Raw genomic sequence first — 1,153,433 nt, forward strand, 5'->3', positions numbered from 1 at the left:
ACTCAGCACAGGAAAAGGAAGATCATGTGGATTTATCCACAACTCCATGTATACAGATTCTATGCTAGTCAACTAAGCACCTTCCCTGCCCTCCCACCAGACACCCAGGACCTCACCCACCCAGTGGCCAGCCATGAACTGCTTAGCTTTAAAAATAAACCATGGGGTGGGCTCTCTTCCCCTTGCCAATTCCATTCTTCCTCCCTAGTTGATGAAATCCTTGAGACCGTCTCCCAGTTAGCTGAGTTGCTAAAAACCTCTGGAATTCCTGGCAGACATCCCCAGTGCTTTGAACCACCCAGCTGCCCAGCCTTTCATTCCCAGATGTGCTATGTGGGTTAACAGAAGTCTGTCTGATATCCTGCATATCTTCCTTCACCCAATGCACTGCAAATACCAGAGCTGTCCTTGCATGCTTGTAGCATCTGGAAATAGAACTTATGACCTTCAGCTCCCAAAATATGGGCCTCTCGCCCAGGGATCTAGGAGCTCGGCCAGGCCAGGGAACTGACACAGACATGAAGGCTGTGTCTACACTGGAACTTTCTTCCTCTGAGTTCCCACTGGTGCAGTGTCACAGGGAATAGAGCTAGTGTTTTAACCTAGCTCAGAGCAGATGGCATTGTGAGGAATGATGGTGGCTGCCGGTGCCTTGTCTCCACTAGCCCTCCATCAGTGGGCAATATGAAGGGAAAAGTCTAGTGTGCACGAACAGATTTGATATAATTCCATCCATTGGTGGGATATGGACACCACAGCACTAAAAAAAATAAGAATTCTTGTAAAAGAACAGAGCCCCGGCCCCTGCTTTTAATTAACAAACAATATTCTCAGAGCTGTTCCACTTGGAAGTGTCTCCTGAGGTCAAGGATGTTGCTGATACACAACCTTATCACAATTCAGGTTGTTTTGGTGTTTGCTGCACTAGAGACAAAGGGGCAGGGAACGAAAATCATTTTTTTTCTCCCCCCAACTGAAAAAAAGGAGGAAATTTGGTCAGCGGAAAAAGATTTGTTTTCAAGTCCCTGGGGTGGGGGCAGGGAGTGGAGGGGAGAGGGGAGAGATTTGTGGTGAGTGGGGACTGTTTGGCTGGGTGATTTTCAGTCACTCCTGGGAGTGGGTGTGGTAGAGTTTGGGGAGGGGAACTAAGAACTGTGGTGGTTTTCGGTCACTCCCCTGGCAGGGTGGGGCTGTCAGGATGTGACAGTCTGTGGGAGTGACATTTGTAATGTCTTCTTGGCGCACACACAACAAAATCCTTCCTCACACGAGGGAGACTGTTAAAAATCTGCCTTGAAGCTACTGCCATACATGGCCCTTGGGGGACATCCCGCCAGGTGAGTGTACTTCCATGATGATGGGGAGCTAGGGTAGGACCCTGGGGTGAGCCACCTACTGCGGTGGGAAAGGGGAGATGGACTCTTGGCTCTTTAAGGGAGTTGGGGATTGGGGAGCTGTGTGTGATGGGGGAGGTCAGAGGTGGGTGCCCTGAGGAAGGAGAGACTTAGATTTGCTGTGGTCTCGGGGGGGAAATTTCAAAGCCTGTCTGCAAAATGACTGGGTTCCCCCTCCCCAATCTGTGCATTAACAGAGTGGGATCCCTGGGAAGGGAGAGGGGCTGGGATTTCCAAATCCTGCCCCCCCAAAAAAGGGGGGAAGAGAGAGGCTGTGATTTCCACACACCCTCCCAAAAGAAGGGGCAGTGCCTGTGATTTCCACACCCCCCCAAGGGGACAGAGGCCCTGGGATTTCCATGCACCCCCCCAAAAGAGGGGAGAGGGTCTGTGATCCCCCCCAAAGAGGGTCTGATTTCCACCCCTCCCCCCAAAGAGGGGGAGGGGGTCCGTTACCGCCCTCCCCCCATGTACAGTGAGCGCCCCCCCCCATGGGCTCGGGCAGGGGAGGGGCCAAGGCGGCGGTTCTTTGGCCGCGCGGCTCCGCCTTTCGCTCTCCGCGCTCGCGCCCGCGCGTTCCCGCGGGGCGGGCGGCCTCGGGGACGCGCCCGGGAGTCGGGAGCCTCTACCCCCCGCCTCCCTCCCCCAGCCGCCGCCATGTTGGATGGTGCGTGTGGGTGTCAAAGCCAGCCAGAGGCGGCGGCGGCGGCCGGGCAGCCAGACCCCCGGGCCCCGCTCCCAGCCCCGCGGCGGAGGCGGCAGCAGGTCAGCCAGGCGCCCCCGCTGTCCCGGGCATGGGGGCAGCTCCCCGCCCCCCGGGGTGATGGATGGGGGCAGCTCCGGGGGGCTGGGAAGGGAGCAGGGGGCTTAGTTGCCTTGGCTGAGGGGGTTCGGGTGTCTCTGGAGGGGGGCCGAGGGGCGTGTGTCCGGGGGGCAGGGCTGTGTCTCTGAAGGGGGGGGTGCGGGGTGTTTGATGGGGGAGCTGGGGGTTAGGGGGTGTATCTGGAGGGGGAGGTTTGGGGGTTCAGCGTGTTGGGAGGGGGCATTTTGCGGGGGTCGGGATGATGGGGTAGGGGTGTGTATCTGGAAGTGGGGGAGGTTTTGGGGTATAGGGTGTTTGAGGGGGGTCTGGGGATGAGGGGGTAGGGGTGTGTATCTGGAAGTGGGGGAGGTTTTGGGGTATAGGGTGTTCGGGGCAGTTTGGGGGGTATTTGGGGATGAGGGGGTAGGGGTGTGTATCTGGAAGTGGGGGAGACTTTGGGGGTATAGGGTGTTCGGGGCAGTTTGGGGGGATTTGGGGATGAGGGGGTAGGGGTGTGTATCTGGAAGTGGGGGAGACTTTTGGGGTATAGGGTGTTTGGGGCAGTTTGGGGAGATCTGGGGATTATGGGGTGTATTTGGAGGGAGGAGGTTGTGGGGTGTGGCTGGTTGGGGGAGGTTTGGGTGGGAGGTTAGGGGTTCAGTGTGTCTGGGGGGCAGTTTGGGGGTATGGGTGTGTATTTGGAGAGGGCAGGTTGTGGGTATTCTGGGGGGAGGTTGGTGTTTTGTGTGTGTGTGTGTGTCTGGAGAGCAGTAGTGGTGCCTAAGGGTGTGACTGGGATGTACTGTATGTAGCTCTGGGCCTGGAGGGTGTGTGTGTGGGGTGGGGGAAAGAGTGTTGGTGTTGAGGGAGGTCTGCAGTTTGTGGGGGTAATTGTAGGGTTTGTTTGAATGTCATGAATGCCCTTTGGGTTCTCAGCAGCCATTGTTGTCTCAGTTAGGATGGTAACAACAACTAGTTCCCATCATGGCAGCCAAGTCTGTGATCACAGATTTCAGACTTGGAAGAGCATTTCTAGGATTAGCCAGAGTCTTTATTACTAGGGAAATTATTTTCTTACAGTTTTCCTTTAGTGGTGTAACATATATTGTGGTACTGATTAAAAACTGCCTGAAGGGATTCAACATAAACCAAAAAGTTTGGAGCCTCTGTTTCCATCTGCATATGCCACAAAGCAAACTTCATGTTTCAAATTTACCTGGCTACAGGTTTCACTTGAATTTTGTTGGGTTAACTTCACATCAGTTTACTCCATTTAAAAAAAAATTCTCAAGTTTTGGAGACAAGTTTTGAAAACTGTATTTTGTTTTCCAAAGTAGATATATGGATAATATCAAATGTGGCACCAGTATAATATTTTTCTAGATAGACTGGTATTAAAGGTGTTGAGTGTTGAGAATATATTATTGCCCTTATATAAATCCATGGTACGCCCACATCTCGAATACTGTGTACAGATGTGGTCTCCTCACCTCAAAAAAGATATTCTAGCACTAGAAAAGGTTCAGAAAAGGGCAACTAAAATGATTAGGGGTTTAGAGAGGGTCCCATACGAGGAAAGATTAAAGAGGCTAGGACTCTTCAGCTTGGAAAAGAGAAGACTAAGGGGGGATATGATAGAGGTATATAAAATCATGAGTGATGTTGAGAAAGTGGATAAGGAAAAGTTATTTACTTATTCCCATAATACAAGAACTAGGGGTCACCAAATGAAATTAATAGGCGGCAGGTTTAAAACAAATAAAAGGAAGTTCTTCTTCACGCAGCGCACAGTCAACTTGTGGAACTCCTTACCTGAGGAGGTTGTGAAGGCTAGGACTATAACAATGTTTAAAAGGGGACTGGATAAATTCATGGTGGCTAAGTCCATAAATGGCTATTAGCCAGGATGGGTAAGAATGGTGTCCCTAGCCTCTGTTCGTCAGAGGATGGAGATGGATGGCAGGAGAGAGATCACTTGATCGTTGCCTGTTAGGTTCACTCCCTCTGGGGCACCTGGCATTGGCCACTGTCGGGAGACAGATACTGGGCTAGATGGACCTTTGGTCTGACCCGGTACGGCCTTTCTTATGTTCTTATGTTATGTTCTCCCTCTCCTCCCCCAGTTTTGGTGGACTTGCTGCTGCAGATTAGTTGTAGGTAGTCAGTGTGCATAGTTAGCTGTGCTTGAACTATGTTAAATCTTATTATTGTCATTTAAATAAAGGATTATTGCATATTAGCAATGATGAAAGTCTCTTAGGTCAGAAGTGTGGGTTTTATATATATATATATAGAGAGAGAGAGAGTGTGTTGATATTATTGATAATTTGTTTCTGGTAGCACTAACAGTGTGATATGTGTTTTTCCACTTAGTCACATAAAGTATAAAATTAGTTACTATTGTGGTTTTCTTTTCAACTCTTTGAGAAACTGATATTATTCTTGTATTTTCAGCAAAGGTATACATTGTTTATTTTAGTATCACTGTTTGCTCTGACTCTTCAGATATATTGCAGACATCATGAATTGTGTAAACTGGGGCTTCTGGCTCAGGATGCTAGTCATTCTGATTCTTTTAGTTTGAGCTTTGCGTAATGATTATCTGCCCAAACATGTTTTTCTTTTATGGTAATATGGAGCTTCTTTTGGATGATTCTATACTGTGTAAAATATGGCAAAACATGGTCTTAGAAAATTGGGATGTTAGAACACAGTAAAATGTAAAACTTTGCATGCAAAGTTTTACCTTTTTTAGACTACAGCTTAGTTTGGGCAAAATAGAAAAAGGTAAATCTTTTGTAATCCTTTTTCTGTAATGGATGAATACTATCATTACACTCCTACTTCCTAAATGCTATGTTTTCAACTCATTTTGTGATAAATTATTTTCAGACAAACTCAGATGTCCTCATTTCTTTTGATCTTAAATGTTCCTTGCATTGGCTTTTCATACAGAAGAGCACTAACATATACCAGTGAATGGTCAAAAGTTTTAGCTGTTGGTAAACCAGGCCGACGAATTTTCAAGTATAGATCAATATTTTAATGTTTTCAAAGCTACCAAGGTTTAAACTATCCCTAAATATGAATGTCCCTAGGTTAGCTAGATTTCATACCAGCAGGAAAGCATTGTGATGAAGTTGGCACCTATACGTAGGAACCGTTGCCGACTGTGACTTGCCTGACTGATATATAATAAAGTAAATAGAAGCATACACTAATATGGAATATCATATCCTATACCTCTACCTCGATATAAAACGACCCGATATAACACAAATTCGGATATAATGTGGTAAAGCAGTGCTCTGGGCGGGCAGGGCTGCGCACTCCGGTGGATCAAAGCAAGTTCAATATAACACGGTTTCACCTATAAATCGGTAAGATTTTTTTACTCCCGAGGACAGCGTTATATCGAGGTAGAGGTGTATATGGTGTTACATAGCAAAGATAAGAGATTATTTTAAGCCAGTTTTAAAGATACTGACAAATGAAAACAAATGTTAAGATTTGTAATGGTCACTGCCAGGCTTTTATTAAATATAATTTAATAAAGATTTTAGGATAAGTTATAATCTACAGAAAAAACAACAACCCTTCAGCCTTCCAAAACCATAGTTACAGAATGCCACCTACTCTCTTGGCCGAGCCACTGGTAGAAAATCCAGTGTGTCTGGCTTGTATGAGTACAATAATGCTGTCTTTCTGCTTTGCCTTGTTTTGATGTGGATAGGAAAGGTATCAAAATGTACTAGTATCCTGCTGTCTTAAGTGCTTCAAAGAGCAGGATTTTAGTATATTTCAATACCTTGCCAGCTCATAAGAATGCAACAGGCACAAGTAGAGAGGAACAATGTGCATGCTATTGTAAAACAAAATGAATAGGTCTAATTTTATGCCTCCCAACCTTGATGATGTCCTTTTATTGAGCTATAGCATCAGTGAGTGCTGCATAGTATACTTAAAAACTCCCAGAATTCATGATTTTTGGGTTGCTGGTATAAGATTACTTTTCCTGTTCTGTGAAAAAAGAATATTTTCAAGCCACGCACTTGTTAGACAGTATGTGAATTCAATGATCACAGCTTTCTTGATCCTGCCCTAAAATACAGTTTTAAAAATTGAGCCCATTAGCAAAGGGGGCAGCATGGGTGAAAAATAAGCAAGCACCAACTTTTTTTGTTCTGGTATTCTATTGCAGTTGTTATGGATTCAGAGCTCTAGGTTTCAGTTGGCTTTATTAGATAATGTTTCTAAAGTGTTGATAAATGGAGAGACTGTGAGATTAACTAAACTTCTAAAGTTAGCTAAAAATTCCATTAGAAAGGTGGCTTTTACAACCCATCCATTGAGCTGCTCTCCTCAACAAGACTGATCTAAGTAAAAGGGCTCCTTTTAAACATTGTCATTTCAATAAATTGATAAACAAACTGATAAAAGAAATGTAAATATTGGTATTTTGTCCATATCTCGAAGCTTAAATGTTTATCAACGTTTGCTTTTAAAAAGCACACCAACTTAAAAAAAAATTAGGCTTCAGTCTGAAAATATTTTGCCCTACTAGTGTTGCAAGTAACTCTTTAGGGTTTGTCTACATTTGAAAGGTAATTTGGATTAAAGTAGGTTATGAATTTTTGAAGTGCATTAGCTATTCCTGAATAATTCTGTGTATAGACAAGCTTAGAGAAGCATAATTGAAAGATTAGAGGAAAGAATTCTCTATCTTTTCAATTTGTTCACTTTGTGCATTTGGCAGCACTGTGTGCATGGTCAGTTTAATTTTTGCCCCATAGCATTAGCTATTTTCCCCTTGTTAGTACTGATTTTTCACACATCGACTGACGAGAGACTATTACAAGTCATAGGCAAATGTGATTTTGTAAAATCATAAACATTGATGTGAGTACTTAGGCATATGTAATACCTAAAACTACTTTTTTAACACCACGTTTCAAGTGGTTTCCCTTTAACTGTAAGTAACTTACATGTCTGAGCTGTGATCCTGCAAACTTTCATATGTGCTCAAATTTACTCACATGTAAAGTGAAATGTATATAAGTGTTTGCATGATTGGGGCCCGGGTAAATAGAGACAATTTAATGTTATGAACTATTTTTGTGTGTTTCCAGATTGCTTTGCAGTTGTGGATCCAGTAATATTTTAATTTTGATTGTAGTCCATCTTTACAGTGTTTTTACGTAGAAAGATACTTGTCAAACATACAGGTCAATTTATTAACTATATAATACATGCCCCCAAATTGTGAGGATTTCCTTCTAAATATTATGTAATATATTAAAAGCATAAACAGTTTGAATTGGTTAAGTCTCTCAAGCAATATTTTCTGGATCCCTCCTAATAGCATCCTAGCTTCCGGGTGGTGATAGGCACATAGAGCTGAACAGTCCAAAGTCTAACACAGTTCATTTTCCTAGATATATAAAATTTTGTTTTCATCAAAATAAATCTTCTCAAGTTTTAGAAATGTCTGTTTTCCTTGAGCTTCTTAATATTTGTTGGTCTCAATTCCCGTATTAGACTTCTTCCTCTGATGTTGCACTATTCTCCCTGTAGATTGTCAGCTGCTCCTTTCTGTGCTCCCAGTGCTGCTTTTGTAGCTAGTTTTATTAGAGTTGCCTGCAGCTGCCGAGTCCCCTGTAATGTAGGTTTATTTTAATAAATACAGAATGTTGCAAAGCATAGTAAGTATAGGATGGCTTTGCTCCAGGAGCCATACTGTAGGAGGAGTTCTTGAGTTGAATCAACTCCCAGACAGACAGACAGTAGGGTACAAAAAGATTTTATTGTCTTTGTTCAAGATCTCCTATGCCTCCACAATCATACCATATCTTGTACAGTTGGATACATATATGTGTTTTTTGAATTGTATTAATGTTTGACACCTGAGCGAGTTCTGGTATGCTTTTTCCTCTTCCTGTAAACTTCATCACCCTAAGCATCTAGATCCAAAGTCTTGACAGAAATCCTCTCTCATGGTACCCTACAATAAGTCTACTTATCTGCACATTAAGAGGCTATGTTTAATTTTTCTAGCCTGTAGCACAGCATTTGGGGTTTTTTATATCAATGCATTCACTGTTAGCAACTATCGAAACTCTTTTGCTAGATTGTCTTAGATTCTATTTATCATTTTACTGCACTCAAAAGTGTGCTAGGCACCTCCCTAAGATGTTGCATCTTTTCTTCTATCAGGTTGGTAAATCTGCAAGTCAGTTTGCATTGTTAGGAGTCCAATGTGGTGATAGTTAAATGCAGGGTCATTTTTACCATGTGTGTGATTCTAGAAGTGACTGTATAAAGATAGACGTGGAGCCTGAGGATCTTGGAGAAGATGACACATCTCCATCTTTTAGATCTGAAGAAATGCCCTCCCCCAACATTTAATTCACCTAATTACTTTATGACCCCACTCCTCATTTTGACCTAATAAGCTTTTCCTCCAAATTCTCCAGATATTCTCTTACATAACTTAGTTTTAGAAACCACTACATTATCAGTCTTAAGTGTTTCGGCAGCTGAACATAAAAAGGAAAATAAGAGCGTTTATGTCCCTTGGGCCTGTTCTATTTGGCTGTTAGTTACCCACTCTGAAAGACTTCTCTATGATTTGTTGTATCTGTATTAGCCTAAAATAGCATCAAGGATGGCATATAATCATGATATTTAAATTCTTCTTGTTGTTTCTTTACTGCATTAGAAATCTTAATTTTGAGACTTATGGTCAGTTGTGTAGTTTTCTGAACATTTACAAGTGCTATAGTGTTAGAACAAACAACATTTTAAGTAGGATCTTTGCAGAGAATTGTATAATCTAAGTACAGCTGTTTCTGACTGTTTAAATCACTTCCGCACACTTAAATAAAAATGTCTCATTTACTGTTTCTTGTCTGTGTTTTTGTCAATTGCAATTCATCCCACTCTGAGTTTGTTTTGTAACTTAATAACTTTTATTCTAATTGTGCAACCCTTATTCATTCTGGTGAGCAATCACCCTCACAAATAGTTCTTTTAACTTCCGTGGTACCACTCACATGAGTAATTGCTCACCACCTTGAGTATGGATTGCACAATTCACAATTGAGACCTTTATTTGCAAGGGGTGTACTACTAAAAATTCCAAGTAATTGATTTATGCAGGTCTTCTATTCAATGAGGAAGGGCAAACTAAAGTGTTTTAAAGCTGGCTTCCTTTCAGATTTTTGTCTCCCAGATTCTAATAGTGTGATATCTGAGGTGGCTTCTTTCTTCTTGAATCAGTTCTTAATCTATTTACATTTTCTACCGTGGACTCCCCACACAAGAAGTATTCAAGAAATGTCTAAAAGCACACTACATGATGTGGCTGAACTTCGTTTTTTTCTGAATTATTGCTCTTAGGGACAGTAAATAGCCATTCTTGATCTTTAATATTTTTATCCTGATTTTATGTTTTTATGTCTACCCTCCTCCCTCAGACACATGCATAGTGACATACTCTAATTTCTTACTTTTGCGGGTAGAAAGCCTGCCCTGATTTGTGCAGTTGTGTATGTCATTAGCTGGTCAAAAGCAGCATTAGCTAGCACCTGGGTGAACAGAAGCTTTGCCTTTATCCTTATTTTCTTAAGGGTGCTATTGTTTGAAGCAGCAGTGATTCTCCAGGCAGCTTCTGTTGCCTCAGTTGTTTTCTCTCTCTTTCTCCCCCCCTGCCCCCAAAATGTTCAATGCTATCTGGGCAGGGGCAAGGCTTGCACCAACAAGAAGGCAGAAATAGGAGAGGGTAGGTTGGAGGCCTCTAACCATATAAAATTAATGTCAAAATAATTTTAAAAGATCAAGATTGGCCATTCATTAATCCTGATTTTCACTTCTAAACATGAGTATAACAGTACTTTCAATATGGCTATATTCTCTATTAAATGTCTGTGGAGAAGGTGATCTGTCATAGGAATATATGTAAAGGAAAGCAGTGAAATAATTACTTGAAATCCAGAACTTTCAAGCTTTTAATTATTCCGATAACTAACTAATCAGCAAAGCACTTCGCTAGCTTGTGATATTGCAGGAGTGTGAATAGGAATGGCTGTTTGCGAAGAGGGGGAGATGTATGAATCTTACATCTACCCATCAAGTCAGACTAATAGAATTTTTGTGAGTCTTAAAAGGACTGGTGTCCAGGTATTTCATCATTTAAAAAAATGTTCTCTGCATAATAACCAGTTGGAAGTATGCAACTGACATCTGTTCTCTTACTTACCGAAATATTTTCCTCCTAAAGCATGAACTGGCTTATTTTATGCTTGCTAACTAGTGTTGTGTTTCATGCACTGACTTTTTAAAAGGCTTTGAAGCATTTGTTATGGGGGTCGGAAATAATTAATTTTTGTTGTTTTGCAAAGTTCACATAAGTTAAACGTTCAGTTTTACTAACTTTTTAGTGCATTTCCCGGAAAGTAAAGATAATGCCTTAGTTGGTATCTTTGTAGATTAACAATGAAGTAGTTGCCAAGTACCCTTCTCATTAGGACTGTGCAAATGTAGACCAGAAATCATTAGTTAACACTTTAACCATTACTTCTGAGCATCTCTGTAGTGCACTCCCATCTGTTTTAATACACGATAGCTGCGTGCTGCTCAAAAGATCCAGAAGGTTGTTTGTTTTCATTGCTGTAAACTTTGATGGTGCAGCCCGCTTTTTTGGGGCACTTTTTGCAAAGGAAGAGGAACTGTTTTATCAACATTATAAATCATTTTATTAGGGTGGCACTTTAATATGAGTTATTTTTTGTGCTTAAGTTCTTATATAAATTCAGTATAAGTATGGAATATGCAAATATTCTTAAGTTGATTTCTGCCTTGTTTTCAGAATTACGATTGTATTGGAATTGAAGTTTTAAACCTTTCTGTGATTGTTTAAAAGTTTGGAACACACCAAAATTTATTGAATTTTTTAAATTAAGAGAAGGATTGGGCAAAATCACTTTTTAAATACTCCACTACAGAGAATGTCTAGGTATCATTAGAATGCTTAAGCATATGCTTAACTTAAAGCATATGAGTAGTCCTGTTGACTTGGGACTACTGACATGCTTAAAGGTAAGTACTTTGCTGGATTGGGGCCTGTGTCATTATCTTGGATAATGAATTAAAATGGCTAAAATAAAAGAACATATACTTGAGTATTCTGAATTCAGCAGTGGATTTTGTTCTATATACCCAAACATGCAAACTGGTCTGAATGCTACAGGATAGTTCAGCCAGTCTTCTTTTAACTTTTCCTGGTCTGTTGGCAAAGTTTGAGTCTTGTGCAGTCCTTTTTTATTCTTCTGAAATCATATCCACTAACTTTTCTATGCAGAGGTTTCTTTCTTTTTTTAAAAATGACTTGGAGGATAGGGAAGGGAAGCCTTGTGCTGTTTTCTATGACAGCGCTGCATACATGAAACCTTTGTCAGAAACATTTTTGGGGATTTTTAACATTAAAAATTCAGACTGAAAGTCTAGCAGTTGGGAGGGAAAAGGATTTTCAGTTAGGGCTTTTGTCTACGCTAGACATCTGTACTGTGTACACTATAGTTAAAGCAGTACAACCCCCCTTGTGTGAACGCAGTTATATTGGTATAAAGGAGCTTTATACTGGCATAGCTATTCCTGTAAGGGAAGGGGAATAACTTTATCAATGTGTCATCTTTATAGCAGTATAGTTGTATTCACCCTAGGACTTTTACAAGAATAACCAAAAAAATCAGTCCTAACTGACCTAGTATCAGAGGGGTAGCTGTGTTAGTCTGGTTCTGTAGAAGCAGAAAAGAATCCTGTGGCACCTTATAGACTAACAGACGTTTTGCAGCATGAGCTTTTGTGCATCCGAAGAAGTGGGTATTCACCCACGAAAGCTCATGCTGCAAAACGTCTGTTAGTCTATAAGGTGCCACAGGATTCTTTGCTGCTAACTGACATAGTTATACCAGCAAAACTTTTAGGTATACTCCAGGGCTTTTGTTTTGACTCTTCCACAAAAAAAAAAAAATTCTTAAAGCCCCTTTTTATCTTCAGTTCCTAATAAACATGAGATGATGTTAAATGCATGAGGTCCATGAAGATCAATCTCTGCTGTATTTTTGTCAAAACCCCTGTTTTAATTATTTTTATTAAAAATAATGACACTTGTATGGATTTCTCTTCATGGAATACCCAAATAGGAGGGATTTAAGCTCCACCCCCTGCTGACACAACCACTGTTTTCATGCTAAGCAGATGTAATAGCATTCCCCTCTCAATCACACCTTCTTTACTTACAGGTTGCTACATTGTTTTGATTAAAGCTGTTACATTGCTACTCCCAGCCTAGAGGGCAAGGGAGAGGAAAAAACTCATTACAGCTTGGTGTTTAACATATTTGTGGCATTTGTAATGTCACTGTTTCACAGAAAACAGTTTCAAGAGCGGCTGAGGTAATAGGGGTGTGTCAGAAAGGCAAACATCAAGGAGGAATGAAAGTCAGAAGAAAAGTATTTAAAAATATTAGAGGGATTTAAAGACATACATGCTTACATATAAGAGCTGTTAAAAATTTAAAAAGTGTTGGATGTCACCTTTAAACACGTTATTCAGTTAAGATGTGGGAGCTCAAGATGTGACCAACACAGTCTGTCTACTCCGGCAAGTTTCTGCGCAGTAAAGCAGCTTTCTGCATTGTAACTCCTGAGGTGAACACACTGTCAAGCCACTTAGTGCGCAGAAACTGCACAGTTGCAGCGCTGTTTAAAAAAAGAAAACCCCCCGACGAGAGGCGTGCAGCTTTCTGTGCTGGGAGTACAGCGCCGTGGTGCCAGTGTAGACACCGTGGTTGCACTGTGCTCCAAAGGAGAAGGTTGAATATGATACCTGGACATACACAAATCTTTAACCATCCTGAGACCCTCCCTTCCCCCAAACCTCTCTGGTAGGGTGACCAGATGTCCTGATTTTATAAGGACAGTCCTGATATTTGGGGCTTTTTCTTATTCCCTCCCACCCCTGTCCCAATTTTTTGCACTTGCTATCTGGTCACCCTGTCCTCAGTGCTTATTCCCTCCCACCCCTGTCCCAATTTTTCACCCTGTCCTCAGTGCTGATATGGGGTTTTTTGGTTTTTGTTTCTCTCTCTCCTCCGGTTGTTGTTTTTAATAAAATAATTGTTTTGGTTTGAAAGCAATCTTTATTCCATTAATTGAAAGCAAACAGAGCCCTTCAAAGCAACAGGCAATTTTATTACACCTTCATAGTGCATTGTCTGCACCAATCACAATCACCTCCTAGCATTACAAGCACTGCACTCCCAAACATAGCAACAGATATTAGTGGCTTTCAGCTTCAGATTGCTTTCTCAAGGCATCCCTGATCCTTGTGGCCCCATGCTGCGCCCCTCTAATAGCACTGGTCTCTGGCTGTTCAAATTCAGCCTCCAGGTGCTGAGCCTCAGCAGTCCATCCCTGAGTAAAGCTTTCACTCTTCCCTTCACAAATATTATGGTGCGTACAGCACGCGGCTATAAGCATAGGAATATTGTCATTGGCCAGGTCCAACCTCCCATATAGGCAGTGCCAGTGGGCCTTTAAACGGCCAAAAGCACTCTCAGCAGCCATTCTGCACTTGCTCAGCCTGTTGTTGAACCGCTCCTTGCTGCTGTCAAGGTGCCCTGTGTATGGCTTCATAAGCCACGGCATTAAGGGGTAAGCAGGGTCCCAGGATCTCAATGGTCATTTCGACTTCCCCTATGGTGATCTTCTGGTCCGAGAAGAAAGTCCCTGCTTGCAGCTTTCTGAACAGGCCAGTGTTCTGAAAGATGCGTGCGTCATGCACCTTTCCAGACCAGCCTGCATTAATGTCCATGAAACACCCACGGTGATCCACAAGGGCCTGGAAAACCATTGAGAAATATCCCTTCTGATTCCACTCAGTGACTAGGTGGCCTAGTGCCAGAATTGGAATATATATTCCATCTATCGCCTCTCTGTAGTTAGGGAAGCCCATTTGTGCAGAGCCATCCATAATGTTATGCATGTTGCCCAGAGTTACGGTCTTCTGGAGCAAGATGTGATTAATGTCCCTGCATGCTTCCGTCAACACACGTGCAATGGTCAACTTTCCCACTATGAACTGGTTAGCGACTGATGGGTAGCAGTCTGGAGTAGCCAGCTTCCACAGTGCAATCGCCACACACTTCTCCAACAACAGGGCAGCTCTCATTCTCGTGTCCTTGTGCCACAGGGCTGGGGCGAGCTCATCACAGTCCCATGAATGTGGCTTTCCTCATCCAAAAGTTCTGCAGCCACTGCTCATCATCCCAGACATGCATGACGATGTGATCCCACCACTCAGTGCTTGTTTCCTAAGCCCAAAAGCGGCGTTCCATTGTGGTCAGCACCTCCCGTGAATGCCACAAGCAATCTTGTGTTGTAGCTACTACGTGCGGTGAGATCAATGTGGCATTCCTCTTGCCTTTGTAGTTTAAGGAATAATTCCACTGCCACTCATGATGTGTTAGAGTGAGCAGCATATTGGTCAACAGTGCGGGATCCATTCCTGCAGACTAAAGAGGCAGAGTGCGCGGTACACAAACTGTTGAAAGATGGTTCCAAATGTGGATGGAAAGACAGGGTTTGCTGGGATACGAAGCAATGCATTATGGGGCATTGGGACAGGACCCAGGATGCCCCATGGCCCCCTCTGCCTTCCCACAACTCTTAGCGGCAGAAGAGGAAGAGATGCTTTGTGGGATAGCTGCCCAGAGTGCACCACTCCGAATACTGCTGCAAGTGTGAACACGCTATTGTGCAGGCAGCTGACAGTGGCGCTGTAACTCTGCCAGTGTAGAGGCATTGTCTGTGCCAGAGAAGTTCTTGAAAATTTAACCATTCATGCTAATATTGGTTCAGTTTTACCTGTTTTGACACTGGGAGTGCTAATGTAATCAGCCTCTTGGTTTCTGACACCATTTTCAGTACCATGTTGATTGGTCATCTTGTGAGCTGAGTTAGATGGCATGGTGCTGAAAATGATGCCAGCAGCCACTGGCTGACTACTTTAGTACTTCCAGTTTTCCCCCCAAGAACTTCCCTAGTGTAGACAAGGTTTTACTCTACACAAGGCTATAGATGTGTCCTAAGCTATTATTTATTGAATAAGTGGTGCTGAATCTTTTGTGCATAAGCTGAACTGGTGCTGATATCAGTAAGAGTAAACAGAAATAAGCTCGACTGAGCACTGCTTTGGAAACTATAGTTAATTCTTGAGGTTGACCTGCAAGAAGTACTCTATCAAAACCAGGGAAGATCAGACTTGACATTCCTGACATCTGTAAGGTTTTAAAAAAACAGAATAGCCTCTCTTCCGTGCTTTTGTTGGAAGACCTGTCAGGTAATCTTTATACATCCTGCAGAAACACAGAATTCCAATTACTCCTCTCTATTCCCCCCCCCACTCCCCCCCGACCCCTTTCACATCACCTTTAAGACACTGGCAGTTTCCCATCTTTGACAACCTGTCCTTCCTATTCCCATCCTAATGTTCCACTTGTATGGACAGAGCAACAGTGAATTTAAAGTACTTCTGCCTTTCTGTGATGCTAGGTTATGAAACATCAGCAAGTAAGTGTTTATTTTGTTAAGTTTAGCTGCTCTCTTGTGTTTAGAACATTATTAGCATTTAGGAAAAAACTCTCCTTGTGGTATAGCAAGGAGATTGTCAGTTCATAGCTCTGTAAAATGGATAACACGGACAGATCTAAGAAGGTTGAGTCAAAATCCAAGGCACTGTAACATTTGCAACAGCCTTGTATTAAGGAAACAATGGAGTTCTTGTTTACAAACTGAAACCTCACTTCAATATTTAACAATATCCGATTTAAACATTGACAAGCAGGGAAAGGCATGGTCCCCCATACCCTTTGCAGGTAAATGGACAATGGCAGCTTCTTAAGAGCAGGCTGATGACCCTACTAAGGTAAAAGATGTCGTCTGCTGCAGCTCTTTCAAGGATTTGATTGGCATGGAAACACTACCAAGCACTTCAAAGGGGATAACAAAATTGAGGGTGATCTTAATACACCCATTCTCCCTCCTTTAATGAAATGGTTGCTGTCAGCTTAACTCAGAGATGCTGGAATTTTACCAGCTTAAAATGCAGTCAATAACAGGTTCAGCACAATGTTTTTGTACCCACACATTTAGGGGCAGTATTGACTGATTCATAGCCCCTCTGCCAGTAGATGGCAATCAATAGGTTAGAGCAGTGCTTCTCAACCTGCAGCCCAATCAGCGCACAGCTGTGGCCCATGTGGCATCCTCAGGGTCATAGAAGTAGTATATATATGTGTGGATGTGACCCACATAACACACACAGAGCTGCATATGTGGCCTGCGGTGGTAAATAGGTTGAGAATCACTGGGTTAGTCTCCTGTGCGATTTGACTAACTGTAATGGAATGCTCGTGTGGGAGGGGTCTCTAAGCAAAAGAGTAAAATGTCCAAAAAGCACAAGAGCAAGCTTGACTGCCCCTTCCTCAGCTGAGGAAGGGGCAGAGTTCATTCAGAGAAGGAGGAATCTGACAGTCGGAGGAATCTGACAAATCTGTGATTAAGAGAATAATTAACACTCTGGGAGTATCTCCAGAACAAGAGGAAGAGAGTGAAAGAGAACTTTTTTTTTTTAAATAAAAAAGGCTTCATGCTTTTCCATTCTTACTCTTCCGCCTTATCCTGTCAGTTGTGGTCAGCAGCTCTTGTTCTTCATGCCTAAGCTTTCTTGTCAAAGGAGTCCTCTAAGTTGACACCATTGACCTACTCACGCCTACTGTGGGGGGTTAGGTCAACCTATCTATGATACATGGGGCACAACATTTTTCACAGCTCTGAGTGATGTAGCTAGGCTGATCTAATTTTTAGGTGTAGACCAGGCCTTATCTTCACTACAGAGTCAGCCTGGGCTTTTACACAGGTGCTGCTGCCAACCCAACTCCTGTCCACAAATACAGTCCTCTGACTTGAGTTTGGTAGTGCTTTATGCTCTGCATTTTAGGATGGGCCAGGTCAGAAGGAGTTACTTTGACGAATAAAAGCTGCTGCTCTTCTCCATACCTGTATGGTATGAAGCAGTTGAACTGGGTGAAGGAAATCTAAAACTCAGAGTGTATAGTTAGGCTGAATTGATTCCTGCTGGATTTTTAATTGAATTTTGTGCTTGTGAAAGATATTAGACTGTAAACCCAGGAGATTGTAGTCCCCAGTACACACAAGACAAGATATTTCAAAAGTGACTAGTGATTTTGGGGTGTCTCAAGTTTTGAGTGCCTTAAAAGGAATCTGATTCTCAGTGCTAGGTACTTTCTGAAAATGGGGCCCCTTTATAGTGTCAAGTTGGGCTCCTAAAATCTCTCTTCACCTTTGAAAACTTTGATCAGGGTGGGATGTAGCAATGCAAGCTTCCTGCATGTAGCCAAGCTAATATATTAAAACCTAGAGTTGGAGAGCAGGTTTCCATTCAGCTCTTGGCAACCACTCAGTTTAAGAAGCCCAGCAGTGTCTGCCTCTGCTGCTACTACGGGTTTCTCAAGCAATAGCAGCATGAAATTGGCATTCTTGCAATTCACATTCTGGCCTCCACAGGCTTCTGAATATCAGCAGTGATGGACTGGATTTTGTTAATTTCACTATGCACTGTCTTGACAGAACTGAGCAGTTGCATCACTGGATCTCTCTGCACATTTGGGATCGCTGAATTGGGTTAATTCCATTCAAATTCAGAAGTGTCTCTCAGCAGCTATAAAGGTTAGAAATGTAACTTAAAAAAAAAAATCTCCAGAAAATGTGTTAGCATCCCCACCACCCTTTGCCAGGGAAAGTTTCCTGCCTCATAAGTGATGAGAAAACTAACCATTTGGGGTCTCCTTCTGTCTCTTACCCGTTTAAAGGGACACTTTCAGGTAGCTGAGGCATGATGTACAGGTTTTGCAAAATATCACTGAAGTGCATGAAAAGAGATCTTTTCACTCAGTGTGGTAAAGCCTTTTTTAAACCTCTGAATATTCTATTGCAACATTTATTATTTAATTATTTGTATCACTGTAATGCCTGGGAGCCCTACTTATGGTCCAGGACCCCATTATGCTAGATAGTGTACAAACATCTGCCTTGTATTCATTTGGAATTTCAAGACAAGTGAATCGCATTAATTCTGTAACCAAAATCTGGCTTGAAACTATCAGAAGTTGTAAGTTTGACCCACAGGCTCCTTTAGTGTTCTAGCATCTTTCCTATCTAGAAAGAAAAACTGGTTTTTGTCTGGATTAAGGCCTCAGTATGCACAGATGTAGCTGCAATTCAAAATAACAGTAATAGTTTTATGGTGAAAGCCCAATGTATAGCAGAAAATATACCTAATTTCCAGTGACTAAAATGTTGAGCTAATTATATGATGCGAGCACACTGAATACTTCAGATAAATGTGTTTGCATTTTAATTCACAGTTTCTTTTGATAGGAGATTTACCATTGCTTTGCAGGCTTCTTAATGTCTGAAATGACAGGCACACTTCATTAACCAGTAATATATTCTAAAGGAAATGTCCTCTTGCAGGTATAATGCCTTAATTTTCTCTCCCTGTGTTCTTTTGAAAGTCTTCCTCCACCTTTATTTCAGTCTCAAGTAACACCCAAGTAGACATGGTAATCTGCATTTATTTCACATTGCTACACTTTTTTGTAATTTTGGAGTACACAGTATAATGTTGATTATTTTCCTTACCCTTTACTAAAGAGAAACGGAAGTGCTCTCCTTCAGGTAGGTATTTTCTATTGTACTATTACTATTGCATTAATCTGCATTTAGAATGTTTGGCTCAGTGCATAATGGCTTGACCTATATTCTTCCACAGTTCTACCTTATTCTATTATTCATTGCCTGTCTAGTAGTCTCTGTATTACTAGTGAGAAATAAAGCGAGACATGAAATGAAGCTTGTGTACTGTCAGTGACAATTGACCTAGCCATAGGCAAAGGAATGTGTTATTTTTAAAGAGACTCTGCCAAAGCTTGTAAGTCTAAAATTAGACCTCCTGTGTAGCTGCGACTTGGATCATTAGTCCTGATTTGCTCTACTCTTCCAGAGAGTGTTGCACAGTATTCATTCTGGAACACAGTTGCTTTTCTTTTCAATAATCCCAGTTGTGTTACAGGCTGCAGAATGAAACATACAAATCATTGGCAAGTTTCACTTTGGAAGTCCTGAATGGAAGTGGCCAGGTGATTCATTTATTTTCAGTCACAAAGCAAAACTTCCCATTCATTTTTTCCCTTTCAGTAAACTATACAGGTATGTAGAGATACTGTATATAGAGGACTCAGATATTATAACAGATGATAGGTCCTTTAAAATTACATGTAATAAAAAGTGGGTTTGATAAAATATCTGATTAATGTGGGCAGGGATTTAGCTACACAATGGATCTCCATAAAATTAAAGATTTAATTTATCCCTTGAAGCCTCAGGCACTGCTGAAAAATCAGTGTGGAATCTAACAATCTTGTAAAACATGAATATGCATACATTTGGAGAAGCATATCTTTGTGCATTAACTCTTTCTTTAAAGAAACTCTTTGGCCACCTGTCCTTCATGAAAGCTGGCTTTGTCCCCTTGTTTGTGAAAGGGGAGTGGAAAGCTTCCAAAATGTAACTTTTGAGTCTCTCTCCTCTCTCCTCAAAATTAAAAGTTTAAAGAAGACCCATGTTTAGATTTCAGAAAAGGGGGACTGATTTTTCTCTCTAATTGAGCCCTTGGTCAATCCCTGTCTCTAATTAGCTTTCTTAAATAATGTGCGAGAGAGATTGAAGAAGGATGTGGGGTTGGCAGTAATTTCAGTGTCTTCATTATATTGCTTTAGTCTCATGAATCAGGAAGGTTTCTTCTGCTGTACAATAGCACTGGAAAGCTAATATGTACTCCTTATTGCCTTTTATGCATTGTGCTAAGCTTCATAGCATCTTTTAATATTCTTCTCTGAGGCATTACAAAGTACAGTTGCTCCTTTTCCTGTTTGGTTGTGGAAACAAGTGTTTGTGTTAAAGTACTTTAATGTGGACTAGGAAATAACCAAATGGGTATCATTGTATCTATTCATTCTGTAAGAATTGTTTATGAATAAGGCTAATCTGTGAAACAGAACCAGTTCGAGCCTTAGGATATCTTTCAAAGTGCTGTGGGGTTAGAGAATGAAATCTAAAATATTTGAAGCCATATAGAACTTACAAGCATATATCCAGTATTAGAAAATTATTTGCATGCCGTCATTTTTCTGGACTGTCTTATTAGCAGGGTGGATTTGATTTAAATCAAATCGATTTAAATCACTTGTCAGGAAGACTTGATTTAATCATGGATTTCTACATAAAAGTGCGTTCTTGTTGGTTGTTATAACCTTAATACATATTCTTCTCAACTCAGAGATAGAGGTTGAGGTCAGTTATTTCTTACCTCTGTATATTATTTATTTATTAATTTATTTAAAAAACATTTTTGCTGTTAACAAGCATGTTATCTCTGGAGACCCAAATCCACAGTTTGAGAACTGCAAAACTAAGCATCTCTGATGGTATCTTCTAGACCAGTGGTTCTCAAACTGGGGCTACCGCTTGTGTAGGGAAAGCCTCTGGTGAGCTGGGACGGTTTGTTTACCTGCCGCGTCCGCAGGTTTGGCCGATTGCATCTCCACTGGCCGCAGTTTGCTGCTCCAGGCCAATGGGGACAGTGGGAAGCAGTGGCCAGCAAATCTCATGTCCCGCGTCGCTTCCTGCAGCCCCCATTGGCCTGGAGCGGCAAACCGTGGCCAGTGGGAGCCGCAATCGGCTGAACCTGCAGACCCGGCAGGTCCCTACACAAGCGGCAGTCCCAGTTTGAGAACCACTGTTCTAGACTAAGCACTGAGTCCCATTTGAGTAGATAGAAAGATTAATCTAAATAATCTATACAGATGCCCCTGGAACCCCATAAGATTGGGTCCCTAATCCGTGAACTATTGGAACTCATTTGCAAAAATTTTCTTAAACATTACATTAATATATTGTCATACTACAGAATTAGAATTTATAATCTCTATTCCATGATGAGATATCTTTGAGCTATAATATATCTTAATTAAAACTATTTTTAGTTTTAAATTAAAAAAATAGATTTTTTTTTTTTTTTAGTTTTTAAATAATTGATTTTTATCCACCCTGCTTATTAGTGAATTCTGGCTAAACTCCTTCACGGCACATATTAATGTATTAAGTAAAGTTAGTCTTTTTTTCTCTGTGGAAAGTGAGGACTTTTCACACAGCGTAACTACTAAATTATAAGACAACTTACTTGCATCTTCCAGGGAGCATTAAAATGTAAGCAAAACAATGTTCCAAAATTTGGCAACTGATGTTAATAGCTTTATTAAGCAATTGTGTGTAATAACATGGCTTGTCATGAAGATTTATAAAATGGATTTTAATATAGCAGTATAGGATTTGCCATAGTGGATGTTATCACTAGTCCTTCCAGTTTGGTATTACCAGGTTGCTACTTTAAGTTATAAAACACAAATGGGTGGGTGGGTGTGGAAGGTACAAGCTTTTGAGCTACACAGAGTTCTTCAGCTATGTTTAGCTCTAAAAGCATGTACTTTCCACCAACAGCGGTTGGTCCAATAAAAAGTTACCTCATCTACCTTGCCTTTCTCGTATCCTGGGACCAACACAGCTACAATAACGCTGCAAATTTACTTTGGAACTGTAATATTCCTAATTTTGTGTGTGAAACTTTAGGAATAATATAATAACAGATAAGCATTAACTTCAGTAGAGTTGCTCCTGCTTACATTAGGGTCTATATTTGACTGAGCTAGCTTGATGTTAAAATTTGTGGCATAAGGCATATCTTACGGGATGTAGCATGTGGATGAAACAATTGGACTGAGAGTTGGGAGACCTGGGTTCTGTTTTTATCTCTGCCACTTGCCTGCTGTGTGACCTTGGGCAAGTCAGTTCACTGTGCCTCTGTTTCTCCTTGCACCCTCTGTCTTATCTAGTTAGTTTGTAAACTCTTTGGGGCAGAGACTGTCACTGCGAGTACAGCGCATAGCACAACAGGGATCTTGGCTGTGGCCTCTAGGTTCTACAGTAATACAAATACAGTATTTCCACATTAAGAGTTAGTCATGTAATGAATGAATGGGGCTGGGGTTTGAGGATCTCTGATATTACTAATAAAATTTGTTTTGTCTTGTATAGTTGTGTAAACCACTACTTGAAACTGCACGCACAACACTGTACAGATCTTGCATTAATCCATTGTGTATTTCACTTTTCTAGAATATGAACACATTTTTAGCTATGTCTGGCTGAATCCCTTTTTATAAATGTAATCTGAATCTTGTGAGAAAATTTGCAGATCTCCCTTTCTTGTAGGAAAAGGGGTGGGCAAATTGGATATTTTTGTATATGGGTTAAAATATCTTGTTTGTAGGAATGTGTGCAATTTAACCTGTTTGATAACTCTCTCCTGAAGTAATGTGATAATTAGTACCAGCAGTTCAAAAAAGTAATTTTTTTCTCATATGTACTGATAGTAATGACTAATCTAGCTTGTTCGTGTATTTCTTCTTCCCAATATGTCCTCCAGCTAAAATCTAGTGTCTGTGTTCTGGCTGTTTTAGTAATATTTAAAACATTGACACTAACGTCCTCTTGATATGAAAGAGATATTCACACCTGTATTTTTTTTCAGTTTTAGTTGCATATTCAACCTGACCCTGTTCAAATTTTCTTATTGAGTTTCTTGCTTTGAATGAAGGCTATTTTTATCAGTGTAGACATACTTCAGTGTGTGGCTTTACATTTCAGATAACTCAATGGATTCTGCTGAAATCTGTACATTAGATGGATTTATATTGCTTCTCTTCTGAATTAAGTTTTATTAATGTCTGTGTGGGTTGGCCTCATTTCTGTGTTTGTTTTAGCAAACTAAAGATGATGGTTTATGTCTTGTGAATTTCATTTAGTCTCTAGGTAGAGATCTAATAGGCAGAAATAGTCAAGTGTCCTTCCATCTGCATTCGGTATCTGACTAACTGTCATGAGGAGAATTCTTCAGGGTTTTACATATCATGAAAGTGTTTGAATAAGACATAGAGGAAATTGAGAAATTAGATATTCTCATCACCCCACCCCCAAGATTACGCCTTACGTTACAGGTAAACATTAATTTTTCTCTCTGCAGAATTGCATATTCCATTCCTATTTGTACAAAAGGTGACAAAATTATTAGAAAACAGAGGAAAAAGTGGTCCAAAGTGATAGGCAGCAATATTAGGTGGATGAAATTTTGGAGGCCTCAGGTGAAAAGAAAGAAACGACCACCAACAAAAAACCTTGGCTATCCCTTTTAAGAAATCTGTTCAAGTTGGTGGTCCCTGCAGCTGCTTTTTGCAAAGAGCAGTAACTGTAATTAGTTTTACTTTGTGCTGCAGTTGCAATTGTACTGTTTACAATGGGGATGCTGATTTCTGCTGAAGTTGCAAGTATATTGTACTTTGTATTGGTTCATTGGTGAGATGCTATTTCACTAAGGCCCCTTAAAAGAATCCTACATTTTCTATTAAAAAAATTTTCTGTGAAACCAACTAATCATGCATTAAAAATGTTTTCTTACTTTATCAAATGGCGATATTTAACTTTTACCTCAAAGGCTGTTCTCATATTCTCCAAATGTTAAGGTCAAGTAAAATATTAATTTCATAGGAATGGTGAAGCAGATGAGTTGTGTATCTTTTAGTGTTTGCTTTAGGAAGTGCCCAAGAACTTGATTTATTGCTAGTGCCAAAATAGCTGTAAAAATGAAATTAAACTCTTGGCAAATTTTTATTTTAGGTAAAAATCATTAACACAAGGTGATCGTTCCCCCAAGCCCTTCTTTGCTATTTTAATAGGATAAAATGAAAGTCTCTCAAAATACTGTAGTTTGCTTTTTAATAGCAAAAAATGGAATAGCTGTACCAGGGAGACACAATGTTTCTAAACTTACCTTTGGGTCAAAAAAGGTACCATGTTAATGACTGGACTCAGCACTGTTCTGCTGACTCATATCAAACTAAGCTATTTAATTAGCAATTGAAATTATATATTCATACCTTGAAATAATTATGCAAAGTATCTGAATGCTAGAGTTTGCACTTTGTAGCAATCTTATAATTGCTATAGAAGTACAGATAATCAAATGAAGTCTTTAATTTTGTTGAAGTGCTAAGAACACCTTTGTTTCTGTTGCTCCTAATTCAGTGTGCTCACTTATTAATATAGCAAACAATTTCATATTTTTCAAAGTGTGTGTTTCTCTTTAGATCCCTTTATTCTATTATGTCTACTGCAGGTGTATCCCTTGTGCCTGTAACGTGTCACTTTCTATTGCTACTGCAGCACATCCTTCAAACTGGGAGCATTACTCTATAATCAAATAGAGTTCCCCTCACATTCCAGAGTGTATACACATAGTGCAAAGTCACTCATTTCCAGTGTTTGGCTTTATTGGTAACTCAAAAATAGTCTTTAAGGTGCCACAGGACTCTGCTGCTTTTTAAAAAATAAATGCAACAATGAGTCCTGTGGCACCTTAAAGACTAACAGATGTATTGGAGCATAAGCTTTTGCGGGTGAATACCCACTTAGGACTTGTTGCTTTTTACAGATCCAGACTAACATGGCTACCCCTCTGATACTCAAAAATAAACAAAACATAAGCCTCAGCCTCAACTTTCCCTCCAAACTTTGGATTCCCTGAAAACCACCTCTTTACTGACAGAGGCTTCAAATCCCGCTTGTATCTTGAGCTTTGTCTTCTCTACAAAAAGAAATGTTTTTTTTCCTAGTGTCCCTAGCCTCTATTTGTCAGAGGATGGAGATGGATGGCAGGAGAGAGATCACTTGATCATTGCCTGTTAGGTTCACTCCCTCTGGGGCACCTGGCATTGGCCACTGTCGGTAGACAGATACTGGGCTAGATGGACCTTGGCCGTACCAGGTCAGACCAATTCTTATGTTCTTAGTGTAGATATGGCCACGGTGGGGCTAATTCAGTCCATCTGCTAGTATGATTGACCATCATATACACTTTACTTCTATGCTGGGGTTCAAGCACTTGGTGACTCAACAGAGGAAGCTCTGCTCTTGTCCTGTTTCAGGGCATAGGATTGACTGTTTGGTTTCCTCTCGGTTAAAATAGGTACTCTAGGGCACATTCTTGAGTGCAAGATGCATGGTTTCTTATGCACATGATAAAAGTCAAGCAATAATTAAGAGTCTTTTCAAAGGCTACTTCACTTTGAAATGCTCCTTTCTAAAGCTTAGTGGAGCAATGCTAGTTTTTTATAAGAATCCTCCTCCAAGGGTCTTGAATTTAATTATGTTTGCTCTTAGTAGTTCAGCTATGGATGTTGATATTATTTTTCCAAACCATTGTGACACTACCAGTTTATATGTAGGTAGTTGAAGTTGCTGCTTGTTGCTGTTTTATTACTTACCTCTTTGATTTTTACGTAACATTGAGCACCCAATAGCCTTTTCCTGATCAGATGGCCAGTCATTTAATCCTATTAGTATACTTGTATTCCTGATTTAGGATTAGTATCCATACAGACTCTGCTGTATCCATCCTCTCCACTCAGAATTGTCTCTCATTCTATGGATTTTTTTAGTATAGTACTATTCCCTCCTCTAACCTAACCTGTACTTCCTGTGTGGTTTATATCCAGGTATTGCAGTATCTCATTAATTTTTTTATGCCTACTGTTATCATTCTGAATGTTCTTGTTATCCATGTAAATATCCAAGCCTTTTCTGAATGCTGCTAAGCTATTGGCTTCATTGATATCTTCTGGCAAACCTTCCCCCAAAAAAACTTCACCAGTTTTTTTCCTAGTTATGGAGGGAGTGGAATTCAGATGTTTAGATGGGGATTCCTCTGCCATACTCTGGGGCTGCAAAGCTGACGAGACTCCTCTAGGAGCAGTGTAAACTCTATTTCCTATCCAGAGGCTGCTACCAAGCTCTGTTCCTTCTGGTATTTGTCCGATGATAGATCAAAATTCTTTTCCTATGAGTTGGATTTAAATAAATGAAAAGGAATACACTATGCTGGTGCATTTTATTTGAAGTCTGTTTTTAACTTTTGTTAGAGAGACAAAGTGGGTGAGGTAATATCCTTATTGGACCAACTTTTGTTGGAGAAAGACAAGCTTTCAAACTTACACAGGTCTGGTCTTATGGCCAACTTTCTGAAATACTTTAACTATAATAGTTTTTATCTTAATTCTTCCAAGAATAAATATTATTACAGATTTTTTTGAATCTGTCTTAATTAATCTTGTTAGTGATCTTATTTGCTGAGAATTGTAATCTTGAAAGGACATATTCTTTTGTACTGTTCTTTCACTGTTATAAAGTTGTATGTTTATTACTGACTTAGAAAAATTGTCTTCCTAAGTCGAAACTTAATTCTGCCTTCATTCAAAATTGCATGATAGTAATTTGAAGAATGATGGTAATGTTAAGCTTGCAATCAGTGTGTTAATTCTCACCCATGCCTTTTGTTACTGATAGTGCAGTTTCTTGTACAAGTCTGGAGAAACATTGCTGGAGAACATTTTTAAAAGTACAATCCTTGTTCAGCCAGTGTGGTAACTTTTCCCTTATGGAATCAGTGTTTTTTAAGTATTTGAACTGGTTTTATTTGTAAAACATTGCAATGATTTTTTTTAAATTTGAAAATAAAAGGATATAATTAATATTAATACAATTAACATAGTAAACATATAGCGTAAATATCTGAATGTTCACTTGAGTAATGCATTCTAAAGCTTAAATGGACCTGTGCCCATTTGAAATCTAATCATCTTCAGAAAAAAGTTTAAAAGGTTTTGCATTTATAAAGCTTACACTTGAGTTCCCCTGACAATATTTTGGATTTACAGTTCCATTTTTGTATAATTTAAAACACATCCTTCCTCAGTGCTATGTGAAATATGCTCCCAAGCAGCAGAAACTGTGACTCTGGTAGACACACAGTGCTGTCAAATATACAAAATAAACAAACTGTTTTCCCTCTGATCTGCTTAGCTTTGCATGTTGCCTTGAATGCAGCCTTCTGCTGCCCCTCTTCAGTGGCTCCCAGTTGAATATAGAACCCAGTTCAAGGTGTCTGCCCTAATATTCAGAGCCCCCCATGAATTTGTGCCTGGATACCTTAGAAATAGTGTGATTAGTTTATAGGAAATACACATGCTCCATGACCACGAGTTCCCACAACAGTATGTTACACTAGAACATTGAAATTGCTAACCAACAGAGGGAGGCTCATGAGTGCAGGAAACAGAACTTTTGAAGGACCTGGACCTGACTCTGGAATTTGCTCCCATGAGATAATTACTATAGACCTCACAACAAAACTAAATTCACAACTAATTTCTTTGGCTTAGCTTTCTCTCATTGTCAATGTGCATGCTTGTGACAAAACAACCTATAAACTAATCAGAGTATAGTAATAATCATGCTCTTTTTATTGTATATTCTAATGCTTTTTTACTTAGTGTGAATTTCCAGTAATTAATCGTACCTTAGTCTTGAGATAAGGAGCAAAAGTGGGTTTCTTCACATAAAATACAGTAGGGACCTTGAAAGCACCTTCAGTTGACTTAAAAGATTTGGACAATTTTGTTGGATGTTTTTATTCACAAAAGAACAATTAAAGCTACAACTAATTTTTTTCTTTTTCTTTTTAGGTTATGGTTTCCTGTGTCTTGCACCTTTTTTTTGAAGGGAGGAAATGATCTTAGCAGAACATGTTTCAAATTGATCACTGATAGAGTCTTCACAGTCCAGAAACGTGCATTGGGAGAAAAAAATTAATCTCTTTGAAGGTTTTTTTAAGTTTGTCCTATTAATAGGGGGGGAAAATGACGACTTCGTCTATTAGACGGCAAATGAAAAACATTGTGAACAATTATTCAGAGGCCGAAATAAAAGTTCGGGAAGCAACTTCCAATGACCCCTGGGGTCCTTCTAGTTCCTTAATGACTGAAATAGCAGATCTGACTTACAATGTGGTAGCCTTTTCTGAAATTATGAGCATGATCTGGAAACGGCTGAATGACCATGGCAAAAACTGGCGGCATGTGTATAAGGCCCTTACTCTGTTAGATTACCTGATTAAAACAGGCTCTGAGAGGGTGGCACAGCAATGTAAAGAGAATATTTTTGCTATTCAAACACTGAAGGACTTCCAGTATATCGATCGAGATGGTAAAGACCAGGGCATCAATGTAAGGGAGAAGTCCAAGCAGCTGGTCTCTCTTCTGAAGGATGATGAGCGACTCAAGACAGAGAGGGCCCAAGCACTGAAGACCAAAGAGCGTATGGCTCAGGTGGCCACTGGAGTTGGTAGTAACCAGATCACATTTGGCCGAGGTTCCAGTCAGCCTAATCTATCCACTAGCTATTCAGAGCAAGAATATGGCAAATCTGGAGGCTCTCCTGCATCTTACCATGGCTGTAAGTACAAATAATCAAATGCATGTAAAAATGAGGGTGGTTTTGTTCTGTAAATCTACATCTGTTCCAGAGCTTTCAGATTCTGATTTGCAGTTGGATGAGAGAGTAAGTGGAGCTTTCTAGAATATTAGTGTACAGATCATAAGGGGTTTTTGCAGTGACTGAAACTCTATAGGTCTTCTGGGAAGTACTAATGCCTTTACAAATTACTAGGCTTAATTGCTAGTCGGGGAAAGGATGAATATGTTGATTTAAATTGATTTATAATACAATTTTTACTTACCTTGTCCCAAAGGTGGTGAAATCCAGCCATTTCCATGAATGGATTCCAATGTTTAATATGACACATCTGACTGGGGCAGAGCAGCAAAGGGGATTCTTTCAGTTAATGTTCTCCATACGTTTCCAATTTTGAGAGGGGTGTGTGATGAAAAGTGTGTTTTGTTTTACACTTCATCCTTTTAGGTTTCTTTCTAGAATTCTACTTTAATAAAATCAGCACAGGAAATTCCCTTGCATCCATCAGTTTGACCAGACTTCCTTTTATTTTGTTGCTATTTTATTTTAGTATGAGCATGACAGTTTACTTCATTGCTCAACCATTCTTTTAAACAAATACTGTTGTAACAGTTCAATACTTCAGTGCTTAATTCTCCACTCTGCACATTTATAGTATTAACGTTTGGTGTACAAATATTAGTACTAAATACTGTTTCATTCTAAAAATTAATGAGAATACAATGCCAAGGGAATGGGTTCTTTGTATGGCTGCTTGGGCCCACTTGTGTTATGAAGTCTGGTTTGGCACTTCTTAACATAAGTAATGATCTGCTGAAGGCTGCTTTGGCTGAAATCTCAGTGGTTGTGGTATAATGCTAAAGGAAAACTCTTTTTTTTTTTAAATGAACACTTACAGTATCTGAAGTGCTGTAACAGGAGTCAATGGTGAATTGAATGTGTCAATTATAACAATAATCTTACATTTGTCGGGCCCTTCATCCCTAAATTATTACCACCTCTCAAATTATAAATACAGGAATTGCCTTAACAGCCAGTGATGTGCCACCAGCTTGTTGTGTGGAAGGCAGCAGCAATTTAGCAGCACATAGCAATATTACACAACAGTTTAGGATAGACAACGAAAAATACTTTATCTATTTAAAGTTGCAGAGAAAAGCACGTTAAGTGTCATTATCCAAACTGGAATTTTATCAGGCACCAAACTAATACTTTTTTCTTGTGAAAACTACCATGGGCTCTTAAATGATCCCAAGTACTCAGAACCTCTGTTTTACCTCTTATTAAAAAACAAAACAAAACAAAACATGGAACATCCAAATACTGAGTACCTCTTTTTATCATGCTGGAGCATTGTTTCAGTACTGACTCTGAAAGAAGAGCATCTTTATTGTGTCACTAGGATATTAGGTTTTCTTTTGAGGTCTCCCTTCAGAGTACTAATCTAATTGAAACATACTTGGCTAGGAGATTAAGATGAAGTGTCATGGCTCTTAACTTTAATTGATTTATTGAATTGATCCTCGCCACGGTATGTTAATAATGGTTCTATTCTTCAACAAATGATACATTAGTTGGTATATTTAAACATTTTTATTTGCCATACTAAACCAGGTATCAGGCGTTCAAACTTTCTTTTGCTATATTCATGCCGCAGGAGAAAGTATCCTGCTGAATTCTTATTCCTTTTATGTTTTAGGAATTTTATTGTGTGCTAGATAGCAGAACCATGTTCAGGTCATTCTTTCAAAACAAAATATTTGTGTCCTGTGTATCATTATTTGTCTTGTACTTGTGCAGCTGAGTGCTCCACATCTTTATTTGCAGAACCACTTGTGCAGCAAGGATTTATTGAGCTCCTCTAGTAAGGACGTTTTAGAAGCTCCGGAGCTTCTGGCTATAGCATCCCCAACACTTTAATGCTAATCATCAAACATTTTGCTGGGTATTAAAAATATTTTTTTGAAACAATCCAAACAACAAATTTGTTGCATTTTATTGAGCAGACCTTTCAACTTAATAGACCAAAGCAACATCTACAGATGACCAGAGAACCAGAAACTATTTCAAAGCAGCAGTTCTGTTACCAGGGGAGTGGGAGATTGTATGGTGGGGCACAGAGTATTATATTGTGAGCAAAAAAACCAAACCCCCAGAAATTTAACGTCTTCCCTGTTAGTGTAGAATTAATTTAGGCTTTAAAATAAATAAATACAAGATAATGGAAAATCCTGGTTTCCATGTTTAGACCATTCAAAGGAAGATGACTCATGTCTATCGTATTATCCTTTCTTCTCATATGGTCTGAGCACGTAGCTCTAGCAAACTACATTGAAAGAGTAAACGTTTCACTTTGCAAGCCATTGAGAAATTTCTTTGAAAGGAGGTTTAGGAGGAAGTCACTGAACTATCTATTCCAATAGGAAAATAATCTTTTTTCCCCGCTGCCTAGTCTCTGCTTGAGATGAGTACAGGGGCAACCAATTTAATTGGAAGGCATTTTCTCACCCTGTAGCATGTGAAGCTTACGTCTAGAAAAATGTGTGTCATTTACAGTTTATCTACACATTCACTAAATATTACTAAATTATTAAGTCATGTTAATAACATTTTGATCAAATAGTGCTACCGGTATATTATAAAAGTTTGCACAGTGGTTGTTTTTAATTTTGTATACTGTAGTAGCACCTAGGGGACCCCAAAACTATACAACACCTTTCCTTATATCTAGCCATAGGATATTTTACTTCTCCATACTAAAAGCTTCTTTCCTCTCCCTTCCCACCCCAATGCAAATATCATGCTTTTATTTAGTATCAGAGAGGTAGCCTTGTTAGTCTGGATCTGTAAAAGCAGCAAAGAGTCCTGTGGCACCTTATAGACTAACAGACATATTGGAGCATGAGCATGAGCTTTCGTGGGTGAATCTGACTCTTTGCTGCTTATACTTTTATGTGTTACATCCCTCCAAAAATTTAATGCAAGGTCACATCAACATAGCCAATTAATCTATGGGTGGATTTTTATATGGTTCCAAACTTCTGCTTAAGGCCACCATAGCTACTTAGGTGCAGGTAGACAGCTAGCTACATCACTTCTTCATATATTTATTACTAGTATTTTCATTTTTTGCTATTCAAAATATTTTGTACTTTTGAAGTTTGTGCATTTGTTCTTCTATCTAGCCATGTTAGTGTAAACAGATATTTGGGATTCGTTCCTTGAGTAATTGGCTTGGAGAATTTGTAGATAATATTTTGCTTCATTCTTGCTAGACAACATATAGGAATTCTGGGTAATACCTCTGAATTTTTAATCAGATGCTTTTTGTGTACATTCCTTTTACTTGAGATGAAGTTTATTGTGATGGGGCTTTTACACTTATAATTCTGGTTTTGTGAGAGATGAGTTTCATGAAAGTGACCCTAAAAGGGCTCACTTGACAGTTTTATGTGGGAGTAGTCATGAAAACAGGGGCAGTGGGGTCCAGTGGACAGTGCTCCAGATCTGGTATTGGAAACCAGGGTTCTATTCTCAGTTCTGTTGTTGACTTAATATATGACTTTGGGTTGGTCACTTAACCTTCCTGCCTCAGTTTCTCCATATGTAAAACTGGGATGATGATGCTTAGCCATAGTTGTAAAGCATTAGGTGATTTACAAATGGTAAACAGCAAGAGCTTAGTACTTTGATGTGAAATGTGTGGTGTTGAATAAATAAAATTGCTTGACTGGCAGTAGACTGACGGGTGGTGGAATAGCAATAGCAGCAATGGGAATGGGATGGAAAAGGTCGAGTAAGCATGGCATCTGTGAGGTGCTGCCTCAGGGTTACAGTGGTGGGATTATGTGGCACCAAAGGAGAGATGTTCAAATATTTGTATTTGTAATTGGAAATTTATAATTGGAAGATCTTGCAAGAACATTTTGTATTGAAAATAGTCTTATTTTGCAGTCACTGTTAATGCTTCTCTACTTACCATCTGTAACATTTCCATTTCTTGGAAAATTGCTGATGTCTGTTTAAACTCTGAACTATTTAATTGTAGCTCAAATTCCGAGTTTTAAAATAACACCAGACTTGAGCTCTACTTCCCAGCCCTGTGGAGATACTGACATTTAAATGATTGTACTTCACACTAAAATAATTCTGAATCTACCATTCTCAGCTCTTTATCTGATATTGCTAATATATGTTCCTATTAACATCCAGTTAACAGCATGTGAACTTGATCGCTTCTTCCAAAAAAAGCTTTAGTCCTTCTTTGAGGATGTTTACGTTTTGTGATGTCTCTTTTGCCATTAGATGGGTGTCTGCCCAATAAAAGACAATCTCATGCACTCTTTAATCAGTGCTTAGAAATTATACCACAGTGATAGGCACCTTGGAAGTACTTATGAGCCAGATTGATGGGATTTTGAAATCATTGGCAGGATTCTCATTGATTTTGGAAGTTAAATCAGACCCCAAAATAGACAATCTAGACTTTTTTATACTCATGAAATCTCATAGCAATGCCTAGGATTCCCAGAGATTCAAATTTTTTCCTCTCTAGTTTGCTGACCCCACACTAGTGCTTGGGGGAAATATCACTAAGAAAGTGCACCGTGTTGGGAGAACATGTTAACTAACATGTTAAACCCGACTTGGTGATGTTATCTAGTGCAGACAAGAGGTGTTCCAAAATGTTAGCTGGTCAGGATTAATCTGAAGAGCCCCTCTTTCCCCCTCCCCCTCCAGTTTCCAATGTGGGTAAGATGCACTGGGGAAGGTCACTTTTTACACTTGTGGCTATAGCATGTACAAAAATCCCCAATGGATACAAACTCTGTGCCTCTCTTTTTCCCATCTTTAAATGGAGATAATACAAAGTTTTGTAAAGGGCTTGTAGATGGTCTGATGAAAAGTGCTCCAAGGTCTAGTCTAGATTAAAAAGTTAGGTCGACCCAGCTTTGTCAGTCAAGAGTGAGAAAAATCCCCACCCCTGTGTGACATAGTTCAGCTGATCTAACCCCTGGTGTAGACAGTGCTACATCAGAACAGTAGAACCTTGGCATTATGAACACCTCGGAAATAGAGGTTGTTCATAACTCTGAAATGTTCATAACTTGGAACAAAACATTTTAAGTTCTTTCAAAAGTTTACAACTGAACATTGACTTAGTACATCTTTGAAACTTTACTAAGCAGAAGAAAGAATGCTGCTTTTAACCATTTTAATTTAAATGAAACAAGCACAGAAACCATTTCCTTACTTTGTCAAGTCTTTTTCTAAACTTTTCCTTAATTTTTTTAGTAGTGTACATTTAACACAGTACTGTATTTGCTTTTTTGCTTTTTTTGTCTCTGCTTCTGCCTGATTGTGTACTTCTGGTTCCAAATGAAGTGCATGGCTGACCGGTCAGTTCATAACTCTGGTGTTCGTAACTCTCAGGTTCTACTGTAGAAGAATTTTTCCATCAACCCTAGCTACTGCCTCTCAGGGAGGTGGATTACCTGTGCCGACAGGAGAACCTCTCCCATTAGCGTGTAGGTAGCGTCTACATTGAAGCACCATGGTGGTGCAGCTGCATCTGTGCTGCTATAGTGTTTCAAGTGTAGACAAGTCCTAAGCCACAAAGTATTTTCTCTCATTGGACCAATATTATGATTTGAAAATGGGAAAATTCTGATGCTTGATGTATCATTACCTTTTTGAGACAGTCAAATTACTTTTATCATGATTCCCAATTTTTAATATGTACTTATTTCTTACACAGACTTGTAGGGTGGTATTTTAGTGAGTTGTTTGAGTGGTATGTTATATTCAATATTGAGTTGAGATTTTGTATGTTAAATACTATTTCCAAAGGAAATTAATAGCATGGTGAGAATTTGAGTTGTCTCCATAATATGAAAGATGATGACACTTCACCTTTCTGAGAATGTTTTATAAAGGTTTTATTTCCCAACTCCCTGCAAGTATATTCAGCTGATCCGTAACAATCCACTATTTCAAATAAAATCCTTTCCCCAAAGCTTTACTTTAGATATCTTCAGGGGCTGTTGTACTATTATGTTGTAAAGCTGGAGTAATCCTAGGGGATGTATTATAGTAGCAGTATCCATATGTTCGTATTTGCAACAGCAGTTAGTATGAACATTTTTGCTGCTTTATTTCCTAGTAAAGTCACCTGCAGATTAAGCCCAGCAATGTAGTTAGAGTGTGTGTGTGTGTGTGTGTGTGTGTGTGTGTGTGTGTTTAAAAAAAAAAAAAAAAAAGGCAATTATGTTGACAGATCCTGCCTTGATACCGAAGATGATTTGCTGCCTTCTAGTTTTAAATCATCTGATAATTTTCAGGTTTTGGGCAGTTGCTTAAAAAATGGTAAATATTAAAATCTTATATATATGCTGAAGTGAGTTATGTGAAATCTTGTATCAAAATTTTACTTTATTTCAAGTTAATTTAATACTTTTGCTTTAGTGTTGGATTGATAGCACTGGAAACCAAAGCTGCATCTTGACGCACAGTTACCTGTAACACCTCACCCACCAATGTGCCTCATTCCTGACCCAGTGGGCCACCTCTAGGGGTGAGAAGGAAAGTTTAGTCCGGGAAATGGAAATGATTGGAAGCTGTGTGTGAAAATCAGTTCAGTTTTTTATGGTGACTATGGATCTGGGTGCCCAATTTAGGTATGTCATTTTAAAATTTCTGTGAGAAATGTACTGATCAGTTCAGTACATAGCTTTCTTGCTGATAAATGGAACAGTGTTCCTAATACAAAACACAATTATGAGTGTCAGTGACAATGGTGTTTGACATGGAAATCTATTCTCTAAGAATTTGACAGAAACCACCAACTGTTCCAATGTAGCAATGTTTTTAATGTTCACCTTGAACAGGAGCCTAAATTAGACATCAGACTGCAGGAATCCTGCATTATTCTGGGATTGCACTGGTGTCAACCAGTCCTCAACAGAATGAGAGTGAAACAATGTTGGTATGTTTCAGTGTGGCACTCCAGCTGCTGCTGAAGGACTCAAGAAGTTGCATAGGTGTTTAGGGAGTCAGACCTTTCTTTTGTCTCAAACTAGCCCCCTTTTCCTTCCCTCCCACTCCCAGCAGCAACTGAGAATCACATTGTTTTATCATCTTCACAGCTTCCCGGGATTGTCATTGTCAATCTGCTGTGGCTACTCAGGAAGCACAGTAGGCTGCAGCAGGAGGTACGAAGGCATGATCAGGTGTGTGTGAAATGTTTTAAGAGACCTCGGAAAATTCATAGAATTGGAGGGAAGAAACAGAGTAGAGAAGTCAATTGCTTGATTTTTATGGAGAATATTATATCTATATGATATTTAGTTGGGCTGGTAGCCAAAAGGAACTCTGAAACAAAGCTTCTCTTTCTTTCCTTTCCCATCTTGCCCCATGAATGAAATAAACTTTGTCTTGCTTTTAAAGGACACAACTGTTAGGCCCAAAACAAGGTGTACTCTGCTTTATTTTGATTGTATCTGTACTAGGCAGTGTGTCACAATGGACAAAAATCCTGCTCTCCGAAGCACTTGCAGAGCAGGATTCTTACATGTTTTAACACCCTGGCACGGCCTATGTGAACAGAGCAGACTAGATGTACAACATGATGTGCACATGGTGCCCCGGTTGCAAAGAATCCTCTCGCTTTGAGGCAGTAAAGGGGTCTCCTAGATGAGAATTTAGAATTCTGTTTTACAGTCCAATTTTTAATGAAGAGTGTGTGACAGTTTGCAAAATTTGGAGCTGTCTTAAGGTTGTTTTAAGAGTTTTCCTAAGTAATCTTAGATGTGTGTTAAGTCTGAAATCTGTTTAGTTTTAACATTGCCTGTTAGTCATATGAAATGTTTTGATTTTCAGTTTTTGCTCTTCTACTTCAGCCTTTTCTCTCTGACTCAATCTAGAGAGAATGTCAATAGAATTAGTTAACTGGACTTCTCACCAAAGGAAATTCAGAATACTCCTGTTTGTAAGGTTTTTTCCTGTGTCTATGCTAAAGCATCACCAGGCCAAATTCATCCCTGGTGTTCTAGCAAAGTCAGAGCGTATACAGTAGTGAGGAAAATGGACCAGCATGCGAACAACTCTAATTAGTCCAAGGGAGTGTGAAGAGCTCATTTATTTTCTTGGGCTATGTGTCTCCATTGCCATGTCATAGAATCGCAGGACTGGAAGGGACCTCAAGAGGTCATCTAGTCCACTCCTCTGCACTCATGGCAGGGCTAAGGATTATCTAGACCAGGGGTTCTCAAACTGGGGGTTGGGACCCCACACGGGGTCACAAGGTTATTACATGAGGGGTCACGAGCTGTCAGCCTCCACCCCAAACCCTGCTTTGCCTCCAGCATTTATAATGGTGGTAAATATATAAAAAGTGTTTTTAATTTATAAGGCGGGGGGGGGGGGTGTCGCACTCAGAGGCTTGCTGTGTGAAAGGGGTCACCAGTAAAAAAGTTTGAAAGCCACCAATCTAGACCATCCCTGACAGGTGTTTGTCTAACCTGCTCTTAAAAATCTGCAATGATGGAGATCCCACAACCTCCCTGGGCAATTTATTCCAGTGCTTAACAACCCCGACAGTCAGGAATTTTTTCCTAATGTCCAGCCTAAACCACGCTTGCTGCAATTTAATCCCATTGCTTCTTGTCCTATCTCCAGAAATTAAGGAGAACAATTTTTCTCTCTCCTCCTTGTAGTGACCTTTTATGTTCTTGAAAACTATTATCATGTCCCCTCTCAGGCTTTTCTTCTCCAGCCCAACCAAACCCAGTTTTTTCAGTCTTCCCTCATAGGTCATGCTTCTAGACCTTTAATAATTTTTGTTGCTCTTCTCTGGACTTTCTCCAACTTGTCCACATCTTTCCTGAAATGTGGTGCCCAGAACTGGACACAGTTCTCCAACTGAGGCTGTATCAGCACAGAGTAGAGCGGAAGAATTACTTCTCATGTCTTGCTTACAACAGTCCTGCTAATACATCCCAGAATGATGTTTGCTTTTTTGCAACAGTGTTACATTGTTGACTCATATTTAGCTTGTGATCCACTATGACCCCCAGATCCTTTTCTGCAGTGCTCCTTCCTAGGCAGTCATTTCCCATTTTGTATGTGTGCAACTGATTTGTTCCTTCCAAAGTGGAGTACTTTGTATATGTCCTTATTGAATTTCATCTTATTTACTTCAGACCATTTCTCCAGTTTGTCCAAATCATTTTGAATTTTAATCCTATCATCCAAAGCACTTGCAACCTCTCCTACCTCAGTATCATCTGCAAACTTTATAAGTGTACTCTGTATGCCACTATCTAAATCATTGATGAAGATATTGAACAGAACCGGACCAGAACTGATCACTGTGGGACCCCACTCATTATGTAGTGTGTAGTCTTAAAAAGTGATGCCTAACAGATAACTTGATTTAATTATCCCTTATATATTACTTCGTGTACCACAAGGACTAAAACCAAAAATGAATATTGTTACTGTAATCAAACTTTTCAATAACAATAAATGCTTTAAACCCCTTTCTCAAGATATGGCTAAGGGAGGATTAAAGAACTGATATAAAAATCACTACTTAATTGAAACAAGTTGTAGGGATCTGTTCAATATTAGATGATTTTCAAAATGCACTTTGTTACCAGTTTCTCAGAATGGACCAGATAACACTGTTAATTTTTTTGTAAAGCAGAGAAGTGACGCTTTAAATCTATGTATCCATGTACTGTTTATCCATGTAGGTGTATTTTTACAAAAAAAGATAGGATGTTAGTATTTCATGAGCCACAGTAACTGAAAAAAGTCTGACGGGTGTGAACTGGTCTCAGGTTTGAGCTATTTGGTGAATGAATCTTTTTTTAGTGATCAAAAACTAAATTGAATACTGAATGAGAGAAGTTTCAAGGTTAACCCATAAAATCAGTTATTCTCCTGTCAATCACTAACTGGAATGAGACATTCCAAAGTTGATTATGAAGACACTGTGCAGTAAATCTGACTTCTTCACACATTACTTTTTTACGTGCCATAATTCCCCTCCTGGCATCGAAGTACCCTTTTATACCAATTTATATTCCATGAGTCTATTAACTCGTAGAACGTACTATTTGTATGCTACATTTCACAGTTGGAGAGATTAGATATTGGTTCTTTGGACGTATCACTTCTTCTTTATTCTGTTTACCTGATTGCTGTCTAATTAGACTAGCATACAGTATCTATGAATGGTTACTACTGGATTGGTGTCCGTTTGTAGGATGATGCACAGGTGGTATTATAAAATTTTTAGTCTTGCATTAGTTCCCTTCTCCTTTCTTTACATGATAGTTTCTATGATCTACACATCATAGCAATGCCTGTCACAGAGGATACCATTGACTTTACAATCAAGCTAGACCATAAAGTGAGTGCCTGGGGCAGTGGGGTAGAGACCAGACTCTCTTCCCCATAGCATATAAAATGGCTTGGTATAGAGATGCTTTCCAAAAAATGTAGTCTAAGTATTTGGGTGAAAATGCTAGACCTATTTTTATGCTGTGGCTGATTTTCTACTAGTGTCAGCAGTGTTATTGTTTACATCAATGTCTGTCTGTTTACTCTAATATATTAACTGAAATCTTTGGGGTTCTTCAGCTGGCTTTTAGGTATAGCCAAAATATAATAAATGATCAGTAAATACATATGAAAGACGTCATAGCTGGTAATAAAGACAGATGCTAGAACAGAATCCTGCCTCAGTGATTAACTGAAGTTGGAAATTATTTCTTTATACTGTAGATAGACTTGGTGAGAAAGCAGAACAATGGCATTTATCACTGTAACCGCAAATATCCCACACAGTTGTTTCCATGTGGCATAGAGATGCCTGAATCTGAAAATGCTCAAAGCAGTAACAAAGCAGAGCTTAACAGGTCAGAATTGATCTATTCAGTTCCATCTTACATAAACATCTGAGTTAATGGTCATGTGCTTTGGTATAAGAGATTCTTTGTGTGGCAGAGATACTGTTACTAAGGCAATAACCTTTATATTGGATCCTTGCAATGAAAACATATTATGCAGTAACCGGCCGATATACAGGGACAGTTCTGATAATGTGGGAATTTAAAAGTGGAGTTGCTGGAAAAAAAAGTCAATACTAAATAACACTGGTGCACTTTATTTTAATTCTTTCATGAAAAATGTGCTGATGGCCACATTAGTGCAAATGCAGTTTTATAAGCACCTCACATGGGTTAATTAAAGATGTTAAATTTCCATCAGTGTTTAATAGAAAGTACAGCTGAGAATTTCAATTAGATAAAATAAATTTGGGACCTCCAAAATGCAATTTTAATTTAAAAATAATAAAAGCAAATATGCTGAATTACTGAAACTTCAAGATGTTTAGGCCATTTTATATGGCTTACTCTTGTTAAGAGCTGTGTTCAGTTCCTGGCACTGCTGAATACTGGTCACCATTGGGAACAGTGAGGTATAAGGCAAGATTGTCATTCTTTAGCACATTTTTTCAGAGATGGGAGGAGGGGGAGAGTTGAGTGAATTTCTTCCACTCGTTCTTGAAGCTTTTACTGTGGAAATAGTTGGGATATTGCGACGTGTATGCCCCTACAAGCTGGAATTACTATGAACACAAGCTCTAAGAATCCCTTTCCTAGGGGAAATGGGGAGAATAATAAAGGAGTTAACGTAACGAGCCCCATCCACATAATTTTGAAGCCATGCTAGCAACAGCTTCCTCCGCATCCCCCATATTCTATAGCACAGATTAAGATCACTTGTAGAGGGGAAAAATCATTGGGCACAATATTCAGGGAAGCCCAGCTAGATTCTTGCTGACAGCAGTCATTGCTTGTATACTTTCATCTGCAATGTAGAAAGGGTTTAATAGTCTTTGTAGTATGGAGAAAAAAAATTGTATTTTCCTTGTCACTTTCCTGTACTAGTAATCTGCCTACATTCATTCCTTCGGATCCCAGAGCCATGTTGATGCCCCTGTCACTGCTGCTGTTTAACACCTATATTCCGCCTTTGGAGGCAGTTGTGAGAAGACAAGACATGAGCTATGTAGGGCTATGAAATCAGCAGCACTCAGCATTTTTTGTCCTTTACCTGCAGCCTAGACAGAACTGTCTTCTGTCTGTCATGATACATGAAGGAAATAAAAGCCTGGATGAGGAACAGCTGGTTTAAAATGATCACAGAATAGGCTGGACTGATGCTATTTGGAAGAGAAGCATTTTGAGGACTATCCATGGGCATATGATGCTGTCCAAGTTCAAGACAGCGTGCCGCCTAACCTTGCTGGGCTCTGTACTGATGTTGGTCATCAAGAGTGGCTTTCCATCTTTGGCAGCCAGAACACTCCATTTCCCCTGTGCCTGCTGCGACAGTATCCATCTACTGCAGGCTGACTATTGTAATTCGCTCTACCTGTGATTGTATTAGAAGTTTACAAGGAAGCTGCAGCTTCCTTGTATTACATTTTAAAAAAATTATCTTAAGACGACACAGTAGAGTAATTCTACTCACAGGTTTCCCTGCTTGTCACCAAAGCCACTGGTAGGATACTGGTACTGCGCAGCAAAGCCCTTAGCATGGGCCTATCCTGTTATCTCAGACTGCTTCTTTTGTCAGGATCTTCCGTGGCAGCTGCAATTGTTTGGCATGCTATATTTAACAGAGCCCAAATATATACTTGAGGGCGGCAGAGGTTGCAGTGCATGATTCGCTTCTTTACCAAAGCATCCCCAGAGAACCAAAAAAAAGCGCAGGCAGCACATCAAAAGGCAGAAGCTGAGAGCTAAAGAAAAAAGCAAGAATGACGTTGCGATTAAGAATGAAGCTGGTTATTTACTTAGTATCTTTTTTGCTTCCCCTTTGCCATTCATTCACTTGGCAACATTTTGGAGCCTTTTATATTTTCAGAGCACTTCAGATCTTTTGGCTTTTCTATCTAGAGCATTGGTTTTCAACCTGTGGCCCATGGGCCTCTGGAGATCTGCAGACTATGCCTAAGATTTCCAAAGAGATCTGCACTTCCATTTGAAACCTTTTAGGCACCCGCAAATGAAAAAGGGTTGAAAACCAGTGATCTTGAGGAATTATGTTCTTATCTCCAAAAGTAGGGATGTAAGTATACAACTCTCCTGAAATTCAGCTGAGTACATATATAACTGAGTGTTGAAATGTGTAAATGAAGAGTGGAGATCTCGATTAGTGATTGGCATGCTAAGATCTGTAGAAGACCTGGAGGTTCTTCCCATGTGTAAGATTCTTTTGGCCTTGTTTTTTGGGAGTAAAGAGTACTTTTGAAGTAGACAAAACTTGGATTATATGGAGAAGAGGTCTGAGAAAGTAGTAAGCTTGGCAGAGGTTGCAGTAGTTAAATAATGTAGATATGGTTAGAATTCAAAGTAGTGGGCCAGGCTGGCTGGTTTGGAAGTCGAAGGATCAGTACAGTGTCAGAGTACATAGTTCAGGTATTAAATTCATCCATCACTCCTTTAGATTTGGAATGCAGTGGAAATGGCATGCTGGGTCTAAGAGTAGGGAGGAAAGGGAACTGCCTCATGTTGCTCTGGAGCTAACTTTTCCTTGCAGCATAGACTTCCTTTAAGGTGACTTTCCAGCCAGAAAGAAGGGTTGGTGTAAAGTCAAAATTTATACCAATTCAGGAAATGTTATTGGCTAGAATCAGGTGGAGGGGTAATACACTTATAAAAGGTGATTAAAAACTGTGTTTAAAATGACTATTTAGCCATTTAACTTTTAAACACTAAGCTGTGCTATTTAGAAGAAACATTCATTTTTCCTACTACCTGGGTAATTTAGCTTTCAATGTAAATAAATTTTTACCTTTTTTAAATAAAATGTTAGTGGATTATGCAAGATCACAATTCATATTTCAAACGTTAAACAGCAACTGTCATGCCTTGGTAAAACAATGTTTCAGTGTACACATAATAATCCGTGACAGAGCACAAAAGCTAGTTAATAGTTGTTCAGTGAACATAGTGGAGTTCCAAAGGAGTGTCTGGTTGCTATTGTAATACAAATGTTACAGTTGTAAAAAGGCAGCTTTAACACACACAAGCATTTTTTTAGCATGTAGTCTTTCATCTTTGATTACTTTTCATTGCTATATAATGACATGACAGCATAGGTTTGCAACTAATTCTCAGCAGATAAATTCTTGACCTTTAGACGAAGACTTCTGTAGTAGTTATAATACAAATATCTATACCTGCTATCATTTTCTTTAAACAAGGCTGCTATGAAATATTGCATCCTACCTTTAAGATATTCCTTAATACCAGATTTTTAATCTTTTTTTTTAAATTACCAATCTGTTTGAATGAAATGCTTTTGCAGAGAATATTACTATTTTATAAACTGTATGTGTGAATAGATTACTTATGTGTCTAGACTGAGATTGGGCATTAGCTTATAAAAATGTGGGTGGTATCCCTTTTTACCTACATACTGGCTAGCTCTCAGCAAAGTTATTACAGTACAGTAAGAGAAACATCTCTTGAATGATTAACCACACAGTTTATGAAACCAGTAACCCCATCTCTAAAGCTCTGATTTGCTGTGGCATTTTTATATCTAGCAGCCGTTGTAGTCAGATACTCAGTATTCCTTGATATTATAATCCTTGTTAATAAATTAATCCCTTGTTTTTCAAGCACGGTTTCCCTCTAAGCTATCAAATTCTTCCAGAAGTCTCTCTTAATAACTTCTGTCATCTTGTTTGTTGACATCATGGAAGTGGGTCTGATCTTTCAGGAAGCTGAGCATGTTCTACTCTCATTTGATGTCAATGGGCGTGGTGAGTCCTTGGCACCTCTCAGGATAAGGCCCAATGTTTGTAATTCTTGGCTTGCAAGAGCAGCTGTATAGAAGTGAAACACAGTGCGAAGAGTGAATTTGATCAGGCATGTTAAGAGGTTCATAAAGCTTCATATATACTCTCTTATGTTCGATATGTTTCTGTTCCTTCAACAGCTACATCCCCTCGAGTTTCTTCAGAGCTAGAGCAAGCACGACCTCAGACAAGTGGAGAGGAAGAGCTCCAACTGCAGCTTGCATTAGCAATGAGCAGAGAAGTTGCGGAGCAGGTGAGTTTCCTGTGTATTATAATCATTCTCTGTCTGTGCTCTAACTGCAAAGGGGAATACCATCTTCCATGAACGCAATTCGGTTTCACTCCAGTTGGGGAGCTCTGTGAAGCAATAGCCATTTTGGATGAGGGCAGCTGAGGCTTCAGACCCATTGAGAATAAGACATGGCAGCCATTTTGAAATGAGCCATCTTCTGTGGAAGAACATTATTCATCAGTCCCTCCTGAACTTTCAGTTATGAAAAATTATTGCAAAAAAAATAAATCCTTTAAAAAAAAAAAAGCGTACAAAATTTCAGTGACTTGTAACCTATAAACTACTAAGATTGAACAGTGTTTTATTCTGTTACCATCATTTGGGACAAAAAAAATGAAAAAATGGTCTGACCTGGAATGCTCATTTTCCTAAATCACTCATTTTTAATTCATTTTAACTCAAGCTAGTCTACTGTATTTTTTGTAACTTCACAGAAAATTCATTCTGTATTCACAGTAAATGCTGTAATATTGGGGAGATTATATTATATTCTTAATACATAACAAAGGGGTTGCATCTCAGCTATACATTCAAAACTCACTCTTAATTATGGAATCATGCCGGGCACTTCCATAATGATCTTCAATCTTTTTACAACAAGCATCAGTTTATAACTGTACATTAAATACGAAAGTCCTTCTGTCTGCAAATGGATATCATAAGGAAGAGGATTTTTTTCTCATTTAGCAGTAAAGCTGGAAATAATTAACTTAAACTAAAAGTGGAAAAGATATAACTATTGGGGAATAAGATGAAATTCAGAAAGTGGTGATGGAATCAAAATCATTTGAAATAAAGTCAGTTTGACATAAACATATTAGAGATGGCCTAGAAATTTTAGAATCCCACAAAAAAGTGCACAGTTCACTAGAAGAACGACTTTTGGTTCCTTGTAGACCTAACAATTCTATCAAATGTTGAGAGAGACTGACAAAAGCCAGGAAATCTGAAGTTAAAGCAGATGTCTCAATCTTCAATGTTTTAAAGGGGAAATGGTTTATAATAATTTGAAGATGGAATATCTACTTTCTTTACATTCCCGCGTCTTTTAGTTCATTATTTAAGCCATCTTTGTTTTACTCATTCTGCGAAAGGTATTAAAAAAAAACAAGCTTTCAACAAAGATTTTAAGTGGACTGTGTATATAGGTTTAATGATCTCATCTTTAAGATTAGTGAACTAGGGTCAGGTTGTTTTGGCTTGTGCATAAGTGGGGAGATATACCCAAAGAACCCTCATCACATCACGGGCAAGGGACAATCTGTCCTTTGTAACCCACTGCACACCTCTTTGGTGCAAATTGCTCCAAAGGGGCTGGCAAGAGTTGAGGCTATAGCAGGCTTCTCCCTGCACTGGCCTGCCAAGTGGGCTAGGCACATGGAGGGAGCAAACTGCACCATTTTAAAGGCACAGTCTAGCCCAACAGTCAGTATCAACAGTGTTGATTTCCTTTGCAGGAGGAGCGCCTCCGACGTGGAGATGATCTGAGATTACAGATGGCTCTGGAGGAGAGTCGCAGAGACACAATTAAAATTCCCAAAAAGAAGGAGGTAGTGCCTTCAATTAAGAAATTCCTGGTTATGCTGCAAAATGATGAAATACAGTCAAATATAGCTTAATCTGGGCCTGTATATGCTTTTGGGATTTTGTTGTGGTAGATAAAATTCATCCGTGCAGGTTAAAGACCATGCAGCTGATCAAGCAGGGTGTGTAACAGAACAAAATATTGCTTTGTGACATGATGGGCATGTTACTTCAGGGTAGTGTACTCCTCTTTATTAAAGCTTAAAAAACATTTCTTCCCACAGCACACAACTTTGTTGGATCTCATGGATGCACTGCCCTCATCAGCACCAGCCCCTCCGAAAACCGAAACCTGGGGACCCACAGCTGGAGCAAAACAAACAGACCCCTGGGGAGGATCTGCAGCTACAGCTACCACCTCTGACCCATGGCAATCATTTGGTAAGAATAAACACTGCCAGAAGTAGTGCTGAAAAACACTTTCATGGTGCTGACTCTGTCCAAGGTTTTCTGTACGTGGGCGGACTGACATACTCCATAACGTAAGTATTTTGATCTAATGTGGTTAATTTTTTGGCTAGCTTATTTCATCAAGAGAAAACTGTAATGGAAATTTTAATCCATTTAGTTTGATTTTATGCCATTGTAGTGAGGCTTCGTACCCCAAAGGGAGGGAAGTGGTAACAGATTTTCCATTTTTCCCTTGGCAGCAGAAACTACTTGTCTCATGTTGGAGATACTCAGACTCTGACTTGTAGTTATGCTCAGCATCCTAGATTAAGAAACTATATTAGGCAGTGACAGACATCCAAGTCAGGTTGCTGTAATTAGCAGTGCACTAGCAGTGAATTACAATGTGTTATTACTGTTCTTAATGGAAAAGTGTGTTTATACTGACATACAGAAAGTCCACAGCTCTTACAGTGAGTCTTCAAACCTCTTCATCTTTGGGGACAGATCCAGACAACATGGGCAGAGAGAAGCTTCTCCTTTCCTTGAAGTGCCTGACAGTTTAGTTCTGCCTCCTCAGCTGTAGGCAGTTGTTTACAGGATCCCATTCTATAAACATTGGGGGGAGGGGGAATTAATTAAAACAAATGACCCTCAAAAATTACTAGTTGAAATTCTGACGCATATCATCTGGGTTGATTTGCTGAGCTATGTAGTTGGGTGGAGGATGTATTTCCTAGAAGCTTTCTGGATGGGATTTGTTCACTGAGGTTCAGAAATAGAGAGATGTGTGGGAATGGCAGAAAAGCCCTGAAAGCAGGGGAAGGCCAAGGATTGCTTCTTTTGAAATCCCTCATCACTGAATGCATTGATGGGGGGGGCCTCTGCGTTTTCTGTAATCTGCAGCCAGAGACAGCTAGGTGGTTTCAATCCAGCCAGGAATGACTCGGGCAGGAACCAAATTAGTCTAGCTCAGAGATCCAGGAGAGTCAGCTATAGGTGCTCCTGTCCCTCATCCTCTTTCCCCTGGGCATGAAGGAAGCAGACAATTTGTGAAAGGATGTAAAACTGCTGAGGGCCACATCGTAACAGCCACTGCTCCTGGCTGCAGTCCTAACCCACTGTCTATTCCACTCCCTCTGCTTCTCAGACCAACTGGTAACTAAACAGCTCAAACCCATCAAAAATCCCAAGTAGCAGTAAGGGACGTGTTAGGTATCTCCTTCTGCCATTATACTCCTACTTCTGTTCTTCCAATATCAGCCGTTAACCAGATGTTTTACTCAGCTGGCTCTTATTCAGATGGTCTACCACCTGCAGCCAGCTTCAGTAGCCATAATCTGTTGTCTTTTTTTCTCCAACCTGAAACCAAAGGTCTGAGTTCTAACTTCTGGCATCTCCATTCATGGGCTAGAGTCCCTCCTTATCCCCTTTTACAGGCCTCAGGCCCCTCTGTCTCCATTAGGACAAGACAGTAGACTCTGAAGTCTACTTGGCATGTCTAGTTGGCAGCCGGTATCAAGCGGAGTGTCCCAAGGATCGGTCCTGGGGCCGGTTTTGTTCAATATCTTCATTAATGATCTGGAGGATGGCGTAGATTGCACCCTCAGCAAGTTTGCAGATGACACTAAACTGGGAGGAGTGGTAGATATGCTGGAGGGTAGGGATAGGATACAGAGGGACCTAGACAAATTAGAGGATTGGGCCAAAATATATCTGATGAGGTTCAACAAGGACAAGTGCAGAGTTCTGCACTTAGGACGGAAGAATCCCCTGCACTGCTACAGACTAGGGACCGAATGGCTAGGAAGCAGTTCTGCAGAAAAGGACCTGGGGATTGCAGTGGACGAGAAGCTGGCTATGAGTTGCCCTTGTTGCCAAGAAGGCTAATGACATTTTGAGCTGTATAAGTAGGAGCATTGCCAGCAGATCGAGGGACGTGATGATTTCCCCTCTATTTGGCATTGGTGAGGCCTCATCTGGAGGACTGTGTCCAGTGTTGGGCCCTACACTACAAGAAGGATGTGGAAAAATTGGAGAGAGTCCAGTGGAGGGCAACAAAAATGATTAGGGGACTGGAGCACATGACTCATGAGAAGAGGCTGAGGTGACTGGGATTATTTAGTCTGCAGAAGAGAAGAATGAAGGGGGATTTGATAGCTGCTTTCAACTACCTGAAAGGGGGTTCCAAAAAGGATGGCTCTAGACTTTTCTCAGTGGTACCAGATGACCGAACAAGGAGCAATGGTCTCATGTTGCAGTGGGGGAGGTTTAGGTTGGATATTAGGAAAAACTTTTTCACTAGGAGGGTGGTGAAGCACTGGAATGGGTTACCTAGGGAGGTGGTGGAATCTCCTTTCTTAGAGGTTTTTAAGGTCAGGCTTGACAAAGCCCTGGCTGGGATGACTTAGTTGGGTTTGGTCCTGCTTTGAGCAGGGGGTTGGACTAGATAGCTCCTGAGGTCCCTTCCAACCCTGAGATTCTATGAGTCTAAGTGCCAACAAAATAAAAGCAAAAATATCAAGACTCCCTAAAAAGCCAGCAGCGTCATATCTCATTCTGAATGTGACCCAGAAGACTCAGCTACTGGGGGGGTAGGGAAAAAGGCAATGCCCAGTGCCACTGTAAATTTTAAAAAAAGAAGTGAAAAGACCATCCCTCTTATTCCCTGGCTTATGTGAGACACAGGACTCCTAAGAAACGCAATTAAAAATCGAAAGAGGCAAAGCAGGACAAGTCTGGCTCATGCTCATGGAAAAAGAGCCATCTGTCAAGGTTCTGGTAGTCCTGATAGGGGCACTCAGGCATGAGGAAGTTCATGTTTACCCCTTCATAGATATCTTGCTGATCAGGGCCCCCGCCAGGGTGGTGGTGAATTAGCCAACAGATCTTTCAAACATATGGGTACAAGTCGTGATCATCTGGAACAGGAGCCAGATACCACTAGTTCCATTTTGTGTCTGGGGGTTCAAATGGACACCATACAACAGTGCCTCAGAAGAGAGGTAAAATAAGTTGCAGGAAATGCTTCATTCAGGAGGTCCATCAGCAACTTGGGAAACCTGGGTCCAGGTCCTTGTGAACCTTATAGGGATTATGGTCCCAGGTATAGATTCTCCAGTTGGCTAGATTCCATATGAAAACCCCCCAGGATATCCCTGTTGGCCAAAGTCTCCCCTTCCCATCCTGCCACAGTGATCAAGATCCCACAGAAGGTTATATGACCTCAATGATGGTAGACAAAACCTGATTGACAGGTAGGAAAAATCACTTCCTTTTCTCCTCATTCTTCCCTTCCCTATGATCAGGAAGTTCTGATAGCAATTGTCTCCAGCTGATCTACATGTTGCAAAGTGCTTAGAATTGAAGAATTGATTTTAGCACTGTGTGCAGCTGCTTAGCCACTGGGTCATTGTTTTGTTTTAAACAGAGTTTGCATCTTCATCTATGATGAGCAGTAAAACATGAGATTAGAAAAGGTTAAAGTTCTGGGGTTTTGAAACTGTTTTTATTTTTTTATAGGGAAAATTACATCAACCTTGTATTTAAAACACAAGCAAAAACTTGTCAATGGATGGTATTAGCTGCAGCTGTTGAGTTTCCTGTCCTTGGCTCCCAACTTTATTAATGCCATGTATAACAGCTCCTTGTTCTTGCTTTCCAGCTACTTGGCTCCCAAGGATAGTCTTGAAGATGTCAGGTTTATGAATCTTGACTGCTAGTAAAACAGTGACTCATTAAAATAGAGGATTTTAATCCTGCCTAACTGTGCTTTGACATTTCAATAGAGGGAAGGAGGGTGGGGGAAGGTATCTTCCTCAATGCTCTTAGTTACAACTGTTCTAATTTGTGATCTATCTTATGAAAGAACAAAAGACATTTTTGAAAGCTTCCGTTTATCCGGAGTAGTGTCATTAGCATTTCTTGCATGGCATCATCAATCGTAACTCAACACACAATGCAGATGAAGGAAGTGTATATGCTGGAATGAGAGTAGCCATATTCAAATGGAGCCCGTCAGCATTTCCTGTTCTGTAGATGGAACAAAAAGATGCCACCTGTTGATGAAAGTGAGCTAACAACTCTGCAAATCGGAACTTGTGCTAGTATGCTTATCTCCTAGTTTCCTAGTTGGCTTTCATGGTGCTGCTCTTTAAACTGAGGATTTGGTTGTAAACTGAAACAGCAAGGTGAACCGAGGTGATACAGCTGTCTACTACAAGAGTGGCTCTGTCCTGTTCTTGTATTAAAGCATTAGTTTCTTTTTTATACTTATTTCCTGTTGCCAACTATATCTTGGTCTCTGTTGAAATCTAGTTTTCGGAAAAAGGGTGTATGTGAACACACATTCTAACTTGGAAATAGTTGATCACTTTAAAGGGTTATGTGGATATGTGCTATAAAAGCAAAATTATTGCTTTTATTATTTTGGGTTGGTAAGTAGAATTTTCTCGGTTTGGGGTTCCCGTTCGCTCACTTGCATGCTGAGTGCAGGCATGTATCTGATACACTTGCTGCCGAGTGTTGCTTCATTAAAGATGCTCCTTGGAATCTTCAGACTATAAAGATAGGTACCGAAGTGCTTCTGTTGAGTAGGTGGTTGCATCGTAAATACTGCTCTCTTTGTGATGCTTGTATACGCTTTCAGAGAACGTTGTTAAAAACTGTGTGAAACACTAGTAATGCCTCTCCAAAAGGAAACTCCAAAGGTAGGGCTGGGGATGCTCTTTCTGATTGCTACTGCTTGTTGCAGACAGGTAGGAGGTCTGCAGCAAGTACTGGATCTGGGCAAGTGAGAGGTGGAATTGAGTTGTTTTGTGGGAGGAGAGAGGTGACGTTGGTAGTGGGGAAATACTGCTCTTTCTAGGGCTGAGCAGAATCTCCCACTTCCCCACACCCCCTGTTATGGGGGAGGGGACACAGGCAAGAGCAGGCCTTTCAGACTTCTGGCAGTTTGGGTTTTTGCCTCCTAGAATGAGTCTGAGGCCAGGTTCACACTACAGACTTCTGCTGGCATAGCTATGTCAGTCAGGCATTTGACGAGATGGGGCCTCTGACCAACATAGCATAGAGCAAAAACCTCCAGTGCAGACACAATTATACAAGCAAAACTGCTTTTGCCAGTGTAGCTTATTTCTCTTTTGGGGAGAGGACTGGAATATGCTATGCTGACACAAGTGCAGTTTTGCTGGTATAAGCTATGTGTACACGAGAAGTGCTTTGCTGGTACAGTAGAGCTGTAAAGTGTAGCCCCCACCTGAGGGTGAAGCCCCAGCCTCACTGAAGTCCCAAGTTTGGCTTCTTCAGTGGGGCCTGCATTTGAGCCTGGGTGTTTTCGTATGATGGTGGGGGAGGGTGGAAGGAGGACACTTGGGCTGAGCAAAGATTGTGAAGAAGTTTGACTGGCATTTGATCACAAGGGAGGTTGGCAGGGAAAGGGGTTCATGTGAGGATGAAACTATCAAGAAATCTGACTTTGCTTTGGATGCGTTGCTATTTTGTTGTTTGTGTCTGTTTTGTCAGATCATAACCTCTTTAGGGCAGAGACTCTGCCTTCGATTCAACCCCTGGTTGGGGTCTTTAGGTTTTACTTAAATATAAATAATTTGGGGGTTTTGTTCTGTGGGAGTGAAGAATCAGGCTTGAATCATAATGTACTGAAATAGGATGGATCAAACATGCTGTATCGGTATCCTTCTTTAATAAGAAGAGCCCTGAACTTGCAGATCATATGAAGAAAACCTTAAAGAAGGGATATGTGTTGATGTGTTGGATAATTACAGCCAATAGTAGTCATTAAAATAGGGAAAAGAACAGAGAGGATGATTTGGAAACAGATGGGGGACAATTTAGAGAAGACCTATGGCAGGAATAATCACAAATCGGGAGGAAAAATTGTAGCTCAGAGAAAGTTGAAGGATTTGTTTTACAAAATTAAAATATGGTAGAAACAGGAGAGAGTTTTAAAATAGCTCATTTTAAGCCTTTAAGTAGGTTTTCCCCTGAACACTTTGAGTTTTTACATTGAGTTCTTGGTTTCTTTTAGATAATGGCTTATAGAAACCATCTTTCTCTTGAGTTTATTTTAAATGTAACCTGTGATTTAATGTCACTTTCAATCTGAACAATAATTCTGTGCCATGGTGAATGACAGTTTGCCATGAAAGCAAATTGCTGCAAGTTTAATTAAATCTTCAAGTGGGAGCTTATTTTTATTCTTCAAGAGTCTTCCACAAATTAGTTGTCTGTACATATAGCATGGCAAAATTGATGTAACACAGCATCTAATTTTTCACAATTTTCTCTTAGTGCTTACTTTGCAGGGGTAGTATTTATAACTTACTACAATTAATTTCCTAGAAAAGCTTTTCAGAGTGACTTTCTGATCTGTGGTTCAACTGTCTCTTGTTGCAGGTGCCAAGCCAGCTACTTCTGTTGATCCATGGGGAGCACCAACTGGATCCGCTACTCAGTCTCTCTCCAAAAATGTAGACCCTTGGGCTCCTTCTCAGTCATCCTCTGTAGCAACAAAAGCTACTGTAGATCCGTGGGGACCAGCAGCTGCAAACAAACCTATTTCCACTTCTGGTAAGAGACTGTTTACGTTTGACATCCTTTCCAGTAAATAGGCTGTACTGAACCTGTGGTGTAAGTGTGCATCCCTTTAAAGGTGTTTGTTTGCTTTTTTGTACTGAGGGGAGTTATTTTTTCAGCCTGTCTTCATTGACTAACTTAAGGTGAGATGTGGGCAATTGCTAAATGCAGCAGGTAAAAGAAACAGTTGCACTGAAGGACTTGTAGTACTGGATCTCAAAATAAATAAGACCTATAATTACTCCTGGGGGAATTCTTCGTCACTGTGCATGCGCAGAATTTGTCCCCCGCAGATTTCTTTGTTTCCCTGCAGAAAAATGACTTTCTGACATGGAAGCAAAGGGAAGCCACTAACGTGGTCATGCGACCCTTCCCAGCAGTATATTTTGGGTGCCCAGGGCAGAGGTAAATCATTGTGGGGTGTGGGCGGGACTGGGGAAGACACGGCTAGTGGCTCCTACCCTGTGTCAGGCTCAGCTGCTAGTCCAGGGACTTCCTCTTCCCCTGCACGGCATCTGGGGCTGGGTCAGACCCACCCCCAGATTTCTCCCCCGGCTGTAGGAAGCTCTGCAAACTCCTCCTTCCCTTCCCCCCCCCCCCCCGCGCTTCCTGCATCCATCACTTCTCAGCTGCAGGGGGAGGGGTCACTATATAGGGAGATGCTCCCCCATCCGTCCAATCCTTGTGCATCTGGATCCCCATATACCCCGACCTGTCTGCCGAGCCTCCCCCCGACCCAGAACCCTATCCTACCAAGCCCCAACCAGTTGTACTTGGATCCCAACCCCACTAAGCCCCAGTCTCCCACCATCTGGACACCCCCACTGAGCCCCAACCACCTTCACCTGGACACCCCCCCCAGAGTCCCATTACCTTTGGACCCAGAATCCACCAACAAGCCCCTGTGCATCCAGATGCACCCCCACACCCAGATCACCCACTGAGCCGCCCACACCCAGATTGCCCTACACAGAATCCTCTGAACCCGCACGTAGATTCCCCCTCCACACTTGGATCCTGCCTTGCTGAGCCTGCCTGCCCCCACCTGGGGCACCTGGCATGGAGGGGCAGGGCCCTGGGGTGTTTCTGGGTCAGGAACAGGCCTTGCGCTGTGTCAGGGTTGGGTGCAGCCTCACCACTGAGTCCATGTCCCAGGGCGAAGCTGCACAGTGATCTCCCTCCTCTGTGCAGCTGGTGCCCTGTGCTCTCCAGTGCCAGGCCGGAGCCTTCACATTTATCTGATAAAATTTGCAGAATTCTAAAATATTGTGTGCAGAATTTTTAATTTTTTGGCACAGAATGCCCTCAGGAGTATATAATAGACTTTAGAACAGACATTTCAGTGCTATTATTTTGAGTCAGAGCATTGCATTCGGGTGGCTCTTTCCTCCAGACTCCCTTCCACATCCTCTCCAGTCTTTACTTTAGGTACACCTGCCACCCAGTTCAGCCATGCACCTGTGACTGCACTGCTGCCACTGGCCCTCTCTTTAATTACCTAAGCATTTAATTTCCAAAAAACAGAGTATTAAAACAATTTGAAAGCTTCAAAACTACTGACATTGTCAATGTGGTGACTTGCTGTGCAGAAAGGTGTCTCTGTAGATGTAAACTGTTCAGAGTTTGATCAGCATCTGGTGTTCTGAGGAGGAGGTTTTCAAAGACGCAAGTTCGATGCTTACCTGCCTTTGAAAAGCTCCCTCTGTAAATTCTTATGTAACGAAGTGCAGAAGGTGCTGCTGCAACTCCTTGCCTTATGCCTTGTGACTTACTGCTCCCAATAACCATAATAACAGGGTGGTTTTGGATACGTGCCATGACTTTCTGTGCTAAATGAATTTTTTGCAATCATTCATCTCTGTACATTTTATAATAAACTAAGGATGTGTATGTGGAATGATGTCATGATATTGTCTAATCTAGCTTTATATGGGCAAAGGAAAATGGAATGTTTTAGAAATGATTCTGTAAAATTCATGAGACTAAAGATATTTTATAACTTTCTCTTTTTTGCTGGAGATAAATAACATTTGCAATACAAAATCTTTACTTGCATTCTGTCTTCATATTTTACTTCTGAGAGTTAATTGCCTCTAAGTGTCATTGTAATGATTCAAAATGTAATGAAGCTTAATGCTAACTGATTGTTTAAAAAGTGACTTTCAGATTCCAACCCTGTTAGGTTTGGGGTAATATGATTACTCTTTATTTACATAGGTTTTTTTCCCTTCCTTTTTGCTAAAGGTGTTTCCACATCTAGTGAATGTGTCTTCTTCACTGATTGCAGAGTAAAGCTAGGCTCCCCTTTGCTTAGCACTCTAGCGCCTTATCTACGCCAGGTACTGAGCACATCTTTTCTGTTGCCCTCCCAGTCCCTTTAATCTGTGAAACAAGAAGCTGAATTTGGGAATCCAGTTCTTACCCCAAGTATGGCCACACTTACATTCCATTTTGCTTGTTATCACTGGCTTCTATCCATGCTTCTAATTCCAATACTACATAGAATTGTGATGCCCGTCACCACAGCATCTGGATGCACCACTTGATTGCACAGCTAGTTAATATATATATGCTACCTTCTATATTGGGCAGTAAAATCACTGACCATCTCCACTGCAACCTAAAGACACATAACCACATGTGCCTTGAAGGCCTTCCATACTGAAAAGTCAGAGGAAGATTGTACCGTAGGTGAGGGCCAGATACTGAAAATGCACTGCTACTAGTCATAAAGAGTTTGGTCTGGGGTAATGACAGTCGAAGCACCCAGCTGAACCTTAATGGCCATGATAGGACACAGAGGGAAATGTTTCTCAAGTAATGTGAGTGGTTTCGAAATTGCTTTTAATAGCACTGGACATAATGCAGTTGAAGATCTATTAATGACAGGTCTCGTTTGTTCTCCTGAACAGGAAGCACATCATTTGACCTTTTCAGTAATTTGAATGGTACCGTTAAAGATGACTTTTCTGAATTTGACAACCTTCGAAATTCCAAAAAGACAGGTACGGATCAAATGAATACTTGGCAAATGGCAGGTTTTTTGGTAATCTTAGTAACAGGTTTTTTTAAACCAGCTGTTTAATCTTTTTATGACAGAAACAAGATCCACCTTTCACAATGGATAAATTCAAATTGGGGAGTACTTAGAACTTGTTGCCATTTTTATAGCTAATGTAACAATAAAAGCCAGTTGTTACCATCATGTAGTCTGACCTCTGGGTAGCACAGGGCACACAACTTCATCGTGTTACCCCTGTATTGAGCCCAATAGCTTATGCCTAACTAGACCATATCTTCAGCCCGTGTTTTGGGTCTGAGTCATGGTGACTGGGTGAAGGCCGTGGTAGGAGGCAAGGAGACAAAGTAACCTGAGTGATGGTTTGTCAAATAGACATGTAAACACTTGTATTCAACAATAGGGAAAGAATTACTGAAAGTTCACTGTTGTGGAAGTTTGTATTTCACCCAATGAAAATGAAACTGCTAGACTTCAAAAATGTAAATGCTTTGAGACTCTGTACCTCTTTATAAGGGGCACCTTCTGTAAGATTGATGACATAGCTCAGTGTTGGCCCTAGTTCGTCTTTTAAAAGAAATCTTTTAATTGATGAATGGCTAACACTGAATGAACAAATATACCAAGATGATAGTTCAGAGGCCGCAGTTCTGATGCTCATGAATATCTTCTCCATAGAGGCTGTTCATTCGCGTCTATATCACAGCACACTAAAGAAGGATATCAAGGTCAGTTGTGTAGAAGCTTTGTTTATATTACACTGCAGTTGTAATTCTACTGTTCTACACTTCTATGGGATACTTAAGATTTAATATATTTAACAACCTGCTAAAAGTGTAAAACATACTTGGCAATTTAAACAAAATTATAGTATAAAATCAGATTTAAGGATGTATTTTTAGTAGTAGAATGAAATCACTTGCTTCCATCATCAGACTTTTTTTTGCATGATTATAATACATAGTGAACAGACAGATAACTGGCTTTAGTAAATTGTAGCATTTAGCATTGTGAACCTAACAGATTGTTCTTGACTTTTTGTTACAGCCGAGTCGGGTTCCACTTTGTCATCCCAGCATAGTGGTACGACAAGTCCTGATCTCTTTGATTCTCAGCCCACGAACATGACATCAAGCAAACAAAATGCAGCTCGGAAAACCCCCGAGTCTTTCTTGGGGCCCAATGCAGCCTTGGTGAATTTGGATTCATTGGTGTCTAAGCCGCCGCAGCCTGTTCCGTCATTGAATCCGTTCTTAGCTCCAGGTATGTCTCAATACATCCCTTTCCAATATATAACTTTGTTTATATCATGTCTTCCAAATTTGTTCTTGTAGAAGAAACTCTACTCACCTCTGGTGCACATAGCGCAATCTAAAACTTGTACTTCCTGGCTTGCTTGCCATCCTAGACTAGTTTGGCCAGCAGGATTTGCTCTGTTGCAGTTAGGAGGGAAGGGCAGCATGGTCTTGTGGAAAGGTAATGGACTGATACATGGAAGGATTTGGGTTCTAGTCCTGGCTCTTGGGGAGGAGAGGGGGCGGCAATGACCTCAACTCTCATTATTATTTATTTTTTATTACTGTAGCACCTACGAGCCCCAGTCATGAACTAGGACCCCATTGTGCTAGGTGTTACACAAAACCAGAACAAGACAGTCCCTACCCGTAAGCGTTTACAATCCAGGTATAATACAAGAGACTACAAATGGGGGAATACGAAGAAACAATGAGTCCATATTGTTTAAATAGACAAGACAGACATAGGGCGGGGGAAGCGGTAGAACACACAAGCATAGTGAACAATGTGATGGCAGCAAATGGCATGGTAGTTCCATGATTTTTTTTGGCCTGTTTCCCCTCAAACATCTTGTTTGTTTACATCATAAGCTCTTTGAGGCTGTGAATCTTGTACTATGAGTTTGTTTGCTGTCCAGTCCAGTGGGGCCCATCTTGGTTGGTGCCTAGGCGCTACTGTTACACAAATAATAAATACTAGTACCTTCCTTTGTTTGTATCATCCTAAGCCTTCATAGTCTTTTCCTATTCTTAGTCTAGTCCTGTAGGGTTGGACCCTGAGATAAACTATCAACTTCAGTGGGAGTTGCAGCTGTTGAGCAGGCATTGGCTAGCCATGTGTGCATCTTGCCTCTCAAACATGAACATAAATGCTAAAAATAATATATTCAGTCAAAAGTATTAAAACATTCTGCCCAAACCCTTTCTTCCCTCCCCCCCCCCACACACCTAACAAAAGAAAAATGAAACCAAACAAAAAAATCCCATCTAAAGCCTGGACTCTTTCACGCAGAATATGCCTGTGGCCCCCTTAATTCTGAATTGCATTAAAATATCAAAACTATATTGCACAGACTATGTTAAAGCCCACTAGGTAGCTCCAAGTGCACACCAACAGGGTTTACACAGACCAATTAATGCACAACACATTAGTGCACTTCAGAAATCACAAGCCCTTAAGTTCCAAAGTTCCCAAGGCACTTTTGAAAATGGGACTTAGAAACTTGCATTGCTTCGCCCAGATCTACACTATAGACTTACGTTGGTATAACTGTCAAGTATCAGAGGGGTAGCCGTGTTAGTCTGGATCTGTAAAAGCAACAAAGAATCCTGTGGCACCTTATAGACTAACAGACGTTTTGCAGCATGAGCTTTCGTGGGTGAATACCCACTTCTTCTGAAGAAGTGGGTATTCACCCACAAAAGCTCATGCTGCAAAACGTCTGTTAGTCTATAAGGTGCCACAGGATTCTTTGTTGGTATAACTGCATCTCTCAGAGATGTGAAAAATGACTAGATTTAACCCCTGGTGTAGACAGCACTACGTCAGTGGGAGGGCATCCCACATCAACAAAGGTACCGCCTCTCGTGGAGGTGGATCAACTATGCTGACAAGAGAAGCTCTCCTCTTGGCGTACAGTAAAACCTCAAAGATACGAACACCACAGTTACAGACTGACCGGTCAACCAGACACCATGTGAAACTGGACATAACCAATCAGGCAACAGCGGAGACCAAAAAAAAAAAAAAAAGCAAATACTGTACTGTGCCTGTATTGTATCTTAAAGGTAGGCACATCTCAGCTGCCTGTCCCCACCCCTACCCCGAACACCACACCCGGGGCACCCACTTACAGCTAGGAGTTGAAGATGCTGAGATTCCAGGCAAAGCTGAGTCCCTGCTGCCAGCCTAAGGCAGTGGGAGCGGGAGCAGGAGCAGCACTGGGGGTGGCACTGCTTTCCTGTAAGCTGTGGGTACTGTTTTCACTCCTCCTCCCCTGGCTGGGGGGAGGTTGGGAGGCTGTTTTTTCACACTCCCACCCCTCCAGGAGGGGGACATGCTGTTTTCACCTCCACCCCATCCCCACCCCAGTTGGGAGGAGGACAAGCTTGCTCTGAAATAAGTTGCCTGCAGGGAAGCTGCGTAGGCTGCCTCTGGAACCTGGTCTCAAGTGTGAACTGCCGGCGCTGTGTTTTGTTCAGAGTTACGAACGTCTCCAAGTTATGGACAGCCTTCATTCCTGAGGTTCTACTGTTGTAGCAGCGTTGTCACTGAAGCGCTATAGCGGCAGTATTCTAAGTGTAGACCTGACTGTAAGCTCTTCTGAAGAGTTCACCATCAGCCTTCTCTCTACAAAATCTGTTTTTGTCCTCAGTATCTCCCCCCCTGCCCTGGTTCCATTCTCCAGGCAATTTTATTGAAGACCTGGGAAATGACTGTTTTCATTAATGCTGCCAGCAGTAACAGAGTGCAAACTGGTAAGGGGAGGCGAAGCCTGGAAAAAACCTTCGTGCTCACTCCAGTTCACATTTTAATAGGATGAGACAGTGCCATAAATAGATCATCCCTGAAATAACCTCAGCTGATCAAAAAGAAACCCTTGGTGTACTTGGAAACTAATCTGCTCTTGTAGCTCTCCTGCAAAAAGGCTTGTACTGTAGTAGCATTTATGACTCTTTATTTATGGTAAAGACTAAGTGGTGTTGCCACGGTAAACAAATGGGAATAAACACTTATGTTAGTATCTTTATGTGCACTGACATTTCTATACATGGTAACCCGGGGTGTGTTAAGATTATTTAAAATGGTGGTAATTTGTCTTAAAATATTTTTTAAAAAAATATTTGTTTATGAAATTCCTTAAAATATTGGGGAAAACAGAATGAACAATGGTTCTGAGCAGTTTAGCACTATTCAGCAACAGGAAGTCTACATATCTGTCAAGTTTACAAGGGGTCACTGGGCCATCCAAATAAGTCTAAACATCCATGGTATAAAGAATGTGTATTGTTGGCAGTGGATCAAAGACTTTGAATGCTGGGAAAATTCTTTGCTTTTTCCAGCTTTACTGTAATTCGGAACCGGCTTGTTTACATTATGAATTCCTGACAAATTTCGGAGCCAAATACCTGAACAGCTTCTAAAACTGAGTGAAATGGCTGAAATCTTGGGAGCAGAGGAAGGGAGAACAAATTTATAGTAGCCTAAGTGCAATAAATGAATAAAAATAACCTGCAATTATCTGTTGCAGTATAGCCTCAGAATGTCCTGTTCGGACACACTCCTGATTGATTGAATTCAGAATCTGTTTGTACAGCTCGTCTTACAGAAAATTGAAAACTACCCATCGGTGTTGTGGTATCCTGCTGGCATTCATAAAGATATAGTGGGACAAATTCTAATTATATATCCACTGAAGTAAATGGAATTTGTGCCACTGAGAGAGAGGTGGCCCAGTATATGTCAATGGTATTGTAAAAGAGATTTTCATTAGAAGTGGCATTTGTTCTTTTGGGTTTTTTGTGGGGGGGGGAGCGGGAGGGCAGTATTGTGTAACTCTACCTTATCTGTAAATATACATGGCATGCCTGCAAAACCTTGACCTCTTTTGGAGCTGCATTCTTTTTTTTTTCTCTCTTCAAATTAGGGACAGCTACAGCACCAACTCCAATCAACCCCTTCCAAGTGAATCAGCCCCAGCCCCTCACACTAAATCAGATGAGAGCAAGTCCCGTGATGGGCACGAGTCCTTCTTTTAATGCTGTGCCAGCAATGAGCATGGAGCCAATACCTCTGTCTTCCATGGCACCAGTGGCTGTGGGAATGGCGCCGTTACCAGCTATGGGCACCATGGCATCTATCACTCGAATGGGCCAGGGGATGAACATGAACATTGCAGGATCAATGACCCAGCCTCTTCATAGTACGGGAATCCCTCCATCGGCATCCCAGCCCACAAATACAACTAACCCTTTCCTCCTATAAAGACCCAATCGAAGGAACTTTCTTTTCATAAAGTTTCCAAGCTGAAGTCTTTGGGGGAAAATGAACAGGATCTGCTTGGACTGAATGGCGTGTAAGCGACTTGGAAGTAGATTTGCAGTTTACAGTTACGAACTTTGAAGAGTTGTCTATACTTACCAGTTAATCTAAATCTAGTCTTTGCTACAGATGGTACCTTACTTTGGCTTGTTGAGCATTACATGAAATGTTCAGACTTTTTGCCAAAGTTAGATTATGTCCATTTTGTTACTTTGTTAACCATTTCAATACACTTTCTAGGGAGAACCTGCCATTTTAAACTCCATTTGCTATTTTGTAGATGTCAGATGATGTGCTGGATCCTAAAATTACTATTACCTACAGCTGTTCATATGATAGACCTGAGACTTGGAGTGCTAGTGAATGGTTTTGCACATAACTATATACAGTTCTAGACTGTTGGTTCACCCATAGTCCTTATTCTTAGAAGAGGGCCCAGAAGGCTGGTTTTACGCATTAAACATTGCAACACAAAATCTCACCACTTTCTCGGCGGTTTGACTGACAAAGCAGGCTTGTCTCGAAAGGAAAAAAAGCTGAAGAAAATTCTCAAGTTGTCAAGTATAATGTGTGCTGTTGTATGCAGTATTGCATTTGTACACTACTATCTAAGGACTGTAAGGAACTTCCTGTGAGTGGCATGCTGCACTCGTGCTAAATGAGTGTTCTGCTCTGTGCTTGTCCAGTAGTGACTTCGTTTGGAAGTGCTTGTGTGTATTTTATTTTTATTTGACTTACAATGTGAGACGAAAGAAAAACAAAATACAGTGGGACAACTTTGAATTCAGTTTCACCGGGGCAAGCTTTAAAACTAATTCAGGCTTAACCTTGCTATATGCAGTTACACTTTTGCACATATTTTGTTTTTAGTACAGTTTCATATTTGAGTTTGCAGAATAACCTAATAGTCATTTTTTTTGCTAATTTTTATAATGTGGTTCTTATTTAACTGTCTAGTTTTGATAGACTTTTATCAGGTCAGGCTGAAAAATTAAGATATTGGCCAATGTCATTTTTATGGTTGAATGCCCTCCTTTTATTTATGCTTTTAGCTCTTTGTTTCTGTAAAGAAAATTTAAAAGGGAAGATTAACACTAAAATATTTTATTTTTGAATTAAGACTTTGTAATGAAATTTTAAAACAAATTCTCATGACTAATTACTTTTTAGAGGAAATGAATTTGAACATATGACTTAAGACTACATTTAGAAAACACTAATGCTGCCTTTCCTTTAATTTACTCGCCATTTTCTGATGATTACCAACATGAACAAACTGCTAGCCTCTTTAAGAAAATCATGAGGCTGTTTTTCTTTTTGTAATAGTGACTTCTGGAAATTTTAAAAAATTCTAAATCTATGAAAGTGGCTCATTAATCTGATTTTTTTTTTTTAAACTAAAGGTGCACTCCATGTCAGTGACTGGTTCCATTTACAACTGTTAATTTAAACTGAACTATATAGTTTTAACTCAAATGTCTTGGATTCATCAGCACTAAACCATGCGCAGGTTTCAGTCAGCGTTACTGGTATAAATCCGGCCGTCTCTAAGATGGCAACATTTTAAAAGCGCTGCTTTCACATGGTATGCAAACATACACTGGGCACATTTAGGGGAATATCCTAGAGCTTGTAACTTCTTCAATTGGGGCATCTCTGCATATGAACTGATGTCCTTTTTGGTGGCCTTTCCCTGGATTACGAAAAAGCTGAAACAAATTAATGGCAGAGCTCCACTTTCTGGTGTAATTATACTATGTGGATTGTAACAGCCCCATTAGTGTGCCATAAAAAGGAAGGACTGATTGGTGTGAAAGGAACGGGATTTGTATGCTTTTGCCAGAGTAAAACGGGCTGAAAATCCATCCTAACTGGGGTACGGTCACACATTTTAGATGTGTAGGTTGGAGTAGATCTCAGTGTACGGAAAGCTAAGTGCATGGATTGTTCTATCCTCTTGTTGCTATTGGGTTTACAAATAGGATTCAGAATATTAACCTGCTCATTTTTTATATAGGAGGAGAAACGACTGTCCACACCCAGAAAGTCTTCAAAAACCAAATCATTCATGTTGTCTTTCAAAATAAGGAAGAAAAGACTTTTTGGACGTTATTAATCAATATAGGCCAGGAAGAGCATAATTATTGCTAGCAGTAGGAACTTTTACGGGTTGTGATATAAGCAAATGAAAAAAATAATTTCCAATTGGTCTGTGGCAAGATCACTCCATGTTGTTTTCAGTTTAATTTTCTCAACTATGGAGTTAGTTCATTTGATATTTTCCCAGGCTTTAGTCAGTCAGTTGCTTGTATGTGCAAAGTGTAGATGAGGGCATTATCCATCAGCCAACAGGTTCTGACTGCAACCTCTGAAAGACTTTAGATAGCTTCATTTGGAGGCAGGATGGAGCTGGTCATATTTTGTAATTCTTTGAAAATCATCTGCAGCTCAGAGTAATGAGCTATCCTCAAGGAGTGATAAAAATTTACTATTGGCCTGGTAGGGAACTTACATGCCCTGGTTGAATGAAGCTGCTGAGTGGCAAATTGTAGATTTTACCAGCCCACTTTTGTAAGAGCGATACTACTTTTTACATACATTGCACAAGAAACCATGACAAGGCACCCTGTGTCTGAGTCGTGATAAGCACGTCTCATGGTGCTACAGAGCACTTGGCCAAGGAAGTTAACGGCCTTAAGATCCCCAGCCTGAAGTGTGTGTCGGGATACGAAATCAAATAAAAATGAGAACATGCAGATGGTTTGGTAAATATCTTTTTGTTTCTTAGATAGCAGGCATCCCTGTGTCTGCAAAGATCTCATGCATACCGGTGGCATATAAACAACAATGAAAGGTGGTTTCTGCCCTAGCCAATCAAAGCATCAGTTGTGTCCAGAATGTTAAATCCATTTCATGGTCATCAGTGGTTAAACTGATTTTCTTTCTTTTCTTTTTTTTTTTTTGATGGAGCACATTACGTGTACCTGATCTCATTCACACTCCCATTTCTCCAGACACCCTCTTCTCTCCGAGATAATACGGTGCTTTTGATTTAAAATGTTAGTATCCCAAAATAGCCTTACTGGTCAAATTGACCAAAGATAAATAGTGTTAATTATTTTGTAAAAGCATCTTGGTATAATTTTAAGCCCAAAAATAAGCTCAGTTATTTATTCAGTTTTATACTATGTAAAAACTAAAATGTCTTGAGGGGACCGGGAAGGGAGACCATAGTGGGTTGTGCTGTTTACAGTCTCTTTGAAGTCCCATAGCTAAGACCGCTTTTGTTATCCATCTTCCCTTTACTGTTGCCGTTTCTACTGTGTACTGTATGTATTAATATTGCACAAATTGTGGAGAAATAGACGGTTTATTTTTCACAGCAGAATCTCACAAAACTTGCTTCCTTTACAAGTGTTAGAATTGAAATATTTACCAAACTGTTTTCATAATACTGGGAGCAGGCTGCTTTTTATGAATTTGTGCTGACTGTTGACATTATTTACTGTATAAATATAATTTATCATTTGTACTATTGTATCATAATGTTCTGTATCTGTCATTTTTTTCCCTAGTGATGTCACACAAATGTGATATTTAATAATGCCATCAGAACAGTGGAATGACAAGGGGTTTGTAGGTGACTGGTCAGAATTAAAATTGTATTGCTTATATCCTAGAGTTGCGTTCCTTTTCTACTCAAGTGTAGCGTTCGCATCCCATTTAAAAGGGAGACATTTTTAAAAGGATGTCATTTTAGGATGTGGTCCAGTATTCATGGAAGTCAATGGGTTGGATCCGACCTTGAAAAGCCTAAGGTAAAAATCCAGATCCTAGGCTAAAGCTAACAATGGTTTAGAGCAGTTGTCCCCAACCTTTTTCGTCTGGCAGGCGCCAGACGATGAGCCACCAAGGACCGTGGCCGGCGGACGAGCATCCGCCGAAATGCCGCCGAGGAGCGGAAACGTCAAGAGGGCGACACCTCTTCATGACGCTGCTTTTCGGCGGCAACGCCTCTTGACGTTGCTGCTTTTTGGCGGCATTTCGGCGGATGCTTGTCCGCAGGCCAGTACACAGGCACAGGCAGGTGCCCCGGCAGGTGCCATGGCGCCCGCGGGCACTGCGTTGGGGACCACTGGCTTAGAGTAACAGTTCTCATATTTGTGAGTCTGGCTTCCCTTGCAGGTTTTGGTGTCTTTCATGGTCAGAAGCAGCAAGCCCTGGGGAAAAATGAGTATTTTTTAAAGAGACCATCCTCATTTAGTTCAGATTCAGTGGAGTCCTTGGTAATCCAGTCAAACAGAAATATTGGTAGCCTGGCCCTAGCCATGTGGCTAAAATGCTATTCTAAATTGCACTATCTTTTAAAGAACATTTTCAAAGGGATATTTACCTGTTACATCAGAAGAGGCCTGAATATACCAAGGGTGAAATGTTAAAAATCTGGTGAAGCCTTGTTCAGGGCCATCTGTTTTCACAGAATTGGGGCCAGGGATCGTTCAGGGGCAGAAGCCAACCCCTCTCCAACATGCAGTAGGAAAAAACTGGGCAGGCTAGTCCATAATTGTCCACTATGGGACAACATGCCCCTTTCTCCGTGGCCAGTACCATATCCCTGTGGCTGAGGATGGGTGCGGGACTTTGATATGGAGCCTGTAAGTTAGAAAGGCAACATGCTGGCTTTGTCGGAGACTTTACTGATAGAAAATTCAGAGTGAATAATAGCCTAGAACATTTTCCAAGTCTCCCCGTGCTTGCACTGTACACACGATGTGCGATTAAAAGGAGTATTATCAAGCAGGCCAGGAGGTCAGGTAATAAGGGTGTATGTTGAACCAAAGATAGATGCAAGATCGAGAGCAGAGTCTCAAACTTTTTTACTGGCGACCCCGTTCACATCTCAAGCCTCTGAGTGTGACCCCGCTGATAAATTAAACACGCTGTTTAATATATTTAACACCATTATAAATGCTGGAAGCAAGCGGAGTTTGGGGTGGAGGTTGACCGCTTGCGACCCCCCATGTAATGACCTCGTGACCCCCTGAGTGGTCCCAATCCCCAGTTTGAGACCCCCCTGATCAAGAGGGATGTAGAGGAGGGAGGGAAAGTTTGGCATGAGTCTATGCAGCATCTTGAAGGCTGCAAAGGAGAAGTTTGTACTGGACTCCGCGATGTGCAAGGAATGCATGGGCATGATGCGCACTCACATCGGCGGCTGTCGCTCCCCATGTTCACAGTCCTTTGTATGGATCCTGTCTTTAGTGTTGGCGTTGCCCATTGATGTCCTTAACTGAAGTGGCCTGGCAGACCTGTTAGCCCCGAGCCTGCCTCCATTTGCCTGGTGACTTCAGTTTCTAATGCAGGATGTTCTAAATGGAAGTGTACTTCATTGCCAGGCCGTTTCAAGAGCTCTCTGGCAGGAAACCCTCCACGTTTCCTGTAGTCGCTGCTAATGTTAAAATTGCTGTTAGGAATTCTCTTGTTAGGAAGGAGCGGGGGTGGGAAGGAAGAAATGTCAGTTTTCTATGTAACATCTTGTCTCGCGTTGTAGAGGGTAGGCCATTAAAAGCTGCTGGCACCTGTGCCTGTAGATGTGAATATTCCACAAATCCATCACCACAGTGACATTCCAATTCCCCTGTGGCACCTCTGCTCACCTCTTTGATTCATTTGACTTCAGTCTCTGCATGTGAAATGAACCGATGAACAAGCCATCTGCTACCAAAGATGCCAGCCCAGATATCTTTCACTTCTGGGGCTGCTTGTTCTCACATGTCACTTACCTTCTGCTCCTATGGACAGTGATTCTTCTGTGTGTTCATAATTCCTCTGGCCATTTTCCCCTTCTTGTGAATGCTCTTTGCTGTTTTGCTTTGGTGCCCATGCCAGCCCCTGATATTTCTGTCATGTGCTCTACTGTGGGAATACATTTTCAATGCACATCAGCTAGAATTGGGTCTATTTACATTGTTTGTTTGTTAAATCTTTCCTACGACAGGCCAGAGGTCCCAGTTATTTAGGAAGGGCTTGAATTGGAAATTTGATGATGGCTTATAGCATTTTTAAAAAAGCAACGGAGCACCACAGTCCTTTGCAAGCCAAAGGGGCTGCTGGGAAGAGCATGACTGAGTGGCTAGGGCAATGGAATGGAGGTTGGTTTTGTTCTGTTTCCAGCTCTTAGACCATGGGCAAGGCACTCACCCACTGTTTCCATTTCTCCTTCTGTAAAAGGGGGTGTGTGATCATGTGTATTGTGGTAGCACCTCGGAGGCCCAAGCCAATGAAAAATGTTTTTATCAGTGGAAGAAAAGCGCTGAGGGTCTGTCTACACAGCAGCTAGACACCTGCAGATGGCCTGTGCGAGTTGACGGGGGCTGTGTGAAACCCTGCAGGATGGGAGAGTCCCTGAGCCTGGAATCCACCCAGCAATGAAACCTGAGTCAGCTGGCACGGGCCAGCCCTGGGTTTTCCTTTGCTCTGTGGGCACACCCGGAGTTATCATAAAGCTCCCCCCTCATTAACACTTCTGCTTAAAATATCTTCCTCCCTCACAGTTACATTAGCATCATTGTTCTGTTGGTTTTAAAATTGCATTTGACGCATTGCTGCGTTCGGTATCCTATCCTTATGTCCGTGTGCATTGAGCTAACCGCAAATGCCTTAGGACTGTGGGAGCTAATACTTTGGCAAGACTTTCACAGCTGATTGCAATCTACTTTGAGACCATTGAACCGAGTTCACATGCATCACTGAGATTAAGCTGCTTCTTCTGAAGTAGGCTGCCAGCCTCCTTCTAGGTATATTTCACTGTGACATCTTTGAATTTGGACACTATTGATCTAATAAATACAGGAAGTTTATTTTAGAGCTAAGGATTATAAATGGCTAACCGCCAACGTTGTACATGGTTGTAACGATCCCAGCTCGTAATGCATGACTGTCAATCGATTGTAAACTGTAATTGCTGGGGGCGTGGCGTTTCAATGAATTTAAATACCCTGTCCCCATTCCCTTTGGTGCTTTAAAAATCCCTGGCAATTACCCATTACATTGGTTAATAGGCAGCAGTCTGGGATCGATAGGGGATTGGCAATCAACCAGTGTAATCCAGCTGAGTTTTCTGCAAAGGTCAAAATGGTAAATTGTAAGTGGCTAGGGGAATTGGAAATGACATGTACCGAGCAATCAGGTTCTGATAACACGAATGTAAAAGCTGTGCAGATCTTCAATTCCAGGATGTTTTTTAAAACAACTGTAATCACAAAGATGCAATAATATAATTCTAACTTTTTTGCTCTCAAGTTACCTGAGTGGGAAGGTGGGAGCAGTTCTGAGATGAGGCTACTGGAATGGGGCATCTTCCACCTTCAACAGAGGTGGGCCCAGGAAGGCTAGAAGAAACGAACTGCTAGAGATGTGCAATGAAGTAATTGACATGATTTTCTCCCACTGGTATAATTTTAACAGAACTGTGTTATGGACCATCTTTCATGGCACAAGTGGCCACCTCTTCAAAATTATAACGGTTTTGTAATATTTTATCCAAATAAATCCTTAAATCTCATTTGATGAAAAAACAATTTGTGATTTCTTGTGCCTCACAGTTTCAAGAGACTGTTTGAGGAGTAACTTCAGATCTTTTAAGTGATGCAGGAAAAACGTTTTACTGGGTGTGTGTACTGAAGCTGCGATGGTACAAACTCGATGATACTTCATTTCAAGTGCCCCCCTCCCACGTGCGCGACTCCTTCTGCTTAATAGTCTGTGCCAACTTGTATTTAGCTCAGACATGCTGCTTCCTTCCGCAGACCTAAAGAAGAGCTCTGTGTACCTCAAAGCCTGTATTTTCCACCAGCAGAAGTTGGTCCAATAAAAGTTATTACCTCGCCCACCGTCTCTCTCATAAGTGAATGAGCCAGGTTCACTCCACTTGTAAACCCAATGAATTACTGAAATCTTGGCTAACCGTGTAATGCTTTGCACTTCTATATAGCACATCTGAGCGGCGTATTCTAACACACTTTAGAAGCAATGAAGTATGGTAACGTCCACCTCTAGAGTAGAATGCCGCAGCTATTTACCAATGCACAGCGTGTTTGGGGGAGGAAGTGGAGAATAGTACTGCGTACAGATGAAACTGCAGGGGAAAACCAGGTAGTCAGGAAAGAATTACCCGATGCTATTTTAGCATTATGCATTTTAAAAGCACTATGGAAACATTAAATAATTTCTCAGTGCTTGAGGTGAGTGATTTCCCATTCTCGGATGGAAAAATCGGCAGAGAATTTGATTTATACAAGGCCGCAATAAGGCAGCGCTAGAGTCAGGATTAGCGTTGTGGGCTCCCAGCCCAGCTCAGCCTGAAATGTGACCAGTGTTAGCACCTCTGCTCTGACCCATAAAGCTCTGGGAACTTGAACTTTTGTGTGAGGACCTTGGTTTTGAAACTCACCTAAGTCTAGTATGTCTAGCAGGATGTGCCTCCTGGGCCATGCTTGGATATTGGCTCAGAAAGAAAGAGACGCCTAAAGAGGATTGGGATCCATGGATTAGAACCACAAACTGTCCTTCCTCTGTGGATAATGTTGAGACACGGTATAAAGCACATGATGCTCCAGCAATATTACAAGGCGTTGACTGTCTTGAACTCGCTATTAGTGCCTCATGGTGCAGAATAATATGATTAGCGACAGTGCCCATCAGCACTACAAAAACAGCCAAGCCTGGGGATCCAGTTAGAGCACATGTAAAAATTTGCAGTGCAAATGGGACCTCAGCAGTGCTACGTAACTAGGCAATACCTTGTGCCTGGTTATGGTTCCTGTTTGCAGCATGGCTGGGTCCTGGCCGGATTTGAGATATTAACTCTGAAGGACCTCGGAGTATTGGTTGATCACAGGATGACTGAGCCGCCAATGTGATATGGCTGTTTAAAAAAGCTAAAAACTGCCTACAGTTTTAGGATGTATCAGGCGACGTATTTCCAGCTAAGATAAGGAGGTGTTAGTACCATTATAAAAGGCACTGGTGAGACCTCATCTGGAATACTGTGTGCAGTTCTGGTCTCCCATGTTTAAGAAGGATGAATTCAAACTGGAACAGATACAGAAAAGGGCTACTAGCATGATCCGAGGAATGGAAAACCTGTCTTATGAAAGGAGACTCAAAGAGCTTGGCTTGTTTAGCCTAACCAAAAGAAGGCTGAGGGGGGATATGATTGCTCTCTATAAATATATCAGAGGGATAAATACCAGGGAGGGAGAGGAATCATTTAAGCTTAGTACCAATGTGGACACACGAACAAATGGATATAAACCGGACACTAGGAAGTTTAGACTTGAAATTAGACGAAGGTTTCTAACCATTAGAGGAGTGAAGTTCTGGAACAGCCTTCCCAGGGGAGCAGTGGGGGCAAAAGACATATCTGGCTTCAAGACTAAGCTTGATAAGTTTAAGGAGGGGATGGTATGATGGGATAGCCTAATTCTGGCAATTAATTTGGCAACTGATCTTTGATTATCAGCAGGTAAGTATGCCCAGTGGTCTGTGATGGGATGTTAGATGAGTTGGGATCTGAGTTACTATAGAGAATTCTTTCCTGGGTGCTGGCTGGTGAGTCTTGCCCACATGCTCAGGGTTAAGCTGATCGCCATATTTGGGGTCGGGAAGGAATTTTCCTCCAGGGCAGATTGGCAGAGGCCCTGGGGTTTTTGCCTTCCTCTGCAGCATGGGGCACGGGTCACTTGCTGGAGGATTCTCTGCACCTTGAGGTCTTCAAACCACGATTTGAGGACTTCAATAGCTCAGACATAGGTTATGGGTTTGTTACAGGAGTGGGTAGGTGAGATTCTGTGGCCTGCGTTGTGCAGGAGGTCAGACTAGATGATCATAATGGTCCCTTCTGACATTAAAGTCTGTGAGGTCAAGGGACAGCTTTGTTTTAACCTGGCACCCTGGCTGTTGTGTTTGCAGCATAGGAGGGGGGCCCCTCCTTTGCTTCAGTCCAGAATCTAGAACTTATTTTACAGATGGGGAAACTGAGGCAGAGAGAAGCCTGAATAGCTTGGGCTACACAGGAGATCTGTGGCAGAGCTAGGAACAGAACCCAGACCTGCTCCTGGAGAGGAAACGCAGCCTGGTGATTAGAGCGCTGGCCTGGGAGTTGGGACCCCAGGGCTCAGTTCCCTGCTCCGCCACAGATTTCCTGTGTGACCTTGGGCAAGCCACTTAGGCACAGTCCTCTAAGGTGCTCAGCCTCCTAATTCCCACTGGAGTCAATCCTTTGAGCAGCTGGGCCTAAGGGCAAGTCGATGCTGCAAGATTGTCGACTTAAGTTACGTCGAAGTACGGCCGCCGCAGTAATTACATTGTTGTGCAGCTCCACACTGCGCTCCTTGTGTGGGCGGTGTGGGTCCTCACCAGGCGCGCTTGGACTCTGTGTGGAGCATTGTGGGACGGCTTCTGCCAGGCAGTGCCAGTCAATGCAAGCAATGCCGTGGTTCTCAACCTGCAGCCCAATCAGCACACAGCTGCCGCCCAGGTGACAGCCTCAGGATGTGTGTGGATGTGGCCCACATAACACACACACACACACACACACACACAGCCGCATATGCGGCCCACGATGGTAAATAGGTTGAGAACCGCTGGTCTCGACGGACACTGCGTCCGTTGAACTAGCTGCGTCCACGTTGACACTACACCTCTCGTGGAGGTGGAGTTAAGTCACTGTAGTGGGTGAGATACATGGGTGACATTTTAGTGTAGACGCTTACAGAGAGCGGTCGATGGAAGCTGCCTTACGTTGGCCTAACTCTGCAGTGCAGACCAGGGCTGAGCCTTCGTGTTCCAGTTCCTCAGCGGTGAAATGGGGAAAATAGCATTGCCTTCCTGGGGGGGTGCAGAATAAAGATTATGGCCCCAAGGTTTGGAAATCTTGGCCTAAATTAAGTAGTTTCTGGTATTTGTTAACCCACGTGGCTGAATTTGCTCTGAAGGCTTGAGACTGCAACAGACTTCCCTAAAACTGTCCTGTGTTGTTTTCCAGAGACAACGATTTCCCCCTAGTGGAATACATGAGTATAGCTGAAGCCTTTCCAGCATGGTTGGGCTCCACATTTCATAAAGAATCCACCGTCCTAAAAAGAGAATCAAAGGTGAAACTAACGTAGGGACAGAACCCAGTTCCTGCCGAGAGCTGCCTTAGAAAGGTAGATTTAACTGTAACATTATCCAGGCAACACGTCACTTGCCCCTTTGAGAAGTCTTAGCCAAAAGGATTAATTTCATTTTAGTCGTGTTGGTTATTTAAAATAATCAGCAAGAAGCCTTGGCAGGTTCTGCGGATGAGGCTTTAGTTAGAGCTTGTGTGTCTAAGTTCCTTTCTCTTTGTTTCTGCCCCGAGGGCTTTAGAGAGTTTGAGAGCATTAAGCTTGGCGTGAGTTCCTAATTGCCGTCAGATGTTTGTTCTTCCTGTGTGCTGCCCCAGCTCCGTGCAGACAGCCGCACAGCAGATTTCGAGCCAACCGCCCAATGACCATAAGATCCGTTAAGGTGCAAAGGCGCTTGGTCAGATTTATTGCCGACGAAGCACGGGGCTAATGTCCTGGGGGCTCAGCGATTACAGGGACACTAACACGTGTATGCCCGTGACAATGGACACAGCTCAGTCAGTGGTGGGACTTTCCACTGAGGAAACCAGTGTGTTCTGGTACCTTTCTGCAGTGTGTTTGCGTATATCAGGCGTAGGCAACCTATGGCACGGGTGCCGAAGGCGGCACGCAAGCTGATTTTCAGTGGCACTCACACTGCCCAGGTCCTGGCCACCAGTCCGGGGGACTCTGCATTTTAATTTAATTTTAAAATGAAGCTTCTTAAACATTTAAAAACCCTTATTTACTTTACATACAACAATAGTTTAGACTTAAATATTATAGACTTAAAGAAAGAGACCTTCTAAAAACATTAAAATGTATGACTGGCACGCGAAACCTTAAATTAGAGTGAATAAATGAAGACTTGGCACAGCACTTCTGAAAGGTTGCCGACCCCTGGTGTATATATTCGTATGCCTAGCACTACTTGGGAACGTGTTTCTCTACAATATCAGTCCCATTCTTGCCAGATTCTGTGAGCAGGGCCTGCCTCTTGCTCACAACTTAACTTTGCTTTATATTAGCAAGTTTTGACCATTACTTTAGCCCAGGCCTCTGATACAAAGCCTTATGTTTCAGGACCTCCTCTTACTTAGTCTCTAGTGCAGTGCGGCCAGTCCTGCGTGGCCATACCTTGTGCTATTCTAGCTAGGAACCAAAAACTAACTCCCTCCATCCAACCCTGCACAAACGGGGATCTCTAAAAGGAGCCTGACTTTGCTGTGCTTTGACACCCAAGAAGGCAAAGTGGTGTCGATCTGATGCTGAATAATAAAAGTAATGGCTGCAATCCATGGGGAGAGAGCTGCCATCAAGCTTTTAAGGAAATGGTTCCAATACGGGAGAGGAATAGAACTCAAGCCATTGAAAAGGACTTTACTCTGCCCCTTTGTTTTTCAATTTCACTTTTGCAGGCTGTTGTGCTGGTTACTGGAGCAGGGCGAATGTGGCTGGCTTGGAAGCGAGGCAGAAATCTCGCAAAGCAGGTCATTAAGGGCCTGGCAGGGTTCCCAGAGGGAGATCTAACTGGAGGGTTATCCCGGGGCAGTGACGGTCAGTTCCAGGCTGGGGTTTGACAGGTAAGGCTGCAGCTAGAGGAAAGGGCTCAGGTGGGATTTCAATGTAGCACAGATTGCTCCTGTTGATCATGGTGGGAGTCTATACCCTGGCCTGAGCAGGATCGGGCCCTTTGCCATTCATAAGCAGATATTTCCAATGTGTCGATGTGCATGGTCCTGTACAAAGCCTGGAGGGTGGGTCCCGCGCACGCCGGAGCCGCAGGCCGGAGTCCCCGTTTGCTCAAGCGAGCATGCGAAGAACAGCAGTGGAGGCAGGGGAGCCACCTGCGTGTGTCCCCAGTGGGTCTGGGGGTGGGGGCAGGCGCCGAGCGGCCTGTTCTTAGCACGCTTGCCCGGGTAGCTGGAGGCCAGCTGCAGCCGTAGCTGGGACTCTCAGGGGCTGAGATTCAAAGCGAGTGCCGGCTCGGTTCTGAATTCTTCGCCCCAGCCTCTCCCGCGCTTCCCTCCCCGCCGAGAAGCTGACATGCTGGTGGCTTCACGGGGTGCCCCTCCGTTCTCGGGGCCTGGGGCTGCTGGGTGGCAGGTGTGGGGCCGGGCCAGGCCAGGCAGCACCAGCCAGTGATTAACTCAGAAGCAGCCGCCTTGCCCATGAGCCTGTCACGTGTTACCGCGAAGGTGTCTGGATGGGACACTGTCTCCTCGGCCGCGGGCAGGGCCCTCCCTGGTTTGGATCGTCCCTCAGGGGCTTTGCAAGCGGACGGCTAAGCCCAGCTCTGTCCCCTTGCTGCTCCCAGGCCCGAGAACTTGACCTGAGTGTGGCCGCAGAGGCAGGGCCCTGAGCACGAGGCCGCGGCGCTCGCTGAAGGAGGCTTTGCCGGGAGCCGGGCTGCACCTGCGGCACACACGTACTCAGCCCCTGGGCTGGCTGCAGGCGGAGCAGGGGGGAGCAGTTAGTTGCTATGGAGAGCTCAGGCCCCCGGCTGGAGGACAGGAGCGCGCTCTGGGTTGGGGCTCTTCGCTCTGGCTGTAGCGTGAGTTCAGGGACAGCGGGTTCACCTCTAAGGGCCAGCCCCATCCTTGCTCTGCTCCTGGCCTGCACTCACCCCGGTTCCTGCCGGCAGATCCCGCTGCACGGGCCTGGCCGCAGCCCTCCCTAGCGCTCTGAGCCCTTCTCCCTCGCTCCCCGTCCCCAGGCTCCCATGGCACAGAGCAGCAGGTGCGCGGTGTCAGCCGAATGGAGCCGAGGGTTGAAATCAATAAGCAGCCCCCCTGATGTCCTCCTCACCATGGAAACGGGAGTTGCTAGGGCCATGCATAATTGAATGGTCTGGAACAATGTTAGCAGGTGGCTTTTTCATTAGCAGCAAGGGAATGACACAACCGGGGCAGCAACACAGCCCCAGTACCAGCCCCGCTGGTGCAGCGACGGGGGCAAACGCAGCCAGCCGTGTGTGCTGGCCAGGCGGGCAGAGCGCGCAAAGAGGATGGATTGGTGAAGAGGGGAAGCACAGGCAGATGAAAGAGAGGTGGGGCGGGAAACCCACAGCCCTCGAGGGCTGCTGAGTCTGATTATCTAGCCAGAGGTAGGTGTAGCACTGCCCCCTGCTGCATGGAACCAGAGCTTCCCCGCTGTGTGTCACAGCCTCCATACTGCTAATGGTGATTCGCCTTCAGCTCAGGCGCTCGGGGCCTGGGATCTTGGAGCGTGCCACTGCTGTGATGTTCCCCGTGGGGAGATGGCCACAGATCTGCCCTCCACTCTGCCTCTCTCCATTTTTGGAATCTGTTTCTAGCCCCTTCCCCTAGGTCAGACCCCTTTGTGTTATTGATCCAATGACCCAGAGCCCACCAGCCCTGGCAGTTGGCTTGGTTTGAAATCCAGACTCACCACTGGTGCCTGTGCTTTGCAGCTTGAGCTCACCCCATCTCTGGCTAGTCTGAAACCCAGCTGCAGCTGCTTGCAAGTGCCCTTGTGCCGGGAAGCCACTTTATCAGCAGCCCCAAGCCTGTGCGACGCCGACAGCAACGGCCTGGGTGCTATTGGCCTTGTTCCCGCCGAATAGAAATAACCAAGGCAGCTGAACAGATTCCCCTCAGGAGTCACCACTGCCTGGTCCCTCTGTCAGGGGCTAGATGGGGAGGGCTTGCTCCACACCAGCTGCTGGGAGATGAAGTTTTCCAACTGATGCTGTCGCTGGGTGGTTGCCCAAGACAGATGGTGCTGGGGACTGTGCCAAAGTACCCTGGAGCCCTGAGGACTCCCCCAGCCGTCCATTGCGAGGGCATTGGAGCAGCAAGAGAGGGACCCCGGCCATTGTGTCTCCGGGAAGCCATTCATTAAAAACTCAGCTCTGTTGTGGTCACTGAGGGTTTGCAAAGGAGGTTGATTGCAAGAGCCAAAGCCCAGGTCCCCGCGCATGGGGGAAGACGCGGAGATGTCTTCGCTGTTCTGCACCATGCTCATCAGCTGCCAAGTAAACACTAGTTCCAGGGGGAGAGTGTGTGTGTGTGTGTGTGTGTGTGTGTGTGTGTGTGGGAGAGACCATGTGGGGCCCATCTCCCAGAGTCTCCACGGGAAGCCGGCCCCCTCCGGAGCCACCCACGTCACTTTCTGCAGCACCCTGGTGGCTGGAGCATAGGCCCAGGAGCCAGGACAGCTGTGTTCTGCTCCTACTGCCCGAGCTGACGGGACAGTCCATTAATGTTTGGCAGGGCTGTGAGCCCCTTTCAGGCATCTGTTAGACAAGTGCCACGGATCTGGTGCTCTGCTGGGCTTTCGGCCAGCTACTGACCCGGTTTCCAGGAGCTCTCAGTAACTAACTGTAGCATGGGGCTGCCACCTCTGAGGTACAAAAAACCAGGCCATCTGGGTTGATCCTGAGCCCATCAAACTGGGCAGCTGGCAGGGTGGCCTCACAGAGTTCCCAGGACTGCTACTCAAAAGAGAGGCTGATCCTAGGAGAACGTGGCCAGGTGGCAACACTCCTGCCCCCTAGCACCCAGCTTTGTCACCACGGTGCTTTTGGGTCTGTATGCAGGGCTGCCATGACTGCGCCAGCTGGTCTCACTGCTAATCCTAGAGGCAGCGTGACCTAGTGGGTAGGATACTGCGCCTCGGGGGGCCTGAATTCTATTAGCAACTCAGCAGACAGCTCCCAGCAGCAGGGTGTGCGTGAGGCGAATGGGGGAGCCTGATATGGAGAGCAGGGGGGAAATGAGGGCACACACAGCACCCCTGCCATGAAGGGAAAATTGGGGACCTTGGGCCAGGCAACCATGCAGAGCCCCCGGCATGGAGGTGAGGGGAGAATGGGGGATTGGTGCAGCCAGAACCTCTGGCAGGGGAGACAACTGGGGACCCTGGTATGGGGGTGAACAAAGAGCCCCTGCTATGGGGGGAGGAATGAGGGGGTGCAGGGAAATAGGGGGAACTTGGTATAGGGGACGGAGAGAGTCATATGGAGCCCTAGCCATGGGGGGTACGGGAATGGGGGTGCACACACAGCCACTGGCGTGACGGTGCGGGGGAGACATTGCAGAGAGTCCCTGAAATAGAGGGAGAGGGGAGGGTGGCACCCAGGGATCCCATGGGGGGGAAGCAAGGAGCCCCTGGGGTGTGAAATGAGCTAGGCCAACCCTTGCTATGATGTATGTCCCCCCGGGTCCCAGTAATACTGATATTTATTGGGTCAAGCCCTGATGATCTTGCTCAGTTTTCAATTCATCCTTGTGCGGGCAAAACTCCCTTTGACTTCCCTGCGCAAGTCAAGACCCGAGCTCCGGACACTGACCCAACAACCCAAGAGAAACCTGAAAATGCCCTGGGTCTCAGGCCCTGCTACACATTAAAATTAGCAAACCCAGCCCGGGAACTGGGCTGTCTTCTGGGTGGGCGCTCACGGCCTCTCGCTCCAGGGCTCCCTGCAGCTCAGAGTCTGGGCAGCGCCGTGTGAGAGTAACGACGCTCCGTCAATAAAAATTACCACCCACCCCCTCTTGCCACACAGGCCTGGCTGAGGAGCTGTAATGGGGACCCGGGTTAGGCTGGGACTACAAAGACCCCAGGGCCTCGCTTGCCCTCAAGCTGTGCGTTCGCAAAGCAGCAGGTGCGGGTTAAGGGCAGCTCTGTGTGCCGGTGTTAATGCAGCGTTCAGCTTGCAAGCACTGCCTTAAATGTGGCTTGTAGATAACGAGCATGTTAGAAACACAGGAAATTAAAAATCAAGGCTCCCCTTAAAAAATCAACCATTGTACAAAGTACAGCTAAAGTCACCCAACCAACCTTAACTCTGCCCTGGCCACCCTCTGTACCCGACAAGTGCCCAGCTTCAGACTTAAATCCCAGCTAGGTGCGTCCTTGCACACGCAGCATGTGAGCGGGCTCCATCGAACGCAGGACGCTAAGCCCCATGTAGCCCTTTGGAGCACTTGACACGTCATCTGGACGATCTTTGGAGAAGGACGTCGTAGCCAGCGAAGTGCCTCAGTTACAGACATGTGCCGAGTTTGCGCGTGCGCGTGACCCAGGCTGAGACGTGTCTTTCTGGCAGCTGTGTGTGTGTGAGGTGGATCAGTGTCTCTGGTTCCTCTCACAGGCCGTCATCAGCTTGGCAGGGCAGAGGTCCTAGCCATTGGTGGTTTGCCCTGAGCCCCGTCACGCCTTCGAAGGCCACTCAGGTGGCTGGAGGATTGTCCAGCTAGAGTTCAGCACAGCGGGTTCTCACTGCCATGGCAAGACGTGGTTAGCAGATCCAGAGGGTACCATGGGCCGGAGACTCAGGGCCAGCCAAACTGCTTGGCACAGGGAATCAAGGGTCAGCGTGAGCCGGGGCTGGCAGCACGTCCTGCTGAGCCAGCTACGCCGGCTTTATGCTGCTGGCTGGTGCAAAGCAGCTGGATCAGCAGGAGGCAAAGGTGAGGTTTACGGTGAGCCCAACTGCAGGTTTGCAAACAGCTGTGGGCACCCAGAGTGGAACAGGTATTTACATTCATAACCTCTGCTGGGAGGGGCTGCTACTGGGGCTGGTAGGAAACTCTCACCCAGGGCTTTAAATGCATCATCCTGAACCAGGTAATGATCACGGGCCCATTACGCAGAGAAAGGGGACACAATTTGCCCACAATCACATAACGCGTCAGTGGCACAACCGCAGGCTCCTGGGCCTGTGCTTTCACTACTAGCCCCTGCTTCCACCTACCATTACATGGAATAAAACCTAGTGCCAGGGGCTAGTGTGGCTAATGTGAGACTAGCTGAGAGTCCTGTTTGCTGCACCTGAGCTCGCTGAGGCCCGGCGCTGGGGACTGCGCCAGCCGGCAGGTTGCCCTGGCTTTGAGAGGACAGCGATAGAAACGAACCAACACCCACCGGCAGCTCCCACCCCGACGAGCAGCAGGAAGGACGGTCGGTCTCCTTTCAATACCCTCTGAGTCCCAGGCCTGGGGCTTCTCAAACAGCCTCCCCCGGCCCCCCGGCGTGCACATACACATGCCTTAACTGCAGCCGTACAAGCACTGTCCTACAGCGTGAGATGCGGCCAGACTATTGCTGAGGCAAAGTGTTTGACCTGTGGCTTGGGCTGAGCTGCCGCTCACATGCTGTGGCCCCAGACTGGCCCCTCTGCTTACAGCTCCTTGGGGCTCATTCTGAGACGTGCCTCAGCTCCTGTGGGGGCGATTCCACGCCCAGGTGAGGGCGAGCTGGAGGGCTTACGAATACACCTCTCACGATGGCTACCAGACCAACAGCCCTCGTCTCATGCCAGCCACAGGCCCGCAGTGGGGAGAAAGGCTGCAGCCTTCAGTCTCCTAGGGCTACAGCCTCGTCAGGCGCCTAAATCCAATATTTAGGGACCACTGATGTTCTCAAGCCCTTTGCTCAGCTGCTGCTTGGCCCTGTCGGTGCCTAAAGGGACCCCCTAGGTGCCCGTTTCCACTGGCAGCAGCGTGCAAAGCCGCCCGATGCCGCCCTGCCGGTAACGAGCTGCTCGGCGCCCTAGCTCATGCTACGCACGGCTGGGCTGCTCAGAGCTGCCGCTCCCCTGCCTGGCTCCACAGCAGGTGGTCACAGAGCACGTTTCCCGGGTTGGGCTCTGCACGGAGTGAGGATTTCCGGGGCAGGCACCGGTGCTCCAGGAAGCACCGTTAGGGGGCAGGGAGCGGGGGGGGAGGGGGTGGATAGAGGGCAGGGGAGTTTGGGGTGGTGGTCAGGGGATGGGAGTGTGGATGGGGTCAGGGCGGTCGGGAAGAACAGGGGGTTGAGTGGGGGCAGGGGTCCCGGGGGGGGGGGAGCATCAGGAATGAGAGGTGGGGTTGGATGGGCCGGCAGGGGGCAGTCAGGGGCAGGGGTTCCCAAGGCAGTCAGAGGACAGGGAGAAGGGGGGGTTGGATGGTGCAGGAGTCCCGGGGTGGTGGTGGATAGGGGGTGGGGGGCCAGGCCATGACCCCCCTCCCCTAACCGTCCCTCCGTACAATTTACGAAACCCGATGCAGCCCTCAGGCCAAAAAGTTTGCCGCCCCATCCCAGAGCCAGATCTAGAGGGTCCCTTCATCCCTCCAGGGCACGTAGGGCGCCACGCACCACTGGGTGGGGCTCGTTTGGATGCGTTGTTCTTAAACCCAAGGCGCTGGTCATTCAGCTGTGGGCTGCATGTGTCCCCCACCCCCCGAGTACATGTCGATGGGGCGGTCCCTTAAAGCACGTTCGCATCCTTGGGGAGAAGGCGCTGTTAGCGGGCAGTATCGGTCCATCAGTTCACAGCAGCAGCAGGCTGGTCGCCCTGCCTGGCACTGACCACAGTCCTACGGCTCAGCCTTCAGGGAGGCTCCTTTTCATCCCATCCCAGCTGCTGGATCGCACTGGCTCTGAGCGCAGCCTGTGGGGGCTAGAAAGTGGCTGCATCACATGGTCCTAGCTAGATCTGCCGGTGACGACTGTGTACAGCAATTATTCCTGTTGCCTTAAAGATTTCTAATGAAAACAGCCCCATCCTGTGGGTGTTTCAAGCCCAAAGGTTTTAGCTGGGAGACAACTGCTGCCGGACTAGTGGGAACCGAGCTTTGTGCAGTTTTGTGTTAGCATCACTCCGGCTGAGCTGTTTTTTTATTGGCTGCTGGAGTGCTAGTAAAGCAGCTCAGTTCAGCAGCAAGACACGCAAGGCATCGGGAGGGGATCAGCAGCCGTGGCCACTGATGAGAATAAACGGAGGACGTGCCAAGCAGCTTCACAGGTATTGCTAATTGCTTGCTTTTCTTTACAGCCAAGGACTTGCTCGCCGATACTAGCCCAACGTTAGAGAGGGCAGATTAGGAACAGGCTGGGATCCGAGTGCAGTTTGAAACATTTTGATTTTGTCCTGTGCCGGCTGCTCTCTGGGCCATCCATCCCACGCGAACACCGACACTAGCTATGATGCAGAGCACCTGTAATCACCCGCCTTCATCACCAGTGCTAACCGCCATGCCTAGTTCAGTTAAGCACTGGTGCTAACCATCATGTAGAGCCCGTGCCAACCGTAACATCTAGTCCATTTAAATCACCGACGCCAAACACCGCAGATACACAGTGTATATTCCATGTCAAATCATTTCTGACGCATCAATCAGTTCTCCAGCTATTTACATATGTTTAACTGACAGCATGGCTCAGCGCAAATAGATCTGCAGACAAAAGCTCTATTCTAAATGAAAAGATCACTGTGGCTTTGGTTTCTTTGTGAGTAAACCGCACCCCCCCTCAAATCTTTTATAAGCTTCCCTAGTGCGGAAAATATATTTTATACCAAAGAATAGCCTTTAATCACTGGAACAGATGACTAAGTATGTTTCTGGGCTCATGTGATGACTCAAAGCACCTTAAACCAATAGCTCTGAGTAAGAACGAACACACACACATACAGAGGATTAAATGGTGCACAGCGAGACAGTTAAATATGAACGAGCTAATGGATTATTAGAAGGCTGTGTTTTCTGTGTAGGTGGCTTGCTCTAGTGGGCTTAGATTTTTCTATGGCGATGTTACGCCAAAGTAAGTGCCTTTTAGGCTGTGGTTACACGCCGCGGAAAGGTCTCCTGTGTAGCCTGACAGACGCGAGCTCACCTGCCGGCATAATTAAACCACCCCCGACAAGCGCCGGTAGGTATATTTCCCGCCGACATAGTGCTGGCCACACCAGCGCTTTTGTCGGTGAAAGGTACGTCAGTCGGGGTGTGTGTTTTTTTCACACCCCTGAGCGACAAAAGTGCTAGTGTAGACAAAGCCATAGTGAATGGTGTGCTCACCTTGTCAACCATGGCTTGGGTACTATCGCTGCGTGTCTTGAGCCTAGCCGAGTCGTCTGGCGTCCTCTGGGGAACGTGGCATGAAGTGTAAGAAACAGGCACTTATATTAGACCCCAGCCTGCCGTGTTACGGAGCGACTCCCATCTCCAGGACTGAGCTGTGGCTGCTTGTTCTTGAATCCTAGGGACATGGCTGAGCCCAAGAGCGATTTCATCAGCAACCTGTGGGGTTCGAATGAGTCCAACGTGACAGCTGCACCTTGGGCAGGTAAAGGGCCTTCCTTTCGCTTTGGGTTTGTTTCCTTTCCTGTCCCTTCCCCAGCTCTAAATCTGACATGTCACCGTGTGCAGGACGTTGTGCTGCGGCCTGTCACGCGCACGGCTAGCTGCTGTCCCAGTGAGATTGCCGTGTAGCCGCTCCGTTATCTGCTCACACGTGCTCTGTCCACGCACAGCCACACTCTGCCTGCAGCCACACAATCACTGGTGCCAGAATGTTGCCTCAGAACTAACGTTCTGTATTCAATGCTTCTTGTGGCCTGAAATTTGGCATTTTAAGTCTCACGTTTAACACCATTGAGTCCCCGGATATCACGACCCAGCTCTTCTCTAGCACTTTTCATCAGGACATCTCAACGCACGTCCCAAAGCAGGTCAGTGTCATTATCCCTATATTACAGCTGGGGAAACTGAGGTGCAGAGCAGTGAAGTGACCTGCTTGAGGGCAGCCAGGAGGCCCATATGAGCTTAGGGACACACCCACAACTAATATCTGTACGTAGGGCTTGTCTACACTTACAACGCCTGCACCGGTGCAGCTGCCCTGCTGTAGCGTTCCAGTGAAGATGCTATCGACGCTGACGGGAGAGCGTCCCCTGTTGGCAGCATAGGAACTCCACCTCCATGAGTGATGGTAGCTATAGCGATGGGAGAAGCTCTCCCGTTGCCATAGCACTGTCTACAATGGGAATTTGGGGAGTTTAACTGCAACGCTCAGGGGTATGGAGTCCTTCCCCCCCAGGTAAAAGCAGGGGTTGCTTGCAAATCACACAGGTGCTGACTTTCCTTGCCCAAACACCGCGGAGAAGTTAAATAAGTGGGGCTGGTTGGGAGAAGGACCAAATGATCAGATGCTCCTGAAACCTCCCAATGGTGAGGGGGAATTTTGAGACCTTCTCATGGCAGCCCCTGCCAAAGACAGGAAATGTGGCGGCAGCTGGAGGAGTGGAAAACAACCGGCGAAATATTGTGAATGCAGCTCGTTCAGAAGTAACCCTGGGATGTCAGGCAAAGGTCCTGGTCTGTCTGTATTTCTTTGGTCTCGTGCTATTTCAATCTAAGCTAACCTATACTTTTGGGCTAGTCCTGGGCAATAAAGCGGGAGTGAAGTGGTGCCTAGTCTTTCTGCAGGCCCTCTGCACAGGAGTGAATTTCACCCTTTGACTACAACCAGCTGCCACTCTCATGCGGCAATATCAGGGCTTGTTTTGCTGTTGGAAGTTGGAAGTCACAGACCCTGTCCTGAAACAACTGGCTTGGCAGTTTGCTCCTTCTTTAGTAGCCACAAGCCTCCTGGCGGTGCAGGAAAGCTGGTCACCCAGATGGGGCAGGGCAGCTCAGTCAAGGGTTACACGCTACCTCTGGCAAAATCATCAGTTACAAGCAGCCAGCAATAGAAATTGCAGCATCGGTTGCTTTACTGACGTACGCTCGGGTCATGTATTTTCCTGCAGCTCCTGTTTCGTTCTATTTGGGGGCTAGTGCAGGGGACTGAATGGAAACACTGTTCTGATGTGGCTGTTGATTGATAGTTAAGGGTGTTGCAGGAAGGCCAGGAGCCAAGTTCTGGGCTCCCCATACACCGCTCTGCTGATGCGCCTCAATCTGAACCCCTTGGTTTTCCTGTGCTGGGCTCCCCACCTCAGCAGTCCTGCCAGCGCTTTAACCCGGACACGAAGCCTCCCGGTCTCCCTACATCCTGCTCTGCTGATGGCCCTCAGGCCTGCCCTGCAGCCTCCTGCGAAACAAGTCCTGAGCTTGCCATGCAGCTATTCGCCTCTGCCTATTTGTCGAAGCCAGGGGCCTAGCTTGCCATTAGACATGTGCACCTAGCCTGGCCAAGCCATTCACCCAGACCCAGCCGCCAGCGTTATTCACAGTAGCAGCCTTCGGAAATATCAAGGAGGGTGGAAGTGGGCTCGGATTTCAAACACCCCTTTTTTAGGAGGGGGGTGGGTTGGCTCCAGGAGTCGGAGTCTGACCTGTTACCCTAGCGTGGTTCCACCATCTACTCACCGTAGGAAATGCTGTGCCACAGGATATTACAGCTTGTACTCCAGGGAGCTGCATGCCACAGGGCTGCTTTCCCCTCCTAGGGGGTCAGACAAGAGCGTCTTCCCCACAGGGTTGCCAGGTTTGGTTGGCTGGTGTTCCTGGAGGTTTTGTCACATGAGCTAATCTTTAATTAAAGTTTACGCTTTAATTCAGTGGTGCCCAAACTTTTCACAATGCACCCCCAGGAGCCACAGGCGGGCACTGGGGCCGGGTGCTGGGCCGCAGCTCCTCGGGGTGGAGGGTGCGGGGGAGAAAGGGCACAGACAGGGATAAGGGGACCAAGGCTGGGACTGGAGCCGTGGCTGGGTTGGGAGCCAGGGGCTGAGGTTGGGGCCACAGCTGGGGGTGGGCCTGGGAGTAGGGTTGCCAACTGTCTAATCACACACCCCCAAACACCCTAGCCCCCGCTCCACCCGCCCCATTCTCCAAGGCCCCACTCACGCCATCCCCCCTCCCTTCAGTCATTGTCTCAGCCAGGACACTTGGGAAGGCCAAGAGCTCACTTGTGGTGGCAAACACCGTGCCCCGTCCACGCGGCAGAGCATTTTCAGAGGGGCAGGCAGCTGTTTGTGACGATTAATCACCCTCGTTACATAATTGTTTTTCTTGGTTAGCAGAAACTAAGTACATGTTCCAGTTCCCTAATGCCATCAACACTTGCACTAATTAAATTGCTGTGAGGGGAATTTGGGCCACAAATGTGCTGAGCAATGTTACTCCAGGCACTGTGAATTAAAGCAACACACACACGCACACGCACTCTCTCTCACTCTCTCTGCAACATAAAATACACCTGCACTGCACATACCACCCGTCCTTCAGAGGCCAGGCACAATGGGCCCTGCTTTAATGAATCTTAAGAGCTGGAAGTTCGGAGGTTTCTGTACGTTTCCTGCTTTGTGCCCTAACCGCAAAGCTGTTGTGATGCCAAGTTTGCTTGCGTTGGACTGACGTCAGCCTTGTCTGGGGGGTTTTCCATGTCTGTGAGCTTGGGCTTAAACATTTAGAGTCTGAGCCAACACCCATTGATGTCAGTGGAAAGTTTCCCATTGACCCGCATGAGCGTTGGGTTGGACCCTTGAATGTGGATTTACCATTGGCCTATGCAAGAGGACCTAGGGTTGCCAACTCTCCAAGCTTGTCCTGGAGTCTCCAGGAAGTAAAGCAGTGGTTCCCAAACTGGGAGGCCTGCCTCCCTTGGGTGGGAGGGGGCACACTGGGGTAGTGTGGAAGGTCCTAGCTCTGGTCTGGCCCTGGCCTCAGTTCCCAGCTGCAGCTGTGTTCCCACCCCCCAGCCCCCAACCTGGCTGAGGCTCGGCACCTGGCTGCAGCCCTGGCTGCCGGCCCCGACCATGGCCTGGCCAGGAACTGCAGCCAGTGGGAGCTTTGGGTGGCGGTGCCCTCATATAAGGACTGGGCAGCAGGACTCCTGGGTCCTGCATCTGGCTCTGGAACTGACTTGCAGTGTCCTCTAGGCCCATGTTTTCCAAGGTGGGCCTTAATTTGGGGGTGTCTCAGGCTTTTTGGGGTGGGGGCTGGGGACTCAGCTTTGGAGACCTAGGGTAGAATTTCAAAGGGTGCCCCTTTGGAAGAGTTGGTCCTTACCCTCCCTGCGCTTGTTTTGGTGCTGCAGAACTGGAGGGCTGCAGTGTAGACACGTGTGACAGTGATGGGCGGGGTTCTCCCATTGCTGTAGTTAATCCACCGCCCTTAGGTTGATGGAAGAAGTCTGTCTACACTGTACTGTCTACACCCAGGGTTAGGTTGGCTTAACTACATGTGGCAGGTGTGGATTTTTCACGCCCCTGCCAGACATCGCAAGGCCAATGTAAAGTGCCATTGTAGCTCAGCCGGAACTGTACTTTAACGGGACGGTACCAACATGGGTACCCTTCTCCTCCCTGCCAGGCAGCTAATGTGTAAAAGACCCTTTAAAAGCAAAGTGCTGTTGCCAGTCGCTTTCCCCATCCCCAAGCACTAAACAAATCCGTGTGTTGGTGACTTTTTTTCATGGCACAATTCAGGCTTTTAACTGGCTGATGGTACAGAGGGTTAGAAAGCTGCTGTTTATTGGCAGGAGGGCTTCGAACCACAGCAAGCAGGAGTTGCCCTTGAAAGCTGTGGGGTGCAGTGGGAGACGGTGCACCCCTGGGAGCCGGATCGCCTGGCATTAGAATGCTAGCTTTGCACGCCTACCGGTGTGGGCTCCAGGCTTTCAATGAAGGAGGCAGCGTCATGTTTTTAGTTGCTGCAGGCTAAAGGGGGCTGCGTCAGGATGTCCCGTGAGCATTTGACTCTGTATTTTGGGCCTAATCCCAAACCCACTGAAGTGCCACTGACTTTACTGAGCTTTGGATCGGGCCTGTTAAAGTGCATCACATCAGTCAGAGTGGCCCTTGAGTTGTTTTTTTTAATGACCTCTTGGGTGGCAGTAGAGTGGGACATCTTAATCCCTATGCCCAAAACAGATGACACCGTAACACCTTTCTGTGCACACAGGACATAGGATTGACATGCACTGACCCCAGGTGGACTTGCACGTGTAAGGCATCGCATGGGTGTTAGAAGCTTGTCATCTGAGTGCACAGGGGCTAGCGCTTGCTTCAACATTTGGCTCCAGATATGCTGTGCAGGTTGGCTAAAAAACAGGGCAGGTTCGTAAACTTACCCCTTTCCTGCTTCTTAGGTTTCTCTTCATCACAGCTCTGCAATGAACCTGAGCTTCTGTTTCCTTTGCTTGACTCCCCTTCCTTATTGTCTTCTGTGAACATCATCTGCCCAATTAGCAAAGCCATATCTAAATGAGGACTCTACTTGACTTAGGAAGGAAAGTACAGTTTGTTTCTTCTAGTAAAAAATAACCCAAAACCCAACAGAGTACTTCATGGCCCATCTTACACTAACCTCCTGCGCCTCAAAAGGAAAAGCAGCGATGGTTTTGTTTTGATCTTTAGCCATTCTGAAGTAACAATGGTCTCAGATGGAGGATAATTGCTGGCTGATTAAGCACGGATGCTGTGAAAGGCATTAAATGATGACAGTGCAGTCTTCTTGAGATGCTAATCAGCCAGGACCAAAAGAACCCAGGTTTACAGCCCAATCCAGCTCCTAGCAATGGCAGTTGGGTCTGGCCTTTGGGCACAAAGATATCATGCACCTTTGGAATAACCAGCGATTGATTAGCATGAGTCAGGCTGATGAGCAGGAAGTGTCACCTGCACCGAGCACACGGGGCTGGAGGTTGGTCTGCGCTGACAGATGCGGGTTGCATTTTATTTTTAATTAACTTGATATTTTGGCTCTGGTCAAAAGTTCATTTTTCAAAGGCGACGTCTCATTGATGTGCCCAATTAGCCCTGTGTCTGCAGGCCACGAAGTCACTTTGCGTTTGCTGTGCTAAGCCAGAGAAGGCTTAGCATGGCCAACAAGTAGCATGTGGGGATGAACAAAAGCCCATCCATTAAGGTTACTACTGCTGCTGCTGCCTGCCAGCAGAAATCGGGACAGGAGGAACAATTAAGGCTAGAAGGGTGAGGAGTTGACCTTGAATATTTCTCTCCCTCGAGAACATCCTTGGAAGATTTATCATGGAGGCCCATCAGAAGCAGTGCCAGGGTTTCTGGCGCCCTAGGCAGAATTCGGGCGGCCGCATTTTGTGCGCTTCCCACGGGGGAAGAAGGACCCTCCGCCGAAATGCCGCAGGCAACAGCGGCAGTCATTGAGCTGCTCAATTGCCTGCCGCTGTTCTCCGTGGCACATCAGCAGAAGGTCCTTCTTCGGCGGCGCAACGGGAGTGGAACCAGAAGCTCCCGTGTGCCCCGTGGGGAGCGCACAAAATGCCGCCCCCTGAATCCTGGCGCCCTAGGCGACCGCCTAGGGTCGCCTAATGGAAGCACCGGCCCTGAGGCTCATGGCGCGATACTGAAACTTCACCAACAGCCCTCATAGACTTTTGCAGTTCTATGCCAGGGCACAGGTATTTCCAAAGTGCTTTCACAGTTAGTATCTTAGGGAGCTGGGCAGATGATCACGGGGCGGCGAGGGAAGGGCAGGAGAGCTGCCTTGCAGTGACCTTTGAAAAGGTCCATTTTCCAGGTAGGAGACAGGAAGAACAATTTTTCTCATGCAATTGCCAACAGGGCCTGCTTCTTATAGGGCTGGAGAGACCCTAAAATAATAGTATCTGATGCTTCTGGGCCTACTATACCATACAGCTAAGAAATAATAATGTTAAAAGGCTACCTAAACATTTTCCAACCGCAAAGCACGTTTGGTTTGATTCTTGGGGGGAAGCTGAGGTTGGTTATTTATTCTACTATTATTATTTAGCTATTTAATTCCCAGTAATGTATGTCTATCGGGACGGGTGAGGGGCAGAGCCACAGAGGAATGGCTCACAACCCTTCCATCTTCTACCTGTGAGGTGTGTGTCCAAATGATATGTTGTTCTTTTTCTCAGCAGGCACCAAGGAAACGAAAGACCACGGTAGCATCGTCCTCCCTGTCATTTTTGGCATAATTTGCCTGGTGGGCACTGTGGGGAACAGCATTGTGATCTACACCATCACCAAAAGACCCAAGAGAAACCACAACACTGCAGACGTCTTCATCGTGAGCCTCTCCATCACAGACCTCCTGTTCCTGCTGGGTATGCCCTTGCTTATCCATCAGCTCCTAGGGAATGGGGTCTGGCTTTTCGGGGCTACCATGTGCACCATCATCACTGCTTTAGACGCCAACAGCCAGTTCGCCAGCACGTACATCCTCACGGCAATGGCCATCGACCGCTACCTGGCCACAGTAGACCCCATCCGCTCTGCCTACATGCGCACCCCCTGCACAGCCGCCCTGGTGATCTTGCTGCTCTACCTGCTGTCTCTCCTAACCATTGTGCCAGTGTTCATGTACACCCAGCCCATTGCTCTGCCTGGCAGCAAAGCTGGGTGTGGCATCATCCTACCCAACCTCTCGGTTGATATCTATTGGTACACGCTGTACCAGTTCTTCCTGGCGTTTGTCATCCCGCTCTCAGTCATCTGCATTGTGTACCTGAAGATACAGAAGCACATTTCATGCAGGGTGCTGCCACTGCCCCAGAGAAACTTCCGAGCCAGGACTAAGAAGATCATGCGGATGGCAATAACCATCTGCTCTGCCTTTTTTATCTGCTGGGCGCCCTATTATATCCTGCAGTTGGTCCATCTCAAAGTCACCCAGCCCTCCATTATGTTCCTCTATGCCTACAACGTAGCTATCAGCTTGGGTTACGCAAGCAGCTGCATCAACCCATTCATATACATTGTGTTGAGTGACACTTTCCAAAGGAACCTGGTGAAGGCAATCTGCCCAGGACAGCAGGCCAGAAGAGGTGACAGACACGCCACTGGGAAAGTCAGTCCCTCTGTGAAAATAAGTCCTGGGCCAAATCAGGAGACCTATCTTAGCATGACATATGCTCATAATATAGACAACTGTATCGCACTCTCTGTCATGGTTCCTTAGCGGTAACCTGCATGACTTAGCTGAGTGATGGCTAGGTGGTACAAATAGGTGTAAAAACTTTTTGAGGTTGTAGACAAAAAGAAGGGGTTAGCCTTATCTTAAGGCACACAACCAGGAGTAATGGGGTGAACTGGAGGAGAACATCACTGAGGCTGACTATAAAGAATTCCTTACAGCGAGAGCTACTCCAGGGTGGGATGATAATTGTGTAAGGGATGTACTGGAAACCCCATTGCTTGAGTCACTGCCACTAAAACCTGCCTTGACAAGTGTCCTGGCTGAGACAATGGCTGAAGGTTCTGTTGCTGTGGAGCTGAAGCTCATTGAACACTCACCTGGCTTTGGGAAGAGTGTATTTTTCTAATGCTGCTCCCATTGGTGGCAGGCTGGATATGCTGGTTTCTGATTGGCTTGAGCTATGTGTATTTTTAACCTTGTGGGTGGTTCACAACTGGCAATCCTGCACATTGACTTTCTGGATGACATCAGTCTGTAAGCTTAGGGTTACAGCCACAGTTGGTGGTAGTAAGGTGACCAGCCCATTGGGCCAGATCTAATAAATAAAACCACTGGTATTGTTCCAACTCACTGAGGAGGGAGCAGAACGAAATGGCTTTAGGTATCTATTATAGTACGGTGACCTCCTTCTTATAACAAGACTTCTTTAATATTTAGTAAATTTGTATTAGTTGCAGAGATGAAATCTCAATAGATTTCTCACAAACTGTAAGTATCTTGTTAAATATATTGCTTGTGTGTCTAGGACTAAGGGGTGGGGGGTGTCTGGGTTTTGTGGCGGGAGAGAGGGTGCAGGTATCTGGGAAAGGGAGGGCCCTGTGGCTGGGCTCTGGGGGGAGAGGTGTTGTGGGCGTCTGGCCCCCCAGCTGGGCTCTGGGGGTGGGGGAAGGGGACAGAGAAACAGGAACTGGACTGTCATAGGTGTTTCTTTAACTCTCTACTCCTGGGGGAATTTGTGTGTGTGTCTGTATTGTTACAGGCATACTTGCTGACAGGTATCTTGAAATAAATTACCAAAATAACTGAAAACTAGTGTGATTATGTCATGTTATGTTGACAAAAGTTGCAGAATTTTAAAATATTGTGTGCAGAATTTTTATTTTTTTGGTGCAGAACGCCCCCAGGAGTAGCTGTTCTAGGATCTGCCAGGAGTCATTGTACTTGGTATTTTGATAGCACAAGACACGTACATGGTGCTGCACAACAGGCAAACCGCCAGACATTGAAACATCCGTACTCTGAAGTGCCTACCTACTAAAAGGCACAGGATACCAACACTTTGAAGATAGGATTAAAAGAATGGGATGATCTTAAAGAGGGACCCTCAAGAAGCACAAAGATATAAAGATATAACGATGTTATAAAAACATAGCTGACAGATATGACACTCACAGTATCATCTAAAATGCAGACATTGTCTCTAAGGTACTGTGATCAGATTATTTTTTTGAAAATACATTGAATTGGAAAATATTCCTCTCCCCTCACCCCCTGCCAGTTTAGAGTGGTTAACACCTGCGTGCCACTAATGCCAAGAGAGAATTATTTCAATCCATCAAGTCATGATTTTACTTGGAGAGTGTGGCCAGCAAGACATGTTCTTAGAGCCTTAGCCGAAGGAGCCCTCACCAATCTCAGCCAAGAAAAGACAGCGGAAGATGGAAACAGGAGGAAGGAACAATGAACAACATAAATGGCAACTTCAAACTATTATGTGAAATTTGTATGTGAAATCCCCTTAAAATTTGTAACTATACAAGCTCATGTATCCACAATGCCCTATAGTGTTGGATGTGAATAAACTCCTTGTATCACTGGGGGAGTGAAGTTTGGACTTTTTCCTCAGTTTAATAGGGTACCATGCATGGAATCATCATGCAGTTTTGCTCTAATTGGACAGGGACGTTAAATCATCTCAAGTTAGTAAAAATCTCCGGTATATTATATTTCACTTGTGCTACATTATTTATCTCTGCTTTTCAAACGTTTCAAATCTGGTCTATCAAGGTACTTATATGGCTACCCTCACCATTGTAACCGACTAGGTATTTAAAAAAAACCCAACAATCTCTCTTTCTCCTACAGCAGCCAATAAACAGGAAAAATAGTCTGATTAATTTGAGCTCAATTATGGCTTTGTTGTAGAACAGTTAATTATAATGGGTGTTAGTGTTATACTTCAAAAAGCACAACGAAGACAGAGAACAAGAGCTAATGTATGAAAAATAATTTGTACACCACATATTTGTAAAATCATTTATGAAAGTACAAAATGATTAAGGAACAGAGCAAAATTCCAAGGTGCTTTACAAGATCTTCATCATTTATATTTACAAAACACAGTGTTCATAGTGTACAGCTTTACGTGCATAAGGAATGCTAGTACTCTAAATAGCATGCTTTATTACTATGGATGTGCAGTGGTTCAAAATTTGTTTTTCTTTGTGCTTGTTTTTCCAAAGGATTTTTAATAGCTCAGTGACTTATAAATAGGGTGAAATAATATTAAATCTGGTCTTCTCATGGTACTTGAAGTCAAAATGTGCAAACCACGTACCCAAATATAGTCTCTCAAATTGACTAAATAATCACGTCTCGCTATGGATTTAAGTTCTGTAGTTTGGACACAACGGATGGTGGAAAGATCATAAGAAGACTACAGCTTGTGTTACTTTGGACTAATAAATGGTTCCCTTAAGGAAAAAAAAAGCCCACAAAAGACAAAAAATATAAATATTGAACTATTTGGGTTTATTCAACCCAAATGCAGAGCTCTAATATCAGCTTAGCCGAGAGTCACGTGAAAGGTCAGGGAAGGGAGGACATTCAGGGTTTGTCTACACTGAAGTAAAAAACCCGCAGCACTGAGTCTCAGCGGCCAGGTCGGCTGATTCAGGCTTGGGCTGCAGGGCTAACATTGGCAGCGTAGATGTTTGAGCTCAGTCCAGCACCTGGGCTCTGAGACCCACCCCCCCTTGCAGGGTCTCAGAACCAGGACTCCAGCCCGAGCCCAAACATCTACGCAGCAATCTTATAGTCCCGCAGCACAAGTCAGCTGACCTAGGCCAGCTGCAGCCTTGCCCACTGCTCTTTTACTGCAGTGTAGACATGCCTTGGAATGAAGGCCTTTCTTCGTACCCTCAAACTGCAGCCCGCTAAGAAGAGTCTGTTAGCTTTGGAGCTGTTGCCATGTACTGTAACAAGAAACAACATTACGACAATTTCTAAGGTTATCCAAACAGTGAGGAAAACCTTCATAAATCAAACTTGAAATTCAGCACGTTATTTTCCTTACTGTGTTTGTTGGTTACTGAAAGCCATGGTATAGGACCCATATAAACAATTACCTGCCTCACAGCCTATCCTGGACTGCCCTTAGAATGCTGGATTTGTGAGAGCACACTCATTTCATTGCCATCATCACAGAGTTATTACTTAGCTTACTGTGGAATCAAGCAAAGGAAAGAGCTGGGCTAAGAGGACCAGGGGAGAAGTACCTTCAGCAAAAACAAAGAAAATGCACAAATTCCAGAAAGTTGCATAACCAGGAAGAGGTGGCCCTGACTGCTACTCCTGGCAATTCCTTACAGCAGAGGGGATCTGTAACAGGGTGGGCCAGAGGATTCCCCATTGCTTATGGCTGAGTGCACGTCCTGTTTACTCAGGCTGGGTGCTCTTTTCCAGATCCTCACACCGAGATCTATTTCTCCCTCAATAGCTGCACTTAAATCTCAATGGTGCCAATGAGAGGTAAATGCATGAAGCAAGGGGATATTAAACACTTAACTCTCAGTGAATTCCCCCCCCCCCCAAAAAAAAACCATTTTTGGTTGCTTTTGCAGAAGAACGTGCATGAATGTGCCACTGAAATATTCTCAGATTCCCTTCCTTTTGGAAGGTATTGCAATTTGAATTTCCCACTACCACTTCAAAATCATTAGTAAACAATTTTAGGCCTGCATTGATGTTTGGAATATATGAAACCATTTTTTAAAAACAAATGTAAACTGGCTATTTGTTAACTAAAAATTGTACAAAAGGTTATGATAGAAAGGTATTTTGCAACACACCTTATGGCTTGAGCTTTCATATTAAAATAGAAAATCAGTACAAGTATGGTGTTTGCCTCCCATGTGTGCCTTTGAAAATTCCTCCCCCCAATCATTTAATGGTTATGAATCCCATCTGTAAGAGACACTACTGAAGGGTTCTGCATGTCTGACGGGCTTACGTCATAGCCCAGTTTCTTCATGTCTTTAGTCACCACATTGAAGGAAATGGTCACAAAGCCTTGGGATCGCACCGTGATCACTAGAAACAGGAGGACAACACCATTAGCCAGTAAAGCTGGTTGAACAGTCATTAGATGTCCCACAGAATACCAGGACGTGGTTGTTCTCAATATGCTCAATTAATCTCCTACAGCATTAACAAAGAAACGGACTGGCCAAATCTGGTCCATAGTCATAGAGGAGTTAGAGACAGTAATTCCTGATCATTTACCTTCTCGGCCTTCTCCCTGCGCTACCACTTTGGGGTCAGTGAACTCTGGATGTCTTCCCATAAGCCAACTTGGAGAAGGAGAAAAGAAAACAACTCAGTGGTGTGTCATACTTGGTAGCATTTAGAATTGTTATAAGGAAGGTTCATCGTATGCACAGAAATAAAATAAATATGTTTCCCCCTGTTCATAGTAGGAATTTTTAAAGCTTGACACATTTTTTTTCCTTGCTACTTATCTACTTTGATCAACGATAAATGTCACCTCTGGATTATTGACCAGTTTTCCTTTTTTCCTAATTTCACCTACATTCTATTACATTTAAAAAGCGACAGAGTCCTGTGGCACCTTATAGACTAACAGAAGTATTGGAGCATGAGCTTTCATGGGCGAATACCCACTTTGTCAGATGTTAAGTTTTAGTTATTTCTGAGTGAGGGAGGGTCAGTTTATGTCAAAGATATTTTAATAACACCTAATTTTAAGGATCTGGGGGGTGGAGGGGGAAGAGACCTAACAGCTATAACAAATACACGTTGGACAAGGAAAAAGTTATGTCCATGAGTCCTCATTCAGGGGGAAATTTGTGCAAGTATATGCTGCACCATTCCTTTATAGATCGTCCTTTGGGTGGGTGGCCTACAGAAAATAAAAGCCTTTGGCTAACTTATTTACAGCAGTATTTTAAGACTAATTTAAGGACAGATTGCGATACACCTGCTCACACTGTACACTGAATGCAATGCAAGTCCTTCTGTTGACTTCACTGAGCATTGGATCAGATACATTGAGTAATATCTTATACTGCAAGAAGTCTCATTGAATTGAATGGGACTACTTATATGTGGAGTACGGTACCACTAATGTTGAGGAGTTTATGATTCTATCACAATCTGATCATTAAAGATTAGCATGCTAAAACTAGGAAGCGTTTACTCTCAGTGGAAGTTCTTTGAATAACCACAGTAAACCAGGGTTTAAATTTGCCCACAGATCACAAATTAAAATAAGTCCTCACACCACTGGTTCTGTTTTAGCTGCCCCATAAAGGAAACAGTCATTGAAATATTATGAAACGCTTTCCTGCCTCCCCTCCTGATCCTTTCACTCATATTTTAAAATCCCTATTATCTATCGCATTTCTACGCTACTCTACCATAATGCAATTTCTAACACAATATACTGAGTGTGCCATAATAGGCCAATAGAAGGTTAAAAAGCTGCCCAGACTTTGGGAAGAATTCCTGTTTTTCTTTCTTTAATATACATATCTGAGGCAGTATGGTTTGTTCTCTGGTGCCAGAAGTTTTTATCTGCAAAAAGAGAAGTAGTGGCAGTGCTGTCATGATTATACTACATCAATGTGTTTATTAAAACATACAGAGACTAACCTGCCTTACCTGATTACAACTCTCTCTCTTTAAACTCAGCTATATTCCTGCTACTTTACGTCTCAACTCCACGTTATGCACTACTAAACTGCTTAACCTATTCAACAAATAGCCCAAATCATTCCACAAGGTGCTTCTATCCTGCATGGCTGATATATTTCAATCTCTATTGTCAGAGACATTAAAACAGCTGAATTTAACTCAGGACCCTGTGATATTTCACAAACAAACTCTGGGACTCTATAAAATGTTTCCCCTCTGGACCACTGCTTTTAATACAGATGGACAGATCTGTCTGAAATGTTCAATTAGCTCAGAGAAAACAGTTACTTCTGGAGTATGAATGATGGAATCTTCACTAAGAAAGACTAGAGGGTATTCCACCAATATGCGTGTCCCTTTCCCGCACAAGGAGAAAGGGACTAGTGGACAATTCAGTTTAGAACAATTCTGAAGAACAGGCAGACCAAATCTGGATTCACTGCACAATGCAGTGTCTAGATCAGCTATACATAACCTCAAGGAGCCATTCCTTTAGAGAGTTGCAAAAAGCCATACCAAATTGCATGTATCACGCAATAGTTAATATAAGTTAATCAGAACAGATAAAGTTTATAACAGGAGCAGTAGTATTGGGGCTCAAGAAACCTCTAACAATCCCACTTCATCACTAATTTCAAGAAGCCGAATTCTGTCAACGTACTAACCATCTACAGCTTGTTTCAATGTGTAATTTCCACCCACCACAGCTGGTCAGTAGTACAAATTCAGAATTAACCAGTTGGAGTGAGAGTGAATACGAGTTTTTCCAGCAATCAATGCATCATTATCAGGATGTCACCTGACAATTTACTAAAAACCAATAAAAGAGCCATCTGCAGCACAAGGATTAATGGCTACTGATTGAATGCATGTTGCCTTCTGATTTTATTGCACAAAATGTAATATAGTTACTAAAACAGATTAGATTTTTAAGTGGACAAGGTGCACAGTTGCCAAGCATATTGTAGATTGTTACAGCATGGGATTGGCAACCTTTGGCATGTGGCCCACCAGGGAAAGCCACTGGCGGGCTGGGCCGGGCCGGTTTGTTTACCTGCAGCATCCGCAGGTTCAGCCGATCGCAGCTCCCACTGGCCGCGGTTCGCTGTCCCAGGCCAATTGGGGCTGCGGAAAGGGCGGCCAGCACATCCCTCGGCCTGCCCTTCCTGCAGCCCCCATTGGGAGAGAGAAAATTTGGATTCTAATGACAGTCTTGACACTAATTTGCTGCAAGATGAAGGACAAGTCTTGTAGTCCCCGTGTCTTAGATTTCCACAACTGTAAAATGGGGCAAATTATTGCCATTGCATGGAATTTTCAAAAGCACGTAAGTGACTGTCAATGAAACTTGTACTTCCAAGTAACTCAAGAGGTTTTTTTAAATTCAACCCGTTCTTTACACATGGAGGCTGATTTCCATAGCTGCCTAATGGATTTCAATGCCCAGGTCCCCTTCAATTAAATAATAATTCCTAGCTTGCATCATCATAATTGTATCACCACTTGTCATGAGTAGATCTCACAAGTGTTTTACAAAGGAGATAAGCATCATTACCCCAATTTTACAGATGAGGAAATTGAGACACAAAAGTGAAATGACTTGCCCAAAGTCATAGGTGCCACCTTCCCGTCTGCCCTGTGGGTGCTCGACTCCCCCTGCACCTGCCCCACCCTCACCCCAAAGTCCCCACCTCGTTACCGCCTCCTCACCTGAGCGTGCCATGTCTCCACTTCTCTCTCCCCTCTCCCACCCCCGGAGAGCCCTAAGAGCCGCCAAACAGCTGTTAGGTGGTGGGAGGGAAGCGCTGGGAGGGGGAGGAGCAGGGACGCGGTGCACTCAGGGGAGGAGGAGGCGAGGAGGGGGTGGGTGCTGGGGGAGGTTGGCTGCCATTGGTGCGGAGCACCTGCTAATTTTTCCCCGTGGGTGCTCCAGGCCGCAGCACCCACGGAGTCAGTGCCTATGCCCAAGGTCACCCAGCACTCCAGTGACCAAGTCAGGAATAGAACCCAGGTTCCTGAGTCCCAGTCCAGTGCTCTACCCACTAGGGCACACTGCTCCCTAAACCAGAGCTACTTGGACAGGACTCAGATGTGCGCAAAGACATCCCAATGGGTTTCAGGACTAACTCCTTAACCATGCGCCCACTGCAGTTGGATATGGGATGTCCTATTTTCTACAAGCATTTCCTGTGAAGACCAAGGTCTCCATCAGTTCTGGCTCTTAAATACTGAGATTTTATGACAGGATGGAGGGAAAAAAATAAGGGAGAAAAACAATAAAAATTCATGTATAGAGGTAAAAGAGGCAGTTACTGTTCAAGAAAAAGAACTGATTACAACCAATAAATTCAGACACTCATTCTTAGAATGTAAAAATGTCCCTTGTGGAACAGTCCAATTATATTTTTAAAACATATTATGCTGTACTTAACATTCTGCATCCTCATAATGACTGTTTTCATTATGGAGTAATTCCTGCAGCAGATGTTGCTGAATTACATGAAGAAAAATAAGTGTAATACTAGTGAAATCTATTCTAGAAAGAAATGAATGTGTTTACTTCAATTCTACATAGGAAGCCAGTTTGCTTTGAACTCTTACTCGCACAATTTCATCAGTGTCAATGTTTTTTCTTTTGGAAGCTTCAGCGAATAGAAGGGAATGCGTGGTTGTTTGCCTTTGCTATCATTTGGTGGCTACTTTTCAAAAAGACACAGCTCTATCTTGGCAGCAATACAGCAAGTGCTTTTCAAATTCACACTTTCAAATCCATGGATAACAAAAAGGATGAAGTTACAGAGCATTACTCCAAGCAGATTGCTAATGTTAAATTTTAGAGTAAGGCTTTGATGGATAAAGCCACATTGTCCATGAAACTCATAGGACTGTCTTTAACTTTACAAAAACTCACAAGTGCGTGCACATACTGAGTAGTCAGAGTCACCATCAATTAAAACAAAAATGTCCTTTCCCATGTTACTAATAACACCGTTGGATTATTACCTCGTAATTTTTTGCAGCTTAGACGTGGATTCTGGAACAAACATAGGAATGGTTCTTCTATGACTGAAATGGAATTGATAAAGAGAGAGAACTTATTGATGAAATAAACCTAATGCCAATTTCCAATACTCCTGTATTTATTATGATAATGAAAGTCCAAATACAGATTTAAAAAATGTGAGACATCCACATGTAACTTGTAAGTAATGAACTCAAACTTTCCTATGTGCAGCTTGCATGGGGAACTTGCAAAAGGCACAAGAGAGAGGCCAGCTAGGGGAGCACCTTCAAACCCGAACTGGTGCAGTCCCCCCGACAGACATGACAGTGCTGAAGTTAAGACTTGCAGGCCCAGATCCTCCAAGGCATTTAGGTGCCTAGCTCCCACTGAAAGCAATAGGGGTTTGGTGCCTCACTCGCTTTGAGGATCTGGGCCAGTTTGTTCAACTGCCCTCCCCCATCCACAAATTAAAACTAAACCTGCACTGAATAAAAAGCAACAAGGCTCAGGTCCAATGACCAAGGCTTGTATCAGAGAATAGATTCCATACCTGTGGGGTAAGCAAGTTATAGAGACACTTGGGAGGCACTTATTTTGGCTCTGATTATTTTACTTTAGAAAAGCGGGAGCTGAGATCAAATTGTAGTTGGGAGGAACATTTGAAACCAAAGCAATAACCATCATTAACCCACCTTCCAGGTGTGAACGGAACATGAACAGCTCCATAACCTCGGACGACATCATTTCCAAAAAGATCAGGTCCATAGACACTTACCACTATTTGTGGCCCTTAAAAAGAAAATAGGAGTTAATATAAGGGCAAGGACAAGGAAGGGGATGGATACGGCCCTATAATTTCTTAAGCTCATTGTTAATTTACTGTTATTTAACATTACCTGAAAGCAAGTGTCAAGAACTGCAGGTCCAAAAATGTATTTATTTACCTGTATTAGGGAACTAAAAGCCAGTGGGTATAAGAAAGCAAACAGTGCTAACTGTATTATTGAATTAATGTAAAGCTTTCTGGTTTCTAAGAAACAGTCTCATTCCGGAAAGGTAATTTAAAAAGATTAAAAGAAATACGGTACCCCTCAGAGTGCACCGAATCTATTCCAAGCAAGTTTAATTGCCAGAAATGATGAAGGGGGAGCCCACAGTAATTTCATCTTGGGAAACTTCAAAAAATGAATTGCCTAAAAGTACCATCAAGAGAAAACAAACTGGACTCAACAGAACAAAAGTCAAAAATTAATCTGTAATGTTGGGCTTCCCTTCATTCACAAGGCAAAAGGTGACATGCAGAACCATGCATATTTGTGACTCTCCAACAATTGCTGGGCATAGTCTCCCTTATCCAGAAGGTCATACCAGCATATGCTATGAAGATGCAAAGGACTCTCAGCCTACCATTCCAGAACTACAATCTTCATGTACCAAATACCTGTATTCAGCCATACATCTCCGTGGTTTACTTACAGCCAGAGGGGTTGGTACTTTTAAAGGTGATGTCAATTGGAAAATTCCACACAAGGGCTTGCTGTGCATCTCTGTTTTTAGAGGTGATCTGAGATATTCCCTCTTCCAAACCCTAAAACAAGAGCTTACATATTGTACAAATACAAGCTGCTGCTATTTACTCACATTACAGAGTGGAAAGTGCATATGCTTTTAGCGAATATAAAACTTCTTTGCCTGTTTACAGACAGACCACCAGGGCCAAGTTCCAGTCCCTGCCCCAAAGAGCTTACATTTTTAATAACCAAAGCTCCTCACCTTCAATTTGTACATACAATATTTTGCATGTGAAAATGCAGGGTTGGGCAAACAAATTGATGCAAAATTAAATCCATTTAAAATCTGACCCTTATTCCTACTAATTTGCAAGTAGCTAATCTTATCAACATTTATGAAGAGCATTGACTGCATTCATAACAACTAAAAGAAGTGTTTTGAATATGTAAACCACAAAACAGAGGATAAGTATAACTAAACCAACAACACACAGCACATACACAGCATTCTAGTTTTTCAAAGCACTGTACCAACATTAATAGATCTCTGCACTTCCTCTGTGAAGTGGGGAAGGAATAATTCAGCTCATTTTCTAAACGAGGGAATAATAAAACACAGAAAAGTGAAGTGACTTGCTCAAAATTGAGTGGCAGAGATGGTATTAGAGTTTAGGATATATTCCCAGGGCTGTGCTCAGTTCGCTAGACCAGTGGTTCTAAAGGGCCGCGAACAGGTTTCAGGGGTCCACCAAGCTGGCCCAGTGTTAAACTCGCAGGGGCCCAGATCAGAAAGCCAAAGCCCTGCCATGTGGGGCTGAAGCCCAGGGCCCTGAACCCTGCCACCTGGGGCTGAAGTTGAAGCCTGAGCAACTTAGCTTTGTGAGGCCCCCTGTGTTGTGGGGCCCTGGGCAACAGCCTTGCTTGCTACCCCCTAATGCCGGCTCTGGCTGTTCTATGTAGAAAAAAAGTAGTTGAGGCACAACTGGGCCGTGGAGTTTTTATAACATGTTGGGGGGTCTCAGAAAGAATGAGGCTGAGAACCCCTGCACTAGACCACTCCACCTTTCCAAGACAATAAAGGGAAAGACACCTCTCCCCCCAAATCCTATTGTGTGTATTTCCTGAGTTATTTTCATTATTCGTATTAGTGTGGCAGCCAGGAACCCAGCCATGGACCAAGACCCCGTTGTGCTAGGTGCTGTACAAACACAGAACAGAGTCCCTGCCCCCGGGGGGGGGGGTTACATTTCCCACACCCACCAGCCTAACCCACTGAACTCAATGCAGCCGCGCTGTATGGGATTTGGGGCCAGGGCTCCATGAGAGGTGGAGGGGGCAAGGCCCAGCCACGGGCAGAGGCAGCGGGCGCCAGAGGGGCACTTACCGTGGTGGGGGCCCAGTCGTGGCCGTAGACGAAGCAGTACTTGCAGTAGAGCTCGTCAAACTCTGGGAACTGGAGAAGAAAGGGACGAGCGGGTCACTGGCCTGGGGGAGCCCCATCCTTCTGCTGCCCTCTACCCCGGGCCGGCTGGGGGCTAATGCCCCAGCTCTGGCAGCCTGCTGAGCCGCTGTGCTGGGGACTTGCCACGGGCCCGCCCTGGCACGGAGCAGAGCCAGGGGAGGCGGCCGCCGGGCAATGGCACCGGGAGGGGGGATGCCCCAGAAGGCCCCTGTTCGAGGCCTCTCCAGCGCGCCCCTCACCGTGGCCCCTGGGCGAGAAGCGGGGCGGGGCCGAGCCACGACGCGCGCTGAGCCTAGCCCGGGGGAAAGGGCCTCAGAGACCCCGAGGGCCCGGCCGGCCCCCGCTTACCTGGGCGCTTTCGATCTGCCCGTTCACCATGAGCAGGAAGACGGTGGGGGCGGCGGCGGCTGCCATGGCGCCGGGGGCCGATTCCGGCCCGTTGCTAGGGGCCGCTCTCCCGGCCCGCCTTGGATACCGGCCCGGCGGACGGCAGGGCGGCCGGGACAAACTTCCTGCCACGGAGCGCAGCGCGAAGGGCTCAAGGGGTAGAACCCTGCCTCTCCAGGAAGGGGAAGGGGGGCTCCCATCCCCCACCTCAATAACTCCCCAAAGGGAGGGTTCCCTCCCCAGGAGAACGGGGGTGCTACCCCTAAAAGGAGAGGGCCCCCCCAGTCCCTCACCCCAAACAGAAATGGTGTGTGTGTGTGTGCATGGGGGAGGTGGTGCCAGGCAGGGGCCCTGGCTACAGCAGGGCAATCTGCACTGATGCACCCCCCTGGCTGTCACCCACAAGGGCAAGCTCAGCTTAAGCGTGTCTGTTTCACTAGCAGAAGTCGGTCCAATAAAAGATATTATCTTACCCACTGTGTCTAACATCCTGGGACCCACACTGTGACAGCGCCGCTGCAAACGCACCAAAAGGACCCCAGTGCAACCCCCTACTCTACAGGCTGACTTGGCAGAAATTATTATTTTTTTGTTTGGTTCATAAGATTGATGTTTCTTTTTAAGCATTTTCTTCTATTTTTAAACAATTTCAATTTTCATGGTTGTGCAAAATTATGGGATTTAAGCGTTTATTTTTATCTATTTAAATGTTCACAGTTGCAGGAAATTATTGGGGGGGCAGAGAGTAATTATTTAATAAGGTAGATGCTGAGATTGAAAAGGTTAAAGCTTTATAGCCGTTAAAACCGCAAATTGCGTGTCAGAATATACAACATATAAATATTCTTAACTCAAACTCTGATAAATTCTCAAGCAGCGTTTTTCTTACTTTACCTATGTGTAAATTTTGATTGTTATCAATGAAAATATTTTTCATGGGTTTGTTTGTGTGTGTTTGGTAAAACTGATGTTTACTGACCTTTACCGATAAAAATCTGATCCTTCCAACCCCATTTACAAGGTTGTGGTACATCTGCATCAGGAGATTTTGCACCAGTATCCATACAGCTCACTATGCTAGTGCCAATTACTCTAACATAGCCAGGGCCTTGTGTTCCATGGACCTCGGAGTCCCTGTCATTCTCTTACCTCTGACTCTGGGTTCAGTGCTTCTCTGTCCAGGAAAATTTCATTCAATAGGATACCTTCCCCCCAAGCGATTTCCACAACAGTGAGTTAGAGTATATGTATGCCGCAGTCAGAGGTGTGACTGCAACCTATGTAGACGTACCAGAGCTAGCTTTGATCTCTCGCTATCTTGAATAACAATAGCAGTGAAGTCCAGGCAGCATGGGCTGACCAAGCCTGCCTGGTAGCCTGGCTCCACTCAGGTGACTAGCAGAGCCACGGGGACACCCATGTGTGATGAGCCCTGGAGGCCACTAGATGTCACGGTTACCCCACACAAGTTTGAAATGCAAACCTCAGGATATCAAGGGCATGACCTGATTTTAAAATCACTGACCTGCACTTTGTTTTTTATACCTCATAAACTGCCTTACGCCACGTGTGGGCAAATTCCAACCACACATTAGTCAGCCACTGTCAGGGGCTAGGAAGAGATTTATTCCATAATCATCCATTGCAGGGTTTCTTGCATATTGTTGCAAAGTATTTAGTACTGGTGCACTGTCAGAGACAGGATACTGGGTTAGGTGGGGTATGGATCTGATCCTGCATAGCAGTTATGATGTTCCTGGCCTTCCCTCTTCTCCAAAAAATCACAGCTGAGGTAGGGAAGAGGCTTAATTCTTCATCTGAACAAAACTTTCTGCAGCTGAACATTTCAGGAAAGACCCTGTGACATTTAGAAATATTCAGCCCTATATAAAATATTTACAAAGCTCAGGGAGTGATTTTATACATGGTAAGCACTGAGGAGCTGTTCTAGAGACCCCAGAAAACTGGGAATCTCTTGGTTTCTGGGATCTATCTTAGCCTTTTGGTCAGAACTTTAAAAAAAGTGTTTTCTCTAGTTCTGTAAACCAAACCAGTTCTCTGCAATGGTTTCTCACTTCTTGAGCTGCATGGTGGCCAGTGGAGAAGTTGAATCAGCACAGTAGTTGTTGAATTGTCTCCTCCTCTCCATGTACAGCCAGTCTAGTCCCATCCATAAGCTAGTCAGAAAAGAAGGTTTGGGGGTCATCCCCATGCTGTGGTAATAGATCTTCCCCAGCCCGAACAAGCTGGTGCACCACATGGGACGGACCAAAGTGGGTGTCATGGGAGGGAGGATGTCGACTGGGGGAGGAGGAGAAAGAGAAAGTTTGCAGGTTGGGGCCCAGGTATCGGAAATGTGGCATGCTTGAAAGTGAGGTGACCCTTATCTTACCAGGCCCCCAAAATCCATCCTATTAACCACTGACAGCCTGATACATCAGGATTCCTGCTTGGCAGCCTGGATTTGATGTGTAGAAATCTGATCATTTAATAAATTGACCTCACCCCTTACATTGAGTGCTTAGAGCAATGATGTAGCTATGTGAACATGCCAATCAGCTCTGATTTTAGTTTATTTAATTTATCCTGTAGTAGGGTGACCACCTTTTTGGATGGAAATAAGGGAAAACCACATGAAAAATAAGGGACAACATTTTATTTTAGGGGACATTTTAGATAAATACAACTTCCCTTAGCATATCATGAATTTTCTCTCAAGTGTACGTTTCCTCTGCCCCCATGTATACTATGCAATTATCACAAGCTTCAATTTAATGTTTAAAATGGTCAAGGGATGTCCCTTAAAATAAAGGACAGCTAGTCACCCTATCCAGTATGTAGAATCACAGTCGCATTTAGGTATCACAGGAACAACTTGCATGGAAGTTTTCCCATTGACTTTAATAGAAGCTGGACAGGGCCTGACTTCTATTTATTATTTGCAGTGTTGTTGGAGCCATGTTGGTCCCAGGATATTAGAGAGACAAAGTGGGTAAGGTCATATCTTTTACTGGACTGACTTCTGTTGGCGAAAGACAAGATTCCAAGCTTACCATAAATATTTATTACCCATAGAGTATATTCCCAGTACAAAAACCAGTCCAAGCAAATTCCATTTTATTCTCGAATATCCAAATAATCACTACAACCAGATCCACGAAACAGTGAACTATTCACATCATCTTACATATACGGTGCAGATTCTAGCAGTCATTGTACAGATTAATTGCAAATGAAAAAAACTGTACACAAAAAATTGTAAAGACAGCCTCAAAGTTTGCTTTATTCCAAACTAAAGATTCTTCTGCTTCCTTTTTACATTAAATATAAATGATCAAAGTCTCCAATTGTCTCTGTTGGTCCTCCAGCACTTAAATCAAACTACCGGTATATGACTCTATAAACATGTAACGCTGCTAATGGCCACTAGATATCACCAATGCTGTACCAGTTGCAGTACAGAAGTGAGATTCAAACAGCCAGACCCATTAAAAGGAAATATGTTACACACTAATGTTGAAATAAAGTTTAAAGGCAGCACAATATTTTACATGGCAAAAATAACCATATAGTTTCTGTACAGTAATTGTTAAACCCATAAGCTCATGGTATCTAAGGAGCTCTGTCATTACAGGATCATTCTTGCAGGTTGTGTTATAAAATGGGAATTACGACGAGGTGCATATTATTATAAAGAAAGGGTTTACAGTGCATTTTACTGCTTAATAAAATTAACATAATGATAGTATTTAATGTACGGCCTATCATCTGAAGAAGCTAAAATGGCTTCACAATTACTCTGCCTACAATCCCACTGCATCACAGCCACCTTAGGGGTGTAGTGGGGTATCCAGCTAGCCTGGAACTGTGGGGAGAAGGGAAATTTTGCCTAAGGGTGATGCATGCCCGCTTGGCTGATACAGCAGGGACTGAATTTGGGATTGTCCAGTGCTAAAAGCCTGGTCTATATGTCAGAGTTTTGCTGGCATAAAACAGCTCTGCCAGAAAAACCTGAGCGTGGACAGTTACCCCAGCAAAAAAAGTCCTTTTGCTGGTATTGCTTATTTCATTTGGGGACCTGGGATAAGCTGCTGGCAGAAGCACTCTTTGGCCAGCATAAACTGTGTCTCCACTAGGAGGGTTTGCTGCTGTAGTGTTATGGGTATAACTATACCAGAAAACCCTTTCTAATGTAGACAAAGCCTGAGTCTTTACAGTCTGAGCTATAGAGCCATGCACTGTAGGGGAGTTGGAACATCTCCACATCTTCTGTGGACTGGGGACATACAACACACCCTGATCAGTGGCTTTCAGCAGCACCCCAGGGAAAACTACTGCTCTGATTGTTAATGTCCATAGAGCGCAGACTAGCTTTGAGGTCTCACCCAAGATCTCCTAACAAAGGGCCTTGCACAGACAGGGCATGGGACAGCCTGTCATGGCTGAGCCGTTATCCATCCCTAAAGCAGTGCTTCTCAGGGGCCCAAATCGGTGCAGTGCAGATACCCTTTGCTCTGCCCTCTCATTGATATCAGTGGCGATGAGCACCTATAAATAGCGAGATCTATACTTGAGGCTCAGCAACTCACTCTGAATGGGAGTTAGGAGCTTAAAAGCCTTTGAGCATTGGTTCATCGTCGGAGTCACAGAATCATAGAAATGTCAGGCAGGAATGTTATCAAGTTCAGCGCCCCGCACTAGGCAGGACCAAGTAAACCTAGACCAGTGCATGTCCAACCTGTTCCTGAAAACCTCCAGGGACAGGAATTCCCCAACCTCCCTTGGAAGCCTGGTCCAGAGCTTAACCACCCTTACAGTTAGAATGTTTTTCCTAATATTTAACCTAAACCTCCCTTGCTGCAGATTAAGCCCATTATTTTGTGTCCTACCTTCACTGGATATGCAGAACAACTGATCCCCATCCTCTTTACCTCAGCCCTTACCATATTTGAAGTTTCTTATCAGCTGTTCCCCCCCCTCCTCCTTTTTTCAAGACTAAACGTGACAGGGGTTTTTTAACCTTTCCTCACATGTCAGAGTTTCTAAAGCTTGCAGCATTTTTATTGCTCTCCTCTGGACTCTTTGCCCACAACTCCCCTGAAGTGTGAGGCCCAGAATGGACAAAATACTCCAGCTGAGGCCTCACCAGCGCCAAGTGGACATTTACCTCCCGCTCTTAAATAAAATACTCCTGTTAATACACCCCAGAATGACATTAGCCTTTTTTGCGCCTGCATCACATGGCTGACTCATATTCAATTTGTGATCCACTATAATCCCCGGATCCTTTTCAGCAGTACGACCACCTAGCCAGTTATTCTCCATTTTGTAGCTGTGCATGTGATTTTTCCTTCCTAAGTGAAGCTATTTGCACTTTTCTTTACTGAATTTCATCTTGTTAATTTCAGACTAGTTCTCTAATTTATCAAGGTTGTTTTGAATTCTAATTCTGACCTCCAAAGTGCTTTCAACCCCTCCCACATTGGTGTCATCTGCAAATTTTATAAGCATTCCCTCCTTTCCACTATCCAAGTCAGTGAAAATACTGAATAGTACCAGAACCAGAAATGATCCCACTAGATACATCCTCCCAGTTTGACGGTGAACCACTGACAACTATCCTGAGTACACTCTTTCAACCAGTTTTGCACCCACCTTTTTTGTGATTTCATCTGGACCACATTTCGCTAGTGTACTTATGCAAATGTCATGTGGGAATGTATTAGTGCATGGTGATCTCACTGCATTGACTCCCCTATGGCTGTCTAAGATTTGATCCACACGCAATTTTGTACTGGTATAACTCTTTTGGTTAGGAATGTGGGTTTTATTTGTATTGTATCGGAGGGGTAGCTGTGTTAGTCTGGATCTGTGCCACAGGACTCTTTGTCGTTTTTTATTTGTATTGTAATCCTGGTATTATCTCTAGTGTGTGTGCAGTTATATCAGTGTAATGGTGCCTTATACCAGTATAGCTTATGCCCCTTCCTATAAGGGAATAAGCAATACCTGCATGAGCAGTTTTATTCTGGTATACCTGCATCCATATTAGGGGGGATTGTACCACTTTAATTATAGCAGGATAATTAAAGACATACAACTTTAATATATAGATAAACCCCAAGAGACGTTCTGATGGATATTCTGTGTGCTTTAATTTCTTAGGTAAAGCAATCTTTTAAAGAATGAATCCTATTGAAATCTATGCACCAGGGCTGTGCTTTTACCATTTCTCTATAGCCATACAGAATTGAACACAGCCTCTGGGCTCGGATGGGCAAGTGCTCTGTGCACTGGTGATGCCAGCAGCAATATGCATATGCAGCCTTTAGCCACGGGAATCCCTCACTCCCACGCTCGTATCTGTGTAAATGTCACAGAACACAATGGGAGGCTTAGCAATTTCGACTGCGGTCGAAATCCAATAAGATCTAGCAAGTCCCTTGCTGAGTCTCACCTCTCTAGCCGCCCCCACAGCTCCAGAGAGAAGCCTGTAGTTGCAAGCAATATTGAGGAATCTGAATGAAGTCTTGACCCCAAACTCTCTCTGGAAGGGCTGCTGGCTCTCAGGGAACTGGACATTTGCTCAGCTCTTACCTGCTGTAATTAAAGGCAGTTGGGTACATTTCACCTGTGCTGCCAGATGATATGCTACCTATCATTGCAGGAGACCAATCCTCTACTCTGTCTGGTGGGGATTTGCACTTTGCATTGTCTTGTATGGGGTCAGATTGATCCTGAATGAAGAGGTTGCTGGCTTCACTCTAAATCGTTCAGCAGTTTATTTCTAGTGACTTTCCTCTTCAGAGGTGCTTGGCCTTTTCTTAGCAGTTGAATCCTTTGCATGTGGGCTGGGTTCGTGCCTAATTCCCAGCAGTTCTGATTTGGATCCAAACTTTCCCTGCTTTCGGGGTGATCAGGCCTGGGGGCTTGGGTTAGGCCCACCTAAGCAAGCATGTGCTGTGATTCCCTTTCCCCTCCTACCGCAATGATCATGTGTAGGCAACAGTTTCTGGAATATGGGAGGCTCAGAAACATGGCATTTTGGGTAGGCTGTTGTATCCGTTAGTTTTAAAAAAAATCTTTTGGAGGCTCAAAGGCCTGGTAATTGGCCCATATTAGTGACACTCACCTGGATCTGCCCTCCCCACAAGCCTCAGGAGCCTCAGTTACCTGGTTCTTTCTCCTCTGTGGGATTGAATCAACATCTTCTGTCTGGAGGTGAAGGTGGGAGAGTTGAGTTTTGGTGGAGAGTGGCTTGCTGGCTCCCCCGTATGGTCTCGACAGGTAGCACAGCTGGCCTCCTCCTTTACCTGCAGTGTTTGGAGAAAGACGGGCAGCACGCTAGGATCACTCCTTCCACAGCCCAATCGGGGCGTGAGTTGGTCTTTATGTAGCAGAAGGACCCAGCTGGTGCTTCTCTATTGCCCGTTTAGGACCTTGACTCCAGAAGGCTTCATGTAGTAATAGCAGGTGCTGCAAAGATTGTGAACCTTCCATGTGGATGTGCAGATACCCGCAATGGCATGGAGAGAAACCAAGCACCAGGTGTGCAAATAGGAGTTAGTCACCTGGGCCCTAATCCTCCAAGCGAGTACCTAACTCCCTTGAAGGACCTGGGCCTCCTTTTCCCAATGTGGGTCTGATCCAGGGTTGCTGAGCACTTCACTAGAAGCCAAGGGCTGCCAGTATTTGGCAGGATGGGTCTCATTTGCACATCCAGCTACAGCTGTGCGAGGGAGCAGATGTGCTGTGAGGGTTGTGCTTAGACCTGGTTGAGAATTTCCCATTGAAAATGGGGGGTTTTTTTGGTGGAAACTAGCAGGTGTGTCCAAATGGGCATTTCCACAGGAAGTATCAATTTTCAATTACATTTTCCAGGTTTGGGTAAAAAAAACCAAAAACCACCCCAACCTCCTCTCAATTTTCAGCCGCCGAAGCCAAAACATTTTTTCCCCAACAAAAATCCCAAAAAAGGTCAAAGAAAATGAAATTCCATTTTCAATCCACATTTTTCCCAGGGAAAAAGAAAAGATTTCCTAAACAGCTATAGCTGTGTCGCCGTAAATGATGGCCTTTCATTAGAACTGGCTGTTTTGTCCACCAGCTACAGCAGAGCTAGCTGAGAGCAAGCTCGGAGATCCAGCAAATTATTCGTATTGATTATTTGTGTTGTCATAGTACCTCAGAGCCCCAGTCACGGGCCAGGACCCCATTGTGCCAGGCACTTCCCCAAAGAGCTTCCGATCTAAGTACAAGCCAAGAATCAGCAGATGGGTACAGACAGGTGAAGGAGTATGAGGAGACAATAGCAATCAGCATGACAGCCAGTGACCTCAGCACACCAACAGCCTCGCCCTTGTCAAGATACTGTTCAAATCAGCAGGCCACGGGAGGAGTTAAAACCAGCACTGTGATATCTGCCCCATAGCAGCGACGCGTGGTGTCAGGGTTAGTCACTTGCTAGGGGGTGCCATCAGTTCTGAAGCGGAGTCATTTGTAAATGCTTCATGTACGGCTTCTGTCCCCTCCCGGTCTCAGCGAGCAATTTTTCTTGCCAACCTCTCTCTAATTAGCTTCATTTTTAATCTTTATGAATATAATGAAATCCCAAGCAGCAACGGTTTTTACCTTGACAGAAAACTCAAACAACAATTCAGCAGGGAGTTTGATCTCTGGCTTTAATGAAAAATTGTGTATCACTGCGATTCCATGCCCATTATGTAATGATGCTGGTATTGCTTTGCGGCCAAATATTACTCTCCCTCTTCTCCCTACAGTGATGCAATGTTGCCTCTTGTAAAAGAAATAAATCAAGGCCTCCCTTGGGTAGAGGGGTGCTGTATCAATCCTAATTCCTACATCAGGAACAAAGGAGACCCGTTTGTTGACGTCTGACTTTTCCCCTTTTGCAGAACAATCGCCTCTGGTGTTTGCATGCACATCTTGTCCCAGCAGTTAATGAATGACTCATTCCCACATCAAAGGCAGGAGCTTGTCAAGTGTGTACAGTGCAGCAGAGGTCCAGTCAATTACTCTCTCGAAGAGGACACGCTAATGGAGAATAACAACTACCAACAAACGCTATAAAAAGAGAGTTGGCCTGTTCCGAACTGAGTGCGGCCGTCACAGAAGGCTGGCTTTTAAGCTCCAGGAAGCGCAGATTTGCAAAATTCTCCCAGTCCTGGGCAAGTACCATTTTTCTGGAAACGCGATTAAAATACAACTTGCTATGCTCATCAGGCACAGATGGGCTACAGGGATGGATAATGCTCAAGGGTTGGACAATTTTGGCTGGCTCAATAATAGTTCTCTCTGTGCACAACCTGTCTGTGGTTCTGCAAAGGGATCCCCTCTGCAAAGCTGAGCATCCCAGCACCTGGTGTGTGGGAAAAGGAAGGCAGGTGTGGGCCTCCCCACCATTAACACTAAAAAATCCACACAAGCTTTTGTAATAAACTCCCATCTATTACTGCATGTACTTGACACCTGCGCGCAGTACGTGTTCACAAACCCATAGTGACGTTGCACTTTTCATTGTCACAGAATCAGAGAGGTTAGAGATACGAAGGCTCAGCCCATTCTCCCTATGGCTAATGCACGATTGTGCCCCTTGCAGGATGTTTTAGGGGTCTAGTTTTCCAGAGGAAGGCCTTCCCCTCTGAGACTATCCCACAGCCTGAAACAAGAGCTCACTGGGATTGCTCTTGTGAGTAAAGCATGAATGAGGGTGACAGAATCAGACCCTGACCGTGGATACTATACACCAAAGCCAGGAGAATTCTTAGGCAACAGGCTGTGCTGGTCTGTGTGTAACAGGGTCTGCGAGAACACAAAACATGCTGATAAAGTCCAGGGCCACTCGGGGGGGTGGAGGGGCAAGTGGGGCAATTTGCCCCAGGCCCTGGGCCCCACAAGGGCCCCCATGTGAGTTTTTCGGGGCCCCTGGAGCGGGGTCCTTCACTCGCTCGGGGGGCCTTGAAAAACTCTTGCGGGGCCCAGGCCCCCGGAGCTTCTTCCGCTCTGGGTCTTTGGCGGCGGGAGGTCCTTCCACTCCGGGACCTGCCGCCGAAGTGCCCTGAAGACCCGTGGTGGGGGGGTCCTTCCGCTCCGGGACCTGCCGCCGAAGTGCCTCGAAGACCCGTGGTGGGGGGTCCTTCCGCTCCGGGACCTGCCGCCGAAGTGCCTCGAAGACCCATGGTGGGGGGTCCTTCCGCTCCGGGACCTGCCGCCAAAGTGCCCTGAAGACCCGTGGTGGGGGGTCCTTCCACTCCGGGACCTGCCGCCGAAGTGCCCTGAAGACCCGTGGTGGGGGGGGGGGGGGTGTCCTTCCACCCCGGGACCCACTGCCGAAGTGCTGGGTCTTCGGCGGCAATTTGGCGGCAGGACCCCAGGCCCCCTAAATTCGCTGGGCAGCCCTGATAAAGTCCCCTTTATCCTGCACTGCAGTTTAACATTCAGCTGAAGCATCGGCCAGAGTTCTAGCTTTTCAGGGAAAAAAAAAAAAGTACGACACATCTCTGCACTATGATATGCAACCCCCTGAGTGTGGATGGTCATAACAGCAGCTCTCACTCAGCCTAAAGGTCCAGTGGGCCAAACCCAGAGGCACTCCCTCCTGTTTTACACAGCCCTTACTGGGCTGAGCGCGGGTTGCGCCTACGGACGTGCTGACTTGAAATGAAGTATTTCCGGCTTCAGCCCACAGAGGAGAACCCCCCCCCAGTTCTTTTATGGCCCGTTCACTATGCAGAAAGAAGGCACTGCCCTCCCCTGGCGTGCTGGGAGGCTGAATGAGCTGATGTTTGCAAAGAGCTTTGAACATCAGGGAGGAGCAGCTAGAAGGAGCCAGGTGCTGGAGGGCACTGACTTATCCAAAGAGCTGACGCTGTGCTGCTTGGTTAAGCCAGCCCTGAGAGCAGTCTGAGCTCGGATGTAAACACCAAAGAGGGAGAGGAATTAGTCGTGGGATACACAGGGGAGAAACTGGGGGAAAGGAACCGATTAAGAAATGGAGAAATTTGCCTGAGTGGTTGAGGCAGGACGGGGCATAGTTGCCCATCCAGCTCTATATCTGACCCTCCCGCTCTCTGGAGTGGTCCCACTGAAATCACACGGAGTAGCTTAAGGTGCTGCTCACTGTGCGGAAAGGTATCAGAGTCTGGCCCTGTGATTCTATGGGGATAGCAGATGCTATGTCATTAGCTATGTCGTAACGCACACCTATCTGCTGGGGAGTGTAGCCTGATGCCCATGGCTATAGTACCTGGGTGCCGTCCATGTAAAGGCACTAGCCATAATGAAGACCTTAGGGGCCTTCAGGGAGTCTCTGGCACATCTCCCTCTTTTGGGTGAAAACTGTACATGGGGGAGGGTTTTTGTTTGGATTTAAAATATTAATTTATTTCAGGGGGGGGCGTTAGATTGATTTGTTTTGGGGTTGGGGGTTGGGCTTTTTTGGCTGTTCAGGGGTGTGGGGAAGAAAGGTGTGCCAGTGCTGTGAACGGCATTCCTCTATTGCTCCCGGTGTACGTTACATGTAACCTTTTCATTCTACAAAATCTGGGTGCACCATTTGGCGCATAGCCAGCAAACCCTGCCTGCCCACACCTTTGCTGCAAGGCACAGAGGGTTCAGTGGGCCTAGCTTGTGAGGAACTGGGACTTTTCAGCTTGGAAAAGAGACGACTAATGGGGGATATGATCGCTCGTGACTGGTGTGGAGAAAGTAAACAAGGAAGTGTTATTTACTCCTTCTCATAACACAAGAACTAGGGGTCACCAAATGAAATTAATAGGCAGCAGGTTTAAAACAAACAAAAGGAAGTATTTCTTCACACAACGCACAGTCAGCCTGTGGAACTCTTTGCCAGAGGATGTTGTGAAGGCCAAGACTATAAAAGGCTTCAAAAAAGAACTAGATAAATTCATGGAGGATCGGTCCATCAATGGCTGTTAGCCAAGATGGACAGGGATGATGTCCCCAGCCTCTGTTTGCCAGAAGCTGGGAATGGGTGACAGGGGATGGATCACTTGATGATTACCTGTTCTGTTCATTCCCTCTGGGGCACCTGGCACTGGCCACCTTCGGAAGACAGGAAACTGGGCTAGATGGACCTTTAGTCTGACCCAGTATGGGCGTTTTTATTAATTACTCAGTGTGAGTAAAGGGGGACTAAATCCTACCCTGAAGTACCAAATACCAGGGACAAAGTTTGTCTCTGAGCAGCAGTTATGATGATTGCTACATGCTGTTACCTGAACGGAAGAGCCTCTGAATCTGAGACCGATGCCTAGAAAGTTGGAGACTCTATCGCCTTCGTATTTTAAACCGTGATTAAACTAACCCCCAGGGTGATTCATGGCTGCCCATAAAGCACTCAAGGGGAGGCAGGAGAGACAGAAATCACAATACAGTGGCACATTGGAGAGTTTATTTTTAATCCAAAATATTTATGATCAACATCTGCTAAATGGACAGTGAAATACATTTTTATGGCGTCATTAACCTGCAATAAAGTTGTTTTATTTGGAATCTGTTTGCACAGAGCTGGGAGTTTGACTCAGCCCAGCCCAGCCTTTATCGCTAATAGAGAGATACAAAGATATTCTTTGCCCTTTTATTTAATGGCCTTTTAACTTCTGTTCATAGAACTCTCCCCCCCCTGCTGTTGAAACCAATTTACAAGGAAGTATGCGGAAAGGATTGAACTTTGGGAGGCATATACTTGCTAGATGAATATATTTGCCCTTCTTACCCATCAAAAATCTAAGGGCAAAGAACCAAACGAAGGCAGCTGGAATTTGTCTGCATTATCTGCCTGAGCTGGATGGGCGATTAAGGAAATACAAGCAAGAATTAGGGTAGGTGGATCGGTGGATTAGTAAAAAATCTTTCAAACCCCAAAGTGCACTACACTGATGATAACAGGAGGTTAAATACCATCTGATGGGTATTGCAAAGTGAGCTCAATAGGCAAGCAATACTTGATTGAACTTATAATAGATGATGTGCAAAATGAAATCTAAAATGACAGTTGGAGTCCCTTGAAAATCAGCCACTGCGGCCATTTTCCTTACGGTCCTGCCTTCACCACGTACCGGAGCCGTCATCAGAATTCAAGCGGGAACACTGCATGGCAGGGCAGAAGGCCTGGTGCGCTTCCAGGGGTAGGTAGGCCAACAAGTTCAAGTTGGTTGGGGAAAGATCGGGCACTTCCGTGGCCTGGTTTCCGACGTGCTGAGCACCTCCAATTGCCCTGGGCATCCCTGAGCAATGAGAATGTTCCGCATCTCTACAATCGAGTCACTCACTCCACCCCATCGTCAGTCTGAGTTAGCTTCAAAAATCATCCCCTTCCTTGTGTTGGGCCTGGTAACACACAAACAAGGACAAAACATAAACTTCCGCCTCAGCTTCCTGGCTATCCCCCAGGTAGGGTTTCCCTCCAGCACCTATGTCCTAGCTTGCTAGTTTCTTCTGCCTGGAGAGATACTCTCACCTTGCGTATATTCCAGACACAGTTAATGAGCCATGCCTGGTGGAGTGAGTCAGCAGGTTGCTGTTATATTCACGGCATGAACACAGAAAAATTAGATAAAAAAGACATTACATGAGCTCGCAGGAGGGTTGCCACAGAAGATTCTTTTATTTCATAGACCCCAGAACTCTAACACATAAGAACCCAGAACAGAAAGAGACAAAGCAGGCTGCTCCCTAAGGCAGAGAGGCACAGCTCAACCCACCTTGCTCCAGGCTGGCTTTTGTCACACTGCCCAACCCAGATCACTCCCTTCCCTAAAGAGCCCCCTACCCTGCAAGCAGGAACAGGAAACCTCTTAGAACTTAAAGTGGTAGCTTGTAATTTTAACACAGTTTTTAAACACACCACAGTTTATGCAGGATTCTAATACCTGCTGGCAGGGTGGGTTAATTGGTATTGCCTGGTATTCACATTCCAGTAGCATGGATGAGTTTTACAGGCCTCACCTGGGATGCACATGTGGTTTCAGATAAATTCCACAGTACTTTCCCAGGAAAATGTGTGCGTCTTACACGAGTTCCCAAGATTTGTATATTGAAGGACACAGAATACTCTTTAACACCACAAGTGCAGGCAATGAATGTTATAAAGGTGATGTGACTCTGGGTTAAGAGTGGAAAGCTGGCTAGCAAATCAGCAGAGTGACAGAACTGCAGTGCCGCTATGCAGCTTGTTGGAATATATTAACCCAGTCAGAGCACTCAGGCTTCCAGGAAGAGTTATTGCCAGTGATTTGTGAAATGCCTGGTGCTCCATGAAGAATTAATTTGTATTAGAATTTGCGACCATTTGTTTAATTTTTTTTAAATGAGGAAAATTAATTAGTGTCTCCATCGGAGCCAGTCAGAATAAATTACACATCACCTCTTGGAAGCCAGGGATGCTGGGCAGGGCGAGAGGTAGCTGAGATACTGGATCCCAGTTGGGCAATTGACTTTTGTAAGTGGATCAGTAACAAGGATGATAAATATCAGATGATGGGCTGAGCAACATTACTGAGAGAAATGGGATCGCCCTCCACCCACTGTGTCACAGGAGGGAGGGGCAGCAGTGACAGACATGTGCCAATCAGACACAAAGTCCTGTAGCGCATTGGACGCAGAGCTGTGGGCACCATCTGGTCACTCCCAGAGGGCATGGGAAATGGGCCACGCCCATAAAGCCAATGCAGCAAGGAGCAGCTGCTGATGAGGGGTGGCTAGGACATGCTGTACCTGGAAGGACATTGGGACATGCACGCTTTGTCACTTAGAGTTCCCCCGATGGATAAATGTCTCTCAGCTCCTGGAGGCTGCAATTCCCAGGCTGAAATGTGCCCCGTCTTGATTTGCACTGCCCAGATGCTCCTCACTGACTTATAAGGTTTTTAAGGTCAGGCTTGATGAAGCCCTGGCTGGGATGATTCAGTTGGGGATTGGTCCTGCTTTGAGCAGGGGGTGGGACTAGATGACCTCCTAAGGTCCCTTCCAACCCTGATAGTCTATGATTCAATGAGTGCATCGGAAAGTGGTCCTCCGTTCCCTCAGCTCCCTGTGCCAGCAGAGAAGGTGGGGTTTGTACTAACGTTCACAGATACCGCACTTCTGCGGATGGCTGATAACTGTGGTACCTGTATGTGGTCACCAATCACCAGAGCAACATCGCATGTATTGTAACAACAAACATGGCCTCGGATGGAACCTCCATCCCACCCCATTCCATCATACCAAGGAAGTCAGCGCTTAGGCACCCTGGTGATGGGCACCTTAGAAATATTGACAACAGATACCTAAGAAGACAACTCAGCTTAGCTCCTTCAGCTTGCACAGCTGTTATCTCCCACATGGTTAGAACAAGAGTTGAGGTGCTATGTGTCAACTGAGTCTCCAGGAGAGAGATGCCTACCTGAATGTTGGGGGAAGAGGGTCCTTTCCCATGGCTTGATCTCCCCAAAACACTACCACTTACCTCTCACTAGGTCCAGGTGGAGAAGAGTCTTGGATTGGGGGTGAGACCTTTCTCACTGGAGTTCCCACCATCAGTTGGACTTGATCACATCTCCATGGAAGCCTGCGGTTCCACCAAAACTCCCATCCTGGTATACAGTTTTGTGTGTGCTGCAGGTGAGCCTAACACAAGGCAAAGCGACTGACGCTAGGAACTATAAATGACGAGTTTCGCCATGCCAGCGCTCAGGAACAGTGGGGTAGGCAGAGATGAGCTTCCATTCCATTCCAGTCCAAGCCCATGACTTTGTGATCTGGGAGCTTTTCCTTACGAAGAAGGAAAGTTTATATAAGGTGTGTTCCTAACCCAGCTGGGTTCAGGAACCAATTAGGACTGAGCACTTGGCAACACTCCCTGTTTCTCATTACCATTCAGTTGGTTTTAATTTGGATCATGCCTTAGGTCTGTTGCAGCTTTATATCTTGAGCACCGGGGGGGCTGAAATCTCAGTTCAAGAATGAATGGAGTTTTCAAGGTGGGTGTCAGGTAGAATATATTATTATTATTTGTATTACCATAACACCTGGGAGCCCCGTCATGGACCCATTGTGCTAGGCATGTACAAAGTTAGAACAAAAAGACAGTGCCTGCCCTATAATATTGCCCACCAAATGCCCCTACAGTTTCAGGTGGATACAGGCTTCCTCACTACCTGTTCTAGGCTCTGCTACAGCACTAGGGTGACCAGATCACCACACTAAAATATCGGGACCCATTGGGGTGCCATCAGCTCCATCCACAGTCCAGCCCTGCTCCTCTTAGACTCCGCCCCCACTCTGCCCCAGGTCCCGCCCCCTTCCCACTTGCCCCCCCCATGCCCATCCTCATTCTCCGGCCTGCTGCTGGCTTGCTGTGTCCCTCCTCAGTCCCCCACCCACCGCTCGCCTCCTCACCTGCCCGCCACTCACCCCTACGGCACCGACTTCCCCTCTGCTGGGTGGGTGCTCGCCTACCCACCCCCCTTCCCGCCTCTGCACTGCCCTCACCCCGCCCCCATTCCACCCCCTTCCCCCAAGTCCCCGCCCCTGCCCTGCCTCTTTTCCGCCTCCTCCCCTGAGCGTGCCGTGTCGCGTACCTGCTCATATCCGCTTATTCCCACTCCCTCCTAGAAAGCGCTAAGTGCTGCCAAACAGCTGTTAGGTGGCAGGAAGCGCTGGGCGGGTGGGGGGGGAGAGCGGGGACGCGGCACGCTGAGGGGTTGGGGGGGAGAAGGAGGCGAGGAGGGTGGAGCTTGGCTGCAATTTTCCCCCGTGGGTGCTCCAGCCCCGGAGCACCCTAGGGGTCAGTGCCTCCCTCCCGCTTGCCTCTTTACCTGAATATCGGGACAAATGACGTTCTGACTGTACATTGATCGGGACACGGGACAAAGGGTTAAATATTGTACATGTTGAAGTGTTTTTATGGATGGGGGCCCTTAAGATATTGTTCAGTGTTGCTGTACACCATTCCACCACTGCAGCGTTCCTCCCCAGAGCTGGCTGCATTTCAATGGCCAGAATATGTAGTGCTGGGGAATCTGATAGGATGAAAGGTGCTGTAAGATTGTAAATAGTGTTAGAATTCATTGTCACAGGCTTTAGTCCACTAATGCCTAGAAGTGGGACAAATACAAAACAGGAGGGACATGAGAAAAATAAGCAGCTCAGGGAATTTTAAATTGATATTACATGTATTTCATATAATTAATTACATTGAGATATGAAAGAACTAATATTAGAGTCACTAACATTTTCTCAGTGTCACCATGAAGAATTTTTACCATGAATACAGGTAATGATTACAAGACAAACCAACATACACGCCTTGTTTTTTCAATGAATACTAGTGTGTTGTATAGTAAATGCAGACAGTAGAGCTTACTCTGCTATTACTGCTGCATTTGGATTACTATGGAGTACCACAGAGCTTTGCTTAATGCTTTTTTTTTTTTTTTTTAAATAAGGCAACACCAGGTCTGGGAGTGCATCTGAGTCTCAAATGAGCCATTCTCTTTAAGAAAGGAGGGACAAGGGAGAGATTGTGCATGGTCCTCAGATCCTGTGTAATGCTACGTTACCTTATTTCACCAATCTGCTGTACAGAGTAGGTCCCGTTCTGCTGGACACAGGGTGGTGCAGCCGAGAAGCGCAGCGTGTGTTCCATTACAGGCAGCACCTGGCAGAGAGGTGAGAATCTGGGTTGATTGACAAGATAATGGCAAAAAAAGTAAAACTCTGCTGCCCTTCATGCTCTGCTTAGCCTGGGAGATGGGAATGGTACCAGCCAGCTAGCACCCGCCTGCTCTCTGGACAGGATAGCTCCTGGCTCAAGATACCGTGTCATAACACCTGGGTGCAGTAGGGAAGTGAGTTCCCATGAGCCTCCAGGATAAGGCTGAGACTGCTGCTGGTGGGAGCTCACTAGTCTGGCTGCTTGTGTGCAGATTCTCACGGTGACACAAGGCTCATTGGAAATAATACCTGCCTCCTACAAAGCACTTTTCAAAGTGCACCCCACTTTTTAACCTCACAACACCCCGTGAGGCACGGCAGGGCTATTCTCCCCAGATGGGAAACTGAGGCACAGAGAGGCAAACTGACTTGCTGAGGTCACACAGGAAGCCTGGGGCAGAGTAGGGAACGGAAGCAAGTCAGAGGCTAGTGCTCTGACCAGGGGACCACCCAGCATTCTCACGGGCTCACCTCCCTGCATGGGAAAAGCATCTGAAGTGCTCACAGGCATGTACGGACTCAGGCTAGAAGAGGACAACCAGAAATCCGGCCAACCTTCAACCAACCCTGCCCAGCAACCACCAGCTTCTGGCCAAGGCCACCTATTTGAATAGGGGTGGAGAAACCCACCCTACATTGCTGTGATGGAGAGGAAATGAGATGCAGAGCCACGCATCGCAAACCCCACCATGACAACTGTCCCACTTGTTAGTAGCTACCGAATGGGCCGGGGAAACCGAACTCCCATGTCACCCTTCCCAGGGCAGGCTAGGGGCACTGCCAGGGGGGATGAGCCCTGCATAGCTACGGTCACACAAAGGGTAAAATCTCGCCATGGGAGAATTCATTCTGTCACTGTAGCACCCCCGTGGCCCTGATCCTTGGGTCTAGCTTGCTGAGTGAGGTACAGTGATAGCTCAGTGGTTTGAGCATTGGCCTGCTAAACCCAGGGTTGTGAGTTCAATCCTTGAGGGGGCCATTTAGGGATCTGGGGCAAAAAATCTGTCTGAGGATGGGTCCTACTTTGAGCAGGGGGTGGGACTAGATGAACTCCTCAGGTCCCTTCCAACCCTGATATTCTATGACCACACCTTTGTAATTTGTTGGACTAGCCTCTGGCATAAAGTAGGGTAGGCTGAAGGTTGCTCTAATTTGCACCGGGAGGCCATTCCAACAGCTGAAATTAGCTGGAGCATGCTCTGGCCACACCCCTTTCCCTGGCCACAGCCCCTCCAACAGGGATTGCAAAGAGACAAGGCATAGAGATATATGCATGGGCCTGCCCGTTAAACTGGCTTCTTGGCTCCTTTTCTGTTCTGCAGGGACATGGGAATCTGGCCCCAAACTTTCTCGACAGAGAACAAAAATCCAAGGTCCGAGTTCTGTTTGGCTCTGTCACACCATACGTTCTGAGCTGCCACATGGCTTGTTTTTTGTGTCTATTTTATTCTCCCAGGCATGCCAGGAGCAGGGCCAGAATAACTTTGCAGTGAGAGTCTGTACTGTTTGCTTACTGCAGGCTTCCGGTTACTTAGGAACACAGCTTGAAAGGCTCTGGCCTGTGCTGTGCAGGTCAGACTAGATGAGCAGAATGGACCCTTCTGGCCTTAAAAGTCTAGGAATCTATTTTAAATTCAAAATTGCCATTGAAGGAGACAAAACCCAACCCTGTTATTTCAGTGGAGCAGGGAGTCTGTGAGTTTCCTGAAACCCAAAGGGGTTTGTAAAACCCAATGTGTTTGGGTGCTTTTCCCCCTCAACTCCACGAACAGTCACCTGCCACTAGTTAGTATCTGCAGGTGTATTTGTTATGGAATCTGGGATCTCTTAGGCATCTATTATTATCTGTTGGCCAAGGGTCTCAGTCACCTGAGAAAAGAACCCTCACTCAGGACACTGATCACTGTTGCTACTACAAATTATCCTTGGGGATCAGAGGGAAAACAGGAGACATACTCTAAACACTAGACAAAGATGTAGATTCCAGCCATTCTGACCATGCTACTGATGAATGATACTTTTGCAAAAGGCTTGTAACAGGATGCATTAAAAATCCTAATTAAGACCCCCCCAGAAAGGAAGAGAGATGGCCCTGAGTCATTAAAATACATCCCTGCATTAAAAGCTTAATAGGCAAGGTTTAATGGATAAAGTCAATTTAATTATTCATCCTAAAAAAGCTTGTACAAATATCAAACACGTTTATTAGTATTCATGCAGCCGGTACCATCTTGTAATAATGACAGATTAAAGGCTGCATCTAATTGCACTGGGGATGGATTCAGATTTCTGTTGGGGATATTTTCCACCCTAGCAAAGAGAATTAAAATCGATACAGTCAAAGGTTTAACCTTGAAGCGTGGAACATCTGTAGCTCAGCCTCAACCAGTAATTTTCACAAGGTCTTCTCCCACCCCCTTCCCCTACAAAATGGTTTCCTAAGTATTGTTTATTCTTCATTTCTCAAGGCTTCTAAAATGGCTCCAGTCAAGCATAGGCTGAAGGGATTATGACCCTCCTGCATTCACTGCATTTATTAAAATGCAGCTTTAGGTGATGAATCGACAGAGATGGGGTGTAAAATAACCCCATAAAGCTGAAATTAATCATATAATTAAATAATAATATTCTGCAGTTACTCAGAGCTTTGCATTTGGGATCTTAATTACCTTAAACCTCACAACAACCCCTGAGATAGCTCAGAGTTATCCCCATTTTACCGGTGGGGAACCTGCCACACAGAGACGTTACATGATTTGCTCACACAGCAAGTCAGTGACTGACCTGGGATTAGAACGCAGGAATTCCTAGCTCCCACAGCTATGCTCAGACCATTAGACAGCGCTTCCTCTGAAATTCCAAATAAGGTTTTCTTTGCAGTAGTTATGGTCTAAGAGCTCAGAGACTCACTTCTGGAGAGAGAGACGGTTTCCCTACTAGCAAGGACAATGGCGGGCTCAGAATGAAAATTATCACTGCCCTGAGGTATGTCAGAAGGCCTTGGGTACCCGAAAAACTTGCCCCCCCATTTTGGACCTGGACAAATAAGCTACGAGTGCAAATCTGGATACGTGTTCCTCCAGCTACCCATCTGCACCCTGCCAGCACGTCGCTGGAGGCACAAGTGCTCAGACTGAGCCCCGCACTCCAGCTGCCAGTGCTATTTGTTCCTGCAACCAAAATGCAGGGGGACATTTTACATCTGCACCCACAACAAAGGAGCCCAGCTTTCTTCTAAAGAAACGGAAAGAGAGCGACGCAAACAGAAGCCACGAATCGTAACAGTTAGGGCCTGGTCTACGCACAGAATAAGCACTGGTTTAACTAAAGGTGTCACGTTAAACTGAGTTAAAACAGCGCAACTGGGTGTGTGGACACACATATTATTTAAACGGAGGTTGCCATACAAAGAGATACTAGATTAACATCACATCCTTCATTAAACTAATGCAACTTTGTGTGGTTAGACTAAGCCAATTAGGCTCCTGCTTCCAATTAATATTAGAGATTCACCCAGGTGGCGCTTGATCTGCAAGGAGGCCATGTTCCTTTGGGATTTGCCACGATGAGGATGAGGATGATTCCAATTAACGTATTTTTTACAGTTGATGCCAAACAGCATTCAAAAGGTGTCCGACCCCTGTGACTGGGGTGTGATCACGAGAAAGAGGCCGAGAAAAGCCCTGTGGACTGGCAGATCATGGAATCCTGCAAAGCTACTTGATGAGTTTGAGGCTCAGGTGGGCTGTCTTGCTGTGGGAATGACCGTCTGTTTTGCTGCACTTTGCGAGTGCTCTGCGAAATCAATATGCCGTGAGCATGCAGGAGGAAGTCACAGTCACTGGAAGGGAAAGGGAACATTGCTGTCCCTGGGAAAGACCTTGGCTGGACATTGACTAACGGTTATCTCAAGAGTTAACGCTCCATCTGCCGTATGATGTATGTTCCCGTTGCACTGACAGGATGCCTGAAAGTTGCATAGGCTGAAAACTTCCCTTACATGGGAGAAGTCTACTGTCTTCCCCCTAGGCCTCCAGTGATGAAGTGTTCAATTAAATGACTCTCTTAATGAGCTTGGGCTATAAATGGTGGTGCTGAATCTCCAGTTGTACTTCTTGCCAAGAGATTTTTCAATTTGTTTGTGACTTAGAAGGGAGGATCATGGGGAAGTAAAATCATCAAGGCATTAGAAAGTGTGGTCCGGGTGCAGAATTGTCACAGCATCAAAAGCGTGAAAGGAAGAAATAATGGATTTGATTAATGTCACCACCTTTTATGGCTGCAACTAGCTCACAAGCTTCTCCAATGTATGATCCCGTTTCCCGATGCAATGAGTGCACCTTCGGTTTCAAGCTGAGAGTCTGATCATTCTGAATATTCACTGAAAACGTGCTGTTTTGACATAAGTTCCAGCCAGTGAGCTGATTTGCGGGGCTATTCATGGCAGGTGAATGCAAAAGGGCACAAACACGAGTGAAATAAAAACGATTAACAGTTTGAACAGCTATTCACAGACATTTTAGTGCAGCATTTGCCCAGCTCCGGCTTTCCTACTTTGCAGGCCACTGTGCTGCGAAATGTTAACAGTGAGTTATGCCACGGTGCACAGTAATCTACACTGCAAAATGTATTACACATACAGTGTACTTTTTTTCCCTTTTTCTATAGACCAGTTGTTTTTACAGGCGCTCTTGTGGCTTCGCCTGATATTTAAAAAGTGTTCCATTTTCATTGATGTAGGAGCAAGTTTTCAACCCTGTTCCTGATCTGAGCAGGGGGGCAGAATTGTAGGATGGCTAGGGGGAAAAACCAACCAGAGCCACGTGGCGAGATGCTGTTTTTTAGGCGTGCCACTCCTAATCCTTTAAGATATGATACCGAAGCTCTGAAATGTAACAGACGGTGCCCTCGATGGCACTGTGGTTTCAAAATCCCTTCTGCAAATGGCAACTTGTCCTCTGCTACCAAGATTAATTCTTGACCACTATTTGCAGTGCTCGGTTGGAATTGCTCAATCCTAAAAACACCAAAGCAAATTCTCAAGCCTCATATTTTCAAGTGCTTTTAAAATATCCTTTCTGAACGTACGGTACCTGACCCAGGGCACTTACGCGCTTTCTGAGCAGCACACAGCATCAAGGGCGGCCGAGTAAAAGGTCTTCCAGGAGCACTGCAACTGCAATTGTGGTGACTTACTGATGAGGGTTGCGCTAAAATCAATACTACATCCTTCCTGTTTCGCCTTAATTGAGTGGTTCCCGGTACAGGGCTAGGCGACAGCACTCCGGGGAGCCGTGCAAATAGCCGAGCTGCTGCAGCCTTCACGCCCAGGAGTTAGATACAGCCGCGGGTCTCTCACTGAGAGCACAACGAAACGATTACACTTTAGTCTGGGAAATGAGGCTTTCCCTTCAAGCGGATTTAGCCATTTCTGTGCAGATTTGTTCTCCCCGGGTGTGTAAAGGACACCGTCGGCATGCAGGAGTATGTTCTGCGGGGGAAGTGCATGGATATATGCCAGTAACCCTAAGAAGACACTCCGGAAGTTCCAGCTTTTGGATAAAACTGTGCTAACCCCTAGCCCCCCCAATCAAAAGGCCAGAGAAGCAGCTGGAAATGAAGGTCTTTAAAATGCTTTGGTGCATCTTTATGAGTGAAACAGGGCCAGGTAGCAGGTAGCAAACCATTTTCACCATCCGATGTCTCTAGATTCCCTCCGGGTTTATATAAATGCAAGAAACCAATAGAAGCAGCCCAGGAGACCCGCCAAAGCATACACAGAAGCATGTGATCTCATTGCTGTGCCCTTTGACCTTCCTACCCCACTCCCCCTTGTTCCATCTCTAGTAACGTTCAGCTTGAAAGCTCTTTGGGTCAGGGACCGTGCCTTTCTAGGTGTCAGGAATCAGGGCCTGAAGGCAGAGCCAGTCTCTTGGCACCCTAACGCACGCACGCAGCTGGTCTGTAGTAGGCTACCTGATTGGTGGGAAAAGTCAGCAGACTGGATCTTAATTTACAGCAGCAACAGTTGTTCGGTACCTGCTCAAAGCATTTACCCACAGCTGCTGGTTCCCGACTCTGCCCGTGGCTTGCGTCACTCCAGGGAACTTGACTCTGACCCTAGACTCCAATTCCTGGCTACCGACTCCTGCTCCAACCACTAGGTGTCACTGCCCACGTCCCTGAAACTAGGTCTGCAGTGAAGCTCCTTGCATGCATTTGGGGGGGCTATAAAATATTAAATAATGATAGCTTGGCTTGAAACACCTTTGGTTGCCCCCGACGCGCCAAATCATGGGGTTTGCCACCTTTTCTCAGACTATCAGACATAGGGTGACCAGATGTCCTGATTTTATAGGGACAGTCCCGATATTCGGGGCTTTGTCTTATATGGGCACCTATTACCTTCCACCTCCTGTCCTGATTTTTCACGCTTACTATCTGGTCACCCTAATCAGACAATCATTTTTGTCCAAAGCTGCTGTGGCTGGGTCCTTTGTCCTGGAACGCTGGGTATTGGTTCATTCACAGAAGGGGACTATCAACAGTAGGTCAGATGGGGACCTAAATTCTAAACATGACCATAAAGTTTCATCTCCAGCTGCACATGTGAGAGAGACAGACAGACTCAGAAGGTTTGGCCTGGATCAGATAACTGACCGAACGCTTGGCTGGTTCTCTGGAACTTTTATGGAGTTACCTGAACGGCTTGAGCAAGAATTGGGGCTGAAGAAATCATTCAGCCAAGTGCTAATATCAGAGCATTAGGACTTCCTGGCTTTAGTGAGCCACAAGAACTTGTCTTGTGGTATTTCCATTTCCAGAGCAAAGCAGTTCAGAGTGGCTTGAGACATCACGGTGAACAACCAAGCCAGGCACTAGTCAAACTTTCAGGAAAGTAAAAAAAAAAAAAAAAGGTGTCCAATTTGGTTGTGTTCATGTTGTGGGGAAAGGTTCGTTATTCAGTGTTCATACGACGGTAGCACCTAGAGGCATCGGCCAGGCTGGTCCCCGTCATGCTAGGTTCTGTACAGATAGTGTCAATTCCCCAAGCAGGTCAGAGGCAAAAAGTCAAGACCCAGCCAATGTGAAGACAAAACAAGCAGGTACCAGGGGAGGGACGTTGAAGCAACAATAGCAACAGGGTGTTTGAGCACAGATCGGTGGGGTACAAGGAGAACATGTAGTTAAACCAAACTGTAGCCGCACCCACAATCGGAGTTGCACTCGGAGGTATTTTCTGCTGAGAGGACACTAAAGTAGCCAGTGGTGGATATTCAGCATGTTACCTCCCGCCCAACAAAAATGGGTTCCCAATGGCATCGTGACTGGAACTGCTTTGTATATGAAATAAAAGCCAAATCACATAGGAAGGTGAATCAAGCGGCTTTAAAAACAGCCCTGCGCAACAGCAGATTCCTGGGCGGTGACAGTTCTGCATCCTGATTTCAGCTCTCAGAGGATGCAGAGGTCAGAGGCAAAACTAGGCATATTTTTTTCCCATACTTGCATCTGTCTCCTTCAAGATGCTTCAACCCTCCTGAGAAAACAGCAGGCAAGAAACAGTGCCGGCGAGGTCATTTCCCACAGCCTCTGTTGTGAGATGACTGGATCCACCAAGGTTCAGACTGTGACGGGATAGCATCCTTGCCCTGGGAGCGTACGAGATGCTTTTCCTGCATTGAGAGAAAACAACAAAGAGGGCTGGGACTGCAGAGCACAGGCTAGGGGGCTCTCTAGCTGCATCCGTATTAGCCGCTCCTCTGCCGGGCGCTTCTGCAGTGCTGGGCATGGGCATTCTTTTAAGTGTCAACGTGCTGGAACCTTGGTTCTTCTGGGGCGATGTCTCAGTGGGGTGGGCCAGCTCTCTAGGCGTGGCCGAGCTCATCAGCTGGCATGGTAGGCAGCACCAGAGAGAGAATAGCAACATTAGATAATTAGCTATGGGGTTTGCACAGAAGAACCTTAAAGGAAAGGCCTGTTCACACTTTGGGAGGAGACACGGTGCAGGCTCATGACTTGAAGTTAAGAGGGGTAAAGCCAGGCAAATATCTAGATGAGTTGATATACCCCCTGGATGACCTGTGTGCACCCCCAGGGGTACGCGTACCCCTGGTTGAGAACCACTGCTTTAATCCACCTCTCAGAGAGGTGGTAACCAGGTTGATGAAAGCATTCGTCCATTGACCTAGCTGTGTTTACACTGGGATCAGGCCGACTGGGGCATGAAATTTTACACAGCCCTCAGCAACGGCGCTAGGTCAATCTAATGGTTCAGTGTAGACCAGGCCAAAATCTCGTTATTTTTAGGACAATATCATGATTCTTTGCTGCCTGACTGGTGAATTTTGAGGTTTGGCAGGATTGCTGCTGTGTCTCACCCTTGGGCAGTGGTGTTGGAACAATTTGTAGTGTGTGTGTGTGTGTGTGTGTGTGTGTGTGTGTGTGTGAGGTGCTGAGAGCCATTGAACCAAGCTGTTAACCCTGCAGATGATGGAACCCACTTCAAGCCAGGGGGTGCCGCCCCACCCCCAGCACCCCTAGTTCCAGCACTCCTGAACTTGGGCCCTGACAGATTGAGAAAGACAATGTCCGTGTGCACAGGCCTGCATCTGTAGCAGCATGACTGTACCCCGAACAAAAGGTGAGTTCATGACTTACCTTACTGAGCTCCTCTGCACTCTCAATTCCTAAGGCACCAGTGAGACCTACCCCCCACCTCCCAGAGCTGTTTTCGAGTCCAGTGCCTTGATCTGAAGAGGAACAAGTTGAGGGGAAGACAACATTTTGCAACATGGCCGACGTCTCCCACTCTGGAGGAACAGGATGGCTTTAGGAGCCAGATGTAAAGCAGGATGAAAGACACTGAATCCGAGTGCCAGCGCTGGCACATGCAACATTGGGGAGGGTTTCAAACTCAAGCTTACTTTGTCTGCCGAGACATCTGCAGCCAACGACGCTGTTATATCCCCTACGCTGGAGCCCATTCAACCAGAAGCAGCATCGCCCCTGTTCTCGCATCCTCCATCACTAGTAACTAGGTGCTGCATTGCTGCAGCTGAATTATGCATGGAGTCCTCCCCTCACATGTCATGAAAGAGAACACAATGCGCGCTTGGCTTCGCCTTTCAAAATCAGCCGGGCTCGTGCCTGATGGGAGGCCCTTCAAGCTGAGGGCAGGCTTCTGCGAGCTGCCGTTTAAGACAGCAAAGCCAGTTTTTAAAGGCCCCCCCGTGAACAGGAGACCCCATCCCATCCCATCCCACATCAAAGCAACGGGTTCCTCAGCCCAGCGGCACCATGGAACTGTCTGACGTAGAGCGCGGGGATGCACCAGGCATGCTGGTGGAGCGATGGCTGGTTCTGCAGATGGAATGATTTGAGCCGGACTCTTGGGACATTTCTTCCTATATGCCCCCACCCCTGGGTTTTACCCTCAGAGGGGTGCAACCTCTCCCTTAGACACAGTACTGTGGAGGAGAGGCTGTATGCACTTCTTCCTTTCCAAGGGCATTCAGGAGAGGGATGTATCCCAGAGTTTGGAACACTCTGAGGTTCTCTTTAAGGATCCCACTGGCAGGCTGATAAACCTTCTCTGGCTTCTTTCCTCGGCTCCCACAGCAAACTCAGGGTCATGGAATTAGTGAGGCAAAAGGCACAGGGCCTGATCAGACGAACACCTGCAGCTCCCAGGGAAATCAATGGGCATTATGGATGCAGAGCATCTGTGAAAAGAAGGCCCAGTTGGCCTGTGCCCCAGGGCTCCCGACAGTGTGCTTTCGCAGGATTCATTTCAGTGTCACAAAACTATCGGGACATTTTTCATGGCTTGCTTAATTAGCTACAGCAGCACAGGGGGGGAGGGGAAAGCCGCATATTCACACAGATAAGATGTAGCCAGTCTGTCGCCTGATCAGAAATTAGCTGTGACTTCTGGGAAACAAAGCCGTGCTTAGAGAGGAAGAATGGTCCAGCGGTTAGGCACCAGTGCGACCTGGGTTCAAATCCCTGGTCTGCTATATGCTTCACCTGAGGCAAGTCACTCAGGGAAACTGAGGCACAGAGTCACTATGTAGAATGGGGATAACAGCAATTCCCTACCTCCCAGGGGTGTTCTGATACTACAGTAATGAGGGATTCTAGAACAACATCTGAACCAAATCCGGTTTAAAATTACTTCTCTCCTTGCAATCAGACAGACTCGCTCTCACAGTGGCTCTTTGGGTCACAAAAGCAGCTCCTGCAACCTACTTTCAGATGCTTTGTTTTTCGCTCATGACAATGCTCCTAAAATCAGACCCACCTCCTCTGGCTGGGGACACGGGAAGCAGCAAAGCTCCGAGAGAGATGTGCGCGGGACGCGGCAGACGTGCAAGCGGACTCGACAGCTTCACTCGCCGGCATCTGTGGTGGTCAAGGCAGGCCTCGGAAAGGCAGGTAGCTGGAGCATTGGTGGAGAGCCTGTTTGTCAACTCGCTCTGACAGATGCTAAAGGCAACGGAACGTGTAACTAAGCAATTTCGACTTGTGAAGCTTTCCCACTGGCGCTAGAGTTCAATTAAACACCTCTTCACTTCTGGATTAAATACCCCTGAGTCAGGGGCTCTCAGCACAGCCTTGTGAATTAAGTGTTTCGAAGCTGATGAGCCATCTGAACAACACAGAGCTTTAGGAGGCAGCGGCATGTTGCCAATTGTGCTGCACAAAGTCAGGAGCCAAGTCTCCCTCTTGGAGCTCAGCTTTCCCGGCCTGGAGCATTTCCCTCGGGGAGTTAAAGCAGCTGACGAATGGGTGCAGGTGAAGAATTGGTACCGGAGCGTCTGGCTGATATTCTGTTGCTGTGGGATGTCTTAGGTGCTGAGGCCTTGTCAACAAGAGTCCTCATTGGAGGAGTATCTTAGGGGATGTCTTTGCTGGGAGCGTGCTTCCCAGCATGGCCAGACAGACACGTGCTAGCTCCGTTCGAGCTAGTGCACTAAAAATAGCAGCGTAGCTAGGGGTGGCACAAGCGGTGGCTTGGGCGAGCTACCTGAGTATGTACCCAGGGGGTGGGGCAGGTCTGTACTTGGGCAGATACCCTCAGTTCCCACCTGTACTACACCCAGCCACCCAGCTGTTTGTAGTGCACTAGCCTGAGCAGAGTGTGTGTCTACCCAACCTGGGAAGCAGGCTCCCAGCTGCCGTGTGGACGTACCCTTAGCATGCTAATAAGCTGCCCAGAAACAAGCAGAAGGGTCCACTATTCTTGCATGGCAAGATTTAATCCTTTGGCTGGACAAGCAGGCTGAGATTAACCCCTCCCCCGACCCAGTCTGACCCTCCATCCAAACCAAACTTTCCCGGAGGTTCAAAAACAGGTGGATAATTTTTTTCCCTCCCAAAATGATTTTCACAAACTCTGTCGGATCCTGGATTCAGGTGGAAGCCAGATTTCCAGCTGCGTCACTCAGAGACATCTGTTCCGTGAGGAGAGAGTCAAATCAGGCCCATGCTATGTCTCTGTCTGGTTTTAGAATTGGTTTAGCTGAACTGGTTAAAATTATTTGCCCAGTGTCGATTGGCTGAAAGTGAGGATGCAAATAACTGGGCCTGCAAAAATAAATAAATAATGGAGATCTGCTTAAATCCAGGTGGAAAATTAGTCCCTCCAGGTCCAGTTTTGATCTGATTTTTCATTGTGTGTGTAGGAAAGGTCATGTACAAAATACAGGTTCCTAAGTTTTAAGGCCAGAAGGAACCTCTATGATCATCCAGTCTGACCTCCTGCATAGCACAGGCCAGAGATCCAGCCAGCGATTCTGGTATCAAGCTCATAATATCTGGCTGACCTCCTGCCCAGCTTCCCCAAAGACATCCAGTGTTGACTGAAAGACTTAAGGGATGGAGAATCTACCCCCTCCCTAGCTAAGTTGTCTCATGGCTAATCACCCTCCCGGTTAAAGATTTGCACCTTATTTCCAACCTCGATTTATTTAGCTTCAACTTCCAGCCATTTGGCTCTAGGCAGACAGATGTGCAGATGTGACTGAGAGTCGGGTTATGCTACAAGACCCAAAGAAAAGACCCCACCTGGTTTGGTTTCCAAAGGTAACAAATCAGCAGTTTTAATAAGCAAATGTAATAAATCCGCATTCAGGACTCGTATATTCGTGTTGATCAACCCGGTAAGGATCAGTAGAATGTTGGCCTCATAACTAGCCCTTAACAATCCTTACTGGACTGGTGACAGTGGATGGTCTGATCAGTTAACGAATTCAGAGCATTTCATTCTCGGTTTTGCTTTTGAGAAAAGAAACCACTCAGCTAGACTGGCGGTGAATCTTCATCGGTCACAAGGGTTTCAACTTAAACACACTTATAAAAACCATTGAAAAGTTATACAAGTGGGACGGGAAAGCGAACTTTTAGGCTCTGTGTGAGACTAAACCACCCCTCGAGCGACGTAAGTTTCTCCATGTGCACAGCGGTATGTCGGCGGAAGAACTTCTCCTGCCGACAGCTTCTGCCGCTTGTGGAGGTGGCTTTTTTATGCTGATGGGAAAGTTCTCTCACCTCAGTACATATGGTGTCTTCATCACACGCGTGGCAACAGCCCAGCTGTACGTACAGACATGGCCTTAGAAACCCGTTTTGCTTCACGTTCTTACAGCTTGGTGGTTAAATGGCAAGATTTATTTTTATTTATTTACTTCTTTTTTTTTTCCTAAAAAAGCCTAACAACATTTTCCTTTCAGGGCCAAGACGTTAAAGTGCCAGAAGTTCCTGCTTTGAATGGACTTTTATAACCCAGCGATAAAACTCTGGTAACAAGAAGTTACAAACAAAACCTGGGTGATCCTAAAGAAATGCCTCTGCTCCACAAGTGGAGAGTTAGCCAAGATAGAGGCTTTCACTGACCTTTACCATTTCTCCCCCAATCTGTCCTATACCAGTTTCAGATGCATCGGTCATGCCTCCACATCATTAAGCTGCTTTGGTATCTCCTGTGACTTCATTTTCTCTTTCCTCCAGTGTTGTTCTAGCTGCTTACCATACATTGGTCATCGTTAGTCACGGGAAAAATGTTTTGGGAAAGGCGTAAGGCAAAAAGAAGGTTTGTAGGCCTTTTCGCCATCTCTATTTCAGACGATCTCAGTCCATTTCAAAACACCTTGCTCCTGTTCCGTTCCCGGTGTTTTTACCTCCTTTCTTCTTGTAGTCATAACATGTTCACAAGTGTTTGTTCACGTCTATAGAGTGACACTGTAACATGAGCCACTTGTCAGGCTGGTGCTTACAGCTTCCTACATCTGCTTCAAAGCCCTCAGCATTTATTAACAACATTGCACTCAAGCCAAACTCATCCAACGGAGGAACTGCAATTTCAAACACACCAAGCTGTTCTCTCCGTTTCGTAGAGCGTGGCTTAGGGGACAGAGCAGAGAGGTGGGAGACGGGATTCCTGGATATTAGTCCTCACTCTGCCACTGATGCAGGGTGGCCCTGGGCAAGTGACTGAGGCTTGTATCTTTTCATAAGTGCCCATTAACACTGGGAGCCCCAAACTTGGTACAACCAGGGTCTGACTTTCAGCTCTGTGGAGAGCCCCCAGCTCCCCCTGAAGTCAATCAGAACAGCAGCCTGTGAAGCATCAGGCCCTCGGTGTCTCAAGCTGGACTCCCCAAAATGGAGGCACCGAAAATGAGTGGGCACTTTTGAAAACATAGGGCTTACCTGCCTCAGTTTCCCGGGCTTTAACTTAGGTATAATGACCCCAGCGTCACCTACCTAGGAACGAGTGTAGCGAGGGTTAAGGGTTTGGGGGCATTGTCAATACCCAGCAGTGAGCGTTTCCAACTTAGCTTTTGGCCACTGCTCACAGTATCCCTGAGCGAGTCCTGAACACAGGGCAGGGCCTGTCTTTTTGTTCTGCGTTTGCACAGGCACGATCGCAATGCGAATGACAACAAGAAAATCGCAATGATGTATAATAATTTATAAAACAACAGTGAACTCCTCAGCCACAGCTGATAACTACTGGCCTGGTTTAAGCTCCTTCAGCCCAGCACAGAAGTTGTATGGGGGGGGAAAGAAACACATGCCCCCCTGTCCTAGGAAGACACTTGCCATGCACTGCTGTAATAGCCTTTGGGTCAATGTACCGCCTGTTCCTTGTGAATTACTCAGTAATGGAATCAACTCATTAACAAGACAAAGGAGAGCGGGCCCCAGGGCAGATGATAAATAAGGAGCAGGGCAGGTAGAAGGAGTCAATGTATTAAAAGGCCACGTTTCCAACAGACACAGGCACACTCGAGTTCAGCATACAGCCGAGACCCCATAGATGGGACACTGGGGCTGGGGAGCTCACTGCCAGAAAGCCATTCTACACGGTACACACATCAGCCCTCCTCCTGGTGGACCCTAACCCTGCCCCTGGGCTGCTTGCCCTGCAGTGCCGCAGCTCTACGGATGGATTTTCAGGACCGGGACCTGCCGAGGGAGAATCTGGGTCTGAGCAAAGGGCTGCATTTGAGGTGAGTTATCTGATTCTGCAACTTCAGTGAGTCAGGCAGACACGGTGTCACACCTGCACCACGGCACTGATGCCTTCATGTGGGGGTCTGCCCTGGGCCTGGGGTTTGGGATCAGCGTCGCTGCACATTATGGCTAGAATCTGAAACGAGCACCCCAAGTCTCCCCTCCCACACACCTGCTCTTCCCCCCACCCCGTCTCTGTCTCTCCCCTTGTCTAGATCTCCTGGCTGACTCTCCCTTCTTGCCTGGAGAGGTTGATCTCCCGCCACAGCGGTTGGCAGCTCCAGCTCCACTGATGGGCTCCTGTTTCCACCCTGCCTTCGGTGGGTCTGTCTACACTGCCATCATGGGATGCGACTGCAGCTGGTGTAGCCTTGCCCGAGCTAGCTTTAATCCAGCCAGCTCGGGTACCAGCCCCGTGAAGCTGCAGCCGCCGGGCTTCAGAGCAGCCTGCACCAGACCCTGGGTCATTACTCAGGTGGCTAGTCCACACTGCCACAGCTTCACTGCTCTGTGACTGCCGCGTAGACATACCCTCTGACGGAGCAGCAGCCCCTGTAGAGGCAGCTAGGCTGGCTCCCCCTCCTCAGCTCCAGTTGCTTTTCAGGGCTCTGGCCTGGCCCCATCTACACTGATGAGGTAAATCGCCTGAGGAAACTTCGCAGCAATATGTGAACTTGCCATGAAATGTGTATAAAATCTGAAATGTGGGTGCTCCCAATAGCTCCCCCTGTAGCCAAATCTGTCAGTTCCCCCCAGATCCCACTTCCCCATCCATTAGTCGCCCTTCCCAGTCCTCCTTCTTTTCTCCTCCTCCCTCCACATCCCCCCGTTTCCCCTCCTGCCCGTCACACACGGGTTGGTCTCAGCAGTAGCGGCTGCCACACCGCAGCAGAATCTGGCCCTGCGGCGCTCAGGTGTCAGCTGTCATGCCAGAACACGAGCAGTGTGGGGAATTGACCCGTTTGCCTTGTTTGACGAGCAAACCTCTTAGTCTTCTAATGATGCAGAGCTGTAATTACAAATCCACAGACAACACAAGGGGGGGGATAGTTTTTCCTCACATTTGTTTTTAGGGGGAGCATCAGAGGGGGAATATTCTCTTTTACAACGAAGCCCAATCATTACAGCCAAATGCTGTAACGCACAGCTGCTTGGAGGGGAAAAAATGGGATATACCGGGACGTGGCGTTTGCCTTAAAGCTGAATTCGCTTCAGAACAGAGAGCTTTTGCTTTTCCAGTCTGTTGGTTAATTTGCAATCAAGGGAGTGTGTCACTGTCCCCAAAGTGCTATTAATAATTACTTTTATGGTGCATTTTTGGAAGTCCTCGCCATCCCGCTGAGCTGGGATCATTATTTACACTAATCCTAACTGCTTTTTAATTACACAACACAGGTGCTCGTAGGCAGCCTACGTGTAATGATGGCACGGAGGCGCCGGAACATATGGAAAGGCTCCTCCCGCTAGGTAAGGGATTTGCGCACTGGTTCAGCATTGCTATAGATGAGTGCAGCTTGGAACTGGTTTAAGAATACTTGATGCCAGTGATAGCCGGGGGAAAGGCAATTTGGAACCGGGTCCTGCAAACCTTACTCACATGAGTAGACCCTAGTTAGCAGTCCTGTGCAAAACATGCCATCTTCTCAGCCAGAAGAAAAAGGAAATGTGACAGGTTCTGGATGGAGGCAGCTGCCACTGGCAAAATGGGCCCTTTTGAGCCGCAGCTGCTTGGAGCTGCCAAACTGAAAGGCAGGCTGGGAAAGACACTCCTATTATAGAGCAGTGGTTCCCAAATTGTGGGTCGTGACCCCAAATGGGGTCGTGCCATCAGCAGATGGGGTGGCAGCGATCCCTCCTGTCTGGAGGATGCCATTTTGTTTTGCACCCCGTGACCTCACATGCAGGGTGCGTGCGAGGTCACTAGACAAGGAGGACGCCATTTTGCATCGCACAGTGTGACCTAGCACGTAGGGTGCATGCGAGGTCACTAGACACGGAGGATGCCGTTTTGTTTTTCCAAATGGCATTCTTCATGCAGTCTGGGGTTCCCAGGAAATACTTCATCCAAATGGGGTTGTGCTGGCAAAAATTTGGGAACCGGAGAGATGGGGATCCGGACACAAGCAGGGGGGCAGCTGTGTCTTCAGCCACCACTGTCCCACAATCTTCATTGATAAGGAGGTCAACAGGACTACTCACTGGAGTGAGGGTTGCAGGACTGGCACATCTCCAGATTTTGCAGAACAGCTAATTCTGACCGTGTAGCAGAAAGTCAAGCCACGCGTCCAGTTTATACAGTTTAATACATGTGAAACAAGATACATTTTTTCTGAGTAATGAATGCATAAATAACAGAAGATATACGTGAATGCATAAATATGAGGCGGCATGGAACGGAAAAAAAAAAGAGAGAGAATTATTATTTTGCTGCTGCTGTCACCGTCGCAGCCGCCTGGCGCTCGATTTTACCTCGCACCCTCGCGTGGTGTTCGCGTGGTTTATTGTTTTCATTAAGCAGCAGCAGCTTTCCATTGGTGGAGCTGTCGCATGGAGAAAGGGGGTTGGGATGGAGAGTGGGGGAGGAAAGATTAAAAAAGGAAAAATAAAAATACAAGTTGGGGGTGTTAATAAATGACTTTAATTCTGCTAGTGGCTTCATGTTGATCCTATGCTGCTAGTGAAAAGAGGCCTTTCCACATGGATTGAGAGTGCTAGTGGGCTTGTGTGGCTCTGTGTGTGTGTGTGTGTGTGTGTGTAGGGAAAAGGAACACAAAGAGTGCAAATGATACAATTACTGATCTCACCTTCTTTTCAAAGGCATCACGCTATGAAGAAAACAAATCATTAGCTTAAATGCTTACAAAGAACATTATCTAAGACAACTCTTAAAACCTTTACATACTGTATCAATAATTTACTTTGACTGCAGTAAACAAAATACATTTCTTAAATAATTTACTATTTATTTGTTTTCTTTTTTCCTTTATCTCTCTGTAAATTTCTTTTTTTTCCTTTTTCTTTTTTAAACTCAAGCAGCTTTGCTTGTGCACATTAGTTCAGATTATTGCAACATTTAACCTGAATTCAGTAAAAGCAAAAAAATAAAAATAAAAAAGGACAGTTTGTACAGACAAGAATGAATAACTTATTATTGCACTGGCTACAATTCAGTAGTGATTTGGTTTTTTTTTTCTTTAGAGAGGACATCCTCTAAAGTACCAAAGTAAAATAAATGGAAAGAAAGAGAGACTTCAAAAAAGCATCAGCTGTGAATAGAAGCCAGCAGGATGATTGTGGAGGGAGAAAAGAGGAAGGAGAGAAAAGAAGAATGAAAGCAAAGAAAGAAGAGAAACATTTGGGGAAAAAACCAGCCTTAATAATTACTCCCACATAAAACCCAAGAAAACACCTCCTGTTTGGGGAGTCGGACGTAATGCAAAAAACAGTATCGCTTCCCTATAAAAATATGTGCATTATGAAGAGAGAGTTTTTTGTGGGTATTTTTTTTGTGGTTTTTTTTGTAGCTTTTGTATCTCACAAATACATTATTTCTATTTATATCACTGCCGGTCGACAGACAATGTACAGCTCCCGTCTCCTGGGCACGTCTGCATACTGCGGCGTCTCCGCACGATAAATGGTGCCGGTTTAAAAGTCGAGAACGTTTAAAAAACAAAAACAAAACAAACGAACACAGCCCGAACCCAAATCAATGTGATTGAGGCCACCTGGGGAAAAAAAAAAAAAAGCAACTCCATCTTCCCTTTAGAAAAGAAACACGTTTGCATATCCCCCTCCCCCGCTCTGCACCTTGTGTCATTTCTGTATTACTTTTTGCAAACCCAGCCCCCAACAGCGCTTAGGAACGAGTGACTGGGGGGGGGGGAAATCAGCCACGAACATGTGGCTTTGCAGTCCCTTCCGCACAGGGGTGCTGTTTCAAAACCACATCGGTGTCAAGCCCTTGAGACTCCCCTCTCCCGCCCCTACAAAGCTATACTGGTTCGTCTATGTCTTCATCTGTTGCAACAGTCATAGGGACCAGTCCGTGCCGCCTTATGGGGCTCTTAGTAACGCCTAGAAGCTCTTTGTTTTTCTCAGGGTTGTTGCACTGAGTTTTTAAGTGATCCAGCTTTTCCAGTTCTAGCGCTGCGGTGTCTGGCCGGGAGTCCCCGGACACCACGCTGGAGGGCGTGCCCTGGCCGCTAGCTGAAAGGAGATCCGAGAGGCTGCTCGAGGAGCTGGGGTCGGACTGCTCGAAGGAGAAGTTTGGGATTGTCAGGTGCTCCCCTCGACACGTGGGCTGGACCCGCCGTTCTGCTTTAGAGGCCTGCTCCCCGGGCTGATTGTCGGCCAGGTCCAAGGAGTCCCTGTACGCGGTGGATTCGCACGACGGGGTCCTTCTCCTCAGCATGCTGTTCTCAGAGGCTTTGGTACGTGAAGCCGCGCTGCTTTCATCCTCCATGGGAGGATCTATAGAAATGCAAGGTGGGCTCATCTTCTTCTTCCTCCGAGCCCCGTGGATATACTCCGACTCAGACTGAACGTGGACAGGAGACCTTTGCTTCCCTTCCGCAGGCTGTTCCAAGCTACCATCTCCATTGTCAATGGAAGGGCAGATCTCGATGGAGTGCCTCCTTTGGTCGTCTGCCCAGTTGGGCTTGTCCAGGAACCCTTTCGTATCAACACTGTAAAACTTCTTCAGGTCTCTCTCTCTGCCGTTGCTCCCGGCCAGGCTGGCTGTGCTGCAGTTCTTGAGGGGGGCTAGAGATGAAGCCGGGGAGATGAAAGGAGAGAGCGAGCGAGTCCTGATTTCTGGCTGCTCTTGCCAATCTTTCACCGAGCTGTTTATGTGGCTGACTTCTTCGTCAGCCAGGTCTGAGGATTCAAACAGAGAGTTCTCGGGGCTGGCTGGGTTGCTGTTTTGACTGGAAGGCCTGCTCGGAATACTGTGCTGGCTGTAAGTGTGCTTGCGGGTACGAACGCTCGAGCGTCGATGGTGTGAGGATGACGTCGGGGAATGCGGGGGAGTGCCCGGCTGGGCGAGTGGGCTCGGATGGAGCAAAGCTGGACCTAAGCTGCTCTGGGACTGCTTCTTCGCCTGCAGGCTCTCGCTGGACTCAGCTTGCAGACTGTCCTTGGAATCTGTATTCTGCCCATCCAAGGAATCCGTTCGAATGGCCTCCTGCAATGCAAGCAGAGACAGATGGGACAAGAGCACAAAGGTCTCTCAGGAGTCACAAAGGAGCGCTAACAAGACACGCTTTTAGCCGTGGACGTGGCATGTGACAGAATCAGCCTATGCCCAGTGAGTTTCAGAACTGGTAACATCACCGCAGCTGCCGCACTGACTAATTATCATTAGTGGAGGTTCATTTGGTATAACGTGGTAACAACTGGGCTAACAGACAGACACACGGTGGGTAGGTCATATCTCAGGTATATTCCAGCCTTGCCTGTATGTGCAGGCCTCTGATCTTCCCAGGCCTTCTAAGCCTTCCTGTTTTATCTGTAAATCAGCATAAAGTCCTGTACCAATACACGCTATCAACTCTCATGCTACAGGCACCAGAGTCAGCTGGGGGTCAGGAAGGAATTTCTCTTCAGAGGACAATATTGCACTATTTGGTACATTATGCAAGTTACATAGCTTGGGTTTGAAGCATCTGCGCTTGGCCACTGTCAGAGCTAAGGTACCAAACCAGATGGAACATCGGTCTCTGTTCTAATATGGGTAATATTACTTCTTCACACAACACACAAGTCAACCTGTGGAACTCGTTGCCAGGGGATGCTGTGAAGGCCAAAAGTCTAACTGGGTTCAAAAATGAATTAGATAAGTTCATGGAGGATAGGTCCATCAGTGGCTATAGCCAAGATGGTGAGGGATGCAACCCCATCCTCTGAGTGTCCCTAAACTTCCAACTGCCCGAAGCTGGGACTGGACAACAGGAGATGGTTTTCTCGACAATTGCCCTGTTCTGTTCATTTGCTCTGAAGCACCTGGCACTGGTCACTGTCGGAAGACAGGATACTGGGCTAGCTGGATCATTGGTCTGACCCAGTGTGGCCGTTCTTATGTTCTTATACAGAGTCAGTAGTCTTTTGTGGCACCACCATTAGCAAATACTGAAAGGCAACGCCTCGAGTAAAACACCAGCAGCTTTGACTAATACAATCCCAATCATTGTCAGAGTGAGCCCATTAGGCCTCTTGCATGCAAAACGGGAAACCAGCTGACTGACTTGATGTCACCCAAGTGTATTTAGCCATACGGCACCTGAATTAGAAACATTCTGCTCTAAATCAGTCACTGCAAGCTCTGTTCTCAGAGTGCGGGCCACAGGTACGTGACTCCGGCTAGAACTATCAGTGTGCCTCTGAGGCCTGGAGATGGCCCAACAAACAACCTCCGCAATTATTTTGACTAATGCGGGGTTAACAGAAGCTTTGCACAACATGGAAGCACGTTCCTCAAATGCCCATTCAACCCAGCCTCTCCGACATGGCCGATCTGAAATTGGAATCTGTCTGTGTGTACTGAATCGGACACACTCAGGGCACCGAGACTGGAAATCGATTTGAAAAATACAAAATCATAAAGGCATCCAAACTGATAGGAAAGGTCGCCAGGATTATATTGTGCTCAAATAGCTACTCTGTCCTATCCTGGTCTGCTCGCAGCCTTTGGGAAACTCCATCTGTTCTTGTTTTACAACGCTGCCACTCAAAAGAAGAGAGAGCCAGAGAGATGATGAAGGGGAGGGAGGACGGAAAAAGTCTGATGGGAGAGGAGAGTTCATCGCCTCCTACCTGTCTACACAGCAGCCTGTTGAGGCTGGGAGATCGCGACGTGGACTGTGAACGAAGGATCTTCCATGCGTCACAGCTGTCGCGGTGAGAAGTTACAGCAGTCACCTGAAGCGACTCCCTTGGGACTCTCAGAGAGGAGCATGTTTCCACAGGCTGGGAACGGATGGAGGTGACAGACCCTACAAAAGGAGAGAGAACACTAGCCACGGCTGCCGGACAAGAGTTGTAACGTGTGGGTTTGTGAGAGCGTTCGCTGCAGAACCAGGCTCCAAGGATTTCAAAGCACACAGATGTGGGGTAAGGAAACAAAAGTTAATTCAGTGACAAGCCAAATCAAGCCACACAATATCTCCTGGGCAGTCGGAGTAGAGCCTCGGGGTCCTGACTCCCATTCTGCTCTAACCACTAGACCACACTACTTGTGTAGTGCAATTGTAGACCACGTCTGGATAAACACGTCTCCTAGGTGGGCCTGTGAAAAGCTCGTGATTATTGTTCATTATTCGTATTACTGTAGCATGTAGAAGCCCTAGGGACGGACCAGGACCCCAGTCTAAATGCAGATGGTTTTTCCAATGATAACTGTCTCATGTGTGGGCCTGCCCTCTATTGCATACTGCTCAGCTGGGGTGTCCTAGGCCCTAAGCTGTTAGCAGAGCCTCTTCTTCACTTCACGTGCTAGGGGCTTATTTGGGAGGGAGAGGGAGAGGGGGTCTGAAGCTCCATACTTGCAACCTCCCCATGTGGCTGTGGGTTGGGTCTGAATAGGGAAGTGGTCTAGGTTCAGAATTTGGATCAGATGGAGACTAGCGGTTCGATCAGGATACTGTAAGTCAGGGCACCTGGGCTCTATTCCCTGGGCTGCCAACGACTTGCTTACGGCCCCTTAACCATCTGTAAATTGGAGACACCACCACTTAAATGGTGCTTAATTCATGGTCCCATCCAGTGCCTAGCGAAGTCAATGAGAGTTTCGCCATTGACTTTAGACCCAATGTAAGTGAAGAGCTTTGAGATCCTCAGCTAACGGTTACATAAGCTCAAAACATGATCTATTGCTATGGTTACTGATGCAGGAGATCCTGCACGGCTGATCCTGGTCACACTGAACCAATTTGCTACCGTCGCAGGGGATTCAGGCATCGGTCCGTCCGCCTGTGACACACAATAGTTTCGTCTCCTGAGAGTTGTAACATTTTGGTCTAATTCAGTGGTTGGCTTGGTGATGTTTAGTGGCCTCTGATATACAGGAGGTCAAACTAGATCGGGGTGGCCAACCTGTGGCTCCGCAGCCACGTGCAGCTCTTCAGAAGTTAATATGCAGCTCCTTGTACAGGCACCGACTGTGGGGCTGGAGCTACAGGCGTCAACTTTCCAATGTGCCAGGGTGCGGGGGGGTTGCTCACTGCTCAACCCCTGGCTCTGCCACAGGCCCTGCCCCCACTCCACCCCTTCCTGCCTCCTCCCCTGAGCCTGCCGTGCCCTCGCTCCTCCCTCCCCCCCCCGCCAGAGCCCCCTGCACACCACCAAACAGCTGATCAGGAGGTGCGGGGAGGGGAGGGGGAGGCGTCGATCGGTGGGGTGGGAGGTGCTGGAAGTGGTGGTGGGGGAAGCTGATGGGGGGCTGCTGACGTATTACTGTGGCTCTTGGGCAATGTACATTGGTAAATTCTGGCTCCTTCTCAGGCTCAGGTTGGCTACCCCTGAACTAGATGATCTGACAAGTGGTCCCTTCTGGACTAAAACTCTATGACATCAACAGCATAGAGACTGCTGAGCCTGGCTCCGTAGCCCTTGATGAATGTGCAGATATTCTCTCTGTCTGCACCTACTCCCTCTGAAAAGCGACCCCCTAATCTCAGGGATCAACCTCGAGTCATTAGTTTCCCCACTCACAGTTCCTGCTTCCCCAGCTCATTCTGCAAAGCAACCTTCTCCTCTCAGCTTCTGCTGCTTTACCAGAGTTTCCCAGTTTGTTTTAAGAATCGCCTGCTTTTTGGCAGCAGGATTTACTGTTCCTCATTAGCGCACGCGCCAATGTCTGTTTTGACATTGCTGCTCCACATACAAGCACAGTATCCATCACACTAAGGAATCTCACCCAGAGGTCAGTGAACTTGGACCTGTGACAAGACCCATTTAGACCATCTGCAGTTGCCTCTCGGCTAGCTGATTGCGTTGAGAAAAATGGGCTTTTTGGACACTTTTGTTTGTGGGGGGTTGGACCTTTTCCCAGAATATGCACGGAATATTTTAATGAATTTTATTCATCATCAGAGGGACTGAAAGAACCAGGCATAGCGCTGTTTGCGCTCCTCAGCTCTGGAATGTGGCAGGCGTTCCCATGACAGTCCTTCGCTCCTCCACAGCTCTGTAACTGCAAGGAAGTCCTGACCCATAGCCCCTCTGGCTAGACCCGTCCCGGGATCCCACAAAACTTTGCCAATACCCTTCAATTCTGGTTTGCACTTGCTAATCTAGTCCTCTTGGATAGGGACCATAAATACCCACTCGGGATGCACCTTGGCCACTAACACCTTTCCAACGAGTTGGCCGACGCCCTATTACCAATCTTTCCGTTCTTAGCAAGCGTTATGGCGGAGCTTTTGAAGCTGGTGGGAAAACCAGATAAACACAGCCAACATTTTCACAACATTCCTCCTCCCCCACCATCTTTTCTTGGGCTAGCCGTCTGATGGAAATTTCCCAACTCGCTCTCCTAGAGGTGAGGCCAAGAAAGCCCTAAATTGCGGTATTCTGGAGAGCTGAATAAAACCAAAATCGCTCAGCATCTGTGTGTTTTTCATTTGCTTTTTTAGTGAGTCCGGGAGCCGTTTATGTGGCCAAAAGAACACATGATCTGGCCACTTCATGGCATTTTCCCCATCTAGTAACCAAACCACTAGAAGAAGAGCAACTCTCGCTGATTCTGGTCTGATAACTGGCTTCCTAAGACCACGAAAATGCATGAAACAAACACTAATCCCAACATACGCCCCCAGTAGGCTGATCAGAACAGCATGAGGGGACACTGGTAGGATTCAGTCACTGGAGGAGGGAAAACAGTCCCTCTGTGAGGCGTAGGGCTATTTCTTGTGATTTGCTGAGGAATCCAGCTGGAAAAGGTTACAAAATAGTGGACCAGATTCTCCCCTCACGCCAGTTTTTCACTGACACCAGTGGAATTCTTCCTCGTTCACATCAGCGTCGGAGATTGCCGAGTCAGCCCCAGTCAGTCGGCAGTGAAATCCAACAACCACTCACTTTGCTTAGCAAAGCTCTTGCACTTGCCTTTCCAGGGCAGGTGGAACAACCATAAATACTGAGCAGAGAACATTGAGCTGTATCCAGAGCTTTTTAACAAACAGAGAGTTACTTTACCCGGAGAAATCAGAACAGATCAGCTAGTCCTGGCCAGCCCACCAGGTAATCCCACCACCCATCTGTCCATGTCGTTCTTGCATTAAAATATGTTGCATCAGATGAAGCCAGTCTGGATCAGTTCTTGGGAGCCAAAAAGTAATAATTCAAGATACACATGTTTTTGGGGAGATAGATGTTCACTCCCATTCCCCCTTTAAACCAACCTGCAGGACAAAGAATAACTGGGGAGAAAATGGAATCTTAGGGCAAAAATATTTGGATGTGGTTGTCTCAATGTGTTGTCAGAACCCCCGTGTAGCTTCTGATTCCATAGAATCTACCACACAAACAACTTCTCATCACAGAGCTGTGCTACGGAATCTCAGTTTTTCCTAGGGGGGGAAATGGTTTCTAGCCTTTATAACAAAAACCTTCCTAACGTGACCTAAATGTAATCTAGTGGAGTGACAACTTCCTGAGTCTACAGACAGTCTGAAAGTATAGGTCTGAGAGGCAGGAGCTGCCTCATTCATCTCAATACCGTGTTGACTCTGAAAACTGATAATGGCAATACAAACGGCACCCTTGTTAACTATTTCACTGCTGATCATATTAGAAGAAACATACAGATAATGCGCTATTCCATGACACACAACCTGCACCCTGCAACCTCTCTGGTGCCCATTGGTCCCCTATCTAGACACGCAAACTTCCAGCTGCCTCTAGATAACTTCAACAAGGCAGTTATGCATTTTAAATACAAAATCCTACAGCACCCTGCAAATTCTAGAGTTGCATAAAATAAAGTAAATTTAGTAGCAAATGACGTTAAAAAGGATTTATTCTGTACTGATTGCATTATTCGGCTTCCTATCACACCACTGCATGAACTGATTCTGGTTCCTTGCATAGTTTGCCTGACACCCTCCCAGTTCCTAGCAAATACAACATGAGGAGGAGCAAAGAGCACAGAGAATGCATCCCCTCCCCGTGGTACCTCTTTGTGATTTGCAGGGATAGGTCTCCATCTCCACCTCATGGAGAGGGAACGGGGCCTTGGCTGGCATCACAGGGCGGAACATGTAGCTGTCGTTGGGCAAGGAGTGCATCCGGGACACTGAGATCTTGCGAACCGTTAGGAAGTTCTGAGGCGCTCTCTTTGCTCTCATGCAGGCAGCCCCTTCCTGCAAATTAGCAAGAGAAGGAAAACCGGGTTATTCTGCACCCTGGCCGTGAGCTCCTTTTTGTTAGTCATCCTTGGAAATAGCACTGAGGCTTAAACCCGAGGCACACTCGCTTGCTGTCTCTGGTGCCCCTGGGTAAAAGAAAGCTCCAGTGGGACGTGAAAGAGGCTTTACTCAGCACTGGCTCTATTGATAAGTAAATCACTCAAAATGTGTCTGAAATATAACAAAACAACAATGAACAATCAGTCAGGAAGCCACCACTTTGACACGCATCTGACATCACAGGAAACACAGATCACCATGGGAACGCACAAGAAAGAGGCTTTCCAAGTGGACAAGTTCTATTCTTTTATTGTGCGGTTAATTCAATAATAACTCGGAAAGTGTCCTGCAATTCCTAGGAATTCCCACAGTGATAAGCATTACCTACATCTTAACCTACACCCCAGCTCTGGATCCAGTCTGATGATATTTGGGTAAAATGGCTGCTCCCACTCAGAGACACTCAAACCCATGCTGACAAGCAGTGACAAGTCTCTGGTAATTCATTTATCATGCATATAAATACACATAGCCCACCTCCTATAGATACACTAAGACCTCAGTCCTATGTGATGTGTATCCTACAGCCCATGCTGAGCCCCAGTGACTCTGCTACACATTGCAGGATCACGGCTTGATATTGCAAATATGTATTTATATAACACCACTTGTACTCTGTCCTTATTTAGCAAATTTTATCCAAGGGACTTAAATTTCTTTACTTACCTAATTGTTATGCCACCCCCAGAGGGAAGAACTGAGACAAGTTTATGTGACTTGCCCAGGGGCATACAGTGAGTCAGTGTCAGAGGTGGGAGTTCTGACTCCCTGTTTTAACTACTAGACATGTTCCCTCACCATGTATTTAGTTATTTAAAATACAACGAATGACATCACTTTTCCTTTAATGTCAGCCTCCCAGTGGTTGACTGAAAACATTTTCCCAGTTATGTATGTTAAATTAATTCATTTTACTTCCTGGCCGTAGGGTTTCCCTCAGTCGTGCTAGAAAAGTCTGGGCTCAAGTCTCAAAGTTGAATTGTCCACATGTCATCGAGGATGTGGTTAAATCTGTATTCTCCATATCCCCAGCTCATGAATTTTTCTCCTCTTAGGACAAATCCTTGAGACAGCTTACTTCTGTGCTTTTACACTGTTGAACTTGGCTGAGAATACAGTGGATCAAGCAGCAACTATTTATGGGTAGCTGGCATCAGGAACAAAATACTGATTTGATCAACAGCGCTAGGGAACCCAGGCCTTCAGTTCTAATCTGTTAATGCATCAGGTTTGTGCCAATTTTGGCCAGAGCAGAGTCATTGTCGTTAATAATACAGCATGTGAACACCTGAGCTGCATGCAGAAGGTCATTTACGAAGAAAAGTGCTTGCAAGAAAGGAGTCGTTTCCCTTTATCAATAGTTTTAAACAGTGGCTCATGAAGCCATTTTCTGAGGAATGGTCACAATATTGTCTATAGAAGCTAAGCTCTTGTTTAAAATTCTTTAAAATGGACTATTGGTTGCAAAGAACACTTCCTAACAGAAAAGACTGAAATAACGGAGGCTACTGGGCACTGGGCCAATGCGTGACCTTTTCATTGGGAACAGAAGAGATCCATTTATAAGGAACATATTAAATTTACACACCTGATATGTACTTTGGCCCAACCAGGGTGTAATGCCACTCTAAGAAATGGTGACATCCGATGACACTTGAACACAAGCTCCCTTTGTCTTCATATTTGTTTTGAAAGTGTCTAGTTAGCACTCCGCTGGGTCTGATCCAGTGCCCGCTGAAGTCAACTGCAGTCCCTCCATTGACTTCAATGGGCTTTGGATCAGGTCTCTGGTGCTGATCGAGGGTGAACTCCTGGCCCCATTGAAGTTAACAGCACAACTCCCACCAACTTCAATAGGGTTAGGATTTCACCCCAAGAGCTTACCCTAAGGCATGGCTACCCTGCTGTCTGAGCTGTGACTGCAGCTCAGGTAGGCATACACACACGAGCTTCCATCTAGCGATCCCAGCTGGAGATGGGGTGGCCCAGACCCTGGCACTGACTAGCACTGTGAGTATGTACCCCGGGTTCTGAGCAAGCTTGTACAGCCCATGCTTAAATCCATGCCACCGTGTCTTCACGAGACAGGGCAGTGTCCAGGTGCGCTGTCCCAGGAAGAGCCTGTCTCTGTGTGTACGTGTGTGAAATAACTTCTTGGAGCTCTGAATGGAGACAAAGGTATAATCAAGCCTTAAGTAAAGAACATTAATGGGAGTTGCACATGCCGCGGCAGGGGCGGGTAGATTACGTGGGTCCCACAGGGAATCTGTTGAGCCAGGAATGTAACCAGTGTGCCCCACCCATTCTCCCTACCCGTCACCGGCTCCCTGTCAGCTTAGCACTCTTCCACAGTCCTAAACCGACTCCATGGTTTTTTAAACCAAAAGAAATACTCCATAAGCAAAGGAGGCTGTGGCAGGAGACGTGGGTCTGGAGTTTGGAGCACGGCTCCTGCAAGCAAGCAATGGCAGAATTCCCCAGGGGGGCTCCGGGGAAAGCACATAAGTGGCTTTTGCTCTTTTTGTTCTCTACAAACGTAGCTCACACTCAGAGCCAGTTCAGGCACTTCCCACACAGGTAACTCCAGGCTCCACAGTGAGGAAGGGAGGAGGAAAGCAAGAACTAAAAACAAATGCTCCTGCTGGTACATGCCAGAACCGGGAGCCATTTAAAAATCTCAAACTCTCACAGCTGAACAAGGTGACATTTTTTCTAACTCTCCTCAGAGTTAACAAGCTGTCTGCCCTAGGACCGGCCAGGACCTTATCCGCACGGCAGCAGGAACCCTCGGCCCCTTGTGGCACACATTCAACGTGTCAGTTATTGCCTCTCTTTGCAACATGCCCTTGCCGCATTCTCCCTTTGATGCAAATCAAAGCTTAGCTTCCAGGTGGCCAAGGTTAAAGGAGACAAGGAAGCAGAAGCCCTGCAGAGAGCAAGAGACGCTTCTCAGAGTGGCTTCTCTTCATACAGATTGTTTCCTGCCTTACCCACTGAAAACTCACCCTCAATCAATAACTCAGTCTGAGCCCAGAACTTGCCTGGAGATGCCACTGACCCATGGGATGCCCAGAGATTTCCAGAGATGTTTGCCGCATGCCTTTTTTGTCACTCTAATTACAAACATCAGTAGAGCAGCGAACGTAGAGACAGCATGGCCCTAATGAGGCCAGGGTGGCTTGATTTTGGGAGGTCCATGCAAGTCTAGACTTGGGGTTCCCCATGCCGTGTGGTGTTATGTCTCAAAACATTGTCATGTTGCAAGGCTGCCACAACACGGTAATTGTCACACACGATTCTAAGGCACCCGTTACAAATGGTGTTTGGGTCCCTTTTCCATGGCCAGTGATTAACACTTCCAAATGACAGGAGCAAACCCAATAGCCTACTGATTTAAGATTGATAGAAGTAGTTCTGGCCATTTGGCGAAGAGCCCAGAATTTCACAGCCCTCAATCAGCTGAAAGTCTGGGCAAAGAGTAACTCTCTCTGAAACAGCGATACACGTCAATGTGGTTCCAGTGGGAGGGAGTTCCAGAGATGCAGAACCCACGAGAAAGATGTCCTACCATCACCCTGGCATCAGCCACTCCCAGGATGCCAGAGGGTTGGAGATGGAGAGGCAGAGTTTAAGGTAACCTAGGCCCAGCAATGATTAGTACACTGAACTTCAGTTAGGAGTCCACTGGCATCCAGAACAGAGCGTGCAGAGCAGGTGCGATGCTGTATCATCTGTCGCACATTGATGCAGCAGCACAAAACAAAGGCCTACAACTAAACCAGGGGACCCCTCGCCAGCTGGCAGACAGCACCGTCCCTGGTCATGGGTGCTGAAGGGGTCTAGAGCCAGTCCTGCTTTGGGGTTAAGAAGAGCTCTCACCTGATACAGGCCCCAGCCTGAGCACTGATTTGAATGACGATTCGAAGCAAGAAGGGTCAAGTGTGGGAAAACACCTCCCCCCCTTATATCCTACAAAGGTCATTTCAGTTGCAAAACACAGGAACGGCTCTCAACAGCAATAGACTCACTCCTGTCTTTCTTGTTGCATGACCTCACCCAGGGATGTCCATGGGTCACTTCCCCACGACACATTGAAACGTGGCCATTTACTATACTGTCAGTTACCCGCTGAGAGCCCATCATAAGATGAGGTGCAACCAACCAACCACGGAGTAGTTGTGGAGTTTTTCTGTCATGTCACTTTTCTATGCCAGTGCCCAGACTGTTACGTACCATGTGTTGCTTTTGTTGTGCCATTCCACCTTCTCAGCACAGATTTAAGGAGTTCCCAGTAATTGCAAGAAAATCAATTTCGGCATTCAACCAAAAGCAGGAAATCGATAGAAATCTCTATCCGCTGTCCCCCTCCAGCGTAACCAAGAAAATATGCTCACGTGAGCCACACAGTGGAAACAAACTGCCTGCCAGGTCGAGTATCCACAGGTCACCAGCTGACGACTTGAAAAATCAAAGCCAATTTTAACAGCTGTGGATGATCTATGTCGCACCTATATCGAGGCAGTGGGGAGCAGCTTTTCCATGCGTGAGACACATAACAGTGTTACTTGCAGGACTCGCTGTTTATTTAACAATCTATCCACCCCTCTGTCTAATAAGTGCAGGGCTTTCTTGGCTAAAAAGAGCATGTCACACGCAATCCATGCAGGCTCCTTGGCCTGCCCCAGCTGAACGATTTAGAACGTGCCCAGCTTCAGCAGATGCAAAGGCAGCATGGAAGACAGAGGACGGAAACAGGCTGTTCTAGCTGTGAAGCGACAGGAAGAGGACAATGCTAGGCAGACATGAACACACCATCGGCCAGCTGCACAGCACTAAAGCATGATGGCACAACGCAGAAGCAACGGCCCGTCGTTCATTCACCTCTGGCTCGCGGCCTGGGGTTTTGTGGGAAGGTGTCAGGACATGGTGGTGAGGAACAGAGCGGAAGGACGTGTTTTCCATCCTGGGAGTCTCTCTGCCCTCCAGCGGGTCTGAGTCTGGGATGGCTAAAGACACATTCTCACAGCTCAGTGCCTCCTTCGGGGACAAAATTAGGAAGATAAAAGGTATCAGTAGCGGGGCAAGGATGGGGTTCACACTTCAACCCTGCTCTCACACACGCTCTCCCCACTCCTGCCCCATCCGTGTGAAACGGGAAGGAAGAGAAAAGGAAGGCAGAAAAGGGTCCAAATGGCAAGAAAGACTGGAGTGTCTTATTACCTCTTGCAAAGGCATCCGTCCCATCACGCCCAGACATCGTAAAAGCCCCTTCCACTCCAGGCGTGAGAGTCTCCTGCCCCGTTACCCTAAGAACTCCACACCCCCTTGCTCTGTAGCGCCTTGAGGAACTCTGACTGACTCCTCCAGCTCCCTCCAGGGGCTCCCCAGATAATGCCCATTGGAGGAGCAGCTCAGCCAGCCTTGAGCAGGCACTGCCTGGCCAACTCCACTAACTCGCACGGAAGGGCTGGGCTCTCGCCACCCTTGCCACGTTTGGACAGCCCAGCAGCAGGGGCATTTCTAGCAGGGAACAGCGGCTTCACTCCAAACTATACTGTGTCTGGGCTCTTCCTGGGGGCTCAAAGATGGTTGAGGAGGCTCCTTGGATCATTCCTTCCCTGTTGTACCCCCAGTGCAGCCAGAGTGGACTATAAACGTCTAATCCCATGTGCCACTAGTCTGGCTTCCGTGATATTGGGAATGGGACCGTGGGCCCCAGGGGTTTCATATCTCCTAGGCGTGCATGCAACCCAGCCCAGGGCAAAGTTACTGAATGTCAGAGAACCTAGCTAGACGGGGAGCCAAATTCCACTCCAGATGGACACGGTAATCCAGTTAGGGTTTCCGTAGGACTGTAATGGGTGGGGGTTAAAGCATTAGCTTGCAACTTCTTGACCTGGATTCAGACAGGCCTCTGGCCTATTCCTGTAGGTACCTGGAGCAGGAACTCCATGAGGCATCTGTTCCAACCGGAGACACCTGAGATATAGATCACGGTGGGAACTCACTCTACTAACACCATGCTGTATGGAGGGTTTTCCAGCTGATGGAAGGGTGTTTTACCAATACACTGAACAACATGGCAACTCTGCTTCACTGGGGCTGTACTACAGGCTAGGCACAATAACTGGATGGCCACCAGTTTATTCATGGAAATGTTTTTGAAGCCTGAAAGTTATACAAATTTTTGCACTGACAATTAGTCATGTGAAAACCTCTCCCAGTTATCATTCTAAAAAGTTTCAGCTGTCCAATCACACACCACGAGCAGGCGAGATGAGCAGTTTTGAGAACAACCCACGGGCTGCAATTTGTTCAGTGACTATTGACAGATCATGACCACGTTTATAAAAAGTGTGATCAGTCTGTGTTCAATGTGTGACCAGAACAAAGATCTCAAAGCCCAAGGAGAAATTCGACCACTTCTATTGTGCTTCATTTGCCTGAAACTTTTATTAACTCTAGATTCAAAATGCTGTCTCCCCTGCTACTGTCTAACCAAGTTACTTTTTATCTGTCTTGTTAGTGTCTGAGGGATAAAATCCCCATTGATTTTATGGTAGATTAATTTTTGATGATATGAGCAAGGCAAGTCTGTATTTTTCTCTTTTCAATATACTGTCTGCCATGAGATGGGACAAGTCTCACCTCCCTCCTACCTGAATTTTGATGGCCCTGTTTTTCTGGAGGATTAAATAGGAATCAAAGTGTTCAAAGTGCAGCTTACTTGTGAGCTGGGGATGTCTCCACACTAACCAAGGGAGTCGGCATCAGCTGTTTGCTGTGGACTTTGAAAAGGCCCAGGACCAAATTCAGCCTGGCTTAAGCAGAGCACAAGTCCTGCTGAAGTCAGTGAGAGTTGCGAGAGCTTCGGTCAGAACTGGATTTGCGCCCTAATGTCAAGCATGGGGGTTTTCAAACTGGAGCACAACCCCCACTGAATTTCAAGTGATTCGGGCACCTCACTCCGACCGGCTCCTTTGTAAATCCTGCCAAGAGGCTGATGTGCTAAGACTAAAAACAACCTGAGTTGGATTGCTGAACCTGCATGGAAGAAATTCCTGCCATCTGCTTAGCCCTCGAACCGGGATTGTTCAGGGCAAGGTCTCCTATGCTACCAGCGGCCCTGCAGCTGCTGTTCATGATAAAATGACGTACAAAGAGGGGAGCGGTGCATATAAAATGCGACTTGGGCTGTTACTTCTCTGAGCCCAAACTCACCGGGGATGCTCCTCCATTGCTGATGCCTACTAGAAATGGATGTTAAAACTCCCCCTGGAATGCTGGGTGGTGAAAGGTCACATGTGGAGGTCAAAGAGCCAGACTGCCCTACATCCCGGGGAGCCTCTCAACTTGTCGGAAGACTCGGAGATGGGGATGGAAACTTCTCCCAAGCCCTAAGTTCCTGGTGGACACGGGAAAAGCTGCCTTCCCTTTGAACTGCCTCATGCACGTCCCTTTAGCTTGATATAACTGGGGTTCTGACAGACTCTGGAGCCGCTGCTGGTCAACAGACCCTGACCAGAAGCTCCCTGCCCTGCTCATTAGACGACACCACAGCCCTTGAGTCAATCATTACCAGGGCTTGATGTTTCACTCGCATGGGGGACTCTGGCTTCATGGCCTCCTGGCTCCCGCAGGGGGCCCTGATGTCCGAGGTAGAGGTGCCACTTCCACCCCCGCTGGTGGCCGGGGTGCTCCCTCCTCTGGACATTTCTAGCTCTATCTCTGCGTCCATCTCCGCATCCTCCTTGGCTTCCTTGTTGCTCTCCTCCAGGTGTTTCATCAGCACGGCCACCACCACATTGACAAGGACAAACTGGGCGATGAGGACGAAGGTGACGAAGTAGACGGGGGAGATGATGGGCAGGTAACTCAGGCAGTGCTTGTCCTCCCTGGTGCATTCCCGCAGTGTGTCCTGAGATTGAGAGAGAGAGAGAGAGAGAGGGCTTTGAAGCAGACTGAGCTTTGCTAACAAGCATTAAATCACAGACGGACTCCAAAGCCGGCCTGTTCAGTACTGTGCAGCTAATGGGAAGATTATTCCAGACACAGGCTGAGGAATCAGCACTCCATACGACGGGTGGAGTTTTAGCTCCTTTTATTTTGTACTGACATTAGAGACACACCAATATGCCCCAGACACCCAGCTGAGCTACTGCAGTAAACGGAACAGAGATGGGGTCAGTGGGTGCAGTGGGATCTGCTGTCTAAGGCCACAACCCCCCTTTTAGAAGCACAGGGCCTGTACCACACAATTGATTCCTTCCATAGAGGGCAGTTGTGTAAACTCACACTGGCCAGTTCCATGGGGGAAAGGGGGCAGGGAACAGCTGGAGCGTGGAGAAGCTGGCAGCAGTGTGGCCAGAGAGCGCACGTACCTTCATGATCCCATTCCAGTTGTCCCCAGTCGACACCCTGAAGAGGGTGAGAAAGGCCATGCCGAAGTTGGTGAAGGTTGCGTGCCGGCTCAGACCTTCGCAGGGATTGTCTTCGCTGCAGTCTGCACAGAACAGAAGCGAAAGCAACACAGTGAAGACAGTTCTTAACAGGGATGGTTTACAAACAGCTCCAACTGACAATACTGGAGTGTGGCCAAGCAACTACAGCACAGGCCTGAGATGCAGAAAACCTGGGTTCTAGTCCCAGCCCTGCCCTTGGCCTGCTGCGTGATCATGAGAAAATCGCTTCCTTGCTTTGCACCCTTAGTTTCCCCATCAGTACAACAGGGATAAATGATACCGACTATGCTTTGGGATGGACTCATTAAGATGCTATATAAGAGCTAGGTATTATTATTTAGTGCTTTGCAATGCTCTTGGGAGGGTAACACCAGGTCACCTGATGGAGCCAACTTCATTGTCAAGGTGGAGGGGAGGGAGAGAGATTTGGCAGCATGGGTTAACAGTGCTGCAGGGTGAGGGAGTTACAAGAGGAAGATGAACCATATGGGTTTCGTCTGTAGGGGCATCTCCATGCCAGATCCCGACCTTCACTAAACTTCTTGGGACTTTACCCTACATGGAGTTTTTCTTTCTTTCATTCAATTCCATGATTTCATCTTGTACAGGATGTTACGGTTTGTATCACCGGGACCCCGCTGTGCTAGGTGCTGTACAAACACGAAGATGGCATCTACCCCAAGGAGCTTACAGTCTGCAGCCTTGGAATGGAGCCTAGCTTTGTAGGTACTCCTGGAGCTCAGAAGGGCATGTTCACGTGCCCCCAGATGTGGTCCGTAGCTCATACTTGCAGCACAAGCCGATCTTCAGGGACGGTTCTATCTTCTTCTGTTCTCAGAGGCAACAAGCTCTTTTGCAGCAGATTTTCCCCTCACCCTAATCTCCCCCAAGCAATCGTCCTGGTTTGGAGAGCCAACATTTCTGTCACACTCTAGTCGGTGTGGCCTAGAGGACAGAGTGCTGGACTGAGGCTCGGGACACCTGGGGTTCAGCTCATGGCTCTGCTGCTGGGCAACTTAGGGCAAGTTCCTTCACCTCAGTCTCTCCATCTGCACAAAGGGGGATAATGATACTGCCCCGTGTGTAAGGAGCGATGAGCTGCACTGGTGAAACGTGCTATGGAAGAGCCAAGTCTATGATTAGGAGTAGTCCGGCTTGCTGGGCACGAGTGTAAAATCTCTGAAGACGTCTTGCAGATTAAGTAACTTGCCTTAGGTACAAACCTGATTGCATTTTCGCTCCCCCCGCCCCCCACTTAACAGGCAGTGTTAACTATATCCCATGCTGAAAATGAAGTGGAAAGAAGTAAGACCATGTAAGCTAACTCTCCACAAATGGCTACAAACACTACTTTCCCTCTTCGCTGCTCTGTACCGCCTCCTTCTCTATTACCCTCTCCATTGTGTTCATTATCTTGGTTTATTTTTTTTAAACAGAGCACATTTCCCATAAGGGATATTTTACTGGAATAACGTGAGCAATTTTTATATTTTTTCCCTGAGATTTAATATCCTAATGAATGTAAATTGCATACACCAAACATCCCCTTGTACATAAAACACAGGCTCATTAAGTTTTCATTAGGACAGGCAGCAATCCTTCTTGCAAGAGCCTTTCATTATTAGTCATTTATTTCTGAAGTGCATTAAAAAAAAAAAAAAGCCCGGCCACCAACCTCACTGAGGAGGGAGCTGGGCTTTTTTGTGGCAGACACGGATCAGCCGTGCTTGAGAAAAGGAAAATCAAACTGTTCCCAATAAAAGTCAGGAAGTGGTCTGCTGGCTGGCTGGGTGCTCGTCGCAGCTGGGATCAAGTCTCAATCTCAAACCACACACAGCAATTCTTTATCGCACAGGGCTGGCATGGAGTGTACACAGAAACACAGCATGGATTTAGAACTGCAGAGAGGGTTGCATAGTCTTAAAGGTCTTCAGGTATCTTCTGTCTAAGGATGGGTGAATAAATACTGCCGCTACCAGAGATACCTGGCACAGGAATCAGCACATTTTCAATGATGCTCTCTGGGCACCAAAAATGACTAGGGGGCTGGAGCACATGACTTATGAGGCGAGGTTGAGGGAACTGGGATTGTTTAGTCTGCGGAAGAGAAGAATGAGGGGGGATTTGATAGCTGCTTTCAACTTATCTGAAAGGAGGTTCCAAAGAGGATGGATCTAGACTGTTCTTAGTGGTACCAGATGACAGAACAAGGAGCAATGGTCTCAAGTTGCAGTGGGGGAGGTCTAGGTTGGGTATTAGGAAAAACTTTTTCACTAGGAGGGTGGTGAAGCACTGGAATGGGTTCCCTAGGGAGGTGGTGGAATCTCCTTCCTTAGGGGTTTTTAAAGCCCGGCTTGACAAAGCCCTGGCTGGGATGATTTAGTGGGTGTTGGTCCTGCTTTGAGCAGGGGTTTGGACTAGATGACCTCCTGAGGACCCTTCCAACCCTGAGATTCTATGATTCTATAAGAGTTGCTGCACAGGCATAGATGTTATACTGTAGATATACAACTGCAATGGCAGGTAAGGGAGAACAGAATTGTAACGCACTGATCTGTGACCCAGGAGATCTGGGTTCTATTAGTGACTCTGCCACATGCTGACTGTGTGACGAGTCACTTACCTACTCTGGGCCTCAGTTTTTCCATCTGTAAAATGGGAATATAAAAATATTCCTTTTGTCTGTCTTGTCTATTTAAATTGGAAACCCTTCCAGGCAGTGACCCTCTTCACTTTGTATGTGTCCGGCATCTAGCACAAGGGGACCTGGATCTCAGGTGGATCCCTAGCTGCTACCATAATACCATTTTTTTAAAAAAACAACCGTCATTTAGACATATCAGTTGAGAGCAATGATGCGAATGATCACATAACTCCCCAAGAGGCATTGTGTCTAATGGCTAAAACATGGGACTTGGAGTCAAAAAACTTAGGGACCCTCCTCTCCATCCCTACGGGCTGAGGAAGCAGCTGCTCTGGACGTTTCTGAAGCTTTGTTAGAGTCCTAACATGCCAAAGTGAGTCCTAAATCAAAGCTTTAAAGGCTTGCCAAGCAACGTGTGCGTGGCTCCCAATCAGTGACTGTGATACTGAGGGTACGCTCGGGACGTAACTCTAACATTTTCCCCCCTGGGCCTGTCACACTTGAAAGGGGACAGTGTTGTGGAGCTGGCTACGAGAGATTCTCTCTGTGGCATTCCTGGACTTGCTTAATGGAAGGCTGTTGATGCCCCTTGATGGGTTGCAACCTGTGAGGATTGAACATGGGGCCTAAAAGCCTGCACGTTTCTAAAAGCATGGTCTTTACCTCCTGAGCTAAAAGATGCAGCGCTGCTAGCATGAAGCAATCACCTGACTCATAGGGTATGTCGACATTGCAACTGGGAGCATGTGTCCCAACCCAGGCAGACAGACATGTGCTAGCTCTGCTCATGCTAGCATGCTAAATAGCAGGGGTATCATAGAATCATAGAATATCAGGGTTGGAAGGGACCTCAGAAGCTCACCTAGTCCAATCCCCTGCTCAAAGAAGGACCAATCCACAACTAAATCATCCCAGCCAGGGCTTTGTCAAGCCGGGCCTTAAAAACTTCTAAGGATGGAGATTCCACCACCTCTCTAGGGAACCCATTCCAGTGCTTCACCACCCTCCTAGTGAAATAGTGTTTCCTAATATCCAACCTAAACCGCCCCTACTGCAACTTGAGACCATTGCTCCTTGTTCTGTCAGCAACTTATGGGTAGCAGCCTGACTTACCTGCCCGAGTATAAACCCTGGACCCCAGGGTATATACTTGGGTGGCTCACCTACGCTATCGCCATGGCTACTTTGCTATTTTTAGCAAGCTAGTGTGTGGGTGTGTTTGTCTACCCAAGCTGGGAAACATGCTTCCAGCTGCAGCGTTCACGGACCCACAGACCTCTATGTGGTCCATCCAGTAGAGGGAGCCACAGAGCCACATTGTGAAAGTGCGTTACACAGAGCGGAGGCCATGTCTACATTGCAGTCAGCGGGGTGACTGGAGCATGTGCGGACATGCCCGAGCTAGCTCAGCTCTAGCTAGCTTCACTAACAATAGCAGCAAAGCCACAACAGCGTGAGCTAGTTTCTCAAGGGGCCCGAGTGGTGTTGTATAACCCATGCTGCCACGGCTTCACTATTGTTAGTTAGAGCTAGTTCAATCAAAACTAGGCGCTGCAGTCACACCCCTGATCGCTGTGTAGATGTCTCCTGACCTTGGTCAACAAGAGTTGGTGGGGAAGTCACCGACCAGGAGAGCGAATGGGGGTATTCTCTCTTCCCAGCATCAAGAAAGCTGGGAGCAAAGCAGGACTACACTGCCTTTCCTGTCTAACTCCTCCTGCTCTTCTTCTGGATGACAGTATGTATGTGACTATTTAGCCATTTCATCTGCAGTGTCAGAGACCTCCCCTGAGCAGGGTAAATAAACGATGTCGGTGGCGTAAGTCGCTAAAACAGCTGATGCTTTGTGGTGATTGAGAAAGGGGGAAATGGCTCTTAGAGAACAATCTATAAACAAGACAGAATCCCAAAACCTATCGGAAAAGGAAATAATTAAGGGCAGCGGAAGATCTGAAGAGCGGGAGGGTCACTGTGGTGCTACTCCAACATAAACCTGGTTCTAAGCCAACTCTGCAGACTCATCTATTGGGCTGTAAGCAGCACACTTCCGCCTTAGTGAATATATCCCTGCAAGATTATTATATTTAGGCAGTAAACAGTTCCTCTGCAGCTGGAAGCAGGGTCAGAACACTCTGCGTGTGTGTATGTGTGGTGCGGAAAGGGTCTGTGTTACATCCTCATGTGTCAGCTGTGACCCCAAGATCAAAAGAAAGCTTTAATCTTCAGAGCTACAGAGCTATAAAGGACCAGAGAGAGATAGAGAGAAAACACAAAGGAAACGGAGAGAGACAAATAAATATCGACTGGATGAAATAAACAGTGTCAAGCACATTACTCACCTAGCTTTCCAAACAGCTCCACTCCCAGGGCAGCATAGATAAAAAACAGGAGCATAAAAAGTAGGCCAAGGTTCCCTACCTACACAAGAAGAAAGCAGAACAAGGGTCAGGCAAGTTGAGGTCACAACCATAATTGCTCCATTACATTTTAAATACAAGCAAAAAAAAAAAAAGAGGGAAACAAATGGCCAGTGGCTTATCGTTGGCCCGGCCTGAGTCTTTCATCTCTAGAGAAGCCTTCCAGATACCCTCTCTCTTTCAGGTGGTTTTGTCCACTTCAGCCACCCACACCCACAGGTGTTTTGTGTCGGTGTCTGCGTAGGACCCTCCTACCCCCACCTGCTCACTGTGCTGCCCTAGGTCCCAATTCCCCCAAGCCCAGAATGGGACTTCAGCGTGTGCTGAAGTGCTGGGCTGAATCGGGGCCTGGGTTTGGATTTTAAGCCCTTTCGCGGTTTGAGAAAGTTTAGGTTATGGGGATTAAGGGCAAGAGTTTCAAAAATAAGACACTGAAGTGAGGCACCTCAATTCCTATGCAGGCACCTGCCGTATTTCAAAAGCTCCCTCTGACCCCAGGGGAGGGACAACAGGGACCATTCCTGTTTCCTGGCTGTGTCCTGTTATTGCAATCAGTGGGTTAAATCGCCAGCCAATGGGTAAAACCCTCTGGGTTAAACCTCATTTGCAGCGTTTCTTCTAATGAAAAATAAAAAATCAGGACCCCAGCCTAAGCAAGCAGCCCGTGAAGCCAGCTTTGGATTTCAGTGCCAGCTGAGAATGGGCAGAGTCCCTCTCTCTTCCTCAAGAAGAAACACAGACCCTGAATCGGTGTCCAAACTTATCCCTGTCCTGGGCATGGGTTTAACTGGTAACTCAGACTCAAAAGGATTCCTACCTGAGCTTGGTTGTTCCTGGGGCTTCCCCACAAGATCTTCTATTGCAAGTTCCCTCTGGGCTTGCTGGAGCTCACTGAACCCGCCTGTAAGTGTGACTTAGTAGGAACTACCCTGCATCTTAATGCACATGAAGCCTTAGAAATTGCTCTGTATTTCCTGTATCGGTTTGATATATAGGATTTTATATATCGGTTACAAGGTGGTAGATTCTCAATCATTTTTCACGGCTCTGCTGCTGTTATTAATTATGGTGCTTAAAAGTGTGCTAGGTACCACAAAACAGGCAAAAGAGGCAGCCCCTGGCTTACCCAGCTCACAGTCTAAGCAGAGACGTGATGTGATGACGGAAAACAAAGCAGAGGTCGGGAAGGGGAATAAGGAAGAGGGTTACAAATCCAAGATAGCTGACTCGTAGTTCCCATCTTGGTATCCTACCCCTCCATATGCATATCAGCCTGTAGCTTCAGTGATGTGTCAATTGAAAGATGAACAACAGGGTTCCTCACAAACACCAGAACTGCAGCTCGGAAAATCTCCCAGTCTAATGCCAGCGCAATTAGCCAAGTCATGTTTTGTGGTCACCAGTTTATGAGCTTTGAAGATGACATGTGGGGATATTATCTCTAACAGTGAGCCCTGGCTTCACTACCCCGATGACACCCGGCTCGCAAAAGAGGAGAGCCAAGAAACGGCTCGACTCCAGCGGAGACTTGCCAGTACAAACTGCCAGATGTGGCCGCGCAGCCTTCCCGACGTGCAGAGATGTGTCTGGCTGATGGCTGCCCATGGCGAGCAATGAACTGGGCAGCTTTCCCCCTTACTCCTGAGCTTGTCTGTGTGTTACGTCACGGCGCTGTGTTGAACAGGAGCGTGCCTCAAGCAACTGGAGAGAGGGGGCTTCGGTGATCCATTGCCCCTGCAGATGCCGAAGTCTGAGGAAGAAATCAGAGGCCCATTCCAGCAGAGGAGGTGGGGGAGGGAGGGAAGGAGGGAAGGAGGAAGTTGGCCAAAGAAAGCTGCAGAACAGCACAGGAGGGGGATTGTGTACGTGGCCTTGGGTGAGTCATTTCACCTCTGTAGCTAACCATACCCGTTTCCAGTCCCTTCGTAGGGAGGTGATTGAGGTCAGCCCAGCACTCGGGAGAGCCAGAGAGGACAGGCACTCGAGAAGGGCTAAATATGAATCGTTGTTGTTGCTGTGATGAACAAGGCAGGTGAGATCGCGTCCAGAAACTCTTCCGCAGCAGGCAGGGCCTGGGATGCCTTCTCTGGGCTCTCCAGGAGCAACAGACACTCGTGATCCAGCTAATCTTCTAACAAGAGCCAGCAACCATTGGCCTGGCAGCCAGTGACCTGAGGCAGGTTTACTGAAGGCAGTTCTGCCCTGGCAGTTCAGCACAGGCTCTGTTTATCCTCCGGCCTTCCCCTGACCTGTGCTGGGCCTGTCTTAACTGGGGGTAAAAAACAACAAATAACCCACCCGTCTGCCCCCGCCGGCGGCCAGTGCGTCATCAGTCATTCGCTGTGGCTCCAGCGTCAATGGGCAGAGGCCACGCGCTGCCAGGGAGCAGTCAGGGTGGGAGGAGCCTGGGGAAGGGAAGCCCCAGGAGTCTGTCTTGTGGAGCTGCTCCCTATGAAACAAACGGGGGATGCAGCCACAGAGCCCGCAGATCAGGGGCAGGACAGAGCCACCTGTTCTCCCCCAACCCCCCGGATTGGCTCTCCCCAGCAGCCTGGTCCCACCTCCCTAGCTAGGGAATATGTCGGAGAGGGACTTCGCTGGGCACAGAGAGGCTCCCAGACAGGGTAATTCAGCCTAAACTTGTCTGGCCTTTTCAGTGGATTGCCCATGGGGCTACGGGGGACACATCCCCCTGGCTGGACCCTTCCCCAGCGTGGGGCTGGGGAACAGGGAGCGGGATGCTGCTGTGCCACACAGTCAAGGGAGACCCAAGCACGGATGGCTCTGGCAGGTCACTTGACACCCCATTCGCCTCCCTTTTGCATCTCCAACCACTGGGAGCCTTGAACTAACATGCTACGGGTCAGCAGCAAGGCGGGAGCCCAGCAGCTTTATTGAGCACATCCAGGACACCTGGAGGACTCCATAGAACTGAGTACGTCACCCAAAGGCCTGGGCTTGGCATGCACTGGGATGGATGGCTTGGGGCCTCTCTCTGCTTTAGCTGCTCAGGACATCACAGTCCTTAGTACTGCACCGAGGGGCGTCTTTTGGTTCCAGCTATTCTATTTAATCAAATCTAGTTGCTGTGGTAGCTAAGCACCAGAGGGCTGGGGATCAGGGTTCTGTTCCTGGCAGTGCCTTTTGATGACCTAAACCACTGTGTGCCTCAGTTTCCCCACCCACAGAACCAGGATACAGCTGTGTGCTACCTCACAGGGGGTTTGGGAGGCTGTTTTTGTTAAAGGTTCAGCTGTGCCCTGAAGGTGCAGCCCTGCACTGGGAGCCATGGGGAGGCCCAGTGCCTCCCAAGCAGCGCAGAGGCTATGCTGAGGTGGCAGTGTTGGCCCCTCTGAGCCGGGCCCACCCTGTTGGTGAAAGGATGTCGAGGCTGAGACTCATGCCCATATTCTGCTCCCTCCGAGGCCACTGACTTGTTGTGTGAACCTGGCACAAGTGGGTCTTATAACCTCTCTCTGAGCCTGATCCAAAGCCCAGTGACGTCAAAGGGGTTGTCTCATGTTAGATTAGGCCCTTTGTGTGTCAGTTCCGCCTCTGTATCTAACAGGGGTGAATGGGACGTACCTTCCTGGTGAAGCAGTTTGGGAGACTCAGGTGGAAAGTGCTCCAGAAGTGCTAATATGATCGTTATTAGAGCAGGATGCTGGCTCCCGGCCCACAGCACTACCGAATCCACTGTCAGGACGTAGAGTCAAAACCAAGCCCTACAGAGCGTTGTGACTGACCTCCTCCTCTCCACCCTCTGCCGGTCGGCTCCGTGAGAGGCGTTAATGAAAGGCGGGGCCTCCTTTCTCCTGCTCCTGAAACCTGCTCCAGCTCCTCCAGGACCTCTTGCTGCTCTGACTCAATTACTTCCACACTGCCAGCCCACCCCTTGGCATTTCAGCCATCCTTGCAGACAACACACAGGGGCACCCCGGGATGCCTGTGAAGAGCAGTGTCTCACAAAGCTACGCCTCTGCCAATCCTTTCCCAGGACAATGGGTCCTGGTCTTTTCCTGCCAGCTCCCGCCACGCAAAGCAATAACTCCGGAATGAGGGAAATGCCGGCTAATTTACGCACTAGACAGAGGACGAAATGGACACATTTGCCAGCCTGGAAAGGGGACATCATCTGTGTGAGATCCAGTCCTAGGCGAAGGTGCCAGATCGACAGCCTGGGAGGCTGCAGCGCCCTGCGTATTTACACAACGACGTCAGGGCAGTCAACTGCATTGCATTGCTCCCAAAGCCCCCCTGTGCATTGCTCCGCCAACGTCTCTCGGCCCGGTTCTAGACGCGCTGACATTTTTGCTTGCCTTCCCTTGCCCCCCGCCCCCGACTTTTCCTCCTCACTTTTCTCTCCTTCCAGCTGGGAGCTAACCACTGATCTCTTCTAGTGCCAATAATGGCCTGAGCCCCTTTGTTCCCCTATTATGGGACAGGGTTCAAACAGAGGGACTGGTCATTTTTCACTGCAGCCTGTATCATTTGGAATCACTCAGTCTAGACTCTTCCCCCCGACCCTTTTTTTTTTTGGCTAAATAAAGTTAAGGGCCAAGTGTGGACCTGACTTAGGAACAACTCCATTGACTTCAATGGGTCTCCACATCAGCACTGAGTATTTAACCTCTCCCAGCTGTTGTCAGCTGCAGGTCCCACCCTCAAGCCATTTTTGTTCCCCTTCTCTGGGCCTTTACGATCACCGTATATTTCCAGGGTATGGTAACACTCGACTATTGTTTAGCTCATATAATCCCCTTTAGGCAACAGCAGTGACGCTTTTAAAAGCTGCACCCGAAATCACCATGGGAGCTGCTGCCCCTAGAAGAGTTAAACTCCCAGACAGCAGCAAACTGTAGCCCCCGTCCTTCAGCAGAAAGCAGCATGGAACAGGGAGTTCTTCACGTTTGTCTTGGCACAGAATCTCTGTTGTACAGAGTTCCAAGCTTTGAAGAGAAGAAGGGGGTGTGTTGTCCAATCCTGGGTTTAATTAATGTGCATTCCACAGATGAAATTAAAAAAAAAGGACCCAGATCTTCTAGACAGATTGGACCAGATTTTGCTCTCAGCCAGAGCAGTGAAAATCGAGAGTCGCTCCAACGGAATCAGAGCGGCGTGACTGAGCAGAATCTAACCCACCGGGGGGATACAAAGGAAAATCAAACAGTTCAACTTGCAGCAAATGATCTCTTTCAGCTGCACTATTGTGCCTCATGGTTCTGCAAATGTCTCACTTCCACGGTAGATTCTTTAATGGTATTTAGTAAATTGTGGTTATGGCCCGAAAAGTGAGTATGTAAAAATCGCATCCGTTGCGCCCTATGTATTTGTCAGCTGTTTCTGTTTGTGTTTTTGACAGCAAAGGCCCCACATTGTGCTACCGATAGCACTGCTAGGACTGAATTTCGTTTTGTCTCCTCCATCAGGAGCAACGCTGGCAACTGATTGCAAACGCTTTCTGACTGGCGATTTATAGGAGAACAGTTATACAGACTGACCTGGGTAAGCTGGGCTCACTCAAACAACATGGGTTTTAACACAGCCAAATGCAAGGTCGTACATCTAGGAACAAAGAATGTAGGTCACACTTATAAGATGGGTTACCGTAGGCTGGAAAGCAGTGACTCTGAAAAGGAGTTGGGGTGAATGTGAGTTCCCCGTGTGATGCTGTAGCTAAGGGGCAAAAGCAACTCAGGGGAATTTCAAACCAGGACTAGGGCAGTGGTATTACCTCTGTATACGGTAGTAGTGACATCATTAGTGGGAGGGGGCGTACAGGTGTGATGTCCGCACTCGAAAAAGGATGTGGAAAAACTGGGAAGGGTTCAGAAAAAGAGCTACAAGAAGAACTCAAGCTCTGGAGAACCCACCTCACACAGTGTGAGATAAAAGAAACTCAATCTATTTAGCTGATTCAAAAGCAGGTTAAGAAGTGGCTTGACCACAGTCGACAAGTACCTACATAAGGAAGAGATTTCTGACAGAAGACAGCTCGTTAATTTATCAGAAAAAGGCATAACAAGATCCAATGGAAGCAGAAGCTAGACACATTCAGACGAGAAATAAGGTGCACATTTTTAACAATGAGGGTATTTACCTCCTCATGGGAAAAAGTTACCTAAGGATGTGGTGGATTCTCCATCACTTTCAATCTATAAATGAAGACTAGATATCTTTCTACAAGAGATGTTATATCGCTGATAGAAGTTATGGGCTTGATGCAGATACTGCATCATGAAGTTCTTTGCCCTGGCTTATGCAGGAGGTCAGACTATATTATCATGATGGAAAACTTGAACTATGGCTAGTAATGTCTAGTTAATGATGTCATTTAACTCAAGTTAACCTGGAGTAACACTGTCACTTTGGGATCTGCATTAACACACCTGGTGGGAGCAGAATTTGGCTCTATATATGTTAAAGCTGTAAGTCCAGAGGAGGGATTCTTCCTTTGCCAATGAGGCTATTTCACTGTTGCGCATTCTGCATTTTTAAAAATTCCTCTTCTCCTAGGACACTCATAGCACAGCAGGGCAAAGATTGATAATGTCTTTGTGGTGACCCTGGCCAGGTCACTAGACATCTTTATTGATTGGTCAACTGAGCTGTGAAATTAGAAAACGCAGGTTCATCACTGGAAAAGAGATGATGCCTTAGGTAAAACCACCGCAAAACAGACAGACAGGAACAGGCCCACGTCACAGAGTTGGATCTGGATTTGAACCTCCAAAATGTTTGCTGAGGATTTGACCCATTATGAATATTGGGGCTGTGACTGGGCGGAGGGAGGGAGGGAGCGCTACCTTTTCAAGGTCTTTCCCCTGACCACGGCTTCTTTGCCTCACTTCTCCTAGACTACCACTTTAAGAGCAGTGCATGATGGGAACTCTTCCCGGCTTTAAGGTGGAGTGTTTTCATTAGATGCTCAGTCTGGAAGTTCTAGTGGAGGAGAAAGGTATTTTATGGTGGCAGCAGGATTTCTTTTCCCCGCTCACTTATTCTGACGTTCATTAATATTAATGAACTGGGATTGTGGGTTTTGGCACAGGCTGAGTCCATGCATTTGGATCTTGATGACTCCCCGTCTCAGTGGGCCAGCTACGAAACGTGCATTCAAAGGCCAGGATCCCCAAAGTTCAGGGGTGCTTTGTTCTGCAGGGGGAGATCAAGCTCATCTCTCTCGATAAGTAATACAAACAAATAGGAAACTGATGAAAATCACCCTCGAAAGAGGAAAAGAAATCTATTGTAATGCCAACATTTGGTAATTAATTGTAATTAGTACTGCACGAGAGTGCTGGAAAGGGCTAATTCAACCAACTCCAAGACAGACGTCTTCAAAAGCTGCAGCTTTTGGAATTCCCCTCGCTCGTCATTTAACAAGCCTGCGCAAAAGAGTTCCGCAGACGGATACATTAGGGTAAGAAATGTCTCCCTGCGCTTCAGATCCTAGGTGCAGCTTTAAGCAGTGCAACATTATTAGGGTTGAAGATGGGGAGAAAGATTTTCCAAGTCCCCTTTCTCCTTTCCCCAACTTTTACTTTAATGACAGCTGGCGGTTTTATCAGCACAAGATTTGCCTGCAAGGTTTCCAGGGATTTCACATCAGCAGAAAATTTGGTTTGCATGTCACAAGCAAAAAACCTGGCCTCAAGCTCCCCTTTTGTTTTTTTTAAAAAAGTTCTGTAATCACATGGGCTTTCAAAAGAAAAAGAATATACACAAATAAATTGCTTTTTTGAAATGCCAACGCAGGGGTCGGGTTTGTAAATTCCAGGCTTTCTTCTCAGCCAAAGCCCATTGTTGAAAGCAAAGTCTGAATATCAAAGAGCAATTGGCTTAGATTAAGAACATCTTTTGAGGCAGTGGTGAAGGATAAACAGAGCTTTCCAAGAAAAAGAAACTTCTGTTTTTCAGTTCATGTCGGAGAGACTGTGGGTTTGTCTATATGGAGAAATGTACCAGATGCCAGTACAATTATACCTCGATTACTAGCCCAGTATAATTAAACCTCTGTAGCTATCCGGTACAACTCCCATGTAGACACACTTATTCTGAAAGCAGCAGACACATAGGATGTTATACCAGAGTAGCAACAGTGGTATCATTACACCGGTATAGTTCCAATGGTGAATTTCCCTGTGTAGATAAGCCCTAACAAAGTTGTATGAGTTACCCAGGCCCAGTTCTCCCCAGGTTTGTATCAGCACTTAATGCCTGTAATAAAGTGGGTGCAAGACACTATCATTCTGATCTGGGAGCATTTTAAACCCACTTTGCTCAGGTGTAAATGAGAGCACAAGGCACAGGGCAGTGGAAAAGCACAGGGCAGATTCGGTGGCACGTCTCCGGGAGGGTCCGCTGGTCATACAGAGTCGGCGGCACGCCTGCAGTCAGTCCGCTGGTCACACAGATTTGGCGGCACGCCTGCGGGAGGTCCGCTAGTCACACAGATTTGGCGGCATGCCTGTGGGAGGTCCACCGGTGCCGCATCAGTGTCCCTGCCGCCGAATTGCCACCGAAACCGCGGGACCAGCGGACCTCCCGCAGGCGTGCCGCCGAAGGCAGCCTGACTGCCGCCCTCACAGCAACCGACAGGCTGCCCCCTCCGCTTGCCGACCCAGGCACACGCTTGCTGTGCTGATGCCTGGAGCCGCCCCTGGCTAAGCCTATGTAATTATTGGGGTGTGCATTTTGAGAGTTGGCAGAATATTTGACCTTCCAGGATATGGGGGTGCGGGGAGTAGGGGAGTGAGTGGTGGGTCTGGGTGACCTTTGCAGACATGAAAGGGACAGAGGTACTACGATAACCACAACATCTGACCTCACAAACATGGAAGATTTTGGTTGCCCTGCAGTTATTCTGGAAATTTTCTTTTCTTTTGTAATTTTAATGAAACGTTCAGTGCCCTGCGCCCGAACCGGGAGTCGTGATGCATCAGCTGAGAAGCACTGGTCCACCCTTGACTCCCCAGCTCTGTATTTTATAAGAACTTTGCCTACAAAGATTGAGGGGTAGATTTTGCTCTTAGATCTGCACGGTTGACCTCTAACTCCAACACTCTGCTTTTGTCGCCAAGCCCAGAACTCCTGGGAATTCCATGCATGCAAGGGGCTAGAAAAATTGGGGAACAAGATCTACCCTGCAGTCCCTGAGGGCAGAATGTTTGCCTGTGGTTCTCAGCAGAACCATTTGTATCAATGGAGAATACAAAGACTATCACCAGGACCAGCATCTCCTACAAGGTGCAGCACAAAAACTAAATCCACAAGAGAAATCAAACTCTTCTGTACCTGTTTGGCGTGGATCAAGTCCCCGGACTTACCTGGGGTAGCGCCTGCACCACCGTGTCCAAGAGAGCTCGCATCCCCGTGGCCATTTTGAGCAGTTTCAACACTACAACGAGAAACAAAGCTGAAGCACCAGGGATGGGAAACATTTTTCATGTAAACACCACAAACCTCTTCAAGGAAGAAGAGTGGAACAGATGCTGCGGGGTGAGTTCTCCTCTCTCTAGCCACTTCATTAATGTCAGTGGAGTGACTCCACATTTACACCCATTAAGGAGGAGGATCAGGCCCTACGTTTATAAATACAGCATGCAGGGACAGGGATCTAAGTGTCAAGTACATTCCCCTCCATGGTACGGACAACAAAATGGGGGGAACTTCTGGGCCTACTCTCTCCTGTCCTTTCCTAAGCGAATGGGAGCAGACAGTAACCTTCAAAGTCAATTCTCCTCCTTGCCCCATTGCAGCTGTTGTCTAGGAAAGGTGCCTCACTTTTGGTATGATCCCCCTCTTCTAAGGAGGAGACTAGGATGGGGGAAATCTACCAGCCCTTGCTCTTGTGTGCTCCCACTGCAGATCTTTTCCTAAAAGAGGTCTAGGACCTTGGATTTGAATTAGAGATGGGCCATGAAATCTGGGCATGTTGGGTTTTGTAGCCCAGTGGACCAGCTTACCTCTATTATATTCACTGCTTTGCATTATATTCTGCTTTGTTATATTCAGCAGCAATGCAAGGAACCTACAGGCTTGTATCCTGTAAGTCATTGGCTTCAATAGTTAGCATGAGGCTTGAGGCCTGTGAACTTTGGCACAGACAAACTTAGGTAACTTGTGAGTTTGGGGGAATTGGAAGTAGAGCGTAAGGGGGAATTTTGTCCATAAAGACATCAGCCAACCACAGAACATGAACTGACACCGGCTTCTGGTGGGTTTTGGACGAAACATCCGACCGCAAAAGTGTCATGGCAACGAATTGACGTACATGATAATGGGGTGAAATCATAAATAGACTAACCTATAGAAGAAGGACACCTTAACATTGGTAAGGGGAGGAAATACAAATAAGGAAGAGGGGAGAAACCCCTACTGAATATGCATTAGGCATGGTAACGTCAGCGTAACATATTATAAAAGTGGCCCCCCAACCTGGGGCAGTAGGAGAGAGAGATGTAGCCCTTGGGAGGGGCCAGAATGATGGCCACTGGTGAAGATGAGGAGGGTGATGCGGATGAGGAAGATAATGGCTAACATTTCAGGTTGTTCTGCAAAGGATGGTATGAGTATGGATGTTCCGATGTACTTTCTGTATTATCTCCACCTACCTTACTGAGTTAGAGTGTGTGTAAATGTATTAATAAATTATTTGCTAAATAAATTATTTATTTGTAAATATAAAAGAGTTCCTATAGTGTGCATGTTGCACCTGTGCATATCGGGAGTCACAACTATACAATAATTTTAATAATACTGGGCCAGATCTTGGGACAAGAACCTCAAAGTGATAACTGGGAATATTTATTCATGATCTATAGATCAGGCTACAGTTTTGAATCAAAACCCTGCAGCCCGGCTCCATCCCTAGGTCTGAATCAAACTCAAATGACCTAGAAATGAAACAATGGGCCGAATTCATCCCTGATGCAACCCCACTGGCTTCTATGGAATCACCCCGGAGATCAGGCGTTGTCACTGAAGAGGCTCCAGGCCGGAAAGGCAAGTCTTACCCCTTGCTATGCGTAGCACCCGCATGATGCGTATGATTGTGGGATTGATAGGCAGAGCGGCATTCATTTCAATTTCCTCCAGCGTGATGCCCATGATTGAGAGAAGAACTATGGCCAGGTCCAGCTGGTTCCACCTAGCAGGGTACAGGTGGAAAAGACAAAAACACACACTTCAAAGGAGCATCATGGACAGAGTTGTTAGGATGGCGCCCAGTAACAGTGGCATTGTATTCTCCAGCACCCCATCCCCTCTCAGATCCAGGATTGATGGACCAGAACCTCGGCTGGAGTTAACTGGCAAAACACCATTTATTTCAACTGATTTACTCTAGCTCAGGATTTCATCCAAAGCTTAGAGAGGAACGTTGGAACCATACTGTGCTACACTGTTCCTGATATCCCTTCCCTCCCTGGAAATAGAGCAATGTGCAACTTAAAAACTCATACTTGTTTTAGCTAAAAGAGATCAAGCTACTTTCCTAAGGAGTTTTCCTGATAAGCAGGCTTGCTCATGGCAGTCTAGAACCATGTATCAGCCATCTGGATAAATGAGGGACACAAACTGTTCCCAGGACTAAATGGAACAGCGTCTGACCTATCTGTGTGAAGAGGAGCATGAAATAAGGCTCTTTGACATATCTGGCTCCTCAGCAGGTCTCCAAATCACAGCCCGCTGTCACATAGGTTTGTATCCGGATGAGTGAGCAGCAAAATGTGAAGTTATGCTTCAGGGTAGCTGCAGTCAGAGAACAACAGTGCTGAGGGCGTCTTCCTTTGCCCGTTGCTGGGGGGTTTACTTAGCTAGCATCCTGCAAGTTGCCCACGGACTAGTCTAGATTGGATAGGACATCAGTTCTGCAGGAAATGGTGCTGTTAGATTATTAAGAATAGTCTTTTCCATGCATGTACTAAGGGTAGTGGCTTGACTGTCACCTCAAGGCCAAGCATAACTAAGCAGTGATAAATTCTTTGGTGGAGTCAGTGAAAGGGGCTAAGAACACACTTAAACCCTTTGTATTCATTTCCTATTCCCTTTACAAAGCGTGACCAGCGGTGTCAATCATCATTTTTGCTAACGTCTTGACGGCTGCGAAACAGCCCCGGTAGCTAATCAGCATAGAGATTCTTGTATCCAACTATGTTATTTTTACAACAATGCTTCAGTTGCCTGGCTTCTGGTTCAGACCCTGGGCCAAACACAAAGGAGTTGAAAATAATCTCACCTGTCTTTAAAGAATCTTCGAAAACCAAATGCCACCAACTTCAGAACAGCTTCAAACACAAAAACGATGGTGAACACATAGTTGCAGTACTTCAGAGCTTCATCCAGGGACTGAAAGGAAAGGCACTTGTTAGTTCTATACAACTGCATTACCTTAGTCCCACCACAAAGCACTTGGCAGGTAGGAGGATGGTAGAGGTAGAGACAAAAGAAAGGGCAAAGCACAAATGGAGGGATAAAGCGGCTGATGCTTGGAAACTCGTATTCATTCATATGCAGAGCACCTGATTCTGAGTTTAAAGGCCTGATTTGCAACTCACATCAGTATAACTCCAATAACTTCATAAGAGTTACTATTGATTTGCCCCAGTGTGAGATCAGAATTAGGCCCCAAAAGAATCACTCTGACACGGAAATTGAGAAGATAAGTTTCTATGCTGCTTAAAAATAGTTAAATTTTAACGAAAGATGGACCCTACCAAAACCAGGTCTCCAGACCCCCGACTCTTTGGGAGTTTTCAAGATTCAGATCTGCACTGTGTGGGTTGATCCGCCCTCTATTTCTAACTCAAAGTAGAATGAGCCTGTGGAATCATTGCTATGAAATATTATTGCATCAAATACCACAGCAAAACTTGAAAAACAACTAGACGTTGAGCTGAATAAGAACATAATCAGCAGTGATACCAGCTAGTCCAAAAATTACAATGGCTATCGATCAATCCTCAGACTTTGGGGCATAAACTGCTGAACACATGAGGAACAAGAGGAAATTCAACCCCTTTCCCACTTACTATAATTTTGTTATAAGATGCATTATGAATATCTTACACTGTCTTCTGATATAGCTAGAGTTGGCTATGATAAGAGACAGAATAGTGGACTAGACGGATCATTGCTTTATTCCGGTGCGGCTATTCCTAGGAATTCAGCTTAGTTTAATACAGTCAGCAAAATAAATAATAATGGAGACAGATGAAATCTTGCCTTCTCGAAATGCGTTACATCTCCAGTGATGGGCAAAGTATCTCCATATTTGGTGTAATGTTCGCTCCCTCTATAAAGCCGCTCTCGGAAGTCAGGAATCCAGAGTGTTTATACTCTAAGATGATGACTGTTTATAATGGATTTCATTGGAGTTGGAGGCCAACAATAGCAAAAAAACACACAGCTCAAATCTTAAAATAGAGTGCCCTGGAGTAAGAGCTTTTTTTTCTGACTGGGGTTGTTTTCTGGTCAAATGTGGCCATAGGTTTCTTACAACTCAGAAAAATGAACAACAAAACCAAACACAATAGGAAACAAAAAGGCAACAGAAATATTAGAGAAAAGAAACGCTCATTTGCTTCGGTGACAGGGGAACACAGAACTTCAGAGATGGCTGAATTTCAGGGCAAAATTCTCCTACTGACATCTGTGCGACTGCTCTCCCCCGATGCGTGGGATAGACTTCTGCTGATTTTTGGAAATGTGATCTGAAAGTTGTACAGATGTAATAGGCCTGGCATTTCTGAACGCCTGCCTTGCTCTATTTTGATTCTAATTATATTGCCTAAAATAAAATATCAGAGGGGTAGCCGTGTTAGTCTGGATCTGTAAAAGCAGCAAAGAGTCTTGTGGCACCTTATAGACTAACAGACGTTTTATTCACCCACGAAAGCTCATGCTCATGCTCCAAAACGTCTGTTAGTCTATAAGGTGCCACAAGACTCTTTGCTAAAATAAAATAGACACCTTTGTTTTTTTACAATGTGGCCATTTATTATTTCACTTAAGATCTCCCTCGCTCTGGGTTCAGTTCTTGTATCATGTACACTGATGTACACCCAGAGGAACTCCACTGATTTACACTCATGCAACACACGTGTAGGTGAGATCGGATTCAGGAGAAATAAAACAGAGGCTGCTGTGTAAAGGAATCACAGGAGCAGAAAAGTACAGGTGGCGTAAAACACACACACACACACAGGCTTGGTGTATCTTGGCTTAGCTTCCCAGAGAATCATTTTCAGGTGACATGGCAAACCCTACATTATTAAAAAGCAAACCCAGACTCAGGAGAGCTGTGAGGGATAATACTCTGTAATGCTCCTGTAATACAGATGGACAGGCCAAAAGCTTTGTGTGTGACAAAGTCAGTCCTGACAAGTCCTAAGAGCGTGGTGAAGGGCAAATGTATCAGCCCTAGACGGGTGAAGGCCCTGTTCCCTAGGACACTGGTCCCCAAACTGTGTGACATGCCCCCCTAGGAGGCCATGGAGGAACATTTGGGGAGGTGCGGCGGGACCCAGACCAGCTCCCACAGGGGAATGGAGGGGAGAGAGAGCCCCGCTCTGCCTCCAGCTACACTCCGGCCTCACCCCTGGCCCCAGCTGCAGGTCTGGCCCTGCTCCCGGCCGCAGCCCCCAGCTCCTGGACCCGACCGTGGGCCTACTCCCTATGGCCCCTGGCTCCCAGCTAGGGTTGCCAATTTTGGTTGGATGTATTCCTGGAGGATTCATCACAGGACATAATCTTTAATTACAGATGAATCTTAAACTCCTGGAGACTCCAGGACAATTCTGGAGGGTTGGCAACCCTACTCCCAGCCCCACCCACGGGCCTGCTCCTTGCCACAGTCCCCGGCTCCGACCGTGGCCCCGCTCCCAGCCAAGGCCACAGCTGCAGGGTCGGCCCCGGTCCTGGCTCCCGACTGTGTCTCCCGGGGTGTTGGGGGGGAACGACCAATGAGGTAAGGGGGGGCATAGACAAAAATGTTTGGGGCCCACTGCCCTAGGACCTGAAAAAGGGTTAACTAGAGACAGGGGAGGCCAGGTAAGGGCTGCCAGGGGCTTTTAAAAACCCCTCTTCTGGTGAGAGAGGGGAGGGGAGAGATGAGAGACAGGCCGTCTCCCCTCCCTACAGGGAAAGAAACCAAGACAACAGCAGCTTGGGGAACCCCGGGCAACGAGGAGCCAGTGCAGTGGGGTAGCACCTGGAAGAGGCAAGGGAAGTATTTGGGGGTTTCTTTCACTTTGCTTAAGAGAACTTCTTGGGCCTACTCTGCGGCCCACCAGGGAAATAAAGGAAAAAACAACCCGAGTGAAGAGAAAAACCTCTGGAGTCAGGTGGGTTTATTCCAGTCCCCCTACCGCCCGAGGGAGAAAGCCAGTGAGACACAGGAGGTGCCCTGCCACATATGCCTAAGGCTTCGTCAAGAGAAAGGGATTTTATGGTGTCTGAGGCAAAAGCATTACATGTAAACAGAGCTGATTTACTCCAAATTCAGTGAGGAAAGAAAGCCACCCTGAGCTCACTCATCGCATATTAACATCAGTTAATGGAATATTCTAAAACATTGGCATATTTTACTCCACCTGGTAATGAAAAACTAACATGGCAAATGTCAATAGGACACTGCTAAAATCAGGAGACCAATTATTTGGGCAATTTTTCTTTCATCGCTCTCGAGGGAAAAGTCCACTTAATCCTCTGTGGGCCTGATTCTGATCTCACCCCTACACAAGTGTAACTCCACTGACTTCAAAGGCATTACTCCTGATTTACACCCGTTTACACAAGAGGAGAATCAAGCCCTTTGCTTCAAGAGGTGACTCTTTTCTGGCAGTACGGTACAGCTGGCTCTAATCAAAGCTGGAAATGGGGCTACAGTTATATTCATTGGTACAATAAATTCATTGTACCAAATACTTGATGTCCTCAGAAGCATCTCAAAGAACAGGGAACCCTCTCGTGTCAGTTTTCGCTTAGGGCCATATTCAGATACCATTGACATCGATGGTCATACTCCCATGATATTCAGGGAACAGGATATGGTCCTTAATTGCGCTGACACACTGTCTGATTGCTCTCCAAGGAGGGCACGAGGCTCTTACCTTGGGCTGGTTATAGTGCTCCATGGACATGGTGATGACATTGACCCCAATGATAAAAGTAATGAACAGGTCCAAATAGTGGCTGGTACAGAGGGTGTGGATATACCTCCGCGTCGGGGAATAGTCAGCATAGTAGGGTCTGCGCTGGGCTTCTGCAGAAAGAGACAAGCAAACGCACGGAAATGACCACGTTTCCCTCCTACCAGGGTGAGGCACATTGGCGGGTATCACGCAACATCCTTTCCTGACTGTTGTCTCTTACACACAATTGGGCGCCGGGTGGGCTCCTCCTATGAACCGACCGGGATCAGAGGCTTCCAAAGAGTTTTGAGCAGACACAACGCACTGAGCTTCACACGGAATGAACAAAGGCCTCCCAACTAGCGACAACGGCCCTTCGGAGACTCAGTTCAGCTAAGCACCCAAAAGGATCAGATACCTTATCAGAACAATCCAGGCTTCTTGGGCCCACAGAAATGTCTTGGATAACTTGGAAGGCCAGGTTCTCTCTTGCAAGATTTCATTGTACTTACCACTTCTAGTCAGACCAGCCTCCTCACTCATACTGTCTCAGGCACTTCCCCCTCTGGTTGGAAGCAGGGAGTGCAAGAGGCAGGGTTGGAAACAGAAGCTAAAGAAGGAAAAGTCTTCACACCCACAACAGGTTCAATTCCAGTTTGGGGCAAAGAGCCAGGACAGTTCTTGTTTTATCTGGACCAGGCTGAGCATCTCTACTTCTCACTCAGCTAGAGTCAGACAACTTGCAAGTCAATGGGAATGAGAATGGGAACCTGGACTCATCTTCTATGAGAAAGGGGATTTACCAGCTAGGCATGGCCTATGAGGGAATGCAAGGATGGATGAGGCAGCTGAGGAACACATGTTGGCGGATGGTTATTAGTATAGGGGACCAGGTTAAGGGTAACGGTCCCCAGGAGGTAGGGTGGAATGTTCTGTACCTATTGTCCCTACAATGACTTCGTTGTAAGTAACTCAGATTTGCAAACGGAAAGCGGCCATGATTCAAAGACAGAGGCTTAGCACATCAAATAGTGCAGACTGTAATAGTGTTAGTTCCTTCTCTCTTTTGTATCTAGACAGGTGCTTGGAGGTGTGACATTTTCTGCTGTATGCCTCCAGTGGGGTGAAATTCACCCTGTGCAGGACAACACTCAAGTCCCACTGCCCAGGAGTGAGGGTCACCCAAAGGAAACATGCTAAAAGTGAAATATATTAAAACATTAATTCTAACGTTATGCAGTGCAAAGTTCTTTTGAAATTTAAGAACCAGGGCAGGGGAGTAACCAGGAAAATAGCTGGACTGTGGCCACATGAACTTAATATCTGTGCCTTCGGTCAAGAACTTTTTTAACTGAGAAATTTATTGTGCGTAACGAGCCTGAGCACAGCCACTGTAACTAGTTTCTGGCTACAACCCCGTGATCGTGTAGTAAACTTACTGTGTGTGTAGTAATAGATTTTGACTGTGGTCTTTCCGATTGATTCTGTTTCAAATTTAATAAGCATAAAAATACAAATAACTAAATCAGGGCCAAATCTAGAGACCTATTAGGCCATATATCCAAGCCACAGCAGGATTGTTTCTGACAGTGTTTTTGTTAATGCTTTGCCCAATCTAGTTTTAAATGTCTCAAGAGTTGAAAGCAGGAGAGAGTTTATTTTAAAAGAAGGGAAATATGAAACAACTACACTCAGAAGGCTCCAGGAGCTCATCTTCCCATCCTTGCTAATATCTTCCAGCTGGAGTGGCACTTGTAATATTATTTTTTGGTAATATGGATGATGCCAGAATCAGAATGCAAAAACTGAAATAATTTGGTTAGAAGGAACTGGATCCACCCATATCCTTTAGCTACTATTTTTTCTTGGTGGTTAAATGTGGAATGGGGACATATTGAACGCTTTTTTTATCAAGGTCACCTAGACTTAATTTTAATGCCCGTGGAGATGGAAAAACAACACAAAAGCAAACAATTATTTTTCTGTGTGTTTTGTTTTTGATTACGGGTATAAATCCCATACATTTTGTTGAACTGGAGCGATGGTCTTTGCTGTGTATAGCTGAGTTTGGCTAATCCTATGGTATAGCTATAAAAAGCATTATTTGAAATTAAAAAATATTTATTTAAGTTTGTGCATGGAAGCACATTGTGCGTTCAGGCTTATCACATGTGGAAATTTGGAACTGGCTTCTTGGGGAATGTGCAAAATCAGCATGCAGGAAGGGCTAAGGTTTACCCAAATTGATCAAACTTTATATTAAAGGTACATTTATTGTTAATAAATGATTAATAGCTCTTACAAGCATGTGACAGACATGAATAGTATGTGCTATAGCTGGTTATAAGTACATCAGTAAAAGGTACTACAGATGATCATCTATTGACCTTTTGGACTATAACAATCTATAACAATTTATTAGCAATTTATTAAAAGAACCAATTATCATTTATTAACTCTTTATCAACTATTTATATAATGCACCTTAATATAAAGTGTGAGTCCAGAGTTAAATACTCTACCTGGAAATTGCTACCGCACAGGAGTGCTTTTTGCCCCACTATTGAAAAAGACCTTTCCCTACATACATGATGAGCTATAGGTATAGTATATGGGATCCTCTCTATGATGTACAGTATGTGTATAGATGTTGTACAGCATGAAGGTGCCATGTACAGTATGTACAATAGATCTGATATGCTCAGCAGATGTGTAGTGCTGTTCTGCATTGTGGGGAAGATGACACGAAGGATTAGCTGGTTGCTTGGAAGCCTGGGAGATATTTAATGTGAGGTGGGCAAAGAGACAGAAAAAGCTCTTGAAAGCTCCTAATCTATTGGAGTTCCCTAACTTCTTTAAGCCAATTAATGGATGGAAAAGAACTTTAAACTTTGAGACACATACAAAGACAATCCAAGGGTAAAGTTTGATGACATTTGGAAACACATGCAGCAACATCATGCTGAGTGCAGTAACCCAAGCAATGGCCATTTAAGGAGATGCTACTCATGCACTGCTAAATGTGGCATGCAGGGAAGTGCAGAGGGGACAACAGGCCAGATTCTGCTCTCAGGTTTGCTGCTGTAAATCAGCAGTAACCCCACTGAAGCCGGTGTGAAACCAACAAGAGAGAAAAATCAGTCCCATGTTTTTTGTTGCATTTCTATTTCTTTTTGACCAATGATGAGGCTTGTATTTTGATGTAACGGTGCAGTAGGAACACACCAAGAGTTCCTGAAAAGTCACCAATCACATGGGCTCAAAGCTTTGCCGAATCACTGTCTATTCCAATTTCTTTTAGACATAGTATTTTTAAGTCATCTGCACAAAAAGTGACAGCTTGTCATTTGCATGCTTGGTTTCGGTCCAATCAAAGACATGCATTTGTGTGTATTACCAATATCCAAGGAGAATATGCCGTCATAGTCTCCAGGCTACCGTGCGTTTCATCTGAAGGTTCGCTGCACACACTTACTGTACAGGCTGCTAAGGTTTGGAGACAGAGGAATCTACAGGAGAGCCTTGATGAGGAGAACACTGCATTGCTGGGGTGGGAAAATGTCAAGCTCTTCATTAATTACACCATCAGGCAGAATGCAAGCCTCCCTTGGTTTTTCCATAGAAATGGTTTCTCTGATGATATTGCAGCCAGCTGACTGCGACCAAATGTCAAAAGCAGTCTTATTACCTCTATCAGTTATTGCTGAAGGTTTGACTTGGTGGAAACACGGGAGGGAAGAGAGAGACCATGAAAGGTATACAAGAGGTGAACCGTTCTCATTTCTCTCCCCCAGCTTCCTGACATTGACTAATAATTGCATGAGTTAGAATCTCACCTTCCCTGGGGAATATTTAGACTGCTCTGCTTGAGATTTTGCTGACATGAGAATTAATGAAGCACCATCTCCTATTTAAAAGGCATTCAGGTTGGCATTACAAGTGCTACCTAAAAAGCTGCTCCATGAGTCTGCTCTGCAATGAAACATTAGAAAGCCAAGTGGGTTTACGTGCATGCTTCCCATAGGCTGGTTTTATACCTGTATTAAGAAAGGTGCCTGGAAAAATAAGCAAAATGTTTTTAAGTTCCTAGGCAGACATGAAACATACAGGTACACAGTGCACAAGTTTCAGTTACAGCTCAAATAGGCTATAGAATACAGAGCTCACACACCACATGGATTAGAAAGAATGGACATGATCCTGAATGCTGCTTAGCATCCCCAATGCCTCATCGTCCTCAGGGAGAATTGTCTGCGATCAGCACACTGAAGTGCAGGTCTCATTAGGGAACAGCTTTGGCGTCTGTTCAACAAACCAACCTCTTCCTTCTACATACCACAGACGTCTGGATGTTAATTTGTCCATCCAGGATCCCCAAGGGAATGGACATAAATTAAAGGTCAGCTGTGATCGTGTACGCTCTGGCACTGAGAACCAGGCTGTCCACAGCAGTAGTTGATCTTTCCATGGTTCACTGAACTAGCCACAGTATTAAAAACTGAACTCCAACTTTTCATCATTAGACCAAGGGCCATCCCAGTGCTGTCGCCCACTGGTTTGGTTTTCAATCCAGCTTGCTCTCTCCTTTCTGTATGCGATGTCTTAAGTACTTGTGTTTAGCCTTTGAAGGGGCATAGCACCACTCACTTTTAACCTGGCATCAGATTGTATTTGACGGACCAAATGCCCCCAGCTTCAACTGCACTGGCTTTTCAGCCATGACAACAGGGTTGAAATTGGCCCAGTGTTCTGAACACAGAAGAGATCAAACTGATCCGTTTGTTTTTAATCAAAGCTTTTAATCTGGGGAGGAGAGTTTCACTTTATGTCTTTGGAAAGCCTCACCAAAAGGCTAGGAGCCGCAGGATAATAAAATTACAGCACTTTTATTTATGCAGTGGCTATATCTGATGGAGGCCGTGATCGAGTCAGGAGGAACACGTTAGCTTATCTTGAAGTTTTACCTTCACATTAACAATTCCATTGTGGCACCACATAGTTCTGCTTTTAAAAAAAGCCACCAAATTTTATTTTTAAAGCCTATTTATTCAATCACCCTCCCTCTTTTTCATTCCAGGGCAGTTAGCTGGCAAATATACAGCACGATTATATCTAACACTTAAGCAGTGCCTTTAGTCCATCGATCTCAAAGAATTTATAAAGGGTGGTATCTGTATCCCCACTGTCACAGGTGGAGAATCAGAGGCACGGAGAAGGAAGTGACTAGCCCAAGGTTATACAGCAACAGTGGCAGAAGTTAAGCTAGAATCCAGGTCTTCTGACCCCTAGTCCACCAGCGTCACCTGTAGGCAAAGATACCTAAGAGCATATTCACACTTCGTATTAGATACATGACAGTGATGCCCAGCAGCCCGAGTCAGGATCGGGGCCACGTTGTGTTAGGCGCTGCACAAATACACAGGAAGACACTAATGTGACACAAGATGTAAGAAGGGCACAGAAATAACAGGGAGGGGGAGAGTGGACAAGGGCAACAATGTTTGTCAGGCCAGCTGTGTGCAGGACTTGCTGGTCCTGAATTCTAAACCTCTTTCTCTCCTGCTTACACTAAACTCATTAAATATCAATCACTGCCTGCCTGGCACTCTCCCGGTCAATATCAGCCTCTCGCCGCTGAATATGCTGCATACAAATCATCACCGCCAGTCCCTGCAGTCGCTACTTCACCTCGGTCAGACCCAGCACCCATTGATCTCACTGGGAATGTTGCCTCCATAAGACCCACTAGCACACGCTTGGTGGAAAGGTTACACTCCACATCTGTGCAGCGCCTAGGCCCTCGGTCTACAAATATCTCCTACGCTCTTTCCTTGCTGACCTTTCCAGGCTTCTATATGAATTAAGATGCCAAGTCACGAGGTGCTTCTCGAGTGACACTGGTCACAGGAGGAAGTTTTTTGTTAAGGTGCTGGGGCAAGTGGGAGGAATGACGCTCCCCTCCTGCTAGCCACCAACTCCTCCCCCCGCTGGCATGGGGGGCTGTGAAAGGGGAGGAGAGGGGCAATCCGGCTGTCTATCTCCCCCACAATCCCTGCAAGCAGCAAGCTGCCCCAGCACCTACTGCAGGCACCCCAGCATCCTCCTATTCCCCCAGTTATTCTAACTCTCGGAAGGGTGGGGGAGGCTGCTGGAGAGAGGTAGGGTGCCACACTAGCTGACGGTGAGTAGTAGCAAGGGGGAGCGTGGTGCTTAGGGCCCTGGCTCAGCTGGCTGGAGGGACAGTACCATGACCCGTGTCCGCCCATCCCTGGCTGGGATCCTGCTGTGCGATTAGCGAGGGAGGAGGCAGAGAGACTGTCTGCTGAATCTCTGCGGCCCAGCCCAGCTGAGGGAGATCCCAGCCGGGCTGCGTGCAACGGGGCGGCCAGGTGAGGAAGCGAGGCAGGCAGCAGGCCGCCATTGCCGATGTTCAACAGGGACCAGGGAAGTGCTTAGTGCTGGGATTTCACAGGCAGCAGGGGAGGAGTGCAGGGGATTAGATAGCTACAGCGGCAAGAGATTGATGAGGGGCCTCATCATGAGGGGGGAGGGAAAGGGGTCTGGGGAGAAGAAAAGAGACCATCTTGCATCCAAATCCCCACCGGCTTGGGGCGGGGGGTCGGCGCAGGAACAAAGCGCTGGGCCCTGGGTTCATGGAACCCCTTCTAGGGTGTGGCAGTGTATGGGCAGGGTCTGTGGCAATGGCGCACAGTCTCCAAACTATTGTAACCCTTGGCAGATGTGCCCTCAGAGCTAGTCAATAATTATCTAACATTCATCGCAGAGCCAGCTCTGTCTGTGCCATAGGCAGGTTGTGAGCAAGCTGCCCCCCAAGACTGCTAATCATGTCCCAGACGTAGGCCAAAGCCCGATGTGCTTCTACCTTACACTTGTGTACATACACATCCCTACGTACATAGACACAGGCACTTAAGGACACACAACATATGGCTTGCTTTACATACACAGACAGAGAACTAGACAGACACAAGTCGGAAGCTAGTCCCAGACAGGCAGGTGGCCAGACTCTGTATTTGCCAGCGACAGCCTCCTTCTGCTGCCCACAGTATGTTACGTGTGTCACCCCTTGGCCTCCTGGGAAGAGGATACATCTCAGTGTTTCTCACACTCTGCCTGTTTTTATGGCCCCTGCAGCCCAGCTGAGCCCCAGGTGAAGCTGTGGCTGGCTGCTGAACCACCTTGACTCGGTCTTGCGCTCCCTCGCACGCATGGCTGGGTTTGGCATACACCTTTCTTCCAATGCCAACCCGCCCATTTTCTCCTCACCCCCCACCTCCTGGTACAAAATGGCAACAGCACACAGCACTGTGCAGGCCAAGACGGCCACTGCGTCACCTCACAGGCACGGTACGTCACGTACACACACAGAGAGTCCACACGGCACCAGCCACACTTCATATCTTTCTGAGTCTGCAAACATTTTGAGCCAAACCCATAGTCTTCTAAATTAACTGACATAACATGGGTGGGATTTTGGCTGTTTAAATCAAGAGTTTAAATTTAAATGATAATTTAAAAAGTGACCGTTGTTTGATTTCACTTAGTTAAAAAACATTTTCCGATCCAAAGCTCGCCATTCCGAACACGGTCAGGAAGGGATCCTCCAAGCACGCGCGCGAGAATGAGCTGATCTGAGGTAACCTCTTGTAGGCCCTGCATGTGATGAAACACTTAGCTCAACTTGCCTGCTATGTCTGCCTTGATTCCCTTCCAGAGAGCTGTCTTCCTCACTGCGCATGCTTGGGGGAAATGTTACACTCCACATCTGTGCAGCGCCTGGGCCCTTGGTCTACAAATATCTCCTACGCTCTTTCCTTGCTGACCTTTCCAGGCTTCTATATGAATTAAGATGGGTTGTGGAGTTCTCTGGGAAAGCAACTCAACAGCGTCCTTCACGTAGACAGGGCCTGGCTCTGCTCGGCCTCAGAGCAGTGAGCCAGGGACAACCTGTTATCAACCTAACCCACCACCAGACACAGCAACCACCTATGATTAGGATAGTTCTCATTTGCCTGTGCTATAGCCCATTTTCTCTACAGACTACTGGTGAGTTCTGCTCTTTGCTTACAAGTGCCGCTTGTTATGGTTTGGAGGCTTCTTCTGGACCAACTGTGTGAGCTGCCAAGGGCCCCCCGGGAAGTGTTGAGCAACCCAAACTCCCACTGGGAGTTGAGGGGGCTTCAGGATCTTGCAGGATCCCTGTTCCAAGGGTAGGAAAAAAGGAATTGATGTTTTGAAGCAGGAGATGTGGAGAAAGAGAATAGGGAAGTGTTCTTTACCCCTTCACATAACACAAGAACCAGGGGTCATCTAATGAAATTAATAGGCAGCAGCTTTACAACAAACAAAGGGAAATACTTCTTTCCATAACACACAGTCAATCTGTGGAACTCGTTCCCAGGAGATGTGGCGAAGGCCAAAAGTATAACCGGGAACAAAGGAAAAATTAGATAAGTTCATGGAGGTTAGATGCTTCAATGGCTATTAGCCAAGATGGTTAAGCTTCTGACTTCCAGAAGCTGGGACTGGACAACAGGGGGTGGATCATCTGATAATTGCTCTGTTCTGTTCATTCCTCATGAAGAATCTGGCATCGGCCTCTATCAGAAGAGATGGACCTCTATCACTGGGCGAGATGGACCATCGGTCTGACCCAGGATGGCCGTTCTTATGTTCTAATGAGTATCAATCGAGGGAGCCTCAAGTGAACTTTGGTGAATAATGGGCACGGCCTGGTTCAGGTGATTTGGCTTTGACTTCTAGGGGGTCATATCGAATCCAGCCTGAGCCAATGCTGACTGCAAGTTGCTGAGGTCAGATGATTGTGTAGTGGGCCCTGTGAAATGAGTTTGGTGGGTCTCAGGCCAGTTCCTAATGGAGAAGTGTGCACCTCACAAAAAAACCCAACCCAACCCCATCCTGGCATCTCAGCAGAGAGCTGCATGATCGGAATGGGCCCTGGAGGCTAAGCTTCCCTCTTACTCCCAAATGTGCTGTATCTACGTCAGGCTCAATGCATGCTGGTGGGAAAATGTAGGTGAAACTTGTTTTGTTCTGTAGTCCTGTGGCGAGGCTTGGTCTGGCCATGAGTCCCCAGGGATTTCAGCCCAATACTTTTCGCCATGCAGTGCAGTGTTGCAGATACTTAAAAGGGAAACTCAAAGTCCTTAATAATCCTTCAGCTGCTGTTGGGAAAGGGACGAGTCTTCTCTGCATCTTGAAAGAGAGAGAGGCATCCAGCTGCACAAATGTATCATGGATTCTGTGGTTTCCCAAACTGTCTCCCGTTCCACAGCCACATTTGTTTTCAAGCTCATGTCAGTTTGCATAAGGGACTGCCCCGCAGGAGGTAAGCTATGTGTGAGAACAGCGACACTACTAGCGAGGAAAATACACTGTCAGCCTTCCAAAAAATAACTGCAAACATCAGTGAACTGTCCATCGTCCTCATGATTACGGGGCTAGCAGGAACTGAAGCTGAAAACTCCAAATTCAGAGGCCAGGTAGAGTTAGGAAACTGTGGGGTGATCATACCCCAAATTACTTTGCCAGTGCAATTAACAATGACTTAGCACAACCAAACCCTCTGGAGCAGGGAGGTAATTCAACTTTCAGATTCATAGAGTCTAAGGCCAGAAGGGACCACTGTGAACACCTAGTCTGACCTCCTGTATAGCACAGGCCACAGAACATCCCCAAAATAATTCCTAGAGCATAAGAAGCTCTCTGCTGTCCATTGCGCCATAGGAGTTTCATGACATGGATTCTTCTCCAATGGGAACAGCGCTGAGACCAAACTCATTACACATCAGACCTTAATCCCAGAGTTTAAAGGTAGATGGCATTATCTCCAGAGTCTCTCAGCCTGCTAAAGATAATTCTATAGTGTCTAGGAGGAGAAGTTTACAAAGGGAATATCCGCTTTTTCCTCCCTTCATCTTCCTTTAGCTGAAGTTTATCTTCCTGAACATCATAGAGTGAGGTACATTTGATTATTTATAGATTTCTTTGGGAAACAGCTGGCGGTATTTGCACATGGACTGGCAATCCTACTGGGTGTGTTCTTGGACACAAAGATTTCTTGCAGTAAATTGCAAACTACGGTGGGCTAAATCCAGAGTGGTGTTGATTTCTTTGGGTGGTGCAGGTGACTTCCTGGGAGAGGAGTTGCACTGCAGGTGACTTCAATGGGAATTGTACATGTTTATTAGTTCTCAGGACCTAGCCCCATAGCATGAGGAGCAACCTCTAAAGCACAGGAGTTTGGTGGCCTGATCCGAAAGCCCATTGAAGCTAGTGGAAAGTCTCCCAGTGACCCAGTGAGCTTCGGATAGTTTTCTGAGCCTCCTGGGTTGGAGTCTCATGGAAACTAGCTGTCCCTCAACACTTTTATCACCTACTGCTCCTGTTGTGCTATAAATACTGCAAGAACAGCCTTCTGGGATCCCTAGGTTTCTGCTTCTAACCCCAGCTTGAACCTGGAAGCTCATACACTTGAACAAGAAACGCTGGATTGCTTCTGAACTTTTTCAGATCTCAGAAGAGGTGCAGTTGGCATTTGAGGCTGGAAGGTTTGAGCTGGGCTGGGTTTTATTTTAGCCACGCCACTTGACCCACGACTAGCTACAAATCCAAAGTACACAGCCCTTGCTTTGGTTTCAGGTCAATCTGCCATTGATTAAGACCCAGCACGAGTTCATTGTGTAGCTATTTCGCGCTGAAACCTCCTGTGACAAATTAATAGAGAGCAAGGGGGGAAGTGGAAATTTTTGTTGGAGATGTAGGCAGACCGCCTTCTGGCTCAAGCGCAGATCAGATTCAGGGATGGAAGGAGGAAACTGGCTGGGGCCGAGGTTTCAGTGAGCACAGCCGCCTGCTTGCCATGTCATTACAGCGGAGACATAACTTTTTGATTTAACAGCAGCTCTCCCTGAGAGGCCTATTGCTCTGTGTTTTAGGAGACTGCTGGCAGTTTGTCATTAAGGGGCACTTGGCCATTGCAGGAGGTTATGTGAGGCAGAATAATGATAAGGGTACAATCCACGTGACGAAGTGCTAGAGATCCTGGTGGAGCTGAAAGCACCTTGCCTCTTAGATCTGTCTGTGCTCCACTAAGAAACTGCTGCTTGGGGCGTATCCCTCCACTCAGGTATGACAAATTTCAACCAACTCAAAACTAGACTCCTGGGTCTGCTAATGTGGCTGGGAATCGTGTGACAGGTTCTTGGGGACGTTTCTATTGCTTCCTGCAGCTGGGCATGCTGGGACTACCCAAACAACTCCCTGCTATCTCCTACCTGCAGCTGGAACCTGGCAGGGACAGTGAAAGTGAAAAATTACGACAGGAAAAAATGAGCTGAAACATCTGGGATCTTTCAAGAAGGTTCAGTTCTAGAAATGGGCAAAGACTCAGGCAGGTTCTGATGTTCTCTGGTCTGGTTTGGCCATCCCTAAAAGAAATCCACGGTCAGAATTTATCAAAGCTATGTAGGTCCCAAATGACTCTCCAGTGGCCACTGTTTCCATCCAACGTGTTTAGAGGGCCTGTCCAAGACCTAGATCACGGCTCTGTGCTAAAGGTCTCCTGCAATAGGTGGCTAGGCAAGCATCCTGTCTAATGGATTCCATTCAAGAAGACTTCCCCGCGCTGGGACTCCGTTCCTCTCCCCAAGCCTGTTTTGCTCATGCCCTCATGCAGCATGTGCGTGGCATGCGGGGCCATGCGCCGAGATCCTAAAAAGCATCGCAACTATTTGATCTAAGAAAAAAAAAAATCAAACCACCACCATCGTAATTTCAAAATGCAGGCGACACTTTAAGCCCCAGGGCACTGGGATGCCTTTGTGAGTTGCCTTCGCACAGGAGGCAAACGTCGCTCGCGTTTACTCAGTAAAGCCCTCACTCGCCCAACGGCCTTCTTCCCGCTTTCTGAAGACAATGCAAGAATCATGTCTTGAGGGGCTCACTAGTAATTCAGATAGGACTCTGCTTTCCAGGCTTGCTGGCCTTTACTCTGCCTACCGTCTACACAAAGGGGCAACATTTATCAAGCTCATAGAGAACACTTCCAGGGAACGTGTAGCCCTGAGACTTAAGGCGTCGCCAAAGGAGTAAATAAACAAAGCGGCCTTTTTAGTCCCATGTCAACCAAACCAAAGAAAAACGAAAGTCTTGCTTTGGAAGCAGGCAGAGCTCAGAAAGATTTTGGTTTGTAATGCAGTCTACCGACCAGACATGTATAGCTCCTTACTCCTGCGCTTTTTCTCCAGGCGCCTCAGCCGCTTCTCCTCCCGCCGACGGGCCTCTTCTGCCTCCTGGTGCTGCCGACACTTGTGGAAATTCTCCACCACCACCCCCACGAACATGTTGAGCACGAAAAAGCTCACGATGAGCAGGAAGGAGATGAAGTAGAGAAGCATCCATGGGTTGTGGTTCTGGGCGGGCTGAGAGATGGGAGGCAGGAGAGGGCAAGAGAGAAGAGGAGAAAAGTGTGTGTCATTGTAAAACAGACATGTCAAGTCTCCAGCAGCAGTGGGAAGTCAGTGGTGGATTCCCATGGGTAGGAGAATAGGGCTTGGAGAACCCATGGGCTGTTTCTCAGTAAGTTTTCCTTTCACCCATTTTCTCCCCTGCTGAAATTTTACCTTCTTTTATGAAAACCATAATTTGGCTGGAAAAAAAATCCCTCGCAAGATCACAATTTTTGGAATGGAAATAGTTTTAATTGAAGAGAGGCCCATTGTTCTGAGATCCTTGAACACTGCAGATGCTAAGTACAAAGGGCTATCACTGTTACGACATGGTACCATTCACCTAAGGATCTCGAGACAATTTTGCTAATGCTTTAAGCCTCCCAACACCCAAATTCGGTAGCACCTCTTTTTAACATCTCCAATTATTTTCTATTTCATGTAAATACATTCATGTTCACCATGCATTCCTTATAGCAACAGTGGAATGGTACATGTTTTCAGGGCCCCTTGGAGCTGGTGTTCTGGTCCCAAGGTATCTGTCCTTAGGACATGATTTGTAGCTTTCACTGCATGGTGTTTTCTTCAGCAGTTCAGCGATGCCGAGGGAGGAAGAGGGCTGACTCAGAGCTGCCTGTGGGCAGCGGGTTCTATCTTCTGCATATTCATGTGTCAAAAACATGTCCATTTTGACAGGCTCCATGTCACTTGTGAAAGTTGCACTAGATGGACCATTGCAACCATTTCTGAGTAGAAGCAAGATTCTGACCAGCCCCTGCGTAGGTACACAAAGAGCATCCTTCCCCACCTTGGTGCATAGGGGCTGCCCAGAGTCCCACTGGACGACGCAGCCCCTGCTCCCTCTTAGTGGCTCCATGGACACTCAGGGCCTGAAAGAGGGTAGGGAAGGTTGCGGTGATGGTGGGGCTAGGGCTGTACTCCAGGCACCCAAGCTGTCCAGGCATAGAGTGAGGAGTTTGCTGTAGCTTTTTAAAGGGATGGGAAGCTGCCATGTTGGGGAGGTTGGGACCTCCAGCTGAGATTCCCAGAATTCCTTCTGGAGACATCTGCTGAACTGGGGCCCCATCACACCCAGACGGCATCCAGGGGACAACTGAGCCCTGACTGAAGTGCCCGTCAGTGCTCAGCTGCGGTTCTCAGGCAGTTCAGGTCCAGGCTGCTACTTTGGAGGCCTCTACTGGAATCGGCGCCATCGCAGAGCGCCTGGGAGGGTTACTCAGTTACATTAACAGCTATGATCTGTGCGTAGTGAGCCGGACCACGAACACTAAACTTGTAAAACTTTTTGAGGTCTTTTGTTTCTACCTGCTGGTCAATGCCTACAGCATCCAGGCCATCATACATGATGTTCACCCAGCCGTCTTTGGATGAGAGGACAAACAAGGACATCAGAGCCTGCGAGGAAAAGAAATAATATAAAGATCAGCCCTGCTGCTATTCACCTCCTCTTGGTCTTTTTAAGGGAGGAAGGGGTGGACTCATTTGCTCGTTGAGTTTCTCAGACTAGCAGTGGAAAGGTAGGGCCATAGGGACCAAAGAGAAATGGCAGAATTACTTAGTCACGTCAGTTTCCTCTGCCTTCAGTACATAGGGGAGAAAAACAATCAATGTTTGCAGACGATGTTGATGGGGGAACATAATGTATTTCAAGCCTCAAAGAGGGAATGAAACCAACAAGAGTCAAATGACCTGCTAAAACAATTCATAACACAACGGAGATAATTTTTTAAAATGGAATTTACTGTGATTTTAACCATTTAAGCTGTTGGTTTGGTTTTTGCATTTAACGGAGCTTGGACAATGAAAGCTGACTGGTTAGCTTCATTTTTAGTTCCACTCAGATTCATTCATGCACTTATAAACAAAGACCAGGTTCTGCTCAGCTACTCTGGCAGCATCGCCCATACCAAGTGTACAAAAATCTGGAGGGGGTAACTTTTTTCAAGCTTTTCTTTGCAAACACGAAGGTTAGAAACTAAATATTCTAAAAAAATGAAAGCCGAGATTCTCACACAATTAACTGACTCCAGGTGCTGGGGCTTTAAGGGAAAAAAATAGGAACATAGGATATAGGACATGAGACTGGAAGAGACCCCTGAGTCACTGAGTACAGTCCTCTCCTATTACAGGCAAGCCTGTAATATAGTCCCGTTCATAATTTTGCCAAGTGCCATCTTGAAGCGAGTGAGGTTGTTTGCCCCCACTGTTCCCACAGGAAGGCTGTTCCAGAACGAGACTCATGATAAAAATCACAAGAGTTGGCAATGCTGCATGAGGGAAAATGTGAGGTCATGCTATTGATTCTGCTCAGAGCATTGACAGCCATCATTTGGCTCAACACGGTGGGGAGAGAACCAGGGACCCCCAGAGCCAAAGCATCAACTGCTAATGCTTGAGTTAAAGAGCCCAGGGGTGAAACATCCTCACATCCTCGGTGGATCCCACCGGGGGCTACATAACAGATTGATCTGTGGGTTAGGTGTAGTGTTGCTCAGTGCTGTTATTTATTTATACATGCCACTGAAACACAACATCTGATTCAATTATTTATTTATTTTTTTAAAATCAAGGTATTATTTCACACTGGGGGCCAGATTGCAATCCCCTTATTCCTGCTGAACAGTACCTTACACCAGGAGTGGTGCCCTGAAGTAATGGCACTACTCAGGGTGAGTAACGGGACCAGACTCAGCTCCTGGGTTTTGTTAAAACTTTAAATAAATAAAACTAAGCGCAGGTCTTTACTACCCACCGGATCTGCGGGTAGTGACCTACTTATCGGGGATCGATTTATCATGTCTAGTCTAGACGGGGATAAATCGATCCCCGAACGCGCTCCCCATCGACTCCGGAACTCCAGCTCACGAGAGGCGGAAGTGGAGTCGACGGGGGAGTGGCGGCGGTCGACTTGCCACCATCCTCACGGCCAGGTAAGTCGACCTAAGATACGCCAACTTCAGCTATGCTATTTGCTATGCTATCTTAGGTCGACCCCTCCCACCCCCCGTGTAGACCAGGGCCTAAACGGGGGACCTGCCGATGAGATGACTGGAAGGTCAATGCTGGAGAGGGACTCGTTCGGAAGAGCCCATCAGACAGAACAAGAACTACTTTACCTGCCCTAAATTGTCGAAGTTGTATTTCCGCCGGACCCATCTGTAGTGCATGCTAGTGCAGTCGGCTTTAGTGGAGATGTTTTTGGTGTCTGGTCCTTCGCAGCAGTAGAACTTGCCCTTGAAAAGCTGAAATTGAAGAGGAGGGGGGAAAAATATCTTGGGAAGCCTGGCATGGGCGCTTGGTTCTGTTCCAATGACAGATCATTGTTTGCCTTGGTTGGAATTTGGGATTCCTTCCCCGGTCCCTGCAGCTGAGGTACCCCTCTTCAGGCACAAAGCTTGAAGCCTCTCTGTTGGGTTTAGAGGATTTCAGGTCCCTGGAGGGACTTGCCTCACACAGCAGGGGAAAGCCTATTCTGAATGGCCTCTCTGTCTTGGCGGGCGAGAAGGGACTATCTGAATGAGTGCTTGGTTACAGAGGGAGCGTCTTACCTGAACCCCTAAGATCCCGAAGATAATGAAGAAAGCACAGCAGATAAGCACAATATTTCCAATAGGCCTCAGGGATGATATCAAGGTCTCCACCACCAGTTTTAGACCTGGGGCTCTGCTGATGACTCTGGGGAAAAAGCAGCAGAACAAAGCTTGGCACTCATCCTAGACTCATACAACCATAGAATTAAAAGGGACCGCCAGGGCCATCTAGTCTAGCCTCCATTTATCCCATCTTTATTCTTCCTCCTCCTCCTCCTTGTGGGCAGTCAGGCTGATATAACCCTTCTTTATCCCCCATACGTATTGGTATGGTCCCCTATCATATAGTGTATTACGCTATACTATTCTATAGCTCCTTTCATCAATTGATTTCAAAGCGCTGTACAGGTGTTAATTAATTAAGCCTCACCACACCCCCGGGAAAGAGATAAGTGTTCACGGACCTGCCCTTCTCTCGGGGCTAGTGTTTAAGGCTCTTTGTACACTCAGGCAGATGTCTCTGCATCGGCTGCATTTGGCTCACATTTTGACAGTTCTCTTTGCACGCGTGAGAGCTGGAAACATCGGGCCTGGTGTTCATTTACACTAAGGCCATCTCCCACCATTCAGGTACCATAAAGGGACCTTAAAAAGAGTGCAAGTGTGCTTAAAGGGCCTTAGTATAGATGAGAATCAGGCCTTTGTTTTTATACAACAACTTACAATACAGTTGTGCGGCAATTAAAAAAAATAACGAGGCTGCATAACAACATTATGCATGGTGCCCTGGGTATAGAGTCAGTTTCATGCTCCAATTTACCCTCTCGTAACAGACTGAGAGGGGGTGAAGTTGAAATTGAAAACCAAAAAGGAAAGACTTAGTTTACACAATGCATAATTAAACCTGTGGGACTCACTGCGGCAAGATTTCACTGAGATCAAACACGTAGCAGGGCCTCAGAGCAGATTAGACATTTATATAGACAATGAGAACATTCACAGTTACATTAGATAGGATAAAAATGTATAAGGGATATAAACCCTCCTGCTGCAGGGCACAAGCCAGTCTCACCAGCTGATGAAGGTTAGGAAGGAATATCTCCTATGGGCAGGTTGTTTCATAGAATCGTAGAATCATAGAAGATTAGGGTTGGAAGGGACCTCAGGAGGTCATCTAGTCCAACCCCCTGCTCAAAGCAGGACCAACCCCAACTAAATCATCCCAGCCAGGGCTTTGTCAAGCCTGACCTTAAAAACCTCTAAGGATGGAGTTCCACCACCTCCCTAGGGAACCCATTCCAGTGCTTCACCACCCTCCTAATGAAATAGTGTTTCCTAATATCCAACCTAGACCACCCCCACTGCAACTTGAGACCATTGCTCCTTGTTCAGTCATCTGTCACCACTGAGACCAGCTGAGCTCCATCCTCTTTGGAACTCCCCTTCAGGTAGTTGAAGGCTGCTATCAATAGGGTGACCAGACGTCCCGATTTTATCGGGACTGTCCCGATATTTGCTTGTTTGTCCCGCATCCCGACCGATGTTCGGTCGGGACACTGGACAAACAAGCAATTTTGCCCTCCGCTCCGGTGCACAGACGGAGCCCGGAGGGGCTTTCACCCCCCACTTCCCCCGACCATCACCCTCCTTCCCCCATTGGACCCCTCCCCAAATCCCTGCCCTGGATCCCTCCCCAACTCCCCGCCCTGGCCCCACCTCTTCCCCAAGCATGCAGCATTCCTCCTCCCTCCCAGGTTTGCACACGGGCCATGGCCGGGGCTGGGAGCGCAGCACGGAGGCTGCTCCAGCCCTGCAGCCTGCAGGGCAGCGCAGAGCAGGCAGGGCCTGGGTGGGGGGCGGAGACACGTGTGGGGCAGACACGCTCCTGCCAGGAGGGGCCGGGCCCGGCTGCCTGGTTCGCCCCCTGCCCGGGGGGGGGGGTCCCCGAGTTCCCTGCAGCCGGAGCGGGGCTGCCCGGGGCGAGTGTCCCGGGCGGGGCAGAGTGGAGCAGCCTCTGCTGTGGGGCTGGTGCAATGAAGCCCGGGAGCGGCTGGGCCGGGAGCTGCAAGAGGGGTCCGGAGCGTGGCTCGGCTGCACAGCTCGGGGCCCAGGAGCGAGGGGATGGGGGAGCTGGGAGTGTATTGGGGGTCAGAGCTGAGAGTTGGGTGGAGACGGGGCTGTGCCACTGCCGCCTGGTGGCGGGGGGCGCTCTGGCTTTTTTTTTTTTTGCTCCGTCCCCCCCTCCCCTCCACGTCCCGATATTTCATGTTTGTCATCTGGTCACCCTAGCTATCAAATCCCTCCTCACTCCTCTTCTGCAGCCTAAAGAAGCCCAGGTCCCTCGGCCTCTCCTCCTAAGTCATGTGCCGCATCCCTCTGATCATTTTCGTTGCCCTCTGCTGGACTTTCTCACAATTGCCCACTAAAGGGTTTCTAGCACTTTCCTCTGAAATACTGGCCACCATCAGAGACAGGATACTGAACCACTCGTCTGATCTGGAATGGCAGATGTTGCGTTCAGTGGCCTTATACCAAGCCTGAACTTTGCCCCCAATTACCAAGCATGTAAAATCTTTCTAGCAGCGTATAGACAGTAACTCACAGCAGTCTTAGCCTCCGTTTTATAGATGGAGAAACTCAAGCACAGGCTGGTTAAGCGAGGGCACAGAGAGTCTGTTTCTGGTGGATTTCTGAAGGCAGAGGCAGGTTTAGAGGACTGCATTTGTGGCTCGCAGTCTTGGGCTCAGACCTTTAGAACACACCTATTTCGTAAGTTACTCAGATGTTCCATCTTTGGAAATGCTCAGGAAGGCTAATGAACCAAGGGCTCAATCCTGCAATGTACTGAGCACCCTGGCCCCAATCCAGCCAGGCACTTAAGCACATGTTCAACTTGCTGTCAGCGGGATCACTCAAGCACTTAGTTAAGCACAGGCTGCCTTGGGCCCATGGTGCTCAGCCCCTTTTGCGGGATTGAACTGCAAGACACCATTTATAAAGGGGAGGGGTGTTTTATCATCCGAGTGGGATTGTTTCCTACCTAAACGGTCCGGGAACTGGCTCAGAGACAAAAGGGATTTGTGGCTGACAGGCTCCGTAACAAAAAGGGGTCACACTATTAATGAGCAGCACCGACTGCCTTCTATTTACAGAGGAGCGCAGCAGTGGATCCAGAGGCACGGTTTACAGCAGCACAGAAAGTTTGGATGTTTTTCTTTTCCATGCGAGTGCCTAGAGAAAGGATCTCCTGTGTGGGTCTGAGAAATGTGTTTGTGCCCAAAGAGCACCACAAGCCCCGGGGACTTTTTCCAGGAGTCTGGATGTCTCCGTTGAGAAATGTCAAAACTTTTTAAGAGGTGGGGTGCAGGATCCTTGTTGATAACTTCGCCATGCAAAATGAAGCTAACACTTTAATGCCCAGGAGGCTGATAATTTAGGCAAGCAGAGATGTGTGAAGGAGGGACGGAGGATAAAAGGTAGATGTTGTAAGCCTGGGGCTGCCCAGTGAATAGGTAACATCAGGTGGTTTATACTTCCTCTTAGTGAGGCATGTTTAAGTAGCTTCTTGTTCTCTCAAGCTAGCAATGAATAACGTGACAGAGAAACTGGATGGTCTCTGGAATAATAGTGCATACGGCTTATGTAAGTAACACCAGAGTCAATGGTGGGCTCTTTGTGAATACAGCAGGTTGAATTATTCTCTGGAACTAATTCTTCCCAATTCTGTCCCTTATATTTGTTCATACATCATTTGTGCCCTGATTTCCATTATTCTTCATAGGTTCCAAGGCCAGAAGGGACCATTGTGGTCATCCAGTCTGAGCTCCAGCAGGACACAGACCGTAGAACTTCCCCCAAATCATTCCTGTTTAAAATGGCCGATGATGGAGAATCTACCACAACCATTGTGAAATACGGTACTGCCCAAAAAGGCCAAGCCAAGAGAGTGCCCCATTGCGCTAGGTCCTGTAAATACACAAAGAAAGAGATGGTCCCTACTCTGAAGAGATTGCAGTCTAAGAGGGCAGCAGTAAAGACAAATTCAGACAACAGACTGGGAGACCAAAGCAACAAATTAGATGGAAACATTAATGCCACCAAGGAAATAACTAGCGAATACACAAAAGCCATTGCTTAGGTAGGAACGGGCCGGATTGTTTCTGGCTTACTAGTGTGATGGAAAGAGGCAAACGGCTCTTTTTCCTAAGGACCACACGTTTCTGGAGCCACCTATCTTGTTTCCAAAGAAATTTCATGGGAAAGTGAATGTGTTTTTGTCGGGCATGATGCAAAATGGGCATGGGCAAAGTGAGCCGATAAGAATTCCCCAAGTATTTATACTCTCCTCGTCCCTTTATTACTGTGCTATCAAACAAAATGCAAATTCCCTTTATTCCTCTTTCAAATATTGAAAACATGACCTTTCCTCTTCCTAGCCAACAGCTACATTGTGTCTAGGTGGTATTAGATATACACACACAGGAGAAAGACTACAGAAGCTGGAGCTTATCAAATTATTGCCGGCACCTGTTTAATTGCCAATTCACTCTCAGCCAATGCGACCTTCTCACTTGGGAATGGCTGTGAGGTTGTGCAGTGTAACATGTCACTTTGATTAGGGAGCCAGCCTGATATGTAAAATTATGATAAAAATGCAGCGTGAGGAAGGCATTCACCATACACACAGTGCGAGTCCGATAAAAACGTCCTGCCCCAAACCAGATCAGCTCTTCTAGATAATGGTGAAGACAAAGTACCCGTCATTTTGCTCTTCCTCACAGGTGCTGAGTGTGTGCATATACAACAGATGGACCGAAACCCATTTGGTGTTCACATTCATTCACTTCTGATAATAAGCAATTGAAAGCTCATATATTTCTCCATCGCCGCTGATGGCTTGTCTACACTGGATTACTTTAAATTGGTTTAAAAAAACAAGTTAGTTAAATTACTGTGCAGACACACTCTTATTGGTTTCAGACTGATTATACTGGGTTAGCTTGGGTCTGTATATTGGTCAATGCCAGATAAACAGATCAAACCCAAGCTCACAGCAATATAAGAGTCCACATAGGAGGCTGTACCAGTTTAACTAAAGTGGTTTAAAATCATACCGTTAGCTAAACTGGTTCAACATTGTGTGTATACCAGGCTGGAGACTGCAAAGCTGGCCCGGAAATCTTCACGAACACACAACTTCTTATGACTCTGATGTTGAAACAGAGAAGGATCCTGGCTTGGTGTTAATCCAGAAATGTGACTGACATTTTACAACTTTGGAAGAACCTTCTACTACAGCAATGACTTGTTTTTCCATCCCAGAGCAGATTCACTACAATCAGCGTTGCCAATTTCTGTTAACACTCATTTGTAGTGAGAATAATTTTTTATGGCCCAGTAAAATACCATTAGTTTTCCCATCATTATCAGCTATTGTTCTATCAGAGCACTTTCATCATGAATTTGCAAGGATGCCATAAAGTGAGATGAGCTATCATGACGATTCCAATTGACACGGTGCATGCACTGTGCACTGAAACCATTCAGTATTTTTAGTGTGTCCCAGTGGATAGATTACTGGGACTCAGGAGGCCTGGCCTATTGTTGGTGGGTGAGTCACTTCATCAACCTATGCCTCATTTTCCCCACCTGTAAAGGAGGAACAATGTTCACCACCTTTGTGAAGCGCTTTGAGGTTTTTGCATGAAAAGTGCTATATGAGTGCTAGCTTGAAGAGGATATTTTGCTTCAGAAGAGTTTCAGTAGCTTAAGGAATCAAGTCTTTCCCTTCAAAGTTCTTGATTCATCAAAACAAAAGAAAGGGCTCACCTACATGGCAAGTTACTGCGTGACAAGTCCAGGTGTGAATCTACTGCGCACCAGCTAGCGGCACAGTAATGTCCCAGGTGGACACTGCTACAACACAGTGAAAGTCCTGGAATGCAGCTTAGCTTACTGTGCTTTCAAGTAGCAGCAGCCAAGCTGTGTGCTTGGACTTCCACTGTAGATTCAGACCATGGCTTGACGCTTAATAGCTTGCCATGAAGACAAGCCCAAACCCCACACATCCATTTTGCCCAGTGTGAAAGTACCGGAGAGGCCTCAAGGTCCGCAGCAGTCTTAAGACTCGAAGGATACCCAAAATCTTAGCCCCGCCTGCTGATGCCATGGAGACGATAATATCAATGATGGACACAAAGACCAGGATCCCATCCAGGACATTCCAGCTGCTTTGGAGATAGGTATTTTCCCCAGAGAAGAAGCCAAGGGCCACCACCTAGAACCAGCAGGAGAAAGATATTTAAGCTGTGGCCTCATGCCTTTTGCCTATTTGCTGTACATGACGGACACTGACGTGCAGTGAAATACAGCTCATCTTAGCTCTCAGACCACAGAGGCCAGACCTCATTGTGGGTTGGCAGGTTTAGTGCAGTCACATAATTACCTTCACCATCATCTCAGCAACAAAGATTGCAGTGAAGATGTAATTGGAGACACTCAGAAATATCCTCTCCTGTAAAACAGAAATCAACAGCAGGAGGCAAGTCATTTAAACAGCAGAAACCCAGCATCCTCCATCCCGCAGGTTCCTTCCCCGATGTGGCTGGGGAAAAGTTATTGTGGGTGCAGGAAAAGGGATGGGGGGGCTGCTCACCGTGCTGTGGGGGTCAATATCAGGCCTCTCCAGTGCAATGGTGATGCAGTTGAGAAAGATGAAGACCAGAACCACATGGTCAAACATCTTGTGGGCTATAACCTTCTGGCACATCGCTCGAATCCTGGGGGAAAAGGAGCAGAAAGGAAGAGGTCATAGCCAGAAGCCAGTCTAGGTCAGCAAGCTTGGAACTCACCCCTCTGACTGGGATTTCCTTTCCTGAGAGACTCCTTTAAATCCTTCGATGGTAACTACCTCAGCGTACTGAGATAGGACCTTCCTGTGCACAGTTTGCTGCACTCATTATCAATGAAAGAAACAAGAAATAACAATCATAATTTTAACTGTATTAATAAGTCACCTCAGCTTCCTGCCAAGGTGCCGATGGCCCGGTCCAGTGATTCTGCCTATCACAGAAAGGTTACTTAGAGCACAAGGGGTCCAACTTCGGAGGCTCTCACTCAGTCCTTCCCCATACAAGAGTTTTGCCTACGGAAGGGCTGACTAAAACTGGAGTCTGGAACAGCCCCTCCTGTGGTAAAACCCACTTGAATGGCTAGGGAAAGAGAAACACAAGACCTGTGAGGATTCCCTCACAGAATTCTTCTCCCTCAGTTGGGGCTGAGTGTATCCTGCTGAACAGAATGAGCTTCTCCCAAGCCCCAGTTTTCAGCTGACAGCCCACCCAGTGGACTGGGGTTTCTTACCGATTCTGAGGAGAAAACAAGTAGAGGGACCAGTCTTCGTGATTCTTGCACCATTCTGGTTTGTAGGGCTCCAGGGCTTTACGAATCCTGTAGCAGTAACTCTGGAGAGAACAAAGAAATTGCTCTTTTCTTTAGTTTTCCCGGCTCTTTAGCCCATGGAGTCCCTCTGCCCTTCTCAAACGACCCTCTGAATTCTTTGCTCTATAGATGGTTTCTGAACAAGGCAGTGTTAGGTCTTCATTTTCACAGCCAAATTCTATCTGTGTCCTTTTCTGGCCCCCATCACCACAGTAAAGTGACATGCCAGAGGTCCAAATGGAGCCTGTGGCTAAGCCAGGAATTGCGCTCAGGTTTCCACGTGTCGCAATCCAAAGCCCTATCCAAAACACCATCTTTCCTACCCTCCCATCAGGCTCGCAGGGAAATGAATAAGAGTCCCACGGAGTACAACGGAAGTACTGTACACGTGCAGCCAAAGGTAGAATAGAAACCTTGTTACAGGGCAATCTGATGCTCAGACCAGCAGCTGGGATTGGGACTGACGCAGGCTGGTAAAGATCTAATGCCTGGGGTGAAATTTGGTTGAGATGGGGGGTCAGCCACAGCCAGGGATTGTAGCTCACCCAGGTGGGTGCCCATCGCCTGGACACTTCACCTTGCCTACAGATCAGACAGTAACAGAACCCCCCTGTTGGCAAACAAAACTCTTTGGGAAGTGGATGCCAATTCACGAGGAACTGGACTCTTTCATCTACACCAGCCAGTAGGTGGTAACATCTCTGCCCAGGATTTGAACAAGCACCTTGCAGGGGAAAGGCTCCCTTACCCCCACAGCTGCCCGATCCCCACGGCAACTTACGTCGTCCATGTCGTCGTCGTAGTCCAAGGGGTCGTCCTTGTGGCTGTCGATGCGCAGGAAGAACTCGCTGGGCACATGCACCATTTTGCCATTGCAGTCCTGGTACTCTGCGGGCAGCACGGCCATGGGGTTGATGCTGAGGGAGTGGCGCATGGTGGGGAACTGGAGAAGCTCAGGCAAGTCCAAGGAACTTCTGTAATCCAGGGACTCCGCCCGGCGGTGCAGGGTGGCTCTGCTGACAGTGCTGGATTTGGCATCATCAGAGTCATCATCCGTGCTCCCTTTCCCCTCCCCGGAGAGCAAGGACTCTCTTTCCCCAGACTGGTTCTTCTTTTTGAGGCTTGGGGCTCTGCCGAGGCTGTTCCAGCTTGAGCGTCGGCTTCCCCAGTTGCTGTTGGGTCCCCAGTTCGCACACGGCGAGCTGCGGAGGCTGGACTAAGAGATGGGAACAACACATGAGATTTCACCCTCAAGCAGAAGAGGGAAGGAAATGGCTCAGAGGGAAAGGAATTTAGCCCAGCGGTTATGGCACAAACTGCCAGGCGGCTCCAGAGACAAGACAGGCATTCAGTTAAGAACAGCCAGGGAACATTGCAGGTGTTGTTAAGGGCTAAGACAGGTAAGATCACGCTGCTGGACAGGGTCCCACACTGGGAGCACCGGAGTTCCAGCTGAGTGCTTTTCTGCAATCTCTCTCATCTCCTTGACTCCCGTGTACCTGGGTACCCAGGTGTACCCACATCAAAGCTGTTCCTTTCAAGTGCACTCTCTGCATGGCTAGAACCCTTCACAGTGCAGGATTCCCGAATCCCATGTAGGTTTTAAGCACCCAGGGTCCTGCCTGTGCATGCCAGCCACATTAGAAAGGCTCCAAGAAGGCTTTCATAGGACTTCCCCTTTTCCAGAATTACAAACGCTACTGATTCCCCCCCGAAATTACACTCAACACACTATGGCCTGGGGTCTGAGTCCACATACCTGACTCAACACCTCTCTTAAAACATTCCCCATGTAAACTGGGCACAACTAATGAAAACTCAAGGCTGGCTCCGCATCTGCTCCAGATCCATGGAGGAGCCCAGCCAAGGAGGATTTTATGGAATCCCCTCTTGGGGTCACAGAGCCCTTTTATAGAACACTTGATGTAGTCCTGTTTTTCAGAGAAATCAGTTACAGTGGGACTGCTCCACACCAACTCGATGGCAGGGCTGGGATCAGTCACTGGAGATACATTCTTGTGTGTGTCAGTAAAAATCACACAACTGCTTCCTAAGGGCCTGCCTCTCCTTTACACTAACTAAGATCCCTTTACACCACTCTGGCAGCAAAAATGTGTCCAGCCCTAAGACTCTATTCCCACTGGGTAATATTTTTTTAAACACTTAAGTGATTTAGGTGTCCAAATCACATTGGCTTTCAATGGGTCTTAGGCACCTAAGTGCTTTTGAAAAGTTTACCCAAGCAGTAGCCTCATTTTCCCTTAAATATGTCCTCAAATGGATTCCGCCCCCCAGTAAATGTCTGAAGATGATTATTTTGTGACTGCAATTTGCATTGCTGAATGGTTCCTGGGACGAAAGCGTTCAAGGTCAGAGCAGCGAAGCCTAGAAAGAAAACTTTTCTCTTAACGTTTTCCTTCTGGCACAGAAACAGAGCTGACTGCTTTAAGCATTCTCATTGGTTGCGATTAAGGTTCATCTCAGTGCTGTTCCATTGGGTAGCTGCTTGTGTCCTGATTCGAGCCGTGAGCCAGCAATCCCATGTAAACCCAAGACAAACTATAGAGTCATCTGTTTTCTTTTCAGAAGCATTACCTTAGCTAAGCAACTTACCAAAGGTGATAACGGTTCTACCTCAGCATGCTGCATGAAGCGCATTCATGCTCCACTGCTTTGATTTCGACATGATATTGAAGTTACATAGTGAAAAACAGGGCCGATAAGCATAGATGGAAACCCGTTTTTGTCCATTAACTCTGGTCCTTCTGTATTCACGCCTTCCCACCCACTGTCCTGTTGTAAGCGCAACAAAATCTACTGCCTGTTCAGTAATTCCAGCCATCTCTCTCCCCATAGATGGTTATTCCCTAAGGATAATCCATTATTTCAGCTCTTGGTTTCTGTTTGTTCCCCTCAAGAAGGGGCCATTGCATAATAAACAAGAACAGAGCAGAGCAGCCATACGAGGGGTGAACAAGCATTCAGATTCCTTCGCAGTCATTCCAAGATGGTTTATTCCGGCCTCACAGGTGGGCCTCACATCTAGCCAATCATTAAAATGCCACAAGGAATTAGGGCCCTGCAGAACCACCACCCCTTAGTTCTGCTTGACAGATGCTTTGCTCATCTCTGAGACGCCCGGGGGCTGTGCAGTCATTCCAGGAAGAACGTGTTTCTTACCATAGTGGTTTGCCTGTGCAAAAGCCAAATGAAACCCCTCAAAGAGAGTGCCCAGGTGTAATGTTTGGGGCTGCCTGCATCCAGTCAGCTAAGCCAGCTCATCCTCTCTCCTGACACCTCCATCGTAAACAAGGGAAACTGTTCAGGGGCACCGAGTCCCAATTCCCCACCTGTGCAGCACCCAGTAACCTCGTCTTCCTTAAGCCTTCTGCAGATGAAGCAGCAAAGCCCCCAGACCCTAGTTTCTCCAGTGACTACAGCACCAGCAACTCACCTTGACTGCTCTAGGCATTCCCTGTCATGTCAGCCCTCCTGATGACAGACAACACATTATCCAGCACTGCACCTGACAGTCCAGTCTGCGACTCTGGATTCCCCCCTGCTTCTCTGCAGCCCGAATCCACTGTTATGACCATCCTGCCCTATTTCATCATGCCCCCTGCTGTCTGATCTCATCTTCCCACTGATCACTACATTTCCACCACCCAACACAGGGTAGGAAAAATTACTGCTGAGTCGCAGTGCATCATGGGATAGGAAGTCACCACGATGTATCATGGGAGATGTAGTCCAACCAGGGAGCTAGGCAATAGAGGGGAATGGGGACTTAGGGACCCAGAACTATAAATCCCATCAAACACCGTGATAGGTCAGGCCGTGCAGAGATTAACGTCTACCTGAAACAAAACATTATGACATTTCCAAATCAAAATTTTTCACATCTTCCCATTCTGTGATAGGTTTAGATATTTTGAATTTTTGTCTGAAAACAAATTTGAGAATTTCCCACAGTATGGCAATTCCGATTTGTGATCAGCTCCGTACACAACCTAGATACGTTACCAAACCCACCCAAAATGTTAAAAGAGCATGAAAGGTTGCAAAGTCAAGTACTCAAAAATTAGTAAATGCCAAAATGAAGATTGCCAGTGTGCAACCTTAATTATGTCGTTTTGTGTGTATGCATTACGATACCGTCTTTAATTACATGATCACTTACTATTTTTTCCCATAGGATGCTTGCCTCATTCAGTGCACAGGCTGGACCTACTTTGAGGATGAATCAGGGCTACCAGGAGGTTGCTGTCTGTGGGGCAGCCTTTTCACAAGGATGGCAAAGGGCATATCCCTGACCCACCCCCTGCTACATTTCAAATCCTAGCTCCAAAGCACGGGGATACTAAAGCTGCTCAAAGAAAAGGTCACCCGAATTTTTTAACATGGGAAGAAACGATGTATTTTTTCCCAGCCTCCCTCTCAGAAATGGCTAAACTGTTTTGGCTGCAATTTCCCAAAACAATTCAGCCTGAGGCAGATACACAGCATGGAAAATTTCAGCCCAAATGGTTAGAGTTTTTCAAAGCTATATGCAACTGAAAACAGGGTCTTATAATGGGAAATATTGGGCAACCTTAATCAGAGGCAGTGCTACCAGCCCTGCTTATAATATTACACATTTATATCTCCCTCTGTGTTATATAAAAGGCAGATCATAGGCAACTGCTAATACTGGTAACATACCAAGGACTTTTGATCGTAGCTCAGTGGATCAACTGAAGCATTGCTCCCTCTCCTTGAGTCCACGAAGGTGTGCACCGAATCCATGTGCGGCGAGCACTTTGGCGTTGGCATGGGAGTAGCAGCAGTGCGCATGATGATGGGAGGGGGTATGCTCGCCCTGCCCTCCACGTGACCATTTGGGGTGATGGCAAGGGAGTACATCTTCATCTCTGGAAAGAAGGCGAGCTGCAGTTAGGCCTCCGCTCAGGAGCTTAGCTGAGGACTGCAACCAGCACTTTTAAAATGGGCAACCCCCGTTTGTCTCCTATTGACTTCACTGAATGGAAGATCAAATTGAAATTCCTTGGGGCCACCAATGCCAGGTCGGTCTTTCGTAGGAGATAGATGGCCAAGGGCAGGAGCATTCAGAAGGCCCAATCTTAATAACGATCCCTAGCTCTTACCTAGCACTCTTCATCAGGAGATCTCAAACGGCTTTAAAAAGGGGTTGGTATCATTAACCCCAGTTAACAGATGGAGGAAGCTGAGGCATGGTGAGGCGAAGTGACTTGTCCAAGGTAACTTAGCAGGATAGCAGCAGAGCCAGGAATAGGACCCAGGTGTCCTGAGTTCCAGTCCAGTGCTCTGTCCGCTAGGCCATCAGAATTTGCCGAGTTACAAACTCATCCTGGACTACAAAAGGAGTTTCAGGTGCTCAGGAGCAATCAGGATTGGAGTTGTGGATTGCATGACTATTATTTTTCCCCTAAGGGAAACGGCTGTTAGTCCTCATGTGTTGGCCAAATTACAATCCGGATAAATTATTCTTCTCTTCCTGTGGTGCAGAGATTTCATGCTTTGTAAAGTGCTTTGGATTCCTTTGGGGCAGAAGGCACTGTACAAATGTGCACTGTGATTGTTAGTCATCCATTCCAGGGACAGGAAACACTAAGGGTTTCCAACCATGCATACATCTATAGGAGCAATCCTTATACAACAGAATAATCTAATGAACTACTTTTCCCTGATAATTGCTGCTAGTTAATAAAAAGAAAGGGAGCAATTACATCATATTGTTTCAGCTCTATTGCAAGGGAAAATGGACCTCTCCTTGAGACATAGGGGCTGTCACAGCAACACAGCATCAGATCTTTTCAGAAAGCAACATAATGTACTCGTTAAAATTGCAGAAACTGTATTCATGATGAAGATAAACAAGAATCTATATAACAAAACTCCTTCTGCACTACTGAGTGCAGTAATACTCTGTCATCAAAAGCCTAGATTCAAATACAAGGTCTGGAGTCGAGAGCAACTCTTAATTTATTCTGTCTCAGTGGATTTCGGTTTAATGATTGCAGAATCTGCCGTGTGGGGGAGGGGAGAGGATGAGACCATCTGCCATACGTAGGAGAGAAGAACAATTTTACACTGGTACAGGTAGTTCAGGAAATGATTCCACCTCCACTGCACTGAGAAAGCCAAGGGTTTTATTACCCCTGCTAATTCTCCTCAAATGCCTGATTTTGTATTTTTAGCATTAGTTTGCTTATTTGCTTATGTGCAAAGAGCCTGACCATAAACCACTGAAGTCAATAGAAGCTTTGCCAGTCACTTCAAGGGGTGGAAGATTAAGCCCCAAATCTGCTAATCTGCACCACACAAGATCCTTCTGTCTATACACATTTTACAGGCCAATGGGTTTGTAATGGGATCATTAATGCCCTTATGTGGTTTGTACACACGTTGGCATTTAGGAGGTTTATGGAGACTGCAAATGGTCCTGTTATTCCTTGTCCACAGTTTATTCTGAGAATTCAGTCCTTCTCTATTTGTGAGCTCCCTGAGAATAAGTGGCAATTTCCTTCCTGCCCTTGAATGAGCCTGTTATTCAAAGTGGTTCTGCAAACAGTTTATACAAAGGAATTTCAGCCTGTGGATTGTTCGCCAACCGTCCACAGCGAAGATGAATTTGATAACCCAATATTTGGAATTTTCCAGTTGAGCTGAATGACTATGCAGTTAAATCACCTAGTATTGCTCCAGCACTCTCAACTGGTGACCCCAACCATTCAAATACTTCTTTTTCTACCTGAAATGAATTCCATTTGGCCGCCAAATGACTGTCATTTCATTGAGTCAAATGAATTTTGGCTACAGGCCCAAAAGACACTTTAAAATGCTCCTAACAAAACCCCACCCTGAAAATTAAAAGGGGACGAGATGTAATGTGACCAAATAGCCAATACAGTTTAATATCTGAGGCAAGGATATATTGAAAAGCAATACACGTTCTCTCTTCATATTTGTTAAGACTGGAAAGTCTTTTTCGTATTCGAAACACTTTTTGAATAGTTGAAAATGCAAAACTGCCGCCCCACAAGCATAGCAGCCAGGAGAGTCACCGCATGAAATGTACTGCCCCCGGGGGGAGAGAACAGGGATAGAGCTCCCAAACTGGAGGTTCCCAAACTTTTCACTAAGTTGTATTTTGTGTCTTTTGGGGACCCACTGCACCTGCTCCTCCCCTTCCCCAGCCCTCTAGTCCCAAGCCCAAACCTCCTGGTTGGCTCCCCCTAACCCATCCCCTTCTGTGCCCCAGCCATCCCCTCTCTCCCCACAGCTGGGCTGCAATCGCTACCAGGCTGCTGGCTGTCTGCTCGCTGGTTTCGGCAGCTTCCTTCGCACTGCACTTGCCACAGAGATACCTCCCACCCCCGTGCCTCTGCCTGGGGATGTCACAGCACCAGAGATGGGGGTGGAGGGTGGCTGGGGAGAGGGAGTACCACCAGGCCCCCTGGTGGGTTGGACCCACCATGTGGGAAACCCTGACCTAAACCATCTACAGGGCCTCTGGAAGCAGAGTTATAGCATAGCTATGCACACTGCAGAAGGAAATTCAAGCTTATTCCTACCTGTTGCATGGAGGTCTTTCAGCTTCTCAATATCCTCATCAAAGTTGGCAGATGTCTTGTCCTCATCCGTGTCCGATTTGTTGGCGTCACCCTGCAGGGAGGTGATGGGTGAATTTAATGTCTGATTAGTGTTTTGCTCTTGACCAAGAGAAGTTTCCGAATAAAATTCCCCTGATCCATTTAAGTTACTAATGCCAGACCAGTGGCTGCCCACATATTCCATCCCATCAGAGAGGCCATGTCATCTCGTGGGTAGAGCATAGACCTGGGACATGGAAGAGTATGCTTCAAGTTCTAGCTCTACACTGACTTGTTGAGCGACCATTGGCAAATCTCTCAACCCGGCTGTGCCTCACTTTCCCTAACTTGACGTTTGCAGCTGTTGCATTGTTCACTAAAATGGGGACCATGATACTTACCTGTTGTGGGTATTAATCAAGTAATGCTTGTAATGTGTTTTGAAAGCTGGGGCAGGGGACTCTCTCTTCGACTGTGTTTGTACAATGGTGCCCTGATCTTGATAGGGGCCTTTGGGCACTATCATACTATATGCACTAAGCATTATGATGTGTATTAGAACTGCTTTGAAATGCCCATATATATATAGCTACTATCAATGCTGCTGCATTCACCTCAGTGTCTAGTCTAACTGAACAATGAGTCCCTTCGCAAAATGTAGAAGTGCTGTTACCATCAGAGACGTGACTAAGAAAATCTGGCATCACGGGTTTCTGTATCTATCCTCTCTCCATGATCACAAGCTGCTGGGTTTAGATGTCAAAGGGATATTTTTCTAGCTGCCAGTGCTGAAAAACTCAACCCAGGGATCTGAAAAATCAAGCCATGCTCTGTCTTTCATCCTGCCTCACTATAAAGATTCTGCAATCGGAAGCCACCTGGCAGCATTGTAGGATGAGGTAGAATAGAACCTCGCTTGCTCTTCCATAACTGCATCCCTGCTCTGCAGGGCTGAGAGAGAGTACTGGGAGCTTATTTATGTCAGTAAAGTCAGCAGATGTGGCTTGAAGACAGAGAGAGAGGGTTGAAAGTGAAGATGATAACCACAACTGGAGACTTAAGACTTGGTGGTTTTATGACAACTGAGTAACCACCTTTCTCCAGGCTATTTCCACTCCGGCTGTGCAGTTAAAACACTCTCTCCTTCCAAAACATCTACCTATATATTTTTTTTAAAGATCAGTATTTAATGACAGCTAGTTTTTTGGCTGACTCTTGCCTCAATATCTTCAGCAAACAAATACAGATCACGGCATTTCACGCTGGAGAGCAGGGGGTCTGTGCCTCGTGAGGAAACCTCTGAGCAGCAGTCAGTGATTTTCCTCTCTGTGCTGTCAGTCTGTTATCTCTGTGAATCAGGCTGGGCTCCCCAGTGGTTTGGAAAACGATCTTGTCTTTATCCTTCATGCTGTAACATCTTTCTTGCCTATGGTGCATCTCATGCAGGGGGCCTAGTTAACAATTCTGTCTAGTCATGTTGCTTTTTGTTACACATCTCTATACTGGAATATTATGCAAACACCACATGGAAAACCATGCAATCCTTGGAGGAAACAAATGAACAATCATTTATTACTATAACAGGTAGGGTGGGATTTTCAGATGCACTCAGGGCTGAAACTCAGCTGGTAAGTCGTAGCTCAGAGCGCTACTTCAGACAGGGGTACCAGACAGCAAGTGTGAAAAATCAGGATGGGGGTAGGAGAGGGTAATAGGCACCTACATAAGACAAAGCCCCAAATAGCGGGACTGCCCCTATGAAATCGGAACATCTGGTCACCCTAACCCCAGAGGACTCCTTGGAACTGTGCTGGTGATCTGCACCTTAGCACGGGCCTAGCTCTGTGCCCACTGAAGTGGATGGAAGTTTCACCGCTGAGTTCAGTGGGAGCAGTTAGTCCAGTACTGAGTGCTTTTGTACATCTTCCCCAATATAGTCATGAACAGACCCCAGATTAGACACTTCGGTATCCACAGCACAAGTAGTGAATGGACACGCACACACACGCTACCCCAACATGGACCGCCTCTAGCGAGGAAGAATAATTCAGTCTTCACAGATGATTCTGTCTCTAGTGTCTCCTTCTAGACCGCCAACAGGAGGACAGGGAGTTTGGGATTTGGGAGACGACCCTTGATTCCTTTTACACACAGGGCCCTGACCAGCAGATTATGTTGCAGAGAGGTTTGGCATGCCAAAGCTGAGCCCTAAGCCACACAACCCTCTTTCAAACGTCTTTACCAGATCTGAACACTGGTTCTTTGCTTTTTTATATCCAGGTATGCTACCAAAGAGACTAACCTAAATTCATTTAAAAGGCTGGAGTACAAATGCTTGTCTTGTAAAGTTCTCCTAAACAATTCCATCCTGTGTGTGGTCAGCAGGACAGAACTGCTCTGGCAGGCTGTCCAACTGACCCAGCAAGGCTACAGAGAAGTTGTGCAAATTGGTCTCTGTGAGGAGCACAGTTTCTTAACTGTACAAATCCACCATGGTCTCAGTAGACACACACGGCTTTCCCCAAGGTGGTGATGGACTTGATTTCTTTGGCAGTGTTTTGCTAAGTGGTGCAGCCAAAGCAACAGGTTAAGAGAGGGGATTGAGTCCCTTTGTTCATCTTTTTTGTTTCATGGATGAAGAATTAACATACAATAGCTGTTAGAGCTGTATAATTTTGGAAGCTCTGGGTGGCGTTGTACAGCAGATTTGAGATAATTTTCCAGTCAGTCAATCTGGAACCTCTGCGTGACTCAGCTACACAAGCATAAGTTTTGCCCTTTTGCTCGTAGTTCTGCAGTCATACATGCAAGTCAGGGATGCTCTACACAAAGCATGATCTCATGGATTTCCCTGTCTATTCTTTTTCTTTCATGTCCCTATCAAATTTGCACCATTCGTAAGTCAAGATCTGAAGATCAAGCTGGGTTTTTTCTGCCTCTGACAGCATTATCAATAAAAGGAGTCCCCCAATCAAATTCAGTTGGCAATTTTGTCAACGACACATAGGATAGAACAGAACTCAGCTTGCTCCCTTAGCTGTAGGGGAGGGCTAACAGTAGCAACCCCCCCGCCCCAATTCTATCAGTAAAGTCAGCCCATGTGACTTGGAGTGATCAGATGACTAAGAAGGGCCCATTTGTACATAACCACCTTTCTGACCATACTCACACGCAGTGTCAAAGAAGAAGAGCAAGGCAAAAGATCTCAGACAAGTTCCTCTGCAGTATATGACTTTATGTGGATTCCTGTTTAAAAGACTTTTCATATTTTGGCATCAACAGCTAGTCAACGAATCAAAGAATAAAGGTGCAGGAAAATAAAAAACCCTCAGCTCTGCTGAATGCTTCTTCCTGCGAGCTGCAGCCAAGGAAGATTTGCCAGCCCTTGCTGTATAAAAACTAGAGCTAAGTTATTCATTTATAAGCATGCAGTTTGATACGAGGCCTCGTGGCTGAAATATGGCTCTGGTGGGATTTCACTAGTGCAGACTGTACCTAGCTAAGAGACAACTGACAAGCCTATAACCATAAGCTTTGCCAAGCCCCCTAATGAAGGAAACCAGAAAGAAAAATGCACGCTACATATATAATTCCTGGGGTGGTTGGGCTGTTCTGATGCAGGCTTTAAAGACTGTCTCTTAAACATTTAAATCATAGTCTGTAACAGCTCCAAAAGGAGCTATTAAACACTAGCAAGAAAACAGGGTCCATTTTGCTAAGACTGTAATTACATATTTATAGAGAATATTGCACAAGGCTACCACTTTCTGTCTTCATATTAGCACAATTCAGCCGTTTAGAGAACAAGCAGGAGACAGGACATTATGGAAAGGTCAAAGTGGCTTTTGCAACAAACAGGTTTGCTGAATGGAGAGAATTTTCGTTTTCCTAACGCAAACCCCACATTATTGCCACAGCAAGGATTCAACCTGTGACCTCTGGAGCTAAAAAACATGAGTTTTGACGACCTAAGCTAGAAGACACAGTAGCTGTTAGGTGTTAGCCCAGGCTGCAGTGGACTCGTAGTATTTCAGCTACTAGAGGGGGACAGAGAGCCTGTGTGTAAATGGGTGTTATATTTGGTAGTAAGAACACAAGATGGTAAACCAAGGGGCTTGTCAGTCATGCTGAGGGGACAAATGAACAGAGGCGAGAGCCAGAGCACTATATGTACAGTATTATATATTACTTAGTCCCGCCTTGAGTGCAGGGGGCTGAACTAGATGACCTCCTGAGGTCCCTTCCAGTCCTACGCTTCTATGATTCTACGTAGGAGATTGATTGTGTAGGGCTTTGGAGAAAAGGGGAAGGTGGTTACATTTGCTTCAGGAGGTAAGTGGAAACCAGAAAAGATACTTGAAGTGGAGATGGACTTGTCTGGAGCCAGGGGCATGTGAAGGGAGCTTTAGAGAGCTGACCTAGTATAATCCAAGGGAGAAGAGGACTATCCTTTAGCTTAACTCTAAGTGACAAACTAGAACTCTCTGCTTACAGCCAGGCATTTGTCTGGTACTCTTACCAGACTCGCTTAAAGCATCATTATTTGTTCACTGAAGTCATCACAGAAAAATATATGGGGCAAATATGATTTTTCTCTGCTTGCTCTCTCGTATTGAATGAAACAGCTTGGAATAAGCAGAAGTATTATAAATCCCCAAGACAGTTAAAAACGTTCCCAGGCAGAGTGGCTAACAAAAGCACTGATTTCCCACCCCCACCAAGAATAGCTTGGGAATAATTCAGGGCCCATTCCCTGGGTCCTTTTCCATTGTTTGTTTTCGTTAATGACAACATATTTAAAGACAAGTGTCTTATCAAATAGAGGGGAGCTGGAGCCCAGCACCCAGGGATTAAAGGGTGTAAACAAAACAGCAATAGTGTAGCTGGTAAAGTTGAATGGGCAAGGAAGGCCTCTCTCCTGCCTGCCTGGATACGGAGCATGAATGTGGACTTGCACTTAGAAAAAAACAGGTGAAAAGTGCAAAGTGCGACTGGCTGGGTCTGCCTGGCAACATCAAATGGCTGCATCTACTCTACACCTCAAGCAGAACACAAAGGAGCACTGCTCAGCAGACTCCTGGATTTCAATTAGCTATTACATTTTTTGGCACAGCCTGCGTGCTTCATCTGGAATGTTTTTGACCTCCTATCTCTGGAACCTGCTGAAGATCAAAAGGCTGATACCGGTGGCCAGGGCCGGCTCCAGACCCCAGCGCGCCAAGCGCGCGCTTTTTGCCGGCAGGGCGGCAGCCGGCTCCGGCGGACCTTCCGCAGTCATGCCTGCGGGAGGTACATCGGAGCCGCGGGACCAGCGGAACCTCCGCAGGCACGTCTGCCAGAGGTCCCCCGGAGCCGCGGGACCGGCGACCGCCAGAGCGCGCCCCGCGGCGCGCCGCCCTGCTTGGGGCGGCGGGATTCCTAGAACCGCCCCTGCCGGTGGCCCTTCCCCAGCATAGATGGCTGGCGCACACATTCAGCATTCTTATAATATCCTCAAGCGTCTTCTCCGAGGGCTGGGAGATGTGGGGCTGAGACACATTAATGGACCCTGAGGGACAGGAGCTTCAAAAGCAGCACGAGTCATGAAATATGGGCAACATTGCAGGAACGAACCAAGGTGAAGAATGATTTAGGCAAAGGCAAACACAAACACTTATCACTCAAATTCTACCTACTGTAACAAATGTATAGCGGCTTAGGACTTGGCGGTAGAAGCAAAAGATAAAATTTAGATCCTTCAGCTCCAAAAAAGAACAGTCCCTGCCTCTTGAGTTCAATGAGAGTCTCATTAGCAATACAGGGCCTATGACACACATCTGAGCTATTCTGATTCCATCTGACAGCGGGCAGTGATACACACACATAACAGTATTATTATTTGTATTCCCAAAGCATCTAGGGGCCCCTGGACTCCACTGTGCTAGGTCCTGTATGAACAGAACAAAATGAAAATCTCTGCCCCAAAGAATTTACAGTCTAGGTACCCAGTTCCTTTCCCTATATTACGCTCCCACCTCAAAACACATCCAAGCTCTGGGAAAGTCTAGATTGAAACTTTCATTCATTTCTATTTGGCTGGTATCTCTGAAACCTCCTAATGAATGTTCTGTGTCCAGTGTTGTTAACTACGTCACCATGGATTGTGTATACAGTAGTATACAGCTAATGTGTTCAGCCAATTATCTCTGACTGCCTCCCCCCACCTTCTTAGGTGCCGAGCACTCAAAGTGTCCCCGATCAGTTGCCAGTTTTCAAACCCTCTTCAACTGACTACTTCGATGATGTAGCCGTCAGTGCAAAAATCTGTAGCACACTGAAAACGGATAACATGGGGAACAGTTTCAAATGAATGGAGTTCAACATAAAAATAAACACCACCAGGGTTACTGCACCGATTGGGTTATTTGTTTTTATGTTTAATCCATTAAAAGCTACCATATTACAATGTAAATGAATGGGCCTCAGACTTGTCAGCCGGCTGCATCAGAGTCCAGGCACTTTCCAACAGGCTTTGGGTCCAGCTTGCTGCACAGCACGTGTGACTTTGAAGACAACTAACACCGCAGAGCAAAACTCCAACCTGCTGGGACACAGCAGCCAGATTCTCCATGAATACTGGTAATTCCTTCTTTTTGGGCTGATCTTGCTTCTACTAAAGTCAGTGGCAAAATTTCCACAGACTTCAATAGAAGCAGGGTCGTGCCAGTTGTACTAAGAGGCAGGGATGAGAAGAGTTGCAGCATCCCCAGCAAAGTGCACGTGTCACACAGATCCGTGATCCCAAGAAAGCTGCTTTGAGAGTCTGGGAATAAACAATGAAGATAAGATCATTTTCAAACTAGGGCTCTGTTCCAGCTGTTTCTATTAATTTGCCTGTCCTGGTACTTATCAGGAAGCTGGGAAGGGACATTTTAATAATGGAAACCATACAGATCACCTTAAAGGGGAAGAATGTTGTTGTAACAGTTTAGGAGAAGGGTGTTTCTGGTGCATGCATATTTCAACGGTACTTCACAATGCACCGCAGTGTTGCCTCACTGTAATGTAAGCAGAATAAATATGAAAATGATGAGATTTCTGGGGACAAAGATGAAAACTTATCAAAAATAATTACTAAATCAAAGCTTTTCTTTCCCTCTCCACATCCTGGGAATTTAGAGAATGAAAACTGAAAACCATTCCTCATTTTGTTTCTGAGTTCCCATGTGCTTAGCGCTGGTTCAATATTCCAAAGCGCGAAGCAGCCTCTCTGTTCTTGCATGCCTTGGGAGACAAAAAAAATTCAAAAATCCAAAAATGTGATTCAAGCCTTTTGGATCTTTATTTTCAACTTGAACGGAGGCTGGATGATTTTAGGCGAGTCTCAAAATCATGTCCATGCCCTACCGACTTCACAAAAGCTTCTTCATAAGATATTAAACCAGAAATGGGATCATAATTCTCATTTAAAACTCCATGCTACATATGGATCTGTCCTGCTCTGAAGGAAAAAATGGAGAAGAGCAGAATAGGTCAGCGGGTTCCAGGATTGACACTTGGAAACTTCTCAAAGCAGACCAAGAAATAGTTATTTCTTTAAACTTCCTTACCCAAGAAAAGGTGATTGGACATTATCCAGTCCCCTGGCCACATATATTGTTATAGCACTCATTTTCAGGTGGGGGTGCATATGAACAGCCATACTGGGTCAGACCAGTGGTCCTGTCTCCAGTACTTGCCACCAGAGACCATAGGTTCGTACTGAGAGCGGCGAGCCCATCCCACCGGGCACATCCTATTTTTAGCATGCTAGCTCAATGACAGCTAGCACGAGAATGTCTCCTCGAGCTGGGAATCCACATCCCCAACTCCCAGTGTAGACACGTCTGTGCAGGTGCGGCAGGTGTCAATTCCAGCGAGAGGACATACCCACACTAGCACGCTAAAACCAGAAGCATAGTCACAGTGGTGGAAGCAGCCAGTCACCCAAGTCTGTGCCTCAAGTCTCGGCTGGGACCACGCTCAGGATGATTCAGTTTACATCTCCAGCACAAACAGCAGACATACCCTTAGCGACTTGCCCAGGGTCACGCCGGAAACCGGGTGGACCGTGGTCTTGTGAATGCCACGCAAGTGTTCTAACCACTGGATCATCCTCTCAAGGATGGAACCATCAGAGCTAGCCAGGCATCACAAGGGCACCTCATCACAAGCTTTATCACTCCTACTCTGCTTATACCGGTATAACTGCATCCACCCTAGGACTTATGCCAACATAGCTATGTCAGTAACTGCCCCCACCTGCAACTAGCCAACACAGCGACACCAACTTTGAAGTGTAGACCAGGCTTAATTCAATTTGGCCCTTTCCCTCCATGAGCACTGGATTATCAACGTCCTGTCTTGTATCAGGTGGGCTTTATTGGAGGGTCTGGGGGGCCAGGTTCTGCTGTGGTCCTTGGAGGCTCATTTAGAGATAAGCTGCTACTTCCCTACGGATGAAGAGCTCATGAGACTGAACCCCTCACCCATTCCCTACGTGCAGCTGCCAGTTCCCTGCCCCATCGCTTTGCTAAGCCCCCTTACCTCTGCTTGGAAGCCTTCTACCAGGATGGCAACTAGGAGGTTGAAGAGCACGTAGTTGCCAAAGGTCATCAGGGCCACGAAGTAGAGTGCCGCCCACGAGGAGGTGGATGCCATGCCGTTATAGAGCACCACGTTCCAGTCTTCCTGGGTGAGGATCTGCGTGGAGTGGGGAGGAAAGGCTTTCCGATTACTCCTCTCTGCTCGCCGGGAGCAGCTGGTTTAAAATGCACATTGAATCACTGATTTATCCCTTTCTCCTTTATAGGGGCCGCACCCGCTCTCCTTTCTGACCCGCTGGAGAGCTAACCAGATGAGACCGCAAAGGGTCTCTTTATTTAGATCTCAGCCCATGAGCTAGATCTGCAAGCTGCGGCTGCCCCCTGAGATACTCTTTTTCTGCACTAGGTCCCCTTTCAGCTCACCTCGCGGCATTATGACCCACAAAGGTTGCTAGTTCAAATCTCCACTCTGGTAATGTATCGGGCGCACAAGCAGCGACTTCTACTACATGGTGGGGAAGTTCCCAAAGGATTACGTGTACTCTGGTGATCAGCTACCAATTGATAGGTCTGCCATGGCACCATCAGTTTTGTGCCAAGAGATGGTCACACTTTTTCAGGGCCACGCTTTCCTTCCATCAGAACATTTTTTCTCATTATGAGTTAACTGGAGTTGGGGAAAAACACCAGGTTTTCCTCACAGTCATTGACACAAGGGATCTCCAGAAACTCAGGAAAGGAAACAACTGCTTGTTGGGTGGAAAAAAGATGATAAACTGGCAGGAAAACAGATTTTCTTTGAAAAGACTAGTCTGACTATAAGGAGCCTTCATAAGATTCACTCAAGACATTCCTAGCCTGCCAACTTTTCCATAGCTGAAAAACCCAGGGACTTAAAAAAAAAAAAAAAAGACGAGGGTTTCTTGCCCTTCATTAATCCAGACTCTACAACGAAGATGTCCTCTAGCACTGCTGTAAAACAGGAACAACGAGTTGGCGGCATCTGGGGGTGGGAAAGCATATTTGGCTGCATTTAATCCTGTGCCTCCCCTTAAGGTTACGTCCTTGTGCATCACCCTGAATCTACTTACACACACGACTTCGAATGTTAAAAATAAATACATGAGCCGCTATTAAAACAGTCTGAACCTCATGGAAGTGATGTCAGTTTCCCCTCGCAATGAACTAAAATCCGTCTTTGTTTATATAGGGGAGAGCTAACATTCTGCATTATGGAGAGTTTGGATCAGTTTGCACATGGACTGCAACTCATTTAATGAGGTGCACCTGTCCTATACCTAGGAATCATGCTTAGCATTCTTAAGCTCTCCTCCACTATATTGGTGGTTGTAAGGGGGCCTTTAATATACTCACTCTGCTTCCCATTATAAGGACTGATTTCTTAAGCAGAAAGACAGCTAATGTTGCGTAGAGATACCTTCCTGGAAATAGTTGCTTCATTGCTCTGTTATGAAGTATTTGAGTCATTCCAATGATACCTTAGATCTTGTCTACACAGGAAAGTCAGCTAGTTTACATAGAGATTTTCCAGTCCTCTGCCTTGCTTTTCTTTTGTGTCACAGTCTTTACCAGTCCAGCAATCCTCATCCCAAATCCACTGTTTGTGTAGCCAGTACCTACAAAATTTGCTGAGCTAGATTGACCTGAGACAGTCTGTTCTCCCCCCAATTCTAAAACACAGTATTTTTAAAAAGTGATTTTCAGTGCTGGAGGAAGGTGTTGGATTGGTATCCTTGGAGACAGAAGTCTTCTGTCTATTCATGGAACAGGTACAGCACTGAATGGTTTTAGAAGCCTCCTTCACAATGACCGATATGTTTCAACCTGACTTGTATAATGATTGCAGCTGGGCAAAATTTCTTGAATTTTGGGCCAAAAAAATGCAGATTTGGGTCAACTGAAACATTTAATGTATTCATGTTGAATCTGCTGAAATGTTTCTGTCTGGGGAAAAAAAAATTCCCTCAAAGTTGAAATATTCTATCTGTTTGCTTTTTCCTTATACCTAAAAAAAATCAAGATAAAATTTGAAACAAAGTTAAAAAAAACAACCCTGAATGTAACAAAACGTTTTATGTCAAAGTGTTTTGGGCGACCAGAATTTTTTCCTACTTTTTAGTTTAATCAAAACTGAACTGAGAAAATCTGCTAATATTTGCACAAGTGTAATGATAAGAAAGTGTTGCTCAATCTCTATTCCTTCTCAGGCTTTGGCCTTTGCTAAGAAGCGAGATCATTATAGTGGTGGGTTTTGCGACAAGGGCATCTGCCCACTCAGAGCTAGTCTGAGACCAGTCGATTCATTGGGAAGAACCGAAACAAACCTCTTCAAGGTAAGTTTGTCCAATTAACTCTGTGATGCTGTTAATAAAGTTTTTTGAAAGGCAACAACATTTGTCTGTTTGGTAGAGAATAAAACTCATCAGCGGTCCCAGATCTTACCTGAAACACGGTCACAATGGCCCAGAGCAAGGAATCAAAATTCTTTCTGTCTGGAACTGTGTCCCCCGTATCAGTTTTCAAGCTAAACTTGCATCCAAAAAGATGCATGCCGAGAATGCTGGAGAGGGAAAGGAAGCGACATAGAAGACATCACTGCATGAGACACATGGTTTAAGGGAGCATCTTAAGGCTTTTGGGGTCACTTTCTTGTCACTGCTGCACATTGTGGGTCTATTGAGAGTGCTATCTGTGCTCCTGCAGGCAGGAAATGAGACCTCCTTAGAGGAGAACACCAACTACAAGGTGAATCAGCGCACGGGTTTCCTATATGCAACAAAAGAGCCTTTCCAGAAGGTGAAAGCAGAATAGCATACTTAGATATAACTTTTGTCCTTATGTTCCTGGTGAACTATCACCAAATGTACTGGTTCTTGAGGCCCCCAGCCTCTACTTGCCATTTCAGTCCAGATGTCTACAGATGACCCACCATTTCAGAGCCCGATGGCCTCTGGGTTCCCATTGACAGAGCTGTAATACTAGTTGGTGAGCTTTCTACACTTTATGCGGCCTTTGACTGGGGATGGATGTTACTGGCCCAAGGAATTATGGGTGACATGGCTGAAGACTCTTCAAACAATCCATCTCCATCTCCAGTATCCTCTCTGAGGAATTTCTGGAGAGGGCTGTGGGTGCTGGAAGGGCTACTTTCCGTTCATTATCTAGGACTCAGGCAAAAAGTGGATACCTTCGCTAAATGTGAGTATAACAAAGCACATTTGACCTGTCACGGCTCAGGCCAACCAGGTCCCAGAGATTTTCCCAGAAAGGGATCTTCTATGAAAAATGGACCTTACAGATGATTTGACCACTTCCAGGATCTTGAGAGGGTTACTCAATCTTCATTAACCATTCAGTCCTCATTCTCTTTGCTGATAATGCCAACAAAGCGGCCAATTAGTGGCAGCTGCAATGGTAGCTGTTCCCCCACTTTTGAGTTCCTTCTATCAAAGCAGCGTAATGGACATGTGGTCAGGAACTATTCCGTATGACACAAGCATGACAAATATACAATATGCATGACAAATATACAAGTATGAATGACATCAAACAGAGAAAGAATAGAGAAAACAGCTTGGAATTACACAAACCAAGGGAAACATTCAGAAGATTTAACAGTTAACATAAATTGCTTGCGCTTTCTGAGTATTTAATAAAAAAATACCATCTTCCAAGATGTTTGCCATAGGTATTGGGGCAAATTCTCAGCTAATTTACACTGAAGCCAGTGGGCCCACATCCATGGAAATAAGCTAATGTGAACCATCTGAGAATCTGGACTATTATTCCGAAAGTCTTCTATTTGACATGGACAGAAGATCCCATGGAGTTGCTGAGAAGTGACTTTTGGTGCTACAGATAGTTTTCCACTACCAAATTAACTAAGACCAACAATCTATTTCATTTTGGCTACTAAACAGGCACTGGAAATGACCCCTGATATTCTCTACAAGGTGGGGTAAATAGCCCCTCAAAAGAACATCAGGTCAACTGCCCACTTTGTCCCCACTCTCCCTCCATAGTTCTTCTTGCTTCTCTGGATCACGTATCCCCACTATTGACCTTGGTCAGAGTCAAACCCAGAACTCAGGGGGGCGGAGCTGGTGACAGGCTGCATGCCCTGTTATCAACCCCCTGAGCCATTCAGCTGCAGTCTAGTGTTAAAAAGGTAATTCCTGGACCCCATACTTCCTCCCTCTAAAACATGAAGCCATCAAGTTCCATTTGTGGACAACTTCCTGGGTCAGGAGTGCTGGAACAGAGGGGGAACTCTTGGGGGAGGAGGGATAGGTGGTGCAGGGGCAGGGCCTCAGGGGATAGGGGTGGCACAGAGGGGGCAGGGCCACGGTTCAGGTGCTGGTGCGCCCGCTCTCTTCCCCCCGCCCCCTACAGTTTTAGGAAGCTTTTGCCACTCCTGTCCTGTGCCTCTCAGGAACTCTGTTTTTCTGTTGTTGTCGGTTTGTGTTCTTCATTTGTCTACAGAATTACAAGGATTGCATGAAACACTGAGACCTCAAGGAGGTAAATCATCTGTTGAATATCTGCCTGTCAGTCTATTGTGAGCACTTCTGTCATCTAGGCTGCATGGCAAACATGCTCTATTGTCACTCTAATTTACATATTATTTAAGCAAGCCAAACAATTAATCCAAGGAGAAAAGCAGCAGCTGCTGGTACCTGAAAATAAAGATGAAGAGCATGAGCAGCATACAGAAGGTGGCCACGTTATCCATCGTCTTCATCAGGACCACCAGCTGGCGGCGAAGGGCGGGCATGAAGCGTACCAGCTTGAGGACCCTGAGCAGCCGAAAAGTTCTTAGCACAGAAAGGCCTCCATCGGATTGGCCAATGATCTCCCAGACACTACGGGAGCACAAGAGGGAAAACAACAAACTCACTGTCCTTGTCTGACTTGTAGCAGTTTGATGTACAGTACAACAAAACCCGCAGCTAACTGGCTTGTGGGTAGCTCACAGGGTGCCTGGCCCAGCCTGTGACCTGGGATCAGAGAGCGCTGTAGGAACAGATGGGACTTACAAAGGTAGTGTGGGTGGGGGGAGGTCAACTTGTATATTTGCCTCTGCAGCTCTGCCTCCTTCTTGACTTTGGAAAGATCTCAGAATTAGCCCCCTTCAATATATATGCTTAATCTATTTCCTCTATAGTGTTGTTTAACCTGCTTGTTTTCTATAGCATCTAGCGATAAAGTAAATGACTTAATGGTATTCTATACGCATTGTTGGTCTGGACCATTGCAAATCAGAGATGGGCTCCAGCCACAAAATTTAGATCAGGATTTTGGAAGGCCCTGAAATTCCAGAGGGTTGAAACATGGGGGTTTTAGTTCAGATTATTATTATAAAGAGATGGAGCCAGGTGTAAAATTGGGTTTGGCATTTGAACAATCTCAGAGTTTGGAGTTGTTTGGATCTGGGACTTTCTTCTGGACCCCTCTCTAATTGGCATGACTTATTTCAACTCCAGGGGCTGAGCCATCAGTTGGTGTAAAACGGCATCCCACCATGGATGTCAACAACACTATGCTGATTTACACCGACTGAGGATCTGGCCTGATGTTTTTCTTTCTCAAAATTAGAGTGAATTTAGCACCCACGAAGCTCGGGGGATGACTGGTGCAGGCCAAGCCAGTTACAGCATGGACAGACGCAGAAGAAGCCTCTCCCATGCACATGTGCCAGCACAAGCCACCCCAGATCTGCAGCACCCCTACCACTTGTTGGGAGCCCTCTGTAGCGGCCACCACACCCATTACCTATTGAATCCCACCTTCTCACAGTGTAGCTCTGTTCCTGCCTTTCCAGGTCACGTATTCATGTATTCGTTCTGGGAAAACACTGTACTGCCGCAACTTGGGGTCGTTACACTTCCTTCCCCAGAACTAGTTCTGCTGGGTTTCAGTGGAAAATTCACCACGCCGCCAGATGTGTGGCAGAAATAGAACTCCTCGTCTGTCACGTCCATTTCGTTTGGACAGCACTTCTAAACATACAACCCTAAAAGGTCAATCTGCTCTTAATCCCACTGAGCTCTAAATTCACACTAACCCACATCACTCCTACCCCCTGCATGACATGACTTGTCTAGTCTCCTGGAGCTACTTGGAGGCGAATGGTGGAAAGTATCATGCAGCGTGCAGTGACCTGATGATGACTATGATCCCGTCGAAGATGTTGTATGGGTTCTTGATGTAACCGAAGATACCAAAGGCAAGGAGCTTGAGGACCATCTCCAGGGCAAACATGCTGGTGAAGACAATGTTACTGATCTCCAAAGCGTTGGTCAGTTCATCCGGCTACGAGACAGAAAGACACATAGTCAAGCTGATACATAAGGAGAAACATGGCATTTTTTTTAATTATTCCGCATGGTCAACACACTCATTTCCTCAAGGAATTTATTGCACAGTTTCACTTTGCACATAATAAAGCCCTATGCAAATCCATACATCTGGGAACAAAGGAGGGTGGCGGCACCTACAGAATGGGGACTGTCCTCTGGAAAGCAGCGACTCGGAAAAGGATTTAGGGGCCCTACTGGACAAACCGCGCAACATGAGCTCTCAGTTTGAAGCTCTAGGAAAACGGGCTAACGCCATACATGGGTAGATAAATGGAGAAGTGAGTATGGAAAGGAAGGTGATTCAGCCATGGGATGTAGGCAGTTACATGTTTCTGTGGTTAAACACTTTCAGGGGGGAGGGATAGCTCAGTGGTTTGAACATTGGCCTGCTAAACCCAGGGGTGTGATTTCAACCCTTGAAAGGGCCATTTAGGGATCTGGGGCAAAAATCTGTCTGGGGCTTGGTCCTGCTTTGAGCAGGGGGTTGGACTAGATACCCTCTGAGGTCCCTTCCAACCCTTCCCTTCCAATGAGTAATCCTGGAATACTGCATCAGGTTCTAGTGTCCACATTTCAAAAAATACATTAAAAACTGGAGAAGGGACAGAAAAGAGAGAGGCAGTGTATTGGAAGGACATTCTATCAGGTCTTATAATAGAGCAAATGCCCATTTCTGAAGCACGCACCGTAATCACACTCATGTTGTGTCCCAGAATAACAAGATCTTTAAGCAATGCACTAAAATGAAGCATTAAGGCAAAAAGTCAGCAGCTTTGTAGGATGTGCCTAGCCAGGCTAGAGGTCTATCTGTAGCAGACTACATGCTTTGAGTGCAAGGTGGGCTTTTCAAAAACACCCAAGAGAGTTAACAAGTACAAGTGCTACTGAAAGTCAATGGGATTTGTGTTCTTAGCTGCCTTTGAAAATGCCACACTAAAAATCTAGGAAGGTTTCTTTGTGGGTTCTCTGTTTTGATTGATCCAAAGTTCTGGTCAGAAACCTGGAGGGGATCTTTCTAGGATGTCCTAACTATGGCCCTTAAAACCGATGGCAAGATCTCCATTCGCTCCAACAGGAGTTGGAGCAGACCTTGTGCGTGAACTCAGATCCATGACATAGAAAATTGACCTTCCCAAATAAACCAACACTTGCTCCAAATTACAGTCTTTAGTGTGAAACCTTTACAAGTTCCTCTCTCACCAAACCTAATGAGAAAGAAGGGACTGAGTTTGAAGTAACTCCAGTGAGAAAATCCAACAGTTCAAGGAACTGCAACGTACATTTCTAAAGCTAAATACCAGTTGCCTTGCAAAAGAAAATGAGTCTTTTCCATTTCCTCAGTGCAATAATCTTGCCTAGGAAAAGGGGATATTTTCATCTCCTGTCTGGTAATAGCTTCCTTTATTTTTCATGGTATGTTAACAGCTGGGAAACACTTAAGGTGGTTATTGCATTATCTGAGCTTCTGAAGACAGGAGATGCTTGTGGTACCATGGTGCAGCATAGAAAAGACACTTTGAATTCAATGCACTATATATCAAATACTCAGCAAACAGCCAGGAATGGCAGCAGTTAACTTGGATTCAGTGGTAACCAAGGAGATCCCATCCTGTCCAGGCTGATTAAACCATCAGGCTGCTGCAAATTAACCCCTAGAACAACTTACCAAGAGTCATGGTGGATTCTCCATCACTGGCAGTTTTAAAATCAAGATAAGATGTTTTTCTAACAGATCTAGGTCAAACAGACGATAATTCAGGGAAGTTCTATGCAAAAGGAGGTCAACTACATGATCACAGGGGTCCTTTCTGCTTTCATCATCTATGGGTATGTCTACACTCCCCGCCGGATTGGCAGGTAGTGACCGATCTATCGGGGATCGATGTATCGCGTCTCATCTAGACGTGATACATTGATCCCCGAACACGCTCCCAGTCAACTCCAGAACACTACTAGGGCGAGAGGCAGAAGCGGAGTTGACGGGGGAGTGGCAGTATGTCAATCTAAGATATGTCGACTTCAGCTACGCTATTCTCGTAGCTGAAGTTGCGTATCTTAGATAGATCCCCCTCCCTAGTGTAGACCAGGCCTGTGAGTCTATGAAACCACCTCGCATAGGCCTTGCATTCTGTGCAATAACCTACTACGGGCTCAACCATTTATCCCATAGAGACAGTACTAACTGTGCTTAGTGTTTCCAAGCAACCTCCTGATCATCATCAGTGCACACCTGATTGCTAAAATACGTTAGCGATACAACTACTCATACCAAGCCCCTATAACCGGACATCCCCATTTAGCACTCAGTTGCCTGAACACCACCTTGGGCCAGAAGCTGAGACTGTATTGGCAGAGCTTCTCTGGTACCCCTTGTTAAAACTTTGTGACTAAATTGAAGGGGGACGGTTGGGATGGCTTCCCTGCATATAACGAAGTCGTGCTCTGCCCAGCCTCATTGCCGGTGGATGCTGCTAAACCATCCTGCCCAGAGATGACTTATCTTTGGGGTTCATAAGGACATGGCTGCAGAAGACTTTGCCTTAGGATCGTACCAGATTCCATCCATTCCCAGGGGCGAGGCCACCCTTAGGCAGCTCCATGGGTCCTGTCCTCCCCATCATGTGACACAAACTGAACATTGTGCCAGACTTCTCAGTGTAATCAAGACACTGTGCAGGAACAGAGATTGGATGTGTGTTTACTGCCTCTCTCCTTGGTCAGGGTTAAGAGGGAGCATTCTTGAGGACAGGCGAAACTAGGGGTTATGTTCCTTGGTCTCTCTAGCCTCCCTGGGATACAGTGTTTACTGCAGATTACGTGAGAAAATGTTTGTGCTATCTTCTTAAAGTCAAGTCGCTGGCAGCACATTGCTGGCCAGAGGAGAATTAACAGCATCATCTTCAGATGAAAGCTGCAGCTCAGAGTGCTTTAAAGGGATGGGGCCTCCAGTAACACCACTTCTGCTCTGTACTCTCCATTTTGTGGGGAACCTCAGGGACACCCTGCCAAAGAAAGAATAAAAGGGATAAGAGAGAGCGAGAGAGAGAGAGAGAGAGAGCGAGAGAGAGAGAGAGAGAGGCTGCACAGCCCCAGAAGGAGTAAGGAAAAGGGAAAGCCTACACAGCAGTAAGAAAACACCAGAGCATCTGCTAAGACTCCCACACATTACAGGAGCTTGATTTTGCTTTCACTCAAGTCAATGAGATTTTTGCCACTGATGTCCATGGAAACAGTCTGCCCCAGGGCTATTAAGTGGGACTTTAACAGGAAATGTCCCTTCTCGTCACAATAACATCTGTTATCAGTGGGTGATATAAATGCACAAAGGGTGAAATTGTCCCAAGCAGAGGGAAGAATGCAAGGCCTGTGCATCACTTAACCCCTCTAAACAGGTTTTCAATGGGACTTGAGTGGTGCATAGGCTCTTTCCACCAAAGTAAATGTCCCAAGGAAAAGGGAACACCCCCAAGAGGGGACACGTGGCCCTTGCATTTGGCTTGGGTAGAAACCCAGCCAAGGGCAGCAATTGCCCCTGAGATTGAATTGGATTTGGACAATAGCTTGGCATCTAGTGGGGGGTGACTGCTGCTCAGTGCACTACTCGTAACGGGCTCACTCTCATCTTGTGTGCAGTCGCCAGCTGTAAGTTCTTTAGGGCATGGACCATCTTCCCCTCTATGTCCGTACAATGCCAAGCACAGTGGGCCCCTAATCCCAGACGGGGGCATCTAGATGCTACTGCAATATTAATACATTAATAGTAATAGTGAAGCTAACCTGAAAGAGGCCAGGTTATTAAACCAGCTGATTGTCCAGCCATGGCCCATGGCACGTGGTATGCTGGACACACGAGTTATTAATTTGTGGGGAGAAGGTTTGCGGCTATCCGCCCAGCATGCTTTATCACCACGCTCCAAACGGAGTCAACTTCCTCCTAAGGGTGCTGGGCAGCGCAGTCCAACACAGGCATTTCCGGTACAACGGGGTAGCCCCATTCGGACAGTCACCAAAAGGGACTGAACACCACATGAGCATTACTCACGGGACCATGCTACCATCAGGGCCGCCGAGAGCGGGTTCGGGCCCTGGTGAAAAATTTTTTTCAGGCTCCCCAGCAAGGGCGGACCGACTAAACAGGGCCGACGAAGCCGGGCCCCAGGTCCCCTTCCAGACTGCCGGGCCCCGGTAATCTGTACTGGCTTCTCCCCCCCTTGTCCGCCCTGGCTACCATCTAAAGGAAGCAGCTTCCCCCGAGGGTGTTCAGCTGCCAAGTGCCAACGACACTCAGCTCAGTTACAGAATCACACTTGCTAGGTTGCGTTTGTCACCTGCCACTGGAGAAATAAACACGTGTGTCTAGTTTAGTTACACAAAAACGGTGTTCATCAAGCCAGGCTCCTTCCCCCTCCTGTAAGGGAGCTTCCCCTGGGGAACAACTACCAGGCTGCCAGCGCTCCCTTCTTTCCCAAGGGGCAGAGAGAAGGAAGGGCCTGATTTGCTCTGAGTAGTCGGCATGCTGGTTCACGTGACTGGGGTACACACCGCAGTGAGCACAGACTTCTCCAGGGTTCCACCCCCTAACTCTTTGGGGACGCCAGTGCTGCAATCAGTAGCTTGACTGCTGCGCGTGTAGACATCCCGGAGCTAGCTTTGATCTAGCTAGCCTGACTAACAATAGCAGTGAAGCCCTGGCAGCATAGGCTAGCCCTTGAGTACATACCCAGGGTCTGGGAAAGGCTTGGATACCCCACGCTGCTGCTATTGTCACTGGTGGTAGCTGCAGTCGCACCTCCGATTGCAGGGTAGACATACCCTTATGCACCAGAAGCTGGGAATCCCCAATGTTAACCACTGCTCCCCACACCTTGGCTATCTGTAATAATGGTTAGTGATGGGCTATCCTGACAAGATCTCATCCTGGCCCAGCTCCTACCAGCAGCGTATGTTTACAGTGCAGTCAGACCTTCTGAGCCCACTAGGTGGGTCACACTGGGTCAGACCGTTGACCCAAGCCAGTCCCCACTGCAGCAGCAGCAGGAGGTGAAAACCCCCATAATGGCATCAGTGTGTGAGTTCTGCCCTGACCCTTTCAGGACATCAAGTGACCTGTAGCAGCTTGAGACTGATTGTAACTTGCATATCTACAAGTGTTAGAGGTCATGAAATTACCCAGCAATTTTTAGGGATCCAGACACAGTATTGCGTACTGCGGCCTCTTGCAGAAATGAAGCCCCCAGTCCAGCTCCTGCAGATAAAACTATACACGTGTCCAGGTGTTGGTTAAATCATACAAACCATTAGGAATGTCTCCACAACTTCTTGGGGCATGTGTGTTTGGCTAGCTATTGCTGAGTTACTTATCTGCGTACACACAGCATCCTTATTCTAGCACCAGTAGCCTGTTCCAGGGCTGTTCCGCTATCTTATGAACAGCTCATTGCTGAGCACTAACAGTAAATGTAAAATCATATTTCCCACCAGCCCTCTCTCTTTCCTCTCCATCTTTGCCTCTTCTTCTCTCTCCTCCCAGTGTGGACCCCGGCTTAGATCTCAACTCTAGGTAAATTCATGTAATGAGAGTAAAGACCTGGTGGTATCTCTGGAACTTGACAGCACATATCACACACAGAGCATCAAGAATGTTGTGCACTCATGGTCTTATTTCTCTCATGAATTTATCATGCGTCTCATAACATTTGTTGTTTTCGCAAAGCCCCAGCTCTTGGAGTCATGTGAATACAAGAAAAATCTCAGCAGACATTAAGAAAAAGTAAGGTTCTAGGCTTCATGGTTGTGGAGAAAAGCTCGAAAACGTTGAAACTTAGATGGTCTCAAAAAACAAAAACAAAACAAAAGGCGAACAAAAAGAACCCATTTAAAAAAAAATCACATAATTTTGAAGCCAACCTCATACTTTTTTGTAACCTGACTCTTGATTTCCAAAAGCTCGGAGCAGGCAGCACTGCACAGATTAATATGCTAACACTGCTGTTTGAATTTACTTTCCAATTCGCGTCAACATTTTGGTGCCATCACTTCTTATTCTCAAGCACCGTAACCTTTGCTTGCAATATCAGTGCAGAGATTGGCCGACAAAAGATGCCATGGTATCTCAAGGGAACAGAGGGCGGGAGAGGGAACTAGCACCAATGAGATCATCAATAGCCATAATTAGAAGCGGATCTTCTAGCAGATAGCTACAGACAAAGCAGCAATGCCCCAGCCTAGCTGACATTGCAAAACCACTGTGCTTCAAACCAGAGATCTTCATTATCCTTTATGACTCATATTTGGTGTGAGGTAGGACTAATGTGGTGATAAGGACTGCTGTAATGAGAGACATTTCGGTTGCAGTCTCGCAATGACATGGACACAGGAACCCGCAGGCAGGCAAAGACAAGGCTGGATGGCCCTGAAAGCTAGCTAACGCGGCCCATGTGAGTTTTTGTATCACAGAGTGGAAGTTGTACAGCACAGTCAAGCACCAGTGATATTGCCTTCAAATATAATTACTCCCTTTCAGCACCAACTGGAGTCTAGGAAACAGTCTGACAAAGGTATTTTTATGTCTTATGAAATGGTTTGTGGCTTACAGTGTCGTTCATCTCCCACTTCTCATCTCCCCGACGAGCAAAGATCAAGGAGGAAGGTTAAGGCAGAGATATACAAAACCAACACCAATTTGGCTTGCCTCCTTCAATCATCTTCCAGGTCAGACTCAAGACTAACTGAACCAGCCACTAGAAGTCACTGTTGCATCGCTCAAATTCAGCTGAACTGTAGAACCATTTGGGACATTTTTGACAAAACTTTTTTTCACCAACAAATGCTGATGAACCCAAACCGAAACTCTTTTTTGGTGGTTTTGGATCAGTTCTGCTGAATTTCCTGACTCAAAAACATTACAAAAAGTTTCCATATTGTCAAAACTTCCCAGTTTGCCCTTTTTTAAAATGAAAAGTTTGTTTTTTTCGGTTCGAAATGGCTTTTTGATAAGAAATGGAGCTTGATTGATATTTTTAAAAAGGTAGAAAAAAGACCAAAAGAATCAAAATGCAATGGTTCAAAATTATTGAAACTAAACATTTTGATTGACCCAAGCAGAAATGTTTGTTTTTGGTTTGTAGGATCCCAAGCATTTTTGAGATGGACCTTTTGTCCTGATTTGGGACAGGCCATTTTTTTTTAAATCTCAAACACTCATGTGGGACAGGAAAAAGTCACCCCCCCCAGCCCTACTGAATTGCCATTTATAGGACACCAAAATGCTCCTCAAAAGAGATGGTTTCAACTCTGTTAGCTTTGGATACCTTGTCACATTTTTCCTGCTGTGACATTTGAGCTGTCCAGCTCTGCAATCTTTCAGACACAGGAAAGGAAACTCAAAATGAGTGATGCTCTAGAAACAGATATACTTTGAGGCTCTGCAGGCAGCTCTGGTGGACATGTCGAGTCAGAGCACCTCTAGCTCTTGCCAGTTCTCAGGTAGAGTGAGCGGAGCAACGCAGCCCTTAATGCAACACAGGGTTATCACCTGGCCGGTATTTGTCTGGCCTGGCCAGGTTTTTTTTTTTAAATGGATTTGCCAGTTGTCAGAAAGATAATTGAATCTGCTGGGTTTTTATGTAGGTCTAAAGATTTGCACTATCACCACCATACACTGGGATATCGAATGTTAAAAGTCTCTGGGTCCAGCTAAAGATGCTGCAGTGTTCCCACGTTCTGCAGTTTAAGCGATAACAGATCAAACCTGTTGAAAATGCAGCAGTTGTCTGCTCACCAACACGCAAGCGCATGGTACATGTGTGAGAGAGGGTGAGAGTCACGGGAGAGTGAGGAGAGGTGAAACGTTATCAATCTTATCCGTGTGTGTTACCTCTTTAGATACTATAAGTAGGGAGCTGCGGATTTGCCTTATGATTGGGGATTGTGGTGGGCTTGCCTTGTGTGTGTGGGAGGGAGGGGGGTTGCCTTTTTTTTTTTTGCATTTCAGAGGTGGTAACCCTAATGCCACATGACCCATGTACAGCATGGTGCTAACCAAAGAGATTGGAATAGTAGGGACCCCTAGAGTCAGGAAGGGTGGGGGACAACACCTCCCCACTCCTAGCAGCGAGGAGAGAGCCAGAGGGAGGTGTCAGATGGAAGAGCAGAGGCACAAACTGATCATAGTGGGACGTCCTGATGTTGCATGGCACACAAAGATCCCAACCACTGCTGCCAGCGAGCAAGTGGCCCTCAGCTCCATGAGGCTGTTACATGAAGCCTTCTCTATCCATGACAAAAGACTCAACCCCCACCCCCTCAAGTCAGAACCCCTTCGAATTTCAGAAGTGTTTGCACTTGATCCAAACCCGTTCTTACAGAAGGGTTTCAACCCTGATGGGACCACTGTCTATTTATTGTTGGTTTAGATGAATAGTACAGAGCACGTTTCCCACCCTCCAGCACCTTGAATCTGCAGCTGCTACCCTCACTAGCCCTGATTCTAGCCAAAACCTAACCCAGATGCAATCACCACCACCTTTGCTCATGTGGAAGGTCCATATTTGTACCACACGTTCTACAAGATATTTCAGTGATTTTAAACTGTGTTTTTTATTAGCAATGAGTGAATCCCAGAAGATTCAGAGGTTCATTTCAGGATGAAATGAACAGCCAAAGATGGGACTAGTTTTCTAGTTAGCTTGGGTCCGGAAATCTTGGAAGAACAGGCGCTCTCTCAGAAAAAATCTTACACTTAATGTTTCACCAAGGGAGAGTCTCCTTTTCCAGCCTGTTAGGCACCAGGAAGTTGGGAGAAATTGAACAATCAAAAAGTAATGAAAAATCCAATCACAGTCCGGCATGGGTGTGGCTAAGATTAATGATGGAGGGGCAGTGGAGTAGGAGTCTGAAGATTTGGATTTATTCCTGGCTCTGCCACTGATCAACTGCGTGACCTTGGGCAAGTCACTTCACCACACTGCACCTGTTTCCCCTTCCACCCTTCTTCTCCCTAGCCTATTTCAATTGCAAGCTTTTCAGGGAAGGGACTGTCTTACCATGCTTATGTTTAGCATCCAGCAGAATGAGGCCCTAAACTTAGCTTGGGCGCATAGATGCTACTGTGAAATAAATAATTATAATCCAGCAGGGGGATAAAGCCGACACATGGATTCTTCCACTGAAAATGTGTTTGGGTGACATTTGAAAATTTAAAAAAATGTGACTCACGTCAGAAATTCCGCCCCCTCCCACAGGCAGTTGATTTAATCCTGTGGAACAACGAAAGCCAGGCCTGGCACCGACACAGGGGAATTGTAAACAAATTCAGAACATTTAGTTTCACAAACATTCCTTGCATTTCTGTTGTTGGGTTCTTCTTTATTTTGAATTCCTGGCCTAAAGCTGTCAATGAGATTGTGTGTGCATACGTGTGGGGGCTTTGTTTTATATTTTAAGCTCAGCCTGCAGGGACACCGACCATAAAGATGGGAAGTAATATTCTCCCACAACGAACCATCAACTCATGCTTTGCTTCTGGACATTTTCTCACTCCCCCAACTTTTTTTTCTGGGTTGTGAATATTTCCTTGCAATATATTTCACCTGGCTAGGGAGCCCTGCAGCAAAGTCATTTCATGGAATTTAAAAAGAAGAGAGAGGAAGAGAGGAAAAAAAAGCCCTTTCATGCTAATTACAACTGGGGGGGGGGGAGAAATCCAGCTTTCACAGCTGTTTGAATTATTTAACCTGAGCCAAGACAATTAGCGCAATACGGGATAAACCCACCCTGCGCTAAGAAGCTTTACTTTGCTGTATGTCCATAGGTTGCAGAAGCATTTGCAAGTGGCGTACAGTGGTTATGGGAGGGACTGTGCAGGAGTGTGTGATACCGTGTGGTAATCATACAGTAATTACTGAGGACAGAAACATACCTGAGTTAAATAGGTTCTAGGTCTTGAACCTGTGCCCAGGAGTCCCACTCACTTCAGTTGCACAGGATGACCTGGAGAGCTTGACACCAGCCTGAACCTTCCCCCGAGTACAAACTCAGCAGCCAAATTGGCAACAGTGGCTACTAATTTTCAGGATCTCCCCGTTTGGGCCAGATTTTCAGATGTGTTGAGCGACTGCCACTCTCCGTAACTTTAGCTGGCATACAGGTGCTCACCGCCTCTGAAAGTCAGGCCCCAGGCCTCTCAAGTTGGCTTGTTCAAAACGGAGGCACCCAAATTAGTGGCCACTTTTGGCCAGGAGCTCTTCGGAGGCTCTACACTCTTTTGCTTAAATTTTAAAATTCTTATTTCTGACTTTGAGGCGGCTCTGCATTTCCTAGCCCTAGCAGGGATGTGAAGACCATGAACTAGCCTGCGCTGATGGTGCTGATCATCAGAACCTGGAAGCATCAGCATTGCAGGCTCTCTTATGAGCCTCTTGATAGATCTCTAGATTAAAGGTCTCTGGATGGTTGTATTTCAGATCAGCATCCAAGCTTCTGCATCTTCATCCATCTGAACCCTAGATTCTCCATCACTGATGCTTATGCCAGGTCTGATGCATTCCACTTATTCACAAGAAGTTATTCATTATTCTGTATCCACAGTACTAAAGTGTCTATGGCTGCAATACTCTACCTCTTCTAGGCACCTTGCAAGCATTAACTAATTGCTCTTCCCAGCCTCCCAATGGGGTAGGAAAGGCATTTCCTCATTGTACTGATACAGAAATGGAGAAGTTAAGAGATTCCCCCAAGTCCAGATAGAGGATCAGTGGCAGAACTCAAGAACGCTTCTGTAAGCCGGGCGGCCTTGGTTCCCGCCGCCGGCGGCGGGGAAGGGGTCCGTGGCACACCCCTCGGACGGGGGCGCCGGCAGGAGTCTCTAGCGTACCCCTCTAACAGGGGAATGCTGGCTATAGTTCGCAGCGCGCCCCTCAGGCAGGGGAGCGCCGGCAGGAGTCTCTAGCGTACCCCTCTAATAGGGGGACGCTGGCTATAGTCCGGGTACACGCACCTCGGGTTCGGTCGGGTAGACTGCGGCGGGCAGCTCCAGCTCCTCCAGGGGTTCTGGATCCTCCGGCCGCTCGCAGCAGTCCGCGCCGGGCAGTCCCACGGAGTCCTGTCCGTTCCCGTGTTCGGGCTTCCCTGGGTCCCGCACCTCATCGGGGTCGGCAGCCAGGTCGGGAGGGAGCAGTGCGGCGTCTGCGTCTGCGTCCCTCTGTTGCGCCGCTGCCCTGACGGAGCAAAGGGCCCCGCCCTTTGTACTCCCTGTTCTGCCCCTCCCGCAGCTGGGGACGGAGCGAACTCGCCCTGGCCCCGCCCCCTCCGGCGGGGAACGCGGCGGTTTCCGCTCCGGCTCGGCGGGGAGCCACCCTGTCTCCCCACAGCCTCGCTTCTAGACTTGTGCTCAGTGCACTAGAGCATGGTGCTGCTCTGAGCAGGGGCGGCTCTAGATATTTTGCCGCCCCAAGCACGGCAGGCAGGCTGCCTTCGGCGGCTTGCCTGCGGGAGGTCCCCGGTCCCATGGATTTGGCGGCGCGCCTGCGGGAGGTCCGTCGAAGCTGCAGGACCAGTGGACCCTCCGCAGGCAAGCTGCCGAAGGCAGCCTGCCTGCTGCCCTCGCGGCGACCGGCAGAGCGCTCCCTGCGGCTTGCCGCCCCAGGCACGCGCTTGGCGTGCTGGTGCCTGGAGCCGCCCCTGGCTCTGAGAGACATTTATTCGTGACAGAGTTAAAGTCTTTGGAAGCATTTGTTCTCTGACTGGCAGCCACCTCAGCATTAATGTCAGAATGTCACAAATAGACTTTGCTGCTCTACAGGGGAGAAACCGTGTCATTATAAGGCACCAAGAGGGCAGTCATCAATGGCCAATCTTCTCCTCGCCTCACTGCACTCCCCAATGGCACTGGTAGGGGGGTGGGACTGAGATTCCCCCCCCACACACACACTTTCTCAGCCTCAGTGGCTGGCGCAGCAGAGCAGGTTCACACTCACTCATCCATAACGGCACACCGAGTGACATGGGCCAGCGTATCCCTAGTCCACCCTTGCAGGGGGAGCTGTAAACAGAAGGAACAAGCTGACTTCACTTACGGCCTCCCATGAGCTACACTTGAGTTGGTTGTGTGTGCGTGGGGAGGGATTACAGCGTATTGCTTTCCCCAGCGAGCTATGCAGCCTCCTGCGCAACTAATCTGTGTAACGGATGGATTATGGGGCTCCATCGCGACATTAGATTTCTAGGGTTTACGTGTCACTGTGAAAGCAGTTGCTAGCCTGCTTTTTGGGGGAGACAGAAGTGATGGTTTGGGTAGGAATAGTATCTAAAAAGAGTTGTTCAAAATTGCAGAAACTAGCTTAAATGGGTTTAAAATGCTGGCACCGCAAGAAGGGAGCGAATCAATAAAGTTGTTAAAGGGAGCTCAATGCTACAAAATACTCCTTTAATTTTTAACCATCGCCTTAAAAAAGATGCAACTAACATCATGCCGTGCTCTCAAACAGTGATGGGAATTCGCTTGTCAGACTGGAAGCCAGGACTCCTGGGGTCTAGTCCCAGATCTGGAGGTAGAGGGTGGTCTAGTGGTTGGGAAGCTCGTTTGTTCTGTTGCCGCTTCTGACTTCCCGGGGTTAATGGGGTGGGTATTTCTAGTCTCCACCCTGAGGGCCATCTCTGGCCAGCAAAGCACTGGCAGTGGCCCAGAGAGCAGCACTGGTTTAATTTATTTCCTTATGGGTCAAATGTGACTGGCGTGGCCCTCACTTTCCTCAAGCCAGATCTTCCTTTGGAGCCTAGGAATGGTGCTGCTGAAGTGGCAAGAGGAGTCGCTGCTGAGTGGTGCATTCTTGTTTCACTCCCTCCTTGCAACATGCATTGGCTCTGCTGCCACCAGAACTCTTCCAGGTCCTAAGGGCAACGGATTGGGACCATTTCCTCTGTGTGGCAGGCACAGGAGGTGAGGGTGACTCCATGGTTCTGGCTTTCCCCTCCCTCCTAGTCCTTTTGGGTTGGCTAGTGCCAATCTCCCACAAAGTTCTTGTGCTCAAGTGAGCTCGAGGACTAGAAATGTGACAGGTCATCTTGTGGAGGGGAGGTTTCCTTGCACACCTGTGCATCTGGCCCTTAGCATTTAGTCCACAGTAGGGTTGGTCATAAAGGAACCCTTGTTTTCTCATGTCAGCACCTCAAGTCCATTCACAGGCTGGGCACTGTCAGCAACAAGCATGTAAGAGACATTTGCTGCAAAGGATCAGCCTCTATTTCCCATTATCGTTCAATGACCCCAGACGTGCAACCAGTCTGTAACTGCTTGATGAGTGCGTGACATAAGCTGGCTGAATGACATGCAAAGCAGTTTGCCTTGGATCACTGTGTGCGTACAAGCAGCGATTGCTCGAAAGCCAGTGCTGCAACCTGACCTGCTTGTCAAGGCCCAAACTAAAGCTCCTTCAGGTGGTTAATGGACCAGAAAGGGGAGCCCGTGTCACTGCCAGAGCTGATGGGGGTGTTACGTTATTTGCCTGTCCAGTGCAAAGTGATCAGACCTTGGCCATCCGCCACACAGAACTCCACCAAACATTTATGTCTCGGGCAAAGAGACACAATCCCCGTCAATTAAAATCGGGGGCGACTTAAAATAATAATACGAGAAAGTCCAAGAGAACTCAAGCCTGATACTTAGAAAAGCTCCTTCCTGTAGAAAGCCTCTGCAGCATTCATAGTTTGGAATGGAGAAATGAGAATGGTTCCTTAGAGGGAGCTTTGCCTTCCAAAGCTCTTTCTATACGTGGGATGAAGTGACCAAGTCCTTATTTAGTTTGTACTCTCACAAAACCCCCACTGTAAGTTGCTGTGTGCCTGCCACTTCTGAAAAGGTTTTCAGGTTTCAGAATAGCAGCCTTGTTAGTCTGTATCCGCAAAAAGAACAGGAGTACTTGTGGCACCTTAGAGACTAACAAATTTATTTCAGCATAAGCTTTCGTGGGCTACAGCTTTCAGTGCATCTCAGGTCCAATGGGAGCTAAGTCCGAGTAAGGACGTCAGCATTTTGGGCCTGTATATGCCAAGATAAATGTCTTCATCCATCACTAAGATGTATCCATTTCTGGGTTGGAACTAAGTAACTATTTAATAGTGTACTGCAACACTACACAAAATCCTGTATCCGGCTGAATCTGCAGCAATAATTTATATCAGGAGAATGATTGGAATTTGACCTGGGCGCCAGCGTTAATGCTGCTGTTACTGCAAAAAGTCAAGTGGGATCTTAAATTACCACAAGTGGTCAGGTTCGCAGTTTTACCCTGGATTTGAAAGAAGTCACCCACAGTGTCACATTATTACATACATTACATGTTTCAACATCACAAACAAAATCTCTGTTTATTTTAATATTAAGATGGAAAGGGGGGAAATTTGGGATTATGCACCTTGCTATGACACATAAAGGCAGTCTACTTTTTTTAACCCCTCCCCTGCCAAAAAAAATGAAATGAAAATTTTGGGCTTTTTTTTTTAATTGGAATTATAAATTCCAATTAAAAGTACCCTGGGATGCTATGGTAACTGGAGAACTAGTGAAACTGTGCCACTTTAAAAACAAACAAAGACTGAAAGCTGCAGCAACTGGGAAAGGAAGAAGAACAGGAGTACTTGTGGCACCTTAGAGACTAAAAAACTTGAGAAAGGAAGGGATTTTTTACCCAGACTGTTAAAAACTCTGTATTCTGAACACCTATTTAATTCCAACACCCACTGAACATTTAGGAGAAAGGACATCTTTGTTAAAGCTTCAACACCCAGACCCTTGCAGTTGTGGTGTGAGAGCTCACAGTTAGCATCAGTGATCTCCTCAAGGAGATTTCCAGCAAACAAAAGACTTGAGTTTGAGATCACAGACTAGACCTGACATTCCTGATATTTCTAAAGTAAAAAGACAAGCAATTTAAAAACAAACAAAATCCAGCCATTTTCTCTTATATAATATGAAGATACATGAATGCCATTTTAAATAAAATCCTTGCAAGGTCACCTTTAAGATAAATCTTTTGTAAATAACTCTGATCAAGCCTATTATCCATAGTGGGTCCTTGTTGTCTTAAGTCAGTTCCACGGAAGTTTAATTATTCTAAATTCAGGTGCGAGTTAAATCATTATATGATGATTTGTATATGGATACAGGGCAGTTTCTGCCAGAAAATGAAAGTTATACCAGTGAAACTTTGCCATGTAAACAAGGTCTGTACAATCTGAATCTAAGGGTATGTCTACACTATCCGCCAGATCGGCGGGCAGCGACCGATCCAGTGGGGATTAATTTATCGCGTCTCATCTAGACGCGATAAATTGACCCCCGAGCCCACTGCCGTTGACTCCTGTACTCCAACGCCGCAAGAGGCGCAGGCAGAGTCGACGGGGGAGTGGCAGCAGTTGACTCATCGTAGTGAAGACACCACAGTAAGTCGATCTAAGTAAGTCGACTTCAGCTACGTTATTCACATAGCTGATGTTGTGTAACTTAGATCAATCCCCGCCCCTCCCCCCCAGTGTAGACCAGGGCTCACTCTCTCTTTGTCCTTTGAGAGAGTCACAGATACCAACAAACAACTTCCTTTGGAGTCTGGTTCAATAAACACTCCGTTATATTAAATCTGACAAGGAAATACTACCAGGCTGGAATAATATTGGACGGCTGCTCTCCCTCCTGCTTTTGGAATTAAAATTGGACACATCATTCTCTAAGCCAACTCTATTCTGTGGCTTTATGCCTCCCCTTTAACTATATAGGCTCCTTCATGTGATGTGATAATGGTTTAATTGAAGATAGGATAATAATTTTCCTCTTCCATTTGAACTAAAGATCCCCTAATGCTCCACAGAATTGCTTCTACCTGTCTGCTCTATGGCATGAAAGTCACTGCTAATAATTACTCACCCAAATGGATACGAATGACAAGGCCAACCAAATGCAAACGCTCCCCTCCTTTATTCTGAATGGCGAACAGGCTGTCCACAGAGGCAGAGATCAGAGGAAAGCAAACAGGTGCTATTAGCCTTGCTCAGAAGTTTGAAAATTGCAATCAGAGCCAACATTACCCAGCAATCCACCATGCGTAACAAAAGCTTGACGGCTAAAGGGGTGGGGTATCGGAGTCTGTTGAGGTTTGCCCATTGCTGATTTTGGGCCCACTCAATAGGCGAAACCTCAGAGCTCAGATTGCCAGCAGAAAGCAGAGCCTCCACCCCTGAGACGCCAACGTTAAACATCTGCAAGTTTGCTTTCTAGTATCAGCTAATGATACGATTCCCTTCCTTTTAGCTTTCTGAGGAAAGTTCCCAGCCAAGAGCTTCTCAGGAGACCCCCCCAGTCTCTTACGTGACATCACATATCTGTGCTTTGTCGCATTAGTTTCCTACTCCTCAGTTTTGCTCAGCAAAATGCAATCTCATTTCAAATGGCATAAATGCCAAGCTAGATTAGATCAATTCCTGGCTGCCCCACAGGAGAAAAGAAGCCGGGTAAGAAATCTGAAATACTCCTATCAGCAGCATGCAAATCTAAAGCCATTATTCTTGAAAGCTGGGCCAATCAGCCAGATTATATCTCCACGGACACTCGCTTAATCTGACAGATGGTCACAGAGAAAGCTTGTGAAGAGCCTAGGTGTAGTTATTAAACAAAGAGGTCTCAGGGAAAGAAAAAGTCAAGTCTCCAGATAAGAAGCAAGGACGAGGCAGGGCAGCAATGCACCACGAGAGCAGTAATGATTTGTTTCGGGGGCAGATGCTCGAGCGTGTACTCTGTATGAACTGGTTCAGTCTGTCATTGCTGATGTACTGATTAGTTTTATGGAGAAAAGGAGGACGCAGAGGATGCCAGCACTCCTCTCGGGGGAGAGCACCCAATCGCTTCTACAGTGCCTGTGCACAAACAAAACACTACGCAACCAAAACCAAAGGGACTGTATATTCAGACCAAAGGCTGCCTGTCACCAGCCAAGTACGGGGAGACATCCAGGAATGGTCTATTGCAACCCCCTGCTTATTTCTAGCTGCCAGGGAAACTGTTGCCACATCCCAGACATTTTTAGAAAGGGCAATTGATTTCCTATCTGCTCTAATCCCCATGCTGATTCCCACCCAAAGAAGAATTGGGGGCAAAGAACATATGGAAATAATGAACATGAACTTCATCAGAAATGTCCATGCTCACGCAGGGAACTAGTCACGTGAACACAGTGTTGCCAACCACAAGTGTTCAAAACTCAGGGACCAAGCCCCCCACAATTAGCTTTTTTTGGCTTGAAACTCATGAGATTTCTAAAAATAATAAATGTTGGATTCTTCTAAAGGCTCAAAAAATCAGAAGGCAAAGAAGAATGCACTCGAGTCACATTTCCATGTGTTTCTCTGCAACCACAAAGGCTAGACACTTACATTTGAAAAAGTAAGCTGAGAGTCTCTCATTGTCACAGGACTCCAGGAGCTGGGGATTTAAGGAAAAACACCAACTACTGTGAGACTTGGAAAAAAACAGAGAGAGTTGGTAACATTGAAACATGTTGCACGCTGAACAACAGGCACAGGAATACCCTGTGCCTGTCCCAAGGAGTTTACCAACTAAATAGATCCTTTACCTACACAAGGCTGATTTTGCTGTGCAACAATCTTGCAGAAAGAACTGCAGCTGCCAGTAATTTTGCAAATCCATCAGCCCTGCCAGCTAGATTTGAAATTCCATGAAATTTAACAAATGTTAGAATAGATAAAACAAAGGTGAGTATAGTGCTGGATCGTCAGCCCTGGAGAGCAAAGTAATGTCTTTATTCACAAAGCTGGGAAGTTTCCCCCAACTCCGCTCCCTGGTACTGTGTCTGAACCGTTCCAGAGCCAAACTGCTAGTTTATTCAGTACGGCCTTTATAGATTCCACGGATGTATAAGGAGCCAACCGCAGAAGGATCTGGTCATTTCCATAAAGGAGCAAGAGAATAAAGAGCTCTTTCTGGGTTCTTTGTTGCTCTGCTGGCGATGCCTCTTGCTGCGATTACGTGAGCTTTCTCCACATCCAGGCAATGGACTGCTCCCTGATAACAGAGAGATCAAAGGCCATTTTGCTCCCATTAAACAGCCAAACTCAATTGAAGTTGTTTACTTCTCCCCCACTAATGGCGTTGGAAATGTTTAATCAAAAAAATGGACACAGTTTCCAATACTGCCAGGATGATTCACAAGGGGCCACTTAAATCTATTTTGTCAAGCCGTTCCTCATCCCAACTAACAGACTTTTATGGAAAGTCCCTTTGACAAAAGCTTGTGGGCCGGTATTAGGAGAAGAAAGCACGAAAACAAACCACCACAAAGAAAACCAGCCTCCTGGCTGGGGGAGCTCATCTGTGTTACTGGACGTGGAATGCATCTGTCCAACAGCTCACAAACATGCCGGCTCCATCATCTCTCAGGCCCTTGGAGGGAAGCCTGGGAGGGGATGATGGGGAAATATGTGCAAGAAGGAGGTAATCTTTCAGGAGAGACTGAACAGTCAGCCATAATCGGCCTGCAAGCTCTGTGATGAAGGCGAAAAGGACTCAGGAGACAGAGATTGCATAGGGTGTTTCAAGGTGACTATCATTAATGAGGATGAACTGACACCAGCAAAAATGTAGGGTGAGTATTAGAAGAAACTTCCTTCAGGTGAGGTTGAGATAATGGGATACCATCCCCTCGGCACAAGATGGGCTCCCCACTGCTTCAATCATTTACAGCTAGGGAGGGAGCGTGGCCTAGTGACTGTAGCAGAGCCCTGGGTGTCAGGGCTCCTGGGTTCTTTTCTCAGCTCTGCCACTGATTGCAATGTGACCACGCCTACCTAGGTACTTTCCATTGGCGTATCTGTGTGTCTCACCATCATGAACAGATTATATCCTCTGCACGCATCTGAAGTAGGAAAGTATGTTCCCTACTTTACAGATGAAGGCCTCAGGCACTGGAAAACTGAGTGATTTGCCCAAGGTCCCACAGCAAGTTTGTGGCCAAGCCAGGACCTGATCCCAGTCCATGCCCTACTCCTCTGGACCACCCTTCCTATCCCTATGGGCAAATCAGTTCACCTCTATGTCCCTATCTCTAACATGGGGATAATATGAACATCGCAAGGGCACTTATGAAACGCAATGTTTGTAAAGTGCACTGGGCTCCTCATGTGAAAGCTTTAGGAGCAGAACAACGATCATCAGGAATCGGATACGGCAGCTCTGGATAACAATCCTGCATTAGCAGAGAGAGACCGGATCAAAGAGTTTCTGTCATTAGCTGAACAGCAGCAATGGGCCACCTCCACCTCCATGTAAAAATCAAAGGAGTCACAGCTGGGATGAATTTGGCCCCGGGTCTTCTGTGGGGCATGGGAGATAAAACTCCTATATTCTGTAGCCCTCCAAAGACTGGATCAGACAGCGTTTGAAGAGTGACGACTGTAATTCCAGGTCGCTCTGAAATCCGGCCTTCCAGAATGCAAACGCCAGGAGGAAAGGATTGAGAGAGAGATTGTGTGAATGTCACCATAGGGATGGAAGAGAGAGGGGCATGAGGGCCAGTCACGGCAAAACTATTTTTCTGCAGCCTGTGAACCATCAGCTATAGCTGGCGGACCCCTCAGGCTTGGAGATTTGGACACTCACAGCTGTTCATCAGCGTTCATGGTGATTGCTACCTCATTTTCTCCTGCCTCCTAGTTTACAAGCATGATCATTTCTGTATTAGAATACCCTATGGTTTTGGTCCTGTGTTCCTTGGTGCTGCCTGTGAAGTTTTCCCCCCAACAGATGTTTGTTTTGCTTACAAACATCATGACTCCTATGGTGAAAACTCAGCTAAATTATACAGTCTGGAAAGAGGAGTGTAATTTGCACAGAGGAGGTTATTCTTCTAACGAGCATTCAGTAAGCCTCAGTGATCCCAGCCTGCATGCCATCCCTGAGGTAGTGCCGACCTCATCTAAGAGATCTATCTATCTATGGGGTTTAAGGTGCACTGGGACGCAAACACAAGGCTCACCTGATAAAATGAAGCGAACCAGCATTTGACAACACAATTTCCCAGGCACCAAGACCTTTGTGTAAAAGTTAGTGAGAGTTGCGGGCTTAGCTGGTTTACTTAGCCGGTTTAAATGCCCAGAGGAAGGAAGGCGGGGTTTCTTGGGAGAATTTTCTTCTGAATTACAACTCGTGTCATTTATTCCCATAATCTAAATCAAGGGGCTTCTGAGATTCTTTCAGTAAGGAAGAACAGGGGAGGAAGGACAGCCTAGAGATTAGAGTGGTAGGCCTCAGGAAACCCAGGCTCAATTCCCTGCTCTACCACAGACTTCCTGTGTGACCTTGGACAAGTGATTTGGCCTCTCTGTGTCTCAGTTCCCCCTCAGTAAAGTGGGGGTAATAGGTCTTCTGAGGAGAAAGACATAAAAGATGGTGAGAGTTCAGATACTGTGGTTAGGGAGTCTCTATAAGTGTCAGAGATAGACCCTGAGATTGGGTCTTGAGAACCACAACTTTCAGATCTCTGTGTTGGTTCTGATCTCCTCTGTGCTGGATAAGAATACAAAATAAACACCCAAACTGCAACTGGGAAGCTCCATGCTGCGAGACACAAACTCCTAACAACCAGGTGCCAGACTCTCAGCCATACTCTCTCCCACAAGAGATGTAGCAATGCCTATACGGTGACTCCACAATGCCATCTTCTAACGCTGTCCGCCTTTACCTTTCCAACATGCCTCCAGGGAAAGCCTGATTGCCCAGTCGAGCAGCGAGGGATGAGGGAGATGAAGGGCTACGGAACGGAACTGCTTTCTGCAAATCTGGAAATTCCCATCAGAACAGATGGGATCTGCATGCTCTCAGCCTCCTGTTAAAAAATTTAAATCTGATATTTGCTGATTTTCGTGCTGCTGTTCTTCAGTTACAATTTGTTCTAAGTCCTCCTGCTAAGGTTCTGATGCTTCCAATTTAATAGGTTTTTATTTGGGATGTGAACAGACTTTATGTTCAAATACTCCATAGATAATTAGACAACTGACTCAAAAGCAGGCAGCCAGCTTTTGCCATCATCCACCCAAAGATCAGGTACAGGAGAGCGCGTCTCAAGTTCCCTAATGTCATGAAGAGGGGTGAGGGCCTGGATGTGCTAGAAAATATGGAACTGTTCATCTCTCCCTCACCAATTCAGATGCATCTCAGGCCACAGGAGACCAAATGTCAGTAACATGTGACATGATGTTCTCCTACTGGACAAGTATCTACATCACAGTCAGTCACCCTCAGAAATGGCAGCACTTCTGGGGCTGGTTCTGACCTCACACAAGCTGGTGTAAAGTAGGAGTGTCCCTACTGAAGCCGATGGTGCTCAACCAGGGTAAGGGGGGTTGGAAGCAGGCTCTCTGCTGTGAGTGAAGTCAACGGCTAAAAAGGAATGAAGATTAACCCACTGGAGAAGACTGCCCTGCCCTTGGCCTGCCTTCTCCAGGGATAAATCGGAGGATGCTAGCCTCTGGTGGTCTGAATTCAACATCTTTTCTTAGAAGCAAATTACAAACTTCTGGAACATGTATAACACTGACAGACCTTGGTTGTCGGCGGGTGGGATTGAACCTGGGAATTTGGGAGCTTAGTGCATGAGCCTCAACTGCATGAGCTAAAAGCCAAATGGCCCTTAGCGAAGGCTGTAGAGCAGACTCATTAATCTCTCTCTACGTGGTCTCGGTGCCACTAGATGGGACAGAACACCACACCCCGGAGGTGTGTGGGTTACACATGCATTAGATGCTGTCTTTTTCCGCAAGTCTGTATTTTATTGAAAACATTTCCCCCCTCCCCCGAATATAAGAACAGAGGGAAAAAGGCAGAACAACAGAAAGGTGAAGGAATGGAAGGGGAGGGAAAAGGATGGGGACATCTTGTCTCCATCCATTAGGAATTAAGATTCTCTCTTTAATGAAGGCTGTAAATCAGGTGGCACTGTCTAACAGCCACAAGAGCATGTGGAAAAGAAGCTCAGTGAAGGCTTCTGCATTGCTCAAATTATTTTCGCAAGTCAGTCACCCTGCCCCAGCTCAGCCCTGGAAAAGCAAGTGCTGTTCCACTGACATCAATGGAGTTTTCATCTTTTTTACACCTGGGCTGTAATTTGGCCCATAACTGGGAACCTTGGACCACTCTGGAATCCAGTCAGAATCCAGAACCACTTTTCCACCTACCACCACGGAGGCTCGTCCTCCCACTCCAATGAGTCCAGCGATGAACACAGTCACACTGGGATGCCCCAACAATATAGATGGGAAATCTCCAGCTTTCCTCCCTCAGAGACAGGCTTGGGCCTGGCTCCATATCGTAGGCTTACCGCTGTTGCAATGAGGTTAGGGCACAACTCAGCAACCGCACAGAAACACTCTCACAAAGCTTATGGACCCTACAGCTTCATCAGCACAGGTACAAGCATCTGGAAAACTCGACGTCCGGAAATGCACACCTCATCTCTTCTCCTCTCTGCCTGTGCTTTGTAAGACATAAGTTAGTATCTAGGGAAACCGCCCTTTCCGCCTGTTCAAAAAACCACAAATCAAACACTGACACTTCCCCCTCTGTCGCAAGGTACACGATGTAGCAAATCGCCTGCCACTGAAACTGGCAGATGGTTAGGTCCCGAAGCGCCATGCAGTTCCTGGAACTGAATTATTGATACACTTGTCACAGCTGTGCATGCCACATTCCAATGGCGATTGAAATTGGCTACAATGAAAGGTGGAGGGTAAAATAAACTAGTGTTTGTATTTCTAAGCAGCCAACTGCAGGTGTTAGGCTACGTTGAGGAATGTAGGAATCGCCACAGTGAAGCCAACTGTGGTCCCTGTTCAGTATCCTGTCTAAGACAATGGCCTGTAACATGCGCCTCAAAGGAAGGTGTGAAATAAGGAGATTCAAGCCAGTCTCACCCTCCCATCTAGGGCTGGCGGAACAATCTGTTGCAAAACGTTCACTACACATTTAGCCCCTTGTAACCGACATGGTGATAATGCACAAGTATTTACCGAAGCATTGGAGTGACCAATTTTCAGGATATGGGTTGGGCTGTTTGCTATTCCTGGTCCGTGGTTGGTCATCAGCATCACATGGTGCTGTTTCTTTGACTGGATCAGTGAAAGATTTAAACACGAGAATGACACATAGTGAATAAACAAATAATACTCACCCCCTGCTGAATGTTGAGTGCGGAAACCACACAGCACTGTGACGATCTGAGAACATTTACATCTGTACTCAGTCATTGGCTGGCTGCTTGTTAACAAATACAACATCGAACCCAGCTTCTTTGGGACTGTCTGGTAGCAGGACACACATGATCAACCGCAGGCTGAATCTACACTAGGCTCACCATCGCTGGTCAAACCAGCACGTGATGAGTCCATCTGCAGCAGAGCCTCTTCCTAAGTTGGAACCAATGGCCGGAACTACAGTGAGGGGAAATGCAACACCGATACGTCCTGTGTGTCTCCCTTACCCCAAGGGGAGAGCAAGGTAATCAGATAATTACTGGCATAAAAAGGGTCTAGATTAAGGAAGAGGATGGCTGTTGCTTGCTTTCTGCCTGTCAGTCTCAGTGTACATGGTTAGTAACACTGTCATAGCAGCACCAGTCCCCATGGACACCTCACCCCAGAGGCTTGAGTGAAAGATGACAGATGCAAAAGAACAAAGAGACTCCAAGCCATGGAAATTACTGTCACATAGCAGAATATACAGCTGGAAAGAGGAACACACGAGGAATTTCAAAGGGTAGCTATATGCAAAGAGAGAAGCTAATGCTTTTCTTTTTCAGAGCACTTTGCAAATGTTAACCATGAGTCTCACAGGGGAGGTATTATTTCCTTTATTTACAGCTGGGGAAACTGAGGCAGACATTAACCACCAAGCACAAGGCCAAAGGGAGGGGTCAGTTAAGGCTGGGTTTAGAACTCAGGGTTTCTGGGTCTCAATCTCATGTTCAGAGAACTAGAACATGCCTGTCTCTGTCCTCTCTGGCCGGCTTTGAAGGGGAAAGCGCCACTTCTCTCCAGCCGCTGGCTGCGCGGCTGCCCCTGCTCCTCTTGAGTCCTCCGTCCCGTGCTCACAGGGCCGCATTCCGAAACGGGCCTCAGAGATGCAGGCCAGGGCCCTGGGGCCCCCTTAGCCCAGGGCCCTGCAGCCCCTGCATTCCGGGTGGCCCTGCCTGCGGGGGGGCGGGGGGAGCTTCCCCGCTCTCTCCCTCCCTCTCTCCCTCCCAGAAAGTCCTAAGCGCCACCAAACAGCTGTTTGGCGGTGGGGGAAGCACTCAGAGGGAGGGAGGAAGGGAGGCGGAGAAGAGGAACTTGTGCAATGCTCCCTTGTAAAGTCAGCCGAACAATGTTATAAGGGAGCATTGCACAACTTTAAACGAGCATGTTCTCTAATGGAGCAGCGACATAACTTCAAAACATTAAGCGGGAGGATGTTAAGTGAGGAGCTACTGTACTTATAGACTCTCACCAAGTCACCCCTTAGCCTTCTCTGTTTACTCCAATGTTGAATTTGGTGTAATATTACTAACAAGTGTCCCTACTGTCAACATTTTCTCCTCTGCAGATGCAGTTAACAAGATCTACAGATAAATTAAGCCAACAAAGCTAGTCCCTCTTTTGTGCTCCAAAATTCAGAAGATTTAAAACACAGACCCCTTTGCTCACATCCTTTCCTAACAGATGTGTCTATCTTGTACATCAGCAACTGATCACCCAACCCAAACCATTGCGAGCAGCACCCTATGAAATCTCACTGTTGCATGTTCAAAATGCTCCAAAACAGAATCCAAGAAGATCTGACTTAGGTTGCGAAAAGTGACTGGTGAGGTTTTTTTTCTCATTAAACTCACCCCTTCTACAGCATTTTAATTAAATGGCTTTTTTTGTTATTCTGAGAAGGATGCAGACTGCGTTTGTGTGAAAAAAGGGGTTTGAACAATGGTGGCTCGCAGAGGGCTGATGTTCGCCAGATCATTTCAAATACATCAAAAAGTAAGCAGACATTGGATTCTGATTCATCACAGGCTTCTGGAGCCTCTCTGGTCAGGTCTGCAGTGGAAAGATCACCCACTGCTGACCATCAGCAGCACATGCTTGAACTGCAAGCATAGACCAAGATAGGGCGTGTTCACAACCTGTTCAGAAACCAAGTTTAAGACTTGATTCTTCCAGTGCACACACCAAAAATAGACACGCAAGTGATCTGCACATGCAAAATTGCAAATATACAAATAAGGGCTATCATCAGAAATGTTGACCCCCCCGCCCAATAATCCCAAGGGGCCATGACTTTGGTTTTCTAAGGCAACAATGAATGCAAACCCGCTAATAAAGAAATAGCAAGCTGCTCTTAAGTGTAGCAACTGCCATCAGATAAAAACATCAGCTATCTGTGCATTGGATAAGAACATGGCTGCACAGCAGTATATCCAATATTTAGCTGAGACACCTGGTGCCCAGACATGAGACATGTTGTTTGTGGAGAAACATCAGTACTAAGGAACACACCAACCCAGGAATTCCATAGACTGAATCTCTTCAATTCATTCTCATTTTGCTAGTGCGAAGATCAGGTGTCTTGACACTCTGGTGTTGGGAATAGATTAATATCTAGAGATATCTTATTTGTACCCATGTAAGTGACCTCGATGGAGCCACCACTGAGTTCCCAGCTGGTCAAAATTTTCCAATGTCCAACATTTTTTTGACAAAAATTCAGTTTTTAAATGGAGGAAGCATCACTGGTTTTCAATGAAAATGTGTGGATTTTTTTTTGACTAGCTGAGTTGCATCAGAATTATTTAGATTGAGGCTGCACATGAGCAAAATCCTCCTTCATGTTCCCTCTTATACAGCAAATCTATTTTCATACGTGCTTCTCAGAAAGCATTGGCATCTAAGATCAGAAGAGAAAAATATGCAGAAAATTATGCTTTAAAAATACGGAGAAAAAAGCGCACCCTCCAGGCTTGAAGATACGAAGGTCTGGTGTGTTCCTTTTGTTATAACAGGAAAATAATACAACAACAAGAACATGTTAACCATTGTAATTTAATTTGTTAATAAATTACTATTAAAATAATAGTATCAATATTCACCCTCATAACAACACTAATTATGCCAATGCTAATTACACTAATAGCAGCAATAATAATACATATTAAAGCATCAGTTCTAAGCACTTGTGCTTCAAATGGCAAAGTGATACGATCCCATATTGCCATAAATTCAAGTGGGGCTATACTGGGAGAAAAGTGATGGTAAAAATGGCAACACATTACTCCTGGTTTTTTCTCTGCCAGCAGATTCTGTATCTAACATGTTTGGTTTATAAACCAGAAGACGATTGGACTGCAGGTGATAAGTTACAAACCCAAACTGGAATCCAGAATTCTGGCTGGCGTCCTTCTGCCTCTTACATGACCACCCAATGATAAAGATTCTGCCACTGGCAGCATGGTTGACTCAGTGGTGGGGAATAGCTGAGTCAGAGGCACTGGACAGCAGACAGAACTACCCACTATCTGCTTTGGCCTATGCTGGAAACAAATGCCAAGGTTTTACTGAACCTCCAGCCAAAGAGAAGGGAGGCCAAGGATCTTGGCAGGATGTTCTGGGTAGCCCATTTTTCCATGGCAAGAACAGAGCCAGTGGTCCTGATTCTGATCTCATGCTGGTGTAAATAAGGAGTAACTCCATGGAAGTTAGTGGAGTCATGCTAGCAAAAATGAGATCAGACTCAGGCCCACTACGTCTCTGATCAGCTATGGTAAGAGCGTGACACTGTGACAGAGTGGCGGCCAGCCCTAATCAATAGCAATGCACTTGGCAGAGGCAAAGACGGTGACAGATGAAAAGTGCAAAGAATCCTAGATCCAAACGTTATTTATACATTCAATTCCCCCCCGCCCATGACACTTCATGTCATGATCTTTCCTCCCCCAGGCTCGTTTGTCCTCTGAATATCAAAGCCAGGCTGCCTCAAACTGCAAGATGCTGCTGCCCACAATACGGGCAGCAGAAACAGCAGGGGTTGCAGTGGATGGAGCTACTTGAAAGCCTGGTTTTATCGATTCTCAGTATTATGCCAGCATTTGCCACCCCTTGATCTAACACGTTGCCCAAGTGATCCCATGATCAGTAGAAGGATAATGAAAACTGATCCATATACAAGAGGGACACCCCTGAAATAAACCTCATTGCCAGAAGGAGCAATTCCTAATCCTCTCATTGGCTAAGTCAGTCTTCATATGAAACGTTCAGTCAGTCAACCGGAGGTTCTATTTCCATGCTGGGTGGGAGGGGAAGAGAATTTCTGAGCAATCTTAGGAGCATGGAGGTACCAGTGCAGTGTGTTGAGTAGCCACCAAAACAAAAATAATCCCCAAGAAACCATGATGGTCTAAGAGCGCAACTGAGGCTGGAAACGTTTACCCTCGTGGCAATCCTGCCACAGTGCCTCCCAAACGGCTAGACCCCTGTCAGAGCTGTCAAGTTCTTTTAGTGTTTAGCCCCAAAATGTGTCAAGGAGCACGAATCCAACGGGACTCCCGATAATTATTTACTAATCACCAGGGCTTGCTTGACACCCTCTCGGTCGAGTTGGTGGATGTTACCAAGGCCATGAATTCCATTGCCTAGGTGACTCTGGACCCTGGAATGTCACCGTTAAATTGACAGTCAAGCACAATATGGATGTGAGAGAGAAAACGTTTGAATTACTACAGAAACAGGCATCCTCTGCTCCCACCAGTCTCTCAACCCTACTGACGTAAACCCTGATGGCCTCTCATGTCAGTCGGCTGGAAACTAAAGGCCCACGCCTCAGGAAAGCTGAGCACCCCTGTGTAGGGCTGAGCCCTCAATTCCTGAGAAGGCCAATAAGGGTAATGAGAACTCAAGACCTCACAGGATCAGATCTCACGTGCACAACAACATGTGCCTGTTAAGAAAGACTGAATCCATGGAGGATGGGAGTAAAATATTACAAAGCTCTGCATACAAATAGGTATGATCCTAGGAAATAATTTACCTGGATTTTTGTTTGTCTGGTGTTTTAAAGAGAAAAAAAAATCAAGCCTGGAGATAAATGTTTTGCTGTTGGAAAAAGTGCCTCCATGGCAGATTTCACAGAAGTTTCTATTACCTCTCTGCCTTTGACAATCTCTGCCATTTGTCTCCTTGGCTTTATCATGGAAACACACCTTCTCTCCTATAAAATGCAGCTTGCAACTCAATTGAACCCAACTGTTACCTTTTTATTTATTTTTTTTAAAGGCTTGTTAAAGCACATGCACCCTGGAACTCCAAAGCTGTTTCTATGGTGATGATGGAAAATGGAACAGCACCTTCTGAGCACTGGATTGTGCATGGAGAGAACTTGTGTGAGCAGCGAATGTGTGTGTGTGGGGAGCAGCGAGAGTGAGAGAACTGAATTAGAGAGATAGAATATGATTGCTTATTCAGGGCTGTGGATAATGGGAGTAAATTACAGCTCCGGATGACAGGCGTTAACAAAATTGACATGCTGCATTTAGTGTCATCTAGATGTTTGATTAACTGCAGTAGATGGAGTATTAATACGGCAAGAGGATAGCCTGCTCAATTTCCTCACAACATGAACATTAAAGGGAAGAGGGCGTGAGGGAATATTTTTTAGGCATGAGTGAACATCACTGATTTCAGAGGCTTGGTTATGAGAAGTCTGGCTGCTTCCAGAACAAGCTGCGTCTCTTGAATCTGAAAACCTGGGCAGATGAGTCTAAATTTCACATCTTAAAAAATAACTTTAGAGGAGATTGTGTGTGATTTTTTTTTAAAAACAGGGATGTTGTTATTAGAAATGACTTGCCACCCTCTTGCTCTCCCTTCAGGGTGTCAACTTTTGCATCAACCGGTGGAGAGCTGGGGAAGTTCTGGTATCAGATGAATTCCAAGGTGAGAACAATCGTCGTCTTAGATCTAGTACCTTTCATTCCAGAGGGCTGCTAAAACAACAGTAGGTCAAATTCTGTCGTCCTTATTCTGGGAAAATTTGTATTGAAATCAACAAGTGAGAACTGAGTAAGGGCCTCAAGGTATGGAGCTGAATACAGCTACTTCTGGGGTGGGGAGAGAATGGCAGCGAGGGGTAGAAGAGGTGCACAGCAATATGGGGAGGGGGGATTTTAACCACAGATGCCAGGGAAAACCCCTCCTCTTCCAAAAACTAGCCCAGGATCTTGCGTGTCCATGCTGGTAACATGCGACCTCTGTTTCTAAGGAAACACAAATTATATGGAGCACCATTTACCTCCCAATGAGCTGATGCCAGAGGGACTTGAACATATGGTTGCAGAGAGTATAGTTATTTCCAACCTGATGCTTAAGCAATCCCCTCTGGCTATTTATACTGTACAACCTGCTTATGCTGTACACAGGGAAGGAATGTGATTTGGGGTTTTGAGAATCTGAAATGAGGACATACAATCAGAAGACAGTTTGCTACAGAGTATGATAAATAACCCTGCACCAGGGAAAGTGAGCGAACGCTTGGAAAATGCAGTCGTGTTGTTCCTTGCTATGTGGTGACACACAAACTCCTCCACAAAGCTCTGTTGTACATGCTTTTCCGAGAGCCCAAACTTGTTAACCTTTATTTTGCTCCATGTTTTCAGAGGAGTGACAGTTGCAACCATAAATATTGCATTCAGCTTTCATATTATATTAAAAAAATTACACACACCAAGCCCCCTGCTATTACACACAAACAAACAAGGAGAGAAAGGGGGAAATTAACAGCATTAGAAAGTGTTTGCTTTACAGATAGCTCAGAGGGCAACACTAAAAGGACCTTCATAATCCACGAGAAGTCTTCTCCCCTCCCCCGGCCATGAGTTTGTTGTCAATCTGTCGATCCCAGTCTGTCCATCATTGTCATAAATTCACTCCTGGGAATGGTGGGAACCCACCTACCAGAGCTGCAGGGGCAGCCTGAAATCCTCGAATGATGCATTCCCACCTGCTATAGCATGGGGGCGACACTACTGCTATGCCAGTAATATCTGCCTGGCTTGTAACTCTGGCGGACTTCTGGCTGAAGTCACTGCAGATTCTAGCGGGAGCAGGACCTGGAGCAAGGACAGAGGAGTGGGTTGGGAGAGAGAGGTGCAGGAGAAAGCGGGAGGGGATGGTTATTCAAGCCTTTGGATCTCTTTGCAGTCTGTTTTGGGATGGGCTAGACATCGACCAAGGGATCCCGGTGCCTGCATACAGCGCTCACGTTTGGCTCATGTTGCTCTCAGTGGAACCACCACCTCCTAAAAGTTCTCTGTTATCTATTTTATTTCTGGCCTCCGTCTGGCCCATCTCTTTGCTCCCATGCACACCCCAGGTGCTCTGCAATACAGTGACGGATAAACATGCTTCTGTTAAAGGGACAGGATATCATCTTGGCTCTGGGACATTCAGGGCACCGATCTATCCCCTGTGCAACCCAGACTTCAGCGCAACGAGGATTATTCAGCACAACGTTGGGGCCGCATACCACAGGCCATTCTAAATAAGACTCAATTGCCCAGCAACATATTCTGCTTTCTGAAGCTCTGGCAGAAATTGCTTTAAGCAAATGACTTCAAGCTGTTCTTGCCTATGAGTTACCGGTACTGCACCACTGGTGTACACCCAGATCAGGAATAAGTGAGGCTGGGACTATGGGCGTTTTGGCACCAAACTCTTTAGGGGCAAAACGTAACTTTGATTTTCTTCCCTATTGAGCAGTTCTCTGTGGTTTTCATTTGGCTTTGAGATGGGCTGGACCTGCACCTGATTGCTCGGGAGGAGAGGAAGTGGAGGAGGAAGGTGTCTGGGAAGTTTGGATCCAGGATTTTTGGGGGGGGGAGGGGGCAGGGGGAGGTGTCCACCTATATGAGCTATTCTATGACTGTGGAGTCCAGGCCAGGATTTAAGGAAACTGACAATTACACTAGACAGCACAAGCTGTGCATCACTTAGGGAACTTGAGCCAGAGAGAACTACAGGGTCTGTCTGTGCCCACTTTAATTACCCCCAAGTCCTGTCTCTTTTCTGTATCGGCGACACTACAGTAAAGACTTCCAGATTCATTCTGCTAATCTCATTCTGCAGGGTTCTTAGTCCCAAAGACAATTAGGCAGGAGAGAAGACGACTCAGTGATGCACTCAATTTGGATAAAAGGCCAAGTCACCTTTCCTCCCCCCTGCCTCCCGTCCCAGCAGCATTGGTGGCAGATTCTCTGCTGCAGTTGGTTATTGTGGGTGCTATTAATCCAGTGCACGCTGTAATGTTCCCAAATAGGGTGTCAATCCACCTTTAGGAGAGTAAAGTTCAGCAGCCAGACAGAGAAAACAAAAAGAGGTTTAAAGAGTTGAAGCAGACGTGCCAAGTCTCATTCATTGTCAAGCCAAAGTCTCACTTATTTCAGATGCATTTTAACCTAGATCATTTATAAAAGCATCTCAGTCTAGTGATGAAGGAGTCTGAAGGAGGTTTCAATGAGACATTTAAAACCTCATTCATAATTCTGGGAAATTGCAGTCATTGAAATTGTCACAGCTGGAGAAATGTGGTTAAATCCCGAGCAAAAATCATGAGTCACGAGTCAAGGTGGAGGCAGCAGAAGATACACTGGCTTATTTTTCTGGAGTGAATTTCTTGCTGATGAAAGGTGCTAGACCGATAGTCTTGGAGACTCAAATCCTCTACCTGTATAGGGGCAGATTAGGCTAACTCTGTACAGCACCTGGGTGCCAGGAGGAAAGGAACAGTCTAAGGATCGGAATAGGATAGGCTAGCACCACCCGCATCACTAGCTGGAGGAACCATCGGGAGACCCAAGAGAGTATCTCCATCTTTGGGGCGCATTTTCCATGTGGCTTCTCCTCTGAGATGAGCAGAAAAATATTTTTTTTCCCCTCAGTGAAAAATTTCAACAAAATCAAACCTTTTTACTTTTCTTTGAAAACTTTCAGGGTTTTTTGTAGGAAAACAACCAACCAACCCTGGACAATTTAGATAATTTGCATTTTTCAGTTACCAGGCTCCCAGCACTTTAAAGTCATGTACACATTGTCATTGCATTTCTACTAGTGCTGGTATGTTGCAAGCATTATTTTCACCAGTCATTTGTTGATTGCCTTGCTCATTTGCATTTCCTCCCCAAAGCCTTCAGGTAATTACATTACTATTCCATACAGCCAGATTGCATTTCATAGACACAGGGAGGAATGCGGAATGAGGGTAATTTGCTTTAGTGTGAAGTTAAAAAAAAAATCCATGTGGCTGGCAGGAGATACAGAAGGAGTTGTGTGCGGGGCTCCCACTGCACGGCAGGAGGCTTTGTGGGCTGCCTGAAGGCGGTGCAATCTCTCCGGTGCTGCTACACACTCTGAACAATGGGCTGTAACCTTTCCTAGCCTCAAACTCATTTTTCTTCATTTCTCAGACACACGAGAACCAGGTACGTCTGTTACGGATGGTGGAGCGTGCTCTCCCTGGGGCCTCCTTCATTGACCAGAGCTGAACCAAACGCCACCTGTCTGTGAAATCTATTCGTGGACAACGTGCAATAAGCAGCGGATTAGATGCAAGACCATGTCCTTCATCTGTACGATCCACCTTCACTAAAGGCCTGCCCTCATCTTACATTTCCTCTAGTATAAAGCTAGCATCTCACCACCCACTACACTAAACCTCTCTGCCTCGTAACCCCCCTTCGCACCGATGTTGGCTGAATAATACAGTGATTACATGACGAAATGCAGCTGGCAAGCTCACTCTGCTGTGATTCACGGGGTTATAGTATTCTTTGTTTGTGAGTGTTTGGCTATTTTACCTACAGACTAGGTTCTCACAGGGCTCCCATTGCCATAACCTCTGTTTACAGCGCACGAGTGTTTAATGGATTCATTCTGTCATTTATTCATCTAGTCTGACCTCCTGCATAACACAGCCCAGAGAACATCACTTAGTACCTCCTGCATCAAACCCCAACAGCTTCAGATTAAACTGGAGCGTATCGGAGAGCCACCGATTATAGACCCACCTGAAAATTTGTACTAGGACATGCATTATTCACCCTTCAATATATTTTTGCTTAAAAAGTTTCAGTCATCCAATCAGAGTGCAGAAACAATGCCATGCGATTTATGCGACCAACCACACACTACAAACAAGGCATAGCTGAAGGGAACAGCTGGTTAACAATGAGGAGGCTGCAGAATTCGGCAGGGAATCATTAAGAATAATGAATACATTTGTAGAAACCAGTGACAATCTGCAAATTGAACTTCCATGGGCCCACCCACAATGAGCTCTGTGGTATTGGCACCTCACACACACGCTCTCCTTGGTGACCTCTCAGAATGCCAACCCTTGGATGCTTAATTGCACAGCGGAGGTGCTGTTCCCTTCTGGCACAAGGCATGGAAGGGTCCATTACTCTTACAGAAAATAATAAAAAGACTATACCAACAACATAAAACTCTGAGGGTGGAAAGTGGGTGAGCGCAGAAGGCTGGTTAATATAGAAAGAACGGTCAGAGAGTGGGTGAGAGGGAGCTCCATCAAGGCCAATTACAACTGGACCCACAAGGCAGGAACAATGGCCCTGCCTCCATGGGTGTGTCGACAAGGCAGTCAGGAGGTGTGACTGCTGCTCCTGGAGACAGACCTGAGCTAGTGTGGTGCTTAGAATGAACATTTGGCCTACAGCAATGAACGTGGACTGTTGAATGTTTACTAAAGACCGGCTCTTGACTACTCCAAACCAAGCTTGTCTGAATGAAACACAATTCATAAAGCCAACTGAAAGGATCAGGAGGAAGAGCAAAAGCTTGGAACAAGTATTAATTTGGAGTTCTGCTCTGAAAAGTGACCATAAAACAGCATCCCTAGGTGCCGTTTGATGAGATGGCTCTGCATCAAATAGGCTCAGTTTAGCATTGTCACCCCTGCAAACTCATCTTGGGTCTTTGAAGTCCAGCTGGGTTCTCTGCTGCCCACTTGTCATCAGCAGCAATAAAAGGTCCTGGAGGCAAATCCTGCACTCAGTTTTCTATGGTGAGCAACTCAGTGGGGCTGAATGGATGAATGAGCATAATCCTTCTCATGGACCATCAACAGCAGGCTGTTTTCATTGCGGGTTCAGAGGTGTAACTGAGGACAGAGCTTGCCCCTGAAATCAGAATTTCATTCACAATTGCGTTGATGGTCCAAGAGAAGGACTAGAGTCCGGCTCACTCTCCCATTGGTCCGCTAGCCCTGCAGGAATAGCCGCAGTAAAACGGAGTAATCAGTTGTAGTGGCCACTCAAGTCAGCAGATACTGGACTCTGGGTCCTCATGGGGAGCATATCTATTGAGTAAGAGGGTGTTCACAGTTCCACAGTCACTTTCCAGAGCAGAGACAGACCCTGGAACCTGCCAGACTTGTTCTGTGCATCCCTTCGTCATCCCCCACAATGACCTGGGGAAGGTGTCGTGCAAACGACATGGGTACTTAGTTGCTTTGGAGACAGAACTGGCAGCTCAGCTTAAAAAGGCACGCGCTCGGGTATACCAGAGAGCTGTCTGTCACGAAGAATATACAAGTCAAAGCATTCATCTTATTGAAAACGCTGGTAATAATAATGCTATAAGGATTGCCATCTTCTCTGTGCTTGCTCTCCCTACCTGGCGGAGTCCCTATTCAGGGCGGAGGCAGAAAAATAAATAAATAAAATGTGAAAAAAATAGAATAAAATCCAAAGCAGCCAATTAACCTGTAAAATACAAGTCATGTTGCCACTAACTAGCAGCATCCTGTAACCTCCTAATTAGTATTCACATGTTATAAGACAGGCAGCGACAGAACTGGGTCAGCCAGTCCCAGGAATGTGCTATGCCATAGTATCTGATTCAAAATAATGACTAAAGTTCCAGAGAAACACTCTGCCAATTATCTGCTGCGTGCTGGTTTCTATTATTTGGCTCTCAAATAGCTCCACTTCTAACAGTCTTCGAGGCCAACAATGTCTTTCTTAAAGAGGCCATCCTGCCATTAAATCTTACACTGCTTTCAAGAAGAGTGGGTCTATTAAGCGAGGGCTATTCCAGCTGAAAGGTGGAATTCTGGCGCTAGAAGACATTGAAATAGGGTGACCAGACAGCAAGTGTGAAAAATTGGGATGGGGGTGGGGGACAATAGGAGCCTATATAAGAAAAAGACCCCAAAATCGGGACCGTCCCTATAAAATCGGAATACCTGGTCACCCTACATTGAAACTGCCTGTAGTACATTCACGAGGCTAGTTCCAATACATTTAGCAAAACAGCCATATTAACACTGCCGAGGAGGGTGTGCGAGGAAGTTTGGGGTAGGTTTCAAATCTGAACTCCTTCCCAAAGTTGGGGACCATCTGGATGTGGGTTTTTTGTCCAGGCTCATCCCTAATGGATATGATGTACAGTTAGGGTTGAGACACAAGATTCTTGTCCTGTCCAGTCACCGCCCAGGATGGTCGTGGAACTTGAGGCATTTGTATAGTAATTAGAATAGGGGTCAGGATTCCTGGGTTCTAGTCCCAGCCCTGCAGATCACAACCTCTCCATGCCTCAATGTCCACATCTGTAAAATTGGCACAGTAATAGTTGCTAACTTCCGGGGGCTGCTGTGAGATTTAGCTGTTTGCAGAGTGCTTTGAAGTCCTTGGATGAAAGGCACTACAGAAGTGCAAAGGACTATTATTGTTTTATCTTGCATGCCATATGTTCTTCAGTACGTACAAATGAGAGGACTCGATTCTTTGGCTTTGAATAATTGTGCAATAAAAACATGGACCGCCTGTCGATCCATCTGCAAAGCCTCTGATCATTTTCTCAGAACCGAAATGCCGGGAAATGAAAGCTAACACGCTCTTTAATGATGTTAAAAACAAAGACCAGTGAAGGGGATGGATGGTTTGTGACATGAGCAGTGGGACTTAGAGGTGGTCACTGCCTGAACTCCAGCCAGGTCAAGGCAACGGCTGTTCAAATGAAGTTAGTTTCAGAGCAGTTCCTGGTGGACAAGTGTCACCGGGTGTCACAGAACCCACTAGCACACCTGGTTAACATAGGCTGCTGTCTCAGCAATGCAGCCGTGCGCTGAACGGATCTTAGAGGCTGAGCCGGTCAGAGCTCGGTCCACATTAAGGAAATCTGAGAAGGTGACATCCAGGATTCATGTTTCAGCTAGAGGCACCAGCCTTCATGGTGAGGGAAAAGCCCTTCAACTAGGGTTCTTGGAGGTGATCCTGGAGCCTTGCTGCATGTTCACAGATGGCTAGTGCCTGTGGGCAACACCTGGGGGTTTCCTTCCAGGAGTCTATCCTGAACATGAAAGCCACTTCAGGATGGGGGATTTCCCTTAGGCCTGGAGCATCCTTCGGTATATGGATCTCCCTGTCTGTGCTGAAGGGATGGTGTGTGGGAATTTGGTGTCTCTAGCGCTCCTCCCTCCCCACAGCACAATCCCTTCCATCTTGCGCTCTGCATGGAAAGGGCTCTGTCGCGTTTCAGGGCTGGGAGCGGTTGGCCTCTCTGGCACTGTCCCTTGGAGACACTTCGAGTTCCCATGCAGTGATCTAACGGGGAGTGACCACTGTTCAAAGCCACAGTTGCTCTCCCAAGCCCCTTCTGTGGCTAATGCTCCTGTGCAGAGGCACTGGGATCCAGCCGCAACCATGTAACCTGGAGGAAAGTCAGCAGAGCAGAGCAGAGCATAGGCAGGAGCTATCCAGGCAGACCGCTCCTGTGCCCTATAACTGTACCCCCCTTCCTCCTGGATCCCCAGGGCTAGGAGACCTTGCCCCCCGTAAATGCCACTGTGTTCCAGAACTCCCCAGCAGAGGAGACGCTTGGCAGCAGATTCTATGGAGTAGTTTTATATGCAGACTGTCCCCTCCTCCCCTGTGCTCTAGTGGGGATGGGATAGCAGTCTTGGCATCGTCAGGTTACGGCAGAGGCCCATTAGCAACCTGGGGAAAACTCACGCTGCTGCTGCCACCGCTGCCACCAATGTTGCAGCTGTTTTGCCACTCAGGGCCATTGGGCCAGCACCTTTCACTTAACGATCAAGCAAGTTAGGATTGAACTGATTTTTCACGGCAGCGGGAGGAGGGGTAGCCAGAACGATCCATTCCCAGATCTCCTCCCAGCCCAAAGCCATGGTCAGTTTCACTAAGGCAACTGCTCTTTATCTCTGCACCAAATCCTACAGACAATTTTCACAGGGCTCTGGGTTCTGAAATCACCCACGCTTTGCTAACAAAAGCCCAAGGCTTTAATGCCAGATAGTTTAGGAGTCTGACTTTGTTTCCTATTGCTTTAGCATCATGTCCTGGCCCCGGACAAGGCCCCAGGGCCCATCCTGTTGATATCAGACTGCTGGGTTGAGGTGCTTAGAAGCTTGGTCTGACAGCTCAGCCGTCTGTCATCCTTGCAGTGCACCAGAGACATTAGGCTTTTCACAGTCAGGCATGTGCAGGAACTTTTACAGGGTTTTCCTTCAAAATTCTTCCTTTTTATTGCACCCAAGCTGGCCAGTGGCTAGGAGCAAAACTGGCTGGAGTCTGGAGCTCTTTAGCCAAAAACTTAAAAATCTTTTATTACCATTGGCTTTAAGACAGTTTAAGCAAATGTGGAATCCAAAATAAACCCACAGGGATTTACTTTCTTAGGAACAAGGACATAATTATCACAATCTACCTTTTATAATTGATGGGGTACAGACTCCATGGAAACCCTGAGCTTGCTCACCATAGCCTGTCTAGCTTAGGTTATCCCCTCGCACCCGTCACCAGAGTATCTAAGGAGTGAAAGTTTTATCTGCCTGACCAAGTATCCCTGCTGCAACACAGCCTTCCCAATGAATATACGGCTCTATTCACAGGAGACTGTCTAGGTGTATTTCCTAATTTTAAAACTTCTTGTTGAACAATTCATCAGACAAAAATCTGCCCTTGACATTCACTTCTCTCCCCCCCCGCTCCTTTTTTTTTTTTTTTTAATTTTGGCCTTCCTCTGTTGCAGACATGAATTGGTTTATTACTGTAGGGTTGCTAGTCAGGTTGTTTTAGTTAAGAATTGATCTTAAGAGAAAAGACACATAAATCATGACGCAGGTTTTGCAAACAGAGATGGAGGAAATCATACACAGTAACACACAATAAATGACATGGGTTTTGCAAACAGACAGAGGTGAAAAAAATAACAAGGCGGAACTTGTAGGCACTGATGGGTTCTGGCTCTGTGCGGGACCACAAACAAGGGGAAGTGATGGAGAAGAGAACACAAAGAACCTTGCCCCCCCCCACCATTGTGTGCATATGCTTACATGCCCCCACCGCAAAGCTCCACCCCTACCCTGTGCTGCCTCTCCCCGTCATTTCTGAGTGAGCAGATTTTAGTGGCAACAGGGTTAATTCCCCGGTTAATAGCCTTGGGCTGCAGAATATGTTCATGGTTCTGCAGCATGGGAGAGCTTTCGATGGAACACCGTGAATCATTTGCCACTTAGAAAATTAGCACTAAAATTCCTCTCCAAATCACAGGGTGGCGTTTTCTGCACTTTGCAGAGAAAATTCAGAGCACATCATTTGTAAAATAGCTGGTTAACCAGTTTTTCCAAGAAGACTCAGAAAAGAGCAGCTTCCCACACAATGACCTGACTGAAGGATCGTTAGATGACTCATCTCTCTCATCTCACTGTCCTTCAGCTCCAGCCAAGCTACAGTGAGGATACACCACCCTCAGTGGCAAATGCTGTTTCTTGACATCATGCTGTTCCCGGGATTAGTCTGAACAGAATGAATATTCTTCTTGCCTCCAAACACCTAAAAGACATCACCTTGTGCCCAAGGAGATCAAATTCAACTCTTGGGGTTGAACAAAGAGTCCTCCCGCAACGAGCAAAGTAGAAACTGGCTTCCTTGGTTTTGGCCTGGCATAACAGTGGGCTTCGGAGTTTTGTTTTTTATTTCAATGCACAGAAGCAAACTTGTGCACTGGTGATCCGTGTTACAAAATGAATTTCTCCCAGATTCTATCATCCACTAGAAAAACCCAGAGTCATGTTTCAAATGCAGATGGTCTTTCACAGCATACCATCTCGGCCAGGGATAGGTGACACTTTGCAGTGGAACAATTCATGCATTTGAGGAACAGCATAATTTATTCTATGAATTCAGACCCCAATCCTGCAAACCATTGTACACGTGTATACACTTGCCATCGGAAAGTGGACTCATATACAGAAAGTTAAGCACCTGCATAACGGTTTGAAGCATGGGCGGTGGGTTAATCCCCACTTCGGGAAGGCTAACCCCGCCGGCTCTGCCACTGGAGGAGCCCAATCCCCCCCACACCACTGGAGGAGCCCAATCCCCCCACACCACTGGAGGAGCCCAATCCCCCCACACCATTGGAGGAGCCCAATACCCCCCTGCCACTGAGCTCCAGACCGAGCCGTTGGCCCCAGCACCAGCCCAACCCTCTGGCCCAAACCCCAGGGCTGGCGGGCCCAACCTCCAGGCCACTGGCTGGAGCTGAGCCCTCGCTAGCTTCAGGGTAGAGAGGCGGGGCCTTGGGGTGGAACCTGGGTGGGGCCACGGCCTGGTCTAGGGGAGGCTTAGCCTGCCCTGGCCTTTGATACCTGCCACCCATGGCTTGATGGCTCGGACCCGTGCCCTTGTTTTCTGTTCCCAGCCGTGAGCAGCTGACAATTCCCTTGCATGTATTCACTGTTCAGAAACCATTCCCGTTACCACCGTCTGTAAGCAGCGCTTCATCTAGATCACGTGAGCCGTTCACGCTCAGACTCTAAAACTCAAAGTCCCAGCTGTGTGAGTTCGTTTCCTTTGTGTGCCAAGCAGCACACGCAGCCCAATAAAGAAAAGGAAAGCAGTGGTCACTGGGGTGAGTTTACTCACCTGCTCGTGGTACTCGATTCCCATGCTCAGCGTGTTGATCAGGATGGCGATCATAATCCCACGGTTGAAATACTTGCTCTCCACAATCCTTTTCAGTTTGTTGCCAAAAGCCACCCAAAGTCTAGCAACTTTATTCCTCTCCTTTGGTTTCTTCTTCTTCCTCTTCTTATTCCTCTGCTGCTGGATCTGATCTCTCTGGTCTCCGTGCCTCAGGTCCTGCGTGAATTCATAGATGCCGTTGTTGTCAGAGTCGTAGCTGTCGGACTCACTGAACTCAAACTCGGGATCCTCCAGGATGTTAGCACAGTAGGGGCAGTTCTGGAGTTCGCAGGTCAGGATGCTGGGCTGGGGGCTGGGCAGAGGGCATGGCACGTTCAAACCCGACAGCCTGCTGGAAGTCCTACACAGACCTACAACCAAGGGATACGCACAGGATCAGCAGCGGAATTAACTCCCACCTTACTCCCCAAATCTCCTGTTTTCCATGGACATGTCATCTTATAACAAACGGGATGGATCTGCTCTAGCTCCACCAGACATGATGGGCTTGATGCTAGACTCACTGGGGGAGGTTCTTCAGCCCGTGCTGGTCAGGAGGTCAGACTGGGTGCTCATAATGGTCCCTTCTGGCCTTCAAATCTATAACTGTCTCTAATTTGGTCCAATTTTTCCATAGTCTCCCCTTTTATCCCTGTCTCTCCTCCTTCAAGTTCCCCAAGAATCCCTTAGCTTCCTTGTTTCAGCTACCTAGCCCTAGATAGGGCCGTTCTCCCCCAGCACATGGTGATCTCTTTGCACTCTGCTGCAATTGAGTGGCACAGTGCACGCTTTCCATTCACTTTTATTAAACCCAGTGGTCTATCATCATTAATGGCGACCCTAGTGCTGCCTGAAAGTTATGCCAGATGTAGAGGACCCTTCAATTCCGATAACAAGGTGCGGGGAAGGGCACCGGGGGAACAAGGACGGCTATAGATTGAACACCTCAGCAGTGGCTGCTTTGATGTCTCCTCACCCCTCCTTGCCTTTCAAGCTTTTTTGAAAGGTTCATTTGAATTTCTTGCAGTCGCGGCACAGCAGGAGTTGTGGCTATTTCGAACAGGCACGCCGGGGCTGGATTTTTTAATCCAATCTGTAACAGTGTTCGCTGGTGTGGGGGAGAAAAGTTAGCAGCCCTCCCAGAAGCTGGGCACACTGGCGGTGCTGCCTACCCAGTACAGAGAGGACGTGCCCAACCAGGAGGTCTTCACAGACCAACGCAATGAGCCAACGGAGATGAACTGAGAATTGACCTGAACCTTCACCCGAATGGAACCTGATCCAGATTCCTGCGCAAGAATCAAACACATACCGGGCAGGAACTGCGCAGTAACGCTCCCCTCCTCCACAGCATGCTTGGTGGGAAGGGATCAGCTTGGAGGGAAGAGGGTAGTTGAGCTCCTGAGCATGCTCAGATAGTGGCCTGTGTGCTGAGTCTGCCAAGAAAGGGGCTAACTGCTGGTTTTGGATGCAGATGAGACTTTCAGCAGAGTCTAGTGATTTTGGGTCCCTGCCTCGAGACACCATAAAGGAGCCTGGTCTTCAAGGGCCCTTTCTTAAAGGTCCTTGTGAAGCCCCTCAAGTTGGGCACCAAAGTCACTAGTCGTGTTTGAAGAGCTTGGCCCTCTCCACTGGGAAAAAGACTGCGACCCACCAACTCATTTCACAGAAGCCACCCAAGAGCCGTCAGATAATAACGGCAGTGGGCCTAACAGACAAGAGCATCACGGCAGTATTACCGTCGTGATTTAGACCCCTGCTGTCTAATACTCCAGGAGGTTACAGAAAAAGCCATCGCTTCACTCACAAGGTCTGAAAGTTGGGTTACAAGGAGAAATTGAAAGACTGGCTGCTTCATTGAACCTTACCCAGAAATCACAGGCCTGCAAAACTGGGCTGATCACCTCAGGAGAATGGGTTCTCTGGAGATTTCTGGTCATCATGCCAAAGATCCCAAGAGGTCAGAGGTATTTTCCCTCTCCCCCAGCTCCGCATGCCAGGCCACGTCAGTTCCTCTCTTTGCTAATTTACACAGTGATTTAGAAATGCACAAGCAGATCCGAGGAGAAATGACTAAGCAGCTGCTTCAGAAGTACGAATGCTAGAGCACATGGCTTGTACCTCCTAAACACTATCAAAGTGTTAAAAATGATACAAAAAACACAGGCACCGCAGATGTCTTCAGAGCACCAGAGTCTCCTTGGCTGCCTGCTCGAACAACCTCACAGCACTGCAGGGCACAAGCACTCTTAGGAACAGGCTGTACCTTCACTTTGCTCAATTCCACGGCACAGAAAGAGAGAATACGCTCCCCCAATCACATCCCTTCTCGACGACACCAGGCCCCTCTCTCAGACAGGACTGTGAGCTCCCCGGCTTTGCTAATGCATGCAATTATCCTTCAAGTGTTTCTGTTTTGCACATCGCTTGCCAGGATTGGATTCCACTCTGCTCCTTCTTCCCAGCTGGGAAGATGCAGGGGGATAAGTGAGGCAGCCCTTTTGACTATTCCGATTGAGCTGGAAGCCAGGAATGCCAGATGGAGCTCACCAACCGGCTTCCGTGTCTAATCCCTCCAGCATGGGGCAGGAATCTAGCGTGGGTCCGTCGCTGAGCACAGGCTGGAGCCACTTCTCAGCAGGTGCGAGACACCTCGGCGTAGCGCCACGCTCTGTTTTTTGAAGCAAGGACCAGCAGTGGTGGAATTATTAGTCTCCAGCAGTTGCTAGTAGAGGAAATTAGGGGCTATGAAGCTCTTGCTTAATTGGATCAATTTAAATACTCCTTTCCCTGCCTTGCTAAGGTGCCTCTCCAGCCGTTTTAGTGTCCCTGCAAATATTTCTTGGGGTGATGGTGTAGAAGGGGGTCACTTCCCTTTCTTCCCATTTCAAGGCCTCTCCAACCCCACACAATTGCTGTCTGCCTCCACCTTCAAGTAGGGTTGCCAACTTTTTAATGGCACAAAACCGAATACCCTTGTCCCACCCCCTTTTCTGCCCCTTCCCCAAGACTCCGCCCCTACCATGAGGCCCCTCCCCTACTCACTCACTCTCCCCCATCCCCGCTGGGTAAGGCAAGCCATTCAGCCAGTTTTAAGCCGGGCAATCCCATTTTTAAATGGTTCATCCAGTATCATGGCTGGAGGATGCCGTGCATGTGAGGGATGGGGCAGCGTGCTCTTCAAAATGGCGCCCTCATGTGGCGTGACCTCATGTTGGTAGGGGTGGGGTCACACTGGGAGGAGTAGGAGGGAAGGCCGACACCCTTCCTGGAAGTACTAAAATGTCCAGTGTTCTGGGGCTGCATGAGTGGCCGCCCTACCGATGGGACAGGGATTGGACATTAGACTGGTCAAGCTGGAAATCAGATTTAGAACCTGAGGAGGCAAGAATAGATATGTGCTCAACTGGGTGGCTTTGAGTCACCGGGATTTCCACTGGGAATTCCACTCGACTGTCCTTCCCCCTAGAACCACCCTCCTTCCAAGTGACCAAGAGATGCCTGATAACCCTCTTCTTTACTTCCCATTGTCAACTGTTCTGCAGTTCACTGACAAGCAGCTGCAGCGTTCCATCCTGTAGAGGGCTGCACTTCAGTGAGAGATGATATGATTCTGATAGAGTTTATAAAGTGCTTTGGTATCCTTAGGGTTGAAAGGGCCTCTATAAACACAGGGCACTATTATTAATGGCCTTATTAATAGCAAGGTCTTTGAAGAATGCTGAGCCAAATTAAAATCCAGCGAGGTCACTAGCATGCCCCTGAATTCACATGGGTGTAAGTGAAAGGTGAATCCGGCACTGCCTTATCTCCCATTAAAGCACAGAGAACTGGGTTCTTTGTGCACATCAGCAGGACCAACCTCCGGCTTGAACTGTGAGTTTCAAGCAACAGCCGTGGAACAGTTTCTTTGCTTTCAACTTCCAAAAGTGTGGGCTTTTATCTCAAAGTAAATACATATTCTCACACTCAGGGCCGGCTCCAGGCACCAGCGAAGGAAGCAGGTCCTTGGGGAGGCCAATACAAAGGGGCAGCACACCGTCCGCTATTGGGGTGGCACGTCCGGGTCTTCGGCGGGAATTCGGTGGCGGGTCCCTCAGTCCCTCTCTTCCTCTTTGTGCTCCCACCAAAGTGCCACTGAAGAGGAAGAGAGGGAGTGACGGACCTGCCGCCGAACTGCTGCTGAAGAATGCAGCGGCACGACTGGGGTGGCAGAAACCCTGGGGCTGGCCCTGCTCACATTATAGCCTTCGTTAACTTATAGAGTTAAGGCCATGCCGATGATGAATATAAAACCCTTGCAAAAGCAACAGAAGAATGTTACAATGAACCCTTCCCACCACTGAGCATTTTAAAAGGGAGGAGGTGTCCAGTGTCCAGTGAAGGTAATTTATATGAATAATTTAAATTTAATTTTATATCAGTTTATATAAATAATTTCATGAGCTTTACCCATCTGTGCATTCAGTTAAAACAATGTTGACATGGAAAAAGTCACCCAACATATTTCACAAACACCTTAACTCTGACCCACAAGACATACTTAGAACTCTTTTAACATGTACATCACTAGTTTAAATAGTTGTGTGTGTACATGCATGGATGAATATAAACTCTATTGACAACCACAAACATTAAAAATCACAAGACTGATTAAGAAATCACGAGATTTTAAAACTAATAACGTGGGGTCTTTTTATTTACTTTTTGTAGTTTTAGACTTTAAAGTTCACGTTTTCCATCTTTTCTTTGCCACGATGAGGGCTAGACAGTTTTTTAAAAGAAAGGAAACCAAAAGTCTCATAATCCCATGATTCCAGCAGCTGGGGTTTTCAGAAAAGCAACAAATATTATGAAACTCACAATAAAATCGTGAGAGTCAGCACTGCTGAATGTGGCCACACACAATGTACAATTAGTGATACGTATGTTGAAAGAGTTCATAAGATATGTGCATGTTCAACGTTAATGCCGTCGTTTCCCTGATTTAAAAGAGCTCTGAGTCTGCAGTAGCTTTGCAGCCCTAGCACATTCCCCTGTGCAGGGAAAAATGGAAAACAGGGGAAGACTAGAGGATCCAGACTTATGTGGTTCTGCTGCTCCCACATCCCTCTGTTGACTAATAGCATATAGCAACCCTACCGCTCCCCACTGCACAGCAGAACCCCACAGGTTCTGCTGCCAGGGGATCCCCTGTGGAACAAGAGCAGGGTTTGGGGTCTCTTCTCTTTCCACCTTTCTTTTCATTTACGGAGATTCATTTTCCTGTCCCCTTTTGCGAATGAGCACATGGAATGGTCCAGCATGTAGAGTGGACTCTTCCCGTTTAACCAAAGCCTCGAGAAACGTGCCAAAAGAGGTGCAATGCAGTCTGCACACAGGGCGAAACTCATGCAGCGTAGACAGCTGACATCCAAGCTTTCCTTGGAAGCTAGCTGCCCAGGGGGATATGCACAGAACAGCAAGAGAAGCTACTCCAAAGGCAGTGGTTTACTTTGATAAATCAGTTTATCAGAGGCTGACAAGGAGTGAGACTGAGGGTTTCACATTCGGCTTGTAACGTCAGGGACAAAATTTCAGAAAGAAACGAAGCCACCAGGGCCGGCTGCTTCTGCTCGGAGCAGAACCTGCCAGGCTGCTGATTTGCAGGACCAGATGCTTTACAGGAGGTTTCCTCAGGCCCATTCTATCCTCATTCATCACTGCCGCACTGGAGACCGGATTCCAGGCAGTGAATTTTCTTTTTGGGTGGGAGCGAAGAGGGAAAGTCCAGGAAACGCTGTTCTCTGGGTGCAAAGCGACAAGCTGTTTGTTTCGCAGCAGTGAGAAAGAGGCGGTCAGTCTTGCTTAGGGCTTGCTGTCTGCGCATTCACACTGCATACTTCAAACCAGCCAGCCAGCAGAAGGCAGAGCATAACAAAGTGTACAGCCCCGAACTTGCCTTATTCCTGGCTTCTCCGCTTACACTGTTCAGGAAATCTCCTGTGTGCGCTCATCTGCTCTCCAGTTAGTGCCCTGCGGCTTTACTGGCTTTGTCCTCATGTCACTGCTCCCGAGATTTCATCCATTCCCCCACCTTGTCCCAATACAGCCTCCATGATTAACAATCCCTGATTTTTTCATTTAGTTGCTGCAGGTCTCAGTGGGGGAAGGGGGCATTTTATATGTCAAACAAATATAAAATAGGAGCCCAAAGTACATCCTGCCCTGAACCCAATTTTGCGGGCACAACTTTCTGGAAATCAGAGGGGAGAGGGACTGGTGAGAAAGTTTACAGCTGCACTAGAGCCTGATGCAACCTCATTGACCCAAACCCTGCAGTCCACCCAGGATTCCCCACTAGCTTAAGTGAGGACTGTGGCTCATCATGAGAAATGGTCAAACTGATTCTGACCGACTAAGAACCAGTCTGACCCTTCACCCACAGCTAAGCGCTGGCTTCATTTTTTCTCCCCAGGATTTTTATTTTCCTCTGGGTTTCAATAGGGCCCCATACAAAGCCTGTTCTTTCTCTTCAGGCTCCATTTCGCAGAACCAAAATGTTGGGCTAATTCTGACGGGCTTTAGACAAGCATGCAAACTCCTGGGTGCTTGGCTACCCTGAACCTGACCCCTGTGAGGTTCACCCATCCCCAGTTATAAGGAAGGTCAGAGCTCCCATGAAGATATGAATTTGGGCTCCAGTTAGCCCTTGAAGACTCTTTCCTACAAATCTCATCTGACCATTCACCCCTTGCCCAGTGATTCCAAGCAGGACATCAAGTCCTTTGTCCTTACCATGTTCTCCCATCAGTTGACGGAGCTTCTCAAAAGGAGCTGCATTCAAACTCACTGGGCTATTAACCATGGCCACAGGGCTGCTGCCACCTTTCTTCCCTTTGGGTACTGGGGCAGAACTGGCTTTGCTAGCTGGAGAAGGCAAGATGGTTGGATAATTCATATTTCCATGGTTGGTGGTGAGCCCAGCGGTCAGTTTAATACTTGCAGGGGCATTGGAAGACTTGCATTTCACCTGGGGTCCTTCGACGTGGCAGTCGGCATGGTAAATGCTATGGACAGACTCTGAATCCAGATGAGGAGGAGGGCTATGCAGGTTGGGGGATGGAGACGGAAGCATCAGTTGGCTCCCAGACTGCATGACCTTCAGCTCCAGGTCACAGATCTCAGGGTTGGAACGTAGCCCCCGAGGGCTCCCATTGCTGATGTGGTAGTGGTGGTGATGGTGGTGATGGTGGTGGATGAGGTGGTGGATGGAGGTGATGCGTTTTTTGCTTCTGTGGCTTTGCCCATTGGGGGCGCTGTTGGGGTTGACCTTTTTCCGGCGCTTGCTTTGCCAGTTGTTGTACAGACGTAACGTCCGCCGCTTTACCTTCCTGAAGATGTGGCAGATATATTTGAGAAGCTCATCGTAGCAGCTGCCCGGCTCCGAGAAGCTGGCGATTGTGCTGTCATTGGAGAGGTAGCGGGCACGCTGCTCCTTCATCAGCTGGTTCTCCCGCTGCTTTGTTTCAGAAAACTGTGTTGCTATCACAACCAGGCACAAGTTAATCATGAAGAAAGAACCAACCTGGGGAAGCCAAGAAGAGAGGAATCAGCAATTTTACCAAGAGGCACCCACCAAATACACCAAATTGCCCCCAGTGGAGTCACAATATTTGCTGGGCTCATTTTAATATCAGGATTTGCCCATCATGCTGAATACCCAGGTCTGCTGCTGGAGAACCAAGTGCTGTATTAATTACACTAAAGGTTTCAGATTTGCACTTACGCTCTTCTAAGCTATTTCAGCGGCAACAAGGGAGATCTTTACTTTTAAACGCCTGCCCCTCAAACCCAAGACTGACATAGGTTATAGTGGGACCTACAAAACAAAATTTAACCAAAGTACTGCTGAGAAATACATCATTTAACTAGCAAGCAGCTGGCCAACGTGCAGAGAGGAAGTTCTGTAGTTTGTGTTTCACGCTCTCTCTTGTACTGGAACTGCCAATATGTCCCCTCTTCCTTTTAACTCACTTACCCATCGGCATGATGTGCTCTGATTTCTGAGACACCAGCCAGGATTCAACCCCCCATTTGGGGAGTCCTTTCAGGTTTAGCCCCTCATAACAAAGAGTAAGGGTGCTCCAGTGTAGCAGCAGTTAATAAATGCCTGCCGGTCACATAGCTGATCCGGGCACGGTCATAAAAGGAAAGGGGAAGCTGGTGCTAAGGAGACAAAGGGTATGTCTACACTGGAGCTGTAATTTCCAGCTTGGGTAGACATACCTGCACTAGCTCTGATCGAGGTGACACACTAAAAATACAGTGTAGTTGCGGTGGTGCGGCCAGCAGGAAGGGTAATGGCCCCAGTACAATCCCACCCAAAACCCTCGGTATGTACTCAGGTGTCTAACCCACCCTGTTGCTTGTGCCATGGTGGCTACACTGCTATTTTTAGTGTGCAAAGCTAGTGCACATACATCTACCTGCGCTGGGAATTACACCTACAGCTGCAGTGCAGACATCACCCACTCTCTTCCCAGCTGGCTGATGCTGGAAAGTCCTTGTGTGGTCGTTACCCAGAGTTTGAGTTGATGCGGTTTGTTTGTGGAAATAAAGCAAGGCCTGAGGAAAGCGAGGTGATATAACCTGTAGAGTTAGGCTCTTTATTGGCCCTTCCCCATCCAGTGGGTCCACTCACTGGCTTACCCCCACTTGGAGCTAAATATGCATATTCATCTATGGTGGGCGTGGTTTTCACTGGCGCCCAGAGACACTGCCACAGGTGCACTGAAATCAGTCCATTAACCAAAATAAAAGCACCATTTGATGTCTGGGCTTTCCATGTACGTGCTCGAACGAAGCATCTTACTGTTTGAGTTAGTCTGCATCCTAGCTACTGTCCTAAGACCTTTCTCCAGTCCGGTGACTGGGACCAGGATTGGCCTTACATTTCCTGGGGAGAACGAAGGATTAATTGCCTTCTATTCAGGTAACATTGCCTGACGGGCACATAGTATCCTTCTAAGAGGAGGAAGACAGGGCTAGTCAAGGGTAGTGGAGCTCATAAGGGATTGTGAGGTTCTCCAAAAGGACAGGACACAACTGACGCCTCCTCTCTTTGCTTTGCTGAAGGCCATGCTGGTGGGTACTGTGTCATTCTGGCTTCACCCCTTCTCTCCCTGCCTTTCCCTCTCATTTCCCTGGTTAGCACACTGCAAAAGATCAACCTCGGGGAAACGTCCAGCATTCCCGTTACGAGAACCAATGCACCGAGACTTACAAGTGATTGATGTCAAGAGATAGACTCAAGGTGCCATTGCCTGTGTGCTGGGCTCTGCAGTAAATCTATGGATTTAATTTGGGCCATTGTTCCATGCCTCCTCTGGAGCAATCAATGCGTTACTGATATGCAGCGATTATCTCCAATCTTTAGCATCAGCCTGGGCGCCCTCTAGGAAGAACTAAGAGTGTCAGCCCCAATTAGTCACCTTCTGGTTTTTCTGAAGGGCTATGAACAGGCAGAAATGTTTGAGGGAGTCCCGAATAGAAGCCCAGGTCTCCTGATTCCCAGTCCTATGCACTAACCACTAGAGCATAGTAGCTGAAAAGCAAGTGCATGTATTTCTATAAGTGCTGGAAATTACACCTATAGCTGCTGCGTAGATGTCTCAGGACATCTTGCAGGAGACATTTCTGCTAATAAAAGATAATCTGGCATCTGGGGTTCTACACAAGTAGTTCCTTTCTAATATAAACAAATTGCCTTCTGGAATGTCAAGGAGGCTGGGGAGTGGGAAGCAAGAGACGTGTGCTGCTTATTCTCGTTAGCAGTCCTGGCAACGAGGCACAACAGCTAGGAGAAGTCAAGGTTATAAGATCAAGACTCGGAGAGCGAGAGAGAGGGAGGGGAGGGGCCTGTATGGTTTGACAAGCTGCAGCAATCATATTTATGTTGCTAAGAAGGACAGAGCTTTTTGTGGCATAATCTCCCACCTGCAGCAGTAAAACCACCTTTATGACGACACCCAGGGTTTGCCCTCGTAGCCCGAATGACACGCTGACAGGGTCATCAGCACAGCACCTGACTCTTCTCCAAGAAAGGGCCCTGACACAACTTTAACAACAAGGAGCAGGGGAGTGCGCGTGGCCAGTGAGTCATACTTACTATTATAAGCAATATAAAATATATAAAATTGTAAAAAGAATGTGCATCCATAACATAATACATGATGTCAACCCATCCTTCCAGGGTTATAACCTACGGGGAGAGAAAGAAGAAGAAAAAAGAACAAGTTACAATTAGGATCAAAGTTAATGTCAAACTTCTGCCGACGCCTGTTACTTATCACTTTGCAAAGTCTGTCAATGTTCTCGCAGTAATTCTTTCCTAGCTGGCTTAGCATCACAGTAATAAGTGCTACACATGGGGCCAAGAGACTGGCCTAAGGTTTCAAAGGAATCGAGCATGATTCAAACTGATAAAACAACACAATGAAACAGCTGAAGCACCGGTTCAGAGCCAGTGCAAAGCAGAACTTACAGACGGAGCTGCTGCAAAGATACAGACAGGGACATGAAATCTACCTTGGTCTATTGGTTCCATTACACTTAAAGTGAGAGGCTCCTGATTTTAAAGAGGTTCTATTTTTTTAACTCCGTTCTTTGTAATATCTACTCCAAAGCTTAATGTTAAAATTGCATTATTGTTGGTGCTGAGGCAAACTGTTTGAACGAAAGAAAGTTACTTAAATTAAATTGTGAATCAATTACATCCTTGTGTTTTCAATCTCCTATTGCTTAGGAAAGGAGCTGAGGATTTAATTAACACTAAGCAGCCAGTGTTCAGAGAGAAGTAACAGCCGCTGCATCATCCAAGCTATTTATTTAATTAAAATGCAGGCTAACATTCATTGCAACATTTCACACCCTGTGCTAGGTCTGATCCTGCCTTCTTTGCACAATCAATACACCTGATTATGAATTTACTGGCAGTAAACTAGACACAGGGCCAAATTCTGTCCTCGGTTATACACCAGCACATACTTGGATTATAAAAGGACTCTATGCAAAGTTCTGGTTACAGCCATTGAGAGAGAGTCTGACTTCTTCCACTTTAGTTGGTATTGCATAAATAGCCTTAAAGGGGGAGAATTGCACGTGCAAGGAATATAGGGTCTGTCTACACCGCAGTGTAAGCCCAGGGTTCAAACTCAAGCTCAAGCCTAACCTTCCTTCTGTCCACACACAAATTGCGCTAACCCAGGGTCTGAGCACCCCAAAGGGATGAAGGTTCTGAGCCTGAGTCAAGCCAGGATACGGGGTTCAAACCCTATTGCTTTGCAGTGTAGACGCAGCCCCCCTGGACTTGTGCTTTGGGAGCCTGTCAAACGTATCCCACAATCCTATGGGCCAACTTTCTTTGTCTTCTGGACAGTCAAGTTTGGTGGACAGTCAAGTTTTCCCATGCTGCACCACGAACAAAGGGCTAGAGTGGCCACATTTTGGGAGGGCGCAAGGAAATCTGGGATATTGTTGGTTGGATTCAGGTCTGCGTACTGCAGTGGGGATGCTGGAGCCCCGGGTTCAGGCCTGGGTTAGAAAATTCTTAACCTAGGTTTGACAATCAGTGTAGATGCTCAAGCCCTGGGTTCTCTAACCCAGAGTCCGCTGACTCGAGTTCCACTAACCCTAAGATTACATTGCAATGTAGACATACCCATCGGTATGTAGCGCTGTAGCGAGTCGGTGTGGCTCCCCTCCTGCCCAGCAGAGGGCGCTCCCTCCCAGAAGCCCAGCTGGGCTGAGCCACCACTTCCTGTCCCCGCCCCCCGGAAGTCAAGGGGCGGGACAGGAAGTAGAAAAGGAGAACGCCAGACCTCAGTCAGGAGCCAGCCACCGCCGCGAGCAGACGTGCCGGCGGGAGCTCCAGACTGGGAATCCTCCAGGACCCGAGGCGGCGATCCGGACTGGCCCCCACTGCCCCGCGCCCGGTACGAAGAGGAACCTGCGGAACTTCCCCGGGATCGGAACCCGGAGCTGCCGCCAGGACTTCCTCCCGCCCGGTACGAGGAGGAGCCGCCGCCGCCGCTTCCGCCCTGCTGTTACCCGGAGGAGCCGTCGGAGGCAGCCGGGCCGGACTTCCCGCAGGAGTTGCCGGACCTGCCCCCAAGCCCTGGTCCCGAGGAGCCCATGCAGATGGACTGGCCCGATCTCCCGGCGACCGAGGAGAAGGTACCCACGGAGGGGGAGATGGACTGTAGCCCGGGGATAGCCGACCCCTGTCAGGCTATAGGCACCGAGGTGCCCATGTCGGTGTGTTTCGGTCAGGACCCCACTGACCAGCGGCCGTGCTAGCCGCTAATAGGGCCCCGGGCTGGGACACAGTGGAGTGGGTGGGCCTGTGTCCCCCCTGCCACCCCACGCACGGGTGGCAGTCTCCCCCTCACCCCAGCGCTCAGGCTTAGGCTTATAAACTGAACTACTGCTCAGCCCTGCCTAAGGGTCTGAGCCCTCTGTGTGTTGCTGCCCCGCCCTGAGCTAGGGCCTGGGCTTATAAACTGAACTACTGCTCAGCCCGGTCTGAGGGTCTGAGCCCTGTGTTGGTTGCGGCCCGCCCTGAGCTAGGGCTTGGGCTCATAGACTTGAACTGCTGTTGCCCCGCCCTGACTGAGGGCCTGGGCTTCCACTAACTGACTGGGTGCCTTGTGTTCAGCCCCTGCCTGAGGGTCTGAACCTGTGAACCTTCTAATTGAGACTGATCGCTGTTGCCCAGCCCCCTGTTCCAGAGGGCCTAGGCTTATAGACTGATTGCTGTTACCCAAGCCCCTGCTCCAGAGGGCCTGGGTCTATTGAGACTGATTGCTGTTACCCCAGCCCCTGCTCCAGAGGGCCGGGGCCTATTGAGACTGGTTGCTGTTACCCAAGCCCCTGTTCCAGAGGGCCTGGGTTTATTAGGACTAACTGCTGTTACCCCAGCCCCTGCTCCAGAGGGCCGGGGCCTATTGAGACTGGTTGCTGTTACCCAAGCCCCTGTTCCAGAGGGCCTGGGTTTATTAGGACTGATTGCTGTTACCCAAGCCCCTGCCCCAGAGGGCAGGGCTTATCTGAACTGCTGTTGCCCTGCCCTGCTCCAGAGGGCCAGGGCTTAGCTGAACTGTTGTTGCCCTGCCCTGCTCCAGAGGGCCAGGGCTTAGCTGAACTGTTGTTGCCCTGCCCTGCTCCAGAGGGCCAGGGCTTAGCTGAACTGTTGTTGCCCTGCCCTGCTCCAGAGGGCCAGGGCTTATCTGTGCTACTGTTGCCCAGCCCCTGCTCCAGAGGGCCTGGGCCTATTTGAACTGCTGTTGGCCAGCCCCTGCACCAGAGGGCCTGGCGGTCTAACGTTGTTCCCTGTGACTCCTAAAAGACCAGCAGAAGAAAAGAAGCGAGTCGGTGTGGCTCCCCTCCCGCCCGCCGGAGAGTTGAGCCCCGACCAACAGCTTACAAGCGCCTTTCCTCCTTTGTTTTTCTAATGGAGCTGAAATAAACATGGGTCCTTGTTGTTTGATTTTCTATGCAACAGCATGACTGTCAGTGTTCTCACAACACTGTACCCAGGCTCACCCCAAACCTGGCGGAATAGAAAGTTTTGATCATCTTCTCTCTTCACATATCTCGCCCTTATTTTACACATGTGCTGAAGGAGAGATAGTTTAAAGAGACAGAAAACTACATGCACCTGATTCTCCTCTCGCTTCAGTCACTGGAAGTCAAGAGTACCTCTATCCGATTCAGTGGTGTAAATCTGACACGACAGCAGGCTCAGGCTCTGAATCTGCTGTTTTCTGCCTTGTGTTGAATGTGGTCGAAACATTTGCACAGAACAAAATTTCTTTCATCTGAGTCCCTGGCAGGCATGTGCCATGCCAGGCAGAGGATTGTCTCCAGCACTAATTACTTGTGCTGTTTCACAGGGAATCCAAGAAGATCAAGTTGGCAGGCAGCATGGTAGTACAGCAAAAGCTTTGTTATCTGGCATGTTGGGGGCATGGGGGGTTCTGGTTAGTCAAAAATTCTGGTTGACTAAGTGTTATACTTACCAATGGAGGGAGGGAGGTTGGGTGCGGGAGGGGTCTTAGGGATGGGGCGTGGGACGGGGTGCAGGGCATGGGCTCAGGGCAGGGGTTAGGGCACGGGAGGGGTTTCGGGGTGCGGAATCTGGTCGGCACTCACCTCGGGCAGCTACCGCAAGCGGTGACATGTCCCTCAGCTCCTAGGCAGAGGTGTGGTCAGGTGGCTCTACACGCTGCCTCTGCCTGCAGGTACCATCTCCACAGCTCCCATTGGCCATGGCTCCTGGCCAATGGGAGCTGCAGAGCCAGCACTCAGGGCAGGGCAACGCACGGACCCCCTGTGGCCGTTTCTCTGCCTAGGAGCAGTAGACATGTTGCCACTTCTGGAGAACCATAAGGAGCCAAGCAGGGAGCCTGCCGGCCCTGCACCAACCGGACTTTTAACGGCCCAGTCAGCACTGCTGACTGGAACTGCCAGGGTCCCTTTTCGACCAGGTGTTCCTGGACACCTGGCAACCTTATTGAAGATTTGTATAGGGAGATATCAGAAATGCCGGTTTCTAGAGCTTTTTGGTTGATAAGGTGCCAGAGAACACAGTTTTTTACTGTATATCAAACTGCTGCCAGTTACCCAAGAAGGCGGGCTCCCCTGTAGTGCTCAAGATTTTATTTTATTTCTCTCCCTTCTTTCAGTGAGTCTTTTGGAGTCGCGCTGTAACAGCTGTGGTAACAGGTGTTCTATCCGTTTACACTTGGTGATGAAAAATGAGCCCAGGGACCCAAAACATATTGGATATACCTCTTCACTGAATGGGAGTTTGGCTGCCAAACCTCAAATCGAATGTAGTAAAATGATTAAATGGCAGAGGCATCTCAATGAGGGCTGCTCTGCGGTCCAATTCTTGAGGTGCTATGAAGTGCAGTGCCTGAGAAACAGCTTCAGGAACTCAGGAGTGTGCGTGGAGGGAGAACTGAATCGTTACATTAATAGAGGGTTTTTTTTCTCGTGCATTACACATCATTTCCAACTGCTATCAATCGACACACCAGATTTCTGCTGCAGCGGGCCGAAAACACTCACCCAACTCCCAGAATATTCAACATGTCATTAGGACTCACCTTGTTGAGTCGTTTGCAAAACAAAGTGATGCAGATGTGACTGGCTCCTGGTGGATTCATTCTTACAATGCACACACAATGTCAAGTGCAGAAATGCCCTTGGAAAGTTTATTCCTGAGGGATTTCTAAGGTGGCTGGAACCAGGAACCACTGGAAATCTCAACAGCAAGCTTGGTCCTCACAAGATGTCCAGCTACTTTTTCTAATCATATAGGTAGGGCAAAGTCCACCACATGGATGCTTGTCTGAGCTGAAAGAAGCCTCTATACTTTTAGAGCCTCTCATTTACATTAAGGCCCCTTTAGGCGACACTAGCAGTGTAAAGGCTCAAAATAGAATTTTCACCTGTTTTAATGTCCCTTTATAGGGGGAATCAGGCCTCGAGGCTTTTGTCCATCACTGGTTTAGATAAAATGAACTACACAGGTTGATTCTTAGGAAGAAACTCAGCTGCCCATAGTGAAATTCCAGAGTACACTGCTGTAAATCCAGAGTAACTCTCTTAACTTTCATGGGATTGCTCTGGATTGACGGTGCCCATTGGAAAACAGAATCTGATCCCTTATTTATGTCCCCAGACCAAACAGTTGGCGATTAGGTCAAGAATACTCTATATTGCCCGTAAAAATCAGATTTTTTTCAGCACTGTACTGCTTGTGACTCCCACTTCGGGCACCCTGAATGTCATATCACCTACTCTATTCAATGGCAATTACTCCCCTCCCACTTCCAGTCTCCAATGTGATTAACCCAGTTGACACTATCCCCACTTGTTCCTCCAAGCCCCTTTTAAATATCTTCCAAGGACCCAAAGCACCTTTCCCTGTGCTTTGCAATCATGGCAATCCATGCTCAATAATTAAATTCAGTTCAAGTCAGAATCGTTCACAGACAGACATATTAAACAGCCCCTCCAAAATGTACCAGTTCAAAGCCTCCCGTAGATGCAACATGCAATTATTTATCAACAGAGATAAGGCAGCAAGAAACACGTTTCCTAATTCTGCTCTGATGAAAAAGATTTGTGCGAGATACGCAGCAAACCAAAAACGGCAGCTGGAGGGAAATAGCTGAAAGATTCAATTAAGATGATTGGCAAGCTAGGGCGCTGCCGATTGCAATAACATGCTGGAGATGGAGAGGGAAAGAAAAGCTGCCCCCTTAGCATTAGGAAGGGATTTAGGTTATGAAGACCTGGGCGGAAAATGGGGACTGTCATGCAAGGCAGATGAAGGTCCTATAGGACGGAGCCTGGATTATCCCTGCCTGCTTTCACCACTCCCTTAACTCTCATCTGTATGTTTTCAGCTTGGTGAGGGGTGGATTAAACCACCCAAACCCCAACAGAAGTGGGTGCTAAAACCCTGCATCCTGTCCCAGCAATTGACACGCTAGGGCCTGATCCTCTGCTCACATCAGTGCAAGGACTTGGCCCAAAGCTCACTGGAGCTAATGGAGAGACACGCTTCGACTTCCTTTAGCTTTGCATCCGGCCCTATATCAGGAGTTACTCAATGGCATTATACTGGTGCGCAATGGGCGAGAGAAGAGAATCACAACAACAAAGTCTCTCTGGGCCTGATTACACGGTGCTTTAGTCCACACCAGTGGGGTATACATTTTAGTCCACACTAGCGTGTCACACAATAACAGGCCCATGTGGATCCTGCTGGCATGCACTAAAAGCTCCCCAGTATGCACTAATGTAGCCCAGTTTCAAACAGACCTATGTTACTGTGCAGTAGGGAAACTTTTCGTGGGTGCCACCAGGGTTCATAGGGGCCACTTGGCGCACGATATGCTAGTGCGGATTAAAATGTGTACCCTTCTGGTGCAGACTAACGCAATGTGTACACAATCCTTCCCTTAGAGCTTGTCTACACTACAAATGCTCTGCTGCCATAGGCATACTGAGATAAACTATGCCGGCAAAGCCTCTAGTGGAGAGGCAGGTTATACCGACAAAAGGAGGTGTTGGAGGTGCAGTTAAATCACCTCCTTGAACAACGTAAGATATACTGGCAAAAGGATTCTTTGTGTCTACACTAGGGTTTTTGCTAGGGGTTATGAGTGTTTCACACCCCTTCCTGACATAGCTAGGCTGGCAAAACTTTGTAGTGAAGATGAAATCGCAGTTATCCTGGGACTGACTCTCCTGTTATATTTACACTGTCCTAATGCCATTGATTTATAGCAGTGTAAGTGGGAGCAGAATCAGGCCTTCTGTTCAAGTCAGTCAGAATCAGCCTAAGATTTTAGATCTAAAGTCATAAGGGAGAGATGTAGATTAAAGCCAGTACCTATTAACTCAGGCATCCTCGCTGTTCAATGGGAGACAGTTTACCTAGTTTTTCTCTGTCAATCGCCAGATCACTTTAACTCTCTTTCCGGAATTATTTCTTACTGCGCGTCTACAAGTTTTCACCATCAAAGCAGTGTCTCCGAGCTCTGCCAAAGTGTATGCAGAGACTTGGCCACTGCCCAGTTCGAGGTCAGGTTTTTCTTCTCTTTAGTGTCACTTTTTGTAAGAGGGGAAAAAAAACCCAAGCCCCATAAACTCCTTTAACTAGGAAAGTCAATGTTACTTTTGAAACACTTAAGTCTTCTCTGTATAATATAAAGCACTACGGGTGAGTGCCAGACAGACGGCTGCAGATAGAAATGAACCTTGAAGTCCTGCTAATCAATGGAGAAGTTGGCAAAAACTACCTTGTGAAGGGACGCCTACAAGCGAAGTACTAAATGCCTGGCCTACGAAATTCTGGCCTCATCCCTGACACTAGACCTTAAACACCGAAAAACTCTGCTTTTGTAATCACTTGAGCTAGCTTGACTTGTAGAGCCGTTCTTTACGATGTTTGGGAGGAAAATGCTGCCTAATAGTTAGATCAAGGAACTAGAAGCCTGCACTCCTGGGTTCTATTTCCTGCTCTGACACCTTAGTCAAGTCCCTTGCTTGTTCATTTCAAAAGTTTAGGACCTGATTCAGCAAAGCACTTAAGCATACGCTTGCCTTTCTGAATCAGGGTCTAACGCAGGATTGAATCCTAAACGTTTGCAAAATGTTTTGGGATCCTTCATGCCAGGATCATCTTAATTGATGCATCAGTCAACATTTATATATATATATATATATATATATACACACACACACACATTTGCACTCAGCCTTTCTATCTGCTCAAGCTGGGTTCTTTTTGTGCAAGATGGAGACTATCTGGATCAAAATCCATTATTTTGATTGGACAGAGAGTCTGTGATCTGCTCTATTTTTCACACTGCTTATCTCTCAATTTTGCTGGCCCTACTAGGAGGATTTTATGAACCTTGTCAAGACGAGTTTCGAAGATATCATAAACTGTGGGAGCTAATTAATTACCACAGTGCTCTCAGTAAATTTACACGGCCTTTAGCATGCATTTTTGAAGGCCCTTTTTCTATGTATTTTGCCCTTTCATGGGCATATTGATTTGGCTAACAAGCTCTGACCAGTGAATAATGGAGTATTACTTTTCCGATGCAGAGTGCTTGGCAGCTAATCAAATCATGAACTATATTTTTCAAGTTCATTTCATAATTTTAATTATTTCCTCATGACACACGCTGTTAAGTAATCTCTATGGGCAGAAAAACAGCTTTTATTACTTTGAGTAATATCCTTTGAATAGGTATTTCTTCCTGCACTTTGAGGCTCGTCTTACTTTGCAAAGCATATTTAACCTTCTCGTTAGAACTTGGGAGTCTTGCAAAGCGTTAATTTACTCTGAAAAGTGATTGCAAAAAAATCAGCATTGTGGAGCATGTTCATTCTCTTTCAATGGCTCCCAACAAAATTTGCTCCATTTACAAATAAAAGGATGCCGTCATTCTTTCCCCACCAATATCCAGAATTGCAAAGTCACACTGGGATCTGAAAGTTAAGCTGGGTTCTCTTTCTCCCTCCCACTGCCAATGGAATCCTACCCCAAATAGACATGTATTATGTCACTGGACAGCTCAATAATACTCTTACCAGATCTCTAACACATTTAGTTGGGCCTAGGATTGGCGATAATACAGAAAAATGCACAAAATAGAAAAAACCCAGCTTGACTCTCAGATCCATGAGACTCAGTCCCCTTGTGGCAAAAAAATAACCCAACCCAAAACAAACAGACTGTCCAAGGAGTGGCCTGTTAGCAGCCTCCGTTCTAGCACAGGGCCCCAGAAATTCTTACCACTAGGACTCTCAGGAAGGTCAGTAAAATGGCGCAATATTGTCACAAAGGGAATATTAAAATCATATTAGCTACCCAGAGATGCTCAGAAGTGATTGTTTGGGACATGTGTAACTTTTTCCCTCCTCTTGCTAAACACAGACCGCTTCTCTAGCAAGTTTCAAACATCAGCCATTTTTTCCCATAGCCCTGTTCAAAGAAAGGCTCCCTCTTAGAGCTGATATTTTTCAATCAAAACTTTTTTCCAGTGAAAAATGCAAATGTGGTGACACCAAAATATTTAGCAAATTCATTCATTTAGGGGAAGAAAACCCCAAACTTTAGAAAAAATTGAAGTGTTTCATTTTGACTTTTTCCAAAACAAAACGTTTCTATTTTTCGATTCAAAATGGCTTTTTCATTTCAAAGTTTCCTTTTGTTTTATTTTAAAAAATAATAAATGTTAAAAAATGCTCAAAATTGAAACTGTTTTGTTTGACCTAAAACTTTTACTTTTTTAAACAAAACATTTCTAAAAAACTTCATTTTCGGCTTTGACTTGAAACAACTGATTTTTCAGAATGACCATTTAAGCAAAAATCTCTTATTTACCCAGTTGTTTTCCTGATCATCCACCTGATTCTGTGGCCAATAACCATGCAATCCTACTGAGCTCAATGAGAATGCAAGCTTACCCCAGAGGGCAGAATTTGCACCTAAATATTCAAAAGTTCCTGAAAGCTTATGAGCACCTCCCTGCACCTTCTCTTTCTTGATTCTACTCCAGTGAGTGGCTCCCCATGGAAAAGGAGTTTCTAATTTCAATGTGAACTCAGTTTAAAAGCAAAACTGGGGAACTACTCTGGAGAAAAAGAAAGAAAGAAATTAACATGCTGCCTTAGAGCCTGATTCAAAGCCCATTGCAGTCTATGGAAAGACTCCCATTCACTTCAATGGGTACATTTGATCAAGCTTCCCTCTTGCTCTTGGTCCCAGTGAGGATCCAAGTCTGCTATGTAGTGCCAGCTAACAGAGTCACCCCTTAAGTTGAACTATAGGGGCTTGTGCTTCTACTGTTGAAAGCCCTGAGTTTGATGCCTGCCGATGACCTCGGTGTTTGATGTATACAGCCATGGCTCCAGCAAATATGGTTCATACACTGCCGGCTTTCTCTGATAAACAAGTGGTTATTAGGTCAATGTACCATGGTCTGAGTTAAGGACACATACGTTAAGGACACACTTTCCCCCACTTTTTTGCAGTGAAGACAACAAAACACCACTCCCTCCTTTCCAGGTGGTTTCTGCCACCGAGGGCAGGATTTTAGCCTATACATTTTGATTTCAAAATAGCAGACCCTGTCCCTTTAAAACGAATGCCCCTTACTCTCCCTTTGCTGTTGAACCTGATAGCAGCCATGGTCAGCGAATCTGAGGACTTATCAACTTTGGTGGCAAGGAGCAGAAAATGATGCCTTTGAATGAAATTATCTAATCCCGACAGCAACTTCTGTAATGAGGAGGATGTTATCTGACTGCCTATCCATTCTGCACTAAATAATGCAAAATCCTTATATCCCAAGGATCACCAATTTTAGATGAATGCTGGCTATAACAACAAATCATATCTCAGTACATATTAATGAGGTTTGATTTACCATGATAATTATCCTTGGTCTTCATTGCTTTTGTAAAGTACTTTATGCACAGGGAATGTATTTAACTGAGAACCATAAACCAGTCTGAAAAGGTATCAAAGCTGAAAGGCAAAGCGTGCACAGAGCAATTCCCTTAGCAAGAAAAATGGAATCCAAGCCAATATGGAACTCACAGAAGATCCTCACTTTGACTACAGCTACACACAGAAATAACTGTGCATGCCGCATGGGCTAGAATTCTCCCCCAACTCTGAATTAACTCCTCCCTCACAAGTGGGATGCATGACAAGTGGGATGCCTGCAAAATTACTCTGATTACTGGTAGATTCTAGTGCTTGGTTTCCCTTTGATGTGGGCAGCAGGGGCCACTCAAATCAAGCGGGAACACTACATTAGAGCTGGGTGAAAGCTTTTGGTCAAAAAGTTTTGGCAAAAAATGCAGAAATCAAAATTGCAAATTTAAGTTGGTTTCATGAAATCATTTGTTTAACCCCCCCCCCCCCCGCAAAAAACCCCACCCTAAACATTTTGCTACAACATTTTTTAAACTAAACGGCAGCCAGAAGTTCTCCATTGCCTAGGCATGTGATCAAGATAACACACAGAACTCTCGTGGTCGCTGACAGCTCCTTTAATATGACTCAGTATTTCAGGCATTTTTCTCTGAGAAGGTGATTCTGCATTTCCTTTCCTGGGCATTCTTGTCATGCTGCTTGCTTGCCAAGCCTCTCTTGCACGCTACCGGGTTTTTTCAGTGACAGCAGCAGTGTACATAACAGCCTCCACAGAGAATTCCCTCACTGGAGCCTTCTGACGAAGGACTAGATACACGCTGCTTATCCGACTTGATTAACTCTTCTTCTTGGAGAAATGGTGCATGAAAAGCGATATGCCCTTGTGTTTGAGATGGGCCTGAAACCAAAACCCTCCCGAAGTTTAAGGTCTGCACCCCAATCTCGCAGCCTGACTAATTTCCATAGGGCCTTCCAACCGTAAAAGCCCTTAAATGGTATGTAAACTTCTCCCAGGACTGAAATACAGCCACCTCTGGGGTGGAACATATCACGTAAGAGGGCATAGAGAAAGTCACAAACAACAGTGAAAGAGTGGCCTCCCAGTGCCCTTCCTTAACTGCTTAGACACAACACTCCCTTCCTGTGTTGAACTAAATCCCTACAATGATGCTTGAAAAATTTACCCTTTCCAGTTTCATCAGAGATTCAAGGACATATTGAAACAGATTGTCCCCTACATTCCTTCATCAGTTCCTACCTAGAACTGATGTCACGGTCACCCCAAAAACTGCCTGTATAATTTTGCCCAGAGTATACCTTCTTCAGAAGGATCCATTGTGGGCCCTGCCCTTTGTAGCTCAAGCTGGAAAATGAAATGATACAAACAAAGCAGCCTGAACCACCTCTCCTCTCCCTGCACAGTATCTCATAGCAACACTCCGGCTCCCTTGACACAGCAGGCTTTTATTTAGCTTAGGCCCTGCAGTACTGTAATTTCTGGTGTAGATGGTGGCAGTGTTTTGATGTCCTGCGAAACAGGATCTGTAATTCAGATTACATTAGACTTTGCTTAGGTGGGTAATTCATCATTTGTAGTACGACAATACCCATAATTACAACTCTTATTGTTGCTACTGAAATTCATGTGCAATAAAGGGATCTTAATATCATGCCAAACCTCACAGTTAATTTAGGTTCCATTTCCTTTCATTTATTCTGTAGTAAGATAATTAGATCACATAATTCGCCATTGAACGTGCCTTCGTAACAAATACATACATGAATTAGCCTATTACACAACAAATGAAGGGAATCAAAACATGAATAATTTGTAGGATTACATGAGGAATTATTATCCTCGCATACACATGGATGCAGCCATAGTCCTTATTATGTCTTTTGTGAATTAATTATCAGGATGGTCTTGAGTCTCCTTGCTGGGGTTCCTTTGGGCCCAGATTTGTAACGGCATTTAGGCTTCATAGAATCATAGGATATCAGGGTTGGAAGCGACCTCAGGAGGTATCTAGTCCAACCTCATGCTCAAAGCAGGGCCAATCCCCAACTAAATCATCCCAGCCAGGGCTTTGTCAAGCCGGGCCTTAAAAACCTCTAAGGAAGGAGATTCCACCACCTCCCTAGGGAACCCATTCCAGTGCTTCACCAGCCTCCTAGAGAAAAAGTGTTTCCTAATATCCGACCTAGACCTCCCCCTCTGCAACTTGAGACCATTGCTCCTTGTTCTCCATGTTGCAAAATCTGACCTGATTGATTTAGGTGCTTGAGGCTCGTTTTCAAAAATGGCTTTAGGCACTGGGACCTAGACCCTCCAAGGGATTCAGCAGCCAACCACCACTGCAGTGAGGTGCCTGAACATCTTTTGGTAACTAGGTCTTGGGAGCCTACATCCCACTGACTTTCCATGATATGTCTACACGGCACGCTCCTGACGGCTGCATGCAGCCGACGTACACTGCACGCCCTCCTAGCATGGGTATATATAACAGTGTAGACAGTGAGGCTCTGGCTAGGTGAATAAATGAACCCTGTCGGTATATACCCTACATGGCACTGTACCAAACCCAAGCACTGTCTCCCACGTTTACACTGCATTTTTAGCAGTGTAGTGTCTTGCTGCCTCCCTGCTGCTAGAGGCTTTCCCTGCCACAAGGAAAGGCTCCAGCAGGAAGGAAGCAGCGGGGAAAGGTTTCTGCAGCCTCCCCCCTTTTCCTCTGCCTCCCCCGTCAGAGCCTTTCACTGGCACATGTAGCTACACGCCACAGCGTGGATGCAGCTGGCTTTTCACTGTGGCATGTAGCTGCACATACCCTACACGCCGCCGCCAGTGGTGTGCAGTAGACGTAACCAAGAGACTTGGGGCACATCTATGCTTTGAGGTTGGAGGTGATTCCCAGCCCCAGGAGACAAACTGGCGGCACCAATCAGGAATATTAAAAGTCACGGAGGCCGCTCCTATTTTGACACATTAATTCCAGGTGGGTACCAATGCATTTTTAAAATAGTGGATGCCTGGGACTCAGCTAAACCTTTCTGGATGCATTTTAGAGCAAGAGATAGCAGCAGCAACATAACTCAAGATGTGCCACTGGGACAGCATTTGAAAGCAAAGAAAATATGTGCATCGGCCTATCTTCCTTGAGAGTGGGGCTTCTTAGAATGCTAAGGGAATAGAAGAATAGAGGGAAATTTAGAAAAGAAAATCACACCAATTACAAATGCCAACAGGTAATTATTAGCAATTAACATAATTAAAAGGAAGAAATAAGTAGTGGCAGAAACTGAAGAGCACTGTTGATGGGAATTAAGACCATACGATCAGGACATTCCTGCATATCAGAAAGTGGAAGGACCAGGTCATGTGAGAAAGGAAAGCACAAACTTTGCAACAAAGTTCACCTATCCATGAGTATTTGGGTCAGTCCTTCACCCCACCAGCCTTACCTTTTCCCTACTCTTCCTCCTGTGTCTTTGCTTCTCCCTCTCTTCTTACTACTCTCCAATTTAACCTGCTCTTACATAATTCACCAAACTACAAAGCAGCGGCTAAAAACCACGGTATGTCACACCCGTCTTCATTGCAGGTCTCACTGCAACAAACTCCCCCCTTCGGCAATACATATGTGTTATTTACCAGCCGTGTAATATATATGCCAACATGCTACTCACAGTGAAGGGGAGCAAAATATGGCAGTTCAGGGCTGGCCTTACTATGAAGTGAACTGAGGCGGCCGCCTCAGGTGCCAGACTGTGGGGGGGCACCACTAGGACCCAGAGTGTAGAAAATTGTTTGGGGTTCATCTTAACCTGCTAACGTGAAAACTACAAACCAGGATTTTACCTTGTGTTCGTTACCACGTTAGCTAACACAAGATAAGCACACACCATTTTTCTAGGGAAGACAAGGCCTCTATGGTAAGCTGATCGGATGATTCCTGCATGGTAATCTACTTAGAAGTCACTGCTGTTGGGATCGGAAGTGACTCCTCCTTTGGGCTAATCTACACACAAAGCTGCACTAGTTTAACTAAAGGTTCAGTTCGGTTAAACTGGTGTAACTTTGTGCACGTGTAATGCACTCACAAGTGTGTGTTCCAAGTCTGCTTGTGTGCTGATGCACGGAGAAGAAGAGTTGCTACGGCCCCTCAAATTGTAGCAAGCTCATGTTTTTAGCTCTGGAGGTCCCCGGAACAATCCTGGCCAGGCCAGCCAGAAGGCACACGTCACAGATGGATTTGCACACTTTGGTTTAAACCGGACTTGCCTCAGTTCAGCTTGCACATGTAAGCCAAGTTTACACTGAGGTACTCTGTCCACACACAAAGTTGCACCACTTTAGTTACAGCAGTGCAACTTGTGTGTAGAAAAACCATGTTCCTTCCGTACCTCTTATATAGGGAACAGCTTCGGCCAGACTCTTCTTACCTTATTCCCCAGGTTTGTATTACTCTGGGCTGGTCTTCACAGAAACTCGCACCAAAGAACTAACCTATTTCTTGTTTCAGAATAAATGTATATTATAGTTTGATATTCCTAAATCAAAACAGAACACTCATTTGGGAAAAAACAATGCCCATGCATGGATGCGAACTGAAATAACACAAGGTGGGAATTAAAAGTTAAAGTTGGTGTGTAGACTATCCCTAAGCCACAACGGGCTCCGGACCAGAAACTTTACTATCTATTGCTCTTGACCTCAGGGAACAGTGCTCCAAGGACTTGCTTATCTGATACATTACAGCTTGGGAAGCCATTTAAACATCTATGGTGAATATAACACACTCCCATTCTGACCTGATTGCACTTTGCACTGGTGTAAATGACTGCACAAGGAGAACACCTAAATATACTGATTTTCATAGATTTTAAGGCTAGAGAAGACCATTAGGATCATCCCATCTGACCATCTGTATAACACAGGCCAGACAGTTTAACCCAGTAATATTTGCATCAAGCCCATATCTTGTGGTTGAGCTAGAGCATATTTTTTTTAGAAAGATGTTCACTCTTGAATTAAAGGCTTCAAATGATGGAGAATCCATCACATCCCCTTGGTAAATTGTTCCAATGGTTAATGGCCTTAACTATTAAAAATGTATCTTATTTCTAGCCTGAATTTATTGAGTTTCAGTTTGCAGCCACTCAACCTTGTTATGCCTCTGTCTGCTAGATGAAAAACCCTTCTATCATCAGAAATCTTCACTCCCTTTTCTAAAATGTATTAATAAATATCATAGTTTGCCTCTCTCCAAACAGCACAGAGTTTATTCTTTGGTTCATTTACCTGACACGTCCCATCTATTTACCAGTTTCATTCTATTGCAGGCATATTCCTTTTTCAACTAACATCTGTCAAAACCCCTTCAAGCAACATGGGAAAAAACAAGATAAAGCAAACAGTTGCAAAATCCTACCTGAAAAATAGCTATCCAGGCATACCCAATGTTATCAAAATTAATAGCTCCATTGTGCGGGTTTACATCCCCTGCCTTGCATACGTTGTAATATTGGTTCCAGTTTATGCAGGCGTTCCTGTTGCTGAAATCTGGGTTATACAAGTTTTGGTTGTAGGAGTCCATGCTCAAGGTGCACTCCACCCTGTACTCCTTCCTGTTTGGGATATTGGAGCATTTCTGCATGCCGTTATCCCGATGGGACGAGCAGATGAATGGATTCTCCTCCCCTTCTTCCGGCTGGTAATACGGCTGCAGGAAAGTAATGTTGTATGTCCTAATGGGAAAAAAGCAGATGAGAGAGAGTCAGTGTCTGATACCATCATTTGTTTCATCAGAAGGAGATGCCATGGCCTGGTAGATGCTGATTTTGACACAGGATTTAGAATTGCTTTTCTCCTCAGACTCCCAAAGTAGGTTAAAACAAGGTATGGATGGAGCACAGGGAAAGAGTGGCAAAACCTCACCTAAAAAAAGATCTGAGTGGATAGGAGTTAAGAGCGTTATTCTAAACCAGCGGTCTTGGAACTGTAGCGAATACAGTGAGAAAAGGAAGTGTAACCCTCGGGTTAGTAGAATTTGAGTTAGCAGACTCTGTTAACCTAGGGCTTGAGTGTCTACATGCATTTGTAAACCCAGGTTAGGAATTGTTGAACCCTGGATCCCAACCTGGGGTTCCAGAATCTACACCACATTCTGCAGGCCTGAGTCCAACCGCTCATATTCCAGACTTCCTAGCACCCTCCCAAAATGTGGCCGCTCTAGCCCTTTGTCCACCGTGCAATATAGCTAAACTTGGCTGTCAACAAAATTGACTTTCCAGAGGACAAAGAAAGTCGGTTCATAGGATTGTGGATACTTTTGGCGGACTCCCAGAACACCAATCTGATGGGGTTGCATCAACATTGCAAAGCAATAGGGCTTGAATCCTGGGTCCTGGCTTGATTCAGGCTCGGACCCTCCCCGTGGGATCCTGGGACCAAACCCTGGGTTAACATGATTGTGTGTAGATTAAAACAGGGTTCGGCTTGAGCCTGAGTTTGAACCCTGGGTTTACACTGTAGTGTGGACGTACCCTAATGCCAGATGATGGGAAAAAGTGTCTAGGGCTGAGTCATTTCTTGGAATAGCAGAAACAGACCCACAGACCAGGACAACAACACCGTAATGATGGAGGAAAGAATGAAAAAAAAAACCCGCACAAAATGCTTACAAGCATTTCCAAGTTCTCAAATGTGTATGGGCTCAATCTTGCTCCTACTGAAATCAGTGGGAACCTTGCCACAGACATCATCAGGAGCAGCCTCACGGGGAAAAGCCGACAAACAGCATTCCTGGGAGGGAGGGCTAGTTGATCCTGGAATCATCTCTCTGGGGAAAGGCTCAAAGCACTGGAGAATGGACCCTGGAGGTGGGGGTGAACTAGAAGACCTAATAAGTCTTCTCCATCCCTAGTTTTTTATGACTGGATTTTATTAGATACCCCTAGTGCATCGGACCTTGCACACTGACAGCCTGACAGTCCACTGGCAAATATGGATGACTAATAAATGGGGAACTCTAAAAGTCTGCTCTGAAAACCTGAGGAGAAGGGCAAGGCCTGAATTCTTGCCTACAGCAGGAAACTGAAAAACCTGAGATTTCCATCTCAGCCACTCCATGCCCAACCGCCCAGAGACAGAGTTTTTCTTTGGAATTAGACAGACAATGGACATTAATTACATCCAGATTTCTTAACTCCTCCTTTTTATAAACCCAGACAATAACTGGGTCGCCACAACGGTCTTCTTTGCAGCTGTCTTCCTGTTCATTCTCTGTTCTATTCACTGGCTGCCCTGCTGGATGCCCTGCGATTTTAGTGACTGTCCTGATAGCCTGCGAAATCCCCCAATAGTCTGAATTTAGTGCTCAAAGTTTGAGATTAGGAAACAGTTATGCCATCCTGGTCTAGCCCCTTTCATCCAGTCCTCATCTTTCAAACACTTCCGTGCTTATTAAAGTGCAGAAGTCAGTCATTAACTTAGAAAGATGTAGGACAACAGGAATTAAACAGCGTACAGCTCTCCCTCAGCAACGGCATCTTACAGAGTGTCAATTCTGGGATCCTGCACAGAGATGGAATTAAATCTGCTGATGCACCCTCACTGCCAGACCAGGTGGGTCCTATTAGTTGCAGGAGCCCAGAAGTGTAAAAAGGCTTGGAGTCTCCCTCTTGGGCAGAGGCAACTCAGAGCAGGGGCAGGGAGGTTTTGCAACCCTACAAAGAACTAAGCTGAAGAGGAAGCTTATGTTTTGTGGTCCTTAAGAACACAGGAAAATGCTGGGATCAGGGAAGAGCTTTGGCCACTACCCTGGCTAATGTGCGTGTGCACTATGTTGAGTGTAGGCCTATTCATTGAGCCTGATACAACTTCCATTGAAGCTAGAGGGAGTTGTACCATTCATTTCCAGGGTAGCTGGATCACGCCCTAAATCGCCGGCACCGTTCCTAGATCAGAATTTAAGTCACTTCCCTGACCCAGCTGGGTTTGTTCCTGCCCCCTCCATACTCCATCCCACCTCCAGCATTTCAATAGTTGGATCCGCTTTTTATCCAAACTACCAACCAGCTACAGGGCTATCACACATTCCCTGTCCACCCTATGGTTCCATTCCTTGGAGCATCCTTAGGGCCAGAAGGTGTTAAGGGTCACCCTGATGATACTTATTCATTGGCAGAGAGAAAAAGTGTTGCCATGACCAAGGATCAGCGGCATTACGGAAACCAGCCAGGCTGGAGTCTGCCAACAGGGAGGGCAGTGGATTTATCACGCTAGCTGGCAAACATCAAAGGAGGACGAATGCTTGAAGATCTGTTTATTTACCTTCTTAGAGAAGTGAAAAAGCTGCATGTAAATGGTGTGACGTCCTGACCCTGAAATGCACCCCCTACAAATGCATAATCCCACCATTCTGCCATCATTTTAGCCAGTAGGTAGACGTGCCTCCAGTTCCTCACTCACCAGCCGTCTAGGGACCACAGACTCAGCCAGCCTGGGAACCGCCCTGGAATCAGGAGGAATTGAGTCCAAGCATAGAAGTTGGAGGGGGCGAAACTCTGAATTCTAGTAGCTTGGAGAGTTGAATTCCAACCCCCACACCCAGGGCCAGGCTATGGGGCTGAAGCACAGCTCCCCTGACAGGACCCTTCTGAGCTATGGGTAGGAATAGCAGCGGCAGGGGGGAGGCCTGCAGCTTGCTGCATCCATATCCATGCAGAACCTGCGGTCCCTGCCCTGGGCTTGCCCCCTCATTGCTCTCTGCGCTGCCACAGGGAATGCTGCTCACGCAGCGTAAACGCTGCTGGGAAGGCTGCCGGCGCAGTAACAACCCTCTCATCCCCCTCCCAAATTGGCGGGTCCCCACCTGGGAGCCAGCGCAGCGTTCAGGGGGAGTGCCCCCCTGCACCCTGTGAGGGAAGAGGCCGCAGCCCCACAGAGAGAGGCGACGGCTGAGGGGCTCTCTCCTGTTCACTCAGAGGGCTTGTTAAGACTAGACTAGCTTCCCCGAAGCACCGTCCTTTGCCTCAATTAAGCAGCGACCCGGTGTCCGTCTCCCACCTGGCAGGCCGTGGAACTCGTCTCTGAACCAGACTCATTAGTCTACAGTTTGGGAGATAACGTTTTTAAAGAGCTGGAGCCAACGCCAAAGGTTCTCTCCGCCGCAGGTCTCCAGCCGCCCGCCACCCTATCTCTGGCTGCGGGCGGGAACAGAACGTTCCCTAACACTCGGCTGCTTGAACTCTTGCACACACGGGATCCTCCCCTTCCCGCGTCACCTCCTTTTGCTAGAGAAGCCCTCACATTTTTCCCTTTCAAGCTCGACACTGAAATGTTCCCAGCTGCCATTCAGCAGGTCAGGCCTGGGCAAGGAGCAGGGGGATTGCCTTGCATACTGCGGCAAGTTATCACCTGAAAAGCTGGCCCACCGCAGCTTGGCTTTAATGAAATATTTATTCCTTGCTGCTCTCTGATCATTACTGGCCGTGGAAGGGATCCAGCTCTGCTGCCCACTTGTCTATGCTGCTTTTTTTTTTTTTAAATAAGTTTAAACGCTGTGTTTGAATCAGTTGTTGAAAGGGAAAGATTAACAACTCAAACTGCAGTCAGGCATAGCGAGGAGAGTGGCCGTAGCTTCCTGCTGTCCCCCACACACCTCAACCTGACAGGCAGCCCCCAGTCCTGGCCTCTTCACACCCACAGAGCGTGATCGATGTCCCTGAACTCAGACCGGCAACCCCCCCTGCTTCCAGTCCTGGGCTTGTCCCCTGAGCTCTGCTGATGCCCCTCAATCTCAGCCTGTAGCCCCACGCCCTGGGTCTCCCCTCTCCCTCAGCTCAGCCAAAGCCCCTCATTCCCACCTCGCAGCCCTCCTGCTATGTCACCCCTGGGTCCCTCTAGAACAGAGACTGTCAAACATGGCAGACCAGGTGCTAGACTCCACAGCTGTGCTTTGAAGGGTCTAAGAATACATACCCCTGGAAAAGGAGTGGGCTGCTCTCCAGTGAAGGCCCTTTTGGAAGATGCCCGTTTGTCAACCTGACCATTGCAACTGTCTCGAGGTAACGGCTATTCTCCGGCAGCACAGCAGCTCTGAGGGGCGCAAGCATGGAGGAAGGAAACCAAGAGGAACACCAAACAATGTGTCTCTCCCCGTCCTTCTCTGTGGGGAAACCTCAGCTTGCTTTCCTTTGTTTCTTAAGGACCACAGACCAACATGATTTTGCCAGGGCTACCTACTTCCACCTCAGAAAGAAGGCCCTGAGAATTGTGGGGGAGCTCAAAGGCGCTGACCTGTCAGAGGAAGTCTGAAGCCTATGAGACAGCCCAGACGGCTCTTCCAGGGGTTCCATTCCCCTCATATGAACCACCCCCACAGCACCGTTTCCAGTTTCCGGTCATTTTGTCCCATCCAGCTCTGGCACCAGGAAGCCACAGCAGAGATGCAATTCCCGGTCCTTCCCCATTCTCTGCCTACAAAAGTCTGCTTCTGCTCTCTGCAGCATGTCTTTCTGTGGTGAGGCTCCAGTGGTCTCATAATTGTGTGTGTGGGGGTGGGGGGGGTTGCCAAAGGCTAAAGGGTTTCACAGGTGGACAGGAGGCAAGATGTGGATACATGCAGGTAGGAGAACTCAGTTTTAGGTGCAGCATTGGGCCCCATGAAATCTAGGACTGGCCGTGTTTTTTGTCCCCAATAGCATCACAAATGGGGTTAGGATAGTTCTACCATAAGGTCTGCTCGTTAACTTCAATTTTATGCTGCATCCTGCTAATAAGGGTTGCCACGCCACTGTGATGTCATGTCGGTGCGTCACAAGCCCAACATTGCCAGGTCAGGAAGTTGGGCCAGTCCACTAGTTCATCACATCTTCATCTCAACGCAGCCACGTTATTTTGTTGCTGCACTATGGTGCAACATCATCCTGCACTGTTGCAACAGCACAATACAAAGCCCCAACAATGCCACATGCTGACAGACCACAACCACGTTTCCTGCAGGTGCAGGGATTGCAACATCAGGCTCATGACATAGTCCCACAACATCGCTCATTTTTTTCCTGCAGGATCAATTTTCAATAGGTGTCAGCTAGCAACAGGTCCGAAACAAAACCCTGGCTTCAAACTTCATGGCCTGGGTCCACCTCCAGAAATGGCTTACAACAGAAATTAACTAATTAGCAAACTAGAGAGAAGCATGGCCAGGAGCAGCCATTCTGTGGTTCCTCTGGAATCCTCTTTCTTGCTGAAAAAGTCAAGTTTGCCTCACTAAAAGCAACTCCCCTCTTGGTGCACAGAACAAACTTCAGACAAACCCAAATTCCAATTAAAAGCAATTTGGCTTTTCAATAAATCCATCTCCAGGCACGTCCCTGGGAAGAGTAAGCCGAGCATTAACAAGGAGCGAATCAGCCATCTCAAACTCTTTCTGTTGTTGCAGAATTTAAAAAAAACAAAACCAAAAGCACATTACCGAGGGCTGTATGCTTATCTCCAATCTGATTTAATTAGTCTGGGATTCAGTTTATGGTTCTGGAAGGCTAAGATAACTGGGGGCTTTAATTGCTGCATGGCTGGTGTGTGCCTTTTCACTAATCTTTACTTCCACCTGTAATTTCTGGGGCAAAGCAATGGAGTGACAGAGCCTTGGACTTTTCACACTGTTTGTCTAGCACTCGTGCAGATCCACTAGAACCAGTAATGTTGAAGTGCTAGTGTAGACCAAGCACAGATACTTTACCACTGGTTTAGCGTGAAAAGTGCTAGCGCAGACACGCAATCTGCTCTGAACAGCAAAATGCACATCTAAGGTGCAATGTAATAATTAAATAAAACCAATCAATAAATAAGGAAAAAAGCAACAGGGCTCAGAGAGAACTTAGATTTTACTTTCATAGAATCATAGAATATCAGGGTTGGAAGGGACCTCAGGAGGTCATCTAGTCCAACCCCCTGCTCAAAGCAGGACCAATCCCCACATTCAGGGTAGGGGCTAGTCCTTGTTTCTGTGAAGTGCATAGTGAACTTCTAGGTACTTGCTAATGAGAATTTAATTAAATCCCGTAAACACGGCCATACTGCTTTCCTTTTAACCTATCGCTTTAAGCCTTCACCTAAGTCCTTCTACAAAGTTATGGCACTCAGTAACTGTGTTCTAGGGACGGCACAAACTTCGCAGGGCAGCGCTGACGGAAGGATTTGCTGTGAACATCATTCACTGTGAAGTTCATCACCTCTGCCCCCCTGGTAATTGAAACACTTCTCAAACAAACATCCAATCCGCTCCATGGATTGGGAAATGGAGCGAGTCAAATGGATAATTTGCTATTTAATGGTGAACTGAGCTAGTTACATGTCATTTCCCACCCAGCCACCCATCGGTCACCCTGCTCTAGACGGGATTCTATGATTTTTCTGCTCTACTGCTGCCATTGCTGCTTGGAAAGTGGTGTTCTGCCTTTGACTCCTTCCACAACCCTGCTAGCTCTGTGAGTAATGCCCGTCCATTTGCCACCCCCAGTGCTAAAGTCCTTGCCAGCCAGACCAACCTTTGGGTGTGGAAGGGGAGGACTGGTGGGAACAACTTAAATAAGAAAATCAGACCAGAGGGCAACTGAGAACACATGTCTGTGAGGTTTTCAGCAACTCTAGGTATATTTACTTATGGAATCCCTAAGTGCAGGGGAAGTCACAGCAAAGCTTCTAAGATGGAAGGCCGAGGTAATGAGCATATTGCAGCTAGAGAAGCAGAACCGCAATGTTCAGCTCCATTTCCTCATGATTCCAGATTTCAGGGGCCTGCTGGAGCCATTAGCTAAGCAAGCAATAATGTGAGATTATCTGGAGGCAGGAGTGGAGAAAGAATAGATTTTTCTGTTATAAAATAACAAAAAATAGCTAGCTCTTCTCTGGCACTTTTCCTCAGTAGTTCTCAAAGCTCTTTACACAGGCAGACAGTAGCGTTATCCCCATTGTACAGGTGTGGAAACTGAGGCTCATTTATTAAGCAGTTAGATCTAAGGCCCAGTTTAGAAGGGGGTGTAGGAAGATGTTCCTCTAACATTCATCCCTGCAATTAAATGATTGCTTCAAAACAGGGGCTATTCACTCGCCAAATCTCTGAGCCTGCACCAGCCATAATCTTGTCGGAGACTGCACGGTTTAGCAGTTAAAACTCAAGTACCAAGCACGTGGGAAGTCCCAGCTAAACCAATGGTTCCTGTGCAGTTTGTCTTATTCATCCACCCAGGCATTTTTGAGAGAAGCATCAGTAAACCAAGCTGGGAAATCGCTACCAACACTGCAATAAAAAACTGGAGTCTGCTTCTCTGAGCTGAAGAGGCCCAGGGGAAATAAATGACATCTTATTTATATGGAATCTAGGGCCTGGAAATAGACAGAAGCGTGGGGGCAGGGATCGCTCCCTTATCGGATTTGCTTCAGGATGGCACAGGCAGATGCAACACCAGCTGAAGTCAAATAGGGGTACAGAGGTACAGAGGCTCATCTCTGTAAAATCCAGCTGCCTATTGCGTATGGCAGAGATTTATGGGGCCTGTACACCGGTGAAACCATTCAGCACAAAACTCTGGTTTTTCATCGTCCTGTATAATTCGCCTTTTCCGTGGAGAAATAGCAAACACACAAGCTCTGCCGTTCAGATCCTTTCCCAGGGAGAACCTTAGAACAGCTCCACAATGGAGCTAGGACGACTCACACCCGCTGAGGATCCCTCTCCTTCTGGCTTGGCCCCAATGCATCAGATAAAACCCTGTTCCCGGGCTCAAGGGAGGGGTCTAGCCATCACCCCCAGGGTCAGATATCAGTCTTCCCCCACCCCAGTCTCTCCCTTCCTGTTCTTGAAGCAGCTGGTTTTATGGCCCCTTCACTGGAGCGCTGGAGTGAACGCGGATTGCTATGAACTCCTTATTTGCCAAGGCCAAGGCGAGCTCTCCGTGCCCTGTCTCAGGGCCTCACGCTGGGCCCCATTTCCGGCCCACAGGACGTGCCAGACTATACAGAGCATCTGCATCTTGAGTTGAAGAGACAGAGACGGCACATTAAAACATTGCATCTTCCTGGCCTGCCCGAATTCCTCCTGCCCACCCACAAGCCTCTTTTGTTCCAAGGGAAATTTCCATCCAAAGACAGGCTGAAGAACAGTCCGAGTGCTGTATTCCTGCTGTTCTTGTTATGCGATCGAATGCTACGTCGTCACACAGAGAGAGGGGGATTCTTGTGGAGGATTACAACGTGCCAAGACACGTGTATAAGTGTGTGGAGGTTTTCAGGGGAGAGAGAGCAGGAGCGCATGGAGGTAGCTGAAAGATTTGGGGAGGGGGTAAGGAAGAGTAAAAAAACCAATACCCCACACACCAGACGAAAGTTTGCTTGGAACATAATCAGCAGACATCCCCACTGTCTGCAGTTGGGCCTTAGAGGAACAAAAGGCACAGGAATGCACCTGACATATGCTGGAGGCTGCGTGTGGGTGGAAGCCGCGTGGGCGTGTTACATCCTGTGCCAATTGTCTCTTCAACGTGGCCTTCTCAGAGAGTTTGATTTTCAGCAGCCCGCTAGGCTACAAAATAACCAGGGAGAGAATGACTGTAGTACACGAAGTGGTGACCAGGGGGAGAGAAGACAGACAGCTCGGGGGGTTGCTAATGGGCTGTGTCAGTCAGTCACTGGCTGGTCGGAGCCCAGACTGATAGGGAGTGAGAGGCATTGCCTCAGAGGCTCTGGGTGAAACACACTGGCGGTCTCAGCGCTGTCACGGCACTGCTGGGGCAGCGGCTAGCTTGTTCCTGCAAAACACTGGATTAAATGCAGCTCTAGCACCAATGGGTCCAAGCCCCAGTAAACGCACTGGGAACTGCCCCCGCTTACGCTAGGGCAGAGCAAGTCGGAGAGTCACTTTGCCAAGCAAAAGGCCGCTCCGCGTGGGAGGCTGCATACTGAATCTGCAGCGCCATCGCAGAACAAAGGCTGTGGGGGCTGATTGGGCCAGCCATGGCTCTCAGGCCTGAGGGAGCAATTGTAGGGCCTCTCTGCACAACACGGAGGGAGGTCTGGGAGCAGCAGCAGCTGAGGGCGACATGAACAGCCCCATTTTGGCCTCACTTTCTTATTAGTCAGCGCTCTTCGCACAATACGCTCACCCTGGGAAGCCGCATCCGCACGCGGCCCTAGTAAGTCTGTTATTGACGGTGGCACTTTCCCCGTCCTGGTGGCTCAGCATGCAGCACGCTACATTCCAAGGTGCTCCGGGTACTGCTCCATAAATTCCATTTGACTTCCTTGCCGTGACCTTTTAGATGCAGCGTACGGAGAAAAACCAAACCTGATGTAACAGCAGTTCCAGCTACTGCATGGAAATAGACCCGGAGCTCCCCTGCCTCCTGCCGTTCTCATTTACTGTTTGAGACCTCGACATTTCTGGCCCTAATGTTCCCTTTGACAACACGATGTGAAACAGCGTTTCCAAGCGCTGTGCTGGAGGTGACAGCTTTTCCTCTTCCAGCCCATAGGTATGAAAGACCATAAATGCCATAGAGCCACACGCCTGAAACCCACTAGCAGTGACTGAGCACCCTCAGCCTTCCGAGGAAGACGGCAACATGCAGCTTCTAGCGCCGGGGTCTTGCAAATGAGACTCAGCAACCCTGTGGTTGGTGTCAACCAGGCACGGCTAACACGGAGCCAACACCCCAAAGAGCACCGGCCAAACCTTTCCCCCTTTGCATGGTGCTGTGCACTGGCTGACTTTGCAGCAAGGTAACTGTAGTACAGTCTGGTAATGTCTTTTTTAAATTAGTCCTGTGCTATGACCAGAGCACCTCCCATTGGAAGGGGTCTCTCACATGATGCAGACACACCCATGGTCTGCATGGTCAGAGTCCGTAGGAGCCAGCTTGTTATATATCTAATAAAGAGACTTTATCCCCCTGGTCTCACTCCGGGGCTGCAGGAAGATACCCTCAGCTGCTTGACGGTGTTAGAAAGCGCAACAGTAATCAGCTCCAGCCCAAGGCCTAAGCAGACTAAGCAATTCCTTAGGGCCCCGAGCAGCTCAACGGGTCCCCCTATTTGCTGTCTATTATGTGTTGTGTGTAGGGGGCCCCCCAATGGGCTAGCACTGCCTCTGACAGTAACAAACCATGGGGTCGCCTAGCAACTGCCTAGTTTTCCTCAGTAGTTAACGAGCTCATCCTTGTTACCCAGGTCTCCTGAGTTCAGATATAGGGCAAGTACTGTTTTGCAAACGCCTTCGAACCTGTAAGGAAAATCTACATGTTCCCACCTCGGTAGGAGAGAAGTTTCTGCCGTTGAGTGCTCTCTCATCTTGCAGTCCCGGTTATCCAGAGAGTTCCTGGAATTGCAGCAGCCTTTGGTCTTAACCAGGTGAAGAAAAGAGCATTTTAGCCCTATGTGCTCCAACTCCTGGGTTTGCTGACAAGTATATAGCAGCAAACAGAACAAAAGAGGCTTGGGCTAAGCAAGATAGTTCCACCCAGCGAGGTGCAGGCAGTGTGTTACTCTTCAGACTTCTCGTGTGTCCTCCTCCGGAGTTAAAACTACTAAGCAGAGGAGAAACGTAAAATCCTCCAGAGTGACGGGGAGTTGGAAACCTGTGTCTTGGAGCCTGGCAGGTGAGCTCAGTACATAGGCGTGCGTACTGCTGCAGGGAGAGCCACCGTGAGAAGAAGGATGGTCTTGTGGCTTAGGCGTTGGCAGGGGACCTGGAAGATTTGGGTTCAGTTCCCAGTTCTGCTGACTGTGTCCTTGGAACAAGACATTTGCCCTGTCTGGGCACCAGCTTAAAAACCAAGAAGGCAATTTTGACCAGAATCTGTTTTGATCCATTCGTGGCATTTCAGATGACATGCCCTTCGAAGCAGCCTCTAATTGCTCACCCAGGAAAACCAGCCCAGGCTGGAGTGCAGTAGATGAACCATTGTAATGAGCCAGACAGATGTCAAAATAAGCAGATGCTCATTATCTTCAGTGGCCCACACGCAACCCCCTTCTCCAACTCTGGAACCAGGAGCACACTGGTTGCTAATGGCTGCGGGGGCGGGTCAGGGCTCCATCTCTCATGGATAATTATAATTGGGATTCCACCCAGAGCAGAGCTGGATTTCCAAAGGGGGAGAGACCAGCTGCATTGATGATTGGACAATTAGCAGCTGATGGATGCCAAAGCCCACTTGCTGGCGGTTGTTTCATGTTTAAATGTGCGGACAGAGACACATGCCATAATCACTGAGCATGGACAAAGGATTCAAGAGCGATCCAGGCAGGTGTGACCGATGCATGCGTGTGATGCCAACCCCCTAATCTTCCACCCTGGTTATTATGAAAACTATCCATCCCAGTCCAGTGTAATCAGACACAGTGCAATGCTCTATGGCACACACGAGTTTGTAGCTATCTGTCCTCCCAGCTGCAAGTCAGTTAATACATGTTTGTCTTCCCAAATCAATCTTTTCCATTGCACCCTCTCTCCCTCCTGGGTTATATTTAACCTCTTGATTTGATACACTCCCCCCAGTACATTAAAACTGGGCAGAAGGACGGTAAATGTGGCTAGTGAAACAAAGGCTTGGTGAGGGCAGAGAGATGGGCACCATGCCAGACATTTCTGCTAAAGGATAAATGTTGTCTGCAGCTGTACCACCTTGGGCGGCGATCTAACAAGCTAGGTAGAGTCAGATCTGGTCAGTGCATTGGCGGGAGACTTCTGGGGGAAGCCCGGTTAACTAATGATTTTTGAAGCCGGGAAAAGGTCTGCGTGTGAGGTTTGGCGGGAAGTTTGGCTTCGCTCTTACATTATCAGACCTGGTTTCTTCTGCCTCTTTTGCGCAATTTTGCACCTGCACTAAAATCACTTTTAAAAAAATGAACATCCTTCACAGAGGGCCAAACGCAGCCAATGGGCATCCACAGCGTGGTGTCCACTTATGCCAGCGCTGATTTCTACAGAGAGTCTTTGCTGGCTCTGAGTAACCAGTGCTGCTCCTTTGGGTCTGTGCTGCTAAAGAGGCCACAGAATTGAGACTCCACTTTCCTCCCTTCCCATCCCATTACAGAAAGCTGGCACTGCGGCTGCTCACTGAACAATGGCTGCGCTCTACGTTTACTGTAGTGGCCATAAGAAACAATCTCATGACATGGTAGCAATGTAGCAAAATTAAGATCCTTTCTTGGTGTCCAGTTGTACCAAGTGGCCTGTCAGTGATTCCAAATGGGTAAAAAAAATGCAAAGCAAAACCATCATCCAATGGTTAAAAAGCCAGTGAGATCCATGAACCAAATGGGAGCTACTCATCTGAAACCACCTACCTTGTTCAGGGTGGGACAGGCCAGCTGGTTAGATTGTTATTTGCAAATAGATATCCTTTGCATAACTTGCTAATGGTTGTGAATCCACTCACCACTAGACCCCTGGGCTGGGAGGACAAACGCACCAGAAATGAAGAGTGGATTAGCACCTCTTTCTCTGCCAACTGGCCTGTCTGTCTGTCGTGCTTGCTGCAGTTGTACGTCTAGTGGAGATATAGGATTAACAACGCCGTCCAGTTCTAACACAGGCAATGGCAGTCCAACCTCCCCGCCCGCTGCCTTGCAAGCATGCCTCAGTGCCGGCTCAGAGGAACTATCCTCCAGGAAGGAAGGCAGTAGTTTATCTTCATCTACAGGCTTTGGAGCTCCCGATGAGCACGCTCCTGCCAGGTGCTGAGTGCCCTGGATGTCCCATGAAGCCAGGGGGAGTTGAGAGCACTCAACACTTCACCGGATTGGGCCCTTCAAGAGGAAATTCCTCTCCAGGGGAAATCAGACTGACAAATCCATTGCCTTAAGGAAAGTCAGAAGGGCCAGTTAAGCTACACTCACAAGCACCTTTCACACAAACCCACAGAGCTGTCTGCAATGCCCTATACCTACTTCCTGAACACTTTAAAAAAGCCAAGCAGCCAAAGGCACTGCAGCGTGGAGCGGCTCCGGAGTTAATTAAGACTGAAGTGCTCGTGTTCTACCTGTCTGGCAGCATGAGCTAAATACGACACGTCACAGCTCTTTCGCCGAATTTCTTCAAAGGAAATTAACTAGAAACTGTAGTCAAAGGGCCAGAGGCAGATCTCACTTACACTGATTACTCCAGTTAAACGTCATGGGCCTGATTCTTCCCTGCCCCTTGTATAGTCATTGACACCAGCGCAAAGTGGGTTTAAAACCCCACCATTCTCATCGGGTAGCATTTTACATCGCAGTGGTGTAATGCTAGCAGGGCTGCAGAGACTCGGGCTCTGTGATTGCACGGGAGTCACTCCCAATTTACAGGGGCGCTTGGGAAATCAGAACCAGGATTCTAGTCTTTGCTGACTACCCAAGCACCTGCCCCCTTCTCTTATTCTGGACTGTTGTCCCCCTCTGGCAGCTAAACGGAATGGGAAAAGTTCATGCCCGCCTCTTTGGTCTTGGCCTCCAGCAGCAGGCTCAGATGGGAGGAAAGCTGCGGTGGGTCCTTCTGCCCAATGGGCACGTCAAAGGTCGAGCAACCATTGTCTTGGGCTGAGGAGAACAACAATGGGCATCAGGGACACGGAATGTCCCTACTGGCAAACGACACTAAACGACCAGAATCTCATTCCCCTTTCAGTACAGACGTCTATTCTCTTTGCCTCTGTTTAAAGCCACAGCTTAATTTTAATCCTATGTCCAATGCATAAGGGTTTTCTCTTCCTTTTGACTGCTCTCCCTGGAGCTGAAAGGCATGACCGAGGGCCAGACACGTCTAGTTCACAGCAGCAAGGGAGGAAAACCTACCAAGGGCACTAAAGCAAATGGGCCAAATTCTCCCCTCAGTTACACCCCTGCAGCCCTATTTACTTCAATGACGTAGGAATTTCCTGTCACAAGCCCGTCTGAGCCACCCCATTTGTTTCTGCTATTCAGTGGGGTAGCACTGAATAATGCACTTATGCCAACGTCTACCACAGTAGCACGGGTGGCACTGAAGTTATTGGGGCCGTGCTGAAATACATGGGGTGGTGGTTGTAAAAATGAGAGCAGAATTTAGCCCTCCGAGAGTCTTTCAGGATGCCCGAGGGGACAAGTATTCCATCAGCAGGGTGACCACAATGAATATTTCCACTGGGATTTGTTCTCTATCTAGCAGGGCAAACCTCAAAAGGTTTGGGGGTTCTATTCCATTCTTCTACACTCTCAAAAATCCAGAAGATGATTTCAGAATTCTTGGTCTTGAACCAGCTCCCACTGAAGTCAATGTGGGTGCTGCCATGAACCTTAGCAGGCGCTGGGTTGGATTCTTTGGGACTGAAAAACTGCACTGGATTCTTGGAAGAAGCTTTCTTCTGAGATTTGCAGTCAAGTAAAAAAATCATCCAGAAACATCCCTTCCTGTGGGATTTCACTGCGTCTGCCTCTGTGAGCGTTTTGCTGGCACCCAGAAGTGCAGACTCGGGGGAATGAAAAAGACAGATGATAAGGTAAAAATTTTGATCAAGCGTCAGAAATAATTCACTCCCAGTTTAAGCCAAGCTTTGGGGGGAGGGGGGTGAGTGGGGCTATTTTACACAGACCAAATGCAGTTTTAGGAGTGATCTCTCACTCCATAGAGAACAAGAGTCAAAGTGGAAGTTCTGGAGCAACATTTGGACATAAGGGGAAATATACGAGCCCCATCCCTTCCTTCAGGGCTGCAGAGGGCCCCAGACACAATGGAAGAGGTGCAAGGCCTTACACTATTACTCCAGTGTAACTAACAGCAGAATCAAATCCAGAGCATTTGCAATCCCTAAGCCTTCCGGAGCCCAGCTGCTCATGACTCCCTGTACATCCCTAAGCAACTGGATTTGTAGGTGGCAGATATGGAAAGTTGATCCACAGCAACTTGGATCCACCTGCTACTGTTCCCTGTAGACCAGGTGTGTAGGAAAAGTAGTAGCCACAGAAGTGCTGCCATGCCTGGAGCCGAGGACCCCCTCCCTCAGCACCAAGTCCGGTGACTCAGGCTTAGTGCAGGGAACCCAATTTAGCTCTTAATGATAAGAATTGAGCCCTTGATTAGAAAATCCTGCAGTGCCTTTGATGCGGCTAATGGACGTTATGTAACAGCCTGTTCCTCTGTGCTGGTTAGTTTTCGTACTTTGCAAGTGATCCCCGTGTGGTTAATTTTTAAAGGCTCCACTTTGCAGCAACCCCCTCTCCCCCCCATACATAATTTTGACTATGGGGACGCAAACCGGTCAAAGAGTTTAGAGAGAGCCGCCTATGTCAATTACAGCGCTCTGCTCCAGGCGCCCAAAACGCTGCACTCACACTGTGCTTGTTCACTGTAAAATGGAAATGCAACCTCTCAGAGCGCAGTGTTAACACAGCTTCATGAGCTTTTAAATGACAACTGTGTGATTATCTTATGACTGATGGAAAGTCCCGGAGAACGCTGCGCGGTCTTTGATTGGCACTGGCTAGAGAACTCTGGGTCATCGGTATCAGAGCAATAAGACGTAGGAGGGGGAAAGTGACATCTCAGACTCAGAGGGCAGCTGATGCATAGAGATCTGAACATGCATAATAGTTTTTATTTGAGGTTCTAAAAGGGCTTCTTAGCATCATGTCTCAGCATCGCTGGCCAGTTGAATAAATGTTGCAATGCCTGTTTTATATAATAAACAGAGGCCCAGAAATGTAAAGTGACTTGTCCTAGATCACGCAACAAGGCAGTCACAGAATCAGAGTGAGAGAGGCGCCAGGAGTCCTGCATCAGAATTGAGGGATGGTCTCTGCACACTGGGTAAGATGCAACACATGCTGTGAATACTAGGTAGTCACAAATAGGATATGATGTGGTAATTGAGGGGGTGTCATAATCCATACACATAAGGGGACAGAGTTAAAGTTGCACATGCAGGCTGAACTCAGGCACTTCCTCCCTCCTGTGTGCTTAACGTCCATCTTTAGCCTTCTCGGAAGTGAGATTTTTCTACAGGATTTTCATTATGAATCCAAACCACAGTTCATATTCATCTGGGAGTTTCCAGAAATCTTCATGCATTCAGTCTGGATCCAGGTTGGTGTGGCTGTTAAGGTGGGTGCTAGGACATATATGACATAAATATGGGCTTAATCTGTAATGCTCAGATTCAAATTCAGATCCTGAACACCCTAAATTTCGGGGAGGTTGGTTCAGGCCTAGGTTTAGAGGCTCCGAGTTTTCCCTTTGATACGCTGAATATCTTTGGAAAAAAGCAACTGCATTTGTAGAGCTATATTTCAAGACACCAGCTGTGATATGCACCACTTATAAGAGGAGCAGTGACCTTGACCTGAGTGGCCAGGGGAGATCCTGGCTCTCAGATATGGCACTCATATCCTGAGCTCCCTTTATAATCACCGCTGCCTCCATTTACTCGTCTTAGCAAGGCACAGTTTTGTTCTCTCAGAGGTTCCAGCTCTCTATTCCCCACACCCCGATTTTTGACTTTTTCCTTATGGTTCTCTCGATGTTTCTCCCCCACCTCGGCCAGATTGTCCCCTTCTGTGTAGGCCTTCCTGGTTTCTCATCGGTGTTCTCCTTCTTTGAATAGGAGACAGCTACTTGCATGAAAACACCAGCTATTCCAGCTCTAAGACAACATGGATTTTGACGGCATTCAAGCCCTCACTTTTCCCCCTGACATGTTGCGGCATAAAGAGGGGGAAAAAATGCCTTAGATCAAAGTTAAATCCATGTATAGTGAGAGATTTTGATCCGCCCAGGAAGATCTGATCCTCAAACATCCATCTCTCTTCCCTTTGTTAAGTACCGTAGGGCCCGCAGATGTGTTTCTCTCCCCTGCCATTCCGTGACTGAGCCTAGCGTCAAGCTGGGCTCTTCCACCCTGCGATTCTCCAGTGCTTCTTAGTCACAAGTGGTGTCGAAGGTGGCAGAGGGACCGCATGTGCTCCACTTTCCTGATGCTGTTCCTGTGTCCCTGACACAAGGGACACATCCAAACATACCCAATACATGCCGTGCCAGGCCTCTTATTTTAACTAATTATAAGAATGAAGCCCCCTTTGCACGTGGCAATACGATCTCTATCAGGAGCAGTGGAAGTGCCCGAAAAGTGGGGCGGGGCCAGAGGTGACCAAACTGCGCCCCCCCCAGGCCCCTCTTCCACGCCCCCCCGAGGCCCTGCTCCCACACCGCCTCTTCCACACACACACCCCCGAGGCTCCGTTCCCACACTGCCTCTTGCACGCCCCCCCAAGGCCCCGCTCCCCCTCTTCCACGCCCGCCGATGCCCCGCTCCCGCTCCCCCTCTTTCCCGCCACGCCCCGCTCACTCCTCTCCACCCGCTACCCCCGTCGCTCGCCCATCTGGCTGGAAAAAGTGGAAGGGCATAGCTGTTCTGGCGCCCCTGCTCTCTCTACTGCCTTATAAAACGACACTCTACATGTTCACAGCATTGTGCAAGCACCAACAAACTGTGCGGCTGTAACGGAGCTTTGCAGAACAGTATCTCATTTTTACAGACGGGCAAATGGAGGCACAGGAAAGCTAAGTGACCTACCCCCAAACTGCACTGTCATTGCCAAAACCGAGAGGAGAGCTCTCAGGTTCCTGGCTGCCAACCTCACCCTCCTTGCGCTACAGCGCATGGCGTCCACTTTTTACACCGCGTGAAACGTGTATTTGCAAACACGTTCTATAACAGATCTACTGTTATAGAAAACGTTTGTTTTCCACAGAGCTAATCCCACAGCAAATTGCTTTTGCACTCTGTGTGTGAAGAGAGCAGGGTCTGATTTTGGTTTATTCATAGGGTTCCACCAGGGCATTCTCCAAAACTGAATGCTACCAGTGCCTGAGCAGATACTCATCACAGGGTACGCGTGCATTCGCATTCAAGCATCTTCTGAGCCCTTTAGTAAAATATGATAATATGTGATTAAGGCTTGACTGGAATCACCTCTAGCTTTGGTGTTTTGGGGCAACACAGAGGCTTGTTTTGGGAGGCCCTATCCCAACAATCTGCATTTCCCCTCCCCTTCTCTTTCCTCATGGAGCACGAGGGTTTACTCATTCTGGGGGAGAGGAGTTTACCAGATTGCGTTTAGTAGTCAAGGTATCTGCCCAAAGAATAGGTTCATTCGGAAGGCTGAAATGATTGTGTCATCCAGGACATAGGACAAAACAGAGGCCTTATGCCCATCTAGGGAAAATGACCTACATGCAGCACAACTCCTGGCAGGAGTCGAGGAGGAATGTGCCACATATTGGGACTGATACCTGCAATTATCATTTTCAAGGAATTGTCTGGGTTTCTTTCATTTGCGTTTGGGATATTCTTGAAGCCAACCCACCAGAACAAGTGCTAGCATCCTAGAGGCAATTAGGACACCGAACAAGCACCCTAGACAAGCACACTTCAGGCTAAAGCTTAATTGCGCCGATCAGGAGAGAAACTTGGGGAACTAGTGAGGCGGAAGGAACCTGTGATGCTATAGATGACATTGTCATGTGACCATGGTAAAGAATCTCAGAAGTAGCTTTCATCTAGCACTGAACAATGAGCTAGATGAAAGAAAAAGGAGAACAGCTTTATCCTTCAAACTACTATGCCTCTCTTTCACTGCAGAACTGCTACCTAGATCCTTCTGGCTCCAGCCCCTCCTGGCTGGATTCCTGACGGAGTTTTAAAGAAACAGAGCACACATCGTCATCACATGCTTTACAGGGAAAATGGCCCTATGTGATTCAGAGTCAGACAGCCTAGCAGGGTAACCAGCACTTCCCACCAGGAATAAACTGCAACACATGTTTCAGAACACACATACACACACAAACACACCCCTCTGACATTTCTGCATTTGCTATTGCAGTGTTGCCAACTCTGGAGTCTCACAAGATTTGATGTTTATCTTAAATCTTCAGCTCCCGGAGTGGTAAATCTTAGCTTTCATTAAAATAAAATGCAAGAGCCTGTCTCCTGCGCTTACAAAAAAAGCTTGGAAATGTGAACTCTAAAGGTGCAGAAACCAGAAGGCAAATATTAAAAAAAAAATCCCTAATGTACAATTATTATTTTAAATCTTGTGATTTTTAGGGGGGCCTGACTCATGATTTTTCAGTGCTTGAGGTTAGTAATACTGCTATTGGTAGCACTCATTGTTTGGGACCAATCTGAAAAACCAAGGGAAAAAATCCAGTTCGATTTGATCCAAAACCAATTTTTTCATTGAATCAAAAATCTCGAAAAAAATTCACTGCTAATGGATCACAATATTTTGGGTCAACTCTGACAGAAATCTAATGGTTTTTTGATTCATTTAGAGTCAACCAAAAAGTTTCAGACAACTATCAATTTTGTTGTAACGTTTTCATTTCGATTTGGCTATTTTGGGGTCTTGTCCACCTTTTTTTTTTTTAAATTAGTCAAATTTGAATTCAAAATGCCATTGTGAACCATAAAAGTCAAAATGAGACATTTACAAATGGTCAAAACAAAACATACTGAGTTTTTGGGGGGGAAAAAAAATCATTTTGTTCCTGGGCGAAACTATTGGTTGAATTCAACCCAAGTTTTGCAAATAGTTTCAGAGCAATGAAAAATGCATTTGCAATGAAAAATAATCTGTTGAAATGTTTTTGCCCTGCTCTAGTTGACTTCAGTGACACAACGCCAGTTTACAGCAGCTGGGGAACAGATACAGGGCTAAATCCTGGCAGGAGAACTGAACAAATGGACCGGGTCAGTTCAGTTCGGCTAGCCACACCTATTCCTAATGGGGCAACCTTCCTTTTCCTGCCTGGGGCAGGGCAAAGGAGGAGATATTTGTATGGAACCCACAACTGATGCTAACCCTGCTAGCTAGATACATAGACATGTTTCTCCTATAGCTGGAGAGAGAAAAGACGAGACAGTGAGTTTTCCGCTGTACTTACATTGCAAAGTTGCTGTCTACGAAACACCTGTTTCTGAGCAGCCCTGCCCAGAGCTGCACGCCGACAATCCCAAAGATGAAAAAGACAAAGAAGCACAAGAGAAGGACGTTGCCTAACATAGGCAGAGTATCTAACAGCAGGGTAACGAGTATTCGCATACCTGTGGGGAGAAGGAGAAAACAGGTTATGGGAGCCCTTTGTGAGCCCTTGGAGCAGGACACAGCTAGACACAGGAGCAGGTGTTATGATGAGCTCCACACATTTAGGAGAAGCTGTCTCATCACTTCTGCAGCTTCAGAAGCAAGCTCGCCGCTTCTAAGTGTGTACGGTGGCAGACGACGTGAAGTTATCTTCTGCAGTGTATTCCCTTTTCAACGGAAGATGGACCCAAGTCCAAGATCAGTACTTCAGGGCGGGGAAGGGGCACTCCCTGCACGAGTCAGTGAAGTCAACAGAAATGAGGAGAGTAGGATAAAAGACAGACTCAACATCTCGGGACTGCATATGAATCACGGAATTGGATGCTTGCGAGGCAGCTTCCCAACATGCTCTGGATGTGGGAGAATCAAGACTTAAAGTTTTAAAAATCTGGGCTGCCAAGGCTCATCTCCACTGAAGCTGCATCTTACAGGCTGGGGGTTCCCCCTCCCGACTCAGGAACTCAGTGTTACTCAATGGAATTCACACTGCAGGGCAGGAGGACATGTGAGGCCAAAGGCTGTGCCTCTCTGATGGACTACGGGCTCAATAAACTTTCTAAAGAAACGTCCCTACTCTTCAGCCCACCTGCCAGCATCATCTTCTATTCAAAAACTACCTTCTGGGAAACCAACACATGCTAACAAGTAACTCACCCGATGCCCTGAGGAATCCTTTCCTACCCAAAATTCATCTGGGCAGAAGCATTTTAATAATATCTACAACCTGTCAGTGCCCCTGCTGCGGTGTAACAAGTCCTTGGCCTACAGTCAACAATCACACTCATGTAGGGAGCAGGGCTAGAAATCTGTCCCTTCTACTTCAAAACACAGACCTCTGCCCCTGAAGCTAAAGAAGAACCTCCCTACCTGATGGTAGCAGTAGGTCTTTTATCCTCTTTCTGAACCAGCCCCCAGAGGGCGACATCACTCTGACATACACACTAAGTCAGTGCTTTACAATGGGCCCAAGATTTCATCACTGGTGCCAATGGATGTGTCAAAACCTGCTCTTCACAGCCAGAGGAAACTTTAGTTTCTGTGCAGTATTTATGTGACAGGAGAGAAAAATGGTGGGAACGTGAAGATCCCAGAGCGTGCAAACTATGAACAAGACGGGTGAACATTACCTGAACCATACAGGAGCTTTGTTGACAACACTTTAAGCCCATCATGCCCACCACCGTTCTCCCGGAGTGCTCTCAAGTGCTGTCAGACTGTGCTGCTGTCAGACTGCCAGTCCCTTCACAATGCCTGACTGATTGTCTGGCTGCCTCAGGGAAACAGCACTGTAATCCCTTTGGCTGATTGGTATTGAACTATCAGGAGGCTGGAGGTGGGGATTCTGGGACATCCATATCGAGCATTTTCAAAAGGCACTAACTGTTCCAGAAGTAAAAGGACAGATCCGTAGAGTCCTCCGAGGGGCAAACCAGGATTTCAATGCAATTTACAAGGACGGGAACAGGAAGAAGGCAGGCGGATGTTAAGAGTGTGCCTGTGAATCGTGGAGACAGAGGGGATTAACCGGACTGCTGTACAGCATAAAGAACCTATCACCACTTCTACACCACACTTCCGATGACTGGTTAGCCGTAGTTAGACTATAATTCTTTTCTAGTAGCCATGGCAATAGGAAAGTCCTGTGGAAGATCTGCCAGACACAGGTCACTAAGTTAGGGCATTAGCCCTGGAAGTGGGAGAACTCATTTCACCAGAGTCTTCCTGAGGGCTTGCCTTCACTGCAAGCCTCAACTCGAGTTGATTCCTCTTGATCTAGTCTGGGTCGAACGAGGACAACACAGTCCCTCAGCTGAGCAGGCTGGTTGTATGAGCAGCCCAGAGTAGCTTGAATCCCCGCTGCATCACTAGCTCAAATGCCACTCTACCCTCAACCTCCATCCTGCCGGGCCGGCTCGCTGGAGTTTAAGCACCACTGAACTTGAGCTAGAGACTTTTGTGTGTGGATGGGAGTCAGGCTGGGGCAGCACTTGAGTTAAGCCTGGAGCTAACACTGCAGCGGGGACAAGCCCTTAGCCTCTCTGTGTCTCAGTTCTCCATCGGTCAAATGCAGATAAGAGACCGGCCTGATCTCACAGGGGAGTTGGGAGGATAAATTCAGTAAAGACTGTGATGCACTCAGATGCCATGGTAACGGGGTGGGGGAGGGGATAGAAGTTCCTAAGGTAGTTAGGTAGAATTGTTATTCTTAAATACCCAAATAAGGCAGCTAGGGGGAGATTCTGGGCTAGTCGTGTTGTTTTTCACAAAATTAGGGGTATCTGACCTGGCATCAGGGCCAAATACCAATATGGGTTATTATATTTTGCCTACCTAAAATGAAAATGAATTATCTTGAAATGAATCATTAGTAGTAGTAATTATATATTGATGACATCCGGAAATGGGCTTGGCACTTGACAGTACAAGTAGCATTAAGATCTAGACTGCGCCCCAAAGAGTTGGCAATCTACTCTGAATACAAGGTTCTTCCCCATTTCCTGCACTAAACTGTTGCATGATATTGCTGGTGTCATTTTAAAGGCTGAGGTGCCCCACCCTAGAGGTGGCTGCATTTTGGGGGGTGAGTGACGGAACCCATCCCTACTTGGATATGGTTTAGAATTCTGCAAAGAGCATGGACAATTGTAAAATTGCTACCTCTTAATAATACTGTTTATTCCTCACCTGATGAAATAGGGCCAGACAGTGAACCAGCGTCCTTGCAAACCAATCCACAGCCCCAAAGCAGTGGAAATGTCATGTCAGCTGTGCTGGAGCGCCAGACAGCAGAGAAACCCTCTGAACACCGTGACGGTGTCTCATGCTATCGTAGCTTCAGTTAGTGCAAGTGAAAAAGCAACAAGTGAGCTTTTCTCCTCCTGCTATTTATTCCTCCCACTACCCCGGTAATATTGCAGAGGAAGATGGTGAGCCAGAGATTGACAACTGGAGCACAATCAATTAGGAGAAAGACTCTGCTCTGTGGAAACGGTGCAGCAGTCCAGCAGGGAGGGGGAAAGAAACCTCATTCAAAATATCTATTTCTTCAAGGGCTAGTTCTCCTAATGCATGGAGTTTGGAGCTGTCTGACAGTCCCATGCTAAGCGTATGTGTGTGACGACCAGGGCTGGCTTTAAGCCGATTCACCCAATTCCCTGGAATCAGGCCCCGCGCCTAAGGGGGCCCTGCTCCAGGGGTCTTCAGCAGCATTTCGGCAGCGGGGGGTCCTTCGGTGCTGCGGAAAACCCGGAGCGGACCCCCCACCACCGAGTATTCCAATCGGGCCCCACGGGTCATAAAGCCGGGCCTGGTGACGACCGTTCATTTACACATTGATGCACAAAGTTTCCCTAATAACGCTGAGCCTGTCACCTAAAGAAGCCATGGCAAACTAGTACCATTAAGGGGTTTGTCCTTCTTGGCCCTGTGGAAGGAACCATGTTTAAAAATGACCGTTGCTAGCATGGTTTCCTTGACTATACGCAGGCTTTGCAACCTTGTTGTAACCATGTTAGTCTCAAGATATTAGAGAGACAAGGTGGATAATGTAATATCTTTTATTGGACCAGCTTCCAAAAGAGACTTGTTTCTGAGCTTATACAGACCTGAAGAAGAGCTCAGTGTAAGCTCAAAAGCTTGTCTCTCTCACCAACAGAAGTTGGTCCAATCAAAGCAATTACCTCACCCACCTTGTCTCTCTAATATTCTTAGGTTTAGCAGAATTCGATTTTAAGGTTTTTTTATGATTTCGACTGATAATATCGCTGTTTATTTTTAAGCATGTTTTTCTGATTTTTATCCAATTAAATTTTCACAGTTGCGGGAAATTATGGGGTGGGTGTGTGGGTTAGATAATAATTCATTATTCAATGACGGTAGATGCTGAGATTCAAAATAAACAGGTAAAGTTTTATAACTGTTACAACACAAATTGTCAACATCACTTGTCAAAATGCACAAATTAAATGTCCTTAAATCAACTCTAAGAAGTTTTCAAGCAGCATTTTCCTGACTTTGCCTATCTGTAAAGTTTGATTATTCTGGATGGGAATACTTTTTCATCAGCTTGTGTGTGCATGGTGATATCGAGGTTGATTGACAGTCACCATTAGAAATCATAGTCTTCCAAGCCTAACTGTACTGGTCAAGGACTTATGGATGGGGCTTACCCATCAAACCTGAGCTGCTCAGACATGAAGGGTCAAACTCTGCCTTTGCTCTGTGCTTTGTAGTTAGAGGTCAGGGTGACTTCCAAGTTTAAGTTAAAGCAAGAAAAAAAAAAACCACCCTGAGGCATAATGACATGCAAATTAGTGGTTCAATAAAGGTTAAATGAGTCTTTGCAAAACCAACCAACCATAATTTGAACAGCTGATAATTGTAGCTTTGAGAGAAAGAAAAGGCGAACTAAAAAAACCCCAACAATGCTAAGTTCCAAAAAAGGAAAGCGCTTTAGGAACTGAACATTCCTACAGAAAACATGGCGCGTGATTACAGCGTGGGGCACATCAGTCTGTCTGACAGATAATGCTGGCGACAGTGCAGTCTTCAGGGGCATTTTATCCCGTTAAGAGGCTGCTCTGCAAAGCGCTCTCCCTGTCTGTGTCGAGCTATTTCTCCCTTAATTTCCCCGCCCCTGTGAGATGTTACCCTCCATTAGTTATCCCATTTGGATAGAGAATGGCATTTAAATTCCGATGTATTTTCTCTCTTACCCTCTTAATTTTCAGGTTGCTGCTTCTTCCAGCCAACTCCCAAGTCGTGTCTAATGCGTCTCCGAGTAGTTCTTAATTACACAGGGCTGCAGCTCAATGTTCTTTGACTTCAGAGGGAGTTTTGTCTGCATGTGGGCTAAGAACATCAGAATTTGGCCCAGTTGCCCAGGCAGTGCCACTTTTTTGGCACGACAGGACCAGACCCTCAGCTCGAGGAAATCGATGTAGCTGCACTGAAGTCAATGGAGCTGCACTGATTTATATACAGCATATAGAGATGTATGTGCTGCTACAGTATGGCACATTCCATCCAAGGATCTCATCAGCTACAAACAACAGCTCATCTCTTCTCCTATACGGAGATAAACTTGATGCGGGGGGAAGGGGATGAGTAGCGAGGCAAGTGACGCCTCCCTAATTCCCCAACTGCATTTGCATCATCCCAGGCCTTTTGGCATAAGTTACAAGAGGTTGGAGGCTACAACAACCTACATAGACTGGTTCTGGTCCTTGTGGGATCTTATATCAGCTGTGAGTTAGCCTAGTGCAGACATGCTCCACACCACCCCCAACACATTGCCTCCCACCCCCGTAGCAGGATGTAGGGGGGTGGTTAGTGTAGCAGATGGCTATGCTACTTTACACTACCTGAGAACTCCACTACTGGCAAGATAAACTGTAGGGGAACCTATACTAGTTGGGGCCAGAGTCCATCACTTTCCCCTGTCCGAGTGGTGCAAAGTGGCTGGGTCAGGAAGAGAGAATCCTTACCAGTACGATAAACCTCAGCAGTAATAACTAGTTTCACAATGTCTTGTGACGTAGATGTTACTCCCTATACAAGCGGAGAAACCGATGGACAGACAGCATAAATAACTCATCAAAGGTCACTGAACGAGTCAGTGGAAGAGCTAAGAGTAAAACTCAGTCTTCCCCAACTCTCCGTCGTGTGCGTTAACTATTCAACGTGTTGCTTCCCTAAGGTTACTCAAGAGCACAAGCTTGAGGAGCTGCAAAGTCACAACAAATATATATATATATATATTTAAAATACAGTAGGAGACTAACTTGAGTGCACAATGAGTTTTTATTTCCTAGCGTTCCTTCCCAATGCACTCTGTAATTCTAAACCCAAGGAACACATTCAATAACACTGCCCTTCAGACTTGACTAACAAATCTTTGGAAAGGCAAAAGGCTCATGTAATTCCCAGTGGTAGGAAGAAGTTTTGCTCTTATCCAATTTTCTTTCCTCCATCTTACCTTCTTTTTCCCAAAAATGGTTAAAATCTATCTTCCTCTGCCAGACAACTTGGTTGTTTAGTGGCACCGCTCTAGAGATTGATCCCATCTGCTAGCTATCTACGCAAGGCACTTTGGACCCTCTTAGTAAAATGCCAAGTGTGCCATAGGAAAGATGATTAGCATCGGTTAGGCTGAAAACAAGCCTCATGATTTCTTTTCAATTTCATTACATGTGGTGCCCATTTTAAACCACATATTTAAAAAACAACAACTACTCAGCAATGAAATGAGCTTGAAAACAGTGACCACTATTAAAAACCTTACAGCCCGTGCCAAAAACATAAATCGCGGAATTATCTTTTTTCCCAGTCATTTCCAAAGAATAATTTCTAATACAGACGATGTTTTTATTGGCTGGGTTCCTCCTTTCTTTCTTTTCTTTGAAAAAATATCTTGTGGATGAATTTATTGCACATGAAAGCGAAGGGGTAATAGAATTGGAGGGGGCCAGGCAAAGTGCAAGGTTGTCGTGTGGATAAATTGCTGTGCTATTTTTGACAGATCTCCACTGTGGAGGCTTTTGGTTCCCTGTTGGAAGGAATTAGAGGACAGTTCTATCTACTATGCAGTAACTGCAGTTAAAATCTGCTTCGACGGTTGTTCTTCCAAAGCTGAGCTCTCAATGCAGTTAGCCCTCGATACCCAATTCGCCTTCCACCAGTCTCTTTGAAACACCAGCTGCCAAGACCATTTTCCGGCCCCACCATTTTCACCAGGTTGCCTCTCCTTGCACTGGATTCCTCCATTGGCTCCCTCCTCGCTGGCTCATCAACGTCAAGCTTTTTGTTCTGGTCACCAAGGACCATCACAGCTGTTCCCTTCTGTACTTTTGCACGCTGGTCTCTGTTCTCACTGTCCCTCATCCTCTCCCATTCAGCCATCCACCTTCCCTCACAAACATCTGTGCACTTCATTCCACGCTGCCTCCATGCATTGACAGCCCTCCCTGAACTGACCCAGGATTGCCCCCTTCTCTGTCTCCTCCGTATCTCCTCAATTTACTCCTTTAGGGCCTGAGCCAAAGCCCACTGAAGTCTGTAGCAAGACCCCCTTTGAGGTCAGTGGGCTTTGGGTCAAGTTGTCTTTGATTCCATTGGATTTCTGACGCTAACAAACTAGGCAACTCATCAACAACTTTGGGGCCCTTCATGATTATTGAAAACCACATATAACTCTGCAGGCAGAGAGCCTGCCGGACAGAACCAAGAGCCACTTCCTTTGTTATGCCTACAAGAAAGGATAAATTCAGGCACAGCCAGGTACAACGGAGGTGTTTTTAATTCATTTTTAAAAATTAAATAAATGGAGGACCATAGGTGCTGGAACTAGGGGTGCTGCTGTAACCCCTGGTTTGAAGTGGTTTCCATCCTATACAGGGTTTACAGTTTGGTTCAATGGCTCAGCACCCCCACTATGCCAATTGTGCCAGCCCCCCTGTGGGGAACAAAAAAATGGTAACAGAGGGCTCTTCAGTCTAGCAGGCAAATGTGTAACAAGCATCAATGGCTGGAAGTTAAACGAGACAAATTCAGACTGGAAATAAGGGGCACATTTTTAACAGTGAATGGAACAACTTCCCAAGGGTTGTGGTGGATTCTCCATCACTGGTCATTTTAAAATCAAGATGGGATGTTTTTTCTAAAAGATCTGCCCCAGCTCACAGAGGAATTCATTCAGCAAAGTCCTATGCTCTGTGTTATCCAGGAGGTCAGACCAGATGATCACAATGGGCCCTTCCGGTCTTAGAATCTATGAATCTATAAAAAAAGGTGCCCAAATTGTGTGTGCGTGAATCCATCCACCTCTCTCTTTATACATCACTTGTCTTTAATTACAGGCACTGCTGCAATGCTGTGAAATGATACTAGCTCAACATACAACTTGGGTTTCTTTCCAAAAGGGCTTTGGGATCACCCTAGCTAGAGAAGAATTCTTACCTGCTTTCTTATTCCATCCTAACTGGAGGATCTAGGGGGAGGTAAAATGGATCTCAGTACCCAGCTTTCCTATTAGATCACTCCCACTAAATTTCCTACATCAGGGGTTCTTGCAACCACCCTGCCTTACCATGTGAAAAATGGGAGAGGGGTCCTGGTTTGGAAAAAGTAATGGAGAGAGGTCTCAAAAAGGCTGGATCAAGGCAAAGGGAAACTGTGCCAGGTTTGGAATCATGTGACTGTTAGAATCCAGTTTTTTATTATTTTTTTTAAGTAAGTCTCTACCTTTCATGATTGCAAGAAAAACTTGAAAAATGTGACCCCATTGCAACTGGCACAGTAACCTCTGCCTGAATGTGCAGAGAGCCTGAAACAACAGCTGCAAGGGGGCGAACTGCACCATACATCTCAATGGGGTGTTAACTCTACTCAGAAGCTATGACCAGCACTACTTCAACAGAGGGCTGTGTGTGTGCTAGAAGACATGTACAGCAGGCCTGGTCCACTCACCCAAACAGATGCACTCCAGCTGCTGGTTAAATATGGGGGTCTCCCTGACTGCTCTCCTGCCTCTGTGCAGGGGACGTGAGCCTGCTGCCCCAAAGCACCATATGTCCCTGGGGGTGGGGGGAAACCATGTTACTGCCCCATCTCTCTCGAAAGGAACATATTCCCCATCCCTTAATGGATGGATGGGACCACAGTATGGGGTGTGGGCCAGGGGAGTCCTGTAGCCTGGTATGTTCTAGACGTACCTAATCCAGCCCCGGGTCCCAGTAGGGGGAAGTCTGAGGACTGCTATTCCTACACTACTCTATTTAGATCAGCTTTGCAAAGGTCTAGCCCACGCCACTCACTCAGGGGAAGTCTCTTTTTCTGACAGGCAGGTAGATGTTTTACGCCTTCCCTCCACAACCCCCAATTTGTGGCAATTTGGCAAGGCTGATTTTAACACACTCCAGGCGGAGACAAATGAGGCCAAGCCAACACGCTGCATCTCAGGGAGGCACAGGAAGGGGGTTTTGCGGGTTGAATTATGTTCAGGAAAGTTGTGCAATGACCCTCATCAATCACAGAGCCGGAATGGGTAGTCGCAGCGCAGGGTTCCCTTCCCACCTTCTCCACCCCTTTGCTCATACAGCTCAATTCCGTTCTATGGCTGGAGCGTGGCTTAGTCTCCATGGCTGATTAGTGCCAATTGTTATACTGATTTACGGGATGAGTCGCCTTATTCAGGGTTTCAGCAGGGGGTGAATTTCCCTCTGTGTTAAGCTTTGGAATCCCCCTGGATCAAAGCTGCCTAACTGTACAAACATAAGTGATCATTATTATAAAGGTCGTCAGTTGCTCTGAAAAAATAAAAATGGGGGGGAGGGGTGCGGATCACGGTCCATCCAGGGCAGATCCTGGATTGTATCAGACATCAGGCTGGAGCACTAAAAATACCAAAGTCAAAAGTGGACAGAGTTAGTGCCTTATAAACAAGAAACAGTCTGTGCTTATCTACCCTCCAGGAATTGAGATACTTCTAAGAATACTAATCCTACTTTGGCACTAATTCAAGATGCTATTAACACTAGGAGGCTGTCCCAGTGGCTCATCAGGCCAACCAACTCGAAACATGGGTTTAGCTCTTTGAATTTAATCTCATCATCTATTAATGAAAAAAAAAAGGATGAATTTCTATTACCCCTCTTCTGAAGAAAAATCAAAACAGGGATTATGGCACAAAGTGCCCCCAAAAATCCCACTTCAAAGCCTCAGTTCCAAACTCATAAAGCAGAACCAGAGAGCAGAGAAATGGGGCAGAGCCATAAACTTTGGACCCGGATCAGAATTTTCCCAAAGTTGTGGAGGCATTTAGAGACGGGGTGTTGGGTCAGACTCATTGACTTAGGTTTAGTCTACAATACAAAGTTGTGCCAACACAGCTCTGTTAGCTAGGAGTGCTAAAAAAAAATCATTTCCCCCCAGCTGATAGAACTCTGCCAGATAACCCCTCCCATGTATACACAACTATATCGACAGAAGAGTGCTTTTGCTGGCATAGCTAATGTTGTTTGGGGAAGTGGTGCAGCTATGCCAGAATATGCTGCGTCTCCGCATAATGATGCTGGCACAGCTGTACTGGCAAAGGCTCTGTCGTGCAGACGAGCTCTTAGAATGAAATGACTGTCCTTATGGCCCCAATTCAACCAAGCACTTAAGCATGCGCTTAAGTTCGATTGACTTCATGTTAAATTAGGCACAGGTTTAAATGTTCTCCTGAATTACAGCCTAAACCACCCTCTAATTCAAAAGGCAGCTAGGGGTGGCTCAAAGGATGCAGAAAAAAATAAGAACTAATTCGAACCTTTACCCCCAAACCTGAAACTTTCTTGTGGTTCAAAGAAGTTCAGAGAACTCCCTTACCAACTAGCTCATATTTTTGTTCCACTCTGTACTTTTCCCACTCCCAGCTGGGACTAGAAACAACTGAGCCAAAAACCCATGAGAAAGGCTATTCCCTGGGATATTTCTGGCCTGATGAGAAATCGTGATAAATAATTAAATTCTGAATCCAAAGCTTCTGAGGTCCCCATAGTCCTTGTGTGTGCCCTCCAAAGTTTTTTCTGACTTGAAAAAATGCCATCATGGAATTTTTTTAAAAAAAAGAAAGTCTAAAAACTGCAAGAGCCAAGAGAAACTTCAAAGAATATTCCTGCAGGCAAACATCATCTGTTCTCTTGCCCGTTCATGTAAGGTATTGGAATCGGAACAATTTAGTGGGAGTTTGTTTTGCTGTCTGTAGCTGTGCCGACATTATGGGCAATTAATCTAAGTGGGATGCTCAGTGGTAATGCCATATAATTCAAATGCATTTTTAAAAAGGAGCAGGAAAAGCAATTTCTGGAGGGAACCTGAGGATTTGCGAACAATTACACTGCCTCTCCAAAAAGAGAGGATTTCAGTTAAAGAGTGATGAAAGGGATATAGAATTAGCATATCAGTGAAGGATCACTCAGAAGAGGGATGGTAGCAATGGGGAAACAATTTCAACTGGTTGGCTCATCTTTCAAATTGGATTTAGGCGACAAACAGCTGAATCCACTTGGAAATGGGCTTAGGGACCACTTGAACTTTCTACAGTGGGTGAACCCAATTTTGTTCCACATTGCAATGAACGCTCTTTGGTGTTTCACCAGAAGCACAGACTGTTGTGCCACTAATCCCGAGCACAAAGAAATGGCAAGACCCTATACATCTGAGAGGAGCAATGAGCCTACCTAGAAAATCAGGATCTTCTTAGCCTTGAATTTTTTTCCTCCCTGAAAGGAACATTTTGATTTGCCTTGAGATACCAGTGTGCTGGGAACTTTATAGACAGGAATGGAGACAATCTTCCCTGCCCCAGAGAGTTTAAAACAGTCTTGTAAAATATCCATAGAATCATAGAGATGTCAGGCTGGAAAGGACCTTGAGAATTCACCAAGTCCAACCCCCTGTGCTGAGGCAGGACCAAGTAAATCTAGACCATCCCGGAGAGGTGTTTGTCCAGCCTGTTCTTAAAAACCCTAGTGACGGGGATGGCCCTAACCCAGAGCCTAACTACTCTTTTAATCAGAAACTTTTTCCTCCTAACCTAATCTAAATCTCCCTTTCTGTAGATCAGCCCATTACTATGTCTCCTACCTTCATGGGCACGGAGAACAATTGATCACAGTCCTCTCTATAACAGCCCTTGACATATTTGAAGACTTATCAGGTCACTCCCCCTCCCTCCCAGTCTTTTCTTCAGACTAAACAAGCCCTGTTTTTTTAACCTTTCCCCATAGGTCAGGTTTTCTAAACCTTCTATCATTTTTGTTGTTCTCCTCTGGGCTCTCTCCAATTTGTCCACCTCTTTTCTAAAGCAGCGGTCTCCAAAGTGGGGTGCACGCACCCCAGGGGGTGTGCAAGAGGATCCTTTGGGGTACGCAGCAGGAAGAGCGCTGCCAGAGGAGCGCTATTCCCCCCCCCCTCGGCAGTTCAGCTGGGAGTCCGAGTGGCTTTTTTTTTTTTGCTTCAACAGTTTGGCTGGGAGCAGGTGGTGCGTGCTCAAAATTTTTTAATTGATGGAGTGTGCAATCAAAAAAGTTTGGAGACCACTGTTCTAAAGCATGGTGCACAGAAATGGACACAGTTCTCCAGCTGTGGCTTCCCCAGTGGTGAACAAAGCGGGACAACATCTCTTACATACGACACTCCTGTTAATACCCTCCCGAATGACATTAGCCTTTTTTGTAACTGTATCACATTGTTGGCTCAGACTCAATTTGTGATCCCCTCGTAACCTCCAGATCCTTTTCAGCGGTACTACAAGCTAGCTAGTTATTCCCCATTGCTGTAGTTGTGCATTTGATTTTTCCTTTGTAAGTGCTGTTCTTTGCACTTGTCTTTACTGAATTTCATCTTGTTGGTTTCAGACCGATTTTCTAATCTGTCAAAGTCATTTTGAATTCCAATCTTGTCCTCTACAGTGCTTGCAAACCCTCCCAGCGTGGTGTCATCCACAAATTTTATAAGCATACTCTCCACTCCATTATTGAAATCATCAATGAAAATACTGGATAGTACTGGACTCAGGACTGACCCCTGCAGACCCCACTAGATACACCCTCCATTTCAACAGCAAATCATTGATAACTACACTCTGAGTACAGCTTTCAATCAGCTGTGCACCCACCTTATAGTAATGTCTTTAGTTCACATTCCCCTCCTTTGCTTATGAGAATGTCATGGGGGACTGCGTCCAAAACTTTACTAAAATCAAGATACGAACATTTACCAGCCTAGATACAAAATCTACACCCCTGCCCTTCACCAGGATTGACGATAATGCTAAAACTACTGATATTTTACTCACTCCTAAAAATGTGACTTGCCCTAGGGAAGCAGGGGAGTAGATTTTCGCACTCTGCCCCGGAGATTCTAGGCCTTTGCTTTTCCCACTCTTTGGAACATCAGTTTTACTGGCCTCCCTGAGAGGCCTCAGCCCAGCTATCAGTCAGACAAGGAAGAAACCCCCACCTCCCACCCCGTTTAGACCCTGGGGGAGTCACTGAATTGTGTCACAACAACATTGCTTGATTGCCATGGATGGCCACTGGGTGGGTGGAGCCAGGGTCTTTACCACCACAAAAGGGGGCAGGCAGAGGTGACAAGCCACATACGGCAGAAAACTGCTATGACTGTGAGTGACCCAGATCCTTGGGACGCCTTCATAGCTGCACGACTCGGCAGCGTCTGTGGTCTCTGCTGTGGGGGAGGCAAGTGGCACCGGCAGAGCCTTTGGTGTCTACATGTAGATTTGCTCCAGGTCTCCAGGGCAGGGACTGGTTGTTCCTGTGTTAGTTCATCCCCCAGCCTTGAGGGGCACAATTCTGATAGGGATCTTTGGGTGCTAGGATCATATAAACACATCGCAGAGCCAGTTACCTGAAATCCCTAGTTCTCTGGCTCCGCAGTGTCCCCCCCACATAGCCCTAAAAATCACCACATACTTTCACGAGGACAGAATACAACAGTGACAACCTTCCCCTTAAAGAAAACGTGTCTAATTCACGCACCACCAGTGCAACGCCGTATTCACTCCCGGTGGGGTTCCATGGTGTAGCACTGTGGCCAGGCAATTTGTTGTCTCCACAGTGGTGTCTCCGGTCAAAGCTCCTCACCCATCACAGAGCCTCAAAGCAAGGGACGCGGCCCCTCCCAGTGACCAGTGGGGCAAGGATCTCACTGACACACACTGCCATCATCACTGAGGGGCCATGGCCAGTCACATGGCTTTGGGATCCTCCCCCATCGCCGGGTCTCAGAGCACAGGCTCCCGCCAGACCCTCAGCCTTCCTTTCCAGAGTTCAGTTCAATCTCTCTCTCCTTGAGCCAGGAGCTCCCAGTGCCCCCTCCCAGGGCTGGGTTATAATGCAAACAATCCCGTTATTCCCTGCAGGAGCCAGTCTTGCTCCCTCCAGCTGCTTCCTCATGCCAGCTACAGCTTCCTCAGCTTCTGCCCTGCCTGAGCCTCCCAGCTAGAGTGTTACCAGCTGCTCGCTCTCGAGACCTCTCCTTTATAAGTCACATGATCCTCATTCTCCCCACCTGGGGAGGTGAGTTAAGCTGGTCACAGCTGGACTGAGGCCCACCTCCTCTTAAGGGGTCAGACACCTTGTGACAATGGGATAAACAAAGAACCCATGAGGGATCAAATTTGCATGGAGGTCAGTAGGAGCCACACCAGCTTAGCTCCCTGGTGCTGTGCCACTTTCCCCAGGCATGTTCTGAATCACATACACACTTGTGTTCATCTCTCTGGGAAAAAAAGGATTTTACTTACTTGGGACCCTGTTAATGGCTCGTAGAGGCCTGAGTACCCGGACCGTTCGGATGGCAGATAAGCTTACATTGTGCCCATCCAGAGAATATTCCATCATGCTAAGGAAGAAAGAGAGAAAGAAATCAGCACAGAGGGGTCTCATCTCCTAGGCCTTACAAGTGTGTGAGCAGGCTGAAAAGGGGCAGTTCCCAGCTGCTCAGGTGGGTCAATTAGCCGGACAGTACGTGCCCTGGCTATCTCAGGATTAAGTGAGACAACGGGCACCATCATGATCTGCAGGATTAGCAGAAGGCTATTGCAGAACAGGATTGTTGCAGCACCAGAGGAAGCTGCCTACCTAATGCTGTGATATACCTGCTGGAGGTAGTGCCTCCTGGATAGGGTGACCAGATGTCCCAATTTTATAGGGACAGTCCCAATTTTGGGGTCTTTTTCTTATATAGGCTCCTATTACCCCCCACCCCCATCCCGATTTTTCACATTTGCTGTCTGGTCACCCTACTCCTGGAGGGGGAAGTTTTATGAATGAAATGCCAAACGGTATGTCTACACTACCTGCCGGATCGGCGGGCAGCGATTGATCTAGCGGGGGTCAACTTATCATGTCTAGACTCGACGTGATAAATCGACCCCTGAGCACTCGCCTGTCGACTCCTGTACTCCACCACCACGAGAGGCACAGGTGGAGTCGACGGGGGAGCGGCAGCGCTGAAGACACCGCGGTGACTCAATCTAAGTACGTCGACTTCAGCTACGTTATTCACCCTCTCAGTGTAGACCAGGCCAAAGTGTCACTGCCTGGTGTCTGTGAATGATCTGGCATCCTCTAAAAGCACCCGCCATGGTGCATTACACTGAGGTGCAGCTACTTACTGAAGTCGTCCTGCTGAAGTCACTGCGGCTAACCACATGCATTAGTGCCACTCACCATGACTACCGGGTGCAGAATTAGACCCAACAGAAATTGGAGGCGGAAGGGAAGGGTAACCTATTAATACCCATGTCAGTGCCAAATTGGTCTTTACAGTACATGGTCTAGTATTTTTGCCATGTCCCAAGCAATGCAGCTTCATAGATTCCAAGACCAGAAGGGCCCACTGTGATCAACTCATCCGACCTCCTGTATAACACAGGCCAGAGAGCTTTCCCTCAAATAGTTCCCTTTCGAAAAACATTTCGTCTTGATTTAAAACTCGTCAGTGACGGAGACGGACTGTGACCCTTGGTAAACTGTTCCAATGCTTAATCCCCTCGCTTGGGAGATTATTCCACAGCTCCGCACAGCTCACAGTCAAGACGATTTTCCTGATATTCCTTTCTCACTACTCCTGTGATACCTCCTCGTACTACCCCTGTGTATTTTCATGACAGCTTGGCGTTTTTTTCCTACCATAAAAATGTACAGAAGAGAGCTGGGGAATGACATTCAGGTAGTTTGGGCTGCATTACATTATTAAAAAGAAGGAACATTTTCTTTTTCACATCCTGTTGCCATTTCACACGCATGTTTCTCTTCTGGCCTGAGAAAGATGTTAAATTTAGTCAGTTTCATTGGTCTTTTATAACAAGGAGTAGTAAACATGTGTCAGGCTTTTTTTTTTTTTTCCTTTTCTTAAATAGGGTTCTGGCTAGTTAGCTTGGTTGTAATTACAATTTATAGCATTTGAACTGACTACAGGGGAGCGCTTGTAAATATGTCACATCTCTCTCACTACTCCTGTTCAGATACCACAATGCATCAGGAGCAAGACTGTGAACCAGTTTTTGGTACCAGAAAGGCTTTTTTTTTTTTTAAATAATACCAGATTAAAAGGTGGAGTGGGAAGGAGGGAAGCCTGACAAAAGGAGATACCCAGAAATGTTTCCATCCAATATTTTAAAATTTCAGTAGAAATCATTTTTATTTTAAACATTCCACAGTCGTGTTAAGGACATAGGCACTGAGATTGCCCATGACAGAACCAGGGAGTGAAAGTGAAACCGAAACCAACTAGAAACAGTAGCTAAATTGCTTGTTTGAGAGTAGTCATGCAAGTGGTCCCACTGATGTCAGTGGATTACTCACGAGAATAAGGTTGGCAGCATCAAGGCTTTAGAAATCATATTTTAGCCTAGTTTTAACCGCACACTGATTTCGGTTTCCAGGTCGAGTGAAATGCATCAAAGATGAAGCCAGATTCTCAGCTGATGTAAATCACTGTCGTTCCATTGAGCTATGCTGATTTATACTAGCCAAGGACCTGGCCTGAGATTTTAAAAATTTGGTACTTTCAATACTCTAAAGGTACAATATGGTAACAGATATGGGATTTCTATTTTTTAAATATCTCCACTTTATGATGACAGCACATCTTTCAGCAAATTAACCCAAGGATTCTAATTGGTATTTTTATGCTAGCACGAATGTGGGAAGACAAGGTCATGTTTTGCTACAACAGTCTGATAAGCTACAATATAGTGGAATCCTCTTCTCTGGAACATCCAGATGGAAAGACAAGTGTGGCAACATTATGGTGATCCCCATTACATAGAATCACAGGAAGGCATTGTGCAGAGGGTTATTACGAAGCTGTGATCATGATTGCATAGGAGAACTAGGTGACAGATTTGCACCCATTTCTTAGAGTGCTTGCTCAGATTTAACATGCATTCACTTTGGCTTATGCCCCCGTCTGTTCACTTTCCACAATCATTTGAATAACTGAGTTTAACTCACATAAACATTCTCATAAAGAACACGGACGTGTGTCCACGTACACTCACACTTTCGTGCAAAGCGAACAAAAAATCGGCTTGGTCTACACACTGAAAGTGTTGCTTATTCATTTCTTCTCCAAACATACTGGCACCTTTGACAATTGAGAAGTGTGCAAAGTAACACTTGGCCTGATTTGCACCAGTAATTTTGAATATCTGAAAGTTCTGCCAAGGACTCAACATACTTTTTACATTCTGCCAGTGGGAGTAAATCTGTACGTCTGTCTGACAGAGGTAAGTCTGGGTATAAATCTGTTCCAAGTGATTGGTGATACAGCAAAGGACAGAGTTAAGGCTATTTGGGAAGTTTAATTTGGAACTTCAAGAATTTCAGATATTTGATTTTTCCACACCTTTGGCTGGAGTTATTCCTGGTATACCTACATTACTTAACTAATATTACAGCAGGTAGGAAATTGGCCCTTTCGCTTTAATTTAGCGTTTTTTTGGACTTTTTTGCTGTTGTTTTTAATAACTTTTTTTCTTGAAGCATTTAATAAACCTTTACAACCCAAATTTACCTTAAAGTTTGGCTCTAGGAATTAAATTTAAATTAGAGGGATAGCTTTAAAATTTAGCACTGCACTAAAACAGTTCTGAAAACTAACCTGCATGCATTAAGCAGCCAGATCACAGAATATCAGGGATGTGGCGCTTAGCAGAAGCAAGGACCACACAGTGGGAAATTGATAACAAACACCAGTTTGCACCTGCTAGTTACAGTAACTAGGCCTGTAGCCAGCACCAGGTGTGCACTTCAAACAGACCTTTCAGGAACAGACAAACCTCTGTTTAAAGTCACTGAAATGAATACCACTGATTCCCGAACCTGTTCCCTGGCTGACGTCCTAATAAGGCACACTTGCAATTTATCAGATGGCTGAGTAAGTGGATTCTACTGTAATTGGACACCAGTTTTAAAACCACTAACAGAACGTAAAAGCAGTTGGGAAGTGCTCCACTGAGAGTTCCTGCACTGTCTGGGTGGGTACTAATCCTCAGATCCCTACCTAGCTTTTATTCAGTTTGTCTCCTTTGCCTGCAGGAGGCTTGGCTTAATCTCTTGGGAGGGATAGCTCAGTGGTTTGAGCATTGGCCTGCTAAACCCAGGGTTGTGAGCTCAATCCTTGAGGGGACCATTAAGGGATCTGGGGAGAAAATCTGTCTGGGGATTGGTCCTGCTTTGAGCAGGAGGTTGGACTAAATAACTTCCCCCAAGGTCTCCTCCAACCCTGATATTCTATGCAATAAAACCTTCACACGCAACTCCAAACAAAAGCTCTCTTAAGAGTGAAGTGCTTTAGATCACTTTTCTTTTTTTGCCACTGGTTCTCATTTTCACACCCTTCAGTTCTGACCCACCCAGGAGCAGGATACACCAAAACTCTTGCAAGGAAGCCCATTCGCCCATCATTTCCAGCTCAAATGTGCAGATGTGTGAGGGCATCTGAAGAAGTGAGGTTTTTTTACCCACGAAAGCTTATGCCCAAATACATCTGTTAGTCTTTAAGGTGCCACCGGACTCCTAGTTGTTTTTGTCTGGGCTTTGAGCGATTCGCTGTACTAAATCTCTGAACCATCTGCTTATAAAATCAGCGGCTGTGGCTCTCAGTTACACAAAAAACACTTTGTATCTCTCTGGCAAAACAAAGGGGCTTTAAAAGGTGCGAAAGAGGCACCCAGAGAACTCCCTCTATGCAGACTGTCTGCTGATGTCAGCCTTGCTCCCTGCCCCTGTTTGGGGAGGGGGTTGGGCTGTGGCAGGAGTGCATTGCACTGTGATTGTTTTCTGCTTCCTTGGGCCCAAAGGGGGTCATTGGAAGCACACTGGAAGTTAGAGCAGCCTGGGGACTACTCTAAAGTTACCCTGATGGCTGGATAGATCCCCGCACAGCCCCAGATTACAAAACTGGCTTAAATTTACCTTTGCCCCCTGCCTCTATCCATGCCCCAAGTACAGGAATGGAGTAACTGAGGATCAGGCCATCTAAGTCTATGAACTTCAGCGTTAAATTTTCACTGCAAGGTAAAGTGAGAGACCTGAGAGATGCACCTGACAGATACCTGATAGCAAGAAAGCACTCGGGGGAAAAATCCTTTCTCCAGTCTCTGAGCTCTACAGAAGCTGCATAGTCAATACAGACTAGGACTGGCAGACTCATTGCACTGCATCCAGAGAGGATTAAGTAAGGGATTTGTTTCCTAATGGTCTGGCGGGAAAAGAATTGGCTTCATTAACAAACCTTGTGAATTTACCAACCCTGTAAATGTGTTTCATTGCTTGGGGTTTTCCGTCCTATATGTGATAGAGGGTGGAACCCAGGGACTCCCTCAGGGCATCTGTCTGGGAGAAAAGGCACCCTTGGCTGGGAATCAAATGGAGGACGGAGCGATTGGACTCTGTCTAGGGTAAAAAAAGCCATTGACTGGAATAACCAGAATTCTGCTCCCAGCTCTAGGTAAGCAAGAAGAGAGAAACACATTTAAAAACATGCAGCGTGGGGTGGGTGTTGGCTGGGAAACCCATCATCAGTTCGGCGGGGGATCATCCAATCTGCCCTTATTTTAACTAGCCCCTGCTCCCCGCAAATCTTCCCCCTTCTTACCATTCTCCCTGCACTGCTGCACTCATCTTCAGTGACCCTGCCCCTTCGTCCCACCTCCTGCCACTCTCCCTTCCATGTTACACCCCCACTTCCCCATTGCGGCTTTCACACCTCAGCCCTTCCCTGGCCCTCTCCTCTTGTATTTATTTCCCCAAGTCGTATTTCTCTTGTTGTCAGGACAATTGCTACACCCAACTCTTCCTCTAGGCTGGCTCTAGAGTCTCTCTCTCTCTGTGTAGCCTTTAATGATGCTTTAGATGGGATGCGTTGGAAATACAAACCATTATGCACTGATGCATAATAGAGGAGGATGGCACACCCAGCCTGTGGGGTATAAAGTCATGGAAGACCATAGGCATGCAAAGACCCTGAGCAACCAGGAAGAAACAGGCACGGCCTCACATGCATGTCACATGTGTCCTGTCCTGCAGCAGCATCATTCGTTCATACAGACTGAACTATTGTCATGGCCTCAATATACCAGAGAACAGAAGTCACCGCTCTTTCCTATCTGCTCTCCCAAGAAAGGCAAGTGCTCTTTTGGTCTGGAGAGCGATTAGATTAATGGCATCGAACGCATCTCTCACGATACAGGGGCCGCTCCAATGAGCGGTCATGAGGGGTCAAATGGCAGATCACATTTTTGCTGCTTGGACAATGTTTTTCACCCAGGCTCATGGTCAGATTCAGGGTATGTCTGCATTGCAGTCGGGAGGTATGATCGCGCTTCCTCACTAATAACAGGAGTGAAGCTGCAGATACGTGAGGCTAGCTGCCCAAGTAAACGCCTGCCTGAGAGCCTGACTATACGTTTGGGCAGCTAGCCCACACTGCCATGGCTTCACCACTATTTGTAGTGAGCTATTTTGTTCAAATCTAGGCTGGGAATGCCTACATCTGCCGCCGTCACGCCTCCTGATTGCCGTATAGACATGTCCTCAGAGGAAACGGAGCCAGCTTTCTCCGGGCTGAAACTTCCCATGGTACTTTTCTTAGGCAAGCAGAGACAGAGAGTATTCACTGCCGGAGCGGCCTCCAGATGCAATCTGTTGCTGTCAGCAGAAGATCTGTTTATTTTGTACTTTTCCCGCTTACTGTCGGCTTTCCTCGATAACTGTGCTATTAGTGTAAATCAGCTCGCTTAAGGAAACGGAATAGGGCAAATAGAATGGCGGGCATTGCCTATTTGTCACTCACTTCCCTGCTTATCAGAAGGGCCCCTTAATAGGCTCCATCGCTTCCAGGTCCGCTTGCCAAGAAAAACAACCCACTTATTATGTCACACGCTGCCTGGTAAAACTGCTGCTTGTTGCCCAGGAAGATCAGAAATAAGTTTCCAAAGTACTTTGTGATTCACGTCACCCTCCAAGGCTCTCCTTTCTTTAGATCTGAAGGTGAAAACCCAGGCAGGGTTGGGGAACAGGACAGGGATGCAAGGGCTTGTTAGCCAAGCAGAAACTGACAAGGCAAATTAAGAGGAGAAATGGTTCATGTTTGGACCCCAAGTTCAAGGCCCCCCTGTGGGCGACAAAGTTAGAATTCCCACAGGCGTGCTCCTTCCAACTGCTCGAGAGGCCCTTGAGACTGGCTTGCAAATGGATCATTCTCTGTGTCAGTCCTCAGCATTAACAGCATCTCACCAGAAGGTTTTCTTGTGTTAATAGTGGGTTGATTTTCCCCTCTCTCCTCCACCAGCCTTTTAGGTTTATAAAATGGGGCTGGAAAACTACCTCCAACAGACTTACTTGCAAGCGTTCCTATCTTTCCAGCTTCCTGAGATACAAATACTGTGGCCAAGGGAAGTCTGATTGTTAAGCAGCAGTAGAGGGGTGGGTGTGTGTGTGTGTGTATGTGTGTGTGTGTGTGTGTGTGTGTGTGTGGGGCGCATTGTAATACGCATTGCTCTGATGCTCATCATGACAACATCTGAGAACCTCCCAAATGTTAATGGAATGCAGAACCTCCACTGCTCCCAGGATAAGATGAGTGGGTGTTATCATTTGTATTCTAACGTGATTTACCTGAAGTCACACAGTGGCAGCAGATTCCAGACCTAATGGCTCCTGGATTGATGATCTTACACAGAATTATGCTTGCGCACCTGGTTCCTGACTATATCCTAAAAAAATATACATGCTGGGGCTAAAAAAAGTTAACTAGATTTTTCTTAAACTGTAGCCAAAGGCTGGGTCAAAGGAGGCTCAGCTCAGACCGTTTTATGTTTTATTCATACCAGTAAGTCCATTCCTAATTGTATTCCCGGACAAAAAACTACATTAAGATGGAGTTAAGGTTGAGCATCACTACTTTTAAGGTAAAACACATTGCAGGGATGTTGTAATTACTCCCAAACCAAGTGCTATAAACCCAGGATATTCAAAGGTAAGGTTACACGCAATAGCCAAACATTTTCCATTCCTAGTTGTACACCAAGCAGGTAAAATTGCTTTGAGCGGGTATTGTCCAGTCTTAGGACCTATTTAGTTTATTTGTAGGACATTTTTTAACCTGCCCAATACTTCTCCACAGCTCACTGGGAACCTGACGTTTAAAGGAATCAGCTCTTCCCAGGGTGTTTGGGAGTGTAAAATAACCATCTCCAAACACTTGTCTCTGGAGAATAAGCAGCTGTTGGGCGAGGTGTGTTCAAATGTCAACAAACATAAATTTAAAGCAGAAATTACCATGTGTTTATAATTTATGAGGATTAGAAAGTGTGCCAGACAGCCAGCTCCCTGCCCCTCCCCCCACGGCTAGCCCCGCTGATGCTTTAACCTTCCTGAGCCAGATGCTTCTTGCTCAGCTGAAATCCGCTGTCTTTGTTCTCCCTAACAGCACCCACTGAGGCCAGTGGGTTACAGCAGCATGGTCGCTTTCCAGGTAGGGACAGTGTCAGGTTGAAAATCTCGTACGTTAATTTAAATCCTGTATCTGTGTTACTAACATTTTAGATTATTAGCATGGACGGAACTCTTGAGGAACAGATGTGTTTTCCCCTGGTTTTGCTCTTTACTTTTGCATGTCTCTGAGCTTGGGCAAGGAGAAAGTCAGTCAGTTTCACCTTTGCCTTCAGTTGTTTCCTAATCAGTGTCCCTTTCAGGTGCTCAAGCACCAGCACAGGTTGCAATGCTGCAGCAACGCGCACTGCAAGAGACACAGAAGGGACCCGGTCATCTGTCCTTGAGTCTTAACTGCGAGCTTTGGGAACATGCTGGTTACTACAGTGCCCAGATCTGAATGGATTTGATTTGACTGAAATCAAGCCGGCCAAGATCACTATATAAGGGGCTTGACAGCTCTTATTTTGGTACACAGGTTCACATCAATGGTTGCTGGGGCTTAGGCACATCTTTGGTACTGAAGCACCCGGGTTGCCAGCATTCAGGTTGGCACTTCCCCTGCAACCCTCCACTGCTGTTCAGACCTCCCCTATGCCATAGGGAGCATGCCTGCTGGTGAAGAAGCTTCAACATCCACCGACAGATACACGACGTAGAGTTTGTGGCAGGACAAAATCAAGTGGTTTAAACGATCGTTTAGCCCCCATCCCTTCGTACCCCAAACTTTCAAGGGCTAGAGAACGTCATGGTATGTCTACACAGGAAAGAAAAACCCATGGCTGACCGGTGCCAGCTGGCTTGGGCTCGGGCTGCAGGGCGGTTTCATTTCTATGTAGACTTCTGGGCTCGGGCTGGAGCTTGGACTCAAGGACCCTGTGAGGTGCAAGGGTCCCAGAGCTCAGGCTCCAGTCTGAGCCCGGAAGTCTACACAGCAGAGGAAGAGTCCTGCAGCCCCAGCTCCACGAGCCCGCGTTGGCTTGCACAGGGCCAGCCGCGGGTGTCTAGTTGCCGTGTGGACACAGCATACAACGCAGCCAGCTCAGGGGGATGTACTGCGGCAGAACACCTTCTCTAACCCCTTCCCTCCCTCCCAACCCTCAGGTTCAGGCTGGGCTGATGAACAGCAGTTCCCCCGTTTCATATTTTGCAGATGCTTTTGCAAAATCAATTACAGCGGAACGCAAGAGCCTTTTATTGCCTCCGAGATCAGGTTTTACATGACTTTTCTTTGGCTCGCACTTGGCAGCTTCCTGAAGAAAGACCCCAAAGCAGTCAGGGCGACTGGTGGATTTGTTTACGCCTCCAGTGCACATGGTTAATTTATGAGCTTTGGCTACTCACCCGGCCATTACGATGAAGAAGTCCAGGCGATTCCATGTGTCTCCTAGGTAACACTTCTGCCCAAAGATCCCCAGAGCTACCATCTTGAGGACCATCTCCACAGCGAAGAAGGCGAAAATGAAATGGTCAAATGCCTAGGTCATAAAAAGATGATTGCAGTGAATTCTACTGTGGTTCTGTATAGTAGAGATAAAAAACCAACCAGGCATATGTATATTTCTACTGTATGGATATTGTGTATCTACAACTGAGGTGATCAAACCATGGCTCATGGAGTACTGAAGTGTCAGCTATAAAACCCAAAACACATCCTGGATTGCCTGCTGGGTGATGATAACACTGACTGAAACGCAACTGTTGGGTTTTTATTGCTGAGGAACAATAAGCAATTTCTATTCATCTAGTGACAAAGATACAAGCACACAAACGTGTTATGCTTGTTGTGCATTTACTTTTGCATTTAAAGCATATGCAAATCGATATGCAAATACCACGCGGCCCTCAGGGTCCTGGCAAGTTGCCATTGAGAAACTCCTAGATACACGTGCTGTGCAGTTGGGGTGTCCAGGCTTTGAATCATGCACAGGCTGAAGGAAATATTGATCAGGCAGACCACATGTGCTGCAGGAAAGGAACTGAAATATTATGAAATGGACTCATTGCTAAATATATGTTGCCCCATAAATGATGACTCTGCAGTGGGATGTATTGATCGTTATTAGTCACACGGAAAAAGCTTTTCTGTTTTGAAAAAAACGTCCTCAGGAAAGTTACAGCAGCTTCTTGATCCACACACATGAACGTGGACAGATCCACCCCTTCAACCCCTTTTCTTTGTGATCATAACAGTCAGCAGAGCCTCCTACGTTGTGTCTCTTGTACGTTCATTTTGAGGCCTGAATGGTTTATTGCCAAACGTAACAGAAAACAGGCAGCTGCAAACTGGCTTCCTTTGCATATACCTATTGGGTGTCCACCTGTGCAGGTGAGAGAGATCTATCTAGTCTAGCTGTCTTCTTACCTACCAACACTTCTCCTTTACAAACTATCCTGAATTTGTTCCAGCAGTTTCAGTTCATTTGATGATTGGCACCTGAGCTGTCTCTGCAAGGGAGCTCAATGCTTCCGACGTCATGTTTTGGCTTCCATTCTCCCTGCAAGCTGGAGTGGGGCAGGGGTGAAAGTTGGTTGATTGTTCTTTGCACCTTTCTCTGAAGCAGCTGGGACCAGATCCTACCCTAATCCAGTGTAGCAATTCCTACAGTGGATAACCATTTGCAGTATTTTCTCAGCTCGGTTCTACAATTTATTCTGTAACCAGTCTCTGGTGGTTTCTCTATTGCTCTGGTTGGTTCAGTTCTGCACCTAACATCTCATAACTTTAGGCTGGAAGGGTCTGGGATGAGAGAATCCCTGGTTGTTGACATTTGCATATGATCCTTGATCAGTCCTTAGAGGTGGATGCATGTGATGATTTACTAGGGATCCTAATGGCATTTCCTTACTGCAGAAGGGTTTGCAGGGTATTAAAGCTACACGTCCAGGACATTACACAGACATGTGCCAGCCTAGGTTCACGTAATGCTTTGCAAAGGCTGAGCGTCTCCACAGACGTCTGTTTGGAGCCTGGAAGGCTAGTTAGTGAAGGAGGCGCATAGTCACAACACAGCTCTGACACCAGATGGAGCTGTGATGTGCTGCAAAGGGCAAGGGGCTTAAGAGATGGGCAGCCCAGTGGCATATGTCAGCTATGTGATTGCCAGGCTCAACATGCTGCCCCCTGGAGCTCTGGGAGGCTATTAAGGTTCCAGGAAAAGGGTTTATGAGCCCAGGACTTGTACACCGTCCTCAGTGGACAATAATCTGCAGCCCGTTTGGATGTAGCTGGCAGCCTCAGCTGAAGAACAAAGCAGGCATGGGCTCTTAGTACACGCTAGCCAGATCGTTAGGCTCATGACTGGCAACAGAACCTCAGGGCGCTGGCTCCTGAATGAATCACTAGCCTACAAGGCTCACTGTCCTCCACTGGCTAATGTTTTACCACCCAGTTGTGAAAGTGCATCAGATTCCCTTTCCTACCTCCAGGATGGTGCATCGCTCCGACTTGCAGTCCACGTCCTCGCAGGGCTGGAACATGCCCAAGGTGACGCAGTTCAGCAAGATGACCAGCATGCTGACATGCTCGAACCAGGTGAGAGCAGAGAGTTAAGGAGCAGGCACTTGTTCAGCAACGGGCACAGACATGGAAAGTGTCAGCAAAAACATGGCACCATTTACACATTAAAGAACCAGCACTCCCGATCCAAACAACAAAAACCACCCCAAAGATACGCTGACAGCTGGAGTTTTTGGGAACTGAGGGGAAAGGGTCCCTGCAAAGGAGACTTCTGCTGAGATGAAAGGACAGTAGGGGCTTCAGAACAGTGCAATGAGACGAATTAGTAGATTTCACAGGTGAAGTTCCACGCCTTGTCATCAATTTTCATACAGGTGTGAGAGCAGCCGAGGACACAACAATAATTCTTTGTCCCTCCATAGCAACCTTCATCTCAAAGCTCTTTATCAACATAAATCACCCAAATCCTCACGCCCCCCTCCACAAGACAGGCTAGTGGTAATAACTTCTGCATTACAAAGATGGGGAAACTGAGGAAGGAACAGTCAAGTGACTTAGCCAAGGTCACGTGGTGAGTCAGTAACAGAGTCTGGATTAGAGCCCAGAAATCCTGCCTGCTCCAACCACACTGCATCTTACCTCATTACTTTCCCGAGACCTGGGCCTTTTCTGTGCCTTGGATGCACCTGAGACTTGACTAGCGGTTGCATTTACATTTAATAATTTTCAAACTTAAACTGATACATTCCCTTTGTGCCCATGTGAAGTTCTCAGAGCAATCACCAAATGCTGCAAATCCAAGGACTTCTACAACTCCTCATCAGGGCGATGTCGGAGGCCCTGGGAGATGGGAACTTCCATGCAAGCTCCACAGCACGGGCAAGGTGAACGAAGGCCAAAGCAAAGTGAAGTCAGCAGCAGATGCTAGTAGGGAGAGGGGATGCCAAGTTGAGAGTTAGGCTATAAATCACAGGGCAATAACAGAGGGAGAATATGTAATTTGGGCCTGCCGAGCTGTATTTCGGACGCACAGGTGGCACCATGGAACTACCAAGTTTCTTCCAAATGTCAGGAAAGCAAAGGGCTCTTGATTTTCTTCTAACTGATAGTTCAACCACACCAGAGGGCCAGATTCTGATCTAGGTTCCAGGGATGTAAATCCAGAGCAGCTCCAATGTAGTAACTGCCAATTTCCACCAATGTAAATGAGAACACAATTGGATTCAGAGGGTTTCATTACTACTACTGGGATGATTTAAAAAAAAAAAAGAGATTTTTTGGGGAAAAAATCTTGGGTTTCACAAGTGTGTGTGAAAGAACTGTGTATTAGAAAATTAATGTGACCTCGAGAGAGAATGTGGCGGAGGAAGAGGATGAGGATTCTTTTATATTCCCATGCAAAAAAACCATCACCACTTCTACCTCAGACAACCCTGTAGAAAACTGTCCTATTTGCATCAAGAGTACTTGTGGCACCTTAGAGACTAACAAATGTATTTGAGCATAAGCTTTCATGGGCTACAGCCCACTTCTTCGGATGCATAGAATGGAACACACAGAAAGAAGAATTTGTTACGTCTCTAAGGTGCCACAAGTACTTCTGTTCTTTTTGCGGATACAGACGAACACGGCTGCTACTCTGAAACCTATTTGCATCAATAATTTCAGAAAAAATACCCTCCCATGTCTTGTCCTATTCATTATTATACAGTAAGTGGTTTGTTCATTATACAACATCCCTAGCTCAACCCCCCTCCCAGGCTGCCTGACTGCTCCGTGTTTGCAAGAGCTGCCTGGGTAATAAATCCAGTGTTTATAATCTGAAGATCAACTAAGGTTCATGAAAAGCATCCAACAAAAACTAGAGCTTGAGTTATCGGGGCTTCTCATCTCTTGAGAAATGGGTCTGTCAGTTTGCCCTGCTGGCCCCACATTTTATCCTTTATTTATACCACCCATGATTGTGTCTTGCTGTTATTGTCCCCAAAGATACTTTTTGAAAACGTTCCCTGGGTTTGCCTGGAATCTGGGTTGCCGGGCGGTGTGTGCGTGTGTCCGACAGGATGGAAACCATGCACCCGGGAGGCAGCTGGAATCCCGCTACCATCCGGATTGCTCAATCAAACTCAGCAGCGTTCCAGCCGTAATGACCAGCAGCCTCCCTAAAAGCCACAAAACAAAGAGAGCCCGTGCACCAGAAAGGAAGGAGAACTTGGTTTCCACTAAGTGCTTGTAAAGCTTTTTGTGATAAAGTCCCGCCACAGACGCCCTCCCAGGCCAGAGCGAGGGCGAAATGAAGCCGTAGCGGAGAGCACTGTCATTAAAATCACATCAGTGCGAGCTCAGAGGAAGCCTGGGGGCCAGGTCCTCGGCCAGCGTCAACTGTCAGAGGCCCATTGATTTCGGCTGAGTGACAACCATCGAGGATCTGGCCCAAGGTTTCCACACTGTGCTCATCAATATGGTATCTGAGCATCTCAGGGTCAATATACACTGGAGCTGGAGGTGAGGGTTCTAGCGCGGGTGGATGTACCTGCGCTAGCTGTAACCAAGCTAGTGTAACTCACACATCTCCTGGGGGTGGTGTTCTGTCCCATCTAGTGGCACTGAGACCACTTAGGGCAGGGGGTCTCAAACTCAATTTACCTTAGGGCCAGTGCCAGTCCTCAAATCCTCCCAGCAGGCCAATAATGTCACCCCACTCCCTTGGCTGCATGCTGCCCTAGCTGACTTGGCCTGGCAACGAATGATGCTGCCTCCATGGCTGACTCTGCCCAGCGACTAGTGATGGTATCGCTGTCCTTCTCCCCCAGCCAATGGGAGCTGTGGGGGGCGGTGCCTGCAGCAGACAGAACCAGCAGCGTGGCAGCATGGGTCTCTGCTCTGGGGGGACGGGCATGTGACTCTCTCCTGCCCGCTTCCCTCCGGCCCCTCCCCCCATCAGCTGGCAGCCACGAGGGCTGGATGAAAAAACTTTTTTAAAAGTTTCCGTGGGCCGCAGTGGGGAGATTCTCTGGCCCCAGATGGCACGCGGGCTGGGACTTTGAGACCCGACTGAGGGAGATTTAAATGAATCTCCTCTACAGTCTGAGCTAAGAGCGCCTTGGCTTTTAGCTCATGCAGTAGAGGCTCATGCAGCAGGCTCATGCATTAAACTCTGTCCCAGGTTTGATCCTGCCCGCCGACAACCGGGGTCTGTTGGCTTTACACGAACAGAATAAAAACAGTGTAGTTGCAGCTGCACAGGTGGTGGGGCAGGCTAATCTCTGAGTGCGTACATAGGGATTCAGGTGGGATTGTACTTGGGGCATTGCCGCAAGCCTATCTCGCTGCCCGTACAGCCAGCCTACACTGCTATTTTTAGAGTGCTGGCTTAATCAGAGCTAACGCAGGTAGGTGTATCTTAGCTAAAAATTACACCGCCACTGTTGACATACCTCAAGAGGATCAAGAGCAATCTAAGAGCATAATACAAACATGATTGGTTAACGTCTCTGCTGGCGAAACATCACTGGTTTCAATGGCGTGATCTCAGTAGTGATTTGTAATGCAACCTAATGGAGCCAGTCTGGAGGAGATCTTTAACAGCCCGATATTCCAGCTACACCCACCAGGACACACCTCCCAGGCAGTCAAAACTGTCAGTTTCCACCGATTTCGAAGTCACAGAATCATAGCAGAAGAACTGGCAAGGGCAGCGCTAGAGTTTCCAACCTTTTGGAACAAATGTACCAGATTATCCGGAAAACCCACCACCACTCACCACAGCTGTGGCAGGCCGTGACTGCCAGCTGCCTGTTAGTTTTGGTCACCTTCAGCAACCACAGAACACGGGCTAGCTAGGACACATGGAGAGTTAGGGTCAGCACCACTGAATGGATACGTACAGCGTCGGCGCCTCAGGTCCAGTGTGGAACCTCAGCATAAAGAGAGAATGGTGGCCCGCAATAGCAGTCACAAAAGACTAAAGCACCATACAAAACTGGTCCTTGGACCAGGGTTTGACAGCCAACAGGTTAAGGCACTAGGGTGGAATGAGAACAGAGGCAAGCCAAACTGGTAAATCACTCAGTGACTGTGAACCTTGTTTGTACGAGTCATTGCCCACGAAGTCTGTGTGCGCTGCCTGCCTGGCCTAACTACTGTTAGTATGATGCAAGGATGGGGTATGGCTGCAGAGGTCAAAGGTCATCCTCCAATTTGGGAGGTGGGGTGCTGGATATTAGGGAACTGCAGGCTACAGTCAACACCAGGCTTTGGTTGCAACTGTATCAGTGGTAGGTACTGTTTAAGTAGCATTAATGTTGTTAAGTACAAGTTCTCAGTGTCTTTAAAAGAAGACAGCCCCATGCCGTCTCTTTCTGCCCCGGGGCCAACTTTTGCAGTTTTAGGCACAAGTCATGACATTTGATGTATTTCTTAAAGCCCCAGGTCCTGGAGTCAGGTGATTACACTGGAACGTCAGCTTTCATTTAAAACAATGACTACATTTGTAGCCCTAATGGCTGCAGCGAGATGCTTGAAAACGTGTCCCCCCCCCCCCCCCGGAGCATCCTAATGGCTCAGAAATCAGAAGACAAAAAACCAACCCCCTAATTGTATTATTTTTAAAAGCTCTTGCTTTGTAAACTGATCTCCTGAATTGATGGGGAGAGGGCTGACTCCTGATTTTTGAATGCTTGGGGTTGGCAGTGTGTTTGCCGGCTTCTTCTGTAGCTCCACGCTCCTTGCAGCGCTGCCCAACCCATGGCTGAACTGTCCGACTGCCACACCGACAACAGCTGGAGAACATAGAGACAGGGCCCTCTGGGAGAAAACAAGCAAATCAGAGCAATAATCTGAAACACTGCCACCTACTGGTACATTTAAGATATTTTTCCTGGACATGTTCCTGCCTGAGCCTTTTTATTGATTTAAATGGGATTTGAATCACGCAGTTCAGAAAGTCAGGAGGCTCACAGAGGAACGGCTGGGGGCCGAAGGATGATATCAGTGGCTGGGTACAACGCCTTTGGTTTCCTGAGAGAGCGTTGAATCGGAACAATCTGCGCCTGGGAGAATCGCCCAACTAACATTTTGTGTTGAACGTGTTTGATTTTTAATGGAAGAGCTTCAATAAACAAAAATCCAATCAATTAATGAGACTGGAGAGGCCAATGTCTCCTACAGAGCGGTATGAAGGGCCCCATACTGCAGCTACTGGCCAAAGTCTCAAGAAGCTTGCCCGTTGCTGAAATACCAGCTTGAGTTTATTTCGGTTTTATCCCCCCAGATGCCATTCGGTTTTGATTGTTTGCATTTTTTAGCCATGTTTGGCTCCACCTCAGCCTCATCTCTGAGCTAATTAGAAGCAGAGTTAGAATCCTGTTCCATAAAGAAAACAGATCATGTCAGACCCAAACAAAAACCAACCCACTGCTGCAGTCTGCTTGCAACGTTTGCTTAGCTTGATGGGTTTCATGTAGAACTCTGTGTTAACACAGCTCCTGGGTTACTCCCAGATGCCTGCATTCACATTTGTTTCACTCTTTATATTGTATTTTCCTTGAAAAACATTAATACTGGGTAGATTTACTGCTGGTGAAAGGCGCTGTAGAGATAGCACCTCTTGTTTCCACACTGAGAAGATTCAGAACAAGCAACAGTGGTGCATGCTCCTCCCTGCCAACGTGCCTCAGCCCTTTCCTAGAGAGGCCATCTAGGGGAATAAGGGGAAATTCACTCTCCGTGGCCCCGTTCATCCTCGGTCTCAATGTTCTGGTTAGTGTCAGCTGGGGTGGATTTTATGATGTGGACTTGCCCGTTACGCAATTTCCCACTCTCGCTTGAACAAAGCATTTGACCCCACACTCCATCTGGGGTCGCTTTCTGGAGAGCTCAGGAGAGGATGCGAGGAGGCGTGCTGGGTGGCTTTTGTGATGTGCATTGGTGAGTCTCACACCAGCTCTCAGCAGACAAGTGACCACACCATAAAAGCCACCACCACAACTGGCACTCAGCTGCCCAATTGTCGGCAGCCTCGACAGACAGGCCAAGAGCTAAATGGGCCCGCAGATTGTGAACTGCCCTCTGACCCGGAAAGGCGGTGCCTTCAGAAAAGAAAGGTACCGAGGTCTAATGCGTCATGAGTGATGTGGTAGTAAATTGGACGGTCATGACCATTTTAAAGCTAACTGTTGTCTTCTGCTGGATTTCAGAGCAATCCTGTAGAGATTACCACTCCCCTATTTTGAAAGCTCTAATCCCTCTTCATACTCAGGCAAGCAATATCCTCCCTCGCTGAGGAGGAAATATCAATGGGACATTGTATCATAGCATGGAACTTGGCCCTTCTGACCAAACACCACCACTAGGGACAACCACTTTCAGCACCTAGTTTTAAGCAGGAAGGTCTGCTCATAAATTTCACCAGTAGCCCACCCCCTGCGCCCCAATCCTCTGTCCCAGCTCTGAGCCCCCTCCCACACTCCGAACCCCTTGGCCCCACCCCCGCCACACATGACCTCCATATTGGTGCACATCACAAAATTCATTCTGCACATGGATGGAAAAAAATTATAGGGAACATTGGCCCACATGACAGTAATGAGCACAGTATAAAAACGGTAGATAGATTGCACTAATTTATCAAACTAGCACAAAGGTTGTCCAAGGTTTAATTTACTCCATCTAGCTTCCTGGAGCAGCAACGTAACAGCTTCCAGCGTTTCCCTGTAATAGATTCTGTGGCCACAATAGAATAATAGATGCTGTTTAAGAGGTGGAAAAATATCCAGTAGATCATTTTGTCTATATCTGGCTAGCCCAGGATTGTTTCCTACAGTGAATGCTCTACGCTCTATTGATGAACATGGGCTTTCATCCTTCTCTGGCTCCTCTCCTATGCACATCAATGGTCTTCCTCTCATGACAAATAAATTCATATGGGTTTCCAATGCCCTTTATCTCAGTCCGGACTTTTTTATTGCCATTGAATGCCTGAACATAGGTATCTAAAAATTAGGCATCTAAGATGAAACCACGGCCCCACTGAAATCAATGGGAGTTTGCCACTTATGTCAATGGGTCAGAATTTCACCCCAATCAATATTTTGAAACCTAAGTCAGTGGCTTGATTTTCAGATAAGCTGAGCACCCAGAAGTTCCCATTGACTTCACTGGTTGCCGAGGAAACTCAGTATTGCTAAAAACCTGGCCACTTTCATTTAAATATGGATTTAGGTGCCTCATTTTCATAGAATCATAGAATATCAGGGTTGGAAGGGACCTCAGGAGGTTATCTAGTCCAACCCCCTACTCAAAGTAGGACCAATCCTCAGACAGATTTTTGCCTCAGATCCCTAAATGGCCCCCTCAAGGATTGAACTCACAACCCTGAGTTTAGCAGGCCAATGCTCAAACCACTGAGCTATCCTTCCCCCCTCTTCATTTGAAATTTTGTCCATAGAGTTTAAATAAGCTCAAGCAAGTCCTGGAAGTTGGAGGCATTACTGGCCCTCATTTATCTCATGCCAAAGCTGAACTCGGTATTTTGCAGTAAACCAGAAGATTTTTGGAAGGAACACCTACCGCACGGTGGCACAGAAAGCTCGAGCCGCGCAGATTAGAGAGTTGTAGCCGTGTCCAGCAAAAGGCATCACTGGAAATTCCCAAGAGGAGCAAAGAGCAGAACAGTAGAGCATGGGAAGAAATTAGGAAAAGGAAAATGTAGTCTGAATATGAATAAACGTTTCCTAATGTTGAGATTTTTAGGCTGTGGACACCTGAATAAGAAGTGGTGGGTGTCTTAGCACTTGGGATGCATAACCCAGATTGGCAAAGCAGTAGAGAATACACTGTAGGACCACCAAGGAATTTTCCCCATCTGCAGTGCTATGAAATTTCCATGTGAGCATATTCCTTCCTCCTCCCTCTTTACTCCTACCTTAAAAAGACTAATGACTGATACCTTCTTGAAGAAGCACTCTGAACTTAAACTGCAGCCTGGTGCGGGGAGGTTTGCTGCTGTTGGCCTGTCTCACCAGACAGAGTTCTCTCTCTGTGGCTGGGGTTTTGTACAAATGCATTAAGCGCCTGGCCTATTTATTTTCACATCAGATTAATGACAGTGATTTGTTCCATAATTCAAAAGTGGGATTACCCTGAGAGCTGTGGTCTAACGGAACTAATCTGCCTTCCCTGTGGTGCCCAGAAATTCCAGACAGAGGCAATTTCAGTTCAATCTCAATTTCTCTTGACAATGAGCTAAACTGAGAATGCTGTGTCCCTTGCTCCAAGCGAGGGTAGTTTGCACTGGGCCATGTTCCAATCTGAATGAAAATTGGTTTGCTTCCTGGTAGATGAAATGCTCTGGGATCAGGTTTAACCCATAGCCTGCTGATTTTGTACAAGTGTCCTCAAAGTAGCGTCAGGTTTCGGGAGCAGTGCAGAATCTCTCGTAAGAGCCCGTACTGGGTCGACAGACATTGCTGCAGATGGTGGGAATCCAGCATCGTGTCACAGCACAAGCTGGAAACACTAAGCATAACCCATCGTATCCAAGTGAGTAAAAGCAAAGCCCAAGATTGCCTATTCTGGCCAGGCATGAATGCTGCCATCCAAGAAAAGTTCTCCATGAGTGGAAGGCCGAGTACAATGCAAAAGAATCATTAAAACCAAGTGTGATTTCTGAACATTCTGGAATTTAGGTTGTTACAGATTTATTTAAAATAAATTAGAAAGATTACATCTTTTAAACTACTCTTTTAAACCCAAGCTGTTGCACAACACATTGAGTGGCACCGTAATAACACATTGTAAATAACAGTTTGCTTACTGTGAGATTCCAGATGACTTAATAACAGTGCACAACACAATAACGGCTCATTTCAGCAATTCTTTCTGGTGTATCAGTTAAAGCACCTCAACAATCCCTTACTGTACACAGTCAAATGCACCAACCAATAGGGTCAGTGCAAATAGCAAAGGAGTTGATAAAAATAAAAGCCCTACTGGGTACAAGTAATTCATACGTAGCATTACCGGAATATTGCAACATACGCCACAATGGGAGCCTGGGACTACCAGATCAGAGACTTGTGGAAAGACAAAAATCTTAGTGCTACCATCTACTATAACAAGCTTCTTGATTCACTGCACATGGGACAGATTATCAGAGTCCAAACAGAAAGTGTCTGACAATGTACCCAGGTGACACCTATGCTATCCGTGCTATTGACATACACGATAACTACCCCCGAGGGACTGTGCTACTGGAGGACATAATTCACTGACTCTCTGTTTCTTGAAGACATCCAGAATGCTGCAGACAGTGCCAGTGCATGACAGCAGTAACACACAATGGATCAATGGAAACAGAAGAAGTTATACTAGAAAACACTACAAGATGTGATTGCTACTAGCATCCCTTATTATTTTCTGTGATTATTTACTATTAAAACCATACATTAAGTAGCACAGTGACATCCACCAACACAGTGTTAACTAAGAAAGTGAGACTGCGCTAATGAGAATAAAAGTAATAAAACCACCATTTTTATAACAAACAAAGAAGAGAGGAAACTACATTCCCAGTGGATTACAGAAAGCGGAGTACCATGCAGACAGTGGAACAGCACACAAGACAAAAAGTCACTGGCTATAAAAGAATAAAGAAGCCGCAAAGACAGCTTCCTAGTGATGGATCCACTTCAGTGGCTAAACAAGATACCGCAGAAGGGACAGTTCTCAGAATAAGAAATGGCTGCGTGATAGGAGATAGTAACTTTTCAGCAAGAGGCAGGGTAATGCAATCATGTGTCAATGGGTTCAGATCGCCTGCCACGCCCTCCATCTCACACATCTCCATTGTGCGTGTTATTCACTGGATGTATTAGGCTGCAGTTGGCATGTTTGGATGATACTGTGTTTTCAGTATTGCCTACCCCACAGGTTCAAATATCATAGAGCAGGCCTTCAGAATCACAAGGGAGGCTTAGCCATCATGAGATTTAAAAAAAAATTGTAAAAATTATTTTTGCTGGCTTTCTTCTGAGCAATTAGAGGCTACATTTCAAACTTCAATCTGCACCCATAAGGGTTGGAGATAGAATTTAAAAAAACAACATAAGCACAAGAGTCTCATGTATTCACATGACTCCAGGAGCTCAGGCAAAAAGAAAAAACAACAAATACCACTAAACTAATGTTAAAATCCATGAGAGCTGGCAATGATGGGAGGGAAGATGTAACAGGGGCAGTAACCTTTAACCATGTCAGGAGACTGGCACCAGGAAAGGGAGTTCAGTCTCTTACCAGCACTCCTGTTTTATCACAGCTTCATCACCTTCCCAAATCCAGCTCCCTCTGCACAGCAGAGCCTCACCAGAGCTGATGCCATGGCTGGATTTGCCAGGTCTCAATTTGCCCCCATGTGCAGACACTTCTTGCTTGATTAGAATTCTTCAGGTCCCCCTTCAGTTTGCTAATGTCATCACAACTCACCTGTAATGGCTGCTGACCCATTAACAGTATCACCATGCAAAAGCCGGTACATTTTAGTTACCATAGAAACTATTGCCTATGAAGCGCCACCCAGTTTCAAAGCAGCCAAGTCAGTGATTAAGCAGAGATTTAAAAATAAAAAGACACAATAGGGAGATCTGCTGTCATCTGTCACTAGGGGGAATGATAATTATAAGAAATGTGCTTAATTTTTTTGTCTGCACAGCAAATCCAGGATAATGGCATCTGAACCAGAACTAGGCCAATCTCCAATTCCCACCTAAACTTGCAAACACAAGGCTGTTAGACTCAGAGAGACTGGTTTTGGAAAAGATCCACTGGGTCACCTCGTCCATCCCAGGCAAGATTGTTCTCTACCGTGTACTACCGAGAGCTTTGTTCTGGCTAGACTGAGATGTTTCCACCTGATGGGCTTCCAAGAACCATCATGTTCCAAGACCAGGTAGCAAGTATTCAATTAGCCTGATCTCCAGCACTTTGCAGATGAGAAAGCGCTACAGAGTGCTAATTATCATTAATGCATGAATGCATCTCCACAGCAAGACTTCAGTTTCCACACTCAATGCCAAATTCAGAGGTGATATGTACGTTATATGTTGGTAAGGGCACCTAAGACTTCAGTTTCCACACTCAATGCCAAATTCAGAGGTGATATGTACGTTATATGTTGGTAAGGGCACCTGAATCTAAATAAGAGAGTCTAAGTTAATGAAACTTACATGCCAAAGGCTAGCGGGGATATGAGGTTGTAAGTTAAATTATGAAGGGTCTGATTTCACCTAGACAGTTTTATACATTTTGCAACAGCCCAGCATTCCTACCTCAGTGTGTAAATTTCACCAACTTAAACTCACTTGCTGAAATGTAACTTCCACTTCCGGATTTGGTCCAGAGCTTAGAAGCAACAGGCTTTAAAACCAGCTACTTCCAGGAAGTTGTGTCAGTGCACAGGCTGGTAGGGCAGTTGCTAAACTGAGATGCTCAGTCACTGAAACAAAGGTTTTAACCTTTCTTAATTAAAATCAGAATTACCTCAAAGAAAGACTCTTGGTTCTGAAGATCAAGAACTGCTGTACAATGACCAAGATCATCTTTCCACTCTGGCCTCAGCCTTGTCAACTTATCTGGCAAGGATCTGACTTGATACTAAGGACTCATTTGCACTAATCGCCAACATCATGGCAAATCCCAAAAGGATGTAGCCTCATTGCAGAACAAGCACCACCCAGATCAATCTAGTTAGGTCCTTGAGATGATCTTGCTGGATGTTCCATCTATGTCTATCATTGGTGAACTTATCACACCATCAAAGCTTTTGGTGCCCACGTGATCTGCTGACCATGTAGCAGCATTCCTTGGCAAACACATTTTGTAATGAATTGATTTTCCAGCCTAATAATATACACTAATAATATAGGTCCATTTAATCTCAACTTTCCAACTAGCACAAGGCAACTTTACTTCTGGAAATATTGGCTTATTTTAAGTTAAAGTAGCCAAAAGAAAATAAATTGGATTGGATTTCAGTTCAGCATGGTCTAACAATTAATTTTAGGGGGATTCATTGTGTTTCTGGAAAATGCTCAGGGAGGCTTACTACAACCCAAAATAAGAAACCCCCTAGTCCCAGTGTGTATTTGTCTTGAATGCCGGCAGAGTGTGTCTTGGCACATGGTGGTTGTGATAGCAGCCATTGTCTTATTCAAATGGAAAGAGTTCTGACAGGCTTACTTGTCAACAACTCTCTCATTTCTTGTGTAAGGGACATTATTGATTAATTAGGAGATCAGGCTAACAACCAGCAGAGAACATTTTAGTCTTTGAAATTAACCTAATTGGACCTGGAGCAAAATGGATTGTCATCAACACTTTACATTTTATGGTGTACAGCAGAGATTTTACATGCATTTTTCTTAATGCCACAAGTGTTTCCAGAAGAGGGGTCTTATTTTTCTTCTAATTCATAGATTTATTGATCCTTGATTTGACTGAAATAAAAAATAATAATAATTTAAAAAGCTGTGCAGCTGCTGTGTGTGAGGTTTCCAGTCCTCCCCCACCAAACCAATTCATGGAAGAGTCTGCCCAGCTGGGGGCTGTTATATCTAGTCCTTCTGGTGCTGTGGTTAATGAGGCCTTGACTTGTCTATGTGAGAAAGTTACACTGTTGTAACCTAAGGTGTGAATTTAAAGCAATATAGTCAAATAGGTGCAAAGTTATGTGTGGACACATTTATTTCAGTTTAGCTTAAGTTGCTTGGGAACACATAGGCTAACCAGAAAGAAGCTGCTCTTAAATCGAAATAAGTGTCCACACTAGGATTTGCACCAGTTTAGCTAAACTGATTTAAGTTAAACTGGTGCAACTTTCCCATGTAGACAAGGCCCCAGCTTGTTTTCTGAGATGGTCAGTATTGTTTTACATTGTGACACTGAAGGGGATGCCGGACAGAACCAAGAGCCACTTCCTTTGTTATGCCTACAAGAAAGGATAAATTCAGGCATAGCCAGGTACAACGGAGGTGTTTTTAATTCATTTTTTAAAATTAAATAAATGGAGGACCATAGGTGCTGGAACTAGGGGTGCTGCTGTAACCGCTGGTTTGAAGTGGTTTCTATCCTATACAGGGTTTACAGTTTGGTTCAATGGCTCAGCACTCCCACTATGCCAAGTGTAGACCAGGCCTAAGGCTGGATTTTCAAAGAGGTGTAAGCGAGTCAGGTGCCCAGCTCCCATTATAAGAATAAGATTGACAGATTCCCTGCACCCATGTGGTTCTACCAGGATCAAGGCCTTAATTAGAAATATAAGACGTGGAGTGGGGAAGAGGGGAGAAATGGACCTTTAACTTTAGCGCCTTGGCAGACTCTGAAGCCACCAAAATCGCACAACTTCACTGACTGCAATGGAGTCACTCCAGATTGAAGCCAGTGTAAATTAGATCAGGTTCCAGTTCTGACAGCCCAAGAGCTAATTTGTGGCAGATGTCACTTGTGCATTTTCTGTGCCTATGTGCAACTGCCCCTAACCTATTTCAGAGAGGACGTGAGTAACTCAGAATCTGGATCAGAGTAGGGGACAGTGGGGAAAGAAGAGAGACGAACTGAGAGGAGCAGCTCTGCCTGAGACATGGAGGTTCTTGTGAGGCAGGACTAGTGCCACTGGATTTCTCTCTCTCTCCTTGTGAGCCATCTAAGAATCTGACTGCCCCTGGCCAGCTAGTAAACAAAGAATCAAAGAGCTGCATGCCAGATGTGCACAGCTGTGTGTGCATGCCACTGCTGCTCCATCTCAGAACAGCCCCACACATGCCATTTGCTTTGGTTTAGGGAGGATTAGGACAGATGGGAGAATACATTAGTGAGAGAACAGTAAGGAAAGATCTCTTTCTGCTTTCCTCTAATTATCCCTCCCTAAAGTTTCTATCTCCCCCCAACAAATTTCCTCCATCCTCAGAGTCTGCCATGGCAGCTACCGTCAGGAAACATGGAATTGTCAAGAACAAGGATGAGGCCTGGAGTACCAGGAAGCAGCACTTTCACAGCTGCCAGCCCAAAGCTAGAGCTCTCTTCACCAAGGGATCAGAATAACCAGGAAACTCCCTACTTTCCCAACAAAGCATAAGACCTGCCTCTTTGCCGTAGTTTCCTAGCAACCACTCCTGACCCGGGGAACCATGGCTGCCCATTCTAAAAAAGTGGCCATTGAGTTTGTGTGCCGAGCTTGGGATAGCGAGGGCCTGCTTTGCAAAAGGTGCTCCACATCTGCAGATCCAGCTGATGTAGATGGGGCTCAGCCCTCTGAAATTCAGGCCAGAGGCATCAAGTCAGTCACCACAACACCGAGGCGCCCCAAATCAGTGGCCAGTTTCTGAAGCTTTTGTCCCAGGGCACTGGTCAGTAATGGGAAAAAGAGGTGGGTGAACTGTACATCCACCATGTTTAAGCTCTTTATTGATCCCAACCAATGAAATCATCGGGAGCTAGGCCACTGACTTATATAGGTGCAGAACTGGGCTCATTATAATTTTTGGAAGGAGGTCTGATGCCATGAGGAATTTGGTGTAATATAAACACCTAGAGATAGATAAACATGATACCATTGGACTGGGACCTAGAAGGCCTGGATGAGATTCCTGCCTCTGCCACTGACTTCATATTTTACATTGGGCAAGCCACTTAATCTCTTTGTGTCTTAGTTCCCCCATCTGTAAAATGGGGATAATACTACTTCCTTTCTTCCACCCTTTGTCTCTTTGGTGTATTAAGATTGTAAGCTCTTGAGTAGACAGAACTGTATGACTGTACAGCACTTACTTCATTGGGGCATCTGGGTGCTGCCTTAATACGCACACGTACATGCATACCTTATGATAGTAACAACCTTCCTTACCTACCAGCATGATGATAGGAAAAAAGCAGGTTGAAAAGGTCTAGATGTTTAATATTAGCTGCTAAATGAGTGAAAAAATACTCACCCCTCAACAATATTTATTAAAGGGAGGGGGGGAACCCTGCAGGAAAGAAGTTAGGAAAACAGTTGGAATAAAATTCCCAAGAGGCATTTGCTGCTAGTGCTCTTGAATAACGTAAGGGAGATTTTTATTTTTAAAAAGTTGACGGATTAAAACTATTTTAACTCACCGAACAGGATCATTTTAATAAAACTAAAATTAATTTGGGTTCATTGGTTTGCGATTTTTTTAAAAATCAGTTTCAGAAATATATGCTTTTCCCAAACACTGTCATAAACACACAGGGCAGAAACAACATTTCTGAGAAAGAAAGAAAGAAAGAAAGAAAGAAAGAAAGAAAGAAAGAAAGAAAGAAAGAAAGAAGCTCCAAGTCCTTTGAGATTAGGCTGGTTGCAGAGAAATCTTGTTAAAGGAAGGATTAGCCTGAGCTACTTGGTAATTACATTCCACTAGTTTGAAAAATACACACACACACACACACACCCCTAACAAACCCAAATACACTTTATGCAACATTCTCATTCCACTGGCAGTTGTGCAAAAGATAAGCTAACACTAAGAATGTGTCTTATTTTTCCAAAAGCATGAACAACTCATTTTGCCGTGCACTGCTGTTCATAAGGACATCTAAATCAGGCTAAAGATTTCTGAACCCACCCCTGCCATGTTCTTTGTCCTCTGGCTCTGAACACTTATTAAGGGACTGGGGAGAGGAGGGAGCTCAGCTCCGCATAGGATCAGGCTCCCTAACTTCTCAGCTGTGTAATTTATTTCCCTCTTCCTTCTCTATGCCTTGCACTGTCAATGGTTTTAGTTACCATAAGATGCTCCGTCCTCTGCTCTGAGATGCTTCTCCTCCATCTGAAGCACTGAATGGGTTCCCTAGGGAAGAGACGGAATCTCCTTCCTTAGAGGTTTTTAAGGTCAGGCTTGACAAAGCCCTGGCTGGGATGATTTAGTTGGGGATTGATCCTGCTTTGAGCAGGGGGTTGGACTAGATGACCTCCTGAGGTCCCTTCCAACCCTCATATTCTATGATTCTATGATTCATCCGCAGCCTTTCTAGGCATTTCTGACATAAACCACTTCCTGCACGCTCTTGCTATTAAGGAAAAGCAGGGGAGGTGGTATGTCTGTGGTCCGTGGAGTAACGCTGGAGCTGGTATTTGTGGTTTGTGAATGGAGCATCCTTAAAAGCTACTCTGCAGGCAGCAGCACGCCTGAGTCAATTCTGATCAACAGCACGCGTCTTTTGTCCCTTTGCAAGTCCATCGCTGGAGAGCCAGCATTGTGCTGCTACACAGGTTCCCCAGGAACTGCTGGAATCAATGGGATGGCATAAAGAACATTACCGGCCTCACACTAAGCATGCATTGCAATGGAAGCTCCCTTTGCCACAACTGTGCTTGTTTGCAAACCAGAGAGCCTCGAAGAGACAAGAAAGGTGTTATTCATCTAGAGGGATAGCTTACTGCCATCAGTCATCTTAAAATATGGGCTGGAAACTGAACAGCTGAACACCAGCAGCTTCCCCTGAGATCAGGGGGAGCCGAATGTGCCCCGCGTCTTGCAAAAGCAGGCCCTGATTCAGCAAAGCACTAAAGCACGTTCTTAGCTTGGGCTCAGTGCAGGGGAATGTGGCTGAAGTCCCATGGCCTGTGTTAGACTAAATGACTCAGCGGTCTCTTCTAGCTTTAAAATCGACAAGTCTATGAATTTCAATGACAGGCTTAAGTCCATCTTTATTCAAGCTTCACTTTAAGCACATCATCAAGCACCACTGAACGCGTTCCTTCTTTTTGCTGAGGAAGGATGGATTTTTGCACGTCATTAAAGCCTGTGCCTTATGCCTTGTTGATACGAAAAAAGTGAGGCCGAGCCAGCTACGGCACTCAGGGATGTGAAAAATCCACCCCCCGGAACAATGTATTAAGCTGGCCTAAGCCTGGTGTAGACAGTGCTAGGTCGCTGGAAGAATTCTTCTGTCAACCTCGCTAGTGCCTCTCTGGGAGGTGAATTACCTACGCCGATGGAAGAACTCCGCTCATGGGCATAGGCAGTGCCTATGCTGAAGCAGTGCAGCAGCAGCGCTGCATTTATGTCACTGTAGCATTTCAAGTGTAGACAAGTCCTAACAGTTTTTTACTGAATTGGGGCCTTGGCTCTCCGGAGCTTCTCTAAACCAAGCTCCTTTTCTGCCATACATTATAACTCAGAGGAGTAAGGGCCTTTTTCTCCACTTGCACCGGTGAGACTTCAGAATCTGCACCGGTGATCTGAACGTCATGGCTGACCCGCATCTCGATCATGGCAACAAATCAAAACCCGACCCTCAGCATGTTAACTTTTGGCAAGTCCAAAAGATGGCTCCACATTTTGTAACTCAGGCCTGTCTCTAATAGAAACACTCAGACTCCTTGATCACAGCTGCTTGTATAGCTCCTTGCATTGGAGCATGTTGAAGTATTTAGCAGATGGGGAAAATGAGTGACAAAGCAGGTAAGCAGTTTACACATGCTAATCTAGGCAATGCCAGAGTCAGGATTAGAATTTAGAGTCCTGACCCCAAAGTTGCTCTAACCACTAGATTATGTTCCGGCCCAAAGGAGGAGGTTCTTTATAATCACTTCCATCACTGCCACTCACGTGATGGGATGAACTCTGTAAAGTGAAGGAGTTGACTAGAATGTGACTGTTTGGTCAAAATATATCCATGCAGTAGAACAGGGGGGTCTCAAACTGGGGGTTGCGAGCTGTCAAACTCCACCCCAAACCCTGCTTTGCCTCCAGCATTTATAATGGTGTTAAATATATTAAAAAGTGTTATTAATTCATAAGGGGGGGTCGCACTCAGAGACTTGTTATGTCAAAGGGGTCACCAATACAAAAGTTTGAGAGCCACTCCAGTAGAAGGAACACCTGATTTTAATTGGACTAAGTTCTTCTCAGTTTCCCCGCTCTCTCTCCACACACCGTGCTCACTTTTCTTTAAATAGAATACATGCAAAGATGGGCAGTGGAAGGGAGAATAGAGATTGTGGTTCGTTAGCTGGCTCCAATCTGTTGCAATCCAGTCACACCACATAATGGGGCAAGACCGTGTCAGAGCAGTTGTCTGGCAAGCAGCTAGCTGGAAGAGAGTTTGCGCATGCACCTTAGTGGAACTTGCTAACATTTTAACAAGATTTACAGCCAGATTTTCCAACATATTAGGCACTCAAACACGCAGTGAATTAGGGGCCAAATCTGAGTGCACAGTTACTATTATTACAGGTGCAAACCAGAGAACTGTGTGTTGCACTAAAATAATCTTCATTCACAGGTACCTGTTTGCACACACATTTCAACTCCTTTGACTTGTTTTCAGTGTGCATCGGTACCTGTGGGAATAAGTAAATGAGGAATATTAGCACTAGAGGTATTTGTTTTGCAAGTTTTTAGAGGGTCTGGGATTCATCCAATCAGGAAAAAGAAACAATACCATGTGACCTTCTTGACCAATCAGTGCCGGTAGCAAATAACTGAAGCAGTAGTCACAATGACCAGGCCTCAAGTAACCCAACCATTTGTCGGCAAATATTGGGAATAAGCACATTTTAAAGATCAAAGTCTGTCCACAGATATGTCACCAACAGAAAAAGGGGCTAAATCCATTGCCCAATATCTCACCTCACTCTACACAACATTTGAAAACCATATAGAAATTAAAAGAAGTTGAGTGGAAGTCCCTGTCCTGTGCTGCTCGTCATGCGGCTTCATTTATTCTGCCTGTTGTCAGAGTTTTGTAAAACTGTTAAGGGAGAAGACAGATAGCGTAGCAAGTCACAGCTTTTTTGGATTAAACTTCAAACTAAAAGGATAAACACAGGTTCTAAAGCACCTCAAGCGATACATTATATTCTCTCTTGTTCATGATGACCCTGAGTCAGTGAAACAATAATCTGTTCAGGTCATTGCGTTTTGTAAGCCTTGAAGAATAGGCTTGCATATGCTGGAGTGTTTTCTGCTGAATCACGCCTTACACCTTTTCAGTTTTTCCAGTACAACTGGCACTCTTGCTGGCAGTCTCAGAAGAGAGGTCAAGAGGTGAAAAGTCAAAGGAGTTTGAACATCTCTCTTTCAGAGAGCAAGTAACCGCTCTGGAAGCTTCCCCACACTGGATTGCCAACGAGCATCTTCCATGACTTGAAAAGACTTCCGCCATAGTAAGAGAATAGTTCCGTCTCTTGGTCCACTCACTCCTTGCACATGCTTGCAATTGCCAGCGAGGGGAACATTAGTGCCAAATTGCATTGTAGTAAATGGATTTTGTTTGACCGTTAACTCTCCCAAAATGGGCCAATGAAAAGCCACCAGTGGATAATAACCGGCAAGGCTGCTGTGAGAGTTTGGAAATTTTTGATGAAAGATACAAGAGAGAGTCTGAGAAAATTTTCACTCCATTTTTTGATCGGCTTCAATCCCTAGCCAACCTGGATTTGAACCAGCAATCTAGAGGCAAAAGAGTCTATATCCGGTTACCAAGCTCCTAAAATATGTCATCCTGCTGATTGCAAACTTAAAGAATTATGATAAGCAGCTTAGAAAAAGGAGTCAGAGGGTGAATGGGTTAGACCGATACAACTTAGGGGCCAGAGACCTCAACTGGCGTGAACAGGTATAGTTCAATTCACCTCAGTAGAATCACAGAAATGTTGAGCTGGACGGGACCTTGTGAGGTCACCAAGTCCAGCTCCCTTGTGCTAAAGCAGGATTAAGCATATCTAGACCATCCCTGACAAGTGTCTGTCCAACACGTTCTTAAAACCCTCCTGTGATGGGGATTCCACAACCTCCCTTGGTATCCTGTTCTAGTACTTTATCCTTATAGTTAGAAAGTTTTTCCACCTATCTAACCTAAATCTCCCTTGCTGCAGATAAAACCCCTGACTACTTGTCCTACCTTCACTGGACATGGAGCGCAATTGATCACTGTCTTTTTATAACAGCCCTTAACACATTTGAAGACTGTTATCAGGGGCCCTCCGCCACCCCGTCTTCTTGTCTCCAGGCTGAACATGCCCAGGTTTTTTAACCTTTCCTCATAGATCTGGTTTTCTAAATCTTTTATCATCTTTGTTGCTTTCCTTCAGATTCTCTCCAGTCTGTCCACATCCTTCTTAAAATGCAGCACCCAAAACTGGACATAATACTCCAGTGCTGAACAGAGTGGGGCAATTACCTCATCTCTTACATTCAACACTCCTGTTGATACACTGAAAATTATATTTGCCTTTTTTGGCAACTGCATCACATTGTTGGCTCATGTTCCAGTATCTTCCAAGAATTTAAGGTAGGCTGATGGATCTATAAAGCCCCAGGTCCTCCTTTCCTCCCTTTTTAAAGGTAGGTACCTTTGTTTGCCCTTCCTCTGGGATCTCACCCACGACTTCTTGAAGATAATCACTAATGATTCTGAGAAGCTACACTGATTTACACCACTTGAGGATCTGGCCCATGAATTTCAGAGCCAATTACTTTATGGAAGGCTCCACATTGGGTGGTTTAAGTTCTTCTAGTGTGGTCAAGTGGCCAAAACATCTGGCTGGGAGTCAGGAGTCCTAGATGCTAGTCTCTGCTACTGACTTGCTGCATGAGCTTGGGCAAGTCACCTCACCTCTCTATACCTCAGTTTGCCCATCTGTAAAGTGGGGATACAATACCCACCTTTGTAAAGTGCTTTGAGATATATGAGTACACAGTATTACATAAGCAGCAAGCATTATTATGAAGGATGAGATAAAATACAGCTATTTCAATTTAATTCCACTGAAGACAAGAAGTTTCTTCCACTAAAGCTTTTCCACTAAACTGCATCTCCGGCTATTTAGTTTCTATTTCACGACTTTCCCCGCTCCCCTCAAAAGCCACAGAATAAACATTGCCAGTCTTTGGTCTGAATCACAGAATGGTTTGTTATTTATGGTTTTTCAAACTCAGTGCAATGTATTGTAGCAGCTGGAATGAATCAATGACCACCCAGAACTTCACAGTCGGAGGAGGGATAGAACTGAGATCATCCTTCTGCTCCAGAAGAACAAGCTTGTACCAGTCGCACAAATGGAGTATTGTTTCCCCTTACTCACAGGAACAGTAGCAGGGCTCACGTTCTCTTTGTGGCCTTGTCACAAGGAGGCACCGTACTAGTACTCTTGGGCACCCATTAGATGGCAATGGTGCCACGCCGACGTGCACGCTAGCCAGAGCGTGACACATTCCTGTTATATCTCTAGAGAACTAAGGCTTGCAAAGTAGTAGCTCAGATCACAAGGAACTGAATCAGATTGGATTGAAAGGTCAAATGCAGACACAAAATAGTCCTACTCTGCTGGTTCGGACACTTAAAAGAAAGAGCATCATCATTCAGAACTGCAAATCATACATTGATACAAAAGGGACCAATCCTGCAAGGGGCTGAATGCCCTTAGCTCAGTGGGATTAAGGGCACTTGGCACCTTCCAGGAAGTGCTCAGCACTTTACAGGATTGGGCCCATAGCGAACATTCCTGTCAGCATCTGTCTGTCACTGAGTCAGGGATAGATGAATGTTTTTAAACCGAGCAGTCAGTGCATCGTCGGAAAGTGTGACATGATTGAATGCCTAGGATTCCTTCGACACAATGATGGTATCGGTTTCCACAGAAAGCGATACAGCTGTACTTACATTTATTGTTGTTGCTTGCCTCCGGCATGATGTTAATTCTTTTATCCTGGAATTAATCTCTATGCCCCAAGAGTCCCCTCCCCTCATCACCCGTAGCCCAGTTTTTGATAAAAATCTAAATCACAACACACAGCCTTGAGAAACCATCCTGCCGGGGATTTGGATCACTCAGCCTTCAGACTCCTAACACACTTATTTCCTTTTTATTTTTAATACGGAAAATTAATTTGGAGCTGGACTGATAGACCGGGAAACCAAAGTCTTTTATTTATCTGATGGACAGGTATGACATGGCCGGGAGCAGTGTTTGAAGCCCTACCAAGATAGCTTAACTGAATCCTATTGGGATCCAGGAAGTGGGTGGGTGGAGCCCACTGCTAAAGGACCTCCCCCCAGCCTAAGGGGAGGATCCACAGGACCTGGAAGCCAAGTGATTCTGGGGGACAACCGATGAAATAACAGGGACGGGAGTGCGGTCAAAGGGTCAAATGAAGGGAACCTGACGGGGACACCAAGCAGGATAGCTTCTCCTGGGGTGACATGGGACGAGAGTCCAGTCACAATAGCCCAAGCTCTTTTTGAGAGGACTAAGAACAATGCCAATTACTGTCCTTTGTGCTGGTGTTTTCTGGAAGCCGAGATCAGTTTCATTTCACACAGGCCATTTGAATGGTCATTGGACAGTCATTGGTCAGTCACTGGGCTGGGTTTCTACCAGTGATCTAGAGAGTAAGGCTTCCTACCCCGTTATCAATCCATTCTCCCTGGTCTCTCCCTTGCTACAGCCCAGATCATGCTCTGAGTCCCCAGAACGACATTCTGTGCCAGAACTCAGGGCTGATTCTTCCTCAACCTGTGCATCTCTCCATTCAGGTCAGTGGGGATCAAGCAAGCACAGAGGAGAAGAATTTATTTAGGAAATTATACAAATATTGTATTTGAGATCAAGAAGTGAAGCTGAACATATTTCCATGAGTCTCTCAGGACAGAAGCGAACTTCCATGGAAAGTCATCCATGAAGATCTCTATCCCTGCCACTCCACGCTAAACATCACAAGAAACAGACAGCCATTTTCAAGTGGCCTTCTCAACAGAGAGCCTACAACTTCCCAATTTGGTGCATGCAAAACCCACACTCGCATATGCTAAATGGACATTTCTATGTGCAAATCTCAACGATGTGCACACAAACCTGGGTTTTGTGAGCATTAAACAAATGATCTGCAATATCTGTGGACACAAATTAGGAAGTTGTCTGAAAAGTTAGTCCAAAAGAGAAACACACATAGGGCCTGATTCTGACTTCTGTTACACCAGTGAAGCACCACTGACTTCACTCGAGCTGTTCCTGATTTACAGGGGTATAAGTAAGATCCAGATGGAGATCATAATGTCAGAAATCACCTTAACTGCAGCTTTACCCAGAATAAACCCAATGGATCCTTAAGTACACCACATTCAGCCATCGAATTAAAATAAATATATGTCATGCTCACTCATTTCAAAACCACTCCTTACCCAGAAACTGGGCAAAAACAGAGATGTATTGCCTTGTCCCTTCTGTGACTCATCTGATTAATATACATACATGTATATCTGACGACAGCACCAGATGAGCAATCAGAGGAGATAATTACTTGAAAGAGACTGGAACGTGGGCGAGAGACCACATCGTCTGGGAACAGGGTCAGCAAGGGCAAAATGAAACAGACATCACTGTATCCTTGAGGATGGTTTGGTGTCATGGCAACTGAAGGCTTCATCCTTAACGCATCAGTGTGAGCTGCTCAAATGCTGTTTGAAGGCGGCACTGGGTTTTAGTGAGGGAGTCTGATAAATAGCTCTACCCCCTCCAAGGTCTGAAATGGCACCTGCTGGAGAAGCTGATTATTTGTATGACAGCAACTTTACGGTTACAGTTGAAAACCCAGGCAGATTGGCCATGACACAAGTTCAGGGGCTGGGGAGAAGGGCGGCAGGATGGATGGGAGTTCATTCTTCATCATCAGGCCCTCTTTTGGTCATGGACCTCACCCAAATTTATGGTCTCTCTCTCTATACATGATGTAAAGTGACATAGGGCCAAATCTTTCATGTCTTTCTCAGGCAAGAGGCTCCACTGAGTCCAGAGAGAGTACTCAACATGGCGCTCGTGATTTATCCAGTTTTGCCGGGGCAAAGAGATCTGCAGGGGAACCCAGGAAACTCATGGGTAGACCATTGTACTCCGGGTGTTCCTCAACAAGGGATGCTCAAAAGGGCTGTGTTTGCTGTACATCTACACAGCAGCATGTGCACCAAAGAGTCCCCAGGCGCCATACACATACAGTGCCACTTTTTTTTTTAATCGCATGTAGTTAAATGTTTTTATTCTGGGTAGTTAAATGTTATTGCTTTTATCTGCCCCATGCTGAGTATTTCATAATAACTAGCTATCCCGTGACTTAGTAGTGGGATGCAATTTATAAGCCCTCAGTTCTGGGACTTGACCCACCCTTTTCATGGAATGAGAGTATAAATATTTGTCCTTTTATTGTTTATTTCAGTTAACTAAATAACTTGGAGTGGGCACAGAAAGCCACCCCCCCCACCTCAACATGAGGGCCATTAGGGACCAGAGTAAAATGAATCAGAGCTGTCATAAATAAGGGACAGCATAGGAGCCATGGGCTAAGGGGAAGCTATTTCTCCGTATGTAATGGGCAGCCAGGTCAATGGTAAATGAAGCAGCTCTGGGGCTGAAAATCCACACAGAAACAGCTCATCAATGAATCTTAACTTCCTTTTCCCTACATGCTCCACTAGCAAAACAGATGGAGTTGCTAGACTGAGCTCTGCTGAATTACTCTACTGGCTGCCTGCTAAGTGGTACATACCCAAGGAAGCTCAATTTACCTAGAAGCACTGAAATCACAAAAAGCATAAAGAAAAGAGCAATGCTTTGCCTTTCTCTGCGTCTTCCATCCAATCAGCAAAAGTACTTTATAAAAGGGAGTAAATTCAACTTTGCAAAACTGTTGTGCTACAGGTAAGTACTGCAAAGTAATGCACATTGGAAAACATAATCCCAACTATACATATCAAATGATGGGGTCTAAATTAGCTGTTACAACTCAAGAGAGAGAGAGATCTTGGAGTCATTGTGGATAGTTCTCTGAAAACATCCACTCAATGTACAGCAGCAGTCAAAAAAATGAACAGAATGTTGGGAATCATTAAAAAGGGATAGATAATAAGACAGAAAATATCATGTTGCCTCTATATAAATGCATGGTACGCCCACATCTTGACTACTTCATGTAGATGTGGTCGACCATCTCAAAAAAGATATATTGGAATTGGAAAAGGTTCAGAGAAGGGCAACAAAAATGATTAGGGGTATGGAATAGCTTCCGTATGAGAAGAGATTAATAAGATTGGGACTTTTCAGCTTCTAAAGGAGATGACTCAGGGGGGATATGATTGAGGTTTATAAAATCATGACTAGTGTGGAGAAAGTAAATAAAGAAGTGTTATTTACTCCTCATAACACAAGAACTAGGGGTCACCAAATGAAATTAATAAGTAGCAGGTTTAAAACAAACAAAAGGAAGTATTTCTTCACACAACGCAGAGTCAGCCTGTGGAACTCCTTGTCAGAGGATGTTGTGAAGGCCAAGACTATAACAGGGTTCAAAAAAGAACTAGATAAATTCATGGAGGATAGGTCCATCAATGGCTATTAGTCAGGATGGGCAGGGATGGTGTCCCTAGCCTCTGTTTGCCAGAAGTTGGGAATGTGTGACAGTGGATGGATCACTTGATGATTCCCTGTTCTGTTCATTCCCTCTGGGGCACCGGGCACTGGCCACTGTCGGCAGACAGGACATTGGGCTAGATGGACCTTTGGTCTGACCCAGTATGGCCGTTCTTATGTTCTCCCCATTTTACACATGGGAAAACGGATGCACAGAGAAGTTAAGGGGTAAGTTTTCTGCTGGGCTGAGACTCCTCATTCTGGTTTCCAACTGCAATTTGCATCCCCCAAACAAATTGCAGGTGTAAATCGGAGGAAGTGCAATTCTATCGGATTCGCATCAGCAGTCAAAGAGTTAGAAGGTGTAAAATGCACAGATTTGTATCCACAATTCAGCTGGAGATGTAAAAATGCAGGTGTAGATTGTGCGGACACAAACTGCACATCCAAAAAGGGGGGCACCCTTCCAAAAGTATACCCCCTCCCCCTCAGCATTTTAGTCATGCAGCATGTCTGACTGGGAAAGGTCAACCCAGATCTCACTCCCATTCCTTTGCTTTAACTTACACCACTCTTGTTCAAACAACTACTCAGCCATGCTATGACTCACAATTACAGTTAAACCAATGGTGGTTATGGACCATAAATCAGGTAAAACAGAAGATCATTTGGATTAAGCCACCGTCGTGGTGTGCATCCGACACACCTAAGTTTATTGAGGAGTTTTCTGTTTGAGTAACTCTCCCATATCTAGCTCCTGTCCCCGTTGGAGGTCTTCAACTAAGTGATACAGTGGAAGACCTCAGGTCTGAGTCCAAGCAGGAAGATCAGGACTAAGGAACAGTGTATGTTGTTATGAAGGTGATAGTTAATATTTCCCACAAGTGTGCTATACTCAATGAACAGTAGTGGATCAAGCTCAAATGGTTATTAATTCATCTTGGATAAGCACCCCTACATTTTGGTTCTTTTTCCAATGCCCCTGAATCTCTTCTATTCACAAAACTTGTCTGCAAATCTCATAAGAACAGGTTTCCTTGTGAATAATACGTCCCCCTACAATTACTTGGCTACCTACAGCGCATGTGAAAGGATGGGTCCGTTCTGATTTAATCCACACAAGTTTGCAGATTCCAAACGACAACTGCAAGGACAAAAGGTGAAAGATGGCTAAAAGAATAATGGTTATATATTCCCTGTCCCTCTCCGTAGCCTTCATCCAGTTACAATCGTAAGGATGTTAACAAACCTCCAACAGCACATGAAGCATATTGCAAAGGTTATGAACTTTCAAGCTTCAAGGCATAAACCAAATTCTAATTGATGGGATTAGTAGGAAACTTTCCCATTGGGCAGATTATTCCGTAACTGCTTATTGCAGGGCTCCATGCACCTTCCTGCAGCTGGTAGGAAGGTGAGAGGGAGGGTATTGGAACAGATGGGCACACTGGTCTGATCCAGCCTGGCAGCGTCTCTGTTCCTCACTGTGCTTTAGATTGGCGTGTGCTAAACCAGCTCATCCCTGTGCTCCAATCTCCTGACTGAGCAGCTGCGATCACCCGCCATGCTGAGCTCCTCCATTGCTAGTAAAATCAAACCACTGAATTCCAGACTCTCAGAAGAGAAAGAATGAAGTGTTTAATTCTATTGGTGTTTCATGCCCAAAGCTCCTCAGACTGGAACACAGTAAGGAGGGAAACACACATGCAAGTGATTCTGGTCTGATGTAATACCGGGTGCTTAGAGACATATTTTAAAACCACAAGAAGAAAGCAGCTTTTGACCTACTCAGACTCAGAAGATACCTCCTCTAAGGGCTTTTCTCTCAGTTCTGCAGCACTATCATTGACTGCCTGGTTCCGAGGACCCAGACAAACCTTCTGCAGGAGTGAAACTGTAGGTCATGCATGCTTGGTGAGCAGGAGAGAAATTTACTTGAGAGTTTATAATGAAACTAATGCTCTACATCACAGATCCAGGGCAGCTGCATTTGAATGCACAGAACAAACACACAATGGTGAGGAGTAATACGAAGAGGTTTTATTGACAGGCATTTTGGGTGGACCATCATTCAGGTTTTCCCAATGGAATGCCAGTCAGGACGTTATAGCATGCCGCTTCATCACACATTCTCTACATGCCATATTACTGGTGCTATTGTTCAGATCCCATGTTCTCTGATTAACTGGACTCAGCTGCACAAGCCTGGTAAGGCATAGGATTAATTATCACATTGGAGAAAAATTAAAAAAAATTATCCAAGAAATTTCCCATACGATGCTGCAATTTTAAGTTTGGCTCCCTTGGAATTTAGCAAAGGTGAAAGAAAAATGCTGCATATTGCACCCAAAGGCTGTGACTCTCCCCTTCCCCGTGGCATAATGCTCCTGGTTCCTGCCCTCATACATCGCGAGATGTTGGACTTCATACCCATCACGGGGGCTGATCTGAATAATCCCTGAGGAGATGGACAAGTAGCCAGTCAAAAAGTGCATGATGCATGCAGTTTATCACATGGTTCTACTATTTATCACATGGATATTGCTCCTAAGTATTTATTAAATAATGTATCAATGTGGTATCCAACCGCACATACATATTTTTATAATAGGTGGGGCTGGTAGCACCACCTATTATGAAGGTTTCGTCACACTTCTCATTATAAGACCCTGTTTTCTGTTGCTTATAAACTTTGCCAAACTTTAGCCACTTGGGCTGAAGTTTTCTGTACCGGATGTCTGCCTCAGGCTGAATTTGTTTGGAAAATTTCAGCCAGAACAGTTCTTTTCTTTCTGAGAACGTTATAATGGTCTTTTAACACAGGGTTGTTTTTTTACGTGTGGAGTCAAACTATAATTCTGTGCATTGAATTTTAATAGGTCAAAAGACGCAGAACAAATGTCCCGCACTTAGTTTAGCTAGGAATTTGCACAGTGAACATACCTTGGGGCAGACTGCTACATCAGGTTATCGCCCTGTAGTACAGACCCGAGCTCTCTAGCCTATCAGAGCTTTTCACCATGGAGTCTATCATTGCTGTTGTGGCAAAAATTGTGATGGAATGCCTGACTAGATTAAAGCTATGAGTACTTGATATGTAACTGGCCAAAGGACGGTTGGTGCCCTGGGTCCATCTGAACTAAGGCCTGGTCTACACTAGGGCGTGGGGTCGAACTAAGGTACGCAAGTTCAGCTACGCGAATAGCGTAGCTGAACTCGAACTACCTTAGTTCGAACTACTCACCTGTCCAGACGCCACGGGATCGAAGTCCGCGGCTCCCCCGTCGACTCCGCCACCGCCATTCGCGGTGGTGGAGTTCCGGAGTCGACGGGAGCGCGTTCGCAGTTCGATATATCGCGTCTAGATGAGACGCGATATATCAAACTCCGAGAAGTCGAACGCTACCCACCGACCCGGGCGGGTAGTATAGACGTAGCCTAAGACACCGTCGGTATTGAGAACAATACCGGTGGTAGGACAGTTTGCAGACCGGCCTCTGGAACAGTGTGTGCTGAGAGCAGCAAAGGCCTGGCCTCTGAAAGCTCTATGACTACCAGACTGGACACAGCAGAGTCCTCCCTGGAGTTACTGCCTGTGGAATGACCTCCCGGCTGTTCTGAACAGCTGCCATTACGGGTGTCCGATGGGAGTTGCAGGAACGAAGTCCTACGCAGAGACTTGCAGTTTGACACCAGGTGGGCATCGGTGTCAAGAAAACCAGGCTTTGGAAGCAAGCTTCTATTCTCAGGCCTACTTTGCCTTCCTCACCAGCAGCACAACAGAGAGAACGAAATGTACTCATTGGAGCCGACAGCTCCTCCCTCGGAAACAGCATGTACTATTACACCAGTTAAAAAGGATCAAGCTGAGGCCACGTTTGTCCTGAATTCTATCAGCCTGCATTAGGGTCACATGGTCACTTAAATGGAAAACTAAATTCCCCCTTCTCTCTCCGGAAGGTTGAGAACATAGAGGCAGCTGGAACTGAGCAGATTACAAGGGAGAGCGAAGGTGACTTCCCTCTGGACTACTGCGAGGTTCTATTGCCGGTAATGTGTGCATTATTGCTCCCAGATACAGCTCTCTCTCCTGCACATGCAGTAAGCCAGCAATTACATGGTTGTATGATACCCAGTGATGGCAAAATGGGCAGAGTGAACGTGAACTGGATGGGAGCATTCCAGGAAGGCGCTCTGTGCCTGATCCACAGAGCATGAGACTCCTAGAGCCCCTACTAGTGAGTCTTGGCCCTTTAGCTCAAGCTACCGCAGCGTATGTTTCTAGCTCTAGAAGCCCCCGGTTCAATCCCTGGTGCCTCAGCCAAAATGGGGGCCATCCCACCAGCTCGGCCGGCATTTCAGGCGGCTAGCACCAGCAGTCCTAGCCCAGTGCCAGGTCTGGCTCCTACGGAGGAGTGTCAATCAATGCGGGAGCTCCTGGTGCCATCACTCTCTACTTGGGCACCTCCGCAGAAGTGGACAAAATTTGGCTCTAATGAGTTAATCCTCATACGCGTTTTACAGATGGAGGAGACAGACCCAAGGTCAAGTTCTGTCCCACTGCCCACAACATCGGTCATCTCAGAGAAGAGGGTCTGCTGCAGTTTACCGCTGGATTTGATTCAGAGAATCCACGTGACTTGTCCAGGGTGGAAGAGGGAGTCGATTCTGCAGCAGGAAAGAGAATTGGAGGGTTTGGGGTTCCCAGACCACTACCCAAGTGAACAGCTGCCTCAAGGAACTGGGAGCACCTTGCTGCAGTCCAGACTGCTGGGCTAAAGCAGCTGCTGCTCACGATGCATGTAAAGGAGGAGCTGACACGGCAGAGAAGTTAACAGACAACCCTGACTTGGAGACTGGGCTTTCAAAACCAACTTTGCAGCTGTCCTGGATTTTGAAAGTGGCTCCCACACGAATACCCTCCCTCACTGGAGAAACAACCCTTTGATCTCCACCTCATTTCAGCTGGCACATCATCAGGCTAGCTCAGCGACAAAATCCATTTCAAACGCCCACAGGTTCTGCTGTCCATGTCACAGCTGAAGAGTGCTGACATCGTCAGCCCGGGAGATGGACTCTCACCCCAGCAGCCGACAGCCAGAAATGATCTTGTCAGAGTTTAGAAGTAGCCAAGGCAGCTTCAAAATTCTTAAATATTTAATTTCAGATCAGCGTTGATCCCCATTCTAATGAGTCAAGCTGCCGGCAGAGAGAGAAAAGTTTCACTTGACTTGATTCTACATGGGCATATGGGTGTTTCACATGTAAACTGGGTCACCTAGATTGAAAGCAGAGCGTTCGTTGCATTTTTAAGTATAATGTTCTCACTAATTCTTAGGCAGCATTTCTAAATATTACAGCAAAATAAATTCATCCCTGATGAAAATGGTTACAATTCCCATTAAACTCCAGGGGAATTACATTTACCAAGTTCTGGGCTGACATTAGCCTCATCTTTGCACGTTTATAGCATCCCATGGTGAAATAAAGAATATCATTTAAAAAATATAATACCGGCACTGCTACAGATAGAATGCAAGTAGGTTGGGGTGTGGATGTTACAAAACAATATTGTTCGCTGAGGCCAAGAATTTAGCAAGATTCAAAAAGGGACTGGACATGTTTAATGGATAACAAGAATATCCAGAGTTATAACAGTCAATGCTAACAAAAATTTTGGAAGGGATATTAAACCTCATGCTTCAGTGCTTAAGCCAATCTCCAGCTCTTTGAGATCAGGATGAGATCCAACGTGGGGTAATTATCCCATATCTGTTACTGCGGGGTTCTTACAAGATCCTCGGAGGCATCTATGGCCAGAGGTCAGGGCTACGGCAAAATGGAGACAGGATACTGGACTAGATGGACCTTGGTTCTGATCCAGTCTGGCAACGCCTACATTCCCAGCTGCCTCTAGTGGTACCTCTTGCGATATGGTATAAATTAAAATGAAACAGAATGCCATTTGGGCAGTTCCAGCTCTCCGAAAGCTCACAACATCCTGTTCCATAAAACACAGAAAAACAAAATCTCCATCATGCAAGGACGGAACAATTTCTGCCAGGTACTTGAGTGCCAAAACCGTTCATCAGTTTAAAATTGGCTCTAATTGGCACTTCCACAAGCTGTCAAATTCTTTACCTGAAGCCAGAAACAGACTGGGCCAGGATCCTGGGGAGGCTGAAAGCATCCTGGCCTGTTTAGTCAATGGCCTGCGTCTTTGCCCAGTCTGAGGAACCAGCCATCATTTAAAAGTTGTGACATCTCATAAGCTACCAGAGACAACAACTAATGCACTAAAGTATAGAAAAGACAGGGTCCCATATTTCCAACGCTATATAATTTATCATTTAATCTATAGTTTTGCGGTATATAATTTGTTCTAGCACTGATGACTTGAGAGACAGCAGACCTTAAAAATCACATCATTCTGATTCCCATCTTGTTTCCCTTACCACATACATTTCAATTGCAAACTGATTTAAATGGCTGCCACCTTGCGATCTGAGACTCAGTAGCATTACCTCCCAGCAACTTGGACCTGCTGTTAAGATAGGTGCAGGCATTCCCAGGCCTTTGAAACTACTAGCATTGTCTGGTTTGCAGCCAAGTGACACTCAATGGTGCAGAAATTTTCCTACCTCAGGGCTGGTCTACACTGGGGGGGTTGGGGAATCGATCTAAGATACGCAACTTCAGCTACTCTATTCACGTAGCTGAAGTAGAAGTATCTTAGTTCGACTTACCTGGCCGTCCTCATGGCGGCAAGTCAACCGCCGCGGCTCCCCCGTCGACTCCGCTTACTCCTCCTGCTGAGATGGAGTACAGGCGTCGATTCGGGGATTGATTTATTGCATCTAGATGAGATGCAATAAATGGATCCCCGATAGATTGATTACTACCTGCTGATCTGGTGGGTAGTGTAGATGTGGCCTCAGAGAGAGAAAAACAGAAGAAATAATTAAATGTTCCATTGTCCAGAATAAGCAAGGGACCATCACCAATGGAAAATACCTTTTGGACAGTAATCTCTGACCCATGCAGCTGAGTGATCATTGCAAGGGGTGATTGCTAAAACAGATTTCTGCAATCTGTGATACAGTATATAATGATAACGTGGGATAAGTCATCACACAAACAATACTAACGACTAGAAAATGCCACAGATACACCAGAAAAATGCCTGGTTCTCGGTTAATGTACCACAGAAATCAATTCAGCCCATGCCAGGGGAGGAGGGTTTGACATAAATAGAGGTATCAAGCATTACTCAGACCAGGCGGTGTGCATTTGGCTGTTTGAACCATTTCCCCTCAAGTTCTCAAAACCCAAAATAGTTGATTGTATCAACTATTAAGAGTTCAGACCTACGTGACCCGCTTGTCAATTTGTTGGAAATAGTGACACTGGATTTTAATACCAACTTTGTTTTTTTAAATATATCAGTATTAATCACATAAGCTACCTTTCCTGCCTCCGCATCATGATTGGCTTGTAAAGCTAGTGCTGTGTTAGAAACTCGGCTGCTGTTGTCAATGCCGATATTATGTTGGTGTCCATGTAAATGTCACTTGATTGCTAGAGACGTCATCACCAGAGCCCTCCGGACCAATAAGCAGTGATCTAAAATGCTGCCCCGCATGAACATGTGTTGCGTAGCTAGGAAATGCAATAACAGTGTTAAATCAGGGATAGGCCTGGAGAAGAATCTGAATTTCCCAATGTCTGAGGGTTGGTCAGCTTGTGGTCCATCTCTATTTTACATAAAATAAAAAAATTAAATTAAATTAAATTAAAAAAACCCTTCGTCAAAGAGGCAGCAACAGGCATTTGATACAGGCTGAGCAGATGCCAATCTCTGCTACTTAGTCCTGGTTTGTGCCAGACGCTTCACAGAAATATAGGAAGATGCATCAGGAAGTAAACGGATCTTGGCCAAAATACTCTGCCGCAGGCCCCCTGCTGTGCAAGAACATTGGTTCTTTGCACCACAAGCAACAGCAGCTGAAACAGCCTTTGTTCTCTCTTACCCCCAGGACTGAGAGGAGAGCAATAATGCATCATGAAGTAACAAGTGCTTTGAATTGAAGCTAATCAGGCTAAAAGCAGGGAACACAGATTCAGTACAGGGGTCTCCAGACCAAGGAGATGAACAAGCGGAGAACAGGCTAATATGTCTGATTGCATTTTGCAAGTAGAAGGGGTGGAGGGTTGGAGGAGCACATCAGCATGTCAGATTCTGGGCAGCCTGGAAATGAGTGGGAAAAGTCATCCTCTCTAAGCAGGTGCTGCCAACTCGTAGAATTTGCTCTCCCTTCCAGCCGACATGGGGCATATGCTTCAGCTTCCCCTTCTCCTTTGTGCCCTGCCAGCAATAGCTGTGCCCTTGAACTTCATGTCACCCATGCTGCCTTTGCAGAAGCATCTATCTCCGCCATCACTGCTTTTATGGTATATGCAGCTGTCGCACTAGGATCGCATTAAAAGCTTTTCTTGCCAGGACACGACCTCTGAAAGTTTCCCTGATGAACATTTTCTACATGCTTTGACAGAAAGGAGAACGGGGCACAGGGATCCATTCGATTTCATCGTTAGTTTAATACAGCAATTCAAGAAAGGGCCGGGCTGCTGGCAAGCCTTCTATTCCTGGATGCCGCTTGAAGATGTATTTATCACATGACAGTTCTAATGATCTTTCCACGGGTACGTGGGAAGTTAAGGGGAAGAAAACTAATCACGCCTCAGACTGAATTAAAATGAAACGTAGCTACTGTCTGGCACTACGTTTAACAGAGACTGGCTGAGAAATGGGAAATCAGTCTGACAGGCTGGCAAACTGCAGCATTCTCCAGTTCTGGACTTGGTGGTCGGTGCAGTGAGATATTGGATTTATCGTCTACAACATCTGGGATTTCCTCTGGCTGATTGATTTAAGCAACATCCTCAACCTAGCAGATCACATTCAAATGCCATTTGTTACTTCATTTCTCATCTCACAGTAACATCGCTGGAATGTGGACTAAGCTCTGCATGGTGGTGGAATCTTCATGCCAAACACATCCTCTGACCTCGCCTGTATTCTTCTCTCAGTCACTGTCCATGAGGGCCCTTTTCAAAACTGCGTAGTGGTGGCTGCAAAGGGGAAGGAGGATGTTAAGCTGGTAATATTTAAGCCAGATGGGCTTGTCATTTGTTTGCTGCTTAGCCCTCAGCAGGACCCAGGGCAGACATTGATCTAGGCTGCTGATAGATCTAACGACTCAAGAAGCCATGGAGGTAACAAAACAAATAGTAACTAAAAAAAGAAAAAAAAGTCAGCTGGGCTCCAAGTTCTTTCAGTCATTTCCCACTCAGAGCAAATTTACATTGTTTAGTCAAGCCAAAGGCATCTTTGCTAAAGCACCAGAGTCCTAGGGAAGGCATCAATACTATTTTGGAAACACGGTATTGCTAGTTGTGTTCCAAGCAGCTCGTGTGCCTACTTTTCTCACTGAGCTTGGCCATGCATTTTAATTCACCAGCAGGAGGCTGAAGGCCTATTCCCCAAAGAGCAGAGTGACATTACAGTAGGAATGTCATGATATATTTGCCTAGGGAACAGCATCCATCACTGACAGGTAAAAGGGACGCATCTCCATAGTACAGGTTGATGGATTGACCCCTTGATTAAAAAAAAGTGGCACCAGGGAAGATGGCTTTTTCTGCATGCAAAATTGAAAAAGGGAGGAAATAATTCCTCAACCAAATTTCCCATGTTAGACTTGGGATCATTGAACATTCTTCTGATGAATAGAGACAATTATTTTTCAGAATACTTTAAGCAACTTTGATTCAAAGGGCAGTTTAGATCAACATTTAAATGAGCGCCGATTGAACCAGGCTTTATTATCAGCTGGTGATTTCCTACTTACTGGTTTAAATAGCTCCGTGCCCCATGTTCGCAATGTAATAACTCCCCAAATTACAATAATCTGAGAAGGCAATGGACCTTAATGATTTAGTGACCCATTTTGTCATTGGAGGAGCTCTTCATTTAAAAAGGCTGACAGGAACGGCATTCAGTGGTGCAGGAAAACAAGCCTGCACAATCAAGTGCCTTTGGTTGCCAGTCGAGACATATTGCAACATCTTCCAGGAATATAGAGGCAAAACCCACAGCATTTACATAATACATCAAATACTCCTCACTGGAAAAGCTGCAAGGTATGGCTTTGATGGAGACTGGCACTTAGGGGCTGATCCTGCTTCCACCGAAGTCAGTAGCACCACTGACATGGGAGCCAGACATAAGGTCCTTAGATATAAGGGCCAATTCATGCTTTCTGCTGACAAATTCCTGTTGAGCATTAAGCCTCCATGCTTCCTCTCAACTTTGTCATCTCAGACTAGTTCTGAGTACAGGTGGGCAGAAAGCCAGTTGAGTTAAGCCAAGATGAAGTATGAGACCAACTCAACCCTGAACCTTTGCCCCAAACTTGAAATGAACCGGAATCAAACTTTCTCTGCGATGTGAAAAAGTTCTGCTGACTTCCCACTCTGATCTTTTAAGATTTCCACTGTGGCCACTGAATCAAAGTGCTTTACACAGAGTCAGAGCACCAAAATACCAGAAAGAAATCATTCTTCTGGCCCAACTGGGAGGAGACAGCACTAGCTTGCTCTTGGGTGATTTCCAGCTTAGCTTTACAGTCTCAAGAAGCCTGGTCAAACATCTAAACTTCTAGATTCTTCGCAGGGCCAAATTCCAATATCTTACCCCTTCTGAGACTCACCCAGCACTAGTCTGAGATTTGGGAGATGCTTCATTCTAAATAATGACTTATTAACTGTCCAATATAGATTTTCCCCCTCCATAAAAATGTTCTAAGTGGCTTTTCTATCTAGGTACTGATGAGCTTCTTTATGGTCGTACCCAAGTGCCTCAGAATCATTCGAGGATTCTTAACACGTCTAATGCAGTTACACATTTTTCACAGAGAAGAATCCTTCCTTCACTCTTATTATGCCCCTTAGCACAACTTACATTGCAAATACTCACAGGTAAATTTAAGCTGGATATCAGAAAAGTTGCCTAAGTGTGACACACATTCACCCGTAGAATACTCTAAGGGGACAGCGCCCCAGGGCAGATCATTGAGAGAAGTCAGGACAAGACAACCACTAGATGATAGAGTCACTTGGCAGAGAGATAGCTGAGGCTGCTTTAATTGTTATAATTCCACAGAAATAAAACTGTGCGTTCAGCCTCATTAAGCCTTATAATGGTACACACTAGGTGAGTTTGAGTTCACAGATGAGCTCCGTTAGTTTTACACCAGTAACTATTGTCGGGGTGGGGGAGAGCATCTCCCTCCAGGCCTGAGTCTTCCAGTCCAGATAGCATCAACCATGCATAGCTAACCAGTTGCATATGCAATTACCAAATACGTTCACATGAAAAAGCCTGTGGATTTCACCAGTTCCATGCTTCACAAAGTCTGCTCCGCGGCGGAGATTTGCCAATGGCATTTTGCTTCCGCTTTCCACTCCTCGCCCAGCCTGAGAGGAAAATGCTGTCTCTCAAGGTTTCCCTCTTGAAAGTAATTTGATCCCATTCAGCTACCCTAAATTACGGTTGCCAACCCTCCAGCATTGTCCTGGAGAGTCTAGGACTTAAAGACGAATCTTTAATTAAAGGCTATTCCATGTGATGAAACCTCCAGGAATACATCCAACCCAAATTGGCACCCCTACTCTAAATGGAAGGGCGTGGGCGAGCACCAGAACACAATTTGTTCAGGTTTTTAATGCCTTGTAAGCACAATCCCATAGATGGGAAGAATCAAATACCTGTGAGTAGTTGGGTGGCTTCTGGTAATTTCCTGACCATGTTGTCTATATGTAGTAGAGTCTCCCTCTCCACTGAACCATGCTGCAGACTGTGAGGTTGCCAAAACCCTCGCTCATCATGGGCAGAGCTGGCCAATACTTCCAGAGAAGTCATCTTAAAAAAACCCGAGTGATGCAAGGAGTGATGTTGACTTTCCACCAGGTGATGATCCTTCTCGGGCAGTAGTTGGCAGATGGCAGAGTCACTCTGGATGGCATTAGTGGGCACTGCGCCATCTCTGGAGAAGTCAGAAAACAGGTCCTGACAACTTAAGGCAGGGGTGGGCAAATTTTTTGGCCCAAGGGCCACATCTGGGTGAGGAAATTGTATGCAGCGCCATGAACGTAGGGCTGGGGCAGGGGGCTGGGGTGTGGGAAGGAGTGTGGGGTGTAGGAGGGGGTGCAGCGTGCAGGCTATAAGTAAGGGGTTGGGGTGCAGGAGGGATGCGGGGTGCAGCAGGGGGTTGAGATGCAGGAGGGAGTGCAGGGAAGGGGGCTCAAGGCAGGGGTTTGGGATGCTGGGTGCAGGAGCAGTTCGGGCTCCGGCCTGGCACCACTTACCTTGAGCAACTCCGGGGTAGCAGCAGCATGCAGTGGGGCTAAGGCAGGCTCCCTGTCTGCTCTGGCCTTGCACCGTCTCCCAGAAGTGGCCAGCATGTCCGGTAGTGGCTCCTGGGGGTGGGGTGGGGCAGGCGGCTCTGCCACGCACTGCCCTTACCTGCGGGTACCGCCCCCGATGCTCCCATTGGCCACGGTTCCCCGTTCCTAGCCAATGGGAGCTGCGGAGGGCGGTGCCTGGGGGCGAGGGCAGAGCATGGAGCCCTCTCTGTCCCCCTACCCCGGGGATGTGGTGCCAGCTGCTTCCGAGAGCGGCGCAGGGCTCGGGCAGGCAGGAAGCCTGCCTTAGCCCCGCTGCCCCACGGGGCTGGCAATCCTGTGGGCCGGACTGAAAGCCCTGATGGGCCGGATCTGGCCCGTGGGCCATAGTTTGCCCTCCCCTGACTTAAGGGCATTAGTTGAGGAATATCAACCTTTTTTACTGAGGTATTAGAAAACCTGAGGTATTAGAGAGCTGACGTGACTCGGGTCACAGAAAGTGAGTGTCGGTTCCAGGAGTAGAAGCCAAGGGTCCTTACCCTCACACCTCTTCTTGAGCCACTTGGCTGCACCTTTAAAAGAGCTGGTCCCCTGCATTGCCAAATGCCCTCCCTGTCATTACAAATACAGGAGAGACAGGTGCAGGGCAAACAATATGGAAAGGACACGACTGGCTGCTTAGGACCTGAAAAGCTGGCGGCTTGGTAAAAATGCCCATAACTAGGGTTCAGTTAACTAGTGTCAACAAAACAAGACCCAGCCAACCCACAGGAGCATGAACAGAAACGGAACCAAATCTTTTCTGAGACCAAAATCCACCTGAGTAACATACGCACCCCCATTTTTTCCATTTCTGTTCCCCTTTGTTCTCTCTTGCTTCTGGCTGTGATGGGAAGTGCTGAAAAATCAAAGCTCATGTTCATCCTCATATGTTCAGGGCAACAAGAGAAAGCAGCGCTGGACGTGAGCCTGTTCTCATGAGATTTCTAGGCTATTTTGTTTATCCATAAGATTCAGATAGCCACACCTTCACGCAGTTTGCTGTTCACCAACAGACCTTTGGTGCAGGGATGTATCTACTAATTCTTAAACGGAAAGAACTCCAATTTGTGCAACTAAATAGATTTTTGTTTTCCTTTCTCCCTCTTTTGCTCCATGTGTTGATCAGCAAAACTGGTTATTGCAGTTGCTAATTACCTCTTCTTTCTGCTAGTCTCCACAGGGAGGAGAGCAGTGTGTTGGTTCAGTTTGGGGCTCGGGAGTGCTTTGAATGCAAGCACCATCAGGACTGCTGAATGCACTGTTTATCCAGGCGCCTAATTAAGGTAATGCTGATTAACACCTCTGCTGATAATGAAGGAGCAGGGTCATGAGGAACAGATGGGAAAAGGCAAAATAAGAGCGTGTGTGCATGGGGGAGGGGGCGGGTTGGAGGTGGGCAAGGGAAATCCTGAAAGAGAGACAGCCCTCTGGCTCTAACGACACCCTGACGGAAGGGAAAATGATTGTTACTGCATAAGGTCATTTAGCTGTAAGGGGTAAAAGAAACTGCAGCTGGAAAAATGACAGAATGCAGCAGAGACATTAAAGTCTTATGCCAGCGATTGGCAACCTTTGGCCCACGGCCTGCCAGGGTAAGCGCCCTGACGGGCCGGGCAGGTTTGTTTACTTGCTGTGTCCGCAGGTTCGGCCGATCGCGGCTCCCCTGGCCAGTGGGGTCTGCGGGAAGCGGCGCGGGCCAAGGGATGTGCTGGCCGCCGCTTCCCACAGCCCCCATTGGCCTGGGACAGCAAACCGCGGCCAGTGGGAGCCGTGCTAGGCTGAACCTGTGGACGTGGCAAGTAAACAAACCGGACCGGCCTGCCAGGGGGCTTAGCCTGGCGACTGGGTGCCAAAGGTTGCCGATCCCTGCCTTGTACAGAAGTTCACCATGTGAAGCTGAGCGTTAGAGGTATTCCACTGGGCTCGGGGACTACTTCCAGGCCCATTTAGCGGTCTTCAATAGCGTTTCATTTATTAAGTCATCTCAAATGCCAAGGTGCTGAGCGTTGGACGGAAAATAAAGTGGGAGCAGAGACAGTAGAATCATAGAACCATTGAATCATAGAACCACAGGGTTAGAAGGGATGGCAAAGGTCATCTAGCCTAATGCCCTGCCAAAATGCCGGATTTGTACAGAGGATGGACAGTGCATGCAGCACCCATTTGGCTTTGTGCCGGAGGAGGAACCTAAACACTGTCGTAGAAGGCATGTTGAATAGAACAACTGAAATGTCGTGTTTAGAAAATGTTCAAATGAAACGTTTCGATTTTTCTCAGAATTTTTTTTCCTGGTGTTTTCAGCAGAAACAAGTTGGAAAATTTGACCCAAATTCACAAAACATTTCGGTTGACCCAAATCTGCTGTTTTCATGAGGAAAATGTTTTCGCTGAAAAATTTCTTCCAGTTCTAGTAGTGACTACAGGAGCCTGTCTGGGCTCCTTGCTCCCGACCGCATGTGTTCTTGTTCACATGTCTTGGGCCTGCCTTATGGAGAAACATCAGGGCCAGGACCGTCCTGCAAAAGGGCATTGTGCCCTGGATACATTTTCATTTACATTGGGAGTGGCCAAAGCAGAGACCATGAACCACAAGCAGCCCCTGGAGTTTAGCGACGTGTCCCATGGCCATCCACTTCCACACAATTCAATTGCTGGTAGAGACCCTAAAGCTCAGCATGCAGGGCCAGGCTACCTGGATCAAGCTGGAACCTGTATGGCCATGAAGTTGACTCTATTTTATGCAAAGTAGGTGCAGCCCCCCAGCACCTCGAAGGTCACCTTGTTTGGATAACTCTCACTTCAAGGGCACCTGTATGGATAGGTACAGGCACATTTCATTAGCTGTACTACATGGAAGTCCTAGGACCTGCCAGTCCTGTGACCTTCTGCTGCAGAACAACAAGTCTTTTCTAGATGATATATTTGATGCATGTGGTAACGCTGCATCAGGCTTTTATGCAATGGCAGTTTTGTCAGGTGACGAAACCTTAATCAGATGGGATCTTCCTCGACAAGACACCTGCAACGTGCCATGCATGAAAAGGTTTGTTCTCAGCCGGAGCGTAGGACACTGCAGGAAGGTGCTGAGTGACTGGCTGGTGCTGACTATGTTGATTTTCAATGGTGCTGAGAAGCTGCAGGCTGCATGTCAACTCTTTCCTCCCTGGTTTATATTTGCATATTGGCATATTTTCCCCCTTTGTTTAAAATATTCTTGTATAAAGTGAATTTCATGGTGTATAAATTCTGGGTTGACAGCCCTGGGCACTGAAGTCCTCCGATTATCCACAAACTAGGCCGGTAGGTATCTATCTATTGTATTACTTTAGCACCCTGGAGCTTCAGTCATGGACCAGGAGCCCATTACGCCAGGCGCTGTACAAACACAGAACGAAAAGACAGTACCTGCCCCAAGGAGTTTACAATTTGAGTACGAGACAAAAGACAACATATCTACTTTTATGGCCCTCATCACCACGGTATCTGAGTGCCTCACAATTAATGGACTTTCCCTACCTCCCTGGCTCTTTCCAGGGCAGACGACCCTGTTAAATGGGTTTTGGCGCTCAGTACTACCATCACACTGACAAGAGGAAGGATGAAGCCTGTGAGGGCCTGTCCCTTGAGAGGCACCACACAGCTGTGTAGCCTGAGCGCTCTTGCTCGGCCGTTAGGAAACCGCCCACAGTGCTCAAATTGTGGCAGGGTGTGAAGTCGGCTGTTGGAACTCTGCCAAGCGTACCAGGTTGGACCTGCGTTTGTGCAGACAACTTCTGGTTTGATCTCACCCTGAAAGGAAAGGCAGGCGTGGGGGTGGGGAATGGCCAAGGTTTCTAGGGAAGGGTTCTTAGTGCAGCAGTCACAGCACATGCCCCGGAGGAAGGACAGCGAAGGGAAGCACCATTCTACTGAGTTGCCAACACAAATCCAAGTTAACAAGCACTTGTATGGCTAGATTCAGCTCCACTGAGGGGGCGGGAAAAGTCCCTTTGACATCAACGGGTGCAAAATAGGACCCTGACTTAAAAAAGCAGGCAGCTGGGTTGTGGAAAGGTGTGTGTGTGTGTGTGTGTGTGTGTAACATTCTGGATGCTAGTGCCAAAGCATGAGGAGTGGGTGAGTGTGGGTGTAGGGGTGGGGAGATCCCCATTTTTAATGTAGCGGGGAGCCCAGAGAAATGCATATTTTTATTTTGTGAATGTTTTCCATTCTCATTTTCACTCAGCCCTGCCTTGCAAGTTCCAAATATCTCTGTGGGTTGGACAGGGCCCAAGATCTTGGGATGCAATAAATGAAATATATAGGGTGACCTGCAAGGAGTCTGGTCTGTACAAAAATAATTTAGCATCTCTACAGGGTTCCTCCCCCTGCGTTATTTTTCCATTTAAAGTCTGTTACCGCAGTCAGATCCTCATGACTAAACACCACAAACAGCTGAAAGAAAGGAATCAAAGATCAAGCTATATTGCAGCTATTGGTAAATCCCCCTCTGCTCCGTGATTCCAATTCACCTCCCTTTTCCCCACCAACACCTCATGATCGCTGCCATTTGGGGAACAAAGCCATCCATCTCCTGGTTACAGATGACAAGTAAAATTGCTTCATATCCCTCCTCCCTCACCCCCGCCAAAAAATATGGAATGAAACCAAGACTGGTTTTAACATATATTCAAAGGGACGCTCTCAAGCAGTGTTCGGCCCAAAATCAAATGTATGGTTTTGTAAACAAACAAAAGATTTACAAACCCTAATGTTAATAGAAATGTTACTGGGTTTTTTAAAAACTAAACTAAGAAAAAAAGATGTTTCGGTTTTGTTTTTTTAAAATCCCTCTGCAACGGTTGCAACCCAAAGAAAACAGCCCTGTCCTGACCGATGAGAAACGAGAACGTGAAACTGATGAGAAGCAGAGGCAAAGAACTTCAGCGGCAGAGGAGGAGGATTTTGTGCCACTCAGTAGAGACCAACCCTGTGTTTGTCCAGCCTCTTCATAAAACCCTCCCTTGCTGTAGATTAAGCCCATTACTTTGTGTCCTCCCTCCAATGGACATGGAGAGCAATTGATCACAGGCCTCTCTGTAACAGCCTTATCAGGTCCCCCTTCAATCCTCTTTTGTCCAAACTAAACATGCCCAGGTTTTTAATCTTTCCTCGGAGATCAGGTTTTCTAAACCTTTTATCATTTTTGTGGCTGTGCTCTGAAATCTTTCCAATTGGTCCCCCTCTTTCCTAAAGAGTGGTGCCCAGAACTGGACACAATACTCCAGATGAGGCCTCACCAGTGCCCGGTAAAGTGGGACAATTACTTCCCATGTCTGACATATGACACGCTTGTTAATACTCTCCAGAATGATATTAGCCCTTTTTTTGCAACTGCCTCACATTGTTGGCTCATATTCAATTTGTGATCCATTATAACGAAGGCTGCGATTTAGTCACAGAGGCCGCAGAAGTTACGGAATCCGTGACTTCCAGCAGCCTCCGTGACTTCAGCCTACGGTGGTCGGGAGCTGCAGGGTCCCACGCTGCCTGCTGGGGCAGGAAGCTGTGGGGTATCCCTGCCGCCTCTGGTGGCCCTCCCAGCTCCCAGCCACAACAGGTGGTGGAGGTACCTTGCAGCTCCCTGCTGGCAGCGACAGCGGGGAACCCTGTAGCTTCCTGCTGGAGGCAGCGGGGAAACCCCCAAGCTCCCTGCCACTGCGGCAGCTCCTGGCCCCCGTGGGAGGCGGGGAACCTCCAGGCTTGCAGCCCCCATGGGCAGCAGGGGACACCTGGAGCTGCAGACGGCAGGGATACCCCCCAGCCGCTACAGGCAGCCCTTAGTCCCTGCAGCTGCCCCACTTGAAGTAGTGTGGGGAACTGCAGATCCCCATTTTGTCAGGGATATTTTTAGTAAAAGTTAGGGACAATTCATGGCTTCCATGAATTTTTCTGTGTTGCCCGTGACTTTTACTAAAAATATCCATGACAAAATCTTAGCCTTAATTATAACCTGCATCTTGGCGGGGGTGGGGAGTGGGTGGGGGTTAGACTTGATGACCCTTACGGTCCCTTCTGACTCTATGATTCTATAATGCCCAGATCCTTTTCTGCATTATTACCCCAACCCTGTTATTTCCCATTTTGTATTTGTGTTTGATTTCTCCTTCCTAAGAGCAGTATTTGACACTTGTCTTTTCTGAATTTCATCTTGTTGATTTCAGACCAATTCTCCAATTTGTCAAGGTTGTTTTGAAGTCTAATCCTGACCTCCAAAGGGGTGCAACCCCTCCCAGCATGGCTTTATAAGCATACTCTGCACTCCATTACCCAAGTCATTAATGAAATACAGAATAGTACCAGAGCCGTGACAAACCCCTGCAGGACACCACTAAATACTACTGCAGATCTGAGCTCCGATGAATGGGCCTTTTCTTGTTTTACAGCAAATAGCCAAGGCCAGAGGAAAATAGGGTGAAATGATGGTCATAAGCCAAAGGCAACTTCCAGCTAAGGTAGGGCAGGGCTATCCCCATTGTACAGATGGCCTCTCTGTGCCTGGTTCCCCAAGTGACATACCCAAGGTCACACTGGCAGAGCAGGGGATTGAATCCAGCTCTCTCAAGTCCCAGGCTAGTGCCCAAACCACTGGGCCATTCTCCCTCCTCACCTGAGAGCACCACTGAATTCCCTCTGCCCCCAGCCCCTCAAGACACAAAACTGATCCATTCCCAAAAGGAACAAACCACCCCAAAAGTTCCACTTCACAGAGCTAGACACATAAGCAACTGACTGGGGAGGGTGTGTGCAGAACTTTTCAGAGCACTGACAAGCAGCTCAGGACAGGCCTGACGAATGCACTCAATGCAAAATGCAAATAGGAACCCAATTAGCTCATGAATATTCTAAAGCCTAGGAATTCCAGCCCCACTGGGTGGTAAGCTAGCAGCTGCAAGTGCCCATCAGCTGGGTTTTCTGAGAGTAATTAAAATGATGGATTATCCACCTACAGGGCTAGTGGGCTCTAGCAGGGAAATAAATTCATCAGAGAGCACAGGGCTGACACGATTATGTAATCAGCACCGAAGTGTCAGTAAGTGACCTCTGTGTTTCCAAGCAGAAGAATCTACCCGCATAGCATGCAGCTCCCAGAAGAAAGGGGGAATGAGAGGTGGGGAGGATGACAGGCAATCTGGAAGCACACAGCATTCGTGACATGGTAGCATCCCTGCTACTTCTGTTAACGTAGGGTGCTGCTGTATCCTACCAGTCCTTCTACTGCTGTGTCCAGTAAAATGGGAGATCGCTTACACCTGTCTCAGGGATGTGGCCACAGAGTCAGCAAGGCAAAAGACACACAAACATGATGAGTCAAGTCCTAAGCAGTCCTAAGCACTTGCAACTCCCTCTGAACTCAGTAGGAGCTGCAGATGTCCTGTGCATCTCAGGATTTGGCAGACACACATACAGAGACAAGTAACTCCTGCTTCCTTTGAAGTCAATGGGAAGTTTGTCAGTGGCCTCCTGAGCAGTGCTGGGTTTTAGAACAGCAAAATTCCCCACAACGAGATTCCATGCATTGCAACCATGGCACTAAGGTGATGGGAATTCACAAGCATCCCTGTGTTCTAAGGACACAAGCACTTATTTAACACAAGATGTAGATGTTGAGAACAAAAATAAATGAAGGAACCAAAGGACATGAAGAGAAGGAATTATTTGCTGCCTCTACACCAGTAGGAGCTTGGGTAACAAAGACGACAAACTGGAATTGCTCATTTATGAGCATAAATTCAAAATAGTTGGTAATACTGAAACCTGAAGGGACGAGTCGCATGATTCAAATGGTACAATCCATGAATATAACCTGTTTAGGAAGGATTATGTGGGCAAAAGGGGAAGGGGAGTGGCACCACTGCTGCTGGAAGACTGTGTCCAATTCTGGTGCCCACAATTCAAGAAGGATGTTGATAAACTGGAGAGGGTTAAGAGAAGAGGCCCGAGAATGATTAAGTGATAAAAAACCCTTGCTTTATAATGCTAGACTCAAAGAGCCCGATCGATTTAGCTTAACAAAGAGAAGATCAAGGAGTTATTTGATTACAGTCAATCAGTACCTACATGGAGAACAAATATTTAATACCGGGCTCTTCAGTCTAGCAGAGAAAGGTCTAACACGATGCAATGGCTGGACGTTCAAGCTAGACAAATCCAGACTGGAAATCAGGGTACATTTTTAACGATGAGAGAAATTAATCATTGGAACAGCTCACCAAGGGTCGTGGCAGATTTTCTATCGCTGGCAATTTAAAAATTAAAATAGGATGATTTTCTAAAAGACCTGCTCCAGGAATTATTTCAGGGAAGTTCTATGGCCTGTTTTACATAGGAGGTCAGACTAGATGATCACAATGGTCATAAGAATGGCCACACTGGGTCAGACCAATGGTCCATCTAGCCCAGTATCTTGTCTTCTGACAGTGGCTGGTGCCAGATGCTTCAGAGGGAGTGAACAGAACAGGGCAATTTATTGAGTGATACATCCCCTGTCATCCAATCCTGGCTTCTGGCAGCCAGAGGATTAGGGACACGCAGAGCACGGGGTTGCATCCCTGACTATCTTAGTTAATAGCCAAGGCCAATACCCCTCTGGGTTTGGAATCTATGAAGCCTGGGACTTCAAGGGTGGGTCCCAGATTCTGCCTGGAGCTCCTAAATACTATTTCAATACAACACGCATGACTATCATTGCATGGCCTATCATATTCCTGCTGCAGCTCTTTCTCCGCTCAAGAGAACAGCTTGTGAATGGCTGAGATGGAATCCAATTTCTATGAGAGTTGATGAAAATCAAAGGAACCTCAAAGCACTGCGATTGCAGTTTTTCTTCCTATTCATCGGAGATGCCAAGTGATGTATGTAGGAGCTTGCGTTTTCCATGGGAGAGTCCTTCCTGATCCATGCCTTATATACCTACAAACTTAATGGGAAAAACTTCCGGACCATATGGAGTACAAAGCTAAAGAGGAGCATGCTGCATAGTGAAGAACAATCTTTGTAAGATGGTAGAGCAGCGTGTTTATTATTAGGGTTTCAGCCTGAGTAAAGCCACATAACTAATGCAGGTAGGCTGTGTACATTAAACATTTCTCTGTGTCTGAGTCTGCTTATAACCCTCCTTCTCTCTTCCTACTCCTCTGACACCTTGGTAAATCAAGACAAAGAAACACACAAGGAGGGTGACTGTTGTGAATAGATTTAACATGGAGCTCATACTCACAGTGCAGTAAAGTGGAAACACTTTCATTCCTTCCTCTGCCTTATAAACAAGGGCAACCGATCAATACTTAAGCCAATTTCACAGGTCATAAAGTTTGCAGTGATGAGGGACGGAAGGTTGCTAAGTTGTAAACCTAGCCAGAACGGCTACTTGCTGCTCCATGGAGAGGATACAGAATCTAGGATACGTCCTGCCAGAGGAAAATCCACTTGGATACGTCATCTATGCTGCCTGGCTGGGGCAACATGGGAAATAACCCTGGGACAGAGATGCAAGATACCTCATTGATTGCATAGCAACACCTGATGGAGGGCTTCTGCAGAGAGCCAGAGGTGGCAGGAAATCAATTTACTTTACTCACAGTATCTCAGAACAGGTGCTGCATGTCACAGGTCACAACATGTCTCCTCAATGGAAATAATAGTTCATGGCAGAGTGGCCCGTGTCTGGGTGTCAGAGCAGGTATAATTAACTCAGGTCACCCCTGTCGTTTCACCTAATTGGCAGTTGTAGGTTAGTACAGGCAGCTGGGTCTAAGAGGAGAGGTTTGGGTTTTATTAAAAACTTGACTGCTTTTAACAGAAGCAATATCTCGCTCTTACACAGTCCTTGTCATCCTTAGGCCACAAAATGCTTTGAAAAGGCGGTGAGAAACATTAGCCACATTTTGTAGCTGTGGTCACTAAGGCGAAGCAACTAGCCCAAGACTCTCCAGCAGGACTGTGGCAGAACCCAGGTCTTCTGGTTCCCAGCCCAATACCCTATCCACTGGGCCACACAACCTCCAGCCCATCTTGAGCAGAGGTGCCCTGCATACTTCCTACTGCTTCATCAATCCAGTTTTCAGTGCCTCCTATGGTGGGGCTCCCGCCATTCCATTATGAAGCACTTCCAGAGTCCAGAAGCTGGGAATGGGCGACAGCGGATGGATCACTTGGTGATTACCTGTTCTGTTCATTCCCTCTGGGGCACCTGGCATTGGCCACTGTTGGAAGACAGGATACTGGGCTGGATGGACCCTTGGTCTGACCCAGTATGGCCGTTCTTATGTTCTAACAGATCTTACAGCTTGTCTATAATACAGAAATTCACACTGAGAATTTCTATATGTATGAATTACACCAGTACAAACCCCAAATGCAGACACACGGGACCGGTGTGTCTTACGGGACCCTACACTGGGGTGTTGCACCAGCATCGTTACGCTGGCATAGCTATTAAAGTGCAAAATCCCCCAGCATAGACAGAGCCTTCATGTTAGGAAAATTTTCCTGGCATGCAGCTTAAATGAACCTTGGCTGAATTTCAGCCATTTTACTCCCTCTTGGACCATACTAAACAATTTGATTTTGATTTAGTTGTATTGAACTTACCGAAAACCTGCGACGGGGAGATTTTCACAGGCACAAATGGCAGGTAGGTGCCCAGATCATATTGAAAATGGATCACCACTGGGTGAAGAACTGCCCTGTGTGGCTTTGAAAAACTTCCCCCTAAATGGCTTATCATTTTTCGTAAGCCACCGATACTGAATCAAACACATGAAAAGCAGAGAGTTAAAGAGATTTCTGCTCAATAGGCCTCCATAGCCCTAAAACAAAACAGCCACCCACTCTCCCCCACAAAATATAAACACATCCACAAAACATCCATAATACCCCTCACACCCGGCTGTGCTTCCCTCAGGCCACTCTAATCCAGCCCAGCCACATAGCCTTAGTTCTTTCCCATTTTCCCACACTCCCCTGCCACTCACAAATTTCTGTCAATGCCTTTCTTCAAGTTCGTGCTGACTTACTGAAGCTCTCCTGACTAGGATGTGCCTGGAACCTTACTTGCCGATGCAGATGTAAGACCAGATCTCTGTGCCTGTCAAGTTGTCCTTGGCTCAGGGCCTAGAGGAGTTGGAGGACAATGGTGGCTCTGTGTTACACTGCACCATTTTGGGGCCAAGTATCAGTAATCAGGGACAGCTGGATCACAGAAGTTACGCTGGCTCTACGTCACCTGGGAGTTCCCGGCTTTCAGGTAGTTTGCACTGTGGGAGTGGTTCACAGAACTCTGAGCACAGGCCAGAAAGTGACCCAAGTCTTTGCTTATACAGGTGCCACATTGGGGAGTGGAAAGGTGGTAATTTACGCCTGGAACGAGTTAATATTTATGAAGTGTTCTTGACAGCACAGGCAACTGCAACAAAATGCTAATTCAGCTCTGCAATCAATGGCACCTTTCTTAGAAGAGGCAGGATAATTACATCTAAACAGAAATGAGTTTAAAGAGGTAAACAGCTGAAATTCATTCCCTCTCTCTCTCTAGCTATCTGAAATAGATTGGCTCATTTGGTAAACTCATACATGTACTGAGCACTGTAAAAGTACAGTGGTGCCTGATTCTTAGCAGTTCAGTGGAAAGGAGACAGTTGGACCAAATGCTCAACTATCTACAGCAAGTAGACTAAAGCCACAATGATTTGTAGAGTGTGGCCCTGAAAGAGGGAAAGAGAGGCAGCTCAGAGTTTCCCAAGGTGGAGGCAGTTGTGGATTTATCTCTCATGTCAGGTTTTGTCATTCGGAGTGAAATCGATGAGACATATGTGAGAAAGAGAGAGCGAGAATCATAGAATCATAGAATATCAGGGCTGGAAGGGACCTCAGGAGGTCATCTAGTCCAACCCCCTGCTCAAAGCAGGACCAACCCCAACTAAATCATCCCAGCCAGGCCTTTGTCAAGCCTGGCCTTAAAAACCTCTAAGAGAGAAACAGTATAAACCTGGAACGTGTTAGCAGGCCTAGTGATCCCTGCCTGTCTGATACCAAGTGTAATGAGAAAGAAAGAGAGCTTTGAAACAAAAGAGGGAAGTAAATGACAAACAGTGGTTCCACGGGGATTCATCAGGGTGACAAAGATTTGAACGGAAATTGGGAGGAACTCAATCTCTCCTTTATTGCTGCTGTGCAAGAGGATTAAATATCCAAAAACTCGGCCCAAAAGCCTGTCTTTCACATAATGTTAAGGCTTGGGCTCAGCAGCAAAGAACGGGCACTTGGCATGTATTTTGCCTGTGTGGGGCAGGGTCTGGGCCTCGGGACAGTGTGTGATCTCAGACGACAGTAATACTTGGGAATGCAACAGGGAAGGTCAAGAGGAGAGAAAGTCACTCTCAGCTCTGGATTTCCAGGTTTACATCAATTTGAAGCAGACTTTTAGGGCCAGAGAGTGACACGATTACTAGGAACAGAGAATTAGCCAGACTGGAACAGAGCAGGTCTCAAGATGGACTCACGGGGACACAAATGCTTCCTGGAGCACCCTAGTAAACCAGGTGAATTCATGATCTAAGTACTGAGGTAGACAGGTTTCATATCTAAGCCATCGGACAGTGATGAGCTTTTAGCCACTACCAATCCAGGCCAAATATAAACCTGTGACCTAGATTTAGGTCCCGATCCAATCCCCCTCTTCCAAAGTCTATAAAAAGACTTCCGTATTCCAGTGACTAATCCCCTGAGCCAGCCGCACTCCTTATTTAATTTAAATCTTAATTTTCATGGATTCACAGATTTTTTATGGCCAGAGGGACCATTATGGTCATCTAATCTGGCCTCCTCTGTAACACCGACCAGAGATCGCCAGCCAATAGCTCCTGCAGTTTGATCTCATCCCTGTTCTGTCTGCATGAAAACAGAGTAAGAGGGAAAGGAAGACAGGTTTCCATTCCCAGTTGATAAACCAACTAAAAAGTGATCCTGGAAAGTTGCTGAAATGAGTAACCCTATATACTGTACTAGTTGTTTCTCTCAGAAGAGCTGTTCCTGTCTTTACACTGAAGCACTAACCTGCTGACTACCATCTTGTTAACTGATGAGGTGGATTTTCAAAACCACTTGTACAGTGGGGAAGGGGGGGGTCTTTTCCAGTAGCAGACATCTTGGAAAAGGGGTCACCAAAAATGCTTGCATTCAGTCTAATTAGGACACCAAGCAACAGTGCACTTGACTGGATGAAAACCCTCATGACCAGATGGTACCCAAAGCTCAATTACTCTAGTTAACGGCAGCCTTAATGAATATGGAGCTTGCACCTCATGTGGCTTTGACTTGCCTGCTTTCTCCTCCTGTGTTCTTTATGTGATTCTGAAAAGATGCTCCACCTTGGTGTGTACTTTACCCAAGAGCAAGAGACTTGGATTGCAGAATGGATGTGATATTATAAAGGGGTCTCATTCTCCCATTGGTATATGCCAGAGACTCCCCTGGGACTTAAATGGGACAGGGATGGTACATGCATACTTCAGCAGGGAGACCAAAGAGCTGAGGCAAAATGTTAATACATATGTGCTTTCACCTACATCCCAGCACCCTGCAGTTCAGTGCCATCGAATGAAGCTGGAGCTCAGAAACATACCGCACAAGCACACATAGAGAACACAAATAATATCCAGCATCCACTGAAGTTTGTGCTTCACACAGCTAAGCTTTTAACCTTTTCTTTTTCCCGTTGCTTGGAGAAAGTGCGTATATTCCTTATCGCAGAGCCGGACCGATGAAATAGGATTTATGCTAACGAGGGCTGCTGCAAGGAGATGGCGAATTACCTTTCCCTCACGTCTGAGCTCAAGCGGCGAGTCCCCCCGTCTCCCATGCCTTTTCAACAACGCCCACACACCTTCCACCAATTACACCACCGGGGAGAGGGAACGCGTTGCAGCATCCAGCTCAGATTCTATTGAGAACAGACTCTCTGTTTTTCTATTTGGAATAATACTAAGAAAACGAGTCATCTCTTGGCAATATGGGCAGCTCCAGAGAGCTACCTGACAAGAGCTTGTCTCTTACCCTAGGCCAGGTACTGTTATCGCATTGAGTCCATGTAACAAGCCCAGGTTAAACTCTGACATTTAGCCTGTTCGATCTCTAACATCAGCTAACACTGAGCTCCTATAATTATAAAGTGACCCATATCTAGTCATCTAGCTGCTATGATGGCCAGCAACACAGGAATGCCAAAGAACAGTGTGTATATTATGGTGTAGCTATTGATGTCACATTGCTTGTGTGAGAAGGCTCGGAAGTGACTCTCCTGGCTGCCTGAGGACCCCTCTCCACCCCTGAAGATACCCATGAGGGTGTTAGTTGCCTGCTGCATCTGTCAGCTAGTTTGAGATTGCTACTGAAAATAGTGCCCCAACATTTGATACTTGCAGGATGTATCTCATTGCCTGGCATGGTAGCATCGCTCCGGGAAGTAACTTCAGGGAAGATGGTCCTAAGCACCACATAGCTCCATATTTGGACTTTTTGACACCCTACTTATATTGGAACATCTTTTCTTCCTCCACAGCTTCTCAAAGATCTGTGCTTTTACTCAACGCCTTGATCACCTCTCATCTTTTCTACTCCAACCGACTCATCTCTGGCCTCCCACTGCACCCCCTTTCAGTCAAGCTAAAATGCTGCTGCCAAAATAGTTTCTTCTGCTCCTCACACCACGCTGCCCCCATTCTTCTAAATCTCTGCAATATTTCCTCTCATCTCTTTCCTCAATTACTAGCTTCACATCTCCTCCTTCAAGACCCCTGAGAATCTCTCCTTATAACACTTTTCTTCTGAGCAGAGTTGCATGAATCGTGGGACATTTTTGGGGTGAATATTTGTTTGAGGTGAAAATGGAGTGTTGGTTCTACTGTGTTTGTATCAGCAGTGGGTCAAAAACTTTAAAATAAAAAAAAATGGGGGAAATGTAACAATATTTTGATGACATTCACCCACTCAACTTTAGAGCCAGCCAAGAATCCCAGTAGAGCTAGTCAGAAAAATTCCAGCGAAGGACCTTTTTTGTTGGAATTCGCTGATTTGTTGAAATCAAAATACTTCATTCAGGTGGAGGGATTTAAATGAAGTTCCTGTGGAAACCGGACAGGATTCTGACAGAACCTTGCCTGACAGGCAGGTTCCTCATTGACATCTGCCTGGTTTTCTTCACAGCTTGACTGGCGAGCTGCTGGAGAGCCCAAGGCTTCCAGGGTCCGCAGCTCCAGGACAACTCACCAGGCAGACTTCCACAGGGCTGGAACTCCATTCCCTTGCAGGAGAATTATGAAATTTTGGAGGTTTGTTCCAAATCAGAATGTTTCCCCCCAGTCAGTTCTATTCACTATCCTTTCGTGTTTGCTTTTCACAAATTTGCCTGGCACGCGTCCTCACAAATGCAAATGATAAGCCCGAACACTCGCCAAAAGCAGTTTTCAAAATGTTTATAGAATGTGAAATTCTCAATATGTTGGTTAGTTACATAACTCCTCCAATCAGAGAACAGAAACAATACCATGCGACTTACAGCACTTTCTGAATCGTGAACATTTGCAATTTGCAGGCAATCTGCAAACTGAGAATTAGTCACTAAAGAAATTAATGAATTGTTGTGAACAACAAGCCTATCAGGGACTTTCACAATCTATTTGCAAGCAGAAAACAAGTTACAAATTCCTCAGTAAAACGATCTGCTCTTCTTTAATACCAAGCGTTACCAATTCCTTAACCTTCGTGAGAAACTCAGCTGGTTGTTTTTTCTACCAAACTGTTAGATCCAGTTATCCAGCTTGCTTAGTCTAGGATATTACACTATGATTTTGTGCTTTTGAACACAGCGATGCTGAATATACAAACTCCATGCAGTCACTTGTCCCCTTGGCGATGACGGCAGGAGAAAATCTTGTTTCCTAACTAATGAAAATGATACCTTTCCACTGGGTAGGAGGGCATGTTTTTGTGCTTAGAACTGTAATTTTTATTACTGTTTCCTTCTTGCACTTGCTGGTCTTGGCCAAGTTAAAAAACAAAGAGACCTTATCTAGAAGAAAAGAATACCTTGCTGGCCCCAAATCCTGCAGCAAGAAAAAAAACTTTTCCCTTCTCATGAGACAAAAGGTCAAAGAACTGAAATGTGGATCTTGCTATTATTTTCTCACCTCAGATAATTCCAGATCCTGAGCTATAGCCGAGGTGGCTTATGCATTCCTGCAGTGGTCCCTCCATGTCAGGTTCAGAGGGAGGCTACTCTGACTCGCTGTGTCAGCAATAAACAGAAGCTAGTTAGAGGTTTCTGGCCCAAGCCCCCTGGCTAGGGCAAACAGTAATCCCAGTTTAGGGCTCTGTCCCTCGGGTAGGACAGAGCAAAGGGCAATCTTTTGCCTGAGTCTTCTGGCTAAGGCAGACAGCAAACACAGTCTGGGGGCTTGCAGCAGGGGAGAGGGCAGGGGACCTGGGCCGACCCTACTCCACTGGGTACCATCCCAAGCCCCACACAGTGGCAGGGGATCCCGCCACTGGGTCAGCAGGGATCCTGCCAAAACACGCAGACTCATCCTGGGACAGCACGACCTGACTAACGTCTGGTTCCCCATGGCTACTTCCTGTCCCATCCCATTGATGTGGCCCCGTAGCATGTGGATCCTTGGTCTCTTTGTGCTAAGTGGCGCACGCCAGTCCCAGCAGCTCCTCTCCACACTCGGTCTCCTCCGGCAGCATGGCGCTGCATGGCTCGGGGTCTGCTCCGAAGTCCTACAGCAGGCTAGAGACGTCTGCCTCCTTTGCTGGCCCAACTGAGCTGAAGGGTCTGCCTCTTATACTTCTTGTCCCTCCAACATGGGGGAGGGACAGTGGAGCCGGCTTGGCTCCGCCCACCAGGGATAGTGTAGTGGTCCCTCCATCTTAGGCTCAGAGGGAGGCCACTCTACCTTACTACAATTCACCTAATTTCAGGCTGAGCCAGTCCCCCTAAATTACGGTTGGCTTCCCATGGTGTGGAAGGGTTGATGTAACATCCAGGGAGTAAGGAAGCCATGGCAGCAGGGAGGAGGGGTGGCTGTAGGAGCTGCTCCCCTCTTTGCCACTGGATGGTCTCCATATGTGGGGATGAGCCTCCCATTGCCGGGTGAACTGGCTTTAGGGACAGATTCCAGCAGAGGTCTGTAGTGCTGTGTCCCTGGGTAGGTCACTATCTGCACTGGCTCTGAGAATCTGGGCTTAACATGTTAACAGGTTGCTGCCAACTACTTTCACGGAGGTTTAAGTTTCTAAAACGTGTTTGTTCTTTATTATAACATCAGAGACCTGCAAATGCCCTTGCTCCAAGTCAGCACTTAGGCATTTACAGACAGTCACTGCATGGTGGTAATCCAAGCTATCCCACAGTTATTTCCTATTCTAAGGAAAGGGAAAAACCGCAGCATTTCAGACAATCCTGCGTGGTAACCTGACTTTTTAATGATGATTGCTGTGCACAAAGACAAGGTTCCTAACCCAGAGAGGCAAAGTTCTTGGAATAATAGGTCAATAGCAAGTGGAGACGTTCTCTGGAGGAATAAAGGATTGGGAGCCTTTAGATCCACAGGTTTTTAAGGAGGGATTTGAAGACAAAGAGAAGGTGCTTGTTGACATCAATCAAAAGGGTGCAAACTGAGGGTGGAGGCAGATGATAAAGGGATTGGTTAAAGTAGGACAAGGAGGAGTGTAAGGCCAGGAGGAGGAGAAGAGAGACAAGATGCAGAAACAGGTAGCTGTACCAAAGGTGAAGACGACGAGTTGGACTATGCGGAAGAACTGGAAAGGCAGTCAGTGGAGAGGCTCAAAGAGGTGGCAACATGATATGGAGGTGGCAACATGCTATGTAGCAACCTGCCAGCAGATCAAAAAGGAACAGTAATACTAAATGGCATCCCCAAATTAGGGTGGCCAGAGGTCCCGATTTTATAGGGACAGTCCCAATTTTTGAGTCTTTTTCTTATATAGGCTCCTATTACCCCCCACCCCCTGTCCCGATTTTTCACATTTGCTGTCTGGTCACCCTACCCCAAACCCAGTGTGTAACCCTGTCCTGGGTGATTCGTACCCTCTGACAGACACCTGCGGGATCGGTCGTTTTCTTACACTTTGGCAACACTTGTATAAAGTCTTGTTGAACTGAATTGATTGTATTATGAGGGAAGGAAAATAGACTTTGCTGTGATATTTTGTGTAGACTGCGAGATGCCAAAGAGAAGGCAATCAGAACAATCGAAGTGGTTGAAGATTAAGGCATGGATCGGTGTTTGTAAAAGCCTCTCAGAATCCTAAATGATTCAAGTTTCTTTCCCTTCTGCCTTAGTTCTTTTCCATTTAATGTTTTTCTGGGTGAGTTTATGGACTACCAGACAATATTGCTATTACCTCCTTTACGTGCGTATTCCAGCATTATCAACATAGCATGAGAAATAAGTTCTGTTGGTTATATTGTGCTCCCCTCTGCTGGGATGGCTGTCTGCAACAGTGGTAGACAATGGCTATTTATATGCCCACAAACCCATACATTTCGTTTGTGATAATGGAGTGAATTTGAAAAGAATAAAATAAAATTCAGAAAGTATCTCTGCTTAACTTTCTGCACTTCTAAGGCCTGGTCTACACTAGGGTGGGGGGGTCGAACTAAGGTACGCGACTTCAGCTAGTCGAACTACCTTAGTTCGAACTTCTTACCTGTCCAGACGCCGCGGGATCGAAGTCCGCGGCTCCCCCGTCGACTCGGTGGTGGAGTTCCGGAGTCGACGGGAGCACGTTCGGAGTTCAAACTATCGCTCTAGATTAGACGCGATAGTTCGAACTCCGAGAAGTCGAACGCTATGCGTCGACCCGGCAGGTAAGTATAGACCTACCCTAAGTCACGCCAGACATGTGGCCTAACATATTTAACAATAGGTTTCAGAGTAGCAACTGTGTTAGTCTGTATCCACAAAAAGAACAGGAGTACTTGTGGCACCTTAGAGACTAACACATTTATTTGAGCATAAGCTTTTGTGGGCTACAGCCCACTTCATCAGATGCATAGAATGGAACATATAGTGAGGAGATATATACACATACAGAGACCATGAAAGGGTGCGAGTTGCCCTACCAACTCTAAGAGGCTAATTACACACATTGAATCTATTTCCCCATGTTAAGTATCTTCACACCTTCTTGTCAAACTGTCTGAATTGGGCCATCTTGATTATCACTACAAAATTTTTTTTTCTCCTGCTGATAATTGCTCATCTTAATTAATTAGCCTCTTAGAGTTGGTAGGACAACTCCCACCTTTTCATGTTCTCTGTATGTATATATATCTCCTTACTATATGTTCCATTCTATGCATCCGATGAAGTGGGCTGTAGCCCACGAAAGCTTATGCTCAAATAAATTTGTTAGTCTCTAAGGTGCCACAAGTACTCCTGTTATATTTAACCATGTTTCTTAAACTGATTTAGAAAAGTCACCTAAAATTTGCATGCGGCCTAATATTGTTTCATTGCAATAGACATGAATGCAGAATGCAGACTGCGTGCTTCATTATCTGCTGACAAATTGCATAGGAAAGTATTGAATCAAAGTATTTCATGCCCATCCTACAAACACGTGCACTCACACAATACACAAGTAACTATTTTCTTTGATACGGTGCAGTTACCTAGTAACCGCAGTTTCCATCCGTGGCACAAAGCCATAAGGAAGAACAATTCAGGAGATGATTCTATGGAAACCTGCGTTGTCTCTGAGAGAGCCCCAGAGCAGTGTTTGCTCTTATTCTATCGCGCTGTCACCTCACTCTCTCCTTCTGGGTGATGAATAATGGGAATTAAAAGAAGAAAGAAAGCAGTGTGACAGTCAATTACTGCCTTGCCTTTGTGATTTACTACCCAAGAGCTGCCTGCTTCAGATAGCACTCGATACTCCCCTTACGTGAAGCCCTTCCACGGCATTCCAAGCCGGACATTTAATAAGGAGGCTAAAAATATGCTGATTTATCTTGTTCTTTTTCTTAAGTATTCACAGTTTCCTAAATGTTGATGAATCAACACTACAGAGAGTCTGGAGAGTCTGTCAACAATATTTACATACAACCGCCTCACTGTTGTAGGTGTGAACCCACTTCATTCTAATTAGCAATGGTGGTTTCTCTCTCTCGCGCTCTCTCTCTCCTTTCTTTTATCAATAGGTCTAGGAGAGAAACGAAAAAGAGAAAAGCTGAATCTGTTCACTGATGAGGACCGGAAGTTCAATAGAGCTGCACATTTCGGTTCACACTGCCCCCCAAGGTTTGGGAGGAAAGATAGATGCTGGTGTTCAGATGCTGGATTTTAAGTTGGTGCTTTACAGAGATAGGGGCTAGTTTCAAAGTTTGAGTCAAAAACTAGGTTTGGGCAGGAGAGAGTTAAGGGATTTGGCTCGGGCCCCCAACTAATACCCAATCAGAAATAAAACTACACCTTCCACCCAGGCCTAAATAAATACTAGCAAAAGAAAAAGTCTCAGAGTCTCATATATAGCTTTGGGACTCCTGGATGAAATCTTGCCATGAAGTTTAATTACTAGTTTTGAGGAAACCCTTATTAGCACATCTAGGAAAAAGAAGCAGCCTATCAAACACACTTACTGAACAAAGGTAAGGGACACATTATAAATGAAACCTGAAGATTTCTACATATCAAGGTAACACAATGAATTTATATAGATGCTAACAAAATTACCTATGTAGCACACTTTGAACAGCAAACAAGAATACATCAACAATGGCAAACACTTCTAGTATGTGTTACAAAATGTTTACTTGCAGTATAGTATTCAGCCACCAGATGTCCTTGTGCACTCTTTAGAGTTCCAGGCAAAGCATGGCCCTTGGTAAACAAGGGAGAAGAAGCTGGAAATTGAGCCGTGTGGGAAACTTTTTGTGTCTGTAGTTGAAGTTGTTTTCATTAATAAATGCCTCTTGTTAGAGAAGATCTGGGATTCTAGATATCATGATGGTATCTGTTTCCAAATGAATAATCATTTGTGCTAAAACACGTGAAACTATTGGGATCTGATAATATTTTCGCAAATACCCCAGAATTGACAAAATACTTCCGTGGCAAACAAAATGACCCTCTGAACAGTAATGAAGCGAACTCGCTTTAGCTCATTCATGAATATACTTGAATAGCAGGGAGTTGCTTTTGTTACATACCCTGGTGGTTTTGCCATTATTTAGCTGGCTCTAATCTCAATGGAACAGAAAGCCTGAAACTGCCTGAATTCTGAACCCACATAAACTAGACCCAGTTTTCTATAGGGCTCAAGAATTGGGCATCTTTGAGGATGTTGAGGGTTACATCCGGGTTCATAGTGTTACACTGTGGGGGAAGGGGTGTCAGAAAAACCACCAATCCTTATGCTAGAGCCACACAATGTTACCACTCAAACAAACTTAGTACAAGACTGCAGCCTTTGTGTCATTTCAATAAACTGCAATAATGGGAACATTTTACATGTGTCCAGTTCTGGTGTCCACAATACACGAAAGATGTTACTAAATTGGAGAGAGTTCAGGGAAGAGTCATAACAATGATTAAAGGATTAGAAAACACTCGAGGAGCACAATCTATTTAGCTTAAGAAAGAGAAGGTTAAGGGGTGAGTTGATTGCAGTCTATAAGTAACTACATGGGGAAGACGTATTTAATAATGGGCTCTTCTATCTAGCAGAGAAAGGTATTAACATATTCCAATAACTAAGTTAAAGCTAGACAAATTCAGCCTGGAAATGAGGTGTAATTTTTTTAAACAGTGAGAGTAATTAACCCCTGGAACAATTTACCAAGACTGATGTTGGATTCTCAAACACTGCCAATTTTTAAATCAAGACTAAAAGATCTGCTCTAGGGATTATTTTGGGGAAGTTCTCGGGACTGTGTTATGCAGTAGGTCAGCCTAGAAGATCACAGAGTCCCTTCTGGCCCTAGAATCTATGAATCTATAAATGAAGGTGCCATTTAGAAGTGCATTATGAATATTTATTAAATGGTTATTAGAAGCAATGGCTGCACATTCTTTAAGGGCTTATTGCAAATCATCATGCAATAAAGTACATTAGCAATAAATTCTCAACCATTGAGGCTATAATAGGCCGCTATAAAAACAGATCATAGCTTGTAGATGTTGCTAAACCTAGGTACAGACCAGGTTTAAGGCACAAATGTAAGTGGATTTAAAGCCAGTTGGGGAGGCAATTGGAATGGCTAACCCTAGAATCTTAATAGAAAGTTGTTGTACCATCGTCCTGGAAAAATTCCCAAAGCAATGTCTTTATGCCCATCTTCATTCTTACTTTTATTCCCATGGACATTATTCCCATTAATGAGGGTGTGCAGTGATGATGGCATGCAATAGCTTCCACATTCCCAGTATACGCAGTTGGGATAATTTGATAAAAGTATGCACTCTTTTACAAATAATCTAAATAACATTTATCCCAATGGCTAGAAGGGCTCCTCCCTCCTAGATTCATAGATTTGAAGACCAGAAGGGATCATCAAACAAACTGCTGCATAACACAGGCTGTAGAATTTCCCCCTACAGTTCCTACATCAAGCCTATGATTTCTGGTTGAGCTAGCGCGTATCTTTTGGAAAGATATCCAGTCTTGATTTAACAATATAGAGTAATTAATCACTGGACGAATTTAAGGAAGGATGTGTCAGATTCTTCCTGTTAAGTTTGCACATTTTTTCTGGTCTGAATTTATCAAACTTCAAAGTTTCTAGACTTTGGATCTTGCTATGCCACTGTCTGTTGGATTAAGGAACCTCTACTACTGGAAATTTTCTCCTCAGGTAGGTATTTTTAGACCGTGATCAAGTCTCCTCTTAACTTTCTCTTGGATAAACTACATAGAATGAGCATCTTAAGTCTCCCATGCTCCTACTAACCTCCCTTCTGCCCCTTCTTAATATTGCTGATGCTTTCTCTGCCCTGCTTCATGTACCCTCCTCCTGGTTCAGGGCCTTTTCAAGGTGGTCTAAGCAGCGTCTCTCATTTTTAGTCTTAAGCTGGAGTCTCTGGGTGGCTTCTTCCCCCAGGTGGACGTCTTTAGAGAAGGCTCCGTCCCACCCAGCCATCCACGACACGCTGTGGAGCCCACTCTCCACTAGTCTTACCGATGAGTAGCAGGAGCAAGCTGACTTTGCACTAAGCTTGGGCTTTCTGGTTCACACATGAATCCTGGATCTTTCAGATCCTGTTGCAGGTGAGAATTCAAAGCAGAGACACTGGGGCCAGGTGCAGAGTCACCTAGGCCCAGATTTTTAAATTTAGACGTTGCTGCACTCAGCGTTGCAACACCTAACTGATTTAGGAACTTAGGAGCCAAAATCTCGTCAACTTTCATTAGGATTTAGGCTCCCAAGTACCTAAATCCCTTTTGAAAATATTTAGGCTCCTAAACCAGTTAGGTGTTGCAACACTGAAGGCAGCTACACCTAATTACATTTAAAAATATGGGCCCTCGCCTGTAAAGGCATGTATGGGGAAGGCAGACAATAGTCAGTGGATGGAGGGGTGAAAGGATTCACGGCAAGCCGGGGGTGGGGCTGGAGAAGGCCTCTTTAGCTAAACCAAATTGAGCTCGACAAATCTAGTGTGCATTTAATTAGACAAAGGGGTAAAAATTTGGTCAGGGTCTCGTCATGCACAAACATTTTCCCCCATGATTAGTTACCATCCTAGAAGTGCCGCATTTCATTTGCGGGCAGGCAAAGTAATGCCTATACTAAGACGACCAAATGGTCACCCCCGTTGTCCACTTTTGCACGCTCGGCCAATAGTGCCTGCAAAAGTGAGAGAGCGCAGAAAACCACATTCTGCGCAGACACAGCCATTCCATGTGAACATTCAGCAGCTTGATGACTCGCTGTCCCAATTCACACGCACAACTCCCCCTCCCCCCAACCACCACCCCCATGCCTGATCTTCCAGGTGCAGTCAGTTGTGTGGGCAAAATCAGAGACCAGAAGGTGGTTGGCTGAAAAGGAGGTCTAGAGCAAACAAAGGACTTTGGAAAGGAAGATGCGCTAGAAATCTAAGGTGCAGGGGATGTCACCAAAAACCACATGAGTAACCAGCTAGCAACCCAAACAATCTCTCTTGTTCTGTGAATCAGCCATAAGTCAGGCAAAAAGAGGTTTGTTTCCAAGCAGATTATTTCGGCAGGTCTGCTATACAAAGAAAGCAAACCTCTTTGACTTTGACATAGTCGGGGCAGGAAAACACTGCCTAAAGTTAAAGGCGTGAGACACGCACAGAGAAAGCGAGCCGCCCTGCTTCATTTTTACCATCGTACCTGCACATTTTGGCAGGACTTGCTTTGGGCTAGATGACTGATTCAGTGCCTGGAAATAAACAAGGGCAAGTAGCTTGCCTGAAGTGTTGCAGACCCCTCTAACTATTCCTTGTAAACTTTGTCGGAGCAGGAGAATGCAGAGAGAGGGGCTCTCTCCTCCTGCAGACAGGCTACACCAGAGGCCAGGGGATTTGTCTGAGCCAGAGAGAAAGAATGTTCACTGACTGTGGGGAGGGAAATCAAGGGAGACTCTCCCAGGAATTGCAAAGAGTTGGCAAGGAAAGAACTTAAAAAAAAAAAAAAAGCCCCCAACCATCAATCAGACTTTAGAGAGTCTAGAAGCCAGGAGCTGCAGGAGCAACTTGGAGAATGTTCAGGGGGTTGTATCTCACCGTGCACGTTGTGGACGAATGTGGGTTCACTCAAGAAAATGGCCTGTTCTGTTTCTCCTCTGGCTGAGGCCTTTCCAGACAAGATACGCCTGAGGAGCCGGTGGAGTGGGCCACCAGGCTCCCATCTCAGGGATAGTTAGAGGGCAGGCTGATGCTGAATGTCTTTCCCGTCCCCCTTTCTCTCTCCAGAAACTGCCAGATTGTAAAGGGGAGTCTTCTGTTGGAGACAACTCCCCTCCGTGCTTCTGAAAGTCTGCCCCCCCACGCCCCTTCTCTCCACATCCCCTGGCTCATTGCTCTTCTCCTATAGGAGAGACATTTCTGTAGTGCTCCTGCGATGCTCCTCTTTAGCATGTGTCCGGCCTCCTGCCCTTCCCCACCGAATACACCTGCTCCCATCCTTTTGTGGCATAGCCAGTTCCCATACACGCCCCCCATTTGCTCACTGATATACCGGATCCTCCAATACTTCCCACAGACACCTGCCTGACCCTGCACGCACCTCCCTTATGTGCTACCTTCAAGCCCCACATATGTCCTCCCATGTGATCCCATCAATCATTGAAACATGGGAGCTCCTCATTCATAGTACATCCACCCCCAATACGTATGCCTCCTAGAGGCACCCAATCCCTTTTCAAGGTTACCTAGCCTACCAAGAAACCACCCCCACCAAGGCACCAGGTCTGCCCAGGTGTGCTGCCAATTGCAGTTGTTGAACACAGCCCTACAAATAGAGTGGAGTCCTTATTTCCCCCACTGAATCAGGTTCTGACACATTCCTTTCTTTGGAGCAATGTCCTCAACAAACAACATGACATGAAACAGGAAAGTCCCTGAGAAACAGGGCAGGATTCCCCCAGGAATGGGTGCTGGAGGTGGGAGAGAACACACAGCAAACGTTGACGGATGCCTTAGTGTTACACCAAGAATTACTGAGCAACTGCGAGACGCTGGAGTCCAGGACTTGTCTGCTTCCAGCTCCATCAGTGACTTGAAATTGCCGGTGTCACTTGGGGTTAATGAAATATTTGGGGCCATTTGCAACCCACCCTTGAAATATTGTGCAGACAGCATAGTAACAGACATCCCATCGTTCAGGTTTCTATTAAAGCCAATAATGTCGTTCACTCGCCCTCTCCCACTCTGAGCATCTGTGGGATTTTAGTTTCTATCCCTGTTTTTGTAACACCATCCTCCTTCCTAGGCTCTCCACCCTTGCAAATGCCAGGCTCTCCCAGCTAATGGAGCAGAGTGCAAAGGCAGGCGCGTCTGGAGGAGCATGCACAGAGGCGAGGAATGTGTCTGGAGGAGCCTGGAATGGCTGAGAAGCTGCAGCGTGATTTACACCTCTGGAGCACACACATTGGGAATCCCGGGGCACACTGTCTGAAGCGGGTGTTTGGATCAGGAAGCACCTGGCCTGCTGAAAGAATGAGTGAGTGGGGGAGAAAAGGAATTTGGAGGAGGGGGATTACAGAAAAGGAAATTACAAGAGGCTTTTGCTGTTTGACTCAGGGGCAGGGAGCGTAAAGTGCTCACAGGGAAAGGAATTGGAGCCAGCAATGACATTAGCTATCCCCATGCCCAAGCGGCGTTACAATCAGACTGTGGAGGAGAGAAGAGCGGTCAGAAGCTGAAACAATGCAGATGTTTTGTTTAAAAGGTTTGGCAGGTCTGAGTTTTGCAGGGTTTAATGCAGCTGGAAATCAGACTGTTTCATGAAGGATGAATGGCAGGAAAAAGCCCCCAACAATGAGTACAGCTGGCTGGAAAGCGGCATTGGAAATTTCAACTTCTTAAGTGAAAAATCCCAAACAAAACCTTTGATTTGTAAATGTCACCACTGAGGGGGTTGTACTTTAGTTTCTTCATGTCCCCCGCAATTCTCCAATACAGGCTGGACTCCCTAGCCATACTACATCTCCCATGATGCACCATGGTTCCCCCTCTTGCTGAGCCACCATAATGCACAACAGGAGTCCCTGGCCACAGAGCATCATGGGAGATAAAGTCCAGCTGGGGACCCGCTCCACAGAGGCAAATGGGGGCATGAGGCAGATGAACTACAACTCTCTGGAAGCACTGCAGTGCCATTTACAAATCAGCATTTAAAATTTTTTTGACAGAAAACTGAGAGTATTGCGGGTTCCAGGTGGTCATTTTCTCAAAAGAGGCATCCATGTGCATGTGCCTTCCCTCTGCAGAGATGGAAGTGCACACACGAACGCCTGTGAATCTGTGTAACCCCTCCCAATGGTGAAGCAAAGAACACAGCTCAACCAGGACCATGCTAATACTCAAACTCTCCCATGTTTGGTGCCTAGATACTAGACCAGCTCTGCCCAAACAGGAAAAGCAGAGTCTCAGAAAACAAATGCAGAGGGCTCCTCTACTGCAAGCAAGCCCAAACTGTAGCCCGAGGACTTGTAACAACAGAAGGCAAAGCAACTGACGGCCACCCTTCCCATGTATGAGAGCAAATCTGATCATCTGCAGGATTCTATTCCCAGTGAATGCAACCGACAGTTTCTGCACAAGGAAAGCAGTTTGTCTTGTTTATTTAAAAATATGCAAATATGTGCAAATTAGGTGCCTCCCTCATTCTCCTAGCAAGCTACTACTTGGCAACCCCTGTTCTAGGCTATACAAAGCACTGCTCCTGTCCCTGGTTTTATCCTCCTCACAAAAAGAGCCCTCTTGATTGTGTATTCCCATCAGTTTCTGGCCCAATCTCCCATTTATCCAATTCTGGCCTTTTGCTTTATTGTTGACAATAGTTGACATTTTATAGCACTTTCTGCTGCAAGCTTTGGGAACAAATGGTTTTATTTTACTTAAAAGATCTCAGTTGCCTTTTTATCGGCGAAAGCAGGGCTGTCTATTGTAAATCTAAATGTTTAGCTGCAGCTTGTTATCTTTTTGGCTGTGCTGGAAAATAGGTGCCTTTCATTGCTTTGTCTGTAGGCCTTGTGTGTGCAGGTAGTGTGGCTGTGGGTGTGTATATATTACGATCTCAATCTCCTCTCAATGGTTCTCCTTCTGGGAATTTACAACTTTGTTCAAGTTCTTTAAAATAACCACACCACATTGCTTTGGGGCCGTTTCGTCCGCCTCCAGAAACGATGCTATCCACAAAAGAGAGGCTCCTTGCCACCTAAAATGGAACAATCCAGCTTTGAATTGACAGAGGGTTTTTTTTTTCCTCCGGGTGTAATTTCTGTCACTGAAATTCAGTGGTGAGGCCAATAGCCTAACCTTCCACTTAGGCATTCTGGGTTCAGTGCGCTGCTCCATCACATACTTCCCTTGGTCAAATCAGACAGTTTCTCTTTACCTCTGTGCAATGGGGATACAATAGCACTTCCCTACCTCACAAAGGAGAGGCTGTGAGGATAAATGCATTAAAGACTGTGCAGGGGCCCAGATGCTAAGGTGATGGGAGCCATGTAAGTACATCAGATGAAGAGTATTAATTATTTGTATTGTGCTAGTGCCGCAAAGCCCAGCCCTGCTGCCCCAGGCCGTGTACAGTTATAGAACAAAGAGACACAGTCTCTGCCCCGCAGAGCTTACCAGCGAAGACTAGAAACTGGACGATCCAACAAGAAGACAATTACAACAGCACGATAAGCAGCAGTCACAGCATACCAGCTGCCTAACCTTGTCTAGCCGTGACCAGAATGCAGGGAATATCTAGGCAGCTCCCCGCCTCCCTTTTATCTACTTATGGTACTCACACAGCCTACTGTTACTCATCCCATTGCTGGTATCTGAGCACCTCACCATCTTTACTGTATTCACTCGCAACACCTCCGTGATATAGGGCAGTACTATTATCCCCATTTTATAGAGGGGAAACTGAGGCACAGAGCAACTAAGCGACTTGTTCATGGCCACACAGGAAGTCTGTGATGGAACAAAGAATTGAACCTGGGTCTCCTGAGTCCCAGGGTAGCCCCCTGACCTCTGCACCGTCGTCCTTTCTGCCCTTCCAGCACCAAATCATTAAAATCTGTTCTGGGGTCAAAATAAAATCAGGCCCAGGCTGAGCTATCAGTGGTGAGATGCAGTGAGCCCTCCGCCACCTCCACACCTCTCCCAGTACAGTTGGGAGGACGCCGACGCTATCAAAATAGGGAGACCGGAACCGAGCTGGGGAAAACACCGAGTGTGGCGGCTAGCGTGGCTGATGCCGTGAGGTTCCTGTTGGAGTTGGATGTCGGCTGGCATGGGAAGTGAGAGGTGGAGCCTTTAGTCACTTGGAGTCAGCTTTTAACAGATATTTAGGTGCCTAACATTGCAGATAGGTGCCTAAATACCTTTAAAAATCTGCCCCCGTGGTTCAATGAGCCCTAGGCCACTGGAGCCTCTGGCCTGGTTATCATATATAGATAGGTAGTGAGCCCCAAGCCAGGAGCAATCAGGGCTCCTCTGTGGGAGGAAATAGCCCCCCAAAGAGTTCAGAGACCTAGCTGGGGTTGGGTGATTTTGATACAGGCTGGACGTTGTAGGCTTTAATCTGTCACTGGATATGACATGAAGAAACTGAGCTGAGAGACTAGCTGTGTCTCTGCCATACAACATGGGCTCTGCTGGGTTGTCAATTCCCCTCGGCCCCGAAGCGAGAGAGCCACACAATAGGTGCCGCCCCTGATAACACGCAGTGTCATGTCCTGTTAAGAAGCAGACCCCTACACAGCAAGCAGTTCTTAGCAACGAGGGATATGCACTGCAGCAGCGGTGGGCCGGAGGCAGACACCTGCAATTCAGCTAATGGGGTTAGATGTAATATCATCATTACATGCCTTCAACAACAACAATGCGTATGAGTTATCTGTTCGAGACAGACAGTCCTCAGCCATCACAACAGGAGAAGGATCCATTTAGCCAAGCTCTCTCTGAGCCTCACTCAAGAGCAGCAGCCTCCTCTTCCACAGACCAAGCCACAGAATGTTTTAGAAGCACTAAGTCTGCTTTGTACCCTGGTGGAGCAAATATACAACCTACAAAATACGGCTTTTAGGGGAGTAAAGTGCCACACAGCAGCCTTCATGGCTACCGCCTGTAACCTGATGAAGTGGAAGAGACGCCTCCCATTAGGGTGAACATTTTCCAACCTGTCAAGGAAGCAGGATACTAATCCCATGCTGCATTGTAGGACAACTCCTGGATGTGCCAAACTTTCATAGCCATGTATTTACCATGCAAAATAGAAGGACTGGGATTCGTAATAAGGGAGCATTCAATTTGCAGACTCACATCTTCTATTTCCCCAAAGAATAAGGGATTTCAAATGCCTGTTTATTCCTGGCTGCAGGATCTGCTAGAGGAGTCTATGTGGCCTGATTAAATTCCCTCCACATTCCTTCAGAAGGGGATTTTGCACTCACAGAAGGAATTATGCAAGCTTCTCTCACACTTCCACCTGCCAACATGACTCAACTGTGATCTGGAGGAAGCAGCTCCAGGGCAGCTCATCCTCAAGAAGCCAGCCAGCTCTTAGCCTCGCTGCGTGAGGCTGCCAACAAGGAGCCAATTAGGGCAGGTAGTGATTTATGGTAGACTGTGAGGTCCTGCAGCTTCCCAGGCAACTGGCAATATTTATTCAGATGTCCAGAATGGTCCTGAGCCACAGACTGGATGCTGAGGTACCACAGGGCACCAGAAAACAGTGAGGGATGAAGCTTGTCTTCTCAGATGCTAGCAGAGTGGTATACAAAGTCACACAGATTCCCACAAACACAGAGTATCTGTCAGGGTTTCCATTTCTATTCAATGAGAAACATAATCAACAGGGGTATTGGGTGTATCCCAGGGAGAAAGATAGGAGCATCTACTGGTGAGAAGCACCTTCATCAAGGGGACGTGTTTCCCTACCTTTATGCCCTTCTGTTACTATCCGTATCAAGTTCTCACTCATTCTCATCCCCCTTTTTCTATAAACGTGTTTGCACCTATTGTGAGTGCACTTACTTCCTACTCTGAGCAAAGGGGAGCATTGAGTAATGCTCGCTGAAATTTTTCATTCAAAATGTTTGGCTTTTCTGTCAAAATGGCATTTTTCCATGGGAAATGTCCATTGTCAATAAAAACCGCCAGGTTCTTTATTGCCAAAAAACAAAACAACTGAAAAATTGTAATCAGCCTAAAACTGGAAAATTTCAGGCATCTGGGCAAAAATTCTCATTAAAACCCCAAACATTTTCCCGGTAGGCCAACATTTTTCAGTTCTGGTTCCCCCCAAAGATTCAGTTTCAGGTTCTTGGTTTTTCACAGAAAACCTTTAAAAAAAAAAAAACAGGAGAATTTTTGTTTTGCAAAAAGTAACAGTTTCCTGACTAGTTCTAATTGTTATCATAGAAACTGTTGTGTGGTAAATTCTTCACCTTCAAATAGATCACCAGACTGTTAAATTGTCTGGTGACGCTGGCAACATTCATTCATTAAAGGAACACAGTGTAACCCAGCAAGCCTCAAGTCCCTGTTTTCTCTTTGCACACTCATTTGAAGGGTGAACAATTGTTTTTGGTGTGTATCAATGGGGTTTTGCAAGAAAAGTGAGTTATGGGCTACGCAGAATAGCAGGAACCATTTCTTAACTCTGACTTTTAGACTATGGAACTGCCTCCCGGAAAAGTAGGGGAAGTCCCAGTGCATGGAGCACAATCAATTAGACTGAACAGATCATTGGCAAATGTACTGCAAAAGCAGAATCTTGTTTTGGCTGGGGCAGGAGACGGATAAGCCAACTTAACTGATATGTTTCAGAGTAGCAGCCGTGTTAGTCTGTATCCGCAAAAAGAACATCCGATGAAGTGGGCTGTAGCCCATGAAAGCTTATGCTCAAATAAATGTGTTAGTCTCTAAGGTGCCACAAGTCCTCCTGTTCTTTTAACAGATATGTTGCATCTCTAGTGTCTGTGTTTCTTTGATACCTGCTCCTGCCAAAACAGACCAATGGAGCTATCCTGATTTACCCATCAGCTGAGGATCTGGCCTAGCAATGACAACTGGCTTACCAGTTAAAAAATACTGTGGCAGGACAGCTAGATTCTATGGTGATTAGTTCACAATAAATGCTCTCGATGAGAGCTCGTGAGTCAGGTAATAGACCTGATTCATTAAAGCAAAGTGAATTTTCAATATAGGTGGCTCATCAGAGTTGCTTTCACGTTATGAAAATACTCTTATTTCAATCAGGTGTCTGCATACGGAACCCTCTCTTGATGCACTGACGCTGTCGTAGGCAGGGTGCTGAATTGGATTTTGATTATATCCTTGGCTCCCAAAGCAATGCTGACTGAAACAGCACTTGTAATTTGGCCCTAATAACAGAGTCCTCAAGACAGGCTTTGCAGCACTAACAGCACAGCACAGCACAGCATTTCGGAGATGGAGTGGCTCGGAAAGGGTCATAATTTTCTGCTGGAAGCTTTGAAGGTGTTTTCAGCTTTCAATAGAGAATTGTTTTGAAAAAGGAGTTCTTACATCATGGCTCTTTCCCATTCTACCTGTCTTGCTGGGGAATTCCAATGAAAAACACTTACTTCCTGTAACCAGATACTTCCTTGCAGCAGGACAAGGGTTAATTTTAAAGGTCCAGACCTGTATTTGAGGTCAGTTTGGTGGAATTCAGGTATTTGTGAACCATCCCTTACATTTACTGCTTTTGCTACCTTGTGCCCTCAAGCACACAACTGTCATGGTCATCTCCTAGAAGAGCTGCCCTGCTCGAACAGGGAGCTCCAGGAATGGTACTGCACAATCATGCATCTCGATTGGCCAGGCACGACAATGACAGTCACAGAATGAATCATCTTCTGGAGCAGAGGTCCCCAACGTGGTGCCCGTGGGCACCATGGTGCCCGCTGGGGCGTCTAAGTGCACCTGCATACTGGCTGGCGCACGAGCATCCGCCAAAATGCCACTGACAAGGTGCGTCATCCAGAGGTGCCGCTGCCAAAATGCCGCCAATTTTCGGTGGCATTTCGGCGGCGACGCCTCTGGATGATGCTACTTGTCAGCGGCATTTCGGCGGCAACGCCTACTGATGTTGCTGCTTGTCGGCAGAATTTCGGCGGATGTTCATCCGCCGCCACGGTCCTCTGTGGCTCGTCGTCTGGCGCCCGCCAGATGAAAAAGGTTGGGGACCACTGAGCTGGAGCCACTTGGCAATCCCCCAACTACATACGTAATTGAGACAAACAGAACAGGCTTAAACTGCAGCAAGGGAGGTTTAGGTTTAGGTTGGACATTAGGAAAAAGTTCCTAACTGTCAGGGTGGTTAAACATTGGAATAAACTGCCTAGGGAGGTTGTGGAATCTCCATCTCTGGAGATATTTAAGAGCAGGTTAGATAAATGTTTATCCAGGATGGTCTAGACAGTATTTGGTCCTGCCATGAGGGCAGGGGACTGGACTCGATGACCTCTTGAGGTCCCTTCCAGTCCTAGAGTCTGTGAATCTCTGAATCTATGAAACAGTATCTGCAAGGAGGTGGTATTCACACGCTGAGGTCATCCTTTCCTCAAAAACAGATTAATTTCTCCCCAGATAGAATGGGGCTATATTAAAGTATATTGTCACTTAGACGTATATCCTACGCCAAATGGCACCTTAAAGACTAACAAATTTATTTTAGCATGAGCTTTCGTCAGCTAAAGCTAAAGCTAAAGCTCACTTCTTCGGATGTTTCTTAGTTCTTGTTCCTTCCATTTGCCAAGACCAGGTATAGACATTCTCTCTTCACACATACTGGTTATATTTGTGTTCTTCCAACACACATTAGTGCCCAGTTTAGCAATGTGAAAGTAGAATGAATTATATTGTAAAAATAAGAATGGATTAAAGAAATGTTGTATGTACCTTTAAGCAGAAATAAGAAATGTTGAAATACAGGTGCCAGGAAAAGAAACATTAGGCATAAACAATGGTGCTAATGGCAAAACAGTAACAGAAGATCGGTAATAGTTAGTAAGATATGCATGCCTAGCCCAGGTAAAGTTATCTGATTCTGCTTCCTTTGTTATGTTGTTAAATTCTCACCCTTTTATCTGTATAAATAAGATAGTTTGTGTCTTGCATGGTGCTCACATTATCTGGGTGTTATTAGCAGAGCGCTGTGCTAATAAAACAGAGTGGTCTGACAAACCCTGAGTCCTGAGTCTAACTTTGACAGCAACCATGAGCAATACTACAGTAACCAGCCAGTGTGCATACATTAGGGGTCCGCAACACGTGTGCAATAACAAACCAGTGTGAAGAGTCCATTGCCCCACACAACCTGATAACACATTGCTGTGGAAGCAGCAAAGAGTCCTGTGGCACCTTATAGACTAACAGATGTTTTGCAGCATGAGCTTTCGTGGGTGAATACCCACTTCTTCATTGCTGTGCACAGTCTCAGGCAACCCTGAGCAACCATACAATAACGAACCAGTGCATGTAAGTGTCTTGTATTTCGTTTCTCTGTATCTGATGAGGCAGAAGGCAAGAGATTTAATTTTCCATTTTCTAGAGAGGTTATTATGAAAAAAATATATAGATGGTAATTATATAGCCCCTGTTGCCATAGTGTTTGAGCACTTCAGAGACGCTAAGATTTTTATCTTCACAACACCCCTGCGAGGTAAGGCAGTGCTATTGTACAGATTAAGATTAAGGTTACACAGGAAGTCTGTGGCAGAGCATGGACTGAGTCCACATCTCCCAGCTCCTAAACTACTGCTCTACTGACTGGACTATTCTTCCTGAAAATAAGTAAAGTTAATTGGAATTTCTTCTGAGGAGCAGCAGGTTTGTTCACCTTTCAAGCAGACAGAGAAACAAACTACAATTTTGACTTTGTCGGATGTATGTAATGGAAAATTCCAGAGGCAGGAATAAATATGCAGGCAAGAATAAGCCTAGAGAGAACGAGGTTATCAATCAGGGAGGGTGAGGCCCTCTTCTAGCAATTGAGGTGTGAATACCAAGGGAGGAGAAACTGCTTTTGTAGTTGGCTAGCCATTCAGTCTTTGTTTAACCCTGAGCTGATGGTGTCAAATTTGCAAATGAACTGAAGCTCAGCAGTTTCTCTTTGGAGTCTGGTCCTGAAGGTTTTCTTGCTGCAGGATGGCTACCTTCAAATCTGCTATTGTGTGTCCAGGGACTACATTCTGACTGCACTTTCCCAGGAGCATTTCCGATCCTAGACTCAAACAGAAGACTATACATTTTCGTAACAGCCTGGAACATTTTTCTAAGCATTTCTCCTTCTAAATTATTCCTCCTTGCTTTTTCCCTCTGACCACCTCTAGCGAAACTTCATGGCTTTGCCCTCCTAACAGCACACAGGAACACCACAGAAGAGAACAAACAGATGCATTCCAAAGGGAGCCTTTATTTACAATGGCCAAGATTTTCAAATGTGACTGGTGATTTTGGGTGCCCAACTTGGGACACCTTAAAGGGGCCTGATTTTCAGAGTGCGGATGCTCAGCAGTTTCTGAAAGTCAGAATCCTTAGCCCTAGCCTAATTTACTGAAGAGCTGTATGGTACAATGTATTAGTGTGTGTAAAAATGAGATGTCTAGTAGAATACACGCTATAAAAGTGCAACATATTCCTTATTCTCTCTATCACGAGTCTGGCCCTCTATAAATGCCTCTTTATCTCACTGCAGTGAGTTCTAAGCCTTAATCATGCACTAAGCACTTTGGAGGTTAAGGAGTTAGACAATCACAAGGAGTCCAGTTCCACTACCGTTACTCACACTAACACTTACCTGTGTGAGTACGCCTGTTAACTTCAGTGGGACCGCTTGGCAGGAGGAACCGCTCCTATACATGAGCAAAGCTAGACCCAGAGGCAACACTGAAAGAGGACTGTTTATCCAAAAGATGAGCTAATGGTCATTTCTCACCTGAAAATCAATGAAGCTATGAAATACTCCAGCAGTGAGTTTCTATTACTCCATCCCCTCATGTCAGGCTCAAGTGGTTTCCCCTTTGGAAAGGGATCTCCAGCAGAACCCCGCTCCAGCCAACGCTACTCCAGCCAAGAGTGCATGTGAGCTCTGATTTTAATGGAACACCTATGCAAAAATGATTTACATGGGGAGAACAACCACTCATGTGCAGCCTTACAGGGTCTTTTAGATGTAATGGAAGGGCTTCCTCTGCAAAGTAGCACTCCGGTCATTGGTTAGGAATGTATTCAACAGCAGCAGGTGAGGGGGGCTACTCTTATATTCCTAAGGCTCAATAGGGGAAGGTATTACCTCATGGGGATGAGCTATCAAGAGAGATTCTGTACCACAGCCTTTCAAATAAGCATAACCCGAGGCCTGAGTTAGAATCACAAGCACATGTGCTGCACTGAAAGCAGCTCATCCACTCACCTCGGGATTCTTCTGTGCTTTAAACATCAAAATCCCTTTAGGTGTTTTTCTCTGTTCCCTGGCTAAACTGGGAACCTATCAATGCGGCTATATTTATTCCATAGGTGTTGCCGTAACACGCTGAGCCTGTTTGCTAGATTTGTTAATGAAAAAGGGAACCTTAGTGAGGCCCCAAGCATCTGCATGGAGGTAAAGTTGTCAGCTATCAGCGTCTCCACCGATGCAGTTAATAACGGGACGTGTGAACGAAAAGCAGCCACTGCCAATCAGGGGAGAGGGGGAGGAATTTACTTTAGTGGAAAGTAGCTGCGGTGTGTAATTTTGATGTTAAAGAAAATAATAATAAACGGAGGGCTGGAAGGATAGCGCTCTCCAAAAGACAGAGTGGCAATATGAGCTGTATTTGAAGGATATAATGGATATAATTGACTTTAACCCTAGCCCATAATTGTAATATTGGCTGCCGCTGAGAGATGAAGGGGCCTATGTCAGCTCCAGTCATAACAGTAGCTGAAGGGGATAATAGAGTCAATTAAGTTGTGCCAATACGCTGTGTACCATGGCAATGTGCCCTGACCGATAGCATGGGAGTGGGAGATAGGACAGATGTCATTCCTGGTCATTTTGCATCTAAAAAAAAAAAAAGCAAGTGAGGCCAATTGTTCAATCTACATTCCTCTTTGGCTTGAAAAATAACCCAGAGATTCTGATACAGACAACAAAACGCTCACCCAACCTGTGAGTTGTAGAATCATTCAGTCAAAGTTGCTTTATCTTTGCACTTCCTAGTTCTGGCTAGGACCAAAGGTGAAGGTGACAAATGGCTGATGGAAAGGCTGCTTGCCAAGACCGTAATCACAAGGGAGAAAGGCTGGGTCTTACGGTGACACACTGCACTGGAGATCTGGAAACTTGGGTTGTGCTCCCAGCTCTACCCTCGGCTGGCTATGAGACCTTGGGCAAGCTACTTGACCTGCCTTGCCTCATATAGTCCTGCTATATGACAGGATAATTATACCAATCTACCCTCACAAGGGTGTGGAGAGGCTAAATTAACGTGCAAATCACCTTAAAATCCCTTAGATACAAGTAAAGCTTATAGTTATTTTATAAGAATGGGTGTTCTCATAGCATTTCTGGTTGGCACCTTACACAGAAATGCCTGAAATGCTATGAACACTGGGAGAAGGCTATCATAAGGTGGTGGCGGTGGTGGGGAAGTGGTGAGGTTTTTGCAGCTATGGAATTTCTTTCACCTTGTAACGCACCACAGCCAAAAGGCCTTGATGTCCGGGGCATGTTGCAAAGCTTCCGTGTTCTCTCAGGCTTTACTGGTGGCAGATGTGTCTGTGGTGGGTTGGGCGGAATAGGTGGGAGAGGTTGAAAAAGGAGAGCCCAGTTTGCGTGGAAAAGGGACGGGTTTTTGCACACATGTTTTGTTAACTAATCTGCATTTGCCAAGGACGATGGATAGGGGCATTTTAAAGGCAACAAAAATATAAGTAAGGTCTCTGATCTTGCAATCACTATTGACGTCAGTTGGATTACTCAGGTGAGTAAAGCTAAGGAAGGGCATACGATCGGGGCCTAACTGCCCATTGTAAGGGTTCCAGACTTTTGGTTCTTATCCAGACACAGATGCTGATTCACTGCTGCCTGGCTCTGCTCTAGCATCCTCAATGAAAACAGTGGAGTTACATCATCCTTAAGCTGGGGTACAACAGAGGTGAATTAAACCTACCGCCTTTTTGAAGTTAAATGCTATGGAGGCTGGGGACTGGTCCTTGTGGGAAAATAATACAGCAGCACCCATTTCATTTCCATTCACAGCAAAAGCCGTCAGTCCTGCTGAATTGCAAATGTGGAAACGTTGCCAAACCTATATTAACCCACATGAATGTTCCGGCACCTGGACAGCGCTGCAATTCAGCTAAATCAAACTGTCATAAAACGAATGAAATAAGACTTTATAAAATTGTATTTCCATTGTGGCAGTGTGAGTAAACGGAGGTGCATGTGTATCCTTTTCTCATTTCACTGTAACAATCTGAGATAAGTTTATCAAAGTCTCCAGAAGCTGAGCCTTAATAACAGAACTCGATTCTTGATAAGGTTGCCGGAGGGGTAAGTGACTAGTTCGGTGTGAGCTCAGCCTGCAGACAGTACCAATTAAACCTAGATACCTTTGCATACTGCTTGAATTTCAGTAGAAGTTTACCAACAGGGAGGGGCAGAGGATAGGAGAGAGGTGAAATAATTGATTTATCCGGAACTTCCAGGGCCAGATCCTCAGCTGGTGTAAATCAGCACTGCTCCATTTACCTTCAGTAGAACTACTGCCGATTTACACCAGCTAAGGATCTGACCATCAGTTTGGAAAGTCCGGATTAAGACATATGAGTCGCCTCCTTTTCTTGATCATTTTATATTATTTTAAGTCAAGGGTGGAGGGCTGGGTCCTTTCCCATTATTCAAACTTGGAGAGGGGAAAAGTGAACCTTTATGCTATAAGGAAACTCCTATGCTGATCCTTCTCTGTGTTACTTTTGGTACCAGGGCTGTGGAAGTCTTCCAGGGGAATTTCACACCATCCCTAGAAAGACCCTGATCTCTGCACCAACTGCCTATAGACATGATCATTTCATGTGAGCACCACCTAGCTGGACGTATATTAAAATTGAGCAAACACATATTCCCATAAAACTCATGTCCTTTCCTCCCCTCTTCCCTCTCCGGTGGATGTTTTACTCCTCACTTGTCTGGGAGGGATAGCTCAGTGGTTTGAGCATTGGTCTGCTAAACCCAGGGTTGTGAGTTCAATCCTTGAGGAGGCCACTTAGGGATCTGGGGCAAAAATTGGTCCTGCTAGTGAAGGCAGGGGGCTGGACTCGATGACCTTTCGAGGTCCCTTCCAGTTCTAGGAGATTGGCACATATTTGGCCTCTCTCACTTAGACCGCGCGGTACTGTGAGTAAGGCGAGTGAGGCAGTACTCAACCGGCGTGACAAGGCAGATTCTGCCACCTTGGTCCTGCAACTTGTGTTCAACTGAGCCCCGGCAGTGCCCCATTGACTTCAGTGGGTCTCCACACAAACGCAGGGATCCTCCCCGCCTCCCCGAGCAAATTGTTGGATCAAAGCCCCGGGTTTTCTGCTTTTTGGAGCAGGAGTCAGTCTTCTATGAATTTCCTGTGAAGCATCTTGCAGGCTTGAGGGCTCTATAGCAATAATAAAGCCTGCTCCCAGGACATCCCCAGCCACACATAGTGGGCTACGGCCCCGAGCCTGCCAGCACAGACACGCAGACCTGTGAAGAACTCCATCAACAGCACCGGGACGACATGAGGCATGTCCTTGATGACCTATGTGCTGGATCAGGGGCTTTGATGTCACCAGGGATTTTTACTAAAGTGGGACTGCAGCCTCTCTCTGTGTCTGATATATAAAGAGGGCCTGAAAATTGTTTCAGATTAGTTCAATTTTCCCCCTCTCCTCCTGCTCCTTCGCCTCCCCCAAGAGTGGGCTGGGGGATGCTGCATTCTTTGCACCTCAGAAATACCAACATGCTGGATGGCTGATGGGATGACTCAGAGCATGAGTTCTCGCAGCACAACTGAAAGGGAAGGGGCCATAAGCTCCTTAACGGAGGTTTCCCTTCTCCAAAGTTAGTCAGTCGTGGAAGTAAAATAACCATTAACCAAAAGCTCACACACAGAGAAAATAAAACAGTCTGGCCAAAATTCCGTTCTCTGCCAAATTGCTGCAGCTTTCACTCTCCCGACAGGTTATGTCATTGTCTCACCACTTCTCCAGTCACCAGTACGAGCTACAATAGGCAAGAGCTGAGTTTTGGATGTCAAAGAACCAACGAGACATGCCCCCACCACATCCCAACCTTTCAGCCCCCCTTGAATTCATCAAGAAGAAAGACGCATGGGCAAATGCCTCCCCTCTTCCCCCCTTGCATCTCACCTTTAAGAACATTAACTGCTTGGACTAAGCCTCTGAACTTGTGTCCTGATCAGCCCCAAGCACAAACTCGGGCACTGAATGACCCAGCACAACGGGAGGTGCTGCTGAGAGGAACACAGGGGTCCCCACAGCCTTCAGGAGCTACTTAAGCATGTCTGAGTCAGTTTCAAGCCATTTCTGCAGCAGACAAGATCATATGTCTCTTTAGCAACAAGTACAAGTTCTCTTTGGGGCTCATTAAAAATCTCCAGTTCAAATCTAGTCACCTGTAGCTAATTGTCTCCAGCTCCCGTGGAACAAGTTTGCTCATCTGAACGATGTTCCAAATGGAGCCCAGCTGCACAGTATTTTTCAGCAGTCAGCGATGCAAACCTTTAGCCTCGCACCAAGTGGTTTGCAGGCTCCCACCCGAAAACTAAGTACTGCACCCAACTAAATACGCACACACACGCATCCAGACTTCCCCAAAGTCACTGCAAACTCCTCTGAATTATTAATATTAATAATAAACAAAGCTTCACTGCAGCGTCTCTTCATAAAACCCTCCATGCGACTTCCCTGTCTCTCAGATTTGGAAGTGAATTTGAGTGGCATAAAATGTTAATACCCAGGGACGACGACGAAGTAAATAAATAAAAAAAATATTTTCACACCCCATTCCCTTTCCCCGTCTCATGATTTATTCTGCTTTTATGGTGTTTCCTACAATCATGTTATGAATGATGAACAGAAGAATATTGTCTCGCAGAATATACAGAAATCTGAGTTAATTTCCACAGCGAGGTGGGTGGAATCTTGAATGCAACATTTCCTGAAGGTTTAAAAATAAAAGAGAAGATAGAAACTTGCTTAAGATTCCCCCCACCTACCTAACTCAGCATATGAAATTTAAGTCAGTGATTCAGCTTGGGGTGGGGGGAAGGCAGATTCTTCAGGTTACAGAAAAGAGCAAAACAAGGGAGGTAGCAGAGGGTGGGTTTATTTGTTTGCTTGTTTTTGCTTTAACTTTCTATTAAGAGTAGGGGCTTGTCAACACTGGAAATGCTACTATGCCACTGTCGCACTTCAGTGTAGACATGATCTGTGCCAATGGAATCATAGAATCGTAGGACTGGAAGGGATCTCGAGAGGCCATCTAGTCCAGTCCCTTGCACTCATGGCAGGACTAAGTATTATCTAGACCATCCCGGACAGGGGTTTTCCAGTGAGTGTAGTTAATCCACCTCCGCAAGAGGTGTCAGCTAGGTCGATGGAAGAATTCTTCCATCAACCTAGAGCTGTCTACACCGGGGGTTAGATCAGCTTAACTACGTCTCTCAGCGGTGTGGATTTTTCACTCCTCTGAGTTACATAGCTGGGTAACCTAACTTTTTATTGTAGATCAAGCCTAGCTCAAGTCTGTAAGGAACGGACTTAAGTGAAGTCTCCAAATGGCACTCTTAAATGTAAATGAAAGCGTCCCTACAAGGACACTGATTTAACTACATCAGTTTCTAAACCAATTTACTTATATCAGTGCCATTTTCTCACGTAGGTGAGGCCAAATGCTCTTCTCAGGGAAGGATGCACCAGGAGTTTCACGAGGAGTCTGACAGCCGTGAGATTTCTGATGACATAGGCACAGGAGGTTCGGTGAAGCTGTGGTTACATGGCCACGTTTAGGTGCTGCAGTTTTTTGGGGTTGCCCATGGCTTGTCATGCTTCCTTAGAAAACTGCCATGCCTACAAAAAAAGGGACAGTGGTTAGGCAGCTGGTATGCCAAGGCCACTGCTCATGATGCTGTCCAATATGAACTAATTGCTCCTTGTTCTCCCCTATTGGTCTCTCTGTATTCACCTCTTGTCTTGTCTTATGCTTAGATTGCAAACTGTTTGGGCAGAGACTTTTTGTTGTGGATTTGTACAGCACCTTGCACAATGGGGTCCTGCTCTATGACTGAGACTCCCAGGCACTACCACCTTACAAATAATAAAACAAGATTTAAACACACCCTGTTCATTTAAAATTGCTTTAGGAAAGCCTATTCTCTCTATGCTGAAAGACAGTGAATCTAGCTACACAAAACAGAAAAGCCTGCATACAAAATCCCCAGGACTGCCAGAACCTGAGACAGTTCACACATGATGGCTGCAGTTCACTGGAATTAGATGCTACTGAGTCACTCCACTTAGAACATTTTATCCTCGGTGTGAAACGAGTCTGGTCTCTCTGCTCAGGGATTCCTTCATCTAGCCTTTGCATCGCTTTAATCTGTTTGTTTTCCTCCTCTTCTTGCTCTCAAAGGCCGGAATATTTGCCTTAAATATTTGTGTTCCAGTGCAAAGTCATTGCCACAGCTGTAGAGTTTTCAGTCCTAACTGCATGGAAAATCTTTGCATTGAAAATCTGACCATATGAAAAAGAAACAACATATAAGCCACTCCTGCAGGTGCCACGTGGCTTATGGAGCCAGGCACAAGGGAAAGGGACTATTAATGCTATTCTGACTCAAGGGGCTGCGATGTGATTTTCGCTTGTCTGGACACACGTTCAGCTTATAAAAGAAGAGTCAGAAATCGGCACCTTCAATGGTGAGATATTTCCCTTGGCTTCCCCCCTCAGACATGTATTCTCTCTGTAAGCAATGGGGCCCATTTGACCTCTCCAGTCGTAGTGCTTGCGGCGGTTACTTTTACAGCACTCTCCTTTTCTCCCAGCGCAGTTCCGGTCCTTTGCCTGCCTGCACAGGAAAGAGGCGTCTCATTTCATCCCACTCTGCAGTCGGCGCCCCTGAGCACGGCTGACAGGGGTGTGAAAGCCGGGGAGCCGAGTGTGCTAAGAAAGGTGTCACTGAGCCTGAACACGGGCAAACTGCTTTCAGGAACTGATGCTACGTGCAGGCACTAGTTCAGAAGCAGCAAGCTGCAGGCAAGTGAATTGTAACGCTGGTGAAAGACCCCAAATGAACAGCCCTGGGTCCAGACCCTGATTTGGACTCCAAGAGTGGGTAAGAACCTGCTTGAATCCTTTACAGGGGTTACCTAGACTTTGAGTCCAGGAGCGAAAGAGTAAATGCAACTACTGGCCTATTTCACTCACTCCCTGGAGCGGGCGTGGGGGAAGTGGGCAGAGCTGGCCAGGGTGGTAGAGGTGGGGCTGGGGTCTAGGCCAGCAGTAAATTGCTACCCCTTTTGGAGCAAGGAAAGTGCTCCTGAGGCTGCAGCTACGCTAGGAGCCAGGGGTGTGATTTCCAGCTCATGTGCACTAGCTGGAGGAGAGCTACCACGGGTACAAACAGTAGCGTAGCTGCAGCAGCACGGGCAAGGATAGCAGTGGCACAGCTTAGCCATGCTGAGTACAATCCTGCTGAACCCCGTGGGCACATACTTGGCACAGCTAAGCCGTGCCGCCGCCGCCCATGCTCCCGTGGCTACCCTGCGATTTATACTCGCACTGGCTCTCGTCGAGCTAGCGTGAGTATGTCTGTGCACCCCTAGCTCACAGAGCAGACGAGGCCTGAGTCACAATCCTGGCAGGGCTACCCCCAGGGGGCAGCAGTTATGTCCACCCTTTGCTCAGAGCTGTGCCTTCAATCACCATTTACCCCCCAGCATTCCCTTAATGCTCACTCCACCAGCCAGTTTTGCACTGCGATGCCTCAATACACTTGTAGGACCGAGAGGCACAGTTCAACCCCCATGCACTGGATTCACAGAGTCTGCTTCTAAACTCACACTGGCTTTGCACCAGTGTACATTCACTGATTAAAGCGGAGCAACTCCTGAATGACTCCATGGCGAGATCAGAACCGAGACCACAACGCCCTTCAGGGAACACCTTTTGTCAACTTACGGACGTGGTTCAGCATGCGCAGCTCATTCTGAAAAATATTCCAGAGCATTTGGAGGAATGTAGATGGTGCCAGAAAGACACTGATGAAATATGTAGCACTAATAAGGGAATAGTATTCCCTGCTCCATTTCAAGGTCTTCTTCAAAAGCTGGGGGGCGGGGAGGGGAGAATGTTCTTTAAAATAGCACGTTGCAAAATTCCGAGTTGGTTACTGGCAATAGAACATATAATTCCAGAGACATGTTAGCAATTAAAAATGACGAAGTGCAAGACAGCAAGAGAGGGATTTCCCCAGTTCCCTCATTCGGGTTCATAAATGAAGAGTATTCACCCACCCGGTGCATCACACTCCATTTCCCAAGGCTTGTGATGTCTTTTGTGTGTGTGGCACAGTCGATCTTTCATCTAATTGCTTCTGACAATCTACCCATAACTCTCTAATAATTTGTCATCTTAAAATGACACTATTTTCTCTCTCTCTCTTTTTTGGTGTGTCACCAACTTAATGAACGCTCAGCTGTTAGGCCTGTGAGATTAATTCCAGCACTTCTAAAGGAGATGGGGAAGATCTGATGTAGTAGGAGTACTTTCATCTCAGATTTGCCAAGCCAGCTTTCGGTAAACACTGGGAGAATGATTGTGTTTTATTGGTTTTCTTCACATATACAATCATAAATGGCAGATTTTTTATAGAACCATAAATGCCTCTGGTTTGCTGTTATGAAAACAGCACAGACAGAGTGTGTAGCATTATGCTTTGCCAAGTAGGAACACTTTATACAGCATACAGTGTTTCTTCTTGTTACAAATGGTAATGCTACAACCTGCTTTTGTAAACAATCATGGAATCACTTGATGGACTGTGGCATTTAGTCTCCCAGGTGCAGAACACAACAAACAGCACTGGTAGGAGATGTCCAGTTCATCTGTAATGGACCCAGGGGCGGCTCCAGGCCCCAGCATGCCAAGCGCGTGGTTGGGGCGGCATGCCACGGGGGGCGCTCTGCCGGTCGCCGGGAGGGTGCCAGGCAGGGTGCCTTTGGTGGCATGCCTGCGGAGGGTCCGCTGGTCCCGTGGCTCCGGTGGACCTCCCGCAGGAGTGCCTGCAGAGGGTCCGCTGGTCCCGCGGCTTCGGTGGAGCCGCGGGACCAGCGGACCCTCCACAGGCACGCCTGCGAGAGGTCCACCGGAGCCGCGGGACCAGCAACCGGCAGAGCGCCCCCCGCGGCATGCCGCCGTGCTTGGGGCGGCGAAATGTCTAGAGCGTATCTAGCTCTCCCCCCAGCTTAGTGTTATTGACGAACTTGCTGAGGGTGCAATCCATCCCATCATCCAAATCATCAATGTCATTATAAAATGTTTTGCACGTCCATAGAACTAATTCATAGGAGCCCAAAAGTGCTTTACAAACATTACTTACGCATCACAGCTCAAAGGGGTATTGTTTCTATTACACACATGGTAAACTGAGGCATACAAAGGTAAATAATTTGTCCAAGATCACACAGCAAGTTACTGTTTGAGTTCAGAGTGGAATCCAGGAACTCCCATTCTCCAGCTCTACCCACGACCTAAGTCTGAGAAATAAACCCATGGGGAGGTGGAGGGGGAAAGGGAAGGAAGTTTAGTTTTTCCAAGTCATATTTTAACAGTAGGAAGGAAGATTCCTACCATAGTCAATAGACTTAGAAGCTTATCAACTTTATGCCATGTACATTTGTGAAGCTTAATGAATGGATGGATTTTCTACACTAGAGGGATCAAACTGTGGAGCTTTAAAATTCATTAAAGTTTTAAACCCCTTTCTGCGGAATCTAAGGGAATTTCCATTTTAGGTTTACACATACAGTTCAAAAATGTTACAGCAACAGCACATAGCCAGTGCTTCAAAACAGCTTGCAAAGATTTAGCTGCCTAGAGAATTTGCCACGAGTATACAGGGCAGCATGTGGCCTATTTAGATGTAGCCCTTAAGATATTAACTCAAGCGGCACTTATGTTCACCAGATACTACAAAAGGCATCATAAAGGCCTCAGCTCCGCTCTCAGTTATTCTAACTCACTCTTATTTTGGCAGAGAAATGATTCATTGCAAGTATTATTTAGACAAGTGTCACGATACCGTGTCATTAGCTGTAAGGCATTTCTCAGCCAAACCCTGTTATGGACAGAAGTACCCTGTAAGCGTCACCTGCAATTCACTCAAGAATTCTGTTCCCACTCAGTGTAGCCTAAATGACAGAATCACAGCCCTGTGTCTCCTGACATACTGGATTCCGTGCAGGGACTGCGCATCAACAGTAATCAGAGACACATTTGTAGGCTAATCCTAATCAGGGTTTTTGAAAAGAAACCCTGACCAGATTCTGAAATTCCATCAAGATCATGCAGGGACAGTAATCCACCAACAGGACACTGGCGTGGTCTGTAAGGGAAGGGGACAAATTCAATTTTCATTTACACTTGTGTAAATTCTAGAGTAATTTTAGCATTATTCTGGATTAGCATCAGTGTAAATGAGTGTAAGATTTACTCCAGAGTTTGCATCCTCGTTTGGTATCCTACACAAAAGTTATGTCCCGGGTTTACATGGTAATTCAAGACCCCAGGGCAATTTTTGCAACAGTTACTCACTGTGTCCTGGGAAGTTATTTTTCACTTCTCCTTCTCCAAAGTGCACTGAAGTAAATAAGAGATTTTCCATTGACTTCAATGGGTTTTTCATCAGAACACAGAAGAACTGCTGCATAGTGTTGCTGGCTGCTACATTACAGTCTACAGGGGGCTGCATTTCAGTGATGGGTGAACCACACGACTAGATACATTAAGGGTATGGCTACACTTACAAATCTGCAGCGCTGGTAGTTGCAGCGCTGGTCGTCCAGCTGTGCAGGGCCAGCGCTGGTGTGTGGCCACACTCACAGCTACCAGCGCTGGTGTGTGGCCACATTTGCAGTATTTGCAGCGCTGTTGGGAGTGATGCATTATGGGCAGCTATCCCAGCATTCAAGTGGCAGCAACGGTGCTTTTCAAAAGAGGGGGGTGGGGTGGGGCGTAGTGTGACAGGGAGCGGGGGGAGAGAGAGAGAGTGGATTTTTGGAGCCAACACTGTGTGTTTAGCTTCCTGACTTGAAAAATCAGAACATGTTCCCGATCCCTTACCCTTAACTCTTAACTGCAAACAGCCTGCAGCCAACACGACTCCCTTTCTCCCCTCTGCCCCCGCTGTTTCTGTCAAGCAAACACTCACTCCCTGCCTGCCTCATTATCTCATTTGATTGTTCACAGATTGATCACAGCAAACAGGAGCTGTGTTTGTAGATAAACAGCTCCAGGATCAACGGAGCTCGGAGTTCACAACAAAACAAAGAGAGGCTGCATAACAAAACAAAGAGAGTAATTTATAAAAGCATTCTGGGATACATCCTTATACCCTGGAGGCCAATCACAGCGCTGGTGTGTGGCCACACTTGATGACCAGCGCTGCAGCACCAGCGCTGGAATCCTTATTCCACATGCTGAGTGAGGTGTACGGCCAGCGCTGCAGCCAGGGAGTTGCAGCGCTGGAAGTGCCCTGCAGGTGTGGCCACTTACTAATTGCAGCGCTGGTGGAGGCTTTCCAGCGCTGCAACTCGCCAGTGTAACCATACCCTAAGTAAAAGTGCATTGAGATCCATCAGGATGGCAGAAGCATTATAGAAATGTAGGTTGTTATTATTATTACACAACCAGTTCATACAGCAACTTTCCTCCACTGTTATTACATTTTGTAGTTTCCAAAATTTGTTTAAATACTCGTAAATAAAAGAGAAGTACAAAAATAATCAGATGCAAACTATGGGAATAGTCTGAGGAGGTACGCTCAAAAAGCAGCAGTACAAAGCCCAGGAACTGAGCTTATACTGAGTGGCCATTCCATCCAACATCCACTATTTGTATTAGTGCCTTTTAGTTGGAAACATTTGAAACAAATGTAAAACAGTTGCATTATTCTGTATTGAAGTGCGTTCCCTTATCCCCACTGCCAACCCTTCCCCCCAACCGCTCCACAGTAATTTGTTTGCACCCAGATTTTATTAGGGTTTGCAAAATTTGACACACATGGCCTGACTGTCCTCTCCGGAATGCAGTTGTTACACCAATGTAACTCCACTGACTTCAGTGCAGTTATGCCTCATTCACACCAGTTGAAAGGAGAACTAAATGCATCTGTGTGAATGCCACATTAACACAACAGATCCCACTGCAGCAGATGATGTCATAATCAGGTTAATAACCTGCAAAAGAGTGATGGGCAGAGCACTCCCAAGAGATGCTAAACAGACCAACACTATAAGAAATTATGGACTTTGACAAAGAAATGAAACCCAGAGAACTAGACATTGTAACATCTCACACCAAACAGAAGTGAAAGACACAATAAAAAAGTTAAAACCCGGGAAGCTATAGTTGACACTAAGTCACTGGGAAAATGTTGAAAAGGTGTGATGAGACCATTGTTAAAATCCCCAAACTTTTCAACAGAGTAGGGGACCAGGAAAAGCCTCCAGAATAATGGGAAAATAGCATTATGGTCAAAATACCAAAGAAAGGTGACCTAAGTCACTGCAATACCTGGCAAAGGGTTACATTCCTTTCAGCGATAGGCAAGTCTTCTGAAGTATCATATTAAATAGAATAAAGGAAGCAGTTGAGGCATAGGTAAGGGAACAGCAGGCTAGATTTAAACCTGGAAGATCACTTGTCAAACAGATTTTCACCCTAAGAATAATCATAGAAGAGACCACTGAATGGCAAAAACCACTCGTAAACATCATAGATTTTAAGAAAGCATTTGACAGCCTCCATCACAATTCACTCTGGAACATCCTGAAGTGTTCTGGTAAGCCAACAAAAATAGTTATCATCAATGTTTTCTATCAAGGGGCAATATGCCCAGTTAAAGCAAATGCAGACGTGAGTGAATGGTTTAATATAAACACGGGTGTCAGACAAGGACACATTTTCTCACTTCTCCTTTGTGGCATTTCCACTGACTTCATTATGAGAAAAAACATGGATGGATGTAACACAGGCATTGCATGGTTTAGCAACACTACAGTAAAAGATTTAGATTATGCTGATGATGTGGCTTTTCTAAGTGACAACTCAACCAACATGCAAGCAACGACCAAAAGACTGTCCAGCCAGAAAGACCGAGTTAGCAATCTAATGAGAACCAGAGCCATTCCCAATTCAAGCATTACATTAGAAGGTAAAGGAATATAGGAGGCAAGTCAATTCACACACGTTGGCAGTAATGTGCAAGCCAATGGGGATCTCCATAAGCAAATAAAGTCACAAGTTGGCAAGGTGGGAGCTGCATGCGCTAACGTAAACAAGATTTGGTCACCGAAAATCTCTGACTTAAAAACCAAACTACGAAACGTCAACTCAAATATTATTTCCACCTTAACATTTGGAGGTGAAAGATATAAACCCACCAACGGTCCAGACAGATGTCTAAAGGCCTTCCAAAGCAAGTGGGCTAAATTCAATGGCTACATTGTTTGCAACACATAATTCAACCAGCTCTAGCAGGAGCAGTACATTGCACAGAGTAGCTGTCCCCGGTGCTGAAACAAAGGCCTTTAGAATGGGAAAGAGCAGTTCTAAGAACCTGTTTCTCTAAAAGGCCTTGTCGCCTGTGTCATTAATTACACCCTTTGCAATATGTGTGAAAAGCGAGAGGTAACATGCCACCATTCTGATTTAATCAGATTTACACCCACTTTGCGTGAGTGCGACTCCACAAACTGCAAGGCAGTGGAGAATCAGGCCCTGCACTGGAGCCAAGATCCATTTCTTTCATGATGACTGCCATGAATACTCCATTATTTTGATCACTACAGCCCATCTGATTGATTTCAATGGGAGTTGATGCCATTCAGTGCCTTGTCCTAATCAGGCTTTATGCCTTCAGGGGAGAAATTAATTAAGCAAGAGGCAATAGATAAGATTTTCTGTAATGAAAACCACCCCGATAGATATTTATACCTAAAACAGTTTATGGTGCTTGCCTAGTGGAAAAAATACTTAATATGTGCCACTGGAGATAACTGCTCAATAGCAATCTCTCTCATGTAAACTTGAGCCCAACAGAAGAGTAGCTTATCATGTACGTTTATCAGAGAAGGGTATTAAAAAGCATAATATTTAAAAACTAAAATTATTTTAAACAGTACCTCATTTTCCCTAGTTTTCTGCAAACTGACCAATTTAAGGGACCTCTGCACTATGCTATAATGGGGAATACATTTAACAAGGTTAAGTGGGAACAGACAAGATTTTTGATGCCCAGCAAACCATGGCTAGCAGCTTTGGGGTCTGTTGGCTGCTATTTGCCATTTCTACTAAATATTTGGTCAACGAGACAGGATACAGGAAACCTGTAACCAATGGAAAAAGTGAGTGTTTTCACTAATGCAATGTAATGGCTGTCAAATCTGCCCATCTGAAACCCCAGTTCAAGAATCACATCTCTGCATACATTGGGTGTGGAGGAGAGAAAAACTATGGAAGTAATTTGTATTAAATTGCCCAAATCAGTGCTACCCAAAACAAAGCCAAACTCCATCCTGGACATAGAAAAACTGGCTCACTGCCATTTGAACTAATTTCAGCGAATGTATTAAATGTATCCTTTGTCTACACGCCACTTTCACATCGAGCAGGCTGTTGTATTCCACCCATCACTCTTCCAAGGCTATTTTCTCTCTTTAATGGCTTATATTTTGCATGTTTTTCCTTTTTCTAGGAAGTTAAAATTCAGGGATAGCATATGAAAAAGCAGCAGCCTGCGTCTTCATTGAATCAACTCATTTCCATGGCTCTTACCGTGCACTCTGAACAATGAACAGGCTTAAAGAACAATGCTCATTCTTAATTAAATGGTGCTGCAGAAATATGCACTGGTATTGGCCCACGGCCATGCTTAAGATTTATTAAATCTGACAGTTTAATATGCTCTGGATATTCTTGCTCCTTCATAAGTAGTGCTTAGAAAACAGTTTAAATATGCTTTTGATTTAATTATACTTCATACATGCTTCCCTCATTGTTAGCACATTTGTGTGTCATGAGTTAACCTCCCCTGCAATCTCTCCTCTAATAAAACAGGCCAACAAAGACAAATACTGGTGTGATCAGTCTGGTCCCCAGTGGACAGGTGTCATGACTGGAGCAGAGGTGGTCCTACCTGCTGGTCAGATACCGGAAGATCAGAGGCTGAGATATGCCAGAGACCAGCCCGGGTGTCAGGAAGCAAGCAGGGACAACATACCAGGAGATCAGAATCAGGCAGTAGGAACCAGGGGAAACCCAGCTGCACGGACAACTTCCTGTTCCTGTGTTTGGTTTAAATAGAAGCAGGGAACTAATCTGGATGCCCAGAGTTCCACAATCAGATCCAGGACTGCAGTGCTCTGTCATTGTTCAGCTTCTAGTTCTGGCAACTGTTAGCAGATCACTGGGTGGCAAGTTGGAACATATGAGCTCCTGAGAGCCCTCTTAGACTAGGGTTTGAGACTGGTGCTCCCTGACAACAGGAATCCACATGACAAAAGACACACCACCAGAACTGGGGCTAATTGGCATTTTTATTGGCAGTCTCACCAAAAAGGCCAAGAGATGAACAGGCAAGGAGATTCGACTGCCCCCTCAACCTCCTAGAGGTGGCTTCTGCATTTCAGTGATGACCCAGAGTGGGAAACCTTGCATTGCTGCTGCCTCTGTTGTACATGTGCTATCAGTCTGGGACCACCAATCATACACCATAGTCCTGATTCAACAAAGCGTTTAAGTATGAGAGTAGCACAACCGGCTTCCAGTTAAGTCACATTTTTAAAGTTAAGCATGTGCCTAGGTGCTTCATAGAATCGTTAGCCTTATGAGTACTCACAAAATAAAGCAACAAACTCCAGTTTCCATGTAAGTTCCACCTCCCCCACCTTTAAAAAAAAACTCATTAGGAAGTTCACAATGCAAAAAGTCCCCCGCACACAAGTAATTTGGTAGATTAATTACTCCTCCTTTTGGAAGAGGGATAACTAATGTAATCAAATCCATTTCACAAGTGCTAATTGGTATGGAGGAGACTATCCTTCACCTAAAGGGCAGCTACACTCAGAAAGGCAAAAGACGTGGCTCTGCCTTCATCCTGCTGTCGTCTTGTTCCATTATCTCTGACAGGTATTAATGATGCTATGGACCCGTAATTCTGAGAGGTAAGGAGCCATCCCATAACAACCCTCTTTGCTTTTGTAAGGTGATGGCAGACATGGCAATGACACCCAGTTTGATTCAAGCTGTGTCTTGCTTTCCAAATGGACAGCGAACATCTGAACTTCCATAGTGTTTCTCTTTCAGGCCCAGCAGTGAAAGTCATTTCTATTTCCCCCCTGTGGAATAGAGGCAAAATCATCCCAACTCTTTGCTACCTGAAACAAGTAACGTTGTTTTGGGGGGTTGGGTGAAATGGATTGGATAAAGCAGGGGTCGGCAACCTTTCAGAAGTGCTGTGCCGAGTCTTCATTTATTCACTCTAATTTAAGGTTTCGCGTGCCAACAATACATTTTAATGTATTTCTTTCTATACGTCTATAATATATAACTCAACTATTGTTGTATGTAAAGTAAATAAGGTTTTTAAAATGTTTAAGAAGCTTCATTTAAATTTAAATTAAAATGCAGAGCCCCCCGGACTGGTGGCCAGGACCCAGGCAGTGTGAGTGTCACTGAAAATCAGCTCGCGTGCCACCTTCGGCACAAGTGCCATAGGTTGCCTACCCCTGGGATAAAGAAAGACTCAGTGCAAAACAAAAATTGGTCCCAAATTAGATGGTATTTGAGTTTCAAAATTATTTGGAAGATCTTCAGAGAAATGTAGGGTCTGTGGGAGCAGAGACCATGGGCCACATCACTGCACTGATTTACATCACCAAGGAACTGGCCCCAGAGATTTCATTTGTCTGTAAAGTGTTATGTAATTTTAGAGAGCTGAATTATCATCATTGGTAGTAACAACAATAAGTAACTAGTATGTTTTTCATGTAAATTTTTTGATGGTGAAAGATGCTGCATTGAGAACCCTGATTACTAAAATCCTCAATTAACAGAGCATCTATTTATTCTCTCTACTGATCTGGCCTCCTAGCCATAATATCTGCGCATCTCATTGTCATTAACAAATTTATCCTTATAATTCCCGTGAGGACACAAGCTGTGAGTAGAGAAATATTATCCCCATTTCACACATGGTGGAACTGAGGCACAGAGAGGTTAAGCAATTTGCACAAGGTCTAGGGTAAAACCAGGAACTCCTGAGAACCTCGCTCACTGCCTTAAACACAAGACCATCCTTCCACCCTTAGTCATGGGGAAATGCAAGAGGCAATGCAACGGAGGGGTGAGTGGAGCATTCAGTAACCGTGCCCATATAATCCTTGGTGTCAGGTCTGAGTTCCAGTTGGGATGTGAACACTATGGCACAGAGAACTAGAGCGCTAGTTGAAGCAATATGCCACAGCAATACACCCTGCAAACTTTATAGATGGTGTTGCTTGGAATCCAAATCCCGAACCAGATCTGGTTTTCTCACTTGGCTCATCTCCAAAATAGACCAAATTAAAATGCCGGCTCCAAACACTCCTGAATGTTTAGGAGAGCTTTGCAGCTCAGTTTTGCAGCTCAGTTTCATATCTACTAGTAACTGAACTTAAATCCACCAACTCATTCCAATTAGGCCACCCAACAGCCAGATGCTAACAACTTAGAGACCCCGTCCACATGGCAAATTTCTTCTGTCACAACTGGCTAGGCATGTAATTGATTGGAAACATGGTTTATGTCTAGACAGCATGTGGTTAATAGAACTGTTTGGAAAACGGAAGTTTCATCTCGTGACATTTCAAAATTAGTTTCTAGTCTGAATACGAATGGAAACTAAACCATATAAAAAACATTCACTTGAAAGGAAAATTCCGAGCAAGTTCTAAACCAGAAATGTTGAAAAATGTTCACATTTTCGGTGAACAAAAATGATTTTTTTGAAATGTTGATTCAAAACCAAACCAATATGTTTCAATATTTCTTGCCCAAAACCTGACATTTTAAATCAGAATGTGTGGCAGGGAAAAAACCTTTCTGCATTTAAAGTCTTGACCAGTTCTAGTTAATAATTATTTAATAACCAATGAATCTAGGGCCCCTGTGATCATTTAATTTCTTCTCCTGTTCATAGATTCCAGTGCTGGAAGGAACCACAATGATCATCTACTTTGACGTCCGATACAATTTTCACTTCACCAGGCAGGATTCTCATGGGGCATGAAACCACGGTCTCTAGCACAGAGGGTGAGAACCAAATCCAAAGGTCACCAACGAGCCATTAAGCACATATTGTATATTTAGAGATCATGCAATAAGGAATGGAAACATGGAAGTGCTTTGTACGAGGTTACCAACCCCTCCAAAGAATGAGAGGTCTGGATAGGAAGCTAAAATTCCTTGAAACTACCCTTCTCATGCTCTAATTTTGGAGAACTATGCTAGGGTGACATTTAGTGACAACTAAGGACTGTCCTAAAATGTACCGCTAAAGAGCATTGTTTTCATGGTCCAGTAGCGTGTACCTTACTTAATGTTTAATCCAATATACTTTGGGAAGCTGAACAGGACAATGTCGTCACAAGCTGCACTTAATCATGTTAAAAGCTGCAGAGATAGTATTATGATGGATTAGAGATGAATAGGGCTTTTATAAAACAAACTCAAACCAAACCAAGTCAATCTGCTTACAAAACAGCATTACGATAAGTCAAATCAAATCGTTGCTATCAAATACAGTCTAAACCAATAAAACGTGTAAACCTCAAAGTGCCAGGCAACAGTACCGCATCAAAAGTACCAGCGAGACCTTTTCCAGAGCTACGGCATTGCCAAGCACTCTTGGACAGCTAACAGATAACTGGATTCAAAGCTGAATACATAAAATCACATTACAAACATTATGGATGACAAGCTCTGTGGGTAAAAGTAAGAGAGAGACTCATCATCTGAATCTGAAATAAAGCTTAGATACAGAATACACTTTAGGGAAAAGTAGATTTCTGGTGACATGATACCTTAGCTAAAATAGAACTTTAGAGGTTCTTCTTTACATATACCCATTGGTGTCACTGAGAGTTTTGCTATTGATTTCAACGGGAGCAGAAGCAGGCTCACAGAACACAAGATTTTTCATGAATGGTTTATACCCCATGCACCTTGTGTAACAGTAGGTCAGACTTAGGGGTAGGCAGTCTGGGTCACAGGCCAGGATGCTGGATAAACACACACTACAGTGGATATCTCCTCACCAGTTCAAGTATTACATCCACCTTAAATGCCAGTGCAGTGCTGCTGCAACTCTGCTCTCAAGAAAAGGCCTTAGTTAAAGCTTGTGCGGGGAGGAGCAACATGGGAAGCAGAAGGACGTGATTTTAAAATCAAATATCACCTGGGCCAAAACAAACTGCTACGCATCCTTGGAAAGATGGCTTCCCTCTGTTGTTAGGATCCTTGATAAATGGTGCTTTCCAATCCACACGGGTAAAAGTTTCAAAAGCGCCCAAGTCCCACTGACTTTCAGTGAGACTTGGGCTTCTAAATGCCTAGGTCGCTTCTGAAGATGGGATTTAGGCTCCTAAGTCATACTGGCATTTTTGGAAACATCACTCTGCATCTCTCCTTGTTTCACAGGCCGTCTGTTAAACAAGAACGTTCCTAGAGGAAACTTATTCTATGGGCTGACTCTGGTGGGTTTGCTTTTCTGCCTGTCCCAGTGAATAATAAATACACTGAGGGCGACCTGTATTTTAAAGCATGTTTCCTACGCAGCACTAAGATTTATTTTTTTTTAAACAGCAAGATTTGTGCATTTTCCACATTAATCCAACCCCTGGAACAATCATGGGTTTAAAGGAAAAATGTAACATCTCAAAGAATCTCTAGGTGAGAAGTGTGGGAGAGAAACGTTTTTTGTTAAATACATTTTGTATGCTGTGCTGAAAGCTCTTTCTTCTGCTGAAAGCAGGTGACCACATGCCTCCTCGAGTGATATTGTGGGGGCATAGAAAGTTGGCTTAGGGAAGAAACTTTCTTCAGTTGAATACTTTGGTTTCAGCTGTGCTACTCAGAAAAATCCTTTCAAGCAATGAAGGAAAGAGGAGGAGGCTTTCTGCCAATCTCCAGGTGGCTGGGGGTTACTTTCAATCACATACTATATCTTTTGTAAAAAGCATCTCCGCTAGCTCATTGACAACGAGGAAATGAGGCAAGAAAGTATTGTCTCTATTGTAAAGATGGCAAAACCAAGTCAAAGAGGTCCTAAGGAACTTTTCCACGGTCACACAACACAGCCTACTATAAAACCCAACTGCGCTGGCTCCCCGGACTTACTCCTACCATTCACCACTTTACTTCTCAGGTCAACCCCCTAAACACTGAATCATACGCTACAGACACATCCTATTGAAAATCCAGTGAACCAAAGACCATCTCTTCTGCCAGCCATAGCTCTTTCCCTCCTCCCTTCCAGGAGAGGTACAAAGCAGTGGAGAGAGCTTGGTGTGTGCAGAGTTGTGTAATGGATTGGCTTTGCGCATGTGTGAGTGAGAGGAACTGCCCTCTAGCGTAAATTCACGAAGAGGATAAGGAACCTACTATTGTTAGCAGCTACAGGAACGCACCCCTTTAAGTTCAAGTGGTAGAAGCTCAGGAATCCAAAGCGGATTTAGTTAGTAACTATATCTATAGCACATGGATTTGGTACAGCTGGGAGAGGCTCCCATGGATCCCCAGCTTTCACAAGGCCATGCCCTTTACCCATTCCACAGCCCGTTCAGCACCTCCCTCCAGAAAGGGAAAACTAGGTAGGAAACACTGAGGCAAACTTTTTGGAGTTCTCTGGGCTCCTGTCTCTTACTGCAGGTTCAGGGCGCCAGTACGGCTCACTGTCTCACTTGCACGCTGCAAAGATTAGCCACAGTCAAAACATACCCCCATCCTTTTTCAAATCCAGCCACAGCATGTGTCTGACAAAAGACATTAAAATGATTATGAAAGAGCAGCAATATTCCTCTCTGAACATCCTGTTATAAGTCTCTCAGTAGGGAAATTGATACTCTAAATAACATACTATAGAGTTTGCATAACAGGTTTTTTCCACTCATTATCCCTGTCCATTAATCAGCAAAGCAATATTCCTCTGGCTCCTTCCAAAATTCGGATGATGGCTCACTCCATCACAGCCTTTTCAGGGATTCTTAGGATGGGGCTGAAATTCTTTCAGAGTACTTGACACAAGAGGTGGCTGCATGGGAACCAGGGCTAAGGCACGCTCTGGTTGTGGCTCTAGATGCAGAGGGCCAAATTCAGATCTCATGCCAGTCAAAGGACAATGGTGCCAGGTAATGGACTTACACCTGGAGTCAATGGCACTGAACGCGATTCTGACTTTGACCTCAAGTTGCTACACTCTATTGACACTAAAGAGCCTCGGCGCAGGAAAAAGATGGAGCTTGGGTGTAACAAATGACTATCAAGGAGGTTCTTTAGTGAGGCTGCTGGGTATAAACAGACTCTGTGGTTCTCTTTGGCTCCTAAACTAACATGACCTGTACTGCCTAAAGTAACAATACAGGTTCTCCCTAAAGATCTGGCTTGGATTAGGCTGTCATGGAGTGAAAAGACTGGCTACACCTACACACACCAGATCTCTAAGGTCTGGTCTACACTGGGGGGGGAGTGGGGAATCGATCTAAGTTACACAACTTCAGCTTCGTGAATAAGGTAGCTGAAGTCGACATATTTAGATCTACTCACCACAGTGTCTTCCCGACTGCTGCTGCTCCCCCGTCGACTCTGCCTGCGCCTCTCGCTAAGCTGGAGTACAGGACTCGACGGGAGAGCACTCGGAGATCGATTTATCGTGTCTAGACTAGAGGCAATAAATCAATCCCCGCTGGATCGATCGCTGCCCGATCCAGCCGGTAGTGAAGACAAACCCTATATGGCCCAGATCATTCCTGGCCGTGGACAAAGTGCATGATAGTATCATGCTGTAACCATCCCCACTGTGAAACTGATAACTAACGACTGTCGTTTCCTTACTAAAATACATACAGCATCCTCACATACTATATACTCCAGCTAATTACATCAGCTATAATGCAGAATCTTGTTTTTGACATATTTTCCCCTGTGGGAATTATTTGAAATGGATAAAAGAATGTGCTATCTCCTCCCCCCAAACAAAATGTCAAATTAGCCTCTGGAACTCATTACCACGGGATATTATTGAGGCCCAGTTCTTAATAGGATTGAGTAGCCAGATGTATACTAGTAAGGATTTTAAAAAATAATAAAAATCAAGAGATCTAGAAAGAATATAAGCCCTCATGCTTCGGCGTATAAGCCGACCATTAACTGAAGGGGCTTGGGAAGGGACTTTCCTCATTGGTAGATTTTCCCATAACTGTCTTCTGTAGGATTTCTTGTACCATTCTCTGAAGCAGCTGGTATTGGCCACTGTCAAAACACAGGATACTGGACTAGATGGACCCTGAGTCTGATCTAGTATGACATTTCCTATATTCCCTTACATTACAGAAATCAGAGAGCAAACTTATCCCATCAATGAAACACAGTCTCCTCTCGAGGGGTGGGAGGAGGAAGGGGAATGCTTTGAATATCTTTTGCTCCAGCAACACTACATGACCTCTTAAGGCACGTAGAGAGAGTTACTTTAGATACAAAAACACAACAGGAGTTTTTGTCATTTAATATTCCAGAATAATAGAACTATGCAAACTGGGCTATAAAATCTATATTCTAATAATAAGATTGCTCTCCTGCAATCCCATGAAAGCTAATGCAGTTGATATTGGTTTAATCTTCATTAAAACATTCAGTCCCCTGTATTTGTGAGGCTTCTCTCTGCCTTAATCTGTTTGCAATTTCCTGTTTTTATTCAGATCCCACTGTATCTAACCACAGGTCACATTTATGATTTCCCCATTATGAAGACAGGCTCATCCTTCTGAAATACCTTACCAATTTAGGAAGAAAAGATGACCTAGTAGGTAGTGCACTGAGCGAGGGACCTCAGATACGTGGGTTTAATTTCTGGATTTGTCACTGACTTCCTGTGTGACTTTATACGAGTCACTTAATCTCTCTCTCCCCTCCTCATTTCTCCAAAATGGGGAAATCCTTCCTCCCACTTTTTGTCTGTCTTGTCTATTTAAACTGTAAGCTTTTCAGTACAGCACCTAGCACAATGGAGTTAGGATCTTGGTTGCAGCCTCAATGTGTGCTACTGTAATACAAATAAATATCAGTAGTAAAACATCTCTAAACACTGGGCAAATGGTAGGACCGAGCTGTACAAAACACGAACACAAAGCCTCACCAAGCCATCTTTTTATGGTCATTTTAAAGACAAGAACTAGACTTTGAGCAAAAGGGATTCATTTTTAAACAGAAATCGAATACCATTGCTGTAACTCTCCGGATCTCCTGTTTCCATGTGCAGCAAGCCCTTTATCATCTAGGAAGCACTACCCAGGGATCAGCCAACCCCAGAAGGTGTATGTACAATGAGCCAAATATTTAGCTCTCTCTCTCCAAATGACCTGAAGTTTCGAGTCTGAATATTTGGGATGGAAATCTTGGGAGAAAAGGCTTTCCGATGAGGATTCCTGTTGCATCCGCATCCATTCCTAGTATGAAAAGCCATGAGGAAAGGGATGCACTAGGCAAAAAAGCCTTGTGTGTGGCATTTTGGCATTTCTGGCCCCAGTTCAAAAGCAGAGCTGAAAATACCTGTCAAAAGCGCTCAGTTGCTTGTGCTTGTCACACTGTGAAGTACTTTTATAGCGGCCAGCAAAGCTGCTCCTGTCACTCTGGTGAAACACCAGTCAGTCTCCAAGTAATAAAATGCTGGTTCCTGCTTGTTGTAAGGCACTTTAGAAGTGCATCCAGTCGCTTTTCTAGCCATCTAAGCTTAAAGCAAAGGACAAACCCAAACTCCTAGCTACACTGCACTGGTCATGGCTGCTTCACGTCTTTGTTAGGTATTTCCTCAATTTAAATTCAAGCATAATTAACTAAACACCACTATCTCAGCTACCTGCTTATGCCCCATGAAGCCTGTCCTGCTCCTAATACATAGCGCAGTCTAATGCAGAAGTCTAAACGTTTTCAATTTACATGTATGTCAAGATACACACACATGCATACGCACACGACTTATGCTTCCAGGAATGAATATTTCCTACAAGCAGTCCCTTCATTTTCACCACTCTCCAGCCTCCTCTTCTCAGTCTGCTGCGGGAGCACAGAAAACAACCATCCCTCTTTATATGTGTGTGTGTGTAGATCTTACAGATTTTGGGGCCATCCAGATCTATTTCCCATTGGAGGAAAAATCAGTAATGCAAATTTGGGGTATTTTCTTAGTATATCTTGCTTATTTACACTATATACACTAGTCCTGAAACAGAGATGGTCAGAATCAGCACTCAGGCAAGCCCCTCTTTAAGAAATTGCAGCCCAAACATGAATGCCTTGTTCCAAGGAAGAAATTCTGCACCGAGAAATGACTCTAGCTAGAGAGATCACGGATGAGGACAAGCTCTCTTGCTGCTTGCCACAGCTACTCCCAAAAAATCTGCCCCACAAAAACTAACAATGCAGCATTTTTTCAAAGACTGTACACTGCTCACAGGCAAAGAATTTTAAAACTCTGTAACAGCCCCACCTAGTGACTCCCACCACAACACAATGGAAAATGCTAAGCAACCTTAATACAGAATTAACTGCTGCTGCTCCGCCTATAAAAAGGAAAAACGGTTGGAAATTAACTGTGTGTATGGTTCCTTAAATAACTTCCATTCTGTACATCAGTAAGAGAAACTCCCCTCCGCAAAAAAAAGTGGAAAAGTGAGCAGAATATGCTGGAGGCAGTTGTTCCATTACTTTGTGCATATACAGACCCTATGCCCCGGCTTCATGTGCACAAGTCACTGGCTGATGCTCCAGTCTGACAGCTGGTCTACACAAAGGATAAGGAGCAGAGTTCATTGGGAATTTTTCAACTTTTTTGTTGTTGGAAAAATGCCAATTTGTTGAACCTGAAAACTTTCTGCAGAACCGTATCAGTTTCGACTAAGCTCCCTCAGCTCCAGGATGGAACGTCTGGTTGGGAGAGAGTGAAATGCACCTTAGACGAACACAGTGGGTAGGGCATTCACCTGAGATATGGGAGACCCAGGTTTCAAGTCCCTGGACCTCTCTCATTTAGACAAGACAACCACTGGCTATTCCATTGGCTATTCAGGGGTGGGGGTGTCTGTCTCATGTTTTTTCCACACACACAAAAATAATATTAATTCAAAAGGTCTCATTGTTCTGATGCGGAATGAGAACAAATTTCAAAATGCCGACATTTTTTGTGAAAACGGGATTCTCGTTTCCTAGACAGCCCTACTAAAGGAATCTGCTGCTACCTGCAGCCATTGGAGTTCTCCTTTAGCTCAAAAGGCGACTCAGCTGGCAGTTGTGCAGCTGAATGAAAATCGCTGGATTATTCAACCAGCTCCGGTTGTGAGGTTTAATTCATTGGCCTACATCAATACAAGGTATTATTTTTATTAGTAATGAATGTAATGAGGCTAACCGGTCTAATGCAGTAGTAAAATAATGCATGTATATGAAAAAAATATGTAAACAGATTAATTAGGGAAATGTTAACAAGACCCTTTGGATCTTTACTTGGTGAAGAAAATCAAAATCTTTGCCACATGTCTGGAAACTAACCCTAACTCTGGAGATTGGAGAAGCACCAGTTCCATTATGATTTCATACAATGGTCCAGATCTCCAATTGCTTATGCTGCATTGCCATTAAAAGTTAAATTGTTCCAATCTGCAATGCAGCTGGGCATCATCATTAGAAAGTTCCATGAATACAGAGTTTACCCAGAATTATTTCAGTATTGGTCCATTGCCAACATAATGCCACAGGCAAGAGTTTTTCTTTTGAAACATAAAGCCTGATACTGCGAAATGATGGAAACTAGCAGAAAGCTGGATTTAAAAAAAAAATCTCCAGTGTGAAAGGAAAAAGGTATTACATTCCTCTGTGTAAACACAATGGTCCTGATGCTCCATTCCTACATGTGGTCATTTACCCCAGTGCAAAGTGAATGTAAATCATTGTTACGTTCATTTAATAGCATCTTATATCCACTTTGCACAGGTTTAAACGACTGGGCAAGGAGCAGGGAAATGCAGAATACGGCTTTTCATTTTCTTTGCTCATCATAATCACTGTTTAAATGGCCTCATCTATTTACAAAGCATCTTAAAGGGCTCAAGTGATAGGTGTACCCCAAAGAAGAAGAAAAAACCCAGAAATATAGAGATGAATCAAATCAAAGATTCTGCATTGCAGAAGGGTTCATGTTTAAGGTCATGGAGTTTAATGCCTTATGCCACCCCTGAACCTGACATTTATTTTTAATTCATTTCCTAGGCAATTACTTCCCTCTCTCTCCCCTGAAGCTGTTCATTCCAGGAATAATCTTACAGCAGGGGTGGAATGCTGATTGGTTAACACTGCAACACCCTTCCCAAAGGTAACATCCTCCCCAAGTCATTCTTCCATGCATGATGCTTACTTCTGCCACCCATCTGGTGCGTCTGCAAGAGGTGCGCATGTGTGTTTTATATGTGTGTGTGTGAGCGCGCGCGCACACACACACACACACACGCGTTACAGGAGGGCAGGGCCCCATATCAAATATTTGGAATCTAGTCCAACGACAGTAAGCACCAAATCCTGATCCCGTTGAAGTCAATGGGAAGTTTCCTACTGACTTCAGAGGAACCAGGATTGGAGCTGTCCCTCTTCACAAGATTTCAGACCCCAACTGAACTCTGGGGCCCAAACTAGACCCGTCTGTTTTTATTACAGTCAGTCAGTGACAACGGAAGTTCTGAATTGGGGAAGTTGTAGGAAAGTGAAGTTGAATCCCAGCTCATTGTGATCCTTCCAGCACTGCTTGCTATCCTTCGCTCCACCACTGGGGGCTCCTCCCCTTACTGGACCCTGGTAGGCTGAGTTAGAAAGTGGCCATTGGATCCTCCATCTCAGTTCTTCAGTCACCAATGGAGGTGTAGCGGGGTGGTTACCCTGCTCCTGCCCTGAAGAGCTTAAAACAGCCCTGGGAGAGGGGCTGTGGCAGGGGAAAGGCTGGGCCGATTGGAAAGCAGTCACAGTTGTGGCTGGCTTAATAAGGGCCACAGCTGGCCCTATAAAAGGCCAGTGAGCCAGGAGCTGGCAGAGACTCTCTCTAGCTTTGAGAGGGAGGGACCTGGCTGCAGGGAGCTGAGAGAAGGTACCTGGGGTGAAGCAGGGCTGGGGAAAGGCCAGAGGAGCAGGGGAGCTCCAGGCTGGCAATTCGCCAGGCTGCAGGGCTTGGTCCAAGGCCCACAGAGATACTGGAAGGCAGCAGGTCCGAACCCCCTTGCCTATGATGAGTGGCTTTTACACTGCAGTCTGCCCCAGTGACTGGCAGTAGCCCATGACTGAGGCAAGGTGGGGATAGAGGGTTGGAGGTTCCCCTGGGTGGGGAGACCCTGAGACTGCGGGGGTATTGCCAGGGGCAGCACCCCAAAGACAAGGGGCACTGGGTCCTGGGAGGGACATGGGGGCCACCAGCAAGCGGGCCACCGGCCTGTAGAGGGCGCTCCAGGGCTGGAACAAGAGCTAATTCCCAGGACACCAGCAGGAGGCGCCGCAGGAGTGAGTCTCACTTGCCTACGGGAAGTAAGATTCTCTGTGTAACTAACAGACTAACCATGAGCCATTCTGATGGACCCTTGGCACTACCATATGGTTGATCCTGCAACGTTTACTTACACAGGTAGATTCATTAAGTCAATGAGGGTTTAAAGATCAGGCCGAGAGTTCATGTTATAATTTCTACATAAAATACAGTCTGGCACACACAGGCATATGAGCCCTGACCCAGCAAATCATATAAATGGGACTGCTCATATGCTTAAAGATAAACATGAGTATAAGTGCTTATCGGGGCCATTGCTCACAGATACTATGGCAACAGAGCCTCAGAAATGCTTATCAGTAAAGTAAATAGAGCAGTTACCCAGTTACCTCTCCTGTGATCCTTTAAGCAAATGGATGGATTGGCGGGTGGGGTGGCTGTCACGTTTCTTAGCCCTACATTTAGCCGTCACCTGAAGAAATATTATAAACCTTAACTGAACTCCGAGGCTGAAGGCCTGATTTCCTGTTGGGTCCTGTCCTGGGGCTAGATTCTGACCGTAGTCACACAGGCGTGAATGGGAACTCAGTCCAGGCCCCTGTCTTTGACTGCTAGGAGGAGCCTGTGCTGCGAACAGCACAGTGTATTTGTGGTCAACGTGCAGCTCAACTTTAAACTTCTTGATACTCCGGAAGCGAATGTATTTTTATGTTTGCACAGTTGTTAAGAGCAATGCAGGCTTCCGGGTCATGGATTGCTTCACTGTTAGCAGCGGGCTGGCACTCATTTCCTCCGGCCAGCCACCAGCTGCTGGAGAGTGCTCTTCCCACTAGTTGCTTAAACTGAATTCTTCATCTGCTCTCCTTTCCAGTGGGGTCATTTGAGTCACCAACAGCTTATATGAGATAGGTTTCAATCACTTCATTTGCAGACTGGAGCGGAGCCTGGGGACTTCTCTAGTCTTCCACCTCCTCAACTCCTTAAATCCCTCAACCTTGTATAGAGCAGCATTTTCTTATCACCCTGTCAATCAAAACAGCTGGATATGGCTTCCTTAATAAGGTGTGATAGCTCACCTGATGTGGCAGGATCTCTAGCACTTAAAGCCTGACCCAACTAATAAGCCATGGTCAATCTACATCATCAAGTTAGATGTAGCAGCCTACAAGGCTGCAGAAAAGGAGTTTCACTGGTATTGTTCCCAAGGTTTGCTTTGGTGGCCCTATAGAAGCGTAAGGTCTGGGGCCAGTTTGTTTCTGCCAAAGGCAGGATCCCAGGGAGGATGAAGGAAGATACAGGTGAGCGTTGGTGTCTGTTAAGAGGTGGAGGATGACCATGCGGCAGCACTGACAACATCCTGCACTATCCTGAACAAACCTCATGGAATCAGGATTAACTTTATTGAATTGAAGTTAAACCTTCTTGAATTAGGGTTGACACCTTGGGAGTGCATTGCACGGACAATGCAGTTGTGAACCTGCTGTTGTGGGCCATCTCCAGTAGGGAGGGGGGGATATCAATGTGCGGCCTCCACTGTCAGCCTTTGAAGCTGCTCCCTTCCTGGGGTGATCAGATGTCCCGGTATTTGAGGCTGTCTCTTATATAGGCAACTATACTCTTTCCCCGGAAAAAAAGGTGTCCCAAATTTTCACATTTGGTACCTGGTCACCCAACCCTTCCCCCCCCAGCAGAGATATGTATATACTAGTTCAAAGTGGATTCTCCAAAGACTCATGGACAAATAAAGACTTTTGGATAAACAACCTGAGTTTAAACGGACTTGGGCCCAGTAAAGAGACAGGACCTTGGTCTATGGAGGGCCCCAATTAGCAGGCGTGTAGGTTCTTTTATTGTTTTTAATGTTTGCTCTGTGATGCTTTTAACCTTAGGGATGAAGCAGGCTGTGCCGTGCGGTACCTGATAGCTGTTGACCACTCACTGTTATCAGTCTCTGAAGACAAAGCTAGCAGGTGTTCTTGGGCAATCTGTGTGTGCTGGGAAATACACAGTGAAAGCAAGGAACTGTGCAGCCAGTCAGCAGGGTGATGGATGAGTGTCTCCACTCAAGAGAGGCAACAGCAGGGGAGCTGAAAGCTGAGGCGGGGTGGGGGGTGCCCTTGCTGAACCACTGGAAGGGGAAGACAGGTGCATTTGCCCTGGACTGTGACAGTCCTCTCTCGTGATGGGGAAGGACATGCACTTCTTTATTTATTTGGAATACAGTCGGTGCCAGGAGCTAGGGACTCACTCCAACACAAATGACAAGCTCAGCTAGGAGATGCTGCCAGATGCCTCTGCTCCCAGATTCCCAAAGCAGAGTCAGAGGGGGATGGGAATGAGGAAGGAGAGAAAGCAGAGAGAGCGGGTAGGAAATAAGAGGCAGAAGAAGGACTATCCATTAGGAAAAAAACTCGAGACTCCCCTCCTTACACGTCTGGTGTGTGAGAGCAGGAAATCTGCTCCAACAGATGTTAAATAGTGCAAGTGGAACTTACAAAGCTGGCCTCACGGTTTTACTGCAAATGAACATTTAGGGTTTTTAAACAGGAACCAAAAGCCTAGGGTTGGGCTTTTTAAAGGGGCCTCATGGAAAGTCAATGGGCTCCATTGGAAATCCTGGTCAACTGAACAGAATTTAACTCATGTTATTTTCAAAATACATTCCATATATTGATGACATACGGTCGCTGTCCCATGACAAACACACTGAGCTGTATTATCAAATGGCTCTCTAGATGCACCCGCAAAGTCCGTAAATGCAGTGTTTGCATGTGCAAAAAGTGGAATTTGCATATACAAAATACGTAGTTGTGTACACAGATTTGCACCAACCGATTCACTTGAAAATTTTGCAGGTGCAGCTAGGGAGGACATGGGGTATGGACTTCATCATGTGAGGCCAGATTTGTATAACAAAAGCTACATAAATACTGTTTGTATATGAGCAATATGTCTGGGTAATATATAGGAAACACAATGATGCTTTCATTACAGGGGTTTCCCCTCCATGCATACCACTGACACGAAGGATATATTTGGAGGAGAGTTAGATTTGGAGTCTGGTTAAAGACAATACAGAACGTAATAAAGATCCTGGGATAGCCTGATTCTGATTTCAGTCACGCAGGGGTAAATATGAAGTAATTCTGCTGTTTAAAAAATCATTCTGGAATCCACAGATTTACTCCGGATTTACACTGGTGTATCTAAAATCAGAATCTGACCCTGTGAATGTAATTAGAGAATAAGAATGTTCTCTGTTTAGAACAGACACTTTTGCCCTACACACACATGCCCAATCGAGCTGGTTAAAGAAGAAGAAAACAGCCCTTTTAAATCTCTCTTTTGCAAATCATTCAGTGCAGTGCATAGACCAGCCTGTGTGTGGGAGGGGAGCAGGGTTTGGTCCCAAACAAAGCCAGTTTTGGCTATGCTTCCAAACCATTTGATCATCATCAACTACCCTTCTGCACAGGGACCTGGGTACAGAATGTTTTAGGGCTGTTTGCTCTGTGCACCAAGCCTGTAATATGTCTGTTTTGTGTGACAAAGTTGCCACATTTGGTCAAAATAACGGGTTTGAGAGTAGTCTGTTCCGTCTGCCTGTGGGAGGGAGGGGGCTGTGTGTATGAGAGAGTGTATATATTTGAAAATCCACATACAACTTTGTGTACATGCACGTAACTAGATATACACAATGGGTTTTCAAAAGGCCTATGCGAGTTAGGAGCATACATCCAATTGGCCTGCATTGAAAGTCAACCAGACGTTTACGCCTATCACATAAGTGTTTTAAAAATCCCGCCTCTAACTGTTAATGTTGGACATGTATAGAGAGTGCCTTCAGTGAATCCTAGGTGCTCTACGATTATCCACCCTCAACGGGTAAAGGAAATTACAAGTAGGGTGACCACATTTTCAAATGGCAAAGGTGAGGCACATGCAGGAGCCCCACCGCGCGGCCCTGCATGTGCCCCTCCTCTTTCCCTGAGGCCCCGCCCCTTCCCCTGAGGCCCTGCCCCCTGGCCAGGCCAGAACCCAGAGCTCGGTCATGGTAAGAGCTGCCCAGAGAGCCTGGGCCGCTATGGGGAGCCCCGGAACCTCCACCTGCCCTGGGCGGGGGGGCCGGGGTGCCCAAGTACAGCCCCCAGCCCATGTCCCTGTCCCCAGGGTGTGCCACCTAGGGCAGGGGAGGGTCCAGGGCTCCCCACAGTGGCCCGGACTCCCTGGCCAGGGGGAAGGACCTTGGAGGAACAGGGGTGGGGGGCCTCATTGCAAGGAGGGACTAAGGCCCACCTCCGCCACTTGGGCAGGCACAGAGCAGCGGTGCAGGGAATCCAGGACAGATGCTTTCCCAGAGTCATTCAGCCCGGGGCTGGGACTTGAACTCTGCATTTTGGGAGCATCCTGCCCAATTTGGGATGGGTGGTCACCCTAATTACAAGTTCCTGCAGGAGTCAGTTGAGTACTGCAATGACATCTCCAGCTGTGGAAGACATCCAAAACCAGGACTTCTGGTAGGCCGGGAACTTGTTCTGACTGCTGTTTTACAGATGCATACAATGAAGCATAAGGAGGTTAGGTGATCTGCCCAGTGCCACACACTGAGTCAGTGTCAGAGCCAGAAGAGACCCAGCAGTCCTGCTTCCCACTCCCTGCTCTGACAACACTCCTTCCTTCTGCAGTCACAGAGAAAAGCAGCTCCTTAATTGAATATGCCCTAACTTCTCCACTCCCCCCACACCCCCACCAACCGTACGTCACCCATCCAATCTACTTGGCATTCTTGACGTCTTTGGCACCGAGGGCCTTAGCGCGCCGCGTTCCCATACGCCCACACAATAGGAAGTTCAAGCATTCACAAGACAGTAACGTAGGAGGCAGAGACGCAGCAGATCACTGCAGGAAAACATTGCTTATATGAAAATGCTTCATTCTGGGCTCCGCGTATTCGTCCCTTATTCCAAGACTCTGCTTTGAAGGGTTGGGGAAAATATGCCTGTTCGTGGACGATAAGGCCACGTTCTAACTTTACAGTAGCTCCCCAGCCTCCCCACGCCAAGAGCCTACATCTTGTGCAGTCATTCAAATAACCCCGGGATCCCCTCTCCCGCCGATGCGCCTCACCCCCAAAGGGGTAGCATCCCAGACCTGATCAGTTCCTGAGCTCTCTGCCTAAACTGCCAACGAGGGTGTTAGTGCCAAATGCGATGGTGCTTTCAGGAGAAGAATGCTTCCCCAATATAGGCCAGTTATCTCAGATTGTCCCGCTTTAGTATATCCCGGACCCACCACGTCACAGCGCACAAGCCGCCATGTCTTGGTTGAGGGTGAGAGTGACAGCCCTGACTCCAATGGGAAGTCCTCCAAATGCTCACTAGCCCTGGGCATATTGATGGTGTCAGGTCACTGTTCTGAGTAATGTCTCAGGAAGGCAGTAAATGCTGATAGCACGAGTGCATCGGACACACACACACACACACACACACACACACAGAATGCTTATGGGAATGTCACAGTACTAACCTAGACATAGTATATGAAGGTTGGAAGGGACCTCAGGAGGTCATCTAGTCCAACCCCCTGCTCAGAGCAGGACCAATCCCCAGACAGATTTTTGCCCCAGATCCCTCAATGGCCCCCCTCAAAGATTGAACTCACAACTGTGGGTTTAGCAGGCCAATGCTCAAACCACTGAGCTATCCCTCCTCTCAGTAAGCAGCCAATATCATACCCAAAGAGGCTGCTTTGGAAAGATATCAGAGGGGTAGCCGTGTTAGTCTGGATCTGTAAAAGCAGCAAAGAGTCTTGTGGCACCTTATAGACTAACAGCCGTTTTGGAGCATGAGCTTTCGTGGGTGAATACCCACTTCGTCGGATGCACGTACCCACTTCGTCGGATGCTTTGGAAAGAATTATGCAAGACCCACACAGCATTCAGTGTTAGAGTGACACGAAGATAAGAATCTTTCCCTTCCTGTTAGCGAACTTCATCTACAGCCATGATTTTTTATTATTATTATTATTATTTCTATCAAACCCAGCTTTTCCAATGGAGAAAAAACAGCAACATTTCTGCCCTAGGCAAAACTGGTTTTAATAAACAGGTTTCCTTTTCATGCAGAGTTGCACTTTTCTGCCCGCAAAGCTCCTTCGCAAAAAGAAAAAAGAAACTGAAGGTAACAATGAAAAATATGTTGCTTTTTGATGATTTTTTTTGCACATCTACTTAGACATGATTTTGTTTTGCTACTGGGGAGTCCTTTTTCAGGCTGCTCTAATGAGCAGTAATGCACGTGGCAAAATTCCCTGATGGAGAACGAGTGTTTTCAAGGACTCTCTCTCTTTCTCACACACGCACTATTAGTAGTTCTCACTTATCTTGTAAGTATTGAAGCCAGTACCAGAGATGACCTTTAGCACCCATGTATACTATCAGGATGCAATGCTGAACAGCTAAAAAACAGAATGGTGGCACAGCAATAACACTGCCACCTTGTGGCACCTTGAAGACATAACAGGTACAGGGGTTAGGGTCCCTAAAGAGATGCTTTGTTAAAAATCACGAGATTAATATGTGCTGGTCTAAGTTTTAATTAATTCAGTGATGGTCTAAGATACCTGGAGCAATTACGACAGCTATTTTGTTACAATTATAAATGTTCCCAAACCAAAACCCAAGCTCTGCTATGGGACAAGAAAACCCCTGGACTTCCGAACTTTGTGAGCTCTGAAATCTGGTGAGAATTCCCTGGTTCAAGCCCACCTTACATTAGAATGCTCTGTGTCACAGGGCGATACCTATGTGATACCTCTGGAGTGACAGCTTTACATCAGTGTCTACTGCCCCGAAAAGTAAATAGCTTCCATAAATATTTCTTGAACCTTTGGAACTGATGAAGAATTGATGTTAACAGTGACTATCCCAATCCTGGCTGCCACTAGGTAGGGAAAGGGGAAAAGCCAGGCTGTGGACTTAGAGGTGGTCCCAGCTGCACAGATGAGAGAAGAACGTAGAAAGCCGATACTATAAAGAAGACTCAGAGTCATGCTAAAACCAGCAGGTCTACCACTTCCATGACTCATCAGGAACAGATATATTTATATGGTAGGCACTTTACATCAATAACAAAGCGCAGCCTCCTAATACAGAACACGGTCAATATAAGTGAAACTCATGAACCTTAAAATTAGCTACAGTAAAGCTTTGAGAGATCTATGGGAGTAAAACTGCATCGCATGCATTATGGGAGAGAGTTTGAGCATTATAGCTAAGACAGATAAATGATGTATACAAAGACAAGTCAGAGTCTGATCATAAACTACAAGCTGAGGTGTGCACAACCACCATTTAATGGCTACAGGGTTTCAAATTAATAATGTTTTCATCCTGAGAATGGGAAAACTTCCACTGACTTCACTGGGAGCAGGCCCTCAGAAGTTCATAATAGACCAAAGAAGGAAGTGGTTTACCTGTCTCACAAAAATGTTCAACATTTTGGAATTTTTTCCCATCCTGAACTGGATCCAAAAGTCAATTCCAAAAATTTTCGGAAACCAAAACAAACAAAAATTGTCTGGTTCAGGACAATTGATACGTTTCATTTTGATAGTGTCAAAGGGTTTTGTTGTCAACTAATTTTTTTTAAGAAGTTGTACTATAATTACCTCACATTTCAAAAAAGAACATTCTTTCAATCCAGAAAACCAACATTTTTTGTTTCAACAATTCTGAAACTATTGTTACAAATTTTTTTGAGTCCAGAAATTTGTCCAAACCAACCCTTGAAAAGTTTTGATTTGACGACTTGGCATTTTTCCACCAAAAAAACGTTTTCCTGGAAAAATTCTCACCATTCTAGTTAACAATTCTTCAATACAGTGATAGCTAACGTTAACGCCCAAGTGTAGAGGCAACGTAAAAACTGGAGGAGAGCAACAGAGCAACAATCAAGTCAGAATAGCAGCAGTGGCTAGAGCTCAGCTGATTCTTCCAAAGGACCTCATAGTTATCCTCTGCGGACCACATTTGTTAAAAATCAAGTATGAATAGACATCTCCAATGACCTATCTACCAAGCAGAGCTGGCAGCTTGGTTTGCACCACACACCTTACAAAAGGGCAATCCTTCTACCCAATGCCAGGATATTTGATCATCCGACAGAACCACTGACTTTTTATTTCATTTGCAAAGCTGTTTAAACTGATAAGAGAGGGAGCCCCCCCACCCCAAAAGGACAAAACCCACAGATGAAGCCATTTTATAAGCCACCTGCCGCTGAACAACTATGATCAGTGTGTTTTTGCCTCCTGCACTGCTTTCATCCACCCTCTGGGGCTGATTGTTCCAGATGACAGAAAAAACTGTGTGTGTATGAGAAAGAGAGATGGCCAGATATTTTCAGACAGACCCAGCTTGATTGTTTCAAGATGCAGGTTATACCACAATGGAATGTCCTAGATTTCCAAGACATTTTTGCAGTCTCCTAGACCGAAAAAAGAAAACCCCAAGTGTGATTTCTCTCACTTTCCATCAACGCAGACTGACAAATTAATAAAATGAGTGGTGGATCGGAGGACAGAGCTGGCAGGAAGCTATAATAAACCTAGATTACCATGGGACTGAACGCCAGGTTCATTTTTCCCCTTCACTATTAAATCCTTCTGCATCTATAATTTCAAGAACGGTATCGGAGAGTCATTTTTGCTAACAGGAAAATGCAGATTCTTTTCCCAAATGCTCAGCAGTACAAAGCAGCCAGAAGAGGACTGAGGATCTAGCCCTTTGCATCTGTGTTTGCAGCTGTTTTTCAGTCAGTGATTTCGCAGGGCTTTAAGCAAGGCACAGAAAAGTGAGAAAAGGCCCATCCATGAGCAACACTGGACCAGACCCTCTGCTATTATAAATGGAGCTACCTCAATTTCTTCCAGCTGGGAGAGCTGATCCAACATTTCTAGCTGGAAACTGCAAAATATATTCACTTAGCTTACGTTTTTGGTTAGGAAGGATGTAAAAAAAAAAATCCATAACCCGCATCGAGGCACATAAGGTGGTGTCCAATTCAAGGAAGAAAAGATCGACAATGTTAATACTGCCAGCAACAAAGGCTCTGTCATGGGAAGAGCCATTCTAGTAACCAAGTATATTCCCAGCTGAGTGCCAAGCACTCTTCTGTCAGAATAATGATGGCCACGTGCATTCAGATACAATGACCACTATCTTAGCTCATCCCTAGCACAGCTTCCTGTCCAGCGTCATCAGGGATTGTATCCCCAGGAACTGTACTAGCCCATACATTTGTCTAGGCTGCTCCTCTCGTCGGTATCACAGTTGCTTAGGGCAGTTGTAACATTCTTTCTGTTCATGTTGGCTGTGCAGACACTTGTACTAGGTCGCAATCCGAGTTGGAAAAATTGCTACCAGTGGGGACAGCAGGAGTGGAAATAATTCGGCTCCCCCCGCCCAGAAGTCACCGCAGCAAGTTTTCAAACCAACCGACCAAATAAAAGCTAAGGTGCAAGTCTTCTTCAGGGTGAGGCTTCACAGGGGGTGTAAGGGTAACCAAGGGAAAGCGCAGCTGCTACTGGGGAAGGCTCTCTTTTGGAGCAGCTGGTACGTTTGCTGACCAGGATAGCTCTTCCCCTAGTGCAGCCGTGGATTGGGAAGACTGCTGAAATCCACGCTAGTTCTTGGCAGTTGTGCCAGCTTCTTAATTTACATGGTAACTCCCAAGGGTTCCCCGTAGTAAATCCCCTGTAACTATATAGCGAGTATACAATCCTGCAAATCACTTGATACTTACAACGTGTCGGGTCTAAAAATAACAGCCATGTCGCCTGCACTCACATTTGGGAGTCGGAAATAGCCATGCATTCAATGCGATGACTGGACGGTGCTTGCCGTATCATTAAGAGGTTGGAAGCAGAGTTCAGTGTTTCCCCTACATACTTGGTGATCCGTATCCTAAAGCGTTGCCAAGGAAACAGTGCTGAAGCGTTAAAAATAATGCCTGGCAGCTGCCAAATTGGAAAGGATAACCTGTGCGCGTGTTAGAAGTTAGGTGGAGCAAGTAATTAACATGCTAGCCTCTCCTGGAAGCCTGGGTACAAATCCAGCATTAGATGACAAGTGAAAAGGTTTCAGGTGAGTTTTAGGCTAGTCTTGAGTGGCTATTTGTTCGCATCACAAGATGACTACATGGACTGTCAATTTCTGTTCAGGAGAGGTGTCACCAGTGTTGCCAATCAAGACTTGGGTGCATTGTAAGAAACTGCCTGTCCCGTTATCTTCCTTCTTGGCTCTTATTAATTTAATACTCACTCAGAACAGTAATACGCTGTGGGCTTGTTCCTGCATTTAGATCGTGGGAGATTAGCTACTGACGCCAAGAGGAGAAAACCAAGCCTTCCGTGAGCAGGGCTCATATAGCAGGCCAGTTTTTAAGGGCCTGCCTCTCCATCTCTGATCTAGTTTATTTTTAATTCATAAAGGGGAACCGAGTCCCTCCCCCCATTTCTGCACACTGTCTACTCCAGTCCTACAGCAGAACCACATCGAAACGAGAAGACATATGAATTTGTAGCCTCAGATCTTTCAGTGAACATCTCAAACTCCTGGTGGCTTTCTCCCTTCGTCAGCTGCATTTCCCCACCTAAGTTCTTTAGTCAATAGAGTCTCATTCTAAGCTGCTGTAACACAAAAAGGTCTTTCGGACCCCTTTTTTTTTTTGTCCTTCCAGGGCTTTCGCCTCTGAATGATTTTACAACCATCCTGCCCAGCTGCATTATTAAAAATTTTTCAGTGCTGGCAAAAGTCTGGCTGATGAGCGCCAGGGAGGGCCTGCCCGTGTGTGTATGTTGAACTCTCTTGCTAATTCATTGAGCTCTACGTTTACAGGTGAATTTAACAATAAACCCACACAGATCTTTCAGTTCATATTCCAGAGCAGCTTTTTCCAGCGCACTTTATAAAGGCTGGGATTGGATTAAAATGCTGCATTTCGAGTTCTCTTTATGAGTGCATTCAGTGCTCACGGAAGATGTTGAATTGACTGTCTTGAAGCCTATTATCCACAGAATAAGTACCCAGGGAGCAAATACGCAAGCCTCTCCCACAGACTTCAGCACACCACTGCCTCACCTCAGTCAGAAGGACCATTTGTGAACGTGGAGAGGGAAATTCAGTTTCTATGGCCAACACTGTCTCTAACCTCTACTAAATAACCACAGGAGTGCTCAGTGAGAAGGGTGTGTGTGTGTGCTGTAGACACTTGTCTGCTAGAAGTGGCCTGAAGCCACCAACTCTTTTCACACAGGCTACTGAAGAACTATCAGATGGTAACGTTTGCTAGCTACAAAGGTGGGTTGAGTTGAAGCATGTGAACTTAACATGAAGGGCTTTACATCCTGGCTCGATTGCTAATCCCTCTGTCCATCCAAAGCTCCCCCCACCCCCGCCAGATTGCACTCTGGGAGGAAACATAGCCCCTTCTCAGCTTGCTGGCCTGTTAATTAACTTTTCCCAAAATAAAGGTGTGTCAATGGGGTTGAGGTCAGTAAAGTGGAGCGTGTGTTACTAAAGGGAGAATTTGGTCCAGTACATCCCATTTCAGCTGCTACAACCAGAAACACACTGGACTATGCCTCAAAGTGAGTGAGTGAAATAGGCTGGAACATCCATATCTGTCTGCGATCACAGAGCTGCGATGCAAGCCTATCATTCCGGATGGCATATTTTACAGCAGACTAAACTCTCCATACCAGAGGGCTGTCTGGAACTCACACCCGGCTCCTATTAATGTTAACGGTCTAAACTTCCCTGGGCAAAGAGATGGGAACTACCCGCCCCTGTCATATCTTTCTCCATTCCTAGCTATCATTTGTTGCCAATACTCATTGGCTGTGAGAAAGAAATAGAAAGCACTCGCTTATATTACATCCCTTACATTCCTCTCCTCAGACAGGGCTTCGCAAGAGAGATCCTTGTATCTCTTAACAGACAGCGCAGCCTGATTCAACCCCCCACTGGAGTTCATGAGAGTCTTTCCATGGTTTGGAATGGGAGATGGATCCGTTCAGCCTACTACAGAGTGCTGGGCTTCGTTCTGAATGTCACCGCAACCCACACTAAGGCCCTTTCTGTGGCATTTGGCTTGAGGAATCCTCCCTAGGGGGCTGGGAGTGGCTGGGCACCAGCCCCTCTTGAGAAGTCTTGCCTCATTTTTTGCATTGTGCGCATGGATTCTGTTCCAGGAAACTGAAGGTCAAATAGTCTCTCCTCCCCACCCCCCAGCCTCTTCACAGCAGAGAGGCACTGTGGTAGATACTGTAGTTTACCCTCACGGGGCAGGATTTTTCCAAGAAGAATGGCGTCCATATTGCTTTTGCACACCACCAGCTGTTCACTTCCCAGCCTGCCCACCCCAGGGAGATGCAAACCATCAGAGCACTCTACACCCATCAAATGGTTAAAGAAGCTATATTGCTTTTGGAATCATTCATAGGGTGGCCAGGTGCCCGGTTTTCCACTGGAAAGTCAGGTCGAAAAGGGGACCTGACAGTGTCCAGTCAGATCTACTGACCGGACCCCCAATGTCCGGTTACTGTGGGCGGGGGAGGCAGGGAGGTGCCAGGTCTTCACCCGCAATAGCCCCTACTTAGCCAGGGTGTCTCCTACCAGCGTCTGGTGGCTGCAGCTCCCCACCCCAGCTCTGCAGGAGAGTCCCTCCTGACCTGGGCGGGAGGGGAAAAGCAGTGAGTGATAGGCGGGATGGGGGAAGAGGAGTGGATGGAGGGGCGGGGCCTCGGGAGAAGAGGCAGGGCAGGGGAGGTTCCGGCACTCCCGCTGGTTTTTAAACATTACCAAGTTGACAACCCTAATCATTCAGCATTCGTTCCTGACCATAAATACCCGACAAAACCCACATGATAGCCAGAAACAAGACAAAACAGCAGGTAAACAGTCAAGTCCATCGAACAAGGGAAAGCAAGTGTCGGAGAGTTGGTCTGCGTTCAGACTGACCCCAGCGATCTCGTATTGGCTTCCCTTGTACTGCAGCCACATTGACACTTTTCTTTTGGCTGAAAAGAGCACCTGTCTGAGGCACTTTCTGCTCCTGACAACCTTCCCTTATGTGAGATAAAAATGATGTTTTCTTTGATTTGTGTCTTCAGGCGGACACACTTTTTTACTTCTATCAAGAGGAGGAGGAAGAAAAAAAACAGTCCTGATATTATAGCCCTTATCTCTGTAACAAGGGTCAGTGATTCTTTATACTTGACGACTGACATGGCTTTTCCTTAAAGGCTGAAGGAGATATAATTTCATTTTGCTAAACAAGCCCAGAACAGCTTTGCAGTTATCTCGGTGTGTGACACTCAGAATGTGAATTTGCTCGATGGCAGAAGAGAGGCAGCAGTAAAGGAAAAATGATTTAGCCATAGTTCTCCCCTTTGAAATGTCACCCTAAGATAACTCAGAGCAGGTGCAGGGTATAGAGTCACTTTATGAGTCTGCATTTCAGCTGGAGTTGCTGTAGTGGGCAATAAACTTAAATTATATATATAATAATGCGTATATCTATCTCAGTCGTAGAATGGAGTTCTTCCGGCTGTCTTAAGTTTATGAAATAATTCACACATTTCTATTTTGTCTCCTTCTCTTTCCCCTTTCCCGGGTACAACAAGTCCACTCTTGGATGGCACAGATCACATTACAGGGAGGGTCAGAAATTTTCCAGTGAAACTTCCCCCCTTCTCCCCCCTACAGAAAATGTAGTGGATTTTCCACTGAACAAAAAATGCTTTCAGGAAATGTTTGCCCCTCTCTCTCTCTCTCTCTCACACACACACACACACACACACACACACAAAATGAAAAAAATCAGCAGTTTTTGCTGAAAATTTTGGGGGATTAGTGTTTCAACATTTTCTACTAATAATATCAATAGATTTTGTTTTTCATTTTAATTTACATTTTTAATGGATACAAACATTCCAACTAGCTGTAGTCCATGTAAAGAATGCCTGTTCAGCAGCTGTCCTGGTCAGAGATTCCCAGGAACACCCTATACTGGCAGGGATATTTCCCCTCTATTTCATGAAAAAATATGCACTGTACAAAACAATTGTGTACTGGGGAAAATAACTCTATTAGAGCAAGTGCAACTCATTTAGCATCCTCCTGGAGCTTGGGAAATGGATTCAGCGGGTTACATCTGTCACACCGGTAAGTCACAGTGAAGAAGTCTGCAGTCAATGCAAGATGTGCCACTTAAGTGGACTAGATGCCCTGTTTATCCATTGTTTAGGGTCACTGAGCCATATCTCACTGAATTTGTTCCCTCCGCCCCCAGTTGTGCATATTAAATGGAATCTGATTTATCACAATCTGGATAAACAGAAAGCCTGCTAGTTTAATTCTCTATCACGGAAAGCAACGATGAAAGATTCCCCTCTATTTGCACCCAATACATTATGTTTCACCCCTTGGGCATGGATAGTAAAAGAAATGCGTCCTGCATCCCACACACACAGAGAAAAGAGCGAGTTCCTCAACATATGTCATGGCTGGATAAAATTGAGACAAACCTATAGCACGGTTCATGGACAGTTAACTGCACAATTCCCAGCCTCGTAACCAAGAAATGTGGGAACATTATAACTCCCTGCCGAAGACACAAGCCATTTACTCTCCCAACTCAACACAGAAAAGTGAGGCAACAAATAGCTCTTGCAATAATCAACAAATGGCTACATTTGTGAAAAGTACGGAAAATGGCAACACAGTCATCAGATGGTGCTCTCTTTATACACACATACACTCTCTCTCTCTCGCTCTCACTTTCTGTAAATATAAGCACTCAGCAGACTAGAGCTCCTAATTTAAGGCAAACAGTTTATTCATTATGTTTAGCTTCTCTTTCTGGTTTCAGAACATGCCACAAATGGATCACAATTTTCCCAAATTCATTTGTTGTTTGAATTTACGCAAATATTTTTCCAGGGTTTTCTTTTTTAAACCCTCCGGGCGAATTGCAAATGGTTGAGTGTGAATATTCGATACGCTATGTAAGTGACACAGGCTGCACTGGTCAGCTGTGACGGGTCACACAAGAGAAGTAGTAGTGTGTCTGGTCTCCAGATGGATGAGCACAGTTCTTTTAAAGCCGGAGAAGGACTAGAAGCACAGGACACTGGGATTTGGAATTTTCCAGGGAGAGGGGGAACATTACGAGCAAAATTAGGAAATGTCAGCAAATTTGCTTTCTTGGCCACACAAACCTTTTCTTAAACATCATCCAACATTAACCTGTTGCTTATTTACTGGTTGGGTCCTGCGCTTAGATTTAAATGTTCTCCCAGGACACTGACATAGTAATCGTGTGTGTTGTGAAGTCCAAGACTATAACAGGGTTCAAAAAAGAACCACCGTAGATAAGTTCATGGAGGATAGGTTCATCAATGGCTATAGCCAGGATGGGCAGGGATGGTGTCCCTAGCCTCTGTTTGCCAGAAGCTGGGAATGGATGACAGGGGATAGATCACTTGATGATTCCCTGCTCTGTTCACTTCCTCTGAAGCACCTGGCATGGCCACTGTCAGCAGACAGGACACTGGGCTAGATGGACCTTTGGTCTCACCCAGTGTGGCCGTTCTTATGTGTGTGCACAGTCTATCTGTGACAGGTGCATCTCTGGGTGAAACACATTTGGGAACACTGCCCAAAAGGCATTTGATCCCCGTTTAGTCTTAATATAGGAACACGCTGTCCTTAGCCAGTATGGACGTGCAAACCCCCAAAGTGAGGCTGAAGAGCAAAATTCCTGTCTCAGATATCCCTGATGGAATTTTATTCCAGTGTTTGGTCTGCCTAAGGACTCTATCTTACCATCACTTCTGTGACCATGAGAGCACTAACTCTGAACTCACCAGTGCGGGTCTTCTGTGGAGGGCAGCAAGACTCGGGGAGCTGGTGCCTAGAACTGTGTATGTGCGAAGCAAGGGAAAGTCGTGCTTTTGGCTGTAGTGTTGGCCTCGGCCCAGCCTAAGGTGGGGAGGATTGCATTTCCCCTTGTCTCCTGAAATCACTCCACTGCCTCCAGCTCAGCCACTTGTGAAGTGGGAAAGACCAGGCCCTAAATGTCCATTGACGTGAGCAGAAGCTCAGTGTGGGTAGGGGGAACAAAACATCTGAATGGCTGTGGAAGGACTATTCTGCCCGGTTCGCAAGCCTTTGGGCTCCAAGGACGATAAAGCCTGTATTTTTCCTAGCTCTAAGTACAAGAGAGTATGTAGCAGGCATTTAAGGAAAAGTCCTGACTGCTTCCACTTAGGACAAAGACAAGAACACAGAGAAGCCAATGGGAAAGGCAAGGCTGAACTTATTAAGCTGTTTTTGCCCCCATCGGCTGTGCTTGGAGCTCAGCTTCGCAGAACGAAAGGTGCCAGCTTTTTAAAAGGTTAATAGAAACAATGCTGGGGGTTTAATTAAAACCTCACAAGCAGCCAGATGAAAATGATTATTTGCGACTTCTCTCTCTGTATTTAAATGAGTCGCTATTGCATTAAAATAGAATTTAAAATCCCCAACAAGACACAGCACTGGTTAACCAGTGATGGATTCTTTTTTAGGACTGTGTGAAGATGACATAACTTGTATCATGGTATGGGACCTAAAGAGGATACCTGCCTTTCTCTGGTTCCCTGTATTATTCCTGTTATTTCCCCACTGATGCTCAGAGATTTGTTATCCAATGCTTTATACCGGGAAGTGAGATGTACACAGATAGAAGGACCCCTATCACTCAACGGGTCAAGCAAAGGACGGGCATCAATTGTTCTCCCTGCCGATTGAAAGTAGGACAAGAAGAAATCCTCAAGGGAGATTTAGGTTAGATAGTAGGAAAAACTTTTGAACCATAAGAACAGTAAAGGACTGGGATAGGCTTCCAAGGAAGGTTGTAGAATCCCCATCATAGGAGGTTTTTAAGAACAGGTTATACAAACACCTGTCAGGGATGGTCTAGGTATACTTGGACCTGCTTCTGCACTGAGGGATGATTAGATGACCTCTGGCGCTCCCTTCCAGCCCTACATTTCTAATGAGGAGTTTTGAACCCTGGATGCTCATCACTAAGAACATAAGCCTCAACCACTTGAGCTAAAGGAATAGCTTCTGGTGGGCAGCATCAGTAAGCTCTTTTCTTCTAGCAGACCAGCCGCCAGACTGGGACATAACACACACTTTGGCAGGGTACTACCGATACGGGATTGGACAGACTGTTTTTCAATTGTGCTTCATTACAGGGCACATCACTTACATTTTAAATCACAGCCCTCTTTTCAGCCCGCACACAGCCTGCCATTCTCTCCCTCCCTAGCTTTGTTCTTACATTGCTGCTGATTTCCTCCTCTGCCCCTGGGCCTCCTACCTGTCCTAGTTCCATCCCAGCTGCTTGCAGCCTTGCTTCCATGATGCCCCCCAGTCTGGCACAATCCTTCAGATAAAGTGCTTCAAGTCAGTGCAGCAGGAATCGTTTCTGTACTGGATCCTGGGTCGTATCTTCGAATCAAAGCGCTCAGGCTGCAAGTAGCTGGGCTGGGAAAAGCAAAGGCCATTTGAAGAGGGGAACTGGGACAAGGTAAGGTATCAGGTGAGTTTTTGAGTTGGGGACAATAATAGAAAGAAGATGGAGGAAGAGAAGATGGGGACAGGATACTGCAGCCACAGGCTTTGGAAAGATGAGGTGAAATTGGTATCAGATTGTCTTAGTTATAAAGCAGGGTCCATGAGAGAGAGAAAAACATAACGGGTGGGAAATGGAAGGGAGTTTTCAAAAACCTAAAAATAACCACAAATGGCTTCTGGATTGATTGAAGTGTAGGGGTTGGGCGAGTCTTCACTGATAAGATTGGATCCATACTGTCCATCCCTATTTAATAGGTAAAGTGTCAGAAGCTTGTTCAAACTCAAGCTAATAAAAATAATTTTTAATCACCTTTCCTTCCCCAGGGAGCACTAAGGGAAAAACTACTAAATTTCCGAAAGGCCGGGGAGTTGTTTCCAGAACATGTGAAAATGTCGAGATAATTAAATACAAGTAACCAAGCGATCTCGATTCACTGCTCCCTCGTGATCTGGGCCATTGTTATGCCAGACATTCGGATATCCCAGACGAGCAGCTGTTCCATGCAGGCCCTGGGGTAGCTTACTCCCATCAATAAAAAGAAAAAAATACCTCCATGTGTAGAGCAGCTTGAGTGTCTTGTCTCTCTCTGATGGCAGCAGGTTAAAGGAAACAGCTGAGTAATTGCCGGAATAGTGGTCTTTGGGCGAGGAAATGTGACTACAGGCAGAGCGGTAGACAAGAAAACCTGGGAAACAGCCACGTGCTCACAATACTGTTTTATGGTATACAGAAGAGAGACTATATGTAAATAGGCATTCTCAGCCTACGGACAGTCTTATGTGAATGCTTCTCACACAAGAATATATGGATGTCAATATATTATGTCATTCAAAATGGTAAGCTTCCAAAGCCTAAGGCACTGGGCCAGATTCTGATACCTTTACACTGAGTAGTATTTTACTCCATAAGTAACCCCCAGGAAATCAAGTCTCATTGGGGTAAGGTGCTACTAAGCCAGAGTTAAGTGTATCAGAATCTGACCCACTGGTAAGACTCTCTCCCTCTTGTCCCCCGTTTAGTCAGTCTAAATTTTCTCTTTATTTCACACATTCGATTTTAAAGGGTCTTTAATCACGCTATGCGGACCCCTGGCATAACATAGCCCATAGAATTTCACCGTCTTTCCAGAATCAAGACCATAACTCTGGGTTGAGGTAGATCAGATCTTTTAAAAAGACATCCAGGCTTGATTTAAAATGATAGAGAATCCACAACATCCCTTGGCAAGCTGTTCAAATAGCTATTTACTCTCACTGTTACAAATCTGCAACTTATTTACAGTATGAATTTGTCTAGCTTCAACGTCCTGCAACTGGATCTTGTTATGTCTTTGACTGCTATATTAAAAAGCCATGCCAATGCATCTTAATTTTATCCAATTATCCCTGTGAAGCACATTTAAAGATTCCTCTCCCCTGGTATTTATGCCTTTCCAATACTTGCATAATGTTTTCATACATGTTTTTTGTCACCGCTTAGCCAAGCTTGACATATTTAGCTCTCGATTTTTCAATCCCTCCATCCTCTGGTCGTTTGTGTTGCTTTTTTCTGAGCTTCCTCCGATTTGTCAATATCTTTCTTGTAACGGGATGCCCAGAAGTGAATGCAACAATCCAGGTCATATCAGTATTGAGAGGGGCAATTATATCCCTGCTCCTATGCCTCCGCACATACCAGAATTCATTCCCTACTAAAATGTAATGATTAGTATACTTGCTCTTTGGAGGAGTAGCCCTACTATTTAACACACGGTAGAATACACATCCAAATTCATAAGGCCTGAAGACCAGACTGTGGAGCAGTGATAATGGTCAGGAGAGCATCCAGGACACCAATTAATTATCCTTCACACTCCTCCTTCTACCAGACAAACGACCCATATGTTATTTCTCTGAGCAGAGCTCGGGCTTTTTGATAATGCATTTTGCATATAGCCTCAAGCCCCCATGTTCTAGAATAATTACAACTATTCAGCAAGACTTTTATTGATGTTTAATGTCAATTACTTCATAAGCAGTCTTAATTAATGTTCTCTTCCAGGGTGATCCTCTGCACTTACGATCCGTGGAATACTAAGGATGCTTAACTTAACTATGCTCATTTTCTATGATTCTATGAACGCTGCCTTCAAAGGGTTCTCTCTTGTCTAAAGTTAAATGATGTGAGTAGGGTAATTCTGGTCAGTTTTTGAATCAGTAACCCAGGGAAGTAATCTAGCGGCATGTGAAGTGGATATAAACTTTATGATCCTGACACTTTCAGGTACTTTGTTGGGGCTTATAATTAACAATATAGTTATCTTCACAAATGATAAATTACGAGCTCGACTTTTCTATCCCAGGTAACATAAGCATCGTTTATCCTCATTAGAAGACCTCATATTTAGGTGCACATGTCAAAAGAACACACACTCACCAAGCCAAACGAGTTTTCCCATCATTTGATCATCTATCCAGCAGCTTCTCAGAATAAGAGGGCATAAGAATGCTAACTACATCTCTGCTCAATCATGAGATGACCACATGTCTCTTCCTGGGTGTGGCATTCACATCATAAGGAAGGACCAGAGAGGAAGAACATGGATAGGTTTAGAACCTCAATACACTTCCAGAAAGGGAACATTTCCATGTTTCCTCTGCTGCATTCAGTAGAGAAGTTGCTTCAGTCAGAGGGCCTTCATGATCAGACTTGTATTTTACAGAGATCTCTAGCTTGTCTGATATTAATAAAAGTTAATGAATTGCAGGGAAGAGAGCACGAGCATGCACACACTATGGGTATGTTAGAATCCAAAAGACAGGCTCCTCTTGTTCCTCAGAGTAAGAAGTGGAGGTAACAGCTTCATGGCCAAAGCACTATGGTCCCTATTCCTCAAGGTTCTATATCTAAAACACCTAAAACGGAACTGCATTTCTGATTCCTGGCAAGGCAAATGCAGCCCTTCATCCTTCCTATGTACGTTGCACACATGGGGGAAGATTTTCAAAAGGGACTAGTCATTTTTGGTGTACATCTTGATGCAGCATTAAAGAGGCCTGATTTTCAGAAGGTAGGTGCTCAGCATTCTCCAAAAATCAGGCCCCTTTAAGATGTCTGAAGTTGGGCAGTCAAATCGAGGCATCCCAAAGCACTAGCCATTTTTGAAATCTTGATCGTGGAGTCCATAGGGCTAATTACGTGGAGACCTCGTAGATGATGCCTTACGGACTTAGGTCCTGTACGAATGTTCCACAGTCATTTAAGTAAGAGTGGGGATTTCCCCGTGTCTTTTGCAAACATCCTCTTTTCCATCTCTGTTGCTCAGCCTACTGTGTTCCAGCTGGACCACCTGGCCACACAGCCTTCCCCACGCCAGTGGTGGATGTCTTTCAGTGGTGAAGTGATTCCCGTAGGTACTGCCCATGGAGTGTCTACATTGCTCTGGAACCCGCACGAGTGGAAGCGGCTCGACCAATATCAGAAAATACTTTTCCTATATTTGTATTTTTAATTAATTTTTCCAAATACAACAATATACCCAAAGCTATCATCATTCATTAGAAAGCACATCACATCTGCCAGAGCCATGAGGGGCCGGGGAGAGAACAATGTGAAACTAGAGCTTGTCGGAGGCATCCTGCTGAACTCAGAGGGGAAATCAGTGGGGAAATGGGCAGGGAGTATACACTGATGGTAACACTACATGCAGGAGAATGAGCAAAGGTGAGTCGACAGGCTATAGATCCACAACCAAAGATGCTAGAATGGTATGAGGAAAATGCACAGAAAAACTAGACTGTGTTGGGGGACAGACGGAAGAGAAAAGAACTCTAGAGTTGCCAATGAGCACACAACTTAATGGCTAAACCACAAGAACTGACCACACTCATACATGGCTATGTACAATCTTACAGACTAAGGCAGGCTAGGAGAGTAGCATGAAGCATTATCCAAATCTCGCTAATAACTGTGGATTATTTAACAAGTTGCAATGAAACTTATCAGGCATAGTGAGTCAGAAAAGGAATTTGGCATTTATAATCAAACAGACAAATTCTTTGTAGAAAGTAGATGGATTTGCACCTGCTTATACCACCAATGAATTTGGCCCTTAATGTATTATTGTCTTGTTTAAACTCAATTTGACCTCACTTTTCCTAATGCCAGATCTTTAAATCTAAACACCGCAAAATTCTTTCACTGCATTTCATTTGCCTCTTTTGGTTAAGACCAGCTGGTATCCCCAATCTGGACCATACAAATATATGCTTTAGAAGCATCAAGCAACTGAAAAATTCAAAAGGAAAACAGCCTTTGGTTATATGACTCCAGATAACCAATTGCTAGAAAAATGCCATCCATACTCCAAAATAAAAAACTGGACAGCAAGGGAGGACCAAGGGTGGTAAAAGAACAGCTAGACAAAGCACATCAAAGAGAGAGGTCAGAAAATGAATGTGACAATTGGACTGTGAATGAACTGAGGAGACATCAAGAAATCTTTAGGCAGGATGGGCAGCACGAAAAGAATCTGCACCTCCACCACTTTGACAAGGGGAACAGATGGCTTTTCAAGTGATAACATGTTATCTCTGGTTATTTAAAGAAACAGGCCTAATGCATTTACAGAGACTTTGAAAACTTGTGTTTCTTAAGAAACACAAATATGCAGAAGATAACAGTCTACAGAGCAGATTTAATTCTTATTCCAATGATCACATTAGCAAAATAGCATGAGATATTTAGATATCAAACTGAAATGAGACCAAGAAAAATACTGTATAATGTCTTGCAATTCAAGGATCCTCAATGTTTTATGCATGTATATCTATATACACATCCAAAGAAGAAAGCCCCCAATAAACCCATCTTGAAATGTGGGTACCTCAACAGCTCTTTAATACAGCAACACTACCCCGTGTTTTAAGATTTGTAATGAAGAGGACAACCATCTATAATGGAATTTGCAGACAAGCTACAGGTCAACATAAAGTAAATTAATCAAATTGGAAATTAGCAAGAATATCAGGCCTCTTGCCCTACTGTCATAGAAAATACCTAGGCTATTTATTTCAGATAATTCTAAGGAAATGGCGCTTGTGCCTTCTCTGTAAGCCAATATTTTTTTAAAACAACCCAACAAGTCTGTAAGAGAAATCAGTATTCCTGTTGCAAAGCAATAAGCTTTTACAGTGTTGCCCACTTTCATTGAATTTCTAGCAACAACACAGATATCACAGCAGGTAGCTCAGCAGTATGCAAATCCTCCTCCCACAGCTAAAAATGCCGTGCACTTCAAAAAAATATTTGTCTAGTGTGAGCACCAGATTTTTCTCTTTTACCTCCTGAATGTTGCAGACACCTACAGGTCGCTGAATCACGGAAGAGACATGGAAGGGTCCTATCAAGTTCTTCCAGAGTTGCAAGAAGGTGGATGAGAGAGCAAGGGATCAAATAACTCACTTTGCAAAATTTAGAACCTCCTTGGACCAGAAGTTCTTGGTTTAGAACAGAGCTCAGTCTATTTGGGCCTGAGACCCCCAACTCAGCAGAGCAGCAACACACGTGCTTAACTTTAACATGTCTTTAAGTGCTTGGTCCAAAGGGTGAGATCTTTAAAAGTGCCTAAAAAAGCATGACCAAGAATTTCAAGAGTGACCCATGACTTGGGACTTCTCCAAACTGAGACTTAAAGGAGCCTCAATTGTCAGAAAATACTCAACACCTTCTGTCTGAAAAACAGGTTCCTTTAAGGTGCCCCAAGAATGACTTTCAATGGGATTTGTGCTCCTAAATCACATAGGCGCTTTTGAAAAGCCCACCCAAAGTCCAGTGAAACCAGCAGGATTCTTTCCATTGACTACAATGTCCTTTGAATCAGACCTAAGTCCCATGGACGCCAAAGGGTTTTAAGCACACACTTAAGTGCTTTTTTAAAACAAACTGGGGCCTATGCTGTTTGTTTCTAGCAAAAATGAGAATTCTGGTTTTCTGCATTTTTATTCAATCTCCTGTTCAGCCTAAAAGCAGAGCAGGAATTACACTGATCCAAGAATTTTAATTGACGGTGATGCATTTAGTTCCATGCTCTTTTTAATTAAAATTTCCACATGAAGATCATTTTAATGACAGGAAAATTGTGTTGCACACACAGAAATTGTTTGCTTTCGAGGGTTGGCAAAGTCCTGTTCAACCTTTTGTTCTTCAGTCCCAAGCACCCGCTGCTGCATTCGGTGTGTACCCAGACATACTCTAAGGGTGGAAGGTTACTCTTTTAGACTTATCCTTTTGCCATAATACCTTTGAGAGCAGTGAGCTGAGGTGCATGGCGAATGCAGGACCAAGCTTCTACTCCTTACAACATATTCCTCACAGTTTGACCTTCCAAGCTGTCATCATGTTCTGGGCTCATGAGCATGGGCAGATTCAGCATTATTATTAATCGTGTTTAATATTAATCGTGCCGAAGGACCAGCCAAGAATGAGACACTGCACCAAGGAGCTTACTAAAGCATTGCAAAAAAATCTAGAGGCATTCTAACAAAACACATTTTTAAAGAATAAAAAAAAGTCTTTCAAACTGTATTTTTTATTTGCACACATTGTCAGGCTGGGCACTAGGGGCTTCTGGGTGCTATTCTCACATCAGCCAGTGACCCATCATAGGGAACCAGAAGGAATTATGTCTTATGCCTCAAAGCTGCAAACCCTTTTGCGTATGAATAGTCACTATGGAGCTTTAAGTTCCAGTCTTCGAAACACTTATGCATTTGAGTAGTTCTACTGATTTCAATGAATTTCAGATACTTAGTCTGAGAGAACTTTTGGACAGAGACCATCTTTCCATTACATATGTGCAAAGTGCCTCACACAGTGGGGCGCCAATCCTGGATTAGGAACCCCAAGTGTGATCACAACACAAATAGCTACTAACAACAGGAAGTGCCTGAAGGATCCGATTGGGGTTTCAGGATCTTAGTTTCTCCAGCTGCAAAATGGATATAATATTGACCTATCTGGCACTGTGAGGCTAAATTAACATTTTAATGCTGTTTGAGATCTTTGTACAAACATGCTAGAGAAATATAAGAGGCAGATTGTGAATTTAGGTGGTAGGGATTTTTTGGGATATTACTAGGGTGGCCAGGTGCCCAGTTTTTGACCGGAAAGTCCAGTTGAAAAGGGGACCTGACAGTGTCTGGTCAGATCTACTGACAGGACACCTAAAGTCCAGTTACTGTGAGTGGGGGAGGTGCCAGGTCATCACCGGCTCCAGCCCCTACTCAACCGTGGTCACTACCTACATTCATCGGGTGGCTGCAGCTCCCCGCCCCGGCTCTGCAGGCAAGTCTCTCCTGATCCAGGTGCAGGAGTGAGGGGTGCAAGGGGAAAAGCAGTGAGGGATGGGGAGGAGGTGGGGAAGAGGTGGGGTAGAGGCGGGGCAGGGGAGGTTCTAGCACTCCTGCTGGAGTGTCCGGTTTTTAAATATTACCAAGTTGGCAACCCTAAATATTACATAACAGAAAGCTCTCAAAAAATGACTAGATCTGTATGTATACTTCTGTGTGTGCATTTTTGTGAAAACGTATTTAAATTACTTTTAGTCCCACCGTCTAGTTACCCAAATGAAATCCATAAATTCATGCATCTCATTTTTCTTCTCTTTTGTGTAACTTTGTGAGTATGCAAAATATTACAATTTAAATAACAAGCAGAGATTTTTTTTTTTTAAAAAGGACAAGTCATATTTGAAAAAAATATATAATTATCCCATATGATTTGCCTTCCCTGAAGGGAAAAACATCTTAACTGTCTAGAATCTAACTTCTCAGCAAATTGTATATTTTGGGGGTGAAGGACAGTATATATTAGATGCCTGTCTGATGTATTGATTTAATAAAGTTTCTCTCTTTTTTATCCTTGTATTTGTTGCCATAGCTGCAAGCTGCTGAGAAGGTATAAAAAAAAATCACATGTACATCATAATTTATGAAGATTCTTCGTTATTGCTCTTGGCTGCCTAGGGTCCAATTAAATAGGTTTCCAAAAGATTTCTATGGAAGGTGATTCCCTAATCACTCTGAAAGGGATGTACAATCATGTTCTGGGCTCATTGGCATGGACAGATTCAGCATTACTATTAATCGTGTTTAATATTACAGTCATGCCTAAGGGCCAGCCAAGATTGAGACACTGCACAAAGAAGAACAGACGGCCCCTGCCCCAAAGAGCTTACCAGAGCATTGCAAGAAAATCCAGAGGCAAGCTCAAAAAGGTGCTCTCGTTTTCCTCTCTTCCGCAAGTTAGTAATTGCTGCATCTTTGTACTAAAGTGTGCTCCATGCTAATGATCGAATAGCAAGGATTAAAAAACAAAACACGCACCACCCCTTGCTTGCTTTATTGCATCGTTTATGATTTAATGTTCCTTACCCAAACCAGCCAGCCAATCATATAACATATGGAGAGCTACCTGTCTCATAGAACTGGAAGGGACCCCGAAAGGTCATTGAGTCCAGCCCCTGCCTTCACTAGCAGGACCAAGTACTGATTTTGCCCCAGATCCCTAAGTGGCCCCCTCAAGGATTGAGCTCACAAGCCTGGGTTTAGCAGGCCAGTGCTCAAACCACAGAGCTATCCCTCCCCTTGTCTACACCTGTGGGGGGGTGTAGGGTTCAGTGAAAAGGCAGGCTGTCCAGTCAATGTGGCAGCGAAGAGCTCCAGTGTTTCCCCACTGCCTTCCCCCTGCCAGAGCTTCTCCCGACGGCTGGAGCTTTCCCCTCTGGCGGGGAAAGCCTTTGGCAGCTCCTAGTGGCCGGAAAAGAAATTTCCCCTTTCCCCATTGTAGATATGAGAGACATGGCTTGGGCGTGTAGAGAGCCGGGTGGGATACATCCCCTAACGGTCTGACATATCTTTACTCGCCTAAGCAATGCCTCACCATCCACACTGCTCTTTATACCCGTGCTAGGGGGACATGCAACGTATGTTATCTACATGCCACCATATGTGTAGACATAACCTCAGAGGACTGCTGATCCACTGGAAATAAGAAGCGCTGTGCTTCAAACTACATGCATTGTCCACATCTATCTTGGTTTGCTGAGAAAATATAAAAGGACTGAAAAACACTTTTTTTCTTATTAATTAAGAGAAGCAGATGTAGAGTGGGGAGAAGTGACCTAAAATGCACCTTGTAATGTCTTTTTTTAATAGAGTAACTCAGAAATTCCATTTGCTTCTTGATTAACGGCTTATGATGCTCTAGCTGTACAAGACATGGAGTCGGATGCTGACCTGCCCAGAGGATCTTATAATCCAAATAACTCAACATTTATAATAGTGCTTTTCATCTTGAAAGCCGTTTATTACCTGGGAGGTAGGCCTCTGTTACTCCCACTCTGCAGATCTGGAAACCAAGGCAGAGAAATGTAATGGCTCCTTCAAAAGCATGCAGGGATCCCATGCTGGTGCTGGGAGATTAGTGCTATGGATAGTGTCAATTGCGTGTTAGGCGTTTAACGGGGAAGATAAGTTCCTTGCCCTGAGGATATAAGGCCCTGATCCTGCAAAGACTGACTTGCACACTTCACTTGCTTGAGAAAGCCCTGGCTGGGATGATTTAGTTGGGGATTGGTCCTGCTTTGAGCAGGAGGTTGGACTAGATGACCTCCTGAGGTCTCTTCCAACCCTAATATTCTATGTCACTATGATTTGCAGCACTTTGAATTCAAAGGGACTATTCAGGTGCTTAAAATTAAGCATTTTTGCAGGATGGGGACCTAGGACTGGCTTTCAGTCTTGCGCTCTGAACACCAACTTATTTGTCACCTTTCTTTATTTTACCCACATCCTGATCTCAAGCCCTTTCCCTTGCTCCCCTCAAAACCAGCCCTTTACAAAGATGTATGTCGGAACAACTTTATTTTCTTGCCGTAGCACAACTGTGAATACCGTCAGCTCAGGAACAGGCCTCTGGCTCAAACAGTGCAAGCTGGACGCAGTCAACGAGATGTCTTATTTCTCCCCGCCCCAGCAACCGTTCTTCACTGACAACATCTCCAGCAGAGATCCTGAAATCCACAACACCTTGGTGTTATTTGTTAGAAATCCCTTGCTGGGATTGAAACTTGCTGCATCAGAGAGCAGAGGGGTCAGCGCATGAGAAGCAGCGGGTAGCTAAGCACATTCATCCAACTCACTTATCACCTCTAGCACTAGGGTCTGGATTTTCCCAAGGAGGGGTACTAACCAGACACGCATCCAGTACATTGTGTATGCCAATCCAGGGGCACAAGCCCCGATGCCACAAAACACTTCAGCACATGCTTAACCTTAATCATCATGTTTACATGGTTCACTGCACTGAGGCCAGAGAGAGACATTAAAACAATAAAAGAAACAACAGTTCTCCGGTTGTGTCAATATTTGCAGGGAGCGGGCACCCTTAAAATACTATTTTGTCAGCAACGCTGCAGAACACATGAAGTAGGCCTTGGTGTTTTCCTGGCTGCCGTCAGGGAGGGGCATGAGTTCAAATATTTGTATTTTAGTGTAGAGCCCACATATTTATAGGCATGCAATTACCACAGGGAGATTTAGCACAAGACATAGGGCCTGTCAATACAAATGGAAAGTCTATTGGCAAGCGACACCGTAGCCTTCTACAACTGAAAAAAGCACGGACTCGCATTGACAGATATCACACCTAAGCCAGCAGCTCCCATTTTAATAATAACCATGTCCTCACTAACTGTGCAGTGGTAGAACTCATTCAGGTCCCTCAAAACAGCATAAAAATAGCCCCCTATGAATTCCTTCAGCAACTGTTCATTAGTTTGAACAAATGTAGTAGCCTGCGTGTTTGGCCAAGCTTGGTTAATGCTAGCTTGTTTAGTGGCATACTGTAAGGGTCTCTTTCCCTTCAGGCTTCCTAATCTCTTGCTGGAGGTCACAGCTGACTTACTTCGTGTCCGGCTGGAATGAAACCTGGAAATCTGCTGCTAAAATACAAATATCGTGAGAATGGCTAGGCCGCTGGGATGCGAAGACCACTGCCTATCAAATGGAGCAATACTGTCTCATGGTTTCCTTGTACTCCCCTGTCTGTACCCACGTGTTGTCTCTTGCCTTATACTTAGATTGTAGGCTCCTTGGGGCAGGGAGTGTCTTTTTGTTCTGTGTTTGCCAAGCACCTAGAACAATGAGCTCCTCTTCCACGACTAGAGCTCCTAGGAATAACAGAGTTAACCAATCCCCTAATGGTCTTTTAAGTGTTCCTTTCTCTTCTCTTGCACGCACTCAAACACATTCTGTCTCAGTATCAGAAACCAGGGGACATTTTAAAATGTACAATAATGAGGTGAATCACTTAAGCCCTCAATATAAGGATTTAAGTGGTTTATAGGCTTTCTGCTGGCTTTCTCCAGTGGCAAATTTTACCCTATGTACCTAAATATGAGTCTAAATCATGCTAAGAAATTATGCAATTGTGTACGTAAACTGGCAGTGGTTACATAAGCCACTGCAAATATATTGTTTATTTGGAATTTATCATTGCAAACTCGCAAATATGACTGCGTATTATTATAAGGGGGCATGTTTTTGAGATAAGAATTTCCAAAAGTTATTGAGTCTTCTAGATATTTTTGAAGAACTCACTCTTAGCTAGGGTGACCAGATAGCAAGTGTGAAGAATCGAGATGGGGGTGGGGGTAATAGGAGTCTATATAAGAAAAAGACCCAAAAATTGGGACTGTCCCTATAAAATCGGGACATCTGGTCACCCTACTCTTAGCCTTTAATCAAAAACTACCAAGAAATAGGGAACATGGACACAAAACTATTTCAGTCAAAGGTCATTGCCTCGAATGTTTAACTACAATTATATAAATGCATTTAATTTTCTTGCAAACCATTAAATTTTAATTTCAATTTGGAAGGGCGGAATCTGGTTGAATTTTAATTTAGAAGATTTCTGACACAATTAAAAAGAAAACCTTGGCAGCTTGAATCTCCACAGGTACCTTTGGCCATAGGTAATTTTCAAAAACGAAATGATGAAAATGGCATTGCTTCTCTTTATTATTTTCATTTTTCTTACTGGAGGTTTTCCAGTGGGCAGAAAAGTAGCACTTGCTCATTGAATCAGGACAGAGAGAGAGAAAGGGCAGATGAGTGCACGGACATGTGCAAAGTTCCCTTTCCAAAAAAGATGTGTGGCATTTTTCACCACAATATGAATGCCCATATTCATAAAAGGGCACTGAAGCCCGTGTAGCTAATTGCACAAATCTGTCAAAGAGGCCAATTTAGTTACAAAACAATTGAACTCTAACAGACCGCAGGTTACAATTATGAATCATTGTGGGCTACTGCCGGCTAGCAACGTACACACACAAACCTTAATAAATGAAAATTCCTCAGAATACGGAAGGCAGGGAAAATTAAAGATTTGCTACTCTCCCATAGTGCCCAACAGATCTGCTCTCACATTCTGGACTTTGTGGATAATCTTTGGGGACTTTTATCGAAAACTAAATAAATCCTTGGAATTCTTCCTGATGCCTGTACTTCAAAAGATTTCATGGATTGGCACCGTGAAACATTAACTAGCACTTTTCTGAACTGGTTTTATTTAGTGTCTTATACTGAAGGTTTTCTAATGCTTCACATATGCTTAACCTAATTAAGTCCACTGCTGAATGAAATTTATCTTCATCGGTGTTGCATTGCCATCATATTATTTCTCCTTTTATGGAAAAACAAACAAGGAATTATTGAGATTGATTTGACTGGTGCTGTCCACTTTCATGCGTTGGAGTTCATAGATTTTATCCACTGATTGCCAGAGAAAGAGCATTTTGTTGGCTGTAAGTTGGAAACACTCACATCCAGATCGGTTTGTTTAATTATTGTACCACTATAATTATATCTTTAAAGTTATCTCTCATACAAGTGTAATTTTACAGAGCATTAATTAAAGTGCCTGGGCATCCAACATAATAGCCTTGACTAATTTTTATTCTCATCCACCTTCCAAACCCACTGCCCAGGAGGATTAAAGACGTAAGTTAACAATTACATTTAAATCCACTGACACAAAGAGGAAAAGAAACTTTCAGCTTTGCCTAATGCAATGTTTAATGAGCACTCAGGAGGAAAGGCACAAAACTTATTCACTTCATGAGCACCCAGCTCAGCCCAAGCCTGCTCAGACTTCTGCAAGTTACTGGCTCACAACAGGTATGCTAAGGGTTTAACACAATCATTAGCACAGTCACTTCCAGACTAATAACTTGATAGTCATCCTTACAAACAGCAGGTAAGAATATGCAAGTATCAGGATCGGTGTTTAGGCTCTGAAACATGAGTGTTCTAAATGGTGTTATTCTTACGTGAGCATTTTAACATGTTAATTACATGTCAACATTTACTGCTGCTTTTTGCTAGGATAAAGCAAAGTTATGCAGTGAAATCTGTTTTGAAGGACCAGCAAAACCCAGACACCCAGCAGACATGGTGTAACTAAATGGCAAACCATCATGTGCATGTGGTAAGGGAGTGAGTTTAACATCTTACTGGGGCAGGATATTAGCCAACGTTTCAGCCATTAACCAATAATGAGACACAGGTCACTGGATAGGAGTGGTAGAATGATGCTAGAGCACAAGGGGTTTGTGGAAGAGAACTAGTATGATAGTGGAAAGGAACTGCTTTTCTCTTTTATATCTGTAGCCCTCAATGAAGACACTAATCAACCAAAAGGCAGCTCTGCCTGGTATTTCGGTTGTTAGAGACTGGATTATGATGACTCACCCTTTAGCAAAAGCTCAGGCAGAGAGGGTAGAGGGAGGAGGGAAAAGGGACATTTCCAAACATGGCAATGTTTGTTTTAAATTCAGCCTGAAGTAGATATTCTGGAAGATCTATAGAAAATATTTTCTCGTAATTAAGCTCACTAGCTACTGGAGGTCACCAACAGTGCATGGAAATACAGCTGGAAACGCTACAAAGCGTGACAGTGAAAAGAAAATCCCTGAAATGCTTTCATTTATGGGTCATTGGAGTCCTCCATAATTCAAGGGAATCTCACTGTTTTACCTGTGTATTGGAGTGGTTGCTCATTTACAATATGAGAGGCAACTGTAAGGCAGAGAGGTAATCTGCTCCCGTCTTCTTAACCACATCAGGGTATTTCCATGTTAAGTGCCATTTAAATAAAACACTTCTAAAACCACAGAGCAGGTTTAACTATCAACTTCTGCATCCACATTCAGGGCCCAATCTTGCAGTCCATATCACAACCGCTGAATAACCTCTCTTTGTGTGCTTTACAATGAGTAAGGATTATAGAATCAGACCCTTAGCTTCCAAGTCATTTGCAGGAACGTGTAATACCTATGTAAGTAGTTATGGTATGTGGCAAGCTGAAGTTAGGGCTTTACCACAGAAGTAGAGTATAATAGCTTCAGAACACACATTTTTACCCTACAACCTAGTTTTCTATTCAGCCAGGATTCTGCAAACTCGTTAATTCCCCAAATGATCTTATTGCTTTCAGTGGCAAAGAGTTCTTATAGACTAACAAACATATTGGAGCATGAGCTTTCGGGGGTGAATACCCACTTCGTCGGATGCATGTAGTGGACCTTCAGTGTAACTATTGCTTTCAGTGTAAACATTTTTTCTGTGTGGTAGCCGTGTTAGTCTGTATCAGCAAAAAGAACAAGGCGTACTTGTGGCATCTCTAAGGTGCCACAAGTACTCGTTCATTTTTTTCTGCTTCATCCTGGTCACCCATTCCTTGTATTAAGGACTTAATATCAGAGAAAATATAGACATATGGACACTTGGAGTACACTCAGTGAAATGGCACAGAAGTTGTCCTCCTTGTACACGGAACATGGCTACAAACAGCTCGGAAGGATGGGCCTTCAGCAAAAAACCTTTCAACCGACGTAATCCACCCTGTTATATTTGGACCCAGCAGAGAAGGAGATAGAGACAGACAGAGAGAGTGAGGAGTGCGCAGACATTTAAAGGAACAGGACATCACACATCCCCTCGAAACTACCTTCCTATATATGAGTTATTGCCTTTCCTACTGGGCCAGTTGGTTAAACTGGAAAGCCAGCACTGAACATCAGCCAGCATAAGACCATTAGTATCCCCTTCCTGATCACACACACAATGGGACTCAGAATGCAATTTCTAAAAGACAGGAGCAAGGGCAAGTTTGTGGAGAGGAGGAAATGGGGAAGCGTGAGTTTCATTATGAAATTAATCCTCTGGGTGCAGCTCTGGGGTACCGGGTGTAAAACCATTGTATCTTATATCTGTTTTCAACTGTTGCAATCAACAGCCCAACCCTAAAGTGCAGAAACATAATGCAAGTGTATCAAAATATGCCAACAGCACGGGACATTTTTTGCCTAAGGATAAGCCCTGCATAAGTAATGACTGTTACACCCTGGGGTGGAATTAATCATATTTCACATGCACACGGATCTGAAAAGACACATATACATATATAAGAGACGTTTCCGAGATTCTGCAGTTAGCCTTCTTTCTACCATCAGAACAAATCAATAAGTATGCATGGCCGGTATCATGAACCACAATATTGCATCTAGCAATACCTTAACTAGAAGCAGGCCTGACAGGAGATGGAGTTGAAGGAATCCCATGAAAAGATCTGTGTTTCTACCACCGTAATAAACCTATGTACCGAATGCATTACATATAGACACAGCTAAGTCTCATATTTTAAAAAAATGGATTTCTATGACAAAGTCACTTAATAAGGATATTGTAATTTGTGTAATTACATTGCAACTACACTGTGTTACTTGTAATTACTAATTCATATAAACAAAGTTCACTGCACGACTGAGAATAATTACGTCAATGCAATTTAGTTAGTACACCTGGATTTTAATTATCTATTTAATAAGTAGTACAGCAAAGGGATCCTATTAAATAGTTCGTTAATGTAGCTCTGGTTATTGGAATGATTGGTAAATGTAGCATGAAAAGCAAAGCTGTAGCATATTTACCTTGTAATTGTAACCACATATTGATTATAGAACCCTGGCTATGGAGTATGACCAGGTAGGAAATAATGCAGCTTTGGAGGCAGAGTTCAGGAGTTTGGTTCAAGAAACAGCGTCTACCTCTGAGTTAGGTGATATTCACCTTCACCTATCTATGAGAAGTAGAAGTATGACTTTTCTATCACTGTAGTCCATTCACTAGAGAGTGGTGTTACACAGCCGCTAGGCAAGCCTTTGTGTCACACTTTCACTTGCCATTTACAAATAAATGTTTACACCCACACCCATTAATTCTAGGGTGACCCTACGGTGCGGGAAATGCCACCCGGCTGCTGCAAAAGTGGTATTACAGGAAGCAGTGCTTTGCAGAGGACAATGGCTCCTGAAATGAAGTTGCATTTCAGCTACCCACGTACGGATACTTCTGGGTTACCTGGGGGACTCTCTTCAGTTACAGACCGTCAGCGATTTTCTCATAGCAAGAGAGAAACTTGAGCCTCATGTTCTGTATCCTTTTCTCACTTCCTTTGCTGTAGTAATGCTGATTCAGTGCCGTAAGTCTGCTAAATAAAATCTCCTCTAGTTTAATATCAAAATATATTTCTCACACATGCACACACGTTCTAAACCCTATTGCATTACAAGAGTATTTGGCTTGTTTTGTCAGTGGAAATGCCCTTTTCCATTTAATTAATAAGGAAGTCAGGAATGCAGGAACTCTCTGGGGGAAAAGCCAATGCTGTAATTGAGCTGTGTTTCCTTAAATCTGCAATGTGCTGACAATCAGACCCCACACCTCCATGGCACTTTAGGCAGGAGGGGAGGAGAAGAGCACACAATGCTGTTGCAGCGATTTAGCAGCATGTGCCGCTGCTGTGATTTACAAAGGAAACAGGCACTAACATTCTGTAATTCAAAGAAATTGCAGCCAAATCTCTACTTTAAAATGGTGCAAACAAAACATCTCACTGACCCCTTTGCCCGAAAGACCAAGATTAGAGGATCAGCCAAGTAACCTTTACTGCTTCTCTCGCCTTTCGTCCTGAAACAATCAGCACAGCTACTATGGAAAGCTTTGTTAAAATGTGCATGTAAGTTGGGATTTGATTGCGTCAGAGGTCTCCATAGGGGTTCTGTGAGTGAAACCGACCGTCATGCCCAAATGTGGTTCATAATGAATCTCTTGCAGAAGGAGCTGACTCATCTAGGACAGCGAAATGCTTATGGATGGAAATGTCCCAGACAATATTGCTGGACGTTATCAATGGGCCACAGCAGATATGCTGTAGCTATGGGCAATAAAACAATCATATAATTTTTACCGCTTGCATAGCACCTCTCATCAGAGCATCTCAAAGCACTTTAACAACCCCAGCACCCCTGAAAGTTACATCTCTTCCACTGCTGAGGTTTAAGATCAGACAGCAAGTCAACGGCTCTTCTCTAACCACTAGACAGCACTGTTCCTTCCTATGAACTGCTCCCTACTTTTACACATTGTTACAGGTCCTTGCTGCCACCAGTAACACCATCTTGACCTTTTTTTTGGTCTCTAAGATGCTGATCCTGTTGCCAGATCCACCTTGGCATTAGGGTTGCCAGGTGTCCAGTTTTTCACCAGAATACCCAGCTGAAAAGGGACCCGGGGGCTCCGGTCAGCACTGCTGACCAGGCTGTTAAAAGTCCATTTGACAGTGCAGAGGGGCTAAGACAGGCTCCCTACCTGGCCCAGCGCAGTTCCCAGGAGAGCAGAAAGCAGCCAGCATGTCTGGTAGGTGTAGGGGAGAGGAGTTTCCGTGCACTGGCCCCACCCAAGGCACCAGTTCTGCAGCTCCTGTTGACCAGGAACTGTGGCCAATGGGAGCTGCAGGAACCGCGCCTGCCAGTAGGGGCAGCATGCAGAGCCTCCTGGACATGCTTCTGCCTAGGAAGCTGCCTGAGGTAAGCACCACCCGGAGCACGCACCCTGAATGTGCCTCAACCCCCTGCCCCAGCCCTGAGCCCCCTCCTGCACCCAAACGCCCTCCCAGAGCCCACACTCCTCACCCCCTCCCACACCCCAACCCCCTGCCCCAGCCCGGAGCTCCCTCCTACACGCCAAACCCCTCGGCCCCAGCCAGAAGCCTCCTCCTGGCACCCCAAGCCCCTCATTTCTGCCCCCACCCTGGAGCCCGCACTTCCAGCTGGAGCCCTCATCCCCTCCTGTACCCAATCCCCTGCCCCAGCCTGGTGAAAGTGAGCAAGGGTGGGAGAGAGCAAGAGAGGGAGAACGGAATGGAGTGAACAGGGGCGGGGCCTCAGGGAAGGGGCGGAGCAAGGGTGTTTGAGTTTCTGCTATTAGAAAGTTGGCAACCCTACTTGGCATAAATATTGTGTGGAGAATCCCAGTGAAGTCAATAATACAGCTGTGCAGGAAACAGTTTTCCTGTCCCATAAAATTTTGAGATTTTGGAAAATTTTCCTGTCCCAAACCAGGACAAAAAAAAAGTCAAAATCTCAAAACTTTTCTCAAACTGAAAATTTTTTTACAAAAGTTTAACAATAATTTTGAAATGTTTCATTTTCAAGCATTTTATACTTTGTATTATAATTAGCTTACATTTCTTTTAAAAAGTCATTTCAAACCAGAAAGCTTGATTTTTTTTTGTTTTAAAATTATTTTTCAAATGGTAATTTCAACACTTTTTTCCACAATTTTTCGAGCTGAAAATGTTGTTGAACGTGACCCTTTCCCGTTAAGTATTTTGGCAAGTTTAAAAGAATTGGCTTTTTCAGATAAAAACTGAAATTTAAAACTTGAAACATTCCCAGCTAGCTCTAGTCAACAGTGCTATGGGCTTAAATAAATACAACTGCAGAATCAGGGCTTGAATGAGGAAGGAATTGCAGCCAAATCTCTACTTTAAAATGGTGTAAATCCCAGAACAAATCATCCCCCGACCTCCCTTGCACAAAAGACTAATATGAAAGGATCAGTCGAGTATACAACTTCACTGTTTTCTCTTCTTTTGTCCTCAAACATTAAGCACAGCTACCACGGAAAGCTTCATTAAAATGTGCACTATCAGCTGATAAGGACATGCCAAATCCCACAATTTGCAGCTGTCCCTGTGTAATAAACCTTCCCCTGTGAAAGGAGGTGAACTTTAATTTTATAAAGAGATGGCTTTTAAATGATCTTTTAGAGACTATAACAACTGCCATACTGGTTCAAATCAGTGGTCCATTTAGCTCAGTGTCTTGCCTCCGACAGCTTCAGGTGGAGTGTACGAACAGGACAATTTTGGAGATATCCATCGGTCTTCCCCTCCTGCTTCTGGCAGTCGAAAGCTTAGGGTTGCCCCGATCATCTTGGCTAATAGCCATTGACCAATCCTTCATGAACTTACCTAGTTCTTTTTGAACCCAGTAATACTTTTGGCTATCACAACATCCCATAGCAATGAGTTCCACAGGTAAATTGTGCATTGTGTGAAAAAATACTTCCTCTTCTTCATATTAAAACTCGCTGCCTATTAATTTCTTCAGGTGACCCCTGGTTTTTGTTTGTGGGAGAGGGTGAGTAACACTTTTATAGACCGCTATCATATCTCCCCTTAACCTTCTCTCTGCTAATTGCACAAATACACCTCTACCCCGATATAATGCGACCCGATATAACATGAATTCGGATATAACGCAGTAAAGCAGCACTCCAGGGGGGTGGGGCTGCGCACTCCAGCAGATCAAAGCAAGTTTGATATAACACGGTTTCACCTACAACACAGTAAGATTTTTTGGCTCCCGAGGACAGCGTTATATCGTGGTAGAGGTGTACATCAAAACCTTTTTCTGTCTCTGGATTTTTAAACAGGGCTGGAACCTTCATGCTAATTTGGGATTTGGCATTGTTTCTAACCATGATGCAACCCATCTGTGTGCGCCTAGCGGTAAGATGTCTTTGTAAGCCTACAAGACATTATATGACTCGAAGGGATTTTCAAAAGCACAGAGCAGAAGCCAGGCTCCTGACCCTTACTGACTTTCAGTCGGCGTTGGATGCCTAACTCCCTCCCATGTGTGCCCTCAGTCTGCAGAAGAAGCAATGCTTCCGTACCCAGTTCTTGGGCGTGGTGGCGGTACGGGAGAGAAGGGGTATGCTCCCCGCCACTGAATAGTAACAGAGAGAGAGAGAGAGATCAGGAGGCTTTGAAGGCAGCTGCCATATGTATGCCATAAAAAGAGAAGGTTTTATTGGGGGAAGGGGAGAAATAAAACCTTTATGACAGTGCATGGTTGACCTTGCTATTTCCACTGTCACAGCCCAGGATTAAATTGTCTGATCAAGTTCCTTTGCCTGGAAGGGCTTCGGTGTCTCATATTCTAGCTGAGGAAGCTCAGGAAGTCCAGCAGAGCAGATAGCTAAGAAGGGAGCTTCTGGGAAACCCACCTACGCTAAGTGGGGGGGGGGGGAATTACTGCTATCCAGGGTTCCGAACTGTGTCTGAAAATGGTAGACATATCAAACGGAGTCTCCCCAGGGCATGCTACCTTTCAGCTGTGCCCTGCCGTGTGTCTGACACACACAGGCTACGTGGCCATCTCCACATGGAGAAAAGGCAGCTGTGGTGTTTCCCTGGTTCAAGGAGGAGTGTTATCTCTTTCCTTGCTCACCACAGGATAGGAGCTTTCATGGACCCATTCCTGCCTGCCCTCCCTGCCTTCTTGACTCCCTTGCGGACCTGTCTGTCTCGCCCACATGGCCCCTGTACAAGCAGCTGGGTAGTTTGTCCCAATCTGGACAGCAAATCAAGATTTCCAGCATAGCAACTGCCATCAAGGCATATTTGTAACCAGACCGATACATAACATTCCACTTTTCCACTTGAACTGCGGCAGGAGAAAATCCAAGTTGCTCCGAGTGCGAGTTCTGACCAGAATCAGACCCCCCACGGGCTTCCAGATTCCAGGTGACAGTTTCATTATCCACAGGTGTTTCAACAGCCTCATAGCTGTAAATAAGCAGCTGTCGATACCGTTCCACAAAGCTCATGTCTCTGTTTCTAGAGCAATTCTGAAATCATGACACGTAAAACAACAGAAGAGCTGCAAAACTAAGTTACATCAAGGGGCTTCCCTCCGCCATAAAAGATCTCTTGAGAAGACAAAACAAAAAGCCATCTCTGATATTTTAAGATTCTGTGCGTCTGTGTTCCCCAAACAGCTTCCAGTGATATTTTCCCTTCAGAACTAGTCCAACAAAGGTTTGATTGGAAAAAAGAAAGAATTGAATGATTTACAGTCAGTCATAAAAGTCAGCTCTGCGACTCTTTACAAAACCACGTTTCTCCTTGCTGAGAGCAAAGCTTGGAAATCATCCCAAAAAGAAATCAGCTTGGAATCATAACAAGGGTAAAACTACAGCATTGTATGACACATGTGCCAGATGCCATAAAAAGCGGGGCTTATTTTAAGTGTGGTTATGGTCAGACAAAGGACTATGTAAATACGGCACTAATATCTATTTGGCTGACTCACTGCTGTATAATTTGTAGTGGAACTTGGGGGGGTGGGGCAGAGGCAGGCTAGCACCCCCCCCCAGTGGAAATACTGGCGGGAGGATGGGGGGCAGATCTGTTTCCACCCTCCCAATGTTTTCCATCTCCACTACTCTCGCAGAGTTGGGAGTGGAGAGGAACCCAGCTATGTTAACCCCAGACCCACACATGTGGGAGGGGAGGGGGGGTGGGGACAAGAGTGGGACCCAGAGGTGGGGCTGGAGCGGCTGCCACAGCGCAGGAGGTCAGGACAGCCAGCTGGGAGCAGAGAGGACTCCCCAGACCACCCTGGCCCTCCCTTTCAACCACTGCTGGTCCTGGCAGAGACACCCAGCCCTGGGGAGGGGCAGGAGCTTGTGCACCAGCCATTAGGGTGGAGGACTGGACAGGGCACCAGCAAGGGTGTGGAGCAAGGGGATGTTGGTGCACAGAGCACCAGCTGCCAAGCCAGAGGGCGGGGGGAAAGACGCACTGGGCACCAGCTACCCAGGAATAGGATGTCCCTTCCAGCTTGGCGCTGGGCTTCACATGCCCGCTCCAGTCTCAATAGCTCCCCTCGGAGCTCAGGCTCCAGCCCAGTGCCGAATGACTACACCGCAGTGGTACAGTCCCATAGCCCAAAACAAAGCGAGTCCCAGTCAGCTGACACAGGTCACAGGTGTTTAATTGAAGGGTGGACATTCCCTACGAGGGCTCGTTTCCTTCGGAAATGGCTACCCCAGCCCAGTCCAAACTAGCCCGGAGCAGTTGACCTTCCGGCATGCTGCAAAGCCCATGCCTTGGGTCTGCGGAGATTACAGTTTTTGCTCCTTTTGTAACTTGAGCTACTTGGCTTCCACTTAACTCCAGTTAATTAACACCTCTGTAAATGCTCATCTAGACACTCTGCAAACACTTTTTCCAGGCCACAAACATCGGTGTTGAGCCTAAACTAGGGTTTTCCTACAGGGAGGGGCAATCTAGTCCCATGAGACTTTGAAGGTGAATTTGTGCCAATTAATCCCAAAACAAGAACCAGTTTCTCTGGCATTTCCTGGAGAGGGTTATGTGGTGCCCGTTTGGGGAAGTCAGTTGATTGAGGGTCTGGGTTGGGGTCAGAAAGATGAAGGAGGTCTTTTTCTTTAAGATCTATGGATAAAATCCTTACATGTAGCCAGCACACTTCATTAATGCTGTGCTGTGTCCCTGATTCATATCAATGAGAGTTAAGCAGATGCTTTAAATTAAGCACGTTTAAGTGCTTTCCTTACAGGATGAGATAGATACAGAGAATACATACACATTAATAAACACATCTAAATGGCTGAAAACATGACTGATGTATGTACGCATAGATTCTAAGGCCAGAAGGAACCATCACGATCATCTAGTCTGATCTCATGCATAACACATGACATTAAAACCTCACTCAGTAATTTCTGCATCAAGCCCATAACTTCTGTGTGAGATATAGCCCAGCTTTCAAAGTCAGGAAGCAAAGAGAAACTGCACCGTCTGGGGGGTCTCTTCCAGGCTACTGATGCTGAAAATGCTATGCCTTGATGTTTTTTTCCAGGATGGTGACTCATTTATGGTATTCCTTTGCTGCCACGTTACTAATAAATTAGTATGTTGGCCACCTCAGTAGGAATATGACACTAGAGATGTCAGGGCCCAACCCCTGTGCTTTTCTCGCCCCTTTTAAAATCCATTCGGAAGCCAAATGGGACATTTACTACTTCCAGCAACTGAATCAGACACGGTAAATAAAGCATTCTATTGAGTGAAACACAGGCAATGGGTCTTCTATTTATTCTTTGTTAATTCCATAGCTGTGAAATACTTATCCAAGGCTTAGCTTCCATCCAATGCAAAGCAATAGATCTTGATCCATGTCATTACATATTTCATGCTCGTCAGTTTCTTCCTGTCATCTCATTACTCGTTATTTTGTTTGGAGGGGGGGGAGGGAGATGGACTTTAGACAAATAGCTGCAGCGTTTCTAAACTGATATCACTTCCTTTAAGATGATCTTACTCAAAATAATTTTTCTTTTTGCTCCGTTCTACAGCAGCAAAGTTTCTGGGCTGTGCATTTATTTTAAAATAGACCTACCCCCCTAGAATGCCGAGAGAGTCAGGAGGTTTCTGGTAAGCATTGCCTTTTAAGTCCTTATTTTGAAGAAGTTTATAACTCTGCAATAAACACATCCTCTTGGCTGACATCTTCTGACACCTCCACCCCACCCCAACTGTTAAACGAGGCAATTTTCAGCTGCATAAGAAATAAATCAAAGTTTCAGTCTGACGCTTGGGCCCTAGGATTTGAAGGCGCCACACGAGTCCCCTCTCGCGTGCGCTGGTGTAAATCAGGGCTATATTATAATGAAGCCAATGGTGTTAGACTGTTGTGAGTAGAGAATCAGGCCCTAAAACCAACTCCTCTGCTCTCTATAACAGGGAAAGGGTCTTCTATTTTTTTTCTGGAGCTTTGACAGGCAGTTGAAGCACAAGTTGCCACACACTGGTTTAACTTCATGTAGTTCTAGGCTGAAAAATGACCCTGTAAAACTGGCATCTTCTTAAATCAACAGATTTGCCCTAGTGCATGTTCAGAGTCATAACTGCTGACTTCAGTGACAAACACATTTTTCCAGCTTTTCACTCCTGTTGTCCATCCAGAGCCATTGCAGCTATGAGAGGGGGTGTGAAAAGCTCTCTTTTCTTGTGCATGATTAATAGAATTGTTTGCTAAATTCAACGTCTCCCATCTTGTCTTATAAGTTCACATCAGATACAACCGTGCCAAGCCACTAAAAGCAACAGTGACTGTGAAGGTATCATTGAGGACAAAGGAATTGTATAGGCAAGACTGACACCATAATTTGGCCTGCAGAATTATGCAGTCAATAATTCATGAGATGGGGAAAAACACCCAGCTTGACTCTCAGATCCCAGGATAAATCTGCAAGGCTGGCAATTAGAAAAAAAAGAATAGTTTTTTTCTTGTAAACAGGGCCCATTTGATCTCAAGCCATTAAATGAAATATAGGAGCGCCGCCACACCATAAAAAGCTACTTTGTAGGAATGAAGAACCATATCTTATTCTGACTTGGAAAAGAATCAGCTGTATGGGAGAAGAATTCATTCCTCATGCCCATTTTGGAGTTAGCCTGTCTGCTGAGATGGCCAACAAGGAAGCAGATCAGTGTTATTTGGGGTGGTCCACTAGGAACAGAGTGACAGCCCCCCAACTTCTTTCACATAAGCTATTATTACATCTCGGTCAGATGGCAATGGTCCCCAAGAATCCAAGACCCAAAAGGCTCTGTACCACAATCCCAATCTTCCGAGCCAATCTATTCTCTCCTCCTTGATTTTAAACCATCTACAATTTTTCCATGAAATTTTAAGTGCCACTAACCAAAAATAAGGATTAGGAACTTTCTTCAGTGCTCAAGATCTGAACACTGCCTTCTGTGCAGCATCATGTGCAATCATTTTTATACCCATTTTAATATGTATATCCATACTAACAGATTGACACAATACATCAGGCTGGAATGGCTCCTTTGGAGTTTTTACAGTCTATTGAGTACCTCACATGATTTTGAAAACATAAAAAGATGTATTTACACAATAAACTAGTCTATTGTGCAATCGCTCCTATCCATCCAAGACCGACTTTATTGTGTCTTGTTTAATATTACCTTAAACGGGCATCGTCAACGCATTTTTCCTAATTAAAAAAAATGTCCCTCTCTCAAGGAGCGGAGAATTCATTTGGCCTCATTTCAAACCCACTCAAACTTGACTGTGTTTGTGTTTGAATTCCACTCAAGAGGGACTGGGAAAAATGGAGCAGAGTGAATGACAGGGAGAGACTGATAACGAACAAGAACGTGTATAGGCTGGTACAAGCAGCTGCCCTCTCTGTGATGAAGTCTAGTACCAGGCAAGGTTCCCTGAAGCAGGACGGCATTCCGTTGTGATGGGGGCTTATCTACGAAGGTAGAGAGAAAACTTTTTAAATTGAACCATGCAAATACTCAGGCCTAAAAGCTCAGCAACATTTCTGTTTACTTCCTTGTATAAGTTGCCCGCTTTTCCTCTTGCAGTCCAGTTTCCAGGGTGCGGTTTACACTGAGTCCCTAGACACAGTCAAAGGGACGGCACATAACACAGAAGGAAGCAACGCTTCTAGACAGCGCCACCAAACACTTGAGGGGACGGGCAGCTTCACTGCGGAGGAAAGTTCCGGGGACACACAGGTAGGACACTCACGGTGATCGTTTGTATTCTAGTAGCACTTAGCGGTCTCCCCTGAGATCAGTGCCCCATTGTACTGGGTGCTGTATGCCCATGCACAGTAAAAGACAGCCCGTGCTCTGAAGAGCTTACAGTCTGAACAAACCCAGGGCGGCAGGTGGAACAGGAACACAGAGGTAAAGTGACTTGCCCAACAAGTCAGTGGCCGAGGTGGGAAAAGAAGCCAGGTCACCTGGCTCCCCAATCAGCACCCGAACCACTAGATTGCGTGGCGCTCTCTTCTATTGAAGCTTCATGGGTTTACACTGTGTATCAGTTGTGAATCAGTCATTAGGCACCATTATGAACAGGACGCTCTCTTAATGAACCTCTGCAGCATGAGCATGGGTCCCACTAATGAAGATGGCCGGCAGAAAGAGGTGAATTTCTTCCTGATTCCTTCCTGGATTTATCCTTGGAGTGCTATATCAGCACAACGCCATGTGAGAGAAAGGGAAGATCAAGCTTGTCTGATTGTAACATGCATCTGTGTCTCCTGCTCCTCTCCAACACATGCATGATGGAGCCACGTCACCTGCCGTTCTCATCCATGTCAATCTACACAGCTGTGTCACCAGGCCCACTTCTAAATTTGGGTCCAACATGATGATGAATATGGAAAGCAAGACGCACAAGTGAAAGGATTGCATGGGATAAATGGATTTATCGGGCTTGTTTATATATAGGAATTCACTATGGCCAGAAACAACTACAGCTTACATTACTTTGCTCAGTGAGCTACTAAAGCTGGGTGACCCAGGGCATATTAAAGATCACTTCATGGGAAAAATACCACAATGAGCTTGAATGTAAGTTTCCTTGTGTACAGGGCTCTTGCTGAGCACCACACTCTGCAAAATTTCCACTGACGTCAAATGCTAACTAAGGAAGCTCTTCGGATTGTAGCATCATTATATTGTAATGAATTTGCCCTGCCACTTGAGAAAGAATAAATATTTACTATGAAAGAGGCACATCATCTTCTGAAGGCGGAACTGTTTTACCACCCTACCTGAACTGCTGTCAAAAGAAATCAGATCTGCTGGGGAGGAACTACCATAGATGGTCTGTGTTGTTGGACACAGATCCTTATAAAATTCCAGAAAGCTTTTTACTTGACGACAAGGTGAACAAATATATTAATTCTGGAAGTGAATTTTAGTGCTGGGGAAAGGAGGCAGAACGAAGCTTTGTGAACTTGAGTTCCCTTCTTAGCCCCCGAACAGGCAGGGGAAGTGCCTAGCATTGTGTTTCAAAGGCTGTTCTGGAGTGATCACCAAGTATGAGAAGAGAGTTCAGCCTGACTAAAAGTCTATTCCAGGGGTAGTCAACAGGCAAACCGCAGACCAAATCTGGACCACCAGACGCTTTTGAATAGACCCCGAAATCTTTTTATTATCTCGTTATCATTACTGGAGGTTTTTAAAATTATTATTTTCCTCTGGAGTCTGGAGCCCTTGTCCAAGAAATTTGAACCATGACAAAAAACAACTGACTACCCCTGGTCTATTCCCTCCATGGCCTTTCAGCTGAAGAAAGGGTACAGTTGACGTGGCTGTTTTATGATGTAGACATCTATCTAGTTACAACCAAAATAAGGCCTCCAAAACATGTCCCATAGCCCAAACAGCCATCAGCATATCAGCAATGTGAGCCAGCAACAGGACATACCATGTCGCCCAGACCCAAACCACTCAGGGTGAAATTCAACCCTGCCCAGAGGGCTGGGACAAGGCTCTGCACATCACTTAAGCCTTCAAACAAACGGAAAGAGGGGAACAAAACTGTTTGTTTCAGCCCACAACGTTTTGTATCTTTCCAAAAGCAAGCCAATGTGGTTTCTGTAGCGTGTATAGAGACAATGATTCAATAGAATTGATTACTGGATTAATATTGAAGAATATGGTCATTAAGCCTGCTGTTTACAATGAGGCAATGTGTTGCCAATTTTCTGACAAGCAAATGCAGGAATTCATTTAGCACTAACTACTTGCAGCATTGTATTACTCGAATATATTTTTTCATATCACATGCAAAATAAGGCACAGTGTATACTCCTCTGCTAACCAAAACTTTTCTATTATCTAAAATAGTGACATAAAATTAAACTGGAAGGATATGCCTTTTTTTTCCTTTTAACTTTATCTAAAACCATGGTAACTTTAAATCATTAATGACCTGGATCAAAATGAGACTATCAGGAAGAGTAATTTCCTTCCCCCCAATCAAAATTTTCCTATTTCAGAAATCTGGTATGTTTGATTCATGGTTGGACTCAACTGGAGCTGAACCCTGCTTTGCACCAAACAGAAAGTCCCAAGTAAAATTACTGGATTAATCCTGATCTGACTTTCTTCATGGCCTATCAGTTACCCCAACTGCTCCAAAGAACAACCTTTAAGACTCATCGACACCTCCTGGAAAACTATAAAAGAGATTCAGACCTGGTTCCAATGTTGCATCTCATTTTGCGAGTTTTTTCTTCCCTTTGTTTTTGTTTTTATCCATTCTTCCTATGAGAACAGGATCGAGGGTTTTTTTTCCCTATAATTGTGTTTATTATGGTATTCATGAAGGACCAACCAAGAATGGGTCCCTTTGTGCCACACACTGCCCCAAAAGCTGACAATCTAAACACAGACACAGGGTGGGGGAGCGAGGTGTAACACACGAGCAGAGTGAACAAGGGGATGGCAACAAACAGCAGATTAGTTCCACAAACTTTTTTTTGGGGGGGGGGGTTACTTAGGAGGGGACCAGCTAAGTGGACAAGCAAAGGGAGGGGAGGAGGGGCAGGTGTGGAGTGAAGCGGAGGTGAAGAGGAAAGGGTTGGCACAAACAACCAGTCAGCAAAGGGCAGAGAAAGTCCAGTCAAAACTGTGGAAAGGTCTCTGAATATCCAGGGGGAATGTCTACTTTGGCTGCTTCTGCTCTGGAGTCTACAGAGACGGACTGGAATCTGTGGCACGCTTCTCTTTGTAGTTTTCCCTCTCCAATGCCATATGGGGGTGGGAGTTGGAGGGACATGGAGGCCTCACCTGGGTCTTGGTTCCCCAGAATGTGTGTGTGTTTCTCCCTTGCACAGTTTGGGATCCAGGGAGCGATGCTGGGTGGAGGGGTGGCCCTAGTTATGAGTTCAGCCACCCCTGCTGCCTATTCCCCACCTGACAGCAGATCACCCCCACAGCAACCAACAGAGGTGTCATCAGAGAGGTACATGCAAGAGAGTCTCTGGACTGAACAATGTCTCTAAGTCTTGGTCTAACCTACAAACTTATGTCGGCATCACTCTATTGGAAAATCCACACCCCTGAGCAATGCAGTGCTGTTTCTCCCATTGACATAGCTACCGCCTCTTGGGGCGGTGGAGTACCTACACTAACCGCAGAAGCTCTTCTGTCTCCATAAGCAACGTCTTCACTAAACTGCAGCACTGGGAGTGCAGACAAGCCCTTAGTCTTCCACGAGCAGTACTGGGCAACAGGGATCTGACCCTATGAGGGGCAGAGAGATCCCTCAACGCTCCATAAAGTGACTGGGGATTGAAAGGGCTCAGCATCTTGTGGGATTGAGGCCTCAATCTCTCCCACACACATACAACCCCCGCCATCCGGGACAGACTCCCTGCATTTAACTGACCTCTTGATTATTTTCAAATCCCAGCTCAAGACGTCACTCTTCTCCCCGGCCTATAAACCAGTCTGCCACCCATCAATCAAACCCCATTCCCTTAGCCAACCAATTTGCTGCTGTCCAGCCATTCTCCTCAGAGCCCTCCTGGCCCTACCCAGTCGACCGTTGCTGCAGGAAACCACATGCTATGCAGTAACCTCCAAGCTCACTGACACCTGGGTGCGCTGGCCGTACCCACCTCTAAAACACATTAGGATAGCTTAGTACATGCTGAGCAAAACCAGCTCCTATTGCACCTCTTCTTTCCCACAAGCCACTGGGGTATGGAGCAAGACCAGGACATCCCTAGACCCTGACTTTCCTTGGGAACCATACCGCCGCCAGGGACTGTTGACCCCAGCAGATGGTTTTAATTTACACCAGGGAGTAGCCCAGTTCCTGGACAGCCCAGGACAAAAGGTGTATGGGAAACAGGGCACTTTCGCAGCCTTCCTTCTCCTGATTTGTGCCAACCCCTCTTGGGCTAGAGGAGTCCAACCTGGGTACATGGCAAGAGCTTCAGGCCCAGGTGGCTAATGGGGATCCTTCTGAAACAAGCTAGGAAAACCACAGGCAACGGTGCATTGAACCAACAGGGGGATCTCTCACCCAGTGCTACTGTCCCTCCAGTTCCTCTGGTGCCCATAGCTGAGAGCCTCCCCTCAATCAGGCAGGTAAGGGCTCCACGCTTACTCATTACTGCATCCGAAGAAGTGGGTATTCACCCACGAAAGCTCATGCTCCAAAACATCTGTTAGTCTATAAGGTGCCACAGGACTCTTTGCTGCATTTACTCATTATGGTTTCACACGATTATTAATAAGCACTGCCAGCAACTTTAAGGCTCTGGCAGCTAGGCCACCTACTGTGCCACTGCTTCCCATTTCTCCTCCTTTTTATTCCTTCCACTTTAACAGATTGCGTCATGGTTATAATAATGATTATTACCATCAATATTTTATGTGCACGTAATTGGTATATTTTTCTTTACAACAATGTCCTGGAGCTCATTGATTGCAAGGGGTACTTTCGCCTATTCCCCATTGGAAACATTTCATTTGAAATTCACCTCTCTGCTCACTTGCCAAGCCATCATCTTCTGTGCTGCAAGAGAGCAGTTAATCATGCTCATTACCTCCTACCTTGCAATAGTCTACTTAGCAGTGAGGTTTCCAAGTGAACACATTTTTCCTGGATATAACATTTCCTGATCTGTAAGGTAGCCCTGAGCAGAGAATTCACATCGACACTACGCACTGCTGGAACCTGTCGGCAAAACACTGCCCTGTGTGCCTGCATGAAGCAGTTTGGATTGCTTTCTGGTTTTCTTTAGTCAAAGAAAAGATTTAACATGAAAGACGACGCTTGGAAGCTTCTGGAAGGTATTAGGTCACTGGCAAAGAAGCAAACAAACAGATATTACTAGGGATGTTAACTCTGGAGTCCTGGGTCAAATCTCACTTTGTTCAATTACATTTAATTTCTGCTGCAGTTTTAATGGGATAGGACATTTTTCTTTACTTTATGTTGTGTACCCTTGCTGTGCATTGTGAAACAGCTACCACACCCCAGAGGTGGCTGCACTTCAGTGACAGGTGACTCATGGATATAAAAAGTTTGCAAAGTGCTTTGTGATCCTCCAAGATAAGAGGCTCTGTAGAAATAGCTTGTAAGCAATCTGAGGCAGGCATTGACATTCATTATATGTTTATTCAGCACCTATATGTTTATACAGCACTTGGTCATGGCCTCTTAGCGTTACTGCAATAAATAATAATAAATGTAACCATTATTGCTTGACAACAGTCTGATTGGTTGCCCGCCCAGGTTGTTTGGGCCATAATAGGTATAGGAAATAGAGGATGAAAACTGATTTCAGTGGAGCAGATTCTTCCGGTCACAGTCACCTATTTTAAACTGACAATTTATTTTTTTAATTCTCACGTTCCCCAGCAAGTCAATAGTTCAAAGCTGCAAAGTAAGCTGCTTCCAGCCAACTATTCAATTGTTATTAGATAACTTTGCCTTTGTTCTCCTGCAGTGTGTAGGTGGGTTGCCAGGTTATGCACTGTGCATAGCATCTGAAATTGCATTTCGCATGGCTGAGAAAACTCTCCAGTACAAATGGCCAGAAAGTGTATTTATGATTTTGGCTGCAGGATATTACCAACCTATGAAGACAGAGAGAAACTAGAATTTAAGAGCATAGTTTATTCTCCCTTCTCTTCTAGCTTTTCAACCTGTCTCTTAGGACAGTCGTTCTCAGTCAGGCTCCGGGGCCCCCTGGGGGGCCGTGAGCAGGTTTCAGGAGATCCACCAAGCAGGGCCGATATTAGACGCACTAGGGCCCAGGGCAGAAAGCTGAAGCTCCACCATGCGGGGGCTGAAGCCCAGGGCCCCACCACCTGGAGCTGAAGCCTGAGCAACTTAGCTTTGCGGGCCCCCCTGTTGCATGGAGCCCCAGACAATTACCCTGTTTGCTACCCACAAATACCGGCCCTGGCTTTTATATGCCAAAAAACAGTTGCTGTGGCACAGGTGGGCCGTGGAGTTTTTATAACATGTTGGGGGGCGGGCAGAGAGGGGCTCAGAAAAAAAACGGTTGAGAACCCCTGTCTCAGGGCAGCCACACAAGATCTAAGCATCAAGTCTGTTCAGTCCAGTCTCCTGCTTTTAGTAGCAGTAAATGTAAGAGACCCACCCACCAAAAAAATCGCTAAATAAAGTTCACATCCTCCATATACTGTAGCAGGAATTCTGGTGTAGGCAACGGAAGCTGATCTTTGTATGTTATCATTTATCTTCACTTATTAAGATTCTGGCTTTACCTTGCCACAGTCCCAACCGCTTCCCCGAAAAAGAACATTTTAAGGGCATTCGCATGCGTTACAATCCTACATTCTGACAGAACTGGCTCAAATAAGCGTCGGTTCCACAGAGCATCTTTCATACCCAAGGTATGGCAGAGTGTATTGCGACGCCATATTATTGTCCAGTGACGGTGCAGACAAATGGAGTAGCAATTCTGTGCCTATCACTAGTTCACGCACCCTCTGCTTGGTTGAGATTGAGAATATTGAGCAGAATGCCTCTTTGCTGTGAGATCTGTGATTTGTACCTACATAGCACCTGGACACAGGCCGAGGCGAGATGGGTTGAACACCTCTTCCAGGAGGCCTTGGAGTAATGTAGATGGTGCCCTTGTATCTCTATAACACATCATCAGTTAGAGATATGCCCCTGACCACAGTTTTCTATGGCAGATGAGTGCCTGTAAATATTAAAAGACTATCAGTGAAATCTGGGCCCTAGTAAAGCCAATGACAAACTCCCAACAGTCAAGGGAATTGCAAAACTCTCAATGGAGCCAGGATTTCCATCTGTTATTTGGGTGCGGGGATTGGGTGGAGAAAGCATTTTCCTGTATATTAAAGGGGGGTACATTCAGTTTATGGGCGGAAAGCAGTAACCTTTTAGTCACCAGTGGTGACATTCTCGCCAATGCAGACCGTGTACATGAGGTCGTCGGTAGAGCTGGTCAGAAATTCTCTATCAGAGAGTGTAGATTCATTTCATAGAGACTGCTCAATTCTGATGAGGGTGCAATGGAATCCTTGCTTTCCCGGCTCGTTGGCAGCCATCCTGGCTGATGAAGAGCCAGGAAGCTCCAGTTAAGACACAAGCCTCAGAGTCAATGGGCCGGCACTCCCTAGGCTCCCCTCAGCCTGCCAGGTGGAAATGCATTTTTTGAAATTATAGAAACAAAATCATTTTGATTTTTCAAAATGACATTTTTTTGGATTCTGTTTCTTGGAGGGATTGGAAACTTTTGGGTTTCGTTCCAAATCGGAATGAAAGGAAACATCTAAATTCTCTGCAATACGGAATTACCGTTCTTGGCACAGCTCTAGTCTGAAATTCCACTTGAACCCTATCCAGAGGGCTGAAATGGGATATACAGCGAGTGCTGGCTCGGAGCACAGAGGTGAATTTCACCCTCCTCAAAGCATCTATGACTCCGACTATGCATGGGGAACAGAGCGGTTGAGTAAGATGGTATTGACTTTTAAATAGACCCAGCAGAACGGCAGTTTAACTCTACCATATCAACACATACAAGCACTCTATGGTAGTCAGCCCAATGTTCTGGTGGAGGCAAATATGCTGCTTTACTCAGGACTACTAATGACTAGAAAGCCATGGAGAATACACACACCACTGTGGAGGTCTCCCCTCTGTCCCAGACATTTCCCGCAAACCTGGTGCTTATTTTCTTCCCATCGTCAAAAGGAAAAAAAAGCCCAACAACTTAACACCAAGTTCACCATCTGCTCCTTCATTTTTAATCAGCTGCTTTAAACGCCAACATACCTTAGCTAATGTAACACCCCTGCTGGGAAATGGCCAGTGGTAGGTAACAGATCTCTTTCCCCCCCACTCTGATCTGTCAACGCTTCCTTCTCGGGCACTAACGCCAGTCTCTGCTTCTAGAAACCCAACCCTCTGTGTTCTCTCTTCATCGGTGACCAGTGCCTCCTTCATAGCACCAAGCAGTCAGCTAGAATGCCCCCCACTCATCCTCCCCACCCAACAGCTGCCGAGGAAATGGACTCTCACCGTGACACAGCAGCTGCAACCGGCACCAGGTGGCTGACACAGCTTTTCTGAGGACAACAAGCTGAAAAGCCATTAAGTAGTGCACAGACTATGGGCTTGGGCGAGACTGTTAACTTCCAGGGTACTTTCCATTCCACTCACTGGAACGATGGCAAATTTGTTGTTAACAGCCTCTAAATGCTTCCTAGTTTCCAGGCGGGTCCCTTGCACTGAGGCTGGGTTTCTCTCTGTTCTGTCATTAAAATGAAGAGTGAGGTAGTCTGCAATGAGTTTTGAGCCTCTGTCTTCCTAGGTCACCTGTTCCTACCCGTCTTAAATTGGATTAGGCCCCAATCTTGCAAAGAGACCTGTCCATGTAGACACTTATGGAGTCCTATTGGTCAAGGGCAGTCCAGTTGGTTGGGTCCTTTTGCAGGAGCTGCATCTAAACAGCATTCCCATGTGTGTGAATCAAGCAGGGGATCACTATCCAATTCTTGGTGGGTAGGTGTCCATGCCACAAAAACGGACAATATTTGGTGCCACTGGCTTGCATTTTTAATGCAAGAAATGTACAGACCATGGAGAATGAAATACCCCTTACTACTAGAGATGGTCCCCCTGAGAGAAAAGCTGAAGCATATCAGTGGGCTGGCATGTGGGAAGTTTGCATTGTCCCTGCTATACCTAGTTGGCTTTTGTCTATGAGGCAATTCATTTTGGAACTTTTTAATAAAACTGGGAAACAGGAAATTACTAACTACTGCTTCCACTGTCCCGACATTGTGGAAGGTGAAGAGGAAATAAAAATTTGCTAAGTAACTAGTCCTAGGTGGGTGAGACAGGCAGAAATTCCCTGATGTACCAGGTGCCATTTGCATACAGAAAATGCAGAAGTGTAATTTCAATTAATTTCTTCTTTCCTTTCTACAGAGAGAGTCAGAGCCTCTTGGATTCTATTACTGAGATTTCTAGAGATGAAGAAAAACCATGGTCAAGTGGGTTTTGAAGGCCCTTGATGCTCTAGCAATTGCGCCGCTCCAAACAGGGCGGCACGCTGCGGGGGGCGCGCAGTCCCGCGGCTCCGGTGGACCTCCTGCAGACGTGCCTGCGGAGGGTCCGCTGGTCCCGCGCCTCCGGTGGAGCATCTGCAGGCATGCCTGCGGGAGGTCCACCCGAGCTGTGGGACCAGCGGACCCTCTGCAGGAATGCCTGCGGCAGGTCCACCGGAGGCGCCAGACGACCGGACCCTCTGCAGGCATGCCTGCGGCAGGTCCACCGGAGGCGCGTGCCGCCCTCCCGGCGGCATGCTGCCCCAAGCGCGCGCTTGGCGCGCTGGGGTCTAGAGCCGGCCCTGTTTGGGATATGAAATGTGCTCATGGTGGAACCCAACCTTTTGAGAGGTTCCATAGTCCCTGTGCAGTAATAATAACGACTTTGCATTTATCTGTAGATTTTTGAAGAACTTTCAGGGTGGTTAAGAAAGATCACTCCTTGTTTAACAGAGAGAAAACAGAGGGTACCATTTTCAAAAGCATCTAAATGACTTAGAAGCTGAAATCCCATACGAATTCTAGAGACACTCACGCTCACAAGTCCTATGGTTTTAAAGGCTCCTAAATCACTTAGGCAGTTTTGAAAACTTTATGCAGAGAGATTAAGAGACTTGCCTGATGTCTCCCAACAACTCAATGGCAGAGCCAAGACTAGAACCCAGGTCTCCTGACTCCCAGCTTAATGTCATAATTCACTAGACATGTTGTCCTTTTCAGAAAACAGTATTTAAATGACATGGATAAGTTACGCAAGACACCAGTTAAATAGGTGGGAAGTGGTAGTTTGGAGGAATAATAATAATAATAATAATAATTGGAGATATACCAATCTCCTAGAACTGGAAGGGACCTCTAAAGGTCATCAAGTCCAGCCCCCTGCCTTCACTAGCAGGACCAATTTTTGCCCCATATCCCTAAGTGGCCTCCTCAAGGATTGAACTCACAACCCTGGGTTTAACAGGCCAATGCTCAAACCACTGAGCTATCCCACCCACCCCAATGAACGCATGGGGAAGATCCAGAGCTGGTCCCTCCGGAACAGAATTGAAGCTGATCTCATTTCTGCCACGTGGAATTGCTGCATGGCCATTTAATTTCTCTTAGCCTCCAATTACAAAATAAAACCCTAGAATGTTCTGCAGTAAAGGTCCATACCACTGCTGTGATTGGGATCATTGCTGCAGGATACTGTATTAAAAAAGGACCAGTCTCCCTATCTGCAAAGAGAGGATAATAATTAACATACTTCGGGGGAACTGGAAGGCTTGATTCACTAATATTTTTAAAGGGCTTTGAGATCATGGATGGTGGGGCTCTGAAATTGCAAAGCAGCAGTATATGAGCCCAGGAAATTTATCAACTCATCTGCACTTATGATTCTGGAAACATTAACACACCTTGTTGCAAGCCCCACTTAACTTTTATAAGGCAGGATCCCAAGGCCACGAAAGTCAACAAGTGTCTTGCTACTGACTTCAATGGGCCTTGGACAAAGTCCATAAACTACTTTTCATTTGCAAAGTGATTTACCAATATTAACAAACGTATCCCCTATTCCCTGAAGGCAGCAGTATCAGATAACTGCCCGTATCTGACTCACCCCTGAGCTAGAAAATCCTGGAAGGTACCAACCTCCCGTTATATTGTCAACATTTCTTCTAATGCTCACAATCATGTTGCACAGTGGTGTTTTTAATGTGTTTATTTATGTATTTATTTCTGCTAACACATACTATGCTATTAAATTTGATAGCTCCAGACAGCATAAAAATTGTTTACTTCAGTTTAAAAAAAAACAACCCAGCTGGGGCGGGGGGGGGGGGGGAGAAAACAGGAATACCTCATTATTTACTGTTCGTTACAGTGAGTTCATTCTCTCTGCCAGGCTGAAGGAAAATGCTGTCTTTTAAAAAGTCCATTTCTACCCAAGCTTTGCTATTATTGTTTTTTTTTGTTTTTTGGTGGGGGGAGAGGTTGACCACACAACCAACTCAATCCATAGACTCCAAGGCCAGAAGGGACCACAGTGATCTTCTAGTCAGCACTCCTGCATAAAACAGGCCATAGAAACTTCCCTAAAATAATTCCTAGAGCAGATCTTTTAGGAGAACATACAATCTTGAGTTTACTGTGGTCAGTGATGGAGAATCCACCATGACCTTTGTAAATTGTTCCAATGGTTCATTACTCTCACCGTTAAGCATTTACCCCTTATTTCCACTCTGAATTTGTCTGGCTTTAACTTCCAGCCGTTAGCTTGTATTGTATCTTTCCCTGCTAGACTGAAGAACCCCTTATTAAATATTTGTTCCCCATGTAGATACTTACAGACGGTAATCACATCACCCCTTACCCTCCTCTTTCTAATTTCAGCGGGTCTGATGTGTAACCAGATATACACCATCAATAGGAAACAAATACCATTGACGATTAATAACAGCAGCATGCTTAAATTTACTGTTCTGCAACCTACTGTGAGCCCCCCCACCCCGTCCCCATAATGGTTGCTTAGCAACCAGGCACTTAAAAAGAGAGAGAGTGAGAGAGAGAGACAGGGAAAAAACCCAGCTGCTCTCCAGAGAAATCCCTACACAGTTCACTCAAAGAATTTCATGTCTGTCAGGCAACGGAGTTCAATAAACAAAAAATCTGTTCCCCCTCCGCCCCCGCTTTTCTGCTGGATGGTGATGTTTGCACTACATAGTTTCTCCCAGTAGCAGAGGCGGCAGCATTTTGTTTTAGTCACAGGGAAAGTTCTGTAAAACAAGGAATCATCCAGAGGTTCTTCTTTTCGTCAGCGGCACACTGAAAAATAAAGGCTAATGTCCACCCACATGACAGGCCTTTAAAAATACGAGCAGCTGATCTCTTAGAAGAAATAAATAGTTTTACTTTCTCAAATGAGTCTTAATCTATTTTCATTTGAAAGCTTTTGATACTTAGCACGTATCTATTTCTTGATCACTTCATGAGCCCGATCCAAAGGCTCGTGAAAAGACTGGAAAGCATTCCATTGACTTCAAGGGTCTTTGGAACAAGTCCTACTTTTTCAGGAAAAAACAAACAAACTCAGACTTTATCCAGTCAGTCCTCACAGTATCCCTATGGAGGTCTGAAACAAGTAGTAAAAATTGTTCTGCTACAAATGGGGAAACTGAGGCACGGAGATTTACGTGAACTGCCCAAGCCTATGCAGTGAACTGGTGGCAAGGAGGGGATTAGATCTCAAGTGTTCTTAGCTCTCTACCCCGTACTGAGTCCACTACCCCACATTGCCTCTTTCTCCTGCATGTTTTCAAAGTGTATTGGTGGGGTTTACTGGTATTGTTATGCAAGGTATCGAAGGATGCTATTCTTTCGCCAGGTGCAGAGAACAGACTAATGCAATCCAGTGGTGAGCTGGAGCCGGTTCGCAGGGACTGGTTGTTAAATTTAGAAGTCCTTTTAGAACCAGTTTTTCCAGGACAACCGGTTCTATAAGGGCTTTATTTAACAAAAGCTCCGGCACTCTGCCCCGGCCCCGGCTCACTTCCCCCTCCTCTCCTGAATGCTCCACCCCCTTCTCCTCCCCCTCCCCTGCTTCCCGCGAATCAAATGTTCGTGGGAAGCCTGAAACAAGCAGGGGGCAGGTAAGCTGGGCCGCGGGGGGAGGGGAGGTGTGGCTGGCTTAGCGGCTCCCTCCAGCCTGGCACCCCCGGCCGAGTGCCCTTAGCCCAGTCCAGCCCCAGCCAAGTGCCCCTGGCTCCAGCCCCGTGGCTACCTCCAGCCCGGCTCCTGGTCCGGGCCGAGTGCCCTTAGCCCCATCCTGTCCCGGCCCCAGCCGAACACCCCCAGCTTCGGCCCCCCGGCTCCGGCTCGGCCCGGTCCCGGCCCCCGCGGTGTGGGCGCTGGTCCCAGCCCCCCGGCTCTGGCCCGGCCCGGCCCCCACGGTGCGGACACTGGTCCTGGCCCCCCGGCTCCGGCCCGGCCCCTGCGGCACCAGCACTGGTCCCGGCCCAGCTCGGCCCCCGTGAGGCCGGTGCTGGTCCCGGCCCCGTGGTTTCGGCTCCCGGCCTGGCCCAGCTCGGGCCCCACAGCGCCGGTGCTGGTCCCGGCAGAGTGGCTCCAGGCAGCGTGGTAAGGGGGCAGGGAGCAGGTGTTGGAAGAGGGCAGGGGAGTTTGGGGGTCGTGGGAGGTGGATAGGGGTGGGGCAGTCAGAGGGCAGGGAACAGGGGGATTGAATGGTGGCAAGGGTCCCGGGGGGGCAGTCAGGAAGAAGCAGGGGTTGGGTGGGATGGCGGGGGGCAGTCAGGGGCAGGGATTCCAGGGGCAGTCAGGGGACAGGGAAGAGGGGTGGATGGGTGCACTGAAGTTCTGTACTAATATTCTCTAAAGCAAACAGGGCACAGACTGTTCAGAAAGCACACAAAAAGGAAATATTCAAAACCATATTATGAATAGGAATTTGTAAACTGAATACAACTGCAAAGAAAAATGACATTTGCACTGGAAGAAATGGACCTGGACAGCTTTTTCAATGTGCCTTTTCTATTGTTGAAGGGAAAGGGTTTCAATTCTTGCTCCCTGCCTAGCCAGTTTCTCCTGCCCAAGTCATAATCTGGTGTCACGAAAATAACGCTGATGTCATAATCCCAAATTTGTGACTATGACAATGACTGGAAGATCAACTAGTAGCAGAAGAGGAGGCTGTAAAAGAGTCAAAATACAAATATTTTTTGGCACATACTTGGCAGATAACAAATATCAACCAGAAGTTATCGACTGGATGTATGAATTACTAGGTGAAGTTCTCTGGCCTGTGTTAGGTTACACTAGATGATTGCAATGGTCCTGTGTGGCCTTAAATCTATGGATAAAATCCCTGAAGTTAGTGAAAGTTCTGCCATTGACTTCAGCAGAGCGAGGATTTCACCCTACGCATCTGTAGACATAAAACAAAGTGATGAAAACTACGTGAAAGGGAAATGCATTGAGGTATAAGTCAGATCTACTTGAAGCTTTTCCTCTGTCTAAAAATGTCTCTCTAGATTCTTAGCCAGGCATACATCATGGCCTCAAGTAACAGCTGTAGCTAGTCTGCTGAAGTGGTGCAGATTCTTTGGAAAGAGAGACCTCTCTGGCCTAGGCACCATGTAGTGACTACAAGGCCAGGGTCAATGAGTTTGGACTAAGATCTGGAGCCAAATACTGCATAACATTTTCCCCAGAGAGGAGTTAACTAACTCACTGATAGTAAAGCTCACCTGGCAAATAGCATCCATATTCCATTCGGTACTTCCCTAGTGGCTAATCAGAGTGCTATGCACAGGGTACCATGGTGACACGTGAGAGGTAACTACCTAGCGAGAGCTGAAGGAATGGCTTTTATATCTTGTATCTACAAACAAAACAACATACCCAGAAAAAGCTCCAAATGGTACAAAACACAGTATCCTGTCTTGCTTAGCAACCAAGCTTCTACTGTGCAGCGGCTTGGTAGTGTGGTGTAGGGGAAAGCTTGGTCTACAAGAAGTCATAAGTTCAAATCCTGGCTCTTGTCTCAGAGACGCTGTAAAATCCTGAGCCCTTTAGGAGGAAGCAAAGGTCCAGCTGTTAGGATGCTAGTTTAGGACTATGATAAACCCAGGTTCAATTCCCTGCTGTGTTACAGGCTTCTTGTGTGACCTTTGGCAAGTTGTGTAGGGCTTGTCTACATGAACAATTAAGCTGGGGAGTGACTTTAGCCTGCCATTCATTAGACACTTTGATCTACCCCTAGCTGACACAGGACTAGCTCAAAGCCCATTAATCAACTGTTAATTCATGTCAGCAGGCTGCATGTTGACAGTTACAGCAGGGCAGGTTAGTGCAGGGGAGATTCATACCCCATCTTAAGTGCCTTTATTCCCTCTGTGCCACAATTCCCACCTGTACAATGGGAATAATAGCACTGCCCTGCCTCACAGGGGTGTTGTGAGGATAAATGCATTGAAGATTGTGAGGTGCTATGTTACTATGGTGATCTGGCCATATAGAAGTATCGCAGATAAATCGGTTGCCAGGAACATGTCACCTCAGTGCTCCATTCTTTGCACCAGCTCCTCAAAGAATACATGGTCCAGTTCAACATCACTCAAAGAAGATAATCCCGTTCCATCTTTCTGTCCTATAGTCTAAGCCCTTCGAGGGATTTCACGGTTCCCCCTCTCTCTGCAACAATGATCTCCCATGACAGCTCCCTGTCACTGGAACAATAAGAGAGGTAAGTCTGGGTGAGCTAATAAACTCTGATTGGACCAACTTCTGTTGGTGAAAGGGAGATCCCGGAGAAGAGTTGCATGTGTCTCGAAAGCTTGTCTCTCTCTTCAACAGAAGCTGGTCCAGAAGCTCACCCACCTTGTCTCTCTAATGTCCTGGGACCGATACGGCTACAACACCACTGCATAGTGGAACAGTCAACCAATCAGGGGAGGCATATAAGTGCAGGAGACCAAAAGCATCATTCCTAAGCACAAAGTATCATCACTGTTAAGACTGGAGTTTGCTCGTTTGCCTTTCATGGCAACAGGGGCGGCTCTACGTTTTTGGCCGCCCCAAGCAGTCTGCCCGGGAGGCACCCCCGAGCCGCGGGAGCAGCGGACCTCCCGCGGGCATGACTGCAGAGGGTCCGCTGGTCCCGCGTGGCTCGGCTGGACCTCCCGCGGCTGCGGACGGCTCGCGGGTCCGGCGGCTCCGGTTGAGCTGCCGCAGGCATGCCTGCGGGAGGTCCAGCCGAGCCGCGGGACCAGCGAACCGTCCGCAGTCATGCCTGCGGGAGGTCCACTGGAGCCGCCGGCCGAGCGCCCCCTCCGCAGTCATGCCTGCGGCAGGTCCGCTGCTCCCGGGGCTCCGGTGGACCTCCCGCAGGCATGACTGCGGCAGGTCCGCCGGCCCAGCCTGCTGCCCCCCCCGGCCGCAAAGGACGCCCCCTAGATTTTGCCGCCCTAGGCACCAGCTTGTTTTGCTGGTGCCTAGAGCCGCCCCTGCATGGCAAAAATGTACCACAGGGGCAAAAAGAGAACAAAAAAAATAAAACAACAACAAAAGTCATGAGTTTGCTAAAATAAATGCATAAGAAATCACAGAGAACCTAGAAAACAGTCAGAAGTCTTGGCATCCAGGACCCCAATGACTAATATCCAACCTTCCTTGTTGTTATTAAAACTCAACAAACAAGAATGCAAGGGAGCAGAACGATTGCTGTTGTCCTCCTGGTGGATTTTTCCTCCTTTCGCACATTGTGTGAGGAATAGTTTCTTCCTATTCACAGCCTGACCCTGTTTTGTGTCTGTTCAGCAATCTCACAGCCCCCTGGGAAAGGCTCAGACTGAAGCAACTCTGAACTCCACCAGTGCATTTTGTGCTATCTTAACCAAGCAGCTTTCAAAAACTTCAGAGGCTAAACAAGACTCCAGCAGTTCTAATTTCTCCCAGTGCCTGGGGGTTCCCTGCCTTCTACATTGCTCTGAAGAGATGGAGGAGTGGAATCTGACTACCCTCCCGTTCTGAGGGGGTGACTGGGAAATTCACCTAGCAGTGAGCATGGAGCCACCTGTCTGGGCTTCCAGCTAGGAGGAGAATTCTGTTCCCCAATTAGACATGAAAAGTTCAGTCCCCTCAGCTCACACATTCTGCTTTCCACTCATTCCAGCCATGATATGTCTGATATACTTAGCTAAGGCTAGGTCCACCCTCTCGACCGAGAGGGAGAAAGGCCAACACAGCAGGGCAGTGCTCCTCTCAATGTAGCTGCAAGGTCACTGAAGAACCCTTCCCCTCTTGTAGGTAGGAAATGTCACACTGGATCAGAACAGGATCCATCCAGTCCAATAGCCTGTCTCCAGCAATGGCCAGCACCAGTTACCTCAGAGGAAGGTACAAGCACCTCTGCAGAAGGCAGTTATGGAATAACCTGCCCACAGAGAAGCATCTTCCTAACCCACATTAGTTAAACCCCGAAGCTCAATGTCTTTAATGTTCAAGAGTTGCCAATGTCTTGAGTAGTGGAACTAACTCCCCATTGTGATGCCACCGAGATTCATGAGTCTAGACTGCCTGTGGGAAGTATTCCCTCAGCCCCCATGGCCAAAAGCCACACGCCCATACAAATACATGTATGTATGTGCACTCTGCCCCGCAAAAGCTGGAGTTGGAGCATTTTGACAGCAGGGAAAAGGAGAAACAATAAAGCATAATATCCATCTCATGCAAATCTGGCCTACAGCTCTTTTGAGAAAGAGGTTAGTATGCAGCAGATAAAAAGAAAATAATTAGGAACGGAAGAATGAGCCATCCTAAAAATGCAAAACACATTTAACGTACCTGCGGACCCTCCCAGATCAGGGCAGCAGACAAAACAAAGACAAAACAAGTGACGAACATGCAAACCAGTGCACTATTACAGACATGAATCTAAGGCACACATTGCTGACAAAACCCTGCCCTGCCTCTATGCACAGTTAGTTTGTCATTCGTTACTGCTTGAAGACCGGATGCCAGCCTGTCGGCTCTCTTAATCTGAAACATAATGTCCCCAAGAACGTCCCTGAGATAGCAAAGACAGACACCATTGATGACTGCCCTTCTTTTTCTATAAACGCTACAGCCATGACTTTGTTCCCATCTCTGCAATATTTGTGCCAGTTAAAACAAGATTAGTGACGAGGGAGCCTCTTCAGTTGCTGCCACCAATTCATTTCCAGAAGAATGAATTAATTCATGATACACAAATACATAGACTGTGAAAGCATAAAACACCTTGATGTTCTCACCATGATGCAGAAGACTGTCAGTGCAAACCAAACAAACCCAGCAAACAAGGTCATTTTGCAAATGGACAATTTCTAGGGCTGACTGAAAGTTTTCCACCCAAATCTTTTTAGATGGAATATTGGAGTTTTGATTACATGAAAATTTGCCACAGAAAGGGTCTGCTTTTCTCAAAAATGTCTACATTTTTGTCACAAGAAACACACCCCGTTCCCCCGGGTTAATTTTCAGTTTTTTGATGAAACACTGAAATTTCCCACAATCAAAAAAAACTTTTCTGACCAGTTCTACAGATCACCTTTTGACGGACAGAAACTGCACTGTGAGCACGTCCCAGAGTCAAACTGCTTTGTACCCCTGCATATAGCTGCATAGATGGCTGCATTAGCATGACATCAATGACATTTTATGCTATATGAGAAAACTACGGGAGCCCAGATTTCCAAACCAATATATTTACCATGTCATTTTTACTGGCTAGTTCTTGCTTTTCTTCGCCTGAAATATCCATGCCAAAAGACCTGCTAATTTATACCATGGTCTGGGGACACCAAGGATCTGAATTACAGCTTGAGTCCTTGATCTCTTTAATGGAACTGCCAACAAAGGCATTGATTCTTGCCAGCCTGCCTTCCAGCTGGAAGGCTTGTGACATCTAGCTATGGAAACTGATGCAATGTGGAACAATACTTTGTACACTGCACCAGGATGTTGGAATTTGTCCATTATACCAATTTGGGTGGGAGAGGGGTAGAGCTCCCTGTGAGTGGGAAGGAAAGATAAGGTTCCAGACCATTGAAAATAGGCACATTCCTGGTCTGAGGTTATTATAAACATAGTAACATTAGCGCCTACATGGCACTGCCTGATGCTGGATAGATTGCGTACAGTTCTGTGTGTATATCTAGTGTCATTTATGCAGCAGACATTGAGGTTTGTACAGCAATCAAAGAAAAAATGGAAAACACTTTAAAAATTAATGTAATGGGTATTAGCTCAAATACCATAGCTGTATTTCAAGTGGTTGGAGCTCTCTTCCTTTCATGTTGTTAATCATGTCACAGTAGCTGAAAAGAAAATTTCTAAGGTAGTTTTCATATTTTTTAAAAATATTTAACCCTTGTTATTAATAACCTCTTATTTTGCAACCAAAATTGGCTTCCCACGATTGTGTACACACTAGTTTATACTTGTTCAGGAGTACTAGGATATTGTCACTGATTATAATAGAACACAGTGAACCAAGAATCTCTTAATGCCAACTGATAAGGGGGTATAGAGTGCGACAGGTACCTCCTGATTCTGGTATGTACATTCTGGTTCACCAAAGAATGTCATGTGAGGTCTCAAATGAAAGCTGGTGTCACACTGGTTATTAATATAATTGTGAAATGTGTGTACAGATACTATTAGAGAGACAAGGTGGGTACTGAAACTATATAAGAAGTTATTGTACGTATACTGAGAATACGCTCTTTTACTCTATATCAAAGTGTTAGTCACCAGCAGAGGTGAAAAACAGGTTTTCCGTCAGACAAGAAATGCTTATTCCCCCCTCTCTCTGTCAGGGTGTAAATTAAACATTGTAAGCTAACACAACGGATGTCCGTCTACATACAAAGTCAAATGTTAACGAAGAGATTTAGCTTCATCAGGCAAGCTGCACACAGAAAAACAAGCCACGGGTGGTTATCCTGTCTGGGAGCAAGGACAATGAATTTTGGGGCTATATCTGCAAGGCAAAGATGACACCCCTTCATCCTGCACCTAGGAAGTAAACAGATAGCGTGTTTGCATTCATGAAAACAGGATCACAACCAGCCTTGGTTGAGAACGTTGCAGAAGACTTTGAATGAGAGAAAATTTCTTTAGACAGGAGGTTAACATATTAGTTAAGTTTAGTCTCTAGAAAGAGTGTGTTTTATATGTAGCCATTTGTTTCCATTATCCTCTCTCGCTATCACTTGAATCTTTGATAATAATCTTATTCTTGTTTTCACTATAAATCTAGCTCAAGGCTGTTGTATTAAGCAAAGTGCTATATCATGACTTGAATCTTACAAGACAGTGTGTTCTGTTCCTTTGGGAACAGAGAGCCTGGCAGTTCTGTGAGTAGCCAGTGTCGGGCTGGATGTCACAGGTGAGCACTTCAAAGGGAATAGGGTGCACCTATTCTTAAACTGCAAGGCAAAGTAAGGGCTGACATGGCCCAGAGGAGAGTACTCGAGTGGCTGAAAAACTGGGAACTGACACTCAGCTAAGCACAATCAAGACTCCCTCACACTGGAAGCAGGGTGTAACAAGGTGACTCACAGTCCTGGGTACCCGAAGAACTGTCACAAACACTATTTAACTTTTGAAACTCCTCCCTAATATGAATTTTGCAACAGCCCCAACGGGAAAAAAAAACGGGGGCAATGTTTTGGAACCCAGCAGCCATAACTGCATATCCTTAATTGCTAGCACACACTTCCAGATGACTAAACCGAGAGCTCAATGCACTTACATCTGTCTGCTGCAGAAGTGCTTTGTGCTGCCAGTCCCACGTTCTGGCATGAATCATGGTTTGGAGTGGGAGATAAGTTCACTGCAGGGTGACACCAGGATTGGTCTCTGAGGGAGGAGCAGGCGAGAGAGTAGGGCAGCTCTGACATTGTCAGAAACTCTCCAGGTATGTATACACTGCAGTCAGGAGGTGCGATCTATCTAGATCAAATTAGCTGATGTTTACCTACGCATGCAATCCCACTTCCTGATTGCAGTGTAGACGGTCCATCAGCCTGAGGTGAGTTCCTGTGATTGCCGCTGGCAGAGTAGGACAGGTCTGGAAGAATTCTTTAAAATAAATGGAACCATGAAAATGTGGGGAATTTAAATCTGTTTGATAATACACATTACCTCTCCCCTTCTTCCAGGTATTTGCTTGATTACCTAGCAGCTTGAGGCAATACATATACAGAGGATACATGAAGGTTTGGTTCACATTACATAAACCTCCTAATGGTTGCTATTTCTTATCCGCCCATTACTGGACTGGATGGAAACCTCTCTTCCCTCTGTCTAATAAAATGCCTATAACCTGTCCGTTCTTCCTGGCTCTCCTTGCATCTCCATGAATTTGATTACTTCTAAAAGTCAAAGCTTAAGACACCAACTTTCTTGGGCTGTAGTTAAATGCTGTAAATTTGCTATGCTGCATTGCGTCAGGTTAGATCTTAGAAAGGTAGAAAGGAGAAGTCAACATTTGCCATTCTGCTTTTTAAACCAACTCTTAAATAAGTGAACAGATGTTGCCCTTTTTAAATGTGACATTTATTTGAAAGCAGCATGAATACAAGAGTATAAAAATTCCTATTTGCAAGGTCCATAAGTTCAAGCTGCTTCGAGCCAAATCCTGCAGTGTAACTCCTTAACCGCGTTCTCATTACTCCTGAAAGACCATTTACAGAACCTCCAGGTGTTCAGTTCAACTAAGAGAAGTCTCTCTTTCTACCTGACATTGAACACTTTGGCAGAACATTGCTTAATATCTATTACAAACCTTAACCTAAGACCAAGGCTGTTTAATATCCCTGCCAAGAACAAACAGTGTTGAATTGATTGATTGGGGCAATGCTCTCAAGCACTTTGGAATCAAGATGGTGTCCTTCTCAATCCACAGAAGGGAAAAAAAAAACCAATAAGCTCAAATGACCCCGGCTGAGGCTGCTCTGTGGAAACGAGCATGGAGCTGAAGGAAGCCCATCAATCTTAAAATAAGTTTTCCCAAACAAAACCTCTGGAATCCTCTGTCTACTATAGTTTGGTGGGCCATGACTGGGGCGGCGGAAAATAGGATCTGTGTTTGTCATCCTAAAAAGCCCGTAAAATGCAGTCAGAAAAATAAAGTAGAAACAGCAGCTTCTCACTCCATATATTTGTTGTCTGTCTAGAAATATTTTTTTATTATCGATATTACAGTCAAGGTGTAACTGAGATTGTGCTAGACATGGTGCAAACCCACTAGACTCATCCTCACTGCTACAAAAGCTGCCTTTTTAACTGTAGGGCAACTAATATGCCTGAACTATACTGAGGTAAAACCAGCAAAGACAAGGTACTTTAGTTTGACCACAAGGTAAACGAGGCACAGTAAACTGAAGACATGGGGTCTAGGGTTGCCACAGGCAACATTTACCTCACAATAAAATGAAAATGCCTCATCATCACTGTGCTTTTACCTCAGGATTGCTCATATGCATCCGTCACCCCAACGTAAAAAACACAGTTTTGGCAATAAAGACATGCCCATAGTGAGGGACATGGAGGGGAGACAGAAGCCTGGTCTACACTAGGCGTTTAAACCGGTTTTAGGAGCGTAAAACCGATTTAACGCCACAACCGTCCACACTAGGAGGCACCATATATCGATTTTAATGGCTCTTTAAACCGGTTTCTGTACTCCTCCCTAACGAGAGGAGTAACGCTAGTATCGGTATTAACATATCGGATTAGGGTTAGTGTGGACGCTGATCGACGGTATTGGCCTCCGGGAGCTATCCCACAGTGCAGCAGTGACTGCTCTGGACCGCAATCTGAACTCGGATGCAGTGCTCAGGTAGACAGGAAAAGCCCCGCGAACTTTTGAATATTTCCTGTTTGCCCAGCGTGGAGCTCCGATCAGCACGGGTGACGATGCAGTCCGAAATCAAAATAAAAAAAGAGCTCCAGCACGGACCATGCGGATGTGATCGCTGTAAGGACAGGCAAATCCGTTCTATCAGCGCTCCGTTACAGAAGATGAAATTCAGAATCCTTTTTAAAAAATCTCCAGACAGACGCCATAGCAGGGACTCAGCGCACTGCAGCGTGACAAGCGTAACGGAAAGCCAAAGAATCAAATGGACGCTCATGGACTGGAGGACTGAAGCTATCCCACAGTTCCTGCAGCCTCCGAAAAGTATTTGCATTCTTGGCTGAGCTCCAAATGCTTCTAGGGTCAAACACAGTGTCCGCGGTGGGTCAGGGCATAGCTTGGCAATCTACTCACCCCCCCCACCCACCCCCAGAAGCGAAAGGGAAAACAATCCTCTGACTCTTTTACATGTCACCCTATCTTTACTGAATGCTGCAGATAGACACGATGCTGCAGCCGTCAACACCAACATCCTCACTCCCCCCCTGCCATGGGTGGCTGATGGTACAAAAGGACTGGTAACCGTCCTCGTCATCAGCCTATTGGCACATGGGGCAGTAACCATGCTGACTAGCATCCGTCAGGTCGATCAAGGGCTCCTGGCCCTAATTTTTTATGGTGGATGGTGGATGGTGCAGTATGGCTGGTAACCATCGTCATCATAGCAACAGAGGGCTGAGCTCCATCAGCCCCCACCCTTCATGTGTAAAGAACAGATTCAGTTGCCCCTGGACTAGCAGCTTCTCTCCTACACACTGCTTAATGTCCTGTCTGGACTATCATAGCAGCTGGAGGCTGCCTTCCACTCATTTCTCACTAACAAGTCACCATGTCTTTTTATTCCTGCATTCTTTATTACTTCATCACACAAGTGGGGGGACAATGCTACGGTAGCCCAGAAAGGCTGGGGGAAGAACGGAATCAACAGGTGGGGTTGTTACAGGAGCACCCCCTGTGAATAGCATACAGATCATAGTTTCTGCAAGATCTGACACAGAGCAGCTGTGCTCTCTGGTTCTATGATACAGTGGTTATCTAGTACACTTGCCTATATTCTAGGCAGGACTGATTCTATTTTTAGATACCAAAAAGGAGGGATTGACTCAGGGAGTCATTCCCAATTTTGGCTTTTGCGCCCCTGGCTAAGAGCAGCCAGGGGCACTTATGACAGCAGCAAATGGTACAAAAGGACTGGTAGCCATAATCATCCTCACCAGTTCCAATTTATGGAAGGGTTTGGATGGTGCAGTATGACTGGTAACCATCTCTGCTGTCATGCAAAAGCAAAAGCATGCTTCTGTGTAGCGCTGCTGAATCGCCTCTGTGAGCGGCATCTAGTACACATACGGTGAGAGTCACAACAAAAGGCAAAACAAGCTCCATGATTGCCATGCTATGGCATCTGCCAGGGCAATCCAGGGGAAAAAGGCGCGAAATGCTTGTCTGCCGTTGCTTTCCCAGAGGAAGGAGTGACTAACGACATTTACCCAGAACCACCCGCGACAATGATTTTTGCCCCATCAGGCACTGGGATCTCAACCCGGAAGTTCCAAGGGGCGGGGGAGGCTGCGGGAACTATGGGATAGCTAGGGAATAGCTACCCACAGTGCAACGCTCCAGAATCCGACGCTAGCCTCGGACCGCGGACGCACACCACCGAATTAATGTGTTTAGTGTGGCCGCGCGCACTCGATTTTATAAAATCTGTTTTACAAAACCGGTTTATGCAAATTCGGAATAGTCCCGTAGTGTAGACGTACCCAGAGGCACAAAGAAATCAAGTGACTTGCCTGAAACCATGGTTAGTGTCGGAGCTGGGAACCGTGCCCACATCTCCCAAGTCCCAATTCAGTGGACCAGGTCAGTCTCCACTAGACCATGCTGCTATTTCCTTTTGTTTAGTCTACTGCAGTGCTTGAAGTAGTCTAAAAAAAACATGTGGGGGTAGCTATCAGAATCTGAAAAGCCGCAGCTTTGACTAGCCAGTGGTTAAAGTCCATCCGTCTCTGACCCAGTTCCATTTTTTTTAACCAGATCTGCGACCTCTCGTGACACCCTCCCATGTCACTACACACGCTTTTTAAGCATAGATCTATGTATCAAACCACAGATCTCCTTATATCGCTTCTCTCACTAAAAAGCTAACGGAGCTATGGGTGAGCAAGCAGGATTCTATTTTGCCGTATAGGTCATCCAGACTAAGCGGTGTTGCAAAATCCTTATCCTTGGTGTTAATGTGATTGGTGAAAAGAACACAGCCTAATTTCCCGATTCCATGCTGATTTTACAGTGCGGCTAGCTGTGAGCTGGTAACCTTCTCACTTGTAGTGAAATGAGCATGGCTGAGGAGGAAGTCACCAAGGGGGAACAGTATGAAGCTTCACAAAGTTAATCATTTCTTTCAAACATTAAGAACCGCCATGTACTTTCAGTCTAAAATGGCTTCAATTAAGGGGAAAAAAAACCACAAAAAATTAACACAAAGTCTCAGGTGGAAAGGGCGCACGTTGTATGTCTTCCAACACACTAAGAAACTCGAAAAACAAAATGGCTGCTCTGCATGTGGATGCTGTTTCTAGAAATTTCAAGGTGCAGAACACACACACACACTCACACACACACACACACAAGAGTTTTGTGGCTACCTGCACAGCATGGATTTTAGTAGGTCCTTTTCTCCACTCTTAACTGCATTTGAAGAGTCTAACAACCAGCTCCCCTTTCATCACCCAGCAGAAGGCAGTAGCTAAGAAGTTCAGGAAACGTGCTTAGGTGCAGGAATGCAAAGGTCAGCCAAAAAGAGACTAAGAATGGCCACACGTTTTTTTCTCTTTTTAAAACAGGGTTAGCGGAGAGCTGATGAGAAGTTTAGGCTGGCAGTAATGAAACTGTCCTGTTTATGCATAGAGCTGGTAGAAGTACAGTAAAAGTCCATCCTTTCTTCTGCCAATAGGCCCTCGGCCCTGAACTGCACCTCCACACTTACGTTGCTAACAGAAAAGCCAAATAGTCTGTAAATTGTGGTGGTTCTTGCACTGTTGGCACTGTCTTTTATTAGCTGTGGTGAGAGACCACCCACTGGTCTGTTTTAGAGAGCTCACTGAGCAGCACTCCGATGGTGGGAATTTTTAGTCACAATTGATCTTGGCTGATTGGAACAACTAACCTAGAGTTGAAAGGTGCCACCTCCCGTTACTACCCCAGTGAACCACAGCAGCTTCACCTCCTCTTCTCTCAGGATGCTACTGCTTTCAAGCTGCAGATGGGAGCTGTACCCAGATGACTCCTTTGCAGTATTGGAGCTGGGAAAATAGCAGGGAAATGAACAAATCTAGTTGCCTGTCTTAGGAATCGCTAAGGCACCTATTGACATGTTGTCTAAGCAACTGCAGATGCAGGCTTAGAATTCAGTCAGATTCCCTTTAGAAACTTCCCCATCTAACTACAGGGTCTTTCCTTTGAATTCACAGTAAGTTGAAACTGAGCATAAACCAAAAGGCTGTTTGTGCATTGCAATACACTGAATACTTGGAACTTTTAAAGTAAGATACTTCAATATAAACAGAGTTTTACTGTGCCCTAGTTCACGCTAAGTGGATTCCATTGTATTAAATGGTATTCTGGTGAGATGTTGAAATACTGAAGTTTTCAAAATCTTTGTTATGTCCCTTCCTCCACTTGTACTATAAATAGCCATGATATTTACAGCAGCGCAGCATGCCTGGTAGAAATTTGATTTAAAAGTAAAATTGGCCGGACTCCTTGTTAAATTATCATTGTTATTCATCTTTAGAGATGCCCTCCCCTCTCAGCATTGTATCATCTACATTTCATGCTAAAGGCAAAGATGTGGGGTGAAGTCACTGGAAAATTCTCCTGACAAATCTCAGACAGTTAACGGTTCAGTATATTTTTCTCCTTCTATAAGAGGAAGTCTTGACATTTACATACTCTTCACAGATGCATGTCAGACGGTGTCCCATTCTTCCACAGAATAAAACTCATTGCAACTCAAACTGGAAAGGTAAAGGACAGCAAGTTACTTTAATGGAGAGGAATTTATTAAAGTCTCTTTGATATTGGAGGCAGCTGACTGGAGGGAAACAACAAACACTTACTTGAACTTCATTTGCATGTGCTTAGAAAGGTTTTCTTCCCCTGGCTGGTCTTGCTCACAAATAATTTTAAGTAGAAGTGTTCTTTAAGTTTCTAACATAAGCATCCTCAATGCAGGGGGTGCCCTTAAAATCTTTTCAGTGCTACCTTTGCAACCAGTTTATTCTACTGCAGTAATCACGGCATTCCCTATACTTATAGCTGGGGAGTGCTGAGAATACTGTGGTGATATGAACTGCAAAGTTAGTCCTGAAAGATTTTAATGGCAGCCACTAACTAATACTAACAATACTAATGCCACTAATAAATATATTAGCCCATGCTGGATCAGTAGGCGACATGACTCAATTCTGTAGGGGGACATTCTAGTGTCAGTGACTCCAATGACCATGTTGGCGGCTTGACAGTCACCTAAAGGTCTTACATAGCTTTCAGTCACATTTACAGATCTTTCCACTCCCAAATGAATGCACAGCCACAATATTTGCCTGTTCTTATCTCTTTCTCGATTAACAAAACCAGACTGACTCGTGGCTGAATTTACTAGTGATGAGACCCAAATCAAGGAGAAGGGGGAAGAACAGACTTGGACTACAGCCTGCTACAGCGCACACCCTTACCTAGAAGAGGAAGTGAGCTAGAGGGCAGCTGCAGGATACATGACAGGGTTCTGCTAGCTGCATTGGGCTCTTTGGGCCTTTCTGTTCCAGCCCAAGTGCATGGGGGAGACAAGTCAGGAACGGCTGCATTTGCAATCAGGCAGCAGCCTAGTTAATTCATTGCCATCTGTCTTTATTTTTGGTAAACCCACTTAAAATCAGACCCTCTAAACACACACATGGTGGCACCTTTTGGGCCGACTTTTCATGTACTGGCTACTGGGCAAACTGCAGTCAGTTTGCATAGCTCCTCTTACAGACTAACATGGAGGGACTTGTGTGCCAGCCTCAGTCTCTGGTGAACAGCAGGCTGCAGGTCTGGTGGGCAGCCTTTTAAGTAGATTGTGGCTTCACTAAGGCTGGAAGCACACTCCTCAGCCAATGGATGATTCGAAATGCACCCCCCACCCCCCCCAGTGCCTCAGGTCTATTGGATTAGGAAGATGGGACTTATCAGATTTCAACTGTTAGCACAACAGGCCTTCAGAAAACATAGCAAGGCTGCCAAAACAGCATGAATAATGGGACAAAACCCGACACGGCCAATGGAAGCTGCGGGGGTGGTGATTAGGGTGGGGGCAGCATGTGGAGCCCCTTGGCTGCCTGTCCACGTAGGAGCCAGAAGGGGGACATGCCGCTGCTTCTGGGAGCTGTGCGGAGCCGCGGTACACGCGGAGTGGGGCAAGCCCCCGACCCTGCTCCCCAGTTGGAGCATTGGAGCAGGACAAGCCCCGGACCCTGTGCCCTGGCGGGAGCTCGAGGGCCAGATTAAAATGTCTGAAGGGCCGGATGTGGCCCCCGGGCCGTAGTTTGCACATCCCTGTTCTAGCGCCTCGCGGTTGGCCTTGATGGAAAACACCCTCTCTTTCCCTGCTAGTGCACCAACACACACAGCAAAAGTGGGTGCCTGACCAGCTACCCATGTTTGATAGTATTCTTAGCAGTGCTACATGGGCTGGTGTCACTCTGCTCTCTTTGGGGCTGTTTTAGATCCAGCCGTTCTGCACAGCAGGTCCCAGATACATAGGCTAGAGAGAAAGCAAACCATATACCCCATGCCTGAATGCTTAGTCGGGGTTGCACTCCACTCTTCCCTGAGTAATGGTCAGAGCAAACAGTGCAAATGGATGATAGGTACCACAATGCATACACTGGCCAAGACAAAATATTCAGAGACATTGCAAACTGCTGAGGCTAGGTGCGGGTTTCCTGTTTTCTCTTTCAGCTGAGGAAATCTCCCAGAGAAAATTACAGTCAAGGGATTGCAGGATATGTTTGTCTCTGTTACATAGCAAGCTGCTACTAGGGAAGGGAATTATATGTGGGACAGAGCTACGAAAGGGTTAATACACAGAAGTATTCTGCTTATAGCACAGAACAATCCTAGGCACCACTGCAACACAAATAACAAAACAGCAAAACCTTTCACTGTAGTTGAGTATAAATCCTCCAGGGGAATGACAGAGCAGGAGAATCCAGATGCAGAACTGATGGAGCAGGAGTATCCAGATGCAGAACTGATTTCCTGCTCTCTTTCCCCAGAAGCACTTATTTTAGAAAACACAGAGATCTGAGCATTCCTACCTCAGCCATATTGCCATGCGTGGGTTGAGTCTGCCACTGAACCAGAGGAGAAGCCAGCAGTAACTACTGATAGACCCCATTTTAGGTCATGTGATGAGGCTTGGGAATGCTCCTGTTTATATCCTCACCCAGTGCCACCTAGTGCTAGGCATGCAACATTGCAACTTCCCGCAAGGAATCTGCCAGGTCTCAGTATGGCGGTGGTTTGTTCTAAATCTGGTGTGTTCTGCCTTCCCTGGGTGAGAGATGGTGGTGAGCCCTTACTTCCTCCTGGCCAAATTTAACTATAAAAAAACAAAGTCATATGAGGGACAAACAGCATGACAAGGCAGAGGAGGCTGATTGGCAGGGGCAAAATCGAGGTTGAGCGCAGGCACTATAAAACTAGTTTCCAGAGCCATGGGTTAGTTCAGGTGAGGACTATATATTGGTTGCACCTCAGCCTACTAAGGAAACATGGTCTGGTTGTGAGAGTGGGGAAACCCCAGTTCAGTCCCTAGCCCCAGACAGCCTGTGTGAAGTTGGGTAAATCACATAGGGTATGGTTAGGTAATGCCAACAGCCCCCAGTTGTCAGCAGGTGGGATTAAACCTGGGACCACAGGAGCTAAATGTATGAACCTCTACGGCATCAGTTGAAAACCACATGGCTCTCAGTTCAGGCTGTAGCAGACTCGTTGATGTCTAGGTGCCACTGGATGGGGACAGAACACCACACCCAGCAGGCCTGGTTCCACTTATACTACAAAGACTATGCCAGCCTAGGGTCCACTGTATGTATCAAGAATAGGAGACTTACTTTAAAAACCTCTATAAAATAAATTTAACTACGAATATTTGAGTAATAACATTCCTATGCTATAGGTACTCTTCCTTCAGCCCCATTTTTAAGCATATTAGAGCCCATCAACTACTTATATGGCCACCATTACCATCTGAGTGTATCACCGTCTTGAATCTCTGCAGTCCCCCTGACCGACACAGCTGTGCTGATATATAGTTCAAGTGTAGCTCAAACCCTGGTCTACCAGCTCCCAATCTGCGAAACAGGAATAATAGCCCTTCCCTACCTCCCACGGGTGCTGCAAAGATTCAAGACTGTGAGACACTCCAGTACCATGGTAATGGGGGCTATAAAACTGTGCCTTAAAGAAAAATACCTACAGCCTATGAATGTTATCGCTGAAATGGTGTAAGTTAATTTTATTTATTTATGGAGGGTTTTAAATTAAAGTCTCCTATTCTTGATAAGTACAATGGATTCTTTTATTGGCTGTAGGGCATGGACAAAATCATCTACTGTATAAATCTTTTCTTTCTCTAATTGTTATATATATTCTAGTCTCCTGCTAGTATTCTAGTATCTTCCTCATCTTGCTTTGTGCATTTGCTCAGTTAGAAAAGGTCAAGCAAACGGAACCAGCTCTTCCATCTCTGGGGTGTAAGAGTCTTGAGAAGACAATCCTTCCCAAACTGTTTTTGCTCCAGCATGCCCACAGCTGATAAGTGCATTGTCTGATGTATGTGCCTGCAAAAATTCAGCAGAGGTCTTAAAATCAGTTGGGCGTTGGGGGAGTTGTTTGTATGATTTGTTTGCCGCATGTGCTTGTCAACAAGCTGGACACGTGGAAGCTGCTGCTGTCACACAAAGAGCAGCGTTAGGCGCACCTCATTAGCTGAAAGGGGACTGGTGTAGCAGGAACACTGTCAGTTCTGCATGAACAGCTAAGTTCAAGGCTTCACCATTGGCTGTGACACATGAGCTCAACGCAAGCGGTTTCTTTAGCGCTCGCTTTGCTTTTATCTCATTTAATTTTAAAGTGCGAGGCTTCTCAGCAAAATCACGAGGGATCTCCCTTCAAATATATCTGAAACAAAGATGGATTTTTTTGTCTCTTTCAGTCCTCACTGATCTATTCTACTCTCCACTCCAGCTTTCTCAGCAACTTTCTAGAACCAAAATAATAATAATAATAAATCAAATAATTTAATAATAAGAAAATTATATAATGATACTTTTGTTTATGTGAATCCATTCATCCCAGGATATCAAAGCACTTGATAAATATTAAGCTTTCTCTGATGGTACTGGTGGTGATATTTGTAAAAGCCCCAGCTTCTGGAGTCACGTGTAGAGGGAAGCTTGAAAATGTCAACCTCAGGGGCTCAAAAGCCAGAAGGCAAATAAAAATAATCCAAATTTATTTTTTAAAATCACACATCTTTATCAGGACTTGACTCATGGGTTTTTGAATGCTTGCGGTTGGCACTACTGATTCCACCGATTTTATAGATTAACTAAGATAAGGGAAGTTAACAGACTTGTGAAGGTCATGGAGCCAGTGCTGGCCCTTAAGTAGTTCACAAGTCACTCCTAAATTAATATGACACATTACATTTGCAGAACAAGTTGTACTGCATAGAGTGGTAACACTCAAAGATACATGCACCTCTCAAGTCTAGTGTTAAGAAGGAGTCTCTTTCTTCTACAATCTTGATGACTGTTTGCCAGGATCATAGCATGAAACATTAGAGGTAAAGGATTAAGTAAAACTCTTTTAATTTTACAAGACATTCAATCAACTGATTCTCATTTCCAATCAGGTGTTAATTACAGCTCTGAGTATCTGAATGTTTAGTGCAAACAGCGCCAGTGCAAATACTACAAACGCCATACTATTTTTGTTTAATGGGGTGAAATACTTTAAGCTCCTGTTGGAGGATCCCTGCAGAGTTATTATGCCATCTGACTTGCAGAAAGGCAACCAAAAAAAATACAGTATTTAGAATCCATTAAGCGCAGGGGACTCAAATGACAGCAATCTCAGAAAATTCAAGGTCAGCGGGACCTCAGGAAAAGCTTTAGTGAAAGTGCTGCTTATAAGTCTATCCCCAAATCTGCCTTCAAAAAAGGAGGATTTAATAATTATGATACTTTGCGAGTCCAGCTTATTTCTGTTGTTCTAGCCAAGAATATAGATTTCACTCTTTCCTACTGCCTTATTTCATCTCCTTTCTGATAAGAGCTTAGGTACAATGGCGAAAGGTGTTATACAGAACCTTAAGATAGATGAGTCCCTTCGGCCAAATCCTACTTACTTTACTTATGAAAATAGTTCCACTGAATCAATGGGAATACCCGTGTTTTAGGCAACCAGGATTTGGTCGCTTGATTCTGCACAACCGGGCAGGAAATGGAGAGGAATCCTGATCCCATCTGATTTTCTATACTTCTTGGCTTTCTGTTCTGCTAGAAATACCATGATAATTAGCAGTATTTCACCACTTCCTTTCCCCATCCTGGCTGTTTCAAGGAAGGAAAGACACAACAGAGGAGTTATACCAACTTTTTGTGAAGCTCAAAAAAGTTTGTCTGGCTTCAAGGTGAAGATTTGGGTAAGTTCTTACCCCCAAACTAGTTCACCCATCCTTAATTTAAAGCAGGTGACTTCACAGCCACTACAACAGATATATCAAATGACCTCTGCTGAGTCTTACTACTGATTAACAGAAATTCCAGTTGTACGAAAAGTCTTTGCTCTTAAAAGACTTTTGATTGTCTGCACACTGAAATGAGGCAACTCCTCATTTCAAAGAGAAACTTATTTGAAAATCTACTGTGAGTGATTACAAAGGTAAAGCTCTGGTACATTTAAAATAAATATTTATGTCCCTTTTAAAAAAAGCTTCACTTTTATTATTATTATAAGGGGAAAGGTTCTTACTTTTTTGGATAATTCCTGGGTAATATTAAGTCAACACTTTAAGGCAGTGTAGTGTAGTGAACAAGTATTACCCAGTGTAGTGAACAAGTACTACTGCAAGACAAAGAATAATTCCAAAGAAAAGTATCATCCCCCATAGTCTCTGGGGAATTCAAAAGTTTCTGAAGTGCAGCAACTGTACCAGGCTTCTCCAGTCAAACACTGGTCCGGGATGGATGACATGGCAGAATAGGTCTCAGCCAAAGCTAAGATCAATGCTCCCATTTCTAGCAGTGTACGGACAGTTTAGCTTAAGTAGTAGCAGTGCATGTTTCTCTCTAGAGGTTCCCCAGTTCTATCCCTAGTATTTCAGCAAAGATGGCAGCTGTGACTCCTGTACAAAGGAATATGGGGGGCTAAGACTTCTCCCTTAGACTCCTGCCTGGGCTACCAGGCCAGGTACACAAGAGGAAGCAGATTTTGCAGGCACATTTAATCCCCATATGGACCTGTTTAGCAGGCAACAGTGAGAGCCCTGTACTAGACCAGCACCGAATTGCTACCCTCTTCATGCAAGGGGAAAGAGGAGAAGAATTGTGACTCAGAGGGGGAGCTGCACTTGGAGTGGGGCAGGGTATCTGCCATCACTTGCTTATGCTGTGCTTAAGGCAAAGGACCCTTGGGAGTCTAATTAAAAATGACAGAAAAAGGATTTTAAAAGAAATTATCTGATTTTTTTTATTCAATGGTTAAAAACGTAGAATATTTATTTAAAACACCCCTGGATTGTTTTAAAGCAAAATGCTTATTGCATGTCCTGACCTCCTCCTGAGTGACTGCTGTACTGCCACATCCTGCCGATGGCAAGGCTAGATTCCATTACAGCATAGCCTTCAGGTGGCTGGGAGCCACAGCACTGCACAAGTGGATGAATATTAACATGGAACTTTCTTCAGTCTGAAATGAATGGGAGCAGAGCCTTTGGACAATTAACATGGCCAGAAAACTAACAAAGGAATATTCAAAAGGACTGTTTGAGAGCAGGGTGTTTTACATTATAGAAAGAGTTCAGATGTTAAAAGAGACAAAACATTCACTTCAGACTGCATTAAGCCATGGGGACCTTTTTGTTCAAAGCTGTTCAGATTTCACATTTTACTATATATAGGGAAATAGGGATTTAGAAACCTATTTTACAGCCAGGTGAAATCTGAATTCAGAGTGAAAGGCACTAAACTTTATTTCAGTCTTTCATGATTTATGTCTGTATTTCCAAGAATTATAGGAAGCAGAGATGAAAGAGATCTGTTATGCCATCTTGTCTATCCACAGTCAATGTTGTATTGTTCCTTTCCATTAATTCTCCATTCATTTGATCAGTCAAGTAATTGGGGTTTCCATCATTTCCCTGCTGTCACTGATAGGAAATTTGCCCAATATTCAGGGTAAAATTTCTTTTCTTTTGTTTCTTTCCCATTAATTCTTGTTATATTCTCCTAGATCACCATATCTATTTTAACATTCAAGCTCTCTTCAATTATCTCAGGACAATTTACCTGAATCTCAGCTTTAAATTCTTCTTCCTTAATTTCAGTCTTAACTTTTCCAGTAACATCTGTAAGTGGTTTCATGGGTTGGATAACTGGACCAATTAGTATGAAGTAAGAGCTCATATAATGGATTCGATTCTGCTCCATGACACTAACACAGGCCCAGAGAATTCCATGGGACTGAGCAAACACACGTGGCGCTGCATCTGGATCATTATTTTGATAATGTGTGTGCGGTTATTTTTAATTCTCTTTGCGTAGCTTTAAAAAGTAGCAATCTGTACAATCACTGTATATCCTGAGCCAATCCGTTTATTTCAACATAAATCTTTCATGCTTGCTACACAAGAGAATGTAGGTTGCAATCATAAAAATTCATGAACCAAAAATATAGATCTACAAATTAAATTAACGCAGTGAAAAGGGGCAATTGGTGCTGTCACAAAATACAACTAATATGAACGTATTGATACTCAAGATCAACACCTACATACCGCTGGAGGCTATCCAAGACATTCCAAGTTGGTACCTAAAAGTAATACAAAGCAGCACGGGACTTGTGCTTTGGCTCTCACAACAATTCCCAAATGATCTCAACCAATGGTACTTTATTGATGGGAACTGCACATCATGAATCTTGTGCATATTCCAGTCCATGCTCATATTTTGTTGATTCACCGCAAATGGCGAATCACATCCCCAGATGAGCATAGAGACTATGAAGGCCTGTGTCTGCATTCATTTCAGATTTTTCGCTTCCTTCCAGGATGCAAATGAAGTCTGTGCTATGACACAATGCGCCTGATGAGAGTTTGGACTGTTTGCTCATTCCCATGGTAGCAGAAAAGAGAAATTGGAATCCTCTGCAGATCATTACGCTCTGCAAACTGATTTTGCCTGATTTTCAACCCACTCTGGGGTGGGTTGGCTGTTTGAGAGAGAAATGGGAAGAGAGAACAAAAAAAAGGGGGAGAAATAAATAGTCCAATAAAAACAGTCTGAAAAATGGAAGGAAGATGGGTGGAAAAGAACAAAAATCTAAATGAAAAAAAAAGGATGCATGTGTCCCCAACATTCCCTCCTGACCGCTGCAATGATCAACTTAAGCTCTTCAGAATGAGATGTGGTTAGCCCGGCAGTATCTTACCATCTATAATTATATACTTCAGGTGTCATGAAACTGGGCTGGGCAACACAGTGGTTAGAACACTCGTGGGCTGGCTGCACTAACGCTTCCATTATCATCATCACCCATGGAGCAACATCTGTGCTACAGAGGGAAAAAAGTCTAGTGTAGGTACCCTGCTGAGTCATCCTAATCTTTTTATGCAGTTAGCCTTTGGGCCAAAAGCCATGAGAAACTTTTCCATTTAGTAGATGGATGAACATGCCAATGTCATTCCAGAAAGACTCTGCTATGCCCTTCCCAATGGAGATGTCAGGCCTAGGAATTGTACATGCTATGCTAAGCAACTTAATGTGCCATGAAAAAGTTTTAAATGTATTTTTGAAGTCTGCCTTATTTTCCTTATCACAGAAAATAGCTAAACAATAGATAATTAGCATGCAGAATAGACGGGTTTCAATTTATACATCTCAAAGGAGAAGAACCAACAAATGTCAATTACACAGCATATATAAGCATATATTTATTTTTCCTCTAGTTTTGATCTCGCTTTCTCTCTCTTTGTAAGGATAGCATCTACCTAAAGTGGCACAACTGACAGCAGTGGAAAATGAAGTAAGGATGAGCTGGTTAATTTAATATTTCTTCCCCTCCTCCCCCATCGCCTCCAAAAGATCAAGTTAACAGACAAAACTGAAATTGTAGATCAAAAGGTCTGTTTGTTTCTGGCAGTTGGCAATGTAGTGACTACAGTAAGATATTTTACAACGTAAACGGGGAGGTATAAATAATGAATCAGAGACTGGAATGAAGTAAGTAGATTTATCTCCTTTCTCAGCACAAATAGTACAGTATGTTCAATGTGCGCCACAAGTAGCATAGCTGGAGAACTCTGGAAACTTAGTACTTAGCACTTATATTCAAAAGGTAATATGGAAAGGTCAGCGAATCAATCTCCATGTAATCCACGTTAACCTGGTGTGGGTCTTTGTCTCCTTCTAGTGTCTAGGCCATGTAAGGGGTTTATGCGTCCTACTTCCCCCTAGTGAACGGGCTTGGTCTTTTATCTGACAAAACAGAGGTTCACTCTTTTAGATTCACGGGACGTGGGTTCAATCCCTGCTGATGTCCCAAGAAAATAGTCATTACACTTACAAGATCACCAGGAGGGGACTAAACGTTATACCTGGTTTTTTTTAACAGATGGTGTCACTGAGACACAGATGGAGCAACATATCTGAGGCTACACAAGGAATCAGTGGCAGAGCTGGGATTTAAAGTCAGTATCTTTTGGCTCCTAATTTTGTGAGCCCTCCCTGAGACCACACAGCACTGACTGGGGCTCTTGCCACTACTTTGGATAGAGACACCCTGGGAATTTCAGTGTTTTACGCTGCTTCCTCCCACAATCCCTGCTGGGGGAGATGTACATGAAGAACACCAACCCACAAACACTGATGAGCTGAATGAACGTTAAACTCTTCAGAGATCAAGTAAAACACCTGAAAGTTTGGCTGCCTATCCAGACTTCCCAAGTCTGCAAGCTTGGCTGGAAATCTCACAAGAACAGGCTCTCTTGAAATTTCCACAGAGGCCAAGCATTTTTTTAGGAAAATCTCTTATTACAAACCCTTCCAATCCCCGTGCTGAACAGAACCACAAAGAGCAAAGAGGCACAGAATTAAAAATGGGAGGTGTTGGGGCCCCCAGGAATGGATGGAGCCACTTTGCCCCAAAAGGACTCTTCTTGATTTCAGTTTCACGCTGAAGGTTGGGTCATTTTTTAGCCCAGTTAAAGTTCAGATACTGTGACTGTTGCAGCACGCTACGGGGATGCCCCTCACAAATGGAGCTGGTTGGAAAAAAAAAAAGAGGGAAATTTGTGAAATTTTTGTCAAAAAATTCCTTTTTTTTTAAATGGAATTTAAAAAAATTGACAAATTGTCATTGAGAAAAATTAAAATTGGGAACGTTTGGACCAGCCCAGCCCTCCGGCACTCCACATTCTGCCAAATGCTCCTGAGTTCTGGTCAACTTCTTCAGAAGCTCTGGTTCAATCGGAAAAACTCTGCTGCAGCTACAGAGCAAAAGTAAAAAGGGCTGAGACACCCCCGCACCAAAGCAGACACTCTATGCCTCATTGTCTTCTCTGTGGTTCCAGTTCAGGAACATACAGGATTCGGGAGTGAGGGAAAGAGGAAGCAGGGACTAGAGAGGCAGGGAAAGGTATGTTTGGCCAGTTGTTGTCCCTGGCCACACATAGCTTTAGGAGTTGCTTTCAGAACAATAAGCCTTTGGCCTCCTGGACTCCACAATTAGAAGCCACAATACAACCCTCAGTAGATATGTAGCTAACAAACAAACAAACAAACAAACAAACGAACAATCTCTTATTTAAGGCCTTTCATTCTGAGATATCAGAGAAATGCATCCATGTCTCAGCTACAGAGCAAACCATGGGAACAACTGGTTGCTATGGACAGATAGGAAGTGCACTAGGTTCTCGCTTCTTCAATCATAATTTAATTAGAAAAATCTCCTTAGAGCCCCATTGAAGAAACAAGCACATAGTAAGGTGCACATGGGCACGTTATCTGATATTCAGATCTCCGGAAGGTTTCTTGTCAACAGTTAAGACGTAGTTCAAAAAGCATCTCTCAGGGGAAGCATTCAGCTAAACAAAACGAGGCAAAGGCCCAGGGGAGAAGTGACAGGCTAGGACTGCACTTGCAACTAAGACCTATAAAATTAATTTGTAAAATGCCAATACGATTCAATGTAACTATCAATTAAATGGCAGGGTTAAAATCTTTCTGCCTCTCACCCCACCCCATTAATTCCACTGCCAAGAATTAAATATAAGGATTGTCTCTGTTCAGTGTAAAGTCCCAGCCATGAGCTGTTTCGCCCCAGACTCAAATCTGGATATTTTCTCAAATTTTAATATACTAAATATTTTTAAAAGATGTGCACGCAGTCTCAGTGCCTCCTCTTCTCATACCCCCTCTCCATCATGGACTGGTTGCCATCCACTGTGGAACTGATTCTAATTGGGTAGCTGATCACACCCGCTTGATTAGATCATTTAACATTTGAATTGTAGTATTGGCTAGATGCTATTAGGAACTGGAGCTCCACTGAGCTAGGTACTGTACATGTACAATGAAAACACAGTCTCTGCCCCAAGGAACTTACACCACATGGTCCTTATGCAAGTACCTCCCAGTGACATCAATGGAACTAATCATGTGAGTGAAGATTAATCATGTGTATCAAAGGTTTGCAGGATCGAGCTGTGTGGTGGGGCAGCTGCCTCACACAGGCAGAAGAAGGATTAAAGCAGCCTTGGGGCGGCTGCGCAGAACCCAGCCAATTAGAAGAGGCCTTATTGAGCCAGCCAATAGGGAGAAGGCTTAGTGGAGCAGCCAATCAGGGCCAGGCTGGCCCATATAAGAAGGGCTGATGAGCAGAACAGAGGGAGGAGGACTGGTTGCCCTGGAGGAGGGTTGAGCGAGACAGCACCAGGGACAGAGCAGTCGCTGGGGAGCAAGAGGGAGCTCCAGCCTGAGGATTGCCAGACTGAGGCCCTGATACAAGAGCGGAGTAGGAGGAGGTGCAATAGGTGGCTGCCGGCTATAGGGCCCCTGGGCCGGGATCCAGAGTAGTGGGTGCCCCCCCCACCACTTTTGCCCTCCACTTGTGACCAAGGGGCGTGGCCAGTGCATGGACTGCATTTTGCCACCGGGGCGAGTGGCTGGACTGAGGACTGTGGGGTCCCCTGGAAGGGGGGGAGAGAACCAAGTGGGGCACAGGTGGAGGGCTGTGTCCAGAAGAGGGTGCTGCAGTCCGGGGAGCAGCGTGGGTCCTAGAGGTGGAGGCGAGAGTGATGAGGGGGAAGACACCACTAGACAAAGGTGCTTTGGTGAAATGAGAGCTAATTCCCAGGACGGCCAGCAGGAGGCGCCCTGGCAGTAAGTTGAACCCTGTTACAGGCTGAAAGACTAAGCTCCTCAGGTGTGAGACCTTTTCCTTATTCATTGGTCTATAAAGCACCATTCACACATGCTGCTTTATAGAAAATAAATAGTTTGGTTAAGTGACAACTAAGGATGCGGGAACTGTCCACAAACATCTGAAGGTTATGACCACCAAAGGAGAGAATTTACTTAAGGGTGGTTCAGGAGGTACAGCTAAGAGCATAGGAACTACTAGACTGGATCAGACCCATGTCTATACAGTCCTTTACCCTGTGGCAAACAGTTGCCAGCACCAGATGCCTCAAAGGAAGGTGTCAAAACCTCAAAATAGGCAGAAGTGGGATATTCTGCCCCCCTTCCCTTAAATTTGCATCCTAATCCCTAATAATTAGAGACTGGCTTGAAACATAAAGCAGAAGGTTTAAAATCTTTTGCACAAACTGCTATTACTCTGGATATTCTTGTTATCCATAAAAGAGTCCAAATCTCTTTGAACTTACTAAATTATTGGCCCCAATGACCATCCTGTGGCAGTGAGTTCCACAGGAGCAATGGGATGGAATCAAACAAAAATTATTAGGACAAATACCTGGAAGAGATTCCTGACACAGAGATATATTAGGCTGCAGAACAGCCTCCCAAAGGAACTGGCAGTAAGCCACTGATACTAGTCTGGACAACATTAGAAAGTATGCTGAAGTAAGCATTTCTGCCACGGCTGGGATTTGCAATGTACGTGCCCCATTGGGAACTGATCTCTTCCCATCTCTAACTTCTACATGATTTCACCAAGCCCAAAAAGCTATGCAGAATATGGCTTTGCACCATCAGCATCCAAAGCTTTCCTCTGAGATAGCAATAACAGTGGTGCCAGTGTACAGCCAATTGAGTTACCTGACTAGCTGGAGAGCCGTCGGTGGCGCTCTCTTGATACGCATCCAAACATTTAATCAAATCATTATTACGTTTCCAGACTGTCACCCTCTGTCTGTCTCCACCTTCCTCAGCCCCTTTTGTAGTCGAGATGCTCAGCCTGTCCACTAAGGAGACCTCTTCCAGCATAGCCACCCAAACACGCTCAGGTCAGAGCTGCCCCCTTCCGCCTCCACCCTTCGCTGTTGCCTTCCATGCACTGGAAAGCTAATAATCTCTACGATTATATGGAATAGGCTCTGCAATCCCTTTATGAGCAACACTGTTCTATACCTCCCCCTTCCTCACACCCAAACACGTGGAAAAATTAGTGATGGAAAAAACACAGCGTTTGCTATCACTGTCTTTCTGGCCAAAATAATCATGCTACAGGTGACTGCACACACCATTACAAGCCAATCAATCCTATCGATTAAGATATAAGGGCAACTGTCAGTGCAAAAAAAGCAGCAGGAATTGCTAATCTAATTTGAAGCAGGCTATAAAACATTACCACCTTCTTTGTTGCTTTTGAGCATGCTGAAGGCTTCCTGTCTCTGTCGCCGGCCTGTGTTGTACAATTTAATTGGATAACAACTCTCCGTAAAAGAAATGAAATACAAAAGATTTTTTTTCCTGTAGACTCAGAAGGTGCCTCTTCAAGAGGTGAGTGCAAAAGATGAAGAGACAGAGAGAGCGCGCTAACCAGCTGCTGATTAAATAAGTAATTCACAATAAAACTACTAAATGTCTCTCCAGATTAACAATAGGATGATCAGTGCTTCTGGACATTACAATATGAGCCATAGCCCGTGTAAATCCATGCGGCTCCATCAACTTAACTTGCATCAGCTGCAGAGGTAGCCCTTGGTCTTCATTTTATATGTTTCCTAAAGCAAACGCAGAAATGCAGAAGATCAACAACTGGTTTTATGGCAGATCTGAATTGGGGTCAGTCAGACAATCAGCTTCCGAGTTAGGGAATCAAACAAACAAACAAAAATCTTGCCATCATGGAAGAGAATATTTTCATGTTCACCTCTTCATCTTTTCCATTCCTACTGCGTCCTCCCTCCCATCAGTGACAACGTGAATGTTTTGTTTCAAAGATCAGAGTCCTTGGTTTGTCCCCACTGGACTGCTGGGCTCCCACTCGTGGGCGCATATGGAGAGATATTAGGCTACTGCAGTTACTCAGGGTTTCTTTCTTACAGGGGCATTCAGGAGCAGAACTGCAGAAGATAGGATGCCCCCAGCATTCTGCTATTAGAACGGGGAGTGTTCAAATGGCACGGCCTGCAATTTCATTTCTGAGAGCTCTAGCGAACCTTGCTCCTACAGCCACTGTAGCTGGTAGTTTATTTATTTAGTCTCACTGAACCTTTAAGGCAAAGCAGCCCCACTGAGGTTTGAAAAGCCAGTGTTTTTCTGAAACCCCTGGGAGAACTTTGGGAGTGTATCCGGGAAATGTGTAAGCAGCTTTTCAAGGGACAATTTATTTATGGTAAGAGATTTATGCTTCAGTTTTGACTCAAAGACAGGCAACAGAAAACAGAGGTAAGCCGATATATTAGATGCATCAAATCTGCGGCTATTTAGGAACCTCACGTTCTCAGTCACCCTGATGTGCACCAAGGCCACTTAGAATTTCCCAGGGACAAAGAAGCAGAACTTTAATCCTCTTTCTTTCCAAAACTAACTTCAATTTCTCCCCATTTGCCCCCTAAGCCTGCTCCATACGTTAAGACTGAATGGACAGTGTCAAAATACTTTTGGCCCCAAGTGGAGGTTTTGTAAAAAAAGAGGTAGGAAGGGGTGTGGCACACAACGACAGAGCCTTGTAGGAATAATTTAATTGTTGTTGGGGTTTTTTTTGTTTTCTTGTTTGATTTAACCCTTTCTCTGCCCCATGTGGAATGGAGAGGGAAGCAGGGCCCCAGAACTTGCAGGGTTCCTGAGATCCCTGAGCATTTGCTGCAGGCAATGAGCTCCCCAAACCCTCTTCTTTCCCCTCCCTCCATCACAACCGTACAAGGAAAGTTGGTGGAGGGAACCTCAAAGATCTAGCTACCTTCGCCTGGCCCACTCTCATGGGTGAGGTTGTTCGGTCACATCTTGCCAATCAATGGCCTTTTGCGATAGGCCTGGGTACCTGATTTGATGTCAATACTCTCAGCCAGACACTGGGACCCAAAACACTTCAAGGCCACTTTACCCATAAAAGGGGCTTAAAATGGCCTTAGTGCAAATAGGACTTAGATCCTTTCTGTTCATGCCAAGCTCCTGTCTGCAGGAGGAGGTCACTCAGTGACTGGTTGTCTTTGCTGATGGCTGTCCTTACCGCCGGTATGCACGACGAATAACTAAAGGTGAACTGTCAGGCCAGATGGTTTTCTTGGAGTGGATGGAAACCTCCCAGGCAGGAAAGCAGCCAGCTGCTTGTTTTCTCTTACTTACCGTTTCTCGGATTTGGCTAACGACCGGAGCAGAAGCTCTTTTGATTTCCCAGAGATGTGGAATTAGGGAGGGGAGGGCTAAGGCTAAGGAAATACAAGGGAGGGGAGGAGAAGCAAGTCACAGTACAGGGATCTAGCCACACACAGCTCCAACTTTTAATAATAAGCGAATGCACTGGTGGAGCTGAGGAAACAGTGAAACGTTAGAGTCAGATCAGCGTACATGTCAACTGCTATATTGTCAGTCCAGTGATTACAGCACAGGAATCAACAGATAAATAAAGTCCAAGGTAGGAGGATGTTTAATACTAGATGACATCTACAAACAGGAGCCTACTGCCTCTCTGTGCGGCAGCAGCTGAGTCAACTGAAATGGGGATTATGCTGCTGGAAAGATTTTTTTTTTAAAAAGCAGCCCCGACTAATGGTCTACGACAGAGTGTACAGCATGGTGCCGGATAGCATCCGAACAGACAGCATGTCAGCGCTACCCCAAGCAGCAGGTAGCGGTAAACAAATCGGAGGTAAAATTGATTGCATCATCATCACTCCCATAACCGCATTGGTCATTGGGGCACCATCACTGAAGAGCAATCAACCAATTGTCTCCACCCCTGACGAATGTCAGTTCTTGAGTCTCCGCGAAGTCTATTCCTGTCCACTCTTTTATGTTGTCTGTCCATCTCCTCATCTGTTTAACTCTTCTTCTCTTCCCTTGTACTGTCCCTTGGAGGATGATCTTGGATAGGCCAGATGATCTTGTTACATGGCCGTACCACTTCAGCTTGCGCTTCTTCACGGTCGTCAGAAGGTCTTCATATGACCCAGCATGTTGGGTGATGATGTTGTGGATCTCTTCATTAGTGACATTATCAAAGTAGGAGATGCCCAGGATTTTACTGAAGTATCTCATCTCTATGCCCTGTATTTTCCGTTCAAGTTCTGCCATAACAGTCCATGTCTTGCATGCATACAGAAAATCAAACACAATGTTCATCATTTTTGCACGCTACTTTTTCCATTCCACTGACTGTGATTAATAAAAATAAGCTAACCAATTACAATTTAGATAATAATAATTAATAAAGAGCTTCAATTTCACTTTCTAGATCTCATGTCCCAGCACAATGCTGCAATATTTCAGCAGAAAGCATGCTGTTTACAAAACAAAAACAAACAAAAAAAACCCTTGATTTTACTGGGGAAGGAGTTTTCATTGACGTTACAACTTCATGAACACATTTTTATTAATAGCAGTTTAATGATTTCTTTCCAATATGTAATAACACATTTAGGGTCTAGCACAAATGAGTGTGTGCCACTAATGCAAACCCTGGCTGGACAGAAATTTCTTACAGTGTTTTCTAGACACTTTTGTTTGATTAGAGAAAGTATAATACAAAAATCAATTTATGAAGTCCATTAACATGTTTGCCTCATCAAGGAATAAACATCTTTCATTTCACCAAATCAGTGCTATTAATTTTGAAATTAAATGCATACAAGCCTGAAGAATTTCAATATTCTGCCTTTATTCTTTTCATTTTCCACATTTGGGGAGAAATGATCAGAGCTCGGACTCATTTCAAATGTTTTGACAGGAGGTTATTTCATTGAATGATCAGTGAGAGCTGGACTATTTTTACCAAAATTGACCCGGGCCATCTTGTTGACCCACAGATGAAATACAGTTTCCCCTCATGCAAACCAACAGTATAATGTTCAGTCTAGGAACATGAACTGAAACTTCTAAGTGGTTTGGGGCCAGATTGGTAATAACTCACTCCATGAATAGCGCTATTGATTCAATGGGATTTCATGTGACGTAAGATGCAAATCAGTATGAGTGAGTCTATCACAGCCTGTTTTTTGGAGATTTGACCTTGGAAAACCCAGGTTCTGCTTATGATTAGCACGGGACTTGGGCTATTTATTGGCATTCTCTGAAAATCTAGCCCTGCTCTGAAGCCTTACATTTTTAGGGACAAGCTACCAGAGAGAACAGGTGCTCTTTGCTTTTGGGAGTTCTGCTAATGGGTCCCCCATTCCACCTCACCTCCGGAAAGACTATTCAACGCTGCAGTCAGTATATGGATCATTTTGGATGTTCTTTGTACAAATTTGATTTAAAAAATCTATCCCTAAGTATTTACATCAGGAAGGTTTCTAATGGGTTTCACCTCAAACACAGAAATTCTATGTACCTGACACCACAAACGGGTTATCAGTTGTCAGAAGTTGCTCAGTAGTGCAAAAATCACTGATCAATCCAGGTGGCTGTTCTGATGATGCAACGAGTCTATCTTGTGTTTCAATGGCTGAATGTGTTAATCTTTCCAGCTGGGGGTGGCGGTCTTTCTAAAGGTGAGAGGGGAAATCCATCTTGTGCTCAGACCATTTGAATACATCAGGTATCTTTCTCTGTGACAGTGAGTATTTCTGCTTCCAACTAGTGTCTCTATTATTTGTATTACAACATCCGCTGAGATCCAAGCCCAGTTGTGTTAGACGCTGTACATACATATACTACCACACCTTCCATAAGGCCGCATAAAGCAGGTGTGTGGGAAACCTCACATCATCCCCATTTTAGAGATAAGGACGAGCGAATTTAAGCAACGTGCCCACGGTCACACAAGGAGTCTGAGGCAAAGCTGGGAACTGAACTCCAGTCCACTGCTTTCTAGCCCAGTGCTTTAACCTCAAGACCACCCACCCACTATGGATTAATCCTTGCGGCTTCAGCAAAAACCATTAAAACAAAAGTTGCTCATCTCATGAGGTCTGTTCCTTTAACAGCTTCAGATTCCTAACTACCAAAGCAGGTGTGGGTCTCCTGCTCTTTTTTCCCAGGACTAATCAGCCTGGTGTGCAACTTGTCTCTCTGCACAGAGACTCCCCATCCCTCCTGCTGCATAAGCCACGCTTGGGATTTTGGCTTCTTACACTTCCCGCTCCAGTTCCCTTTCTAGCATCCCTGCGCCTTGGACCAGCATCACTCAACTTCCACGGCAGGATGTTTAGCCCCCACCACTGCCGCTGGTTGGCTCCATTCTGCCCGCTGCCTTTCATCTGTGCCCAGCTGCATCTCACCACCATCTCATCCCTCACCACTCCTGATGCCTGACGGTCTTGCACTGCCTGTCAACCCTTTCCAGCCCCAGCTCCTTCACCACCATTTTCAGCTCTTCAAGTGTCATTCAGTCTCCTCTGGCAACTCTTATCTTATCTCAGTCTATCATTCTCCAGCAGGGCATTGCTGCTTCAGGAGGGCTCTGAGCTTTCAGATAGATTCTCATCGGATCCGTGCACTGCCCAGATAAGATGCTAGGTTTACAGTAAGCAGCGCAGATAATCACGCAGCGGAGGGGGTAGTCTTGCACTGGTCCATTTGGAGACGGCCAAATTTAACAATGATCATCCTAATTATTAATACTTTGTCTCTGAAGATCTCAAAGTACTTTAATGGATGGGGAGGCTGAAGTGTAGAGAGGTTTAGTAAGTGACTTGCTCAAGATCATACAGCAAGTCTGTGGCAGCAGTAGGATGAAAACTCAGGTTTTCTGACACCTGGTTCACTGCTCTAAAGGCTAAAGCTCATTGCTACTCATACTCAGTCTTTTCCATCACTAGTGTCTATGATTCATGGACACCTGGCTGTCGCACAGCCTTGCATTTTAAAAGGACTCTGCCAATTTGACTTTCTGTTTTTCTTTCCTAGTTTGTCTAAAATAAATAAATAATAATAATGATTTTTTGGTAGCATGCCCTTTAAATAGTCAAGGCCAGATCCTCAAATGGCATTTGGGTACCCACTGAAATCAGGGAGCCAGCTGCAGCCGGGTCAGTCTCCTAGCAACACCATGGGTGTAGCTGACCCTGGCAGAGGATGCCTGAATTACTGAACTTCCCGACGGGCGCGGGGGCAGAACTAAGCTACTACTTGACCCAGCAGCAGCCAGTTTTCTGGCAACCCTGCCAGCTGCTCGATGCGTTCCACGCCGCACCCGCGCCTGATCCTGATCCCTGTACCTGCTCCTGCACAGCCAGCTCTTGCGCTCGTTCTTCCCATCCTTGACACCCCTGGCCTGCAGCTCCACTTCCCAGCCACGCCTCCAGCTCACCCATGGCCGTGGCATTTGGCTTCTTATCCCTGGTTCTGACACTCAGCTCTGCTCTCGACTCCGCCCCCGGGTGTCCCATAGCCCTGACTTTCTTGACTTCACCTCGGCTCCACTCCAGCTTACAGACCTGACCACCCCTATGGCTCCGACCATTCGGCCTGACCGCCTACCATCCCGGTCATGCCATCCCCGACAATAGGCACCTAATCACTTTTGAGGATCAGGGCCTATGTTCTGATTTTTTTCCCAGTTCCTTTTTAAAAATGATTTAATTTATTTGGCACACACAAAAGAAAGAGAACAAGACGACGTTTAGAAGGGTCATTCAGGTGGGCCTGAGAGCAACCACAAAACAGCTCAGACCAACCTCCTTCCCCCAGCTCTCTCTTCAGTTTCATCCTTGCTGCTGCTGTTACCAGTAAGCACCCTCTTGCAGGGACTGGGGAGAAACAGGTATGGGAGCTCCCCAAATCCAAAGCATGAAAGCAAAATCATCACTGTAATTAAGGCATGAAACAGGATGTGTAATGGACAAAGCAAAACACTGAAACTGACCACACACAGAGAGATGCCAAATGTCTGAATAAATAATAATAAATACAGAAAGTGAACAAACAGGTATTTTCCCCCCCTCTAATCCCCTTCATCTATTGTCATCTCAGGAGTTGCTTGTAACAATAGTGAATACAAAGGATTCAGATGGAAAAAACGGTCTTTGAGGTGACAGGGTTCCCATAACACAACAACTCTGTCTCATTATCGAAGATGACGCAATGCTAATGGTTTACACAGAATGAACTGCTGACTGGAAGGGTGAAAGGCGCACTGGTCAGTTAGCATTGTCTTGTACTGAGATGGCTGGTGCCAACAGAATTTAGGCAGAAAGAGAGAGAGAGATTGTGACCCAGGTGTAAAAGAGAGCTTGGGTGAGAGTTGCAAAAGGGCTAAGTGAGTGAGGTGCCTAACTCCTATGGACTTTCAATGGTTTTAGGTGCTTTTAAAAAATCCCATGCCTGAATAATAATCCAGTCCATTCTCTGAATTTGGGTGGCGGGAGGGGTGGGTGTGGCTGAAGGTGCTACAGAAAACTCAGCCACTCAATCCAAACATTATTTAAAAGCAACTAAATCTAACATTGAGCTGATCCCATCAAGGGATTCAGAGGACACTGTAAAACATGGGAGCATCACCGAAAGCAATCAATGGAATTATTTCTTTATAAATCACTGTAGCATAGTTATAATTCTTTTATGTACTCTATAGCTTATTCCCTTTCTCTCTGGCTGTCTAGACAGAACAACTGACCAGCAGCTATGAAACCCAAAGCAATAATTCCATCAAGGTGACATTTAAAAAAAAAAATCACAAGAGCAGACCTAAAATGGAATCTCCATGCATGACGTTGTTGCATTTATATAATTTTATAATAAAATTAGAACATTTCCATCTGAAATGGGTGCGTGTGAGCACTTCACATTAAAATAAAAAATCATTAGCATTGACACTATACCACATGCATATTAATGTCATGTTTTCTACTGCCTGCAGCAAGGGAGGAATTCTTCTGACACTGCTACTGTCTGAAGGCTGGGACCATGCTGGAATGGGAGACTTCCGGGGGAAAATGTAGATACTGATGGATGTGGTGTTGGTGATTTAAAAGACAGCCCTTTGAAGGGTCTGATCCTGTTCCACTGAAATCAACAGGAGTTTTACCAGCTGAAGAAGGATCTGGCCCTAAGTCAGAGCAGAACTAATGCCCTGGCAAAATGTTAGGCACCAATCTTTCAGATGAGTGCAAAGAGATGTCCTGATGACCTGTGAAGATCTCTCACTCCTTTTTCCACAAGAGTAGGGGTGTCCTCCCCAGTGTTCGGCCCAAATTCCAACATTAGTAACCCCAGCTACCGGCTTCCCCAGTTGGGCTCATTTGGATGCAATATTCTTCACTTCTTGCCCGAAATTAATGTGCAGGACTGTGGGCTGTTAAACGGATGCTGAGCTTCACCCTAGAGGTGGCTGCATTTCACTGATGGGCAAATCTATCTTTTGTGAAGCACGCAGAGATCCTAAGGGATACGCTATAAATTCAAGATTATTGAATGAAACATATAATACAAGTTTTGCCTGAGTAAGAACTAAGTGAAGACATCAGGACTTGTACCTATAGGTTATAATAGCTGTACTGAGGATTTAAAATTAATCTATAAGGGCATCTTTTATTAAACCACCCCGCAGTTACTCTACTTCACATGACCCTTACACAGAGAACTGCCACGTCAGATAGGTTTGAGCTATCATTACGAGCAATACCAAATTGCTGTAAGACAACTGTTTTGGCTTAATAAGATTTCATTAGGAAATCCAAGCTTTGTGTGTTTTGCACTGAAAATTCTAATTAAAAATAGATAGTCTGAATTTCAGATGGCAATTATGTAGGAAGAGAGAGATTCTCCCAAAGCCTGCCTTGAATCAAGAATACACTATTCTAGTTCTGCCTTAGTATTGTCTATCATTTCCTGGTTCCTCAATTCAAGGGGTTCTTTCTTTAGTGCCTAAAGAGCTGGCCTTAATAACAAAGGCACACACTGAAATCTCTATGTTGACTGTCTTTGCAGCATTGTTATATAATCACATATCACAAAACTAACCTGAGCAGACAGCTCAAGGTCTTTCAGGGTTTCAAGACTGAAATTTGCAGGAAAGGTGTATTCATAGGAAGAAACAGAGACTGGAAGCTTGTTTGTTTCTGCTGTGATTTTACAGCATTTGTCTTCATTATCTCTGATGTTCTCCATTCACCATGCTGTGACTTTCTTCAGAGGGCAGATGGAAATGCAGAGGGGCTTTTCAAGAACTGTGCAAACTCTATTAGCTTAAAAGCCTGCACTCCGATCAGAGTAGCCTGGATTCCTAAAAAAAAATAAAATCTCCTTTCAAAATGATGTGATCAAAAATGACATCCGAGAGGTTAAAAAAATCGGGTTGGCATAGCAACAGGAATTGTGGTCCAGTATTAGACTAAAGACTGGTCAAAGATTATTAGACTACATGTTTTCTAATTAAATTCATAACAGGTGGCATTTATCATAAGATGACCATTTAACATCTTGCTGCAGAAATGGCTATTCCTTACCATTGAAGTATTTAATAATAGTCTGGCTTTGATCTAACTGAAATATATTAATTCTCTTTTACCTGAGCAGAATTTGGGTTTTTTATTTAAGTGATAAGAGAAGGAGTCAGGAATAAAAAACTAAATTGGTGCCTACTAAACTCCCCCCACCCTCTACCAAGATAAAGAAATCTGGGCCTCATTGTCCTCTCATTTATAGTAATACAATTCTCTTGACATCAGTGGTGTTACTCTTGATTTACCACAGTGCAAGTGAGAAGAGATCAAGCCCATTGATGTAGAAATCCTAGTACCACTGAAGTCAATGGCAAAATTCCTATTGATTTCAATGGGGTCAGGATTTCACACCTATGGTCTAACCTGTGACATTCAGTAGCCCTGTAGAATAACAGTTAACTCAATTAAATCAGGTGTTAGTCAATATGGCTAAGGGAGGCAGAATCAGATGCAGAGCAGAAACGTTGGGGAAAGGTATTTTGTATTTGATAAATCCATGCTGCACTTCTCATGCACCCAGAGCGGCCACAGATGTCAACGACACCCCAAACCAATGGAAGCGGTTTGTGCAAGGAAAGCAGGATCAGGCCATTCTGAATCACCCCATCAGGAAGCTAAAATCAAACTGTAGTCTTGTTTTCCTGCTTTTCTCTGGACATTAGAGGATGGACTCAGGGTCTGGATTTCAAAGACTGGTGAGTGTCACAGCAGGTTTCAATGCGGGGGCAGGAACAAGGGAGTTAAACCGACCCCACCAAACTGGAGATGGAAAGGGCTCTGTAGCGTCTATACCCTGCCAGTGCAGGCTTGTCCCAGGTGTACTGCTAGCTGGGCTGGTGAGACACCTGATGGAAATGGTTGAGAAATGCAGAAGATCATTCACAAACTGTAGTTTGGGGTTCTTTTCTCTCGGAGTCCTTTAGAGAAGCAGGGAAGAATCTGGCTCTCAGCTATGCTGGGCCAGACTGACTCATCAGATCGGTCTAAGCCAGTGCAACCCAGACTGCAGTTCCCTGGAGGTGGTGAATCCACCCTGGAGTGGGGCTACAGGGGTGCCAACTGCCCTCAATCCGTGGCTCCAGAGAGGGGGAGCGGGTCTAGCTGGTGAATCCCCCAAAATGAATGGTTCTGGCCCAGGAATGGGGAAGACAGGAGAGGCACTCTGAATCTCCCAGGGAGGCTCCATTGACAAGGCTTTTATGGATCCTAATTGGATTTTAAAGCTTTCCTCCTTCAGAAATTAACTATGCTCCAGGGTGCCTTTTGCAATCCCTGCACCCATGAGGGGGAATCTGGCCTATTGGGTTCAACTCTGCTCTAGATTTACACCAGTGGAACATCATTTTGGCTCGTTTGCCACAGGAGCGATACAGTGGAAGGCTCAAAATAGGCCTTTATCAAATAGGTTTATGGTATGGGAAGAACAACATTAGCCTATCGTGAATGGTGTAAAATAATTCAGTGCAGATGGGTGCCCCAGCGAGAACATTACAGTGCGTATGGATTACTGCTGCAGAAAAGACAGGGAAAAGGGGGGGGAAGTCTTTGTATCTTTCATTCTTGGAACTTTAGAACCCCTTGAGATAAACATTCTAAATTAGGAATCAAAACATTCCAAGCTCACTAGCAAAGGCGCATATTTCAAAATGAGCCCCTTAGAAAAGCAAGGCAGCTACTGAGGAGGAATGTTGTAGATCAAAACACCGCACCGTGACTCCAAATTACCCTTTACCCAGTTAAATGATTCTAGGACTTGCTTGCCACCTCTCTACCGGTCTGGGAAAGCTACTGTATATACTGATGGACCCACCTCCAAGCTCAAGCCACTTTGAGAAAGATCATTAACTCCCCTATTGGTTCCAAATCTAAATGATAAATTTAGAGCCACTGTACATACTGCCCCGAAAAGCGCCTCAAGAGAGCAGAAAGCCAGCGTTTGATGAAATATTTATCACACAAGACAAAAGGAGAAAAAAGGGGGAGTTTTCGGATGGGCTTTGTGGTATGGGGTAGCTCCGAGGAACAACAACAAAAATCACCTTAAAGGACAACATTGAACAAGAGTGGTTGGGAAGACAGATAGAGAGCCAGTCAACAGTGGCCCAGCCCTCTCATTAAGAATATGCAGCTGTCATTGCCTGGTTCTGATAGCGTGCGGAAACACTGAAGGGAAAGTCTGGTGCAGCAAAGAGAGCAATCACATACACTACTCTCGCTGCAAGCCAGAAGGTTTTGTTTGGGGACAGTTTTGAGAGCTACCAATCTGATTCTTATCTCTTCCAATGCGTTGTATTCATTAGGAACATTAGAGCAGATGAGATGACTCCCGTAATAACCTGACATCTGTTTAACAATGAGATTGGATTAGATTTTTGCTACTTCAAAGAATCAACATGAGCCAAACGATATCTTCAAGGATAAACAGCCTCATGTAAATTGTGAAGGGGAGAACAACCAAATGACTTGATGGGAGGGGAAAAAAGCAGCCATGCCGTTCCTCCGCAGTACCCTTAGACACAAGTTTCCTGTTCTTAGCTCAACAAGCCAGCACCCTCCACAGTCTCTCTCACATTTGGCACTGCTTGCCAAATTGTCACAGGGCCTGGTCTCTCTAACCCAGTAGAGAATGAGGCTTCTTTCACGCAGGGCTGAAGTCAAGGAAGGTAAAGGGTTTTCCCGCTGCAGCTGATTAGAGCATACCTCGTCTATACAGACAGGGCCTGATCCTGTGAGGTGCTGAGCCCCTCAATTCTTAGAGACATCAAAGGGACCTGTGAGCTCTCAGCAGTTCCCAGGAAGTGGCTCAGCATCTTGCAGGATTAGGCCCATAAAGAAAAGCAGGTTCAACCAATACTGCTAGAGTACTTTCAATTTGCTGAGGACCCGGTTTTCAGAAGGGCTAAGCACCTACAAGTCACACGGAAGACAATGGGAGCGACAGGTACTCGGCCGGCACCTCTGAGAATCATTCCGATGATGTCTCATGTACCAGTACGAGGGATGCAAGGGGGGAAAAAAACCAGACCTGTTTCGTAGTGGATGGTATGGGCAGCAAATGTTTTTTTAAATGATTGTTTTAACTGGGTACAAATTAGGATAGCTCAAAACATTAAAATGGAATGTGCCTTTTCCGCAAGGCATTTGTCTCTCACTTCCGTGGATTATCTGTCCACCGTGTCACCCTACAATTACATGTCACACAGCTACCATAAGCAGACTCCTGTCCTCTTCATTCAGGAAATCTGGAAAGACTTTGAGCAAGGATTGATTTCCTTTGGCTCAAGAACTTCTACCAAAGTCAAGGGAATCCTGCCAGTTACCTGCTGGGCTTCAGATCTGTTTTTTTTTTTTATATTGCAGTCTGCGCCATAGCAATTTCAGACAGTTGAGAGTCAGACTTTTTTCAGATAAATGCCACATTCCACTCATTGCTTATAACAGCTCATTCACTTTATGAGATCCTCAGTACTTGATTTGCTTTCGTTTATTCGTCTGTAAGATGGGTATAAATAATTCGTACCTACCTCACAGCTGTCAGATAAATTATTAATTATTTCACAAAGGCACCATTAGTCACTCTATGTCAGACGTGTGTACACACACACACACAAAAACAGTTTTTCTACGGTCATCATTAATGCTTGATCGCTTTCTTGCTTGGGGCACTAGCCTGGGATTTGGGAGACTTCAATTCCCTGCCCTGCCACAGACTTCCGGTGTGACCTTGGGTGAGTCACTTAGCTTCTCCGCGTCTCAGCTCCCCAGCTGTAAGAGGGGGATAAGAGCCTAGCCCTGCCCTGCCTCACAAAGGTGTTGTGAGGATAAACACATTAAGGATTGTAGAGGCACTCTGAGGTCTGCTGATGAGGAGTGCTATATAAGAGACAGGTATTATTATTTCATGTCTTCTGACTAAACTAAACCACTGCAAATGAGGGGGCCTTTGAGAATTGCTATGCTACACTGGTGTTACTATAGTCTAAAGCTGAGATCACAGAGCCAGGATTCTGGACTCTTGTGTTCTCTTCCTAGCACTGCCATTGTTTCGCTGTGGGTAAGTTACTTAACCTCTGTGTAACTCAGTCCATCCCATCTGTAAAATGGGGATAATACCTGCAGCACATCAGGTCTGAAACTTAAGGTCTGTCAAGTGCTAGAAGATCCTCCGATCAGAGCTGCTATAGAAAGGAAAATATCATACCCAAACTCCATGATTAGAGGTGGCTTGGCTTTCTAAAAAATCTGTAAACGCTGCCCAGTGAAACAATATACACTGTGATGGATTTCACTGTACGTTATGCCAGCAATAGCAGAAGCTGTTCTTAGGTATTTTGCTTCTCTGCTTGTAAACAGTTTACGATCAGTGCTGATGGCTATGCTATAGCTGGCATGGTGTAGATCAACTGCCAGCCCTCTAAGAAGCTAATAATCTATTACACATCCTTCTGTTGTTTGGCAATGAGAGATTGCTGCTGTTGTTGAGATTTCCCCCAGTTGTATTGATCATACACCGGGGGGGGAGAGGGGGGAAGGAGTTTACATTACAGTCTTATTATTGGATCCTGACCCCATTTCTCCCCCATGATTAAACTTCAGCTGATGCTGCTTTCCTGTTAATAAACAGTAACACTGAACCGAGAAAGCTCTTGATTTTACATTTTTGAGGGAATTGAATATTTGGTTGTTTTCCCCTGCCCGCCATGGAAAATTTTGCCCTGAAAACCACGAAGTTTCCCAACAAAAAACAAAATGTGTTGGCTTTTGGTCAAAAACTTTTCGGTGTTTGTTTCTTTAACAAAAAGTCAATTTTTTCCATGGGACGCAGACATTCTCCATGAAAAATGTGTTCAATCGACCCTCTCAATTTTCCATCAAAAACGTTTTTTATGTGGAAAAGTTTGGACCAGCCGTAAGGCTGACACACAAAATAATACCGTATATCTCGGCTTCAGAACAAGAGGTGGCCTATCTTAATGAGTGTGCATTGCATGTGTTCATGGCTCCGGCCTTTGCTGGCTCTCTGTATAGGACAGAAGATGCAAGGTAATTATAACATCTACAGAAGCACACTGCCTATTAAAGAAATGCACTTCATTTACCATTGTTACCAGAAAATTTGTATTAAACACAAATCTACAGTCTGTATAAAAATGGCGTTGCTTGAAAATGAATCTAGAGTTAATTACTAATCTTGCTACTATACGCCAGCTACATAAATTTGCACAGACTACTACAATCTCTACTAATATGGGTCCCATCCAGTCCTATGATTCTATGAATTAAAATATATATAAATATTAGTTGGCAAACAAAAAAGTGCTTTGTACGTTCTTTTAGGAACATACAAGGAACAGAACGATATGGTAACTTTGTGTATTTTAAATGGAGAAAAGCCTGTATAGTTGCATTAATATTTCATAGTTAAAAACGGAAGATGAGATATAAGGAAGGTAAGACTGACTACACAGCTTTAACTTTTTCTCCTTCTGTACATGCATCATGACTATCTTCAGTTGGGTAATCACATATAAATACTGAACATTTTTCCTACCACCTTACATACACATGTATCTAGGTCCTAGGATGATATGTGACCATGAATTCTTTTGTAACGCATAAAACATTCCCTTTCTCTAATCTGATTGCTTACCTGAGCAACCTTGTTATTATTTGATTTGCAATGGCACCTAGAAAGCCCTACTAGGTCAAGAACCTTCTGTGTTAGATGCTACAAATATAACCCATACTAGGGTAGTTTGGTCTTTGTCCCTCTCTAGTGACTGGTCCACAGTATTATTGTTCTAGCTAGCACAAGTAGTCCTTTGGCTCAAAGGCAGAGAAACATGCTAGTAAGGTGAGATTTTCAGAACTTCTCAGCTCCCATTTAGGCACCAAAATAAAGGGCTGTATTTTCAAAAGAATTCAGCAGGTTGGTTGAGAGCTTTTGAAAATCTTAACTGAGCAGGCTGAGCATCTGAACAACAGAGTTTTGAGCTCTTCTGAAAATTTGGCCGTAATTGCTGAAGGACCCTCGTTCAAGCCCTGTGCGGTTACACACAGACATTAGGAAAAAAACATTTACAAATGGCAGAGGAAAGAAGACCCATCAGCTCCAAGCGTTCAAGACTCCATTGAGTTTCCAGCATGATGGCTCCATTGAACGAGTGACTTCAAGTGCTAAACGCATGTACTGCTACAACTTGAGATAGAGAGTCAATTCTTTATTATTATATTATGTATTATTTGTATTACTGTAGCATGTCATGAGCCTGGTCCCCACTGTGCTAGGTGTTGTAAAAACCCCAGAATGAAGAAAACAGTCCCTGCTCCAAAGAGTTTCAGTCTTGATGGATATAGAGAGGCCCACGGGGGAGCACAGAGAAACAATGAGACAATCCTGGGCCGCATGATAAGCAATGGGAGCAGAGCATCAGCAGCCTGACCGATTTCAAGTAGGCATCACCACAAAAGAGAGAGGTTTAAGGATGGATCTGAAGGAGGAGACTGAGGTCGCTTTTCAGATATTTTCAGGGAGCGCCTCCCAAGCGTGAGGGGCAGCATGGGAGAAAACATTAAGGGTACGTCCATACTACCCGCCCGGGTCGGCGGGTAGCGATCGACTTCTCCGAGTTCGATATATCGCGTCTCATCTAGACGTGATATATCGAACTCCGAACGCGCTCCCGTCGACTCTGGAACTCCACCACCGCGAACGGCGGTGGCGGAGTCGACGGGGGAGCCGCGGACTTCGATCCCGCGCGGTGAGGACGGGTAAGTACTTCGAACTAAGGAACTTGCGTACCTTAGTTCGAACCCCCCACCCCCCCAGTGTAGACCAGGCCTAAGAGGCTTGTTTGAAAACGTAACCAGCAGGCAATGGAAGCTGGCATCCGGGGCTGATCAGAGGCAGGAGTTGACATTTTGATAGCACATGAGAAACTAAAGGTTGAGTGGAAGCCGTGACAGTGAAGACAATTAGCCTATGTTTGATGTTATAGGACTGTAACACACTGGCAGGAGACTTGTAACACACACACACACGACATCCTCTGGCTTCATCTGAAGAACTATCCTGACCTCACCTCACCGCAGGGCACACCTGCTCCTACCATGCCCCCTGTTAAGAGCACCTCTAACAAAGCAACTCTCCAGTTAATTCAAATGATTCTAAATCTTATTTTAAAACCATTTCTCCCAAAATAGTTTATCAAATGACCTACAGTACTTGTCCTTGGGGAACTAAGTCTGTGTCAAGTGGGACATGTCAAAGTGCAACTGTTGTTTTTTTTAAACAGACACCCCCAAGAGGATGTGGTCACATTTTATCTATTTATCCATTTTGAAAACAGGAGGGAAAGTGCCTCATTTTCTACTGAACAATTTTTATTTAAGATTTAAGAAAAACTGCATTTTTTTGGCCAGAGACCAAAACATGAAAAATTTCAGCCAAGATATGGATTTTATTTATTTATTGGTATGTTGAAAGCATATGAAAATGGGAGGGGGGTTATAAAGAAAAGTCTTTTATCTAGAGTAAAACAATACCACTTGTGTGCAATTCACACAAATACACCTATAAAATGTCTGATGTGTACAAACCCGCACACATCCACCCACACACACAGAGCTGTTTTAACACCACAGTACTCTTTGAATAGTGAAGGCTAGTTGATCATCTAAAGGCCAGGGATGTCTTTGAATCTCAAAGAAGCGGGGAGAAATATACCATTTGGGCCACTTAAAATCTTTGTCCCCGCTTCAACATTTTCCTCCTCTGGAAGGAAAAAACGTTTTGAGCTGTCTAAAGCAAGAACAAAAAGAAATTTTGCAGGACTCCTGCAATATTGGAACCAGCTTGTGAAAATGATGCTGCAGGAGCCAGACAATAAGGATGGAAAGGCTTCAGAAACCCAGCATAGAAAATAAATCAAAATGTCACTTCCTCTCTCAATTAGAGGAAGTTCAACTCAGTAAAATAGACTGCAGAAATGCACAGCAGAGACAAAGGCAGTGTGAGCAGGTGGCCTTTCCAAATCTGCTCTGAAGCACATTCCACACACAATGCAGATGCCAGACTTGCTCCCTTCCTGGGGTTTAACATTAACAAAAGAATTATCCATAAAGAAAATAAAGTTCAATGCAAACCTTCTCTCTGGGTACGACGGTTCCCATAGATCCTCCTTCAGGACTGCTCAGCCCACATGTGGGATCCTCTATACTCAGAGAGCCACACCCACTTCCCTTATATCCCGTTGGGATAAAATGAACCACCTACCCAGTGAGTCAACGTAACCCTTTACCAACAGGATCAATATCTGCTAACAGAATTAGATGCTTGAGGCAAGTACTGATAGCCTACTATTAATTATTATTATTAATTGCATTGTGGTAGCCCCAGGCTTGGAGCAGGATGCCATTGTGCTAGGGGCTGTACAAATACAGAACAAAAAGTCAACCCCTAACCCAAGGAGTTTAGACACCTTAGTTACAAATGTTTCCAACAGCACAGCCAGGCAAACATGAAGAGGTTTAGATTGGATGAGAAATGAGCCCAATCAAAACTCCAAATCAGCACACTCCAAAAACTCGAGGCAAGTGGAGTCCAAATCTGAATCTGAACAACTGGCTCCTATATCTACAGCAGGGTGCTGGGAAGCAGAAAACAGCAATAGCTCAGTAGCAATAGCCCATAACCCTTGATTCTGCCCCGACCCAGGAAGTGGGAGCAAGGCTGGTTTTTAGTGCTGTACTAGCAGCTGGAACAGAGGGGATTCTCCAGGGGCTTGTGTCCCCCTTTATGCTGCTAGAGTGGTGTAAAGGGACCTCAGATTAATGGAGGATGAGCCCAGAGTGTTGGGACTTTTCCTGCCAGTTCCTCCTCGCCAGCTCGTTTTCTTCCGCTGCTCCCAACACTTCTCCATACAGCTCCCAGCTGCTTTAGTTCTCTCTCAGCTGATGTCATAAGGGGAACGGGAAGGTTTCAGGAGTCAAGCGAGGCATCGGAGAAGGGGACACTGAGGAAAAAATAAAGAGCAAGAACTCGACGCATGATTTTGTGTTCCATACGGAAACCATCTGTTATACGAGGGCTCAGACTTACCAGGCGGTAGGAGTTTGTGGACTCTCAATACAATATGCTCCCCCCGCCCCAAGTGTATTTATAGATGTTGATACAGGATCTGGATACTGCAACGCTTCTGAATAACAAGTCAGCCATGAGAAAGGAACTTGTGACTTTGTTACAGACGCTACCCACCCATGGATATGGTGCATGAGAAAAGACTTCAGTTCTGGAAACAAAGTTGTAATCCTTCCTACAACTCAAGAGCACTGCTGTATACAGGGTGCCCTGGAGGGCAAGAGAAACCTCATGGATACAGACAACTTGCACCTGTTTCATTTATCCATGACCCTATCATAATTTTACTGTCTGTGTCCATGGAGGAACAATGTGGACCATATTCACCAGAAGCCACCAAAGATCCAAAGCCGCTGTATATCCTGTTTATTTCGACCAGTTAAACCAGCTTTTCTTTATTGGAACAGCCCACAGCACCCAGAGTGTACTGGTGAATCTGGCCCTGAATTCACACCAGGAGTCAGTGGAAGCAGAGGACTGGAGGTCAGGCGATACATGGTTTGCTAATGATTCTGCCAGCACCTCGCTGTGTCACCTTGGCAGGTCACTTAACCAATCAAAGCCTCAGTTTACCAATGTCTGAAACCGAAGTAATAATAACCACAATTCTAAGCACCCTGTCCTTTGACGCTGAACTCTTCTAAGTTATGGAGAGGCTCTCGACTCCAGGCAAAGACAATGGGAGTTGAAGGGGCCCAGGACCTTCTACGAGGTGCATATCACCTCACAGGATCAGACCCTAGCTGCTTCCTGTTGATTTATGAACCAGTGCCCTGATCTGTCATGCAAAAGTGGGTTTAAAAAAAGAAGGGCTCTGTGCATGTATAAGGAGACCCTAATACAAAAAGAGAGGCTCAATATAGTGAACTTAGGAGTCACAGGTTCAGCCCACATGTGTGAAATGAAGAACCCATGTACTGGACCCTCCCGAGAGGTCAGGCTGAAATCAATGGAGCTATGCTGGTTTATCCAGGATGAGGAGCTGGCCTCATATTCCTCCAGAACTGTTTGGCCCACCATTAATTCAAGACATATTTTAACTTTTCCACCTGTATCAGACAGATTCCACTCAATGCTCCAAGAAGCGCAGATGGGAAATGTAGCCACAGAGCTAGTGAAAACGCAAGGAAGTGAATTAATTACCTTGTGGCTAATTATCCGGCAGCGCCTCCGCTCTGCGAAGTGGAGCCGGACACACAGAACTCAGTGGAAATTCCCATATGTTTCCTAGGCTTTCCACCCAAAGCCATAGTGCTCACAGAGCCGTCTTGTCAGTAATCTAGGACGAAACACTGACTCAGTCAAGGAGAGATGAGGAGGGGGGAGCGGGAAGCCAAGTCACAAGTGCAGATGTAGGCAGTAAATGGTGCCCGTGTCGAAAAACACATCAATAGGTCTTCAGGTGCCACATTAGGGAGAGAGCGAAAGACTGAGACCTCGTTTTATTCTTTGTGGGAGATGGAAGAGAGGTAAAAGTCTCCAAACTCCTACCTGGGGAAGGGGGAATATTGTGTTTTAAGCTCCAAACCCAACTTAAATAAAAGGAATCTTCCTGTCTAACATAACGAGGAGTTTTATCTGTCCATATGTGGGTGAGCCATAGGAGCCAGGCTGGGTATTAGTGACTTTGGTTACCATGGAAACCTTATTACTAGGAAACTTGCCGGCATGGAGTGCCTGCCTTTAGCAGTTCTGACAAGGCAGAAAGGAAACCCCAGAGATTCATTAGCAAGAAGTTCCCATAGCAACCACTCTAAACTCATTAATAATCCCCCCCCCCTCCAACTTAACTCTGAGCGTGGGTGTCAAAATCCTCTGGGGGGAGGGGATGGTAAAACAGATGAGTATATATTTTAAAAAGACCTCTTTGCTGTCCTGGTAATAAAGCTAACTCCTTAATATTCAAAACATCCAACTTCTGAATAGAGACCCAACGAATTCACAGAGCAAATAAAAGAACCCAGAAACCTTGACTCCCAATCCCCTGCTCTAACCAGTGGATGACACTGCCTCTCAGTTCAAGGCACAATGAAACCCGACGTTTCCTGCCAGCATGGAGAGCCATTTCAAACGTCACAATAGATTTTATCTTGAGCAAAAACTGATCAGTCATGCAACTTATTTTTGCCAAGTGTGTTTAGACTAGGTCAGAAAAACCAAGAAGTGCTACAGATGAGCAGCATGCATAGAGAGAACACTCTTTCAGAAGTCAAGCACATCCTTTTGTTAACACTATTTGCATACCGGCTCAGCTCAAGATGTCGGGTTTCATCTTTTGCACAGAAGAAGAAACATCAGACAGTGCAGAATTATTTCCTCCGCTGCAGGAAACATTGTGGCCTCCATCTACTCTAGAACAGCATTTCTCAAATGCAGCCAGTGTGGCCACATGCGGCCATCAGGGGCTTTTCTTGCGGCCGCAGCCTCCTGGGCAGTGATTGGGGGTGGGGCCAAAGCACCGGCCTCTCTCCTGGGGCCACCAGCAGAGGTTGGGCCCTGCCCCGCTCTGGCGACACAAAAGCAGAGGAGCAGGCAGCCAGTGAGTTCCCCACATTCCCGGGGGCGGTGGGGTCGGGCTTCAGCCCTGGGGTGGCGGGTGGGCTTTGGGCTCCATTCCCCGGCTGCACAGTGGTGGGCTCTGGCCCCAAGCTCACCAGCCCCCCCCATCACCCCAGACCCCCCACTGCCACTCCCCAGTGCCCCTTCACCCATAGCCCCCGCTGCCTCCGTACCTACCCCCCTGTCCAGGGCTTGCCAGGGCTGAGTAAGTAAGTCATATTTGTATGTTTGTTAGTATCACTTTTCACAGACTTAGTATCTTAAAAAAAAAAAAGCAACCAAAACCACTAAAGAAACAAGAAAAAAAGACAAGAATGTGCAAATCACCTGATTTGTGTTTCTATTCTGTTTAGGTTTAGTAAAGACTAGTGACAACTGCACATCATTTTTATTATTGAGTCTGCAAAAAAAAAAATCCTACTTAAATAGGAAAAATTGTCAGGGCAGCCACCAAGAGACCACCAAAAAATTTGTTGCGAGAACCCCTGCAAGAATACTCTTGTAGATTGCTATGGCCTTTGAGTAATAGCCTGAAAATTACAGTTTGCAATAAAGTTAAAACACGGCCTGTTTCTACCACCTTTACTCATTGATTTCATTGAGAGTATTCATGGACTATGTAGGTATTATTCAGCAAGAATAAAAACTGGGTTCAGAGCATTAGGGAGCATTATGCAAACTATAACTCTTTGTGCCAAACTACAACTGTCCCAACAAAGCACCCCTGAAAAAAAAGGGTTTGGATTCTATATTTGATTTTTACATCCATGAGTATAGTCTGTGATGATCAGCTAAAATAGCCATGGAGCAAGTCAACGTGCTTCTACAGTTTTCCTTTTCTGACGTTCAGTGAAAGCCTGGAGTGTTGTTCGAGAAGTCAGAAAGCCCCACCTGCCAGATCATCTAGTCTGACCTCCTGTGTATCACAGGCAACTAAACATCATCCAGCGTCCATACACCAAACCAACAACCAGAATCAGATCAGAGTATTGCAGCCATCAGGAGACTAAACTATTGTATCACAGGCCACAAACAGGTGCACCAATGCCTGGAGGACTTACAAGCAGCACGGAATTGATATAGGGTTGGCCCATATGCAAATGTTGCACCCTGATTGGGTGCTACCAAGCTCAGTAAAGGCTATTAGGAGGATTTTATTTCCTACACCTCTAATCTCTTCCCACTTAAGTTCCAAGTGGAAAAACTGATACACTATTGAAAATATTGTCCGTATTATTATTATTAACCGGAGAGGTACGTAATCTCTCTATTAATAATAACATGGACAAACATTCACAATGTGAATATGTAATGGATAAAATGACTTCTTGTTTACATAAATATCAACATTTAGTTGCTGTCGAGGTGAAGGTTGACAAGTGTATCCATTAAATCCATACCAAGGTGGCTTGTCCCTTCAGGGCTGGGGCTAGCCAACCCTGATTACAGAATGAGGCACGCTTGAGAGAGACCAGGGTGATTGCCCTGTAAAGAGCTGCAGGAGGCTGCAATGAAGTGGGGGAAGTTCAGATAACTGTGGAGACTGCAGAGTGTGTGAAGGTCTCCTGCAGGGAAGATGCTGAGACCAAGGGAGCTGTGACAGAGAGGAGGCTCCTGTGGGGAAACCCAGACAGAGTTTGGGCCCAGAAATCTGGGTGCCTAGAGGCCAGAAGGAAAAGCTCCAGCTACGAAGAGCTGGGAGGATGAGCTGTGAAAACAGAATAGGACAGAAGATGAGCTCTGAGCATGAGAGAAGATACCAGAGCTAAGTATGGACTGTTGTGTGGTAATGGACTTCATTTTGGGACCCTGTGGACTGGTAAGAAATATTTCTGTTATTAAACTGGCCCCAGGCAGGGATGGTGTTAACCCAGAGAGAAGCCTGTGTGCAGTTCTTAAAGGGCCCCGAAGAGGTGGAAACTGAGGCAGGGTATAGCAAAGTGACCCTGGCCATGGGCGGGGGGCGCTATGGAGGTGGCCAAACCCTGTTACACAGTCGATAAATCTTAATGTTCAACTCAGTGGTGTCAACTCTGTGCGAGTATGTCTGTTGAGCATGCCTGTCTGTATTGCCAGGTTTCCAAAATGTTAAATAAAAACCTTTATATTACAAATGTGTAAAATTGCTATGACCAAAAGCAGCCCCCAGCAAATTAACTGAATTATATGTAATATTGTATATATATATTATTGTGATGTATTACTGGCATTGCAGTGGCACTGAGAAGCCCAAGTCCCGGACCAGGACACCATTGTGCCAGGCGCTGCACAAGCGCAGAACAAATACACAGTCCCTGCCCCAAAGATTTTTACAGTCTCATATATAATTTTAAATTAATTGCTTGATGTTTTGGTGCAGATAAATATCACCTCAGACACGATCAAAGCTGGCTTCATCTTAACTGTTTTTCCATTTAGCAATTAGATGACAAAGGAAAATCATCTTCAGATCCACCTTTTATTATGACTGCTCATAACGTTACTTGACAGAACTCAGGGAGTGGAAAGGGAGAGACCCAAGGCACAAGGCCAATCACCAAGGCACAAACAGGAAATCTTTCTTGTCATTAAATACTGAAGTCCCATATTTTTCACTGTTTTACCAGGAGGGCCCTTGGGAAAGTGACCCTTGGGGGGGAAATATACTTGTTAGAATGTGATTTGGGTAGAAAGGGCAAAGGTGGGGAAAGGCTTTCATTATTCACCATAATAAGCCTGTGAAGCTCGTAACAGAAAGATATTAACAGTACTCAGCAGGCAGTTGCTTGGCTCAACACAGTCCAGTCCAGCTGATCAGCATAAAGTCATCGGTGGCCCGAGGCACAGGCCTGTAAGATGCCGAGTGGAGAATGCTCAGCGCCCTGGAGGCACTCAGTGCCCAGCTAGAACAGGCTGAGTTCTGCCCCCGCCATGCTGTGCTCAGAGGGAGGAAGCGTGAGTCACTGGGCTGACGCTAGGCACCGCTGGAAAGTGCTCAGTGCCCTTAGCTTCTGTGCACTGGGAACACCTACCAGGCGGCCTGGGGCACCTCCCACAATCCCATTAGCTGCAGAGTTATACAAGGCCCCCTAAGCCTGATTGATTGAATTAATTACTTTATTTATTGCTCCTTTACAAGCTGCACTGCAGGGTTTCCCCAATGCTGAGTCTGGAAAAATTGTGTGTCTGTGTGGGGGAAGTGAGGAAAAGACGCTAACTTGCTGTCCTGCAATGCAGTACTCACGCCACTCTACTGGGAGAGGCAACGCCACAGGACAGACTCATAATTAGAATCTACTTGTCAGATCCGAGAGGATCTCAATTTCCTTTCATTTGGCCTCTCCTCATGAGCTCGTCCTTGAAGTAGTGGCTCTGGGATAAGAGGTAGCTTGAAGCAGAGTGTCTTCGCCCTGGTAGGCCGACATAGTGACCTGTGAGTACAATGGTCCGCTCCTTTCTGTTGTGTGTTTCCTGGCTGCTGTCAAATAGCGCCATGTTCCACCCCAGAAGCAGCACAGTGATTCTGAATTGTCTCTAACCAAACGGGGTGTCAGTTACGTTCCCAGAGATCTGGCTATTCATGCCTACACACGCAGCTTTCTACTGATGCTCTAGAGATGGTTGCTTCCTGCGCTTGATTGCTACCGCTGGATCTAGCAAGAGCACCTGCATTTTGTAAGTCATTGGGCTTCGTCATGGCTGGCCAGCTCACCAGGATTCCAAAGTCGGCCAGGGTGGATCATCAATTGCCTGAGTTTTTAGGCACCTCCGCCCCCCGCAAGAGCTTCTGATAACCAAGGCTGTATGGTCTGCAAAGCCCTTTCAGAATCCCACTGATTTCTCTAAACATACAAATCCACATTGACTCGATAAGCGCAAGATGCTATTTTTATTATTATAGCATCAACCAAGTTTAATGTAACAAGGTGCATCCCAAAGCATGTCGTGGTGGCCAAAACATTTCAGCATAAAGAACATCTTGTTAAAGATCAAATCAGTACCAGAGAGATCTTCTTGCAACGGGTTAGATCCTACACTTGGAGGGAGTTAAAAAGTTTCATGGAAACTTTGTTCAGACTGACACCTTTTACTTTAAAGTAATCAGTGTTTTTGGTTATGAGTCCCACTCCACCTATGCCCAATAAACATAGGCTGGGATTTGTCTCTGAGCTGTTTTGAAATAGTTCCATTTTTAAAAGACCTGAACAAAAGGAGATCACTATTTCTGACATCACTGACAACAGAGGTGTGCATCCCACGTTGTGGGAGGTTCCCAAACACTACCCAGGATCAGGCCCAGATTCTGTTTTTTTAAAAGAAACTATAAAGATGTGACAAATCAGTGTCAGTTGCTGAGTCTCCTTCAGCTTCCCCATACGCTGGTGCAATTAGGGACTCATTGCAACTATTGTCTCCTAAAATGTGGCCTTCAGAGAAGCATGAGCGCCGTAATTGCAGGACACTTTTTTTAAAGGGCAGCCTTAGCCCAAAGTATGAATCTAATAGGGGTGTTTAATTGGTATAACAAGCAGCATTAAAAACAATTTAGCCTGTGTAGGATTAAACTAGGATATATTAACACTACTTATTATGTCCCATTAAACACCGCTATTAGGTTAATACTGGCCTTCTTTAAAAACATGTTGTCGTTATGCAACTAGGGTTTTAGAGAGCTAAATTTTTTAGGAGGCAATATTTGTTGTATATGATCATTTACTTTAATGACCCGCTTTGCTAAATTCAAAGGGGAAACGTTATGCTGACCTGAACTAACTGAAGTATGTTGATTTTAGACCACTGTTTTAAAAGAAGCAGGACAAAGGCCCCAAAGTCACTTTTTGGTTTAACAAAGAAATTTTGTGGGTTGAAGGGAGGGTGTGACACAGAGACAGATTTCACATGGTACATCTTAAGACAATAAATAAATAGACTATATGGACAGGACAGATCATTATAAGGTCTTTTCTCCTTAGGGTTACTGGTACAAATTCAACCCAATTTCAGAATATCATTACTACCAAAGGGGATGGTTGGTACAGGGGCTAAGACATTAACCTAGGTCTCAGCAGCGCCAGACTCAATTCTCTTGTTCTGCCAAAGACTTCCTCTTTGACCTTGGACAAGTCAGTTAGACCTAGACTGTTAAAGGTATTTAGGCGTTGCTGTGCCAGCACTCAACTGTCAGTTGGATCTTGGCTCCTAACCACTTAAATCCCTTTTGAAAGTGAGATTTCGGCTCCTAAATCTGTCAGCCATTGCAGTACTGAGCCCAGCACCACCTAAATACCTTTGGGCCTTCGATTCTCTGTGCCTCAGTTCCCCATCTGTGCAATGGGGATAGCAGCCATGTCCGGCCTCCCAGGGGCGTTGTGAGGATACATGCACGGATTAAATGACTGTAGCATGCTCAGATACAACAGCGAAAGGGACCAGATAAGAACCTAATATGGACAGAGCCGAAGTAAAAATGGTTGATCTTTGTTCTTGTAAAAACATTTCAAGGAAAACAAAAGAGCTTTTGTGTTTGTTGAACTTTTTTCTTCAAACACTCAGGTTTTTGTAAAAACAAAACAAAACAAAAAACACCCCTGAATTTTGGGGAGGTTTTAGCTAAAATGTGTCTGTTCTCTGCAGCTGAAAAATCAAATAAGTTTTGGCCCCGCAAAAAAAAATAAAAATAAAAGAATACATCATAAGTGGATGATTCCTGAGGAAAAGCCCATTTTGATTAAAAAATTTTTTTTAAAGAAAATCCCTGTTTTAAACCAAAAATTTCAACCAGTTCTAATCTCAAGGCCATTTGGTGAAATAAAGTAGTGGTAACAGTTCTGTCCCTGGATAGGTTTTCAACATTAAAAACAGAGCAGCAGCATTAATTAGCACCCTCTTTGGCAGTGTTGCTGAGGCCTAAGCGAGACAGGCCCTGATTCAGAGAGACTCTCAGCCCCCACTGACTTCAGCAGGAGCTCCAGGTGCTCAGCCAGCCACTGGGTCAGGCCCTTAGTTGGCATGACAGCCCGCTTGTGCTGCCATTGACATCAATAACAAATCATTCACTAACTGCAACGGGAGCAGGATTGGTCCCTGAACCTCTTCAGATGGTCCCTCAAAGCAGGGTTGAGGCACATTGGCTGGGTGATGTAGAGGCAGCTTGTCCTTGGCTGCACTTGTTCTGTAAGGTAAAGGATTTCTGGCTCCAGGGCCGTCAGTCTGGCACCTGCCACCACAGCCAAATTCACTTGAAACACGTAGGCTTATAAAGAAAAGAAAAATCAAAGTATTTTAAGTCCTCGTCTAAGAAAGTGGTTTCTTATTCTTTCCTCAAGGGCGGCATTTTCTCTGCCATCTAACGAGATGAAGAAATCCCATCAGACCAAAGCAAGAGTTAAAAGTGCTGTGCAAACAACTCAAGGTTCCCCAAACCAATCTGTATCTCCACCAGGTGGCTTTAGGAGACAGTTTAATTGCTCAGTATCTGACAGGTCTATAGACATCCACAGCCAAAAACAGAGACAGGGCTTGGCCTCTTATGAGCAGTCTTGTATCTGGCTTTGTTAATGCTCTGTACTGCGGAGGTTTTTAGAACACCAAAACAATGGGAATCATAGAATATTAGGGTAGGAAGAGACCTCAGGAGGTCATCTAGTCCCACCCCCTGCTCAAAGCAGGACCAACACCAACTAAGTTTAAATAAGGATTCAAAAAATTGGCAAGATTCCTTATCTCCATGCAAAGAATAAAGATTGCTCCAGGGAAAGACTGGTTCACTGAATTGCATTACCTTTAAGATTGAACTTTTTAGGTTTTAAACCAAATCTTCCCATTTCTCTTTCACTTTATGCAATTTCATACATTGCTTCCAAGGGCCCAACTCATCATACAGGTGGACTGATTGCACAAAGGAGGGATTCAAGACACTCACCACTGGCACCTAGCGCAGAATTTCACGCTAGTGATAATGTAGGATTGGTCTCTGAACCTCTTTAGCTAGTCCCACTAAAAACAGGGTTGAACCAGTTAAGCCAGTCAGGATTACTGACCATCATTAGACCAGAATTTTCAAAAGTGACCAGTGACTTTAAGGTGCCCAGTTTCAGACACCCTGCACCTGATTTTCAGAAGTCCTGAGCAGCCCAACTTCTGCTGAAATCAATGGGAACTGTGGGTGCTCAGCACTTCTGGGAAAAAGAATCTATCTGGCACCCAAGAAACACACCCAATGGTCACTAGCCCCTGTTCAAAATGTTGGCCTTATTGTCTCCAGCTTATTTACAGCCAGAAAAATCCTTTGGTCCTTCAAAACCTGCACAAAGCCAGTCCCCATAATCATATGCTCCTTTCTCTGGCTATGTCTACAACTGCACAGCACAAGCAGCGGCATACAGGGTATGTGTAGCTACACACTGCAGTAAAAAGCAAGTCGTGGCCACATTGCGGGTGCATAACTACACACATTAGCGAAAGGCTCCGGCAAAAGGAGAGGCAGCGGGGAAAGGCTCTGGCAGCAGGGAGCTACCAGAGCCTTTCTCCGCTGCTGGGGTTGTTTCCTGCCACCTCCCCTCCCAGCATCTTTCCCTGTGGCAGTGGGACATGACATTGCTAAAACCAGCAGTGTAGACTTGGGGGACACTGCCTGGGCGTGTAGAGAGCCATGTCAGGTATATACCCACGGGGTTCAGGCGTGTCGTTACTCTGCTTACCTAAGCAGAGCTTCACCACCTGTGCTAGGGGGATGTGCAGCATATGTCCTCTACAGGCTACTGGAAGAGTTGCGCAGTGTAGACGTACCTATCATCACCCACTTTCTCTCTCCTCCTGCTTGCTTGTTACACCAGCTTGTTGCATCTGGTCTTAACGGAGATGTTCAGATCTTTGGGGCAGGAACTGTCTCTTCCAGTGTGTTTGTTCAATAGACCCTTGATGACTAGATCCTCTGGGCACTACTGATACAAGCAATAATAGTAATAACTGGAGTCCCTCTAGACTTGTACTGGGTGAAACAGAGCTGGGTTTGGCCAGCCGAATGGAACAGCCATGTGCTAGTGCTGTCTAAGATGTTCACACCTGTGGTAAATTGGCTCAGAATGAAGCTTTTAATATTCTGCAATACCTGGGTTAGCTTCAGGTGCCAGGCATATTTATTCTAAGGATGCTTGCCAATTTAAATGGACAAGCTCATACTGTTCCCCGAGCATCAAGACAAAATTATAATCTTTTGTGTTATTGGTCACTCGTTCTGTTCAGAAGCAAGAAGACCATACCCTATTCAAATGAAAACTGACACCAGGAACGGCGGCATGCTTCTCTCTCCAAGTATCAAACAACATTTGAATCACTGCATTTTTACTATACACTAAATCAACAAACTTGCAGGTGCAGTGACCGTTAAAGAAAACTGCCTGTAATACGATGCGCTTGGAACTCTAAGCTATAATGCAGATTGCTCTGCGGTTTGGCTGGTGTCCGCTTTAAACACCTTGCATAACTAACTGTTCAAGAAAAATCAATTATTGTATCATGCTTGGTGTTGCCAACACATCCACCAGACAGGCTGAATACACTGCTCTGAACCTCATGAAAGCTTTCCTCTTGCTTTCTCTGCACTTGGGATTAGCCCCATTTCAGCCACTGGTGGCCAGAAACTGGTATAGCTACACTGATAAAAACACTTACTGTAGACAAGGACAGATGCAATTTGTACCAGTTGAGCTTCCCCTGGTTTCAAGCAAGTGGTTCCCTCAACTGGTGAAAATTGCAGCTTTGCCCGTCTGCACTCGGGTTTTGCACTAAAGCAGGCAATCCCCAATGCTGCATTTCCTCCAGGAAAGGCTAGAGACACACTGGCAGTGCGCAGTGTGGGGGAAGTTGGGATTACCACTGTCTATGCCTCTCAGCCTGGGACCCTTAACGAGCAGTAGAGTGAATAAACCCCCTTTGATCTTGCCCGATTCGCAAGCTGGACGGGGATCTCACCAACAGGACTGACTGGAAAACAATTCCATTCCGTGGATACCAATGAACTTTCCTAAGTTGCTTTTGTTCCAAAACTCAGCGAATAAGAAGGCCTTCCAAAATAGTGTGTGAGAAGTGAGAGCCAGATCTGCACCCCAGAATAGCCAGGACTCTCATCTGGGATGCAGGAGACCCAGGATTAAGTCCTTGCTCTACCTGATTCCACACCCCAGGTGAGAGCCCTAATCACCAGGGATTGGCTAGTCTAAGATGGGTGCCCTCTCTCATCCCCACCCCCGCACTTCGAAATTGCATCAGAAACCTAGAGCCAAACTTCTATCGCACCACCTCTTCCTCTTCCTCCGAAGCCCCAGCGTGAGTTAAATAAGAGTCAGGGCTACTCAACTTTAAATCTGGCTGCCCTATGGCCATTGCTGCAACATGAGCCCCTGACAGGGTGCTGTGAGGGCTGTGGCGGGGGCATAGAGGTGGTATAGAGGCTGTACATCACCTGAGGGTTCCCTCTGTACCAGGGCCTTTCTCTCAGCAGGGAAACTGGCCTGTTTTACAGGCTGATTAAGCCACTGGTGCGGGTGAAAAGGGGCATAACAGAGAATCTGGCCCCTTCTGGTGAAGTTACAAGGAAGAAGCAGCATCTATGCTAGATTTCCCCGGCCTTTTTCCCCATTCGAGTCAATCCCTTGAAGTTATTTTAAGCCTAGTTGCTTTGCATTTAACATTGTTCTACATTGATTTGCTCTGTAATGAGGCTATAAAGAGAGCACATCAATCCAGATTAGGTTCGGTCTGGTTGCCGTATTGCTACTTACTCAAGGCTTGCGAGTTCACGTCAGGCATTGATAGAACTATGGATATGAGTGCTCACAACGAGGAGCGGAGCCGAGTGGACCATTGGGGAGGCCCTATGGGAAATGTGCCACGATAACCTCCAAAATGGTGGAGCTCTGTCAAAGTTTTGACAGATAGCTCAGTGGTTTGAGCATTAGCCTGCTAAACCCAGGGTTGTGAGTTCAATCCTTGAGGGGGCCACTTGGGGATCTGGGGCAAAAATTGGTCCTGCTAGTGAAGTCAGGGGGCTGGACTCGATGACCTTTCAAGGTCCCTTCCAGTTCTAAGAGATTGGTATATCTCCAATTATTACCTTTTATTCCACCCTACGGGATTATGGGCATTAGAGTTTGGAGCTTCCTTCTGTCTTCTGTTGGCTTTGCTCTTTCCCAGTGATCCCTTGAATTCCAAAATGGTAAGGGAGAGTCATTTACAAATAGATATTATCTGATTAATAAAAAGCAGGTTCAACTTAAGCTTCAAAGAGAGTTCCACCCTGTATATAAACAGGGATGAATTTACTCCTGGCCAAATTGGGAGATGTGGGTCCATTCCTGGCTCTGCCACCAGCCCACTGTGTGACCTTAAGCAAGTCACTTCAGTTCTTCATGGTTCGGTTTCCCCATCAGTAAGATGGTCATCATAGTTCCTCTCTTGGTGTTCCTAGAGGAAGGGCATACGGACCACGGGTCGAGGCCAGGGCCTAGGTTGGAGGGGACGTGATCCAAGTTCAGTCTAGAGGGTCAAGACCAAGAGCAACAGTCCGTATTAGTGTCACACCACAGGATCGGGTCAGAGTCAAGGTCAATGAGCCACACCAAGCCAACGCTAAGTGAGTCAGCCAAAGTCGAGTTAGTGGAACTGAGGCAGGGTGAAGAGTCAGGAGCAGAGCAGAGGACCAGGAGAGAGGCCAGGTATGGAAGCAGGGCTGGGGCCAGAAACCGGGAGCCTGGCAAGGTGTCAGGAGTGTGCAGCAGGGTCTGTTTAAAACACCAAGCCAGGGACCGTCTACTTGCACAGACAACCTCGAGGTGTTTTCCCCACACCTTATAGACTCATAGACTTTAAGATCAGAAGGGACCATTATGATCATCTAGTCTGACCTCCTGCACAACACAGGCCACAGAATCTCACCCACCCACTCCTGTAACAAACCCCTAACCTATCTCTGAGTTATTGAAGTCCTCAAATCATGGTTTAAAGACCTCAAGGTGCAGAGAATCCTCCAGCAAGTGACCCAGGCTTGTGAGTTCAATCCTTGGGGGGGCCATTTAGGGATCTGGGGCAAAAATCTGTCTGGGGATTGGTCCTGCTTTGAGCAGGGGTGTTGGACTAGATGTCCCTTCCAACCCTGAGATTCTATGATACCTCTGAGAGGAGGGGTGACAGCTACCTTCCATAGCCACATTCCTCTGCCCACTCCTCCTGGGGCCAGCAGGGTTGCTAGTGGCAAGGACTCTAATCTTTGGGTTATACCAGGGCCTTTATTATTAGAAACACAAGTTTCAATCATGCTTCTTGAGGGCAAAACTTCCCCTGACTTGCAGGAGAGCCAGATTTGACCCCCAAGAGCTCAGACAAAGACATGTGAAGCACCCCTGGTTTTCCAGCCAGCATTCGTGTTTCTGTGAGCCATTAAAATTAACCACTGATTGATTCACAAATGGCTCTCATGACCCACCAGTTTTGTGGGCACATCAGCAAGGAAGGAGGTAAGGAAACATCTGAAATATTTGAAACCACCCACCGTGGTTCCATCTGTAATGCCGCGTGGCGCTGCAGTACAGATTTATTCCTCACACACTGCATCCCCGGCGTACTGCCACAGTTAAATAACACAGCTCTGAAGTTTCAAAGTCATAGCTGAGGAAGCGAGAGAGAAACCAAGAGTTACGCTTTCAGCTGAGCTCTAAAGTGAACTGGAGCATCGATGAGGGGGAAGCGAGAGCGGAATGAAGTGCCCTTGGGCAGTAGCTACCCTGTTTCCAACCACAAAAGGGAAAGAGGAACAGATTGGTTCAAAATCGCTCTTCTGGTTTCTACAGCCTGTCCCGTCACACCTTGTCACACGCTGGACTCTACCTGCTCTGCTTACGCAGCGTCGAACTCCTGAACCCCTTCACACGGTCTAGCCTCTTTGGACGAGAAAGATCCTGCAGAGAAAGAGGCTATCACTTAGAACAGCCTGTACGCATTTATCACCCACCCATCTCCGTGGGCCCAGTATCTGATTTCCAAAGGTGGGGGAAACTGAGGCACACACAAGCTAAAGGGTCTGTTCAAATACAAACAAGCAGCATGTGGAAGAGCCAAGACCATAACCAAGACCATTCCTTCTACTCCTCCCCATTTTAACAATCTTTTGGTTCTTTCTTAACTGCATCACAAGACATCTTTTCCTCTTAATTCGCTCTCCCTGCGCGCCTATTATTTAAGCTCTGTGTTACTTAACTCTCCAACATGTTTCAAGGTACAGTTTGCAGAAAAGACAAACTACGCTGAATAAAATTGTATCTTCTGTTTTAATTTGTTTCAGAGGCTAATTACCAGTTTTATTGGGTTTCTGAGCATGAACATGTACTGCATTTTATATCTGGCACAGCTGTGTTGCAGAAAGTGGTCCTTGGAGTATAAGAACTTCTGTATTTTGTTTTTAAAACAGTTGGGGAACGGGCGATAACAGATGATAGCTGTGCATTAAATAGGTTCCATCTTTCATCCTTATCTTTTTCCCAGTGTCGATATATAGATTTTCCTGGTAGTCCTTCACACATCAGACAAAGAGGATGAGGGGTAAGAGTGACCCAAATCAGTAAATGACCACTTCTGAGGCTCTCTTAATATACCCACGCTGGAACACTATTCTTGAGGCGAGAGAGAGTTTCTAAAGGGTAAGTGTGTTCAAATGGAGCTATCTGAAAAGAGGCCCTGGCCTATTTCTGTTCTGCTCTCCCAGGAGGGGAGTAAAGGCTAGCGATTGCAATCCGCCTACTACACAAGAAGTAGCCTATGGGAAAAGAGAAGCTCCACTTCAGGTTACTGCAAAGATTTATCTTGTTTAGAAACGTTAGAGTTGCTCAGATCAGGGTTAAAACATGAGCAAATGCAGCTTGAAATTCAGAAAATACTTGAAGTCTGGGAGAATTAGGAGAGTGCCCTTTTGAGCAGCAAATGAACTAGGTGAAAAGTGATTTGTATGCATCCCCGTGAAAACAGGTAACATCGTTCCACTTTGCCAGCTGCATAATGATTACTTTGAGCCCTGCAGTAATGGTGTTGAAATGAACTACTCTTGAAGAGGCATTAGCAGGATTATAACATCTTTGTTGTTTGTGTTAATCCAACATTTAATAATCCCCTCCTGTAATGGGTCATTACAGATTAATTAGAAGAGTTCTGTAAATGTGTTCACATTTGAATGAATTCATGGGACAACTGCTTATCATGAAGCATGTACCCACCAACATCTGCAGAAGGTCTTCTGAGACAGTGCATTGACCAGCAATGGAATCCCTTTCAGAGACTGATCCAAAACCCATGAGAGTGAATGGAAAGACTCCTATTAACTTCAATGGATTTTAAATAAGACCCTCACTCCCAGAAGCCTTAAAAACAGATCTGAAAGTTGAGAGTTAGCTGAAAATTGCTAAGGAAGTTTTGTGGGGAAAATAACCCATTTTCTAAATTTATTCACTTTTTTCTAAATTCTCCAGTTTGACAAAATAAAAAATTAAAAAAACAAAAAAAATGTTTTTCAGTTTGCGGTTTTTCCCCTCTCCCTCTTTTCAGTGGAAAAATGGAAAACCAGGGGAAAAAACGAGTGGGAAAGAAGGGAGAGAAATGGAAACAAATTTTAAAAATCCATTTTCAGGTTTTGGGGTTTTTTTGAGAAATGGAAAACATTGAAAAAGGTCAATGAACATTTTCATTTTTGAAAAATGAAATTGTGGTTAGAAAAAGAAAAACCTCTTCTTTCTTAGCAAGACGACGTCTTTCATATGCATCACAAGTCGATATCTAGATCATTCAGCCCTCTGACTGAGGGTAGGAAGGGGTTGCCGTCCACCCTTCAATACGCTAATTGCTTCCACCACGTGTTGGATCATCTGCGTCGTTGCCCCGCAGTCACACTGTGAAGATGGGCCAAATTTCCACATTGCGGCAGCTGCTCTGCCATTCCAGTCAGCAGCCTGTTAAATCTAGTCCAGGATCTGCGTCCCAGGCTGCAAATAGGTGCATGTAAGTTAGGGCTCCTGAAATTCATCAGCATGCCTACCTCTCTATCCCAGAGCTGCTGTGGGGACACAGCTGTTGGCCCTGCGATGGCGCTGTTCACCCGAGATTGGCACCGGGTATCAGTGCATGAACAGCTGCTGCAAAAGGGTATCAGACAGTCAGTCGTGGCAAGGCAGCAGGAACTGCAGGTGGAGGGGTTTTCTTCTGGAGGCAGGCAGAACTTCCTGCAGGAAGGGTGGGCTACTTATCCGCACATATTGGAACCACTGTCAGCCTTGTGTGCCGCAGCTTGTTTTCATCCTTCGCAGCTCACCCATGCAGTTACAAGGATCATGGCGTCCCATCAAAGTCTGGGGGGGGCTGTTCTGAGTCAACACACACAAATTAAAGGTTAATGTGCGGCTAAGGAAACCACTAATGATAGGGGTGACTGTGTTCACCTCCAAATCAAGGAGATGCGCATGCCGTTCTCTGCCCCAAACTGCTGCATAATATTTCGCCGGAGCGACCACCACCACCATCAGGACTGCACAACACTTGTTTCTGCTCTCCTGGAGGCTCCTGCTTGCTTCTGGATCAAGACAGCGTAGGAGGTGATCTTTTTAAGTATTCTACATGGGACCGGTATGTTAGACTGTGGTCCAGTCTGATTCCTAAATAAGTGACAACTGGCTGGAAAGGAAATGGACGATCCTCAACGCTGTCAGCATCACGACCGGGATGTGGGCAGTCATGCCTAATGGTCGGCGCCACGGGGGTGGCCAGACTTGGAGGTTAAAGAGCAGCTTTATTGATTCAAGCTGGAATCAAGAATCAGGACCACAGGACACCCTGGGGCTTAGTCAAGAGCAAAGGTGAGGGTCAGAGCCAGGGATCAGAAGCCGAATGCCAGAGCCAACGAGTGAGCTGGAGCTGGGGTCGGGAAGCAGAACTGGGCACACAGCCAGGGGCGTCAAGGAAGGGGAAGGCAGGAACTGACGCGGCACAAGAGCAGACTGGGCAGGAAGCAGGATCGGGTGGAACGCGTTGAGCAGCTGGTGAGCTCTGGCTGCTGCTGGGTCAGTGGTAGCAGAGCTCTGCCCCTCCACTGCTCAGGCAGCCCCTGCCGGGGTCAGTAATGTGATGCGCAGTGTGTTGCTAGGAAACTGACCTGGCTCCCTGGCAAACACAGACTGTCGGGGTTGAGTGGCCAGGCGATTGTGCACCGATTTGCACTGAGTCTAAGTCTCCACTGACAAAGGTAAGCAGCCAGAGAGTTCATGTCCTGGCTGAGTGACCACACCTGCATATACGTACTGAGCTGTTGGTAGGTCATCAGCATACACGGACCAGACAGCATCACATGCAGCTGACACGTCGACAAGAATGACACCGCCCTTCCTGCCCACCTCAAAGGCATCTTCGATGTCTCGTGTTCAGTGGGTGACTTGCTCTTGGGTACGCCATCCTCCCCTGAAGCCAGCCTGAACAAAGGGGTCAATAACCTCCTTGATGCACATCAGAATCAGTCTCTCCGTAAGCGTAGGTCGACCCATCTCTTTTGCGAGGGCGACAGGTGGGATATCACAGGGAAGTGCCTACGGGCAAAGGGAGGGGGTCTCTGATTTGCGACCAGGCTGCGAACATGACTGCAAGCACCCTACAGAGCAGAACTATTGCACTAACTGCCTCCTTCGCCCCGCAGGGCGAACGTCACCTCCTTTGCAATAACTCATTCGGCGTTTGGGGAAGAGGATTGTTTGTTATTAACTTGCAACTGACTGGAGACTACTAAACTGAGTCAAGATATAATTTGTAACCATAGGAAACCTTTATTGGAGTTGGGCTCACATTATTTTGGCAAGCAGATCATCAGGGAATAAGTACATCGTACTGGCAAGCCGCCACGCCCGCCTTCCCTTCCAGAACTCATATTAAGACGCTGGCCCTTCATTGTTCAGAACGCAAAAGGCCACAGGTTTATTTTACAACACAGGCAGCGTTGGCGCTACACGAAGGAGAAAAAACAAACGTGTAAAGTCAGGACTTATACTCCCACTTGATCCCCACAAGCAGACCTGTGTCAACAGGGACTAAATCCCCACGGTAGTTGGAGGGGAATGTTAGGGGGACCAGATGTCAGCTGTAGGGGCATGTCAATAGTGCTGCTCCATAAGATGGGAATCCTTATCTGTCCAAATGCTAACAATACACCTCTCTCTTATATACGGTGACACTTTTCATCCATAGATCTCAAAGCACTTTACAAAGGAGGAATGATTTTAAAGATAGGGAAACTGAGGCACGTTGCAGGCAAGTGACTTGTCCACCGGCAGGGCCAGGAATGGAATCCAGGGCTCCTAAGTCCCAGTCCAGTGCTCTAGCCACTATGACACATTGCATCCTATACAAACTAGCCCAATAAATGAGCATACCCCTGTAATGTGGCAGAGTCCGCTCAGAGTTGGGGAGGGAAGGTGCTGATTTAGTGATATCCTGGACAACAAAATCTCTTCAGTTCTTTCACGTATGGAGTCCTGTTACTGTAACACATGGGATGAAGGATGCATGGGAATTCTGGGTAGACCTACCCTCAGGCAGTAGGTGCCTCCTGACTTCCCATTTCTACAAAACAGTATCAGAGGCGCTGCTCCTCCCAGATCACCCCTGAGCCTGCCTATTCCTAGAGAGAAGGTAGAGAAGAGCAGCTTTCCTTTCAGTGTGGGTCTCACCCTGGAGCCAAATAATCCTTATCTGATCAACCCATACAATGGGTCTACCACTGTGACAGTCACAGGGCAAAGTTCCAGACCCACACCAGGCATTCAGGGAAGAATTTCCTTGGGAATCCAAACAAGCAGATACCATTCAATTCTGCCACTAACTCTGGTGTAATTCCCATATCAGAGCTATGACATGCTATATTAGCTTAGGCCCTTTCCATCCTCAGTATATTGTTAGGTGGGGGGAAAGGATTAGATACTTACAGCCCTAGACTTCAGGTCTACCTTACACGGATGTATTCACAGATAACCCCATTGAAGTAAAACAGGCATTGAACTGGAAAAGAAAACCAGAGGTACCATGCCAAGCTCCGCCCATAAATCAAACTGCACCACAATGAGATGTTCTTCATAGAATCATAAAGTATCATTGTTGGAAGGGAGTTCAACTAGTCCCACCCCCTGCTCAAAGCAGGACCAATCCCCAACTAAATCATCCCAGCCAGGGGTTTGTCAAGCCTGACCTTAAAAACCTCTAAGATGACTACCCCTCGCTTTCCTTGGGTGCTTAAATCAGCAGCAAAAGGCAGCCACGTGGTCATTTAACCCATCACCGTTATAATTATTTATATTAATATAAAGCCCAGAAGCCTTGACTGCCCTGGAGGCCACCTTGTGCAGTACAGACATACCACAAAAGGCAGCCCCTACCCCACATAAGTCTTAACAATGGCTTGAAATTAATACGGGCGTTTCACACCATTCAGAGCGATTATTTCAGGCTGCAGGCAGACTCAGGCAGACATGGCTGCATCAGTTTACACTTGGGTCACATTTCACAGGTTTGCTTTGAAACCAAAAGGGCTAAAGACATTTTGAGTATTTATATTAAAGCTGAGATTCTGGAAAACAAGGGGACAACTGCCATAAAAAAAAGTATTAATTCCCGGAACTACTACAAAACAGCCCAGTTCAACCCCTAAAGTCAACAGAGTTCGACTAGTTCTACAGTGTGCGTGTGTGGGAACAGAACTAGACCCTTATGGAAAGGTTTAAAAAACCTGACATAAGAAAAGGTTAAAAAAACTGGGCATGTTTAGTCTTGAGAAAAGAAAACAGAGTCGGGGACCTGAAAACAGTCTTCAAATATGTTAATGGCTGTTATAAAGAGGATGGTGATCAACTGCTCTCCATGTCCACTGAAGGTAGGACAAGAAGGAATGGGCTTAATCTGCAACAAGGGAGATCGAGGTTAGATATTAGGAAAACCTTTCTAACGATAAGCATAGTTGAGCACTGGAACAGGCTGCCTAGGTTGTGGAATCCGCGTCGTTAGAAATTTTTAAGCACAGGTGGGACAAACACCCTATCAGGGATGGTCTAGGTTTACTTGGTCCTGCCTCAGCGCAGGGGGCTGGACTTGATGACTTCTCAAGGTCCCTTCCAGCCCGACATCCCTATGATTCTATGAATACAAACCCCTGCAGTGATACCAGGTAGTTTAACAATCTCAAAGGCGACCAGTCCTTGGGTTACAGGGTATACACTGATCACCATATAAGGAGGGGAATGAAACAGACTTTTCCTCTACTTTATATATAAAATTTTTAAATCTTACTGAGAAGCATCAACACCGTATCACCACTGGAGACATGCCTGTCTAGGTGGGCCATTGGTCTGTTCCAGGATGGCAGAGCCTCTCTTCCTATTAACTGTAGTCTTTCAAAATGCTTTGCAAATCTATGTCAAAAAGCTTCAGTACTATTCTTGGATAAACTGACACCGTCTGGATTCTATAACCCAGGGCACCAAGACACAATTACACGGTGTCTAACAACAAGCATTGCCCTCCCTTGTGAAGCTCATAAAATTACCAATTTCATGGTTGATTTTTCTCTTTGCTCTTCTCTGCTTATAACTCTAGTCTTCCCCACCTGTTCCCATACTCTGTGCCATAGAGGAGCACACTGTGCCAGGGACTTTGAAATAGTCTCAAGCTACACAAGGTCTTTCTTCATTATGATGGAAATATCCATGTAGTTTGCTCTGCTCAGCGCCCCCAGCCATTTCCTTTCAAGTGCGCTGCAGAGCACCCCAGGCCATTCATTCGTGAGCACTGGTACTGATAGATCCGACAGTGTCGTCCTTTTGGCGCATTGAGCGTCAGGCTGTGTGCACGGCCGTTCAAAGCCACCAAACATCCCCCCACTGTAATTCGTTACTCGCTGTTCATTGCAATACCCCCTGCATAGCAAAATTAGCAGCTCAGTCACTTTCTGCAAGTTTTTCCTGGTTCTTATGACCCAGGCATCCCTTGGCACTATTGTCTCTCATGAGCGGCTTCTAACCTCATTCTCAGCTTTCGTAATCTTAATAATTTTAGCCTGAAGGAAGGAAGATGAGGCCAAACTCCCAGATAATGGAAATCCTTACGATCCCCCTGCTGGTAGCCTGTCTTGCTTGTCCTTGTGGGAGCCTGTGCAACTCTCAAGGCCTGATCCTCATTGACACCAAGACCCCTTTCCACTGCTCTGGCAACGTAAAGGTGCACTGAAGTGGGCATAAATTATACTTATCCTCCAATTAAGACCCCATTACATTGCTGGAGCCATGTAAAGGGGCCTCAGCATAAGTCAGCGCCAGGCCTTCACTTTCCCATTGTTTCCCCATGAATGCAAGCGAAAAGTTTCACATTTTCACCCGCTGTTTATTGATTTCATTGTTGTTTTACTCCACACTGCCTGCTGAAAGCACCAGAAGAGATCAGCAGCCCGCAAAGATTAGCTGCTAGCCGTACATTTGGAGTATCTCTGGTGTCCCAGACAGACAGGTTAAGGAATGAATTCCATCCCCAATACTATTCACTAGTAAGTCCACGAATGCGGGAGGGAAGAGAATGACAGTGCTAAGTACTGTTGAGATAGAAACATCATCACATTTTAATAAAAAGCACCTAGCATGTGTTTCATTTCACATCCCCTCTGCACTATGAATGAGATGTGAAAAACTAGCTCCACATTAATCAAAAGTTTCAGGTATTCATTGTGGGCCATCAAGAATCTACTCAAAGGGAGAATGGGTAGGATCAATCATGCACGGATTTCCCATGTCGGGCTAGTTTTTATTTAATGGCACAGTTCTCTAAGTCATACATCTCAGGTGGCTTCGCTTTACGGAAGGGTAGCTTGATGTTTATAGCAACAAATCTGATAATCAAATAGAGTCTGGAAAATGACAAAGTGTTTATTTTCCTCGCATGAGGAATTCTTATAAAGCCGCTGAAACATTCCATTTAAAAGCCATTTACATGGTGATGCTTGGGGTATTGTCATAAATCAGGGGAAGCATCCTTCTGAATAATTTCATAGGTCCTCCTGCCAAAAAATAATCACAGGCTGGAATCATCTCTTCATGGCTTTATGAAAGAGCGCCAAATGCTAGGAGTAGGGGTTGAGCAGACCCAAAAAGGTCTGGACGTTTGGGTCCCAGATCCTGAGAGTCATTTAAAAGGTATGTGTGACTAGCGCCAAATCCTGACCATGATGAATGCAAATTGGCCAAACCCTGATCCCCTAATTCACATGAGTCATTCCCATTGGTGTCAATAGGGCTACTCTTATGAGTAAGGCAAACTGGATTCTGCCCAGTGTCAAAACCACCAGAGTATTAATTTAGTTGATAGTGGTTAGCCATAGAGCTATATCGCTCCTCAGTGAACCACAATACTCTCTAAACAATGTTTTTAAATAAACGAGTCACTCAGTCATGCTAGAGCTGAACAAGGAATATGACATAAAAATGAGCACTTAAAGTGCCATCCCAGATAACTGGCTAAATGAAGAACCTTTTTTGAGGCTTGAATAATTTGAGACCCAGCTAAGGGCTGAGATTTGCAAAGCTGCCTAGGAGGGGGGTTGAACGCCTAATTCCCATTAAACGTAATGTACTGGAGAGCACTGGAGCTTTCATTAGAAGTTCTTGTTAGAATCATAGAACTGGAAGGGACCTCGAGAGGTCATCTAGTCCATTCCCCTTCACTTGTGGCAGGACTAATTATCTAGACTATTCCTGACAGGTGTTTGTCTAACCTCCTCTTAAAAATCTCCAATGATGGAGATTCCAAAACCTCCCTAGGCAATTTATACCAGTGTTTAACCACCCTGACAGTTAGGAATTTTTTCCTAATGTTCAACCTAAACCCCCTTGCTGCAATTTATCCCTTTCCACAGTACTCCTTCCTAGGCAGTCATTTCCCATTTTGTACATGTGCAACTGATTGTTCCTTCCTAAGTGAAGTACTTTGCATTTGTCCTTATTGAATTTCATCCTGTTTACTTCAGACCATTTCTCCAGTTTGTCCAGATCAGTTTGAATTTTAATACTATCCTCCAAAGCACTTGCAACCCCTTCCAGTTTGGTATGATCCACAAACTTTATAAGTGTACTCTCTGCTCCATTATCTAAATCATTGATGAAGATATTGAACAGAACTGGATCCAGAACTGATCCCTGCGGGACCCCACTCATTATGGCCTTCCAGCATGACTGTGAATAGCTCACCTTAATCAGGATTGCAAAACTAGGCACTAGGACACAAAAGCACATAAGGAACAGGTCTGATCCCTTTTCCGTGAGAGGCAATGGCTAACCTTACCAGTCATTCTCATAAGGCATTGTTCTCCAAGAGGCATCTAAAAATTGCATGAAACCTGGACAGGATCCAGCATACGACTGGACCAGATTCAGGACACACTCCATGAACCAAATACACACTTGACTTACATTGTAAGCTCTTTGGGTCATCGTATTTGTGCCTAGGCCTGAAATCCCTGATAGCAACCTCCAGATAGCACCACAACATAATACCTAATAATTTCTGGAGTAATTTCCAATCAGTAAGGTACACCAGGGATGAATTTGGCCCATCCCTTTAGAGTTTCAACCATCCCATTTGCTACTGGCTGCTCCCAAACATAAAGCTAACGAACCCAGTCACTTTGTTTCGCCAACATCTTATCTGTTTGGCACGATGTACTTTTCGGTATCATGAAATTGGTCTGCCTGCCAAGAACATATGCTAGTGAAAGGAGGAATCAAAGTGATAAGAAGTTGCAAAGAGCTTTGCAGAGCTGGTTGGAGGAAATGAAGAAAGTGCAGCTCCTAGACACAGAGAAACAAGGCTACAGAACAATGGAACTTAAGTAGGTCTATAGACATTGTAGGACAGTGCAATATATAGCTGTCTGCAGGAATGCACCTGCATAGAGCAATCCCTGTGATGACAGATTTCCACGTGTTTTGACAAGAGACCGTTAAATGCCCATTTCCGTAAACACAAGTCACATTTTGTAGAGATACAAGTTTCAAAAGTTACATTAAAATACCTCAATTGCCTCGAAGCTGATTCGTGCTTGGCTACTGCAAAGCAAAAAGACGTGTGCCATGGATGGTTCAGCTCGGCATCTACTTGTTATTTATAATAAACTGACGGAACGAAATGTAACGGGCTGAAGGAGCGCAGGAAGCGGCGATGAAAGGTGAGGAAGCTTTTACGTTTCAATTAATCACCTGCACCACAAAGGCCGCGTTCAAACAACATGCGGGGTCTGGCTTGTATCAGTCAGAGCCAGGAAACGCGGGGTTAAGGCTGACTTGAATTTGGTCCTTAAGTCACCCCATGGTGATGTGTGTTGTTAAGATGCCAGGTCTGCTGCAACACCTCAGGCTTCAATGGGATGAGGTATTGGTTGCTATTTGCTCTTTTACACAAGATAAGCTTCCAGAGGGGTTTTCTGAGGGCTCCCCTGTTTCCCCACTTTTAACCCTTCCCCTCCTGTTATGGCACCGCTCCCTCTGGCGAGGAAGGCTATGCACATTGCCATCAGGTGAAGAGCAGTGACCTCTAGATAGTAACAAAGTACTGTCCAGCCCTACCCACCAGGAGCTTTGTCTGCAGCACATGCCCAGCTCCTGTTAGCTCAGAGGTTCAGTGAGCATGCGATCCACAGTCTGATCTGACATTTGCACCGACACTAGACTGCAGGGCTGTCTTGATGAAATTATTTCTGGTCAGTCTGTCCTACGTAAATCTCTTTCCTACCTGAGTAAGATCACAGATTGTCAACCAGTGGTTCAGAGTGTGATTTCCCCATCCCTTTGATGCATTTGTGGGTCAAACACGGGGCTAAATTGGTCCCTGGTATAAAAGTCCACCGACGTTGAACCAAGGATGATTCTGTCCCATTCTGCATAACCAGAAACGTACTACAGATGCCTTCAAATGTATCTTTGTGACACCCCTATTGAGAACTAAACTGACAGCTATCAGAACAAAGTGACAAGAAGCAGGCACCTGCATCTGCATTATTTTGCCTTCCTGTCTTGGCGGAGGCCAGATCCCACACCCCTTACTCAATTGATTAGTCCCTTTGACGTGCGGTGGGATCGTTCTGAGGACGTGCAGAAGGGTCTGGTCTTAAGATGGCAGAAGTATTATGTAACTCTAATAGCTGGGCACACAACTGTCCCCAGAAAAGCAATGCTAAGATGTTCATTAAGTTGGCAGAGAGTCAAGATGGCACACGTGTTAGCTATACACAATATAGAATAGCTATAGTTTATATACACTACACCTCTACCTCGAGGTAACGCGACCTGATATAACACGAATTTGGATATAACGCAGTAAAGCAGTGCTCTGGGGAGGGGCGGGGCTGCACGCTCCGGCAGATCAAAGCAAGTTCAATATAACACGGTTTCATCTATAACACGGTAAGATTTTTTGCCTCCTGAGGACAGCGTTATATCGAGGTAGAGGTGTATTTATATATACAGTTTGCCTATTGTTGTTTCTGTTCCCTTGTCCACAACCTCTGTCTGCTTGTCCAGCTTCAGACAGTAAACTTCCCGGGTAGAGACTGCCCTTCTCGAGCATTTGGAAAGTGCCTGGAACATAGTGGATACGACTGCCAATAAATAATAGTAATAACTGGTGCCCATTTGTAAGACCACATTTCTCTTTGCTCATATGGAGACAAAATATTTTAAAATCGCTTATAGGAAGTGCAGGGAATTGGAGACAGCTAGAAAAATTAAAGCAGCACCGTGGTCTAGCGAATAGCGTGCTAGGTTAGACGTCGGGTCTAATCCCGGGTGCTTGAGCAAGTCTCTTCAGCTCTCTGTATCTTTCCTTCTCTTTTTTAATCTGTCTTCTCTATACAGATTGTAACCTCGTTGGGGCTGGGATTGTCTTACTAAGTACCTTTACAGGGCCTGGAACAACGGAGCTCTGATCTAGGGTAAGGCCTGAGGCACTATTACAACTAAATAAATAATATGAAAGGCTAATTAGTTCCCTAATTGACTGTCAATACACGAGAACCCAATCTATGTCGTAAATCCCCTTACAATATGCATTTGGGGGGTGGGGAATCAAATTCTCCAGCAGCAAGTGCACTGTTCAGCTAAAATAAAATCCCAGAGTCGTAGAGTCATGACTCAGCAGCGTCTGGGAAATTTCAGTCAATGAGAAACAAAAATTACTGAACAATAATGATGCAAAAAAATAAACATAGGAAACCACTATATTTTGATTTTACTGAACCTAGCCAAGAATCTGTTTTTTTCCCCCCATCACAATGCATCTGACTTCCACCAGTTTTGCAAAATATAATAAAATGGATCCCAGCCTGTAACCAGGGCCAGCTTTACGCCGATTCCCCGAATCAGGCCCCGAGCCTAAGAGGGCCCCGGGCCCTAAAGAAGAGTACCTGACTTAGGCGCCTGTTTAATTTTTACTCACCCGGCGGCGCTCCGGGTCTTCGGCGGCATTTCAGTGGTGGGTTCTTCAGTGCCGCGGAAGACCTGGAGCGAAGACCCAGAGCGCCGCTGGGTGAGTCATCCCTGCCGGGGCCCCGTGAAAACTATTCGAATTGGGCCCCACACTTCCTAAAGCCAGCCCTGCCCAACCTTGTACATCAAAGTTGTAGCTTGATGTACGAAATGCATGCCAGGGAGTTGGAAATGGTGATATGCAGGGCTTGATTCTTATCTCATTTACACTGGTGTAAGTCAGGAGTGACTCTACTGAAGTGGGTTACCTAGGGAGGTGGTAGAATCTCCATCCCTAGAGGTTTTTAAGGTCAGGCTTGACAAAGCCCTGGCTGGGATGATTTAGTTGGGGATTGGTCCTGCTTTGAGCAGGGGGTTGGACTAGATGACCTCCTGAGGTCCCTTCCAACCCTGATATTCTATGATTCTAAGTCCATGGAGTTAAACCAGTGTAAACAAGAGGAGAATCAGATCCAGAATTAGAGGGTGAAATTCTAGCCTCACTATAGGCAATGGCAAAATTTCCATTGGACTTTAAAGGGACCAGGATTTCACTCTGATTTCCAAGTGACCAGTTCAAACACTGTCCTGGTCAGTAGTGACCAAAAGCTATTACCATCAGAAAACTACCTAACAGATCCACAAAATGAATTGGTTTCTCAGTCCAGTTCCTACAGGGCAGATAGGGACCACCCCACAAAAATGCTATTATCACAATACGGCACGATGCTGGAGGCATCAGCACAGACGCAACAGACTGAATGGTCCATCGTGACTGAAGCGTAGATCTGGGGAATACTGGCAGGGCAGTGTGGTGAAACCGGCATATTGCACTTGTTTTGTGTCTTCATAAGAGCTATAACTATCCAAGGCTGTTAATCCGGTACCTTTCACAAACTCTATAGTCACATAAAAGAAATATGATTCAGCGTGGAGTGAGTTTTTACTGCAGCCTTAAAAACCATTAGGAAATAGAGGTTCATAATGGAATGGCTGAGAGACCCTTAGCTACAGCATAACGATGCAAGCTGTAGCTACTCTAATAAACACATTTACAGGAAAGGCATACGCTTGAAATTGCAGAAACCATGTTCAACATCATGGATAAAGAGAAAAAATGACACACATATATTTCAAACAAAAGGGCCTTTTGGCTTTGTTTCTTCCGTTACTGGTTTTGAGAGAGCTGAAATTGAATCCTTTCTCGAAAAGTGAGACGAAGGAATTTCCAGTACTTTTACAGACCCCGGCATTTAACCGGTCCTCTGGGAAACGGATGGGAAATTCTGAATAGGCAAACACACATATAACTAAAGGTTCTAGTCCATGGTGTGCTTCTCCTCATTACTAGCCTTCCCCAGCCCCCTGCATGTGTCTATAGGTCTGAGGCTGTTGAACAAGAACAAAATTGTTATACTCCTAAAAATAAGAGGCTCAGGAGCAGAAGAAGAGGGGATAATTTTTTCAGCAGTTGTTCCGTGTCACCGATGCCTCCAGGCTATGAAATTAAATAATCCTAATGAACAGATATGCTCCAATCTTTCGAGTCCTCACCGACAGCACAGTTGATCTATCTTAAAAAACAAAATTATACTGTGCAATATACAGTTAGAGACTCCAGACAAACACACTTAAGAGGCTGGTGATACACAATATATTTAGGGCTAAATCCTGATCGTGGAGCCATAGGCATGGGTCTTATTAAAGTAAATGGGAACTAGGTGTGTGCAGCCAAAGGAAGAATAGGGCCCCGATTTTAATAAATCAAAACTGCTTATTACCTCTGTACAAGAACCTATACTTCAGGGGTGAAATCCTGGCTCCACTGAAGTCAACGACAAAATTATCTGACTTCACTAGGGCCAGGATGTCACCCTAGGACTAGCAGCCTTAATTAAAAAGTGCACTAAGAAATAAAATAGGTTGATAACCTCCTGCATGAAAAGTGCTTAGACGTCTTTATAAGCCAAGTGTGACATGCAAACAACCCAGCCTATTAGGTGGGACTGTTTCCAGAAATATCAGGGCAGGTGCAAAACAAAACCTGTTGCTGCTTCTTACAGCCTAGACCTGCCAATGGGGAGAGTGGCCCTTCCTCATTGAATTGTCCCTTTGATCTTGCTGACATCACCGAGATGGCTCAGGGAGGAAGGATTCCTCACAAGTAAGGGTTTACAGGATGGATGCCCCTGCACGGAGTTCGAGGTTCTCCAGTGATCGCAGGAAGGAGGGTGGTCCAGAGACTGCATGAAATGCAGGAGGGACTTTGCTGTTGCTGTACATGGCAGGTGACATGTATAAAACCCTAAGACAGAGAAATTGCCAGAATGTGATATGGGTGTGCAGAGGTGAAGGGGAAGGAACATCCAAGGAGCACGTCAGGACTTGAGAAACACAACGGCTCCTCCTTCACTGTGCTAGGACCACGGCCGCTCCCCCTCAGCACTGGCCCACAGAATGAATCCCAGTGAAGGCTGTGCAATCCCCTTACATACCAGCTGCTTGGGGAGAGGGCCTCCCTGGGGTACAAACCCCCACGGCCCTGGGAGCAGGGTGGCTGTGTCTCTATAGTACTGTGTTTTACTGTTTGCTTTTCATCAGCTGTGCTTGAAACCCAAGCCCCAAGGAATGTCCCTCTTTCTTCCTCCTGGGGACAGACGCGATATTCAAACCGCTGGGTTTAGTTCATTTCCTGGCTACTTTTCCAGCCTTTTCCTCATCTGTCATCTTCAATGAAAAAGGGGTCAATTTATGTTTTCCTTCCCAAATGCCATCTGAGCAGCAGGGTGTAATTAGGTGACTAGGTGAACTTATCTCATGTAAAATGGATGGGCCTAAGTGTATTTAATCATGTAGTGAATAGATTATATAGATATAAACATATTAGCTAGTAACAGACAAGCAAGTACATAACCAATATAATGGTTGGCCTAGTTTTTAGTGCAGCATTTAAATAAACCTAGTGGGAAGATGTGCAAACAAAGCCATTAGGTTTAATAAGTATCCTATTATTCAGTTCTTCAAAATGTCCCTGATTTGGGTACAAGACAAGGAGAAAGTTACAATGAAAGGTTACAGGAACCCCACCAAATATAATCCGAATAAACAAGAAAAGTCCTAGAAGTCCCTGCCAATAGTTTTATTATTGCTAAGAACTAGGTAAGCATATTACATAATCTGGTCTGTAATATGGAATTTTATATTTGGACACAGACATGTATTAGGCAACGAATCAGAGGAGGGAGTGTTGATAAAAAAATATGGTGTCATCTTGGGTATAAAAAAAGTGTACTGAAATTTAATTCCGTATCAATGTAGCCAAACCACTGGCCTGGCATATCCCACTTGATCACTGCAGTGTGGGATTCTGTGCCTATGCTGAAATAAACCTGTTCCTTGGATCTGAACCAAGAGTTAGTAGTGGTTTTGTCTGCTACTGCAAGAGGTAGGGGTCTCCTTTGCTAGGTTTGTAAGGTAATCTGTGGGCCTGGGCGGTGGTCCCGAAACATATTTACATGCTACATCCAAGAAAGGAATGGATTCATTAGAAACTTCTGGAGTTTAATCTATGCCCGTTTGAACAAATATATCAAATGTGGGGATGAAGACAAGTGTGGTGGAATCAAAGGGTTCAGCCACAGGACCTTCTCAGGAGCTTCTGGGAGCAAGGGGGTGGGAGGGTGGAAGAATTTTCCTACTCTTATCTATTTGTAGCATTCATCAAACATCATTGCTACGCAAAATCTTCATCCTTCTGGAACCTGACAGATGTTGCAAACAACCATAAAACTTGTGGTTTACTTTTCCTGCAGCAAAATTTGCCAGAATGTTAGATATTCAAACAAACATTCTCCTCGTTTGGACGGCAATGACGGAAAGAGGAGGCAAGACTTGCACATGTAACTTGTATTCACCTTCTTAAAAAAAAAATCCAATTACTTCTTTTTTGGACTGCTTTCATCAGCACTACTTCTGAGTGAAATTACTAGACGCTACTAGCTTTGTAAAAGCACACAGTTTCCATCTGTCAATTGAAATGGGCAAAATTAGATCTTGAATATGGGCATTTAGACCATTGTCAAACCAGTCAGATTGGTACAGCGCTCAAAACAGATTTTATTAAGAAGGAGAAAGAGAATTGTCTCCTACAGTTGCATCTTGTCAAATCTCTACCCAAGGAAGACCACTTCCAGAGTGCCCAGCATAAAATTTCATGCAACAGGAGGCTCTGAATAGTTGTGGAAGACTGTACAGAGCTAATCAGCAAATAATTCACTTTAAAATTTGTCTCTATGCAGGCTGGTGACTTCTAATTGCTGGCTCAGAAATACAGTATGTACCCTGATGATTTTAAGTTGTTCCAAGTTATTGAAAAATTAACTATTAGGGGAGGAAGATAATGTCCCTTCCATCTCATGGAGCTAAATAGTCACTTAAAAGTAAAGACAAATATGATCTTACTTAAAAACACCAGGCTGCTGCTACAGCTGGATTAAAAGATTAGATGTAATGCCAGATGCTACCTTAAGAATTAATGGCAAAATCTGGACCAATGTTCTTTTAGAACATCTGTGTAAATAGAACTAACATATTTTTACATGAGTTTTAATGCTAGTGGCAAAGGTTTTCGTTGCATGGTTTGGAGACACTCCTGGTTTGAATTCAGCCCTGGAATGCGTCATGGCTTCGCTTTAGTGGTTGGGGGAAAAAAAAAAAGGTTACTGAGCATCCACAACTCCCAATTATTTCAATGGGGCTACTCCTGATTTGCACCAGTGTAAGTGAATGGAGATGCAAGAGTCACAGTTATAATCCAGTAGAAAGCCAACAAGCTTGGGCACTGGAGATGAAGAGCAGCCTACGATCTTTGGCTTTTAAACTACTCCAAAAGGCAGAGGACTAATTCACCACTAACTCACTGCAGTTCATAAACCAATATAACTCCAGGTACAACTGTGGAGTAATTCCAACATGAGCAGCGAATCAGGCTTACTGCTTAGATAGCACACGGCAGCTGAATTTTAGGTCCCGCTTCCAAGGAGGTCTATCAGAATATTGCTAATTGACCTCGATGGGCGCAGCTTTTTTACTTCAGCCTTTAAATAGTGAAATACAGAGTAAAATAGTGCAATAAAACCTATAACAATCTCTGTGTGGCTAGATTGCTTAATGATTCCTTGGCTAAGTTCAATGGAGCATCTCTTTAAAACTAATTCTCATTTTAAAAAATTCTCTGACTCTCCCTAACCCTGCAAGCAAAAAAATAAATAAAATAAAATAAATTCAATTTAATTTACATATGATGCTTGGGAAAAGATCTATACCCAACCTGGGACAGTACTGCATAAAATCCATTTGTAAATGCAATATTTAGACTTTAACTTCTTAAGGTATAACTACTATATGTAATATACACACACACAAAGTAGATGTATGCATACAGATACACGGGTTGTATAAATCTGGGTAGTCCCATTGACTATGCTGTGCCAATTTATACCATCTGAGGATCGGGCCCATGGACACAATGGAAAAAGCAAACATACCATGGCCTACGCACATGAACCAGTTGTAATGAAACTTGATTGCATTTATAGGTTCCTACCAAGTCAGAGAGGCAGAAAAACAGGCTATTGCAAAACTTTAACAAGATCCTTTAGGATTAGTTTTCTATGTGAACTGACGAGTAGCCAGCTAAATTTTCTGTGGTTTAGCGATGTGAAATATTACAGATGCACTGAAAAAATAAGCACAAGTATGGAACAATTACAGCAAGCAGATTAGGAGTAACCTTGTAAAAGATACTGGAGTAGCAGTCAATTCTCTTTAAAACATCTTTCGGTAGGTAATTTAGTAGAGAGCCATTTCAAAATCTAGGACAATAATGAAAAATACATGTAAAAGATTAAATTTAATTTCTCTGATGAGATCATAGAAATGGGGAATATTGTGTGTGCGCGTTTTAACCATTGGATGAATTGGTCTTTATGGAAATAATAGTGGTAACTAGATTAAGGCATGCTGGGGAAATATGTAGACGTTTCTTACGTGCATTTGCCAATGAGTACTAAGCAGCAGCACCTCTTGCAATTTGGGTTCAGGCCTTTACTGACCAAAGATGCATAACTGTGGTGAACAGTTATGCATTACAGTGGTCTTGTAATGAAATTAAACATCCACTAGGGATAGAGAAGAGGCTACAGTCAAGGTCATAAAATTCATGATCAGCTTCATTACTGCTGTAAATCAATGAGGTTCTACCGGGAATGAATTTGGGGCCATATATTTGAAAGGAAAAAAAAACGTTACTTGTGTTATTAACAACAACTTCTATGTTGAACACCAAAATAATATTAAAGCTCTCATTTAATTTTCATTATTTATGCTCTTGGTTTACTTTGTGCGCTTCACTCAGCTTAAATAATGAAAACTGTCTTGTCAGTTTCACCTTTTTTAATAATAAATTTCACTTTCTTATTCTTATGCACCAGCACAAACACGGTTATATCTGGATTCGCTACATACATATGGTCCAGCATATTCCACGATCACAAAATTTACCACAGAATTTCACTCTTTGCTGCAAAGCTGTGCTCCAGAATCTCAGCTTTCATTAAAAAAAAAAAAAGTTTTTAGCCCTTATGGGTGCAAATAACACCTCAAAATAGGAGCTGAATTTAAACTGATGCCTGCGTGAGTCTGAAAAGAGCCTAAAACAATGGCTCTGAGAGGTGCCTGAACAATGATTCAGCAATGGTCACAGAAGCACCAAAACACAGAGGTACCCGTGTCGAGCTACTCCTGTTTATGCTTCCCAGGGTTGCATTAGCTGTTTTGGCCACGGCGTCATGCTGGGAGCTTGTGCTATGCACCACAATCTCCACATCTTTTTCAGAGGATAGAGTCCCCCGAGTGCAGTGGTTTTCAAACTTTTTTTCTGGCGACCCAGTTGAAGAAAATTGTTGATGCCGATGATCCAACAGAGCTGGGGATGAGAGGTTTGGGGTGTTGGATGGGCTCAGGGCTGGGGCAGAGGGTTGAGGTGCAGGGGTGAGGGCTACAGGGTGGGGCCAAGAATGAGGGGTTCAGGGTGTGGGAGGGGGCTCTGGGCTGGGCTAGGAGTGCGGGAGAGAGTCATGGCTCTGGGCTGGGGGTGCAGACTCTGGGGTGGTACCAGGGATGAGGGGTTTGGAGTGCAGGAAGGAGTTCTGGGGGTGGGGGGCAGCTCAGGGCTGGGGCAGGGCATTAGGGCGCAGGGGTCGGGCATGGGCTTGCCTTGGGCGGCTCCCGGACAGTGGCACAGCGGGCCTGCTAAGGCAGACTTCCTGGCACCAAGGACAACACTGCGCCCTGGAAGCGGCCAGCAGCAGGTCCAGCTCCTAGGTGGAGGCACGCAAGCAGCTCTGCGCAGCTCTCGCCCACGGGCACCCTGCACCCCAGCTCCCATTGGCCAGTTCCCAGCCACTGGGAGTGCGGAGCCGGTGCCCAGGGCAGGGGAAGCATGTGGAGCCCGTGGCCCTCCCACCTAGGAGCTGGACCTGCTGCTGGCCACTTCCGCGGTGCAGCACGGTGTCAGAACAGGTAGGGACTAGCCTGGCTTAGCCGGGCAGCACCGCCAACAGGACTTAGCGGCCCAGTCGGCAGTGCTGACCAGAGCAACTGCAACCCAGTGCCTGACATTCCGTGACCCAGTACTGGCTTGCAACCCGCAGTTTGAAAACCACTGCCCGAGGGTGACCAGATGTCCCAATTTTAGATGAACAGTCCTCATATTTGGGGCTATGTCTTGTACAGGCGCCTATTATCCCCCACCCCCGTCCCAATTTTTCACATTTGCTGTCAGGTCACGCTAGAGTCCCCCATCCTGTAAGTATGGCCTATATTGTTTGTTCCCAGGTGTATACCTTTGCATTTAGCCATATTAAAACGCACTTCTCTTTGATATTACAAAAATTACTTAATTGATTAGTTATATAGAGCCCATCCTTTCTTGATGTAAAACCACTGAAATTAATGAATTTAAAAAAAACCCAACAGATTCATGTGACCAACATATTTTTAGAATTGTAAATTTACATGGGATTTTTTTTAATTGGTGTTTTGTAACTGCTTGTAATCCAGCAGACGATTTCAACTAAGGGTGTGGTATTAACAGGAGCTGTGGATGCTCAACGGCTCTCAGTGTTAGGCCCGTCAATACATTTGTTACATGATGGTTTCTTCTAGCGCCACCTTAAATATTTTATTTAAATGACATGTAAATATTTATATTAGGCAAATTCTGATTCAGGTGTTACTCAGGCAGAACACCCATTGAGTCAGCAGGAGTTTAGACTTAGCAAGCACGGACTAAAAGTGGAGTAGAGATTTCATGATACGGCCCATCAAGGCTGATACAACATTCTCTAAAAATCAAACACACATGCACACACCACTGAAGTTTGGGCTTAAACTCCTGGAAATTGACAATTCTCTCTCTTCATGCCTCAACTAAAATGTGACGTATAGGCTAAACAATTACGTAGTTAGAACACGTGTATATGGTTGTATATCAGAGTCCATAGTAACCACTGTTCATAGCAACAGTGGGATAAGGAACTAAGAAACACAAATTCAAGGCCCCTGTCAGAAAACACTCGTGAACTTGGCCTAGCAGCAAACTTCTTAAACAAACCCAAACAATCGGCTGCTGTTGTGAGGATGCGGGAGGCCAAGCCTTGAGTCTTTCATGAGTGAAAGAACTGAACCTTGTTGAATGAAACATGCTTTTTCCCCATCCAGAACTGATTACGTTCTTAATTCCGTCACTTTTTCTTTTCTCAAAATAGACCAAACAAAGCATCTAGCCAAAGTGCCTGAAGCAATTTGATCTGCATCCGTCCTGCGAGTAGCATTAGGAACTAGATGCTAGGGGATGCTCTTAAGTAACAGGCAGAAAAGCACTTCAGTCTTTGGGCCAGATACTGCAATGCCTATATGGAAAGCTCCTAGAGGTATTTTAGGGCTTGAACCAAGTGTTGTGAGGAAAAAGACATTAAAGATAGTGGGGTGCTCGGATTTGAAGATAATGGACCTAGGCACACTGACCCAATGCCCACTGAAGTCCATTTGATTTCAATGAGCTTTAGATAACACTCCTAGTTACTTGTGAGATGAAAGTCAATGGGGATTCTCTCAGATTTAGGAATGCAGAATTGGGCCTTTTACAGAAGCTATTTAGTTGTCAAAAGTTGTTCTCATCTCACCAGACCCATATGAACCACAAAGCTGAGAGAGTTTTCTGTCAAAATTCACAGATTTAATTACTACTGGGGATTATACGTTGAGTGACAGTATCTTCCTTCAGCCAATGATACAGCAAGTATTCTGTTCAGTTGCATACATAACAGCGATTGCCATAAAATCAGTGTTCCACATTCCAGCAAATTAAACCGCTGGCCACCGCATACTTTGCCCATGTTGACTGCAAATTAGCAACACAAACTGGTCCATCTATTACATGTTTGCCAGCCAACAGCTCAAAACAATCGAAATCCAAACTCAGATACAGAGTGCAGAGATACCCACAGATTGCCCAAAGGTGACACAACACGTCTTTTACTGAAATGGGACCAGTAGTAAAACCTACATTAAAAAGCAAACTCGGATTATTTCTATAGAGCTGCCATTTATTGTAAAAGCAAACCCAACGCTATACCAGAGAACATGCTACCATACACAAAGTCCTACCCACAGACCTCTATAAATAAACCTGTGTAGGAGATCCAGTACTGAGAGAAATAAGTAAGTTTGCTTCCAATTATATTTTAAAAAAAGCAAAACTAAGTAAATCAATAATGACAGAGGGGAAAAACTCTTTAGACCTGATAGTAAAGGATTAAATTTAAACCAATGCTCAGACTCACAGCAGTTACTTTCAGGCTGTTTATTAGCTTTGTGCTATCATATATGATGAATTTATTGTTGAAATAGAGTTTGAAAGGTAACGCTGGAGTTTTTTTTAAAAGGACTCTACTCCTATATTCAAAACATAACTTACTAAACTATAGGACAAGAATGATGCTATTAAGCAATAGCCTGACAAAGCAACCATATAGGAACACACTATTAATCAAACATAAATCTAGTCAGGATGTTTTTTCCACTTTTGGTGAAACTTTAATGCACAGAACAGTTTGACTAAGTCTTGCATATAGGAATAACATAGTTCACTTGCAGGCCTTTTGCATTCCATGATTTCGTAAGGCTTCAAAGAACGTATTAAGAGACAAACGTTCAAGCTTTTAGGGGAATCTATGCAGGGTCTTCCTAGCTGCTGTTTACTTGCAGAATCAAGAGCAACCACTGAAAAAACAAACAAAAAAACAAAAAAAAAAAACCCCACAAATGTGGCATCTATTAACTGCACTCTACACATTACCCCAAATTTTATACAATTCACAAACATCTCCAGGGGGCACATGCTTCCTGCCAGACATGTTCAGAATGTCTGACCTTCGACCCCTGCAGTAACTGATCCCGTGCACACCTGTCTGACATGAAAACCATGCAAAATCTTTTTTTAGCTATTGGTAAGCCTTGTGGTAACCCCCCCTGCTTAAGCCACAGAAACAAGCCATGCTTTTGGCCCATAACTTATGACCTACAGCAGGTGTAAGTCCTAGATCCATGCTATCCACAAATACTTAGAGCTGTTGGGCTGGTTTCACAGCTAAACTGAGCTAGACTGACAAAGGTTTCAATAAGTCAGAAGCCCACCCACACTTTGGACTCACTAAATCTTCTTGAGCTGCAGAAGCATTTGGTGTTTTCAGTACAAATCCAAATATATACATAGAATACACTGTTCATATAGTGCTTGACCGAGTGCTCCCTTGATATTAGTGGAAGGATTCCCACTGACTTTCATGGGCACTATATTGGGCCTTTTGAGAGGAAGTCATGCCTGCACTGCAAGAAAGGAAAGGTCTGGTCTGTAATAGAAGAAGGTGGTTCATTTGCAGAGGAAATGACCATTAAAATATAATAAGATGCCTTCAATTTAATAAGAACTGCTTTGTGGATTGCTGGACAAGTATAAATCCTTCACAGGCCAGTGGCACGTTGGTGAAATTCCTTTGCTGAGTAGTGCGGGGAGCCACACACAGGTCTCCAAGCTGCAGGCCAGGATAAAGAACTCTTAGCAGAATATATTCTTCAAATGATAATGCAAACTACCTAAAAATACAGAGGATGGGAAGGTGGACTGCCTGCTTGGATGGGCACAAATTCCCTGGGTCATTAAATATTTAGAATCGACAAACAGATAATTTAGCCAGGAAAGGACTTCCCTAGTTTTCCTCCCTACAAATAAATCACTGTCTAAGTCAAATTGAACAAAGAACTACGTTTGCTTTAAGGAAAAGCATAACAATTATGAAACGTACTCCTTTGCTTACGGGGATAGTGCATCCCAGGTGACATGGCATATCCACAGAGATACTCTCACTCGGCCATTAAAAGAATGCAAAGATGCTTCCCTTCTTTTCATAATAAAGGAAACTTTTAATGAAAGCTGCTCAGTATTGTGGTTTATGGATTCATGCTTTGGTAGGCAGGGAGAGTCACAAATTGCATAACTGGTTAGAAACCACCTTTGTGAATCGGACATTTCTTTCAAGCTAAGTTTTTCCAAGACAGGTGCTCATCGAGTGCTGGCCCTTGTTCCGTCTACCCATCCACTCCCCTCATCTGTCTGTCTTTCCATCTGGCTGCTTTTTAAGTTTCACAAAAATGCTTTGGTTGCATTCCTTCCAAAGCTGCTTGACCTTCAACTGAATGTGATTTGAAATGCATGCCATCCTTAGATTTCAGTACAGTAATTTGGACTGAGCATTGTTTCACAGGCAAGATGAAGATCTCTTTACTAACTTTTATGGTGCTTGACAAAGCCTAGCCAAATATCTTCAGAGACATGGTCATCAATAAATATTATTCCTCCCTCCGTCTTTAAGAAAGTTACAGTCAGGACTTAAAGATTAATTTCACTACATAGAATGAAACTGCCAGCAACTGGAAACAGTGAAAACTAGAGAAATTCCAGTACAGATTTACACTAGTGATACTCGTTACCATTTTATATGTTGTAAACATTGTTCTGTTAAAATAAAGTCCCCCCCCCACCAACTCACCTGCCAATACTACTATAGCATAAGGCTTACATTGTTTTGATTACATCTGCCTCATTAGTAACCAAATATCACAATTATCCATCGAAGTCTACATTTATGTCATACAAATAATTTGCTAAGGGAATTTTGTTTCCTGTAAATACAATTGAACGATTAGAGAAAAGTTGCAAAAAAAAAATCAAGCTCCATTGAAGAATAAAGTACAGTAATGCTACACAATGGCTTGAATGCAGTTACTGTTCCAAAGAAAACACTGCTACATAAGACTCACTTCCATAAGGCAGATGTGGTTTCTCTCTCTCTCTTTTTTTTTTTTTTTAAAACAGCTGCAGGTTAATTTGTCAAGGCTATTTTTTGGATTTTGATATTATCAATCTGATAGGTAACAAAGGATAAAGATAGTCCTTGAATCTGAAGAGGGGGCTATTTTCCCTCCCTTCTCCTCATAAAATTGAAACATGATAACCTACTCGGGGGACATGGGGAAGAATCTCTCTTGACTCACTGTACTGCTTAGATATAAAAAGCTACCCTTGACCATTGGTTTTATTACATTTTTTGGTGTAGAATCATCATGTATATTTAATATTTATGCAGCTTAAATCATCAATGAAAAGAGCCATTACTTTGTTTTATTTTGACTTTTCTGCTCTATTTTAATAGCTACACGGCCCAATTCTGCTCTCCCCCGGTTCAAAGTTGGAGTAAAGCTACTTTAAGTGAGGGGAGAATCAGGGGTATAAAGTTGATGGGTTTTCTCTCCAGGGATCTCTCTTAATAATGGATTACAGCAGCTTTCTGAAGAGGATTGTGTAATTCCTTCAAATGACAACATACGAGTTGGTGCTGATTCTTAGGAAAAAAAGTGATCTCAGTTGCACACTGGTTAACTAAAGCTAAATCAATAATAACCATATTAATAAATACTGCTTATAATAGCAATGGCAGGATACAGACAGCAATCTACTGGCAGATATCAAGGAAATGTAAGCATTAATTATCTGCACAATGTCAGTGCTACACCTACATGACACGTTTACATGTGCAGCAAAGCTAAAAGCTCAATTCTGAAGATCATCAAGACAGACTAACAACTCTGCTTTCATACAAGACGTCTCTTGCATTTTCCTGAAATTCAATTTTCTAGTTGTCACAACTAAGAACACGTTGCTTTTTTTTTTTTTAATTGAGGTGGGGGGAGAATGGATTTGGAGGGGTGCAATTGGGGAACAAAAGGGGAGTTAGAAAGACTGTTTGCACTTTCTAGTTGTGAATAAAATAAAGAATACAAATCAAACAGAAGCTTTCAGAACCTAGAATGAAAAGGCAGGCGTGAACTCAGCTTCTCAAAACCAGTTCTAATACGTTTCATTTTCCAATGTGAAGTAACACACGCACTCACAGATCTCTTATATAAACAGTTAAAGGGTTACTGCTAGTCTCAAATTCCCCAAAGCTTTTAACACAAATAAGGAGATATATCTTTCAACTTTACTCTTTTCCACCCCCTGGACAAATAAGTAAAGTTTAAGGAATTCTGATTTTATTGTTTCTTTGCAGGTCCTAAAATGAGTTAGCTTTCAATCGTTTCCCCCTATTATGCTTGTTTTCTATTTGCATCCAAGAAAAGACTTAAAGTGCACAAGGCCAGGTGTGTTTTCTTTGATGGTTTTTCTTCTTGAATTTTACCAGGGCTTGCTTGCTTTCTTTGTAGCATGAAGTATACTTTAATGCTTTCTATACAGTAGCAGCACTGGGAGAACCTTAACTGAATACCTGACCTATTAACCAGGACACACATGCTGATCCTGCTGGAGGCTTTTGGGTTCCCTGGCGGTACAATAAATAATAATCAGAACAATAGAAAAGACACTAAAATCCCACTGCTGATGCGAGCCACTGCTGCTCATCTTTCCCTGGGAGGTAGCAAAGACCACTCCATTTAGCACAAGGTGTAGGATCAGTTTGCTCTGAAAGGTGCACCTCTAACAACAGCTGCATTCAATTCTAGGTCAAAGAGGCTAGGACCTGCTCCTCAAACCAACTCCTGCTAGAACCAACCAGGTCTCTTCCTCAAGGGCTCACAAACCAAGTGGCTTTAAAGACGGCAGCCTGCCATGCTTCTCTGTCTGCCATAATCATCCCTGACTGCATGGACTTAGCTGAGTTACTCCAAGGGTGGAACCTGACCCATCCAGAGAAACAAACCAAACCAACCGGCGCTCCCCCAGCACTGCCTGAAACTTCACCGCCAGGTGCTGGACACAGATGGCCCTCGGGGTCGGGGGCAGAGGGGAACACCCAGCAGCACACCCCACGCCCCAAGCTGGGCATGGGGCAGCCTCTCCTGGGAAAGGATATGGGTTACAGACCAGTCTGAGGCACCAGCTGCGTGGCCGGGTGGTTTGCTTGAGGCAGAAGAAGACGGTGGGTGCCAGGGCCGGGTAAGGGACCTGTTCCTCGTCCTCCTGGGCTGGATCCCGGGCAGAGGAGCCTCCAGAGCCCAGGCTGCCCTGGATCGACTTGCAAGGGCTGAGTGCATCCTCGTCCTCCCCGGGCTGGGCTGCCTGGCTGGGGAGGGAGGCTATGGGCACCCGGACTTCGTCGCTCGCCAGCGGCTGGAAGGGCTCTCTCCTCTCGCCATCAGTCATGATAGCAGCCAGGACCTGCAGGGCAAGGAGCAGGGGGCAAAGTCACTCAGGCATCGCTGGAGACCCCCGGGTCCAGGGTGGGGCACACCCTCCACCTGGATGAGAGAAGCACTGGGGGGGGGAGGTCCAAGCACTGGTAAATCCAAGGGAGAGAAAGGGACGGGGGAGCAAATAGATAGAAGGAGGAACAGGAAGAAAAGAGGAGAAGGGGAGAGAAGAAAGAAGAAGCTAGAAGGGGACGGAGGAGGAGGCTAGAGGAGATCTGGGCTGCCCGTGGTTTCAGCCTCCCCGCTGATGAAAACAGAAGAAAGGGGGATATGGGGTCCCCCGGCTGAACTCACCCCGGGCAGGGTCGGCGGGGGCTAAAGACACCCCCTGGCTGGACCTGGAGCAGCGGGCGGGCGGACGGGCTTCCCCGCTCCCATCCTCACCCCAGCCTGCTGGAGCCAACTTTGTCAGGGTCCTGAGCGGAGGAGTGACCCCCCCGCCCGCCCCCAGACAGACACAGCACAGGGGACTCAGCCCTCCCGGGCCAGCATCCACCAGCGCCGGAGCGGGGAGGGGGCCAGCAGGGCTTGTTCAGGGGGGGTGGGGGGCGCAGGTGCCTCTCTCTGGGGGTGGGGGGCTGCTGCTTACCTTTGTTTCGCGGACGGTTGGTTTCCCAGCAGCATAGCCGGGACCTCCAGTTCACATGAGACCAGGCAGCAATTCACTTCCCCGGACTCCGGCTGGAAGGAGCGGGGCTGCGCCCTGGGGAGCCGGCACCTTGGTAAATCCGGCCGCGGCAGGGCAAGGCGGGGCGCTGGGTCCTGGGCAGATGCGGGCGATCTCTCCCTCTCCCCTGGCAGCCCCCCGGCGAAAGGGGGGGTGGGTGGATGGGGGGGGAGCGGGGTGCAGGCAGGGGGGGGGGATCTTCCCGGGCGGATCCTCGTGCAAGAATAATCCCAAGGAGAAAGCGGCGCAGCCCCGCCGCTTCTTTGCGAAGCTTCGCCCGTGCGAACAGGAAACTTCGGATTGAGCTGGGGCGGGGGGAGGAGAGAGGAGAAGGAGGGGAGGGGAGCCGGGGGCCGGGATCCCAGAGGGGCGGGGATGGCAGGCAGCGTGCGGGGGGGACCGTCTCTCTTCCAGCCGGGGCCGGGGCCGGAGGGATGTGGCGGGGGCAGAGAACGAGCCAGCGGAGCGGGGCTCTCCCGGGCTCTGCTTCCCCGGCGGCGCCCGCCTCCAGGTGCGGCTAGCGGCCCCCTGCGCCCGGCTCCGCGCGTCTCTCCATCCCCGCCTCGCCGCCGCCGCCGCCGCCCTTTGTTCCCCCGGCGCCGGAACACGTGGAGCGGGCGCTGGCGCGGGGCGGCCGCGGCACCAAGTTCATCGCGGGCGGCGCGGTCCGGGGGCAGGCGGGGCTCCCCCGCGCTCCTGCCCGGTCCTCAGCCGGGGGCTGCCCAGCGCCTCGTAACGCTCCACCGCAGCCCGCCCGGGGTCCCTCTGCTCCGACCTGGGCCAGTCTCGCGGGCGTGTAACTCGGTTGACTTCGGAACAGTTACTCCCACTCGGGACCAATGCGAGGGAGAGGAAAAATCAGGCCCCGTCCATGGAAAGCCAGGCACATTTCTGGAGAGGAGACAATAGAGTCATATTAATCATGCTATAATTATATCAAGCGAGCCTCGTTCCTTATATTACTTACTGCTACTCATAGGAGATGTTTCCAGCACTCTGGCTGTTGGGTTTTTTTACTTTCCTGGCACTCTGGGCTTGAGATCTGTGCACCATAACACGGCATCTTCTCCCCGAAGGAGGTCATTCGGTCACGTCATGTTTTTAATCAGTGTCTGTGTTTCCATAAAGATGGTTCCTGATTCATTTCATGGCTTAGAGAGGGTGATTGGGGAGGTTTGTATTTTATTTTTTAAAAAAAATCCTGTAATTTGAATAACTGCAAGGAATTCACAGCCCCTTGTTTTGCAGCTGTCATACCAAGATGGGAATTAATTCAGTAAATGTTTTAAAGAAATAAATATATAAACTGAAGTTGGAGGACTGGGCATTTTAATAAATTGCAGTGCTTTTAGCTAAGTAGCTAATCTTCCCCAGGGGCTTAGCTTCCAGGGATCAGAATAAACATAAAAAGTTGTTAGAGGCACTGTCCCTTCTACACTCTGCCTAGGAAGTTCTATTCTTTTGAGTTATTTCAAATTGCATGAATAATAGATAGATGTAAAGAGGGGGCAGGAGAAATAAAAAGATCTTAGCCTGATGCACTCCCCTCAGCTGGAATCTTTTAAAGGATGAGTTCATTATATACCACCCCATTCAATTTGCAAATGCAGTTCCTGGTGCTATTCTTCACGGTTAACAACTGGGGATTGATTGAAAAGGGAGGTCAGGAAGGCTTCAAAGCAGAAAGAGGGGACCTGGAATGGAGAGAGCAAGAGCTGGTTTTTTACACACACACGCCTGCTTTTCAAGGGCTGTTTTATTAGGCATTTGCAGGTTGTGATTAACAGCATGTGGTGACTTTATTATTGAGCAAACACGGTCTGTAAACCAACCATGAACTCTGCGAGAAAGAGATTGCACTTGGAGTTTCCCCACATTTTTACAAGCTGATTAGGGCAAACAAACGACCCCCTCGAAGGGAAGCATTGCATTTGATTTGGATGCTGCTAGCCTAAACAAATGATTTTCCTGTTGTAAATCACCCTCTCCTTTTTGTGCAAGAAACCGGCCTCCCCTGAAGCCAAAGAGGTTTACTAAAGGGGAAACAGAAACGAAGACCACTCTAAAGAGATGGAGGAGCTCAAGCTATTCGTGATGGTCTCCCGCAAGAAAATCTTTTCCATTTCATTGACTTTTTCTTTAAGTGCGTCTTCTATGAAAGCATGAGTGCCAGCTCCAACAACTCACAAATCCATCTTCAAAGGTATTCCCCAACCAGCTGTCCATACCAGACAGCTTCCCCCTGTCCTTTGCCAGGCAGGCACTGCTTGTCAGATCACTACCCCAAGCCTTTAGAAATCATTTCCATAGCCAGACAGAGCATGTTTGAGTTTGTCATTTTAAAGGTTTTAACATCGTCTTATTGAAAGACTAATAAACTGTATACACCAATGGTAATGGTTATGCACTGTTATGTATACCTGGAGGATCTGAATAAACCTTGTGAATAATGGACCCAATCCTGGTCCAAAGGGGATTTTTGCCTTTGACTCAAAAATGGAGCAGGATAAGAACCAGAGTCAGTATCTGATATAAAGAGATCTTTTGGTGATGATGGCAAAACTGTTTGCTTCCTCCGACTTTAATCCACACATAGTGGGAAGAAAGAGTAGGCCTAATTCTCCCTTCATTTACTCCAGATTTACACCCCCCCCCCGTAACTGTTGACTACAATCAAATCACTAGAGATTTACAGCCATGCAACCCAGAGCAGAGGCTGGCTTCTGGTGTTTCGTTAATGAACTGCTAGGCTTGTACAGATTGATACTGAATTTAGGATACACATGTATAAAATGGACGGGCACTTGGCTTGCAAGATCATGGTTGAACTCAATGAGATGTGTAATGCTCTTAGTTGGTCTTAATAAACAGTCACAAGCTGGCATTCATGCAAGTCAGTTTCAGTCTGTGTGCAATGCAGAGCGAGGATGCAAAACATATACAGCACTACCACTGGTGCACACAAGCACCCCTGCAAAAGCTGCATTGTTCCAAGGGAGAGTTTGGGTGGATTCTGTCCTTGCTAGTGTTTGAGATGCATGAATGTAATGAAGACAGTGGCACCAGGCTCCACCATGTGGAAAATAAACCATCACAGGGGAACAAAGCAGTCAGCACTTGATACAGTTGTCAGCAAAAATATTGGGCTAGACGCTCAGCTGGTGGAAATTGGCATAACTGGGGGGTGGGGGAGGGTAGCTGATTTGCAACAGCCAAGGATCCAGCCCTCTATTCCTACAACTACATCCAACATATTGCTTGAGGTCCTTAACCCCATCTCTTGCAATATACTGTAGTTATTTGGAATTAAAGCTTGTTTCCCTTTTTAAAGATAAAGATAGGATAGGATAGAACTTTAACACAGAATTGTCAATTGTATCTGGGATTTTCCTTAAGGAAAAAACATATTTACCTTTCCTGCCGTGACCTTGCCCAGCACCTTTCATCCAAGGCTATTAAACATCATCTGAGCTTCACAACAACCCTGCAGATTTTAAAGTAAAAAGAAATCTATGCAGACCGATAGGCTAAGGCACACACGGCTGAGTTCTGCTCTGTTACAATAGTTTAAATCAGAACTAACACCATGATCAGATAAGAATCAAACTGACTTCCCTAAGGTCATACAGCAAGCTGAGGACTGGACCCAACCATTCTGAGTCCCAATCCCCTGTTCTTACCACTATACCACATGCCCTCTGCTACTACACCAATTACAAAAGGAGTATTTTCTTAAGTCTACTAAATGTGCTGGGTGCCAGTAGATTGGTTTTGTCCAGTGAAATTCAGACAGCAAATCAACCAATGCAGCAGAGTTTATGCCTTGTTCTTTGAATGCACATGATTTCGCAACCTCATCTCAGAGTTGCAAGAGCGAGTTCAAAAAATCTGAAGAAAAACCATTCTGTATTTGACTTCAAGGGTTGGACACTGCCATTTTTCTGGAGCCAAAATGAGATCATTAGGCCATTCCCATAGTTTGAAAGATTCTCTATATCTGTATGCCTATTAAGCTGGCATTATAGATATTCAGTCCGAAGGTCCTGAGTGCTTTATGTAATATTATTTTTGCTGGATCTAATTCTAGCTAACTCAAATCTGGGTTTTTCTGATTGCAGAAAAGCCTTCAAACAAGGGACAATCTAGCTAATAGTGCTTGCATAAATCATTCTCAAAATAATGAGTATCTGTGGAATGAATTCATTTAGCTAAATAGATGGAGGACCACTTAAAAGTTATTTGGAAAGATTAACAAAAGAGAAGGGAAATGAAAAACAATACATTGATGAGAGAAGGGAAAATTCTATTAGAAACAATGAATTTGTAATAAATTCAAAATGTTGAGCAGAATTCTTTTTTAAAAAAAGATTGGCAAGCAACATGATAATCTGGCTTCTCTGGTGCTAAAATGTATTTTTAATTAAATGACACAATATGTTGAAATGCATTTAAAAATAGATAGATAAATAGGTGCCCTGAAGAAGTTAGGCTTTTACTTCTGACATTCACTTTTCAGATTCAACACTAATCGTCCATTTCTTCTGTAAGAATAAAATATCCTCAGGGATATTTCTTCTATTTCGTTAAATGTATTGGCTGTACCATCAAGAACAATTTGTCTATCACTTCAATAAGCTAAACTGCATATATCCACTAGCATAACAACAGGGTAAATTCTGTTCTCACTCAGACTCTGCTCCTCCTCCCTTTGAAATCAATGGCAAACCACCTGTTGACTTGAATAGGAGCAGGAGCAGGACTTTTGTACAGAATTAGGTGCTGAACCTGTAAGATGCTGAGTATGTCTTATGAGATGTTGAGTGCCCTTGAATTCTGGAGGAGCACATTTCAATGCTGCTGTAACTATCAATACTAATATTTAGCTCTTATATCAAACTTTTTTCTGAGTAGATCTCAAAGCATTTTACAAAAGAGGTAAGCATCATTATCCCCATTTTACAGATGGGGAAACTGAGGCACAGAGCAGGGAAGTGACTTGCCAAAGGTCACCCAGAAATCCAGAGGCACAGCCAGGAATAGGACCATGATCTCCTGAGTCCCAATCCAGTGCTCTATCTACTGGGCAAAACCACCTCTCTAACAGCTGCCCAATAGAGGTGGATGAACTTCAATAGTCAGTGAAGCAATTTTTGCAAGGTCCCAAGTGCCCGTTGCTTCCTAAATCCAGATTGTAACTCCACTGTGTTCAGAAGCGTTAATCTTCGATACATATAAAACCTTTCTACAGGAGGATCTCAGACTGCTTTACAAATTGAAGCTAAAACTCTTCTCTCCAATCTACACTGTAGATTTCTTATCCAGACAGCCGATTTCTATTACATTCCCCACTCGCTCCATGGGGAAGATTACTTAGGACTATTTATGTCCGCATCCAATGGTAACAGGAGAGCTGACTCCCTTTCCTCACCTACAGCATTTTTAGTGAGTATTTTTTTCTACCTCATTAAGTTTCATATCAGTCTTTGCTGCCCTTATGGAGCAGCCTACAGATTTTCAGACAGCTAACACTGCTGGGACAGGAGCTTTGCCTTCAATAGGCAGGGTGTGTGAAATTCACATGAGCAGTGCAGAGACCTGAAGTCTCACCGGAACCCCTAAAATAGGGCTTAAATGAGATTTAAGTGATCCATGGGGTCAAATTTCACCATTTTGAGTTTCTTGTGGAAAAGGTTCTTTCTTCACTTGGTGGCTTCCTCTAGCAATTTTCAGGGGTGTGTGCTGACAAAGCCCAAACCATGCCATCTTTAAGAGCTGGATCCACCCATCACATAAAAGGCCTGTTTATATTTTTTAATTTGAACATACAACATTTCAAATACATCCCTCTGAATAAGTGTATTTAAAGCCCACAAGTTTCGGGCAGGGTTGAACATTGCTTCACAGCTTTCTCCTCCTTCCTTGAGTTCACTCCAATAATGTATTTACTTTTCATATCAAGTTTAGAATTGCTAAATATAAAAAGGGTGCAGAATAAGTCATAAAACAGTCAGCACTCAGCTCTATATTCTTATGTATTAAAGTATGTACAGTATGTGCTAAAACTGTATTTTTGATAACTTTTTGCTAAAAATGATTGCTGTGCAAATTTAATGCTCACCAAAATTACAAGGCAAACAGCCTTGCAGAGTGAAATCATCTGTTTACCCACAGTACAGGTACAGTCTGAGTAGTGACAGTTCAAGCTTTCCCATACCACTCCTCAAGGTTCCCCAATGGTGGCTGCGGGAAGTGGCGCAGGCCGAAGGATGTGCTGGCCGCCCTTCCTGCAGCCCCCATTGGCCTGGAGCAGCGAACCACGGCCAGTGGGAGCCATGATCGGCCAAACCTGCAGATGTGGCAGGTAAACAAACCAGCCTGTACCACCAGGGGCTTTCCTTGAACAAGCGGCAGCCCGACTTTGAGAAGCACTGCTCTAGACCGGGGGTCGGCAACCTGCGGCTCCCGGCTCGCCAGGGTAAGCACCCTGGCGGGCCGGCCCGGTTTGTTTATCTGCCGCGTCGGCAACTTCGGCCGATCGCGGCTCCCACTGGCCGCGGTTCGCGGTCCCAGGCCAATGCGGGAGGCAGGAAGCCGCGGCCAGAACATCCCTCGGCTCGCGCCGCTTCCTGCCTCCCGCATTGGCCTGGGACCGCGAACCGCGGCCAGTGGGAGCCGCGATCGGTCGAAGTTGCCGACGCGGCAGATAAACAAACCGGGCCGGCCCGCCAGGGTGCTTACCCTGGCGAGCCGGGAGCCGCAGGTTGCCGACCCCTGCTCTAGACCATTCATTATCTTATATACATTTATCAAGTCCTCTTTTCCATCTCTTTTCTAAGGAGAAATAAATTACATTAAAATGAAGAAGCAACTTGTACAGAATTTTAAACCTAGCTGTGTGTTTCAAAGGTTTTCATTCTGGGTCAGCCCCTTTTAGAGGAGAAATTATTGTAACTGATTTCATTCTTGTTTGTAAATGCATTTATGATGCCACAGAGAGAATTTGAAATCACTGAGGCAGAGTGCTGATGGTGCAGTTCAATTATATTTGCTGAATGAACTGACCTTTGTTGTATCAAGAACAAAATCTTATGGGAGAAAAAAATCTTTTAAATAGCTGCTATTAGTTTTAACCAATTACCAAGGAAGATGATGTTAAAAGGAACAGACTGATGGACTCTATTAAATAATGTTTTGTACAGGAAACAATTAATTTTGTTTGAGATCTCTATGTTGCCATTATACACACAGACAGGTAAGTACAATATTATACACGCCTAATTATTGTCTTTTGAGAAACAGAGAATATCAGACTAATGACAAAATGACTTGGGAAGGTTACCAACACATTAAATAGTACAATGGGATTCCTGCCCTGTAGTGTTATTCATAGATTCCAATGCCAGAGAGACCATGGTGATCAACTAGTCTGACCTCCTGTATAACACAGGCCAGAGAACCCCCCCAAAATAATTCCTACAGCAGGTCTGTTAGACAAACATTGAACCCTGATTTTAAAATGGTCAGTGATGGAAAAATGTATGTCTTGTTTCCAGTCTGTTCAGCTGATTATCCACCATGACCCCCAAATCTTTTTCAGAGTAACTGCTTCCCAGGATAGAGTCCCTCACCTACCTTCCAGACCAGACAAAGGGTAGGAGAAGGAAATATTAATATTCCCATTTTACCCTAAAGGTAGGTCTACATCTGAGGCAGAGTGGAGAGTCCACACATTGCACAGACCCCTCACTTGGGCATAAACAGCAGTATAGATGGTGAGGCACAGCTTAGACAAAGAGCAGAGTGCCCTACAATCCTAAACACCCAGGGTCTATACTGTGCACAGCTTTCTACATGCCCAAGTAGTGTCTCCCATCTCTACAGTGCTATTTTTAGCAGTGTAATGTCCCACTGACGGAGCCCTTCCCTGACATGGGGGGGGACCCTGTTGGGAAAGGCTCCAGTAGTGGGGATAGGCTCTGGCATCTCCCTGCTGCTGCCTTTCCCTGCCAGAGCCTTTCCTCACTTCAGTCAGTCTCCAGCATCTCCCTGCTGCCAGGGCCTTTCACTAAAGTGCCAGTCCTCCAATGCTGCCAAAAGTGTAGACATAGATTAAGTGACTTGGTCAAGGTTGCATAGAGAATCTGTGGCAAAGCCAGGAATGGAACCCAGGTCCCTTGAGTCCCAACCTTTAATTACAAGAACAATCTTCCTCTCTTAATTCACAGTGACATATTTAGAGGGGAGTCTGAGGAAGTCTGACCTGGTGAAATTTACATCATCTTCTGGTTCCCTCAGTGCAAGAGCATATTAAGCTGCAGCAAGCCCATGAAAAGCATTTGGAAGCCCTGTGGACAGTTTTCAAGTGGCGTAGCTGACTCCACAAGAGATGCAGCAACATCTGCCCAAAAGAATCCTTGCATCGCTTCAGACAGCTAACCAAACCCAGAATAAAGACCTTAGCACTTAAAATGATTTTATTATTGTGAGACCAATACTTCATTCTATCAAAACCTTTTTATACAGCTGTAGTCAAATCAATAATTGGTTTAGCATTGTTAGAAACAGCCGTACCAAGCATATAGCAGTAATATGAACCATTCTGACAGAACTGTGTTAACTCACTAAACACAAAGATGAAAGAACAATGGTTGTAAAACTAGCCCTCAAGGGTACTTATATATCCAGGGAAGAAAGTGCCATAACTTGGGCCAGAACAGATCATATCAATCAGTGAGATAACTACTTATTCACCTTAATGCTTCTGGATTAAGAACCAGAATATACCCAGAATTTGAACAGGAGCTAACCTGCTTTTCAGTGACCATCAAAAGCCAGATATTCATAAAGTAAGACATGAGGCCCATGTGCATTTGTGCACCTACTTTTGCATATGCAATTTCTAGAGCTGCATGTGCATCGGGAGCATTTTATCCATTTCCAACACAAATGGCTGAGATGCAGGTGCAGAGACTTAAGACCTCATTTAGGGCCAGATTCAGCCACCTGTGTGTCCTCTGAGTGCCATGCGCATATAATTATATGGCAACACACCTTAACACTTCTCTACATCTCCTAACCCACAAACGCAAAAGGGGTGATTTGCTTCAGTTCGGTTAGACTCCTGTTGGCCCAGCCCTATTAAATACCCTTAGTAAAGCGAAGCAATCTAGAAAACCAGCAAAAACGAGACATACTTGATTGCGACAGCTGGTGCAGAAGAACGCTCGCCCAGTGCAATCTCACTCTCATCTAGTTCATATCCTAAGGGAAACAGGATGAAGAGCATCCAGGCAAAACCCTCATCGCCTTTGGCATTGCAAGTCCAAAGGGAATCCTGTCACAGAAACCCTAGGAAAACTATTCCCCGACCAAAGAGGTGGGGAGGGGGGACACAGACACCTGAAAATAGAATGTTTGACTATTGTGCCATTCCCCACGGTACAAGCTGGACTGTTGAACAGCTGTGTCTCCTTAGCTCTCCTGCCAGGAATGCCTCTTATACTGCTTTGCTGCTGAACAGCCACCTCTTCAGGTTGTGCTCACGCACACAGCCTCCAGCATGTCACTTTCTCCCCGCTACACAGTGTGGAGTGCTACTAGCTAGCCACTCATAAATTACTTACAGGGCAACACCCACATGTTCTTAATCCCAGCCTTGACCCCAGAAATGTACATCTTGTACAGCACAAGTACCCTCCTGGACAGTACAAGCTCATAGCAAGTCCATCATTTCAACAAAGGAAAATGATATATGCACCAGCCTTTTCATCCCAGATGGAGTTTCCCCACACACTCTAATCCAGACACACTGGTTAAGATAAAATGATAAGAAAAGTTTATTAGCTACAGAAAGATAGATTTTAAGTGATTACAAGTGATAAGGCATAAAAGTCAGAATTGGCTACAAAAGATAAACATGCAAGTTAATACCTAATTTACCAAGCTAAGTGAACTTAAAAGCAAAGGTTTTGTCTCACCATATGTTGTTGTAAATTTCATAGGCGGGTCTCCTTTCAGCCTTAGTTCAGTTCTTTGAGAGTCGATGTTAAAAGCAGAGAGATGGGAGGAAGAGAGGTAAAGTAGAGGTCATTGTCTCATTTTTATACCCTCTCCCTTCTTTGAGGATTACCCCCTACCGAGATGCAGACAAACAATCTCTTGTGTATGTGAGGTGTGAGCCATCTTTGAGATGAAATGTAAATTTATTGTTTACACCTTCCGGGTGCTGAAGAATGGCTGCTTAAGCTAGTGATCGCTCTTTAACTTGTGGCTGGGGTGCTAGATTCTCTTTGTCTCTTAAAAACTGGTTTGAACCTGTCTTTCTAATTCTGGAACATGTTACAGAGATGCCGTACAGCAGAAACTTATTACTTTACATACAATGTTGATACACATATTTTACCATGACAATAATATTCAGCAGCTTATGAGTTTCCAAATGATTCCTCACAAGGCATAATTTGTACAAAAATTTATCATAGTCTTGTAAAAGTGGTAACCATAACAGTATAGACTGTCACAGCTATCCCTATTGCACCAGAAATGGAATGGAGGGGAGTTTTAGGGCCATACTGTGAGTTTAACGCATAGCCCTGCAGCAGCAACAGAACATCCCAGTGGAGGCTCTAGGACACATTGTGCTTGAACCAAGTTAAGCTCTCACAGGCTTCTGGGGAACCCAGGGGAAGTGGGAGCTCTGTGCCACCCTAGAAAAAGACACAGCATTTCCTAATAGCTCTGCCTCTCCCTACCCCATTTTAAGGAGCCAGCCACCAGCAGCAACATTGGTCCTTGCACCAACGGGACTGCACATGTGATCAGCTCATGCACAAACGGCAGGATGCCCCTCGTACTATCTCCTTCCACTTGTGCATCCGTGTGGGGTGAAGCACAATCTTGCCATGAAGGAAACCTAAAACTATAGAACTGGCTCTGAAGCTGCCCCATCCGTGTCTGCTGTCTGCAAAATTTCCATCCAAATAATGATCACTTAACTCATAGCAACCTGGCTTTTGGAAAAGCAGGATAGGGCTATGAGAGCTAAGCACTCTTAGAAGCTGCTGCTCGACCAAACCCAGACAGATCTCCTACTGGACCACACAGTTACAAAATGATTAAGCTAGTGGATGGGGAGAAAGGAGGACCATCTCACCAGTGTTTGAATGGCACCACATTGGCAAAATGGAATGGTTTAGGGTGATCCAAGTGGAAAGGGAGAGCTTTTGCTGAGCCTGCATTATTCATTGCTCTCTTTCATCCCTTTACTCTTAGCTACCGGTGAGATGTATTAGACAGTGGAAGAGCTTCCCCAGGGAAAGCAGCATAAGCACCATTGCTTGGGTAATTTAGAAGTAGATTGAAGATAGCACTCAAGAATATACCTATAAAGGAACAAGCCTGCATTGGCAAAGCCACATGAAGGAGCTGATGCAGTTGGACTTTTCCACCATCTAGTTGCTATGAATAGCCATTGCAGTGACAAATTTTCAGACAGCTGAGAAGGCCAGTTCACTAAAAGGGGTACACATTCTAAAACATTGTGCAGATTTATAGCCAACTCCCACTGCCTACTCAAGGTGTCTTTTAAATTGCTCTAATATGAATGTGACACACGCTATCTGGAAAGATCATTCACGCTGAAATCAGCAGACCAAGTGCTGTAGTTGCATGTTGTCACCTCACTAGTAGCCCATCTCTCCAGCTTGGAACCAGATTCAGAGGTGATGTATAAGGTGCTGGAAGGCTTTGGTCAGTGGATGTAAGTTTAAGGCTCTGTCTGCACTAGGAGTGGTTTATTGGTACAGTGACACCGGTATATTGTAACAGCAAAGCACTCCTCATGCAAATACAGCACACCAGCAAACCTCTGGTTTTTACCAGAATAGTAAAATCTCACACACACATCCCACAAGCAAAACAAGCTATACCAGTAAAAGTGCAGATTTGCTAGTATGACTGCATCTACATTAGGGGCTTCAACCAGCAGAGCCCTGTGGATCAGGATTCACACTTCACAGACCTGACCGGCATAGCTATGCTAGCAGAGGTATGTAGTGTAGACATGGTCTAATGGAGTCTTAACAGTGTAAAAGTGTGTCTACACTTAAATGTTTAGTTGTGTTGGTTCACATGTTAAAACCCAATTATAAATTCAAGGGTAGACACTTCACAAACGTTCATTCATAGTCAGGTTTAACTAAGATGCAGCAAACTAATTCCGGATTGGCCACAACATTTATTTGTATGGTCGTATTCACAGTCATGCTACTTAACACATGATCGGAAACATCTAAAACTTCAAGTTCTGCCACACTCAGGGGAGTTAAAGCTGATGTAACTCCCATGATGAGGGTCACAAAGATGGTATCAACACAGAATGGGAGCTACTGTACTTGACTTTCATGACTGAACCGAGATCATTTTAGGTGAAGCAAATGTAACATACAGACACTCCCCGAGTTAAGTAAACCCGACATAGGCAAATCCAAGCTTACGGAAAATGTTCTGTAAACTAGAAATCGGAGGTTTTGGGGGTTTTTTGTTTTGTTTTGCTTGTCTGTTTGTTTTGCGTAATGGTCGGAGATACATTTCTGACTTACGTAAAATGTGAGTTATGCCAGGCGTTCCGGAACAGAGCGCTTGCATAAGTCGGGGAGCGTCTGTATAAAGATTAGCTTTGCAACTGTTTGTGAAATGATTTTTTTCCCCCCACAAAAAATGTCTGTGACCATTTTTTTATTTTTAATCAAAAAATGTATATGACACTTTTTGAATTTTTAGTTTTTTGACAAACTGATTTTTTTTTTAAACAAAAAAGACTTTTTGGTGACATTTCCATTTTGTTAAAGTCATTTTGTGCCAAGAAAAACCCACATCTATTTTTATGGAAAAATCTTTGACCCGCTCCAGTTTGCTTATACAATCAGTGAATAGAAACACTAGCATGTGACCTGCGTGACCAACTTCACACCTCAGATGTAGAATCACAGCTAGAAATGACCCAAAGGAATACTTGCAGCAAACTTTTTGCAAGCAATTTACAGACTGAGAGATGTTTGCAAACACTGTTCACTGAACAAATAAGAAGAACAAACAAATTTGGAAAAAGTCTGTTAATGAAGAATTTGTGAATGGGGGAAAATTAGTTGTTAGTTGAAAATCGGCCACTTCCAGCTTACCTGGTCTTTTATTTACATGCTTCTTAGGCCTATAAATAAGTACAGCTTCACTTAGAGGTGTGGTGAAAGGGGACAAGGATGAGATGGAGCTAGATTTGTAATATTCTTGAATTTGTAGAAACTTATGGTACCTCTAAATCTTCAATCCAGATTTGGTTGCATGGGCTGGTCTGCTGATTTCGGCGTGAATGATCTTTCCAGAAAGCATGTGTCACATTCATATTAGAGCAATTTAAAAGACACCTTGAGTAGGCAGGAGTGAAGATTTGCAGATGGAGACATTTTTATTAGTTAGCACTTCCTACTTGGTCTATAAGTCAGGGTTTCGTGTCCCCTGAGGCCTAATGCAAAACATTAAGCCTCTGTTTTTTCCAGTCCCGCTCATATTTCATTCCAAAAGGGATCCACCACTGACCCCTCTTGCATTAACAGTTCCCTTGAGACAGAGCACACTTATTTAAAACAATCTATCAAAAGGACCAGAGTTTTTCCAATCAGCTATTGTCCACTAGGATTTATTATGCAAGGCCTAGCGTGTGAATGGAAGCTAATTTGCACCCACAAATATTCTTTTCAGGTAACAGGTATAAAGGCCCTTTGCAGGATTTTTTTCCTTTTCTTTTTAGAAGTTGTTGCAATTTTTCAGGCTTATTCTCTGCTCATCGTTGATGAGATTAATTTATAATGCAACACGTATGGGAACGGGGGAAAGGGTGGAAAAAATTGTTCAGAGATTCTTGATAAAGGAAAGAACAAATGTTAATAATGGGTTCCAATTATTCCACTGAAAGATGCTGTGGAATTGATTACTACGCTAGCATGGTGTCTTTTTGTTGCTCAGAACTTACTGTACTAACTGCAGAGAATGAATACGAGTCTCCATTAAGGAGCACACCATGCATTATCTTTGGGGGTAGGTCTGATATCTAGGAAAGCTTCAAACATCCTTATTGCCTCCCTCTCCTGTCACCATTAGGATCCAGCTTCAGAGAAAGGCGCTGGATGCATTGCCAGCATTGGGGAATTCAGCCATCCATTTAGCCACAGAACAGGTATGTGACTGAGTCTTCCCTGAAGCTGCCCTGCCAAAACTAGCTCAATCCTTGTCTGGAAGGGCCAGCACAAGACACCTTTCCACATAGGATCAGAGTAATCAGCTTTAACGTCAGTTTAATACACTGAGATGGGTAGGTCAAATCCAATGCTTAACCCAACGAGCAGAACAGTAGAAGTATCAGCCCTTCTCCAGCCCCTTGGGTGCCAGAGCTACTGCGTTCTGCACAATCATAGGACTCTTCCCCTAGCTCACACGAGGTTATCCTCGATGGGAGTATGAAGAGATTTCCCCCTCTGCTTTATGACTCCCTAGCTGGTATGGGACTAACGTGTTACGATGGGGCCAAGCCTGGGCCTTGCACACCTGGAATCAAGTTTCACCCTGCCGGTAAGCGTGCGCTTGCCTTTAAAGGAACAATGGCTTCTTAGTGCCCTCTGAAATAGTTAGAAACCTCATCTCTTCCACGGACTCACCCTTGTGCCACGCACCATCCTCAGCTTATGCCCCACGTTCAGTGACAACTGATTTACACAAAGCAACCAACTCAGCAGTTGTTAGCCTGGATCTACAAAGAGAGAGCTGTGCCTAATGACGTCTCCAGAGCCTTTCTGGATGAGGATATTAAAGATGATACTGAGAAAACAAACCTGCTGCAATGTTGTCATCTTAGGCTAGTCAGGAGCAACTAACTGAGTGATGCCAGCAGCTTGTGATTCACTAAGCATTTTCAAAGGAACGCTTGCCGCTTATAAAGTCTTGACATGTGAAAAGACTAAGAACTTGGAAATGGAGCGAAGAAGTTTCTGTTTGCTAAGGTGCCGAGATGCACAAAGCATTGTGCGCTGAAGCTGCACGGAGAGTGGGGGATGCTGAAGTCGAAGCTGCGTATCTGGGCATCTCACCTTTACATGGCAAAGCCCCCATTTTCAAAGTGACTAGTGATTGGCGGTGCCTCCATTTTTGGGTCATCAACATACGGGCATTTTAAAGGGGTCCAGTTTTCAGAGAGGGCAGAGCATCCACATTCTGAATATCGTGCCCCTTCTATGGGTGCAAGCCACGCCAGCCCCTGTATGCTGGGGAAAGGAGCTTTAACCGCCCAGCTTAGGGCTGGAGAACGTCCATACCACAGGTTCTGTGAGGATAGGGACAGGCAGCCTTCCAAAGGCACCTCACAAGCCCTGGTCAAGGGGGCTCACTGGGAATGGGAGGGGGCTTTTGGGGGACTGCAACACAGTGCTACAGTAATTCTGACCAGTGCTACAGCCCACAGAGGCTACTGCAATGTAGCCCCTCAGAGCTGTCTAAATAATGCCCGGGGATGCTCCAGCCCTCAGATCAGCCCAGGATGAAGAGGAGGCAAAGGTAGCTTCAAGCCACCTTAGTCCTCTGTTCCTCTGGGCTGCAAGTGTAACCCCTACACCTTCTGGGGGTGGTGTTCTGTCCCATCCAGTGGCACCAAGACACGAGAGTGAGTGAGTGAGTGAGAGTGTGTGTGTGCTAAGAGGCAGTTGGTTTTTAGCTCATTCTGTAGAAGCTCATGCACTAAGCTCCAGAGGACCCCGGTTCGATTCTGCCTGCCAACAACCTGGGTCTGTCAGTGTTACACAAGCTCTGCGAAAAACCAAGTATGACCTTAGGTGTCTCAAGTTATCCATCAAAAATCCTGAATTACTTTAAAAAATGTCAGCCCTTAACGGTTTGGGCCAAAGGTAACCGGCAGTCAGCAGCAGGAAATGAAGCAAATGGTGGTGGGGAATGTCCCAAAACTAATCTCTGCAAAATTCAGTGTAGAGTAAGAGAGAGTATTAGCAAACAGAGCATGTGCACTTCATACAGTCACAGATGGGCACGTGTAAAAGGTAAGTGTGTTTGAGTACAGGACCAGGAGCCAGAGTCAGACCTGAATTCTGTTATTTGTTCTGACTCTCACAACCTCTGTGCCCTCGACAATTCACAACCTGTTCCTCGGTGTCCCCATTTGTAAAACAAAGATCAACCGAACAGGGGGATGTTAGTGTTCCATTAAGTCCTACTTGGGATGGACATACTCTTCTTAATAGAATGTACGCCCTCTGCTGGCGGTCTGGCTCTACAGCAGAAAAAAAAATTCTTGGGTCATGTGGGCATTTAAAAATAAAATCACGTGACAGAATGATTGATTTAAAGTTAAGCAGCCAGAATTTACAAACCCTTGGCATACTGAGCTCACACTAAGATGCAGTTAGTTCAAATGCTCTCCGGCACCAATCATTGCATCTGTGCAATGGTTAAGTAGCCCTTTTTCTTGCGCCAAAGGATGTTAGGACTGAGTGATGGATTGCAGAGGGCTGAGAAAAAAGCAGTGAATGAGGCGGGGAAGAACCACAATAGCAGCAAAAAACCCAAAAACCCACATTACAACAGTATCATCATCTTAGTAAGAGAAATAATCAGCTTTTCTTCTTCTACATGCTACACAGTCAAAGGTGGAATGCTGCTTATTTTCTGATCATGTTGACAATGTGCTAGGTGCAGGAGGAACAAAAACGATTCACAATTCCTACCCCAGAGAATGTACAATGCAAATACGTCCAGTTTGACTCAAAGGCAGTGGACGGAAAGCTGACAATTTTGCTTCCAAGTGACACAGTTCTGATATGCCTGCGTATATGGTCTTCAGAGTAAATGGAGGTTTAACAAGAGCGTTTAAGCTGCTATGTGATGCTGAGCAGTACCCATTCGTCTCCCAGTTCAATTTGGGTTATTTTCTACATACATTTTAAAAGTAAATCATTATCTTTCAGCTGCCATTGTACATGATAACCATTCACAGCAGAACACACATCTGAACTGGCAGAGTGTGAATGAATTGCCCTGGGCATGAGATTTGATGGTGTCAAAGCTTTGGCGTTTTACTCACCGTTAATCCCAGTGGTATGGATTGCCATTCACACCTAGACGTGTCTTTAGAATATAACTCACACTGGGAGATAGCAGATGACATGTACAAAGCTATAGGCAGGTGGCACCCCCAAACCATCTCCTACCTGTGGATGTGATGAATGGGACCCAAACCAGATGAAAACGCCACTAATGAAGTGCATCCCATGCGTAGAGCTGGGGAAATACTGAGTGCAGTTACCAGTAAACATTGACATTTCTAAATGAGTTTATTCCAGCCCCTTTCACATGCTTGTGCATTTGCTTTCCACAGCCCTTTGTGCAATTGCATTTTACTTCCCTGTATGTTCATTGAAGAAGAATTTGCAGATTTTCCTCATGCTTTAGGACATGGTGAACTAATTAGAGGGTTTTTTCCCCCTCCTTCTTAAATTGCATTTAAATTTCTTCTTTGAATCTTTTTAATTCTTCTCCAAAACTATTTCTGTTCTTTTCCAACTATCCAGGCTCCCTTCACATCTAATTAAAATCCAGCACAGATTCCCAGAGGCACCAGCTACTCAAGAAAAGAAAGGTTCTTCTAACAAGTGCTCAGGTCACATGGCAAAGCCCTCATCAGATGCCCCTTGGTCTGCCTCAGTGCCTTGCTTTCACAGACTCTGTTCGCATTAAGCAAAACCACAGAGAGCACTTCAGCACTTGTCAGTAAAATACACTTCCGGTTCCCAAGACATTTTATTTAAAAAACACACACAGGAGTGAATGCTGCGTCCCAGTAATATGCCTGGGAACCCAGGGGTGATCTGCTGGGGCGGTGGGTTGGGGTCAGTGATTCCCACTTTGAGGCAGGGGTGCTGGAACAATTTTTTATAGCGGGGGTGCTGATGATGGAAATGCATTTGGTGTTTGTTATTACTACTACAAGCCAGGGGGTGATTCTCATAGGTTTGCTGGCCTGCTGCTGGTTCAACTCTCAACCCCCTCCTCTCTGGCAATATGTTAGTATCCTCAGAGCAGCTGGAATCTGGTGGCTAGGTAGAGGGGATGATGCATGTTCCAGCTGCTGGCATGGGCTCATGGCACCTGGTCATATCACATGTAGCAGAACCACATTGGTGCCACTGCAGGCAGATTATGGCTGACCACAGATGAGAGGGTCTATACCAGGGGTCGGCAACCTTTCAGAAGTGGTGTGCCAAGTCTTCATTTATTCACTCTGATATAAGGTTTCGCGTTCCAGTAATACATTTAATGTTTTTAGAAGGTCTCTTTCTATATGTCTATAATATATAACTAAACTATTGTTGTATGTAAAGTAAATAAGGTTTTTAAAAATGTTTAAGAAGCTTCATTTAAAATTAAATTAAAATGCAGAGCCCCCAGACCGGTGACCAGAACCCAGGCAGTGAGAGTGCCACTGAAAATCAGCTCACGTGCCGCCTTCAGCACCCGTGCCATAAGTTGCCTACCTCTGGTCTATACTGTGCTAACCCCCCGCCACCATCAGTTTGGAAACAAGAGAAAGAGAAAAGGATGATCAAGGCGAATACCTCACCACTCTGCACCTGTCACTTATCATGCAGGAAGTGGGATGACCAGATCCTAACCTATGATCTCCACTCAGAGTTCCAGAGGATGGTCCGAACAGCAAGCCAGCCCACAATCCCTTCCAAAAAGGGACCCCAGACAAAACTCTCTCTCTCTCTTTCTCACCTCAACTAAGGCATTCAGTTAACCGGGTTCACAGCTGTCTTCGCTGTGAAAAACCAAAGTTGTCTTTTTACATGGAGAGAGCTAGCGCCCTCCAGGGACAATCCTAGTTGAGGCAAGGCACCGTAGTTTCTACCTGGATGTAGATAGTAGACGTGAACCACAAGAAGGGACAGAGTTGACTTTAACTAGCTATAGCAAAGGTAGAAACTGCCCATGCTTTGTCTCCACTCGGATTTTACAAAGAGAGCTGTGTTGATGTAAACACTCACCTTTTTGAAGTGAAGGCATAGCCCAAATCACTACAGTTAAACACCCCATCCCAGAGATTCCTGACAAAATTCCACTATTCCAGTCTAAATTGGCTGGCAGTTGTCCTTATTGTAAACTTGCCATGTTCATTAAGGCCAATCATCAGGGGGAGAAAAGTTTCCTAACATAGTGAAAAAATCAATCAAGGAAGATGAGCAGAGGCATTATAACTTTCCCAGGTAATTAGCACTAAACTTTTGAGACTGGTTCTTTGGCTCTGTGCAACCTCAGAGATCCCTACTGGATTGGAAGCAGAGAGAAGTGATTATGACACATCCGTTCATCTATCTTATTTAATTAGGAGCTAGGCTAAGGTGCATATCACCATAGCATCTGAATTCCTGACAAACATCAGTGGATTTATCCTCAAGACTCCATGATGGAGGGAAATCATCATCATCAGCCTGGGGAATGAGACACAAAGAGGTTAAGGGCCAGATCCTCAGCTGGCGTAGATCTCCATTGATTTCTATTTGTACCAGTTGAGGATCTGGCTCTAAGAATTTGATTTTCGAAATACTGAGCATCCACTGGGTACAATTCCCTACTGCACTAAGCCTTGTGTATTCATCAAAATGGTGCAAAGTGAATGCAGAATTGTGGGTGTAGCCTTTGATACCAACTTTGCACTGGCCTACATGACTCCTCCAGGATTCAGGGAATCAGGCCCATTGACTTCAGTCGAGCTCTTCCGGGGGTGGTGGTGCAGGAAATCAGACCTGAAGTGGTTTGTCCAAAGTCAAACAGCGAGTCTGCAGCAGAAGCAGGAATAGAACCAGATCTCGAGTCAGTCCAGTGACCTATCGATCAGACAAGCCTTCCCTTTTCTAGGGATGGTTTTCATTTAAGCATGAAATAAGTGAGACACAAGCAGTGAGGAGGAGCAGTGGGGAAAGCAAAAGACAGGTATTTTGAAAGCAGCTACCGAAGACTTATGCCCATCTGATCAAAGCTGCCCAGTGCTATGGTGCTAATGCCATTTTGTGACTTTTTGGCCTTTAAATGGTTGAAAATAATTTTCTGTTTGTTGGGTTCGCTCAAAAAAAAAAATTAAAAAAACCCCAGCAACTACCAAGGTGTTATTTGTAGCTGTACGGCAAAGCAAATAAGGTTTATTTTGGTATTCTACCCCCTTCTCCTCCGAAACAAAATTTAAGTTTACAAATTTCCTTCCCAATCTATTCCATTGAGGCCTTTTTTTCCATTCAAACCAGTGGCAGAGTGAGCCTGGATAACCATTCAGAAGACAGCTTGTCTCCAAGACCATTTCCTATTAGAAGGGGCCATTAGAAAGCAGCAAGAATTGTTAGGATTGACAAAGCGCATTGTTTTAAACAAGAGATTACAAAGGAGGAGCATGGAGCAGAAGCCTGTCTCGGGGTCCAAAACTGAACAAAAAGCAGATGTGTGGCACAAGCAGGAATTTTGAGACAAGATATTGTAACAACATTTGTTCTGTGGCCATTAACAAGCATGGGCAGGAAAGACAAAATAATTCCCTCAAAAAAAAAAAAAAAAAAAAGACAACACAAGACTCAATGCAAGGGAGCAGCAATGGCTGAAAGAAACCCAGTGCTGTCAGAAAGCTCAGCAAGGACCCAGTCCTGGAAGGTGCAGCAAGCCACCCATCCCCGCTGAAGTCAGGGGGACGGGAGGGTGCTCAAAACCCTCACATGATCAGCCCACCCTGACAATGCCAGGAGGCAGCAAAACCGAAATGCCAATGCAATTGGAGCTGCGAATGCTGAAGCATCACAACGCGCAGCATCTCTGCACAGCTCTGAGCAGACTGCCCCAGGAATCCTGGGTGAATTTATCTGCGGCACCTCAGGGCCAGAAAGATGTACACACACTGAAGAGGGGTTCAGAGAAGAGAAACAAAGAGCTTGGGGGGGGGTGTTGATTTACGAGGCCAGATTAAAAAGAGAAACATGTAGATCTTGACTAAGAGATAGCTAATTAGGAGACAGCAACAGCTGAGAGCTCTCTGAAGAGTGCAAACGGCAAGGAGGGAGAGAATTTATGTGGTAGGATAGAGGGGGTATAACTGGGAGCAATGGAATTAAATCAGGAGAGAGAAAATGTTGGCTGAATATCAGAAAGATACTCTTGACAGCGAGACAAATTAGATTGTGAATTACCTCCAGAGGGAAGTGGTGGAAACCCCATTGCTTGGCATTTAAAACTAATGCCCGCGGGTTACTGCAGAAAAAACACAGGGCCTTTTTTCTTGTATTATGGTAACACTTAGAATCCCAGCTGAGGGCAGGGCCCTCTTGTGCCAGGCACTGTCCAAAATCAGAATGAGACAATCCCTGGCCTGAAGAGCTTTCAGTCTAAACAGACAAGACAAAGAGTGGGAGGGGGAGAACAGAGAGGTGATGTGACTTGCCCAAGGTCAGACAACAGCTCAGTGGCAGCACTAGGAATAAAACACAGATCCCCTAAGTCCCAGTCCAGTGTCCTGTCCTGCCTCTCAGTGTACGCAAAAACAGCGTCTCTAAACATTTGTTTGTGTTCTGAACGGCTGTTTGGTTTGCCTACGTTAATACCTCTCAGTATTTGTTATCCACGGATATTTGTGTAAATAGGTTCACAAGACTGCCTGGTGAGTAGCTGTTCCTTCTATGCCTGAGGTATTTGTATGAAGACAAGAGCACACCTGTGGGTGGAGTAAGTTGCTATCCACTATTCTCCAGTTTAAGAAGTATCAGTCATCCAGGCAGGGAGTGGAAACCCTATCATGTGACTTAGGTGTCATATAGGCAGCTCCCTATAGCTCCAAAGCTCCAGTTAGTAACCAATTTTTAATGTCAATTTTACCGTAGCCTCTCTCAGGCCCTCTCCTTTTAAAGCAAAACTCCCTAATGGCCCAGTGTGAATAAATATTTAAGCTTCTCTTTGTGGGCCAGCAAGTTCTTTTTCCTCTTCTTTTGACCTATGTTACCATTTCTTCTGAGATACTAGGAAAGACCTAGGAAGTGCTGCATGAGCAGAAAATACATCTGGACTCTGGATAAATGAACTGAAATGCCTGTCCGACTCTCTAAATTACAGAGGCAGAAAGGTTCACTCAAATTAAACTAGTTTTGGGACCTCTCCTGAAAATAGTTTGAGGGATTTGCAAGACTGCAGGCTCCCTGGGATTCCCCTCCCCGTCCCCATCTCTAATATACACTTATGTGATCTGGGGGGGGGGGGCGGGTGTGTGTATAGAGAGTGCGCACATGTGTGTGCAGCATATGGGCCTGATTCTCAGTAACCATGGCCCAGTTTTTAAAAGATATTTAGACATAGCTCCACTCAATGCTGCAAAACCTAATACCATTAAAAAATCTGGGCCTATGTCCCTTCACTTGGGGTATGAATGGAGTGAGAGAGGAGTAAAGGTGGTGTTAAGCCACTTTTGTTTCTCCCATATTCAGGGGCTATGCAAGACACTGCCCAGCCCCCCTTTGTAAATCAGAGCAACCACAAGGCTGCTCTAACTTAGGCTCTGTTAGCCATAACCCCTGGAAAACAGAAAAGTAGTGAAGATGATTCTGGCTATAACCCCGAATCCACCCCCTATGCAAACTCTATACCATCTGGGGAGTATACAGGGAGTATCAGAGGGTGTATTTCCACCCACTTTAAGTCCCCTTTACTCTGACAGTGTGGTATACAGGGGCCTTATAACAGACCTCACATGTACTAAATATACTTAGGGTGAAATGCTTATGAAATAAAACATCACGTTTAGATACTTCCTCCCTTTTCCACACTCTCTTGCCTTGTTTTGAATCCTTTCCAATTCTTAACATTTTTTTAATCATCTTTTATTAATTAATCAGCTTTCAACAGTCAAAGCGTTCTTCACAGGAAATGTAAAGAACCTCAACGTACTTTGGTTGGAATAACAAGTTCGCTGCACATTAAAAGGTGTTGAGATAAAGGCTGTTATGTATTCCAGGCCCCTTTCTGTCAGAGAGAGAAACAGTTTTTTTCCTTCCTAGCCATCGTCTTTGTTAAAGTTTACATGCCCTTCATGTATCTCTTTCATGTCCCTGCTACACAACTGAATGACTTGTAGGATTTCAAGGATATCACTCCTTGGGAAAAGGATCTGAAAGTCATCTAAGTTAAACCTTCCATAAGAACCTGTATCTTCTACGTGGAGTGCGAGTGACAAGTGGCTTTTCTTCTCCACAGAGCAGAAGGAGGTTTTCTAGGAATGGCAAAATGCGTTGGGCTAAAACAATTACTGGCTTCTGTGATTCCAGGGTGAAGCCAAAATGGAGACAACAAGATCTATTTGTGCTCGTTTCCAGCTCAAAAACTGCAGCCCCAAGGGTTTCAGGTAGGCATCCAAAGTAATGCACATTCATCGCTACTAGATTGTAAGTTCGTTGGGGTAGGGGCCATCTTTGTGTAGCCCTTTGCACTGTAGGGTCCTAGTTCATAACTAGGCTCTTATGTGATATGGTCATACAAATACAATAAAACAACAAGAGTTATGCAAATGACTGATTTTTCTGGTTTGCTGGTTGTTCCACCATACTCTTCTCCCCTTCCCCCCCCAAAAAAAAGTTTGTTTTGGGTCAACCCCAAACAAAAAATTTTGAAATTTCATTCCAAAATTTTTTCTTAAGTAATTCAAATGGACTTTTATGTTTTTACATTTTCTTTAATACAAATTGAAGGAAATTTCTAAACAAAAAGTAATTTAAACTAAAATAAAAATCAGAACGTTTTATTTCAAAAACATCACCATGAAAAAAAAATATCCAAGATATAAAAAAAAAATTGACCAAAGCAATTGCAAAAATCTCCCTGTATTTTGCAAAGTGTTCTGGTCAACCTGAATTTGCATTTTTTGCTAAAAAAAATTTGGCCAAAAACACCTTAACTCATTAATGCTCAACTTCCGCGTGTAAAAGACAGGATCTCTTATCTTTAGAGATGAGCCTGGGCTGCAAAGATGTGGATCCAGACTTCCTGCGATCTCTGCAATGTTAAGATTTGGGGTTTAGGATCTAGTCCACCTCCACTTATTTTTCTCCTCCCACTGTACCTGTGAAATGTTATATTGGAGAAAAAAAAGCTCACTTTCTCTCTGTATTGCTTTAAGGGAAAGCTGGCGTGGTTACTATAGGACTACAAGAAGTTGTTTTCAGGCAGCAGGGGGAAGGTTTCCCCATGAAAATAAAACTGCTCTGCACTGAACTAATAATAAAACAGTCATGAAATTTTCTGAAAGTTTCCCTATCCTGTTGCTTTCTTCCCCATCACTTTTCATTTTTCAAAGAGCTTTAGAAACCGTAACTAGTTTTTCTTACGTGCCTTAGAGAAGTAGTGTAAGTATGGTCATCCCAGCTTGATAGAGGAGGATATTGAAACACAAATAGCCTGAGCTAAGTCTGCCCTGGAAATGCTACAGAGGCACAGCTGTAGCACGTCAGTGTAGATACTTACTACAGCAACTTTGCTGGTAATCCATCTCCCCAAGATGTGGTGGCTAGGTCGAAGGACAAGTTCCTCTGTTCAGCACTGCTGTTTACACCGGAGTTTGTCAATTTAACTATGTCTCTCGAGGGTGTGGATTTTTCACCTCCCACCCCACACACAACCGTGAGATGTAGCTAGGCCTATGTAACTTTTCAGTGTAGACCAGCCCTTAGGTAATTAGCCCAATGTCATAGAAGGAGTGGGAGGCAGAGCTAGGGATTGAACCTAGAAGTCCTGTCTCTTAGTTCTGTGCTCAGAACAGCAGACTAAGAATTTGGAACAGATTATCTCCCTGCCCAAACAAGAACCTGCTGCCTAGAAAGTTCATTCCCAAAACTAAGCTGATCTTTTCTTTTGCGGGGTGGGAGAGGATGGGGGAAAACTGATTAGTTTTGCTACAGCTTCTTAAAAAAAGTTTCACAGAAGATTTTCATTGAAATTCTCCTTATCCTTATTTTTTCTACCTGTTCTACAGGTCTCTTATTTTTAGATTTCCCTCCCCCAGTTCATACGTTCCAGTTGCAGCCAGAACCAGAAAAGCTGTAACACTGCATCTGTTCTCAGGGTTGTTTCTGTCTCAGATCAGGAAGCCTCACAAGAAACTCTGTTCTCATCAGATTCCCAGCCCAGACCCAAGCCCTTCAAAGCAGCATATGAAACTGTGAGGCTCATTCTTCACTACTGGTAATATAAATTCACCATCCCTATTATCTTTAATGGGATCACACTTGCATTTGAATACATGGGGTGAAATCCTGCCTCCACTGACATCAGTGAGAAGACTGCCATTGATTTCAAGGGGACCAAGATTTCATCCAAGAGCTTTTTATAAGTGAATCTGTTATTTAGGTCAGTGGTGCAGTTTCCCTTTTCAAGTGGCGGTACAAAAGCAGGAGAAATTGGGACACAGTAGCTTGAGTAGCCATGGGATTAGCTTTACAATAATGCATATTACATCCACATAAACGCTGAAGGAACACAGCCTAGGTAATGGCCTTGTGTTCACAGCCAAAGGAAGTGTTAGAGCTGGTTGGAACTTGGAATTTCAATTCCACAGGAAATCCTGACATTGAGATTTCCCTTCATCCCAATCGGAAGAGAGAAAAAGAAAAAGTTAACATTCCCTGCAAAACAAAACTTTTGAAAATTTTCATTTAAACAGGGGCAATGCACTTCATTTAATATTTGCATTAGAATATAAAAGAGGGAAGTCAAAAGGAAGGAAGCATCTCAATATTTATAAAAAATTTACACTAAAATCCATACATCAATACTTTGATGTCACGATGTATTTTCCCCAATGGAAAACCATGCCAGCAGAACTGTTTTGACCAGCTCTAGCGTTAATGATTTGCTCAGAGGACTCCTTAAGCTGAGGTCTCCAATTTTACTGTCTGTGGTTTGCAGGCAGTTTTAATGAACAGCAGCACTGTGACCTGTTGGATTCTGATCCTTCTGTCTTTTATGGGGACAGATTTAAATTTTCAGGGCCACAGGCAATGCTAGAGAAGAGATGCTGGTCTGAGTCTCATAATATATTAGGATAGTGATTTAGCTGAGGGAAGACATCCATTCATTAGAAGGAATTGCAGTGAAAAACAAAACATGACACGAGTACCAGAGCTCTGTTGACAATGCAGGAGACTTGAGCACCTCAGTAGTTCTAAAATTAAATTGTGTTCATTAAAAAAAAATGCCAGTTTTATTGATACTAAAAGTCTGCAAACTCTATAGAGTCTGTCCACCCTGGAACTCAAACATAGTCAGCTAATGAATTCACATATTGGCCCTGGAATCATACCTACATCATAGATCAAGAAGTTGAGGGACAGATTTAGTAACATGCTCAAGGACACACAAGTAATGAGTCCCAAAGCCAACAAAACAGTGCACTCTTCTGCAATAACCACGGCAGGCATTTGCATCCCAAATACACCGTGCTGTGTGGCATGGCTGGAAGTTACAACATCCCCTGCCCCATCCCACAGATGGTGACCCTGAGAATATTTTTGATAAAGGAATAAACCAGGCACATTTTAGAAGAGCCTCAAATTGACCTAGGGATTGAACCCAGAAATAATTGCAGGTATCTTCAAGTGATTTGCAGATCCAGTCAGATAGCTAGGTGTCTTAGTGCCATAAAATGCACCCTAAATTATCTGCAATGGTAAAACTGTACTCAGACCTGTCTTCAGATATTAAATCCAATGTTATTGTTGCCTCTTTGGCCTGAGGGGTGAGCCAGACTGAGTCCCTGCAGGCTTGTTTCCAGTAGGATGAGAAAGGGCTTACGTCAGGCATATTCTCAGAATAGCTTATTTACAATAAGTGCACACAAAGTCCAGTAGAAATAAACAGCAAATAATTTTTCAGAAAACTCCATTTCTTCCCCTTCAAGATCTGTGCCCAAAAAGCTCCATCTCTCGGCTTCCTTTCAGGGTCTCCCGTGCCTTGTAGTAGGAGTTCCGCAGCTCCTCCACTTTGATCCTGCACTGCAGTGTGTCCCAGTCATGGCCCTTTTCTGTCATGCATTATAAAATCTGACTGTAGGTATCCTATGGCTGGAGTGCAGCTGGGACTGCACAGCCTCCTCTCCCCAAATGCTGAGGAGGTCCAGCAGCTCTGCATTGCTCCAAATGGGGGATCGCCTGGTTCGTGGAACAGGCATGGTCACCTGGAAAAATGAGCTGAGACCACTGCACATGTCACCAAGCAAACAGGAAGGGGACTTTCAAAATTCCCAAGGAATTTAAGGAGTGGGGTTCACGGTTGGTCACCTGAGGGCAGTGTAGTAGAGTTCAAACCGATGACCAGAGAGGTGAGAACAAGCATTGTGGGACACCTCCTGGAGGCCAATCACAGTGCTGTAGTCAACCAGGGTGTCTACACTGGCACCACAGCACTGTACCCCCGGCACAGAAAGCTGTACGCCTCTCAGCAGGGTGGCTTTTTTACAGTGCTACAACTGTGCACTTTCTGTGCACTAAGTGGCTTGGCAGAGTGTACATCTTGGGAGTTACAACGCAGAAAGCTGCTTTACTGTGCAGAAACTTGCCAGAGTAGACAAGGCCTGGGTTGATGGAAGAATTCTTCCATCCGCTTAGCTACCACCTCTTGGAGAGTTGGATTAACTACAGTGATGGGAGACCCTGTTCCAATGCTATAGTGAGTGTCTACACTGAAGTACTACAGCAGCGCCACTGTAGCTGTAGCCAGAAGAGAGGCTGATTGCTCCTTCTGTCGAGCCTGAAAGAGTACTTGGAACACCCATTGGCTATAGTGAGGTTTGTGATAGTCGTTGGATCCAAGATCCAGCTGCTGGCAGCCATTAGCATCTTTCAGTATAATAATGGTTTTTCAAAGTCAGGCCCATGACTTCTAAAATGCAACATGGCCAAAAAGCCTCCTAATGCTATTGACAAATACTCAGCAGCTAGAAATCAAAAGAAAATCGTATATGCCCATTGACACATAACTGAGTGTCTATTCTTCATACATGCTGCTCATAGAAGTCCCAGTGAGCAGAGGAGAAAATTATTGTCATCTGGAGTACTGGGTCCAGTTTTGGGCCCTACACAACAAGAAGGATGTGTAAAAATTGGAAAGGGTCCAGCGGAGGGTAACAAAAATGATTAGGGGGCTGGAGCACATGACTTATGAGGAGAGGCTGAGGAAACTGGGATTGTTTAGGCTGCAGAAGAGAAGAATGACAGGGGGATTCGATAGCTGCTTTCAACTACCTGAAAGGGTGTTCCAAAGAGGATGGATCTAGACTGTTCAGTGGTGGCAGATGACAGAATAAGGAGTAATGGTCTCAAGTTGTAATGGGGGAGGTTTAGGTTGGATATTAGGAAAAAAAACTTTCACTAGGAGAGTGGTGAAGCACTCTAATGGTTTACCTAGGGAGGTGGCGGAATCTCCTTCCTTAGAGGTTTTTAAGGCCCGGCTTGACAAAGCCCTGGCTGGGACAATTTAGTTGGGGATTGGTTCTGCTTTGAGCAGGGGATTGGACTAGATACCTCCTGAGGTCCCTTCCAACCCTGAGATTCTATGATTTTTCATCCACAATTATGCCCGAGTAGTTTTTGGTGCAATGAACTGCAATTTCCCTACTGCCTATCCAGTCTGAGATGAGTGTCTGCATACAAATGGAACAGCTGCCAAGCGTATTCATTAGGACCATCATACTACATGGTAAAGTTAATTTAACTAATTGTCAACATCTAAATAGTGCCAATATCTGAGCAGGCTCACTTTCTGCTGCTGGTTCTTTTGGAAATTCTGATGCTCACGCCAGATTTTCTGGTTGCCTTCTGTTGCAAGATTTCTCATTTGGCTTCTGGTGGCTACTTTAGACTCATTTTGCTCTTGGTTTTTACTCTTATGCCTACGGATGTTGTGAAGGCTAAAAGTATAAGTGGGGTGTAAAAGAATTAGAGAGGTTCATGGAGGATAGGTCCATCAATGGTCAGGCATGCAACCCCATACTTCAGGTGCCACTAAGCCTCTGACTGCCAGAAGCTGGGAATGGGTGACAGAAGATGGATCACTCGATAATTGCCCTGTTCTGTTTGTTCCCTCTGAAGCATCTGACAGTGGCCAGTGCCAGAAAACAGAATACTAGGCTACACTGGCTATTCATCTGACCCAGCATAGCTATTCTTAAGGTCAGGCACAGCTGTGCCAGACACCTGGCTGGACACCTGCATAGAATCAATCAGGTGTGTGTTTGTACTCTTCATCACCAAGCCACCACCTCAGAATGGCATAAAAGCACCAGCACTTAGTCATCTCCCCTTAACCAGACTTGTAGAACATGTTTCTTCTCCAGCGGAGACTAGTTCTTTGCCTATCTGACAGCAACAGAACTCAGAATTGATAAGCCCCAGACGGCTGTGGAATAGACAGCCTATTCTGACAATGAGCTGCCAACGTCTCATTTCAAGCGTGTTTTGCAAGGTTTAAAAATAAAGTCTCAGGGGCTGGCATTGATCTTAGATAGTTTACGAGAATGGGGATTTAGAACATACTCTTGGACTTTTTAAGTGATATTGCTGGCCTTTGGGTCCCCATTGTAAAGGGGACGGATGGATGCACACACACAGTCCCTGCCCCCAAAAAGCATTAACAAACTAATTTACGTAGGTACTTTGGAAAAAAAAATATGTATCAGCCAGGATTTTGAGGGAGGTCTGAGCCCATCCAGCATCAATACACACCACATTCACATAGGGGAGTCCTGAGATATAGGTTTGTTTTTTAAGTATATAAACACTCTTCCCATTGAGCTGCCCTCAGATAAATGTATGCCTCTCCTGCCCAGAGAGGCATTTAGGTTCAGGTGTATAAAAGTATTATTCTCTCTGAAACTGAGTTTACTTGCATAGAAAATGAGTCTGAGTAATCCAAAGTTACAGAAAACATTGATCAGTCCAAAAAGCTTTATTAATGTGGCCTGACTGTAGATTCTTAACAAGGACAGGTTCTTCAATCAATAGCCTAATTGTCTTCCTGGCTTGTGTAGCTTTCAGCTACATTCACTGATTAATCTCCCAAACTAACAGAGGTCACTCAGCAAGTGAGTAAAACCTTCATGGATTGATCAACAGGTCTCCAAGGATTTTCTGCTCTAGTTCGGTGAGAGTGGTAATGCACTTGACAGCATGTGCATCATCTAGACCATAGAAGCATCCCTGCTCTTGCAATGCCATGGGAGTTGTCACTAGTGTATTTTTTTTCCTGTGGGAAAGAATGGCTTTCAGCTTCTCTGAGGATGATGATGCACTTCTGTAGATGTCCATGCCAGCAGGGAACTGGCATCTGGCATCATTTTTCCTTTGCTTCTTGACTTAGATCTGGAAAGGAAGGAGAAGGCTCTTCTGGCATAGCTTAAATCTCCAATTTATACTCATTCTCTTTCAATCAGTATCTTTAAATACCATTGAAACAAAAACCTACCAAGAGCAGCAAAACATTCTACTGCTACTCAACCCCTCAGCAGCTCCCTACCAGCCTCCCATACATCTCACTTGCACGTGTTTCCTCTTTTAGATACAAGATAAATTCTTCCCCTATCACACAACCTTCTTCAGATTTGCCATTAATCTTATAAACAAGATGTTCAAAGGAAGAAGCTTCTGTCGTGTCAGAGCAATTTATTAACAGTGGGACACAAGAGCTTTCCTACTGTCTAAAGGATCAATCTCTTTGGCTGACTGGGGCAGTGACAATGTGTATATATATTTTTGACAGTGACATGCAAAGGAGAACCAGACTGGCTTTGTGCCCTTCTCTGCAGTGTTAAGATGTACAAGGGAGGCCTGGAAAAATCGGTTGTTTGTTTTTCCTGCTTGGTATCAATCGTGCAACACTGGTTTATAGCCAGTGAGGATATGGCTTTTGATTCTTATTGGCCCTGGAATATTACGTAGAGGACTGGAGAGCTAGTAGGTTTGTGACCTCACAGTTACTAAGGAATTGTAACATGATTAATGGTCCGCTCCAGTCCCTAGGGAAATAGAGGAACAGTAAATGGGAAGTGAGAACTTGGCAGATGGTTGTTAGAGAAGAGGCTATACACAGAGACACAACGGATTGATTTCAAGTGCTAAAGAAGTCCTCACACAAAAAAGGGAAGACGAGACAATTCTGAGACCTCCAAGGTTAAAAACCAAAAGCCAGAAAGACCCAAACCCCTTCAGGCCTTGCAAGTTTTTACCCTCTTAGGTGGTCCAGCCACAGGAGGAGGTGAAGGCAGAGAAGAAGTATACATGGAGGCTGGGTCTACACAGATTTTGTACCTGTATAACTAGCTATTTGGGTTAGGGGGTGTAATTTTTACTACTAGTTATAGTGATACAACTCCTACTGCACACACACAGGTCTTTCATCTTAAAGGTGTCATATAACTGTCTAGCTTATTCTCCTACCTGTATGATAATAGCTAGACTGGTATAAAATACCCCTTTATATAACTGCATCCACACTGGAGGGTGTTTACTGCTCTAGCTACACCGGTATAGTTAAATTGGTATAAGCTGTGTTTAGACAAGCCCTTAGCCAATGTGTTAAAGTTATGGGGTAGACCCTCAGCTGATGTTAATGGTCATAGGTCCATGGAGCAGATAATCTGCCATATACATGAGAGACCTAAGAAGGGGCACAAAGCTATTTGAAGGTCACATTTAAGACGTATATGGAAGAAAAATCATGTTGCTCTTTTATCATTTATGATTAAATTTGCCCCTAGATGGAAGACCTGAAGAGGCCTGCATAACATGTGAACTCTATTTTGAAGTAGGATTTAGACCTTGTACCAGCTTTCAGCACAGGGGTGAATTTCACCCTTGACGAACTGTTCAGGAAAGTAAGTTGTCCTACCCATGGCCACAAGGGATCAACTTCTGGTGCCTGTATTCATAGTGAGTAGCTCTTCACTCCATGAGTGGTCCCAATGACTTCAGTGACTTATGGTGTAAGGGTTCTCTAGCACAAATAAGGTTCTCTCAGCCCTGCCCATTGAAAGTGGAGTATATACAAAGTTTCATCCAGGTGAACATTATTCTGCCCTCTTACTCATGTTGAGATGGGCCTGACCCCATAGGTACCCCCCTTGAAATGGATGGAGGTACCTAAAGAGTAGGGCACTGCTTGATGTAAGCAGTGTGGCAGAATCAGATCCTTTGTGCTTTCAAAGGAGCCTAGTCTAAGCCCACCCATATCTGGAGTCCTCCAGGGTTATGGAATTGTAAGTGTGATGGCCATTGCACCATACCTCATTGTTTTCCCAGCTTTTCTCATGAAACCCATAAGACAAAGAGCCAGGAATGGAGAGAGCTGACCTTGAAAATCTGCTTACATCTAAACTATAATAGCCAGGAAGGGATTTTGTTCTGTTTGCTTATTTCAAAGCATGGGCTGCACTTTTGTGTAATTTGGAGTTTTCTCCCTTTGAAGTTCTTCTCTTTCCAACTTCTGCCTCCAGCTACAAGAGGGAATAAGATAGCTAAGAAATAAACTTTCCAATGATATCTGCCCTGCCTGTGCAAATGCTCCCTTTGTAGTCTGGGGGCTGAATGGAAGCTCGTTAGAGACCATTAACATTTGCATTACAGCAGGGTAAATCTCACCCTAGGGTTTGCTAACTGGCTAATATTCACATAGAAAAATAGAATAAAAAACTAAAAAGCATTTCTGAGCCCCCTGAAATTGTAATTAATAACAAATATGCTGAGAGCAGCAAATGGACCGTATAACGGCATTTGCATTTTCAGCCAAATCTAATAGTAGCAAAAGATTTCAAATAGGAGAGCTTTCTGTGGAATGGGAATAAAAAAACCAAACAAACAGTGCATTGTTTCCCTGTCTTGATTGATTTAATTAAGAGGTGCACATAGTATCCTGAATGTTGGATCAGAAAGGTCCAGCTTGTGTGATTTTCCATGCAATGAAAATCATAAGGGAAAAGCAAGCATAGGGGCACAGGTTTTACTATTTAATAAAGTTCAGATTTGCCTCAGTCCAGCTCTTCGTGTTGACATCTACACTATGGTGTATTGAAACGGTGTTAAAATTATAGACCATGACTTTAAGTTAAGGGGTTTCCTGGTTCTGGTTGCAGGCTAGAGAGATCTGTAGGGAAATGTGTGATCAGAGTTATTCTTCATCCAGCGCATTTAGGCACAATTCACCTCACCTTACTCTGTTTTAGAGAGCAGCCTGCTTTCTCTCTCTCTGTTTTAGGGTTATTTGGTCTTATCGCTCTGAGTTCTAAGAAATAAAGTATAGACTCATAGAATCTCAGGGTTGGAAGAGACCTCAGGAGGTCATCTAGTCCCACCCCCTGCTCAAAACAGGACCAATCCCCAACTAAATCATCCCAGCCAGGGCTTTGTCAAGCCAGGCCTTAAAAATCGCTAAGGAAGGAGATTCCACCACCTTCCTCGGTAACCTATTCCAGTGCTTCACCACCCTCCTAGTGAAAAAGTTTTTCCTAATATCCAATCTAGACCTCCCCCACTGCAACTTGAGACCATTGCTCCTTGTTCTGTCATCCGCCACCCCTGAGAACAGCTGAGCTCCACCCTCTTTGGAATGCCCCTTCAGGTAGGGGAAGGCTGCTATCAAATCTCCCCTCACTCTTACGTTATGTTAAAAACTTCTAGTAAGAGTGTTTTATTATTTTATCTATTGTTTATATGCTCTGAATATAGCATAGTCCACTGCAAAATGAGTATGAAATGCAACCAAATCTGTAGGGTAGCATTTTAAGCCTTTTGCACAAGTGTAAGTGACTACACAAGGTGCAAGGAATCAGGCTTTAGGGTTTTTCAGGATCAGGCTTCAGCTCACTAGACTCCTAAACTCTTCATGTACAGAAAAAGAGGAAAGTGTTGAAAGAGCTGCCTGATGGCCTTTAATAACAGGCTTGTGTTTAGGAGAAACAAACTGATCTGTCCGATTCATCATCCCATTATCGGGGGGTGGGGGGTAATTTGAGCCGCACCTTACTATCATATTGTCATCATTCTGTGTAATTCTCAGTTACATTTTGTTTCCTTTGAAGCAAGTTGATCAGTCAAGTAGTTCAGGCCCCAAACTTTGGTTTTGGAGGCCAAAACGTGTTTTTATATAGCAAGAAATGTTTTCCAGAAGCTCTCACTGCATTTCAATGATCACAAGTTTTGGGGGAGGGAGGGTTGTTTTTAATTTTCCAAGTGAAATGAAATGCTTTTTAATACAAAAAAAATTAAGCTCTTCTACCATTAAGGTACAAGTCTCCACAGCCAGTTCATTGCCTGAATTCTGGTGTTGCCAACTCCAACAATTTTAACATGAATTTTGATTTGGGGTTTTCATTTAAGGCCTCAGTTTGCTGGAATCAGGTGATTACCAGAGTGTTTCAAGTTAAAAAAAAACCAAAACAAACCAACAACACCTTTTAGCCCTCCAAGTTTCAGAGAGAGGCTTAGAAAGATTAATCCTAAATGATGTGACACCCAAAGGCAAAGAAGAGGAACCCAACTCTTTAAAAATCTCATGATTTTGTCCCCAACTCATGATTTTTGAACACTTGGGTTTAATAAATCTGATATTAGGCTGTGCTATGGAGATTTCTCCTGGTGTGTGTGTGTGTGGCTTCTTTCTCACCCAGGCCACTGAGTAGCTATGGAGGTATTCCATGGCTGCTATTATAGCCAGAACCTCCTAAACACCCCCCCTCCCCCAAACAGGATGGAAAGGTTTGTGGTCCTGTGGTTCCAGCCCAGCTCCATCTGCCCAACATGGATGTGTGTGCAGGTAACTGCTACAGGCTTGAGCTCAGTGCTACTCTAATGATGGACAAATTTCCAAGTCCTGTCCTAGAGCCACATAATAGAACCCATTCATTCCTGTTGCCACCTGGCCCTCGGCACCCATAATGGAGGGGTGAGATTGGCCCTTAACAGAATGCATATGTAACTTTAAAACTTATAAATCAATCAGAGATGAGCTCAAGGTGCAGAACTTGGATGCCTATCTCCAAGAGATGCCAAAGATTTGGGACACTCAGACCAGGGGTTTTGGATCAGCCCATGTAAAAAGGACAGGAGTCATTAGCAATGTGGATCTGGGTTATGCTTTCAAACACATCAGTATATTTTAGGATTCTGTGGACACAGGGCTTGATTCAGGCCCATTCTTAACTAAAAAGAATTCTAGTAGTAAACCAAAAGACTGTTTCCACACACCAGCACCTGAGTCATTGTTCAACGCACAGGAGAGGAAGTGATTGCCAAATATTTTGTTTGAAAGCTATAATCATGATTAGAGCTGGTTGAAAAATTTGACTGCACTAGTTTCCATGGGGAAAATTGCAGTTTTGTTGAAGCCGACATGTTTCACGGGAACATGTGGATTTTAAAGTTTGACAGGAAAAAAGTTGAAACAAATCATTGACTTGGTTTGATCCATTTAGTTTAGACTTCTATTTAAAATGATTCAAAAGCAGTCAAACCACTCACTGGTTCCCAATAAAAATTTCTACCGTTTCTGTTCTGTGGAAAATTCTGAAAGAAATTCCATTTTCTGACTAGCTCTAATCATGGTAGAAGTTGGTGGGGGTTTGTTTTTGGGCACAGCTGATGGGGCAGTGTTTATTTAGGACTGATATTAACAATAGCAAGTAGGTGGAACTTGACTGCACTGAGAATTTGTCTCAGGGGACTCTATCCTAGGAGAACAAAGGGACATATGTAAAATCTGTTTCATTGTAACTTGGTGCCAGTATTTGAACAGGTTTAATATTTAGCTGAATCAAACATTGAAACAAGTTCAGTTAAAGCAGTTCATTCATCCAGCTTCCTGGGTCATGATGCATTTTTAATTCAGGGTCTCCAGCTAGGGTTAACATACGTCCAAGTTTCTCCAGACAAAGCCTCTTTTTTCGTGTGTTCTCTCTGTCCGGTGGGGAATTAAAGTACCAGGCAACATCCAGGATTTTTGAAGGGCACATGAGCTGCAGCTCAGAAAAAGCCCTGATTGGTCCACTTCCCAATTGGTCCCTCCCTTGCACGTGATTGATCCATTCCCCTGCAACCACAGCTGCCAGATCCCATCCACCCAGGCCTTGGGAAAGGGTCCCACAGGGAGACACTGACTGACAGCTGGGACTGCAGCCTGGGACAGGGAGCGACACTGTCCCTCCCACCTCCAATATCCCCAACTGTACCCACTTCCAGCAGCAGCCGCCTCTTTTTGGGAGCCTGAAATATGGGAACACAACAATGAAGCGCACCAAGGGGCTAGTCGGCAGAGAACAGGAGGAGTAACAGCAACACTGCTTCCTAAACTTGTTACGAGAGCAGTAAGGTTTAATATCCTTTTTAAACTCACCGTCTGCTGACAGTTCAGAACATAGGTAGGATGCCTCTCACTCAATAACAGTCACGGTGTATTGTTCACATGCTGTCAACTGGCCACTCAACTGAGGTTTGGTTTCTACGCAAACAGAGTAGGGAGTTCAGCTTTCCTAATGATGCCTTTACTTCCTCCCAGTTAGTCAATCATCTCTCCCCCGCGCCCCCGCAAAAAGATATTGGAGTATGTTCAAGCATTTAAAAAAAAAAAACTTTCATGTGCAGGGTTATTCATATGCTACCAAAAATAAAGTATTTGCCTTATAATGGCTGCAGTTATTTTGTTTAACACAGTATCCTAGTGTCACTATGGTTGTCCATAAAGCTCCTTTCTGCCTTATGAATTTACAGGCCAATGCCCCACAACCTCCAAACACGTGTTCTTATTTAGATCTGTGAGCACCCCTATATTCATCACAGGGCTTCTCTAATGATTAATTGATCTGCATACCAAAGTGTAGTTTATCGATTGATTTCAGAGCTGGTGTGTCAGGTAGAAGCACCCATCCCCCACAGCTAGATACAATCAAGACCAGGGATCTCAAGCCTTTAGGGCTGAGTGGGTCAAATTGCCAAACAATGGAAGAACCATAACAGGGGGATTCTCCTAGAGAGACTGGGTGGATTGTGGGGGGAAGAGAAAGGAAGGGACCATGCACAAGAACAGTTGGAGGAAGACTTCATATCTTGGTGCTGTAATAAAGGCATGAGCTATACATTATCTGGGCCTCAACATGGGGGTGGGAGCTTTAACAAAAAAAACAAAAAAACACACACAAATCACAACCCAGGTTTCCTGAGGGAAAAAAAGAGAAGGGAAACACTGCCGAGACAGGCTCTGGAAGCTTGTCAGAGCTGGCTAGATCCCCAGAGCTTTTTGGTTTCCATAAAGAATGTAAGTTGGTTCTGTTCTCTTTGTAAGAGGAAAACCTATATATAAAAAAAAACAAAAAAACCAAACAACTTAGCTTGCAATGAAGTTTAAGTTCAGACGACTCTAGACAGGTAAGTAGGCTATTTTAAAATACATTTCTCCAATACTTTGTTCCAACTTGTTTTTACAGAGGGTGATGGTCATTATCACTGGTCACAGGTGTGACAGAGGAAAATGCACTCCCGATTTGGTTGTTTCCTCAAAGATCCATAAGTTTTGTGTGCTGTGTTAAAAGTGAAGTGCCTGCAGTTAAGAAATTCCTTTGCTCAGTCTGTATGCCTTCCCTTCCTGCCACATTGTCCCCAAAGGGTACGGGGTGTGGGAAGGGAGGGAGGAAAAATTGGTGCTCCCAGACCCGTGGACTCTGGGGGAACTTGTGTAAGCGATTAGGAGTTCAGGAGGGATGGGGGGGAACTGGTTCTAGGTTCTAAGGTGGTCAGACTACAGGGTCCCACAGCTCAAGAGGGTTTCAAGATCAGAGTCCGCACCTGTGAGTGTGTCTAAGAGACCCAGAGCTAGGAATAGGGAACTGTCACTACCCACACCAAGGGGTTTAGAAGCACATGGAATCCAGCGATTGGGTCAGTTCACAGCAGACTGGTGTCTGCAGAGGGGCAGTGGACCACATTATGACAACAGGTTCCCAAAGAGGAGGAAACTGGTGCCCCAAACCCAGCTGGACTTGCCTGATGCTAGGCAGTTGGTGTATTCAGGTTACTGTAGCCACATCCCTGTCTAAGACTAGAAGAATCACATGATTCCACCCTTAGGCAGGTAATGGCAGGAAGCTCAATACCTCAGTTGGGTGCATTTAGAACCAGAAAGGACACAGAGGTGCAGCCAGCCCCATAACTTTGACTAGCTACTCTGACTTCAGTGGATTATTCAAAGAATTATGCAAATACTTAACTTCATGAAGGATGAGGGATTAAAACATGACGACATGAGGGAAGACTAAGTAGATGAGAGTAGGCAAAGGGACTAGGATACATAGGTCATGAGTTCACTTCAACATTCAATCTGTGAGCATTAGAGATGCAATTTTTGGTCTCCCTCTGCTACGGAAGTGCAGTGTAGAATGGCTGCTGCATTCCAGCCCAGATGTCACTGCATTTCCGTGACTGGCAAATGACCCAACAACATATTTGATTAAACTCTTTAGTGTCTGTCTGGAAGAATGGTGCTACATAATATGTTTTACTGTATTCTCCTCCTGGGGAGCATTTCTCATTGAACCCCAAGGATTCTCCTCTGTTTCCCCCTCATCAGCCCCAGCATCCTGGTTGCCTTAGGGCACACCTGATTTCTCCTCAGCTGGTAGGGTGATGGCATGTCTGTAGCACAGCAATGATGAGCTTTGAAGGGAGTTCCTTTTCCCACTCCCACAGGCCGAGTTTGCTGCTCCTAACCTCCAATGGCCAAGGCAGTGTAAATATGAAAGCGTTTAAGAGTGTAATTCACATCTCCTCCATTTGCATTCTGCCAGAATTTAAATGACAAGAGTCCAGATCTTCTACAAGCAAAACCAGTTCCTGTGCTAAGGATCTTCTCAGAAAGTAAGAGGGACATCCAAGAAAAGTATCCCTCAATCTCAGGTTATCTCCACCTCAGATCCTTATTCAAGCCTACAAAAGTTAGTCTAGGCATGATGATTCTATGGGCTGGGACTAGTGCAGTAGTAGGCAGCTGTGCTATTTCAAGTCCCTCTCTGATGAGTGGGATTCCCTCCTCCACTGAGTCAGCATTTAAAAAAATGCAATGAAGTAAGCATTGAAATAACAAGTTCCTCAAAAGGGTGTATGTGGGGGGGTGGAGTGGGGAGGAAAAGAGAAGCAGCAAGGCATGCATAATGAACGTCTCAGCAGACTGCAGGAAGCTTTGCAAGGAACCAAGACTATATAGTGCTTTCATATTGGAGAAGATAGAAGTGTTTCATTTCCATCTAATTCTCTAGGATTGTCAGACTTTTTGGCAACAACCGGTCATCTTATCACAGACACTGGTATTGTCTGGGCAAAGGAGCTGTGAGATAGTTTTGCAGATGTTCTAGTTCTGCCGGATAAAAACTTGGATGGAGTCAAAAGTCTCTTATAAGTATAAAAGCAGAAGCTGAAGTGGGATTTAATATTAATATGCAGAAGACCAAGATCATAGCAAAAGGAGAGAATGCTGTCAACACTGGCAGATGTGTTATTGACATAGAAGAGGATGGAAGAACTGATGACTTTGTCTCTCTTTAAAGTACAATAGCTGCTAATATCCAGCTCATTAATGAAGTGAAGGCAAGAATCGGCAAAGCCAGTGGGTCATTTTCTCATTTGTCAAACACCTGGAACAGTAAGATGATGCATCTACATACCAAAATGAGATTGTACAAGACTATTTTCTTCCTGGCACTACTGTCTGCTGATTAAGTGTGGCAGATGATGGAATTACACAATAGGAATCAGAACACATTTCACTAGCTTTGTGTAAGAAAAATCTTGGGACTCAACTGGAAAGATTGGTTAACCAATGAGGCTGGTTGGGTCATGTCAGTAGGCTGCCGTGAGAAAGAAATAGAAAGCACATCTGTCTTCTACCTCTAGGTAAGAGAAGACAGAGGATAAAGAAAAATGACCTATTGCAGGATGATTACAAAGAATGCTGCCATCATGGAAATGAATTATGGTAGAATTAAACATCTTGTTCTGGACAGAGAGCAATGAGTTGCCTCATGTGTCACTAGGCACAGGAGACTAAGTCTATAGCCTATGACTGTGAAATTAATTAGAAATTAAAACCATGCATACTTATTAATTGTTCAACCAATTCTCCTCATTTTGAATAGTATACAATACAAATAATATCCCCTTTTTGGCTAGAGAGTCATTCATGAACCAGTCTAATCTGATTGCTCTTTACAGTACGGAACTTGTCTTCCTGGAAGTTTATATAGCACCCAGTATAAAGGGACTCCAACTAGGACGGGGTCTTTAGGTGCTTCTTCAATATGAATTCTTTAAAGGGATTTATGATAAATATTCAGCAAATAATGTTCATCTTATGGGCTTGTTGATGAACTAGTCACTTCACCATCAACTTTGTGTGTATTGTGTGATTGGTTGTCTAAATTATAAGGTTTCTTTAATGGAGGATTGAAACTTTTCACTCCCATTATGATCTGCAGACCCATGAGTTTGGAAGTTTTTCCCCACAGATACCCAGCAGCTACTGAAATAATTTCAGCCAACAAAGATATGGCCCCACATGTCCCAGTGGACCTTCTGATAGGGTCTGCAGATCATAATGCACCCACATAGACTCTGCAACACTGCACCAATGTATACATTCATGATGATTCTTTTCAGTTTTTTTGTTAAAGCAGATAGATGAAGGAGGTGGGAGTGGGTGGCTCAGGAGAAAAGAGAACTGGGATAGAGAGTCTTAGCTTAGCATAATTTTGATTCAACTCCAACCCAGGTCACTGATGGCTCTTTGACCATGGGTGTACAGAGGGTACAACTTCGGTCAAATTCTGAGTTGACAGTTGCTCACATCACCAAAACCTTTATTGTTTATTGGCACTGACTTTAGGGTAGAGAGGCCACTTTCTTCCTTGCTACAAAAGGTGGGTTAGGGGAGAGAGTAGTCTCTTCTAGCTGTCTCAGGTTACAATAAAAGAATACCACCTAAACCTCTAGCATTGTAGTGCAACAGGCAATTACAGCCTGCTGAAAGATTATTGGTACCCTGAGTCTTGGCACAGCTTGTTTTCAGAAACTCAATGCGTGGATGAGACGATGGTGTAGAGAGGAGGGGTTCACGTTCATTAGGAACTGGGGAAACTTCTGGGATGGGAGGAGCCTATACAGGAGAGATGGGCTCCACCTAAACCAAAGTGGAACCAGACTGCTGGCACTAAACATTAAAAAGATTGTAGAGCAGTTTTTAAACTAGGAGATGGGGGAAAGCCGACTGCTGCAGAGGAGCGTGTGGATCGGACACAGACTTCTCTTAGGGGAGAGTCTGATGATAGAGAATCTCCAGGTTATAGTCAGGAGCAGAGGAATGAGAAGTATAATGTAAGGGCCGGATCAGATGATAAACAGTCACATAAAAAAGAATCTGGCACATCAGAAAAAGGCAGGCTAATAAACAGGGACAAGTTTTTAAAGTGCTTGTACACAAATGCCAGAAGTCTAAATAATAAGATGGGTGAACTAGAGTGCCTTGTGATAAAGGAGGATATAGATATAATAGGCATCACAGAAACCTGGTGGACTGAGAGCAATCAATGGGACACAATCATTCCGGGGTACAAAATATATCGGAAGGACAGAACAGGCCGTGCAGGGGGAGGAGTGGCACTATATGTTAAAGAAAGTGTAGATTCAAATGAAGTAAAAATCTTAAGCGAATCCACAGGTTCCATAGAGTCTCTATGGATAGAAATTTCATGCTCTAGTAAAAATATAACAGTAGAGATCTATTATCGACCACCTGACCAGGACAGTAATAGTGATGATGAAATGCTAAGGGAAATTAGAGAGGCTATCAAAATTAAGAACCCAATAATAGTGGGGGATTTCAATTATCCCCATATTGACTGGGAACATTTCACTTCAGGACGAAATGCAGAGATAAAATTTCTCGATACTTTAAATGACTGCTTCATGGAGCAGCTGGTACGGGAACCCACAAGGGGAGAGGCGACTCTAGATTTAATCCTGAGTGGAGCGCAGGAGCTGGTCCAAGAGGTAACTGTAGCAGGACCGCTTGGAAATAGTGACCATAATACAATAGCATTCAACATCTCTGTGGTGGGAAGAACATCTCAACTGCCCAACACTGTGGCCTTTAATTTCAAAAGGGGGAACTATACAAAAATGAGAGGGTTAGTTAGACAAAAGTTAAAAGGTACAGTGACTAAAGTGAAATCCCTGCAAGTTGCGTGGGCCCTTTTTAAAGACACCATAATAGAGGCCCAACTTCAATGTATACCCCAAATTAAGAAAAACAGTAAAAGAACTAAAAAAGAGCCACCGTGGCTTAACAACCATGTAAAAGAAGCAGTGAGAGATAAAAAGACTTCCTTTAAAAAGTGGAAGTCAAATCCTAGTGAGGCAAATAGAAAGGAGCACAAACACTGCCAACTTAAGTGCAAGAGTGTAATAAGAAAAGCCAAAGAGGAGTTTGAAGAACGGCTAGCCAAAAACTCCAAAGGTAATAACAAAATGTTTTTTTAAGTACATCAGAAGCAGGAAGCCTGCTAAACAACCAGTGGGGCCCCTTGACGATCAAAATTCAAAAGGAGCGCTTAAAGATGATAAAGTCATTGCGGAGAAACTAAATGGATTCTTTGCTTCAGTCTTCACGGCTGAGGATGTTAGGGAGATTCCCAAACCTGAGCTGGCTTTTGTAGGTGACAAATCTGAGGAACTGTCACAGATTGAAGTGTCACTAGAGGAGGTTTTGGAATTAATTGATAAACTCAACATTAACAAGTCACCGGGACCAGATGGCATTCACCCAAGAGTTCTGAAAGAACTCAAATGTGAAGTTGTTGAACTATTAACTAAGGTTTGTAACCTGTCCTTTAAATCGGCTTCGGTACCCAATGACTGGAAGTTAGCTAATGTAACGCCAATATTTAAAAAGGGCTCTAGGGGTGATCCCGGCAATTACAGACCGGTAAGTCTAATGTCGGTACCGGGCAAATTAGTTGAAACAATAGTAAAGAATAAAATTGTCAGACACATAGAAAAACATAAACTCTTGAGCAATAGTCAACATGGTTTCTGTAAAGGGAAATCGTGTCTTACTAATCTATTAGAGTTCTTTGAAGGGGTCAACAAACATGTGGACAAGGGGGATCCGGTGGACATAGTGTACTTAGATTTCCAGAAAGCCTTTGACAAGGTCCCTCACCAAAGGCTCTTATGTAAATTAAGCTGTCATGGGATAAAAGGAAAGGTCCTTTCATGGATTGAGAACTGGTTAAAGGACAGGGAACAAAGGGTAGGAATTAATGGTAAATTCTCAGAATGAAGAGGGGTAACTAGTGGTGTTCCCCAAGGGTCAGTCCTAGGACCAATCCTATTCAATTTATTCATAAATGATCTGGAGAAAGGGGTAAACAGTGAGGTGGCAAAGTTTGCAGATGATACTAAACTGCTCAAGATAGTTAAGACAAAAGCAGATTGTGAAGAACTTCAAAAAGATCTCACAAAACTAAGTGATTGGGCAACAAAATGGCAAATGAAATTTAATGTGGATAAATGTAAAGTAATGCACTTTGGAAAAAATAACCCCAGCTATACATACAACATGATGGGGGCTAATTTAGCTACAACGAGTCAGGAGAAAGATCTTGGAGTTATCGTGGATAGTTCTCTGAAGATGTCCACGCAGTGTGCAGAGGCGGTCAAAAAAGCAAACAGGATGTTAGGAATCATTAAAAAGGGGATAGAGAATAAGACTGAGAATATATTATTGCCCTTATATAAATCCATGGTACGCCCACATCTCGAATACTGTGTACAGATGTGGTCTCCTCACCTCAAAAAAGATATTCTAGCACTAGAAAAGGTTCAGAAAAGAGCAACTAAAATGATTAGGGGTTTAGAGAGGGTCCCATATGAGGAAAGATTAAAGAGGCTAGGACTCTTCAGTTTGGAAAAGAGAAGACTAAGGGGGGACATGATAGAGGTATATAAAATCATGAGTGATGTTGAGAAAGTGGATAAGGAAAAGTTATTTACTTATTCCCATAATACAAGAACTAGGGGTCACCAAATGAAATTAATAGGCAGCAGGTTTAAAACAAATAAAAGGAAGTTCTTCTTCACGCAGCGCACAGTCAACTTGTGGAACTCCTTACCTGAGGAGGTTGTGAAGGCTAGGACTATAACAATGTTTAAAAGGGGACTGGATAAATTCATGGTGGCTAAGTCCATAAATGGCTATTAGCCAGGATGTGTAAGAATGGTGTCCCTAGCCTCTGTTCGTCAGAGGATGGAGATGGATGGCAGGAGAGAGATCACTTGATCGTTGCCTGTTAGGTTCACTCCCTCAGGGGCACCTGGCATTGGCCACTGTCGGTAGACAGATACTGGGCTAGATGGACCTCTGGTCTGACCCGGTACGGCCTTTCTTATGTTCTTATGTTAAACACTAATGGGCAGCAAATGAGTGTTTTGTTCCAAATCAAGAAATTGTCCACACAAAAAAATAGCATGGTTGTGTAAAATCCACAGTAATAATCAGATTAGGGTCAGCCCAGGACACAGAAAGAATCAGATACAATAGACCATGGGAAGGGAAATAATGCACCACTTTAAGGCAAAACTTCTGTCCATACTTAGGATTTCTGAGTCTATTTAATCTTGCAGCACCTGTCTGATGCACTCCATTGAAGTTACGATAGCACAGTGCTTTGTACAGTTGAAAGTGGCTGCATTTGTGCTAGGCATAATAGCATGAAATGGTAACTCTTGGCTTTTTTCTGAACCCTCTCCAAGTTATCAACATCCTTTTTGAATTGTGGGCACTTAGACTGTTAACTCTTTAGGGCAGGGTCTCTACTGTATGTTTGTAGGTTGCCTAGGGCCATGGGGGTCTCAATCCCCAATCCAGGTCTCCAGATACACCATATTATGGTGGGTGGGGGGGTTTAGACACTTTTCAGCACCTATAAGCCAAGCAGGGCCTCCTTGGATCCCTCCATAGGCTCCTTGTATGCCACGCTCCCATCCCTCTATTTCAGGACACCCTGCAAGTCTTCCTACCCCATGCCAAGGGTTCTGCCCACAATAATCACCTCTCCCATACCATTGGGTGCCATTTACTCCCCCATGCCAGAGGCTCTGTGTCCCATCCCCCACCCCCAAAATCACCCATTATGGGTCCCTGGCTCCCCCCAATCAATGAGCCATCCCTCTGGTCCCTCACACTGCCCTCACCCCCCAATTTTCACCCTACACTCTGCTTTCCCCTCCCCAAGTCCTCACAACTCTCCCTGTAAGGCTGTCGTATTTCTGCTAGAGTCCAGACCACAGACAGTTTCTCCCCACAGCAAGTAAAACTGCTGCCTCTGCTCTGTGTAGGCAGCAACAGGAGGCACTGGAGAGATTCTTTTGCCTGCATCACGAGGCAGCCTGGAGGCCTTGATTACTCTGACAAATCAGGCTTTTTCTGGTGTTCTGATTTGCACACACACACACAAAACCAACCGTCTAGTGCCCAGTGATGTCTAGAACGTTCCCTGAAGATTTGGAACTGATTGGAATGTGATAACTTTGGAATGCCACATCCAGATGGACAGGCACCATCCAGTGGTGTTAGACTTCATTTGCTCTGCCAATAAAGAACAGGATAACCTTTTGGATCAGCAATACTGGGCTGGGACTCTCAAAGGAACATGCTTGTGAGGAACCAGGCTTCTGGTTAGGCCAAAAATAGAATAGGAGCAACTTTCCCCCCTGTAATGGGTTCACTCACCGCTCTGGCACCTCCTCAGCCTGTCTTGGGAATTAGCTCCGTGGTGGAGTGCACCCCCTTCAGGTGGTGCATTGCCACCAGGACTCCTGCTCTTGGACCCATGACTCTCCAAGGAGCGTGGCGTCCTCTTCAGCAACACAGCCCTCCAGCCATGCCAACACTTCCGGGGCACCTGCAGTCTGCTGTTCAACCACTTCTCATCAATGGCAAACTGCAGTCCACGGTCTCACCACTTCCTACGTGGCTCTCTCACCCTCTTTACCCTTGTATCAGGGCCTCAGCTTGCAACCCCCCAGCAGCCAGCCAGGAGCAGTCTCTGGCTCCCTGTTTGCAGCACTGCTCTGTCCAGGGTGCTGGCAGTTCTCTTGGCCCTTCAGGGACACAGTCAGTCAGTCAGTCCTTCCTCCCTGGGCTCCCAGCAGAGAACTGCCTTCCTCTGCCTTGCAGCTCCTTTTTTATATGGGGCTACTTGGCCCTGATTGGCTTCTCCCTTCTGCCCTCCTCTGATTGGCTGCCTCCGGAGCAGTCTCCCTAGGCCTGCTTTTAACCCCTTTTCTGCCAGTGAAGGGCAGGCACCCCATCACATTTCCCCAGAGGTTCAGGAATAAGCTTTAAAAAGCATATCCACATTGTCTTAAACTCCAAGAACACCTCATTTCAAGATCTCCTGGGTTTTGAGTGAAAGCTCAGGTCAGTATTTTATCCAAAACTAATTGACGCATCTCTATTGAGAGACACAGGATTTAGGTACCGTACACTAGGAAAACAGAGCAAGGGGAATGGGAAGAGTAACTTGTCACACCATTGTAAATTAAGTTATTGATGAAGTTTTATTTACAGCTACTTACCTTGCTGCTATTATTTATTTCCAGCTCTGAAGCAGGACTACATCTCCCAGGATGAACCACAGCCATGGGGTTCCTATGGTCCACCACAGTGGCTCCCCAGGAAGGGAGATCATAGAGCATCATGGGAAGCATAGTCCTGCCATAAATCCTGGCCCATAAAGGAGAATGAGGGCATGTGGTACCCCAGTAGTATTTCCAAATCAACTTATTTTGTTTTTAACCTAAGATTTTTTATTTTTCCACCAAAAGAAATCTGATTTTTCCTTAAAAACCCTATTTTCTGATCAGTTTCAGTACCCAGGTGAAATTCACCTGTGTGAGGGGCTAGCACAGAGAGACCACCACTCAGATCCATTAGAGTCCAGCTCTTGTCTCTGGATGTATTTTTCAAAAGCACCTAAGAGAGTTAGGTGCAAATGGCCCATTGAAACTGGATGGGACTTGTGCACCTAAGTCACTTAGGCACTTTTGAAAAACCCCATTCGTGGTCACTGGGGCTTAAGTGGTGGGGCTAAAGCTTGTGCTGGCCTCACCCTAAGCCAATTATGCATTGGTTTGGGTGGAGAAAAGGCAAGAAATATGAGCTATAGCAAATAAGCACCTTTAGGCTTGCTGAGAAAGACTGTGAACTCCATGCCAGAGCCTTCGGTAGTGGCTGAGATAAAGAGTGAGCCTGAAGACTGTCAATATTAATAGGTTCCCTTATACCAGAGTGGGAGATTCAATTGTCATACAGCATGACAGGGTAAAACCAGATGACGGGAAGAAGGAAAAAGATCACACGTCTGTTACACTCACAACAAGGGATACACATTTCAGTTCTTTGTTTTCCTCAAAGATTTCCTATTTGACTTTAAATTCAGCTCTCCCTTGTCTTGTGAGCTTAAATGCTGTTTTAAAAAGAGAGAACTTGCCTGCCAGGTAGGTTTTCTTAAGCTCTCACAGTTCTGGCTAGAAGTCTCTCTAGGCTTATGAAACAGATAGCTACTTATCCTTTGTTCCTGGTGCAGGGAGAGCCTAAGCTATCAAGTCATTCCTGAATTCTCTTCATAATCTGAAAGACTATAAAATGGAGAGAATAAGAGAGATCAGGTCTAGTCTCAGTTTAACAGAATAGTAAATAATACTCAGCACTTCAGGAGCAATTTTGGTCTGCAGATCTCAAAGTGTGAGATGAAAAACTAGAACTATTATCTTTAGGTTACAGATTGTGCCTCGGTTTCCCTCCCTGAGAGATTAAATGACTTCTCCAAAAATTCACACATGAAATCAATGACAGAGGCAAGAATAGAACCTGCACATCCTGACTCAATTCAGTGCCCTACAATCCTGTAGGGTGCATCATCTTCCATAAAGTCTCCATCAAGGGACTCTATCCCACCCTGGCAGGTAAATGATGGATTAGAAGGTCTAATAAGCTTCTTTCTTCCAAAACTATTGTGGCCTATGAGAACAAAGGCAGGCTGTGAAGTAAGGTTGTCTCTTGCAAGCTCAATACAAGCCCACAAGGAACAATAACAGAAATTACAGCGTTATGAATAATATAGCATGTATTATATTAATATCCATTTAATAAAGCACACAGAGAGGGATCCCAGAGCGCTTTGTAAAGTCTTCAATGCACAGTTTGAATGTTAGCTAACAGTTTCAGAGCAAAGTGTTCTTGTGGGCAGACCAAACTCAAATGGCGGAAAGACAGCTGCAGGACTTGGTAGTGAGCTGCAGGCTCTCACGTCTCTAGAGCACTGGTCCTGATGTAGCACTGACAGACCCTGGTTGTCAGCAGGTGGAATCGAACCTGGGATCTCTAGAGCTTAGTGCATAAGCATCTACTGCATGAGCTAAAAGCCAACTGGCTGTTAGTTATGTCTATAGAGCAGACTCATAATCTCTCTCTCTCCCCCTCGCCTGGTGCAACTAGATGGGACAGAACACCACACCCAGGAAGTGTATGGGTTACACTGACACCCCCACCGTGTCAGTAATAACAATAATCTACTTCCAATTCATTGTCCTGTCTGGAGTGAGTTGGAGGCTTCTGTTTTGTTCCAAATGGACAAGTGTCCACATCATATTTCAAGTAACCTTTTTCATGGCGGCCAGCTCAGCAGCTAGAGACTGGTTGGATGACGAGGCTCATCTATGTCCCGCTCCCACTCATGGTTGAGACATACTAACAGGGCCATTTTGGAGACACTTATGCCATGGCTGCCATCTTGGCTGACCAAGCTTGAAGCTGGAACTTCCAGAGCCAGAGTCAAGCTCAGCTAAGGGTTGTAATAAATTCACATTCTCTGTGAATTTGATAAAGATGGGGACATATCATACACTTGTGCTGCTGGTCCAGAACAGTCCTTGATGCAAGAAGAATCTCAGTTCCTGAGCTGTCGATGGGACAGCATTCATAGGGACTACATTCATTTAACGGACCTTGATATTACTTAGAACAATGGGCCAGCTTCTTTGCTACTCTAAATGGGTAGATCCCCACTGAAAACAATTGTGCTTGTCTCCTTTGGAGCGTCACCCATTTGCACTAGCAGATAACGTGTTTATTTTACCATTTATAGAAGAGTTCTTGTAAAAAAATTCCACATGAGGACTTCTTGCCTTAATAAAATTTGAGATTGTGTTTTTATCTTGGCCTTCATGTTTAATCTCTAATGTCTAAAATCTTGGGAGTTAAATATTTATGACTGGCTGCATTTCTCACACTTCACTTGAAAATTCTCTTGAAATGATCTACCTCCAAGTGAGCACCCCCAGAGAAGGCAGATGGTGGCTGAGAAGTCAGAAGTAGGCAGAATGCCTTCCAACTCCCGTTCTTCCCTCGTAACTTCCATTCATTAGACTCTTTATATTCTTATATTTCATGTGCTGGTAGGACTCCAAGATTCAGCAGCCACAAGAACAATGGATTTCTTTAGAGGGTGAAGAAACTTTTTCTGGACTGATGGAAATTGTCCTCCCATGAGACCTCTTTGATAAACAAACTAAAATCTGATCAGGTAAGTACAAGAACAAGAGGACATTACAACTTCCTTGGATCTTAGTTCTTGATGGGCTTATCTTCAAGGTAAAGAGAAGTCACATGATGAGCAGCCCTCAAAATGTGTGTGAAAGTGATACCAACAGCTTGACACAATCCCAAAATAGAATTGGCTTTTTCAAACTTCCTTTCCCATATCAGGGTTTAAAACATGCTAGATCTTCATTGCATGTTGGTCCTACATCAAGTATTTAGAAATTACTGGCTTCTTACGTCCCAACTATCTTTTTAAAGTGGCTTCTCAAGATCTGTTCCTCTGGTTCTATCTCAGTTCAATAGACATTGGTTTTTAAAGATGCCATTTACTCTCTCCTATGATGCACTAATACTCATTCAGATTGGAATAACAGGAAAGTCTCAGCCATTCTCACTTGAGCTGCTCCTCCCTGTTTTTGCTGAAAAGATGCATGGCTGTTCCACATGCATCTCAGCAGATAGTGAGCAGATGACAGGAAGAGCTAGTGGCAGGTTAGAAAGGACCTGTTCGGGGCTTTTAAGAAACGCTGCTCCCCTTAAATATTTAAAAAACATGGTTCTTCAGCTATATGAGGCTGCAACAGTCTGAGAGAATGGGGCTATGGCATGATAGATCTCAAAGCAAAATAATCAAGTCATAGCATTCTTGGGTTCTCTGGATTCAGAAGGAAAGCTGCTGCTGGATTATGCAACATGTGTGATGTCCTCAAATGTAGCTAAGGAATACTGCAGCTGGGGTGCTATCTTCTGGCATGCCAGTGGTATGGACCACTAGTGGTCAGTAAAGGCTAGGGGTAAAAATTTTCAAAGGCACCTAAGTCCCATTTTGAAAAGGGACTAAAATCACGTAGGTACCTCTGAAAATTTTACCTTTAATCCTCTGTCAACTTATTTTCTCTTAATATTTATTGCGTTTACACATTGTCTAATCTCATCGGAACAAATAATTTAATCAGTTTGAACCAGAATTCCTCATTATGAGCTCGATTAGCACTCTGCTACCCTGGCTTGATGGTAGTGTTACTCTATTGACTCCAGAGGAGTTACACCAGCATAAAAGGAGTAATCAGGCCTTATAGGTAGAGGAAATCTCTCTAACAGATTAAAAACCCTTCAAACCGGTAGAAAAAACATTTCAGTGCAACCACTCTATATTGAGCACCATGCTGTGTCTCTGTCAAATTGGTGTTCTCTATTTCTAATACTCTATTGATATTTAAAAAATATCTTTGAAATGTATATGTGGTTATGGTCTTGGGAGAAAATCTCTAGGGAAGCAATTTACTGAAATGCTATTTATATATGTGTGTGAAATATTTATATATGCTAGGCAGGGATTAGACTTAATTTAGCATTTTCCCCTCCTTTAAACCTCTTTTAATGTTGCATTGAGCTTCAGATGCAGTAAATTGGTTTTAAAGTTGTAAGAGAAAAAGAACTGTCTTTTGAAATAGTGACATGAAGATGCAATGAAAAGAAAAAGAGAAACCTAATTACTCAGTAGTAGAGTCCAGATCACCTAGTTTATATGATGCTGTGATAGAAGAAGAACTCATTCACTCTAGAGGACGTTATTTCATGTCCTCAGTTCAATAGTCTCTAATTACAGACTGCCTGTCCAGAACTGAAGAAAGAAATTAGGTTCTTGTGTATTCCTCTTTCGTTGAAATTCGTATTTGAAATAGGGATATAGCTTCAACCAATAAAATAAAGAGGCCAAGAAGATTTTAATAGCCAAAGTGGGAAAATGCTGGGGGAAAAACCCACTAAAAAGGTGAACTAATATTCAAGACGTTCACTTGTACTAGGTTTGTGTCCCTTTGGGCTCACTATCCTCTGATATTCCAGAAAGATTTATTGGCATAAAAGCTCTAAAAAAGCATTAATGCTTGACTATTCACCAGGTCCGGAGTCGCACAGTTAGCCAAGACACGTGATATTTGGGATACACACTTTATTTTCAGATATTCAGTTTCAGGCTATGGATGGGCCGAATTCCAAAGGCCTTACTCCTATTCAGTTGCTCCTGCCTCCACATCTAGTCACATTGACATCACGTTACTGTTTCATATGAGTAAGAATATTAGAACCTGGCTCTGTGTGATATATGTGACTAATTGAGGGCCAGCTACTGATATTCAACATATTTAAGTTGATTGATTTAAAGGGAACTATTCCTGGAGCAGAATACGATTCAATATCAATAAGGGCATCAGAACATTCCTCTTAGGGCTGAATTGTCACTTTGCTACAAACCTTGAGTAACAGGCTGCATATAGTTGCAGTTCTCTGGAAAGAGACCAGGGACGACATATGGACTCAATCTTATTTCCCATTCACAATGCTATTATGCCTGGAATTGCCATATTGGAGAAGGCCAATGCTCCATATAGTATGGTATCCTGTCACTGACGGTGGTCACTCTCCTCTACTCCAGTGGAAGGTACAAGAAACCTTGCAGCAAAGTTATGGGATAACCTCTGCCCCCAGAGAAAGTTTTCTCCTAAACCCCTGTAAAATTTTGTAGTCTACATCACCAAGTGGTGCCGTTACAGTCTTCCAAGTTTCCCAGTATGTGAATGATTTTTTGACTCTCAGGAACACATGTTGCATTGTTAGTTTTGAGTTATGAAAGAGGTGCATAGAGGCAGCTTCAGGTAAGAGGGAATGGTGCAAGCTACAGGAGAGCTTTCTTTCTGCGTTGGGCTCTGATTAAGTTATTAGGGAAGAGTTCATGTGTAGGAACCTAGCACTGGTGTTGAGCCAAGATTCTTGGAAGAAGGAGTTGCTCACATGCTGTTTGACCAATGGAGGCCTGGAATGGGAACCTGTTCTCATTTAGTGGTTGAAATTTCTAGGGAGGATGGGAAGAAGCCTTGCTTCAAGGGGCGAGACCAGTGCAGAGCCTGAGGAGGGTAATGGGCTTCTGAGGCCTTCAAAACGGTGGCTAAATCCTGGTATGGAATCTCTGCAGTCCAGGGGAAGGACCTAGCCAGGGGGAATGTGAAGGATTATTTGTTGAAGTCCTTTGTGTTGGACTTTCATCTGCTGTGGACTGAGAGGACCAATTTGCCAGCATGCCCTGTTCCTGAGGCAAAGGCAAAGGTGAACCTGATGCTCACCAGGTAAGCCATCCATGTTGAACAGTGACTCTTTCTGTGATGTTTAACCTCTCTGTGCCTTGATTTCTCTGAACTGCAAAAGGCGATAATATTTACCTACCTCACAATGCTGTGGGGAGTATTAACAAGCTAATGCTGGCATGGTGCTTTGAGTTAGTAAAGCACAAGAACAATTATTATAATGACCTCAGATTCCAAAAACACAGGCCAAGATCTTCAGACATGAATAGTGATTGGGGCTGCCTTGGTTTTTGGCTCCTCAACTTTATACCTATAGGGGCCTTATATTCTGAGAGTGGGCGCTCAGCCCTGTCTCCATCTCAGGTCCTGTTAAAGGTTCAAGCATGCAAAAATGGAGGCAACTGCAAATCACTGACTCAGGGGTTCTCAAACTTCATTGCACAGCAACCCCTTCTGACAACAAAAATTACTACATGACCCCAGGAGGGGGGATTGAAGTCTGAGCCCATCTCAGCCCTACTTCCCTGGTTGGGGGACCCAAAGCCCGAGCGCTTCTGCCCTGGGTGAGGGGCCTGTAACCTGAGCCCTGCCATCCGGAGCTGAAGCCAAAGCCTGAGCCCAGCCGCCCAGGGCTGAAGCCCTCGGGCAGTGGGGCTTGGGCTTCAGCAAGTCTAACGCCCTGGCAACCCCATTAAAATGGGGTCATGACCCACTTTGAGATCCTCATCCATGATTTGAGAACCGCTGCACTAACTCATCTCTGGTGTAGCTCCATTGCCTTCACTTGGGGATGCTTTGACTCAGAGATGAGCCCATGCTGATGAAGGCAAATGAGTTCTAGTGTGTGACTTTGCATAATGTGGTACTACACTCAGAATAATGTAATCGGCTCCTGCCTGAACATGATCATCATATAGCACAAGCCCTCTCTGGCCATGAACCACCATTGTCACAGGTATCAGACACCTTTCTGAACCTGTCTTGCCTACCTCTGATTTCTCTGTTAGTCACAATGAAAATGTCTTCATTTAGGGCTCTCACAAACACAAGAAGCTTAAATTGTTGCGTTTTTGCAACAGGTTTTCCTCCCATCTGCCAACTGATTTTGTGCCAGGTCTGGGGGGTAGGAGATCAGAGACTGTATTGCATATCTCTGTTCAGTGTTTGAATAATGGTTTTGTTCAGGTTGTTGATGACTTTTCCAGCCAATGTCAATATTTGTTGGTGGCTAACTCTGCCCAGGCACATAAAAACAAGTAGATTACTTATATGTGACCAGTGTCTCATGTTGGTTGTTAGAGACATATCTTAGAGCTGGGGCCTCAAACACGCGGCCGAGGAGTTATTTGCTGCAGTCGCCAAGATCTCCGCGCCCCTCCGAGTTATTTCCTGCCGCCAACAAGCTCCCCTCACCCGCCACCCCTTTTCCCCCTCCAGTGTGCCACCTCCCTGCTCCTCTGCCTACCTCCAGGTGCTTCCCACCACCAAACAGCTGTTTGGCAGCGCTTAGCGCTTTCCAGGAGGGAGGGGGGAGGAGCGGGGAGCTGCACGCTCAGGGGAGGAGGCGGAGAAGAGGCGGGCAGGGGCGGGGATTTGGGGAAGGGGTTGGAATAAGGGCAGGGAGGGAGCGGAGTTGGGGGTGGAGACTTTGGGGGAAGGGGTTGGAATGGGGGAAGGGCAGGGGCGGGGCCTCATGGAAGGGGCAGGGCCCGGGGCAGCGCCCGGGGCAGCGAGGGGAGGTGTCAGTGATGCAGCCCTCGGGCCCATGTACTAGTCCTCATGTGGCCCTCCTGGTGATTTGAGTTTGAGACCCTTGTCTTAGAGGCATAGTGTTTAAGGCCAGAAGGAACCACCTGATTGTGTCGTCTGATCTCCTGTGTCTCGCAGGCCACCAACTCCATCCAGCCCCCGCACACTGAACCCAACAATGGAAATGACACCCATGGAGACTAGTTTATTATGTGCCACAGGAAGGACTGAGGTTCACCAGGGCTCGAGGCCCCTGCAATGGACAGGAAATAATTAAGTGAGAGAGACCCAGATGATTCTGGCAAGAGACCTGCATCCATGGCCTGCAGAGGAAGGTGGGGAAAACCCCCAACATCACTGCCAATCTGACCTGGGGAAAAATTCATTCCTGACCTCCACATATGGCGATCGGTTAGAGCAGGGGTCGGCAACCTTTCAGAAGCGGTGTGCCGAGTCTTCATTTATTCATTCTAATTTAAGGTTTCATGTGCCAGTAATACATTTAAACATTTTTAGAAGGTCTCTTTCTATAAGTCTATAATATATAACTAAACTATTGTTGTATATAAAATAAACAAAGTTTTTAAATTGTTTAAGAACCTTCATTTAAAATTAAATTAAAATGCAGAGCCCCCCCGGACCGGTGGCCATGACACAGGCAGTGTGAGTGCCGCTGAAAATCAGCTCGCGTTCCGCCTTCGGCACGCGTGCCATAGGTTGCCTACCCCTGGGTTAGAGCCTGAGCATGTGAGCAAGACCCAGTCTGGCAAGAACCTGAGACAGAGAATGCTTGGTGCCACTTCATAGCACTGACCCACCCTACTCAATGTCCCTGGGTCACAGGCTATAGGGTTGTTAATCCAGAAGGGAAAAATACATGCCTTGATGGGCACTCCTGTACTTTGGTGTTCCATCTAGTTTAAATGTCTGTTTTCAAACACTACATCTAAAAGTCTGTCTTTCTTCAGACAGATGATGTAAATTTTGGCTACAAAGCTTGCCCTGGATGCAATATGGCACTAGTCCACCACTGACACGTTGTTTTCCTTTTGGAATTGCAGCATTGGCTGCACAAACGGCAGAGAAGAATCTGCTGTCACTGTTTCAGGGTGAGCTGCCTCTTTGACCTCTGTCTGGTCTCTGAGTGCAAACCCAGCCAATGTTTGGTCTCTTGCATCACCTGCCTTGGGGGTGGAATCTCACAATTCTTCCATTTTTAAACTGGGACCTGGGCACACTGGCCTGCGTATAGCAACTGCCTATCACCTTGCAGGCCTGACGGGGTGTCAGGCACTGGTGTTGCTTCTTTTCAGGAACCTGTGACTGGTTGTCTTCTTAAAACAAAATGGTTTGTATTAAGCATTTGGAACAAAGCATTAGAGAAAGGGGGATTTTAGGATGACAGATGGCCTGCAGACATACTTAGCCTCCTCTAATCGTATGCTTCACTACAAGATAAATTAGAGAGGCTTTCCTTGTAAATCACAGGAACACAACTGAACCAATTTAAAGAGCTTGTCTATACTTGAACATTAATTCAGATTAAGGTAGGGTGTGAGTTCAAAGAGCAACAGCTGTTCCTGAATAACTCCATGTGTGGACATGCTTATTCTAAAATATGAGTGCCTTTGGAAGTGGATTAAGTGAAACCAGTCTAAGGTACTCTTACTCTGAAATGAGTGTACACAGGTGGAGTTATTCAGCCCTTATGTTCGCCTATTAAGACAAGATCCTTCTGTGGCTGTGTCTACACTTCAAGCAGGTGGTATAAATTCCAGCTCAAGGAGACATACTCGCTCTAGCTCTAATCAAGCTAGTGTACAAAGGATAGAGCCTTGCAGGTTGGCTTCCCGGTCCTGAGACACCACACAGGCTTCTTGCCACACAACCCCTTACAAGCTCTTTCCCAATGGTGGGTGTCTAGACCCAGGTCCCCCAACAGCTTTCACTAGCAAACCACATCCAGCTCTCCCTTACTGGAGTAAGCCCAGACCACATCTTGCCCTTATCACTGGTTTCCCTCCATGCTCCAGGGGAAACTGAGTTTATATAGTCCTGCCCCCTTTCCCAGCAGGCCATGTGTCCAGCCTGCTGTCACATGGTCCCTGGGGAACTACAACTCCCAGAATGCCTGTCCTTAAAGGGCTGGACTCAGAACAGTGATGTGCTATACCTGGGCCTTCTGTTAAAGAGACAACACACCTGGTGACATGTTGTCAGAACTGGGATTACAACTGGCTTCCGTGGGGTGGGAGGTGGGGTGCACAAACAGCCAGACCAAGCCCCATTCTTGGGATGTATAGTAATTCTTTGTGTGGGTCATACCCAGCATACCACATGCCTGCTCTTTCTTCTAAGGCACTTGAATACAGCAGGGATGTTATTGCACGTGATTCAAAGATGGAAACTGAGCTCTGCCAGCTTGAGGGAGGAGTTTAAACAAATACAGACTTAAGGAACCAGGCCTGTCACCCAGGGATAGTTATTTATAAGCCCCAGGAGTTTTGGATTCACATATATATTTGTGAGAAACTGATTCCACTATTCACTCAGTGCCAGTAGCTAGATTTTTATGGCTTTAGAGGAGAAACTGGTGTGGATTCCCTCACCAAAAGAAAAACCAAAGAAGCTTTTTCTATTTCTAATTATTTTGTCTTTCTAAACCTTTCCTTTTGTTATTTGATAGTGTCTCTTTTGACCACCTTTGCCCAAGAAATGACAACAAACTGGGCATTTTCTGATAACAGTGAAGAATAATGAAATTAGAATCTCCCTCACACATCCTGTGTCTGCCTCTTGCAGCAGTTCACTGCCTATAGCGAACGGGACTGCCTCTTTTCAAAGCCACATGGAGCCAGATGCATTGTGGTCGAACTACAAGAGCTTGAGGAAATGGGCAGGAAGCAGCACTGATCTGAGGACTTGAGAAGGTTTCCGGCAGCTGACACCTGGGGTAGGCGACGGTCTGGAATCTGGCCTGGAATGAACCCCATTTCCTGCTCTGAGAAACTCTCAAAAGATCCTCACCATTATGACCTGTCCAGTGCTTAATTTGTGCCAGGGCTTGCCAGGACTGAGCCCCAGCGCCTCTGGGCATGGCAGTTCATAGCCCCGGCAACTGTAGGCTTGGTACATCAATTATGAAACTAAAAAAAAAATTTGCTTCAGCCCTGGCATGTAATTGCTTGAGCCCCGGAACCTCTTTCATTACAAACTGAGCATTGGAGCTCTTTCAACTGATCAGTCCCAACGTGACCAGATGATGCCCAGCACCTGCTTGCCGGGTCCTTCTCCAGAACAGGGTTGGTTGGTTGCTTCTGGGAAATGAGGTGTAATGGGGTTAAAAAAGGCAAGGAAGGAGGATATAGGTTGGGTCTATTGCAGGCTAGCAAAGAGCTGACTCAGAAGCCGAGGGAGAAAAAGAACTTAGGACTCTTTATCATGCATTAAGGGCCAAGGTAATTAATTTGCTCTACCAGTGAAATATCAGCCAACTGGATGCTAAAGCTGGTCAGAAAATGAAAAGAATGTTTCATAACAATTGTACTCTGAAAAAAAATTATATTTGCCTGGAAATCTTTGTAGACACAATTTTTCAACCAGCTCTCCAGGCGGCCCTAAATGAAAATCCCAGCTCGCATGTCCAGGCCTAGGGGCGCAAAACATATGCTGTGTCACAGGGTCCCCAATGCCTCTCTCAGTCGCCTCATGGGATGAAGCCACTCACTTATCAATCACTGCGTTGACCCCCTACAGGCACTTCTCGCCAGCCCGTAGCAGAGTGGCCGTACTACATTGGTCACCTGATCCTCTGCGAAGATGGAAGCGTTTTCCATGCGGAAAACAAAATATTGCCTCTGGGAGCAATGTGCTCAAGAGGCTGGAACAAATGAATTCATGCACCACTCAGATCGCTGTACAACCTCCTACTTTGATTTTGTTCTGTGTAAGCATAGGGAACAAAGATATTGCTAACCAAACGTTCTCTCTCTGCACCATCCAACTGCCCATCACAACGAAATAATGTCCACTTACCAGCATTGTAACTGATCAAATGTCTGTAAACAGAGCTGGTGACATTTTCTGGATCAAGCACCAATAATGCTATTAATACTCAGAAATGCCCTTCAGTGTAGAAGGGGAACATACTAGAGATATGGAACCTACCGTACAGTACACGACAGTTATTCCCACTTAAGGGGTCAGGATACTGTGTGTCGTCGCTCGCTGAGTTTCTTACAAATTCTTCTGCTGGGGGACATGAGTTTTCTTCTCCCCGCATCCTAACCACTCACACCAGAAGACAAAGGGGACTGCAGAGCAGTGGGATATGCAGAGACCAGCCCCAGCAGCATAGAACCCTTGTACCTCTGCTCTAGGACCTCCTGGTTCCCTCTGCCCCCTGCTTGCTTTATTTATGGGCCGGCAGGGGTGGGGAGGGGTCTTCAAAGGCACAAAAGGCAGTTAGGTACTTAATTCCCATTGACTTCCATAGGTTTATGTATTTAGGTGCCTAACTCCCATTAGTTTTTAATGAGCGTTAGGCACCTAAATATCTTTGAGGATCTGGTACCTAACTTGCTTTTGTACCTTTATAAATCTACCCCTATTTGTTCTCCGCTCATGACCCAGATTTGCTAGATACTTTCAGGACAGAAATAAGGCACAGGGTAGGATCTCCAAAAGCACCTAAAGAAGTTAGGAGCCCATTTACCATGTAAAGTCAATGGGAGCTGGGTGTCTGAATCCCTTAGGCACTTTTGAAAATTTCACCCACAATTCTGGCCCCACACAACAATCTCACATCAGACAAGTGGGCAGATGCAAAGAGGGAGGTTAGGAGAAAAGGGTACAGCACATATTTGGAGTGAACCAAAGCTGTTAATTTTCCAGGGTCACTCATCCTTGTTGAATAGGCTGTTTTGGGGTAAAGAATTCACCATGTCCTTTTTGGGACAAAACTCAAAGCAACCAGCTGTCAGGATACATCTGAGTTCGGAGACCCCCCAGAGAGTGAACACAGAACCTCCATAATCTGTGACTTTTAACATGTGATATCATCTGGTACGGCTTAAGATATCATTACTGTAATCTTCAGATCTGATTTCCCTCCCCCGGGGTAGGCAATGTTCTCATGTTTATGAAGTGTGAGGGGTATGCTCTAAGAATCAAATGTTACACACTTGAAAGCAGTAATAACTCCCCCCCTGTGTCTCTCTGTTTTGGTTCAGATCCTTTTAAATATTGCTGCAGAGGAGATATCTTGAATGTTTACTGCGGGTTTTCTCTCTTTTCTCGGCTCATTAGCATGGGAGTGCAATGGATTATTGTGCACACATCTCGGGACTGTTTAAATGCATGTATTGTTCGGCAGGAGATAGGTTTGTCTTGGGACATGTGAACAGTAGCAGTGCATTATATGAGGTGACATTATGGCAATGGAATGATCAAACAATTCTAATATTTTATTTTCTTTTCAAATTCATTAAGGGCAGCTGGTATTTAGAAAAAATGGAAACATCTTATTTCTTAAATCCAAGTGTCTCCTGTTTGTGTTATGATGAAACAATTTGACTGACTCTTCCCACCAGAAAATAAGATAAGCACTCAGTGTTCTAGTACTCTACTACTAGTGACATGTCATCAATATAATAAAACTAACATAAAAGGCTTCCAGTATAATATATAATATTTTATAATATAAAGGTTTTGCACAAGTTTTTTGAAATAACTTTCATAAAGGATTTTCCCCTTCATTTAAATAATTATTTGTTTGTGAAATTTAACGCACATCTTCACTGCTCCACAGGTCAGACTACGGGGAGGAGGGAGGGATGCATATCAGGTGTAGGTGTGGGCACGAAGTAGAAGGTTCCTTGTTTGCGTTAACGTAGTTCTCTTCAAACAGGACTTTGTCAATGTGAAGTAGGAACGTTTTAGTTCATGTCCACAGCATCCACATGTGGGGGGAGTTCCAGAGCAGCACGTTGGTACTGCGGGGGCAGTGTAGACATGCCCTAAAACGATGTTTTCAATGGACTGGTAGCCTGTGATATACAAACAATACCTGGTTATTGTTTTAAAGTAATTCTCACCCCCTATTTTGGGCTACAAGGGAAATAAAATGAAATGCAAAAAACCCCCTAAATATATCCATTAGATGAGAGTTCACATTGGCAAGAATCAGATGAAATCCAGACTGTTTAGTTCTGGTCTAAATGTATGAGTAGCTATGGGCCTAAGAAGCAAAGTTCAGATTCAGAACCAAACTTCTCCAGACTCAGGTGGTATTTGGAGCCAGGATTTTGGTTGGGGCCCATCTCTTTTTAATTGTTCAACAGTCTCTAAGCCTGAGCTTTTCAACGATGTGTCATGTTGTCCTACCTCTGTTCCTGCTAAAGTCAATGGTAAAACTCCCTTTGATTTGGAGCACAGTTCGGCCAAGATTAAGTGCTTTTTAAAATGCCACCCTTAATCGGGCAAAATTTAGTCCTAATCCAAAACTTTTGAATCTGACACGAATCTGACAGAGACCTGATTTGTGTGTCCATTGGGTATATAAACCATGTATGCGCTAACATATATCCATAACTGTGCTAACCTAAATCGGAACAAATCCCACACTGTTCCTCTTTGTTCAGTGTCAAATGGTTGTAGATTCCATTTATCCCAGCGTTAATATGAACATTTTCCTTTCAAAATGGCTGGGAATGCAGTACTGCTTGTAAAAATCATTATTTGGAGCTTTTGCAAAAATTATGTCTGCTAACAATATCAATGTTTTGGGAATTTAAAACGCAAAAATCAATAAGAAGAAAATGTAACCGGTGAAATACAGAATGATCTAAAGAACTATTGTGGGGAGTTCTCTTTGATACCTCTTACCCTTGTCTGATAAACAGTCAGGGAGGTAACTGAAATGTTAATATTCCCATTATGGACTAGTCCAGCAGCCAGTTTAAGGCCTATCTGTCACTATATTTCCAATCTTCAGGGCTTAAAGCTTTAAGGGATTAATTGGTGCACTGGCTTTGTACTGGCCCTCTGCACAGGGGTTGATTTTCCCTCTGAAAGTATGTCATGTTCTTTGGAAGTGCTGAACTCTGAGGAGCTGTTCCTTTCGCCAGTGAAAATCCCAAAGGCATTTTCCCCTTCTGTCTTTAGGGTCTGCTGAACAGAGACCAACAGAGCACAGATCATGCAGGGAGATTTAGATCATGCAGAGCACAGCTCATGCTGGGAGTGTTAGCCACCGAAGAGGTAAAGTGAGTGAGTTTACTAGCCTTTCACTTCTTCCACTATTTCAAAGTAAATGACTTTGAAAATAACTCAGTCCCCATTTTGGACCAGGTCCAAAGTCCATTGAAGTCAATAGAAAAATAGGTAACCAAAATGGAAAACCACTTTTAAACATTTGAGTCTTAATCTCTGCGTCAGTTTCCCCATCTATGATAATACTTTTTTGCCTCCTTTACACGGGATTTGTGAAGATTAAGTAGGTGTGAGTGTCTATAAAGAACATTGAAGATTAAGGTGCAAATTCAACCAGTTTAAGTAAACTTGTTTTGTTTATCCAGTGCAAATCCCTATATGGGTACTTCTATTTTGGATTCCGATTGGTTTATGTTAGTTTATCTTAAACCTGATCCTAAACTAAAACTTACATAAGCCACAAGGATTTGCACTGGTTTAACTAAACCAGTTTCAATTCACACCTTGAACTGAAACGGTGCAGCCCTTTGTGTGGACAAGCCCTTAGTGCCTGGCCTTTGAGAAGCTGCATCCACTTAGACTAGATCTGAATGTGGCCTTCTGCATACTAGATATTGCTGCTGTTGCAAATCAAGAAGGTGCATTATCACAACTGTCAAGGGAAAACTGCCCTCCACATAACTGCACTATTCCTGGTCGGTGATTTAAATTCCTCCACGTCAAATAATCCATTTATAGTTATTTCCAAAAGGGAAGAGGAATGCAGAAATGTCAATGCCCCACTTTACGACTCAACCAAGAATTCCTCCTGGGGGGGTTTCTCTTGCGCTTTTGCTTTCTAATAAACAAAGATGTGCTTGATTGTGAAAATTAAATATTTAACAGCATTTAGTTGCACCACATTAGCAGCTGACTGTTCAACTTCTGTCTGCATTTCCATTTTAACTTTGTTTGCTGTTTCAAAGCGGCACCACCACCTCCCTCTGGAGTTGTTTGGAGAATACTAATATGGCACACAAGTGTCCCCATGTATTTCCAGACTCATTTGCTGACATGAGGCCCCTTGTTAGCCAGCCAGGATGAAGGAATGTCCATGCACATTAGTCAGTTAACATAATCACAGCCTGCCACAGTCTCATTGTATGTAGGAAAGAGAAGGCAAATCCATTAATAAAACGCCACATTGCTTTTAACCAAGACACAATTAGCATTTGGATTCCACATAAACACTTTCAATCTCTTTAAACACCATCATTTATTACAAACCCATCAGTCTCTACAATAAAAGGAAACTCCTGCTGGGAAGACTGGCAGTATATTAATGGGGGGAAAAGTTCTACCCTCGAGGGAAAATCCAGCCCGGTCCACTGTGCCAGGGGGCTGGGCTAGAGTGCTGGTGGGCACCCCGAGTCTGGCACAGCGCCAGAGGTATGGGAATTCTTAGACTAGCAGTGCACCAATTAGGCAGGCAAAGGGAGAAGCAGGACCAAAAGAGGCATCTTGGGTACAGCTGCTCTACTGCTGTTCTATGACCTACAGGAAGTATGTCTTTCCCCCAGATTTCCCCCCAAAGAAACCCAGACCATGACTTGGCCTGACACAGGATCTCCGCATTTGGCTCTCAGTGACACGTGTGTTAACCGGGAGAAACTCATTGGCTGCAGTGAACTTACTCCAGATTAACTCCAGGGTAACTGGGAGCAGAACGTGGCCCATCTTTGGTCTCGCGGCAGGGAGCATCTCTCACTCGGTGTCTGTACACCACCTAGGACAATGGAGTCCCAGTCTCGACTAGGGCAGCTGGGTGCTACTCTTATAAGATAAAAAATAATGATAATGCACTTCTCATCCAGCCATTTCATCTTTTCTTTTAAATAGAGAGAACTGGGTTCCTCTTTAGTGAGTCCCTGGGGCTTTCTCCTCTCGTTTCCAATACACTGCTACTGTTCCTCCCCATGGACTAAAACCGGTGGGATGTGCCTCTTGCTTGGTTTGTGTCACTTTATACAGATCCCTCCTGAGCAGAGACTGTTCCTGTCCTGGGGAAAGATCAGGTGCATAGCCAGTGGTCCCTAAGTACAGATGATATTTACTTCTCTCCTATAACCCCCAGCGTGCCCCTCCCACCTGCACCTGACACCCTCTGGAGTGATTGTTTTGTTTCTGAGGATGAGGAAGCAAAGGATCAAAACCCACGAAGCTAGATCACAATGTCAGGCTAGGGAGCAAGAACGAGTTAGAATCCACAGCTGGTGAAAGGCTCAGCTTATGAATCAGTGAGGCTCATTTAATAATACTCCCCGGGGAAGCGATAGAAGGTCAAATGCTTGAGACATTTAAAGGTGAGCTGATAAAACCCTGACAAACATACCGTAGAGAATAACCCTCTGGCAGAGTGATGTACTGTACTAGAAGGGACCGAAGAAGTATTTTGAGTTGCATTTCTATGATCCTTGGTTCTTGCGTCAAATGATTTGCACAGAGCAGGGGCGGCTCTAGGATTTCCGCTGCCCCAAGCAGGGCGGCACACGTGGGGGGCACTCTGGCAGTCGCCGGTCCCGTGGCTGCGGTGGACCTCCCGCAGATGTGCCACCGGAGCCGCCTGCCGCCCTCCCTGCGGGACGCCGCCCCAAGCACGCACTTGGCGCGCTGGGGTCTGGAGCCGGCCCTGGCACGGAGCTCTGCAAACCTCAGGAACCTCAATGGTGAACAGTTTTTTTCAGTTTTGAGTTCACATGCCTTTCTACCTGAAGTCACAAATCAACTCAGGCTAGGTTAGAAGGATCCACAGACATTTATAGCTTGACTCAGGTTCACTTAAAAAAAAACCTGCCTCTGGTCCTCTCTAAATTCATCCCAAGCTTGCAGAAAGGTTCACCACTCTTGGGGAGCAGTTTTACAACCTGGTCTACATTTCTTAATTCCCCAAGTACAGCAGATAAAGAGGATGAACAGTGACTGTCTGGGTGCTGGATTAAAGGACTTCCTGATATTAGTTTGCTGTTTGATCAAGATTGTCCTAGGGTAAGAGTCTCTTTTGCAGGTGCCAGAAAATAAGTTTGGCATCATTACCGCAGCTAATTGTAGATCAACAGCTGGCAGGTGTTATTCATTTTCCTCATCTGCATATATCCTGATAAGAGCTGGACAATTGTAGGAGCTTGCAGGTTGCTGGGATATGATGGTTTCAATCAGCAGCTGTACAGTTCTTGCCAAGTTACCAATCACGCAGTACATAATATTCCCCCCCCCCGACCCCCCACGTGGAGGGAGAGAAAAAGTAACATGAATAATCAGAGTTCTAGGCTGGCTCTTTGCAGGCTGATTGGTGGGTCTCAAATGTTCGCAGGTTCCAGTAAAAAGCCCACTAGCCTGAAAGCAGGACCACAATCTCTTACCCCCTTTAAAGCAATAGTTTGAAATTCCAAGACAGTCATTAATACACCACACTCGGGAACTATCTAATGAGCAACGGGAAGCTTCCAATGGTTAATTACATGCTTACTGACAAGTGGTAAAAGTGGGAATACAAAGCAGTCACTAACTCACCATCAAAAAGTCAAACAGTTACGAAACACAGTGTCATGTAAGACACCAGAGTATTTCCCTGTCCCTCTATTTTCTGTACAAATGTGAGGTAATTATTGATAAGTTCTGAATTTTTAGTAGCCTTTCATGATCTTCAGCCAAAAGCCCCACTGGTTACCACAATAAATTGCACAGCCAGAACTCCCCCGATGTAGATGGGGCTCAAGGGACTCTCTGTATAAAGAACATTGCAGGACTGGGGCCTTTAAGTTCAAGTCTCTTTAGGGAGTAGGGGGCGGGGGAGGTGGGACTGATGAGAGAAAAGCACAACACATTCTGGGCCTGCTTTGAGCAGGGGGTTGGACTAGATGATGTCCTGAGGTCTCTTCCAACCCTAATCTTCTATGAGTCCATTCAGTATGTCAATTTCATTCTGTTTGTGCCATCTTCCTCCTACACCCCCATAAAGGGCATATTTTGTGCCTCACTCAACTCAACTCCACTGTGCAGTTTGGCAGGTGCTCCCAGTATCAATGGACTGTCCTGGAAAGCAATAAATATTGGTGATATCACAGACATAATTTTACAGGATAAATGTTTGAAGAGCCAGGTGGTGGGGACATGGCTGGAAAATGTGTTAGAAAAAATAACAGAATGGGAAACAGTTGAGGGTAGTTTTAATTAATACATTAGAGGTTTTTTTTAAATAAAGAGCAGCATTAACACATTGTATTAAGTCCTGCTGATAGTGAGGTAGTGTTTTTTTGTTTGTTTGTTTTTTAGAAGAATGAGGATGTGTAATAACTGTTAGTCTGGAGGACCTTTGAGGTTGATCGTTTTTATATTTGAACAAAAGCAAGAAAAAACAAGTGGATTTTTGCATATTGTGTTCCTTACTAATCCCATAAATTAATTACTTTTCCTGGCCAATTTGGTAACATGGTAGCTTTCACAGAACAGAGATAACTGCTGTTTTCGAGGCCACTGCAGCTCCAATGATTGTGTTAATAAAAAGGGTTACTGGGCATCACAACTAGCCAGAGAATGTTGTTGCTTCTTGAAAATGCAACCCTCCTCTTTTCCCTTGGGAAAGTAAACAAGAGGAGTATAACTATGAGAGATGGGATGAAATTAGGCAAGGAAAAATTGAGGTTGAGTATCAAGAAGAGGTTTCTAACACTGAGATGTATTAGGCTGTGGAACAAACTGGTAAGGGGAGAACAAACAGCACAGAATCATAATAGGCACACGTACGGCATTCTTTGCATCCACAGGTCTCAAAGGGCTTTACGAACGCTGTTCTGTATTATCTCCATTATACCAATAGGGAAACGGAGTCACAAAGTGCTGCCCAAGGTCATACCACGAGTCCGTGGCAAAGCTAGGGTAGAACCCTGGAGTCCCAGAATCCCCTCTGTTCTCTCTGTTGCCTAAATATTGTACTTACATTAGAGAATTATATCATACTAGAGCTGAAGAATCCATGGAAACAACAGAGTAATACTATGCGGCTCATTCTGCATTACCTGGTGTCCGAATCTGACCTGTGCAAAGTGGCTGTAAAGCCATCAGTCCAGTCTGTTAGTGGTTTACAGCCCCTTTGCCCAAGTGTGAAGGACCATACAAGTTACAGGGCCAGGTGCAAAGATTACACAACTCTGCCCTGTGTAGAATCAAGCCCTAAAAATCATTTATTGGCTTTAAATGTAATCATCTGCCACACTAGGGTGACCAGATGTCCCGATTTTATAGGGACAGTCCTGATATTTGGGGCTTTTTCTTATATTACCCCCCATCCCCTGTCCTGATTTTTCACACTTGCTATCTGGTCAGCCTACTCCACAGTGGCCGGGACAGGGAATGGTATATCCTGAGGAAGGGGGCACAAAACTCCCTGCAATGACAGATTCCAGGTGAGATACCTTCCTCTGTAAACAGCAACTAGGGACAGACACACCTTGTCCAGTCTGCAGCTTTGCAAACCACAAACTATTTTGGGGTTCACTAGACGGCCTGACTTAGCACCATTGTTAGTACTTATGGGCATGAACCTGTCCTGCCCTGCAATTTGAAGTTTATGAACAAGATTTTCAGATGGTGTAATCAACTCTGAATTCACACCAGCTGAAAATCTGATCCATGTTTTGAAATCATGTTTTTCTAGCTAACAGGAATGCGTTAGGCATTACACTTAAGAGAACCCACCTCAAAAGTTGTTTGGGTGTAATGGATGCCATATATTTGTTAGTATGATATCATTCTTTTGTAGTATTTCCCCAAGTGGAACATGAATCCCAAAGCATTCCAGTTCAAGTCAAACTTCTGAAGCAACCATAGTCAGGGGGGGTATAAATTAGGCAGCAGATTTGCTCATCCCTACTACTAATGAAACTTGGCACTTATCTATCACTTTTCACATATCTATGTCTACTCACTTTACATGCATTAATAAATTGAGCCCCTCAATCACTAAGCCCCATTGACTTGAATGGGATTTAGATATGGACATTACTAGTACCCTGCATTGCAATGCTTTCCCATATTAGGGCTTCTGGGAGGTAGGTTGGTATCATTATCTGCACTGTACAGATAGAGCAACTCAGGCACAGGCAAGTTTAAGGCCATTGATTCTGGATACTTCCTTTTTTTGCATTCCCAACTTGAGACATGTAGGGCCTGTTTTTCAGGCGTGCTGGACCCTCCCAAATCCAACTGAGGTCAACTGAGCCATAGGGACTCAGCGCCTATGGAAAACAGGCAGAGCAGGTCTTCAGCTGGACAAGCAAAAATGAAGGTAACCAAAATCAGCGAGCCCTTTTGAAAATGTAGCCCCACTCGATCACACAGCCGTCTTAGAAACAACGGGAGAATTAAAAGCATCGTAATAAACTTTTCTCTCGATAGGTTCTTTTCAGTCAACTTGACATTAAGGCTGAATTTATTATTATTATTATTATTAACATGATCATAGTACCTAAGCGCCCCAGTCCTGGACCAACAGAAAACCTTCATGGTACTTATTTTTTATCACGGATTTTTCTCTTTGGTATTAGGTTAATATTAACAATACTTGGTCCTGCTGTAAATGCCTTAAATAACCACATCTCAGCTTTACAAGGTCAAGCATTAATGAATAAAGGCTAAATGGCTTGCGTAAGGTCAGTGGTAGAAGCAGGAATGGAACTCCCAAATTCCCAACATGTAGCTGTCAGTTTAACCTCTAAGCCATGGCCGTCTCTATGAATACTACCTATTGCAGCACGTGATGTGTTTTAAATCTGCAGAACAATTATAGCAACACATAAAACACAGGAATGTTCTGCAATTGCTGTGAAATCAAACACATAAAAAGACACAATTAGGTGCAATGCAAGACATTACCAGTGCATTCAGCTCCTCTTTCATCTACCTTCCTAATCTCTAGCCTATTTCAAGCCGGCATCCATTCAACACTTGTTTTAGCAGATAGCTAGTCATTCACAAGGTTAATACGTGCTCTCCTGGCAAAACAATTTGCAGTAACACAATATAAACTTATTTCTCTTTGTTCAGGAATGATACTGCCTGTAATCAAAAGACTAAAATTCTGCATGATATATGCATTATTGGTGCTGCTTGCATAGGAAGATTTTTAATGGACCCAAGGTTGTGTTAAGATTAGCATTTCGTTCTGGTGATTTTTAGAAAGAATGTTGACATGTATCATGAAGCTGGTTTCCTTTACCTTACAGTCAATACCCAAAGCCTCTACCTGTGAATAATGTTAATTCCAGTTTTATTAGAGAATTTTAAAGTGCATTTTTATAACTTTTTTTGAGCAAGCAAACGTACCAACCATATTACCAACCAAGCAGATAAGGAGCAATGAAAGCCCAACTCAGACATACTTTAACAATTCATACAGTTTTATTGGGGAATCAATGAGCAGCTGTTTGAAGACTGTTTCCCCATGGTAGAGATGAAGATTTCTGCTGTGCAATTCAGAGCTGATGTGAAGGTGAAGTCAAGGAAGGGAAGGGATATACACGTTGGAGTCTCAGATGGTGTAAATGATCATAGCTCCGTTGACTTCAGTGAAGATACAATGATTTACACCAGTTGAGGATGTGGCCCTGAATCTTTATTCTCCAGGTTACCTTTTCTGTTCCAGCCCTGGGGCCTGTTTCCACTTCACTGAAAGCAAAGGGAGCATTTCCACTGACTTCAGAGGGGCTGACTCAAAGGCCAAATGGCCCAGATCTTCAAGGATATTTAGGCACATAATTCCCATTAATTTCAGTGGGAGTTACACACCTAAATACCTTTGATGATCTGGACCTATGTGAATAGTGAGCAAAGTCATTGCCATATGATTCCTGCATGGAGGCCTTGGAGGAATGAGCCACTGTTCTCAAATCAATCCCTAGTGGACAGATGGCACATCCCCAAACCCACCATCATGCCTCTCTGGCACTCACAGCAGGAAGACCAGGAACTGATTGGCGATGGAGACCCAGAACAAGGTAAGGTGCCCCAGTGCAGTGTTGGAAAGATAAACGTGCACCAGGCACATCAAGAAGTGACTTCAGCTCCCTGAGATGACAAACTGGGACTTTTCCTAAGCACTAAAGTCACTTAGGGTCACACCCTGCAGCCTCTGAACATAGTTGCGGAAGGCCCTAATTCAGGAGAACCACTACGATCCTGCAGTGGGGGAGTGCTGGGGAGGGAGTGGCTCCAAGCCACGGAAAGGCCACACAACTTCAGTTTGCATGAGCATTTTCTTTGGTTTCAATCCAACGGCATTTGCACCTACCCCACCAACTTTCACTTTGAGTTTTGGGTTCCAGTGAACAACCCAGCAAGCCTGGGGTGGCTTCTCTCTCTTCCAGTCCACTCACAACCCACAGTTACATAAAACACAGCAGAAAGGCTCTGCAATAACTCCAACTGCTCCCCCGTCCACAATGGGCAAGCCTCCCTTGGTGGGACTGCCAGGGCCACAGGGCCTGGTCAGTTTAAATTTCATACATAGTTATTTGCAGACAGTGATCATCTGTTCGGATTCAGTCTCACTTGCTGGTTCTCATGTGCTAGAATGAGGTCGTAATGTCGCATTTGCGAGCCAAGAGGAACATGTTGATTGGTTTAGAAAAAAAAATTGTTGGATTTTCTTTGTGGTGCAAATGCTGTGGAAATGTTTTTCTTGGTCTAAGGTGCTGCAAATGCTTGTTTTACCATAACTTAATCATTGGGCCAAATGTACCTGATCACATTCCTTGAATTTAGGGAACGGCCAGCCTGGACTCTGTCTCTTTAAATGGTGTATTTTATTAAATCATGTGCTGCCAAGATCCTCCTCCGATACAGAAATTATTTTGATAGCATCTTCATTATTTATACAGAAAAAATGAAAGGCACCTGAAAATAATGAGTCCAGTAGCAGAAATCCCAACGGACTGAGAGGAAAAGAGATTGTGTATGCCACAGAATTATTGAAAATGTCACTAAGTAAAATTAATTACAATCATTAAAAGTATCCATGATTATTCATCACCTACTTCTCAAAGGATTTGGGGCTGCTTTCCCGTCTTTAATCCACCTCAATCTGTGTGTGGCATAAAACTTTAGATTTACTCACACTGCAGTAGATTCTCCCCAGCCAGATCGTCAGCACTGAGGTCAAGGGAGCGATGACAATTTATCCCTGCTAAGGGTCTGTTCCCGAGATTGGCTGCCCTGAGAGGGAAATGTTTTGACCCAGGCTAAGCTGAAGGGATGGTTCATGCATTACTGCACACGTTGGACTTAAACACTTTGAGCTACTTGTCTTCACTTTCACGGGCCTTCCTGGCTTAGCCCCACCCGATCTCTCATTTGTCATCCGCTATTGAGATGTCAACTCCTGCCTGTGATCGGCCAATGGTTTGCCCACGTTACATTTTCAAACAAGCATCTTCATGCTTTCTTCCAGGCTTCCCCTCAGCCTTGAGAGGAGCTCCCCATAAATACTCACAAAGCTCCCTCATTTTCCTCCTCCAAATCCCTCCTTATAACTCCTCTTTTCTGTGATGTCTATAACACATTTGGGGACCATTAGACTCTGCTAGTGTGTTGAGACTATGGCCTATCGTGTTTGACCAATATTGTCTCCTTACTTCCTTTGGCTCCCTCGTCTGCCTGTCCGTGTCCATTTGTCGTCTCGTCTTATACTTGGATTGTAGGCTGTCTGGGGCATGGAATGTCTTTTTTTGTTCACAATGGAGTCCTAGTCCATGTCTCAGGCTCCTAGGTCCTAGAACAAGCAATGAGCACTAATACCCTTTTCAACTTACCTTTGATGCGAATGTTCAGAACACCAGCCCATCTCAGGAAAACATTCATATTCGGGGCAGCAGATAAGCACATGCTTAAGTCCTATTAAAGACAAAGAGACATGGTTTATTACATGCTTAAGTGCTGTCCTGAATAGGGATGGATTTAAGCACGTGCTCTAGAGATTTTCTGGATTGGGACGGTTGATCAGAACAGAAGCAACATTCTAGCACAGAGGCTTCTCTGATTTCAAAACTAGGACACCTTAGAAACTTTCAGCTCTTTCTGCTTGCAGTAATTAAGACAGCTTTCTTTGTAAAAACCATCTTGTTTAGCTGTGGGGGAAAAAAATCTCCAAACACTAGGGCCATTAAATGCTTAACTTCTGCCTTCCCACTATCCTCAGCCAGTCGGGAGCCCAGGAATAATTCCATATTCTCAGCAAGGACAATTGTTTCATGCTAATATCCCAAACTAACATAGTATTTCATAATGTTTTACTTATAAAGCTGCTTCATCAAAGGTATCCCTCAAAGGTTTTCTCTTCCACAGGCAGCAAACAGAACTGCAGAAAAACAAAAACAAAACCTCTTGGCTCCTCCCCCGGCCCCACTATCTGTAACTGCTTTGCAACTCCTGGACCCAAGACCAGCGTGTGGGTGGGTAGTGCAGTGAAGACACCATATAAAGACTGCGATCAGAACTGCAAATGGGATTTTATCTCTGCGTCATAACTGTTTCCCCTCTCTCTTTGAGTACACACTATGTATGGGGACGTGACAGCTACATAATGAGCTGCAGAGCCATGTGATAAATTGCAGTCATCTTGTACCTTTGGCCTCCACTCACAAATCTGCCCAGTAATTCATCTCCACCAGGATTAGAATCATAGGGTTAGAAGGAACCACAAGTCTAACCCTTTGCCAAGATGCAGGATTTATTGTCTTCACTTCTAAAACTACAAAGGCTCTCACCAAAGAGCCGCCATTTTATAAAACGCAACCTGCCACAACAATATTTCCATTCTCCTATCCCACCCCTCTCTGAAAAGGGGGCTTTCTCCCCAAAAAATTACCTGTCTGTCTTATGGTTATACAGTCGCCCATCACTGTAGCAGGTCAAGGCCAATTTTTAAAGGGGTTTAGGCACTTAGAGATGCAGGATCCTAGTGGGATTTTCAAAAGCACTACATGTGTATCTGCATCTTTAGGGGCCTAAATACACCTTTAAAAATTTGGCACCGAGAGACTTCCATGTAAAACCATTAACAATAGCAACATCTGTAGTGAACTTCATGTAGCCTCTGGCACGTCTCCCTTTTCAGGGTAAAAATCTCTGCCTGAGGGAACGGGAAGTATTTTGGTTTTGGTTTTAGTTGGGTTTTTGGTTGGTTGGCCTCCAGCCCAGTGTACTATTCTGTCCTGTACTAATGATGGGATTAAGATCCAATATTAAATGACCATTCAAGGTTAGGAATTGAAACGTTATATCACTGGAAAGAGGAGATCCCCAATTTTCCAACTCCAGCACTTGCTTCTAACCCTGACACATCAGACTGGATGGTTTTGATGTTTGTTTGTACAGAAGAACAATTTTAGGTCAGTTTTAGAGAAGCGTTAGGAGACATCTTTCTCTTCCTCCGAGACGCGCACAGTTGGACTCGCTGATTCAGGCATTTGAGACAACACTTTCAGAAAGTGGCTTCTGATTTTGGGTGCTTCCATTTTTGAATGTCCAGCCTAAGGAGACTTGGGCCTAATTTTCGGAAGGGTTGAGCACCCATCATTCCAACTGCAGTCAGTCGGAGTTGCAGGTGCTCAATGACTGAAAATCAGGCCCAAGGAACATTGAGCATGGAAGAACTATGGCATCCAAAATTAGTGGCCACTTTTGAAAATTTTGGCATTGACTTTAAGGGATAGACAAATATATAAAGGGACTAATTTTTGTAACACTCCTACAGATCTTCAAGTCATTAGAAATATTATATGATAACTCTTTTTTGGGGTATTTTTGTTCATGGTTGAAATTTTTAATACTGTAATTAGAACGAAACAAGAAAATTCCAAATAAAAATGACATTAAGATAGAGTTAAGGTTGAGAGCACATAATTCAGGGTAAAATACATTACAAGGAAGTTGTAATTATACCAAAACCAAACATTATAAATCCAAGATCTTGACAGTTAAGGTTAACCTTAAAAAAACCAAATATGTTAAGGTATGAAAATGTAGACTTAAGGCACCCAAACAACCTTAATTCTGCCCTGCAGAAATGGGAATGGGAAATGGAAAAAAAAATGAATGCGTTTTTTAAAAGCAGTTTAATTCAACCTGGGGTAACAGCAGTATTATGTACTAATCATAAATGTCTGGTTATTCCATGGCACGTTTGTGTAGGTGTATCTATTTATTTACATTCGTGGCAGAAATGTTTATGCTATTTTATGCTGTACTTTCAGTATCAGAGATATTGTCTAATTTCAATGCTTGAAACTCCTGCTATCTCTGATGGGAGTTACATCTCTTATCCCCTTAACAGCAGGATCAAGCCCTTTGAGGTGAGAATGCAATTAAGATCCATAAATCTGAAGCTTTTTCCTCATCTTTGTGAACAGGAAGGGATTTTTTTTTTGGTTGTTGTTTCACATTTGTAAGAAGAAAGAAAGACAAGACCTGGTGGGAAGGTTGCCTAGCAACCCACGCTGGACTCTAAGACTATTAAATGTAAAAGATAAGATGCAAAAACTAATTTAAAATAATGTTATCGGTCTCACCTGACAAGGACCAAACAGTTCTGATAACGAAGCTACCGTCCTTATCAGCGAGGGTCTGACTAGCACAGAGCTCTGTACTGCAAGGGGAATATTGCCCCCGTTTTTATGCATTTTATGCTTTATTAACCCAAAAGGCTACTTGGGTTTGATACTTTTCTGAGCTGCATTCAATTGCAGTGTCTGAATTGGACTCAGATGGGGAAGAATCATGAACTTCCCAAATCTGCACCCAGGTGACACTGGGCCATTTGCCACCCAGAAAACTGGACCATTTATTTAATGAGTAGCTATGTCCTTGTCCTTCTGTTGCCCCTTCCTCCTGAGTATCTCAGAGCATGTTACACACATTAAGACTTTCTTGTGAGGAAGGTAAATATAATGCTGCTCCCTATAGACTTGCGCCTGCCCCGACAGAAGTCATGAGGTGAAATCCTGGTTCCACCGAAGTCAGCAGGAGTTTGCCATTGACTTTAATGGGGCCAGGATTTCACCCATGGATATCAATGCCCAACACCTTTGAAAACTGAGCCACAAGCAACCTTCTTACCCCTCTTCCGAATCCCTCCTTAAAACTCACTTCTTTCTTTTAGCCTTGCATCAAAGATCTCCTCTCCAGAGATACCCATTCCCACTAGTACACCTGGTTCCAGTCTGTCCTAAGCATGTATTTCTAAGGTGCCAATCCCAGTCATATCTACCCTAACTTACACCCTGTGATTGGCCCCAGAACATGGGAAGAGCACTTTAAGCCATTTTAAGCCTCCCAAGCAGACCGATGGGAGAACTGAGAATCAGACCCCATGAGTCTTGACCCTCAGTCTCCTGCTCTGACCCCACACATCCTCAGGTTTTCTGAGTTGCAAAATGGTCATTTCTAACCTGCATAAATTGCCCTTTTAAGGTTCTTTCTACAGCTTCCTGGAAAATGTTTCCCCCTCCCCACTGTGAAAATTTCCACTTTTCATCAGAAAACTGAAAAGTTTTTTGTTTTTGAGTTTTTGTTGGGAAACTGAAAACAATGACCACAGAAAGCAGAGGCGTCTTTGCAAAAAACTTCATTTAGTTGAAAATCCAATTTTCCATCAGAAAGAGCTTGGATGGAAAATTTTCAGCCAGCCCTAGCTCTTTGTGGAAACCAGAGAAAATTAATAAATAAGACCAACCGACAACATTTCCCCCCATTTTCACAAAAACTGACCCAATGCAGAATGTTTCTTTTCCCGACCACATTGCCACGGTTAAGACACCGTCTGTCTAAGAGGAAAGAGTCTGATCACGTTCTGCTTTGATATGACGCTGGACGCCTTGATTACTGTTTCACAGGGAATCCCATCTCACATGTGCTCCCTCTGTCTCTCTCTCTTATTATTTCCCTTCCGGACCTACTGTTCTGCCTTATAGCAAACCCTAGAACAGTGATCCTGTGCTAGCTGTCTCTCGCTCTCTCTTTTTTTTCAAACACTTTGTTACTTAAAAGTCATTTTGACCCTTAAGGTTTCTTTTACAGCTTTGTATTTTGTTCGGCTGTGGGTTTCCCTTTCATCTCCTTTTGCCTTTCATTCGGAAGGTTGCCCCTTTCTAACCAGACCAAATGGAATAAAATCACATCTACCTGCAAACAGAAGTATCTGGCAGCCTTTCCCCTCACCTGCTGTTAAGAGAGACAACTCACTTCTGGGATGCCTAGTTACAGAACAGGATGATAGAGATAAAAAGATCCTCTTTCACAACAACGCGCATTCCATTTCATTCCTTACCCACACAGAGAGTAGTTGAAGGATCTGCTGCAGTTTCCCAGCATGCTGATTGTGTCAAAGGCCCAAGGATCAATAAATAAATTGAACCAATTGTTAGGATGCTAAAGACTGATTATGCCTGTTGAGTATGCTCCCACTAGGGGGGAGTTTGGAATCACACCGGCCCACAGAACCTCACATAGGTGCCTAGAGAAGGAATGTGCCCAATATAGCACCGTTCTTCTCCGCTAACAGTCCTGGCAGCGTCAGCAGCGAGCAATCCCCCTATTCAGGAAAGTATTGAGGGCAGAGAATCTGGCAACAGAATTACAAGTATTTGTCATCTCTTACTAGTCGTGTTCATACTATATGTGGCTGGACAGAAGCTGATTGCCAGAAGCTGGGACTGGACGACCAGGGATGGATTACTCAAGAAATTGCCCTGTTCTGTTCATTCTCTCTGAAGCATCTGGCATGGGACACTGGTGGAAGACAGGATACTGGGCTAGATTCTTATGTTCTTATGAAACTATGGTTAGAGGTAACTTTCCTAGCCTAGGAAACCATACATAACATAATCGTCTATGCTCCACTCTAGGTGTCTTGCTGGCCTTCCCTTTCATTGCTTATTTACCCAGGGTACCTTTATCTTAACAGAAGCTGCCCTCTCTTCTCTTTTTTGGTAACTGGCTTAATCTTCTTGCTGGATTCTTTAACTGACGATAAAGGTCAGTACTTGTGATGTTTGGGATTGTTTCCATTCTGGTGGCACCCAACTCTGGGCTTGTAACATACTATGCGGTAACTACATGGATCGGGTGCACAGAAGAGGAATAGTATCAGAGGGGTAGCTGTGTTAGTCTGTATCCAGAAAAACAATGAGGAGTCCAGTGGCACCTTAAAGACTAACAGATTTATTTGGGCATAAGCTTTCATGGGTAAAAAAACCCCACTTCTTCAGATGCATGGAGTGAATATTACAGAAACAGGCATAAATATATATTTATAATATAATAGAATATATATTTATGCTTGTTTCTGTAATTTTCACTCCAGGCATCTGAAGAAGAAGAGGAATGGCTCATTACAAAGGCCCATGATGAAGGATTCTCTCAACGTGCTATTTGGCTATGGAATAGTCTCTCAACCCTCATTGCTTGGGATGTTTGAAACGAGACAGGATGAAAATGCACTTTTGGGAATGGTGCTGTGTTGGCTCATGTCAGTGAGACGGGTTGGATGACTTAGTAGGTCTTTTCCATATCTTATTTCTGTCACACATTTTAAAAGCATCACAAAGACTTAAACGGAAGCTCGCAGAGCAGCAGAGAAGAATATGAGGCTGGATTAATTTCTATAGCATAAATGATGCTTCTTACAACTTCAGTCTCAAAATGTATAGTTTATGTCTGTCTGTCAGCATTTCTTAAGTGCCTGTCTCTGCAATAACTATAAAATAACGATGATTCTCCAAAGGGGAGTCACTTCTCTGTCCTGCTTCTGGCCTCCATGCCGAGGTATGGCTTTGAGTGCATTGCTGAATTTTCTTCTGCTTAGTTTCTTTCGGGACTGTGATGATGAAGAGATGCTTTTTAATGCTGGATCTTGGCTCTCCTTTGGGAGATCATTCCAGAGCATAGCATTCTATCACCAGCTCCCTCAAGTTGATATCTGGGCTCCATTGGTCCCAGTGAGCAGGATGATTGCAGAGGCCAGGCAGGAGACAGAAAAGAGCAGGGGGTCTCTGAGATGCCCAGAGGAGACAAATTTATGAACTGCTGTGTGTTCATTGAACGAAAGGCATAGATGGGGGTCTTCTTGCCAGCTAGAGATGGAAAAGGGCATTTTGGGGGATTGTATCAACGATTTAGAGAATTTGAAAAAGAGAAACAATTCCAAATTTACGAGGGATGGAAGAAGGGTTTGGCCTAAAATGAATAATGTCTCTGAATCATGCAGCGTTGAGAGGTCTACATAACAGAGAGCTTCTCTCAACACACACTAGCTGTGTGAAAGGGAATGCAAAATGAAGCTTAAGCAGTTTAATTGTGTTTGGTTAGTATCTAGTGCTGTGCAAGGATGTCAGATTGAGAACCCTGGAGTGTAAAATCCTCTGTTTATCCACTGAAAAGGTATCATCTCACAGGCAGTGGCAATTAAAGCTGCCTTCCCAGAAATGTGCATGAAGCTTGACTTCGAAAGCCCGTTCAAAGGGTGAGAGGGGTATTCAGTCTTCACAGCCCATTTTCTCATTGTCTTAAGGATAAGATTGCCAACAAGAGTGTCAACTAGTGCCACTTGTGGTCGGGAGCTTTCTGTGAGGTGGACTTTTGCTAATTTCATGGGAATTAGAGACTCACCAAGCTCCTTTTCTGTAAGCCACCAAACAGCCATCGGATGGTATCAACCTTGGCTCAGTAGTGACTAGAAATGATCATCCTAGAGTTGAAAGGTTCCCTGGCCCAGTACCAAAGCCTTGGGCTATAACAAGGAGCACATTGGCACTAGCGTGCCGACGAAGGTCTGAACTGGCTAGCTACTGAGCTCCTTCAGCAAGGTGCCAAGAACCAATGAAGCATGAGTAGTTTGGCAAATTGCAGAATAGGACCTTCAATTACGTTTTCAGTTGAAAACAAAAATAAAAGTTTTCTGGCATGTGGCAATGGCCCTTTAATTTGTTTTTCACTGCGTTTATGGAAGAGCACAAGACAAACCCGTGCAGAAAGAATGGACGTTGAAACCAAAGGTTCCCGCACTGTGGTGGCGTTCCTTTGTTCCACAAAAAATTGAAAACAAAAAACCCCGTAATATCTCAGGGCAGTATATTCTTTTATTCAATTAACACTTTAAGTGCAGATAATTTATTTAGGACATTTACATTTAATTTGAGTCTAATTGGATTGTTATGGTATTTTAAAATGCCAATTGATTATTCAAAATAGATCTACTGTATCAAGTCCTTACAAGCACATATGGGAGGCATATTTTACTGCAGAGATGCTAAAGCTTCAATAAATGTTTTTAATAATCTCAAATGGTATTTAACACAGAAGGAGCAAGCTGTCATTTTAAATCTAAAGAGACACATCGACTGGCAAATAATTGCTGTGGTTATTGCATATTACACAAATGCCAGCTGACTTGTACATAGTTTGCTCTCTGATATATTTTGAATAATTAATTAGTTTTTAATTTAAAGCAACCACCCTATTGAATCTATGTTGAATCCTTGTTCAAAACTAGTCACGGGCAAGAACGCGGAATGTTAGCACTTCAAGTTGGACCGTAGAAGCGGCAGAAGTTCTGAAACAGGCATTTCCCTATAGACTATCCTGAATGCAATTGGATTTTACTATGGGAGACAGGGGTGCTCATCACTTAGCTGGACTGGGCCACTTAGAGAGGGGATGTGGGAGCACACATTGCTGCTCTCTTTGAAAGGAGCAACAGGTGACCCCAGCTGGCATGCCTGCCACGTATATGCTACTTGGCTGGAAGCGGCCTTGATTCAAGGGCTAGTTGGAATCTTGCTCTATAGCTGTGCAGGTTCTAAGCAGCTCTCTTTTCCCCTGTCGGTACCTCCATGCAACACAAGACTGCACTGACCCTTTGAATATTGTTCCCAGCTGCCCCACAGAGCCGGGATACTGCACTTCATTATTATAGTAACTTTCTAGTCTTGGGTAGCGTACATATTCCTCTGGATTGCTTTGCATGTATCCCCTGCATTGCTTCTGGAGGGTGTTATTTTCAAACATTTTGCATTGCCATTCATTGAATTGCCTGTATATAGTCCCAATTATACATCACACACAAATATCCAATCACAACTGTTCTAAAAAGAAAAGGCACCGCATTTCATCTTTAGGTGACTTTCCCTGTGTTAGGTGTGGGTGTCAACGGGTGCCAGATGACATCAGTATATCCCAAAGTTAATGGTATCTTTGCAAAAAACAACAAAAACCCCTCAAAGTGGGTAAGAAAGCAAGTTGTTTTCTGTATAAATAAAACTTAAAATATATAAATGCTGAGATCATAGCTAAATGCTGCCGGATATCTTGTCTGGCCAACTGAATTTTAAAGCTTGGCATTTATGTTTCTGAAAGCCTTCCATCCAATCTGTCATTTAGTCAGTTTTCCTGTTATGCAGCATGGGATGTGAAATTTCTATCCATAACGAGATTTCTGATTGACAAGTATGTTTTTTATATATGGATCTGAATTTTTATTTATCTATAACAGGATTTCAACATTGTGAGGGGGCTTGTTTTTGGTTTTTTTTGATTGACAATCTTTTTCTCCAAGAATTTTAGCCATTCCTAAACCGCATTACATAGTCTGTGAAAATGAAGCACTTAAAAGATGTCAAGGGCTGGCACAGTTTTCCTAGAATATTCAGATATTTTTATTTTTAAATGAGGAAATTATAGGGAACACAAATTCATGTGCATGAGATATGAGCGAACAGCGTGACTAGTGTTTAACGAGAGGTGGACCCTAAACAAAGCCTTGAATTCAAATACCCCAGGCTCTAGGAAATCAAATTCTGCAAATCGTCTCTGTAATGGCCCAGAACCTAGGCTCAACTCCTGGCCCCACTGAAATGAAGGGCAAAACTCCGACGGACTTCAAATAAGGCCATGGTTTGACCCCCAGGATCTCAGTTGGCTGGAGTTCCAGGCTGTTTGAATATGGATTCCAAACCTTGCTACTTAAACTCATCTCCGGACTTAACTTCTTTACTTTCTCTCTCTGTCTCCTTGCCCCTCCTCATTCAATTATCACATGGCTGTAGATGCTAACTTAGGTGACAAGGACATTGCTGTTGCTTCATCTAGAGAAATTCTGGATTTCCTAAGTAATAAGCCCTTCTGTAGCAGTGGCTGCTACCATTGTAGCTAATATAAAGAGTCGCTGGAGCAGTAGTAAGCAGACAATGCAGAAATTCAGGCAGCACTGCTAGTTCTGCTGCATAAAAGGCCTGAAGCAGCAACCTGGAGTTTACTTAAACTCAGAGATGTAGGGAGATAAAACAATCAGAGACAAGACTTTGGGAAGCTGTAACCCACCTGTATCTTTCTTTTTTAAATGCAGTGAAACCCGCTTTAAGCAACCACTCAAGGGAGACACAAATCTAGGTCACTCAACACAGGTGATCTTCAAAATAGAAGTAATGCAGAATTGCACATTTGGGAGTATTTTGAGTTGATCTCTTAGGTAAGAGATTGCCAAAGTAGGATGGAATTTTGTACCGGTTTCACTGTAAATATTTTATTTTACGCATCATAAAATCACTTGTTCTGAGCCATCTTCACACAGAGTAATCCCAGTCACTTTGCATGAGACATAGTCATGAGTTTCTTGTGTTTATCAGAGCTATTTGAACATCTTAGATCTGCAAAACAATGATGGGAGTCTTGTGCGCCAAGATTTCTAACCCCGCCCCTACCATACACAAGGATTTCTTGGACTTCCTGCTTCTGGGTAAGCTGTAAAAACAGCTTAAGTCTTTCTTGCAATGAACTACTTAGATTAAACTCTTTGGCAGGGGGATAGATCCTGAGGTGGCATGAATAATTTCAATGGAGCTGCGCTGATTTAGACCAACTGCAGATACAGCCCTAGAACTTCTGTCCAAAAGCTGAACCAAACCTGAATTGAACCTTTATGGAAAACACACACACAGTGAGAGAGAGCGAGAGAGAGAGAGCGCTTAAATCACTTTCCATTCCCAAGATTTTTCACTTTCACTCTTCTCCTCACTTCCATGATACAGCCTGGACTAGGAACAGAAGTGCCACAATATCACCAAAAAGGCTCTTCTGACATCTCCTGGCTTCTGCTTGATTGGAAGAATCCAAGGGATAGTCTGTTCCTGGGACAGTGCCAGCCCAACTTCATGAACTCAAGAGGTTTTGCATCTCAAATCAAGTTACAAGAAGCATCTCAACTTTTGAGAGCTCATTCAAAGAAAAAAACAACTCTATGCACTACAGAGGAACCCAAGCCAAAAGGATCATGGATGGAGAAGTTCCCATTCATGTTTGGGATGGGGCTTAGTGTTCCACTTCTAGACCTCCTGATTTTAAAAATATACTAGAATATTTCATTGTAACAATCCAACCCACTGCATCCTGTAATAGTGCCACTACACTGACAAGTGCAGAGTCCTGCACTTAGGATGGAAGAATTCCATGCACGGCTACAGGCTGGGGACCGACTGGCTAAACAGCAGTTCTGCAGAACTGGACCTGGGGATTACAGTGGATGAGAAGCTGGATATGAGGCAGCAGTGTGCCCTTGTTGCCAAGAAGGCTAATGGCGTATTGGGCTACATTAGTAGGAGCATTGCCAGCAGATCTAGGGAAGTGATTATTCCCCTCTATTTGGCACTGGTGAGGTCACATATGGAGTATTGTGTCCAGTTTTGGGCTCCCCACTACAGAAGGGATGTAGACAAATTGGAGAGAGTCCAGCGGAGGGCAAAAAAATGATTAGGGGGCTGGGGCACATGACTTAGGAGGAGAGGCTGAGGGAACTGGGGTTATTTAGTCTGCAGAAGAGAAGAACGAGGGGGGATTTGATAGCAGCCTTCAACTACCCGAAGGGGAGTTCCAAAGAGGATGGAGCTCGGCTGCTCTCAGTGGTGGCAGATGACAGAACAAGGAGCAATGGTCTCCAGTTGCAGTGGGGGAGGTCTAGGTTGGATATTAGGAAACGCTATTTCACTAGGAGGGTGGTGAAGCACTGGAATGGGTTACCTAGGGAGGTGGTGGAATCTCCATTCTTGGAGGTTTTTAAGGCCTGGCTTGACAAAGCCCTGGCTGGGATTGGTCCTGCTTTGAGCAGGGGGTTGAACTAGAGGACCTCCTGAGGTCTCTTCCAACCCTAATCTTCTATGATTCTATGATCCTATAATGGAAATTACTGCAAGAGTTTTCATGAAAGCTGAGGCACTAAATTCTCTAAAAAATGTGGATTGGATCCCATGTTCCCATCAGCCCCTTCTGAGGGTCACTCAGCAGTACAAACAGGCTGTGACCCTCAATGCAGGCATCCATCCTACAAGACATATGATTGCAACCATAAATGGGGGAACATAGGAAGCCGGGGGATAGAACCCCCCAACCCCATCCCAGGATCTAAGGATCCCTGCGTCAATCTTAAAAACATTTCAGCATGTGCCTAATTTTACTTAGGTGAAGAGTCCTCTTGATTTTGAGGGGAGAAAGCATGTGAGTCACATTAAGCATGTACTTACCTCAATACAGTAGTTCTCAGATTGTCCTATCTCCTTAGAGTTCTGAGTTTAAGTAAACTGCAGGTTCCTACTTCAAGCCTTTTAGCACCACAATTATTGGCAAGATTGGAGCCTCAAGGTCATCTGTTTAGATGCTCTCTTTCAAAATTATTTGCTTTTGCACTGGCCCTATAAATTTCAAGACACCTCATCCTTCCAGATGTTGGCTGATAGGGAGAAATTAAAAATGGAAGAAAGCAACACATCCATGTTTCCATTATAAGACCCTGCCTGGGTTCATTGTTATCTATACTACTGAATGTATTGAAATGTGACACAAATGTATTCCGGTCAGTATTTACCATTGGCTCCAGTGTTGGGTAACCCTTTGAAGGCAGTGGGTCTGGACGTATGAAAGTTCTTAGGCCATGCAGTTGGCTGGCAGGCTGGAGAATACCAGCGTCCTAAGGATTAACAACATGTAGTGCCAGAAAGTCAGTGATGTAAGGTAATTTCGTCAGGGCAATTCTCCTGACAAGCAGCTACACTGGTTGAAGAAGTAAATGGTACTGTTAATCACAATCAGATTTTGAAGAGTTTAAACCAAATGCTTGAGAGACTCAGGCTTCACACAGCAAAAGATAAAGCAGCGATAAAAGAAGGCATGATTCAGCGAGGAGAGCTTATGGAGCCCGAAGCCCCAACCACTTCCCACACTCCAACAAAGTTACAATGGAAGGCGCTTTTCCAGGCTACACAGTCATACTACAAGAGATAATGACGGGCAATTTAATTTTATGTTGCACGCATCAAGGCATCAATCAAGCAGTTGTAAATTAGTATAAATGCTATTCATTTTGTCTGTAAGTCAACAGCATACTGTATATCTTAAGTTATGCTTTCAATGCTTGCATAACATTAAATTCAAAACCACTGGCAGCTGTTCTCTATCATTATCACACTGTGCTATAGATGGCTGTTTGTGTTTCTTTTTAATATTTCAGTAAAAAATAAGCCACAAAGGTCAAGATCCTCAGCTGGTGTAAAATTGATGTAGCTCCCCTGAAGCTACACCAGTTTACACCAGCTGTGGCTTTGGCCCTATAGTTTTAAAGGGCTAAAGGTTTGTGGCATATATTGCTAGGTATGTGCAGTTTTCATGGCCATTCACACGAGGGAGCCACTTGATATTACTTCCATCTCAGTATAATGCTAGCTGCCAACTACAGACCTGATCCGACACGCATTCTCTGCACATGGAACTTCCTTTAGAAGTCACTGGGAATTCTGTGCGTGACGTGCCTACAGGATCTGGGCCCCTTAATTTCTACTAGGAGATCCATTCTTAATTCTAGATTATCAAGAGACAGCTAGTTTTATGTCCCAGCCACTCAGTTTCTTTTGCCGATTTGAATATGTGGACAACCTTCTCACCACCACACAAATGGTAGTGTGGGGCTGGCTGGTGTCTGCATCCTCTATTGACCTGCATTCTTGGTTATTTATAGGTGCAATAAACTTGCAAGTTAGCCCTCTGGCCTCCCTAGCCGCACGTAGCAGCCTGATTAAGTGTGGCTGGTGGAAGATAACTGAGTATGGAATAAGATGCTTCTCTTTGCTGGTACCATTCACAGCAGCTCAGTGTAAGCCCTTTTTCTTTCCTCTATGAGGCTGTTCCAGAACAAAAGGCCCAGCATTCTAAACTACTTTGTAGTCTCTCGGATTGCAATCTGGAGAGTGGGAGGGGGGTTCTGCAGAGAGCAAGCTAATCTACATTAACCCAAAACAATAAAGCAAACAGAAATGGGACAATTACCTCAACAGGAAATTAATGACTTTGAATATTTGGCTTGAGGTGGTGAGTTACTTAAAAATACAGGGTCAGGCCCTCAGCTGATATAAATCCTCATAGCCCCACTTTCTTCACTGAAGCCGCACTGATTGATACCAGCTGAAGAGCTCGCCCACAAATTTGAAATTCCAGACCCAGAAAGAAAAAGCGCCTGAGCTGTGAAGCTGCAATATCAAAAGAATAAAAAAAAAATGACAAACTTTCCAAATGTTTAGATCAGTGGAACAGTAGGCAGATTATTTCAGACTATTTATGATCCGCATTTCCATTTGCCATTCCGTGTTAATGGAAAGGGCTAACCCTTCTCCACCCCTCCTGAGCAATCCATCATGGGGAGCCCTTCGAGATCAGAGTTTTCTGCCGAATGCTTTCACGTCTGTTTAGACAAACGAGGACTGAGACAGGGCCGGGAGAGAGCAATTGGCATCGATACAGATTCCACAGCGTTCGGGCCAACATAGCTTCCGAGTCAGCTAGGAAGGGCAGACATTGGAAATTTTTACTTACCCTTCTACTTGTGACTCTGAAATATTTAATGGCTGTTGGAAGATAGGTTGCATATACGTCAAGATTTCCAGTGTTTCATACATGACCAGCATAGGACCGAGGTTCTCAAACAGTATTGGGATTCTGCTCTTGGGGACACAGAGTAACGTCACTGAAATCAGTGGAGTGTAAAGCCGATGGAAATGAGAACCAGCAGCAGGTGTTATGTGTGAGGAAGGTTGTTACCACACTTAAACTATATAATACATTGGGCTGACACCGGGTGGTGGGGGTGGGGGGAGTCTACTGCAGCTTTGCATTATCTGTACATCCCAGACCTTCTCCATTCGGCCCCTTCTCTGTCACTGCTGACAACACCAGCCTCCCTGTCATTCAGGGCTTTCAGCCTGTATTCTAGAGACAAGGTGGGTGAGGTACTCCCTTCTGTTGGTGAGGGAGACAAGCTTTTGAGCTACACACAGCTCTTCCTCAGGTCTGGGATGCATAAGTAGTTAGCCCATATTCTAAGGGACCATTCAAGGTGAAGTGGCCCATTAACACCCCTGTCATCTTGGGACAAAAAGGGGGGTTTAACCCTCAAACCCAGCAGAAGTTGGTCCAATAAAAGATATTACCTCCCCGACCTTGTCTCTCTAATATCCTGGGACAGACATGGCTACAACAACACTGCATATAACCTGTATTCTATGTACTCCTAGCATCCCCAGTTCAACCCCCACCGGGACAGGAGATGGGATGGCGGAAGAGCAGGGCATTCCTAGGCCCCAGCAATCCTGCACCCCTGCCAAGTCCCACAGAGGCTGTTGAAGCAGGGTGCAGGTTAGAACAGTCCTGAAGATTGCAGCAGGGCCTAATGGGGACCCTCTGAATAAGGGAGGCACAAGCTGTCTCTCCTTAGAACCTGCCCTAGCATCTCCCTCAGGGATGATTCTGGCCCTCAGAATCTGTACAGTGCCTGGTACTATATCTGATTGCTCCTGACTGGGGTCGCTGCCTGCTCCTGGAATATAAAGAGGCAGATGAGCTCAGCAACCATGCTAGCCAGTAATCTGTGAATGGTGGCTCTTGAGTCTGCAAATCAAGCAGGAAAACAGGATTTCTGATGGAGTTCCTAGGGCTTTTGCACCTGGTCAGGCTGCAGATGTCATATAAACAGCCTTTCTAAAGGCACTTTGGTGCTCCTCTGTCTTGCTCATGCCAAAACAAAGTGTGGAAGTGAGTGACCTATTAATAGGTGTAGATAGAATATAAAATTATCCAAACTTTCTCAAGATGCAGAGAAGTTTCATTTTGGTTCAAGTCTTGTCTAAGTGTTCAGATTAATCATTCCCTTCTTAAGCTTGTATAATAAAAACTCTTCTTTCCAGAAATGTGATAAGGATTCATTATTGAAGATATCAAGTGCTAAGTAACTATTATGTCCATTCTCCAGATGGGGAGGTGGGGTTCCATAACTTGACCAAATTGATGGGTAAATCAGTGTTAGAACAAGGATTAGAATTTTGGAATTCCTGGCCCGGAGTTTCATGTTCCATTCACTTGACCTCACATGATCCCAACATTCAGCTCATTGCCCTTACTTTTCCTTTTAAATCCCATCTCTTTGCAATATTTCCCCATTCTGGCACATTAAGAGAGCTTTGTTCCAACAGCTTTCTAATTACAATGGCTTTCGAACAGACATGCCAAACCTTGGAGGGAAAAACCCCCTGCAGAAATTGGGCTTGTTTTTGGCTTAATTGGCTTGTGAGTTTTTTTGGCTAGTAGTTTCTTTTTTTGATCGGCTCCCGGCAAGCAGGGGCAAGAAGGGGAGAGAGTCATGGGTGCACAGCGGGCCCACCACAGTCCCAGACCGCACATTGCGGGGATCTAGTCAGAGTGTTGGGGTTCTTAGGGACTGGCATGTTTTGGCCTTGTTTTGAAATGGGATTAGCTTGATTTGGGGCTTATTGTGAAAGTCAGGGTGCTTATTTATAGCGTGAAAGTTGGCAACTGCGCTTTCAAAAAGAGGGAAAAGCCAGGAAATGGGTTCAAAGGGCTGATACCGACAATGTGTCTTGTACAGTGATTTGTTTACACAGAGGTTCATGGCAAACGAAAGCACTTTTGTTCTTTCATCAAGGCAGAACATAGACTTAGACGTCAAATGTGTACAAGGCTGAACACAGAAAGTGGTGACACACAGAGACCTGCACAGTAAAGCTTTTCTTCCTACACATACACACTAACGTAGCAATGAATCAATCAGCAGCAGATTGCGCACGTGCTATTCTGTAGGTAGCAGAGCACTCTCCACTTGCATACATCAACTGGTTGCAGGGCAGACAGAGTCAGAGAGTGATCTCCCAGGCCCCTTGCAAAGCAAATTTAAAAAAGCTGGGCTCTTCGCAACTACCTAGCTGACCTGTCTAAACGGATTCCATCCCTCCTCCCACTGCAAAGCCTGGAATACAGAAGGCAGGGAATTTCACACAAGTGAGAAACAATTTGTCAAGTTTGCACTGGCTAGTAATGTGCTGGAAGGCAAGGATGGCATGTAGGGTGACCAGACAGTAAATGTGAAAAATCAGGACAGGAGGTGGGGGGGTAATAGGAGCCTATATAAGAAAAAGACCCAAAAATCAGGACTTTCCCTATTAGGGTGACCAGATGTCCTGATATTATAGGGACAGTCCATATATTTGGGGCTTTTTCTTACATAGCTGCCTATTACCCCCCCACCCCCTGTCCCGATTTTTCACACTTGCTCTCTGGTCACCCTAGTCCCTATAAAATCGGGACATCTGGTCACCCTAATGGCATGATGTTTACCAGAGGTGGTTTTTGTCAGGTAAATCATGGTTTTTTACCATCCTAGGAAAAATTACTGAGTCCATTTGAAGGCATTTTTTATTTTACAAGCTGTTTTATTAGTGCACACTGTATTAGGCTTAGTTTTAGTTACATATTCAAATTGTGGCCACATAAGGTAGTAAAGTTGTAGGTTAATTTGGAGTTGTACAAATAAAAAGTAAAACTACAGTGGGCATAATACTAATATATATAATTATAATATTGAGCATTGGAGCGTCTGTACATATTTTGGTTTGGTTTTCAATATTATATAAACAAAAAAGTCAAAACCATTTGATTACGTGTAAATGACAATAACGCAGAGTTGTAGGCTTGAAGCATTAAGCAGCATGCAGAAGTTGAGGACGATCAGTGCGGGTCCACGTGCAATGCAATATTCTCTAATGAAAGACCAACATTGATGTAATGGATAGACCGAGCCTATTCCTCAGTTTTGAACGACTGTATCAAAGATTTGGGCTTGTCTTCACTGTGGTGGTTAGTCGACCTAAGTTACATTATTCACAGAGCTGGAGTAGTGTAACTGGAGTCAACGGAGCACAGGTCAACTTACCCCAGTGTCTTCACTGTGCTGCGTCAATGGGAGACGCTCTCCAATCGACTCGTTTTCCCAAGGAAATTGCAAACCCTACCAGGAGGTAGCCACTGTGCAAGTACCTGTATGTGTGTGTGCGCGCATGTATCTTCAACCTTCTGCCTCATTTCCCCATAAATCTGAAACCTGGTACAAATCCTGCCATATGCTGCATAATCAGAAAGATAATAAAACAAGAATCAAATAAAAAATGCTTTCCTTATTTGATGTGATTATTAAGCAAATATTGTGCTTGTGAAGCAAATGAAAGTGACAAGTCCCTTTGCTGCATGAATTGGAGAAGTAACACTTAATATAGCGTAGCCAGCAGATGTGCTGTATTAGGCTGTTCACGGGTGTTAAGTTTGGAAATTGGTGGCGACACACATTTAGTTCAGTCATATTTCATTATGTGGATTTTATCAAGATTATTTTCCCCCCTCCCTCTTTCATTAGCATTTCCTCTCTGTGGAAATGTTACAAGAAATGATTTCATTGGCTGGCCCGTTAAGACAGAAACCATCTAACAGACCGGAATGGCTGCAAACTGAACAAAAAATTGCTGATCCAAAGAACACATGGCAAGGAATTGAGGAACAGGCTCTGCACAGGCTTGTGGGTGAGCTCTGCTCTCCTTGGAACCACCCGCTGTGTGAAACTCAAATCTGAACTCCCCACCCCTGTGGTCATTAAAGATCCAGTGGCAATTTTCACAACAGTAAGCTGTGAAAAATTTCCCACTGAAACGTCCATGCAATGGAAAACTGGGGTTTTGATAAAAAAAGGAAAATGTTCACTTTCCTCAACTTTTTTTTTCTCCTTACCTTTTCACTGGGAAACCAAAACTCCCAAATAATTTCACAAATATCCAAAATAAAATAAATAAATCATTTTCAGCAGTTTTTGGCAGCCGCAAAAAAAAAACAAAAAAAAAAGATTCCACAAATAATTTCAATCCATTTTCTAGCCATCTCTAATATCAGCCCCACTTTCTTCACTGAATTCCAGTTTGGATTAATATCTAAGGGCCTGACTGAGTAATCCTTACTCACACTGGCAAGCACTAGCCCATGGCTAGTGAAGTAAATGGGACTACTCAAATGAGCATGTGTGTAGATTGTAAACTCTTCAGGGAAGGGAACTGTCTGTGTTATATGTTTATACAGTTCCCAGCATGATGGCCGGTGGCCCCTACGTACTACAGTAATACAAACAGACTGTAAGCTATTTGTATTTGTACAGCATCTTGCACAATGGGGTTCTGATCCATGCTTGGGGCTCCCAGGTTCTAGGATAATGAATAATACAATCAACAACATGAGTAACATCTGCCCTATCTAACCCTAAATGCTTCCTTGCTATCATTCAACTGGACAAAATAATCTTCATTTCCTCCTATAATATTGCTGTAATTGCTACATCCTGCTCCAGGCCTGACAACATTGCAGTGATAGATGCATCCCCATGCATATGTATATGGGGATGCATCTATCTATCCATCCATCCAAAATCCAGATAGTCATGCTCAAGTGAATAGCTGCACTGATGCAAATAAGAACCATATTTTGCCACGCTTACTAACACTGGTTTAGTACCTTATTCTGCAAGCATTCCCATTACGCTCAGTGAGATAATTCATGCAGCAAGATCCTAATGGAGAAATGCATAATACATTGCTTAAATTGGCCTTAGTTTGCAAAGGTTTATAAAACTGTTCATGTATAGATGTTATCAACTGGTAACACATGAAAAAGAAAGTCCACAATCAATCTCTTGGTCTTAGTTCAATCTCTCTCAAAGACTAATTGATGACGGAGCCTTAAATAGTGGGCTTTAATTTTGATATACATTTTGATTTAAAGATTTAATCAATGGCATTTTTCCAGCTTGAATCTCAAGAAACTTATCAGAAACCCTCAAGATTTTAAAAAAGCTTTTTGGGAATGAATTTCCATTCTTTTTATGTTCCTGATATTAACTGAAGCTGAATTTAAGTATGATACATAATACGGGGCTGTAAACATGCTTCCTAGGTCAGTCAATTTGTCTATGCTGGGCTATCATATTGGATGGCTCCAACTAAAACTGGGTTCTGAGGACCCAACACCAAAGGAGCTGGATTGGTCTGCGCCACTCAATGCACCGGGTTTAAAATTGGACCAGCAAACTGGGATGCTTTGCTACCCAGAAAATGTCTACAATGTTCCACACAGCAGAGAGTTACTATGTCATGAAAATGATCAATATTAATATATATTGTTTCCAATCTGAAAAACATCTAAGGGGAGGAGTAGATGGAGCCTTTTACCTGTTGATTCCCAGTAGTGTATTAGCACAGGTAGTCCAGTAGCACATAAGAACCAAATACAAAATCAGGACTATATTGTGTTAAGAAGAAAACAAACAGAATAAAAGAAGATAGTATCAGACTAAGATGTTATTGCGACAGGTCTGGCAATTTCCTGCAATATCCTTGAAAGACCTTATTGCATTATTTGTGTGTATTATTGTGGGCTGGAAATCGTATGTAACCTCTGGGGGTGGGGAGTGGGAGGGGGCGATGTGACAGAGGTGAGACCTGGGAACTCAAAAGACTATAGTGAAAATATGCCAGACAAGTATGGGCTTTTGAAACAATAAGTCTGAAGTGCATTTACTGGGGAATCCCTAGAAAGTGATTAATGCAAATTCCCCAACTCTGATTATGCAAAAACCCACTCTCTGGAAGCTATGCCCTGAGGAAGAGTCATGATTACCTGGGAGAGAAGGCCAATATCAAAGACCCAAGCTGTGCAAAGAAGCAGATCTGCCCACTTGGGATTCTGGTTTTAAGATAAATTTGAAACCACAGGGGAAAACCCAGTTGTGGGTGTTGAAGGACTAAAACCCACCAGAGAGTTAGGTTGGAGGTGGGGTAACCTCTGGTAATCTTTTTACCAAGTGTGTAGGTTCTTTTATTGCTTTAATATGTTTTCTCAGTAAATGCTTTTCCCTTAAGAACAAATGTGCTTGCTTAGAAGGAGCTGTGTAGCGACTTATGACGGCTGGCAATACACTAGTCACAGACCTCAGAGAAAGCAAAGTGTAGATGCTGGCCTTTTAGGCAGTCTGACTTGCTGGGGATATCACAGTGTAAATCATGGAGCAGTGCAGCAGCCTTAAAAAAAACCCTGTTGAGAGAGCAAGACGCAGGTCTCTGCCCAAGATTGGTGACATCTAATGGGTGCTCTTGTTGGATCACAGAGGGGGAACAAAGATGCAGTTACCCTGAAATGAACACTGAGATTGGATTGGTTTTGGGCCAAGGTAGTTGCTCCAGGCTTGGGTTAGAATTAGAAGACCCAGCAGGAGGCTTGAAGGTAGGGTTACTGTGGTTGTGGGCAGTCTTATTGGGCTAGGAGTTGGGGCCAGTATCTGACCAGTGAGCACTAAGGCCAGGAGGTTTCTCCGTGTTAAATTTTTGTGGCTGGTTGGTTTGACCAGGCTATGATTAGGGTTGGGGCTGGTAAGAGTTAGGTCTGGGGTCTGCCTGAGGTCCTAAAGTAGGGTTATCTTTGGGGTTCGGTTTTGGACCAGATGCTGAATTTTAATTTTGCACATTGGAGGAAATAAAAAGTGCAACAATTCCCCTTTCTCAACCCCATTCCCAAATTATGAATTGTTTAAGATGTTCATTTTGGTATAAGAAGTTGATTCTCATGCCACCTATTGGATAGATATGAAAGTTCCACTTGTGTATTTGTGGGTAAACATCAGACATCCACATGTAGCTTAAATGGTTAACAGGAAGGACAGAAGTGGACTTTAATAACATTTCCTGTATGGCTGTTTGTTTTTTAGGTTGTCACATATAACAGTCTCTTTTACAGCATACTGGGCACCCCAAACCACCTCTTTCTTTGAAAATCTTTTAATTAAGACTGGAGAGCACTGATAGGAAAAAAGGTTTAACATTTAGCATAATGGTAAGAAGAGACATATGGGTGTCCTTATTCCAGAACTATCATAGTCAGGAGAAAAAAGGCCTTCGTTTTAATTCCAGTAAAATTAATTACTTTTTAATTAGACAGGTGGGTGAGGGTAATATCTGTTATTGGACCAACTTCTGCTGGAGAGAGGCATACTTTTGAGCCACACAGAGCTCTTTTTCAGGTCTGGGAAATGTACTCCGAGTATCACAGCTAAATACAAGGCCCAACAGACAGCTTAGCATGAGGAGTTAAAATATCTCTCAAGGGACCAGTTAAGACTCTCCAGCCAAAGGAGACAGGGGGCGGGAGGGGGCAAGGAGGAAAAAAAAATAAAACTTGGGGCATGTTTAGTGGATTATAGATTGATGTAATTAAGCCATAAATCCAGTGTCTTTATTCAGCCCATGATAGTTAGTGTCTAGCAAAATTATGAATTTAAGCTCCCAGGCTCGTCTTTTGAAGGTGTTGCAGGTTTCCTTTGAGGTTTCCATTGACGAATTGTGTTGAATTTCCATTTGGACAAGGAGAAGTTCTAAAAGGTTGAAACTCACCCCACCATAGAAAGGGCTCAACAAGCCGTAGATTGCAAGTTCTTTGGGGCATGCCCTGCCTGCAATAATGTGCCCTTAAGGGAGCAAACTGAGGGCCACAGGTTTTTAAACATGGCCTTTATAATCACTGCAGGCACAAAAGAACATTTACCTCTTTAAATGACTGGATGTGTCCACGAGCTCCCTGGACTTCAATGTGCTATCATTTATGCTCAGAACTGGTAGCCGGTACAGAATTCGTCCAGCCCACATTGATGCTCCTTAAAGAGGTTGGGACTAATGAAGATTATGCAAAAAGATGCGGCCTGTGACCAGGAATATGAAAAATCTAAAGGAGGTTTCAGAGAAACTTGCCAGATCAAAAGCTGACAATACGACTGTCAGTCTCAGCAGCCTCATCTGGCTTGATCTAACAAACAGAGCTGGAGCCATACAAAGAGAAACTCAAAAAGCCATAGGCAACATGATTAATCCCAAATACAAAAGGTCAAAGGTTAAACGCCAGACCAGGAGCACAAGAGAAATATAGTTTATGGGAAGCAACCTTGAGACCCTTCCCTCTCTTCTAGCATTTCAAATTGAAGCTGCAGATTTATACATCTAGGAACAAAGAATGTTGACCATTCTTACAATATGGAGAATTCTTTCCTGGGAAGCAGTGACTCTGAAAAAGATTTGGCGATTGTGGTGGATAATCAGCTAAACACGAGCACCCAGTGCTATGTTGTTGCCAAAAGGGCTAACGTGATCCTTGGATGCACAGACAGAAGAATATCAAGTAGAAATAGAGAAGTTATTTTACCTCTACATTTGGCACTGGTGCAGGAATACTTTGTCCAGTTCTGATGTCCACAGTTAACGAAGAATGTTGATAAATTGGAGAGAGTTCAGAGAAGAGCCATGAAAATGATTAAAGGATTGGAAAACAAATTGCTCTATCGATCCAGCTTAACAAAAAGGTTAAGAGGTGACGATCACAGTCTAAACTACCTATATGGGGAACAAATAGTTGATAATGGGCCCTTCACTCTAGCAGACAGAGGTATAACATGATCCAATGGCTGGAAGTTGAAGCTAAACAAATTCAGACTGGGAAAAAAGCGTAATTAACCACTGGAACAATTTACCAAGGGTTGTGGTGGATTCGCCATCACTGGCGATTTTTAAATGAAGATTGGGATGTTTTTCTAAAATATATGCTGTAGTTCAAATGGAATCATTTGGGGAAACATGGAGTTCACTGCAGGTTCAGGGCCTTAGTGTGAAATTCACCCCCATATCAATGGCCCACTCAGGGCCTTAAGTACAAAGTAGAGTTGAATTATTTATTATGGTAAGTGCTATTATGAATTTAGCTCTATGGTTTTAATTAGTGAATAGCTCATGAACTGATATTGTGGTATTAATGATCTGCTTAAAGATGATTTTTGCATAGATTTGCTAGAATCTGATTAATTTACAAGAATAAACTCAATTAGAAAACTCAATCATTTCTAAGTTTAATTTATTTACACTGAATGAATAGATTCACATTGGAGGATGAGAAAATTACCTAGATTAATAATAATGAAATATTAATAGCATATTTATGGTAGTTATGACAAATTTTTAAAGTTGTGGGTTTAAATAAAACTAATGGACATTTTTACTATCAATTCCCTCCATCAGAATTCATCTGTTCAATTGTTGTTTCCATCAGTTTCACTGCACTGCAGAAAAAGACATCCTCTCGCAATTAAAGTGAGTTTTGATTTGCAACAGCTAATGTATGGACTTGTTTATTACCACGTGATGGCAAAGTTTGGTGCACTCCTCTAATTCTAACTGTTTTGACTCCTTTTCAATTGGGTTAGTCAATGGGTAGGAAATCCCAGGTCCTATCAAGAAGTTTTGCAATAATATTACGGTATCAAGTGGAGATTGCCAGAGCACCTTTATGTGGGCTAGCAAAGAAGTATTATCAAGGTGTAGGTAGGACATGAAAATATTATATGTTAGAATGCAGCATAATTAGAACTCATTTTCTCCTTTCAAAAATGATTAATGTTGTGTTTGAAGAGGGAAATAATGAAGGTGAACCTGCTAGTGGATTATTGACCCATGATCTCTTTCTCTTGATTTTCTCCTGTTTATACCACTGCTTCACCTCCCTGCAAAAGGCACCTTGCCATTGTGAGATGCAACAACACCTGCTATTACAAAGGAGAAGTCATTTCAGTAAGAAACAGTTACATGGAGGCCCAAAAATGTAACGTACAACATGTTATAACTGTTATCCTCTCCCAGTAATCTACTTAGTTCCTAAATATTTCTATGTCAACCCCCCACTCAGGCAATGAGAAATCAAAAAGTCTAAAGTCACTTTTTATGCACAAGGCCATGAGTTGAAAATATTTTACTTCTACTGCTGCAGAGCCAGCTAGCAGAGAGAGCACATGTTAACGACAAACCTGGCTCCTAATTTGCCAATACAACTGGGCATCTAGAATCATGTTGATGGCAAACAACTAAACAATCATATGACCCATGTTCAGTGGTGTTTGTAGAACCTAATCCTCTTCCCAGTCATCAGAGTACTTGGTTTGAGTGATGGGGAGCTTTGTGAGGCCAGGGATTTAGGCCCTCCAGGCTCAACATTCAGACCTTCATGGGGTGAAAAGAACAGATGGTCTGAGCCATGGAGAATCCTATGGCCTTATCCCCTGTCTCTCCCCAAGCCAGGAGTTTCTGCAGTTACTACAAAGACCCCAAATGATGGAGGATCAAAGCAACCAATTATCTGGCTAAGTCTTAAGACCTGTCTTATTAGTGGAATTCCTCCAAAGCCCCCTGAAACCAATCAATAGATTTCAGCAACGTACTTCGCATCAGGCCCATGTAGTTCAAATATCTCCTTGTAGATGCCTGTTCATCTTCAACTCTGCTTCTCTATTATGTCAGTAATTGCTGCAGTCCCCAAGAGACATACTGAAGCACTGAAAAGGATCGGGGGTTATAGTGGGTCACAAATTGAGTATGTGTCAACAATATGATAAAGTTGTGAAAAAGGCAAATATCATTCTGGGTTGTATTAACAAGAGTATCGTATGTAAGACAGGGGAGGTAATTGTCCTGCTCTCCTCAGCACTGGTATGGCCTCAGCTGGAACACTCTGTCCAATTCTGGGCACCACAATTTAGGAAAGATGTGGACAAACTGGAGAGAGTGCAGAAAAGAGCAACAAAAATGATTAAAGGTTTAGAAACCCTGATCTCTGAGGAAAGGTTACAGAAACTGGGCATGTTTAGTCTTGAGGAAAAAAAAGAAGACTAAGGAGGGACCTGAACACAGTCTTCAGTTATGTTTACGTTATAAAGAGGATGGTGATCAATTGTTCTACATGTCCACTGGAAGTAGGACAAGGAATCACGGGCTTAATCTGCAGCAAGGGAAATTTAGGTTAGATAATAGGAAAAACTTTCCAACTCTCAGGGTAGTTAAGTGCTGGGATAGGTTTCCCAAGGGAGATTGTGGAATCTCCAACACTGGACGTTTTTAAGAACAGGTTGGACAAACAGGGATGGTCTAGGTCATCTGGTTGAGCCTCAGCACAGGGGGCTGGACTTGATGACTTCCTGAGGTCCTTTCCCGCCCCACATTTCTAGGATAAGAGTATCCGGAAGTAAAGCATTAGCCATTTCTCATGGACTGTAAAACACAACCAGCCCTTCAGGACTTTAACAAGTAAACTGACACTGCAAATATGCACAGTCCATGTTAGGGCTGAGAACTGAGGCAGAAGCATAGAGAAATAGGTCTGACAAACTACTGCTCTCTCTAGAGGAAAACGAAGAGCCCCAGTGTGTCAAAATCCACGGAAAATATACAAATGAAACCACTTCCTTCTGCTGATGGGAGATGCTGGTTTGAAACATAGGGACACATTCTTTCCTTTAATTAAAATATACCTGCTTTGATACATTAATCTTCTTTAATAAGCAAAACTCACACTGTCCTCTCCAGTAACCTTTGCATATAATATTAATTAAACATGGCATTCTTTGACAATGCCTTTAGCTAACAGCATGAGGTAAAATGTGCCCCTAAAATGCATGAATCTGCCTCCTACACATCAGTCTTCCCAGTGGCTACAGATTCAAGGGATTTGATGCTGAGACCTAAATTACAAAGCAAAGACACTCAAAAATAATGCGACAGGCTACTTCATTTTCAAATGAAGCAAAGAATACATATAAGTGACCGATTATCCCATGTTTCTGTAGTGCAGATTCAGAAGGCTAGAGCAGAATCAGGTATCATAGTGACAGGGTCCTCAATGACCCTTTCCTCAAGACCAGGGGTTCTCAAACTGGGGGTCGGGACCCCTCAGGAGGTCGCAAGGTTATTACATGGGGGGTTGCAAGCTGTCAACCTCCACCCCAAAACCTGCTTTGCCTCTAGCAATTATAATGGTGTTAAATATATTTTAAAAAGTGTTTTTAATTTATAAGGGGAGGTCACACTCAGAGACTTGCTATGTGAAAGGGGTCACCAGTAAAAAAAGTTTGAGAGCCACTGCTCAAGACCATACGCTATTCAGAGCAAAAAGGAAGGTATAAGAACAGGTTTCAGCCTCGCAATATAGATTTCACAGCATGATTGCAATGGCAAAGCAATACCACAGGTTTCACACATAGATTGCGTCTGATGAAGTGGGTATTCACCCATGAAAGCTTATACTCCAATATTTCTGTTAGTCTATAAGGTGCCACAGGACTCTTTGTCGCTTTTTACAGATCCAGACTAACACGGCTACCCCTCTGATACTTGACACATAGATACCATAGATCTTCATCCATTGTATAATTTCCCCTCCACCCCCCGGTGTCATTTTCAATGAGAAGCGACTGGTTATTACAGCCATGATTGGCTCAGTTCTTTGAGGCCAACAGGAAGGGCACATGTGCTGGGCTTTGCAACCCTGCAGAGCTGGTACCGCTTTGCCAGAGAGAAGATCCCCTTTATCCCAGGGGGAAAAAAAAAAAAGAGAAAGAAAGAGATAATACCAGTGCTGCTCAAAATGAGCTCTCTGTGTTCCGGGAAGCAAAATGGAGCTTACAACGCTCACTTGACCTATTAAAAATGGGACAGGTGTCGACCTCACTTACTGTAGCTGGGACAGGAGTGCCAGACTACGAAAGAAGTAGTCAGAGACACATTTTAGTCTTCGTTTCTGCCCTCTCTCATCCTGTGCATGTGTCAGACTTCTGTAAAATTTGAAAGGAAAAGTGCCATTTCATGGGAATAATTGGATGTGTCAGCTAAAGATGCCTGGAGGCAGCTTTCTGGGGCACCACCATCCCTTAGTCAGCAGATTACCATAAATCTCAATGACCTTGACTGCTTTGGAGGGGCAAAGTTAACTGTCGGATTAACAGCCTCCAACAACTTCCCAAATGCATAAAGCGTGAAAAGGCTTTTCTTTCACCTCAGTCAGGACTGCTCAGTGTCTCAGCAGTTTTTCACTTCTCGCCTATGCCTTCCCCAGCAAAAACACTCTAGTGCAGGGGTAGGCAACCTCTGGCACACGTGCCAAAGCTGGCATGCGAGCTGATTTTCAGTGGCACTCACACTGCCCGGGTCCTGGCCACTGGCCCGGGGGGGCTCTGCATTTTAATTTAATTTTAAATGAAGCTTCTTAAACATTTTAAAAACCTTATTTACTTTACCTACAACAATAGTTTAGTTCTATATTATAGACTTGTAGAAAGAGACCTTCTAAAAATGTTAAAATGTATTACTGGCACACGAAACCTTAAATTAGAGTGAATAAATGAAGTCGCCGCACGCCACTTCTGAAAGGTTGCCGACCCCTGCTCTAGTGGCAACTTAAAATCACCAGTCTAGAATTCCAGGTGTTGTGTCTTTTGTTCTTCATGAAACAAAACAATGTGAAGAAATCACATGAGCACAGCTGATTCCTAGTTAATACAGATATTTATCTACTGTACAAGCATTTAAGGCCTAGCTATAGACACACTGTGGCTTCGGCTGGCTACTGGCTGCTTCTCTACATAGAACACGGTGAGCTTCACCAGAGGGCTCACTAACTATTTAAAGGGATACTACCCTATTCTTGTACACTGCAGTAGGCACTTGATGATCTTTGTGAAAACATATTAACATCCAGGTGGCGTAAGGTCTCTCGCTTTTCTGGTATCATGTGTACCACTGCCTCAGTTTCCTTTCTAGCAAGTAATTTTCCTCTCGCTTGTTGGGTAGTTTAGTTTGACCCTTCAGCTAAATTTGAGCTCAACCCTTCCAGGGTAATGAAGGTCCAAACAAAATCTTTCCTGGGTCACCAGATTGGACTGGTCTATTCATTTCCTGCTCTGTCTCCTAGGGTCCTTTCGAAAGCTTAACAGAAACAAATCAAAGAAAGAACTGCCGCTCCAGCCTCAAGCCTCCCCTTGAGTTACTGACACCCCGCTGCAGGCCAGAACCACGTCCCCCCTTTCTCCGAGGTACTTCATGCAGGCCAATGTAGTCCTTTGCTAGTGCCCTCTGGAGACTGCATTCTGGGACAGACAAAATCCTAAATTCCCAGCAGTCTAAATGGAACAAATGCACAGAGAGACAGAGTAAAAATAAAACTCCCCCACAAAATACCTAGGGGACAGCACAGTGAGCTAGGAGTCTATGAATTCAAGTTTCCTCTCTTCTTCTTCTTCCACTAACTGCTGTTAATTTCACAACGCTTATTATGGAATAAGCCTTCAGTGATTCTCCCCCTCTCTGCAAGTATCAGTCCTCCCATTTGACAGATTAAAGTAACTTTTGCCAAAGCTGGAAATAGAGCACATCTCTGATATGGCAGATCCAAGTCTCGCCCACTCGACTTTTCCGAAAGAAACTGCCAAATCTATGGGCTTGGCTAGCCTGACTGTAACCACTAGGTCACCCTCCTATGCCCAGGCCAGGAAGAGAACCCAGGAATCCCAGTAACCAGCATTTGACTGCTTTGTAGCAGTCACTCACTGGCAAAATGTGTGATCACATATAGGACAACAGCCTACTTCTGCTGGCAGTTAGTCCTCTAGCTCCAGTGGAAGAGGTCTGTACTGTGGCTCTAAAAGTCCTGTGTTCAAACCAGACTGATAATTTATGAATAGAATAATGATATGCCATCATGTAATTAAAGACTGTATCAGAACGTACACGCACAAGCTGGCAGAATTTAGGTTGCATGGCTAGCATTAATTCTGGAATTTCGTATCCTTCAAGTGCTTGACTTTGCAACCTCAGTTTTTCTTTAAAACATGGAGAGGGGAGGTTATGCAATATCAATCGATGGAATTCCTTCCTAAATTAGCACTCATTGGAGGCTTGGATGCCTCAGGACATTGCTAATAAGTTACAGAGCCTTAGCCTTCTATCAGGTCCCGAGTTTGAAAGCAGCCCAACTCAGCACAGATTGAAGGTCGTTCACATCTAACAGATATTTGGTGGCCCCCATACAAGATGAGTTTTGTGGGTCTCAGTTCCAGCTCCCTCATTACAAACTCACCCCCTCCCGCCCCTTTGCACTAATTAGCTCAGCAGAAACTGCAAGGGCCATGCAGAGGGAATTACCTTTGTTCCCTCTCGATGGGGATCCTCCCTCAGATCAGGATTGAAGCATGTTGGTAGGGGACTGCACTGGGGAAGCTTGGCCTGCTGCTGCCCTGTAGATAAAGAGAAGATCTCATTCACTGGGGCTCTCAAGCCGATGCCTTCACCAACGCTAAGTCCCCACACAATTTTTTGAAAACTGAAAATTACAATTAGATGCAAAGTATTTGCAAGTTAGTCACGGAATATTTTGCATGGGTGTTTCCTCACTGTCCTGTGGGGGAGAAAAAAAAATCTTTAACATTTTTCCACAAAAGATAGAAACCATAAGAGGGACCAACAAGCTGCTCCCTCCAGGTCTCTGTCTCTCTTCACACAGACCTATGACAAGTCTCACTTGTCCCCATGTCTCCTTCAAAGCCCGGGCTCTTTGCCTGGATAGACCCAACAGAACCTCCTGTTCCCTTCAGGTCTCTCCCTCATAAAAAAGATAAGGAGGTTATTTATAACCTAGCCCCTTTTCCCAGCACTGCCTGCAGTAGCATATACATTTTCCAGGATCCCTCTTGCAACTACAACCCCCAGAATGCCTTGTTTCTTGAACAGACCTGTGCTGCACTGAAAGCCTGCCTTAAAGGACCCAGCACCAGGGCCGACGAGAGGTGACGGAAGCCTGTAAAAATTACTGGGGCCCGGTGGTCCGGAAGGGGGCCCTGGGCCTGGCTTCATTGGCCCTGTTTAGCTGGTCCGCCCTTGCTGGGGGGCCTGAAAAAATTTTTTCACTGGGGCCCGAACCCGCTCTCGGCGGCCCCGCCCAGCACACCTTGCTACATAAAGAAAGAACGTTTTAAACCACCCGACAGTGTGCCCAGAAGCCAGTACATCTGGGCCTCTGCCTGACTAAGGTCTTGACTACCCTTGCGGCAGCATGTCGGGTACACGTAGCTACACACTGCAGTGAAAGGCAGGCTGTGTCCACACTCACTGCGCTGCGTAGCCATGTGCGGCAGTGAAAGGCTCAGGCAGGGGGAAGCCGCAGGGAAAGTCTTTCCCCACTGCCTCTTCCTTGCTGGAGGCTCTCTCCTCTACCAGAACCTCTCCTTGGAGTGGGGAAAGGCTCTGAGGGAGGAGGCAGGGGGACGCTACACTGCTAAAAGTATCCGTGTGGATGGGGGAGGCACTGCTTGGGCATGTAGAGAGCTGGGTGGGACAGATACCGTAGGATTTTTTGGTGTGTCTCCATTCGCCAAAGCACAGCCCACCATCTACCAGCTATACCTGTGTAGGATGATCAGACCGCAAGTGTGAAAAATTGGGACGGGGTGGCGGGGGTAATAGGAGCCTATATAAGAAAGAGGCCCAAAAATCAGGACTGTCCCTATAAAATTGGGACATCTGGTCACCCTATTCCTGTGCTAGCTGGGCATGGTGTCTGTACTCCATGTGCCGCCCCAAGCGGGATGCTGAATTCCAGAGTCAAAATCCCTTCAGTGAAAATGTTGAGCGCTGCTCCCGCCCCCATTTACACTGAGGTACTGTAACCTTGAGAAAGCCCCAGCTGGCTGCAACCATGATGGTATTACAAAGAGAGAGAGGGGTGCTCTCTACTTTAGGGAGGATCCGTTCTGCATTAGTTTGCAAGAGCTGGAGTTCTCCACGTCCCTCTGGGAGCATTCACGGTAATGGTAGTATGCAGCACGTTATCCCATGTTCGTGTCTCATGGTGAGGATCCTCCTACCAGGAGTGTTTATTGCTGCTCTCAGCCTGCTCTAAATCCTGCTGTAGTCAATGGAAATACTCCCACTGACAGGTTGAACATAGGCACTCAAAGCAGAGGGAGGAGTAAATAAAGACTCATTGAAGCCCTTTAACTCTCTCTTAACATGCAGACAGCAAACCCTTGGCAAACACCCTTCGGCGGAAAGAAAGCAATGCAGGACAAATTAGCTTTAGAAATAAGTATCAAATATTCATTCCGTTAATAGATATAAATAAGTGTGTTCCTCAGCAGAGTGTTTTGGCATTTAATAATATAACGTAATACACTGAAATAAAGTGACTGCCAAGTGAATAATATACCTACAGTGCAACACGCCCTGAATCGTCAGAGCCGTGTGGAGTAGCATACTGGAAAATGCCCTGATGTTACAGAAAAATATTTTGGTGCCTTTTGCATTGTGAATCTCTGAACTCAGCCCAGGCTTACAGACCTATTGCGTCAGCCATTGCTCCATTTGGAGCAAAACCCCCAAACCATTTCAGTTTCGGGGGGGGGGGGGGAAGGAAGTCAACTGGAATGTGGAGATTTCAACTGAATTTGGGAGTTTTTTCAGACCCAGACACAAAGGGCAGCTCATCCAACTCAGACTAGAACCAAAATCCTGGCCCTAGATCAGAATCACCATGGACTCTGGGGAAGTTTGGATTGGGATCTGAACACCAAGGGACATCTCTTAGCTACAGCAAAGTTTCCATGAACCCAGTGAGCTGAAACACACTAGGTTCCCACAGCGCCTTGACCAATATGCTTGAAATCCCAACTCAACGGATGTGAAAACCTGCTTATTGCCCCACGTGTGCAATGTTTGGCTTGACTCAGAACTTCCAGCAGCCCAGCAAAACATATTAGGCCAGAGGTAGGCAACCTATGGCACGGGTGCCGAAGGCGGCACGCGAGCTAATTTTCAGTGGCACTCACACTGCCCGAGTCCTGGCCACCGGTCTGGGGGGGTGGGCTCTGCACTTTAATTTAATTTTAAATGAATCTTCTTAAACATTTTAAAAACCTTATTTACTTTACCTACAACAATAGTTTAGTTCTATATTATAGACTTGTAGAAAGAGACCTTCTAAAAACATTAAAATGTATTACTGGCGCGCGAAAGCTTAAATTAGAGTGAATAAATGAAGACTCGGCACACCACTTCTGAAAGGTTGCCGACCCCCTTATTAGATGATGTCAGAATAATGAATTGGTGAGAAAGCAGGTACCTCTGCAAGCTGGAGTCATTCGTTCTTGTCTGCTTACTCCTCAAGTCATCATAAACCTCTAATTGGTAGCATCACACTTCATTTGCAGCATCTTTAAAAAGTGATTTACAATTTGTTTTGCGTAGTCCACAGGCTGCTTTATGGCTCTATTTGTTTGCAGAAGAGCATCATGGGGTGTCTGGGAAAGCAGCCCTGAAAATATGCAGCTGCAATATGTTGCCTTTAATTATTAATTTACTGTGCTGATGATGTAAAGGGCCTGAAGAGGTGGGACAGCAATAAGGGAACTATAGTAAGGAACCTGCTTGCAAACCAATAGCAGCCTGTGGCCATTGCTCTTTTGTGACTGTGGAGCCAGGGTCTCCATATAAGGGCATGTTTCGACTCGATACACTGCTATGGGGGTTGATTTAAATAGACTCGTAAAGTGGCAAACAAACCCCGTCCGCTCTGTTGACAGGCTTAAAAAAGAAGATTCTATACACATGGGTTTATGGAAACTGAAATTAAATTGTTTTCATAGTCATTATAAATGTCAGCTACACATAAAGATGAAAAACTACCCATTGAAGTTAGACACTGTCAAATAAATACAGTAAAGCACAGAGTCTCTTTGAGTCAGCAAACCTTTAAACACTGGTTGCTATGCAACTTGAGTAACATTAGATGAACAGCTCAGTAATGCACACTGAATGTGGTAAATACAGGGTTTCAATATTTATGTATCGCTCTTTATTAAGGCATTTTTATCAGACCTTGATAAAGCAAGGACAGGGAGGCCATTAAAATCAGATCCGCTCCTGTGAAGAAAGGCTGACCAGTGCTACATATAGACACAGCACAAGTATGCTATGGCCCTACAGGTTGTGGGATTGCCAGAAAATGAGAGCTCGTTCCAGTTAACAGCCATCTGCCTGGAGTGAAACGTGTTTTCACCAGTGTCGAGCACAGACTCATAGAAATGTGGTGGGGCTGGAAGGGACCACATGAGGTCATTAAGTCCAGCTCCTTGTGCGGAGGTAGAACCAATTAAACTTAGACCATCCCTGACAGGTGTATATCCAACTTGTTCTTAAAAACCCTCCAGGGATGGGGATTCCACAACTTCCTTTGGAAACCTATTCCAGAGCTTAACTACCCTTGGAGTTGGAACATTTTTCCGGGTATCTAACCTAAATCTCCCTTGCTGCAGATTAAGCCCCTGGAGAACAATTGATCACCATCCTCTTAATAACAGCCCTTAACATAATAGAAGACTTATCAGGTCTCACCTCAAGTCTTCTTTTCTCAAGACGAAACATGCCCAGTTTTTTTAAAACCTTTTATCATTTTTGAGGATACACACACACAGAACATGAAAAGGTGGGAGTTTCCCAACCAACTCTAAGAGGCTAATTAAGATGAACTGTTGTCAGCAAAAAAAAAAAAAACTTGTAGCGATAATCAAGATAGCCCATTTAAGACAGTTTGACAAGAAGCTGTGAGGATACTTAACATGGGGAAATGCTAAGTTCTCTGTATGTATATATATCTCCTCACTATATGTTCCATTCTATGCATCTGATGAAGTGGGCTGTAGCCCACAAAAGCTTATGCTCAAATACATTTGTTAGTCTCTAAGGTGCCACAAGTACTCCTGTTCTTCTTGCGGATACAGACTAACACGGCTGCTACTCTGAAACACATCAAAGTGTACACAGCAGATCTGCAGTTTTTCCATTAAATTCACAAAAATGATTGGCCCTGTGCAAAGCCACCAAGTTTTTTATCTGCTTGCAGGTAACAGGAAGCACTAGATACCCAGGGCTTAGTTCTCTCCCTTCTGTACAGTGGTTTTACACGGATGGAGCTCTCTCAACTTCAGTGGAGTTACTCCTGTTTTACACCACTGCTAAAGGAGAAATCAGGCCCACAGCGTCTGTTAAACCCATTCCTGAAAGACTGCAGTTGCGGGAATGCTGATTAGAAAAACTAAAGCAGAGGTTTTGTTTGCCACTCTGTCATCCATGTAGTTCTACTTCTGGGAGCTGCAGTTCCAGGGAACCACAGCATCCCAGTTAGATCCTTAACATGAAAGACACGCCTTTACCTTGCAGAAAAGAAATGAGTCACTAAGTTACAGGGACAAAGACAAAGCTCTGGAGTAGTGGAGGCTGCATTCCAACAGGCAAGGGGATGGAAAAATGGAACCCCAAAGAGCAGAATCTAGCATTAGTTGGGGTTTTTGTATTGTTCTGTAGTAATGAGAAAAGGAAAATGAAGATGAGCTCCTAAGATGGTGCTTTGATTATGGGGGAAATAAATGAACAGATTTAAAGAGTTCTTGTATGTGGCTAGTATATCCGCATTAACAGAAAGTCTGTGCATAAGGAGATAACATAATTTTACATTTGAGATGTGATAGGATTTTGTAAATATTGATGATGAGGAACTTGCAGCTGACAAGATCTGGCCCTTTTCTCCCACTCATCACTGTGCCTGTATTGTAACCTCCGTTCCCCATACTATCTTTTCAGATTGTGCACTTTATGTGTCTGCCTCTGTTTTTAAAAATTTCTGGCACATTTTGGATTCTGCCACAATTCAAACATACAGTTGTAACTAGTGGTAGTTTTCAACATGACATTCAGTAATCAGCATGCAAACCGTTCCACGGTAATCATACGCTCACTTTTAGTGAGCATTTAGAAAAAATGAATAAATATCGTTCTATCACACCCTTTTTGATTAATCATTTAAAAAAAAACAAACAAAAAAAAACCTTCTGACAGCAGAAGAGGTCACTGGATGAAATTAAATGGCAACACATTTTAAAAGAAAGGGAATTCTCTGTCCCGGGATGGCATTCAGGCCAAAAGCTTAGTAAATTTCAATAAAAAGATGAGACCATTTTTATCCTCTCTGGATATCCTTGATCAGGTATGAGCTGTAATTGTCATGTACTTCTGTACCAGATTTGGACTGGTCACAGAGTTTGCCTATACATACCAGATGTGCTCATTGTAAGATCCTTTAATGCTCTGCTGGGTATAGTAGGTTCCTTTAAATAAGGGATTTTACACACTGTGCCACCTAGTGGTGGAACAGTATATTTCAGTTTAGCATGCCATTCCATCTTCCCCTTTAAGTCCTACATTCCAAACAATTACAATATTTATACCATCATGCTGTCTTTGAAGTTCAGTAGGTATCAGTCTACGTGTCTCTGAATTGTACTGGTTTTCTAGTTACATGACAGGAACACATCACACTTGGTCATCTGGCTGTTCATTCGTTGCAGCAACTGGCTGTGTTCGGTGTTCGGTTTGAAGTCCTTGAGTCTTCGTCTTCTTGTTCTGCACCTGCCATCTGAAGAGTTTGCTCTGTTGATTGTTCCTCTGAAAAAACAGACTGTAGATGTCGACTGTTTTCACTGAACTCTCCACAGTCGGATTTCATCAGATATGATCTGGGCAATTAATCCTTTTTTGTTTATGACAGGTGGTGTTGTCCATCCTTTTCCTCTATCCAATTTGACATGAATATGGTCACCAGGTTCTAGGCTTGGCAGTTCTCTGAGTGACGTCTGTTGTAAACATGTTCATAAGCTCTTAGCCCTTGTATCTGATTTGGCTACTCTCTGTATGTAAGGCTGTATTGGAAATAGAATTCCAAAGTTGTAATGGTAGTTCTGAGTTGTCTTCCCATCAGGAGTTGTGCTGGACTATACCCAGTAGCTGCTATTGGTGTTGATCTGTAACACAGAAGAGCAAGAAATGGAGCTTCCTGCTGTAGGATTTTCTTGGTTGTCTGTACAGCTCTCTCAGCATCTCCATTCGCTTGTGGGTAATATGGGCTGCTAGTAATACAATCAAAATCATATTTTGTTTGGAATGACAAGTTATGCTGCAATGTGTTGGGGTCCATTGCCCATCATTAATTGTTCTGGAATACTGAAGTGAGCAAACATGCACTTCAGTTTCTTGAAAAACACTGCAACATGTTATGTCTTTCCAGTACATTATTTATATACACCTGGAAAAATAGTCCACTATGACCAGGTAATGATGTCCTCTGAATTTTTAGAAGGATTGGGCTTTAAGGAAGGGAGGAGTTGCTTGGTGCATAAGAAGCAGGTAGCTCCAAGAGTAAGGGCATGAATGAAGGCACCGAGCTGAGGAGAGGAGGAGGAGGAGGATGACGAGACGAAGGCCAAAATTCACCACTGGTGTAAGCAGGTAGAGTGATGTCAGCAGGAGCTTTGTCCGAGTAACATCCTGAGTACGTCTCCTTAGACCGGAATTTCAGACCGATGTTGAGTACAACTGAATCTTAATGCATTGTCATCTGTGAAAGACTAGGTTTTATTTACCCAATACGCTACATTGGGTCAGATCCTCGGCTGACGCTTAGTCCCATTTTGTGTCACTCCACTGTCTGGGGATTCCGGTCATGGGAAGTGTAAAACCTGCACAGCTGGCTCTGTGTCACCTGCTTACTTCCCTGCATAGAGGTTTGATGGGGCACGTAAGCAGCAAGCTATATGGCCCACGGGGGTCATTCTAGCCAGCACAAGTTAGTGGTTGCTGTGGCCAGCACCAGGGACTGGTTTGGGTTCTGGCAACCCCAGTACATTAAAAATAATATTGGTTAAAGTTTTTGCCTCTAATGGTCTAGTGAAATCCCCAGACTTCTATGAGTGAAGTTGATTCTTGGACTGCAGTGGCTTTAACATCTGGATCAGTATATGGGGAGGATCAGGTTTTTGCTTATGCTTACCAGAGAGCTTCTTTATTAACCATCTGGAGAGGCATTCCTGGCTCCTCCCTCCCACAAATGTGATATGGTTTTGCCCTTTGAACTGCATCTGTAGGGTTTGCTTGTTTGTTATACAGTGAGTGCTATGGCATGACGCTGAAGGCCTCTTGAAGCCTCTTTGTTCTGGGTGGATGAGCAGCAAGATTTCTGAGGAGGAGGTATTGTCCTTGCTCTAATCACTACTGCTTTGTCTTCATTCAGGATCTTGACTGGAACAGAGGTCCCAAAACTGTCGTTCTTCAGCTACAAGGTGATAAAACATCTGGGCTGTAATCTCTCAGCTTCTCCGGGACTATCCTGATCTCACTAGTAATTCTGACTTGTCAAATGCATTTACTACTACAAGGGACTGCCATGGAAACATGACGGCTCAAGGCAGAGTGACAAAGTGTAGCTGTAAAAGCAGCAACGAGTCCTATGGCACCTTATAGACTAACAGATGTATTGGAGCATGAGCTTTCGTGGATGAATACCCACTTCATCGGATGCATGTAGTATGATGTAGATGATTCCTCATGTAGAATGCTCATTGATACGGTCTGAATTCTATGCACAAACGTTGGTGGCGTGGTTAAATGGCATTCCCATCATTTGGGAACAGAGATACTGCTATGCTGGAGTATTTATCACTGTATCTGGAGTGCCTCTCAGTCAATCTATTTACCCTCACCACATCCCTGCAAGGCAGGGAAGTATTATTTCTATGTTGCAGCTGGAGAACTGAAGTACAGAGAGGCTAAATGATTTGCTCAAGTCTGCAGGTGACCAAATAAGTGAATTGGGTCTTCAGAGTTTCAGACTAGCTCTCTAATCACAGCACTATCCTTCCTACACCAAACCTATCTCAGGGCCATTTCCTGGTTTCTCACATAATGATTCAGGCATTGCATAGGGGAACTACCTAAGGGCTGAGATAAGAGTATTCTATCCATCTATGTTCTTATAGTGGTATCCATCAGTAGGGCCTATTCCCAGGGCCGGTGCAAGGATGTTTTGCGCCCTAGGCAAAACTTCTACCTTGCGCCCCCCCCGGACTGCGCTGCCACCCTGAGGCGCCCCCTCCCGCCCCGTGGCAGCTCTGCCCTGAGACATCCTCCCCGTGGCAGCTCCCCACCTCCGCCCTGAGGCACCCCCCCCCCCACAGCTCACCCCTGCTCCGCGCACGAGCATGAACACCCCGTAGCTGCTTCACTTCTCCCGCCTCCCAGGCTTGCGGCGCCAATCAGCTTAGGCGCCGCAAGCCTAGGAGGCGGGAGAAGTGAAGCAGCCACGGCGTGCTTGGGGAGGAGGCGGGGCAGGGGTGAGGTGGGGGGGGGGGAGTTCCCCTGCGTGCCGCCCCCCCTTACTTGCTGCAGGCGGCCCTCCCCATGCTCCCCTGCCCCAGCACCCTCCGCCTAAATGCCAGCGGCAGCCGAAGATCCGGCCGCCGCGGATGCTGCCGAAGAAAATGGTGCCCCCCAAATCCCAGTGCCCTAGGTGACCACCTAGGTCGCCTAAATGGTTGCACCGGCCCTGCCTATTCCCCTAACCCATGCACAGGCACAGAGCACCAGCAGACCCACTCCCAATAAAAGTTCCCAACATGGAGATTTGGGATGCATACAGATGTGTACCCCCAGGCTTTTCCTCTCTTCCATTTTCCCACATCCCGAGGGTGCCACCACAGAGTGCCACCATGGAACATAGCTCCGTGGCATGCAAGGGATGAGCCACCTGGCATAGCTTGTGCCTCCTGCACAATATAGCAATATTTCCACTGCTTTTCCAGCTTTGCTTTTCCACACAAGGGCAGCAGGATCAGGCAGTACTGCCTGGGGTTTACTATGCCAGGTGCTTCAGCAGAAGAAATAGCTCCATCCTAATCATGGAAGTCCATAGGTTGACTTTTCTTCACAGGGTGTAATAATCAAACGTATGATGGGAAATTTCCAAAAATCTTTCTTTGCAGGTGCAAAATTTGCCCCCACATACTGAATTGCAGGCCCAGATCTTAGCAGTTGGACCTGTAGCTATCTATTTTGAAACTATAAAAATACAAGTGCATATGTTCCGGTCTAATGGACTATCTTGTGTAAAAATTTATTTCCTATAGAGAATTTGCTGCTTGTTGGAGTCCTGCACTGTGATTCTAGGAAATTGGAAATGAATGGAAGGAGCTGACGCTGGGCTGACATATTCTGATACATGTGGGCAACGTGTATTTGGCTGTTTACTCTTGTTAGCATTTGCTGCTAGCATGTGGCATACTGATGAGAGCATTTCCAAGCGTTCTTGCATGTGCAGATGCGACAACACGTTAATTTTGCAGCATTTCCACAGCTTCATTGGCTGCACAGAGGAAACAAAAATATCGTTGTGACTAGAAGCCCAGAAACTTTCAAGCACTACAGTTCAGGTCAAGTTATGCAGCCATGGAGCATAATGCCATCTGGTTTAGCTTGATGGTTAAATGACATTCCCCTGTCAAACTCGCTTTGAAAGGCAATTCAAGGGAACCCAGATTTGCTCCTGCGAAGGTTGTGGTGAGCTGCGTGTTCTAATGAGAACATTTGTTGTAAGTTGCGGGGTGTTTGGAAGATAAGATGGAGACGCTATATATTTCTCATAGCCAAGAGAGAAACTCAGACCAGAAATCTTTTAAATTATGGTTTCATAATTGTCAGCAAAAACTTGTCTCTGATGTAACTCTGACTTCAGCAAAGCTACTTACATACCATACAACACGTGTATGCATCTCTCTGTTACAATAGACACAGTCAACTCCTTAGACCTAATACAGTAGTTGTAGGATGATGTAGTCTTAAATTATTGCAAAAGAGCTTTATTTCTAAGTCACCACTTGATTATTAAAAGCCTCTTTCCTGAATTGTTTATTTTTCATTTCATGGTTGAGTTATTTAAATTCTACAATTTCAATCCCACTTTTATCCTACTCATGGTGCCGATTTCCTTCATCCGCTTCTAAGCCTAGTTTTCAAGTCACATCAAACACCATCCATGTGTTCCAAAGCCAGATGCTTAGTAAATATTTTTTCACCCAAAGTATTTTGCTAAACTCAAGCATATCCACTGGCCACAGCTGCTGAAATAGCAGACGTCTTCAGTACCAAGTGATGCAATGATGCTTTGCTTTTTCAGTTCTTAGAGCCTAATCCTGGTCCCATCTGAGTCAATGGGAAGAGCACCAGAATTTAGCATCTTACAGACCAGGAGTTGAATCCAGAGGAATAGAGAGTCATTTGAGGGGACTCCAGCTATATATTCAGAGGTAAGGATGATTAATACTGGAGGATTTGTGGGTACTACTCACACCCATATTACATGATACAGAATATTGTAATAAGTAGGTTAGTTAGGAAGGGCAATGCCCTCTGCTGAATGGAATTACAGTTGCACATTTGTTTATCAAAAGCCCTATACTGCTAAGAATAAATGGAGATTCTCTTTTATCTCAGGTGATGGGGGCCCGTGCTTTTGGACCAATAGAAGTTGTACTCTGGCTGGTAGCTTGAAGTCACACGTCAAGCAGGGTGACAACTGTAATGTTCTTTGACGGTGAATGATTTGCTGTGGTACAAGGTCAAGTTAGTGTATTAGTACTTGGATAACCTAGGTGTTGAAGAACTGTTATTCTACTTATTGATTCACGTATTACGTGTTCATTCTTTCCTACCATTCTTTAATTATTTCTCCCCTCACACCCTGCCCCTGGTATGTTTTGCATGCGCTTTCTGTTTTGTTGTTGTTGATATTATTGTTCTTTTATTCACTCATCTGTAGAAGTAACTCGCAACTAAAAATCAACCTTACCAACCTATTCACATTTGCTTGGCACATTAACTGTCTTTTCAAATTGGGTACACACTATACATAGTGCTGCCTTCTTATTCTGGAAGGTCATCTGAATGTCTAACAATGGCTGAGTTGTTATTGATCTCAGTGTTGTTCTGTGTTTGCGATTGCTCCGGATGCCCATCTGCCTGTATTACTTTCATATGTTCCATTAAAATGGAGCAAAGCCCTTTACTATTCTTTCTTTAAAGAATAGAATGTGAAAGTGGAGGAAGGTTTTACTTCTTACATGATTTCCAGTGGTAACTCTCCCTTTCAGATGATAATCCTCTCCCTTGCTTCACTGTTTGTTTCTTTTTATTCCTTGTTATCCATTCCCTATTTTCCCTGAACCCTAAAAGTAGAAGGGTGCCCCGCCCCCCGCAAATTGGCTTGCCTGGTAAAATGGGTTGGGAGGAGATATTGTTCTTTCCTCGTGGAATATAACAGAGGCAGTGTTAGAGACAGAGAGAGATATAGGAACCCAAGCCCCAACAGGACGGCGTATCAATATGACCTTAGCCCTACCTTACTCCTTCTGAAGGTCTAGGCTGCTGGGCTATTAGTTAGGAAGACTCAGTAAGAATGATGACATTGTGCAGTTGTTTTTGACAAACTTCAGAATAATTCCAGTCCAAATTACAAGGCTAAAGTCAGGGGTGGGACAAGGACAGCTTGGGGGTGGAGACAAGATGACTTCAAGTTGCCCAAGGTCACAGCTATCGCTTTTGCAAAATTTTAACCAAAGCCGACATTCTTTTACTGCAAAAAGTAAACAAATAAACCACTTGCAAATCAAACCCATGAGTTTTGCATCACTATTGAGGAGCACAGCTCCTTACAGGGCTGGAAAGGGTGTGGTTCAGCTGCATGAGGGATCCATTCCTGTCTCACCTTTCCCTCAAACACTGTTTGCTCACATTGCTCCTAGCCCACTACTTGCCCAGACACCAAGGAAGTTGATCCTCCTGCAGTACAGAGTACACACTCACAAGGCTACTTTTCTGCACTCTTGGAGTGTAACTATTCTTAACACTTGTAAGCCAGGCCTGCTCGGTGTGCTGCTCTGTCCCCTCAAGTGGTAGGTAGGCCAACTAGAGAGTAATGTACCTGCTATACTCAAGCTTGGTTGAGAGAACTCTGTCTTTTAGTTCCAGCAGTGGAGGTTCATGTGTTAAGATCACATGGTCCCAAGTTCGATCCCCACTGCCTATTACATATGTGGTGATGCTAAAGGCTAGTTCTAGTCCCTGATTAAAGCTGATGGGTTTGCTAACCACCATTCTTTCAGATGAAATGGAAGGAGCAATTTATTATGTGAGATAGCTGGAGACAATAGAAGCTACTGCCCAAGGCAAAATTGGCCACATGGCAACTTCTGAGCCGGAGACTGTGTGGCAAGCTCTGTCTGTGCATGAGAGAGAGGAGGGGCAGACCTGCAGCTGGATAGAGGTCCTTGGGGCACAGGAAGGCTTAGAAACTGTAAGCACAAGGAAATTACCTGCTGTGGTTTGTTTCTACCGTGTTCAGGGAAACAGGACTGTGTGATCATTCTTTGTAAATAATCAGGATTACACCCAAATATAGACCTGACTCCTATCATCAAGTTTTCCTCCTAATGGAAACAATCCTGCATGGCCCCACATATTGGCTTACCACTCGGGCCAATGGGGAAACAACATTGTCAATCATTTTGAAAGAGATGCTGCCCTTTATTGTGTCCTCTGTGATGATCTTTGGAAAAATACCTTGCTTTAGAAGAAGCAGCTGAATTATGAAGTATTGGACATATGAGAAAGTCAGAGTGATTGACACATGAATGGAGAAACTGTCTAGCCTGCAAGCTTCCGTCTGCATGCTCCTCGTTATGTTAATGACAATGCCGAGAACAAGGGAAAATCCAAGAGAAAAGGGAAGATGTAATATCAGGAGAGGCAGATATTGTGGATTTACATAGTACCACGGCATGCCTGAGTGTGATGGGTGAATCTCGAAAGGAATGGACTTTGGCCTGGGTTCAGAAAACCACTCAACATTTTGGACGCTCATCCAAAGATTACATAAACTCTCAGGATTCTTTGGATCCAGAGAACAGAGCTGGAGATCTCATGAGAACCGATTATCTGATGGGGTGGAACAAGCGATTGGTACCAGCCTCTCTCTCAGTGTTTTAGCCCTTTCCCTTCTGATCCCAGGGAGGTGCAGAACAGCACAAATGACAGGGAGGGAGAGAAGATAAGATGGGGGAAGGAATAAACCACCTGCATCCTATGGCCAGGGCCATGCAGAGGCACAATCCTGTGCTTAGGGATCCCGCTCCTCTGTTGGATCTGGTTCTGCGTCTCAAGCCCTCTAGCCCCCTCCACGGTTGTGAAGAGAAGCCTGAAAACATGAAACAAGCATGGATTGATCCAGCAACATCTGTCAGTCTGAGTCTGCAGACAGCCTCTAGCAGTGTGCGAAGTGACAGCCACTAGAATCAGGGAAGGTGGTACTGGCCCCAAACCCTCACCAGAGCAGAGCAGACCTCTTCCTCTGTCTCCCATCCCACCCACCTCCTGCTACTTGCAGGAAGAGGGGAGACATGGTGGCTGCTCTCATCACTGCGTGGGGGTGGGAAGGGGAGCCACTAATCCACCTTCTGCTGGGGTGGAGGTCATGGAATCCCCCATGTGAGGTGCACCAAGGGCCCTGAATTATCCTTATCCAGCTCTATTTGAGAGACGGGAAAGAATGACTGTTAGACATGTCCAGAGGCTGAAGACCCATGGCCATTTCGCCACTAGGGTAAACATTGCCTAAGCAAAAGAATAACATGTAATTGACTGGGGGTGGGGGGGAGGAAGACATGCGAGCCCTCTGACTGGAAAAGCCCTGAGTGCCATGTGAACAGCTGTCAGTTTGGATAATGTCGTTGCAAGAAAACACCCGACTGATGCATGTTATGCCTAGCCCAGTGAAAATAGAAGTGTATGATTTATGCAGATGCTGCCTGGAAATTAGGAGGCGGAGTACTTGCAAAATGTGCAAATTTACACATGGAAGTCAAATGTAGTCAAGGGGATTCTCTTTTTATTGAGCTTATAATGTGTGTACGTGAATCCTCAAGTGCGATACTTAAATGGTAATTCATTCTGGAGCATGTTAAGTGACTGGTTTTCCTTCAGCAACAAGTAAATGGCAAAGAGCTGTCAGAAGAAGAAATGAAGTGCAAACTGGAGTGATTTCCTACTGTAAATGTAAGCCAGGTCTTTTCTGCTGGAAGTACTCCCAGTCTACCAGCCCCTGGTGCGGGATAGCAGACAGAATCCAATGAGTGTGAATGGAAATATATGATGAAAGATGGGCAGCAATTACAGGGGATGTAGGATTCAGAGGTGTCTAGCACAAAGATAACTGGTTAGATAGCTGCTGTAAAGGAAGCCTTTGACAAGATCTGCCAGGGACTCATCATGCCATAATGTACTGGCTAGTTTGTATCCACAGAAACACAGTGCCAGATTCTGATCTCACTGTTTTTTAAAAACAAAATGGTCCATTTTTAAGCTGGACAGATTTCAGCGTCAGTGTCTAACAGAGCAGTAGAAATAAAGTGAGACTCTCATGATCTATCTATTTATGGTTTTCCTCTAGTACCCGTTACAGTAGCACCAAAGCATGGTACATACATTGACTTCCATGGAACTACTCTTGAGAATAAGGGCTTTTCACACTAGCAAGGTTTCAGGGCCAAGATCCAGAAGAGAGGCATATGGACAGAGGGGATCTGATCCAAAAGCATTTGTAACAGAGCTGGGTTCATTACTTATCATAAAATACCTTTAAGTGCAATCCTCACCACCTATATTAGCCAAGCAGGAGACTGCTAACAGGAATGGTGCTACTAAGAGGGATCCAGTGTCTCAAAAATCACCTTGAGCTGCTGGTTGTAGGCAGCAGCTGCTGCAGGAAGTGCAATGGTGTCGTCTGATGTTCAATGTGCATATTCTTAAAAACTCAGCATCCATTTTTATAATTTCACTGCCAGATTTTTTTTGGTCCTGGAAGGACTAATCTCTAAAAGGCTATTAAGAAAACCATCCATGGGATCCATATTTGCACTTCAGCCAGGGAAGACGATAGAACTGAAACTACCTTTGTGTAGATGGAGTCTCAGCTGAGAGGCCAAACTGTCCAATTACTCAGAGGTGTGGTCCCTCCACAACGGGGCCCCTTATGAACCTAGGAACCGCTATACTCTATCAGACTAGTGGTCCTTCTATCTCAGTAGCCTCTCTCCAACAGTGATCAGTAACAGATGCTACAGAAGAAGATGCAAGAAACCGCAAAGTAGGCAATTGTGGGATGAATTTACCCAGCAGGGGAAATTTCTTCCTCACACTCTCAGTTATGCCCTGATGCTGCTAAAGTGGAGCGAGGGAATCTTGCACCATTACCACCTATAATGTATCTATGTCTGTTGACAGAGATGTTCAAGTTTGAGAGGTCAGCGGGGCACATTCCACAAGCACTAAAATGACTTAAAAGAAATAGATTTTTCACCACAGTGAGATTGCAGCTGCTCTGATGTAACTCATCCCATCATCTTCCCCATGAAGTATAAATTAGAAACGGGAAGGTCTGATACACAATCATCTTTCCTTAGCGCTAGGGAGACTGCTTCAGAAAAGGATGAGTAGCTGTCCTCCTTAAAAGTGACAGCAAACAAGCCTGCCTAGTTTAGTGGCAACACATGAAGCCCAGCCCTATTATGAGGATCCACCCCGAGGTCTGATTGGCAGTGTCCCAGAGTGGCTGATTGGCCCTCTGACCCTATTTAAGCCAACAGCAAGAACCAGAAACTGTCTGAACAACTGGGCTCTGCCCTGCTCCAGGCTGTATGCCTTGTGCTTCCTAATACCCTGGCATCTGATTTGTGATTCCTGACTCCAGTTTGTCTTCTGCCTCTGACCCCTGGTACCCTGACCCAGCCTGACTGATTCCCAACTTGCGCTTCTGACCTTCCAGTACCTTGAAGCAGCGGCCTCTTGACTCCTGTCTTGTCATTGTGGACTCTGGCTCTGACTACTAGGTCTGGCTGCCTATGACCAGCTTGTGACACTGCCACACTAAAGACGCTGAATGAGACACACCAATGGAAAACTCTATAGGTCAAAAATTGTTGCTGCCCACTGGGGGAAAAACTATTCCCCCAAACTGGTGGTGCAAGACAATCTGCCAAAAGCCAGTCTGGCATCAGTCTCAACAAAACTGGTAGTTTCAGAGTTCAGTGGGGTGACCAGATAGCAAGTGTGAAAAATCGGGAGGAGGGTGGGGGTAAATAGTCACCTATATAAGACAAAGTCCCAAATATCAGGACTGTCCCTATAAGATCAGGACATCTGGTCACCTTAAAGTTCAGGCACATCTTCTCTGGCCTCACAAAACAGTTATGCATGTACATGTGCCTAACACAGTCCATCCCACAGGGGAAACACGTTCCTCTGGCATTTGACCAGGACACTCAGTGTCTGACAGCGACAACTAGCTTGTGCTGGATTTCACATGGCCCATGTCCACTTCTTGGGTCCATTCCACCAAATCATGTCCCTTTATGCTGATCTGCACCCTCATGCATGGAGTACTGCAGATGGGACCTTCTGCTGTTACTTTTAAAGATGCTATGGGAGTGTAAAGCTCTCTCAATGCATAGCAGTTCTCTGCCATCTTCTAATAAAGCATTTCCCCTCTCCCATTTGCCCCCGGGTCATTCAAACCCCAACTTGGCCCTACGTTCCTAGATTCTAAAAATCTACAGTTGTCAGCAAATGTAGCATCCTTGTTCCAGCTATTCTGCTTTCCTAATCTCGTTGTTAGGATCATATCCTTATTGTGGTTGCAAGAACACTATCTTAGTAAAGAGGAGAAGAACACATACACAAAGCATTCTAAGAATACACCAAATGTCAAAATAAAATGTGTTTTCCATCACCAGGCATTTCCACCTGGGGTGGGGCCTACATGACTCTTTTACAATAATATTTTTCTAAATTACAGTATCTCTTTGAGTCTCCAGGGGGGTGAGGGGAATCAAATCATGTGAAGAACTGTCACCACTGGACATATTCACCTGGGAGCTTATGGAACATTATGAAAACAAACAAACAAAAACATCTGAGTGAGTGTCTCTATCAGGGGTTCTGCTTCTTGTGTGAAGAGAGTGGGAGATGAATTCGTTAGAGGCTCAATCTAAAGCCTAATGAAATCAATGGGAGTCATTTCATTGGCTTAAATAGGCACTGGATCAAGCCCACAGTGTGTTTAGACTTCTGATTTACACACCAAAATAAGTAAGATCAGCAGAGCCCAGTGCATTTGGCTAATGAACGTGTTGTGACAAATATATTCTAATGTGGTGTGTTATGTTATGAAATTATTTCATAGTCAATACAATCTTAAAGGGGCAGGAAAAAAAAGGAGAAGAGAAAAAGAACAGGATACGAGAGAGTCAGATATACATCCAATGCTCTTCTACACAGTAACCACCCCAAAATATATAACCCCAAGTAAATACACATTAATAAGGATGCAGTTCAAAGTAAGTACACTTTTCAAAAGGAGGCACTCTTTAGTGTAGATAATTATAAGAGCAAAATAAACTCTCTTTCTTTCCCCATAAAAATGTTTTACACCACTCAATTAAAGCCTTTGAGATAAAATCCTCTGTCCTGGGTGTTTTCCTTTGCTCTTCACTTTGTCGGAAGTCATTTCAATATTTTACTATCTTGCTAATAAAAAATACATAATGGCTTGCCATGCAATATTATTTCCACTGCCAACTTGCTGGAAGAAGAAAATTTATATTGCTCAGTTGCCTCATTTTACTTTGGAGAAAAAAAAAAACATATGACCTAGCACCACAAGGACGGGACTGGAATTGATCCTCACAAGGAAATATATTTGCTTAGGATTGATGCAGTGCCCTTGAGTAATCAGGGTGGACCAGGCTGGCTGTTGCCTCCTGAAAAGCATTGGGCAGCCATTACCTATATCAGCCACTGCCACTGTTCAACTCCCTCCCCAAATCCCACTTACAATGAAAGAGGAGGAGAATCAACATCTTCCTAAGCATCAATAAATTTCTGCCATCCAATTACACGCCAAAAAATACCACATTGTTTAACTGGTTCCAAGTGAAACAGTGCATCACTCCCCATGTGTTATTTAATACTCTCATAAGTCTACAGTGACTTTCTTGCCCAGCACTAGTGAAAAATACATTACGTACTTCTAGCAAGTTCCAGTTTTATAAAATAGTTATTTGATTACACCTTTTAAAAAAATTCTCAATCACAGAAGTCTTCAGCGGGTACTGTTCAGATCCCTGATCATTCTTTTTTAAACTGATCTTCCATAATGAAGCTATGGGGTCACCAGAAGGAAAGACATTTGTTAAAGGAGGTTCTTTCTTTCAAACAGAAAGAAAGAACTTGAGGACGAATATTAGGAAAAAGACTTCTTGGGGCACGTTCAACCGTGACCTGTAAAGGGGCGGAAGTCAGTTTTCCTTTGTGCTCTGGGGATGTCTAACAAATTTCCCATCCTGCCTACCATCAGCTCAGCTCCACTGATGTTAGCAGCAGGGGGAGCTCTAGTGTAGACAGGGCAGCATTTTAAGCACATCATCTAATTCTATCTGAGCAAAGCTATATGACATGAGGCTTGAAATGCTGATGAGTGCCAACATTTAGGCTTCACTTGCATTCCCACCGCTGTGACCATCAGAGCAGCTCAAATGGGTGGTGGGGAATTTATGGGAAAAGTCTCACGGCTGAGATATCTTCAGTGTGACTTCTTTCCTCTTAGATTCCTAGATCTACTTATACCCACTTACTGATATGTGCACGAGTCTAGGATGAGCTAAGTTACACACTGGGGAACCAGGAGTAGGTGTATTGTTACATTGGTTTAGACTCTCTCTACACTTAATTCACTTCTGAGTTTGGCCAGTTGACGCTGAGTTCTAGTAAGCTGTGGAACAATCTCCTAATGGAAGTGATGGAAGCCTAATTGCATGGGACTTTTAAAATTAAATTGGACAGTTCCCCAGAAAGTCCATGGTAGGGAACAATACTGGAGTGGCAGAGGGACAGGTGTAGATCTATTGGGGGTGGGAAGCAGTGAACTAGAGGCTGATGATTTAGTCTGGTGTTTTAGAGTTTGAATCCTTTGACTGTTGCCTGAGTTCTAGGATTTGTCCTCAATACTAACCCACCTCCTGAATCTAAGGCAGGGCCTGGCCCTGTGACCTATATTCATATGAATGAACCTCATTTCTTACACAAATTCTATTCAAGTCAATATGCCATGCCCATCACCACGGTATCTGAGCACATAACAGTCTCACTGGAAGTGAGATTTTCCATATGAGGATTACTCATGCAAATAAGGGCTGCAGGATCAGATCCTTAAATTGTGTGCTGTTTTTGCCTGGTAGCACTGTTAAACATCTACTTGTGATATCCAGTTTTTCTATTACTTATTGCTCTTAACTTCAGCTTTTGGTGAAAGCAAAGAACACAGAAGAGATTGTTAAGGAGCGTTAAAAAGCGGAATACAGAGACTGCTCTAGAGGACAAAGCATCCGTATTGATCAAGATGTGATCAGCTGGCCATGAATTGGATTATGTTCTTACAATCATGCATTAAGCAGTTCCAAGGGCAATTCAAAAGAACTCTTGTTTTCCATAATGAACCTCATTTAAAAAATCCAAATGAACAGTTTTTTAAAGTGAGAAAGTGGATTTTTAAAAATTTCATTATTGATTAGTTCAAAAATGGATTTCCCCCCCTTCTCCCCAAAAAGAGGTTCAAAACAATTCACCTTCAAAGGAAGAAAGGTAAGCCCTAGATGAAGATTTGCAGGGAGAGGGAGGAAAAATAATGATTAACTGAAAAATCAGGGTTTAGAATGGAATGCTGCTACTCAGGGTTAACTGTGGTGCCACTAAAGCATACATGGCCACTGCCAGAGATACCTTCCAAGAGCACCATGTATGTTGTGTGAGAGGGGAGATGGATACCTTCCTCACCCTGCATGCTACACAGTGGGCTGCTAGAATCCTAGCTATTCTTATTCCTGGGGGAAATTCACCCCTGTGCAAAGGATCGCCACTTAAGCTCGGATTTTGCGGGCTTAAGTGGGACCTAAGCAGTGCATGGGTCTTATGATGGTTCTCTGCAGGAGGGGTGACTTTTGCCTGCCTGCAAGGTGTGGTTGAGTCTTAGCGTGACCAAAAACACCACGCGCCCTAGAAAGAACACAGATGTGTGGGGTAGAGCATGGCCCACCCTGCCTTGCACACTGACCGGTGATGGAGGACGTGCATTCTGCATAACCAGCCTCAGCTCTGCATGGGCAGAAAGCCTCCAGTCACCACCCCCGATGGGGTACGCATCTCCACCAGCGCTCCTGCAGGCAGCTCACGCTTTACACACCAACCGAACCCACGGCAGCTCAGTTAGTGTGGGCACACGTGCTTGCACACTCATACACACATGCTTCCCAACAGTCTCTCATGACTTGGAGCCAGCGGACCACCTCTAAGAGTCCCATCTCCATGGCCCACTCCATCCTTGGCCTCTCTACTCATGCTGCCAGAGAGCGTTACCAGTCATGGTGGTGGCTTTGTGCTGTGGACATTTGCACACTAGCAACGAGACTGAATTCATTTCACATAAGTGCTGGCTTTATTTTTCTAACCTCCCCCCCACAAGTCTCCTCTTTCAAGAAAATACTCTTAGATTTAATGACTCCCTCCCCATGCCCCCATATGAGAACAAAGCGGATAATAAGCCCCTCAGGAAACAAAACATCTTGTTGTGTCATACAAATGTTGGGCTGGAAGAGACCTGGAGAGCTCATCAAGTCCAGCCCCCTGCACTGAGGCAGGACCAAGTAAACCTAGACCATCCCTAGCAGGTGTTTGTCCAACCTGTTGGGCATGATAAATAGGGTCCTGCAAAGACCCTATTACTAAACAATGAAAAATGCAGGAGTTATAAGAAACACAGGCAGAACTATCAGACTAATTAGTATGTTCCCCAACATTTCTCAGAAGGCATTAGCCATGGCTCAAGTGAAATATTTTACAGAGGAGCTCCCTTTCCCTGTACGCCTCCTGCTATATGCTATATTGAGCAAACCACTTGCTTTTAAAGGGAAACTCCTCATTTTTGGCTCACAGGGCTTGATTCGCTGCTGCCATTTTGATTCGGTAGCTTTTATCACCCACTTTCTTTATCATAAAAGATGACACCTGGTGCAGAGCAATTGAGGACAAGGCCCATTATGTAAATGTCTGGGTCAGAACCTCAGCTGGTGAAAACCGTTGACTTCAATGGAGCTACGCTGATTTGCCTCTGATGGGAGACTGGCACTTGGCTTGTAAAAAAAAAAAAAAAAAGTGTTGCAAGTAGAACAGAAATGTCGGTTACTGCCAATGAAACTTGCTGAGGTTAGACTGCCCTCTGCTGTGGTAAAGAGTGTTGGCGCCCAGAAAAGCTGTGTGGGAATTCCCAGCTCATGAGTTCTCAAACTGGAGTTGTCAGGGAGTCATGGCCACCCGCCTTCTCTTAATGGTTAGCTATTGGCGTGTGTTTCTTTTCCATGTTGTAACATGGAGTCATATTATGGAAGTGGCTGGGAGCCTCTGCCCCACCAGAGTTCCTACTGGGGCCGTTGCTGGCTGGAAATGTAGGGTGTAGATGGGTGGGTGAAGGAGACCTAGGGGTAAGCTGGGACTCTGGAGGTAGCTGGGTGGGGATGGGTGTCAGAGGGACGCTGGAGTATAACAGGGTGTAGTGATTGTGCGGTGCACAGGGGTAGGTATGGGCTGTGGTAGGTGGGAGGGGTAGGGCATGGACCATCTTGTTTGTTCTGTGTTTGTACAACATCCGGCACAATAGGGCTCTGAGATGCTACTGTGATACAAAGAATATAATAAAATACGTAAGATGGCCCACTTCTGGAGGTGGGTACAGAGGTGCCTGGGATTGCTGGAGATTTGTGTAGGGGAGCGGCTGGTGCAATAGGCTGCAAGATGAGGAAATCTAACCTTCTGCAGCAGCTGCCCCCTGCTGGCTGCTTCTTTCAGGCTCTGATCCAGCATCGGGATCAGCGAGCGGGGAGGCAGAGAGACCACCTGTTCCATGGGCCCCGCAGCAGCCCCACAAGGCAGAAGGCACAACTGCAGGCAAACACCTTCCCACCGCCAGGTCCGCTGAGAGAAATCTGGTGCCCCACCCTGTTTGCTGGGCCCCACCCCCTCCCATTTCACTTTATTTACACAGCCGATACAGATGTTTTGGGAGGGCCCTGAGCTTGGGGCTCCAGGACAATTGTCTCCCCTTTTCCGCTCCTGGAGAATTTCACAAAGGCCATCACACTGCTCTTTGCGGGGGAAACAGTCAGTGACTCCCAGCTTAGATGGCCCGTGGTCAAGTGAAAGGCTCCTGCTCCCATTACTGAGAATCTCAGTCCTCCTGTCTGGCTACTTTACATGGACCCTGCTTTCTATTGTGAGTGTCTGAGCCACTCTTATCCTGTCCATGCCTCCTGCATACTGGTGATACCAGAGGTAAAAGGAACTGGCTTTCTGCTGAGTCATTGACCCAAGGGAAAAAATATATATATAAAAAAGCAACCCACCCACTACAAAAATGGTTTTAAAATATTTAAGCTGCTCTGACTTTCCAATTACACTGATGCAATGTAAGCCTCTTTTTTCAAAAGCAAGGTTTAGAATAATACAAAATGCATTAGCAGCACTAATGCAAAAGATCTGGATCTAACCATGCCAAAAGGCCAGTCTCCATAATACAGTCCTAATGAGGCACAGAATGGTGCAGGAAAGTTATGTGCACAGGGAGGCAAAGGATAGCATGGGTACTTATTTCAGACCCATCCATTATCAATGAGCAATAAAGGTTTGCGACCATCTAGCCCAAAGCACTGGAAATAAATTGGTACTTTGGCATGCTCCCTAACAATACCCTCCAGGACAAATCCAGCTCGGACATCAAGGCCCGGGGTCAGCGTGGGTATGTGCAGTCATGCTGGGGTGCAGAAGATATTCTCTTCGCCCCCCAGGTTGCCAAGGAAATTTTCTCACACTGAGTCTATCTACTCTCTATTCCTGGCTCTAAACATGCACTATCCACCTAGTCAGGGAATAGATCTTTCCGCTCCTCTCTTCCGCTCTCTGTTTTCCAGGCCATCAGTCCTTAGGCTGCGATAGCCACTCCTATAATTGCCTCCATGGTGCATGGGATGATTGTTAGTAGATCAGCACTGTGGTGAATCCATCTGTCCTCCATTCTCTGCTTCCAATCCCCAACTTACCCCTACACCAAACATCTTCACTCCCACCCCCTTCCACTGCAATAGCATAGCATCATCCCCACGGCAGGCTGGGTCCTTGATGGCTTGCGGCGGGTGGGGGGGGGGGAACAGAATAGCAGAATGTAACCCTTCAGAGAACAATAAATCCACTAGCCGCAGGGCACTGTTCCCAGTTTCTATTTAAGAGCCCGGTTCTGCACTAGTGATATCAGTGGGAGTTTTAACACTGGCTCCCGTGGGCCAGGTTACATTACAACAAAAACGGCAGTTGCACCTGCCCAGACCTGCTGAAGTCAATGGCAGGTGAGGCGTGGCCCTATCTGCCCTGTGCCTTACAGAATGGCAGTGACGCCGGGTCCTACCAGAGTGTCCCAAGCAAATGAGAATTCTTCCACACCCAGCAGCTGACTGACTACACCAATCTAAGCAACCACATTAAAGCCACGGACTCTAGGGATGGGCTACGTATAAAAATCAAGGTTAGAACATAAAAAGAACCTAATGCAGCTGTCTCGGACTGAAGTACCCTCATACCCAAATCATGGACCCTGCATGTCGTTTTCCACTGGTCTGTTTAGCCAAATACTTTTGATGCTCCTGAAATGCTGCGTGTAAGTCTGACATTCATTAAATGAAATCCCAGGCCTGGTGAGACACCCCTCCCCCGAGTCTGAAATATTCTTTTTATCATCTGATGTTCAGGTGTTTCCCCTTTTACAACCCTGCCTCGAGGAAACGAACAGTATCAGCAATTTCTGACAATACCTCACCATTTTAATGCAATAAAAAGGAGATTTTTCTGCTTTTATTTTAAAAAAATGGGGTTATTTATTGATCAACATTTGGACCAACCTCTTTGTCAGGGGAATTTTACAGTGTTCCATTCCTCTTAAAAATCTGGCTAATCAAAAGAACTCTGACTGAGATGTAATGTTTCCCCAGCCTCAGAAAATCCCCACTGAATTTTTAACAGGATTTTTTTTTAAATGTGCCTTCCCCCTTTGGTCAGGGACATTTGCTCAGTATGGTGTGCTTTTATGCTTTGAAGGAGATTGGGAAGCTGTGAGGTTACAAAGCAAAGAAATGAGTTGATCTGAGGATTCATATTGAAACCATGTAAACTCCTATAGGTTTACAGTATAGATTTCTGCACAGAATTGAAGAGGTCTCAGTAATGGGCAGAGCTGCATGTGACTGTTCTGGTGTGTGGATACACACATTAAAAGAGGAGAATCAAAGGTGGTATTCCCATCTTTATACCATCTACTCTTTCTTCCCTGGCTCCAAGTATTCACTACCACCCAGCCCAGGGAATGGATCTCCCCCTCATTCATCAGCTATACGTTTCTCCATGATATGCATCACCATTTGCTAGATGCGCTGATATGTTCTTCACCTTGACCCAAATTCTCCCTTACTCTCCTGCTGCAGCAGCGATGTAAAATGGGCATGTAGAAGGGTTAAAGAGCCCTCAGAGAACACCTCCCATCGTAGGAGAGCAGCCAATGTAATCGTTCTACACTAGCTCTCCTTCATGTCTCAGCAGCTGTGCAGATGTCGGGAGGTGGGGGAAGGACAGGATCAGAAGGGTGCACGGCCAAGTGCACCAACCAAGTGGCCCATAGGAGGTCATTATAAAGAGGTGCCATTTAGAGTAGCATGGGGGTTCCCTGCATAGCCCAGAATGAAGGATGCCCAAAGGTGGCTTCAAGCCACTTTGATGCCTAATGTCCTCCCATTCCTGAGTTGATATACGGGATGGAACACATGGAATCTGGGCCCTTGCTGAAGTTTTGAGGCCCATGTGTGTCTCACTACTCTACATGTCAAGGATTGTAACAAATTACTGTACACAGTACAGTCAGTATGGATGGGCAGAGTCCCAAACCCACAAGTAACACACACACACACACACACACACACACACACACACACACACACACACACAGAGCTGATGCTCCCAAATGACTCTAGTTCTTGGAACAATTCTCTTCCTAGGAATGGAGGACAAAGGATGGGAAATGACCTCCTGGCTCATCAAGTCCAGCCCCTCCTATACAGGCAACCTCCCCGTTGGACTGTAAGCTCTTTGGAGCAGGGATTGCCTTTTTGTTCTGTGTTTGTATTGCACCTAGCGCAATGGAGCCCTCATCCAAGGCACCACAATAATACGAATAAATAAATATTAATACTATAATCCCATTCGTAAATGTATCTAGCTCCATCTCATTCTTAAGGGATGGGTCAGGATTTTGGAAAGATGTGTTCAGTTTTTTTGGTTGACATTTTGCTTTTAATCAGGGGTCCATGCTGGGATGGTGAGAAAGGTAGCTGATGGAGCTGAGAAGTTCCAGGAATGCATCTTGGTGAAATGTGGGCAAGGTCTGTCAAATTAAGGGGAGTTTGTGGGGATGGTTTTTCTTTAGCTAGAGTTACCCGAAGAAATGTGAAGACAGGATAAAAATCACAGAGGGAGCATTTTAAAAAAAAAATCTGCTGCAAAAGTTAGTAAGTATTTTTTCTGGGGCAGAAAAGAAAAATCATGGGGAGAATTCAACTGTCTGAAGAGGTATTGGGCCAAATTTAGAGATCAAATTCAGTCATTTAAGTGTGAAAAAGCAAAATTTAAATCCCATTTTTTTTATGCACATTCAATGGAGCCTTAACTCTGGAGTCACCCCTGATGCCTCTACACCCACATGCACACACAGTGTGGGCCCACTTGTGCCCTGCTGCACCAGGACCATGCGAGAGAGCAGGAATGGCGCAAGGAACCTCCCCTGTGCAGCAGCCCAGTGCAGCTGAAACCCCTTGCACTTCTGAGGTTTGCGCTCCTAGAATGGGAGAGACACTAAAGAGAAGAGCAGAGGACAGAGCATGTCCGTCCCCCTGTCCATTCCACGCCAGCCAGCAGAGTTGACTGGGCGTCCAGAAGAAGCTACTACAGGCTTTATCTCCTGAAGGAGTGTAGCGGGGGCACGCTGCCCTTGCATGCTGGGGGACACCAAGAAGCATCCCCCCCACCCTGGAGGGAGAATTCCCCTGGAGCTCCCCCACTGAGCAGTGCAACTGCACAAGTCACTCCCTAACAGCCCTTTGGGGGTGATTTCAAAGGCAGTTTGGCACCTAATCAGAAAAATCAGTGCGATTTAGGCACTTGCCTAACACTGATGCATTTGAAAAATCTTCCCTGTCATGCACTCAGATTCCATTCGAGTGACCCTTCTCTTGCCCACTTCCCTCCTAAACACCACTCAGCCTAGCCTTGTATCCCCCGAAGAAACACGGCTTAAAAATATATAACCCAAGGCACTAATCCATGCATTACAACTGCATTCCAGGCCAGATTAAAAATTCATCGCTGTCCCTCATTATTTTCCTCCATTGAAAGCTTTTCTCTTTCCCCCAATTTGTGTGTGTGTGGAGGGGGGAGGGGGAAGCTGGAGGGGAGAAATCAGGGTTAAGACTTTTCCAGTCAGTCATGTTAATTTCCTTCCCTGTTCTAGACAACTAATGAGATCTGCGTGGGCGAATGTCTCCTGCACCGTGTCAGAACTACCCTCACATGGATTGAGGCATGTGACTGGAGTACCACTCTGTGTGTGTGTGTGTGCGCGTGCACACACACACACACACACACACTGTATGCTCTCAGACTGAGTAGTGGGGCTTGCCGCTGATGAAGTACAGCAAATCCCTTCTTGCTTAAAGGTTAAATCAATACATTATCCACTTTATTAGCCATTTGCATGCTGGAAATATTTGTGCAGAAAGCAAGTGGGTCTGTCTCTTCCCCTTCTTTGATTGTCAAGCTCATTTCTAAGACAACCAAACCAGAGTTCAGCCTTTAACCCTCTCTTTGTTCAGGAGATGCACAAGAAAAGAAAGGGGATGGAAAAAGCATGCTGCATGGTTCATTGTCCATGGGGACAGGGTGTTAGGCGTCCATTGTGGAAAGGATTTAGGAGTGAGGTTACAGTTCATTGAAATGAGGTATTTAAAGCACTGGGTTAAGCCAGGTGCCGTGCAAAATAGCCACAAGCTCCCCAGCTCCCCCACAAAGCCACACCCCAACGCTGACCTGCATCTCTTCCTGCTTGGACAGCATGGGAAGATTACCCAGCTCCTGAGCAGCCAGTGTAACAAGTGTGGCAGGTCTCAGGCCTTTCCCCGGTGGACAAACATCCATGTCACAAAGGGACATTGTCAGAAAACAGGATGATGTGAGAATAGTGGCAAGGTAGTGTAGCCGATAGGGCATGGGAGTGGCATTCAGGAGGCCTAGGTTCTACTCCGGTTGGGCTTACTGTGTTACCTCAGGCAAATCTCTTCACCTGTCTATGCCTTTCCTGTCCCATCTTTTGGATATAGGCTCTTTCGGATAAGCACTGCCTCTTCCTATCTGTTTGTGCAGCGCCTAGCGCAATGGGGTTGCAATCTCTGCTGGGCCCTCTAGGCACTTCTGTAATAAAAATACTCAATAGAATAGGCAGGGGGACTAATCCGTCTGGTCTCCAGTAGAGGCAACATCTCCCATTCAGGGATGAGGGGCTTGACAGGGGAAGCTTGTATTGATTCTGCCTGAAGTTAGAGAACCTGTTTTGAGATGAAGGAGGAGGTCAGGACCGGCCTTCTGGCATCTTTCACCAGCATGAAATTCACACACGCTCCCACAGAAAGAGAAGCAGAGGCAAACTAGCTTTCAAGGGGTAGTTCTTTTGATGTGCCCCAACAGGGAGCAGGATGAGACCAGCCTCCTTATTTCCACTCATACATAAATCAGACGTGAGCTCCCAGAGGCACGTGTACATTAACTAAAGCTGGGCGGGAATGTTCAGTCAACTTTTTTTTTTTTAAATTGAAAACGTGGTTTACACAAAATCAGAATTTTCTGCAGGAAACTTTCGATTTTGCCAGCATTATTTGCTTTTTCCATCAGGAAAATCAAAACAAAATATTTCTTTGGGGTGAGGTCAAACTGAATCAAAATGTTGAGTTTTGGGTCAGTTTGACATTATTCTCTGTCCCCTGCCCCTGAGCTACCACGGTGCATCATGGGACTTGTCATTTGGGTTTTTCACACCTCCACTCTCCTCAATGGGCCAGATTCCCTGGCTGAACTACGTTTCCCATTATGCTCACCTGAGGTTGAATCACCGTGGTGCATCATGGAAGTCACACATCCACAGTACATCATGAGAGTCACAGTTCATCTGGAGAGCCCAATCCATTAAACCGGGCTCACAAAGCACCTGAACTACAATTCCCAGGAGGCACCATGACAGTGCAGGGAAACACAGACTACTGTAGAACTGACGTTAAATGGAATATTTCAATTTGGAAGTGAAGAAATGAAACTTTTTGACATTTCCTAATAAAAATCTGTTGCAACTTCCTGTTCCTTGAAAAACTTTGGTACACAAACAGGAAATACCAATTTGGGACCATAACAAATGTAAAAATATTGAAAGGTCCGTGGGATGGAAATTCTGATTTTTACCTAGCTCTAACATAGGGTCTCAATGAGCTCTTTGTAGACTAAATCCTGGTCACTTTAGTTATGCCATTTACCCCCAGCTGTCCTATCTAGTCCCAAGCAATCGCTTCTTCTCTCCTTTGATCTAATTTCTCCCTGGGTCATGTCCTGTCTAAGCCAGAGTGCAGCCCCCAGGAGAGGGGATGGTTTCCAAGACTTTCAAAAAATGGTTGTCACTGGTTTAAATGTCTAAATTTGACTTTAGGAGCGTATCTGTAGGAATCCATTTTAGAAAATCTAAAACAAAGACTCCACATCAAGGCGCTCACCCTCTTGGTTACGTACCAGGCAACATATGGCCCAAGGATAAATTTGTTTATGCAAGGGAAAGAAAGGAGAGGTTCAATGGAAGATGAGGACTTCAAATCCAAGGGGTCAAGGAGTCTGAGAACACTTTGGATAAGCAAAACTGTGAGTAGTAGTTATCCTATATGAACTGAAGACCTGCATTTGTTGAGGTACATTCACTACTTCAGCAAGCCAAGGACAGTATTAAAAGCAAGAGTTAAAATCTTACATTCAATTATCTGAGAAACAGGACCCCCGACACAAATCCATTTGCTCAGAGCAGAAAGCTCCAGTGAATGCATCAGCTAAAAATAAGCTCATTTCCTACAGCAAAACCTCATACCTGCTGCTGGAAACCTGAATCATAGTGTCAGCAAGATATCAATCTCACAACACAAACAGAACCTTTGGCATTTGAAAACTATTTGGAGATACGTGGGTGGATCCCAATGGATCACAGACAATCCTGGATCAGCCAGAAACGAACATCCAAGTGGCAAACGTAGAGAAAACATAAAAGGGCCAGATCCTCAGCCTGTCTAAGTCAGTGTCACTCCACTGGCGTCTGAGGAACAATGATGGTTTACACCAGTTGGCCTGAAGTTCTCCTTAAGGAGACTGATTGCATTTAATTCCAGTCCTGGTGAAAATGGCAGCAAGGGTTTTAGTCAACACGTGGTGATAAGTGATCTCCTCTCCTGATCTACCGCCCTGCGTTTGGTGGAGATGAGGTAATTGCATAGTACATCCTCTCAGAGAGCAGCAGAGGTTCATCCTACCTGGACTCTCCCCTGGCCATGCTGAGAAGGGCTTCTTACAACAAAGTAGCTAGTACTTAACTGGTACCAAATTTGAATGTACTATTATTGTGAGACAAGATATCAAGTGCGCTACTAAAATCTCAGCACATTCCCAATTACAGCTACTCTTCCTTTCATCCAGCCACTCTGTAATTACATCACATGAAAGCAATCAAGTTTTCCTGGTAAGATTTATTCTCTGCAAACTTATGTGGCTTTATCCTCCTGGGGTCCAATCCTGCAACATTTTCTCAGGTCTGTCTAAGATACCATTACTGCAGTACCTGAGCACCTCGCAATCTTTACTCTCACACACCCCTGTGAGATTAGGCAGTGCTATTATCCCCATTGACAAATGGGAAACTGAGGCACAGTGTAAGTGACTTGCCCAAGTTCAAAGGCAGTCTGTGGCAGAGCAGGGAATTAAATCCAGGTCTCTCAAGTCAAAGGCTAGGGCGTCACTTGGGTGACTGAACCCATGGGAGCACTCACGTGAGCAGGGGTTGTAGGATCAAATCCTAAATAGCTGGGGCTGGATTGTGCCTTTAAGACATGGTTTTGTCCTGGGTGGAGTGGCAGGGAGCACCATGAGAGGCACAATACCTTCCCCATCTCCCCGCTGTGCCAGACTGCCACGTGCCTTTATAGAAATTAGCTTACTCCTCCCTGTGCACCGATCCCTTCACAAACTTGTCTACTGCCTACTCCATTTTGACCCCTTTGAGGCACTATAGGCCATAGGAGGAATATGGAGCGAGCAGTGCCTGCAATTTTATACCTGCCACACTAGGGTGTGATGTGGGGGAGGCTCCATGTGCCTTCCTGCCCCACTTCACAGCCATGTAAGGGCCAGACACAAGCTATTTTCTACCTTCATTTTAGTCCCATTATTTCCCTGGGGGCAGAAATCAGACTCCCAGCGCAGTAATTGCCAGGAGAGCCCTTTTTTCCTTTTGGGAAGATCAGTACCCGCTTTGCTTTTCTCCTTTCACCTGGTACTGCACTAGATGTCCATGAAGTTTCATAACTATTTGAACCAATGGCTCAGAGTAAGTTTTTGAGCTAATTAAATTAAATACCCTAGGATGCATATCACACACACCGGCCTATTTGTGCTTGTTCACATCTTACAAGCATTCTCTCCCCTGCTCTCTCTCAATAGTTATTTTTACAGGGTTCTTAGTCCTCAGCTTCTTTTGAGTCCTGTTAACATCCTCCTACCTTTTGAATGGCCAGGTGCTTTGAGTAGGACGAAACATTGGAAAGACAGCACAACAGAGATGATGATCCATTGCTTTAATCTGATGTGCTGGCTTTCTATGTTCTTTTTCCAAGGACAATGTTATGTAGATTTAACCAGAATGAGGGGCAAAAGAAAGAGAGATACCCAAATCAGAGGAGAGGAGTAGGAAGAGGACAGAGTTTGGGATTTGTAAGACTCCCTGGGCAGCAGCTTCACCTGACTGCTTTGTGGGCAGTTGCACGTTTTATTCTTGTCTCGGCAGAATTAATTACATGACAGGCAGATGTCAAGACTTTTAGCTTTAGCAAGACTTGCCTGGGTCAACAAAACCCAGCTGAAAGATGGTGTGTGTTACAAGCAGTTACTGAACATGCTATTTAAGACCAACACAACAGTAATATACACAAGTCCCTTAAGGGCTGTAAGAATGCTGATTCTCCTCAGGAGTATGGGTCAGCATTACAGTCTAGCATCTGGTGTGCTCCATCACTTGGTATCATGTTGCACTTAAGTAGATTGGGCACCTAATGTGAATAGAGCTGAGTCAGGGAGAGAAGTTTCCTGTGTCATTAGTTCATTGTATCATTATTATTGACCCTGGAAACGCTGGGCCAAATTCACCACAGTACACCGCTTTAGTGAAGCCATTTTCAGCACCATTGTAGCTGCCTGCTAACAAAGTCAGGAATGGAGCTGTGAGAATAACAGCTTTTTTGGGGTCAGCAGCAATTCTAAAAAATAATCAAACAAACTGTTTTGGGTCAAATCCAACAATTTTTTAAAAAAATTCTGGCACATTGAAGAGTTGAAAGAAAAATGTCACTGCTGCTTGAATGTAGAGTCTTCTTACAACAAAATCAAAACATCTCATTTCAATTTTGACTATTTTTCCATATTTTTGATTTTTAAAAACTAAAATGCAAGGGCATTTTGAAACAAAAAAATGAATTGCTACCCAAAAAGAATCAAAATATTTAAATTCAGATTTTCTTTTTACCCTAAACAATTCAGCAAAACTGAGAAAGTCGCAAAACATTTCAGAATTGCAGCATCTGGGTTTTTCACTGAAAAACAGTTTTGGCTGAAAAATGACACCCAGCTTTAGGAGACTCATGAGGATCTGAATGTAGATTTGCTTGATGAAGAGTACGTCTACACTGCTGCATGCCTCTCTTACATGTATAGCTGCCTCCTCCCACCCTCAGCACAGGTATAAATAGCAGTGTAGACCGTGAGGCCTGGCTTAGATTAACAGAGCAAAGACACACCAGAAGGGTAGGGGTATAAACCACAGTACACACCCTAAATAGCTCTCTACTCATTGCTGTTCTGAGCAGTGTTGTGTCCCACTGCCTCCCTGGTGCCAGAGCATTTCCTGGCTGCCGAGCCTTTCACTGACACACAGCCACACACTGCAGTGTGGACACAGCCTGCTTTTCCCTGCGGTGTGTAGCTACATGTACGCTGACAGCGGTGTGGAGTGTAGATGTAGCCTAAATGGAAAACGCTTTCTCCTGATCCTGTGTATGTAAACAACCACAGCGACCGTAGAGTTGCTGACGTTGGGGGGGGGTCTGTGTTGTGTAACAGCAGAACCCCCCCCGATGCATTGGGCCATATACACTGCTGGTGTAATGTACTGAAGTGACTGACCTTGATCCATGGGGTGGATTAGACATGGGGCAAATACGTTAATAAGGCACACTCAGAAGACAGATCTTCAATCCCATGTTAAGGGGGCACTTGCAATTATCCACAGACAGTTTACTTTCACAGATAATTGGCCGCTTGCATATCTCTATTCGCCATGGCAAAGGCTGATTTAAATTGCTATGTGAAGCATTAATTAACAGTAATTTTGCCTTCATTCAGGCTCAAAGAGAACAGCCAGTGAAGCATTCACACATTGAACGGGGCTTTTGGAAAGGAGTCTGCTAGCATCAAATGCAGCTCACTTACACTGACCTTGATAGCTCTGGTGGCTGCACTGATATCTTTTCCCACATTCTCTGTCTTAAGATTTCTTCCCAGTATGGAAATAGGTTGCTGTACTCAGCTCCTGCAGTACATCACTTTGCTTTCACTGTTTATTGTTGTTCCTGGGTTTTCTTTAACAAGCTGTTGAACACCAGGGTTTCCCGTGCACTTTGGTTATGCTGCTGATCAGTAGCTATTCTGAATTAGGGAACATATGCTAACATTAGCCCATACTATATACACACTGGCCTGAGTTCTCCTTTACCTTTAGGCCACATTACACCACTCTGGCCTCAGAATGGATGTAAATTGCATTTCTGCCTGCTTGAAAGCCCCTTTATGCTGCCAAAGTGGTGTAAAGAGGCCTTGGTGTAAATGAGGATGAGACCAATTACGTATATAGACATTATATACTACATGCATTTGTGTATGATGTACATATTGGAGACAGATTTAGAGATAGAGCCCAACTGATCTTCCTCATGGGTTTTCTGATTCAGGGCACAGTCCCTGGTCTAAAATTTCAGGGCAACTCCCTCCACTGAGGACTTCGCCCAGCAGCAAGATAAGCAGATGGCCAAGATTCAGAAAAGACATTGGACATTTATGTGGATGTCAAGATTCCCAAAGTTATCATCATGACAACAACATTTTGTGGAAGGGCTGTTCAAACTCATGTTTTAGGGCATTATCCAATCTCTAGCTATTAGAGATCAGGATGAGACTTTACGTAAGGGTCAGATTGTCCCATCTTTGTCTACCATGGGGTCTGACACCTTCCTCTGAAGCATCTGGGACAGCTCATTACAACACACTGGACTACACAAATCTTAGGTCTGACGTGGTATGGCAACCCCTATATTATGCTGATTGCTAGCCCCGAGCCCTGCCAGCTAAGGAAACAAAGCTGCAGCAGTGCTGGGAAAACCAACATACAGGGATGGAGAACCAAAACTTTTGTGAAATGCAGGATTCATAAACCAGGGGGAATGCACAAAACCCCAGTGTTCTAGGGTGAGCAGATGTCCCAATATTAGGGACTTGGTCTTATAGAGGCAACTGTACTCCCCACCCCACCCCCCCAAAAAAGTGTCCCGATTTTTCACATCTCCTGTCTGATCATCCTACCACTGTCCACCTGGGGGACATGGAGGCATTTTGCATGAACACACAGTTTTGTAGAGCGCAGTGAATTGCAGTTTGCATCTTCACCATATTTTCTAAAAAATAAATGAGATCTTGTACACATTGTGGCCAAAGCTTTCAAATTTGGGCGGCTCAAACTCAGGCCTCTAAATCCATGTTTTAGTATTTGTATTTTCAGAGGTGCTCAGTGTCAGGGCTTCTCCCGCTCACATGACACTGTCCACACCAGCGCTTAGACTGGTGTAAATTACATCAGTCAGGAAAGTGTCTGTTCCACACCCCTGAGTGACTTATGTTACACCAAAGTAAGCACTGCAGTGTACAAGCCCTCAGCAGGAGCTGCCCATGCGAAGTGGTAAGAATCAGGCTCTATGGTTAACTACTGTGGCAAGGCACCTCCTCTGTCTAGCCAGACTTTGCAATTCCCCCTCTGGGGGTGGCTGGATCTGGGGTAAATCTGCCCCCTCGCAACAGTGTTTGTCTTCCCCCTCTGGGTTTACTTAAGGGTATTTTTGAGGTAGGGCTCAGGGCAGGCCCAAGGAGTGCTCCTCCACCAAACAAATGTACAAACCCCAAAACAAAGTGGGTTACCTGTCCCTGCTGCCTCCTTGTGGAACTGTTGTTGGTCCCAGGGTGTCAGTCCTTCCCCTAAACCATCACTCAGGTTTAGTTGTTGTCCCTACAGGGGGGAGAGCAGCCTATCTCCCTGCTGTCATTAGCCTTGCAGCAACTTCTCTCTCCTCGCTAGAGGAGGGGTTTTAAATGGTCTCAGGCAGCCCTTAATTTGACCCAGGTGTCCCTACTTGACCTGAGGTAACCCCTTCTCAGCTTGTAGGGAAAAGGGCCTTTATCATTGTAGGCCTAACATACCTGCCTTCCCCCACCCTCTTGCAACCCTCGTGTCCCACCTTGATACTAAGCAGCGGGACCTACTGCCATCTGTTGACGGTGAGGAACCCCGGTGGGCCAGTCTCTACTCCACCATGGTCTCATGGTCTGCTGGGGATATTCGTTGGCAGCTCCCTCATGGAGCCGTGAGTGTGGGTGTCTACCTGGGGCAGTTCACCACTATCCCTAATGCCTGTTCTTTGTACGGCATGATGGAGACCCTGGCGCACACTTATCTGCCAGGTTTCAGCCCCTTTTCCGGCTCCTCCTGATCCTACTTTTACAGTATCTGGGCAGAGTTCCTCTAGGCCGTGTCCGCTGGCTCCCTTGACATCTTTGAGGAGCAGTGGGCACTGTCCGGGTTCTCTGCTAGGTGTCCCCTTCAGATTCCCTAATTTTGACTCTTTGACCCTCACACTTGTCCTTGTTTTTTCCTTTGTTGTCCAGTATATTCATGTGTCCCGGGCTCAGTATCTCCTCCCCTTAGGCTGGGGGAGGGGCCTTTAGCTGTGGGCAGGCTTGCGCCCGTCCACTTCCTGGCACTCAACAGGCCCCACCCTCTTGCAGCCGTCAGCCTGACTTGTTGTACGACCTACATGTGGATTTGGGCATCAAGATTTTAGGTCTCCTGAGCTTCCATTTCAGAGGTGGCGGCTCCCACTGAAGCTCAGCACCACTGAAAATCAGGCCACTTAGTTAAGTACCCAGACATGGATTTAGAGGCCTAACTTGGGCCACCCACTGTTTGAAAATTTTGGCCTGTACAAAAAAAACCCTGCTGTCTCTAATATTATTCATCTTCCCATTGGTTCAATGGCTTTCCCGAGCAGCGGGGGCAAAGATCACACAATTACACAATCCATTTTCTGATCAGCTTTGCACTGGGGCCGCCGGGGGGGACAAGTGGGGCAATTTGCCCCAGGCCCCACAGAGGCCCTCATGAGAGTTTTTCGGGGCCCCTGGAGCAGGGTCCTTCACTCGCTCCGGGGTCCCCGGAAAACCCTCACGGGGCCCAGGCCCTCGGAGCTTCTTCCGCCGCCAAATTACCGCCCAAGTGGGACCCACTGCCAAAGTGCCGGGTCTTTGGTGGTAATTCAGCAGTGGAAGGCTCCCGCCGCGGGTCTTCGGGGCACTTCGGGGGCAGGTCTCGGAGCGGAAGGACCCCCTGCCGCCAAATTACCGCCAAAGTGGGGGCCCCCTGCCGCCGAAGACCCCAGGCTCCCTGAATCCTCTGAGCGGCCCTGCTTTGCATGAGCCTTTCAATCAAATTCCTTCCAATCCCGCTACGCTATTCCTTTCATGCTTATCCCGGCACCCTTGTTTATTGCTAAAGGTTACTGGAGGATAAGACCAGGCTGCAGTGCAATTTGGTTGCATGTAAAAATTGAAATGAACAAACAGATCCAAAGAGAGAGAGAAATACTACGCTCCGAAGAGCTGGAAGACTTAGCAGACGGTGCAGGGCAGGAGGTGATTTCTTTCCTTGCTGGTTTATTCTTTCGGGGGTGCTTTAGATAGGTTATGAACCAATACGCACCGGGCTTGGATTAAATTGATTTCATTTCCCTCTATTTATAAGACGGCAAAAGATCAGGAAGCTATTGGCTCATGGAGCTAGGAAAAAGTACTACTTGGTACTTTGCTTGCTGGATACACCCCATTGAATCTAATTCTCTCAAAGGCTGTGCTAATGCTTTCCATATAGAGAGGATTAGAATGGTCTGGCTCAAACTTCATACCCTCCTGGCCTATAAGGGCATTTGCTATAGCGTATAAATTGCTACAAGATTCGACCTTAAAAGCAATCTGTCATAGGGCACAGAATCCACTGCTGTCTGGCACCTTTTCCTCACCCCTTTGGGGATTAGCTCAAGGTAGAGTCTCTCCTTCCTTCTGCAATTGCGTTTCCCCGTCTTGACTCAATTTGCTGCTCTGCTCTCTCTGGGATTTTCAGTTCTCTCCTCGTGGCTTGGCAATCTGGCCAGGTCACTTAAGTCCTCCCCTTCCAGGGAATCACAATCTTTCCTAACCCTGCTGTCTGCTTGTTGTCTCCGATGCCCTTAGCCGCTACCCAGTAGCTGGAGGGGAGGGAACATAGGCCTGCCCAGGGACCCTCTGAAACACAGTCACCTACTGCGTTCCTGTGCTTTGACTACTGCTGCACTTCCCTGAGCCACTTCCCCATAGCCACAGCATCCTAACTCAGTCCCGGAGCTCCTTCTCTACTGCCCAGGTCCCTGCTAGCATTGTTCTGTCCAAGGTACTATAGGGTTGCAGCCTGCTAGGGACACAGTCTTCTCTCCTCAAGCTCCCTGCAGCTCTTTTTATATGGGCCTACTGGGCCCGGATTGGCTGCTTCTCACAGCCTCCCTCCTACTGGTCGCTTCCCTGTGCAGCCTCCCTAGGCCTCTTAACCCCTTACTTGCCAGTGTGGGGTGGACACCCCATCGCACAACCCATCAGGCATGTTAAGCAGGCTGGTTTGCCTCACTCTGTCCCAAATCTCATCTGAGCTGTGTTTTCCTTACCTATCTCAGAGTTCAGTGTGCACAGCAGGTCTCTGGTGGATATTTACTGCATTAAAAAAAACAGCCTATTATAGACTGCACTGATGAATTTTCTGCCACAGGTGAGTTGGAAATTCAGTTACCCAGAGTTTCCTTGCTGGTTGCATGACATGATGGGCAGATTTCCACAGACGCAATGCATGAGTCAGGCAGAAAGGAAAAAAAATGTACAGCAAAACTTCCCTGCGATTGTACACAACAGAGACTAAGCTGCCACTGCAATTAATCATAAAGCTACCAGCACCTGGAGCAACTTCTCCAGAGAGCCATTTCAATTATGGAGGCAGATAATAATACCAGTGAAAACACACAGGAACAATGTACTACTGATGAGTAAGGGAGCCCACCTCAGACTAGCTTAGCATGTCAGGCCTTTTGTTGTTGTGAAATTTAGCAATCAGATTAATTTCATTACAAGCACAAAGGTCTGACTAGAAAAGCAGCATGGTCTAGTGGGTAAAGCCACAGCCAAGCACTCAGAAGACCTGGGTGATATTCGCAGGTGTGACACCGACCTGCTGTATGACCTTGAATGAGTCACTGCTGCTCTCTGTGCTGCTGTTTACCTTTCCACTTTTTGTCTATTTATTTAGATTGTTTAAGCACCTTGAGGAAGCGACTGTCTCTTACTGTGTGCATGTACAGCACCTAGCACAATTGGACCTTAGTCTTTGTTGGTGTTTATAGGTGCTAGCTACTGCAATGCAAATCAATAGTAATAAAAGTCACACAATAACTTTCTGATACTCCTTTAAAAGTTTTTTTAATCGGTATTTTTAATTATTTCCTAACAGCAGCCATTCCACGGAGGCTAGTCACTTTGTTACACCTTTGGCTCCATTTGAATGCTTTGGCTTCTGTTCACGGATTTCAAAGTAATTAAGGGATATTAATGGATTAATTCTCATACTGTTAGAAGTGAAACTCAATTGTCCCATTTTTCCATCTGTGGGAAACCAAGGAACAGATTTTGTGACTTGCTAAAGGCCACAGAAGAAGGTAGTTTCAGAGCAGGAATTAGAACTCGAGGGGTCCGGGTGCCCAGTTCAATGTTCAGACCACTAGACCAGCTTAAATTCTGTAAAGTGAGGCAGAAAGGAATCCTGATCGTGCACTGGGATCCACCTGGGCAGATCCCTGAATCAAGGACCTACGCCCAGATCCTCCAAGGTATTTAAGTGCCTAACTCCCTTGATTTCAGTGGGAGTTAGGTACCTCAATACCTTTGAGGATCTAGGACAGAGGTGGGCAAACTATGGCCCGTGGGCTACATCCGGCCCGCAGGACCCTCCTGCCTGGCCCCTGAGGTCCTAGCCTGGGAGGCTCGCCCCCGGCCCCTCCCCTGCTGTTCCCCCTCCCCGCAGCCTCAGCTTGCTCCACCACCAGTGCATTGCTCTGGGCAGCGGGGTGGAGAGCTCCTGGGGCAGCGCAGCTGCAGAGACAGGGCCTGACCCAGTGCTCTGTGCTGCACAGTGGCATGGCTGGCTCCAGCCGGGCGGCGCAGCTGTAGCGCTGCCAGCCACTGGTGCTCCAGGCAGCACGGTAAAGGGGCAGGGAGGGTTGATAGAGGCCAGGGGAGTTTGGGGTGGTGGTCAGGGGGTGGGGGGGTGGATAAGATCAGGGCTGTCAGAGGGCGGGAAACGGGGGTTGAATGGGGGCAGGGGTCCCTAGGGGGCGGTCAGGAAGGAGAGCAAGGGTTGGATGGGGCAGTGGAGGAAAGTTGGGGTGGGGGTTCCGTCAGGGGACAGTGAATGGGGAGGTTGGATGTAGGGTGACCAGACAGCAAGTGTGAAAAATCGAGACGGGGTGCGGGGGGTAATAGGAGCCTATATAAGAAAAAGACCCAAAAATCGGGACTGTCCCTATAAAACCAGGACATCTGGTCACCCTAGTTGGATGGGACTAGGGGGTTGTCAGGGGGTGAGAAGCAGGAGGGGTCACATAGGGGGCTGGGCCCGGGCCACGCCTGACTGTCTGGGGAGGCACAGCCTCCCCTAACCAGCCCTCCATACAATTTCAGAAATCCGATGTGGCCCTCAGGCCAAAAAGTTTGCGCACCCCTGATCTAGGATCTAGTGACTGAAGACCTCTCCACCAGAACCATTTACCTTCCAGACAGAGGTTTAGCTTCCTTCCCCAAGTACTTAGCACAGGATGTTACTGGAGATGGTGGCAACACCTTGATACAAGCTTTATTCCAGAACTGTTTATTGGGACAAAACTGGCCCCATGGCCTGGGTAGCATTGGGTTGTAGTATAATGGGCTGTGCAGGCAGTTGCTATTCTTTATTCTTATTAATTTAGTAATGCATAAGGACAATTCTACTTCAAGCTATACTTACAAAACAGCATGGCAACAATCAAATATTTAGGCTTGGGATGTGCATAATTTACACACTATGAAGCATTTACAAGCCAAACTGATTTCTCATGAATATATGCATATACACATAGGTAATTGTGTCTATACATTTGGTTGCATTCAAAGATGTGTTTGGACTGTGCCTAGTTTGCCACACAAATCTGATCATGCCGCCTCTGTGATCCGTTCTCATTATTTGCCACCCCAGGTCATTGAATAGCATTGGGCCAAGAACCAATCCCTGCAGGATTTCATTGGAAAAACCCTCACTCATTGATGACGCTTCATTAGATCTATTTGTATGCGTGTGTGTCCAAATGCACACGCACACACCCGGTCTATTGGAAGTTTCACCTTTGACTTCAATGGCATCAAGACTGGGCACTATAAGCTTGAATATGACTGAGTTATTGCTCATTCTCAGGGCAAATTCATGGTCCGTTTTGGTCAATTTCACGGTCACAGGATTTAAAAAATAATAAATTTCATGATTTCAGCTATTTAAATCTGAAATGTCATGGTGTTGTAATTGTAGAGATCCTGACCCAAAATGGAGTTGTGTGGGGATTGCAAGGTTATTGTCGGGGTGGGAGGGGCCTGTGGTACTGCTACCCTTCTACACTGCTGCTGGCAGCGGTGCTGCCTTCAGAGCTGGGCACCTGGAGAGCAGCGCTGCTGGCCGCGATCCCAGCTCTGAAGGCCATGCCACCACCAGCAGCAGCACAGAAGTAAGTACGGCCTGGTATGGTATTGCCACCCTTACTGGTGCGCTGCTGCCTGCAGAGCTGGGCCCTCAGTCAGCAGCCGCCACTCTCCGGCCACCCATAAAATAATCTTGTCACCCCTCTGCAACTCCCTTTTGGGTCAGGACCACCAATTTGAGAAACACTGGTCTCCTCCGTGACATCTGTATAGCATAGGGTAAAAGCACACAAAAATCCAGATTTCATGGGGGGAAACCAGATTTCACTGTCCGTGACGTGTTTTTCATGACAATGAATTTGGTAGGGCCCTTCTCATTCAGTTTAACAGGAAATATTCTCACTACAGCAAGGTTTTGCTACATAGCTGCAAAGGAAGATGATTCTAACCATAAACTGTATACAATGCCAGAGGAGAAGTACTCATCTGCGAATTCTGAACCCACTCCCAATTCCCTATTACTATTGCTGGGAACACCCAGTCTCTGTCACTGGAAGAGCAAAGATGGCACCAAAGATATTGTTGAAAATTTACCAAGCAGCCCTGTGTCCAGCAAAGGAATTAATACAACCATCAACTTGACTTCATATGTACTTTGTTTTAGTAAATCATTGGGCCAATAACCTTGACAAGGCCAATGTATTTTCCTTATTGAATCCAACTAAAGTAGTGTCTAGGGCAGGAGTGGGCCACATTGGGGTTGTGCAACTGTATGGAAGGCCAGGTAGGGAAGGCTGTGCCTCCCCAAACAGCCTGGCCCCCACCCCCTATTCACCCCTCCCACTTCCCGCCCCCTCCAACCCATCCAACCCCACCTGCTCCTTGTCCCCTGACTGCCCCCTCCTGGGACTCCTGCCCCCTGTCCCCTGACTGCCCCGACCCCTATCCACAAACCAGCCCCCTGACAGCCCCCCCTGGGACTCCCACCCCCTATCCAACTGCCCTCTACTCCTTGTCCCCTGACCACCCCCTCCCGGGACCCCCTGCCCCCCAGGATCCCACCCCCATATCCAACTCCCCCTGCTCCCTGTCCCAACTGCTCTCCCAACCCCTATCCACATCCCCGTCCCCTGACAGGCCCCTAGGACTCCTACTCCCAACCCTCCCTGTTCCCCATCCATTGACCCCCCCCCCCAGAACCTCCACCCCATCCAACCACCCCCTCCTCCCTGACTGCCCTCCAGGACCTCCCACTCCCTTCCCGCCCCCCCTTACCAGAAGCAGGAGCTTGCAGCCACAACACCCGGCCGAGCCAGCTGCGCTCCCCACGGCATGGCTGCGGGGGAGAGGGGACAGCAGGGAAGGGGCTGCAGACTAGGCTCCCCCAGCCAGGAGCTCAGGAACTGGGCCGGATGTGGCCCACGGGCTGTAGTTTGCCCACGTCTGGTCTACGGGGATTCCCCAATGACCCTGAGGTCCAACACGGCCAATAGTTTCTGGTGTCCCAAAGGATGGCCCAGGTCACCACCACAGGGGATACTGTTCCAGCCCCACCTCTTTGTGAGGGCCTCCCGCAATGAAAGCAACCCCCGCCCCCATGACAAACTTCCTTGGTGGAGGGAGGGAAGCAGGAAAACAGGAGAAGAGAAGCACATGAAGAAGAGAAAGGAAAGAGGAAAAGGAAACCTAAAAGGGCAAACCCCAGTGTATCCAGTGATTCAATGGGACAAAATCCTAGGCTGGAAATAAAATTCTGCCATTTTAACCTAGTGATTTCTGCACCTAGAATTCAGCTGGCAGCAGGTGGATCAGATTGAACAGGTTCCAAACCTCTCTGAGGCTCTTACCTTCTAAAAAGGACCTTCATTTTCTAGCAAAATCAGTAGCAGGAAAGGAGAAAATGCTGAAGAGGTTCCTCCTCATGCTCATGTATGTGAATCCTAATTCTCAATCAGTCCTCAAGTAGAGACCTTGAGAAGGAGACTTGCTGCAGCAAAGCCACAGGGATCTCTGACATTACCCCTCCTCTGCATCTTTGACTTGCCTGCTGATGTCAGGGTCTCTCTGCGGGGGGTCACCGCCTCTCCATCACTGTTGCCCAATAGGCTGAGGTCCTTCAAACAGCCTTTGTGATGTCACTATCATGCCCACCTCTCCCTGCAAGACAGATGTCCTGCTCCTGGCCAGCCTCTTTGCATATTTTAGTACTTTCCACTTGATCGCTCCATTCAATGACTATTGAATCTGGGGATCAAGCAGACTACATGGTTAAGCATCAGAGGCTGCTCCCCCAGCCACACTCAGTTTTTCAAAAATTAGTAGACAGAAGGGACCATTGGAGCATCTAATCTGCCCCCCCATGCACATCACATGTCTCCTGTATAGCACAATAGCTAGTTTTTGACCAAAGCATGTACCAGAAAGGCATCTAGTCTTCAGTAGAAGACATCAAGAGATGGAGAATCCACTACTTCCCTTGGTAGTTTGTTCCAATGGTGAATCATCCACACTATTAATACTTGTGCCTTGTTTCTAATATGAATTTGTCTGTTTTCACCTTCCAGCCACTTGGTCTTTTTATGCCTTTCTCTGTGAGATTAAGAGCCCTTTAATACTCAATTTTTTCTCTCCATGAAGGCATTTAAAACACTTCAGTGAAGTCACCTCTCAACCTTCTTTTTTATAGGCTAAACAGATTGAGCTCTTTCAATAGCTCGCAAGAAGGCATTTTTCTCCAGCCCTCAAAACATTTTGTTTTATGCTTTTTGCTGCCCCAGCTCCAATTTTTCAACATCTTTTTAAAATGTGGACACCAAAACTGGAGGCAGGATTCCAATATGGGCCTCACTGATGCTGTATCACCTCCGTACCCTCCTCACTACTCTGCTTATATGTCTAATGACGGCTTTAATCCTGTTCACCACAGCATCACATTGAGTGGCTTTCCCACTATGACCCCTAAATCCTTGTCAGAGTCACTGCTTTCCTGGAGATTGTTCCCCATTCTGTAGGTGTGGCCGGTCTGCTTTGTTGCTAGGTATAGGACCTTGCAATTGGCTCTGTTAAAACTTGTTTTCTTTGAATGGGTCCAGATTACCAAGTGATCCAGATCTGCTCCATATGACTGCCCTGGCTTCGTCATTATTTGCCACTCTGCCAGTACTTTGTCACCCACAAATTTTATCAATAGTCATGTTTCACTTTCTTCCAATTCATTGATCATAGTTATTTTAAAAAATTAGTTCTTGAGAGCCTTTTCATACCAAGTACCTGCTCCCTACAGCACAGCGGGAAAAGGCCATCCAGCCCTACCGTTAGATAGGGACTAAGCACAGAACAAACACATGTTTAGGAGCTGTGTTATCCACAGGCTCTGAACAACATGTGGGGGTCAGCAGCTTACAAACACATTACAGTCCTGTAGTGTAGACAGGCCCCAACTGCATCTCAGTCTCCCACTCTGTAAAATGGGGATAATAAATGAAACCTTGATTCTCTCTCTTTTATAGTTGAGGAAACAGCGGCACACAGAGGTGAAGAGATGTGCTCCTGGTCACAAAGCCAGGATTAGAAAATGGCAGCTCTCCTGATTGCCAGTCCTGGGACCTAGGTTTGATCATCCTGGCCTCTCTGCTCTAACTTTAGTCACAGCCCAACTAGAGGTTTTCTTCTTCTCCACGTCCCTTAACTCCTCTTCACTGCAGAAGAAAGAGTTTCTGTTAGCCAGCTGGCTCTAATCCAGGCGGGTGCCTTTCCAAAAGACATGCTCTGGCTCAGTCACATGTTATGGGTTTGATGAAGGAACTACTTGGTGACATTCTATGGCCTGTGTTATACGGGAGGTCAGACTAGCTGGACATAATGGTCCTTTACTCACCTTAAAAAATCTATGAATCGATACATTTTTCTGCTGCTAGTAAGATAACTTAGGTCAGATTTTCTATCATTCACTTTCAGTTGGAATAATAAGGCGATACTTACAAGCACACGCTACTCAGAGAAGTTTATTTATCCAGTATTGGCTCCTAATCCATAGCCCCAAATTAGCCTTCTTCCTTCTCTGAGCATGTGCATTGTCTTGCCTCCTTTTCCATCTTCTCCCCCACTCTCTCTTCTAACAACCTACCAGCAATTTGCAGTAATACAGGGTAGAAGCAGGCAGAGTTATATAAAGCAGAGCATGGGAGAGACAGGGTGAGTTAGCAGCAGATAAACACTGATTATAGCATCTTCTGTTTATCTTTATTCATGAACAACCTCAGAGAGGGGTGCATATATTTAGCACTGGAAAAGCAATTACATGTTGTCTGCATCCATAGAGTAGTGTGCTGTTGTAATGTTTCGCAAGATAAGCAGCGCCAGGCTTGGTTGGTGCTTGGATAAGTGACCTCTAAAGAAAACAATGTGGTGTTGGGAGTCCTGTGGATGTTTTAGTAGGAAGCACTTCTGTCTGAGTCAGTTTGGAATTAACGTCCTGGACACGCAGCTTTTTGGAAGAGATGGAAAATGACGCTGCTGACCGCTCTGGTGCTCAAAAATCCTCATTCCAGTTTCCTGGCTAGATGCCAATGTAAGAAGCAAAAATCTGCCTATCCATCCCCCACCCCGTTTAAATATAGTATGCTTTCTTAAATACTTATCCTCAGAACCATCCACTGTCTCTTTAAGAAAGGCACTCACTCACCGTTCAGACCTCAGAAGCTCTGAGTCCTGAGCCAGGCTGTCCCCTCTCCCCTGTTCTACAGAGATGGGGTACAGGGGTGGGGGGAGGGGGATACCCTCACATCAGCACCCTCTTCCCTCCCGCACTCTGGCATGCCTTGCACCCCTGGGGGGGGTGCACCCCAGGTTAAGAACCACTGATCTAGACCATCCCTGACAGCTGCTTGTCTAAACTGCTCTAAAAAGTCTCCAGTGATGGAGATCCCACAACCTCCCTGGGCAATTTATTCCAGTGCTTAGCTACCCTGAGAATTAGGAAGTTTTTCCTAATGTTCAACCTAAACTACCCTTGCTGCAATTTAAGCCCACTGCTTCTTGACTTATCTTCAGAGGTTAAGGAGAACAATATGTCTCCCTCCTTCTTGTAACAACCTGTTATGTACTTGAAAACTGTTATCATGTCCCCACTCAGTCTTCTCTTCTCCAGACTAAACAAACCCAATTTTTTCAATCTTCTCTCATAAGTCATGTTTTCTAGAGCTTTAATAATTCTTGTTGCTCTTCTCTGGACTTTCTCCAATTTGTCCACATCTTTCCTAAAATGTGGCACCCAGAACTGAACACAATACTCCAATCAGCGTGTAGTAGAACTGAAGAATTACTTCTCATGTCTTGCTCATGTCAACACTCCTGCTAATACATCTAAGAATAATGTTTGCTTTTTTTGCAACAGTGTTATGCTGTTGACTCATGAGGAGAGCTCCAAGGTTTTCTATCCACAATACACAGAACAGTGGCAAAACCTTTTCATAGGAACTACTTTTATTAAAAACCAGCTAGCTAAAATCATATGCTACCTGCCTTACATTTCTTCGTCCAAAAATTGAACAATGAAGTGCCTTAGGAAACAATTTTCAGAATTGTCAACACCAAACCCTGAGCAAAAATCATGAAACTAGATTTAAAATGATGAGATTAAAAAAAATACATTTGAGAGTTCTTTTTATGTGTCAGCTAGTTTTTGAGCCTTCAGGGTTTTCCAGATTTTCCCTGTAACCACAAGGGCTAATAACATGCTTTTCAAAAAATAAATAAAGCTGAGCGTTTTATGTAATCCCATGAATCCAGGAGCTGGAGCTTTAAAGAAACTCCAAATATCACAAGATTCAGGATAAAATTGCAAGACTTGGCAACACTGGACTCAACCAGAGAGGTGAAGCAGATGAGGCTTTGTCTAAAATCTAATTTAAAAGTAAAGGTGACACCCACATTTTTATCTGATTATATATTTTATAGAGGAGGAAATTGAGGCACACAGAAGTTAAGTGACTTACTCAAAGTCCCGTGAGGACTCAGTGGTGGAGCGGGACATAGACCTCACAAATAGTTATTTCCATGCTGATGCCTCTAACCACTGGAGAGAAAAAGAATGACGCTCTAATATAAAGAACTTAAAAATTCTTGAGGGAAGTGTGTGTTTGCATGGCTCTAGGTCAGAAGGGAGATGATAAATGAGCAAATGCAGCAGGGCTATGAAGAATAAGAAAGCCAGAGCTACTGAAACAGAGGGTGTGAAATAATTATTTTTAAAACACAAAGAAATATTATTTAGGATAAAAAGCCAGAGCATAGCACAGTGTTGACAGAGCTATGGATATGTTCCTTTTTGTATAATTACATGGCTGACCTCCATAGCAGCACTGGAATGATAAATATCAAATGACCGGAGAACACAGAGGAAAATAGAACTGAGATGTCACTAAACCAAAAGCAAATAGTTGATGGAGCTATTCAGCCAGCCATCTCCGCATCAGAAAGCCACAGACTCGACCTTGGAAGGGAATTAAGTGGCCCCATACAGACTAATCTTCCTGCTTCTCATCCAACATTATTTGGAAATAAAAGACTGGCCCTATCCTCTGATGCCCTTGCAAAATTTCCATGTAGTAAGTAGAGTACGCAGCATCATTCTCTCTCTAGTTCTTTCAGTTACTTCTTGTTAAAATACAGTGGTCATCCAGAGATGGGGGCAAGAAGCAAGGGAAAAAAAGGAGCCTCACGGGAAAAACTGGCCAAAGCTTGTGATCTCCAAGATAAATATCCATTGGAAGGAGAGATGGTTTTGTTTTGTTCAGAGATGGAACGTTTAGCTCATGAAATAAAGCATTAGCAATTACAGGGATTTTCTTATTAAGAGCTGCACTCTTCTACTACGTTTGTAGACAATGGCTTTATTTGGGTGTGATGCATCTCCAGTGTCTGCCTAGAGCAGAAATATTGTGGAATTATCCCATGTGTAGGGAGCACCAGTCCAAAGAACTAAGTTTCCTTTCTCAATAGGATGAGCCAAGCAAAGGGAGGGCTTTACAATAGATCTAAGGCCCAGAGCCTCAAAGATATTTAGCAGCAAAACATCTGTTAGTCTATAAGGTGCCACAGGATTCTTTGCTGCTTCTACAGAACCAGACTAACACAGCTACCCCTCTGATACTAAAGATATTTAGGCGCCTCCTATGGAGTTAGGCACCTAAATACCATTGAGGACCTGGGCCTAAGTGACTCAAGAGTGCGAGTCCTACTGGAAATCCATGGGAACCAATGGGACTTGTGCTCTTAAATCATTTCAAGTGTTCTTGAAAACCCCACCCAGAATTTAAAAAAAAAAAAATCTGGACAATATGGGCCAGGATTTCCAAAGAGTGGCTGTTTAAAGGCCCGCTGGCGCTGCCTATATGGGAGGATGGACCTGACCAATGTCAATATTCCTATGCTTATAGCCGCATATTGTACGCTCCATAATATTTGTGAAGAGAAGAGTGAAAGCTTCACTCAGGGCTGGACTGCAGAGGCTCAGCGGCCGGAGACTGTCTGCACCAATCACAATGAAGGTGTAAGAAAATTGCCTGTTGCTTAGCAGGGCTCTGTTTGCTTTCAATTACTGGAATAAAGATTTTTCAAACCAAAACAATTTTAATAAAAAACAACCACTGGAGGAGAGAGACAAACAGAAAACCTCATCAGCACTGAGGGGGATGGGGAAAGGGAGGGTCCCCGGAGGAAGTGGGGTGCTGGGACGGTTAAATATTTGTGTATGTCCGGGTATCATATCCAACCTTCGCCTTTGGAGTACAGTGCAGTGGGTACTGTACTGCAGGGCTGAACTGCAGCGGGACGGGTGTTGAGTGCAGTGGGTACTGGGAGTCTGCAGGGCTGGACTGTGATGGGGGAGGAGTGGAATGAAGTGGGTACAGACTGGAGCCAGGAGGTTGATAAGAGTGGGTTGGCAGTGTCTGGGGTGGGGCGCATGGGAAAGAATTTTGCGACAGCAACTGCAGGGGAGGGCGGGCGTGGAGCTGCTACCTTTGCAGTGCTAGTACCACCTGGAGTGTGTTTAAGATCTGCTCCATGGCTTCGTTCTGGTGCACCGCACTCACCTTTCAGTCCCTCTTCTCGCTGTCCCACCACTCCTTCAATTCTTGTTTCTCGGCTGTGCAGTGCATCATGACCTCATGCAGAAAGTCCTCTTTAGTTCTTTGTGGCCGCTTTCCAATTCTGTGCCACTGCTCAGCCTGTGATAACAAAGAGGGAGGCTGGGCTCCCAAGGTCAGATCTGTGAAGCCAAAATGCAACATTTTACAGAAGCAGTATTGTTTGCAACACACAGAGCACTGATTCAGTGATTTAAAACACAGCCACTATTCACATACCTGTCACTAACAGGCTGACCCCAGGCAAGCACATATGAGCCACAAAACCCCCAAAATGGTGGGTAACCGCAGAGGCAGGGGAAATCAGTGTTCCAGAACTGTACTGTACACTGGGCACGTGGCTCCTGGGGAGAGCCAGCACTCCCACATTTTCCACAGGCTGTGTTCATTATGGAAGATATCTTGCTGCTGAGGGTGAGCAGGGAATCAAGGGACGGTCTTCTCCAAGACTGTGGCTTCCACCCTAGCCCTTATGCACCTCGCCTGTGTGCAGCAATGGTCCCCCCCCAGTGATGGCAGAGTGGCGTGGGAAGTTACCCTTAATATGGCAAGAAAAAGCACCTCTGCCAAAGATACTGGGCAATCCGCTGCTGCAGGTTCTCCATGAGAGTTTCCCGGAGATCTCTGAGGCAGATTCCTGTGAAGTGAGGGAGTCAATCAACACCCTGTTCCGCCTAGGCATGTGGTGTTATGTGCATCATACAGACACAAGCCTGCTTTCTGCAACCCTCCTGTCCCCAACAATTCACTTCATTGATTCCCAGAATCAAAGCCACTTACCAGGGCCCTCCTCTCCTGTTTGCACTTCGCCAAGATCCGACAGCGCTGGCTGGCTAGCCTCCTCTGTGGTAGAAAAGAGCTCCTGGCTGCATGCATCTCTGACCTCTGAGTCGTCCTCTGCCTCTGGGTCCCCCTCCCCCTCCTCATCCAAGATTTCCTCCTCCTAGCGTAGTCCACTCTCAACTGGCACATGAGCCACCGAAGTATCCACAGTGGCCTTTGCAGTGGAGACGGGGTCACTGAATATCGTGTCCAGCTCTTTGTAGAACCGCCAGCTCGTGGGCGCAGCACCGGCGCGGCGGTTTGCTCCTGCGGCTTGTGGTAGGCGTTCCGCAGCTCCTTCACGTTAACCCTGCACTGCAGTGTGTCCCGGTCATGGCCCCTTTCTGTCATGCATTGTGAAATCTGTCTGTAGGTATCATAATTCCTATGGCTGGAGCGCAGCTGGGACTGGACAGCCTCCTCTCCCCAAATGCTGAGGAGGTCCAGCAGCTCAGCATTGCTCCAAGCGGGGGATCGCCTATAGCGTGGAACAGGCATGGTCACCTGGCAAGATGCACTGAGACCACTGCACATGTCACCGAGCAAACAGGAAGGGGACTTTCAAAATTCCCAAGGAATTTAAGGGGTGGGGATAACGGTTGGTCACCTGAGGGCAGGGCAGTAGAGTTCAAACTGATGACCAGAGAGGTGAGAACAAGCATTGTGGGACACCTCCTGGAGGCCAATCACAGTGCTGTAATCGACCAGGGTGTCTACACCGGCACCGCAGCGCCGTACCCCTGGCACAGAAAGCGCTACACCTCTCGTTGGGGTGTTTTTTTTACAGTGCTGCAACTGTGCAGTTTCTGCACACTAAGTGGCTTGGCGCTGTGTTCCCCTCGGGAGTTACAACGCAGAAAGCTGCTTTACTGCGCAGAAACTTGCCAGAGTAGACAAGGCCTCAGTGTGTAACAATTTCCAGCTCATGGAGAAGAGGTGTATTCCCATATTGTGTGACTGAATTCTCCCAGTGTGATTACAAACCCTTTGTTCCTGTGGCATGAGGTAAATTATTTACTCCACTTAACTGTTCATTAAGGAGTAGTTAAAAACGTATTTGTGTAAATTACCAGAATCAGAAAATTAAATGATTCAGTACCATAGGTTCAGGGTATTCTTGTTATTTTCAGTTAAACTGCTCTTCGAACACATTTGGGCAACGGCAGTGCTACTGTAGCAGAATAATTACTGTAATTGTCACAAATTGTTAACTGTAGCGGATGACAGGGCATAGCACCATTCATTCAAAAATGAGCTATGCGACCCATGCGGCCCTTTAAAATCATCTCCCTTGCTGAATAAATGTAACTGGAAGCCTTACACTTTATCCTGCTCACTGTGACTTGAGGAGATTCTTAGTTTGGCATGGAATTGAAACAATAAAGCCGACATTGTGGTTCCAGTGAAAAGGCTGGTTGAAGTCACATGATTAGGAAGGACTGGGCCCAAATATACTTATCAGAAGGTCTGTTAATATCAGGGTCAGCTCTAGGTTAGAATTTTAGCTGGAGCTAGCTGAACTTGTGCACTTTGCAATAGCTCCACCTATGCTCATTTAATGAAGTGGGTGGTTGAAAGTGCTGCTCAGTGATCTGCTGTGGTTGCTGATCTATTCAATGATGTCTTGATGATGATTCTGCTTTGAAGCCACCTACTTCAATATGCACGAAGGGACCGTACAGTGAGAGAGCTGTCCCTGCATGGGGCCTCCATCTGGAAGAGTTGATCTGTAATATTAATATGAGAGGCAAGCTGCAAGCCAAACCCCTGGATCTAACACCCTGATCATTAGGGAAGTTCAGCTCTGGTTTTGCAGTCTGGGCCTCTCTTCAATTAACATTTCTGAACCACAGATGGGAAGATAACTATATCGACTCCCATTTTCTTATTTCTGTGCATACAGCAGTGTAGTGGCTATACTAACGGCCACAGATGAGCTTTTTGTAAAAGCTCCTTATGTAGGAGCTAGAATGGCTCTAAATTTGTTTGTAGAAACATTTTTTCAAATGAAAAACTGGCTTTTTTTCTGAAATGAACATTTTCTAATTGAGCTGCAATTTGCTTGTTTTTCTATGAACATTTCAGATTTCAGGAAAGAAGGGAAACTTTCTTTTTCTCCACTTTTGCCCATTTTTATTCCACTGAGAAGGATGAAACCCCCAAAACTTTTCAGTTTTCTTGAAAAAAATCTGCACAATTATTTTTAATGCGAATTTCCTGTTTCTTTCCCAATTGTTAGCAGACAATACTTACCATTCAGTCTTCTCTGTGCGACAGTCTAATGGCCAGATGCCAGATCTATTTGGTGTAATTTCAAATGTCTACTAATGCAATTGAGATCAGAATCAGGGCATAACCTCAGGTATCACCAGGTTTCTCACAACGCCCATATGAGGACTGGCTAAGGAGTGATGCTTTGCAATACTATTTTTGAGAACGGTGCTTCCACAGGTAACAGCAACTGTATTCACAAGAGTGATTCAGGCTGATTGGGTATGTAAGTACCTGGAATACCTGTAAGGTGAGGCAGAAAGAGGAACTGGCACATCACACATTTCAGACTGAGGTGCTAAGATTAATAAGGCCAGGTCCACCTTACAAAGCTGTCAGTGAGGGTGTGAAAAAAACACTCCCAAGGCCAACAAACACCAGCAAAACCTCCAGCGTAGATGCAGCTACGCCAACAGGGCAGTGCTTCCGTCCACATGGCTAATGTTGTTTGCGGAGATGGTGTTACTATGCTAACAGAAAAACTCCCTCTCAGCATATGCTCCATCTACACTAGGGGCTCTGCTCATACAGCTACGCTGCAAAGCATTTGTACTCTAGACAAGACCTTAATCATTCTATTCCAGCTCTTCCCATAAATTCACCGAGCAAGTCCAGCCTAGCAATATCTTAACGGAGCTGACATCCTTTCCTCCCCCACAAGGTACTTGCTCGTGAAATCTTACTGTTCAAAAGTGAGAACTTATTTTTAACTGAACGTAGTGGGGGAGATATTTCATTTGGGGAGGTGAATGCGTCAGTTTCTTCACCATCCTGCTTTACTTTCTGGCCTAGCCTGCTTGTTTCCAAAGTTGCAGAATAGTCTCCCTTAGTGTATACTTCAAGGTCAGTCTCAGGTGAAGTCCAGCAGCTGGGGCCATGCTGTGTTAAAAGAAATGTGACTCAAGGCTCTTTAGGTTACTCTTTGCCCTTCACAGTCACCATTCTCCCTGCATCTTCAGACCTCAGTGATGTGAGTCATCTCAACACTAACCTGGATTGATGTTCTGTGTGAAGCATCTCCCGCTGCCCCCGTCTTTTCTGCTGATCTCGATGTTTTGTTTCTTTTTCTGGTCACCCCAGGCCAGGAAATCTCCACTCTCAGCATAAAAAAAGCTAATGAGTATGTTTTCTGTTACCTCTTCCCTTGCTCTCTCTCCTTGTGGGTTTGTTTTGGAAGTTGTAGAGCTGTTTACTGCAAACAATATTTCAGAGTCAATCTAGGATCAGTTCCAGGCATCTGGGCCATGCTGTGTAGACAAGTATAACAGAGGTATAAGATAGTTACTCTCCATAATCTTTTCCCTTGGATCATCAGGTGATAGGGCATATAAATTATATGTAATAAGATTATATTTTCAATTCTGATTGAAGACACATATTAATAACCCATGCTTATCTTGGTATATTCCTCCCATTTACTTTGCTAGCAACTTACACACTGCTTCTCTGGTATTTTGACATGTTAAAATGGCCTGTACATATTTTCCTGGCTGACAAAAGACGTAGTATGTTAGTGACTGATGCAAAGCATTTTAGCAAGAGGAATACTAATGTGCAGGTTTACTAGGATTACTTAGAACTTATGCAGTGCTTTGCACTGGTGAGTAGATATTAACTAATGTATCTTCACAACATCCCAGTGAGTATCATAAGTATTAGCCCAGTTTGATAAGTGATCAGACAGAGGGAGATAGGTGAAGTGAGGAGTGTGCTTATGTCTTGTTAGATAATAATATATCATAATCATAGGAGAGTAGGGCCGGAAGGGAGCTTACGAGGTCCTCTTACGGACTTTAGGGACCATCCTGATCATCTAGTCTGACCTCCTGCACATTACAGACCACTGAACCTCACCCACCCATTCCTGCAGGAGACCACTAACCTCTGGCTGAATTACTGAAGTCCTCAAATCATGATTTAAAGATGTCAAGTTACAGAGACGCCACCATTTACACTAGTATAAACCTGCGAGTGACACATGCCCGCATGCTGCAGAGAAATGTGACCCCTCCCCCAGGGTCTCTGCCAATCTGACCGAGGGGAAATTCCTTCCCAACCGCAAATATGGTGATCATCTAGTTTCTAGTGCATCTGCCTGCCCTGAGGGAGGGCCAAGTATACCTAGCTAATCCACAGATCTCAAAGCGCGTCACAGCTTATTATCCCCATAATAATACAGATGAGGAAACTGAGGCACGGCAACATGCCCAAGGTTACTCTTTAGGTTACTCTTTGCCCTTCACAGTCACCATTCTCCCTGCATCTTCAGACCTCAGTGATGTGAGTCATCTCAACACTAACCTGGATTTCCAGGCAGCCAGTGGCAGAGCCTGGAAATAAATCTAGATATCCAGAGTCCCAGTCCAGTGCTCTATTGACTAGTCCACACCTCCCCCACACCCCATTCTCCATCTATTTTACCATGTGGTTTTGAGAGTAAGTGAGCAAACACCCAAGATCTGAGACTTACTAGACTTTCTACCGTGAATACAAATTCCTTTCATCTGAGCCGTGCTCTTCCATTGCTTCCATAAATGCGCACTGGAGCAGGAGAATTTTGAGCCCCTTGCAACTTGAAACATTGAGACCTATGTCTGTCATATTGCTCTCTGATAGCTGTTGCAGGTAGAATTCAAATAGTTGGCTCCCAAAATTAGTGCTATTTATTACAAGAATCTGCTGCTCTTGTTGTTTGCTTTAGTGCTGAATTACATGGCACACCTTTTCTATGCATAATATCACAGAATACGCTGTGTGGAGATTAAGAGAACTTGTTCATAGGAATACTGTGGTTTTGTTAATGGACAAAAAAAAAGGGAGATTGTTTGTAAGCTCGGCTGACATACCAAATTAGCACACATTACCATGTTCTAATTGCAAATGGCTTGGCCAGGGAACTTTAAAAGGCTTTCTGCTCATGTACAGTATTTGTGAAATATCTTTTAATGCTTAGCATAGCTATAAAGGTCACAATATTGTTGTCAATCTAAGCAGCATTTTCAGCAAATGATCTACCTGCTCCCTTTTAGAGTAATGACCAATCCAGTGGAGACACTTTACCTAGCATGGAAGACTGGAAGCAACATGAATTTAAAGACACCCCAATAAGACAAAAATAATGGCCCCAGAGCTGAAGTCAGTGGGAGATTTATCTGAGAAAGGAACTGAGTGATAACTGAGGATTTGTTCAATACATATTACTTACAGGACCGGCTCTAGGCACCAGCAAAGCAAGCACGTGCTTGGGGCAGCACATTTCCAGGGGTGGCATTCCGGCCACACCAATGTACGAAAAAAAATAATACATGAAGATCAAAAAAATCTCCAGTAGTGTGACAGGAGCATGACATTAAATTTATCGTGTCACGTCATGACACGGTCACTCATAATGTGAACATGCGTAAATGTGTAAACGTTAATGGTTATTGATTAATTAAATCAGGAATCATGATTACTTGTGTGTAGTGTGCCGCCCTTTCGGCACCATTCACGCCAATTTCCGTGTCACATCGGTGCCAGTGGTTATAGGGCTAAAATGCTGGGACAAAAACGAAAATGACTTTCTGGTGCTGTTTTTTTTATTTTAAACAGTCAAAAAAAAAACCCCAAAACAAACAAAAAAACCCATTGCAAAATGCAAACCTGTAAAAGCCAAAAAAAAAAAGAAGGGGGGTGGGGGCGCCAACAATTTTTTTGCTTGGGGCAGCAAAAAACCTAGAGCCGGCCCTGATGACTTACCAGGTTACTAACAGCATCGTAAGACTGAAGACCTGAATCTGCATGATCTCCTCACCCATTGCCTAGACAGCACCTAAACAGCGCTGAGTTTGCAGCAGATTAGCTTCACTTCGTTTCCCCCCCTATGTTCTCTGCTAGGGGAGAGAAGTTTGCATTAAAGTAGCTACACTGATGCGAAGTAGGAACCTGTTAGTTCACGCCCGCAGTGTCAACATGGAGGTGTTACAGAGCAGCATTTTGGTGCACACTTCTCTTCACACTCCTGGAGTCTGAACTGCGGAATGGTGTAGATGTGGCCTTAGGAACTTAAGTCCCATTTTTAAAAGTGACTTTGCCACAGAGGGCCCAGCTCTTCAGTGGCAGGTTGGTGCCTAAATACCTTTGAGAGAAGCCTTAGGTCATTTATAAGCTTTTGAAAATGTTACCCTCAAGGACTTGCCTAAGGTCAAACAGGGTGTCTGGGACAGAGCCAGTAATTTAACTCAGATCTCCTGAGTCCCAGCTCAGTGCCTTAAAGGTTTCAATACGTTTGTTTGTTTTTTAAGTGTCCTCCCGACATTTTTGTCTCTATTCAGGTTTGAAATGCGTTTGTTTAACACCCATTTCTAAACCTCAGACTGCTTGATGCTTTCTCTTTGAATAAGCATTACAGGACAAAGGACGTGGAATAGCATGGGGACAAAAAGATTAAATCCCCTTGTGTATGTTCCCTCGTTTAATTAGCTGTGAAATGCTTGACTAAGAAGCCTCATTTCTATCCTTGGATAGACAAAGAACATCAATTAACAAATGTTTACCTCAAGATTTTTGTGGCAGGGAGCTATAGACTGAGGCAGAGGGATAAACTAGTAGGTGTTGAGTCTTGTACAAACACTGAAGATAAAATCCATAGTCATGTTCGGCCAGGTAATTTTGTCACACCAAAATTAGAAATAGGGTTGAAATTAAATAAAACCCACATGTAATCTTGTTCGGTAAGTGTGGTACAATGCAGTGGAATAACCTGATACAGTATATTGGCTGTGGGAATTGGTAATCAAATTGTCCACACAGATAAGAGAACAAATATCTGCACTTTGAGGTTGAAAGAAGGAACATTCTTACTATTCATAGTTATAATCTGATCATTCTGTCAGGGAATTCTGGAGATAAACAGTATAGGGGGCAATGTCAGCTTTAGCTGCATACATTAATATGCATTTACATAAATTATCATTCATATGAAGGATCAGTGTATGATTTTGCTCATTTATCAGGAGAATTTTTTTTATCACGTTCTGCCTCCTGTTACTCCATTTGTGAAGCTAGCCTGAGTCGTTTGCGAGTGGATGGCTTTGTCTAGCCAGCATGAGGCCAGCCACAACTTTGCCCATAGCATAGAGAAAGAGAAGGATACTTTTTACCTGGATTTACTGTGTCAACTCGAGGCTTCCACATGCCTGAGTTCAACATAATCAGTGAGCACACTTTAAATTCTGTCTACAGACAAAGCTATGGTTGAAATAATCTTAGCAAACCATGTTGATGATAACTAGAGTTGGGTAAATAATGGATTTTTTGGTTTGTTGGCAATTATGAAAAAAAATTGTATCGGGTTAAACTGAATATTTTTTTTAAAGTTTTCAGCAAATTATCAAATCATTTCAGGTCAAATGAATCATTTCTTCAAATACAATGGTAAGAGATTTGGTGTCAAGAAGTCATTTTGAACCAAAAAAAATTATGTTTCATTTTGAAAAGTATTTTTGGTTTTGTTCGATTTTTTTCCCTCCTGAAACCAACAACTTATTGAAACTGACATGAATTGACAAAATTTGTACCTGTTGCCGAAGCTACATTTTTTGCTAACTCCCCGCCAGTCTCCCCCCCCCCCAAAATTTTTCCCTAGCGCTAATCACAATCTCTTTTCCCCATCTATACAAGGTCAATGAGGGCAGAATTTAACTCTTAGGCTAGTTTTCCCTTTTCTTTTGGTTAAGATGAAAAAAAAAGTCTCATCTGCTGGGTTGTGTGATATGTTGCAGTAATTATGTGATAAGATTATGCATGCCATAAACTTTTTTCTTGAAGCTTTCATGTGAAGTTACATTTTACTCTATGGGCTGAGAACCTATGATAGATGGAAAGGGAATCTAAAGATTTTTCTCAAGTATCCTGGACAGAGCTGGTCAAATCCAATTAAATTATTGAACAGTGTTGTACTGTGCTGTCACACTACTGCTGCATTCCACCCTAGAAATGGCTGCATTTTAGCATTTGGAGAAGTCACTATCCATGCATAGTCACTGGGCAAAATACTAAATTTCTTACTCAGGCAATATTCCCATTGAATTCAATAGGATTTTTCCTGATTTAGGATTAAGCCTATAGTTCGTAATGCAGTTTGTGAGCCTTTAGGGTGAAAGGCACCACAGAAATGTCAGATCTCGTTATTGGACTATAGGCATTGGACTATATAAAACTAGAGTATCTGAGACTTGTCTTCTCTTCATTTATGTTTGATCTGTTTATGTGTCTTCATCTCTTACCTACAAAAACTGTTGTCTTTTTCATATGTAAATTGTAATACCTGCCTATTAAATCTCCACCTCTAACCGTTTCTGAATTAATTATTTTTGGATATTACAGAATAATTTAAAAGATAAAAACCCAAAAGAGAACCTTCTGATGAAAGGTCACACTCAAGCATTCTGTGCTAGGCCCAGCATTTACTTATGTAATGTCAGAGTGCCAGACAATGACATTGAGGGAACAGGCATCATGGGATGGCAGTAACACGGGGTGGCAAATTGAGGCATATGATACACCAGGGATTGGGGTAGGAGGTGGGGAGTTGGCAGTAAAAACCTAAATATTTATTTTTTAAAACTGTAGGGCCAGTGGTTTTCAACCATTTTTCATTTGCGGACCTCTAATAAATGTCAAATGGGGGTGCAGACCCCTTTGGAAATATGAGACATAGTCTGCAGACCCCAAGGTGTCCGAGGGCCACAGGTTGAAAAGGAAACATCCCCCCTAGCAAATTACAGAATTGTGTGCGTATGTGTGTTCTGAAGTAATTACCCTCAATGTCATTTGCTGACTTGTACAGAAGAGCAGAGTCAATCAATCTGGGCCCATGTATCCAAGGGGCACTTTCCAGTCAAAAGAAAGAAAAGATTTAACTGCTACTTAATGCCCTGATCATAACGGTCTCACTGTTACCTTGTGCCTTGTACCCTGCTTGTTTGTAGTCTCATAGCAGACTTAGATCATAAGCCCTCTGGGGGCAGGAACCATCTGCGTTAGATAGGTGCGTACAGTGCCCAGCACAATGGAGTCCTGACCCTGCAGGCGCTATCACGTTACAAATGATAACTAGTTTTTAAAGGTGCTTACACATTAAGGGCTGGATTCTGATTTAGACTATGGACTTGCACAAGAGATTAAGGACCCTCCCCTTACACCTCTATATGTGACCAACCCTTTGATCCAGGGGCATGGAGTAGGTGGGGCTACTCATTGGCTAATGCCTTTCTTGGAGCAGGTGGGAAAGGAATGGGTGGGCAGGAGCGGGGAATGGGTGGGGCTTGACTCCAGCCCCCTCAACTTGCTGGCCTCTGGAGGGGAGCCAGGGTGGAAGGGGTAGTAATTTACTGACAGTCTAGGCCAGCAGTAAATTAGTGCTCCCCAGGAGCAAGGATAAAGCTGGAGAGGAAAGATGTCTCCATGTCTCAGTGTATCTTCAGGAGCTACTCCTGAGTTGGTGCGGCGTACCCATCAGGCCCTGTTCAAGGCGGTGTGTAAAGTCACGACCTAGCCTCAAGCGACTGAAGTCTCATTGCATGTCCCTTAACCCTTGTGGCTCTCAAAGGGTTAGCAAAGAACAGGAGGCCTGATGCAGAGACTGGTGGAAACAGAGGAATTCCACTGAATGGAGTCCCACGGCTGAAAAGTTGGTAAGAGTGGAATCAGATTCATGGGCCACGCCTGCCCGTCTGCAATGCATTTAACTGTTATCCTAATTTAAGGGGACAATACAATGCCATCAGCTTATTTTTTTGAAATAGATGAAACTCTCAACAGCAGGCGAGTTAGAGATTGAGGCCGTGCACAGATGCCCCGTTTCTACAAAAATATTAGCAAATCTATTACACACAAAAAATGGCCATTCCGAGGAATGCCAGGTTGTAGCATAGCTTACTGGCTGGTATTAATTTATATTTGCTGTGGAGGGGAAAAATGAACTGGGGTTTATGTTATTGTTATTTTTTGGTTAATATCTGAGGTTATGAACATGTACCCCTATCTTGAGCTGTTAATAGGGTTGTTCATTCAATCGGGAAGGAAAAGCAAGCTGTAGCTTATTTAAATTGGCCCCTGGCAAATGCTAGGTTATTGCAAGAGACTAAATAAACCTAATTAGGAGAGGTTTTTCACACATTTCAGAGTGTGAAGAACATGGGAATCTCTGCTTCTCAGCCTCCTCCATCCTCCTCCTCAAGAAGAGAGATGGCTGGGGTTAGAGGGCTTCTGTGTTTGAAATTAAAAATCAGCTAAGAAACTCCTCTTCATTAGTTTCTCTCCAGGAAACAATGTTTTCCTTAAAAAAATAACTAAAATTATATTTTTAAAGAGACAAGGACACAGTGATAAGATGGGTATGTAACTGGATACATTTAAATGCACCATAATGCATTGTGTGCGAGAACCACTCCTGTTCTACTTACCTGGACTGTGTCTCTACACAGGGGGGCAAATTTCACACTAGAAGGGTAGGCAGCACAGCTCAATTGTCTAAGGGTGAAGTTCAATCCAGTGCAGAGACATGGTGCATAGCCCCCTGCCCCCTTTAAGTAGGGCGTTTCATGGGTCTTAAACAGGGAAGAGGACTTCAGGTTTGTTCTCTGCACTGGGAACTGAAATTCACTCCTATGCAGAAGGCTCCACACAAGGTCTCTGCACTGCTGAAGTCCCACCTAAGCCCTCAGAACTTGAGGAATAAGCCGACACTACTAGGGACACCCATTACCTTGGGGAATGCAAATTCAAGGCTGATCATCTCTAGGGTTCAGGTGGGATCTTGGGTCACACACTGAATTGAACTAGTGACCAACAGAGCTAACACATGAGCTGCTACAGCATGAGCTAGAGCAGTGGTTCTCAACCATTCCAGACTACTATCCCCCTTTCAGGAGTCTGATTTGTCTTGCGTACCCCAATTTTCACCCCCCTTAAAAACTGCTTACTTACAAAATCAGACATTAAAATACAGATGTGCCCCAGTACACTATTACTGAACAATTGCTGACTTTCTCATTTTTACCATATAATTATAGAATAAATCAATTGGAATAGAAATATTGTACTTACATTTCCGTGGATAGTCTATAGAGCAGTATAAACAGGTCATTGTCTGTATGAAATTGTAGTTTGTACAGACTTTGCTAGTGCTTTTTATGTAGCCTGTTGTAAAACTAGGCCAATATCTAGATGTGTTGATGTACTTCCTGGAAGACCCCTGTGTATCCCCGGGGTACATGTACCCCTGGCTGAGAACCACTGAGCGAGAGAGCCAACTTCTCTGTCTGTGGTTGTGATAGTTCACATCATCCGCACATCAGGCGCAGATAGGGACCGGTTACATGCACCAATGGGCCAAACTATCATAGCTTTACAACATAGCTCCTTTTACCCCAGATGAAGAACTGTCCCCAGGTATCGGCCAGTGCTGAAGGGAACGATATTAGAGATGCACCAATAACTTAACTGAATATAATGAATCCTATGAATGAACTCTCACTCAGTTAAAAGGCATCAAGCTGTTACCCTAAGAGACACCCTCAAGCCTCCCATCGTGGTCTGCAGCCCTCATCGCCAGACTGATGCCTCCTCCTGATCGCACTGGGAATTGGCTCAAAGCCAAAGCCCAGGTCCACAGTCTGCACATCAGCACTTTGTCTCTGCTTCCACTCTCAGTTCCCAGAACCGCAGCATTCTCTTCTCAGCCCTCGGCAAGGTCGCCATCTGCGTCTCCCCTTTCCAGGGTTGGAGGTATCTCTGTCCACCAGTCCAGCCACTTCCTCAGTGGTGAGTGGGGGGAACTTGGGCCTGCTCTCTACTCCAGGCCCCAACCCAGGAACCCTGTAAATAGCAGCCTCTTGCTGTTCCTCTGAAACCTCTGTCAATGCTACTCTATTTCCCTGGGTCATTTCCAGGGCCCCAGCACCTTCTTTTCCCTCACTCACCTGCTCAATCCCAGCAACCAGCCCGTGCTCTGTCCAAGGTGCTTACAATTCTCTCAGCCCTCCAGGGATTCAGTCCTTACTCCCTAGGCTACCAACAGGAACTGACTCTACTGCTGCCCTGCAGCTCCCTTTTATCTGAGCCTGCTGGGCCCGGATTGGTCACTTTCTGCAACTCCTTCCTGATTGGCTGTGCTTCAGGAAGCCTCTCTGTGCCTTGGGAGGATTCACCTCTATTGCTCCCTCAGGCATGATTAACCCCTTCAATGCTTGTGTGGGATAGGCACCTCCTCAGAGTCCATAGAATTATTCAGGTTCCTACATGCCAAAGGCAGACAGACTTTTCTGAAAGCTCACTTTCTTTTATCCAGCTGAATCTACAGGTCACCTCTTTGTTGAGGCTTTATTCTTTAGTAATTCCAAGAGCTTTCCCCATTGCATCAACTTGCCAAAAGTCTCTTCATCTCCTTTGGATCAATTGAATTCCATTAATTCAACTGAATATTCATTGTGCGATTCCTTTTTCTTTCTATCTCCACTGTAAAGAAAAAATGCAGTAAGATCACATCATGATTCTGGTGAAAAGTAAGATATCCAGTGTTACTAGGCTTCGATGTTCTCTCTCAACATCTCGGAGGGGAGCAAGCTCCACCTGGTTTTTAATTTAATGCTATTTGTCTAGATTGTATTATGTCACTGTATAAATCCTCTCTTTGTGTTACATCAAATTTAATTATGTCATGGAATATCACAATAGAAACTGGATCTTACATCTTATTTTTAATATAAATCCTCTTAATAAAAACAAACCAAAAACCCGTCTAATAAAATAGCAGTAGTCAACTAGCATGTTTAAGGATTATTGGATATCCACTTGCTCCCTCTAAGGTAGTGGGTGTCTCTCGTATTGCCTGCTGAGATAACAAGAACCTAAAAATAACAAGGCAGGTCAGGTATAAGTTATAACCAATTCCCCTTTTTCATCTATATAATTTTGAAAAATTAAATTAGGGCTTGCTAGATTGACAGCTCTGGAAAATGGAATTCTCAGTTTATCCCCAGCTCAGGTATATCATGGATCAATCATAATAATAGCTAGCTTCTATATAGCACTTTTCATCAGCAGATCTGACACCTCTTTACACAGCTGGTCAGTAACATTATCCCCATTTTACAGATGGGGAAACTGAGACACAGAGAAGGGAAATAACTTGCCCAAGGTCACCCAGCAGGCCAATGGCAGAGGTAGGAAGCATAAGGTGATGAGTCACTCTTGTTCTCAGTTCCAGTCAATCCACAAACCAGGAACTGGTTGTGTGACTCCCCAACCACATATATAAGCCTCACAGGAGGAACAGCAGCTCAGTCTGCTTGACACCACTTGAGCATGGAACTCTCTCCTGCCTGATCGTGGCAGCAGACTTCAAAGGCTTTAGCCTGCTCCAGCCTTGGTCTTGCTCCTGACTTTTTCCTAGTCCTGCTCCAACCCCGCCCTGGACTTCTGATTCTGGCTCCAACCACTAGGCTTGACCATCTCCATCCTTGTTTCTGACAGGAATAAAACCCAGGTCCCCTGATTCCCAGTCCAGTAATATAACCAGTAGACCACACTGCCTCCCTTAGATTTTTCCTGTATTTTGGAAGGAAAAGGAAGGTACGTCACCCTCCGTTGTCCCACATAGTTTGGTGATGTTATCAGCAGGAGTATTGTTTTTCATGCTGATTTCATAAGATGGACATCTTTCCTCTAGTAAGTAAATTCATACCACCTACTAAAAGCTATCAAGCAACTTTCAGGTAGTAGTATTTTTTGGTGGATAACTACGCAGATTGGATTTGAAAAAGTGACCTCTAGATAAGAGACTCAGTATCACCTAACCATTAAAAACAAACAAACAAACAACCCCCACGTAAACTCAGATCCTGGAATCAGCACAGCATATGCCTGCCCAGCGGCAAAACTCTACGGCCACTGTTTTCATCTTTCTTTCAACTGTAATGTATAGTTTCTTATTCTTACAATTTGTAGCTTTATGGCCTTGTTTAAAAATTTCATTTTGATCACACGATAAGGGTTGCTTTATATTAAAGATGACATTTATTGATGGTTTATAAAGGGTTAACAAAAGATTAACAGACGTTATAATAAATGGATAATCAATTGCAAATTGTTGTAGAGTATGTGATGACAATGTTTGCAAATACACTTATGAAGTGTTTGTTTATAAATGATAAATGGATGTTTTAATAAATGGTTAATCAACTGCTATAGATTATGTGATGCTAATGTGAGCAAATGTCGAAAAATGCCTGATAGACGATGTTATAGCAATCTGTACATTCTGGCTCTTTCGCTCTCCTGGCTTTTAGATAGCTTATTGATGTTTGCTACATGCTAATAACAAGGTTTGCAATCCCCAGGATAAAATGTCAAGTTACTTCATTTTTTAATCTATATCTGTTAAGCATTTATTAACCCGTTATACCTAAATGCTAGGAAACAAAGGGTAGGAATAAATGCTCAGTTTTCAGAATGGGGAGAGGTATATAGTGGTGTCCCCCAGGGGTCTGTACTGGGCCCAGTCCTATTCAGCATATTCATAAATGATCTGGAAAAAGGGGTAAACAGTGAGGTGGCAAGATTTGCAGATGATACAAAACTACTCAAGATAGTTAAGTCCCAGGCAGACTGCGAAGAGCTACAAAAATATCTCATAAAACTGGGTGACTAGGCAACAAAATGGCAGATGAAATCCAGTGTTGATAAATGCAAAGTAATGCACATTGGAAAACATAATCCAAACTATACATATAAAATGATGGGGTCTAAATTAGCTGTTGCCACTCAAGAAAGATCTTGGAGTCATTGTGGAGAATTCTCTGAAAACATCCACTCAATGTGCAGCGGCTGTCAAAGAAGCGAACAGAATGTTGGGAATCATTAGGAAAGGGATAGAAAATAGGACTGAAACTATCATGTTGACTCTATATAAATCCATGGTACACCCACATCCTGAATGCTGTGTGCAGATGTGGTCACCCCATCTCAAAAAAGATATGTTGGAATTGGAAAAAGTTCAGAAAAGGGCAACAAAAATGATTAGAGGTCTGGAATGGCTGACATCTGGGGAGAGATTAATAAGACTTGGACTTTTCAGCTTGGAAAAAAGACAGCTAAGGGGGGATAAGATAGAGGTCTATAAAGTCATGACTGGTGTGGAGAAAGTAAATAAAGAAGTGTTATTTATTCCTTCTCATAACACAAGAACTAGGGGCCACCAAATGAAATTAATAGGAAGCAGGTTTAAAACAAACAAAAAAGTATTTTTTCACACAACGCACAGTTAGTCTGTGGAACTCCTTGCCAGAGGATGTTGTGAAGGCCAAGACTATAACGGGGTTCAAAAAAGAACTAGATAAATTCATGAAGGATAGGTCCATCAATGGCTATTAGCCAGGCTGGGCAGGGATGGTATCCCTAGCCTCTGATTGCCAGAAGCTGGGAATGCGTGACAGGGGATGGATCACTTGATGATTATCTGTTTTGTTCATTCCCTCTGGGCACCTGGCCTTGGCCACTGTTGGAAGACAGGATACTGGGCTAGATGGACCTTTGGTCTTAACAAGTATGACTGTTTTTATGTTCTTTATAAACCTACCCTTAATGTAAAATGTAACCTTCATTTTTCTCTTGCCATGCTTTGCTCTCTGTATATATTTAGGTAATAAAAATAATATTTTTATAATATTACACCTCTACCCCGATATAATGTGACCCAATATAACGCGAATTCAGATATAAAGCAGTAAAGCAGCGCTCCGGGGGACGGGGCTGCACGTTCCAGCGGATCAAAACAAGTTCGATATAACACGGTTTCACCTATAACGCGGTAAGATTTTTGGCTCCCGAGGACAGCGTTATATCGGGGTAGAGGTGTACTAGGAGGTATGTCACTTTGTATTAGTCTCCACTGGAAAAATCGGTGATCATTTTAATGCAAAAATTCAGCCTCTCTATCCCTGTGAAAGGTTCCTCTGCTTTAATTATGCTGGAAATGAAACGGCAAATCCTCTATTCCCCTGGAAAGTATTCTTTAGAAAGTGAGAATGAAATTTTTTCTATACCCAAGGCAGAAAGGTCTTGTCTTTCTGCTCTGTGCTGTGGAATTCTTTCTAGCAGATGTAATGATATGCCTAATAAATATGTGCCCTCCTCTCTCGCACATTACCCAATGCAGTTATGATCTTTGAAATTAACTTTGGAGCAATCACGCTGCAATCATTGTCGACTTGACTTGCTAGCTCTTCTGCCCTTTGTAGTTTTATCTGTCAGATCAATTGGTCTTGGCAACAGACTAGCCCATTGATGAGTATGGCCTTTAACTCCTCCCAAATGGAGTAGAAGCAACTGAATGGGAATACAATGGAGAGACACTGGCAAAGGCCTATCCTCTTCTGCTTGAAGATGAGAGGGAAAATATCTGTGAATGTGATTCATAACCATTTCCAACAATCTATCCCCTTTAAGCAGCAACTTGAGACGGTTACTAACCTTCTGTTTCTACAGCATGGGAATGTTTTTTTTTCTCTTGGTTAGAACGAAGACCCTTAAAAGTTATTGATGGTGACATTTTGCCAACTCCGTACATTTTCCGCAGCCATTTTTCTTGAGAATCATTTACCTTTGTGATCCTTCTTCGTCAGACTCGGCAGGGAGCTTTTTCACACATTTCATCTGAGCACTACAGATTTCCATCAGCTTCCAAAGGGAAGGAAGATATTAATCCCGAACAATCACAAGGCTTTCTGACTCTTGTGCCTAGACAATATGCCTTGGGACGGGAGCTGGTTGGCATTATGGGCTAAATGTACTACTACCCCTTCACCTGGACTAATACATTTCCAGATCCTCTCTAAGGCCTGGTCTACACTGGGGTGGGGCGGGGGAATCGATCTAAGTTACACAACTTCAGCTATGTGAATAATGTAGCTGAAATTGATGTACTTAGATCAACTCACCACGGTGTCTTCACTGCGGTGAGTCAACTGCTGCCACTCCCCCGTCGATTCTGCCTGCGCCTCTTGAGGAGGTGGAGTACAGGAGTTGACGGGAGAGCGCTCGGGGGGCGATTTATCAACCCCCGCTGGATCAATCGCTGCCCGCCGATCCGGCCAGTAGTGAAGACATACCCTGGGATGACAAGCATTGGTGAGTTCTGGGCTGTTCACTTCACAAAGCAGTTTCACTTCAGAATAAGGAACAGGTGAGGATGCTGCAGCAAAGAGCTTTATTTTATTTTTGAGTAGGTTTGTGAGGCTGCTCTTGATGTCAATGGGACCTGGATGCGTCTTTAAAACCAAAGGCCTAGATTTTCAAGGGGGGCTAGTGATTTTGGGTGCCCAGCTGAGACACTGGACAGAAGGTGCTGAGCATCTGCCCTCTGAAAATGTGTCCAGCAAGCTGGGCTCTGTCCCAAACCCTGGACTCTTTTGAAAATCTTGGCTGAAATATGGCCCAGAGATTGTATGGAAAATGTTTGTATGCAGCCTGTCTGTATAATACCTAGCAGAAGCCTATGCTATTTGCCTTTAACTTTCCCAATTTTCTCAAAATGTGTATATATATAAAAAGAGTCTATAGTACTGGAGAGCTGTTTTTTTAAACTAAATCAAAAAGTCAAATATGTTGTCAAAAATGTAAATGAAATCTAAGACTTTCATATGAAACATTCCCTGTAAAGCCAGGATTCTTCATTTAATATAAACACTGTATAACAATATAATTGGATTAAAGTTATGACAGTTAGCTTAAAGGGAGGCAGCATCGTCTAGTGGATAGAGTATTGGACAGGGACTCAGCGAAAGGAGGTTTCCCCCCCACCTCCCAGGAGGGAATCTGAGGAGAGGCTAGCTCGAGAACAAAGGAGTGAGACATAACCATCAGTGGATAAAGTGGGGGCTTCTGGAGGAAGTTGGCTGCTCTTCCCAGAGCCTGAGTGATTAAAGAGTCAGAGCGAGAGAGACAGAGAGACAGAGCCTGAGACAGCTTGGCTGGTGGTTTGCTTTGGCTTGACCCGAATGGACGATGCTGCAAACTTTATTTCTCTAACTTAAGGGCTTCTGATGCTGTGTTCCTCCTACTCCATTTTGAAAAGGTGCTTGGGTGTCACTGCGCACACTGGCTGGTGTGCATTAGTCCTTGGAGAACATACAAGTCTCTACCCAGGAATCTGGTTCTCTCCGGGCAGATCTCACGATGTGAAGCAGGGGGGCTGGAGCCCAGAGGCTCCATCTAGGTCATGAGGCTGCATGACCTCCCCTAAAGGGAGAGTGAGACCCTGTGGGAGTTTGTCACTCTAAAGAGGTTCCTCTAAGAAACAGTTTAAAAGCTGGGGCGTAGCTCCAATCCTGTAGATCAGTGACATTAAGTGACTTGCGCAATGTCAGAGAACATCTGTGTCAGAGCCAGGAATTAAACCCGCAATCTCCTGAACCCCAGCCCAGGACCTTAGGCACAAGACAGGGAAGTGTTCAAGAGGGATGGCCAAAGATTTGGAGACAATCTGGTTTCTCAGTCTCTGTAATTAATAATGTCCCAAGACAGCTGAATTGGGTACAGCTAATGGCTCTTCTTGGCATGTTTTCATGGCTAGTTCTTGCTTTTTCAGAATTTACTCTCATTATTGTATCCAAGTCACTTAATTACGCCCCCATTCTTTATTTCTTAAAACTGCATATATTCAAAACAGAGAAAAAAGAAGAATGTTAGATGCGTTTAAAGGAACAGCAACCGACTGTTACACATTTACTTTCTACTGACTGCTACACCCATAGGTTCAAAATTATATTAATAACAATTGACCGTGACAATGGTAGCTATGAGAAAAATTAACAGTTGTCTGCCTTCTGACATCTATCTATCATTCATCAATCTGATTTAATCTGACTCTCATCTAATTTAATCTGTTACATTTATCAATGCAACTGTTACTACAAAGTCTAAATGCTAATGTAGATGCCACATGGGGATATATTTAGACTGGGAAATCAAGGTGGTCTTTTCAGATGCTATGGTGTAGTAACTGTCAGTACATGGGACATTTTAATGGCAACTACTGTGAGTGTCCTTTCATCGCACCTTTCATTGCAAGAGTCTATAGCACTTTGACCAGCAATTTATGAAACATCACCAAATCTCTGTAAACACTTCGGTGGAAGGGGTTATCGGTGTGTTATTGTCAATCATTACCTACAGTCCTAAGAGAGCCTGATCTTAGGTGAGTCTCCATTGTCTGATTTACAGCAGCTGAGTATCTGGATCAGGTTGTTTTAAGGAAGCATATAATGGTTGCAACGATAGCAGCAGCTACAGTATCTAGTGAAAAGATGCAAGTCTGGGAGGCAACCCAAATGAGGATGAAATATACAAATCAAGAAAATACATTTCCAGCCAGCCAATTTTTTTAATTGTGACCATAGGCACAACGTAGCACCCCAGTGCTGGAACAGCCAGAAGTTTTCAAAGCTAATCTTTCAAGGGGATGGAGATTCTCCTCTTCAGAGTAGCTTTGACTAAGCTAGTATGCTGGGAGTGGGAGGAAAGGTGAGCATCTCAGACCATTATCCACACAAGGACATGGAGGTATTTAACTGTGCTGATTGCTCTGTTACTGAAGGAGATATAGAAGCAGAGTGAGCATGGCCCACCCCAGATCTCATAAAGGGCCAGATCTATGCAGCGTCCTGTCTTTAGTTGCCAAAACAACTTTCAATATCACTATTATTAGTAATGGAGCAGTGTCCCAGGGACCCACCCGAGTGGTACACACTCAGTGGTAAGAGACAGCCCTCCCCCTGAATAGGTTACAGTCTAAATAGACAAGACAAAGAGTAGGAGAGCAAACAAAAGCAGAGAGAAATAAAGTGATCCCAGCAGTAGTGTGGTAGAGCCAGGAATAGTACCTAGGGCACGAGAATCCTGAGACAGTACCCTTCCCACTGGAAAATACTGCTTCTCCGTTCCCTTATGTAAGGTAAAGCATGTCCACTCAGTGTGGCAGTCTGTCCCCCTCTAAAGTACTTGTGGCACCTTAGAGACTAACAAATTTATTTGGGCATAAGCTTTCATGGGCTAAAACCCACTTCATCAGGTGCATGCAGTGGAAAATACACTAGAAATATATACACACAGAGAGAACATGAAAAAATGGGTGTTGCCATACCAACTATAACGAGAGTAATCAGTTAAGGTGGGCTATTATCAGCAGGAGAAAAAAAACTTTTGAAGTGATAATCAGGATGGCCCATTTCCAACAGTTGACAAGAAGGTGTGAGTAACATTAGGGGAAAATTAGCATGGGGAAATAGTTTTTCCACTACATGCATCCAATGAAGTGGGTTTAGCCCACGAAAGCTTATGCCCAAATAAATCTGTTAGTCTCTAAGGTGCCACAAGTACTCCTGTTCTTTTTGCTGATACAGACGAACACTGCTACCATTCTGAAACCTGTCCCCATTTAGTGGTGGCTAGGCCAGTTAGAGCAATCTAAATAGTTTAAAGGGGGCTGACTATAAATCAAATTCTTTTGACATCTTATATTAACATTTTGCTGGATATTTGTGTGTGACTTTAGAGCTGCTCATGTGGCTGTTAAAAAATATCAGCTATTTTCAGCATACTATATTTCTTGCTTGGTTTTGCCTCCTTCTGAAATGGAATAAGTTTCCCATCCAAAAAGCAAGCCACAAATGAACATCACCTGGAATTTTTGGCACTGCTGAAGCCAAAAATTTGACAGTCTTAATAGAACTCTGTGTGCGCTTTGCCATCTAGCCAAACACAAAATGAAACATCTCGTGATTATTTCTTGGGTATCTGTCACACAGGTCTCAGTCCAACGGCCAATGAAGTCAATGGAAGCACTTGTATAGATGCTCAGGAAAGTTGGATCAAGCCCGATAAGAATAATGCTGCCAAATCTTAAGGGTAACAATGGAATGTATAACTCTTGGCAACTCGCGCACACATTCATATATAGAATCATAGAATCTCAGGGTTGGAAGGGACCTCAGGAGATCATCTAGTCCAACCCCCTGCTCAAAGCAGGACCAATCCCCAACTAAATCATCTCAGCCAGGGCTTTGTCAAGCCTGACCTTAAAAACCTCTAAGGAAGGAGATTCCACCACCTCCCTAGGGAACCCATTCCAGGGCTTCACCACCCTCCTAGTGAAACAGTGTTTCCTAATATCTAACCTAAACCTCCCCCACTGCAACTTGAGACCATTGCTCCTTGTTCTGTCATTTGGCACCATTGAGAACAGTCTAGATCCATCCTCTTTGACTGACATCCTTTCAGGTAGTTGAAAGCAGCTATCAAATCCCCTCTCATTCTTCTCTTCTGCAGACAAACAATCCCAGTTCCCTCAGCCTCTCCTCATAAGTCATGTGCTCCAGCCCCCTAATCATTTTTGTATACATTATATACAGACACACATACATATATATTAATATTAGCAAAAAGAACAGGAGTACTTGTGGCACCTTAGAGACTAAAAAATTTATTTAAGCATAAGCTTTCATGAGCTAAAACCCACTTCATCAGATGCATGCAGTGAAATATTACTATATTCATATATACATATTATATATGTATTAACACATATATCCACCCACCCATATATGTATTACATGAATGTGCGTGCACACACACACTCTCTCTCTCTGCATATACATTCATTTAAACTGAACTTCCATATTCTGGAAAATTGATTAAAAATTTGTGCCAGATTGTGAAGTGAGTTAGCCAAGGCAGCTATGCAGTAATAGTGCCTATTTGGGCTTGAGGTACCAGGCTTACACACAAAAATTAGGTAACCGCAGGCACAAATGTCTTGGCTCTGTTAAGTGTTTGCTTCTTTCCCTTCAGCGCGCAGCTGTGCTGACCCGTGCATGGCCATCCTTCTGTCCTTACTGTGCCTCGTCCTGCCCTCATTGGACCTGGTAGCATTGCTCTCAGCTCTCGTCTTGAGTAATCTTTTGCACTCCCTCATTGCAAGGACTGGGTCTGTGCCTGGCCCCTGCTTTGGGCTAAAAGGTAGGGCGGAGAGAGCTCAGCTTTCCAAATAGGGATTCCTGAACATTTCCCAATTTCAGACCCATTATGGAAAAGGCCTGTATAGTGCCCTAGAGAACATTAACTTTTCTATAGGTTTTTTGAGCAGCTGAGAAAGGAGTAGTACAATACTGGTTTAGATCAGAAAACCCAAGGGAAATTCATTAACATAACCAATTGGATTGCACTTGGCACTGCAAAGGCATAATACAGATGCTCAATGTACAGAGAGTTTATATGTCACATATGTAGCAAACGAGATGGGTTAATAGACACAGCAGTGCCCTTTCTTGGCAGCTCAGTTGAGCTCCTCTATGCAAGGATTTAATCAACTTCTATCTAACTCCAGCCGACAGTAATTCATAATTCACACACACCATCCACATAGACCATCCTGCAAGGCATATAGCATAGTCAGCACTTCCATTTGGAATGCAGTCAGGAATTATGCTCCATTTGATGAGCTGCTGGGAAATAAATTTCCTGTCACCTCTCGAAGGAGGCTTCATTGTGCAATAATCAGTACCAGCAACCAGATGCCAGGTTTGCCACTAAGCCATCAGTTTAGAAACAAGTGCCTGGGATCATGAGATCATTGCATGTTAACTAATTCTGAGCAAAAGTCCTGGTATATCTTTCCTCTCAAAAGCCAGCAGAGCCTGGGAAATCTCTGGTTTAGCATCTTCTTGGGAGCTGCCTGCTTTCCCTTTAACCTGCATTGGTAGGCTCAAAGTCTTCAGGCAGCCTTTCCAGACCTGCGGTCCCTTTATCACCCAAGAGACTCATGGGAGCTCACCATTTTGAAATGAAACATTGTGGAGACCTCTTCCCTGCATGGTTAATACCCAGATCTTTTCTGAGTGTGGAAGCCACAGTAATACTCGGCAATCGTGACTACACTTTCCTAGATAACATTTATCCTAGAATCACAGCTACTAGAGAAGGAAAAGACCTATTTGATCATCTCCTCCATCTTCCTACCATTATAATAGCCCTACAGTACATTTCCCAGTACTGCGTCCAGTTGAGCTTCCACCATGTCCCTCGGGATTCTACGCTATCAGGACATTTTAAAGATGCAATCCTTATTTGGAATATCATAACTGATTGTTATTTCTGCACATTATTAACATCAGTGTGTTATTTGTTACCAGTAGCACCCATAGTGTGCTAGTGTACATTAGCTAGTGTAAAACCAATTGAGAATTTTATGCAAATGAATGGATCTTTCAACTATTATTTCCCCCAAAGCACTATTTTATGGTTATAAGTTTCATGTAATACTTCAAAAAACCTGCATTACACAGCTAGCATTCATATCTTACATCTGAAGAAGCTCCTGGTACGTCCATTGAATAAAGACTAGTGCTATGGACAATGTTAAGTTTACTTCATGGTGCTGCATTTATCACCAACACTCTGTGTAACAGGAAGCCACGTTCCACTTTCAAATCCATTCCTTAATGTTGTTGCTCATTGAATTAGACGCCCTGAAGGAAGATCACTGTGTCAGATGAACCCAAGATGCTTGGCGCATGTCACAATTGCTAAAATGTCTAAATTGTCTTGTCAGGATACGTTAGTGGAGGAAGTTGAAGTCATTCCTTGGATAGTGAGTGATTGCATGGAATGTGCATTGGTGTTTTATGGCTGGGCAGATGTCAGCAGTGGCAGGTAATGCAATTGAAGGTAGCTCATGTACTTCATCCATGGCTTATAAACAGACCTTATTTTGGTGGGTATAGGAAGTCTGCATGGATAATGGATTGAATCTATACAGTGACACCTGTCAAAAGCAACCACTCCAAGGTCCCACCAAAAACAAGGTGGCCTCCCAATACAACAGGTTGGCAGAATCGTACTCGGAACCGTAGGGCATGCTTTGAGATGGATTTTAAGACAGGAGGTGAGCTCAAAAGGATGCTTTATTGTACAGGTTTTGCTGTGTGTGAGGGGGCTTGATTGGTTCGGTGGCTGCTTTGTGCCACACCCCTAGTATAATCTATCCTTACTACATGCTCATGGAAGATCACATCAATGTAAGGGTTACCCTCCAATGACGCAGACCCAACAGAGAGACTGCACCACCCATTGTCACAGTTTGGGCAGATGGGTCAGACTCACAAGTGGTCTCACTCATTTTCATTTAACCAGCTCTAATGGCCAGGCCGACCTCCTATTTTTATTCCATCTAGAACCATTATCAATTTGAATCCTACATGTTGCAGCCTACGTTTTCAAAGCCATGTCTCCTTTTTGCAATGCAAAGTTGCATGCTCCTGTAATTGCGCCCCCACTTTGCAGATGCAAGACACCTGGGTGCATGCGGTGCAATTTCAAACATCTCTGCCCACCTGGTCTTATACTTGGGTGCATGGAGCTGTCCAGGGTTTGCTCCCACAGAAAACCCACTTACCTCAATGGACGTGGAGCTATGAGGTTTTTTTTCTCCCGCTGACAATAGCTCATCTTAATTAATTAGCCTCTTAGAGTTGATATGGCTACTTTCACCTTTTCATGTTCTGTATGTATATATATCTCCTTACTATATGTTCCATTCTATGCATCTCAAGAAGTGGGCTGTAGCCCACGAAAGCTTATGCTCAAATAAATGTGTTAGTCTCTAAGGTGCCACAAGTACTTCTGTTCTTAGTACATTGCAATGTAATCCCCTTTCCCAGCAATGGATATGTCATCTCACTTTTTGCGACGGGCGATAATGTACAGTGGAGATCACAATCTATGCCCCTACAGAACACTGTGTGATACCATTGTCCTTCTGCAGTAAGAACACAAGGACAGATCTAAACTGATCTCCACACATTCCCATTCTGGATGGTACCTGAGCCAGTGCTATAAAAACTAATGAAGCCTCCTGCCTGTGGAACGGCACGGTCAGTGTAAATAAATTGATGTTTTAGGCGTGAATGGGTTTTGCTGATTGAGTTTATCCTTGAAAATGAACAGCGCATCTGAGTTTCTCCCAACTTCTATAATCCTCAGCGACTGGGCTGCTTAAGGGAACTCAGTCTCCGCTTGCCTCTTCAAGGCACTTTCCCCGGATACATCCATGTCCAGTTGACGTGTTTGCTCTCCATTAGTTGGGGGACAGAGGTTTTTGAACCACAGCTCCCACATCTCTGGGGTGCCCTTGACAAATCAGAAAGACTGCCCAAGTGTGGGGTAAACCTAATGGTTCATTAAATCCTCCCCCCCATTCTGGACCCTTTGTGCTAGGTAAAAGTACCAGAGCAGTGTGAAGGGGTCCTAAGAGGCTTGGTTCTGCCTGGGGGAAGGATACCCTTGGGTGCCGGCACTGTAGGAGACAGGCATTGGGCTGCCTTCCAAGGATGCCCTGGTAAGGCCTGGGGCCAGGAAGGGTGTGGCAGCAGTGCAGCACTGTGCAGATTCCCAGGGATATTGCAGCCCTGGGAGGCTCCCATAACCTACACAGCCCACCCCCCACCCTATGGCTGTGTATATTATGCTGGGCAACTCTCCAGCCCCCAGAGTAGTCCAAGACTATGAAGGTGCAAAACTGACTTAAAGTCACCTTCCCTCCCTCTGGTTCTGGGTTGAGAGTTCTGTGCTACCGCCCAGTCTCTCACCCATGAAGCGCTATAGAAATGGCTGTAAATATAGTTTGGGTAAATCTAACCATGGTTTTTCTGGATCACCCATCACTGTAATATGTGAGTGCTGGATCTGATGTTGAGGAATGAAGGCGTTTCACTTTTATGTGTCTGCTTAGGAGTCTGTTTTAATGTGGACAGTAGCTAATACCCCTAGGAATTGTCGTGACCATTGAAAGAAGGATGGACTCAAACAAGAAAACCTTGTCCTGGGACAAAAAACAACAACAGACAACCCACAAACCCAAAACAAGATGTTTTGCCTCACATAAAATTAAGTGGTTTAAAAACAATTGATTGAGAGACTACGTTTTATTAGCCTGCTCAGAGAGGAGAAAACAAAGATGAGGAGCCATTAATATCGCAATCTATATGTTCCATTATTCATCAAGTGCTTTTGTTTTCTGTGTGTGTAACTGATCTCTGTGTGGATTTGCAATGCATTTCTCTCTCTCGGCTTGTCCCACCTTGGCAACATTTCATTTTGCACTTCTTCCCACTGCAGGGGCCTCGCAGGTTACTCCACTAATTGGGTTTGTGTAATGAAAGTCACTAAAAATCGCTTTCATGTGGTATGTTGTCACAGATCTTATTAAACCATTAGATTTGTTTCCAGAAACACTGCACTAGGTAAATGACACTGCTCTTGCATTATTTAACCTGCCCACACACCCTAGGGCTTTAAAGAGACACTCAAGATACTACAGAGCTGTCATCACACACAAGTGTATGTGGGTGTCAAAGTTCAGGGCACCTGCACCTGTATTCCCCCTCCGTGGTCCATCAAGGGCACCCACTTCCTGACTATCACCTCTCTTGGGTGGAGAGCCACAACTCTCTCCCTTCCCACCAGGATTTTTCCATGCTGCACAGTTCCCTGCCTAATGCTGTGATATCCCCAGCAAGCCAGACTGCCTAAAAGGCCAGCGTCCACCCTTTGGTTTCTCTCGGAAGGCCACGAAGAATGCAATCGCCCAGTTACAAGTTACCACACTGCTCTTTCTAAGCAAGCACATGTGTTCTTAAGGTGAAAGCATTAAAGAGGAAACATATTAAAAACAATAAAAGAACCTACACACACGCTAACAAGCTTAGCAGAGATCGTCCCCAACTCCAGCCTCAAGCTGTGGCAGGTATCAGTTCTTCCAGATTCACAACTGGGTTTGTCCCTGGAGTTACAAGTTCAGAACCACAACCCAGAGTAGGCAGACCAGCCTGTTTCTTTATACAGCTCAGGGTTTCCATCTGCAGCTTCTAGGAACAGGTAATCAGCAGACAATCACCCTCTCCTCAGGGCATAGCTTCAAAAGGCTGAGTTTTTGCATAACCGGAGGTGGGAAATTGGCATTATCTTCTCCTTAGGAATTCCCTGGAAAACCCATGCCACACTTATTGCCCCAAAAGTCCATACTTGTCTGACACAATTTCATTATACTCCTTTGAATGCCCAGGCCTCACATCACTTCTCCCTCTAGAGAGGATACACACAATCCCAGCCCACAATAACACATACCCTTTGCATTGAATGCAGTATGGTTTTCTGAGGATATTGCAGGAAGTTGCCATATCTGTCACACTGTGATCAATTTATGGCAGAAGACAGAGTTTTTAAAATCTCTACACCTGTAGGCATCTAGTCTGGCTTTTTTACAAGTCTAACCAGAGGTGGTGCCTTGTTGTTTTGCACCCAGAGCAGATCAGGACCCAGATGAGAGAGACAGTCTGCTTCTTTCCTTGCGCCAGGGGGATGTAATCTATGCCCACCACATATCAGGTGCAGATTACATCCCCTGGTGCACCTGCTCAGATGTGCTGGTCAGCACATTTGGAAGGGAACCAAGTTTCCACTCATTCCAGGGTACTAAATCCCTGAGTGGCTGCTTTCTCTTCTAATGCAGGTCGCCTGGATAGGGGAATAAGACCTTAGTTGCCCTTTCTTCCCTGAAAGGATATGGAGCCACCATCCCAACTTGACTCTTCATAGGTCCAAGATCCTGATCCCCTGGAAAATTCATCTCATTTTGGATAGAAGTTGGTGCTGTTTGCAGAGATGAAAGAACAATCATTAGGCCTTTTCTTCAAATTCAGGACCTGCTTGTATCAGCACAAGGAAGGCAAAGCCTTTGGTGGCACCGTCATTTCCCCATCGCTGGAGAAAGAAGTTTCCTTAGTATAGCTTTGCTGCAGAAGGGTTAGGAGCAATCAGGGATGTCTCTATGTATTTTGCCGCCCCAAGCACGGCAGTCAGGCAGCTTTTGGCGGCTTGCCTGCGGGAGGTCGGCTGGTCCCGCGCCTTCGGTGTACCCGCCACCAAATTGCCACCAAAGCCGCGGGACTGGCCGACCTCCTGCAGGCATGCCACCGAAGGCAGCCTGACTGTCACCCTCAGAGCGACCGGCAGGCCGCCCCCCACAGCTCGCCACCCCAGGCACATGCTTGGTGCGCTGGTGCCTGGAGCCGCCCCTGGGAGCAATTAACAGTATTGCAGCAAAGAGGTAAAAACCTGTTGCTAGTTAAAGCACTGGATTCACCCCCTGTTATTTTTCTCAAGTGGCAGAGGGAAATACAGTCCAGTGGACAAAGCAAGCAATTGAGAGCCAGAATCTCCTGAGTTCTAGTCTTAGATTTCTCCTGATTTGGTGGGTGGATTTGGACAGGTCACATCAACCCCCGTTCAGCAAGCACATGCCTAACTTTAAGCAGTGACTTCATTTCAATAGGGCTAATTGCATGCTTAAAGTTAGTCATGTATTTAAGAGTCTTGCTGAATCGGGGCCCGAGGGCCTGATTTTCTTCCAGGCCTCAACCCAGCTTCCATTTTCATGGGCTCATGTTTAAACGTGCTGACAGCCGCACCTGTATTTTTGCTTCCACAATGAACTGCTTGGCAAATACTAGTAACCAGGCACTGCACTGCTGATTTGCAAGTGTACATACCACGGTGATATAGCTAACTATTAATAGTTGTGCTTGCTTATTCATTTCAGACGCAAAACTTTGTGGGAAAGTTGCTTGCAGGAACAAAAGTGAGACTGTAGTTGAAAGTCAAGCCCTTAATCTCTTGTTTCCGTTTTTCCATTGCTATCCATCAGGATAGTAATACCCATTTGCCTACTTTAGGGGGATCTAAAGGGTTAAGTAGTTAATATTTGTACAGTTCTTTCAATATATTATGTTTTAAGATAGGTAGACACACAGAGAGATAGACAATAGGTGATTAGGTTGGATGTACCTGATATGATAGGTCCCAAATTCTGGAATTAATTCCCAGAAGCACTCTCTTTTTGAAGACACTGGCACAGCAGGCAGAAGCAGGAAAATGAATGTTTGAACTTTAACTTTCCCCAGTATCACCCTATTTACTGTATGGCGAAGCAGTGTGTATCTTTCACTGTTCACATTTAAATGTCAAAGTATCAGCATGTCTGAATCCCACATTCTCAGATGGAAATGGTTGATTTTTAAATACAAAAGGCACACGGGAATGTAATATACATATTACTTGGTGTCAGAGTCTAACCTTTAAGAGATGTACTTTGAAAGCACGGCTTAGGATGAAGCCAGAGAGTTTAATGAAACAACAATTTACTATTCTATAGCACCTTCATCCCAAATGATTTCAAGCCACTTTGCAAAGTGACATAAACCAGCACAGTTCAGACCCTCTATAATTTGATACTGATAACGAACATGATATAATGAACGTAAAATGAACATTTATGCTTCTATACCTTGAGGCTTTCCTGTTCCTAGGACTAAAAAAAAGTAATGAAGGGATCAGATACAATCTAAAAAACTATCCGGCCCTTTGCTTGTACTCACATTTCTCCCTTCGAAAGAACAAAGCAATAAACCCCCTCCATTCTCCAAGAAGCACTCTGCATGCATTATTTAAAATGCCATTTTTCAAAACCCAAGTAAATGCAGAGCACTTTAACTCTCCAATAAGAGATGTGTGTCCTGGAGGAGGCAGACTCCATTTAGTAGCACATCAGTCTGGGGAAACTTTCTCCTTTGGGCCTTTCATAGGCATGAAATGCAGTCCTGGCCTTGGGCCCTGCGAATTAGCGGCCCGGGCATGAGGACCCGCTCCCCACAGTCTGTGGAAGGTCTAGGTTCTAATAGCCTGTACTGTGCAGCTAGACCTGCTCTTTTACCCACAACAGTTTTCCTATCTCACCCCTTTACGTCCCCTCTGGGTCTCCCAGTCTCGACACTGGTGGATCAGGATCTCCCTGCCTGGAGAGCATTCTTCGCCGTTCTGAGCTTCCTTTCCTGCTCTGACTCTCCTTCTCACTCCCTGCCATCTCTTCTCCCCACCTCTTTCCCCAGCTGGGCCCTCCCAGCACTGCAAACTGGCTTCTTTTCTACCGGAATCACCTAATTTCTCACAGACCAGGCTCATCTGGTAATCAGGGTTTCTTTAGCCCCAGGCTCTCTAGCCCAAGGGCAAGCCACCCTGTGACAGCTGTACACAGCAAGGCCCAAGGTCCCGGGAGCCTGCACAGAGGCGTCAGGGGGAGTCTTGCTCTTCCACATGCATGTGTAGGCCAAGTCACAGTCTAGCCTGTAGCAAAATGCAAGAAAGCTTGCACCTCACTTCGCTTTGTTTCTGCAAACCTTTTCCACACCTACAATTCCATTATCTGAAGCGGGTCGCCCATTCTCTAGTGCAGCTTCAGCGAGGATATCTGAGAACCCTGTCCTCATACAACGGGTCTAAAACGTCGTTAAAAACCTCAATTCCTTCCCAGCAGCGGGGCTAGACAAATGGTTCCCTTTGTTAATTTCCCATTATTTCCCTAGGAAGGTCCAGTTTTGCAGCACCATCATTTCTTCTTTATGAAGATGTTTGAAATCTCTACATCCCTTCAGGCAATTGCTGTGCAAGAGGCATTGAAAACAGTAGCATGTGCTGCGTGTGCGCCGAAGGAAAAGACAAATGGTGACTTGCCAGACATGTATTCCCCTAGGCTACCCACTCAATGAGCACAATTAAAGTGATTCAGGAAGCAGGGCAGCGTTCGCCTCTTTCAAATGGATCACCATGCGAGAAGATTGGACAAGGCCCATGGAGAACTGCTGATGCGGAATTGGTTTTATGTGCCTTTAACTCTCAGTCATTTTTATTGTCTCAGGATCCCATCATTCCCAGGACAATGCCGATGGGAGAGGATGACACCAGGCGGAGTTTGTTACGTGACGTCACAGCACAGAGTGACCAATATCATCTCAGAAAAAAGGAGGGTTTTCATCGCCCAGGGGTAGAATGGAAAGCTACACAGAGAGGTGGGTATTGCCCAAGGTATCCTACTCTGTCTCCATTGAAAAATACCTTTCTGTCCTTTGTTTTAAGAAATTCTCTCTTCCTTTTGGTTATGGTGCCCAAATTGAGTTCTGATTGCATTAGAAAGTGTTCTTTGGTCTTTCGTTTCTTTTTTGTCAGCTGGGTTCAGGTAATATAAGATCCCAGTGCTGTTGAGGGCCAGGTTAGTTGGGATAGGTGTTCTACAAGCTTCTCCCATACAGCTCACCTAATACTCATCAACACTTCCTACTATCCCAGTCCAACACATTCAACACTTCCTGCTACCCCAGTCCCGGGCCATCATTCAGTTTTGCTCCTGTACTTCATCTCCATGCTTGTTGAATCATGGTGTCCCTCTACATTCATCTCTGCCAACGCACCTTCCTCATGACCTAGGAGGAAGGGGTGGTTAAAGCACAGGCCTGAACATTTGGAGATCTGGGTTCTAGCTCTGACTTCCTGTGCAACCTTGGGCAGGTCACGTCTGTGACTATTGCTCTGTGCCTCAGTTTCCCCATCAGTAAAATAGGGATAACAATACTGCCCTACCTCCCTGTGTTGTTGTGAGGTTTCATTCATTAATGTTGGCAAAGTGCTTTGAGATCCTCAGATGGAAGGCTCTATTGGTTGTTCTATGCAATGCTGCTACTTTTCCAGTCCTGGCTCTTCACTACTCAGAGACAGTTAGCTGTGTTGAATTGTAACTAACACGGTGGTGATGTAAATAGAACAATCTGTTGCTTGAATTGTCAGCTGTGTTTGAACTTGGGGACCTTCAGTGCTGCAAGCATAAGTCTCTACCATTCGAGATAACTTGAGGAGTAACTCCCTTAGCTGTAGTTCTGGTAAGCAGTTCCCCTTATATGTAGCCCAACTATTAAAGGAAGACAAAGAGTGCAATAAATTCCCATTCTGGATTAACTTAATCTAATATCTCCTCCATATAATCTCAATCATGCTGGAACCCAGGAGACTAATGGCGAAAGCCTTGTGCGCTAACCCAGTGAATTGGCTTCTCTGTCCACCACGAATCCCCAGAAAGTGCTCCTTTAACAATTTGTCGATGTCTCTGTGGAATAAATAACTGTTCTATTAAATCACGATGAAATACTCATTTGATACCCTTCATTAGAGCAAAACTCTCTGGCATAGAGAGGTGAAGAATGGGCAAATTAATCTACTAATTGCATTACATTCCGTCCTCTGGCTTCGAAATGCATCCTTTACAGTTGTAATCGGTACAAGAGCTTGTGAAGGACAAATGGAAACGGTACCTGGCTGTGTAATATTTGGGTGGAGTTTTATTCCAGTGGCAGTGTGGGAGAGGACTGGTAGAATTTATTGGTGAAATAGCATCACATTGCTGAAATGCAGTTGTCCGCTCAATGGCAGGTTTCTGATTTTGGAGCAACAAGACACAATATAAGCTGATTGGCAGTGTCACTTTCTGGATAGTCTTTAAAATATGGCTGTTGGGCAGCGATCAGCTAACAACATGATTTGCAAAAATGAGTTGTTATTTATCTAGATTTATGGGATTTCAAAGTCAGGACTTTTAACTCAAAATACTCAGATCCAAAATCAAAATAATGAAGGTTGCTACCCGGCACATTGGCTTAAGTCCACCTTAAAGGAAGCCAGCTATATGCATTATGTAAGAGCCACACATGCATTTAACAGTTTGTGGCCAAATCGATATATTTACTAGGGTTTTTTAAATGAATAACTGTAATATGGCATGGCCTGGGCCATTTAGTGCATGTTCAGTAAATTGCTTTATGGACAGGATATAAGCAGTTGTGCCACACGTTATGAATTTCCAATAGGAGCAGTGACCCTAGAAAGATGGATTAGCTCAGGTTTATTTCCCACGTATTGCTCTTATAAATGAGCACCACAACCTGAAGACAGCTACCATCTTTTCAAGTTATTCCGCAGATGTCCCTTCTCTGCAAGTTGCGATTTAAGACAGGCCAACGTTAATTCTACTATCCGGCTGTCCAAACACTATGTCATTCCAGGCAGTACCACACTGTGGGGATACATGTATTTTAGGGCTTTCGCGAGCACCCATCACCAGTGTATCTAAGTGTTTACAGCACCCCTGGAGCAGGGGATGTTCCGATCCAGCCTTCTTGTACTATAGAAACCTGTTCAGACTCCACTGGTTGGATAGCCACTCCGTGCTGTTCAGTTCAGATCCCTCCCTCCTTTGCAGCTTTATGCAGCAATAACATGCCTTGTATCTTCAGCCCCAAGAGAAGAAGAGGTCTCCCTTCCTGGAGATCTCTCTGACACTGGGCTCAGCTGCTCCCCTCTCTTGCATGTCTTTCCTGTGCCCTTTTTTTTTTATCAGTCCTCAGCTGACAGCTAATTAATCCTTTAGCTCACTCAGCTTGTTATCCTGATTACCCAATTACATTTCATTCCCCAATCAGCCCTCTCTGGGGAAGTTAATTAGTATCATAGAGTATAGGCTCACCTGTTAACTCCCAAATACTCTGTCACAATCCCCCTTTTACAGGTGGAGAACTAAGGCACAGAGAGATTAATGTCCTCATTTTCAGAGGTTCTGAAAATGTCTCATTAACTTTAGCAGGATCTAGAGGTTCTTGGCATCTTTGAAAATCAGGTCCTAAGTAGAGTTATTTGGAAGATTTTGGACTAAACATTTTTTTCAAAGCTGAAACTTTTCACAGGAAAGGACCAGATTGCAACAAATTTCTCGCTTATCTTTAAAAAAAAAAGTTTTGAAATGGTTCATAAGTCCTGTTTTGGCCTTTTTTGAAGTGAAAAGTTGTGTTTTTCAAGTCAGCATGATTTAGAGTTTTGAAATGTAAGTTAATATGTAGTAAAAACAGGAAACGTTCAAAATCTAAATGAAACATTTTGATATTAGCAAAACAAAATCTTTCAAATCATTCAATTCTTTCAATTACTTTTTTAAAAACATTTTTTGATTCATAACAATTTTGGAAATTTCAACTTTTCATCCTGATTCTCGATGGGAAAAATTTTCAAAATCTCAAAAACGTTGGTAGGACAGGAAAACCATTTCCCGCCCAACTCTAGGCATAAGAAACTTGCCCCAGGTCACACAGGAAAGAAGTGGCAGAGCCATAAAGTCACCCCAAATCTCTTGAATTCCAGTCTGGGCCTGAAAAACAAGGCCATCCTTCCATTCAGTCTTTTCTGTAACCAACACCATAAAACATGACAGCAGATACCACTTCATAGGCCGGTGGCTATGACTATCGAAGGGATGATTAGAAAAGTCATTTGGATAAACAATGACTGTTAGTCAAGATGAAACATTTTAATGGAAAAAAATCTCTTTCAATGACATTTTCCAGTTTTTCAACCAATTGGCATTTTTTTTACTAGTTTTTTTCATTTCTTTTTATCCCTAAACATTTTTTAAAAACCTAGTTTGGGGGTAGCGGAGAGGCAGGGATGGGCTGGAAAAAAAATTGGGGAAATTTCAACAAACACAAAAACCTGGAACATTTCACAACTTCCCACAAAATTAATTGGTATTTTGCAGCGTCTCTCTATTGAAAAGGACTTTGGAAGAAATCTCTCTACAGGGGGGCCGCATGTATGGCTTGTCTAGGGGTTGGAACGCAGAAGTAAGAGTTAGAAGGAAATCTCTTACATCAGGGGGATTATCAGATGGCTGGTTAAGCTGGCTTTTTGGGCCCTTTGGGCCATCAGAACAGTAAAGAGGAGCTGTGTATGGGTTGAGAATCTGGCCAAAGGATTTCTGAGCAACACTCTTAGGGATGGATGTCTTGGCAGGATTGCTCTGGGTGGTAAGATCATGATTATTTTTATTAGTCATTAACAGTCATTGACCAGGACTCCATTGCACTAGATGATGTAGGAACACAGACTGACTATAAAGACAGCTCCTACCCCACTGAGGTCCTTGCTATTCCTTCAGATTCTGCACTGTTGAAATGTGGCTGGTTCTGGTTCAACCCTTCAGCCTGAAGGAATGGAGAGCAGCAACCCATTGGGCTTTGTCCTGCCGTGAGCGCAGAAGAACAGAGTTGACGAGATCTCTCTCTCCTTTGTGTTTGACCAAGAAGAGGTTTCTAAGGCTATGTCTACGCTGAGAGCACAACCACTTTGCGTGTAGCTATATGCCACAGTGAAAAGCTCCGGCAGCGGGGAAAGGCTCCGGCAGCAAACCATTCCCTGAGGCAAGGAAAGGCTCTAGCAGGGGGGAGGCAGTGGGACACTATACTGCTAAAAAGATCAGTGGAGATGTGGGAGGCACAACTTGTATGTGTAGAGAGCTCTGTAGGGGGCGTAACCTGGGGTTCAGGTGTGTAGCACACTCGACTGCTCCACTCACTGAAGCAGAGTCTCACTGCTATTGATACCTGTGCTCGCTGGGTGTGCAGTGTCTGTACTCCATACACTGCCATAAAGGTAAACGTACCTTTAAAGGGAAAGATGTATCTGTCGGGATTATATACTTAATACAATGAAAGACCTTTACGGGCAGACTGAACGGCTGCTGCTACCTATAACTGTTAGAGGAAATAGCATAAATAATGCAAAATTAGGTCTCATTATTTAATCACCAGCCCTGATTAGGTATAATCTCACTGACATTACCAGTTAGAAAATGGCACCTTTAGGCTAAACTCTGCCATTATCTAGCCTATTACCACGAGATTTCATTAACAAAATCGTATTGCTGGGGAATAGTTTCTCTTTTATGCAAAGACAATAATTTGTTCTACTGAATAATTTCATTTATTTTAGGTCATTTTCCAATGCAGATGTTTGGATCTTTTGTTCTGTGGAGGCATCACATACAAAAAAAGGATGAGAGAGTCCTGTGGCACCTTTAAGACTAACAGATGTATTGGAGCATAAGCTTTCGTGGGTGAATACCCACTTTGTCAGACGCATGTTAAAAAAAGGATGGGATCTTGTAATCGAAGACTGCATCATAATGCACACGCACAAGCGGGCCGAATTCAAGTTGCACAGGCAACCTTAATACAGGCAGGTCACAGAGTTGGCCTCCCACAGTGCCCCCTGGGGGGTGTAGCCCTCCAGCCCAGTCTGCAGAAGTCATGCCTTTCTGGGGTTGTCAGGTCAAAAGGACAATTAAGCACAAATGAACGAATTTAAGGTTGTGATGATACTCTCTTCCTTCCGGGAGTCTCTAAGGGTACGTCTAACACCGAGTCTCCAAGACTGAGCCAGCTGAGTCCGCTCCCGAGGCTCAGAATTGAAGTGTAGACATTCAGGCTCAGGCTGGAGCCTTGGCTCCGAAACCTTCTCCACTTGTGGGGTGCCAGAGTCCAAGCTGCAGCCTGAGCTGAACATCTACACTGCAAGTTTATAGACCCACAGTCCAAGCCCCAAAAGCCCAAGTCAGCTCACCTGGGCTCTGTTATCACTGTGTAGACGTAGCCTGCAGGGCCATGCCCTCGTTCCGTGCCTCTTTCAGTGTCTATTACAGTCTGTGGAGCTGGTTCAGCATCAGAAGTCTCAGGAAAGGGACCAAGGGGCAGTGGTCACCTGAGCAGTTCCAGCCTTCTGCCAACTCCTCCCCGGGAGCCAAGAACTAAAGGCCAGTTCTCTCCCCAGCCTACCATCCACTGAGCTGGGCTGCTGCCTTTTACCTCCTCCCTCCAAGCCAGACAGGGTGGGGCTCTCTAGCTCAGAGCAGAGCCTTAACCCTCACCTAGCCGGCGCATTTCCTAACTTCTGAGAGGAACCTCCATAGCCCTAATGTTCTCTTTATGTAGTTTGGGGGATGTTGTTTCTTTTTCTTTTCTTTTTTACATACAGACTGAAAAATATGAAATTTCCTCATATGAAACCATATTGACCCTCAGTTTGGGTCAACTTCTGGATTGGGCCTTCAGATCCACAGCAGAACTCTACTGATTGAGCTAACAAAGTAACTGGTAGCAATAGTAGGCTGTTATCTTCTATGTGGACCAATCCTGGGAGGGGCTGAGGCACACACTTTGCCAGTGGGTTTCACAATATTGCTGACAATGGAGTAATGCAGAGACTCAGGACTCCTGGTTCCATTCCAGGTTCTCCAAGGGAATGTTATCTCATGGTTATAGACACTTCTTCCCCTGTGCCCTTACCCTGAGCCCATTCTCTTTTCCTCTTATAGACTCCCCAAGCCTACTCACTGGCTCCTTTCACCCCCTCACTCCTACTCCCCATCTCCTCTGCCCCATCTAACCCCACAGCTTCTGCCCCTCTCCCCCTCTGTGCCTAACCCCCCTCCCAAACTCTGGCACTTGCACCTGTACACCCTCCCTGTCACCTCCCTGGCCCTTGCTTCTTTGCCCCTCTGGCTCCTGCAACCCCTTGCTTCAATTTGTCCCATCCCCTCTCCACTTCCTCACCCCTCTGCATTGAAATCATAGCACTCCCTTCTTTTCCTTCACTGCCTGGGTGCCAGCGTGGGAGCATTGTGAGCACAGGCGAGATAAAGCCCTTGCTCTGTGTTCTGGTGCCTGACAGCACAAGCACTCCCCATAGGACATAAGGAGCAATTGCAGGGAAAATCCTGCTCAGCCCCTGCAGCCCTGGACTGGAGCATGCTCAGTGCAGATGGAATCTTCAGAGAATTTCACGGTCAGTCTCTAATAAATCTCTACTGAGCATGTGGGAACTGAGATTTTCCAGAGGCTCGTAACGTAGCCAAATTTGGGCAAATTTTCATGGGGACAGCAAAAGGCACATCCCTGACATCAGGGGATCCTCATGCCATATGTCAAGACACTGCTCCAAAGTGTGGAGGTGCTAGAACAGCTCAGTGGAAAAAAGAGGTTCTATGATTTTTTTTTTAACATGGGCAGAACAATGTTTGTTTTTACCCTAACCTCATTCTTGGAAATGGCTGAGCCATTTTAGCTAAAATTTTCAGGGGGGAGGGAAATGAGACCCAGCATGGGAAATTTCAGCCCAAACAGTTAAAGTTTGGCAAAGTTATAAGTAACTGAGAACAAGGTCTTATAATGGAAATACCTTTAACTATAGGGAACATTACCAGATCGGCCTATAATTATTGTTCCATAACCCCGTGGCTCATTAAGGCACTCAGAGACCACATGACAAGATGGATAGATACATCAACACCCATGGATGCTTCGTAGTAACCTCAGAAGGGCCTGCACATGAAAGCAAATTGGGGGGAAATTGTTCTCTGATGAATGGGGAACAAAATGAGAGCCCTGCAACAATGCGAAACCCTGAGTCACTGTTTTGACAAAGCTCATGTGATCCCTGGGGGGAGAGGAAAAAAATCTCCAATCCACAGAAATGCATAAACCAAATACGTCATGCAGCCAATAATTGCAGGCAAGAGCAGTCTGTTTTTAAAGACATTGTTCTTCCCCTCAGTCATGTGTATTTGCTCTTCACCCATCACTGGGATTTGTTTTCTTTTCCTCCTCTTTTCATTTAATTAATGTACTTATTTATTTCAGCCTGGCCCAAAGCTTTGCAGCTATCAAAGAGAGCACAGTGCCTTCCAGTTAGTAAAGTGGATTACCTCCCACATCAGATGTTTGCACATGTAAAGGCTTGGAGGTCAGTGGATGTTATTAATTCACAGATTCCCTGTTTACTTGTTCTGACGGGGTTAGAGCCAATAACTTAGGGAGTCAGAGAGATCTAGCAATCACATTATAGCAAGGCAGTATAAATATTTTTATATACCGCAAATATGTGTATATTTTTCTCACTTTTTTCCAAATGTAGAAAAAAATCCATTGTATTATATATGCAGACACATCCAAGATAGATAGATAGATTAGATAAGATAGCAAAACTTAAAAAGTTTTAAGCAATAATGACTAAGCTGAGACAGTCCATCGTAAGACAAGCTCGATCTGTCTGGCTCATACAAACTCAAATTATCTAAACCCTGCCAAACTATGACTCAGCTTTTCAGTGTGTGGCCACCTTGGAGACATTACATGTTAATTACCACTTTGAAATTGACTGCAGGCATATGTACGTTAAGAACTTTTGTCTAAGTCACTTGGCTCAGCTCTGCACTCACACCGCGAAGAAAGAGATGGATGGTTTCAAAGACTGTTCCTTCAACAGTGCGCGAAGCAAGCATTTCCCTGCAGAGCTTGTGAGCATCAGAAATGACCCACAGAAATTTTCTGTCACTGCTGAGGGGTCTAAGTGAAAGGGACAAGAGCCATTCACTGCAACGAAACTGTGATATTTAGTATTTTTCTTAAAGCACCAGCTGCCGGAATCAAGGGATTACACGAGAATCTCAGCTTTCATTGTTAATAAACAAAAAGAAAAAAGATCAGGTTCAGAAATCAGAAGGCAAGAAAAAAGAACCCAACATTAAAAAAAACAAAACAAAAATATATATTTTTAAGCAAGTTCTCATGATTTTTAAACCAGTCCCATAATCTTTGGGTGATCGACTCATGATTGTGAAATGCTTGAGCATGGCCAGGCTACAGTTTGCATTATGGGTGGGCTTGCAGGTGACTGAAAGCCGAGACATGACAGGTGGAGGAAACAAACACATGGACAGGGGGAGACATGCCAAAGGTTACAGGATGTTTTAGCACAGACCAGCTGGGTACACAAGTCACAGCCAATCTGTTGCAATGGCCACAGTGACTGCACCTGGCCACGTGCCTAGCTTTTACCAGAAGGCAGTTTTGTAGCTGCATTATGGAAGAGGTGGATTGTAAGAAGGGACTTGATGGAGGATCCGAGATGGCAGTAAAACACTCTCCACCCTTCCTGGAGCCTAATGTCTTATAAATGTTTAGGCTTAAAACTCAAACTGCTCCTTGCCTCCTATTACTGTGGGTCCCATCCAACTCCCACAGAAATCACTGGCAGTCTCCATTTACTTTAACAGGAGTTTGATCATTTGTTAACTTTTGTGTCTGTTTTCCTCATCTCCCCTCTCCCACCCACCCAGCAAAGTGCAGCCTGTGGCTGAACATCGTAAAGCAGCAAATCTGATATTATCTCATCTAGCAGCTAAACAAGCAGTTGGATTAATCTGTTTGCAACAAATCTTGTTTTCTGGAGTGAGGGGGAAATCTCAGTTCAGTTTTTCCTAGTGTGAATTCTGAAATAAACCTTGAATGACTCTTACTCTGCCAGCATTAGCAATAACTGTAGCTCTGGCTTTCCAGAGAAGAAACTAGGCCTTGGAAGAATGTAACAGAATTTTGGATTTGCTACAGCCATTGAATCACTGAACTTGTCACTAGTTTAATCACCTCCTGGGGCTTTGGATTGATTATAGACATAGAGCCCAATGCAAATGACTATATCTGTGGCTTTCTGACCCTCTCGCCACTTCTGAAGTGCATAGATGCAGCTGCAGAATCAAAACCCCGTCCCTCCGAGGTTGCTAGTGGTGGCGCTGCCAGGGAAGAGGAGAGCCAACATATTTTTGGCCAATCAGAATTGCTATTGATCATGTAACCAGGGGGGTTCAGTGGGTGGCAGGGTGGGGAGGGGGCAGAATGACTGTGAAGGGCAGGGGATGGGAAGGGAGTCGGGATGATTTTCAGTGCAGAGTGGGAGGACTGGACAGCGGCTGGTGGGGAGTGGGTCATGTTGTGTATTTGGTTGTCATGGGTTTTGTTACTATGGCAACTGAGTTAGACTATTAAGGGATAGCTCAGCCGGTTTCAACCGGCTGAGTGAGCTCTCTGTATATCTGTAAATAAAATGGAGGTTTTGGTTAGCTGCCTGCTCTCTGGCCTCAAGTGATTGCTTCCTACACTGGCTGCCCCAAGGATATAACAGGTCAGGTTGCTGTCCAGCATTCAGTAGATAGAAGGAAGGTGGGATACCTGTCAGGGGACAGTGGGAAGGGAAGAGAATGCTTGTTCTGCGTGTTGCAGGCAGACTAGGTTGGGGGGACGGGTTCTTTAAGCTCAGTTGATTATCGTTGTCTGCAGTAACACAAGGGCTTCTCTACAAAGGTGCTGATCACCTCTTGAGAGGTGCTGAGTTCCATCAAGTCTTCAGAAATTTGGCTCCTTGCAGGGTTGGGCCAGTGTAGTTTGATGCGGGTGCATGCGTTAATTATCATTATCCATCCCTGGGGATTTTTGAGCGCAGGTTAGACAAACCCCTGTCAGGGATGGTCTAGATAATACTTAGTCCTGCCTTGAGTGCAGGGGACTGGACTAGAGACCTGTCGAGGTCCCTTCCAGTCCTGTGATTCTATGATTATTATTGTTGTTTGTATGGCAGTAGTACCTTGGGAACCCTGTCATGGACCAGGCCCCCGGGGTGCTAGGTGCTGTACAAACACAGAAGGAAAAAGGCACTCCCTACAGTCTGCATTGTTTTAAGGGTTTAAAAAAATAAAACTTCTCACTTGCACCAAATCAATAAAACTTCAAACCCAACGATGATCCAAGTCCATTTCCCACTAAGAAATAAAATCAGGGCTTAGAAAATGCATGACAAAAGGAGGTGATATTTACAAGCATTTCCCCCGCACAAGAGTTTTAAAAAAAAAGACCTGGAAAGAAAGCCATGGAGACTTCATTTGCAGATTTAGTACCAAAAAATCAGCTGGTTAATGCAAAAATCGACCTTGCAGTCACTTTTCTGACATATTTTAGTATCTGTCTTAATAGCCACTTTAGCATGGAGCGGGGCTTTTTAATTTCTTTTTTCTAAGTAATTATAAAAAATTGTGGAATGAGGCTAAAATATACCCTTCCATCCCACTCTCCTCCAGTATGCACACCAGGTGACAGTCAGCATAGCTCACTGCCTCCCATCCTTTCTCTGCCAGAAAGGATGGGATGGGACTTCCAGGGAGGGCCTTCCCCCCTGCCCTTCTCTCTCATCTTTGAAAAGGTCAGGGGTAGAGACAAGAAAGATCTGTAAGACATTTACAAGGCTTCTCTTCTTTAAACTGGACAACCTATCCAAGCAACCTGCAGTCTTGAGCTATGCTGCCAGGGTCATATGGCCCCGAGCTCCAGGCAGGAGGAATATGCAAGCTGTGATGTCATTGCAGTAATAATAGGGAAGATTTTCTGTTTAAAAGAAAACACTGATGTTCAGTTATCATATGTCAGTGACACAGACCTGGATTCCTTGTGCATCAAAGACTCTCATTGTGGGTGCACACAAACATGGGTCCTTTACAGTAAACTCCTCTGTATATCTGTGAAGGGACAGATGGGAGGTGGCTAATGAGCACCTCTGGGCCTCTGCTGCTCTAAGGAGGCTCACCTGTACCAGAAAGAAGGCTGCTGCTCCCTGCCGCGATTGCTACTTACAGAGGCAAGCCAGTCAAGGAGCAGACAGCCCCAGACCACACTGCTTCCAGATCCGATCCAGCACACAGCCAAGCAACACGCCCCAGGAAGTGGGGTAGGAGATAAATCCTGTGAAAGGGGCTGTCTTCTCATTGACTGGCTTGTGTCTGTAAGTAGCAGATGACGAGCTCGTAAAGTCCTATCCAGGGTCTGTCTGAGAGGCTGGCCCCTGTCCCAGCCAGACTCTCCTTTCTTGCAAGGCGAAAGGAGGAAGAAGAACCAGCCCTCTGCCAGGGAGCGATTGCCCCAGAGAACTCCCCGCAAGTGCAGCCACTGGGAGAGTAGAGAGGGCAAATGAAGGACAGTGGGACCTAGAGGGGCCAAAGGCATCCCATCCCCGTGCTATCCCCTCTCTAGCCTCTGTTTGCCAGAAGCTGGGAATGAGGAACAGGGGATGGGTCACTTGATGAGTCCCTGTTCTGTTCATTCCCTCTGGGGCACCTGGCATTGGCCACTGTCAGAAGACAGGATTCTGGGCTCGATGGACCTTTGGTCTGACCAAGTAGGGACATTCTTATGTTTAAAACCTAAAAAAGGAAAAATATGTCTATTAAAATATAAAGGGTCAGTGCAGATGTTGGAAATGCCTGTCACTGTCCTCAGCATCTCTCTTCCAGAAACAGAGCTATTATGTCTCTCCATAGCAGCTACGATTTTAATAAGCCAGCAGTGTTCCCTCCAGCCGGGGATATACCGGAGTAGGAAAGGGAAAATACAGCTCACTGATGAAAATGTTTCAAAGCTGTTTTAGACCAAGGTGCAGCCTTTGAAAATATTTGGCAATGGGGTTAGTGTAACTACTGGCTACTATTAAAATGAGTTGTTGTTTTTTTTAAGGGACACCATCAAATTCAAAATCACACTGATCAATTTGACCAGAAGGAAGAGAGAAATAAAATCTTTTCCGTTTTTTAATTTTTTCAGTGTGTGAGAGTTGCCAGCTCCCACAATGTTATTGTGAGTCTCATGATATTTGATGTTTTACTTAAAGCTCCAGCTTCTGGAAGCATGTGAGTAAGTGAGACTATCAGCTTTCATTAAACCAAAAACGAGGTTTCTAGCACCCATGGTTGGAGAGAAAGGCTGGAAAATGTGACCAGAGTTCACCCTAAAGGCTCAAAAAACAGAAGGCAAATGAAAAGAATCCAAAATATATTATTATTGTATTTTTAATTTCAGGATTTTAAGACAAATCTTGTGATTTTGGGGGGGGGGGGCGCTGACCAGGGGCGGCTCTAGACATTTCGCCGCCCCAAGCACGGTGTCATGCCACAGTGGGCGCTCTGCCGCTCACCGGTCCTGCGGCTCCGGTGGACCCCCGCAGGCGTGCCTGCGGAGGGTCTGCTGGTCCCGCAGCTTCGGACCCTCCGGAGGCATGCCGCCGAAGGCACCCTGCCTGCCGCCCTCCCGGTGACCGGCAGAGCGCCCCCCGCGGCATGCCGCCCCAAACATGCGCTTGGTGTGCTGGGGCCTGGAGCCGCCCCTGGCGCTGACTCATGATTTTTGAACATTTGGGGTAGGCAATACTTTGTGGATTTTACAGGATTTTGTACCTAGTCAGTTTTGCTGTTTCCCCTGTATAGTTAGCTGCTCCCTCATCCTGGAACTGATTCCTGGTGGGCACACTCCGTGTCATCGCTGAGCTCCATTGGTCTAGGGAAGTTCCAGGATTGGGGCCTGAGTCACTCCCCCCATTCGCTACTGTTTATGTAGGGCTTTTCCCAAGCAACAGGAGAGAGAAAAATCCTTTTAGAAAAATTTGATTGTACAGCCACAAAAGTTGGCCAGGAGTCTGGACTGTGGGGCAGGTGAAGCACCTGAAACTACACCCTTATGGGTTTTAAAATTGACTAGGTTTCTAGCTGTCTTTAACAAGTGAAATTTCCTAGACAGATAGGCCCAAACTAGCATTTTAGATCCAATACCACTGAATGTTGGGTGAGCGACAGAGCTGGGCTAGGATCCCCAAAGTCCTGTGCTTCTGCCACAATCCTTTTACGTAGGGCCGGATTCTGATCTCACTTTAAACCAGTGTAAATGGGGGTAACTCCATTCTAGCCAATGGAATTAGAGCAGAGTCGAAAGAGTGTGGGATTTGAATCGGGAACTTAATGGAGTGGGTGGGTGGGTACAGGTCCTTAATTCCTATACTATTTATCAACAGTATCATATAGTCACAGGTCACTAGATATAGTCATATCGTCTCACATAATTAGAGAGAGAACTTACGTGTGATTTGAACACTGTCTCACTCACTTCAGAGCCTGTCCCTTAAATATCATTGGTTTTGATGTCGATTACGCATTTTACCAATTTTAAAAGCCTTCTGATCTCATCCAGTTAGACTTTAATTACATTTCTTCATTCCCAACCCACTGAAAGATCAAACACAGAAAATATCTTTTCTTTCTCACCAACCCCGCCCCCTGTCTTCACTGGGGATTATAGTTCGTTACTTTCCGTGTTCGTGAGATCATTAAGTACAAAGCAGCAGCCAGCTAGCAGGGGCTATAAACTCCGTGCTCCAGATACTTATGGCAAGATGTCAAGTGCGGCAAATATGACTTTGGGGTTATGCCGTTGTGGCTTTTAGTTTTTTAAATTTCTGGTGGGACTGGGGAAAAAAAAGACATCAGCTGGCGCACTTGCTCTTATTTTTGATTAGGCAATGGCCAGGTAGATGGATACAACTCACGCACCACCCGCTGAGTAGGATGTTTATTGCCCACTGTACAGGTGAAACTGAAGCAGACAATAGACATGATGGAGACAATATCGGCCTCGTTTGATCAAGGGAGTTCCTTTGCGATGGCCACTCACATTCCGGCCTTGGCGCCGTTCTTCGATCCCAGTTGCTTTTAGGCAATTGGATTAGAGAGACGACCACACTGCCTTTTTGCCGTCTGGGCCTGGCTAGGGGGCTGTGTGACACATTCCAATGGATAGGGACCTGGCGAGGGTCATCCATGCCTTTGTCACCACAAAGTTAGGCTAGTGCCATGTGCTCTACCTCGTATCCATGCAGGAAAGCGAAACTAGCGCAGCCTGTGGCAGCAGGCTTATTAAGCGGTGCATCCCAGTGGGTGCCTGAGGCCTGCTGATGTGGTGAGAGGTGCTGTGCATTTAGTGTCCTGTAGGCCTGCCAGTTCGGAGACACCGTTAAGTTCCTGCATTAGGCAGCATCTCTAGTGTGGAGTTTATAATCTTGAGCCTGAAAACTACCAATTTCCTGATTATCTAAACAAGGGGACTGGGGAACTGGGATTTTGCTCTCATTTATATTTGACAGGACATAACTTTCTGACCCCGGAGTTACTGGACAATTATTTGGATACCAATACTATCTTTGGGTATACATGGAACCCAGGGCACAGTGATTCCTGCCATCGGAACATATGAACTAACTGCCAGTTTTGGGGACAGAATGGAATCTTCTGCCATTGGGATCCTGACAGGAACATCAGGACAACTTTCACCCTCACGGCACTTTGGAACTCTGAGGAGTCCCCACTTAGGACCCAGTGCAAGCACCTCTCATTTCTACAAGTGCATGGGAAGTGGATCATGAGTGAGCCTGAGTCTATTTCAGCTTCAATTTTTATGACAAAAACCCTCTTGGATCGAGAAATGTTTTGCTCTCTTCTCAGTGCTGCAGAGAATCGCTTGGTACTGTGTTGCAAGCATCTTCTCTGGATTTTCTCTTAGTCCCATCATGATCCCCGTAAAAATAATAAATAAAACTGCCCTGAGCAGCCAATGAACAAACATAGCGAAAATATTTTTACAGCAAATAGAAGCAGTTTTACAGTGCTCCATTTGAACACATTTATTGAAATGTCCCTGGAGACTTGGTAATGTAACTGCTGCTGCTAAGATACTAGCTAAGAGGAACAGCCTCTTCTGCATGATGGTCCATGATTTTAGTTGCATAGTAGACTAAAGGGAGTAAAACATTACTAGTAACTTTCAAGGAACTGCATTTCCAGGGGTAGAGTTGGGGATGGAGATTGGGTATCACATCAGACCAGCCAGATTGGGTCAGATAAATGGTCCATCTAGCCCAGTATTCTAACACTGGATAGAAGCAGATGCTTCAGAAAGAATGAACAGAATTTTGAGTGACCCATCCTGTATCATCCAGTCCCAGCTTCTGGTAGTTGGAGGTGCAGGGATACCCAGAGCATGGGCTTGCATCCCTGACCATCTTGACTAACAGCCATCAAAAACCTCTATGAACTTATCAAATTCATTTTTTAACCCAGTTATACTTTTGGCCTTCACAACATCCCCCAGCAACAAGTTCCATAGACTGACTGTGCACTGTGTGAAGAAGTCCTTAATTTTTAAACCTGCTTCCTATTAATTTCATCAGGTGACCCCTAGTTCTTGTGTTATATGAAGAGGTAAATAATAGTTCCTATTCATGTTCTCCACACCATTCATGATTCCACAGACTTTTATCATACCCACCCTTAATCATCTCTTTTCTAAGTTGAACAGTTCCAGTCTTTTTAATCTTTCCTTCTATGAAAACTGTTCCATACTCCTAATCATTAGTTGTTGTCCTTCTCTGCACCTTTTCCAATTCTAATAGCGTTTTTGACATGGGGTGACCGGAACTGCATACAGGATTCAAGGTGTGGGCGTACCATGGATTTATAAAGTAGCATTATGATATTTTGTTTTATTATCTATCCCTTTCCTAATGGTTCCTAACATTCTGTTTGCTTTTTTTGACTGCTGCTGCATACTGAGCAGAAGTTTGCAGAGAACGATCCACGATAACACCAAGATTTCTTGTGTGGGTGGGTGTGGGTGTCGAAGTCTTACCTGGATGATGGCTCCTTAATGGTAGCAAAGACCTTCTTCATCATAAAGCTGAAAGTCTGGAGTAATTCCATTGACTTTCAAGTTCCTTCAGGTTTACACAGGCATCACTGAGAACAGAATTTGACTCCACGACTACAATGCAATTATTAGTGCTGAAAAGAAGAGATCTTTTGCTCTGCAGAGTTCACATCCCAGTGTGAATGCTTTGAAGATGAGGTTTGAATAGTGGATAGATTTTGATAATAGAATACAGAGCCTTCCCCATGGATGTCATCGAATGTGATCTGAATCACTAATGACCACTTGGTGCCACATGGGAAAGAGACTAACCCTGCCTGCAATCATCATTGGGGAGTCTACTGGTATTCCCAGTGTACAGCTGTTCACAACACAAAAATTGCCCCTGTGCTTGGCATTAATTGGCACTAGGTACCCATTTTGGCAGCTTCAGCAGAGGCCAAGAACCGACTGTGCCATGGAGGCTGACCTACCCTTTCCCCCTAGATTTAGCATTCCCTCAGCTGAAGGTTGAAGCACATTGGACAAGTGGCATGGGGAAAACTTGTCCTGTCATTGCCTGTAAGATAACGTACCTGTCTTGTGCAGAGAGGTTTTTCTTTAGCAAAGTAATTATCCTTCCCTCTATCATATTCCACCTCCCCCAGGGCCTATTAGTTATCAATCCCTATAATTCCAGAGTGGACTTTTGAGAAATTGCGTCTAGAGACCGGAGCATCTTAGCAAAGCATAATTAGCAACTGAATGCAAAATTACCAGTTCAACTATAACAGCAGAATTCCCAGCTTCAAAACTGAGGAGGGAAAATTAGAGGAACTTGGAGGTTGGCTTCTGTGTGGATTCCGAAGAAACTCTTGCCTTTTAAGTTAATTGCATGTGCAGTGGAGTAATATAAAGCAGCAAGAAGAGGAAGGATAATAATTTAAAACACACAGACTCTGTCACTTGGACAGCACAGATGAAATTTCTCTGCTACTGCTTCCCCGCCACCTCCCAAAGCAGCTGAAAGGTTGGCAGGTCGGCCATATGGAGACCGGTCACAGATGAGAGGATGAGAAAGGTGCTGGAGAGAAAGAAGAAAAAGCAGCAGTGCCTAGGGGGACAGGGGAGATAATAATCCTGCTGGATGCACTGGAGACTTTCCAAAGTTCTGCCCTAGAGGGACAGTTTTCTTGATAGAAAAACTTTCTTCCTACAATCAAACCTTTTGAAAAGAGGTTTCTCAGATCTCATCTTGGTGAGAGCTAATACAGGTGATTGCTCAGTTCTCAGATCTCTTTCTCACTTTAGGAAATAAACAAAGATTCTTTGTAAATGACTGATGTTTCTTTAAGAGACACCGGAATCCCCCGTATTGCGAAATCAGATGGAGCAAAGATACTTGTCCCACTCTCTAATAGGCTGGTAGCGTAATAGCTAGGGAAGGCAAACATTTCCAAATGCAGCAGGTACATCTCTGTGTGTGAAATCTCAGGTGATCTACTCTCCCGTCTGGGTGGGATTGTCAATTTGGGCCATTATTAATGTAAATACAGAAGCAAGAGGATAAAGACCAAGCAAATCTGGCACCAAATGTGGAAGAGTAAATTAGCCATCCATATTAACAAGAAAAAAAAGAAGTGATGCTTTAGGACTGCTAGAACATCTTACAGTGAAAAGTATCCCCATGAATGTGCATGGCCCCAGGAGAAGTGTTCGTTTGGCATATGTCCATTCAAATGAAGAAAATCCTGTAATGCGTTCCCAGCTATCAGTCCTACTCATTGCTTACGGGGGTCATCTTCTATAGAAAAGTGAATGAGTCTAGAAAGCTGCCACAAACGAGAAAGACGAGGGTGAAGTAGCTGTATAATTTAGACAAGGCAGAGGAGAGGAGATATAACCTAGCAGTATAATATGGATGAGGTTCAAAGAAAGATTTGCTATTGTCCTTGATAACTAACCAAAGAAGAACTGGAAAGTAATAGTGGTTTGCACCTGTATACCAAATATAGGATCTAAACAAGATTTGCTAACATTGATTAGCTACTGGAAGCTTTGCCGCCCACTTATTAATGATGGAGGGTGTGACAGGGTGCGACTCACCATGGTGGCGACCCCTGCTGGATGTCATGGGGATCAGCTCTGCTAGCCAGTGCACCCTCTTCTATTGTTATTGTGCCCCCGTCACTTCTGCTCCAGGGACCTACATCACTCCCAGGACCGCGGCGTCCTCTTCGTGACACAGCCCTCCGGCTGTGCCGCACTCTGTGCTTCCCCCCTTCTGGGGGACAGTATCACAGTCCGCTGTCTAACCACTTCCCTCAGTGGCTTCTGTAGCCAATTGTCTGGCCAATTCCTCAGTGGCAAGGTGTGGGGAGGGTGGAACTTGGGCCCGCTCACTACTCCGGGTCCCGGCCCAGGACCCCATAGATGGCAGCCACATGCTGCATCTCCTCCAACCTCTCAGTACCTTTCCCTGGGCCCCAGCACTCTCTTTTGCCCTTTCCTCAGGGACTCTGCCTGCAGATCTCTGCACCCCGCCAGGAGCTGTCTTTAGCTCCCCAGGTCTCTGCCAGCAGCACTGCTCTGTCTGAGGTGATAGCTACCTTCAGCCTGCAAGGCAGGCAGCCAGTCCTCCTCCCTCCTCAAGCTCCAGGGAGTGACTGAAGCTGCTCTATTCTCCAGCCCTTCTTATATGGGCCTGCTTGGCCCTGATTGGCTGCTCCTATAAGCTCTTCTGTGATTGGCTGCCTCCTGCGCAACTTCCCTAGGGCTCTATTAACCTGGATTGATTAATGTATCGGGGATCGATGTATTGGGGATCGATTTATCACATCTCGTCTAGATGCGATAAATCAATCCCCGAATCGACACCTGTACTCTACCTCGGCAGGAGGAGTAAGCGGAGTTGACGGGGGAGCCGCGGTGGTTGACTCACCGCCGTTAGGCTGGCCAGATAAGTCGAACTAAGATCCTTCGACTTCAGCTACGAAGTTGCGAACCTCCTCCCCCCCGCCCCCGCCACCAGTGTAGCACAGGCCTCAGAGCCCAGTGTGGGGCAGGAGCTGCATCACAGAGGGTTAATATTATAATTAGGGATGGTCAAACATTTGTCAAATTTTTTTGAGTGGGAAATTATGTTTTTGCAAGTGGCAAACATTTTGCAGAAAGTGTTTGCTTTCTGAAAAAAAAATATTTTTCATCGGGTTTTGATTGCTGAAAAAAAAATCAGATTTACAGTCACTTTTTCCAGCAAACAAAATCTAAAAATTCCAACAGAAAATGTAAGTGAAAATGACACATTTTTTGTGTTTTCATGAAATTTTCTGTAGAAACAAAAAACCATTCCTCAGCCAGCTCTCATTAAAATGCCCATTATCCAGCCGAGTGAACTGAATGGTATGCCACATTGCAAGTCAGTAGCCAAGGCTGGGAATAGAATCCAACCTCTGATTCCCAGGCCCCTGGTCTAACCACTGGGCAGACTCCACTCTTGAAGACAACATGAAAGCTATTGTAGATCATTCTCCAGGGTGCAATCAGAAATCAAACAAGGGCTTGTTTATGTACAGGGCTTTCTAAAAGCCAGACCACTGATAGTGGAGGACTTTTTAATACCATGCTACCGATTGGGCTAACCATGGTAAAACCACTGGGGATTGTGCTTGGAGGCAGTACAGTGTTCTGTATTTAAATTGATACTCAAGCAATCAAGATCAGATGCATTTTTGGACTCAGTCCTAGGAAATGCGCCAGGTATGATAACAAGACAGCGTCTGGGGAATACGTGAGGCCAGTGAATTCTGCAAGCAGGCTTGAAACTAGCACAGTCTCACATCTCACCAATAAGGATGAAGTTGCCTCCAAGCATCCTAGCACCTACTCAGCGATCTAAAAGGTCAGAGCTAGGCATCATGCCCAATTCCTTAACCCCTGAAGCAATGCAATGGCCCTCAGTGTGGCATAGCATGGCAGCTCTCAGAACTCCCCTGGTGCTCCCAAACCTGAATATCGACCAAAGCTGTGCTCCAGAAAGCTGTACACTAAGATTTTCAAAATCACCTAGAGCATCTAGACATTCCATTCCCCTCCCCGTTGGGGGTAGGGCCTCCAAATAGCCTAGATGGCTTTGCAGATCTTCACTGTCTCTGCCCCCAGATCATGTTGCGACAGGAGCTCACCTTCCTGACAACCGAAGCAGAAGAGAAAGGGGATAATTGTCCTAATTTAATCCTGGCAGGCCAGGGGAGGCTGACTAAAGGAAGCAGAGTCTGGGGCCAATCAGAACAGCCCAAATGCAGGGAAAAACAGTTCCTGAGGTTGGGTAGGTCTGTGCTGCCAGTTCAAAGCCACCGTTAAACAGCTTCACTGTCCGATGGAGGATTCCCCTCTTGTAGGGGATGCTTGGGCGGTGTACTGCAGCGGTTGCAGCTCCTCTGTCACCCAGTTACTGATGCAGGGGGGAATGGCTGGGGAAAGGAGAGCATGCACCCAGGTCCCCATCCACAACCGATCTCTGGGAGGGCCACTGGTAGCCACCACAGCTTACAGCAGCCTTCTGAGTACTCACCAGGGACCAGCGCAGCACCCAGACTGTGCTAAGACAGAGGGGAACAAAGGTGTCTTCAAACTATCTTCCCCCCACCCCATACACACACTTTCACCGAGCGCTCCTCAGCTGGCACAGAGCGCCAGGTCCTTAATGTCCAGCGAGAGATGAGAATTAGATTCTGTTTGTGCCATTCAAGTGCTGAGTTCACTGAAACAAAGAAAGAAGTCTCTTTTAAATGGATTGCACTATGGCCCTACAGGCTGCAACCTACTGCATGGCACCACTTCCCTGATAGAAATGTGCCCTCTGAGGTTCTGTTCCAGCCATCAGTGCCATCAGCATGACCGTGACACCCACTCCAGCCCGAGCCAGCTTGTCATCTCCACCTCAGTTTCTTCAGCGTGAAGCCACTTTCCACACTGTGCAGTGAGTGTGCAGGCTGCTCTACCAGGCTCCATCATTATGGGGGTTTAGAATGCACCTGGGGTGCCATGCAAACGCATTGCACTGGGCTGAATTTCACTCCGGATGAGCAGGCTACAGCTCAATAAAAAAAACCTCAGGCCCAGAATCTAGTTAGGGGTGTGCACAGAAATCAAACACAACGTATGTAGGCAGCAATAGGACCGAGGGGATCTTCTGCCCGCCTGACGCCAACATGGATGCTTCCTGTTGGTGAAAGTCAGATAAATCCCAGACTGAATTTGGGTATCCTTCTCCTCTGAAGCAGCTTCTGGTTCTCTCCCTACATGACAAAGGTTCAGCAAAGAAAAACTATTTCCACATCTTAAAAAACACACCACACATGCAAGCTCATCTTTTAGGTTTAAAGCATCTCTTTAAGCCCTTCCTTTACTGCTTGGAAAAGCAGGAGGTGCAGTAAATGTTTTGTAGGGAACATCTAAGTGTTCTGATTCCGCTGAGCTTTTGATGGGATGTTACCTTACTGAGCCGTTAGGGACAAAGGATGCCATGTGGTGAAGGTCATGGACTTGTCCTCCACAGATCTGGGTTGAATTCCTTTTCAGCCAACACATCCGGTGTGACCTTGGCATGTCACTTCATTTCTCTGTGCCTTGATTCCCCAGATACTACAGTGATGAGGGCCAGAGAAGGACCTACCTACAATGTATACCTAACATGTTATCCAGAATGGAAGCATTTTCCTTCAGAATCATCCTGTGTCTATCACATTTGCTGCATTCTGCATCCCTCATTCTTTATTAATAAGGCCATTTATATGTAAAGATCAGCTGTGTTTCCTAGGAGTTCATCTGCTCCTGCTGCTCACCTTCCACCTGACATTCTGTATGGGATACTCTAATTGCGTCTATTGCAAACATTCTCAATGTCACAAAGTCCTAAGATCCTAAAATGATGTAAGCCCTAGCAGAAGGGCCCAGCAGTGGCAAAAAAAGCTGTCGGTCAGCTGTGCAATGGAGGCAGTAGAAAAGACCTCATGCAAGAAGACTCAACATGTGCCTATCCACCTTGGAGAAGCTCTCCTTGATGAGTCTCCATCCCTTCCCTATGCAGGTGGGATTGGTTGCAGATCAGAGGCATGGCTAGCAGGTCCATAAAGACTGCATGCATCCACTGAACCAAACAGCATTAGACCATATCTATGATTCCTCCCCATGGCCTGAATTGGCAGCCTTCACCCTGTTGCACAGGCAGCTAGAAGGATTGGAACGGATAATTCTGCGGTTGATTGTGACCTCACCATTGTCAGTAAGCGGCACAGCTACATGGAATGCAGCAGCAGCAATACAGAGCTCCGATCTTCCTGCTCCACAAGCCGAGGCTGCTACCACTCGAGCTAACTGCACTGCAACAGAAATCCCTTCACTACAACAAGAAAGAAAGAGAGAGATCGATAAGGAAAGTGAGATAGGCACAAAGCCACAACCTCAGACTCCACTCGGACAATGTTCCCCCTGCATGGACAGAGAGAATTTCTGTGAGGAGTAGTCAGCAGGCTCATCCCATAGCTCAATGCACTCATCCAGAACAGGGTCCTTTGCTTGCTCTTATTCAGGTGCAGGCATCGCTTCACTGTACCCATGTCATGGAAAATGAAATCCATTAAAAGCATTAGAAGGTTGTTATGTTTCCAGAGCAATATCCTTCAGCCTGTGTCCTCCTATGACCCACTGTTCTGCCTCCAGTATTTTTTTTTTACTTCAATGCACAATCGGTCTGCAATCCACTGAAAGCACACTGCATAGCTCTGTAGGTTTCAGAACCAGTGGCCTTGAGTCCTCTCCATGGTCTATTCTTATGGGCTGCTGGGGAAGCATACCCTGCATCTCAGTTTGGATTCTTCATTAAACTGAACCTCCAAGAAAACCCTTTTCAATCTACTCAGAGGATTTTCTCTCTACAGCCAAAACCATTTAGCTGATGGAAAGTTGGTTGGAAGAAGTGGGGGAAAAGATGGAAAACATCAGTCTAGGTTTGTATGTCATTCAGGAATGCCAGCTGAGGGCCATTCTGAAGACAATATAAGTTAGATCAGGAACCCATCCTAATTTCATATGGGTTTCTGGTTGTCTGAACTCTTCACACATTCCTAAACTCTATTCCTGGTGTGACAATACATTGCCCATAGTGTGAATGGTGCTCTTTCAAAGCATCTCCACCCGATTGTCTTAAATTGGCATGATTAGTGATGGGTGAACCTCCAAAGTTCCAAGTGTCCCAGTAAGCCCCCAAATATTTGGAAGCTTATCTAGATCTTCTCTGAACTATCAGAGCCGCATGAGTCTGCAAAAGTCTGCTGGAAATCTGGAACGTCGCCATTCCTAGAAATGCCACCTCTGAAGCAACTTTCAAAATCGATGACGCAACCTCAGACAATGCTGACTGACTGCAGTTAGCTGAAATACCCTTCTCTTCCAGTGGATGCTACTTCCTGGACAAGTAGCAACCAGTTCTGAGTTACGCTGTACATGTATTTTTTTAAGACAGAGATCTTGAAGTTTGCTGCTAACAATCAACCACACTTTAATTTTTCACTCTTCCTACACAGACACACCCAGCTTTCCACTAAGAATTCTGGGTGATGTGGTCAAACAGGCATTTCATCAGTAACTTAACCTCTCTTTGCCTCCTTTTTAGAGCTGCTTGATCATTAACTGATTTGCAAATGCACCACGTTTGCTTTGTGATTTCATGGGGCCGCATTACTTGTTCTCCACAACTATTGGAAGGGCACTGAAAATATTCACAAACCCCATCAAGTTTCCAGACTTTTAGAAGTAATATTTAATCATCCCAAAATATGTACCAGAGACTCAGCTGTTTAAAACATTTGTCATGAACTCAGATAATGGAAACAATGAGTGGCAACTCAGCTGCCTAATCATGCAATGTGAATAATGAACAACAACTATTGAGTCCATGTGGAAGAAACAGGCTGAAAACCATTTGGTGAAGCTATTCAGTAAATATGTAATAATAACGACTTGATTTGCAGAAAAAGATCTATTAATGAAAGTTTTACCGTGAAAGGATACACCTACTCACTATTACTCACAGCAACCAGCTCTGCTGAGTTGTGCCTTAAAATGTGGATAGTACTTAACTATCTACCTCACAAAGGTGTGATGATTAATTTATTGACTGAACTCTGACCCATCCTTCAAAGATATATTATTGTTAAGTATTATTGCTAAGTCTGATTATCCTCATCATTTGACTGTGCTAAGCAGTATAATTAGGACTACCACTAGAAGCCACTCAAGACACAGTGGGAACATAATGTAAAACTTTCAAAGAGTGGCCTTCATTTATACACACGCAAATATCTGCCCACACACTCCTCAGACATTATCAACTGTGCTCAGGTGAAAAAAATCACACGCACAATTCTCTTTGCTCTTGAAGTCTATCATTTGAATGCACAAGTGCTTAAACAGGAAGCGTGGAGGTGTCTGTATGTGTAGATTTGCCTGGATATGAATGGAGGACAGGTTGGGGTCCTTTAAAACTTTGGCCCAATGTTGCAATATTACCCTGGGCTCACCTATTAAAATGGAGACTGCCAGCTAAGCACTCTGATGAAGGAGGAATTTACCGGCTCAGAAGACACCAATCACCCACAAAATGCATTCACATTTATGTCAGGTTTTTGACCGATTAGTGCTAAAGTTTTTATTCCCTCCAATGCTCTTCCACTCAGTGTCTCTGAAAGGAAGGACTTTTCACCCTTCCCATTGAATTTTCATGCAAAGCAGTGGCTGGAGAGCGAAATACCCAGTGAGATAGCATAGGTCAGAGCCCTTTGCTTTTCCAGAAAAAAAAATAATCTGGTTTGTGGATTTATATTTTAGAAATTCTCTTTTCTTATTTCTGTTCATTTTTACATTCTGCCTTTTAATTATTCACTCCTCCCTAGTCAGCTCTCTGCTTGTCTCTCTTAAAGCACAACAGCTTTATTATCCATGCTGAGAGCTCTTGGGGGGCTCTGATCTGTCTCTGTAAAGTAAGATGAAAATTCACAGCTGGTGACGACTAAACTTCAGAAGGTTTGGTGGTACAGTTCAGACGGGCACCTTGAATTCTGGAAGCTGCAGCGAAGTTGTTCTGAAATTCACATGTACAAAATTAGGCTGGGAGTCATGTGAGGAGTGGGTGCCTTGCCTTCTTCCAATGTCACCAATGTTCTCTTTCTGACACCAGTATCACCCTTTGCTGATGTCTGGGGCCTTGCAGGTTGGCTTCCCAGTGGAGGACTATATCCTGGGTGTATTCTAAGTATAACTTGCTGTCTTTACACACATACACACACATACCAGTCCTGGAGCAGAGACAGTCACAAACAGCATACAGCCAATCCCCTCATTCAGAAATCTCAACCCACATACCAGTGCCCAATTTCCAGGAATCTCTGTCCAAAAAGGAGCCTCCAATATTCAAAATAAGGCAGAGGGAAAACTAATAAAATGAATCAGAATTCTGCATCTCCTCAAAGACTAAAAACTTGCTCGCAGACTGAGGCCTGGTCTACACTAGGGGGCGGGGTCGATGTAAGATACGCAACTTCAGCTACGGGAATAGCGTAGCTGAAGTCAAAGTATCTTATTTCGACTTACCTCCTGTCCTCAGGGCACGGGATCGACGGCCGCAGCTCTCCCTGTTGACTCCGCTACCGCCGCTCGCCCTGGTGGAGTTCCGGAGTCGACGGGAGCGCGTTCGGGGATCGATATATCGTGTCTAGATGAGACGCGATACATCCATCCCCGATAAACCGATCGCTACCTGCCGATCCGGCGGGTAGTGTAGACATACCATAAGAAAAAGAATGTGCATGTCTATGTGTAACAGCACCATCTGGTGACCCCTGCAATAACATATCCTACTTCCTATAATCACCTGCTTATAGACAGAACACAAATACTTTCTAGACAGTCTCTCTTAATATTTAATATAATTAATTTTAGATAAAATACTTAGCATAGATGTACAGTGCTTGGAAATTTAAAGCTGTACTTACCATGAGTAGTACTTATAAGGGTTATTATTTTGGATGGACTCAAGCTGAATGAACCTTCATCTAGATTTTAAAAACATCCTCGGTTTGAGGTGATTTGTACCCATAGTTCTGGTCCGACTCATTCTGAGTGTATTACAATGTGGCCATGTTTCTAAGTTGTTTGGTAAAGTGCTGTGTGTCCTGGTTTTAGAGTACAAGGCACGTCTCATTCCCATTAGGACATTTCCCTTTGGGTTGTACAGGTCAGACTAGGGGACCACAGTGCTTACGTCTGACCTTATAATCGATGCGTCCACTGGGCTCCTCGCCTACCATGCAAAGGAACATTAAGGTTACATTGTGCTCTGTTCTCCTGCAGGTTCTTCCCCCTTCCTATGCCCCCCTCAGAGCTGTGTGAGTTGTGCCAGTGTGTGGCCCTAGATTTTAGGTTACTAACACCCAAATCAATTTACTCTACCCACAGTCTGATATTTGTTTGCTGCCAGTTTGCTCAGGGCTTGTGCTCAGTACATTTCCAATAGCAAACAACATCTCAGCAAAGGGTGGCATCTGAGCAAAAGTAATTTCCAAGTGAATCATCAAATGGTGCTTAAGCAGGTGAAAGCTTGTGTGATGCAGATTATCGGCTTTTTCCTGTTCTGATTCATTCCCCAGTATGAAACTGAAATTCGCAAACAGTATTATGCTTTCAACTAGCACTGCCTGATTTACCAAAAACTGCTTTATGTCCAAGACTGATGGGAGAGATCAGGGACACTGAACCATTGAAATTAGGGATGGGAAAGACTTGTTCATCATCTAGGGTCAAATCCTGCATTCCTTACTCATCCACTCACTCTACTGACCCATTGTCGAAGGGACTACGCATGGGAGCAGGGCAAACAGAATATGGCTTATAGATCCTCCTAAGGGAGCAAGATCACTCCTTTCAGTACATTCTCCCAGACTTTATCCAGGCCAGTTTCAAGCAACTGAAGTACAGTAATGAGGCTTCCACAACTTCCCTTGAGAAACTGTTGAACAATCTAGTTGATCTCACCAGCGGATTTACCCTCATCCTCAACCAAAGTCTTCCATTGCTCCCTTTCATCCCCTCCCTCCTAGTTAGAGCTCCTTCGGCCACACTAAATGATTTTGCTACTGGGCTGCAGTTTATGCCCTTCAGATACCTATCTCCTGTCACAAATTTGTGGTGTGGGTCATTGTCCACTGGGGACATTTGGCATTTCGCTTGTCACCAAAATAAAGTAGAACACCAATTTTCAAGGCCCGTATCTGAGGAACCACCTCTCTCTACCATGCGCTGCTGTTGAACTGCGTTCAGAAGAGGAGTTAGAGTTCCTTTGAATTATAGGACAAGGGGATGTTCAAAGGGTGTTCTCCCCGAGGGCCACTTGCCTGGATGGAAATCTAGGATGGAATTTTCAGAAGTGCTCATCATCAACCGAACTCTTTTCCCATTGAAGTCACTGGTAAAGCACCCACTGACTTCAGTGGGAGCAGAGTTAGGTCAATGCTGAGGGCTTTTGAAAAGAAATCACACCCGCAGTCAGCTTTGGAGGATCTCCATTTCTTTTGGAGTCCATGAAACCTGCGCGTTTGGAAGCTCTGTCGTGGCCTCCTGCAGGGTTTAGCTGCTCAGAGTTCAGGCTCACCTCTGCGGGTGGGTGGGGGGTTTGTTTTTTATAATCATTTGTCTCTTGCATTTGCAAAGATCTCCAGGTCTGGACTTGGTCATATTTTACATAATGCAAAAATAAAGCACTTTGCCTTCTGACATATGCATGCAGTAGGTGGCAACACCAAGCACCTCTGCTTGTGATTCAGCGAAGGAATGGCACGGAAGTTTTAATGCATGGAATCACGGACATTTCTTAACTATTTACAGACTATAAAAAATGGGTTAAAAAAAACCAACCACAACACTTTTATCTCAAGTCATCACACATTTTACCGGCCCTTGTTTTACTGGTAACGAGCTTGCTGCTGTAACTCTCCAATCAATGTGTGTTATAGTTTCCCCTCTATGCCAGTCTTCAGAGGCTATAATTAATACAGCTTGGCTATTTAGCTCAGGCTGCAGCATTTCCTGCTTTTAGCTCTGGAGGTCCCCAGTTCAATCCCCGCTAGATCAACAAAGAGAGCAGCCATTGTGCTACCATACAACTGAAGGGGGATCAGTCAGACTTTATATTTCTAACTAGCCGTGCTCATCTCCAAGAATGTTATGAAAAAACAAAAACATAAAAGGACTTAAAGGAGAGTTAAGAAGTGCTTAAGATCATGAATCATTTACAAAAATATGTGCAGATTTTGAAACGGTCAGTAATAGGACACAGAAGCTATCTAACAGACTGACAAATTTATTTGGGCATAGGCTTTCATGGGCTGGAACCAACTTCATCAGATGCATGGAGTGAAAAATACAGGAGCAAGTATAAATACATGAAAGGATGGGGGTTGCTTTATCAAGTGTGAGGTCAGTCTAACAAGATAAATCAATTAACAGCAGGATACTAAGGAAGGAAAAATAACTTTTGAAGTGGTAAGAGAGTGGCCCATTACAGACAGTTGACAAGAAGGTGTGACTACAGTAGGGAGAAATTAGTATTGGGGAAATTAAGTTTAGGTTTTGTAATGACCCAACCACTCCCAGTCTTTATTCAGGTCTGGCCTGAAATTTATTAGTTCTAAGGTGCAACAAGACTCCTCATTGTGTTTGCTGATACAGACTAACACGGCTGCTACTCTGAAACCAGAAGCTATCTAGGCAGCTATTGATCATTTTCAAGTTTCCAAATCTACATCCCGATCCTGCATTCCTTGCGCCCTCGCTGGCTTCAGTGGAGCTCTATGCCATTCGAGGGGTCTGTCTGTGTGATTCACAATGCACGAGCAAGGCCCCATGTTGTTTCTGAGGAAATCCTAAATAGGCTTCCGTTTGTCTAGACAACATCCTTGCCTTTCCCTTCAGTTACAGAAGTATAATTTCTGCTGCAGAAACAGGCCTAAACTACTGAGCAGACTTTATTTTCAGCTACAAAGTTGGAAAAAGCTAGTAACGTAAAACTGACTCAAATTGATTTCTGTGGTTCCAGACCATAGTAAACTCTCAGGTCCATGTGAAGAAAGCAACTGCCCTGGGTGATAAATTGATTGTTTTCCTGTTAGCTTTGGAATTTGCCAGCACTGTAAACGGCTGCCCTTGCCCAGGGCCCCTTGTCCAGACTGAAGTTGGAGAACAATAAAATGCTAGTTGGAAGATTCTTAGCGCAACCTCCATTTTAAGCAGCCAGCTGCGAAACTCCACAAGGCTGGCAATAAATTGTCTGATTATCTGCAAGCGGCATCTTTAAGTAGAATAAAAGAGACTGCGTGGGGCTTGCTTTCTATAGAAGAGCTCAATAGATAGTGTATGCATTTCAAGTATAAACCCAATGCCGGGATCTGCAAAAGCACAGGACACACTTCCACCTCTTCCCTGATTCATGGCAATTGTTGGAAAGCAAAAATAATTCTGTCTGACTCATTATTCCTTTAGGTCTCGGTGACATATCACTATCTCTTTAATGCTGGAAGACAAGTCATGCAAGGAGACTCAGCATAAACTCAAAGACTTCATAAAGATTCACTACTCTCCACCCCTAGTCATGCACCTACCAATGGGATCTACTCCCAGGTGTGGGGTGTTTGATTTAGAAGGAAGGCGTGTGTTAAAAATAGACATCAAGATGATGTGTGGAAGATCACAGGGGAATCCAATGAAATAAAATGACATCAAAAGAAAATAGCCAAATGGAATTTGAAAGTCAAAGGCTGAGAAAGCTTTAAGGAGACAGTATCTTTTCATGTAGATTCTAGCTATAAATATAGGGTCATATCCTCAGCTGGTGTAAATCTTTAATGGAGCTGATTTACAGTGGCTGAGGAGCTGGTTCATAATCATGAGTCTGCCTATCTTCCCCATTTTAAGTAATATAATACCAACCCCAATCCCTTCCTCTGATTCAAGAATTGAAGCCAAATAGCAAGGAAATGGCATAATAACATACTCTTCCCTTGAAAGAGTGTATCAGTTACATATTAGCAACCCTTTGCCATGTCTACCAGGCCAGATTCTGGAAGAAGAACTTGCCAGCTATCACCTTTAAGTTCCCCTGCATGGCATAAAATTGAGAGAACTTCTTTGCTAACACAGGAGATGCCAAATCAGAGGCTTTGGACTGAAATTGACGTTCAATTTTCTCCTGGAACGGGCTAGTGTAAAGTAAATCTTGGGCCCCTCAATTATTGCAGATCATCTGTCTAAAGCTGCAGAGGAAGCGTGGAGAGGAGAATGCAGTGATTTTTGCTAATTATCATCAACCTCTAAGCTTCCCCCCAAAATGAATTGTCAGTTTGATCTTCCCAGTGTTATGTGAGCAGCAATGTCCTTGCTTACCATTGTCACATGGTATGAAATCTTGACTCACTACTTACACGATCATACCAGAGTCAAATGAGTCATATTGGTAAGGCAAGCTTTACTTTCAGGTCCTCTTCTTTTTCTCATCAGCCCATCCTTGTGCTTGTTTGGGTTAACTTTTGCCTGTTGCCACATCTGGTTTTGATCAAACATGTGGAGATAAAGTCCCTGAACTCCTTACAAAGCCCCCGGCCCAAACACTGTAATTCAAATGATTTGCCTAATGCGCCCCCATTAAATTGAATCTCTTAAAAGAGAGAGTGAGAATTCCTAGTGCTGATGGAAGTTCAAAGTCAGCATAGTGTGAATCCGGAATAGATGGCTGTCACTCAGACTGATATTACCTCCCGGAACTATCTAATCAAACACATTCTGCCTCAGAGCTGGGAGGCTGGTGGAACAAAACTTTAAATGGTGTTTTAATCCATGCTGAAATGGCACGATTTGCGCTTTTGTTTGTTTGTGGAGCAACTGCTTTTAAAAAACTATGCTAATCATAAGAATAATGATTATTTCAGTGAAATCTAAACAAGCTAGGGGACTACATGCCCCCAAACAGTCCAGTCTTTTCAAATTTCTGTGGAGTTGAGCCAATACAAAAATAAAATCTATATTCTTGTATAGCCTTTGGGCTCAGTATATTTCTTAAAACCAGTGCTTTGGGGGCTAGTGTATGTTTTTAATTTAAGGTGAAATGTAACATTTTGCCAATATGCTGTTATGGGAAGTGAAATTTCTCTTTTAAACGCTTTAATCTTTTTATTCATGTGTTTTGTTGTTTTCAGGCAGGGACCGTGTTTGTCATATGCTGCCTTATGTAAAATAAGCAACTCTATTTCCTTTCTTCTAAACAAACACACTGCGTTTTCTCCCTATCTATCATATAAATGAATGCACCATGTTGTCAATCTATCACATTTCTAAGGTGCTTGTCATCATAGTATGCAGGCAGTACATACAAATATAATGAAGTTAAATATTATAATGAAAATCAATGCTCCACTCACAGTAAAACTGGGACAAATTGCATTGAGAGGGTTCGCAAGACGAGCATTTCACCCTCCATATTTAAGCACAGGACCTTTTGGAAGTATCTTTAATAGCAGCAGCAACATCACATTGTCCTCAGGGCTTCTACATCTGTAAAATACCAGTATTGCCAACCCAAGACATTCAAAATTATGAGTCAGGCACCCAGAATATCATGAAATTGACTTAAAATAATTAAATGTGGGGATCTTCTTTTTGTCTTCTGTTTTTTGAGTTTTTTCTCCTCAGCCATGACATGGGTTAGAATTTTGCTTTGTTATAACATGAAAAGTGAAGGTTCTCCTGCAATAACATGACTCCAGGAGCTGGGACATTAAGAAAGGCAGCAAATATTGCGAGGCTCACAATCAAATCATGAAGTCTGGCAACACCCAAAATCACTCCTAAAGTTGTAGGCCTGCAGCATTGTAATTCTATTAGCATCAGTGAATTTACTCCTGATTTATATTTAGGCTTGGGCAGAATTAATTTTTTTTTATATAATTTTGATGGGTAACATCAATGATTATTTTAAAGCATTTTTTCAACTTGGATCTATTTACATTTTCACAATTTTGCAAAATTATAGGTTTTAAGCATTTTTTTTCAATTTTTCTTCATTTACTTTTTCACAGTTGTGGGAAATCATGGGAGGGCTCAGACAGTAAGGGGGCTCAGACACTAATTATTTAGTTACAATAGAGATTGAGATTCAAAAAGTTAAAGATTTTTAACCACTAAAATACAAATTGTCACCATCACGTCAATACCTACAATGTAAATCATCGTAAATCCAAGTCTAATAAGTTCTCAAGCAGCGTTTTTCTTATTTTGCCTAGCTGCAAATTTCAATTATAGTAGATGGAAATATTTTTTGTCAGTTTGTGTATATTGAAATCAACATTTACCAATAAATGTTGACACCTATTTTGATTAGTGAAAAAGGAGACTCTGGCTCGCTGGTCCAGATCCTCAGCTGGTATAAATTTGCATAGCTCAAGAAGCTTCAGTGGAGCTAGGCCGATTTTACCAGCTGAGAATCTGTCCATTTGTGCGTATTGCTATGCAATGGAAATATGCATTTGATTGCAGGATCAGGGCCTCAGATTGAAAATGCAGTGAGAGCTGGGCTCATATCTCCCACGTGCTCTGAGCATGCAACTGGTCCTCACAAACAATACAGAATAAAAATGCTTACTGTTAATAAAAGAGAGCGATCGAAGTTTTAAGCAAACCTGAAATGAAAGAGGTAGGCCAGTTCAAGTTAGTTGTGCCTATATTGCACATTTGAAGCTTTGAATGTACTCTTACTCAATTTCACCTAAGATTTTTCCATCAGAAAGTGGTGAGTTACAATTAAATGGCAGAAGATATTTTCTGACTGTGTGACCAATTGCTTGGTTTTGTGCATGACTAGCTCTTTGTTGGGGGAGAGTGCTTCAAAAGCTTAACCGCCCCTTTTGCAGCTCAACAAAGAAGCTACGCTCTTTGCAAACCCATTAGATTAGTTGAGAGACAAGAATAGAGTTTCGTATGAGAAGCACAGAAGTACCCGGGGCTGCCTTTTTTGTAGAGGATTCAGAATATGCTAGTTTACAAACTTGCTGCTAGAACAATTCAACCGCAGAAAAACAGAAATCATCGGTTGAATATAGTGTGGCCAGTTCTTATCTATTCAGGGATACAGTTTCAGACAGCCTCCTTTAATGTATCCTCAAAAATTATAGGCACATCTCTTTGCACAGTTACAATCCTGTGGGCCCACATCCGGTCCCTTCATGCCTAGCTTCTCGGTTTGTACACATGACAGATGTGCCCCTTCTTCTTGGGAATATATTTTTAGAGACCTAATGGAAATATGGGTCTCACTGTTCAACAGATTCTTTTGGTCTTTGGCAGAAGTTCTGTAAGGTCGCAGTTCTGGAAAGCAGATCAGCATATGCTTAAGTCCCATTGACTTTACTGGGAATTAAACACATGCTTAAAATTAAATGCATGCATAAGTACCTCCCTGAACAGGGATGTTTTCCTGAATTGGGGCACAAGAGTAGAATTGTTGGTTGATTTGTTTTCCATCCAGCAGCTCAGGTACATGATGCTATATCCCCCCTGGAGTTATTTTATATGTACAGGCAGGACACACAATTTTGCTGCCTGCTTGCCCAGTTTTGGCTTGACATCATCCGGTGAATTCTGTTTATGTAGAATAATCAATCTGGGGCATTGTCTGCAGTAGATCTTTTTACGCTGGACCAGCCAAAGAAGGTTTTTGACATGCAATCCATTCCTAGTTAGGTATCAGAGGGGGAGCCGTGTTAGTCTGGATCTGTAAAAGCAGCAAAGAGTCCTGTGGCACCTTATAGACTAACAGACGTATTGGAGCATGAGCTTTCGTGGGTATGTAATATATGCCAATGTAATATACGCCATCATATGCCAGCAATGCCCCTCTGCTATGTACATCGGCCAAACTGGACAGTCCCTACGTAAAAGGATAAATGGACACAAATCAGATATTAGGAATGGCAATATACAAAAACCTGTAGGAGACACTTCAACCTCCCTGGACATACAATAGCAGATTTAAAGGTAGCCATCCTGCAGCAAAAAAACTTCAGGACCAGACTTCAAAGAGAAACTGCTGAGCTCCAGTTCATCTGCAAATTTGACACCATCAGCTCAGGATTAAACAAAGACTGTGAATGGCTTGCCAACTACAAAAGCAGTTTCTGCACCCTGGGTTTTCACACCTCAACTGCTAGAAGGGGCCTCATCCTCCCTGATTGAACTAACCTCGTTATCTCTAGCCTGCTTCTTGCTTGCATATATATATATACCTGCCCCTGGAAATTTCCACTACATGCATCTGATGAAGTGGATATTCACCCACGAAAACTCATGCTCCAATATGTCTGTTAGTCTATAAGGTGCCACAGGACTCTTTGCTGCCATTCCTAGTTAGGTTTCCATACATTAAATGTGTGAACCAAGTGCATCTTTCCAAGAGAATACATGGCAGGAAGTTATGTTCTCTTTCCTTCTCTCTCTCTGTTGCTTCTGATCCATCTGTCTCTTCATGTGACTGTGTTTAGTTTGTATTTGTGCTTGTTAATGTGAAGCTGCGAATGTGTCTCTGCACTGAGATTCCATTTAGCTGAGAACATTTACATAAATGCACCAGAATTGAAGGAGAAGAGTGTTATTAAGGGAAGGGAATAAGAGAGCATGTGATGGGGCTGATAGACCCCACGCTGGCAGCGATCGGGTTAACGAGCCAGGTGGGTTCCACACAGTGGACAAGAGGGTGAAGGAAAAAGCCTGTGGACCCAGTTGACCCTGCTGTGCTACAACTGCAGCCAGTGTCAGGTGTGGAGAGTGGAGGTAAAAGGAGGAGGTAGCCCAGTTCAGGGCTGATCAGGGAGGAGTGCAGAGCTCCACATCTCTCTCCGGGAGGGAAGCCTGGTTTGAGCCTGAAGCTTGAGACAACCTGTTATCTGGAAGAGCCTCCTGGTAGAGAGGACAACTGAATCCAGGAGACAGTCAAAGGTGACTGGCCACACAACCCCCTAGCCACAATCACTCGGATGACCCTGACTTTTGAGTTCACAGTTTGCCTTTGTTTTCTTAGATTTTAAAACCCTGGAAGGGCAGAGGGTGAGCTACTACCACCCTGAACCAGAGATGGGTCAGCCAACCATCAGAGACTCTCAGCTGGACGAGTCATGCCCCACCCAGAGGCACTGCTTAGACACTTTGGTTACAGAGCCTCTGTGAAACTTATGGAGCAGCCCTTCCCCTCCTCACCTTCCTAAAAACCCATGCAAACAAAGAGAAAGGTTCAAAGCCACAACACGTTTTTAATCAGAATAAAATCTCTGCAAAGCCCCAGCACCTCTCATTGCGGTTTCCTCCTGATAAAATTTGGGGAGTCAATGGGTTTGCACCCCCGGTGTAACGTATTTCCTACATTTTCAACCCCCACTGCCCTCCCCTGAAAATGACTAACATTTAGAACCATGGAGCAGTTTGCCTGTCTGTGCAATAAGAGCAGATCTGAGGACAAAACCACAATTTATACAGCCATTTAGAATCTCGGCTGTGTTCTTTATGAGATGCTTTAGCTGGACACTGATTTATTCTCCTCTTTCACTGTATTATCCTTTACATTTCAATTCTATTCATCTCCATCAGTGCTGGCCCGATGAATGTGAAAATAACAGGGCTGCATGCGGACCCCACCATGCCCCAAGTGGCTGAAGCAGAGAGCAGCTGTAATAAAGCAGGTTTTTCTTTTATAAACAGGATGAATAGGGATGGCATGAGAGTGGTGGGAGAGTGATGCGGAGGGGGAAGAGAGCAGTGTGCCCTGGTGGAGAGAGGGGAGTAAGAAACTGGTACCTCCCCTAGGCAATGCTTGTGCTCTCTCCAAATGTTATGTCTCCAGTCTCCACTGGAATCCTTTCCCAGGCACATGAAACAGACACTCAGAAACAGACTGGGCTGCTAGGGAAGTGCTGCTCTGGCAAACCACTGACCACTTGCTCAACCCATCTCCTGGTCAGAGCCACATTCTACTCCTCTGCTAAACCCAAAATTCCTATCGATACCTTCGCCTGGACACCAGTCGCTGTGTTGCACGAGATCAGATTTGCCAACCACACACCTCCCCCAATATGGTCAGGCAGATGCCCAAAATCATGAGATTTGTAGGCCCTTAGAGGTCACTTGGGGGACATTTTAAATTTTTTCTCTGCAGCCCCGAGAGCAAGAAACCTACTTTAAATGAAAACTGAGCGTCTCACGTTCACATGGCTACAGGAACTGGGGCTTTAGAAGAACACCAATTATTGTGAGAATCGGGATAAAATCGTGAGAGCTGACATCGCAAGAGAGCCACTCAGAAATTTGCGGTATGAACCCAGATCCTCCCAAAGCCCAGGCCCCTACCATTTGGGCTAAAGGAAAAGCTATCCTAGCTCTTAGAAGCATAGGAAATTGGACACAGAGTTGAGCAGTTCAAATTCCATCCAGTGCAGTGCATTGGTTCATACACACACTAGCCAGTTCATTGCAAGCTCAATTAATTAGGCCTGGTCTACACTGGGGTGGGGTTCGAACTAAGGTACGCTATTCGCGTAGCTGAACTCGAAGTACCTTAGTTCAACGTACTTACCCATCCTCACGGCGTAGGATCGAAGTCCGCGGCTCCCCCGTTGACTCCGCCACCGCCGTTCACAGTGGTGGAGTTCTGGAGTCGACGGGAGCGTGTTCGGAGTTCGATATATCGCGTCTAGATGAGACGCGATATATCGAACTCCGAGAAGTCGATCGCTACCTGCCGACCCGGACGGGTAGTATGGACGTACCCTTAGACAAGCTCTTCTTCAAGAATGACAGGAGTTTAAATCCCATTCTAGCACCGTCATGGGAATAGAACCTGTCCCTCACTGCTACAAAACTACAGACCCCTGCTTCTTGAACCCTTTAGTTTTCAGCACCCTAGGGCCTACATCGAGCAGTTCTGAATCCATCCTTAGGGGGGCACATATGCAGAGAGAACCGAGCACAGACAGACGGCCCTTAGACAATTGCAGATACCATTGATGGTAAACTTTAATTGTTACACAGTGTCCTTCAAACTAAACTTAAAGAACAACGCAAGACATCCAAAAAGTGTAGCATTTTGCTGTATGAAGAGGAAACAAGTTTCCGGTAGCAAAGGATTCCAGCCAGAGCAGACCTACGTATATTGCATGTCAAAAGATTTGAGCTTTTTGGTCTTTTCCTCCAGTCCATTTTGTCTTGTTGTGCTCAGGGAACATCTTGAAAAGCTGTTAATAATTTACACATCACAGTGGCACATGAAATGGCGGCAATTCAGCTGTTGGAATGGCATTAAAACACAGTCCCAGCCTGCGTTGAAAAATGACGGCAACTCGAGAAACTGCACACACAAGTGCAGGCCATCAGGACGTTCTGCGGCTGTAAACATTTGAAATGAGACCTGGACTGGCAATAGTGGTCTGACCAATAGACTTTCCAAACTCTGGCTGACTGGCTGATCCTGGGAAATGGTATCCAGTCGGGATAATAGTAATAAAAACCCCATTTGAAGGAATGTTTACACTGGGGCAGTAAGGATTTGCATAGTTCTCGGTGGAATTTTTCCCTGATAGGGACTCCTTGGATTCTCATTCCAGTTCTGGTACAGGCTCGCTGTTTAGCTGTGGGCAAGTTGCATCACTGCCTCATGCCTGAATTTACCGTCCTGTAAAATAGCGGTGACACCATGTTTCCTAGACTAGATTGACTAATCTCCTGATTGTTCCTAGAATCAAGAGATTAGGATTCCCTAATATAAAGTGACTAGGGCAGTTTATTTACTCCTTCACGTAACACAATAATCAGGGATCACTCAATGAAATTAACAGGCAGCAGATTTAAAAGAAACATACGGAAGCACTTCTTCACGCAGCGTACAGTCAGTCGCGGAACGCATTGCCAGCGGATGTTGTGAAGGCCAAAAGTATAAGTGGGTTCAAAAAGAATTAGATAAGTTCACAGAGGATAGGGCCATCAATGGCTACTAGTCAAGATGGTCAGGGATGCAACCCCATGCTCTGGGTGTCCCTAAACTTCTGACTGCCTGGGACTGGATCACTCGAAATTGCCTTGTTCTGTTCATTCCCTCTGAAGCATGTGGCACCGGCCACTGCTGGAAGACAGGATATTGGACTTGATAGGCCATTGGTCAACCCAGTATGGCTGTATTTATGTTCCTGTATTCTTAAAGCTGCTATTTAACAGCAAACCATTATTAGTATTATTTTATTAAGAGAAAGCAAAATATTCTAAAGGCCCTATTCTGAAATGCAACATGCCAGTGTGTAAAAGAATTTGACATTGAATAGCTCAGTGGGTGCTCATTCTGCTTGATAATCTGTCCACCCACTGCATGTTTAAAATGTGAGACCTGCATATTGCACCACACAGAGGGCAATGAGAAGATGAAAGAGAAAGAAATGGAGGGGCGGAGAGAGGGGTCAGAAGAGAGGATACAATGCAGGAAAAAGGGAAAAATGGAACAGAGAGACAAGCATACATCAAAATGTTGGCTGCAGTTTGCAGCAAGGGAGATTTAGATGAGATATTAGGAAAAATGTTCTAACTCTGACAGGGTAGTTAAGCTCTGGAACAGGTTACCTAGCAAAGTTGTGGAATCCTTATCACTTGAGGTTTTTAAGAACAGGTTAAACCAACGCTTGTCAGGGATAGTCTAGGTATACTTCAGCCTACATCTGCATGGGGGCTTGGGCTAGATGACCTCTCAAGGTCCCTTCCAAACCTACATTTCTCTGATTCAGAGGCCTATGCGAAATATGGGGTTTTTGGGTCTAGGTCCAGCTCCAAGTGCGGTGACTATCAGGCATCACAAGAAAACGCCATCCACATTTGGCACTGATGGACACCTGTATTAGCGAAGGCTGAATGGTTGATTGGGACCAAGTCACTTTCTCAGCTCCATAGGCTCCTTCACTTGCAGGGCAAAACACATCAGCAGGAACATGGGGGAGCCTTACATTGCCGTGGCTGATGTTGCGCCTGCTCTGCGAATTGGCTCTTCGGGCTCTCAGATACCTTTCACCAGCCACGGATTCATTTCAAATGAACATCCATCCATCCATTTGCATGTATATGAGAGTGGATAACTTTTCTGGATATTTTGAGCATCCCTCCACATGTCATTTGAAGAGCTGATTACACTGAATGACACCAGGAGGAATGAGGAGCATATGGTTTTTAAAAATCACAACGCTATTGAAGATCAGGGGAGTCTTGTTTCGTGGCAATGCAAGGGCAATAGCACCCTCTGTTGCCAGATGAATGATCACCTTCTCTTTTAGGCTGATCTCATTGAATTTCTTCCCAAAATTACAAAAAGAACATGAAATATTCATCACCTTCTGGTCATTTCTTTTAACTCTGTGAAGATTTGTATTTAATTTATGTGCCTGGTAATAACCCAGATATTAAAATTTTATTTTAAATTTTATGCTGCTGTAATTCTCAAAATGAAAATTAAACAGGTGCTACAACTGTAGACATAATTCACAAGTGCTTGATTGGTAAAGGGTGTTGGGTTCTGGGGATGGTCTTTTTATTTTCTTTAAAGCAGATCAGTGAGAAATCGAACCTTGGGCTTTGTTGTAGGTTACCCAACATTATACCATAGCTATGTTAGCATAAGCATAAGCGTGTAATGAGCTGGGTAGTGTGTTTCTACACTGCTGCATTCTACTGGATGGAATCAAAACTGCTCAGCTATGGGCTGGTCTACACTAGAAAGTTACGTTGACCTAAATTCACACCTCTGGGAGACAGTTAAGCTCCAATGTAGACAGTGCCAGGCTGACGGAAGAATTATTCTGTTGACCTGGCTACTGCATCTTGGAGACGTGGATTTACTACAGCGATTTACTTCTGTCACTGTTTTAGGTGTCTACACTATAGCGGTACAGTGGTAGTGTTTCTAGCGTGGACACGGCCTATGTCTCCTGGGCTCTGCACTGCCAGCAGTTCACGGCACTGGGCTGTTCTTTCACCAAGAAGTTCCCAGCGTTCAGTACAGTGTCAACCCTGGAACGCAGCATTTGCAGCGGGTCTCCGAAAGCTCTGCGGGATGCATCTGCTTCCAGGAAGCAAACAAAGAGATGGCCACGGCTGATGGGCAGTACGTCCAACGCTGCAGCTGTCTTGCCGCCCACGGTGAGGGCATGGATGACCTCATGTGAGGTCACAGAGTAAATGCTACAGGGCCCAGGCCCTGTGTGACTCCGAGGAGGGGAAGAGAGCCTCTGCCAAAGGCTCCTGCGCCCCCTGCCAGCCAGCTGTACCCACGAGGGTCAGTCCTTCCACACCAAGCAAGGCACACTCTGCTCCCCCCCAAACCAGGTGCTCTGGCCCTTTAAGAGCAGGAGTACAATTCCCCCTCCCACTCTCATGGAACGTTCCCTCAGGCACTGCAACGCCATTGGTTGGCACCGTCACTCCAGGCAACCGGGGTCGGGCACGCTCCCCGTCGCCGGGCTCGAGTTTCCCTACAGCGTAGAACGTTGCCTAGGCGCATCTGCTCTCCCATTGGCTGCCACCGTCGCCCGGGCAACGACGGGCGCGGCCGGGACGCTAACCCGTCACTGTCTCGGGTTTCCCTGCCGAAGGCTCCCACCCGCTCGCTCATTGGCTGGCCGCCGTCGCCGGGGCAACGGGAGGACGCTGAGCGAGGCGCCGTGGGAAGGCCCCGCCGTGAGCCGCGGCCTTTCCTGATCGCGGTGCCCGGCGCCGGGCCGCTGTGCGGCGGGGAGCGAGCATGGCTCAGAGCGGGGTGCTGCTGACCAGGGAGCCGGCGCCGCAGGCGGTGCCGGTGTCCGAGCTGCCCATGAAGGTGTACGAGGCGGCGCTGAACACGGGGCCGGACTCCTCGTGCGGCCTGGCCACGGCCGGCTTCCGCGCCGCCAAGTACCTGACCGAGGAGTGGCACCAGCACAACTACGCCCAGTACCACCAGGCCTTCGCCGACCGCGACGGCTCCGAGCGCTGCCGCCACGAGTCCCAGAGCCTGGCCGCCTACGCCGCCGCCCTGGCCCAGCGCACCCAGGAGGACTCCACCGCCAAGCTGGGCCAGCGCCTCCAGGACACGCACTTCTGGAAGGCCGAGCTCCAGCGGGAGATCGAGGACCTGACGGCCGAGACCGACCTGCTGGCGGCCCAGAAAGTGCGGCTGGAGCGGGCGCTGGACGCCACCGAGGTGCCCTACACCATCGCCACCGACAACCTGCAGTGCCGCGAGAGGAGGCAGCCGGCGGACCTGGTTCGGGACCAGGTGGAGACGGAGCTGCTGAAGGTGAGCGGGGATGGGGCCGGTCACGAGGCCTTCACAGCCTGTGGAGACGTGTCCCAGCAGAACACAGACCTGGCTCTACTTCCTGGTCATATTCAGAAGGGTTTGGTTCTAACTGCTTGGGCAGGACAAAGGGAGACCCAAGATCCTTGCCTGCTATCTCTCCCCCTTGAGCCTGGTCTTTTGATATTGAATCCCGCCCCTGTTGCTGCCAGCTCCACCTGGCAGGAGGGTTACACAAGCAAGATCAGAAGGGAGGCCTCTGAGGTTGACATGGAGCATCACATGCTGGCATGAGACATCCATGGGCTGTCCGCCATATAAGGTGACGGTTAAGCGCCACCCTAGTTTCTTGGCTAGTTGCCAGTTGCAACCCTTGGGTGGGCAATGTCCAGCCACCCTTCTCCTAACTGTACTCCTGGAGATGGGATTGTTTTTGTCCTGCTGAGGGAAAGAAAGAGAGAGGTGGTGTTTCAACACAAAGCAGGATCTTTATCATACTGCAAGATGGATACGGTGTTGAGATTACAGGGTGACAGCGTAGGCAGGCAGGCAGGCAGAGGGCATATACAGATGGTACTTTTCTGACAAACTGAGTTTAGCAAACATGAACTAAACTGTTTCAGAATATGTTCCCCAAAGAGAGCCTCCTGCCTCCAGCAGAAACTTTAGCACCTTCTTTGGAGATGCTGGGATTTTCAATGCGATATTGTGTGCAAAATTCACTGGGCCAAATTCTGCTCTCATAGCTGTACAATTCCATGAATAATTGTAGTTGCACGGGTGTAACTGAGGACAGATTCTGGACCCATTTTACATTCTGGAATTCTCCTTATTCTTGCATCTAAGGAATCAGTTAATACCTACAAAATATATTTTGAAGGTGCCAAAACTGATTCAGGATGAGTTATTGATCAGATTAAATGGCAATATTAGTACTTAGAAAAAACAGAGCTGGACTCCATAGTGGATGGGAAGCAATTAGGATATGATAGGAGTTCTTTAATTGGGATCATGCAGATGTTGTAACCAGTGTTCATGGGAATATTCTAGTTGATAGTAAAAATATGAGATTACTATTAGATACCATAAAAGATAATGCAGTGGCCTCTCCTTCTGCTGCATAAACATTAACATGATTAAACCCAGAAATTCTCCTAACAAGCTGTTGATGCTTTATGGAGAACTTTGTCAAACATACATTTACAAAAATATTTGTCTGGCATAGCTTATTTCCTGTATTTCTCACCTGTTACTCACTATTATGAAGGATACTTAGTTCCTTTCTAAGGAGTCCATCTGCTCCTGCTGCTAGTTCTTCACTTGAAATCGTACTTCTCTTTCTGACAACAAAGCACCAACAGCCAACTGGAGATGTCATAAAGAAAGAATGATGTGATTTCAGATGAGGCATAAGCACCAGAAGCAGATGAACTCTTGAGAAGCTAAGATTCTGTTACCATGCCAATGACCTTTGCAATGAGGAACGAGGGAAAGGAATGAATAATATGAGAATCATAACAACAGTGCAAGAGTTAACTGAAATGCATGAATTTTGCAGCAGAGATGTTTGCAAATAGAATGATTTGAAATGAATTCTTTGTGACTTTCCCAGCTTTTTATGCTAAATGCCCCACTCTCATTCCACAAAATCAATCTCTATCTTGTATGTCTTGCTGTTTCCAATCATAGAATAGTAATACTTGTCACTCGCCCATGAGTTCTGACTGCTCATTGCACAGATTTCAAAGTTAATGGTTTGATTCGCTGGTGAGTTTATTGCCATTTGCATATTGATTTGGAGGAGTTATGCAGTTTTATTAAAAATTTGTTCCAAATCCAGTTCACCTGTCCAACCACCTTCCACTCTAACCCTTCTCTCAAGCAATGGAAGGTCAGAGCTGCTCACTCTCGGTTTGTCATTTCCTCCTTCGGAACTGGGACAGGGACAGTGGTCCATATGTTCCTCGCCCAAGTGAAAACTCAAAGGTAGGGAAACCGTATTCCAAAGACGCTACCTGGTCAGCTGTGTGGAGAGTCTGACATACATTCCCTTAAGCAGAGGTTTTTTTGATCACATGGGGAAATTGAATTCCAGGGCGTCTGTCCAATTGATTCAGTCCTTCTTCACTGATTTTATGCCCTCCTTCCCTACTAGTAGGCTTGGTACACTCCAGCCTTATTTCTGTTGGTACCCCCAATATGGCGGTGCACTGATCTCCATAGAATCATAGACTTGTTGGGTTGCAAGGGACCACAGGAGGCCATGCTGAGGCAGGAAGGTCTATTTAGCTCGCCCCTGGCAGGTGTTTGTCTAACCCGTTCCAGTCCTTAAATCCTAAGAGTTAGAAAGTTTTTCCTAATATCTAACCTAAATCTCCCTTTCTGCAAACTAAGCTGATTGCTTCTTCTCCTTCCAGGTGTGCTTGGCAAGGAGCCCTGTTCATTCCCCCTGGGAAATCTGTCATTTGTGGGGATGGATGTATCAAGTAGAGTGGTTACTCCCTGGCCCCCCAAATCCACACAGCTGTAGCTATGTGGGGGTGAGGTGGAAACAGGGAGAGCAGGTTACTGCTCCCTTTTCCTGTCATTTTGGGGCCTTTTCACTGATATATGGGATCCTTTGCTCTCCTCTGCTCAGCAGTGGAAAGCATTTCTCAGTTCTTGAAGAGTCCCTGAAAGATAGGCACCTTCTCAGCAGCGCTTGGGCACATGGAAGTTAGGAGCCTAAATACCTTTGATGATCTGGGCAATGGTGTTTATAGAGACAGCACCATCAGACATGCAAGCTGGGGAAACCCTTTGTATGGAAGGGTGATTTCCTTTTCCTTCCAGCAGAAGTCACTTTAGCAGATGACCACAGTAAGAAACCAGGGGTAGATTTCCCGCTACTTTTGTCATATAAAGGGTTTCAGCCTCTCTCTCCTAGTGGTATTAGAGGGAGGAGTCATATCAAGATCACTTAGGGTGATATGTAATACTGCCAGTTTCACTACTACCATAATGGGGGATGAATATGTTTCAGTGAAAGCTCTTCAGGTGAGTAATATAAATTAGCTGTGAAGTACTTAGGTGACTTTTACTTAGAAAGGGATGAATCAACTTAGATGACATATTGAAGTAATGTATTTTAAGGGCAGTTCCGGTTAGGAAAGGGAGGTTGGAGGAAGGAGCAGAATGGTCTTTCCTGATGAATAAAGATGATCATTTTTATTTCTTCCAACATCAGACTACTGCACGTGAAATGTCTGAACTCCGGAAAAACTAAACATGCATCTAACTCTGAGTGATGTATTTTACTATCATAGCACATCTCATCATCTACTCTAAATCTCCTCTGCATCATTGTAATGCCAGGTTAATAACTGTGTGTGTCTGCATCTAATATTATATTATAAGTACTAGCATGGGCTTGTCACATGGTGGTATAAGTCATGTGCCAGATGTGTATATTCTGCATGTCAAAATGTATTTCTACACATGCAGTCTCCAGATTGATTAATTGATTAATTAATGCTACTCTGGTTTATGCAGGAAACTCTGCTTATACCTCCCTGGTTTAAGAAACTCACAAACATTTGCTTTTAAAAATTCCCATTATTTTCTCCAAGTGATATTAATGAGATACACATAATTATGCATTGTGATGGATTTATCACTAGAGTCATTCTACTTAGGAAAACACCATCTATAACACCATAAAACTAAAAACTGTAATAAAATTAATTACCTACTAAATTTTAAACTGTAAAATGTTCATTTTGTTTTTAATTGACAATCATTTTATGATGGCCATGAAGATTATTATTATGAACTATGGAAAAGAAAAGTGAAAATTAACCAAGATCTCTTTAGATTTCATAACAGTTCATTTTAATAGATGAGATGACCAGATATACTTGAGAACATTAAAGATTGGAATGAGAACATATCGTCCATCAAGACCTATACTTACAACTCTGAGAAATACAAATGTACATTAATGTCATCGTCTGAACCACAAAAGTCCTGCTAGTGACTAAAATCCTTTAATATCCCCTTCCTCTCATAATATATGCAGGGCCTTCAAGTTGATTAATACTACAGTTCCATGCACACTCTAAATAAAGGTAATATAGACTCATAGAATCATAGGGATGTCGGGCTGGAAGGGATCTTGAGTGGTCATCAAGTCTAGCCCCCTGTGCTGAGGCTGGAGCAAGTAAACCTAGACCATCCCTGGCAAGTGTTTGGAGATTTTTAAGAACCAGTTGGACAATGATGGGATTCCACAACCTTGGAAGCCTATTCCACAACTTAACTACCCCTATAGTTATAACAACCCTTATCATATTTGAAGACTATCAAGTCCTCCCTCAATCTTCTTTTTGCCAGACTAAACATGTCCTTTTTTTTAACCTGTCCTCATAGATCAGGTTCGCTAAACCATGTTTCATTTTTGTTGCTCTCCTCTGGACTGTCTCCAATTTGTCCACATCTTTCCTAACCTGTAGTGCCTATACTTGGACACAGTACTCCAGGTGAGGCCTCCCCAGTGTCAAGTAGAGCAGGACAATTACCTCCTAGGTCTTACATACAACACTCCTGTTAATACATCCCAAAAAGATATTAGCCTTTTTTTGTAACTGCATCACATTGTTGACTCTTATTCAATTTGTAATCTACTGTGACCCCTGGATCCTTTCCTGCAATACTACCACCTAGCCAATTATTCCCTGTTTTGTAGCTGTGCATTTGATTTTTCCTTGCTCATATACATTCTATAAATATATTCTACCACTTGTTAAACCACAAACCTCTCCCCATGGGGAGTCAGAGTGATGGCAGGATTTGGTCCTAATTAGCCAACTCCTCTGACCCGTTCCAGCTGGCCCCCTCCAAATCTGCAGCCTTGAACTCTGTGGAGCCACATGGAGGAGCTTCTGCAGGTTTGGGGTTGGGGAAAGAGGGCACATGCTGCAGAGGCAAAACTTCCCCTTTTTTTAAGCACCACTAGGGTTGTCAACTTTCTAATCACAGAAAACCACCAAATACTCCTCGCCCCATCCCTTCCCCGAGGCCTCGCCCTCACCTCAATACATGTCCCCTCCCTCGGTGGCGCGCTCACTCTCACCCTCACTCATTGTCACTGGGCTGGGGCAGGAGGTTGGGGTGTGGGAAGGGGTGAGTGCTCTAACTGGGGGTGTGGGATCCTAACCCTATCCCGAACCAGACACCTGGTCACCCGAAGCTCCACACTGGCTCCATTTCCTATACAGATATGAAGGGGAGCATTCTGCATTGGCAAGCATGAATCCTACATAGCTCAATCATATTTATCCCTCTGTCTCTTATTTGGTAAGCTGTCTTCAGTGCTGAGCCTGTGAAGATTTACACAAGTGCATAACTTTAGGCACTGAGTAGGCCCACTGAACTTAGTGGGTTAAAGATAAGCATATGCATACATTTTGGAGGATTGGGGCCTTAATCAGGAATATTTAACATCCAATCCCACAACTTTTATTCAGGCAAAACTCCCACTGGCAGAAAACTCGGGGGCCTTTAAGTGTCTTTTGCTAGTTTGAACATACTCGACATTTTTATTTGCACACACTGTTTCAGGGTAAGAGGGAAGCTCATCTACTTTAAGGTTTGGCGTTAAATCGGGAACACTAAACCTTTCCAAAGAGCTAAAAGGCCTGGTTACTGAAGTGGTTTCTGGCTGTATGTTTCATAAGGTTGCTCTGCCAGTTTATGCAGCTTAAGAATTAGCATGGAGTTTATTTTAAATGTCATGAAAAATCATATGGCAGATCAGCATCCAGAAGTGGTTGTTATTTAAACCTGTGTGTCTGGAGCACATTAGGTTTATCTACTTCCCACTAGCATTATGGCTGCCACTGATTATGGGTATCGCTTCTGCATTTCATAAGTATTCTATGTAAGTGCACATCTCCCCCAGCGGAAATGCAGTTAGTTTTATTGTAGGTCATTCAACAAGAGTCTCCTTTATTTTAGTACTGCATCTCTTTTTCCATGTAAGAGACCTATTAATTGGTAATGGAAGGCTTTTCATATTCAAAGCTGTGAAATTAAATTGAACATTGATCATAGGTAATACTATTTATTGCCTCTTTATTTATACTGGGAATACACAATACAACATGAACTCAATTATCTTTAATGGCATTTCAAATATTGGGTCTTGCTAAATCTTTTAAAATATTTGTAACAAAATAGTGCTAACAATTTAACCCTCGTAACATTTCCTTCCTTGGTATTCCTGATTGCAAGGGCATTTTATTAAAGAGACACTGTCAACTTTTTAAAATAGGTTTCGTTTGAACTGTGCATCTCAGAATCTTAAAAATACCATTTTCACCCTGATCAGACTTGTCCTTTTTTCCATTTAAAATAAATTGTTCTTTATTATTTTCCTCCTTTGTTTCTTATGGAGAATAAACTGATATGTCAGTGGCTTGTATACATCCTTATTTGTCTAAAACATTGTAATATAAGCAGCTGGTGCAAGCCCAGTTCTAAGAATAGGGTTTGTTAGTAAATACATTCTCTCTCTGCTGGCCAGATGACAGTCATTGGAGTAGAATAGCAACATTCATGAGGAGTTTTTCATGTCCTCTAGCTCTTTTTAATGTCTAGGCCACAAATAATAAGTGGAGGAAATAAGGTAGGAAATGTGGTATCTTTTATTGGACCAGCTAATAAATAACAGTGTACAAACTTACAGGTCAGAAAGGTCACTTCATTAGGTATCGGTAGTTCAGGAACAAAGCAAACTTCTTACAATCTAAGGTGCTTCTTTGTTCAGTAAAGGATATTTTAAAATACAGACTTTTAGTTTCCTATCCAAATAAATGTAACGATGAAATTAGCATGATAAGTCCATTCAACCTGGGGCTTTAGACATCTGTCCCATTATCAAGGAGGTGGGTCAACTCTTCAGGGCATAAACTAATCACCTCTTGGCTTTAAGAGACAATTGTTCCTCCATCTACAACATTGTTGAACTGACTAGATGCATTATGAGATTTTTCCATATTCCTTGGTGTTGTCCATTACCAGATGCAGGATTCTGGACTAAGTTGGTCTGATCCGATATGACAAGGCTTTGAAATTCAATAGATTATTTTTCAATGGGTGCCTTAAAGCCATTTAAACATACAATAATTTTGTAAAAGGTCTAGCACCAATATCTATATAGCAACCTGTACAGCTGCAAACCTTGTATTAAATATGATAAAACATATTCCTTCCTCTTAATATACATGCAGTATTAAAACAACAAAGTCTAAAGAATGGAAATACTTTAAGCATTAGTTCAACTTTAGACAAGTGTCACAAACCTGTAATTTATTGAGTGAATTCAGTGTTGATTGATCTACCTTATATTTGAATCATATCTAACTCTGCAGAAGATCTTGAAAAAGTCTTTACAATAATGAAAAATAGTGTCACAAAGAGAATGGATAATTAATGGACAATTTAGCAACGCACCAGTAGCGGTTGAAAGCAAAGGTCTCTGAAAATGGGATGTACTGAATATCATAATTTTTATATTTTTATCTAGGAAGTTGAACTTATCAGAAATGTACAAGAACTTCTGAAAAGAACTTTGATGCAAGCTGTTAACCAGATGCAGTAAGATACTTTTCACTGTTCCCAAGTTCTTAATGATTTATAGGACCAAATTCATTCCTGGCATCTATGGACACAACCGTCAGTAGGTGAAATTCACAAGGCCTATGCACTACCTACCATTCTATTTAAGCCCTCAAAATAGATACAATTACGTATATGGAAAGGCAGCATTGGAAACAAGCCAGGTGGTGTAAGAGAAGTGCCACGTCTTTTTGTAATGATAGTTTCCATTATTCTATAACATTAGGTCAAATTTTTCATCTTGCTTTCAAATATATCTGTCTAGTTCTGTGATGGCTCAAAATTGCATTTAGATAGAAGTACAGTAAAAATATTTTATTCTGTTGAAGTCACCGCTCTATTGCATTGGGACTAGTACAGCTATTTAAAAATCTCTTTTTAAACAATTTGTTAGAAAAAAAGTACCTTTTTTCCCCTGGAGCTGTTGCCATCAGATGTCAGTATGAACTAAAAAAACTGACAGTATCCTTGCTAGTATGGAAGTGTGTTGTTCTTGAAAAGTAGTGTTTACTTTTATGTTACAATATACCAGTCTGGAAATAAGATGTTTACTAAATTCTAACGTATTTCAAGGTGAGACAATTAATAGTGCACATTACATTTAAAAATCTTCTATTCTTATCAGCCAGCATTTGTCATATTTTGTTAGATATAAAGCAGAATATTGTTTTTAATAAAGAATGCTTATACAATCACTCAACAATTTCAAATAGTTTAATCACCTCTGTGACAGGTTACCCCCCACTCTGAGGTGCCACCTGATATACTGGGGTACCACTGATCCTGCCTATTTCACCAGCCTGGGCTCCCTTACGCTGCCCTGCTGAGCCAGGCTCTCAAACCTCCTCCAGCACACATAGGTAGGGACACACTCAACTGCAGAATGACATGGACACTGAAATGAGCTCTCCATGGGAAAACTCAGCTAGGGAATTGCCCAGGACTCACATGCACACCCCCTCTGGGGTGAAAACCCAAAATTGTATCATCTTGCGCTGCACAGAGAAATGTACAGCGTAAGCTTATTGAAATTCGCCTCCTCCCTCAGTGTGGAGGAAGATAGGCACAGCTCCCCCCCCCAGTAATGAATTCCACAAACTGGGTTCAGAGGAAACAAAAACAAGTTTATTAACTACACAAGATAGATTTTAAGTGTTTATAAGGGATGGCAAACAGATCAAAGCAGATTACTGAGCAAATAAAACAAACACGCAATCTAAGCTTAATACACTAAAGAAACTGGTTACAAGTAGTAATTTCTCACCCTAAATGTTGTTTTAGGCATTTCTTTCACAGGCCAGACACCTTTTCCAGCTTGGGCTCAGCTCTTCCCCTGCTTTTGTCTTTCTTAGGCCTTGTCTACACTGCCACTTTACAGCGCTACAACTTTCTTGCTCAGGGGTGTGAAAAAACACCCCCTGAGCACTGCCAAGTTTCAGTGCTGTAAAGTGACAGTGTAGACAGTGAACCAGCACTGGGAGCCACGCTCCCAGTGCTAGTAGCCACGCCCCTCATGGAGGTGGGTTTTTTACAGAGCTGGGAGAGCTCTCTCTCAGCGCTGGTGCCACGACTACACAGCCACGTTAAAGCGCTTCTGCTAGTGAAGACATACCCTTAGATGTTTCCAGCAGTCATCCTGGGCGGGGATTCAGTGAAGAAAGAACCCTGATTAACTCACTTCCCTGCCTTAAATAGGATTTACATATGGCGGGAATCCTTTGTCTTTCAGTGTGATTCCCACCCCCTCAGTGGAAAAATACTGGTATTCTATATTGGAGTCCAGTACCAGGTGACATGATCACATGACCCTGCAGTGTCAAAGCAGCCATGAGTCAAAGGCCATTTGTAGCATCGCAGGAAGCTTCTCCAGAAGGTGGGAGATTAGCATCTTCAAAGACCTAGTGTTCTCCCTAACGGTTCATTGACTTGTCCCCAGCTAACCAGCCAGGCTGATTGTATTTTGTCTGGTGGGCATTCCCCAGGTGCAAACACTTCTGTAGTTAAGATGTATAGTCAATATTCCTAACTTTAGATGCAAAAATGATGCATACATACAAATAGGATAATCATATGCCTTTCCAATGATACCTTAACATGCCTTATCTTGCACAAAACATATCATAGTTATGCTATAATCCTATTATAACAATATTTCTATGAAGAATATGAGCTGTTGCATCAAAACCTCCATCAAAGCACAATACAGGATCTATTGAGTGCAGACTTTACTTTGCATTAGTAATTGTTTTAAGATCATCTTGGTGTAGTATTACATAGGTTAACATTTGTAGACTTTTTGATTCCTTAGTTCATACTGACATCTGGTGGTAACAGGCGAGAGAAAAATGGTACTTTTTATAGCTAACTGGTGCTAAAGATCTTTACATTAATTGTGGTAGGCTGGAGAGATTTAATTTAGAATAAAGCAACAGCTTTAATGTTTAATGTCATTATTACTGTGTTTTCTGAGGATCAAATCATGCTGTCTCCCTGATAAAAACTTTGGGTGAGTGGGAAAGAGGCCTAAGAAAACCACGTGGATCACATTATGGAGTTCCCATATGGGCCTCCTTCCCACCAGGATTACTCTGTGAACCCCAGGTCCAGCTCCTCACCTTACCATGAGAGCTCCAGCTATTGCAGTTAGTACAGACGAGAGTTTTGGGGTGTTTGTGGAAGTGGGTAGTGTGGTGCTGCTGTGCAAGGTTGGGGAAATAGATTTTGGGCTGGAATTTTCAAAGGCTCTGAGGAGGGTTACCTACCCAGCTTTCTTTGAAAGTCCTAGGCTCTGTCCTCCGGACTCATACATTTTCATGATGTTTTTGCAAGGTCATATTATTTTTCCAGTACTGATTTGTGGCAATCTTCACCTTTTTAGATTAAATCGAGATCACAAGCAGATTTGTGAAATGGATTGGTCTGATAAGGTGGAAACGTACAACATTGATGACAAATGTGGAAGATACAATAATCAGAGCACCAACATCCAGTTCCATCCCAGCTCATCAAAGTTTGAGGAAAGGTGAGAACTACTTGTTATTAACCTATACAAGGAAAGCCATTGAGATGTAAAGTATCCTCTGTATCAGCTAAAACCACACCATTTCTGTATATACATTTATTGTATACCAAACAAATACATGTTATGTTTGCAAAATATCAATTCTAAGTAATAATTTGTTATAAACATTGGGGGGGGGGTTCATTCAAAACCCATTGAAGTCAATGCAAAGGCTCGATTAGATTGAATTACAGAAGGCCCTGGGTTATTTGTTGAAAGAAAAGTTGCACCCCTATTATATAGAACAGAATTTTATTGCTTAACTATTATAAATGTTGTCGCTTTTTTCCCTCCAACCGCTATTCCTGCAATGTAGTTTGCAGAATGTTGTATAGTTCCTTCTGATGCTCAACAGATGGCAAAGTATTACCACAGAATCATATTGCAATCTGCTTTGTAGATAAAGTAGTCATGGATTGTAAAGCTTAATTGGCTAGAAATCCTAGTGCTTATGTACCTCTGTCTTAACAATGTTTGCCACTTTCAGTATAGTTATGATTTATGAGTGATCCTTATTTTTTGTTTTGCCTTTATTCCTGTTTGCTAAAGGTGATAGAACTTTTGAGATTCTATATAGTGTATCTCTCCCTGCTTCAGAAGTGAGAGGACAGGTGAGAGTACTCCCACCTGCTGTTCCCTCATGTTTTATTTATAGTAATACTAAAGCGTGCATGCCATAGCAGGAAAGTCTATGGGATGATAAAACCCAAGGAAATGGAGCAGTTCTGCTTTGGCTTCTCTTTTCCAAAGCAACTTGAACAAAGTTCTTCATGAGAGTGATTTCTGCCCTATCCCTTACAGTGCCTCAACGCCTGAAACCTGGGCAAAATTCAGCCATGACAACATCTATAGGGCAGAGCGAGAGCGACTGGCTTCCATCAACCTCCGTTTATTGATTGACAATATCCTTCATGACACAGCTGAGGATCTGCGCTTGCAGTGCGCTGCCGTTGATGAGGCTTTTGCTAAGCGCTGCGAAGAGATGGACGATGCAAAACACAAACTGGAACATCATTTGAAAAAAGTAAGGATGCCCCTGAGTTTATTGGCTAAGCTGCTTCCATTAGTTTTCACACATATTGAGAACATCACAGTAGAATGATCAAGAAAGAAGAGTTGCTTAGTCCATTTAGAGTATAGAATAGTATTTTGTGTCAGTTTAGTATCTGATAGGGTTTCCAGTTGTGACCCCAATTCAGCAGAGCACCTAAGCACATGCTTATATTTAAGTGTGTGCTTAAATTCCCTTATCGTCACTGCTTCATTAAATCACAATGGACTTAAAATGCATGCTCAAAGTTAAGCACATGCTTAAGTGCTTTGCTGAATCAGGGCCTAACTCCTGCCCTGGCAAGGAGATGAACTTCATGATCTAATAGGTGTTTCCCACCTGTCTAGCTGTAAAGTACTAGGTCAATATTCATCTCAGGTGTATCCCCACTAAAGTCAGTGGAATTAACCCGGGGTGGATTTTCCCCACTGTATCCATCTGTGAACAGTACACACTGTGTATCTTGCTGTACATGCAGTAACATATACACATACAACATAGACTCCTATTTAAAAGCTATTAATAGGGTGAGATGTTTCAAGATGTTGTTGGAGACAAAGTAAAAAGCTTTGGATCCCATTGAAGGGCAGCTCTAAGCTAGCAGAGGACGGGCAGGGGCGGCGGGGGAGAGAAATGGTAACATTTTTATGAACATGTCACTCCTAAGCAGAAGCATCTACAGTAGTGTGCATTATGGTACCTTTTCCATAACTTGTCTAATACACTAGTCAGAATATTTTTACTGTGACTGTACCTCTTCAAGGGAAGATTACAGTAGTCAGTATCACATACATTACTGCCAGTAACCACGACTTGCTTCCCAAGATTATTTTTATTATTACACTCTTAAAAAGGGAGCATTTAGCATGGTACCCTCTGCATTCTAAATGTATTACCTACTGTGAGTAAGGACAGTCCCCTTGGTGTGGTACTTGTTTTTTAAGGGCATCCGCTGTAATACTACTGAAGTTCTATGGGCATTAATGTCAATTTCCATTTTGTTTTTTCTCCTTAAAGTCCAACCAAGGGGCAGGTGCAACATACTGACATTCAGCAACTCATGACTGAATAATTCTGTGAAAATGTGTAATACCCTGTGAAAAAGAAAACCTGAAATAGGCCTTGATTCTACTCTCTTTTCCACTGATTTAATTCTGGAGTAACTCCATCAAAGTCTGTGGAGTTCACTGGTTTTTAAGGAGATGAGACTCAGTATTTCTCACGTTTTCATAGTGATTCCAGCTTTACTAATGCCAGGAAGCTGTGAACATAAGCATAGGTAATCTGTCCGATCTAATTCAAAATAGCCTGTCACTTTTTGAATAATTTACATTAATTGCAGTGCCAGAAATGATTCACTGAGATGGATTGTGCCATGAACAGGTTCTGATGAGAATACAAATAGACTGTAATATTTAATCAGCTGCAAAAATTCTTCAGCTTCTCTTTAAAGTAGACATGAGATTTTCCATTCTGCTCAGTGTAGGAATAGAGATAAGGAGACAAAAGAGCTTTATACAACCTTTGCACCTCCCATATTCTGGCATCAAGGAGAGGGCTACCCAGCAAGAGCAAAACTCCTGTTGATTTCTTGGGAGCTTGAAGAGGCCCCATCATTTAATGTCTGTACACGAATAGTACCATAAGTTAAATTTATTGTCTTAAACTTGTCTTTTCTCATGGATATTCACTTCAAACAGACCCTTAAGGAGATTGGAGATCAAGAAAACAACATTGCTGCTCTCAAACAAGCTATTAAGGACAAAGAAGCTCCACTGAAAGTGGCTCAGACAAGGCTGTATGACAGATCTTTTAGGCCCAACGTTGAGCTCTGCAGAGATCCAGCACAATTCAGGTAAACACATTAAAGAGAGAGTCCTTAAAGACCCTAATTATGTCAAAGACATTTTTGAGAACTTCTCCCTGGCAGAGACATACAGTGGCAAAGAAATAAATTGCTTACTTATTCACAGTAACGTGTTATTGTGAATGGGTGTATCATTTCTTCAATGGGTTGACATAGATTCAATGGAGTTTCACCCATTGACACCAGTTCTGAAATGTCAATTATCTAATCCCCAAATTTAATGATGTCACTGCCACTGTTGTACGAAATAGTTTTGTAGCATGTGACCATCAGCTCTTAATTACTGGGCTTGATTCCAGTACCTTTCACTGATGTAAACTGGGAGTTACGCGATTGAAATCAGTGTAAAGATCTGAATCAGGTCCAACATGTTTATAAATAGAGAATCCATAAACAGATCTGTCCGCTTTCTTCTTTGAACAGTGGGGTTCTTTACTTATCCAGCTTGATCCAAAATAACCTGACAGGTTGTAGATAATTTGCAGCCAGTACGCTCTTGGCAGAGGTTCATTGTGAGGTGGATTATGCGGTGAATCAATTACGCTTCAAGCACTGTGAATGTAAATGGGCTGTGCATTTCCACAAGCAGAGAAAACTCATCAGCTCCTCCAAAGAACTAGCCGATGGCATTCGATTTTCAGTAATAATCCATTTAAAAACTGGAGGGCAATAAATCCTTTCAAATTAAAGGTCGGAATGTAATTTGTTACTCTTGATCTCATTATAGTGCTTGTAATTGATTCTCCCACGTGTTTTTTTTCCCCCTGCCCTTAGGAAAATTTGTGATCAGCTTTCCCAGTTGTTTATAGCAATAATATACACCATTCAAAGCCAACATGCTGCTTCTCTCCTCTGGATAGTGATGTGATAGGTTTACTTAATTCAAATGCTTTATGCTATCTCAGGCACATTCTTTTAGGCCCTGATTCAGCAAACCATCCCTATTCAAAGCTCTTAAATATATGCATTGTCTATAATAGGATATAAGGGCATGCTTAAGTGCTCTGCTGAATAGGGATGTGTTTAATTGTTTTGCTGAAATGGGGCCTTATATTGTTTCACATTACTCCTCTCCCCCCCAATACATACCCCTTATATAGCATCCCCTTTTCCCATGAAATAAACATTGGTGGGGGACTCCTGTGAACTTTTAATGAGAGTCGTGCACCTAACTGCCTTTTATGGCTTTGAAAATCTTCTCTACAATTCATTCTAAAAAGAACCTGAGGAACATGTTGTGATTTCACTTACATCAACCTACATCTGAAGTAACACCATGGGCTTCAGTAGTTCCTCCAGTTGTACACCAGCGAACAGGGGGGAAAAAATGGGCTTACATAAATGTTCAGACAGTCAAAAATCAATCAGTCATCTAAATCATCTTTAGCCCTTCAGCTGTTAACAAGGGATGCTTGCAGAATGGATTAGTATCTAGGACAATGGATCATTCTTTCATGACTATTCCAAATGGGGAAAGGTTATCTTGGAGTTTGTTGTTTTTACAATGTAAATTTTAGGAGACCTTTATAATTACAGTCATTTTGAAATTATTCCAAACTTGATGTTTATTGGAAGAGACTGCATTCACAGCTCAGAGAGCAGCTTCATTTCATATCCTATGGCCCAAAGTCTTTAGCACCCACCTGGCCCTGCTAGCCGTTATACAGACTAACACCCAATTACTGTGCTGTTGAGTTTCAGAAGAATAAAGACTGCTAACCAGAGAACTAACAACTCACATGCCTTAGGAGCCTTCCTCTAATTTTGATTACTTATTTAATCTATTCAGGTTGATCAGTGAAGTTGAAGAACTGACAGAGTCCATTGAGTCTCTGAAGCAAAAACTACTGGAGGCTGAACAGTCTCTGAGGAACCTGGAAGACACGCGGATGAGTCTAGAGAAGGAGATCGCTGTGAAATCGAACAGCATCTTTATTGATAGGCAGAAGTGCATGGCCCATCGCACGCGATACCCTGTTGTCCTTAAACTAGCAGGTTACCAGTAGCAATACCCTCTGTATTAATGATGTGAAGATTGGTAAAAAATCTTAACCTAAGATATTTAATTTTATAAGTGTGTAATATTATAGTCAATAAGAAACATAATTTGCTGTTAATTTCCTTTATTTAAATAAAAATGCATAAGCAGAACATCGCAGTTGGCTGTGATTCTTGCATTTGCATTCCACCTAAAATTTGATCTCTGTTTTCTTTATGCTTGCGTAGTTCATACAGTATGTATTGTTTCAGGGCTTTTTCCCTCAGATCAAATAAATGAACGTGGGGGTTTTGGAACAAAGAAAGGCTTTTCTAGCTCCATCGTTTTCAAGCAACTTTATAGTGAACAAATAAGTGTGCTTGGGAAATAGAAGAACATGCACTTCAGTAAGGAAATAGATTAAAAAGATTTTAGTTTCAAGCTGCCCAAGGGTTATGAAAGTAAAATTGCAGTTTTCACAGTCAGGTGACAATCTGAATACTAACTACACAAAGCAAACCCATGATACCTGGACGTATAATCTGGTATTGAATGAAATGATTTAAAACAATCAAAACCAATTCAGTTTACTTTTAAAGAGAAGCTAAACAGCTAGTGAACAGGGAATGCTCCTTTTTCCACTGCCTTTACCACCGTTAGAGTCTACCTTTGATCTTTTGACGCTATTCCCACTGACATCAGTGGAAGTGGTGTATGTGGATAGATAGTGAAATGTAACTGATGATGGGCAGTCAAAAGACACATCAATTCCAGCTGCATCAGTGGAACCCTGTAACATACATCATTCATCTGTCAGGTTACAGGTGCCAGTTTGCTGCATTTGTGATATACAGGATAAAAGGGGATAAATGAAATAGATGTCTGTAGTGAGCTGGCATGGCTCCCCTCCAGCCCAGAGGAGGGAGAGCCGAGCCAGAGGCCAGAGTGGGCGGAGCTACGGAGCTCTGAGCCCACCCCTCAAAGCGTCAGGCGGCGACCTGGAACTATAAAAGCTGGCCCTCAGAGCTCAGTCAGGTGCCAGCTGCCGAAGAGAGCAGACGGCCCTCAGGGAGCTCGAGACTGGGAAGCCCCTGTGACCCAGGGCAGCCACCCAGACTGGCCTGAGCTCCCCCGTGCCTGCTACCCGGAGGAGCTGCCGGAGCTTCCTCGCGCCTGCTGCTACCCGGAGTAGCCGCCGGAGCTTCCCCGCGCCTGCTGCTACCGGGAGGAGCCGCCAGAGCTTCCCCGTGCCCGCTGCTCCCCAGAGGAGCCGAGGGAGCTATCCTGGGCCGACTATCCTGAGGAGTTGCCGGGCCTACCACCCAGCCCCGGCCGCGAGGAGCCCATGCTCGTGGACCCTCCAGAGGCCGACGTCAGGACCCAGGTAGGCCCCAAGGGGGAGTACAGAAGTAGCCCGGGGGCAGCCGACCCCAGTCAGGCTGCGGCCTTACCGGAGCCTATGTCAGTGTGTTGCGGCCAGGATCCCCACTGACTGACCAGCAGAGTGATAGCCGCTGCTAGGGCCCCGGGCTGGGACGCAGTGGAGTGGGAGGGCCTGCGTCCCGCTGGCCACTCCACCCCGGGGTGGCAGACTCCCCCTCTCCCTGGCCTGAGGAGGCCACTAACTGTAACTGTTACTGTTGCTCAGCCCTGCCCCAGGACTTGAGCTTTCTGCCCGGAGTTCGCTGCCCCGCCCTGACCTAGGGCCGAGCCTTAAAACTGTTACTGTTGCTCAGCCCTGCCGGAGGACCTGAGCCCCTTGCTCCACCGGGCGGGCAATTACCGCCAGGACTGCCGGGCTATTTTCCCAGACCAACTGGAGTGTAGTGGGCCGGTGTGGCTCCCCTCATCCCCCCGGACCACTCGCTTACAATGTCCATTAAAGCAAATTCATTGTCTCCTACATTACATATTTTTTATTTTTAAAGGGTAGTTTAGAAACTCCTTAACTCTGCATGGTCACTCAGTTAGTACCCTAAGTATGAGAGTACATTCATGTAACTGTTTTACTCTCAGACAGTTATTTGTTCATCCATCTATTATGTTGACACAGGAGGTGCATTTCAGCTTTGGTCTGTTACCATCCTGAAATAAAAGCCTACCACTGTTTCTCTGAAAAGAACTACATCAGTAAAACATATTCTGCCCGTGGCTTCGATTTCTCCAGTTGTTTTGTATTCATGAATTTTTTTTTTAATAAAAACATTGTCCTTGCAGTGATATTTTTGTAGCCTGAATCACAGTCATTAGAAGTAGGTGGTATAGAGCAAAATAGGGAAAGTTTGTCTACCTTGTGTCTCTAAGCACAGGCAGCTAAAGCAATATACTAAAAAAAGAAGCACTTTGATGGTAAGCTCATGTGCTGTCCCTTCTGCATTCATCAGGTTCTGAGTCCTTTCCTCTGCTTGGAGACCAAAGAGAGGTTCTGAAGCTGGATAAAGGTTGATTCAACATTAAAATTCCAGAACAGGACTTTATATCACCATGTGATATAAGGAATACACCACCCCCGGGGTGATCTAGATTTGTGTGGTCCCAACTGATACTTTAAAGATAAGGAATAGAACCAAAATGAGCTCTAGAAGGTTTGTGTCTCTGGGACAGATATAGATCATTTAATTTAATGGAGGACTGTGAATGACACGAATGACAGAATTAATTATTGTATTTAAAATCAAATAATTAGTTAAAGCAAGCAGGCATTACAATATAACCACGTCCTCCATCTATATTCACATTCCAAAATGAAATGGTGCATCCCAGAGTGATCAATCGCTGGATGAGAAGAATGGATATATAATCCTTTCTCTAATGGCACCTTGATGGTAGATGAGCAGTGCAACTCTAAAATTAGCCTGCTACCATAATCAGTTGGAATAACACCCCTTAATTAATTAGCATTAAACCTACCTTTTACCATATCTATATTTCCGCTACCGTAGTTAAATATTTTTTACTGTCTCATTGGCTGTTTAATAATACACATCATCTAAAATAAAGCTGCGTGACTATCATTCCAATAACTATCCATACAGATAGCATTCTGTCAAAATATTCAAATTTTGTCTAAGAAAAGTGTTAAAACCACAAACGTGTTTACAACTTGACCTGGGGTTATGTTCTAACTCATCTCTAGCTTGCCTCAGAATTGCTTCCCTTCACTCAAATTTTACTAGTCCCTATTATTATCAAGCCTAAGTGTAGGCAGGTTTAAATCTGGAGTTAATGATGCAGCAGGACTTTAAATTAATGCAGACTGGGCCAGCGTGTATGTAGAGGTTGCAGCAGGGTCATAACAGCATAAGGATTTTTAAAATAATTATACAATGCAAGAGTTTTAAACTGTCCTATTTGGATCTGAAAGCACAGACTTAACATTGCATTGCTATTGTTTTTTCATTAAATGGCGACACAGATGAAATATATAGTTTTCTTGTCTGAAACAGAATGCGGAATATAAGTATCTTTATGCCCCATGGTGGATGTAGATGGAGGTTTCACTTGCTAAAGCCTAATGGTTTCATTTACCTTGTGTGAACCAATTATTCAACTTTTACTTCAAACTCAGCAAGGCAATCTTATTCCAGTAAATGGAACACATCGGTAACAGTCTCATCACTGTCTTATTCACATGCTAATGGTTGAATAGATGCAAGTGCTAGGAGCATGAACCATGTATACAGTAGCTCCAGTTTCCCTAATTACTGATTTTCTTTTTATATACTAATCGGAGCCATTGCTCCAGGAGTGTAAATGAAGTTTTACATTTTCCCCAGCATTCCTATGCAGTCCAAAAAAAAGTTTGCATAAACTACCAAAGTAAGGCAGGGAACATATTATCAGAGTCATTATAACACCAATAATGATTGTTATCCATAGGTAAATCTTAGAACCACCGCATAATAAATTTCAGCTTCGCACCTTTCACAGGTCACAAATAACCCCCTAATAACAGCACTGGGCCAGATTTTTAAATGTGGATGTGGCTCTGAGGGTATTGTCTTCTGTCCATTCTAAGTGCTTTTAAAAATACAACTAGGTGTCTGTCTGCATCGTTAGGTGCTTAAATACCTTTTAAAATTGGGCCCATTGTAATTAGTAATCCCTGATCCTGCCTACACCATGATTATCCAAGATTACAATATGTGGTTCCAACTGTGTTTTAAACTACAGCATTAAAGATGTGATCTGAAGGCTGGAAGATATTTCACTTAATCTTTGTGGTACAGTTCCAGGTGATTTGCAGTATAATTACCAAGTAGTCTCCACAGAGCGAGCAAGTATTTATGTGATATTTTGCTACATAATTGCAGGGTAGTTTCTTGGTTCTGCCGGTCCTTTTAAGTAAAATTACATCTCGAATGTCTGTCTCCAGAGTAATATGGATTAAAACAATATTTATCACTGTATAAAATGCTTATTAATTGCACATTTCTCCTTGAGAAGGAGGATGAGGCTCATCCATGAGATGTAGCTGATGCCAAAAATACGTACTGGGCTAATTGCAGAGGGTTTGTTGCTTGGCCTCCTAATATCATTATTGTTCTCTTGTCAATTGCTCTGCTGTTGTTGATCATAGCAGACCTCATGCGTTGGAGTCTGATGCTGGATGTTAGTGATAGTAACACATGCAGATGCAAAGGGAACAAAACTCAGTTACTTTGTACCTATCCTTGGGGCCATCTTTGTACTCTCTGGGTCCATGCAAGGGCCTTCCCAGCCCCCTGGAAGGTGGGAAACTGAGTCACGTGTTCGCCCAATTTAGGCATATTCAGTTTTCACTTTTATAAATTTTCAGACAGAATTATTGTCACTTATAATTTCTGATCATATATTTATGCCAGATAATAATCAGGTAAGATGGAAGAGTTAGGGACCCAAGTTACCATGTTCCAGGTTACTGGGGAGTTCTCCTCCACTTCATGATCATCATCTCAGTCTCTGCTCTGGTCCTTCAGTCTCATTCCTTCAGTTTTCTGTCTGGTATTTCTCCGAGTTGGGCCTCATTCACTTGGTTCTTATCTATTTCCACATTACATATTCAAGAGCTTTCCCCCAATTAACATCATTTAACATTACATGTGCCCAGTTATCCATGTATCCAAATGTTCATGATTTGTTTTTCATTCACCATTCTGTGTCATTATAAATCATTAACATTACCTCATTGAACTAACAAGACCCTAGTCCTTTATTTTCTACCATTCAGCAATTTTCTTCACATGTATCTGTGGATCATCCTAAATTAACCATTAACATAACTCTTATTTTCTATTTGAGTAGGAAAGTTACTGGGGTTACCATGTCATAGAATAGGGATTGGCCACCTTTGGCACGCGGCTCCGCCGGGCCAGTTTGTTTACCTGCTGCGTCCACAGCTTCGGCCAATCGCAGCTCCAACTGGCCGTAGTACGCCGTCCCAGGCCAATGGGGGCTGTGGGAAGTGGCGCAGGCCAAGGGATGTGCTGGCTGGTAAACAAACCGGCCCGGCCCGCCAGGGTGCTTTCCAAAGGTTGCCGATCCTTGTCATAGAATCATAGAAGATCAGGGTTGGAAGAGACCTCTGGAGGTCATCTAGTCCAACCCCCTGCTCAAAGCAGGACCAACACCCACTAAATCATCCCAGCCAGGGCTTTGTCAAGCCAGGCCTTAAAAACCTCTAATGTCCATAATGTCCTCATGTTTTCATCTTTTTCAAACGTGTTTTCAGGGGATTTTTTGCTCAAAATCTTATCATTCTGTTTATGAATCATTAAAAAGCCTTGTCAATAACTTTGCCTGTTGCATTTTGAAGTATTTTATTCAACTTTAGGGCCCAGGTATTTAATTGTTCCCCAATATGCCAGTGTAAATTAGAGCAGCTGCCTCAGTGAATGACTTGAATTTGACTTGCTGTTCTTCAGGATATCACCATGTTTGTCCTTCAGGACTATCCATACAGCCGTTGGCATTCAATGGAAAAGTTCATTAACCGTGAAAGTTTCTTGAAAATTCTTGAAAGTTGCATTAAGTCAATCAGCAAGTAGAAGAGAGTCTAGTGACCAATTGTCCACCGTCATTGGGACCAAACCATCATTTGAAATGTATTCAACCAAGTTAATCAGCAAATGTTTAAGAATGAGGAGCATGTTCTCTGCCAATTGGACTGGGTTGCTAACCAAAATTGTCTTAATTCTCCTGATTGTTGGTTTATTTAATACTATTTGACGAGCTCTGCTCATTATAATATACTTTCTTTAGTACTAACATGTCATACTCCCTTGTGTTTTCCCTTCCATAGCACTATAGGATAGCCCACTGGATCAGAACGTTAAGACCAAAGCAGATTGTGAAGAACTTCAAAAAGATCTCACAAAACTAAGTGATTGGGCAACAAAATGGCAAATGAAATTTAATGTGGATAAATGTAAAGTAATGCACATTGGAAAAAATAACCCCAACTATACATACAACATGATGGGGGCTAATTTAGCTACAACGAGTCAGGAAAAAGATCTTGGAGTTATCGTGGATAGTTCTCTGAAGATGTCCACGCAGTGTGCAGAGGCGGTCAAAAAAGCAAACAGGATGTTAGGAATCATTAAAAAGGGGATAGAGAATAAGACTGAGAATATATTATTGCCCTTATATAAATCCATGGTACGCCCACATCTCGAATACTGTGTACAGATGTGGTCTCCTCACCTCAAAAAAGATATTCTAGCACTAGAAAAGGTTCAGAAAAGAGCAACTAAAATGATTAGGGGTTTAGAGAGGGTCCCATATGAGGAAAGATTAAAGAGGCTAGGACTCTTCAGTTTGGAAAAGAGAAGACTAAGGGGGGACATGATAGAGGTATATAAAATCATGAGTGATGTTGAGAAAGTGGATAAGGAAAAGTTATTTACTTATTCCCATAATACAAGAACTAGGGGTCACCAAATGAAATTAATAGGCAGCAGGTTTAAAACAAATAAAAGGAAGTTCTTCTTCACGCAGCGCACAGTCAACTTGTGGAACTCCTTACCTGAGGAGGTTGTGAAGGCTAGGACTATAACAATGTTTAAAAGGGGACTGGATAAATTCATGGTGGCTAAGTCCATAAATGGCTATTAGCCAGGATGGGTAAGAATGGTGTCCCTAGCCTCTGTTCGTCAGAGGATGGAGATGGATGGCAGGAGAGAGATCACTTGATCATTGCCTGTTAGGTTCACTCCCTCAGGGGCACCTGGTCGGTAGACAGATACTGGGCTAGATGGACCTTTGGTCTGACCCGGTACGGCCTTTCTTATGTTCTTATGTTCTTATGTCCATCTAATTCAGTACCATATCCTCCAGATAGTTCCCTACCTGCTAACTTCGGAGGAAGCTGGTTTGAGGAAGGACTGCAGCAGGCTCTCTGGATTTGGCCTGGACAGAGTAATAGGATGCCATGGCTTCCGAAAACAAGATTTTAACATTCCAGATGCTACAGGAGCAAGGAGCCCATTTCCACTAGCTGCTGAGTGCCCTTCCGGCCCCATTGAAGTCTAGTCACTCGCAAGAAACTGTCAACCCCTCACAGGATCACACCCTGACTGCAGAGCAGCCTATTCCCATTCCTCAGAGGGGAAGAAACAATCTGTTTTTATCATTCTGTGGGTGATATATGCAGCCGTTTCTATAGCAACTCACTATGGCCTCTAAGTCACACATATAGTGGGCTATTTTGGCTTCGACTACATCTTGCACAGGCACATATATTTCTGCCTTGTAAGTCCCACTTTAGCCTTCTTTACTGGGCTGAAAGCAGGGCTGGAAGGACAAACTGGTGGACAAGGCCCTGACTTGAGACTTACGGAGGTGTAGCTTCAGTTCCAGGGTCAGTTGCAGATGTCTTGTGTGACTTCGGCCATGTCACTTAACCCATTCTGTGCCTCAGTTCAGCATCTATAAAATGGGGATAATACCGCCCGGCACCTCCCAGGAGTGCTGTGAGGATAAAATCCATTACTGATTATGAAGTGTTCGGTTACTATGGAGACGAGAACCCTCTAAACAGAGTTTGCAGGGTAGCGTGTTGGTCCCAGATTATTAGAGAGACAAGCTTTGGAGCTTACACAGAGCTCTTCTTCAGGTCCGGGAAAGCTCTGTGTAAGCTCCAAAATGTGCCTCTTTCACCATCAGATGATGATGCAATAAAAGATATTGGACCTCACCAACCCTGTCTATCTAAATAGAGTATTAACTTGGTCCTCTGTGAAGGGACTAATTTCCCCCCGAGTGTGTATTGCAATGTCTGGTATAAAGTGGGACTATGCTACCGTGCTTCAGTCTGCCCAGCTAGCTGAGCTGTCAGAAGACAATGTATTTTGGAACCTGGCAGAACGGAACGTGATATGAGTTAGGCTTCTGCCCTCTGCCTATTTATTTGCATTGGAGATGATCACTTATGGTGCTACTTTGCTCGTTACACAATGAGTGATTTTAAAATATTTTGGAGAGTGATTAGCCTAATTGTATAATTGGTTCTGTTGCCCGAAGTTATTTCAGTTTATTTCTGTTTATACAGGATGCGGTAATTAATTATCTCCTCTCTTGCCCCAGCCCCGCCCCAGCCAAGGAGTTAATGGAATTTGCTGAGAAGAGCGGTGCTTTACAGCATTCCTTTGATTAATGGCACAGCGCTAATAGGTGCTCCAAAGCTCAGAGCCAGCCCAAGTGGAATCGTTTTCTAGAGCCTCTCCCCTTCCCTACAAAACAGAGTTCTCCCACCCCATAGTTTTCCCTTTTCTGGCTCCTCCCCCCAGTCCCACCCAAGTCTGACTTATTCTTAGTTCACCACCCTTTCTCTTTCCTCCCTCCCAGTCTCACTCCCCCTCTGGTACCAACATTTATTTTCCCTTCACTCTTGCAAAGGAAAGAAACCTGGCCAACTGGCCACCTCCTCCAGCCTAGGACTCCCAGGCTCCCAGGGGACTGTCTGCTGATCAGCTGGACTGAATGCCTCTTTGAGTCATGGTAGCCTCTGAAGCATGATACCTAGGAGTTTACCTCCCCACCTTACGACTCAAGTACCATTCCGACCCAAAGGGTCTCTCCAAAAAAAGGCAGTTGCAACAGAAACTTGGTAGTGTGTCATCTGTTTTTCCCTCCCTTCTTTTAGGTTTTGCAATAAATGGAATAAAAATACGTATTGTTCCCATTGTCATATTTTTCCATACACAAATAACCACCATAGATTTTTACTCTAAATGCCCTTTATTGTACATTTAGGGAAACACAAGAAAGAAAAGGACATAAGTCAACTCTCCATGGGAAAACATGGACAGTGCGGGTCTCCTTGAACATTCTGTGTCGGGTCTGTCTTAAACATGATTGCTGTAGTCTATTCGATATAGGTTCTTACACTTCACCTGAGTGCCTGCGCACCTTCCCATGGTGCGCTAAGCAATGTGACTAACATCCCCAGAGAGAGCATTGTGTGCCTTTTTCTGACCTAATGCCTCAAAGATACAGGAAACAGAACATCCCCACCCTGGTGGAAAATCCTGGGCAATTTAACAAAAATTGCAACTTTTCTGTTGCTTTTTTTACATTATTATTTCATCGAGGGCTCAGAATGAATATATAAATATACCAACAATGAAGAAAAATAGAATATTTTCCAGTAGTCATGCACATTCAATAATAGAAACATTCCCATCGTAGATCAATCGTTGGTTAAGTTTTCCCCCATCTGCTAGCATTTACCTGTTATAGAATTCAGTAGGATTGGGTTTTTAGACTAATTTCTATAGAACCCTATTAGTTTCATTCTTTTTAAATTACATAGGACTTTTTCATAAGGGCAGGTACATAGCTGCAGCTAACACTCTGCATTTGCTACAAGAGGCCTCTTCCTGATTATTTACAACTTGATGCTTTGAAATGTTGAGTGGGCCCAGAGCTCCCACTGGAAGGATAGCGGGCTTAAACACCTTGCTGGTTCAGCTTCTTACTGTGCAAACAATACCATGCAATGTGGGAAGACTATGATTCAAGCTGAGCGCCATGTGGATAGTAGATAATGTCTGGGGTTTGCACAATCACACTGAAATAAAGGACAACACCCCATTCCTCCAGGTGTGTTTCTTCTTTTCACCAGCAAGTACTATTTCACCTCCTTTCGCCATCCCCCATTAATTAATTCAGTCTATTGTCAGTGTAAATACATGGAGAATGGAAGCAGTAGGGTCAGGGAGATGGATTGACACATCGGGGGTGGGGGGAAAATGAGATAGCTAGAGGGAGAACATGATATTTAGCTTTCTCCCTACCTTGTAATTATATGTCTCCAATGGTTATGAGATAAAGGATATTTTACCTGAACAGCTTCTGTGTATGAACAATTGCATCAGCTTTTCTTTGGCATGCATTCCTTTAGTACACTGAATGGGCCAAGAACCTTATTCTTCCAGGAACTGCATGAAAAGAGGATTCGTTTTCTGGTCTCTTTCTGGAATTGAGACACAAAGAATTTTATCCAACTTAGGTTATGTCTACACTACCGCCGGATCGACACTCCAGTAGTTGATGCATGGGGGATTGTTTTAGCGGGTCTAGTGAAAACCCACTAAATCAATGGCAAAGTGCTCTCCAGTTGACCCTGGTACTCCACCCGGAACAAGAAGAGTATGGTAAGTCAACGGGAGAGTGTCTCCCGTTGACCCAGCATGGTGTAGACACCGCAGTAAGTCGACCTAAGCTACGTCAACTCCAGCTACATTGTTCACGTAGATGGAGTTGTGTAACTTAGGTTGACTTACCACAGTCATGTAGATATAGCCTCTGAAACCAATTTCTGCTCCCTGGGTAAATGGAACTAGAAAAGCGATGATAAAAATCTATAACTACCCCCATACATATGAATCACCCTAAGATTTCACTTTCAGCTGAGGGGCTCCCGTCAACATTGCGTCTCCTGTTGACATCACAAAGTGTGGACCCTGCGGTAAGTAGATCTAAGCTATGTTGACTTGAGTTACGCTACTAACGTAACTCAAATTGCGTAGTTTAGATCAACTTTCCCCCATCGACCTGCCCTAAGACATGTGCATTGAACCTCTCAGATTTAGGAAGATGCCCTGGGTTCTGGCCTGATGGTTCTTATCATATATTGTGCAATTGAGTCAACTTACACTCTGTGCTTCAACAACTAGGTTTGATTTGTCACAATGGGGTCAGTGTCTACCATATGTTTTCAAGCTATATTTGCCGTCCTGAACTGCAGCAGTCGCTGATTCCTGAATGCAAGTGCCTGTTCTCTCCATGATATTTTCTTCAAATGAGAATGTTTGTATTTTCCCGTTAAGTAGCAGCTTTTGAAAACCTATTTGCCTGGATAATTTGAGCAGGGAATTACAAACACAGCTAGTCTCCTGTCTGTCAAGATCATGGTCTTTTTTTACTCTAAAGCAGAAAGGTTCTGGCAAACTGTTTAAGTGTTTTCAGTACACAGAGTTGTGTGCGAACCTTTAATTGTGTCACTACACAGCCCTTCTCCTGCAGTGCTTTTCCTCTACAAAGCACTTGACAAACATGAAAAGCCGTATTGTTCTTTGCATTTCCATGCTTCAGGATTTAAGAGAATCTTTGTCAGGGATTAGGATGAGACTTTCACAGGTAGAAGGTTACCCCACACCTGCTACTGCTTTCTTGCACCTTCCTTTGAGGCATCAGAGACAGGATACTGGACATATGGACCATGGGTCTGATCCAGTGTGGCAATTCCTAGGCTCCGATGACTGAAATTCAGCAGGTCTGTGTCTGATGGCTGGGGTAGTTCTAGTGATAGTGGAGGATCAGGAATTCAAACTATGGTAGTGTGGTTCCCCCATGAGGAATATGGTCAATATGCCAGAGGACCTAGAATCTACCGCAAATGCACAGGCCTTATGAATCTGCCGGAATCCACTGTTTTGGGGTGTGAATTCCCAGCTTGTTCCACAATGGAGCAATGCCAAAGAAACTAACTGCTACTGCTGAGAGTCAACCAAATGGTCTTACACACAAATTCTTTTATACCCATTTACTGGTCTATATCGCTATTTCACAACACCTAACACGTCATTTTGGAGAGTATGTCTGTAGTCCATACTAAGCCTGGGTCTATAGGACTCGGTATTTTCAAGCCCATGCTTGAGCGTCCACACTGCATTGTAAACCTGGGTTTCCAACTGCTGGACCCGGGTCTCACAGTCACGCTAACGCGTCCATACTGCACTGTCTGAGCTACTGGCTCGGATCTGTGGCTTGCCCTGTTTCCATACTTCAAAATGACAGGGCTTGGACTTGAGTCACAGCAGGGCTTGGGCCCTGACCCATCCCCCTAGGAGGGTCCTAGAACACGGTCCTGAGGGCTTGCTGACCCAAGTCAGACTGATTTGTGTGTGGACGGAATGGGGGCTTGGGCTCAAACCTGAGTCAGAGCTGGGGCTTAGTGTGCAGTGTAAACATACCCTGAACAGCCCAACAGATGCGGACCCCACAGCAATAGCCCGCCTTTCCTGCTTTCATGATGGTCACCAGCAAAATATTGCTTGAATGGGAGTGTTTAACTTCCCGTCAGAGCACATGCAATAGCATTCACAGTTCTAGCATGCAAAGCGGTGCACGGAGTTGCCTGTTCTTGCTGTTAGCATATTGACACGGGAGAGCACTGCCTGCTCTGTGACCTGGCTAACTGAACTGCAGGATTGTACATTGAATAAATTGAAATTCACAGAAATCTGTGGGTAATTCCATCTCACACACATATCCCACAAATGATCACGGTTGTGGTGGATTAGCAGATGTCTGCACATTTCTGTAGCAATCTGCAACCTCCATTTTCTTCTGAGAAGGCCAGAGCCGCCCAGAGGAGGGCGGGGGGGCAAATGGGGCAATTTGCCTTGGGCCCCGCAGGGACCCCCCAGGAGAATATAGTATTCTATAGTATTGCATCTTTTTTATTATGGAAGGGGCCTCCGAAATTGCTTTGCCCCAGGCCCCCTGAATCCTCTGGGTGGCCCTGGAGAAGGCTATTTTGATTGGAGAACTGTCCTGTGCCTTCACCCTGGCTCTGTACCCTCCATAGTGCTCTGAAACACACAGGGGGCAGCAGGAGACAACCTCACACCCAGCAAAGAGCTAACAATGGAGAGTCGTTAACCCTTGATGACCTTCCATTCACATGGACTCAGAGAGGAGCCTCCACTCAAAGGCCACATCAAACTATGCCTGAACTTTGTGAAACCTCTGATACGTGCGTGCAGGGAGCGTCCCAGGCCCATGTCTGCTAAGGACAAGTATATATGAAAACTCACCCACACCGTTTCCAGAACACACATTCTCATCTTCCTTCCACTAATTAAAGTGACGGAGTGGGATTTTCAAATGTCCCCAAGGCAGTTTGTCCCCTGTTCCCCCTTTAAAGTCAGTGGGATTTGGGCTCTCTCAGACACTTTTGAAATTCTCACCCTCTGCATGTGTAACAGCAGAAGGGTGCTGCGGTCAACTCCTAGAGGGAGGGACTGAGTGTTACTCTGTTATGGGTGCAGGCAGCACTGAGCACCGTTGTAGCAGAGCATACCCAGTCTGGCTTTGGGCCCAGTCACTGCCTCAGTTTCCCTTCAGCTCAAAAGTCTTTTCAATCCTTTAAAGAGGCCCCCCCTGCCTTACCGCCTTCCCTCCAGTTGCACAGTCTTTTCCAGCCCTCTTCCTGCTCTTTGCAGGGACCTCAGCTGAGGCTTATCCCTCAACAGGCTCCCGCTCCTGGCCAGTCACTCGCCCTGCCTGTCCACCCAGCAGCCTCCCTCCTCAAGCGGCTGCTCCCTGAACATAGGCTGCCCTTTACGACTCCCAGCAGGATCGGTTCTGAGTCCCATGCTCCTATCAGGTGATCCCAGGTCTCATTCTCTTCCCCTGGGGAGGTGGATAAAGCCCAGCACAGGTGCAGCTCAGCCCCACCCCTCTTAAAGGGCCAGCGCATTCGGTGACAACCCCAGCGGTCGGTGCTTAACAAAAAGGAATAATATGCAATACTCTGTGCTTAAACACATATAAGCGCAAAGCCCCAGCCTTGCAAAGGTAATTAGGTAATTGATTTTAATGGGAGTTAAGTACCTAAATACCTTTGAGGACCTGGGCCAAAGAGCTTTGCAATAACACTGTCCCCTTTTTATGAGTGGGACATGAGACATTGGCTTGCCCAAACTGAGATCGAGTCAGAGTCAGGGACACTTCTGGCTTTCTGATGCCCAGCGTTGCGCTCTGTTGGTTGGGCTCACATGTAATCACTGTATTACATCAGCCTGGGCATTCTTATTTAGGAACTATCACCTACTTATATTCAGGAGTTGGAACTAATCGCAAGAGTGAGAAGCAAAAATAGGAATGACGAGATCCTCTGTTGCACATACAGCCTTTGAGTCAGGCACAACTTTTCATACTACTTGTAATCTTAGGGGAACTGAGAAAAATGCTACTGGTGGGTTTTTTTTTCTTTCTGTTTTCTAAAGACTGAAGAAGGGAGAGGAGGAACTTCATACAATCAGTGTTCAAGGCCCAATGAAGCAGGAAATTAGGTGTTTCTTGTGAGCTGGGAAATGATAGCCTGTAACACACTGATTGCGTTATTACTATCTATGGTAACCAAGGCTCTTTCCTAGGGTTCTTTCCCCCACCACCAGTCACAGCACTCGCCTTGAAAAGAGGCCTAACAGCTCTCGTTTAGTGGGTCATTGCTTCTCTTTTTTTCTAGCTGGACTCTGATGATCATAAAGAAGCCTAAATGATGTGGATCAGTGCACTGCATGCATTAGGCCAAATTCATCCCCGGTGTACGTTTGCAGAAGACAACGAACTTCCACCAGGGATTTATTGGGCCTTGTGATTTGTCAGCCTCTGACCCTGCAAGAATGATTGCAGAACTCCTGTGCCACGTTCAAAACTTTTGCTTTGGAACCAGAGGGCAAATTGTCATCTCTGGGTCACTCTGCTTCCAAAGAGGCAGAGTTGTCTAGTAGATAAAATAACAGGTGTAGGAGGAAGAGAGCCTGAGGCATAAGTCCTTGTATCGGACGCCTGGTATGAGGCCTGAGCTAAAGTGGTGGTCAAAGCTTTGCTGATATAAAGCAAAGTTAGCAAGAGGCAGGCCCTGCTCACAGAATCTGGCAAGAACAGGGCTCATATTGCAGAAACACACATTCCTAAAAAGTGATAGGCACAAAACACACATGCAAATGCATTCCAGAAGGGTGGTACTAGAACATCCTATACCAAGAATGGTACAAACACATTCCCCAAAGATAACAGGAACACACTGACCCCTCCTAAAGATAAGGTCAGGATAACAGTGTAATGGATAGAGATGTACAAGGTGATGGGTGGTAACTGGCTATGGCAGAGGGTATCAACTAACGTCAGAGGGGCAATACGTAACTTGTTTGTACTGATGTATAAAATGGCGTCTCAGAGGGAGTGTCTTTGGCCAGCCGAGGGGACAGTGGAAAGTCCCGCCACTGACTGAGCTGTGTCCATTGTCATGGGCATCCATGTTTTAGTATCCTCTTAGAGTCTGCCAGGTGCCATCATTGTGCTTCGTCGACAATGAACCTGGCCGGGCGCCTTTGTACCTTAACGGATCTTGTGGTCATTGGGCAGTTTGAGTGAGGTTTGCTGTGCCAACTATCTGCACAGAGCTAGGACAGCACACAGAGAACACCCACACGCAGCCAAACATCTATCAACAGTAGGTTCTCACTTGACTGTGCCACTGACTGACTGTGACACCCCAGACATGTGTCTGCCTCGGTTTGCCCATTAGTTAAATGGCAATAACACTTTCATACCTGAAGGCAGGTAAGGCTGTACTTTGCTACCCTTGGATGGAAAGCGCTGGTGACTTTAACATAAACATAAGAACATAAGAATGGCCATACTGGGTCAGACCAAAGGTCTATCCAGCCCAGTATCCTGTCTTCCGACAGTGACCAATGCCAGGTGCCCCAGAGGGAGTGAACCTAATGGGTAATGATCAAGTGATCTCTCTCCTGCCATCCCACTCCACCCTCTGACAAACAGAGGCTAGGAACACCATTCCTTAGCCATCCTGGCTAATAGCCATTAATGGACTTAACCTCCATGAATTTAACTAGTTCTCTTTTACACCCTGTTATAGTCCTAGCCTTCACAACCTCCTCAGGCAAGGAGTTCCACAGGTTGACTGTGCGCTGTGTGAAGAACTTCCTTTTATTTGTTTTAAACCTGCTGCCCATTAATTTCATTTGGTGACCCCTAGTTCTTATATTATGGGAACAAGTAAATAACTTTTCCTTATTCACTCTCTCCACACCACTCATGAGTTTATATACCTCTATCATATCCCCCCTTAGTTTCCTCTTTTCCAAGCTGAAAAGTCCTAGCCTCTTTAATCTCTCCTCATATGGGACCCGTTCCAAACCCCTAATCATTTTAGTTGCCCTTCTCTGAACCTTTTCTAATGCCAGTATATCTTTTTTGAGATGAGGAGACCACATCTGCACTCAGTATTCAAGATGTGGGCGTACCATGGATTTATATAAGGGCAATAAGATATTCTCCGTCTTATTCTCTATCCCTTTTTTAATGACTCCTAACATCCTATTTGCTTTTTTGACTGCCACTGCAAACTGCGTGGACGTCTTCAGAGAACTATCCACGGTGACTCCAAGATCTCTTTCCTGATTAGCTGTAGCTAACTTAGCCCCCATCATATTGTATGTATAGTTGGGGTTATTTTTTCCAATGTGCATTACTTTACATTTATCCATATTACATTTCATTTGCCATTTTGTTGTCCAATCACCTAGTTTTGTGAGATCTTTTTGAAGTTATTCACAGTCTGCTTTGGTCTTAACTATCTTGAGCAGTTCAGTATCATCTGCAAACTTTGCCACCTCACTGTTTACCCCTTTCTCCAGATCATTTATGAATAAGTTGAATAGGATTGGTCCTAGGACTGACCCTTGGGGAACACCACTAGTTACCCCTCTCCATTCTGAGAATTTACCATTTATTCCTACCCTTTGTTCCCTGTCTTTTAACCAGTTCTCAATCCATGAAAGGACCTTCCCTCTTATCCCACGACAACTTAATTTATGTAAGAGCCTTTGGTGAGGGACTTTGTCTAGGCTTTCTGGAAATCTAAGTACACTACGTCCACTGGATCCCGCTTGTCCACATGTTTGTTGACCCCTTCAAAGAACCCTAATAGATTAGTAAGACGTGATTTCCCTTTACAGAAACCATGTTGCCTTTTGCCCAACAATTTATGTTCTTTGCTCTATTTGTCTGCTTTATGTTTAAATACTTTGCTATAAAGATCTGTCTGGCCTGTTTTCAGGACTAAGCACCTAGAGCTGAGCCTGAACAAGACTAGCCAGTCCAGCCTCCAGGTTGATTAATGAGCTCAGCTGGGCTGTGGTAGGATCACCTGATTGGCCAGTCTGCCGCATTGGCTGAAGGGAGCCAGCCGACCTGCTTTTCAGCATGGCAGCAGTAGCTGGTCACCAGAGGCTCAATTCTTCTGCAGGCAGCTGCAATTGCTCTTCCTTGCTCCAGTCCTTCTACAGCCTTTATATATACGGAGATACACCTGTCTCATAGAACTGGAAGGGACCCTGAAAGGTCATTGAGTCCATCCCCCTGCCTTCACTAGCAGGACCAAGTACTGATTTTGCCCCAGATCCCCAAGTGGCCCCCTCAAGGGCTGAATTCACAACCCTGGGTTTAGCAGGCCAATGCTCAAACCACTGATCTATTCCCCCTACCCTCAGCCTGGTTCTCACCATTGACCCAGACTGCCAGCATGCACCCTGACACCTGTAAGAGACATACAGCCCATTTTTTTAACCCACCCTGTAACGTGCTATGGTAACCATTATTTGTACTGGGCCTTTAAGAACTGACTGTCTAAGTGAACCATAAGTCAAGTGTATCGCTTCCTGTTGACAAGAAAGCTCTGTTGATGATGGCTGAACAGAGCAGGCATCATTAGTCCACTGTACACCTTCAGTAAAGGGTTTTTTGTTGCCCCTTCTCCTGGCACCAGCATCCTGTTCTGATGCCATGGGCTGACAACCCTCTGCTCGGGGTGGCCAATGCCTGGGGCCTTGGAGGTTGGCGTCCCAGGGGAAAGATCAGTGACAGGGAGCCTGGCTCTATTTCCAAGTGCAGCTCGCTTTATTTACACACTTACATGAGTCCACACATGAGCTGCTCAACGAGCAGGCAGGGCCAGCCCATCTCCCAGGACTCTCAACCCAGCGCCAATGCCCAGTTACCTAGGAGCAACTCTACCTCGAGGATTGACTCTAATCAGAGCAGCAGGCAACTCTCCTGCTGCTCCCAAGCCTCCCAATTTGCGTCTCCACAAGCCCTGCATCACCCCAAAACATAGCAGGCCTCCCCAAAAGTCAAAGAAAAGAGAACCTGAAAGGCTGAGTGACAGCCCTAGTGGGTGAAGAAGTTGTGTTAATTCCCTACTGCTTTTCATAATACATGAGAGCTGAACTTCACACAGCCGTACAGGTTCCTTTCATAAACAGCTGGGCCGGCTCTCGGATCCCAAGTGTGGTCCGGCAACTGTGAGGGTGTTAAAATATTAAAGTTCCCTTCAGGGGATGCTCCACTAATGCACACGCATATATCACCATCATCACAAGCAGTGTCCTTGCCAGCTCCCCTAATTGTAAATCATCAGGGCGATACAGGTTGAAAAGGGAAGGTCTAAAGAGATGAGGTGTGTGTTGATTAATTTCAGATAATCACTTACCTGTTCAAGGGAGCGAGAGCTCTGAAACAGAAAAGAACGTGCGGCAATACTTTCTCTAGCAACGCATTCTGACAGACACTGGGGCTAGTTTTTCCTCCTGAGGCTGCTGCTCCATACTCTGCAGCTTTGGCTCCTGCAGCAATATTTGTTCAGTGTTGCGATTCTAGGCTTAGTTTGCTTTACTGCCAGGGCTGCTTTCTGAAGGAGGCCTCTGTGTCTCTGGAGCTTGTAATGTAACACTGCCCCAAGATGTCTCCTAGTTTAAAAAGGGAGTGAATCTGATAGTTTTTGCAGTGCAAAATATAGCACTAGCTAGAACCAGAGGCCACACAAGCGCTCTGTAAGCTTCCACACACAGCCTTGTCAAGGCACCATGGTCCTAACCAGTGGGGTTATCACTCAGCTGTGCTGCAATAGCTACACCTCCATGGCCATGACCACCTCTTTGTCAATATTTTTTTCTGAGGCAAGGGACACAATTAGAGGCGTGTTTATGACCTGGGGAACAGGTCAAGCATTGTGCTTGTTATAGCCACATGGTCCAATTTCAAAGACCTGCTTATAATGGCTTGGAGAAGAAAGGAAAAAGTTAGACGATGCCTGTTTTCCCAGTGTTGCTTTCTGAGAGTCAGTAGACCAACTAATCCTGTGCACAGGTGACCGGAATGATGGGATGGATGTATCAGACAGAACAGTGCAAGTAAAAGACAGTCAGGAAGAGATTAAAAATAGAAATATTTTTGTAACAAGGCGTGCAAACCTTGCCACTTTTCGTCCACATAGATTCATACCAACCAACATTGATTATGTATCCCTATGAGCTCACTTCCCATAATTTCTGAACACTCCAAGTTTGCCTAATTTGGGGTTGGCAAAACCACCAACTTCCCCCCATTTTCTAACCAAAGCCCAAACATCATTCCAAATTCACTCGAAAAGCTATTCCCGTCTAGTCAAAACTTGGACTGGATTGGTCAAAAAGTTGACAGAGAGCATGGCTTGAGTGAACCAAACGATGGGTTCACTCCACTACAAAAACTTTGCTCAGCCTTAGCTGGCAATATGCCCATTTTCCAAACAGGAAATCCCTTTTTACCAAACATGGGGAAAATCGTTTAGAAGCATAAGCTTTAATGCTTATATGATTATAGACACAAAGATCTCTTAATGATCAGTTTATGCCACAGCGCAAGCTGAGGGTGTATTGAAAAGTAAATATATGCCATAGTTTTTATCCTAAAAGTAAAGGATAGTTTTAAAGAAAGAAAAGTCTCCTGCTACCAAACAACCTATATTTACATTCCCGTTGACAGTGTAATCAAAGCTCATACATGTATGTTTTTCATTATGTGTTGCCAGCACTGATTAGTGTTATGCTTTCATACCACCGAGTATCACACTGAGATGAACTAAAAGTTTTATATGAAACATTTGCTTTCACCCCTTTTCTGTTACTCATGATCAGACTGGTGTAAATTTGCTTCTGACAATAACTGATGTTGGAGTACACAGCCCCTCTGTGATGCACCAGTGTAGAATTATTAGTTAGTACAAGTGGTTTGTTCTTTTCCTCTAGTGGGTTCATGCCTATGCTATCTGCTTGGAACAATGTGCCTGAATGACATTTTTCTGACACGTATGATACACTGACTAGAAACTCTTTAGAAACCATTGCTTTGGCTTTGTCATAGCCCATAGAATTGCAACTGTACCCTGGCTGTTGAATGTCAGGTACAATCAGGGGAGTTTTACAGCAAAGAAACTCCGATGTTGTTAGTTGAAATTGGCAAGCAGAATGTGCATAAAAGCTGTAATTATTAAATTGACCTCGTCTGGTGAACCATTGTGGAAGAAGCTGGTGATATTTCAGTTATGGATGGGTGAACGTGTTCAGATGAAACTAGAACTGACACGAACATACATACATAAATCAAGGAGACACAAGGCTGAATGCTTTTGGAGGTTCAAAAAAGTGCAACCCACTTTTTCTGCTTGTCGTCTTATAGTTTTTATGGGCATCTCCGTGTTTTCTGGCTTCATTCAGAAACAAAGACAGAAGGGCCACAAAGAACGATGGTTCTTGTGCCAGACACTGGTATTTCCAAGCATGCCAAAGACTATGAAGCATTGCGAATATTGGGCATGAGATGCAATCTCACAAGCGCTCACCCCAAAGACAGTCTGATTATCTGAATCGGGGTGGATGTTCACCCATTACTAGCCCCAGATGAACTATGATCATCCTTAGCTCTTATAAACTTTATGGCCTAAGTCCTTAGCTGCAGCAACAGCACACAGAGTGCAATGGATTGATCTTTGGTCTGACCCAGTATGGCCGTTCTTATGGTCTTATAACCTTTTTCTTCTTCAATACATTGGGCTCTGCAGATAAGAACATTCAGTGCACTGAAAACAGAGATTTTAGAGTTTACTAGGAAAAAACACAACCCTATGGTTTATTATGGGGAAAAGATTACCAGGAGTCCCGCTTTTGTCTAACAGCATTGTCAGCCCAGTTGACCTGACACCTTTGATTTTCATCCTTTGCTTTCTCAGCTAGAGTATGTTTATGCAAATCAACTTCAGCCTCTGGATTGTCTGCATGCTATTGCTGTGACTATCTTTTCAAATATTCACTATTCATAATTACTGGAGTCAGTCAACTTTTTTTAACTTAGAGGAAAATTTCAAAGCTATTTCTGTTTCCCAGGGTTTGGCACAGCTCCATTTTCAACATTTAATGGAAAATGTTATTGAAACTGCTAGACATTTTTCATTGCCTGAAAACCTGATAAATGAAAAATTCTGAACCATTTTGATAATGGCTTGGATTAAATAAATTCAAATGTCTTTAAAAAAGAGTCTTTCGAGCCCAGCAAAACAGAATCAAGGGAAAAGAAGTTTTTGCACAGGATATGGATAGACAAAAGACTAGTATAACAAAAGAAGAGAATAAATAGAGGTACATTTTAGATACAAAATAGATGGGTTCATGTTAAGGTCTTGGTAAATCTGTTCAGGGAAAAAGAAATACTGAGCTGGCCCTTCACCCTAGGCCTGAACCAAACCATTTCTGTGGTTAGAAATGTTAGAAGAACATTTCTATTAATCTCACATATGTGACGTTTCTAAGCATTAGGCCAGGGGTAGGCAACCTATGGCACGTGCGCTGAAGGCGGCACGCGAGCTGACTTTCAGTGGCACTCACACTGCCCGGGTCCTGGCCACTGGTCCGGGGGGCTCTGCATTTTAATTTAATTTTAAATGAAACTTCTTAAACTTTAAAAACCTTATTTACGTTACATACAACAATAGTTTAGTTATATATTCCAGACTTATAGAAAGAGACCTTCTAAAAACATTAAAATGTATGACTGGCTCGCAAAATCTTAAATTAGAGTGAATAAATGAAGACTCAGCACACCACTTCCAAAAGGTTGCCGACCCCTGCATTAGGCCATGGCTCACTACCCTACTACCTTACTGCCTATCTAAAGGATCACCCCACCTTGTGTTTTTCATGTTGACACTTGCCTGGCTCTGTTCATAACCATTAAAAAAGCTAACAGAGCAAAAGAAGAGCTGTTCTCTTGAGCTCTCCAGCTCAGTTTTATGGACCTAATCCATACAGAAAAGAATGCAATGGTTAAGGTGCTCATGCAAGCCAAATTGATGATTAGGTGCTTCTCAGAGTTACCCACTGCTAGCATAGAGCCCCCTACGTATCCGTTCATTCCTCATTACATTGGTGTCCAAACACCTGACACCCCTCTACATTATCCCTTCCTCCCAACCCCTGCAAAAGTATATTGCATGGTGAAAAGGGGATATTATGCATCTGACATAGCTATTCCCTTAATAAAACAGCCATTTCTTCAGTGCACAAATAGACTGATAGACTGTTGAATTTATATTGTCATGGTTTGGGAAGGAGGTCTAGCTGCACCTCTGTCGTCCCCGGTGGTCTCTCTGACAGCACATAGCTCAGGTCTTGAGTGAGTCTCAGGGTGGAATCTCCTGATTCTCCCACTCTTAGGCCTGGACCTGAGGCTACGTAGTGTACACCCACCACATACCACCCTACATCCCCAACTGGGTTTGGGTACCTACATTTCCGCCCTTTAGGAGTCAGTGATATCGTGACTTCTTAAAACAGAGTATTTTTACTTAGCAGTTGGAACAAAGCATGAGGGAAGAAAGGAATTTATAACAAACAGCCTGTACACACATCTAGCTTACCCATAGTACTATCAGCCCATAATGGTAACCTAGGCCTAGCTTGTTGAGACATCCCGATGGCTTTCCTATGTTGAATCCCTCTCAGTCTGGGTCATCCCCAGGACCCATAAAAGTGTGTCCCTTTAAGCCCTCACAGTATTTTTTGTTCTCCAGGAGGCTTCTCCCAGTCTTGGCAGGCTTGAGCCCTGCCTGGCCTAACCGGTTCCGTAGGCCAATGTCATCAGAGTGAACGGTTCTGGCATCATCCCTTAACCACCCTCAAGTAGAAGCTGATCAGGGGACTGACTTGAACCATCTCCTCCTTCCTGCCTGGTCCATTCCTGATGGCCCATGGGGAGGCAGTTTAAACTACTGTATTCATACAGAAAACACCATCCCAATAACCAGGCCAACATACAGTATTAAATTGTTACGGGGCACATCATATTTGTCACAGACACCCCATGCCACCCAAGGGAAGTAGTTGGAGAAAATTTCTTTGATGCTACTACACTAAGAATTTTTTAAAAACTATTTTTCTAATAGCAACTAAACAGGAAGTCAGTTGTATTCTTCCAGTTTTCTGTTTCTTTACAGTTCTTCCCTATGATCTGAGCAAAGGAACACTGCTGTGAGCTCTGATTGCATTATTTCAATCCACGGCTGTAACCGTTTTCATCCAGAAAACACAGAAATAAAGCACCAGGAAGATTTCAGAAAGGGACTGGAAACAGGCCACATTCTGAATGAAAGAGTGAAGTCTGTTGGTTGGACAGCAGCAGTACTTCTCATTGAGTCATATACTTGCCAGCTAAGAAGCTGTGGATAATAACACTCAGCACTGCCATCCCCAAGCCATCTCTATGTTTAGCACTCCAACCTCAGCTCCCTCAATAGTATATTCCACTGAGAAAAGAGGACTATATGCTTCTGAAAGAGCTATTCCCTTAGCAAAACAGTCAATTCCTCAATACATACCAGTGCCGTCGTCCTGAGCTCCTATGCCATGCGATGCAAAGGAAGTATTTGGAAAAAAATAGTCTCCCTTTCTTTTGTGTTATTATACTGAGAATTGGTTTTAAAACAGTCCTCTGATAGCAACTGACCAGAAAACCCCTTCCATTTTTCTGTTCACAACAATCAGCACTTTGCTTCTTAATCATTTTTATTATTTAAACCACCTGCTATCGAGAAAGCATCTATATTAGTAGTTTTCCATTGTTACATAACACAAAAGAATAATCGTGGCACTTTCCCACAAGTTGCTGGCGACTATGTGCTACACGGAGTTGTTTTGAGTGTCGCAGCTGGTAAATTATTGCACATCAATCACAACAACTATGCAGAGTTCTTGTTTTGATGTTATAAACTATTGAATTATCTATCTGTAAACATTATTTACCATTCTCCATGGACGGGCTAACTGCCTCAACCATGGGAGTTACTGTGGCTGACATGGGAACACTGAGCTGTGCTACCTTAGAGGCGGCTGATGACTCAGAGGAAACCTTTAATAAATGTTCTGTTTGAAAACAGTCGTGCTTCTATGGGTTTTCTATTTTCCTGTTGGCTTAACTTCACTCATCTTCTGTCAGAGATCCTGCTGTCTCAAGATTTCACCTGCATCTGCTATTTATTCCTCACCTGAAGCCCTGATATTCTCTGTGGGCCATCATAATCTTTTTGACAGCAAGGACCTGCAAGGTCACAACAGGATTATGAAGTCCAGATTGTGGCTCACAAGGTGCACGTGTAGGGAAAAACATAAAACTGCAGATTTCTGCAAGCCAAAATCATTCCACCTGTGTCCTGACTGCTGATATACCCCAGGGAGACACTAACGGGTGTGGTCAAATAGGCTCAGTCCAGGTTAAGGGGTGCATGATCGACAAGAAAACACAGCTGTGTCCATGTGGCAGGACTGCACAATGGCTTCGTCTGGAAAGACAGGATCTGGGCAAACAGTCCCATCACAGGGCAGAGACAAGATGTGCAAAGGGACATGATTCAGAAAATGTATCACACTAATGGGAACTCACCACCCTATTAGGACAGCCTGAGTAAGAGCTGCCAGAGGGGGGCCTGCCCTTGGGGCAGCTGGCTACTGCCTCTCTCTGAAGATTGACTATTTTTCTAAGTAAAATCATTTCACCTGCCTCCCAATCCTACATGCCACTCAGATATTGAGAGAGTAAAAGAGGAAGGATCCATGTGGAATAACTGCTCCCAGATTTCATCCAGAGGCTCTATAGCAGCATTGCTTCATAGACCAGCCCTGCTAGCCAGAACAGAGGACTTTCAGAACTGCCTTTAATTCCTGGACATGTGTGCAGCAGGACCACACTGAACTGCTCAACAGCCATGGCCCAGATCTGATGGAGACCTTCAACGGTGCCCTGGCACACATGAGCAAACTACAGGGCTCTTCCTAAAATATTGACCTAGGTCTTCTACTGAGGCCCACTGCTTTCCATCTAAACATTTTCACATGGAAGTGAAAGACCTGGCCCGTGACACATCGTCTTGCTTTCTCCACAACACAGTCTGCACATAGCAATCTTTGCCGATTCATCAGCCAAAAAATCTCAACATTCATGTTTTGAAAGAAATTCACTCTGAATGCATCCATGCCACTTTTGTTTTTGCTGTCTGCCACTGAGTTACCTGGGTGGCACGGTCACAGAACCGGTGACTTTGAAAGCTGATACTGAATGATGTTTGTGGAAAGTGAAGTTTTAATTCATAATTCTGAGTATTCACACCAGAAACCTGATTCTTAGTGTTACCATATGCCAATTCATGCAGGGAACAGCAAAAATACCATGAGATGTGTGTATCCAATGGAAACAGCTCCGATTTCAAACTTTGAATATTGAATACTTGTGACAAATTGCTCTTCAACAATCTACAATGTTTTGGCAAATAATTTTGAACAATAAATACATTCAAGAGAAAGCACAGTCTGTTGTGACACAGAAAAAGGGTAAAATCTGTCAAATAGATTATTTGTCAGAAATGATTTGCCTGGATTTAATATTTACAAGCCGTTAGATTTGTTTTCTTCCTGACAGTTCTTCACAGGCTAAGCACTTCACTGTTATATGAATTAGTGCAACTGGAACCTGTTGTTTCATTTTTACACGCCTGACAGGAGACAAAGGAAAATAAAAATCACGTCCAATTATGTTTTATCCTCTTGTAAAATTTTCATCATCTTGTGCTTCCAAGAGACACAGCACAAAAGGTGCAGCCTGGGAATGGGAAGAGGGGGAGGAGGCAAAGATGGCTTTAACTAGGGATAGATGGATTTGGCTATCACTAGTTAAAGCCAAACCAAGACACATCAAATAGGTACCATTTCACAGAGAGAGAAAGCGTGATTTTGGTTTGATAAGAAGATAGATCAGGTTGCTTTCTCTCCAGGCTTTATGGATCTAGTAGTGACCAGGCAGCTTAAATTACACCTGCCATTGGACCCTGATCCAGCAAATCTCTGACTTAAGTACGTCCAAAAGTGCTGGCCCTTAATGAGTCTTTCACCCTCCAGCTAGTTAGATGGTCTACAACAGCGATACTCAGACCTCAGTGGTTCAGGAGCCACATTATTGGCCAACATGACCCAAAGAGCCACAGACGTGTGAATAAATTGTTTCATAGTAAAAGCATCCTGACTGGTTAATAACTTAGATGGGTTAATAATTAAATCACACAGCGTTTTAATATCGTTCTGCAAAGAGATGCATTAAAAAGCCACTCCAGGCTCGCGAGCCACAGCGTGAATATCACTGGTCTACAAGCCGTTGTGATGAGTTGCACCTAGTTGAATCATAGAGCAGCAGCTCCGTGTCTTGATCCTAGTGCATCTGAGTTTACCGTCTGCGCCTTATATCTGTAAGTACAGAAATAACTTCTTAGCTCTCCAGGATGGGGCCTCTGGTTTCATACATGCTTGTGCAGGGGCATAGCACAATGGCACTTGATCCTGACTGACAGCATCTAAACCCTATTGAAATACAACAGTCATGTAGGTCTTAGATCAAACAACAATCAGAAGCCCCGGAAACTTTCCCAGCTCTTGCAGACATCTCCATTCCATGCCAAACAGTAATGCCTTAGAAAAACCCAGATTCCTATTTTTACCAGGAGAGTACTAAAAAAATCTTGATTTTGCCTTGTTCACCCTTAAGTTCCAGCTGGAAGCGGAGAATCATCTCCACGCACTCAGGAATAAGGATGTATGTACATTTGATATTTTTATAACTTTTAGGCTTGTAAATGTCATTGAAAAGCACAATGGAATGTAATTTACCAGATTTTTCACAGCCATACAACCATGCCTCATATTTTAGTTGTGATGCTTTAGCTCAGAATGAGTGGGTGTCAAAAAGACTGACTGAAATAGCGAAGCATGCCACTTTCAACCCTCTGTACATCATGTTCTTTTCTTATACAAGTTCTGTCTCTGTGATTTTGGTGTCAATAAGCTTATTTCTAGAAGCACAAGCCTACTTCTCGCCTCTTTTGGCCATTACAACTAGAGCCATCTGAAATCAGCTGCTAAATTATGGCCAAGAGTTTCAAAAGCAGCTAATGGTTTCGGGGTGCCTCCAATTTGGGCATGTCCAATTTATGAGGTGCCTTCAAGAGACGTGTCAGTGAGGCTATGCCTACACTACAAGCTAGGGGGTTGACTCCCAGCTTGTGTAGACATACTTGTGCTAGCAGCCCCAATCACATACCCTTGAGATTCAGGTTGGTTTATATTCAGGGCTGCCAACCCCTTCCACCGCTTGCTGCTGCCTGTGCTACCATGGCTACACTGCTATTTTTAGTGTGCTAACTCAGATAACAGCTAACACAAATCTGTCTACGAAAGCTGGGAATCACAGCCCTAGTGAATAGTGTAGATGTGGCTTTAGAGGGGATGCTCAGCGCTCTTTAAGGCATCACAAGTTGCGGATCAAAAATCTAAGGCACCCCCCAAATCACTAGTCACTTTTGAAAATTTGGTCTATGTTCTTTGCCCATCAATCAGCCCATTTCTGTTTCCATCTGAGTCTTTCCACTAGCCGTGCCCTTTGCATATCTTAGGAAGACAGGTGTCTACTCCCAGACAGTTTACAATTCTTGCAGGATTCTTATTCTCACTTTGAAGCTCTGCACAGCAATGCCCCTGGACCTATGGATGCAGTTTCTTACCCTGCACTCCCAACAAAGCTATCTCATTAGGAGCCAGAGAAAGAGTCTAGAAGGTACCACTGATTGTGAGAGTTTGACTGTTGTGTGAAGAGATACAGAGGTTTTAGGAGGAGGCTCTGGATCTGCCACCGTCTCTAGCTGTCAGAAACTCAAGGGATATGTACAGTTCTCCCAGGCCATTTCCAACATCCCCTATTTATAACCTCTGCCTCACTGAGCACCAGTTGGTTCAGCCCTCAGGTGATGCACACATTGGAAGAAGGGCTGAGAACTCAACACGCGAGAAAGCTGGAGGAAAATGTGTGGGTGCAAAGTGTCCATTTCCTCAGTAGTTTAATAGCAGCACGTGTGAAAGTCCGGGCTCTCAAATAATAATGGTTTATGAGAAATATTCACAACCAGTTCAAATATTGCTTGTAGATTGTTTCTACTTATTGACTTTTATTTAATTACTCCTCTCTCAGAAGTGTAACTCTGTATAACGTTAAACCTCTGTCCTGTGAGCTCGAACATGTGCTTGAGCAGAAGAAAAGGGAAGTAATCACATATAATATTGTCTCGGCGCTTTACCCAGTACATCAGCAACCAGTGCTCTAGGACCTGGAGACTACACTACTGTTACGTGCAAACTGATGCACCAGAAGCTATGATTGTCCCAAAATTTCCAAAGGGTGGAGCACCCCATAGTTTATTTGAGCTGGAAATACCAACAACAGGAGACCAAGAATTCCACCATAGAAAAACAATTTCTGGCTATAAGAAGGGCCATAATGGCACCATATTATCGCCTAGGAGACCCGCTCTGCCTGGTAACAGACCATGCCCTCCTACAGCAGATGCAGGCAATGAAGACCACGAGGAGGTATCTGGCACTACAGCCTATGCATTCAGACACCGGCCAGCTGGGTCACAGCATCATAGAAATGTTGAACTGGCAGGAACCTGGACAAGTCGTCCAGTCCAGCCTGCTGCAGGACCAAGTATAAATGGATATGCAGATTTCTTTCCCCGGGAAGGAAGAGACATTATAACACAGGCAGGCTGGCCCGATGGCCCCATTCTGCAGGGGGAGGTGTGTGACATATGGGTTTGCAGCTTCAGTCCTCCAATACTGGCTCACCTGATGTGCTAACTTCCATTCCCTTCAGCAATGTTGCCTCCTTGTGTGTGAGACAGGGATGGCTCTTCACTATGATCCCATGACACTGATGGTATCCACTTCCCTATCATCCCTTGACAGTGATGGTTTCCCTTTCTGCATGGTGAGCAGTGATAGCATTATTTCAGCCCGGGGCCGTAACAGTTTTCATCCAGGAATAAAGTACCAAGAAGATTTCAGAAAGAGATTGGAAACTGGCTGGATTCTGTATAAAAAGGTGAAGTGTGCTAACATCAATGAGAGCAGCAGTGCTTAGTCAGACATACACCTGCAAACTCGTAAGCTGTGGATAATAATAAATAATTAATAATGACAACAAATGTATTGCAACGCCAAGCCTTCAGAAATAATTAATCAGCCCCCCCGCCCCAAAACGTTAAGTATATTAAAAATAATCCATTTTGGTTTCATTATCCTCTTGGCTTTTGAATGTTTACGTCTCCCCTGGGACACATTTTTAAGCTTTTCTCTGCAATTGCGAGGGCTAGAAACTTGTGATATTTTAAAAATGAACGCTGAGCATCTCATGTTTTCACATGACTCCAAGAGCTGTGGATTTAAGAAATACATCACATATCCCCCCAAAATAAACAAAATCATAGGAGTTATAATGACAGGTTTCAGAGTAGTAGCTGTGTCAGTCTGTATCTGCAAAAAGAACAGGAGTACTTGTGGCACCTTAGAGACTAATAAATTTATCTGAGCATAAGCTTTCATGGGCTAAAACCCACTTCATTGGATGCATGTTATGGACAATACAGTAGGAAGGTATATATATAGATACAGAGAATATGAAACAATGGGTGTTACCATACACACTATAACAAGAGTGATCAGTTAAGGTGAGCTATTACCAGCAGGAGAGAAAAAAAACTTTTTGGAGTGGTAATCAAAATGGCCCATTTCCAGCAGCTGACAAGAAGGTGTGAGGAACAGTGGGGGCAGGGGGTGGGGGAGTGTCTAGGAAGTGGATCTCTTGTGTGGATTGGTCCAGGCTGAGGTTGACGGTGGGGTGGAAATTGTTGAAATCATGGTGGAATTTCTCAAGGGCTTCTTTTCCATGGGTCCAGTTGATGAAAATGTCATCAATGTAGCGCAAGTAGAGTAGGGGAGGTAGGGGACGAGAGCTGAGGAAGCGTTGTTATAATGAAACCTAACTCCCATATAGCAAGGATCTCAAAGCACTTTACAAAAGTAGGTAGGTATCATTATCCCTGTTTTATATGTGGATAAACTGCAGAGAGCCCATGAAGTAATTTTGCAAAGGTCACACAAACAGTGAGCCAAATCCTGCCATCCTTACTCAGGAATTGATGGATTTGGCTTTACATATATATTTTACAGATATCACTTCAACCACCAGTGACATGCAGCCACTTCTGGGGTGGAAGATGGCAGTCAGGTGGCTAACTAGAGTACAGCACATAACGGTGGGAGGGCCAGAAGAGAGGGGTCAATTCCTGCCCTTATCTAAAGTCCCATGGGATCTTTAATGTTTACAGAGAGCAGTCAGACTCTATGGGGCAGATTCTCTCATCTGCTAATTTCTCTTTGCACGCTGTAAGGGTGAGAAGGAGACATGTTGGGGGTGGGCTGGGTTGTATTACAGAAGGAGGGGGATACAGCAGAGCTTCACCATGTGTATCTAATTACAGTCGGTCAGGAAGAAAAAATCCGCAGAAACTGTTGAAAACTGAAAATATTCAATGGAAGATTTTCAGTTGTACAGCAAAAGTTCAATTCAGCAATGCTGCCACACTGCCTCATGACTAGGCTTGGAAGGATTAGATTTTTTATTGGTAAATGTCAATAAATGTCGATTTCACCAAACACACACAAATTGTCAGAAAAATATTTCCATTGATGAAAATCGATATTTACAGTCAGGCAAAATAAGAAAAATGCTGCCTGAGAACTTAGAGTTTGATTTAAGGATATTTAGATGGCACAGTTTGATGTGATGTTGATAATTTGTGTTATAATGGTTAGAAAACTTTAAATTTTTGCAGCTTGTCTACTGTCATTAAATATTGTCTGCCACCCCATTGTCTTCTCCCTGAATAATTACCCATGCCCATGAAAATTAAAATGGATAAAAATCTAAAAAATGCTTTAAAATACAACCTAGATATCATCCATCAGAATTATTAAAAAATAAAAATTGAATTCTGCCATGGCTAAACTATGGAACTTATAGTCTAGTTACCTCATGCCCCCTACCCCTCTCTGGGTTGGGCTTCCTGGTCAGACTACATCTCCCATGATGCACCACGGGCTCAGATCTTGCTGAGTTGCCACAGTGCATTGTGGGAGTCCCTGGCTGTGGTGCATCATGGAACAATGCAGCTCACAGGGGGCTATGAGGCAGCCAAACCACATCTCCCATGAAGTTCTACAGTGGCTTTTCTGAACAGAAATGTTTTGGGTTTTGGGTGTTTGGTTGTTTGACCAAGTGTCAAAAATTTTCACAGAAAGCAGACACTTTTCACAAATAAAAGGGGCATAGTCGAAGTCTCAATGTTCCATATATAGAGGGAACATTTTTAAGCAGCCCTATCTCTCGTCCTCGATGGCCTAAATTAGTGTAGACCCCCTGCTGCTCTACCCACCACCAGAGCTGAAGGGCCAAGGGATCAGGGAGCAGCCGCTGGCTCCCTGAGGCTGCCATCGCCCACTGTTTCCAAGCACAGCTCAGATGCAATAGAGAATTGAAGCTTCCCTCTTTAAGGACTCATCTGAAAAATTCCCACACACATAAAACTGTCTGGAACTCAATTTATCACTCTCTGAAGGATGAACTTTTGCCTGTTTTGCCCTTTCCGCAGGCAGCTGAATAGAAGTGACCCAAAAGGCTCAAATTAGCTCCAGATCCTCCTCTTGTGCTGAATTCTGAGCACATCTCATAAAGAGCAGCTTGTAAAGAGCACATCACCAACTGAGACAGGTGCAGGCCCTTCTGTGAGAGATGATTTATCATCTCCAATTTTGGAAACACGTGGGATCGATATTTCTGAATGCTCCTGTGATTTATCTGAAAGCTGCAAATTGAAAACATCAAGCTGTGCGCTGCTCAGCAGGGAAATGGCGATGGAGGATTTGGAATCCAACAAGATTGATAAGGACCAGACGCTTCCTATCTGGGACATTACTGCTTTATTTGCAACTTTTGAGTAAGGTTAGTTGCTCTATTCCTAAATCTAACTCACAAAAGACGGCTGGAATCAAAGTTACGATTCCACTGCAGTTCTGAAGTGCTTTGAGCCGAAGTGGAAACATCAAACCTACAACACATTTATTACAGATAAAACTCACATCTCACACTGGAGCAGACACAATAAATTGGATACATGGTACATCTGGTTTGCTGGAAGAGTACCTGCTTGTCAATTATGATATCTAGCGCACAATAAAGCCCCATATCCTGCATTCCTTTCACACACCAAGCCCCTACTAGCTCCAAAGAATTCCTCTCATTGAATCTGTTTACCATTGTTTCACTGAAACCATTACAGAACCATATCAGTTAAAACAGACACTTCATTCACTGAATAAATAACCAATTCCAACAACTGTCCTTATAAAATCAGTTATTAAATACTGAGAAATATTAAGTATACAGTATTAAGTATAAGTATTAAGTATACAGGTCATGCCAAAGGCACTACAGAATTTGCTTCAACACACGGAATTTGATTTTTCATTACCCAAACCCTGTTCCCTGGTTCAAAGCACCGAGGGACCAATTTGCAATGAACTAAAAAAACCAAACAAACCCCTTTTCAGACCAGGGCTTGTGAAATGGCTCTGAAGCCAAATGTGTCACCGGGCTTTCAGACTCTATTCAGTGTGTCAGTCAAATTTACCTATAGTGAAGATAATTCCAAATCAATTCTTTGGTCTTATGGAACTCATGGTTAGCAAAATCACAATGTATATTTGTAATGATATAAGGGCTAATTCTGATTATAATACTTACCATGGAATTTTACACTGAAGTAACTATGAAAATCAGTGGAGTTACCCTTACGTTCATTGGTGTAACCGAGAACAGGAAGTAGCACAGAACGCTTGTTTTTCATATATATCCGGTTATTTCTCCCCCAACCCCTTCACCTGTAAATGATCTTTAATTCCCACAATTTAATTTTGAAAGAACATTCACCTAAATATTCTCTCTCCTGGAACATTATAAATGTGTTGACATTTCTCCAAACCCATCAGTGGAGAGAGGTTAATTATCCAAGAGGAAAGATGTTAATAACAAAATGATGATGAAAATAACTCTTAAAAGCAGTGCAGAGAGAGTGTATGGTATATAGAGATGTGTTTACTTCATTCTGCCTGACTCACAGAAAAAAGTTTTTGTGTTTAACAATCATGGTTGTGTTTTTTCAACTGTCTTCAATGAGTGGCCCTAAGGAAGGAAGGAAAACAACAAAAGGAATAAACAGTAAAATAACCAGAAATTAGCCTATTTTTCAAAGCACATTTAATTTCCCCCAACATTTATGAGCATGAACCTCTTATGGAAACAACAGTGCCCTGTTCGTCTCAGAGGTTTAATATTTAATTCTCAAGGAAGACAGACAATTTTTCAGATAATACGTTGTAATAATTGTTTGACTTGATGAGTCAGTGAAAGAATTTTTAGCTGGCATAATAAAAAAGGCTAATGACAGCTCTGCAGTGTCCTGGAAAGACCCTTTAGAACAATTAGAGTCTGAGTTCACCCTACTCATAGAGAGGTAGTGTGGTTCAACGGACAGGGTCCTCACCCCAGACCTCGGGAGACCTGAGTTCTACTTCTGGATCTGCTACTGACTTGTTATGTGACTTTGGGCAAATTACTTCACCTCTATTTCCTCTCCCACCCCTTTGTTTATTTAGACTATAAGTTCTTTGGGGCAGGGAGGGAAAGAGACACAGGGGGATGAAGACTCCCCCAAGGTCACATGGCCTGAACACGCTTTGCCTCACCCTGCCCTCTCTTACCTCTTTGCTTCTGACATGCCACTAAAGTGGCCTGTTCGTGGCAATTTAGAAAGGCTTGTGGTGGTCTCACCTCACTGCCATCTGTCCTCAGCTGGGCCCAGTTCTTTACTCCCTCCCCCAGCCAGTCAGCACATCCCTCCTCTACTGGGGCCAGCACAGTTGCTGTTCATCCCATATTCTGGCCAGCGGGGATCCATCAAGGTCCTCTTGTGGACTGGTTCCCTTTGCTGCTGCTTTCCAGGCGGCTTCTCCAAAACGGCACCCCTGCAACTGCTCCACCTGCAGCGCGGGTTTTGTGCATCTGTCTCTCTAGATTTGTTTATCCCGTGCTCATCGGAGCAGGCTGTTGCATGGCTCTTGGTTAATGCAGCCCTGTGTGTAACTGCTGTGGTAGGCGAAGCTGGCTGGAGAGTTCGCCTGATGTCTGTTCTTTATTTAACACAATAGAGGCAGTAAATAAGATCCTCTGGGTGTGAATTCCAGGCCTGGTGTTTAGATGTGACTCACACAATCCCACAAGGAGGAGTTCAAGCTAATGTGCCCGTTTGTTACAAATGTTGCTGATTTCCTCTGTGGAATAGGCGGCCCGTTGTCTCCGGCTTGCACTAGCTTCCCAAAATGTTTCATTTTCACCTCAGTCATTAGCTCTCCCTCCTATGCCAGGAAGGGTGTGCTCCTTTCAGATCCGAGCTCCATGGCATGTAACTGGGGACAGGCAATTAGGATGCAGACATCTCTTTCCATGGCTGGGGTTTTCAGCAGTGGCCGTTGAGCAGGGCTTTTTTGGAGCTCAGTTTCTCTCCGCATAAAGCAAAAAAGACAGAGCAAATATTCTAGCAAGTGATGAATAGGAGGCCAAACCCTGAGGGTCCTCAGTCAGGGATGGATTCCATCCCCTTGCCCTCACGGAAGGACTTCTGGGAGGTTAGCTGCTTCCTGTCACCAGAGTCCACTATGCAGTCAGGGTCCTGTATGTTTTGTTAGCAACAAGTGGTGCAGCAGCTAGGCAGAGTGATAGGAAAGAGACCTTTATTGAGCATGCAGTGAGGCCAGTGTTACACACTGAGACGCTTTCTTTGCACGCCTCAACTGCTAGAAGAGGACCTCATCCTCCCTGATTGAACTAACCTCGTTATCTCTAGCCTGATTCTTGCCTGCATATTGATACCCGCCTCTGGAAATTTCCACTACATGCATCCGACCAAGTGGGTATTCACCCACAAAAGCTCATGCTCCAATACATTTGTTAGTCTATAAGGTGCCACAGGACTCTTTGCCGCTTTTACAGATCCAGACTAACACGGCTCCCCCTCTGATACTTTCTTTGTTTGCACCTCTGAGTCCCTCGTGTCACATCAAAGTACTTCCCTCCTGAAATCAGACCTTTTTTTTCCCATTCCACTCACCGCTTTATACTGTACTTGGGAATGATGAGTCAGGATGCAGAGGAACAGATGAATAGAGTGATAATCTTAATACTTAGCTTTTATGTCACATTTTTCATTAGTCAATTGCAAAGTGTTTTGCACAGGAGGGCAGTACCATTATCCCCATTTTACATATGGGCAAACTGAAGGACAGAGTTGGAAATGACTTGTCCGAAGTCACCCAGCAGGATGGGCAGCGGCAGAGCCAGGAATGAAGCCAAGGTCTCCCAAGCCGCAGTCCAGTGCTCTGTCCATTAAGTCCCACCGGCTCCAGCCATCAGCAGTCCCTTCCACGACTGCCAGTGCAGGCCAGTCACCCCAGTGGAAGTGGTGCTGGGGCGCTCATTAGGTGAGTGTGGTATAAACGCCTAGGGAGAGAGAGGGGTTCAGTGTCTCCCAGGAAAAACCCAACAGAGATCAGAGAAGCAAACCAAGTAGCACAGTTGGTTCCCCTCATTATTTGGCTGGCACATGAAAGGCTGCCAGTGAAGCAGCACATGTAGCTCGCGTATATAAAGCTAAGGAAATAATACAAAGGCCCGGACTAGATGACTAACCATCAAGCAACTTATAAATGCTGCATAGACACTGGTGGTTGGCAACAGTCAGAAATCCTGGGCTGTTAAAGAGCCAGGCACTGCAATCTGCTGATCTAGAATCATAGAATCATAGGGTTAGCAGGGACCACAAGCGTCATCTAGTCTAACCCCAAAATGGCGGCTGCTCTTATCCACATAAGGGAGAACTGACTACACCCTAGCAGAGGTCTCCAAACATGTTGGAAGACGATAGAAAGTGAATCATATTAGCTAACTTTAACAGATGGCGGAAGCAAAAAGCAATTTCCCTTCAGAATGGCATTGTGACTGCAATTTCAAATACAGTACGTGGCTGCCCCACTTCAAACTGGACAAGATTAGTGCGTGAGGAGAGAGATGTCAGCTGAGGCCTCATGAAAAACAGAAATAGTACTGGGGAGCAGAGCAACTGTCATCTTGATGACTCTCCAAGATTATTTTGGTCGCCTTTGGTTATTGACAATAATGAGCAGACATATAAATGGAACCAGTTTTGTAGTAGCCCCTCTCAGACCTAGCCATTAAAATCAATATCTTCCCATTTTTTCAAGGGTGATACATGGGTATTAGCTTTGGGGAGTATTTAGGGATAGTTAATCAGTATGAATAAACTACTCGTTCTCTCATGCACCAAATATTTACTCTAAACCAGAGGTGGGCAAACTAGGGTCCGCAGGCCACATCGGGCCCGTGGGACCATCCTGCCCGGCCCTTGAGCTCCCGGCCAAGGAGGCTAGCCCCCGGCCCCTCTCCTGCTGCCCCCCCTCCCCTGCAGCCACGCCACAACGTGGGCAGCACGGCTTGCGCCCGCCTACCTCCCAGGCTTTCCAATAAGCCAGTCCTGCTGCTCTGAGTGGCATGGTAAGGGGGTGGGGAGCAGGGGGAGTTAGATAAGGAGCAGGAGGTCCCGGGGGGCATTCAGGGGAGAGGGAGCAGGGGGGTTGGATAGGGGATGGGGTCCCAGGAGGGGGCAGTCAAGGGACAAGAAGCAAGGGGGGGTGGATGGGTTGGGGGTTCTGAGGGGGGCAGTCAGGGGGTGGGAAGTGGGAGGGGGCAGATGGGGGGGCAGGCTGTTTGGGGAGGCACAGCCTTCCCTACCTACCATACAGTTTCACAACCCTGATATGGCCCTTGGGTCAATAAGTTTGCCAACCCCCTCTCTAAACCCAGACTCTGCCTGAATTCTGAGGTTAAAAAACAATTTAGTTCCCTTCGTTATTATTTAAATACCTCAGAGATCTTAACCTAGATGTCCTAACCAGGGATCAGGGTTTCATTGTGCTACGCACTATACACACATAAGATAAACAGAGAGTAGAACTAGTCGACATATTTTCATTGAAAAATGGGATTTTAAATTAATGTTTTGGATTTTTTTTTAATTGAAAATTCCCTCTGGAAATGAAGAAAAAAGATTAAAAACTTGGGAGGGTGGAGGGAAAACCCTTTTCCTCTCTCTTCTTTACTTTTTTCCTTGTGGGAAATTCCCATTGACTTCAGTGGGGCCAAGTTTTCCCTTTGGATATTCCAAACCAGAAGAGTTCCCGAGAAAGCCTTCAGTTTAAGGCTCTGATCATGCAACCACCTACACACATAGTTAACTGCCCTACTGTGAGCTTATTAGTAGATCATGAGTGTAAGTGTTTGCAGCATCTGGGTCTAAGCCACGACAAGAGATAACAACTGGGGGAAAACAGAACAGGAAGGAGGACAAGAGTGGGTAAGAGTGAACTGACTTAGAGCTAGATTTTCAAAGATGCTTAGGTGCCAAAAGATGCTGATTTGCGCCTAGTGGAATTTTCAAAAGAGCTATGGCAGGTTAGGCACTTGACTTCCAGTGAGAAAGAGGCCCTGATATCCTGAGTAATCCAATCCAGATTTACAAACACAAAATATCTGAATAGGTCAAGCAAGCATCCAAACTTCTGCCTGGTGCTACAGCCTAGCTTACATGCTATGGGACACAGCTCAGCAGGAGATCTCTGAAGAGTAGCCAGGACAGACAGCAAGGTCAGGGAAAACTGAAATACCTGCAGATAGTGACACATCCCTCAGCTTTTCCTAACACAAATCAAGAGAGTTATGATGAACTGTTTTCTGTTTAAAAGTTTCAAAGTGGCATAGATTCAAGATATAGTGTGTGTGTGTGTGTGTGTGTGTGTGTGTGTGTGTGTGTGTGTGAGAGAGAGAGAGAGAGAGAGTGATTATGAGACACAGAGAGAGAAAAACAAATTGAATTTGTGCAAACTGTGGTTCTTTAGCTATGGAGGAAAAAAAAGACTCAGGGTTAAATCTAAGAAATGAATTATTTTAATTGTTTTCTCTGAGAAAGTTAGTAATTATTTTATCCCCAAAAATATCACAGAAAATGCAGTTGTCCTCTGATCAGTAATTGTGGTACATTTATCCTCTGATTCACTTTCAATTCAAATTCACTTTGTCCTTTGATCAGTAAAATTGGAGTGCATTTGGAGATTAAATTCAATCACCGAATTAGGAAACAGATTTTAATCTTGATTTAAGTAAAAAAAGCTCAATACAAATTTAACTATGGGTTTGCTACTGATATCTCCAGAGTATAAACACATCTACATTCTCTCTATCCTTTCAGAATGGCATCATGTCTGATCAAGTTGTGCCTGGTAGGTCAGGTTTATTTCAGCAGGCAGCATGATGTTTAACAGTGGAAAGGTTATTCAGTCAAGAGGTATCATTAATTAATACCCCCTGATATGGAAATAACTCTTTCACTCAGCCCACTCAAGGACATCTCTAGTGACTTGAAATTTGCACATTGTGGCCAGATTCTCAGCTGGTGAAAATCACCGTAATACATTGACTCCAATGGAATGGTGCCAATTTGCCCACCTGAGGATTGGGCCCTATATCTACATATATATTGTTCTGAACAGAAATAACAGCTCTTACACCATCAGTAGCAAGCCTGCATTGAGGGTGAGAGAGAAGGCACAGGGAAGCATATCATGGCATCAATTTTTAAGCAGCACTGTCCATTGAACTCAGCAGGGAGTTCTGTTAGAGACCAAAGGCACAATATGGCTACAGATGCATGAGGTAGTCTGGAGGTACTACGTGGAGAGTTTTCAAACTAAGAGGACATTTATATAGCACTGATCAGGGCCGGCTCCAGACCCCAGTGCGCCAAGCAGGCGCGTGGGGCGGCATTGTCGGAGCAGGGCGGCATTTGGCTCCGGCGGACCTTCCGCAGTCATGCCTGCGGGAGGTCCACCGGAGCCCGGGACGAGCGGACCTGCCGCAGGCATGACTGCGGAGGGTCACCTCTTCCCGCGGCTCTGCTTGAGCTCCCGCAGGCATGACTGCGGCGGGCGTGCTGGTCCCGCGGCTCGGACGGAGCTCCCGCAGGCGTCCCTGCGGATGCTCCACCGGAGCCGTGAACCAGCGCACCCGCCGCAAACACTTCTGCCCCGGCTGCGGGACCGGGGAAGGGCGGCGCAGCGCGCCGCCCTGCTTGGGGCGCCTTAATTTATAGAGCCGCCCCTGGCACTGATCATCTCAAAGGCTTCCAAAGCTTCCTGACTAGGTACAGTATGTACAGGAATCATTTCACCTGACACTGAAATGCAGATTTCACTGGAGTGAGCTGCAGCAGCAGCCTAACATCACAGAGCAGCAGCAAGCCACGGTTTAAGGCCTCAATCCTGCAGTGAACTCTGCATGAGCAGATGCCATTGCAAGACTAAGGTCTTCTTAGGCAGACTGGAACTGAAGATGAGAAACACCAGAGGGAGTTTGGGTAGCAGAATCAGCTACCAACAATTGCAGTTTGGTCAGGACAATGCATCTAATAACCCCTTAATATTTGCCAGAGCAGCCATGGGAATCTTTAATTATGGTATTTGGGAAGGATCCCAATTGGATATCCCTAATGATTAAATAAGTTTCTTTTTCAGACTCCCAATGTTTCCAAAAAAAGAACAGGAGTACTTGTGGCACCTGAGAGACTAACAAATTTATTTCAGCATAAGCTTTCGTGGGCTACAGCCCACTTCTTCGGATGCATAGACTGGAACACACAGACAGGAGATATTTATACATACAGAGAACATGAAAAGGTGGAAGTACCCATACCAACTGGAAGAGTCCAAACAATTGAGATGAGCTATGGTCAGCAAGAGAAAACAAAACCTTTGAAGTGATAATCGAGATGACCCATAGAAGGTGTGAGGAGAACTTAACATAGGGAAATAGATTCAATTAGTGTAATGACCCAACCATTCCCAGTCTCTGTTTAAATCTAAGTTAATTGTATCTAATTTGCATATTAATTCGAGTTCAGCAGTCTCTCTTTGGAGTCTGTTTTTGAAGTTTTTTTGTTGCAAAATTGCCACCTTCAAGTCGGTCGCTGAGTGGTTAGAGAGGTTGAAGTGTTCTCCCACTGGTTTTTGAATGTTATGATTCCTGATGTCAGATTTGTGTCCATTTATTCTTTTGCGTAGAAATGTTTCCAATGGGAGTCTCTTTAATGTGCATCAAAGTAGTATAGGAAGCCTGGTGTCAACCGGAAAATGAATGCAGCGGTTTGCCTTTGCCAGACAGCTTCAATTACCTCAGTTTTGCAACAGCAACAGTAATCATCTGAATGTTAAAAAATTATACAAATTTAACCACAGCTCTGATTAGAGCAAATGTCATTATGTTTCTGACCCTCCAACTTTTCTGAAATGTTCCTAGAAAATGTTTAGCACGGAGATCTTCATGTTTTATTAATTGCCTCCCAATGCATCTTTCCCACCAGTTTGTTTTTTTGAATACTTCCTTGATGCGATGGGCCTGTTTGCCGTTCTGTTACAAGAATTGCCAGAAACCACAGAGAAGAGAATAAAAGAAGCAGGAACCTAGGGAAGTTTCAATCTGCATACTCTTGCCTGGTCTACACTGGGGGGGGGTGTCGATGTAAGATATGCAACTTCAGCTACGGGAATACGTATCTTATTCCGACTTACCTCCCGTCCTCACGGTGTGGGATCGATGGCTGCAGCTCCCACATCGACTCTGCTACTGCTGCTCGCTCTGGTGGAGTTCCGGAGTTGATGGGGAGCGCATTTGGGGATCGATATATCACATCTAGACGAGACTCGATATATCAATCCCTGATAAATCGATCACTACCCACCGATACAGCTGGTAGTCTGGACGTACCCCCTGCAATGAAGTTCTCTGCCTTTAAAAAAAAAAGAAAAGACGTTAACTTATTTGAGGACCAACATTTTGAATACACCCAAAATGTAATAGATACAGAAAGGGTTGTCATGGTTTTTCTTTAGGACAACCTCTCCCCAATAATGTAAAAGTAAAGAGTTTTATTAATGGGATATAAACATTCCCCTGCAGTGTTAGGACCCAAACACAATAACATTGCTTCTTAGACCACTCAGAAAGCTGAAATTTGGGGCTTTGAGGGATTGTTCTGTTTAGATGAGAAATCAGTTATTCTTGATGTAATCTGTTTATTTCCAAAAACTGTATGTAAAGTCCTGTTTCCCCAACAGGAAAATACATCATAAAATCAATTTCCTTGGTCAGAAATCCCCAGGAGAACCCTTCCAGCCAGCTCTGAGTCCAAGGAGGGGCTGCTTCTGCTTCCCTTCAAGGTCATATATACAAGATCTTGGCAAGTTACACAGCCAGCAACCAATCGCTAGCCCAGTGGTGGGCAACGTGCAGCTTGTCAGAGTAATCCGCTGTTTACATTGTCCGTCTGCAGGCATGGCCCCCCGCAGCGCCCAGTGGCCGTGGTTCACTGTTTCTGGCCAGTGGGAGCTTCAGGAAGCCACAGGCCGCTGGCAAGCACATAATTTCTGTCGGTTTAGACCAAACATTATAGCTTTAGAAATGTCACTAAAAATGTTTTTTCAGCACTATGCATGTCCAATCGCATCCCTTCTTCTCCTCACAGGCCACTCTATGAAATAATCATTCCATTTTAACTCCTTCCCTCAATTATTCACCAATAGGCTGTTCCTAAACCCACTGACATCAATGGAAAAACTGCCAGTGACTTCAGTGAGCTTTGAATGAGGCTCCAAATTCCTCACCCTGCCTCAGAGGCATCCAAAGAAAGTCTGAGAAAGAAATGTCAAAGCCAACAACCCCCCCCAATTTTTTCTGTCTTCTTTAAAATGCCACAGAATGTTGAATCTGTTAAAAAACAACAACCCTATAATGGAAATTGTGGGTATTCTTGAAAGAAATGGCTTTTACAATTATAAAATATTGCATCTTAGTCTCAGCATTTTATCATTCTCCAAAACTGTTTATTGCCTTGTACGCTCCGTCATAAACACCAGCCCTTAAACAGATGAAAATCAATCACTGTCAGTAAGCTCAAGGAGCCAAAGCATTTCCCCTAATCATGTAACTAGTGCTTAACGTTGTCTAAATATCACGACACATTCAGTCTTCTTATCTGACTCAATCACAAACCGCACCAAGGAACTGAAAAACATTCTAAATACCTACATAGCACAGTGCTGAAGCTTAGCAGCTACTGGGGAGATATAGCTGTATCCAGAATGAAATATTCCCTATGCTGGGAAAAAAAAAAGCAGGTTTGCTTCACATGTGTTGTGGTTAGGCTCTGTCATGGGCCAAAGTGACTAGGGAACTTTGGATGCCTCCTTTTGTGGAGTGCCCAGTTGGAGGCATCTTAAAGGTACCTAATGTCATCAGACGTCACTGGTGTGGTGCTCTGCTCTGTTCAATGTTGATACCAGTCGGCTGTGTGCGTGTTCCCTCTGTGTGCTGCCCCGGCTCTGCAGAGAGCTGACACAGCAGACCCCGAGAGAACCCCCAATGACCACAGACTCCGATAAGGTACGAAGGCACCTGGCCAGGTTTATTGTCAAATGAAACACAGTCTCTAGCTCCCCGGATCAGATGTCTACAATTCTGCTAGTACATCTGTGCTCCCTGGCAATGGACTGGCTCAGTCAGTGGCAAGACTCACCCCTGCCCCCTAGGACTGACAAAGACAACTCCTCTGGGGTGCATTCCAGTGTGACAAAGTTCCTCCTCTACCTTGGTGGGTCCTGCGCTTATTGGCAGATTTGCTCACCTCAGTGATCCTCCCCACAGTCTGGATCAACTCCTCCTGTGTCCGATCAGGAGTTGGGAGGTTTGGGGGAACCCGGGCCCGCCCTCTACTCCGGGTTCCAGCCCAGGGCCCTGTGGATTGCAGCTGTCTATAGTGCCTCCTGTAACGGCTGCATGACAGCTACAACTCCCTGGGCTACTTCCCCATGGCCTCCTCCAAACATCTTCTTTATCCTCACCACAGGACCTTTCTCCTGGTGTCTGATAACGCTTGTACTCCTCAGTCCTCCAGCAGCACAGCCTCTCCCTCTCAGCTCCTTGCGCCTCTTGCTCCCAGCTCCTCACACGCACTTCCTCTCCTCTGGCTCCCCCCTCCCTGACTGGAGTGAGCTCCTTTTTAAACCCAGGTGCCCTGATCAGCCTGCCTTGATTGGCTGCAGGTGATCTAATCAGCCTGTCGGCCTGAATTGGTTCTAGCAGGTTCCTGATTACTCTAGTGCGGCCCCTGCTCTGGTCACTCAGGGAACAGAAAACTGCTCATCCAGTGACCAGTATATTTGCCCTCTACCAGACTCCTGTACCCCACTGGCCTGGGTCTGTCACACCAGGTACAAACAAGTTACACCACACTCCTGACGTTTATAGGTGCAACTCCTTTACGTGTTAGGGTGTCATCTCTCACCTTGTACATGTTGGTTCGAACAAAACAACTCTATCCCCCATGTTATCCTTTTGACCCTGTCTTTAGGATGGGTCAGCCTGTTCCTTGTTATCTGTGTGGAATGTACTAGTCCTGGACTGTTCTGGTACCATCCTGGCACATGTTTATCTCCCTAGTGCTTAGTACCTGTTAGGTATGTGTATAATTGCAACATCAGCCTTCTTCTTGCCAGCTCCTCTGAGCAGGGCCTGCCTCTGGCTCACAGCTTAACTTTGCTTTATGTTACCAAAGTCTTGACCATTACTTTAGTTCAGGCCTTAGGCCTCATACCAGGCCTCTGATACAAGAATTTATATTTCAGGGCCTCATCTTACCACACCTGATTTTCAGGAAGTGCTGAGAACCTGCCCTCTGATAAACCTTATTAAAGGTGCTTCTAGCTGAGTGCTGAAAAGTGGAGGTATCCATACTCACTAGTCACTTGGAAATCTCGGCTGTGTTCCCATTTTGCATGGGAGGGCGGCACTTAGATGTATAAACATGAGCTTGCAGGACTTCTGAGCATTATCACCTGTGCTGCAGAAACCCCTTTGGTGTGTGCAAATTAGGTGCAAATGGATTCTGAACATGACAGTGTGCAAAAAATTTGGCATGCACATACCCTGTGTACACACAATTGTACCTGCCCAAGTGAAGACCAGGTTGAGGCCCCTAATGTCTCGCAAGCATTACTTTAAATTAGAGCTGGCTGGGAATTTTTTGACAAAATATGTTTTCATCAGCAAATGCCCACTTGTCAAAACCAAAACTGCTTGCGGGAAAGGGTTGGTTTTGACAAATTTTCCATTTTGGAAAAAGTTTTGATATCCTCAAAGTGTCTTATTTTGACATTTTTGAAACAAAAAAGTGGCATTTTGGGGGTCAAAATGATTTTTCATTTTGAAATATATGTTAATTTATAGTAAAAAAAAAAAGTCCAAAATCTAAACAAAATGTTTCAAAATGATCAAAAACAAATGTTTCCATTGACTTTATCTGGTTTTGTTATTATTATTTATTTTCCATTCAGAAAAGTTTTGACATTTCAACTTTTTGTGTTGTTGTGGGGAGGGAAAATTTTTCAAAATCTTGAAAATATTTGTGGGACGGGAAAATCTTTTCCTACCCAGTTGTACTTTAAATACAGGATTTTATCTACAATACAAGATGCAATCAGTAACTATGGTATTCACCCAGGGTCTGAGCAGTCACAGAGGACAGGATTTTCTAGGGCAGGTTGGTTTCTCATTGGAGATATGCAAATCGAAGCTTTCTTCCCAAAAGTCTGTTGTATTCATCTGCGCCTGATTCTGAACTCACTTAAACTAATGCAAATCATGAAAATTCTCTGCTCTTGCCCAGTTAAGCTTCTCCTAATTTCACATATTTCTGCTGAAACACATTTGGAAAAAAAAAGATCCATTGAGTAATTATGAACAAACAAATGAGCAAAAAAATCTAACTCTGATCTCAGATGTTGAAATAGGAATAGAAAAGGCTGAGAATCATCAAATCAACTGATCACAAACAACAACTTGCCCATCTCTGTTCTCCATTGTTCACATTCCTCCCTGCACGTCGTCACCTGCAGTGTAATTTTAATTTAACTCTCTGCCTGTATGAATTCAAAAGCTGTATTAACAATCCATCACAGCTCCGAGTGGTCCTTGCTACCTCATCAGTCTCTGGCATCACTGTGATTATACAGAGGAGTCTAATGAGAGCTTTGTGTCATCCATCAAGAAAATGTCTGGATATTACAAAAGATGCAAAATAAATTGAACCTTCAGGCATGCTTACTATCAGGAACGTTTTTTATTTCAGACTGTTGTTTACTTTGCGAAAGCTACTCTTTGGGTCCAGGAGAAGGTGAAAGAACCAGGACACTTAACTTGAAGGGAGTGTGATCATTTCCCTGCAAGGTTAGAGAGCATATAACAGCTGTCTTCAGGTCTTCTTTCCCATAAACAGCCCAGTAGACAGGGTTCTGGATTGGAACTCAGGAGAGCCAGGTTTGATTTTCAAATCTGCCACTGCCCATCAGCGTGATCTTGGGCAAGTTCCTTCAACGTGCTGCGGCTATTTGCCCATCTTGTCTAGTTAAACTGTAAACTCTTTGGGGCAGGGACTGTCTTTTACTATGTGTATGTACAGCACCCAGAAGAATGGAGCCATGAGAACACCTGTTATTCTGCTATTCAGATGCGAATTGCTAGCCAAGACCTAGCTGGGCAGACCACTGTCCCTTTTCACAGGACAACCCAAACGGAAAGCAAAAGGTTAACTATATCTGGTACTGTGTGTCCAGCAGTAGCAAGGAAGCGTCTGTAGACTGTTAATGGGCTAAGAGAGATTCTGATGTGGCTCTCTCTGTCTCTCCTCTTGAAGCTGTTCACTGTGTAGTAAATAATTATATATGAATTGGATCAGACAGCAAGTGAGAATGACTCTGTAGTCCCATGGCTAGGGCATTCACCAGAGAGGCGGGGCAGAGAGGGGAATTAACCTGGATACTCCCATATCCTGAGGCCTCCTTGGCCATTTTGTGTGGAGTTTGGTCTGCTCTGAGCATGCCTACTGGACTGGGGCCCAAGTGAGATAAGTGGGACCACACCTAGTTTCACCTGGTTGGAAGAGCCCACTTGGGATAAGGTGTGAGCCTGAAGGAGGCACTCCCCAGTGCCTCAGGGAGTGTAATAGTGGAAATTTAGGTGCTGAGGGATTTTTAGGCACCTCCGGGGTTAGGGAGCAGCTTAGCAGGGCTTTTCAGGATGTCAGTTGTGCCTAAATTTTGGACTTTTGGATTTTGGACTTAGGCACCTAAGTGGGAGTTAGGTGCCTACGTCTTTTTGTGGAGCTCGGCCTTCTTCTTTCTGTGCCTCCATTCCCCATCTATACAACAGGGATTCAAGCACAGTGGAGTTGTGAGGATAAATACATTAAAGACTGTGAGAGGCTATGAGCTGTCATAACAAGGGCCATATAAGTACCTAGATGTTTGATTGTGCCAGAATGGCCAAGATGTCTGCCGGCAAAACTCCGCGGATTGCAATGGAGTTTCCCCAGCAGAGAATTTGGCCCAAATTGTCCTTAATGTCAACTCTCTCATACAGCATTCTCTTCTGATTCCATTACCAAGCTGGCTGCATTCCTGAGATTAGGTTCAATGCTCTCTAGGGCAACAAAGCAATTATACTTAATTACAAAAGGCTCGCTCTGCTCATTGAGCATAGTACATTTGATATAAGAATATTACACTTGTTTTACAACTACACTGAAATATACGGTAGAACAAACAGCCTATGCAATTACATTGTATGGTGACATATTCGCCCCTCTTAGAAAGGCACAGGATAGACACCTGCACTATGCACAAAACAGTTAGCTGGCAGAAGTTAAACGTCTACTTTATTTGGTTTTTTTAATAAAGATCTGCAATCTCTTTTTGAAGAAATCCAAAGATGCTAATAGGCTGAGATGATTAAATGAACCTTACGAGGGAACACTTTATAACAATTTAGGCTATTTACCCCCTTGTGCAAGGTAATAGGGAAGAAGACCTATATCTCAAAATGTTAAGGTCCTTCAGCTCATAAAACAGTGAATGATCCCCAGTTTATGAAAACTGAAGGCAATATTCTTTGTGATCCAGTGGGTAAGAACAGATTTAAAATTTTTATTAAAGCTAATGTTAATATATATATATATATAAATAATACATAGGTTGGGGGAAGGTGAGCAATTTTAAACAGGAAATGTGTGTGCAATGTTAGGCAATAGAGATCATGGCCGTCTCTCTCACCAGGCTCTAGAGTAGCTGTCATTCAAGAATCAACAGTTAGCCAGTTAGCCACAGCACCCAGAATGGACTAGGAACTAACAGTGGAATCCCAGAGACTATGATAAATGAGTATTTAATGGCGCTTACTGGACCGGGCATTACAAGAGGAGCTTTGAATCACTTGAAAGCAAAAATACTCCGCAGTGATCATTGATACCCATTTTTAGTAAAAAGGAAGCATGAAGATGGGGAATCTCTCAGGCAAGGGTCAGGCTGGGTGTGGGTTTTGCGGCGGGAAAGGTCTGCAGGAACGGTGCTCGGAATATAACACTCTGGTTAATTTAACGCCAAGCATTGCTGTGACTGGAACTCATTAATATGCCAGGAAGCATCTAAATGTGTCTCTCACACACACATTTTAAATCAAAGAGTTTTGCTTGGAGACCCCGTTCAATATTGTATTTCCATTCTCACGCAACCCTGCATTCATATCTTCGCCTGGCAATAAAACAGTGGTAAGCTTTACTTTGGCTTCCTTTACAATTTGGGAGCCGACACAATAGCCTTGGGTTTCATAAAACTGCCAATCAACTAGGGGTCTGTGCAGGGCCGGCTCTGGCTTTTTTGCCGCCCCAAGCAAAACAAAAAAAAAAGTGTGTGGGGGGTGTGGTGTGGCTGGAGCGGCAAAGTGTGTGGGGGGGAACAAAACAAAAACGGCACAGCCAGCAAAGCAGGGGAAAAAACAAAACAAAAAACCCTACGGGGCGGCTGGAGCAAGGGAGCAGGGGGACTCCCTGTGCTGCAGGGTGCGCGCCCGGTCTAGTGGAGGGGAGGGAGCGGGGGGGAGAGAGAGAAGGGGGTCGGCCAGCGCTTCAGCAGGGCGCTCAGCCCACGGCCCCGACTGCTGCGCTGCCTGCTGGGAGGGTTCCGTGCCGCTCCGGTCGGCGGGGAGGGAAGGACACGGGCTGCCCTGCTGAGTTTGCTGCAGGGCATTCCCCTCCTCTGCCCCCTACAGGACGGCCAGAGCAGCGAACAAAACAAACAAACAACAACAACAAAATGGCCATGCCGCCCTAGGATTGGGCAGAATGCCACCCCGTAGAATTTTCCGCCCCAAACACGAGCTTGCTCGGCTGGTGCCTGGAGCCGGCCCTGGGTCTGTGTGTTAAGGGCCTAATCCTAGAAAGTGCTTTGGAATGCTCTCAAACACCCGTAGTTGTTAAACGGGTGTTGACGGTGCACAGCCCTTCTCAGAACCAGGGCGGGAAGAAATAACAGTGCAATTTAGCTAGAAAAATTGTTCTTCTCAAGATTGGGAACTTGAAGCGCAATGCTCCTTTACCAAGCAATCGTTTAAGGGAATGTCATTTCATACATGAGACGGCTCCTACCAGGTTGCATTTGAAAGCTAGAAACCTTCAACAAGATTAAAAAGTAGTAATAAAAAAATTAAGAAACCAGGAGAAGGTCACCATTTTTAAATCATTTCTTTCTTCACTCTCAACTTCACTGCCGCATTCCTAGGGATTCTAAGGTTTTAAAGATTATTCTCTATCTGGGAACATACAGGCCCCTTTTTGTGAAAAACAATTACATGTGCTGTGGAATTCTGCCTGCCGCTACTTCTGTATAAATAGGTAAAGCTATTTTCTCCAGCCTGGAAAAATAAATTAATTCAGTTGCTGGAACACAGGACAGTGATGTGTGTGATGAATCATATTCCACTACCAACCTAGCCAAAAGATTAAAGCAAACCTCCAAGTCATTTACTATAAAGTTTAGCATCATTTGTTTGCGCCATACCATGCCATTGCAAATAATCTAAAAACTGCAAAGGAAATTGGAATAATCAAAGCCTTCTTTAGTCAGGAAACAAAAGTACAAAGGGAGGGAATTTTTACCCCCTTGGTTTCAGTGAAAATGTAATTGATGTGATAAACCAATGTAAAAGATGAGGCTAGGATCCTGAATATCAATATTTTTCCACTGGTCCCAACACCCTAGCCTTAGCTAATTCTACTTGGCTCAATCACCAGGCCAGATTTTGAAACAAAATATGTGTGCAGTTGCATACCTAATTTGCATGTGCAATTACCATGACTGAGCACTTGGGTAATTGCGGGGCAAACTCAGCAGGTATAGAGGCCCTCAAGGCAATGAAATCAGTGCAGATAGCAGGTGAATGGGTGAAGCCAAAATACCCTCCATTGCCCATGCGCTCACACAGGAAGTAACAGTCACAGAACAGCTCCATGGCTTGGAGGTTGAATTCCTTCCACTCACACATCTCTGGATACAGCCTGTCCCAAGTGGCTGGTCCATGCAGTGAAGAGGAGTTTACCTAATCTGGGGGCGTAATAACAGGAACCGTGGGCGTAGTGTAGGCAGGCAATTGCATATACTTTTTGCCTCTGCTGCTATGACCTTAATGTGGCCCAAATGCAGCCTAGGATCTTTATCAAGCAAACACTCAGCACCAAGACAAAATTTCTGGTAACTGACTGTGAATCTCTTTCATACCTTTCCGCCAATGCATCTGTACCTTTCCTCTTGTAGTCCATAAGCACTGTGGTTTAGGGGGCCTTAGAATCAGGTTTGAAACATCTTGGCTCCCTGCAGCCATAAGTTCAGATATTAGTGGGGCCACCTGATCTCTTAATTCTTCTAAGGTAGAAAAATTGTGTCACATGCAATTTAGGGGAGAGGAGCATCTCAGGCAAGACCTAGCAAACCAAAGTCCTGCCTGTTTTGGCATGACATTGAAGATCCAGTGGCTGTCTTTGAAAGAGTATGGGCTTCCCATGGTGCTTTTAGCAAAAATCCCTCCTCCCATCACTCTTGTGCAATGTGCCAGCTGGCTGGTGTTCTCAACCCCAAGGAGGCTGCATTTCAGTGGTGCTCTATATGCATGCACAGAGGTTGTAAAGGATCTATGAATGAAATAGTATATTGCGGATTCTTCAGCTCTTTTGACATGTTTCCCTCAGTGAGGAGCGAAGGGAGCACATTTGCCATCTGTTGCAATGACCAAGGACCAGCACACAGAAAGGGTGTTGTGATGATGACAGGCCAGACGCCAGGTCTTGTCCAGGCTGCAGGCATTAGCTAAGAAGTAAGAACTGACTAACTCATAGCTGGAGACCAGACCACTTTGCCTTAAGTATTAAGCTTATAAGAATGTATTTAGTGTTTAGACTCTGTGAAAAGCTTGTAAATTGCTGCATACATTAATCTCTGTTGTCACATCTGTATTCTATGCTATAAGAAAATATGTAACTTTGGCTTTATAACTTTGAAAATGTTTGTTCTGAACTTGTGAACCCAGGCACGGGAATTGTCCCCCGACCCTGCCCATCCAGAAGAACTATCAAAATCAGATAGGCCATCACGGAACATCACAATACAAAGGATTACTTAAGGTCCCTATCTCACCCATGGAGGAGTAAGTGTGGAAGGTCTCATCCTTTCGCTTTGAATGCTGGAAGAGGGAAATAAAAGTAGTTGATGTGAAGAGTTTTCATCTCTTTGCTGTTTGAACTCTCACAGGTCCAGAGAAACCAAACTGAAGCCAGATATTCCCAGGGATTATCTTCTGCGCAGGGCCACCCAGAGGATTCAGGGGGCCTGGGGCAAAGCGGGGGAGCAGACATAAAAAAAGGCACCACCTGCTGCAGTGCTTGTACTCACCGGGCGGCGCTCTGAGTCTGCGGCGGCGGTGGCGGGTCCTTCACTCGCTCCGCGTCTTTGGCAGCACTGAAGGACCCGCCACCGAAGTGCTGCCGAAGACCCAGAGCGAGTGAAGGGCCTGCCACTGAAGTGCCCTGAAGACCCGGACCGCCGCCGGGTGAGTAAAAATTAAAAAGGCGCCTCTAGCCAGGGAAGGGATTCTCGGCCAGGGCTCCCTCCTCCCCCCCTCTCCCCGCCCCCGCACCTGTATCTGCCCTGAAAGAAACTTTGAATTGACAGATGACTATAACTCTGTCACTCTTAGGATTTAGATTGCTACTCATTTGTGCATGTTTGCTTTCTTTAACCTGTAAATAACTTTCATTTCTTTTTCCTAGTTAATAAACCTTTAGATAGTTTATTACAGGATTGGCCACAAGCATTGTATTTTGTGTAAGATCCAGGGTACCAGTTGATCTGGGTAAGTGATTGGCCTCTTGGGACTGGAAGCAAACTGGATATTGTGTGATTTTTGGTGAAAATGACCATTTATCGCTAAGTCCAGTTTGTCTGGGTGGCAAGATAAACTGGAGAGTGTAAGGGGACTGTCTGTGACTCCATGGTAAGACAGTTCTAATTATCCAGGAGTTCACATTTGTTACTGGCTGGGTACTATCTAATTATAAAACATGCCACCAGTTTGAAGTAGCTGCACTGTTTTTGACAGTCTGCCCTGAGATAGACACTCAAGGTCGTAAGCTACTTCAGACAGTGTGACAGGCATACGGCTGAGGAACATGCAGTCCATGTTACCTAGATTGCAACAATCCTGGCGAGTTGTGTTCTGTAAACAGCAATATTCCCCACATGCCCTACTGCAAAACGCATCGCGATTGTGGATGGTTCTTACTGAGAAAAGCACAATCAGGAACCTGTGTGTCTAAAACCTAGGAGCAGATCTCATAGCCTGTTATAGCTGATGTTTTAAATGCAATTGGCAGAACTAGTCAAAAACACTTCTTATCCCACATGGTGGGAAACCTACATACTGTGTCCCATACATCTGAAAAAATACACTTCACTAGGGTGACCAGATGACAAACATGAAATATCGGGACGTGCGGGGGGGGGGACGACGGACGGAGCAAAAAAAAAAAAAAAGCCAGAGCGCCCCCCGCCACCAGGCGGCAGTGGCACAGCCCCGTCTCCACCCAACTCTCAGCTCTGACCCCCAATACACTCCCAGCTCCCCCATCCCCTCGCTCCTGGGCCCCGAGCTGTGCAGCCGAGCCACGCTCCGGACCCCTCTTGCAGCTCCCGGCCCAGCCGCTCCCGGGCTTCATTGCACCAGCCCCACAGCAGAGGCTGCTCCACTCTGCCCCGCCCAGGACACTCGCCCCGGGCAGCCCCGCTCCGGCTGCAGGGAACTCGGGGACCCCCGCCCCCCGGGCAGGGGGCGAACCAGGCAGCCGGGCCCGGCCCCTCCTGGCAGGAGCGTGTCTGCCCCACACGTGTCTCCGCCCCCCACCCAGGCCCTGCCTGCTCTGCGCTGCCCTGCAGGCTGCAGGGCTGGAGCAGCCTCCGTGCTGCGCTCCCAGCCCCGGCCATGGCCCGTGTGCAAACCTGGGAGGGAGGAGGAATGCTGCGTGCTTGGGGAAGAGGCGGGGCCAGGGCGGGGAGTTGGGGAGGGATCCAATGGGGGAAGGAGGGGGATGGTCGGGGGAAGTGGGGGGTGAAAGCCCCTCCGGGCTCCGTCTATGCACCGGAGCGGAGGGCAAAATTGCTTGTTTGTCCAGTGTCCCGACCGAACATCGGTCGGGACGCGGGACAAACAAGCAAATATCGGGACAGTCCCGATAAAATCGGGACGTCTGGTCACCCTACACTTCACAGACACCAGAATGGATGCAAAATTTAGCTGACTTCCCATCAGAATAATGCACAGCCCAGATCTAACTGAATTTCCAGTGTGCATTTAAAATACTGTTATGCTGGGATTAGTAAAAAGAACAGGAGTACTTGTGGCACCTTAGAGACTAACACATTTATTTGAGCATAAGCTTTCACGTTCTTTTTGCGGATACAGACTAACACGGCTGCTACTCTGAAACACTGGGATTAGTAAAACCATCTTTTAAAATAAAATCTACATTTTAAGCCTACACTACTTAACAGTTTGATTTTAAAATAGCTATTTCCTAGACAAGTAAAGGACCTTTAAGAGAGAGAGAGAGAGGTACATTTTGTGATTGTGTTATTGTGTGTTTGTTAAGCATAGAGATGGGACTAACCTAAAATCCAGGTTCCAGTCTTTGTGGGAATCCTAATCTAGACTTCAGAGCTGGGCCTCTGTAAATCAATGGACCAAACTAGAACCCTTAAATACAAACACCCCTGAATTTTGTGGCTTGGGTATATGTCTAGCTACACGAAGTCTAAGGAGCAGCCAAGCAAACTGAAATGACATGAATTAATGCAACCACATTGTTCATTTTGCACACATCTGGTCAAATTCTGCCCCCATTTGCACTTAGAGCTGGACAAATGATTCATTCTGATTAATAATCATTGTGAACATTTTCCCTTTTTTCGGTTTGCCTCTAGTTGCAAAAGGATCTTGACTTCTGAAAACATATTTATTTTTTAACTATCCCTTGAAAAGTTTGGACAAATTATTTATATCGTTCTATTTTCAGATTCTTTACAGATGTCCATTACATCAACGCAGTTACTTTTAGCAACAAAACTTGTCTAATTAAACTATCATTTTTTTGGATGAGATTGCAAGAATTATTTCCCTTAAACCCAAGTTAATTGGCATTAATTATATTACCCTCCTTTAATTATTTATCAAGTGAGTCCCATATAAGCCATTCCATTATTTTGCCTGGGATCAATGCCAAGATGACAGGTCTATAATTATCCTGGTCATCCAATTTACTCTTTTAAAATATTGGCACAACATTAGCTTTCTTCGTCTTCTGGAACTTCCTCAGTGTTCCAAGACTTATTGAAAATCAGCATTAATGGTCCAGAGAGGTCCTTGGCCAGCTCCTTGGACCTGTTGATTTAAACATTTCTAACTATAGTAGTTGCTGTTTAACAGTCTCCTTAGTTAATGTTAGAATGGAAAGATTTTATCATTATCATATGATATGACTACATCAACTGATTTTTTTTACCAAAAACAGAACAAAAATATTTATTTAACATTTCTGCCTTATTATTGGCAGTGCTACCATTCCCATCTAATAATGGATCAATATTGTTAGGATTCCTTTTGTTACTATAAACTGTTTCTTATTGTCCTTTGCTCTGATGGCTAGAGATTTCTTTTGTTCTTTTGCTTCCCTTATCAATTTTCTACAATTACTAGCTTCTGATTTATATTTGCTATCAAATTCCCCTTTATATATATAACTATATAGTTACAGTTAGTTATATAGTTATATATAGTTATAGTTGTATAGTTATATAGTTATATATAGTTATAGTTGTATAGTTATATATATAGTTATAGTTTAGTTATAGTTACTTGCACATCCTCTTTAAGCCATGAAGTTTGTTTGTTTTTCAACCAGTGTAGCCTTCTTTCTTAATTGTGGGACTGTAATTTTTTGGGCATCTGGTAAAATGTTCTTAAAACAGACCTCAAGTATCATTCACCAATTTTTAAAGCACCAACTAACTAGTTTGACTTCATACTGTTAGAGGCTTTGCAAATTCCACTTGCTGTCAATCCCCTGGCTGTACGCTGGCATGGTAATATTTACAGAGCTAACCACCTTCATTTTCCCCACTTTGCTTTAGAGTTCAGTACTGTCAATACATTAATCACATTATTTGCATCCACCTTTGCATTATCTACACTGACAACTAACCGCAAAAGATGTCTGATTTCAGTGAATATTGAGGGTTTTGCCATGTTACAAAAATCACTCCCCATCTGAAGGCCAGGAGGAAAGTTAGTTTAATATTTAATGTTTCCATAGGAAACAGCCGGGTGTGTTTTGCCATGTGATACACAGGTTGTCATGGTACAGAGCTTCAGCCTTGAACAGAAGCAGAGAGAATAAACAGAGAACACAGTCACTGAGCACTCAGCAGTACCAGAAAAAAAGAGGGAGAGAAAGAGAAAATTCATCCTTTTTCTTAAGAAAATGGTTCTTACTCAGATAGATGAAGCTTCTATCTATGGCGTGTTTTCAGGTAAAGGAAGGATGGGCCTTCACTTAAAAAACCCCAGAGGGTTCTTCTTAGATGTTTCTGAGAGGCAACTAACTGTTCGTACCTCAAATGTTTTTAGTCCCTTTTTGGTTTTGCATTACCAGGCGTAGCTGAGCTCTAGCCTGAGTGGCTCACAGAACGTCACTTGTAAAGACTGAAGGTATTTCAGCATCTGGCTGGCCAGGCTAGGCTGCCAGACTTCTGTCTCCTTTCTATACCTTGTGTAAGTCAAAAATGGTTAAACCAACCAGTCCAGAATACAGGCATCTGGTGGAGGCCGAAAGGCAAACTTCTCCAGTGGAACTATTAAAAAACCCTTAAAATACAAAATTGGAGAAATGGCACAGGCCAAAACAGAACAGAGAGCAACACTAATCCTTTCAAAAGAATGCTATGAACACAGGAATTAAGTCTGATTTCTTTCAGAGTAGCAGCCGTGTTAGTCTGTATCCACAAAAAGAACAGGAGTACTTGTGGCACCTTAGAGACTAACAAATTTATTTCAGCATAAGCTTTCGTGGGCTACAGCTCACTTCTTCGGATGCATAGAATGGAACACACAGAAAGAAGATATTTATACATACAGAGAACATGAAAATGTGGAAGTAGCCATGCCAACTGTAACAGGCCAATCAATTGAAATGAGCTATCATTGGCAAGAGAAAAAAAAACCTTTGAAGTGATAATCGAGATGACCCATTGAAGGTGTGAGGAGAACTTAACAGGGGGAAAATAGATTCAATTACTGTAATGACCCAACCATTCTCAGTCTCTGTTTAAACCTAAGTTAATTGTATCTAATTTGCATATTAATTCGAGTTCAGCAGTCTCTCTTTGGAGTCTGTTTTTGAAGTTTTTTTGTTGCAAAATTGCCACCTTCAAGTCTGCCATTGAGTGGTTAGAGATGTTGAAGTGTTCTCCCACTGGTTTTTGAATGTTATGATTCCTGATGTCAGATTTGTGTCCATTTATTCTTTTGCATAGAGACTGTCCGGTTCTTTGGTATCTTAGTAGATGAATGAGAGGAGAATCAACCTGGGTATGTTTGTTTTTACAGCAAAACTGTTGCTTGGGTCAGTCGCTGTTCTGCACTCACTGTAAGGTGCTGGGATCAGAGTCACGGGTGCATTCTGGCTGCTTCAGTGATGCAAATCAACCATAACTCTCCTGTTTAGAGTGGCTGACGGGGCTAGAGGGGAAAGGCAGGTGGCTGTGGCTAGTGCAGACTGTGGAGCAGCCAAGCTGCAAGAAAGCCACTGTAATGCCCTGGGGCTGCTCTGTCCATACCAGAAGGTTGCATGAAGAATCCCAGATGCACATTCTGGGTGAAATTAACCCCTATGCACAAGGTCAAACACAAGACCTATGCATCATGTAAGTCCTGCTTACGTCTTCAAAGACAGGATTGGTATGGTGCATAAGCCACTGGCTGGCCCTTTGCAGAAGTGTGAATTTTCCCATCCTGTTTTCTGCGGCACAGCACAGAGTCTGGTGCATTGTCTAATGGAAGAAGAAAGAGTAAAGTCTCCAGGTCTGAGTCCTCCAGTCCAAGTGGGCAAAACTTACATATAAGTTGAACTCAGTATCATCAAAAACATCTCAGAACTTTAAATCAATTGCAGGTTTTTTTCTGTCTAGAAAGAGAGATTTATTTTCCATTAGATGAAAGCAGTCCTGCCAGGCAGTGGCTGCAAAGAGACCGGACGATGATTTGCAAGTGGAACATTTTCTTGCTCTCTTGAAAATTTAAAGCTACTGATGTGCATTTTCCAGCCGAGCCTCACTGAATCTCACCCAACTTTTTAGATAAAATGCATTGCAATAGCCTCCCCAAACTCTACACATAAGAAGAAGCATAGAGGAGGAGCTCAGTTTTTCGAAGGACACTCAGTGCCGCATGTCCTGAAAAACTCATTACTGTAAATTATATGGAGTGTCTTATTAATTTGCTGCGAGCCTAGTACAGTTTGTGAAGCTGACTTTTTTTTCTTAAAGCAGCTCCCTGCATGGGCAAAAGCCAAGATTTATAAATCAACTGGGTAAACAGAAATATTCACTTTCCTTGAATATGATTATTATTCAGAAAAACTAAGTTGTCAATTCAGTAGGCAAAGGAACAGTTTAGTCTGGAGAGAACTGTTCTGATGCCAGGCGCTGGTTACCATAACAGTTTTCCTTGTGTACAAAGCTTGAAAGTAGAAAATAAAAATATCTGTCTAGGACTTATTCCATTTTTTCCAATTTCTGTTCAGCTAAAGGAGTTTTCAGGGCACAAAACACCCTTTACATTGCCTGAAATCTACTGATTGTCATCTGTATTTTTGTATTCATACAAAAGGTCACTTCCAACCAGTGTGCTGGGTGCCATATGTACACATAATAAGAGACATTTCCTGCCCGGAGGAGCTTGGCCTAAATAGGCAAGACAGACAGAAAGAATTATCTCCATTTTACAGATGGGGAATTGAGAGATTAAATGGCTTGTTTAATGTCGTACAAGCAGGTTGTGGCAAAGCCACAACCTGAACCCAAATCTCCCAAGTTCCAGCCCAGTGGCTTAACCACAAACCCATCTTTCCTTCCGGTTAGTTCACTTTTGTGCTTTTCCCAATAAAGACACAGTGAAGACATCGAACAAGTGTCTAGTAAATGCATACAACCAGTCACTATAGATTGCATAGGTCCGTGGTGCTGACAGAATTCATTGTTATGCATTAATTATGCCTTAGTTACAAATATTAACCAGGGCCTTTGATAACAGAGGAAGAGAGAAAAGCAGAAGACTCAGTTAAGTCATCACTGCATCTGTTCACTTCACCTGGGAAGCACAGAGGTCATTATCCTGCAAAAACACGCTGAGCATTATGTATGCCAATAGTCCAGCTGAAGATGAATCATCATCACCAAGGCTAATAAATGCAATCTCCTTGCAGACTGAGCAGCACCTGAATCAATCTCTAGCTAGGTTTCTTCAGAATCTCTGGTAGATGCTCAGTTTATCTCCGCCATTGGCAATCTTATCGCACCACTAAAGCTTTTGCTGGCTGTGTAGCATAATTTCTTGGCAAACATGCTTCATCATTCACTGGTCTTCCATCCTAACACTATGTCCATACCAAGAAAGCTGGCAAAACTAAACCAGTGCTGACGGAGGCAGGGGCTTGGTTCAGCTACTAATGTTCTCACTGGTGATCTTGTCTAGCCACTTAATATGCAGCGGCTGACAAAGATGATGAAAACTGAAAATGTCAATCTGCTGCTCTTCAGCCTTCCTCAGTGCCCACTCTGTGAAAGGTGGGTACTGAGGCAGAGGATGAATGGTGACACTCAGACCCTAAAATAGATCAATTGATGTGACGCCCTATAAGATTTAATGCTTTTTAGAGCTGGTTGAAAAATGGAAGAAAAAAAAATCAAAGATTTCACTAATATCCTCTCCTTTAAAAAACATCTACAAATTCAATGCAAATTTTCAAAGAAAAATTCCAAATTTAGAAAATTTCAACCAGCTAGAATTTAAAGATTTTATATATATACACACACATTCCCACAGAACCTAGGAATTTTCTAAAAATAAGACCTGTATTTTATTATAAAAAAAAACGTGATTCACTTCTAGTTGTGTGTGTTCTTTCCACTGCCTCCAAAGGTTTGTAAAAGCACCTGTAACGGGTTGCAGACTCACCACCGCGGCGCCTCCTGCTGGTTGCTCTGGGAATTAGCTCTGTCCTAGTCATGGAGGAGCGTGGCCCGATACAGACTGTGGCTTGCCCTGAGGCCACGGGCTAGACTTTGGGGCTGCAGTTGGCCATGAGGGCAGGTGCAGACCAAGGACTGCGGATACCCCCGGAAGGGGAGAGAACCGAGTGAGGTACAGCCAGTGGGCTGTGTCCAGAAGAGGATGCTGCAAGCCAGGGAGCAATGCAGGTCCCAGACAGCACAGCAGAGCAGACAACAGGTGGGACACCACCCACAGAGGGCGCTCCACGGCTAGGACAGGGCTAATTCCTGGAGCAACCAGCAGGAGGCGCCACGGTGGTGAGTCGGCAACCCGTTACAGCACCTATCCCACTTTTCCACTGGAATTGCTTGCTCAAGGCCTTTACTCCAGCACTTGCTATGCACATTTGCTCCAAAGACAAGAGTCGGCTTCATAACGTAGCATGTTGACCAAACTGATTGTGTGTACAGAGGTGATGGAAATGGATGGAGACTGATCACACGAACAGAGCTCGTGTTTAAGAAACTGCAGTGGAGACCACACATTTTGTTTAAAAAACTGAGTGGAAACATCTCCTGCTGGATAGTGTTTTTAGCATATATTTTAACGGTGAATTTCATACCACTTTACTCAGCTAGGAAAGTGTAAACCATTTCCAAAAAGAACGGCTCCCTGATGCAAGCTTAGAGTTTAGAACACTGTGTGGGAGTCTTTACAAGAACAAGTGCTGGTCTCAAGTCCTGTGATGTGCAAATGAATGGGAAAACCCCAGTCCAGTAGAGCCTATTAATAATAAATTCACCTTAATCTAGAGCAGTGTTTCTTACCCAGTGGGTTCCAACTCCTGGGGTAGTCATGAAGGGCAACCGGGGGAGTGGGGTTGTAAGGGAATGAATGTTTTCTTATCATTTTAAAGCAAAGAGAATTAAATTTCCAGAAAAAAACTTCAGGGTGGCCAGAACTGTCAGTTTGTGATGTTAAAATGTGGTGGAGCAATTGTATTATATAGGCTTAGCATTGTACACTTGATCCATTTTTTATAGTAAATGTAAGGGAGCTGTGAACATTTTTTTTTGTCAAATTTAGGGTTGCCAACCTGAAACACTGATTTACAGCAGATGGTAACAAAACAACCTGTCTGAAATTGCAGAGTAGCAGGACAGCAGCCTGCAGGGGGTTAGCCTCAAGCGAATGGTAATCCAGTGGCGATGTGGAGACTTTATTGCACTCCTAAGGCACATGCTGGTCCCTTGGTACCCAAAGAGACGTTGCCCTTGGCTCCGGAGAGCTATGGAAAATACCATCCTGTGCTACTACTGCTGCTGCTGCTTCCATATCTTCTGGTCGAAGGCTCACCCCACTCCAGTGCACACCTGCATGTCATGTCATGCTCCTCTGTTCATCTTCTTTGTTACTGGGAGCACACAGAGTGCTGAAATGTACAGCAGCCCTGGTCTCTGAAGTTCTTGGGGAGTCACATACGCATATGATTCAATACTCTGCTTCCCAGCTGACAGCAGCTGAATGCACAGGGCAGGCAGAAGCACAGAATGTGCAGCCACAAGGCTAAACACAGCAGAACACTCAGCAAGTGATGGGTAAGCGCTTCTTTCTTCTGGACTGGTCTCTAACACCTACCGATTTCCCGCAACCAGGCACTCCTGTTCCCCTCTCACTATACCCGAAAAAGACTTGTTATTCCCAGAGAACCAATTTACTAATTTAATCCAAGGCTGTACAAATCAGTAAGCAAACCATTTTGGGTTGCATTGTATAATACAATGCCTGTAATTACGCTGTAATTACATAACAAATTACACTGTGCTTAGGCATGACATCGCCTGTATTTACCAATAATCCATGTAACCACAAAGTTCATTGCACATCTGACAATAACTACAGTGTAAATACAATGTAGTTAATATCCCTTGTTTCTAATATCATCTATCTGTATTCTGGTAGTGCATAGGGACCAGGAACAAAGCCCCCATTGTACAAAGCAGAAGACAGTTCCTGCCCCAAAGTGTTCACTATCTAAACAGGCGACAACTGCAAAGAGTAGGGGAAAGGGATAGACGATACAAGCAGAGTAAACGTGATGGTCTACAAATGTTGTGTTAGTTCCTTGACTGTGGTGCAGGAGTTGTTTGTTTCCTTCTTAATTCTTTGGGTGGGGATTTGTTAACATGGGATTAGAGAGACAGAGAAAAGTAAAGAGAGGGCACTCCAAGGGCTGGGCTGGGGGGCTATAGGTAGGAGGGGAGGAGCAGGGGAGCGTGGAGGGCAGATGGAGTGAAGATAAGGTGAAGAGAGAGTGAGGGAGAGGGTGGAAGTGTGTTGGAGCAAACAGTCAATCCGTACAGGACAAGTATATTTCTTATAGGTGACACAGGTAGCAATGCATGTGCTTAAGGTTGCCCGACAGTTTGCATTAGAAGACCCTGTTTTCAGTTGTGTCTATCTTTTGACAAACTCCAGCTTCTTGGGCTGCAATGTTCCAGGCTGGCTTTCTGCTCAAAACTGACTTTATTAGGACAATTTAGCAAAAACAGTTCAGCTGTTGCCTAAGGCTAGGCAACCTTAATTGTGCCATTTCCTAGCATGCTTGACTTTGCAACTTTAATGTGCTTCTAATGAAGGGCTTATTTTTAATGTAATTGAAAATAACATCAGAAGAATAAGTAATTCAGTCACGTAGTGAACTTTCAGGTTATTTGAAAAGGTGGTGATTACCTGCTGAAAAGCAAAACCAATGTGATTATGTTGTCCTTTCAGGGTAATTACAATCATGGTATTATAAACCTGACCCACACTTTGTTAGGAAACAGGTATAAATGAAAGACAGTTCAGGAACTAATGGTTAAAAAGATTGTGCCACTTTACTCATGCCATTTCTTCCATCTTCAACTTCCTCTCCCTGACATGAGCCAACAATAGTTTAGGAGCAATAGGTGGCATGTATGACATCCTGTAGCTGTTCATTACCACTCTAATGCTTTGGGGTTATTTTTGGAGGTGGAAGGATTATTACAGGGAAATTATAATGTTTTCTTGGGTGTTAGGAAGAGTCCATTGATGTACACCTTCCTTCCTGAGATTTGCACCACATCTGCACTAAAATGCAACAAATTGCTGCCATCTTCCTTTTTTTTTTTTTTTTAGAATATGGAGGTGCATCCTTCAGAGGATATGGTATAGGTCATGTGTGCCTGCACCCTGGGTACATCTTGATCCAAGCAGCCTGGGTTCTTTGCATGCTGGGATTTGTTCTTCTTGGACAGCACCTCCTGGTTAAAGTCAAGGGAAGCTGCAGATTACATTGTAGAGCCTGGCGGGTCCTTAAGAACATAAGAAGGGCCATACTGGGTCAGACCAAAGATCCATCTAGCCCAGTATCCTGTCTTCCAACAGTGGCCAAGGCCTAGGTGCCCCAGAGGGAGTGAATAGAACAGGTAAACCACCGAGTGATCCATCCCCTGTCGCCCATTCCCAGCGTCTGGCAAACAGAGGCTAGGGACACTATTTACTTTCTCCTTTTCTCACCACTGCATCTGGTGCATAAGAGACAGGGGTACTTTTCTTTTTTTCCCCTGAGAAGATGCTGAGACTACCAAAAGATAATCAGTTTCATGTGTTTCTAGCACTTTCATCTTCCCTCTGGCCAATTGTTGGTTTTATTTGTTTGGGTTTTTTTAAATTTTTTTTTTATTCTTCATCTCTATTCTCGTGAGAGGAACTGTGCAGCCTGACAGACTTCCTCCAAATGCTGAGAAGGCTACTGCAAAGCAAGAAAGCAGGAGCCCAATCCAGCACAATTGGATGAAAACAAGCAGCAAAGAAAAATCACTTGCAAACTGCCTGCGCTGTAGCTGCTGAGTTTCATAAGAAGTTGGACGGACACTCACTGTTTCCTTTGGACACCGGCAAGGAAGTTGCAGCAACAGAAGCCACCAGACCAACAGCTGAATGAACAGGGGCTTTCATATTATGAAGCTCACTAGGCAACAGCAAGGAAACTAAGGAGAAGGGGATTTTGAGTCACAAGGTAAGTTAAATGGATCTACATAGATGGCAAAACAATATTGATCTGGAATCAGAACTGTTCCCAACCAGCGGCTGCAGGTTATTCTCTGGAGTCACTATAAAGGGGTGGCTTGGCTACTTTGCCTCACTCTCTGCTTGCTGCCACATGCAAAATAAGTGAAAGGAAGAGCTTGGGCTTTCCAGAATGTCATTGAACTGGCTCTGATTTGTTCCCACTTAACGCTCAGTGTTTCATTAGTCACCACAGATATTGAGGCATGAATATATTTTGTACTATTGTCTGGTTTGGGATAAGTGGTGGAATAGTCACCATGACCCTGTTGTATACAACCAGGGCCCCTGCTCTGTGATGCGAGCCATTACTTTTGAAAGCCTCCTGAGCTATGGTGACCTTCAGCTGTACTAGTCTGCAGACCAACTCTCTGCTAGAACAGATGTGATGGAGGAAAGAAGGGGGAGACAGGCCTGGAAACAATAGCCACAACTATCAATTCGGTTTCTCCAGTTTGCCTGCAATTCACAAGTTTTGATTGTGCTTTTTTTTCCATAGCCTCAGGCAGGAATCAATGGTGGTGCCAGAATGGCTCAGGGGAGAGAGATATAGTAATCAGTTATTAATTGTTATTATGATGATTATTTGTTAGTCACAGTAGTGCAGGTTGCATGGATTGAAGGAGAGATCCGACGGTCATATGGGAGTCAGCATCTGCTCTCAGCTGTTTCACAGGTAGCACGAGCGTGGCGATTTGAAACGGGGTATTTGTGCCGTTCTGCTGCGACACGTCAATCTGTGCTGTGAAAACATTTTAGTTGCTTAAAAAGCAAACAAACCCTCCAAACAATTTCAGCCTTTAGTTGAAACCAAGTCCAAAGATCAGCTGACTCATTGCTGGTGAGTCATCGAGACAAACTATATTTCCACCAGCAGAGTGCAAAGGAGCATGAGACACAGTCAGTTAATTTGCTTTGCCTGAGCAATTGCCCTGCATATTATTTAGCTGTAACTTGTCTCCTCTCTTCACAAAGCAGGGCTGAATCATTGTCTGGACGTGCTGCAAAAATGGGATTCCTTTCAAGGGCCCGCCTAGTAAAAAAGCATGGCCATTTCCAATCCATTGCAATCATGTTCCTGGCAAGTAGCGACTTTGGATGCACACACCAAATCCTGCTCAGGGGAAAGGTGAACTAGAAAGGGATTTTTATTTCTTCAGTAAGTAAAAGTACCTGTTTACCATCCCAAATTATTCGTGAACCAAAGGGCAATTGACACCTGGTTTAAAACCAGGTGCTACTCCCTAAATCACAGCGAAATTATGTCTGCTTACACTGGATCTGAAGTGCTATAAATATAGTAACAGAATAATTCTATTCCTTTTTATTAGGAATTGGATTCAAAACTTGATGAGCTGCAAAGTTTGGATCCAGCTTTTGTGTAGCCCATTTAAAAGGAGGGACCAGCCAGCCGGTGAGCTTGGGTCTAATCCGAGCTTCTGCAGTGTTAAGATCCAGATCAAAACAAGCCCAGCTTTTGGGGTGCACAATTCTAGGGGTTTGCTTCAGGCCCATATAAGCTCTTTGTGTATGTGTCTGCATGTATTCATACAAAGCAAGGAAGTGTGACAGACCCAGGCCAGCAGGGTAGAGGAGTCTGGTAGAGGGCAAATATACTGGTCACTGGAGGAGCAGTTTTCTGTTCCCCGAGTGACCAGAGCAGGGGCTTCACTAGAGTAATCAGGAACCTGCTAGAACCAATTAAGGCAGACAGGCTGATTAGAACACCTGCAGCCAATCAAGGCAGGCTAAGCAGGGCACCTGGGTTTAAAAAGGAGCTCACTTTGGTTTGTGGTGGGCGTGTGAGGAGCTGGGAGCAAGAGGCACAAGGAGCTGAGAGGCTGTGCTGCTGGAGGACTGAGGAGTACAAGCGTTATCAGACACCAGGAGGAAGGTCCTGTGGTGAGGCTAAAGAAGGTGTTTGGAGGGGGCCATGGGGAAGTAGCCAGGGAGTTGTAGCTGTCATGCAGCCGTTACAGGAGGCACTATAGACAGCTGCAATCCACAGGGCCCTGGGCTGGAACCCGGAGTAGAGGGCGGGCCCGGGTTCCCCCCAAACCTCCCAACTCCTGATCAGACACAGGAGGAACTGACCCAGACTGTGGGTTCCACCAGAGGGGAAGGTCACTGAGGTGAGCAAATCTGCTAATAAGCACAGGACCCACCAAGGTAGAGGAGGAACTGTGTCACAGAAGCTATAAGCAGCAGCATTAAAAGGATTTCAACCAATTTAGATTCTGCTCGCAATGCTGTGGAATCCTCTTCAGATTAATCCCAAAATGTTTTGCAAACAGTGTGAACAGAGGAAGTTACCAGTGGGCCATCTGCACAAGGCTGTGAATAACAGGTATTTTAAACCACATTGCCTTTTTTAATCTAACTTTTTCTCTTCATGAATTTCCAAGTCAATTCATGGCTGCAAGAATGTTAATTACTACTCAGTGTATGCTGAGGAACTAATGCTATAGTTTCAAAGAATGGCTGCCCACCCATTTCACCAGGAGCCACTGTAGGAAGAAGAAATTGCTGAGCTGTTTGGACTTGTAGACCTCACAGTGCTAACTGCTCTGGAGAGTGGCAAGGCCTTTGCATAATAAATCATCCAAGAAGAAACTTTAGCTCCTCCAGCAAAATCAAATAACTTCCAAGAGTGAGTCTAGTGTTCACAGTCTAACAGCCTTAACGTTCTTTGCTTCCAGCCATTTCCACCACCAGGAGCGGGGAACCTGTTAGCCAACATTGAGGACCTCCCAGAAGGTAAAAAAGGTAAAGCAGAAGGCACATTTCTTCTACTAGAAGAGGGCTCCATCCTCGGATCAATTCAAAAGCCTGCAGTACAACCAAATTGCGGTGTCTTTTCCAGCTATACCATGCCTTTACCTTAAATCAGCTACTGGGTTTTAGTTGAGGATGTTTATCCTCAGTGAATTGGGCAGTGGCTCTGTAAATTAAAGGAAAGGTAATCTTAGAACTGTTTTTTTTAAGTGACCAGGACAAATCCTAGGAATAAAGAGAGGATTATATTAGCAAAAATTTAAACAGACATCCTGTGACTCAAGAATAGATCTACCTACTTACCTGGCCTTCATCAAACTCCTCCCAGTTATGAATGAATTTTATCCTCCCAACACCTGTGTGAGCAAATAAAATATTATCCCAACTTTACAGATGGAAAATTGAAGCACAGGATAGATTAAGTGTTGGCCAAGGTCATGCAAGGTCTGTGCCAGAGCCAGAAATTTAACCCCCATCTCCAGAATACCGTGCCCCCACCCACAAGGCATATTGCCTCTTGTATAAACTAAAGAGATTCCCTTTCCCCAGGCTGACTTGCCTTCAGCTTGTAGAGAAACCAAACTGAATGGTCAGACTGGAGGAGTGAGAGTTGTTCATTTGGATAGTAACCCCCCTTTCCTTGCATGTCATTCACTTTATTAATATTTTTTAAATCTATGTTCAGACAGACTTTAGCACCATATGTGTGACCCTCCCCTCTAGAAGAAAAAGAAACAGCCAGTGTTCATTAAAGCTGACCCAGCTGCATAAACACATTCAGTGTTCGCCTTTGTTATATGATGAGTTACACACCACCTCATCCAGAGAGGACTCTGGATGTCTGCTGTCATTAAATAATTATTGTCTGATGCCCTCCCTATAATTTCCCACAACAATGAAAATTTAAATAGATAAAAATAAAAATGCTTAAAACCCATAATTTTGGACAAGGGTGACAATTTAAATGGATAGAAATAAAAATAATCTTTAAAAATAAGCATTGATATCTGTCAAAATCATAAAAGAACATTAAAACCAAACTCTGCCACGGCTATTCATACTACACCTGCTTTGCCACTGATGTAAGGGAGCTCAGACCTCAGTAATAAAGGTTCAGATTGCAGGTCCTGTTTGCAAATGCGCACCAAAGTTTGGACACTTATGTTTTTCAGAATCTGTTGAATTTGCTATAGGGGAGACAGACTTTCATAAGACTGTGGTACTTCCTGCTCTGGTCTGGGCAGAAATCCCTTAGGAACAGCTTCTTATGTTATTTTGACATTGTCATCCTAGTCAGAAATGCAGAGCAGGAGAGGAAAATGACAAAAAAAGCAAACCAGGCTTTTTCGAGCCTTGGAAAAGATTTGCTTTGAGTCAAGCAGACTAGGGTCCTTATTATATTTCAATCGGCTCCTACAGTACATCTTATCCGATTTTACAAAGCCAACACAGACACATTTAGCATGTCCATACAGAGCCTGATCCTAAGCCCACTGAAGTCTTCCATCAGGCTCAGATCCATAGTGATCTCACAGGCAGCAAGACTCCACTTTCCTGTTATTTTTTTTATTGGTTTACCAAGACTGTAACAAAAAGGAATCAAAACAGAAGTCCAAGGGTCATAGCTGAATCATTTCATGGCTTGTAAGTTTATCAATGTGGACACAAAAACAAATGGATATAAACTGGCCGTCAGGAAGTTTAGACTTGAAATTAGATGAAGGTTTCTAACCATCAGAGGAGTGAAGTTCTGGAACAGCCTTCCAAGGGGAGTAGTGGGGGCAAAAGCCATATCTGGCTTCAAGACTAAGCTTGATGAGTTTAAGGAGGGGATGGTATAATGGGATAACCTAATTTTGGCAATTGATCTTTGACTATTAGCGGTAAATATGTCCAGTGGCTTGTGATGGGATGTTAGATGGGGTGGGATCTGAGTTACTACAGAGAATTCTTTCCTGGGTGTCTCTCTGGTGAGTATTGCCCACATGCTCAGGGTTTAGCTGATCGCCATATTTGGGGTCGGGAAGGAATTTTCCTATAGGGCGGATTGGCAGAGGCCCTGTGGAGGGTTTCGCCTTCCTCTGCAGTGTGGGGCACGGGTCACTTGCTGGAAGATTCTCTGCACCTTGAAGTCTTTAAACCACGATTTGAGGACTTCAGTGGCTCAGACATAGATTTGATACAGGAGTGGGTGGGTGAGATTCTGTGGCCTGCGTTGTGCAGGACGTCCGACTAGATGATCAATAATGGTCCCTTCTGACCTTAAAGTCTATGATTCTATGTGTGGAAGGAATTCAAGATGGGCAAACCTCAAAAAGTTTAGAAGTTGAGTGCTCTATGGACCAACTCCCAAAAATTCAGATGCTTTTCCATAGTTCATTTAAACTGGTGACATCTGCAAAATTGGGCTAGAAATATGAATTGGTCCCAAACCTAAAAGCCAGGATCCAAACACTTTTGAAGCTTGGGAAAGTTCACATTCAGACCCAAACCTTCTGATCTGGGCTCCCTGAAACGTGAGAAAGTTCAATTCCGGATGTAAACGTTGTGGGTTGGGTCCCTCTCTCCAAGAAGTCTCCCAAATACCCTTTTCCTTTGTTTGTTTTTGTTTTGCTGTATGTATTTCTGCTCCTTTGTTTTAGGGTCCTTGAAGATGCAGCAAAAATGAAGGAAAGATATCATTTGGTAGGAAGGTTGTAACGCCCTGAACTGTGTTTTGGAAAAGTCCTCTTTTGTCTTTGAGCCTCCTCCTATAGCGCGTAGAGGCTAAGAATACCAGACAAATAACATTTTTCTTTTAATTCAGTGACAGGTGTTGTTAACATGATGACTGTGTATGATCCCATGTCTGGGCTTTCTACTCAGTGGGACAACAGACATTTGGGGATTCTTATTTTCATAGCAGGGAAACATTTTTCACAGCAAAGAAATAAGCTGATTTATACTTCTATTTCTGACCTGCTGCTTCGAAAATGAATCTCTCTCAAGAGGCACCATGAAGGGTGATCAAATAAGAAAGAGATCAGCTTTGCAGTCTCCGGGCATTCGGTGTTGAGCTAATATATCATTTTAGACACAAGCAAGCATGTCGGATCAGTATCAGAAAGTAGGACAAACATTCCTCTGGTGCAGGATTTTGATTTATTTTCTGAAGACGCACAGACTGCCAGATCTTTATTGTAAGTGAAGGTGATAACAATCAGAGCTGGCTGTTCAGAAGAAGATACACATGTCTTGTTGAGAGAAAACAGGTTATCGCCATACTTGATACAGTAAGATCCCAATAACTGTCTTTAATAAGAAAAAACACACAACCCTCCCCACATCTATTTCCTTCCTGGCTGTTATGGTTTTTGCTCTCTCCCTCTTTTTATGTTTTTCTTTTCTTGTATTGTACCTTCTTGCCTCTTTCTCCAGGTTTCTGATGGGTTTTTCCATCCAATTTCTAGACTTACTTACTTTTCTTCTCTTATTTTTCACCCCCTGAATTACATTGGTTCCCTGTAACTCGGTGCTTGGTCTCTCTTTATTCACGCATTCTGCTTTCTAGATTTCTCCTTTTTCCTTTAGTTGCTGTGTGTCTTTATACCAAACGGCTTTCAAACTTTCAAATTCTCTACTGTGGCTTTATTTGGTTGGTTTATTCCTCTCCCTCCAGTCGCCTCTTTCTCCCAGCTCTCTATTTTGCATCTCTTCTCCTCTCTATTCGTAACAATCTATAACCACATGCATGCTCAGACACCCCAGTGGCCTCATCTAACTACACACGACCCACGCATCATTCAAATACACAGGTTTCTACCATTCGGATCTAAATCAGGTCTTAAAAATTCCATCCAGAAGAGGGCAGAGGGATACACACACCAAGACACAGTAGAACGGCTGGGTGAGGCCCAAATGCCATAGGTGTGAAAGAAAATGTATTTCCTGGATTCCATAGACTCATAGATTTTTAGGCCAAAAAGGAGCACTGTGCACAAGTAGTCTGACCTCCTGTATATAACGCAGGCTCTAGGACTCCCCTGAATTAATTCCTGTCTGAACTAGAGTAGATCTTTTAAAAAAAAAATCCAATCTTGATTGAAGTATTGTCAGTGACGTTGGGCTATGCTTCATGAAGCATATGCAAGAGCCATCAGGGGAATTTTTTCTTCAGCTTAGATCTAAGAGGTTCAGTCTATGGATGGATTATTTTCTCAACTGACAGTTTTTCATAGCAAAAGGAAATTCTAGCCAAATGCTCGCATTTTTACCCTTCAGGGATTGTGGAAGAAAACATGGACTTCCTTGATTTCCCCAGTGGTGTCACAACGTGCATAGAGCCAGAACACGGCTCTTTTTCTGAGACTTAAAAAAAAAAAAAGTCTCCACGTGTATGAATTTTCCATCTCTGGCCACATTAGAAATATTTTTCTAAATGAATACTCTGATTGTCCTCGATAAGGTATTAAAAGCAGGTGTAAAGCAATTATGTCTCCTAAACTCAATACTTTGAGATTGAAATGACACTGTCCTATAATATATCTCGGAGGTTACTGACTAGACAGCAAGGCCCTGAGAAGAGCTAAATATCTTCAACTTTTCCTGAAATTAAGTTGGCGCTGAATAATTTGTAGGTAGAGTGAAGCTAATACAGATCTTTATATTGTTGAGCAAATACAGTAGTGCAGTAAACAGTAGGTCAGGTCGTAAGTGAGCGTAGAAACTTGTTGCCCATAAACAGAGTGTCCCCTGTGAGCCATACACCATTTAAGCATGATATACTTACATGGGTCGCCTATCTGGGGCCTGATTTCCACTTACACTAGGACCCCTTTACACTATTCAGCCAGTGGAAAGGGTCCTTCAAGTGTGTGGCACTCTAAATCACATCCACTTTTGTGCTGCCAGAGTGATGTAAAGGGTCATTAGTGTAAATGAGAACCCTGTTCTATAAGACTGATCCCTAAAACCAGATTTCTGTTATACCACGAATGAAAAAATCTTTTTAAATTATTCAAAATTTGGTTCAGGACTGTTGATCCCTCCCAAATGAATGGGTAGTTTTTTCCATGCTAATGACTAGAATTGGTTTAGCGTGTTAATAAGCATTCCCCGAGTCTCAGTGTGAGTTAGACAGAACAGAACAACTGAATAATAAGGGTGTGTGGGTTCTGATTCTTTCTGGATGATAAATTTAAAAAAAAAACACCAGAGGAAAATGCCTCCTAGAAAGTGCCAGGACAGCCCTCCTGGAAATCTGTTCCATATTCTCTGCATGAATCCATTCTCCAGCTGGTGAAGGCATAATGCTTCCCAACTCCGAAGAACCAATCTGGCTTACCGTGGTTTGAAATCTATGTGAACAGGATCTTTGTGCAAATCATGTATTCCCCATAGCTGGGGCATCCATCCATCACTTCTCCCACTTTCCCCCGATAGTCTAGTAAGGATTGTTGCGATACTAAAGTGCTCATGAAGTGCCTGATCCAAAGTCTGTTGAAGTAAATGAGTCTTTTCTTGGATTTCAATGGACTTTGGGAAGGGGCATAATTTTTGCAAGAAACAATTTGTAATTTCCCTGAAGTCAATGGAGACTGATTTTTGCCAATAAGGTGATGTTTCTGCTTCCATTCTTGGTACGGAGACTGACAGCTGTATGCTAGAAGGTATCCTCCTATCCACCGTCTACTATATTTCCCTTCACTCCTCATTTGCAATTCAGGATTTTGGAGCTTGCCAACAATACAGTGCAAAAATCAACATTAAAATTCAAGAACCAGTGTTTGTGCAAAGCAACAGTCGCTTATGGCTGCATTCATTGGGGCAGTTTGGCTTTCCAGTCTACATATTCAGCAATGCAAATATGAAACCTACACAGAATTCTGCAGGAAGCAACAAACCAATATAGTCATAAAAGCATAGTCTGGCTTACAGTGGTTAACTAACCAGCTGAAAGGAAGGTTAACTGGAGCAAAAAGTGATTTTTTCCCCCCCGCCCAGTTGAAGGTTTTTCTGAAATCACAGTTTTTTTCCTCTCTCTCTCTCTCTCTCTCTCTTTATTTTGGAGAGTTATGTTTGTTACATAGGAATTTTCATTTTTTAAGAACTGCAATAATTAGAGATTATAATAGTAAATAACACTGATAATTAAATAAATAAATAATATCCAGTAATATTTTGTGCTTTCCATCCAAAGCCTTTGGCAAACATTGGTTCAACAATGGTTACACAGTGGGTGTGCTGTACCCGCTACACTAATAATCATCTCTTTGTTAGGTCATGATCCCTCCAGTCTTTATGTTGTATCCATCTGTTGTCTCTTCAGAGATACTTACTTTATAAACTCAAAGGTAGGCACTATCCCTTTGTTGTGCATGTACATCGCCTAGTGGAATGGGTCCCTCATCCCTGACTAAGTGCTACACTAGAATAACATAATAAAGAAGAGTATCAGAGGGGTAGCCGTGTTAGTCTGGATCTGTAAAAAGCAACAGAGTCCTGTGGCACCTTAAAGACTAACAGATGTATTGGAGCATAAAGTTTTGTGGGTGAACATCCACTTTGTCTGCATCTGACGAAGTGGGTATTCACCCATGAAAGCTTATGCTCCAATACGTCTGTTAGTCTTTAAGGTGCCACAGGACTCTTTGTTGCTTGATAATAAAGAAGGGAACCCTAAGGTAAGTGAATACGTAGCCAATGGTTGCTCTGGCTTAAATCACCACATTAATCATTCCTATTACTCTCCTGCTCTAGCTGGCTCAGCTGAAGATGAGTTCTGTGCTTCTGATGCTCTTGTTATCCACTGTGAATGCCGGCACCTTACTAGAAAAGGGCTCGCTGAGACGGGAAGCCCAGCGGCTTTCATGCGTGCGATGTTGTGGGCCTTCAGAAGAGCCAGTCTCCGTCGCCTCTTCACGATCCACTAGGATGAGCTATGACCCCACCTATTCAGTGCCCAAAGTCCAGCCCACAATAGATATCACCATCCTGAAAGGTGAGTCACGCCCAGGACCACACTTGGTGAATTTACCATCACTTCACAAGCCATGTTCCTCCTCCAAGGTGGAAAACACCCATCTCTTAAGAACCGAAGCTGCTCAGTCTATATAGTTTATCCAAGAGAAGGTCAGGAGGCAACTTGGTTACAGTCCATAACTACCTATATGTGGAGAAGATGTCTGAGAGTAGGCAGCTTAGTAATCTACCGGGAGATGGCTAGATGAGCTCCAATGGCAGGAAGCTAAAGCTAAACAAATTCAGGGTAGAAATAAGGTGCATATTTTTAACACCAAGGGTGATTACCATTGGAACAACATATCTAGGGACATGGTGGACTCTCCATCAAAACTGAATAACTTTCTAAAAGGTCTGGTGTAGCTCAAACAGAAGTTATGGGGTTGATACAGGAATGATTGGCTGAGTTTCTATGTTATGCAGGTTCGACTAGATGGTAATAATGGCCCCTTCTGGCATTAAAACATATGAATCTATTAAACTTGGAGGTTTTGTTCTCTTTCCCACCAACCACACCCATAGTTTTCCCCCTCCTTCTCTGCCACAGAGAGACTGTGTGTGTAACTGTATATAGGTAAATGATATGGGTCGGGTTCATGGACCTACGCTGTTTACACATTGAAGCCAGGATTTCATCCCGTTTTTATCCCTTTGTTCCTGCCATCCTCTCTCTTACACAGGGCCGGCTCCAGAGCCCAGCGGGGCAAGCACCCGCCTGGGGCGCCCTTTCCCGGGGGGGCGGCAGGCTGGGCCGGCGGACCTGCCGCAGTCATGCCTGCGGGAGGTCCACCAGAGCCCCGGGAGCAGCGGACCTGCCGCAGGCATGACTGCGGAGGGGACGCTCGGCCGGCGGCTCCAGTGGACCTCCCGCAGGCATGACTGCGGCAGCTCCAGCGGAGCCGCCGGACCAGCGAACCGCCCGCAGCTGCGGGAGGTCCAGCCGAGCCGCGCGACCAGCGGACCCTCTGCAGTCATGCCCGCGGGAGGTCCGCTGCTCCCGCGGCTCGGGGGCGCCTCCCGGGCATGACTGCTTGGGGCGGCCAAAAACCTAGAGCCGCCCCTGCTCTTACACACCCTAGGTAGCTGGTCACCTATATAATAAATCACTCAGCTAAGGGGTGAAAATTCACTTTATGCAAATATTTGTACCAAAACCCCCCCAAAACCATGTTGCTCCCATGAATGAAAAGGCGTATGGACATGCTAAAACAAATTCTATGTAGCGGTTACCAAAGGTTCCATGAATAATTGTTCTCACTATCCATCCTATTAACATAGATTATAGCTCAATTAATGAAAAAATTAGGACTCTAGCCTTCTCTCCCTGGCAAAATGTCCATGTGCTCTTGAATTTTATATCAGAGGGGTAGCCGTGTTAGTCTGGATCTGTAAAAAGCAACAGAGTCCTGTGGCACCTTATAGACTCACAGACGTATTGGAGCATGAGCTTTCGTGAGTGAATACCCACTTCGTCGGATGCATGTATCAGACAAAGTGGGTATTCACCAATGAAAGCTTATGCTCCAATATGTCTATAAGGTGCCACAGGACTCTTTGTCGCTTTTTGGATTTTATAATTTAATCCTTCCAATAATCTGGTCACAAATAATAATGCAAATGTAAAAGTGCATACCCTAGATGATCAGAGTGGTCCCTTCTGCTGTTGGAATCTATGAATCTATAACGTATCAGAGAGATCTATCTTATTTGTTGTGTGGTTAATATATGGAATATGCATGCTAGCTAGCAGCATGCCATTTGTGGGCAGGGGGTTGCTGTCAACAGTGGTCATGAATTCAAATCTTGATGTGATTTAGTTATGACAAATATTTCTCAATGCACCTGTTGAGAAAGTGTTATTTTACCAATTGGGATGCTGGCTATCTCCATCCAGACATCTCTGTGGCATGTGATGTGTGTGCATATGTTTGAAACTTAGTTCCTCTTTGTGATCATAGGTGAAAAAGGTGACGTGGGAGAGAAAGGGATCACCGGAGGGGCTGGAAAGGCTGGAGAACGAGGGCTACGTGGTTATAATGGACGGAAAGGTCAGAAAGGCCAGGTTGGCCCACCAGGCAACTCCTGCAAGCTGCATTACGCTGCCTTTTCAGTCGGCCGGAGAAAACCTCTCCATAGCTCGGATTATTTCCAGCATGTCACTTTTGATACGGAGTTGGTGAACCTCTACAAACACTTCAGCATGTTCACAGGGAAATTCTTCTGCTACGTGCCGGGGATCTACTTCTTCAACCTTAATGTCCACACCTGGAACTTCAAAGAGACCTACCTGCACGTAATGAAGAACAACAAGGAAGTCGCCATCCTCTATGCCCAGCCCAGTGATCGGAGCATCATGCAGAGCCAGAGTCTCATGCTCGAGCTGCAGGAAGGGGATGAGGTCTGGGTGAGAATGTTTAAACGAGAGAGGGAAAATGGCATCTATAGTGAGGAGTCTGATATTTACATCACCTTCAATGGCCATTTAATTAAACCAGCCATAGAGTAGCATATTCTGCATCTTTGGGCTCGGTGCTTTAGTAGCGCTCCTTGGGTAGATTACTAATTCTCCTCTTTAAAAGTGCACGTCTATGTCAACATGGAAATAAATACGCAGTAAATATTTTCATGGTCTGATTGTGGCTAGCAGCCAGCTGATCTGCTTTTCAGTTTGCTAATCCTCCCAATCAATTAGAGATATTTCTCATGCAACAATCTTAATGTGCAGAGCAGGGGCGTGAGTATGCGTGGGAGGGGAATGGGCACTGCTTGCAAAATGAACAAAAGTTACATGGCAGTGCCAACTTTATGAATACTTAGAAGGCCTGAGCTCTTTTTGACCCATGGGATGCTGTGCTTATCGTTAGCTAGATGGGAAAACAGAAGGACACTGTTCTGAAGTCTTCCACAGGCCCCTTGTAACGTCTCTGCTGAACTGCTTGCCAAAGTCATTCAGTACATAAGCTCGGTTACAAAAAAATGGTAACCTATTAGCTCTGTTTTAGTGGCCTAACCTACTCATTTTTGTACTCTGTAATTATCTGAGGATCGTATTAGACAAGCTAGCTAACGGTTACAATGAAGTAAAGTGTTTGCAGGTTGCTTTGCCTACAAAGGATGCCTTTGTTGTTGTTTACGATTGCTGTCTGTGGTTCCCGTCCTCCAGTTCCATGCTAGAACCATCCCTTACACTCCCCTGAAATCACTGTCACCAAAAATGACCATTTCCTAGATAAAGCTCAGAACCAGTACTCCATCCTCCTCCTCTTTGACCTGTCAGCCGCCCTTGACATAATCAGCCAGGCTCTTCCTCTTGAAATCTTGTCCTCCCTTGGCTTCCATGACTCAGTCCTCTCCTGGGTTTCCTCCAGCTTCTAATCACTCCTTCAGCATGTCCTCCAAAAATCTCCCTCATCCCCCCCCCTCAGTTTCTCTGAGGGTCCCACAGGGCTCTGTCCTTGGTCCCTTTCTCTTCTCCCTCTACATCTTATCTCTGGGTCATCTCATCCACAAACACAAATTCAGTTCTCTGTGTGGATGACCAGCAGATCAACATCTACTCCAGACCTGTCTCCTTCTGTCCAAACAAAAATCTCAGCCTGTCTCTCTGACATCTCATGGAGGCCTAGTTGTCAGCCCAAGCTCAAAGTCGCTACAACATAACTCTTAAATCTTCCTCCCTGCACTCCGAGCCCGCCCTGGTAAACCATCCCCGCTACCTCCTTTCTTGATCATTGTGGACAACGCCACCATCTTTCCTGTCACTCGGGCCTGTAACCTGGACACCATCTCTGACTCGGATCTCTCTCTAGCTTCACCTCCAGGCTCTGCCTAAACCTTGTGGGTTCTTTCTATGTAACATCTCTAAGATCCAGCCTTTCCTATCCATCCACACCCCTAAAACTCTCATCCAGGCTCTTGTTCTCTGGCATCTTGAGTCCTGCAACATCCGTCTCTCAGCACTGCTCATATGCATTCAGAATGCTGCTGCAAGGATCGTTTTCCTAGTTTGTTGTTCTGACTGTGTCGCTCCTCTCTTTGCATCTCTGTACTGGCTCCTGCTTCTCTATCACATCAAATATAAACTACTTGTCTTCACTTTCAACGCCCTTCATGGCCTTGCACTGCCTTATCTATCATCTGCCATTCAGTATCAAGATGTTGACTCCTCCCTCCCAACCACCCACGATGCCCATCTCCATCTTCATGTTCTTTCCTGTGCTGCCCCTCGCATTTGGCAGGAGCTCCCCGTAAACATCCAAAACCAAACATTTTCCTTCAAAACTTTCCTTTTCCACGATGCCTACCAAGGCCATGGCTATGATTAGGCTGGGGTGTTGAGACCACGGCCAATCATGTTGACTGACACAGTCTCATTGGAGTCTCCTATCTCTCTCTTTTCATCTGTTGTCTCTTGCCTTGCACTGAGATCGCAAGCTGCATGGCACACGGACCATGTTCTGTGTTTGTTCAGCACAATGGGCTCCTGCCCCATGACTGGGGCTTCGAGACACTACAGTAATACAAATAATATTAATATGTTTTCTAATAAAAAGAAAGGGCCATATTCTGCTCTCACTGATTTGGGTGGGGTTGCAGCATGATTGCAGAGCGCTAGTTGGTCCAGTGCATTTACCTTAAAATGATGCTGACCTTCTTTGCTATAATTCATGATTTTTCCCCTTTTCCTAGAATGTAATATCACAATGAGCTAAACATAACACGCCAATCCAGCATAGCGCTTAAGAAGGCACATAACTTTCTTCACGTGTGTAGCTCCATTGGGATAGGTATGCTGGAGCAGGGCCGATAAGGATATCGATGAGCATTACAAGGTGTTCTTTCCCTTTTTAATGGCAACCATCATAACGAGAGGCCGATTGTCAGAGTTACTGAGAACATACTGCTCCAGTTGAAGCCAGTGGAAACTGCCAGGGATTAACAATGAAAATTAGCGCACTTTACTGCACCAGATTTTCTAGGCAGTCTAGAAATGATTGTACTGTGCAAAAACCCCCTTTCCGCAGTCTGCAGTGTTAGTCTCTTAATATTCACTGCACACAACAGTGAAATGCTATGTGCTAGAACAAGAAAACAGACCAAATATACATTTGTTAGTCCCTGTCCCCATCAACACGCACGCACACGCACCCCTTTGGGATGTTTGTATGGAGGATGCATTAAATTATATTGTACTGTATGTCCTGCTAGGCTAATTGTTGCTTGTTGCTGCGCATCTCCTGTTACCAATCATTTAACCTGAGAATTAACTGTAATAAAGCTAGTGTTTTGAACACATTGGATTTGTTTCCCTTGCTTTTCACGGAGCCGAACTAAATGCCATAAACTGAAAATCCAGCCCTGTATTGCCAACTATGCTGGTGATATGGACACCTAAGTGCTCCAGAAACTAGACCAATTTCATTTCCATAAGGGGTAATCATATGAGCAAACCCTTTGGACGGGAGCTGCCAGGAACACATCTTTATGCCCTCTTTTGCCCCCTTGATTGCAGCTGAAAGACTAATCCCAAATCTTTAGTGAAGTTGCAACGCGGGTGATAACTACACTATCCCGGTCTACATTCGAACCAGCAACAAAGAGGAGTTGGGGGGCTTCCATATCTCATTGCCAGCTCTCTAGTCCCTTTTTGCGTTGTACGCTGGAACAGCCCCGGAAATGAAAATGGGAAGACTCGTAAGCTTTGAAAAGCACATGAGACGGAGTGTGGGTTTCGTGCAGATTATCTGTTGACCTGCAACCAGATAAATTGTTCCTTGTAAGTAAACAAAAAGTCCCAGTCACCTAAATTGGGCCGTTACGCAATTTAAAAAGGCTTCTCTAATCAGCACGTTCCATTAGGATGGTGATAAAAGCTATAATGGCTACATTGCTTATTTGCAGCATGCCATTTAGTATTGAAAGCACTAGCAGAGAAACCTGCATTGAACATATAAATACACACAGAAAAAACTCCAACTTCGCAATACTTACTAAAGGTATTTTCAGGTTTTCCCAGCTACTTATCATATTTGGGAGAATTTAAAAGCTTTACACCTCCTCTTTGTCTTCTGGTCTACTTTTGAAGAAATCCCATGTGGGTAAATTTTGCAACCATGGCTTGCTGGCTGACAAGCTGCTACTGATGATGTATAAGTTATGGTAGACTGAGAGCCTGGGAAGGGGTGGACGTTACACAATGAAGCTCAAATTATAACAAGTATCAGAGGGGTAGCCGTGTTAGTCTGGTTCTGTAGAAGCAGCAAAGAATCCTGTGGCACCTTATAGACTAACAGACGTTTTGCAGCATGAGCTTTCGTGGGTGAATACCCACTTCTTCGGATGCAAGAAGTGCATGACTTGCATCCGAAGAAGTGGGTATTCACCCACGAAAGCTCATGCTGCAAAACGTCTGTTAGTCTATAAGGTGCCACAGGATTCTTTGCTGCTTCTACAAATTATAACAGAGTTCTTGACTTATTCAATGATTTCACAACAGCTTTTTTTCTCCCTCTGTAGTTCAGCATATTTACTGTACTTAAAAAGAAAAAAAAAACCCTAAACCTCTTTTAAAATGTCATAACCCAGCTGGTGTTATTGATAGTTCATAATCCAGATCTGAGAAAACATGCCCAGAGATTGCTAATGTTCATCCACCTTGACTTTTCCAAATGCTACTTTCTACCAGGAAATGAACAGAAATGTTTGTAAATCCATAACACCTACGCACACAATAAGAGAGGCTCTGATTATCAGTTTGACAGGGCAATTTCAAAATGTCTGAGTTGCTGATATGACCAATGTTATCCATAGCTAAATCAATGAAGCCACATTGCTTTCAGAGACAGTGTAACCCTTTAAAGGAAAAAAAGACATTCCAATTTACACAATTATTAACAAGCGAGCCTGGATGTCTGATCTGAAACTGGTTCCATTGTGAAATTAAAAAAAAAAAAAAAAAAAAAAGAGTTAGACAGGCCCTGTCCTCCAGAGCTTATACTGTAAGCAGATAAGACAGACAAAAGATAGGAGAAAAAGTATTATCCCCATTTTACAGATAGAGAACCGAGGCACAGAGAGATTAAGCGTCTTGGCTAAGGTTACAAAGGAAGTCTATGGGAGGTTAAGTTTGTCTTTGGTGCTGGGAGTTGTTACTTGCAGTGTTCCAATAAATGCTGTGATTGCTATAAGCAAACATAACAGTGTTTGAAACGCTAAGCAAACAATACGTAGAAATCAAAATGGCCACCCCGGAGAAGCAGCCACCACTATTTCAGCTTCCTGGACTTCATATGTTGGGATAATTATCCATATTTGGGGGTGCTTTATGAGGCAAAGCCAAATTATGAAAATGTGAAACTCACCCATCAATTTGTAAACTTGCCAGCAGCTGGTCTAATACCTGAGTAGATTTTTAATTCTTTTTTCAGATGCAGTCAACGTGTATAACAAGCCTTTGAAAAAGTCACTTTTTAATACTTTTGAGATATGGTGATGGTAAGGGCAGGAATCTAAATTATAATGACCCTGACAAAGGGCAGGAAGCATCTCATTTATAGTTTTTTAATTTAGATACCGCTCTCCTAAAATTCATCACATTTAGTTACAGCCTCTGAAGAAACTAGTGTGCATCTCTGGGGTTTGCCATAATGTTTTTTCTAATCTTTCGGTGAGCTGTGATGGCACACAAATGATACAACTGCGTTATCCAGGATAAGAATTTGGTTACGCTTGATTGGTAACATTTATTCTTTTACAGTAGTGGCTGAGAACCCCACTCGAAGATCAGAGCCCCATTGTGTAAGGCAACAGAGAGGAGAGTGAACTCCCTGGGGCACGGGTGATCTAGATGCCAGGAAGGACACAAGAGGTGGAGGAGACAGAGCAATGGGGTTGGGAGGATGAGGTAATTGACAGATATAAATCACTGCACAGAGAAAGCCATTGCAAAGCACAAGAATTTATATTGGTCCTGCATACCAAGGAACTATGCTACACCTGCTACACATCGCACTCCCTGTCAGTACCTGGCCCGGGTTGCTAATGATCCAATCAGACCAAATTTGGTGATGAATCCTGATCACGTGCCACCTCAGGTATGTTGTGCTTACGCTGAGAAGAAGACATGCTAGCTATTGGCACTTTATCTATTGACTCCTAACCCATACATGGACATAGCGCACTCTTATAACAGTTCAAATAAAATTAGCGTCAGAAACCTCAGTTTAGCCAATGCCAGAGGGCAGTGCTGGTATATTGGTCTGTCTGTTAGCCTGGGGTAGAATTTTGGGTTTGACTTGTTCATAGTCTTATATTAAAAGGTGTAGACAAGGGACAAAGACACGGCAATGTTGCTTCTGCCTAGTCAGCCGGATTTGTTAGTACAATGGGAACAGATAGGAGCAGTGAAAGCGTTACTCCAGAGCACACTTTCAGATTGCCTCAACCCCTAGCTCAAGGCAAAGTCAAGCAACCAGCCGGGAGGGGCAAAGGGGCTTGTGGGAGAGGTATAAGACACTAAAAGACCAAAGAAATGCCCATCCCTGACCGGAGCACAACCTCACTCCTTACCCCTCCCATGGGGCACAAAAGAGGTGGGATGAGCACCCCAGGCCCAAAATGGACCATGACCCTAAGTTGTAAGGGGTGAGATTGTGGACGTGCATTGCAGGTATAGTTGGGCTTGCTAAGGAGGAGGAGGTGGGAATAGGGGAAATGAGAATGGGGAACGGGGATGCAGGGAAGGCTCTGCAATGTCACAGCTGGGAAGGGGGATATGGAGTACAGGCTCTGCGATGTCAGAGCCGGGAACAGACCACCGGAAACAGACTCTGCCAGCGTGTAGAGATATGGACATGCTTGTTTGGAACTAACCTCAATAAACATGGAATTGCCTGCACTTTGGACTTCTGGTGTTCTGCTTTCTGTCTGCGTGATGAGCCCCAGAGAAGGGAAAGCCCTCTCACAGGCAGTGATTTGTAATCACTGGGCACGAGCCCTGAGTTTAAAAAGGGCTTTAAAAAAGAAGGTAGCAGAAGGAAAACAAATTGGTGCCATCATTAGCAGCGTATCTCCGCTGCAATACACAGGTGCTTATTGGACAAAACCCCATGTAACAGAGGGGATAAAAATGTTCTAACGGGTGTCCTCATGCTGCCTCGTTGGAGACAGAAATCCCAAATCCCCTTCATAGTGCAAGGTGGAATTAATGACTTGCTATCATTCACAGGCTGATCAAGGTCTGACTCAACACCACACTGGCTTCCCTAATTTATTTAGAAAACCTGAGGTTGTGTTAGACCTTTGGTCTGCGAAATGTGAGGGGAGGCTGAAGAGCACAGTGAGACCCCTCCTGGTGAAATTCCATATACAGAGAAGTAGCATGAAAGCCCCATTTTGTTTAAGTGCTGCATGCCTGCTGTCATCTCTGAATGACACCTACACACAGTGAAGCCCTGTGAAAATAGCTGGTTAGTTAATAGGTCTCCCTAGCTGCACCACTAAAGACTATGCTCAAGCGGTCTTCTGACTTGCAAACTTAACAACCCATTACCCTTTTTTACACACCTGTACTATTGCTTTATGGCTTTGAGTGTTTCCATAGTGCTATTAGACATCACCATGGGTATTTCATCACTCTTTGCTCATTCACCCTGTTCTACTCCATGCAGAGGAATGGAGGAGGAAAGTCCTGCCACGAGGTCATGCATGGGAAGTACTAATCAGATGTAACAAGAGAGCACAACTAGGAAAATCAATCTGTGCTTATTTAAAACAAGGAAAAGCCCCCTGACTTCAACAGGCCTTGGGAAAATGCTTGGCCTGTAGATTGGGTATCATGTACACAGAATGTTTTTAAGCCTTGTACTAAAGGCAGCTGTGGGTTAACTCCCCATTTATATAGAGAGGCATCACTCCACCCAGAACACACCTGAGCTGGCTGCTTCAGGCTGCGTATATAAAAGGGCAGATACAAAGGCTGCTTACTTTTTTAGGCAGCATTCTTAGAATAGATGAGCAGTAATTGAGAGGTTAGTGGGATGATATGGTGTGTTGGGTAGTAAGAAGAAATTATACATAGGGCACTCTTTTTAAAAGCTGTGTGTTAAAACAGAATAGGATGTAAGGCATTTTTCTGTTTAATGCTGTCCAGTTTTAGCTAATCAGTCTCATACAGCCACATATAAACTCAGGGGTATCTTCACCAGGCATTGGTTTGTGTTGTATAATCAGCTGGAGCAGTAATGAAAGCCAGCACTTGATCATCACAACTCCTTGGTTTTATTTCTGGTTCTACAACTTCCTTGCTGACTCTATGCACACACACAAAAAAACAACAACCGTACAAGTTCTGCTGTAAAAGTGTTAGGCACTTCCCTGTTTAATGTTTGTGACTCACTTTGAGATACTCACAGAAGGGGCTCTAAAGAATTGTAATAAATGAGGGATACTAGAGTTGACAGAATTGTTGCAAGTGGGGCCTACGATGTCTGATGAACAGTGTGTGACCCAAACTAGTGCTTAGTGATCCAGAACTTGAACGATGGCACAGAAGCTACATTTTGGAGTCTGGCTTCTATGAGGAACTCTCATTTCCCACTGTCCCCTGATTTCCCTGGCCTGCTATCACACCCTTGGCCCCTTTGGATTGCTTTTGTAGTGACATGGTCTCTGCTGGCCCTGTCTGGTTTCTGTGTACACGATACCCAATCTACAGGCCAAACATTTTCCCAAGGCTTGTTGAAGTCAGGGGGCTTCTCCTTGTTTTTAATAAGCACAGATTGATTTTCCTATTTGTGCTCTCTTGTTACATCTGCTTAGTACTTCCCATGCATGTAGTGACATGGTCTGCTGGCCCTATCTTTGTTACTGCTCTGATTTGGAATCCTGTTACCTGTTTCAAAGTAACTCTTACTCTGACATCATACTTAATCTCCTTAAAAGTGATTCCTGTCGTACTTTCACAGGAGGAGCCAAGTAGTTAATGAATATTAAGCATTAAGAGCCTGGTGAAACACAACAGGTAGGATTCCTATTTAACAGATGAATAAACTGAGGCATAGAAGTTAATTGACTTGCCCAGGCTACATACTGGTAGTGAGTCATCAAAATAAGCTGGGAATAGGACCCAAGAGTCCTGACTCCCAGTCCCCTGCTCTAGCCATCGGACATAGTTTCCTCACAAAGCCAGGAGTAGAATCAAAGGCCCCTCCTGACTCCCCTTTCCTTGCTCAATTAGACCATGCTCTGTTCAGCTTTTAGAAGGAACCCCTTTGACTTTATTTCAGCTTGTCGTAGCATAGCATCACTCAGTGTCAGAAGTAAGAGATGCTTGATCTTGATTCTAGCAGCCAGGGCTCTGAGCTCAGCAAATGATGTGAAGTGGGCTTGGCTCAACCTCATGACTCGGTTCAGAAGGACTGGCTGTATCCACGTTCTGCTTATTACCATCCTGCTACCATGTTCCTCTGAACATTCCTTGCCTCTTGAAATTCCTCCCTCTATATAATCAGAGCCGGACCTGACAGCACATGTGGCTGTCCCCTGCATGCTTTCCAGGGCGTGCTTCTTTATACAGTTCACAGGAGCACAGATTCCTGTGCTTGCCAGCTTGTTCATAAGCCTTCATGGTGCATAGTTAGTCCCTCCAGCAGCTGAGGGCAGCAGTAGCACCTCCCCTCTCACCTGTTAGTGTGATTGCCCTGTAAATGGCAGGATGCCTCAAATCTCCTGCCAAAGGACAGGTTGCAAGCAGAATGACCAATTGTACATCATACTGAATGGGTCTTAGGGTCGGGCTGCGAAGAGTTAGCCCTGTAGTACGGGGCCAGATATACCAGAGTGCAGCTCTTCTGCCCTTGGGGCTGCTGCACCAGAGGGGAATTTAACTCATCATTTTTGAATCACAGTTGAGTCACCCTGTGAGGTTCCAGCTTATTCAGCGCCTGTCTCTTTGCAAGCCCCTTTGTGTGTTGCCAATGGTTCACCCTGGTTTCCTCCTGACTCTCCACCGATTCCCCTACAGAGCAGGCTGGACAGTATCTCCCAGGATGCACTCAGAATCAGGTGACTTCATGATGCACCACAGAGTTTGTTGTGAGACGAGGCCATCATGATGCATCATGGGAGATGTAGTCCTTCCAAGGAGCCTGGCCCATAGGGGATAATGGGGCAATAGGCACCCAAACGACAGCTCCCAAGAGGCCCCTCAGCATCTTAGGCAGAGGCAGTTCTGTGAAACGAAACTGAAATATTTTGATTTTTAGGTCAAACCGACTGGAAATGAAAATTTTCATTTAGATGGTTCCTGATGGAAAATGGAAAACCTTCAGCAAAACTGAAATTTGTGGAAAATCATTTTGAGAGAAAATTCCTGATTGCGTCTGTCAGGGAGGTCAGGGAGCCTTCCCCACTTGCGTCAAAGGAATTGGAAGAACAAGAGGCCTTGCTCTAGCCCACACAGTATCAGTATTACAGTGATGTGAAACCATTGTGTATTCTGAGCCTAAATGTTTGCTCTTCTTGAGTACAGATAACTTCCTATGGAAAAAATCAATAAGCCACCTAAGTGTAATGCTAAAATATTGATGTCAGCTCATACATACCATGAGCTCTTCCACCTTTCAAAGTCAGTTTGCCAAAATTTGTCAGATGTTTCAATACCTGTTAAACATTTATGAGTTATCCATCCTCAGGGGATTTCTGGTGTGTTTAGCTGTTATTTTTAATGCATGAAGGAAAGGGGAAGAAAAGAAGGGTACACTCAAGAGCTGGTCGTGGTTTAAGATTATTTATTTATTAGGTCTAATATTGCAATGAGGGTTTCAAAAGCGTTTTATATTACGGACGTAAAAGGCCACGTTGAGCCAGGGGGTCCTTCTGAATTCAGCAGATCTAATTCTATGCTCATTTATGCCCATGGAACATTACTGATTTGTCCCCATGGAGTGTCAGTTTCAGTGTGGTTGCAGAAGAGCAGAATTTGGCCCACTGAGAGTAAAGTTTGTGCATATCAGAATTTGCTTCTCATCGGCTAGTAACCAGATCCCGGCTGCTTAAAACGTCCATTGTCACAGAGCACTGTGCCATCTATTGGTACTAAGCAGACGATTTTAAAGATGTACAGCCAGATTTTTAAGAGTATGGCCACTGATATTTGGGGCTTCAGTTTTGGTGTCTCGTGTTGGGCAATTAAATGGTTCAAAATAAGTGGCCACTTTTAAAAAAACAAATGCTATTTGGTCTGATGTTTGAGGTGTTGAATGCCAAGAACACCAGTGGAAACCAGTGAGAGCTGCAGGTGCTTGGTACTTCTGATAATAAGATCTTGTATATTCATCATTTGATGGACTCTTTTTGAGATTACTGATAATGTGCCGTTGTTAGAAGCCACTCTGCTTTCTCTTTCTCTTTGCTTTCTGCTCATTGCATTGCTATTAACTATTCTTTGGCATCAGTCTCTTTCCATTAATTTGTTTGAACCAAAACAAACTTTTTGTGGGTGGTTTTTTTTTTTTGGTACCCTGTTCAACTTTTTGGTTGACCCAAAATGCAGTATTTTTTTCATGTGCGGGTTTCTCGCTTCCCCCCTCAATTTAGCCACCAAATTGAGCTATTCACACAGCTCTCCTCCTGGCTTAAGCTAACTGTTTTCACTTTCTTTCCATCAACAAGGAAATTCTGTTTTATGACAGGCACAGCCTGATGACATTGATGCAGATAAGGCAACCTGGCAACGACTAAAGCTAATGGGTTGTGATTAGACGAGTCGAATGGGACTTAATGATTGTAGTATGAACCTATTTGCTTACACAGATTTAAAGTAGCAGATAAAATATTTAAGTGTTAAAACAAATAGAAACCACTTCTATATCGGGGGTAATATGGAGCTAAAAGGGCGCGCTAGAGACTTTGGACTGAACATGCTCTATAGAAATTGGTCTTCGTTCTCAACCTTGCCCTTTCGTCTGGTTGCATAGGAAAAGTTTGAACAGCACTTCGTCAAAAGCTGTAGTGCTAAATTCTGGACCCCATGCACAGAGCAGATGAGTTGCACGCAGACATTTTTTATAGAGATTAGGGGGAACAGAACCCCACCCATCTAGATCTGCTCTGCAGCAACTGCTACAGTCTCTGTGCAAACAGTAGGCCCCCTGGTCAAGCTGTATTCCCTTCCTCCAGGAGCGGGTGGGGAGAGTTGGACGGTAGGTCCTGCGAGCACAGCTCTATGGGCTGCTGACTCCTTGCATCCTGCCTCCCCAGGCACACACCCTCTTGCTCTTCCATGGCAGCCTTGGCGCTCTCTGCGAAGATCGAGGGAAAGCCTTCAGAAAGCAGACAGCCCCACTGCCGCCAAGCGATCTAAAGGGGCCCCATTAAAGCTTCTCAAAGGCCTCTGACTGGCATCATCAATCTTTGTCCAGGGCTGGGTTCTGTGAGGTTCTGAGCACTTCCTGCAAGGCGGCATGTGCCTGGCAGGATCGGGCCCCTCGGAGGGATGAAAAACGGCAGTGAGGCTGTGCAGATGGGCATCACAGTCCATCAGTGTCACCACCCACCGCTCTGACGAGCAGGACGGTTCCTTTGTCTTGGAGAAAAAACCTCGCAGCCAATCAGCCTTATACCCTCACAAGAAAACAATGGATAAGGGAAACGTTGACAGAACCTGATGCTCTCAGCATCTCTTTTGCACACTGCTTCCAAGGCAGAACAAGGGTCCCATCTGTCAGCATTGGCATCTCTTCAGGAGATCAGAAAGGGAGTGTGGGGTTGGGGAGGGGGGGAACACTTGTTTTGTTTTGGCACACTGCGATTTCACTCACCTCCCCCCGTTTCGCCTGAGGAGACGGTACCATCCGCTTCTTTTCTCCCCTGTTTAAAAAAATCAGTGCAGGTTTTATAGACACCAGCTCTGATTCAGGCGCTGTTCAAAAGAACAGTTGCAGACAAAGCCAATGCGCTGGCAGACAATCCGGGCACCGCGACGATGGCTGTCATGCCCTGGACATGGCCACATAATGCTGTTTGCAGCTGCTTTATTCCAGAAGAAATTGCATTAAGCCACCATACAAAGAAATTGCTTCCTTTGTCGGGCACAGACGGAGCAGGCACCTGCGTAAGGTATGGATGCTGCTGAATGACAGCAAAGGCAAATCTCACTTTGGCTTTAGCGATGTTTAAGGAGCATTTAAAAGAGCAAAACTCTTGTTGCAGGAAACAATTAGCTGATTGCCACAATTTATTTTCTTTTACTGAGGCAACGGCTCCAAGCCAAAGCAGCTGAACGCTGCCTTGGGGTTAAATGTTGCTATTTATTTGTCTTATGGTGGTGGCTAAAAGCCTCAGCGGGGATAATGTGCCCATTGTGCTAGGAGCTGTACAAACCCACAGTAGGAGTCACTCCCTGCCCCAAAGAGTTTACTTTCTAAGTAGATTAGACAGACGGCTGATGACAGAGGGTGGAAACTGAGTCAGAGAGAGTGAAGTGACTGCCTAAGGTCACACAGCAAGTCAGAGGCGGAGCCAAGAACAGAACCCATGTCTTTTGACTCCCAGTCCAGGTCCCTAGCCACTACACCTCACTGCCTTTCTTTCCCAGAAGCCCCTTTCCCTCCCTGAAAAGAACTAGGCCACATTACTGTCTGTTATACACAGGTTTTAAATTAAAACCCCACCCAAGCAAAAATGAATTGAAACTCGATTATAAAACATACTCCCAAGATATCTAGAAATCACAATTTAGCAGGGTTGAAAATTCTTTGTAAAAGAGGCTAGTATGGCTACAGATCTCTCCTGCTCACCGAGAATGCATTATTGACAATATGGGGATTTAGCAGAAGTCAACTTTTGGTATAATTAAAGGAAATCAATTCTTGCTCAGTCCTTCACAATTTTATTTCAAATATACAGAGTAAGATTTTTTCTTATGTTTGCAGTAAAAGGCAGGGTATCAAGTTTACAAGACTATGGTGATGGGGGTATATAAAAACCTGAAAACATATGTATAGAAGAGGCGATAAGAGTGTACAGTAGAGTTGAGGCAGGATATGGTTTGCAGTAAGACTGTACACTGTTATTGAAGTTATGTCAAGGTTTCTTAACTACAGTCATTGCACATGTCTTGCTGCTTTTCTTAGCACCACGGGTATGTCTACACTTCAGTGTAAACCCAGGGTTAATAGACCTTGTATTAGCAAACCTGGGTTTGTTAACCTAGGGCTTGAGCGCCTACACTCATTTGTAACCCCAGGTTAGGAATTGTTGAACTTTCGGTCCCAATCTGGGGCTACAATGCATGATGCGGGCCCAAGTCCAATCACCCATATCCCAGACTTTCTAGCACCCTCCCCAAATGTGGCCACTCTAGTCCTTTGTTTATGGTGCAGTGTTGGGGAAACTTGTCTGTCCACCAAATTTGACCGTCCAGATAAAAAAAAAGTTGGCTCATGGCATTGTGGGATACTCTTGGAAGACTCCCAGAGCACAAGTCCAGTGGGGCTGCATCTACACTGCGAAGCAACAAGGCTTGAACCCTGAGTCCCACCTTGACTTTGACTCAAACTCTCCACTCTCGTGGGCTCCTAGAACCCTGGGTCTAAGCCCTGGGCTAGTGCAATTTTTGTATAGATGGAAGAGGGGCTAGGCTTGATCCTGAGTTTGAACCCTGGGCTTCCATTGCAGTGTAGACTTACCCCACGTGTCTCTAGTGCTTATTGATTTTTTTTTTTACAAATGCTGTGCAGAACGACATTTAAAGTGGTCACACTTAATCACTAAAAAACCTTCTGGCTGGTAAGTGCAACCATGCCAGTGTGTGGGCTGCATTCCCAACAACAGGAAATATCATTATTACATTTTAGTATATCAGGATATTGGTAATTCCCTAACAGGACCTGGGTGCTGTATCTCTGAAATTACTCTCAAATTAGTTTTCAAAAATCTGACAGATGATTTGCAGTTTGAGAGAATCCCGGAAGGTATATTGATGGCTCTCGGTGCCAGGGCACTTTGTTGTGAATGTTCTTTGTGTACGCTTTATTTAGTAAGAGGCTGGGCAAAAATATCTCATCATAACTTTCCACTGTTCTCACCACAAGAGAGAACTTGTACTATTTGTATCAATCCAATCCAGCTCAGGCTGCAATCAGTAGGAGTCTCACCACTAACTTCAACTGGATTTGGATCAAGCCTTACATCCTTCCACTTGTCTGGAGGAAATAGCTTGATTAAACTGAGCTGCCTCCAGCTGGATACAGAACTGAATGTTTGGGCCTATTTTGTGGCTGTCTCTGCTTAGATTGGAACAGGATTCCAAATAATAACCTAAGACTGGCCATACTGGGTCAGACCAAAGGTCCATCTAGCCCAGTTTCTTGTCTTCTGACAGTGGCCAATGCCAGGTGCAGCAGAGGGAATGAACAGAACAGGGAATCATCAAGTGATCCATCCCGTCGCCAATTCCCAGCTTGGCAAGCAGAGGCTAGGGACACCATCCCTGCCCAGCCTAGCTAATAGCCATTGATCTGATCTAGAGGACATTAATGTAGAGGACTGATCTCACCCATAGACAAAAAGATGAATAATATGTCTTTGGAGATAATGTGTCCAATCCTTTGGGATTGGTAGAACTTTTTATATGATCAAGATTTTCAATAATCCTCATCATATTTGACTTGGCAGTCTGGGTGGAAGTCCAAGGCTGGGTTGCTTTAAGGGAACTGTATTTTGGCTGCTGGGTAGCCAATAAAGATTGTGGAAACTGCTTTTATTGCTAGTTTGATAAATCCAAGTATTGGAATAACCAGCAGTTTTGGGGATTGTCTGCACCATTCTTTGCAGTTTGCCCTAATTGAGCAATCTCAGCGTGGGCCCCCGGGACCTCAGTGACAGATCCCAAATCAGTCTTGGCTGAATGTGATGAATGTAGCTATTTAACACCGAGGCTGTTTTCTCTGTACTGCACTTTTACATCGATAGCCTTCCTAGCCTGTCTACGAGGGCACATCCCCCAGGATTTAACCCAAGATAGTTGCTGTTAAAGAGCGAGTCTCACACACTGTGCTCTCATAGAGACTTCATGTTGGTTCTTTTTTAAAAACAAACAATAAAATTCAACCAAATTCTGCTCAGTCCCATGGTTTCAGCTTCCACTGACCTCACTGAACGTTGCAAAGTTGCACTCGAGTAACGGAAAAGAGATTTTGTCCCTTTTTTCTTCTGATTAGCATGGGGGGATTGCTGTCTGACAGATATATCAATTTCCTGGCCAAACTTCATTGAATTAAATCCAAATTAAATTAAACCATATTGAATTTAGTTTAAGGATATTAGGAGTTCAGTGTATTAAAAATGCAAATCTTTACGTATTATTGTGGACTGACATGTAGTGTCTCTAGGAGGGAGACAGGACTAATGTAAAACCCTGGGAAGTGTTATGAGCTTCAAAAGGCTATTTGAAAACCATGGGCCAAATAAGAATGAACTTTTGGGATAAACAATTGTTAAGTGGATTTCCTTGAAGATACCTGGGGGAGGGAATGCAGCTTCCTCACCTCCAGACCCAATCTTTTGAAGCGACGCCTTGAGGAGAAACCCACAGTTTGCTGGATTACCTGTTCCCGGTCTTTAAGGGTCAAAGATCGATACTGTATAAAGGAGAAAAATCAAGATTCACGGAGAGGGCTTGTTCTGAGCTAAGGCAGTTATAAACTTGTAACCACAGGAAAACCTCTTGGTGGAGTTTGAAGGATTGAACACCTACCAGAAGCTCTTGTTGGGGTTGGGGTGATCTCTGGTGAGCTTATTAACGTGTGTAGGTTCTTTTATTGTTTTAATAGGTTTTCTTTGTAATGGTACCTTAAGAATACATGTGCTTGCTTAGAGAGAGCTGTAGGGTAGCTTATATGTAAGCAATTAGGCTGTTTGTAGCCTCTGAGGGGAAAGCAAAGCAGGCCTGCTTAGGCAGTCTGAGGCGCTGGCAACTCTCAGGGCAGGCAGGGGACATGGATCCTGGAATGAGCTCAGGCAGAAGGGAGAGAGATGCCTCTCCACTCATCGGAGGTGACGGTTTAGGAGCTGGAAGCCTGAGAGTGGATGCCCTGGATGGACCATGGAGGGGAAATGCAGGTGCAGCTGGCTGGAACTGTGACATCCATACATCAAGTTATAAGACGGGTGGAGAACTTGCTTACAGACTCACTACATAACGTTGGGCAAATCACTACAGGCCAGATTTTTAAAGAGATGTAGGCGCCTAGTGGGATTTTCTAAAGTGCCTCACTCAAAATTAATCCCTGATTATCAAAAATGTCCCCTGATTTCCAGTGCCTCAGTTGTTTCTCAGCGGCATGGTGCACCTGCAGCTCCTGCTGACTTCAGCTGCCATTCTGGGTGCTCAGCAATACTTCTGATTTTGTCACTTTCACCTGCAGTCATGGCCCAAATCAGGAAGCAAAGAGGTGCACGAAAATGAAAGAGGAAAGAAAAATAAGCAGATTCTTGTAAACCTCAGTAAAAGCTTGGTTGAGGATTTTAGGCTTTGGACAAAAATTCTGAGAGTTTTCACTCTTCTACTGATAATTGGGAACAGATGCTGGCCCTATATCTGTCCATCTGTAGAGGAAAGGCTCCCACACACAACATGTTAAAGTGATGAGCATTTCCCAAGCTAGGTAGATAGGCTGACAGCCTCATAAGGTTTACACAGGTCACGTATTCTCATTCTCAGTATTTTTTGGTGTCCAAGAAGTCTCCCACACTTTTTTATTATTATTATTATTATTATTTTGTAACTGGGGTAGGGATGGAGTGATTCTTCCACCAGAGAATGTGTATTTTGACTCAGCCTTGCTTCTGTCAGGTGTCTACAGGCACAGATTTCCATGCCTGCATAATGGTTATGGTGCCACCGATTCTCTTGATTTTATTGTACGGTGCAGAGGGGTTTGTTTTTTGTAAGCATTACTGCTCTCCTGTGCATGGAAATGTACTGAGGGGATGGAACAGTGCCAAGACACTAACTGACCAGGAACACAGGAAACGGCAGATAAAATAAAAGGCACACTTAATCTGGGATGTGACGATAAACATGTTGGGCCGAAGGTGCACCTGGTGTAACCCCATGAGCTCTGGTGGAGCTACACCATGGATGAATTAAACCCATTCACTTCGATTGTTCCTGGCCTTGTCTCCCCTGGGTCTCAGCTGGCACAGGTAGAATAGATCGGCATAAGAATAATATATTTGCTTGGTACAACCAGAGATAAGCCAAAGCTAGAACCTTAGTTCTGAATCCTTTGAATTTGGGCCAAGAGAAGTAAGCAGTGGGTTTGGGAGATTCCTACTCCTGGATTTCAATCTGCCCATGCAATTTGGGTCCTGGGCTGGATATAAACTGGAAATGATCTATTTCCAGTTCTAGTTGCATGTGGCTAAGGTCTCATGAGACGAGCCCATGAAATTTTGGCACCATCCAGCTTGAACCTTAGCTCTAGTTCAGCTTCCAGCTCTGAACCTCAGCCTACAGTAAATCTAAATGCAGCAGAAGTCAGCATACATCTGGCCTGAATTGAGCTCTTAAAGTAGTAGAGAAATTCCAAAGTATCTAAGCAGTATGGATGGAGATATCCATACCCACCATGGGTAGCACAGTTAATTTACCTACCAGGGGGTTTAAGGTGGAAGACAAAATTCATATTTTGCTCGATAAGGCTTCAAAAGTGGAGAGCACCTGTGGACTCTCCTACTGTACACACCAAAAAGGATGTAATTTTCACAGTCGTGGGGAGGGTAGAGAGCAGAGCTGCTTGAAATTTTTCATCTGACATTTTCAAAATGGACGTTTTGCCAGACACGTCCATTTTTGACTAATTTGGTTAAAAAAAAAAAGAAGAAACCCGAAAATTGACAACTTTCCTTTTTTAGCAACCAAAAACTGAAAAATGTCAGCCCAAACCCAAACTGTTTTCAGGTTTCAAAGGAAAATGTTTGGGGGGTAGTTGGGCGGTTGAAGAAAAGTCTAGATGAAAATGAAAATGTTATTGTTTGTCACATTTTCAACGGAGCAAAAGACATTTCCTGACCAGCTCTAGCAATGAGCTCTTGTTTCAATGTTTGCAGGATCTGTTGTGTGGCCTTCCTCAGGATGAGTCCCCATTACACGTCCCCATGTCAGCTCTCCTCTAGAAAAGCAAAATGATAAATGAGAGAATCACCACACGGTCAGCACTGAGCTAAGTGCCATGATGCAGAACATGAGTGTTGTACAAGCGGGTAAAGTGGATTTCAAGATAACCACAGTAACAAACCATTTCTGGCACCGGAATAATGAAGTTAATTGAGGGCTCATCTACGATTCTGCTCCTGACTTAGCTATAGGCTCAGCTGGTGTAAATCAGCTTCAACGAAGTGACATCAACTTATGCCAGATCAAGATCTGGCCCCTGATTTGATACTTTTCAAGTCTTTGGAGTATTTGGGATCCTGGAGACACAAGTCCCCCTAATAGTTTATCAGTCCCAAGCTTGTGTTACTTAAAGAATGTTACTATTAAATATCTCCTGACAGCACGGGATATTACACTTCAGATGATATTCAATCAGTTCCCATTGAAGTGGCACAAATATCACTTATTCGCTATATTAACTTCATCTAATTGAGTCTTTGCCCATGCAGACCAACAGTCATATTAGTAGCCATAAAACTGCTGGCTGTGTTCATTAATTACAGACAATGTCATTTGTTAGGGGCTTCCAAGGAGAAAGTGGTGGGTGTTCATTGAATGCATGACTTCTGTCAACAAGTCAAACCATGATTTGAGGACTTGGTAACTGAGCCAGAGGTTAGAGGCCCATTATGGTGGGGGAGGAGGGAGGAGGTTCTTTGGCATGTGATTTGCAGGAGGTCAGATTCGATGATCGAGATGGCCCCTTCTGACCTTACAGTCTATGAGCAGCCCTGACATATAAGCTCTGACTTTTTCAACTAAACACTTCGCCACTGGAAAATGCTTATTTGTCAGAACCAAAATTTTGGGGGAAAATATATCGGTTTTGACAAAGATTCTGTTGGAAAAGTTTCTCGGGTCCAGGATGGGATTTCTGGTTGACAGACAGAACCAACTTCCTCACCTGTCCACCCCTAGCCAATAGACCAATGGTTCTATGGCACTCCCTTAGGGTGGGGGAGACCCAGGTCTGAGCCTGCTTTGACTCAGGTAGAGTAGTGACTTGAACCTGGCTCTCTAACATCCAAGGAGGGGTGCCCAAACCACCAGCCTAGAGAGTCAGTCTTTCTTTAACCCCACTGAATATTTAATTATTTACACACATTGGAACAGCTCCAGCAGGAAAGCTTGAGAGAGACTGATTCTGGGTTGTAGTGAATACCCTAGTCACTAGGCTATTCTGCGTCTTTCTCTCTCATGGATTTTCTGTAAACAGTTTAGAAAGGTCTTGGTTTTGTTTCAAAGCATAACAAAAATGTCAACACCTGGAAATGTTTCCCCTTTTTTTCCATCTGGCCTGACCTACCATAGTATCTGAGTGCCTTGTGTTGCAGCCAGCCAGCTCAGAACACCCCCACTGCGGTCAGTGGACCTGGACCAGGACTATTTTGATACAAGCCCGCAGCTGAAATGTACTTGTAGGCAGAATAATCTGATGAGGCACAAAACCACTTTCCATTCCATTGCATGACCTATTCACTTGCCAACCAGACTATGATTGGACAAGAGAAGATATTGGCTCATGATGCGTCCTCCGCAGGCATAAATTTCCCTCTGATTAAAATTCTGCAAATTGAATAAGCTGGTCTGGAGCACTCTAAATTATCGCTCTGTCAGGTGTCCTCCCATATCCTTCACTAACAAATACCAAGTAAAGGAAAAATACACAAAGTCACTCTGCTTAATTACGTGTCACTGCTTGGAAATAGGATGGTCTGGGAATGATGGATTAGATTTACAAAAAAGCATGTAAAAAGGAATCAGGACCTTTAACGCCAAAACCATGTACTTATTGCCAGTGCACATGCAGCCATGTTAATTTCTGGATTGATATATTGATTGGTTTTGTATTAGATCCCAATGACCTGAGTTAAGAGTCCGGCCTCCTAAACAGCTCCAGTGTCAGGGTTATCGGGGTGAGACTCACCATTAGGAATATCATTAGGTTTGGAGACTCTAGCATCACACAAGGAACAATGACCACAACAGATGTACTCACAGGTTCTCAACCGTCCTTTTATTAAGAAGCTTACTAAACAGATCCACACTATCAAACACACTACTACAGTCCAACAGCAAAGAAAGGGGTACCACAGCATGTCTAGTCTTAATACTGACATCACTCACATTTCCTGGTAGGGATCTTGAGGTGTCAACCATTATTCGCATCATCACCACCAGTGGTGGTCATTCTAGCATCTCCTTCCCCCAAAGCACACGGGCCAGGATATAGCCTTTATAGTTCATTATGCTGATGCCCTCTGTACCCTCATGCTGATGCACTATGGTTTCAGCCTCGTTTCTTATCTGCACTTCCACACCCCACACATTTTAGGGCACCTTGTTTTTCATAGGCTAAAATTCCTTAGTTCCTCTTACATTCATTAGCATTGATGTCACTGAGTTGCTACGGTAACTTGTGGTCATAGCAGAATTCCTCAAGATGTTACTACAGGTCATCTTGCAATATTAACTGATACACTGCGACATATTTTCCAGTCGATTGCTGCACAGTTTCCAGAACATCAGCACATCTCTTACTGTGATCTTACATTTTAATGGTACCAGGTTCTCTCTTGGTCAACTAGTCTGAGGCCTTCTATGGCCAAGCTCATATCTTACAGACCTAGAGCTTGCAGGCCTTGCATTACTGCTCATCTTACTTATATACCTAATACACACTCCTCAGTGATACCTATTTATTAGTCCCATAACCCTGTGGTGTGAGCCTCTTATGCTTTACCACTTAAATCTACATCTCTAATCTAATCCCCATACACTAATTACCTTATTATATGATTATATCTAGATTTAGCTACCACATGCCATTTTAGAGCATATAATAGCCTACATCTATCAAACATCTTTCTCTCTGATGTGCTTTGCAAGCTGTGGGCCAGATTCTGCTACCATTGTAGGTAAAGGCAAACCTTTCTCATTGGGTTGGAGCATGAGCCAGCCCTTTGAATCTGGGGTGTGTTCAGGGTTCTAGGCATCAGGTCCTGCAGCTGTGGGATTCCAGCTTCTTTCACCTGCTAGATCAAGAGAGGCATCCACTTTTTAATAATTGGAAGCAAACATTTTTTTTGTGCACCCTTCAGGTTTGAATGATCTGCCGTAAAGAACTCTTTTGAAAAGGCACTTATGGCGTTTCAAGCTTTAATGCATTTGACAGACTGGCCTGCAAAGCAGCGTAATCTGAACATGAAGCTTTAGCAGGGGAGTTGTTCAGGCTGCTTGTGCTTATTACGGATGCGGCTCCTTTGAAGTGACACTCACAGAATTGTCAAGTGTCTGTTATAACAGCTGGCATGTAGATTTGGTTCCCCTTCCCTTTGAAATCAAGTCTGACTATCTGAGAGAGTCTGTTTATAAACAAGTTTGTATTGTGCTCATCATCTCAGTATGTGGGCACATCGCAGAACTTAGAAAGCAAACATAATAATGAGTTAACTCAGCCCTAAGGTTTCACTGCGAAAGATAAACGATCCCTCCCAGAAGAATGCAGCCTGAAATCAAGGAAAAGCTGCATTCAATTACATTAAGTAAAAGCTTCTGACATCACATTCTCAGAGGCACCAACCTCTAGCTCTGATTCACCGATAGGGGCAAATTACAAGGGGTAGAGCAGGGGTTCTCAAACTCTAGGTCGGGACCCCATTTTAATGGGGTCACCAGGGCTGGCTTAGACTTGCTGAGGCCTAGGGCCAGAGCTGAAGCCCGAGACCCACCACCCAGGGCTGAAGCCTGCGGGCTCCAATGTAGGGCTCAGGTTACAGGCTCCCTGCTGGGGCTGAAGCCCTTAGGCTTCGTTTTTGGCTTCCTCTCCTGAGGTGGTGGGGACTGGGCTTTGGCCACCCAACCTGAGGTGGCGGGGATTGGCCTTTGGCTCAAGCTTCGGTCCTCCCTCCTGGGGTCATGTCGTAATTTTTGTTGTCAGAAGGGGGTCACTGTGCAATGAAGTTTGAGAACCCCTGGGGCAGAGGGTTGATGCTTCTCTCATTGATATAAATCAAGAGTAACAGCCAGATTGATATAAATGAGCTTAGAATCAGCATGATGGATTCTTGTCTCAGAATAACAATTCCCAGCCTCACTAGTATCTATTCCCTATGCAGTTGAGCCCCAGGGACCGTCAGAAATAACCCCTGATGGACCTGTCCTCCATGAATTTATCTAGTTCTTTTTTGAATCCTGTTATAGTCTTGGCCTTCACAACATCCTCTGGCAAGGAGTTCCACAGGGCAAGGTTGACTGTGTATTGTTTGAGGAAATACTTCCTTTTGTTTGTTTTAAACTTGCTGCCTATTAAATGGTAAATAGTCTTTACTAAGTGCATCTTCCAACTTCTTCCTGTTGCACCTTAGGGAGGTTGTTTGTTTGTTAATATATATCAACATATCATACCAGAGAATGTCTCCAGAGATTCATAAAGGATGAAATGTAGCCCTGTGCAGATAGCCAAGGCAAAATCCATGAATTGTAGTGATATACCTTGTGCTGGCCTTCTGTTGAATTGCACCCAACATGAGCTGTCTCAGGCCTGGTCCACACTAAAAAGGGGGTTCGAATTAGGGTACGCAAATTCAGCTACGTGAATAGCGTAGCTGAATTCGAAGTACCCTAATTCGAACTACTCACCCGTCCAGACGCGGCGGGGTCGAACTCCGCGGCTCCAAGGTCGACTCCGCCACCGCCGTTTGCAGTGGTGGAGTACCGGAGTCGACCGCGGCGCTTCTGGAGTTCGAACTATCGCGTCTAGATCAGACGCGATAGTTCGAACTCCGAGAAGTCGAACTCACCGCGTCGACCTGGACGGTAAGTGTGGACTAGCCCTCAGTAGATTTGGGCCCAGATTCCGTCTGGTTTTAGACCAGCTCCCACCATTACAGAACCTGCTGAAGGGCCCTGGAGCAGAAGGGGTGGAGAGGACGAAGGCTGCGGTATTGCAAAGGTGTCACAACCTCCTGAGCACAAGGCTTTGCTGCCCATGGAGCAGGAAGGAACTTGTTCAGACCTCAGAATTCGGCCCACCTGTCTCTTAAAGGCATTTTGATGGAGTTATGCAGTTTTTTCTATTTACCGCCTCATTTCTTCCTATCTATGGTTGTGTGGGTGGGTGGGTTAGACAATAAAATATTCAAGAGTTTCCCTAGCATCACAGGTTTTAGGGGCAGAAGAAACCATTAGATCATCTAGAGTCCGACCCCCTGTCTAACGCAGCCTGATGTAGGCGAATGCACAGTGCAGATGTAATCCATGGTGTGAGCTTTAATTGAGATTCAACTGGAGTTAAGAACAATCTGGTTAATTCTGTAGTCTAAAGGATGTTTCATTTCCTTTCATTACCCACCACTGCCATCATGTCTTCGCCTTTTTCGCTTCCGCTTTCTTAATCTTGATACCGATGGCGAGGAGTATCTGACAGCGCCGTTCAGCTCTGGAGGGGACCCTGGCATCCAGGCAAGGTGATCTTTTAAAACGACTCCGTACTTGTGCAGCAAAAGAGCCTGCGTCTGTAATATGCAAAATCTATTACACTCTGCCGAGCATTTTTCAGCCCAGACATATCAGCGACCGTGGTGAATCCTAAGTACCAATTTGAGACCGGGAGGAAAATACGGTGCAACAAATGGTTCTATTAATTTGATTAAATCCGTTTCCCTTGCTCTTGCACTCTGTCATTTTGCAGCTGACTGTGGGTTTATGACTGACTATCGAAGCTGAAAAGAGAGCGCGAGAGAGACAGCAAAAGCTGTAGCTAGTAAGAGACAGTGTGGCCTAGTGGATAGGGCATGGGGTTAGAACTCCAGAGACCTGGGTTTTACTTGGCTGCACCACTGTGTGTCCTTGAGCAAGTCACTTCACGTCTCTGAGCTTGATTCCCTCCCCACTCTTTGTCTGTCCTTCCTATTTAGATAGTCAGGGACTCTCTCACTGTGCGGTGCAGCACCAGGCACAATGGGACTTAGGTGCTACTGGAGTAATAACTATCTCAAGGCAGCAAGATGTCCACTGCACAGGGTCAGATTGAGGGGTTTCCGTTAGTTGTGATACTGAAGAAGAAATCAGAGAGTGACTAGTATGGGGAATATGGCCTTGCCACTGGATGAAAAAGCCCGTGGCTTTTGCTTTTCAGTCGGTGGGTGATAGTGGAGTGGAGGGGGGTGAAGCCAGGCAAAGAAAGGCTAAGACAACAATTGCCAAAGAGGTCTGTGGTGCTGTGGAAGAGAGAGAAGGGAAAGAACCCATCCCAGGAAGAGATGTGCACAGGGTGTATATGCTGGCACTGCGTGGGGCGAAGATACATGGCCTTGTATCATTTAAAGTCTGCTCGGCCAGACAATTCAGCAGCTCTGCTGATGGGCTGTGTGAACCCTGCTGACCATAAATGATGGCCATGAATCCAGCAGGGTCTCATCTCTTGCAGGTGGAGGATTTAAATCTGGGTCATTCCTTGGGAGTCATTCGGAGTGTAAAAATCCAGATCTGGCAAACTGTTACCCCCAGGATCAGTAATTCCAGGGAACTACATGGCCCACAGCGCAGCAGGGAATTTTAAGCTAAAGACGACTAGTGTGGACAAAGCCAGAGAAAGCATGAGAGCAGACATTGCTACTGCTCTGCTATTTGTCAGAGACGGGCCAGAACCAAAACCTCAGATCCAAACAGCCATGAAATCTGGGAGGAGTATAATGTCCAGATCCATATTTTGCAGTTCGCGGTTGTTTGTAGCATAGGAGTTGGAGCTAGGGGCATCCCCTGGCTTGAAGTGGTTTCTATTATTAACCAGATTTACAGTTTAATTCAACGGCTTTCAGCAACCCCACTACAGACATTCTTCCTGCACCTATGGTCAGGGCTAAGATTTAGTCACACGTATTTTTAGTAAAAGTCATGGGCAGGTCATGGGCAGTAACCAAAAATTCACAGCCCTGTGACCTGACCATGACTTGTACTATAAATACCTCTGAATAAATCTTAGGTGCTCTGGGGGACTCTGGGAGCACCGCTGGTGCTCTGGGGTGGGGGCTACAGGGTGCGGGGGGTGCCATTGCTACTCAGGGGGAGGGCACGGCCCAGAACTGCTGCTACTGCTGGGGGGAGAAGGGGCAGCCCAGGACCGCTGCTGCTGCTCAGCGGGGGGAGAGTGGTGGTTCGGGACCACCCCAGCGGTGGCCAGGGCAGCCCTGGGATCAGGTGCACCAGCCACTGCAGAAGTCGCAGAGGTCCCGGAAGGTCACAGAATCCGTGACCTCTGTGACAGACTGGCAGCCTTACCTATGGTTTCTAGTATATGGGCTATACAGCTCCAGCTGCAGATATATTCATGTGCACAAAGACCTGGCCAATCTGATCCCTATGGTATCTCCATCAAGGTCAATAGACTTACTGCAAAGATCGGTTTGGACCTTGCTCGATATACATTGCAATGTCCTAAGAGGTGAATTAAGCCTGAAAACTAAACTGTTCACCTTATATCACCTAGCCTCCGGATGACTCCTAGCCCCAGAATACAGGAATATTCATCCTCTGTTGCACCTGCTTAATTTGAATGGGCATTGGCCATGCTCTTCAATTAAACATGTCTGAAAGAAAAACATAGTGGCAATTTTGAAAGATCTTTCCAGCAGAGGAGAGTCCAAGGAAAGAGATTACATCTGATGTTTGGAAAGGCTCATAAATAAATCACTGACCTCAGAGTCCTGGATCAAAAGGCTTAAAGGCTCAGAATAATATCTGGTAAGAGCGAGGAGAGAAAGCTTTCACCTGTAGTGACTTTTCAGGGAAAGATGAAGAGATGGAGAGGATTAAGGGTTATGAGATTACAAAGGGAAAAAGAACGAAAACACAGATACCGTAGAGCATTATCCATCTCGTAGCAACAAGGCTGGGTTAAGATGGGGATAGTCATATGTCACAGAAAGGAACCAGGGAGAAATGAGTGCATATGGATATAACTGACCAAGACACTTCGGATGTCTGAGTTAGAGAATGCAGATATTCCATTCTTCAAATGGGCTTTAAATGTGCAACTTTTTGCACAGCTCTGACGGCAAAGGGGAATGGCAACATAACCATGTTAGGGAAAATGCCTGGTTTAAAAAATGATCTAAGTGGCCGGGTAGGTTGCCTGCCTTTTTAGTGATATTTTTGCTGCGTCGTCGGTTGGAAATTAGACCCAAACCCAAAGCACTGTGAATTCACAGGAAATATGTAGCCTTTTGGAAAACTGCATTCGCTCAGACGTGGATCAATCTGATGTTTAGGGCTATAAAATAACAAAGGCATCTGCGGCTCTTCCACTCCTGGGGTGACATGCTCTAGCCAGGACAATCTAAGTGAATGGGACACTTCATTCACATGAGTAAAATTAAGCACGTGCAAAGTGTGTATGGAATCTGGGCCAAATTTTGAATATAATCCCATTGAGCCAGGTCCATCCTTTCTCTGTGTTCTGCGGGGCAGGGAGTAGGGTGACCAGATGTCCCGATTTTATAGGGACAGTCCCGATATTTGGGGCTTTTTCTTATATAGGCTCCTATTACCCCCCACCCTCTGTCTCAATTTTTCACATTTGCTGTCCGGTCACCCTAGCAGAGAGAAACAATGAGGATGGTCAGGTGGCTAAGGAAGATGGTGAAGGTATGTTTTCAATACAAATTTTCCAGATCTATTGGATTCAAATGAAGGAGTGACTAAGCTATATTGATTAAGGAAATGAGGCTGTGTTTGACAGTTTGAAAGGAACAAAGTGGAAATATAGCCCTGATTCTTCTCTCACTTACGTCCATGCAAATCCAGAGACCTCGGTGGAATCGCTCCTGATTAAGATGCTAATTCAGGAAAGCACTTGGGCCTGTGCTTAACTTCAAGCACACACTTAAGGTGAAATCGGGTCCCACTGAGGTCAAAATTTCACCCTTGAAGTTAAGCACCTCTTCAGTGCCTTCCTCTGCTGGAGCCTTCCCTGGTGTCAGTGAGAGGAGAACCAGGCCTGTCGTTCACAGAAAAGATGAAGGGGTGAGACTGGCGATCAGGAGTTCTGGGTTGTAGACGTGACTCCACCTCTGACATGCTGTGTGAGCTTGGCAGTGGTGCAAGTGTGGTGGTACGGTACGGTACGCCGTACCAGTAAGAAATGTGTGGCTGGGATGGCATACCGGAAAGTCAGAGGAGGAGCCGGCCCCCAGCCCCACTCCCTGCCCTTCCATGGAGCTGCGTCTCCTCCGTCTGTACAGCAGCCCAGCCGGAGGACAGGGCTGTGGGGCCGGGGATGGTACAGCCGCCAGAGTCGCTGCTGAACCACAGGGCTCTCCCGGGAACCACAGCGGGGAAAGGAGCAGAACGTGGGGCCACTGGGCAGCCCCCACGCCGGCAGCTCCTCCGGTGTGGCTGTACCAGCCCCAGCCCTTCCACGCAGCTGCATCTCCTGAGTCCTCCTGCCTGGGGTCTGCACAGCAGAAGTCTCCGGTGCAGCGGGAGGAGGAGAGAGCCCCTCCCCCGCCCCACCATGAAACGTGGGATGTATGTGGATCTTGGGGAGGTGACAGAGAAAGTGCCAGGGCCCCAGGCTGAGGGCGGGGTGGGGAGGAGTCACATGGGGGAGGTCACTTACCCCCCCCCCTTTGTGTCCCTCCCATCAGTGCAGCATACTGGGAAGAAATTATTTTACTTGCACCACTGGAGCTTAGAACATAAGAACGGCCGTACTGGGTCAGATCAAAGGTCCATCTAGTCCAGTATCCTGTCTTCCGACAGTGGCCAATGCCAGGTGCCCCAGAGGGAGTGAACCTAACAGGTAATCAAGTGATCTCTCTCCTGCCATCCATCTCCACCCTCTGACAAACAGAGGCTAGGGACACCATTCCTTACCCATCCTGGCTAATAACCATTAATAGACTAAACCTCCATGAATTTATCTAGTTCTCTTTTTAAACCATGTTATAGTCCTGGCCTTCACAACCTCCTCAGGCAAGAAGTTCCACAAGTTGACTGTGCACTGTGTGAAGAAGTACTTCCTTTTATTTGTTTTAAACCTGCTTCCTATTAATTTCCTTTGGTGATCCCTAGTTCTTGTATTATGGGAATAAGTAAATAACTTTTCCTTATCTACTTTCTCCACATCACTCATATATATAATTGTATATACCTCTATCATATACCCCCTTAGTCTCCTCTTTTCCAAGCTGAAAAGTCCTAGCCTCTTTAATCTCTCCTCATATGGGACCCTCTCCAAACCCCTAAGCTTGGCTAAGTCTTACTCAGTCACTCTGTGCTTCACTTTCCCCCTCTATAAAATGGGAATACTTGTAGTGTATGGGAAGAGGGTAGCATAGTTTGAGAGTCCTCTCGCGGCACTGGGTTTGAGAGAGCCCCCGGAAACCAGTTGGACCAGCAGTATTTATGTAGCCACGCCTGGTATGTAAGTGTAAACCTAGTACTGTAAATACAATTATTTGAGACCTAACTCTACCTGTGTGCTTTCTTCATATTGTTTTTGTTATGTAAAGAGCAAAAGACACAGGAATGTTACAAATACTTTGCAATGGTCAGTTGGAAGGTGCCAAAAGATGATTACTGAATTCTACAAATATTGCATGAGCGATTTTTTTTCTCTATCAAATTCTATGCACCTTTTTTGGTTGCACAAAGAAAAGTAATGCTACATTTGCAAAAGAAATTGGTCCTTTGTCCCAATTCATCTCTTATTTTCTCCTTTCATATATACTTTAGCAAGCCTGACATTACCCGGCAACTTAACATCTCTTTGTTTAGCAAGTGATCTGCATTGATGAATATTCATGATGTGTAAGTTAAACAGGAAAAGTGCACTGTGCCCGTATTTTTTTGTACATTTCATGAAGGTTGGAGGGACACAGGACATGGCCTCTTTTCACCCTTCAAACTTCATTTGCATATATGTGGGTTAGTCTTCACTAGTGGAACCGGTTTGCTAGCATTTGTTTTGCTTTCACAAGGCACAGGGATCGCAAAGAACTGAGAAGGCAAATGGAGTGGAAAGAGTCTAGTTAGAGCACTGCCTGGCCCTAAGATTTAAAAAATCATAAGCCAGTCCCTCAGAAATCTTGAGATTGGCTTAAAAATCACACAAAAAAGTTAAAGATAATAAATGTTGGGTTCCTTTTACATGTCTTCTGGCTTTCGAGTAGAGTGGGCTGGAAAAATTTCAATGCAACATTTTTCATCAGAACATGCCAGTTCTTCGAAACTGAAAAGTTTCATGGGGACGTGTTGATTTTGAAGACTTTTTTTGATGGAAAGCAGATCCCTTGGCAGCTTCTCCAGCCTCGGCCACCTGCACTCTGTGCTTCCAGTGTGGGTGGCCTGGGGTTAGCCCTGCTATACAGAAGGCTCGTTAATAAAACGTCTAAACCAAAAGTGTGGGAAACACACATTAGCAGCCGTGACGCTTCCTGGGGTTGAGGCACATCGCTACCACCTGCCCTTAGCGTGGGGAAGTCTTTTCTCTGCCTCCTGTCAGCCAGTTCCCCAACACCTCCAGTCTCTGGCAACACAAGCACTCCACGGGCCCTGATCTTTCATTACAGGTTAACAATAGGCACACTGTAACCCCCAAGTCCTCCACACATCTCCCTGGAGTGCCCAGCCCCTGATCCACTGGACACTCACAAAATTCCCAGATTGTCCATTCCTGAAGGAACAGAACACCACAGCTCACCCATTACACCATAAAACACAGATCCACACAAAACACCACATTTAGATTTGTTTATAGAGAAAACACATGTACATTTATTGAACAAAGGCCAGAGATTCAAATGATAGCAAGCAGAAATAGTGGAAATGAAGGATTACATATAAAATAATATCATAACACGCATACTCGAGCCTAAACTTAACTGCTAGGACATTATTATGTCATAAGGGCAAAAGATCACCCCAAAGACTTCTAGAATATTATAGCCAGACTTGGCTGTGATCTTCTGTTCATGCACCAAGCTCGCTGTCAGCTGCCCTCCTTGGTGTTCCTTTGCAATCCCGGACATATCAAAACAGTCCTTTGATCTTTATTCTTAAATCAGGTTTCAGAGTAGCAGCCGTGTTAGTCTGTATCTGCAAAAAGAACAGGAGTCCTTGTGGCACCTTAGAGACTAACAAATTTATTTCATGGGCTTAAATCAGGCACCCTCCACTTGTGCATTCCTTCCTGTAGATTTTGTGATCTCTTGTTATTTTCTTCATCTTGATTAGCTGGTGATTTAGTATCAAATAGGTATCCATTGTGGCATATACAATAGTCTGTTTGCATAAAACCAGACAGAGAGATCAGTGTCTCCCGCCTGTCTGAAAGGAACAGGTCTCATACCCTGAGACCAAAACGGCTACAACACCACTGCAAAGGAATAGTTTTGTCACCTCCTAGTGACCTGCTTTAACTCCGAGACCTTAAGAATATAATTTCTACTCTAGGTACCCAGCTCCTTGAATATTACCCTCCTGGATATTTGGCAATGGCTTTGATGACCAGTGCGGTACTGGCTCTCAGTAGAGAACTCATATCCCATCCTTCAGTGAGTTATTATGCATATAAGTGATCCCTGTAACACTAGGCACTTCATGGGCTCTCTGCCAGTCGGCATCAAGAGGTTCCTGGAGAAAATGTCCAATAAGATTCAGCTGAAAAGACTGAAAAACTCATGATCAACACAAAGGTTGTAGTTGGTTTCTGTTCTTTGGGACCTGAAGATTTTTTTCCCCTCCTCTGTCATTGGTGGGAAAGCAAAAAACTTGACAATGGTTGGGCAGATGGTGCGCTGTGACCATCACCCATTGGGCAGGGATGGTGTCCCTAGCCTCTGTTTGCCAGAAGCTGGGAATGGGCAATAGGGAATGTATCACTGGATCATTACCTGTTCTGTTCATTCCCTCTGGGGCACCTGGCATTGGTCACTGTTGGAAGACAGGATACTGGGCTAGATGGACCTTTGGTCTGACCCAGTATGGCCGTTCTTATGTTCTTATCATGCTGATCAGTATTGTCTCATTGTGCTCCCCCATCTGTCTGTCGCTACCTGTTGTCTCTTAGACTGCAAACTCCTTAGACTGTGGTCCTGGACCATCACTGGGACTCCTATGTGCTACTGCAATACAAATAGTATAATAATAATAATGTCTGGCTGAAGTTTTTTCTAAATGTTGTGTTTAGAGTTGGTCAAAAATGCTAAATTTCTATTTGAAAGTTTTTCAGTGCAAATTTGAAACAGATCTAATTATGTCATTAGTGTTGTTGATGGCAATAAACATTTACCCTGAAGGCATTTTCAGAGTACAGTGTGTCAAAGTATTCCAAAATTCACTTTTTTCAATGAATTCATTATGTTCAATTTTGATGGAGAAAAGAGAGGTGGAATTTTGTGAACATTTTGTTTAAAATGTAACATGGTTTTTAATCCGATCTAGTTCTGGTCAAAGTATTTTGATGAAAGATTTGGATGGGAAAAAAGGGAGGAGTTTTTCATGAAAAATGTTCCAGTTTTTTATCCGCCAGAGCATTCGCATGAGCGGCTGATTGGCTGATTGGATGTAGGGGAGTACTCTGACCGGAGTAAGGGTATGCAAATACAGGACCTAAAAAAAAGGCAACGCAGCACCAATATAGAGAGCTGGTGTAATGTACAGAGGTAAACCAAATGGGTGTGGTTTTGTCTTCACTCCCGAATTTCCATATTCGGTGTGTTGATAGCCAGCCCTGTTCTTCCTTTAAGAAGAGATGTTTGAGGCTGGTAGAGATGATGATCAGACCCAGCTGGGAAAGGACCAGAGCCTCAAAGTTATTTAGGCACCCAACCCCCATTCAAATCAATGGGGAGGACTGATCTGGGCCCTGGTGATTTGAGGATCAGGACCCAGTGATTGCCTGATGAGCATCTGATTTCTATAAAGGCTGAAAGCGCTCAGATCGAGAAGATGAGCTATTTAAAGCAGGTAGACTCATGTGGCGGGGGACAGATGGTGTGTTGGAGGACTGGGGAAAAGCTCAGCGCATGGGAGGCTGCATCAGGGGACTGTTGGATTTATGTTATTTTGGGATTTTCTAAAGATTGTGCAGCCAGTAAATGGTGCCCTGAAGAAAGGGCCTGAGCAGACTCTGGGTGTGGTGTTTAATCCTTCCAGGACTGAAGAGTCAGGCTAGCAGCCTACGTGGTATTTTTGTTTACTGTAGAGTAAATAGAGACCCCCTCATTATGTTTCCCTACCAGGGAGAAGCATTTATTCTGAAATGAAATGCCCTAGACAGTTGTTCGCTCAAAAGGTCATTTTGCTGTCTTCTCGGGTAATTGATGCATTAAAAGCTTTCCTAAACTAGCTAATTAAATATGATACATTACCATAATAACTGTCGAAATGTTAATGTAGAGGCCCGAAACTTGAAATGCGGCCTTAATTTCCTGATAACGAAAGCCCTGATCCTGCAACAGGTAGCATGTGGCTGGACTGCTGTGCCCAAGTGGGATGGTCTTGCCAGGTGCCCTTAAATGCAGCAGAACGGGGCCCCGGGGTACTGATTGTTCTACTCATGTCCTTTGCAAATCCTCAGACTTGATGGTGGGAACTAACAATTCTCCAGTGGCAGAATGGACAGGCGTTTGGTTCTTCCTTTGCTCAAGGTGCATTACTAATATAACTCCCAGGAAGGGAAAGCAGAGGGAGGAAGCTAAAACAGCGAGAAATGGGAGGAGGTAGAGGCCGGGGTGTGGGGGGGGTGTTAAGAGAAGGCAGAAGTTGCAGAGGAAGAGAGCAGGCATGGAGCAAAGAAAGGGAGAAGGATAGAATGGGGAAATGAGTTTGGAATAGCACTGGATGGAAGCCAGATTTTCTGTTTTAAGGGGATGTAAGTGCCTGTGCTCACGTTTAGGTCACCCCCTTGTGCCTGCACTTGGTGTTAAAGGGGACGTCTCCTTTCCTCCTGGCAGCCACTTTCTTGGCCATGCAATGGCCAATCCCAGCCAGCATCTTCTCCTGACCCCCTCTCTGGGTCTCCCTCTGGCCAAGTCACAATAGTTCACCCTGCTCCTGGGTTAACTTAAGGTCCAATTTAAAGTTCACAAACAATGTCCAAATGTATAGTTCTTCTGACTTTCTGCGCTCACCTGAAACCCTCTGCTTCCGAGCCCCAGCAGAGATCCTTTTGAACTGCTTCTTCCCCAGCAGGATTCACCTGCTGCTTCACTTCACCAGCAGCTTACTTCTGGGGATCTCCCTGATCTTTATGGGTGCTGAGAGCTCTGCGGGTGCCTCAGCCTGATAATCCCTTGTTCCACTCTCCAGGATCTTCCTTCCTCTACTGAGTTCCTGTCTTTATTTAAGTAGTTGTCACAAACTCCATGCTTTGGGTGTCCCTAGCTTCTGATTGGGACTGGACGACAGGGGATGGATCACTCGGTGATCCCCTGTTCTGTTCATTCTCTCTGAAGCATCTGGCATTGGTCATGGTTGGAAGACAGGATACTGGGCTAGATGGACCATTGGCCTGATGAAATAGGGCTGTTCTTATGTTCTTATGAATCTGAGGAAGAAGAGGACCACGTGGGAATAAAAAGGAGCAATTCACAGTCAATCCAACTGTTCCTATCTGCAGAGATGCATCAATCTTGCTCAAATGAGCAAACCCCGTTCCGACCTTTTCTGTAAAGTCAACTGATCATTACACTTCATTTAAGTGAAGACACCAGCCTGCTAATTTCGAAACTAGAGTTTCCCATTCCAGTCTAAACACTGACAATTAATCTTTCAACTACTATCTTGGTAACATCGGATATAATTACCCAGTAGCCTACACAAGATGTAATGATTCTATTTAGAGTAGAGTAGAGTAACTGCCAAGTGTTTAAATACTTGCACCTAACCCCATAAGGATGCCTTTCTCTGTGGGATATTATTGCTGTCTTCAAACTATTACAGAGCTTGGGGTGACCAGATCAAGTGTAGTTTCCTTATAGAGGCATTCTCTAAGGCCTGGTCTACACTGGGTGTGTGTGTGGGGGGGAATCGATCTAAGTTACACAACTTTAGCTACGTGAATAATGTAGCTGAAGTCAACGTACTTTGATATACTCACCGCAGTGAGTCGACGGCTGACGCTCTCCCGTCGACTCCGCCTGTGCATCTCACCCTGGTGGAGTACAGGAGTTGACGGGAGAGCGCTTGGGGGTTGATTTAGCGTGTCTAGACTAGACACGCTAAATTGACCCCCACTGGATTGATCACTGCCTGCCGACCCAGCGTGTAATGTAGACAAGCCCTCAGGCTAGGCGTACGCTAGAGGGCTTATGGCAGCTGTACCACTATAAGATCTCCCATGTAGCCGTTCTGTGCTGACGGGAGAGAGATCTCCTGCTGGCATCATTAATCCATCCCCAACAAATGACAGTAGCTATCTCGCCGAGAGAAGCTCTTTTGCCGACATAGCGCTGTGCACACTAGCACTTATGCTGGAGTAATGTATGTCGCTCAGAGGGGTGGAATATTCACCCCCTGAGCGACATAAATTTTGCGACATAAGTGGTAGTGTAGACATTGTCTAAGGCTCTGATCCAGCAAAACTCTTCCGGTGGTTTAAGTGTAAGAAAGGTAGTGCATAGCCCCTCTGTTTGCCCTCTGCACAAGAGTGAATTTTACCCATAGTGGATCATTAACAATAGAGCTTAGAGATCCTAACTACCAGCCTGCTGATCTAACCAGTTGGCCACAGTCCTGTCTGTACATATGTGCACACATGCTGAGCATTCGTTTGTCTGGCAGACTGGAGAATGCCACCATTCTCAGCGCAGGGGGCTGGACTCGATGATTTCTTGAGGCTCCTTCCAGCCTGACATTTCTCTGATTCCAAGGATGTTTGAGAGATACAGTTGCAGTTCTTTTCTTGCAGAGAATCTCTCCAGCTTCTTCTTTTGATCAGTGCAGCTTCTGCAGGCTGCAAAAAATAAAATAAATCAACCCACCCCATGTAGCAATTTGTCAAGCTGCTTGCATGACTCCTGAAGACGTATTGTGAAGCATTGTGCTGAGTTTCAATTAAGGAGCATGAAAGTCTGTTTAACAAACGCTTAGAGGCTTATTAGCTGAGACATAATTAAGATCAATGTTAAGTGGGGACCAGAGGAAACGGATCTGAAAGTGAATCAGAAACTGCTAGAGGGTTTCCACCATTTAGATAATGGGAGAATAAACTCTCTGAAACTGCTGTTATCGTATCCAATCCTGAAGTGAAACGTGCTGTGCTAGAAAGAGATACATTTTTGCATCTTTCAAAAGGTGAAAATTAAAAGGGGCGATAAAAGTTTCCCCTGTTCCATGAGAGCAGATGAAACCTCTGTGATCTCTAACGCAGTGTGGGTTTAACCTCTGCAAACACGTCAGGCCTTTGGAGCGTACTTCAGAGGAAGCCTGAAGCCAGCCTCTTGGCAGGTCTTTGAGGACGAGTCTATCATTCCTTCCCACATCTCACTTGCAAACTGAGCATCAGGCACAATGGCACATACTCGCAGCTTGCGTCTTATAGAAATTGAGAGACTCTCTGGCGAACGGGTGTTACCAAAGCCACCCCTGGTGATGGCTGGATCCCTTTTAAGGAAGGATTCCCACTATGCAGAGATCCAGAGAGAAGGATGACCAGGAGGTAGCTTCTGTATACCGGGAGGAGATCCATATTCAGGTCTGGGTAGCACAGTCCCCTCCAAAGTTCTGAATGTACAACCCACCTGTTAAGCAGGGCTCTTCTTTCTTTCTTTCTTTCTTTCTTTCTTTCTTTCCTGAGCATTGAAGGAGCTTTTCAAGGAACCATTTAATGGTGCGAGTTTGCTAACTCCCACGGGAAGGTGGGTGAAAATGACCTTTCTAAAAATGAAAACCCGTCTACAGTGACTGTTACTTTGCAGAAATCAGCAAATAGCCACCTACATAATTCATCTTCAGTTTGTGTGTGTGCGTGCAAATGTTCAGACACAAAGTGTTTGTATCAGAACTATTTAAAGGGAGGCAGATGCACATTGAGGTCAGTGGTTGTACCCAGGGATGGCATGATTCCAATCTGGATCTAGTTTGACTTGGGTTTCTGTCTATTTATAGCATATATATGGACCCCATTACCATAGTTCCTACGCACTTCTAAATCCTTCCATGTATTTCTCCTGACAACACTCTAATGAGGCAGGGCAGTGCTGTTATCCCCATTGTATAGATGGGAAACTGAGGCACGGATAGGTTAAGTGACTTGCCCATGGTCACATAGAAAGTTTATGGCAGAGCAGGGACTTGAATCCAAGTCTCCCAAGTTCCAAGCTAGTACATTAAATGCTGCCTCCCACAATCAGGTTTAAAGCTGAAGCAGGGCTAGATTTCAGGCTTGGGTTGGATGATGCAAAAGTTTTGTGAGATTTCAACCCAAAATTGCTGTAACCTCACCAGAACAGTTGATCGTGAAGCCTGCCATCTGGACTAGAGAAGACGCTAACCAGTTCAGCTGTTCTCCTAACATTACTTCCATTCAGAGCCAGGATCTCCTGAGAAAAACCTTTGTCATAAGATTTCATCTGCCTCTGAACTCTAGCACCATAAAAGTAAGTGTTACACTTGTGTAATTCCATTGGAGTAACACAGTGGTGAATAAAGACCTAGAACTGGAAAGGTTTTGGATCTGACACAGAACTAGAGCTGGTTTAAAAAAAAATCAAAATGTGCAACTTCAGTCGAACTTTTAATTGAAATTACAAATGTTGATTAAAAAAGCAGGTGGAGATGTTAGCTAACCTGAATCCAGTTTTCCAAACAGCCAGGTCAGCTTGGACCTAGAGCAGTAGGAATAGATCTGTACCTGGGGATTCAAATCCAACAAGGTTTGAATTTCTTCTTCCATTTGCCTTTCTCTAGTTATAAATGTTACTTGAACATAATTCCAGCATCAGTAGATTGTTGTTGTCTAGCTATATAGCAATATTTATTCTCATTACTAATACTACTTTCCACTTCTGTCATGCCTCTGATCCAACCATCTCAGAGCATTTTACAACGATTAATCAGAGTTCATAATGATTAGCTTACTTGCCAGTAAAATAAACCCATACAAATCACTTGGTAATACAGCATGATCAAGTCTTGATTTTTTTTACAGTATATTAAAATAGTTAGAACAATTAAAATCAAAGCATCAGAACACCTGGTGTGATAAGCAACAACTATTATTATGCTCATTTAACAGAGTGAGAAACTATGGGACAGTCTGGACAATTCCCAACTCTGCCACAGATTTCCGCTGTCATCTTGGGAAACTCACTTAGGGCTTGTCTATGCTGCCCCACATTTTGGACTACAGGGGTGTGAACAGCAGTGCGCATCAAAGTGCCACACTGTAACTCCTCCTGTGTGGTCACTGGGCGTGAACTAAAAGGTTCCTAGATTGCACTAGCATAGTCCTCTTCAAACAGGACTACAGTACACTCCCATCATCCAAACTGTGGAGCAGGGCAGGCATAGTTGGACAAACATAGAATATTAGGGTTGGAAGGGACCTCAGAAGGTCATGTAGTCCAACCCCTTGCTCAAAGCAGGACCAATCCCCAGACAATTTTTTTGGCCTAGTTCCCCAATTGGCCCCCTCAAGGATTGAACTCACAACCCTGGGTTTAGCAGGCCAATGCTCAAACCACTGAGCTAGCCCTCCCCCTTCATCTCCCAATCTGTAATATAAGGACAATGGTGCTTTCTTTCTTCTGTATGCAGTGCCTAGCATACTGGAGCCCAGACCTTAGATGAATCTGCTAAGTGTTCTTATAATACAGATAACTAATAATAAGTAGAGCTAATGGGAACACTGCATAAGGCAAACAGATAACAGGATGTGAAAGAAAATAATGCAAACACTACCGAGGTCAGACTGACCTGGAGGCAAGGACGACATACGCAGAGAAATGACCAGGCGAGGCTTAGTGGAGAAACAAGCCATGGGCAGGAATGGATGGTGACTCTGCTGGCTCCTATGTGTGCAAAGATGCTCCGGGATGAAAAGAAGAACTGAGTGAAATTTTTTGGCCAAAACATTTTTTTCAGCAAAAATGCAGATTCGGCAAAACCAAAACATTTCCTGAAGTTGTGACTGTTTTGCCAACTTGGGGTGGGGGGGTGGGGTGGGAATCCACAAATGTTTTTATTTCAAAATTCCCTTCAACTTTATTAAAAATGCTCCAAATTGAAATGAAAGGTTTTCAGTTTTTTGATTCACTGAAAATTTGCAAACATTTCGTTCTCAGGATGACCCCTAATTATTCTAATTTATTATGTTGGCTTTGCCAGTGAGCTGAAAAATCTAATTGGTTACATCGCTTTAATAAGAAGTTAGAGTAAGACAGTGGCAGACTTGAGAATAAAGCCAAAGAGTTCCAATTCCTTTCTCTAACGAGCAGGCTTTTTAGCTGATATTTTCTAATGGTCACCTGATTGCTGTGATTGCGAGGAGAGTTATGCACACAATAAGGCATTTTGTTTTTCAGTTCCCTTCTCTGCTTTTCAGCTTATGAAGGATGGATTTTTTTTCTTATTGGGCAGTGACTGGTACTGCTGGATTAGTCATAGTCGTCTTTTATATGGCTTGGGTAGGTTGTAGCAACAACTACAGCTGGTTTAGTAAAAGCATAAGTCAAGATAGGGAGGCACTGAAACCTATAATCAACCTACTTATCCATAGCATCCCCAAAACAGCTCCACCACTTACTACCAGCTATGCTTCTGGGTTTTGGACAAGCCCTAATATCTATAAAACAATCATTTGAGTTTCCCTTTAACATTTCATCATGGCACATTTGCTTTTGAAAGCAAACAGGGAATCTTTACTAACCTCACAATAGAGCTGCTCGCCATTTTGGGAAATTTGAAATTTTGGTGAAATTTCAAAACTAGAACTTTTGAGATGAATATTTTTTTGGTAAATGTCAGCGCCACACTTTCAGTATTCGCCCCCATTTTACAATCAATGATAGGGCTGGTCAAAGCTATTCCCATTCCTAAATTTCGGAATAAATAAATAAAATACAACCGAGGGGAAAAAATCAGAGGTTTGAATTTTTCCCCCCCTGAGACCATTTACACTTAAAAGGAAACAGCCCTTTTCTTATACATGTATATTGTGATCAGAATGGATAGTTTATTGAGCCCTGATTTTGTGGCCTGGAAGCGCAGGACATTACTCATCATAAACTATGCACATGTGGAATGAGCTGGTGGTAAGTCATTGACATTAATCAATAGCTGCATTGAGATGGGAGAAGGAAAAGGTGAAAGATGAAAAGCGTGCAAACTGTAGAATTCCTCAAAGCTTGGCTTTTTTGTCTCCTCCCCTCCCCCCAGCATTTCTTTTATTTATTTATTTATTTATTTACATTTAAGTTTCTTCTGCATGAACATGACAGGGTCAAATACTGATTTAAGGTACACACAGCAAAGCGGGATTGCATAGAGGTCTGAGGGATGCCTCATGAATTGGCGAGAATGGCGTTAGCATCTTTTCCGTCAGGTTCCCGTTAGAGGTGATGGGGTTTAGGAAGTAACAAGACCCCTCTTCTCCTCCTTGAGCATGTAAATCCTGCTTGCACATGGAGCCCGGGCTGAATGGAACGACTATGGTGCTTACGGATACATGACACAAACCCCATGGGCCAGTCCGGCCACAGCTGCTCAGACTGAAATGGTTAATATTTAACAAAAGGAAAACTCTTCTTTCCTTCTAGGGTCTCTTTATTCATATTCTAATTAGTTAACTTAATTTTACCCCAAAAAAGTTTCCCAACTCCTCCTGTATCGTTCTGTTTGGATGGGCAAATCTCAGAATCTTTGCTTCAGATAAAAGACCCCAAAGCCTCAATGTTTGTCCAAGCCTGCTCTGAACGACCCAAGCCCTTGGACTTTTTAAAAGTGGGCCGGCTATCTCCCATGAACAGGGTACCAGGTGAAGCCAGAAATCCAAGGAGAACAGCCTATTTTGTAATATTGGGGCACTTCTGCTCCCAGCCAATAACAGGACACCCACAAGCAACACGGCAGTGAAAAATTACAGGTGACGGGGCAGGATTAGAAGGAGCGGACAGGCTGCTTGATGTCTCCGGCATCTCTAATCCAAGGAGCCCATTCTCAGCTAAAGTAAATGTGCACAGTGCCACTGAAATCAATGGCCCAATCCTCCGCTGGCAGTTTGAATGGAGCTATGCCTGTTCCTGTGAGCTGTAAACCTCTACCCAAGCCTTCTCCTTGTCCCAGTGAAACGTTTTCTTGTTCATCCATGTATACCCATGCTGTACCAGCTCCTTCATCCCCCACGGAGCTGCCACCTAATTGCTTCCATGAGATGTGTCAGCTGGATGAAGCCTGCCCTATTTAAATGGCTTTCCCAATCTCGGCCAACTTTGTGGGTTATCCCCCCACCAAACCAAGACTCCCTCTCTTCATTATTTCCTTAATGGTTTCATTTATTAATGAAATCGCCTAATTGCACTTAGCCTTATTCACTGTCACCACTATGTCAGAAAGGACAGGAGAGTCATTAATCATGCTCAGTGCCTTTGTCCCTTGCAGAGACAGAATCCGATAGAAAGCTATGAAGAGGTCACAGGCTGCAAGGAAAATCAGATAATAAAGATATATCTGAAGCATGTCCCCCCGTCATCCCCCACCCCGACAGATGAAATCCATGTGTTACACTATAATGCCAGCAGCAGTATAATTAAAGGGCTTCTGTTTTGCTGTATGACTTGCTTTATATTTTCGCTCAGTTGCACAGTTGCCGCGTAAAGAACAGTAATTAGGTGTCAGTTTCTATTTTCCTGATTTCATCTCAGCTACCACACGTGGGGCCAAGTTTGCAGCTGGCAAAAGTCCAAAAAAAAAGATAACAGCTGAGCACTGGACCCAGGCGATCTTTCCGTCAGATGCACACCTGTTCTCCGCCCCTCTGAAAGATAAGAGGTGCTGTGTTTAACTTGTCCCAAGACAAATAATCCTCTCTGTGGAAGCCTGGCAACATAGAGTAGATCTCCCTCTTTGATAAATGTTGGCGTGCAATTGAAGAAGCTCTTTGTAGGACCAATCCTTCTCTCATAGGAAAAACTCAAGCTGAAAGGTTGCGATGTAATGTGACTTTATTTCTTAGGATCCAGAATGATTATACACAGAGAGAGAACACAGGCTGCTCCTTAAGGCAGCGAGACACAACTCATCCCACCTTGCTTTAAAATGGCTATTCAGACTGACTGTATGTACACGGGCATTTACGGTGATGAGTAGAGTACAGACACTACACACCCAGCTAGTATGGGTATACGTAGTAGTGTAGACAGTGAAGCACTACTTAGATGAATAGCCTGAATCCCCTCGGCATATATCCTACAGGGGCTCTCTACACAGCCAAACAGTGCCTCCCACGTCTACGTTTTTAGCAATGTAGAGGCCCGCTGCTGGAGCCTTTCGTTGTGGAGTTTAGCTACACACCGCAATGACAAGTTTGGACACAGCCTGTCTTTCACTGCTGCACGTGTAGGGCCTGTACTCTGCAGGCCACCATAAGTGTAGACGTAGTCTCTGATGCTGTGCTTTGCTTACAGAGTCCCCTAGCCTGCAAGCAGGACCAAGAACTGTACCCCCGCCCCCAAAAGCAATAGCTTTACAATCCCATCGCAGTCCTCAATACACCACAGAGCAGTAGCTGGCCTTTCCATCAAAAACACTTTTCCCCTTAATCTGTGTCCTGAGCTGGAGAAAGTTAAAAGCCAATCCAACAGAAATCTCTGCGAAAGCACGTGTGCAAAACTGAATCGATGTTCTCCCAGCCCGACAGTCGGGTTGAGTTTGATTGAGACTCATCAGATCGTCACTAGATGATCCACAGACAAGTTGTGCATTTGTTGAAATGTCACTGGGTCCACTCCATTGATCGAACACCCTCAACCTCCATTGATTTCAGCCAATAATCAAGCCCTTGGGTTTCATAAACTCAAAATCTAAAGGTGCCATGAGCTCATCCAGATGAAAAAGAAAAAGGAACCTGAAACGTCACCTATAGCTTGCTGTTTTGAAAGCTCTCTCTAACACACGTTATTTGCACTCCACCTTTGTACCCTTATTTATAAACAGAAGTGCTGAAAGGCTATGGAAATGACTGATCGTGCCATCTATTCAGCCAGCCAGCTGGAAGCATGGAGCCCTTCAAGACACCATCTTGTGATGAGATTTCCAGTTAAGCCTGCGGCTCCCTCAGGCTCAGAAAAGCTTCCAAACACTTGGAGGCTCAGTGCTTATCCAAGAGGAACCTTTGCATTTTGGAGCTCCTCACATTACTATTATTTATCTGCCCTTTGAACGACTGACACCAGCTTCCTGCATCTTCCTCCAGGACTCTCTTTTGACGACTTCCCCCTTGTGGGATGGGGGAGGGGGAAGAAGGAGAATAAGCAGTCCTGCGCTACACAGAAGACCAGAACTGTTCTTGTGAATGGCCTTTGAGCAGTCGTGCAAGTGAGAGGAAGTTTTCCGCACCTTCCTGTGTGATTGTGTAAGGGCCTTCACAATCTGGCCCTAGTATTATTATTTTCCAGTGCCCACAAGTGGTCTAGGAGCCTCCCAATGCTGATAAAAAGACAAGGCACTTCCAAAAGTATTTCACCGATAACACAAAAGAGGGTCAGTGGGTACAAAAAACAGTTGTGAGGCATTGACGAAAGGCAACTCATGGTGACACCAATGGGATTAGGGATTTATTCAGCACTCGCTTGTGTCATCCTCTGTGCCCAATCCACACCAGATAGGAACCTGTTACTGCCTTTAGCTTCAGCATACATGTGTTTAGTTCAAGCTGTAGAATCTCATGCTTATAACTCCGGAGAGCCACTGCTGGCCAAGATAGAGACCGTCACCCTATATACAACATGCTGTAGCACATCTTTTATAAATAAATATTTGTCAGATGTATGGGGCTTGGGCTGCAGGCAGTGGTTTTCCAGACTTTCTTTCCTGCTAATCCTCAGCTGTTGTAAATTGACTTTTGTGGAGCTATACCGATTTACACAAATTAAAGATCTGGCTCAACAGCCATACGGGAAATATCTTGACAAGATCTGGTGCTCTGAGATAGGCGGGTGGCTATCCTTTTTAATCCATTGAGTTGCTAATAAATCAGAGAAGCACAATTTCAGCAAGGCAGATTGCATTTCTAATAGACTAGAAGGGTTCATAATGATCCCTCAAGCAGAGCCAAGCCATGAAAAGCTTTGGCTGGTGAATAGGCCACAGTCTGTTTTCAGTTACATGGGAGTAACAATTGACTTGAGTGGAGTTACTCTGGATTTGAACTGGTGTAACTGGGAGCAGAATTTGACTCTTAATCTTTTGTTAGCCTCAGACGATCAAGTTCCAGATATAAAATAGCATAAGCAGAGTATTTTAAAATTCTCCCTAACAGTGATTGCAAATTAGTTCTGGATGCATTTTAATATGAAGGAGTCAGTTTATCTGAAAACCCTAATGCATGCTCTGTTCATCTCATTTACAACAGACTCTGTCCCAGTGCTAGATAGAATAATTTTTAAAAACATATATAAAAAGAATTTGGCAAAAACATTCTCCTGGCTATTTTCTCTTATTTTAGCAACACAGAAGAAGCTTATGTCACATAGATCACGCTTCCACTGTATAATCCTTTCTGCATTTTCAAAGCATGGTCCTTTATTTGCCAATCATTAGCAGCTGGCAGCCAATAAAATCACTCAGTGCTATTTAGATAAGAAGTGGTTGGTTATAAAGCACTGGTGGAACAGTCTCACTGGCTGTGCTTTGACATTGGTCATGAAGATAACCCAGCATATGCTGTTTTATATCTCATCCATTGAAAGTCTTCAGCTGCTGGTGCAAAGAGTTATCTTAGTCCTCCAGCACAGACTCCAGTGACAACACAGAATGCACCACTCAAGGGCAGGAATTGTATTTACACTTGTCACAAAATGAGGTTCTATAGGCTGTGTTGACAATGGAAAAAAAAGGTTCATTTTTCCCCCCAGTTTAAAAAAAACCTAACAGGTTTGCAATGCTTCTAATTAGGGCTGTTCTTTAATCGCAGTTAACTCATGCAATTAACTAAAAAAAATTAATTGCGATTAAAAAAATGAATCATGATTAATTGCAGTTTTAATCACACTGTTAAACAATAGAATACCAACTGAAATTTATTAAATATTTTGGATGGTTTTTCTAATATATTGATTTCAATTACAACACAGAATACAAAGTGTACACAGCTCATTTTAAATTATTATTTTTTATTACAATCATTTGCACTGGAAAAATGATAAACAAAAGAAATAATATTTTTCAGTTCATCTAATACAAGTGCTGTAGTGCAATCTCTTTATCGTTAAACTTGCAAATGTAGTTTTTTTTGTTACATAACTGCACTCAAAAACAAAACAATATAAAATTTTAGTGTCTACAAGTCCACTCAGTCCTACTTCTTGTTCAGCCAATCACTAAGACAAACAAGTGTGTTTACATTTACAGGAGATACTGCTGCCCACTTCTTATTTACAATGTCACCAGCAAGTGAGCATAGTTCACATGGGACTTTTGTAGCCAGCGTTGCAAGGTATTTACATGCCAAATATGCTAAACATTCATATGTCCCTTTATGCTTCGGCCACCATTCCAGAAGACATGCTTCCATGCTGATGACACTCATTAAAAAAAATGTGTTAATTAAATTTGTGACTCAACTTCTTGGGGGAGAATTGTATGTCTCCGGCTCTGTCTTACCCGCATTTTGCCACATATTTCATATTATAGCAGTCTCGGATGATGTCCCAGCACATGTTGTTCATTTTAAGAACAACACTTTCACTGCAGATTTCACAAAACGCAAAGAAGATACCAATGTGAGATTTCTAAAGATAGCTACAGCACTCGACCCAAGATTTAAGAATCTGAAGTGCCTTCAAAAATCTGTTTGGGATGGGGTGTGGAGCATGCTTTCATAAGTCTTAAAAGAGCAGCACTCCAATATGGAAGCCGCAGAACCCGAACCACCGAAAAAGAAAAATCAACCTTCTGCTGGTGGCATCTGACTCAGATGATGAAAATAAACATGCGTCAGTCCACACTGTTTTGGATTGTTATCAAGCAGAACCCATCATCAGCATGGACGCATGTCCTCTGAAATGTTGGTTGAAGCATGAAGGGACATATGAATCTTTAGCACATCTGGCATGTAAATATTTTGCAACACCGGCTACAAAAGTGCCATGCAAATGCCTGTTCTCACTTTCAGGTGACATTGTGAACAAGAAGCAGGCAGCATTATCTCCTGCAAATGTAAACAAACTTCTTTGTCTCAATGATTAGCTGAACAAGAAGTAGGACTGAATGGACTTGTAGGCTCTAAAGTTTTTTACATTTTTATTTTTGAATGCAGTTATTTTTTGTACATAATTCTCCATTTGTAAGTTCAGCTTTCATGATAAAGAGATTGCACTACAGCACTTGTATGAGGTGAACTGAAAAATACTATTTCTTTTGTTTTTTATAGTGCACCTATTTGTAATAAAAAATAAAGTGAGCACAAGACACTTTGTATTCTGTGTTGTAACTGAAATCAATATATTTGAAAATGTAGAAAACATCCAAAAATATTTAAATAAATGGTATTCTATTAACAGTGCGATTAATCGCGATTATTTTTTTAATTCACTTGGCAGCCCTACTTCTAATGTTTTCTGAGTGATTTGTGTTAAAATCAAAATGGCTTTCTAGTTGTACACCTCTTCTGAGCAAAGCTGAAGTGTAGGAAATCCATTGGTGACACAAAGACAGGAAGGAAATATGAAAGTAAGGACAAATCTCATCCAATTTCCCCTCTCTATAAAATGAAGATAATAATACTTCCTTTCTCCACCTTTTGACTGGATTGTCTACTTAGTCCTTTCCCCACAAAGTTTACAATCTATCTCTAATTATGTGTTTTGTACAGCACCTAGGGCCTTGATCTCAGCGCTGTTGTAACACAAATAACAATGGCGACAGTTCAATTATTTAATAAAGGGTATTTAGAATCCGGAAGGTATGAGAAAAAATGGTGGCTTGTTTCATTTGATGGGCAAACTACTTGACAAAATCTACTCTTCCACCATGTGTTTAACAGAGAGACTAAAGGAATTTCTTTAACATATGTCTGAAGAAAAAAGCACATGCTGGAGATTTATCCTGAGATAATAGTCTAGCAACACAAGTTGGCCCAATTTTATGTCTCAGAGAGAGGAATGAAATGTTGTAATAAAAATTCTTGATATGCAGTAAGCATATTCCTTGCTCTGTTAGGTTTCAGAGTAGCAGCCGTGTTAGTCTGTAGCCGCAAAAAGAACAGGAGTACTTGTGGCACCTTAGAGACTAACAAATTTATTTGAGCATAAGATTTCGTGGGCTACCGCCCACTTCATCGGAAACCCAAGTTTTTCATTTCCTCTAGGGTAAAAGCTGGTGGTTGTGTTTGAACAGGGAAAGTATTAATGTTTGTAAAGCATGTTAGCATCAAGCATCACTTGCTTTTCTTTTCGGGGTGTTATAAAATGATCACGGAAAGAAAAGCAGATAATGCCTAAGCACATGGCACTATTGTAACCATGCTATCTCCGGGTTCAGCACTATATCTGTGTGTGCAAAGCAATAAAATTCTGACTCTTCATTTACAGCACCTTGTTAGCTCCCTACGCTGCTCAAAGTGGTTGAAATGTTGGACATTGGCTTCTCATGAAAAGAAAAAAAATGCCCTTACTGCTACAGAGAGGCTGGCATTTGAAGTCAGCACTTCCCAGCTGTTGTCACCCCATGGAGTGATAGTTCCATTCTTCCTCAGCTGCTGGTCCTTATGAAAGTTCTTGGCTGCTTTCCTGGTGAAACGCTGCTTTGCACATGATGTGTGTCTCTCTCTTTCACTCACTCATAGACACACAACTCACTCGTTCTTCCGTCCATTGTATCCATGTTTCTTCACACGTCCCTAGTCATTAGGGCCCGGATCCTCAAAGGTACAGAGGCACTTAACTCCAATGGGTTAGGTGCTTCGATACCTTTGAGGATCTGCGTCTCACTGCTTGATTTGAACTGCAAAAAGTTCTAGTGGTTTCTTTTTTTTCTTTTAAAACATCACTTCCAAAATGCTCCTGGAAACACTAGGCTTCTACCTGAAAATGCATCTCAATTACATGGAGGTCAGATCTGAAGAGCTCTGAACTTTATGGAGTTGGGTTTTAAATCTAGATCTAATTCTGAATTGTGTGACTGGCCCCTTTCTCTCTATAATGAGCCAAACCAACCAGCCCGGGGCCAAATTTGGGATAGTTTAAAATCTGAATCCAGTTTGGGATCTGAAAATTGTAGAATGGTCCCATCTCTAATCCAAATAGGCCTGTGTATCAAACTAGCTTCTCATTTGTAATTACTCCAACCCTTATAATGGCCCTGTCCAATTATAAATATTTTCTTAAGCTATAAAAGGACAGATAGAACACTTTAAATGCTTACTTTTCTAGCTGTGTAGCACAATCACATATGTAACCAGAATTGCCATCCCCAAGCATTTAAAAAATGACCCAGGCTTCAAAAATCATGAGAGTGGCTTGAAAATCAGGACATTTTTTAAGATAATGAAAATTGAGGTTCATTTTATTTGCCTTCTGGTTTCTTGACCTTTAGGATTTACTTGCTTCACATTTTCAAGTTTTTCTTCAAAACCATGAGGGCTAGAAACTTACCTTTTGTTTTAAATGAAAGCTGAGATTCTCAAGCAATCTCTTGGTTCCAGCAGTTGGAGTTTTAAGAAAAACTTTGCAAGACTCATGAGAAAATCACAAGAGTTGGCAACACTGTATTGGCAACACCTTTCATTCCCTGGTTACCTGAGATACTGGATGTTGTCTTGGCCTCCTAAACTATAAGGTCCTGAAAGCAGGGACTTTGGCTTCTCTGTGTTCTGTACAGCACCATGCATATTGGTGGCACTCAATAAATTATACCTACCGCTTGTTTAGCACTTTTCATCCATAGAGCTCAAAGCACTTTACCAAGGAGATGTGTCATTTGTAAAATGGGGAAACTGAGGCACAAAGCAGCAAAATGTTTTTTCCAGGGTCACTCAGCAGGCCATGGCAGAGCTGGGAATACCCCCCAGCAACACCCTGCCCAGTTATTCTGACCATTTTAGTATTTGGCTTCACAGAGACAAGTCACTGATCACTAGAGCCAGTCAGCACCAGTCTTGTACACCCAACTCTGTTTCTTTCCTCCATGTCATGGTGGCCCCAGCTGTTACCCTGTAGATGCTGATGTTGCACATTGAATAGCACTGCCTAGCTTTGCATGTTTGCAGAGCATTTGACAGACACTAAGCCCCACACCATCCCTGTGTGGGGTAATTCATTATTACTGCCACTTATAAATGTATTTGTAGACTTACATGGGTTTTCTCAGTACAACAGGAATATCCAGCTAATCAACTGGTGGCAGCAGATGGGAAAGGTGGAATGGGAATAAAATGTGTGTGCTCATTGGTCCATGTAGCTAAGAGAGGGTTGCCATGTGCCTGCAATGTCCCAATAACTCAGGAAATAGATGTGCATTGCATGAATAAATCAACCAGTTGACACAGGGCTGCATTGTGGTTTCAAGCTACTGCCTAAGAGAGATGTGAGGGAGGTTTACACAATGGTAGCAATTCCCGGAGGTGTTGTGTCTGAGCCCCCTGTGGAGGTGGGGGGGTATCTGCATCACAATATATCCTGCTACTGGGGGAAACGTATTCTGTTCCACGCAGCAGGCAAAGCCCTGGCCTTACCCTCAATCCACTCCTTCCGCTCCCAGAGTGCTGCCCCGAGAGTCCCCCAGTCATTGTGCATTGGGAGAACAAGACTCTGCCTGGCTTCTCTATGAGGTCAAAGAAAGGGGGAAGGCTCCTTAACATGCCTGGCCCAGCACACACACAGGCATGTAGGGTTAGGCACAACCCCCCTAGTGCCCCATATGCAGGGCTGGATTAACCCATTGTTGGAAAATCATAGTGCTAATGAAGCCTTTCCGTATTAGGCCTGAGTAAACCAAAGTTATGTTATGCTTGTCCAAACTGTGTTGGAAAGCTTACAGAACTCATTAGACTGAAGGCCGTGTATCTACCTAAGTCAGCTATTTCGCTTATCAGTTTTGTTTGGCTCCCCAAGTATATGTTGGCTCCCCAAGTGTATGCAGCTGCGTTCACATGTATGCATCCAAAGTATCTAGTACAAAGGGTCAACGGATGTATCTTGTGTCCCCTTCAGAATGACAAATGTATCCTCAACAGATGTATCTTGTAGGCCCCACAAAATGATATATGTATCCTGCGTACCCAATTATCCCCTAATAGATACATGTACAGGGTCTATAGGTCAACCAAATGACGTAGACAAACGTAGGCTAAGTTGTTTGTTTCGGGGTATAAAGGTAAGCCCATCTGGCCATGTAAGGTGTGTCTCTTTCTCTGGCACTAGCCGAGAGGAACACCCGCTCAGCTGACCGATCAATAAAGGGTGTGGTACTTGTCTTCCTGTCTCCGTGCCTCCTTGGTGTAATTAGGTAAGCTCCAGGGGGAAACGAGCCCTTTTGGCTAACAAATGGCGACTCCACGCCGGGACTTCTCTCCCTGTTGGGGGCGCTGACCGGCGGCCGAGGACGGCTCAGGAGAGTGGCCACCTTGAGCTATTGGTTTGCTCAAGCTCCGGGTCGCCGCAATCGGCCGGGACGGCTACGCCCCCTCCATAGAGAACTCCAAACAACACGGAGGCAAGACAGTACCAGAAGAGGGGAGTCCACCTGCCAGACGTGGCCACTCCGGGCGTGGTAAGTGCGTTACCTCCTGGGTTTGAGGATTAACGCCCCCGAAGAGTGAGGGTTGGGACCTTGGGCCCCTAATGGTAAAGGAACCCACAAATAGGAAGGTGTGTGTGGGTAAAAGCTTTCTGGTTAAGGTACCTAGGTTCAGACACAGCTAATGAATAATTCCATTAACTCCACGAGTCCGTGGGCCGTGCTGAACAATTACTGGGACTTAGAGCAGCCCCAGGGCTGGCTTTTCTTTTTGGTAGGGGTACTTTTGTTTCTTGTTCTATTGGTATGCTGGAAGCCAAAACTGTAACTGGGTCTAGGAGCGTGTGAACCCATCTTCTCTCCCCCCCCCCTTCTTTTCCGTGTGGGTAAGGGACAGTCTAAACATTCCACCTCACCCCCTTAGGGTACCCCAGCATATTACATGTACGTACATTATGGTTCTAAAACCTGCAGGTATTTAGAGAATTGGAATCTTTATACGCGTGAAGATCCATCTAAACAATGCCCATTAAAAGGTACCTTTAATCTAAATAAGATCATGTATCTCAGAGGAGCTTTTAATCACCAAAGAAAAGCCTCTGACACAGTGTGAGCAATTTGTCTAAAAACGGGTTAATTTAAAACTCAGCTTCGCCCAGAGATAAAAAGAGAAAGTTGTTTTATGCTCAAGGTCAAGCAAACCAAAGGCAGTACAAGTTACAGAACTGAGATTACATTTGCAAAGCTTAACTGTTTGGTGAGATCCAACAGTCTGACTTTGTGACGGATGCCGGTGCTGGTGTGGCTTGGTGACACTGGAGAAGCCAGAGGTAGCTGACCTGGACTAGAATCTCTGAAAGAGACACCGCAGGAGATTCCAGGGTGTAAAAGAACAGCCTTCCCAAGAGCGGAAGCATGTTGGAAATTCTGAACAAGCTGTATACAGGATAATCTCCCATCCACCTATTCCCCTTTTCTGAATGTTGTATACAGACGTGGCCAGTCTGGATATGTGTAAGTATGGGGCATTCGTATTTTTTTTTGAGTGATGTGGAAGTGTTCCCAACACTCTCCATTGTTGTTTTATCATTTTAATGAAGCTTTAAAATTTGGTTATATGGTGTATTTTCTCTATCCTCCTGCAACGTCCTGCAGTGTCAGTTTGATCACCTGACATGAGGGATAATTGGTAACAGAAATTTGTCACAGTTTGGTGAGCAATAGAGAATGGGGGAACCCTGTAGAATTTACACCATCTATTTGTTTTACCCTTGTTGTTTTATGTTTGTTTTATTTGGTTCTGTTGGTGTTATATGTTGAGGATTGCATAATTAAAGGTGTGCCCATTCTCAGCTGCAGTAAGTCTGAGAACTGGAGAAGGGTTTAGCATTCCTCTCTCCACCCTGGTTGACCAGGAAGGGTGGCAGGTGAATCTACCCCCAGTCGTAGCAGGACTGGGCAATAGAGTAGTTGGAGAAAAGGAAAAAAATGTGTATTTGATAACTAGAATTAAGCAATTAAGAGCATAGATCATGAACCAGGCAGCAACTCAAACCTGCGCCCAGGGCAAGTTGCAGGCCTTGAGACAGGACTTCCAGTTAGAAAAGGAAGCCCTGGCTAAGCAAGTACCAGTCCTTCAGGGACTTGTTAAAATGTAACCATTCGTGCTCAGCATATGCCGTAACAGCAGTGTGTTTGCTACAAGAGGCAATTAAATAGTTAACGCCAGTGGGCCATGCGTTTTGCCCAGGTGGCAAGCCTCACGAGGGAAGACTCGGGTCGTCTTGTGAATAAAATGTTTTAGGAAAAAAAAAAAAAACCAGAAGGGTGGGGGCAGAAACCCATGAAAGAAACGGTTCAGCGCAAAAAAAAAAAAAAAAAAAAAAAAGGATCGGGCCCAGGCAGGCAGGCAACAGACAGAGAGCTTGGAGAACAGGTTGGAAACTTTTGAGGGTCTAGTGGAAGGAAGAAGTAAGTGAGTGTAAGCATGGGGATTTCAAATACTCAGGAGGATATTTGGAATGGCGATTTGAATTGGTAAGTGGCTGTTGAAAGACAAAGCAAGTGATATAAGGAAAGAGCAAGTGATTTGAAGGAGAGTGAAGAGTTAACTCTGTAGTTGCTGGAGGGAATAGTAGTTGAACTTTGTAAAAATGCTAAAGAGAAAAGTTCTTGGTGTTTTTTTTTAAATGTTTGTAAATAAATTCAGGCAAAGAAATTATTAGATTGCAATCATTTGGCTATGAACAATTTTGTTGAATTAGCTAAAAAAATGTATACAGTGCTATGTAAATGAAAATTTATTAGGCTCTAAGGCACTATAAGTGGTGATGTTTTCTTTCAGTGTTTAAAAGCAGGAGTTAAAAGTAAAAAGCAAACCAGAAAGCATCTGTATTAATGCAAATTATCTAACTGATAAGGTAGAGGCCACTGAAATCTGGGCTGTCTATGAAACACATATAAGACAATATGGGGTAATTCCCTTGTTTTGCCTGAAATCAACAAGGGTATTTGTATATTTTAAGCAATGATTGACTGCCCAGAAGGGGTAGACCTTTGTTTTTGTCTTTCAGATAATCAAAGAAAACTAATGCCAGCTAAACAGCATTCAACGTACCATGATTTACTGGCAGAGTAAAAATTATGTTTTGTGTTCTATGTTCTGTCTTGTGGTGTCTGTCTCGTGGTCAGAATTGTTGTGTTTAATATTTTCATGGGATGGTCTGGTTTGAAATAAAGCAGAAGGTTTGAATTGAAATGCAGATATTTGTTTTGTTCAACTTAAAATACAAAGTGTTTGGATACATCAGAAAAATGTGATATACTAAAGTCTTATGTATTTTCTTAAGTAAAAGAAAAAAACTGCATTGGCCAAATTGCATACTAACAGTCTTTGGAAGCAAGGACATAAAAAGTTAACCCACTCCCCATATTGTACATGGGATCCTTCTGGCTACCTCAGATTTCTAGCCAGAGGGCTGGGGATGGTGGGAAGCTATTGGACTAGAGGTTGTATTGAATCAACTCATCAAAGTGGGTGTGCTTGTCCTGGCTTGTTGTTCCAAAGCTCTGTAATAAGGTTATTTTAGTAGAAGGGTATATGTGGCATACATTAAATAATAAGACTAATGTACTGTATAACAGCAATGTGTATGTGTTCATTGTTAACAAAAGGCGTATAAGTAAAAAGTAAAAGTTTCCTTTGTAGGTTAAAAAAGGAAGCCAAAAAGGGAAAAAGGAAAAAGAACGAGTTAACTGAGAAAAACTTTAATTAGCGAGCTCAGTCCAAAAAAAAGATACACTGACTTCGTTCAAGGACACTGTTCACAGTTAGCCAAGTTTTAACAACCAGAAAAGGGGGGCTTGAATATACCCAAGCAGATGTAAAATCTGCACAGACACTAATGCAATGTGTTAGGTTTCCTTTTTACACAGGTAAAGACGCACTACCCGAAGACCCTAGCAGCCCTGCCACTCCATGGAACCTGGAGACCGGATCAATGTACAGGTCCACCAACGAAAGACTGCTTTGGCTCCATGCTGGAAAGGCCCTTATTGAATCCTGCTGACTACCAACACCGCTGTGAAGTGCCAGAGACTGACTGCCTGAACCCAGGATTCTCACTGCAAAAAGACCCCTCCACATCAGGAGAATTCTCCTACTGATAATTAGCCTATTCTTTCTTCTAGTTCAACTGTGCTTCTGGACAGCAGGGAAAAAGGACAAGGTGACGTGCTAGCTAACCTCTCCCTTGTCCACTGACAGACCAACTGTGCCTTTGAACTTTTCTAGAAGAAACACTCACTTCACTGACACTGCCAAAGTCCAGGAATTCCTGACCAGAAAGGACATTGAGAACTGACCCTGGTGAAGAATCGAAGAATTATACACTGGCAGGAACAAACTTGTGGGACCCCTGCTTGGGAATGTGGTATTAATTGAATGTTGGGGTTTATTCTACAGGCTGCGCCCTGTGTTTTGGATAAATCCTTTAGTATGTCTTGCCCTCCCTCATTGGATTTTAAATGGTATTGTCTTTATCCAGTTTTCAGATCACTTTTACATACCCAGATTGCTCACAAGGGGCTGCCATTAGATTAGCACAACAAAGAGCCTGGGTTATTTCCTATAGAAGGAAAGGGAATTGACCAGATCCCTGTGGGCTGGGGCCAATAGTGTTGCAGTCATCTGAATTATTTTTCAAAGGCCAAGAACATAATAAGAAATTGGGCCGACTAGAAAGGGCCACTAGCCTTATTTATGAAGTTCAGCTAACCCAAGTATACGCTGAAGTTGGTGAGTTACATGTCATTTCCACCCTTAGTTCTACGACCCAGAAGTTACTGATAGGGATGGTATTAAAAATCACTGAGACTGGGAAGGCATTGCAGTGGGATCTAGTATGTTTAAAATTTCAGGATTTCCTGAATGACCAGCTGATGGCCATTTGGAGTGATCTTGAGCACCAGACTTGACCCACTGCCCTTACACACACATCAGAAGTACCATCTGATCTGTGGTCATGGAGACATACTTGGACACTTTCTAAATGGAAGTGTGAACATTTACAGTGCTCCTTCCAAGCATATGGACCGGTTAGGGTGTGGGCTCCCACATACCGAATCCTGCCGGGTCCATGGGGAGGATGCATATGGGACTAAATTATTCACTGAGACATCTGGGAAATTAAACCACTGGGTATACCTACCTGAGTTATAGTCAGTGCCCCGATCCCTTCGTTGTTAAATGAACAAGGTTCCACTCTTTTGTCCATGCATTTATACCTGGGTTGGGGGTGACTAAGCTTAAAAAAAAAAGCAGTTGTAAATATTTCTGCAGAGCTTCATTGCTTTTTGGCCTCAAAGTGTGAGAAAACTCAGCCAAAAGGTTTGGTGAGTATTCTCAAAGGGGGGAGTTGTTGGAAAATCATAGTGCTAATGAAGCCTTTCCGTATTAGGCCTGAGTAAACCAAAGTTATGTTATGCTTGTCCAAACTGTGTTGGAAAGCTTACAGAACTCATTAGACTGAAGGCCGTGTATCTACCTAAGTCAGCTATTTCGCTTATCAGTTTTGTTTGGCTCCCCAAGTATATGTTGGCTCCCCAAGTGTATGCAGCTGCGTTCACATGTATGCATCCAAAGTATCTAGTACAAAGGGTCAACGGATGTATCTTGTGTCCCCTTCAGAATGACAAATGTATCCTCAACAGATGTATCTTGTAGGCCCCACAAAATGATATATGTATCCTGCGTACCCAATTATCCCCTAATAGATACATGTACAGGGTCTATAGGTCAACCAAATGACGTAGACAAACGTAGGCTAAGTTGTTTGTTTCGGGGTATAAAGGTAAGCCCATCTGGCCATGTAAGGTGTGTCTCTTTCTCTGGCACTAGCCGAGAGGAACACCCGCTCAGCTGACCGATCAATAAAGGGTGTGGTACTTGTCTTCCTGTCTCCGTGCCTCCTTGGTGTAATTAGGTAAGCTCCAGGGGGAAACGAGCCCTTTTGGCTAACACCATCACTGGACCCTAGGTGCAAACACTCTTCTGAGGCACAGAAGAAAGTAGTCACTGGTTGTAGCCCAGCCTGACCCTCCCCTCACCTGCTCAGGCACCCCCACACTGGCTTTGGCCCAGGAGCCCCTACACTCCCTCCCTCCCAGTAGCTTCAGCCCTCTACTGTCTCTTCCCAGGAGCCCCGGCCTGCCCCACTCCAGTCCTCACTTCTTATCCTTCCCTGCCGGCGAGCCTCGGGGCCATCCATCCCACTTCCCAGCCCCCAGCACTGAGGGGAGCAGGCGCCTCAGCCACCTTGACAGCACGCTGAGGTCCCGGCGTGCCAGAGCAGGACCCGAGTGCCGCCCCAGGAACGCTCCCAGTGACCAAGTGACCCACACTGCAATGGCCGCGTGGCAGCCGGTGGGCCAAACCAGCAGAACAACGGGCCAGGCGGGTTAACAAACGGCCAGGTGGTAAGCCTAGCAGCCGGGCCAAACCTCAGCAGGGCTGTCACCACTCATGCAAGGTCACGTTGCCCCTCACACAGATTTGGCCCAGACGCCCCTTCGCCATGACGAAGGCACAGCCGGGCCTACATTGAGTGAATGTCCTGGTGCATGGGGTCACAGCACCACTCCGGTTTTTTATCCTGTGGTTGTGGGCTGCCCCACTCCCTGGCCTATGATTGTTTTGGGGGGTGAGGATCATGAATTTGGGCCTTGTTTGCCAATGCTTTAATCCAGCCATGAATGTATGTAGAAAACAACATCCATGCACACACCCTACGACACACCGCGGGCTAGTTTAACGGGGGCACCTCCATTAATGGGAGCTGCTGCTTTCCATCCAGTTTCCAGGACACAGATTTATCCCTATCCACAAACCTACCAGCCCATTTGGCATTTGCTGGCAGCCTCGCTATTAGCCCCTGCTGAGGGGCCAAGGACGGGATGGGCACGGAGGCTGGACTGTCCCCTCACCCTTAGAAAGCTCTGCGCTGGAGACGCATGATAGGGAAGATGACACTAAGATGTTTCTGCTCTGCCCATTCTATAGCTAAATAAAAGGCTTCAGTCTCTGAACCTGACATCTTTCAGGGTCATAACATTCATAGGAAAATACCTATATACACCTCCTCAGCAGGGCGCTGCCATTCTGGGTAGTCAGCTTGCACCTTAGGCTGGAGGAACTATCTACTTTAGACATAGGTGTTATGAATGGTGCCTGCACACACACACACATCAGGGGTGTGGGGGAGAGGCTGAACCCAGAACTTTCAGCACCCAAACCACAGACCTGTACTACTTGAACTAAAGGAGACTGACCTCTATAAGTCCCATATAGTAGCAAGTCGTATAACTACCAAGACCAGCCACTAGAGGGAGACATAATCGCGCATGCACCCTTACACAAGGGAGTGTATTACATAGTTCCCTGGTACCACAAGCTAGTTCTGAGTGTCAGAGGTCCCAGGAGTTCAAGTCTGTCTAAGAGGACATTGAGAAGCAAACTGTGGCTATGTACACACCACGGCCATGAACGGGGATTGAGCTCACGCTAGGTCAGTGTATTACACCCCAGAGACGTAACACACAATCCTAGCTGATGCTCAGGCCTTGAGTGAAAGCGCCTGATTCTGACTCCCCCGAACACACTCACGAGTCTGCTCCAGAGGAGCCATGGCTGACGGGATGCAGCCGAAGAGTCAGTAAGAGCAAGCCCTGCTTATGTACATATGTGTATGAACCTGTTCTAACAGGGCCTCCGAAAAGGGAAAAGTCATGCCCCGGGAAGGTGGCCTTTCAGCCATTAACAGAAAGGAAACGTTTGTACATAATTCTGCATCTGCAGTGCATTTACGCACCCATCTGGGTGGGTTAGACTTATATTACACGGCAGATTTTTGCCCCGTATTTGTAGAGCATGATATTGTCAGGGAATACTGAAGGGGGAAGGGGGGGAGTAACTTTAGTCTCAATTTTGAACTCACAGGTCGTCCCGTCCCCTAGTATCTCTGTCTTTGTTGAAGCGGTGGTGGAACCATGCTCTGATGTGATTTAATGACCTGGTATATTGCTGCAAAAGCATTTCTGGAAGACGTCTCCATAATATACTGACAATATTTTTTGTGAAAAAAGCCAAGTGTGCGCTAGGTTGGTATATGACACGCCGCAGGACTGCAGGGGCAGGCCAGCTGCCGTCTGCGTGCCCAGGGTAAGTGCTTTGATCACCCAGCATTTTCTGTGCTTAGTTAACAATTAATATTTGGGTTTTATTTACATTGGGAGGCTAGAGTGTGCGTTACTCTGATTGATATGAAACACATCAAGGTGAGCTCCTCACAGTGTCTTGGACATAATGTCAGATGGAAACCAAACTTGCTTATTATTAATTTTTTGTGAGCCAGTGCTTAAGCTGGTATAGTTCCATTGTCAAATTACAGGGGCAGATCTCGTCCAATCTGCAGTGTGGCCAGTGGTTAGAGTGGTAGGAGGCCATCGTTCCATTTCCAGCTCTGCCAATGGCCACCTGGGTGACTTTGGGCAAGTCACTCTGCCGCTCTATGCCTCAGTTTCCCCATCTGTAAAATGTGGATAATGATACTGACCTGCTTTGTAAGTGCTTTGAGATCTACAATAAAAAGCACTGTATGTTTTACATCCCATACAAATAATACAGTATACGGATATCTGAATGGAACACAGCATGTGAGATGAATTTGGATAAGCAGCAGAGTTCAGATAACAACGTGTAGACAGACAGAAATTCTGGCCCCATTGAGATCAATGGCAAAACTCCCATTGACTTCACTGCAGCCTGGATTTCACCCAGTACATCCAGGGATCCGTGGATAATGCTGCTCCAAGCCCATTCAGTCTTGGCTTCTCTCTGCTGAAATAAGAAGCTTTTCAATAAGGGCCTGACCCAAACTCTCCTAAAATCAATTGGCTTCAGTGGCTTTGGATCAGGTCTTTAATGTTAGATGTGGTCATGGTTTTATATGTGCCCTAAATATATAAGAACATAAGAATGGCCACACTGGATCAAACCAATGGTCCAGCTAGCCCAATATCCTGTCTTCTGACAGCAGCCAATGCCAGATGCTTCAGAAGGAATTAACAGAACAGGCAATCAGCGAGTGACACAGGCAGGGCCGGCTCCAGGCACCAGCTCAGCAAGCAGGTGCTTGGGGTGGCCAAGGGGAAGGGACAGCACATCGGGCTCTTTGGTGGCAATTCGGCGGCGGGTCCCTCGGTCCCTCTCGGACTGCAACTTTTTTTTTCTGCCGCTTCAGGCGGCAAAAACCCTGGAGCCGGCCCTGGACATGGGTCCACTTGGAACTGGACTGACACTTACCGATTCATTCCATATAGAAGTGGCATCATCTTCGCCCCATTAAAAGGTTAGGATCCCAAAGTGAAAGACTGTGAAAATAATCTTGGGATGCACATTCAGCTGACATGACTCAAGATTGTTCATTTCATGTCAATGGAGCGATGCCTCTTTATGCCAGCAGGAAATCTGGTCCATTGGCTCATTTTTCTCAAGAGCTCTCTTAGCTTGGTACAAAAAATCATAGTTTTGCATATGGACTTAGTTTTTCTCCCAATGGTTTAAAACCCTGGAAAACCCTACAATAACAACCTGGTGTTTACATTTTAGTAAGGAAAAACGTTTGCATCTCAAGCTGCCAACGTATTTTTTCAAAATCATACTTATGTGTGTAAAACTTAACATGAACCTCCGAATAAGCCCTCCTACTCTACAATAACTCTTCTAATATTTTTCCTTGCAATATAAATAGGAGCAAGTTATCATCATGTTCTGTTTACAGCTATTTGAATAGACTGTCTCGTTGCTTGTACAAATACCACGCTGACATTTATTTGGTGTATTAGGGCTCAGCAAAGCTTCCCAAGATAAGCTGTAAAAGGCCCATGTAATGCAGGGAGCAATCCAGTAAAGCTTGAAGGGCTGGCTTAGAAGGCCTGTTGGAATAGGTCTTTTCTATCTCTTACTTCCATGCTTCCATGTCCTTTATTTCATACAAATAAACGTACTTGTGGGAGGGCTACAGTTATCTGAACAGCAGTAGTGACAAGAAGCAATCTCTAGGGAAAATAAACAGCTTGTTTCAGGATTAAAATACCAAGGTGCTAGTTTGGAAAGAGGAAAACAGCATACCAGTATTCCTTTCTCGTTTTCGGCTGAGGAGCAGATTGGTGCATTGGATAGGGCACTGGGCGGGGACTCAGGAGATTGAGGTGCTCTTCCTGGATCTGTCACTGACCTCTCTTTTCCTGTCTTGTCTACTTCAACTGTAAGCTCGTCAAGGCATAATGTCTCTCATTAGGTGTTAGTACAGTGCCTAGCACAATGGGCCTCTGATCTTGGCTGAAGCACATAGGCCCTACTGTCATACAAATAATAATAACAATAGTTGGATCTATGATAAGTTAAGCATCAAGGACAAAGCTGTATCCGTTTCAGCATGCGGTGACTTACAATGGTAGGAAAAGATACGAGCCTGCTAGCCAAGAGGGAATTCAACTTGTTTTAATTTCTGAAAATACAATTTAAATTCAGATCCAGACTTACATTCAGAACCAATAAATAGACACAGAACAGCTTTTCAGGACTTCACAATCACTGTCATTTACATAGTAATAAAGTGACGGCGTTACATTTCATAAGCAGCTTGGATTAGAATGGCATACGCACTATGAATGAATTTTCCATTTCGCATTCATTTAATAATTCTTTTTCAAGGTATTTTTATTTGTGAGTGGGGGGGGGAGGTTCAATTGACTTGAAACACTTCTGGGCATTTGGAGTCTCTTATGTGGGATAATTACAGTAAAACAATGCAAATGGTTAAGCAGCATTTCAAAACTATGGCATATGCCTACTTCCAAGATCAGTACATTAGTGCTGTGAGCTATGTTACTTTGAAAACTGCCACTTAAGAAATAGTGCTTTTTCCTTTTTTAATTTAAAACACTCACTTAGCAAACTTTTGAGAATACTTTGGGTCAAATGAACCAATCCACTCTCTGCTTTTTGCTGATCCAGCAATGCAAAATAAATAGGATGGTTAAAACAGACTCTCAGCTGCTTTGCATCTTCAGAATGGCAGCCAGAACGTATCACTAAATCTGTCCCCTGCATATAGAAAGAGAAAGTGATAACATGTCCGATTGCTTTAGCTACATGCCTTAGGCATTCCACAGAATTCAATATAATCCCTAATTCATGGGGAGAGGGAATCTATGTACATTTGTTTGAGCTTGTGGGTCTCAGGATTTCAGTTTCATCTCTGATTTGCACACACACACCCCACCAGTTTTTCAGCTCTGCAGTTTATTTACAGTTTTTCAAGTCAGGACCTCACACCTTACTTGTTTGCATATGTCCATTGAATTCCATGTTTCTCTGGGTTAGCATTGCTTCTTGCAAGCGGCTGCTGTTCTCCTGCCTGTGCTTGGTTGGATCTCCGTCTTCAACGCCATTCCCCTTCCGAAGACATAAAACTTTCTGAAAACTCTGCTTGAAGTTGTCAGAGAGAAATCCATAAAGTATGGGGTTGGCACAGCTGTTTGCATAGGACAGAACCACCACAAAGAAGTAAACACCAAGTAACCCAGGCTCTTCTGGCAAGGTGGATATCAAATTGACAATGTTCAGTATATAGAACGGGAGCCAGCAAAACACAAAGACGACCACAATGATGACCACCATCCTGGTCACTTTCCTCTCTGACCGCCTGCGCCTTGTGGACCCAACTCGGACCCCAGAAGACTTGACCTTAATCACGATCAGCAGGTAGCAGAGGCAGATCACCAGCAGGGGTCCAAAAAATCCTAAAACCGATGTGTAAATGATGAAGACTGCTGACCATATGTTTACTGGCTCTGGCCAGTTCATGTTGCAGGTGTGAAGGTGTTCCTGAACATCTGAAAATATAATGACTGGAAGAACCACCAAGAATGAGAAAGTCCAGACTGTTATACTGATCAGTTTGGCCACCCTTGGACGCCGCCATTTGGTGGACTTGATGGGATGAACTACTGCAAGGTAGCGATCCATACTCATGACAGTCAAGCAAAAGATACTGGTGAATTGATTAATGCCGTCTACGGTCATAACAAGCCGACACCAAAAGGAGCCAAAGGGCCAGTAAGAGATGGCGTTCTGAGTAGCCAGGAATGGCAAGCCAAGCATGAAGAGTACATCGGCTACGGCTAAATTCAAGATGTAAATGTTGGTGACTGTTTTCATCTTGGCATAACGCAAAACCACATAAATGACCAAGGTGTTCCCACTGAGTCCGATTGCACATACAAGGAAGTATATGATAGAGATAAGAACTGTGTGAACATCTTTGGACACAGGAAGTCCTGTCATAGTCCTATTGTTCGTCATGTTCATCAGTGAGGAGGAATTTACATCTTGGGCACTGACCTCCATGCCAAAAGCACTGGAAAAATATAAAGGATCCATTTTTTCTTTCCCAATATTTTTAAGGCTGAGATAGATTAACATTCACAAACATCTTGTTCCTGAAATAAGAAAAGGAAAGAGGAAAGAGAAGAAAAAAGAATTTTTAAAAGCCATGCATTTGATGGACAACATCCAGAACTGGATTGTACATTAAGCATCTGTTGTAGGCATTGCTCAGTGTACCATAAATGTAATTACAAGTGAAATCAACAATCGTTTTGGTATCAAGCAGGTGTTGCTCCGCTATACAGCATCCCCAATAAATAATAATATAAGAATCTATGATTCTAGTCTATGATTAATCACCAAGCTGGAACAGACCAATAGCTCATCACAATAGGTTGCATCCTCAGGAGCTGTTTGGAAAGGAATGCGTCTGAAAAGCCGAGATGGAACATTCAAATACAGATGCAGATTTTGAACACTCCAAAGTTCAGGGGCATTTGGATCCAGAGTTCTAGGTCAAGCCCATCATGACTTTGAAACCAAAAAGTGAGTTTTATATATTGTTTTTTTGCCTGTCATTGTTCATAACATTGTGCTTGCAGGTGGGTAGCATGAGCAATCTTTTCCCAAGAAAGCACTGCCGATCACGATTGTTAATTTCTGTTCATTGTCTCATGCCACCTCGAAGACAATGTGTGATTTGAATGATTCTATAATCCATCTGCCTTATGCCTCACCTCTTTCCAGGGGCCCCCAAAAAGGTTAAATTTCCTGCTTTCCAGTGTGGAAAAACCACCTGAGCTCCTACGGAAAGAGATTAGCCGTTAATTTAGGGCCAGATTTTCAAAGGGTTTTTTGCAGCCAAAGTGTCACAATAGAACCAGCTGGGCTGAGGCCTTTTGAAAATCTGGACTCAGCTATAGCTGCTGATTGGTTTAAAATCTACCCGTCTTTTGCTATAATCTGCTCCGTAATGGCTATGCATTAATCCATTTGTGAGTAGCAACAGGTGTGAACCAAAATTCCAAAACTAAATGCCTGAGGGACGAAGGGTGTTTTTAAAATCCAGACCAAAACCTGGGTCTCATATTTGCAGCTGAGGCTCATTCCCCTGAAATATTTCCCGGATCTGCCTGCTCACATAGAAGCAATCTGAGCTGATAGATTCAGATGCTACTTACAGTCTGGCTGAACCAATTGAAAACCCACGGGAAACATCAACATCTGTGTAGGTGTGGAAAAATAAAACCATCCATTACAGCAAACAAAGCCTGAGTATAAATTCACTGATATCTATGACGGGAAGTCCTACATTTTGGAACATTTAAGAATAGACAAAGCACTAGATATAGCACTCACGAATGCAAAGAAAACTGCATTAGAAAGGAACAGATCAGCTCATTTCCAGCCTAAATTCTAAGTCCATTAACTTTTCCCATATGCCCTTTCTGCATGACCCCAAATTACGATTTGAGCTTTGTGTCAAGGAAATGCCTTTCGTGAGCCTTGACTTCAATGGGTGTCCTGACAGTCAGTAGTAATAATTTCCAGCTCTTATAGCAGGGGCGGGCAAACTTTTCGGCCTGAGAGCCGCATTGGGTTTCAGAAATTGTATGGAGGGCCGGTTAGGGGAGGCTGTGCCACCTCAAACAGCCAGGCGTGGCCCATCCCCCAGCCCCTATCTGCCCCCACAATTTCTCGCCCCCTGACGGCCTCCCTCCTGTCCCATCCAACTCCCCCTCCCCCCGTTCCCTGACAGTTCCCCCGGGACCCCTGTCCCATCCACCACCACCACCACCCCCGCTCCCTGTCCCCTGACCGCCCCTGGAACCCCCACCCCTGACTGTCCCCCGCTGTCCCATCCAACCCCTCCTCTCATTCCTGACTGGCCCCCCAGGACCCCTGCCCCATTCAACCACCCCTTCTCCCTGTCCCCTGATTGCCCCCGGAACCCCTGCCCCTGACTGCCCCCCGCCGCCCATCCAGCATCATTATCAAACCTTTTGCAGGTGGGGAAAGCACAGCCCAGAGGTAAAACCACTTGCCCAAGGTCACCCAGAAGTTGAGCTAGGAGCAAAACCCAGGTCTCCTGTGTCTCTGCCCAGTGCACTATCTACTAGGCCACACACACTTGAGTAGGAGTCACGGTTTATTAGTCAAGCTGAGTAGGGGGAACTTTTCCAAGCTTCTGCCTCCACTGTGCCTGACTCATATTGATGTTATTTATTACTCTGTCTCTTGCTAGTTTATGAAGCAGCCACTACAAGGGTAATGAGGTGCAACGCAGACAGTGTAGAACTGCAGAAGAATTTACATTAAGAACCTTGCGGTCAACTCAGCAGGTTATTTCTCTCTCTTTCATCCACTACATTCACAGTGGGCCATAGTGTAAGTTCCTCCCGCTCTTAGTAATAGTAGGAAATAGTTTGTTCTGATTTTGAAATTCGCAGGTGGGGAGTCAATGTCTGAAGAAAACAGTCTGCTTTATAATTTGCAATTAGGGAAGATGTGCCAGCGAAGACAAAAAATGCACAAAGATTAGGACAGAAAACCTAAGGAGACTGTGGTTGAAGAGCACAAGCACATGCTGTAGTTAGTCTTCAGCCTTTGATGTCTTCCAGACAAGACTGGATGCTCTCTCTGGAAGATATGCTTTAGCCAAATACAAGTTACTGGGCTCCATACAGGAGCAAATGGGTGAAATTTAAGGGTCTGTGATTTACAGGTCAGACTAAATGATCTAATGGTCCCGTCTGCCATTAAACTCTATGAAACTATAGCAAATATGGGAGAAAAGAAATTGGAGGGGAATTTGCAGGTTCTGTACCTGATGAACTGTCTCACTACCATGTGTTTTTGACAGTGCAGTGATGGGCCTGATAGAAGAGCCTTGATAGATACAGTAGGTAAGTAGCTTCTGAGATTGTATAGCTCACAAGCTAAAGAGGAGTGGGCTAGGTTAATATTTAGCTGAGGAACCTCCAAATACATTACCACCCACCTTCTGCAGAAAGTGGAGTTGATGCTTTTGTGAATGGTACTCTTCCCTGCAGTATGCCAGTTCTGACTGTGTCCCAGCATGGTTGGGAAAGGAACTTGTACTGCTGGAAGGAACGTCTCTCACTGGAGATGCAAAAACAAGGTCCTAATGCCTTTTTTCTTTAGAGATTCCCCAACAGATTTTTATTTTATTTTATTGTGTAAAAGCAGGAGTTTTAGCCCTGGCACTCTGATAAAATTCTATCTGATGCATTTTGTATTTTTGGTTCCATGGAAACCATGTAGCTGTTGCTTACAGGATAAAATGCTACTGCTAAACTCATCATGTTGCACTTTGTATCACAATCTTTCACAGATTTCCATCAATCCATGATACCCTGAGCGCTGGCTAAATTCACAAGGAACCACCGTCATCCCTACATTTCAGGTCTGGATGCCTTGCTGGGGGAGCAGTTCAAAGACTGCTATCTCGGGGCTCAGCACAAGGTCTGAGGTTCTCTCTGCTTTCCGATGTCAAGGCAAGAGACAAGGGTGGAGGAAGGCTTGAGTTGATACGTCTGCACTTTGCCAGGAGCAGTCCTCCTCCCCTGGCTTGTTCTGATGTGACCAGCCTCCCTTCCTTATTGGATCCAAATTGCTCACTCTGTCTGAGAACTATCTGGGGGAGGAAGAAGCAGGCCACATAGAATCATAGAATATCAGGGTTGGAAGGGACCTCGGGAGGTCATCTAGTCCAGTGGTTCTCAAAGCCAGTCCACCGCTTGTTCAGGGAAAGCCCCTGGCGGGCCAGGCCAGTTTGTTTACCTGCCACATCTGCAGGTTCGGCCGATCGTGGCTCCCACTGGCCGTGGTTCGTCGCTCCGGGCCAATGGGGGCTGCAGGAAGCAGTGTGGGTCAAGGGATGTGCTGGTCGCCCTTCCCTCAGCCCCCATTGGCCTGGAGCAGCAAACCGCAGCCAGTGGGAGCCACAATCGGCTGAACCTGTGGACACGGCAGGTAAACAAACCGTCTCGGCCCGCCAGGGGCTTTCCCTGAACAAGCAGTGGGCCAGCTTTGAGAACCACTGATCTAGTCCTATTCCCTACTCAAAGCAGGACCAATCCCCAACTAAATCATCCCAGCCAGGGCTTTGTCAAGCCTGACCTTAAAAACCTCTAAGGAAGGAGATTCCACCACCTCCCTAGGGAGCCCATTCCAGTGTTTCACCACCCTCCTAGTGAAATAGTGTTTCCTAATATCCAACCTAAACGTCCCCCACTGCAACTTGAGACCATTACTCCTCATTCTGTCACCTGGTACCACTGAGAACAGTCTAGATCCATCCTCTTTGGAACCCCCTTTCAGGTAGTTGAAAGCAGCTATCAAATCCCCCCTCATTCTTCTCTTCTGCAGACTAAATAATCCCAGTTCCCTCAGCCTCTCCTTATAAATCATGTGCTCCAGCCCCCTAATCATTTTTGTTGCCCTTCGCTGGACTCTTTCCAATTTTTCCACATCCTTCTTGTAGTGTGGGGCCCAAAACTGGACACAGTATTGCAGATGAGGCCTCACCAATGCCGAATAGAGGGGAATGATCACATCCCTCGATCTGCTGGCAACTTATACAGCCCAAAATGCCGTTGGCCTTCTTGACACACTGTTTACTCATATCCAGCTTCTTGTCCACTGTAACCCCTAGGTCCTTTTCTGCAGAACTGCTGCCTAGCCGCTCAGTCCCTATTCTGTAGTAGGGCATGGGTTTCTTCCGTCCTAAGTGCAGGACTCTGCACTTGTCCTTGTTGAACCTCATCAGATTTCTTTTGGCCCAATCTTCTAATTTGTCTAGGTCCCTCTGTATCCTATCCCTACCTTCCAGCGTACCTACCATTCCTCCCAGTTTAGTGTCATCTGCAAACTTGCTGAGAGTGCAGTCCACGCCATCCTCCAGATCATTAATGAAGCTATTGAACAAAACTGGCCCCAGGACCGACCCTTGGGGCACTCTGCTTGGTATCGAACACATCAGGAATGCAAGTTGGGGATGGGGACTATAGACATGCAGTCCAGAATGGCACCACACAGAGACGTGCTGAGTTGGCAGACATGAGGAAATGGGCAGGGAACATGAGGTTATCGGTTTGTTATGGGACAGGCATATCTCAGTGGGGCATGGGGTAGAGAACCGGGGAAGGATGTTTTCTTCTTTGGGGAAGAAAGCAGGAGCATGGAGGAAGCATGGATCTTGAGTGCATACCTTTATACAGAAAGAAGAGTTTTGCTGTTGTAGACTCCAGTAGCTCCACTCTTTCCAACTGCTATTTCAGCATCATTAATGAATCAACAATAATAATACTTAGCTGTTATATAGCACTTGTCCCCCACAGATCTCAAAGCACCTTAGACTGGAGATCAGTATCATTATCCCCGTTTTACAGATGGGAAAACTGAGGCACAGGAGGGGGAAGTGATTTGCTCAAAGTAACCCAGCAGGCCAATGGCAGAGGCAGGAATTACACCCAGGTCTTCTGTGTCCCACTCTAATACCCTATCCACTGAGCCAAATAAAGAATCACTTTGCTCTTACCATGTAACAACTGACAATTTGGGCTTCAAACAGCATGACAAAAAAACTGGGCAGCTTTGGCTAGGCCAGCTAGTGATGTATGGCAAGCATAGATCATTTTGCTCTACATCTAGCTGATAGAATTGTACTGAAGGGGCTAAGGCCACTTCTCTAATATTGTTGCTGCAGTAATTAATTGCTGATCAAGCTTCAGCACGGGCTGGCGATAGGTAATTAAGGGATTCTGACTGATTTGTTTTTTACTTCGGTTTTTTGGTTGTTGTTTTTTTTAAACAAAATTAATGGAACATGTTCACTGGAAATTATGCACAGCTCCTGGGGAGTGTCTCTCTTCCAGCTTATTTTGGTTTTTGCTTTAGTTTCCTGGCCTTTCTCTATTTCTGACATCATGCTGGGATATTTCACCTAAATGTGTCCAGTGCTTAAAATGCACAGACATAAAAGCATGAGGATTGATTTCAGTGGCGTTACCCCAAGGATGAATGTGGCCCAATATTTACTCTGACATTTTGAGTAAATGTTACAGTTTAACAGATGTTTCTTCCCTCATCTCTACACTCCAGACTCGATGGACCTTCTCTCCCACCTCCTTTCCTGCATAGATAGGGTTCTTCTCTTCCTCCTGCTCCTGGGTCTTCCTCTCATGTGAGACAAACACCTCATCCTCGCCAGCAGCAGCTACTTCTCTGCTGTACTGTCACTTCCATTTCACCACCCATCTTCAGGCTGTGTTTTTTAAGGATTCAAGAAAGCTGCCTCCAAGGGTTTCTCTCAGATCATAGGCCGGTACAACCCACATTTCAGATTTAGAGACATGTTTCCATTACTAAGAACCTACTACTGCTGCCAGCTAATGGAGTTACACCTGGAGCTGCACCATTAGGTTCATATGGTTTCAGTGCTGAAGATCTCGGTTTCAACCTCTGAGATGATATATGAGGGGTTGGTATATGTATTTGAAACCCAGCCATTGCTGCCCGGAGGACCTGAGGATGAAAATGACTATAAGCAAGGCAAAACTGGTTTTATTGTTTTTCATACTCCAAGCTGAGAGAAATGTAGAAGGTAAATAAACAGCTTAAAGAGAAGAGCAATAAATAGGATTTTAAAAATTCTTTCAATTTTAATAAGCTAGGGCTCGATTCTCCAAACTTTACATGTCCAATTATGTGCATGATCTGGATGTGTAATTACCTTTATTGCATGCATGAAATCAGATATTTGTGCATGCAAATGGTCATTCAGACACATAATTGGTCATCTGCAAATTCAATGGCACAGTTTGAATTTGCAGTGTCGGTAACTTCATTCATAAATGAGGCTTGCAATTCGGTGTACTTGCTCCAGATTGTGCTATATACTGTACTATAGTGACAATAGCAAAGCTAAGGCTTAACACGCCTAATACTTCAGGACATAAACTTGTCAACAACAGAGATCAGGAAGAAGTTGCATAAAAACCAGAATCTTTGCGGGTGAGGATTTCATTGACTCCTACGGCTTATTCGCCAACTGGAATCATAATCTTCTCTGTACAGCATGAAATTTACTTGGTGTGACGAGAATTAAGATAACAGAAAGTTAGGTTATGGCTTTGCAGTGAAGAATAAGCAGCAAGAGCAGATGAAATACGAACCTGCCAGATAGATCATGTTTTAAAGCAAATGATGGCAGTAGTAATAGAAAAACCACATGGGCAAATAGCCAGGACACATCAGTAGAATTGTACCTCAGTTCTGATTGTTTCTCAAAGTTTCCTACAATGTGCCAGTGGAGCTACAGGTTTTGACGGGGAGAAAAATGGCTACGCTACTACCTCCTAAGATTAGTTCTTTTGTGAAGCAAGGATACTGCCCCCTTCCTCAAATACAAGAGAATGGGCAGGCAGGTGAGGACACTACATCTCCACCAAAGACTGCAGAGAGGGAAACTCAGCTCTTCATTTAACAGGTGAAGCAAGAGGAGGGGCTTGAAATGAAGGAGCGGACCCTCAGCCGGCTCCATTGAAGTCAAAGGAACTGTGCCAATACACAGTACTGAGGATCTGGCCTTAGGAGGAGTGTGTGTAGAGGTAGGCAGGGAGATAAAACAATATAATGAATGTGTAACTCTGCTAGACACCAACAGCCAAGGACTTAACAGGGACACTGGTTCATTACAACTACCCTGCCAGGGAGAGGGCTTAGTAAACAACATCACGCTGGATGAGGGGGTAAGCCATGCTGCCCACATCCCCAAAGAAAAAAAAAGCCCCCTCAAAAAAGTGGCCCATTAATTAAGAGGAAAAAAACCCAAGGGCCACAACCTGCCCAAAAAAATCACTGAGCTTTTAACATTTCAAGCCCAACGTTGCTTGTTTTTAGCTGGCTGATTTTACATCTGTATAACTGTCTCTCAGGAATATGAAAAACCCCTGAGAGACGTAGCTACACTGATCTAAGTCCCAGAGTAGCCCATGCTAGGTCGACAGCAGAATTCTTCCGTCGACCTAGCTACTGCCTCTTGGGAGGTGGGTTACCTAGGGCAATGGGTGAACCCTTCTGTTGGCAGAGGTAGAGTCTACACTATAACATTTTAAGTGTAGACAAGTCCGTAGCACTGCCAGCAACCTTCAAACTCTTTATGCATAACAATCTACCCCCCAGTCTTCCACTGCATTTCAAGTGACCTCCCCCATGTTACCCCTTCTGCTTAACAATCTGTCCCACCTTGTATTTAACTCAGACACTCTGCTTCCTTCCCGGACCTGAGGAGCTCGAAAGCTTCCACATTCTGCCAGAGTTGGTCCAATAAAAGACAATACCTCCCCTACCTGCTTTGAGCAGGGGGTTGGACTAGATGACCTCCTGAGGTCCCTTCCAACCCTGAGAGTCTATGATTCTATGATACCTTGTCTCTCTCTTAATAAACAGAGCTGGTCAAAGCTTTTGCAATAAAACCTTTTTTTTTTAACTAAATGGAAATTTCCATTTTTTGTGGAAATTTTTCAATTTTCAATTGAAATTATTTTTAGCAAATTTCAATTTTTTTAAAATTCAACTTTCACAGTTTTTGCTTATTCCCCCCCCCCTCCTCCTCCATGGAAAAAGGGATGGAAAAGTTGGGGAAAAAATGAGAGAGAGTAATTTTTTCTCACTTTTTAAAACATCCCTTTTTTCCCATTGGAAAAAACATTTTAAAAAACAAGAGAAATATTTTTTCCTCAGTGGAAATGAAACCAACATTTGTAAAATCCTTTGACAAAAATTTTTAAAAATGAAAAAATTGTGGAAAATTTTAATGAAACAAAAATAGTTCCATTCTACATTTTTCACAAAATAAAGCCTTTTCTTCTGCTTCTTCTTCTTAAAAAAAATAAAGCTTTTTTCACTTGATCTGTTGATAACACAAATACTGACTGACTCTGAGGGCAAATATACAATGTGTTACCATTTTGGCTTTGGGTAATGTATCACATTTTTAGGAATTATATTTTTCTGCTGACAATTTTACTGTTATTACCCTCATGCCCAGCCATTATTTCTTTTATATACATATTAAAGCAGGACAAATAATTCATTGTGATAAATTATCCCATGAACTGTGCCCTTTTCCATTTATAAAATGTTCTTAAATGCATATTTGCAATTTGCAAGTCTTTGCGGAATAATTCATACAAAATTTTTCAGACTTTGGCATGTTCATAAATTAGTCCTTTTGACTAATGGTTCATGGTGTGTGAGTGGCCACGTAAGTCACATGGCATTATTTCTGCTCCCTGACTGGTTATCTAAAATGTTTTAAACAGAAGAATAGTGAATAGTGATTAATGAACAGTGAATACTTTTCTTTGTACACAAATACACTTGTTCATGTGAGAGTCATTCCAGCAGCCCTACATTTCTACAATTCAGTGATTCTATAATTCATACAAATGAAAGTGCTTTCATGCAAATATCCATGAAAAGGTTCATGTTAAATGGTACAATCACATTAGAATGAGCAGTGATGGTTTGGCATTCACACATATACTTGCAGGCACTGTATTAATAATATTTGACTAGATCTCACATACAGAGAGTAAATATTTTCAGGCTGGATTGTAACCCTAACTAAACAAAATTCCATGCATTTGTTTCCCAGTAAACAAATTCACTTCATGCAATCCCTGCCTATCTACTGGTGACTCTAGCATTGTGCTCCACTTGTACAGCTTCTGTTGCTATAACCTTTCCAGGTCATTGCTCCTTACAAAGATCAAACAAGGTGGAGCTCATTTGCTATGAGAAGATCTACATACACATCTTCAACAACCACCTCTACAGGCAACTCTCCCCACCTCGAAGTGACCACTTTAAAGCATCCCTAAACAACTCTGTGCTGCCTTTTAAAAACTAACCTCTATTAGGCAAACACTCCATGTTTTGGTGTATGCAAGGTGATTGCTTAGGACTGCATGGGTCACTGTATTATATATGCATGTATGCGTGTATATGTACATGGGCGTGAACACCTATGCAATGTACATGTCCAGATAGGCTCAGATTCCTTGATGTAACTCCCCTGCAGTCACTGCTGTATTTGAGGGCAACTTTTAGCCATTCATAGCTATTTATCACACACGAACACACACACTACACATTGTCCTTTAGGGAAGATAAACTTTCTAACTATTTTAAGCACCTACATTCTCAGTAGGTTTGATCAGTAGCTCTAGTGGGGACCCGAGAACGCTAGTGACATTGTCTGCTTGAACTTCCATGCCTTTAATATAAATGTCCTATAAAAATGACCAACACAGCTCTGGTCAAGGACCCCACAAAGAGACAGATGCATAAATCCCCTTTGGGGAAAAAAAATAAAGAGAAGCAACATTGTATTTGTCCTTCACCAAGAAGGCCCTTTTCACCTGGCTTTGCAAACAATTCCCCCGTTATTTCAAATCTCCCCTAAGAAGGAAAGTTTTAAGGAAATGGGAACTCCGGACTAGGTATGGTTCAAATATTTGCATTATTAATACAAACTTGGCACCACTCGGATCTCAGCCTCCTATTTACTTTACCCTTCAGGCAAGGTCAGTTCAGATGCACTTTGCCACCCCCTCCCTGATCAGTTATTAAAGTCTTTTCTCTTACGAGTAGGTTGCAAGAAGCAGAGGGAAAGTCTATGCAAATGTGGCCGTGGATCTGCTAGGATTTCAAAGGAGTCTAAGGGAGTTAGACCCCCAGCTCCGCTGGAACAGGCGCCTAACTCTTTTAGGAGACAAAGGCAGGCTCCCTTATGACAAACTGGAGATGAAACGGGACCAGAACAGAAGAACGATCATTCCAGTGCCCACCCCTCGTGCCCCAGGACTGGCCTGGCAATAGCCAGTAGCCGCCGCCACAACCCCCAGCCCTGTCCATCTCTCTAGGTGCCTCTCTTCCAGTCCCCGCTTCCTTGGGCAGTGGGAAAGCAAAGGGGGCAGGGTTACCTGCATGTCCGTGGGTTCTTCTTGGTGAGACCCAGGTCTGAAATAAACCGGCCCCGCTTCCCAGCTGATCGAGCCGCCTCTTCTCCCTCCGAAGCCAGCAAAACGGGGATCAGATCTTCGCCTCGCTTCCCCCCACCACCCCTTTTTACAGGCTTTAAAACGGGTGTGAAAGGGAAGCAGCTGGAAGCTCAGCCCCCCACGGCCATGCAGACGGGGGAGCAGCTGCCTACCTGCTGGAGCGGCGGGGATGGAAGTGGGTAACACGCTGCAAAAAAATAAAAAAAAATAAAAGAAGACGACTCTGAGCTGTGCCAGGATCCGCGTGGGAAAAGTCCCGTGTGAACGGGAGATCGCTGCAAAGCGCTCGCCGCCTGGGTCCCTCGCAGGGGCTTGGGGGCTGGGAAACCCCAGGGAGAGGCACACTCGGCAAAAGGGGGCAGCGGGGTGACATCCCAATGTCCACGGCCCCCAGCCATCAGCTGGAGCCTCCCAGGCTCCGGGCGCTCCGTGCCAAGGGGAGGAAGTTACAGGTGCGAGACGGGAGCGGGCTGCAAAGTTGTCCGAGCAAAGAGCGAACCCCCCGCCCGCCCCGCCCCGTCTGGGATCGGGAAAGCCCGGCTCCTTCCCGAGTCAGGGGGGGCTCGCTCCAGGGCCTTCAGTGGCGGGGATCCCCCGGGCATGGGGGGTGCCGAGGAATGGGCGAAGGAGCGGCGCTTACCCGCGCTCCCTTTGCTCCGGATCCCTTTGCTTCCTTGTCTTTAAACCCCCCCCCCGTCCCCCTGCTTTTAAAGATCTGGGGGGTGGGGAGAGGGGTTGGCCGGGCTGGCGGCTGCTTCTGGGATCCCCACGGCAGCCGGGTGTCCTCCGCCTGCTGCTTCAGAAATGCCTCCCTGGCTCTGGTTTCCTTCTGGCTCCCCCCGCCCCGAGCCCTCCCCAGGGGGATCTCTCCTCCCTTCTCTCCCCAGCCCTCTGGGTAAGTAGGCAAAGCTCGTCCCGCTGATGCAGAGAGAGCCGCAGCCTCTGGTCTTTGCGCCTCCAGCCCCCGTCCGGCGGGTCGCTCAGTGTGCAGGGAGGCTTTTTAATAGAGTCCCCCTCTCTCCTTCATGATGCTGTGTCTGTTTCCAGGAGATCCTTCTTTCACACACATACACACACACACACCCCCCAGCCCAATTCATCACCATGGCACCTGTCACGGCTTAATAGCCTTCAGCCAGTGCTTGGAGTGTATATCTTTCTCTTTTCCTCCTGGATAAATGAGCAGATCATTTTGAAGATCTGGGTGAAAAGAATCCATTAGCTCATCTGGGTCCATCTCCCTACCAGGTCAGGAAAGTCCCTAAGGATTGACTCCTTGAGGAGTCTTTCCACTGACTTCAATGGGTTGTGGATCAGGCCCCTAATCATAGAATCTTAGGGTTGGGAGGGACCTCAGAGGGTTATCTAGTCCAACCCCCTGCTCAAAGCAGGGCCACTCCCCAGACAGATTTTTACCCTAGAGCTCTAAATGGCCCCCTCAAGGATTGAACTCACAACCTGAGTTTAGCTGGCTAATGCTCAAACCACTGAGCTATCCCTCCCCCAAAAATATGTATATGGAGTTATACCTATTGCATAGAACTGGAAGGGCCCATGAAAGGTCATCAAGTCCAGCCCCCTGCCTTCACTAGCAGGACCAGGTACTGGTTTTGCCCCAAATCCCTAGGTGGCCCCCTCAAGGACTGAACTCACAACCCTGAGTTTAGCAGGCTAGTGCTCAAACCACTGAGCTATCTGTTCCCTGCCACCCCCCAATAATACAGAACATCTAAAAAAATATTAGACTATAGGGCCATATTTTGCACAGATTTGCTCCCCTGTTGCCATCCCATTGACTTCCCCAGGGTTTGCACTAGGTATTAGGTGGCTGAAGTATTTGGCTCTTTGAGTGCAGCACAGGAACAAACATGACACATACGTCTTCTCTCCCATTTCCCCCCTGCACCCTTCTCCCCCACACCAGTGCCGCCCCTACACCAGGGGTAGTCAATTATTTTTTGTCAAGGTCCAGATTTCTTGGTCAAGGTATAATCAAGAACAGGCTCCAGAGAACATCATAATAAAGCAACCACAGTACTAATAAGAAGAAATAAATAAAAAGATGTCATGATCCATTAAAAAATGTCTGGGGGTCCGGATTTGGCCCACGGTCTGCGGTCTACCCCTGCCCTACACCATCCTTGCCCACTGAGATACCGAAATCAACCATCCGCTGCAGTCCTGCGCATTCACGTTGCTCACCCGGCCCTCTTCACAATGCCACTGCATGCTGCAGACATGACCTTGTGCCGCGAGGAAGCTGAGAATGTTGACATGCATTAGCCTGTGTGATATGGGAGAACACTGTGCTGTTATCCCTGTTCAGAGCTAGACTGGCCCCTCCAGGCACTCCGTTATTCATCGACATGCACGGAATGTCCTTCTTCGTAACAACTTATATGATCTTAATCCCCTGCCATGGCTTTTCAATTAGACAGCTGCCATTGAGTCAGATGCATAAATGCAAAACATAAAGGAGAAAAAGGCTGTTTTCAGCATGTCTCTTTCTAATGGAGTCTGCTGATGTATTTATGATCATGTATCGCTAAATTAAACTAAGGCTCCAGCCTGCTCTGGCCATGACAATGGGGGCAATCATCTGATAACAATAGTGTTGGGTTGATAACCAGAAAGGAAGCAGAGGTTTTGATTGCCCTCTTTGAAAACATGTCAAATAAAATGTGATACACTTGCCACGTTGTGAATATCAACAGGAATAAAAAGAGGATTCATTTCAAGTGAACTTTTCTCATAGGCTAATTTATTCTAAAAAAAAGAGAGAGCTGCTGAAAATACACTGAATTCATTAATGACATGTATTCTGAATAAAGAGTTGGATCTTGCAAATACTTATTATTATTGGGTGGGATTTTGGGGGTGCTGGAACAATTTGTATAGTGGGGGTGCTGAGAGCCGTTGAACCAAACTATAAACCCTGGATATAATATAATCCACTTCAAGCTGCTGCACCCACAGCTCCAGCACCTACGTGGGATTTTCAAAAGCACCTAATATTGGTCTAATTCTGCTCCCATTGACTTCAATGGTCAAACTCCCAATGGGAGCGGAGTTAGGCCAGTGAGAGACCAGGGGCTGACTGTTATAAATGGGGAAAAAGACAATTCCTGCCTCACAAAAATTACCATCTAATAGCCCAGTTCTGCAAGCCATCTTGTGCCAGGGAGCGCACTGAAATCCACAGGGCAGTCTATGAATGCAGGCATCTGGCCATGAGAAGGAGCTTGAAGGATCAAGTCTCCTAAATTCCAAGGCCAAAAAAGGACCATGGTGATCATCTAGTCTGACCTGTATAACACAGGCCAGAGAATGTCCCCAAAATAATTCCTAGCACCAAGGATGCTGGAACAATTTATATAGTGGGGGTGCTGGCCCTTGAACCAAATTGTGAAGCCTGTATGTAATGGAAACCACTTCTAGCCCGTTAGTTCTAGTGCCTATGCCTAGAGCACACCTTTTTGAAAAACATCTGATCTTATCAAATTTGTAACATTATGTAGCAGGTGGATGGATAATGTAGCTGGTGTGTGTGTGTGTCTATGTGTGTTGATGGGTACCAGTAAAACAAGCACATTTTTAAATAAGAGAAGTCTCATATTCATGACCATGATTTTTTGCTCTAATGGGCTCATCTCTTTTGTGGACAGTATTTATGGTATTTGACATCGTTATAACCTAGGGTGTTTTAATGTGTTTTTGTTCAGTGTTGTGCTGATAAAGATCAGGCTACCATATTGCAGTTTTGTGAATTTTTTTTTTAATGTAACTACCCTCCCAGGAGACATAATTCTGAGAGGTAGTGCTTTTCGTTTTGCCGTTGCTCACACAGAAATGTAGTGTCATGATATGGTCTGTTAACAATGCATTTCCTACCAAAATCTTGAATGATGATGACAGTGGTGATAATTATATTGGTTAGCAATAAAATTTAAGTGTAGTGGGTGGTAAAGGTGGCTGCTATGAGGGAGCTATAAAAACAGGTTGCAGGTGAAGCACCTTTTGTGCTTTAGAAATTGACTTGTCAAAACACAGCTGAAAAATAGAGGTTGTTTTGGGATCGCTTTAAAAGAAAAATGCTCAGGAAACCTGTGTCAGCTCTTTTTCCCTGTTGAATTAATTGATGAGCAGCAGAGGAAAGAACAGAGACTGGTTGCTTGAATGGGAAAGAAATATTATTCCAGAATAATGAGAATAAGTCTTTTGTTTTGAGTTTATACATTTTGGAGGTGTTGCGACTGGGGGCTTGGGGCTGGGATTCTCTGTAATTAGAACGGCTAAGTGGGTTTAGCTTGACCCAAGTATACCTCAGAGAGGTGTGCAGACCAGTAGGAAACACAGGACAAATTTGTGCCCCTCTGAGCCAGTTGCCGCAGCAGCCACCATGAGAACAATAATTAGTGCTTTTAGACCACAATTCACCTTCTTATTTAAGGACACAAGTAGTCTCAATGGAGCCAGTCACTGAAGTCAATGGAATTAGTAATTTGCTTAAAATTAGACACATGCTGAACTTGATGAATGGGAGCCATAATCCATAGCTCTTAAAGTGCTTCATAAAAGTGGGTGAGCAGCATTTATTTACAAAAATGGGAAACTGAGGCACAGAGCGGGTAAGTGGCTTGCCCAAGGTCATGTAGCCAGCCAGAGCTGGGAAATGAAGGCAGGTTCCTGACTCCCAGTCTGGGGCCTTATTCATTCAACCATGTTGCCTTGTTGTACCAGACCTGCTGGCCTTGAAACATGGTGAACTCCAGTGGTCTGGAGCTCCTAGTATTAGATCTGATACTTGGGGGCTGTGGAATCTGGGAGCCTCCTGTATGTTCAAATCCTGGCTTATACCTGAGGGAAGAAAATGCCAAGTACTGCAAAACAAGAAAGCATCTCACCAAAACGAGAAAACATGCCCATGTGACAAAGCATATTTGATTTTGTCTACAAATACTTGGACAAACCTAAGAAATGTTTGGATGCTCATTTGAACCTAGTCTGAGTAATCTCAGCTTTCTAGGTCTGTACAATTCATTTGAAATCTGTCCAGAACAGACTTTTCATGATAGCTTGTTGACTAGAAGGTTAGGGGGCTTCTTGATCATGGTCTATACATTCCTATTCAGGGGTAGATACCGAAGGGTCTGTTACTGGAAGACTCTTTAGTCTAGCAGACAAAGGTATAACAAGATCCAACGAATGGAAGATGGAGTCAGAAATCATGAAGGTGGAAATCAGACACGACTTTTAACAGTGAGGGCAATTAATCCCAGGGATAGAGTCCCAATCATGAATTCTCCATCAGCTGGAGCCATTGACTGGGGTGTGAGTGGCAGCTCCTGTAGACATACTCACACTCGGGTTAATCTAGCTAAAACTGGAAGAAAGGACACCATGTCTGTGGCTGCACAAGCTTGCCTGACCCCTGCTGTATTAATTCAGATTGGATATATGGGCCCTAAGAGTCAAAGCGTTAACTTGACCCTGAAACTGTCCAACAGTAAACAGGGTTCAACAAGGTTCAGGGTTTGGAATACAGAGACCTCAGGTTGTTTATAGCCATGGCAAACCCACCATTTAACCATTTATTAAAGCTATAGAAAAAGGAAGGAAAAACAATGATGGCATTTAAAATGTAAAGTATTAAGACTTTTACCTGAACAGCATGTGGCATTCCCTGTCCCTTTTGCTGGAGAGCACTTTTAGGAGGAACATTCCTCCCTCCTCCACCCATTTGACCATTTTTAGATGGTGTAAAAAATGGTAATAATTGTTCCTTTTGGGGTAGTGGTGGGGGAGAAGTTAGCTGAGATGGGCCAAAGCTGCTGTTATTACAGTTGTTGTTAAAGTCCAATCCCATTGAGAGAACAAAACAAGAGAAACACCCCCCAAAAGCATTAGAAAGTTCGGCTTCTGTCTCTGGCATTGACTCACTTGCAACCTCGCGGCTGGAGAAACACAGGTCCATAATCTGAGCAGCCACTCGGAAAGCTGGCAAAGTTGTCCCAGCCTCAGGCTGTTTAGGGCATTGCTTTTATCTGTCTTTCCAGTCACAGGCTTACAGGAGTGTTGCAAAATATACAGTTTTGGCCAGCTAAGCCTGACTCTTATTAGACAGAGCGGGGAAAGGAATGGATAAGAAAGAGAAGGAATCAGGTGGGAAAGGAAAAGGACACACAAGGGAGGGAATGGGGGTATGGGACAAAGTCTCTCATCCCAGGTGGTATTTGGGATTCAGCCAGAGCTGGTGGAGGTATTAATGTCATCTGGGTCAATCGGCCCCATCTGGTCAGGACATCTCTCAGGATCAGGACAACAAAGGCCCAATGATTTCCCAGTGAATCTTGGAGTCCCAGGAGATGGTGAGGATGGCAGCCATGATGGCATAGCACACTACTTCCTGTTTTTCTATCTTTCGGTCAACCAGCATCCCCATCTGCTAATTTTCCACTAAAGTCTCTTCTTTTTCAACCTCCCCCAAAAGGAGTGATGGGTGGGATAGCTCACCTGTTCACCTGTTCACCAATTAGGCCTCGTTTCTGACACACCAATTGCAGTTCATTGATCCCACAATTCTCTTGTTTACCAGATAAGATTTTAACACAGACCTTGAATTGTATCAGGAGGGTTTTTTGTTTGGACTAATTCAGTTTTCCTGACTCATTTTTGCACCTTTGGGGAACTATTATCCACTTTCAACAAGGGTAAATTTGTAGGCCCAATAATTATGAGGCCCCTGTGTCCATATTCATTTGTGCATCCTTCACTAAAGCCCACCCCACTGCATTGTCACTGCTATTTTTAGAGCGCTAACTAGATTACAGCTAGTGCAGACACATCTACATGAGCTGCAAATTGCACCCCTGGCTGTAGTGTAGATGTACCATTTACATCAAGAATGGATGTTATTTTTTCTAAAATATATGCTCTAGTTTAGCTACATGTTGTTGGATTTTGCTGTAGAAATTAGTGGGTAAATTTTTGCTCTGTATCATACAGTAAATCAGATTAAACTAGCTTTAACAATTTAAGAATCTTCTACCTTCCAGTTCTAGAGCCCAATACAACACCTGCTGAAGTAGTCAACAGGAGTTGGTTTGGGCCCCTTCCCATGCTTCTACCAGGAAATTGAGAGGCAGACGGGAATTAAAAAATGATGACTCACAAGAAGTTAACTAAACTTTTCTGAACTTCAGAGAAGATCTGGTTCAGTTCATATTCTGTGTGAAAATTTAAGGCGGGGTGATTATTTTATCTAATCCCACTCCCACATTGACTGTTTCTCTTTCTTGAAATGCTTTCAAGAAGTGTACTGTGAAGAGTGGATCCATGAATACTTTTTAGATTTTCTTTGTGGCTTTACTGATGGGGGCAGAAAAATCAATGGCTTTCAAATTAGTCCATTAGGGACTCCTCCAATCGACATTAATAGGCCCATCTGTTGCTGAATTGCTGGCTCACCTGCTGAGTAGTGCCTATGGCAAAGGAGTCTAAAGTTCTGGGTAGTTGTTCATTACCTTAGTATCCAGTTACTATGCACTGTGACAATGCGCTCAATGATCCATAGAGGTCCCTGCACTCACAGCCCTCTTTAAAGGAAGAAGAATAATGCGGAGTTCAAATAGTTGCTTAGATTTTATGACGCAATACCACCTTGGACGCAGATTGTTGGGTTATTAGAAATTGACTTGAAAAGAAAATCCTGTGGAAACAAAAAAGAGTGTTTCAAATCAACTCCCTTCAGTGGATAGAGAAGAGAAACCTCTTGTATTAATATTAGGTTCAGTAGCTAGGCTGTCAAGGGACTAAGCATATGCAGTTCCCCACCCATCCTGTTGTTAGAAATTTATTTCCCTTGAGCAAGTCCTGTATCAAGATAAACCTATATAAAAACTTATAGAGCAATGTTGGGGATTTGTTTTTCTGTTGGCAAATGAGTACAGTATTATTCCGATTCTTTAATTGCCGCTGTGTTCAAAATGCACTACCCCCTTTCCAAACATAGAAGACACAATCCATGCCCTTCAGTGCTTTGACTGGAGTTGGTCAGAAAATAGAGTGTTGCTTCGATGGAAAATTGGGACAATTTTTTTTTTTTTACCAAATTTTGTCTAAATTTTCCCTGGAAAATTCTGACCTTCTGTTGCAATGTCGAAAAAGTGAAATATTTTGGGGTTTGGCTACAATACTTCTGTCTTCAGCTGAAGTATTTTGATTTTGAGGCACGGACTTTTTTGATGAAAGTTTTCCATCAAAAAAGAGATTTTATCAACTCTACTTGTGTCAATAGCCACCAACATTGGTGAGCTTCCATCCTCCTTTAACACTGGTTACTAGCTGTTCACGTTCAAGTGGTTTCAGCCACTTAGGGCTCCTTTCAGCTCCAAGAGCAACACAAATGACCAGCACAAGGAGAGAGGGTGAAGACACAGTTCCATATTTCCCTCCCTTTTCCCTTTCCTCCTCCTTCTTCCCGCCTTTCTGGTAACTCAGTAGCAGCCACTGAGTGCAGAGGCTGTGATTCCCAGTGATCCACTGTGTTTTTGAAAAAAGTCAGCCACTATCACTTAAGAAAACAATTCTTTGATTCCCACCCCCTACTTCTCTCTCACTTCTATTTTGCATTTTATAGAAGTCCATTGACTAGACTCCTAATGCTGCCATGGAAAATTTCACCATCATAGTAAAATCAAGAGAGAAGCCCAGAATTTTCTTCTTTGCAAGATAGTTGCTGCCATGTTGGTCCTAGGATATTAGAGAGACAAGGTGGGGGAGGTAATGTCTTTTATTGGCCTCATTTCTGTTGGTGAGCGAGACCAGCTTTCGAGCTTACACAGAGGTCTTCTTCAGGGTTTCTTCTCTAAATTGGTGTGCAGATTACTAGCACTCCATTGGACCAAGGGATGAAATGAATGTGTGTGAGATGATCAATTGTCAATTACAGAGTATTTAATAGGCAGAATTTTAATATATTGCTTTGCTCTTGTTTCAAATCAACATACCTCCCTTCATTGCATTCAGAAATGGCTGAATAGGTTTCTTCTTACAGGATATAATAAAATATAATTGTCGGCATTTTCAGTTATTAAAAGTCTTTTGAGTTTTGAGACAGAACTTCCGAGCAGTATATTGTTTTCACGCTGTATTTTTATCTGACTAACCTTGTGACTACCACTAATAGGGGAAGTGTGAGAGCTGATATTTTACAAACCAGCTGTTGCATAGGCGTAGTACTATACGGTTGTATCGGGATAGTACTATAGCTATATGAAGCTGTCAGAACCACATAATTTTTCATTGGCAGCATTTCCAGCTGGTTATCACAAGGGAATAAGAGGCAGGAATCCTGGTCCAGGCCACTGACTGACTCTGTCATGTTGGGCAAATCACATGACTTATCTGTGGCTCAGTTTACCCAGCTGTAAAATGGGTGTACTGTTACTTTATGAATTTACAGGAATAGTGTCAGACTCGAGCCATAGTTCTAAACCAAGTAAGTGCATGCAGACTAGGCAGAGCTGCATAATAAAACCACTTTTGCAAAAGGCAGTAGCTCTCCTGCCAACATAGCACTGTTCACACTGGTGCTTAGGTCGGTGTGACTTATATCACTCTGGGGGCAGTGGCTTAGTCACACCCCTGAGTGGCATAAGTTATACCGACCTAACCTGTAGTATAGACAAGCCTGAATCATACGTGCGCCCCTGTTAGCACTACAGTGAAGAGAGAGCTATTATGAACGGTGGGAAATGCTTAACTCTTTTGAGATTACTCTATAGAAAGCTGAAGCAGGTGCTTCAGAGTACCTCCGAGATTCTCATACGGGGCAAAATTCACCCTGAGCAAAAGGTTAGCAAGTGGCAGATGTGTCACATAAGCCCCCAAATAAGATTTAGAGGGATTTAAATGGTTACTGTTGCTTGTGCAGGCTCACTGCACAGAGAGGAAATATCATCCACAGGTTGCAGATTGCCGATGGACCTGTCAACAGCCTCTCTGAGACCTCCTGGGGTGACTTTTTGTTGCATTGTAATTGCTGGAGTTGAGTTGAGTGGAGTGAAGTGATTCATTGTTCATTTTGTAACTACTGATGTGAGCAGCAGTTTAGCATTCCCAGTCTCCAACCTTCTTTGGTTTTCTGCCAGACTCCTCATTATGCACATGTAAACACGTGCAAACCATTTAACAGAACAGTCTGTATTAAATGAAGAGAGTGGCTTTATTAAATTGAAAGTTTCAAAGCTCTGATGCCAAATATTTATAGGCTTGAAGCCTTTTAGCAGAATTGTCAGGGACTCTGGCATCAAATGAAGTGTTTTGAAAAATAAGGAGGCATCATTTAGTAGCAGAGATTAAAAAGTTCTGCTATCTCCAGTGGGAAAGTTATGAGGTCAAACAGCACGTACAAGCTTTAGCCAGACGCATTGGGTGGCTGTCATATCACTCCATTGGATACAAGACATCCTTGAAAAGATTTTTCTTTAGTGTAAACTGTTTTGCTCACCGAAGGAAGCATGCTCCTATTGTTAAGGCACTGGACTGCAACTCAGCAGTTTTTTTTAATCTCATCTAATTCCTAGTCTGGACACAGACACACTGTACAAACACAGGCAAGTCATTCATCTGGCTTTGCCTTGGTTGCCCAGGTGTAAAATGTGTTAATAGCACTTCCCTATCTCACAGAGAGGATAAATCCATTAATATTTGTGAGCTGCTATGACAGGACGGACTAGACCCTGAGGCCCTCTGTTGAAGGCCTCAGGGTTCTGCCACACTCCGTCCCAGAAAGGAGCAGAAGAGATGTCCTCCAAGCAGCCTAGAGAGGTTGCAGGGAGCAGCCAATCAGGGCCCAGCAGGGCCATATAAAAGATGCTGCAGAACAGAGCAGCAGTCAGTTGCTGCCTGGAGCTGGAGAAGATAGTACTGTGTTCCTGGCTGGCTGGCAGAGCAGCAGCACCATGGACAGCTCAGTGGGGGTGGGTGGAGCTAAGAAGGAGCTCCTGGCTGCCTTCTGAGACAGTAAAAACTGAGCCCAGGGAGGGCCACAGGAAGATAGTGTCTCCAGGCAGGAAGCCTGGGTGGTAGAGCCCCATACCAGGACTGGGACTACTTAAAGACTGAGCCCATGGAAGGCTAGAGAGACACCAACTGAGGTGTACTGAGATAGGCCCCTGGTGGTCTGTATGCCCAGGGAGGGATATGTTGTGTGTGTGAACGTGCAGGAGGGTGTGCTCACAAGAGGTGGGGCAGATGCCATTACAGGTGCTTATACAATAGGCTATTGGAGCCCATATATGTGAATGGACAGTCCTACCCTGTTTGCCTTCTTGAGGCTCTTTCCCTTTAATCCACTCAGTCCTTGGCCATTCAGCCCAATTAGGTGTCAGTTACTGCTGGATGGGATGTGGACACCCCCATCTGTTAGGATCTAGACTGAGATAACTAACTTATTTAACACAACAGCTGCCATCACGTGACAGAGTTAAATGATATAGTCTTTTTAACAAAACTCCTCTTACTCCCCTGGTGGTTATCATCAGTAGTGACCTTAAATCACTTGTGACTTATTTCATCTAAAAGCAGCAAAGAATCCTGTGGCACCTTATAGACTAACAGACGTTTTGCAGCATGAGCTTTCATGGGTGAATACCCACTTCTTCGGATGCACGAAAGCTCATGCTGCAAAACGTCTGTTAGTCTATAAGGTGCCACAGGATTCTTTGCTGCTTTTACAGAACCAGACTAACACGGCTACCCCTCTGTTATTTCATCTAGTTTCCTTAATTAGGGCACTGAGATGTGCAGAACTGGGCATCTCAATGGCTCCAAAAGGGTATAGGCTTGAAAAAGATCTGACTCACTTCCATACTTGTTAATCATGGGCTTGATTATTTTGTTTATAAGATGTCGATAGCTCAGTTCAATCAGTGTTTATCAGTCAAAGATAAATCAGCACTATACAGAAAGAGTTAATACCATTACCCAATCCAGGGAGCAGGCCTGCAGCTTTACATTTTCACTGCTCCAAACAATAAGAACTAACTTCAGGATACACGCGCACACACAGATGCTACAACAAAATGGAAAATTTTCCACTTAGCACACACCATTGTTTCGTTTATTTATCTTGTACCTATTGTTTTTTCAGGATACAATGATACTTGTCCCAGTTATGTATAGCACCTGCACCAATCATTGCTAGCAGCTTATCCAGTTTTTAATTATGGTGAAGGTCACCAAGACTTTGTACTAATTATCCTGTTTATATTTGGTGTCACTTCTGCTATTGTGTGTCCAGGGAGGTTGAAGTGTCTCCTACAGGTTTTTGTATATTGCCATTCCTAATATCTGACTTGTGTCCATTTATCCTTTTACGCAGGGACTCTCCAGTTTGGCCAATGTACATAGCAGAGGGGCATTGCTGGCATATGATGGCATATATTACATTGGTGGACGTTCAGGTGAATGAACCAGTGATGTTGTGGCTGATCTGGTTAGGTCCTGTGATGGTGTCACTGGTGTAAATAAGTGGGCAGAGTTGGCATAGAGGTTTGTTGCATGGATTGGTTCCTGAGTTAGAGTTACTATAGTGCGGTGTGTGGTTGCTGGTGAGAATATGCTTAAGGCTTAAGGTTGGCGGGTTGTCTGTAGGCAAGGACTGGCCTGCCTCCCAAGGCATGTGAAAGTGAGGGACTATTGTCCAGGATGGGTTGTAGATCATTGATGTTGCGTTGGAGAGGTTTTAGCTGAGGACTGTAGGTGATGGCCAGTGGAGTTCTGTTGATTTCTTTCTTGGGCTTGTCTTGCAGCAGGAGGCTTCTGGGTACACTTCTGGCTCTGTTGATCTGTTTCCTTATTTCCTCGTGTGGGTATCGTAGTTTTGAGAACGCTTGGTGAAGATCTTGTAGGTGTTGGTCTCTGTCTGAGGGGTTAGAGCAGATACGGTTGTACCTCAGTGCTTGGCTGTAGACATTGGATTGTGTGGTGTGCCTGGGATGGAAGCTGGAGGCATGAAGGTAGGCATAGCGGTCGGTAGGTTATCGGTATAGGGTGGTGTTAATGTGTGACCATCACTTATTTGCACCGTGGTGTCTAGGAAGTGGACCTCCCATGTAGATTGGTCCAGGCTGAGGTTGATGGTGGGGTGGAAGCTGTTGAAATCGTGGTGGAATTCTTCCAGAGTCTCCTTCCCATGGGTCCAAATGATGAAGATGTCATCAATGTAGCATAGGTAGAGAAGGGGCGTGAGTGGATGAGAGCTGACGAAGTGTTCCAGGTCAGCCATAAAAATGTTGGCATATTGTGGGGCCATGCAGGTGCCCATAGCAGTGCCACTGGTCTGGAGGTATATATTGTCACCAAATTTGAAATAGTTGTGTGTGAGGATAAAGGCACAGAGCTCAGCAACCAGTTGTGCTGTGGCATCATCAGGGATACTGTTCCTGACAGCTTGTATTCCATCTGTGTGTGGGATGTTTGTGTAGAGAGCCTCCACATCCATGGTGGCTAAGATGGTGTTTTCTGGAAGATCACCAATGCACTGTAGTTTTCTCAGGAAATCAGTGGTGTCACGGGGATAGCTGGGAGTGCTGGTGGCATAGGGTCTGAGTAGAGTGTCCACATATCCAGACAGTCCTTCAGTGAGAGAGTCCTTCAGTGGTGTAACTCTGTTAGCTAAAGATAGTTAAGTCCCAGGCAGACTGCAAAGAGCTAAAAAAGGATCTCTCAAAACTGAGTGTCTGGGCAACAGAATGGCAGATGAAATTTAATCTTGATAAATGCAAAGTAATGTACATTGGAAAGCATAATCCCAGCCATATATATAACATGATGGGGTCTAAATTAGCTGTTATCACTCAAGAAAAAGATCTTGGAGTCATTGGGGATAGTTCTCTGAAAACATCCACTCAATGTGCAGCAGCAGTCAAAAAAGCAAACAGAATGTTGGGAATAATTAAGAAAAGGATAGATAATAGGACAGAAAATATCACGTTGACTCTATATAAATCCATGGTATGCCCACATCTTGAATACTGTGTGCAGATGTGGTCACCCCATCTCAAAAAAAGATATATTGGAATTGGAAAAGGTTCAGAAAAGAGCAACAAAAATAATTAGGGGTATGGAATGACTTCTGCATGAGGAGAGATTAATAAAACTGGGACTTTTCAGCTTGGAAAAGAGATGGCTAAGAGGAGATATGATTAAGGTATATAAAATCATGTCTGGTATAGAGCAAGTAGATAAGGAAGTGTTGTTTACTACTTCTCATAACACAAGAACTAGGGGTCACCAAATGAAATTAATAGGCAGCAGGTTTAAAACAAATAAAAGGAAGTATTTCTTCACACAATGCACAGTCAACCTGTGGAACTCCTTGCCAGAGGATGTTTTGAAAATCAAGACCATAACAGGGTTCAAAAAAGAGCTAGATAAATTCATGGAGGATAGGCCCATCAATGGCTATTAGCCAGGATGGGCAGGAATGGTGTCCCTAGCCTCTGTTTGTCAGAAGCTGGGAATGGGCAACAGGGGATGGATAACTTGATGGGACTTACGTCTGATTGACACTGGTGTAACTGTGAGAAGAATCAAGCCCTAGGCCATGATTTTTAAGTGATTAATGATTTTGGGGACCTCAATATTTGGTTGCCCAAGGGAGCCTGGTTTTTAGAAAGTAATGAATACTCACATCCTGAAAAATCTTGCCCTTAACGATGTCTCAAGCTGAGCATCCAAAAATAGAGGCACTGTAAATTACTAGTCACTTTTTAAACTCTTGGTCCTAATCCGAACCCCAACCCATATGTGACATTCTCCTGGTGTTATCTGGACCAGTGATCTGCTAGGTCACTCCAATCTTTGACTCTGGGGACCAGCCTTACCCTGCTCCGCTGTGAGAACCCCCACTCCCGGGCTGTTCACGCTCAGCCTCTAGCATGTAAGCTGCTCCCAGCTATGCGAGTGAGCACTTTTGGCCAGACGCTGCTTGGATTGTGCAACCAAATGACGCTAGCCAATATCTCTGGTCCCAAACACAACCCTAGGAACCTCTGTCTTGCACGGTCCAGTTATGCCTGCTGGACACTGCAAGCTTATGAATTTGTCAATTTAACAAAGAAATTGATATGTACCAGGCTTGTTATCCCAAGAAGAGTCTCTGACACACTTCAAACCAAATGCACTGCTTCGGGTAGAATAAACAAACAAATGTATTAACTACAAAAGATTTTAAGTGATTATAAGTCAAAGCACAACAATTCAGATTTGGTCAAATGAAATAAAAGCAAAACGCATTCTAAGCTGACTTTAACACTTTCAATGCCCTTACCAACTTAGATGCTCCTCACCACAGCTGGCTGGTTGCCCTTCAGCCAGGCTCTCTCCTTTGATCAGCGCTTCAATCGCTTGATGGTGGTGTCTGTAGATGGAGGTGGGATAGAGAGAGCCTAGCAAATGTCTCTCCCTTTTATCATGTTCCTTCTTCACCCTTGTCTTTGCCCCGCCTTCAGAAGCAGGTGAGCATCACCTCATCGCAGTCCCAAACTGACCAAGGGAAGGGGGGTGACTCACTCGAGAGTCCAACAGATCCTTTGTTGCTGCCTAGGCCAGTGTCCTTTGTTTCTGTGAGGCTGGACTGGGCTTGTCCCGTACATGCCCTGATGAGGTATGAACTGCCCCTCTGCTCCTGGAGACTTTTGCCTGGGCTTGTTTTAAGCCATGAGGACACATTTTCAGCCTCATAACTATAAACATGAAATTACAACCTACAACATCGCTATAACAATGCTCAGTGCACCATGAGCCTTCCAAAGACATCCAACATGACAAACTTTGCATTGGATACCACACAATCATATTATAAGGATGAACATGGGGGGCGCAGGTGTTCCCCCAAAGTACAGAGTGTCACACTATAATGCTTACCTAAATCAAGATGTGGGTCCACAGCAAAGATCCACTGAAGTGCAAGGACTTAATCCCGATTGACTGGAGCAGAATTTTGCCAAAACACCCCAGAACTTGGAAGCATTTGATTTAGATCTAGATGCTGTGGTTTAGCTCAGGTCTACTTTTAACCTAACTTTTGAAAACACTAAACTGGTGTTTCATCAGTGACTTCAAAAATGATGCATAATCCAGAGAAATAATTCCAAGCAAAGAACTGAGATTGCCTTTCTGGGTGTTTTCAGATTTTATTTTTCACAAGGGGAAATTTTAGTCTCTCCATACTCTTCGAAATGTCACCACTCCTGCCTTGAGTAGATCATAAATACATGTCAAAGGAAAAGAGGTCACAGGCTAGTCACAATGACACAGAGTAGCTTGGTAGCTGTCAAGGATATTTACGAGGGACAAAGTGGATGAAGTAATAGCTTTTATTGAACCAACTTCTGTTGGTGAGAAAGACAAGCTTTTGAGCAAGACACAGCTTTTCTTCAGGTCTATCTAATATCTGTCTCTCTAATGTCCTGGGACCAACATAGCTGTAACAACACTGCATGCAACAATATTTACAAAATCCCAGGCAAATAGAATGCGGCCTCAAATTCTTTCATGCCTCAGAATAGTGTTAGAGAAGTTTGCTATGGCTACATGAAACTAAATTAAAAATACATAATTATATGCCTACAAGGAGACCAACACAAGCTGTGATCTTGTCAGATCTCATAAGGTAACTGGGGACAGGGCTTCGACGGGAGATTTGTAGGGAAACCCTGGTGCTGAAGGAAGAGGTGCTAGTGATTCAATAGGAGATTCTCTGGGTCATGAGGCCCCAGTTCAGTAAAGCACTTCAACACGTACTTAACCGCTTTGCTGAATAGGGAGAGACTTAATTAGGTACTTAAGTACGTTGCCGAATCAGAGTCCGAGCCGGTGCCTCAGCATGGTTCTATGAGACATTGTTGGTTTTGAATGAGCCGTAGAAGTGAGATCCTGACCACTTGTGAGAATGAAAAGTCCCAGGACCTGTTTGCATGAGCAAGAGAATTCACCCTGGTGTCTTGGCCCAGCTGATATGGCTGCACGCTGTTTAAAAGCTGCTCCACTTTTCCCTCTAGATATTGTCATATCCGTGTGTAAAGTGCACTATGAATATAGATTATTATAGGCTTGGCTGGTAGCTCCACCTTTTATTAAGATTGCCCCATGCACCCCATTATAAGACCTTGTTTTCAGTTGCTTATAACTTTGCCACACTTTAACCATTTGGGCAGAATGAGGCAGGGGTCTTGTGAAGAAACTAGTACATGTTCAGATAATGAGAGACTGTATCATAATGCCGAAATGAGGTTGTCAGCGTCTCTTTTGCTTTTTACAGTGCCAAGAACACAGTCCCCGCTCAACAATTAGCAATAATAATAATTACAACCCTTCCAACAGTGGATGGGGATCAGCTGAGGTGCTAGCAGAGCAGGTGTTTCCAGCATCACCGAGCCTGTACGCACCTCCCCAGGGATCAGCGTAAGAAATCTGAACTGATCGTTTCGTTGCTGTGACAGTTTGATTTTTAAGGATGAGCTGCTCTGAGAAAACCGTGGTCGCATTTTTCAAAGGTGGCAGGAAAGGCAGGTTTGTGCTGGCATCATAGTTCTCACGTGTTAGAAAAACATAGTTCATTGAGCAGTGGCTGGTCTCTAGTTCTCCCCCCCTCGGAGGCTGTGCTTCTAGATTCTGCTTTGCCCTTACTCAGGTGCGCAGTACGGACTGGGGCCATGGTGAGGAAGTATAACCTACCTCACTGGGGGACTTTAGCTCCAGGCCTACAAAGCAAGAGGAATGAGACTCAGCTGCTTGAGCTACAGGAGCGTCTCCATTAGCTAGTAACTGTAGGAGACTCGTAAAGACCCAGATCCTCAACAACAACAACCAAAAGAAGACCGGAAGCAGAGCTTTGTGGAGCTCAAAAGCTCGTCTCTTTCACCAACAGAAGTTGGTCCAATAAAAGATATGACCTCACCCACCTCATCTCTCTAATATCCGGGGACCAACATGGCTACAACCACCCTGCAAACAGATCATGAAAGGCATTTAGGCTCATAACTTCCACTGAGATCCATGGGATTTAGGAGTCTAAATACCTTTGAGGATCTGGGTCTTATTCTCTATGTGCCTGCAGAGAGTGCTTCCTGATGCTCCCATCCCTGGAGGCGAGTAGCATTTTCTATACTTATTCCTTTACATGGTTTTAACTAATGGACAGTTAAGAATGTGCTAATGTAAAATACTTTGCCCTGTGTCTGTGCTTATTAAAAATTAAGGCAGCTGACAAAGTCACTGAGTTTTATAGCTTTGCATTTAATGACCAAGCAGATGCAAAAAATGACATTTTAAAAGCAAACTGTAAATGCTTGTGATGTTTGTGGAATATCCTAGCAACATTATGAAATCATACAGTCAAATTTGCTCGCACACTGGAGTGAGCCTGTCTCATTAGCAGGCGATCTATTCAGAGCTAGGATGATTATCTAATCAGTGGAATATATTTTCTTGTATCATGGCTGGCATTTCATATGTCTTCCTTTGGGAAGAGCAGACATTTTATGGGTTTTAAACATGTTGTTTTACCTTTTATTCCTTTTTAAATCATGATATTTTTTTTTGGACAGCTATGATGCTTTGCACTTAAACCTTTCATCCAGGCATCTCAAAGGGCTTGACCAATATGGATGAATTAAAGTCACTGAGGCTTATGATGCTTCTCTGAAAGATGGGTAAACTGAAGCATAAAGAATGCGACTCACCCAGTGGCACTTGGAGTGTGTCCGCACTGTAAGAAAATGTCCAGATCAGCTGACTCGGCCTCGTGGGGCTTGGGCGCCAAGCTGTCTGGTTGCAGTGTAGCCAGGCTATGCTGCAATCTCATAGTGAGCTCAGTTAGCTGACCTGGGCTAGCCAGGGTTTTTTTCCTGCTGTGTAGGTATATCCTGGCGGTACTTGTACACAGCCCTTGGGAGCACCTCTCAGAGCTCAGGCGCACGGAGTTGGACTCACACCACAGCATTAAAAACATTATGCAGATGTTGTGGCAGGAGCCAGAGATCGGGCTGTGAAACCTCGGGATGGGGGTGAGCTTCAGAGCCTGAGCTCCCGCACCAACCGCAGCTTAAAATCTCTGTTTACACAGCTACTTTTAGCATGAGCTCTGTGAGCCTGTGTGGATGTAGCCGTGGTGAATCAGCGGCAAAGCAAACAAATTATTCCCTAAGTCCTGACTCTCAGGCTGTGTCTACACTTAAAATGCTACAGCTGCTCAGGGGGGCTACTGTCGCGCTTCAGTGAAGAGACTCACTGCCGTGGTGGGAGGGGTTCTCCCATTGCCGTTGTTACACCATCTCCCGACGAGGCGGTAGCTAGGTCGACTGAAGAATTCTGCCACTGACCTAGTGCTGTCTACACAGGGACTCAGGGCCGGTCTACACTAAAAAGTTAGGTTGACCCAGTGACATCATTCAGGGGTGTGGAAAATCTGCCCAAATACCCCATGGAGACTATGCTGACCTAACACCCCATGAAGACCTAAGCTGACCTAATGCCCCATGTGGACTGTGTTACGTCAATGGAAGAATTCTTCCATTGACCAAGGTACTGCCTTTCGGAGAGGTGGGTTAACTATACAGATGGGAGAACCCCTCAAGTGGGTGTAGGGCTACACTGACACGCTACAGTGACACAGCAGCTGTGCCGTGGTCGTATTTCAAGTGTAGACAAGGCCTAATTTGTAAAGGCCGAGCCTTTTCCTGGCTGACTACCTGATCTTAGGCTTCCGGCTGCAAAGCAACAAGCAGGGGAAGTGAAGGATATTTATTTCCCCAGTGTTGTGGCAGATCTGGAGAGCTCTGTACAGTTGTATTCATGAAGGTCTTCTGGCACTGCCAGAGGGTTTACCTACTCAGTACAAACATGAAAAGCCATGACATGGAACCAAATCAGCTAAGCAACTGCGCTAGAGAGGTAACATTCACAGAGAGATTCCTCAGGCATGACCTAATTCCGAACATGAGTGTAACTATTGTTGCTTCACTGGCAAAGAATGAACAAGCCATTGCCAGACGGCTACCCATCTTGACACTTCCGTGAGCCCTCAATGCTATTTTGAACAGTGGTTTGCTCCTTTTGTGGGTTGGGTTTGTATTGTGTCTCAGATGCTACTGGATACGCTTGTGGGAATTGCTTGGGTTTTAAGCCAGGCAACATCTACTGAGTCAGGTGGCTACAACCCTGGATAAATCTCTGAAACGACACCTCTTTCTATTAGGTACTGAGTATCAGAAGGAGAAAATACTGCAGACAAATTGGAATATGGTGTTTCAGCTTCCTGAGGGGGAGAGGGAAAAAGGATACAGAAAAGTAAATAAAAGAAACGTTTACTGCTGATTTCTAACAAAGATCATGTGGAATTATTGACAATGAAATGTGATGCTTAGAACTTTCACTTACTTTGATCCACCTAATATGTCCCAGGCTTTTTGGTGCAATGAAGATCTCATATTAGCTCACTGCCATACAGAGCATTTCATGTGACGTGTCAGTGTATATTACTTGCAGGAAACCAGCACTGATAGTACTGACTAGAGCTTGGTAAAACATGTATTTTTCAGTTCCTTGGCAATTTCAAGAATTAAAAAAAAAGTTAAGAATTGGACTGGAAGTGAAAATTTTCAAATTGTTCAGTGAATTGGGAAGTTGGGAAAATTGTTTTGGATCAAAAGAAATAAAATATTCCCCCAAAATCAAAATGAAGTATTCAGTTCGACCCAAAACACAATCTTTTGTTTTGATTTCAAGCATGTTAAAAGGCTTTTGAATTAAAAATATAAAATTAAAGGAAATTTTGAAATCAAAGGTCGTTTCGATTAAAAAAAAATCCAAAGGAAACATTTTCATTTTTCAGAATTTTTTTTAGTTTTTTTCCCTAAAACAAATGAACAATTTGGTGAAATTGACACGAATCTGTGACATGTTTTAGAGTTACTGAATCTGCATTTTTCACCCAAAAAAGAGCTTTTGTGTGGAATTTTTTTCCCCAGCTGTAATACTGAACATCTCCAAGAGTTTATGATCATTCTTCTCTTCTCCCACAGTGGACAATAGTTAGCAGAGCAAATTTGGTTGCCCAGGCAGCAAGAACCAGAATATTTTCAACATGTGGAAATTCTTGGAAATTCTTGTCCAAAATATAGTCTCCCTAGAATCTCCAGTTACGTAGAAGGAGTGGAGGGAACCCAATAGAAGAGTGTGTTGGACTCTGTAGGGTGCTTGGAGGGGAGGAGGGCAGCATTTTTGGCTTTCTTAGTGAGTCAGGCTCTCAGGATGGTTACCGTGCTAGGGCCCAATCCTGGTCCTTCCGAAGTCAACGGGAGCTGAGTGGAGTCCCAAAGTTGTATCAATACATTTAGAACATTGTCTGCCTTTTTTCCTGATAAACAGAAATACTTTTTTGCATAATGTGGAGGTCATTGAGGCCAAGAAATTAGCAAGATTCAGAAAGGAACTGGTCACTTCTAAGGAGAGCAAGAATATCCACCTTTAGCATAATTAATGTTTTGCAAGGGATGTTAAACCTTGTGCTTCAGGCCTTAACCCTATTTCGAGCTAGTAGAGTGCATCTGCACAGCAAGCAGCAACGTGCAGCTGGGCATCTCAGAGCCCAGTCACCAGAATCAGGCTCGCACTACGGTGCTAAAAATAGCTGTGTGGACATTTGGGCTTGGACTACGAAGCCCAGCCCTCCCCCTTGGCTTCAGGGCCCAGTTCAAATGCCTACACAAGCACCATCGCAGGAGCCAGAGTCTACAGTCCTGGTTTCTGCTCCTTGCTGTGTAGACACACCCTCAAAGACGAGGCTGAGACCTAAAGCTGGGTGCAGATCATCCCACATCTGTCTACTGTAGGGTTCTAATGCCTTCCTGTGAAGCACTTGGTGATGGCCAATGTAGGAGACAGAAATACTAAATTAGAGGGCCTTTGGGTACTGACCCAGGCTCACAATTCCTATGCCCTTTTCATGCGGGAAATGCTGAGGGAGCTTCATGGCTAAGTGGCTAGGACCATATTACAGGCCCGGGTGCTAGATGTGCACCCCTGAGTGTGTGCGCCACATTCCAGTGCATTTACAGAACATGCCACTGACTTTAATAAAGATGGCTTGAAAGGACAATCCAGGCTAAAATCCTTAGGATAATGAAGATTTTGAGTCCAACTCATTGGTATGCTCCAGACACTCAGGTGACCCAGTTATAGTGGGTTTATGGCGGCATTAAGTCACTTGAGTGTACAAAACAGTTGGAGAGTATCTGCAAATCTGGCCCACGTTATTTTTCGTGATAAACTATTGTCCTATTCTTGCCTTTAACTTTATTTACTCCAATGAAACTTCCCCTTGGTTTGGAAATCAGGGTAGGAAAGTGAACTTTTTCTTTATGAAAAGGACTGTTCCTTGCCAAAGAGGATTTCCCAGTAGGTTCACTCAGATGCTATAACATGCTATATAAGCACTCTGAGGTCCATAACTTGCTCTAAATAGTCTTCTTTCATCCAAGGTTTGGGTTTTTTTGGTTCAGTGGTAACTGCTGAACAATCCAAAGTGTGTAATTTCCCCAGTGTTTATCTCTCTGTGTTTTTAACTTTATTTTTTTCTTCCATCGTCAGAATAAATGTCCCATACAAGTACTATTCCCAGACCTGAAGCAGAGTTCGGCCAAAGATGTCACTTCACCCACCCTATCTTTCTAATATCCTGGGACGGACACGGCTCCAACAACTCTGCATACACACACGCAATATGATGCAGGTTTCCAAACAAGATTCTCATACAGTCAAGGCAACAACAGTTCTTGTCATCAGCTTCTTTTGAATACTGCAGCAGCGGATGCAATCTGCAGCCCCGGTGATAATGGAGGAGTTACTGTAGTAATTTTGCTTCCACAACATAAGACAACTTTGCTTTTATGACAATAATCTTTGCCAGCTTCATTTGAGAACATGCGGTGATGCTGAACCACACTGTGTGCTGTCACTTTTATAAGTAACCACTTTCTATTACTTAGGGCTCAGAAGATGAGTGAGTCAGTGTATTAACTTTCATATTTTCCCCTAGACTTTGCATTTAACCTGCTTTCAGGCATTAGCTCCTTATTTATTTTCAGGAGCTAGGACACAATATGTTGTCAGGTTTTCCACGTACTCTGTCTAGGTCCATATATGACCCTCAGTATTGTTGCATCTGAGCACCTCACAATCATTAGTGCCTTTTATCCTCACAATACTCATAGGAGTCAGCAACGTGTTATCCCCACCTTGCAGATGGGGAACTGAGACATGGTGTAGATTAATTGATTTGCCCAAGGTCACTCCATGACTCAGGAACGCTGCGGTTTATCCTCACTTCTTGGTACCTCTCGGTCCAAGAGACAGGGCAGGGAAAATCCTGCTGATGATACTAGCAAAACATTCTGAACATTGTCAATGAATTCTCACTCCACAGGTTTTGGAAGGGGAATGATTGTTTGAAAAAATGTTGTGAAATTTCGTTACTGAAAATATTCAGTTTTTTCACAGCTTCTAAAGACTTATTTTTATTTCTCCCTCCCCGCCTTCTCTATTTTCTTCTTTCTCCATTTTGCAACTGAAAAGGGGGGTGGGGGGGAAGGAGTCCTCGTTAGAAGGAAATAGGAGAGAAGCCTCCACATTAATTGGAATTCAAATACGAAATTTTAGGGAGGAATCTCTAAGGGCCAGATCCTAGGGTGCAGGACAGCTGCTTTGCACCACACTGCCAGCAGATTCTGGCCAAAAAACAGTCTAACCAGCTACAGGAGGATCACCCTGTCTTCCAAAGGCCCAGCATGGTATCTGGGCCCTGGTCTACACACAGCCCCTGGTTCGAACTAGGGTACGCGAATTCAGCTACGTGAATAACGTAGCTGAATTCGAACTACCCTAGTTCGAATGACTTACCGTCCAGACGCCGCGGAAGCGAACTCCGCGGCTCCAAGGTCGACTCCGGCAACTCCTCCTGCCGCGGTGGAGTACCGGAGTCGACCGCGGCGCTTCCGGAGTTCGAACTATCGCGTCTAGATCAGACGCGATAGTTTGAACTCCGAGAAGTCGAACTCGCCGCGTCGACCCGGCGGGTAAGTATAGACGTGGCCTGGGATTGTGCCCTCAAGGCCTGAGTTTCCCAGGGAGTCTGTCTGGGGTGCTGTGGAGCTCTTGTTGTTATGCACAGGTGGTTGGAACCGGACACAGAATAAAACAGATCTCTTGTAAGCTCCTTACGCACCAAGACCCAGATCCCCAAATGTCTTTAGGCACTTAAGTCCCATTGAACTTAATTGATGGTTCAATCTGTCAATCAACCTTCATGGATCTGGGATCAAGTGATCACTGAACCGCACACAGAGCTGGGGTTGCAGTGCCTACACCACTGGTTGGAGCAAAGGGGAAATGGTCCATCTTATACCCACCAATCCCCAGTGCTGCTTCAGCCCTTTGGCACCATTAGCAGGCTATGGACCCTACCTAGAGCATCCCTCAGGCCAGCCTCAAGTATTCCTGGAGACCCGTCCAGCAAAAAATCATGTTTTCTCCTTCCAAAGAGTAGAAAAATCAATAATAATAAGAAGAAATTCCTGTACGCACAAGAGGGCTTTGATATTTCCCTTCAAATTGTTTCTTTGGCTGTGTAGCCACTTGCATATTCTACTCTTCAGGCAGTTTGACTGATTCCTCTTCTGGATTTCCCTATGAGAAAACACTTCCAGCCATAGGGATTGATAACCATGTTCAAACAAAGCCTGTGAAATCCATCCAAGGCGATGTTTGCACAGGGATTTCAAACAGAGCCAAAGCAAGAAGCAGCCTTTTAGCTCACAGTTATTTTGTTTTGCATTCCACTTGGGTTTTAGTCACCAGAATTAGTTAATTAATTAATTTATTTTGAGGACACATTGCCCAGTGGCTTATCTCCAACGAGCAGCTGCAGAGAAAGAAAAGCAGGAAACGGCCAAGCAAATGCCTGCAAGAATGAAAAATCATCGTTCCGCCCATCTCAAGCCTCCAGAGAGAGAAGTGAAGGACGAGTCAGGGAAAAATCTTTCAAGCATTCTAGCTTCGTTGGGCTGTTTGCATCTCCCATCCGTCATCTTACAAACACTTCCACTTGCCTTAAGGTGATGTGAAAAACCCTGTGACAAGACAGATTGGAGGTGGTTCTGAAGTTCTTTCTATACCAGGAAAAGCAAGTCAGTTTCTTGTGCCAGGGAATACTGACATTCTACACAACTCAGACTTTCTTCTTTTGCGTCTGATGTCTTCAGAGATTTTTAAACTGTCATACAAAGCTACACATACAAACCCACTCTTGAAGTATTGAAAACAAGAAGGGTTGGATTCTCTGGTCCAGCAAATTCACTTTGCACATTTATACTTATGTGGTGCAAAGTGAACCCAAAGCTGCCTGAGGTACCCGCTGGGGAATTTTATGGAAGAAGAAATGTATGTAGAATAAAATGTTGTTTTATGTAGCTGTCCCCTAAAGAGGAGTGGACATGGTGGGCTAACACAGCCACTGTACATCTGAAGCTCATCTGTTAGGGACCCCAGTCCCTGTCCCTCCCCTGCAGCCTGGTTCTGTCCTTAAAAGCCATACCAGAGCCCAAAATAATCGAAAGGATGGGAAAGTTAGGCAAGAAACACAGGGAAAACAACAGCCAAGGAACAAATATCAGTTAACCACAAACTCCGTGCTAGAGCTAGCTGACATTTCTTCCACGACACATTTTTTCAATCAAAAAAAGGAAATTGAATAAAAAAAATGAAATTTCTGGTGAAAAAAAATCTTTTGACCATTTGTTTTCTTTGTCTAAAAAAACAAATTGAAACAAAAAAATGGAAAAAAATAAAAATGTTTCATAGTTTCAAAAAACTGTTTAAAAATTCCAACCTTCTCTTCATTTCCCACCTCCCCCTTCTTTCCATGGTGACTCTGGGTGCCATCTCTGGAATGGCTGGTGGTCATAGAGGGCTTACATGTGAATTAAATGGTATCACCAGACCTATGGTGGTCCTCTACATGGGATGAATTTCACCAGCAATTAGTAATATTGGCTTCAGAAAAATAGCTACTGTGAGTAAATGTTCCTCAGCAATGACTAAAAGCTGCAGAATATGTCACCCTTTGGATTTTCAGCCTTGAAATATTTGTAGACCATTATGTCCTCTATTATAGAGGATTAGCTGAGCTATGTGTTTTTATCTCTGTTAATCTTTCCTCATAAATGAATTCTCTGAGCCTCCGGATCATTTTTGTTGCTAGCAACAGCCATATTTCAAAGAGAGCCCAACAAAACAACCCTGTAATGAGCATGGAGGACCCTTAAAGCTGCTTTGTCAAATACTTGCACATCTACCAGGTTTATCAAGCCCTAATGAAGTACACTGTCTGGATTTTATGGCCAGTTATCAGCATCTCACACGTGAAAATAGATTACACAGACGCTGAGACATCACAAAGTGAGACGTTAGGCGATGCAGAACCATTGCGCAAGCATAGCTTGTGGGCCTTCTAACAAGTTCTTGTCTACATAGGGACACACAAGAAAGTTAAGCTGAATTAACTAAGAACATAAGAATGGCCGTACTGGGTCAGACCAAAGGTCCATCTAGCCCAGTATCCTGTCTTCCGACAGTGGCCAATGCCAGGTGCCCTAGAGGGAGTGAACCTAACAGGTAATAATCAAGTGATCTCTCTCTTGCCATCCATCTCCACCCTCTGACAAACAGAGGCTAGGGACACCATTCCTAACCCATGCTGGCCAATAGCCATTAATGGACTTAACCTCCATGAATTTATCTAGTTCGCCTTTAAACCCTGTTATAATCCTAGCCTTCACAACCTCCTCAGGCAAGGAGTTCCACAGGTTGACTGTGCGCTGTGTGAAGAACTTCCTTTTATTTGTTGTAAACCTGATGCCCTAAAGTGAATAAGGGTATGTCTACACTACCAAATTATGTTGACCTAAGTCACGACAACATACAGCTATCACAGTAATTAAATCGCTTTTATGTGTCCACAATATACTTCTTGTGTCTGCAGCGTATATCCTCACCAGGAGTGCTTGCACCAATTTAACTGTCAGCGTGGGGCACTGTGGTGGAACAGCTTCTGAAAGGCAGCAACAGTTAATGTAAGCAACACAGTGTCTACACTGGCACTGCATTGACCTAACTACATCAACATTGACTCTATGCCTCTCGTGGAGATGGAGTTATTAAGTCAGTGTAGCGGGCGACATTTTAGTGTAGATGCTTACAGAGTTAGGTCAATATAAGCCACCTTACATTGTCCTAACTGTGAAGTGTAGACCACGGCTTAGCTTCCAAAGTGAATTAAGCTAAAGTGAGCGAAGGCCACACTGGAATTTGATGCAGTTTAACTAATTTTTTGTAGATTCACACATTTAGCTAACTCAGCTTAACTTTTTTGAGCGTTCCTGAGTAGACACAACCCTGCAACTTCCATTCCTTTCTGAGATGGGGTTTCTGTTATGTTATCTGCCTCTGATGATGAGGTTTGGTTGCCAGGAATTCACCCAGGCATCCAGACATGGCTGGCTGGAGCACCAGGAAGAGTCTGTGCTTGTCTTTTGGCCAGAACAAGGAAAGAGCTGGTGCTGCAGGAGCCTGCTTCAACCATAGACTTAAACATATTGCCACATGCCATTTCACTGGTGTCTGTCAAATATCATAGTGTAGTAAGTAAGGATACATGGGAGTTACATGCTTCCAGCTGAACACTGGGAGTCAAGATTCCTGGGTTCCAGTTCTGACTCTGTCAAGGACTTGAAATTCTGCCCTCTGCTAGAAACATGAAAGCCAATGAATCTGGAGATGTAACTGAGGACAGACTTTGATCTTCATTTTTGATAATTTGAATTAAGTGTTATTTTGTAACTTGCATTTTGCAGATGTATTCTATAAAGCAAAGCTTTTTTTCAGCGGAATAAAGATTTGTTAAGCATGACATGGCCTCCCAAAGCAACCCCTATAAAGCAAGTGGATCCCAAATTATGAAACACCGTTCAACCATACCCTAATGCCCACACAGCACTTTTTTCCACCCACTGTGACAGACTTTATTCCGCTTCCAAGAAATAAGGGTACACACTGCATACATTAGCCTAACTCTCAGTGCAAAGCAAAATCCCAATTACAGCCTGAGTAACATCTGAAAATATTCATGGTCGATACATGTGTGCAGTGGGTTATGTATTTATGGGAGAAGAATGAAGTCATAATTAAGGGTTTGCGTTAGTGAATAGAGGGCAGGCGAGATGGTCAAGTGAAGGTGACAAATAAATTTATCACATGGCCATGCTATTTATCATATGGATCTCCCCTCCATATATGTGAAGTCTTTGTGTGTGTGTGTGTGTGTGTGTGTGTGTGTGTGTGTGTAGATAAATAAATGACAAATATACAGTACATACACCCCAGAATCAGAAGATCCCTGCCCTGAAGCACTTACAATCTAAATCAATTGGAGACAGTTTAGAGAACAGCAATGGGGTTGAGAGGTTAGAGGCACTCGTTTGTCGGAAAAGATTGAAAGACCTGAGGGGGAAGGAGGGACCTGAAAACAGTCTTCAAATATGTCAGGGCCTGTTATAAAGAGGTCAGAGACTAATTGTTCTAGATGTCCACTGAAGGTAGGACAAGAAGGAATGGGCTTAATCTGAAGCAAGGGAGATTTCAGTTAGACATTAGGAAAATCTTTCTAACTATAATGGTAGTTAAGTTCTGGAATAGGCTTCCAAGGGAGGTTGTGGAATCCCCATCACTGGAGGTTTTTAAGACCAGATGGGATAACCAGGGATGATCTAGGTTTACTTGGTCCTGCCTCTGTGCAGTCTTTTCTAGACCTACACATCTATGATTTGGTGAATTATGTACCATTAGGCTAAGCGATGGACTAAGTGAAAAGGAAAACTGTCTACGAGTATCTAAAGGGTGCGGTTCGATTCTGCTGTGGGAAGCAGTTTCAAAATGCTATAGATTTGCTAGACCAATGACAAGGAAGAAGAGGAATTGATCAAGGAGGTCCAAGAGATTTTGCTCCAGATTTTTGGCTATAACCAAGGACCACCCAGCACAACTCAGGAGGGTGTGTGCGCCAAGGTGGTTTTAAGCCATCTTCGCTCTCCTTCCATTCTGGGGTTGTTGCATGTCAAGCCAGTCTCTTCCTGTTATGCCATGGAAGGTAGGAAGAGACACAGGGGAGAGCATTAGCTGGACCTTACAGTGCTCACAAGGGCCCTTGAGTCAAAACCTAGTGGAGTGGGAGGGTCAAGGGTCCCCATGCCACCAGGCAGGGCCGCTGCCGCAGACTCTGGCTGCCAGTGGGAGAGGGTCACCCCTGCTTACAACTGGTGGAGCATGCAGGCAGGACAGCTTGTCCTACTGAAGGACGTGACCAGTGGAAAAGCGAGGCAGAAAATGAAAAGGGGCAATGTGGAGATGGAGAAACTGCTGAAGTAGGTGGTGGAGCACCAGCAGCAACAGCCAACCCAACTGCAGCAGCAACAGAATCAATTATTATTACAGCTGGCCACACAATACCAACAAGCAGCTCAGCTGCAGCCCTTTCCTGAGGTTTCCCTTCTGGTCTAGTTCTTTGCATCAGTGAGCCCAGATCTGCCTCTCTCCACCCACTGCCCCGCTGTGCAGAAGATGCTCCCTTTGAAGTTCCTTCTCCCACTGAAGCATGCCCAGTAGGCCTGTCAGGTCGGGGCTTCCTGGGCCCAGAGAGTTGCTCCTGCTGCCTTCTCTCTCCAGCGTGGGGTTTATCCACCCCTTGACACTTCCTCACCATAAATTACTTCAGCTGTGAATGACCCCAAGGCACTTAGTGACCTAGACATGCTAGACCTCAGATGAACATCTGTGCTAGCTGCAGGGACATGGTAGGAATTAGATGACACCAGAGGCTCTCCCTATGCCTGCCCTTGAGCTATTTGCCTTCATTCTCTCCGAATTCTTCTGCTTTCGCATGTTAACGTGCTAGACTGAGTCAAGCTTGGCCTGCATCGAAAGCAACAGGGTTTATCTGAGTCTCATAATTCATTCGTGACAATTGCAGTCTAATATCAATGATAAATCATGGGCAGATCCCTTTATCTGTCTTGGCCATCTTTCATGAGCACTAAATGCATTCTTGCAAAGTTTTCCACATCACAAGCTCATTGTGAAACCTAAAAAGAGGAAGATGTTGACGACTGTTATAAAAACCCATGACGCTGGCGGAAAACTTCCTCTACGGTGAAGTGCAGCCCTCTCTAATGGATGGACCAGACATTCCCAGCCAAAAAGCTGCTTGATGGTGAGAAATGCTTGACCTTTAGCAGTCAGCCAGCGCAGTAAATGTAAGGAGTGTAATATCTGACAAACTCTGTGCTACACGGAATGCGCACTAGGAATGGAAAATACTTGGCAGGTTTATCATCTGCCTGAATTTCTGCAGGTGAGAAGTCATTGGACTGAATGAAATTCCCAGGCCAGATTTTCAGCTGAGGTCAGCTGAAGAGCTGGGGAAATATTTTAAAAAGTACCTGGGTGATTCAGGCATCTCTAGCCTATACTTAGGATCTGAATTAGGCTCCTTTTAGTTTGGAAAATTTTACGCATGGCCTCTAGGATTTCCCACTATGAACCTTTCCCTCTGTCTCTTCCCCGTCATGAGAAACTGACAGCAGCCCTTTACCTGATCTTCTCTATTATATTATTTTCATGACATTTCAAGATAATTGGGCTTTCCCCCATGGTACCATGTCTGAGGGACCAGGACTTGTCTCTTCAAGCACATTTTCCCTGGTTTAAGGGGCTCCCTAACACAGTCTGCGTAGCTGAGGCTGGATCCTTAGGAGAGAGAGATTGTGAGGTGGTTGCTGGAATTTATGGAACTCATTGGCCAAAAATAACAGAGGCCAATGTTTTCAAACTTGGGCATGTGAAGTTAAGCATCAGGGCTTGGATTTTCAAAGGAGCCCAAAAGCGTTAGACGTCCAAATCCCAGTGATTTTCAAAGAGATCTGAGTGCCCAACTCCCTTAGGCTCCTTTGAAAATCTCAGACCCAAATAAGAGGCCTCAGGCCAGATCCTCAGCTGGTGCAAATTAGCTCAGCTCCATTCTGGCCCTTGACCTTCAGCTCTGATGAGCACCCACTGCTCACGCTTCAAAATCAGGCCTCATATTTCAATACCTAAAGATGGATTTTTTTTCATGACTGTGAAGAGAGTTTTAGCGTTCAGGATGGTTCTCTGAACAGACATATACAGCATGTCTCTCTTCAGTGTTTCCTAGCTACCTCCATGCTTTGATTAGATTGGCAATAGGTTGTATACTGCACATAGGCCCAAATCCTTCCCCCTGCCCACAGTCCAGGTCATGCACTCAGGAGTTTCTCCTGAGTCCGAGGAGGGAGAAGGGATCATCCCCCAAGCTGAAGCCTCAGGGCCGAAGTAATCAGGTTGAAGGACGGAAGAAGGCTGTTGCACCACCTCCTCATGCCATGGAACTAATCGTCTTTCCCTTAGAGATGTCCAGGGTGATTTTAGTCTCTTCCTCATACGATAAAGCGGTGGGATGGATTCTCACCTAGGCCAAGACTTTTAGAACGGATGTTGGGTGCTCACCTTGGACTACCTTAGAGGAGCCGGGTTTTCTGAGGGTGGGTGCTCAGCACTTGCTGAATGGCCGGCCCTTGAAACATCTCCAAACAGAAGCACCCAACATCTTGGCCCTCGTCGCACAGTGGCTGGCACCTGTGATTAAAATAGGCTCAGCCCCCCTGGGCCAGAGCAAGTGCTCCCAGTTGAGCCAGTTAAGGTTGGCACGGCCACACCTAGGTTACAAAGGATCGGAGGGAGTTCAGTGAGGGGCAGAGCTAGAGGGGGAACTACAGAGGGAAACTGCAGGGAGTGAGGGTCTCCTGCAGGGGTCTCTGAAGAAGAGAGCTGGAGCTAGGTAAGAAGACCCAGCTGAAAGTTTTGTTTTTCTTTTGGGAGATGGCAGGCTAGGTTTTTGCATTTTCCCCAGGTGCTCAAGCAGCAGGACGGGACAGTACCTCAGGGAGGAGAGGCTCCCGTGTTTGCTTTTTTGAAACTTTGCATTAATACAGAAATCAGCCCCCAAGAAAAGCTGTGGAGGGCTCCAAAGGCCCACAAGAGGGGGCTAGCGGGCCCGCAAAGTGACCCCTGGCCACAATGGAGTGCTGGGGTGGCAGCTATTGTGTAGCAGCCCTCATGTTTCATTATTATTTCTGTTTGCTTTTCCTTCTGCATTTCACTCAGCTCAGAAAGTCAGACTGAACTGGCCAGCTTTGCTTCCTGGTTCTCATGCACTAGCCCAGTGCTGTTGAGTTTTGGGTTTATCCACCTTGGACAACGCCTCGGTCTCAGCCCTGTCCCTGGTAACTCACAAGTTGGAGGTTCCACTTCCTCTGCTGGGTAGATCACCGGTGCTGGGCCAAGTGGCCTGGTTCCAGCCATGGACAAGGTCCAGGGTGCCGTCTGGCCAGTTCTCCAAACCATCCCCCATCAGCACCTCCGCAGGTAGCTGATCGTGCACCCTAATCTCTTTGGGGTCCCCCATTTCAGATGTAGCCTTGCTACAGGCTCCTTAACCGAGGGTCTGACCCCTGCAGTGAAATGTTTAAATCCACCCCCGTCCCCTTTTCTGCTAGAACTTCTAACCAAAGGAAGTTCTGCAGTGCTTCCTGTCACAAACCTAACTTTGGAACCTAACTCTTTTTGAGAGCATCACTTCAAGTAAATGGGAGAGGACTGATGTGAATATTATGCTGATAGCTCCAAGGATTATTGCCAAAGGGCCTTCTGTGCTATTTGTTCCTTCAGTCAGCATACATTGACTGAGTTCCTTGGATTATGATAACATTGTTATGTTTGATAAGTCACAGAGAAGTTGGGAGGTTAGTCAAACCTTATTCAAACTGCCTGAAACTCTTGAGTCTGCACAACTAGGGTGACCAGATGTCCTGATTTTATAGGGACAGCCCCGATTTTGGGGTCTTTTTCTTATATAGGCTTCTGTTAACCTCCACCCCCTGTCCCGATTTTTCACATTTGCTGTCTGGTCACCCTATGCACAATCAGCATGGGAATCACATCATAGTAAATTCTCCTAAAATATCCAGTATCTCCTCATCTGGATTAGGCCAAAGTGTGGCAACCTTTAGCATGACATTTTAACATTTCTACTTCCTGGCTACAATCACAAAATGTGGCTAACGCGGAATTTAAAAAATCTTGAGGAACAAATGGATGCCCAAGTATTTTTGAATGGGTAGTGGCAGGATTGGGATTGCAGCTCTTTACATTCCCCCTCCGTGAAGGAGCTTTCAAGACTTGAGAAAATGACTAAATCAATATTCTCACAGAAATGTACCAGTAGAACAAGTAGCCTCAATCTTATCAGTGCTTTCACCGTATTAGTATCCTTATAATTAGTTGCTGTGCCTTTAGGGCTCAATTACTGCGAAAGAACAGGGTTTTCATTCTTCTAACAGACTGCGCTTCCCAAATGCCTTCCGGTGCAACTTCATTGTTTTAAGGGAAGCTACACAAGTGCTCATAGGGATAGGTGGAGCAAAGCCAGTAACTAGCGATTAGCCATACAATTGTCCGGTTTCTGGTTCCTATGTCCTTGGATACCTGTACAGCTCCTTCCTCTGCTTCCGTAAATTCATGGCTGAGTGATATTGATAAGACCCCCGTCTAGCAGAAATATTGCCAAGAGGTTCTGCGCATTTAATGATAGCCTGAGAAACCTGCGTTTGCCATGACTGAACATAGAAGCAAGATAGCTGTCATTCAAAGCTGTGCCCGGACTCAGGGAAGTAGTTCCGAGAGGCTGTTTGGCTGGCTAAGCCTTTGCTCAATAAATCTTCTTGTTCAAAGCTGAACTTTTCCCTGAATGGCCTTGGGTTTGCAGAGCTCATATTACCAAGCAGACCTTGCTTAAAGGCTTCCCAGTGCTGTAATTGTGGTGCGGGGCTCGGAGGTGTGGTTGACCCCAAAAAATCATAGGAATTGGACAGCTAAAGATCTGACCCTCTATCAGTCACTCAGTGCAGTTCAACTGAAATTAGTAGAGTGTGTGTCGATTTGATGATCTGGCCAGGAAAATCCACCTCATGTTATTTTGTCCGTCCAATTTCAGCTTTTGCCGGATTGTTTCCAAGAGCATATTCACGTTTCAAGGGCTTTGTGCACTCTAGTGCTAAATGACTCAAGTCACAAATGATGAAGCTTCTGCCTACCCTCGCTGCTGAGAAATGACTCTTGTTATATGGCCTAAAATTTCCTCCATGCTGTCTCCCCGCCCCTAAGATATGGCTAATGAGTGTGTTTCAACATGGGTTATTAAGCATCAATATTTATTGCTATCATTATCCCAGATGTATCTCCCAAAACACTGGAAAAAACTATGGGCCATATTCTCATCTCACTGGAATGGTCAAGGCCAGAGTCAGAATTAGATATTTGGTACAGAACAAGCTGCTTAGGATGCTAACTTTGGGGGGAGTGGGGGAGGGCAGCTCCAACCCAGATGCCCCTCTTCATAGTTGGGTGCCTCTTAGTGGTCTGGCCTGGTCACTGACAGGTGCAGCATTAGCCTAGGATGCCATAATATGCAGCACTTGCCCTACGTGAATTGAAATTGATGGACATGTTCCAGTTCTATGTTGCTGTAAGTGACAACAGGTTCTGGTTCTCTGCAAGTGTATTTTTTTTTGTGTTTTATTAGAGTGCATTCAATGTAGACTAGGCGACAAAGAGTCCTGTGGCACCTTATAGACTAACAGACGTATTGGAGCATGAAGTTCAGCAGTTTCTCTTTGGAGTCTGGTCCTGAAGATTTTTGCTGCAGGATGGCTACCTTTAAATCTGCTATTGTGTGTCCAGGGTGGTTGAAGTGTTCTCCTACAGGTTACACAATAGCAGATCTAAAGGTAGCCATCCTGCAGCAAAAAAAAACTTCAGGACCAGACTCCAGAGAGAAACTGCTGAGCTTCAGTTCATTTGCAAATTTGACACCATCAGCTCAGGATTAAACAAAGACTGTGAATGGCTAGCCAATGACAAAAGCAGTTTCTCCTCCCTTGGTGTTCACACCTCAACTGCTAGAAGAGGGCCTCGTCCTCCCTGATTGAACTAACCTCGTTATCTCTAGCCTGCTTCTGGCTTGCATATATATACCTGCCCCTGGAAATTTCCACCACATGCATCCGACAAAGTGGGTATTCACCCACGAAAGCTCATGCTCCAATACATCTGTTAGTCTATAAGGTGCCACAGGACTTTGTCACTTTTTACAGATCCAGAATAACCCGGCTACCCTTCTGATACTTGACACAATGTATACTAGAACACTTTGAAATTTCTCACAACTGGAGTAAGTTGAATAGCTCTTGGGACTCTCGATGCGACGGAGAAGGGACAGTTTGGTTTGGTGGCCACCTGCTGCATTTGTTCTTTAGATATTGTGTTCAAGGCATTAACTGCACATGAATTGCTTGTTTAATGCAGCTCAGGTAAGTTTGCTGGCATAAAAGGAAGAGCAGTCCAGTAGTTAGGGCACTAGCCTGGACTTGGGAGAGCCAGAGTCCATTCCCTGCTCTGCCACAGACTTCCTATGTGGCCTTGGGCAAGTCACTTAGCTTCTTTGTGCCTCAGTTTCCCATCTGTACAATGGAGATAATAGTATGTCCTTACTTCACAGTAATGTTATGAGGATAAATACATTAAAAAGATGATGAGGTGCTCAGATACTAAGGTAATGGAGGCCATCCAAGCACCTTGGATAGCTAGACATAAGTGCTTGTGGGATCATTCCTCATGTTTCAGTGAATTCAGTGGAACCACAGTGTTTCTGAGAGATGCTTAGTATGTGTGAGGCTTAAAACTATCTGGGACAGTCTTTCTTATATAAAGTTCATTGAGGCTTCAGCCAATATGTGTGGCTGCTGGGAGTTATCAGAACACAAGAAGAGGCTTGTTGGAACAAACCAATGGTCCATGTAGACTAGCATACTGTCCCCAAGAGTGACTGCCCGGTGTTGGGTGCTTCATGTCAGATGCCTCCAGTGCCTCCCTAATCCTGCAGGTCTGGAATACTAGCTGCTTACGCTTGTCTTGGTGTAGGGGAGAGGATTTGGCCCTACAACCTTCCCATGAATCAGTACATGAGACTCCAAGATGGTGTTCAACATGGATGCAAAAGAAATAAAGACATTAGTACTAGAAACGAACCGAAGCCAGTGTGCACACCTCCCCAGCTTTGCTGGTCAGCTTCATCACTGTAAGGAAGAGGATCCAAAAGGAACTCAACCTGCAAGTGATTTCTGCAGCTAGACAATGTGCCACTCCCTCTCTCAATGGGAAAAGTAGTTAAGTGTTAGCATATGACTTTTGGCACAGCTTCTCCTAAGCAAAGGATGGTGCATAAGCGGCATTTCTCCTGGGGTAGCCCCCTCCAAGTGACAATCCTTTCCCTGCTTCAGCCTTGTTCCTGCAGAAGTAGGGGTAGTAGTTTGGATTTCCTCCTTTAGCCAACAAGTAGGGAGATGGAGCTAAACCTCTGCCCATTTTTCACTCCCCCACTCTTCACCCACATATTCCTATGTGCTTGGACCCAAGTCTGAGTAGCCTGTCTAGGGCTGAAAGAGGTTCTTACGTCCCCTGGCTCTCCAGTCACAACCTAGCCCTAGCCGGATGTGAAAGTTGGAGTTCTTCCATTTCACTCCATGTGGAATCTAACAGCCGGTGTGTATTTATGTGTTATGAAATAAGTTGATGTTTATTAAGTTAAAGACCATGAAAGCAAATGTTCCTGGAATGTCCCAGCTTTAAAATCCTATTCAACACTATAGTTAAATGTCACAACATTTTTGTGTGTAAGTGCTGCTGGTTAGAAGAGGAAATTAAGAGCGTGGAAGCTCTTCTAATTGCCTTCTTTCAGATGCTGACAACACGATGACCTGTCTATACTTAATTCTGCATGTATGTTTTTTAACCCTGAAATAAGTCAAGTGGATCTCAGAAGAAAAACAGATACATTTCACTGACAAGAGATTGAATGTGAGTCAGAATCAGAATTGTAAAACAACAAACATGTACCATCGAGCCATAAATGTGCTTTATTTTCATCAACTTTTTGACACTTCCACCTCTGCTACAATTAGCACAATCTCATCCTGTCTATTGGATGATAGACTTAACTACAGTACCACCAGGGAGCTTAGTGCAGAAGGTTAGTAGAATCATAGGACTGGAAGGGGCCTCTGGAGGTCATCTAGTCCATCCCCTGCACTCATGGCAGTACAAGGTTTATACACCACTTGAAGCCCTGTTACTGCTCCTTCCTTAAGCATCTACATTTGTTCTCACCCAGTGGCGATGAGGGCACAATGACTCCATGACATGGCTCTGTGGAGACTCTAGCAACCCCAGGTCCTCTTTGAACAGCAGAACTGCACTGGCTGCACTGCCTCCTGGGCTTCTGCAGCAGTGGGGCTCCTTTTAGCTGTAATTTCTCTAATTTATTTGCCAATTGAAGGAGGAAGTTGTGAATAGTGATACTAATAATTAATAATAACATAATACCTACCTCCTGCATTCGAAAGGAATAGATCTGCTCTTTTCTATCTCTGAATTCTATGATTGCATTAGCTTTCCTCCATGACCACAAAATATTATTTGAGTTTTGTGTCAAGGAAATGCCTTTCATGAACCCAAAGCCTAAACTCCAGTGGGTTTCCTGACAGTCACTAATAATAATTCCTAGCTCTTATAGAGTATTTCTCATCAATAGATCTCAAAGTACTTCACAAAGGAGGTCAGTATCATGATCCTCATTTTATAGAGAGGTAAACTGAGGCACATAGAGGCAAAGTGACTTGCCCAAAGTCAATCAGCAGGTCAGTGGCAGACTCAGGTGTAGGACCCTGGTTTTCTGACTCCTATTCAAGTGCTCTAGCTCTAATTCGCCTGGTTATCATTATTCAGCTGTCTGTACAGCCGGCCAAGTAGCAAAATGATTTACATGTATCATCAAAGGCAACAAGAAAAAAAGTGGAGTCAACTGTCCTTGAGCATTGATTGGCCAACTTGACTGCACAGGGAGTTACAGCCACTAACCGTCATGGTGCCTTGTGCTGATGCTCTGTCCATGGTGCTGAATGTGGTCGTGGTTACACCGCTGTCTCAAGCAGACTTTTTCAGAGTCACATCTTCAAACCAGCTGCAGTGTCCAGGAACAGTCTACTCTTTGGCCTTGATTCTCCATTGCCTGGCTCCTCATGAAATACCGACACCAAAACAATGTGAGTGTGAAACACCACCCTTCTGATTGGTTAGCATGTTGCTTCTCGTCCCCCTGGCCCTTTGCACAGATTTTGTAAATGGCTGCACATGGTACAGGGACATGAAGAATCAGGCCCACTGTGCTTATAGCATTTATTGGTTGGGAAATATGAATCTGAGGGAAAGTAAGCAAGAAGGGACAACCATCAACTGGGAGAAGTGACAATGAATCTATTGACAGCTGCATGAATGGAGTCCTCCGCTTCTGTGAATCTGCGTCGTTCAATTGACTTCTCTGGCTGAGTTAAAGTGCTCATTTCAAATGGCTGTTTCATTGACAGCTCAGACTCACACATCTAGAAGGCAGTGAGGAAGCCTTTATTGCCTCTGCGGGTGCAGGATTGGGGTTGATAAGTACTTCAGTGCTTCTCACCTGTCTCCATCTAGAATAATGAAAAACTCAGGTGCAGCTCCTTAAAGGTACCTAACTCCCTTTGGCTCCTCAAAGGCATTTAGGTGTCTACTTTTCAGGATCTGGGCCTCAGATCTATCCTCTCCTGCAAATGTAGCCACACACATTAGCCCCAGGTTCCAACTTGTATTATAGTAACACTTAATGTCCCTATTGCAGTATTGCCCAAAGGGTCCAGTCAGGGTGGGAAGAAGTTGTACTAGGCATGGAGTTACACTCAATCCCTGCCCTGAAGACCTAGGAACCTGCTCTAGCAAAGCCCTTTCGCGCATGTTTTTGTGTTATGCCTGACCGGAACTTAAGGGGCATCCAACATATGAAGGGTAGTGGAGAGGGTGACAGTCAAATATACATTTGTGTGTTTTTCTTAATTACATCAATGCAGAAATCATTATTACATTTCATGTAGGTGGACAGTTGCATTTAATAGAGGCTGAGAGATGGGTACCCAGGGGTTTTTCTTTTCCAAGTTTAGACTTTATTGAGCTATATTATTTTTCTAACTTAAATTCTGTTTTCATTAAGTGTTAGACTCCCACCGGGAATTCTGTTAATAAAAATGTGTTATATTCTGCAGCTAATAGGAGGTAAGAGGTGTCACAGGCTAGAGGCAAAGCTTAGCTCTCCCATCCCTAGTCCTCTGGATGGGCTTCTCTGATACCACTAGATCTCTCTAGATAATCAGGGTCAACTCAGATTAATATTTGGTTGGACCTCCCAGGTCTGGGTGACTCTGTAGGGAGGCATTCTCCTCTGAGACAGTGCTAAGCAAATCCCCCTGCCTGGGACAGGGCTGCTGTACTGCTTGAGATTCTGTCCTTTTGGATGGTGCTCTGAGAACCAGTGGGCCAGGAGTCTGGTTTAAAAATCTCTTGTCTCCCTTCTGTTAAACTGCTGCTACATTGCACCCCAGCAGTGGCTGCATTTCATTGCATATAGCTGAGCTAACATGCAAGCTATGTGAAGGAACCAGTTTAAGGATGAAGGATACTATAGAAATGCAAGTGCTTACTTTAAACCATATTTATACCTGGAAAACTCAAATGTTTTAATGCCCAGCTAAATCTAGTCCACACTATAGCAACCTCAAGGTTAATAAAAATCTCCTTCCCATTTTACAGTCTCCCAAGAACAGATGTCATTAAGACAATGTCTTCTTTTTCTTAAAATCAATACTTTCAGTGTCTTGTTCATTATTAAAATCTTTCTCGTGCACTAATCTGGCCACTTTAGAACATTAGATAATGGACATTAGCATTAAATTAATCACTTAACTTCTTCACAATCTTTTTTCTCCCTAATGCGACCAGTTTTTGAAGAGTTTCAATTTCTGGATTGTTTTCTACGCTGAGGATTAGAAGGATGGTGCCCTTATTGAAAAATTCCAGCAGGGACTACTTTAAACTCATCTTCCAGTGCAAGATTTCCCTTGAAGGAAGCAAGGAAATTCAATTAAGTTAGTTAGACCAGGTAGCTTGAAAAAAGTTCTGTCCATTTTTAAAGACTTTTTTTTATCATAAAGCTGTTTTAGATCGCGTCCTTTATTCGCTGCTTCTGTCTCAAAGGGTGATTTATCAGGTCCCTACTGCATATAAAATCCTTTCTCTTAAGACAGTGCTTCTCTCCCAGGCAACTTAACATTTTCTGGACAAAATTCTCAAACTTGGGTGTCTTAAACCAGAGCCTACCCATGGATTTAAGGTTGAATTCAGCAAGCCAGTGAGCTATTGCAGTCAAGGGAGAAATCCTTTGACTTCAGTGGAGTCACTTACCTGAGGGCAGTGGCCTTTTGATTGGACCCATGTTTAAAGTGATACAAATGCTAGACTCCCATGCTGAATCAGGGCCTAAGTTGGCCTGATTTTCAGAAGTGCTAAGTGTGCTCAACTCCTGTTGACTGCAGTGGGAACTGCAGGCGCCCAACACTTGAAACTGAGTTAAGAGTCTAACTTTAGGTTTCCAGGCTTGACCAGCCTTGCCTCTACTTTTTAGGTTGTGGGACGGGAACTTCTGGATAGAGCTCAGAGGCCCTACTTCAGCAAAGCCCTCATGCTTGAGCACTTAAGCACCACTGACTTCAATGGAAACGAAGCCCAAGTGTAAGGTGAGACATATGTTTAAGTGCTTTGCTCATTAGAACTTACTGACACACATGCTTAAAGTTCAGCAGATGATTAATGCTGGGATTTTTTTATGCATTGCCTGGGAATGTTGTGAAGTCCCAAAGCATAAGTGGGTTAAAAATGAATTAGATAAATTCACAGAGGGTAGGTCTATCAATGGCTATTAGCCAAGATGGTCATGGACGCAACTCCATGCTTTGGGTGTCCCTAAACCTCTGATTGCCAGAAGCTGGGACTGGACAACAGGGGATGGATCCCTCAGTAAATTGACCTGTTCTGTTCATTCCCTCTGAAGCATCTGTCATTGGCCGCTACCGGAAGACAGAATGCTGGGCTAGCTGGACCCAGTCTTGGGATTTTTCAAAGGCACCTAAGGCAGCGAGATCCCCAAGTCTCCTGGATATTCATTGCGACGACCCAACCTACTTTAGGCTCCTCAGCCTTGGTGCTTTGCTGAATCAGGTCCATTTTAAGCACATGCTTAAGTGTTTTGGGGGCCCAATGCAGAAGGGAAACTTAGTGCTGGTTTTGAGATAATGAAGACACTGAAACTACTGGAAATCATCTCTTTGGCTTCTTTGACACCCATTAACATGGACGTACTAGTACACGGAAACACTGGGTGATAAATGTTTTTTCTTTGCTGGAATTTTAATTACTTGGATGGCCTGAAGCTTTTGAGTTTTACTACTTGTGATACGAACAATAAATGTATTTGCAGGCTGAAGTCGTTTTCATCTGGAGTTTGTTACTGTTTGTACAATACCCTGAGGACAGTGATAACTTAACTACTGTGGAGCAATAAGATTGCAGTCACTTAATCAGTATCTATGTTATAGGGTTTGCATCTGGTGCTTGTTTTCTTGTCACCGATGATACCAGAGATAAAGACCAGTAACCCGAGCGGATGATGTTAAATCACAATGAAGAAAGTAGGAATCAAATTGCCGAGAGGGTAAAATGGGTATTTGCCTAGCACAGGGGATCTCAATCTCTTCCATACCAAGATCTCCTTTTTCATACTGGCATCCGCTGCAGACCCTGTCCCATCTAGCTGGGGTCTAGCCATGATGTCCCTCTCATTTAGCAACATAGGAAGGGCAGCATGATTATAGCCCCCTTTATTTATTTATTTATTGCATTATTATAGCACTTACACGGGGACCCCATTGTGTTAGGTGCTGTACAACACAGAACAAAGAGTCCCTGACCCAAAGGGCTTCCAATCCAAGTACAAGACAAGAGACACCAGATGGATACAGACAGATGGATTACAAGGAAACGATGAACAACATTGATCCACATGATCAGCTGTGGTCTCAGCACTCCAGTAGTGCGTTCAGTTGGGTTCAGTGCCAGCCCTCCTGCCAGCTCTTTCCAATTGCCCATGGGCTGACACAGCAGTATGTTCCCCAAAGGCAGAGACCATTAAAGTAGGGTGACCAGATGTCCCGATTTTATAGGGACAGTCCTGATTTTTGGGTCTTTTTCTTGTATAGGCTCCTATTACCCCCTACCCTCTGTCCTGATTTTTCACATTTGCTGTCTGGTCACCCTACATTCAAGTGATTGGAGGGCCTTCCATTTGTGATGGGTTGGACTCCCTGTCTGGGATGCCACCTGATGTACTGGGATTTCACTGAGCCTGCTGCTCCACTAGCCTGGGCTCCCTCTCCCTGTTTTGCTGCATCAGGCTCTCCAGCCTCTGGCAGCACACACACAGGTAGGGACCACCAGGTGTCGAATCACACAGAGTCCGCAAGCAGCTCTCTGTGGGAAGATTCAGCTAGGACGTTGCCCAGCACTCAAGTGCACACCCCCTTTAGGAAGCAAACCCAAAATAGAAAGATCTGCACAGCGCAAGCTCATAAAAATTCACCCTCTCCCTCAATGTGGAGAGAAATATGCACAGCTTTCCTCCTCCCACCCCCCATATGAATTGCACAAACTGGATTTTGAAATAAACTAAAAACAAGTTTATTAAGTATAAAAGGTTAATTTTAAGTGATTGTAAGAGATAGCAAACAGAGCAAAGCAGATTCCTGAGCAAATCAAACAAAACACACATACTCAGCTTAAGATCTTAAAGAAACTGGTTACAAGTAGTCATTTCTCACCCTAAATGTTGATTTGGGGCAGGTTGTAGAAATTCTTGAGGGTTACCTGCCCTGCGTGCAGCTTAAATCTTTAGATAGCTTATTCACAGAACAGATCCCTTTTCCAGCTCGGGTTAGTACTCCCCCGCCCCTTTCCCTGTGTCCTTGTTCCTTAGCTGTTTCCAGCAGTCATCCTGGGTGGGGATTCAGTGAAGAGTGAACCTAGCTACTCCTCATCCTTAAATAGAATTTACATAATGTGGGAACCTTTTCTTTCCCAGTCTTGACCTCCCGCTCTGTTTAGTGGAAAATCACTGGAAGTCCAAGATGGTGTTTAGTACCAGGTGACATGACCACATGACCTTGTAGTGTTAAAGCAACATCCCAGGATGCTTCCCAGGAAGGAGAAAGATTAGGAAGAAAGTTTTTGAAGATACTAATGGCCCATCAAGGCTGATGGCCTGCTCCCTGTTGGGTGTCGCCCAAGTATACACACAGTTATAATTGTTACATAGTCAATATTCCTAACCTTAGATACAGAAATTATAAATGCCTACAAATTGGATAATCAAATTCAGTAAATCATAACCTTTCCAATGATATCTCACATGATCCATCTTGTATAAAACATATCTTAGTTATGCCATATTCATATTATAACACTATTTCTATGGAGACTATGGGGTGTAACGTCACACCGTTGACTTGCATTAAGTCATAGATGAAGGGTTTCCATATATGTGAGGTTTGCATCATTTTCTCATGAGCTGTTTGTCCTGTGACACTTTGTAAGCGATGTCTGATCTTGACACCTTTTGGGATAGCATTACATGTCATTGCCTGCGGTGGCTTTTGAACGCTTTATGGCCACTGCTAGACATGAAGATTAGAGTCAGGGAAAGCATGAAACCAGACCCTCCCTCATTAGCAAAAGTGGGACAGAATACCATTAAGGTGTTACCAGCAAAATGATGCTTGGTGAAAAGCTCACCAAAAAACAGTCCAGAGGAACTGGATTCTGCTGTGTAATTAGCTGGATGATAATAGTATTTCTAAAGCAGTCTCCCACTGAGGATCTCAATGTTTTACAAGCATTAAATCTCACAACACCTTGGGAGACAGGCAAATATTATTATCCCCATTGTAGAGGAGGCACACAGATGATTAGGGACTTTCCCAAGATTATTCAGCAAGTCAGTAGCAGAGCTGAGAACAGAGGCCTCTGAAGCTGCAGCCTAGGATTTAAGCATCAAATAATACTCCCTCCCACTTACTAATCAATCTAATAATTAATACATTTTTTAAATCCCACTGGAGAAGAAACACGAAGGGAAATGTCACTAATATTATCATTTATTACAGTGATGCATAGCAACCTTAACTGAGACCAGAGCCCCATTGTCCTGGGTGCTGTGCGTACACATGGTAAGAGACAGTCCCTGCCCCAAAGAGCTTACAATGCAAATAGCCAGGACAGCCAAAGCATGAGAGACAGGAAGTACTGTCATCCTCACTGAAAAGAAATGGAGCTGAGGCATGCAGAGATTAAGTGATTTGCCCAGGTCACACAGGAAGTCTGTGGCAGAGCTGGGTATGGACCCTAGACCTCCTGAGTTCCACCCGAGTGCCTTATGCACAAGAACAGCCCTCCTTTCCTAAGTCCTTGATAGGCAAACCTCTATGTTTAGCTGAAATAGCTGTGCCATAGATGAAGCGACCTTGTTTATTTTTCTTACAGTGTCAGGCACCTCTGCTAGTAGACTTGAGTGTTGACTGAAATGAGGAATCAGCCAGACCTCTGCTGAAGGGAGATGAAAACAGAGTTTTACCATGTTGTTGCTACAGGGAAGCACTCCACAGTTGGGTGATGGTGTAGCTTTGGACTCAGGCCCTTGAGGGGTCTCCACAAAGGAATCGTTTCATATCTCATAGGATACAATTTAAGTGATACTTTCTTCCTCCGTTTTCTTTGGAAACAACAACTGTCAATGAATAGTGGTGACTTTCAGTCCCGTGTGGAATCAAGTTGCATTTGATTATAGAACGGGGTATTTAATGTTAGGCGTGCCCAGGCTCATTCCTGAAGATTCCAAGCTTCTGTGTGTGAGACAACCACTGAAGCCCTGATTCAGCAAAATTCCTACCGTAATCAGTGTTTGCAGTGTTGTTTTAGCCATGTTGTTGTAGCGATATTCGTCCCGGGACATGAAAGAGACGAGCTGGGTGAGGTAATATTTTTTGTATTGGGCCAACTCTTGTTGGTGGAGGAGACAAGCTTTCAAGCTTCATAGAGTTCTTCTTCAGGTCTGGAAAAGGTAACTTGTAATCAGTAAGAGTTGATCAGAGCAGTACGATGAAATTCACCTCCTTCCAGAAGGACTATATAATCATAGACTCATAGAAGATTAGGGTTGGAAGAGAGCTCAAGAGGTCATCTAATCCCACCCCTGCTCAAGGCCTATGCACTACTTCAGTCCTATTTATGCTGTCAGAATAGGGTCTAAATGGGACTTAAGTGATGAATAGGCCTTGTGCTCACTCTTTGCACAGGGGTGAATTTCATCCAGAGTGAAACGTGTGTGTGTGTTTGTTGCCTCACATCATCTTGCCATGTTCTATGCATCGTTCCTTGAAACGATGCCTTGGTGCAAAGATTATTTGAACAAATTAGGTTACAATATCAACATTAACATGGGGACTTCGATATTATTACTAAAATAAACTTTCTTCATCAGTGTTACCATGAAGACTAGAACAAGGTTGGCCGTGTGGTAGATTTGGGTAGAATATATTTAAGATCAAGCCATTCTAAATTTTTGTACACCATATGAAACTGACTTTGAGACTGATTTTTACAAGGAATTGTAATACTTTGTGTTTGAGTTGTCAGAAACTAGGCTATTTAAAAATGAATCAGTTGCTTTCCACCACCCTTCCCAGGTCTTCAATTACAGTTAATTATGGGGCATATTCTGACAGTCTTTCTCATGTTGACTAGTACTTTACCATTTAAGTAATTCCATTGAAATCAATGGTGCTAAATTAATAGCAAATTACTAGTCAATGAGAATAAGATGGGCAGAAATTTGTCCCACATAACATATCAGGCTGGAGTAGATTTAGTGGCACCAGTCTAATCAAAGAGTTAGTACAGATAGACCCACTTGGAGGGTTAAGACAGAATAATCAACAAATCCATCTTATAATGAGAATTCAATTTAATTGATTCCAGCTTTTGAAAAAGTGCCAAGACCCCTTCCTGGAATAAAATTAAATCCAGCAGTAATGTAGGCAATTTAACAACTCAATAATTATTCTCATATTTAGTAGGAAGAGGCAAAGAAGTTCAGGTTACCTAATGTTCATTCTTGAACCAAATCCAAGCTAAATTTGAAATTAAAAAAAGGTTGATTAACTACAACTGTGGTATAGCTTGGATGTTCCATTCACCCTCCTGGAGGGGGGTTTCCAACTCTACAAAGGGAGTTCCATGGGAAGACAATGAGTTCCTGTAAAAACAAATTCCTTTGCTGGTTGAAGGGGAATGTTGAGGCTTTGAGAGTGTAAGAACGCAAGTTTTGCCAGTGTCAATCAGACCTCCAGTAGTTTATGTCCATATCATCCCTCTGGACTAACTGATGTTTCCAAGGAAGACAAAAAACTTGTAATGCACCTGGACAGCTGTACAAGGTATATGGGTGTAGATAGATTTCTTGCTTGACCCTGACAGAAATCAGCAGTCATCATGAAGCATGTGTGCTATTTTAGGATTAAATCCTGATCGCCAGGTTATCACCTTTGTCACCTTAGTCTAGCTTGTTTTCATCCATCCCCCAATGAACGCAAGTCAATGCCACACCATTCCGTTTTGCTGTGAACATGTTCTTTCCATTTCTGTCCTGGGATCAGCCCAGCGCGTTTTCGGTCTGCCCAGCGGTCGCTTGTGGTCTCTGGGGATTCAGTCACCAATGCAGGTTGTCCACCTATTGTCTTGCCTGCAGACCTCATGACCCACTTATCTCTGCTTTGTGTCATACATCATCTGCACTACATTGGTCACCTCTGTAGGCCTTCTGATCTCCTCATTCGGTATATGATCCCGGAGCGATATCTTACACATTCGCCTTTCCATTGCTCTCTGGGTGACAGTGAATTTTTCTTCCTCCACTTTCATTGCTGACCAGTTTTCCACTCTGTATATCATTGCTGGTAGAACCGTGGATTTAAACAGTTCTTTGCTTTTCTTCACGGGCAGTTCATCATCCGTTAGAGTCATCTTCATTTTGTTGAAACTTGCCCACCCCACCTTTCTCCTCCTACTACATTCTCCTTCCAATGAGTTGTCTCAGTTCAGCTGCTGATCCAGGTAAATATATTTATCAACCTTCTCGATTACTTTCCCATTTACAGTGATGATTCCTTCTGCATAATGCTCGTTCCACATTCACTTCATCTTCGACGTGTTCACTTCCAACCCGATATCATGCAAAAGTGTTTGCAGTTGCTGCGATTTGTTCTCCAGTTCTGCTGTCCTTTGCGAACATTACACAGTCATCAGTGAAGGTTATACTCAGGCAGAACTCCCATTGAAGTCAAGGGGACCTCATATGTGCTTAAAGTTAAGCACTTGCTTAAGTACTCTGGGTGCCTTTAGGCTCCAATCCAACACAGCACATGACTGCACAAAACCAGTAATAAACTTTAATTCCAATAGGTGTGGCAGGTTTCTGAGTTCTGCTGAACTAGCAAGGCAAATGGGGTGAATGGGGATACACCAAATTCTATCTTTGCCTGGGTCATCAGCACAACTAAGACTCACCCCAAGCAATCTAAATGAGCCAGGCAAGAGAATTTGAAGATAAGTGTATCCAGATGACTCAGTCAAGGGAAAACAGTATTTTTGTGCTTTATCTATCTAAAAATGTGCTATGATGTCTTTATTTCCTGGATTTCTCCACCTCCAGCCTCCACACACACTTAAGCAGTTGATTGTGTGTTCACAAAAAGATCTCAGAAGATTGAATTTTTAACTTGCCAGTGCAGTTTTCCTTCTTCAGCAGCACAATGGTTCCTTGGCCTCATCCTTGCTTCAATCCAGGTAACTTGGTTCTGATCCTTCCTGACCTCTGACTCAGGTTCCAACCTTGGGCTCTGATTTTTGGCTACCAACTCCTGTTCTAACCAGTAGGCCCGACTCGACCTCTAGCCACTGGGCATGAAAGATAGAAAGATTCATAGCAAAGGATACTACGGAAGGAGAGAAAAGGTAGTCTTAGCTGGGGAAAAGGTCTGAAAACAGATTGTGATTTGTAAGGGAATATCAGATCCAGGCAGGATTATTATGCTAGCAATGTCTGAGAGCGAATTCACTAAACTATGTGTCAATCCTAAGGGTTGAACAATCAAAACAAAATAATTAGCCTTTGTGTCCCTGCAAAATACACTGTGCTCAAAAGAGAAAGCAATGAGCATTTTCAATAATTGGATTGCAAGGAATGTTCATGACAGGACTACACCTGTCAAAGGGAAAAGGCCATATTAATACAGGAATTTAGCAACATACTTAAGCATGTGCATAGATCCGCTGACTTCAGTGCTTGCTTAAAATCAGGGACATGTTTAAATACCTTGCTGAGACAGGGCCTTAGCAGATAAATCTTTAGTAACAATTTTATTACTTAACCCCTTTGGAATTCTTTTCATCTAAGAAACATTTTACAGACTAATTAAATTGCAACAAAAATACAATAAAGAATCCCTTATAAAATGATTCTGTGTATTGTGTTCACCATTCCAGATGAACTGGGCACGGATGCTCTGAACCAGAGTCAAAAGAGCAGCTAGGTCTTCACCACTCTTGTGTGAACTGCGAGGGAATGTGTGGGACAAAGGTGGTAACCTAACCCAGTCCCTGTCCAACATTCAGGAGTGGGGTTTGGTACACAGAGACCTCAGCCTGCTTAGTACCATAGCAAACACACCATTAACCACCCTTTAAACCTTTTATTAAAGATAAAGAAGGAAAAACAGATAAAACATTTAAACTGTAAAGTATTAGGTCAGACTTTCATTTGAACAACATCCTTTGTTCCCTTTTCCTTTAGCTGGAGAGAGGCTTTAGAAGGAAAAATCCCTTGTCTGGGTAGCTGAGATGGACAGGAGCTATTGTTGTTGTTACAGTCCGATCCTATTTCATCCCAGCTGGTGTTTGGGATTCATCTGGAGCCGGTGGCGATCTCATCTGGCTCCCTCTCTCTGGCTCCGGCCACTCAGGACATCTCTCGGGATTAGGATGAAGAAGGCTTAGTGGCCCTGGAGACGGTGGGGGTGGCAGCCATGGTGGCAAAACTCACTTCAGTAGTCTCCATCTGTTCTTCCATATTTTTCCCCCCTCAATGTCTCTTTCTTCAAGAACCCAAAAAGAGAGTGATGGATGGAATAGCCCATCCCTTCATTATTTTGTCCACCAATTAGGCCTAATATCCGACAAAGCAATTTTGGCTCATGAATTTCTGGACCCACAGTTTCTTGTTCACCAAGCATGATCTTAACACAGTCCTTGAGTATATCAGTAGGTCTTTTCATTTGGACTAATTCAGTTTTTCTGTTTCCCTTTTGTACCTTTTCCCATCAACATTTGTTGTTATAGGTTATTGTGCCATCTTATGAACTTTCGCAGACTCATTACAGTTGAGCTCACAATTAGGGTCTATTTGTAGGCCAAATGATCGGGCCACCACTCTGCTGAGTCGTTTTGCTATTTGCTTCCTTTTGTAGTGAAGTAATTTCATTTATTTTGTGCTTTATACTGATTTGTTGTTTCTCTCAATGGGAGTGTTTAATCTACACCTCTGCTGGCCTTTTCTGGCCTTTCCATAAGGCCCGTGACCTGCTTCAACACAATATATTAAAGGCCCATTCATTAGAGTTTTGTCATCAGGTTTACATCATTTTAGTTTACATAAGTGTGTAAATAGACAATACTGTACATAGAAACAACCTATCTAAATATATACGAAACAAGCTGAACTTCAAATATACATCAGTACAGGTGACTTTAAATCTTATTAAAATACGTGGAATCTGTTTGGCCCACACAAGGTTGTGCTTAGGTTTACATGGCCCTCCTGTATAATAAGGTTGGGGGACCAGTGATTTAGTTCCAGGGCTGGAATAGTTGAGGGTGTTGCAGGTTAGAACTGAAATGCTCAGATTTAGGAACTCAAATGATGTGCGGCTTGCAGTATAAAACCCAGGAGGCAGATTTGCAAGAACACCTAAGGGGTTTAGGAGCACAAATCCAATTGAAAGTCAATGGGTGCTTTTGAGAAGATACTGCAGTTCAGCTATATCCATTGGCAGAGCAACATGGGGAAGCTTGCATGGCGTGCTGGCCACACTAGCAGGGATTTTCAAAGGAGCCTAATAGAGTTAGGTGCCCAGCCCCTGTTGAATTTGAATGGATCTGAATGCCTCTAACTTCCTTATTCTTACATGAGAATCCCAGCCACAGTGCCTGGAACTAGCCAGTGCTGTAATTTTTCCCTTTCAGTAAAAGGGACCAAACAGGTGTAAAGGGGAATGAGATATTCACAGAGTTTTGCCACTAAATCTTTACTAATCATGTTTTAGAGCAGTGTTATCCACATCGCCATAGAGTGCATTTCAACTATTCCAAACCAGTTGTGTTTGTTTAATCCTCTCTTTTCCGCATGTGGAATATGCCAGGGCTACCAGCCACCCGCAGCAGGTGTTCAGTGAAACCTGGTAATACAATCAAGGGCAAGGTTAGACGCTGCATCAGAATTCACAAAGCGCAAGGAGGCTTGGTTTCAATTGGATCAGATTGCAATGTATTTAACTTAACTTTGTTGCCTTAGATGAGACAGACAGTGTGAGCACTTTGCTTAAGCCTAAAGGCAACCTAGCCGTTTTGCTCAGTTCAAGAGTCTGCACATTTGAAAGGTAGACGTCTTTTACACTAGGACTAGACCGTGGAATGTATTTAGAACAGTGGAAGTTTTGTACATGAATAGACCAACAGCCCGTCTAGTCCTTACTTATATTGGAAGCTTTTCGGGGCAGGAGGGTCTTCTTGTTCTGCGTTTGTACAGCACCTGGCACATTGGGGTCCTGGTTCATGGTTGGAGCTCTGAGATGTTATGGTAATACAAATAATAATCATAGGCTGAAATCCTGTCTCGAACACACGCCAATTACTAATGCTTCAGAGGAAGGAGTAAACCCCTTTTATAATACACTTAATTGTGGGGAAATTTATTCCTAGTCTCAGCTGGTAGTCAGAGGGCCAGGCAGAACTGTGGACTGACCCCACATCTCTTGAGTCCCAGCTGAATGCCTTAATTGCAAGCTGGTCTCTCCTTTCTAAAACAATCACTATAACTTAGAAGTACATTTGTGTGTATCAATGGAACGTGCAACCCATTTTACCTTGCTACCCGTCTTTCTTTCAGCCCTTCTTCAGACCCCCTTTGTCTTTCATGCCCACAAAAAGTGTCTATAATTAAACTTATTAATTAAAATATTAACCCTTGACCCATGTATTAATTATTCACATTTGGCAGCACCAGAAGTGTGCTCGGTCCCTGATAGGACAGATAAGATGACATGGTTCCCTGAGCCCAAGAGGGTACGTCTACACTGCAATCAGGAGGTGGGATTGCAGCACATGTAGACATCAGTGTGAAGCCAGGGCAGCAGGGGCAGCTGCATGGGCTAGCCCGCAGGATCCTGGGTACATACTCCAACAGCCACCGCCTGTAGGGTGACCGGATGTCCCGATTTTACAGGCACAGTCCCAATATTTGGGGCTTTTTCTTATACAGGCTCCTATTACCCCCCCACGCCATCCCAATTTGTCACACTTGCTGTCTGGTCAGCCTAACCGCCTGTGCTGCCAGCAGCGTCACTGCAATTCTCACTTCAGCTAGGTTTGGTCTAGCTAGATCAAAGCTAGCTCCAGTATGTCTGCACATGCCACAATCCTATTGCCCGATTGCAGTGCAGAGATACTCTTGTGGTCTAACCCTGCTCCTGTTGAAGCCAATGGGAGTTTTGCTGCTGATCTCAACGGGCACTGGGTCAGGCCCTAAATTCAGCTAATGATGCAACAAAAGAACAGGATGGAGATGGGGAAGGCGCGGCTCTTTCCACGGGAATTGCACTACCACCTTGAATGAATGGCCTAGAGTTAGGGTTATAATTGGCACATTTGACAGATTCTCTCACATGTCATGATCCCATCCTCTGCTCCATCCTTCTCCTTCTCATTGTCCTGTTTCTTCCCTCACCAGCCTCTCTCTCTTTTCCATTTCCTCTCCGGTTCTCTCCACTGATCTACTCCTTTCCTCCACATTATTTATCGGTGTATTGCAGAGCACCTCCAGTGTGTTGCATTAGCACTTCAGTACAAGCACTTCATCTCTGAGTGCAGCAGTTGATCTTGTTTTTCTGAGATGCCACTTTAGATTAGCAGGAGAGAGGTGGTTTGATAGCAGAAGGGAGGATATAATTGAGTTGGTCACAATCATATCATCCATAAAAAATACACAAGAGACATAACAGAGTGAATCCTGAATTTATGGTGCATTATTTTCTTTACTCCTATTCCTCTCCTTTGCTCTTTCATTTCTTTTCTTGGCTTCTATGTTGCACTAAAGCCTCACGAGGATTTCCTTATCTGTTCTCACTTGTATTGGTTCTATATCTGTGTGATTCATTTGTGGAATTGCTCATGATTTAAGAGGACCGTGCTTGATCATTTTTTAGAATAAAAATAATGGTTTGGTACATAATATAACCACATCCTCAGCCGGTGTCAACTGGTGTTGCTCCATTAGAATCATTCACTCCAGCTGAGATCTTGGAATAGTAATCATGCTTAAAGGATAACCGCTCGGGCTATTTAGTGGATATAGTGCTCTGAGAATGTAGTTAGATTGAGAGAGTGATTGGGGTACCTGCAACATTTCAGGAATAGTGTAATGTCACGGGGTGCTATTTGTGTTTTCAGAATATTGTTTTCGGGTTCTGTTCTGTGTTTGTTCAGCAAAATTAGGTCCTGGTCCACTCCTTCTAGGCACTACCACAATGTAAATATTAAAATTACTTTGGATGTACGGGGAGACTTTGGCAAACCAGTAAAGTGCCTAAAACCACTATGGCTTATTGTTAAAAAGAAACCTAGTCAGCAGGCTGTAAAGTGGCCATGCAGCTTGACCAAGGCAGGAGGGGAGGGGGGTTTTGGGTGCCTCAGAAAGGGCAGCTTGACCCCGCGTCCTTCCTGATAAGAATTGTGTTGAAGTTGCTGATACATGCATTTTAAAAGAGCAGGATGTACCCTCAGGAATGTCTATTGGGGTCTCAAGAAAAACCCACACCTGGTTAATCAATAATCAGAAGGAACCTCTTGCTCGATCATTGAAACTGCTTACTTAACAAGCAACAAAGAGTCCTGTGGCACCTTAAAGACTAACAGATGCATTGGAGCATAAGCTTTCGTAGGTGAATATCCACTTTGTCAAATGAAGTAGGAATTTACCCACGAAAGCTTATGCTCCAATACATCTGTTAGTCTATAAGGTGCCACAGGACTCTTTGTTGCTTTTTACAGATCCAGACTAACATGGCTACCCCTCTGATACTTTACTTAACAAGGTTTCTTTAAGGGACATGTCATTCTATCACTAATGTATAAATAAGGGGGAAAAGCTTGAGATAGTTAGATTCATTAGGGGACTCTTTTGGACTCTCCCTCTGGATACATCTTGCGGTCCCCACCAGCAGATGGAAGATTTGGCCACTGGATGCCTTCCGCTGTGTCACTCGAGAGCCACACTCAGCTTTGGTAATTATCAAGGGTTGGGGGTGTTTTACTAACTTGTTGCGGACGTGTGTAAGTGCTTGAGACTAAGTAAAGTTTAGCTTTAAGTGAAAGCACTCTTGTCTTGTCCTGTTTGTGCCAGCCAGCTATCGGTCGGACGGCCGTGTCTTCCCTGATTTATTTCCTGACACCTCCTCGCACAGAGTAAAAGTTACCAAGAGCTTTGGGTTGAAAGAACCCCGGGTAATATGGGGGATATGCTTCTTGACCAAGGTCAACAAATAAATATGGCCTTGGTTATTCTGCATTATAAAAATGACTGTACCTAAACTGTAGCTCATTGTCATCAACAATATCACACAAACTTTTGGGCTAAATGCAGAAATCCCAAGGACATCAAGAGGATTTAGGGTGCCAAAGAACCCATAACAGCATGCTGTGGCAGCTGGTGACATATGAAGGAAAAAGCCCTTTGAGAATTGTATGGGAGAAAGTAACCGCTCTGATGGAAGGACACTTCCGGGTTAGAGAATCCTCAGATAGTTTTCAAAGAGCCACTAGAATGTATTTGTGTCAATTTGTGGATTCCAGAGTACAACTGAAGGTGGAAAGCTGTGTCAAGTGGCAAAATCTCAGTGATAAAGCTTGACACTTGATTCGCTTTTAAATCATTGCATCCTTCTTTGGAGATGTATTTTTACTGTCTGTTTTGGAAAAAATATGACCATTGAAAGATGAGATGAAGGACTTCAGCTCACCTTTGGTCTGCTTTTGCCTTGGGCTTTTCTGATTATGTCATGGCTTCAAGAAAAATCACAATATTCAAGACAATAAATGGAATTGAAACAAAAAACTCCACTGTGTTCTTCTTCCCTCTGAATTGATTGGGTTTTTTCATGACTTTAAGGCGAAGTGGCATTCTTAATTCACGTTGCAATCCATTCAAAACTTACAATGATCCCACGGTCTCATTTGCCAGCTATTAAAGGGTCCTAGAATAAGTTTCAAGGCCCAAGCAACATCATCAGACGTGTCTCATTGTATTACCAGAGTGCAGCAGTTCTCAAACGATGGATCAGGACCCCAAAGTGGGTCGCGACCCCATTTTAATGTGGTCACCAGGGCTGGCTTAAACTTGCTGGGGCCCAGAGCCGAAGCCAAAGGCCAAGCCCGACCACCTGAGGCTGCGTATTGGGACTCAGGTTACAGGCCCTCTGCCTGGGGCTGAAGTTCTTGGGGTTCAGCTTTGTCCACCCCCCCACCCGAGGCAGTGGGGCTCGGGAGGGCTCAGGATTCAGTCCCCTCTCCTGGGGTCTTGGCCACAGTGTTTAGAAGCCCTAGTCATGGACCAGGATGCCATTGTGCTAGGCACAGAGCAAACACAGAACATCACAACATGGAGATATTATGTGGAAACAAGGTGACATTGCCACGTGCTAATGTAGCATCATGGAGACAAGGTGGGTGAGGAGATATCTTTTATTGGACCAACTTTTGCTGGTGAGAGAGACAAGCTTTCGAGCTACAGCTCTTCCTGGGGTCTGGGAAAGGTACTCAGGGTGTCACAGCTAAATACAAGATGAAACAGAGAGTTTAGCATAAGCCGTTAGCACCCCCACACATACCCCCTTCCCACAAGCTACAGCGCCAGAATGGGAAGAGGTGCTCTGTGGGATAGCTGCCCATAATGCACCGCTCCCAATGCTGCTGCAAGTGCCACAAATGTGGCCATGCCAGTGCGCTTGGAGCTGTCGGTGTGGACAGACTGCAGTGCTTTCCCTACTGCACTCTACAAAGGCTGTTTTAACTCAAAACGCTCAACATTTGCAAGAGTAGCCATGCCCTAAGGGACCACTCGTTAATGGGACATTCACCTTGAATGTCCTGTTTGAGCTTGTATTTAGCGGTGACACTCTGAGTACCTTTCTCTGCCAGGAAGAAGAGCTCTGTGTAGCTTGAAAGCTTGTCTCTCTCACCAACAGAAGTTGGTCCCACCTTGTCTCTCTAATACCCCAGGATCAACATGGCTATAACAACACTGCGTACAATATGGCATTATGATATTTCAGCATAAACATCACAGTGCACTTCTGAGCCACTTTGTGACAATGGTCATTTTATGGAAAAGTAACGTCCTCTGTGAAACTGCCAGATGAGAGGCCCTCCAGTTCAGTTGTATCCGTTAAAGGGGCAATCACATCATGGACGGGAGATCAGGTGAAAGAATGGACTTCCACCCGCTATTACCTCCTTTTATCCACCAGCTTTACTACTGCACAGTGGCCTGACTGGGAGAGATTTGGGGCTTCCTTGAACCAAACAGGGCTACCTGGGCATGTTGCAGAAAGTACAATTTGCCAAGTACTTCCCACACGTGTTTAATCAGTGAAATCGTGGAGAGAGAATAATAAGTATTGAGCCAAATCCCAAGAGGAGACTAAAATTATATCTCCGGTTGACAGAGACAGCTTGCTGGAGAAGATTCTCATTAACACAATGCCAGAGGCCAACACAGCGTCCACCTTTGCCTTCTCCCTTTTCCCTAGGTCTTAGCCCAGTAAATTAATTCTAGAGAAACATGAATTGCAGGCTCTGAACTGGTGTGTCTGGAAAATCACAAGACAGGAACTAAGGCTACTGAGACAGTGAAGGAACACCCATGTTCCTCCAGCGGCACATGTGTTAGTGCACCCAGGTGTTATTTTTGTCAATAGCCCAGAGGGGGGAGAAGCACAGAAAAACTAGAGAGAGATGCCTGAACCCTGCTCTGGTAGGGCCACCTGTGGAGCTGATAGAGTGCTTCTAACTTCAGGGCAAGCCTAACAAAAGCGCCACTGGAAGTCACACCACTGAACTGTCAGTTAGTTTAGCCCTGGAACTGTGTATCTAATTTGTGCTTGCCGCTATCACAACTGCAGAAGCAAATCAGGCAACAGCATTCCTAAATGGCCGCTGACTTTGTGCCACACCTGAAATCATAGTTTGCAGACACAAACTAAGAACAGTATTGTCCATCTACAGTGTCTGAAAATCTGCCTCATTTTCAATATCGCATTCAGTTGTGGTGGAAATGATCATGCTGTCACTAATGGAACATTATGGCTGCAGGTTGGGCCGATGGTTAAGCAGTCGCGGAAGATGGGCTCCTGCTCTATTTTGATGCAAATATCCTTATTAATTACAAAATATTATTAGGGAGAGAACACAGAAAATATATCCCATAAAGTAGAATCCTCTTTTAACAGAAAGTGCTTCAAAGTTCTCCACTGAAGTCTCAATGACTCCTTAACATGCAGACTGAACTTCTTGATTGTTGGATTTGCACCATGTTGCAAGAGCTGTCTTGTGGAGGACAATTGTCGCCAAAGTTTGTGTACCACAGAACCTTCAGCTGTGCCATCCTATTAAGCAGAAGTGCTTCTCGGTTTTTGTGCCACGGTGCAAAGGTGTTTTGATCAGAGCTCCCATGTGGATGATGAATAGAACCCCCCCCGAATCCATGCTGGGGATCTATATAGACTCAGAGGGAAGCACACCCTATATTGAATCACCAGCTTCCCGCAGGCATGCTGGCTTTTCCTACGGGACTTCTGCTGAAATATTCACCAGACTCTTCTACGCATGTGATATCTGAAAGGCCACAAGCAGCCAAGGTGGTTCAGCTGAAGATATTAGCAACATAGAACTGGCTTATGGGCAGAAAACATCTGGCCCATATCAGAACTGATAAGGACTTTCTGAAATGAGATTCAAATGGAAGGGAATCCAAATAGCACTGCACTGCACTTTATCCTTTTTATTAACAAAGCTGATAATTAGTATGTTAAAAGAATAGCAAGTACTGTTTAGCTTAGCTTTCCTGTACAGTAGATCCTGCTGAATCTATACATTTCCACAGGACATCCATCATAGCACTCATTCCCTAAGCCTCAGCTTCAGACCATGTTAACACACTGACCTCAGCCTTCATCTCAGTGGAAACATTGCCCTGAAATTTACAACGTCACTGATACGTTAATTAGATTTTTGTCTGCCCAGCAACTTTTGGCAGCCTCAGTTTTGTGATAAACTAGTCTGAGTAGCAAAACAAACAACCCCCACCCCAATTTAAATGCTTCAAAGCAACCATCAGAAGCATTTCCGTGAAAAGATGCAAACGGAGCACCTAGTGATTGTAAAAATCGTCAAGTGTATCTCCTGCAATTCTTCTATAAGTCCTCTATTTTATCCTTTTCTGACCCAGCTGGTTTGTTGATAGGCTTGCAACAATCCAAACTGAGTTAGCATACACATAGGAAATTTTTTTTGAAAAGTCATGCCCACCTTGCAGGGAATTTGGCAGAATGTGTGTTTGCCTTGATTAGGTTACAAAGCAATAAGAAAAGTACTTCTTAAACACCTGCTGCCCTTGTGTGGTACTCAATGGTTAGAGAGATGGGGGAGAAGGTTGGTGATACTCTACAAAAGCCACCCACTATCCCAATCTCTGCCCATAATCCCAGAGTAGCTAGAACTATCCAGGTGTTTCTATGACTTATCGCTACCATTAATGGAACTTATCACCTCAATTTTCCTTGAGACAGGGAACTATTAACCACCATTACATGGAGAACCGACTGGCTATTCCAAAATCACACCGGAAGTTTGTGTCAGGCCTGAGAATTGAATACAGAACTCCAGTGCTTTGACCACAAGAGCAGTTCTGCTAAAATGAGCAGTGGCTAAACTGTCAATAATCTTGATTCTCAACATTTAAATTGTAATCATTAGATTTCAGTGTTAACTGGGATGAAGGAGGCACTTCGCACCAGTGAGGACCCAGACCTGCCAATAGTGGGAGGGCAGAGTGAGGGCAGTGGCTTCAGTAGATGTTACTGAGCATGCTCTGTCAGTCTCAGCATGCTCAGTACAAACCAAGCAACAAATCTGTGGCGGGTATATGACCCTGCCTGGCCCTCCCATGTGTCGCCTCTGCTTCACATCTCTTTCACCCACTGAAGGACACAGGCAGATGTGATTGCATTGGTTCATATCTCTCTGTAACCATAAGAACCTAATTACCCACCCACCCCCAAATGAAACAAGTGAAAGCTTTTGTTATACAGAAAGTGACAAAGCTACCAGAATACTAGGGACTACTCCCTGACCAAGGTGGGAAGCAACAAGCGGCAACTTTATACAGCAGGGTTCCTGCCGGCACCATCAGAAGTACAGTCAGCAACACCAGCAGGAGCTAATGTTGCTAAGAACAGGGTTAAACCTCCATGCTGAAGCACTCCCTCCCCACAGGGAGACAGCACAGGCATTGGCTGGGGTGGACAATGAAGAGTACTGGTGTCACAGGACTGCAGCTTCTATTCCCGTGAGGCAGATCTTCAGCTGCTGTGAACTGTTCAGCCGATGTACATTGTCATCTCTCCATTGGCTTCGATGGAGCTACAACAGTCTACACCAGCTAAGGAGCTGTCCCCATGGAGCTTGGTACAGTTGGGAGCCATAGTCTCCTCTTCTGTGTGGTGCCCCCAAACCACCCTCCATCAGCCATGAGAGGGCAGGATGCATTATCCTAGAAACCCTGCGGAGCTAAACACCACAGGAAGTACCACCCCGGAAGGCCAGACTGACAGTTTCCCTCATGGCCCTTGATTGGTCCAGGTACCCTATTTAAGCCTGGGACAACAAGGTGGACTCCCACTCTGACTCCTGGTTCCTGATCCCAGATCTGATCCCTGGCCCTGATGCCTGGTTCCTGACTCCCAGCTCTAATTTTTAGTCCTGTTCCTGGCCTCTGACCACCACTTCTCTGATCATTTGACTTAACTGCTCAACCCTTGGTTGTGACAAGTTCATGGATTTTGCCATTGGGTGGGTACATTGAAGGCCCATTTTTAAGAGCTTTTAGGATATTAATTTCGCATCTCTGTTGTCCAGAGGTTATAGATAAATTCTCACTTTGAACAAGGAGTCAGCTTTTGTCCTCCTCGGCAAATGAACATATTTAATTAATTGGCTTCCATTTTTCATGCATTCTAATTTATCCATCCTGCTGGCTTTAAATCTTTGACTGAAGGCCCCAGTCACGGAAAGGCAGAACCTGTGTGCTCTGCAAGCAAAGTAGCCTTTGCATGGAGCCAGGGTTGTACATAACACAGAGTTCAGCATTGAAATGTTACCCCCCCCCAATAAATCCATGGAATTGTAAAACAAATTAGACAGGACAAGCTGCTGCACTTTCTGTCTTGTCTAGAAAATAGTTCAACTTTACTGGTTTGTCTCTCTCTTGTTTGGGATCTTGTGGATATTTTGGTCAAGGAGAATGTAATTTAATTTCTCCAAGGTAAAAGGTCATTTAGCTTAACTTGGGAGAACATCAGAAACATGTGGCGGGTCTTCTTGGGTTGCATTACACATCCCTTCTGCTTTGTCACCGCAAGCCTGAATCAAAGCCCATTCAAGTCATGGGAAAGACTCTCTATCAGGCCTTCAGCAATGGCAACCTGTATTTGTCTTCTTCTTAGAAGGATGTGGTTCTTGCACTGTTTTGTCTATTGTTTCTCACTGGCAAAGCAGAGTGGGAATCTGCTAGGTAGTTCCCCCCAGTCATGTCTGATTGCTACCTGTTAATAGGTAGTGTGTCAGTGCTGTTGTCTTAGGGTATGTCTACACTACAATGTAAGCCGAGGGTTAGTAGAACTCGAGTCCTCAGACCCTGGGTTCATTAACCTAGCATCATTTGGAGCTTTAGCATCTGGAACTATTTGTAACCCCACGCTAGGAACTGTTGAAACCTGGATCCTAACCTGGGGCTTCAGCATTATGTGGGCCTGAGTCCAACCACCCGTATCCCAGACTTCCTGGCACCCTCCCAAAACGTGGCCACTCTAGCCCTTTGCTTGTGGTGCAGGGTGGGAAAACTTGACTGTCCACCAAACTTGACTGTCCAGAGGACAAAGAAAGTCAGCCCATGGGATTGCAGAATACTTTTGGCAGCCTTCCAGAGCCTGAGTTCAGGGGGGCTGCATCTACATTGCAAAGCAATAGGGGTTGAACCCTGCATCCTGGCTTAACTCAGGCTCAGACCTTCCACCCCTATGGGATCTTGGATCTGAACCCTGGGTTAGTGCTATTCATGTATAGATGGACAGGGGGGTTAGGTTTGAGCCTGATTTCAAACATTGCAGTGTAGACATACCCTTAAGGACCAAATCCTCTCCTGTGTACCAAGCTGAAGTTATAGGACTAGGTGGGTATGTTCTGCAGGGAAGTGAATCCTCTGCCCAGCCTATAAAGCCATCCCATGGTCTCTACTGCACACTCAGGTCTGCAGTGGCCTTTGTGCCTGTCCCAATATCTTCACGGCCCCTCGTATGTCCAGGGTGTTGGTCAGTGGCTCTGGATGGCTCCACCAGCCATTTCCCCCATGCTGGACATCTTGAGGATACGGGAACTAGTGCCGGTGTATCTCCTGGAGCTGGAATTTACACCTGCAGTTGAAAGTGTAGACTTAGGCCCTCAGGGCTTAGTTTCAATGAGCCTCTAAGACACCTGCCTGGGTACATGCAAACAGTAACATTTGAGACATGTCGACGATTACATGTGCAAACGGCTGCACCCACAATACTTCAGCAGATGCATTTTTGGACGCCTGTAGAAAATTCTCTTAGGGATTCAATAAAAGAACCAGATAAGTTCATGGAGGATCGGTCCATCAATGGCGATTAGCCAGGATGGGCAGTGAAGACATCCCTAGCCTCCGTTTGCCGAAAGCTGGGAATGGGCGACAGGGGATGGATCACTCAATGACTGCCTGTTCTGGGGCACCTGCCATTGGACTGTTGGAAAACAGGATGCTGGACTAGATGGACCTTTGGTCTAACTCAGTATGGCCGTTCTTACGTTCTTACGCGTAAAAGAAGGAATTCACCCAGATTTCGGTAGTACTTCATTCTAGCCTAGAAGCAAGCAGAGTGATCCAGGAAGACATATGAAAAATAGCCCTTTCACTGATTATTCAAGCCCAGATTATCACACCCTTGTTCATGTTGAGTAGCAGTTGAACAGTCCTTTTAATTTCAGTGGAACTTCTCACGACACAAAGTTTTGTTCCCCAGGAGTAAAGGTGGCAGAATCTGGCCCTTGGCGCTTGCCGAGTTGAAGTCAGAAACAGATATAAAAGGGCTACTAAGTGGTTTTGAGCCTAACCCAGAGGTCTTTACTGAATGGACCCCGCTAACTCAGTAATCAACACACTCCCTGTGCTGCTGGCCCTCCTCGCCGTGTCCTGACATCCTACTTGTTGTAGTGAGAGCAGGGAGGAGATGCTGTAATGAGGGGTTAATAGGAATCTGCCTTGCCTCTTGCTCTTGGCCTCAGCATTTATGTCTGAACCATTTGCAATGCAGCCTGTGTAGTAGGCTCCCCTCCCCGAACAGATGATCCAAGGAGAGAAGCAGATTAGGATTCAGAGCCAGCGTCAAGGCAAACAAGTGGAAATGGCACCGTGTTTTCTTGGCTTATGCACTTCCTCTGCCTTCAGAGTAAATCTGGATTTATTTATTTTTTACTATGGTTCCATTGATTTGCAGCTGTCCGCCTTGTGTACATATGGAGCTTGATCTTGCATTACAAATCAATGGGAATTTAGCCTTATTAGCGGCTACCCAGGAAAGTTCATTTCAAAGTGAGGCACATTGATAAGGTCCAAAGATGCACTAGATGTTACATAAATTATACTGAAAATAGAATTTAAACTATTTAAACTGGAGATTGTTATAATAATTAAGGTTAGCAGCTGGGCCCTAGTGGAATTTAAATCCATAAAGACATTTAATCCCAGGTATAGTGCCGTTGACTTCCAGGAGTTACCCTGGGGGTGAACCTGGACCAAGATATTGTACCAAATTCATAGCAGCAGGACCCCCACCACTTTTCCCCAGCCTTGCGATCTGTGTCAGCCACAAAGATGGGGAGGGTGAAGCAGGAGGGAGCTTAGGAGCTATTATTCTGGTTCTACAACAATCCTCCTACTAAGAAGAGACCTGTCTGTGGCTGGTTACGCTGGCCAGGGCCTCGGCTCTGGAAAAGCATTGTTAAGCTGTCCTAAGGCTACTGAGGAGCTGCCCAATAATGGGTGGGGTGAGGGTTAATTTATTAATGGGCCTGTTCCAAAGTTCATGGTGGATTCCTGGGAGCCTCTGCTGACTCCAGTGGATTTAGGGACTGGCCAGAAGTGCTTGATAAGCCTGGGCTGGAAGAAAGATGCTATAGAATCCAACAGCATTTTTGTCATTAATGCTATTTATTCACGCTGGCAAGCACAGTGGAAAGGATTTAACCAGACAGAAGAAAGCTTTGGGGACAGATTTAACCCTGGTGTAAGCAGGCTGGCTTCACTGGAGTTGAATTCAACATCGCCCCTTCCTCCCCATCCATCCCGGAAGCATCAGATCTCCTAAAAACAGCGAAGTCGGCCTGCCAGACATCTGCTCTGAATCGTCTTTCACTGCCACTGCTGCTCCATTCCACTGAAATCCATTGCTTACCAGAGGAAGTCTGTGGTATTTGGTGTGCACGAGATGGGATCTGCTGGACCTACCTTCACAGCCAAGCCATAATAATTGGTAGTGACCTGTGTCATAGTTAGTCACAAGATGTTCATGTCAGGAAACTCAAAGGGATTCCATGTTAGGCGCATCCGACCAGATCACAAGGAAAAGTTGATCACGAATTGGCATTTACACCAGATTAGTCCTTTGGTATCTCGTTTTCCAGTTGATCTTAGTGGGATCCTGCTTGTTAACAGAGAGGCGGCTGTTAACATGAAGCCAGATATTAATTTCTACTGACACTGTTGCAGAAAATAGAGCTATTTAAGTACTTGGTCCTAGTTGGGAGAGCGCAGTGGCCATCTGGAAGATGGAAAATGTGCCCTCTTGCAAAACATAAAGCCTGGGGTATCCTTAAGGGCTTGTCTACATGTCATGGTAAGCCAGGGTGGGAATCGACACTACACCAGTGTGCCGTACAGACACATCCCATGTGGACACTTGTCCAAGGCACTGAAAATGCTCCCGGAGTGCGGCTTGCTGTACTGTTACTTGAAAGGGGAGTATGCCAAACCAGGACTTTCAGTGTGCTGCCGCAGCATCCACATGGGACATTACGGCTTGGCCCACTGTAGATTCACACCCTGCCTTGGTACACGGTAACTTGCCCTGTAGACAAGTCCTGAGATGGACAAATGAATGACTTCCCTGAAGAATGCAAGGTCGGTTATCCAATTAGTCTTTTACAAAGATATACAGACAATGGCTTGTGGGTGGGTGGGAAGCCTAGGGTCATGTGCTCTTTCTGTGAGTACGGAAGGGTGCTCCAGAGGCTCAGAGGCTGACCTGGGAGACCTGACCCAGGTTAAATTCCCTGCTTCACCACAGACTTGGCCCTGTCAACACTGGTTCTCCACTTGTGAGGTAACTACCTTCTCTTCATGTGTCAGTATATAATGCCTGCATCTGTCATTTTCACTCCATGCATCTGAAGAAGCGAGGTTTTTTACCCACAAAAGCTTATGCCCAAATAAATCTGTTAGTCTTTAAGGTGCCACCAGACTCCTTGTTGTTTTTACAGACTTCCTGTGTAACCTTGAGCAAGTCACTTAGCCTCTGTGTGCCTGAGATCCCCGTCTGTACAAAGGCCATAATAGCACTGCCTTGCCCCTCAGAGGTATTGTGAGGAAAACAGAATATATCCTAAATCAGTGGTCCCCAGACTTTTTGCCTCTCCTCCCCCGCTTGCCTCTGTCCACATCCTGGAGTCAAGCCGGGGAGTGCGTCCGCAGCTCCGGCAAGGGGGACACGGACAGGAGGCTGGGGCCACAGCTGAGGGCTAGGCCAGGAGCAGAGCCTCAGCCCCAGGCGCAGGGCCGGCAGCCGGAGGTGGGAGCAGGGCCTGTAGCGAGGCCCTGGGCGCAGGGCCAGCAGCTGGGGCCAGGTCCAGGAGCAGAGCTGGGTGGCACTCCCTACCCGGCCACCGTGGGCTCCAGCTTCGCCCCAGTGCATGTTCCACCATTGGGGGATTTCTGTCCTAAATACAGTTTGTGATGTGCTCAGATACTAAGGTGATGGGGGGAGGGGGGAGAGAGGGTGATCATATTACCTAAGATAGATAGATTCTATCCTCAGACATGGGTGCATTGCACTACGGAGAGAGATTCACATACGAATCCAAGGACAGTTTGGTTGATAGCAGTTAGAGCAGGAAACGATCCATTAGCGCATTGAGCCTGTGCAGGAATGCTTCCTTACACCTTATTTGCTAATGCCTGGTCTCGCTTATTTTTAAATGACTCAAGTGATGAGGCTCCCACCATTCCTCTTGGGTAGCTATTTCTCGGGTAATAGAGCTCAGCAGTAGAAAGCTTTTCAGCTCATTAGGAAGCCGAGATGGGTGAGCCTCGGCAATCACATTTTCCCTGGGAGATAAAAATGGATGAGTGAGACTCATGTAAGAATATTAAGACAGTGTCATTTCTGGATCAGGTGGCTCAAATGTTAGACCATCCTGGAAGGTTGGGCCAAATCTTGGGGCCTGCTCCTTTGCTTTGCTTCACTCTGGTGGCACAAAGTAGCCATAGAGCCAGCAGACCTCACCCCTAGCCAGTTACCAAGGAGTCCCCCTTCAGAGGGCAGTTACCAAGGAGTCCCCCTTCAGAGGGCATAACATAGAGTGCCTTGGGACTAGAGGCAGCTGGGAGTAACTTAGAGCAGCCTTCGGGCTCCTGGACAGCCCATGAATCAGGGGAGAGGAAAGGTGACTTGAAACCACCTATGTTCCAATCTTCTGGTCTTGCATGGAGATTGGCTTGGCTGGAACAAGAGAATCTAATCCTTGATCTAATGCAGGGGTCTCAAACATGCGGCCCTCGGAGCTCTTCCCTGCGGCCCGCGGAGCTCCCCCAGTTACTTCCTGTCGCCGCCAAACTCCCCTCACCCCCGCCCCCCTCCCCGAGTTATTTTCTGTGCCTAAGCTCCCCGCGCGCTGCTCCCCAATGTTTGGGGCCGGGTCTCTCCCCTGGCCCCACCTACCGCCCCCACGCGCCTCCCCCCAGTGTCTACCAGCCCCCACTTGCTGCCCCCTCACCGCCGGTAGCCTGCCCGGGAGCTCACGCTGACTCCAATCCTCCTCCGCTATGCCGGCTTCCGGCATCACCTGCTGCCGCAGGGTCCTAGCGCCCCCCTGCACTAGGGCCAGGGCAGGCTGCCCTTCCCCTAGTCCTGAGACTCTCCAATGCCCCGAGCCTCTCCAATGCCTCAAACCCCGCACCCTCAGCCCCCCAGCCCTCACCCCTGCACCCCCTCCTATCCCCAAACTCCGTCCCAAAGCCTGCACCCCCACCCCCTGCCGCAGCCTGGAGCCTGCACCGAGCACAGAGCCTGCACTCCAGACCCCCTCCCCCACCCAAACTCCCTCCCAGAGCCTTAGGCAGTAAATCTAAGTGCGTGTTTTGTCCTTTGAGTGAGGTGCATTACTGAGTGTATATATTTATTAAAACTGCTTGGAAATGACTTCGTCAAAAAAAAGAACACTCATGGAAGAAAAGAGAGTTTTCCAAGACAAATGGGAGAATTTATATTTATATTTTTTCACAGAGGTAAAAGATAAAATTCAATGCCTTATTTGTCAGCAAACGATTGCTGTTCCCAAGGAGTATAACGTGCGTCGGCACTATGACACGATGCACCGTGAAAAATATGATGCATTCACCGGAAAAATCCGAGAGGAAAAAGTTCAGCAACTTAAAGCAGCATTTGCCAAGCAAAGAAATTTATTTTCAGGGATTAACAAGTCTAGCGAAGATTCAGTAAGAGCAAGTTTTGTGATAAGCGAAATGATAGCTAAATCATCGCGACCTTTTACAGAAGGCTTATTCATAAAATAATGTCTTATGAAGGCCAGTGAAATTTTATGTCCTGATAGGAAGAAAGTTTTTGAAGGCATAAGCTTGTCTGCAAATACAGTTGCCTGCAGGATAACGGATTTAGCTGATAATGTGCAAAAACAATTGATTCAAATGGCAAAAGACTTTGAAGTATTTTCAATTGCTCTTGATGAGAGTACAGATGTATCAGATACCGCACAGTGTGCAGTGTTCATTAGAGGTGTGGACTGCAATTTGAATATAACTGAAGAATTGCTAGACTTAATGCCACTGAAGGGTATCACAACGGGACGTGACATATTTCAAGGATTGGAAGAGTGCATTGAAAAAGCTGTTGGTGGCGCTTAGCACTTTCCAGGAGGGAGGGGGGAGGAGCGGGGAGCCGCGCGCTTAGGGGAGGAGGTGGAGAAGAGACAGGGCAGGGGCGGGGCCTCATGGAAGGGGTGGATTGGGGGTGGGGCCAGGGGCAGCAAGGGGGCGTGTCAGTGATGCGGCCCTCGGGCCAATGCACTAGTCCTCATGCGGCCCTCGGGGTCATTTGAGTTTGAGACCCCTGATCTAATGTGTGTACTTACACCTGGTGCAAGCCATTGTAGCAGCATTGAAATCAATGGAGCTATGCCAGTGTACACCAGCTGAGGTTCTGGCCTTTCCACCATATAGTGTCTTTCATCAGAAGATTTCCAAGCTTTCATGAAGCTAAGAAAGTATGCAACCGGAGAAACCAAGGCACACCGAGATTAACTGACTTGCCTAACACCACATGGAGAATCAGTGGCAGAGCTGTGACTAGACTTCTTGCGCCTAGTCTCCTTCTCTAAGTCCTGAACCGCCCTTCAATTCACCCGCCATTCCAACCTCTCCGCTTCATTCGTGTTTTAGTCACCTCAAAAATGCACATACCTAATGTTTCCTCTCCAGATCATGAACCACTAAGGACTATAATTTTCTTTCTTTTTCCCTCCATTTGTAAAGGGCGGGTCACCTCCCACCAAAACACTCACAGTGCGCAGAAATATTGGACTGAGCTCATATTATTGTCTCTTATTAAGGCAAAGTGTTTTGTGGATTATTCTGAGAGGAAAGCACATTGCAGATGTTAATTTCTCTCTCTGTCTTTTGTCTGGCATTAATGCACTTCTCTTTATCTCATTGTCCTGCTCAATCAGTGTCCCAGCGGGTTAATAAGTGAATCATTAGAGCTTCTATCATTAAGAGCAGAAGAGTTACACAGGGTCTTTGGAACTAAATGGGTTATTTAATGGGGTGGGGGAAGCAACACAGAGGAAGGATGGTGCAGTGATATGGGGCACTAGCCTAGACTTCAGGAGACCCAGGTGCTCTCCCTTGCTCCACTACAGGCTTCCTGTGTGACCTCGGGTGACTTTCTGTGCCTCAGTTTCCCAGCTGTACAATGATGATTATAACATGGCCCTACCTCATAGGGGTGTTGTAAGGAAAAATACATTAAGCTTTGTGAGGTGCTCACATACTCTGGTGGAATGGGGGCACTATAAATACCTAGGATAGATAGGAAGAAACTTGCACCCATAACCTGAAAGCAGATTGGCACATGTGGGCTCTTGCATCCATATGTTTAGAGGACAATCTAGCCTATAGTATGTAGAGTGAGTGCCATTCAAATGTTTTCATTTGGTGTCTGAAAAACATGAGTGTGTGCGGCAGTATAGGGAATTCCTGCCTGGCTGGATACTGAATACAGGGAATCCCAGGGCTGGGTAGTGAATATAGAGAATTGTCACAATCCCATGGTAATGCATATTGCTCTCAGATGGTAAGCACCAACATTTGGTGACCCCTGCTGTTAGAAATCAGCTTCAGAGGCAACATTTTATTTCACCAAAGTGCTGATAGACCATCACACACTATAATTTATTTCCCATTATTCTTGATTGCTGACTACAGCAGACCCAGATTCAAAACTCAGCTGCTGCTCAATGCCTCTCTGTTACTAATGCTTTGTGTTTGCCTTTCAGCCAGGACCCTTAAAGTGTTTTCCAAAGGTAGGTCTATTATTATGACCACTTCACAGGTCAACAATCTAAGATACAGGGGTGTTAAGGCACAGGTGGGCTTAGAACCTGTTTCCCGTTCCTCTGACTGTTGTCTGGTAGCCTTTGCTTACAATAGCCCTGGTGCATACTTATATTGACATTTAGAGAACCGCTTATGCCTTGCACTTAATTAGCCAGGAAAATGCGGATCCACTGATGGCAGCAAATCCATCTTACTATTGTAGGATTGATGTAAACTGACTTGATCCAACCTGACTATAGAATTCTTTAATTCACCTTTTTCTCTCATTCAGCAGCTGATCTTGGTGACACCTGCCCTCCCACTTGATGATAAAAGGGTTAAAATCATCCCCTTTCTGCAGTATCAAGTTCCTCCAGGTGAGGATGATTGAGATAACCCAGCAATAAAGGAATCTGCTAGGAGCAATTACCATGGTGAGGATATAAGGGCAGAGGGATGGCCCCTGTTTGTTTGGGGGGGGTGTATTGGGATGGTATGCTATGCTTGGTGGTGATTGTGGAGACTAAGAGCTGGCCCATAATCAACTGGGGCAGGGAGCTTGAGTAGTTCAGGTTTATTTGTCTGCAAGAGCTATTTGCTTTTGTGGATTGATGATAAAAGCTCAGCTGGGTATTTAAATATCAGGGCTGCTTATGTGTTGTAACTGGGGCTGCTGACACTGACCGTGCATTGCAGTCAAGGCCAGTGATTAAAAATTAAAAAGCAAATAGTAACTAAGTCCCTACTGGCAGCAGAAGTGACTGCTATGTGAGGGGAGAGCAGCCCTTGGTTCTGCTTGAAGCTCCACTGATGCTTAGAGAATTCCATATTCTGGCTGGACCAGGAATTTATATTGGCCCAACAGAACTAAGTTGAATTTGCTGCCATTTGTGATTTGGTTTGTGAGTTTCTCTATCCTCAGGCTTCTTATGCTTATCCACAAATGAGCCCCTTGGAATATGGAGATGTGAGATTTCCTATCAGGAGAAGTCCATGAATTAGCATCACTAATGTGATTTGCACAGTCATTACTAAACAGACCTGATGCTGCTTGAATGCTGTCAGCTGTAGGGGTCTGTAGTAAAGTTGGCCCTGCAAGTTAAATGAGAATAGGTCTGAGCTGACCTGCTCCAGTGCTCCCTGAGTAAGACCTTGTTCCACACCATGAGGGCAGGTGATTTAAATGACTGCCAGAGGGTTCTATTAGTGGTTTGACTCATGGTTTTAACAGGGAAATGTTTAATGTTCATTTGTGGTGCTGCATCTCAACACCAAAGAAGTTCTGATCATGGGGCTTCCCATGGCCAATGACATCTGAAAGGATTCCCCTGATCCTTTTACACCTTATTGCCCCACACTCCAGAACAGAGCTATGATCAGCTCATTCTGGAATCTGCTCTCCCACCATGGCAATGAAAGTGCAACAGCATACTATACCATGGAAGAATTATCTTCCTGACCCTTACTGATGACTAGCTGTTACCCTGAAGCTTGAGGGTTGGTGGGGGGTTATTATTTTATTATTAGTCTGGCTAGTGCCACTGCTCTTTCAATTATATCATCCTGTGCGTGAATGAGGACAATTTCTTTAATTAGAAAAAAAAGGGCAAGAGGAACATATGAACAAGGACAACAATATACAGTTTATAGCAGCTCTGATCTAGTGGATTAGGCACAGAGCTGGGATTCCCTGGATCTTTTTACATTCTGCATTCAGGAGACTTAGATTCCACCCCAATTGTATGACAGGCTTGTTTTGTGTTCAAGTTTGAGTCCCTTAATATCACTCTGCCTCATCTACCCCACTTGTAAAATGGTGATAAAACTGCTAGACAGTGTAAGTCATTCCTAAGAGAATTTCCTGCTAATTAAACCTAGTGAATCCAAACCAGGCTGAAGGGACTGCCCTCAGATTTTTCTCAGGGCAAGTCTAGGCTTAAACCACTGCATTGGGGAAGCTGCATCGATGCAGCTGCACTGCTGTAGCACTTCAATGAAGATGCTTTGTTCTCCCATCAGTGTAGTTAATCCACTTCCCCCAGAGGTAGTAGTTATGTCAATGGGAAAAGATCTTCTGACGACATAGTGCAGTCTACATGGGGGGTTAGTTCTATATAACAAAGTCAGTCAGGGCTGAGTGATGTTTTTAGACCAAGACAGGTCTGTAGTGTAGACCGGACCTCAGGACCTGCTTTATATTCTTTGTCTTATAGATCTTCTACCTAAGCACTGCTATTAGCCCTGCCACTGTAGCATCTGAGCACCTACCCAACATTAATTAATTAATCTGCACAGCACCCCTGTGAACTGGAGAAATAGTGTTACCCTTACTGTACAGAGGCACAGAGGGATTAAACTACTTGCCAAAGGTCAGATGGGGAATTGGACCCAGATCATCCATATTCCAGCCCCGTGCTGTAGCTACAAAATCCTCCTCCTTACTTTTATTATTAGAACTATTATTTATCTCCATTATGGTAGCACCTAGAGGCCCCATTGTGCATATACCAATAATATCTAGTTCTTATGTAGCACTTTCCATCATTATATATAATAAAAAAGACAGTCTCCTGCCCACAAAGTATCTAAGCGTGTGATGAGAGAAAAGAGCTGAATATAACAAAGAGAAGGGGTTAGCACATGATTTCATTGTTTTGTCTAATCCACATAAGTTATTGCTTGACCCGAATCTTATCCTGAATCTTGGCCATCAGAGAGTTGTGCTTCATATTGATTTTCGTCTGCAATCAAAACTCGTAATTTCTTGGAATCCCCATAAAATGACTGGGATTTGAGGGGAACATTGGCACAGAGCAGAGTTGCAAGAACAAACCCTTTACTATATTTACTGGGAATACATACACTGCATTCTGAAAAGACTATAGGAACAGCCTGAAGGAGCTCCAAAGAGATCGAAGGTCTGGGCTGTAACCACAATTTTATTCTAGCCATGTGCCCCACTCTTCTGTCCTTGAATGCAGCAAATAAATCCAAGTGCCAGAATAAATCCCGATGCTCAGTCTCTGAGGTAGTACCAAGCTTTGGTGCATAAAAACACACAGCCCTGCTGCCTGACCTTGAAATTTACATACGCTATTTCAACTACCTTTGTGAGGGCCATGGACTAGCAAAACAGGAAGATACGTAAAACAAAGCTTTTATCTCCACTTCCATCTGCAGCAAAATACTGTGCGGTAATGAAGGCTGACACTAAAATTATCTTTGCAGCAGCCTTAAATCAGAATTAATTCCCTGCAAGCTGAATTTATTAAGAGAACAATATTTAAAACAAGGGGAGTGATGTTTGCAATTATTTAATTAGAAATCTAGTGCTAGACATCAGAACAGGATGTGCACAGGGATATTAATTGTAGGTTTCACATCTTTACAATTTAAATGCTCCTTCCTTTTCAGTGCCTCTCTAGACAGAAGCTTTGGGATTCAGAAGCTAAACTACACAGAAATATGAATGTTTCATAATGTATTTTATTCCCAAGGGAGATTACATTCAGTTCAAGCTTTTTACATCTTTTGCCTCTTATTGTGGTTGCACTTTACATAACACTATTATCTTGAAGGGAGGAGGAAGGACATGAATGGAACCAGCTATCAAAGCATGCATCCTGCATAAGCAACTTTAATTAAAGAACAACAGCAGCACTGACGAAATGCTCTGGCTTTTCCTTTCAATAGTCTTCATTGAACTGAGTGCTGGTGAAAGACCCTGGGCTGACAACCTTTGAGATGGAAGCTCTTTATGCCACAGAACAGCTTTCAAAAGGTAAACTTCCTAGTCCCTCACCCACACTCCATGTCCATTCTGTCTTCTGCAAAACCATGGCAATGGTGTTTATGGATGCCTAATTATTTTTAAGTGGGAGTCCTGAGCCCAGTTGGTGCTCAGACTAATAGCTTATAAGCCCGAAGCAGGAGGACTGATGGCCCTTATCATTTTTAACTGAGCAAGTGTAACTGCTGGTGCTATTTTTATTCACATAAGTAATGTTGGTCCAGAACTGGATAGTTTAAAATGGGAGGTTCCTTTCGCTATAGAACAGGGTCATAGAAACTCTTCTGTGGAGTTGTTCTCATCCAAAAGCTCATGCACCCTGTGAACACTTTGTGCTGGGAAGATGGGTGGAGCTAAAAGATTGGCTGCAGTTATCTCTCAACAGGAAGGACCCAGTGTCTGGTCCACAGAGCACGGATTCATTGGTTCGGTTCCCAAGCTCTATCACTGACTCACTCTGTGGCTACATGATTTGCATTTTCTCTGCTTTACTGTCATCATCTTTGACATGGGCGTTAACAGGGTTTTCCTACCTCACAGGGATGTTGTGCCATTGATGTTCAAAAAGGGCTTTGAAATCCTTGGATGAAAAGCATTAGGGAGCTTCAAAATGCGTATGTGCTTCTAGCACCAGAGGCAACAAGAGCAGAACTCAATGGGGAAAGTAGCTCCTAGATAATGTTTATGGAAGAATGAAGAGTGAAAGTCACGGTCATAACCCCAGTGAGAATCAGGCTTAACGTCTCCTCTTTGGGCAACCTTGTGGTGTTTACACCAGTGCAAAGTGGCTATAAAAAGTGACTAAGTTCGAAACGGCCTGATTCGCCAAAGCAACCACAGCCAGCTTAAATCACACACCCCGGTTCCCCCTCTTGATGATTGTTCTGCAGAGAGAATATTTACTTCTCACTAAACCATTAGTTCATTAAGAGCGGGATGGCGTGGTTGGCAGACGCTCCCTGGTCTGTTGCTTTGGAGTGGGTAATACAGCCGGACAAAATTAAACTCACGTCAGTCAATCGTTCGAAATCAAAAGACCTGCCTCAACCCCCTGGGAAAGAATTGTTGCATGATTCAGTCTCTGGGATGACTTGAAATCTAGGATGGCCTGGGGAGGAGGAAATTGCCTAGAGAGAATGAGAGAGAGGGGACAATGTCTAAGGCAGGAAACAGGGCACAGAGGGTGGGAAATGAAGCAAAGCAATAGAGGATGGCACCCTGGGAGCAGAGATAAAAGATGAGATGATTACTAGAAACAGGACATTGTATCTCACTGCAATGATTAATACAAAGAATAGTCTTGCTGGGCTACGCTGTGCCCTTGTTTGACCAAACCAAGCAAAGTATTAAAGGAGTGTATGTGTGGATCAGGAGGCTAAATACGTTCCCGGATCTATCTGGATCTTGGGCTGGGGTCTGCACCTGCTCTTTGGATCACCCCAGCATGAGCAAGTGGGTAGGAATTAGGTGGAGCCTATGCTGTGCTCCCCATCATCCCCTTCCCCTGTTGCCGGCGAGTGGAGTTCAGGGCTTGTCTTCACGTACAGCACTACAGCTGCACCGCTGGCTTTAGTGAAAAGCAACAAAGAGTCCTGTGGCACCTTAAAGACTAACAGAAGTATTGCAGCATAAGCTTTCGTGGGTGAATACCCACTTCGTCAGACGCATGTAATGGAAATTTCCAGAGGCAGGTATACATATATGCAGGCAAGAATCAGTCTAGAGTTAATGAGGTTAGTTCAGTCAGGGAGGATGAGGCCCTCTTCTAGCAGTTGAGGTGTGAACACCAAGGAAGGCTTTAGTGAAGACATTCATACACTGAAGGAAGAGCTTCTGCCATTAGAGTAGTTAATCCACCTCCCCGAGAGACAGGAGCTATACTGACAGGAGAAGCTCTTCTGTCGCCATAGCCCTGTCCACACAGGGGTTTAGGTCAGTATAACTGTAGATTTTTCACACCCCTGAGCGACCTAGTTATAGCGATATAGGTGTGTAGTGTGGACCTGGCCTCAGTCAGCATCAGTAGGGAAGTAAACTGTCCCCTTTCTGGGACTGTGGTAAATACACCACCAGGGATTATCTTCTTCAATGCTTAGCTGAAAAGTCGGCTATAGCGATTGTTCACCATTTGGTCCACTCCTGTGTGGCCGCAAGAGCTTGACGGGCTAAGAATCTAACGTCAGAACTGCCTTGATACATCCACGTAATAGAGGGTCAGCCTCTGGGCTGCCTCCACCCCTCAGTTGGTGGAATTTTAAGTCAGATGTTACAAGCCACCCAGAGAACAGTGTTTGACAGAATGTCTTATGGCATTCTTGCGACATGTCTGGAAAGCATAAGACGCCCTCTGTGGACAATGGCTCCAGTAGTCTGTAAACTGGAGGGACTGTAAACATCTGCATTACAAATGAAGTCATTCTCTTTTATGCCCAATATAAGATATTGGCATTTTTTGTGGAAAGCCTCCAGTTTTGCCCAGTCTGAGAAGCCCAGTGTCCACGTTTCACAACTGTACAAGCAGTACGGAGGGGATGCAGCGCGACTAGATCCTGAACTTGGTGGTTGGGCCGAGATGATGTTGATTCCATGTTCGTTGTAAATGACCCATGGCAGATGCTGCGATGCCAGTCCGGTGGGGAACCTCCCCATGAGAGCTGGAGGAACTGGTGAGTATAGAACCCAAAGAGCAAAAGCTGGAGACTGCTTCAATAGATTTATTATTCAAAGAGATTGAGGTCATGGGTGGATTTTGCAGCTTTGTCTTTGACCACAAAACATGGAGGCCAACCTTAGCTGACTCCTCCTCCATTTGCTGGAGTGCCTTGTTATGAGTGAGCTGGCCTGTACTCAAGGCTGAGAGTAAACCCCAGTATAGCCCATATTATTATTTGAGGTGTTTGGAAACGAAACCTACCAGATGATGTCTCTGTCTCATCATTCACACCTCTGCTTGTTATTGTCGGGTTCCTTTGCGCTCATTGATTTGTTTGAAAGGATGCGCCTCCAATAGGGTTGCCAACTTTCTACTCACACAAAACCAAACACTCTTGCTCCGCCCCCTGCCACATCCTTTCCTCCGAGGCCCCGCCCCTGCTCACGTCATCCCCCTCCCTCTGTTGCTCGCTCTCCCCATCCTCACTCACTTGCTCATTTTCACTGGGCTGGCTCAGAAGGTTGGGGTGCGGGAGCGGGTGAGCGAGGGTGGGGACAGCGAGTGAAACCTGGATACCTGGCAACCCTATCCTCCAGCGAGCTGGGCCGGGCCTTGCCATGCACAAGGGTGGGATTTTACACATGGTTTTATAATTGGAGAGATGCTCCTTGGGGGTTGGTCACTGGCCAATTTCTTTCAGTGAAAATGAGTCCTGCAGTACTTGTTCTGGTGGCAAATAGCAGTAACACAGTGGAAAGACTTTGTGCAGAGATAGTACGAAGAAGAAACGATCATATTTTGAGGCTCCCAGGCTATATCTCAGTGTTTCTTTAAGTCCAAGAAGTGGTAGGAAGACTGCAGTTTAAAACTTTTTTTTTAAAACACAGGACATGGAATCAGCAATAAATGACACCTTTTTAGCCCTCTGAAATTCTGTGTCCTTGTCATTCTGCCAGGAAATAGCCACATTAACACTAAACCATGTTGCTTTTTATTTCTTTTGGGGAGTACAATGTATGATTTGCTACTTGTCTGACTCTCCTATATAGTCACCAGCACTGTCATCTTTAATATTATTTATTATCATCATTTTAATTTCGTCTGAATGTGGAAGAGAGCCCCCAGAAGAATCACAGAGCAGTTACATGTAGAGCCGAGGTGATAAATTATTTGTGGAAGGGAAATAATATCTGAACAATCCAAAGTAGTCATTTGAGATGATTGGCTGCATGATTAAATCCTGTCTTATTGCCACGGGAGCTTAGACTGGCTGCGGAGGATTGATGTCGGCAGCTCTCTGTTAGAATCATAGAATCTCAGGGTTGGAAGGGACCTCAGGAGGTATCTAGTCCAACCCCCTGCTCAAAGCAGGACCAATTCCCAACTAAATCATCCCAGCCAGGGCTTTGTCAAGCCGGGCCTTATAAACCTCTAAGGAAGGAGATTCTACCACCTCTCTAGGTAACCCATTCCAGTGCTTCACCACCCTCCTAGTGAAAAAGTTTTTCCTAATATCCAACCTAAACCTCCCCCACTGCAACTTGAGACCATTGCTCCTTGTTCTGCCACCTGGTACCACTAGTCTAGATCCATCCTCTTTGAAAGCCGCTATCAAATCCCCCCTCATTCTTTTCTTCTGCAGACTAAACAATCCCAGTTCCCTCAGTCTTTCCTCATAAGTCATGTGCTCCAGCCCCCTAATTTATTTTTGTTGCCCTCCGCTGGACTCTTTCCAATTTTTCCACATCCTTCTTGTAGTGAGGGGCCTAAAACTGGACAGAGTACTCCAGATGAGGCCTCACCAATGTCGAATAGAGGCACTTTCCATAGTACTTAGAACTTGTCCAGCGAGGGTGTCAGTGATGATCTCCAAGCTTAAACTGAGCTGAAGCTTTTTTCCACCTCAGCTGCTGTGGACACCCTCTCCAGAGTCCTGACAGAGGCAATCCTTCCTAGGATTTATGCCGGGCTCAGGGCATGCTGGAGCAGATCTCCAGGGGTGAGATTCCATGCTAAGCTTCTAAGAGGCACAGCACAGAACTTGCCAATGAGGAGGAAGAATTGAGGTTGCTTTCAGCTACTTTTGCATCCTCCCAATTCTGGGCTGCTCCAGATTCAAGAAGGGTAACTTAGCTCTATGGGGCGTTCTAAGCAGCCCTAGGCTATGGCCCCATCCCCAACATGCCTTTCCTAATCCAACCCGGCCTCTAGACATGGTGGTCTTTAGAAGACAGCCTCCAGCTGTCAGTATCCTACACTGAGAGAATTCTCCCCTGGCCGAACCAGGGCTTTTAAAGTGCTCCAGCCCTTTCACTGAGTGTAAAGATGCTGGGAGTTAAATGAGGTAGCTATGCAGGGCACACATGATCGATAAATCTCACACACGTGGTGTTTATGCACCTCCTTACTGAGTCTGTGTTAGGTTAATGAACCCTCAGTGCTAGAACCACAACTCAGGGCTCCAAACAGGACAAGAACTTATTGAATCTCTACCTCTTGGTAAACGGTGTACACAAGAACAAGAATTGTTACATTTCCTGTTTGAGAACACACTGAAAAAGGTAAAAATCTCATTAAACCTCTGCAAATTTTGACTTCAAATGTAAGTTTTGTATGATTGTCATTTTTGTCCTTAGCTTAACAAAATATAAAATTGAAAGTTTCTTTGGTTTTGATTTTTAAATTTTGTCATCAAACGGGTATTCAGTTCTACATTACTAGAAATGTAACAATTTCATATAGATTTGTTTTCATGTCGTTGATAGTCGTACTTGATGGAAACCTCTAATTCTGGCTGGTTTTCAATGTTGTATTTGAGAAACGTCCAAATATAGGGCAATAAATTTTAAAATAATGTTGATACTTAAATGGAACAAAATATCTGTTTATGTAAGAGCTATCAGGCCATGATGATGGTTTTTAAATGATGAAGGTATTACTTCCAAAGTGCTTTTATCTGGAGATGACACCATAAAGTATACTCATACAATTTGCAGATGACACCAAACTGGGAGAGGTTGCAGGCACTTCCAGAGGGCAAGATTAGAATTCAAAAGGACCTTGATAAATTGTAGAATTGGTCTGAAATCAAGAAGATGAAATTCGGTGAAGACAAGTGAAAGCACTACACTTGGGAAGGAAAAAAAAATCAAATGCACAACTGCAAAATGGGAAATAACTGGATATGCAACAGTACTGCAGAAAAGAATCTAGGGGGTACCGTTGATCACAAATCGAACATCAGCTCACAAATGATGCAGTGGCAAGACAGGCTAATATAATTCTGGGGTATATTAACAGGAGTGTCATAAGAAAGACACAGGAGGTAATTGCTCCACTCTACTCGGCACTGGTGAGGCCTCGCTGTGGCAGTGGCTGGAATGATCCCATTCATATTCTTCACTGTGGCATTAGAACAACACAGCAGAATCCACCCCATAAAAGCCTTCGTGTGGACTAGGACAGGGGGCCACGGAGAAGGTGTGTGGTGTAGTTCTGTGTAGACTTCCAGCCAAGATGGATGCGTTCAGTCAAGTTGCTAGTCCTTAACCTTAATCCTGTGATCAGTGCATTGACTGAGAGATTACAGTGACTTTGGGGCATACATAACACACCCCTCCATCCTGCAAGCTTAATAGGTCTGATCCCGTCAATCAGCGCCATCTGAAAACACATCTTTTAGAGAGTTTGTCGAGTTATCTGTCTATCATCTAATGTGCCATAATTGCAGTATATTGATCAATATAATCAATTGCTATCAGACCTTGTAAGGACTCTTCCCATCCCCATCATCTTCCTTCCTGATGCTACTTCACTTTGATTTCTTTCTTTCTTTCCCACTTGACTGGTGTGTATTTCTGTCTGCACCACACCCACAGCAGCTCTGCAAGGATCCTGCAGGGACAGGCCATGTGATAATTATTCCCATTTTCCCTCCTAAACATTCTCTACATTCAGGTGATGATGATCCAAAGCCCACCGTAGTCAGTGGGTTTCTTTCCATTGACGTGAACTGGCTGGGAATCGGGCCCTTGGTCCTCCTCCCACCTGCAGAGTCTGCCCTGCCAGAAGCATTTTCACACCTAGCCTCACCTCAAGGTTTGCCCCCTTCCTTGACAGCTAATAACAAGGGGAGGGAAGCTTCAGTGGATGACTCACGGAGGCCACCTGCTGGAGCAACAGACTTCGCCTGCACAAGCATTTCCAGAGGAAACGGCTTCAGGTTGAATTGTGTTTGCAAGAAGCCCCAACAAACCCAGTTTTCAGACTCTGTGCGGTGTCCGAATGCAGGGGCCCTCTCGTTGCCACTTACCGGTGGTAAGGAGACGGAGCGGGAACAGGAGGCTGAAAAATGACTGAGGGAAAATGGTGCATTTACTATACAAGTTGGTAAATATCCCTCCGTAATTGATCAAAAAATAAAAATAATAAAAAGTTAAGTGCAAAGCTCATGACAAGTCCCCGTTTGAGAGCTCTGGAGGCCGGTGTCCTCTGTTCAGCCACAATCCAGCTGCAGCAATGCAAGCTGCCTGCACTAAAAGTATTCCTGGCACTGGCTCGACCTTACTCCTCCAGGAGTGAGAACCAACTCAGCCCTTAACCTTTCTGCCCAGACTGCCAAACAGAGGTCAAATCTGGCCCATTCACCATCTCCGTGGTAACACATCCATTCATTAGCAGCAGTTTTAGTTTGTATTGTGGCAGCAGCTGGGGACCCACAATCACCCAAGTCCCATTACCGTACAAATAGACACCCACAGGACAGTCCCTGAAAGAGCTTAGAAAGTGAGTAGAAGACAAGAGGCAACAGGTGCTTACGACAGAGGGGCAAGGGGACACAGTGAGGCCAGGCTGGTCAGCATGATAACCAGCAGTCACAATCAGCTGCCTAATTTCAAGGTTTCTGCAGGCATCACAGTAGAGGGGAGTTGTAAGGAAGGACTGGAGGGATTGTCTGGGTGTGTAAACTGTCTGCTTCCGGTTGGCCTACCCCCACCTACTCATTTCACCCAGACAACCTTTGCGTGATGCTCTTTTTCAGTCCCGGACGGCTGTGCTGGATGGGAAGCAGCCCTCTAGTGGCAAAAGGTTTGGCATCCCAAAGCGTTGGTGAGTAGGGAAATCATTTCCTGCTTAAAAAGCATGATCTCCCTTCCCCATAAACCTGGGGAGCCTGGTCCTTCTAAACTGCCCACCTGTGGAAAAAGCGACAGCGCTTGACAATGATTTTTCAAATGCACCTGGCTGCCCAGGAGCTGGTAGAAAGACAGGATTTCTGAAGTTTTTCTTTGGTATCTTTTTTGCCTGGTGCTATTGGCTGCAATTCTCTGTTTGCACGAATAGTTTAGAGAACAGTGCTGGAGCCGCAGGCAAAGTAGGGCAGTTGTCCCCCCACAACAAATACTCTTCAGTTTTCTAGTGTGTTATATCCTTTGCCTCTCCATAAGAAATTCATCTGGTTCATGTTAAGCCTCACACTCCTGCTGATAGTGATTTCAGCTGAAAACTAGTCGTCCCCCACCCCTCCTTAACATGTTAAATGCAGGGCAGAGGAAATAGTCTCTAATAAACTCTGCTCCAGAAAATAAAGAAAACTGCATGGTTGGATTTTTTAATTATTATTATTATTTTTTACCCAAATGCTGTGATCTAATCTTCGCAGAATCAGGGTCTATTTACCCTTTGCCGGGCTGATGTGTGTTTGATTTGACAGTAACAGTGGCAGACAGACTCTGAAGGAACAGTGGTGTCCATTTTCAAAGGGCATTGCCAGAGCTGGGTGCTCCGTCCATTAGGCAAAGAGATCTTGCTTCACGACATGCTGAACGTCTCCTGTTCAGTCATGGAGCAATATCAGTCCAGCGGGCCTCTAGGAAAGTTAGCTGTGTCAGTGGTGATACTGTCTTATAAATCCTCTAAATAAGGTGACCTGCTCTAGGTGTGATCTACAAACTGAAAAGGCATCTCTCTATGTAGAGTGCAGCATGCTATGAATTCCCTTGAACGTTGGGCTCCAAAAGCCAGGGTAATTATTTTGTTGCAAATATTGATGGTATCTGGTACTAGGGATATCTGGAGACATGTTGCAGGGTTTATATACAGAAGGAAACCTACATGCTGCAATCCACCATCCCCTTGCTAACCTTAGAGAGCCAGGGGCGGCTTTAGGCATTTTGCCGCCCCAAGCACGGCAGGCTGCCTTCGGCGGCTTGCCTGCGGAGGGTCTGCTGGTCCCGCAGTTTCGGCCTGCGGGAGGTCCTCCGAAGCCACGGGACCGCGGATCCTCCGCAGGCATGCCGCCGAAGGCAGCCTGCCCGCCGCCCTCGCGGCGCCGGGAGAGCGCCCCCCACGGCTTGCCACCCCAAGCATGCGCTGGGCGTGCTGGGGCCTGGAGCCGCCCCTGTAGAGAGCAGAGAGCCTGACTTCTGGGCTCAAGGATAGAAGTTTCATGAACCTGCAGATGGTGGAAGGAAGGCCTGAGAGGAATATTATGCCTAGTTCAAGCTCAGGCCAGGACCAGACTCAGGTGTACTCCTTGCAGAAGCAAAGCAGGAGCCTGCTGCTGCGAACAGCCTGGTTACCTCAAGCTTCCACTTAGGAGCAAACTAGTCCATGGTACAGCTCACAGTGAGGGAAATGCAGGGCTACTGTATTTCAGCCTCTTGGTCTCCTGACAGTGGTTCTGTGGCCACTTCATGCTCTGTGGAAGGATTTATTTCTCCCTACCTACAGCGATAAATATCATTTAGCCCTCTCTCTGGGTTGTGTGCAAGGTCCCAGGATTTGGCTTTTGTTTTAGAACTGGACATTTTTCTCACCTTGGTTTCCCCATGAGCGGAGTGTCTACCCCTCCGGGGGAGCGTGAGGGTTAACTCGGCAATGCCTGTAAAGTGATCTGAAGTCTGTAGCTGGATCATGATGTCTCTTCTGATCCCTACAGCACATCCCCCACATAGCTCAGTAATAGCTGAAAAGAGGCAGAAAGCATATAACCTAGTTAGCAATCCCAACCCACGAGGAGCCATTAATCACAACACACATCACCCACTCGTGCATCTGCTGCAAGCGCAGATGACCTGCTGGGCACTGAGTGTCAGGTTCTCATCCTCCTTTTCCACCCTAGCCCAGTAATTTATATTCAGCGGGTCCACAAGGTTGATAGAAGCAGCAGTTTATAACACCTGTGGGGAATTAACACCTGTCGGGCAGTACCCGGAATCTGGGCTATAGCATGATTGACAGTGGAGCCTAGCCTTGTCTCTGCAGAGAAGAGTGACTTTAGCCAGAGCAAAAATAGGACACGTACCAAAGGCAAAAGAATATTCATCAATTTGCATGTATTTGGGAGGCCTTAATGGAGAATGCAAGCTTCTGAATACCAGCAATTCCTCAGGAAAAAAAAGGATATTGGGTAAAAATTTGGGATTTGGGGCAGAAACACTTTGTAACACCCTTGAATATCCTTACATTTTAAAAAAGGGTGATCCCTGCTAGTTTTTCTCATAAAAGTTTGATGTGGTTATTTGACTTCTCATATAGCCAAAGTACAGAGAAATCGTTTTAAAGTGTCTGGGCAGATCCTCAGCCTGTGTAAATCAGCATAATTCCGTGGAACTCCACCCTCAGCTGGGGTAAATCAACATTGCTCAATTAAATATAAGAACAGCCACACGGGAACACAACCAATGGTCCATCTAGCCCAGTATCCTGTCTTCCGGCAGTGGCCAATACCAGATGTTTCCAAAGGAATGACCAGAACAGGGCAACCATTGGTTGATCCAGCCCCTGTCCTCCAGTCCCAGAATCTAGCAGTCAAACACTTAGGGACACCCAGAGCAACTGACTACACCAATTTACACCAACCACGTATCTGACTCAGTTTGTGAAACTCTGACTCATATTAGTGAGCGTTTACTCACATAAGAAGTGATAATGATTTCAATTGGCCATCACACATGGCCTAAATGCTGCATAGCATGAATAAGTTTTGTGCGATTCTAGCCCATGTATAATATAAATGAGCTCACTCGAAGAATGTCATTGTATCATGTGAATGCAATAAACTCACATATTTATAGTCTGCAGCCTCAGATCTATATGTGAAGAAGTTAGACCATCGGCGGTATCCATATAATTGTATTTTATTCTTTATATCTTTCATATTTCTGTAACATTATGCCTCCGTCCAGACCGCAGTGGGAGGGTGACAGCTTTACATGTGTCAACCTACTCTTTTTCACACAGACTATCTTAAAGCCAGTAGTGAGTAGGGCATATGGTTTGTATATAACACTGACTGTGAAACCTGCCATTACATCCCCTGAGAATAATGAAATCAGCACCTGCAAGAGCAATCATAACAAATTTCACTGTCCTAGTTCAGGAACATGTTAACACTGCCAGCCTGGGTCTGTTTTTATAGATATATCGGACGCCTTAGCACAAGTAGGCATTTAACAAACCAGAGCTACTGAAAGAGAGGAATGTCTGATTGAATAAGACTTAAGAACTGAGGATAGGGGAATGTCATGGACAGTCAATTTCCATCATCAGACTGGGGTGATATTTTATTTAGGGCTGGACAGATTTTACAGAAGAACATAGGGAATGCAACAGTATACCAGAGCCGGGTCCTTCTAGTTAAGTATCCAGCAACTAGTCCTGCATGCTTCGCAGGAAGGTATAAGCCATCCTCATCCTGGGCTCACCTGCCCCTAAGGAAATGTGAGCTTCAAAGGTTTTGAGGTTGTATTCCAGGGGTCAGCACCCTTTCAGAAGTGGCGTGCCACTGCCGAGTCTTCATTTATTCACTCTAATTTAAGGTTTCGCGTGCCAGTCAGACATTGTAATGTTTTTAGAAGGCATCTTTCTATAAGTCTATAATATATAACTAAACTATTGTTGTATGTAAAGTAAATAAGGTTTTTTAAATGTTTAAGAAGCTTCATTTAAAATTAAATTAAAATGCAGAGCCCCCCGGACCAGTGGCCAGGACCCGGGCAGTGTGAGTGCCACTGAAAATCAGCTCGCGTGCCGCCTTTGGCACGCGTGCTATAGGTTGCCTACCCCTGTTCTATTCAGATAGACATCCTTAACTTTAACTTATCTGGTAGAGTTTGTTTCAGAAGCTTATGAGAAGCTGACCATTCCTGGATTCCGACAAGGAGAGCTGTTTCTTATTAGAAAGATTAACTTTGAGGGCAAATGTTCCCCTTTCAAACACAGACGGGCCCTAGCAATCCTCAATTCTCATTTCTAAGGCTTGTCTCTGCTAGCACCTTCACTGATAATTGTTCCTAGCAGAGCTAGGGCCCTACTTTGAAAGCTGGAAGACCTGGGATCAGATCCCTGCTCTGCCACAGATTCCTTGTGTGACCTTGGAAAAGTCTCTGAACCTCAGTTCCCCATCTGGACAGTGGGGAGAATAGCCCTGCCCGGCCCCACAAGGGTGCTGTGAGGAGAAATATATAACAGTGGTGAGGTCCTCAGATACTGTGGTATAGGGTGCCATAAACGTACCTTAGACAGGTTTTAGAAATAAGAGCAAACACTGATTCTTATTCCCCAAATTACGTCAATAATAAAATGGATTCAGAAAAACAAGAGATCAGGAGGAAATGATTTAAATGAGAGTTTAGCAAGGCCAGCCACTTCCTGTGCACTCCCTCATAGCCTAGCGTCATGCTACAGGCCACCTCCCTCAGTTTCCCCTTTTGAACTGTTCAATAAACTCCAAAAAAAACCAAACAAACCCTTTTGTCCATTCTCCTCTCTTCTCAGGTTGTGCTTCATTAATTTAACACACATTCAAAATAACATTTTTGAGTCCACACAGAACAGAGGTTTCTTTTCCTCTGCCCAGGTCGCCTTGCTGGGGGTCTTTCCTGCTTTGGCAGACCACTCCCGAGTCCTAAGCCCTGCTTGTCTGCAGTCTCAGTCTTAACTCCCAGGACTCTGCTGGAGGAAGCTCTTCCCTAGCAGCCTCTGACCCCTGAGCCTTTCCCCCCCATGATTTCTTTTCTTTTCTGTCTTTTCCTGTTGCTTTGTGGCACAGCCTATGACAGCCACCAACCACAATTTTAATAGAATCAGATTACGGAGCCTCTCACCCTGTCCTGTATCCTTAACATAACACTGTAATGCTCTGTTCCTGCTGTGCCACTTTCCCGGTCCTCACGCCAGTCCTTTCAGACTATATTTTTTCCCCTTGCGGCATAAAGAATCTTTCTTTCTGCATTATTCTCCCACCCTGCATTGCTATAGCAGATGCTCAACCGTTTCTATAACTTTGCATGTTTCGCACAACCCATCTTTGTGCACATTTAGTAGATATAAATTACCATTGGAGGACCCCCTGCCCACCTTCATCACAGCCTCCTGCTGCTCTTAATAGGGTAGTCACCCTGATCTCTTCCAGGTGTAGCTCACTCTGTAATCGGGGTTGGCTAGCACCAGCCCTGAAGGGATGAGCCACCCTGTGACAGAGAGAAATGAGGTGCCAGTAATAATCTGGACACGTTTCTATGTAGTTGTTACCAAGCCGATCTCTGGAAATACAGGATTAGGTGAAAATGAAAAAAATATATACAGTTAATCAAACTTCTCCAAAACACATTTACTTTGAGTTTTGCTTGATGACTCGGATCAGTTATTGGTTATACAAACTAGTTTCTGCAGCCCTAGGTCCTAAAGTTGGTCAAAAAACAGGAATAAACATTGTGAAAAATTCTCCCATATTTTTTAAATAAAATCTGAAATGTTTTTAACCAGCTGTATAGATAACATGCATTCAGTTTTTCAGCTAACTGGGACATTTTCATGAAAATTTTATTCCATTTTCTATTGAAAAGCTGATATTTAGAAAAAAATTGACCAGTTTAATTTGTAATGGCAGCAGATTTGGGTCCACTCATACTCGGAACCAAAGATCCCCATTAGTGAGATGCCTGTTAAATATTTGATAACAGTTATCTATTTTGTAAGGTAAAGCTGATGTTGAATCCTCATATCCCAGGGATACTGGGGAAATAGGGACCATGATGTATTAAATGGAAAACTGATATACTCTTTAAAGAGTCTTGAAGGTATTAAATCACATTCAATGCCAAAATGTGCTAGACATTTTCTTTGTGTATTATGTTCACTCACCTCAGACCATAAGTCTGTGAAAAATTAACTTAACAGGTTGTACCACTAGAGGTCACAGTTGTAATTTAGATCAGCAAAAAAGGGGGAAATTGCGAAGGAAAACATCATTGTTAACTTTATTAGTTACGATTTTTACATAGAACATAGGATCATGATAATGGATTTCATTTGTTTGTGTTTCCTCTTTGACTCTAAAAATGGAGTGTGCATAATTATCTTGGGGATTTTGCATAGAGTCCAAACAAACTGGTCTTTTATTAAAAATTGTTCTAAGGATCTGGTGTCAGGTTACTTTAATTAACTCTTGATGACCGAAGGCACCTAAAACCGTTAGCTGAGCATGGCTTTGGGGAGGAGCTGTTGTTGACACACTGAATCATATACAACACTCATGATCAGTGACCACTTAGCTTAGGGTGATGGTGTTTTTAGGCCCATCCAACATATTGAATGAGGTGGGAGATGTGATGCAATACATGTCTCTAGTTTTCCCTCTAGAAGAAGTGGCACTCCGCTGACATCTTGACCAAAGCAGAGGAAGAAAATCAATATTCCTGTGCTGCCCCTGCCCAGTTTAGGTATGACCCCAAGGTAGCAATTTTACCCACCTGGATAGTCAGGATAACTCAATCTTGTAGATTTTGATTATCATCCTGCACTTAGTCTCTAATAAGCAGTGCTAAGTATTGTGCCAACAAGCAGAGTATGTGTCTAACCAGTGCTACCAATTGAGTACTTATTATGACATCACCATTGCTGGCTAGAAGGTTTCTTCCCAGAACTCTGGACTTTTATCTGCCTTTGAGATCTGGATGATTCTCATTCCTGACCCACGGAGATTAACATAACCGTCATGTGGAATTCTTGCTGCAAACAGATCGGTAGTTATTATATATATATATGTATGTATGTGGTGGTTTGATTGTATATGTTCAAGTGTCCGGGACGGATGAAGGATAACTCACAATTGTTCCAGGAAGAGTGAGCCACCAATACTATGGACTCTCCTCCATCGTGAGTTTGCTATTTGTTGCATCCTTTAATCAGGCTCACCGCATTCAGCTTAGCCAGAGATGCTGCCAAAACAGCAAAGCTCACAAGGCTGGAAAATCAAATATTTTAAAAGTGTCCTTTGACATTTTCTTCTTTTTCCCTCATCCCCTTTAAGATTTTTTTAACACGTCTCTCTCTTTTTGTTTTTTCTCTCAAAAGCACCCCAGGAAGATGCATATTATTCTGGATTCAACGTCACTGTATCCTGGAATGGTGCCCACATGGGGACATACAGGGAGCTATAACGGAATAGCCATTGTGAAGTAGTTTATGCACAATAGCTATTCTGGTCAACCTCCTGTATTGACAAGTCCTCATCGAGCTATATTCTGCCATCCCAACATTCTCCCAAGCTCATGGCTCTGGTATTGTAAACGAACCTCTAGGGCCTATTGCTCATTTACACTAATTTCTCTCTATTGATTTTAAAGGATTCTCCAAAGTGACTTTGCTGCATTGACTCCTGATTTACACCAGGTTAAGTGACACAGTTCCATGACTGATAACAGCTTTTTGAGCAATTGTAGCTGATCAACTAATTCCGGATGAAAAGTCAGATGCAAATGCCTCCTCTGCTATAAGGGACTGGAAGACAGACAGTATTTTAACAACCCAGCTTGGAATTACAAGAGCATTTGAACACGGGACCAACAAAATGAAAACTATGAGCCTTTATCCCTTGAGCTAAAGGTTTAAGCTAGAAGTGTAGCAGAATCATAAAAATCTTATGTGGATCAGCCACTAGAGGGGAACAAAGACCCATAATATTTCCTAGATTTGCAATGAAACCTGAAATTTGACCTATAATCTGCAGGTCACAAGATATTGATTATCATCCTAATAGTATTATACTGGCAACACATGTATTTTTTTTCTTTTTTTTTGCTGGATTGGATTGGATTGAATTGTTGACAAGGATAAACTCAATAGAATTTATTAATCACATATTTCACTAGCAAGCGGAAGGAAAGCAAATATTGTTCCTTCCCTGGATTGTTTTCAGGGATGCAGGGATTATATTAAATACACCGCCTCCAAATCTGGGTGAGAAATGAAGGGACAATCCAGCCATTAGCAAAAGTATCTTTTTCCTAATGAAACAGTTTCTGATTTGGATACTTGATATTCTGTGTGTGTGTGTGTGTGTGTGTGTGTAAACAACAACCAGCCTAAAAATGGAATGATTCTGGAACGAGTGTTCAGAAAAATCATGCACAAAATCCTCTATAAACAGTCACTGTAAAACTGCTATTTTTTTATAATCTGATCATTCTGTTACTAATTACAGAGGCATCATTCTTTTGCACTGTTTTGGAGTTCTCTGGCTCAAATAGATTTTTTCCATCTCTGACTGCTATGGTCCTAAAATAAACATTTTTCAAGGATTTTAACAGGGATAGCTTCTAACTCACCCAGTACAGATAGGTCCCTGATGAAAATGAACTCAGCAAATTAGTTATTAGCTAACTTCGTTTATGTAAGGCCTGGTTTATGCTTAAAATTTCTTCCAGTATCGCTGTGTCAGTCCGGGGTGTGAAAAACCACACAGCCTCCTGACATAGCTAGTCCAACAAGATGCAGTTCTGCCACCAGAAGAGGCTTCTGTCACCGTAGCTAACAGTTCAGGGTGGTGGTGTGTGCTGATTGTTCTGAGCCTGGTGAGTCATCTGAGTCCTAAGGGTCTTTCCAATCCACAAGCAAAGGTCTAGCCAGGTGAACCCAAGAGAGGTTTATAGGCTTCTAATGACAGCAGCCACTCCCAGTTGCCTGGTAGTCTGCTCCGGCTCCACCCATGGCCGGACGCCCGGCTGTCCTGACATGGTGTTCCTACATCAACAGAAAAAGTCCTTCTGGTGGAGCAAGGTAGAGGTTATGTCAACATAGCTCTTTTGTAGACCTACCCTAATGATTGGAAGACAGGATTTTAGGCTAGACGGACCTTTGGCCTGGCCCAGGATGGCTGTTCTTACATTCTAAGTTACCCGAGGTATAGAAATATGAACATTTTTGATGGGTGGAGAGAGCTTGTTAACCTTAAAACCAATATAAAACCTCTATTTGGCAAGTGATTTGTTGAGAACATGATGTAAAAACTCTTGACATTTTGGGGGGAAATTGCTGACAATTCAATTTGTCCAAAATTCAACTCAGGATTGGTTTAAACTTTGAGGGCATGAGCAGGGGAACTCCTTATTTCAACCAAACCAGTTCAGCTATTTCTGAAAGGCAATCATGTCCTCTTCTGCCCTTAGGTTGCATGGAGATGAAGCCTAGAGAGAAGTATCTTCACACCATCCTGGTAGCAGGAGTGGATAGGTAGCCTTTCTCCAGATGCTTTCCTAAAATTGAGTCTAGCCACTACCCAGGAATTTTAAAGTGATGCCTTGACAATTTCAGCCTGAGCAATGGGAACTAAACATGACAGACACATGTGTAAAAAGTCTTTGTTGATCTATGACACCGGCCCTAAAATAAATGTGTATTATTTGTTCATATTTTTAAATACATTTTGGAACTGAAAACCATCACAATTCCATTGTTAGTAGTTAAATGGTAGGAGGTGACCAGTCTGCTTTTGTCAGGTTTTGTGCAAACAGTTGTATATAGGTTTGTTTCAACATAAAAGCATGCAATGTGCAGGAAGGGGATCAGGGAATCACAGAACCATTGGGTTAAAAGGGACTGCAAGAGTCATCTAGTCTAACCCTCTGCCAAGATGAAGGATTTGTTCTGTCTAAAACCATCCGAGACAGATGGCTTTAGAGATCATTGATAAGTGCCCATCGAATTTCTTCATCTAATTTTGTACTAATGTTCCCCTCTGTCTCTCCAAAGAGCTCTCCTCCTAACCCAGTGGAATTAAAGATCAGATCCAAGCTAATTTGAAGTCAATGGAAATATGAGTCAACAGTGTGATGCTGTTGCAAAAAAAGCAAACGTGATTCTGGGATGCATTAATAGGTGTGTTGTGAGCAAGACATCAGAAGTCATTCTTCCGCTCTACTCTGCGCTGGTTAGGCCTCAACTGGAGTATTGTGTCCAGTTCTGGGCACCGCATTTCGAGAAAGATGTGGAGAAATTGGAGAGGGTCCAGAGAAGAGCAACAAGAATGATTAAAGGTCTTGAGAACATGACCTACGAAGGAGGCTGAAAGAATTGGGTTTGTTTAGTTTGGAAAAGAGAAGACTGAGAGGGGACACGATAGCAGTTTTCAGGTATCTAAAAGGGTGTCATAAGGAGGAGGGAGAAAACTTGTTCACCTTAGCCTCCAAGGCTAGAACAAGAAGCAATGGACTTAAACTGCCGCAAGGGAGGTTTAGGTTGGACATTAGGAAAAAGTTCCTAACTGTCAGGGTGGTTAAACACTGGAATAAATTGCCTAGGGAGGTTGTGGAATCTCCATCTCTGGAGATATTTAAGAGTAGGTTAGATAAATGTCTGTCCGGGATGGTCTAGACATTATTTGGTCCTGCCATGAGGGCAGGGGACTGGACTCGATGACCTCTCGAGGTCCCTTCCAGTCCTAGAGTCTATGAATCTATGAAAGACTGCCATGGGGCTATGCATCAGGACCTAAAAGCAGGAATGGGTAAAAGTTGCAAAGTTTGTATCCAGGTTTCCCTCAAGTTTGATGGCTATTTGAATCTGAGAACATCACTAGTCAAAAAGTGTGATCGAATACCTGCTATTGCATGAGCAGATCTGCAGACCATCCCTTTACATTGAGTAAAACTTAGGGAGGTGGTTTCCATGAATACAAGCTATGTCCTCCTACCCCCTGTATATGTTTGAATCACCTGAGGCTAGGGGGGAGAAGTTGGGTGGGGAATGATAGCTGGGAGCCAGATGGGGAGGATTAAATGGATAGTAGGAGACAAGAAATGGGTGGAGGAGGCTTCTTGGACAGCAAGAATCGGAGGTGGTAGATATGGAGGTGGGTGATGACAGAGGAAAAGTGATTGGTTGGGGGAGCGAGGAGGAGCAGGGAGTCGGAGTGTAGGGAGCCAGTGTACCACAGGAAGAAGTAGTTTGGGAAGCTGGAGAAGTGGGGAGGAGGAGATAGTGATATTGGTGGAGCGTGAGTGTGTGAAAGGTTTGTGCAGATGAGTCACAGTGCAAAGCTACATGTTAGAAGCTGTTGGTTAGAAGCTGTTGAGCTTATTGCTTTGGGGGCTAATCTGAGGTTAAGGATTCATCCTCGCTTGTATCCTTTCATCCTCCGACTGCCTTTCATCCTCCACCTCAACCAAACACTTTTGGTTTGGGGTCTCTGCTTTTACAACTCAAGCATGACCAAGCACCCCTAAATCCATGGCTTGCTTGTAGACAATATGTATTTGCACATGTGCTTCACCAGTCCCTAGTTGCATGTCTGGCTATATCACTGTGCGTTGCATCATATTAACATATTTATAAACGTAATAACCTCCCATTGAAAAAAATCCTTGCTGCATCTTGCCATAAATCTAGGTCATCAACTTTCGGGGGCAGATGTCCCATCTTGTACAGCTCCTTGCACAACGGGGCTTCCAGGTGCTACCGCGATCTGAACAATAAAAAATAAGAAGTCTACAAAGGTGTCTTCCTGTTTGTGTCTCTAAATATCTCTACTTGCCACTTAGTGACGCAGGCTATGTCTACACTGCCCTGCAGTTGGGACTACAGGAGCATGGATAGCAGCGCACACCAAAGTGCGACACTGTAGCTCCCCCATGTGGATGCTGTTCCTAGTTTGCATTAAGCGAAATGCCCATGGACTTAAGGTTCTGATCCAAATTTCATAGCCATCTGTCACTCTAGCAGGTCTTTAGATGGCCCCATCCATGTGGTATCTGAGTACCCCAGCTCTACACACCAAAATATCAGAACTTCGATAAAGCTTCTGGATCTCGATCCAAATCTGAACTTTATGGGGCACACCTCCATCTGGAGTTTCAGCAGAAAATCATAGTTGGACCAGGTTAACTCGGAAACGGGTCTAGGTTTGCTGAAAACATTTGCAAACTTTTCAGTTCTCCTGGTCTGAGTTGTGAGTTGGTAATAAAACCCAAAAGAATATAGGAATTGCCAGGTTGGCTCAGACCTGGGGTCAATCTAGTCCAGGATCCTGTCTCAGACAGTGGCCAGTACCAGATGCTGTAGAGGGAGATACAGTAGGGAGTTATAGAATAACCTGCCTCCAAGGAAATTTCTTCCTGACCCCATCATTCAGAAGTTGGCTTATACCTAGAAGCATGTGGATTCATAGCCCTTCCTATATTTATGGGTGGTTGAAGTCTTACTATTATAGATCTGGATGTTTTCTCAGGCAAATATTATAAGTTTCCTGCAAAGCTGGGGCACTCATGGATTACCTTTTGGGGACTAAGGCCTAGGTGGATTTTCTGGCATGGCTGTCTCAACTGAAAAAAACCCCTGGAAATAAAACATCACTGGCCACAAAGAATTCAATTGATTCTGTGCACCAGTAGCCTTGTTGTGGAAGGCTCTTGCTGTTCTGCCTGATGAGGGTTAACTTTCTATGATGTCACTCCGGGCAGTGGAGGAAACAGCATGTCTCCTGTCCAGCCGTGCTGTACACATTTGTTTGTGACTTGAGTGGAGGTGATTCACAACAGAGTTATGTCTCCCTAAAGGCTTTGCAAATAGTCAGACATTAAATCTCGACTTAAATCTGCCAAGAGTTAATGTTTATCTTTTATCAGAGTAATGAGGAAAGTTAAAGCAAGCTGGCTGGCTTCAGGCTGAAGTCTAACTCCCTAACTTTCTGTTAAATTAGGCCCAGTGGGGGCGTAACTGCCTCCCCTGGGAGCTCAGCACTCCGCTGCAAGTGATGCCAGATCCACCAACTCATGCTCATTACAAATGTCGCTCACTCAGCTCACCTCCAGAATTATTTTAGGACCTGTCACCAGAACGTTCTCCCACGAACAAATGTTTCCAGCACACTTTAATAGGGAGGCTGAGGTTCCTGGCAACAGTTACCGCTGCACCTACTCCGTCACTGCCTTTTCACCCCCTTGCACAAGAGAAAGCAGCAAAAGGCGCTTGCCCATCAGGCAGTTGAAAGGAATCTGCTGAGTTATATTCAGGGCTGAGATTGACGGGAAGGAACCTGTTGTAGAAATAAATAAATGGTGGTTGATTGAGATGGGGCTGGACAGAACCAAGCTTTGGGAAGTTCCGAACCAGCCCAAATCCAAGTAGAGTGGCCAGATGTCCCAATTTTATATGGACAGTCCCGATATTCGGGGCTTTGTCTTATATAGGTGCTTATAAGGCCCCCACTGATTCCGATTTTTCACACTTGCTATCTGGTCACCCTAAAGCCCAGTCATGGGGTTCAGGTATGATTTCTATAATACCTGAACCCCAGAGCTGATTACTGTTGCATTTGAGAAAAGCTTTGATTCCCTAGAATTTAGTTGAAAATATATATGTAGGGAGACGAGAGAAGGAAGGGGGACAGATGTGCCTTACTATAGGGTTACCACTTGAGTCCTTGTTGCAGTCTCCCTTCCAGACATATATAGGAAGATTTGCATAAGACCACAGGAATTAGAGTTAGAAACAACCAATAGTGTCAGGTAATCCATTCCTCTGACAATGCAGGAACCATCCCTACAGTCAGGGCCGGCGTTTCCATTTAGGCGACCTAGGCAGTCTCCTAGGGCGCCAGGATTTGGGGGGGGCGGCATTTTGCCAGGAGGGCGGCAGGCGGCTCTGGTGGACCTCCTGCAGGCGTGCCTGCGGAGGGTACGCTGGTCCCGCGGCTTCAGTGGAGCATCCGCAGGCATGCCTGCGGCTGGTCCACCGGAGCCCTGGGACCAGCGGACCCTCCGCAGGGACGCCTGCGGGAGGTCCACCAGAGCCGCGGGACCGGTGGTGAAATGGGTAGAGCCGGCCCTGCACCTAGGGCGCCAAAAACCCTGGTGCCGCTCCTGCCTACAGTGTGGTAAATGGACTCACGCTCTGCTTAGACGGCTTTCACTTTTAAACAGCTAAAGTTTTGTGAGCCATTGGCACATGCTCAGGTGGAAACACAAAGGTGCTGGCTGAGCCATCGTCCCAGTTCTGAGCGGCTCTGAGGGCTCATAGTGTTCAGGATGACGGTGGCTTTTATTGAATGGATTGCTTTAAAAATATGCACGGAACAAAGTATTGAAACATTGACACAAACCATGGCAAAGGAAAACCCTGGTGGTTAAGTATTGTAACTAATCACTGTTTGTAGAGGGCTTTGGAAATGTAAAGGGTTTTTATTAATGCTTCCTGGATCATATAGACACTCATCATCACATTGGTATCTTCATCATTACGAAGAGCATTGACGTTTTTAGTGGAAGCTGTCAGTTTGATGACACTTCAGCCACTGGATCTCCTTCATGGATGTAGGCTGACAAACATGAGAGGTAGCTCCCTACTGGAGAGATTTCAGTGTTGTTCAGTAGCAACACAGAGATAGTGGGGAGAGAAATGTGTGAAATGGGAGATGACACTCAACGAGGTGGGCATTAGTGGCAGGACGATGAGACACAATAATTACAGGATTGTACCTGTAATCTGATGAAGTGGGCTGTAGCCCACGAAAGCTTATGCTCAAATAAATTTGTTAGTGTCTAAGGTGCCACAAGTACTCCTGTTCTTTTTGAGGAATGTACCTGACACTCTGGCATGTCTTTTCCAACTTTATGGTCCTCTGATTGATTCGCTTGGTAGCTTCTTCCCAGCGGTTGTCTGCTCTGTTTTTAAGAAGCGCTGTATACACAGATCTCGCTCACAAAAGCCTCTAGTATCAAGTTTCCTATATGCTAAGTTGAATAGGAACCAAGTGTTGTATTATTTCATTATTAGATAAACTAATAAATAGCTCCCTGATCATCAGAATGCCAAACTTTTCTTTTTCTTTTTGTTATTTTAAGAGTCCATCTTACTAGCCCGATGACAGAAATACACTTGCATCTACACTCTGAGACAACAGGTGAAAATCAAGTCCATGGGGAATTTTTTCCTCCAGTTTGTCTCTTTTTCTCTCTCCTTCTCGCCTTTTATAGTGCAACACATGTCAGGGTTCATGTAACAAAAAGAATGTCCAGTGTCAGGCGAATAATTTTTCCATCTGTGGGGTTTTTTTTTTTCCATTTTATATTTTTTGAACGGAAGTGGCATCTGTGAGATGCTGGTTGTAACCGATACCTCCCGAAGTTGCGTAGCTCATAATCAGCAGCCTTCTGTTGGTATTCCATTTTTGGCTGCTCCAGCTGTTGTTATGGATGGAATATGTGTCAGTTAGGTTGACAGCTGCAGGCTCGCAAGCAAAGTGAAAGTTGTTTTTTCCTGTTCAGCAGTTGTCTTATCCCCCCTCCCCCGCCTCCACCTCCCACCCCCAGACATAGTGGCAGTGTTTGCCCGTGATAGGCTAAAGTTAGAGGGCAGGAATGAATTACTACAATTAAGATATCTTCTATGTAGTTGCTGAACTTTGCAGGACCTCTCTTCCTGCCCTTTCACAGAAAAGGTGGTTGTGCGTGAGCCTAATTTATTCCGGTGTGTAGACTCACCGATTCAGAGATTCAGAGGCCTGAAGCATCTAGTCTGACTTTGGGCCTGTGACAGGCCACAGGGCTTGCCCAAAGAAATTCTGTTTGCACTAGAGTGCGTTGAAGTGCTATGGATCTGGGACAATAATGAGAGCAGGACGCATAACAAAAACTGCCAGAGAAAACGGTAATGGAACATTTTGGGAGCCTTTGCAGCACGGAAAGACTCTGGCAGTGAGGAGGCAGCAGGATGCTGCTAAAAATAGCAGTATGGACAGGGGAGGCATGTCTTGGGCATATAGAGAGCTGTAGAGAGTGTTCTGGTGTGTCTTTACTGGCCTAAGCAGTACCTCATCCCCTAGACTACTGTTTATACCCATGCTGGGGGCATGGAGTATATGTACTCCACACCCCGCTGTGAGACATGCAGTGTAGAAGTACCTTAAGTGTATTTGATTATTAAAATTCTACTTACAATGTGGAACAATAACCTCTGTGGTCAGTCGGTATTGAGCCCTGTCATATGCTTTTACAGGTCAGGTGACTAGGGCCAAGGAATAAAACCTCTGCCACTTAAGAGCACTGCTCTGTATTCTACCCTTACTCTACAGTACGGACACTTGAGTTTAGGGACTTTCTAGAGCCGCAGAGCCAGTTTTGGGGAAGAGAATTGTTTCTCACTAAATGTTTTGTGGAGGTGGAACTGTGCTTTCCTTTCATTTCCTGCCTATATGCCTACAGTAACGCCCACACATATAGCAACTAAAACCAGGAGAGACCATATTTACTTTTCTAGCAATTCCACAATGTTCTCACTCACCCTAAATATGTTCCCTGGAGGCTGGGGGGAATAACAGGGGACTGATACAAATAGCTGCAAATCTCCTAGCAGGCACTCGTTGTTCTAAGCCTGATCAACAGCATGAATCAATGCCTCATCCTGCAGGATAGCAAAGTAAGTATACTGTAAATAGCACCTTGTCTGGCTCTCTCTTTCGGGATGTATTGGAAATGTTTGAGAGCCATTTACCTGTAACAGCGAAGGAGCAAGTTTACAATATGCCGCTTTGAAATTTGAATCAAGAAGCTTTCTCCTATAAGAGAGTGACTTAGGGTAAAAGTAGAGGCTGTTTATATAGCTTTCCAACACAGGCAGCACGGGAAAGTTAATTTCCGACTCCCAATCATGCTGTGTAAAATTATTGCACCAAGAAAATTGAAGAAATATTGGTCGTCATCCACATTTAACTGCCAAAGCATTTTCAAGCGCCCTTCTTTTATCAAAGACCACTTTCGACCTTATTTTAATCCTACTTGAAAGAAAGGGACTTTATTGAGTAACTATAAAGAAATAACCATGTGCTGCGTTTCTCGTGTCATGCTGAATGTTTCTACTTTCTGACAGTATTGATTCCAGACCAAATCTCCCCAGGTATCTCAACCCCAGTTCTTCTCCCAACAAGTCAATAAATACTGACAAAGATCTGTACAAAGCTCCCTTTACAGTGGACTCTCACTGCTTTTGTGAGTGCAAGAAAAGCTGGGGCAATAGCGTGGGGTGGGGTGGGGGGAATTGTTCAGATTCAAAAATAAATGTCAATTTGAGGGTGGTTTTTTGACCCTTTCATGCTGCTGTCTGAACATTCCAGTGGTTGAACTCTGTCAGCAGTAATACCGGTGAAAAGTGAATTTTAAGCATGAATATTTGTGGAAAGCAAATTTCAAATGGTCTGTTTGATTGTAACGATATTCAAAATTTGCACTGCGCTGGTTACTTTCGTAAGCTGCCTGTAGACGAGCGGACTCACCCCTGCGGCGCCTCCTGCTGGTGACTTCTGGGAATTAACTCGATTCAGCTCTGGAGCGCCCTCTGCAGGCCAGTGATCCACCTGTCCCTCCCTGGACCCGGTGCCCTATTACATGGGGGTGCTGCCCCCTGGCAGTAACCCCTTTCTCTCAGGGTCTCCCCTCCCCGGGGAACTCCCACCCTCTATCCCCACCTTGCCTCAGTGTATGGCTACTGCCAGTCATTGTCTAGCCCCACGCCCTGGGGGCAGACTGCAGTACCAGCCACTCATCACTGGCAAGGAGGGTTTGGACCTGCTGACTTGGCCTACCTCTGGGCTGCCCCCTGCAACCCCAAAGTATCTATTAGCCCAATGCTAGGCCACAGCCTGGGGCTTTCCAGGCTGGAGCTCCCCAGCTCCTCTGCCTGTCCCCAGCCCTGCTTCACTCAGGTACCTTGTGTCTAGCTCCCTGCAGCCAGGCCCATCTCCCTCTATAGCTAGAGAGAGACTCTTTTGGGCTTCTGGCTCTCAGGCTCTGGGCCTGACTGGGGCATGGCCACAGCTGAGCCTGCTTTCCCCAATCAGCCCAGGCTTCTTGCCCCAGCCACATCCCTCTCCTGGGCTGTTTTAAGCCCTTCAGGGCAGGAGCAGGGGACCACCCTGCTACACTGCCCAATCAGGAAGCAGATCTAATACCATGTGACTTCAGCCATACCATGTAAATAAGCGGAAGCGCAGGAAGCTGGAAGTTTGACAATCTAACGTTTACAACAGGAGTGACCAACCGGTGGCTCCGGAGCCACATGCGTCTCTTCAGAAGTTAATATGCGGCTGCTTGTATAGGCACCGACTCTGGGGCTAAAGCTACAGGTGCCAACTTTCCAATGTGCCGGGGGTGCTCACTGCTCAACCCCTGGCTCTGCCACAGGCCCTGCCCCCACCCCACCCCTTCCCGCCCGCTCCCCTGAGCCTGCCGTGTCCTCCCTCCCCCCTTCCCTCCCCGATTTAGCTACACAGTCTTCCCGAGTTCTGCTCCTAGACACAATAACTTGGCAATTTATAACTCTGCACAACTAAAGGGATTAGGTTCCATGCCCGAATCGTTCCCGTTTACCTTATAGTTATATGTGCAATACCACACTAGCACCGGGCACGTTGTCTTCTTGATTGGAGGTTAATGCTCACATGTGCCACAAAACACATTCTAACCCATACATTGTGCTGCGTGACATAATCCGATATCAGTTACTGCTTGTTTCCTCCTAATTGTCCTTTCCGCTAGACTCCTTCAGCCACATTCAAATTCTTCACCTCCTACATCAAATGCATTGCGATCCATTTCCTCCAGCCATAGACACCGACCGGGGGGGGGAATTTGGCACTAAGAGCCTAGTGCAGTGATTTTTTTTTCCTCCTTTAAAAAAGCAGAATAAAGCTGTTGATTTATTTAGAAGGCACATCTTCCCAGGCTCACCAAACATCTGATGATATTATTTCAATTGCCTGGTAATTCATGGGCAATCTGCTTTTCCACTCACCCAAGCATCTTTCATTTATGAAAAGATTGAAATGGTGGATGTTTATTTTATCTCTTTTCCCCAGTGCAGGAGTTTAATAATTTAGCAGCAGATTTGAAACTGCTCCGTGCGGAGTAATTTGGTTTTAGAAAGAAAAAAAAAATCTCCTTTTTTTTCCTCTCCCAGATCCCTATATATAAGGATATGGTTTGCTTTGGATCATATTCACTCTCTGAAGAATTGGTTTTGCTATTAAAATCTTTATTTCACTACAGATTATTCTACCATTCCTTTGTCTTTCTGCTATTAGTCTGCTTTTGGAATGCAGCTGTCATGATGGCTCTTAGTATTCTGTTTTCTATTGGTTCCCAGAAATGCTTTATATCCCCCCAGAACAATCCAATAAAGGATTTCAGGTGCTTTTTGCTCTGCCAAATGCAGCTCATCAAGAAACGTGCAGAAGAGAGAGACAGGAAGCAGAAGGCTTTTGGCACAAGTGTTATTTACCAATGTTGTGTTTTGATTCCATTTTCATTTGTGCCTCCTCGATGTCCCATCAAACTTTTCCTTTCTAAACGGACAGTCAACCCTAGAGTGCTCTTCAGATCAGAACAGTAAATGCACACTGAGGGATATATAGTCCCTGTGTCCTTGCGGAAAGGGAGTGTAATGTACACACCAGGGGAGCAATTGCAAGTGAGACAAAGTGTAACTGAGAGACACATCCATCCGTTGTGACTTAAGCGGAGTAACCCTGGTGATGAATTTGTCCTAGGAACTCTAGAGAGCGGATGTGACATGTTCTCTGAGGGGATGTCTGCACTGCAGTTAGACACCCGAGGCTGGCCCGGGCCAGCTGACTCGAGCTCATGAGACACAGGCTGCGGAGCTGTTTAATTGTGGTGTGGACATTCCGACTACAACTGTGGTCCGAGCTTTGAGACCTTCCCAGTCCGCAGGGTCCTCCAGTCCGGGGTCTCTACACTGCAATCAAACAGCCCTGCAGCCTGAGCCCTGTGAACTTGAAACGCCCTCTCTTGGTATTGACACCTCCCCATCAATTATTGGGAGTGGATCACATCCACCCTGACTGAATTGGCCTTCAACATTGGTTCTCCACTTGTAAAGTAACTCCCTCCTTTTCATGTGCCAATATATAGTTATGCCTGTATCTGTAATTTTCACTCCATCTGCATCTGAAGAAGTGGGTTTTTTACCCACGAAAGCTTATGCCCAAATAAATCTGTTAGTCTTTTTTAGGTGCCACCGGACTCCTTGTTATCTTAATTAAAAACCTTCAAGGGACAACATTTTAGGCTTTTTCACTCATTAGGGGCCTGATCCAGAGCCCATAGAACTTATTATTTATTATTTGTGCTTGGTGCTGTACAAACAGAACAAAAAGAGACAAGCCCTCAATGGAAACACTCCCATTGACCTCAACGCATTTTGGATCAGGTCCTAAATAATTGAACAGAAAATCTAAAAATGGCCCCAAAGCAAAACAAACCAAAGCTCTAGAACAATTCCGATCCAGATTCAAATGTTGCAATCCTCAGCCATTGTTACAAAACAGAAATCCCCCTGAAGGTCAAAACATGGTGCTCTTTGCCCCGGTTCTGCTGAGTTCACTGCCTCTTCCCCATGTGACTTGTCTCTGCTCTACCCAGCTCCATAGCTTCACAATTTGCTTGGCTGCTGTTCTGTCTGATGTTCACGTCTTTCTGGAACTGCAAAGCGCTTCACTTCTCTTAGCATGAACCGGACTCCGCCTCCCCAGCCTAACCATACTTCCATGCGTCACTCAAATTATCCTAATGGGAAAAGCAGGATTAAATAAATAGCAAGTTCTGTAACTACTGACTCCTGAGCAGTATCACTTTTAGCAAAGCTGTTTCACATTCTGACCGAATGGAAATTCTTCCTTACAGGAGAGAGGCTTTCTTTGTGGGTTTTTTCCCCCAATTAGCTCTTTTTTTAAATAGTTCTCATGGGTTCCCCGCCCCCAATCACTTTTAATGTGGTAGTCACGTAATAATATGAAGCAAAGGATACTGTTCTGGTAATTCCTCGAACAGCTTTGTCAAAACACTCTCCAGATGTGTTCCTGCTTTTGCTGCAGGAGAAATGTATTGCACGGGTTGGGTTTTTTTGTTTTGTTTCGTATTTTTTAAAGTCATTTTCTCATTCCCCTAGCCCGCGATTTTAAATGAAGTGAGGTAGAGTGCCATTGGGGGCAAAGGGATGAAAAACAGGACACGCCAATCCATCCAGCCACCTAACGCAGGAGGATTCGGAAGAGTTCTTTCCAGGGAAAAAAAATAAAAACCAGGGTTAGGAATCGGCAGCAGAAATGTGAGCCTCTTTCCATGAAAGCTTGGCTAATCTAAGTAAAAAGCCACATGAATCAATTCAAGCTGGATCCAGACTGCTGTTCTATATACACACACATACATTCAGCATTTGCTGTTTTATAACATTTTGGCTGCTGCTGCTTTGTTCGCTCCTTGCTGTCCTTCGGAGACTATAGTGGGAACTCATCTGCTCTGCTCTCACTGCTGTGGATTATTTCAAATGTTTTGATTTTATAATACACCTACTTTAGCACCCTCTGTGTTTTCAAAGCACTGCACAAGCATTTACTAATAATCCTCATGATACCTCAATGAGGTAGGTAAGTCAGTATCATTATCCTCATCTTCCAGACCAGGAGGAAGCTGAGACAGAGCCTTTATACTTTGCCCGAGCCACACAGCAAGTCGATGGCAGAGATAGGATTAATGCTAAGGAGCTCCTGGCTCCTGGCCCAGGGATCAGTCCACCAGGCCATGCTGCCTCTTGCGAAGAAACAGTCGGTGGACAATGTATGGAAAGCATACACGGTAATGAGTTGCCCAATGTAGTAGATTTCCTGCTAACTGGATGGAATCGGACCAGCTCAATTGTATGTCATGGGTCCTGTACTGCAAACAGGCATGGGAGATTCTCATTGGCTCAGCTGGTTATGGGGGGGTGCTTTTGAGGTAGAAGGTTTTATCCCGGTTTTCCATGTGCAGTTTTGAGCGGTCCCATTGTACAGCTTGGAGACAGCAGTGGAGACCTAAGTAATGATGACCCACGTTGGATCACCTACAGGAGCAAACTTGGGACCTCAGGGTTTTATAAAAGCATGAGATGCTACTGCTTGAGTTAAAGGAGCAGGTCTGTTAGCTCACAGGTGGGAGCAGTTTTATATACCAGTCAGTATGTGGTCTAGCCCGTAGCAGGGGAGAACAAGCCACATAATAGGTTTATACACTCACCCAAGATGGGGAAGCTTGTCCCCAATGTCCGAGGTCCGTCGCAGTTCAAATGTACGTATGGGCCACCACATTGCAAAACACTTTGCTACAAGGGATGCAGTCCCAGCCGGTACACAATCTATTTTCATAGCACCAAACTAGAAATAGCTACACCCAGTGAACTGAGGGCTGGCTAAACAGGTCCAGGGGAAAAATTAACCTCGCTGAACTTTTACTCATGATTTCTAGATTTGATCACAGGCAGAGCCTCTGCTAAGCTCAGAACCCTTCAGGGAAGTTCCTTTCACATTCAGATTCTATGCGGGCCCAGTGGCGGGAGTGCTGGAACCCAGCAGCAAAGGCTGTTCTGATGGCACGTCTGCCTGGGACTGGAAAAGGAAGTGCTTAGCAGAGGGCTTGATTGGGCCATTGGCAAGCAACCACTTCTGCTTTTCCGCTAATGTTCATTTGGCTATTTCAGCCCCACTGCCCCAGCCCCACTCCATTTGTGTGGTTAGTTCATTTGCTGTATATCTTGTCTGACATGTAGGTTGAGAGCTCTCTGGGGCAGGGGTTGCCTTCTTTGGGGTTTCACTGTATAGACCCTATTGCAATGGGACCCTGATCTTTGCTTGGGGTTCTTGTGTCCAAGTCGGCTGATTCCTGAACCTTTGGCTCCACATCCAACCTGGCTGTGGGCTGCCTGAAATGGAGGTTAGCGCTATGTCTCCACTGCAGCAAAAGACCCCATGGCAGCGAGTCTCAGAGCTTGGGTCAACTGGCTTGCGGCACAGGGCTAAAAATAGCAGTGTAGATATTCGGGCTTAGGCTGAGTGCCAGCTCTGAAACCCATCTACCCGGCTATTTTTCACCTAGTAGCGCGAGCCCTGTGAGCCTGAGTCAGTTGACCCAGGCTCTGAAACCTGCCATTGTGGGTCTTTCTTGCAGTGTAGACGTAAACTCCAGTAGATGCCCCGGGTCTATCAAATGGACAGGGGGATGGTGCTCAGTAGAGTGAAGTGCTGTCCCTCCTCAGAAGAGGAGACAATCCTGGAAACAAAGTGGCATGAAATGCTCCTTCCCTCCTCCCTGAAGGGGCTGAAAATGCTGTTTCTAGAGTAGCCTTTGCCTCAAGGGACTGAGTTCAAATTTCAACGGCGACCACGCACCATTCGCTTGTGCTGCGGCCCCAGGAGAGTGGATAAGGTCTGGTTTAAGCAATAATGAAGGGAATTCAGCAGTAAACTGTCTCGTGAGTCTTCTACCCTCTCCTGGCCTGACAGACGCTGTTTCTCCTTACCTGCTAAGCTATGGCATGGCTCCATGGGCTGCTCAGGGCGAAGGCAGTTGCCAAAGACCCTGAGTTCCAAGGCTCGTGCCGCCTCTTGACAGTATGTGAGTAAGCACGGCTGGTGACTATGTTATCCAAACGTGGACACACCCCAGTCTGTTAGCATGCAATGGCCCCTTATTGGGGACATTATGGAGCTACTTTGCCCAAGGGGATGTAGCATCCAAAGGCACAATCTTTTCCTAGTATGCAGGGCAATGGACGTACCTAGCATACATCTTCCTTTGAATGAATGGACCCAGCCAGCTCCATGAGGTGTGGGGAGATCCTTATCCCCACCTCCTGCTTGTCCCTCCTTGCCTCCTTTGGGATCATTAGCAACCCCAGGGACTGCAATCGTGTCTGGCCTTTATATGTGAATTACCTGGTGGGGGCGGGGGAGAAGCAGTTCCTTGCATTCGGTTGATCCTGCTGGGACCAGAGTCAGTCTGCCGTGTGTGTGTGCTTGACAACAGCTGGGGATGGAATTCACTTATTAGCTTGATTTTTCTAATGAGGAAAAGGATTGGTGGAATTTCCTTCTCCAGGTTAGCAGGAACATTGTTCCCAGGCCTGTTTGCAACCCAGCATGAGCCTTCAACATTATTTTTTCTGCAAGGCACTAGTATGATGTGCTAGGATACCCTGAGCTTGTTCTGACACGCGCCCTCTGCTGAGCATTCTTGCTCCATTTGGAAATGCTTCCCTGGGCCTGAAGACGATGGTCCCTAGAGGGTACAACTCTTTGCAGGCCAACCTTCAAATCTGGGAGACATCTTCCTGTTGCCAAAGCCGGTCAAATGGCTTCATTTTTTTCCCCAGTCTCTCAGTATTGCTAAGACACACATCACAGCCCATCTTAAATATGACACACTCATGAAAGACAACAGCTACAAACTACAGGGCAAACAAACAGGCTTCCACCCGGCCTGAATCCCAATTTTGTCCCCTTTACCAAGTACCAAACCCTGTATCTGGAGTTCTACACAACACAGAGACATCTAGAGAAAGTGCAAATATTTGTAATAAAAAATAAATATAAGGTGAGCACTGTACACTTTATATTCTGTGTTGTAATAGAAATCAATATATTTGAAAATGTAGAAAAACATCCAAAAATATTTAATACATTTCAATTGGCATTCTATTGTTTAATAGTGTGATTATTAATCACGGTGAATTTTTTTTAGTTAATCGCGTGAGTTAACTGTGATTAATCGACAGCTGTACTCGTAACATTTTTATCTTAATTCCATTCAAAGCCTGTGGCCTGGAGGCAGAGACTCTGCATGAAGGGGCAGGAGACCTGGATTGGATTCCTGGTCTCTTGTTCCTCCAACTAGTCTGGAAGGAATGAGAATGGGGTTTTCCAGCCACATATGCTAGATATTTGCATTTCAGCACTGCAGCATTGAGGGAAACTTGCTTTTCAAGCCTCATTACCTTTTGTCTCCAGCTCCAGGAAAGGGGAAGACACTGCAGCCAGACTACAGAATGCAACATTTACCCCTTTAAAAAAATCCTTGCAGAATTTAAACTTCATGCAGGCATTTCTACAACACTAAATACCAATTCCCCATAGATCTTTAGACCAATGTATTTGTAGCATCCCAGGGAAAGAAAAGACCTTGAATTCAGCTAATTGGCATGTGGATGGTATGATCTACCAGAGCTCATTCACTATGCCAGTTCACATTGAAGTTTCTCTTATAGTGCTGCATGCACCAAATCTACTTGCTTACACTAAAAAATTGCTATTTAATGTTTCCCTTGCCCATACTTCTGTCTACTAGTTTGTCTCTCAAACCAGAAGCTCCTTGGGAAAGAGAACATCACTTTGGGATGTCTGGAAAGTGCCTAGCACATACGGTGCTATAATAAGCAATCAACAAGTATGAATAATCATATCTAACTCTTATATAGTGTTTTTCATCAGTTAATCTCAAAGTGCTTTACAAAGGGAGGTCAGTATTATTATCCCCATTTTGCTGATGGAAACTGAGGCATAGAAAAGTGAAATGACCTGCCCACGGTCACCCAGCAGCCCAGCAGAAGAGATGGAAATAGACCCCAGTTCTCCTGAGTCCCAATCCAGTGCTCTGTCCTCTAGAACACACTGCCTCCCCTACACTAGCACAGGAAGGATAGTCCGGTAGTTAGGTTGATTGCATAGGACTTGGGAGACCCAGATTCCATTCCCTGATCTGCCAGACTTCCTATGTGACCTCGAGCATGTCATTTAGTCTCTCCGTGCCTCAGTTTCCCCATTTGTACAATGAGGATAATAGCACTTTCTTACCTCATGGGGATGTTGTGAGGATAAATATGTTACAGATTGGGCGATGCTCAGATACTATGGTGCAGGGGCCAGCTAAATATCTAAGACACCTAGATACATGTAGAACATAAGTGACAACTGGAGAGAGAACTTTGGTGGAAGAGCGGTAGTTTACCATTGTTCCCCAGCCCCTTTTCCACACAAGGTCTGTGTCAAAGGGATACAACCATGAGTCGCAAGAAGTGATTTGCAAATAGTTTCACAAATAAACGGAGTGAGTTGACTTTGCTTGTGTACTAATCGTTTTTCCCAGGCACTTGAAAGTCCAGACCATTTTGTGAGTGTACAGTTTACAACTGTCTAGCATTTCTGCTTTGTTCAGAGTTCCTTAACACCCTGTTTAAAAAGTTTGTTCGCCAACCAGGATGCAGATAAATACACCACATGGCTCAGGTGCCCAGTCGCAAAGGCCCTGTGTATTCTGTAACTCTGCAGCCACAAAATTGGCCCCTTGCTCCAGAAGAGAAACTGCCTGGACCGGAAGATCCTCAGCTGGTGTAAGCTGGTGTAGCAACACTCACGTGGTCAAAGTGAGATGCCTGGGAAAGAGCGTGTTCCTTTTTTTCCTAGCCATTTTTCAGAGCACCCCCGCCCCCATCGGTTGAATAACAAGCAACACTCACTAAGTTCAGAATCGTCAGGCTTCCATCTGGGCAGCTAAATAACTGGCAGTGGGAGCTGATGAGTGCTGGCCCTAATTTAGGTGCCCTACGGGAGCCCCAAACTCTTTTGAAAGTCTGGCCCCACATGGTTATTTCTTGTCCAGTCAGACCCCCCCGGGCGAGAGCCTCAGCTAGTGTGAACCATCCTAGCTGAACTCAGATGTTCTGGGGATTTAGATCAGTTCGGATCCTGTATGTAGCAATATGAATGAGTGAGCCCAGGGGTTTGGTGCTGGTAGTGCAGGGAGGGCCGTGTGGAACAGGGGAGGAGGCATTCCCCCCCCCCCCAATTTATCTCAGATCATGACATTTTGAAGAATCGCAGCCCCCAGGCCTGTGGGAAATATTTGCAAAGGGTTTATCAGGGGTGACGTGATTAGAAATGGAGAGCGTACCAACTGCCAGCTCATTGACGCTGGTATTGACATCCCTCTGGCTTCCTCTTGGCATTCGCTGATTCCTCAACTCATTAAGATAAAGACAGAATGGAATGTTTCTCCTTGCACCTATGACAGAGAAAAGTTTTGCTGTTTGCAGCAGCCTAGCTGGCCTCTGGTTTTTTGGGAGCTGCCAAGGAGGGGAGAAGAAAATTCAGAGGCTGCTAATTGGGTAGCGACTGGAGGAGCTAGTAGTTCTATAGCATTAGCTGGAACGGCAATACAAGCGGGCACATCAGCCTTTAATAAATTCAAAATGATCTGTAAAGAGCAAATCGCCTAGAAAATGAGAGCTGATTTAGCTTGGGAAAACCAGCAGTGCCGTCTTTCTAAGCAGGTTCATAACGTGGGTCAAGCTTAATTCAAATCAGTGAGGAATTTTAAAGCCAGGGGAGAGAACGGGGGAACAAATGAGGCCTGCGAAGAGAAAGCAGCCAATCCGTTGTTTCTTAATTATGTTGTGGGCTTTCTCGCTAATGGATCTTCTTTCTTCTTCAGCCCCGTGGTATGTGGCATCTTCTTCAGCATCAGCGCCAGGCACTCTGCAGATTTAACCTAGTGCTTGCGAGATCATCTGCAGTTGATGCAAGACGAGGCAGAGAGGGAGGGGGTGTTGTCCTCGCTGAATTGGCAAGAATTATAGTAATAATAATTAGGGCTGGGAGAAGTGATGCTGATAGAATGAGAACTGAACTGAGTTCAGACCAAACCTTGGCTAAGGCTGGAATACACTTCATTGATTCTCTCCCCTCTTTTGCATGTGTTCTGTGCACCTTGGTTCTAGCGGGGCAGGAGGGATGAGCTCCCATGCCACAAGCTGCTCTATTTGCATTTCCATCCCCATGAGCTTTGTTAGGTTCCTGGAACTAAAACTGGAAGTCGATGAAAATCACCTGGTTTGAGGATTTTATTGCAAACTCAGCTCTCGGGCTATGATGGTGGAATGTTTTGCTGTGTTAGGCAAACCCTGGGGGCGGAGGGGGGTGGAATTCCCCTCTGTGCAGAGTCCCAGTTCCTGCTATCATCTTGCAACTTGTGTAGCCATTTAAACCAGTGCTAAGAGGGTGATTTGGTTGTGTCTTACCTCCACTGTGCACTGGTGTAAATGACTACACACATTGCAAAGTGATGCCGAATGAGCCCTATGAACCTACTGGTGCATTGGCCTTTTGCTGGCTCTCTGCACTGGAGGGGATACATTTCATCCATATGTCATGTGGCAAATTTCTCTCCCCGATTGGATAAGCCTCACACTCAGAATCAGGTTCCAGGTGCAGAGACTTGGAAATGTGGAATGGCCACATGCTTTCTGTATCCTACATCGTTCATTTAAAATTTGCTGCTGCTGTCAACGTTCCCGCCAGCCAGCTCCTTTGCTAGAATATGTACCAGAATCCAAGCACACAGAGGGTGACAAACCACTCCAAGCAAATTCGTTAAGAAGTTTAAACCAACGTTTGCAGCAAGCCTGCTGCCATTTTCACCCAGCTGTAGCTGTGACCTCACTTAACCGCTTTTAGAGCTCTCTGAGCTGACACCTTGTGGCACTTTTCCCATAAACGTTTGTATTTAACTTAACCGACTGAGCGATAATACATATCTACTGCAGCCAGACAAGCAAGCCACAAGAAAAAGGTCCAATGTGTTTGTCCAGTTTTCTCTTATAACAGTATTTTAGGGAAAGCCAGTAAGCTTTTCTGGGGACTTCAGACCAACCGAGACATGTTTCTGGGGTTCCAGATGACCCTATATAAGACAGTACAGCCAGTCTTAGAGTCTTTAGTTGATCTTCTTGCCATAATCCGCACTGGATCAGCTGATTTCATTTCTAATTTCCTCACACATGTGCTCAAGCACAGCTGTGGAACATGAGCCGAGTCTGCAGAGGAAATCCTGAGATTTACATAGGCCCCAGTGGATTATAAAAACCTGGAAACCGGACAGATAACACTCATGTAACAGACTAGAAACATGCTGGGGGCGGGTGGGGAAACACAATAGATTGAAACCTGCTGTTCTCTGCAAAATGTAAAAGTGCCTTTTCCAACACTTTGAACTACTGTGTTAGAACTTTGTAGGTAGCTATCGTTTCAAAGGTGTAATCTTTTGGAGCATTTTTTTTTATTATTATTAATGGATTTTGTAAAGTTGTAATAAAAGAGTTCTTAAAGGGGCTCGACCCGGATGGCTGTAACTTTTTTTTTTGTCCTTCTGAGGATCGTTGTTGGATTGTGTGCAGCTTTAGGAGCTTCTGAGAACCTCCAGAATATGAACCAACTAATGTAAACACACAATCCAGTGGGAGTACGATGAAAAACTCCATTTGCTGTTAGGAGCTGTTCACTTAAATTCATAGCTCAGCCGTTTGGAAAAGGTACCAGTTGATTGCACGGGCATATTTCTTTATCCAGCTTCTAGCTTCCTAGAAACAGCACCATCCTGACTTTGAGGACTTTGGATAGCTGTATCAGGGTGGAAGGTAGAGCAGAAAATATATTGTCCATAGGCTAAATCTTCAACTGGTGTTCGAGGCATTGGCTTCAATGGAGCTATGCTGATTTATGCCAGCTCAGGCTTGACTGCCATATCCTTTGCTTTTGGGGTCCCATGACTATGGGACGCCCTGTCTTTTGGCAGCAGAATGATTGAAAACTCAGCCTTGTGTTTAATTACCTTGGACCTGACACATGGGTTCTATTCACTTTGGGCCTGATCGCTTTCTGATTGATTTCAACGGGAATTAAATCAGGCCCTTAACTTGTTCTAATCTTCTGTATTTATTGTAGCTATTTAAACAAACCACTGTACTGTAAAGAACTGAGGCTATTTCAACAGGTAATACATAAAATGCAAATGATTTGATTGTTCTCCATGTACAGTGATGGTGATATCTCCTGGGAGCCCATTGTTCCCGACTGGCATTTTCATGTTCTCTATGTCAGGATTGTATAAAAGACTTTCCTCCAAAGGTTGTTATTTGTGCAGGCTACGGTGGTCCCAGCCCATGTTCAGAGAAGGACCATTGAAGTCCAAGGGATTTTTAACACTGACTTCAGTGGAACCAAGAACACACCCAAGGTTGGAGCAGTTTTCCCTATGCTGCCAATTGTGAATTATTGCTTTCATCAGCACCAATAACTTAAGAAGTCCGATTGCCAAGCAGTCTCTGGTCACTTCCATCCAGTTAACAGAGCTGGAACCTTTTATCAGAACCCTCCTTCCTCTCCCTTACTTTGGTAGTTCCGATAAAATAGAACTCGGATCCATATAAAGCTGGTTTAGGTTTGGCAAACCCCAAACTAGGTTGGTTTGATCATCACAAAAATGAGACTAAACTAAAACCTTTTCCCTGAATACCTCTCACCTTTGATGGGACCCCAAATGCAACCCGGAGGCACACAATTTTCAATGTTGATAAATGCAAAGTAAAGGGCATTGGAAAACATCATCCCAACTATCCATATAAAATGACAGGTTCTAAATTAGCTGCTACCACTCAAGAAAGAGATCTTGGAGTTATTGTGGATAGTTCTCTGAAAACATCCACTCAATGTGCAGCAGAGTCAAAAAAGCAAACAGACTGTTGGGAATCATTAAGAAAGGGATAGAAAATAAGACAGAAAATATAAAAAATGCCTCTATATAAATCAATGGCACGCCCACATCGTGAATACTGTGTGCAGATGTGGTCACCCCATCTTATTGGACTTGGAAAAGGGTCAGAAAAGGGCAAACAAAAATGACTAGGGGTATGGAATGGCTGCCGTATGAGAAGAGATTAATAAGACTGGGACTTTTCAGCTTGGAAAAGAGACGACTAAGGGGGATATGATAGAGGTCTATAAAATCATGACTGGTGTGGAGAAAGTAAATAAGGAAGTGTTATTTACTCCTTCTCAGAACACAAGAACTAGGGGCCATCAAATGAAATTAATAGGCAGCAAGTTTAAAACAAACAAAAGGATGCATTTCTTCACACAACGCACAGTCAGCCTGTGGAACTCCTTCCCAGAGGATGTTGTGAAGGCCAAGACTATAACATGGTTCAAAAAAGAACTACTGGTAGATAAATTCATGGAGGAGAGGTCTGTCAATGGCTATTACGCAGGATGGGCAGGGATGGTGTCCCTAACCTCTGTTTGCCAGAAGCTGGGAATGGGCGACCCGGGATGGATAACTTGATGATTCCCTGTTCCGTTCATTCCCTCTGGGGCACCTGGCATTAGCCACTGTTGGAAGACAGGATACTGGGCTAGCTGGACCTTTGGTCTGACCCAGTCTGGCCATTCTTATGTTCTTCTGTTCTTAATTCTTGATTTGGATATGAGATTTGAAAACCAAAACCCAATGAGGTTTTACAAACCCAAGCCTAAAATTCAGCTTCCTCCACCCATCCCTAGTGGTTACAAAGAAGAGTTATCATTCAATTTAATTGGGCTGGGACAATGAGAAACCCTAGATGGCACTTAATTCACATGAGCAGAGAGAGGGAATAGTTTTGAGAGAAACTCCAGTCTCCAAGGAAGATGTGAGGGGGGAAAAAGAGAAGGGAACAGAAGGCAACTGGGTTTTTGCTCTGTGAATATATTTCACCCCTGTGCTATTAAAATGCAAAGTGAGGAAGCTGGCGGCTGGGCTCACCATGAAATTATATTGCAAGTGTAATGGAAAAGGGAAGGGGGGAACTACCATAGCTTGGCTGCAATGCAGTACCCAGTGGGGGACTGGGAGAATCACATATCTGAGCAAGGGTGGCTTGGAGAATTTAAAAAGGGTAAGGAAAGGTGCAAAGCCCTTACACATCTCCTACCTATGGTCTGTTGCTTGCTGAATTGCAGTGTCCAAAGAGGTCATCAAACACTGGGCTAGGGCTTTGGTAGGTGGTGCAAGGAGACGGGATACTGTGAAATGAAAGGGGAGAAATAAGATCCATCATGAAGGGATGTGTGAAAAATCAATGACCCTACTCCAGCTACTTTAATTTCCCTTGTCATTTTAGAGGAGGGACCAAGATCAAGAAGATGGGAAGGATGTGCTTATGGACAGAAACAGACATCTTGGATAGAGCAGGTTGGAAAATGGGAGAAGAGGGATTTCCACACATACAGAAAATGAAGAAAACATTCTCTTCGAAACACTGAGACCAACCCCCGCAACAAAAAATTTAACCCAATACTGCTGAAAATCAAAATAAATTTTCACTTTTTTGCATTTCTAACAAAGAATTGAATATTTTTGAGGCAAGCAGATGCTTTTGTGAAATTTTTTTGTTAGCCATAAACTCAATTTTCCAATTAAAAAAAAATTGCTTCAACAGAATATTGTCCATCAGTCCTAATGTCAGTTAACAGAGGTTAACAAAAATAAGGCAAAATCCTTGGCCCACGCATCCTAGTCCTGTAGAGAGGGGCACAGATGGATCCTGATTCTCCCATTCATTTAACTAGGGTGATATTATGGAGATCAGACCAAACACAACATTAAAATGCGGGTCTACTCTGGAAAATGATTCTGTTAAAATGGTATTTCAGGGTTCTATGTTTATTGATTGTCATTGGTTCCAGATCAAACTCATTTGGTCTGCAGGTGAAGGGATATTTTTCCTAACCAGCAGCCCTGTAAATTCCATCTTCACTGTCTTCATACAAAGCCTGTAGTTTAAGACACAATCTTAAGGCAATGGGGAAGCACACATTGGCCTGAAGGGAGAAATTTGGTCTGCAGAATATTTATTACTGGCTATGTTGTGTGAAATGGGGAAAAAAACAGTTTAGCTTCCGGATGCCAGGTCGAGTCTTTGGATGCAGGTTTGGGGCTGGATTATCGATGCCCCAAACTTGTGAGTATTTGGATGTGGAATTATTATTGAGCCCATCTCTACTTAAGAATCAGGGTTTTGCAAATGATCAGTGATGAATGGTGGCTAGAGAGGCAGCGTGATCTACACAGGATACTGCACACCCCAGTAATATCAGAGATGTGATCCCCACGTTGGGCACTACAGCATGTGGAAGCCACTTTACACCCTTTCCAACAATGGTCAATGATCCATATACTGGATAAAAATTGTTAAGAGAATGGCTTCCCATGTTACAAATGACTTCAAATCCCTACTCTTTCTCATGCACAGTGATTTCCAAGCTATCTGCTCTGCTCTGAGTTTGAACCGTCATTAAGCATAGTATAGGTATGTGAATTGCACTTTTGTGTCTGATTTAGATTTACAGTATTGTAGAATTAGGTATGCAGGTTTTCTTCTGTCTTTTGCAAGCCGCCAAGCACATTAATGTACTCCGTATATAAGAAGAATCGATTGTTTGATATTGTCTGTACTGTACATTTTATAAGCATGCACATGGAAACTACAGTATTGCTTGAAATGAGCTGTACCTTGTTTCTTTAGTATGTATGAGAAGCCACGTCGAACAGAAAAGTAGAATGAGTCATAATCAGCACTGGTGTCTTTATTATTTAGTTCAGAGCTTCAAAATTATACTCCACATAATCCATCTAACACAACACTTGCCTTGGCATGGAGAGGCCAGCTAAGTCAGTACACTGACAAACTGTGGATTTAGAGACACATGAGATAAGGGCGACGTGCTCTGTCTCACTTAGCTGCTTCTCCAAGACAGCTCTCATTAGCTCTCACAGCTACATTCTCACTCAGGCACCAACACACAAGCACATGCTGGCTCACGCTTATACACAACCGCATATTCACACTCACCCACTCAGTTGCTTGTTCTCATGCACTCACATTCATTTACTCTGACACAATCTCCTACAGACTAGTCGATACACACGTAGCCTTTTATTTGATTTAAAGTGCATGTAATAATGTGGTATTACACTACCATGGGTTCAGCTCTGGTGGCAAAAGTTTCAAGCAGTGTGAAGGTCACTTCCGCTACTTGCTTCTGATTTAGAGCCTCTAGGAATACATGCAGACCAAGGATAGTAACCACACACATATTCACAAGCTCTATCTGTTTTACAAGTTTCATTAAAGTTACAGTGAAGGTTATGATTACCCATGCATATCCATGAAATCCTGCTACACCTAGCACTCACCTGTGATTCTTTTAACCTTCAATATCTCTGTACCTAAAATGGGGATAAGATAGAATATAAGATCAAAAATTAGATCTTATTTGGAAAATACTTGATGGACATATACATAATCGCCAATGTTTTAAGCATAGTTCAGGCTGGGTTGTAAATGATTAATACATCCTGAGGAGCTTATGTATAATTTGCAGTAGCTGTTTTCTTTCTTTATATATGTCAAAACTTAATAAAAAGTTGATTGGGGAGGGGAAGAGAGAGGAACAAGCAAGGGAGCAAGGATTTCCTTTCAAGTGAGATTTGAAGCGAGCTGGAAAGTGGATGAGACAGGGAGATACAATGGGCTGTTCCAGATGCTAGGCACAGCAAAGAAGAAGGCTCTTGCATTGTCAGTGGTGAGACTGGAGAGTAGCATTTCTGTTCTGTGTTTGTACAGCACCTTGCACACTGGGGCTTGGTCCAATATGCAGCTCCCAGGTGCTATTGCAGTGCAAATAATAAAAAAAAGCAATAATAAGAGGAGGACTGAGCTGAACAAGAAGAGGGAGCAGGGAAGGGAGAAGAGAGCGGCCAGGCCAGTATTCTTCAGTTAGCAGTCTGGGGGCCAGATCTGGCCCACAGGGACCTTCTGCTTGGCCCGTGGGGCGTCAGCTGTTCTGTCCTGCTCCCCTCTGGGAACTTCACTGAATTGGACATCCCTGCTACCCGGTTCCAGCTCCACCCTGGGCTCCCGGCAGCTCTGGCCGCAGCATCCCCATGCTGACCCACCTTTGAGAGTCCCCCTGGCCCAGGCTGACACCCACCGGCTCAGAAGACACTCTGCAGCTGGGGAGGAAAAGCAGCGGAGCACAGGGGCTGGAGCTGCCGGGAGCCCAGGGTGAACTGTAGCCGGATAGTGGTGCCGCCAGCGGGGAGCAGGATGGAAAGCTGGGGCCTGGCATGTCAAATGGAAGGCCCTTGCAGGTGGCCTCAGCCCCTGCACTCCCCTGCCAGGCCAGCCTCTTTCTCTCCCTGGCTTTGAGCATCCTCTGAGCCAGCCCAGGCAGGTCGGGGCAGGACAGAGCACTCAGAGGCAGCTCTGGATGGGGAGGCTGCAGCCAGGACTGGCAGGGATGGAGCTGCCAGGAGCCCAGGGCACAGCCAGAGGTGAGTAGTGGGACCGTCCTTAGGGCCAGGTAGCAGGGCCATCCTCAAGTCACAACAGATTCCCCAGGCATGGATGGGACAGGCCTGGGGGAGTCATCTCCCAGCTCCCCAGCCTCTTCCTCCCAGCTTCCCCCATGCAGGACTATGGAAGCTCCTGTCTCCTGCAGCTACTACCTCTCCCTCGGAACGAAAAATCCTGATTCCCCCAACAAGACAGAGCAGGGGGAACGCTGCTCATTTGGATCATCAGGACTTACGAGGAGAGGCTGAGGGAACTGGAGTTATTTAGTTTGCAGAAGAGAAGAGTGAGGGGGGATTTGATAGCAGCTTTCAACTACCTGAAGGGGGGTTCCAAAGAGGATGGAGCTCGGCTGTTCTCAGTGGTGGCAGATGACAGAACAAGGAGCAATGGTCCCTTTCAAGCCTGATATTCTATGATCTGGGGTTAATTGAAATTTGGATAAACAGACTTCACCTATCCGTGGCATGACAGTAAACAGAAGGAAAATAACGCGAAGTGCACCCTAAGACGTGCCTCTTATCGGACTCACCGTCTGCAGGTAGATATTCAGGCTTGGCCTGGAGCCTGGGCTTTGAGACCCAATGAGGGGGGAAGGTCTCAGAGCCCAGGCTGCAGACTGAACCAGAATGTCTACACGGCTATTTTTAGCCCTGCAGCCCAAGCCTCGTGTGCCCAGGTCAATTGACTCAATGCCACAGGTATTTTATTGCAGTGCAGACATACCTTATGTTCACAGGATCAAAATACAGGCAGGTGGTTGCAACAACGTCTCGTTAAAGAATACCAGCCCCCTAATGCGTGGCCGAACGTGATCGCTTTGTGTAAAGTTCCACACACTTCAGCTGCTCCAGTTCAAGTTTTAAGCAGCTTCTGCTGCACCAATGGGGTGGGGGGAGAGAGGGGAAAGCCAGTAACAAAATGTGAGAAATCTCATAAATCTATGGAAATGGGAACATGGGAGGATTTTTACACAGCTGAATGCAAAACAATGCTGCGTGCCTGGTAACTGAAACTTTACATCGCAATTACATGGAGTATTTTGCCTTCCTGAAGTGATCTAAGTCAGTCAGTCCTCAGAATTGTTCTTGTTCCTTTGTTGTTATACCAGAGATCAGAGGGCCATTGTGCAAGGCCCTGTACATAGACATGACAAGACGCAGCCCCTGCCCCAGAGAGCTTGCAGCTGAAAAGATAAGGTGCACAAAGGATAGGGGCAGGGGGAAATAGGCACATGAAGGGGAAGTGAACTTCCCTGAGTCAGTGACAGCCAGGAATCTGCTGAATGGGTGCAAAATCCTACCCATGCTGTCTCATTGTTACTGTCAGCAGCAGAGCTGCTGGGCTGTTGGATTTCAAAAGCAGGTCAGATTCTTGCTATGCGAGAAACAATTAGCTCTAAAAAGGATTCCGAGACTACGAGTTCAACTAATTAGCTGGCTGCGTACAATGAAAAATATTTTTAACTATGAATATTCGAAGTTTTCTTCATAATACACAATAGATTCTAGCTCCCATACAGAATGTTTTGTCTGTACACAAGATAAAGTGGTCACCATTAATAAGTCATGTACAATTTCAGAAACCTGCCCACGTTGCATCATCCATTATACACAATCAGATAATTCAGGCAGGAGGAGGTTAATATCAGGATAAAATTAAGAAAGAAAGATCATCTTCATAAATACACATGCCCCCAAATGAAGGTTTTCTCACATGGGACCAGTTCTTTCAGATCTCAAGTCTCAAATTATTTGAGCAATTGATTATTTGAGCACAATAATGGCAACTCCCAAAATCAAATGTTTGTAAATTCCTCCAGTGCTGCTCATGTCACTACACCATACCACACCAGCCTGGGTAGGCATGTGGCTACCAAGATCTGCCTTTGGAGATGACCTGGAAAGCACCAGACAAAGAGTAAAATCTTAAGAATCAATGCTAAAACTTTAAGCCAACTTCAACAATGCAAAAATTGCTTAGAGTATAAAAAGAGTGGATGCTGACTTTCAGGGTCCACTGGGGATGAATATCTGGACAAACATCCTCCAATATGTCCACATGAACACCTCTTTACTTATAACATGAAAATTCTTGCTTTTATCTTTCAAACTATTTCTCAGTGTGTTCCATTTCACCCTCGTTTTATTCTGTACGAAACAAACTAAAATAGATGAGATCCCATTTTCCAGTGAAACCAAAACCCATTTCCAAGCAAAAATGAGCTCAAATTGAGTTTGAGGACTTTTGAAAATTCAAAGCTAATTAAAAAAACAACAACGTGTTTCTAATGAATAAACGAAAAGTTTCACTGGCATAAAATCACCCAATATGATGCAGCAAAAAATCACTACAGGAAAATATCTTATAATGTTCATGAAGGTTTACTGCTCAATGACATCACAAGTCCGCAGCATGAGACTCTGTTTGCACCTCATGATGTCATGCAACTAGTTTGTCCTGTGGGCCAAATGTATCTAAGTAGGAACACTACCTCTCACTCCTTCTGCCTGATCCTTGATTTGACCACTAGGAGGTTGCCCAAGAATAAATGGCCACTGCTCACTTCCATTTGCCCTGTCTTCTAAGGTCTGAATCAGGAGCCTCCACAACGCACTCAGATCATACTAACCAAAGCTGTTCCTGGTTGTGAAAGCTAAAATGGTGATGGACGACTTTTTTTATAAGTGTGACCAACTGTCTAGTAAATTTCAACCAATGCTGAAAATGAAATCTGAACAAATTAGGTCCTTCTCTGGGTCCCTTGGGAGATGAACCGAGTTGGAGAATAGCTTGAGGAGGAGGGACTGTCCAATCATTTTCTTCCAATGTTCCTTTGCTGGTACTATATTTCCCAGGGGACAGAGAAATACACTGCTTAACAAGCTGAGGCAGTCTCCCTCCCAAACGAGCGGGAATTTGTGTAAAGAAGAAAAATATCGGGAAATATTGGGTTTGGGCTTATTTGCAATGTTCAGTGTTAGGAAAGGGAGGGAAAAATAGCAACAGGTTGTCTTGTTGCTGCTGGCAAATGCTGTCGACCGCCTGTTGCTGTCTGGGAACAGATGTGGGCAGTTTCTCAGATGATGAAGTATTGAATATGTTTCTCCTTCAGGGATTACTACTAAATAAATCTGCAGGTTTATACATTTAGCAGCTGAGGGGGATTCTTTTCCTCTCCCTGTCTACATTGCAGTATTCCTTGCAACAGGAGCCAAAACATGGTTTTTAAACCACAGAGAAAAGAGGGAGAGAAAAAGAGCAGGATATGATATGGGAAATTTTAGAAACTGGGCTAGACCAAATGGGGGCATAATTACCCCCAAACATAGCTCATTTGTACTTTAAGCCTGTTCCATGGTATATCTTGGACTCCAAGTGCCCTAGTTTAACCACCAGCTCATAAATTCATCTGGTTTCTTTAGGATTTGCAGCCTGGGAAAGGATCTTTCATTCTCTCCGGGTGGGATGGTATTATTCTTTTTCGTTCTGAGCTGAGTTTTAGCGATGTGGGGCTTTGGATTCACAGTGTTTTAAGTTCCATTGAAAATATGGCTCCGTGATCAGCCCCGAGGAGAAAGATGAAGAGTATGTGATTTAAAACCTAATCTGATTTTGCAAACCACTTTGATTCTCGCTCTGTATAGCTCAGTGGTTTGAGCATTGGCCTTCTAAATCCATGGTTGTGAGCTCAATCCTTGAAGGGGCAAAAATCTGTCTGGGGATTGGTCCTGCTTTGAGCAGGGGGTTGGACTAGATGACCTTCTGAGGTCCCTTCCAGCCCTGATATTCTATGAGTCTATAATCTCATGATTGATCCTGGGCCTAGACTGAGTGGATGCCAATTTTCATTTTTTTTTAATTTAAATTTGCTTGAACACACCTTTAAAAAACATCATTCTGGTACAAGAACCACCAGTGACCGTAGAGGCAGTGATAGTAGATAAGTAGACTCTAGTGATAAGCAGATTCTCTGCAGTGCCTTTCACCTGAGGATTCATAGATGTTAAGGCCAGACCAGGGACATTATGATCATCTAGTCCAGTGTTTCTCAACCATTTTGATGCCAGGGACCGGCTTGCTGCCTTCCTAAACTGTGTGAGGCAGATCTCAGGGATCGGCACCAGTCCCCAGGCCAGTCATTGAGAAACACTGATCTAGCCCAACCTCCTGCATAACACAGGCCAGAGAAACTCACCCAGTGATTCCTGCATCAAGCTTATAGCTTCTCTTTGATCTTCAAGCACATAATCGATTAACATGCTATAAAGAGCCAGAGGAGGGGTGTGCCTAAGAAGCGATTGTCTTTGAGTCAGCAGCCTCTGGTGATAGCAGTCCCTGTGTCTGGGAAATGCTCCATGGGCTGCCTCAAGAAAGGCCGGGCCTGCTGCAGCACAGTCTCCCCAGTGCTTCTTCTGGTTCAGTGCAGCTCCACCCCTGTACAAATCTTGGGCCTTCCCACAGGGAGTATTAAGCCCGTTTTTCAGAGGAGTAAACTGAGGCGCAAGAATGCTGAGTGAGTTTGTCAAGGTTACAAAGCAAGTTAGAAGGAGAGCTTGTCTAAGATGGCCACAATTTTTCCCTTGTTCTCAGGAGGAGAGAGATCTGTGCCAATGGATGCAAGTCAAGATGGAAATACTAGAGGCTTCTGGGGGAAGAGGGAAAGTGCTGATCACTTTAGCCCTTCCAGGAGGATCAGAAGGCTGAGGAAGTCTATCCTGTTAGCTCTGCAGGGGTACTAAAGCCTTTGTCTGATGCCCATCACAGGAGTAAACTCCCAAGAGGTGATGATGCTAATGCAGGGTAAGGAAAGCCAGAAGGGAACATGCTACAGATTTACTATGGAGGAGAAATTATGGAACTGGAATAGGATTTGTAAAGACTAATAGAAAAGGGAGAGATTGGGCTGGAATTTTCCATGTTCGATTCTGTCCATAAAAGTTTCTGAAAAGAGGGGAGGGGGACATCTCTCACCCGACTCAGAAAACCTCACACAAGGGCCATTGTAGAACTCGCCAGAATGAAAGAGCCAGTAGCAGGTGGCATGTCCTGTGCCCGTTTGCCGCTTGCCGCGGGAGAGAACAAGGGAACGGAATCCATCAGTGGGGAGGGCTCAGGGAGCAAGCACAATACAAGGCTCTAGCTCCCACACCCCGACCTGCTATGAAAGGGGATTATCGTCATTCTGCGAATTAGCGCCATGGACACACATTCTCCCTCTGTCTCTCCCCGTGCAACAACTGTTGAGGAAACTGCTCAAAACATCTGGCAACTGCGCTAGCCCTCTGGCAAATGCAGAGTGTAGAATCATCAGGGCATTAGACAGCAGGACTTGGGGAGGAGACCGCTGCTTAGGTAGCTGCGGAACACACTGCAGCCCTTATTAAAACAAACCACAGTGATCACTAGAGCTGCTCAAAACCTTCTCATCAAAATCCTTTTCTTTAACAAAAAATGGCTTCTCGACCAACATGATGAATTTTTGGCAGAAAATGTATCATTTGGGTTGAAAATTTCCAGGGTTGGTTGTTTTTTTTGTTTTTTTTGGTAAAAAGTGTTGGGAGCTTATAAAAGAAATGGGAGTTTTGGGGTTTCGACAGCTGAACATTTGGACTAAAAACTGTTTTAGAGAAGTGATTTTTTCCCCCCCAGGCTTTGATTTTGGCTTTTAACTGAAAAAAAGGTTAAAAAAAAAGTTGGGATTTTTTTTTAATTTTAAAAATTTCTCACCAAAAAAAAAAATCATTTTTTTCATTCACCCAAAATACTGCGATGTGACGATTGCAACGAATATAGGTCCTGATTCGCCACTTCCTTGGGCAGCCATGCGCAGAGATCTGAAATGTGTGTGTAATCCTCTACCAAATCAGACTTGGAGCCCTTCACACAAACTTTACACTGGTATAAATGACTACGCAAAGTGCAGGGCCATGGTGAATTGGGTCAGTTGTTTTGGATCATTACAGTAGAATACTGCCACAGAGTAGCTGGGTACAAACTCACCTGTGATGGATCAGCTACATGATCCCCGCAGACATAAATCAACTAGGGGTCAGGTGATTCTAAAAGTGGCCCAGTTAGGGGGACAGCTGCAGGGATTTTCTGAAGCAGAGTGTGACTTGCTGGTAAGTGCCTGTAGAGTGAAACCTGTGGAGAAGAAATAGGCCCCTGCCTAAGACCCCCGGTTGAGGAAAAGACAGCTGATGTGCTGTACCTGTTTTATGTGGAAGAAATAAAGCTGAAGCCCTGAGAAAAAGGCTCTGAACCAGACCCTGGGGGATGGTGTTATTCCTACCTGGGCTGGGGAATCAGTCCAGCAGCCTGCAACTTTCTTCTTAAAACGGGAGGCGAGTTTCTTCATAGGCCACTTTTCTTAGGTCCCACGTTATCAGTTTTCAACAGGGACTTTGACATTTCTGCCCATCACAGGCCAAATCCATCAAAAAATTCCAAGTCTTGATTGGGGCATATCTTTTTTTAATCTTCTTTTCCCACCTCACTTCAGGAGCACAATCTGCAGCCGAGCCAAGAAGTTCTGACAAAGGCATTATTATGCCTTTGTAAGACCAATTGGTGCAGCATTGAACACATAGGTTAAGAAAAAGGTGTTTAAATTGTGTCTTGGTGGTAGCGTCCTGATTTCATCATGCAGCTTTTCAGGAGGCATTTTATAGACCTTTCCATCTTCCAAGCATGAGCTAATTAAGCCCAGCTCCCTGGGTGTTAGATGTAAATAACATAATCTGCATTATAGAGATGGGGGAAATTGAGGCAGGGAGATTAAGGGACTTGCCAAAGGCCACAGTGTTAGAATCAGGCTTATATTTCTAGTTGCTGGCTCCAATTTGTGGTCAGAGCGTTAGACCATGTCTCTGAAGGTATCTCCTGCATGGTTTTTATAGTGTGGTGAGCATACGTATGTAGCTAGATAGGATAGATTTTCATCCATACCCTGAGTTCTCCAAGCAGTTAGGTAAGGACAAATCCGAAAAGGAGTCTCCTGTTACCAATGAGAAGCCAACACAAGTAGTACGGGACAACTTACATCACAAGTCCAAGGTTAATCTATTTCACAACAGCTACAAAAATCTTTTAACAGATTGTTCTGTTTTATTTTACAGCAAAAGGGAGGGAAAGAACCTTTATACTCCAACATTCAGGGGAAGAAACTGGCTCATGGGCTGACCCTTAATCTCTTTTTAAAAATTCAGGGGGAGAAAAATGTTACTTACAATATGTATTTGACCAAAATAAGTTTTTGGGTCCTTGTTTGGGTGAATGAACATGATATTACACTGTTTTTAAGAGAACTTTGGCAGCTTTTTTACTGTTGCTTTACAGCACAGTTGTTCTTAGAAACAAAAGGTTTGAATTAATGGTGTTTTAATGTACAGGATATGACAGAAATGAAATGCAGAAACAGTTGGCTTGCATGCTCGGATCCAAGTCAAAATAAAATTTGGCCACAAGCCTGCAGGACTGGTTTGGGATACCCGAAAGGAGTGCGAACATTAACTCGTACAGCAAGAAGCCCAGCGATCATGAGAGTGCTCCAGACTCATACTAATGCAATAATTGCCTTAGCAAAACCATCTTCAATTGTCGTATTAAAACACAACCTTGTTCATTGGATAAAGACACAACAGTGGAACAAATAGAACATCCCGATTCAATGATGGTTCCAGCTCACTTGCAAATTTTCTACCAGCTGATGAATCAACCCAAACTTGAACTTTGCTATGGATCCATTTTTATTTCTTTATTTTTTAGCTTAAAAACTGGCAGATTTTACTTTGCTTTTTAAAAAGAAAATAAAGATCCATCTAGTGCACAAGCCACTTTAATCTCATAAAAGAGGAATCATTGACGTTAAAGTATGTTTGACCTTCACCTCTGGATTCTGAAACACCTGAGGCTTTTTCTATTTATTTTATAGTGCCGTTCATCACAGTAGTATCTGAGTCCCCTACGTCCTCCCTCTTTGCAGTCTCAGTCTCAGTCCCGTCTGAGATGTCCCATGCAGCTGGAATCCACTGTGCAGTGTAATGATTGCTTCATTTTAGTGCCAATTTCTTCAATAGACCCTTTTCTTTCATTGGGACCAGGTGGAAGTTTGGGTGTTAAAACAGAGGATCATTCCACGTAATTTAGAAGAGTTAGCTAAGCATGAAACTAAATAAAATATACCACCCAGCACCAAGCTGAACAGCAATATTGATTTTATATACACATAATATGGTCATACTAGTAATATGTATTATTATTTATCAATACAAGTAATATATAGTATTAAGTTTATTATTTTTTGCTGCCCAGCCCCTCATATTAAGTTTAATTTTGAAGGCTAGTTCCAACCAATAATTTCTATTACCACTGTCTTTCTTTGGGTACGTCTTCACTACTCGCCGTATCGGCGGGTAGCAATCGATTTCTCGGGGATCGATATATCTCATCTAGACGCGATATATCGATCCCCGAACGCGCTCCTGTCGACTCCGGAACTCCACCAACCTGAACGGCGGTAGCGGAGTCGACATGGGGAGCCGCGGACATCGATCCCGCGCCATGAGGACGGTAGGTATTTCGATATAAGATACTTCGACTTCAGCTACGTTATTCACGTAGCTGAAGTTGCGTATCTTAGATCAATTTTTCCCGGTAGTGTAGACCAGCCCTTAGAGAGACCATTGTTTCCAGCAGTAACCTGGTTGTGCTGGTCACTGTGTCACCTCAGTAGTGTATCTCCAGACACCACAGTGTGCCATGCTTCAGTGTAGCAGTTCCCAGCATGTTTGCGGGAGGTCTGAGGAGAAGATCTGGCAGATCACATGTTGCTCTCAGCTTGTCCTTGTTTCCAGCTCCTTCTCGAGGAGGCAATGCAAAGAGGAGCTGCTACAAGGAGGAGGAGCCCATCTCACTCCTTACAAAAGGAGCTGTTTCGAAATAAAAGAAGGATAGAAGGGTATGGAGCTTCTTTCAGACATTGGAGCCAGAAGCAGAACTAGAGTAGAAGCTGCCATCCGGAGCTACCAGGAGTCACTAGCTGCCATTGGGAATTAAACCACCAGAGGGAAAGTCCTGTTCAAGGGAGAAGAGAACAAGGCAGCCAGGTAGAAAGCGCAGGGAAGCAACGCAGGGATGACCATGGCTTGGCATCACTAATGCAAAGAAGAGGACCCTGGAGCTGGGCAGCACATGCAGGGAATGTGAGGGGAAGAAGGGTTAGGTGAGCACGTGCAAGCAATAAGGGGGTCGGGCAGCATATGCAGAGAAGGGAACTATGAATAATGAATCATGGCTAGGCCCTGTATCTGGGTGACCCTACTTGGGGAGAAGGGGTGATTGATGATTACATCATCCAGTGAAGAATATCCCTGGAGAACAGGCCCCAGTGTCCCTCTTCCCTAGGAGTGCCAAGTTCACAGCACCCTCAGCCCTGCTGGCATTTTTTTCCTAAGTGCTAGTAATAAGGGACATGATGTTGGCTGTATAGACCCTCCCCACCCCGAGTTTGTGGATGTGCAGCCAATGGGATTATAGCACTAAAGTGCAGCACAGTTCGGTAAGGTTGTTCCTGAAGGAATTCTGTGTTGCTGCTAGCAGCTGGCTCACGTCCGTCAGTGGGAGGGTTTGCTCAGCAGAATGTGGCAAAAATTGATTCCCTCTAAATTTTTTCTTGCTCCCATCCTGAGCCCCCTCTCTAGCAGAGTTGATTTCCTGACTCTGATTAGGGATGGTTCACATACATTTCCTATAGCTGTTTTCCATTTATTACTATCATTTAAATAGAATTCTCTGTAGCATGGCTTTTCCAAGACATCTGTACTTGGAAGGTTCCTTGCCAGCTTTGGTATGTTGAAGTCAATGCAGCTACTTCTGACTTGTACCAGGTGGGTATTTGCCCCACAGTTCCTTATCTGAAGTCTCAATTCTTCCGCCATGGCCCGTGCTTCCGAATCTCAAGCCACAAGAGGTTGTCCAGGGGAATTAAAACGTATTTATTCAATCACTGCAGTGGAAAATATAATATCAAAGCATTAAATAAAAAGTCCGGTCACTACTAGTACTAACAGGTACCAGATTATTATTTACTTTCTAGCCCTGAATAAGGAGTGGCATATAGATGTGCTGCCTCCTCCTTCTTCCAAGAAGGAAACAATAGTCTACTGGACCGTATCAGTAGCAGATTTCTTGCCCTTGTTCCAGCCCAGCTCAGCTGCTCTGGCCAGTCCTTTGGGATGGAGTCAAAGCTTTCCACATTACCCAGCCCTCCTCAGCTCATGTGGATGGGGGAGGAGAAATACAAGTATGTTGTCTCCTGTCCAGAGACTAGTAATGCAAGAAAACCACCCAATGACGCAAGGAGGTGCCTTATGCCTCTTTATTCCACAGCACAGACATGGAAGTAAGTGAAAATCTTGCCGTAAATGCCGAACATTGAAACTTGCTTTTCAGATGAGATTTTTCTCCCTGTGTCTGTCTGTCTACTGTGTATTTGAGAATACGCCTTCATATCATTAAATATTCCCCATAAGGCTTTAGAGATAGAGGGGATTAGAACCCACCAAAGATTCCTTCCATTACCCTACTGGCCCATTTAGGGTAGGGTGTGAAGACCCCAGGGCCAAGGGCTGGCAGGCCACAAAAGCCTGACTTTGGACCAGACCGCGGGCATGATGCTGTCAGCCCAGTGGCGTGTTGGACTTGGGTTTTCCCAGAAGGGGGAGGATTAAAAGTGACTTGGCCAAGTCACAGGAAGAGGCAGACCATGGCAGGGCTGCATCAGCTGTCAGCAGGGGGTGCCAAAGGAGGAGGAGAGATGCTACACCACACCCAGCTATGAGGGGGCGTACTTGACGGTCTCTGCACCGAAGCCCTACCAATCTAAATAGACAAGAGAGAAGCCAGGTAGGGAAGGGGGTGTAACACACAAGCAGAGTGACTAGGTGATGGCAACAAACAGCGTGTTAGTGCCACCACATATTTGGGGTGGGTGGACTTAGGAGGGGATTAGGGGGTGAGGGGAATGGCAGGGGAGAAGAGAAAAGGCCTGGAGGGAAGCCGAGGTGAAGTGGCTGGGAGCAGGAGTAGATAGATGGAGCAAACAGCCAATCAGCACAGGGCAGAGACAGTCCAGGCAAAACTGTAGCAAGTTCTCCAAATGTTCGAAGGACCAAAAGTCCCTGCTCTGGCTGCTTCTGCCCCAGCTGACTGGCATCTCCAGCTGGCTCCTTTCTGCAGTTTTCTCCCAAGACCACATGCTGTGGGGAGAGGAGACAGGCACCATCTGGCCCTACTGCCCCCAGAGAGCGAGTGTGTCTCCCCAGCGCAGTTCTGGCTCCAGGGTGGCGCTGGGCAGAACGGTGGACCCAGCTGGGCCCCATCTTACCCCCTCTTCCACGCCAGTGCAGCCGTCCTTTGTTTGGCTGCTTCTGCCCCAGAAACTGGAGTCTCTGAATAGGCCTTCCAGCCCATTACGCTGGATTCCTGCTAGAGCCCAAGGATAATGTATGCCAAAGGACGGGATAGGACATCTGAGCAGTCAATATTTAATAGCATGAAAAGTGAATTATAAGCTAGAATGCTTGACTGTATTCCAAATGTGAGCTGTGTGGATTAGTTATAGAGATCTTCCAATCAGATAACAGAAACAATACCATATGGCTTATATAACTATAACCAACACAGCATGAATTTGTAAGCTCAGTCACAGAACATTCACAACCAGGACCTCAAATGCCACAGTGATGAACATGGTATGAACCTTAAAGAGAAGCGAATTCAATTCATACTGGGTGGGGAGAAATTTGTGAAAGGAATTGGCAAATAATTCCAAATAAAACCATACACGGGTGAATGTTGTGATCGGACTGAGAATATTCCACCAACAACAAAAGGGGACATTTTATGACAAAATTGTTTGTGGCAAATTGTTTGCTCAGCTCTGCTTGTTACTCCTTTCATTATAACGTTGAGCAACATCAGCTAAAAGTCAAGGTTCCTGCTGCCTTGGCAGAGGGGTTAACCCAGGGGTCGGCAACCTTTCAGAAGTGGTGTGCTGAGTCTTCATTTATTCACTCTAATTTAAGGTTTCGCGTGCTAGTAATACATTTTAACAATTTTAGAAGGTCTCTTTCTATAAGTGTATAATATATACCTAAACTAGTGTTGTATGTAAAGTAAATAAGGTTTTTAAAATGTTTAAGAAGCTTAATTTAAAATTAAATTAAAATGCAGAGCCCCCCGGACCGGTGGCCAGGACACGAGCAGTGTGAGTGCCACTGAAAATAAGCTTTCATGCTGCCTTTGGCATGCATGCCATAGGTTGCCTACCCCTGGGTTAACCCATCAAACATCTGGCTGAGATGCAGATACCCACCTCGTATTGATTCCCTTCTAAGATTTGCTTCTCCTTGCGGTTATACATTCTGTACAGTTGTAATCGTTCCTTGGTCTTTTTTCCCTTGGCAGCATCACCTGTTTTATAATGACCTGGGGGCTGGGAGCAAATGTTAATGTGGCGGATGCTTCCTGGTGATCTCATCATGACAGTGAAAAACATTCCTCCAATCTCATCCCGTCCCCTACACAAACATCACGTCCATTGGGGCACAAAATGCAAAGCAGCCCAGATCTGCTGCACCATGCTTAGCGGCCGGCGTGCTAGAGTTGGGAGATGTGGAGCAGTTTACAGTAAGGTTGTCTTTATTTTGTGGCACTGTTAACACAGTCACCTGGAGGACTTCTGGCTCTCTCACTCCTTGTTTTGTGTTCTTTTCCTTCTCTCCTTTTATTTCCTGCTACCTCTGTTATTTCCATTTGACAAATACCTGCCATTATGGAGCACAGATACTGCCGTACCAGATCAGACCAGGGCTCCATCTCGTCCCTGACAAGTAGCTAGTGCCAGATACTAGGGAAGAAGGTGCAAGAAACCCCTTAGTGGATAATTAGGGAAAAAACATGCCCAGCATTTTAGTGGTGGGTGTACATCCAGAAGCATGGGGGTTTATAACCCGTCTCTTCATTTACTGTGTGTAAAATAATTGGGAATGTTCTCATTATCCATATAAGTAGCTGATCTTCTTTTGAATGCTGCTAAGCTTTTACCATCAGTGGCTTCTCGTGGTGATCAGTTTTACAAGTTAGTTATGGTTGACATGCAATGAATTAAAATAATGATCAATCTGGTTCCTGTTTATGGAATCGAGTCTCTTTCATACGTACACCTCAAGAGCGAGAGAGGGAGATGGCAGAAGAAGGGATTGCAAGGGACTAAAATGAGCAACGATATTTTGGTTGTCTGGAGAAATTAAAACCAACTGCCGGTGGGTTTTGCAGGGTCAAAAGCTACCTCATTGTTGCCTATTTCTGTAAGAAAATCCCTTCACTTACAGTGTCCATAGAAGCAGAGGGAGCAGTAAATGCACAGAAATTATGCAACAGTGCTATATTTTATTTGCATTACTAACATGCACAACATATCTGGCCAGACACACTCTCACTCTGGATTGTATGCAAAGATCCTTAAGGAAATGTTATATAGAATGGAGTAAATATTAAGGGCCTAATCCAAGACCATTTGAGGTCAATGGAAAGCCTCCCATTGATTTCCCTGGGCTATATCAATATGTCCCTATTCAAATGTAACAGTTATTTCTTTTCTGTAGAAGGTTAAAAACCTGTGGGGCCTAGTCTTTGATCCTTTTCCTCCAACTGGCCTTATCCTGGTGAAATGGAGTGGGGAATCAGGGTCATAGAATTTCAGAGGAAATCAGATCTTTTCTGTAGGGTTTTGAACTATCCTATAGAATTCTATAGCAGGGATACAGTTCCCCTTAAATTCAAAGCACTAGTTCTAAAAGAAGTGATTTTGTTAATTACATTCTCCTGGACTCTTCCACAGAGGAGATAATTTCTTAAAATGAAACAGAGTTTCAACCAGAATGGGGTGTTGTAGCAAAGCAACAGTAGCTCATGGGTAAGATCCTTCCAAGGCTGTTTTTTATTACTTGAGGTCCCTTTGAATTAGTGTTTAACAAGCATTACTGACTCAGCCCGTAAACATGGTGACTGTTGCTAACAGCATGCAACAATTAAGCAAATTAATCTCAACACAGCCACATGCTGTCCTGCTCACAGGCTTGTTAGTCTGACTTCCACTGTGAAATCAGAAGGGCTTTCTTGCTTTCCTTCTTTCTCTCTTTCTTTCTTTCTTTCTTTCTGGAATAAGTAGGGCTGATTTTTTTTTCCCAATCATACTGACTTCAGAATTACTGGAAATATTTCCTGAACGGCTCTGCAGCTTTATACTTCATACAAAAACTGCCCCTCCAGAGGGCAGGCTGAGAAGCACCAGAAAGGGTCTGACTCAAAGATGTGACCCTGTGTTTCATGGGAGATGCCATCAAGTGGCTGGCTAGAGTTGCAGCCAGAACGAACTTGCTGTTGGTTGAATTCTCTGCTCTCTGTTTTGCCCCTAGGAAACATTCATCCACCTTGACAAGCCTTAAATACAAGCCAAGGAAGATTTGGAGTCTTGGTTTAGAAGGCAATGGGGCCAGTGGCTAGGAGCTCTAATTTAACCTTACGTTATTAATGTCTCCTGTTCAGTATAGTAAGATCTCCTCCTATTTCCAGACCTGTCTTTTCATAATCATTTGGATGGCAAGAACTCTTTTTTCAGTGTGTGGCCTTTATTTGTGCATATGCCTCATAGAAACTGGGCTTTTGAGAGATCCTAGAAAAAGGCATCCGGGACAAAACAGACAGCCATTGTGACCACATTGACGGCAATGTAATAAATATACTCGGTGTTTTACAAATGTAAGGGGAGATGGTAGATGTTCATAATAATAAATTATCATCTTCAATAATAACAAATTATCCTCAGTAATTATCATTCCCCATCATCACCCAGATAGAGAATATCTAGTATTGTAAGTGTCAGGGGCAGGTCGTGGGCAGCCCGTGGGAACTGAGTGAGCTGCTCAGTATCTGAGCCAAAGATCAATCCAGGGCCAGGCCAGATCAAAACCACAAGCCATAGTCAGTTTCCAAATTGAGAACATGAGGCGAGAATCAAGGTCAGGCCAGGCCAGGGACTTGCACCAGGGTTAGCAATGGTCCTAAATCGAAGATCAGGGTCAGGAGGCAGGCAGGACTTAATTAATCCACCCCCCAATGAGTGGCGATAGCTATGTCAGTGGGATAGCACTGTTGACATCATGCTGTCCATGCTGGTGCTTAAATCAAAATAACCTGTCATTCAGGGCGGTGGCTTATTCACACCTCTGAGCGATAAGAGGTAGTGTAGACATAGCCCAACTTTATATGGACAGTGCCAACAAATCAGGGAGGGATGTTGCTCATGCTCCTTGGGGCGGGACTTCCTGCAGCAGACCTTGTCTCAGACCCTGTAGTCCCCAGTTCTAGGCCCATGTGGCTTTTCTGCAGCTATGCACATTCTGATGCATTGGCACATGGTAATGACTTGGCAGCTCCATTCATTGAAGAAGCTGATGGCATTCTGTGATGATGGGGATGAGAATGGCTATTCAGAGCAATACTGACCCCACTCCTTAATGCGGCTAAGAAGAGCCGATGATTTTTTTTTCAAGAGAAAGCAATGCACATTTAAACCCCCCCCCTTTTTTTTTGAAATCTGAAACTAAAAATTAGTTTTTTAAAAATTTAAAACTTCTCTATCACTGCTCAAAAACTGGGAAAACTTTCACCAAAAAAAAAGACACCTTTCCTGATTTGTTTTTTTTCCTAAAATTTCAATTTTCAATTTTTTTTCAAATCTTGGCCAGCTCTATTGAGAAGCTTTATGGGTTGGCAGGGGTGTCTGCGCACTCAGATGTGTTATGAACGCTAATCTTTATATGGCAGCTATAATCTTGGGGTACAGAACTAAATTATTTTAGATTCCAACAATATCAGCAGAAGAGAAACAAACAAACAAAAAAGATAAGCAATAGCCCAAGCAGAGGGGTTTAAGAATGTGAAGGAAGGCAGCGAAAACCCTCAGATGGTTGCTTAGGTGGAGTCCCATGTCCAGGTGTGACATACTCTAAAGGGGAGCCTTGCAATTTAACCAACCTCTAGTTAAACAGTGTCCCCCAAGATAGTACAGATATCCCAGAATCTCCTAGAAAGACAGCCAGCAACCCCTCATCTGTAACCTCATCCATCCCAAAGTTTCGGATCTTCCTCAAGACATCTGGATGCATGAGGTATTTTTACTGTACGCATGTACAGTGTCTTTTCCTAATAAATAAATTCATCTATTCTGGCCTTCCGTTTGAAATTAGGATGGGCTGTTCCAAGCCTTCAATGGAAATGAAAGGTTGACCTTCCAAACAGCTCAGTAGTCCCAGTAAGAGACTTTAAATGATGCTTTATTTTAGCTGCTAACATTAAAAGCCAGGAAATTTGCTGGGATATTATTGGCACTTCTTGCTGGAGTGTTTCACGATCACTCTGGAGCACAGGTTTTCATGAAAACACAGAGGGGGAATAGTACCTCTAAGGTACATTGCAATACTCCAGAGCCTTCCAGCCACGATCTCCAAGTGCTTTACAGACATTAATTTGTTTTACCTCACAAAAACTTTTGCATTCTAGGGAAGCAGCCATCCACATTTTAGAGTTGGGGAAACTGAGGCCCCAAGAGATTGACTTGCATGAGAGCAGTAGCAGAAGTAAGAGTAAGAACCCAGGTGTCCTAACAGTCCCCTGCTCCAGCCTCTGGACCATATACAGAATCACCTTTCAGTGAGATTACATCAGTGATATAAAACACGTTTTACCAAAATCATATTTTTCAATACTCAGTGAACTAAATTCGACATCCGTGGAAATCACTAAATTAATGGGGTGAGTACGGCCCATTCTTTTCATTGCCGTTATGCTCTTACCTTTCGCTGCCTGTCTTGTCCCTAAGCTAATTAATATGCTCAGAGCAGTAGTGATGCATCAGGCTTTTGTGAGTGCTTCGTTAGGCTCCTCGCCACTGAACGGTAGCGGGGCCATCTTAGTAGCTAGCATCTGTGCTGGGCTCTGATGCTGCCCAGCCGTCTGCCTCCCATTCTGTTGTGCACGCTCTTGCCTTCCTCTCCGGGAGCCCTGGGTGTTCCAAATGCCCATCTCTCAGCTCTCCAGGGTGCATTAGAATGGTGCTGCCTGTTCTTTCCAGTGACTGTGCCAGTTTAACAGACTGAGACCTCCACTGTATCAGCCAGGCCCCAAGCCCGGATTTCGTGCAGACTCTGTTTTTAATGATTCGTTGTAGGAATACCGCAGAAACGACCAACGGGCCCAGTGGTACTGAAACTAGAGGTGCTGGGGTTGCTGCCACACCCCCTGGCTTGAAGTAATAATAACAAACACCACATATATGGTTTCCCTGGTTTCCACCTCCACTATAAAAATTGTTCCAGCACCCCTAAATGAGCCAGATCGTGAGTCTATAAGTCTTCATGCAAGCAGAACATGTGTGGAAGCCAGTGGGTCAGACCCTGAAGTCCTCTGTACTCAGTGGGAGTGAAAAATGAGTAACGGCACAAGGATTTGACCCAGTGGAACACTTGTGTGACTAAGGAGAGACTTCAGAATTTGGCCCAAGGCAAATGTAAAAACATCAGGAGCAAAGTTTGCGGTGAAACCCTGTCTAACTTGGAGGTCTGCAGCGAAGCAAGTCAGCTTCTCAGCAGCGCAACACAAACCCCTAGCAGAGCGGTGAGGAGATCATTCTTGTGACCGGAGCTAAAAATACTCTAAGGCAGAAAGCATTTCAAACAACGCCAATTGAAGGAAGAGACACTCCCCATCACCTCTGGACTCTTCAAATCAGTCTTCAACTCTTTACTGAGTTGGACGAGACGAGACTTCCTATTGTGACCAAAATCACTTCTGTAGAATTGTGGTAGAAAAACCAGAAAATAAATATGTTAATTTTCCCTCTGAGACCAGAGAGGAATAGGAAAAGAGAGGCTGGATATGCAGATGGATAAATGATTAACCAGGCGCTGTCCTTTATCCGTCTAAAAATCCTCTGGAAAATAAAGGTTAAGAAAAGAATACAGAAGCAACTGGCTACAGACATCATCAATCTGTCTCTTTCTGTTGGCACCAGCCAGGTAGTCAAAGCCCTAGAGGCCATCAATATTAACTTTCGACACATTTGTTTGATCACTGATGCAGTTTTTCATGTCCAGCGGTGACTAAATGATGGATTTGGGGCTGTTACCTTGCCTTACCTCAGATCACGGGACAGCAGAGTTACCAACTTGGCAAAGGGGGTTGATTGGGCATCTCTTTTAAACTGATTTCCATTTTCAAACTGAAAAGCTATTAAAAAGAAAATCCCTGGACCTGATGTGAGAGTGGCTGGGATACTCTAGAGTTAAATTGCTAGGGAGGTAGTGTTGGGGGAGGAAAGGCAATTTGAAGGCAAGAGTCTCCTTAATGAGGGAGACTTGACCAGCATAACTGTACTTCTTCCAAGTATTTTCATTGTTTTTCTCTATTTAGAAGAAAAAAAAAAAAAAGCTCTGTGTTCCCAATATGCTGCTCCTGCAAAGCCGAGAAAAACATTACTGGATGGGTCCTCGAGGCTGCTGACCTCTCTCTCTCTCTCTCTCTCTCTCTCCAGTTAACTGAGTGTTTTGCAATTCGTAGGAATTTTACTTTGCATTTCTCTGCAATCCTTCATGCCTAGTTCTTAAAGTTTCATAAAGATGAATAAGCTAAGCCTCACAGCACCCCTGGCAGGCAGGCAATGATTATCCCCACTTTGCAGGAGAGTAAACTGAGGCATAGCAAGGTTATGTCGTTTGCCAAAGATAGGACCCAAGAGTCTTGGCTCTGGTCTCCTGCCCTAACCATTAACCGAAGCTCCTTCACATTACTGAAAAGTACTCAATTACAAACCAGAGCCTGGAGACCTCAAAGTTTTAATCACCTACTTGCATAGGGTCTGACTAACCTCCATATTTGGAGTCAGGAAAGAATTTTCCCCCAGGTCAGATTGGCAGAAACCCTGGGGGACGGAGGGAGTTCACCTTCTTCTGTAGCGTGGGGCATGGTCACTTAGTTTGAACTAGAGTAAAGGGTGGATTCTCCATAACTTTGTCTTTAAGTCAAGATTTGAGGACTTCAATAACTCAGCCAGAGTTACAGGACGGGGTGGGTGAGGTTCTGTGGCCTGCAATGTGCTGGAGGTCAGACTAGGTGATTCATGATAGGCTCTTCTGGCTTTAATGTCCGAGTCGGAGTCTATATCATTGTTTCAAACGGTTCCCCACATACATCGTTCTGGGTGCTCTGGGTTCCAACCCAGAAGAGATGCTGGCCAGAAATGGAGCCCTTATATACCCATAGCCTGGATTGAAGTCACTGGTAGCACAGCATGTGTCAGGATGAATGCATCACTATTAATTGATTATTATCCTCATTAATAAATGGTGCATTCGTCTTTTTATCCCAGTGGCTCATTGAACCAAACAGGTTGTTCAGCGAGTCTAGACAATTGAGTTGTTTTTTTTAAATTGACGTTTCTCTCCCTTTCATCAGAACGCTGTTCACATTCCTCAAGCTGTTGGCAAACAGCACTGGGAGGGAAAGGGTTACAGTGATCCATCAAGCCAGAGATCACAAGAAACCCCCCTTCTGACAATCTGGAGTGCTTTCCACATATCAGGTTGAATAATTAAAAAGCTACTTAACCCTGGGACAGCGTGTCTCCCTTCTCTCTCCTCTTACTCCTGACAGTCTGTACTTTCATCTCCATGGCAACAATTTGGGCGCCAGCCTGTAGACTGAAGAATATGGAAATCACAAGGGTTTAATTTTGCTGTGGCACAAAATCTTGTTTGATCTGAGGCCTGCGGCTTCTCTGCAGCTTTCAGCAAAGAATCATTTCTATATTCATATCTCCCATTCGGAGGTCAAATAACCGCTTCCAAAAAAAAAAGAGACCTGCCTCAATAAAACCACTTCCTATTCTGCACCAATTCCACACTTCCAACATCAGTCGAATGGAGGATTGGCTGTGATTTGTGTAGACATCAAAAGATCCTGAGATGGGTCTGCCTACAAGCCCAAGGAAACCAGCTTTGCCCCAAAGAGGCTTGTAGGGCTTTATGGGGGATGAGTGGAAGGTGGCAGAGGAGAAGGGAAGATCATAAGCGCAACTGTAAGGGCAGATAGGAGTGCATCCAAACAGAAACATAAGAACATTGGACTGGAAGGGACCTGTTGGGTCATCAAACTCAGACCCCTGCTCTTGCAGGCAACCACAAATTGAGACCAGAGCAGCTATGGGAACTAGAAGGGACTCGGGAGATATTCAAGAAACCTGGGAGAGAAGAAAGGTCAGGGAAGCTATTTTTAAAGATAAGCCCTAGTTTAAAAGGAATTATTTTGGGGAAGTTCTGTGGCCAGTATCTTACAGGAGGTTAGAGTAGATGATCACCGTGGTCCCTTCTGGCTTTGGAACCTATGAAGTGGCCATGAGTAGTGGAGAAGCAGCAGATGGCTAGGAAGGCTGGTGAGGTGAATAAATAGGGAGACAGGGAGTATCAGGTGCATGAGGTTAGGGGGAATATGGGGGAAGAGCTAAAAAACGCTTGGGAAGTCAAATCCCAAAGGTGAATACCTCGAACTCCCTAGTAGATGCTCTAGAAAATCTAGGACCAATGGAATTGCCAGCCTGGGTCAGACCCATGGTCCACCTAATCCACTATCCCATCTCCAACATTGCCCAGTACCTGCCGCTGCTTCAGAGGAAGGTCCAAGAACCCCTGTGGAAGGCAGCTTTGCAATAACCTGTCCACAAGGAAAGCTGATTCATAACCCTGTTAGCTAGAGGTTAGCTTGTCTTACTTTAAGATGGAGAAAATGTAGAACTAAGTGAGTGTACTTGGGCTAAATGGTGGTATAATAGCTTCTATATCTCCATTTTATCCTATTAGTAATTATCTTCCATTATCCAGGCATGCCTATGTTAGACCTTGCAGGATGCTGTGAGATGAGGGCCCCATATACTTTCAAAGAGCGCACGCGCTTAACTCCAGAGCTGAGAATAGAACCCAGGAGTTATAGACTCATAGACATTAAGGTCAGAAGGGACCATTATCATCATCTAGTCTGACCTCCTGCACAATGCAGGCCACAGAATCTCACCCACCCACTTCAATAACAAACCCCTAACCTATGTCTGAGTTATTGAAGTCCTCAGATTGTGGATTGAAGACCTCAAGCTGCAGAGAATCCTCCAGTTCTGATGCCCTGTCTCCTGGCCTAATCACACATCCTCCATTGTCCTACATTTTGCTACTTTCATAATCAGAGTGGGGAGGGCTGTGTTTTGCTTTTGCTTTTCTTCCCAAAGAAAAACCAACAAAACGCAGACTTTTTAAATAGGGGTAAGATAGAAATATGCAGGTGTCAACTGCGGGTTAAAAAGCGGCGATTGTAAGTATTGTGGTACAGCTTAAAATAAAAATTTGCCAGTTAGGAATGGTTGGTTAGAGGGACAGTTTTATTGTATGATTGCTATTATCATTTTGTCTTTATTGTATGTCGGGCTGGGGGGAGTTGAGGCAGAAGGAAGGGATTAAGGGGGGAAAGATAAGGGCAAAATATATCTTGTTTTGAAAACAGACGACCCAAGGTCCACGTGCCAAAAATGTGTGTAATCTCCTTTTAAAGTCAATGAAAGTTTTGTTCTTGACTCCACTGGCAGTCAGATTGCGCCCAGTACTCACACCACAATGACAATCAATGCATGTGTAAACAGATCTTTCCTTATTATCTTTATTATTTTATTTATTTGTATGCGGGTAGCACCTACGGCACCAGGACCCCTTTGTGCAAGGTGCTGTACGAAAACACTTTTGAGTGCTCAGTTGCTCTACTTGAACATACAGTTGTGGTTACTCTAAGGTAGAGTGGAAGAATGGTCCAGTGGTTAGGGCTCTAGGCTGGGATGGGGGTAGACCTGTGTTTGGTTCCTGTTTGACCTTGGGGAAGTCACTTAGTCTCTGTACCACAGATCCCTCTCTGCTCACAGAGGTGCTGATCCTCATAAATACATGAAAGTTGCAAGGTGCTCGGATACCACTGGGATGGGTGGTGGCTATACAAGTATGTAAAATAGGTTGTAGACCTTGGACCAAATGTTTCCAAAATTTGACCTACCCAGGTGAGCAATCATGGTTTAACTACAATACATGGAGAGCTACTTATCCATAGCAATATGCTGGCATCTCTGCATTGCCTAACAGGGTCATTTCATGGAGGAAGGCAAGCTGCAAAGCAGGAGTTTTGTTCCCTAATGCCAAGTCACCAAATCGCAAAGCAATCCTCTGAAATACAGCCATTGCCTAGGACAATGCCCACTGGAGCCGGCACAAGGAAGGAGGGAAGGCAGACGGAGAATTGTGGAAATCAAAATACAGTGGAGAGAAAAAAAACAGAATGAAAATAGCTCTGTTCCTCATTACCACGCGCCTGAACTGAGGCCCCAGCACATGGCATCCAGGAGTAACTTGTCACTTGTCTGCTTTTCTTTTCGACTTAGCTGTCAGCTTTCCAAAAAACACCCTGCAGGCTTAGCGCAGGGCCTTGCATTCAAGCGCTCTCACTCGAGGACCTGAGCAGGATCCCTGCCAGCACTGTTTGGAGCTAGGACTCCCTGCTTCCCCTTTCCCCGCTGGCTGGGAACTCACTGACTGCCTGAAGAAAATGCAGAATTGTGCTTTAGACCCAGGAGGCAGCTGGATGATCTCATGGGACTTTTCCATTTCTAAGCACTATGATTCTGTGTAGAGAGACTTGGGAGGGCATCTATGGTGCCAGAGAGGCAGAGGGTGTCTCTCATACCTGGTGGAGGGAACAACTGGCACCACAGAACAACTTTCACATCATAGACAAGGCCAGGGTGCTATCCGTTGTACCATATAGATGCGGGAGCACCTATCACACCAATAAGGTGTGGGAGGGGACCTGTCACAATAGAGGAACAGGGGGGCACCTATCACACCACTTGGAGACAATCGCTAATCACTACTTCCTGACCCAGACTTGGGTCCTTGTTTCAAAACAGTGGGCTGCTCAGCCCTGAGCTTTGGGTTCTCTCCCATCTTGGCTTTGTCCTTGTTCCGGACCTTTTCAAAGGAAGAGGGACCAAGGTGATCCCCTCTCTTGGTCTCTGAAATTTCTGCCCCTGGAATTTCACCCATTGGAAACTGAGAAAACCAAAGGTGGAGGATGCCAAATCTTAGCTAGTTCAGTCATCCCTGCGTTTATTGCTTCTGCTACACGGCTCGTTGGAGAGAACTGTTCCGACCCTAGCTACCTCGAGGGTTACTGTGACATTCCCCAGGGTACAATCTGGACTGTTGCTCAACTGTGTCCCCTTACGTCTCTAGCCTGGGGTGCCTTTGACACTTCTTTGCAGCACTGGCCTGCTCACACAGCCTTTAGCATGCAGATCCATTCCCAGCTAAATGCATGAGCACTCTGACCTGCCACTCATGAATTACATACAGGGCCACACCCGCAGACTCATAGTCCCAGCCTCGTCTCCCCAGAAATGTGCGTCTTGTGCTGTCCAGCACACTGCTGAACAATGCAAGTTCAGAGAAAACCCGTCATTTCATCAAAGGAAGATGATATATGCACTAGCCTGGCTTACCCCAAATGGAGCTTTCCGCACACTTTAATCCAAACACACTGGCTAAGATAAAACAATCAGATATGTTTATTAGCTACAGAAAGATAGAATTTAAGTGACTACAAGTGTTGATACAGAAGAGTCAGGATTACTTACAAAGAAATAAAAGAGTAATATGCAAGCTAATATCTAACTTAAGCTAAATGAACTTAAAAGCAAAGGCTTTGCCTCACCATATGCTTTAGTAAATTTCACACGCCGAGTCTCCTTTCAGGCTGGGACCAACTCTTGCTTAGTTCAGTTCTTTGAGAGTTGTTGATGTCATGAACAGAGTGGTTGGAGGAAGAGAGGTGAAATGGAGCCCACTGTCTCTCTCTCTTATACCAGCCTCCCCTCTTTGAGGATTATCCCCAGCTGGGTGCAGGTGACAAGTAGTCTCTTTGCAGACCTGAGGGTTGAACCGTCTCTGTGATGAAATATAAAATTTCTTGTTTACACCTTCCCATTGCTGAAGAATGGCTGCTTAAGTCAGTGATAGCCCTCTTGACTTTGTTGATACCAATCTGAGGGTGCCAGTGGGTCTTTGTCTCTGCAAATCTGGTTGGTGAACATATTTCAGTAACATTCATATAGTAGAATCTCATCACTTCACAAATAATACTGCTACACATATTTCAACAGGATAATAATATTCAGCAGATTATGACTTTTCAAATGGTACCTCGCAAGGCATACTTTGTACAAAATTTATCATATAAAAGTGGTGACCATAATGGGGTAGATTGTCACAGTTAGGACTAACCAGATTTGTGTTCGTTGTCTCATATGGCCCTGTCTACCTTAGAGAAATCCACCCTCATGTAACTACATCAGTGGAGCTACACCATGTGCAAACCATTTACACAGACGCCCTGCTCCAGTGCAAAGCGGGGCTTATGCCAGGGTATCTAAACCTAGCCATTTACATTGCATGGCTGTAAGCCTCTAATGCAGACATGCTTAGCAAGGCCTTACTGGTGTGGCAGTGTATCGAATGATCTTGCAGTAGTGTAAACTCCACTTTACACCCATGCAGGGGTTTGCATTAGGGTAACAATATCAATTAGCTACACGTGTCCCAGTTTTCACACATGTTCCTAACATGGTCAGATCCTTGTGTTTCCTTCTTGCTGTCTTCTGCTCTCTTTTGGAAAAACAAAGTTAATCAATGAGACTTGAAATAATGGGATGTTTTACATGATCAAGACAATAATTCAGTGCAGTCTTGTTTGCTGTTGAAATTCAGAAGGACTCTCTTGAGACAAGCTCGTCTTGGGCAGTTGCCAACCTTGTAGATTACACACAGCCTCAGCAACGCATCATGAACAGACTGCATTCGCTCATGTAAACTTATAGAATGTGGCCTACAATGGCAAGTGAAGCCAATAGACGCCGGGCAGTAGTGTTCATTATGCCAACATAAGATGCTGGAGGTATGCTCATAAGGGACAGGAAATAATCATTGCAAGTCCCTTGCAACTTTCAAACCTTGGGACCGAACCAAGCTCAGAGAATTCTATTTGCTAGCTATTTTTCTCCATTCATGCAAATGGCACCATTGAACGGAACCCTGCCTACATAATGCTCATTAGACTATCACAGGGGTTGGCAACCTTTTAGAAGTGGCGTGCCGAGTCTTCATTTATTCACTCTACTTTAAGGTTTCGCGTGCCAGTCATACATTTTAACGTTTTTAGAAGGTCTCTTTCCATAAGTCTACAATATATAACTAAACTATTGTTGTATGTAAAGTAAATACATTTTTAAATGTTTAAGAAGCTTTATTTAAAATTAAATTAAAATGCAGAGCCCCCCAGGCCAGTGGCCAGGACCCGGGCAGTGTGAGTGGCACTGAAAATCAGCTCGGGTGCCGCCTTCAGCATGCATGCCATAGGTTGCCTATCCCTGGACTATCATAAACCTTTGCTGCAGGTTCACTTAAATGTGCATGGTAATGAAGTTATTTCCCAGAAGCCCCTGCTAGCATAGCTGTCACTAAGGGATGGTCAGACTTTCATTATAAATGCTGTGGGGGTTTTAGGGGCAGGGTTATTAATTATAACATGATCGTAAATAATGTATTCTGGACTGAAATGTTTCACAGAAAGGTCACAGTTTAGGAGTACGGTGCCCTGCCAGTTAAGAAACTATTTATATAATAGGCACAGAGACGTTCTAAATGTTGTTAGAACCTACGAAAAGCAGCATGACACATTGGATGTTTTAGAGACTAGGTGACTCCATTTGCTTTAATAAGGCATTCAGGCTAGATCCTGTCTTTTTCTCTGACCCGTGGGCTGAAAGGCATAGCTACATTGCATGAGGAGACAGCAAGCTGCACAGAGCTCATAGGAAAGGTGGAGCAATGGGTGGCAATCTGATTCACTGGCCAAATGCTGGTGGGGGGTGTCTCTATGGCTGGTGGGGCTCTGTCGGATGGGAACTTTGCACAGGGAAAGAGGATGTAGCCCTCAGTGCATGAAGTAGTTGTTGTTATGTATGTGACAGTGGTTCTGAGAGGCCCAGTTGAGATTGAGGCCCAGCACAATGGGGTTCTGGTCCATAACTAGATCTCCCAGGTGCTACAGTAATACAAATAATAATCGTGGCAGGCCCTGTGCATACATCAAGTGAGAGGCCATCCCTGACTTGCAGCGCGCATAGTCTAAAGACAAAGTGGATGGGGAAACAGAGTTACAGAGAGGTTGTGACTTGCCCCTGGTCACACAGTCAGGGCCGGCTCCAGCGTTTTTGCCGCCCCAAGCGGTGGGGAAAAAAAAAAGCCACGATCGGCTGCACTTCAGCGGCAGCTCTACCGTCACCACTTCGTTCCTTGGTGGCAATTCTGCAGCAGGTCCTTCCCTCTGAGAGGGACTGAGGGACCCGTGGCCGAATTGTCGCTGAAGAGCCGGACGTGCCGCCCCTCTCTGTTGGCCGCCCCAGGCACCTGCTTGCTGCGCTGGTGCCTGGAGCCAGCCCTGCCCACCGTAGGCCTGTGGTAGAGCTGTAAATAGAGCCCAGGACTCCACATTCCCAGCCCACCATGCTGGCTCCCTGTCTGGGCTGAGCTCTCCATTACACACTGGTGCTGAGTTTCAGTTTAAAATGATGGGGGTAATGGTTCTCTGTGAATGGGGTTCCAGATAGGCATTGCTACCATACGGACAAAAACCAATAAACCACATACATTTTAAAAATAGACCAAAGAGGTGATGACCTTCACAAGGTCTGCGGTTTCATTTGATTTGTACAAGCACCTACATGTTTGCTGTTTATCTGGTTCCTCTGTGAACTATCCAGCTCTCTGCACAGTGGAGCTGGAAATCTCACAAGGGCAGGTTTTCTTGGCAGAATAAAGGTACATCCTGGTTTTGGAGACAGGCAAGAAACACATCAAGAACAGCTCTGGTGGCAATAGTACACCACTTTCTTCAGCTGGGCTGAGCTCAAGAGTTGCAGAATTTTCTGAAAATGGCAGGAAGGAAAACGTTGATTTTTTTGTTTGTTTGTTTAACCAAAAGTTTCAGATTTAGTTTGAATCTGGGACAAAGGTTCAGGGAAGGAAGGTTGTTTTTCTGTCTCTGCATCAGTTAGTTCCCTCTGAGTTTCAGGGCAGATCCAAAAGGCTCCCAGAGCTAGTTATGGTCCATTGAACAAACAAATTAACCCACATTTAAAAGTTGTCTAAGTAAAGTACATACCAGTGGCCAGCTGTCCAAAGGACTCTTAATCCGTTGCTGTAAAAGGCTTTCCCTTATCAGCCATCTGCCTCCGTTGCTATCCACAACTATCCATCAACTGTGAGTGGGATGAGCCAGGCTTGGTAATGAGCCATTTTAGAGGGGAGTGCTGCTCCTGTCAGCTGGGAACAACCAGCTTTGGTGTGAACGCTTACTTCTTTTACAGGAGAGGGACAGAGCAAAGCCCCTGTGAAATGCTCACCTCATATCTCTTTGTAGCATCTAGCCTTTGGCAAAGGCATTTCTCTGGCATATGGTGTTAGTGACCTGATATATGTCAACTGTAAAGAAGAGGGAAGGTCAGCAGTTAGGTTATAAAACCCAAGCAATTGTCTGACCTTGAAAGATCCACTGTATTGGAGATGAAACACCTCAGAACAAAGCCAGTCAGTTATTTAATCATTGACCAAGTGATCTGCTGATGACCTCTTATTTGCTTGAACCACTCCCAAATGGTTGTACCAAAAGACCACCCTATGATTTCTATGGTCAATCTTTCACCCATTACTGAAATAAATGGGATTAAGTGAATTGCTTCTCAGAAGGAATTAATTCCTGGGAGACCCGTCTCAGATCCGTTCTCTGACAGTTTTGAGGGGGCAGGCCTGGGGTGAAATATTAAGATAGTAAAAAGAAATCACATGGAATGAAAAGTTCCCAAAAAATGACAACTTGGAAATGTCGCACTGAAAAATCTTGACATTTTCCATCCAAATGAGATGTTTCATTTAGAAATGTCGAGAGTTTTCACTTTTTCATTTTGAAACGTTGATCCAGTACAAAACGTTTCATTTAGAATTTTCCCATCCAAAAAATCTGAAAATTTTACCATCAACATATTCCCTTGAAAAATTTCTATTTCTGTCAAACCCCATATTTCATCAGGACAGTGTTTCAAGCCCCTGGATTTGGGATCCAGTCAAAGAAGCAGGATCTGAAAACAACCCATCCTGTCGTGATCTTTTGGTAGCTCACACCGTCCATCTTTAAAAGCTGCCCAATTGAATTAGAGCTTGCCCCAAAATAATATTGAATAATATTTTCTCAGAAATATTATTAACAACCAGAAATAAACCACATCTCTCATTTGGAACTGAAAGCATCAGCAGAGACAAATAAAAAAAGCAAGTACAGTACAGTGCTGTGTTAAACATAAACTCTTACAAATAAAGGGAAAGCAGCATTTTTCTTCTGCATAGTAAAAATTCAAAGCTGTATTAAGTCAGTGTTCAGCTGTAAACTTTTGAAAGAACCATAACGTTTTGTTCAGAATTACGAACATTTCAGAGTTACGAAATATATAGAACGCAACAATGTGCAGTATTCTTTCCAATGTGTATTACCTGGCATTTGTCAGCACATTTCATTTTATAGCACATCAGATGGTTATTCTTGACTATTAAGAGTTTCATGTAAGTCTTTATCTAGTCAGCAAGGCCTCAGTGGAACACCCACAAAGCAGACAACACGCCATCCCCCCAAAAAGAGACACAAATAAAAGTGAAGTTGTGTTGAACTCCCCGCTGCGAAAATCATGCCAGAAAAGGAATCCTTGAAAACTCTGTTATATAATCGATGGAGCTGTCCGAAACCTCTTTTGTGTACGATCGAACGAGCCTTTTTCAAAAGATTTTCCTCACAGATTATGAGATGCAGATTAAGCCAAAATAACTGTGGGTTTTCATTCAACTCTACCCTGAATTGCCATTCTTACTAATATTTTATTTAATTCATTTATTTATTAAGCAGGAAGAAAATCAAAAACTTGGAGCTCTTTGAAAGGCTGAAGGCCAAACCCTAATTAGCTGGTAATCTCCTTTTTCACAAATTTTGATGGCAAGGTCTTTTACATCAGCCAGATTTTTGTTGATGAGATTTTGTTAAAAAAAAAAAAGATTCTGATAATTGCAGTATCAGTGAATACTCCTTCTTGCCTATTTAGTACAAACAGGCTACACAGAACAGTAAGATAGACCGGCATGATGAGAACCCTTTGATTTTGGCTCTTGTCATGTCTTTTAAGGTATGTCTACAGTGCATACCTTAAAAGACTTTCTTAACTCTGGTTCAAATCGCAGCAGAGACACGGACGAGTTAGCAGCTTAAATTAAAGCCGGTAGAGGAGCCTAGGGTTGAATTTGAGCTGCTAACATGAGTTAAAATCTGAGCTGCTGTGTCTTCACAGCTATGTGAGCCCGAGTTAGCTAACCCATGTTAAAATAAATAAATAAGCTGTGTCCTTATTTACTTTTGCACTCTACTGGGGAGATGCTATTGCTTCAGGTTACTTCGTTAACCAGCAAAATATTCTGATCTTAAGATAATTTGTTTCCAGCTCATCTTTAAACAAAATACTTGGGCTTTTGGCTCACGTAGGACTGAATAGGTCACACTCAATAAGCACCACTGTCCTCCTTCTCCCATCCATAAATCAAGGTTATCTCTTCTACCCCACCCCCATATACTTGAAGTATCTCCTGTCCCATCTCCCTGCCCTATTCATAAACCTGGCGATTACCTGAACTTCTCCATGATTGCTCTACCACAGGGGTAGTCAATAGGCAGACCACCGACCAAATCTGGATCACCACATGCTTTTGAATGGACCCCAAAATCTTTTTATTTAATTATTATTATTATTATTTTATTATTTATTATTAATTATCATTGCTGTTGTTTGGTTGTTATTTTCTCTGGAGTTTGGACCTTGACTCTACCTTAACTAAGAAGTTTGGACCTTGACAACAAATAATTGACTACCCCTGCGCCACCATGTCTAAGTCATTGGGTTTGCCTGCCCCACTTCCTGCTTCACCAGGGGAATTTAAGTTTTTAACGATGAGGGCAATTAGCCATTTGAACAGTTTTCCAAGAGTGATGGTGGATTCTCCATCACTGACAGCTGTTACCCTTTGCTCCTCAGACTCAGCACCCAGCCACAATGGGAAGTGGCCCCCTATAAACACTGCCAATTGATGGGCAGCGAAACATTGCCACGTTCTCTGTGGATTCGAACCCACAGCTCGGGAGAAGTGTGGCCGTATCGCTGTCACCCCACGATCTGTGTGGCTGGAGTTGAGGTGGGAAATGCTATCATGGTGGGGTGAATTCACGTGTCTTGTTATATCTCTATCCACTTATGGGCTGGAACCAGCAATTTTCTCAGGAAAGGCGCAAGTTCATCGTATGCAATCACATCAAATCCCCGAAGTAATAAAGGGGGAAACTGCCTCGGCTTGAGGGTTTGCAGCTTGAAATCAAGTGGTTAACTGTGCAGAAGAGAGCCTCTCGCAGCAGATATAGTTCCCATGGCACCAGCCCTCCCCCAGCCACTGACTCCCTCACTCACTCCCCCAAGAGTCAGATGCCATTGGGTATAGCCCAGCAGAGCCCTACCCTCGACCCCTCTCCACCAAGCTTTCTTGGCTCCTTTCTAATTTCAGAGCGGCTCCAGGAGGCTGTGACCAAAACATTTCCCTCAGATTCTCTGCATAATCTCCCCCCAGGGCAGGAGGCAGGGTGGAGGGAAGCGACATGAGCTACTTTCGGAAGTTGTAAGCCTGGAGCCTGAGGTTAAGGGGAGAGAGAAGAAAAAAACACGCCTAATTATAAGTGTGCAAAAAAAAGTTGGACTGTAGGAAATGGGAAGATTACATGCTCGAGGAATTGGCAAATAGCTGCAAGACATGGAATCTGAAATGAACTGTGTCTAGGCCCGGCGACTCCCCACTTGTAACTATTTTCATTTAAAACTATTATTGTCTTCCGTCCTTGCGACTCTTCAGGGTCTCCAAATCACTGCCTGTTGAAGGGACGGCTTGGACATTCCCGGCTGTATGGCAAAATGATGAGTGCAAGGAAAAAGACATCATTGTCTGGTCAAATATCTACTGTCCTGCCTCCGGGCCCACGAGGTTAGGCAGAAGCAAGAGGCTGAAGCTAATGGGTTTGGGGATTTCAAGGTCAAAAGGAACCATTAGAACATCTAGTCTGACCTCTTGTATATCACAGGCCAGAGGATTTCACTCATTTATCCCTTGTCTTGAGACCAAAGACATGTTGGTTTGTAAGGAGAAGCCGACTGCTCGGATAGTAACATCTCAGGGGTGGAGAACTTGCACATTCCTGGTGTGCAGATCAGAAGTCCTGAGTCCTTTGGGATCTGCCAGAGCCCTGCTGTGTCACTTTCCCTCTGTGTGGCTTTGTTACCCCCTTCCAGCCTTTGTCTATCTAGTGTATTTACATTGTTAACTTTTGGGTCAAGGACCATCTCAGCTGGGGCCTCTCGACACTAGTGTAATACAAATAACCATCATTGGCTCCATCAGCAGTGAAATAAGTACAATTCGGAACCCCCCCCCGGATATGTTATTAGTGGATGAGGAAAACTCCATAACATACAGAAGTCTATGTTGCATCAAAAACAAAGCCAGGCTGAACAGATGCTTCACATACACCTCAGATAAGGCTCGGGCATTGGACCAGCTCACTTCCCCCGGTATTCCCCAACCAACCGTGAACAGGTCACTGGTGACACATCCAGGCTTAGAACTATCTGAGTAAGACCACAGCCTGAGTGTGACTGAGCTGATACAGGGGAAACAAATTCTACTTTTAAAAGTTTTTGAATCTCTCTTAAGTTGAGTGTAGATGAAAGGTGCCGGAATGAGAACTGGGAGCCCAGCATCCCCCTAGATGCTTACAGTTACAGCAAGGACAAGCTTTCCTACACCAACCCCTCCAATGTGCCTTGTCCCGTGCCCCTCAGGAATCTGTTCCAAGGCACGGTTCTTCTTTCAACTGACATTTAATTTACCGAATAACTATCTTAACCCTAGCTTCCCTCAGGCCATTGCTCCTACTTTAAACGAAATAGAAAGAAATCACAACCAGACATTATGCCAGTGGATACTCTAGAAAATGAGTAGATACAAGGATTGGTGTAGAGTATTTTTATAACCTTAGACTTACTGATATTTGTGTCTCCATAGCTACCTGATGTTAGATCATAATGCTTTCCCCTACATATGGAGCAGCAGTTACAAGCTGTGCTTGAAAGCAAACCACAAGCATTTTGTGCCTGCAATGGCATACAAGGACCCTAGCTGTTTCAGAAATGACTTAGCTTCATTCAAATGTGAGTGTCATTTAATTATTCTGGCCTACATAAACATCAGTGAATCTTCAAATAGTAAGGTAAGCCAAAACAATAGGCTTGATAGCAACTGTATTTGAATAAGAATGCCGCAGGAAGCCCAGCTCACAACAGAACCAAGCAAGCTCCTGGGGCAAGATCTGAAATCAAGACTCATTTCCTTCCACCATCCAACCACTTTCTGATCTTCTTGAGTCCCTGGCCAGTGAAGGCACGGAGCGATGAATCAGGAAGAACTATAGGACAGGCTAATGTTCCCCATGTAGGCTTACTGCCTGTCACTGAAGCAAAGAAAGCACTCATTACTCAGGTACTGCTGTAGCACCTGCCTTGAATTTAGGCTAATGCACTATAACACACTTTAACAGTTGCACTACAGGTCCTAGACATAGATTATGTCTACACTATGGAGACTATAGTGGCAAAGCTATGTTGGCATATCCCCCTAGTGTAGAACCAACCTACACAACAAAAGGGGCTTTTATATTGGTGTAGGAACACCACCTCCCCGAAGGATGTTAGAAAAGTGCTCCCATCAATGTAGCTATCAGTGTAGTTGCACCTACACTGTGCCTATGTTAGCCTATGTTAGCATAACTACATTGGACACGAGTGTAATTTTTTCCATAACCCTGACCTATGTAGCTATGCCGATATAACTTTCCAGTGTAGACCAAGCCTTCGAGTCTAGGCCTTAAGAATTGCGTGACAAGCTGTGTACTAAGGTAGCCGTGTACTATGTCCATACTACCCGCCTGGGTCGGCGGGTAGCGATCGACTTCTCGGAGTTCGATATATCGCGTCTCATCTAGACGCGATATATCGAACTCCGAACGCGCTCCCGTCGACTCCAGAACTCCACCACCGCGAATGGCGGTGGCGGAGTCGATAGGGGAGTCGCGGACTTCGATCCCGCGATGTGAGGACGGGTAAGTACTTCGAACTAAGATACTTCGAGTTCAGCTACGCTATTCGCGTAGCTGAACTTGCGTACCTTAGTTCGACCCCCCCCCAGTGTAGACCAGGCCTTAGACTTAGCCCATGGTTTGATCTATACTTAGAAGTTAAGTCGACGTAGCTATGACAGTCAGATGTGAAAAAACACATCCATGACTGACATAACCAATGTAGACAAAGCTATGTTGATGGAAGAATGCTTCCGTCAACATGGTGACCGTTCTTTGAGGAGATGGTGTTCCTACAACAATGGAAAAACCCCTCCCATCAGTGTAGGCAGCAGCTACGCTACGCGCTTATGCCCACATAGGTAGGCTGACATAACTATGCTGGTGCAGCCTCCACTGGGTAGACATACCACAGGTCTTTAGGATAATCCACCATGGTTCTATTGTTCTATTGCTTAATACTTCCGTTCTTTGCTGTCTTGTGATTTAAATAGAGAGTGACATAGGAATTGCTGTCTCAGAAACATGCAGTAGCCTATGGTGTTTGGAATCCCTCCTCAGACAATTCCAATGCCAGGCACATCTGTTTGATGAGGAGCCCTTGCAACCAGCATAATTCGCCTAATTGTATGATATTATATCGGGGAGGAGAAAACTTTTCTTGGCTCCCCGCTGATGATCAACTTAAGGATTTACATTGTCTTGTGGCCTGGAGTTAATTTCTTTTGTTAGTGCTTGTCCCCATCAAACATTCCCCAGGACCCTCTATTAAAATGTTCAAGAATAGACCATGAGTCCCAAAATAAAAACTAAAGACACTTCCCCTCCTACTCAGCAATCCAGTCCTGGCACCGATGCCTGGTCCTTTATTGTATTTGGCCTGCTCCACATACTAATTGTGATCCTTGATTCATGGTTGGGTATTATAATGCAATAACTCTAATCAAGTGACCCATGACGCATTCCATGTTACATATGCTGGTTGTCCAGTCAGCTATATTATCCGTTCTGGGTAGGCTGTGTTTTAGGAGTGCTGAGTCCACATTGAACAGGAGGAAGGATGATCAAGTGACTAGGGCATTAGTTTAGTATTTGGAAGACCTCCGTTCTGATCCCTGTTCTGCCACACACTTTGGATGTGACTTGGAGCAAGTCACTTAGCCTCTATGTGCCTCAATTTCCCAATGGAGAATAGCCCTGCCCGGCCTCACAGGTGTGTTGTGAGGCTCCATAGACTTTTTAAAAAATGCTCAGATAATACAGTAGAAGGGGCCATGTAAGTAGATTGATTGTACACAAGCTGGAAAGCTGCTGCTTCCCTCATCTCCAAGTAAAGAAACCATTTCACGGTAGACCATCTCCACTGATGGTTACTCACAGTTACAAAAGGACACTGCAGAGGGCATCACGCTTTCCTCAGAAACCCATTTCCACACAACTGAGGTTTCATCTTTGCATGCCACTCAGGTTCTCACACACACACACACACTGGATTTGAGTGACACTCAGGTTCTCCCCCCAACACACACACCAGATTTGCGTGCCACTCAGGTTCTCACACACACACACACCGGATTTGTGTGCCACTCAGGTTCTCACACACACACACACCGGATTTGCGTGCCACTCAGGTTCTCCCACACACACACACCAGATTTGAGTGCCACTCAGGTTCTCCCCCACACACACATCGGATTTGAGTGCCACTCAGGTTCTCCCCCCAACACACACACCAAATTTGTGTGCCACTCAGGTTCTCACACACACACACATCGGATTTGCATGCCACTCAGGTTCTCCCCCCAACACACTCCGGATTCGTGTGCCACTCAGGTTCTCCTCCACACACACACCGGATTTGCATGCCACTCAGGTTCTCCCCCCAACACACTCCGGATTCGTGTGCCACTCAGGTTCTCCTCCACACACACACCGGATTCGTGTGCCACTCAGGTTCTCCTCCACACACACACACTGGATTTGCATGCCACTCAAGTGCCAGTCGGGACAATGAGAAATTGTTCAAGGGCCACTTATTTATGCAGCCCGGTAACATATTTGTGGGCAGCTCCATTTTCCTGCCCACTCTTCGGAGCAGGAATGTCAAGCATTCCATTCTCCAGTGAGTGCAGAATGAGAGCTGTAAAGATATTTGGGTAGAGCTTGATTCTTTCCAAGCCAAAGTGCCTTGATAATGTTGGATTGAACTTCTTATTGGAAATGCGCAGAGACCCTAGAGTTTGTATTTCTTTAATTCATGCCCCTGCATTGCTCCACTCTAGTGGGTGGGCTGGTTGGTTTGTTCCCCTTACTTAGCATAAGAAGGAATAAGTCTAGAGGTTCCACAGGACCCTGTAAGGAATAAGGATTCCCACTGTCTAGAGGAGGTAATATCGGCACTCTATGAACCAGCCTGCAGCCTGAACAGATTGGTATAACCATGAGGCTAGGCAGAAGATAGCCGCTCCCCTTTTTGCCTAAATGTATCACTACTATCTACTCTTTCCCTGTGGCCTCCATGCTGTCTGGGTGCTGGCTGAGGTATTGCACAGCGCCTCACCTTTGTGATGCTCTAACCACACTGGAGCTCCATAGGCACGTCGGTCCAAATCCCACGGATAGGAGCTCAGTGCTGGTTTGATGGTCAGAGCTGTGTGGAAGGAGCTGTTCAATCGCTCCCTGTTTGGGTCCTGCAGAAGGAAGTAGGGAGCTTATGCAAATGAATGAGCTCCCTGTCCCCTCCAGGGATCCTGGCCCATCTCTCTCCCACACATGGACCTTGGAGGCTACTGATGCTTAGGGGATGCAATGGTTCCTGCATCTTGTGGAGGAGAAAGATACAATAGGGAGGAAACAGACAGTGACTTACCCACCTCTGTCTACAAGGGGCCAGCTACTCATCTGGTATGAATCGGTTGAGTCCATGGAGCTAGGCTAATTTACACCTCCTACGGATATGCCTAAAGAGAGCAGAATCACTGCCCATTTTTTTTAAATCTCAAGTGATTCATTCATTTAGTTCTGCTTTCCCTTCGTTCGGATTCCTTTCCTTTACTCCCTGTACTTGTCTCGAATCTTAACTCCTGCCCAGGGCTACTTGCGAAGCCTGGTGAATTAACCACTGTAGAGCTCTCCGAGATCCTGTGGGGGGAAGCACTAAGTGAAAAGTATTATTATTTTATTATTCTTATTGTGGCTGCTGCCATATGCTCACAGGGTGGCCGAATTAAGGGCACTGTATCAAAGGAGAAAAGGCTCAGCTGGGAGAGTGACTCGATAGGAAGAATTTGCAAGAGAACGCTCCAAACCTCCATTGAGTTTTATTCCCCTGCGGCAGCAGAATCCCTGGTGCATCCTCTTCTTCTGGAGTTTGAGACATTTCCCCATAAAATAGAAAACAACTTCTTTCCCCAACGCAAGGAGCCACTGTGTGAGCTCCCGCCTAGCAGCCCTGCTGATTGTTATACGCTGCAAGTGGCACAAGAAAAATGATGCGTTCAGCTTCCTGGCAGGATGAACTGATCAGTCACAGTGTGTCAAAGGCACTGAAGTTGTAACTGAGATTAGTAGGTGTCACTGTCTTCCCTATCAAACCATGATGGATGAGGTACTTCTTAGCAGAGTGACCTCAAGTATTCTGGTCAAGCCAATTAAAGATTAGGAGGAAGCATGATCCTAGGTGCAGAAGAGTAGTTAGTGATTAAAACAAGGAGGGGCTTTTAGGGGGCTCAGGACATCTGGACCATATTCCCAATTTCGTCACTGTCTGAGCTTAGGTGAGCCACATGTAGTCACATTTTTAAAAGTGGCTACTGAATTTAGGTGTTTCATTTTTTCAGGTGGCCAACTTGAAAGAGCTGGAGGCCTGATTTTCAGAGGTGCTGAGCAGCTGCAGCGCCCAGTGATTTCACTCTGAGGTGTGGGTGCTTGGCCCCCCCCCACAGAAATCACCCCAAGTTGCCTCACATCAGACACCCGAAAAGCACTGGGGCACCCAAAATCAGTGGCCACTTTTGGAAGCTTGGGTCTGACTTCCAGAAGTGCATTGAGGAGCTGCCGGGGCTGAGTACTTGTGAAAATCAGGCCCTGAACGTTTTTTGTATGCTGGTTCCCTGGGTAAAATGGAGATAATACTTCCCCGTTTCTCGTGGAACCAATACAGCATTTGAAATGTGCTGTGACATTTTTGTGGACAGCTAGATAGCAGGGCAAAAACAGTCAGGCCCAGCTTGGATTAAAATTCCCTGTTGGAGGGAGGGGGAATTATAGGCAAGACTGTGCCCTGTAGGCTGTGTTTCCGGCCTAAGGGTCGTTTTGCATCATTTCTGTAGCCGTGATGAAAATGGAACGCCAGGCACTCCTGGGAAGCTGAGTCTATTACCCCATTGTGGTAAGTGGAGTGTATTAATCTAGTCGGAATGGACGGGTTAGCGAAGAACGAGGACACACCCTTTCCAGCACAGCCTTCCTTAGCCCCCTAGTGAACAGCAATAGCTTTTCTGTGCCTAGGGGTCCTAGTCATGGACCGGGATCCAATTGTGCCAGGTGCTGTACAAACACAGAACAAAAGGTCTGTCCCTGGCTAAAACAGCTTTGTGCCTGCTGGTCTCCCCATCACAAAAAGGTTACCGTGGAAGTGGAAAAGGTTCAGAGAAGGGCAACAAAGGTGATTAAGGGCATGGAACGGCTTGCTCAGGAGGAGAGACTGAAAAGATTAGGGTTGTTCATCTTAGAAAAAAGACCACGAAGGGGGGATCTGACAGCTGTCAACATAATCATGAATAGTGTGGAAAAAGTGAATGGAGAAGTGCTATTTACCCTTTCCCACAATACAAAAAACTGGGGTCACCCAATGAAATTATTCAGCAGCGGGTTCAATACAAGCAAGAGGAAGTACTATTTCGCACAACGCACAATTAACCTGTGGAACTCATTGCCATGGGATGTTGGAATGGCCAAAAGTATAACTGGGTTAAAAAAAGAATTAGATACATTCATGGAGGATCGGTCCATCAATAACTATTACCCAAGATGGCCAGAGACATAACCTCATGCTCAGGGAGACCCTAAACCTCTGACTGTGGGAAGCCAAGAGAGGAAAACAGGGCTAGATTACCCTGTTCTGTACACTCCCTGTGGAGCTCTGGTATTGGCCACTGTTGGAGACAGGTTACTGGATTAGATGGGCTATTGGTCTGACCAGTATGGCCGTTCTTATGCGTTTCCGTGTGTTCCTTTCGATTAAAATAATAAAAAGCTGCCAATACCAGGCTCTCGGCTCACTTGCATCCTCTGGGATGAATGCACCTTGTTGATGTGCCCTCTGACCTGATGTTAGCTATTGAAGCTCATTCCATATTCCAGCTTTGCACAGGGCTGTGGCACCAGGCCTCAGAATGGGGAATCCTCTGTGCATTGCAAGCAGGCATCATCTCAAACAGGCTGAGATGGTGCCTCATCTTCCTGAAGCATAATGCAAATGTTCCCAGCCTGCTGGCGTCTGTTCACCCACTAACATGGAAGGGAAAGATCGGCCAACCCTGCTGGGGCTATTGCTTCCCTGGAGAACTAGGAGAGAGATCATGGATCACAGAGGCTTCTCACCCATATCCTCTCTCATGCCTAAGCAGGGTCAGTCACAATCTGTTCCTTGGAGTTTATTAAAAGCCAAGTCCTAGAGTTAGGTATGGTGGAGGAGGTGGAACCCCCCAGCCAGCACTCTGTGCCATGGTTCTTCCCTAATGGACTCAGCACTTTCCCTCTCAGTTTCCACCAGTGCTGTGCTACTGGGAACATATAGGAAATATTTCTGCCCGGTTAAGTCGGTCCCTCTAAATATTCCAAAGGAAGGATTTGCTTTTCCCCAGATCATGGACCAAGGCTGAAAACGAGTCCAGCTCCTCAGTAAGCGATGAGCAAAAAAAAATGCCATGATTGCCTGCACTCTAAGCATCCCATCTCTTCTTCGTATGAGAGTCTGCGAGTGGGGCGCAGGGGGTGGTTTTAGCCCCACTGTGCTGTGGTTACGCATGTTATCCATCTCTTTGTCTAGGCGAGTTTTTGGCACACAAGCCTCTCTTTTGAAAGACAGTTTTGGCAAAAGGGAGGGGACGGAAGCGGTGTTGTTGGGTTGTTTTTTTTCAGAGCTTTCTTTGATGTCTGTGGGTTTCTACAAAAAGAAACCACCCCAACTTAACAGCTTTATCAATCTGAGAGCAGAGTTTGCCAGGAGGACGTCGGAGAACATTTGCCAAATTATTTGTTGTCATTAAAATAAATTAGGCATCAAGTTATAAAACAATAGCGTGGTGACAGAAAGCTGGAAAGCAAGACCGGTCCTAATCTGCGGCAAGCAGGCTGCGTGTTCTGGAGCCTCAGCACGACACGGCGAAGGGATCCTTAGCTGGGGGGAAGATGAGAATCTGCAATCCATCTGCTGCCCGGATGGCTGGGAAATAACTGCAAGGGAGTAGTTATTAACATTTTTTAAAGCCAAGCTGTGGAACCGTTTTCTCTGAGGATCTCAAAGCACTTCACAAGTATTAATTATTATTTGTATTTCAGTAGCGTCTAAGGGCCCCCTTGTGCTAGGCGCTGTATGTACTCACAGTAAGGGTACATCTACACAGGCCTCCCAGCATGGGTAAACAGATCTGCTTGAGCATGCTGAAACCAGCAAGGTTGCCACGGTAGCTTGAGCTAGCTGACTCTGGACCCAGCGGACGGGGTGGGTTAGCCTGAGCCCTGGCACATCCTGCTGGACCCGGGTCTCACAGCGGTGCTAGCACGTCCATACGGCATTGCAGACCTTCTGACTCGGGTCTGTGGCTTGACCTGCGTCCGCACTGCGAAATGACAGGGTTTGGACCAGAGTCACAGCGGGGCAAGGACACCATTCAGTCCACCCCTTCCAGGGTTACAAACTCCAACAGGGCCCCTGTCCAAAGACCATCTCCGACCGATACACATTCAGGTATCAGGGCTCTGTGCTACTCTCCCAGTGGCTGGCAGGGGAACCCAGGCCAGCCCACTACACCAGGTTCCAGCCCAGGGACCACACCACCGGCAATGTGGATCTACTCAGTCCTAGTCCCTGTTGCCATCTCCCTGGGTTCCCTCCTACCCAGCCTCTCTATCTTCCTTGCCTCTTTCTGTGTTTATCACTGGACTTACTCTACTTGCCATGGCTACTTCAGTCCTCCTAGCCCCCTGCCAGACACCTTCCTGCAGGGCAGGATCTCCAGGCTTACCCTTCCCCCTAGACTTTATCCTTGTCCTTGGTGGCCTCCCTCATCCCAGGGAGAGACTGTGGATTCTTTCCCCAGGAGCCCACTCCTCCTGTCAGCCCCCTGGTCTTAAAGTGTCATCCCAGTCCTTTCCCAGCTGGGTTTCACTCTTAATTCACCCTGGCTCTCCCTCTTGCAAGTGACACCAGGTAACCTAATTGGCCTCTCAGGCCCTCGTTAACCCTATCAGGCCTGGTGTGGCATTCACACCCCCTCGCAGGGGGCTTGGGATCAGACCTGGGCTCTGAGTGCAGTGTCGTCCTGCCCCTACCTCCACCGCCAGGCACATACAAAATAATAATAACTTGCCCACGGTCAGACAGGAAGTCTGTGTAAGTGAATCTGGTTCTTCTGAGCCATGATCCATTGCCCCAACCCCAGGACTCTCCTTTCACAAGTTGTGTTTAGCCCACACTGTGGTGGAGATGCTATTATCCCCATGTCGCAAACAAAGAAACTGAGGCACAAAGACAAGTGAATGTCACCAAGCAAACACAAAATACCTAAGAATGGTTTCTCTCTGGACTAAGCATCTCCTTCTAGCTATTTCACGCCAAACAGTGGGAGGCCCGGTAACGGAGCAGCCTTTTGGCCCTGGAAACCTGAGTTCAAATCCAGACATAGGTCAAAGCTGAAAATAAATTGCAGAAAATCACAAAACAAGCATGCTGCCTGGGACAGGTGCCATTTTCTACAGAAGAGACCCTCAGGGCTGGAACAGCAGGGAATGCTGCAGGGTGGCTGGTTTGCAGGGGGAGGAGCAGGTCTGGGATAACCGGGTAGTGGCGTGAGGTTGTGGAACGTGGCACTGTGTCAGAGCTGTGAGGGTGGACAGGGAAGCTCAGGAGGGGTAGCAAAGGGTATGGTGGGACAAGAGTGAGGTGAACAAGCAGAGAGCTGTGCGGGAAGCCAGCACTGAAGCAGCAGGAGGGTTGTTTCATGTCAGGAGGACAGGAGAGACGAGGTGGGTGAGGTCATATCTTTTATTGGACCAACTTCTGTTGGTGACCGTGAGGAGCTTTCAAGCTACACAGAGCTCTTCCTCGGGGGCTCTCTGATATCCTGGGACCAACACGGCTACAACAACACTGCAAACAACAGAGGACATAAGTAAAGGCATGCCTGGGCATCTCCCACAGGGCCTGCCTGTGCAATGGCTAGTCTGATCTCGCCTTCAATCCGACAAGCCCCTCGTTCCCTCCCAAATCTAAACGAGATGGTTGGCTCCTTAAGCACTGGGCCCTGTGAGGTGCTGAGCTCCCTTGACACCCACTAAGGGCACTCAGCACCTTGCAGGAGAAAGCCCTCAGCTTCCCCTTAAGAGAAATCCTCCCGACCCACCTTAAGCAAGGCAGCTGGCCTGTGGCGCAGACAGATTAGCCATGGTGCGCATACAGCTGTGCATATCCGACACACGGGGGTTGGATTTGAGACTTGCTGGATTGGCAGGTTCCCTGGAAAGGGGGGCGGAGGGGAGAGGACACCCGCAGTTGTTGCACCGAGAGTTTGCTGGGTCCACCGGCACTAATTACACTAATAATCCTCCTTCACAACAGGCTCAGTGTTGGAATCTGAGGCACCCCCTCCCCGCCCCGCCATGGGCCCCCTCCCACTGATTCTGAGTCACGGTGGGATTCTCTGCCTGTCTCCACAACTGGATACGGCCTCGGGGGAGGAGATTATTTAGGGTGGGTGGAGGGGAGGACGCAGGTGGTGCCACCAGCTGTGAGTTTTTTATTTCCTGTTGACTCGACAACCGCTCGTGGTTATTGCAGGAAAGCAGTAGCGGACAGAGCTAGCGCCAATGGATGACGGCGCTGTTTTCCTCAGCACTGACTGACCCCTGTGCTCCACTTCAGGAGCTGCACGTTCCGCAGTGAGAGCGGATACAGGGGTAACGGCCAGAGAGCCTGGTTTGGGTTTTCCAAAAGCAAGACACGCTGTGATGCTGGCATGTTCCTTTCCCCATTATCCGGGGATCTCTCCCTGCTTTGAACTAGACTCCAAGGGCCAGATCCTCAGCTGATCTCTGTCAACCTCCTTGGTGCTGCGGATCTGGCCCCAAAAGTTTTGCTTTCCTACAGCTACCTCTGTATTTTTGCTTTTCTTCCAATTGCTACTTTGGGGGTGACATTACAATTCTGGAAATGCTGATTGGTTGGCCATGTGTGATGTCACCACTAGACATGTCGTCACTCGGCTGACTAAGGGGAGGCCTTTGTATGTAATGCGTCAGGGTGGAGATGAGTAACAACTTCATTTATTCTTTGCCAGCAATGTCACATAGTTTGGGGAATAGGACTGTAATTCCTCCAGTTAAAAGCTAAGTAGCTGTAGGACAGACCCCCAAGGACTGCACAGTATCAGTGACAATTGCTTTAAGTGCCCAAACTCACTGAACAATTGTTATCATTTGTATTGTCGTCACTCCTAGCAGCCCTCGTTATTGGCCAGGACCGTGTTGCGTTAGGTGCTGTACAACGACAGAATAAAAAGACAGTCCCTGCCTTAGAGAGTTTACAATCTAAGTAACATTGTATTTCATTTAGATTTACTAATCTAGTCTTGCACACTAAATAAATAACAGCTGATTGTTGAAATAATATTTGAGCTTCAGGAACTTTATATCTTATTCCGTACATGTTGCAAAATCCTGAAGTACATTGTCTAGCTAGATACATATGTGGTCCTATCACAATAGTATCTGAGCACATCTCAGGCTGTAATTTCACTTCCACAGCACCCTTGTGACGTAGGGCAGTACTGTCAGCACCATTTTACAGATGGGGAACTAAGGCACAGACAGGCTAAGGGACTTGGCCAAGGTCACAAAGGGAGTCTGTGACACAGCCAGGAACATTACCCAGGATTTCTGGATCCTAGCTCCAGCGGTTTCACGGTAACATCATCCATCCGATTACTTTCCATCCCAGCTGCAGAGAACCTGTGGTACAGTGTGTGTGACTTTCTGAGGCAGGTAGAACAGGTCTGTCAACATCCCCTGCGCCCTCCCACTGCTGCTGTAGGCTACCTGACATGTTTATACCTAGGAGACTCCTTTTAAAATGCAACCAAAAAACAACCCCCAGTCCAGACATAACTAGCCTAAGAGGTAGAGGCTGAGGTGGCTTCAAAACTCCATTCAACAGCAAAAGCTCAATTTCCAACTTCCACCAAATAGTCATTGCTCATTTTCGCCAAGATGGTCGAGTGGCTAATGCCCAACATAAGACACCTTAGGGGGGGCTTGATTTTCAGAAGGCAGGTGCTCGGCTTTTTCTGAAAATCCGAGATGTCTCCACTTGGATGCATGACAATAGACACAACCAAAATCATGAGAGACTTCTGAAAATCTCCAACTGTTGCTGAAGTCCACGGGAAGAACACTGACTTCAGTGGGAGTTGCAACCCTTAAAGCGTTAAAGAAGATAAGGTTTAATTTGGGTGTAATAGCTAAAATATCTTCAGCTCTGCTGAGCTCCATTCAACAGAAGATCTCAAGGCACTGTAAGCGGTTCTCCTCTCAGGCAGCTTTGACTTTCCTTTCCACGCATGCAGAAGTGTTTACACTGTGCATAGTCTAGAACCAGGGGCAATCACCCTGTTGATTTGCCTCTGAATTAGCGATGTAGACTCTGTGCCCGGGATATATATATAGTAAACTACAGTCTTTAAAATGGACTATTTCTCTTGGAAGGGACCAGATATAGTTGTAACATATACCCTGGGGAGGGCTGGATCATATAACTACTGGAGCATGGCACCATGTCCAAACAGTTGTCTGGCAAGGGGATTTCTGGCAGAAAGTCTCACCACCCGGCATATGGGAATGTTGGCTTCCTACATAGATGTATATATTATTCCTAACACATGCAATTTGAAATGGAAGCCAACAGTAGAAGACAGCTAGCACTTTTGGTTTATTAGCTGGAGTCCCTCCAGTGTGAATCCCAAAGACTTGTGAAAATTCTCTTTAAGGCAGAGCATCTGTGGAGCGGCTTGAAATTGGATCCGATCTGGAACAGTGAAAAAATTTAGAAACAAACTCCCACAATTAGCCTGAGTTTCAGATTTGAGCTCAAAGGCGAGTTCGGTCAAAATGCTCCCTGAAGCTCGTGCATTGGAATCATGGTATTGTTTTATTTTTCCATCGTATCTATCTAATCATATTCCATCACCATGGTATCTGTAGGGTAGGCAGCTGTCGCTTCTATGATTTCTCAGTCCAGGCAAAGCCTTAGGGACACCCCGTGCAGTGATAATAGGCAGAAAAAGACTGTATGCGAGGGATACGGGAACTAGGGAGTCAGAGGGAGCCTTGCAAATCCGTAGATATCCACGGATCGCGGCTCAGATGCGGATACATATTTTGTATCCACGCAGGATTCTATCTGCATACAGGCAGGTTTCAGAGTAGCAGCCGTGTTAGTCTGTATCCGCAAAAAGAACAGGAGTCCTTGTGGCTTTTCGTGGGCTACAGCATCCGAAGAAGTGGGCTGTAGCTCACGAAAGCTCATGCTGAAATAAATTTGTTCGTCTCTAAGGTGCCACAAGGACGCCTGTTCTATCTGCATACAGCAGCCTCAGTAAACAACCCTCAGTGCAAGAGAAGGCTGGACAATCCTGCCCCATTCCCCTCTCCACACACAGAGGAAGGAGTGCAAACGCAGCACAAAAAGCGGTGATTTAGGCATCAAGCGGACTATCTTGTCAAAAGAGGAGGTTGAGATTTACAGCTTAGTTTCTGCAGCTATTACAATCCTCTCCAATTGCCTAAGATTCTACTAAAGCAGCCCCCTGTGGAGCAGGACACCAACATGCTGCTGTAGCTTAAAAAGCTTACCACAGTATTGGCAGTTGCCGAGGACCCATTGTGCATATCGTACTGTAGGGTTTGGGCATCCAGATTTTGTGATTGCCAGGCTATGGGGATAGGGATTTGGGGTTATCCACAGTAATTTGATCAGCTCCCTTGGGAAACGATACTTCACAGGCCTGAAACTAGAGAGAAGCAGCCACTGAAATGTTTGGAAGCTCAGTTCAGATAATCACCCACAAAACTCAGATGCTTATCTGAACTTTCCCAAACATCTTTGAGTCTGCAAATCCGGGCAGAAAACAGGCTTCCCTGGGGTATCCCCAGACTTCCTCTGTTGGTTTCAATGCAAACTAGAGGTACAGAAAAATATTGGGGTTGGGGGAGTTTCATCCAACTTTTTGTAACCTCAAGAGATTTTGTTTTGAATTCTGGATTGAGACTTAGATTGGTTCTTATTTTTATCCAAAGCTCTTTTCTTTTACACATCCATAATCAGAACCTGCGGTTGTGAAAAGGGATCATTTCATCAAAAATCTGCCCTTCCCCTAAGTGCTTCTTTTCTTATTTATTCAGCTGCCACCTCACAAATGGATCTTTAACAGCATGGTCCTGTGGACAGAGTGCTGAACTGGGATTTAGAAGAGTTAGGCTCTATTCCCAGATATGCTACGGGCCATGTCACTTCCCCGCTCTGTGCCTCAGTTTCTCCATCGGTAAAAAGGGTTTAATGATATTGCCCTCCAGGGGCACCATTTATGAAGGGCAGGTGGGAGCAACTGCCCACTCCCCCATGCTTCATGCCACATATTCCACCAGGAGGGAAAGAAACTCCTAGGGAAAAACTCCTTCCTCCTACCCCATCATCACCCAGGGCATAAGACGGGACTTTCCGCAGGAGAAGGAACTAGGAGTTGCTGTCTGGCAGCAGTATAGGGGGCACTGGGCCCGGAGGACCACTGGCCCCACCTCCTGGAGCTACTAGGACTCTGGCAAGTGGCTGGTGCATGGGACCTGGGCACACAGTGGGTTGGTCCCCCCTGCTCTGCACATGGCTGGGCCCGGAAGGAGGCAGTGGCAGAGAGGAAACTGCTGGGGAGAGTCCCCATCAAGGAACTTCCCAAGGGGGAGGATGGACACCCCCTGAAATTTGCCCTTCCGATTGAAATCTGAAATGGCAGTTCTGCTAACCTCCTTTGTGAGGCACATGGCAATACACTGATGAAAGGTGCCATATAAGAGGTAGGTAGTGTTATTCTGACTGTTCATTTTACTGTCAGGTAGTTCACGCCCCAAATTTAGATTTCATTTTCCTTTTTGTTTTTCCAATAAATGCTTCTTTGGGCATTTCACGTCCCTCCCATGTTCCTCTGGTGCACAAGAACACTAACCAGGACGTGAAACTGACTAGAACCTGGCCAGCTGTACGCTAAACGGCGTGCGAAGAGTGGACACACAATAGACCCGAAAAAAGTCATTCAAAATTTAAAATTCTTTCAGGTTTGCTAACCTAAACTGTTATTAGTAAAACAGATGGATAGACGGATATAGGCTCCACCTCTTTATCACTCTTTTAAAATAGAGACAAATTACCTTTCAAAGATTTTGCAAATTGAAAAAACGTATGAACCAATTAGAAGGAAGATTTTATTTAACTCATCCTTTAAGCTGACTTAGGATCTTTCCAGGTCAAAGCACATGATTTATGCACTACTTATTTAGCGTATGTATTCTTGGTTCAAATTGAGAATATGCCTGAATCTTGTGTGCTCAAAACCCCTAGTTCATGCAGAGCATTGGATTTAAAACTGATATTCCTCCATTTGCAACACCATAATATAGTGGCACTGAGGTTTTCTCTTTAACTGAGTTTTTCATACCAGTGTGCGATGGGATGTGTACCACATACAGGAACTAGAAGGGTTAATGTGGGCCTGAGAGGCAGCAGGGCTACCTGGCTGCATCTGGAGGGTGAATCAGGCTTAACCAAAGATGAAGCCCCGCTGGGGAAGGAGCTGGGTGATGACTGCAAAGAAAAGAAGATCAGATTAAAAGGGGGCTGAGATTCATAAGCGGATCTGAAAGACCCGCATCTCTGTTAGATATCAAGCCACTTCTATGCTGTATAGAGGCACTTGTAAAGGCAGTGCTTGTTGGGTTAAGCCGCTGAGCGCTCCACAGCAGCGAGATGGGGCAACGGTGAAGGGGTGAAGGCAAATGAATACTTCTCTGCAGAGCATATCTCGGCGTTTGGAAACTGTTTGAAGTGTTTTGGGTTTTTTCCCTCAGTGAATGTCTGTGGAATGCTCACAGGAGACAGGAATGTCGGTTTCGCTGCTGCCCTTCCCCAGCGTGCAATGGCATTTGGATAAATTACCCACACAGCACTTTTTTCTTTTTTTAACCCCGTAGCTCTTCATTCTGTTTCTAGCTGGGATTTGCTCGGAGTTGGTCAGCAGTTTGGGTTAGAAAGAAGAAGCAGAGCCTTTCCTGCAGCGGCACGTCCCACTGTGCCCAGCAATTCTACTCCTGTTATACTCCTGCATTTATATCAGATCTACCAAGTCCTTGTGGTTCCATGATTATCTGTGGCCCCTCGCAGACCCTGGAACAGAAGGTGCTCTGGGTTGCATGTTGGGCTGTGGCTGGGATGTGCAGCTACTCTTGGCTAGTGGGCAGTGAACTAGAGAGTGAAGCGGCACTTATGATCTGGGGGGCTAACAAGCCTCTGGCTAGCCCAAGATTGTGAGGTGAGCAAAGGCAGCTTAAATCCCAGGGACAGGAATGGAGAACTGCCACCTGTGTTTCGTTGCGCTCAGACCTGATCCAGGCCGTCGGGTTTAGACGTGGGTTTATCTTTCATGTCACCAGGGGAAGATTCGCTGGTGTGCTAGCTCCTGGGTTTAATCAAAATATTCTGAGTGGCAGAAACACAACAGGGGGCTAGTGATCTGGTGTAGCTAGGTGTGTCTCCAAAGAAGTCAATAGATCTATGTCAATTGATACTAACAAAGGATCCTCTGGCCCTCCAGAAACCCCATGGAAAATAGTGATGGAAACACCCACTGGGTTGGTTAAACAACAAAAATGTTGGATTTTTATCCAAAGTGCAGTCCAAATCCCCAAAGCTCTTGACTCTGCAGATCAGAGTGGAAAAGCTTCCAACAAAGGGGGCTGGGGTCATCCCTGGTACCGCTTGTTCCAAATGGGGTGGTTTTGAAAGGACTGATCTGACATAAACCCCAAGGACTCCAATGCCCTTTGTCCTGGAGAAGCTATGCTGTTTTTATGGACTCCTGGAGAAGCCAAATTCCTCCCCGTTTTGCATTTGAATTTCATTTTCAGGAGTCCCAAGAACTCAAGTAAAGGAGCAAAGGGCTATTAAATGCTTCTCTCATTTAAAAAAACAATCTTTTGGATCAGAGAAGTGAGGCGGACGGTGCCTGTAACAATGGATTTTGACTTTGCAAGTCTCTATATTTCCTACCCCACAGAGCACATGTGAAAGGCTGGAGATTAACACCCTCCGCGCACTCAAAGCACACCCATGGCTTCCCTCTAGCAGTGGCAGTAAAAGCTCAGCCTCAAATCAAACCCTAAGCTTGCTGAGACTTCGAAACAGCTCATAGCTTGGGAGCTTAGCCCAAACTCAACTCAGCAATGTTCAGTGTGGAGCACAGGTGTGAAAGGCCATGCCTGCTGCCAGCATAAATCTCAGCCAGAGGCTGCCGCGAGCTGCTTGCCAGTGGCTTGAAGCCATCAAACATGTGAGTTTACCTCTGCGTAAGGCTCAGGAACCTGAGTTCAGAAACCCAGCACCACTGCCCCAGCTCCCGTTTGCATCCCACATGGAGGGACTCAGTAATACTGCTATTCTCTGCTGATACAATAGGGCCTTCCGGTCTAGCCTCGCCGAGTGCTTTGCAAGCATTGAGGAGTTATCCCAGCTTTACAGATGGGGAAAATGAAGCCCAGGGAGGGGAAGTAACTTGCCTGACTTAGCAGGGGAGGTAGAAAAAGAGCAGGACTCCTGTGTCCCGTCTGTGAGCAGATCCGAAGCCCACTGAAGTTCAGAGGAATCTTTCATTGGTTCCTTTGGGTGTTAGATCAGGCCCTTTGTGCATTAATTACAAGATCATCCTGCCTCATTTAAAGACTACAAATTACACTGTGGCCCGGTTAACCAAACAGGCCAGGGAGAGGGCATGCCGTGAACAAAAGACCCCAGGGTGAGCTCCATTCATTCAGCCTCAATTTGCCCTCTCAGCTGTTGGCCTGCTGGGAGTTTCACGACCACTCAGTTCATGTCTCTTTCCAGCAAGGTAGCATCCCCTCTGATGGTGCTGTGTAATACCTCTTCCTGCCTCGCACGGCTGCCAAAATATATCCAGCTCTCCAGGGAGGGAGGCAATGTTTCTCTCTTTCCTGAGAGTCACCAGACCAGACGGCTTTATAGTGAGTGCATTCTTCCCCGGTGGGTGTCAATCAGCCAGTGAAGCCTCTTAACGGGACAGTGCCCGAGACACAGCTCCTCTCTGACAAATTATACTGGGGTTTAGGGCCAAAACGCTTGGAGGCAGCCCAGGGCAAGGGGCTGGGAATAAAAGGCCCTGGCTTCTGTGCCCAGCTCTGCAGTTTGACCTTAGGGAAGTCACTTCACCATCCTGGTCCTTAGTTTAAAACTGAGGATAATAAATCTTTCCTCGTTTTGAGTTCTGTGGATGACACAGGCAATGCAAGGGCTAAGCTGGTATATTTTATTATATCTTCATTAATCCCCTCTCTGTGCAATATTACTTGCCTAGTAGAAGAAGAATAGGCTAATAACATACATCATTTATTACACGAAACCCTTACGTTGCCCCTTGGACAATTCTACGTTGTGCTGATATAATAATCTGTTGTACAGCATGCCTCCTCTCGTGATTTGTCTGGCTCCTGAATACATTTGGATGCACTGCTTATTAACCCTGCAGATGCTGAAGAGCGAGCAGGGTTATCAGCCCAATTCTGCAGCCTGAGTCATGTGGGTAATTTTTATTACGGAGAGCCGTCCTGTTAACTTCAGTGGAGCACCTCACGTAAGTAAAGTTGTCAGGATTGGACCCTTATGCAGTAGAAAATAGGTTTCAGTCCCACAGGCCTCTGATATTTCCATAGGTCTCCACAGCTTGAACACAAGGGCTAAGGGGCTATTTTACATTTGGATTCAGAAGAAACATCTCTAGCTATAGTGAATGTATTTCAGTCAAACTGAAGAATGTGGCTCACATTTAAGTGTTGCATTTAAAGCTGCAAAGACATTTGATAAAATTTCCGCATGATTTTACCTTTTTGGGGAGGGTGCTGGGCAAAGAGAGAGCTGTTATTGTTTTATTTTTAAAAATTTTTCACCTGACTGCAAAACCAGCAGCACCAAATGAGACCATGGGGTTGTAATTAAGGTAATTACAATAAATTAGGCCCCTCTCTCCTCCCCCCCTCCCCGCCCTTCTCCTCACATAATGGCAGGTCATTAAAGTTAATGGCTGGGATCACATTTGTAACATGTCAGCAAAAAAGTCATTGCTGCATCTTTCATCTGGGCTTCTGTACCTAACAGGCACGTTTTTCTTTTTGTCTCTGAGGCAACATATGTTATGTTTGCTTTTTCTTCTTTTTCGCCACTTTTAAATATTACACCTGTTGGTCTGACGCAAAACCAAAAGCTTTAAGGCATTAAAACTGGCCTATTGGGAGAGGAAGGCCTTAAAATTCTTCTGATATTTCCAAGTCAGGGAGGACTTTTTGTTAGATCTAATCCCAGGGGCAATTCGGTATGGAGTTTGATGTAGGATATTCGGCACAGCAAAGTGAAAGCCAGATCAAATTGCATCTGTTTCAATATTGCCAGCACACATGGGTGTCTTCACCCTATGTCGCCTCAGCCCACGCTATATCCCATGACCTATTTGCTGAGTCACGGTGATCATTGACTGGAAATAAAGCTGCATTTCGGGTGGCATCATTTTAGAACTTCTCTCTACCACAACATCCCGTTGGAGTGACTCACCCTCACTTAAAAATAACTTGCCAGGTTATTCAAAAGGAGCGGCAGATAGTTCACAGTTTACAGGGACACTGTCAACTGCTTTTAAGACCAACGTTTAGGAGGTTGGTTGTGTTGTGTTTTTTTGTTTTTGTTTTTTTAATTAAAGAAGAAGGGTTTGTAGAACCTAACATGGGTCCTAGTCCAGCCATTACTCATCCACGTGCTTAATATTAGACCCAGTGACTACAATGGGATTCATATGTGCTAAATTAAACAGGAACATGTCTGCAGGCTCAGGGCCATGATTAGAAACAGTTTAATAGAATTGAAGAACAAAATGAAACCATGTTATTGCTATGCTCTCCCTTGCAGTGCTATGAACTCAAACACAATAGGATGGGGCTTCTGCAGGAGAGCCAGTCAGAGAAACTTTCCATTCTGCTAGTACATGCATGGAGAGGAAGAGTGTTGTGAGTAGAGACACTGGGTAGGAAAAGCTACTGGGGCAGATTGAAGTACGCACCCAACCTCACTGGATTAGCATATAAGGAGGCCTGTTTGAGGTACTTATATGGCTCCCATCACCCTGGTACCTGAGCAGGTCACAATTGTTAGTGTATACTCACATGAGTCCTGTGAGGCAAAGAAGCACTGTTCTCCTCAGTTTCCAGGTAGTCTCTGTGCCTCACTTCCCCATGGGACGATTTGTTTTAAAGACATTTAGGGGCCTAGGGGGACTTTCAAAAGCACCTAGGCAGCTAACTCCTCTGGGGCACCTAAATACACTTAAAAATCCAGCCCTAAGTGACTTGCCCTCAGTCATCCAGGAAGTCTGGGGAGGAGCTGGGATTTGAACCTGGGTCACTCAAGTTTTAGATTAGTGCCCGAAGCACTGGATTGTTCTTCCTGTCTGAGGCAACTGGTTAAAGGAGAAGGCAGGCAAAGAATCAGAGGAGATGCCCATTCCCTCCTATGAGGGTCTGTGAGCCACTGCGGACCATGCTGGACATTTCAGAAGCTCTTACGCCGAGCATCTGGCTCGGCCCTGAAGCGATGCAGAACCTCTGTGATGAGCTGCAGGGGGGCTCTGCTGAGGCAAATTCTCATGGTCAGAGTCACCAGTGCGTCGTCAGCCTCTGTGTCGGGGCAGGCTCCCTCAGCCCCATGGAGTGCAGGGCAGCACAGATTGTCATCCTCCCTAGGTAGGGCTGCCAACTTTCTAATTTTGGAAAACTGTACCCCCTGCCCCGCCTCTTCTCTCCAGGCCCCACCCCTTGCACACTCCTCTCCCCCATTCCCCATCGCTCGCTGCTCTCCCTCCTCTTCCTTTCTTGTCACTCAATCCCCTCCACCTCGCGCCTGCCCCAGCTGGGCTCCCTCTGCTCTGGGGCTGGATGCGGACCCTTCCGGCCCACAAGATGCAGGTAGGAGGCGGCCCCGGCTGAACAGGGGCTGGCATGGGTTGATGACCAAGCACCTCTCCCGCCCCACCCATGGTAACCAGAATTTTGGTGTCCAGTCAGTACATCTGACCAGACACTGTACATGTCCCCTTTCTACCAGACTTTCTGGTTGAAAACCAGGCACCTGGCAACCTTATCCCTAGGCAAAGGCAGAGTCCAGGAAACCAGTTTTTCTTGTGAGACTGCCAGTGCCCCTGGCCTTGTGCCACGTTGGAGATGCCAGGCTATTTTTAGGGTTTGTGGCGCTTCCGTGGCTTGCTCTAGGCCGATGCAGAGAGCGACCTGGAGGTTTCCCGTTCGCCAGAGATCCCAGTCTGGCAGAAACGAATTGGAAGGAATGGTTCAGCACAGCTCTCACGTGATTGAAATCTCTTCTCCCTCCCGCCACCCTGTCTGCCTACAAGAAGGGAAGGGAACGGTAGGGGAGTGCCTGCGTGCACACAGATACAGGGAAATGAACCACTGAAGCCTTTCTGTGACTCTGTGCAATCTTATTAATATGTACCCCTTGGGCCAAGAATGCCTCTGTCGCCCTCTGATCCTTAGACCTCATAAGAGGATTACTCCTTTCAGCCACTGGATTTAACCCCTTTTTTTTCAAATGGCAGAGGCCTGTGCTTGGAGCCTCGGGATCCCAGTTTCAGTCTTTGTTGATGGCTCAACCAGATTTGTTACAATTGTCCTTCTCCCCTCTTGTCCGATAACGAACCTCATTTGTTACATCTTAACTGCAGTCTTCAGGGCAGGGCATGCTCCTTTGCTTCTTGAGATGCCTCACCCTCTTCTGGATCCTCGAGAAGAAGAATTCATGCCAGTGACACCACCAGATAAATAACATGACATGACTATATTTTTGCCAACTGTCCTTGCTTCACAAGAGAAGCAGCAGCCCCGAAGGAAGTCCCAGGTTACAAACCATTTACCGTCTGTTAAATCCTATCTCATATCAGAATACCAACCAGAAAGTGGGGGGGAAAGAGATTTTTATTTTGAATTTGATCCTGGAGGATGGGTTGCGTCTGTTTTCGCTGAACTCATCAAGCGCCCTCTCTTGACTGCTAAATCTGCCGGAAGCTGTTGAATGATGCACACTTGATGTTATCCTATGAGAAAATGTTCATTTCCCCATTTTTGTGCTGGAGCTTCTATGAACTATTTCATCTGTTTGGAACTTAAAGATCTTTAGGAATTATGCACCTCAGTCATACGCCTCTTTACTCCATTGAAGGATCAAAACCTGTAATCACAGTCTGATATAAGAGCATGAGCCTATCTAAAAAGAAAGGTCAATATTCCTGTCTTTTAGGGCGGGAGTGTGGCCAGTGGTTAGAGAACTGCACAGGAAGGTAATCAGAATTCCTCAATTTTCTGATCTCCCTTCTTCAGCTGACATTCTGTTTTGGATTGATCATTTAATCTCTCTGTACTTCACTTTAGTCATCTGAGCAACGCTTACCTGGCTCACAATTTTCCAGGGATGCTCTCAACTTAATTCGGTGCCCCCAAATTCAGGTTTTTGTTAAAAATGCACAACCATACGATGCCCCATCTAATCTTACCAACCCTAAAATGAATGAACTGCGATCTTTTTAAAAGACATCTTTAACTTTCCCTCATGATGCTAAGAAACTAAACACAATGCTGTTCTAACACATGGGGAGCTGATAGTACACCTTACTACAAAAGAAAATGAATGTAACCAGAGTAGTCGACCTCTGAAATGCAAAAGGTAAATGTGGTGTATTTAGCTAGGTAAATGTCAGGCCTTTGCTTGTGTGCTCTTGAATAAATGCTTTACTTTTGTTCTTTCTTGCTTTGCTTTCTCTCTGTAAGATGAAGATAACAATGCCTCCTTTGCAGGGACATTCTAAGGGTCAACCGTCTGATCTAACACCCATTGAGACTGATGGGAGCCTTTCCATTGGCCCCCGTGGATGTTGGATCAGGCTTTACAGCATTGTGGTTTACAAAGTTCTTTGAGATGGAAAGCACAAATATCAAGTATTATCATCGCTGGTGGGTTTTAACATCTCTGAAGTCATTGTGCACGCTGTCAATCAGCACAAGAAGCTGGGAGCGCAGCACCATGCTGCTCTGCCTTTAACTTTCATCTGTGCCCTGGGGTAAATCGGTATTTAATACAACCGTTACTTATTACACTGAGCATAATCATCTCATTGTTATCCTGTGCTCCCCCGGCTGAGTGCACTGCCCACCTGTTGTCTGTCATGCTCTACTTCAATTACAAATGCTTTGTGGGTAGGGACTGTCTTTTTGTTTTGTGTGTGTACAGCACCTTGCACAACAGCGCCCAGTCGCTTTCGTGATAGGTACAAACCACATGTGTTGGAGGTGACCTAGCATTGCTTTTGCGAGTCCCTTGGTAAGCATCAGTGCATCATATATCACAAGCCCAATCTCAGCAAAATAATTATGTGCATTTGATTCTTTTATCTTTTAATACTTTTTCTTTTTGTTATTGTTGGTTTTTGTTTTTTTGTTTTTCATTTACATTCTTCTTTCTCTGTATAACTACACTCTTAGGAAGATTTTAATTACCTTCCCTTAAAGACAAATGACAATGTAAGTAGAGCATGTCATTTGTAGCTAGAGTATCACTCGAAAATGCAAAAGCCCCTGGCTTTATCAGGCTTAAAAGCTTTCCTGGAATATGTTCAAAAACTGCTGACTGTGCAAGATTAAACATTGCAATGTTAAGTAAAAGATCTCTGCATGTGGTATGCTTTTATTCCCCTAGGAGATCGAGTTAAACTGTGATGTGGTCATGAAGGGGAGGGTATTTATTCTTTTTTTTTTTCTTCCTCTTGCAACAAGGAAAGAGTTTAGGTCTCTGGTACTGGGGATGGTAAGAAGTATTCGTACGTCTGAAGAAGTCAGAGCTACAAAGTGTTTGAAAAATGTCAAATGCTTATAAAGGAGTGACAGTGGAGGGAGCACAGATAATAGATGCTATCAAAACACATTGCTAGAGCTCTAGTTGTTATATTCTTAGCAAATGCATACAAAAATTGGATAAACACATAAATACTTTTGCTTGAAGGTTGCCACACAACACTTCTTTATGTCTTAGAACTCAGAATAAAACACAAGAACTCAAAACAGAGAGAGAAAAAACAGGCTGCTCCCTAAAACAGCGAGACCCGACCCAACTCACCTCACCTTGCATTAGTATGGGGCTGTCTGCAGACTGACTCTGATCACAGAGCCCCCTCATCTGCAAGCAGGACCAGGAAAACTCCTGAGCATCTCAGACAAACTTTAGCGGCTAAAATCTTATGTTTAGTCTCTTATAAGCATGCTATACTTTTGTTGATTTGTAACCATACCTGTTTCCACTGTCCTTACTCAGTAACACTTAAATCTCTATCTTTGTTAATAAACTTAATTGGTTCATCAGAAGTACATCTCAGAGCTGCAATATGAAGCCAAATGTGAATTCCTCGTTGAACCAAACAAGCTGGTGGGTGCACTGTCTTTCTTGAGATAGCAAACCTGGTGATTTCTGGGACTGTCCAGTGACAGGGGCTGGATATTCCTGGGGAATGGTCTTCCAAGGGGCTCGGGAACCAAATGTTACCTGCAAGGCACAGTAAGGGCTGGCAGATTGTTGGAGGAGGTTGCTTCAGAGTGTCAGGGAAGTGACACACAGTTTAACCCCAACAAGTCCCTTTTGTGAGGCAGGGGAGTTACATGGTGAGCTATGGTTTTGGGCCCCTGGCAAAGCATCACAGCTCTCTTCCCCCTTCCAGTCTGCACAGCGTGCTCCATGAACCCCGGAGGCAAACTGTGTAATGTAAGGAACACCGGAGCTAGGAAACCAAAGGATCGTTCAAAGGCACCCGGGAGCTCAAATGGCTGGACCCCGGAGGCAGTGGGGTGTGGGAGATAGCCCTGATATACACACATGTTCACACCTACGGACAGCAGTTGTGTGGAGGTGGTCTCCTGGTACTATTAGTAGTGGTCGTTTTTTGTTACATGACTCACAATAAAGGCAGTCTCTGCTCCTAAGAGTTCACACTCTGAACAAGACAGCATGCAATGAGAAGTCCAAACAAGGCCGACTATGATTTTTTTTAAATGAGTATTATCATTGACTCCTACCTCTGGGCAGAGCAGAACGAGTGGCCTGATGGGAAGCCTATTCTTGTGAGATCGGCAGGTGAACTCTAAAGATCCCGGATGTTTGGGTAATTTGGATAACACCGTGGCAATCTCTCCTCCTGAGCGCCACAGACAGATTTGGGGGTGCACAAGTAGAAGAGAAAATAGGGAGGTTGAGGAAAACATCTGAACGCCTTCAACCTGCCCACACGAAAAAGGTTCAGTGTCAATTTCCCTGCAGGCTGGGAGGATGGGGGTTTAATGATTTATGATAGCTGGTTTCCTACTCCCTTAGTGCAGCAAGATGATTCTGATCTGCCCCTTAAAATGTTTAGAAAGGAGAATTCCAGGATGTTGAGGGGAAACAGTTGTGGGTTTAAAAGGCACATTGGACTTCCAGGTCTATCCAGATTGTCTCTGAAAACCTCCTCAGAGAGCTTGGATTACTCATTTTAATAAGAACAGGAACCACCTGTCTATGGTCACAGACAAACTGTTGGTTACATCTCAATGGCAGAGCAGTTCGAATGCTTTTCACTGTAATATTTAACCCACTCTGGGTTTTTATTTTATTTTATTTTATTTTTCGTTTAATTGAAAACATGCTTTTCTACAGGTGAAGTATTGTGTCCATCTCTCAAACTGCTAACTAACTAGGGACAAATCTGTAACGTAACAAAGTGCACTCTACAGTTCGAAGTTTGGGGATTTTGCGGTTCCAAGCCAGTATAGGTCTCCACATGTGCTGGGATAATAAATTGCAGCGGCCGGCAATAAGTCGCTGAGTCATGTGAAAAAATGCACCTTTGGCTGCCTTAGCTGCACTCTGCCCACTGGCCTGCTTTTAGCAGTACCTTTGGCTGTCCCAAAGCCCATAATTTATCTCCACTGGGATGCTTTTCACGGTGCAAACTACCGAGCAGCTGCCTCGCCTACAAAAAGTTGATCATAGAATTATATCCTCTTTTTGTCCCACATGTGGAATTCTCCCACCACCAAACGATCCCAGCTGAAGGCCCCTGACAGGCAATGGTCGGTGGGGTTATCTACACCAGTGGCTCTCAAACTGTGGGTCTGGACCCCAAATTGGGTTAGGACCCCATTTTAGACTTGCTGGGACCCAGGGCTGAAGCTGAAGCCTGACCTCTTTCCCTCTCTCCCCACCAGGGCGGCGGAGCTCAGCCCCCTCACCCAGGAGGACAGGGCTCGGGCTCCGGCCCCACGCCCCCGGGGTCATGCAGTAATTTTGTTGTCAGCAGGGGGTCGCAATGCAATAAAGTTTGAGAACCCCTGAAACATGATGCAGAAATGCACACTAGAGAGGTCTGCTTTCTAACTGGCCCGTGTAGACCCTGCTGGCATGAACTAAAAATTCCCTAGCATGCATTAACATAGTGCTGTAGGGGTCTTTTAGCTCATGGCAGCGGGATCTACATGGGCCATAACTGAGAGACATGTGGCTGTGGTTTAGAAATCACACCCTCTAGTATGCTTTGCTGCATTCTGTAGACATGCCCTCGTGCTCTATGTTAAATAGCTTGTGACCCAGCAAGGCCACACACAGGAGTTTGATACCATTAGAAAGGGAAGATTCCCAGTTTACCAGTTCCTACAGCACTTGCTTCTAGCTCTCATAGGTCCAGAGAGCGGAACGATGGAGTTGCAACAATATTGTACAGTGCAAAGCTATTTTTGATGATTTTTTAGCTGCAGCTGCTTCTTTCTCTGAAGCCCATAGAGTTGGTTGCCTGGGTGGGATCCTGGCCTTATAGAAGTCAATGGGGAAGGGGCTGAAGGAAGTTTACAGTGGGGCATGAAATACAATAGCAATAAGGCTATTTGAAGTTTATCTCCAATATTTCTGAAATAGTTTTTTAGGAAAAATGAGGCCTGAACAAATGCCCTGATGGTGTAGGGTAGTAAGAAGCTTCTCCACGGCCTGTCTCAAACTCTCACGGATCAAACCTTCATGCTGAACGACACAGCATCAGGGAAGGGGTAGGCAGAGGTTGATCAATAGGGATGTTTGCAAAGGGGCTGAAACACCTTTCTCTGATTTGCTTCCAAAATCCAGTAATGAGAGAGAGGTGCAAGCGCTCGGATTTGCCTCTGCTGCTCACCTAGCGTTGGTGAAAAGGGGCAGGTGGCCCCTTTTAAAAAGGCCTAAACAGTCCCTAGCCACTGGTTGGTAGTGACGCAAAGGTGTTAAGCCCTGTCTCTGGACACTCTATTTCCTAAAGGATCATTCAGAGACTGGCACACTCAGCAAGCATGGAGACTAAGAAGATTCGTCCAGACATGAGTGACATTGGTGGGGCAGCGTGGATAGGAGAAGGCTGCATTGTCATGATTGATGCTCTACCTATCATGCAGATTCTAGGGCCACCAATAGTCTCTTTTTTACCAGTGCTAAACTTACTATTTAAAAGCCTTCCAAGTAGATATCAGCAAAGAGGCTGCCTGCCAGAGCTTCCGTCTGTAACCACTAGGAAAGAAACACGGTAACAATCTAAACGGTCGAGAAAGGGGATTGGAGTCGTAGCAAAAGATTCCTGCATGTTGCTTTTTGTTTTTCCATGCTAAGCAACTTACTAGAACTGGACAAGATAGAAAAATACGTGTTTGATCTTTTTTTTTCAAGAAATAGGCCAAGATTGAGAAATAGGCACCTTATAGACTGACAGACGTAACAGTGGCCACCGGCATCCCAACTTTTCACCGGCTGGGAGAATTCATGTCAACTTTTCAGCCAAGCTCCTATTGGTTTTGAATTTCTAAACAGGCAAACACAACAGCTTTGCATCTTCAACATCTGTGTGTGCGTTGCTTTCTTCCTTCTGCTGCTGCTGCGGCAAAGTAGGTCTTTTGTGCTGCTGGGTTTCCATAGGGATGGACAGTTCCCTTCAATACAAGACTCCAAACGAACGTAGACTTCTCAGGGATATCATACATCCAGGCCTGCAAAAGCCTTTTATTAGAACGCTCACCTCTGATGGGATAATTTTACCTATCGGATCACATAATCCCTTCCCCTGATGCTCAGCCAGGAAATGAAAAAAGACGAAGGGAAGGATTTTGACTCAAGAGCCAGATTCTGCCGTGATGACAGCCTTGATAATTTGGTCACAGTCCTTTTAAAAGGCAATGGTAGAATTACTAAATACATCTAGCAAATCTTAAAATTACCATGCACAGCTAAGCGATCAGTGCGGGGAGAAAGGGATCACTGACCAGACACTTTTAGATCAAATTATCAACAGGTCATGCTGTTTAGTCTACTCATAAATATTTTAGTGGGTTTAGTTAGCTAATGGGTCTTACTGGGTTGTTAGTAATATGTCTCCTTTTTCTCAGCTCTTGTCCAGGTTGGTAATGTTTGATGCAAACACAGGTGATGAAAAATACCAAGGTTAACAGGATTTATGAAAAGGGACCCAGATTAGAAAGCGAGCAAGCTGAAATGTTAGCCTTCCACAGCCTGCTTGGTCAAACTTCTTACAGTCCTCCTATTTCATTATTCCTGCTAAATCCACCTAAAAAAGGATGCAAAGTGAAAGGAGTGTGGAGTCCAATGCAACTCAGATAACAAATACCTGGTTATAAAAATCAGCTGTACAAAGAATCCATCTGGGCTGTATCCACCCTGGAGGAATAGATTCAGTATTTCTGCCAAACCCTAGTTAAGCAAATAATTGGCCTCTATAAAAACAAAGCCATTAAGGACCTGATCCAAGACCCATTGGCGTTAATGGGTTTTGGATCAGGCCCTAAATGAATTGAAGCGCAATAAACTAACTACGTGGTTGGGTGTAAGAAGGGGACAGATATTTTTAAGATCATGAATAATCCTGGTAGATATTGTAAGGAGAGGAATCAAAGTGCATGCTCCCAGGCACATGTTGAGCCCCTGCTAGACTTCAGGAAGGCTCCCCTGACTCCATCTGCAGCATCATAAATTACATTAGGAGTAACATGGGTAGGACAGTTTTTTCTGTTTTCTGAAGCGTTAGGCATTGGCTACTGCTGGACACTGGGCGTCATGACCCAGAGGTCTGATCTGGTTTTGAACATCCCATGAGTAGAACGAGTCTTGTACAAATAGCAACTATTGCAAGCTATTGAGTCCCATGCCAGCAATTCACCTGGTGTTTGTACAGCAGTTGCTGTATGGATGCAATTTGGCCTTTGAAAAAGAGAGGCTTGCCCATCCACAGCACCATATTTTTTCTGAAAAGGAATAGATCATAAAAAAATGGCACCTTTGTACTCCAGGAAGAACAGTCCCTGGGGGTCTTTGGAATCAGCTCTTCTGATTTTCCTCTCCAAACCCCCGTTTTATTCCTGGTAGCACTTGCAGGTCTGAAGCAGCCAAATGCTTCGCTTCCATCTTGCATCATAAACAAAATGATCAACTAAAATTTGGTTGCAGAATGGCAGTGTAAAAAGCAGGAAGATGGCAGCTGGAGTTTTGGTTCTTAGGTTGATTCCGTAGCAGTGATAGTTAGAAAACACCACCTTTGGATTTGTAACCTGAGCAAATCTGCTTCGAACAACCACAGTGTGAATCCACTGTCTCCTTCACTCTTGTTGGAATCCAGATTAGCTCCATTGAAATCAGTGGAGTTACACCAAAGTCACATCAACGTCACTTGATCAACAGACTTTACGTACAGTTTGTTCTAAGGGTGGAGGGGGAGAAACCCTTTCTGTCACACTGAGAAGTTCTTCCTGTTCATGGGAAATTGCGAGGTGAAAGATGAAGACTTTCTTTGTGCTCTTCATGTATCAATAATTTCAGGGAATTCCAACGTTGGCTTGCCACAGAATGTTTATTGTTGCATCTCAGTGTTGACCATTCACTTATAAAGGGAAGCAAGGACATGCAGCCCATTGCCAAGTGAATTCCAAGGGTATTTTCCAGCCAGATCAGGAAGTTGGAGCTAGGCATATAACAAAGCCATTTTCCCTTTGATTCCTCCACTCCTTTTCTTCCCTACACTCTAAGCTGCTTCCTTCGGAGAATGAGTCTGTGAAGCACTGTTGTTCTGTCTTGTTACTTCACCTTGAGCCTTTCTGGAGTCTGTTGCTACATGAGAGAGAAATTATGGTGATAATGTCCACACAGTACTTTATTCTTTCATAAATTCCTAGCTTTTAAGCCAGAAGGGACCGACATGGCCATCTAATCTGATCTCCTGCCTAACGCAAGCCAAAGAACCTCACCCACTAGTTTCTGCATCAAGCCCATAACTTCCGTTTGAGCTACAGCATCTCTTTTAGTTTTGATTTATAGACGTCAAGCAATGGAGAGTCTAATACATCTATAAATAATTCTCCAGTCACTTCCACGGATGTGTATGGATTGTCAGGTCTTTGGAGCCAGGACTGTATTTTTGTATGGGTCTATAGTACCGACTAAAATGGGGCCCTGATTCCCGCTCAGGGCCACTGAGTGCTACTGTACTAGAAATAACAATCATGGCCCAAATCAGGAGTAACTCCACCGAAGCCAAGGGCTCTACAGCTGTGCAAAACTAGGGACGGTGAAAGGAGACAGCCCCACTGTAGCTCTGTTTCTCTTCTATTGGGGGCAGTAAAAAGCCTTTAACTCTTGCAAATGAGAAAAATGAGACGTCTGTCAAGTGCCGGGTTTGACTGAGCCCATAAATGGAATGCTAACACACATTCAGCCTGTGCCTCAGTTAGTGATGGGGGGAGGCGCAATTCTGCTTTATTTCAGCCTCCTTGTTTCTATGGGCTCAGGGGCCTGGTGGGAAAACATGCAACACTGTCAGGCAGGGATCTGAGCCAGGCTGAGAGCACTACCAAGACACAGCCCCGCAGGGAGGCGGGGAGAGCCTTGAGGCAATCCTCAGCCAGAAAGGTGGGCTGGGAAACGGGGAGTGTTTGAGGAAACCCGTCTCAAAAGCAGTCAGGTTTTTGACCACTTTGCTGCTGTGTGACACAGCGGGTCTGTCAAGCCAAGCCCACCTCCAGAACCGCCCCACCAGCTAGCTATGTAACTAAGGAAGAGGAATCGCAAAGGAATGCTGCCAGGTTCCCCCACAGAGCAGGGACCAAGAGGGAGGCATCAAGGCCTAGTTATTTCTGTAATGGGAACTTTAGATAGGAAGGTTTGATTGGCAAGGCAATCGTCCGTTTTGGGCACCTACAACCATGAATATTGCTTGTTAGTTTATATCTTTTGAAACCCAAACAAACCTCAGTACCTGGTGTGACAATTTCCCCCCGGGGTGCCACCTGGAACTGGGGTGCCACTGAGCTCCCCTGACCCACCGGCCTGGGCTCCCTCTCACACTGTGCTGCTGTGACAAACTGCATACACGCTCCCGGCCTTACACTTCCACCAGCATTCACACAGGTAGAGACACATCCAGCTGTAGTTACATGCAGGCTCTCTGACCAGCCACTGCATGAACCAACAACCGAGATGCTACAGCCAAAGTAACCAGCCTAGAACCCCAGAGATGTACCATCCTGCCCTAGTCCAAACCCCAACCAGTATGAATTCATTATCCAGTTCGCCTCCCCCTCAGTGCAGAGAGGAAATGCAACAAGCCTGTGTTAAATCAAGCTGAGATTTTTCCCCAGACACTTCACTTAAAGGCACACTGGGTTTAAATTAAAACATAAAACCAGTTTATTCATTACAAAAAGATAGATTTCAAGTGATTATAAGGGATAGCCAACAGATCAAAGCAGATTACCTAGCAAACAAAAATGCAAACTAAGCTTAACATACTAGATAGATTGGATATGAATTAGCAGTTTCTCACCCTGCGAGAGATGGTACAAGCACACTTGCAGATTCTTAAGGCACAAGCTGCATTTGCTTTGCAGCTTGGGATCCCCAGGTTTTCATAGAAATCCCTTCAGCCTGGGACCAGAACTTCCCCCAGTTCAGTCTTTGTTCCTCAGGTGTTTCCAGGAGTCTTCTTGGGTGGGGAGTGAAGAACCACAGATGATGTCACTCCCTGCCTTATATAGCTTTAGCATATGCCAGGAACCCTTTGTCCCCAATTCAGTTTGTGGAAAAACACTGACCTCCCAAGATGGAATCCAGAGTCATGTGGTCTGGTTACAGGCCCTTGCATACCTTGCTGAGTTATAGCAGCCATTACTTATAGGCTGTCTGGAGTGTTTACAGGAAGGTTAAGTTCTTCCAGGGTCCATTGTCTTTGCTGATGGGCCATCAGCACTGTCTGGCTTCTTCATTGTTGTACCAGTAAGGCTAGTTGTGGGTGTCACCCAGAGTAATCACATGTGAAATACAGATACAGAGTTAATATTCCTAACGGTAGATACAAAAATGATAAATTCATACAAATAGGATAATCATAACTTTTCCAATAACACCTCACATGACCTGTCTTATACAAAATGCATCATCATTAAGCCATAATCATATCATAATAATATCACTGTGAAGAATATGGGGTGCAGTGTCACACCTGGAATTTGTGAACACAACCAGCCTATATAATCCTGAGCTCCTGTGATTAGTACAGTGAACCTAGCTAGTCTGTGTGGCCCCGGCATTCTCATCGCTGTTATCTTCAGCCTCCTGCTCCCGCCCTGTTTGTTATGCCCATTTGTTGCATTAAATTTTAATTAGCTTGTAAGCTGCTCAGAGCAGGGATTGTCTCTTACTTGGTGTTTATACAGCACCTAGCACAAAGGTGGGAGCCAATCTGAGTCCTGAATGCTACAATGCTAGCGTAGTGCTCTCGGCAACTGGTCTGCTCGGCAACACTTCTCCTTAGTAAGCAGATCATCAGGTTTGTTTCACTGTTAATCTTGGGCTCCCCGTCCTCATTTAGTTGTTTTATCATGTGTGGTTGTCTTGACATATGGACAGATTGTGAGCTCTTTGGTGCAGGGACGGCGTACAGATCCTGGAACAGTGGGACTTGATTCCCAAATAGGCATGCTACAGAATTTACCCTTTCCCTGGGTGGAGGCTGAGGGTATGTGAGAAAGGAGTTTTGAGCTGTTTAACTAAAAGGGCAGGGGGGTTGTGTTTGACTGGGGATTGTCAAGGGTGGGCAGCTGGCAAGGGTGCCAGAACCATTGTAGAAGTGGGGGGGCCAAGGCCAAAATGCCCCCTCCCTCTTTGCAGCTGGCTGCTCTAGCGGTGAGACAGATGCCCTCTCTTCTGGTGCTACAGCAGCCCCTGGTGAGTGAAAGGTGTAATTGCAGCATCTCCCCAGGAGAATCTATTATTCTGCAGCAGTTGGGGAACTGCGGGGAACATGAATTCTGCGTTTATGTTTCTTTTATTAAACAGACCCCTTGACCTCCCTCACACCCCATACACACCCCGGTTCTGGTGCCCATGACTGCTGGGATAGTGACTGAGTTCAGTCATATGCTTCTGTTAGCATATGTCAGAAGCACCAGCAGCTTTCAGATAGGTGCTTCCTTTTGTGTACTTATAAACCAAGAGTCTCTGTTAAATCAAAATCTGTTTTACAGCAAGAAACTTAAGGAACTCAATTTGTTAAGCTTATTTGTAAAAGGGATCAAAAGATGACTTGATTACAGTGTCTAACTACCTTAACGGGGAGAACATATCAACCAGTAAAGGGCTTTTTTATCTAGCAGAGAAAGGCATAACAAGAACCAAAGGCTGGAGTTAGAGCCAGACAAATACCAGTTAGAAATAAGAGAAACAAGGTGGGTGAGGTAATATCTGTTATTGGACCAACTTCTGTTGAGGAAAGAGACAAGCTTTCCAGTTTACACAGAGC

The 1,153,433-nt window shown here is 45.0% G+C and overlaps 7 protein-coding genes and 1 long non-coding RNA gene across 15 annotated transcripts; 4 read left to right on the top strand and 4 right to left on the bottom strand.

Annotated features, from left to right (window-relative positions):
- Positions 1-2,049: 2,049 nt before the first annotated feature.
- On the top strand, positions 2,050-64,591 carry EPN2 (epsin 2). The gene is made up of 9 exons (XM_044980798.1): positions 2,050-2,159; positions 28,031-28,799; positions 43,842-43,954; positions 45,451-45,543; positions 45,802-45,958; positions 52,382-52,555; positions 55,474-55,566; positions 56,628-56,843; positions 60,523-64,591. The coding sequence occupies exons 2-9, from the start codon at positions 28,205-28,207 to the stop codon at positions 60,858-60,860; spliced, it is 1,779 nt and encodes a 592-aa protein (XP_044836733.1). The 5' UTR covers positions 2,050-2,159; positions 28,031-28,204; the 3' UTR covers positions 60,861-64,591.
- A 24,053-nt stretch (positions 64,592-88,644) lies between these two features.
- Positions 88,645-89,706, top strand: LOC123344655 (melanin-concentrating hormone receptor 1-like). Its single transcript, XM_044981083.1, has one exon. The coding sequence runs from the start codon at positions 88,645-88,647 to the stop codon at positions 89,704-89,706; it is 1,062 nt and encodes a 353-aa protein (XP_044837018.1).
- Positions 89,707-91,968: 2,262 nt separating this feature from the next.
- B9D1 (B9 domain containing 1) lies at positions 91,969-102,119 on the bottom strand. Its single transcript, XM_044981070.1, has 7 exons — positions 101,984-102,119; positions 101,558-101,626; positions 100,139-100,250; positions 99,355-99,451; positions 98,662-98,724; positions 94,228-94,295; positions 91,969-94,035 (listed from the first exon to the last, which is right to left on the bottom strand). The coding sequence occupies exons 1-7, from the start codon at positions 102,047-102,049 to the stop codon at positions 93,890-93,892; spliced, it is 621 nt and encodes a 206-aa protein (XP_044837005.1). The 5' UTR covers positions 102,050-102,119; the 3' UTR covers positions 91,969-93,889.
- Positions 102,120-136,617: 34,498 nt separating this feature from the next.
- CACNA1H (calcium voltage-gated channel subunit alpha1 H) lies at positions 136,618-726,699 on the bottom strand. 7 transcript variants are annotated; one of them, XM_044981153.1, is made up of 39 exons: positions 726,548-726,699; positions 683,271-683,362; positions 653,619-653,700; positions 581,843-582,811; positions 580,917-581,221; positions 334,635-334,746; positions 332,556-332,689; positions 323,012-323,109; positions 308,501-308,660; positions 287,969-288,284; positions 271,668-271,760; positions 268,295-269,084; positions 261,479-261,888; positions 221,246-221,397; positions 219,762-219,947; positions 217,528-217,645; positions 215,066-215,221; positions 206,483-206,573; positions 203,589-203,797; positions 199,669-200,103; positions 198,810-198,910; positions 198,103-198,226; positions 197,893-197,961; positions 197,540-197,724; positions 191,466-191,592; positions 191,034-191,159; positions 189,223-189,312; positions 187,656-187,869; positions 175,385-175,536; positions 171,511-171,620; positions 170,288-170,421; positions 168,599-168,669; positions 159,192-159,270; positions 154,128-154,249; positions 153,326-153,664; positions 150,628-150,783; positions 145,455-145,641; positions 141,095-141,273; positions 136,618-139,466 (listed from the first exon to the last, which is right to left on the bottom strand). In XM_044981153.1, the coding sequence occupies exons 5-39, from the start codon at positions 581,204-581,206 to the stop codon at positions 138,276-138,278; spliced, it is 7,506 nt and encodes a 2,501-aa protein (XP_044837088.1). In that variant the 5' UTR covers positions 581,207-581,221; positions 581,843-582,811; positions 653,619-653,700; positions 683,271-683,362; positions 726,548-726,699; the 3' UTR covers positions 136,618-138,275. The 7 variants fall into 7 exon arrangements, with proteins under 7 accessions (XP_044837088.1, XP_044837090.1, XP_044837086.1 ...); XM_044981155.1 differs by lacking the exon at positions 726,548-726,699 and adding an exon at positions 718,833-718,976 and having other exon boundaries at positions 187,677-187,869; XM_044981151.1 differs by lacking the exon at positions 726,548-726,699 and adding an exon at positions 718,833-718,976.
- Positions 726,700-805,860: 79,161 nt separating this feature from the next.
- On the top strand, positions 805,861-822,328 carry TEKT4 (tektin 4). The gene is made up of 6 exons (XM_044981159.1): positions 805,861-806,572; positions 814,137-814,207; positions 817,107-817,250; positions 818,091-818,313; positions 820,041-820,195; positions 821,997-822,328. The coding sequence occupies exons 1-6, from the start codon at positions 806,039-806,041 to the stop codon at positions 822,211-822,213; spliced, it is 1,344 nt and encodes a 447-aa protein (XP_044837094.1). The 5' UTR covers positions 805,861-806,038; the 3' UTR covers positions 822,214-822,328.
- A 72,562-nt stretch (positions 822,329-894,890) lies between these two features.
- C1QTNF8 (C1q and TNF related 8) lies at positions 894,891-900,875 on the top strand. Its single transcript, XM_044978859.1, has 3 exons — positions 894,891-894,922; positions 895,329-895,569; positions 897,548-900,875. Exons 2-3 carry the CDS (start codon positions 895,344-895,346, stop codon positions 898,093-898,095), a joined length of 774 nt encoding a protein of 257 aa, XP_044834794.1. The 5' UTR covers positions 894,891-894,922; positions 895,329-895,343; the 3' UTR covers positions 898,096-900,875.
- Positions 900,876-958,761: 57,886 nt separating this feature from the next.
- SSTR5 (somatostatin receptor 5) lies at positions 958,762-979,319 on the bottom strand. Of its 2 annotated transcripts, none has more exons than XM_044980351.1 (2): positions 979,275-979,319; positions 958,762-960,771 (listed from the first exon to the last, which is right to left on the bottom strand). In XM_044980351.1, the coding sequence occupies exon 2, from the start codon at positions 960,752-960,754 to the stop codon at positions 959,600-959,602; it is 1,155 nt and encodes a 384-aa protein (XP_044836286.1). In that variant the 5' UTR covers positions 960,755-960,771; positions 979,275-979,319; the 3' UTR covers positions 958,762-959,599. The 2 variants fall into 2 exon arrangements, with proteins under 2 accessions (XP_044836286.1, XP_044836285.1); XM_044980350.1 differs by lacking the exon at positions 979,275-979,319 and adding an exon at positions 971,674-972,140.
- A 73,468-nt stretch (positions 979,320-1,052,787) lies between these two features.
- LOC123344458 lies at positions 1,052,788-1,058,974 on the bottom strand. Its single transcript, XR_006572559.1, has 3 exons — positions 1,058,850-1,058,974; positions 1,053,912-1,054,060; positions 1,052,788-1,052,962 (listed from the first exon to the last, which is right to left on the bottom strand). It is a non-coding gene; the product is annotated as an uncharacterized LOC123344458 (long non-coding RNA).
- Positions 1,058,975-1,153,433: the final 94,459 nt, after the last annotated feature.

This window comes from Mauremys mutica, chromosome 11 (genome assembly GCF_020497125.1).
Source record: "Mauremys mutica isolate MM-2020 ecotype Southern chromosome 11, ASM2049712v1, whole genome shotgun sequence".
NCBI lineage: Eukaryota > Metazoa > Chordata > Testudines > Geoemydidae > Mauremys > Mauremys mutica.

What these genes read in the sequence shown, in the direction of transcription:
- C1QTNF8 (XM_044978859.1), top strand. Translation starts at nt 895,344, where the DNA reads ATGAGTTCTGTGCTTCTGATGCTCTTGTTATCCACTGTGAATGCCGGC. An exon ending in AGATATCACCATCCTGAAAG is followed by an intron (nt 895,570 to 897,547) that starts GTGAGTCACGCC and finishes TTGTGATCATAG; the next exon opens with GTGAAAAAGGTGACGTGGGA.
- EPN2 (XM_044980798.1), top strand. Translation starts at nt 28,205, where the DNA reads ATGACGACTTCGTCTATTAGACGGCAAATGAAAAACATTGTGAACAAT. An exon ending in TCCTGCATCTTACCATGGCT is followed by an intron (nt 28,800 to 43,841) that starts GTAAGTACAAAT and finishes TTCCTTCAACAG; the next exon opens with CTACATCCCCTCGAGTTTCT. An exon ending in AAATTCCCAAAAAGAAGGAG is followed by an intron (nt 45,544 to 45,801) that starts GTAGTGCCTTCA and finishes TTCTTCCCACAG; the next exon opens with CACACAACTTTGTTGGATCT.
- B9D1 (XM_044981070.1), bottom strand. Translation starts at nt 102,049, where the DNA reads ATGGCAGCCGCCGCCGCCCCCACCGTCTTCCTGCTCATGGTGAACGGG. An exon ending in GGCAGATCGAAAGCGCCCAG is followed by an intron (nt 101,627 to 101,983) that starts GTAAGCGGGGGC and finishes TTTCTTCTCCAG; the next exon opens with TTCCCAGAGTTTGACGAGCT. An exon ending in GCAGGGAGAAGGCCGAGAAG is followed by an intron (nt 94,036 to 94,227) that starts GTAAATGATCAG and finishes TCCTGTTTCTAG; the next exon opens with TGATCACGGTGCGATCCCAA.
- LOC123344655 (XM_044981083.1), top strand. Translation starts at nt 88,645, where the DNA reads ATGTTGTTCTTTTTCTCAGCAGGCACCAAGGAAACGAAAGACCACGGT.
- SSTR5 (XM_044980351.1), bottom strand. Translation starts at nt 960,754, where the DNA reads ATGTTAATCTATCTCAGCCTTAAAAATATTGGGAAAGAAAAAATGGAT.
- TEKT4 (XM_044981159.1), top strand. Translation starts at nt 806,039, where the DNA reads ATGGCTCAGAGCGGGGTGCTGCTGACCAGGGAGCCGGCGCCGCAGGCG. An exon ending in TGGAGACGGAGCTGCTGAAG is followed by an intron (nt 806,573 to 814,136) that starts GTGAGCGGGGAT and finishes ATTTTTATCTAG; the next exon opens with GAAGTTGAACTTATCAGAAA. An exon ending in TCATCAAAGTTTGAGGAAAG is followed by an intron (nt 817,251 to 818,090) that starts GTGAGAACTACT and finishes TATCCCTTACAG; the next exon opens with TGCCTCAACGCCTGAAACCT.
- CACNA1H (XM_044981153.1), bottom strand. Translation starts at nt 581,206, where the DNA reads ATGACTGATGGCGAGAGGAGAGAGCCCTTCCAGCCGCTGGCGAGCGAC. An exon ending in TTGTTTTCTCCTCAGAATCG is followed by an intron (nt 198,227 to 198,809) that starts GTAAGAAACCCC and finishes CTTTTCCCCCAG; the next exon opens with GATTCGAGCGATGTGCCAGA. An exon ending in ATATTGACCCCCACAGCACG is followed by an intron (nt 197,962 to 198,102) that starts GTGAGCAGCCCC and finishes TCTGTTTTACAG; the next exon opens with GAGAGGATATTTCTGAGTGT.